Here is a 1,153,433-nt window from a genome sequence, read left to right on the forward strand (position 1 = left end):
GGAAGCTGTCCTGTGCATTGTAGGGTGGTTTGCAGCAACCTTGGCTGTAAATAGTATCACTGATGAGGTGCCAATAGCATTTTTCACCCTGTTGTGGCAACCAAAATTATCTCTAAACATTGCCAAATGTTTCTTGGGGGATAACATTGTGCCAATCAAGAACTAGTGCTCTAAGCATGCAGCTAAGCTAATTCAAAGTCCTGGTGCCTAAGAACCCCTGCAGTTGGGAAGCACCAAGTCTTTTACACGTTCACCTGTTTTTGTATCTTTTAGAAAAACCATGGCACTTGCCTGAGAGAGTGAACTCTCTAACCCAGTGAGTGATAGTAAACGGTTTGTTCTCTGACAAAATTTTGGGTGCCATTGGCTTACAGAACTGCTTCCTTTGGAATGCCCTTCCAGAGACCAATTTCAGAGTCAGATAGAATTTTTGATGTTAAAGAGCAAAGTGCAAAGTGCACTGCTCTGCCTGATATGGTCTAGGTCAAATGAAAGTGGGTAAGGCCTCTGCTGCATCTACGCAAAAGCTATTTGGCTTGTGTACACAGGTTTTGTTTCTGAGAGCAGTCAAGATGCCTTTTCTGTGTGGAAAGAAGGGTTAGCAAAGCCTGGGTGAGCAGAGCCTGGAGAGGAACTTGGCACAGCCTCTGCTGACTTCATCCCTCCTGCCAGTCTGAGCTGATTTGTAAGCTGTGTTTGGTGCCAGGGACAGGGTGGGAAAGGGGAAGTAAATCCAAACAAAAGACTGCCCCTGAAGTGTCTGAAAAGAGGCTTTTAGCACCATTCTTTTAGTGCTCTCAACCAGACTGAAGGTGCAAAAATTTAAAAAGCAGCCACAACCACTTTGGAGAACGGGATAATGTATCCAACACAGTGATATTATCACATCTATTTGTTGGACAAAGGACTTCATTGTATCATAGAATAAAACATGTTTCTCCTTCCAGTTCATGCTTTGTGATGAATCTTCAAAAATCAGCTTACAAAGGAGCAGTCTGGAGACTTGGCAGGGGTTGTTTTTAGACAAGTGCCTTCCAAAACATCTGATTGAAAGGGTGTTCAGACTGCTTTCCTGACCTGCTGTGCAATTTGCAAACAATCTCTTTTTTGGGAGTCATTTGTGTGTGGGAAGGATTAATAAAAGTATTTAAAACTCCTTTCTTACATTTATAGTTAAACCTTTTTCAAACTTATTAATTTCCAGTTTGGGCAACAACTGAACGATTTGATTGTTAAGGTTATGATGACGTGAACATCCAGCATCCTCGATCCCAATTTAGGGCTAGCAGCTGTTCTTTTTCCTGTGCCCCCTCATAAAGAAAATCCATGGACACCTTCCAATGTCCCGGGAAATTCTAGAGATCACACTCCTTTATTTTTCAAATTTCATTAGATCCTCAGATTTCCCCAGGAGTGAAACACTCAATGTGAGCTGAAGATGTATTCATTCTATTTAGTAAAATGTAGCCAAGAAGTTCTTCCCAAAGAAGAAATTCAGGATCAGGAAATCCAGACCAGTTCCTTGTGAGTGTAAACCTATACTCCTTATCTCAAAAGGTCACATGCATATTGTATGATTCCATTTACACAACGTTCTCAAAATGACAAAATTAAAGAGATGGGATGCAGATCAATGGTTGCCAGGGGTTAGGTAATGGAGGAAGAAAGGTGTGACTATAAAGGCATAGCACAGGGAATTCCTTTGATGTGACAGAACAGTTTTATATCTTGATGGCTGTGGTTACAGAAGTATACACTCGGAATAAAATGTCACAAAATCACATACGAGGTCACCTTCTCCACTCCTCCCACCACCCAAATGAAAAAAAGGAGTTACTCAAACATTGGTGAAATCTGAGTAAAGTTTGTTGTTTGGCTAATTATATGGTGCCAGTGTCATTTTCCTGGTTTTCATAACTTCTTGTTAAGATATAAGATGTTAGGAGAAACTGGATGACAGGTACATAGGACTACCTTGAATTATTTCACAACCTCATGTGAGTCTATAATAATAATAATAATAATAATAATAATAATAATATTTTTTTAACCAGAGCACTGTTCAGCTCTGGCTTATGGTGGGGCAGGGGATTGAACCTGGGACTTTAGAGTCTATAATTATTAAAGATAATGCTACTCAAATAAATAAAGAGTGGGTGGGAGTAGATAGCATAATGGTTATGCAAAAAGACTCTCATGCCTGAGGCCTCAAAGTCCCAGCTTCAATCACCTGCACCACCAGAAGCCAGAGCTGAGCAGTGCTCTGGTAAAAAAAAAAAAAGTAAAAGACTCTGGGGTGGGTGGGTGGGTGGGGAGAATACAGGTCCATGAAAAATGATGAATGAAATAGTGGGGGTTGTATTGTTAAATGGGAATCTGGGGAATGTTATGCATGTAAAAAAAAAAAAAAGAAGTAGAAACGCAAAGCAGAAATTGACTGAGTTTGGAGTATGGCACCAAAGTAAGAAAGCAGAAGTACACTAGAGTTTGCAGTGAATACCTCCCTAATACTTCCTCTCCACTTTTCCAAGCTTTGGGTCCAGGATTGCTCAACAATTTGTTTGGCTTTGTATGTTAACTCTCTTTTCAGTCACCAGGTTCCAGGTGTCATCAGGATGCCGGCCAGACTTCCCTGGATTGAAGACCCCACCAATATGTCCTGGAGCTCAGCTTCCCCAGAGACCCACCCTACTAGGGAAAGAGAGAGGCAGACTGGGAGTATGGACCGACCAGTCAACGCCCATGTTCAGCGGGGAAGCAATGACAGAAGCCAGACCTTCTACCTTCTGCAACCCACAATGACCCTGGGTCCATGCTCCCAGAGGGATAGAGAATGGGAAAGCTATCGGGGGAGGGGGTGGGATATGGAGATTGGGCGGTGGGAATTGTGTGGAGTTGTACCCCTCCTACCCTATGGTTTTGTTAATTAATCCTTTCTTAAATAAAAAAAAATAATAATAACTACAACAACAAGAAAACAACAAGGGCAACAAAAAGGAAAGAATAGCCTCCAGGAGCAGTGGATTCGTGGTGCAGGCACAGAGTCTCATAGATAACCCTGGAGGCAAACCAAAAAAAAAGAAAGAAAGACTTTTGCATAGCTTTTTTTGTTATATATTATTTGTTTTTATTTTAAAGTTTTTAAATATTTATTTTCCCTTTTGTTGCCCTTGTTGTTTAACATTGTTGTAGTTATTGATGTTGTTGTTGTTGGATAGGACAGAGAGAAATGGAGAGAGGAGGGGAAAAAAAAAAAGTAAATAAGTAAACAAAGAACTCAGCAACAAAATAACAACTCCATTAAAAAGGGGAGGAAAACTGAACAGACTGCCAAAGAAGATATTCAGATGGGCTGGGGAGACAGCATAATGGTTATGCAAAAATGTTCATGCCTGAGGCTCCAAGGTCCCTGGTTTAGTCCCTAGCACCAGCGTAAGCAAGACCTAAGCAGAGCTCTGATGTTCTTCTCTATAGCTCACATTAAAATAAAATAAATAAAATATTAAAAAAGAAGATATTCAGATGGCCAACAGGCATATGAGAAAATGCTCAAAATCACTGTTTATCAGAGAAATGCAAAGTAAGACATCAGTGAGATACCACCCCACCCCCCGTGAGAATGGTCAACATCAAAAAGGTTGGAATTAATAAGTGCTGGTCAGGATGTGGAGAAAAAAGAACCCTCTTACACTGTTGGTAGGAATGCAAATGTGTGCAACCCCTGTGGGATAGTTTGGATTCCTGAAGTCATAAAAAATGATGTTCCACTAGGGAAAGAGAGAGACAGGCTGGGAGTATGGATTGACCTGTCAACGCCCATGTTCAGCGGGGAAGCAATTACAGAAGCCAGACCTTCCACCTTCTGCATCCCACAATGACTCTGGGTTCATACTCCCAGAGGTTTAAAGAATAGGAAAGCTATCAGGGGAGAGGGGATGGGATACAGAGTTCTGGTGGTGGGAATTGTGTGAAGTTGTACCCCTCTTATCCTATGATTTAGTCAATGTTTCCTTTTTATAAATAAAAATAAAAAAATGATGTTCATATTAGATGATTCAGCAATTCCTTTCCTAGGCTTATATCCAAATAATAACATGTACCTGAAAAGATCTATGTGCACCTATACTAGTGGCAGGGCTATTTGTAGTATTTGGAAAGAACTCAAATGTCCAACAACAGATGATTGGTTAAAGAAGTCATGCACAATGGCATATTACACAGCTGTAAGAAATGGCATATTCTGGGAATTGGGTGGTAGGGCAGTGAGTTAAGCGCATGTGACGCAGAGCGCGCAAGGACTGGCGTGAAGATACTGGTTTGAACCCCCGGCTTCCCAACTGCAGGGAAGTTGCTTTACAGGTGGTGAAGCAGTTCTGCAGGTTTCTGTCTTTCTCTCCCCCTCTCCATCTTGCCTTCCTCTCTCCATTTCTCTCTGTCCTAGCCAACAATGATGACATCAATAACAATAATAACTACAACAACAATAAAAAGCAACAAGGGCAACAGAAGGGAAAATAAATTTAAAAAATTATTAGAAAAAAAGAAATGGCATATTCTCCTTTACTACAACATAATGAAATTAGACGGAATCATGTTGAATGAAATAAGCTAGAAGAAGAAGGATGTATACTAGATGATTTCACTCACAGATGGGACCTAAGAAACAAAGCAAAAAGAGCAAACAAATGTGAAAAAACCCAAACCCAACCCAATGCAACCCAACCCAATGCAACCCAACCCAGCCCAGCCCACCCCAGCCCAGCCCAGCCCAGCCCAGCCCAGCCCAGCCCAGCCCAGCCCAGCCCAGCCCAACCCAACCCAACCCAACCCAACCCAACCCAACCCAACCCAACCCAACCCAACCCAACCCAACCCAAACAATACAGGTGAATTCTCAGTAGGCTGTAGTATATTGCAATAGACTTGAGGACCTGTAAGAGGGAAGGGAAGAGCACTAAGGGGAGGCTGAGGATTAGAGTCCCTGTGGTGGAAGAGGATGGTGGCTTGGTGAATTGTGAAAAGGACTGACATCTAGTTTAGAGAAAAGTCGAAATGTGTCCTTGTGACAACAACCTGTCATGTAAATCAGCATTTCCTCAAGAAAGTGATACTTAGCTGGAAAAGAAAAAACGCTTCTGCTTGAAAAACATCCCTTGGTTCCAATAGCCCATCATGTTTATTTATACTTTTGGTTGACAAGATTGTGGAGTGAAGAAAAATCCTACTGTCCTGTTGTTCATTTGAGATGTCCCTGCTCTGGGAAACTGCTGAGCTGGTCACTGCAGAGGCTGGAAGTCAGCAAAATAAATAACTAAACAGTTTTGTTGTGAAGAAGGCCAGCACCCTCTTTGTCATGTTGTAAGTTGATGGAGGAAGAAACCAGAGGTAAGATACAGGACAACGTGGCCTTAATTTCTATAGAAACACTCTCCTAGGATAAAAAGAGATCTTTATATGCCTCAATTCTTGTGCTACTCCCACAGATAACATCTTATTCTATGGAATACAATTCTACTTTTTGATACTAAGAATAAATAAAAATTAAAGGCTAAAGTGGAAAAAGGAACTTGTATGATTTTATGACATCTAGCATGAAAAAAGTAAAGTGACCCATAATAGCTGATTACAAAATAATTGAGTTACTAAAGGAAAAAAAAGATCTTTTGTATAATATTAATGGGAGTTTAAAAGAATAATTACAAGAGATTACATTTCTGAGTATTTAGAATATGTTAGGTGTTGTGCTGATAAGCACATTAAGCTTTATCTCACTTAATCTTTTTTTAAAGTATTTTATTTGTTTATTTATTTATTATTTTTGAGAGAGATCCAGAGAGAGAAAGACACAGAGAGAAACATAAGAGCACTGCTCAGCTCTGGCTGATGGTGGTGCAGGGGATTGAATCTGGGATTTCAGAGCTTCAGGCATGAGAATCTCTTTGCATAACCACTATGCTATCTACCCCCACCCCCTTTAATCGCCATAAGAGCTTCATGAAAAAAAAAATTGTTCTCCGGGGTGGATGGGTGGGGAGAATACAGGTCCATGAAGGATGATAAATGACATAGTGGGGGTTGTATTGTTAAATGGGAAACTGGGGAATGTTATGCATGTACAAACTATTGTATTTACTGTTGAATATAAAACATTAATTCCCCAATAATGAAAGAAATTAAAAAAAATAAAAAAATAAAAAATAAATAAAAATAAAAAAAATTTAAAAAAGTTCAGCGGGACAAGCGAGGAGGTGTTCTAAATGTGGGACCAAGGAGCCACCAGGTTCTGGATGCCAGCACGATGCCGACCAGACTTCCCTGGACAGACCCCACCAATGTGTACTGGGGCTCCACTTCCCCAGAGACCCACTCTACTAGGGAAAGAGAGAGGCAGACTGGAAGTATGGATTGACCAGTCAACGCCCATGTTCAGCGGGGAAGCAATTACAGAAGCCAGACCTTCCACCTTCTGCAACCCACAATGACCCTGGGTCCATGCTCCCAGAGGGATAGAGAATGAGAAAGCTATCAGGGGAGGGCATGGGATATGGAGATCCGGTGGTGGGAATTGTGTGGAACTGTACCCCTGTTATCCTATAGTTTTGTTAATGTCTCCTTTCTTAAATAATAATAATAATAATAATAATAATAAATATATAAAAATATTTCTTACAAGCCTGAAAAAAAATTGTTCTCTTAAAATGCAGTTTTACATATTTGACAAAAATGTAAATAAGGCAATTGCTATGAGCATGACTCTAGGATAGTAGTTAACACTGGTTGGTAGGGAAAGCAATACTGCTTGGGAGGGATGATAGTGGATACCTAGGTGAGTGAATGTTTCTATATCATCACGTTTAAAGTTGTATTGGGGGCTGGAAGGTGGCATGCCTGCTTAAGCGCCCACATTGCCATGTGCAAGGACCCAAGTTTGACCCTCACTCTCCATCTACTGGGGGGGAGGGGGATGAAGCAAGTACTGCAGGTGTCTGTTTCTTCTCTTCTTCTCCCCTCTGAACTTCTCTCTGTCTTATCAAATACAAAAACAAATAAATAAAAATAAAAAGTTGCCTGTCTTGGGGCTGAGTGGTGGTGCACCTGGTTAAGTTCATGTGTTACCACTCACAAGGACCTGGGTTCAAGCCCCTGGTCCCTTCCTGCAGAGGGAAAGCTTCACAAGCGGTAAAGCCATATTGCGGGTGTTTCTGTCTTTCTCTCCCACTTTCTATCACCCCCTCTCAAATTTTCTCTGTCCTATCAAGGTTTACAAAAGAGTTGCATGTGTTCTTTGCATGTCTTCTGTTATCTGTGCTATCATTTGTATGTGATAAATCAAGTGAGGAACTATGTAAACACTAAGTAAAACAGAAACTAAGACAGTTAGTGGGGTGGCTGGAATTGTTTTTATTGGCAGAGCTAGACCTACCAGAAATAGTTCACTGTTAGGAGGGGACACCTACCCCACAGATCTGTGGAGTACTGTGATTGAGACTCTCACATAGAAACTCCCAGAGTAAACATTTGGAGACATATCTTCCATATGAGCAGTGCTGTGGGGAAAATGAAGTGATTTTCTCTGCAAGTTTTGATAACCAACTAGTGAATCATTCCTCTTCAGTCTCTTGGTTCCTCATGTGTCTATCTCAGATAGTCAAACCACATTTTCTTTTTTTTTTTTGTAAATATTTATTTACTTATTGCCTTTTGTTGCCCTTGTTGTTTTATTGTTGATGTTGTTATTGATGTCGTTGTTGTTGGATAGGACAGAGAGAAATGGAGAGAGGAGGGGAAGACAGAGAGGGGGAGAGAAAGATAGACACCTGCAGATCTGCTTCACTGCTTGTGAAGCGATTCCCCTGCAGGTGGGGACCCCGGGGCTGGAACCGGAATCCTTATTCTGGTCCTTGCGCTTTGCGTCACCTGCGCTTAACCCACTGCGCTACCGACTCCTCAAACCCCATTTTTTATGAAAGTGTCCAGCTGTAGTTTCTCTAGGTTGTGGATAGAAAAGGTAGGAAACCTAAAGGCTAAGAACTGGAAAGAGACTTTGAGAACACTGAACCAACCATTGCGTAGTACCTAAAAGAAGATTCAGATGTGGAGAAGCTAGAACTTGTCTGGACTGCACAGTTCCTGGTCTGGGTTCCAGGCCTCCATACTTGGCACCCTTCGCTGTATCAGCAGGAACCCTTCGCTGTTCAGGGTACCTGCTGATATTCAGGCCACTCAGAGATATACATAAAACAGGTACATATAAACACATGCACACTGGGCAGGAGAAAATAACTAGGAAAACAAGATTACTTGTTTTATTTGGTTACCACAAACTCTTGTTCACAGAATATCTTTTTAACTGTTTTGATAAAACGATTTAATATTACATAATATTTAATATTATTCATTTACATATGCAAATGTGAGCTCAAAGGAGAGGACCCTTCCTCAAAGCTATCAACAGAACAAGAGATATTTAATCTTAACTTCTTCCTTTTTTTTTTTTCCAGCTATAGAGGTGATATGTGATTACTTACTATCTATAAACATTCAAGCAATACAGATAAACATAGAATAAAAGTCAAAGCATCTGTTCACTTCTGTCACTGATGCCACTTAGTTTTCCATTGGTAACCATTGCAAACCATTTGTATTGGATAATTTGGATTTTTTTTCTGTGCATTTTGACATAGATATAAAACAGATGCATACAGTTTTAAAAAGATAAATGGATCTAGTTATTTATATTCTATGATAAGCATTTTTTTCCTCTTAACAACACAAAATCAATTTTGCCATTGTTTTTGTGAACTTTAGATCTGGGTTTTCATGTTCCATAAAATTTCCTGTGGATAGGGGTTTGGGAGATGGCTCACCTATACTGCGCATGCCTCCTGTATCTGAGATCTTGGATTTTATTTCCCACATCACATGGGAGCACCATGACCAGTAGAAAGTATGATGCCTAGTGGTTCTTTTTTTTTTAAATATGTATTTATTCATTCCCTTTTGTTTTCCTTGTAGTTATTATTATTATTGTTGTTGTTGGATAGGACAGAGAGAAATGGAGAGAGGAGCAGAAGGCAGAGAAAAACACCTATAGAAGCCTATATAGCAGAAGGCAGAGAAAAGCACCTATATAGCAGAAGGCCCAGAAAAACACCCCTGTGAAGCGACTCCCCTGTAAGTGGGGAGCCAGGGGCTCGAACCAGGATCCTTACGCCTGTCCTTGTGCTTTATGCCACCTGCGCTTAACCCGCTGTGCTACCCCCGAATCCCAGATGCCCGGTGGTTCTGAGTGTCAGAGGAGTGAATCTCTCTTTTTCTGTCTCTAAAATTGTAGATTAAAAATTAAACCAGGGAGGCAGTTCAGTGATCTCACACATTTATAAAACCTGGGCTTGTGACCTAGTGCTACATTAAAAGAGGGGGGGGGAGTTGGGAGGTAGCTGGGAGGTAGCGCAGCCGTTAAGCGCAGGTGGCACAAAGCTCAAGCTTGGGCGTTAGGATCCCGGTTCGACACCCCCCCCCCCCCCCCCCCCCCCCCCCCGCCCAACTGCAGGGGAATCGTTTCAAAGGCGGTGAAACAAGTCTGCAGGCGTCTATCTTTCTCAATCCCTCTCTGTCGTCCCCTCCCTGTCCTATTCAACAATGACAACATGAATAATAACTACAACAACAAAACAATAAGGGAAATAAAAGGAAATAAATAAATATTTTAAAAAAAGTTTAAGAAAAAAGAGGTGGTGCGGAGGAAAATCTCGTGGATATTTTGATAAGTATTTCATCAGGTTTATAAACTAACTACAGGAGAATTGACATTTAATGTGCTCTTTTTTCATGTTGGGTATATATATAGAGAGTGAACTGTAGCACTCTGTACCGTCATGAACACCCCACCCTCCCAGGTAAGGCCAGAAGGCTTGAACCTGGGTCCTGGAGCACTGTAATGTATGTGCTCAACCAGGTGAGCCACTGCCTTGCCCCCCTAACAACTTTTAGTCTTTCATTCACATGAGGAACTTTTTGTGATACTTAATGTTTTTTGTTAGATATATACATCTATTTATTATTATTATCACTGGGACATTCCAGGATTTTGTCAGATAGAAAGAGGGAGATGCTCAGGCAGAAGTTGAAAAACAAGATCAGAAGAGAAAACACAAGTAGAATTTGAACTGGATTTGGTGTATTGCACCAAAGTAAAAGACTTTGAGGTTGGGGTGGGGGGGGGTGGTGGAGAGTAGAGGTCCAAAAAGGTTGACAGAGGACCTAGTGGGGGTTGTATTGTTATGTGGAGAACTGAGAAGTGGTATGCATGCACAAACTATTGTATTCACTGTCGAATATAAAACATTAATCCCCCAGTAAAGAAATTAAAAAAAAAAAGAGGGAGATGGGAGATGGAGAGAGGGAAAGACACCAAGCCACTAATACACCAGTATGAGGGAGATTGGACTTTATCCTGTGTCACAAAGCTGGCACCCTCCCAGGTGAGTTATCTTGCCAGCCCCAGTTATTATTTTGAAATATATAGTTTGATGAGAGAGAGAAGGAAACAGGGAGGAGAGGAGGCAGAGGGAGAGGGATGGATAAGGAGGGGGGAGAGAGAAAAGTAATACCCTGGTACTTGCAGCATTGTGGACTGAACTGGGAACCTCAGGAATGTATGTCCTGTTTCCTAGCTACTTTAATTGATTAATTCTAGGTATTTCATTGTTTAAAGTCTTCTGGGTGGCCTTTAAAGTACTACTGCAATTTCTATGAGATTACTATTATTTTTTGATATGCAAAGGTACTGATCTTGCAGTTGACAGCTGAATCTTATTTTGATTCTTTTTTTGTTTTATTTTCTTTAGCTTAAACATAATAATTTCATTGGACAGTAATGACAATTTTGTTTTCTCTACTTTGTATGAATTTTATTTACTTTTCTTATCTAATTGTGCTATTAGAACCTCCAGAATAATACAATGTAGTATTTTTCTTTAGTAAGAATTTTTAAAAAATATATTTATTTATTTATTTATTCCCTTTTGTTGTCCTTGTTTCCTTGTTGTAGTTATTGTTGTTATTGATGTCGTTGTTGGATAGGACAGAGAAGAATGGAGACAGGAGGGGAAGACAGAGAGGGGGGAAAGAAAGAGAGAAACCTGCACACCTGCTTCACCGCCTGTCAAACAACTCCCTTGCAGGTGGGGAGCCGGGGGCTCGAACTGGATTCTTAAGTTGGTCCTTTCACTTCGCGCCATGTGCGTTTAGCCCGCTGCGCTACCGCCTACTCCTTTTAGTAAGAATTTTAAAGCTTTTCTTCCTTTTTTTTTTGCATAGGGCAGAGAGAAATGGAGAGAGGAGAGGAAGACAGAGGGGATAGAAAGATAGACACCTGCAGATCTGTTTCACCACTTGTGAAGTGACTCCCCTGCAGGTGGGGAGCGGGGCTCGAACCAGTATCCTTACACAGGTCCTTGTACTTCGCGTCACGTGCGCTTAACCCACTGCGCTATCGCCTGACTCCCAATAAACTGCTTTTCTATTTCACCCTAACGTCTGGTGTTTTCTATAACTTTTTTTTTTATAAAGTTAAAGAAATTTTATTTACCAATATGGCAGTAGTAAATGCAATAATTTGAACCCTAGTTTTATTACCAGAATAAACCCTACATGGCAGTTTTAATAAATAATTTGTTAATAAATAGGAGACTGGCTTCCAAATAGTAATAGTAATAACAGAAAACAAGAACTTAAGCATTTAAAATAAATATAGGAGGGAGAGCGAGCAGAGTGGATGCATGAAAAGCATCATGCCTTCCTGGCCTCAGTAGGAGCTTATATATACACATTATTTTCAATCTTTAATTAAAAAATTTTAATGTGTAGTTAGTGTAGATTTAAGATTTTGCTTTAGAAGAAAAGGAATGAAATTTTATTTAATCTCCAAAAATGCAAGTTTAAGAAGAAAGAACAAACGATAGCACATTTAGAAGAGATGCCAAATGGGAATAGTAACCATTCATCACATATCATAAGCTGTGAAATTAAAAGTGGTTAAATTAAAATAATCTATTAAAATATAACGAAAACGATTAGATTAGGTTAGAGAATAAATTCCACTTATTTATCGATGTATAAAAGAGCACAGAGAACAAAATGGTACAGTAAACAAAATGGCACAGAATGATTGAAAATAAAAAGGACGTGGGCAGGCAAGATAGCTCATCTGAATAGTGCACCTGCTTTGCTGATCTGAGAGCAAATCAGACTTGAGCCTGCCTGGCCTCCTACTGCTTTGATGTTGTGGTATCTTTTCCCTTTATCTCTTTGTCTTTGTGTTTCTCTTTATTTCTGAAAAAGTCATCTTGGTGCAGTAAAACCTCGGCAATGACAAAAAGGAAGGAAGAAAGAAAATAAAGATGTGTGTAAAGTTATACCAGACAACATATAACCCATATTTTAAATAGTGATTGCTACACAAAAATTATGTCTTATGGGAGTCGGGTGGTAGTGCAGCGGATTAAGCGCATGTGGTGCAAAGCAAGGACCGGGTAGGATCCCTGTTCCAGTTCTGGCTCCCCACCTGCAGGGGAGTCGCTTCACAGGCGGTGAAGCAGGTCTGCAGGCATCTCTCTCTCTCTCTCTTCCTCTCTATATCCCCCTTCTCTCTCAATTTCTCTCTGTCTCTATGCAATAACAAATAAATTTTTTTAAAAAAATTATGTCTTATGTAGACCAGTTTATTTTGCCAGAATAAACAATTCCAAATTTTGTGGTGCAGACTATTCACCAAATAACCTCAAACACCTAGACTAAACCAGACATTATTTGGGACACTGAAAATAAATGTGGCTTAGTCTCTGACTATGTGGCACTTACATCTTGTGTGTAACCTAGACAGTTTCAAATAATTATACAAACGACTATGTAATTAAAAGTGTAAGAGCTATGGGCTCCTAGTTTATATTCAACACTGGTACTGGTCTGACACGGGACATGCAAAAACCATCTCTAAGGAGCTGTCACAGCAGAGGAAATTTTCTCCTGTTGTTTGCTGTGCTTTTGATGGGTTTTATGCCTCCATGGCTCAGTCTGTGAAATGGTGTTATGCAGGATCCAATCTAAGAAGCCTTTGACGACTGTGTTAACCTGACAACATTCTTACTAGAATCCCTGGGAATCAGATCTTCTTGTTGTGCACAAATCAACCAAATGAATTAAACATGTAATTGAAAGGCTCATCGTGTGCTACTCGAATGCTTTGCTGTACCAGAAATAAAATGAAAATGAAGTAATTTTCTCTTTCAAATAAATATTATGTGCTGAAGGCTTCACTGGCACCATTAGCACTCTCCTATTGCACAGAGCTAGCTGATTATATTATTTATAACAAGTGCTCATACTACGAGGCTACTTCACTTGAAGGCAGACAAGCGCTGTAGGATCATTTTCCTCTTCACTCACCCAGTATTTCTTGCTTGCTGTCTTTCGAAAACCTACACACTGGTGTGTTTTTATTTAATTAAATTACTATTATTATTATTTTTAATTTAACTTTTTTGACTTCAGTGCAGTCAGTACTTTTCAGAGAGTGTTTCTTTGCTTATTATTTTGAGCAGGTAGAGTGGGCACCATCATGAGATTGGCATTGTGGGGATTTTTTAAAAAAAATAATCTGGTGGGTTACAGTTTGCAAGTTACCTTCTTTATGTACAGGTAGGCACTTAAGGTGTGTTGTCAGTAAGTAAATAAAGTGCTTGCAAGATGAGTCACTGACATTGCCATAGGTTATACTGACCCTTTACTATTTACTGGGACTCCAGTTAAGAAAGCTTTCATTGTCTTCCTCCCCAATCTGAAAAAGGTATGGTGATAATTGTTACTCCCTGAACATTTAGAACATGCCATGGGCTTCACACACATTTCCTTCTTTGACAAGAAAACTGGGGGACTCATTGATGACAAATAATTTACTCACTGTCATTCTGTAAAAAATAAAGTCAGGATTTGAATACAGATCTTTCTGGTATTCAAACACGAGCTTTTCTGCCAGTGGTGTTTTTAAAAGAAAATTTTAGTTTATTTTGTTTTATTTCCTCTTCTTTTAAATTGAGAGTTTGGGTCTATGTCTCCCTCAAATCTGGGTGGGTTTGTAGATATTTCAACAATAAAGTATGATCGACATTGTGCTGTAGGATTTTAAATTAAAACTGAACTGCAGAAAACTTTTTAGCTTCCATTTCATTTGTTGAAATATTTGCCCTGGGAACCATGGTCCATCAAGTTACAAATCTACTGTTTGAGAGACAGGCTGGGAGTATGGCTCGACCTATCAACGCCCATGTTCAGTGGGGAAGCAATTACAGAAGCCAGACCTTCCACCTTCTGCATCCCACAATGACCTTGGGTCCATACTCCCAGAGACTTAAAGAATAGGAAAGCTATCGGGGGAGGGGATGGGATATGGAGTCCTTTTGGTGGGAATTGTGTGTTGTACCCTTCCTATCCTATGGTTTTGTCAGTGTTTCCTTTTTATAAATAAATTGAAAAAAAAAAAAGAAGCCTACTCTTCAAATATCTACATGCTGTGTGGAAACCCCAAGACACATGGTGTGGTCATGTGTGTAAGCTTAAAGCTTTACAGGATGGTTCCAGCTAAGCCCTAATTTAAGATATCCGAATCCTGGTGCTAGACATTCATTTGAAGCTCTACAATAGGGCAGGGGTAGAAAGTATAATGGTTATGCAAAGAGACTATCATTCCTGAAGCTCCAAAGTCCCAAATTCAAACTGCCCCCACCCACCCCGCACCACATAAACCAGAGTTGAGCAGTACTCTGGTAAAAAGTACAAAACAAAATGCTACATTATACCAACTCCCTTTCATTCAATTACTCCCAGATGTTTGGATTCTCCTCTCTGAAGCTCAGCAGACACTGTGTGATATAGCAAGACATTCTCATTTAGTCCTGCCCAAATTTCTATCTACAGAATTTCAAGCACAATAAAATTATATTGCTTCATGAACTAAATTTGAGGTGTTCTGTTGTGCAGTAGTATTTTGGAGAATTGGAAGGGATCTTGGTTGTTGACTAATGTAACTAGAATCTTCTGTTTTTCTCTCTCTTACTGGAGGGTTAATGGTTTACAGTCTAGTCTTTAACAAATAGGCACAACTTCTTATCTCTCCTTGATTCGTGTCTGTCTAGGAGACATAACAGGATCTTGATGCCCCTTCATCCTGTCCCTTTCTCCCCTTCTCCAGAGTGTGTGAGAGAGCTAAATCTGGAATTAAAAAGAGTTTTTGTTTGGCTACCAGAATTTTGAGTATTAGCGATAATTAAATTTTGCATGAAAACGGAATTTTTAGCTTCTTTGGGAAAAATCAGAGCATCTAGAAACTGGATCTACATCCTTTTAAGAAATTAGTCCTTTTTTTTTTTTTTTTCTGGGCGTCAACTCCCTCCTTCCTGTGGCCTTTTACTCCCCACTGCTAAAATCCTCAGGACTCCTGGTTGCATTACTGACTCTTCTTCCTGTCTGCTTACTGTGGGCATTTGTATTTGTTTTTTATTTTATTTTATTTTATTTTATTTTATTTATTTATTTATTTTTTTTAATTTTTTTTTTATTTAAGAAAGGATTAATTAACAAAACCATAGGGTAGGAGGGGTACAACTCCACACAATTCCCACCGCCCAATCTCCATATCCCACCCCCTCCCCCGATAGCTTTCCCATTCTCTATCCCTTTGGGAGCATGGACCCAGGGTCATTGAGGGTTGCAGAAGGTAGAAGGTCTGGCTTCTGTCATTGCTTCCTCGCTGAACATGGGCGTTGACTGGTCAGTCCACACTCCCAGTCTGCCTCTCTCTTTCCCTAGTAGGATGGGTCTCTGGGGAAGCTGAGCTCCAGGACACATTGGTGGTATCTTCAATCCATGGAAGTCTGGCTGGCATCCTGATGACACCTGGAACCTGGTGACTGAAAAGAGAGTTAACATACAAAGCCAAACAAATTGTTGAGCAATCATGGACCCAAAGCTTGGAAAAGTGGAGAGGAAGTATTAGGGAGGTACTCACTGCAAACTCTAGTATACTTCTGCTTTCTTACTTTGGTGCCATACTCCAAACTCAGTCAATTTCTGCTTTGCGTTTCTATTTCTTCTTCCTTTTTTTTTTTTTTTTTTTTTTTACATGCATAACATTCCCCAGATTCCCATTTAGCAGTACAACCCCCACTATTTCATTCATCATTTTTCATGGACCTGTATTCTCCCCACCCACCCACCCACCCCAGAGTCTTTTACTTTGGTGTAATACTCCAATTCCATTTTAGGTTCGACTTGTGTTTTCTTTTCTAATCTTGTTTTTCAACTTCGGCCTGAGAGTGAGATCATCCCATATTCATCCTTCTGTTTCAGACTTATTTCACTCAACATGATTTTTTCAAGGTCCATCCAAGATCGGCTGAAAACGGTGAAGTCACCATTTTTTACAGCTGAGTAGTATTCCACTGTGTATATATACCACAACTTGCTCAGCCACTCATCTGTTGTTGGACACCTGGGTTGCTTCCAGGTTTTGGCTATTACAAATTGTGCTGCCAAGAACATATGTGTACACAGATCTTTTTGGATGGATGTGTTGGGTTCCTTAGGATATATCCCCAGGAGGGGAATTGCAGGGTCATAGGGTAGGTCCATTTCTAGCCTTCTGAGAGTTCTCCAGACTGTTCTCCACAGAGGTTGGACCAATTGACACTCCCACCAGCAGTGCAGGAGGGTTCCTTTGACCCCACATCCTCTCCAGCATTTGCTGCTGTTACCTTTTCTGATGTGTGACATTCTCACAGGAGTGAAGTGATATCTCATTGTTGTCTTGATTTGCATTTCTCTGACAATCAGAGACTTGGAGCATTTTTTCATGTGTTTCTCGACCTTTTGGATCTCTTCTGTGCTGAATATTCTGTCCAATTCCTCCCCCCATTTTTGGATGGGGTTATTTGTTGTCTTGTTGTTGAGTCTGGTAAGCTCTTTATATATGTTGGTTATTAAACTCTTATCTGATGTATGGCATGTAAAGATCTTCTCCCATTCTGTGAGGGGTCTCTTGATTTGGGTAGTGGTTTCTTTTGCTGTGAAGAAGCTTTTTAATTTGATGTAGTCCCATAGGTTTATACTTGCCTTAGTCTTCCTTGTAATTGGATTCCTTTCATTGAAAATGTCTTTAAAATTTATGTGGAAAAAAGTTCTGCCAATATTTTCCTCTAAGTATCTGATAGTTTCTGGTCTAACATCCAAGTCCTTGATCCACTTGGAATTTACTTTTGTATTTGGTGAAATACAGTGATTCAGCTTCATTCTTCTGCATGTTTCAACCCATTGTTTCCAACACCATTTATTGAAGAGACTCTGCTTTCCCCATGTAATAGTCTGGGCCCCTTTGTCAAAGATTAGATGTCCATAGGTGTGGGGCCTCATTTCTGGGCTCTCAATTCTATTCCACTGGTCAGTGTGTCTGTTCATGTTCCAGTACCAAGCAGTTTTGATGACAATGGCCCTATAATATAGTTTGAGATCTGGCAGTGTGATGCCTCCAGTTCTGTTCTTTTTTTTCAAGATTGTTTTGGCAATTCTAGGTCTTTTCTGGTTCCAGATAAACATTTGTAGCATTTGTTCTATTCTCCTAAAAAATGTGCTTGGGATCTTGATGGGGATAGCATTAAATTTGTAGATGGCTCTGGGTAATATATTCATTTTGATGTTGTTAATTCTTCCAACCCATGAGCATGGAATATCTTTCCACTTCTTTGTGTCTTTTTCAATTTCTTTGAGTAGTGACTCATAATTTTCAGTATACAAGTCTTTCACTTCTTTGGTTAGGTTTATTCCTAGATATTTTATTGTTATTGTTGCTATAGAAAAAGGAACTGATTTCTGGATTTCAATTTCTTCTAACTTAGTGTTTGCATAGAGGAATGCCACTGACTTTTGAATGTTAATTTTATAGCCTGACACATTACTGTATTGCCTGATGATTTCCAAAAGCTTCTTGCTGGATTCCATAGGTTTTTCCATGTATACTATCATGTCATCTGCAAATAAGGAGAGTTTGACTTCTTCTCTTCCAGTCTGTATTCCTTTAATTCCTTGCTCCTGCCTGATTGCTATGGCAAGAACTTCCAACACTATGTTGAATAGTAATGGTGATAGTGGGCAGCCCTGTCTAGTACCTGATCTGAGTGGAAATGCTTCCAATTTTTCACCATTGAGTATGATGTTGGCTGTAGGTTTGCTATATATAGACTCCACTATCTTCAGGAATTTTCCATCTATTCCTATTTTTTGTAGTGTTTTGATCATAAAGGGATGTTGTATTTTGTCAAAGGCTTTCTCTGCATCTATTGATATGACCATGTGGTTTTTGGTCTTGCTTTTGTTGATGTGGTGGATCACATTGATTGATTTACGTATATTAAACCAACCTTGCATGCCTGGGATAAACCCCACTTGGTCATGATGAACAATCTTTTTGATATACTGCTGTATCCGGTTGGCTAGAATTTTGTTCAATATTTTCGCATCTATGTTCATTAGAGATATTGGTCTGTAGTTTTCTTTTTTGGTTGTGTCCCTGTCTGCTTTTGGTATCAGGGTGATGTTGGCTTCATAGAAGCTGGCAGGGAGTATTCCAGTGTCTTCAATCTTCTGGAAGACTTTTAAAAGTAGAGGTATTAGTTCTTCTTTGAAAGTTTTGTAGAATTCATTTGTAAAACCATCTGGTCCAGGACTTTTATTTTTGGGAAGATTTTTGATAACTGTTTCAATTTCATTAGCTGTGATGGGCCTGTTCATGTTATCCACTTCCTCTTTACTTAGTTTTGGAAGTTGGTAGGTATCTAGGAAATCATTCATTTCTTCCAGGTTCTCTAGCTTGGTGGCATATAGTTGTTCATAGAAGCCTCGCATGATATGTTGAATTTCTGCAGTGTCTGTTGTGATTTCTCCTCTTTCATTTACTATCCGATTTATTTGGGTCTTCTCCTTTTTTTGTTTTGTGAGTCTGGCTAAAGGTTTGTCGATTTTGTTTACTCTTTCGAAGAACCAACATTTACTTTCATTGATCTTTTGTATGGTTTTCCTATTCTCAATGTTATTTATTTCTGCCTTAACTTTAGTAATTTCTGTCCTTCTGGTTGCTTTAGGATTCCTTTGTTGTTCTTCTTCTAGGTCTTTAAGATGTGCAATCAGGCTGTTTATTTGTGCCTTTTCTTGTTTCCTAATGTGTGCTTGTATAGCTATGAACTTCCCTCTTAGGACTGCTTTAGCTGTGTCCCAAATATTTTGATAGCTTGTGTCTTCATTTTCATTGAACTCTCGAAACATTTTGATTTCTTCCTTGATTTCCTCTTTGACCCAGAAGTTGTTAAGAAGTGTACTGTTGAGCTTCCACATTTTGGCACTGTTTCTAATCTTTTGTTGATTGTTAAGTGTTAGTTTAATTCCACTGTGGTCTGAGAAGATGCTTGGGATGATTTCAGTGCTCTTGAATAGGCTGATGCTGTCTTTGTGGCCTAACATATGGTCTATCCTTGAGAATGATCCATGTGGATTTGAGTAAAATGTGTATTCCAGTTTCTTGGGATGAATGACTCTGAAAATGTCCAATAGTTCTAGTTTATCTATCTCTTCATTTAGCTCCCTTATGTCTTTATTGATTTTCTGCCTGGATGATCTGTCAAGTTGAGATAGTGGGGTGTTGAAGTCCCCTACTATGATTGTGTTACTGTTAATATATTGCTGTAGCTCTTTCAGTAGAAGTTTGATGTATTTAGATGGCTTCTCATTGGGTGCATAGATATTAATAATTGTTAAGTCCTCTTGATTGACTGATCCTCTGAGCAGTAAGTAGTGTCCATTCCTATCTTTTTTAATCTTATCTATTTTAAAGTCTATCATGTCAGATATGAGAATAGCTGTTCCTGCCCTTTTTTGTGGGCCATTGGCTTGAATGATAGTTTTCCATCCTTTCACTTTAAGTCTGTGTTTGTCTTGTTGCGTTAGGTGAGTTTCCTGTAGACAACATATTGTTGGGTTGTGTTTTCTGATCCATCTTCCTACTCTGTGTCTTTTAATAGGTGAATTCAGTCCATTGACATTTATTGATATCAAAGATTGAAGATATTTTAACGCCATTCTTGTAGAGTTTTAGAGTGTTTTGATATATGTTCTATTTGTGGTGGTCTGGTTGTTTATAGGAGACCTTTCAGAACTTCTTTCAAGGCAGGCTTGGTGATGGTTGCTTCCTTCAACTGTTGCTTGTCTGAGAAGGTTTTGATGCTTCCATCTAGTCTGAATGACAATCTAGCAGGATATAGTATTCTTGGCTGAAAGCCTTTCTCATTGAGCACTCGATAGATATCTTGCAATTCTCTTCTGGCCTGTAGTGTTTGTATGGAGAAGTCTGCTGCTAATCTTATGGGTTTTCCTTTGTAGGTGACTCTTTGTTTTTCTCTTGCAGCCTTGAGGATCTTTTCTTTATCCTTATTCCTTTCCAATCTAAGTATGACATGTCTTGGTGTCTTTAGGTCTGGGTTAATTCTGTTTGGGACCCTCTGGGCTTCTTGAATCTTTATGTCTTTGGTGTTGTCTAGACTAGAGAAATTTTCAGCTATTATGGCCTGGAGAATGCTTTCTTCCTCCCCTTCTCTTTCTTCCTCTGGTAAGCCAATAATGCGTATATTGTTTCTTTTGAAGTCATCCCATAGGACTCTGTTGTTGTTTTCAGCATCTCTTAATCTCTTTTTGAGATCTCTTACTTCTTTTTTAGTTGTCTCTAATTCATCCTCAATCTTGCTAATTCTGTCTTCAGCCTCATTGATTCTATTTTCTCTGCCCTCTACTGCTTTCTGGAGTTCATCTATTTTGTTGCCCTGCTCTGATACTGTTTTAGCTTGTTCAGCTAGTTGCCTTCTTAGCTCAGTGATTTCAGCTTTCAGCTCTCTAATAACCATGAGATAATTAGAATTTTCTTCCATATTCTCATTTGTTGTTCCTGCATTTCTGATTACAATTTTTTCAAATTCTTTACTCACTCCTGTTATTATTTCCTTAGCTAATGTTTGGATGTTGAACTCGTTGTTTTGTGCTTCACCCTCTGGAGGACTTTTAGCTGGACTCTTGTCCTGGTTCGAGTCTCCAATATTTTTTCTTGTTGTTTTAACCATTTTATATAAGTTAACAGTTTTTTCAATCCCTGAGTTGGAGTTCAGTGGTGTAAAAGCCTTTTTTTTTTTTTTCCCCTGTAGGTTATGGGAGCCTGAGGGCTTTTAAACTATCAATAGGCTTCTTGGCTTAATCACTGACTCCTGACCAAGAGATAAAGCAGGGTGTGGCAGAGATACTCCAGTGGTTATGCAAAGAGACTTTCACAGCCCCTCAGCTATGCCACCGAGAGGCATAGGTCTTCTCCTGAGTTTCCCGGTCAGATCTCTGTACCCTGGTGTCCCTCCCTGTTGTTGCTCCAGACTCTGAGGGCAGTAGCAATGGAGACTCAGAGTTGCACTTGGTGAGTCTCTGGGGAGCCTCCTCCTCCCTTCAGCTGTCCTCTTGTTGTGGAGCAGACTGGAGGTGGTGTCTCCACTGACAAACTGTCGAACTAAGCAGCCACTTAATCTCTCCTTAGGCCCCTCTCTCCTCTCTGTCACCAGCCACGCGTGTTTGTACTCACGGGTGATTTACTGGGTTCCTGTGGTCATTCTAGTCCTGTCCTGTTTTGGTCCGGGTGGTCTCCTCTGGTATTCCTAGTTGATCCGGGAGAGGAGAGGAGAGGAGAGGAGAGGAGAGGAGAGAAAGCGATCTGCTGCTCGTAGCTCCGCCTCCGGAAGTCGAATCGGCATTTGTATTTGTAAACTTGACATATAAAGGACCTTATAACCTATTTTTGAATATTGAAATGAGGTTATGAATTCTTGCTTCTTCCAGTTTTATCTTCTAAGATTCAAGTTCAGGTTGTATTATTGCGGCCTATCATTCATGTGTAGTAATTACAGCAATGATTGGAATACATTTTCGTACTATAGAATAGCACAACTTGAAAATGAGCATTCAGCTCCAAATCTTATATATAAAGCATCTGTATGTCATGATAACGGATTATGGGAGTAAACACTATTAACAGCTTAATTCAGGACAAAAATTTCTATCTTACACTCAAGTTTTGAAAAAGGATGCTGTGTTTCTGTTGTGGATTTAATGCTTACTCTGCTTAGGATTTATATATGGCTTTGTTCTGGGAAAGACCCTTATTTACTTGAGTCATTTCTGGAAAATAATTGGGGTTATAGCATGAATCCATCTTTTAAATTCAGACTAGAGAAATATAACCTATATCTCTTCACATTAGGACATATGAGAGTGCCTTAATTTTTTTTTTTTTCAAATTTAGAGTAACAGTTATGGGAATTGATTATCAAAGGAACTGTAGAAACTCTTCCACATTCATAAAGATGCTTAATAGAAAAACAAGATTCTTACACAGAAGAAAATAATTTGATCTTTGTAGTGAGGCAGAGGTAGGAATAGAGAAGACTGTTGAAAACTTGATGACCTTTTGGACTATCTATGAAAGCTTTCATATTGGGTTGTTGGAAAAATCATAATGCATTTTTTGCATAGAAAAACAGTGTCATGGGGCCCAGTGGTTGTGAGCCTGGTTGAGTGTGTATGTTACAGTGAACAAGGACCTGGGTTCAAGTCTCCAGTCCCTACCTGTAGAGGGAAAGCTTTGCAAGTGGTGAAGCAGTGCTACAGTTGTCTCTCCTCTGTCTCTCTGTCTCCTCCACCTTCTCAATTTCTGGCTGTCTCTATCCAGTGAATAAAGTGTTATAACTTTTCTCTTTTTTGATTTTTATTTTATTTTTAAAAATTTTATTAGTAATTTAATATTGATTTACAAAATTACATGTCAACAGGGGTATAATTCCACTGTATTCCCACCACCAGGGTTCTGAATCTTTAGTCTCCCCACTGAAAGTACCATACCCATCAACTGCTCTTGGAGGCCATATTTTTCTCTGTTGTTGCCCTTGTTGTTTTATCGTTGTGGTTAGTATTGTTGTTATGGCTGTCGTCATTGTTCGATAGAACAGAGAGAAATTGAGAAAGGAAGACAGAGAGGGAGAGAGAAAGACAGACACCTGCAGACCTGCTTCATCGCTTGTGAAGTGATCCCCCTGCAGGTGGGGAGCCCGGGGATCTTTATGCGGGTCCTTGCGCTTGCGCCATGTGCGCTTAACCCGCTGCACTACCGCCCCTTGTGTCCCTCTCCTTTTCCTCCTCTCTCCTGGTGCTGATGGAGCTGGAGTTCAGAGCCCTCTTACCCTCTTTCTCCTATCACTTCTCCCCCACTAGGAGTATGGATCAACATTGTTTTTGGAGTGCAGAAGGTAGGAGTTCTGGTTTCTGTAATTGCACTTCTCTTCCCTTCCCTTCCCTTCCCTTCCCTTCCCTTCCCTTCCCTTCCCTTCCCTTCCCTTCCCTTCCCTTCCCTTCCCTTCCCTTCCCTTCCCTTCCCTTCCCTTCCCTTCCCTTCCCTTCCCTTCCCTTCCCTTCTCCTCTCTTCTCCTCTCTTCTCCTCTCTTCTCCTCTCTTCTCCTCTCTTCTCCTCTCTTCTCCTCTCTTCTCCTCTCTTCTCCTCTCTTCTCCTCTCTTCTCCTCTCTTCTCCTCTCCTCTCCTCTCCTCTCCTCTCCTCTCCTCCCCTCTCCTCCCCTCTCCCCTCCTCTCCCCTCCTCTCTTCTTCTCTTTCTTTTTCGCCTCTAGGTTATTGCTGCAGCTCAGTGGCTGCACGACAAATCCACTGCTCCTGTGGCCATTTTATTTATTTATTTATTTATTTATTTATTTATTTATTTATTTATTTGGTAGAACAGAGAGAAATTGAGAGGGGAAGGGAAGATAGAAAGGGAGAGAGACACCTGAAGACCTGCTTCACCCTTTGTGAATCGACGCCCCTGCAGATAGAGAGCTGGGGGCTGGAACGGGGATCCTTGCACAGATTTTTATGCTTCATACAGATTTTATGCTTCATATGTGCCTTCCCCCACCCCATCCCCTATTTCTATTTTTCCCTAGTGGACTAGAGCTCTGGAGAGGTGAGGTTCCAGATATCATGACTTTTCCAACAACCTAATAATTGTTGTGTGCCCTGATCAGTGGTCATGCCCCCATAGTAGAAGGTCTTGACAAACTGACTTGGAATTGAGTGTGCTTTCAATAGTTAATCCTTGTTATAGCTGCTAGACGCTTATTGTTAGAATGGAGTTGCTATTGTAGTTGTTATAATCTTGACATCAATCCGTGGCTTCAGATTATCTTTGGCCATATTCACTATGATGACAATCAGAAAGTGAACTGTCCATTTCATAAACAAAGTACCACATTCCAGTGGCATCTGTATTTTTGTTTTTTATGAATAGCTTTCAACTATTAGGGAAACTGTTGAATTTAGTATGTGGATATTTGCTGAGAAAAGCCATAGCAAGAAGACATGACTGGTGCTTATATGAATGCTTTTGGTCACCATTACTAAAAGTCAGCAATGAGTGATCAGCTTCAGTAGGTGATTTTCTGAAAATGGTCATAAAAATTGTGAATGGAACATACAATGAGTTTTTTTTCCCTTCATGAAACAGGTATGTTGTTTTCTAGTATTCCCAATCAAAGAGTACTACATTTCCCACACTTTATAAATCACATCCCCAATTTAGTGGCTATGTGAACTTTTTTTGTTTCTAAGTATTAGTCTAGTACTATACATCTGATGACTAAGGTCTGTCGTCCTGTGATAAATTCTTTGATGTACTTGCCATGGCTTTTTCAGGAATGAAGAACTTCATTTTTCAGTTTGTGAGTGTTTCTAGCAAAAAACTTTTGCCAGCTCTCTATTAGGTTTGTTTTGGCAAAAGAAAACCTTATCCAAAGTCATTGTCCTTTCAGGGGACAAAGATCACAACTAGTAATTAACCATTTTGTATAACCAGGGTTATACAAACAATTTTTTGACACTGGTGGAGTATGAGGGTTACCAAGACAATCCTCCAATTGATAATTCATTAGAAGCACTCATTGAATTTACTGAAACTGTTATGCTCATAGGTGCAGTTTATTACAGTGAAAAGATATAGATTAAAATCATATAAGAACAGTAACTTGTAGGACAAGGCCCAGGAAAATTCCACATATGTAATTTATAGTTGTCCTTTTCTGGTTGAATGATGAACAGCACTGATTTTCCCAGCAATGATTTTTGATAAAACACATAAGAGGGTAATCAACAGGTCAGATCACCAAGCTCACCAAGTGTGCAGAGTCTATTCTGACTCTTACATAAATATGATTGACTGTTCATATGACTGACTTTAGCCTCTATTTCCTTTTACCTGTTTAGTATATCACAACCCAAATCATCTAATATAGTAACAATATCAGGTTGTGACCCTATTTCTTTTTTATATCTATTTAATTACTTATTATTTTAATGAGAGAGAGAGAAAGAAGGAAACAAGAAGAGAGAGAGAGGGAGATAACAGAGAGAAAGTGTTATCAGAACATTGGTTAGTTTATGGTGGGGTTAGGGATTGAATCTAGGACCTAGAGCCTCAGGCATGGAAGTCTTCTTCTTTTTTTTTTTTTTTAAACATGGACCTTAGCCCATGTTGGCTTTTTTTTTTTTTTTTATTTAAGAATGGATTAGTGAACAAAAGCATAAGGTAGGAGGGGTACAACTCCACACAATTCCCACCACCCAATCCCCATAACCCACCCACTCCCATGGTAGCTTTCCCATTCTCTATCCCTCTGGGAGCATGGACCCAGGGTCGTTGAGGGTTGCAGAAGGTAGAAGGTCTGGCTTCTGTAATTGCTTCCCCGCTGAACATGGGCGTTGACTGGTCGGTCCATACCCCCAGTCTGCCTCTCTCTTTCCCTAGTAAGGTGTGTCTCTGGGGAAGCTGAGCTCCAGGACACGTTGGTGGGGTCTTCAATCCAGGGAAACCTAGCCAGCATCCTGGTGGCATCTGGAACCTGGTGATTGAAAAGAGAGTTAACATATGAAGCCAAACAATTTGTTGAGCAATCATGGATCCCAAGCTTGGAATAGTGGAGAGGAAGTGTTAGGGAGGTACTCACTGCAAACTCTAGTGTAGTCCTGCTTTCAGGTATATATTTTGCAGTAGTCTATGGATACGTGTGCACATAAGCTCTCTCTCACAGAAACTGGTGTATATCTAGGTTATGGGACTTTGTTGGAAAGTGAACTACCTGAGATGAAATTAGAGTGTACTATTAAAGGAAAGGTCTCACCCGAGTAATGAAGTTGAAGGGTTGTCATTCCACACGTGAAGTCTCTGGATACAGTCTGAGGTGAAGCATGTTAAGATGGCAATCGTTGCTTTGGTTAGGTTGTGATCGGCGGATGCAACATTATTTGGTTTGGATTGGGAGATGCATACGGGAAAGTGGGCCCTATCCAAGGGTTCCAGGACTGGGGGAAGTAGGGGCTCTATAGTGAAGATGTGAGGTTCCTGCTGTCTTAGGGTTCAAAAAGACAATCAAAAAGACAATCAATAGCTAATATTATCATCACATTATTTGTTAATTGGGTTAACTTTGAAAAGTCCCTTTGTTATGGTTTGCTGGACAGTACCTAGTATCTTGTATATAGCTGTGCTATTGGAAGCTTCTAATCTACTTGGTCTAGGCTTTTGAGAGAGTCCGCATATCAAATACATAGCCTATATATTAAAAAGATTCAGTTTGTCTTTTGAGAAACTTTGAGACATACAATTGATTTCCCCCTCTCATATTAATTAGCTACTGATTTATATGTCTACATTTTGCTAGGAGTGTACATAAACACCATTCCCGCCACCAAAGGACTGTGACCCATCCCTCCCACCCACTCCCACCCCCCACTGGCCCAGGAAGCTACATGTCTACCCCTCACCACTGGGTTTTTACTTTGGTGCCCTACTTACAATTTGATCAGGTCCTGCTTTTAGTTTCCCTTTCCGATCTTCTAAGTCAGCTTCTGTTGATGAGTGGGATCATCCCATACTCATCTTTATCTTTCTGACTTAGTTCACTTAACATAATTCCTTCTAGCTCTGTCCAAGATGGGTCAGAGAAGGTGGGTTCATTGTTCTTGATAGCTGCATAGTATTCCATTGTGTATATATACCACAGCTTTCTCAGCCACTCATCTGGTGTTGGGCACCTGGGTTGCTTCCAGGTTTTAGCTTCCAGGTTTTAAAAAAAATATTTATTTATTTTCCCTTTTGTTGTCCTTGTTGTTGTAGTTACTGTTGTTGTTGTTGATGATGTCGTTGGATAGGACAGAGAGAAATGGAGAGAGGAGAGGAAGACAGAGTGGGGGAGATAGAGATATATACCTGCTGACCTGCTTCACTGCCTGTGAAGCGACTCCCCTGCAGGTGGGGAGCCAGGGGCTGGAACCTGGATCTTGACTTCAGTCCTTACACTTTGTGCCACGTGCTGGTCCGTGCACTTTGCATCATGTGTGCTTAACCTGCTGCACTACTGCCCAACTCCTGAAACTCTTTTTTAAAAATATATTTATTTATTATTATTTTTTGAAAGTTTTTAAAAATTTATTTTATTAGTGATTTAATAATGATTGACAAGATTGTAGGATAAGAGAGGTACAATTTCATACAATGCCCAGCAACAGAATCTGTATCCTGTCCTCTCCATTGAAAGCTTCCCTATTCTTGAGAGCTTGTTTGAAGGTTCTAGCAGGGGAGTTCAGCTACTTGTATAACCGCATAACCTCAGCCAAAGACCAGTATGCCTCTATTTGGGAAGGCCATCCTCTTTGACCAAGCACACAGCTTTGGGAGGGGCGCACATGGAGTGGTGAGGGAGGAAGAGGACACCCGCCTAGCCAGCTAGATCAGCCGAATCAACCCTGGTGATCAATGGGGTGCCATATTGCCCTCACATTTGCTTCCCTATTCCTTATCCCTCTGGGAGTATGAATCAAAGATCTTTATGGGGTGCAGAAGGCGGGAGGTCTGGCTTTTGTAATTGCTTCTCTGCATGGATGCTGACATGGACATTGACATGGATGTTAACAGGTTGGTCCATACCCCTAACCTGTTTCTATATTTTCTTAGTGGGGTAGGGCTCTGGAGAGGTGGGGTTCCAGGACACATTGGTAAGGTCATCGGCCCAGGGGAGCATCATGGTAGTGTCTTCAACTTGGTGGTTGAAAATCATTAAGATACAGAGCAGAAAAAACCTAAAGGTAATAGCTGTATTCCAATGGGCTCGTAGGAATTAAATTCTTTTTGCATAACCATTATGTTGTCTCTCCAGCCCAACAGTGACTTTATTCACATCTCATCTGAGGGTTTGTAGATGATCATCCAGATGTTGAGGACAGTCACCAGACTTCTCTTTGGATATAATTAAATTCTTTGCTACACAGGCCATAAAGACCCATTACATCAACTTGGAATAACTCTAAAGGGTTTTACTAGATTCAGAACTCAATGTAGGGTGAACTAAATCCATCACTGAGACTGAAGTATAGCACAACTTTAGGGTTTTTGCTGCAACATATCTTGGCTTTAAGTCATAATGGAACCACTGATGAGAGAGAAAAGGAACTATTTCCTAGAGGAGTTTCAAGATATAGTCAATAGGAAACAACAGGATCTGGGCTGGTACCCCCCGGACTGAATCTGAGTGTACTTTATCAAGGAAAGCAGGGAAACTGAGAGAGTCTGTGATTTGGGAATGCTTTCCTGAGATACTATCCAGGTAAGAACTGTGAGAGATAGACTGAATATCATAATAGGGTGACTGCTAGAAGTACATAGAGGAATGCAAGATTTTCATAGAATAGGTGTTTGGAACTAAAAGGCTCAGAGAAGATCACATGTCAAGTAAATATACTATATAACACAGAAAAACAGAGGACTGTCCTGTGGGAGGATTCATAAAATATTCCATTCTCCAAAGCAACAAGGGAAGCCGTGATAAGAGAGGCATGAGCATCACTAAGAAATTCTGTAGGCAGTCAAGGAGATGGTAGGAAATGACATTGCAGAACTGAATTTACTGGTAGTAATGAAGAGGAGTGAACCCTGAAACAAAAGAGGTCAGTTTGTAGGGATGCATTGGATCGACCTTCTCGTGGTGCATCCCGTGAGTACCCATTTATAGGGGAAACTGACGATCCTTCCTAGCCGACTGAATCCACATGGATCCCAGTCACTTTCAAAGCCAGCAACAAGCAGACATCAGGCTCAACCTGACGCTGTTGACTGGCTACAGAAGAAGGGCAAACGTTAGAAGAAGAAGATTAAGAGACTGATAGACGCAATTATCTCAATGACTGGCAGGCATGAGACAGTGGTGCAGATATTTAATAGACATGATATCCTTCAGGGGAAAATAGATGTTGGCCAACAAATACTCAAGTGTGTAAATAAAAGAAATTAAGGGATTAGGAGGTTGAGTGTTTAGTTTCCTAACCTGAGGAAGTTTTCTGACTCAGAATCTATTGCCTGAAGGAGAGGTCAAATACCCAAGGGGAAGGACCCAGAGATACTATGACATATATATATTGATAAGTTCTCCACTTCTTATCCAGTGTGACCCAAATCCATTTACTCAAGGGAAGTTGCATTTAGGGAAAGAGAACCCATGACTATTTCCAGGACTACTGGATGTGTGTTGCAAGTTGACATGGTAACCTAACAATTCTGAGTGTCATCATGCCCCCAGTCTTGCAGTGAGAACATATAGAGGTCAAATAACAAATTTTAACCTGACCTAGGTCCATTTCTCAGTGGGCCCTCTGGCACCCAGCCAATAGTTTAATTCTCCAGTCTGTGAATGTATAATTGGAGAAGATATGCTTGATGTTTGCCACAACCTCAGATTGGCCCTTTGGCCTGTTAATTCAGTGGTAATAGGAATATTTCTGAAATCTCTGAATTTTTTCCATGGACCAAGATAGTAAATTAAAAAAAAAAAAACAACGTTTTTTTTTCAACCTCTTCAGTTGAATCCTTGATTAGGGTTGTTCATAACAGTTTGGCATAATTACAGTTATTGTTATGGTAAGCAGTTCAGCACAAGTCCCCACCAGTTTCTTGGGTGCCATCTTTGGGTTTGCTCTGTGTTCCTCATTGTGCATTTTCTCTGTTGTTGCAATATAGGTTCCTTCTGGAATGGCTTGATACTCACGCATGTACAATCCCAGAGTGTAAAGGAGATTATGCTCCATAGGACAACTTTTGACCTATAGGATTATTTTTTTCTCTATTCTTTCTGGATGGATGACATGGGCTGGATGATGTGGGCTTCATTTAGTTTCACATAACAATGACCAACTCAACAATAAACCCTTGTGTTAGCTCTTTCCTTTTTTTTTCCTTGTTTCCTTTTCTGCCTCCTGAGATCAGAGCTCCAAATGATGAACTTGTATTTAAGTCTTTGCTGCAGGTTGTTCTTGTTTTTGGTGTGTGTGTGTGTGTGTGTGTGTGTGTGTGTAGCAGTCAATATTCTTAACATAATAGTGTATATAGGTGTGTGTGTAGCAGTCAATGTTCTTAACATGATAGTGTATATAGGTGTGTGCGTGCATGTGTGTGTGTGTGCAGCAGTCAGTGTTCTTAACATGATAGTGTATAGGTGGTCCTAGCCAGACGGCAGAGGAATTAGGTTGTTAGCACACAGATCTCCATTGTATGCTGCTATGTCACTTGTACATAAAAAAGGCAAAGCTTGCCAAGTTCCATTTTAAGCAAGAAATTACATTTGAGGAATAGTAATAGTGAACTTTTTTTTTTCTGATTGGTTCTTATCTGCCAAGAACTATTCTAAGTGATTTCTCTACATTATTTAATTTACTCCTTAACTTATATCTATGGGGGAGACACTATTCCTATTCCTATTTACACATATGAAAATCAAGGCTGAGAGAACTCTATTAACTTTCTTCTGGTGTTTTTGGCTGATTAATAGTGAATCAGGAGACATCCAGTTCCATTGTCTGGTCAGAGAAGAGATCTTAAATAGAAACCCCAAGATACTGATCAATATTAGACCCCAGGGGAGTGATTAATGGTGTTTGATTACTAACATTTAATGTGTAAGCATTAGGATGGGATTGCATAGAGTCGATTTTTCTTAGCAGTCCTGGGAGAATAACCAAGTTCCTCTAGCAGGAGCTGAAGGTCTTGTTCACCAGATAGATGAGGGCCAGAAGAATGGGGTCACTTGGTTTCTTATCTGGCTTTGTCTGATTGCAGAGAAAGGGTAGACACTGTGATGTTTATTTATGATTATATATAATTTTTATGATTATTTATGTTTATTAATAGATGGCTCTGTCTGGTAATTTATGACTGCTCCTTGGACTTTTAATCACAGAGATGGCCTTAGAAATAATTTCAGTCTGTCATTAGTGGACAAATAGATGGTGTTTGGCATGCCAGTCGTTAAGTAGGAGTGGTTGGTAACACCTGGGAAACAAAACAAATAGCATCAGGTAATTTACAAAAGTGCTTCATTTTTCAAAACCTTTGCCTGTTCCTCTTTCTTCATGTTATATTGAAGTATAATGCTTATCTCAATTAGAATAAATGAGTCATGACTCCAAAAGTAAACAGATCCATTATTTTTCAAGAACTATTCTAATCCTACACCTCAAGGTCAGGCTCCAAGGAGATAAGGGGTGTACTGGGAGGGAGTCTTTGTTTGTTTGTTTGTTTGTATGCTTTAAACTGCTGCTGAACAAACATTTCCATAGCTTTCATAGCAACACACAAATGGCTTTCTGAGGAATATACACAGAACCCAGATCCTGGGGCTAGCCCTGGTACACCTGTGTAGGTTGCAGTATTTTAGGGTCTTTTTTAGTAGTCATATTCATCAAATCTATTCTCCAGAACTAGCCTCAGCCAAAAAAGAGAAGGTGGGATTTCCTTTCAGTTGTTATTTCCAAAACCTATTGCAGTTCATGTATCCCAAAGTTTGTAATAGGTATGTAAATATTTATGTCACGTGACATAGAACTATTTGCATGAATAGCATCTGATAGTTTCTTAGAACTGGCCTCAAATGAAAATAAAATAAGAACCACAGCAATAAGAAGCACAGTTGAAGAATTATGTGTCCTTGTAGGCTTTTATGAGCATATGCTAGGAGTGATGTAGGATTCAAAGGTGAATCAGGTGCAGAAAATGCCTTTCTGAAGCCCTTAGCCTACTGGAAGGTGTGTGTTAACACATATACCCCTAGAAACTAAAACATTATAGGTGAAGTGGTTTAGGAGTTTTTAAAATTAATTAATTATTTATTTATTTTCCCTTTTGTTGCCCTTGTTGTTTTTCATTGTTGTTGTAGTTATTGTTGTTGTTGATGTTGTCATTGTTAGGACAGAGAGAAATGGAGAGAGGAGAGGAAGACAGAGAGGAGGAGAGAAAGACACCTGCAGAATTGCTTCACCGATTGTGAAGGAACCCCCTACAGGTGGGGAGCCAAGGGCTCCAACCAGGATCCTTACACAGGTCCTTGAGCTTCGTGCCACGTGCACTTAACCTGCTGCGCTACTGCCCGGCTCCTGGTGTAGGAGTTTTAAGAATGAAAATATTGGGAGTCGGGCTGTAGCACAGTGGGTTAAGCGCAGGTGGCGCAAAGCACAAGGACTGGCATAAGGATCCCGGTTCGAGCCCCGGCTCCCCACCTGCAGGGGAATCGCTTCACAGGCGGTGAAGCAGGTCTGCAGGTGTCTATCTTTCTCTCCTCCTCTCTGTCTTCCCCTCTTCTCTCCATTTCTCTCTGTCCTATCCAACAATGACAACAATAATAACTACAGCAATAAAACAACAAGGGCAACAAAGGGAATAAATAAATAAAATAAATATTAAGATAAATAAATAAAAAAAAAAGAATGAAAATATTGTCTTTTCTTTTCTTTTTTAAATTTTTTAATTTACTTATTCCCTTTCGTTGTCCTGTTGTTTTATTGTTGTAGTCATTATTATTATTGATGTCATTGTTATTGGTTAGGACAGAGAGAAATAGAGGAAGGGAAGACAGAGGGGGAGAGAAAGACAGACACCTGCAGACATGTTTCACCACCTGTGAAGTGACTCCCCTGCAGGTGGGGAGCCGGGGCTCGAACCGGGATCCTTACACACATCCTTGCACTTTGTGTCATGTGTGCTTAACCTGCTGCACTACCACCCAACTCCCAAATGAAAATATTTCAGTGGAAAGGATTTAGGAATGCCTTGTGGAATCTTTGGATTTAGACTTTAAGGGAGGGTTGAATTTGTAGACTTTGAGACTGGTCTTTCAAGATCATTTCCAAGCTTGTAAATAGGAAGAGGTATGCAAACTTTATTGAGTAGGCAGCAGTGTGGGGGCTATGAAGACTGTAGTCTAGGAAACGGGGGGGGGGAGGAGAATATGGTGGAGATAGTGATCTCTTGGAGGAATTGTGGAGGATCCTCTATGATCATTTAGTCCTTAGTTGAGGTTGTGAGTTATCTGAGATCACATGGTTAATAATTGGCAATAGGTGGATTTCAGTCCCCATGTCTGGCTTTTCAGTCTAATAAGTTTTTCTCATTTTAATTTACAAGGAATTACTATTTTTTTCTTTATTGTTGGGCTTCTATGACAAGATACCTCAAGGAACCCCAGTTTAGGAGGTGAAAGACTGTATCATTTGATAGCTTAATCTTGGAAATTTAGCAGCTTTGTGGTTAGCTATGAATAGGTTTCCTTTTGTTTTCTTCCTCCCCTCCCCTCCCTCACCCTTTATAGGGTACCAGTAGGGCTAGACTGAGCTAGTAAAGTCTTGGTAATAGGCACATAGCTGGGGGTATGAGTGAGTAAGAGACGGGTTGTGTACGTGCAGATACGCCTGGTGTCTCTGTATCAAGGCCAAATATGAATCACCTTTGGACTTTGTTCGTTCAGCTTGACATACGTAAAAAGGATAAAGGAGAGTTTTACTTTGCTCTAAAGTGTGTTTACATCTGGGCTTAGCTGGGGCTCAGGAAACAGTGAGTATTTCATTAACTAGGAAAGCCCTTTTTGAAGTTGACTGTATGTAGGCTTAGTGGAGAGATAGAAGAAAAGAATTCATAGTTCTCAGACTTTCGAAGACACCTTAAAGATCACCTGTCAGAAAGCTTTCCCTGGAAGCACCTGGCTTTCTCAAACAGGCTAATATGCACCTCTCAGAGTTAGTCTATTGGTCAACAAGTAGTAACTGAGAGCTGGGTATTTGCCAGTTAGAGATGTTAAAAGATAAAGTGAGGGAAAACTAGACAGGTGCCTAGCATAGTACTCGAAACGACTGTTTCTACAATGTGGAGCTGTAGCTGAAGCCCCAAAATCCAAGTATATGAATTTCTATTGGGGATGGTGGTCAGTTTTCTTGGACTTCAAGTCTACAGATAGCCTTCTTATTCAAAAAGCCTGTTTTCAGCAGACAATTTTTTTTAATTTATAAAAAGGAAACATTGACAAAAACCATAGGATAAGTGGGGTACAACTCCATACAGTTCCCACCACCAGAACTCTGTATCCTATCCCCTCCCCTGATAGCTTTCCTATTCTTTAACCCTCTGGGAGTATGGACCCAGGGTCATTGTGGGATGCAGAAGGTGGAAGGTCTGGCTTCTGTAATTGCTTCCCCACTGAACATGGGTGTTGACAGGTCGATCCACACTCCCAGCCTGCCTCTCTCTTTCCCTAGTGGGTGAGGTTCTGGGGAATCAGAGCTCCAGAACACATAGGTGGGGTTGTCTGTCCAGGGAGTCTGTTTGGCATCATGGTAGCATCTGGAACCTGGTGGCTGAAAAGAGAGTTAACATATAGAGCCAAGCAAGTTGTTGACTAATCATGAACCTAAAGGCTGGAATAGTGCAGATGAAGAGTTGAGGGGGGGGGTGTCTCTGTAGACAGCTAGTAGGCATATTCCAAAGGACCTGTGGCTATACTAGTTTTTTTTTTTCCCCTGAGCCTGAAATCTGATATGCAGGTGGATCCAAGTTATTCTGGTGGAAATGGTGTCATGGCTGGAAAAAGGACCAGAAAGTTGGACCAGGGAAGAGAGTATTCAGCAGAATTTTTTTAAAAACTAACTTTTGAGCATTCATTAAACAATTTAATACAATCTCTTCTCAGAAGGAACAGTCTACAGTGGATTAAATGATGGCTACTTCATCAGTGTGCTTAGAGAAAACTCTGCATGGTAGTCAGAAAACCACTAGTTTAATGCTATATAAGAATATTTTAAAGGTATTTGTTTTATTTGAGAGGACAGAGATAAATTGAGAAGGGGAGGGGGAGATAGAGAAGAGGAGAGAAAGATACACACCTGTAGCACTGCTTCACTATTAATGAAGCTTTCCCCTTGTAGATGGGGACCTGGGGCTTGAACCCCAGTAATGCATGCACTCAACCTGGTGAGCCACTGCCATGTATTAGATTTTTTTTCCTTTCTTTTTCCCGCCTCTTTATTGTGGGATTAATGGTTTACAGTTGACAGTAAAATACTATAGTTTGTACATGCATAACATTTCCACATAACAATACAACCCCCACTACGTCCTCCTCTGCCATCATGTTCCAGGACCCAAACCCTCCCTCCCACTCCAGAGTCTTTTATATTTTCCCCTTTATTGGGGGATTAATGTTTTACATTTGACAGTGAATACAATAGTTTGTACATGCATGACATTTCTCAGTTTTCCACATAACAATACAACGCCCACTAGATCCTCTGTCATCCTTTTCCAGGACCTGTATTCTACCCCCCCCCCCCCACCAACCCCAGAGTCTTTTATTTTGGTACAATACACCAACTCCAGTTCAGGTTCTACTTGTGTTTTCTCTTCTGATCTTGTTTTTCAACTTCTGCCTGTGAGTGAGATCATCCCATATTCATCATACAACCCATAAACTGCCTGAGTATTACCAGCTGCTCAGGAGTAGAAACAGGCTTTAGCCCCAGGAATCTCTCCTTAGGCTCTTCTCTGTCCACGAGCCACATGTGTTTATACTCACTGGTGATTTGGTGGTTTCCGAAAGTCGTTCTAGTCCTGTCTTGTTGTGGTCCCAGGTGATCGCAATGTAATAGATTCTTAATTCCATGTTTGATTTTTAATATTTATTTATTTCCTTTTGTTGCCCTTATTGTCTTTTTAAAATTGTTGTTATAGTTATTATTGTTGTTGTTACTGAAATGGAGAGAGGAGGGGAAGACAGAGAGGGAGATGAAAGATACCTGCAAACCTGCTTCACTGCCTGTGAAGCGACTCCCCTGCAGGTGGGGAGCTGGGGTCCTTGCGCTCATTTAACCTGCTGCTCTACTGCCTGACTCCCAATCTCATTTTTGTTACTAACTTTATGAAGGTAAAAAAGGCACTTAGTCAGTAATGAAGTCACCTTCTTCACTTCATAGTGGATGGAGCTTGAAGGAATCATGTTAAATGAGATAAGCCAAAAAGAGATGGATGAATATGGGATGTTCTCATTAATGGGCAGGAATTAAGTAACAAGAACAGAAAGGAGAAACACAAAGTAGAACTTGGACTGAGTTTGGCATGTTTCACCAAAGCAAAGGACTCTGGGGAGGGTGGGTGGGGGTTTCAGGTCCTGGTGCATTATGGTGGAGGGGGACCTAGTTGGGGGTGAGGGTGTTTTGCAGACCCCTGTCATTGTGAGAGAAAAATTTTTATTCATGTATCAACAACTGTGCTTAACTGTAAACCATAAATCATCTCAATAAAAAGAAAAAAATGTCAATTATTATTTTTGTGTAGACTGGGTCCTGACCAAATTCCACCTGCAAATTTAAAGGACAGATTTAATGACTTGAGGTGATGTCAGCCATTCTCATTTCAGGACCCACCATTCCCTAGAGGTTCAGTTGGCAACTTCACACATTTGTGCTACTGTTGCTCTCAAGGTGACAAAATAGAAAGGGCTTTGATTTTAGCCTTGGGAGATCTTCGTTTTTTTTTTTTTTTTTCCCCTCTGGATGAAATTTGACCTTATCTTTATTTTACAAACTTATGACCCAGGAAAACATCTCAAGTAACACCAGAGTTATGATCAGTTTTTAATCTTCTTTATTAAATTATTCCTATATTTGATAATTTTTCTGATGTGATTATTGAAAATGCGGTTCTTTCTTTCCTCCTTTCTTCCTTTCTTCCTTTCTCTCTCCCACAAAACAGGGTGACTTGAAACAATTGAAATCTATTTACCAGTATTCTTGAGGTTAAAGTCTGAAATCAACTTGTTGGCAGAGTCACAGACCTTCTGAGGTCTGGGAGTCTTTCCTTGTTATTTATAACTTCTGATGGTTGCAGGCAAGCTTTGACATTCCTTGGTTTGTAGCTGCATCACTCAAATCTCTGCCTTCATCATCACTTGGCTTCTTACTTGTGTGTCTCTGTGTGTTCACAAGAGTTCTCAGAAGGATACCAATCACTTTATTTAGGATCCACCTAATTTAATGTAATACCATCTTCACTAATTATATAAGCAGAGCCTCTATTTCCAGTTTGGAGAGACACTGTTCAACACAGCATAATATTCACAGATTTTGAAAGAAAAAGATTAGCATATAGTGGGTGATTGATTCACATTATTATTTTTTCCTTCTGTATTTTATTTTTCTAAGTTCTATATTACCTGGATTGACTTGGGGTATAAGACTCCATTGTGTTGGGGAGTTAGTGGTAGGAGTTTCTGAGTGTGTGGACTGGAACCAGGTAGGAGGCAAGGTCCTCCAGACTGGGTGATGAGACAGATTCATAATTGTCAACCAACCACCACTCCTTCACCCTGGTTCCATTACACCCATCCATATGGAGTTTAAAAAGGCAGTTTTGTGGCTTGCTCTAATGTATACTGGTGATAGAATTTTAAAGAAGCCAAGCAGTTTTTCTGACCCATCCATTTTCCCACTTGTGAGTTAGAAATAGCAGTTAATACCTACCTGTTCTACCTGCACAGGGCTGTGATAAGGATCAATTGAGAGGAAACCTAAGTCCTTTTCCTTTAGCTGATGACCACTTCTGTGCATCTGAAGTCAAGGTGACTATTCAGATTTGTCATTTCCTTGTTTTGATCCTTCTAATTGTTCCATCATGTTTAAACTAAAACCTCTCAACTTGTTAATGCAGCTTCAAAGCAGAATCTGGCACCAACATTCTCTTATAGCCTCTGCATTCTCTACAGGTTCTACTACTCATTCAGGTTCAGTTTTTTGATTGTCCTAGAGTACATGGAAAAGTTCATTTTCTGAGCCACTTAATCTAACACTTGATTTTTACACTATCTTTCATATTAGATTCTTTCTTGTAGGACTCATCAGGAGAAATCTGTAGAAGTGCAGTCGGTAAAAGTGGGGAGATTGTGTTACAGGGAGAAGGTCCTGCCTGTGCGACTCATACTTTGATGTTCTGTGATTGCTTTCTGCTTCCTTTCCCCTACAAGCTTGGCTTTCTAGAGCACTATTTACAAGTCATTATATGGAGTTTAGGTTCAAACTGGCAAAAGTATTTTCTCTGTTTCCTTTTCAGATGGCTTTAAAATTATAGTAAAGGTCTCTAACTCACTAGTGATGGTAAACCCTTATGGGCAGATTCACCCTGGTATAGTCATGAAAGTCTTTCTACACAAACGTGTCTATGAAGTTCCAGAACTGAAGACATTCCAGACTAATGGGGGTGGGGGTGAACCACTGTATATCAGTATAAAAAAATTGCAGCATGCTGGTACCTGCTTGCAAGTGTAAACTCACCCAGCCATTGGGACAACTGAGTGTCATCATAGATTTATTATCTGTCTAGTCAAAGATAAAAAATATGTTTTGCCTCAAGTACAACTTTTAATAGATTGGTGATGGCTATATCAAAGAAACTGAACTGAAAAGGAAGCCACACCCAAGCCCAGATGGCAAGAATGCTGAAACCAACTGGCTATGTTTGCCATATTCGTGGTTGAAAGTAGTTAAAATAGATGCTACAGATTAGCTACTCCTGGCAAGGAGATTACAAAGGCCAGGAAAGAAGTCATCATAGCAATGTTTCAAATTTTATCAAGTAGAAAACTGTACATATTTAGAACACCAAGTGTTTCAAACTTTAAAATATTGTCTTTCTCTCTAGTGAGTACTATTGATTATCTGCAGTGTGCCAGACTATGATCAACCCTTGTATTATTTCATTCACTCTTTATAGTAATACTACAAGTATTAGCTCTACTTTGAAGCTGACAAAGTATAGGTCCATAAAGATTAAATAACTTGTCCTAAGTTGAATAGACAAAAAGTGGTGGTGCCAAATTTTGAAAGGGTGTCTGAAGGGAAGTCCAAAGGGAAGGATCCTGCTATAAATTCTGCTGTCTTCTTGGGATTAGAATACATGAAGGGAGAATCTGGAAGCGGGAATCCTTGGCAGTCTGCTGCCAAGCCTTCCAGCAAAACCTTCACACTGACCATCATTCTTTTTGGCTCCTGGCAGCTCTAGCTAATTGTCTTCCATTAGGCTGTTGAGATTTTTTAATTACAGTTATATTCAGCTGAGTTAAAATTTTAGCTAATTATAATTGAAATTGAGGGCTAAGAGCAAGTTTCCAAAGGTCATCCAATCAGTTTTTATTTTTTGGGGGGGTGTCTGCTTTTAAAATTTTATATGATTACATATATATGATTTCTTAAATCAAATAGTATATGAAATGATTTACATTGAAAACCTGTAATCCCCTATCCCCACCCAGTCCTGTTTCCCAGAGGCAAGCACTTTTAATCTTTCCATTTTTATTTATCTTGGTGATTATATCCAATCTCTATGTAAAAGGTATACATTACAGCTACATTTCTTGATTTATTATTTTTAAATATTATCTACTGACTTGTACCATCATATATGAAAATTTAACTCACCTATCCCACAACTACTTCTCCTTTCACTTTCCTCCTTTGTCCCTACTTGGTTACATGTTAATTTTCAGTTCTTTGGTTAAACACCTGCAACTTCAAATTGCAGACATATTAAATTAAGACATAGTAAAGTCTCATTTATTTATTTAAAAACAAATTTTTATTTTTATTTTTTAGCCAGAGCACTGTTCAGCTCTGGCTTATGGTGGTGCAGGGGATTGAACCTGAGACTTTGGAGCCTCAGGCATGAGAGTCTGTTTGCATAACCATTATGCTATCTACCTTCCACCTAAAGTCTCATTTATTATTCCATCAGCTATTCACAGCTATTTCCATTCCAAGTTCTGCTTAGTGTTTTCTCTTCTGATCTTGTTTTTCAACTTCTGTCTCAGAGTGAGATGATCTCATACTCATCCTTCTGTTTCTTTCTTTTTTCTAATTTATTTTTATTTTATTTTTTAAATTTCTTTATTGGGAGATTAATGTTTTATATTTGACAGTAAATACAATAGTTTGTACATAACATTTCTCAGTTTTCCACATAACAATACAACCCCCACTAGGTCCTCTGTCATCCTTTTTGGACCTATACTCTTCCCTATACCCACCCCAGAGTCTTTTACTTTGGTGCAATAAACCAATTCCAGTTCAGGTTCTACTTGTGTTTTCTCTTCTGATCTTGTTTTTCAACTTCTGCCTGTGAGTGAGATTATTGCATATTCATTCTTCTGTTTCTGACTTGTTTCACTTAACATGAATTTTTCAAGCTCCATCCAAGATGGGCTGAAAACAGTGAAATCACTATTTTTATTAGCTGAGTAGTATTCCATTGTATATATACACCACAACTTGCTCAGCCACTCATGTGTTGTTGGACACTTGGGTTGCTTCCAAGTCTTGGCTATTACAAGTTTTGATGCTATGAACAAAGGTATACACAAATCTTTTTGAATGGGTATGTTTGGTTCCTTAGGATATATCCCCAGGAGAGGAATTGCAGGATCATAGGGTAGGTCCATTTCTAGCCTTCTGAGAGTTCTCCAGACTGCTCTCCACAGAGGCTGGATCAATTTACATTCCCAGTAGCAGTGCAGGAGGGTTCTTTTGACCCCACAACCTCTCCAGCATTTGTTGCTGCTATCTTTTCTGATGTATGACATTCTTACAGGAGTGAAGTGGTATCTCATTGTCTTTATTTGCATTTCCCTGACAGTCAAAGACTTGGAGCATTTTTTCATGTGTTTTTCAGCCTTTTGGATCTCTTCTGTGGTGAATATTCTGTCAATGTCCTCTCCCCATTTTTGGATGGGTTCCTTTGATTTTTTAAAATTATTGTAGTTATTATTGTTATCATCATTGTTGAATAGGACAGAGAGAAATGGAGAGAGGAGGGGGAAGACAGAGAGGGTGAGAGAAAGAGAGACACCAGCAAACCTGCTTCATAACTTGTGAAGCAACTCCCTTGCAGGTGGGGAGCCAGAGGCTGGAACCAGGCTGGATCGCTACGTTGGTCCTTGGGTTTTGTGCCACCTGCGCTTAACCGCTGCATTACCACCGGACTCCCTGTTCATTTAATTTCCTGTTGTTGAGTTTGGCATGCTCTTTATATATTTTGGTTATTAAACTCTTGTCTGATGTATGGCATGTGAAGATCTTCTCCCATTCTTGGAGGGGTCTTTTTATTTGTGTGGTGGTTTCTTTTGCTGTGAAGAAGCTTTTTAATTTGATGTAGTCCAGTTGGTTTATTCTTGCCTTAGTTTTCTTTGTAGTTTGATTCGTTTCATTGAAGATATCTTTAAAATTTAGATGGAAAAGAGTTCTGCCAATATTTTCCTTTAAGTAATGATAGCTTCTGGTCTAACATCCAAGTCCTTGATCCACTTGGAATTTACTTTTGTGTTTGGTGAAATATAGTGGTTCAGTTTCATCCTTCTGCATGTTTCAACCCAATTTTTCCAACACCATTTGTTGAAAAGACTCTTCTTTCCCTATTTAATAGGGAACCTTTGTCAAAGGTTAGATGTCCAAAGGTGTGGGGGCTTACTTCTGGGCTCTCAATTCTGTTCCACTGGCCAGTGTGTCTATTCATGTTCCAGTACCAAGCAGTTTTGATTACAGTAGCCCTATAATACAATTTAAAATCTGGGACTGTGTTGCCTCCAGTTCTGTTCTTTCTTCTCAAGATTGTTTTTGGCTATTCTAGGTCTTTTCTGGTTCCAGATAAACATTTGTAGCATTTGTTCTATTCTCCAAAAAATGTGGTTGGGATCTTGATGGGGATAGCATTAAATTTGTATATGGCTCTGGGTAGGATATTCAATTTAATGATGTTAATTCTTCCAACACATGAACTTGGAATATCTTCCCACTTCTTTGTGTCTTTTTCAATTTCCTTGAGTAGTGACTCATAGTTTTCAGTATTCAAGTCTTTCACTTCTTTGGTTAGGTTTATTCCTAGATATCTTATTGTTTTTGTTGCTATGATAAAAGGAATTGTTTTCTGGATTTCATCTTCTAAATTAGTGTTTGCATAGAGGAATGCCACTGACTTTTGCATGTTAATTTTATAGACTGACACTTTACTATATTGCTTGATGATTTCCAAAAGCTTCTTGCTGGATTCTTTAGGTTTTTCTATGTATACTATCATGTCATCTGCAAATAGGGAGAGTTTGATTTCTTCTCTTCCAGTCTGTATCCTTGCTACCTGATAGCTATGGCAAGAACTTCCAACACTATGTTGAATAGTAATGGTGATAGTGGGCAGCCCTGTCTAGTACATGATCTGAGGGGAAATGATTCCAGTTTTTCACCATTCAAGTTATTGTCTGGGGAGATGATATCATGGCTGGAAAATGGACCATAAACCTGGATCAGGGAAGAGAATAGCTCCCAAATATGGGAAAGGTGTATAAATATTGTTGACTATACTCCCCATTGACTTGATCTGACCTGGGGCCCATATTCAGCGTAGGAGCCTATGTGATCTTTGCATCCCTGTAGATCTGAGCTCACATTCTGTGGTCATGAGTAGGAACGTTCCAAGCTACCCCAGTATCAGGACCCATTTTCCTCAGGTGGAAGATAGAGTATATTGTTCAGCCTCCCTTCAGAGGTTGGAACATTCTCTACCATAGTTGATCCATATTGAGGGCAAGGCCCTAATGGGGCCCACAAAGGGGTCTTTTTGTTGTTCCTGATAGAGATGACTGGTAACAATGGAGAGAGGGATTTATTCAATTTATTCATGTCTATTTGGGAATCTCAGGACTCCCTGACTAGGGTCCAAGCTGATGGGGTGGGCTGATTGTGACTAAAGAGTCATCATTAAAGTATGCCAGTTTCTTGCCCTTATTCAGCTTTTGTAGTCCTTATTTTGATAAGGTTAGCTTTAGAGTGACTGAGGGAAGTGTAATACGAAGTAGGTGAGGAGGGTATCTAAGTCTATGTAGACACTATTTCATTAGGATCTTTATGGTGTTTTTTTTTTTAGGTCTTTCTACTGCTTGCTGCATATATTGACTCACTGCAGAGTATTGTGCACTTTTGCTTTTTGGTATATATTTTGCTCTAATTTATGGATATATGTGAACATATGTCCTATCTCATGGGACCTTCTCTATATCTCATGGGACTTTGTCAGGAAGTGGACCACCTGAAATGGAATTAGAGAATCCTATGAAAGGAAAGGTCTCACCTGAGTAATGAGGCTGAAGGGTTGACATTCCACACCTGACATCTCTGGACACAGTCTGAAATGAGGTTCACTCATTTCATTCATTAGGTTGGGATCAGCAGATGCAGTGTCAATTAGTATGAACTGAGAGAAACATGCAGGAAAGTAGCCCCACCCTAGAGGTTCCAGGATCAGAGGAAATATAGGCTCTAAGGAGTGAGCTGGAGCTTCCTGCTGTGTTAAGAGTTTAAGAAGGCAACAGATAGTTATTACTATAATCAAAATATTTGGAAATTGGATTAACTATAATCAAAATATTTGGAAATTGGATTAACTTTGAAAATCCCTTTGTTAGGATTTGCTGTATCATATAGAGCATCACCATAATTTATGTCCTTTGACATTATTTGTATATAGCTGTATCTTAAAGAATAATGCTACTGGTTGCTTCTGTTCTCTCTGGTCTAAGCTTTTAGGAGAGTCAACATTTCCAAGATTCAGCCTATGGTCTGTGCATTAAAAAGTTTGAGACATTCAATCAATTTTCCTCCTCATTAATTAAATAGTGATTTATATGACTACAAGTTAATAGGAATGTACATAAACACCATTCCCACCACCAAAAGACTGTGTCTCATCCCACCCCCACCACTGAAGCCAAACATCCACCCTCACCCTCCACCCAGAGATTTTTTACTTTGATGCCCTACTCCAAACTCAGTTAAATCCTGCTTTGAGTTTCTCTTTCTGTTCTTTCTCAACTTCTGTTTATGAGTGAGATCATCCCATACTCATCTTTTTCTTTCTGACTTAGCTCACTTAACATAATTCCTTCTAGGTCCATCCAAGATGGGTTAGAGAAGGTGGGTTTATTGTTCTTAATAGCTGCATAGTATTCCACTGTGTGTATATGTACCACAGCTTTCTCAGCCACTCATCTGTTGTTGGGCACTTGAGTTGCTTCCAGGTTTTAGCTATTATGAATGGTGCTACTATGAACATAGGTGTAAACATATCTTTTTGGTTGGGTGTTATGGAGTCCTTGGGGTATATCCCCAGGAGAGGAATTGCTGGGTCATATGGAAGGTCCATGACTAGTCTTGTGAGAGTTCTCCAGACTGCTTTCCATAGAGGTTGGACCAATTTACATTCCCACCAGCAGTGCAGAATAGTTTCTCTGTCCCCACAGCTTCTCCAGCATTTGTTGCTGCTGTCCTTTTTGATGTATGCCATTCTCACAGGGGTGAAGTGGTATCTCAGTGTTGTCTTTATTTGCATTTCTCTGACAATCAGCAACCTGGAGCAATTGTTCATGTGTTTGTTAGCCTTTTGGATCTCTTCTGTAGTGAATGTTCTGTTCATATCCTCTGCCCATTTTTGGATGGGGTCATTTGCTTTTTTGTTGCTAAGTTTGCTGAGCTCTTTGTATATTTTGGTAATTAGTCTCTCGTCTAATGTGTGGCATGTGAAGATCTTCTCCCATTCTGTGAGGAGAAGATCCTTGTTTGTGTGCTAGTTTATTTGACTGTGCAGAAGATTTTCAATTTGATGTATTCCCATTGGTTTGTTTCTGCTTTAGTCTTCTTTGCAATTGGGTTTGTATCATCAAAGTTGTCCTTGAGGTTTAGGAGGGAAAGTGTTCCACCAATGTTTTCCTCTAAGTATTTGATAGTTTTTGGTCTAACATCCAGGTCCCTGATCCATTAGGATTTGATTTTTGTTTCTGGTGAGATAAGGTGGTTCTGTTTCATGCTTCTGCATGTTTTGACCCAGTTTTCCCAGCACCATTTATTGAAGAGAGTCTCCTTCCTCCATTTAATACTTTGGACCCCCTTATCAAAGATTAGATGTCCATGGGTGTGGAGATTTAGTTCTTGGCTTTCAATTCTGTTCCACTGGTCTGTGTGCCTAATTTTGTTCCAGTACCATGCTGTTTTGATGATGATGATGACCTTATAATATAGTTTGAGATCTGGGAGTGTGATGTGTCCATTTATGTTTCTTTTCCTCAATATTATTTTGGCAATTCTAGATGTTTTCTGGTTCTAGATAAATGATTGCGGTTTATTTTCTATTCTCTTAAAGAATCTTGGTGGAACTTTGATAGGTATCACATTAAATTTGTATATGTCTCTGTGGAGAATATCAATTTTGATAATAGTAATCTTTTTTTTTTGTCTCCAGGGTTATTGCTAGGAATCAGTGCCTGTACTACAAATCCAGTGCACTGGAGGCTATTTTTTCCTTTTTGTTTCCCTTGTTGCTCATCATTGTTGTTGTTATTGCTGTCATTGTTGTTGGGTAGGACAGAGAGAAGTCAAGAGATGAGGGGAAGATAGAGAGGGGGAGGGAAAAATAGACACCTGAAGAGTTGCTTCACCACTTGTGAAATGAGTCCCCTGCAGGTGGGGAGCCTGGGGCTCATAAATGGAACCTTATGCCAGTCCGTGTGCTTTGCACCACGTGTGCTCAATCCACTGCGCCACCACCCACTCCCCTCTTAATCTCTTTTTGACATCTCTTTCTTCTTTATTAGTTTTCTCTAATTAGTCCTCAATCTTGCCAGTTTTGTTTTCGGCCTCATTTATTCTCTCTCCCCTCTTGTTTTCAGTAGCTCAGCTATTTTGTTACTCTGTTCTGATACTGTATTAGCTTGTTCAGCTAGTTGTGCTCCTAGCTCAGGTATTTTAGCTTTCAACTCTTTACCCTGAGATAGTGCTTTCTTTCAGAGTCTCATTTGTTGTTTCCTCATTTATTATGAATTTACTTTCAAACTCTTTCCTTACTCTTATGACTAATTCCTCAATTAGTGTTGGATGTTGACCTCATTCTTATGTGCTTCTACCTTTGGAAGGCTTTTAGCTGGACTTTTGTCCTGATTCATTTCTGCAATGTTTGTTCTTGGTTTAACCACTGTATATAGTGTGTTATAAGGTTGCTTCTCTCAGTTCCTTTCAGTCTACTGCTCACTCTTACCTGGATTGACTTGTATCTAAGTAAGATACCTGAGTTTACAGTTGTGGAAATTAAAGTTGTTTTAATGTTATCTCAATCTCTGAGTTGGAGCACAGTGGCTGTTAAAGCCTATTTTATTCTTTTTCTTCCTTGTAAGTTATGGGATTCTGAAGGATTTTTAAGTATAAGTAGTATCTCATTTAGCATTTCTTCAAGATCCATCCAAGATGAGATGAAGAAGGTGAATTCACCATTTTTGGTATTTGAGTAATATTTCATTGTGTATATAAACCACAGCTTTTTCAGCCACTCATCTGTTGTTAGACACCTGGATTGCTTATGGATTTTGGTTATTGAAAATTGTGGTGCTATAAACATATGCATAAACAGATCTTTTTTTGGATGGGTGTTTTTGACTCCTTAGGATATATTCGCAGTAGAGGAATTGCAGGTCTATTTCTAGCCTTCTGAGAGTTCCCCAGACTTCCCTCCACAGGGGTTGGACCAATTTGCATTTCCACCAGCAGTGCAGGAAAATTCCTTTGTCCCTAAAACCTCCCCAGCTCTTGTTGTTGCTATTGTTTCTGATGTAGGACATTCTCACAATGGTGTGATGGTGTCTCACTGTTGTGTTTATTTGCATTTCTATAACAATCAATGACTTGGAGTATTTTTTCCTACATCTATTAGCCTTTTGAATCTCTTCTTTAGCGAATACTCTGTTCATATCTTTTCCTCATTGGATGGGGTAATTTGTTTTATTGTTGAGTTTGGTGAGCTCCTTATATAATTTGATTATTAGCCGTTTGTCTTATATATGGCATATAAAGATTTCTTATTCTTTAAGGAGCCATTTTTTTTGTTTGGGTGGTGGTTTCTTTTGCTGTGTAAAAGCTTTTCAATTTGATGTAGTCCCATTGGTTTATTTTTATTTTAATTTTCCTTGCTATTGGACTTAAGTCATTGAATTGCCTCTAAAACTTAGATGGGAAAGAGCTCTATCATTGCTGCTAAGCAATAAATGGATCATTGAAGGGATCAAAAAAGAAATTAAGAATTATCTTGATACCAATGTAAATCAAGAAACCAGTTACCAGACCCTATGGGATGCAGCAAAAGCAGTGCTGAGAGGGAAGTTCATAGCAATACAGGCCCACATTAATAAACAGCAGTAATCACTAGTAAACCATCTAACAACCCACCTCAATCAACTAGTAGTGGAGCAACAAAAAGAACCAACAGTTAGCAGGAGAACCAATAGTCAGCAGGAGACAGGAAATAGTCAAAACCACAGCAGAAATCAACGAAATAGAAAACAAGAAGACCATTAGGAAGATTAATGAAACCAAGAGTTGGTTATTTGAAAGGATAAATAAAATAGATAAGCCACTAGCTACACTCACTGAGAGAAAAAGAGAGGATGCTATGGTAAAATCACTCAAAAATGAAAGAGGAAATATTGCAATAGATGAGGTAGAGATTCAAAAGATTATGCAAGAATGCTATGTACACCTGTATGGAACCAAATTTGACAACTTAGAAGAATTGGGCACATTCCTAGAGTCATACCCACTACCAACCTTGACACAAGAGGAAGTTGGTAAACTTAACAGGCTAATCACTAGTAAAAAAATTGAAATAGTAATCAGTAGCCTACTTAAGAACAAAAGCCCAGGTCCTGATGGCTATACTAATGAATTTTACAAAACATTCAAAGAAGAACTAGCACTCATCCTCCTCAAACTCTTCCTGAAAATAGAAGAAGAGGGAAAATTCCCAAATACATTCTATCAGCTAACAACAGGCTGATCCTCAAAGCAGGAAAGGACTCCACCAAAAAGAAAACTATAGACCTATATCCCTGATGAATATTGATGCAAAGATCCTCAACAAAATCTTGGTTAGTCGAATACAACAATATATTAAGAGAATAATCCACCAAGATCAAGTGAGATTCATCCCTGGGAAACAGGGATGGTTTAATATCCATAAGTCAATAAACATAATCTACTATTTCCTCTCCACTATTCCAACCTTTAGGTCCATGATTGCTCTACAATTTGTTTGGCTTTGTATGTTAACTCTCTTTTCAGTCCCCAGGTTCTAGATGCCATCAGGATGCCGGCCAGGCTTCCCTGGACTAAGACCCCACCAATGTGTCCTGGAGCTCAGCTTCCCCAGAGCCCCACCCTACTAAGGAAAGAGAGAGGCAGACTGGGAGTATGGACCGACCAGTCAACGTCCCCAACTATTGGGGAGGGGATGGGATATGGAAATTGGGTGGTGGGAATTGTGTGGAGTTGTACCCCTCCTATCCTATGGTTTTGTTAATGTCTCCTTTCTTAAATAAAAAAAATTGAAAAAAAAAAAGAAAAAGCATAGTGCTTAAAAAAAAAACGTAATCTACTATGTCAACAAAAGGAAAGACAAAAATCACATGATTCTATCAATCTATGCATAAAAATCATTCAACACAGTACAACACCCATTTATGATAAAGGCCCTCAAGAAACTGGAAGTGGAAGGAAAATTCCTTAACATAATAAAGGCTATATATGATAAACCCACGACTTACGTCATAGTCAATGGGGAAAAATTGAAAGCTTTTCCTGTAAAATCAGGAACTAGACAAGGGTGCCCACTGTCACCATTTTTATTCAACATAGTCCTAGAAATCCTTGCAATAGCAATCAGACAAGAAAGAGATATCAAAGGAATACAAATTGGAAAGGATGAAGTTAAACTCTCATTATTCACAGGTGATATGTTGATATACCTAGAAGACCCCAGAAACTCTGTCAAGAAACTACTGGAAATCATCAATAAATTCAGTAAAGTAGCAGGCTACAAAATCAATACCTATAAATCCATGCATTTCTTTATGCAAAAGATAGGTCAGAATAAATGAAATTGAAGGAAGAAATACCATTCACAATTGAACCCAAGAAGATCAAATATCTAGGAATAAATCTAACGAAGGATGTAAAGGATCTTTTTAAGGAAGACTATAAGATACTATTAAAAGAAATAGAGGATGACACAAAGAAATGGAAGAACATCCCCTGTTCACGGATTGGGGGAATAACTATCATTAAAATGGCAATTTTGCCAAAAGCAATCTATAGATTCAGTGCAATCCCTATTAAAATCCCAATGATATATTTTAAGGAATTTAACAGATTATTCAAAAATTTGTGTGGAACTCTAAAAAACCACAAATAGCAAAAACACTCCTAAGGAAAAAGAAGAAAAATGAAGGAATCACAATACCTGACTTTAGGTTATACTACAAAGCAGTAGTAATAAAAACAGTGTGGTACTGGACCAAAAATGTTCATAGGGACCAGTGGAATAGGATATAGAGCCCAGAACTCAATCCATACATATACAGATACCTTATATATAACAAAGGGGCCAAATCTTCCCATTGGTGGGAAAAGAAAGTCTCTTTAACAAATGGTGTCGGCAGAATTGAACAGCCACATGTAGAAAAATGAAACTAGACCATCAATTAACACCATACACCCAGATTAACTCAAAATGGATCAAAGATCTGGATATCATATCTGAAAGTATAAGATTCATAGGAGAATATATCAGTGAAACATTTTATGACACTAACACTAAAGACATATTTGGAGACTTCACCATATGGACAAAGGAAACAAAAGCAAGATTGAACAAGTGGGACTATATCAAATTAAAAAGCTTCCATACATCAAAAGAAAACTGCATAAAGATAAACAGGAAACCCAACAAATGGGAGGACATATTCACACATCATACTTCAGACAGACACTTGATATCAAACATCTATATAGAACTCATTTGGCTCAACAAAAAGAAAAAGAACAACCCAATAAAAAAGTGGGCAGAGGACATGCATAGATAGTTCTCCAAAGAAGAGATATGAATGGCCCACAAACATGCAGAAATGCTCTAATTCACTCATCACCAGAGAATTAAAACCATACTGAGATAACACCTCACACCTGAAAGAATGGCCTTCATCAACAAAACAGGAGAAGATAAATGTTGGAAAGGATGTGGAGAGAAAGGAACTCTAATGCACTGCTGGTGGGAATGCAAAATGGTACAACCATTATGGAGGACAGTATGGAGAATCCTTAAGCAAAGACAGATGGAAATACCTTACGACCCAGCAATCCCACTCATAGGCATTTATCCAAAAGAGATAATAACACTAATTCGAAGGGACATATGCACCCCCATGTTCAAAGCCACATTATCTACGATAGCAAAAATTTAGAAGCAAACAAAATGTCCCTCCACAGATGATTGGTTAAAAAAATTATGGGACATATACTTAATGGAATATTACGCAGCAATAAAAAAGATGATTTTACATCCTTTGGAATAAAATGAAACAAGAACATTATGCTTAGTGAAATAAGTAAGGAGGTAAAGGAAAACTATAGGTTGGTCTCATATGTGGAATTTAGAGAACTGAACACACATATATAAAATAAACAACCAGACACAACACATATATAAAATGGGAAAACTATAGTGTTTTTTGTGAGGGGAGGGCACAGACTTTCAGTGGTGAGGAAGATGTGAAACTCTAGTCTTATCACTATTTAGTCCTATCAATAGCAATACAACATGTGGGAGGGGTGAATATATTTAATATCTCAAGTTCCCCAACTGCCTAGACTATATCCCTAAGCACAAATACTAGCTCTTGCTAATATTTATCTAAGATTTGCAAAATGATCCTACTCTGATAAGGGGGTTAATTGTTTATGGATTTCTAACAGTGTACCAGAAAATAAAGCTCTGCGAACATCTAAATCAATTACAGCTTTTAGGCCAGAGAGGTCAAGGCCTTTTGACCTTGTAAGTATTTAAACTACAAGGAGGACTGGATACCACTAGAAATATTCAGATCACAGTGAAGTTAAGTATAATAACACAGATACTTAGCACTCCAACTAACCTAGCTATAATAATTAATTATTAATATTTTAACTTTCTCTAAGACTATAAGAAACCCATTGCATCTTCTTTAAGACCTGCATTTCTCCTAGTCCTGGTACCTCTAGGATATGCTCATACTTCTTGAAATTCCTTTTCTATGATTCTTTACCACCATACCAACCCTGTCAACTTTAACCAAATCGCTACTGGTGCTGCCACCCTGCATTATGCTGCTATTGAAATCCTACTGCGGACTGTAACCTGAGATACCAGCCTGAGAAGTCAACCTCAAAACTCTTCAAATCTGGTACTCCACTCTGACCTCATTCTCTCAGACAACATTCTCATCCCACCTCAGGTTAGTTACCAAACTCAAGCAAAACTATTATAGTTGTATGCCCCCAGTAACATGCCTAAAATGGGTTTCCTAGTTTTCTTCTACCCTAAAATCCCTGATCTCATCTGCTCTGATCCTACTTTCTGGTTCCTGTTCATGAACCATCTTGTTTCAACTTAGGTCATGTCACCTTCCAGATACAGGCTGCACATGCTACCATGACTCCACCCCAGTTTCTCTGGGCAGATGATCTCACCAATGTGTCCTGGACCCTTGTATCTCCAGTGCTCTGGTCCACTAGGGAAAGATAGAAACAGGCTGGGGGTATGGATCGACCTGTCAACGCCCATGCTCAGCGGAGAAGCAGCTACAGAAGCCAGAACTACCTTCTGCTGATAGGATGAAGATAAGGGGACTCTGCACTCCAGCTCCATCAGCACCTGGAGAGACAGAAGGAAAGAGAGAGGGACATAGATAGCTTTGATGTCATGAGTGGTTTAGCGGGAAAGAGAGGATTGAATCAGGAAAAGAAGGGGTAACTTTGTATAAATGTGGACAGATAGTTGTAGAGAAGATGGTCGGCCCATGTCTACAACTTTAGGGGAATTGTGGTGGATTGCAGTGGGGAGAGTGAAAATTTAGAACTCTGGTAATGGGAATGGTGTGGATTCAAACCCCTGTCGACATATAATTCTGTATTGTAAAAATACAAAAAAAAAAAAAAATAAAAAAAATAAATTTTATGTAAAAAAACTAAAAAAAAAGAGTTCTGTCAATATTCTTCTCTAAGTATTTTATAGTTATGTTCTAACATCCAAGTTCTTGATCCATTTGGATTTTACTTTGGTTTCTGCTGAGATATAGTGGTTCAGTTTCATTCTCCTTCATGTTTCAACCCAATTTTCCCAACACCATTTGTTGAAGAGACTCTCCTTTCTCCTGTTATTAGTTTGGGTCCCCTTGTCAAAATTTGGATGACCATAGGCGTGGAGAGAATAATGTTCTTATGTCTCTAGGAACAGCATGGAAGTGTACAGGTTATAAGAAGATAAATTACAGTTGGGGTCTCAAATGCATTTGATTTCAGTGACTACAACCACCAGACACCAACTGAACCCTTATTCTGTTAACTAGTTTAGTGTTTGTTAGTCAAATGTGTTTGCATTTATTGGCCAGGCTACTTGCCTCTTATAAGGGCACCCTTCTCTTGAGGGTACTTTTTTCCTGAAAGGGTAAACAAAGCCCTTCAGAGTATCTTTTTCTTATTTTTGTAGGGCCCTTCCCCATCCCCCCATTCATGGTAGCTTCCAAGTCTCTTAACTCCTAACACTCATTTCACCATAATACAGTTCTGTAAGAATCTATGCAGGAGCGATGTGGTATAGAAGGTGGATTTCATGAACTGTGGGCTGATGTCTGTCAAAGTGTCAGCATTATTATTATCCTTTGATAATCTTTAGAAGAAACACAGTATACAATTGGCCAAGAGATAGAAGTGATGTTATAGTCCTCCCCTTCTCTCTCAAACAAACAAACAAACAAATCTTTGAAGAAAAGCACAGGGTGAGCTTAGGCAGTTGTGGCCTATTGCAACAGAACCAGGAACTCTAAAGGGGGGAGGAAGAAAAGGTTTGGGAGGGCATTGGGGACCAAGTGCAAGACGGTGAAGGAAGACTTAAGTTGGTGGTGGGACAATTGTCACAGGAAAATCAACAACCGCTCATATGATAACAACTCTCTTTTAAATATTTATTTCCCTTAGTAAAGTGATTTAGGGGGGAAATATTCAGTCAAAGATATTTGCCTCACAAATGGATATAAGATTGCCAGCTTTTGACTTGGGGTGATTTACCTTTATTAGTGTTGGTTTAAATATTATTGAATTGCGGTCATCATCATGCTTCGGGAGACAAACAAAGAAAACTCAAAGTCAGTCCCTTGAGTAGGTGGGTTTAGAATAAGTGAGATTTTCAGGGAAACAAAATTTAAGCTTACATTTTAAACCAAAAGAAAGATTCAAACTGACACTGGTCTTCTGTCCTACACACAGTTATATCACTGATTGATGCGGAGCTGTATAGTTGCATGGCATTTGTTTTCACATGTCTACCTTTTCCACTCTCAAATGAAGTGCTCTTCAAAAGGGAAACAGTGTGTGAAAAGAACACACACACACACACACACACACACACACACACACACACACACACACACACACACACACACACACATCCACACATCCACACATGCAGGTACATTTCTGTAGGGGTGGGAGGAATGTGTGTGGGTGGGGAGAATGAAAGTGTGAAATCAAAGGATGATTAAGAGAAGTTGACAAAGAAAACGACTTCTTCCACCCATTTAACACCCACATTAATCCACTTGGATGATCAAATGCAAAAGACAAAGAGAATTACAACCTTTTCCAGGCCAAGAAATAATAATTATTCAGAGGAAAATCTTGGCAAAATCAGGAAGAAACCAAGCAAAAGGAGAGAGATGAGAGAGAGAGAGAGAGATATATATATAGAGAGAGATAGAGATAGAGATAGAGATAGAGAGAGGCAGTCAGTTAAGTTAAGCCATGGTATTTGGGCAGATTTTGTACATCTTTTTAGTGTAAAAGGAAATGAAAAAGGAAACAAAAATTACTCTATTTGAACTTTTAATGGAAAACTGTTGGTTGTCATGATCCCTGGCTTCCCCTTCACAGTGGTTCAATGCCATTTTCCTGGTAGAAGCAGAGCAGAGGTCAGTGGAGGAAAGGGTGAATTCTCAAGGCTATGTATGTGAGAGCTTGTGTTCTTTTATACAAGCTGCTCCTATTTTAGTGCTGGGTTTTATTTTTAAGGCTTTGCTGTTTTCTGATAGAAAGAGGTAGTGGAAGTGAGAAGAGGTAACCTGTGAACAAGGCTAGAAGCAGCAAGAAATAGGAAGAAGGGGGGAAAAAAAGGGTGTGTGTGGGTAAGTCCAATTTCCTTTGGAAGCATATTGTATTGTTAGACTTGCCTGGCTCTATTCCAAGGGCTCAATTGAAAGTGAATTTCTCTTATTGAATTCCATCCAGAGATATTATAACCCCAAAAGGCTACTATTACTCAGAGGGCTCAGGATGGAACTATTTGTGCGTGACTCTTGAAATGCAAGGACTCACAATTGTCATTTGACAACACAGAATCCATCAGTCCAGTTCCTTTCTATGTAGAGAATTATTGACATAATCTGGCCCCTGATGCCCTTCTGAGGAACCAGCCTGTTTTTCAGGCTTCTTCTTCTCCCCTCCCCCTTGGGCTCAGCAGGTGCTGCAGCAAAAAAAGCTGGTGAATTTCATGAAAGCCAACAAGAGCAACAGCTAAATAGGTTCAGGTTGATTTAAACATCAAATGTCTACTCTGTACAGACAGTATAAGGGATCATAGTTTACTGTGCAGAACTTCAGGGTGTTTGGTAATAAGCTTATTATTTCTACACTTTTAAACCCAAAGAGACACTGAAAACATTGTAAAGTTATACACAATTAGTAGAAACCAAACAACAAACAGACAAACAAACAAAAAAAATCAAACAAAAACAACAAAAACCCAGACTAAATGAAGACACTAAAACAAGGGCAGAGGTTTTGAGAAGATTATGAATGGGGAATAAAAACTGACTTTCTGATTGTATAATATTTTTTTCTCTTTTTCTCTGGCACAGCAAAGATATGATAGATAATGGTGGCTTTTCCAAATCTTTCTCACTCTGTCCCCCTTTCATCCTTTTTATCCATTCCCTTCTTCCTCTTTAACAGCCTCCTTCCATTCATTACAGCCTATATCCCTTCTTTTTCTCTCTTCCTTTCAGCACTAAGTAGTGGGAGTTGCTTCCCGAAGCTTAACTCTGATAATAAACCTCTTGTGTGGTGACTCCATTTATTCTTAGATACACACAACCTGTTTTGAATGGGGCTATGGAGAGAAATTCAAATAGAATTAACCACTCTTTTCAGAAGTTGTTGAATACAAGCTTTGGTTCTCAAAATCAAGATTCAATGACTGGTTTCTTTTGAACAAAGTGCAAAGGGATTCAGAATAATAAGTGTAACAAGATGGAGAAAATTTTATTCACCAGTCTACTTGAGGAAAGCACTGTATGACTTTGGGAGAATTACTCTTATAAAACACTTAGGCTGGGGATTAAGCTTCCAAAGTATGCTCCTGTAACAAAAGATGGCCATGAAACTGGAGGAGGGTGGGTCCTGGTCTTTGAGGAGTCCTTTGTTTCCCTGAATTCAGTGACTAGTTTGGTAGGCCTGTCTGGAGGAAGGGAAAGAGGTGGAGGGAAGGAGTAGATGCCTGAGAGAAGAAGTTTATGTGTCAGGATGCTGAGGAGAGAATCTGAGCAAAGAAGAAAGGAGAAGCTGAAGAGAAACCACTTAAGACCTTAATATCTCATGCGGGGGAGGGGGCTATCTTTGCTTGTTGAATAGTTTATCATGACAAAGCATATTAAAAGGTAGAATAGAGTGTAATGAATCTTCATGAGTCTATGAACCCCTCAAGACCGATTTCTTTTTGTATATTATCTTCGAGACACTTTTTGTTTTGAGGCACATCTAAGGGAAACTTGTAAGGAAAGGAATGTTCTATGGGAATGTTCCCATTGCTTGCCATGGTATTTTCTGTGTCTTCAACAGTTGTGCATAAAGTATGCATTGGTCACTAAAGTTGATAAGAGGAGATTTGTTTTTGAGGAAATAAAAGGATGTGCTGCTCTGTGTCAGGGTTTAAGCAGAGTGAAAACATTCACAACGCACATGGGTCCATGGTTAGCGAGAGATCACATCTAAACTGTCCAAAAATTACAGAGTTTAGATAAAGAGGAAATTATGGCTCAAAAACAAAACCTTAAATTATCTGTATACACATTCTTTTGAAACTTTGTTGTGAACCACAATTCTAAGTATACTTATATATGTTCTATTAAAAAAAATGATTTGATAATGTGAAACAGGCACTTGACTGGAATTAGATTCTTTGAAACTCAGTTATGATGTATTGGACAAACTACCTCTCTGTGTCAATTATCTGTTCATAGTTACCTTGTCTAATTCTTACTATTATTGTGATAATACAATTTTAGAAATTCTGGTGAATTGAAAAAACGTGGTGTACTTCCTTAAGATGAGTTACATCATCATCATTATTGTTATTATTAGTGTTACTATTATTGAACAAGGACATGGCTAGATTCTTTTAGCTGTACTCGAGTCCAAAAGGATTTTTCACATTTCACGTTCTTGTAGTTCTTACAAAGAATTGTTACTTTAGGATCTGTGATCTTAATAAAAAAAATTGTAGCTATACTTTTGATTTCATCTTTAGACTATGCTTTACGGATCTGACCTTTGCTTAGAAGCCATTTCTTAATTTTAGCATTGTTTGCCAACTAGAGAGGCTCGGGATATTGAAAGCATTTAAGTTTTAGCATCCTTTGCTTTCACATATTAATTTTTTTTCTTACCTTCTTTCTTTTTACTATAAGCAGCAAAAAGTAACAAAGTGGAATATTTAAAAAAATTATTTACTTATTTTAATGAAGGGATAAGTAGGTAGATAGAGAGCAGAACATTGCTCAACTTTGGCTTATGGTGGTACTGGGGATGGAACCTGGAACTTTAGAGCCTCAGAAAGGAAAAGTTTTTTTTTTTTTTCTTCATAATCATTATGCTGTCTTCCCAGCTCATAAAGTGGAATCTTAAGCATTATGACTGAAAATCTGCTTGATGAGACCACCTATTTCATTAGTTATTTATTGATTTCTATTTATTTGCTAGGGTAGAGAAATTGAGAGGGGAATTAGAGATAAAGAGGGGGAGGGAAGAGAGAGAGAGACAGAGACATCTGCAACACTGCTTTACAGTTAATAAAGCTCCCTCCTCCCGCCCCGCAGGTGGGAACCAGGGGTTTGAACTAGGGTGCTTGTGCATTGTAATATGTGTTCTAGGGTAACCAAGGAAGGAAGAGTTGTGATGGAGATGACAATAGGAGAAAGATAGTAGAAGGAAAGAGAAGAATAGATTTTAGAAGATCCTGGTTACTAGGCCAGTGAGTTTGAACTGTGAGCAACATGGAACCAATCATTGCATTTCAACTGTGACTGAATCTTGATTATATTAGGAGAACCCCATGCACCCTGATTTCTTTTCTTTTTTTATTTACTTATAGATTTTTTTAAATTTTATTTTTATTATCACTATTGTTTTTATTTTTTTATTATTTTTATTATTGTTGGGCCTCACCTCAGTGCCTGCATGATGAATCCACCACTACTGGCAGCCGTTTTTCTTTTTTATTATTTATTTTCTTCTTTGTTACTGGAGAGGACAGAATGAAATTGAGAGGGAAGGGAGAGATAGAGAGGAAGAGAGACAGAGAGACATTTGTAGATCTACTTCACTGATTGTGAAACTTCTCCCTGCAGGTGGGGAGCAGAGAGTGGGAAGTTCTAATCCATGTCCTTGAATGTGGTAACATATGTACTCAATGCAGGTGCACTGCTGGCTACCTGACTTCCCACCCTACTGTCTTTTTAAATTTTTAAAAAATTTTCCCTGTATTTTCTTTTTCTTTTCATTTCTCTTTCTTTTGTTTATAAAAAGGAAACATTGACAAAGCCATAGGATAAGAAGGGTACAACTCCACACCATTGCCACCACCAGAACTCCGTATCCCATCCTCTTCCGTGATAGCTTTTCTATTCTTTAACCCTCTGGGAGCATGGACCCAGGGTCATTGTGGGATGCAGAAGGTGGAAGGTCTGGCTTCTGTAATTGCTTCCCTGCTGAACATGGGTGTTGACTGGTTGATCTATACTCCCAGCCTGCCTTTCTCTTTCCCTAGTGGGGCGGGGTTCTGGGGAATCAGAGCCCCAGGTCATTTTGGTGGGGTTGTCTGACCAGGAAAGTCTTTTTCGGCATCATGGTAGCATCTGGAACCTGGTGGCTGAAAAGAGAGTTAACATATAGAGCCAAGCAAGTTGTTGACTAATCATGAACCTAAAGGCTGGAGTAGTGCAGATGAAGAGTTGAGGGTAGAATTGTAGAATAGCTAGTAGGCATATTTTAGTTATATTCCAAAGGGCCTGTGGCTATACTAGTTTTTTTTTTTCCCTGATCCTGAAATCTGATATGCAGGTGGATCCTAGTTATTGTCTGGGGAGATGATGTCATGGCTGGAAAAAGGACCAGAAAGCTGAATCAGGGAAGAGAGTAGCTCCCTAATATGGGAAAGATGCATAAATATTGTTGACTATAAACCCCATTGATCTGATCTGATCTTGGGCCCATATTCAGCTTAGGAGCCTATGTGACCTCTCTATCCCTGTAAATCTGAGCTCACATTGTGTGGTCATAAGTAGGCACATTCCAAGATGTCCCAATATCAGGACCCATCTTCCTCAAGTGTAGCATAGAGCATATTGTTCAACCTCCCTTCAGAGGATGGAACATTCTCTACTGTTGTTGATCCAAGTTGAGGGCAAGGTCCTATGGGGGTCCACAAAGGGGCCTATTGTGTTGTTCCTGATAGAGATGACTGGTAACAAGGCGAGAGGAATTTATTCGAGGTCTAGGCCCATCATGTCTGTTTGGGAATCTCGGACTCCCCGACTAGGGCCCCAGCTGATGGCCATCCCACTTTTTAAAAAATTTTTATTTATAAAAAGGAAACACTGACAAAAAAACATAGGATAAGAGGGGTACAACTCTACACAATTCCCACCACTTATCCCCATCTCCATATTCCATCCCCTTCCCTGATAGCTTTCCTATTCTTTAACCCTTTGGATGTATGGACCCAGTGTCATTAAGGGATGAAGAAGGTGGATGGTCTGGCTTCTGTAATTGCTTCCCTGCTGAACATGGGCGTTGGCTGGTTGATCCATACTCCCAGCCTGCCTCTCTCTTTTCCTAGTGGGGCAGGGCTCTAAGGAAGCTTGGCTCCAGGACATATTGGTGGGGTTGTCTTTCCAGGGAAGTCTGGTTGGCATTATGTTAGCATCTGGAACCTGGTGGCTGAAAGAAGAGTTAACATATAGAGCCAAACATATTGTTTACTAATCATGAATCTAAAGGCTGGAATAGTTCATATGAAGAGTTGGGGGGGTCTCTGTTTTATAGATAGTTAGTAGTCCTGTTTTAGTTATATTCCAAAGAGCCCATGACTATACTAGTTTTTTTTTTTTTTTTTTCTTGAGCCTGACATCTGATATGCAGGTGGATCTAGTTATTGTCTGGGGAAATAATGTCATGGCTGGAAAAAGGATCAGAAAGCTGCATCAGGGAAGAGAGTAGTTCCCAAATATGGAAAGGTGTATAAATATTGTTGACTGTAAACTCCATTGATTTGATCTGTTCTGAGGCCCATATTCAGCTTAGGAGCCTATGTGACCTCTGCATCCCTGTAGCTCTGAGCTCACATTCTGTGGTCATGAGTAGGAACATTCCAAGCTGCCCCAATTTAAGGCCGTATCTTCCTCAGATAGAACACAGAGCACCCCACTTTCTTAAACAGAGGAGATGCTGAGTCAGGTAAATAGCTTTTCCGGGTAGCATTTCAGAGGGCCCAGGAATAAAAGGCTATAGAGTACAGAAAGAACAAATTCTGAGCCCTGGTGAGTCAGTACAGGATCCTGCATGATGTAGTGAGTCCAAGTGAGGACAAAATTCTCTTAGGCTTGGTGTTTTGAGGACTGATCTGATCTCACTTAGTGTTTTGTCTAATTAATGGAGCCCGCAAATGTTTGGCAGGAGAAGTTAATCAGCAGTTATTCACTAGAGAATTTCTTCATGATTCTGGAATTGAAAGAGTGCCCCTGCTGTGATTAAATCATGATTGTTTACTGAACCTGGTTGGAGGGGTGAGAGGCAGTTTTCCTGGTGAGAAGGTTTGACAGAAGTGTCTTGGAGTTGGCTTGGCTGCTGTTAAACTACTGTATTCCTGAGTTTAGCAGTGTCTAATGAAGGCTGGTTTCAGCAAGGAGAGGAGAAAAACTTAGGTCACAAAGTAGCATATACTAGGAATTGCTGATGATTTTAATTCCTGTTTTGCCTTTATGTGGACATGCTGCACAGGCCAGCTCTCTTCACTTACTGGGATTTAACATTCTTGTCTTCAAAATCAGACATTTTGATCAGAGAGAAATTCCCAAGAGATGTTCCTTAGAACACAAAGTCTGATGGATGATTTATTTATTTATTTATTATTAATGTTTTACATTTGAGATGGATGATTTTTATGAACAGGAAATTCCTTGTTCAATGGTCAAATGATTTGGGAAACTCTGGGCGTGTTAAATACCTTGCAGAAATTTGTGATGAACACCAATGAGTGATGCTGTTATAATTGAATAATGGAACACAAAATCATTTAATGTAGCACATGCCCCAGCATTTCTGATTCCAGAGCTCTGTTCATTAAATATCTAGAATAATAAGTAGAAGGTGTTCTGACTGGCATCTGGGTCCCAACTGTTCCTCTATTCTCTTTTCTCCTCCTCCCTACTTTCTCTCTCCCCCCACTGCCTCCGCTAGGCTGGGTTGAGAGGTTCTGATTCCGTTTCATTAGTAGGCTTCCCTCATTCCGTTCCCTGGAGATCTTCTTGTGAGATCCTGGTATACTTCATAATTAGTTTATCTGTATTTTACTCTGTAAACAGTCTCCTGGATTATAAACCAAGATTCATGTCTATTTGTGTAAACATCTCCTTGACCATATTCCTGACCCGTGGTGACAGAAGATTCTGCAAAGTAGTTCTAGCCTTTTAAATTCTCATCTGTCTTTTGTATCTTTGCATTGTAGTGGAATACCATGATGGCCAGTGTAACGTTACCCTTTATTGTATAAAATGAAGCACTTGTAATTTGGCTAGGCTTGACTATGAAGATCATTTGTAAAGTTAGTTGCTTGACTTTTGAGGATCAAATTCTGATTTTTAAATGATGTCCTCATTTTGTGAAACCACTGTTAATTCAAAAGACCTCTCTAAATTCACAAAGAGAGCTCATGTATTTGGGGAAAGTTGGTACAACATTAGGCTTTAGAGGGTCTTGTTCTTTTCTTTTAGCTACATGTCATCTTGATTATAGGCACAAGAATTAATTTTTTCAATCCAAAGCAATACTGCAGGTTTGTGGTTGTAATATGATTTTTTTGAAGACTGGTTTTAAATTACCAGTATGAGGTCACACTCTGTGTTACAAATTCTATCCATTACGTTAAAGACCATTAGTCTTGTGAGAAATTAGATGAAGTTATAGAGGTTCAAGTGGAATCAAAGATTTGCCTCATCTTTGCTCCCTTTCGTGATGAATTTCAGAATATGAATTCTCAAGGAGTAGAGATACACTAAAGAATTATTCAAGATTTAGGTAGTAGTATCTGATTAGCAATTTTGACTCAAGTGAATTCGGAGTCACTTACAATTCCTGATAAAATATGGCAGAGTTATATATCTGCTTCTTTTTTTTTGACAAAAGAAAGTAAAGCATCCTTGATTATAGACAAAAATTTATGTACACATGCACTATCACCAGCCTATATTAGACCAAATTTATTATTAATGTGGCTATACATACAGAGAAGTAAAACTGTTCTTCACCTTGACTGTTATCTTTGGAGTCCCCAACCCTTACCCACTGATGAAAATCTTTCAGAATAATACAGTTAAAATACTGAGAGACATGCATTTTCCATTGATAAAAAAGGCTAATGACTTTTCTTCAGTTTATAGTGGGATGATTTGTTGGCCTCTGTAGTCTTTTCTGAGAGAGTGCCTGCGTGTAGCCTGCTGGTACATTTGCATGCTAATCATTTCTATAATTGATCTTCTCTGCTTTCTTCATTCCTTGTAGGAGGCAGCTATGAAATTAACTTCAGATGGTAGAGTGGGGCTACAGCAGTCAAGGGTGGATTATGTGAGCATTGTGGCACTGTCTGACTCTTCACTGAGCTCTGCTCTTTGATACCACACTGGAGAATTCTGATTGGCATGCAGGTAAAATGACCTTCATTGAAACACAGGGCTCATAAGGGTTTATTTTTGTCAGAATGGAACAAGAAAAGCTTTTTTTTTTTTTTTTTTTTTTTTGATGTTAGTAAAGTTAGTGTTTGCTAGGCTGGTGTTAGGTTATGTACTTTGACTATATGCAAGGAAAGACTTTTATTATCTTTATTTATTTGATAGACAGCCAGAAATTAAGAGGAAGGGAGATATAGAAAGGGAAAGAGATAGATAAACCTGCAGCCCTGTTTCACCACTTGTGAAGCTTTCCCCCTGCAGGTAAGGACCAGGGGCTTAAACCTGGGTCCTTGTGCTCTATAACGTGTGCTCAACCAGGTGCACCTAGATGAACAACTGTTGTTCATGAACTATAGTGTGAAACAACTCTAAAGATTCACAGACATTTCTTATTCTCACTCTCCAGTCCTTCAAAGTGACAATGAAGATTCAAAGAAATCTAATAACTTGTTTCACAGCATTAGTACCCCATGTGATAACTATTATTCACAGGTGGCTACTTATTTTTTTATGTTTTTGTTTTTATGTTATGTTAGTGGTCAAATGCAGGGTCTTAAGCATGTAAGGCACACACTCAACCACTGAATCACTTATGACAATTTAAATTTAAATTAGTTAGAACTAAAATTTCATGCAACCAGTGAGGTAGCTTAGTGTGTGAGGCCCTGGCTTCAAACCCCATCATGGCATATGTTGGAATGGAGTGGTGCTCTGGTTTCTCTCTCATAAAAATCAGTCAATAACTCAATCAATCAATCAGCCAACCAACCAGCCAACCAACCAACCAACCAACCAACCAACCAACCAACCAACCAACCAACCAGCCAACCAAATGTAAGTAGGTCTTTAGTTCCATAGTCACACTAATTATATTGCAAGAAGTCAATGTCCAGATATGTTGAATGACTACCATATGTGACAGATTAGATATAGAACATTCCTAGTACTGTGGAATGGTATACCAGACAGCACTATTCTACAGACTTGTGGTTTAAATTCTTTCCAATATATTTGAGTATGAGTCCTGTTCTGTCTTATCCTACCTTGTAATCTATTATTAAAATAGTTTATATAGCAGAGAAGTCATATTTTGAAGCTTATTTGTAAATAAACATCCAAGCCTTCAATTCTTGCCCTCTCCTGAAAGTGAGGGCAACATGAATAAACTTTCCAACCTTTCTAGAATTGGGCCTTAGCGCGCCTGTAAACATATTTGGCATCACACAGAGTTATTTGTGTGTAGTTTAGCAATGTGGTTTGCTTTGACTTCAGTTTCTTTAAAACTAATATTGATCTAACAGTGCATTCTTTAGAAAACTCATACAGTTCCTTGAGGAAAAATTGGCCAAGGTGGTTTTGTGTCACAGATGTGTGATGACTTTAAATTAACACTGTAAATCTCAGTATTATGGGGAAAGAGCTAGCAACTTTATTGAATGTCTCCCATCTGGCTGTGCTTCTGGCAGTTTCCTTGCTAGCAATGGGAGTAGTAGGTGTAAGAGCAGAAATTGCGGTAACAGAAAGTATTTAGTAGTCAGTCTGCCACCTATGCTCAAAGATTACATTTGAATTGGTGCTTTCTTATCAGAATTAACAAGGAGATACTATGCTGTGAGCAGGATTATTGTAGGCTTTGAAGCCTAGATCAGCATGGAGCAGGGCTTGTGAGTGTGATGGCTATCACAGGATGAACAATTTTTTTTTTCACCGAAATAGTCATATGCATTTTAAATTATTATTTTATATAGTTTCTCCTATTTTTTAAAAAAATAATTATAAAATGGAAATATTGACAAGATTATAGGATAAGAGGGGGACATTTCCACACATTGCCCACCACAAGAGCTCCATATCCAATCCCCTCCCTTTATAGCTTCTCTGTTCTTTATCCCTTTGGGAGTATGGATTCAGGATCATTATGGGGTTCAGAAGGTGGAAGGTCTGGCTTCTGTAATTGCTTCTCTACTGAACATGGGCATTGGAAGGTCGATCCATACTCTTAGCCTGCCTCTCTCTTTTCCTAGTGGGACAGGGATCTGGGGAGGCAGGGACACATTGGTGGGGTTGTCTGCCCAGGGAAGTCCAGTTGGCATCATGGTAGCATCTGGAACCTGGTGGCTGAAAAACAGTCAAGATATAAAGTAGAACAAATTGTTGACTAATCATGAACCTAAGGGCAAGAATATTGCAGATGAAAATTTGGGAGTCTCCATTTTGATAAAAGCTTGTAGGTCTATTTTAGGTATATTCCAGAGGGCCCATGGCTATACTAGTTTTTGCCTTCACCTGACAACCAATATGCAGTTGGACCCAAGCTATTGTCTGGGGAGATGGCGTCATAGTTGGAAAAAAGGACTAGAAAGCTGGATCAGGAAGAACATGGGGAAACATATATAAATATTGTTAACTGTTGATCTGGGGCCCATAGTCAGCACAGGAGCCTAGGTGACCTCTGCATCCCTGTAGGTCTGAGCTTGCATTCTATGGTAACAAGATGAGCAAATTTTGAGTTCATGGTTGTAGTAGACTCCTCAGCAGAAGTGTAGTATAGGGAGCACATCCTTGTGGCCATTGGGGTTTACTACTCTCAGCTGGGTGTGGTCAGCCCTTTGGGTGTTGATAATGTAAAGTCATCACCCCAAAGGGGTCAAACAGGCTTTTCTCAATATATCCAGAATAAACCTTCTTCTGACAGTTGTCACCTTGATTCAGGGAACTAAGGGTCAGATGAGGTCCTGTGTACCACAGAAGTTGTTATCATAACTTACAGAATGCAAAACTTTTTTTCTTTTCTTTTTTTTTTTTAATTAGTGGTTTAATAATGATCAACAAGATTGTGGGATAAGAGGGCTACACTTCCACACAATTCCCACCACCAGAATTCCACATCCCATCCCCTCCATTGAAAGCTTCCCTAGAATGAACATTTTAAAAAGAAATCTATTATTTTAAAAATTATCTTTATGTATTTATTGGATAAAGACAGCCAGAAATTGAGAGGGAAGAGGGAGGTAAAGAGGGAGAGAAACAGAGACATACCTGCAGCATTGGTTCACCACTCAAAGCTTTCCCCCTACAGATGTGGACTGGGGGCTTGAACCTGGGTCCTTGTACATTATAACATGTGTACTCAATCAGGTGCACTACTACCAGCCCCTAGAATGCAAATTTTTTAAAGTTACAACCCCCTGAGAGAGTTCAGTTTATCTAATGTTTTGTCCCATTTTGTGGGACAAAACACTCTGAGTGCTAGATTTTAAAATCTCCCAGTCAGTCTTAAGTTCTTAGATAGTTTTAAATCTATTGAGTGGTGGTATTATGAGTTGAATTATTGGCTTGTCAGCAAAGTCATGACACATTATTACATAGAAAAACACAGAAAAATACATCATGACTTTTCTGACAGCCCAATATTTCCCCTCCTCAAATCTATAAATTGAAGTTTTAAGCCCCCACTGCCACAGCCAATGACTTTATTTGGAATAGGGTCTCTATAGAGGTAATCAAGTATAAATATGGTCATTAGGCCAGGCCCTAATCCAATATGATTGATGCCCTTATAAAAAAGGGGGGATTGAAGACAGACATTCATGGAGAATGTCCTGTAAAGATGAAAGCCCTGACAGGAATGATGCTTTTATAGTAGTGAAATGCCACAGAGTGCCAGCAGATCCCCAAGATCTGGGGGAAATGTATGGAGCAGTCTCCTTCACAGCTTTCAGAAGGAGCCAATCCTGCCAACACATTGACCTTAGACACTTAATTTCTAGGGCTTCGAGGCAATAAATATCTGTTGTTAACATCATCCAGATTATAGTACTTTGTTATAGGAGTCCTAGTGAATGAGTACAAGGGTGATTTAAACTCAAAAAAATCTTGGGTTATTTTTTTCTTCCTTTTGAATGATTTTATTGTAATACAATTCACATACTAACAATTGACCTATTTAAAATGTACAACTCAGTGGTTTTTATATATTCGCATCTCTACAGTCAATTAAAGAACATTGTTATCACCCCTAAAGGAAACCCCATTTCTATTAGCAGTCACACCTCCCTCCTTGGTCCAACCCACCCCAGTTCGGGGCCAGCACTAATTGTTTTTCTATCTGTATAGATTTATTTGCCTGCTGTGAATATTTCATCGTAGTTGAATCATTGGACTTGAATGCTTTTGCGACTGACTTTTTCTTTCCATTTAGCATTATTGTTTCAAGGGTCATCCATCTTACAGCATATCTCAGTACTTTAATCCTTTTATTATTGTTATTGTTGAATAATATTACACTTTGTAGAAATGCTACATTTCGTTTAGCTTTCTTCTGTTGTACATTTGGGCTGTTTCAACTTTGGGTCTATTAAAGATGTTGCTGTTAATATTCATGTATAAACTTTTGTTGCATGTATGCTTTCCTGTCTTTTGAGTATATATCTAGGAGTGGAATTGCTGGGTTGTGTTTAAAATTTAAGGGGTTACTACTTAAAGCAACTGTATCCTTTTACATCACAACACAAGAAATGGATGGGGACTTTAATTTCTCTGCATTTTCATTGACACTCATCTATCTTTTAAAAAATTATACCATTCTAGTGTATGAGAACTAACAGTTTGTGTCACATTGTGGTTTTGATTTGCATTTCTCTGATGACTAATCATATTAAATATGTTATCCTTTTATGTAACTATTGGCCATGTATATTTTTTTGAGAAATGTTGGTTAAGATTCTTTACTCATTTCTCCCTCTTTTTATTGATTTATCATTGATTCAAAATATGAATGAACCTCAGTGGGATAGCTTTACAGTCTTCTATTTGTATAAGACTCACTGTATCTACCACCAATATTCCAGTGCCATCCCACCCAAGGATTAATATACTTATTCCTCCTCTGCCCACCCTTTTTCCTTCTAGTAACCACCATAGTCTTCACCAAGTCTTGGGTAAGTTTTTATTTTATTTTATTTTATTTCTTTTTGATAGTTTTCTTGTTTTGAGTGAATCATCTAGTGATCTGGGAATGTGTTTTTGATATCCCTATTTCATTTACCATATTCACCTCCGATTCTATCCATTTTGTTCTGAAAGTCACAATTATGTCTTTTTAAAAGTAATTAATTAATTATTTTACCAGAGCACTGTTCAGCTCTGGCTTATGGTGGTGTGGGGGATTGAACCTGGGATTTTGGAGCCTCAGGCATGAAGATCTGTTTGCATAACTATTATGCTATCTACCCTCCACCTAATATTTCATTTATTTTATTGATTTTATAAGACAGAGAGAAATTGAGAGGGAAGGAGGAGATAGGGAGAGAAAGAGAGACACTTCTAGCACTGCTTCATCACTTGTAAAGCTTCTACCGTGATGGTGGAAACTGGGGCCTTGAACCTGTGTTCTTGAGCATGGTAATATGTGACTCAACTAGATGTGCCACCACCCAGCCCTACATTAAAGCCCTACGTCTTTTAATAGTAGCATAGTACTCTATTGAATACATCTCCCCTAATCTGTCAGTGGGCATTTAGATTCCATATTTTGGCTATTGGTTCACTCATTTTCAGTTGGACTATCTGGTTATTTGTCGGTTTCTTTTTGAATTGTGTGAGAAGACTTTATAGATAGGAAATTCATTTCAGTAAGACTAGATTTTAGTTTTTTCACTAGCAAGGTAAAATATAATATCTGTAAATTGTTGGGTTTGAAGACTGGTTAAAATGGCTCTTAGATACTCAATTGTTTCCTCCTAATAAGTGTTTGAACATAGCTTAAAGATCAGGGAATTTGAAGTTGTGAAGGAGGAAGGAAATGAAAAGAAATAAAAATAATATGGAAACTTTTTCTCCAGTAAGGAATTTTGCCATTATGAGAATTTCAGGACTTTCTCCTCTTTATGTGACAACATCCAAGACTCTCAGTAGCTACTCCATTGACACAAAGGGAAAAGACCTTTAACAAAAATCTTTTCCTCTCTTATTTCTAAAATAATTCTCTATGTGATTTGTTGGTTGTTACATTTAATTGCTGAGCTCTGGGCACGTAGGTGGGTGGGAAGTTGAATAAGTCATTCACCTGCTGCTGAACAGATTTAGTCTTTGTTACCTGGACCAAAGCAGAGAACCCCTCCTCCCCAACTATGCAAATCTGAAGCAGATAAATGTGAGCTATCAGGAGCCAATTTGCTGGAAATCTTCCCCTTAGTAATTGGCTTCATATTTCAGCTCTTAGAAAAAGTCAACTCTCATTACCACCTCTGCCTTCTCCCCTCAAGGCCAACACAGAGAGGCAGGGTCTGTGGGTGACAAGGAAGGGGAGAGAATGAAATTCTGGGTGAATCATTATTTTTCCTCTCTGCTATCGTTACTTCTAGGTGCCCCCTCTCAGTCATGCTCCTCAGAAAAGCACCTCATCAGCTGGGAGGGCCTCCTTGCCAACAGTAACCATGTCCTTCCCACCCCAGGCTCACTTTACTGAGATAGGAAGTGACAGGCAGGGAGACCTCCTGCTCTTGGGTTCTTGGGAGGGGAATACAAAGCATTATATCAAACACTGCCACCAGACCAGCTCTTTTGGGTTGCATTAGGCAGTCAAGCATTTTGCTGCCTGCTGAATGTCATCTCATTTAACATTTTGTTAAACAACTTCTAAAGGTCTTAACAATATGACAGATGGGCCATTGGCTGGGTACTTAGTAGCTAAGTACCCGTTTGGCTGGTCTGGATTATGCTTATTGTTCATTAAGTGTTATTTAAAGAATGTCTCCAGCCCCCTGCCCACTCCTCAGTGCACACTTTCTGCAGGACCCCAGGGTGTCACATTAGAGATCTGTTTCCATAGAAAAGCACAGTGGAAAGGAAAGGGTGGAGAGGGGTCCAGAAAGAAGACAGGCTTAAAGAACTGGAGGGAGGCAGAAAAAAGGGTGTGCATGTAGGGAGGTGAGGGGTAGTTGGGAGGGGGTTATGGTTCAAAAGCAAAAACATAACAGCCAAATGAGACAGAGCAAAGTGGATTACTTCTGCAGATGGCAGGCCCTGTCCTTCTTGGCTTCAGTTCCAGAAAGAGTCACCTTCTACTTCGTTCTCATTTGCTGATGTAGGAGAAATGGTGTGTGTGTCCAGTGGAAGTTGCTCATTACACTGATGTCAACCAGCATTGTACTCTCCTCCATGTATCTTCTCCGTGAACTCTAAGAGATTTGAGGATAAAATTCTTCTTTCCTTTATTTCCCCCAAGAAGTGGCTAGCAATGCTTGTTATGAATCTCTGGGTATTCAGAGATTCAGCTGCTTGTACTGGAGAAAAAAGGAAGGAATCTCATATTTTCCACATCTGATACTAACATTTTGGTTTTGGGAAGCCAAGCAAATCATATCATCATCAGTGATTTTTCTTCCTTTTTTTCTTTTTGTTTATATTTATTTATTTTCCCTTTTGTTGTCCTTGTTGTTTATCATTGTTGTTGTTATTGCTGTCATTGTTGTTGGATAGGACAGAGAGAAATGGAGAGAGGAGGGGAAGACAAAGAGGGGGAGAGAGAGAGACACTTGCAGACCTGCTTCACTGCCTGTGAAGTGACTCCCCTGCACTTGGGGAGCCAGGGGCTAGAACCAGGATCCTTACAGTGGTCCTTGCACTTTGCACTACCTGTGTTGCTTAACCCGCTGCGCTACGCCCGACTCCCCATCAGTGATTTTCTTTTAGATTTACTGGGAACCAGTGGCTTGTTACTGGATAAGAGAAATGTATATTTTTGTCAAGAAGCAATTATTTCAATGTATTTCATATGTTATAATCCTTTTTCAATAGTTTATTTTTGTTGATGCTATGATGAGACCCAAATGAATGCTTTAAGAATGAACTATGGTGATAATATAAGATCGTGCAAAAATCCCATCTCCATTTTCCTCTAGATTATTCTGACTAGGAACTTGGGACTCCAGCCTAAAAATCACATTTTAAAAACTAGTTGTTAACTGATGGGTAGTGTGCCAATAGTGTGCTTCTGTGTCCTTTATACAATGGAATTTCCTCTGTGTCTGAGGTTGACTTTGATATGCTGGTGGAGAATTTCTTTCCTCCCTTTCATAAATATAGAGCCCACTTATGATACTATCTCTGTACTGAATATAAAGAAATATCACAAGTACACTTTTTTTTTAACCAAGGCATTGCTTAGCTCTGGTTTATGATGGTATGGGGGATCGAACAAGGAACCTTGGAGCCTCAGGCATAAGAGTCTGTTTGTATGACCATTATGCTATCTCTCCCATTACTTTGCTTTTTTTTTTTTTTTTCCTCCAGGGTTATTGCTGGGGCTCAGTGCCTGCACTACAATTCTGCTGCTCTTGGAGGACATTTTTTTTCCCCATTTTGTTGTCCTTGTTGTTGTTATTGTTATTGCTGTTGTTGTTACTGGATAGGATAGAGAGAAAGAGAGGAGGGGAAGACAGAGAGGGGGAAAGAAAGATAGACATCTGCAGACCTACTTTACCGCTTGTGATGTGACCCTTTCTGCAGGTGGGGAGTCAGGGGCTCAAACCGGGATCCTTATGTGGGTCCTTGCACCTCGTGCCATGTGCACTTAACCTGCTGCACTGCCACCTGCTCACCCCCACTACTTTACTTTTTAAAAAGTTCATCATTCAGGGATAGATGGTGGTGCATCCAGTTGAGTGCACTCATTTCCATGTCCAAGGACCTGGGCTCAAGCCCCAGTCAGTGACCACTTCCAAGGGGGAAGCTTCACAAGCAGTGAAAACAGTGTTGGAGCTATCTCTCTTTCTCCCTCTCCTGCCCCCCCTTCTGCATTCCCTTTCCTTCTCAATTTTTCTTTTTTCATTTCTTTCTTTCTTTTTCTCCTTCTACTTCTTCTCCTCCTCCTCCTTCTCCTCCTCCTCCTCCTTCTCCTCCTCCTCCTCCTCCTTTTTCTTTTAACCAGAGCACTGCTTAGCTCTGGCTTATGGTGGTGCAAGGGATTGAAACTAGGAGTTTGGAGCCTCAGGCATGAGAGTCTCTTTACATAACCTTTATGCTGTCTCCCCCACCTCTCCCTCTCAATTTTTCTGTCTTATCAAATAGAAGAAATAAATAATAAAGCACATAATTCATCTCAAGCATATACACAAAGCACTGAGTGATAGAGTAAATTGTCAGATAGTTCGTATACACTGTGAGCTCAGAGGAGATGGGGTAGAGGGGTGTTGTGAGGACCCAGGGTGTCAGAGAAATGACATCCTTGAGCCTGGCCATGTGTGGTGAAGGGCAGGCTCCTGATTTACATTTTCACACTGGAAAATTCAGACAATTGGAGACATTTTTCTGCTCCAGTTTATGAGAGCTTGTGTAGTTGCTGATTTTTTTTTAATTTAAATATTTGTCTTTTCCTTCTTCTTTCTCTTTGCTTCACTGGGAGTTGTGCTTGCTCTTGTTTTGATACTCTCCTTGACTTGTCCCTATGGGACACCTTCCCAGGGGATATCTGGCTATTTCTCTGTGAGAAGATTATACCTTTTACATTTGCAGAAGCAGAAAGGATGAGGTTTCCTGCAGTGCCCATGGTGGAGACTGGGGAGGCTGCCCTGGGAGCTCGTGCTACATATGTTACATATGAATCTTCTGGGCCAGAGTAAATTGGGCCCTTAAAAGATTGCCAACTTTCTGGGTAATTAACCCAGTTTTATCTTGAGAGATATAACTGGAGTCAACTGAGAGAGGCATTCCCATAAATTTTTAGTGAAAAGGGGAAGCTCAGTTTAGACTCTAACCATTCTGGGAAGGGAAAGGGGATTTTTTTTTTTTCTCTATGGAAACATTACTAGGTGACACTCAGCCAGTGGCAGGTGGATATAGACCTTCCCAACCTACCTGATGTCGTAATTATTTCCCCTGATATCAAACACATTTAAAATTAACTAAGAACTAACCATGAAGACATGGGCCTCCAGTACAGAGAGACAGTATCAATAGATAAGTATGCAAAGGAATGACTTTAAAAAAATTAATGTAAAATGAATTGATATTTTACATACTTCTGGAGTTTATAATTAATACTGTTTTATCTTCTCCAGTAGTGTCTTTAAGGCTTAGATGACACTGCAGTTGCCCTGAAACAGAGCAGTGTATACTTAACCTATAAGTTGCTTTAGGGTTAAAGGCATAGTGTGCCATACATTTTACAAAAATAATTTAAGACTTGTTGCTTTAGAGTTAGATTATTGCACATAAATATTTGAAATTTGGGGACCAGGAGGTGGCACAACTGGTTGAGTGCACAAGTCACCATGTGTAAAGACCCAGGTTCAAGTTCCTTCCCTTTCCCTCCTGCAGTGGGGAAGTGTCACGAGTAGTCAGACAGTGGTGTAGGTGTCTTCTTTTCTCTTTTCTTCTCTCAATTTGTCTCTGTCCTATCAAATAAAAAAAGAAAGGAAAAGAAATGACAGCTGGGAGCTATAGTGAATTCAGCATGCAGGCACTGAGCCCTAGTAACTCTGGTGGGAAATAAAATTGTAGTTTTGGGAATCTTCTAAAAAATCAGAAACTATAGCAATCGTGAAGTCTAGGTTCTTGTATATAGACAATTTGTTTTTGGCAGTTGTTTTACGTTTAATGTTGACATTCTCCTGTTGAATATGAAGCTGAACAGTCCCTGTTGTCTATCTCACCCAACCCACCTTACCTATTTACTTGTCTGACTCCTGTTGGTATTTGAATTACAATCTCCACCCTTAACAAAAATGAGTGGACAAACAAGATGATGGCAATGGCAACAATCAAATCATCTGTGATATGTCAGAAGATAAAAGGTCAGTACAAAAAGAACTTACTGAATTCATTCAGTAATTGCCTCTACACTATAACATAGATGAAATGCATTACTACCTGCATTGGAAGCTAAATAACTATCTGTGGTTGTTGGACACTTTTTTGTTAGTCTTTGGTGGGGACAACAGAATGTTCCTATAATTCCAGGGATGAGATGCTGGGATTATGACTTTTATTTTATTTTATTAATTTTACATAGAATCAGAGAGGCAGAGAGAGTGAAAGAGATCACAGCATGAAAGTTCCTCAAGGCAGTGGGGTCGGAACCTGAGCCTGGGTCCTGCATATGATAAAGTAACACACTCTCCAAGTGAGCTATTTTGCTGGCTTGGAGCTGTGCCTTTTAAAGAGACTATTTAACTCCTTAAACTGAGTTCAACTTGCATAAGTAAAATGAGAATAGGCGTGCAGAAATATTTGCTCTGTCTTTTCTTCATCACTCCCTAAATCTGAAAACTTTTAGCCTACTATTGACTTTCTGAATCCAAATCCTACAATCTTTTTTATTTCTGTAGGCTAAAGAAAGTGGGTAGGACAAAAACCTCATTTTAGCACTCATGTTGCTGAATGACGTGACTCTTACAAATTTTCAAGTTTGATTTTACTCAAAATGTCTCATTACTTCCACCCCAACTTTTTTTCTGCTTAAATTTTGGATTTGCATTAACAAAATATTATAGTTGGAGTCTGATTATTGCCCTTTCAAGTTTTTTTCTTTTTCATTCTTCTCTATGATCAGGCTTTCAAAAAAGCTATTTTACTCTAAGAAATTAGGTTTCTGGTTATCAAGAGCCCTAAATAGACATGAATTACACGAACGTCCTTTGAAAACCCCATGCAGCACTTGTTTCATTAAATTCTATGAAGCGACCTTAATTTAGTGGAACACTGGATAGGCTGTTCTTTTAACCTATTATCACTTTGGCCAAGCCCATAAACCATATTCATGGATGATTCCATCAAGAAGGACAACAGTGGGATTAATATTATTTCAGGATACAGTAAATGCCACAATGATGAAGCTGTTTAAGATCTGGTGCTCACGGTGTCACACTGAATGCATTGACATTTACTCTGCTATCACTTCATTTTCAATATTCCTTCCAAATCAGCCGATGCTAATGCTTCAGCATGTGTGCAGAATACAATGTGGGTGGGGGTGGGGAGACTGGGAAGAGACTGTACAAGTCCTCTGCTTTCCTTTTTCCTTTTGATAAGAAGGGAAACTATATTTGGATATTGATATCAAAAGCGGCAAAACTATACTTGAAGACCCCAACATTTTGGTCATTAGAATTGTACAGGCTTCCAGAAATTGGGCTTCCTCCCAGAGTTGGATTAATATAGGCCACAGGGCTACTCTTGGCTATGACTGAGCAGTGAAATGGGTCTGATAGCAACCAAAAAAGCAGTGTTTGCAATAGGTGGCATGATGGCATAAACGAAACTGAGCACACAAGGAAATTCAGATGTGTGGATTAGAAGGCTTTGTTTGTGGTACTTCCCAAATCTTCTTGCTCCTTGAACTCGATGACCCTAATATCAGCATAAGTCTAGAGATACTGAATATCTGAAAAATCATGGATTATCTTTTGGGAATCTCTTTTAAGGAAGAAGCAAAGATATTATCCTTAATAATATTTATGTTTAATTTCTTAATGTGTCTCAGCTTTCAATGCTGAAGATGGATTGAGAGAAATTTGAAACTTCTCTAGTTCATGTGTCTCAAAATTTAATATACAGTGTTGGCAGAATAGCACACTTGTACAGTATACTGCTTTGCCATGTCTGACACAGGTATAAGCCCAGCTCTTACCATATTGAAGGAAGCTTCTGTGCTGTGGTTTCTTCGCCCCCTTCCCCCTCCACCCCATCTCTTTGTCTCACTTTTTCTGTCTGGAAGTCAGTCTAGAGTAGTGATGTCCTGGAGCCAGAAAAAAAAATATTTTGAATATGTCTAAGAGTTTAGTCACCTGGGAATTTAGCTAATTCTATTGACTAGAGCCTGGAACAGTATAGTCCAGCAATTCTGATGTCAAGACTGAGAAATCTACATAACATTTAACTCCCATTGATTTAGATGTTGCTGCTGTTCTGTGAAGCATACTTTGGAGGCTAGATTCTAGTCTAGCCATTGCCTGTATCCTCTTAACTGAGTGTCTAGTATATTTGTAAACCTCTTTTTGTAGGTTCTTCTTCTATTCTTTTCAGGCAATAGCTCTGTGTTTGAACATCTTTCAATATTAGTTCTATTTCCAATCCCCATCAAAATTCCACTCCTTAGAAGTTTTTTAAACTGCTAGCCTGGACTCTAGTCTTTGTTATTTACAAGACAAATAACAAGGCAAGGGATCATCATGCCCATTGCTTTCAGCCTCTATCTACCTTTTTTTTGCCTCCTTACTTCCTTCCTCCCATCAGGGTTATCTCTGGGACTTGATGCCTGTAAGATGATCCACAGCCCCCAGTGGGCTGCCCTCCTCCCTCTCTCTCCTCCCTTTCTTCCATCCTCCCTCCCTCTGTCTCTCTCCCTTTTATTTTATAAGACAGGGATAAATTGAGAAGCCAGGGGGAGATAGATAGATAGAGATGAAAAGAAATATCTGCAGCACTGCTTCATTGCTTGTGAAGCTTCCCCCTGCAGGGAAGAATTGAGGGTTGAACCTGGGTCCTTGCATATGGTGATGTTTGTGCTCAACTGGGTGTGCTGCTGTTCAGCTCTAGACTGTACATCTCTAACCTGATGAAAATTTTCTAGGTAGCAAGGGTAACTTTTGCCTCCTCAGGGATGACCATTCCTCTAAACCTCACTGTTGTTAAAATTTTCGGAGGCTCTTGCCGGGCGGGTAGCTTCATGGGCGGTTAACAGAGACGAGGAGACAACGGCTGGGCAGGGAAGCTGTATTTCTTTATTCAGGAACAACGATTCATAAACTAAGACAAACTAATCACCAAACAGAACTCTGCTGTCTCTTTGTGGTGGCGCAAGCACTCTCTCTTACTCTCGAACTCAGGAACTCAGGAACTCTCCAACTCTGGAACTCTCGAACTCTGGCGGGGTTCCTAGGGGCGGGGCCAAGCGGGCCCGCGAAATTGACTGGACTGATCTAATTCTCTCGGTGAGGGAGAACTAGAACCCAATGTAAAGCATACAACAATTCCCCCTTTTCTTTTTAACTAAATGACTATAGTATCAAGGGTGTGGGGTGAACAGAAACATATATAACAAAAACCAGCATGTTGCCAAGGGAAGGCCTGAGGGGGCCATATCTGAAAAAAAAACATTTTTTGCCTCTGGGGGGCTACTTGCCTCCACGGGCAATTGCATGGGGGCGGGGAACAGCCTAGAGTCCCAAAGGCAGCTGGCTGCAATTTACTTACTATGAAACAAAACTTGTTATTAGCATATCTATTGCACTATCCAACAAGGAATTTGAGACTTTTACATATCAACAACGTCTTTTAACCTTTTGTTACACCCATTCAAGATGGAGACACACCCTAGGTGTGGGCCGGAGAGGAAACCTCAGGCATGAGAATAATTAGCACAGCCATTGTGCGATCTACCATTTCTAATAGAGAAGGTAACGGAGAGTTTTACATATCAACAAGTCTATTTAACCTTTTGTTTAGACTAACTTAGTTAAAATATATTGATTGTTAACTAATTTTTACCTTAGACTTTAAATGTCAGTTAATTTTATCTTTATGAGAATTACATTGAAAACCTTTTTCTTTTTTTTTTTTCTAGGGTAGGAGGGGTACAACTCCACACAATTCCCACCACCCAATCTCCATATCCTACCCCCTCCCCTGATAGCTTTCCTATTCTCTATCCCTCTGGGAGCATGGACTCAGGGTCATTGAGGGTTGCAGAAGGTGGAAGGTCTGGCTTCTGTAATTGCTTCCCCGCTGAACATGGGCGTTGACTGGTCGGTCCATACTCCCAGTCTGCCTCTCTCTTTCCCTAGTAGGGTGGGGCTCTGGGGAAGCTGAGCTCCAGGACACATTGGTGGGGTCTTCAATCCAGGGAAGTCTGGCCGGCATCCTGATGGCATCTGGAACCTGGTGACTGAAAAGAGAGTTAACATACAAAGCCAAACAAACTGTTGAGCAATCCTGGACCCAAAGCTTGGAAAAGTGGAGAGGAAGTATTAGGGAGGTACTCACTGCAAACTCTAGTGTACTTCTGCTTTCTTACTTTGGTGCCATACTCCAAACTCAGTCAATTTCTGCTTTGCGTTTCTACTTCTTTTTTTTTTTTTTTACATGCATAACATTCCCCAGATTCCCATTTAACAATACAATCCCCACTATTTAATTCATCATTTTTCATGGACCTGTATTCTCCCCACCCACCCCCCACCCCAGAGTCTTTTACTTTGGTGTAATACTCCAATTCCATTTCAGGTTTGACTTGTGTTTTCTTTTCTAATCTTGTTTTTCAACTTCGGCCTGAGAGTGAGATCATCCCGTGTTCATCCTTCTGTTTCTGACTTATTTCACTCAACATGATTTTTTCAAGGTCCATCCAAGATCGGCTGAAAACTGTGAAGTCACCATTTTTTACAGCTGAGTAGTATTCCATTGTGTATATATACCACAACTTGCTCAGCCACTCACCTGTTGTTGGACACCTGGGATGCTTCCAGGTTTTGGCTATTACAAATTGTGCTGCCAAGAACATATGTGTACACAGATCTTTTTGGATGGATGTGTTGGGTTCCTTAGGATATATCCCCAGAAGGGGAATTGCAGGGTCATAGGGTAGGTCCATTTCTAGCCTTCTGAGAGTTCTCCAGACTGTTCTCCACAGAGGTTGGACCAATTGACATTCCCACCAGCAGTGCAGGAGGGTTCCTTTGACCCCACACCCTCTCCAGCATTTGCTGCTGTTACCTTTTCTGATGTATGACATTCTCACAGGAGTGAAGTGATATCTCATTGTTGTCTTGATTTGCATTTCTCTGACAATCAGAGACTTGGAGCATTTTTTCATGTGTTTCTCAGCCTTTTGGATCTCTTCTGTGGTGAATATTCTGTCCAAGTCCTCCCCCCATTTTTGGATGGGGTTATTTGTTGTCTTGTTGTTGAGTCTGGCAAGCTCTTTATATATGTTGGTTATTAAACTCTTATCTGATGTATGGCATGTAAAGATCTTCTCCCATTCTGTGAGGGGTCTCTTGATTTGGGTAGTGGTTTCTTTTGCTGTGAAGAAGCTTTTTAATTTGATGTAGTCCCATAGGTTTATACTTGCCTTAGTCTTCCTTGTAATTGTATTCGTTTCATTGAAAATGTCTTTAAAATTTATGCGGAAAAAAGTTCTGCCAATATTTTCCTCTAAGTATCTGATAGTTTCTGGTCTAACATCCAAGTCCTTGATCCACTTGGAATTTACTTTTGTATTTGGTGAAATACAGTGATTCAGTTTCATTCTTCTGCATGTTTCAACCCATTGTTTCCAACACCATTTGTTGAAGAGACTCTGCTTTCCCCATGTAATAGTCTGAGCCCCTTTGTCAAAGATTAGATGTCCATACGTGTGGGGCCTCATTTCTGGGCTCTCAATTCTATTCCACTGGTCAGTGTGTCTGTTCATGTTCCAGTACCAAGCAGTTTTGATGACAATGGCTCTATAATACAGTTTGAGATCTGGCAGTGTGATGCCTCCGGTTCTGTTCTTTTTTCTCAAGATTGTTTTGGCAATTCTAGGTCTTTTCTGGTTCCAGATAAACATTTGTAGCATTTTTTCTATTCTCCTAAAAAATGTGCTTGGGATCTTGATGGGGATAGCATTAAATTTGTAGATGGCTCTGGGTAATATATTCATTTTGATGATGTTAATTCTTCCAACCCATGAACATGGAATATCTTTCCACTTCTTTGTGTCTTTTTCAATTTATTTGAGTAGTGACTCATAATTTTCAGTATACAAGTCTTTCACTTCTTTGGTTAGGTTTACTCCTAGATATTTTATAGTTTTTGTTGCTATAGAAAAAGGAACTGATTTCTGGATTTCAATTTCTTCTAACTTAGTGTTTGCATAGAGGAATGCCACTGACTTTTGAATGTTAATTTTATAGCCTGACACATTACTATATTGCCTGATGATTTCCAAAAGCTTCTTGCTGGATTCCTTAGGTTTTTCCATGTATACTATCATGTCATCTGCAAATAAGGAGAGTTTGACTTCTTCTCTTCCAATCTGTATGCCTTTAATTCCTTGCTCCTGCCTGATTGCTACGGCAAGAACTTCCAACACTATGTTGAATAGTAATGGTGATAGTGGGCAGCCCTGTCTAGTACCTGATCTGAGGGGAAATGCTTCCGGTTTTTCACCATTGAGTATGATGTTGGCTATAGGTTTGCTATATATAGACTCCACTATCTTCAGGAATTTTCCATCTATTCCTATTTTTTGTAGTGTTTTGATCATAAAGGGATGTTGTATTTTGTCAAAGGCTTTCTCTGCATCTATTGATATGACCATGTGGTTTTTGGTCTTGCTTTTGTTGATGTGGTGGATCACATTGATTGATTTACGTATATTAAACCAACCTTGCATGCCTGGGATAAACCCCACTTGGTCATGATGAACAATTTTTTTGATATACTGCTGTATCCGGTTGGCTAGAATTTTGTTCAATATTTTCGCATCTATGTTCATCAGAGATATTGGTCTGTAGTTTTCTTTTTTGGTTGTGTCCCTGTCTGCTTTTGGTATCAGGGTGATGTTGGCTTCATAGAAGCTGGCAGGGAGTATTCCAGTGTCTTCAATCTTCTGGAAGACTTTTAAAAGTAGAGGTATTAGTTCTTCTTTGAAAGTTTTGTAGAATTCATTTGTAAAACCATCTGGTCAAAGACTTTTATTTTTGGGAAGATTTTTGATAACTGTTTCAATTTCATTAGCTGTGATGGGCCTGTTCATGTTATCCACTTCCTCTTTATTTAGTTTTGGAAGTTGGTAGGTATCTAGGAAATCATTCATTTCTTCCAGGTTCTCTAGCTTGGTGGCATATAGTTGTTCATAGAAGCCTCGCATGATATGTTGAATTTCTGCAGTGTCTGTTGTGATTTCTCCTCTTTCATTTACTATCCGATTTATTTGGGTCTTCTCCCTTTTTTGTTTTGTGAGTCTGGCTTAAGGTTTGTTGATTTTATTTACTCTTTCGAAGAACCAACATTTACTTTCATTGATCTTTTGTATGGTTTTCCTATTCTCAATGTTATTTATTTCTGCCCTAACGTTAGTGATTTCTGTCCTTCTGGTTGCTTTAGGATTCCTTTGTTGTTCTTCTTCTAGGTCTTTAAGATGTGCAATCAGGCTGTTTATTTGTGCCTTTTCTTGTTTCCTAATGTGTGCTTGTATAGCTATGAACTTCCCTCTTAGGACTGCTTTAGCTGTGTCCCAAATATTTTGATAGCTTGTGTCTTCATTTTCATTGAACTCTCGAAACATTTTGATTTCTTCCTTGATTTCCTCTTTGACCCAGAAGTTGTTAAGAAGTGTACTGTTGAGCTTCCACATTTTGGGACTGTTACTAATCTTTTGTTGATTGTTAAGTGTTAGTTTAATTCCACTGTGGTCTGAGAAGATGCTTGGGATGATTTCAGTGCTCTTGAATAGGCTGATGCTGTCTTTGTGGCCTAACATATGGTCTATCCTTGAGAATGATCCATGTGGATTTGAGTAAAATGTGTATTCCAGTTTTTTGGGATGAATGACTCTGAAAATGTCCAATAGTTCTAGTTTATCTATCTCTTCATTTAGCTCCCTTATGTCTTTACTGATTTTCTTCCTGGATGATCTGTCAAGTTGAGATAGTGGGGTGTTGAAGTCCCCTACTATGATTGTGTTACTGTTAATATATTGCTGTAGCTCTTTCAGTAGAAGTTTGATGTATTTAGATGGCTTCTCATTGGGTGCATAGATATTAATAATTGTTAAGTCCTCTTGATTGACTGATCCTCTGAGCATTAAGTAGTGTCCATTCTTATCTTTTTTAATCTTATCTATTTTAAAGTCTATCATGTCAGATATGAGAATAGCTGTTCCTGCCTTTTTTTGTGGGCCATTGGCTTGAATAATAGTTTTCCATCCTTTCACTTTAAGTCTGTGTTTGTCTTGTTGCGTTAGGTGAGTTTCCTGTAGACAACATATTGTTGGGTTGTGTTTTCTGATCCATCTTCCTACTCTGTGTCTTTTAATAGGTGAATTCAAGCCACTGACATTTATTGATATCAAAGATTGAAGATATTTTAACGCCATTCTTGTAGAGTTTTAGAGTGTTTTGATATATGTCCTATTTGTGGTGGTCTGGTTGTTCATAGGAGACCTTTCAGAACTTCTTTCAAGGCAGGCTTGGTGATGGTTGCTTCCTTCAACTGTTGCTTGTCTGAGAAGGTTTTGATGCTTCCATCTAGTCTGAATGACAATCTAGCAGGATATAGTATTCTTGGCCGAAAGCCTTTCTCATTGAGCACTCAATAGATATCTTGCCATTCTCTTCTGGCCTGTAGTGTTTGTATGGAGAAGTCTGCTGCTAATCTTATGGGTTTTCCTTTGTAGGTGACTCTTTGTTTTTCTCTTGCAGCCTTGAGGATCCTTTCTTTATCCTTATTCCTTTCCAATCTAAGTATGACATGTCTTGGTGTCTTTAGGTCTGGGTTAATTCTGTTTGGGACCCTCTGGGCTTCTTGAATCTTTATGTCTTTGGTGTTGTCTAGACTAGAGAAATTTTCAGCTATTATGGCCTGGAGAATGCTTTCTTCCTCCCCTTCTCTTTCTTCCTCTGGTAAGCCAATAATGCGTATATTGTTTCTTTTGAAGTCATCCCATAGGACTCTGTTGTTGTTTTCAGCATCTCTTAATCTCTTTTTGAGATCTCTTACTTCTTTTTTAGTTGTCTCTAATTCATCCTCAATCTTGCTAATTCTGTCTTCAGCCTCATAGATTCTATTCTCTCTGCCCTCTACTGCTTTCTGGAGTTCATCTATTTTGTTGCCCTGCTCTGATACTGTTTTAGCTTGTTCAGCTAGTTGCCTTCTTAGCTCAGCGATTTCAGCTTTCAGCTCTCTAATAACCATGAGATAATTAGAATTTTCTTCCATATTCTCATTTGTTGTTCCTGCATTTCTGATTACAATTTTTTCAAATTCTTTACTCACTCCTGTTATTATTTCCTTGGCTAATGTTTGGATGTTGAACTCGTTGTTTTGTGCTTCACCCTCTGGAGGACTTTTAGCTGGACTCTTGTCCTGGTTCGAGTCTCCAATATTTTTTCTTGTTGTTTTAACCATTTTATATAAGTTAACAGTTTTTTCAATCCTTGAGTTGGAGTTCAGTGGTGTAAAAGCCTTTTTTTTTTCTGCTGTAGGCTATGGGAGCCTGAGGGCTTTTAAACTATCAATAGGCTTCTTAGCTTAATCACTGACTCCTGACCAAGAGATAAAGCAGGGTGTGGCAGAGATAATCCAGTGGTTATGCAAAGAGACTTTCACAGCCCCTCAGCTATGCCACCGAGGTATAGGTCTTCTCCTGAGTTTCCCGGTTAGATCTCTGTACCCTGGTGTCCCTCCCTGTTGCTGCTCCAGATTCTGAGGGTAGTAGCAATGGAGACTCAGAGTTGCACTTGGTGAGTCTCTGGGGAGTCCTTTCCTCCCTTCAGCTGTCCCCTTGTTGTGGAGCAGACTAGAGGTGGTGTCTCCACTGACAAACCGTTGAACTGTTAGCAGTCACTTAATCTCTCCTTAGGCCCCTCTCTCCTCTCTGTCACCAGCCACACGTGTTTGTACTCACGGGTGATTTACTGGGTTTCTGTGGTCATTCTAGTCCTGTCTTGTTTCGGTCCGGGTGGTCTCCTTTGGTATTCCTAGTTGATCCGGGAGAGGAGAGGAGAGGATAGAAAGCGATCTGCTGCTCGTAGCTCTGCCTCCGGAAGTCGAATCATAAATAAATCTTTAAAAAAAAGGGGGGAAGGTGGCCAGCAGTAGAGCAGCGGGTTAAGCGCACAAGGCGCAAAAACGCAAGGACTGGCTTGAGCCTTAGGATTCCGGTTCGAACTTCCAGCTCCCCACCTGCAGCGGGGTCGCTTCACAGGTGGTGAAGCAGGTCTGCAGGTGTCTGTTTCTCTCCTCGAAAACCTTTTTCATTTAACTTTGACTAGTAAGAATTTAGCCTTAAAGCTACTGTTTACCAAACTTTAAACATACACATAAACATGGTCATTAATACACGAGGAGAGAAACCTTTGTTACGAAGACATGTCATTTTAAACACGAATTTAGATATGTACTGTCCTAGTTGTTGGTGGGGGTTCACCATCCGGAGGTGGCTTCCCGCTCAGCTTCACTTTTAGGAATTGCAGGTTTCACGAATCTCTGCGTATTCCAGCTTGTCTGTCTTCAGACCGGACCGGCGGCTAGAGATCTCGTGTGCCCAGTTTCGGCAGGGAGCCTGGGGGTCCGGGAGGCCCGGGATGGTTCCAGAATTTATAGCAAGAGGGCAGGCGTGCCAGCTTTGTAGAAGGCGTGGGCCTAAGTGTCCAGGGGTGGCGGCCATAATAGGCCGCCACGGCCCTGCCCCATGGCCCTGCCATGTTTGCTGCCCTGCTCGCAGTGGCCGAGCAGCGTGGAGGGATCACACGTCCAGTGCCCTGCGCCACGCGGTGGAGAGCTGGCTCCTGTGGGCTGGCCTCGGGCTCTTGCGTGTTGGCATTGGGCTCCAGCATGTTGGCATCGGGCTCCTGGGGCTCTTGTGTGCTGGCGTCGGCCTCCTGCGGGCTGTGGGGCTGCGGGCGTGGTGCGCTGTCCTATGCTTTACATTGGTTTGTTCTAGCCCTCCCCCCGCCAAGAGAATTGGATCAGGCCTGCTAATTTCGCGGGCCCACTTGGCCCCGCCCCAAAGGAACCCTGGGAGAAGGTTCCTGAGTTCGAGAGTGCCAGAGTTGGAGAGTTCCTGAGTTCCAGTGTAAGAGAGAGAGAGTGCTTGCGCCGCCGCAAAGAGACAGCAGAGTTCTGTTTGGTGATTAGTTTGTCTTAGTTTATGAATCGTTGTTCCTGAATAAAGAAATACAGCTTCCCTGCCCAGCCGTTGTCTCCGCGTCTCTGTTACCCGCCGTGAAGCTAACCCCGCCGGCTAGAGCCTTCCGAAAATTTTAACAACAGTGCGCGGGGTTGTCTGGGCACAGCCGGCTGGCTGGCTGTTTAACCAGGTGGAAACAGCAGCTCCGCGCCTCGCCTCCCGCCCGCTGGCTCTTCCCGCTGGCTGTTCTGAGTTCGCCCAAGCGAGTGGAAACCACAGAGTGGTCCAGAGATAAATGTTCCAGAAACAGCAAAACAGTCTCGTGAAGAAAGAGCAGAGGCCTTTGGAGATCTCTTCACAAGCAGAAGAGAAGGCCATCGTGCATAGGTAGCCAAATTGTCTTTACTTATCTGAGAGATGCGCAGGTCGGGTCCACGTGGGCGTCATTTGTTGTTAAAATTCGTTGGCTCTGGCCGGGCTGGCTTGCTTCACGTCGGGTAACAGAGACGCGGAGACAGCGGCTGGGCAGGGAAGCTGTATTTCTTTATTCAGGAACAACGATTCATAAACTAAGACAAACTAATCACCAAACAGAACCTCACTGCCCTCTACTGAACCCTGAAGACATGCTGAGCCTCCCTCGGTGTTGTGCTCCCACACTTCCTGCTCTATCAGGATGAGATCTTTCCATCTACTGAATTCTCACATTGTCATTTAATATCATGAAAATGTATATCTTCCACTATTTGATTTCATCTGATATCATGAAAATGTATATCTTCCACTGAATTCTAAATCCATGGAATTAGAGAAGATTAGTATTAAAGAAGATGCCTTGAGATGACTGTAGATAATCTTTATTTTAATTTAGGATTCTGAGACTAGATAGAAAAAAGGTCTAATCATCGGTAGAGGAGTGCAATCTTCCAAGGAAATTGAAGGAGAGAAAAGATGTTACTTGGGTATATCTAAGGCAGAGGTCACCATACAATTTCAGTAAAGGACTGGGCAGTCAATGTTAAGAGTAAGTACACTAACTATTTTTAGGGTTTGTGGACCATACAGTATTAGTTGTAGGATGAAAGCAAACCTGAAAATACATGTAAACGAATGGCAAGGCTATGTTCCATCAAGACTTTATGGATACTAAAGTTTTGATTTCCTTTTTCACGAGATACTCTTCTTGGCTGGTACTTTCCCCCCATTTAAAAATGTAAAAACCACTCTTTTCTTGAGCGCCATACAGGAACAGGTGGTGGGTTGGATTTGGCTTGGGCTGTGGTTTTCACTCCCTGAACATTTGGCTTGTGAGTGCCCAAGTTGAATACCTCACTGGCAAGGGCTCTCTGGATGGGTGGTTTAGAACAGATAGTTATTCCCAAAAGGTACTATCAGCTGTATTCACAAGAGAGTGACTGCTTCAGAAAAATCTGCTTGGAATGGGATGCTGTTTTTTTATTATTTTTTTTAAATGTCATTTATTTATTTATTTTCCCTTTTGTTACCCTTTATTATTGTTGTGGTAGTTATTATTGTTGTCATTGTTGTTAGATAGGTCAGAGAGAAATGGAGAGATGAGGAGAAGACAGAGAGGGAGAGAGAAAGATAGACACCGTGCGCTTAACCTGCTGCGTGACTCGAAACACAAGGGCTGGCTTAAGGATCCCAACTCCCTGGGATGCTGTTATTTATAGACATGGCTAGTTCTCCACACAGTTTCATTATGTGAATTTTTCAAGATGAGGTGATGTTTTTCCCTTAAATAATTATTTTCCCTTTACTCTACTGTGCCTCCTCTAAATTTTCCTTTAGATATTTATTTTTTAATTTCTGTGGTGTGGGAGGCTGAACCCAGGTCCTCAGACTCTCAGGCATGAGAATCTGTTTGCATAACCATTATGCTATTTTTCCTGGCCCATCCTCTTATTTATTTATTTATTTATTTTATTTTGTTTATAAAAAGGAAACATCGACAAAACCATGGGATAAGAGAGGTACAATTCCACAAAATTCCTACCACCAGAACTCCATATCCCATCCTCTTCCCTGATAGCTTTCCTATTCTTTAACCCTCTGGGAGTATGGACCTAAGGTCATTGTGGGATGCAGAAGGTGGAAGGTCTGGTTTCTGTAATTGCTTCCCTGCTGAACATGGGCATTGACAGGTTGATCCATAATCCCAGCCTACCTCTTTCATTCCCTAGTGGGTCGGGGTTCTGGGGAATCAGAGCTCCAGGACACATTGGTGGGGTTGTCTGTCCAGGAAAGTCTGGTTTGCATCCTGCTAGCATCTAAGTAGACACTATTTCATTAGGAATTTTATACTGACTCACTGCAGACTATTGTGTACCACCACACAATTTTGCTTTCAGGTATATATTTTGCCCTAATTTATGGATACATGTGAACATATGCTCTATCTCACGGGACCTGGTCTATATCTAGGTTTTGGGACTTTGTTAGGAAGTGAACTGCCTGGAATGGAATTAGAGAATACTATGAAAGGAAAGGTCTCACCCGAGTAATGAGGGTGAAGGTTGACATTCCACATCTGATGTCTCTGGACACAGTCTGTGAAGTGAAGCATGCTGAGGTGGTACTCCTTGCCTTGATTAGGTTGGGATCAGCAGATGTAATTATCATTTGGTATGAATTGAGAGAAGCACGCAGGAAAGTATGAGCCACCCTAGAGGTCCCAGGACTAGGGGATATATAGGCTCTATATATAGAGAGGAATCGGGAGGATTCTGCTGTCTTAGGGTTAAGAAAACAATAGATAGTTATTGCTACAGTCACATTATTTGGCCATTGGGTTAACTTTGAAACATCTCTTTGTTAGGATTTGCTGTATCATACACAACATCACCATAGTTTATGTCCTTTTTCATTATTATTATTATTTTTTTAAAGTTTTATTTATTTATTCCCTTTGGTGCCCCTATTGTTTTATTGTTGTTTTTGTTGATGTCATCATTGTTAGGACAGAGAGAAATGGGGAAAGGAGGGGAAGACAGAGAGGGGGAGAGAAAGATAGACACCTGCAGACCTGCTTCACCACTTGTGAAGCGACTCCCCTGCAGGTAGGGAGCCGGGGGCTCGAACTGGGATCCTTACATCAGTCCTTACACTTTGCACCACCTGCACTTAACCCACTGCATTACTGCCAGACTCCTGACATTAATTGTATATAGCTGTGCCACTGGTTGCTTCTGTTCTCCCTGGTCTAGGCTTTTAAGAGTCAACATATGAAAGACTCAGCTTTTGTATTAAAAAGACTCTGTGCTTTAAGAAGTTTGAGACATACAATCAATTTTCCCCTCTCATATTAATTAAATAGGGATTTATATGACTACAAATTAATAGGAGTGTACATAAACACCATTCCCACCACCAAAAGACTGTGCCCCATCCCTTACCCCCTAACCTCCCACCTCCCTACCCCAACTGCCAAGGAAGCCTAACATCTACCCTCAGCCTCACCCCAGGGATTTTACTTTGGTGCCCTACTCCAAATTCAGTCAATTCCTGCTTTGAGTTTCCTTTTCTGTTCTTCTTTCTCAGCTTCTGTTTATGAGTGGGATCATCCCATACTTGTCTTTATCTTTCTGAATTAACTCACTTAACATAATTCCTTCTAGCTTCATCCAAGATGAGTCAGAGAAGGTAGGTTCATGGTTCTTAACAGCTGCATAGTATTCCATTGTGTATATATACCACAGCTTTCTCAGCCACTCATCTGTTGCTGGGCATCTGGGTTGCTTCCAGGTTTTAGCTATTGCGAATTGTGCTGCTATGAACATGGGTGTACAAATATCTTTTTAGTTCGGTGTTTTGGAGTTCTTGGGGTATATCCCCAGGAGAGGAATTACTGGGTCATATAGAAGGTCCATGTCTAGCCTTGTGAGAGTTCTCCAGACTGTTCTCCATAGAGGTTGGACCAATTTACATTCCCACCAGCAGTGCAGAAGGGTTCCTTTGTCCCCACAGCCTCTCCAGCATTTGTTGCTGCTGTCCTTTTTGATGTATGCCATTCTCACAGGGGTGGGGTGGTATCTCAATGTTGTCTTTATTTGTATTTCTCTGACAATCAGCGACCTGGAGCAGTTGTTCATTTGTTTGTTAGCCTTTTGGATCTCTTCTGTAGTGAACATTCTGTTTATATCCTCTGCCCATTTTTGGATGGGTTCTTTTGTTTTTTTGTTGTTAAGTTTGCTGAGCTCTTTGTATATTTTGGTGATTAGTCTCGTGTTTGATGTATGGCATGTGAAGATTTTCTCCCATTCTGTGAGGGGTCTCCTTGTTTGTGTGATAGTTTCTTTGGCTGTGCGGAAGATTTTCAATTTGATGTATCCCCATTGGTTTGTTTCTGCTTTAGTCTTCCTTGCAATTGGATTTGTTTCATCAAAGATGTCCTTGAGGTTTAGGTGGGGAAGTGTTCCACCAATGTTTTCCTCTAAGTATTTGATAGTTTCTGGCCTAACATCCATATCCTTGGTCTACTTGGAGTTGATTTGTGTTTCTGGTGAGATAAAGTGGTTCATTCATTATTCCGCATGTTTCAACCCAGTTTTCCCAGCACCATTTATTAAAGAGAGTCTTCTTCCTCCATTTAATACTTTGGGCCCCCTTATCAAAGATTAGATGTCCGTAGGTCTGGGGTTTTAGTTCTGGGCTTTCAATTCTGTTCCACTGGTCTGTGTGCCTACTTTTGTTCCAGTACCAGGCTGCTTGATGATGAGGGCCTTATACTATAGTTTGAGATCTGGGTGTGTGATGCCTCTATTTCTGTTTCTTTTTCTCAAGATTGTTTTGGCGATTCTAGATGTTTTCTGGTTCCATATAAATAATTGTAGTTTTTGTTCTATTCTCTTAATGAAGATTGGTGGAACTTTGATGGGTATTGTGTTAAATTTGTACATGGCTCTGGGGAGAATATTCATTTTGATGATATTAATTCTTCCAGTCTGTGAACATGGGATGTCTTTTCATTTTTTTGGTATCATTTTCTATTTCCTTGAATAGTGACTCATAGTTTTCAGTGTACAAGTCTTTCACTTCTTTGGTCAGGTTTATTCTTAGGTATTTTACTGATTTAGCTGCAATAGCATCCTCTTATTCTTAACCTATCTTCCATGACCTTTCTGATTTCACCTTCCCAATATATTATTTTCCTACCTTTTAGAATCATGTATGCATTTTTTCCTTTGAAAACTTCCCAGTATTATGGAGTATGGTCTTTACATTGGGTTGTTGGAAAAAGTCATCATTAAGAAATTGATTAAGAAAATGTCTTAAAAGTTGCTATTGAGTTTAGCAACAAGTAGATAACTACATTTTATGATATGTGCTTAGAGAAGAGAAAGAATGTGATACTTTAATTTATAGGAGACAGGAAATAATGTTTTGTATGAGTGTGAAGGGAAACAGCAGGGTTGAGAAACTTCTAACAACCTCAGCACCACTTGAGAAGGAGCCCTGGTCTTGTGGTTCTCTCCCTCTCCCTCTCCCTCTCCCTCTCCCTCTCCCTCTCCCTCTCCCTCTCCCTCTCCCTCTCCCTCTCCCTCTCCCTCTCCCTCTCCCTCTCCCTCTCCTTCTCCCTCCCCCTCCCCCTCTCCCTCTCCCTCTCCCTCTCCCTTTCCTTCCCCTTTCTCTTCCCTCTCCCCTTCTTTCCTCCCCTTCCCTCCCATTCTCTCCTTCTCTCCCTTCTCTTTGCCTCCAGAGTTATCGTTGTTGCTGTGTGCTAGCCCAGAAAATCCAGTGCTCCTGGCAACCATTTCTCCCCTCCATTTTATTGACTAGGACAGGGAGAATTTGATAGAGGAGGGGAGATAGAGAGAGAGAAAGATAGACAACCTGAAGAACAGCTTTATCACTTGTGAAGCTTTCTCCCTGCAGGTGGGGAGCGGGGCCTCGAACCTGGATCCTTGAGTAGATCCTTGTGCTTAGTACTATGTGTACTTAACCAGGTGCACCACTGCTGGGCATCTGGCTCTTTCTCTATCAGAAGCAAGGATTCTTGGTAAATCAGACAGAAGGTCCCAATGGGAGTTGAACGACATGTGGTCACTGAGGGAACTGACAGCCTTAAAATAAATGCTTCTTTGAGGTGTCCTTTGGGGAATCCAGCCTAAGTGAATTGCTGCTGAATTTTCAGGGCACCTGCTCAGGGCAGATCCTTCAAAGCCCAGAAGCATACACTTCAAAGTTCTTACTGATTTATTATCCATTACCAGGTGCTTGGTGGAACATACTTAAAATTTTGGCTCCTTGGCCTATCTAGTACCACAGACCAAAAGCTAGTTTCTGGAGGGAATGCTACAATTCATTTCTGCCATAGTCAAATCAAGCCAGTTGCCTGAATACAAGGAAGAAAAAAGGTGAGTACAGTCTGTTTTCAGCTCTGCTAATTTGTGATCATATCTGGTTCTGCTTTTTTCAGCTTGATCTATACTGTGAGCTTGAAGCTTTCAGATGGGATATTCAGTGTCAATCTGCTTAGAAACAGGTGGAGGGGGGCTCTGAACACCTATCCCTAACAAGCCAGCCTCTCCTCCCATGAGTGGATTTGATGAGATGTAGTTTCAGCTGAGTTCCTTCCCTTAACGAGGACAACCCCTCTCCACCACTAACTCTTTGCACTTTGGGAGGTGGTGGAACAGACCAGAGCAGTCAGTAGATATGTAGCTGCGTGTTCTCAGCTTATCCCAGTGCCAGTACAGATGTGATCCTACCTCCTCTCACCCACCCTCTGAAAACTGGCACTCAGATGTGGAGAGCCAGGGTCCAACAGGAGCTGCAGGTGTGGGAAGAATGAGATAGGTTAGGCATTTTCTGACTTGACTCATTTTCTGTTTTCCTTTTTAATTAATTATTTTTCTTTTGAGGCGTCAGGCCCCCATACATGTGCTATTTTTACCACTCTGGGCTACTTTTCCATTCAGATATGGAAACAGAGAGGTAGACACAGAGAAAGAGAGGTGCAGAAACATAGCCACAGAAGGGAGAGATACCACAGCATCAGAAGTCGCTCTGGTGCCAGAGCATGTGGTACCAGAACCGGAAGCTGGACTGTGAGCATGGCAAGGCAGATTCCCTACCCAGTGAGCTATCTCCCAGGCCCTATATTTTCCTTTTTAAGACCACCAGCTTTTGGAAGTTTTTCCAGCCTTAGGGATTTGGCTGGTGCGATGGTCTGCCTCCTTTGGTGGGCTGAGATGTTGAGGGTTGAGCATCTGGCTACATCTGATGAAAGGCAGGAAACTCGGAATTACTTTCTGATCCTTTCTGCTTCAGTTTAGGATTCTTTTAAACATGACGGTGTCAGGGCCGGCTGACATAGGGCCTGGCAGACCTAGAAACGACTTGATTTTTCTGAGTTGAGGGCACAGTGCTCTCTGGATGGGGGCTGGGCAACAGAGCACATGATGAAGGCTCTTTGGGGGGTGGGGTGGTGCTGGGGCAAGGATTTGGGCTTTGGGTGAAAGTAATGAATTCATTTCTGATTGGCTCTAAGGACTTTTCTCCAGGGAACACCTATAGTCTTTGCTTTCTTTCTAACAAGATCCCTGACCGGGGAGCCACAGGCCTTGCCCTTGGCTGGCAGTGCAGCCAGATATAAACCAGCTGAGGGGAGCGCCTGGTGTCAAACATTATGTTTACTAAACAAAACCGACAAGTTCTCATTGTTGCGTGAGGAAGCCCTGCAGCTCTCAATCCCCCAGAGCTGAAGAGGATCCATTTTATTGAGCTTTGTAATGACAGTCCCGGCTGGAACAGCTGGGTAGTTTGTATTAGCTCTAAGAGACTCAGGAGGGCAGTTTTTCTTTAGAAAAATTATGTTTTTCATTTGGACCAACAACTGCCTGACTGTTTTAGCATACCTTCCTGTGTTCTTTAAAAAGCTTGGCAAACCCATGGCCTGGATTGTTCCCCCAACAGAGTGAGCAGATAAGACAAGGGAGTAGCAGAGTTAATAAATAAAAACAGGGAATGCCTGGTTAAAGTTGAGTTTTATTATGTATATATGTGCGTGTGTGCATGCATGCATGTGTGTGTGCAGGGGGGGGAACTGGGACTTCATTCAGCATCAACTTTTTCAAATAGAGAAACAGAGAGACAGGGAAAGAGAAGGAGAGACAACATAGTGCTGAGACTTGCCCCAGTGTGTTGAAACTTAGCCTCAAACCTGTCAAACATGACAAAGCAGGCACCCTCTCAGATGAGCTGTCTTGTTGACTCCAAGTCAAAATTTTGATAAATTACAGATACTCTACTAGTATAAATATGTCCTGTGTAATATTTGGGACATAGTTATGCTAAAAAGTATTTGTGACTTATTTGAAATTCAAATATAACTGGTCCTTATATTTTTTTTGTGTAGTATATTATCTGACACCTTTCCAAGTATCTCTGCTTGAATACCTCTCTCTGGTGACAGGAACTCACTACCTTTCAAAACAGTCATTCTGTCATTAGATGGTCAAGATTGCCAGAAATCTCTTCTGTACATTAAGCTGATATTTCTATACATTCGCTTCTTGTGTGAACTTCTAGGGTTCCTTGGAATACACTTAAGTCAGCTACCACAGGATAGTCTTCCAAATGTTCTTTTACTAGCTCTGTGTCTCCTTTAATTTTCTCTTCTCTAGCTGGAACATATTCTGCTCCTTCCATTTTTTCCGCAAGGGATATGTTTTCAGGACTGTAGCCCTGATTATAAATGTGTTTACCAATGGATAAATGGATAAGGAAAATGTTACACATACACCTAAATAACACTATTTGGTCATAAAGTAGAAGAAAATTGGGGGCTGGGGAGATAGCTCAATCTACAAAAATCACAACATTTACATGCTTAGGGTCAATCCCCAGAACTACCGTAAGGCAGAGCTAGGAATTGTGAGTGGTGCTCTGGTCTTTCTCACAAAAATAAATAAAAGGGAGTTATGAGGTAGTATTCCTGGCAGAGCACACATGTTGCCATGTATAAGGACTATAGTTCAAGTCCCCTCACCCCCTTTTTATAGGGGAAGCTTCATGAGCTGTGTGTTTCTTTCTCTATCTCTCCCTCTCTGTTTCTCTCTCTTAAAAAAAAGAGTGGTTATAGGAAGTGGTAGATTCATCCAGCAGGCACGAAGCCCTAGTGACTCTGGTGACAATAAATAAATCTTATTTGTTATTTTTAAAATTACTGCCACCGGGGTTATTGATTGGGCTTGACAAATGCACCACCTCCAATGTAAATTTTTCTCTTTCTTTTGTTTAATAGGACAGCCCTCTGTCCTATCAATTGAGAGGGGAGAGGGAGAAAAACAAAGAGACACCTGCAACACTGCTTCACCACTTGTGAAGCTTTCACCCCACTGGTCGGTTGGGGGCTTGAACCCAGGTCCTTGTGCATGCCACTGTCTGACTTTCTAAATAAATCTTAAGAAGAGAGAGAGGAGAAAACCTTGACATCTTTTTAAATAGCAGGGATGGATCTTGAGGGGATTATGCTAAGTGAAATAAGTCAAACAAAGAATGACAAGTACTCTTACTTATATGTGGAATAAAAATTGAACTCATGGAAACAGTAGGATGGAGGTTGGGGCATGTGGAGTTGTTAGACAATATAAATTTGAAATATAAATTTCAAATTTTAGGATTTATATATTAGAAATACTATCTTATATACTTGAAAATTGCTAAAAAGTAATTTTAAAACATTCCTGCTACATCCCCTTCACAGATATTACATAATGTGATAGATATGTTAGTGAACCTTACAGTGGCGATCATTTTGCAATATGTGTGTGCATAGCAAACCATTTATTTATTTATTTATTTTCCATCAGGGTTATTACTAGGACGAGGTGCTTTCACAGTGAATCCACCCCTCCTGGTGGCCTTTTTTTTTTTTTTCTTTTTCTTTTCCTTTTGTGTATTTGATAGGACAGAGGTAAATTGAGAAGGGAGGGGGAGATAGAAAAGGAGGGAGAGAGAGAAAGGAAGAAATCTGCAGATCCGCTTCATTATTCTTGTGAAACTTCCCCCATGGAGGGGGTGTAGAGGCCGAGCTATGTGTGTCACTGCTTAACAAACCCCTCCCCCCAGATGATCTATTTGTGTACTCTAATCTTAAACAATGTTATATGTAATTTACATCTTAATAAATCTGGGGAGATAAAAAAAAAAACCACTCACTCCCCCACCCTCAGAAGGATATCAGAATATTATATCCCCCAGAAAGATACACATGCTGACATTTGGAGGCTCCTAGTGAAAAGGTCAGATGATGTCTGATTATCCTACTGACCTCCAGCTGTCAACAAGACTTGCCTTCCAACACCACACTACCAATAGGCTTTCTATTGTGAAACATTAAATATGAATGGACAGTCAAGGATCATGAGACAGTTGGTTTGTGAGGTTCTTCCAATATGAAAGAAGTTATAGTAGATTGATTTCATTAATGGCCCCTATTGATAACCTCTCAATCTTCATGTTTTTTGCCCTGTGTCACCACCTTGCTGGATAAAAGTGAAAAGCAGATGGGGGGGAATCAAAAGTTCCCAAATCGAGACCATCCTAAGACCAGTCAAATCCCATAGTTGCACCAGTTGAACAAAGGTTCATGAATGAGTCTAGGCAATACCTGTCAAGCCTGACCCTGCCGACTTCCTTGAGGAAAGCAAATGTTATGCCATTGAATCTGTAATAAGTAAGTCACTGTGGATGAACACACAACCCTGTCTCCTTTTGTACCATTCAATCCTGTCTACTGCTTAAAGTGTAAGAGCACTGCCTGGGCCCTGAGATTCTGTTCACTGCAGAAGTAATGCCCTGAGTTCTGTCCCAAGGAGAACTTGAAGCAATGGATAGAAGTGAGGAAAATCAGCCTGTTTGGTATAAACAGGTCTTGCTCAACACAGGTCCTACCTTACTAACAGATTTCATTTGGCCTATGACTCAGTTCTGTTTTTGAGTTAGTGAGAAGACATAGAATGTATAGGAACTGTAATTGACTAGGTGGATCCTGAACTTGGCCCAGGAAAGTCCTTAGATTTGTCACAAGCAGAAGGAATTGTGAAATAGGTTTTAAAAAATCATTACCCATAGGTTTTAAAAAATCATTACCCATCACTACAGTCTTTTTCTTTCCATGGGTCCTTCTTTCCTTGTAGCCAAGATACATATAAACCTATCAGTTTCATGTAGAAATATGGTTAAACTCAGGAAACATTTAATTATCACTTGTTTCAATATTCCTTACAACCCAAGTGTTATTTTTAACTGGAGTAAATGTTTTTTTTTCCTATTTGTAAGGGATTTTTCTCTAGAAGGTAGAAGTCCTTCTGAGGGTAATGGTTTGTATTTTCCAGTGAACTTTAAATGCTCTGTGGCTAGATGCCCATGGTTGTGCCCATGCTGGCACTTTTCTTTTGCCAAAAACACTGCAGAGGTGGCCATTAGCTCACTGGGCACTCAGAGAGAAAGTAAATAAGCAAATGCATATTGTGCTTTATAGTCTGAACTCTTTGCCGGCTGTTACTCAAATAACACTCACAGCCATGCACTATAACATGAGTAACAATAGTCATTTTAGGATCAAATGGGGTTTAGAGGAACAACTTCATTCTTTCCTGATTCTATTCCAACTTTTTGAGGAATATCTTTCTCTTTTGATGCCAGAAAGGGATAGTTTCCTGGTATGAGAGATCTCATAAATTAGTTGTCATTGCCCTGGGCCTTATAGTTAAAGCAAAGGGAAAGCTGAGTTAATTGAACAATTTAAGCAAAACAACCAACGTTCCTCAATGAATCATAGTGATGTCTAAATGAAAGTTGTTTAAAATGCTTAGCACAGTGCCTAGAACATCTAACAGTTTAGTAAGTATTCACCATTGCCATTACATTTATTAGATGCTTCTGTGTGCCAGGCATTCCTACTAAGTATATGTTGCACAAAAAGCCAACAGACATTTAAAAGACTTGGGTGAAGCCCACTGCGGGTGAGTCACTGAGTGGAGTCAATCAGTCTTGATTCCACATTCTTTCCTCTCTAATACAAAGCATGAGGATATTGAGACCCTCTGAATATCTGAATGGTAATCAGATCACAGGGTCTACATACTTCCTTAGTGAAGAGGTGGTATATGCAGAATGACCACTAACTAGCTGAATAATACAAGGTAAGAAAAGATACCCTCTCAGTCTAGATTCCTTAGGGGCAAGTGAAGTCTGGATAATTTGTATGTCTACTCTGGGTTTTATCATCTGTGATTTCCAAAGTCTTTGTTACTATTAATCTGAATGCTAATTGGAGCTGTTTTCTGGTGTTATTAGAGCCCTGATTTTTTTTTTTTAACTTGCAGGGATAAACTAACTGGAAGGGTAGGGTGCATTTTCCTGTAATGATAAACAGATTTCAAATATCCATACCCCCCAAAATACAGGGATTATATGCCTTGTACATAGAGGTCCATATCAGGTGTTTGGACTCACTAGTCTTTTAGACCCAAGCTGATGACATTGCCATCTTTAATATTATTAGCCACTCTGCTTAAGGGGGAAAAAAAAGCTCTGGAAATTAAATGTTCTGGTACAGAAAATGATATGTTCCACAGTTTCTCCTAACTCACTAACCAGAACTAGTTCTATATACCCATCTAACCACAGAGGACTAAAAGGTATAATCCTACCATATGCCCTAAGGATATCTGGGAACGAGTATTAATAACTACCTAAATTATGAATGCCACACTGTCCCCTTACGATCCTATAGGACTGAAGAAGATAGCCAGGTCAGGCATGACTGCTTATTTTGCCTTGTGGGTAAAGATATATATTGGATAAATGAATGTTTCCTTTTCAGTGAGTTAATGGAGACTGAGTAGGGGGTAGGTATAAGGGTAAGGAGAGGTCATGTAAAGCCAGGTTTTCTCTAGGGTCAACTTGATCACATTCCTTTCTTTACTGTTTCTTGTAACCCACTAATTAAGATAGTTAAAAATGTTACCATGAGCTAAAGTCAACATCAATTAAAAATCCCATATATATTTCCCATGAAAACACATGGTCTTCAAACATGTGTGATTTTCATCAGACCTTCTCATCTGTTTGTCATTTAAAGTTCAGGGCATTTTCCATATTTCTATCAAATGCTGCCTGCTGTAGATGAAAGCCTGGCAAATAACTGCAAAAGAAACTTTCTGAAGTTATAAATAATCAAATGCCCACAGGAGGTTAACCTCATATACAATAATACACATAGTAATGATCAGAGCTCAGTGGGAAAATGGAGCTAAACGACTGCCTGCTTTGTAAGGAGAAGGTTGCAGGTTTGCTTATCATAACATGCGTGTCATTTCTCTGACTCTCTTATCCTCTGGTAGATATGGGACAAAAATGAGACCAGGAAGAGAGTTGGGATAGTAACCAAAACACAGGTAGAGATAGGTAGAGCCAATGGCATGCTAGCAGATATTTAACAATACATTCTCTGCAAACAATGGACAATCCCTGATTTGTAGTGTTTACCAAATTCCTGTGGTGTAAATACCTCCACTATGACTGAATTTCAAAGTACCAGTGATGTGATTCAATAGGGAATTGGTTTCTTACCTCCTGTTCCTCACCTACCTCTAGTCTTAGAACAGGATATTTGGAGTTTAGGTGGCAGGAAGTAAGCAGAGACAGACAAAATCAGAAGCATGACAGGAGGATCGATGATTTAGTGCTGAGGAGTACTGCTGATTCTATATTATATTAATTTCTTAGGTGGTTGGTAATGCATCACTTCATGCTGGGTGGCTTACAACAACGGAAACGCTTTTCTCATAGTTTTTGAGTCCAGAAATCTGGAATTAAAATTTTAATAGAATTAGTTCTCTTTAGAATCTTTAAGGGAGAGACTAACCTTTCATCTTTTCTAATTTCTGGTGATTGTCAGCAATCTTCAATAGGATTTTTTTTTTTTTTTTTTTTTGTCTTATAGACCTATCTCTCCTATCTTTATCTTTTGTTGTTGATCAGCAGGTGGTTCTGGGCTCTGCTTTGTATGTGAGTTATGGAAGGGGTGGGGCTGGAGAAATATTCTGGAACCTGATGTCCTGGTGGGGTGGGGGTGAGGGAGGCATATGTTGAACATACTTCTGCTCTTCTCAGATGGTTTCCTGACAGTGGGAGCTCTGATGTGAGGTCAAAATCATGTTTTCCTCCTGCAAGGCAGTCTGACCCCATTCACCAGGATCTTTGTGGCTGCTGGGACACCTCAAGCTTTCTGGCTTTTCTGCTACCATATAGATACAGTGTTCAGTTCCCTGGTTCCTCTGATGCCCCCCTGGGGTCTACTCAAGAGCCTGTGGTTTCTACAGTTCTAAATATCAGTTCCAAGCACCTTTTCTTAAACCACTCAATCCCTCAAGGACTCTGCTGGGCTCTTTAAATTTGTCACATAGATTTGAAACAATTGTTAAGATGGTGCCTGTTGGCAATGAGGTGCCTTATCTCTGCTTTAGTCTTTCTCTTCCTGTCTTCCTGTTTCTGCTGTCCTGTGTCATCACCAACTTTCATTTCTTTTCTTCTTCGTTTTCTTTTTTTTCTTTTCTTTCCTCCAAGGTTATTGCTGGGCTCCATGCCAGCACCACAAATCCACTGCTCCTGGTGGCCATTGTTTCCATTTCATTGGATAGGACAGAGAGAAATTGAGAGGGGAGGGGAAAATGGGGAGGGGGAGAGAAAAACAGACACCTACAGACCTGCTTCACCGCTTGTGAAACATTACTCCTTCAGGTAGGGAGCAGGGCCTTGAACCTGCTTCCTTGGCTTCATACTATGTGTACTTAAGCTAGAGCACTACTGCCTGCCCCCACCTTCATTTCTTTCTTTTTTTCCACCTTCATTTCTTTACCATAAATTCCAGCTGTACACTGGTGAAGTTTGTTGAAATACTTATTTTAATATTTGTTTTCTGGGGAGAGCCAACTTCATGAGACTAGGTTACCATATCTCAGTCCTGGAATGATCTATCTTTATATTCCCTTGGCTTCTTCTCCTTACAAAATCACAAGTCTTTGCATTTATTGCACCATCTGAAATCCAGGATGATTTCATATTAAGACCCATAGCTAGTTAATTATATGTGCAAATACTCTGTTTTTGGGGGGTGGAGACACAGAACTTTGGTGGTAGTAGTAGTGTTATGGAATTATACCCCTATTATCTTATAATTTGTAAATCACTAATAAAATGTATATTAAGAGATAATAAAACTAAAAATAAACACAAAAATAAATAAAAAATAAAATCTTTACTAGTAGACAACCTCTGAAGATAGTGGCAGGATCTTTCCTACTAAGTCATGACAATGGGATACGTGAATCAGAGTCCACTAAATTCAAGAACAAAGACGGCAAAACTCAAGCAAAGGAGGGGCAGGAGTCAAACCCAGTTTGTTAATTCAGAATTGGAAATATATTGGCTGGCAAAAGAGCTCGTTTGAATAGTGTGGCGCTTTGCCATGTGCGCAATGTAAGTTTGACTTCAGTCCCTTCCACCTTTGAAAGAAGCTTTAGTGTTGTTCTCTCTTTTTCTCCTTCTCTCTCTCTCTGTCTCAAAAATAATAATGAAAGTGATATGATTTGTTGGAAATATTATTTGAAACCAGAAATATAGCAAAAATAGCACAGGAACATAGGTAATTTAAGTTTAGTAATCATACCAAAAATTAGGAAGACAACAGATGAGACCTAGATCATTAATCGAGGATCAGGAACACAAAAGACTAGGGGTAGTCAGCTAAATAAAGCCCCCTGACTGGGGATTATTGGGAAAGAAAACTCAGGATTTCTTGGAAATCTTTTGTTCTGTTAGCTGTAGCTTACAAAATAAACTTCCACCTAAATTGGGAGTGACAGTGTTTTGTAGGCAGCTGTTACAGAAAGGTGAGAAATTGTATACATGTGTCAACATCTGTACACACTTTACACTGTTAACATCAACCCCTGATATAATTATTAAAAAAGACCTCGTTTTCAAATAAGGTCACTATAACTATGTTATGTGCCCTATAATTTAACTCAATCCTCATGCTATATCTCTGAGTTGCTTTTATGCCTTGTCTAGTCTCATTCTCCCCAAATCTACATATGTTTATCAACCTGGAAGTTATTCAAACTCTACTTTTATTTTTTTTTATAGAGACTTTATTACTTAGGCACAATTCATTCAGTCATTGACTACCAGAGATTGATTCGATATCTAGTTCCTCTCACTTTCAGTCTCGGGGGAGGAACTGAAAGTTCCAGTTCTGTAATCTATCACATGGTTGACTCATGTCATTAACATACAAAAGACAGTTACTATTCTCATCCTTCAAGAATTCCAAAGCTTTTAAGCTCCTTGTACCAGAAGTGATGATGATGACTCATATATTGGGTTGTTGGGAAAGTTATGGTGTATTTTTCCGTTTTTCTATGCAAAAATGTGTCATGGTTTTCCTGACAACCCAATGTACTCCTTATTGTAAACCATAGTATTAGTTACATTCTGAGATTCCGGGTGAGCATGAATTTAGAGAGGAACACAATCCAACTTATTATCCTTTTTATATGTAAATGCTTTATACATACATACATATATATATATATATATATATTAGAAAGTTTTAGAGAAAGGGCCAGACAAGACTTAGAGCTGGCCACCTGGCATAAGAACTTGACCCTGACTTCCTAGAATATCCTTCTGGCTGTGATCTGTTTCCTGATTTATGATTGCGGGTCAGCAGGGGAAGTGGTCTGTGATGGCTGGGTAACTTTTCCACTTAGTCATGCTCCTCACCTCCAGACCCAGGTGGGTGAGAAGTGGTGTGACCCTGGTACAGTGTTCTTTAAAGCTGTGTTTAGGCAGTTGCCTCCTTATATCATTTCCTTTGAAGATAATTTTGGCAAAAAGTAATGCAAATCTTGAGAGACTCCTGACCTTGAATTGGTGTCATACACCCTACCTAGAAGAATAAGCCATTAACAGATAATGACTGAATGATAAAACAGTTGAGCTCCACTTTAAAATGGTCCTTCTCTGAAAGAAAACAGATCAGCCCTTAAGTTCAAAAATATCTCTTCCCTGTGAGAGACATATTCTGGCCTGTTAGGTCGGTGGAAGACAGTAACTGAAGATCAAGTGTCAACGGCCCAGGGGAGATTGAGTAGGGCCTTCCTTGGCCTTGTAATAGGAGTAGTCACCAGCAGGCCTAGTTAGTCTCCTCCTCACAGCCCTAATGAGAAATCCAGCTTGGTTATGCTGTGGAGGGTAAAGAGAGGTCACTCATACTCTTTCACTGGCAACTTTAAACCACATCTTTTGTGTCTCTTCAGTTTCCTCCATGAAGCTTCACTCTCAACTTGGAATGCAGAGGAAGGGAGTAGATGGATCAGGTTTCTAGAAAAGAATCAGACTTCTGTCTTTCTGTACTTCAGCTTTGCTCACACCTGAGGAAGCCCCATGGTTTGAAGGTTCTAATAAGTTTTGTACATCTCAGGGCCAAATTCCTTATTTCCACTGTGTTTGAGATTAATTGAATTTATGTTCTATGACATAAGAGTCCCTAATACACACCTTTCTCTCAGACACTTTGTGCCAGGTTCCAGCTGTTCCTGCTCCTCCCTAGTTGTTCTTTCTTTTGAGCAGCAGGTATTTAGTCATTTGGCTGGCCTAGGCCCTGTGATCACATGAAACAATGACCACATAAAACGCACCTCCATTTAGAGATAAGCGCTGATGCATGCCCTGCAGCTGAGATTAAAATCTGTGCCATAAATCTCTCCACAATGCTGTATATTCCACACATAATGATGAGAAGTGAACTAGTAAATAAATAGCTGCGGGAAGAAAATTCCTCACAAAATGCCCTATGATTAAGAGGTTTGGTCTCATACTGCTAGAAACTATAGGAGGGAGTAGGATTTGTTACTGATGTTGCTTTCTCCCTTCACAGTGCAATGGCATTGCATTGAAAATTTAATTTTTATTCATAATTCATTTAAAAACATTTTTATCAATTTATTATTATTATTTTTATTGCTGCCAGAGTTGTTGTTGGGGTTCAGTGCTGGCACATACAATCTACTGCTTCCAACAACATTTTCCTTTCCTCTCCTCTCCTCTCCTCTCCTCTCCTCTCCTCTCCTCTCCTCTCCTCTCCTCTCCTCTCCTCTCCTCTCCTCTCCTCCCCTCCCCTCCCCTCCCCTCCCCTCCCCTCCCCTCCCCTTCTCTCCTCCCTTTTCTGCTCCTCACATTTCATTCTTTTTTTTTTTTTTTTTTTTTGCCTCCAGGGTTATCTCTGGAGCTCGGTACCTGCACTATGAATCCACTGCTCCTGGAGGCCATTTTCCCCATTTTGTTGTCCTTGTTGTTATTGATGTTGTTATTGCTGCTGTCGTTGGATAGGATAGAGAGAAATAGGAGAAGACAGAGAGGAGGAGGAGAGAAAGATAGACACCTCCAGAACTGCTTCACCAATTGTGAATTGACCCCCCTGCAGGTGGGGAGCCAGGGCGCAAACCAGTTCTTGAGCTTTGCTCCATGTGCGCTTAGCCTGCTGCGCTACTGCCCAGCCCCTTCATTTTTTTTTTTTTTTTAAATTTTAGATAGAGACAAAGAAAACTGAGAGGGAGGGTAGAGAGAAAAAGAGACACCTTGCAGCATTAGTCCACTGCTCATAAAGTTTCCCCTGCTGCAGGTGGGGGCCTGAATCTGGTCCTTGAGCATGAAATTGTATGTGTGAACCCTTGATGCCTAAGCCAAAAAACTATTTTTGCATAACCATTATGCTACTTCCTCAACCCTCAAAGCAATTTTTTTATTTAGTCTTTTTTTAAAAAAATTCTTTATTGGGGGATTAATGCTTTACAATCTACAGTAAAATATAATAGCTTGTATATGCGTAACATTTCTCAGTTTTCCACATAACTATACAACCCCCACTAGGACTTCCTCTGCCATCATGTTCCAGGACGTGAACCCTACTCCCTATCCCAGAGTCTTTTACTTTGGTGCAATACACCAGCTCCAGTCCAAGTCCTGCTTTGTGTTATCCCTTCTGTTCTTGTTTTTCAACTTCTGTCTGTGAGTGAGATCATCCCATATTTGCCCTTCAGTTTCTGACTTATCTCACTGAACATGATTCCTTCAAGCTCATCCAAGATGGGGTGAAGAAAGTGAATTCACCATTTTTAATAGTGAGTAGGGTCCCGTTATATACCACAACTTACTCAGCCACTCATCTGCTCAAAGCACATTTTTAAGAATCTTCTATGAGTTATGTTCTGGGGATATACACAGGTTTAATTGGGGAATCACTGACTGATAATGGAGCATAGTTATAAAATTTTTTTTTTTTTTTTTTTGCGAGTTGAGTTTTTGTGTTGAATGTTAATACTGCCTGAAGACATTTGGCATGCTTTTCATGTAGAGTGGAATGTCACAAGCTCCCAAGCTTCAAAATAAATAATAGTGGAATGAACTAGACAGCTCCATGATCATTATGACTGCAATGATAGTAGCCTTTCTGGAAAAGTGCTTAGGGGGTTTAAGGATTCACTCTTGCTCCTTGGTATGTTGGTAAATTGGGACAATCTGCTGGTCTGAATCTGGGAACTTCCACTTATTTTCTCTCTTTTTAAAATTTATTATTATTATTTTTTAATTTTTTATTTATAAAAAGAAAACATTGACTAAACCATAGGATAAGAGGGGTACAACTCCACACAATTCCCACCACCAAACTCCGCATCCCATCCCCTTCCTTGATAGCTTTCCTATTCTTTAACCCTCTGGAAGTATGGACTCAAGGTCACTGTGGGATGCAGAAGGTTGAAGGTCTGGCTTCTGTAATTGCTTCTCCACTGACAGGTTGATCTATACTCCCAGCCTGCCTTTCTCTTTCCCTAGTGGGGAAGGGCTCTGGGGAAGCTGAGCTCCAGGACACATTGGTGGGGTTGTCTGTCCAGGGAAATCTGGTCAGCATCATGCTAGCATCTGGAACCTGGTGGCTAAAAAGATAATTAACATACAAAGCCAAACAAATTGTTGACCAATCATGGACCTAAAGGCTGGAGTAGTGCAGATGAAGAGTTGGGGGGTCCTCTACTTTCTAGATAGCTAGTAGGCATATTTTAATTATATTACAAAGGGCTTGTGGCTATACTAGTTTTTTTTTTTTTTTCCCCTGAGCCTGAAATCTGATATGCAGGTGGATCCAAGTTATTGTCCGGGGAGATGATGTCATGGCTGGGAAAAGGACCAGAAAGCTGGATCAGGGAAGAGAGGAGTAGTAGCTCCCTAAAATGGGAAAGGTGTATACATATTTTTGATTGTAAACCCCTTGGATTTGATTTGGTCTGGGGCCCATATTCAGCTTAGGAGCCTCTGCATCCCTGTAGATCTGAGCTCACATTCTGTGGTCATGAATAGGAACATTCCAAGCTGCCCCAATATCAGGACCCATCTTCCTCAGGTGTAGCATAGAGTATGTTGTCGTTTCTCCCTTCAGAAGATAGAACATTTTCTACCTTTGTTGATCCAAGTTGAGGACAAGGTCCTATGGGGGCTCACCAAGGGGTCTATTGTGTTGTTCCTGATAGAGATGACTGGTAACAATGGAGAGAGGGATTTATTCGAGGTCTAGGCCCATCCTGTCTGTTGGGAATCTCAGGACTCCCCGAATAGGGCCCCAGCTGATGGGGTGGCCTGATAGTGACTAAAGAGTCATCATTAAAGTCTGCCAGTCTCTTGCTCTTATTCAACTTTTGCAGTCCTTGCTTTGCTAAGGTTAGCTTTGGAGTGAGTGAGAGAACTGTAATGGGAAGTAGGTGAGGAGGGTTTCTATGTCTAAGTAGACACTATTTCATTATGGACTTTATACTGACTAAGACTTTTCTGTACTTTTACTTTCAGGTATATATTTTGCCCTAGTTTATGGATACGTGTGAACATATGCTCTATCTCACAGGACCTGGTTATATATAGGTTTTGGGGTTTTGTTAGGAAATGAACCTCCTGGAATGGAATTAGAGAATACTATGAAAGGCAGAGGTAATAAACACTGTGTGCAGATGTGCCTGTTATATGTGTTACCTAAAACTCATAGGCCAGTAAGTTGGTAAGCTGTGTTGGCCAGTAAAGACTGTAGTGCAAGCTTCAGAAAAAGTGAGGGGGAAGTGTCAGGTTTTATATTAAATAGAGCTAAGGTGACTTAAGAGCCTCTACATAGTTAGAAATTTACCAGAGGAAAATCATGCATATTTATGAGGGGGAGGATGGTGAATATGCATAATTAAGGAATGTACAATAATCAGATTTAATTATACAGTTGTACATTGCATGTATAGAAAATGGCAGAGAAACATAATTGGGGACAAGCTTTTTAGTATGGTGATGTGGAAATATGTGACTGTCAGTGAAGAAGAGCTCCATATAGCAGTGTCCACTGGCCAGCCAGGATAGAGGTCCTTACCAGTGCAAAGTTATTTGTAAGCTTCTATCTTGACCTGATCAAAATCAAAAGGATATAACAATCTTGTTGTCAAATTGTTCAAACTACAGACCACACACAAATGTATTTTTGCTTTCTTTTTTTTAAAAATTGTTATTTTGAAGAGAAAAGAACAGAACACACACACAGAGGGAGAGGAGGAGGAGGGGGAGGATGCAGAGGAGAGAAAGAGTGAGAGAGAGAGAGAGAGAGAGAGAGGAATGAGTACACCACTCAACTTTAATATGGTGCCAGAGATTGAACCTTAGATCTCTGGGCCTTCATCTCTGTAATATTTTTGCTGTCTTAACACCAGAAGGTTCATATCAGTTTTGGGGAGAAGAGGCACAAAATTTTGACTGTTTGATTACATGTTTGCACAACGTGTGTGTGTGTGTGTGTGTGTGTGTGTGTGTGTGTGTGTGTGTGTGTGAAGGTAGTTGGCTGGGAAGCACACAGTTAATACAAGAAAACTAAATGTACTGAGAGTACATCTTGGGAAATAAACTGTGATTCTTAGTTACCAGTGAGCTGGCAGTTTACAAGTCACCTCATTTGTAGGATTTAGGTCATTGAGATGTTTTATTTGTAAAGAGGATTCCCCTTCTGTGCCAGCTAGGCTAGGCGGTTGCAACCTCAGAGCAGGAGGAAGCTATGCTGTAGTATGAGGGAAAGCTAGACTTTTTGCACTGAGCAAGTGTGAGAAGGAGATGAATGAGGAGAGAAGGTATGGAGACCCTTGTTTCACTCTCTGGGTCTCCATCCCTAATGGCCAGATAAGCATGAGGGAGAAGAAAACATTGGGCTAGTATGCTGGTGATCTCCTTTACTGAGTGCTCTCAGTGTATGGAAGGGATAAATAAGTAGGTAGGAGGAAAGGAGAGAGAGCTTCCTGTCTCTAGAAGACTCCATCAGGTATTTCCCGGAAAGCTATGATGAGGAAGATGCTAGGCAACAGATAGGTAGGTAGGCAGATAGATAGATAGATAGATAGATAGATAGATAGATAGATAGATAGACAGACAGACAGACAGATAGATACTGTGGTTCCCATTACCATGATCTGACTGTGGCTGTAACCCAGTGGGACCCACCTACCTGATGAGCTTTCTGGGAAAGGTTGAGAGGGTCCATAGTCATGCTGGAGGCTTGTGGTCAGAGTGAAGAGGCTTCATTGTGCTAGGATTTGGAGATGGGGGCAAAGACCTTGACCACACAGTCCAGTGGTGAATTTGAGCATGTTTATTTGAGTGACAGTACCCTTGACCCTACATCAAAAAGAAGCTCCATTGGTCACCATCACCTCTACTGTTACTACTCTGAGTAGCAGATGTGTTCAGGGTGCAGAGAATTTCCTGAGAATTGTCTTCCCTCCTGGAAAGAGGATAAAATGATCCCTTCATATATCAAGATGACATTTTAGGGAAAAGAAGGGGAGATGAAATCTGAGAGACTAAGATTCCTCTAAATACACTGACTCATCCACAAAGAGACAAGTATGCAAGCCACAGTGGAATTTCAATTTTGAAAAGACAGTGACTAAGGACAGTTTTTCTAAGGGGTGGAACTGAAATTTTATTGTTTCACAAGTCTAAATTTTTTCCCAGCTACCCAATTAGGCAGGAGCCCTGGAGGAAGAATGAAATCTTTGGTGGAATAAAGAAACCTAATTCTTTCTGTGCAGCTGATGGTGGTGTAACAGAGCTGCTCTGATACATATGGAGGAAAGAAAGCTGTGGACTTTGAAATACTTTCATCTTTGATAAATAGCCTTAAAATAGTCATGCAGCTTCTTTGAAGCTTTTCAGTTGTCTTCTGAATCTTTTGTAAAAATATCCTGTCAGTGAAAATCCTTGTGGTGTCATCTAGCTGATGTTCACCAAGGAGAGAACAAGGGACCCCAGGTGCTTACAACACAGGATTGCAGAGTCCAGTGAGCTGAGACTTTGACCTTTGGTACCACTGGGGACATGGGTGCAAATACTGAGTACAGTAAAGTACTGAGGAGTTTAGTCTTCAGGGAATATTTCCCAGTGGAAGAGTGCAAAGTCTCTGAGAAGCAAGACTTTTATACACAGTGCTATTTCCCCCCCTTTGGGAACACTTCCTAGATGAGGGAGATAGTTATTCACAAGACCAAGAAGATTTTGGTGCAGATTGTTTTGGACACAGGGCAATGACCCAGGTGACCTTCCAGGGGTCTTGTACCTAATCTGCAGTTTTGTAAGTAATGAGTTGACAGAAAATTACATTCTGTATTTAGTTGGCCATCTGCTGTTTCTCCAGTGTTGGCTGATAAAGGCATGGCTATGTGAGGAGAAGGTGAGCTGTAATTAATTATCTATGGCATTGATGAATTTCTTGTAAAGATATTCCCCTGCTAATCCAGCAATATAGCTATATCCATCCCATCCTCCCAGTGTTAACAGTCTATTTATGGACTCAGCTCCATAATTAAATGTTTCATTTGCAAGAAGATGGTTCCTAGGAAAATCCAAGCTCTCTTTATGTGCCTGAAATCGGCTGTTGCAGACATTACATAAGAGATTAGTCCATGTTGGCCTGATGCTCTTAGCTTTCTGGGTAATCTAATGTATTATGTTTCTGGTGTATGTAAATTACTAAATGTAATGTTCTTCAATATGCTTGCTGAGTGAAGCCAAATGTATTGTGGGCATAATTTTAATTATTTATATGCTATAAAATGGAAGAATTCAAAATTATAGAAATAGGATTCTAAAAAACCCCTCTTTTTTAATTTCTCGATTGGGGAATTAATGTTATACACTCAATAGTAAATAAAATATTTTGTACATGCATAACATTTCCCAGTTTTCCATATAGCAATACAACCCCCATTAGGTCCTCTGTCATCCTTTTTAGACCTGTATTCCCCCTCCCCATCCCAGTCTTTTTACTTTGATGCAATATGCCAATTTCAGTTCAGGTTCTACTTGTGTTTTCTCCTCTGATCTTGTTTTTCAATTTCTGCCTGAGAGTGAGATCATCCCATATTTATCCTTCTGTTTCTGACTTATTTCGCTTAACATGAATTTTTCAAGGTCCATTCAAGATCAGCTGAAAACGGTGAAGTCACCATTTTTAATAGCTGAGTAGTATTCAATTGTGTATATATAACACAACTTGCTCAGCCACTTATCTGTTGTTGGACACCTGGGTTGCTTCCAGATATTGGCTATTACAAATTGTGCTACTAAGAAGATATGTGTACACAGATCTTTTTGGATGGGTGTGTTGGGTTCCTTGGTATATATCTCCGGGAGAGGAATTGCAGGATCATAGGGTAGGCCCATTTCTAGCCTTCTGAGAGTTCTCCAGACTGTTCTCCACATAGGCTGGACCAATGTACATTCCTACCAGCAGTGCAGGAGGGTTCCTTTGACCCCCAAACCTCTCCAGCATTTGCTGCCGTTACCTTTTCTGATGTATGACATTCTCACAGGAGTGAAGTAGTATCTCATTGTTGTCTTTATTTGTGTTTCTCTGACAATCAAAGACTTGGAGCATTTTTTCATGTGTTTCTCAGCCTTTTGGATCTCTTCTGTGGCGAATATTCTGTCTATGTCCTCTCCCCATTTTTGGGTGGGGTTATTTGTTGTCTTGTTGTTGAGTTTGGCAAGCTCTTTATATATTTTAGTTATTGGCCTCTTGTCAGATGTATGGCATGTAAAGATCTTCTCCCATTCTGTGAAGGGTCTCTTTCTTTGGGCAGTGGTATCTTTTGCTGTGCAGAAGCTTTTTAATTTGATGTAGTCCCATAGGTTTATGCTTGCCTTAGTCTTCTTTGTAATTGGATTTGTTTCATTGAAGATGTCTTTAAAATTTATGCAGAGGAGGTCGGGCGGTGGCACAGTGGGTTAAGTGCATGTGGGGCAAAGTGTAGGGACCGGCGTAAGGATTCCGGTTCGAGCCCCTGGCTCCCCACCTGCAGGGGAGTCGCTTCACAGGCGGTGGAGCAGGTCTTCAGGTGTCTGTCTTTCTCTCCCCCTCTCTGTCTTCCCCTCCTCTCTCCATTTCTCTCTGTCTTATCCAACAATGAACAAAATCAACAATGGCAATAATAATAACCACAACGAGGCTACAACAAGGGCAACAAAAAGGGGGAACATTTATGCGAAAAAGAGTTCTGCCAATATTTTCCTCTAAGTATTTGATAGTTTCTGGTCTAACATCCAAGTCCTTGATCCACTTGGAATTTATTTTTGTATTTTGTGAAATATTCAGTTTCATTCTTCTGCATGTTTCAATCCATTTTTTCCAGCACCATTTGTTGAAGAGATGCTGCTTTCCCCATTTAATAATCTGGGCACCTTTGTCAAAGTTTATATGTCCATAGATGTGGGGGCTTACTTCTGGGCTCTCAATTCTATTCCACTGGCCAGTGTGTCTATTCATGTTCCAGTACAAAGCACTTTTGATGACAATGGCCTTATAATACAATTTGAGATCTGGGAATGTGATACCTCCAGTTCTGTTCTTTCTTCTCAAGATTGTTTTGGCAATTCTAGGTCTTTTCTGGTTCCAAATAAACATTTGTAGCATTTGTTCTATTCTTCTAAAAATGTGGTTGGGATCTTGATGGGGGATAGCATTAAACTTGTAGATGGCTCTGGGTAGTATATTCATTTTGATGATGTTAATTCTTCCAACCCATGAACTTGGAATATATTTCCACTTCTTTGTGTCTTTTTCAATTTCCTTGAGTAGTGACTCAATTTTCAGTATACAAGTCTTTCACTTCTTAGTTAGATTTATTCCTAGATATCTTATTGCTATAGTAAAAGGAACTTATTTCTGGATTTCATCTTCTAACTTAGTGTTTGCATAGAGGAATGCCACTGACTTTTGAATGTTAATATTGTAGCCTGAAAATCTTACTGTATTGCCTGATGATTTTCAAAAGCTTCTTGCTGGATTTCTTTGGTTTTTCTATGTATACTATCATGTCATCTGCAAATAGGCAAAGTTTGACTTCTTTTCTTCCAATCTGTATCCCTTTAATTCCTTGCTCCTGCCTGATTGATATGGCAAGAACTTACAACACTATGTTGAATAATAATGGTGATAGTGGGCAGCCCTGTCTAGTACCTGATCTGAGGGGAAATGCTTCTAGTTTTTTACCATTGAGTATGATGTTGGCTGTAGGTTTGCTATATATAGACTCCACTATCTTCAGGAATTTTCCATATATTTCCATTTTTGGTAGTGTTTTGATCATAAAAGGATGTTTATTTTTGTCAAAGGCTTTCTCTGCATCTATTAATATGACCATGTGGTTTTTGGCCTTGCTTTTATTGATGTGGTGGATCACGTTGATTGATTTATGTATATTAAACCAAATTTGCATCCCTGAGATAAACCCCACTTGATGAACATGTTGAACAATCTTTTTAATATACTGCTGTATCCAATTGGCTACAGTTTTGTTCAGTATTGTAGCATTTTTGTTCATCAGAGATATTGGTCTGTAGTTTTCTTTTTTAGCTGTGTTCCTGTCTGCTTTTGGTATCAGAGTGATGTTGGCTTCATAGAAGCTGGAAGGGAGTATGCCAGTGTTTTCAATCTTCTGGAAGACTTTTAAAAGTAGAGGTATTAGTTCTTCTTTGAAGATTTTGTAGAATTCATTTGTAAAACCATCTGGTTCATGACTTTTATTCTTGGGAAGGTTTTTGATAACTGTTTCAATTTCATTAGCTGTGGTGGGCCTGTTCATGTCATCTAGTTTCTCTTTACTTAATTTTGGAAGTTCATATATATCTAGGGAATAGTCCATTTCTTCCAGGTTCTCTGGCACTTGGCGCCATGTGCGCTATCACCCCCCCCCCCTTTTTTCCCTTTTTACCACCAGGATTGTCAGTGGGCCTAGGTGCCTGCATGATGAATCTACTGCCAACACCCATTTTTCCATTTATTTATTTATTTATTTATTTCCGTGCTTTCTTTTATTTGCTAGGGCAGAGAGAAATTGAGAGAGGAGAGAGAGAGAAATTGAGAGAGGAGAGAGAGAGAGAGAGAAAGAGAGAGAGAGAGAGAGAGAGAGAGAGAGAAGTAAACATAAGATAACAGTTTTTGAGGCCACCCCCTTCTGTAGGTGGGGGCCAAAGGCTTGAACCTGGTGCTTGAGAATGATAACCTGTGAGCTTAACCAGGTACACACTCACTCCCCGCTCCCCACCCTCCCAGTCTTGTTGGGTTGTGATCATCTCAATGAATTCTATTCTTTACATTATCTGTAGGTTGGTGATGTTTAGGAACCACAGGAGGATCTGCACCTGGTGAGAGTGAAGAGCAGGAGAGCAGTCACAGGGCCAATATGGTGCTTGGAGCCAGATTCAAGAACAGTAGTGAATACAGTGAGGTGGGCTCTAGAGTTTTCCTATTACATGAAAGGAAATATTTGCACTCATTTGATACGAGGGGAAAGTGGACCTCAAAAGTTTGAAGGGTAAAAGACATGTAGTTATTCCACTACAGTCTCAGATGTAAGAGACTTATGGGTACATTCTAGTATCATTGTCTCCTTGTACATGCTGAGCTGTTCCTCCTCAGTGAGGGAGAGATGTCTTTCCTCTGGCTAAGTCCGAGCTATACAGAAATAGGGTGTAGGGATATGTTCTACTTTCTTAGTATCTATTTTTTTTCCTGATAATTGTCAATGAATTTATTGAAAATTTGTTGTATCAGTCTTCACATTTATAAGACAGTTCAATCCTTGTGGCACTTATATAGCTGTAGAAATTATTAATATCCCAGAATTACATTTTCTAGTTACTATATACAGTCCTTCCAAGTCACTTCACTTCTCTGAACCTTAGTTTCTTCATCTATAAAACAGAAATAATACAAATAGATATAACATAGTGTTATTGTCAGGATTAAACAAGTTAGTATCTTTACGAGACTGCCTGAAAAGGCTATCATAATAGTAGTAATATTTATTCACAACAGTTAACATTAAAGAGTGTTTGAAATGTGACAAATATTGATTGAACTACTTCTATATATATTATTGTGGTATTAAACTGGTAAGAACAGATGCTAAACTTGATTCTAGCTAAAAGGCTGAGAAGCAATACATGTTACGGGTAATGCATATAATTACCTCTTAAAGTAAATACCACCATATATAGATAAGTAATGCATAACTCAGAGAGGTTAAGGTATCCACTTATGTCACACAATCAGTAAGTAGTAGAGCCAGGTTATAACCCAGGTTAGTGACCTTCAGAACACTCTTATTTCGGGGGCTGGGCAGTAGCAAGGCGGGTTAAGCGCACATGGTACAAAGCGCAAGGACCGGCTTAAGGATCCTGGTTCGAGCCTCCAGTTCTCCACCTGCAGGGGAGTCGCTTCAGAGGCAGGTCTGCAAGTGTCTGTCTTTCTTTTCCCCTCTGTCTTCCCATCCTCTTCAATTTCTCTCTGTCCGATCCAACAGTGACGACATCAACAACAACAGCAATAATAACCACAACAACAATAAAACAATAAGGGCAACAAAAGGGAAAATAAATAAAAAATTTTTAAAAATTAAAAAAAAAAACTTTTATTTACTGCATTGCATGTACCACTCAATAGAAAATAATAATAATGGCTCTTCTTCTTATTATTATTGAAGAAATGTCTTAGAGAAATGAGTAAGTTGTTCAAGGTATCACAGCCTTTGGAGCAGAAAGCCATTGGCTTCCTATGGCCCCAGCTAATGGTATAACTGGGTCTAGGGAACTGGAATGGGTTAAATGATCTCAGACAGTCTAGGTCGACTGTACCAAGGACCATGTCCTCTGAATATTGGTTGTGGATGGATGAGGGCAGGGTTCATGACCTCTGATATGCTCTGGAGCAGCCAGTTTCTCTGCAGTGAGTCTGACTTATGATGTTGGAGACCAGACTTGTTGGAGCCCAGAACCCATCCACACCCAGCTTTGATTTACATGGGAATGTTTCCTCACTGTTGGCATTGAGAAAGGGAAATAACAAATTTGGGGTGTTTGCTTATTTCCATCAGTAATTTTGGGAGGGAGAGGGTAAAGGCTGATTAATTCTGCAACAGCTCATTAAAAAATAATATCCCTTTGAAGCCCATAGCAGCAAGTGGAGAACTGTTTTGCAACGTTGGTGGGACATTGGGTAGTCTCCAACTCATCCCTTTGATGCCACTGCATAATGTGTGGACTCTAGAGTTGTACCTTTCGGCAGAGTCGAGGGAAATTTGGAACTGGGCTCATGGGATTGTGACATAAAGAGAACTCTGGGAATACATGGCTACTAAGGAATCCCACAGAAAGAACCCCCAGGCTGAAGCTGGACTTAGCCCATATCCTGTCCCTCAGGGCCCCTATAGGACCCCCCACTGGGCAACTGCTACCTTCCATAGTGAATCAAACCACCCCAGTGAGGTAGGGGACCGCAGCTGGCTGAGAACCCTTGTGGCTACCAGTACCTCCACCTCAGGAAGACATGACAAGCCAAGGAAAACACTGGGTAAACTTAGCCTGTGCAACTCTCAGTAACTCATTTAGAATTTACTAGTTCTTTTAAAACAGAGCACAGAAGCCTTGGAGGGCAAGTTTTGCTACTCCCTAGAGGGTAACCTAGTTCCATGTCCTATTCATCTGTGCTTTTTGGCACCTAGAAGGTGCTCAGTAAATGCCTGTTCAATTTCAATCATCTTTTGTGGTTTTCTCTCTCTCTCTCTCTCTCTCTCTCTTTTTTTTTTTTAGCTTGGAAACACCCCAACCATAATCTATTGGATTGCCTAGATTTTGGCTGAGACCAAGTGTTGAAATAGTGGGTTGCTTAAGACTGATTATTCCCAATTAAACAAATAGTCAAGTGAACATTTATTGGTCAGGTATTGAGTTGGATGCTGTGGTAGGAGAACGACATGCAACTGAGTAGGGAGAATGCAGAGTGGGAACTGTCACAGCAAGAATATAGACAATTCAACTGCAGAGAGAACACAGAAGAACAAAAGAAATTAGATTAAGACATCAGGCGAGTGCCCGTTGTGAGGAGCACTGCTGGAAGAGTCTTGAAGGATGAGTGAGATTTTGGAAGATGTTGCATCAAGAAAGAAGTTTTTAGTTAGCATGAATGACAAAAGCAAAGACTCTAGGGCATGTAGCTATACTGGTAAATATGCAGGGTGGATGGACTTCTGGTATGGAATGTTAAAATATAAGCTAAAAAAAGGTTTAAAAACAATTTTTATTGTACAAATATACAGTGAACTCAGAGATCTTTTTTATTCATTAATTAGGGAGTCAGCGGAGTGGCAAATTATTTCAAAGAGTGATTTGAGGGAACAAAGCATATGCAATCAATAAGAAGGAATGTTGATAGAAGATTGAATGAACAGTTAGAGATGAAGTTGGTTAATGTTCTATAGAGCAAATAAGCCTTAACACATGGAGATATTTTTCCTACCAGAGAGAATTAATTTGCAATTCTACTGGACAACAAAAAAATCACTTAATAACTTTCCAATTTTATAAACCCAAACTTAATAGAATATACCAGAATCAATGGTAAATAGCAAGTTGAATAAACATTGTATTTCTTTTAGAATATCAGATGACTACTAGGCAGCCCTCTGCCCACCCCCATGCTCTAGGATAATTTTGAAAAGGCATATGGTAACCTTCTTCCCTAATTTCCAAAGTTCAGGTAATTTGGGTGAAAGAAAAATGGTCTGTATAGACTTCTAGGAGTTGTTGATAGATGTGAATTAATATAAAATGTTATCAGCATATTGGAAGGTGGCAGGAAAGACTGAGTGAAGAGAGAGGATGGAGAAGTGAATTCCAGTTGGAAGGCTATGGTAATTGTTTAGGCAGAGAATATAGTGTAACAATGGGTTTAGAAAAGAGAGGGTTGCTACCTCACTAGGGAAATATAGAAACAGGCTGGGCATATGTACTGACCTGCTAACGTCTGTGTCTAGAGAAGAAGCAATTGCCTTCCATCTTCTGCATCCCATAAAAATGTTTGGTTCAGGGGGTTGGGCGGTAGCGGGTTAAGCACACATGGCACAAAGCGCAAGGACCGGCATAAGGATCCGGGTTCGAGCCCCCCCCCCCCCAGGCATCACCTAGCAAAGAAGGAAGTTGGAGGTAGGTGCTGTAGCTTTGGGGGTATCTTGGAATGATCTAGGTTGCTTACAAAAGTCCTAAGCCTATTTCCCATCCCAGAATTTATGATTCAATAGACCTTAGTGTGCCCTGTCTCAGGGAGCTCCAAAATCTTCCCAGGTCACTCTAACATACAAAGAGTGCTTGAGGTGGAAGAGACTAGGGCACCACAGGTTAGAAGGTACTAGGCAGCCTGGAATGTGACAGAGAAGAAACAAGAGTATTTCAACACTACTGTTGGGATGTAAGGAAAGTTGAGAAGAGAGACTGGGCTGGATGGAACTAGTGACATCTTGATCTTGCTCCAATGTAGAAATGCAGATCATTTGACACATGCTCCACTCTGGGAGATTTGGGATTTGGAGTCCTATTGAGGACTTGAACTAAGGACAGAATTTGGTAAAAAATATATTATTTTTAGTTTTGCCAGGATTTCAATACCCTTATGTGTACAATGAAAAATTGAACTATGTGGCATCTAGGTTCCTTCTAGTTCAAGAGTGACAACATTCTGCATTGATTTGATATTACTAATGTTTATTGATATTGGGTTGATTTGTAACTAAGACATCCATGGCAAGAGACTTAGCGAATACCAGCTTAATTAGAATGAGTCTGTCATTTTTTTTTTAATCAAAAGAATACTATGTATTTATAGTAAGACATACAAGATAAAATTGTATAGATTATAAATGTATATAGCAATATGACGCATAAATCGTGTTATCTTTACATTTGTGAGCATATATGCATGCATATTTAATATTGTACATAAATGGGGAGTATATTGTGCAAATGGTTCTGTAACTTGATTTAATATGTGTTTAATATTTAATATATTTTTCACATTTTGACATACTTCTAAATCTGTATTATTTATAACAACCTCATTATAGTTGTCAGTTACATGGTATTCCATGACATAACACCATAATTTAACTAATCTATATAGACATTTAGCTTGTGTCAGTAGTTTATCTTATTATAATGTGTTCCAATAAACTTTCTTGTATATATATTTGTGCAATGATGCAAATATTATTTATTATATTGGGTTGTCAGAAATTCATGATGTGTTTTTTTGCATAGAAAACCAGAATAATATGTCATGACTTTTCTGATAATCCAATAGAACAGATCCTTTAGAAACAGAATTGCTAGGTATGAGGTTAAGTGAATTGAAAATTTTAAGAGCATTACCTCCAAAATTGTACTAGTTTATATGCACAATTACAGAAAGTATGAGTTCATTTTTCCTCATTGTCTTATAAATATACTTCCAAAGTCTTAAATTGCATTGTTAGAGGTGAAAAATGATAACTCTTTGTTTTAATCTACATTATTTAGTGTGAGAGAAATTCATTATTTTTTATTTATTTACCTATGTGACCTTCCTTTTTAAACAGTTTATGCCTTTTATTCTTATTGTTCTTTTTTTTTTGTTCTTTTCTTATAATTTTCAGTGTGCTTGTTATTATACACTAAAGTCCCATATATATTTGGGTTTATTTCTGAATTCCTTATTCTGCTCCAATCATCTGTCTAGTAAAGCATGAATGTTTTCATAAATAGATTTATATTTTAATATTTGGTAAAATTAAGCTATCCTCAATTACCTGTTTAGTCAGAATTTTCTCACATTTTTTTTCAAATGAATTTTGATATTTTATCAAATTAAGCATCCTGTTGTATCTTTTTGTAACTGTAATTGAGTAAATATATAAATCAGAGCTGACTTTGATATAATAAACTTGTTGAGGAATAGGATTTGCTTACTAAATTTTTTTTGTTGCTACAAAGTAAGGTCTTCATGCTTTCTTCATAGAGGTCATGTATGTTTCTTAAGTTTACTCCTTGATATTTTATATTTGTTTTTGCTGTTGGGCAGATAACTTCTTTCTTCCAACCTAGTTTACATCTGGTTTGCATATAAAAGTCTATTGATTTTCCTATATTCTGGAAGAACCATGACAAGAAGCTTATAGAAGAAGAGAAATAATTTGGAGATTTCAGTGAAATTAAGGGAGGAAGCATTTCAAGGAGAAAGCTGCTGACAGTAACACATGATGTCAAGGTCAAATGGGAGAGACTAGAGCCTATACTAAGAATGACTGAGGTGATTCAGTAGAAATGAGAATGATTAGGAATAATCCCATGAGGGACGTGACAATTATTCTTGTCTTTTGTGTGCTATACATTGCTGCAGTTAGAGTCCACCACATATAACTCAGAAACTTGTAAGCATATGTGGTGCAGTGTGTGTGTATAAATTTACACATATGCAAATGCAGTTGGACAAGGAGCATAAGTACTAGTCTCAGAATCTGTAGCCTTATTTGACAGATGATCATCAATAGTTTAGTTTCCAAGGGGCAGGCTTTGAATCCTAAGTTGCAAGTGAATCAAATGAGAGCAAATTGATCTCTGCTACTATAGAACCAGTATATGTGGACATGGATTTGCTTCTCATGGAAAGTGAGAGCAGCCGATGAATAATAAGACATTTATTTAAAAACTGGTTTCAAGTGAAAAATTTGTTCAAATGGTACCAGAGTTCCCTAAATGGTCATAAATCCACGACTTGGCTGGAGTCTAGCCTTCCTTTTCCTGCCTAGGCTTAGCAGCCTTGCTGCCAGCCATAAGGGTTCCTTTGGCACAGGGAAGGGGAGGAAGAAGAGCTATGTGATTGACTTATGGTATTGTCTTCTCTTTATTGTTTTCTGCTTACCCAACCTTGTATTTTAGCAAAAGAGAGATTTTCCTTGATTGTGATGTTAGAAAACTGGGTAAAGATATATGAATATTTTACTTATGGAAATATATTTTCTATTAACTGGATCTCAATGGCCAGTCAATGAATTTCCGAGAAAACTGACTTCTTCAGTTGTAGGACCTGAGGTGTCCAGCTGAAAATAAAGGAGTATTACTTTGGATGCTGATGGTCACTCCTTAATATTTAACTTCAATTTTTTAATGATTGAGCTGTTTCTTTATTTTTGTTTATTTATTATTGAATAGAGACAGAGAGAAATTGAGAAGGGAGGAAGAGATAGAGGGGAAGAGAGACAGAGAGACAGCTGCAGCTCTACTTCACCACTTGAGAAGTTTTCTCCATGCAGGTGAAGACCAAGGACTTGAACTGTGATGTGTGCATTTAACCAGGTGTGCCACTGCCTTGCCCCATTAACATTTAACTTTTTAGTTAACTTTTATACTGTAGAATAAGGATGAAATTTACCTGTGATTTGGAGGAAGGACTTTTTGAGAGAATAAAATTGATAATCAAATTCAAGAGGGAGATTTCTCAGCTAGCTAGCTAGAAATACAGGATGCCTAATTATATTTGAATTTCAGATAAGCAGGGAATAAACATTTATATTTTTATTTCCTAACTCTGGCAATACTATACAGCCAATAGTTCTAAGATGGTGATGCTTATAGAATGTATGATAGTAAACACATGAGCAAAGCTTAGCTGGACTTTCACAGGTTTATCCTGTGGGTTGAAGTCTCTTTGGAATAAGTCATCCTAGGCGAGACATCTACTGGATTCCAGTTTGTGTATTTATTCTCTGTGTAGTGAGCTTCTTGTATTCTTCATCCAGGAGGGCTCCAAATTTTAGTAGCATTAACATGTTTACATGCTTGGTGTTATACTTTAGAGGCTGTTTCCCTTTGCAGTAATCTCCCATAGATGTCTCTACTTGGCTTCTCTCTCAACATTCCCTTCATGCCATACTACCCCATCATGTACACATCCATCTGAAAAATGATTCCCAGACTCCATTTCACCAATGTCCTGTGGTGGTGAGGTGCCAGTCAAACCTACTGGCTGCAGAACTCAAACATGTGTATGTTGCTTGGGATTTTCAGCCCTGTAGTCACATCTGTGACTCTTATTTCTTGAGTTCTCCAGAGCCCACCATTTAAACCCCTCTATAGCTCTTTATGTAGAATTTGTTAGCTGATTAGTTCCCGTGAATCCTATTAGAACTGGCCAAATGTATTGAATAGGAATGTTGCTTTAAGCCTAAGGGTCTTGTTCTAGGGATATTCAGGGCCACCAAAAAGACACTAAATTCTGTTCTCCTGCATGTACACCCTTATCTTACTGTTGTTTCTAGTTTGGGTACTAGAAAGATAGATATTTCTGCCTTTGAACTCCTGACTGAGTTGGTTTGTTTAAAAGATGCTTCTCTAAACTTCAAAAGCAGTTTAAGTAGAGAGGCATCCAGTAAGTGTTGACAATAAAATTGAATCAAGGAGTTCACTCTTTGATCCACTGAGGTCTAGCTTGATAATCCATGACATTTCTCTCTGAAATTTGCCTTTTGGGTCTACAGGTCTTCCAACAGGATAATTTCCTCAGTTGCTTCTTTAAAGAACACTACAGAGATTACAGAATTGAGAATGAAGGGCTGAAACCAAGAAAAATAACTTTTTAAAAAATTTAAATAGATAGAAACAGAGTGAAAAAGACCACAGACTGTGAACTTCCTTCAGTATGGTCAAGGCTGGCCAAAAGCCTGGGCCATTCACATCACAAAGCAGCACACAGTCAAAATGAGTTCTTTCACTTGCCCTATAAACTTTTTTTTTAATTTTTTTAATATTTATTTTATTTATTCCCTTTGTTGCCCTTGTTGTTTTTATTGTTGTTGTCGTTGTTGGATAGGACAGAGAGAAATGGAGAGAGGAGGGGAAGACAGAGAGGGGGAGAGAAAGACAGACACCTGCAGACCTGCTTCACCGCCTGTGAAGCGACTCCCCTGCAGGTGGGGAGCCGGGGCTCGAACCGGGATCCTTATGCCGGTCCTTGTGCTTTGCGCCACCTGCGCTTAACCCGCTGCGCTACAGCCCGACTCCCGCCCTATAAACTTTTAAAAACATTTTTTTTATTATCTTTATTGGATAGAGACAGCCAGAAATCAAGAAGGAAGGGGGTGATAGAGAAAGAGATAGAGACACCTGCAGCACTGCTTCACCATTCTCAAGCTTTCCCCCCTGCAGGTGGGGACTGGGGGCTCGAACCTGGGTCCTTGAACATTGTAACACATGTGCTCAACCTGGTGTGCCACCACCCGGCTCCCTGCTCTATAAACTTTAATAAAATAGCTGAAAGCCATGATCACAATCATTAATGATACTACACTTTCAATGTGTTTCGGGAGATTTATATCTTTTCTTTAATTTTTACATCATTGCTAGCAGGCATTATGCTTACACAGCTACAAAAACTGAAATCCTGACAGTCTGTTTCTTTTGCCCATGAGTAAGGTCCAGTAAGAATTGGACCCAGTATTCAAATAAATGTCCATCTGGCCTGAGTCTTAGGTTTGCCCAATGAACCAGGTTATGCTCCCTTTCTTGCTGGTTGTTGGGGACTTTTGTTTTGTGAATTTGGTGCAAGGGTCCATTGAGGGAAATGTAAGGAATAATAATAATAACAGTTTCAAAACTACCCATAAACAAAATATATTTTCCTTTTTTAATATTTGTTTATTCCCTTTTGTTGCCTTTGTTGTTTTATTGTTGTAGTTATTATTGTTGTTGTTGATGTCATCATTGTTTGATAGGACAGAGAGAAGTGAAGAGAGATGGGGAAGAGAAAGACACTTGAAGACCTGCTTCATCGCTTGTGAAATTACTCCCTGCGTGTTGGGAGCCGAGGGCTGGAACTGGGATCCTTACCGGTTCTTGCGCTTCATGCCACGAGGGCTTAACATGCTGTGCTACCACCCAACTCCTGATATATTTACCTTTTATCTCATATCCCTTCTACTTTTTGCTGGTCATATAACAGCTTTTCCCCCTCCTTAAAGAAAAAAATCAAACCAGACGTCAGTGTCCCCAGTTCTAAATTCCTTCAACAATTTTCACATTCTCTAGAGAAATAGCTCAACATGTTAAGAGACCCTAAGGCCCCAGGTTTAACCCCGGACACCACTATAAACCAGAGCAGTGCTCTGATCTCTCTCATAAAAATGTATTTTTTAAAAGGTGTTTCTGCAGGTGGTGCAGTTGTTAAAGAATTGGCAGGAGGTTCTGAGTTCAGTCCCCGACATCATACCAAATACAGCCTGGTGGTGCAGCTAAAGAATGCTCTATTTGGAAAATCACCTGACCACTATGAGCAAAAGGAATAAGGCAACTTAGCTTGGTCCTGGGTCCTTAGAATCTGATTTGGGTCTACAGGCAGGCTTTTGTGACACCAGACCCTGCCTTGACCCTGATTAATTACTCTGTAGTTACTCACACAACTAAATTCCTGATGTCAGTGGATCTGATGATGCATATCCAGGCTGCCAAGGAACACAGAGCAGTGCTAATCCTGGTGAGCTTGCCCCAGGGCTGGGCAGGATGTCCAATCAAATGATTATCATATGATGAAGCCGCAATGCTCCCTGCCTATCCTGGCTTTCCTGCTGCCTTCTGGGGCATTTGGAACTGAAGGTAGCTCATACAAATCACATGTCAGGCTGCCAGCCTAGCAGCTTTACCTTGCTGAAGGTTTCCCTCACTCTCCGTTGATAGTGATCGAGCCCTCCCAGTTGGAGCTTGTTACCTGGGAGGTGTCCAGATCAAATTATGAAAACTGGCTTGGGTGTTGCTGTTGCGGTCAATTAGCAGTGGTCCCATTAAAATGAGGGTTGGCAAAGCTGGGAGTCACTGAGCACCATTTCCAAGGCACTGTGGGTGCACTGTTTTCCCAGAATCTCTTCTTTTAGTCAGCCTTTTTTTTTTTTTTTTCCAAGTTGAAACTCTTGGGAATATGAAGAGTTTGAACCTGTGGGTTTCTGATTTCGAATATAGTGAATCATGGGTGTTGAGATGGGATGGAATGCTCTATTCAGAAGCTTGGTTGAACTTCCTTTGCCTCTTCAGGAAAGGATGTACTTTGTTGAGAACCAGTGAACTCAGCCAGTTGCCAGAAAGTGACCAGAGACCAGGTACCTGTAAGAGTTCCTTTAGACATCCCCAATACACTAAGAGAGGAAACCTCTTTCTACACAAGAGTTGTCTCTAGAACTTTGCAGGCAGTTATTGGAGCTTTCAGGCTGGAACATCTCAAGGTAGCCTATGCTCATCATTTTGGGAGTAGGTTTCATTCTGAAGTATTTTATTGTTTGAATCTCCAGAAATTACCTGGTGTACTAGCTAGGTAGGATGGGTTCTTCTAAATAGGTAGGACCCAGACTGGGTAGGGGCACCCCTGGTTGAGCGCACATGTTATAATGTGCAAAGACCCAGGTTTGAACCCCTGGTCCTCACCTGCAGGGGGAAAGCTTTGCATGTGGTGAAGTAGACCTGCAGGTGTCTCTCTGTCTCTCTCTCCCACTCTATTGGCTAGCCCTTCTTTCCCTCTCAATTTCTAGCTGTATCTATCCATAAATAAAGGTAGTTTAAACAAATTAAGGTTTTAAAAAATAGGTAGGATTCGTTTCTTCTAAAATGAGTCCTTCCACACAAATAATCCCCCCTCCCCCTTTAAGGCGGTTTCTAGCCCAGCAGTATCAGCATTATCAAGTGTTAGAGATACAAATTATCAGCCCCCAAACCAGAGCAGAAGAATCAGAAACTGGAGTTGGGGCCCAGCAGTCTATTTCAGTAGGGACTTCCCTATTTTTACATTGTGAGTACAGTTCCAATGGTCCACTGCAGGGAAATGTAAGCCTGTCTGATACCCACACTCAAACAGTGCTCCATTCAGCAGATCAACTGACTGACTGACGAAAGCAAGAGGAATAAAGCAACCAGGTCCTGATTTAAATCTGTGAGTTACTTCCTTAGACCTGTACCACTTACTTAGTCTGTGAACTACAGCAATGGCAACTTCTGGGAGATGGCTAGAAATGCAAAGCCTCAGACTCACCTCTCAGGGCCAGAAATTGCGTTTTAGCAAGGCTTACATTACACTCTATTTTAGTATATACTTTTTTATGTGTGTGCAAAAATGGGGAATGGACTCAGAACCTCACATATATGCTATGCCACTGAAGGTGGCCTCCTTAAACTAATTTCTTGTTCATTGCTTTTTAAAATTTTATTTATGGAAAGATAGAAAGAGAAGAGAAATCATTCCATTCACTGTGCTTCTATGTGGTGCTAGGGTTTAAATCCAAGGCCTCACACACCGTGAGGTATAGGCTGTGCTATGTGAGCTGTCTCTTGACTCCGTGTTTGCACTGTAAAACTTGGGAAGTGCTGCTTTAGAGTATGGTTCTCAACCTTAACACTATATCATGCTCATCTAATGCTCACCCCAGAGCAACTAAATAAGAATTTCTTGGGGTGCGGCCCAGGTGTTTATTAAATATTTCCCTAGTGATCCTACTATGTAGTCAAAGTTCAGAGCAAGTGCTCTGGACTCTAGAATCGTAGGGAGTTTTCTGTTAAAAAGCAACCCAACAGTGGTCCAGGAGGTGGTGCAGTAGATAAAGCATTGGGCTCTCATGCTTGAGGTCCTGAGTTCAATTCCTGGCAGCACATGTACCAGAGTGATGTCTGGGTCTTTCTCTTTCTCCTCCTGTCTTTCTCACATATAAAGAAATAAAATCTTAAAAAAAAAAAAAAAGCAACCCAACAACCAGCCAGCTACACAAAATGGTAATACAGATGAAAGCTTCTCAGCAACACGGAAGAACTTTGTATCTCATGCAAGTGTTGGGTAGATGAGGACTTCTTTATCAAATCAGCCTGAGGGGGAGGCATGGCAGGGCCTGGGTATTCATAAGTAGCAATTTATCTAGGGGTCTATTACAAATACTACATTTTCTGCTGTCTGTTTCTATAGTGTAGTGGTTATCACATTCACCCCACAAATAATACATTTCCTGGGTAACCTTTGTCAGGAAAGAATTAGGAAATATGCTTGAGAGAATCTATTGTCCAACTGTATCTGTCATTACTATGTTAGTTAATGTGCTAATTATGGTGATGAGTCAGATATTTGATAACCATTGATAATTTAATATGATAATCACAATTATATTGGATAAAATAGACACATACTTTCTTCCTCTTTTCTTTCCTTTCTTCCTCCCTTCCTTCCTTCCTTCCTTCCTTTTTCTTCCTTCCTTCCTTCTTCCTTCCTCTCTTTCTTTCTTTCTTTCTTTCTTTCTCTCTTTCTTTCTTTCTTTCTTTCTCCACCAGGGTTATTATTTGGGCTTGGTGTCGGAACTATGAATCCTCAGCTCCTGGCAACCTTTTTTATTTCCTCCTAATTTTTACTAGATATGACAGAGAGAAATTGAGAGAGAATGAGGAGTTAGGGAGAGAAAGATAGACACCTGCAGTCATGCCTCACTGTTTGTGAAGCAGACCCTCTGCAGGTGTGGAGCTGGGGGCTCGAACCTGGGGCCTTAATATGTGCGCTTAACCAGGTATGTCACCTCCTACCCCTAGATACATACTTTCTATATTTTTTTATATGTAGGATTTGTGCTATTTATATTTTTTATATTTAGGATTTGTGCTATTTAGAGAGTCTCTAGTCATTATCTTTTTTAAATATTATTTTATGATAGGCATAAATATTTTTCTTTTCTTTGGTGATAAGGACATCAAGGCCCAGAAAAATCATAACTTCTTTAAGGACACAGTTAGAAAGAAATAGTTAAGGTTTGAAGAGTGTTTTTTTTTTTTTTTTTAATGCCCATCTTAACTGTTGTCAAGATCTCACCTTCCTGTTCATAATAGCAAATGCCACCTCCAGGTCAGGGAGTATACAGCTCCTGCTGTCTGAGGTTCTGACAGCTCTGCTTAGAGCCAGGGGCTTTCTGGGAGCTTCCTTTGGAGGCTTCTTCTAGCGTTTGCCCTTCTTCCATAGCCAGTCAACAGCATCAGGTTGAGCCTGATGTAAAGTTTCGAGACCTCCTTTGAATCTGGAGGCTCTAAAAGAGGAACTGTTTAGCTAATAACAAAGCTCAACTGTTGTTTGGTTGGCTAGTGTGTATTAACACCCCCCCACACACACACACAAGTATTCATTCTGGAACGGGATGAACATATTGTAATTATGCTAATTATGCTGGCTGGGCAGCCTGAGGCTAAGAGGGAGGGGTGCCCCTCTCCCTAATTGTTTCCCTCTCCTGGAGCAGTTTGTTGTTTGCCTAAATCCCCAGACAAGCAGAGGGAAGGATGTAGAGTAGGCAAGGTTACTGTAGCAGCCTGTGTGTGTGTGTGTGTGTGTGTGTGTGTATATTGGGGAGGAGTGGCAGTTGTGCTATGGAGGGGGGACTTACAATCCTGTGGCTGTTTGATCTACCTGGTTTGCTGGGAGGGAGGATTTAGGGACAGGTGCAAAAAATGGACCGGTTGAATAAAGAAATTTTCTGCTGGACCTATGGGGACTTTATTTGGGTCAATGAAAGAGGCAAACTGATCTCTGGTTTCCTTTACCTTCTCCTTAGTAGTGCTAACTTTTTTCTCCCTCCATCTTCCTCTCCTTTCTTCTCTCTTTCCCTTTGTCTTTCTCCTTTTTATTTGTTGTTATTGTGTGTGCTTCCTGAACCTCTAGGCACAAAATATTTTTTTGTTCATCTGGAATTTGTTGGCAGGCAATTTTAGGATACAGATATAATTATAGATCTAGATGTCAACATAAACATAAATATAGACATAAATATGCTCATGCATAGATTTAATAAATATTTGCCTACTAAAGACAATTTATTAGAAAACACAATTCTTACAGAAACTAAGACCATAAATGAAGGAGATATTTTCAGTCAGTGGATTTTCACTTTATATGCTATGAACTGTGGTATATAGTATGGAATTCAACAAGAAAACTAATAATTGGCATTAAAACTCATCTCTTCATGGAAGCAATCCAGGTGTCCAACAACAGATGAGTAGCTGAGAAAGTTGTGGTATATTTTCACAATGAAATACAACTCAGTTATTAAAAATGGTGAATTCACTTTCTTCACCCCATCTTGGATGCAGCTTGAAGGAACCATGTTCAGTGAGATAAGTCAGAAACAGAAGGATGAATATGGGATGATCTCATTCACAGGCAGAAGAAGAAAAACAAGAACAGAAGGGAAAACACAAAACAGAACATGGACTGGAGTTGGTGTATTGCACCAAAGTAAAAAACTCTGGGCTGGAGGGTGAGGGTTCAGGTACTGGAACGTGATAGCAGAGGAGGACCTAGTGGGGGTTGAATTGTTATGTAGAAAACTGGGAAATGTTATGCTTGTACAAACTATTGAATTTTACCATCAACTATAAACCATTAAGAAATTAAAGAAATTAAAAAAAAAACTCATCTCTTCCAAAAAAGAACTAAACTTGTTCTTGAAATAGTGAGATGGGTTATTTCTTTGATGGTGAATATACAAATTTTGGGGAATTAAAGAAAAAGGCTGAAATAAGGGAGTAGCGCAGCGGGTTAAGCGCAGGTTAAGCGCAGGTGGCGCAAAGCCCAAGGACCAGCGTAAGGATCCAGGTTCGAGCTCCTGGCTCCCCAACTGCAGGGGAGTTGCTTCACAAGCGGTACAGCAAGTCTGCAGGTGTCTATCTTTCTCTCCTCCTTTCTGTCTTCCCCTCCTCTCTCCATTTCTCTCTGTCCTATCCAACAACAACGACATCAATGATAACTACAACATTAAAACAATAAGGGCAGCAAAAGGGAATAAATAAATAAATAAATAAATATTTTTAAAAAAGAAGGCTGAAATAAGTAAAAGTGTTTAAGAAAATGAGAAAATTTGTTGTCTTGGGGGCAAGACCAAAGCAGGACAAAGGACAAAACAACCATGGGTTCAAGAGGATGACAGAGTTTTAAGCACAGACTAGATAATACACATTGGGTTTATTATTAAGTTGTTGGTATGCATTTTTTTTAAGTAGCATCCATTTTTATAAGGTTTCAATGAAGTGTATTTCACAAGCACTTCACTGGTGAGTGTGTCTCTGTATTGTGTATGTATCTAACCAAGGAAAGAAACTGAATCCCAAATCTTAGTTGATGCAGATTGAAAGGAACACTTGTCCAGGGGGTCACCTTGAGATGGCTAGCCTCTGGAGACCCATCTAGACTTTTACAGGATGTGGAATGCGTCCCATTGTAAGCAGATTCTACAAAGCAGCATGACACTGGGTTACACTGAGCTACAATATACTGGGTTACATTAAAGCAACAGCTGAGAAGGCAAACCCTGCATCTAGCCTGTCATTAGCTAGAACTATGGAATGTCTTTATTATCTGCTTACATCTAGTTTTGAATTTCCCATAGTCTTATACAAGTCAGGAATGTCTTGGAAGGCATTCTCTTCTCTCCTTTTCCATCATGAGGTCTTTATATATGCACAGGACTCCAGGGAAGTCTAGCTCTGTGTAACTGGTTGATGGGTTTTATTTAGGAGGTTGGTTCTTTGGGATTCTTTTCAGTGTTGGCCTCAGTTAGACTGGCTTATGGCACTATGAACCAAATATAGAAGGAAGATTACTATTGGGTTGTTGGGGAAGCCAGGACACGTTTTTGTATAGAAAAATATGTCATGACTTTTCTGACAACCAAGTAGTGTTCACTTTGTGTAGTTGGGCAGTTCAAGATCAGCCAGTCTTTAACACTGAAGTAGATTTTAGAAGGGCTAGGAGATGTAAATAATAGAAAACACAATTCCTGCCTACAGTGTGCTGTATTTGGGAAGTATATCTAGTTCTTATCTTTTAGTTTCTTGCTGCAGTTTTCTTTCCCTGAATGTCCCTCTTATTTTCTTGTTTCTTCTCTCTCTCTCTGTCTCCTATCTTTTTTTTTTTTCCTTCTGTTTATGTTTCAATAAGATTTTTTTCTCACTCAGGAGTCAGGTGGTAGCACAGCAGGTTAAGCACATGTGGTGCAAAGTGCGAGGACCAATGGAAGGATCCCGGTTTGAGTCCCTGGCTCTCCACCTGCAGGGGAGTCGCTTCACAGGCAGTGAAGCAGGTCTGCAGGTGTCTATCTTTCTCTCCCCCTCTCTGTCTTCCCCTCCTCTCTCCATTTCTCTCTGTCCTATCCAACAACGATGACGACATCAATAACAACGATCATAACTACAACAACAATAAAAAACAAGGGCAACAAAGTGAAAATTTTTTTAAAAAATTTTTTTCACTCATTTTTTACAGATATTTGTCATCCCCTCTTCACTTCTATAGACTTATAATTTTGAAAATGACCTGCTTATAGATTTTCAAGGCAGGGAAACAAACAGGCAAGCAGCAGAAACACCTCTCCAAATATTTCTCCTAAATAGTCATCAATTGGTTAAACAGGACTTCTTTTTCTTAATATAACAGGTGCAGGTGTTATAACTCGAATGGCCCATTATCTCAAAGCTCTTCCTAACTGGGCATTCGGACATACTAAGAAATCTGAGCTTTATCCATAACCAATCACAGCAGGCTAAAGACAGGGCAGAATTTCATTCCTAAATCAGAATTACCTTGGACTCTTGGGACTTTAAGGCTGATTGCTAATATCTAGTGACTTTATTAGAGTATCTCTTATGGGTGTGGACTTTAAAAAAAAAACCTGCTACTTAAAATGTAAAATTGAAAAGCTCATTCCTCTGAAAAAGAAGTTTGGCAGGCTATTAGTCTGATTTTGGAACAGGCTGCTTACATATTATTTATACTTGTTTGAATGTGGGTTTGTGCATATTCAGGCAACATTAAATAGCTGTTCAACTAGTTATTCTTGTCTAGATCAATTTTATTTGTTAAATTAAGTGAATTATTATTATTGTTATTATTATTATTATCACTAGAGCACTACTCGCACTGTCTTTTGGTGGTACTGGAGGGTTGAAACTGGGACCTTTGGTGTCCCAGGCATGAAAGTTTATTTATTTTTTGCATGGCTATTATGCTATCTCTCTATCCCAAGAGTAGATCAATTTTATTGGAAAAAGAAAACCTAGGGTGAGTTGTTTTCCCTAGAAAAAGAGAAGCCTGTCACTGTTAATGTAATGTCTGTGAAGCTGATATGGAAAGGAATATCTAGAGAATTTTCTCCACTGGGGGTAGGTAGCCCAGGGGGGTAACCTGGTTTAGAAAATCACTATCCCACAATATGTGGTTATTGATCTGTTCAAATGATTATTTTAATTTGTTACTCTAGATATAATTGTTGTTCATGGGGTCACATTTGTTTGCCATGTCCAATTGCCTGTGGCTTTCTCAACGATGAGGATAGGAAGGAAAGTAAATAAACAGAAAGAAAAACATCATATAGCCAAGGAAACCTCATTACACTTTATCATCAGTATTTTAAGAAAAACTGAATGTATATGCCAGACAAAACATGAATGAAACTCTTTGGTACACTGAGTCATTTCTGACACATGTTAATCAACAACAATCTTCGATGCATAATGTGAAACTCAAATGACCAAATAAAAAAAATTAAAAAAAAAAAAAACTAAACTGGTTCAAAGATGTGAAAATTGGAATAGGTTTGATTATGCTATGGTAAGAAGTCTCAGTGAATTATCATATAAGGATTTTCTTTTTATTTATTTAAGACAGAGAGGGAAAGGAAGAGAGAGAGAAAAGACCGTGGCACTGAAGTTTCCTTTGACATGGTAAGGGCTGGGTTTGAACCTGAGTTGCATACATGTCAAAGCAGCACACTGTGCAAGTGAGCTATCTCACTGGTCTCCCTCCCTTTCTTTCTTCCTTCCTTCCTTCCTTCCTTCCTTCCTTCCTTCCTTCCTTCCTTCCTTCCTTCCTTCCTTCCTTTCTTTCCTTCTTACTGATTTAATAATGATCAACAGGACTGTAGGATAAGAGGGGCATAATTCCACACCATTCCCTCCACCAGAGTTCTGTTTCCCATCCAGTCCACTGGAAGCTTTCCTGTTCTTTATCCCTCTGGGAGCATGGGCCCAGGATCATTATAGGGTGAAGAAGATGGAGGGTCTGACTTCTGTAATTGCTTCTCTGCTGGACATGGGTGTTGGCAGGTCAATCCATACTCCCAGCCATTTCTATTTTTCCCTAGTGGGGCTGAACTCTGGACTTAATGTAGTCTGCTCAGGGAAGTCAGGTTGGTGTCATGGTAGCATCTGCAATTTGGTGACTGAAAAAGCATTAAGATTTAAAGCAGAACAGATTTATTAATAATCAGGAGACTAAAAGTAAAATATAGCAGATGTGATTTGGGGTCTCCATTTTGGAAAAAGCTAGGAAGTCTATTTTAGGTATACTCCAAGGGGCCCATGACTTTACTAATTTTACCTGAGCCCAATAGCTAACACGTAGGTGGGCTAAAAGTATTGTCTGGGGTTAGCCTTAGAGCTACTGATAGGAACTAGGTGAGGAAGGTATCTAGTCTAAGTAGAAACTGTTTGATTAAATACTTTATGGTGTCTTTCTTTATTGTCTCCTAATTTATGGATACATGTGCAAGTGTGCTCTGTCTCATGGGCCCTGGTCTATATATATAGGTTCTGTGACTTTCTTAGGAAGTGCACCACCTAAGTGGAATTAAGTCCTATGAGCTCGGAAAGGTCTCACCAGAGTAATGGAGCTGAAGGATTGACATCCTATGCCTGACATCTCCAGACACAATCCGAAGGGAAACATGTTGAGGTGGTACTGGTTGCGTAGGATGAGGTCAGCAGATGCAGTATCAAATGGTATGGATCAAGAGACACATGAAGGAAAAGGAGTCATGCCCCAGAGGTTCCAGGAATGGAAGAGATATGGGTTTATAGAGAATGGGGAAGGTCCCTGTGTCATAAAGTTTAAGAAGGGAATGGATAGTTATTTTATAACTAATTCCCAAGTTGCTTGGGAATTTGGTTTACTTTGAGAATCCTATGTTTAGGATTAGCTGTATCATACAAAACTTCACCATGATTTATGTTATTGAATGTTATTTCCAAATAGCTGTATGTTATATACTGACAGTTGCTTCTGGTCTCCCTGCTCTAAGATTATAGGTGATTTAATATTTCAAAAAAAGTTATTATTAGAAATGTATTAACAATTTATGCCCACTGTTAAAATTCAATCAGGTTACCATTTTGAAACCTTAAGTGTTTAGATTAAAGGAATATATTCAGAACTGGGGTCTCTGTATCAAAAAATTCCAGATATTCAATATATATCCCCCTGTCATATTGAGTAAATGGTAATTTATAAGACTGTAAGTTAATAGAAGTGTGTATTAATACCATTCCCACCACCAAAGGTCTGTGCCCCTACCCCTAACCCCCTATAAGTGAAACTGAAAATCTACCCTCACCCTCCAACCAGAGTATTTTGCTTTGGTTCAATATTCCATCCTTGCTCAGGGGCCATGCTAATCTTCTCTGCATCGTTCCAATTTTAGCATATGTGCTGCCGAAGCGAGCTCTGGTGCAATATTCCAAACTCAGTCAATTTCTGCTTTGCATTTTCCTTTCTTTTCTTTCTCAACTTCTGTTTATGAGTAGGATTATCCCATACTCGTCTTTGTCTTTTTATATATTTCACTTAACATAATTCCTTCTAGCTCCATTCAAGATGGATTGGAGAAGGTGAATTCATTATTCTTAATGGCTGAGTTATATTCCACCGTGTATATATTACCACCACTTTCTCAGCCATTCATCTGTTGTTGGGTACCTGGGTTGTTTCCAGGCTTGGGCTATTATGAATTGTGCTGCTATGAACATAGGTGTACGTGTATCTTTTTTGTATAGGTGTGTTTGACTCCTTAGGATATATCCCTAGGAGAGGAGTTGCTGGGTCATAGAGAACGTCTATTTCTAGCCTTGTGAGAGTTTTCTGCTGTCCACTGGGGTTGTGTCAATTTACATTCCCACCAACAGTTCAGGAAGATCCTTTCTCCCCACAACCTCTTCAGCATTTGTTGTTGCTGTCGTTTCTGATATATGACATTCTCAGAGGAGTGAAGTGGTATCTCATTGTCTTTATTTGCATTTCTCTGACAATGAGTGACTAAGAGCATTTCTTCTTATATTTGTTGGCCTTTTGTATCTCTTCTGTAGTGAATATTCTGTTCATACCCTCTCCCCACTTTTGAAATGGGCCATTTACTTTTTTTGTTGCTAAGTTTAGAGAACTCTATATAGTTTGGTTATTAGTCTTGTCTGACGTATGCCATGTAAAGATATTCTCCCATTGTGTGAGGAGTTTCTTTGTTTTGGTGATGGTTTCTTTTGCTGTGCAGAAGCTTTCTAATTTGATATAGTCCCATTGATTTGTTTTTGTTTTAGTCTTACCTGAAGTTTGGTTTGTATCACCAAAGATGCCTTTGATATTTAGATAGGAAAGTGTTCCACTAATATTTTCCTCTAAGTATTTGATAGTTTCTGGTCTAATATCTAGGTCATTGATCTATTTTGAGTTGACTTTTATAGTGAGATAAAGTGGTTCAGTTTCATTTTTCTGCATATTTCAACCCAGTTTTCCCAGCGTCATTTATTGAAGAGACCCTCCTTCCTTCATTTAATCGTTTGTGCCCTTTATCAAAAATTAGATGTCCATAGGTGTGGGAATTTTTTAAAAACTATATTTATTGGATAGAGACAACCAGAATTTGAGAGGGTAGGGAGAGATAGAAAGGGAGAGAGACAGAAAGACACTTGCCACCTTGCTTCACTACTTGTGAAGCTTTCCCCCTGCAGGTGGGGACAGGGGCTCGAACCTGGGTCCTTGTGCACTGTAACGTGTGCTCAACCAAGTGTGCCACCATCTGGCCCCCAGGATGTTTTTTTATGCACATTCAACCGGTGGATTTTTGAGCTCACTCAAGAAGTTTCTTTCCAAGGGATCTACAGTTGATTGCATCTACTGCTTTGCTATCTGGAACACAGGTATTATATTCTACTTTGCTTATAAAAGCTTGAAGAAGAGTTTACATACTGGCTTTTGGTGTGTAGTCCATGGAGTTTATGTGCAATTTCCCTACTCCAGGACACCTTTTACACACACACACACACACACACACACACACACACACACACACACACACACACCTGTCTTCTCATGTTCTGTTGTGGCACTCTTAGGTGTGCCACACTCAAACCTGGGCAGAGTGCCTAGGAAGGCACTCACCCTACCTGTTAAGCTATCTTGTTGCTTACGTACGTCACTCAACTTGTTATTTGTTAATAATAGTCTCTGTGTCTCTTCTAACTTAACTGAGTTGAGAAATTCAGGAGAATGAATGCCTAAAGAGTGTTGAATGTCTGTCATAAATTGTAAGTGAGGTCAGTATTTTGTTAGAGGAGTCTTACTCTGAAAACACCCAATGATTGTGGCAGGAATGTTTCAGAGAATATTGCAGGTTATAGTTAAAACTTTCTTGGGTGGTCAGGATAGCTTATTCATTAGAGTGAACATTTTTCTGTGTGTGAATTCCAGCTCTGGGCTATCATATGGGAACACCTGCATAAGAAAACTTAACAGCAGTGGAGCAGTGTTGTGGTATCTTGCCTATTATATTTGTCTCTGTCATACTCTCTTTCATCCCTTACTTATCACCATCTATATAAAAAAATTAGACAGTTTGGAGTAGAGGAATTGTATAGGCATGCAGCCTTGGCAGTAAGTATGGTAGAAAAAAAAAGGAAGGCAGTAAATAAAAAATATTTGAGACCAAAATAAATATATGAAAATATTTGAGACCAAATAAACAGGACTATGGGAAACCCCTCAGAGGTTGTAGGTAGAGGGTTCCCCTAATAGGGGACCATGCCAGAGAGGGAGGCAGATAATTTAGATGGGTCTAGTGCTTGCCACTTCAAGTCTTGAGTCTTGTAAGATCCTTTCTGAGGCTATGAATACTATTTATACACTAGTCATTCCTGCATGTAGTCTCTCAAAATTCTGAACATCTCCGTAGGTAGGGACTACAACTTACTGGATGTTGTAACTGCAACAATGTGTAAAATAGTGGTTTACCTGGAGAATAACGACTGGTTGCCAACTGACTAAACTGGACAATCAGAGAAGTAAAACGTTGCTTTTATGTTATGAACTAGTTGTTCCCAAATTTTGTTACACTTGCAGATGACTTAGATGGAGTCCTGGTAAAACTGCAGATTCTGATAAGTAGGCCTGGAGTGGTCAGAGAGTCCTCTATACTACCAAGATTTCACACTTTAGATAAAGGTATAATCTGAGGATTCCAGCTAATTTATGAACAGCATAGAAGGTTTACCCTGGAAATCTCTTTTGTGGAAGAAGATAATAATCTCAATGTAGTTGTTCTATTGCCCAAATCCATTGGTCATACTCTTGCCTGGCTCTTAGGAGACAAAGAGGCTTTAGTTGGCTGAGTATATGAATTTGTGAATCCATAAATCCTCGTTCATTTGGTTTCGTTCTCTTCTCTTAAGGAAACGTACAGAAAGTTAATAGCACATGAAAAATATCATATCCATTTGGTGGGGGTGGATGGGATGGGACACTGTCTTTTGCTGGTGGGAATGGTGTTTATATACACTCCTGTTGATTTGTAGTCATAAAAATTTCAAGAAAAAAAATAAAAAGAAAAATGTCATATCCAAACTATAGTTTGAAGGCATCAGAAAGCTTTTGAATGATTTTTCTTTCTTTTTTAAAATTTTATCTTTTAAAAATTTTATTTATAAAAAGGAAACACTGGCAAAACCATAGGATAAGAGGGGTACAACTCCATACAATTCCCACCACTAGAACTCTGTAGCCCATCCCCTCCCTTGATAGTTTTCCTAGTCTTTAACCCTCTGTGTGTATGGACCCAAGGTCACTGTGGGTTGCAGAAGGTGGAAGGTCTGGCTTCTGTAACTCCTAATTCCAATCCAACAAGAGGCCTGAACATGCAGTGATTCCTCAGACATTCAGATATGTGGTAGCAGGCATAAGAGACAATCAAACTATGCTGACACTGGTCACTTCAGACCACTCTCTTGAGATGACAGTTTGAGCTTTGAAAGAGGTACGCAAACTGGAGTAATGAAATGTTCCATTTTATTAAGTTCATGGATAGTGGGAGGGATTGTTTCAGAGTAGAGAAAATTTGGGTTGTCTTTACTTTGATTTCTGTGACACTGATAAGCAGTGATTTTTACTTTGGGCAGAAGTAATCCACTGCAATACAACCATTTTCATAATACCATGGGAATGAGTTATTGCTCTGAGTAAAGCATGTCTCCTAATGGCTGTCTGAGTTTCCATCTCCATCTTTCATGAGTCCAACATTTTTATAGTGCTGACATAAGAGAGAGCATTTATTTTGCTTCCATTTTCCATCTGTCAACAGTTAGGGTAGAGTGCCACTACCTCAGGCTTACTTTTGATCTGATTTCTGCATGGGACTATTCTCAGCTGTACGTGGGACTGTTGGGTAGGCTGTGGCAGCAAGGTAACCCTGGAGGCCAGTTGCACCATGTTTTCAGAGCATTAATGGTTAGACAGATTTAAAGCAAATTATTTTTTGCATGAATTAGAGAACAGTGCCATTTCTTCTACTTTATAGTTCATCAGAACCTTGGCCACCCAGCATTGGCATTGCGTTTGGGTCTCCCAGAACTTTGTTCCCAGTTCCATTTCCAGGGAGTGTGCCTCTCACTGGACCTGGCATGTGCCTGGCTCTGAAACAGTAGCCCAAAAGAGCTGGTTAAATGCATGAATGAGAAGGAAACACTTTGTGTGTGTGTGTGTGTGTGTTTGTGTGTGTGTGTGCACGCACCTGCGCACGTGCAGTGCCGCAATTCTGCCTTTACTAGTAGCAGCCTTGTGAATTTTGGTATAATATTCTTGCTTTTTCTACTTCTTCTCTACATATTCATCAAGATCTGTTGGAATTTCAAGACAAAAATTACAGAGATACAATATTAAAATTGTAGATGACAATGTAAATGAATGGAAAAGTTTGCTTTCTCCTTTCTTCCTGATGTGTAAAGAGGTTACACTGATTTTTCTTTTTTACAGTCTCTGTGAACAGTTATTCAGGAGGAAAGTAGAGGCTCTTGAACATATGTTCTGTTCTATGTAGAATGACGTGCAGAGGCCATAGGTTAGCTCTAGGTCAGAGGTGAGTAACTCGAGTGTTGAGTGTAGATGCAAATTTTGTCATGGAAGTTTCTAAGACAACAGAGATTTATACAGCTTGGTCCAAGGAGGAGTTTTAGTTTGTTCAATTTCTCCCAGTTTTTTTTTTTTTTTTTTTTTTTTTTTTTTTTTTTACTGCTTATTATTGTGCTTTATCTTTTTCTTAGGAAGGCCAGCTGAGATAGAGCCAAGAGAATTTTGAGCTTTGTTTATTACTATGGGTTCAGAGATCAGGACTTTGAGTCCTGTACAACATTGCTGGGAGTTTCATCTACTCTGAAACGAAACTGAGGAGAGGAATATGTTGGCTTGCTTTTTTCAAACGAGTAGTAATGGTAATGGATATAACTTAAATAGCACTTTCATCTACCATTATATGCTTTCCTTATACTATTTCTATTCCTGACAGCAGTCTTGCAAAAGAAGAGATGTCCTCCTTTCAGTTTTTTCAAGTGAAGGAACTAAGACTCAGAGAGTTTAATTTATTCAGGATTTATCACTAGTAGTTGATAAGGCTAAATAAAACACCTACCCCCATTCTGTGATGCTCAAACTTAAAATGTTTCTTCTTTTTTTTTTACTTTTTATTTTTATTTTTAAAAATTTTTTATTTAAGAAAGGATTAATTAACAAAACCATAAGGTAGGAGGGGAACAACTCCACACAATTCCCACCACCCAATCTCCATAACCCACCCACTCCCATGATAGCTTTCCCATTCTCTATCCCTCTGGGAACATGGACGCACGGTCATTGAGGGTTGCAGAAGGTAGAAGGTCTGGCTTCTGTAATTGCTTCCCCGCTGAACATGGGCGTTGACTGGTCGGTCCATACTCCCAGTCTGCCTCTCTCTTTCCCTAGTAAGGTGTGTCTCTGGGGAAGCGGAGCTCCAGGACACATTGGTGGGGTCTTCAATCCAGGGAAGCCTGGCCAGCATTCTGGTGGCATCTGGAACCTGGTGATTGAAAAGAGAGTTAACATACGAAGCCAAACAAATTGTTGAGCAATCATGGGCCCAAAGCTTGGAATAGTGGAAAGGAAGTGTTAGGGAGGTACTCACTGCAAACTCTAGTGTACTTCTGCTTTCAGGTATATATTTTGCAGTAGTTTATGGATACATGTGAACATAAGCTCTCTCTCACAGAAACTGTATATCTAGGTTATGGGACTTTGTTAGAAAGTGAACCACCTGAGATGAAATTAGAGTGTACTATAAAAGGAAAGGTCTCACCCAAGTAATGCAGCTGAAGGGTTGTCATTCCACAAGTGAAGTCTCTGGACACAGTCTGAGGTGAAGCATGTTGCGGTGGCAATCATTGCGTTGGTTAGGTTGTGATCGGCGGATGCAATATTATTTGGTATGGATTGGGAGATGCATACGGGAAAGTGGGCCCTATCCAAGGGTTCCAGGACTGGGGGAAGTAGGGGCTCTGTAGTGGAGATGTGAGGTTCCTGCTGTCTTAGGGTTCAAAAAGACAATCAATAGTTAATGTTATCATCACATTGTTTGGTAATTGGGTTAACTTTGAAAAGTCCTTTTGTTATGGTTTGCTGTACAGTATCCAGTATCTTGTATATAGCTGTGCTATTGGATGCTTCTAATCTACTTGGTCTAGGCTTTGAGAGAGTCCGCATATCAAATACACAGCCTATATATTAAAAAGATTCAGTTTGTGTTTTGAAAAACTTTGAGACATACAATTGATTTTCCCACTCTCATATTAATTAACTACTGGTTTATATGTCTACATTTTGCTAGGAGTGTACATAAACACCATTCCCACCACCAAAGGACTGTGACCCATCCCTCCCACCCACTCCCACCCCCCACTGGCCCAGGAAGCTGCATGTCCCTCACCACAGGGTTTTTACTTTGGTGCCCTACTTACAATTTGGTCAGGTCCTGCTTTTAGTTTCCCTTTCAGATCTTCTTAGTTAACTTCTGTCGATGAGTCAGATCATCCCATACTCATCTTTATCTTTCTGACTTAGTTCACTTAACCTAATTCCTTCTAGCACTGTCCAAGATGGGTCATAGAAGGTGGGTTCATTGTTCTTGATAGCTGCATAGTATTCCATTGTGTATATATACCACAGCTTTCTCAGCCACTCATCTGTTGTTGGGCACCTGGGTTGCTTCCAGGTTTTAGCTATTATGAATTGTGCTGCTATGAACATAGGAGTACACACCTCTTTTTGGTTGGGTGTTATGGAGTCCTTGGGGTATAACCCCAGGAGAGGAATTACTGGATCATATGGAAGGTCCATGTCTAGCCTTCTGAGAGTTTTCCAGACTGCTCTCCACAGAGGCTGTACCAATTTCCATTCCCACCAGCAATGTAAAAGGGTTCCTCTGTCCTCACGTCCTCTCCAGCATTTGTTGCTGCTGTCCTTTTTGATGTATGCCATTCTTACAGGAGTGAGGTGGTATCTTAGTCTTGTCTTAATTTGCATTTCTCTGACAATCAGTGACCTAGAGCAATTTTTCATATGTTGTTAGCCTTTTGGATCTCCTCTGAGGTGAATGTTTTGTTCATATCCTCTGCCCATTTTTGGATGGGGTCATTTGCTTTTTTGGTGCTAAGTTTGCTGAGCTCTTTATATATTTTGGTGATTAGTTTCTTGTCTGATGTAAGGCATGTGAAGATCTTCTCCCATTCTGTGAGGGGTCTCTCTGTTTGTTTAATAGTTTCTTTGGATGTGCAGAAGCTTTTCAATTTGATGTAGTCCCATTGGTTTGTTTCTGCTTTAGTCTTCCTTGCAATTGGGTTTGATTCATCAAAGATGTCCTTGAGGTGTAGGTGGGAAAGTGTTTTACCAATGTTTTCCTCTAAGTATTTGATTGTTTCTGGTCTGACATCTAGATCTTTGATCCATTTGGAGTTGATTTTTGTTTCTGGTGAGATAAAGTGGTTCAATTTCATTCTTCTGCATGTTACAACCCAGTTTTCCCAGCACCATTTATTGAAGAGAGCCTCCTTTTTCCATTTAATCCTTTGGGCCCCCTTATCAAAGATTAGATGCCCATAGGTGTTGGGATTTATTTCTGGGCTTTCAGTTCTGTTCCACTGGTCTGTGTTCCTATTTTTGTTCCAGTACCATGCTGTTTTGATGATGATGGCTTTATAATATACTTTAAGGTCTGGGAGTGTGATGCCTCCATTTCTGTTTCTTTTCCTCAAGATGGTTTTGGCAATTCTAGGTGTTTTCAGGTTCCAGATAAATGATTGTAGTGTTTGTTCTATTCTCTTAAAGAAGCTTGGTGGAATTTGATGGGTATTGCATTAAATTTGTATATGGCTCTGGTGAGAATATTCATTTTGATGATATTTATTCTTCTAATCCATGAGCATGGGATATCTTTCCATTTCTTGGTATCAGTTTCTATTTCCTTGAGTAGCGACTCATAGTTTTCAGCATACAAGTCTTTCACTTCTTTGGTCAACTTTATTCCTAGGTATTTGTTTGATTTTGCTGTAAAAGTAAATGGGAGTGATTTCTGGATGTCTTCTTCAGATTTAGTGTTTGCATAAAGAAATGCCACTGATTTTTGTACATTGATTTTGTAGCCTGATACCTTGCTATAAAATGTTTCTTCTATATTGTATGATAGATCATGTTAATTGGTGAGAAATTAGCATCTAGTCTTTTGCTTATAAGGAAAAAAAGATTTTCTGAAAGAAATAGCAACTCAAGAACATGTTAAGAATATACATTTTGGGGGCCAGTGGCGGGGAAAAAAAGAATATACATTTTAACATTTGTTAGTACTTGTCAATATTTATTAGGTACTCACTTTGCACAGAGTTCTGTCCTTGGTTGTGTCAGAGGATAAGGACAGAGTGGAGATTGGTTAAACTTTCTCCAATCTGTGAACCAAGAAATTACTTCTTTCTATTAATATCTTGACTCTTAAATGTCTAATCTACCCCATTAGTATGTTCTAATCTATACAGTCAGTTATCTAAAATTTGAGATTAGAGAATGCTTTCTTTATAGATAGTGGTGAGATTCTTGACACTGCTCATAGCAGGTATGTCTGATTGATCTGTTGATTGACACAATGTCTTTTTCAACCCACTTATTCTGTAAAAGGTAGAGTGCTTTGAGGGTTAACTAGGGTAGGAAGCTTCAAATGCCCACACTGAAAACTTTGTAGAAAGTATCAGATGAGTGAATTATGTAAAACAGTGCATCCAGGAGAAAATTCTAGAGTGAAAAAGAGGAATAGGGGCAGAAATGCAAATTGCACCTACAGTAGATTGAAGCCTATTTGCAGAACTCAGCCGTGTCTTCGATGGAGCCCGAGTACCTTTTGGAGTTTCTTGCTTCTCTGGATCTCATTCAGTTTTAGTTTAGGATGGTAATAACTTTAACTCCACCACTGGATAGTCATTGATCAATGAAATGAGCTGGCAGTTTTCAGACAGATTCATGAAATGAAATACTTCAAATTGGCCAGCCTGAAAACATTTTTCATGGCCTACCCATCCCTTCTGAGCTATTCAGAGAGCAAAGTAAAAGAAATTAGAACTTTGAAATTGCTGCTTGTCCAGTGGCAACCTCTCTGGGACACTAAATGAGTTGCAATTTATCTAGTTTGCCCACATAGAGAATTGGCATAGTAACCACATGTCTATATTTAATGAATATAGACATGTCAGAGGCTACACTGTATCTCCTGATCTCATTTGATTTTCACAACAAGTGGACAAGGTATCAGTATTTGTCCTTATTTTATAGATGAGGAAACCTAGGGTCAGAGGGAGGAATATGTTACTCAGTTACCCAATAAGTAAATGGTGGAAGAATTGTGAACCACAGACCTATTTGGCTCCAGGCCACATTCTCCTCCTCCTTTTTTTTTTTTTTAATTTTTTTTTTAAATTTTATTTATTCCCTTTTGTTGCCCTTGTTGTTTTATTGTTGTAGTTATTATTGTTGTTGTCGTTGTTGGATAGGACAGAGAGAAATGGAGAGAGGAGGGGAAGACAGAGAGGAGGAGAGAAAGATAGACACCTGCAAACCTGCTTCACCGCCTGTGAAGCGAATCCCCTGCAGGTGGGGAGCCGGGGTTCGAACCGGGATCCTTATGCCGTTCCTTGTGCTTTGCGCCACCTGCGCTTAACCCGCTGCACTACAGCCCGACTCCCTCCTCCTCCTTTTTTTAAATGATTGACAAGACTAGGATAAGAGGGCTGGGAGAAAGGCAGTAGTGCAGAAGGTTAAGCGCAGGTGGTGCGAAGCGCAAGGGCCTGCATAAGGATACCAGTTCGATCCCCTAGCTCCCCACCTGCAGGGGAATCGCTTCACAAGTGGTGAAGCAGGTCTGCAGGTGCCTTTCTTTCTCTCCCCCTCTCTGTCTTCCCCTCCTCTCTCCATTTCTCTCTGTCCTATCCAACAACGACGACAACAATTATAACTACAACAACAAAACAACAAGGGCAACACCAGGGAATGAATAAATAAATAATTTTTTTTAAAAAAAAAGGGATAATAGGGCTACAATTCCACACAGTTCCAACCACCAGAGTTCTGTATCACATTCCCTCCATTGGAAGCTTTCCTGTTCTTTATCCCTCTGGGAGCAAGGACTCAGGATCATTTTGGGGTGCAGAAGGTGGTAGTCCTGGCTTCTGTAATTGCTTCCCCACTGAACATGGACATTGGCAAGTCAATGCATACTCCCAGCCTGTTTCTATTTTTCCCTAGTGGGGCAGGGCTCTAAGGAGGTGGGGTTCCAGGGTACATCAGTGAATGTTGTCTGCCCAGGGAAGTCAGGTTGGTATCATAGTAGCATCTGCAACTTGATGGCTGAAAAAGCATTAAGATATAAAGAAGAACAAATTGTTTAATAATAAGGAACATAAAGGTAAGAATATAGCAGGTGAGATTTGGAGTATCCATTATGGAATAAGCTGGTACGTTTATTTTAGGTATATTCCAAGGGTCCCATGACTTTACTAATTTTGCCTGAGCCTGATGGCTAACATGCAGGTGGGTTAAAGGTATTGTCTGGGGAGATAGTTTCTTAGCTGGAAAAAAGACTATAAAGCTGGATCAGGGAAGAGAGTAGCTCCCAAATATGGGAAAAGTTTATAAATACAGTGGAGAGAGGAATCTGTTAGAGGACTAGGCCCATCAAATCTACAAGCCACATTCTTAAATATACAAAGTACAGTTTCTTTACTGTATCATTCTTTTTTTGTTTGTTTGTTTTAATTGCCTCCAGGGTTATTACTCAGACTTGGTGTCTGCACAACAAATCTACCACTCCTGGTGTCCTCTTTCTTTCTTTCCTTCCTTCCTTCCTTCCTTCCTTCCTTCCTTCCTTCCTTCCTTCCTTCCTTCCCTCCCTCCCTCCTTCCTTCCTTCCCTTCTTACCTGTCTCCCTCTTTTCCTCCCTTTTTCTTCGAGCTTTCTTCCTTTCATTTGATAGTATAGGGAGAAATTGAGAGCGGAGGGGGAAATAGAGAAAGAGTGAGACAGAGAGACACCTGCAGTACTTGCTTCACTGCTTATGAAGTTTCCGTCTGTAGGTGGGGAGTGGAGGCTTGGACCTGGGTCCTTGCTTATGTGTATACTTAACCAGGTGTGCCAACACCCAGCTTTCTAATTTATTCTTTAAAGAGAAAACATTCCTTTAAAAAGTCAAATTAGAAGACAATGGATTAGGCTCAGTCTTATTTATGGAATAATGTATCCTTGTGATTCAGAAACTTCTTCTTTGAGCTATGAAATATACAAATGATTTCCTGCTATTTCTCAGTTCCATAGTCATTTCAATTAAATTTGTACTTGGGAGTCTTTTATTATAGGAGAACTCCATCCCCCTTTGATTTTTGCTGTACCAGTGTCATTGGCATGATTAAAATTCTGGCTAGGGTTGTTCTGCCAATGCTACCCCCTCAGATGGGTAGGAAAAAAGGCAATAAAACTAGATGGGTCTGAAAGAGAAGAAATAAGGAGGATAAGAGAGGAGTATATGCTTGATTTGATATGCTTCAGGTACTTGAAGAACATGGTGTAAAGTGGAACTAGGAGATGGAAGAACCTAACTGATGTAAAATTACTAAGCAGTGGGCCGGGTGGTGGCATAACTGGTTGAGTACATATGTCATTATGCACAAGGATCCAGGTTTGAGCCTCTGGTCCCCACCTTCAGGGGGAAAGCTTTGTAAGTGGTGAAACAATGTTGCAGGTGCCTTTCTGTCTCTCTCTCTCTTTCTCTGTCTCCCCCTTCCCTCTTGATTTCTGGCTGTCTCTATCCAATAAATAAAGATAATAAAAGGGGATCAGCAATAGCGTACAGGGCTAAACACACGTAGTACAAAGCTCAAGGACTCCTGGCAAGATCCCAGTTTGAGGCCCTAGTTTCCCCACCTGCAGGTGGGAGGGAGGTCTGCAGGTGTCTATCTTTCTCTTCCCCTCCCTATCTTCCCCTCCTCTCTCAATTTCTTTCTGTCCTATTTAAAAAAGATAATAAAAATGTTTTAAAAATTAAAATTGCTAAGCACTTAAATGTGTAAGGATCAATGGGGTATCCAGAGGACACAGTATAGAGTAAATCAAGATAAGATTATTAGGAATGCATAAAGCTAAGTGACAGTGTCTAGAGCTAGGGGAGGAGGAAATGAACTACTACATAGCTATAAGGTTAAAAACAGTGTAGATGCAAATGTGACTTAAACCCTCTCAGAAGAGTATGGTCCATAGAAATAGGTATGTGCAGTGAAACACCTATCACTTACAATAATATTTGCAGTGGTTTTAGTCACAGTAGTCCATGTATTTCAATAGTGGAATAATAAATTATAGCATAGTCACACAGTTGAACAATACATAGCAATTAAAAATAAACTACTATACATACAACTTAGCTTAACCTCACAGATATAGTGATAACTGAAAATTTTTTTTAAAAAAGATTTCATACAGATATTAAAACTGACTGATTGCCCCCTTCCTTTAAAAGACATGTAGGGGTTTGCTTTTCCCGTTTAGAGTGTCCATAGCAGTGTCTATAGATAATCTATAGCCTGCCAACTGCTTGGAGGTATTGGTAGAACACAGAATTGTTTTTTTTTTTTTTTTTCTCATTTAATCTGAAGTCCCTCTTGCTCTACAATTCACTGGAGTGAAAACAAGTGTTGATGTATGGAAATTTTAGACAGGTTAGACTTGACCTTGGTTCTTTGGACTAGGTCATTATTACCAGAATTTGCTCACTGAGGGCTAGTTAGTTTTCTTGATTACATATTGAGATAATGTACCTGGTCTTTGTTTTTTGGTTTGACCTTCACATTTTGCCCTGATCAATCATTCTTTGTTGAAACTCCAAATGGAATATGGAAATAACAGTAAAGGTTTGTTTTTGTTATTGTTGAGATTTTTGTGAACATGTTTAATTTATATGTCCCAAAGAGTAATGAGTGCTAATTTTGGAATCTTTTTGATGTGGTTTGATTGTGAGTCAAGTCTTTTAGTAATTAGCACTAAATTCTCTCTCCCTCTTTTTCTCTCTCAACATGAAACATTTGTGTTGCAAACCCTTTCTTCTACTAAGGCAAAGATACCAAATGCAATTTGGTATCTCTTGGCAAAGATAATTAATGCCAGATATCCTGTAGCAAAAACTGAACCAGTGGAGTTGTATTAATTAATTACATAGGATGTATAGACCAGTGAGAGAGAAGAAGGAGATGAGCAGAAGCATCCTTCAGCAGGTGAGAATCAGGATCTGTAAGGCAGAAGAAAGATTTCCAATATCATAAGAGAGAAGCTGATTGCCAAAACTAGAGGGTGTGCAGAATGGGGTTAGTAAAAAGAAACTACAAATGAAGATTTGTCATTGGCAGAGACAAAAATCTATGGCAGAGCTGGAGAAAAGAGTCCTGGCAGAGTAGGGATGAACGACGTTCCACCTGCCACAAAACCTTGACATTATAAATAAAATTTCCCTCATAACTAAAAACATCAGAATATTTCCTACTGTTGGCATATTTTGTGTTAGGGTGGGAGTAGGCAAAACATCTGGGAGACTGAATTGCTTTTGCTTCAATCATTCCATTTTGTGTCAGTGGAATTAACTCAGTGGAAACAGTTGTTTATGATTTGGGGCACACTTTTTATCATGTAAATTTAAAGGTATATCAAGCAAAACAGGTATTATTATCTCCAAGGTGACCATTTCTCATATTTCATTATAATTTTCTAAGTGAGTTTGGGGGGGGCTTTAGTATAAGTTTTTCTTGTGCTATAGGAGTTTTTATACCTGTCTCTCAATCTCATTTACTTTTTAAAATCAAATTAGGCACTGAACATGGAGCTATTTGGGGACTCTTTTTCAGCAAATACAGCTTGACACAATTATGGGAGCAGGCAACAAGACTTGTGGGGGTTAGCATTTATTTTTTCAGAAAATGTCTTGATGTACTTATTAACAGTGAGAATGGATTGCTGATAATATTTCATATCTGTTAGGGAGATCTTCCCTTTAACTGAGAGTAGGAAACTGGGTGAGTTAAATAAATAAATTCATAAGTCAGAAACGGAAGGATGAATATGAGATGATTTCACTCACAAGCAAAAGTTGGAAAACAAGATCAGAAAACACTAAGCAGAACCTGGACTGGAGTTGGTGTATTGCACCAAAGTAAAAGACTCTGTGGGGGGCGAGGGGGTGGGTTAGGGTTCAGGTACTATAACATAATGGCAGAGGAGGACCTAGTGGGGGGTGTATTGTTATGTGGAAAACTGAGGAATGTTATGCATGTACAAACTATTTTCTGTGTTTACTGTCGACTATAAAACATTAATCCCCTAATAAAGAAATAAAAAATATATATAATTTCAAAATTATAGGCATCAGACATCAAGTCAGATTAGGAAATTTGTTCTGGGGGCCAGATGGTGGTGCACCTGGTTGAGTGCACACATCATAGATTGTAGGGATCCAGGTTTAAGCCCTTGGTCCCCACCTGTAGTGGGGGAAGCTTCATAAGCAGTAAAGCAGTGTTGCAGATGTCTCCTCTTTCCCCCTCTTTGTCTCCCCATTCCCTCTCAATTTCTGTTTGACTCTATCCAAAATAACAAAAATATATAAAATGAAATTTATTCTGGGTACAAAGCTTGAACCCTCAAAATCACTTGGTAACACTTAATTCTTTTTTTTTTTCTTTTATTTCCTCCCCCACCTCTCACTCCTACTTCCCAAGACCTCATAGAAAACCTTACCAGGTTCCTAGACACTTTTTTTTCTTTTAATTTTAGAGAGAGAGAATGACAGAGAATTCCCATCATTCACGGAACTTCTGGTGTTATACATGGTGCTTCCATGTGGTACTTGGGGATGGACCCTGGATATACACATGTAGTAAGTTGTGCTTCCTGTGTTTCCTTCCTCTGTCGTTGGGTTTTCTGTGTCTCAAGGATAATTTCTGCATTTATTGGTTCATTAACTTACCTTGGTTGCTGCTTCTATTATCTCTGTATCACAGAGAGCTGCAAGATGGTTGCCATTTTCTTTCTTCAGTTGCATCCAGCTCCTACACACAAAACGACATCAGTATGCTGGTGATATTTTGAATCAGTGGGCTAGCACAACTTTGCAGTTCCCTGGGTACAGATCCCTCTCTGCCTGTCAAAGCCCTTTTCATGGGCAAAGTTAAGAACTTGTGGCTGTGGTGACTGCTGGGGTTTGAAAGAGGAATGTGCAGCTGTTCACTTTATTTTTACTCCCTCCTGTTCTTTCCTTTGTAAGGCTTGTCCACCATCTATTGCTCTCTGAAATGATTATTAATGGAACACTCTTCACTTTTTCTGAACTCTTGGTTTTCCCTCTTAGTTCCTTATTATTTTAATTCTGCTAGGTTCTTTGTCATAACCTGTGCCTACTGTCTCTTGATTTATAGGACCATCTTTCTCCTACTCATGTCCTTCTTCTCTGTTCCTGTCATAGTCATTCTCTTTCTCTGTCTTCTAAACTTGCATAGGCTGGAGAAAATGAAAATATACTTTTCGAATTTTATTGACCCAATCATTCTGCTTTAAATGAAACTGTAGCAGTAATCACACTAATTTTTGAAACTTAGGTAATTCAGAGTCAATAAAATACTAGTTCTTCTCTTGCCTTCCTGGCTATTTGCTTTGATATAGTTTTATGTCAGAGAATATTATGAATTTAAACATGTTGTAAGCCACATTAGATTTTTTTCCCAATGAGTAAAAGGTAAATTACCACTATTTTTGAAGAAATTAACATATCTTTTGAACATACTGGACACAGAACATTGTACTGATCTCCTACATCTTTTGATTAGTATATTTAAAAAAAACCTAGCACCCTATAGTTAATCTATAGAAATGAGAAAAAAAAGCAAGTATTATTGCCTAAATATCTGGCTATAAAATTATCTATACTTTAGCTTGATTTTTACTTGCTTCATGAGGGTTTTTTCTGGCATCACTGTCAGAAAATTTATCTTTAAATTACCCATCCTTCCCTCCATCCTTTCATCCATCCCTTCATCCAATCTGTCCACCCACATAGCTGCCTTTCTTTGATCCATTTCTCCCTCTGTTCTGTCTTTTCACTTACTCCCCTACCCCTTCAATGCTTACTTTTTGTAAGGCACCATACAAATGCTGGTCATATCACGAGCAATATAGTCATTCCATTAAGTGGCTAACAGTTTGGTAGAAGAGAACTACTATTACCACTGTAACTATGTCTACTACCAAACAAGAACAACAATAATAATAATTAACGTTTACTGAGATCTAACTATATTCCAGACTTTTACACATTATCTCATTTAATTCTCAAAGAAACCTTTGACATGTCATTTTACAGATGGGAAAAATTATTTCTGAGCTATAAATATCAAAGATAAGGGTTAGTTTGATTTTAGAAAGTGCTTTGCTAGAGCCCATAAATCTTAAACCTCTATGTTCAGCCTCATAAAGCCCTCATGTATTTATGTATCTAGTTCTAAACTCTCACTCTTTTCCACTTCTAAGATGAGAGACTGTGGGGGCCTTGGATGTCTAAACATAGACAGTTCTCTTGGGAGTAGGGTACATGCCCTCCAATGGGCATTAAGTGGGAATTCCGATACTCAGGAGTCACACTGGATGAGCTCAGAGTAGAAATGTACCTGATTTCTTGAGTCCAGATTTGGGAATGGTGGTTTTCCTCTGTTGATCTGCCATTGTTTTGCCCTTTATTATATTTTCATAATGTTTAATAATAAACACAATGCTCTTTTTACCTTGGAGATTTTTCTTGGCTTATTATCTGAAATTGGCAGTAATAGGAGTTATAAAGCATCAGTAACTCTGAAAACAAAGGGAAGTTCAGTAGGTTGTCCAAAGCTACAGGACTAGGCAGTGTCAGAGTGACAGTTTTACCCACTATCAAGATATTTGTCTCTTGTATTTACTTTGATCCAGCTGCTTGGTGCTTGCTGCATATGAGCTTGCAGTACAAGAGCAAATGCTTGGAGCCAGGCCAACCTGGGCATGAGAGAGCCCTCTAGCACTTACTAATGCCATCATCTGGGGCATGTTAAACTTCCATAGATAGTCTCAGTGTCTTTATCTTCAGAAGGATAGTAATCCTTAACAGAAAGACTGCTGGAGTATTAACTAAGATAATGGAATAGAGCCCCACCCAGTCTGTTGTCCTGCATATAAAAGATCTGTGCTCTAAATTTTGGTCTCTGCCCTCTATTGGATTTTAGCTCATGAAGGGCACATTTATGTTAAAGTGGAAATTCAGGAACTATCTAATGAATGAATAGGGCTTTGTGGACAATTGTGAGAACTTTTGTCTGCTCTTTACATTTTCTCTTTAATTTTCGGAGCCCTGTTGTTTTTGACGGGTTATGTTGTTTTCGCCGGGCTGGCTTCATGGGCGGGTAACAGACGACCCAGGACTCATGGCTGGGTTGTACACAGTATCTCTTTATTCATGCAGTATGCAGCACAATCTAAGCCAAGCTAAGCTAAACTCAAGGTACTGTAAAACTCACAATGCTGTCTTTATATATACTTGCCAAGTAGGGTGGAAACAGGATGTGACGTAGAGAGGGTGGAGAGAAAAGTGACTGGTGAAATCAGAGTGTGACAAGGAGGGGGCAGAGCAGACGAGAATCCTATCACTGAACCACCAATGCCCTGGGGGGAGGGTGGTGCTTGTTAACAGTGGTTATGTAAATAGAATGCAGTGGTTATGTAAATAGAATAGTGTTAAGCAGGGGGGATTTAAACCAAATGAAACAGAAGGGGTCTCATACATACCAACAATTCCCCCTTTCTTTTTAACTAATGGCCATAGTATCAGGATTGTGGGGTGAACAGAAACCTATATCGTACAGGCGTTTTCAAAAGAACTGGCATAAGACATGGAAAACAAAATAGGTGAGCAGCAATAACCAGTGTGATGCCAAGGGGAACGTTTCTTGCCTCAAAGGGCAAGGTCTAGCAGGCGAAAGAGCATTTCTTGCCTCTGGTAGCGCTTCATGCCTCTGGGGGCATCTCTTGCCTCAAAGGGCGTTTCCTGCCTCTGTGGGCATCTCTTGCCTCTTGGAGCGCTTCATACCTCTGTGGGCATAACCTAATAAGGAGGGGGAGTTTTCCACCTCTGGGGACAGAGCCTGCAGGTGAGGTGACATGGTCTATAAAGTCTCAAGGCAATTGGCTGAAGTTAGTCTTTGAGAAACACAGCAGCGTGTACCAGTAAGTCTGATGGAGGTGTCAGTCCAAAGTAGCTGACCACAGAAGAAAATGCCAGAGGATGAAACACTGCACGTCTGTCTCGATGGGAAATGTCGGCCACCAGAATTCTGCTTTTCTGTAGAGAGTGATCTTTGGAGTCTGTGAATCTGTTTCTTTAGGTCGTGCCAGGTCTCATCATTGGTTTCCGGGGGTATGTTGTAGTGATTCCATCTTGTGGGCGATGTCAGAGAACAGGATCCAAATGGATTTCCAGGAATTGCATTTGAGTAGATGCTTTTTCATGTGAAGACTTGACAGCTGAAAGTCACTTACTTGTCAAACAAAACTTGTAGCAGATTAGAAGTTTACTATAATTGATAACTCCATTATAATTGGAAGTCCTTTCTAGTATGATTTTAAGGTTTGTTTAAACAGTTTAAACTCAATAAAATGTGGAAAGGTAAACAGAAGAACCACGGTTAAAAGCCTTAGGCATGAGAATAATTAACATAATCATTCCACTATCTGCCCCACCCATAACTCATACCGTTTCAGGATTAAACGTTTCAGATTTATGCCAAGACGTGAAAAAAGAAATCAAAGGAGGAAAAAACAATTTTTGGATTGTTTCTGGATGTCTCTAGAAATCATGGCTGCGTCCAGCATTTTTTTTTTAAGTCAAAGTCATACAAAAATTCAGTCATTCAAATCATTCTCTTATGAAACGCAACTTGAACCAGATTATCAAGATCTCACCACGTAGTATTAAGAGTCCCCGGAGGGCATCCTAGTCCAAAAAGCTCCTTGAAATTCCATTTAGGATGCTTCTGACTGTTCCTGCTGGATTGCTTCAGGCATCTACTTTTAAAAGCGTCTTCCCATCGAAGAAAGAATCCATTCAGGAGAGTAGAACTAACCACCACGTGTCTCCATTCTTGGGGACTGCCAGTGTACTGGAGAACGTTCCTCAAATTAGAGTAGTCCTTCTCCATGGGAAACATGCGAGAAGAAGTCCAGAAAGTCCCAGTGGAAATCCCCATGCATATCCCAAGGTCTACGATCACGGTCATAAAGAACCAAATTGTGGCCCAGAGCAAAATGTAGTCCTTTTCCTCAGGAAACATTGGAGAGGGAATCCAGAAAGTCCAAGGAGAAATCTCAGTGCATCTCCCAAGCTCTATGATCCCGGTCATAAGAAACCAAAGTTCCCGGTCAGGGAAACAAAGTGTGGCCCAGAGCAAAATGTTCCAGAGACAGAGTAACTGTCTCATGATGAAACAGTAGAGGATTTGGCAAACCTCTTCATAAGTAGAAGAGAAGACCATAGTGCATAGGTAGGCAAAGTCTTCACTTATCTGGGAGTTGCGCAGGTCCAGCCCCACGTTGGGCGCCATATGTTGTTTTCGACAGGTTATGTTGTTTTCACCAGGCTGGCTTCATAGGCGGGTAACAGACGACCCAGGACTCATGGCTGGGTTGTACGCAGTATCTCTTTATTCATGCAGGACACAGCGCAATCTAAGCCGAGCTAAGCTAAACTCAAGGTACTGTAAAACTCACAATGCTGTCTTTATATATACTTGCCAAATAGGGTGGAAACAGGATGTGACGTAGAGAGGGTGGAGAGAAAAGTGACTGGTGAAATCAGAGTGTGACAAGGAGGGGGCGGAGCAGACGAGAATCCTATCACTGAACCACCAATGCCCTGGGGGGAGGGTGGTGCTTGTTAACAGTGGTTATGTAAATAGAATGCAGTGGTTATGTAAATAGAATAGTGTTAAGCAGGGGGGATTTAAACCAAATGAAACAGAAGGGGTCTCATGCATACCAACAGAGCCCTATAGGCATATTGTAGAATATTGACCCAGAGGCTTCAACAAAAGAAATTTCTTGGTTATGGTTTTTTAGGGGACACTTAATAATTACTTAAAGATAATTAATCTCTACTCTCTCCCAGGTGAACCATATGACTCACTTTTTTTTTTTTTTTGAGCCACTAAAAGAGTATTTCTTTTTCTCTGGTACCAAAGCATGTATCAGCTTGTCAGATAAAGTACAGAATACGTAGTTAAATTTGAATTTTAAACAAACAACACAAGAACATACTTATGCTAAAAAATATTCTTTTTTTTATCAGAAGAGTTTAACTGGATGGTGTCCTTTTATTTTATTTGCTAAATCTAACAATCCTAGTTCCATAATCTATCTGTGAGGTATGTGAGGAAAAGAGGCCAACATTTTCATAGTTTGTATTGCCCTCTGAGATGTACAGAGTGCTCTCTTGGCTGACTTTCCACTTATAAAAAAAAAAGTAGGAAAGAGAAAGAAAAAAATGAGTTGAATTGTTAACTGGTGCTGGCTGAGGCTCCTGAGATTTGATTTTTCCTACCATAGACATCACTTTGCATAATCCATCAATTAAAATGGGTTTATATGCTGTGATGGAAAAGATTCTTCTTTGAGCATTCCAGGTTATTGAGGTTCTAGGTGGTCACTTTGTTGTTGTTGTTGTTATAATACAGGGACAGAACTATTCCAAAATAACACTACTCACAATTTTCTCCACTAATCCTAGTTTCCTCTGTATGTGTCACTGACAATCTTTAGCTCTCTTTTCAGATCCTTTCTTTTTATGATCTGCAAAAGACTGAAAAAAATGAAAAAAATTCCTGCACTTAATCGAAAGTCTATCTAATGAGTCCTGCAGCGGGCTTTTAAAGAATGCAGACCAGATCCACTTAACTATAATGGTCCTACAAAGTAGCAAAGGCTCAAGTAGTCCTTATTAGGTATCAAGCTGTGAATAAGAATTCATTTACCATTCTGATGGTGGAGGAAATCAGTAATTGATGTGAGCTTCTGGTTATTATTATTATTATTATTATTATTATTATTACTACTACTCCTCCTCCTCCTCCTCTCACTTTCTATCTGGAAGTAGCAGCCACAAGCCTGTCCAGCTTCCTAGGGGTAAGCCAGGTGTGCAGGCAGGGTGAATGCTGCCCTTCCATTAAATCTTCAAATGGTGGCTCTAATAAATCTTGCTTTGAAATAAGTAATGATTGCATTTAACGACCAGTTTGTCTGAGTGTTAACAACTTGTGAGCTAACAAACTGGCCATTAACAAGTGCTAGCTTCTACTTTCTGGTTTAAACAATCCATTCTCATCTCCCCTGTTTGTACTGGGGCCTTATGCAAATTCCTGATTGACTTTTCATTTTTCTTGTATAGGTGGCCATTGTTAATCTGTTAGTTACTGCTTTGCTAACTACTGTTCATCTTTTCTGGGATTCTTTATTTTTTAAACATATTGTATTTATTTTTAGTAGTTCAGCTGTTACTTATTTTGTTATGTTAGCCATTCACTTAAGATATTTATACAGTTTATTAACCAGTAAATTAAAATTCTAAATAACATTCAGTACATCATTGTTCTTAAAAATTATTATGGGATGGGGGAGAAAGCATAATGGTTATTCAAAGGGACTCCAAAGTCCAAAGTTCAATCCCTCACTCCACCATAAGCCAGAGCTGAGCAATGATCTGGTAAGAGGAAATATATACGTGTGTGTGTGTGTATGTATATATGTATGTATACCTACATATGCATATGTAGGTATACATATATGTTCTTAAAAATTATTATGGAATGGGGGAGATAGCATAATGGTTATGCAAAGGGACTGTTATTACCAAGGCTCCAAAGTCCAAAGTTCAATCCTTCACTCCACCATAAGCCAGAGCTGAGCAGTGATCTGCTAAGAGGAAATATATATATTGCACTGGTTTAACCTTGGTTTGCAATGCCATAACACTTCGGAATTACAGTGTTACAGCTACATATATCTATAAGACTTACCATATTCACCACTACTGGTCTCTCCCATGACCCTTGCCCATTCCCTTTTGTAACTGTGATGGTTTTCTGAACTGAAATGTAAGGGTGAGTTTTGTTGTTTTTGCTTTTGCAGCTTTACTTGCTTTAGTTACTTATATTCCACTTATGAGTAAACCCTTCTGGTAGTTGTCTTTTACTTCCTCTTATTTAATTTAGCATAATGACCTTGAGTTCTATCCATTTTAATGGATAGTTTCTTATGTAGACTTTGAATGAATGAAGTTTTTCTTTTTTAAATCTCCTTCTCCCTTCCAAGAATGAATTATATCCTTGCAAATTTTTTCATAGAATGAACCAGGTGAAAAGTTCTAGAGGGAAAAACAGTCTGTTCTGGCTGGGGGTATGGACTGACCTGCCAATGCCCATGTCCTGCAGAAAAGCAGTTATAGGAGCCTGAACTCCTACTTTATGCACCCCCAAAACAATGTTGATCCAGACTCCCAGTGAGGTAGAAGTGATAGGAGGAAGGGGATAAGAGGGCTCTGAACTCCAGCTCCATCAGGATCTGGAGAGAAAGGAGGAAAAAAGGAGGAACATTTGGATGTAGTAATAGGGGTGTGTGTGGCTTGGAGGGGAAGAGAGGACTGGACCTGGAAGAAAAATAGGGGAATTATGTATAAATGTAGATAGATAGCTGTAGAGATGATGGTTAATGTCTGCATGTTTGCAACCTTAAGATAAGTGCTATGGCTTGCAGTGGAGGAATTGGGGATTCTAAACTCTGGTGGTGGGGATGGTATAGACTTATACCCCTGTTGATATGTAATTTTGTAAATCAATTTTAAATCACTAATAAAATAAAAAACGTCTGTTTATGAAATCTTTTACTCTGAAGAGAGAATGCAAAGAGCTTGAAAATATCACAGGGTAGCTTTATTATTATTTTTTGGATAACTTTTTTTTTTAAGATTTTTAAAAATATTTATTTATTTTCCCTTTTGTTGCTCTTGTTGTTTAACATTGTTGTGGTTATTGATGTTGTTGTTGTTGGATAGGACAGAGAGAAATGGAGAGAGGAGAGGAAGACAGAGAAGGGGAGAGAATGACAGACACCTGCAAACCTGCTTCACCACTTGTGAAGTGACTTCCCTGCAGGTGGGGAGCCAGGGGCTTGAACAAGGATCCTTAAGCTGATCCTTGTGCTTTGCGCCACCTGTGCTTAACCCACTGCACCACTGCCCAACTCCCACAGGGTAGCATTGTTATCTCGAAGGGAACATTACACAAAATGACTACCTCTGCCAAAAATGAACAGTTTTTTTTTTTCCTATTAAGAGACTCTCTCTGATATAACACGGGCTTATTAAAGGGCTGGGCCCTTCTGAGAAATATGATTTCACTCCCTCTTTTGCATTTGTTAGAGTATTAGCTAGTTTTAAAAGATTCATTTTTCTCTGTTAGTGTATCCTTGGCAAAATGGGTTTGGGAGAGGGCTGAGTGAGGTCTTTGGTCCTACTAGAACCATTTCACTGCATTGATTTCCTGCAGACCGAAGGGAAGTTATAAAAGAAGTGTGGGGAATTTTGAGGCTGAGGTTGAGCATGGTGTGGACCACCTATGGAAAAACAGGTGCCTGAAAGTACAGCCACCTTGTCAGTGTCCCCCACCTTGGGGTCGAGCAGGGGAGGGCCTTGGCTTTACAGGTTTAGTCCCCTGTCAGTCTCTCCTGCCCATATGGGCCCCACATCCTCTCTGTGTTAGCACAACAGTTCACTTCCTTGTTCTCAAACCAGTTGGTCCACTTATCCAAAGGTTACTGGAAAGATCCTCACCATATCCTTTTTCCTGCTCTCCTGACCATATATGGTGTAAACAAATAACTGTCTCTGAATATCCCCAGCGGCCCCCTCCTCCCTTAACATTCCTGACCATGTAAGGCTAGGCCATAACTGCCCTGTTCTTCCCCCTACCCCAACCTATAAAAACCCTTGCTTGCCATAAGATAAATGCATTATTCATAGGCAAACAATGTCTTGGGCTGTTCCTTGGCTTCCTCTTTTGCCACAATCAGCAGGAAAAAGACCCCCAGTGCATACTCACCCCTGCTGCCCTTGATTTGACCTCTTCGCCCCCCTCCTCTGGTGCAAAACAGAGTGGGTCACCTGGCTTGGTTGTATTGAGAAGCGGGGTCCTCGTCAGGACCCTGACAAAGAAGTCTGGGTTATACCCAGTGGGAACCATCATTTTTATCTTGTGTGTACAGAGAGGGTATTGGATTATACACTATTCTTTCTGCAGTGTTTCTAAAAACTGTTTGGGGACAAATGTGCATTAAAAATACAGGGGGTCTAGGCAGTGGCACACCGGGTTAAGCCCACATAGTATGAAAAATACAGTACATTGCATTTTGATGATTTGTAAGTTTGTGTTTGGGTGTCCTGAAGATGTTAAATTGTTAAACAAGTATATCAATGTTTTCTTTTACTTCTTATCTGATCACGGTATCTGTTAGTGTGCAACCAGTATCCATTCATGAATCATGTTTTGAGCAGAACTGTTCTTGTGAACGTAAATCTTTACCTTTTACAGTGGGGAGGCTTGGAGGGAAACTGACTCAGTCTCCACATGTAGTGCTCATTTTTTTGGGACACCTTTAATGGAGTAAGGGGATGGGCTTCTAAGTAAGAGACAATGGTGTCTAATCTTTATACATTTTTAGCACATTCTGTATATTTGACTGGCATGAAGGAAACAGGTTAGTTGTTAAAGTAGTTTTCCTGGGTGTCCTTAAGACTACAGTATGGAGAGCACTTCTCTAGACTGATTTGAGTAGATATCTTGGTAAGTTAGTAAGAGGGGGCTGGATCCTCTTACATATGGAAATGATTCATAAAATGGGGCCTTTATAAGATCCCGTGTACTTTATAAATGTACAAATTTTAAAACTCAATAATGTAGTTTGTAGGGGTAATGGGAGCAATCTGTAGAACATAATTTAATGGCACACTGAAATGTTTCTTTTCCATAGGAGCTGTGAAGTTTAATTGTATCTATAAACTACAAGATACTGTTTACCTTCTTGTTTATGGCTCTTTCAGTTTTCCACAGAATCGGAAATAGAAATGCACTGTTTACAGTCGTGAGTGGAAGGGGCTAGGGAGATAATTCAGTGTGTGAGAGCACAGGACTTGCATGCAGCCTCCATATACCAAGCTAATCTGTGCTCTGGTCTTTCCTATAAAAATAAGTAAACCAAGGGGGCTGGGCAGTGGTACACTGGGTTAAGCGCATGTAGTACAAAGCCTTAGGACCTGTTTAAGGATCCAGGTTCAAGCCCCTGGCTGCCCACCTGCAGGTAGGACACTTCACGAGTGGTGAAGCAGGTCTGCAGGTCTATCTCCCTATCTTCTCTTCTCCTCTCAGTTTCTCTCTGTCTCTATCCAATAATAAGTAAGTAAAATAAAAATAATAAAAAAGGAAATCATATTGTGAATGGGCATTAACACCTTAATACAATTCTTATTTTTTTTTATTCTTCTATGTATAGCCTGGGCCTTATACATGTGTGATCTCACAGTGCCCAGGCAGCTTTTTTTTTTATTCATATAGAGAGACAGAGAACAAAAGGATCAAAGAGAGGGAGATATAGCACAACACCAGAACTGCTTCTGATACTATGGCACCTTCCATCTGCTATGGTGGCTCAGATCTGGTTATATCAGGTCTCCCTGATATGTCTCTGAATCTAGCACGATACTTTAGAAGGTCTTTTATATATTGTTCAAAGGATACTGCAAATCAAACCATTAAAATATAAAGTAAACCTATTTTATAACAACTTGGCATTGCTTGATGTTTAGCAACAGTCATGAATATTAACTTTAATTTCTTTCAGAGGATTTTCTGAATTTGAACTAAAAAGTCTCTTTGTTCTAATTCTAATATTGTTAAGTCTTAGAGTTCTTTTGATTACCTGCATCTTTTTTTTCTTCTCAACACAGTAGATGCCTCAAGAGTTCAATTTATCTTTCCATCTTTTCAGCAGGCATTTATGGAACACTGACTATTACGAGGCAAGGTTTTGTACACTGAGAGTCCAAAAGGACTTAAGAAACATACTCTGTCTCTTCTAGTACTTGCTGTGGAATGGAAGATCCAGAAAAGGAACAGTCAGGTACCATGAGATTCACAGGAGGAGACAGTCACTTCTAGGGCAGTGACCTGCAGTAACAAGAGAGGCTTAGGATGGCAAGGGATGCTATTCCAGATGGTGATCAGCAAACTTTTTCTATAAAGAACCAGATAGTAAAGATTGCAGGTTAGGAATACCAGATGGTCTCAGTTGTAGCTATTCAGCTCTGTGGTTGTGACATGACTGTGCTCCAATAAATTTTTTATTTACCAAAACAGGTGTTGGATCAGATTTAGCCTATAGATTATAGTTTGTTAAGCCATGTTGTTGACCTTGAAGGGAGGGTGGGAATTGGGCAGACTGAATATGGGAGTGGAACTGTGTGTCCATGTGTAGGGGAATAGACACAGGTTAAGAATGATTATGAAGAGCAAATTGCCACATGATGATAATGAAAAGGAGAGAACCGAGAAATGCATGTGGGTAAGTTCTAAATAAATTTAGATGCTATAATCAATAATATGAACTTCAGTTTGAGGGTAGTGGGGGGAGAATCATTGTATTTATCAGGTCAGGTTTGGCTATGCTGCAGTAAAAACAAAACAGAAAATAGAGAGACTATTTATAGTCTTTTTCTGTGATGGCTTACTGCTAACACACAAATTTTTATGATTTAAAGTTGCTGAGGCTACTCTCCAGGATGATCTTTCAAACAGTGACTCTGTGACCCAGAAGCTTTCATCTTATGATTCTGTTATTTCAACACTTGATTTCTTGGGCCACTATAGGACTGGAAATAAAGCTATTGATAGCTTTTCAGTTCCTTGGCCCAGAAATGGTCCCCTCTTACACATTGCCCAGTTATCAACTCCTGTTGCATGGTTATATGCAACTGAATGAAGTCTAAGGGAGAAATCCAAAGCAGATAAGCACTGAGAATTACTGCTACATTTTGTGTAGGGAGAATAGAACCAACAGCAGTCAGGGAGAAGGGTGGTAGAGAAGTAACATGGTCACAGTTTGCCTTTGGAAAATTATTCTAGAGGCAGGTATAGGATGACCTGAAGTAGGGAGAGATAGGGAGACCAGTTAGAAATTACTGTGTAAATATCTTCAAGAGACAAAAAATGACTGAACTGAGGTGGTAACAAAGAAAATGGAATAAAATTAAAAGTACAAGGGAATTCAGGTCTGATTGGGCATGAAGGCAAAAGATTGTAAAAAAAAAAAAGGTTAAAAAATGAAAAGAAGCTTTGAGAAGTATTGTGAGACAAGGATACTGTCCTTTCGCAAAAACAAATAAGAAAGTTCTCAAAGGGAGAATGTTTTACAGTGTCAGAGCTGTAGAAGAGTGAAAAAGCATGTTTTAGTAGTCAGTAGTAGTACAATGTGAGTTTCCCTTGGTTCCCTATAGTGTTTCTACCCACTCTCAAGGTTCTTTTGGCTCCAACTACTTACACCTGCAACTCATCTTGTGAAGACTGCCTTTAGGCTACTGGACTGAGTTTCTTTCCTCATAAAGGAAGAAGTACCTTCCCCTAATTCCCACCCCCAAATCTTGTGCCCAGCTTAAAATAAAAACCCAGCTCGCCTGCTTTAGTGTGGGACAACTCAGTGGTATAATGTGCAGTCTAGACATACCCTGTGGGAGTATTGCTTGGTTTCTTTCCCATTCTCTTGCCTATTTCTCTCAGATGTATTGCCTTTATAGATCACTTGTCTATGAGTCATCATCACAGGTTGCTTCCAGGGAACTGTAGCTATGATGGCACAGCCTTGGGAGATGTATCCTGTTGATGAAGCAACTAGCTATTTATCTTGAGAGGGCAGAGTTCTGAGAAGATTCCAGGATATAAAGGGTTGAGAAATGACTGTATGACAAGAACCTGGCTGGAGACATCCATTGAAAATATTCAGTGGAGAGTTTGGTGGTAGAAAGTTCAAGAGAGTGGTGGGGTAACACGGTCAAATATGGTTGCTTGTTCAGTTTTTAAACTAGAAGAAATCTGAACATATGTTTAATCACAAAGGATGAAGAAATAAGAGAGAGAAAGAGATTGAAAATTTTAGAGTGAATGAGCTGGAAGTTAGAGATAGAAGTAACCAGAAGTAGCAGATGACGTCTCCAGAATGTAGGCAGAAGATGGACTTTGCTAAAGTGGCAGAAAAGTGTGCCCTTTGGCAGAGATATGTAGGCAGGAGTCAATTTGAGGCAGAGAGTTAAAAAATTAGTAGTAGTGAGCATGATAGAATTGATAGTGAAAAGGACATGGAAATGGAATGTCAAAAGATTCCAAGAAGTGAATGAAGTCACTAAGTTGGCAAGGGGCAGTACTGAGACCAGGAGAAGGTCTCCTCTTCACTTTTATATCTTAAGCAGTCTTGACCTACAGAGAGAAAGCCACATGACAGGGAGGACTGTCAGCAGTGGAGGGGATACTGATGAACACTATCCTTTCCAGCGACAGTGGCAGACTAAGAGCAAGGGAGTCTTAATGTCTTTGAACAGGTTCTCCTGAGCACTATACTGTATGTATCCATTTTAATGATACGAGTTGCTGAATGGAAAGACATTTTTCAGCCCAGACAAAATGAATTTTTGAGAAGGTACCCTGGGGAGGAGGAACTGGGTCCTAGTTTCCAGGGGTAGTTTTCAAGTTGATTTGAAACTTTATGATTGTTTTCATGCCCTTAGTATGGGCATAAATACCACTTAAAGAAGTTCATCAACAAAAGGAAGCCTAGCAAGTTTCCTGATTCTAGAAGGGGTGGAGGTCAAGGCAGCAAAGAAGTGGAAGGCGTGTTGCAATTTGTTTTTTAAAGTTCTGGAATTTAACTTATGTTATTAACTATCGGGCATTAAGGAAACCTTTATGTTTGCAAGATGATTTATGGCCTTTTCTATGTTTATTTTACCTTTTACTGTTAGACATCTAAGGAAGAAAGACACAAGGATCAAAAACTGCCTTTATCCAAAGTGATAGGCCAAAGTGCCACCAGACTCCCAAGCTCAAGGTGATCTCTCCATCAGATGGCAGAAGGGCATGCATTCATTGACCTGGACTAAGAATTTGCCTCATTTCTCATCTGAGAATCAACTCCCCACCTTTATTCTCTCTCCAGTCAATTGCTCCTACCCTATATATCCAAGCCCATTGCCGTTCACTGACTCTTGCTCATATTTTTATGCCATTCACAATGTCAGGTCCTCTGACATTTGCAAGAAACACACAGTAGGATAAACTACAATACTTGTCCTCAAAGAGTTAAGGATTCAGAGGGAAAGTCCTTGAGCTATATTGGGTATTTTGTGAGGATTTCTTAGTAAAAATCAGAGGAAAGTCAGACTTTGAATACTGAGCATTATTTGAATGCAAAAGGTGAGAAAAAGCTAGGGAGTTTTGTCAGGTTCAGGGGCATTTATGTTCATGTACACCATATATTTGCTACCTGTGATGTATATTTAAGTAGATTCAGTGCATCAAAGGGTCATTGATCTGTTTTTATTCCCAAGGCAAATGAGCTTGTGTGGACAGCACGGAGGCTCATTAAGTGCTTGGTGAATTGGAAGGCAGTTTCTGAGAGATTGGAATGCTGAGCCTAGCAACACTGAAAGATCACCTTATTAATATTTAGTGAGAGACTCAGAGTTGCATGGACTAAACTAAGAAGGTGCTATAGGACATACAGGAGAATGGAAGATTTTTGTCTCCAGTCTTGAAAATGTCATAATCAATGATGGGAGATAGACGAGACAGCAGCCAAAGTTTAACAGTTCAAGTCTCTTAAAGGAGCAATATATTGATAAATAAGTTGTGCACCAAAATTACCAGAGGGTTTTGGAGTAGAAGAGTGGGGGGGGGGAGGAGAAATATGTTATGTAGACTGAATGTAACTTTTTCTTTCTTTCTAAAACCAACCCATGACTTTTTGATGGGAAATGTTAAAGCCAAGGCAACAACAATAAATTTATACGAGGGGGAACACATGGCTGGTTTCAGGAGACTACATGAGCCTGAACATCTTTGTTCCTTTTTATCAAATTTTACTTTAATTCATGTCATGCTGGAGTAGATAAGCATGGAAAAGTAACTCCTACAATTATCTCCACAAACCTGTATTGAATCATTCATTTTCTTCCTTTTTCCACAATTCTTACAACAGAGCCAGAATTACTAATATGGCACTGTAACTGCCCCTTTGAGCTTTACTTCTTTCCTCAGCGTGCGTTCATTCATTTATAGAGGCACCAGTGAACAGTGGAGTGGCAAGGGCAGACCAGGGATGGAGACACGGTGAAGGGAGGTGGACGACTCAGGGCAAAGTATTGAACAGAAGGATTGAACTCATATTTTCAAAAATTAACAAGTGTTCATTCATGGACATAGCAGAAGGACATTTTATTAATTGGATCTTTGATCTCTCCTTGAAGGGATCCTCCATTCTTGGCCTCAGATACAGTTCATTCTTAACTGTACCCGGGGGCATGGGATTAAAGTTCTCTGGTTAGAAAGGGAAATTTCACAGATAACCCAGAGGTAACCCAGCTGGGAAGCAAAGAGTTGACGGTGCCATACCTAATTGACAGTGGAGGGGTAACCTCAGGTTACGTGCTTTTCGACTTAAGTTCCATATTAGCTGTTTGCTTGGAAGGAGCAGATGTTTTGGCTCTGGTGGTCACTGCTCACCTCTGTCTGGGAGGTGCATCAATCACTTTAATTATAATGGAACGTGGGGCCAGGAACTGAAGGAGAAAAATCAACCGAATCCCAGGAACAATCTTTCTTGATGAATTCTCCCCTAAATCGAAACAATTCACTGGGTATCCCAGCTGGGGTTCATATGCTTTTGATTACTGTGGGCTATTTAGCTCTACAAAATGACAGGCTGCTTAATGGACTTTTAATGGTTATAGGTTTCTCTCTCTCTTTTTTTAATGAGCTTCACCAGTTTGTTACTAATGCCCTGTAGAAATTTGGCGAGGGGCCAGACTTGATGTTACACATTTCTGTTTTCCAGGCGTCATACAGACAACCATCATAGCCAGTGGGGAAGTATGTTGCCAATTGTAGGGTAATGCCGTTAGGGCAAAGAGATAGGAAAGCTAATTGAGTGTCCTGTCGTCTTGGTAATTATGTCATCTTAGAGATGGTTTTCCTTTGTAGTTGAGGTACCCAGAAGGCTTCAAGGGCCATGGTACTGTAGCTGCAAGAGAGTTTGTGATGTTGAAGGTAGGTTGGTCTGTCTTCCTTTGATTTCTACATAGTTGGTAAAAGCTGTACCTCAGAGACTCAGTTCCATGTTTTCCACCGAAGTGTCTATGAACATGTCATGACCAGGTCCTGGTTCAGTTCAGTCACGTTTGTATCCACAATCCTCAGTACCAGATTTGACCCACAGTGGGTATTCAATTTTTATCTGTTGAGTGAGAGACTACAAGTAGGAAAAGCAAGGGAGAAGAAATTTTACTGAAGAGTGATCCTTTCTGTGTTTTCAACAAAAAGATCTAGGGTAAGAATGAGAATTAGGCAGGGTGGGGTAGGGTGTGGGTAGGGAGGAGAAAATCCTCAATCAGTAATAACAAAAACAGTACCATTTTCTTGTCTTTCACAGAACATTGTGCTAAACACTTGTTACACATCACCTCCTCTTAGTCCTCCCATCAATACTGAATTGTAGGTAGGCAGTGAATTGTATGCTGAAAAATAATTGATAACCAGCTTTGGTGGGATGGGATGGGAATGAATCCCAGCTTCAGAGCATTTGATGATTTCTGTGGTAAATACTCCCACCACTATTGGCCTAGGTTTAACTAATAAAATGATGTCAGTCAGCTGGTGAAATTCTAAAAGACAATTAGTTTTTTCTTTACAAGACTGTATGAGCATATTGCCAGAGATAGGTATCATCTCCTATTTTATAAATGCAGAGAAGGTGACTGAAGGAGAAAACACAAGTGAGATTCAGGGAGGAAGTAAAGGACAACATGCATGTCTGGAACAACTCCAGACTATATATATATATATAGTCTTTATTTATTGGGTAGAGATAGCCAGGGATCCAGAGGGAAGGCGGTGATAGAGAGGGAGAGACAGAGAGACACCTGCAGCACTGCTTCACCACTCATAAAGCTTTCCTCCTGTAGGTGGGGACTGGGGGCTCAAACCTGGGTCCTTGTGCTCAACCAGGTGCACCACCACCTGCCCCCCTATGTTCTTAATCATTATACTGCACCACATTCCTATGCTCACTTGCCACACTATTACAGTTGCCACAAAACTGGAAAGTAGGCAAAATGCCCTGTGCTTTCTAAAGTTCCTCTGGTTTCCAACATTTGCTTTTGTAGGCTACATGTGATATTCACTGTAGATCATCCTTGGCGGCTTCCTGCTCCCTGGGCCACCCTTCCTCACTCTCCAGTCATCTCACTTTATGAAGATTTTGCTTCTTAACTTATAGCGATATGGGTTCTATTTCTACTGTGAGATATTTATTGTGGTGCTCCCTCCTCATTTTATAGATGACTAAACTGGAGACTGAAGAGATTAAATGATTTATCCAAGTCCACACAGTTCATTAGTAATAGGACTAGAAATAATATTGAGATCTGATCCTAATACAAGGCATTTCCTTTGAAATAATGCCTTTCATTTCTTAAGAATAATAAACGGCACTTGGGTTTTGAAAAGTAGATTCGGCTGGATTTTCCTGCCCCATTGCTGATGTCCTTATTTGCTGCTAGCTCCCACTTTGAAAGATTCAACTTGACTTCCCTTGATTGGGAGCAGTGAGCTGAGAATTCAAGGACAGGCACCAGGAGCAAGTTGTGAAGTGAATGCAGCTAACATGAAAGACATTCTTTGGAAGCTTTAGTGGATAGGAGACAGGAGGCAGGAGAAAAGGTGGGGGACTCCTTGCTGAAATACCCTCATGTTTCAGAGTCCCAAGATACTCCTAAATCACACCCAGGTCATATGGTGCCTATACTTGTCTCTTGGCCCAGGGTGAAAACAGTTCACGTTGTAAAATTAACTTTCCACATTTGGCTGGCCCACGCGGGCCAGCTTTCTTTCAAAGTGAGTTTGCGAATGAATGAATGAATGTGTTGACTGGGTTACTGTTCTTAGGGGAGCCTTCTTTGCATTGGACTTGGAGAAGGATTAAAGCCGGTTTTGAAAAGTGTTGGTGCTCTCCCAAACATAGCATGCTGATAGAATTCTGGTCGTACTTTTATTTGCTATGGAACAAAATGCTCTAGTTTCATGGAAGAAATAGCCCAGCAGATGGTGTTTGGTAGATGGCATAAATGTAGCCTTGTAAATAAGCATTCAAAATAGACCAGCTTCCCCCCAAATTTACCATCTGCCCCTTACCCCATGAGGTCCACAGGTGGTTAAAAAGAGCGGGGGGGGGGGGGGGGGAGGGAGAGGGAGAAATGGATGCTTTTAGTTGTTAGTGTTGCTATTTTAATATCACCAAATTATGGAAGTTTCCCAAATGATTGTATTCTTAAATTAGGTTATAAAAATTTGGAGAGCAGTGTTTTAACAGATTTGTAGTGTTTAATCTGAGTTTAGGATAACTGTTAAAATGGTATAGCTGTGTTTATCATCTCTTATCCAAGTAGCTTCTCACATGATCTTTTGCAACTTTTATAGCTGAGAGTCTTATATACTTTCCTGGCTCTGGACAAGACTCTCAGACTCACTGTGGCTTCCAGTCTCCAAAAAGCAGGATAGTCTAATGTTCATAGAATCAGAATTATACATATCTATGTTTGAACTCTTTTCCCCCTGAAATCTCTTATTTCCTCATTGTAAAATGAGGAAACCAGTGAGTTAAAAAAAATTACTGGTGATTTAATAGTGGTTTATAACACTATAAGCTTACAGGAGTACAGTTTCTTTATTATTATTATTATTATTATTATTAAAGATATTATTTATTTATTAATGATAAAGATAGGAGGAGAGAGAAAGAACCAGACATTGACTCTGGCACATGTGCTACCAGGGATCGAGCTCAGGACCTCATGCTTAAGAGTCCAAAGTTTTATCACTGCTCCACTTCCTGGACCACTTTATTATTATTATTTTTTACTTTATTCTTTTATGAGTGATTTAATGGTCATAAGATCATAAAATTAAAAGGGGATAGCTCCATACTGTACTCACCACTAGGGTTCTGTGCCATCTCCACCCCATAACCACCATAGTTCTCATAAAATCTTAGATTTTTTTCCCCAATTTATTTACTTATGAGAGAGGTGAGGAGAACCAAGGATCCACTCAGAACCTCATGCTCAAGAGTCCAGACCTTATTCACTGTGCCATTTCCTAGGCCACAAAATGATTTTTAAGACCACCAGAGAAGGTTGTTGCAATTAAATGAGAAAAATGCAACTAGTATTTTCAAAACCATGTTAAAAATGTCTGTTGTTTTCTCATCATTGTCATCGGCACTATTACCATTAACTCTCACTGTACACAGCTACCTAAAACTAGAAAGTGGGAAGGGAGAGGCAGGCGGTGGTGATTCCAGTTGAGCAAACTCGTCACCATGCACAGGGACACAGATTCAAGCCCCTGGCCCAGTTTCTACACGTAGAGGTGAATCTTCATGAATGGTGCTATGGGGGCCTCTGTTTGTCTCTCCCTCTTTGTTTCTTCCTTTATCTCTGTTCTCTCTCTCTCCATATATATATATGAATACAACTGGAAAGTGATAGGAAATTTGGGGAATTGATCATTTCTTTCAGGGGTAGTATAATTATAGGTGATGGATCTCATTAGACTGACTGCTCCTACTCTCTCCCACTTCTGAAGATTCCCATAGCCAGAACATGACTCAAAGAATAGAATGCTTTGTGAAAGTTTTGGTAAGTTATACTGACTATTGAAGCAGGATGATGTGATTCAAGATTTCTTCACATTGTAAATGGTGGATGATTCAGTGGGATGGACTGAGAGTTGGATTAGGAACCGGAGATCAGAATCTTTTAAAGACATGACTCTCTTTAACAGTGGGGTCATGGGAATTCTTTAACTTTGATTCTTTCCTGTTTGTGGAGTAATTAAAAATGTGTTTAACCTATAGAATGAATTTTCTTAGGTCTGGGGTAAGGATTTATAGGGGACTAGTTTTAGTAGATTCTATTTTTTAGAAATTTTATCGCCATTTCAGAGATGTAGGAATAAAGGATTTAGTAACTAAACTGTAGTTAGAAGCCTGGGGTCAGGGGGAAAACCTCTAAAGCATAGATTTCTAGAGATTCTCATTAGGGTGTAGTCTATTTTTAGTACTCATACTGAGAAAATGGGTATGAATTCTTGAGAGGAGGGAAAGCAGATGCTCTAAATGAAAGTAAGGACTAAAAGGGCTAAAATAAATTGACCCATAAATACTTAATCTCTCTAGTATTTTCCTGGTTTAGAAACTTCCAAGTAACAGAATCATGGAGTTGTAGCAAAAAGTATCACAGAGGTTTTTGGAATTCCATCTCCTTATTCCAGTATCACAATGTCAGATTATGACCTGTTCCCAAACACCACCTAAGGTCAGAATTATCCCACTTTAATTTTTTTTTTTTTTTTACCTCCAGGGTTATTGCTGGGGCTCGATGCTAACATTACAAATCCACTGCTCCTGGTGGCCCTTTCCTTCCTTCCTTCCTTCCTTCCTTCCTTCCTTCCTTCCTTCCTTCCTTCCTTCCTCCCCTCCCTCTCTCCCTCCCTCCCTCCCCCCCTCTCTTTCTCTCTTTCTTTCTTTCTTTCTTTCTTTCTTTCTTTCTTTCTTTCTTTCTTTCTTTCTTTCAAAGGGCAGGGGAAGATATAGAGGAAGAGGGGAAGATAGACACCTGTAGCCCTGCTTCACTTGTGAAGCAACCCCCCTGTAGGTGGGGAGCCAGGAGCTTGAACTGGGATCCTTGAGTGTATCCTGTGCTTAGTACTTTGTGTGCTTAACCTGGTGTGCCACAGCTTGGCCCTCTCTAAAGTACCCTTTTTTTATGGTAACAGTAAGTATTTCTGTACTTACTACATGCTGTCTAGGATATTATCTTTAATACACATCAAATGCTTAGTATATACAAAGTTCATGATGAACAAGATAGGCCCTGGCCTTTAAAGATCTTAAAATCTTCAAGAGGGCAGAGGGTAGATAGCATAATGGTTATACAAACCATTATCATGACTATCATGTCTGTGGCTCCAAAGTCTCAGGTTCAATCCCCCGCACCACCATAAGCCAGAGCTGAACAGTGCTCTGGTAAAAAAAAAAAAAAAAAAAAAAAAAAAAAGTTAAAAAAACTCTTCAAGAATAGCACCAGGGTTGGAAACAAAGTAATCTGCAGCTTATAAATTGTTCTGCTAGTTAAGTATAGTTGAAAGTCTAGGTGCTAAGGATGGGCTTTAGCACTGGCTTTTTCCTTCTTTACTGGGACAACTTGAATAAGTTACTTTGTATTTTTAAACTTTTATGCTATTAACTTTTAACACTGATGACACTGTTTTTTCTACTTCTGTATTTTGAGGCACAAATAAAACCATAGAGCTGCCTCTAGGGCTGGAAAAATAACTCATCTGGATAGTGTGCTTGCTTTGCCATGTGTGTGACCCAGGTTTGAGTCTTGGCCCCCATGGCATTGAAGGAAACTTCTGTGCTGTGGTCTCTTCCCTCTTTCTCTCTGTCTGTATATAAAATGGAACTGCCTATAGACTGTGAAATATATAGTATGGATTAAAGAGAGCAATAGAGACTGCACGAGTCCTATGGGATGGAGCTGTCCCCATTGAGTGAAAGTTAATTTATCATTCTACTTGTTATCATCATAGTTATCAACTTTATTATTATCATCCAGGGATTTTTACTAGATGTATTTTTATATTTCACACTTTCTTACTCTTTAGCATCCCACAAACTCAACAACTGCTTTTGATATATTCAAGCAATTACGAGAAATCAGTGTTTTCCTCATCTGGTTAGAACGAGTTAGAATGTGAAATTGTCCATACCACTTTTTGGCATTTGGACATGGAAACCTGTGTAATTTTTTTTTTGTCTCTTTAAACACATTGTGTTTAGCCACAGGAGCCACTCAAATTGTAACCCAAAGATGAGATTTACTTTTTTCTCTATTAAGGTGACATAATATTGACTGTTGCAGATGCTGACACTCATATGACTCAGGGACAATTTCCCTTAATGCAAAGAATCTTATGATGAGCTGATACAAGTTGTAAATAGTTAGATAAAATTCGAGATCCGATAGAAAGTGGAAATCGTAAAAGTATAGAATCACCCAGTGGTTATGATGCTTTTTGTTAATTTGGTTACTAACTCCGAAATAAACATTCCACATAGACTTAACTCTCCTTTAGAGGTGTCTTTGCATCTGAAACAAATTAAAGATCAGATAGTTACCCCTATTTTCTTATAAAAGAGACAAGACTCTATTTGACTAACAGTTTGCTCAGCTACCTTTGTAGCTAGATGTTAGTTTGTAGGGTATGAAGTAGTTATTGCTTGCAACTTTCAGGAAGTTTCTTTGAAAAGGGAATTAGCTGACATTAACTCCCCCCCTTTTTGGTGAAACTTGGGGTGGGGTTTGGGGTGGGCTTGCATAAGTGGAATTTTATGAATCTAGGCCACTTTTTTCAGATAGAGAAATGGAAAAACTCTCTCTGTCTGTCTGTCTGTCTGTCTGTCTCTCTGTTCGTACTACATCACCAAAGCTTCCTGTGTTGCTGTAGCACCTCCCATGTAGGGGTTCAAACCTTGGCCATCTACAAGGCAATGGAGGCACCCTACCTGGTAAGCTATTGCTCTGGCTGCTTTTATTCTTCTCACTTTTCCTGCTCTTTGCTGTGGATCTATGTGACTACTGGAGCCTCTCTAACAACCGCCTTAAATACTAGTGAGGGCAATCTTGAAGATGGCAACCACATACTAAAGGTAAATGGATATAAAGAGAGGGAACCTGATACTGGGGTCCTGCCATGCAGTCCCAGGCCTGCCTTTTTCTGGATTTCATTCTTATGAGGAAGAAACACAATTATTTAATCAGTTATTTCCAGACCCTGCTACTGGCAGTCAAACACAATTCCTGACTGATACAGATGTCTTCCCTCCAATGAGTAGTGCCCTTGTTTCTCTGCAGCTAGCTCCTGGAAACACTGTTAGTCCATGCTAATTCACAAGCCTCTACAAGAGCAAAGTTGGACTGAGCCTTCGCTAATGAGTGGAGGAATTGCTTGTGAATACAATGCTGGGATTATAAGGTGCTGGCAGCTGTGCCAGAATAATAAGGTCAGATGGAAAAATCATACCAGAAAATATCTCCACTGAGTATCCTGCCCCACTCCAGTGCCCTCTAAATACTACAACCGAGATCTACAGTTCAGTGTGGTATGGCTGTTGCTTCTCCTTTCCACAGCCATCATTTTGGCTGTGGGGAAAATGATGAGGGTTTTGGGTACCACTCCAATTTTTTTTCATTAATCAGCAGAAGCCCATAGTTCTTCTGTTCTTCTAACTTGTAACTGAAATTCTTGTTTGTTTGAGTCTCTATTTCCTAGGAGATTTCATTTGTAATTCAGACAGTCACTGCAATTTTATTGGCTATAATCACCCACCTTCGACTGAGTGATCTGCTGCCCTGTAAGAGACTCAGGGGCAATGTGGACTCTTCTTCAGTTCCATAAGTCTCCTTTGCTTGGGAGCATCCTCTTGATCATTTGCTTTGGACTTTTAAAAACACAGTTGTAAAGCTAAGCTCTAGGTAAAGATTTCAGAAAGATGTCCTTAATACTTACAACAGACCTTGCACTTGGTGCCATGTGCGCTTAACCCACTGTGCTACTGCCCGGTCCCCTGATGTCCTTAATTCTTAAATTGCTGTCTCATCATAGTTGTACTTAATTTTTCAGTGATATCTTGACACATCCCTGGAACTGAGACAAAAACCAAAACCAAAAACAGAGTAAAGCTAAGGCGGAGGACATGCAAAAACTGAATAGCCTCAGTTGTCCTTTTCGTCTGGGTGGGTTTGGAGGTCATGCGTCAGATTTGAGTGTATTTATCACTTGCAGATGCTGGTGCCATCTAATCTCATTCAGAAATTAGGATGACAATAGTGCCCGCCTCTAAGTGACTGTTAAGTAGTTTTATAAACATTATGGTGAATGTGCTGTCTGATCATGTTTAGGGTCATATCTAGATACCTCACATCTCCCAATTATTACTTACAAGGAGGAATGATTAGGTGGGCGAGGTTGCCAGTACGGCAAGGATTAAGTAAATATCTGCTATGTAATGACTTGAAAACAATATTATGAGACTGTTATGATAGAAGGAATTTTATTCTCTTGGAGTGACTCATAGTTAAATACACAAAGGGTATGGGCCAAGAGGAGAAAGTCTGTGGAGAGAAAAATATGCTTTTAGTTTTGAAACTTTTCCTTAACATATATGAATTTAACCCAAACTGTAGACTCATGATATATATTTAGACTTTAAGCAAACTGAAAAGTGGAAGTTGAAATTGGAAAAGAATATTATTTTCAGGATATTTAGTTCTACAAAGTGAATAAATATACTTAAGGAGGCTGAGCAATGGTGCACTTGGTTAAGCACACACATTACAAGGACCTGGGTTCAAGTCCCTTGCTCCCTTTGTGGAGGGGGAAGCTTGAAAGAGGTGAAGCAGGTCTGTAGACATCTAACTTTCTTTTTCCTTTTCTATCTCCCCTTTCCTTTTAATTTCTCTCTGTCATATAAAGTATAATAGAAAGAAATAAAGAAAAAAAAAGGAAAAATAGTCACCAGGAGCAACAGATTCTTAGTGCTGGTACCAAGCCCTAGTGGCAATAAAATAAAAAACCCAAACTGAACAACAAGAATAAATATACTTAAAAAAATATATCAACTCCCTTGGCACAAATAAGTAACACTATATAGCCATATATTTATTATTAACATTTCTATAAGATTAAAATAGTTTTATGATATATCACTGTCCCTACAGAAATGTAATGTGTCTTATTTAAAATTTAATAACAGCCACATTACAAAATATTAAAAAAAGAAGCAGATGAAACTAACTTTGTATATTTTAGCTAATCCAGTGTATTCCAAGCACTGACATCTCAACATATGCCCAGTATAAAAATTAACTCGATATTTTCCATTTTTTCAGCATATTTCATTGGCGCTAGCAATATTTTAAGTGGTTAGTAGTCATAAGTGCTTAGTGGCCACTGCATTGGAAAGCACAAGTCCAGAGGATAGAAATTATATCTGATATACATAGTTTCTTCCCCATCTAAAACATATCAGTGCTATAAGAGCCTATTTTTGATTATGAACTTTTCATCATCACACATTTATATTTCTGCTTTGATTGCAGGTTTCTCACAAGATATTTTGAGAGTAGAGATAAGAGAAAATTCTCTCAAACCATTGCAAAATCAGACATTTTGAACAGTAAGGTAACTGTCTCAAGATTAGTCCATCAGTTCCATGTTTTCTGCAAGTTACTTTCCCCTTGACAACAGGAAGGTTCAAGGTGTCCATTTTTTTCTACCTGTAGGGGGAGCTCTTGTCCCTTCACTCTATAATTCCGAGCCTGGTTCTCAGCCGCCCACAGCTCCAGAGTTCTTTCACCTGGGCCTGTGGAGAGTTAGTTTTTGGCTCCAAACCAGCAGTGCTTTCGCAATCTCCACACGTTATGGCTGCTGAAATGCTAGGACACCAGCCGGGTGGCGGCTTGAGTCTTGTGATTCCCAGGCAGTCCAGCGAAATGATAAACAAAAGTCTTTTGTGCGATATTAATAAGCTTTAAGCACTCCCCAGCCGAGCCCCTTGTCATCCAAGTAAGTCATGTGTATCAAAAGCCCTTATATGTGAAAGTTTGTTTTCATATCTGGCCAGCGTTGAATGGGAGCCCCTTTTGCCATGTTGTAAAACAAACATTTGTTTATTTTGTGAACAGTGCTGGCAGTATGATACAGGAACCAAGGGGTTGAATGGGGGATCCCTTTCCAAGGAGGCGCCTTTGAAAACCTTTCTGCTAGACCATTCCAACTGTCAACTGATCTTGAGTTCTGTTTACATTAAGACAATAACAGTGTTTCCTAAATAAATAAGTCGGAGGCACCCATGAGCCTTAATGAAACCTCATAAATGGTTGGGGGTGGGGTGGGGGAAAGAAGTTTTTGTGCTGTGCAGGAAACAATGGCTAGTTCATTTTACCATATATCCAAGAGAGGTCTGTGCTTTTAAGACAGAAGGGGGTCTTTGTGTTAATTGCACTGGTAAAACTCTCCTGGTGATGCTTCTCTTGGAATACTGGGACAAAAGATGTGACATTTCGCTCTATATGAATGCAACATTGCAAAACAGGCATTTAAAAAAATAGTTACCACTGCCCCTCCCCTCCCCAGTAGATCAAGCTAACCTTTCCTGGTGCAGAGAAAATAAATAAAAACTGTAAGACTAAACCATCTGCTGCTGGAGGTGTCTGGCTTTTTTCTTGGTTTGAAACTTTCAGGAATCTATGTGGGGCTCTGATCTGTCCAAGTTGTCTTTAGGAACAAGGGATATGGAGGCAGGCAGGTTACAGGAGAGAAGGATGCACTAGTAGGAGACTGAGAAGCATGAATTTTGGCCCTTTACAGAAAATTGCAGCTCTTAGCAAAAGGCACATTCTAGATGAAGAATGGAGGCCGAAGACAGGAATCATCAGGGCTTACTGAATGTAAATTAAAAAAATATATTATAAATGCTATTAGCACATCATGTAAAGTCTCTAAAAATAGATTCCCCATACAAGTATGTTCAATTTGAAGAATTCATTGGCTGGCTTAAAGGAACATTTTAATACGGGTTTTATCATAGTATTCATATGACTTTGCAATTTGCCTTTTTGGGTTAACATTCTTCCGTGTGCATTTTCTCCAAGTTGCTACCTAAAACTTTTAAGGATTGCTTTCAGTGGATGTCCAAGCTTACCATAGTTTACATGTCTGTTTCCTTATTCTTGGGAACTTAGAATGCTCATAAAGATTTTACTATTGCAAATAATTTCCCAATGAATATCTTCATACTATCAATTCCTTGTTTTTTTTTTTTTCCTTTGGGGGGTGTTAATTTACATAGCCTCCTTGATTATGAGTAATTAAAGGTTTTCTTCCCCAGAGCACTGCTCAGCTCTTGTTTATTGTGGTGCAATAATATTGTGAACCTGGGACCTGGGAACCTCAGGCATGAGAGCCTGCTTGCATAACTATTATGCTGTCTCCTCCACCTAAAATTTCTTTTTTAAACACATATTTCTTAGATGAAGTTTCATACCAGTTTATTTTTCAGGTTGGGAGGCAGATAACCACTGTTTTTCTAGTTTTTGAATGATTTTATAGTTCTTTGTTCTGGTCATTTATCAAGTCTTGCTACATAGTCTTGGTTTTGAATTTAGAGGGATACCCTAAATAGGAATTCACATAATAATACCTCCTTTCCCATCTCTTTCTCTCCTTTCTTCTCTCCTAAATTATCTTTATATAATGCAAACTTGTTTTATATTACACTCTACAACAAGCATAATTATTGATAGAAGTAGAAATCCCTTATTGCTGCACAACCTTACACAGCTTAATAACACAATAATTAATTTGAACATTGACAAAACTTTTAGCTATTCTCTCCAGTGACATGGAGCTGTTGGGTTAAAACACGGCATATGCTCACCTGTGATCTTGAAAGGTCTTGGGAGAAACACCCTCCCCCCCCCCCTTTAATTCATTGGCACTGTAGAAACAAGACTGACTGTCACAGATGCTCCAAATGTGGATATTTGAATGGTCTAATGAGGCTGGGTGATCATCCTCACAGACTGATTCAAAGGGCAGAATGAATCAGGGAGTTATTCCTGCAACTCTAGCTGAATAAAGTAGTGAACTCTCATGTCAGATAACTGAATTTTTAGGGAGGAGAAAGTAATTTGGTTTGCTTAGATATAATTATCATTGGATCCCCAGCCCCCCAAACCTTAAATACCTCATATCTTCTCACTTACGTCTTTTTGTTTTTCCTATCAAAGACAGAGGGTGAAAGCTGAAGAGGTGACATAAATTAAAACAACAACAACAACAAAAAAGACACTCTCTAAAAGATCTTTGGAAAATGACTGAACACATTGAACTATGACAGATATTATATTGATAGTTCTCCTCTGATTTTGTTCTTCTTATTTATTTAAAATCATAGGCTTACAAGGGAAACATGAAAAGAATAGTACAATCTTTTCTTTACCATCAGAGAAAGCCTTTCATACTGAGAAACAAAAGACACAGCCTTACTAATTGGGATAAATTGTAATTTGTACCCTTTCTTGACCTGTTGTATTGAAGGATCTAACTGACCCTGAAAAAAAACAACTTTTCTACCAGTCTGAACTGCCTCTCCCTTGTCAATTTTGGAGATTCTGGTAACCTGGTGAGGCACAGACATTTCAGAAACTCCTGATTTCCTGATGAGCTATTGCTGCTAGTGCGTGCGTGCGTGTGTGCGTGCGTGTTTGTGTGTGTGTGTTTAAATTACAAACAGTTGATTAACCTTCTGTGACTGTGATCATACAATAAGGAGCGATGGGCAAAGCTATCAAATCATTTTAAATTGGCCTCTCAGTACTTTTCTGTTTGTTGACGAGACAGAGTTTAACAGAGGATTGACGTATTTCTTAGCATATGTGACCTCAGGCAGCTCCATATTTTTTCACTGCCTGTGTTTTATTCATTCATTTAATTAAAGTGTGCTGAGTGCCCAGAAAATGCCTGGGACTGAGCTGGACACGATGATCACTACTTAGAGTAGATCTGCTACTTCATGTACCCTGTGTTCTGATGTGGTCATAAGGCAGTTTTGAGCCAGAAAACCAGTTGGTCTGCACATGAGATCCGTAACACCCAGCCTCGAGCAGCATGCATTCTGCTCAGTGGGATGCATTGGATTGACCTTCTCATGGTGCATCCCGTGAGTACCCATTCATTGGGGAAACTGACGATCCTTCCTAGCTGACTGAATCCATATGGATCCCAGTCACTTTCAAAGCCAGCAACAAGCAGCTCCTGACAGCTTTCAATCTGACGCTGTTGACTGGCTACGGAAAGGCAAACGCTAGAAGAAGAAGAAGTGAGATAAGGAAAGTGGCAATAAGGAGCTCCTGAGCAGTATGATCCTCTTGGAAGGGACAAAACATGAATTAGGACCACTTAGAGACAGAAGACATCTGGCTGGGGTGGCATCCTAGGTGAGTGAGACTGTGTCTTGGAGGCCAGGAAGAGTTGAAAAAATGTGCAAGTCTTCCACAGAGAGAGAAGATGAATGGGAGAAATGGTGAGACTCTGTTAGTGAGACCTGGTTAGACTATGGGATGTTAAAGACAAGAGAGGTTGACTTTGGACAGAGATTGAAGAGCCATGAATACCTTGTGGAGTTTGGAATTTATCCCAAAGTCAAGGAAAGGCCAACTTGAGACTTATTCACCAACTTCCATGGACCTTTTTGACCCGATCTCCAGTAGTTCCCTCTTGGACATTGTTTTCTCTCTTCTCACTCTTCAGATGAAGATCTCTCTTGATTACCATCTGACTCTCATATATTTCTCTTTCAACTCTGTAGTCAGAAAAAAATCGGTTTGACTTTTGAGTTAAAACCTTCAGTTAAGGAAGGGCCTCAGGTTTTTCAGGGTGTCATGTGGAATGGGATGTTTGTTTGTGGTCTCAGACTAGTTGACTAGAAAAACTTTCATAGAGAGGGCCTTGTAGAATGCCTGCATGGGTAAGGTAGGGGTGTGGTGTGTGTGTGTGTGTGTGTGTGTCTGTGTGTGTGTGTGTCTGTGTGTGTGTGTGTGTGTGTGTGTGTGTGCTAGAAGCAGATTTCTAAGAATATCTAGTAAATTGACTAAGGGAGGTTATGCTGTCTTCCTTGGAGCCCAGGGTACTGAAACATAATGACAACTTTTTTCTAACCAACTTGTAAAGAGTCTCCTAGGAGAACATGTACATATGAAAATTTAGTCTCTCTCTCTCCCTCTCTCTGTTGGTATCTTCTAATTCTGCTTTAAAAAACCCCTTCTGTTTCATTTGGTTTAAATCCCCCTGGCTTCTGCTTAACCATATGCCTATATAGGGATTGAATTGATCCCATTCAAAGCTTTGGTCTATTTACATAAATCACTTTTACATTTACATAAAGCACCACACTCCCTCCAGGGCATTGGTGGTTTAGTGGTAGAATTCTCACCTGCTCCACCCCCTCTCCTTGTCACACCCTGATCCTCTCCTTGTCACACCCTGATTTTCACCAGTCACTTTTCTCTCCACCCTCTCTGCATCACATCCTGTTCACACCCTACTTGGGAAGTATATATAAAGACAACATTGTTCGTTTTAGTTAGTTGTTAGTTTAGTCTAGCTTGGTATAGATTGCGCTGCGTCCTGCATGAATAAAGAGATACTGTGTACAGCTCAACCATGATTCCCTGGTCATCTGTCTCCCGTCAGTGAAGCTCAGCCCAACATCTCTCTCTCTCTCTCCTTTTTTTCCTCTCTCTCTCTCTCTCTCTAAGAACTGTTAAGCTAGAGCTTCCCCAACAAGGGCAATTAGGGCAACAAAATGGGAAAAATGGCCTCCAGGAGCGGTGGATTTGTAGTGCAGACACTGAGCCCCAGTGATAACCCTGAAGGAAAAAAAAAAAAGCTTCCCCCTAAATTTTTGGGAAACTCTGCACTATACCACCTGACTTTTCCTAAAGATCTACATTTGTACCTGTGCTTGCTGACTATAAGAAATCTGAATAAAATTTTCACATTTATGACAAAAGGCAAGAAACCAAAAATAACATTTGTTGGTATGCTTCTAGTTCTGCTTCTGAGATTCCCTTCTGTTACATTGCTTGATGTTGTGGTCTATTTACATGGTTATTCTGTTACATTGGTTTGGTCTCACTCCCCCTGCCTCTGGGAGATTTTAGTTTAGTCTTTGCTCGTTCCTTGCTTCTTCCTTTTCCCCCGACCCCTATCCAACATACTTCCTTGGTTCCGGACGTGGCAGCGGGAGGAGAGAGATGGAGGAGCCCATTGTGTGGTGATTAGGTTGTTGGACTGCCTGCCTGCTCATGAATAAAGATTAAACTGCGTTCTCAGCTCAGCCATGAGTTTCTGGTCATCTCTGTCTCCTGCCTGTGAAGCCATCCTGGAGAAAAAAACAAGCATTCAACTTTCTTTCTTTCTTTCTTTTTTTTTTTTTATCTCTTCAGGGTTATCTCTATCTCTGGGGCTTGGTGCCCAGCACTACGAATCCACTCCTCCTGTGGCCATTTTATTTATTTATTTTTGGATAAGACAGAGAGAAATTGAGAGAGGAGAGGAAGATAGAGAGGGGGAGAGAAAGATAAACACCGCTTGTGAAGCAACCCCGCTTATGAAGGGAGATGGGGGCTTGAACCGGAATCCTTGCATGGGCCCTTGTGCTTCATACTATTTGCACTTAACCTAATATGCTACTGCCTGGCCCTGCATTCAACTTTTGTTTTCCAACATCCTCTCAAGAGGCAGCTTGTGCTTGTGGGGAGAGTTGCACTGCTAAGATCTTTGCCTGGTACTGCTTTTTAAAATTTATTTATAAAAAGAAAACACTGACAAAACCATAGGATGAGAGGGGTACAGCTCCACACAATTCCCACCACCAGAACTCATTATCCCATCCCGTCCCCTGATAGCATTCCTATTCTTTAACCCTCTGGGAGTATGGACCCAAGGTCATTGTGGGGTGCAGAAAGTTGAAGGTCTGGCTTCTGTAATTGCTTCCCTGCTGAACATGAGCATTGACAGATGGATCCATACTCCCAGCCTGCCTCTCTCTTTCTCTAGTGAGGTAGGATTCTGGGGAATCAGAACTCCAGGACACATTGGTAGTGTTGTCTGTCCAGGGAGTCTGGTTGGCATCATGCTAGCATCTAGAACCCGGTGGCTCAAAGGAGAGTTAACATATAAAGCCAAACAAATTTTTGACTAATCATGGACCTAAAGGCTGGAATAGTGCAGATGAAGAGTTGTGTGTGTGTGGGGCCTCCGTTTTGTAGATTGCTAGTAGGCATATTTTAGTTATGTTCCAAAGGGCCTGTGGCTATACTAGTTTTTTTTTTTTTTTTTTTTGCCTGAGCCTAAAATCTAATATGCAGGTGGATCCAAGTTATTGTCTGGGGAGATGATGTCATGGCTGGAAAAAGGACCAGAAAATTGGATCAGGGAAGAGAGTAGCTCCCAGATATGTGAAAGGTGTATAAATATTTTTGACTGTAAACCCCGTCTATTTGATGTGATCTGGGGGCTTTATACAGATGTCTGTCTATCATTAGATTGTTGCTTTCTCATATGTTAATGATATTTTAGTTGTGATGTGTTTTTTTTGGTATGAATTGCTATGTTATTTGGGGAGAATACTGACTTTTCTCCACATAAATGAATAGTAATTGCTTCTTCGCTTTATGGCAAGTTTGCTTAGGAAATATTTCACAGGGACTCTACATTCAGGGAATGGGGAAAACCTGTATTCTCATGCTCCCTGTCTTCTTGATTGTATTTACCTGGTGCTTTAGGGAAAGTTCTTTATCTCCTTTCAGCATATGCACCTGTTTAAGATTTTTCTTCTTGAATATTAGGTTGAGTATGGAGAATTCTTCCCCTTGCATTATTTTTCTCTTCACCCAGTGTATTTTTGACTCAGTCAGCATCTGCCTTCTTCTCTTCAGGGGTTGTATGCTATACTGTAGAGTAAGCTGTGTAGAGGTTAGAATGAGTAGTCTGGGTAAAATGATTTTGTCCTAATTTTGTCCTGCTATTGTGAAAGAACATTATGAACGTATCCCCTGGATTTACAAAGTCCACTGACGCCAGGGAGACAAATTATGGCCATAAATGCACTTGTTCAGGCAGCAAATTATATTATATACTTTTTGTCTGCAGACCAAAGATAGGTAGTGATTCTGCCTGTAGGGCTATAGGCATGAGCAGAATGTCCAAAGTTGTGCCACTTGGGATGTGTTGGCAGAACTGTGTCAAGGCCACAGTCAACTGCAGAGGGCAGTGCGAGACCGTAGCATGCTCCTTTGTAGTCTGGCCCTTGCTGTTCCTAATGTAGGCCACCTGTGGTATTTCAAGATAAATGATATTAGATGGGGAAACTAGTCTATTGGATCTACTGTAAATATCTGCTAGGTAGCTTCACTCCAAAGACAATCTTTCTAGGATTTCCTCTTCTTCCCACCTTTAAGCTGTCAAGTATTAAGACAGGCTAAGTGGCAAACTTACACTTTCACGGTGTGAATGCCTGATGCGAATCCCTGTGATGACAACTGAGATGATACTTAGTGCCTCACAACACACTGAAATCTTACTGCTGGATGCTAATGCAGCTCTGAGGTTGGAGAGACACTTCTTTAATGTTAAGAACAACCACACTGGCACTTTCCAAATATTTTCCGGAATAGTAGATCACTACTGTGCTGTTTGTAGAAGATTAGCTATGGGAACTTTTTGCTCAAGAGCTGATTCTGGGTTCTCAGAGTTTTCTGAAGGTAGGCTTCCAGAGGAGGAGAGGTTAGTAGTTGTGGTTAATCTGGCATAGAGGTTAATGTATTTAGAGTCACATAGATGTGGGTTCAAGCCTGGCTCTCTAATTAACTAGTTATGACCTCTTCCCCACTCCCTCTAAAGTTGAGATAAGCATAACAGAATTTCTAGAGTTTTTGCATGAAGTGAGATAATATATGTTTCAAGCTTATTATAGTGCCCCATAGCAGAGTATATCATTGCTGACATTCAATTCACATATATAATATTTCTTGAGAACCAACTAGGGAATTTGGCAGCAGGTAACAAGAATGTAGTTTTTACCCTTACTCAGGTCTAGTGAAAAAGACCTACATTATTATGTTAACACAGGACATGGGGAAGTATAGCAAAATGATAAGGACATAGACTGATATACCTGGGTTTGAATTCAGCTCTTATTTGTAGCTATGTGACATTTGGTCAGTCTCCTATTCTTTGTTAAAGTATTAACTAACTCATAGGATTCAGTGAATTAATAGTTACAAAATATTAGTCAGTTGGGAAAATGGCTCAGCAGGTAGAGTGTGTGCTTTGTAAAACTGAGTTCCTAGACTTGATCCTTGGTTCTGCACAAATAGCCAAAAAATTGTCTTTCTCAGGAAATAAATACATGTAAGTATTAGAATGATTTCTGGCATGCATTATCAGTATCACATAATTTGGTTATATTGTGTCTATGGTAAGATTTAAAAGGGAGAACAAAATTGAAAGAGCATAGAAAGAAGTGAAGTTCTATGAAGGTGGGGAGTGAAGCACAAAATGACATGGGGGGAATAATATGTATATATATATATATATATATGTATGTGTGTGTGTGTGTATGTACAGAATGTTCTCCAAGACACACAATTAAGGATAAAAAGCAACAGCAATGGGGTACTACCGAAAGCAACCTATAATTTTAATGCAATCCTTATCAAAATTCCAATGGCATTTTTCAAGCAAGTTGAACAACTTGTCCAAAATTTTGTGTGGATCTTTAAAAAGCCATGAAATGCCAAGGCGCTTCTGTGAAAAAAGGAAAAAATACAATGCTATCACATCCCCAATTTCAGTGTATACTACAAAGCAATAGTAATCTAAACAGCATGCTACTGGAATAAAAATGGACATTTGAATCAATGGAGCAGAATCAAAAGCCAAGAAGTGAGACCCCATCTATACAACCACTTAATATATGACAAAAGGGCCAAAACCATCCAATAGGGTAAAGAAGGTCTCTTCAACAAATGGTGCTGGGAAAATTTGAGAACCACTTGTAGAAAAGTGAAACTAGACCACCACTTAACACTATACACCAGGGTCATATCAAAATGGATTAAAGATCTAGATATTAGATCAGAAACTCTGACATTTATAGAAGAAAATGGCAGTGAAACTTTGTAGCACCTTCACATTAAAAATGTTTTTGGAGATTCAGTCCCCTGGGCATGGGAAATGAAAACAAGAGTAAATAATTGGGACTACATGGAAGTAAAAAGATTTGACTCATCAAAAGCAAATTACACCAGGATAACTAGGTAACCCAGTAAGTAGAAAAAGATCTTTGCACATCACATACTCAACAACTGATATCAAACATCTATCCAGAACTGGTTCATATCTACAAAAGAAGCAAAAATAACCCAATAAAAAAGTGGGCCAAAGAACTAACAGTTTTCTAAAGAGATACATATGGCCTACAGACACATGAAGAAATGCTCCAATTCACTTACCATTAGAGAAATGTAAATTAAAACTACGCTAAGATAACATTTCACACATGAGAGAATGACTTACATCAACAAGTCAAGAAATAACAAGTGTTGGAGAGGTTGTGGAGAAAGGAACTCTGCTACATTGCTGGTGGGAATGCAAACTGTTACAGCCCCTTTGGAAGACAGTATTGCTTATCCTTAAATAATCATGGAATTACCTTATGGTCCAGCAATATCACTCTTAAGCATTTATCCAGTGGACACTCAAACACTAATTAGAAGAGACATGCATTCCCATGTTCATAGCTTCATTATTCACAGTACCCAAAGAGTGGAAGCATCCTAAATACCCATCAAAAGATGACTGGTTTAAGAAGTTATTGGCTATATACTCCATGAAATAATACTCTGTCATCACAAAAGATGATAATGTGTCCTTTGGGACAAAACGGTTGGAAGTGGAGGTGACTATGCTTAGCAAAAATAAGTAGAGTGATGAAAGACAACTACCAGATTGTTTCACTCATATGTGGAATCTAGATATCTGATTCATATGGATTTGCCAAAAAAAAAAAAAAATCCAAACAAAATAGAAGCAGGCAAGGTGTTTTTAAGACTCATGAGAACTATGGTGGTTATCTTTGGGAGGTGGGAGGGTAAGGATATGGAAATTTAGTGTTGGGTGTGGTGTAGACCTATACATTGCAAACTTATAATAAATTATCAATAACAAATAATACATAAAAACATTGGGATGAATAAGTATGCACAGCATGGCCTCATTTATACAAAAATTTAAATCTTTCTAATATCTAGCTTTTTATTCATAGACTGTTTTAGGCAGGGTGCACTAAGACTGCTAATAGTACTGTCTTAGGGGAGAGTGTTAGAAGCTATACTGGGAAAGAGACTTACTTTTGGATTATTTGAAAGTAGAAAAAAGAACAAGTAAGAAGCTACATATCTTTATGATCCCTGGGCAAATAGATAAATGGTAAAAACTAGGGCTTGTCTTAGGTTTCAAGATAATGGAAGCCATACTTTTAGGGCCTTAGGGGAGAATTGATGGTAGAGAAAATTCCTTCTACATAGGAATCTCATATCTAATCATAAGTTCATAGACTATTTCTAAGGCACAGCTTTTTCCTCTTATACTCACATGCTCTCTGGCCTCACATATTCTTGTATTGTGTTGTGCCATACCTCCCACTTTGACCCAATTTTACTGTCTTTCTTTTTGTTTGGAATAAAACAGTACACAGTAAGAAGAGACTTGAATTTCATACAGTTGGGTTGTGGGAAAAGTCACAACATAGTTTTTTCTATGTTTTTCAAAGGTCATTTATTCATACTGATACAAAAAACAAAGATCAATTAGTGATATATTGCCTGCTTTTTTATAACCTTTTGACATCTTTCAGCGAGATTCATAATTTCTCATTGATAGAAGGACCTGTATTTATTGGCAAAAATCTAAACAAGGTGCTGATTTACAGCTTCATCTGAATTGAATATTCTACCAGGCAAGGAGGTTTGAAGAGAGCAAAATAAGTAGATGTCTGATGATCTCAGGTCAGGGGAGTAGAGTGGGTGTGGCAACACATCCCTCCAGTATAGTGGGCGTGGCAATACATCCCTCCAGGCTTCAATAATTTCTGAAAGGTGATCACATTTGTATGTGGTTTCGTGTTGTCATGATGAAAAACAACTTCTTTACAATCAATGAGCTCTGGACATTCTGGATGATGGGTTTGTTCTAAGTGTCCAATTGCTGAGTAAAGATTTGAATTGATTGTCTGCTTCCTTGGTAGGAGCTTAAAAAAAAATGACACTTTTAAAATCTCATCACACTGAGAGCATGACTTTCCTCTGATGAATGTTTGCTTTTGATATTTGAGGTCGATCATCACACTGAGACCAATACTATTTGCACATAACATTGTGTAAAGAATCCAGTTCCCATCACCAGTTATCAGTTACTTCAGAAAAGGATGATTTTCTGCCTTCTCATTGAACATATCACAGATGTTTACACATGCTATCAAATGAACTTTGAGTTTATGAGGAACCCAAATATTGAGCTTGCTTATGTATCTCATCTTCTTCAGGTGGTTGTGAATGCTTGAATGATGACTGTTCAATGTTTCTGCAATATCTTGTGTCATGTAACATGGATTTGACTTTATCAGTGCCTTTATTTTGTTGTTATCAACTTTGGGAGGCCACCCTGACAGAGAAGTGTCATTGAGATAAAATCACCAGCATGGAAGTTCATGAACCATCATTGGCACTGATGTTCTTATAGAGCATTGTTACCATAAACTTTACACAACTTTTCAGAAGCTTGGTGCATCTTTTTCCCTTAAAATATGGTGAAGACACACAGTTTCGTCTCCCATCTTCAACTTGTAAAATCTCCAAAACTCAATCAAATTGCTTAATTTTTTTGAATGAAGTTAGAACTGTCACCTGTCAAATGACATAACAATAACATAAATGTGAACTAGTATCATCTGTTGTAAAAATGCATCATGACTTTTCTGACATCTCAGTATCTTGAATATATGCCTAAGAGTGATATTGCTGGCTCATTGATGTTTCCACTTTTACTTGCTTAAGGGTTCTGCATACTGTTTTTCATAATGGCTGTACCAGTTTACAGTCCCACCAGCAATGTAACAGAATTACTCTTTTTATTTTATTTATTTTTATTTCCTTAGCAGGGGATTAGTGATTTACAGTTGACAGTAAAATACAATAGTTTGTCCATGTATAACATTGACACATAACAATACAACCCCCACTTTGTCTCCTCTGCCATGATGTTCCAGGAACTGAACTCTTCCCTTTCCACACCCTCCACACACCCCATAATCTTTTACTTTTGGTCCCATCTGCTCTTCTTTTCCAGCTCACATGTACACCTATTACAACATCCAAATGTTCCTTCCTTTTCTCTCTCAGGGTCCTCATAGAGTAGGAATTCAGAGCCCTCTGGGTATCTTCCCCCTATCACTTCTCCCCCACTAGGAGTATGGACCAAAATTCCTTTTAGAGTGCAGAAGGTGGGAGTTCTGGCTTCTGTAATTGCTTCTCTACTGTATATGGGCCTTGACAGATCATTCCTGTTTCTGTCTTTCCCTAATGGGATAGGGTCCTGGAGAGGTGAGGATATGGGACATATAAGTGAGGTCATCTTCCCAGGGAAGTCAGGATGGAACCATAGTAGCATCTGCAACTTGGTGACTGAATGGCAGTAAGATACGAAGTGGGACAAAACAACTAATTAATAGGAACTAAAAAGTAGAAACAGAGTAGATGAAAATAGGGACCTCAGGGTGGAAAGAAATGTGGAAGTTTGCTTTAGGCATGTTTCTAAAGTTTGATAAGTAACATGGAATTGGACAAAAATATTGTCCTAGAAGATGGTGTTAGAATTGAGAAAAGGCTAGAAAACTTGATTAGGGCAGAGAGTAGTTCCCAATCTTGAAGAAAAACTGTGAATAAAATTAACAGCTTACCATTTCTACCTGATCTAGGACCCATATTTATTTATACTTAGCACAGGAGTCTGTGTAATCTCTGAGTCCCTGTCAGTTTGAGTTCACAGTCAAGGTAGTTTGTATTTTTGAGTTCAATTGTAAATGGGATTGATTCCTTCATTTCCCTTTCTTCTAACTCATCACTTGTGTATATAAATGCCACAAATTTATGTGCATTGATTTTTTTATGTTCTTACTTTACTGAAATTATTGATGATTTCCTATAGTTTTGGGGTATAATTTTTGGAGTTCTCTGAGTAAAGTATCATATCATCTGCAAAAAAAAGTCAGCTTAACTTCTTCCATTCCAGTATGAATTCTTTTGATATATCTTTTTTGCCTAATTGCTCTGGCAAGGCCTTCTAGGATTGTGTTGAATAGTACTGGTAATGGTGGCCTTTTTTTGTCTTTTGTAGTTCCAGATTTTTTTATGGGCATCTGAATAATTCTCATGCACATGCTCAATGTTAATATGGCCAGACTAGATAGCCCCAGGTAAATTCATCACTTCAGAGGTTGCTTACAAATACCCTCACCCCAACACCAGCGACTACTACATATTTACTGAACACATGCCAATACTATTTTCCAGTTCCTGTTCCTGGGTCTCCCTCAGCCTTCACACTCAAGTAGTCTAGTGGGTTGGGGGAGCACATCCTACCTTTGTAGCTAGTGAGAGCTCTGCTTGGCTGGTTGGAGTGGTTTGAGGTGGGAAAAACTGGGGCAGGCACCTGGAAGTCTGTGTCTAGAAGTGCTAAACTTCTTCAACTTGGTCTAAAGATTTCAAAAACAAAATAAAATGGAGCATGACCTGAAGCCTGATTTTCAGGGTGAGGCTATCTGGTTTGTAGAATGGTGTAAGTGAAAGGATAGTGTGAAACATTCTTCTTTCTCTTCTGCTTGGAGAAAAGTAGAGGGAAACCCCCTCCTGCCCCTTTAGCACCATCACAAACTCTCTCAGTTTCATTGTTTCTTGTCAGTAAGAAGGGGGAGGGCAAGAGATCCTTGTTGAGCTGCGAATGATCTTCTATATGACATAACCTGTTGAAAAAAAGTCACAGCTATTTTTTTGCCTCCAGTGTCACTGGGATTTGGGACAGAAACTGCTTACTTAATATTTGGAAGCTAAAAAATATCTGTATGATCCAAAAATTTTCCCCTTTAGGCTTTTGGTAGTCCCCTGCCAATTGGACCATTACCAAGATCCTGAGGGACCTTCTGAATCTGTGTTCATTTAACCCACTAGACATATCTCACCCTCATTTGCACAATTTGGTTTCATGTTTTGGTCCCTGCTGAGTATGCTGCCCAGTGGCTGGAACACTGTGCTTTCCAGCTGTTTTGAAGCATTAAGCAAGCCTTTATGGACTGATGCCTAACTGATCTTGACTGTAATTCTCACATTAAGACCTATCTGTCTTACATACCAGTTCTCCTGACCATGAGACTAACCTCTAGACTTTTTTTCCCCAGTTTTTTATTTAGAGAAAAGTAGAAAGAGGGAGGACAAGGCAGACAGAGAGGAGAGGTGTCATAGCACTGCTACACCATCCTTGGAGCTCCCATTTGGTGCTGGAACTCAAAACAAGGGTCTCATACATGGTAAGACATGGGCTCTACAGAAACCAGAGTACCCTCTTAGTTCTGGCATAAGCTGGTGCCAGAGATTGAACCTTAGATCTTTGAGACCTTGGGCATGAAAATCTTGTGTTCTAATCCTGAGCTATCTGCTTACCCCAGCCAGATATGATGTTTTAAGCTGTGTTCTAAAGGGTCCAAGAGTTCCTGTAAAAATGCCCACAGTAGAGCTGAAAGAGAAACCCGTTTTGGTAGTTTGTAATCCAGTGACATTCATATATTGCTACTTATTTTATAAAATGCTTCTTCCTTTTAAGTGTCTCTTTGAAGGATTTTTGCTTGGGGAAAAAAACTGGGGAACACTTCCTGAGATTAAATGAGCACCAGAGTAAGTCCAGCTGGTTACCTTCTGTTAATCAAAAGGACAGGGGAGACTCAGGGGGGAGTTTTGGCTGCTTCTCACCTTGCCTGCAACTTGATCTTGGAGTAGTCTGTTCATGTCTCCAAGGGAATGCAGGGATGAAGGAAACAGAATTTCAGATAAGTAAGAGGTCTAAAGCTGAGGCATGACCCTTTAATGTGGCCTTCTTGTCTTTGACATTAAAAACTATCAAACTGGTACAAACGAAGAGGTGCACACACAATACACACTTCACAGTGAAAACCACTGTTCAAAATTGATCCCAAAGTGAGTATTTATAGGTCAAGGAAATACCTGTACTTTTAGCTCACTTCTCCATTCCCCATTTGTCTACCTCCAGATTAACCCACTTCACAGTTTACCTTAGCAGACTTGTCTAAATATCACAGCATAGTCTCATCTGCTTTGTAACTTTATATTAGTGAAAACAAAAATGACTTCTTTAGCTAAACGTGATCATCTCACTTTATTTTTTTAAAATTTCTTTATTGGGGGGACTAATTAATATTTTACAGTAGAAAGTAAAACACAGTAGTTTGTGCATACATAACATTTCCCAGTTTTCCACATAACAATACAACTCCCACTGGGTTCTCTGCCATCATGTTCCAGGACCTGAATCCCCCTTCCCACCCCAGAGTCTTTTACTTTGGTGTAATACACCAACTCCAGTCCAAGTTCTGATTTGTGTGATCATCTTACTTTCTACCTGCTCCCTTCAGGGAATACAGTCTATAAAACATAGGAAAGTTTGCAGCGATATTTCTACATGGTAAGACTAAATAATGAGAAAAAGTTGTTGAATAACAACGATTCTTAACAAACATCTCCCGTACAGAGGCTATTACAATGGGTGGATACTAAAGTAAAGCAGAAGGCTATAATTAGTATTTACAAATGCATGTTCTTGGGAATGACTTTCTATTATACCTTCATAGATGCTTACAATTTTTGAGAAGCAGGTACATAGCAGACAGAAGTGTCTGCTGCTTCTTCATCTTTTTTCTTCCTTTAAAATATCCCCAGTAAGGATGCAGAAGGACATACATTATTGCATGGTCTCTCAAAAAGACAGGGGCAACTGGGAATGTGAGCAACCCCTTGACTTAGGTCTAGCCTTCTGCACCCTTGGCCCCCACCTTTTTCTGATGGTGAATGTTGAGAGATGGTGATGGATGGTTAGTCACAAATAGTTTTCACTTTACCAAAGTACACCCTGCTTTTTCTGAACCTCTTTGAAATGCTTTTAGAGCAACATGGAGAATGGAATTCAACAACAATTCTCCACAGCTGCAATCAGAATACAATGACCCCAGGAGCAGCTGGGGGCAGTTGTTTTCATGTTTTGCATTTTCTCTTTTTTCTTAAAAGCCTTTAGGAAGCTTTTGGAAGATCCGGTGACATTCAGATTTTGAAAGACCGAGTCTTATGTAGACATTAAGATTCTAGGCCCTCCGCCAAAATTTGGTAAATATTTGTATCTACTTCTTACCAGAAAATGTTCTTTCAAAAGCACCCTAATTGTGTCCTCCCATCAGCCCCACAAACAGGAAAATTTCTTCTGTGGCACCTGTTTTCATTGATGGAGACTCTCACAGATGATGTCAGAATCTCTGATTCTGGTGTCAGCAGAAGCTTTAAACAGCTCTGTGACCTTTCCTTGACATCTTCTTTCTTTTGACCTTAATTTTTGCATTTGTAAAATAAGGCGATTGAGCAGAAGACCTTAGACACTCCTTTTTGAAAAAAAAAAAAAAAGGCAATGAAGAATGATGGAAGTCTTCCTCCCTGGATCCTAGTGCTCTTGTCTATACAACAAAACAACATGGATCCTTTCACTTCACCTCTTCTGAGTTCAGTTCCTAGCTCCAAACTTTGTGGAATCTTATCATCACTATTGCTATTTTTGGTAAACTTATTTTTTCTTTTGTTAAAATAAAGCCTTTGATGTCAAAAAAAAAAAAAAAGAAGAAGAAGAAGAAAAGAAAAAAAAAAAAACCCTTCCTGAAGGAAGTTAATGCTTTCCATGCAAAGGTTTGGTTGTGGCTGAAGGTATAAATACTTGCTGAAGCAAGAACTTTGTTACATGGAGACAGAATAGTAGAAAGAAGTAAAGCACCAAAGTGAAAACCCTGGGGTGAGGGTGAGGGTGGATGTTCGGCTTCCCTGGGCAGGGGGGGGGAGGGATGGGATGGGATGGGATGGGATGGGATGGGACATAGTCTTTTGGTGGTGGGAATGGTGTTTATAATGAAAAAAAAATGGAAAAAAAGAATAGTAGAAAGAAGGTCAACCCTTATGAGGCACAATTTAAGAGACAAAAGATTCTGATATAAAATAACAAAAAAACAGTATCCCCTTTGTGAAAAATATTTCCTATAATAAACAATTCCTTTTTGCATCTTTTGTGATTTTTCTAACTCTATTATAGAAGTATATATAAAAGTATGTTCATAAAAGGAGAAATATTTGTGGTGCTATGAATAGGATGTGTGGTTGACAAGGGACTCAATTATGAGTGTTGTCTACAGTTGTCCACAACTTGAAGGGCATCTATTCCATTTTTTTCAAACTTCAGTGAAACTATGAATTTCCTGGTAGGCCTTATGAGATGTTTTCAGCAGGGCTATGTGGAACCTGAAAATCTGCATGTCTAATAAGTTCCATGACCCTGTCTTTTGAACACAGTTAACTAAGCTGCAGTGAGTAAGAATATGATTCCAAACTAACCAATCCATGAGCTGACCTCTGATTAAAAAGGAATGATGAGCCTATTCAGAATTTAAATAGGAGATATGGTAATGATTTCAGGAATAGAAGTGGAAATTTTTGAAAGAAAAAGAGGTGTATACTAATGACGGAGCATGGGAGAGACTCTCTGAAAATGGTCTTCTCAGGTCGGAGCTGTCAGTTTGGATCTTGTACACTGAATGACCTTCTGGTCCTTATGTCCACCAGCCATACTGGACTCTTATTTCCTATTCATCCCTTGAGACCTAACTGCTGAAAATTTTTTTTCAGTGTCTTGGAGGGGTCAACCGGATAAGTTAAATTCGTTTTGAACCCATTCTTTTTCAGGTTAAAAAAGAAATGCCTGGTATCTGTGTGGGGATGGCACTTGAGTACTGGCTTTCTTTTTTAAGTTCTGTTGAAGTCTCAGGTACCTGAAGACAGTGGTTTGTAGGAGGAGACAACAGGCCAAGTGTTAGTTTGTCCAGGGATGCTATAAATTTTGTCACAACTGTCAATCTATTTGTAGGTATTTGGACTGTTTAATGTGTTATTTTCTAGAATGTATTCTACCTCCTGTGTTCTTATGGTTGTTGAAAAAGCACTTAAACTTGTATGATATGACTCTAATCCATGACAGCAGTTGATTAACCTTTCACTAGACAGCTGACCCAAACTTTACCAATTTCAAATTTGGAATTGGGGCTGATAGCCAATTTAGATTTTCCTGTTACCAAAATTGCCTTACATAAAATTCAGAAACCACTGACAGACATTTTTGCTATATGATTTGGCAAATAGGAAGCATGTCTTGATAATATGCCATAGGGTAATGAAGCAGATGTGGTAAAAAAAAAAAAAGACATACACAGAGAAAGAAAATAGTTTCCAACATGACTTGTTCAAATTTGCTTCTTAGGCTAAATTGCATTGATTTTTTTTTTTTGCCTCCAGGGTTATTGCTGCAGCAGTGCCTGAACTATGAATCCATTGCTCCTAGAGTTCACTTTCCCCATTTTTATTGCCCTTATTGTTGTTATTTTTTTTTTTATTATTGCTGGATAGGGCAGGGAGAAATTGAGAAAGGAGAGGAAGACAGAGACAGGGAGAGAAACATAGACACTTGCAGACCTGCTTCACCGCCTGTGAAGCGACTTCCCTGCAGGTGGGGAGCCGGGGCCTCGAACCGGGACCCTTGAGCTGGTCCTTGCACTTTGCACCATTTACACTTAACCCACTGTGCTACTGCCAAGCCCTGATTTTTGTATTTCTTGATATATAATAGTATCATTTTGAAATAAAATCATTACATGTCAACAGGGGTATAATTCCACACTGTTCCCACCACCAGAGTTATGAAGCCCCAATCGCTCTATCGTAAACCACTGCAGTTCTCCCAAGGTTGCAGACATGGGCATCATCTCTACAGCTGTCTAGATTTGTACACAAGTGCCCCATTTTCTTCCAGGTCCAGTCCTCTTTTCCCCTTCAATACTCATGACCCTAAAACTACTTCCAAATGTTTCTCCCTTTTTCTTCTTCTCTCTGTGAGTCCTGATGGAGCAGGAATTCAGAGTCCTCTTGTGCGGAATTTCCAAAATTTTAGTTTTAGAATATGCTCATAGTTTGTGCTTATAATATGACTGTGATGTGTTTGTAAGAAGGCCCCAGCTCAGAGCAGAAAAAAAAAACCCCTGAAAATATAATAGGATTGAGAATGTGCAGAAAGGTGGTTGTGTAGAAGTAGAAGGTCAAGTAAATGAAAACGAAGAATTGAGACAGAGAAGGTCAGGCTGAACTTTATAAGCAGAGGGCCAAGAAAGTAAGATGTTTGATACAGCAAAAGCAAATGTGCCAACCTGTAACTATAGTAACATAGTTTACTGCCATATTTTATCTTTAATTGCTTGTCATGGCAGCTTTGGTAACCCTGACTAGCTTATGCCTTCTTAAAAGACACCTCCACACTCTTATGCTGAGGCTAAGCTTTCCCAGACACAGGTATTCAGGAAAGATAACAGTAACCATCATAGTAACTAAGGCAGCCAGACCCTGAGCAATGGATCCAAGTCCCACTCCCTTAACCTTGCAGCCTCTGCTTCTGTATGAATGCTTTCTGCTCTCGGCCTTCATACCCTATATAAGCTTGTACTGTCCCTTTGTTTGGGGCTGGGAGTTATCAGAGTGATCTGAACTCTCAGTTCATGTGAATAAGCTCCTTTTCTTCCACCCATTTCAGATTTAAACTTTCAGTTCATATGAATAAACTCCTTTTCCTCAACCTACTTTGGTTCCAGTCTCTTTAATTTTCAGCAGAGTTCTCTAACATTATCTTCTTCCATCTATCACTTCTCTCCCACTGGGAGTATGGATCGGGATTGTTTTTGGGGTGCAGAAGATAGGAGTTCTGACTTCTGTAATTGCTTCTCTGCTGGACTTGGGTGTTGGCAGTCGATTCATACCCTCTGCCTTCTTTCTCTAGTGGGGTAAGGCTCTGGAGAGGTGAGGTTGCAGGACACATTGTTGAGGTCGTCTTCCCAGAGAAGTCAGGATGGAATCATGATAGTGTCTGCAGCTTGGTGTCTGATGCTGCTGATATTTCAACTGTAATTGATGAATTCTATTTGGGTCTCTTGTTTTTATTTGTTGTTTTGGAGAGAGAACCGAATCTAGCCCTGTTTCTCCATGGTCACACCTCCCGGAAGTCTCTCCATAGCAGTATACTTTTACCAAATTTTTTTATGATTTAAGTAATTACAAGTGGGAATCTGCCCCTTGAAACTGAGAAAGTCCTAGTTGAAACTTGCTCCTGGGTATGCCAAGAAAGTGTTAACCCAAGTTTGGTCAACTGCAATGATGGTAGAGAACTGTTTCTGGTCTGTTTAGCACTGCTACTTTTTTTTTAAATTATTTATAAAAAGGAAACACCAAAAGATTTTTAAAAGTAGAGGTAACCTTCCATGAAGGTTTTGTAGAATATATTTATAAAACCATCTGAATCAGGACTTTTATTCTTGGGAAGGTTTTTGATAACTGTTTCAATTTCTTTTTTTTTTTTTTTCTTCTCTATGAGCTTTATTTTTTTATTATTTTTTTTTTAAATTTTTTATTAAGAAAGGATTAATGAACAAAAACATAAGGTAGGAGGGGTACAACTCCACACAATTCCCACGACCCAATCCCCATAACCCACTCCCTCCCATGATAGCTTTCCCATTCTCTAGCCCTCTGGGAGCATGGACCCAGGGTCGTTGAGGGTTGCAGAAGGTAGAAGGTCTGGCTTCTATAATTGCTTCCCCGCTGAACATGGGCGTTGACTGGTCGGTCCATACTCCCAGTCTGCCTCTCTCTTTCCCTAGTAAGGTGTGTCTCTGGGGAAGCTGAGCTCCAGGACACATTGGTGGGGTCTTCAATCCAGGGAAGCCTGGCTAGCATCCCGATGGCATCTGGAACCTGGTGATTGAAAAGAGAGTTAACATACAAAGCCAAACAAATTGTTGAGCAATCATGGATCCCAAGCTTGGAATAGTGGAGAGGAAGTGTTAGGGAGGTACTCACTGCGAACTCTAGTGTACTTCTGCTTTCAGGTATATATTTTGCAGTAGTTTATGGATACGTGTGCACATAAGTTCTCTCTCACAGAAGCTGGTGTATATCTAGGTTATGGGACTTTGTTGGAAAGTGAACTACCTGAGATGAAATTAGAGTGTACTATAAAAGGAAAGGTCTCACCCGAGTAATGAAGCTGAAGGGTTGTCATTCCACACGTGAAGTCTCTGGATACAGTCTGAGGTGAAGCATGTTGAGGTGGCAATCGTTGCGTTGGTTAGGTTGTGATCGGCGGATGCAATATTATTTGGTTTGGATTGGGAGATGCATACGGGAAAGTGGGCCCTATCCAAGGGTTTCAGGCCTGGGGGAAGTAGGGGCTATAAAGTGGAGATGTGAGGTTCCTGCTGTCTTAGGGTTCAAAAAGACAATCGATAGTTAATGTTATCATCACATTATTTGTTAATTGGGTTAACTTTGAAAAGTCCCTTTGTTATGGTTTGCTGTACAGTATCCAGTATCTTGTATATAGCTGTGCTATTGGATGCTTCTGATCTACTTGGTCTAGGCTTTTGAGAGAGTCCGCATATCAAATACATAGCCTATATATTAAAAAGATTCAGTTTGTCTTTTGAGAAACTTTGAGACATACAATTGACTTCCCCCTCTCATATTAATTAACTACTGATTTATATGTCTACATTTTGCTAGGAGTGTACATAAACACCATTCCCACCACCAAAGGACTGTGACCCATCCCTCCCGCCCACTCCCACCCCCCACTGGCCCAGGAAGCTACATGTCTACCCCTCACCACTGGGTTTTTACTTTGGTGCCCTACTTACAATTTGATCAGGTCCTGCTTTTAGTTTCCCTTTCAGATCTTCTTAGTCAGCTTCTGTTGATGAGTGGGATCACCCCATACTCATCTTTATCTTTCTGACTTAGCTCACTTAACATAATTCCTTCTAGCTCTGTCCGAGATGGGTCAGAGAAGGTGGGTTCATTGTTCTTGATAGCTGCATAGTATTCCATTGTGTATATATGCCACAGCTTTCTCAGCCACTCATCTGTTGTTGGGCACCTGGATTGCTTCCAGGTTTTAGCTATTATGAATTGTGCTGCTATGAACATAGGAGTACACACCTCTTTTTGGTTGGGTGTTATGGAGTCCTTGGGGTATAACCCCCGGAGAGGAATTACTGGATCATATGGAAGGTCCATGTCTAGCCTTCTGAGAGTTTTCCAGACTGCTCTCCACAGAGGCTGGACCAATTTACATTCCCACCAGCAATGTAAAAGGGTTCCTCTGTCCCCACATCCTCTCCAGGATTTGTTGCTGCTGTCCTTTTTGATGTATGCCATTCTTACAGGAGTGAGGTGGTATCTTAGTCTTGTCTTAATTTGCATTTCTCTGACAATCAGTGACCTAGAGCAGTTTTTCATATGTTTGCTAGCCTTTTGGATCTCCTATGAGGTGAATGTTTTGTTCATATCCTTTGCCCATTTTTGAATGGGGTCATTTGCTTTTTTGGTGCTAAGTTTGCTTAGCTCTTTATATATTTTGGTGATTAGTTTCTTGTCTGATGTCTGGCATGTGAAGATCTTCTCCCATTCTGTGAGGGGTCTCTTTTTTTGTGTGATAGTTTCTTTGGATGTGCAGAAGCTTTTCAATTTGATGTAGTCCCATTGGTTTGTTTCTGCTTTAGTCTTCCTTGCAATTGGGTTTGATTCATCAAAGATGTCCTTGAGGTATAGGTGGGAAAGTGTTTTACCAATGTTTTCCTCTAAGTATTTGATTGTTTCTGGTCTGACATCTAGGTCTGTGATCCATTTGGAGTTGATTTTTGTTCCTGGTGAGATAAAGTGGTTCAATTTCATTCTTCTGCATGTTTCAACCCAATTTTCCCAGCACCATTTATTGAAGAGAGCCTCCTTTTTCCATTTAATCCTTTGGGCCCCCTTATCAAAGATTAGATGCCCATAGGTGTTGGGATTTACTTCTGGGCTTTCAATTCTGTTCCACTGGTCTGTGTGCCTATTTTTGTTCCAGTACCATGCTGTTTTGATGATGATGGCTTTATAATATAGTTTAAGGTCTGGGAGTGTGATGCCTCCATTTCTGTTTCTTTTTCTTAAGATGGTTTTAGCAATTCTAGGTGTTTTCAGGTTCCAGATAAATGATTGTAGTGTTTGTTCTATTCTCTTAAAGAAGCTTGGTGGAACTTTGATGGGTATTGCATTAAATTTGTATATGGCTCTGGTGAGAATATTCATTTTGATGACATTTATTCTTCTAATCCATGAGCATGAGATATCTTTTCATTTCGTGGTATCAGTTTCTATTTCCTTGAGTAGCGACTCATAGTTTTCAGCATACAAGTCTTTCACTTCTTTGGTCAACTTTATTCCTAGGTATTTGATTGATTTTGCTGCAACAGCGAATGGGAGTGATTTCTGGATGTCTTCTTCTTCAGATTTAGTGTTTGCATAAAGAAATGCCACTGATTTTTGTACATTGATTTTGTACCCTGATACCTTGCTATATTGCCTAATAACTTCCAGTAATTTTCTACTGGATTCCTTAGGTATTTCTATGTATACTATCATATCATCTGCAAATAGTGAGAGCTTGACTTCTTCCCTTCCAATCTGTATCCCTTTGATTTCTTTCTCTTGCCTGATTGCTATGGCAAGAACTTCCAATACTATGTTGAAGAGTAACGGTGACAGTGGACAGCCCTGTCTAGTCCCCGATCTGAGGGGGAATGCTTTCAGCTTCTGTTCATTGAGTATGATGTTGGCTGTAGGTTTGCTATATATAGACTCCACTATCTAGAGGAATTTTCCATCTATTCCCATTTTTTGTTGAGTTTTGAGCATGAATGGGTGTTGGATTTTGTCAAAGGCTTTCTCTGCATCTATTGAGATAATCATGTGGTTTTTGGCTTTGCTTTTATTGATGTGGTGAATGACATTGATTGACTTACGGATGTTGAACCAGCCTTGCATTCCTGGGATGAATCCCACTTGGTCATGATGAACAATCTTTTTGATGTGTTGCTGTATCCGGTTGGCCAAGATCTTGTTTAATATTTTGGCATCTATGTTCATCAGAGATATTGGTCTGTAGTTTTCATTTTTTGTTCTGTCCCTATCAGCTTTTGGTATCGGGGTGATGTTGGCTTCATAAGAGGTGGAAGGGAGTATTCCTGTTTCTTCAATCTTATGGAATATCTTAAGAAGTATGGGTATTAACTGTTTCCTGAAAGTTTTGTAGAATTCGTTTGTGAAGCCATCTAGTCCAGGACTTTTGTTGTTGGGGAGATTCTTAATAATGGTTTCAATTTCTTTGTCTGTGATTGGTGCATTTAGATTTTGTAGTTCTTCTTGGTTCAGTTTTGGAAGTGCATAGGTTTCTAGGAATTGTTCCATTTCTTCCAGATTCTCTAGCTTGGTGGAATATAGTTCTTTATAGAAGTTTCGCAGGATTCTCTGGATTTCTTTGGTGTCAGTTGTGATATCTCCTGCATCATTTACAATTCTATTAATTTGAGTCTTCTCTCTTTTTTGTTTGGTGAGTCTGGCTAGGGCTTTGTTAATTTTGTTTAATCTTTCAAAGAACCAACATTTGGCTTCATTGATCTTTTGTATGGTTCTTTTATTTTCGATGTTGTTTATTTCTGCTCTAACTTTAGTGATTTCTGTCCTTCTGGTTGCTTTAGGGTTCCTTTGTTCCTCTTCCTCTAAGTCCTTGAGGTGTGCAGTAAGGTCGTTCATTTGAGCTTCGTCTTGGTGTTTAATATGTGATTGTATGGCTATAAGTTTCCATCTCAGTACTGCTTTAGCTGTGTCCCAAATATTTTGATAGGTTGTGTCTTCATTTTCGTTAGTTTCCAGGAACATTTGAATTTCCTGTTTGAGTGAGTCTCTGACCCAGTGGTTGTTAAGGAGCATGTTGTTTAGTTTCCAAATTCTGTGTCTTTTAATAATTTTCCGTTTGTTGTTAAATGTTAGTTTTAATCCACTGTGGTCTCAGAAGTTACTTGGGATGATTTCAATGCTCTTGAATTTATTGATGCTGTCTTTGTGGCCTAACTTGTGGTCTATCCTTGAGTATGTGTTATGTGGATTTGAAAAGAAGGTGTATTCCAGTTTTTTGGGGTGGAGGAGTCTGAAAATGTCCAAGAGGTCTAGTCTGTCGATCTCTTCATTCAATTCTCTTCTATCTTTGTTGGTTCTCTGCTTTGTTGATCTGTCTAAGTGTGAGAGTGGGGTATTGAAGTCTCCCACTATTATTGTATTACTATTGATGTATTTTTGAAATTCTTTCAGTAGATGCTTAATGTATTTAGATGGTCCCTCGTTGGGTGCATAGATGTTAATAATTGTTAAGTCTTCTTGGCTAATTGATCCTCTAATCATTATGTAATATCCTTGACTATCTTTTATTACTTTATTTAATTTAAAATCTATCGTGTCTGAGATGTGAATGGCTGTTCCTGCCCTTTTTTTGTGAACCGTTAGCCTGTATGATAGTTTTCCATCCTTTCACTTTAAGTCTGTGTTTATCTTGTTGTGACAGATGGGATTCTTGCAAGCAGCATATGGTTGGGTTATGTTTTCTGATCCATCCCACCCTGTGCCTTTTGATGGGTGAGTTTAAGCCATTGACATTTATTGATATTATGGATTTAATGTATTGCAGTGCCATTGTTCTAAGAAAAAAATGTGTTTACTCTGATATATTGCAAGTATTATAGTGATGTTCTTGTTTATAAGAGGTCTTTTAGAACCTCTTTCAGGGCTGGGTTGGTGATGGTTGCCTCTTTTAACTGTTGTTTATCTAAGAAGGTTTTGATCCCTCCATCTAGTTTGAATGAAAGTCTAGCAGGATATATTATCCTTGGTTTGAATGAAAGTCTAGCAGGATATATATATATATATATATATATATATATATATATGTATATATATATATATTATATATATCCAGGATATATTATCCTTTTTCATTCAGGGCTCGATAGATATCTTGCCACTCCCTTCTGGCTTTTAAAGTTTGAGTGGAGAAGTCTGCAGATAATCTTATGGGTTTTCCCTTGTATATGACTTTTTGTCTCTCTTGCAGCCTTTAGGATCCTTTCTTTATCCTTACTTCTTCTCATTGTGACTATGATGTGTCTTGGTGTCTTCAGGTCTGGGTTGAATCTGTTTGGTACTCTCTGGGCCTCTTGAACCTTGATATCCTTTCTGTTATTCAGGTCTGGGAAGTTTTCTTGTATTATTTCCTCTAGAATGTTTGCTTCCCCTTCCTCTTTTTCTTCCTCTGGCAGGCCAATTATACTAATGTTATTTCTTTTGAGATCATCCCATATGTCTCTGTTGTTATTTTCAGTGTCTCTCAATCTCTTTTAAAGCTTTTTGACCTCTTTCTTAGTTTTCTCTAACTCATCCTCTGTCTGACTAATTCTGTTTTCTGCTTCTGTTAGTCTGCTTTCCCTTGCCTCAGCTACTTTCTTCATTACAGCTATTTCAGCTTTCAGTTCTCTAATTGCCTCAAGATAATCAGTATTTTCCTTGGAGGTCTCAACTGTTGTTTCCCTAATACTGCCATTCCTTTCCTCCAATGTTGTTTTCATTTCTGTGATTAATAAATTTATTATTGCTTGCATACTTTTCTTATCTATGGTTACTTCTGGCTGATTTGTAGTTTCTTTTGGGCTCTTGTCTTCATTCATTGGAGTAGCAGTTTTATTTGTTTTTAATCTACCCATGTTTTTATTTATGTGTTTCTCTTTTTTTTATGCTCTGTTGTTCCTCAGTTGTTGTGTCTTGAGTACAAGTAACACTGTACTAAATACCTTTATGACAATTGTACTCACCAACCTCCGGAATTACAGTAGCAACTGGAGTAAGTATTGAAGTAGTTTAATCATTACCAGTTAGCCAAACAATTTATCCAGTCCGTGAAAAATAGTAACCAAAACCAGAAAGAGAAAAGAAAGAGAGGATAGCAAGAATAGACAGTTATGCAAATCTACTATCCACTGTATATTCTAGGGGTTAGAAGAGGGGAAAGGGAAGTAGAGCAGAGATACACACATAGAGAGTCCACTCTGAGTCAGATTTCTTCCCCAAAATAATTCACAAATTCAGAAAGGCAAAGAAGAAGTGTATGACAAGATTAAAAAAAAGAGAGAGAGAGAGACAAGAGAGAGAAAATTTAGAAGATAAGAAAAAGAGTTGTAATTAAAGAGCAGTTCAAGGAACTTCCCAAATGTGTATCAGTGAATTCAAAAAAAACACCCTGTTTGGTGGTATGGGGTATCCTGCTAGGAACTGGTCCCCAGGGACTGCTTATGGGGGCGGGCGGGAAGGATGTATGCTTGAAAATTAAAAGGAAGAAAAAAGAATTTTTCCCCCCTACTCTAATTCTTAACCCTAATTAAGTTATAGTCATCTCCTTGTCACCGCTATGACACCTTATTAGCTGGCCTGCTAAAGGCAGAAAATCCTATTGTCTCCAGGGAATGTGTTTGGAGCTCAGAGGCTAGTAGCTTCTCTGTCTGCCATCTTCCGGGAAACCCCCCCCCCAGACTTTTTTAAAGGATTTCTCAAAAATGAAAACTAGCTCCAAGTCCTTTGATCCAATGAGAGCTATACTCAAGACGTCTTTGGATCTGCCCTCAGGGTCGCGGTGGTCCCTGGAGACTCCCAAGAGAAAGCCCCCGAGCTAAAGTGCTTTCTCCGGGTCCTCTGCCGGCCGCCCAGCTGCGCTCTGCAACCAGCGGAGGAGCCGCCTTCCCGGGCGGAGGACAATGCCCGGCGCACTCGCCTTGCCTGGCGCCGCCTGGGAGGTCTGGAGCAGCCCGCCCGCTAGTCCATGCCACCTTTACTCTAATTCTTAACCCAAATTAAATTATAATCACCTCTTTGGTGTCACCCCTTATTGACTGGCCTGCTAAAGGCAGAAAATCCTACCGTTGCCAGATGTGATCAGAGCACTCGCTGTTAGCAGCTTCTCAGTCCGCCATCTTCCCCCTCCTCCAACTGTTTCAATTTCTTTGGCTGTGATTGGTCTGTTCATATTATCTAATTCCTCTTTATTTAATTTTGGAAGTCGTAGGTATCTAGGAACTCACCCTTTTCCTCCAGCTTCTCTAGTTTGGTGGCATATAGTTGTTCATAGAAGCCTTATATGTTGAATTTCTGTGGTGTCTGTTGTGATATCTCTTCTTTCATTTACAATATGATTTATCTGGGTCTTTTTTGTTTGTTTGTTTTGTGAGTCTGGCTAAAGGTTTGTTGATTTTGTTCATGCTTTTGAAAAAAACAATATTTACTTTCATTGATCTTTTGTATCGTTTTCTTATTTTCAATGTTATTTATTTCTACTCTAACATTAGTTATTTCTGTCCATCTGGTTCCTTAGGGTCCCTTTGTTCTTCTTCTTCTAAGTCTTTCAGGTATACAATCAGGTAGTTTATTTGAGCTTTTTCTTATTTCCTAATGTGTGCTTGTATGACTATGAACTTCCCTCTCAGTACTGCCTTAGCAGTGTCCCAAATATTTTGACAGCTTGTGTCTTTATTTTCATTGAACTCTCGAAACATTTTGATTTCTCCCTTTATTTCCTCTTTGATCCAGTAGTTGTTAAGTAGTGTACTGTTGAGCTTCCACATTTTGGGACTATTACTAATCTTTTGTTGATTGTCATGTGTTAGTTTAATTCCACTGTGGTCTGAGATGATGCTTAGGATGATTTCAATGCTCTTGAATTTGCTGATGCTGTCTTTGTGGCCTAACATATGGTCTGTCGTTGAGAATGACCTATATGGGCCTGAGTAGAATGTGTATTCCAGTTTCTTGGGGTGAATGACTCTGAATATGTTCAATAGTTCTAGTTTATCCATCTTCTCATTTAGCTCCCTCATTTCTTTATTGATATTTTGCCTGGATGGTCTGTCAAGTTGAGAAAGTGGGGTGTTGAAGTCCCTTACTATTACTGTGTTGCTGTTAATATACTGCTGTAACTCTTTCAGTAGATATTTGATGTATTTAGATCGCTTCTCATTGGGTAAATAGATGTTATCTTTCTTAATTTTATTGATTTTAAAGTCTGTCATGTCAGATATAAGAATAGCTGTTCCTGCACTTTTTTATGGGCCATTGGCTTATATGATAGTTTTCTTTTTTTATTTTATTTTTTAATATATATTTAATTTATTTATTCCCTTTTGTTGCCCTTGTTGTTTTATTGTTGTAGTTATTATTGTTGTTGTCGTTGTTGGATAGGACAGAGAGAAATGGAGAGAGGAGGGGAAGACAGAGAGGAGAGAAAGATAGACACCTGCAGACCTGCTTCACCGCCTGTGAAGTGACTCCCCTGCAGGTGGGGAGCCGGGGTTCGAACCGGGATTCTTATGCCAGTCCTTGTGCTTTGCGCCACCTGCGCTTAACCCGCTGCGCTACAGCCTGACTCCCGTATGATAGTTTTCTATCCTTTCATTTTGAGTCTGTGTTTGTCTTGTTGAGTGAGATGTGTTTCCTGTAGACAGCATATTTTTGGGTTGTCTCTAATTTTTCTTTTTCTTTCTTTTTTTTTTTTAAATTTCTTTATTGGGAAATTAATGTTTTACATTCAACAGTAAATACAATACTTTGTACATGCATAACATTTCACAGTTTTCCACATAACAATACAACCCCCACTAGGTCCTCTGTCATCCTTTTTGGACCTGTATTCTCCCTCTCACGGACCCCAGAGTCTTTTACTTTGGTGCAATATGCCAAATTCAGTTCAGGTTCTACTTGTGTTTTTTCTTCTGATCTTGTTTTTCAAGTTCTGCCTGAGAGTGAGAATCATCCATATTCATCCTTCTCTTTCTAACTTATTTCATGTAATATGAATTTTTCAAGGTCCATCCAAGATCAGCTGAAAACAGTGAAGTCACCATTTTTAATAGTTGAGTAGTATTCCATTGTATACATATACCACAACTTGCTCATCCACTCATCTGTTGTTGGACACCTGAGTTGCTTCCAGGTTTCAGCTGTTATAAATTGTGCTGCCAAGAACATATGTGTACACAGATCTTTTTGGATGTATGTGTTGGGTTCCTTAGGATATATTCCCAGGAGAGGAATTGTAGGGTCATAGGGTAGGTCCATTTCTAGCCTTCTGAGAGTTCTCCAGACTGTTCTCCACAGAAGTTGGACCAATTGACATTCTTACCTGCAGTGCAGGAGGGTTCCTTTGACTCCACTGGTTGTGTTTTCTGATCCATCTTCCTATTTGTGCCTTTTAATAGGTGAATTCAGGCCATTGACATTTATTGATATCAAAGACTGAAGATATTTTAATGCCATTATTGTATATTTTTAGAGTGTTCTGTTAGATGGCATATTTATGGTGGTCTGTCTATAGGAGACCTTTCAGAACTTCTTTCAGGGAAGGCTTTATGATAGTTGATTCCTTCAACTGTTGCTTGTCTGAGAAGGTCTTGATCCCTCCATCTAGTATGAATGACAGTCTAGCAGGATACAGTAGACTTGGTTAAAAGCCTTTCTCATTGATCACTCAATAGATATCTTGACATTCTCTTCTGGCCTGTAGTTTGTGTGGAGAAGTCTGCTGTAATCTTATGGGTTTTCCTCTGTAGAAGACTCTTTTTTTTTCTCTTGCAGCCTTCAGAATCCTTTGTGTATTCTTATTCCCTTTTATTCTAAGTCTGGGTTAATTCTGCTTGGGACCCTCTGGGCTTCTTGAATATTTATGTCTTTTATGTTGTCTAGACTAGAGAAGTTCTCATCTCTTATGTCCTGTAGAATGATTTCTTCCCCTCCCTCTCTTCCTCTGTTAAGCCAATAATGTGTATAATATTTCTTTTGACGTCACCCAATATGTCTCTGTTGTTTTTAGTAAATATTAATCTCTCTTTTTAAGTTTATTTATAAAAAGGAAACATTGACAAAACCATAGGATATAACTCCACACAATTCCCACCACCAGAACTCCATATCCCTTCCACTCCCGTGATAGCTTTCCTGTTATTCAACCGTCTGGGAGTATGGACCCAAGGTCATTGCGGGATGCAGAAGGTGGAAGGTCTAGCTTCTGTAATTGCTTCCCCACTGAACATGGGTGTTGGCAGGTTGATCCATACTCCCAGCCTGCCTGTCTCTTTCCCTAGTAGGGTGGGGCTCTGGGAATTGGAGCTCCAGAATACATTGGTTGGGTTGTCTGTTCAGGGAAGTCTGGTTGGCCTCATGCTAGCATCTGGAACCTGGTGGCTGAAAAGAGTGTTAACATACAAAGTCAAACAAATTGTTGATCAATCATGCACTTAAAGGCTGGAATAGTGCAGATGAAGAGTTGGGGGTACTCCATTTTGTTGATAGCCAGTGGGCATATTGTAATTATATTCCAAACGGCCTGTGGCTATACTATTTTTTCCCCCTGAGCCTGAAAACTAATATGTAGGTGTATCCTAGTATTGTCTGGGGAGATGATGTCATGGCTGGAAAAGGAACAGAAAGCTGGATCAGGGAAGAGAGTAACTTCCTAATATGGGGAAGGAGTATAAATATTGTTGACTGTGAACCCCATCTGTTTAGTCTGGGGCCCATATTCAGCTCAGGAGCCTATGTGACCTCTGCATCCCTGTAGATTTGAGCAAACATTCTATGGTCAGGGTAGGAACATTCCAAGCTGCCCCACTATTGACCCATCTTCCTTAAGTGTAGCAGAGAGTATTTTGTCCATCCTCCCTTCTAAGGATGGAACATTCTCTTTGTTGTTGATCCAAGTTGAGGACAAGGTCCTATGCAGGGCCCATAAAGGGGTCTATTTTGTTGTTCCTGATAGAGGTGACCAGTAACAAGGCAAGAGCTATTTATTTGAGGTCTAGGCCCATCATGTCTGTTTGGGAATCTCAGGACTCACTGACTAGTGCCCCCAGCTGATGGGGTGGCCTGATAGTGAATAAATAGTGATCATTAAAGTATGCCAGTCTCTTGTCCTTATTCAACTTCTGCAGTCCTTGCTTTTCTAAGGTTAGCTTTGGAGTGAGTGAGCTGTAATAGGAAGTAGATGAGGAGGGTATCTCAGTCTAATAAGATACTATTTCATTAGGAACCTTATACTGACTTACTGCAGACTATTGTGCACTTTTACTTTCAGGTATATATTTTGCCCTAACTTATGGATACATGTGAACATATGTTCTATTTCATGGGACCTGGTCTATATCTAGGTTTTGGGACTTTGTTAGGAAGTGAACCACCTGGAATGGAATTAGACAAAACTATGAAAGGAAAAGTCTCACCCGAGTAATGAGGCTGAAGGGTTGACATTCCATGCATGATGTCTCTGGACACAGTCTGAATTGAAGCATGCTGAGGTAGCACTCATTGCGTTCATTAGGTTGAGGTCAGTGGATGCAGTATCATTTAGTATGAATTGAGAAAAGCATGCAGGAAATTGAGCCCCACCCTAGAGGTTCCAAGACTGGGGAAAGTATAGGCTCTATAGAGGAAGCGGAAGGTTCCTGCTCTCTTAGGGTTTAAGAAGACAATAGATAGTTATTGTTATAATCACATTATTTGGCAGTTGGGTTAACTTTGAAAAATCACTTTGTTAGGATTTGTTGTATCATATACAACTTCACCATAATGAGGGTCCTCTCTCACTACTTTTCAAATGACTGTTGGCTCTTGCCTGGATTGACTTGTGTCTATGTAAGGTACATAAAGAGTTCACAGTTGTGGAAATTAACAGTTGTTTTTAATTGTTTAAGTTGTTTTTTAATTGTTTCTTTTTTTTATTTAAGAAAGAATAAATTAACAAAACCATAGGGTAGGAGGGGTACAACTCCACACAATTCCCACCACCCATTCTCCATATCCCACCCCCTCCCCTGATAGCTTTCCCATTCTCTATCCCTCTGGGAGCATGGACCCAGGGTCATTGTGGGTTGCAGAAGGTAGAAGGTCTGGCTTCTGTAATTGCTTCCCCGCTGAACATGGGCGTTGACTGGTTGGTCCATACTCCCAGTCTGCTTCTCTCTTTCCCTAGTAGGGTGTGTCTCTGGGGAAGCTGAGCTACAGGACACACTGGTGGGATCTTCAGTCCAGGGAAGCCTGGCCGGCATCCTGATGACATCTGGAACCTGATGACTGTAAAGAGAGTTAACATACAAAGCCAAACAAATTGTTGAGCAATCATGGACCCAAAGCTTGGAATAGTGGAGAGGAAGTGTTAGGGGGGTACTCACTGCAAACTCTAGTGCACTTCTGATTTCAGGTATATATTTTGCAGTAGTTTATGGATACGTGTGAACATAAGCTCTCTCTCACAGAAACTGGTGTATATCTAGGTTATGGGACTTTGTTAGAAAGTGAACCACCTGAGATGGAATTAGAGTATACTATGAAAGGAAAGGTCTTACCCGAGTAATGAAGCTGAAGGGTTGTCATTCCCTTCACGTTGTCACGTGAAGTCTCTGGACTCAGTCTGAAGTGAAGCATGTTGAGGTGGCAATCGTTGCATTGGTTAGTTTGTGATCGACAGGTGCAATATTATTTGATATGGTTTGGGAGAGGCATACGGGAAAGTGGGCCCTATCCAAGGGTTCCAGGACTGGGAGAAGTAGAGGCTCTGTAGTGGAGATGTGGGGTTCCTGCTGTCTTAGGGTTCAAAAAGACAATCAATAGTTAATGTTATCATCACATTAATTGGTAATTGAGTTAACTTTGAAAAGTCCCTTTGTTATGGTTTGCTGTACAGTATCCAGTATCTTGTATATAGCTGTGCTATTGGTTGCTTCTGATCTACTTGGTCTAGGCTTTTGAGAGTCTGCATATCAATTACACAGCCTATATATCAAAAAGATTCAGTTTGTGTTTTGAAAAACTTTGAGACATACAATTAATTTTCCCCCTCTCATATTAATTAACTAGTGATTTATATGACTACATTTTACTAGGAGTGTACATAAACACCACTCCCACCACCAAAAGACTGTGACCCATCCCTCCCACCCACTCCCACCCCGCACTGGCCCAGGAAGCTGCATGTCTACCCCTCACCACAGGGCTTTTACTTTGGTGCCCTACTTACAATTTGGTCAGGTCCTGCTTTTAGTTTCCCTTTCAGATCTTCTTACTCAACTTCTGTTGATGAGTGGGATCATCCCATACTCATCTTTTTCTTTCTGACTTAGCTCACTTAACATAATTCCTTCTAGCTCTGTCCAAGATAGGTCAGAGAAGGTGGATTCATTGTTCTTGACAGCTGCATAGTATTTCATTGTGTATATATACCAAAGCCACTCATCCTTTTTTGGGCACCTGGGTTGCTTCCAGGTTTTAGCTATTATGAATTGTGCTGCTATGAACATAGGAGTATACACCTCTTTTTGGTTGGGTGTTATGGATTCCTTGGGGTATAACCCCAGGAGAGGAATTACTGGATCATATGGAAGGTCCATGTCTAGCCTTCTGAGAGTTTTCCAGACTGCTCTCCACAGAGGCTGGACCAATTTACATTCCCACCAGCAATGTAAAAGGGTTCCTCTGTCCCCACATCCTCTCCAGCATTTGTTGCTGTTGTCCTTTTTGACGTATGCCATTCTTACAGGAGTCAGGTGGTATCTTAGTGTTGTCTTAATTTGCATTTCTCTGATAATCAGTGACCTAGAGCAGTTTTTCATATGTTTGCTAGCCTTTTGGATCTCCTATGAGGTGAATGTTTTGTTCATATCCTTTGCCCATTTTTGGATGGGTCATTTGCTTTTTTGGTGCTAAGTTTGCTGAGCTCTTTATATATTTTGGTGATTAGTTTCTTGTCTGATGTCTGGCATGTGAAGATCTTCTCCCATTCTGTGAGGGGTCTCTTTTTTTGTGTGATAGTATCTTTGGATGTGTAGAAGCTTTTCAATTTGATGTAGTCCCATTGGTTTGTTTCTGCTTTAGTCTTCCTTGCAATTGGGTTTATTTCATCAAAGATGTCCTGGAAGTGTAGGTAGGAAAGTGTTTTTCCAGTTTTCCTCTAAGTATTTGATTGTTTCTGGTCTGACATCCAGGTCTTTGATCCATTTGGAGTTGATTTTTGTTTCTGGTGAGATAAGGTGGTTCAATTTCATTCTTCTGCATGTTACAACCCAGTTTTCCCAGCACCATTTATTGAAGAGATCTTCCTTTTTCCATTTAATTCTTTGGGCCCCCTTATCAAAGAATAGATGTCCATCGGTTTGGGGATTTATTTCTGGGCTTTCAATTCTGTTCCACTGGTCTGTGTGCCTATTTTTTTCCTGTGCCATGATGTTTTGATGATGATGTCTTTATAATATAGTTTAAGGTCTGGGAGTGTGATGCCTCCATTTCTGTTTCTTTTCCTCAAGATGGTTTTGGCAATTCTAGGTGTTTTCAGGTTCCAGATAAATGATTGTAGTGTTTGTTCTATTCTCTTAAAGAAACTTGGTGGAATTTGATGGGTATTGCATTAAATTTATATATGGCTCTGGGGAGAATATTCATTTTGATGATATTTATTCTTCCAATCCATGAGCATGGGATATCTTTCCATTTCTTGGTATCAGTTTCTATTTCCTTGAGTAGCAACTCATAGTTTTCAGCATACAAGTCTTTCACTTCTTTGGTTAACTTTATTCCTATGTATTTGATTGATTTTGCTGAAACAGTAAATGGGAGTGATTTATGGATGTCTTCTTCTTCAGATTTAGTGTTTGCATAAAGAAATGCCTCTGATTTTTGTACATTGATTTTATAGCCTGATACCTTGCTATATTGCCTAAAACTTCCAGTAGTTTTCTACTGGATTCTTTAGGTCTTTCTATGTATACTATCATATCATCTGCAAATAGTGAGAGCTTGACTTCTTCCCTTCCAATCTGTATTCCTTTGATTTCTTTCTCTTGCCTGATTGCTATGGCAAGAACTTCCAATACTATGTTGAAGAGTAACGGTGACAGTGGACAGCCCTGTCTAGTCCCTTATCTGAGGGGGAATGCTTTCAGCTTCTGTCCATTGACTATGATGTTGGCTGTAGTTTTGCTATATATAGACTCCACTATCTTGAGGAATTTTCCATCTATTCCCATTTTTTGTCGAGTTTTGAGCATGAATGTGTGTTGGATTTTGTCAAAGGCTTTCTCTGTATCTATTGAGATAATCATATTGCTTTTATTGATGTGGTGAATGACATTGATTGACTTATGAATGTTGAATCAGCCTTGCATTCTTGGGATGAATCCCACTTGGTCGTGATGAACAATCTTTTTGATATGTTGCTGTATCTTGTTGGCCAAGATCTTGTTTAATATTTTGGCATCTATGTTCATCAGAGACATTGGTCTGTAGTTTTTCTTTTTTGTTCTGTCCCTATCAGCTTTTGGTATCAGGATGATGTTGGCTTCATAGAAGGTGGAAGGGAGTATTCCTGTTTCTTCAATCTTATGGAAAAGCTTAAGAAGTATGGGTACTAACTGTTTCCTGAACGTTTTATAGAATTCATTAGTTAAGCCATCTGGTCCAGGACTTTTGTTGTTGGGGAGATTCTTAATAACGGTTTCAATTTCTTTGTCTGTGATTGGTGCATTTAGATTTTGTAGTTCTTCTTGGTTCAGCTTTGGAAGGGCACATGCTTCTAGGAATTGTTCCATTTCTTCCAGATAATCTAGCTTGGTGGTGTATAGTTGTTTATAGAAGTTTCACAGGATTCTCTGGATTTCTGTGGTGTCAGTTGTGATATCTCTTCCATCGTTTACAATTCTATTAATTTGAGTCTTCTCTCTTTTTTGTTTGGTGAGTCTGGCTAGGGATTTGTCAATTTTGTTTAATCTTTCAAAGAACCAACATTTGTCTTCACTGATCTTTTGTATGGTTCTTTTATTTTTGATGTTGTTTATTTCTGCTCTAACTTTAGTGGTTTCTGTCCTTCTGGTTGCATTAGAGTTCCTTTGTTCCTCTTCCTCTATGTCCTTGAGGTGTGCAGTAAGGTCATTCATTTGAGCTTCGTCTTGGTGTTTAATATGTGATTGTATGGCTATAAGTTTTCGTCTCAGTACTGCTTTAGCTGTGTCCCAAATATTTTGATAGGTTGTGTCTTCATTTTCATTTGTTTCCAGGAACATTTGAATTTCTTGCTTGAGTGTCTCTCTGACCCAGTGGTTCTTAAGCAGTATGTTGTTTAGTTTCCAAATTCTGTGTCTTTTAATAATTTTCCGTTTGTTGTTAAATGTTAGTTTTACTCCACTGTAGTCTGAGAAGATACTTCGGGTGATTTCAATGCTCTTGAATTTATTGATGCTGTCTTTGTTGCCTAATATGTGGTCTCTCCTTGAGTATGTGTTATGTGGATTTGAAAAGAAGGTGTATTCCAGTTTTTTGGGGTGAAAGGACTCTGAAAATGTCCAACAGGTCTAGTCTGTCAATTTCTTCATTCAATTCTCTTCTATCTTTGTTGGTTCTCTGCTTTGTTGATCTGTCTAAGTGTGAGAGTGGGTTATTGAAGTCTCCCACTATTATTGTATTACTATTGATGTATTTTTGAAATTCTTTCAGTAGGTGCTTGACATATTTAGATTGTCCCTCGTTGGGTGCATAGATGTTAATAATTGTTAAGTCTTCTTGGCTGATTGATCCTCTAATCATTATGTAATGTCGTTGCCTATCTTTTATTACTTTATATAATTTAAAATCTATTGTGTCTGAGATGAGAATGGCTGTTCCTGCCCTTTTTTGTGGTCCGTTAGCTTGTATGATAGTTTTCCATCCTTTCACTTTAAGTCTGTGTTTATCTTGTTGTGACAGGTGGGATTCTTGCAAGCAGCATATGGTTGGATTATGTTTTCTGATCCATCCCCCCACTCTGTGCCTTTTGATGGGTGAGTTTAAGCCATTGAAATTTATTGATATTATGGATTTAATGTATTGTAGTGCCATTCTTCAAAAAATTTTTTTTGTTTGCTCTGATATATGGCTAGTATTATAATGATGTTCTTTTTTATAAGAGGTCTTTTAGAACCTCTTTCATGGCCAGGTTGGTGATGGTTGCCTCCTTTAACTGTTGTTTGTCTAAGAAGGTTTTAATCCCTCCATCTAGTTTGAATGAAAGTCTAGCAGGATATATTATCCTTGGTTGAAACCCTTTTTCATTCAGGGCTCGATAGATATCTTGCCATTCTCTTCTGGCTTTTAGAGTTTGAGTGGAGAAGTCTGCAGATAATCTTATGGGTTTTCCCTTGTATGTGACTTTTTGTTTCTCTCTTGCAGCCTTTAGGACCCTTTCTTTATCCTTACTTCTTCTCATTGTGACTATGATGTGTCTTGGTGTCTTCAGGTCTGGGTTGATTCTGTTTGGTACTCTTTGGGCCTCTTGAATCTTGATGTCCTTTCTGTTATTCAGGTCTGGGAAGTTTTCTTGTATTATTTCCTCTAGAATGTTTGCTTCCCCTTCCTCTCTTTCTTCCTCTGGCAGGCCAATTATACGAATGTTCCTTCATTTGAGATCATCCCATATGTCTCTGTTGTTGTTTTCAGTGTCTCTCAATCTCTTTTTAAGCTCTTTCACCTCTTTCTTCATTTTCTCTAACTTATCCTCTGTCTGACTAATTCTGTTTTCTGCTTCTGTTAGTCTGCTTTCCCTTGCCTCAGCTTCTTTCTTCATTACAGCTATTTCAGCTTTCAGTTCTCTAATTGCCTCAAGATAATCAGTATTTTCCTTGGGGGTCTCAACTGTTGTTTCCCTAATACTGCCATTCCTTTCCTCCAATGTTGTTTTCATTTCTGTGATTAATAAGTTTATTATTGCTTGTATATTTTTCTTATCTATGGTTACTTCTGGCTGATTTGTAGTTTCTTCTGGGCTCTTGTCTTCATTCATTGGAGTAGCAGTTTTATTTGTTTTTGATCTACCCATTTTTTATTTATGTGTTTCTTTTTTTATGCTCTGTTGTTCCTCAGTTGTTGTGTCTTGAGTACAAGCAACACTGTACTAAATACCTTTGTGACAAATGCACTCACCAACCTCAGGAATTACAGTAACAACTGAAGCAAGTATTGAAGTAGTTTAATCACTACCAGTTAGCCAAACAATTTCTCCAGTCCTTGAAAAAATAGTAACCAAATCCCAGTGAAGAAGAATGAGAAAAGAAAGAAGGGATAGCAAGAATAGACAGTTATGCAAATCTACTATCCACTGTATATTCTAGGGGTAACAAGAGGGGAAAGGGAAGTAGAGCAGAGATACACACATAGAGAGTCCACTCTGAGTCAGATTTCTTCCCCAAAATAATTCACAAATTCAGAAAGGCAAAGAAGAAGGAAGGAAGAAGTGTATGACAAGATAAAAGAAAAAAAAGAAAAAAGAGACAAGAGGGAGAAAAGAGAAAAGATAAGAAAAAGAGCTGTAATTAAAGAGCAGTGAAAGGAAAGTTTTTTTATTATTACTTTATTTTTAATTTAATTTAATTTAATTTAATTTTTTTAATTAGCTAAGAGGAGGAGGGAGGTGAGAGTCTGTAGAGGATGTAGGAGTAACAAGACAAGTTCCTCCCACAATAGATAAGATGCCCACTACCCTAGCAATGAAAAATATCTTAAGAGTTAATCCTGATTAACCTAAAGGGGGGGAAGATATATGCCTTTATATAATATTAATAATAAAATAGAGCAGGGTAAAAAAAAAAAAACCCTGTCCCAGATTACCTCAAACCTCGTGATCAGAGGCAGCTGATTGTTAAGAAAGAGAAAAAACCAAAAACCTCAGGACTAGACAAGGATAGCTGAAATAGACAGTTATGCAAATCTACTGTCCACTGTATATTCTAGGGGTAGCTAAAGGAGGAAGGGAAGTTGAGCAGAGATACTCGCAGTGAGAGTCTACTCTGAGTCAGAATTCTTCCCCCAAATAATTTCCAAATGTGTATCAGTGAATTCAAAAAAGCACACTGTTTGGTGGTGTGGGGGATGGGGCCTGTGGCTTTGGAAGCTGTATGATTAAGGAAGAAAGGATGACAAGAATGAGAAAAAAAAAAGAAAGAGAGAGAAAAGAGAAATAGATAAGAAAAAGAACAGTCATAAAAGAGTGGTGAAAGGAAAGAGTTTATTTATTTATTTTTAATTATTTAATTAGCTATGCAGGGTGAGGTGGGTGGTTGGCTACTTAGAAAGAAAAAAGGCCAGAGGTTTCAGAAGGGTATAGACTTAGAATGAATGATACTCCCTGGTGGGACAGGAATCTTGGTAAAGAAAGACGCTCAGCAGGGGAACCTGCTAGGTGCTGGTCCCCAGGGACTGATTATGGGGGGTGGGGAAGGGGGAGGAGGTGTGCTTAGTAATTTTAAAAGAAAAAATTTTTGCCCTTTTTTTTTTACTCTATTTTTTAACGCAAATTAAGTTATAGTCACCTCCTTGGTGTCACCGCTAAGACCCCTTATTGACTGGCCTACTAAAGGCAGAAAATCCTACCATTTCCAGAAGATGTGGTCAGAGCTCAAGCCACTAGCAGCTTCTCAGTCCACCATCTTCCGGGAACCCCTAATTGTTTCAATATTATTTCAGTCTCTGAGTTGCAGCACAGTGGCTTAAAAACCTCTTTTGTTCTTTTTCTTCCCTGTAGGCTATGGTAGCATGAGGGTTTTAACTATAAGTAGGCTTCTTAGCTTAATCACTCACTACTGACCAAGAAATAAAGCAGGGTGGGGGAGAGACAATACAGTGGTTTTACAAATAGACTCCCACAAACCCTGTATCCAAAGCTCCAGGCTCAATTTAGTTTCTCTGCCAAGCCAAGCAAGCACTGCTGGGCCCTGTGAGTTTCTAAAGAATTTCCATTAATAGTCTTTGGTTTCTGAAGCAATTATTCACCACGTTTTTCATCAGGAAAACAATGTGGAAAGGCTCCCACTATACAGCCCCACCTCTAGGCCACCAGCGTGTATATCTTCCCTTGAGTTTCCTGGTCAACACTTCTTCTTCTTCTTCTTCTTCTAGCGTTTGCCCTTCTTCCGTAGCCAGTCAACAGCATCAGGTTGAGCCTGATGTAAAGTTTCGAGACCTCCTTTGAATCTGGAGAGGTGGCAGTCATTGACTATGTGGGTCATAGTCTGTCTGTAGCTGCAGGGGCAGTTCGGGTCGTCTCTGGCTCCCCAGCGATGGAACATAGCGGTGCACTGGTCAACACTCTGCCTCCTATTCTCAGCACAGGGTTTCCCCACTGCTGCTCTAGTCTCTAAGTGCAGTAGCAGTGGAGACTTACAGTAGCATTTGGTGAGTTTTAGAGGAGTCTTCTCCTCTTTTCAGCAGTCTTTTTGTTGGTAAAACAGGCTGGAGGTGGTGCCTCAACTTGTCAACTGCCAGACTGTTATCCGCTGCTTGGGAGTAGATATGGGCTTTAGCCCTAGGAATCTCTCCTTAGGCTCTTCCTTGTCCACAAGCCACATGTGTTTGCACTCACTGGTGATTTGGTTGTTCTAGTCCTGTCTTGTTGCGGTCCCAGGTGATCTCTTTTGGTTTTCAAGTTGACCCCAGCACTGTTACCTTAAAGGAAGTTCACTAGGGACTCCCATCCATCCATCCATCCATCCATCCATCCATCCATCCATCCATCCATCCATCCATCCATCATCCAGCCAGTCATCTAGCCAGCCAGCCAGCCAGCCATCCTTTGCCAATCTAACAAAGATTTTCTTACTCTCTCCTAAGATTGGTCTCTATGCTAGAGACTACTAGTTTACAATCTTTCCTTAGTCTGTTGATGGCATGTGCATACTTAACATATGCTATTACTAATACTAAAATACTTTTTTTTTTGCCTCCAGGTTTACTTATTGCTGGGGCTTGGTGCCAACTCTATGAATCCACTGCTCCTGCTGGCCACTTTCCCCCATTTTACTGGAAGGACAGAGAGGGAAATTGAGAATGGAGGGGATGATAGAGAGGGAGAGAGAAAGATAGACACCTGCAGATCTGCTTCACCACTCATGAAGCCACCCCCCTGCAGTTTGAGAGCTGGGGGCTTGAACTGAGGATTCTTGTGCCGGTCCTTGTGCTTTGTACTATATGTGCTTAACCAGGTGTATGACTGACTGACTCCCCTAATACTAAAAAATCTTAAACTTGAGTAAAAAGAACAAGCCTATTTCTTCATAGCTTCGCTTTTCACATCATTTATTTCTGTTTTCTATAGCTATGAAATATTTGAATAATGTTTATTGGGGCATGTATTATATCCGATGACATCTTCATCTCTTATTGTAGCACTGCTTCACGAGTCATGAAACACCCTTCTCCTCCCTAGGCCCTGAAGGCAGGGACCAGGGGCTTGAACCTGAGTCTTTGCTTATGGAAACTTGTGCATTCAACCAGGTGCACTACTGTTCAGTCCCTGTTTAGATGTTTTTATTTAGGATATGAAAGGATGGCTCAGACTAACTGTGTCTAGAGAGAAACTTGTATTCCTGGTATTATGTATGAAATTCATGGCTCTTTGTCTTAATTTTATTTATTTATTTATTTATTTATTTATTTGTCACTGAAGGGTTAGGTAATCACTGACAGGGTGATGGAGGTCAGTTTGCTTTTTCAGCTGTCTTGACTTTTGTTAGGATTGCAGGTCATTTCCAACTATTCTGGGATTTCTATGCCTACTCCCTTTATTTCCCTTCTGCTATCAAATAATGAGAACAATTTTAATTTCTGAATTTGAACTTTGTCTCTAATCCATAACTTCTCTGTCACATAGAAACCAAACACTTTCCAGGTGTCCTTGTCAAGAGATGTGGACTAGCAAAATTAAAGTAGAAGAGGAGGGTCATGCCTTGTATTTATTAGTTGTAAATTATCTTGAAAATGTGAGACAACTGAAACTCTTATAGACACCACATTTATCTGTATGTCTGTCTGTTTGTCTATCTACCTACATACCTATTTATCTTTTAAAATATTTTTTCTCTTTTTAAAAGTTATTTTTATTATCTTTATTTATTGGATAGAGACAGCCAGAATTTGAGAGGGAAAGGGAAGATAGAAGAGACAGAGAGACAGGGCCTTCAACCCAGGTCATTATACATTGTAACTTGTGTGCTTAACCAGGAGCACATAACTGTCTGTCTGTTTCTCTATCTCTCTACTATCTATCTATCTATCTGTCTGTCTGTCTGTCTGTCTGTCTGTCTATCTATCAATAATATATCTATCTATTTGTCTATCTATCTATCTATCTATCTATCTATCTATAGAACACTGCTAGGCTCTGATTTATAGTGGTGCTGAGAATTGAATTTGGGACCTTTGTTGCCTCAGGCATGGAAATCTTTTTTTATAACCATCATGCTATCTCTCTAACCCAAACAACAGGGCTGTCTCACCCTAAGGATACATAGACAAGATGCTTGAAAGGTTAAATATATAAATCTTTGGAAGAGTGAAAAGGAAATTGTCTTGTATGTTGGGAGATGATCTAGTTAGAACAGTGGTTTTCAACCTTGAATCACTTGGGGAATTTTTTAATAAGCATTGATAATGGATCTCACCCCAGAGCAAAGGACTGAGAATCTTTGAAGGTAGAGCTCAGGCACTGTGCTACTGAAGCTTCCCCTTGGTGTTTCTGAGGCAGATAGGTGAGAACTCTTGGGTCTTAGAGCTAGCTATCTAAAATGAGCAGTTAGAAAGAATTGATGGTTATGATGACTTTCTCTAGATATTTATATCTTTTTTTTTTTTTTTGGACAACAAAATACCAGGAGTGCCTGGTGCACACTATTACTGAGGTTGATAGCTTCCATTGAGTCTACACGTTGATAGACTATTGTACTAAGTGACAGACCTGGAAAGTACAGTCTGGATCAGTCACAATATTAGAATGTTCTGGTCTTCAAGAAGTATTGTTGCCTTGGCTTCCTTAGAAAAGGTGTGCAGGAAAAAATATTAAGGGTAATAGGAGAGCCTATTACTAAGCTGAGAATCCACTTACTGATGCCAAAGCTTTATAGTTGTAGGAGAGTATAGTTGTATAGGTGGGAAACTCCTGGAGGCTGTCACTCTTCCGTAGTCAGAATTATCCCAGGGATCTGGTGGGCAACTGTGCTTGAATTTTCACTTGAGAAATTTAATTATAAGTATGCAAAAGGATATTTCATGTTTCAGTGGTGCCTTCACTAGGTTTATAGAGACCCTCCATATTGCTAGTTGATAGTCATACACCATTTCCCATACTTCTTATTCCTATATTTATTGAGATATAGTTGATATATGACACTGTGTTTGCTTAAGGTATAGAATGAAATGATTTGATACATGTGTATATTGTAAAAAGCTTATGACAAAAGGTTAATTGACACATTTACCTCATTTAATTACTACTGTTTTTATAGAGAGAAGGTTATTTTTACTTTTATATCAGTTTTCCAGTATATACCAATACACTATTATTGATAGTAACTGCATGATGTAACTTTATTCATTCTTATATTTATTAGTGATTTATGAGATTATAAGATAACAGATATTTATAAGATTACAAGATAACAAGATAATTTTAAGATAACTTCACATGACACTCATCACTAAAGTTCAAGATGTACTTTTATTTATTTATTTGCTACTAGGGTTATCGATGGGACTTGGTGCCTACATGATGAATCCACAGCTCCCTGAGACTATTTTTCTTTTGTCCTTTTCTTTTTACTTGATAAGACAGAGAGAAATTGAGAAGGATGGGGGAAATAGAGAGAAGGCTAGGAAGAGAGATACCTGTAGCTCTGCTTTACCACTCTTCCTCCCTGCAGGTGGGGTCTGGTGGCTTAAACCCAGCTCCTTGTGCATGGTAATTGGGTGCACCACTGCCTAGCTCTGTAATATACTTTTAGATATCTGATTTTTTTCTTATTTTAATTGGGGGTTTGTACTCATTTCCCCCATAATTTAGACCCTGGCAACTACCATTCTGCCCTTTGTAACAGGAATATATGGTATTGTTAGATTCCACATATAAGTGAAATTATACTGTATTTTCCTTTCTCTGTTTGACTTAATTTACTTAGCTTGATAATCTCAAGATCCAACCAATTACCATAAAAGAACTTTTCTTGGCTGAATAATATATTTTTTTCTCTCTCTCTTTATCTATTCATCCACTGATTGACACTTTCTCTTTATCTGTTCATCCACTGGTGGACACTCAGGCAGTGTCCATGTTGTAGTATTGTAGATAATGCTGCAGTGAATATAACAGTATAGATGTCCCTTGTGAATACACCAAAATTAGACATTGCTTGATCATATAGCAGTTCTTTCTATTCTGTTGAGTTCTTTGGATCAATTATTGTATTATTAACTTCTAAATTTTTTGGCTCTTTTTGATACTTTCTATCTCTTGGTAAACTTCTCATTTTGTTATTTTTACTTCCAAGATTTTATTAAATTGGTTATCAGTATTCCTGTGTCCTCTTAGAGCCAATTGAATATGCTAAGAATACTTATTTTGAATTCTTTGTTTGGTAGTTCATGTTATTTCTTTGGGGTTAGTAACAGGAAGTTTCTTATGATATATTCCTTTGGTGTTATCATGTTTCTCTTATGAAGGCTTCTGTCACTTTCTGTAGTGGTCTGTACATTTGAAGAAATATTCACTTTATCCAGACTTATAGATAGATTTTGGTAAAAATAAATAAATAAATAAACCTTGAGGTATGGAAAGGGGCACTCTAGAGAGAACTGTGTCCTTAGATCTCATAGTGAAAGACTCTAAGTGCAGGCATGTGTAATGACTGGATCCACAGCATTGATAACTGTGTAGTGCTTGCCAAGCATTATGTAGGGGTCTGCAGTGACTTCAAGGAATACTGGTATTCTCAGCAGTGCCTTCAGGGATAGCAGCTAGGAACCAGTGGTGCTGTCTGTCAGCTGAAGGTATCTCTGTAGTGACAATGGCTGGTGTGGATATAGTGGTGAAGTCAGGGCTGATAGAAAGGACCTGGATCAACTCTGGGCATACTTGAAGTTGTGGGGGCTCTATTAATATGATCTTCTCTGATTATAGGTTTATTCTATGAATGCGCCTGTGGAATTAAAGATCAGGCTACAGCAGTGCAGGTGCAAAGATGAAGGGGATAGCTGCAGGTGAGCCCAATGGTACAGACTAGTGACAGGGACAGACCTGGATTCAGTTCCACAGGCAGCTTTGGAGGTATTTATTGTTGGAATGCATTTCTGTGGCTGTAGTGATTCCTTCCCTACAGCAAGTTCATGGTAGTAGAGGCTTGTAGAGGCAATTAGGCCAGTGGTGTGCATGTGCACAGCTGGACGGGCTAGCTTCAAGCATGCACACAGTGGTAGGGGCAGCTCCAGATATCTAACTGTTGTCTAGTACTGTGTGTAACTCTAAAGGATTGTATTGGCTGCTGGTATGTATCCAGGACCTGCTGGGGGGAGGGGTGGGCAAGAGCAGTGAAGGTAGCCTGCATCTACTCAGGTAGCCTGCATCTGTGAATGGGAATTCTTATGGGGTGGAAACTGGTGAAATCTGCAGGAGTTCATGGTAACAGAACTGGTCACAGATTTCTTCAGTGGCAAAAATTGCTGGGGTTTTCTGCAGAGCCTATTCCTGGGACATGCAGTTGTTTCCAGTGCATGACTGGATCTTGGTATTTCTGCTTTTCTTCCTTGTTCAGAACCATCTCTTTATATCTCAGCTGTGTTGGTTTCTGGGTGAGTGAAACTAAACTGGCCCTTTGTGTAGTATCTCAAGGGGCCAGAAAGCCAACTGCTCACTCTTTCCTGGTGAAAAGAACTCCTTATCTGGCACTTGTCATTGAATAGCTTGGCCTGTGGAATGGGATTCCTTCCCTTTCCTATAAGCTTATGAGCTTTCTCAGATCTGTGTTTTTTTTTTTTTTTTTTTTTGTGGGTCTTTATCTGCCTAATTGTTGATATTTTTGATGGAATAGAGGTTGGTTTCTCTTAATTTGCCATCTTGGTGATGGCACCTCCAGTTTCATTCTCTTGGTCTTAAACATTTTGTTATTATCTTTATTTATGTATTAGGTAGAGACAGCCAGAAACTCATATATAAGGGGGAGGTAGAGAGGGAGAGAAAAAGAGAGACACCTACAGCACCACTTCACATGCAAAGCTTTCTCCTTGCAGTTGGGGACTGAGGGCTTGAACCAGGGTCCATGCACACTGTAATATGTGGGCTCAACCAGGTGCACCATCACCTGGCTCTGATAGAACTTAATCTTCATAACCCCCAGAGAGAAAATCAGAGAAGGTAGGAAGTGTCTTTGGTACTATTAGTGATTTAAACATGTGTCCAGAAGCCCAATGTTGCTGTTTGACAGTTTAGCATCACTATATGTGGCAAAACAACCAGGGTCAGGGCAGATACCATGGACTCTTTGCTTCCATAGAGTAGAGATTCTGGGGGTTATGTACACTCAATTTGGGAGTAAGAAGGAGAATTCTAAAAGCTAAAGAAGATACATAGCATTTCACGGTTGACCATCCAGAGCATTCTTCTTTATTTATATTTATTTTACTGTCGCTGGGTCTCAGTGTCCACACTAGGAATCCACTGTTGTCTGAAAGCCACTTTCCCCCATTTTGTTTATTGGATAGAACAGAGAGAAATTAAGAAAAGAGGGGAAGATAGAGAGGGGGAGAGAAAGATTCTTGTGAAGTGACCCCATGGAGCTGGGGAGCTGGGGGCTTGAACCAGGATCCTTATGTGGCTGGTCCTTGCACTTCATATTTTGTGTGCTTAAGTCAGTAAACTACTGCCCAGGGCCCCAGAGCATTCTTCATGGTCTTTAATGTGAATCATCTTTTAGCTGTTTCTTACCTGACTCCCCTGGGACTTTAGAAAAGGACTATGTTTCATGGGTGTTGGATAGCTCCTGGATTTCAGGACATCACCTGTGGCCAAGTGTTTAATGGATGACTCTTCAGATAAAAAGGGAAGGGCGCTTTGGTGTTTTAAGACTAACATTTATTTTGTAGCTGAGATGACTAGCTACACTCTCAGTTCCTGTCAGTCTCCCTCATTGCTCAGGGAACTCACTGAATCCCATCTTCTCTCAGAGATGTGTCCATGGCATCTGGCCTGACCCTGGCTGTTTTGCTTGACAAGGCTTTTGGTTTGCCTGTTTACTGTGTCTGTGACCTGTGGGTGAGTGACTAGCTACCCAAAACATGCAATACTGAAGGAAGATATAACAAAGGAATGCAGAACACAAAGATCAGTTCCTTACTATTAAGGAAGAATGGGATGTGGGAAGAGAGAAGAGCCAAGACAAGAAACAAACAATAAGATAGGATGCTGTGGAGATACTGTGGGAAACACACAGGAATTAGCAAGCTGTTCTTCACTGAATTTTGGGAGCTTACAGAATATAAAACACTTTCTAGTGTATAGTTTATTTCAGAGATTTTGTTATTGCTAAAGTGGTCAACTTTATTTGTTGGAAAAAAATAACCAATGTGTGCTGGGAAGATGTTTTGCCAAAGTGAGTAAAAGCCCCTGAAAGTGACTGATTTGTGCATTTCAAAGTGAACTTGAATATCACACTAGTACTGGACTTAGTTTCCTGGTTTTTCTTTTTTATAACAAATTTTAGGGTTCAGTAAGCATTGCTTATTCTGTCTACCTCAGATCTCCCCAAACCATGCTCTACTGATACTGCCTTTGGTTGGTTTGTAAATACTGACAGAACTTGAAGTACAAATGTTTAATCAGCTATTGACTAATTTAGCCAATAGCATCTGCTGTGCTTTCTTACCCACTACTGCTGCCTTAAAAATTCAGCACCAGGACATTTTGAAGATTCCCCCCATTTTGCTTCTAAATTCTCTGGAATTCTCTTTGTTGTTTCCATTTGCCAAAATGCACAGGAATTGCCCCGCCTCTTCTGCTTTGGAAAATGTTACAACATAAGTGTCTGTTCTTCTGAACACTCTTATTTTGAGCAGAGCACAGAATAATTATTAGCTGGTAGAAGCTCAGCTCTTTTCTTTTTTTTCTTCTAGTTTAAAATGTGGGGCTCCCCGCCTACATAAATGAAGTCAGGAAAGACACAGAAATGCTAAGATGTTTCTATTTTCTTCTTTCCTGGGTGGGTTTTTCCTAAAGATGTCAGCACTCAATTGGTGGCTACCACCCCCTGGCATTTAATTATTCTTGACATTTAATCCATCATGATATGAAAAGAAAATGCAGTCTGTCTACTCCTCCCCCTTCTCCCAAGAGAAACAATACAATAATTAAGATGGTAAATAAAGTTCTAAGAATAATGAGAAACCACATAAAGACCAGAGTTATGTTACTCTTAGAACATTAACAGGAAACTAGTTCTCCTCCACTTTACTCCCCCTGCCCCACCTTTGGGTTCAGATAATCATGAGTCATCCTGTGCAAGTGAAGAATAGTTTAAATAAACCAATATTGTTGGAGGGGGGGCTCATTTATCACCTCCTGGCTCTCATTCACAGGCAAGTCATGTGGAACTACAAAATGTTCTTTTTGTGCACTGGAGCTGGAAATCTCATTGAGTTAGAGAGGACTGACTTCTGCATTGTTTAAATCTGAAATCCAAATTCAGCATTGTTCTCAGTAAGGGGGCAGATGAGAGCAGTGATGGTTGTGGTTGGAGAGCTCACTTGAGAGGTTTTGGGCTTCAGCTTCTGTCAATTGAAGGCATAGATCTAGATTTGGCTTAAAATAGTAGCTTATCTGTCACAGTGGTGCACACACAGGTGAGAGAGAGCTAGAGAGCAAGGGCGGGGGAGGGAGAGGTAACAATAGCATTTAAGCATGCAAGCGCTGGTTGAAATAATTTTTCCACAAGGATGGCTTTAAAGGATAGACAGTGTTTTTTTTGGGAGGGGGGATAACTATAGAAATTAAATTCATACTATTAGGATTGATGATTGAAGATAAAACACAAGCAGTACTCCCCACCCTGCAAGTTCAAGTGATAAATTGCACATAGGCACTGAAAGAAACAACAGCTGCAGTTAATGAAAAGCCAAATTTATCTAAATTTCTACAGTTGATCAATCAAAATCATCAGTATGGCTCTCACTCCATAATCACTTTTTGCTTTTTGGTGTGGGGGATACGGAGGACAAAGAGGGAAGATGTGATTTAATTTTTAAAAGTATACTTTGTGAAATGGAAATGACTCTAGAATTAACATGTGAGTGTGGTTTTAGAGAATCTTATTACTTATTGAATTCAATATTATCAACACTGTGGTGTCATTGTTTTATCTTTAAAATAATGTGGTTGGCTCCTATAGCAAATGAAGTTTATAGGTCTATAGACAGAAAACACAAGAGGAAGGTTGTGATGATAATTATCCAAATCTGAAATGCTTTCCAAAATGTTATGTCCATTGAGGTGTTTCATTATTGCAACACCTGTGAAACAGAACTAGAATTGTGTGTGACTCTTTTAAGGAGAAGACTGAGGTTTGAAGGTGCCATGTGACTTGTCCAAGATCAGCTAATAAGCTAAGCTCCCTTAATAGCTGGGGACAAGAGAAGGTTCTAAAGCTTTCATCAGTGCTTTACAAAAAAAAAAAATTCTCTGTGTCTGCCATTCTGATATAGTGAAAATATGAAAATCCTGTTGCAAAAGCAACTCAGAGAAGCTGCCATCAAAGGCTGCTTGGGGCCAGTTTCCCTCCAGCACAGAGCTCTGCACAGAGCCTGCATGTGGTATGGAATTCCATTAGAACTTAACTCACCATATGTTTGTTTGCTGGTTTTCAATGGAACCTGAGGGAGGGCATAATGGATCTCCGTTACTAAACTGTGTGGAAGACTTCCAGAGATTTAATAGTTTACCTCGAGGTGATGAATAGAGGGGCTTATGTGCTCCTTGTATAATCAGAGAGGCTTGGTGTTCTCAATACACTACACTCTCCTCCGACACCCTTCTGGAAAAGTCTGTACATCTGGTGCTCCTGGAGTCATTTCAAAAAAACATGCTGTTGGTGGTGATGGTGGTGGTGGTGGTGGCGGTGTGTGTATGTGTGTGTGTGTGTGTGTGTGTGTGTGTGTGAGAGAGAGAGAGAGAGAGAGAGAGGGATTGAACCTTTGCATGTTGTTTTCCTCCTCTTGTCTTCCCTGAGAGATCTGTGGGATGAGTTTTCACTGACAGCTGGAAATCTCATGAAGGGTGAAGACTGTAAGAGTCGAGCAGAGAAAGAAGGCATTCATTCTGGTGTCTCAGGTTTCCTTCCTTTTTGGCTGCAATGGTCCTATGATTTCATGAAGACCACTGTTGTGAAGAGCAGTTTGGGTCCTGGCTGGTGGCTGGGGGGAACCTCACTGTGCCCAGTGCCCACAGCCTAAGGTGAATAGCTGCTGGTACCACTGAACCACAAGGCTGCCAGATGGCCATGAAATTTTATTCCTTCCAGTAATTTTCTCACTGATGTGCTTTTAATTCATATGGTGTGGAAGAAGGCTGGAGGGTATTCATTGCAGGGGATGACAGAAATAGAACCACAGCAGAACTTCACTGGCATAGCTGCCAGAGATGAGGAGCACTTGCAATAGAGGCATCAAGAAGACTCAGTTCGGGAGCTTAGGCAGGGCAGAACCAAGCAGTTCTTCCTTCCTTCCTTCCTTCCTTCCTTCCTTCCTTCCTTCCTTCCTTCCTTTCTTTCTTTCTTTCTTTCATTTTTATTTATAAAATAGAAACACTGATAAGACCATAGGATAAGAGGGGTATAATTCCCACCACCAGAACTCAGTTTCATCCCCTCCACTGCAGTTTCTTTAATAAATTTAAAGTCTAGATAGAAGTGAGAGTGGAGGGTGGGCGGGGGAGGGGGGACTGCAAAATGGAGGTTAGCAAGTTCTTTTTCCTCACCTCTGATTATTATCCACTCTTCTCTTAACCTCCTCTCTCAGTTAAAATGTCTCATCCTTGCCCCATTTGTGTTTCTTTTGTGACTGTAATAACAGCACACGTTAAGTCATACCGTGGAAATTGTAGCCCTTGCCTTCAGTGCATATTTCTTAGTGTATTGATTGCAAAATATATCATAGCTAAACTGTCTCTCAAACTTTGTGAACACTATGGTGGTTATCTGGGGGGATGGGGTGAGGAGGCACAGAACTTTGGTGGTAGGTGAAGTGTGGAACTATACTCTGCAATTTTATATTCTTGTAAGCCATTACTAAACAACTAATACAAATTATATTTTAAAAAAGAGCATTCAAGTAATACTTGAAGAATATGAGACATTGGCTGCCTGAAGTCTCTCTACAATAATCTTTTTGTGAATATGCCTAAGGACCTATGCAATAATATTGTATTATTCTTCCAATTCAATCAATTTATGAGACTTGCATTATTGCTTTTATTTACCATGCTGCCAATGGTATTTTGTCATTGTGGATATAGCAGGAAATAACTTGATCTTTGTATTCAAGATGCTTTGTAGGAATTACATCAAAATGAAAAAAGTCATGAGTATCGTCATCATCATCATTTGATACTGGCAGAGAAATTGAGAGGGAGGGGAAGACAGAGAGGGAGAGAGGGAGAAAGGGAGAGGTAGAGAGAAAGGGAGGGAGGGAGGGAGAGAGAGAGAGAGAGAGAGAGAAGGAAAGGAGACAGACATACAGCACTACTTCATTGCTTTTGAAACATCTCCCCTACAGGTGGGGACTGGCGGCTTGAACCTAGATGCCTGTATGTTGTAATTGCAGTCCTCTACCATGTGTGCCACCACGCAGCCCCAGAAAGTCACGTATATTAAATAATGCTGGGTGTATGGCAACATTGATTTTTCCCAACCCCTTTGACTAGGTAGCCCTTTCCAGGATGTGGAACGGGTAATTGAAGTTACTGTCATTCACTTTTTCAATGTAAATTTAAGGAGTAAGGTATAAGTTGTCATAGGATTGTAAATCAAACTTTGTCTGGAACTAGCTGAGAATGGGGCTGTGTCTGAATAAAGTAGTGGTGGACATGTCATTTTAAATTAGTGCTTTTCTGTCCTTTGAATAAATGTCTAGGAGGGGTAATTGATTATCATGAGACATTTCCATTTCCATTTGTTTAAGGGCTGTCCATACAGGTTTTCAAAAGGGTTGCTCCAGTTTGTATTCCCACAAACAGTGTAGCAGAGTCTCCCCTTGCTGCCACTTGACTCAAAATGGATTAAAGATTTAGGTATTAGATCTGAAACTATACAACACCAGTGAAACACTTCAGGGTCAAGTTTGGTATATGGTGTTAAGTTGTGATCTAGTGGCATTTTTCTTCTGTTACTCTTTCAAAAGTTTTTGCATGGTAGGACTGGTGATGGTAAATTCTTTTTGTTTCTCTGAGTTTGAGAATACCTGTATTTCTTTATTATAGTCAAAGGACTCTAGAGATTGTGATGAGAAATACTGATAGCCACACCTCTATATGCCTTATTTACCCTAGAAGCCTGAAATATTTATTTTTTTGATCTTAAATTTTGATAGTTTGATGATGTGTCTAGGTGTAGGTCATTTTGGGTTCAGAAATTGGCTGTATGGGGTCAGAAGGTGGCACACCTGGTTAAGCTCTCATGTCACAGAAATTGGCTGTACTCTCACCTTCCTGTATATCTGTGTTCTGAACATTGCCCAAGTGTGGAACATTTTCTGCTATCATTTCTTTGAATATGGTTCCTTCTTCTTCCTTTCTTTCTTTGTCTGACCTACACATCTCACATTTATCTTTATAATGAGGTGTCTATTTCACTGAGAGTTGCTTCAATTTTCCCAAGCCTTCCTTCATCATCTTTGAATTCACAGTGTGTGTTCACTATATCATCTAGTTCTAAAATGCTTTCTTCTTTCTCATTGGCCCTACTTCCTAGACTTGTCATTTGACTCTGAGATGCATTTAAAGTGTTCTTCCCACCCTGTAATTCTGTTTGAAATATTTCTTGTATGTTATAGAATCACTCAAGCCATAAATATATTTCTTTATCTTGATTTGAGATTCTTGAATTTCCCTCATAATGATTTTCTTAAATTCTTTCTGTGATAGGTCTTCCAGTTGTTATTTCTGAAGTTTTTCTGTAGCTATTCTTTCTGTGGAGTCAGCTTTAGTAGTCTTTGGGAAAGTCATATATATTTTTTTTGTTTTCTCATCTATTGTGACTGCTGTTGTTGAGTCCTTTTTAGCTGTGGCTGAAGTACTATATTTCCTTTCTGTTTGTATATTGTCAGGGAGGAGGAGGAGGGGTGGTATTACTGGTGGTATAACTTGAATGCACTGATACCAGAGAGGTATGGATCCTGAAGCCAGACTTCTGTGGGCTAGCTGTGTAGAAGCTGTTTTTTCTTATTGTTTGTTGCTATTGTTTTCCTTGCATACTTGAAGGAATACTGTTCAATTCCGTAGTCATTGCTTAAGTAAAATGTCCCATGAATCACTTTTGGTGTAGAATCAATCTATATGACTTCATTAGTTCTCAGTTAAATTCAAGTTCACTCTCTGCTACACTAGTGAGCCTTTTTTTTTGTTGTCCAGCACCCCAATTCCCCTGAAGTCAGAGGTTAAGAGCCCAGAGAATCTTAGCTATGCCATGAAAATATGCTGCAAATGTAGCTACCATATCATGTTCAGGGCAGGCAGTCATGCTTTCTTCTGACTTGGATTCTCACCTGTTCTCCTTTTCCTTCCACTGGCCACATGTACATGCTTCCACCTGTGGTTATATACTTTCTTCAGAAGTTTCAGTTGCAGTTTTATGAGCATGGTGTGCTCAGTCATTTAAATTTTTAGTTGTACTGGAGAGTCACTGAGCTGTTACTTCATGGCCATGTCTCTGGAAGTCTCAAATTACTGGAGATATATAATATTAAAGGATTTATTTACTTATTTATGAGGGAGATGGTGATATAATGCTAGGGATTGAAATCAGCACTTCAATTCTTGAGTGTCCAGTACCTTATCTACCTTCTGGACTTCAGAACCATGTTTTCATTTTTCTCAGTTAAATGGACACTTCTAAGTAGAAATTGTTGCATAGTATAATAAGCATATGCCAATATGTTTTCCATATATATCATATATATGGCTATATATATATGGTCCCATATATATATGATCATATCATTTGGCATATCCAAAAGATTGTGCGATAATTTCTATTGCTCTCTATTCTGACCAACATTAAGTGTTGCCAGTCTTTTGAATTACAGCCATTCCAAGGAAAGAATGGTGGTATCTCATTGTTTTTAAACTTAACTTTTCTAATGACTACTGACCCTGAGAAAATTTTTTTCAGCCAGCCATATATATTATTTAGTGTAATTTTATTTAGTCTTTTACTCATTAAAAATTAAGATGAAAAAAATTAAGCTGAAAAAAATAAGCTGTTTGTCTTCTTTTATTATTGTTATATATTTTATTTTATATATTTTTAAATTTTTTTATTTATAAAAAGGAAACACTAATAAAAACCATAGGATAAGAGGGGTACAACTCCTCACAGTTCCCACCACCAGAACTCCTTATCCCATACCCTCCATATCAGGGAGGCCCTGATAGCTTTCCTATTCTTTATCCCTCTGGGAGTATGGACCAAGGGACATTATGGGGTGCAGAAGGTGGAAGGTCTGGCTTCTGTAATTGCTTCCCTGCTGAACATGGGTGTTGACAGGTCAATTCATGCACCCAGCCTGTCTTTCTCTTTCCCTAGTGGGGCAGGGCTCTGGGGAAGCAAGGATTCATTAGTGGGGTTGTCTGCCAGGATACATTGGTGGGGTTGTCTGTGGGAAGTCCAGTTGGCATCATGGTAGCATCTGGAACCTGGTGGCTGAAAAAAAGTTAACTTATAAAGCCAAATTGTTGATTAATCATGAACCTAAAGGCTAGAATAGTTCATATGAAAATTTGGGGGTCTCCGTTTTGTAGATAGTTAGTAGGCCTATTTTAGTTATAATCCAAAGGGCCCATGACTATACTAGTTTCTTTTCTTTTCTTTTCTTTTTTTTTTCTTTTCCTGAGCCTGACATCTGATATGGAGATGGATCCAAGTTATTGTCTGGAGAGATGATGTCATAGCTGGTAAAAGGACTAGAAAGCTGGATCAGGGAAGAGAGTAGCTCCCTAATATGGGAAAGATGTATAAATATTGTTGACTGTAAACCCCACCGATTTGATCTGATCTGGGGCTCATATTCAGCTTAGGAGCCTATGTGACCTCTGCATCCTTGTAGATCTGAGCTCACATTCTGTGGTTATGTGTAAAAACATTCCAAGCTGCCCTAGTTTCAGGACCCATTTCCTCAGGTGGAAGATAAGAGTATGTTGTCTAGTCTCCCTTCAGAGGATGGAACATTCTCTACCATTGTTGATCCAAGTTGAGGGCAAGGCCCTATGAGGTCCCATAAAGGGGTCTATTGTATTGTTCCTGATAGAGATGACCGGTAACAAGGTGAGAGGGATTTATTCGAGGTCTAGGCCCATCATGCCTATTTGAGAATCTTAGGACTACCTGAATAGGGCCCCAGCTGATGAGGTGGCCTGATAGTGACTAAAGAGTCATCGTTAAAGTATGCCAGTCTCTTGCCCTTATTCAGCTTTTGCAGTATTTACTTTGATAAGGTTGCTTTGGAGTGAGTGAGGAGAGTGTAATAGGAAGTAGATGAGAATGATATCTAAGTCTAAGTAGAAACTATTTCATTAGGGACTTTATGATGTCCTTTTAGGTCTTTCTACTTGCTTGCTGCATATACTGACTCACTGTGGACTATTGTGCACTTTTTGCTTTCAGGTATATATTTTGCCCTAATTTATGGGTACATGTGAACATATGCCCTATCTCATGGGACCTGTTCTATATCCAAGTTTGAGACTTTGTTAGGAAGTGGACCACCCAAAATGGAATTGGAGAATCCTATGAAAGGAAAGGTCTTACCGAAGTAATGAGGCTGAAGGGTTGATATTCCAGGTCTGATGTCTCTAGACAGTCTGAAGTGAAGCATGCTGAGGTGGTACTCATTGTGCTGATTAGGCTGGGATCAGCAGATGCAGTATCAGTTGGTATGTTGAGAGAAGCATGCAGGGAAGTGAGCCCTAGCTGTTTGTCTTATTAAGTTGTGCTTTCATTTGTGTTCTGGATACAAGTCCTACACTAGATACATACTTAAATTTTAAAAAATATTTTATTTGATTTAATAATGATCAAGAAGACCATAGGATAAGAGGGGGTACAATTCCATACAATTTCCACCACCAGAGTTCTGTATCTCATCACCTCTATTGGAAGCTTTCCTGTTCTTTATTCCTCTGGGAACATGAACTCAGGATCATTATGGGGTGCAGAAGGCGGGAGGTCTTGTTTCTGTAAATGCTTAGCTGCTGCACACGGGCATTGACAGGTCGATCCATACTCCAAGCTATTTCTATCTTTTCCTAGTGGGGTATGGCTCTGGGGAGATGGGGTTCCAGGGTACATGGGTGAATGTTGTCTGTCCAGGAAAGTCAGGCTGGCATCATGGAATCATCTGCAACTTGGTGGCTGAAAAGCGTTACGATATAAAGCAGAATGATTTATTTAAAAGTCAAGAACCTAAAGGCAAAAATACAGCAGATGAGATTTGGGGTCTCTAGTTTGAAAAAAGCTAATGGATCTATTTTAGGCATATTCCAGGGGACCCACAACTTTACTCATTCTTTTTTTTTTAATTTACTAATTTTTGCCTGACAGCTAACATGCAGGTGGGCCAAAGTTATTGTCTGGGGAGATGCAGATACATATTTCACAAATGCTATTTTTTTCCTGACTTGACTTTAATTTTCTTAATAATCTGTTTTAAAGATCAAAAGTTTCTAGTTTGATGAAGTTTAATCTACTTTTTTTCTTTTATGCTTTTAATTTTGTGTCCTATTTATAATTTTTTCCCTAACCCAAGGTAAAAGTTTTTACTTTGTTCTACTGATCAAAATCATAAATATTCTTTCTTATGTATTCTGGGAAGTTTTATAATTTTAGTTTTTGTACTTGGAATTGCAATACCTTTTGAGTTAATCTTTGTCTTAAGGGACAAATGTTAAGTTTATTATATTTCCATGTCAAAGTCTATGTTTTCCAGAACAACTGTTGAAAAACTTGTCATTTTTGAGTAGATCTATTTTGGGACTTTCATTTTGTTCCATTAGTAAATATGTATATTCTTATATAAACTCTATATTGACTGTTGTAGCTTTATAGTGAGTGTGGAATCAAGTAGACAACACTTTATAACTTTACTATTCATTTCACATTACAGGTCATTTGCTTTTCTTTATGGCATTTAGAAGCAACTTTTGACTGTTGAGTTTTTGAGTTGGATTGCAATAAGTCCTTGGACATATGTGGAGGGGAATTGATATACTAAGAGTATTATACTTCACAATCTTAAATATGGTATACTTGTTTATTTATACCTTTAATTTCTTTAGACTGTGTTTTGCTTTATACTGTTTAGCATCTGGATACATACTTTTGTATAAATATCTAAGAATTTAACTTTTTTTTTTTTTATGGGAGCTGGGTGGTAGTGTACCGTGTTAAGCTCACATAGTATAAAGCACAAAGGCCCTTGCAAGGATCCTGGTTCGAGCTCTTGGCTCCCCACCTGCAGGAGGTCACTTCACAAGCTGTGAAGCAGGTCTGTAGGTGTCCATCTTTCTCTTCCCCTCTCCATCTTCCCATCCTTTCTTAATTTCTCTCTGTCCTAGCCTATAAAAAAAAATGGCTTCTAGGAGCAGTGGACTGGATGCAAAAAAAAAGAATTTCAATTTTTTGATAGTTTTTATTTATTTATTAGGAAGAGTGATAGGGGAAAAAGAAGCAGAATATTACCCTGGCACACGTGATGCTGGGGACTGAACTTGCTACTTCATGTTTGTAAGTTCAGTGATTTACCCACTGCATCACCTCCAAAGCCACTAACCTCACTTACAAAGACACAGTCCTTGAGGCTGGTGGTGGTGCACCTGGTTGAGTGCATATGCTACAAAGACACTGCTTGTAAAACTTCCCCAGGGTTCTAGCCCCCAGTCCCCACCTGCAGGGGGAAAGCTTTGTGAGTGGTGAAGCACTGTTACAGGTGTCTCTCTGTTTCTCTCCCCCTTTATCACCCCATTCTCTCTCCATATCTGGCTGTTACTATCCAATAAATAAGATAATAAAAATTTTAAAAACAGTAAAAAATCACTTTAAATTTAAAAATAGGTTAAATACTTCATCCTACTATTTCTTATCATTTGGTTCTACTATTACACACACACACACACACACACACACACACACACACACAGTGAGACAGAGTAAGAAATAGTTTACCTCCTACTCTCAATATACTAGATGTTGTGCAATTGCTAACTAAGATATTAGCACAAAGTGATTTGAGTCCTCAAATGATTTCATACATTTTTAAAATAGTTCCCCAAACCTGTAGCAAAAATGAAGGAAGTGCTTCACAGATTTGTCATAATCTGGGATTCAACTTTAAGAATCATGTAACTGAAATCCATTTAAGGAGAACAATATCTCAGTGATGAAGTACAGGACTTACTTACCTGAAACACCTATAGGTGATTCAGTTCCTAGTACTACCACTGTCTCTTTCTTGCTCATGAAAATAAATAAATAAATAAATAAATAAGTTTTTCAACAAACTACACAGAGAAGATAAGTATGGGGAACATAAGCATTTTTCATTCAAACAAATGCCATATAGCTAATAATTGCTGGCCAATTTACTGTTGGGCTAGCAAAGTCTTAGTATATGTGATTGTATTATAATATATAAAGTACTTACAAAATCTCTGCATGAGAATTATTCTTTACATCAAAAATTTTAAACACAATTTACTTACCATATCTGCTCAATTGTTCCTTTTAAGGGAATAGTCATCAACATATTCAACATGAGAAGTTTTATATATTTATTATGGTTATAGAATTTAAACCTGCTTAGGTTTAATAAACCCGGGTTTATGATGCAGTATGGCAACAGTCAACTGGGAAACCAGCAACTGAAACCTTTAGACTACCAACTGTTCAGTTTGTCATAGTCACCACCGTTTCACATTCTGTCTAACAATATGATGTAGTGTCTATTACAGATATCATCATGCTTCTGGTATTGTTTTTCCTTTTAGTAAAGAACCATACCTATGTACAGGGAATGATAAGTGTTGGAGAGGATGTGGAGAAAGAGAAAATCTGCTATATTGTAGTGGGATTGCAAAATTGTGCATCCATAGTAGAGAATTCTTAACCAAATAAAAATGGAAATGCATTATGACCCAGCAATTCCACTCTTGGACCCTTATCCAAAAGACATGAAAACACTAATTCAAAGGGACATATAAACCCCCATGCTTATAGCTGTATTATTCACAACACCCCAAATAAATTAAAGACAACTGCTGGCTGGTTTCACTCATATGTGGAATATAGATCACTGAAATGTAAGAACTTGCAAAAAAAAGTTAATCTGTCTCTAAGATTTTGGGAATACAGTGGTGGTTATTATGGGGGCGGGGGCACAGATCTTTGGTGACAGGGGTGGTTAGGAATCCTGATATCTTATAATCTTGTAAATCAATAAAAAAGAACCATTTCTCTGGGTTTATATTTTTATCAAAAGTGAGAAGATATAACAAAAGGATATCAAGTGTCTTATTTCATCTTCTCACTTTAGTCATGTACATTCACTGACTTGTCCCCATTAACATTGGAAGTTGCAGCTTACATCCTATAAAATAGTGATGGGGCAGGAGTGGGCGCAGCGGGTTAAGAGCACGTGGTGCGAAGCGCAAGGACCGGCAGAGGGATGGTGGTAGCCCCGGGTCCCCACCTGCAAGGGAGTCCCTTCGCAGGTGTCCAGGTGTCTATCTTCCTCTCCCTCTGTCTTCCCCTTCTCTCTCCATTTCTTTCTGTCCTATCCAATAACAACAACAACAACAACAATAACTACAACAATAAAACAAGGGCAACAAAAAAGGAATAAATTTAAAAAAATCTTAAAAGAAAAAATTTAAAAAAGTTTAAAAATAGTGATGGGACAGTTCTAAGCTCCTACACAGTCAAGAGGAAAGAGGTACAGGCCAACAATAAACCATTAACCAAAGCTTCATATAAGAGCAATCAAGGAGGGGTGGCTGGGTGTTGCCATACCTCATCAAGCTCACATATCACCATATGCAAGGACCCAGGTTCAAGTCCTTGATCCCCACCTGCAGGAGGGGAAGTTTCACAAGCAATGAAACAGTACTGCAGTGTCTTTCTCTCCCTTTCCATCTCCCTATTCCCTGTCAATTTCACTATCTCTATTCAAATTAAATAAATATTTTTTAATTTAAAAAAGATCAATCAGGAAGATAACACTCTATATACAGAGAAAGAAAAGGAATCTGGATATTGATAAATATCTTCTAAAAAAACAAGACTCTTAATAACACCCTTCTATGTGTTTTCTAGAGCTGCCATAATAAAATATAGAATATATCATACCTAAATAAAATTTGTTTCAGAGTTCTGAATTAGAAGTCCAAAATCAAGCAGTACGGAGGGGTTTCTGGATTGCATATGGCCACTTTCTTGATGTTTCTTCACACAGCTGTCCATCTTTGTATGCAAGCAGGTCTGTGTCTCTCTTTTTATTTTTTATTAGTAATTTAATAATGATGGGCAAGATTGTGGGGGAAGAGGGGTTACAATTCCACACAATTCCCACCACCAAAGTTTCAGATCCCTTCCCTTCCATTGGATTTGTCTATATATCTGCCTACCCTACTAAGGATACAAGCTATTCTGAAAGGCCTCACGTTCACTTAACTACCTCTTTAATAACTTAACTATCTACAAAGGCAGTCATAGTTAGAGGTATTTGGCGTTAATACTGATTTGTAGTGAACACAGTTTAGTCTGCTGCACTCCCATGTTCAGTCTATGAGCTAGCATAATCTCTACCTCTTCAAATATTTCCTACCCCTCTTTCTCCCTCACTCCTCCCCTCCCTCTCTCCTCCTCTCCCTCTCTCCTCCCCTCCCTCCCTTCTTCCCTCTCTCCCTCCTTTCCTCCAAATCTTCTTCCTCCAATTTTTTTTTCTGCCTGCCTTTCTCTCGCTCTCTTCTAATTATATGTAGGTGAAAATAGGTTTCATATGACCCTTGACTTTTGAATAGACTGTTCTGGCTTCCTTTTATTTTAATTTTTTTCCTTTGGGTATTAATTTGGGTAATTTCTATAGACCTGAGTTTAAATTTACTAAATCTGGAAGTTGGGTGGTAATTCAGAAGGTTAAGCACACGTGGCGTGAAGTGCAAGGACCAGCATAAGGATTCCGGTTCAAGCCCCCCCCCCCCCAACTCCCCACCTGTAAGGGAGTCACTTCACAGGCAGTGAAGCAGGTCTGCAGGTGTCTTTCTCTTTGCCTCTCTGTCTTCCCCTCCTCTCTCCATTTCTCTCTGTCCTATCCAACAACAATGACAGCAATAACAACAACAATAATTACAACAACAATAAAAAACAACAAGGGCAACAAAAGGGAAAATAAATAAGTATATATAAAAATTCTAAAAAAATTTTTACTAAATCTTCCTGTGGAATTATTTCATTAACTCAGCTTTGTCAGACCTACCACAGTAGTAGTTAAGTATATTCTTCATCTCTATCAGTATGTTTTATATTTCTAATATTTTCATTCATTTTAATGCTTTCAGACTTCTTAATTGAAATTATCATCTGATTTGTTATACAATCTGCCTTTGCAACTAACACCTTTAAAATATTATTTACAGAAGTCAGAACAACAACTCACCTGGTAAGGTACCTGTTTTGCCACACAGCCCAGATTGGAGTCTTGGCACTTGATGGGAGTTACTGTGACACAAGAAGTAACGCTGATGCTCTGGTGTCTCTCCCTCTTTTTGTCACTCCATCTGAGAGAAAATGCAGCCCTGAGTGGCTAATGCACACATGCACAAAGAGTACTGTTGTAATAGTGGCACTAAAGTAGTTGAGTAAGAAATGTTCTGAACCTTAAAGTAAACCTGGAAACAGTGAAACTTAGGTTCAAGTTAGTTAACTACATAAAAAAAAATCGAGTACTTTAAAAAAGGATCCAAGTCTATTGGATATAAAATTAAGAGAACCAGAATTCAACTATAGGCATGCAAATAAAAATAGAATAATGTCACCAAAGTAAAAGACTCTGGGGTGGGTGGGGAGAATACAGGTCCAAGAAGGATGACAGAGGACGTAGTGGGGGTTGTATTGTTATATGGAAAACTGGGAAATGTTATGCATGTACAAACTATTGTATTTACTGTTGAAATTTAAAACATTAATTCCCCAATAAATAATTTTTAAAAAAGAATTTAAAAAAGACCTTTAAAAATAAATGCATAGGATGTACAAAAATAGAATAATATAACATGTAACTAAAGGGAAAAATTAATGAATAGAAACAGATCCATAAAAATTACAAATAATGAAACTAGAAAAGACAATTTAAAACACTATAAAATATGTGCTATATATAATTAAGGATAAAATAGGAGAAGAAAAGAGAAGAAATATAAAAACAACCAAGTGAACTTCCAGATATATTATAAATAAATAATTACAAATATATAAGGATTGCAAAGTAATAGGTGTAATAGCTAATTAAACGCTGGAAAGGCAAATAATTTGAAGACATAGCAATAGAAACTATCCTAAATAAGCTGTAGAGAAGAGACAACAAAGAATAAGCAAGCTGAAGATAAATTTAGAGATTTGGGAATATCAACCTTTCTAAAATGCATTTAGTTGGGATCACAGAGAAGTAAAAAAAAAAAAAAAGTAAGGATGTGGCCTGGGAGGTAGCACAGTGGCTAAAGTGCTAGACTGACAAAAATGAAGATCCTCAGAGTTTGGTCCTAAGCATTACATTGCTCCAGTGATGTTCTAGTGCTCTCTCTCTCTCTCTCTGTGTGTGTGTCTCTCTCTCTCTCTCTCTCTCTGTCTCTCAGAACATTGTAGCTTCAGTGAACTAAGCCACACAACATACACACTTGAGTAAAACATAAAACTTCAGGGCATGGGCAGTAGCACACCTGATTAAGCACACATGTTACCATGTTCAAGGACCTGGTTGGGAGTCCCCATTCCCCACCTACTCCAAGTATGTTTTTTTTAATAGACAACATATTTTTATCTTGTTTTTTAATCCTCTCTGATAACCTTCGCCTTTTAATTGATGGAGATAGGTCACTCATATTTTAGATGATTACTGACATAGTTTGTTTTACATCTACCAAATTTATAATTGTTTTCTATTTATTAAATTTTTCTTAGTTTCTATCTACCATTTTTCTATCTTTTCTGATTTTTAAAATATTTTATTTATTTATTAATGAGAGGGAAAGGAGGAGAGAGAAAGAAACAGACATCACATGGTACATGTGCTGGTGGGGGTCAAACTCAGGACCTCATGCTTGAGAGTCCAATGCTTTACCCACTGTGCCACCATCTGGACCACATTTTACCGAATTTTTAGTGGAATATTAAGATCTCCTTTTATTTACACTCTTTGTATAGCAACAATATGTCCTATTATTGCTTATTTTATAGTTTGCCATGTATATACATGACTAATCAATGTCCACTTCAAATAGCACTATGCTACTTCATGTGCAATGTAGGTATTTAATTGAATATTTCCGATTCCTGGGAGGTGGTATTTATTAACAGTCACTCAGTAAAGAAATATATGAGACCCATTATATTCTTCCATATTCCTTGCTAATTTCCAAGGGCCTGTTGGTGAGTAACAGATTACTATCAGGGAACTTATTCTTTAATGGTGAGACTGACATGAATGAAACAGTCACACGAATATGTTTTCTAAAGGTGATCAGTTTTATGAAGACCTACTAGAAGGGTTAGGCAAACTATGTCGAGAGTACAAGCAATTTAAGAAGGGGCTCAAGCAGTGGTGCAGTCAATTGAGCACACATATTACCATGCACAGGGACCTGGGTCCAAGCCCTTGCTCTCTACCTGCAGAGGGGATGCTACCCGAGTGGTGAAGCAGGTCTGCAGGTGTCTATCTTTCTCTCTCCCTCTCTTTTTTTCCTTTCCCCTCTCAATGTATTTCTGTCCTATCAAATAAAATGGAGAGACAAATAAAAGGGGAAAATTGGCTACCAGGAGTGGTAGATTTGTAATGCTGGCATCAGGCTCCCGTGATACCCCTGGTGGCAAAAGAAAAGAAAAAGTCACTTTAGAATCTTCCCCTCTGGGGGAACTGCTCATGTAACTGGTCTCATGTCGCTAAGGCAATGACTTTTTTGAGGATGATAAACAACAGCACAAAGAAGATTTCTTCCTCAAGAATTCTAAGAATCATTACTTCTGGACTGAACTAGTTCTTGAGCAGTTGGAAAAGTATTATTATTTTTTGTCATCTTTATCCTCACTGGTGCCTCATCCCTGTTCTCATTTAGGTAAAAGCAAAGTATCCAGCTTCCCTTCTTTTTTTCTTTAGTCTTTCTTTTCCACTTCCCCTTCACATCTTTAATAATATATAGTAGAAATAAGTTGATAAGAAATGACTTCTAATGAGAACTGAAGTCATTATCCTAGGTGATTACTTCTCTCTTTGCCCAAAGTCTACTTCAAACTAATTTTCATAGACATTTCCATATTGGCAGTGTGATAGAATAATCAGTTTAATACAACCACATGTATAATATTGTATGCTTATTTTACATTAGAATCACAAAAATATCCTAAGAGGTTACTGTTTCTTATTACTATAGAAAAATGGCACTTTATTTTCCCACATCTCATTTTAATATGACTTTGAGCTTCCATTTTGCTTGATGTATAAACCAAGAGTTTTGTTCCTTAAAATAGATTGTGCTCCTCCATTGTCAATTTCAGAACTGTCTTTCTTATTTCTCTTTTCTTTAAGCATTGATGGTGTGTTTAATGGAGACAGCTGAAACCCAGGGGCTGGCAGGGAAAGGTGTTTTATTTATTTATTTATTTATTTATTTTTTTAATCCTAGCATCTTTGAAGCCATTCATCTCTTTGGACCCATGTATATCTTTCATTCACAATGGCATAGATCAAATTCCAGATGGCTCCTTCTTGGATTCTGGTGGGTTCCAGTGTTGTTCTCTATGCTCACGATAGTCATGGAAGAGGTCTCATTTTGGTTTTCATTATCATGCTGGATATTCATTTACCACTCAGAGAGTGGGTGGGATGACAGAGGCAATGAGAGCTCAAGGGAACCCAAAAAGGTCAACTAACAACATAATGTTGTGACCAGTGTAATTTTCTTAACTCCAAGGGTCAGTAGAATTGTTTGAAACAAAGGTCTGATTTTATGATTCCAGTCGATGTGTACTCAAATAGTTTTTTTTTTAGTTAAAGATCGATAAAATGAGTATAATAATACTTTAGTTAATAACTATACATTTAAATGTAACACTAGTTATAGTATATTAGTAAACTTCCTGGCCCATGGTAGACTTGAGTTTATCTTCTGCTCTGCAACAGATATCTGTATAATATTGGATTTAAATTTTTTCCTTGTAAAGCAAAGCTATGTTAGAAGAAAGAACTTCAAAAATACATCAATAGTAATACAATAATAGTGGGAGACTTTAATACCCCACTCTCACACTTAGATCAACAAAGCAGAGAATCAACAAAGAAACAAGATAATTAAATGAAGAGATGGTCAGACTAGACCTCCTGGACTTTTTCAGAGTCCTTCACCTCCCCAAAATGGAATACACATTCTTTTCAAATCCACATAACACATACTCAAGGATAGACCACATGTTAGGCCACAAAGACAGCATCAATAAATTCAAGAGCATTGAAATGATGCCAAGTAACTTCTCAGACCACAGTGGAGTAAAACTAACTTTTAACAACAAACAGAAAATTATTAAAAGTCACAGAATTTGGAAACTAAACAACATACTGCTTAAGAACCACTGGGTCAGAGAGACACTCAAGCAAGAAATTCAAATGTTCCTGGAAACAAATGAAAATGAAGACACAACCTATCAAAATATTTGGGACACAGCTAGAGCAGTATTGAGAGGGAAACTTATAGCCATATAATCACATATTAAACAACAAGAAAAAGCTCAAATGAATGACCTTACTGCACACCTCAAGGACTTAGAGGAAGAGGAACAAAGGAATTCTAAAGCAACCAGAAGGACAGAAATCACTAAAATTAGAGCAGACATAAACAACATTGAAAATAAGACAACCATACAAAAGATCAGTGAAGCCAAATGTTGGTTCTTTGAAAGATTAAACAAACCCCTAGCCAGACTCACCAAACAAAAAAGAGAGAAGACTCAGATTAGTAGAATTGTGAATGATAGAGGAGATAACACAACTGACACCACAGAAATCCAGAAAATCATGCAAAACTTCTATGAAGAACGATAAGCCACCAAGCTAGAGAATCTGGAAGAAATGGAACAATTCCTAGAAGCATATGTCCTTCCAAAATTGAACCAAAAAAAAAATACAAAACCTAAATGCACCAATCACAGACAAAGAAATCGAAACTGTTATTAAGAATCTCCCCAACAACAAAAGTCCTGGACTAGATGGCTTCACAAACGAATTCTGCAAAACCATCAGGAAACAGTATGTACCCATACTTCTAAATCTTTTCCATAAGATTGAAGAAACAGGAATACTCCCTTCCACCTTCTATGAAGCCAATATCACCCTGATACCAAAAGCAGATAGGGACAGAGCAAAAAATGAAAACTACAGACCAATATCTCTGATGAACATAGATGACACAATATTAAACAAGATCTTGGCTAGCCGGATACAGCAGTATATCAAAAAGATTGTTCATCACGACCAAGTGGGATTGATCCCAGGCATGCAAGGCTGGTTCAACATCCATAAGTCAATCAATGTCACTCACCACATCAAAAAAGCAAAGCCAAAATCCACATGATTATCTCAATAGATGCAGAGAGAGCCATTGACAAGCCTTTGACATGCTCAAAACTCTACAAAAATGGGAATAGACGGGAAATTCCTCAAGGTAGTGGAATCCATATATAGCAAACCTACAGCCAACATCATAGTCAATGGACAGAAGCGGAAAGCATTTCCCCTCAGATCGGGGACTAGACAGGGCTGTCCACTATCACCATTACTCTTCAACATAGTTTTGGAAGTTCTTGCCATAGCAATCAGGCAAGAAAAAGAAATCAAAGGAATGCAGATTGGAAGGGAAGAAGTCAAGCTCTCACTATTTGCAGATGATATGCTAGTATACATAGAAAAATCTAAAGAATCCAGCAGAAAACTACTGGAAGTTGTTAGGCAATATAGCAAGGTGTCAGGCTACAAAATCAATGTACAAAAATCAGTGGCATTTCTTTATGCAAACACTAAATCTGAAGAAGAAGACATCCAGAAATCACTCCCCTTTACTGTTTCAGCAAAATCAATAAAATACCTAGGAATAAAGCTGACCAAAGAAGTGAAAGACTTGTATACTGAAAACTATGAGTCACTATTCAAGGAAATAGAAACTGATACCAAGAAATGGAAAGACATCCCATGCTCATGGATTGGAAAAATAAATATCATCAAAATGAATATTCTCCCCAGAGTCATATACAAATTTAATGCGATACCCATCAAAGTTCCACCAAGCTTCTTTAAGAGAATGGAACAAAAACTACAATCATCTATCTGGAACCAGAAAACACCTAGAATTGCCAAAACCATCTCGAGGAAAAGAAACAGAAATGGAGGCATCACACTCCCAGATCTCAAACTATATTATAAAGCCATTCATCATCAAAACACCCTGGTACTGGAACAAAAATAGGCACACAGACCAGTGGAACAGAATTGAAAGCTCAGAAATAAATCCCCACACCTATGGACATCTAATCTTTGATAAGGGGCCCCAAAGTATTAAATGGAAGAAGGAGGCTCTCTTCAATAAATGGTGCTGGGAAAACTGGTTTGAAACATGCAGAAGAATGAAACTGAACCACTTTATCTCACCAGAAACAAAAATCAACTCCAAGTGGATCAAAGACCTGGGTGTAAGACCAGAAACAGTCAAATACTTAGAGGAAAATATTGGTAAAACACTTTCCCACCTACACCTCAAGGACATCTTTGATGAAACAAACCCAATTGCAAGGAAGAGTAAAGCAAAAATAAACCAATGGGATTACATCAAATTGAAAAGCTTCTGAACAGCCAAAGAAACTATCACACAAACAAAGAGACCCCTCACAGAATGGGAGAAGATATTCACATGCCATACATCAGACAAGAGACTAATCACCAAAATATACAAAGAGCTCAGCAAACTTAGCACCAAAAAAGCAAATGACCCCATCCAAAAATGGGCAGAGGATATAAACAAGACATTCACCTCACAGGAGTTCTAAAAGGCTAACAAACATATGAAAAACTGCTCCAGGTCGCTGATTGTCAGAGAAATGCAAATAAAGTCAACATTGAGATACCCCCTCACTCCTGTGAGAATGGAATACATCAAAAAGGACAGCATCAATAAATGCTGGAGAGGCTGTGGGGACAGAGGAACCCTTTTGCATTGCTGGTGGGAATGTAAATTGGTCCAGCCTCTGTGGAGAGCAGTCTGGAGAACTCTCACAAGGCTAGAAATGGACTTTCCGTATGATCCAGTAATTCCTCTCCTGGGGATATACCCCAAGGACTCCATATCGCCCAACCAAAAAGATGTGTGCTATGTTCATAGCAGCACAATTCATAATAGCTAAAACCTGGAAGCAACTCAGGTGCTCAACAATAGATGAGTGGCTGAGAAAGCTGTGGTACATATACACACAGTGGAATACTATGCAGCTATTAAGAACAATGAACCCACCTTCTCTGACCCATCTTGGACAGAGCTAGAAGGAATTATGTTAAGTGAGCCAAGTCAGAAAGATAAAGATGAGTATGGGGTGATACCACTCATCAACAGAAGTTGAGAAAGAAAATCAGAAAGGGAAACTAAAAGCAGGATCTGACTAATTGAAAGTAGGGCACCAAACTAAAAACCCTGTGGTGAGAGGGAAGGTAGACATGCAGCTTCCTGGGCTGGGGGTGGGGGTGGGGGTGAGTGGGTGGAATGGGACACAGTCTTTTGGTGGTGGGAATGGTGTTTATGTATGCTCTTATTAAAGTGTAATCATGTAAATCACTAGTTAATTAATATGAGAGGGGGACAAATTGATTGTATGTCTCGAAGTTTTTAAATCACAGACTGAGTCTTTTTAATATATAGGCTGTGTCTTTGATATGTGGACTCTATCAAAAGCCTAGACCAAGTAGATCAGAAGCACCAGTGGCACAGCTATATACAAGATACTGGGTATTATACAGCAAACCCTAACAAAGGGACTTGTCAAAGTTAACCCAATTACCAAATAATGTGAATGATAACAATAACTATCCATTGTCTTTTTGAACCCTAAGACAGCAAGAACCTCACATTTCCACTATAGAGACTAAACTTGCCCCAGTCCTGGAACCTTAGGGTAGGGCCCACTTTCCCGCATGCCTCTCCCAATTCATATCAAATAATATTGCATCTGCCGATCGCAACCTAATCAATGCAACGATTGCCACCTCAACATGCTTCAGCTCAGCTGTGTCCAGAGACTTCAGGTGTGGAATGACAACCCTTCAGCTTCATTACTCAGGTGAGACCTTTTCTTTCATAGTATTCTCTAATTCCATCCCAGGTGGTTCACTTCCTAACAAAGTCCCAAAACCTAGGTATAAACCAGGTTCCGTGAGAGCATATGTTCACACATATCCATAAACTAGTGCAAAATATATACTTGAAAGCAAAAGTACACTAGAGTTTGCAGTGAGTACCTCCCTAACACTTTCTCTCCACTATTCCAACCTTTGGGTCCATGATTGCTCAACAATTTGTTTGGCTTTGTATGTTAACTCTCTTTTCAGCCACCAGGTTCCTGATGCCATCAGGATGCCGGCCAGGCTTCCCTGGACTGAAGACCCCACCAATGTGTCCTGGAGCTCTGCTTCCCCGGAGACCCACCCTACTAGGGAAAGAGAGAGGCAGACTGGGAGTATGGGCTGACCAGTCAACATCCATGTTCATCATGGAAGCAATTACAGAAGCCAGACCTTCTACCTTCTGCAACCAACAAGGACCCTGGGTCCATGTTCCCAGAGGGATAATGAATGGGAGACTATTGGGGAGGGGATGAGATATGGAGCTTGGGTGGTGATAATTGTGTGGAGTTGTACCCCTCCTATCCTACGGTTTTGTTTATGTCTACTTTATTAAAAAGAAGAAGAAGAAGAAGAAGAAGAAGAAGAAGAAGAAGAAGAAGAAGACGACGACGACGACGACGACGACGACGAAGAAGAAGAAGAAGAAGAAGAAGAAGAAGAAGAAGAAGAAGAAGAAGAAGAAGAATGGTGGAACTGATTAAAAAGAAAGAAAAAGAAAAAGGGGGGGGTTGAGTGGTGGCATACTTGATTAAACCCGTATATCATCATGCACAAGGACCCAGGTTTGAGCCCCTGCTCCCCACTTGCAAGGGGAATGTTTAAGGATCGGTCCACCTCTACCTTCCCATCATTCTAAATATCTAACTGACTTGTCAGAATAAATAAATAGGACTCATCTTCCTCAGGTGGGCATAGAGTTTGTTGTCCAGCCTCCCTTCAGAGGATGGAACATTATCTGTCGTTGTTGATCCATGTTGAGGGCAAGGTCCTATGGGGGCCCACAAAGGGATCTAATGTGTTGTTCCTGATAGAAATGACTGGTAACAGTGGGGAGAGGGATTTATTTAAAATCTAGGCTCATCATGTCTGTTTTGGAATCTCAGCACTCCCCGAATAGGGCCCCAGATGATAGGGTGGCCTGATAGTGACTAAAGTCATCATTAAAGTATGCCAGTCTCTTGCCCTTATTCAGCTTTTGCAGTCCTTGCTTTGCTAAGGTTAGCTTTGGAGTGAGTCAGGGAACTGTAATAGGAAGTAGATGAGGAGGGTATCTCAGTCTAAGTAAACACATTATGAACTCTATACTGACTCACTGCAGACTATTGTGCACATTTTCTTTCAGGTATATATTTTGCCTTAATTTATGGATACATGTGAACATATGCCCTATATCATGGGACCTGGTCTATATCTAGGTTTTGGGACTTTGTTAGGAAGTGAACCACCTGGAATGGAATTAGAGAATCCTATGAAAGGAAAAAGTTTCACCCGAGTAATGAGGCTGAAAGGTTGACATTCCACGCATGATGTCTCTGGACACAGTCTGAAGTGAAGCATGCTGAGGTGGTACTCATTGCTCTGATTAGGTTGGAATCAGCAGATGCAGTGTCAATTGGTATGAATTGAGAGCAGCATGCAAGAAATTGAGCCCCACCCTAGAGATTCGAGGACTGGGGGAAGTATAGGCTCTATAGAGGAAGCGGGAGGTTCCTGCTCTCTTAGGGTTTAAGAAGGCAATAGTTATTGCTATAATCATCTTATTTGGCCATTGGGTTAACTTTGATAAATTCCGTTATTAGGATTTGCATTTAGAATATGTGTTGCTTTTCCAGTGGTTAGATGTCCTAACTTGATGTAAACAGTTACCATTTCTAAGACTTAAACACATTTTAATTTTTCTTCTAACTGTAAAACCAATTGGATACTATGTAATCACCTGGAAATACAAAAGGAATGAAAGAAAAAAAACTAGCCATAACTTCATAATCAAGGCACAGCCCTTACTCATATTTAGAATATTAACTTGTGATTGTCTCTGAATATCTTCTATAGACTTTGGATCATGTAATATAAGTTGCATTGTTTTCTGCCTTTTTGTTTATCATGAAGTGTCTTTCATGCTTTTAAGAACACTTAAATATGACACATTTAATGATCAGCAATATGCCATTGTATGGCTGTGCCCTGATCACAGATTAATTTAAACTTGACCTTGTGGTTGGACATATATGCCCACAAATGTTCTAGATAGTACTGTGATGAACATCTCCACACATAAATCTTCATTCCCACTTCTTATTACTTCCTTGGGGTAGATAATGGGAAGTTGAGCTACATGGACAAGAGACATGACCTTTTCCAAATCTCGTGATACCCACTGTCAAATTCAGAGAAATTTTAAATGTGAGGAAAAGGTCAATGGAAAAGGCTCCCCTCAAACCTCTTTTATGAGGCCAATTTACTGAACTTGCTGACCCAAATGAGATTTTTAATATCTTTAACACATCTGAAAGTTGATAATTACAAGAAAGAAAGAAAGAAAGAAAGAAAGAAAGAAAGAAAGAGGATACTATAGCTCTTCTAGATGCTCTGTGGTGTGACTTTTTGTTCATTCTAAAAGTACTTACTGGGTACTCCCTGTGCTGGATACAGAGGGTAGCTGAGGATAAACAGATGACAGAAAAAAATAATTCCTTAGCTCATGATGTGTTTGATTGTTAATGCTGACTGAGTGGGAACTTTGGCTTCCAGGCATCAGTTACATGTCAAGTGAGGTTTCAGAGCTGTTAGGATGAATTATTGTGTCTCTTTACACAGTTTATTTCTTTGCATATTTTCTTTGACCCCTCCCTTAATTTTGAAGTTATTACTCTTTTTCCTTCTACATAATTTTCCCTGCAGGAAGATCATTTGCTGGGACAGTATTTAGCTGATTAAGAGGAAATATTTGATTTAGTAAGAGGTATTTTTGAAGAAAAAAAAAAGCATAATTGGTCCTGTTTTCCAGCAAGAAAAGCTGCTCAATCTCAATCATGTTTCAATCTGCTTTTACCAAGGGCTCAGTGGTTCTAGAAGGAAGAACATTACACAACTGGGTGCAGTGTTAATTAGATCTCCTGTATTCATCTTGTTCCCTTCAGTAAGTCAGGAAGCATCCAGTAAATAGAGCTTTTTCCTCTTGTGCATCCTCCTGCTCCTTCTCATTTCCCTTCTCTTCCTGTCTACAGGCTCATCTATTACTTGAATGGTGGGGTTACACTTATCCCCATTAATATGGCAATAATAACTGTTGCAACAGGGACCTCTGTAACGTGGTAACTGTTGCGCAATGGACTGTATTTCTTTCTGATAATATCAGCCATAATCTACATCTATTAAGGTTTATATCTTCATATTGTTATTGTTCGAGTTTAAGAATACCAGAGAGAAAACAAAGGTTGGCCTGAAGCACCACTGCAGAAGTGATTGAACCTACTTAGCACGGAATCTTAGGGCCATGGACAAGCAAGTGCTGTTCAGAGGAAATCAGACTCCTTCTTTGAGGTTAGCTATGCAGGCCAGTCTGTAAAACCCACTGTCTGTGGAAGAGTGAGGCAGGATTTTTCTTTTCTTTTCTTTTTTTTTCTTTTCTTTTCTTTCTTTCTTTTTTTTTTTTTTTTTGATTTTAAAGTTTACTTATCTAAGGAGGAAGAAAGCATGTGTCTTTAATTTATATTTCTGTGTATTTGTTTGCCATCATCTCAGTTTTATTGAATATTTACAATGCTTTTGCTCTTAAAACAGAAACTTGTTTGAATAAGGGCTAATTTTTCAACATGTACACAAATATTTGAATAACTGGTGGAAATAATAAAATTACCAGCATAAAGTGATTTCATTGCTCTTAAAAGCAAAAGAGCACCATTGGGAATTTCAGAGAAATGGCTCTATTTTCATGGCACTCCCATGGCAGTCATTTGATCTTACTCTGGGGTGAACTGGGGTACAAGCTTATTTTTAATAAGTAAGTACCTATATAATTTCTCTAGGAAAACAAATTGAGGAATGGGCATCGCTGGGGAAAACAACCCAAGATCTCTAAAAGCTATGATCACATCCTCAGTGCCTTGCCTAACTTTATAGCTCTTGTCTTCAAACAAAACTTAGTAGGAACTGCCCTTAAAAACTATGTTGTTCTTTCCAAGGAGTTTAATGAGTGCTCATTATTTCAACTATCTGCACTTTCCTGTTTCTCAGATTCCAAGTGCATAATCCAATTATGGTTTGTGGGTCTGGTTAGAAAACAGTTTGACTGGGAAATTCAGATTTTGAACCATGTTAGTCCTGGAGAGACAAAAACTATCATGGATCCAGAATGGGGTGAAGTTCTGAATGGCCAGGTAGAGTCTGTTCAATGCACTCTTTTCAAATTATTTTATTTTTATTTGGGTAAAGACAAAGAGATATTGAGAGAGAAAGGGGGGTGGGGAGGGAGAGGTAGAGAGAGACACCAAGAGCACTGCTTTACCATTTGTAAAACCTGCCTCGCTGGTGAAGACCGGGGGGCTTGAACCCAGGTTTGCATACTATAACATGAGTGCTGAACTGGGTACACCATTGTCCAGCCCCTCCAATGCATTCTTACTAGCCCATATTATTTTTTGGTTCTATAACAATGATGTAATCATTTGTTGTTTGAGCTCTCAGGCCTCGGCTCTCATTTGTGTGACTGTTGACTCATAAAATTCAGCTTCATTACTCGGGTGAGACCTTTCCTTTCATAGTATACTCTAATTTCATCTCAGGTGGTTCACTTTCTAACAAAGTCCCAAAACCTAGATATACACCAGTTTCTGTGAGAGAGAGCATATGTTCACACGTATCCATAAACTACTGCAAAATATATACCTGAAAGCAGAAGTACACTAGAGTTTGCAGTGAGTACCTCCCTAACACTTCCTCTCCACTATTCCAAGCTTTGGGTCCATGATTGCTCAACAATTTGTTTGGCTTTGTATGTTAACTCTGTTTACAGTCATCAGGTTCCATATGTCATCAGGATGCTGGCCAGGCTTCCCTGAACTGAAGATCCCACCAATGTGTCCTGGAGCTCAGCTTCCCCAGAGACCCACCCTACTAGGGAAAGAGAGAGGCAGACTGGAAGTATGGACCGACCAGTCAACGCCCATGTTCAGCGGGGAAGCAATTACAGAAGCCAGACCTTCTACCTTCTGCAACCCACAATGACCCTGGGTCCATGCTCCCAGAGGGATAGAGAATGTCAAAGCTATCAGGGGAGGGGGTGGGATATGGAGATTGGGTGGTGGGAATTGTGTGGAGTTGTACCCCTCCTACCCTATGGTTTTGTTAATTAATCCTTTCTTAAATAAAAAAAAAGAATAATAGAAGAGACTAAGTCAAGTGATGCATGTAAAGTGTTTGGCATACAGTAACCTCTGAATACATGTTAACTGATGTTGTGACACTGAAAACACAAAAATGATTGCCTTGTGTTTTCATAAGGCAATAGCACTTAGTAGATGGAACCAATACATTTGCAATCCAGGTGTGGCTTTTTCTCTAACCTTCCACACATGCAAACCACTCCTTCCACACACTGCTGCATTTCCTTCCTCTGGTGCACAGAAATTTTCACCATGGTGCCTCTAGAGAAGTTAAGTTTATATTCTCTTTTAAGATGTTTCCCTTTTATCTGCCCAGTGATAATCGTTTCCTGTGCTCTATCTATGATATCATATTTAAAATATGTTAGTGCCTGATCTTTCTGGCATCCAGCCAGTGTAGCTGGTCCAGAATTTCTGAAAGCAAAACAGGGATATTACAAAATCCTTGAAAGTTGGACACGAGTTGGATCATATAAAGTAAACATATTTGGGCATCATAAAACACATACCAGCCTTCTGAAGGGCTCTAAAGTGAAATAATCTTACTTCACTCCTAGAGTGGAGCTTAATTTCCCAGGCATTTTCTGTTATCTATTCTTTTGGACAAAACTAAAGTCTATCATTGCAATCCTATGTTCTTTTTTCACCTGCAGTCTTTGAATCTTATCCACCATTGGACTTCCTGGGTTCTTGCCTGTGCCTAGAGTTAAATATAATTTTATTTTTTTAGAGAGATTGTCTTTAGAATTATTAGATTCTTGATATAGTCTTTGATCTAAGAAAGTTTAAAAATCTTTGTTTACTTGAATCTTCCCTTTACTCTTTCCATTCTAGCATATTGACTGTGGTCTGCAGTTCTAATCTTATTTTAACCCATAGATATCTTTTCCTGATATTTAATATTTTCTCCTTTAAAATGTCCCAGCATTTTACACCACCATTTGTCTTGTTATTCATTTTTATAGCTGGGAATGGGATGGGGTGTGGTTGACCTGCTTGGTAAAAGAGATTTATTTATTTATTGCCATCAGGTTTATTGCTGGGGCTCAGTACCATCACTATGAATCACTTCTCCTGATGGCTATTTCTTTCTTTCTTCTTATTCTTTTTTCTTTTCTATTTTATTTGATACGACAGAGGGAACTTGAAAGGGGAGAAGTAGAGAGAGATGGAGAGAGAAAGACAGCTGGGGTAATAGCAGAAGATAAATGAAAAGACAGGTGAATATGGAGGCTGGAGCTTAAGCTTGGAGAGAGCTGAGTTTTACAGAAAAGTATATGGGGAGAAGCTTTTCAAAAGGGGAACTTGGAGGCCCGGGAAAATGGGCAGAGGCAGTGTGTGTATGTGTCTGGTGTTTGTGTCATGGATTTGTGAAGAGTGACAAGTGGAGATATTTTCATTTTTTTAAAAGAAATATTTATTTATTATTGGATAAAGACAGTGAAAAATTCAGAAATGAGGGGTAGATAGGGAGGGAAAGAGGGAGTTGGGTGGTGGCACACCTGGTTGGTTAAGCTCACATAGTACTAGGCGCAAAGACCTGCACAAGGACCCGTGTAAGAATCTAGGTTCTAGCCCCCAGCTTCCCACCTGCATGTGGGAAAGGGGGGCTTCAAAAATGGCAAAGCAGGTCTGCAGGTATCTGTCTTTTTCACTCACTCTCTATCTCCCCTCCCTCTCAATTTTTCTCTGTCCTGTCCAATAAAATGGAAAAAAATGGCAGCTAGGAGCTGTGATAACTGATAACTGTCGAGGCAAAAAAAAAAAAAGAGGGAAAGAGTCAGACAGACATCTGCAGCTCAGCTTCAACACTCCTGAAGCTTTCACCTTTCAGGTGGGGGCCAGGAGCTTGAACCTTGGTTTTTGCACACTGTAATGTATGCACTTAACCAGGTGCACCGGTACGTGGCCCTGGAATTATTTTCTTAATATGGTGAACTACTTCCTTTATGATTTGTTTTAAGTTTGGCACAGAAATTTGAAGTGTCAATCTCAATATTTGTGGGAGAGACAAATACTAAATACAGTGCCTAAAATTATATTTGTTTGGGTAGACAATAAAGAGATATCTAGACTCTACCAGGGTAGTGTCTAGCTGGTGAGGCTTGTTGATTCTCAAACAGTGGGGTGCACAGGGATTCCTGAAGATCTTATTACAATAGAGGTTCTGATGTAGGAGACTTGGAGTGGATGGAGGGTTTGTATTTCTAACCAGACCCTGATGATGCTGGTGTACCTGGTTTAGGACCACACTTTGAGAAACATTTGATTAGAAAACTATTCCATGCCTTTAAAAAAAAATGATCAAAGTGCTTTTAAGTTTATTTTGAGCAATAAATCACTGTGATATAAAATGGGGTAACTGAGCATGTTCTTTCAACTCTAAATTATAAACATTAAGCCTTTTATATGTAAAATGGAAACATTTTAAAATGCTATTGATTCTCATCAGTGCAATAATTCAATAAAGAAAAGAATAATATTTTTTCAGTCTGTTCTCCCTTTGGTTTCCTGCTGTAATATGGATTCTCACTGTGGCTTTCTACTGACAAGCTGTTAATTTCATATATTTTTTAATTTTTCATTTGCTATTACTATTATGTTATAAGATTTTAAGATTACAGTGTACAGTTTCATACCATACCCACCACCACATCTGTATCTCAACCCTCCCATCTCCCAGAGATAACCACCATACAACTCACACATCTTAGAAACACCTTGCTTGTTTCTGTTTCTTTTCCCCATGTTCATGTATATCCGTTCCCTAGATTCCACATATGGGTGAAACTATCTGACCATTGTCTTTCATCTCTTTATTTATTTTGATAAGCTTTATCACCTTTAGTTCCATACATTTTATGCCAAAGGACACTACCATCTTTTCTGATTTCAGAGTAGTGTTCCATGGAATATATATTCCATAACTTTTTTTAGCCAGTCATCTGTTGATAGGAATTTAGACGGTTTCCACTCTTTGGCTATTGTGAATAATGAAGCTATGGACATAGGAGTGTATATCCCCTTCAAATTAGTATTTGAGTGTCCATTGGACGGTATTGCTAGATAGCCTAAGAGTGGTACTGCTAAATCAAAAGGTAATTTTATTTTTATCTGTTCAAGGACTCCCCACACAGTCTTTCAAAGGGGCTGTACCAGTTTGCATTCCCACCAGCAATGTAGCAGGGTTCCCTTTGATCCCCAACCTCTCCAACACCTGTCATTTCCTATTTTGCTGGTGTAGGCTATCCTCATAGGTGTGAGATGCTATTTCAGTGTAGTTTTAATTTGTATTTCCCTAATGATAAGTGAAGTGGAACATTTTTTCATGCGTCTGTGGGCCATGTGTATCTCTTCTTTAGAACTGTTTAGTTCTTTGGCCCACTTAAAACTTTTTATTAGTGATTTAATAATAATTAACGAGATTGTAAGATAACTGGGGTCATACAGTTTCCACCACCAGAGTTTCATTTCCCATTCCCTTCATTGGAAGCTTCCTGGTCTTTATTCCTTTGGGAATATGTACCAAACTTCTTTATGGGATGCAGAAGGTGGAAGGTCTGGCTTTTGTAATTACTTTTCTGCTGGACATGGGCATCGACAGGTTGATTCATGCCCCTAGTATGTTTCTTTCTCTAGTGGAGTAGAGCTCTGGAGAGGTAAGACTTCAGGACAGATTATTGTCTGCCCAGGGAATCTGGGATGGCATGATAGTAGTATATGCAACTTAGTGACTGAAAGATATAAAACAGGAGAAATTGTTTAATAATCAGGAAAACAAAAGTAGGAATAGAGCAGATGAAACTAGGGGTCAGTGTGGGAAGAGGCTAGGAAGTCTATTTTAGGAATGTTTCAAGTGGCCTGTGGCTTTAGTAATTTTTTTCTGAGTCTGATAGCTAACATGCATGTAGACTAAAAATACTGTCTGGGGGGATGGTGTCAGAGTTGAGAATAGGGCTAGAAATCTGGATTAGGGCAGAGAGTAGCTCCCAAATATGAAGAGAGTATGTAAATACCACTGTTTACCCTGTCAATCTTAGCTAGGGCCCATATATATTCCTATTTAACACAGGAACCTGTGTGACTGCTGAGTCCCTGTCAGGGATTCCCACATAGATATGATGGACCTAGTGCTCTAACAGGTCCATCTCTCTACCATCACTAATAATTTTCATCAGGAACATCATCATAAGCCTTCTTGTGGACTTCTTCAGGACCTTCCTCTTACTTTAGAGCAGCAATGGCAGGAACTGTCCAATTCTCTGAAGGAGGTTGGGTTAGCTTACTCTGCCACTCCAGGAAGACTGTCCTGAAATGAATGCAGCCTAGAATGTTCCTAGCTGTGACCATGGACTGTGAGTTTCTGGAGGGTCTATATCATAAATGGGTGTTGGGTCTTGTTTGTTTTTTTCTTTAAACTATTTTTTGAATTTACTTTTTTTTGGATCCAGGGTTATCATGGGGGATCAGTGCCTGCACTATGAATCCACTGCTTATGTGGCCTTTTTTTTTCTCCTCTTTTTTTTTCATCCTCTTATAATCATCTATTATTTAGTTTTATTCCTTTTTTCCTAAAGCATCTTTCCCCCTCCTTATTCTTTTTTTTATTTGTTCTCTTATAATCATCTATTATTTCCCTTGAATTTTGAGGGTGTTTTTTTCTCCTTGCCTGAAGCAACTTTTTTTTTTCAAATTTTTATTTATAAAAAGGAAACACTGACAAAAACCATAGGATAAGAGGAGTACAACTCCACACAATTCCCACCACCAGAACTCCATAACCCTCCCCTGATAGCTTTCCTATTCTTTTTTTTAAAAATTTTTTATTTAAGAAAGGATTAATGAACAAAAACATAAGGTAGGAGGGGTACAACTCCACACAATTCCTACCACCCAATCTCCATATCCCACCCCCTCCCCTGATAGCTTTCCCATTCTCTATCTCTCTGGGAGCATGGACCCAGGGTCATTGAGGGTTGCAGAAGGTAGAAGGTCTGGCTTCTATAATTGCTTCCCCGCTGAACATGGGCGTTGACTGGTCGGTCCAACTCCCAGTCTGCCTCTCTCTTTCCCTAGTAAGGTGTGTCTCTGGGGAAGCTGAGCTCCAGGACACATTGGTGGGGTCTTCAATCCAGGGAAGCCTGGCCAGCATCCTGGTGGCATCTGGAACCTGGTGATTGAGAGTCAACATATGAAGCCAAACAATTTGTTGAGCAATCATGGATCCCAAGCTTGGAATAGTGGAGAGGAAGTGTTAGGGAGGTACTCACTGCAAACTCTAGTGTACTTCTGCTTTCAGGTATATATTTTGCAGTAGTTTATGGATACGTGTTCACATAAGCTCTCTCTCACAGAAACTGGTGTGTATCTAGGTTATGGGACTTTGTTAGAAAGTGAACTACCTGAGATAAAATTAGAGTATACTATAAAAGGAAAGGTCTCACCCGAGTAATGAAGCTGAAGGGTTGTCATTCCACACGTGAAGTCTCTGGATACAGTCTGAGGTGAAGCATGTTGAGGTGGCAATCGTTGCGTTGGTTAGGTTGTGATCAGCGGATGCAATATTATTTGGTTTGGATTGGGAGATGCATACGGGAAAGTGGGCCCTATCCAAGGGTTCCAGGCCTGGGGGAAGTAGGGGATCTATAGTGGAGATGTGAGGTTCCTGCTATCTTAGGGTTCAAAAAGACAATCGATGGTTAATATTATCATCACATTATTTGTTAATTGGGTTAACTTTGAAACGTCCCTTTGGTATGGTTTGCTGTACAGTATCCAGTATCTTGTATATAGCTGTGCTATTGGATGCTTCTGATCTACTTGGTCTAGGCTTTTGAGAGAGTCCGCATATCAAATACACAGCCTATATATTAAAAAGATTCAGTTTATCTTTTGAGAAACTTTGAGACATACAATTGATTTCCCCCCTCTCATATTAATTAACTACTGATTTATATGTCTACATTTTGCTAGGAGTGTACATAAACACCATTCCCACCACCAAAGGACTGTGACCCATCCCTCCCGCCCCACTCCCACCCCCCACTGGCCCAGGAAGCTGCAGGTCTACCTCTCACCACTGGGTTTTTACTTTGGTGCCCTACTTACAATTTGATCAGGTCCTGCTTTTAGTTTCCCTTTCAGATCTTCTTAGTCAGCTTCTGTTGATGAGTGGGATCATCCCATACTCATCTTTATCTTTATGACTTAGTTCACTTAACATAATTCCTTCTGGCTCAGTCCAAGATGGGTCAGAGAAGGTGGGTTCATTGTTTTTGATAGCTGCATAGTATTCCATTGTGTATATATGCCACAGCTTTCTCAGCCACTCATCTGTTGTTGGGCACCTGGGTTGCTTCCAGGTTTTAGCTATTATGAATTGTGCTGCTATGAACATAGGAGTACACACCTCTTTTTGGTTGGGTGTTATGGAGTCCTTGGGGTATAACCCCAGGAGAGGAATTACTGGATCATATGGAAGGTCCATGTCTAGCCTTCTGAGAGTTTTCCAGACTGCTCTCCACAGAGGCTGGACCAATTTACATTCCCACCAGCAATGTAAAAGGGTTCCTCTGTCCCCACATCCTCTCCAGCATTTGTTGCTGCTGTCCTTTTTGATGTATGCCATTCTTACAGGAGTGAGGTGGTATCTTAGTGTTGTCTTAATTTGCATTTCTCTGATAATCAGTGACCTAGAGCAGTTTTTCATATATTTGTTAGCCTTTTGGATCTCCTTTGAGGTGAATGTTTTGTTCATTTCCTCTGCCCATTTTTGGATGGGGTCATTTGCTTTTTTGGTGCTAAGTTTGCTGAGCTCTTTATATATTTTGGTGATTAGTTTCTTGTCTGATGTCTGGCATGTGAAGATCTTCTCCCATTCTGTGAGGGGTCTCTCTGTTTGTTTAATAGTTTCTTTGGATGTGCAGAAGCTTTTCAATTTGATGTAGTCCCATTGGTTTGTTTCTGCTTTAGTCTTCCTTGCAATTGGGTTTGATTCATCAAAGATGTCCTTGAGGTGTAGGTGGGAAAGTGTTTTACCAATGTTTTCCTCTAAGTATTTGATTGTTTCTGGTCTGATATCTAGGTCTTTGATCCATTTGGAGTTGATTTTTGTTTCTGGTGAGATAAAGTGGTTCAATTTCATTCTTCTGCATGTTTCAACCCAGTTTTTCCAGCACCATTTATTGAAGAGAGCCTCCTTTTTCCGTTTAATCCTTTGGGCCCCCTTATCAAAAATTAGATGCCCATAGGTGTTGGGATTTACTTCTGGACTTTCAATTCTGTTCCACTGGTCTGTGTGCCTATTTTTCTTCCAGTACCATGCTGTTTTGATGATGATGGCTTTATAATATAGTTTAAGGTCTGGGAGTGTGATGCCTCCATTTCTGTTTATTTTCCTTAAGATGGTTTTGGCAATTCTAGGTGTTTTCAGGTTCCAGATAAATGATTGTAGTGTTTGTTCTATTCTCTTAAAGAAGCTTGGTGGAACTTTGATGGGTATTGCATTAAATTTGTATATGGCTCTGGGGAGAATATTCATTTTGATGATATTTATTCTTCCAATCCATGAGCATGGGATATCTTTCCATTTCTTGGTATCAATTTCTATATCCTTGAGTAGCGACTCATAGTTTTCAGTATACAAGTCTTTCACTTCTTTGGTCCACTTTATTCCTAGGTATTTGATTGATTTTGCTGCAACAGTGAATGGGAGTGATTTCTGGATGTCTTCTTCTTCAGATTTAGTGTTTGCATAAAGAAATGCCACTGATTTTTGTACATTGATTTTGTACCCTGATACCTTGCTATATTGCCTAATAACTTCCAGTAACTTTCTACTGGATTCTTTAGGTCTTTCTATGTATACTATCATATCATCTGCAAATAGTGAGAGCTTGACTTCTTCCCTTCCAATCTGTATTCCTTTGATTTCTTTCTCTTGCCTGATAGCTATGGCAAGAACTTCCAATACTATGTTGAAGAGTAACGGTGACAGTGGACAGCCCTGTCTAGTCCCCGATCTGAGGGGGAATGCTTTCAGCTTTTGTCCATTGAGTATGATGTTGGCTGTAGGTTTGCTATATATAGACTCCACTATCTTGTGGAATTTCCCATCTATTCCCATTTTTTGTAGAGTTTTGAGCATGAATGGGTGTTGGATTTTGTTAAAGGCTTTCTCTGCATCTATTGAGATAATCATGTGGTTTTTGGCTTTGCTTTTATTGATGTGGTGAATGACATTGATTGACGTACGGATGTTGAACTAAGCTTTCCTATTCTTTATCCCTCTTGGAGTATGGACCCAGGGTCATTATGGGGTGCAGAAAATGGAAGGTCTGGCTTCTGTAATTGCTTCCCTGCTGAACATGGGCATTGACAGGTCGATCCATACTCCCAGTCTCTCTCTTTCCCTAGTGGAGCAGGGCTCTGGGGAAGTGGGGCTCCAGGACACATTGGTGGGATCACCTGCCCAGGGAAGTTCAGTTGTCATCATCTGAGCATCTGGAACCTGGTGGCTGAAAAAAGAGTTAACATATAAAGCCAAACAAATTGTTGACTAATCATGGACCTAAAGGCTGGAATAGTTCATATGAAGAGGAGTTGGGGGGTCCCCGTTTTATATATAGTTAGTAGGCCTATTTTAGTTATATTCTAAAGGGCCCATGATTATACTAGTTTTTTTTTTTCTTCTTCTTTTCCTCCTCCGGGGTTATTGCTGGGCTCGGTGCCTGCACCATGAATCCACTGCTCCTGGAGGCCATTTTTCCCCCCTTTTGTTGCCCTTGTTGTAGCTTCGTTGTGGTTATTATTATTGCCCTTGTTGACGCAATTCGTTGTTGGATAGGACAGAGAGAAATGGAGAGAGGAGGGGAAGACAGAGAAGGGGAGAGAAAGACAGACACCTGCAGACCTGCTTCACCGCCTGTGAAGCAACTCCCCTGCAGGTGGGGAGCCGGGGGCTCGAATCGGGATCCTTACGCCGGTCCCTGTGCTTTGCGCCACCTGCACTTAACCACTGCACCATCGCCTGACCCCCATTTTTTTTTTCCTGAGCATGACATCTGATATGGAGGTGGATCCAAGTAATAGTGTGGGGAGATGATATGATCAGAAAAAGGACAAGAAAGCTGGATCAGGGAGTAGAGTGGCTCCCAAATATGGGAAAGGTATATAAATATTGTTGACTGTAAACCCCACTGATTTGATCTGATCTGGGGCCATGTTCAGCTTAAAAGCCTATGTGACCTCTGCATCCCTGTAGATCTGAGCTCACATTCTGTGGTCATGAGTAGGAACGTTCCAAGCTGCCCCAATTTCAGGACCCATCTTCCTCAGGTGGAAGATAAGAGTATGCTGTCCTGCTTCACTTTGGAGCATGGAACATTCTCTACCATTGTTGATCCACGTTGAGGGCAAAGTCCTATGAGGTCCCATAAAGGGGTCTATTGTGTTGCTCCTGATAGAGATGACTGGATTGTTTGGACAGACAGAAAGAATTTGAGAAATTGAGAGGGTAGGGGAAGATAGGGAAAGAGAAAAACACCTGCTTACCTGCTTCACCACTTGGGAAGCGACCTCCCTGCATGTGGGCAACCAGGGGCTTGAACAGGGATCCTTGTGCGGGTCCTTTTGCTTTGTACTATGTGAGTTTAACCCGGTGTGTTACCACCCATCCCAGGTGTTGGGTCTCATCAAATGCCTTTTTGGTATCAGTTGATATGACCATGTGATTTTTATGTTTCTTTTTGTTAATGTAATGAATCAGTGGATTTTCTTGCAGATGTTGAATCATCCCAGTTACCAGGGATGACTCCCACTTGGTTTTGGTGAATTATTCTCTTCACACGTTGTTTGATTAGATTTGCCAAGGTACTGTTCAAGATCTTAACATCAATGTTCATCAGGGATATAAATCTATAATTTTCTTTTCTGGTAGAGTCCTTTTCCTGCTTTTGGGATCAAAGTGATGTTAGCCTCATAGATTTTGGGGGTGTTTACCCCTCTTCAGTTTTCTGAAAGACTTTGAGGAGACTTGGTGTTGAAAATATTATAGAATTCATTAGTAAAGCCAGGTTTCCCCCCCACCCCTTGGGAAGATTTTTGAAGACCAGTTCAATTTCTGTACTAGTGATTGGCTTGTTTAATCTATCTACTTCCTCTTGGCTTAGGTTTAGCAGGTGGCATGATGCTTGTTTCCTAGGTATCCATATTTCCTAGGTTGTCCAATTTATTTCCGTAGAGATATTCATAGTATTCATATATTATTCCTGGTATCTCCCTATCCTTAGTTATAATTTCATCTCTCTTGTTTCTGATTTAAATTTTTTTTAAAAAATTATCTTTGTTTATTGGGTAGAGACAGCCAGAAATTTTGAGGGAAGGGAAGAGAGAGAGGAAGGCGGACAGAGAGATACTTGCAGCAATACTTCACCACTTGCAAAGCTTTCCCACTGTGGTGGAGACTGGATCCTCAAATCTGGGTCCGTGTGTATTGTAATAGGTGCACTCAGCCAGGTTTGCCACCACCTGGCCCCACAACTTGTTCCTGATTTTTTTTTTATCATAGCTTTCTCTCTTTTTTTTGTGTGTGTGTCTAGCCAGTGGTTTATCTATTTTATTTATCCTTTCAGAGAACCAGCTCTTGATTTCATTAATCTTTTGGATCGTCTTTCTGGATTCTATTTCTGCTCTGATTTTGACTATTTCCTTCCTCCTTCTGATGTTTGTGTCTCTTTGTTGCTCCTTTTCTAATCTATGTTTCATATTTTTCATATGGTGACCTCTATCTGGTATAAGAGAAGGGGGAATGAATGGAGTCTATCTTGAAAAGTGGTTGGAGGGCCAGTGCTGAAGGAGAAAGTTTTACTTCCTTCCTGTTGCTGAGCTAGAATACATGACCCACCCAGTGGAAAAACTGTAGGGTTCTTCTTGTCTGAAACCTCTTCATTTAAGCTACCACTATGGTATCTCCAGCCTTCCCCCTGGGTTTAGGTCTGAGGTTGGAGCACACGGAGAATTCTGTGGGGAAAGATGTCAGAAACCACCGCATCTCCTTAAACACTTTTCATGATTAAGTCTCAGTTTGTATGCCCTGATAGATGCTGGCAAGGTAAATAAAATGCTTTTAAACATTAGCATAAGATTCACATTTTTTCTTTCATACTGGGTTGTCCCTGTTCTTGATAAAGGGTTCCAGGAATTGAGACAATGATTAAAAGCATTGTTTAATCATGAGAAGGGAAACAGTCCAATCAGTAACTAATAAAGATAAACAACAGAAAGGATGATGAATACTGACTTCTTACCACCCTTAGTCTTTAGCTGTCAGCAATTAGTGTATGTTGGTTGCCATAGTTGTCCAAAATTAATGTTTTCCTTTGTAGAAAAAAAAAAAGGAAAAAATGATAGGAAGGAAAATTAAAATTAGAGACTATGCTTGGATGTAGAAATTTCAGATCAAATTTAAGATATTAAAGTAGTGTGAATCTGAGGTAGGTAATGAATAGTTTGCTATGTGGGAAATATTTAAATTTTTGAATATCAAATTTATTTGAGTATATTATATACTTACTTTTAAATCATATATCTCTACTCAAGGAAACTTCTATTTGGGAAATAGGCTCAATACTAAAGAATGAATTGTTACTTGTCTTGCTTCATGCCATCTAGAATGTTGAGACTTTATAAGTAGAAAGGTATAAATTTATAAGTGATATGTATGAGTTTCTGTTTGTATTAGGAATTTAGATTCATGATCTTTGGAAAGGAACAAATCCCCTGTGAAGAATAGTTTGGTGAACTGCCAGAAGGCTAGAACTGCCAGGTCACTCTATGACCTGGCAGTTCTTCTCTTGGAGATATATCCTAAAGAACCAAACACAACCATACAAAAAGATCTGTGTATACCTATATTCATAGCAGCACAATTTGTAGTAGGTAAAACCTGGAAGCATCCTAGGTGTCCAGCAACAGAATAGTGGCTAAGAAATCTGTGGTATATATACATAATGGAATACTACTCAGCTATTAAGAATAATGAATTCACCTTCTTCATCTCATCTTGGATGGAGCTTGAAGGAATTATGCTAAGTTAGATAAACTAGAAAGCGAAGGGTGAACATGGAATGATCTCACTTATGGTCAGAAGTTGAGAAATAAGAACAGAAGGGGAAACACAAAGTAGAACTTGGACTGGGTGTTGTTAAAGTTCAGGGGCTCCAGCAGGCCAGGCTAGCATCGAGGCGGTAGACAGAGACAGAATCGGGGACACATGGCTGGGCTGAGAAGCTGCAGTTTAATCTTTATTCACAAACAGGCAAATCACCACACCATGTGCTTCTCCATCATTCTCCCTCTGCCATTGCTGCTGGGACTCTGGACATCCTTAGCATACGGGGCAGGGAGAAAGAGGGGCGCAAAACTAGCAAGGGCCAAACCATTTCTCTCAGAGGTAGGGGGAAGGGGGCCAAATCAACACAAAGAATACCAACATATCCCCCCTTTTCTTTTTAACTAAATGACCACAGTATCAGGGGTGTGGTGTGAACAGAAACCTATATCGTACAGGCATTTTCAAAAAAGAAACTGGCACAAACATGGAGAAACATGTAAGCGAGTAACAAGAACCAGTGTGCTGCCAAGGGAAGGCCTGAGGGGGCCATTTTTTGCCTCTGGGCAAAACTTTATCAGCTTAAAAAAACATTTCCTGCCTCTGGGGGGTGTACTTGCCTTGATGGGCATTTTTTAGCATGGGGGGAGGGTGAGGCCTAGAGTCCCAAGGCATGGCTGCAGTCAGTGTTTGAGAAACCCAGCAGCATAAAGGGAAGCCACTTTTGTTTTTGTGCAAACTGTCCGAGGTGTACCAGTGAGTCCGATAGAAGTCCAAAGCAGATGTCCACCGAAGAATTGCCAAGGGGTGAATTGTTGTACATCTGTCTCGATGGGGAATGTCAGCCATCGGAATTCTGCTTTTCTGTAGAGAACTTGACAGCTGCAATTCACTCACTTATGAAACAAAACTTGTAGCAGGTTAGAAGTTTACCACAATTGATAACTCTATCACAATTGGAAGTCTCTTTCAGCATGATTCCAAGGCTACTTAAAGTTCAAACAATAAAATGTGGAAAGGCAAACATGACCCATAGAAAGGAAAAGGCCTCAAGCATGAGAATTATTAGCATAACCGTAGCACAATCTAACATTTCTAATTGAGAAGGAATTTGAAACTTTTACATATCAACAACGTCTTTTTAACCTTTTGTTACACCCATTCAAGATGGAGACACACCCTAGGTGTGTGCAGGTTTTTTTTTTGGACCAACTTAGTTAAAATATATTGATATTTAAACTAATTTTTACCTCAAAATCAGCATGAAGAATACCAATAACTGGGTTTGGCGTACTGTACCAAAGTAAAAAATTCTGGATGGGGTGCTTTTAGGTCTTGGTGCATAATGGTGAAGGAGAACCAAGGCTTGGGGTGAGAGTATTTTGCAGAAAATTGAGAAATTTTACACATATATCAACAACTGTATTAACCATTCACCCTCAATTAAAAAAAAAGGAAAGGGACAAAAAATTAAAGTCAGTGCTGATAGAAAGTTAAAAATTTATTCCTTTTCTCTGGCAGCCAGCTGATATTATCAGTTGGTCACAAAATGTTAGAGTGAATAGCAGACAGACCATCTTTGTTTTAACTGTGCTACATTCAGAAACTCTTTGAATAATAATTATGATCTGTTGAGGGAAAATATCAATTTAAAGGTCAAGTGCTTTCATAAAAATGGTGATTTTTCAATATTTCCTACTTTGAGCCAAATCCTACACCAGGATTCATTGCATCATTCTCTTATATACAGCATATATATGCTAAAAAATGGACTGCTTAATTATATGATTATCTGTCTTCAGGGAGGATAGGTGAACATGAATGGGAACTGACAAGAGATGTACATTGCTTTACCTGTGACTCTTAATCTATATCTACATTTATTACAGGTTACAAGTTGACTTTTAAAACAAATATCTAAAATATAAATTACTTTTACAATGCAAAGTGGGCATTTTGGTGTAAAATGGCTCCTTTAACTGAAACATTACATGAGTGGGACTCGAGGCTAACAGCATTCTTTTTTCTTTCTGCTGAATTTTAGTCATCAGTCAATCTAGAAGGAAACTGGTAAAGGCCCATTCTCCTAATTGATTGGGGAGGGGAGAAGGGAAAAGGCCATGCAGTTAACCATGAATCACCAATTACAATAAAAGAATGGAAGGCCACTTTTATACTGAATCAAAAATCTGGGAATCTAATTGCCACAAGTCCCCCAAATAGGAGAAGCTAAATTTATGTATGAAATCAAATTTTACTAGTCTTTTTGTATATTATTTGTAATCCTCTAGAGGCTTGTTTCCCTCCACTAGAATCTTGAACATGTGTGGTTCTATTAGTCGTGGGCTGACTTTCTCATTGCTTTTCATTTCAGTGAGACAGAGAGAGAGAGAAAGAGAAAGAGAGAGAGAGAGAGAGGAGGGGGAGGGGGAGAGGATAGATAGATAGATGGGTAGATAGGTAGACAGACAGATAGATACTGATAGACAGGGACAGTGGTAGGGTGGGTGGAGGTGGGGGAGATGCCACAAGATTCACCTGGTACCGTGGTGCTTTCATGTGGTTCTAGGGTTTGAACCTGGCCCTACACATGGCAAGACATTCTACTAGGTGAGCTATTTTGTAACACTTTGAAGTTCTTTTCAGAAAGTGTGTTCAGTATTCACGGGAACAATTATGATGGAAATGATGGTATAAGGGAATCTGGCTTCAGTTGTGCCTTTCTTCTAAAGGCACAACCAAATGCAAAGAGTTCCAATGGCAAATTTACAGTGACCTCAAAAATCTCTGAATTAATTAAGCTTTTGTTCTATAATTTGTGACAAGAAAGTAGGGAGTTAAATGTTAAATGACTTAGTTAAGGTTGCATTATGCCTCTTAATTAACAGGTGGGATTATAGTCCTGAAGATAAGTTTGTAACTTCTACCTCCAAGTGAATATTATGACATTGAACATTTGTTCAAAGTTAGTTCCTAATTAGTAAAGCCAACTCATAGTTGCTTCCTCCTCCTCTCCTTCCTCTCCCTCTTTCTCCTCCTCCACCCCCTTCTCCTTTGCCTCCAGGGATATCACTGAGACTAGGTGCTGGCACTATGAATCCACTGCTCCTGGTGGCCATTTTTTCTTTTCCTTCCTTCATTTTTACTTTTTCTACTTTTTATTAGATAGGACAGAGAAATTTGGAGAGGATGGGGAGATAAAGAGGGAGAGAAAGACAGCTGTGAACCTTCTTTACCACTTGTGAATTGGATCCCCAGCAGGTGGGGAGCAGGGGCTTGAATCAGGGTCAGTGCACTTGGTAATATGTGAACTTAACCAGGTGTGCCACCACCCAGCCTTAACTTACAGCTTCTTTAGGACCATGCTTTCACTATGAAATAGCAATAGTAGGGACTGCCCCACTTTCTGAAGGGAGGCTAGGTCATTATATTCTGCCGCTGGAGGAAAATTGATCCTTAAGTGAGTGCAGCCTAGAATGTTTCCACTTGTGACAATGCACTGTGAACTCAGTCTAACAGGGACTCAGATGTTGCACAGGTTCCTGTGCTAAATATGAATAGATAGAGGCCCAAGGTTAGATCATTATGGTAAGCAGCTAATTGCATTTATATATCTTCAAGTTTGTGAGCAATTCTCTGCCCTAATCCTGCTACTTAGTTCTACTCTCAACTCTGACACCATCTTTCCAGACTAAATTTCTAGTCCAACCCCATGTTAGATATCAAGCTCAAGCAAAGATTATTAAGACTTATGCTCATAGGAAAAATAGATTTCCTAGCTTCTTTCCACCCTATGGTCTCTACTTTTATCTGCTCTGTTCCTACTTTATGGTTCCTCATTATTAAACATTGTGTCCTGCTTTCCATCTTACTGCAATTCAGCCACTAAGTTCCAGATGCTACTATGATTCCATCCTGACTTGGCTGGGCAGATGACCTCACCAGTGCTTCCTGGAAGCTCACCTCTCCAGAGCGCTACCCCACTAGGAAAAGATAGAAACAGGCTGGGGGGATGGATCAACCTGCCAGTGCCCATGTCTAGCAGAGAAGTGGTTACAGAAGCCAGAATTCCCACCTTCTGTATCCCAAAAAGAATTTTGGTCCATACTCCCAGTGAGGTAAACAATAGGGAAATTTCAATGGAGGAGATTGGATATAGAACTCTGGTGGTGGAAATTGTATGGAATTATATCCCTATTACCTTACAATCTTGTAAATAAATATTAAATCACTAATAAAACATAAAAAATAGTAAAAATAAAATAAAGCCAACTCATATATTATCCTTCTTAATGGAATAATATATATATATATACACACACATCAGCTTAAGTAATCAGTTTTCTTCTCTACACAAAGTTATTTCCAAAATCATCATTTTTGAAGAGAGAAAATTTGCCAAGAAGAAGGAAAATCTCTACATATTTGAAGATATTTTTGTGATTCAAAGATGAGCACCAGAGATTATAGAATAATTCACTCTGTGAAGATTTCCAAGAAAATCTTGCTTTGACATTCTTATACCCATAATTACATCCTGCCAGGTGAGGCATCCTCCTTTGCAAACAATAGATACACATTTGCTCTTCTCGAACTCCTCTGCTTGGCTACACAGGACTTCCCCCCCACCTCTTGGCTCTGAGAGGCTGTAACACATGGTAAATCTTTAACTTCAAGTGTCCTTCTGTGGTGACCAACTAAAATATTAGCAAAATAAATGTTTTATGGGAAAATGTTGGCAGGAACCCCAACAGAAACAGGTGGTATTGGGTTATTTCAATATAATGTAATGATACAGCCAGGTTTCCATCTGGACAGCATGTGGTCGGGTTTGCTCAGAGAGTATCAAAGAGTGTGAGTATGCACTGGGGAAACCAGCGGTGCACAAATGTGCAGCTAGATGGCTACTTTACAAAATAATAGTCTAGATTTCAGGTCCTCTGGGTTAAATATTTTCACTGTCAAAATCTGAATTTCTTCATAAAATATTAAAGGCGAAGCAAACCTCTGACATGCAATACTGAGCCATGTAATTATAAGGCAGTTCCTGGAAACCAAAAAGAGTATGCATTAAAGTGAGGTGTTTATTATAAAAGAGTTCATTACCCTTGGTAGTAAAGACATATTTAAGAGAGAGCTGAGGAACAGAAAAGCTTTTTTTTTTTTTTTTTTACTTTTTTTCTTAAGGCTTACTATACTATGAAAACATGGTTTAGCCTTGTTGGTAAGAATACAATTCAAATATAAAGAGTGAATGGAATTAGTTGACTTCTAAGGCCCTGATCATGATCCAAAGCTAAAGGGATGTGTTCATAATGTACCACCAGGGAAGAGTCTTTCTCCGCCTTCCATAAAATTCCTGCTTCAGGCACTTCAAAACACATGGAATTAGGAACACTTGGAACATTTGGTCTTGCACTTAGCTTTCCTCTCTATATTCATGCTAAGCTTGATAATAAACTCTTGGCTCAGTAACTCCCTCTGTGTATCCCAGAGAGAGGCATCAAATTATGGCTATGTGCAGAGGTAGATCCTCTTCAGAGGCAGAGAGACCTTACTCCCTGGCTCTCAATGCTAGCTAGAGGAAGAAGGAAAGAATATGCACACTGGGAGAAAACAGTTTGGAAGTGGCTTGCAGTCTCTTTGATGTTGACTAGAAGACATGGGCACCATCTGCTAAAGTGAAGGAGCCACTTGAGCCCTAGAATACTTAGCTAGGGAAACCTAGCTTCTAGAGAATTCTTTTCAGCCATCAACTGATAGTGCAGCAGACATGGAAAAATTAAAAGCAAAGATTTTGCTTTCACATCTAAGTGCTGGTGGACAAAAGTGATGGATCACTGAAAGTTTAGAAGGAAGAGTTAGTGTGATCTAGCACTTATGTCTCTAATGGGAGGTAGAAGTTGAGAATGCACCCAAAGGCTCTTGCCTGTGGATCAGATTGGGCTGCTCCACCTTATCAGCTCCATTTTTATTGATTACCAGGCAGAAATAGAAGAGATGGTATAATGAAAAAACTTGGATGCCCTGGAAGTTGATTATCTTTCTATAACTTTTGTGACAGTAGAATGGATCTAAGAACTAAATTTTTCTCTAGAGGATAAGGCAAATTGGAATGTGGGCCCTGGGTTATGTGGGAAAATTATTTTCTCTATCTGGAACAGATCTGACATGAAAAAGGATCATTTCTATACATCTTTATGTATATAAATATACACATTGATATATTTTATGTATAAATAAAGAAATGTCTCAGCTCTTTGTAAAAGGTATTTGTATGTATCATAAGAACTTTGGTCCCCATAGGATTTTATGGTGACAGAGATAGTCTTTCTTGTTGAGGATTTATGAATGGGGAAGAGAAACACGCAGATTGAGATAGCAATTTGACTTGCTCATAGGCAGAGATTGTCTTAGTCTTCATTTTACCCACTTGCCACTTGGTATATACTGGGTATGCCTAAAACAAATGCTGAACTGAGCTAGAAGACAATTCATCTAGGTTGGCAGTTGTTTGGTGCCTTCAGAATGTTTTTGACTTCTTTGATTAAATCACAGTTCCTCATGTGTAGATGAAAAGGTAGACAATTGGATCTAGCTACCTTTTATCTCTCAAATTCTAGGGCCTTAAGTTAGAGAATATAGAAAAGATGAGAGGGAGAGAGAGTGGGGATTGAGAGAGAGAGAGAGAGACCAACCATGGACTATAGGTAACAGATCCTATAATTAATGAGTTCTTCTCTTTTAATATAATATTATTCTGTGGAGTTGACAACTTTATATTTATTTTACAGTTAAGCAAACCCATTCTTTTGCCCAAGGTCACAAAGGTGGTGATGGGATTGAGATTCTACAACCTAGTTATATCTAATTCCAAATACTGAGCTCTTTCTGCTATATATCAAGCTACCTTCCACCTCTGTGCTAAGAAAATATTAGAGTGAAGGTAGTGATTTAAGAGAGGTGGGGAAACTTGTGACTAAGACCTGATTTATGCATACTTTTTTTGACAGTTACTGTATTTTCAGTCTTCAGAAATCATGATATTGGGATAGTTTACTAAATTAACTATACAGCCATTGAAAACTCCATGTATATCTTTTCTGCAATTATCTGCTCCACTTCCTTTTCCTCTTAGATTTTCAATTATTCAGGTATCCAAGTATTAAGGACACTAGTTCTTTCTTGTTTCATAGTAAGTAAATTGCAGCTGTCAAGTTCTCTACAGAAAAGCGGAATTCCAACAGCTGACCTTCCTCATACAACGTTCCACCCCCTGGCATTCTTCATTGGACATCTGCTTTGGACTGGCATTTCTATCGGACTCAACTGGTACACCTCTTGGACACTTTGCAGCTTCCCTTTATGCTGCTGGGTTTCTCAAAGACTGACTTCAGCCAGCTGCCTTGGGACTCTAGGCTGTTCTCTGCCCCCATGCTAAAAAATGCCCGTCAAAGCAAGTAATGCCCCCCCAGAGGCAAAAGAAGCCCCCAGAGGCAGGAAATGTTGTTTTTTAGCTGATAAAGTTTTGCCCACAGAGGCAAAAACGCCCCCCTCAGGCCTTCCCTTGGCAGCACACTGTTTCTTGTTGCTCGTTTACATGTTCCTCCATGTTTGTACCAGTTTCTTTTTTAAAAATGCCTGTACGATATAAGAAGTTCACCCCACACCCCTGATACTATGGTCATTTAGTTAAAAAGAAAAGGAAGAATTGTTGTATGCTTCACATTCGTTTGGTCTCCCCCCCACCCTCGCCTCTGAGAGATTTGGTTTGGTCCTTGCTAGTTTCGCGCCTCTTTCTCCCCGCCCCCTATGCTAAGTAGTTCCAGAGTTCTTGGCACTGCAGTGAGAGGAGAAGGATGCAGGACAGATCTGTGTGGTGATTAGTTTGGGTTAGTTTATGAATCGTTCATGAATAAAGAAATATAGCTTCACTGCCCAGCCATGTGTCTCTGGTCATCTCTGTCTACCACTGTGAAGCTAGCCTGGCCTGCTGGAGCCCCAAACATTAACAACATAACTGTACTTTATTTTAGATATATGAGGAAGAGAGAAAAATCTTGAGGATTGGAGAAAATCTGAACCAGTTTATCAGCCCTTAATGTTTTCATGAACATTTTATTTTGTTGCAATATCTAGTAGAGTGAGACTACATTGGTAATGGATGAAAAGAAGAGCTTTTGGGATGAGTGACTTCATAAGCTTCATAATGTAGACCCAATTAAACTAACGATGTGAGAAAGGTGTGTCTTTGGGGTATTTATTACAAATTCAGAGTAGCATAAATTAAATAAATCCTCCTCTTTGGAAGGGACATCCACATTTTCTGTCACCTATCATCTGTCATCTACTAGTTTACTGATAATTTTGTGTTGGAAAAAGCTCATCTCTTTGGATTTTTCACACAGATATGGGTCACAGTTTTTTCCTTTGTGGGTAATGAAAGTAAAAGGCATGTCTACCAATCTTGTATGGGACATACAGGAAGCTAAAAAAAAAAAAAAGAGTGGTAATTTGCTTGGTATACTGGAAATGTATAAAAAAAGGAAGAAAATGAAAATGCAACTTGAAATATCATTGTTAATGTTACCAGTTTATTGTGGGCTAGTGTGGGAGTGCCTCTTCTCTGGCACGGACTCTCTGGGTTGGAGAGAATGCAACCAGAGGCAGCCGGGGCTGCTACTTACTCCGTGACATGAGAGAGATGACCCAGGAACTGAGCTGGCGGTGGTGAGGTGATTCAAAATCTTTATTCTTCCGAGTGCCCAAGCTCTTTAAAGTCAGAAAACAGAAGTGGCAAGTCAGAAACGGAAGTGGCTTGACAATACCATACATGGTTAGAAAAGGGGCGGAGAAAGGTAAAAAAAAGGCTGGGAATGGTAGGAATTTCCTTAGCAACTGTTGCAAGGGGTTTAGCTGGTAGGATTAATAATACCCTGCAGGCAGGGAGGGTCTTGAGGGTAGAACAAGAATATATCAAATGAGCAGAATGGGTGGGGAAATAGGGAGGAGACCTTAAGTCATTTGTTAGACAAGCAGAACATTGATATTTAGATAATAAGAGATAAGGCCATTGTATCAAGGAATGCAGGGTGAGGCAGGGGAGCTGGATTAATATTTTAAGGAATGCCAAGCCCCTGGAGGCAGAAAAATGCAAGGTCTCTGGAGACAGGGAGTAAGCTAACAGGGAGGCAGAAAACTGAGGTATGTTCCTCTCTCAATCTCAATCTCAGAAAGAGAGTCTGACAGGGAGATTCATTTCCTCAGTTCCCCATTTTTCAGTGGGAAAAACCTCACCATGCTCAACCTGGTTCTCACAGTATTCCCAGCAGTTTATCATGGACAATAGGATGTGGACAGTGCTGCATCTTAGGTATCCAGTTGACTCCAGCATAAGATTTCCCATAGCAATACTTACCTTAGTGTTATTATAGTCCAAGTATTATCCACCTATTATATCTAATCCTCATATGACTCTGCATGAGAGCCATCAATATCCTAGTTTTTGAACAAGGGAAATTGGAAGTCAGAAGGGTTAAGTCATGGAATGGGAGTGGGTGGTGGCTCACCTGGTTGAATGGCACATTATAGTAATGTGCAAGGATCTGGGTTTGAACCCTGCTCCCCACCTACAGGAGGAATGCTTCACAAACAGTAAAGCAGGTCTTTAGGTATCTATCTTTCTTTCTCCATCTCTGTCTCTTCCTCATCTCTCAATTTCTTTCTTTCTCTCTCTCTCTCTCTATCAAATAAAATAGAAAACAAAGCAAACAAAAAAATAATAAAAGGAAAAATTGACTGTTGGGAGCAGTGGATTTGTAGTGCAGGTACCAATTCCCAGTTATAATCCTGGTGGCAATAAAAAAAAAAAGAAGAAAAAGAAGGGGCCGAGTGGTCGCGCACCTGGTTGAGTGCACAAGTTATAATGTGCAAGGACCCAGGTTCAAGTCCTGGTCCCCACCTGCAGGGGAAAAGCTTTGTGAGTGGTGAAGCAGTGCTGCAGGTGTCTCTCTGCTTCTCTTCATCTCTATCCCCCCTTTCCTCTCAATATTTGGCTTTCTCTATCCAATAAATAAATAAAGGTAATAAAAATTTAAAAAACAAGAAGAAGAAGGGTTAAGTCACATAAGCCATACAACTGGTAAGAGCTAGAGTAGGGAATTGAACTTACATCTATAACTCTTTTCTCTGGTAAATGCTTTTAATTGAATATTGACTTGGGGAAAATATTGAGGCCCTACAGAAAAGAATTTGATGAGTTTCTTCTCATGATAGGAAGTCGTATGTAGCATGACATTAATTTTATCTGCCTTGCTCAATGGCAGCTATTCACAGACCATTCCACATGTATCCTTGGTCCACTGCAAAGTGCCAAGAACAGTGAGGCTCACTCCTTTTCCTTACTGGGTCACATTGTATGCCACCTTTCTCCCTATGCATATTTTAGAGTAGAGAATGGCATCATAAAAGCAATCAGTATATTCTCATATTTTTTCTTGATGTAAAAAGATGAAGTAATGGCATATGGTGAGATTGCCAGTACTGTTAATAATAAACCTCACATAATTAAGCACTGATTTATTCCTTTATATAAGTGAAACAAATTGCTTTAACTGCCTTTGCTTGAGACCATCCAGTCAGGTGGATTATGTATAGGAAGTTGAAACTAAAAATTATGGGCACTCATATTTCACTGTAGTGGAGGTTTATTGAAGGTACAATTAGAACCCTAACTAAATGTGTCCTGTGTTCCCTTTGATGGAGAGATCAGATATTAATCTGGGATATGACTAATTCTCAACACAGCTGCTCTCCTTGCTCTAATATCCCTGCTTTAGGTTCAGAACCTGGAAACATGTTTTAAAAATTGATCAGAGCTTATAATAGCAATAATCACCTTGAAATTGGTTGTTACTCCAGTTAATGAACTGTATAGTAGAGCATAAGCCTCCCTCTGTGTCCCTCAGGCCTTTAACTAACAAGCTAGTTGTTAACCACTGGGTTTATTAAAAAAGAAAAATCTCTTTAGGGTATTGAATTGGGAACAATGTTGGGGGGCTGAGCGTTTTCACACTGTGGAGCCTTTGATAGCACTGGCATCACCGTGGCCACACCCCTTTCCTGCCAGAGTCAAGAGGAGGGTAGAGAGGAAGGGGGGCATTGGAAGTGGCATCTCCTCCTCCAGGTTCCGGCTTTTGACTGCCCAAAGTGTGGCTCAGAAGCTTGTTATAAATGCAGAATCTCAAACACCATACCAGGTCTGTGGGACCCGGGCCTGTGTTTTAATAAAAGTGCCCATTAAAGCTGGGTGACTCGACTTGTTTCAAGCCCACTTTGCAAAGCTGTGAGTTCATCTGAGAGTTTTCTCTGCAGCAATCATATTGTGTCAGCAGATCTATAGTTCTGTCCTCAACTAGCTCTCTGTGGAATAGGGCAATATACAATCTAGTGGGGCAATAGGCCCTTAATAAATATCTAATTAAAAAGTGATTTCTGCTATTTGTATCCCTCGTCAAAGTAGAATTTCTTGGAGGAAAAAGGTCAGCTGGATAAGTCATTGTCAAGCTTCTCAATTGGGCAAGGCAGTTCCAGAGGTTTGGATGTTTCCAGAAAGGGATTTCCACACTGGTCTGTCCTAATTCGTAGCCACACCCTTGGATCAGATCATTTGTCTCTCATCTAAATGCTGCTGACAGAATTTCCATCTCAATGCCTGAAGGGAAACATTCCTTTTCTTAGAGATCCTGTGGATTTCTCAAGACCCTTTTCTTGAGAAAAGTCAAGAATCAATCCTTTCCAAATAAGCAGGGCCTACTTCTACTCTATGCTCTGCTTCTGGACTAATGAGCTGGTGTTTTATTTCTTTGCTCTGTTTCCTTTGCTAACTGTCCACAGGAAAAGATTTCTTCAAAGCTTAATGGAACCTGAACTACAGAATTACTTTGTTTTATTGATGTGCCTCTGTTCTTGAACTGTGGAACTACTGGGCTAGAGAAGCCAATTTGGGGGGATCTTGTTGGGCTCTGGGGACAATGTCACCATCCTAATAGTTTGGAAAGCTGTGGCGTAGTTGAAAGAAAGAGATTCTAGGGTCTGCAGATAAGTCAGGAGAGTAAAATGGGACAAGCTATGAGTTCCTCTGAGTTCAGCAGAGCACTAGAGATGAGGGGAATACTAAGAAGCAGGTGGGGCCAATCTACTTCCTCTTTGAGCCCCCCAGAGTCACTAAGGCTATGAATCAGGCTCCATGGGAAGATGATGCTGTAGGGGTTGGGGGTGGGGAGTGGAATGGGAAGTATGCATAGCAGTCCTAACTGGACCTCATTTCCCACTGTTCTTGATGGAAAACTGCCCTCCAATTTCACTTCCTCTGTGGTTTTGTAGGTGTTGGGTTCACTCAGTGGACATGCTGCCCTCCTTCCAGATTTACTGGAATTTAATTTTCACTCTAGGGAAGGTAGCCCCTGAATGACCCTTTATTTCTCTCCTCAAAAGGAGAGACACATTTTATGATTTGTTACTTGTGAACTGCCTAATAATGTGATTCTATGTTACATTTTTACCCATAATGATTATTTAAAAATTTTTAGGTTATAAAATAAAACAAAAGTGAACTTTTAGGCAGCAAGACCAAATTAGTGGTTACCAGGAGGGAAGGGGGATGGTTAAATTGGGTAAAAGGGTTCAATTGTATGGTGAAGAATAGAGTTGAACTTTTAATGATGAGCTTAATATGAATCTATAGGAATATATTATTACAATAAAGTCAACATGTAGTTGATTTATAGTGATGCACACCTGAAACTTATATAATATTATAGCAGTGTTACTTTTGATAAGAAATTTAGGTTACAAGTGAAAAGGCTTGTTTCATAATTTTGCAGTCTAATTGTTTAGAAATTTAAGCAAAACAGCCTGCATTTCAAATTACAAAATTCATTTTCATTACGTAGAGATATTTCCTTTCCTTTCTTTCTTCCTTTCCTCCTTTCTTTCTTTCAAACTTGGAGATTTTAAGACAACCATAGTTTTGGAGTTGAAAGGACCTTTCATACGACCTAGTCCTGTTCTGTTGCTTAACAGAAGCAGAGCTCTCTATTTAGAGGGGTTGTGACTTACTCAGGGTTTAAACATTAGTTGGTCACAGAATTTGAATTCTGTTACTCTATTCTTAAACAGAACTTTGAAAATTGCAAAGCTAATATGTCTTTTAAGGAAATTAGATGAGTGGTGGTGTACCCAGTAGAGTGCACACATATCACCACATTATACAGGGACCCAGGTTCAAGTATCTGGATTTTACCTGCAGTGGGGGGTGGGGGAGAGTTTCATAAGTGGTAAAATAGTATTACAGGTCTCTCTCTCTCTTTTCCCCTCTACATCCACCTTCTTCTCCATTTCACTTGGTCTCTATAAAAAAGAAGAAGAGAAGGAGAAGGAGGCAGAGGAGGAGGAGGTAGAGAAGAAGAGCTAGAAAGAGGAGGAAGATAAAGAGAAGATGATGATGATGACTACCAGAAACTGGATTTGTCATGCAGGCAATAACTCTGATGGCAATAATTAAAAAAAAAGGGGGGGGGAGAAAAGGAGGAGAAGAAAGAGAAGGAGAAGGGGAAAGAGAAAAGGAAGGGGAGGGGAGGGGAAGGGGAAAGAAAAAAGGAGGGGGAGGGGAAGGGGAAGGAGAAGGAGAAAGAGAAGAAAAAGAAGAGGAAGAAATTAGCAATGCATATAGATCAGATTGCTTTTCCTGTTCAGAATTTAAAAATAGAAATGAAATTAATTATGTAACCACCATCCACTGTTTATAGTGTATGTAAATCTGCCATATTTAAGAGTACTTTTCAAAATTATTTTGAAAAGTATTTTCTACAAGTGCATTTATATATCACAGAAGTAATTTGTAAATAGAATCTTAAACTCAAACCATTCTATATTTCACTTATCTTTCTTATTTCCATTGTACTCAGTATTTGAAATTGCCTAGAAGGTAATGCAGAACTTCGTTCTCTGTTATAGTAAATTGTTCATAGTAGATATATAAGAAATATTTGTTATAAAATAATTTATGGTTTTACTTTCCTATTTAAGTATGTGATACATTTGGAGTTTATTTTGCTATAAGAAGTAAGAGAGGTCTCCAACTATACTTCTTTTCTTCCCCTTTAAGTATCTGACTTTTTTCTTTAGCTGTTTTATTGATCAGTAAGTTCATTCTTTCTCTGTGAATTTGAAATGCCATTTTTATCCCTTAGTAATGCATACCTGAAGTTATTTCTGGAATATTCTTTTTCATATATGTCCTTATTTTCTCCCAGGTGTTTTACTTGAAATACTATTTTTGGTTATGTTATCAAATCCCTCTGACTCTCTCCCCCTTATGATTATTTTTATTGTTACAGTACTCCCATTATTTTACTTCAAAGCCCAGTAATCATAGACCAAGCAAGTCTGAGATTAAAAAAAAGAAGAAGGTGGGGCTGGGAGGTGGCACATTTGGTTGAGGGCAGATGCTACCAATAAAGGGGGGCATTTGAAAGCAATAAATATTATAATTAGCAGGATTGGATACTGGAACTGAGAAATAAGCAAATGAGTTGCATTTATTAATAATGGACCAGAATGTGACTGGGGAAATGACTGAACTGGTAGAACATCCTCCATTCATATCTGAGTTTCCTGATTTGATCCCCTGTGTGCATCATAGTGCTTCTCTCTACCTCATGTGAGATTTGCTTTCTGCATATACATATCGTATATGTATATATACATATACATACATGTATAATATCTAATACCATACTTTACTGAATGGCTATATATATATATGCATACTTAACTGAGTGGTGTCATTACTTACAAGATCTCGTTATTTTATGTGTCATTAGATATAATATTGCCTAATTATATCACACCGTGAGTTGTTAGATGCATCCAATTTCAAAAATGTTAAAATGTGGAAAAAGTTTATCAAAAATCATTAGTAGAATGAAAAACTGTCATAGGAAATTTGCGTATGTAAATTGTTTCTTATTACTTCTTTTTAAAATTTTTATTTATAAAATGGAAACACTGACAAAAACCATAGAATAAGAGGGATCCAATGCCCACCATCAGAACTCTGTAACCCACCCCCTCCCCTGATAGCTTTCCTGTTCTTTAACCCTCTGGGAGTATGGACCCAGGGTAGGATGCAGAAGATGGGAGGTCTGGCTTCTATAATTGCTTCCTCGCTGAACATGGGTGTTTTCAGGTTGATCCATATTCCTAGCCTCTCTTTCTCTTGCCCTAGTGGGGCAGGGCTCTGAGGAAGTGGGGCTCCAGGACACAATGGTGGGGTCGTCTGCCCAGTGAAGTCTGGTTGGCATCATGGTAGCATCTAGAAACTGGTGACTGAAAAAAGAGTTAACATATAAAGCCAAACAAATTGCTGAGTAATCATGAACCTAAAGACTAGAATATTGCAGATGAAGATTTGGGGTCTCCATTTAGGAAATAGCTATTAAATCTATTTCAGGTATATTCTGAAGTTCCATGACTTTGTTAGTTTTTGTCTGAGCCTGACATCTGATATGCAGTTGGACCCAAGTTATTATCTGGGGAGAAGATGTCATGGCTGGAAAGAGGGCTAGAAAGCTGTATCAAGGGAGAGAGTAGCTCCCAAATATGGGAAAAATGTATAAATATTATTGACTATAAACCCCATCGATCTGATATGCAGTTGGATCCAAGTTATTATCTGGAGAGAAGATGTCATGGCTGGAAAGAGGGCTAGAAAGCTGGATCAAGGGAGAGAGTAGCTCCCAAATATGGGAAAAATGTATAAATATTGTTGACTATAAACCCCATTGATTTGATGTGATCTGGGGTCCATATTCAGCATAAGAGCCTATGTAACCTCTGCATCCCTGTAGGTCTGAACTCACATTCTGTGGTCATGAGTAGGAACATTCCAAGTTGCACCTATTTCAGGACCCATCTTCCTCAGATGGTAGATAGAGTGTTATCCAACACCCCTTTGGAGCATGGAACATTCTCTACCATCGTTGATACACATTGAGGGCAAGGTCCTATGGGGGCCCACAAAAGGGTCCATTATGCTGTTCTTGATGGAGATGACCATTGACAATGGAGATAGGAATCTATTCGAGGTCTAGGCTCACCATATTTGTGTGGGAAACCCAAAACTCCCTGACTAGGAACCCAGATGTGTGGTCTGATAGTGACTAAAGAGTCATCATTAAAGTATGCCAATCTCTTGCCCTTATTCAGCTTTTGTAGTCCTTACTTTGATAAGATTAGCTTTGGAATGACTGAGGGAAGTGGAATAGGAAGTAGGTGAGGATGGTATCTAGGTTGAAATAGAAACTATTTCATTAGGTACTTTATGGTGTCTTTTTAGGTGTTTCTTCTTGCTTGCTTCATTTATTGGCTCACTGCAAACTATTGTGCACTTTTGCTTTCAGGTATATATTTTGCCCTAATTTATGGGTACACATGTACTTAAGCCCTATCACATGGGATCTGGTCTATATCTAGGTTTTGAGGCTTTGTTAAAAAGTGAACCACCTGAAATGGAATAAAGGAGTCCTATGAGAAAGGACAGGTCTCACCTGAGTAATGATGCTGAAGGGTTGACGACATTCCAAACCTGACGTCTCTGGACACAGTCTGAAGTGAAGCATGCCGAGGTGGTACTCATTGCATTGAATAGGTTGGGATCAACAGATGCAGTATCAGTTGGTATAAATTGAGAGAAGCATGCAGGAATTGAGCCCACCCTCAGAGGTTCCAGGACTGGGGGAAATATGGGCTTTAAAGAGGAAGCAGGAGGTTCCTGCTATCTTAGGGTTTAAGAAGGCAATAGATAGTTATTGCTGTAATCAAATTATTTGGCAATTGGGTTAGCTTTGAAAATCCCATTGTTAGGATTTTCAATGTCATACCAGATATCATCATAATTTTTGTTCTTTGATGTTATTTATATATATTTATATATTATTTGTATCTTATAAAGTAACGCCACCGGTAACTTCTGTTCTCCTGGTCTAAGCTTTTAGGAGAATCAACATTTCAAAGACTCAGCCTATGGTCTGTGTATTAAAAAGTTTGAGATATTCAATCAATGCTTCCCCTCTCATATTAATTAAATATTGATTTATACAACTTCAAGTTAATAGGAGTGTACATAAACACCATTCCTACCACCAAAAGACTGTGTCCCATCCTGTCCTCCCCCAACCTCCCCAGTGAAGCCAAACATCCACCCTCATCCTCCACTCAGAGATTTTTTACTTGGTGCCTTACTCCAAACTCAGTCAGATCCTGCTTTGAGTTTCCCTTTCTGTTCTTCTTTCTCAAGTTCTGTTTATTAGTAGGATTATCCCATACTCTTATTTGACTTTCTGACTTATCTCACTTAACATAATTCCTTTTAACTCCAAGATGGGTTAGAGAAGGTGAGTTCATTGTTCTTAATAGCAATGTAGTAGTCCATTGTGTATATATACCATAGCTTTCTCAGCCAATCATCTGTTGTTGAGTATCTGGGTTGCTTCCAGGTTTTTACGAATTGTGCTGCTATGAACACAGGTGTACACATGTCTTTTTGGTTGGGTGTTATGATATCCTTGGGTATCTAGGAGAGGAATGACTGGGTCATATCGAAGGTCCATGTCTAGCCTTGGAGAGTTCTTCAGACTGCTTTCCATAGAGGTTGGACCAATTTATATCCCCACCAGCAGTGTATAAGAGTTTCTCTGTCCCTTTTGGCACCTATATTCATTAGAAATATCGGTCTGTAGTTTTCCTTTTTTGTTGTGTCCCTATCTGCTTGTGGTATTAGGGTGATGTTGACTTCATAGATGGTGGAAGGGAGTGTTCCTGTTTCTTTGATCTTTTGGAAGAGCTTTAGACGTATGTGTTAACTGTTTCCTGAAGGCTTTGTAGAATTCGTTTGTGAAGTCATCTGGTCCAGGACTTTTGTTGTTGGGAAGATTCTTAATAACTATTTCAATTTCTTTGTCTGTGATTGGTGTATTTAGGTTCTGTAGTTTTTCCTGGTTCATTTTTGGAAATGTGTATGTTTCTAGGAAGTCTTCCATTTCTTCCAGATTTTTCTAGCTTGGTGGCATATAGTTGTTCATAGAAGTTTCACATGATTTATTAAATTTATGTGGTGCCTGTTGTGATATCTCTTCTATCATATACAATTCTGTTTAGTTGAGTCTTTTCCCTTTTTTTTAATTTGTAAATTTTGTTTAATTTTTCAAAGAACCAATGTTTGGCTTCATTGATCTTTTTTATGGTTCTCTTATTTTCAATGTTGTTTGTTTCTGATCTAATTTTGGTGATTTCCATCCTTCTGGATGCTTTAGGGTTCCTTTGTTCCTCTTATTCTAAGTCTTCAAGGCATGCAGTAAGGTCATTTATGTGAGTTTTTTCTAGTTCTCTAATGTGTACTTGTATGGCTATGAGTTTCCCTCTAAGTACTGCTTTATCTGTGCCCCATATATTTTGATAGTTCTTGTCTTCATTTTCATTTGTTTCTAGAAACATTTGGATTTCTTGCATAAGAGCTTCTTTGACCCAGCAGTTACTAAGCAGTATGTTGTTGAGTTTCCAAATTTTGTGACTTATAATAATTTTCTGTTTGTTGTTGAATGTTAGCTTAACTTCACTGTGGTCTGAGAAGATGCTTGGGATAATTTCAATGCCCTTGAATTTGCTGTTACTGTCTTTGTGGCCTAACATATGGTCTGCACTTGAGGATGTGCCATGTGGATTTGAAAAGAATGCGTATTCCAGTTTCTTTGGTGAAGAACTCTGAAAATGTCCAGGAAGTCTAGTCTATCCATTTCTTTATTTAATTCTCTTGTTTCTTTGTTGATTTTATGCTTAGTTGATCTAAGTGTGAGAGTGGGGTGTTGAAGTCTCCTACTACTACTGTATTATTATTGATGTATTTTTTAGCTCTTTCAGTAAGTGTTTAATGTGTTTATATGGGCCCTCATTATGAAATGGATTTTCTTATCCTTTATTACTTTATTTAATTTAAAGTCTATTGTGTCATAGATGAGAATTGTCATTCCCGCCCTTTTCTGTGGTCCATTAGCCTGTATGATAGTTTTCCATCCTTTGACTTTAAGTCTTTGTCTTTTTGGGTCAAGTAGGATTCTTGTAAGCAGCATATAGCTGGGTTGTGTTTTCTGATCCATCCTCCTACTCTGTGTCTTTCAGTGGGTGAATTTAAGCCATTTACGTTTGTTGATATTGTGGAGTTAAGGTATTGGAGTGCCATTATTCAACTGTTTTTTATTTGTTCTGACATATGGCAAATATTTTGGTGATGTTCTTGTTTGTTGGAGGTACTGTAGAGCCTCTTTCAGGTCAGGCTTCATGATAGTTGCCTTCTTTAACTGCTGCTTATCTGAGAATTTTTTTTTATCCCTGCATCTAGTCTGAATGAAAGTGTGGCTGGACATAGTATCCTTGGTTGAAATCTTTTTTCATTGGGGGCTTGATAAATATCTTGCCATTCTTTTCTTGCTTTTAGAGTTTGAGTGGAGAAGTCTGATGATAGTCTTATGGTTTTTCCCCTGTATGTGACTTTTTGGGTTTCTCTTGCATCCTTTAGGATCCTTTCTTTATTCTTGCTTCTTTTTATTGTAACTGTGATGTATCTTGGTTGATTCTGTTTGGGACTCTCTAGGTGTCTTGGATCTTAATGTCCTTTCTGTTGTTTAGGACTGGGAACTTTTCTTCTATCATTTACTGTAGCAAGTTTACTCCCCCTTCCTCTCTTTCTTCCTCTGGTAGGCCAATTATGCAGTTGTTACTTCTTTTGAGATTATCCCATATGTCTCTGTTGTTGTTTTCAGTGTCTCTTAATCTCTTTTTTAACTCTTTTACTTTCTTTTTAGTTTTCTCTAACTCATTCTCTGTCTGTCTAATTCTGTTTTCTGCTTCTGTTAGTCTGCTTTCCCTTCCCTCAGCTTCCTTCTTCAGTTCAGTTACAGTATGAGCTTGTTCTGCTACTTGTCCTTTTAGTTCAGCTATTTCAGCTTTCAGTTCCCTAATTACCTTGAGGTAGCTGGTATTTTCCTTGAAGGTCTCATCTGTTGTTTCCCTATTTCTGATAGCCCTTTTCTCAATAGTTGCCTTCATTTCTGTTATTAATAGTTACATTATTGTTTGGATAGTTCTCCTATTTATAATTGCTTCTGACTTATTTAAACTTATTCTGAGTTTCTTCTGGTGTCCTGTCCTCATTCATTGTGCTAGCAGTTTTATTTGCTCTCGATTCAACCATTTGTGTGTATGTGTGTGTGTTTCCTTTTATTTATTTATTTAGAAAATAGAAACACTGACAAGACCGTAGGATAAGAGGGATACAATTCCCACCACCAGAGATCCATAACCCCTCCATCCCCCTGATATCTTTCCTATTCTTTAACCCTCTGGAAGTATGGACCCAGTGTCTTTATGGGATGCAGAAGATGAAAGGTCCGGCTTCTGTAATTGCTTCCTTGCTGAACATGGGCATTGGCAAGTTGATCCATACTCCCAGCCTGTCTATTTCTTTCCCTAGTGAGCAGAGCTCTGAGGAAAGTGGGGCTCTGGGACACATTGGTGGGGTCGTTATCTGCCCAGGGAAGTCCAGTTGACATCATGGTAGCATCTGGAACCTGGTGGCTGAATAAGAGTTAACATATAAAGCCATACATTTTTGATTGATCATGAACCTAAAGGCTGGAATATTGAATATAAATATTTGGGGGTATCTGTTTTGGAAATAGCTAGTAGTTCTATTTTAGGTATAAATGCAAAGGGCCCATGACTTTATTAGTTTTTGCCTGAGCCTTACACCATTTTTTAAATTGGTTTGTATTTTTCTGTCCTGTTGTTCTTCAGTTGTGTTGTATGAGTACAGGCCACACTAGAGCATTTTCTCAGGAAGCACAGTATCAGCCTAAGAAAAGATTAATGTAGTTCAACCAAAACCAAATAGTCAAGCATCACCTCCACTCTCAAATCAAAAAGCAAGCATACAAAGGGAAAGAAAAAAGAAAGAAAAGGAAAAAAAAAAGAAAGGCAAGAATAGACAAGTAAAAAAATAATCTGTCAACTATAAATTCTGGAGATAGTGGGAAGAGAGAATGAGGAGAGAGACATAGGGAGAGAGAGAGAGAGAGAGGAGGAAGAGGAGGAGGAGGAGGGAAAGATTCCACTCTCAGTCAGACTTCTTCTATAAGATAATTCATAAACGAGTGCCAGAGAATAAAAAAGAAAAAAAATAGCAATGAGAGGAAAGAGAATTTTCAGATCAGTTTTAAGGAAAGAAAAATAGAAGTAGAAAAAAGAGAGAGAGAGAGAGAGAAGGGCAAGTTCCTCCCAGAAAGTGTAGCACACCCAACCACCTATCAATAGCTACTTTTCCTTAACTTGGGGGTTGGGGGGAGACAAGCACAAGAAATAATAATAATAGAATAAAATTAAATAAAAATCTCTAATAGTCAGTCTGTAGATTGAACCAGTGCAGACTGACTCTACACAGCCTCATATCCTTCCTAAACCAAGCCCAAGCTAAAAATAAGCAATTATAAGAGGTAACTATCAGGCAACTCAAGCATTAGAGGAAAAACACAGGTATTTTACCCCAGGCAAGACCGAGGCCCTGATTGATCAGGTATTCTGTCACTCAGACAGAACTCCAGCTCCCTTCAATGCCCTTTGAATAACACACATTTGAAAGACACCCTGCTAATCCAGGAATCTTGATAAAGAAATTCTCTTCACAGGAGTCCCACCAGGAGTAGCTGGTGTTGGCTTGGGAACAAGCAAAACAGAACTTCCAGCCAACCTCCTTGATTCCTTTATCCCTTTTCATCCTCTGTTTGCCAGCCCAAATATGAATTGTAGGACTCTTCTTTAGTTCTTGTCTGCCTACCCAGTGCACCCCTATCCCACTACTGACCCAGAATTCCCACCCTCACCTGAACTTCCCGGTTTTGAAGCAGCCTCCTTGGAGAGCTCAGGCCATGTGTTGTTTCAGAGTTGCCATCTTGGCTCAGGCCCCAGTTCTTATTACTTCTTTGTGGTTTAGAAAGGACTACTGTTGGGGGTCAGGCAGTTGTGAACCAGGTTAAGTGCACATAGTACAAAGTACAAGGACCCATATGAGGATCTGGTTTGAGCCCCCAGCTCTTCACCTTCAGGGGTATTGCTTCACAAGGGATGAATCATGTCTGCAGGTGTCTATCTTTCTCTCCCCCTCTCTATCTTCCCCTCCCCTCTCAATTTCTCTTTGTCCTATCCCATAAAATGGAAAAAATGGCCATCAGGAGCAGTGGATTCGTAGTGCAGGCACTGAGCCTCAGTGATAACTCTGGAGGCAAAAATAAAATAAAATAAAGTAAAATAAAATAAAAGGCCTATAGTGTTTTAATTTTCATTTTGTCGATACTAAGAGTAGTATGTACGCAGTAGTTACTATAAACCAGAGACTGATGTAAGTCCAAGGTCATAAAGGAAGTAGTAAAGTCAAGGTGTGAGCATGAGAAATTTTGACTTCAGATTTTGTGTTCTTAATCAAACCTAATCTACATGTGATGAGAAACTTGAGACCCAGAGAGAGACCTTAATAAACTTTCCATTATCCCTCAGTGGTCACCTTAGATTTTATTTTTGTTATTTCTGCCTTGACTGAAATGAAATATCCCTCGCCAGGTATGAGTTCACCACTGTGATTTGAGTTTCTGTTCTGAGACACTCAACTTGACTAACTCCAGTCAGAATCGCTAACAGTGCTAGTCATCTGGGCAGACCCTCCTACAGAATTAATGCAGAACTGAGCTCTTCTGGCTCTTAAGAAAACTGTTATTATGGGTGAGGGATGTGGTTTCTTTCCCTGAAACTAATCACGGTGATTATCTATATATCTATGTCTGACTTTTCTGTGTGGAATAGACGATTTGTGTTTATCTAGAACAAATGACTTATTTTATTTAATAAATGACTTCTTAACATATTAAATTCATCTAATCTCTTCATGCCATTTTCCCCCACAGGGGTATTGTGTGGATGATTTGTGAGTTTTCATGATACTGTCTTGGGGGTTGATGGTAAAGAACATTCCAGATGGAAGGAGGCAGCATAATTGCCTTTGTATCTTTACCTGGATGTGTTGTTCCAATAATAATACCTGGTTGAATGGGGGATCAGGCATATTTTCTTCTTATTCATACCACCATTGCATATTCTTTTGTCCTAAAACAAGCAGGAATGAACAACCTTCTTTAAAGACTTAAAAGAAAGCTGTCATTACAGGTCTATTAGTACTAGGATACTCTACACTCAGCACTGGAAATCTGAAATAGAAGTAAAGAGAAAGGACTCTATATACCCAGTTATGACCTTATGTACACCTCCCCAGCCCCATGCATTAAACCCTCTTACAAGTAACTTCTGCTCCCCCATTTAGTCTAATAATCCAACTTGCCTAGAATTTGTAAATGTTGTCTGTTGCACTCTTTGTAACAGTTTCTGATTGGTCATTCATGGGAAAGGAAATCTGCTGACTCTTACAAATGAGAATTTACTGCAGTTTCCAGTGTTAAACCTTAACTAATGATCCCTAAGAACAACTGCTCCCCAGCCCCATTAACAAATTAAACAAGTCCAGATAGAGAGTTATCCATGCTTCAAACTATTGCTAAAATAACTGTTGCCGGTCTCTAGCTCTGTAAAAGAATTTATTAACAAAAGCAGAGGATGCCTGGATGCTTCTTGCTTGCTCTGCCTGGGAGCTGTGTCACTGGTGCAGCGGGTGATACTATGCCAGAGGTTTGATGTGCTTCCAAAAGGTGCCCTCTGGAAACTGAACTAGACCTCCATAGGCTTCTCAAGGGTTTCCCAGATACTCTTTTTCTCAGCAGGGTTGTGTAAAAGGAAACTGTGTTGGCCTGTTTTAGCACAAGGGAGTGTTTGCTCTCAGCTGTGATTAAGGAAGTTGTATTTCTTGAGATGGTGAATTTTCCCATTGTTTCTCTCTTGGTGAGGACCCCCTGCCCTGAGATATTTTGAATTAAATAGCTGGGTCCTGAAATGTTAATTACTGTAATTTCTTGGAGAACTGGATATCAAGATTCCTTTCCTTTGCTATTACTAAATATACATTGCCTCCATGTGTATTAAGTAATGGTGATACTAACTCGGTCAGTTGCAAATAGGACTTTAAGGCCTGGAGAACTCTCTGGAACTTTTTTTTTTCCCTTCTAATTGCAACTTCTGTGACTTGGCCTGTGTTGTATATTTGTAGTAGAAACTATCTGTATACATTTGCATTGCAATGACAGTTTAGGGAGGCAATGTTAATTAAATAAGGGGTTAAACTTTAAATAGATGATATGGGGTAAGTCTTTGCTTTTTTTATTTTCTGTCACTAGAATTCAGGACAAGTACCTTCACTTTTCCAAGTTTTATCTTTTAGAAAGCAAGATAGGAAAAATAACAATTCAGGCTCACAAATGTTTATTTGAAACTCTTGGGTGCTAGATGTGTTTTAGAATTAAAATTTATAAGTTAAAAAGCAAATTAGTATATATTTCCAGCATTACATTAAAACCCTAACAGTATCTGGGTGGTATCCTGTAACCTATAATATTTCAGATGCAAAACAAATGAGTATCACACAAAACTAATATTAGCAATAGACTTATAACAATTAAAATTTAGGTTCTATTTTATTGTCAATTGAGTTTGTGGCAATTTTATGAAAACATGTTATTTTCAGAGTTTTTTAAGAGATTTTTTTCCAAATATTTATTTATTTATTCCCTTTTGTTGCTCTTGTTGTGTTATTGTTGTAGTTATTATTGTTGTCATCATTGTTGGATAGGACAGAGAGAAATGGAGAGAGGAGGGGAAGACAGAGGAGGTGAGAAAAATAGACACCTACAGACCTACTTCACAGGCTGTAAAGCGACTCCTCTGAAGATGGGGAGCAGGGGGCTCAAAACGGGATCCTTAGGCCTCCTTGTGCTTTGCACCAGTGTGCTTAACCTGCTGCACTACCGCCCGACTCATGGTTTTCAGGGTTTTTAAAACTTTTGAATGTAAGGACATAGTGAATTTGAATATGCTCATAAAGGTATTATTTACTCTAGTATTTTTTTTAAGAGACAGGGAAGATAAAGAGGCTAAGAGTTAGCACTAAAGTTTCCTTCAGTGAAGTGGGTGGGGACTGAGTCACATACATGGCAAAGTAGCACACTGTCCAGTTGAGCTATTTTGCTAGCCCAAGTTATTCTTGTCAAAAAAGATATTTGTAAAGTACTTATTACAGTAGGTTTTTTAAAAAAATTTTATACGTTTATTTATTTTTCCTTTGTTGCCCTTGTTGTTTAACATTGTTGTGGTTATAGATGTTGTTGTTATTGGATAGGATAGAGAGAAATGGAGAGGAGGGGGGAGAGAAAGACAGACACCTGCAGACCTGCTTCACTGCTTGTGAAGCAACTCCCCTATAGTGCAGAGCCGGGGGCTCAAACTAGGATCCTTACCGCTGGTCCTTATGCTTTGCACCACATGAGCTTAACCTGCTGCACCACCACCTGACTCCCAACAGTAGGTTTTGTTAGACTAACTGCTCAATAAATGTTAACTTTGAGAGTCTCACCTTATACATTTTACACAATTTTGAAGCAGCTTATTTCCCTTCACGCTGCTGGTTTTTCATAGACTGATCCTGAGTAATTCATAGACTTTACAGACTGTTGCCTTGAGGACTATACAATGCCAAATAGCCCCTCTGTTTGGTGGGTCATGCCTCCCGCCTCCCCCTCATTATGTACCCTTGCCCCTTTCCCCACCCAAGCAGGGAATGTTCCTTTACACACCAATCCTTCCCTTCACACCACATTGGCTTTTACTACTCCCCTACTGTCCCTTCTTATTTTGTTATATCATTTAGGCTGATGCCCAAAAGGTTTCTGCCCCATGATAGTCTTTTACAGACTTTGTACATCTTATGCAATTACTAGATAGAAAGATAGAAAAGATGTAGAGATATTGTGAAGAGATGGTTGAGCAGGCTGCGCTTAAACCTATGAGATGAGTCTCTCCAGGTAAGTCTCTCTCTCTAAAGAGGGGTTGAGCACAGGAGGACGCATAAATCTCACAAGGTTCGCAGCCATTTAAGCCTTCTCTCCTCCACAGAAAGTCCTACATCTTCCCACCTGAGCATGGCATCCCTCTAAAACATTTAAGCCTGCTCCATTCCATTTTTCTTTACTGTGTCCATTTAGATATAAAGGGATAGGAAGAGATGTTGCTGAGGAGTTATTCTGATGCAGTCTCTGCCCCCAGGTTTTACTACGCCGCGCGCGAAACCCTAGCATTGCCCCCTTCAACCAATCCTGGCCCTACATGTCACCCCTGGTTGTCACCCAATAAAAAGCCCCCTCACCCCCCCCCCTCTGGCCTCTAGCTCTCCCTCTCTGAGGTCTCGCTCCCTGCTCTGCCCCCGTGGTCAGGTAGTGGGGACGGCCATTGCCGGCTGGCTCCACGTGGTCTGAACCAAACACCCCCCATCCTATAATAAAGATTTGTGTACCCCTTTGCTCTGGACGTCCGCTCTCTTCTCCGTGGTGCAGCCCGACACCAGACCACCACAACAACATCTGGCGCCCATCGTGTTCCGTACCCACACCACGCCCAGCCTGAGGTCTCCGAAACCGCCCAGACACAGGTAAGTGGCATCCGCCCACTTCTGTGGCCCTGCGTTTCCCTCCACCATGGGAAATTTCTCGTTTTATGAGGAGGTGTCCCAGTCATTATCTCTTGACCTGGGACAGATTCGCGCTGTCATAAACGGTTTAATTTTCGCTACCCCTTGGATTTTTTTAACTGTGGTCGCCACTTTCAAGATATGTAAAACGTGGTATGCCATAAGGATAAGTGACCTTGAGACTGAGGTACGAGAGTTAAATCACATGTGCTTAGACGTCCTAAGCGATCAGCGGCTAAACCCAAGAATTCCGTTCCCACAGACACGCACACATATTCGGATGCTCCTCCTCTGACCCCGCCCCCTTCCACCCAGGTTTCAGCTCCGCCTGCAGCTTCTGTGTCCCTGACCACGCCCCCGGCCCCGGCCGCCACGGTTTCAGCTCCACCTGAGGTTTCTGCGACCCTGAACCCCCCCCTGCCCCTGCGGCCCTGGTTTCATCTCCGCCCTGGCCCCTGCCGTAGCGGTTTCAGCTCTGCCTGAGGCTTCCTCGTCCCTGACCCCGCCCCCTGCTGATACGTCACCATTAAGGACCTAGTGGCTGAGATAGGAGAGCTAAAGGATATTTTTTCAGCATTTAAGGATTTTAAATCATGTGCAGTCCACCCTGGGAGCTCCGTCCCGTAGATATGCGTTTAGTCTCCCCTGCAGCCACTACAGCAGTTTCTATGGCACTTTCCACTTCTGTAGCTCCCTCTCCCATGCCATCGGACCAAATCCACACATTCCCAGTAAACTTGGCCCCTTCTAAACAAAATCCTCAGCCGTGGCAGCCATATTCCTCTACAGAACTTGGAACACTCAACCAAGCAGTCAGGGAGGACGGAATGCATTCTACATGGACCAAGTCCGTCTTGAGGAGTTTTTACCAGCATTTAAATACACCACAAGACTGGAAAGATCTGGCTCATGCTGCACTCCCAGACCCACTCTTTCTTCAGTGGCAGGCATGCTTCTGCGATGAGTGCTCTAGGCAATCGCAGGAAAATAGTAACAAACAAGTAGAATGGAATTCTGATGCTTTGTTTGGAGCAGGAGCTTATGAATCTGGAGCTCAGCAGGCAGAAGCCAGGTTTCCAACCGGTTATTTTGAACAGGTACGCATCTGTGCAACACAAGCATGGGAAAGGGTGACCACACCCGATGTTGATCTGTCAGCTCCCATTAACTCTTTTCACCAAGGCTCTGATGAATCATTGGGGAGCTTCATCTCAAGGGTGAAGAGAAGCTTAGAGAGAAAGGTTTATAATCCTGATGTCCGCAAACTACTCCTGCACTCTATTGTCTGGGAAGGCATGACACCACAATTCCGTCAGGTATGCCTTAATCTTAAATACCTACACCCAGATAATTGGATTCTAGTGACACAGGAACTTACATCAGGCAATTATGGGGCACCCGCTACGACGCAGGTCTATGCAGTTGCCCCACGTAAGCAAAATGGGGCCTGCTTTCAGTGCGGTCACCAAGGACATTGGCGTAACCAATGTCCTGATAAGTTGCGACCATGCCTCCAGTCAGGGAAACCACGCCTCCAGCCAGAGCAACCCCGCTTTCAGTCAGGGAGCCAGAGACCACGTACTGTTTGTCCAAAATGTCATAAGGGGTTTCATTGGAAGAGAGATTGTTGGTCCCAATTTCATAAAGATGGTTCGCCCCTGAATGGTACAAATTCGGGGCCTGAGATTTTGTGGACCACTCCTGTTTTAAAACGGGGCCACCCTTCTATGACAGTAAAGATTGGCAATATTCCTTTTAAATTTTTGATTGACACGGGGGCAGAAAAGACGATTTTAAGGCAAGAAGAGATTCCCCAAGATTGGGAACTTATCCCTGGACCCAGTTTACATGGAATAGGAGGGATGACCAGAGCATTTTGCACACGAGACTCGCTCATGTGGGAAGACCCAGAAGGTTCTACCGGACACTTCCACCCTTTGGTAGCTAATATTAGCACCAACTTACTGGGCAGGGATCTTCTGGAATGTCTTGATGTTAGGATATCCACAGATGCCTCTGCAGAGCGTAAAACTCATTCCCGCGATACCAGGCCTATTCAGCACCCCCAATACTAAATGCCACTGTTCGTAGCCAAACACCCCGCTTAAGCTGGCTTTCTAATGAGCCTGTCTGGGTGTAACAATGGCCTTTACCTAGGGATAAGCTAAAAATTTTAAAAGAGCTCGTCCGAGAGCAGTTGTCCTTGGGACACATTCGTCATTCTCGAAGCCCATGGAATACTCCTGTCTTTGTGATTAAAAAGCGCTCGGGAAAATGGAGCCCATTTCCTTAGAGTGAACTTTGTCCTCAAGCATTCTGTTTAGTCATTTTGTCCCCTAGTCTTGTAAAAATATGAATAGGTCAGATCAATGGGTTTACAGTTAACAATATTTATGTATTTTCCCTATATTTGGGAGCTACTCTCTGCCCTGATACAACTTTCCTAAAATAGACACCCTAGCTTATTCCAACATTGTGACACCAAATCTTATCTGCTATACATTTACCTTTAGATTCATGATTATTAATTAAACAATTTATTCTGCATTACGCCTGAATGCTTTTTAGCCACCATGTTGCAGGTGCTACCATGATGCCAACTTGACCTCCTTAGGCAGATGACCTCACCAATGTGACCTGGAACCCTGCCTCCCCTACCCCTACTAGAGAAAGATAGAAACAGGATGGGGGTATGGATCAATCTGTCAACACCCATGTCCAGCAGAGAAGCAATTACAGAATCCAGACCTTCCACCTTCTGCCACATAAAGATCTTTGATCTACACCTCCCAAGTGGGAAGCTTCCAATGGAGGGGGTGGGATATGGAACTCTGGTGGTGGGAATTGTATCCCCTTTTAAAAATTTATTTATAAAATGGAAATATTGACAAGACCATATGATAAGAGAGATATAATTCCACACAATTCCCACCACCAGAGCTTGTATCCCATCTCCTCCCTTGAAAGCTTTCCTATTCTTTACCCCTCCAAGAGCATGGACCACAGAATACAAGCTCAGACCTACAGGGATACAGAGGTTGCACAACATAACCTAGGAATACTGTACTAATTTCAGGTCCCATCTTCCTTGAGTAGTAAAGTATGTTGGCCCAACTTCCCTTCGGAGAATGGGTCTGTCCCTACCATTGTTGACCCTCATAGGGGCTAAGGTCCTATAGGGGCCCACAAAGGGATCCACTATGTAAAAGTCTTCTCATCAGGATATACCTAACGATGACACCTTTCTCTATTTCTCTTATTTCTGTTTTTTAAAAAACTTTTTATTAATGATTTAATAATGATTGACAATTCCTGTCATACTTTAATGATAGCTCCTGTGGTTACTACTAGGCCACCCCATCACCTGGGGCCTCAGTCAGGGACTCCAGAGATTTCCACACAGACATGATGGGCCTAGACTTCTAACACATCCCTATCTCGACTGGTCATCTCCATCAAGAATCAACTTTGGGTATTTCAAAAAAGAAGAGGTTTCATGGAGGAAATTGGAGGTTTATATAATAAATAGAATTGGGCACACAAAGGTAAACCAAGTTTTTTTTTTTTTTAATTAGACATTAAGAGATTGTCAGGAGTTGCTCTCGGCTGGGATAGCCTGAGGGTGCTTCTTCCCTAGCACGTGCTCTCTGGTTTGGAGAGAACTTGACCAGAGCTAAGCTAGGCTGCTGCGCAGGAGAGGATCAGGAACTCGTGCTGGGCTAGTGTCACAGGAGAGAGAGAGACTCTGGGACTCACGGAGCGGGAACATAATCCAATGTTTTTAATCAGAAAAGAAGATTCTTTTATACTTGCCAAGAAGGAAGTGGTAGGGTGGAAAACAGGATGTGACTAGGAGAGGGGGCGGAGCAAAAAGAGAGTGTGAACCAGTGGGGATTAAACCAATGCCCTGCAGGCAGGGCGGGTCTCAGGTAAAACAGTGATTATGTAAAAAGATCACAGCATCAAGCAATGCAGGGGAACAGAAGCAGAATTAGCCAAAGTAGAAATGATGACCAACAGCTCTCCATCATGGCAACTGCCTATAGCCCTAAAAACCATTAGTTAAAGTCGGCATGGACTGTCTGCTATCTTCCAATGCCTGTTTGCCCATTGCAGCTGAAAATGGTTTTCCTTCTCAATTGTCTTCCAAATCTTATGCCAGTTTCTTCCATTGGAGAAATTTAGTAAAGGAATCTGAATTACAGTTCCTAAGACTTCTCCTCTCAAAGTACAGGGCAGAGCTTAGCAAATCAGGGCAGCACAGAATAATAACAAGTAGTATAGGATAAAAAGCACTTTTTATATGCCTTAAGCTAGCAATAGAGGTTTTAACAGATTCATACTACATTGATTTAGTTAATTGCTAATATAGCCTGTCTTTATAATGACATTTAAAAAATATATGCACCATATAGTCACTAAGAATTCTGAAGAACAAAGTTTACAACCCAAAAAGGGGAGGGAGTTTGGGGTTTAAGTGTTGAACACACCATCTGAAATCTGTTTTAATTTGATCAGTACGTCTTTTAAGATGGTCTTGCTAATTAGTCTAGAAACTAGAATTGTGATAGTTAGCTCCTGAGATGATTCATAGTTCCTGGCATTCATAGTGATAATGTTCAGTGAGGATTGTTCACTCAGTGAAGTAAGAGTACTGCTGTGTTCTTCCTGTTCAGTAAGAGAGTTTAAACCCAGATGACAGCTGGAAGGCTGGAAAAAGTCTGGAAAGACAGCTATCTAGATGTCAGGGACTGTGGCTGTTTTTTCTTATTCTTTTCTTTTTTTTTTAACATGAAGGGTTTGATTGCATCATTCTCTCTTGATTTTTTGTAGTTTATCCAGTTAAGCTTTTAACTCTACTTTTGAAAAAAAAATTTATTGTGAGTTCAGCAGAGCTCTGGCTATTGTTTCTCCAGGCTGGAAGCAGATGTGCTTTTGGAGTATGCTGGTTTGGAGGAGACACCAACAGTCTGAAGGAACTGAATGTGAAGTGAGCAGGGAATGTTGGCTATCTCTCTCAATGATGCTTTGTGATCTAAGAGGTGTTTTCCATTTTCGGCAATGTGCTGCAGAATGATATGGAACAGTCTGTTGCAATTTTCTCCCGAAATCTCCCACATTTCTGCCAATAGTGAATTAGATTATCATTAGTTTCACAGATGTGCTTTGATCCCTATAAAGCTTGTCTCCTAGCAGGGAGACATCTGAATTACTGATACAGGTTTTCTAAACTGGAAGGCTAAGGCACAGAACAGTGTAGAGAATTCAGGCAAGCTGCATAGAGCCCTGAGTTCAAGTTGTCCCTCTTTTCCTAATTAACTGTGCCATATTGGGTGAGGAACTAAAGTTCCAGTTGTCTCAGTTCTCTGATTTGTTAAATGAGAGGACTCGATTGATTCTGAAGTCTCCTTCAAGTCCTCTAGTTGTAAATAAGGTAACTCTTTGAGTTTAGGGAATGATGTTATCTTGAGGTTGGCTCTGATCTTGCACAATGCTTTGCCTCAATAAATGCTGATTCTAGTTGGAGACTTGCTCACCGGTATGCTTCCTGTTAGTGGTATCAGAGCTTTCTGGGTTTGATTATGTGTCTTTTCTGGGCACCTCTGTCCTCCAAAGACCCACTTGTGTAAAGAAGAAAAAGTCGATAAAAGAATCACGCATTTTAGAGCTTATCTGCTCTTGATGATTATTTAAAGACTTCTAGTCTAACCCCCTTGATTTACAGATCAGGAACCCAAAGCCCAGAGCAGTAAATCCCTTGCCCAAGGTTATCTTATCAGAGATAAACCCAACTCTGAGCCACAGCCTCAGGATTCAGGCCTGTCAGCAGTTTGGTCTTTGGTCAGTTGGTGATGATCAAATGATGATTTTAATTTCCTCATAAGCCTACATGAGATTTTGTTAGCAATATCACAGTATATTTAATTAGAGTGCAGATATAGCTATAGGCTTAGGAAAGGATGTAGCAGTGGATTTAGAAACTCTGGGGGGGCCACATTATGGTTTCACCATATGCAAAACCAAGTAACTCTTTTAATGAACTATAAAACAAGGACTTTAATTTCTTTATCTTTATTAAATGGACATGGTGATGACACCTTCCTGGTCCACTTCTCAGGAATTTCAGCTGAGCTCATGTAAGTGATATGACAATACAAATAAACAGGCTTATATAAAGATAATAACGATACTAACAGACACCTGTTCATGTACGTCAGAGAAATTTGTTCATTCATTCCTGAAAAATCACATTTTACAAATTTAAAAAATGGGGAAAATAAACTGAAAACAACTAAGATTGCTCAGGTAATGAAGAGAAGTGCTGGGAGTCAACTTGTGCTGGTTTGTTGAGAGTTTCCAGCGGTTTCACATGACCAACAGCTATCTTTTTGAGTCCTCTGTCCACTACTGTGGATGATGCTGGAAAAAAAATCTCCACAGCATTTGAGTCCCCAGCTCCCCACCTGCAGGGGAGTTGCTTCACAAGTGGTGAAACAAGTCTGTAGGTGTCTATCTTTCTCTCCCCCTCTCTATTTCCCCCTCCTCTTTCCATTTCTCTCTGTCCTATCCAACAATGAAAAAAAAAGTCTCCACGACTGATTCCAATTTAAGCAATCCTTCCCATGGTGTATGGAGACCATGACAGATCTGTCTCTTCTTTGCTAGAAGCAGGCAAGCTGAATGACTATTTTGAAATTGGTGGTTGTTGAAGTCAACCTCCAAACCAGTCTCTCTCTCTCTCTCTCTCTCTCCCTCTCTCCCTCTCTCCCTCTTCCTTCCCCTCTCCCTCTCTCCCCCTCCTCTCTCTCCTTCTTCCTCTCCCTCTCCCTCTCCCCTCTCCTCTCTCTCCCTCTTCCCCTTTCTCCCCCTCTTTCCCCCTCTCCCTCTCTATGTAAGTGCTTATTTTACCCTCTGCTAAATGCTCCTTACCTTAGTAGAATTTTTTAAAAAATATTTTATTTTATTTATTTATTCCCTTTTGTTGCCCTTGTTGTTTTATTGTTGTAGTTATTATTGTTGTTGTCGTTGTTGTTGGATAGAACAGAGAGAAACGGAGAGAGGAGGGGAAGACAGGGGGAGAGAAAGATAGACACCTGCAGACCTGCTTCACCGCCTGTGAAGCGACTCCCCTGCAGGTGGGGAGCCGGGGTTCGAACTGGGATCCTTATGCCGGTCCTTGTGCTTTGCGCCACCTGCACTTAACCCGCTGCGCTACAGCCCGACTCCCCCTTAGTAGAATTTTTATACACAGTCATACACTTATTTAAGAAAGAAATGCCAAATTATGATCTTCTTTGTTTTTCCTGGTCAATAGAAAACATGTAGAGTCATTTTGAAGGCAATGGGTGGACCTCTGTCTAGCACTTGTGCTGAAGGCTTTTCTTAACGGCCTTATTTCAAAGGTTTTGATTTTTAGTTTCCCAGTTGTTTCTCCTGATCCATGTGTTTAGACTCTAAAGTACAACAAGAAGTCTTTGAAGTACATGTCTTGGTGATGTGAGAGGGAGAAAGAAGGTAATTCACAACTGCCATTGCTACTAAAGCCCTGAGTTGAGCCAGGGGAGGGACAAGACGTTTTATAGGAGGAACATCTGCTTCTGTCCTGTTTACATATATCTTAGAATGCCATATAGGTTTTATTCATGTGTGGCTATATACTTTAATTTTTTAAAAATAGAACATATTTATATATAATTTTCTAATTAAGAATAATACATATTGAAAAATAGAGATTAATGATAAAAAACATCTTTGCTTCAATGTAGACACCATCAACATTTTGAAGTAGGATTCTGTGTCTCTTGTCTTAAAGCAGAGCATGCACATAATGTCAGAAGTAACATAGCTATATAAAACTTAGGATAAAAATGACAGGTTCTTGTTCTATCATTAAGAACCAAGATGATTGTGTTTATTGATGTATTTATCTATTTATTTATCTAATTATTTGTTTATCTATTAGCTGGTAGATTTCACTGCAGAATAATCAGGTGGATCTGGACCTGGATATTATGTTGAATCAGTGTCATTGCATGTATATATTAGTCTTCTATGTTGATAACATTTTCATTTATTTATTTAAAAAGGGAGACATTAACAGAACCTTAGGATAGGAGGGGTACAACTCCACACAATTCCCACAACCAGATCTCTATATCTCATCCTCTCCCCTGATAGCTTTCCCATTCTTTATCCCTCTGGAAGTATGGACCCAAAGTCACTGTGTGTTGCAGGAAGTGGAAGGTCTGGCTTCTGTAATTGCTTCCCCGCTGAATGTAAGCATTGACTGGTGGGTCCATACTCCCAGTCTGCCTCTCTCTTTCCCTAGTAGGGTGGGTCTCTGGGGAAGTGGAGCTCCAGGACACATTGGTGGGGTTGTCAGTCCAAGGAAGTCTGGTTGGCATCATGCTAGCATCTGGAACCTGGTGGCTGAAAAGAGAGTCAACATACAAAGCCAAACAAATTGTTGACCAATCATGGACCTAAAGGCTGGAATAGTGTAGATGAAGTATTAGGGGATACTCACTGCAGACTATTGTGTACTTTTGCTTTCAAGTACATATTTTGCCCTAGTTTATGGATACGTGTGAACATATGCTCTATCTCATAGGACCTGGTCTATATCTAGGTTTTGGGACTTTGTTAGGAAGTGAACCTCCTGGAATGGAATTTGAGAATGCTATGAAAGGAAAGGTCTCACCTGAGTTATGAAGCTGAAGGGTTGTCATTCCACACCTGAAGTCTCTGGACAGTCTGAAGTGAAGCATGCTGAGGTGGCACTCATTGCATTGATTAGGTTGTGATCAGCGGATGCAATATTATTTGATATGAATTGAGACAAGCATGCAGAAAAGTGTGCTCCACCCTAAGGTTCCAGGACTGGGGGAAATATAGGCTCTATAGTGGAAATGTGAGGTTCCTGCTGTCTTAGGGTTCAAGAAGACAATGGATAGTTATTGTTATCATCACATTATTTGGTAATTGGGTTAACTTTGAAAAGTGGCTGTGCAGAAGCTTTTCAATTTGATGTAGTTCCATTGGTTTGTTTCTGTATTAGTCTTCCTTGCAGTTGGGTTTGTTTCATCAAAGATGTCCTTGAGGTTTAGGTGGGACAGTGTTTTACCAATGTTTTCCTCTAAGTATTTGATTGTTTCTGGTCTAACATCCAAGTCTTTGATCCACTTGGAGTTGATTTTTGTTTCTGGTGAGATAAAGTGGTTCAGTTTCATTCTTCTGCATGTTTCAACCCAGTTTTCCCAGCGCCATTTATTGAAGAGAGCCTTCTTCTTCCATTTAATACTTTGGGGCCACTTATCAAAGATTAGATGTCCATAGGTGTTGGGATTTATTTCTGAGCTTTCAATTCTGTTCCACTGGTCTGTGTGCCTATTTTTGTTCTAGTACCAGGCTGTTTTGATGATGATGATGATGGCTTTATAATATAGTTTGAGATCTGGGAGTGTGATGCCTCCATTTCTGTTTCTTTTCCTCGAGATGGTTTTGGCAATTCTAGGTGTTTTCTGGTTCCAGATAGATGATTGTAGTTTTTGTTCCATTCTCTTAAAGAAGCTTGGTGGAACTTTGATGGCTATCGCATTGAATTTGTATATGGCTCTGGGGAGAATATTCATTTTGATGATATTTATTCTTCCAATCCATGAGCATGGGATGTCTTTCCATTTCTTGGTATCAGTTTCTATTTCCTTGAATAGTGACTCATAGTTTTCAGTATACAAGTTTTTCACTTCTTTGGTCAGTTTTATTCCCAGGTATTTTATTGATTTTGCTGCAACAGTGAATGGGAGTGATTTCTGGATGTCTTCTTCTTCAGATTTAGTGTTTGCATAAAGAAATGCCACTAATTTTTGTACATTGACTTTGTAGCCTGACACTTGCTATATTGCCTAAAACTTCCAGTAGTTTTCTGCTGGATTCTTTAGGTTTTTCTATGTATACTATCATATCATCTGCAAATAGTGAGAGCTTGACTTCTTCCCTTCCAATCTGTATTCCTTTGATTTCTTTCTCTTGCCTGATTGCTATGGCAAGAACTTCCAATACTATGTTGAAGAGTAATGGTGATAGTGGACAGCCCTGTCTAGTCCCCTATCTGAGGGGGAGTGCTTTCAACTTCTGTCCATTGACTATGATGTTGGCTGTAGGTTTGCTATATATAGATTCCAATATCTGAGGATTTTCCCATCTATTCCCATTTTTTGTATTGTTTTGAGCATGAATGGGTGTTGGATTTTTTCAAAGGATATTGCAATAATCATGTGGTTTTGGCCTTTCTTTTATTTATGTGGTGAATGACATTGATTGACTTATGTATGTTGAAACAGCCTTGCATTCCTGGCATGAATCCCACTTGGTCGTGATGAACAATTTCTTTGATATGCTGCTGTATCTGGTTGGCCAAGATCTTGTTAAATATTTTGGCATCTATGTTCATCAGAGATATTGGTCTGTAGTTTTCATTTTTTTCTGTGTCCCTATGTGCTTTTGTTATCAGAGTAATGTTGGCTTCATAGAAGATGGAAGGGAGTGTTACTGTTTCTTCAATCTTGTGGAAAAGCTTTAGAACTATTGGTATTAACTGTTTCCTACAGATTTTGTAGAATTAGTTTGTGAAGCCATCTTGTCCAGGACTTTTGTTGTTGGGCAGATTCTTAATAATGGTTTCAATTTCTTTGTCTGTGATTGGTGTATTTAGGTTTTTTAGTTCTTCTTGGTTCAGTTTTGGAAGGGCATATGTTTCTAGGATTTCTTCCATTTCTTCCAGATTTTCTAGTTTGGTCCCTATGTCAGTCTCCCTTGCTCCGCAAGGGCCCCACATTCTCTAAGCACAAAGGTTCACTTTCTTGTTCTCAAACCGTTAGTTTACTTACTCAGCTACTAGAAGCCCTGTCACCTCTTCCCTGTCTCCCCTTCTTCTGACCATATATGGTTAAATTCCCCTGCACACGCAAAGGCCCCCTCCCTCTCTCTCCCCATGTGCCTGCTGATAATCTCACTTCCTCATCCCCCAAACTATCTAGATCTCCTGCCCAGTGGTTACTGGAAAAACCCTCACCCTTTCTTAACCTCCTGGTGCCTTAACCATATTAGGTACAAATAGACTGCTTCCCCCACCACCCTTCAAAAACTCTGCTTTGCTGCTCAATAAATGGTCTATTCGCCATGATAGTCTGCTGAGGTGATCTTTGGTCTAATTTCTTGCTGCAGGTTGCAATGGTATCCCAGTGTACTCACCCCTGCTGCCTCGGGGCATATTCTTGCTGGTGCCCATCTCCCGTGGCCAACAGAATGGTCACACCAGAATCTATACCCGAGATAGGCCCTTCACAAAAGCCTGACAACAAGTGTTACTGTTTTCTTTAGTGACCTTAATGCTTTGAGATATAAAATCTCGATAACTAAATTTAGTTAAGTTAGTGGCAATGGTCTAGTTTTACTTTTTCGTTAGCTACGTATTATGAATTCACCTCCTGAAATGTTCAAGTAAGATTCATATTCTGAGACCCCTTATTATTTGATATACTTTCATTCATACATATAAGGTGTGCCATCTAAGATATGTTTCTGAGTTATTACATAGTTTCCTCAATGTAAACATACTTTATGTTTATCTCCATGGACACTTAGTACTCTGATGTCTCAACTAATTCCTCCATGTTCGTAACAAAAGAAAAATAAATAAAAAGCCTGGAATCTCTTTACTTACTGCTATTTTTAACCTTGCTTTTCTTTCTGGTGAGTTTATTATCTTGCTACAACTGTATTTTGATTTGAGAAGATATGGAAATAAATATGTATGTTCATTGTTATGTTTTGACAATCGTTCTGTTTTTTTAAAGTAAATATCAGCTATCATTTCTGCTGAAATTGATAGACCTGTGAAGATAAAACTAATAAAAAACATAACCTGTGAGTTTGCTAATTGTTTTATCTTTGAGTGAATTTCAGTTCATTTTACTGTCTCATGGTTGGATTCACAGTTACATGTTGATGATAGATGCTGTAACACTGCTAACTGGTTCATGCAAATAATGAAATTACTATAGAGATGAAAGTTAATTCCAAGAGCAAAGGTTTTTTAACGAAATGAAAACATAATTATTTCATATTAAAATCATTTGGGTGGGGAACTTTTAAATCATAAATGTCCAGTGTTGGATAAGTTAAATTGATGTCTGTAAAGATGACCTATAAAAACAACAAAACACTATTTACATTATTCCAATGAGTTGATAAGTTTTTTTTTTTTTTTTTAATCCCCAGAGCACTGCTCAGTTCTGGCTTATGGTGGTATGGGGAAATTGAACCTGGGATCTCAGAGCCTCAGGCATGAGAGAGCCTGTTTGCATAACCATTATGCTATCTCCTCCATCCTTAAGTTTTTATACCTCTGATCTATTTAAAGAGTAAGTTGTAGCTTGTATGATGTGATTTTAGGCACTGTTCTCAAATTTTACTTGATAAAAATATTGCCAGAGAGTACAGATATACTATGTTTCAGATTTAGAACTGGGATTGTGCTTTATTTATTTTAAAAATTTTATTACTTACTTACAGAATTACAAGATAATAGAGGTACAACTCCCCACTGTTCCCCCTGCCAGAGTTGTGTATCCCCAGTCCCTCCATTGGAAGCTACAGCAGTTCTCTTAAGGTTGCAAAAGTGGGTTAACTATTATTTCTATAATTATCTGTCTATGTTTGTATCTTTTTAAAAAATATTTTTATTTATTTATTATTGGATAGAAGAGATAGAGAGAAATTGAGAGGAGTGGGGGAGATAGAGAGGGAGAGGAAGAGAGACATCTGCAGCCCTACTTCACCACTTGTGAAGCTTTCCCCCTACAGGTGAGGACCAGGGGCTTGAACCTGGGACCTTGTGCACTGTAATGTTTGCGCTTAACCAGGTGCACCACTGCCTGGCCCCAATCTGTCTGTATTTGTATGTAGTCAATTTTTTTCAATAGTGCTATCTTTTCTTCCTTTCCACATATACCATTACTATATCCAAAATGCCTCTATTTCCTCTTCTCTCTCCAGGTTCTGTTGGAGTTGGAGTTCAGAGCCTTCTGGTTATCTTCCGCCATCATTTCTCCCTCCTGGGAGTATAGACCAGAATTTTTTGGGGGGTGCAGAAGATGGGCGATCTGGCTTTTGTAATTGCTTCTCTGTTGGACATGGCCATTGGCAGGTCGATCCATACCCCTAACTTGTTTCTATCTTTCCCTAGTGGAGTAGGGCTCTGGAGAGGTGAGGCTCTAGGAGATATTGGTGAGGTCATTTTCCCAGGGAATTCAGAATGGAATCATAGTAGCATCTGCAACTATGTGGCTGAAAGGTGGCAAGATATAAAGCAGGATAAAATGATTAATGAACAGGAACCTGAAAGTAGGGACAGAAAAGATATAAACAATGATCTTAGGGTGGAAAGAAGCTAGGAAGTTCATTTTAGGCATGTTCCTAGGGGCCCACAGCTATCATAGTTTTTGCTTGAGTTTGATAATTTTTTTATTAGTTTGAAGGGCTGAGAAATTTAATAATACAACTTAATACATCCAGAATAATGAAAGATATTAGTGAAAAGTAACATTAAAAATCTCACTGAACAATAATTACCTTATGGCTACTTTCCTGCTGTTGAAAAATAATTCAAGGTAGTATGTCCTATAGAAAGTCTGCCCTCAACATGACAGGCTTCTGCAATGGCTAAGATCCTTTGAATTGAGAATGCCTGCAACACCTTGGAGCCAGGGAACTGATCAGTTTCCCCTCTACCTCAATCTATTAATACTCACTGCAAAATATTTATTCCCCCAGCATGACATGATGCTATTTGTCCTTCAGTTGTCACCAAACTCAGCCTCAGGGACAGAAAATGTGATTGAGCATTTTAATATATTTTTTACTTTTTTTATTTATAAAAAGGGAAACATTGACTAAACCATAGGGTGAGAGGGGTACAACTCCACACAATTCCCACCACCAGAACTCTGTATCTCATCCGCTCCCCTGATAGCTTTCCTATTCTTTAACCCTATGGGAGTATGGACCCAAGGTCATTGTGGGATGCAGAAGGTTGAAGGTCTGGCTTCTGTAACTGCTTCCCTGCTGAACATGGGCGTTGACAGGCTGATCCATACTCCCAGCCTGTCTTTCTCTTTCCCTAGTGGGGAAAGGCTCTGGGGAAGCAGAGCTCCAGGACATATTGGTGGGGTTTTCAGTCCAGGGAAGTCTGGTCGGCATCATGCTAGCATCTGGAACCTGGTGGCTGAAAAGAGAGTTAACATACAAAGCCAAACAAATTGTTGAACAATCATGGACCTAAAGGTTGGAATAGTGCAGATGAAGAGTTGTGGGGAACTCCATTTTGTAGAAAGCTAGTAGGCATATTTTAGTTATATTCCAAAAGGCCTGTGGCTATACTAGTTTTTTTTTTCTTTTTATTTTTCCCCATGAGCCTGAAATCTGATATGCACGTGGATCCAAGTTATTGTCTGGAGAGATGATGTCATGGCTGGAAAAAGGTCCAGAAAACTGGATCAGGGAAGAGAGTAGCTCCCAAATATGGGAATGGTGAATAAATATTGTTGACTGTAAACCCATCGATTTGATGTGATCTGGGGCCCATATTCAGCTTAGGAGCCTATGTGACCTCTGCATCCCTATAGATCTGAGCTCACATTCTGTGGAAAAATATATACCTGTAAGCAAAAATACACAATAGTCAGTATAAAGTTCATAATGAGATAGTATCTACTTAGAGATACCCTTTTCACATACTTCCTATTAAGTTCTCTCACTCACTCCAAAGCTAACTTTATCAAAGCAAGGACTGCAAAACCTGAATAAGGGCAAGAGACTGGCATACTTTAATGATGACTATTTAGTCACTATCAGGCCATCCTCTATCAGCTGGGCCCCTAACTGAGTCCTGAGATTCCCAACCAGACATGATGGGCCTAGACCTCAAATAAATCCCTCTCTCCATTGTTACCAGTCATTTCTATCAGGAACAACACAACAGGCACCTTTGTGGGCCCCCATAGGACCTTGCCCTCAACTTGGATCAACAATGGTAGAGAATCTTCCATCCTCTGAAGGGAGGATGGACAACATACTCTATGCTACACCTGAGGAAGATGGGTCGATATTGGGGCAGCTTGGAATGTTCCTACTCATGACCATAGAATGTGAGTTTGATAGTTAACATGGAGCTGGACAAAATTATTGCCTGAGAAGATATGTCAGAGTAGAAAATAGGACTAGAAAGTTGGATTAGGACAGAGAATAGCTCCCAAATTTGAAAGGAATCTGTGAATAAAATTAACTGTTTACCCCATTTACCTGACCCAGAGCCCATATATATTTATGTTTAGCACAGGAGCCTGTGTAACCTCTAGTCCCTGTTGGTCTGAGCTCACAGTTCATGGTCACAGCTGGGAACATTCTAGGCCTCACTTACTTCAGGACCAGTCTTTATAGAGTAGCAGGGTAGTATGACCCACCTTCCCTTTGGAGAGTGGGACAGCTCCTACCATTTGTGCTTAACTTTATAACCAAGCTCCCAAGCAGTTTTAATGAAGGTGGTTCATAGGGCCTTCTTGAAGAAACCTGGATTTAGGATTTTCTAGGAAAATCATCTCTGTCTCTTCAGATACTGCTATGTCTTTATTTTCAGAATTCGTATTGTAAGAATTTGCTTCTATCAGAATACAGAATTCTCTACGAGTAAGTAGGATCTTACTCTATTTATTCTTATCTGACATGTTGAAAGGGAAATTTGATCCTGTGATAACATTATGTAGCTTCCTTCTGGTTTCCCTTAATAAATACCTATCTTTTTTTGTTGGCTCTCAGTACATGGTGAATATCTTAAGTGCAGGCACTTCACCTTACTTATCATTATAAGCTAGCACCCAGCATGTGACCTGACACATAGTATGTGTTTGGCAATTATTTATTCAAGTTTGCCACTGATTGTATAGTAAGTGAATGAGTTTATTAGTTCCCTCCTAGCAGTTGGATTTGCTGAAAGGAGACTTAGTTTGTAAATGGCTTTGCTGTGTGCTTTGGGGAGGGAGGCAGGAGGGCTGCTCATGAGAGTAGAGGGGAAGGCTGCAGGAGAGAACAGGGCAGTCCTATCTACTGCATGACTTTGCCTCCAGTCTTACCATATAAAACTTTTAGGATTGTCTTCTTACTTGAAGAAGGGGATGAAGCACTTTAGGAGTCAACTAAAACATAACCAGTTTGAGTTCTACCTGTTGTTTTCCGCTAACTTGCTTGGAATATTTCTAGGTGATATTTCCCTGTAGTACTTTATAAGTCATTGCCCACTGTCCAGAAGGAAAAGAAAGTCAACAGCATCTTCATTTCATAAGGTGACTGATACTCAGTGGGGTTTTGACTATCCACTTGGACTGGTGTATGATGGTGATTATTGGGGACTAGAGCCCAAAATTGCTTCTTAACTAACCAGTATTTTGCTAAGAACATCTGCACATTCAAGGAACTTTGACTATTTAAGCCATTTTACAAAAAATTCAATGAGAGGGGTTGGGCCGTAGCACAGCAGGTTAAGTGCACATGGTACGAAGTGCAAGGACTGGAGTAAGGATTCGGGTTTGAGCCCCCGGCTCCTCACCTGCAGGGGTTTGCTTCACAAGCAGTAAAGCAGATCTGCAGGTGTCTATCTTTCTCTCCCCCTCTCTGTCTTTCCCTCTTCTCTCCACTTCTCTCTGACCTATCCAACAGCGACATCAATAACAGCAATAATAATAATAACCACAGCAACAATTAAAAAAAATTCAATGAAAGTAGATGCTAGTTCACATAATTTTAACCCGTGATCATCCTTTTTTTTTTAATTGGGGGGCAATAATAAGTTACAGCACATTTGTTTATACTTGTATAGTTTCTCAGTTTTGTGTGATCATCTTTTTCTTCAGCTTTCTTTACTTCAGAGAAGTTCTTTCCAAATAATAGGATCTCTGGAGCCATGCAGAAAAGTAGTACATATGAAGATTTCACCATTTTATCTTTACAGATATTTGCATATGAGCTACTAGATAATGTGTTTATTCTTTACACGTTTACTTTATTAATCTCTATATCTTCAGTTCCAGGAATGCATGAGTACTTGCTGAATGACTAGTGAACAAATGTCTGTCTACTTTTTGTGCATCAGTTGGAATCTGGGAAGGTGAGTAAATCAAAACTTATAATGAAATACTACTTACTAAAGACTTCATATTATAGATTCACCCTTTGTTTCTCATCCTTCTTGATTTCTTATTGTGACAGAGAAGTGTCTGCTCCCCAATACTCCTTGTGCTCCACTGTATTCTTTAGCTTCCCTTCCTTTAAAGTGAGACAATATAAGTAGTTATATCTAGTGGGAAATGAACAGAAGAGTTGATGTTACTTGTCTAAGACAGTTATGATTTAGTGTGAATTCTCTATGTTTTTTTTTTTCTCTCTTGATCTGGAGGAAAGAGGTGAAGCAGGCAAAAATGTGCTGAGATGCCAGAATAACTCCCATGGAAACAGACTGACTGGAGAAGAATTAAGAATATTTGCCTAACTTGCTGCAAATAGGTCAGGAGTAGAGAACTTTCTTTTTTTTTTTTTTTCTCCTAAGAGCCATTTGACGATTTATAATATTTCTTGGTCATACAAAATTATCAACGTCAAATTTAGCATCTTTTGAATTTATTTATTTGTTTTCCATAGAGACAAATTGAGAAGGAAAGGGGACATGGAAAAGGGAGAGAGAGAGAAGAGAGTGACTGAGCCACATTTGGTACTGCCAGGTGTGCCATCACCCAGCCCCAAGAAGTTACTGAATTTTGAGTCCTGTCCTCCCTTACCTTCATAGGGCCAGACCAAAGGATTTCACAGACTAAGTGGTCTGTAGTTCAGGCATTCCCTGTCCCCAAACAATGTCATGAGTGAGAGACACATTGTTGTGTTAGCCATGGGGGTTCCAGGATTTATCTGTCATTCTAGCAGAGCCTAGTCTATCCTCACAATAAATGTTTTCCTCCTTGCTTGTTAAGAACATATCTAAGGCTACTAAAGTGGCTCATTTGGACTATGCTTTGCCTTACGTTGTGTGTGACTCAGGTTTAAGCCTGGCTCCCAGTGTTTTGAAGGTGACTGGGGAGGCAGCATAATGGTTATAGAGAAAGCCTTTCATGCTTGAGGCACTAAAGATCCCAAGTTCACTCCTCAACACTAACATAAACCAGAGCTATGCTGTGCTCTGGTAAAACAAACAAATAAGCAGACACAACAAACAACTTTGGTAATGTGGTTTCTTTCCTCTCTGTCTCACTGTATCTGAAAAAGTCAGCCAAGAATAATGATGCCCCAGAGATAATCAAACAAAACAAAACAAAGAAACAAAAGAAAAAAATCTAAATAAGAATGCGACTAACACCTGTATTTTTCAAACCTCATAGGGAAAAAATGTCTCTGGGACTATTTTACTTAATAATTGTTTGGTCTGGTGCACACACTAAAGTTACTAAAATTCTCCTGAGTTGTCAGAAAAGTCACATTACAGTAGGCCAGCAATCAAATAGGAAAGGGACTGACCTTCTGGTGGAAATTGAAGGAGGCAGTTTTGAGACCCATCTTACAAAGAACAAAACACTAAAAGTAGTCTAGCCAGGTGTGAACTCACCTAAAACCATCTAGGAAAGACCCAAGAACAAAATGTGAGGTGGCAAAGCTCATGGTCAGCTATATTCTGCCAAGGATAACCATGTTGTCTCAGGTTATTCAACTCAGGAAAGAGCCACCTAACATGTTGAAAGAATATGAAGCACACTTGTCAATTACCACAAGTGGAGCAGGCACAGAGAGGAGAGATAGATGGCTGAAGGTGATCCCTGCTTCATTATAATGTCATTGTAATTGCATTGCGGTTCTCTCTGTCGCCTCCCTCATGGGTTTTCTGTATGCATTATGAGTGAGCACATAAACCCTAACCTGTCAATCGATGTAATCTCAAACTTCTCCCAAACTTTTATTTTAAAACAAACTCAGTCTTATACTTTGAGATTCATCTCTTTTCTGAGGAGTGAGCCCTCTCATTCTGAGAGTAACTTGCTTACTAACCTTACTGCAATAAACTCTGCTTTATATTTCTGCCTATCAATCTTCATTTTTTTTTAATTTTATGATTTTTTAAAAATTTATTTTCCCTTTTGTTGCCCTTGTTTTTTTTTATTGTTGTTGTGGTTATTATTGTTGTTGTTAGCTAGGACAGAGAGAAATGGCAAGAGGAAGAAAAGACAGAGAGGGGGAGAGAAAGATAGACACCTACAGACCTGCTTCACTGCCTGTGAAGTGACTCCCCTGCAGGTGGGGATCTGGGGGCTCGAACCGGGATCCTTATGTGGGTCCTTGCACTTCGCGCCATGTGCATTTAACCCGCTGCGCTAATGCCTAACTCCCTAATCTTCAGTTCTTTGCTGACTGTCACAAGGACTGAAGTAGCTGTAGTTTCCTGGGCCATTTTGTCTAATAACAATGACTTTTCTGACAACTTGATATATGAATGCAACTTTTATGTTACATTAATACCCAGTTTACATTTTAATCAAATGGAAATGCTAAATTAATACAATGTGTGAGTAATAACATTTTTTGAAATAAAACTGTGTGAATTATGCATTGTAATTGAAAAAATACAATGTCAAGTTCAATTTAAGAAAATGTTCTATTTTGACTTCAGTGATTCTTAATGCATAGGATTGTTATATTGTAGAATATTACTTCTCAAACTTTAGGTTCTTGATTAAGATAGTGGGACCTTTTTCTCAGCCCAAACTCTGCCTCAGAGTAAGTCCTTAAACTCCCATCTAAATCTGATATCTTAGCTTTCTTATTCATTTGAAGGAATATTTTTTTGCTAGTTGAGCCTCTTTTAAGCATCTGCATAATCCAGTTGTTACTGGAGTTAAGGGAGATGAGGTATTTTTAGGCATTTGCTCCTTAGCTTATTGTTAGTGAGCATATCTGACTGATTTCCAGAAAGTCAGAATACACTCAGTGAATCTGAGTACCCAGAATTTGTCCTGAGTGCCAACTAATACAAAAGAATGAGGTGTACCCAGTCTATCACTTGCCTGGGAAAAATTAATCTTCAAATTCTTATCATGAATTATTTTGGACCCTTGAGAAGATATCTAGAGAACTAAGAATTTATGAATGTCTAGTTGGTATAGTGACTTTTGGGCTTTTGGCATTAGAATATACAATGTCGTATTCAAATTTTGAGTTAGTCATATAATCTTAAGCAAAATTGCTTTATCCTGCTTGAGTTTCCTATTTGTTGTAATGTGGACCTAATAAAACTTATTATGTGAGGAGATAAAATGGAAAAAACTTATTATGTAATATTGTGATGATTAAATGAGATATACATATTCAGCTTATGGCATATGGTGCCATTCAGTAAATGGAAGCTATAATTACTACTCCTCTAGTTAATTAGTTTGGTTAATTTTCTTCTGAGTTAATTTTCTCCCTATCAATCTACTCTTCTTTATTTTGCTATTATATTCTTAATATTCTAAGGTAGTTTCTAAATCTTTCAACTGATCCTGCTTATGTTTCATCAGTATAATCTTCTGGTCCTCTGTTTGAGATTTTTAAAAAAAATTTTTAAAATTATCTTTATTTATTGGATAGAGACAACCAGAAATCAAGAGGAAAGGGGGGAGAGAGACAGAGAAATACCTGCAGCCCTGCTTCACCACTTACAAAGCTTTCCCCCCTGCAGGTGGGGACTGGGGGCTCAAACTGGGGTCCTTGAGCACTGTTATATGTGATCTCAACCAGGTGCACCACCACCCAGCCCCAGCTGTTTTAGTTTTTGGTAGACTGGTTGAACTGGAAATTACAAAGAAGTAGATTGAAAAAAATATAGATAGCCTTTCTATAAAAAAATAATTTTTAAAATTTGAAGGTATTTAGTATGTATTTAAAGTGCTAATTTTCTTCCTCCTAAAGTATAGAAATTCATGTTATTTTTCAATCTATTTCTGTGGGTTATTTAACTATCACTGTGTTAATATACACTATGCATTGTCCTTTGTTGTTGTTGTTGTTGTTTTGTCCCAAGGAATGTTGAAGCACTAGTTTATATATATATAAAACTCTAAAAGTAGAATATGTAGTAGCGTTGGGTCTGGGCGGTGGTACACCTAATTCAGTGTACATGTTACAGTGCACAAGGACCTGGGTTCTAGCCCCTGGTCCTCACCTGCAGGAAGAAAACATCACAATTGGTGAAGCAGTGCTATAAGTGTCTTCTCTTTCTTGCACTCCCTCTTTCCTTCTGCCCATTCCCTCTTAATTTCTCTGTCTCTATTCAATAAAACATAAAATATTTAAAAAAGAATATGTAGCCTCTCCTTTGTAGGTAAGTCCTATTGTCCATCAATTCCATGGTGTCACTCTCATAGAAATTGTAACTTAGAGTTTTTCACATAGATGAATTTGGAAATATGAATATCATAAAAGTTAAATGTATACTACAATCATTACTTACTAGATCCTTAGACCTTTGTCCTATAAGAAAGTGATCACTCTATCCAACAGTATCAACTTATTACTTAAATTTTTATTTTACTTCAGGAGTTTCAGTTGAACAAACAGATTCATGAGAGCTTTTATCTTTTTATCTTCTAAAAGATGCCACAGCTTTCGAAAATTAATCATTAACAGTTAATCATTAACAGTTTATTGTGACGTCTTTTTTTTTTTTAATTTTCACTTTATCTACTTTGGGGGATGTGAATGGTTTAGAAGACAATTGTTACCACCTGGGTAGAATTTCTCATCTCAAGATAGGTATCTGAAAAACACTCTCATTACAGCCTAGATTTTTTTTTTCCTGCCTCCAGGGTTATTGCTGGGGCTTGGTGCCTGCACCACTAATCCACTGCTCCTGGAGGCCATTTTTCCCCCTTTTGTTGCCCTTGTTGTTTTGTCATTGTTGTGGTTATTATTATTGTTGCCGTCGTTGTTGTTGGATAGGACAGAGATAAGTGGAGAGAGGAGGGGAAGACAGAGGGGAAGAGAAAGTGTGAAGCGACTCCCCTGTAGGTGGGGGGGGGGGCTCGAACAGGGATCCTTATGCTGGTCCTTGTGCTTCTCGCCACGTGTGCTTAACCTATTGTGCTACCACCCGACTCCCAGGATATTTATTTAGTTGAGTGTGGTCCAAGAGCAGACCTGTGCAAGCTGCCTTCACTGAGCAGAAGCCAGAGGGAAAGGCAACAGGATTTTTTTTTTAAATTTATTTTATTTATTTATTCCCTTTTGTTGCCCTTGTTGTTTTATTGTTGTAGTTATTATTGTTGTTGTCGTTGTTGGATAGGACAGAGAGAAATGGAGAGAGAGAGGGGAAGACAGAGAGGAGGAGAGAAAGATAGACACCTGCAGACCTGCTTCACCGCCTGTGAAGCGACTCCCCTGCAGGTGGGGAGCCGGGGTTCAAACCAGGATCCTTATGCCGGTCCTTGTGCTTTGCGCCACCTGCACTTAGCTCGCTGCACTACAGCCCGACTCCCCAAGGCAACAGGATTGAAAAGTGTTTGTCCTGTAAGAGCAAAAGCAAAGCATCCTTGTAATGCACCTCTGAATTCTATGAGGGAAAGCAGCTCAGGGGAGAAACATATGTATTTAAATTCCATAAGGTTAAAAGATCTGAAGTGAATGTCCTGGGAGAATGGTGTGAAATGGCTGGTGAGTCAGAACCAGAGCTATTTTTTTTTATTAAATATTAATGCCACACATTTCTGCAGGGTTCCTAGAACAGATGTAGGCTTGACATTGTGACGATTTAATTGACTCTGAATATTTCCTGTCATTTTTATCAATGTCTGGCTTTCCAATGTCTATTAAATCTGAAAATATAAACTACAGAAAGGATAATTAATACTCAGTTTCCATCCATGGTTACCTGCTGATATTGCCCCCTAGAGAAGTTATAGCTTTCTCCTGAGTATTTTTCTTGGAGGCAGAGAGACTGAGCTGACCCAGTCTCTCAGCAAATTGTTCCACTGGGCCTCTAGTTGGAGAAGAGCCCACTCTGTAAGTGCAGCTCTTTCTTTCCTGTTGGTTAAAAAAATAAATAAATAAAGGCAAAGCAAATTCTAAACAAGTTTTTCTTTAGTGACAAAAACTCTGAGGGATTCTGACTTTTCTCTTTTTTAATCCTCAGATACCTCCCAAACCATTATCCTCAACATCCTCCGTAAAAAACAACAAAAGACTCTTCAAACAGCCAAGTCTTTGCTGAAGGAACTTTTCAAGTAGAATCTAAGGAAGTGGATAGAAATTATTTTGAGCAAATTCACAGTGACAGAACATATGGCTACAGTAATTCAGCATCAGGAAATATTTGCTAAATAGAAAGCTCTGAAAAGAACAATTCTAAAATGATCCTTGGGTCAGGTGCAGCTTATAATGGACCCATTCATAGGGAAAAAAAAAAGTTCAAGATCCTTTCCTTTCAAAAATCACATTATTTACATGGAAAAATGTGGTCACACATTTGCCCTGCAAAACTATGTTACTCTACATTTATTAAATGATTCTGTCCCCCATGCTGAAGTCTCTATTACACCCTCAAGGGAGGGCAGCTCATGGTAAGAGAGAGAGAAAGGAGAAGATGTGTTGTTTTCAGCCCTGAACATTAAATCATCATAGTAATGATTTTAGAGGAAATGAGGCAAAATTGGGCTAAATAAAAACCTGCTAGTATGGCTTGGGATTTACCTCTAGGGGTTTTGCAAAGGACTAAATACTAAATATTGCCCATGCCTGTGGGGCTGAGTTTTACCCTCTGCCCAAGAGATTTACTCTGTTACAATGAGGCAAGCTGGGTCCACCTGCCTGCTTCTAAAACTCCATTGTCCTTGCATCCTCAAGCATTTTGGCTCTTGTCAGGGACTGAGGGGAATAAAGTCCCAATCTGTCGAAGTTTGAAACATCGTTGGAGGGGAATTTTTAGGGTGCAAAGGGAAATAACACTAGCTTGGCAGAGAAACAAACCATGCTGCTGGTTAATGTGATGGGAGATGGAGAAGCTTCTTGGTTGAGGTGTATTGAAGCAGGTTACAGGATGTACTTCAAGGAAGCTGGATCAGGCATCTCTACATGGGATAAATTAAGGAGCACAAAAGTTGATATTCTACTATTATCTCTGAATGCCATGCTAGTAAGGCCTGTCTTTGAAGTAAGGCACCTGACCTCTGAAGGGCGTTTAGTGAAACAGATGTACTCCTTGGCTGTGACAATAATGACTTGATAATCACAGGATAGATTAGTTGGCAATTAGTTGTCAGTTTGGCATACCAACAATAAACTCCTACTCTAACAGGATGAGATCAGGGAGGATGGAAAAATCCCCAAATATATGCTTCTCTATAGAGTCAAGGATGAAGTCGAGATCAAGATCACCTGGACTCTATGAAGAAAGCTACCAAAAAATGATGCGAGTTGTCCAATCTGGATCTCAGTCTTTCTCCCAGGGGGTTTCTCTGGATGGGTTTGTTGTTTCCAATCCAAGTGAGTACCATCACATGCAGTCCTTTCTAAAGGTATTTCCAATATCCAGTAATTAATAATAAAAGTGGGAGGTCCAAAGCCAGATTTCAAAGTTGTCCTTTGGTGTTTATGGCACAGAATGACTCAGCCCCTCTGCAGTTCCCTGCTCTATACTCAGGCCCTGCCTTTGCTCCTGAATTTCTAGAACCAAACATGGAGGCACAGACACCAGACTGTGTGAAAAGTTTGGGGGTGTTTATAGTCATGGAACCAAAGTACAGAAGGAGGCAGGTGGGTGAAATCTGCCTAGACTGCCTCCATGTGCATAAATCAGGAGCTTTTGGAGCATTACTTCATTTAGGGGGGTAACAAAATGTTTCTGAAACAGACCCATTTCCCCCTAGCTTTTTAAATATGCCTTTTCATGGATTTGCCTTCAAATCTGCATGAATCATTTTTCTTTTATTAAATATTAATGTGCCATTCTAAGTGGAAAAAAGGGAAAAATTAGGTCTGGTACACATCTTCCCTGCCACTATTTACTGTTGCTGTGAGATCGTAGCAAATGCCAGCTCCCAACACATTATTAAATCAGCCCTGCACCGAGCCCAGATGTTACACTGACTGCACGGTAGATTCAGGTTAACACCAAACTGAGATAAGTGCCTGCTTCTCTCAGCTGGGCCTTGGTCTTCCACACCCTCATGGCTCCCTCCCCACCCTGCATGTTTTCCCTGCCCTTTGGCGAATTCGCCACCAGCTGGACAGAGTCTACACTTCGCAGAGCAATAATCGTGTGTAGGGGATTTATTTTTTAAGCCTGGTAGTTTTTCCCCAATGACTCTTTCTACTTGATTAGTTCAGAATCAATATGTCTGGTAGGCAGAACGTGATGGGGAGAGTGATTTATCAGTGTCAAGGGTAATTCTGGGCTGTGTTCATGTGGCTCTCCTCTTCACAGTGACTTCCATTCCTTGCACCAACACACACACACACACACACACACACACACACACACACACACACCCTCTATTCTTTACTTTATCTAAATTTCACTCAGTGAACAAAATATGAATTTAATTTCCTTTCTGAATTCAGTCCTGTGGCCCCTGAATTGTGACCTCCAGTGACAAATACTGTCTCAATGATAATTGGTATATGGTATAAGCTCTGGCTCTCTATTAGACTATAAGACCACCCAAGAGAAGGGATTACATTTTAAAAACATGGAGTGGTGGAAAGCATAGAGCTTGCCATCAAACCCCCAGAATCCTAACTGTTGGTGTTAAGCAAACTATTTAACCTCTAGCAGTTTGTTTTTTCCTTTTAGTCGTCCTAATCACCACCACCACCACCATCACCTTCATTATCATGACTTCTGCCATTTGTATTAGTGACACTCAGAGTTTAAAATTCATATGTTTTATCTGGGGTCTGGAGTGGGTCTAGAATTCTATAGTTTTTAAAATCTTATTGAATGGGGGAAGATAGCATCATGGTTATGCAAAGAGACTCTCATGCCTGAGGCTCCAAAGTCCCAGGTTCAATTTCTTGCACCACTCTAAGCCAGAGCTGAGTAGTACTCTGGTAAACAAACAGACAAATAAAAAACCTTTATTGAAAATTTTACTTTTATTGTTAGTGATATAATAGTGGTTACACAATTAGAAGTTTTCTGGAGTAAGGTTTTATACTTAATTATGTGTATGTATAAGTCACTGCACCCACCACCAAAATTTGTGCCCCCACCTCCTGCTGTTATCACCATGGTTCTCACAAAGGCTAAGAGACAGTTTGGTTACTATTTCTGTTTTTGCAAGTGTGTTTGTTTTAATTATCTATATCTCACTTATTTGCTAGTTGTCATTCCCTTTTTATTTCACTTAAAATTTTGTCATCTTCACAGGTTCACAGGTAAAGGCTACAGTGCTCATCTGCTTGCCCTACTTAAAAAAAACTGAGGTTCCTGTGCTTTTTTCATAAAATTATACTTGTGAAAGTATCTTGTAAGTGAAAAAAACCTTAATGTTGCTAAGCCTTAGCTAATCATTGTATCTTTTGATTTTCATTGCAGAAGTACTCAAAAATCCTTTTAGAGCCACCATGGGAAGGTATTGTGAATTTTGCCATTCAGGGTCCCTACAATTACACCCAGCCTTGATGAAAGGAGGTCATCTTCTTCCTGGAGATTATTGCAGGAGCTTCCCAGTTGGTCTTCATTACCTTCTTTCTGTCCTCTGCCCACCCTTCCTTAGATCTGTATCTTTGTGATCATTTTAAGTGAAAATCAGGTCATCAAACTCTCCTTTTCAAGCCCTTAGATGGTCTACAAGGATTTAGTCACTATGCCCCCCACGGTCATTTGCTAACAACCTTCCCCTCGCTTCCTCTTGCCTTTCACTTTCTCCCTCTGCAAGAACATGACTTATTTCTTAATTTTATCTAGCCAACTTGTCAATCTCCTCAACTAAAGTAGCAATCTCATCATGTTATATGCACTTATTCAGCTTTCTCATTTATTTTTTATGGCATTTATTACTATTTACTATTCTATTGAGTTTTTCTTTTTTCTTTCTTTCTTTTTTTTTTTTTAATTTAAGAAAGGAGACATTAACAAAACCGTAGGATAGGAGAGGTGCAACTCCACACAATTCGCACCACCAAATTTTCCTATCCTATCCCCTCCCCTGATAGCTTTTCCATTCTCTATCCCTCTGGGAGTATGGATCCAGGGTCCTTGTGGGTTGCAGAAGGTGGAAGGTCTGGCTTCTGTAATTTCTTCCCCGCTGAATATGGGCATTCACTGGTCGATCCACAATCCCAGTGTGCTTCTCTCTTTCCCTAGTAGGGTGGGTCTCTGGGGAAGCGGAGCTCCAGGACAAATTGGTGGGGTTTTCAGTCCAAGGAAGTCTGGTCAGCATTATGCTGGCATCTGGAACCCGGTGGCTGAAAAGAGAGGTAACATACAAAGCCAGCAAATTGTTGAACAATCATGGACCTAAAGGCTGGAATAGTGCAGATGAAGTATTGGGGGTTACTCACTGCAGACTATTGTGTACTTACGCTTTCAGGTGTATATTTTTCCCTTGTTTATGGACACATGTGAACATATGCTCTATCTCAGGGGACCTGGTCTATATCTAGGATTGGGGACTTTATTGGGGAGTGGACCACGTGGAATGGAATTAGAGAATACTATCAAAGCAAAGGTCTCACCTGAGTGATGAAGCTGAAGGGTTGTCATTCCACACCTGAAGTCTCTGGACACAGTCTGAAGTGAAGCATGCTGAGGTGGCACTCTTTGCATTGATTAGGTTGTGATCGGCGGATGCAATATTATTTGATATGAATTGAACAAGCATGCAGGAGAGTGCACCCCACCCTAAGGTTCCAGGACTGGGGGAAAAATAGGCTCTATAGTGGAAATGTGAGGTTCATGCTGTCTTAGGGTTCAAGAAGACAATGGATAGTTATTGTTATCATCACATTATTTGGTAATTGGGTTAACTTTGGAAAGTCCCTTTGTTAGGGTTTGCTGTATAATACCCAGCATCTTGCCACCGGTTGCTTCTGTTCTACCTGGTCTAGACTTTTGAGAGAGTCAACATATCAAAGACTCAGCCTATGTATTAAAATGATTCAGTCTGTGTTTTAAAAAGTTCTAGACATATGATCAATTTTTCCCCTCTCATATTAATTAAATAGTGGTTTATATGACTACACTTTAATAGGAGTATACATAAACACCATTCCCACCACCAAAAGACTGTGTCCCAACCCCCCCCCCCCGCTGCCCCAGGAAGCCAAATATCATCAAAATGAATATTCTCCCCAGAGCCATATACAAATTTAATGCGATACCCATCAAAGTTCCACCAAGCTTCTTTAAGAGGATAGAACAAAAACTACAATCATTTATCTGGAACCAGAAAACACCTAGAATTGCCTAAACCATCTTGAGGAAAAGAAACAGAAATGGAGGCATCACAGTCCCAGATCTCAAACTATATTATAAGGCCATCATCATCAAAACAGCCTGGTACTGGAACAAAAACAGTCACTCAGACTAGTGGAACAGAATTGAAAGCCCAGAACTAAACCTCCACATCTATGGACATCTAATCTTTGATAAGGGGGCTTAAAGTATCAAATGGAAGAAGGAGGCTCTCTTCAATAAATGGTGCTGGGAAAAATGGGTTGAAACATGCAGAAGAATGAAACTGAACCACTTTATCTCCAGAAACAAAAATCTACTCCAAATGGATCAAGGACATGGATATTAGACCAGAAACTATCAAATACTTAGAGGAAAACATTGGTGGAACACTTTCCCACCTAAACCTCAAGGGCATCTTTGATGAAATAAACACAATTGCAAGGTAGACTAAAGCAGAAACAATCCAATGGGACTACATCAAATTGAAAAGCTTCTGCACAGCCAAAGAAACTATCACACAAACAAAGAGATCCCTCACAGAATGGGAGCAGATCTTGACATGCCAAACATCAGACAAGAGACTAATCACCAAAATATACAAAGAGCTCAGCAAACTTAGCACCAAAAAAGCAAATGACCCCATCCAAAAATGGGCAGAGGATATGAACAATACATTCACTTCAGAGGGGATCCAAAAGGCTAACAAACATATGAAAAAACTGCTCCAGGTCGCTGATTGTCAGAGAAATACAAATAAAGACAACATTGAAATACCACTTCAGTCCTGTGAGAATGGCATACATCAAAAAGAACAGCAGCAACAAATGCTGGAGAGGCTGTGGGGACAGAGGAACCCTTTTTCATTCCTGGTGGGAATGTAAATTGGTCCAGCCTGTCTGGAGCGCAGTCTGGAGAACTCTCACAAGGCTAGACATAGATCTTCCTTATGAACGTGTAATTCCTCTCCTGGGGATATACCCCAAGGATTCCATAAGGCCCAATCAAAAAGATATGTGTACACCTATGTTCATAGCAGCACAATTCATAATATCTAAAACCTGGAAGGAACCCAGGTGCCCAACAACAGATGACTGGCTGAGAAAGCTGTGGTATATATATATATATATATATATATATATATATATATATATATATATATATATATATATATATATATATAATGGAATATTATGCAGCTATTAAGAACAATGAACCCACCTTCTCTGAACCATCTTGAATGGAGCTAGAAGGAATTATGTTAAGTGAGCTAAGTTAGAAAGACAAAGATGAGTATGGGATGATCCCACTCATCAACAGAAGTTGAGAAAGAAGAACAGAAAGGGAAACTAAAGCAGGATCTGATTAAATGGAGAGTAGGGAACCAAAGTAAAAACCCTGTGGTGAGGTGGAGGGTGGACATTCTGTTGAGTTTTTGTGTGTTTATCTGACTCACTTGGAATAAGCTCCCTGAGGGATTAGCGTGGTCTGGCTGGTGTTGTTTATATTTCTTGCAGTTTGTGTCACATAGTAGACCTTTAGGTATTTTCTGAATGAAAGAATACATGAATTATTCTTACTCAATTGAATTGCAGTGGAAGGTAAGGTAACCATTAATCAGATTTTTAAATGTTGAGTACCTGAATGTCTGCTAGTAGGATAAATATTCATTTTTGCCCCGCATCAAGCATACTTGTAAAACTTTAATCTTCTAGTCCTAAAAATGTGGCCCTTTGAACAAGACATAGAGAACACCAAGAAGTGTTGATGTGGAAGCTGAGATGAACTGGAGATACCTTTGGCATTTATTGCTTCTTAGCCAAAAGGATGTGACTACCTCCTTATCCTAAACCCAACCAACCCAACCAGACAAAACCTAAACTACAAGAACAGCAATAATCAAGTGTTAAAAAAAAAAAAAGGAAAATCTTGAGAATCTGTGTTTCTTGGTGTTGAAAGCATTGTCTAAATAGGTGCACACGGGGAGGCCTTCTCAAGTTGGATAATGGAATTTCTCTTTTACTTCAACTCATCTAAAATAGCACATTAATAAACTGAACCAAATGTGGTGCTACAGCTGGTTTTATTGGCCATTAACATTTACAGAGCCATGTGAAGTCATGTTTTTCAATTCTGAGATTAAAAGATTTAGCTAGCCTAATTATCAGCCTCTGAATAGGAACTGCATCAGAGCCCAACCAGCAGAACTGAGCTTTCTTTGCCTTCTGATCACTTTCCCTTCACAGTGCAGGTGAATTGAAACCAAATGCATTTATTGACCCTTGGTTGGATTGGGCTATATAACTGGGTGGGTGCTGGCAGTTGCCCTGGCATTTACTTTGTGTCTCTCTTGCCTGTGCATTGCCTAAAATTTCAGGTTGCATTCTGGGTTTAACTTCCTTGTACGTACAAGCAAATGGCATCTGCCCAATTTTCTACTCAGGCTTTGGTTGCTGGTTTTTTTTTTTTTTTTTGTCTCATCCTCAGTGAGGTCTTGTCATTAATTATTGCTATTAAATGAAATTAAGGTGCTCCCTGACAGACTTTTGGTGTGGATGGATTAACTCACTAGAAGGAGTGCTTGTCACACCATATGTATGTTTTTTTTAAAATTTATTTAAGAACTATGGTAGGTTTGATGCAAAAGCAGAAGGTAACTATGAGAGAGGAGTTTAGGGGTCAAAGAAAGACAGGTAGTCAGAATTATATCAAGAAACCACTTCAGTGTGTACATTACTGAGATAAGTATTTTTTGTAGGTCAAGACAGAAATGAATATAGGGTCAGCCCTGTACTTGGTTCTTGCTTCATGGTGTGTACCACTTGACCCTATCAAGGAGAAAGTGACTCTATGGCTGGACATTTGCACTTAAGATTAATGGGATTTCCTACTTATGTGCATCACTTAGTACCTTTGAAACTAAGACCCCCTAAAGGACAGGAATTTCTGATATGACCTTAACAGAGAGGAGGTGAGCAGAGGCTGAGAAATTGTAGAATGATGCCAGTAACTACCAGTACTCCAACCACAACCAGTGTGCTACAACTGAATTTGGAAAATGAAAACACAATGATCAAGTTCTTATATCCTTTATGCTGATGCTATTGCCCTTTTAAAATGGTGAAAAGTAATTTAAAACCTATCCTTAAGTTTGTTCCAGGAGGAAATTCTAGGAAGACTCATCATCTACGAAGTTGGAAGTTCTGAAAGCTACTAAATCCAGATCCTGGTTTTCCAAACACCTTCATGATGGAAATGCTCCCTGAAAACAGAGGGAAGGGGAGGTTGATTAGTATAGCTCCTGACTTCATTCTGTCGGAACAATAAAGGAGCAAAAGGTATTATGACATTAATGGGATTTCTCTGTCACTGGGCAATGGATTCAACTTTATCGTGACTTTCCTAAAGAATACTTCTGTATGAAAAGGGGTGATTTAGACTGTCCTTTGATTATTTAGTCTTGCTATTTGAATATGACCAATCTGAGTTAAGGTTTTCTTAGTTGGAGCTCTATGATTAAGGCTGTTAAGGGGCTTTAAGAGTTGAGATCTGAGTGATACCTTCTTCGGCAAGTGTGAGAGTTGCTGAGTCATCCATTTCTTCAGGACCTGAGCTTCCTAAAGTGCAAAATGAAGATAACTGACCTACCCACTAATATTATATCCTATATTTTAACATTAACTGTAGGTGATCCATGCTGTTCTGCATGTAGGATGCCCATGACAATCTCTATGTACAGTAAGGAACTTGGCAACATTGTTAAAGGTAGATGGAAGGAAAAAGATTCTTAAAAGAGAAAGGAGTAACAAGTAAGGATGTCTGGCATAGTTGTAGAGTGTAGTTTCAATTACTATTTTTCTGACATTTTTTTCCCCCACTAGAATACATGATCTCGGCATCTTCTGGTTTCAGACCTTTGTTTTGTTTTGCTCCCCAGCAACCATTAATTTTCTGATCTTGGCTTGATTTCTAATCATTCTTCCCAAAGGTAATATGTGATTTGTTCTAGAATCTCTCTATACAGTTTGCATGTAGCTCTCAGTCTCTATTCAGTATGATATGTGGAGTAAAAGTGATAGGTTTTTTTCCATCTCTATGTTTTCCTTGTTTGCCCGTATGTCCTCAAGGGGGTGGGTATGTGATGGCATTGAAATCCCCACCATATCATAACTTTTCATGAACAATTAAATTTGAATCAGAATGAAAGTCTAGTGACTTGAGGCTTGTATGTTTGTTTGTTTATATATTCTTTACAAGGATACTGCTCAGCTCTGGTTTGTGGTGGTACCAGGGACTGAACGTAGGACCTTGGAGCTTCAGGCATGAAGGTATTTTGCTTAACCATTATGTTATCATCCCAGCTCTTAAATATTTTCAACATTGTTTTTATATGACTTCAGCATTCATGGTTTTATACCAGAAATTTCTCAAATGCATTTACTCCAAGATAATGGCTCTAAAGTTAGGAGTTGATTTGTAATCCAGTGAAACAATTTAAGTAATGTGACAACTCTGGACAATATTAAATTCTCAAATGCCTGCAATGCATTCAAAATATAAGAACCCAAAGAGACTACATGATTTATTCAAAAAGGTAGTTTTCTTATGGTCTAGTTTCTTTGTGGTATTCCAAAATGCACTCATTACTAATCATTTAATATAGGCACTAGAATTTTATCACAAGTAAAGACTGTATTGCAGTGATCATTTCTGGCCAATTTTGTTCTACAAAGTTAAGTCAAAAGAGGGATTTTTACCATCAGTCAGCAGGCATGTATTGACCTTGCACTGGGTTCTATAGCCTCTTTGATGGCAAGGTACATACATTCTCAGCTCAGAGTAGAGCCTTCTGTGCAGTCGGGAGATAAGACATTCGGATACCAAGCACATAGAGTTGAGTATACCAATCATATGCAAATGGTGTTGAACTGGCATTGTTCTGTAGGAACCTGATTTTATGGAGTGGCTATAAAAGGTTTTCTGGATAAGATGGAACTATAATTTGTTACTGAAACATTTTAGATAATCTTCTCTTCCTCTCACCCCAAGTTCCCCCTCTTTCTGTCTGTATTCTTGGTTGTTTGATTACAAATCAGACTTCAAAGAGGAAATACATAATGTCCCAAGGCAGGAACTGGTGTTAGAAGCTGTCACTCTGATGGAAGACCTTACTTACCTGAAATTTTAAAAGATAACACTTAGAAATCATAAAAGTAATAGTCTTTACTATTTCAGGCTGTCTCTTCAGATCCATTTCTTATGCTTTACTTACCAAAGATGAACAATTTTCTGAGAAAAATATGAAAGTTAAATGGAGCCACTGGGAGTTACTTTTTGATTTTTTCTGGCAGAGGAGATGGGAGACAAGTTCCCAGCTTGGATTCTGCACAGATGTGTTTCCAATAAAGCACAATTAGACTTCACGTCTACATTCTTCCTTTCCCATTAGGCATGAGGTGCTGCAGATGAAGTGTGAGCTCACAAGTAGGCTAATAAAGTCATCATTTTCTTCTCCTCATCTCCTATGGAAAAGGCCTCCGTTTTGTTTTCTTCATAAATGTGCAGATTTAATTTGAAGTTGGGAAAGAAGAGGAAGGAAAAAACAACTTTCCAAAACATGAGACAATAGTTCCCTTTAATAGGAACCACATTTCCCCTCTAAATTATGGTACCTGAGGGTCCCAGTACACAGGTTGGAAGTGATGATGGTAGGCTTTGGGAGGGTTTGCGGAACTACAGTTGATATTTTGGGCCATCTGGGCCCACATATCTTGGATTTCTTGGGATTCATGGAAAATATCTGGCCATAGTGAAATGTGAGAAGCCTTTTAGAAAAGTGACCATGGAAATAAATAGCTATGAATATTTATGTATCTAGACCAGAGGTCAGAACCTTTCTGAGTTCTGAGGCTCAAAAGTGGGACTAAATAAGGTCCACGGGGACTATCAGTTCCAAAGGTGGGACTGAATTTTAAGTTATGGGGAAAAGAATGAAGTATTTAAGATGAAAAGAATGAAAATTCTGGAAGAAAAGAGGATCTAGGGAAAATAAAGTATCCATATGACACAAAGCTATTAGTTGTAACCAGTAATAAGTTAAACTTTTATCCTTGGTAGGACTCTCATAATTTCTAATATGATTTTAAAATGTACTTGAATTTCCTGTCTTTTTATTGTGATGAGATAAAGTCAGTAATAAAAGTGACTCGGGGAGTTAGGGTAGGTATAATGATAACTGGCACAAAGACTAACCAGTACCACCTCCACAATTTGATGTTCCCTACCACATTCTTTCTGCAGAAACTTTTTTTTTTCCTATTTTGAGATCACATTTGTTAGTTACTGTTGATCAGTCTTACACTGGAGAAGGAAATGGCTGTTAACTTTTCAGGAACTGATCATCACTCCGAATCTGATTTGGAACTATTCAGAACATATAGAATAACTAATCAAAATTATTTCCTCCAAAGGAAGGCAGAAAGGTTTAGAGTGATATTATTTAAGTAGTATATAAAAACTACTCAGGAAAATGTTTTTCAATTTAGATTTTAGTCTGTATAATGAAAGTGTAGATTGAGATATAGGATTTTTGTTGTTGTTGTTATACTGTGTTTATTTTGTTCTTTCACTTTTGTAACTCCAGTATGACTTCCTACAACCAGCCATTCATCTGACCATCCATCCACAAACGTTTGTAGATTGTCTTCTTTATGCCAGGAACAAGGCCAGACACTCTGGATAGAGAAATGAATGAGAAATGATTCCTGCCCTTGGGGAGCTCACAGTCCAGTGGGAGAGAGAGTTGTAAACATTAATTACAACCGTGTGATGAATACTCTAATAAAGTCCAGAGCAGGGTACTTAACTTTGCACAGAGCTGTAGGGCAGCAATCATCTATTTTACTTTAGTGTTCTAGAGGTCTTTGATTATTTCAAGAGTAAACTATAAGCCTCAAATCTCGGAGGGTAGAGAATTAGGTGTAGTTTTAAAATAACTCCTGTAGGATACAGAGACTACTGATTCAATGACTATGAAGTAAATAATGGTGAGATTTATTCCCAGGGTTCAAGGATTTCTGAGTTTATGTTCTCTCAACTCTTTCTTCCTTTGCACAAATATACTCTAACATGGCAATATTCCATATCTGCTCCACCCCATCTCGAACCTGCTTTTTGACTTGATTCATTGGAAGGTCTGTTCTTATCCAGAGTTTCACTAAAAACTACAGGGATTGATTGAATCTCATACTCTTCATTCCACTTACAGCTAACCAAACAACAGTTGTCATGAGTTTAGGTCATGTTGAGTAAGAACTCTGTAATTTCTCTACCTCTTTTGTTAATCCAAAGGCTATGGACTCTCTGAAGCCAGGGTGTAGTCAGAAGGATTCTGATAATGGGAACACATTAAGTCCCAGCAAAATGCTTTTAGGGAAAAAAAAAAAAGAGTCAAATATTCCAGTACCTGTTTGGCTTCTGTTTTGATCTTTTTTGTTTGGTTTTGTTTTGATTTTTGGTTACCAGGAAGAATAGGAAAAGAGAAATATATGGTTGGGAAAAACTTCTGTTGTTGCTGAGTTTGAATATTGTCAGTATTAGGGATTATGTGCCATTGTGGAATAAGTGCTCTCACTGATGCCACTGAGAAGCAGTTTTAATGGATTGTGTCTGTCAGTGGGAAAAGGACAGATGGAATGGGGGAGGATACATGCTGGAAGAAATTGGATGAAGAAATGCTAAAAAACTATAGAGAACTGTCAGAGATCTGAATTTCTTTATATTGGCTTCTTAACATTGAACACTGAGTGGAAACATATTTGTTTGAATCAAAGGTGATTCTAGAGTCCTGGCTTAGGCCCATTTTTGTGGTTTATGTAGAAAGATTTCCTTTATCAATTATAGACAATGCAGGGTCTTTTCTGTCTATTCTATATTTAAAATGTTGTAAAATATCTCTTCTGAACTAGTTTATCAACAATATGTGCTTTCTGTAGCCTGTGTATTGTTAAGTATTTAAATCATTGTGTCAATGATGGGTGGAAAAGGTATTTCCTTTTAGTCTGATTACTTTTCATTAAATTAATCATTTCTATTCCTTTTTATAGAGATATCTATTATTGTCCTCTGATTAGTTTTATATTAATTTATTTTTAAACATTTATTCTTTTTTTTCATTCACAACATCCACAACTTTAATGGCTATTTTTGATACTGCTAAAATAGCAAAGGGTAGTTTTCCACCTTTTCCCAAAGGGCTTCAAGTGAGCAGCCTTTGCCATCCAGCAGGCTACTGACAGACCAGTAAGGAGGGGAGGGCTGGGTCTCTAGCTCACCATTCTTCTCCTCCTCCTCCTCCTCCTCCTCCTCCTCCTCCTCCTCCTCCTCCTTCCCCTTCCCCCCCCTCCCCCTCCCCCTTCCCCTTCCTCCTCCTCCTCCTTCTTCTCCTTATTCTTTTTTAATGAGAACACTGTTCAGTTTTAGCCTATGTTGGTGATGAAGATTGAAACTAGGACCTTGGAGTGTCAGGTGTAAAAGCCTTTTCTTGCAGAATCACTGTGCTATCTCCCCAGTTCTGCTTAATTTTATAATGGGATCCTTTGTCATTTTTCTTAATTTACAAAAGCTCTACTCATCTCATCTCTAGCAATTTATAAATGAAAAGTACCCAATCCCAAGGCACACCTTTTTAGGTTTATAATTTCCTCAATATTGAAAAATGCAAAAGCTTTTTCACTATAGTCATAGGCACTCAGAAGCACAATTCCTCTAACTAGGTTTCCTCCACTGATTCCCCAGGACTTAGATTCCAGACCCAAAAAAGTATGCAGGGATGAGAGATGAGAGGGACATGTCTCTATGCTAAGAAACTTGGTTTGGTGGAAAGAACATTAGAATGAGAATCAGAGACCCAGACCTTAGTTTGATTTGCTGTAAGTTTCTTGTATGACCATAGGCAACTGACTACCTATTTGGATTTAGGATCCTTATGAAGACCTCATGAGTGTTTTTTGAAGTTCAGTTCTGTGGAACTCTAGAGGGTCCCAGGGAAGAGTTTCAGTAGTTCTTCAAAATTTCACTTGAATTTCCCATGCAGAATATATTTTAACTATAAAACACTACAATAAAAGTAACATACATTCAGATGTGTTTTGTTTCACATTTGAATGTATCTAAGAATATCAGCATGTTAAAATGTGCTGTTAGTTTAAATTATTTGGAACAGACATTAGAATAAAATCCTGCCATCTGGATACACACACACACACACACACACACACACACACACACACACACACACACACACACATTTGGTGAGAGACTTTCTTTTTTTTTATTTTATTTAAGAAAGGATTAATTAACAAAACCATAGGGTAGGAGAGGTACAACTCCACACAATTCCCACCACCCAATCTCCATATCCCACCCCCTCCCCTGATTGCTTTCCCATTCTCCATCCCTCTGGGAGTATGGACCCAGGGTCATTGTGGGTTGCAGAAGGTAGAATGGCTTCTGTAATTGCTTCCCCGCTGAACATGGGCATTGACTGGTTGGTCCATACTCCCAGTCTGCCCCTCTCTCTCCTTAGTAGGGTGGATCTCTGGGGAAGTGGAGCTCTAGGACGCATTGGTGGGGTCTTCAATCCAGGGAAGCCTGGCCAGCATCCTGATGGCATCTGGAACCTGGTGACTGAAAAGAGAGTTAACATACAAAGCCAAATAAATTGTTGAGAAATCACGGACCCAAAGCTTGGAATAGTGGAGAGGAAGTGTTAGGGGTGGGTACTCACTGCAAACTCTAGTGTACTTCTGCTTTCAGATATATATTTTGCAGTAGTTTATAGATATGTGTGAACATATGCTCTCTCTCACAGAAACTGGTGTATATTTAGGTTTTGGGACTTTGTTAGAAAGTGAACCACCTGAGATGAAATTAGAGTATACTATGAAAGGAAAGGTCTCACCCAAGTAATGAAGCTGAAGGGTTGTCATTCCACATGTGAAGTCTCTGGACACAGTCTGAGGTGAAGCATGTTGAGGTGGCAATTGTTGCGTTGGTTAGGTTGTGATCGGCGGATGCAATATTATTTGATATGGATTGGGCGAGGCATATGGGAAAGTGGGCCCTATCCAAGGGTTCCAGGCCTGGGGGAAGTAGGGGCTCTATAGTGGAGATGGGAGGTTCCTGCTGTCTTAGGGTTCAAAAAGACAATTGATAGTTAATGTTATCATCACATTATTTGGTAATTGGGTTAACTTTGAAAAGTCCTTTTGTTAGGGTTTGCTGTACAGTACCCAGTATCTTGTATATAGCTGTGCTATTGGATGCTTCTGATCTACTTGGTCTAGGCTTTTGAGAGAGTCCGCATATCAAATACACAGCCTATATATTTAAAAGATTCAGTTTGTGTTTTAAAAAACTTTGAGACGTACAATTGATTTTCCCCCTCGGTGAGAGACTTTCTGTACTGGTTTGTCTTTCTTAAATTCTGACATGAGTACTTTATGTCTCTATTGATATAAAATAGAACATGCACATTTGTGACCACCGTACATTTGTAGCTGCACAACTAAAAGTCATATCAAGCTTATGTGCATTCCTTTGCATCTGGCATAATAAGTCTTCCTTGTAATACAACTGATTCTCTTACATCTTGAAAATATCACATTAAAGTTAGAAAAAAAATGGTTCCTTTCTGGCTTTCTGATTTTAAAAATGCAAGAATTTATTAGGTGTTCCTATTCATCCAACTCTGAAAGAGATATTTCCTAGCATTCCTTTTAAACTTTGTCGTGATTTTAGTTGAAGAGAAACCTAAGTGCTAAGGCAACTCACTTTAATGCAAAACAATATAAAAACTGCTAACATTTGCAACTAGTTAGCCAGACGAATAAGTATTTTCTAAATTCTTTGCAATTAAACCAAAATATAATAATCAATTATATCCAAATGTTTCACTCACAAAATTAGTCTAGGAGTTCTCAGTGATCTGCTTCAACACACACACACACACACACACACACACACACACACACACACACACACCTCATCTATATATCCATCTATTTTTCTATAGCACTTTAGAATCAATTATTGGTGAATTTGGGGTTTTACTTGTCTTAACTACTAAAACTTCACTTAAGAATTTGTTTTTAATTATGTTGCCTTTTGCCTAGGAAACAAGAAAAACCACAAGATTAGAAGACCTCTGTGATTTCTTGCAACTCAAATGTTCTATGCTCTTCCTAGGTGGTGTGGGCAGGGTGGGGTAAGTTGAGAAAGTAAAGGGTAGCCAATCCCCAGTTACTATGTTTGGCTTGAGAGCTTCTTTTCACCTTTAAAGCAGAGATAAATGACTGCTCAATTATACACTCACCTCTTCTGGGAAATTACATCTGGTTGAAATTTTAAATGTACAAATAAATGGTTACAGGAAAAACACATGGTGCCTAGGAAATTATCAAAGAGTACTCATAGACTTTTTTTTTTTTTTTTTTTTGTCTTCAGGGTTATCGCTGCAGCTTGGTGCCTGCACTACAAATCCACTGCTCCTGGAGACAATTTTTTCCATTTCTGTTGCCATTGTTGTTGTTATTGTTGTTGTTGGATAGGACAGAGAGAAATCGAGAGAGGAGAGGAAGACAGAGAGGTGGAGAGAAAGACAGACAGCTGTAGACCTGCATCACTGCTTGTGAAGTGACCCCCCTGCAGGTAGGGAGTTGGGGTGTGCTCAAACGTGGATATTTAAGATCTTGAATTTTGCACCATGTGCACTTAACCTACTGAGCTACTGCTGGCCCCCTATTACATAGATTTTAAAACATATTTTATAGAGCACAGTACACTTCAAAACTTGTTAAACTTCCATTAAAATGTACTTTATTTTCCTGTACACTTCCTCTCTGGAACAGATGCCTTCTGCAGGCAGTATCTGATAGGATTGTGGGAAGAGTGGTACATGGTGTTGGAGGTGGATGGGAACTCTAGGGGAAAGTGTTTTGGTTTTATTACAGCGGCCATTTTCATAAGTCTCCCTCACAGCTTAATATACTGTGAGGGTCTCTAGATGTGGGGCTCTGTGGCTCTGATGACAGTATCTGAGGTAGACAACTCTAAGAGGGCCTTCAGAACACCCAGAGAGAACTGCAGTTGCACAGTCATCTGCACTGGCTTTATTCTCTATAATCCCTCCCCTTAAGATGGAAAATAAAAGTTGGGTTTAGAGTGCTAAAGGGTGGTAGCTCCCAGAGATCTCCCTGAGACTAAATTGACTGTTTCAGTGAGATGACTGATTTCATGACCTAGTTTTTTTTTTTTTTTTTTTTTTTGGCTGGAGGACTAGCTGACTTAAGGTGATATTCTTTTGATTCTAACCTTGGTTACTGTATTACTTAGTATGAGCACTCATCTACAAATAGTAGAGACCCCAAGCAACAGTAGTAGTTGAAATATTTGTCTTTCATATAATATCCCAGAAGCAGGATGTCCAGAGTTGCTTTTGAACTTTATTTCACAGGTGGCCCAAAGACCTACTTCCTTTGTTTTTCTCTACCTTTAAGATGTTTCCCTTATATGAATACTCCCCAATGTTCATAATTCAGGTAAGCATACAGAAGGAAAAGAGGAGATATAAAGGGATGTTCAGTATTTAATAATGCAACCTTAAAAGTTCACAAATACATCACTTACAATCACATTCTCTTGCCCAGAATTTGGTTATATGACCATAAATACCTACAAGGGAACCTAGAAATGCAGTTTTTATTCTATGCCATGTACCTAGATAAAATGGCGGTTCCCATTATTTTGAACAATGACAAAAAGAATGAATACTGGGATGTAACCAGCCAATTCTTTTTTTTTTTTTTAGCCAGCCAATTCTTAAATATTTATTTGATATGCTTACTGAAGTATACATTACATAGCTATTAGGTGAAGTTCTGAAAATCTGGTCTGTATCACAGTGGTAAAGGGCCTAGACCTGGAGTTTTTCATCTACAGGGGCAAACCTGGAATCTCCTGACTGAATGGTTTGTACTTTGATACTGCCTTTATCACTATTTGTCGCAGAGATGGACAATTATAATGTTTACTGACCTCTGAAACTCCTTGAAGATATCAAGTTAAGAAAGACTGATCTAGATTACCAATTGATCTAAAACTCGACTGATAATGTAGAGACAGACCAAAGAGTTTTAAACTGTGTCCTTAGTACTCTAGGATATTACAGCATTCTTGGGACAGGAAGAAGCCATGGAAAAATAAGTGTTTTTTTAAAAGTTATTTTTATTTATTATTGAACAGAGACAGAAATTGAGAAGGGAGGGGGAGATAGAAAGAGATAGAGACAGACACCTACAACCTTGCCTCACTACTCACAAAGCTTTCCCTCTGTAGGTGGGGACCAGGGGCTTGAAACTGTATCCTTGCTCACTGTAATATGTGCACTTAACCAGGTGCACCACCACCTGGCTCCAGTGTTTGTTTTTTTAAATCTAAACTCATGTCCCACTACGCATTCAAATTTTTGTTGATATAAGATTTTGTTAGAGAGAGAGAAAGAGAGAGAGTGAGAGTGAGTTTCATACTTCTGCTTATTCATCAGGATTTAAATATCCATAATCGAGAAAGTAGAAATTAAATATATATTAAATATTAATACTAGGATGGATTATTTGCTTATTTGGTGGATAATAACCTTGACAGTATTTTTTCAAGGAAACAATTTAATTTGAAAGTGATAGAAAAATGCCAGAGTTGAAAAAAACTAAACAAGCAATGGGATTATATAGTTCTGAAGAAGCAATTATGCAATACTTATAAAATTCATAAAGCAAATCTAACACAATGGGTAGGAAAAGGGGTTATATCTAGGATGGGAGGGAAGATAGAATTCTGGGACAGCAGTGGAAGGATTGGTGCATTTGGTGGTAAAATAAATTAATTGCTTTCTGTTTGCTTTGATTTTGTTAGTGAAATTCCAGGTGAGATCAGTGAGGTAGTAACAAGGAAGAGAAAGAACTAGTGGTACACTGGGGTGATGAAAAAGTAAATTTACTAACAAACATGGAAGAGCTGTAAGACAGTGTTGTGGGTTCATAAGGAAGTTTTCAGCCTTCAATCTTAAGTAACTCTTGCCTGTGTAAATTTCAACTATGCTGGATCTCAGGTAGATATATGCAGAATGTGATGTTAACCATGAATCAGGTATTCTTGATTTACATGTCTGAACCCATTCCTTATCCTTCCTTCCCTGGCTTAGTACTCTGGGAGTATGTCATCTATGAATGACTCAGTAGATTTCTTGGACTTTTGTTGGATTTAGGCAATGAAAGGAAAAGGCAGGATATAAAATGTTGGGGGCAACAAAGTGCTTAAAGTTACTGACCCATTTCCTTCCCAGTGGTTCCTGGTAGACCATGGCTACATCCTCTCTGATATACCCCACACTCCTAGTGGACAGTTCGCTTATAATTGTGGCTCTTTGTAGATTCCTGAAACCATTCTCTCATCTCCATCAAGACTAGGGCTGGTAATTGATTCCTGCTGCTGTTAACTATGGGATGCTTCCCACCTCTCATTGTTTTCCCTTCATCTGGCTATAATTTTACAGAGTCCCTTTATCAAAATTCCTTTGCTCTCTGTTTTTTTCATTATTATTATTTTTAATTTCTTGCTAAGTACTTGACTGAGCCTAACCTGGTTTGGGGTATAGTTAGGCAAGACTGTCAGGAGAAACAGCATGATGTGTGTAGATGAAGAGAAGATGGAAAGAATATCCTAACTTGAAACAAGAGGAGATTAGCAGAATGGATAAACTGAAAAGGAGGTGCAGTCTGTTGGGAAATCCCAATGGGGTCAAGATATTCTTGGGTTGGGATACTAAAATGAGAGAACTAAAAATTAGGAAGAGTTTTATTTATGGCTCAGCAATACATATTAAAAAAATATTTATAAAATGAAAATATTGACAAGACTATAGGATAAGAGGGGTACAATTCCACACAATTCCCACCACCAGAATTTCATATCCAATCCCCTCCCTTGATAGCGTTCCTATTCTTTATCCCTCTGGGCATATGGACCCAGGATCATTATGGGATGGAAAAGGTGGGAAGTCTGGCTTCTGTAATTGCTTCCCTGCTGAACATGAGCATTGACTGGTTGATCCATACTCCCAGCCTGCCTCTCTCTTTTCCTAGTGGGGTGGGGCTCTGGGGAAGCTGAGCTCCAGGACACATTGGTGGGGTCATCTGTCCAGGGACGTCTGGTCGGCATCATGCTAGCATCTGGAACCTGGTGGCTGAAAAGAGAGTTAACATACAAAGCCAAACAAATTGTTGAACAATCATGGACCTAAATAGTCTGGCCGGAATAGTGCAGATGAAGTGTTGAGGGGGGGTACTCACTGCAGACTATTGTGTACTTTTCTTTTCAGGTATATATTTTGCTATAGTTTATGGATATGTGTGAACATGTGCTCTATCTCACGGGACCTGGTCTGTATCTAGGTTTTGGGACTTTGTTAGGAAGTGAACCACCTGGAATGGAATTAGAGAATACTATGAAAGGAAAGGTCTCACCTGAGTAATGAAGTTAAAGAGTTGTCATTCCACACCTGAAGTCTCTGGACACAGTCTGAAGTGAAGCATGCTGAGGTGGTAGTCGTTACTTTGATTAGGTTGGGGTCGGCGGATGCAATATTATTTGGTATGAATTGAGAGAAGCATTCAGGAAAGTGCACCTCACCCTAAGGGAACAAATTTTTAACTCTGATAATACAGTGCTTAAAATTGAAAACTTACAGCATTTCTGACCTGATGGAAGTGATTCTTTTGTTTGCTACAAAATCTGTAGCCACAGGGGGTTGGGCGATGGCGCAGTGGGTTAAGCACATGTGGCGCAAAGTGTAAGGATCCCGGTTCCAGCCCCCGGCTGGCTCCTCACCTGCAGGGGAGTTGCTTCACAGGTGGTGAGGCAGGTCTGCAGGTGTCTGTCTTTCTCTCCCCCTCTCTGTCTTCCCCTCCTTTCTCCATTTCTCTCTGTCCTATCCTACAATGAACAACATCAACAATGGCAATAATAATAACCGCAACGAGGCTACAACAACAAGGGCAACAAAAGGGGGGAAAATGACCTCCAGGAGCAGTGGATTCATGGTGCAGGCACCGAGCCCAGCAATAACCCTGGAGGAAAAAAAAAATCTGTAGCCATAGGCTGCTGGGGTGGTGTGGGAGTAGGTATGGGGGGGTAACACTGGAGTAGGGGCTAGGGAAGTGTGTGGGGACCCAGTGTGGTGACAGAGGTGGCTGCTGAGAAACTAGTTTTTCTTTGTGGAAATGAAGTAGAATTTTGTCAAAACATGTAGAGGAGAAAAACCTATGGTGGCTGATGCTGTTGTTTATTTAACTGATACCATCTGATGGCCATGCTAATTGCAAAAAGAGAAACCTGCATTAATATCAGGAATAATAAAAGCCATGTTGAATGGCTCAGTTTGATGAAAATTAACCAGCGAAGTCAGTTTTTAGAGAGACCCCTTCATATGTGTTATCAAAAGTATGCACGTATTTTACCTATAATATTTGCTTTACTAACAGTTCTACTGGGATTCCTTAATTCCCAATTGCATGGGAAATTGCACTGGAACTGATGATGGCTGTAAACTTTTGAGATTGTTAAATAAAGTTAATTATAATAAACTGTTAACTTTTTTCAGTATGTTACACCTATAGTTCAGTTAGTATTTTTTTATACATAGCATGTTGACTATGTGTAACTGAATTCTAATGTTCAGTGTAAAATCGATTATCTTCTGTTTGATTGCATAGGAATCAGAGTTTAATTTTGTTTGCTGCATCAACCAATTAAAGACATTTTCACAAACTGAGAAATAAACAAATATGCCCTCCCTCCCCTCCTAATAAAAAAGAAAACTTGTGATGCAGGCCGGTAGAATAGAATTGAGAGCCCAGAAATAAGCTTCCTTCCACAAATACAGAACTATGGACAACTAATTTTTGACAAGGGATACCAAAACATTAAATGGAGAAAGGAGAGTCTCAACAGGTAGTATTGGAAAACTTGGGTTTAAAATACAAATGAATGAAGTTGAACCACTATATATCACTGTGCACAGAAGTCAACTCCAAGTGAATCAAGGCATGGATATTAGATCTGAAATTATCAAATATGTAAAAGAAAACATTGGCAGAACACTCCATAATCTGTGTTTCAGAAATGTCTCCAAAGACCAAAACCCAACAGCAAAGAAAACACAATATGTTCATAGCAGCATAATTTATAATAGCCCAAACCTAGAAGCAACCAGGTGTCTAACAACAGATGAATGGCTGAGTAAGTTGTAGTATATATACATAGTGGAATACTAATTGGCTATTACAAATGGTGATTTCATCTTCTTCGCCCCATCTTGGATGGAGCTTGAAGGAATCATGTTAAGTGAGATAAGTCAGAAACAGAAGGATGAATATGAGATGATCTCATTCATAGGCAGAAGTTGAAAAACAAGATCAGAAGGGAAAACTCTAAGCAGAACTTGGACTAGAGTTGATGTATTGCACCAAAGTAAAAGACTTTGGGGTGTGTGTTGGGTGGGATGGGGGTGGGGGTAAGGGTGAGGGTTCAGTCCTGGAACATGATGGCAGAGGAGAAGCTAGTGTGGGTTGTATTGTTATGTGGAAATGTTATATATACACATATTATTATATTGTACTGTCTACTGTAAACCATTAATCCCCCAATAAAGAAATTTAAAAAAAGAAAGAAAATACTACCATGATGTCAACTTGATTTTTGTGGGCAGGCGACCTCACTAATGTGTCCTGGAAACCCCACCTCCCCAGAGTCCTCCAACACTAGAGAAAGATAGGAACAGGCTGGGAGTATGAATGGACCCATCAGTGCCCATGTCCAGTGGCGAAGCAATTACATAAGTCAAACTTCCCACCTTCTGTACCCCATAGAGGTCTTTGGTCCATACGCCTGGAGTGATAAAGAATAGGGAACCCTCCAGTGGAGGGGATGGGATATGACACGCTGGTGGTGGGAATTGTGTGAATTGTACCCTCTTATCCCACAATCTTGTTGATCACTATTGAATCACTATAATAGTAAATAACTAATAAAAATAATAAATAATAATAATAAAATAGGTTGAAATATAAGAAAATACAAAGCATATCTTGGACTGGGTTTGATGTATTGCAGCAAAGTAAAAGACTCTGGGATTAGGGGGAAAGTTTAGGTCCTGGAACATGATAGCAGAGGGGGACTTAGAGGGGGTTGAATTTCTATGAACTGAGAAATGCTATACATGTATAAACTATTGTATTTTATTGTTGACTGTAAACCTTTAATCTCCTCAATAAAGAAAAAAAAGGTGAATTCACCTTCTTCACTTCATCTTGCATGGAACTTGAAGGAATCATGTTAAGTGAAATGAGCCAGAAAGAGAAGGATGAATGTAGGTGATCTTACTCATAGACTGAAACTGGTAAATAAGAACAGAAAGGAAAAACACAAAGTAAAACTTGTACTGCATTTGGTGTATTGAACCAAACAAAGTAAAGACTTATGGTTGGGGGTGGGGGATGACTTTCAGGTCCTGGTGCTTGGGCTTTGCAGAAAACTGAGAAAATTTTACACATATATCAACAACTGTACTTACTATAAATGATTAATTCACTTAATAAAAATATAAAAAAGAAAACTTGTGATGGGTACAGTTATTGATAATATTTATAATAATATTCAAGCCAGCCACAAACTTTGGCTATATTTCGGAATTTCCCTAGGGTGGGGCTGAGAGAGTTAAAAAATATTGATGACAGCTTTTCCTCCAAGATTATGACTACATTTTGTCTGGTTCTGGGAATTGGAAATTGAAAAAAAAAAAACTGTGTCAAATAATTCAGACCTTTGACCAGTGTTGAAAATCACTGGTGTAGGATATGAGCATAGGAGCATTTAACTGAGGTAGACAGAATTGATCCTTAGTGGTGAGAGGCCATTAAACCGAGAGACAGATTTGGAAGAAGTGAATATGTAGAGATCACTAAGAATGGTAGCAGAATTCATGGTGAGAAGAATTGAATTAGTCAGGAACTAAAATTGGGAGATTGAGTATAGAAGAGCTTGAGTGTTTAAATTACTCTGGATTGAAATCTCTGGTCTTATCTCTTAGGAGGGGACCAATGTTTAGGAGTGGATCTGCCTTTAGTCAGACTTGTCCTTGATGTCCACCACTTCCTTAAATCTGTTCTGGCTTTAATTCTTATTACTTGTTTTTAGGATTACTTTTCCTCCACTGCTATTGGTTGGGGAGCCACATATAGCTCCAAATCTCTGGTGTTTTACTAAGATCTGGTCTCCTTTCCTTTCCTTTCCTTTCCTTTCCTTTTTGTTTATTTATTTATTTTATTAGTGAGCTAATATTGATTTACAAAACTATAAGATAAGGGGTACAATTCTTTACTGTCTGTACCACCAGAGTTCTGTGTCCCCATTCCCTCTATTGGGAGCTATAGAAATTCTCTCAAAGTTACAGATATAGGTTAACTATTATTTATATAACTATCTTTCTGTATTTGTATATATTTGCCAATGTTTTTCTATGGTCCTATCTTCTCCTTTCCAAGTCATACCTACACCTATTACTACTTCCAAAAGCCCTTTCCTTTTCCCTTCTTCTCTCTTTGGGTCCTGAAGAATTCGGATTTCAGAGCCTTCTGGTCATTTTTTCCTATTCATCTTCCACCACTGCAGTATGGACCAAAATTATTTATGAGGTGCAAATGGTGGGAGTTCTTGCTTCTATAATTGCTTCTCTGATGGATCAGGTTGATACATATACCTAGCCTATTTCTATCTTTCTCTAGTGGCTTAAGCCGCTGGAGAGGTGAGGTTCCGGGATACATTGGTGAGGTTGTCTGCCCAGGGAAGTAAGGATGGAATCATATCATCTGCAACTTGGTAGCTGAGAGGCAGTAAGATATAAAGCAGAACAAATTGTTAAATGAACAGGAACCAAAAAGTCGGAATAGGGACCAAGATCTGATTTTCATGAATGTTGGGCCCATTCCTTGATCTTTACCAACCTTTAACCTTCTTCTTCTATTTATAGAAGAATCCTCCTCCTCTGTTCTACTCCATTAGGACCCTCTTAGGATGTTGCTGAAGTCCATATGTTTACATATAGCACATACTACCCTGTAGCAAGCTTGTATAGCAATAGAGAGCCTCATATATTGTAATACAAAGTGCAGTTCAGGTAGGTACACACAGCCATTCAAATCCTTTCCATATCCAATTCAGTATGTGTCACACTGGCTTGATTATAGAGAGAACAGGCTGTTTTAGCTGAAAGTTTCATCTTTTTAATTTTTTTTGCACATGCATGCCATTGTGGGGCTATTTAAATCAAATTATTCTCTACAACTGAGCACAAAACCAGCACATTTCTGGTTTTGCTCTTTCCAAAGATAATTTCTGCTGTTTAATGAGATCTGAGAATGAAGTCAGGCATGAGCAGGAGAAAGGTCACAGTGTGTGCTCAAAGGTATATTAACTACCATTGGAGCTGACATCAGTATCCTTCCAAGAGGACAAAATTAAGCAGCAAATAGTAAATATGTTCAATGGCACTTTATTGCAAGTAGGACCATTTACAATGAAATAAGAATATGAGAGTGGTTTCAAAGAGAAAATGGGAGCGCTTACAAATAGAACACATCTTATAGGTTAGAGTGGGAATGTGATTCCAGTCAAGGTTAATGGGGAAACAGTTAATGAAGGGTACAGATTCCAAAGCTGCATGATGCCATATTGTATCTCACAGATGTAATTAATACTAGAGACTCAAGCTAAATGGATACATTATACCTAGCAGACAACTTGAAATTCTGCACACAATATAGAGAAACTTCTCTGGATGTTTTATGACTCACCCTAGTTCTGACAGTGTGACATTTCAGGCCACATTTTTTTGTCTCCTTTCCTTATGGAGTCAGTAGGGTGTGTGTGTGTGTGTGTGTGTGTGTGTGTGTGTGTGTGTGTGTGTGTGTGTATGTGTGTGTGTGTGATTGTGGTGGTGGTAGAGGGTGAGGTGGTGAGCCCTGCAAATAAGGAGGCAGAAGAGGATATTTCAGCCTAGAATCAGTTGCTAAGAGCAAGTATGTGCCCTTGGGCAAGTTATTTTCTGCTTCTCTTTAGGTTTGATTCATTTGTAAAATGAAGGGGTTGGATTAGATAATCACCAAAAAGTCTTTCTCTAGATTGAATTGTGAACTCTGCCACATCACTGTTAGCACTTCCTTTGTAAATATGCAGATATTGCCTGTATCTGGAGAAAAGATTTTATGTCTAAAGTCAGAGGAGGATGAGAATCTGTTTGTGACATGTATGTGTCCTTCGTCAATTCCTATTCTGTCCTTGAAATGAAGATTTATGTAAAGAAAACTTCTATTTCTAGCACTTATGCTCATTTTTCTTTCAGTTTTTCTTCTACTTTTTCCTTGAAGAATAAGCCAGCAGAAGTGAGGTTACATACAGAGATAAAAATGCTTGGGATTAAGGTAAACTTGGGTGAAAAAGCTTTCTTATCCAGTTGACTGTAGGATTAAGGTCCCTGCTTTCTTTTGTCTCATTCTCTTGCTCTGAACACCCTAGGCAGAGAAGGAATGGGGATCAAATCACGCCTTTGCATTTAGCTGTCTCCTTTGACTGTCTGGAATCTTCCCCCACTTGCCCATTTGAGTAGAGGGGCTTAAAGTAGGGCATTTGCAGGCACTGAGTTTTCATCCCAGTGATCATCTTATTGACAGGCATTGCTTCAGCTGAACACTTTTCTCTGTGTTGGGGCCTGTTTATAGGTGGCATCCTGAGGGCAGATTCCTTTCTTATCCTAGCTTCAGAACTCACTTTGCTGCTTTTCAAAATTCCCAGGTGCACATTGTTTATTTCACCTTTCTCACCCTTCTTGAACCCCAGTTACCCATCCTTACTCTTTCCTTACCTCTCAGAAAATCAAACAAAGCAACCCCTTCCAGTGTGACTGATACAGGTGTTAGTTATCTATGTATAGATAATTAAAAAAAAAAAAAAACTTTCTGTATGTTCCAAGTGAAGTAGCAAAACAAACAAACAAAAAAACTGTCTGCTAAATCCGAGATGGGGGAGAAGTAGCACACATTAAATCTCTGGGTTCTGCTTTCCTCCACACACAATAGAAAGGTAAATCTTGGAGCCTTGACGGCCCCCAGGCCAAGTTACTACAGGACATTGACAGCTGCAGAATTGCACCTATTGATTACAGTGTAGGAGGGAATGTTTTATCAACCTTTAATTGAACAGATTCCTAAATAGAATAGGATCAGCTTTTGTTGTGCTCCTGCGTCTAAATAGCTCTGAGTGAGCATGAGCACTGGCTAACACTTCTTTAATGGATCCTCATTTGGAAATTAATTCCTTCCTTCCTTCCTTCCTTCCTTCCTCTTCCTTCCTTCCTTCCTTCCTTCCTTCCTTCCTTCCTTCCTTCCTTCCTTCCTTCCATCCTCCCTTCCTTCCTTCCATCCTCCCTTCCTTCCTTCCATCCTCCCTTCCTTACTTCCTTTCTTCTTTCTTTCCTTCCTTCCTCCCTTCCTCCCTCCCTTCCTCCCTCCCTCCTTTTCTTCCTTCCTTTCTCTCTCTCTCTCTCTCTTTCTCTTCTTTCTTTCTCCCCTTTCCATGGGTTCTAGAAACATTGGTCCTCAGATGAAAGTGTTCACCAGAATCTCTTGGAGGAATGGCTAGACACACAAAAGGTAGTACCCTGCTTATTCTGATTCAGCATCTGGGCAGGAAGCTGGTTAACTATATTTTTAAGTAAACACTTTTTTATAGGGTTTGAATAAAACACAAGTGAATATTCCGAAACTTCTAAGAGGATTCCATTTGTGTGCTAAGAGCCAAAGTTACCAAGTGGACAAAAAGTGCTGTAATTATGTGATAATCATATTACATTGTTTTCCACAGGAGGGGATATGGTTGCCTGGATGTGAAAAGGAATATATTAGCACTGTCTTTGTGACTTTTCAAGTGTTAGAGCATTTCTCTCTCTCTTTTTATAGCTGTGTTGCTTATTTCATTTCAAGGAACAATTGGGTTTTGTTGGAGGAGCCCATCATTTAGATATAGTCTCTCCTCAGTCTCCAATAGGAGGGGTACTCCCCAGCCATTGCCACTAATGTGTTAGTGAATTGCAGTTCACTGAAAGAATAAGTTGGGTTTCATTACATGATGCTATATAATATGGGGTGACCTACTCCCATTGTTATGTTGGGTGGTTGCTCAGACAGTTCTGATTTTGATTTCCTGGTAATTGCTTCCTCATGGATTCAGCTTTCTCCCTTTCTACGCCCCCCCCCCCCCCCCATTTTGTCCTAAACAGATGCCTCCACTGATCCTTGTTGCCAATCTCAGCCTCCTTCAAAGCCTGATTTGTTCCTTAATGAATTCGCCGCACACTACACTGTGGCCAAAGAAAATCAAGAGGCCATTTCATCAAAATATCTATGATGGAAAAACTTGTTCTCATTTTGAACTTGTGTTTCACTTCTGTCACACCTGACCTGGAGAGGCTACATGGGGGTGATGGGAGAACACATGAACCCTGGCTACTGTTCAAATGTCCTGATTTTGGTGACTATTTTGTTTACATTCCTGCTCTGCTTCGCCTTTGAAGCTGCTCCTTATTGGTGGATTGGTGGGATCCTGAGGCTTCTATCCATTTTAGAGCTGCATTCCCCAGAGTTTGACCCAGCAATGGAGACCTGCACTTTGTCTTTTAAGTAGATAAAAAGAGAGGTCAGTCAGAAGTAATTCCCCTACTCCTCGTATAAACAATTTAACTGCTGCAGCAACATACTTGCTTGGAATTACTCCCTCAGATTCAATTCCCTTTTCCTGCTCCACTTGTAAAAATGGTTAGTGTCCTCTATAAACTGCAGCTCACCAAGGTGCAGGGCTTGCTGTGCGGTTGTAGAATAAATGTTAATCTAATACAGGTTACTAGGTCAAATGCAATCACAGGCTTGTGGGAAAAGCTTAATACTGTTCTGCTTCTTCTAACACAGTAAACCTGGATATTATATGATAGGTTAAACACCAGTGAACCATGGCAAGAATTTTCTTGAAAGTAGGATTTAGTACAAAGGAAACTACATTGAAATGGTGACCTAGGATTGACTTTGTTCTCCAAGAGAGCATTCAAGATGCTGAAGCAGCCTGTGAAAATGGACTCCTTAAAAAGGTGATGTTCTAGAATTCCTTGCTCAGGGCTTGACTGCCAGTAGGAGCAGCTGTGACATATCTAAAGGTCTCATATATTGTTGACTATGCTTTCAATTCCCTCACATCCCCCCCCAAATTCGTAAGCATGTGTGCGCGCACACACAGACAGATTATCCTTATGAAAAGTTAATGTGCTTTGGAAAGCCTATTAGAATCGGAATCCCAACTTGAACATAAAGTAAACACAGCATCAGGGATGCTAAGCATATGTGGGCCAACTACATTTGAATAGATTCTATGCAGATCTTCTTGGTGGACTCCTCACTATTTTATATGGATGTTAGTGCTGTTAAGTGTTCCCAGCCTGTATGCATGATCAAATGCCAAAACTGAGATGTACATATGCCAGCAGATGTATAATAAATGCTTAAGTAAATGAACATCAGGTTCAGGGAAACTGTAAAATCTGCTTTGTGGGACCATTTAGGGTCTGTCATGCATAGAGGTAGCGACCTGTAAGAACACAGACTTTTCAAAGTCTCTTGAAGTACCCTGTGAAAATGGACTCCTTAAAAGGTGATGTTCTAGAATTCCTTGCTCAGGGGTTGACCGCAGGAGGAGCAGCTGTGACATATCTAAAGGTCTCATATATTGTTGTCCCTCTAGGAGACTGATCTCAAACTTCTTGATTAGCTTAACAATGGCAAAGCACCATACTCCTAGCTTTCTGCTGATACTGTAGTTAGCATGCTATCGTGGCAAGGAAAGGATTCTTGAGAAACAGACTTAAGTCGAATTTCTTCCCCTAAAAGCAGTTGCGAACACTTGTATCCTCCTTTGCCCTTTAAGAGAAGTTCTTATCACATTCCAAGGATTTATTTGGCTTGTGAAAATATATAGTTGTGCATTTACAGAAGTGACATAGATCCTAGTGATTAAGGCAAATCACTTAGCACATTAGTTGAGTAGGAGTGTGTAGGCATTTCACAAAAGGCCTCCTTCTGCTTCCATGTGCACTTAAATGACTAAATCAGGTAATGTATTTCTGGATGGTTGTGAAATGCTAACTAAAGTCGCCCTGGGAACATGAGTGTCCCTCAGGAAAACTTCATAAAAGAACAGCCACTGTATGGAGATATACCCCTGTTATTTTACAATCTTGTTAATCATTATTAAATCACTAAAAAAAAGGAAAAGAACAGCCACTGGCTGGTCACTGTGGGAGAAATACATTATAAAATTCTTTATTTTGCTTTTTTATTACCTTTATCTATTTATTGGATAGACACAGCCATAAGAGGGAAGGGAGAGATAGAGAGGAAGAGAGACAGAGAAAGACCTGCAGCACTGCTTCACCACTCATGAAGTTTCCCCCTGCAAGTAGGGACCAGGGGCTTGAACCCGGGTCCTTGCACATTGTAACATGTGAGCTCAACCAGGTGTACCACCACCTGGTCCTGCATTTTTAAATTCTATGAAAGAAATTCATATTTGGGAGAAAGCAAACCCAGTTTTGTTCCTAAAATGTGTTTTTTGGTAGGAATGGAAGAGATCTTCAGTGGTTAATTTTATGTGCCACTGCATGGGCATCCTTTCTGGCCAGTCCATCCTAATAGTACACTTGTAGCCTCTAGCTTCACTGCTGCAAGCAGGCGGCTGACCACTCAAACTCTAGTAAAGCTGGCTGGAGGGTTGCAGCAGAAACCAACTCTTATTCAGCTTCTCTCTGGCCAGTATTAGAGCTATTTCCTTCTACAGTAACAGGGGCCCTGAGGGCTTCCATTGATTCAGAAATGTCAAACACATAACACATAGATGACTTAAAATGCCCTAGACCCATTTCTCTCTTTACTGAGGACTGTATGGTCAGGTTTCTTTGCCTCTTTAGGACTCCATTTTTTTTCTCCCAAGTTTTCCTTTGAAAAGATGTTAAGGGGAAAACCTTCTTTTCTCCATAGCTTCTGTGTATTCACTGAGCACAGAATGCTGGTGAACTGCCTGTTTTCTTTATGTGTATGATCCATGAATATTATATCAGGCCCATGTATATTATTCTAGCTAGTGGAGATTAATATGGCATGTGTTCAGGTCGTGGTTTACTCCAGGATGAAAATGCCCAAGAGTGGCATATCAGCTTTTTAGCTATTGCAAAGCTCAGTGTAGAGACTTGTCCTTTAGTGAAATGTTTATTCTCTGAATGACCAAGGCATTAGGAATGTAATGCAAGTTTGTGAGCTAGACTACCTAAGCAGTCTCTGTCTCAGTTTTGTTTTTCCAAGTTAAAAAATGATGATATTGTGTCTTCTGTACCTCTTTGTGACAGTTAAGAAAGTGATTCCCTGATAGTCTTAACTATTTACAACAATAGGTTATCGCTCATTTCATTTCTTCTAACATTCTACTTCCTTCTGTTATCTGTCTCAAGACACACAAATCTGTCTCTAGGGGGCCAGGCAGTGGTGCACAGGGTTAAGTGCACATAGTACAAAATGCACAAGGGTCCTGATTTAAGCCCTTGGCTCCCCACCTGCAGGGGAATCACTTCACAAGTGGTGAAGCAGGTCTGTCGGTGTCTGTCTTTTTCTCTCCTTCTCTATCTCCCTCTTCTCTCTCAATTTCTCTCTGTCCTATCAAAAAAAAAAAAATCTGTCTTGTATTGTTGTTTTCTCCAGGCTGGCTTCACGGGCGGGTAACATACGACCAGAAACTCATGGATGAGCTGAGAACGCAGTTTAATCTTTATTCATGAGCGGGCAAACAGTCCAACAACCTAATCACAACACAATGTGCTCCTCCATCTCTCTCCTCCAGCGGCAGCATCAGGAACCAAGGAAGTATGTAGGATAGGGGGCGGGGAGAAGGGAGAAGCGCAAAAAGCCAAAGACTAAACCACAATCTCCCTGAGGCGGGGAGTGAGACCAAACCAATGTAACAGAATGATCATGTAAATAGACCACAACGTCAAGCAGTGTAACAGAAGGGATCCCAGAAGCAGAACTAGAAGCGTACCAACATCTTATTTGGTGGGTTGCTCTTGCTGTTTGGATTCAGTTTTGTTATTGCCTCCCCAACTTTTCCTAGTGTCATATATGCCCTCAACCCTGGTAAAATTCTTCAAGGGAATAGTTGACTTAGATGGCTAATGCAGGCCTCACCCAAGATAACTTTTTTTTTTTTTTTTATTTAAGAAAGGAGACATTAACAAAATCATAGGATGGGGGTGGGTACAACTCCACACAACTCCTGTCACCCAATCTCCATATCCCCTCCCCTCCCCAACAGCCTTCCCACTCTCTATCCCTCTGGGAACATGGACCCAGGGTCATTGTGGGTTGCAGAAGGTGGTAGGTCTGGCTTCTGTAATTGCTTCCCCGCTGAACATGGGCGTTGACTGGTTGGTCCATACTCCCAGTCTGCCTCTCACCCAAGAGAACTTTGGGAAATCAGGTGTGTGAAATACTAATGCAGGGAAATAGGTTCTAATTCCCTTCATTTTCCCCAGGAATTGGCAATGACCATTTGAGATCATTTAGGCCAATAACAAAATCATTGATTTTATGCAAAGAATGATAATGTTCTTTCTGTCAGGTTAGAGGGATTGTCAACCTTATAGTTTGGGTTTGGGAGTCCATAGCTAGGTGCTGGGTGGTGGTACACCCAGCTGAATGCAAATGTTACCATATGCAAGGACCCATACTCAAGCCACTAGTCCCCACCTGCAGGAGGGAAGTTTCAGGAGCAATGGAGTAGTGGAGCAGTGCTGTAAGGTGTCTCCTTGCTCCCCCTCTACTTCCCCTCCCTTCTCAATATTTCTCTGAACTATCAAATAAAATATTTTTTTAAAAAGTAAGTCCATATCTTGTTATCTTACACTGAAAGAAATCAAAGCTAATTTGGCCAAATCCAGGTATGGGATGTGAGAATCTAGACCATCTAAGTGTAGTCATGCACTTGCTATCACAATTGTCTTATAGTAAGAACAGAATCTAGAACTCAATTCCCTCTAAAAGTCTACAAGAAATATATATTAATGTACTTTTAAACCAGAAAAAAGGTAAATATTTGGTGAAGGCACTGGCTTCTGAACCTTTTTTTTCATCATGTATGTGTATATGTGTGTATGTGTATGGAGGAGGCTAGAGAGAGGGAGAGAGAGCTACCATAGCACTGGAACTCCCCCTAGTGCTGTGGCACTTCTGTGTGGCATCAGAGTTTGAACTGGGTCACATACATGACAAGGTGCCTGCCATACAGGGTGAGCTATCTTTTGAACTCCAAAGGGTAAATTTTTAGATGAAGAGATACATTTTGAAAATGTCAGAAGTAATCGCATAGGCAAAAGTATTAATGGCCCATGAAAGTCAGGTGCAAACCCGCTTTTATGAACTTTATAGACAATCTTAGTAATGCACATATTGGTATTGAATATAAGTTTCTATCTTCTCCTAAGTGTGGAAGAAACTTACCCCACACATGATGAGAAACACTTCGTGAGGTGGCTTCCAAGGAAGGGGAACTAGTAGTAGTCAACAAAATGAGATGTGTTCTTCTCTAGAACAGAGTTTGTGAGATAAGGAAACTAATCCTCTAAATGAGGAGGACTTTCTTAGTTACTTCTAGTTATACTTCATTTCCTCTGTATCTAGTGAACTGATGTGGGATTGATATGCCACCAGGCCAGAAAAGTTTTGGGAGTGAATCAAGTATGTGAACTTTTATTATTTATTTATTTATTTATTTACTTACTTACTTGTTTTTGTCTCCAGGTTTGTTGCCCTTATTCTTATCATTGTTATTGTTGTCATTGTTGGATAGGACAGAGAGAAATCGAAAGAGGAGGGGAAGACAGAGAGGGGCAGAGAAAGATAGACACCTGCAGACCTACTTCACCACCTGTAAAGTGCTCCCCACCCCCACAGATGAAGACCCGGATCAAATGGGATCCTTGTGCTGGTCCTTGTGCTTCAAGCCAAGTGCACTTAAACTACTGCGCTACCGCCCCCCCCACCATGAACTTACTGTTAACTGAGGGATACATTAAAATTCTAGAACTCCTAGACTGCACAGCTTCTAGGATAGAGGGAATACAAATGTATTTATCTTCCAATAACTTTGAGAAGAGAATGCCATTCTCTCATAGGAAATACTTCCCTAGAGATAAGGATCAAAAGAGAGTTCTAAATCAAAGAATAAGAATATTCTCTTCAGACCACTGGATTATTGCAAATGAAGTTCAAACATCAAATTCAAAATTGCAAGAGACAATTCTGCTACCCCATCCAAATTACAGGACATTTATAAAAGGCTAGCTACTGTGTGCAAAGGCACAATTCAGCTAAGCAAAATGTACTCTAATATCAACACAACATTATAAAACTGATCACTTTCTTTGTATAAAAATTTAAAAGGGCTCCATGGACTCTTTAAGCCAAAAAAGAGACTTTTGAAAGCAGTTCAGGAAATTGCCATCATTGAAGCGATTTCCACATGTGTCTCTCAAAATTACAATCTTCCTTTAGGTGCTGATTTTTCCTAGACTGCAATAAGAAATGAAAGAACAGTTTATTTTCCTTTTAAAAAGATGGCACAACTAAATAAAAAGGAAGTCCCTGAGAAGCCTGAATGTGGGAATGATATGCAGACCATTAGCTTTCATTCCTTGGCTTTCTGGCTGATCCATATTCACAATTTGCTATGAGTATTCCGTTCCATCTAGGTCAGGAAGAATTACATGTGTGTAACTGAAGTGGAGTGTGGATTTTAAGCAGAGCATGTGATCCTAAGAATGCAGAAAGATGGTATAAATTTGCATCCCCTTAAGAGGAACCCTCTCTGAAAACAGTGAAATCACTTTAATCTGATAAAATTAGAAGAGAAGGGGGTTGGAAATGCCACCCAAAAACTTCTCACAACCTTTTCTTTTCATCTAAGCAAAAAGCTACAAAATTACCTGTCCAGTTGTCAAATGTCTTTAGCACAGATTTCTTAAACTGTAGTGCACACTTGAATACAAGGTTAATATTATCCTCTGGAGATAAGTGAAAACAGTTCCCATTCCTGGGGAATGAGCCATGATCTTCTTTCTGAAATCTTTCACAAGTGAGAGTTGAAGCTACCTGTGGGGCAGAGTGGCCATTGTGCTAGTAAGACCCATACCATTAGTGATGCCACAGTGCACATACTCTTCAGGGCATCTCAGCCTCTTTAATGCCCTGCCATAGAGCAGAATCTTGTTTTTTTTTTTTTTTTCTAGAAGAGTCACCATGGAAACCAATATGCTGTTCATTTTGTGGTATTTCTTAAGCTCCTGCTAAAGAATTTATATAAGTTTTAGGCTTTGTCTTTTTTCTTCTTTTCTCACTTTGCGCTGTGTAACCACAGTGGGGTCAAATTTCATGGAACAAAGTTCCTGTTGATTCCAACTCATGCCTTTGTCTTCAGCTTAGTGTCCATGGGTCCAGTCAGTTAAGTGACACATATGGATAGGCAGTCTGCCCTTAGTAATCATCTGGCAAATTATCTGAAGAAAAGGACCCAAGTTGGGGGTGAGAATGTTTTGCAGATACCTGTCATAGGGAGATGAGGCATTATACTCATGTGTCAACAACTGCACTATAATCCATTAAACCCCTACCTCCAGTCCCAATAAAGTTTTTTTAATTGAATTTTCAGGGGTTGTACACTGTCACACTTTTTTAAAAAATTTTTTATTTAAGAAAGGATTACTGAACAAAAACATAAGGTAGGAGGGGTACAACTCCACACAATTCCCACCACCCAATCTCCATAACCCACCCCCTCCCATGATAGCTTTCCCATTCTCTAGCCCTCTGGGAGCATGGGCCCAGGGTCGTTGAGGGTTGCAGAAGGTAGAAGGTCTGGCTTCTGTAATTGCTTCCCCACTGAACATGGGCGTTGACTGGTCGGTCCATACTCCCAGTCTGCCTCTCTCTTTCCCTAGTAAGGTGTGTCTCTGGGGAAGCTGAGCTCCAGGACACATTGGTGGGGTCTTCAATCCAGGGAAGCCTGGCCAGCATCCTGGTGGCATCTGGAACATGGTGATTGAAAAGAGAGTTAACATATGAAGCCAAACAATTTGTTGAGCAATCATGGATCCCAAGCTTGGAATAGTGGAGAGGAAGTGTTAAGGAGGTACTCACTGCAAACTCTAGTGTACTTCTGCTTTCAGGTATATATTTTCCAGTAGTTTATGGATACGTGTGCACATAAGCTCTCTCTCACAGAAACTGGTGTATATCTAGGTTATGGGACTTTGTTAGAAAGTGAACTACCTGAGATGAAATTAGAGTGTACTATAAAAGGAAAGGTCTCACCCAAGTAATGAAGCTGAAGGCTTGTCATTCCACACGTGAAGTCTCTGGACATAGTCTGAGGTGAAGCATGTTGAGGTGGCAATCGTTGCGTTGGTTAGGTTGTGATCGGCGGATGCAATATTATTTGGTTTGGATTGGGAGATGCATATGGGAAAGTGGGCCCTATCCAAGGGTTCCAGGCCTGGGGGAAGTAGGGGCTCTATAGTGGAGATGTGAAGTTCCTGCTGTCTTAGGGTTCAAAAAGACAATCGATAGTTAATGTTATCATCACATTATTTGTTAATTGGGTTAACTTTGAAAAGTCCTTTTGTTATGGTTTGCTGTACAGTACCCAGTATCTTGTATATAGCTGTGCTATTGGATGCTTCTAATCTACTTGGTCTAGGCTTTTGAGAGAGTCCGCGTATCAAATACACAGCCTATATATTAAAAGGATTCAGTTTGTGTTTTGAGAAACTTTGAGACATACAATTGATTTTCCCCCTCTCATATTAATTAACTAGTGATTTATATGACTACATTTTGCTAGGAGTGTACATAAACACACCAAAAGACTGTGACTCATCTCTCCCGCCCACTCCCACCCCCCACTGGCCCAGGAAGCTACATGTCTACCCCTCACCACTGGGTTTTTACTTTGGTGCCCTACCGACAATTTGATCAGGTCCTGCTTTTAGTTTCCCTTTCAGATGTTCTTACTCAACTTCTGTTGATGAATGGGATCATCCCATACTCATCTTTATCTTTCTGACTTAGTTCACTTAACATAATTCCTTCTATCTCAGTCCAAGATGGGTCAGAGAAGGTGGGTTCATTGTTTTTGATAGCTGCATAGTATTCCATTGTGTATATATACCACAGCTTTCTCAGCCACTCATCTGTTGTTGGGCATCTGGGTTGCTTCCAGGTTTTAGCTATTATGAATTGTGCTGCTATGAACATAGGAGTACACACCTCTTTTTGGTTGGGTGTTATGGAGTCCTTGGGGTATAACCCCAGGAGAGGAATTACTGGATCATACGGAAGGTCCATGTCTAGCCTTCTGAGAGTTTTCCAGACTGCTCTCCACAGAGGCTGTACCAATTTACATTCCCACCAGCAATGTAAAAGGGTTCCTCTGTCCCCACATCCTCTCCAGCATTTGTTGCTGCTGTCCTTTTTGATGTATGCCATTCTTACAGGAGTGAGGTGGTATCTTAGTGTTGTCTTGATTTGCATTTCTCTGACAATCAGTGACCTAGAGTAGCTTTTCATATGTTTGTTAGTCTTTTGGATCTTCTCTGAGGTGAATGTTTTGTTCATATCCTCTGCCCATTTTTGGATGGGGTCATTTGCTTTTTTGGTGCTAAGTTTGCTGAGCTCTTTATATATTTTGGTGATTAGTTTCTTGTCTGATGTCTGGCATGTGAAGATCTTCTCCCATTCTGTGAGGGGTCTCTCTGTTTGTTTAATAGTTTCTTTGGATGTGCAGAAGCTTTTCAATTTGATGTAGTCCCATTGGTTTGTTTCTGCTTTAGTCTTCCTTGCAGTTGGGTTTGATTCATCAAAGATGTCCTTGAGGTTTAGGTGGGAAAGTGTTTTACCAATGTTTTCCTCTAAGTATTTGATTGTTTCTGGTCTGACATCTAGGTCTTTGATCCATTTGGAGTTGATTTTTGTTTCTGGTGAGATAAAGTGGTTCAATTTCATTCTTCTGCATGTTTCAACCCAATTTTCCCAGCACCATTTATTGAAGAGAGCCTCCTTTTTCCATTTAATCCCTTGGGCCCCCTTATCAAAGATTAGATGCCCATAGGTGTTGGGATTTACTTCTGGGCTTTCAATTCTGTTCCACTGGTCTGTGTGCCTATTTTTGTTCCAGTACCATGCTGATTTGATGATGATGGCTTTATAATATAGTTTAATGTCTGGGAGTGTGATGCCTCCATTTCTGTTTCTTTTCCTTAAGATGGTTTTGGCAATTCTAGGTGTTTTCAGGTTCCAGATAAATGATTGTAGTGTTTGTTCTATTCTCTTAAAGAAGCTTGGTGGAACTTTGATGGGTATTGCATTAAATTTTTTATATGGCTCTGGGGAGAATATTCATTTTGATGATCTTTATCCTTCCAATCCATGAGCATGGGATATCTTTCCATTTCTTAGTATCAGTTTCTATTTCCTTGAGTAGCGACTCATAGTTTTCAGCATACAAGTCTTTGACTTCTTTGGTCATCTTTATTCCTAGGTATTTGATTGATTTTGCTGAAACAGTAAATGGGAGTGATTTCTGGATGTCTTCTTCTTCAGATTTAGTGTTTGCATAAAGAAATGCCACTGATTTTTGTACATTGATTTTGTAGCCTGATACCTTGCTCTATTGCCTAATAACTTCCAGTAATTTTCTACTGGATTCTTTAGGTATTTCTATGTATACTATCATATCATCTGCAAATAGTGAGAGCTTGACTTCTTCCCTTCCAATCTGTATTCCTTTGATTTCTTTCTCTTGCCTGATTGCTATGGCAAGAACTTCCAATACTATGTTGAAGAGTGACGGTGACATTGGACAGCCCTGTCTAGTCCCTGATCTGAGGGGGAATGCTTTCAGCTTCTGTCCATTGAATATGATGTTGGCTGTAGGTTTGCTATATATAGACTCCACTATCTTGAGTAATTTCCCATCTATTCCCATTTTTTGTAGAGTTTTGAGCATGAATGGGTGTTGGATTTTGTCAAAGGCTTTCTCTGCATCTATTGAGATAATCATGTGGTTTCTGGCTTTTCTTTTATTGATGTGGTGAATGACATTGATTGACTTACGGATGTTGAACCAGCCTTGCATTCCTGGGATGAATCCCACTTGGTCATGATGAACAATCTTTTTGATGTGTTGCTGTATCCGGTTGGCCAAGATCTTGTTAAATATTTTGGCATCTATGTTCATCAGAGATATTGGTCTGTAGTTTTCCTTTTTTGTTCTGTCCCTATCAGCTTTTGGTATCAGGTTGATCTTGGCTTCATAGAGGGTGGGAGTATTCCTTTTTCTTCAGTCTTATGGAAAAGCTTAAGAAGCATGGGTACTAACTGTTTCCTGAAAGTTTTGTAGAATTCGTTTGTGAAGCCATCTGGCCCAGGACTTTTGTTGTTGGGGAGATTCTTAATAACGGTTTCAATTTCTTTGTCTGTGATTGGTGCATTTAGATTTTGTAGTTCTTCTTGGTTCAGTTTTGGAAGTGCATAGGTTTCTAGGAATTGTTCCATTTCTTCCAGATTCTCTAGCTTGGTTGCATATAGTTCTTTATAGAAGTTTCTCAGGATTCTCTGGATTTCTGTGGTGTCAGTTGTGATATCTCTTCCATCGTTTACAATTCTATTAATTTGAGTCTTCTCTCTTTTTTGTTTGTTGAGTCTGGCTAGGTATTTGTCAGTTTTGTTTAATCTTTCAAAGAACCAACATTTGGCTTCATTGATCTTTTGTATGGTTCTTTTATTTTTGATGTCGTTTATTTCTGCTCTAACTTTAGTGATTTCTGTCCTTCTGGTTGTTTTAGGGTTCCTTTGTTCCTCTTCCTCTAAGTCCTTGAGGTGTGCAGTAAGGTCGTTCATTTGAGCTTCTTCTTGGTTTTTAATATGTGATTGTATGGCTATAAATTTCCCTCTCAGTACTGCTTTAGCTGTGTCCCAAATATTTTGATAGGTTGTGTCTTCATTTTCATTAGTTTCCAGGAACATTTGAATTTCCTGTTTGAGTGAGTCTGACCCAGTGGTTCTTAAGGAGCATGTTGTTTAGTTTCCAAATTCTGTGTCTTTTAATAATTTTCCATTTGTTGTTAAATGTTAGTTTTACTCCACTGTGGTCTGAGAAGATACTTGGGATGATTTCAATGCTCTTGTATTTATTGATGCTGTCTTTGTGGCCTAACATGTGGTCTATCCTTTAGTATGTGTTATGTGGATTTGAAAAGAAGGTGTATTCCAGTTTTTTGGGGTGGAGGAGTCTGAAAATGTCCAAGAGGTCTAGTGTGTCCATCTCTTCATTCAATTCTCTTGTATCTTTATTGGTTCTCTGCTTTGTTGATCTGTCTAAGTGTGAGAGTGGGGTATTGAAGTTTCCCACTATTATTGTATTACTATTGATGTATTTTTGAAATTCTTTCAGTAGATGCTTAATGTATTTAGATGGTCCCTCGTTGGGTGCATAGGTGATAATAATTGTTAAGTCTTCTTGGCTGATTGATTCTCTAATCATTATGTAATGTCCTTGCCTATCTTTTATTACTTTATTTAATTTAAAATCTATTGTGTCTGAGATGAGAATGGCTGTTCCTGTCCTTTTTTGTGGTCCATTAGCCTGTATGATAGTTTTCCATCCTTTCACTTTAAGTCTGTGTTTATCTTGTTGTGACAGATGGGATTCTTGCAAGCAGCATATGGTTGGGTTATGTTTTCTGATCCATCCCCCCACCCTGTGCCTTTTGATGGGTGAGTTTAAGCCATTGACATTTATTGATATTAATGATTTAATGTATTGTAGTGCCATTGTTCTAAGAAAAAAAATTGTTTACTCTGATATATTGCAAGTATTATAGTGGTGTTCTTGTTTATAAGAGGTCTTTTAGTACCTCTTTCAGGGCCGGCTTGGTGATGATTGCCTCCTTTAACTGTTGTTTATCTAAGAAGGTTTTGATCCCTCCATCTAGTTTGAATGAAAGTCTAGCAGGATATATTATCCTTGGTTGAAACCCTTTTTCATTCAGGGCTCGATAGATATCTTGCCACTCCCTTCTGGCTTTTAGAGTTTGAGTGGAGAAGTCTGCAGATAATCTTATGGGTTTTCCCTTGTATGTGACTTTTTGTTTCTCTCTTGCAGCCTTTAGGATCCTTTCTTTATGCTTACTTCTTCTCATTGTGACTATGATGTGTCTTGGTGTCTTCAGGTCTGGGTTGATTCTGTTTGGTACTCTCTGGGCCTCTTGAACCTTGATATCCTTTCTGTTATTCAGGTCTGGGAAGTTTTCTTGTATTATTTCCTCTAGAATGTTTTCTTCCCCTTCCTCTCTTTCTTCCTCTGGCAGGCCAATTATACGAATGTTCCTTCTTTTGAGATCATCCCATATGTCGCTGTTGTTGTTTTCAGTGTCTCTCAATCTCTTTTTAAGCTCTTTCACCTCTTTCTTAGTTTTCTCTAACTCATCCTCTGTCTGACTAATTCTGTTTTCTGCTTCTGTTAGTCTGCTTTCCCTTGCCTCAGCTTCTTTCTTCATTACAGGTATTTCAGCTTTCAGTTCTCTAATTGCCTCAAGATAATCAGTATTTTCCTTGGGGGTCTCAACCTATGTTTCCATAATACTGCCATTCCTTTCCTCCAATGTTGTTTTCATTTCTGTGATTAATAAGTTTATTATTGCTTGCATACTTTTCTTATCTATGGTTACTTCTGGCTGATTTGTAGTTTCTTCTGGGCTCTTGTCTTCATTCATTGGAGTAGCAATTTTATTTGTTTTTGATCTACCCATTTTTTTATTTATGTGTTTCTTTCTTCTTTTTTTTATGCTCTGTTGTTCCTCAGTTGTTGTGTTTTGAGTACAAGTAACACTGTACTAAATACCTTTATGACAATTGCACTCACCAACCTCTGGAATTACAGTTGCAACTGAAGTAAGTATTGAAGTAGTTTAATCGTTACCAGTTAGCCAAACAATTTCTCCAGTCCGTGAAAAAATAGTAACCACATCCCAGTGAAGAAAGAGAAAAGAAAGAGAGGATAGCAAGAATAGTCAGTGATGCAAATCTACTATCCACTGTATAGTCTAGGGGTAAAAAGAGGGGAAAGGGAACTAGAGCAGAGATACACACATAGAGAGTCCACTCTGAGTCAGATTTCTTCCCCAAAGTAATTCACAAATTCAGAAAGGCAAAGAAGAAGGAAGAAGTGTATGACAAGATTAAAAAAAAGAGAGAGAGAGACAAGGGAGAGAAAAGGGAGAAGATAAGAAAAAGTGTTGTAATTAAAGAGCAGTGCAAGGAACTTCCCAAATGTGTATCAGTGAATTCAAAAAAGCACCCTGTTTGGTGGTGGGGGTATCCTGCTAGGAGCTGGTCCCCAGGGACTGCTTGTGGTGGTGGTGGGGGGGAGGAGGTATGCTTGAAAATTAAAAGAAAGAAAAAAGAATTTTTTTCCCCTACTCTAATTCTTAACCCAAATTAAGTTATAGTCATCTCCTTGTCACCGCTATGACACCTTATTGGCTGGCCTGCTAAAGGCAGAAAATCCTATTGTTTCCAGTGGATGTGTTTGGAGCTCAGCGGTTAGCAGCTTCTCAGTCCGCCATCTTCCGGGAAACCCCCCCCTCCAGACTTTTTTTAAAGGTTTTCTCGAAAATGAAAACTAGCTCCAAGTCCTTTGATCCAATGAGAACTATACTTAAGAAGTCTTTGGATCCGCCCCCAGGGTCGTGATGGTCCCTGGAGACTCCCAAGTGAAAGCCCCCGAGCTATAGTTCTCCTTCCGGGTCCTCTGCCAGCCGCCCAGCAGCGCTCTGCAACCAGCCGAGGAGCCGCCTTCCTGGGAGGAGGACAATGCCAGGTGCACCCGCCTTGCCTGGCGCCGCCTGGGAAGTCTGGAGCAGCCCGCCCGCTAGTCCGTGCCACCTTTACTCTAATTCTTAACCCAAATTAAATTATAGTCACCTCTCTGGTGACTATAATTATTGACTGGCCTGCTAAGGGCAGAAAATCCTACCGTTTCCAGATGTGATCAGAGCACACGCTGCTAGCAGCTTCTCAGTCCACCATCTTCCCCCCAGTGTCACACTTTGTTAATAGCACATGTTACCATGGTTCAATTCCCTGGCCTCCACCTGCAGGGGTAATGTTTTATGAATAGTGAAGCAGTGCTGCAGGCACTGTTTCCCTCTCTATTTCCCCCTTTCCTATTCATTTCTCTATGTCTCTATTAAACTAATTAAATGTGGATTTACTCTTGAAGTTGATCCTAAGCATTCAAGTTATTACAGTATCACAAATACTTTTTTTATTTTGAATGCTCACACAATGGATCTCTCTAACAGGTGTTATAGGTAATAGAAGGATAAAGGATATATAGTTCTTTCCCACAAGGATTTTTCAATCAAGTATAGGAGACAGTCTGGTGTAGAAGAGCCTTGGATACTTACTGTACTGTCATTCATATGATGTGACTCTTTAGGAGGAGTGGGAGTGGGGACTAGGATTTGGGTTTGAAGGATAAAAAGTGTTTTTCTGTGAGATGAGGGCATATGGGATGAAAGAAACAGAAATTAAAACACATAGGAAAGATCGTGCTCTCTCTTTCCTCCCCACCTCTCCTCAGGAAATAGTGTAGAACAGTATAATCCTTGTATACTTAGATGCTGCTGGAGATACAAAGACAAATCAGGCTCCAGGGCCTCCCAATCTGAAAGATCTGGTGTGGAAGACAGGCATGAGCATAAATATCTTTAATGTGAAACAGACTGGAAGAGATGCTAAGTGAGAGTCATATGACGTACTCTGAATATACCACAGAGGGAGAGACTTAGGAAGGAAGAGCTTAATAGAACTTAGTATGATTAGATCCAGGGAGTCAAAGCATCAGGAAAGTTTAAGATGATTTCCACCATTTCAAAGACGGTACCTTTGAATGATGGAATCATAGACACAACATATTTTGCTCCTGGTTCAGATAACATTTATATGTGTGTTTTTTTTTTTACTATCTTAAGACAATAATTTATTTATTGTGGTTTTATTTATGCTTTGGTGTGTTGATTTGGTCAAAGTCCTCAGAAATGCATTTAAATAAAGGCTAACTGAGAAGCAGAACAGTTTATTTGTGAGGATGTAAATGTGCTAGTGAAGGTTGACATGGTGGGTTTAAAAATCCAGAGGAGGACCAACTAAGGTCCTAATGTCTGGGAAGGGCTCATTCAATATGTTTTGCCTTCTCGTTTTTATTGGAGGCATGTCTAAAAGTAGATGACATTATGGTGTAATGTGCAAGGAAATGACTTGGATGTTAGATTAGATTAAACCATAGCCTCAGAGGATGGGAGAGTAGAAAACCTATATAAGAATCATGTCTTGAGAAGAAAGACAAGGCTCAAGTTGAGGTTGTCCTATCACTTAAATAGTAGTTACTACAGATAGATTGTCATTTACTAGGTTGTCAGCAGGATTCCAAGTGCATTACAGCTGCTAACTCATTTAAAGTTCATTATGGATTAGGGAGACAGTTTAACACATTTGAGCATAGGATTTGCATGCTTGAATGCCCAGGTTTGATCCCTGGCAGTATCATATTCCAGAGCTGAGTGTACTCTGGACTCGCTTTTTCTGTCATATGAATAGATAACCCTTTAAAAGAAAAAACAAAAATAAAAAACAAAGTTCATCATAGCCATATGAAGTAGACTTAATCATTACATTTATTTTACATATGGGTGAAATGAGTCATTAATAGCTTAAATATGTTGTCAGGACACAGAGTTTGGAAGTAGGTGGTACACAGAGATTTAGTACTTATACCCTATTATCAAACTACATTGCATTAAGAGAAGGCAAGAGAGGTATTTGACTATACAGTGTTCTTATATGAAATAATATTTTATTGACCGTTGAGAAAATATCTATCCTTGCTAAATTTGAGAGGTCAAAAAGACTAGATCAAATGGTCATAATTTAAAAAATGTTAAAGAATCCTAGTTTACTGTGGTTTTCACCACAATTTCTCATTTTTTAGATGAGGACACAATGACTTAAGAATCAACTACATGCATCACGTTGTTTATAGGTTAAACAACACCCACAGCATTGTGTTTCTTAGAGAAGTAAATACTGCTTCTTCACATAATTACAAGGTGGGTAAGGATCATGAAGTAGATAGAGGTCAGAATTCAGTGCAGGATTCTGTCTCTGGAAGGGAATCTTTCAAAGCACAATGGTGAAGAGCTGCTTGACTTTCTAGGAGAGGAAAATGGAGAAACTTTAGAGCTGTTTTCAAGTGATGATTTCCATTTTTTCATTCTTTTCTTGACTCTTATTTTCTTTCTTTCTCTCTGTCTTTCTTTTTATTTTTTTTCCACCAGGGCTGTCTTTGGGGCTTGGTACTAGCACTATTTAGAGACCACAGTTCCAGTGCCCCCCACTTTTTTCTGTTTGTTTCTATTGTTATTTTATAGGACAGAGAGACATTCAGAAGGAAGAGCGAGATAGAGAAGAATGAAAGATACCTGAAGCACTGCTTTATCACTCCTGAAGCTTCCCCCTTGCAGGTGGGGACCAGTAGCTTAAACTCTGGCCCTTGAACATTGTAATGTGTATAGTCTGCCTAGTGTGCCATGACCTGGCCCAGAGCCTTTCCTTTTTTTTTTTCTTTTACCTCCAGGGTTGTCACTGGGGCTTGGTGTCTCCACTACAAATCCACTGCTACTGGAGGCCATTTTGTATTAGATAGGACAGAGAGAGGAGGAGGGGAGTAGAGAGGGAGAGAGAAAGATAGACATCTGCAGACCTGCTTTACTGCTTGTGAGTCGAGCCCCCTGCAGGTGGGGAGCTGTGTCCTGGTGCTTTGTACTGTGTGTGCTTAACCGGGTGCTCTACCACCCGATCCCTAGAACCTTCCCCTTTGAATAAAATCCAATACTTTTATTTTATTTGATGATTAGTTGAAGCCCTTACAAAATCTGTCTGAAAGTGTGTGGAGGTTCCCAAGACTGTAAAGTTACAGGGTATACATAGTTCCATACCATATCCACCATCATGTTCTGTGTCTCCACCCTCCCACCTCCCAAAGACAACTACCATAGTTCTCCCATAGGAGATCATTTTACCTTAAAAAAGGAAAGTCTATTCTCTTTCAACCCTGCCCACTAGCTTTAACTGTCAGTAAACTTGGTGATAAACTTTTGTATTCAGCTGCAGAAATTGTCTTTAGCATAGACTGACTTTTAATTTTGTCTTCTCACTCATTTTAATGACTTTTCAGTTTTATGGAATTTGTGTATTTTATTTAAACCTTTTAAAAACTTTTGTAAGTTGGAGGTGTGAAATGTAAGTAAATATCATAAAATAACATCAACAAATGTTTTTCTTCTCATAAACACAGCCTATACCCAGTTCTACACACCTGGTTTTAAACATTTTTGTTTGATCAAATATCTAATCCAAATGATTTTTATATAAATGGTTACCTTATGTTTTAAAAGAATGGATATGAATGCGCTATCCTTACAAGACATTTAATTGTAAAGGGGCAGCAGGTCAAGGCAGTTATGTGGACTGACCAGGTGGGGACATAACTCGCTAATGAACCATGAACCAAAGCAACCATTAATCATAAAACAAAACCAAATAAGCAGGCAAAAACAGCAGCTAACATTTATAGAGTACTTATGCATTTATAGAATATTTTACAAGGTACCCTCATAAACTTTGGCCTTTTTATTTCTTATATCAGCCCTGCAAAGTGGAAAGCGCTGCTTTTTATTTCCTTCTTTCTTTCCTCCCTCCCTCCCTTCCTGTGTTGTTTCTTTTTTTTTTAAATTTATTTTATTTATTTATTCCCTTTTGTAGACCTTGTTGTTGTTTTTTTATTGTTGTAGTTATTATTGTTGTTGTCGTTGTTGGATAGGACAAAGAGAAATGGAGAGAGGGAGGGGAAGACAGAGAGGAGGAGAAAGACAGACACCTGCAGACCTGCTTCACCGCCTGTGAAGCGACTCCCCTGCAGGTGGGGAGCCGGGGTTCGAACCGGGATCCTTATGCCGGTCCTTGTGCTTTGCGCCACCTGCGCTTAGCCCACTGCACTACAGCCCGACTCCCCCTGTGTTGTTTCTTTTCTTCCTTACTTTCTTATTCCCTTCCTTGCCTGTTCTTCGCTGCTCCAGGGTGACTATTTTTCAGATAGAAACAGATAGAGGAAAAGAGCCAGAGAGACAGAAAAGGGGGGGAGGAGGAGAGTGCTATTGAGAGAAGAGAGAGAGTGGCATCATATCACAGAAACTTCCTTCATGTTGTGGAGTCAGGCCCAAAACTTGGTTGCATGATAAAGTATGGACTCTCCCATGTCAACTGTCTTGCCTGTTTTTTTTTTCTTTTTAAAATTTAGTTTTATTTATTTTTACATGAGCTAGGGTTTCAAATGTAAAGGATGAGAGAGAGAGAGAGAGAGAGAGAGAGAGAGGGGCAAGTACAACTTCAGGACATGTGGCATCAGGGAGCCCAAGGCATTAAAGTCCTGTGCTCTACCAGATGAACTATTTCCCCAGCTGGATAGAATTATTTTTAGGCTGTTTTCACATGAAAAACACTGAGGCTTAGAGAAGGAGTCACATTCCAGGCTTCACCGGAAGCGTACTAGCCAGGATTTAAAATCAGATGTTCGTTTAAAATCCAAGGTTCTAGGGAGATGATCTTGCACTCTTGAGACTCTGGGTTAGATTGTTAGCAGCATATGAAAGAACAACAAAAAGAGAGCATGGGGACTCCATGGGTGGCAGGCCAGCACTTTTGTTCCTGTTTTCTCTCTCACTTTCGATCCTAAATAGATAAAATAAAAACATTGCTTATTTCCCTAGGATATACACTCAGGAGAAGAATTTCCAGGTCATAAGGTAGGTTCATTTCTAGCCTTCTGAGAGTTCTCCCCACTGCTCTCCACTAGGCTTGGACCAGTTTCCATTCCCACCAGCAGTGCAGGGGGCTTCATTTGCTCCCACAGCCTCTCCAGTATTTGTTTTTACTGTCCTTTCTGATGTATGAAATTCTTGCAGGTGTGAAATTATATCCCATTATAGTCCTTATTTGTATTTTTCTGATAACCAGTGACTTTGAGCATTTTTCATGTCTGTTGGTCCTTTGGATGTCCTTTTTTGGTGAATATTCTGTCATTAACCTCTTCCCACTTTTGTTGTTGTTATTGTTGTTGAGTTTGGTGAGCTCTTTATATATTTGAGTTACTAAAATTATGTCTAATATATGGCATACCTAGTCACAAAAATCTATGTACACCTATATTCATAGCAGCACAATTTGTAGTAGACAAAACTTGGAAACAACTAGATGCCCAACAACAGATGAGTGGCTAAGAAAATTATGGTATATACATACAATGTAATATAACTCAGCTACTAAGAATGATAAAGTCACTTTCATCTCATTTAAGATGAGCTTGAAGGAATCATGTTAAGCAAGATAAGCTGGAAAGAGAAGGATAAATATGGGATGATTTCACTCATAGGCAGAACTTAGAAATAAGAACAAAAAGGGAAAACACAAAGCAACACTTGGACTGGTTTGGTATATTGCACCAGAGCAAAGGACTCTGGGGAAGAAAAGCAGAGGGAGGGATAGGGGTGGGGGCTGTGGGTTGAGGTCCTGGTGCACGACAATAGAAAAAGGCCTACTTTGGGTTTGAGAGTGTCTTACAGACACCTGTCATAGTCAGATGGAAAACTGTACCCATGTTCCAACAACTGTACTATAAATCACGAATTCCCCAATAAAATGTTTTTTAAGTAGATTTCCTTTAAAAAATTGTGTAAGTTCCCAACACACCCATCCAAAAAGATTTCTGTATACCCATGCTCATAGCATCACAATTTGTAATAGCCAAAACCTGAAAACAACCCAGGTGTCCAACAACAGATGAGTGGCTGAGCAAGTTGTGGTATATATATACACACACACACACACAATGGAATACTACTCAGCTATTAGAAACAGTGATTTTGGGAGTTAGATGGTAGCACAGTGGGTTAAGCACACATGGAGCAAAGTACAAGGACCAGCATAAAGATCCTGGTTCCAGCCCCTGGCTTCCCACCTGCAGGGGAGTCGTTTCACAGGTGGTGAAGCAGGTCTGCAGGTGTCTATCTTTCTCTCCCTCTGTCTGTCTTCCCCTCCTCTCTCCATTTCTCTCTGTCCTTTCTAACAATGATGACATCAATAACAACAAAAATAATAATAACTACAACAACAATTAAAAAGTGGGCAACAAAAGGGAAAATAAATAAAGTTAAAAACAGAACACAACATTTAAAAAAAGTTATTTTACCATTTTCAGCCCATCTTGGATGGAGCTTGAAGAAATCATGTTAAGTGAAATAAGTCGGAAACAGAAGGATGAATATGGGATGATCTCATTCACAGGCAGAAGTTGAAAAAGAAAATCAGAAGAGAAAAACAGTAGGCAGAACTTGGACTGCTTTGGTGTAGTGCACCAAAGGAAATGACTCTGGGGTAGGTGGGCAGAGTACAGGTCCTGGAAAAGGATGGCAGGGGACCTAGTGGGGGTTGTATTGTTATGTGGAAAGCTGGGAAATGTTATGCATGCACAAACTATTGTATTTACTGTCGAATGTAAAACATTAATCCCCCCCAAAAGGGAAAAAAATTGTGTGAGTTGTGGTTCAGTGGTCAAACACATGTCACACATGAATGAAGCCTTAGTTTCTATCCCAAGCACTACATTAAAAACAAACAAACAAACAAGGGGTTGGGTGATGGCACACCTCGTTGAGTGCATGTACTACAGTGCGCAAGGATGCAGGTTCAAGCCCCCGGTCCCCACCTGCAGGGGGAAATCTTTGTGAGTGGTGAAGCAGTGGGCTGCAGATGTCTCTCTGTTTCTCTCTCTATATATATCACCCCCTTCCCTCTTGATTTCTGGCTGTCTTTATCCAATTAATAAATATTAAAAAAATAGAAAACAAACAAACACAAAAAAACAAATCCTTTCTACTCTCTATGATGTTTTTTAAACCTTAACCTCATGATAGTGACATGCAAAGTTTTTCTTTAATCTCTAGCCCTGAATTAAAAAAAGATAGTTTGATATATAATGATAAGAAATAGCAAAGAATTTCTAAGAGGAACTGAACTTGGACTCTAGACATGGCAAGGCATATACCCTATAAGGTGAGCTATTTCTCTGACCCTTTGGTATTTTGTTGTTGTTGTTTTTTGTCATCGAGTTTTACCACTCTCTACTGCATTCCTCTGATAGAGACACAGAGAGAAAGAGGGTAAGGTACTACCATACAGAAGCTTCTTCCCCCAATGTGGTGGGGGTCAGATTCAAGCCTGGGACATGTGTATGAGAAATCAGGTACACTATCTAAGTAAGCTATCTTGCTCCTCCCTCTCCTTTGCTAATTTTTAATGTCTGAACTAGGATTTTTGCTATTAGGTGGAAAAAACAGTTAATCATTTTGAATGAGACTAGATGTGGGATCAAGAATCATCCAACAGTGGGGAGAATACAGATCCAAGAAGGATGACAGAGGACCTAGTGGGAGTTGTATTGTTATGTGGAAAACTGGGAAATGTTATGCATGTACAAACTATTGTATTTACTGTTGAATGTAAAACATTAATTCCCCAATAAAGAAATTTTAAAAAAAGAATCATTCAGCAAAAGAAGATGTGGCTTTATAGATATCTAGGACAGATTTTAGGCTGAGCTTTCTGGAATACCTTATGAAGAGAGGTGAGTAACATAAGCCTGTCCTACCCCAAAATGGCTTTTTTTTTCCTAAGATGTTCAAGGAAGGTATATATATGTTGTTCTGTGACAGCAAGATCAGTGATCAATTAATGTCCCGTGGATCTTGCCAGAAGCTTCACATCAATTTAAAGAAGAAAGACTTCTGAGTTGGGGAGACAGCCGAATGGTTATGCGAGACTCATGCCTAAGACTCTGAAGTCTCGGATTTAAGCCCCAGCACCACCTTAATCCAGTGTTGAGTAGTGCTATAATCTCTTTCTCTCTGTGTCTATATCTTTGTCTCTGTATCTCTCAGTAAAATAAATAGAAAAGTAAATATATGGTTTAAAAAAAAAAACAGAAGACTTCCTGGACTTAGGGTCATCCCGAGAAACTTTTTTTTTTTAAACCAGGAAAGCCTATCTTATGGCAGGTAAAACATCTAAAGGCAAGGTTTTGTAATATGAAATCATCCCTTTCCTATCATGTGGGGCCCTTATTTTCTCCTTGATGCCCCAGATTCCTGTTTCACTCCTTAGCACAGGATATAAATTAGTGGTTATCCCATTTACTTTAAGATTTACAGCCATGTCAATTCTCTATACTTGTGTAATTGAATTTTCTCTTTCCTTGTGAATCTGTCTGGTGTTATTTTCTTTGCTCATCTTGAAAAGAACACAGGGGACTAGGGGAGTTTTCCATTGTTTCTGATCTTAGCTAACAACTAACACTCTATCCAGTGTGAGTTTCACTTTCTGTGTAAGTTTTCTATTTAGTAGTGATGTGTGGTGACTTCCATCTGTTAAGTCAATTCTTTCCCATATGTTCTTTAGTTATCACTGCAAAATACTGGGTTATAAGAGCCCCTAAAGTATTGCTATGGAGAAGTTACTGACCCAATTGCATCTGACTACGTGTGTCTTTCCCATCTTGGTGTCTGGATCCTATAGAGAGATCAGTAGAGCTCCTAGAGATCTATGAATGCTTCTATTTGACTATGCCACTCTTTACCAATAGGAAGGCCACATTTTCCTGGAGACTCCATCTGAAGATTGCTCAATCCATTTTCTTCCAGAGAAAATGTTTCCTTTTCGTAACCTTGTCTAACAGATGGAAACTAACCTGCCTGTGCTTTTTCCTTTAATAGCTCCTAAATTTTCAGTTTGAACTTGTAAGCTCTCCTTTGAAAAACCAGTCTTATTTTCCAGATAGGCAAGCAGGAGATTTGAGGGGGTAGTGTAAATTTGAATGACTTGTCTTTATAGAAAACCTAACATTTTATTTGCTCCAGGCACACTCCTCACGTAACTGCATTCTTTTCTTTGCAGCTTATGAGAGAACAAAAAAGTCCTATGGGGAACAACGAAACCACCTGAATCATTAAAAAAAATATTTCCAGAAATAGTTTGTGGAGCCACTGAAAGATGTTGATGTTATCTTTTTAATATTCTGAGAAATAATCCTATTAAACAAAAAACAAAGTAACTGTTATGCCCACAAGGCAGAATTACCCAAAGTCCACTGGCAGGGGTCGAGTTACTTCACAAAACCCTAGCTGTGCACAGCTTCTATCGCTCCATCAAGGGCTTGGTGAATGAGCAATAATTTGTGGATTCTGCTCATCTCTCTTTGCAAACTTTGTTCTGTGGAATTAGATACAACTTTGACAAATTAGAGAAGGCTCCCATGTGCTCTGTTGTCCTCAGAGCAGCACAGTCCACTGATTGTGTGCTGGCCTTCTGAAGTCTGCTGTGTCAGGCCATCAGCAGCGGCCTGGCCACCAAAGCACGCTTTTTAATAAGTAGGTCTGTCAGCACCAGGTTCTTCGGATCTTCCGACCTCTCCTTAATCCTTGGGACCCACTGACTTTCTTCTCTGTTGTGATTATGGCAGAAGGCCCTATGTGAGGAAAGAAAACTCATCTTTGTTTACAGCACATGTAGGCAACAAAATTAACCTTTGAGATTAACTGTAAATGAGTGAGGATCGTGTTTTATCTTCCCTAGGACAAGGAGCAGAGATTTAACACATCCACAAAGGGGTGAGCGTGTGCACATGTATGCGTATGTGTTGCCTCCCTCCCCACCTCCACTTCCAGCATTACTCTGTATATCTTTCTGCTCTTGTTCTTTCTTTTTTTTCCCCCAAGTTTGAGTCTATTTGTAGGTTGGAGAGAGTTTATGAGCTATATTCCAGTTTTCCTTAATCTTCTGCTCTTAGAGAAGGGTTAGGGATATAAAACATCTTATAAGTGGTAGCCAATTAATTGAAGGATGAAAACTTGCCTTTGGATCAAGACAACGGACCAATTCCTGGTAGAGTTCTGCTCAGTAGAAATAAACAGTGCTTTGGTATACGGCAGGAACCTTGAATGATATCATAAGGTTCCTTGTTTAGGATCAAGTGTCGTCTCATTGGTTTATATGACAATTTATTTTTTGTTTAATAATATCAAGTGGGAGAACTATGGTTCTCCATGAGAGAAGGACTACTATGCTGGTAAATACCTTGCTTCTATTTTTGTTTTACTTTGTTTTTGTTTTTTATTATTTCATTTTGTGAGAATAAACTTCTTAAGAAAACAAAACAAAACAAAAAGGCTATGTTCATTTCTAAGTAGCTATGTTCACACTGCTTGACTTGACTATACTTGCCTAATTTTTTTTAAGCCAACTTGACACTATTAACAACCAAAGCATTAGTGATAAGATAAATTATGTACCAGGGTGAGAATGAAATCCAGCATCTTCATCTAGATGTTATTCTTCATTTTAGGAAATGGCTGCAAGTTAAGAAAAGATGAAGAACTAAGACCAGATTATTTCTGATTTCCTGAGAACCCAGAATTGTATGTCATATTTACACTATGAGAGCATAGGGGCCACCTGTTCTGCCTTTTGCTTTCTGTTTTTCTCATGGGAATCTCATCTACATTTTTTTACTTAATAATGTCAAACCATCACTATTATCACAAAAACCAAATCCAGATACCTTATCTCTTTTACTTTAAATTTCTGACGTGTTTGGGACTTAGTGGAGCAGAGATACATCCTGGTCAGTGTAACTTTTTGAAGTCAATGGTTCTTCTTCTTTTTTTTTAAATAATTTATTTAAATTTTTTATATTTATTTATATTCCCTTTTGTTGCCCTTTTGGTTTTGTTGTTGTAGTTATAATTATTGTTGTTGTTGATGTCATCATTGTTGGATAGGACAGAGAGAAATGGAGAAAGGAGGGGAAGACAGAGAGGAGGAGAGAAAGATAGACACCTGCAGACCTGCTTCACTGCCTGTGAAGCGACTCCCCTGCAGGTGGGGAGCCAGAGCTCAAACCAGGATCCTTACGCTGGTCCTTGCGCTTTGCACCACCTGCGCTTAACCTACTGCGCTACAGTCCAACTCCTGAAATCAGTGGTTCTATCAGAAGTATATTCTGGTTCCAGATTCTTCATGTTTGGTTCGATTCTGTGCAGTTTGATCACTATGATAATTTTGTTGCATTTCATCAAACAGGATTATTTTTTGTGAGTTTCAGTTCTTTCTCTACCTTTTTTTTTTTTTAAATAAACGGAACAAACAAAGCAACATGCCAACACAAAGATAGTTTATCTTTTACTCAACGGTAGCAACGGCCATAAAATTAAAGAGAAGAGAAAAGGGACTTTGTTGTATGTGCAAGGTTAGAGTTATGCAAAATGAAGAAATAACCAGGTCAGTGCACAGGAGCCCAAGATAAAGTGCTGGAGCTTCAGAGGAATGAAAAGAGTATGTGTGTTGGGATTCTCCAGCTTCCTTATATCATCATCTTGGGTCAAGTATTTGACATTGATTTGGGCTGGGGAAAATGCTTGGAGGAAGCAGGTTTTTCAAGTTTACTTGATATTCTGGGAGATAATAAAGATCTTCATTTACAAATAGTGTACTTTCTGTAAAGTGCCTTTGTATAGGCACTGCACACTCTAGCAAAAATGGTAGGCTCTTTGCTTTGTCTAGTTGAGAAGAGTGGTGGCTATTTTTAGGAAGCCTGCTTTGTAGGCAGACATTTGACATTCTGGATGTGACATTGTTCAAGTCACTTAATTCTTAGTGTTCTCTCCCCCCCCCCCCCTTTTTATTTTTAAACTATAGCACTGCTCAGCAGTGGTTTATGTTGGTGTGAGGGATTGAACCCAGGACTTTGGAGCCTCAGGCATGAGCGTCTCTTTGCATAACCATTATACTATCTACCCCTGCAGTAGTCTCATTTTTTAGAATGAGGTTGATAATGCCAGATCTTAACATTCTTGAAGGGCTGATCTGAGAACCATGAAGGAACCAGGAATGAAATGACTCCATTTTACTACCTAGATGACTTATTATGCCAATCCTATGAAATGTTGCTGTCACCTCCCCAAAGCAGCATTTCTGGGCCACATAGAGACTGTGTGAGCACCCTGACCACCTTGATGAGAACATTGATTGTAACTCTGGCTCATTTGACTGCGTCATCATTCTCTATAGGTAGGAACAATGATCTTCATCTCGTTTCTAATGAAATTTAAAGTCCATTCCAGTGGCTGACTAATGGTAGCAATAGTAAAAGCAGTCAAATGATGGACAAATTGAAGTCTGGCATGGCAAAAAGTTGCTCAAAAGGATTTAGATTTACTAACACTACATACCATTTCCCCATGCCAACACATGTTAATGTAGATGTAAAAAAATTAATTTCTCACACTTAAAAACTGTCACTGAAGTCTAGGGAAACTAAAAATAACTTATTTCATTGGGAAATAATTGGGGCACTATTTTCTACCCTACTTTGTCATATATGATATAAGACAGTATAGAAGTAATGATTCAGTAGTGAAGCAAAGGCAAAAGCTTTGTTGAAAATCCTGGACTACATAATCACACGGTTTTGTTCCACTATTTCTATATGCCCTAAGAAAACAAAGTTTTCTATTTTCCTTTTTCTTTAAGTTTTTAAAAAATTATTTTATTTATTATTTTTGTTTTTGGATAGACACTGAAAAATTGAAAGGGGAGGGGGAGATAGAGATGGAGAGTGAGAAAAATACAGCATTGTTTCACTACTGCAGGTGGGGACTTGGGGCTTGAATCTGAGTCGTTACTCCTTGCAACATGTGCACTCAACCAGGTGCTCCACTGTCCAGCCCATATAAGTTTTTTTTTTTTTTTTTTTTTTTTACTGACTGTGCAAGTTGAAGTAGTTCTTGTTGGTGTGTTAGCTAAGCAGACAAAAGAACAATAGAAGATCTATTATAAATTTTCCAGAAGTGAAGGCAGATCTGTAACATGAAATTTATTACTCTTAACACACATGACCACTTTGATAGCACTCACATGAGGAAAAGACAGCATGGCTTTTCTCTCTCATCTGTTTCTATTTTCCTTCTCTCCACATCCGGCATCTTATAATAAAATTCCCAACAGATACGGATTGTTCCACCGTCACTAGCAATACTTTGATTAATTATCTGTGCCAGACTTTCAGTATATAATTAAGCTAAGCAAAACTGCATTAAAGTAATCTGAATAATTTGACTGCAAATCACAAAAACAAGAAAACTGAGTGAAAGCAGAATCTCTGACCTCACTCACTTTCACATATTATAGGAGACAAACATGTAATCAGAGTTATAAATCATATATCTGCCACAATATGATGCTGCTGAATGGAAGTTGTTCTGACCTTTGTTTTGGAGTAGTTTCAAAAGTAGACATGAAAATAAGCACTTTTTTTTTCAAAGAGAAGCAAAAATTTGCCTACCAGGATGTATAATAAACAAAAATATTATTTCCTTGTGTCAATCAGTATATTTCTCAAAAGTAAAAGACTCTGGGGTTGTGGGGAGAGTTAAGGTCCTTATTATGGCAGAGGAGGACCTGGAGGGGGTTAGATTGTTATTTGGAAAACTGAGAAATGTTACACATGCGCAAACTACTGTAGTTTACTATTAACCCCCAATAGTAATCCCCCGATACAGGAAAAAAAATCAAGTAAGTGCATTTCCTTCAATATGTTTTAGATGGGACAGATTTTTATTGTTTCAAAACAATCTCATGTCATCCTATTTTTACTGTATCTAAACAAAATACAGAAAATACAGTGTATTCCATGTTTACAAACATGGAATGAATTATTTTTTCCCCATTTTTTGTCATGGAGTAAGTTCTTAATAAACATTATTTGCTTGCTATTATACCAGCAATATTTATTCCCTGGAGATAAAATTGTAAAATGAAAAAATATATATATGAAAAGTAAACAAAGCCGCCAGGTTAATGATTAAGTGGTAGGGAGCTAGATTTGCATGCCTGAGACCCCAGGTTCTAGCCTGGTCAGACTCCCCTGCTCTGCAAACATTCTCTCTGCTCTTTTTCTCTTCCCCATGAAGGAAATAAATATATTTTTTGAGAAATAATCCATTCATAATTCTGCTATCTTGAAACTTTTATAGTGGCCACAGTGAACACTTGTCACACTGAAGTCTGTTGTGGATGTGAGAATATGCAGTCTGAGCATCATATTATATAGTACATATTCTGATACCTGCTTCCTTCATTTTACATTTCACATTTATTTCATTTCCTAAATGTTCTACAAGAGAAGACTTAATTATTTGACAAAATTCCATCAGTAAGGATAAATCATCTTATTTTAAAAGGTATTTTTGTTTCCAGTTTTTTATTATTTTATTTTATTTTTATAGGACAGAGAGAAATCTAGAGAGGAGGGGAAGACAGACAAGGGGAGAGAAAGATAGACACCTGCAGACCTGCTTCATCATCTGTGGAGTGACACCCCCCCACCACCACTGCAGGTGGGGAGCTGGAGGCTTGAGCCCAGTTCCTTACATTTCGCTCCTTACAGTGCGCTTAACCCACTGTGTTACTGCCTGGCCCCGCGTTTTTAATATATATATTAATTTCTTTATTGGGGGATTAATGTTTTACAGTCAACAGTGAATACAGTAGTTTGTACATGCATAACATTTCTCAGTTTCCCACAAGAATACAACCCCCACTAGGTCTTTTGTCATCCTTTTCTAGGACCTATCCTCCAGTTTTTATTATTTAAGAAAGAAGACAAACCACCTAGTGGTGAATCTGGTAGAGTGCATCTGTTACAAATGTGCAAGGACTAGGGTTCAAGCTCTCAGACCCTGCTTGCCAGGGGGAAGCTTCATGATCTGTGAAGCAGTGCTGCGTGTGTGTCTCCTCTCTCCCACCCCATCTCCTTTAGCTTCTCAGTTTCTCGTTGCCTTTATCCTCTGAATAAAATATTAAAAACAAACAAACAAAAAACCAAAACGATCAAGTGAGCAACACTTGCATGACCCTGATTTTGCTTTAGCTGCTGAGAAGTTTCTTCTGTAAATGTATGTATGAGTAGCTTTATGCTTCCTGTTACGTCATTCCCAAGGGTCATTCAGCCTCAGCAATAGTGAGTGAATCATACATAACTACCCCTGCAAGTGGCTGTTCTTAAAAGAATATCTCTGTAGAATTCTGGGCAGGGTAGAAGGGAGTTATGGAATGGTAGAGTATGGAAATATAAACAACACCTTTCCTATGCATGAATGGAAACAGCAGAGGGGGAAAAGAGAAAAGAAACTGAAAAAAATAGAAAATATGAATATTAATTTTTTTTTCACAGAGCCTTATGATTACACCATCCCCAGGTTGATTTTTTTTCATTTGTTTAAAGTTTCAGTTTGAGAGAAAGAGAAAGATGGGGGATAGAGGGAGAGATACTACAGCACTGTTTCTTCAGTGGTAGAGCATCCCTTAATACTGTGGTGCCAGAGCTTAAACCCAAAGGTTGTGCACATGATAAACTGTATATTTCCCTGTCCATTCTTTAAAGTATTTATCTTATTAGAACCTATTTGTGAAACATTTAGAGTATCAGTCTATTAGAAAGGAGTTAAAATACAGAGACATGATCAACCAGTTCAAAAATGATTAATAACCAAATCCCAGAGGGCTGTGGATCCAGACTCAACCAACAAATAGGTGTCTTCATTGTCAAAATATCTTTTTCAAAATAATACCCACTACCTTTTCTGAAAATTAATAACACTCTCAACTGTAGCCCAATTCATCCTCAAGATGTTGGCACCTAGCAATTATGCCTACACCCTTGCTATGGCTGATTCGATGATTAGAATGGCTGACTCAAAAGTTGGTTGGATACATGACTACAACATGCATCTAAGTTGATCTCTTGAATTAGGTTGATGTTCCCATTGTATTTTTTTTTTTTTTTTGGCTTCACGTTTATCGCTGGGGCTCAGTGCCTGCACTACGAATCCACTGCTCCTGCTGGCCATTTTTTTTTTCCATTTTGTTGTTATTGTTGAAGGATAGGATATAGAAAAATTGAGAGAGAAGGGGAAGACAGAGAGGGGAGAGAGAGATAGAAATCTGCAGACCCGCTTCACCACTTGTGAAGTAACCCCTTAAAGACAGGGAACTGAGCACTCAAACCTGGATCCTTGCACCTGTCCCTGAGCATACCATGTGTGATTAACCCGGTGTACCACCGCCTGGCCACCTTGTTGTTGATTTATATATCCGAAGTCTTCTAGAAGTTTAGGCTAGAAGAGTGATTTGAATCAGGACTTAAATGATATAACTAGGGTCAAATTTTGAGTTTCATTTCTCTGAGTTGATTTAACAGTCTCTTTGTCTCCCCTGATGGTGGTAAAATCGTCTGTGTCAGTCCCCAATTTTCCTTGGGGAAGAAGACTGAGTTTGTGTCCCAGCTATGCAAATAGATCTTCTCTGAAATCACCTTGGGTATATCCTTTAAATATTGTATCTTGTGCCTTTATAATAGACCCTCTATTTGAAGTCTATTTGAATTTTCTGTGTAACTAGAGATTAAAGTTTATCACTGGTGCACTACATTGCTGGGGAACTGGAATACTGTAGTGGAGAGAAATACACCCTTTAGAGGAAATTAAAATAAAAAACTCTACTATTTCTCATGTGATTGGGATTCACTTTGTAAAGCTGGTTGCTAACATGTGAGTTCTAAGCTGAGGAGACCCCATAATTTCTATGCAAAAGAGTTTCTTGCCTGAGGCTTTAAGGTGAGGTCCCAGGTTGAATCCCTAGCACCACCATATGCAAGAGCTGAACTGTGCTCTGGTCTCTTTCCCTCTGTTTCTCTCCCTTTCCTTAAAACTGTGTGTGTGTGCGCGCGCGCGCGTGTGACTTTTACCAAATGAATCAGGCAGCGGAGTGTTGGTCTGCTTCTAAGACCCCTTCTGTTTCATTGGTTTAATTCCCCCTGCTTAACACTGTATTCTATTTACATAACCACTGTTAACTACACACCGCCCTGCCTCCAGGGCATTAGTTTAACCCTCACTGCTTTGCACACTTTTTCCTTCTCTCCACCCCCTATCCTATGTACATCCTCTTTGGACCTGACTCTTCCACCTCAGGATATATAAGGACAGGATTGTGATTAGAGATAGCTTAGATTGTGCTGCATTCCACATGAATAAAGACTGAACTGCGTACCACTCAGCCATGAGTCCCTGGCCGTCTCTCTCTACTGCCCGTGAAGCTAGCCCAACCCGGCAGCAGAGAAAAAAAAAATCAGAACAAAGAGGCCGGGTTGGGGTACACCTGGTTGAGCACACATGTTATAATGCACAAGGAATGGAGTTTGAGCCCCTGGTCCCCACCTACAGGAAGAAAACTTTGTGAGTGGTGAAACAGCATTTCAAGTATCTCTCTGTCTTTACTTCTCTCTCTCTGTCTCTGTCTTTTTTTCCCTCTGTCTCTATCTTTCTCTCTCATCTCCAAGGTTATCGCTGGGGTTCAGGGCTGACACTACAAATCCACTGCTCCTTTTAGCCATTTTTCCATTTTTATTGGATAGGATAGAGAAAAATTGAGAGGCTAGTTTAGAGAGAGAGGGAAAGGGAAAGAGAGACACATCTGTTTCATGACTAGTGAAGCTGGGGCCTCAAATTGGGATCCTTGCACAGATCCTTACACTCTTACTATGTGCACTTAACCCACTGTGCCACCCTGGCTCTTATCTTTATCCCTCTCTATCACCCCATTCCCTCTCAAATTATGGCTTTCTCTAACCAATAAATAAATAAAGATAATATATATATATATATATATATACATACATATATATATATATATATAGAGAGAGAGAGAGAACAGAAAGGCAGAGGCAAAGCTGAAGAGTGAATGCTGATAGATTTCTAAGCATTGTTTAGTCCTCTTCTAAGTAATAATTCTTGAATTACCCTCTGTTTCTCGAGAGACCCCCATATCTTTATAATAAATAGTTTTTTATTTATTTGCCTATTTTACCAGAATTATCACTGGAGCTTCACATCTGCACAATTCCACCATTCTTGGCATACATTTTTCTTTTTTGACAGAAAGTACGAGACAGAGAAAAGAGAGATGCCACAGCACCACTCCACCACCCACGAAATTTTCACCATGCAGGCATTCCCATGTGGTGGCCAGGGCCTTGAATCCCAGTCCTATGCCTCATAATATTGTACTGGGTTAGCCATCTTTTGTCCCACCTTTTTTCTCATATTTCTTTGAGTTGTTACTTGCAGCCATATATCGATAGTGATTTCTAGACCATTCCTAATCTGTCTGCCTGCCTTCTTTGTCTTAGACATGGGTTTTGTATTTGTTAGTTTTTTCTCCTTTTTTTTTTTCATAGGTGCTTTTATACATTTTGAATTAAACGTGGTAAGCAGGAACAGGGAACAATAAGAATTGAACGTGAACCCAAAAGAAGCTGGCAATGGTTATCAGGCCCATTTGATATGGGTATAGGGAAAGATATTTGACTCCATTTATTTAGCAGATGTTTATCAGTTCCTTCAACAGGAATGTTGCAAAAATCTTCAAAGAAGCCTTTCATTCCCTCCCCCTGCACCTTGGATGTGATGTTCAGTGAAATATGTTGACTTTTTTTTCCTTTACAAAACCCAAAAAAATGTCCTGGTTGACATGCAATGTTATGACAAGTCCTAGTAGATTGTGTCAATCATATTGCTTTATGTTCCATTAAGTGACATATTGTAATGTGATTGATCCAACATGGGATGACACATCATAATGCAAAATATCATCTGGAAAATGTAGAAAAACAACAGAGGACTCCAAGTCCCTTTTACTTACTAATTCTTAGAATAGGATGGAGGAAGCACCCTCCTTCCTCAGAATGCTTCCTTTGAGAGGGGTTTAGCTGTAGTGCCTGTGTTTTCACTGTGCTGCTCTTTTCCTTAGTAATTAACAGGTGATAGGGAAAGCATTTGTATTCTTTGGGGACTGATAAACTCTGAGTCTGAAGTGAATAATTCTAAGCCTTTCCACAGTTCTTTAGAACAGTATCTTTTCTGCATGTTAAAATTGCCCTGGTAGCTTATATATCGAAATAATCCTACCCATTCAACCAAGTTAACTCTCTCTGCTTTAAAATCTGATATTTCTTTTACTTGGTCTATAAAAACTGTGGAAAAATGTCTTTTTCAGATTTCACTGTGAGGTCAAAATATATAACGATCTTTCTATCTCATTTATTCTCTCTGTTTATGTGTGTGTGTGTATGTTTTTCTTTTTTTTTTTTTATTTAAGAAAGGATTAATTAACAAAACCATAGGGTAGGAGGGGTACAACTCCACACAATTCCCACCACCCAATCTCCATATCCCACCCCCTCCCCCGATATCATTCCCATTCTCTATCCCTCTGGGAGCATGGACCCAGGGTCATTGAGGGTTGCAGAAGGTAGAAGGTCTGGCTTCTGTAATTGCTTCCCCGCTGAACATGGGCATTGACTGGTCGGTCCATACTCCCAGTCTGCCTCTCTCTTTCCCTAGTAGGGTGTGTCTCTGGGGAAGCTGAGCTCCAGGACACATTGGTGGGGTCTTCAATCCAGGGAAGCCTGGCTAGCATCCTGATGGCATCTGGAACCTGGTGATTGAAAATAGAGTTAACATACAAAGCCAAACAAATTGTTGAGCAATCATGGACCCAAAGCTTGGAATAGTGGAGAGGAAGAGTTAGGGAGGTACTCACTGCAAACTCTAGTGTACTTCTGCTTTCAGGTATATATTTTGCAGTAGTTTATGGATACGTGTGAACATAAGCTCTCTCTCACAGAAACTGGTGTATATCTAGGTTTTGGGACTTTGTTAGAAAGTGAACCACCTGAGATGAAATTAGAGTGTACTATAAAAGGAAAGGTCTCACCCGAGTAATGAAGCTGAAGGGTTGTCATTCCACACGTGAAGTCTCTGGACACAGTCTGAGGTGAAACATGTTGAGGTGGCAATCGTTGCGTTGGTTAGGTTGTGGTCGGCGGATGCGATATTGTTTGATATGGATTGGGAGAGGCATACGGGAAAGTGGGCCCTATCAAGGGTTCCAGGACTGGGGGAAGTAGGAGCTCTATAGTGGAGATGTGAGGTTCCTCCTGTCTTAGGGTTCAAAAAGACAATCGATAGTTAATGTTATCATCCCATTATTTGGTAATTGGGTTAACTTTGAAAAGTCCTTTTGTTATGGTTTGCTGTACAGTACCCAGTATCTTGTATATAGCTGTGCTATTGGATGCTTCTAATCTACTTGGTCTAGGCTTTTGAGAGAGTCCGCATATCAAATACACAGCCTATATATTAAAAAGATTCAGTTTGTGCTTTGAAAAACTTTGAGACATACAATTGATTTTCCCCCTCTCATATTAATTAACTAGTGATTTATATGGCTACATTTTACTAGGAGTGTACATAAACACCATTCCCACCACCAAAAGACTGTGACCCATCCCTCCCACCCACTCCCACCCCCCACTGGCCCAGGAAGCTGCATGTCTACCCCTCACCACAGGGCTTTTACTTTGGTGCCCTACTTACAATTTGGTCAGGTCCTGCTTTTAGTTTCCCTTTCAGATCTTCTTACTCAACTTCTGTTGATGAGTGGGATCATCCCATACTCATCTTTATCTTTCTGACTTAGCTCACTTAACACAATTCCTTCTAGCTCTGTCCGAGATGGGTCAGAGAAGGTGGGTTCATTGTTCTTCATAGCTGCATAGTATTCCATTGTGTATGTATACCACAGCTTCCTCAGCCACTCATCTGTTGTTGGGCACCTGGGTTGCTTCCAGGTTTTAGCTATTATGAATTATGCTGCTATGAACATAGGAGTACACACCTCTTTTTGGTTGGGTGTTATGGAGTCCTTGGGGTATATCCCCAGGAGAGGAATTACTGGATCATATGGAAGGTCCACGTCTAGCCTTCTGAGAGTTTTCCAGACTGCTCTCCACAGAGGCTGGACCAATTTACGTTCCCACCAGCAATGTAAAAGGGTTCCTCTGTCCCCACATCCTCTCCAGCATTTGTTGCTGCTGTCCTTTTTGATGTATGCCATTCTTACAGGAGTGAGGTGGTATCTTAGTGTTGTCTTAATTTGCATTTCTCTGACAATCGGTGACCTAGAGCAGTTTTTCATATGTTTGTTAGCCTTTTGGATCTCCTCTGTAGTGAATGTTTTGTTCATATCCTCTGCCCATTTTTGGATGGGGTCATTTGCTTTTTTGGTGCTAAGTTTGCTGAGCTCTTTATATATTTTGGTGATTAGTTTCTTGTCTGATGTCTGGCATTTGAAGATCTTCTCCCATTCTGTGAGGGGTCTCTCTGTTTGTTTAATAGTTTCTTTGTATGTGCAAAAGCTTTCCAATTTGATGTGGTCCCATTGGTTTGTTTCTGCTTTAGTCTTCCTTGCAATTGGGTTTGATTCATCAAAGATGTCCTTGAGGTGAGGTGGGAAAGAAGAAGTGTATGACAAGATAAAAAAAAAAAAAAGGCAAGAGAGAGAAAAGGGAAAAGATAAGAAAAAGAGCTGTAATTAAAGAGCAGTGAAAGGAAATTCCCAAATGTGTATCAGTGAATTCAAAAAAGCACACTGTTTGTTGGTGTAGGGGCTGGGGGCTGTGACTTTGTAAGCTGTAGGATTAAGGAAGAAAGGATGACAATAATGAGAAAAATAAAAAAAAAGAAAGAGAGAGAGAGAAAAAAGAAAAAGATAAGAAAAAGAACAGTCATGAAAAGGCAGTGAAAGGAAAGGGTTTTTTATGTATTTATTTTTAATTATTTAATTAGCTATGCGGGGTGAGGTGGGGGGGGATTGGCTACTTAGAAAGAAAAAAGGCCAGAGGTTTCAGAAGGGTATAGACTTAGAATTAATGATACTCCCTGGTGGGGCAGGAATTTGGTAAAGAAAAGGTCCCCAGGGACTGGTTATGGGGAGGGAAGGAGGTATGCTTAGAAATTAAAAGGAAGAAAAAAAAATTTTTTCCCCTTTTTTCCTACTCTAATTCTTAACCCAAATTAAGTTATAGTCACCTACTTGGTGTCACTGCTAGGACCCCTTATTGGCTGGCCTACTAAAGGCAGAAAATCCTACCGTTTCTAGGAGATGTGGTCAGAGCTCAGCCACTAGCAGCTTCTCAGTCCGCCATCTTCTGGGAACCTCTGTGTATGTTTTTCTATGCTAAAAAAATGTGTGATGACTTTTCTGACAACTATATAATATATTTCAATATATCACAACATCCAAAATCTGAATATGCATTTTAACGGTTAATTAAGATATATATATAACTGAGAAAACTGAGTTTATTGACTTCAATGCTGACATTAAAATACAATTTTTTAAAAAGTCAACTGACTCCACATCTTCCCTGCACATGCTTTGGGATATTTGTGCTTTGTTTCCTATTTAAACAGAATGTAAGGATGTATTCTGATTAGTGGAGAATTTTGAATAAGTGGGCCTCATTGTCATTTCCTGCAATATGAATTTCATCCCTATAGCATCTTTTTATGTCCATACCCACCTATACACATAAGAGTTAGGCGAAGGGAGTCAGGCGGTAGCGCAGCGGGTTAAGTGCACTTGGTGCAAAGTGCAAGGGCAGACATAAGGATCCTGGTTCCACACTGGCTCCCCACCTTCACAAGGTCGCTTCGCAAGTGGTGAAGCAGGTCTGCAGGTGTCTATCTTTCTCTTCTCCTCTCTGTCTTCCCCTCCTCTCTCCATTTCTCTCTGTCCTATCCAACAACAACAACAGCTATGACAACAATAACAACTACAACAACAAGGGCAACAAAATGGGAAAAAATAGCCTCCAGGAGCAGTGGATTTGTAGTGCAGGCACTGAGCCCCAGCAATAACCCTGGAGGCAAAAAAAAGAGGCGAGGAGAAAGACTTGATTGCTTAGAGTGAACAGAGAAGTTTTTTATAATAAAGTGATAATGTGATAAGATAATAAGATAAGATAATGTCATAAGAGGATAAGCCATCCTTGAGAGAAGATGTGGCCTCATGTTCTGCCTCAGGATGACTAAAGGCTCACTTCAACAGAGCATGTATTTTAGAAGTAATGTGTGTGTGTGTGTGGGGGGGCATAGGCAGTGGCACACCTGGTTACATAGACACATTACAGTGCACAAGGACCCAGCTTCAAGCCGCTGGTCCCCGCCTTCAGAGGAAAGCTTCACGAGTTGTGAAGTAGGGCTGTGGGTGTCTCTGTTTCTTTCCCTCTTTATCTTCCCTCCCCATCTCAATTTTTCTCTGTCTCTATCCAATAATAAATAAATAAATAATATTAAAAAAATAGAAGTAGTGTGGGGCCAAATCTCTGAGTCATTCTAGCAAATAAGCCCTGGGCCTTCTTTCTAGCAGCAAGGTGACATGATTATACACCTTCCATTAAGTTTTTCTCTCTTTGTTCAATATCTTGTGGCTGCATAGACTAACTTAATAAATCAAAATCATCTCTTTCAATTTTCATTGTGGCTACATTGGTGTTCTTTTGAATGGAGTTCAATTATTGGGATGGCATATATTACTTTGAATCACTTTACAGTTCAATCAATACACACATCTTCATAATAAATATTGATGTTACCTCCTTGCCTACATCAGTGTCCTGCATGTTCAGTTTGGTTGTTAAGATTCAGGAAACACTAGGGAATTCATATTATTTATATAGAATGCTTCATGAATTTGTGTGTCTTCCTCACTCTGGGGCCATGCAAATCTTCTCTGTTTTGTTCCAGTTTTAGTATTTGTGTCATTGAAATAAGCACAAGGAGTTCATTTAAAAAATTTTATTCTTCCATTGTCAATTACATCTGGAAGGGAAAATAAATTATTTTTATGCCACACACAGTACCATGTAGAAATTCACAGAAAACTTTGAGACTATCATTTGTTGTACATTGTTAGTTCTATAGAATGCACAGACTGTATAGTCTGTGAAAATATAGTCTAATGTTCTTTGGTCATTGGAAATGACCATTTGAGAAGAAATAGTTTCCCCATTAGGTTAGAAGTGGAAATTTCCTTCTCTTTTTTTCTTTCTCCCTCCCTTCCTTCCTTCCTCCCTCCCTCCTTACCTCTCTCTCTCTCTCTCTCTCTCTCTCTTTCTTTCTTGCCTCCATGGTTATCACTGGGACTTGGTGCCTGCACTACAAATCCACTGCTCTTGGAGGCCATTTTTGTTGTCCTTGTTGTTGGATAGGACAGAGAGAAATCGATAGAGGAGGGGAAGACAGAGAAGGAGAGAAAAAGATAGACATTTGCATACTAACTTCACCGCTTGTGAAGTCCCCCCCCCCCCACAGGTGGGGAGCTAGGGGCTCGAACTAGGATCCTTATGCTGGTCCTTGCACTTAACCTGTGCTTAACGCGCCCCAATACCACCAGCGCCCCAGAAATTTATTTTTTAAAATCACTTTATTGTAGGGTTGATAGTTTATAGTGCAGCTGTTGGCATATGGGTCTAATTTCTTGTCGGCAAAACACTCTCACACCCTGCTTAAGTCCTTTGCCACAATTATGTAGTTGTACCCCCAACACCCTCTTCACCCACTTCCTTCCCTTCCATCCCCAGAGTCCTTTGCTTGGTGTAGTGCAGCACACCCAGTTTACGTTACACTCTGTTTTCTCTTACTGCCCTTATTTCTTAAGTTTAACCTACAGCTGAATTCATCTGATATTTGTCCTTCTTTTTTTGACTTATCTTACTTAACATGATTCCTTCATGTTCCATACAAGGTGAGCAGATAGCTTCACAAATGACTTTATCATTATAATAGCTGAGTATTATTTCACTTTGGTATGTAGAAATGGCAAATTCTTAGCTAAATCCTCAAACAAATAGGAAAGAACTCTATCTTGGAAAGCACAAAGGATATCTATAAATTGTCTCTTGAAAATGTAGTGTTGTCTGAATATCTGTTAACCCACAGACCATGCTGATTATTATTTACTAAATAAATAAGGTGCTTATATAATCCTACATGATGCCATGCTCATACAGCTAGCTACACAGTCCAATAATTTACTTAAAATGTAAGTACATGACCCTCAACAGATGAGTAGATATGAAAGTTGTGATTTATATATTCATCTATTAAAAAAGAAGGCAGGATCTTCTATTTTGCTACCAATGGGTAAAACTAGAGGGGATCATGATAAGTGAAATAAACCAAAAGGAAAAGAAAAGAGTGAATACTGGATAAGGCCACTAATAAGTTGATATTAAGAAACAAAGCAAGTGAAAATAAAAGGTGAAAAAATAATAAACTGGCATATTTCAGCCCATATCCAAGGGCTCAAAAGGGGGAGAGCAGGAGGAGGTTGAAAAAACTATGGTTTTGTCAGTGTTTCCTTTTTATAAATAAAAATGTAACAAAAAAAAAAAAAGGAAAGACTTTTGCGACCCAGTTTCCTATAATGGAGGGATATGACATTTTGGTGGTGAGTAAGGTGTGTTCACATTGTTCTTGGGAAGATGTGAAACTATACTCCTGTGATGAAAATAGTTTTGTAAACAACATTTCTTTTTTAATTTTTAAAAAATTTTTTATTTATAAAAAGGAAATATTGACAAAACCATAGGATAAGAGGGGTACAACTTTGCACAGTTCCCACCACCAGAACTCTGTATCCCCCCCTCCCCCCATAGCTTTCCTATTCTTTAACCCTCTGGGAGTATGGACCCAAGGTCACTGTGGGATGCAGAAGGTTGAAGGTCTGGCTTCTGTAATTACTTCCCCACTGAACAGGTCTATCCATACTCCCAGCCTCTCTCTCTTTACCTAGGGGAGAAGGGCTCTGGGGAAGCAGAGCTCCAGGACATATTGGTGGGGTTGTCTGTCCAGGGAAGTCTGGTTAGCATCATGCTAGTATCTGGAAGCTGGTGTTTTACAAGAGAGTTAACATACAAAGCCAAACAATGGACCTAAGGGCTGGAATAGTGCAGATTTCATTTTTTAAATCTTCATTTATTTATTGGATTGAGAAAACCAGAAATTGAGAGGAATGGGGGAGACAGAGGGAAAGAGAAAGACACTTGCAGCACTGCTTCACCACTTGCAAAGACCCCACCCCCCACAAGTAGGGACTGGGGGCTCAAACCAGGGTCCTTGTGTACTGTAACTGTTGCTGAGGACTTATTCTGATGCAGTCTCCGCCCCCAGGTTTTTCTATGCCCCGCTAAATCCTAGAGTGCCCCCTTTCAACCAATCCTGGCTCCGCCCCCAGGTTTTTCTATGCCCCGCTAAATCCTAGAGTGCCCCCTTTCAACCAATCCTGGCCCTACACGTCACCCCTGGTTGTTGCCCAATAAAAAGCCCCCTCACCCCTCCCCTCTCTTTCTCTGGGCTCTCGGCTCTCCCTCTCTGAGGTCTCGCTCCCTGCTCTCCCCCTGTGGTTGGCCATTGCTGGCTGGCTCCACGTGGTCTGAACCAAACCTCCCCCCCCCCCCCATCCTATAATAAAGATCTGTGTACCCCTTTGCTCTGGACGTCCGCTCTCTTCTCCGCGGTGCAGCCCGACACCAGACCACCTCAACAACAGTAACATGTTTGCTCAACCAGGTATATGACCAACTGGCCCCCAAACCATTTCTTCAATGAATTCATGGACAAATACATAGTCACTTCTTGAAGAGCAAGTGGTCACATGTATATATACATGTATGAGTTTCTAAAATAGTTTGATTTCCTGTAAGAACTCAACAAGTCATTTTTTTCTTGTGTCTACAGTAGAAATGCAAGGTTCCCCCTACATTCTCACAAACCAGTGGGTAACTAGAGTCTAGCAGGTATTTTCTTTCTTTCAAAGAAGTCACACAAAGCCATATATATTCTGTCTAGAAGCAGATATCTGAATGTTTTATTTTATTAGCTTTTCAGAAGAAGCCAGAACACTGACAACATCTGAATAGGAACTTTCAGCTAGAAAATGTTGCAAGAAAGATTTTATTTGTTTCACAAGTATAGAATATCATTCCTAAATTCTGGGAAATAGGTGTACTTTGGGATGGCCTGTTGTGTATACTTGGAGGGCATAAAAATATGTTTGCAAATTATCTTCTCCAGTTAGTTTGTGTCAAACAGTGTTCCAATATTTATGTAATTTGATTTTTTTCTTTTTTGCCTTCAGGGTTATTGCTGGGGGTCTGTGCCTGCACTATGCATCTACTGCTCCAGGAGACCATTTTTTCCCTTTTTTTTTTTTTTTTTTATTGGATGGGACAGAGAGAAATTGGGAAAGGAGGGGAAGATAGAGAAGGAGAAAGACAGATACCTGCTGACCTGCTTCACTACTTGTGAAGCGACCCTCCTGCAGGTGGGGAACCAGGGGCTTAAACCCAGATCGTTGCATGGGTCCTTGCATAATCTGATAAATTTTTCAGTGCTGATTTATTACTTGTATGAGATTATCTTTGGTGAGAGTTATAAAAGGAAAAGATAAGCCCTTCAAACATCTAGCAGTATCAGAACAGTGTTCACTGTTATCTCAGAATCTTTAAATTGTCTAAGCTTAGTGCCTGATATTATGTTTCTCTGTATTATTTACTTCAGTCCTTTCCTAGATCCAGATTTATGAACAATTTGTATTGTGATTTTCTTATTTACTTTAATTTTTCTTGGCCCCATGAACATAAAGCAATATTACTAAGAGTCAATTTTGAGCAACTAAATGAGAGTCCCAAGTATAAATTTAAGGCATCCTGTGCTGTTTTACTTCTGTGTGTATATTTCTGGTAATTTGATAATGGTGCACTGAATGAAGAAAGTAAAGAATGATAAAAATACGAGGGAGTATGCAGTGCACATTCAAACCTTATCAGCTCCAGGATCAGTTATCTGTTTGAAGAAAATTACATTGCATCTGTCAATAGACTTAATAACTCAGTGCCTGCTATTTGATAATGGATAATCAGACAAATTCAGGAAGCTAGACCATATGCCATTCCAGCTTTCTATTCTCTTATTCACCTTAATTTTCTAGATGAGTGAAATTATCTAGTCCTGGATGTAGGACGGCATACATGGAAATAGAGCCTGCAGGAATCCAGCCGCCTCTGATGTTAGCCTTGCACAGGTTGGGGCTGCTGGGTTATGTCTGTGACCCTGCCATCTAATTGAAATGGGCAGAGTTTGGAAAATTATAAACCTGGACAATGCAAGTGATTAATGGATGAAAAGTAATAAAGGGCAGATGTGAAATAGCTCAGAGAATTGACTAGTGGGAAATAGTGAAGCTGCAGAGGGCAGAGATGCAGGATCTAAGAAATAATTCTGCATTTCTGTGGGTAAACCTGGAAGTAGAGAGATTAAATGTAAATGCTAGAGATTATTTAAGGTTTCTTTTTTCCTCAAGCAGGACATCGCTCAAGGCCCTTCATTCCTTTTGATCCAGGACACTATTACTACTTATAGGACCATTTCTTATTCTCAAATAATATGGCAATTGTATCATGTAGTAGTGATTTTGCTGTAAGTGTTGCATGACTTAATTTAAATGACTTAACTAAACAGGTGTTTCTTGTTCTCAGTTATCAAGAAAAACAAATGTTGGTAGTTTCTAGTGTGGACTTGACTACTTGGTGATGACATCAGGGATTCAACGTCTTCCCATCTTTCTGCTATGCTTTCTGTATCAGAGATATTCTCTTCACTCTTATTTCTAGTGACTACCAGGTGGTCACTGCATCTCTCTCCTATAGAAGACAAGAGGAATGGATGAAGCCATCAACACCTATCCCTTTATAACAGAAGAAAGTCTGCCCCAGAATCTCCAAGTAGACTTTTACTTTCATTGAATTAATAAAACTACATTACATCACCATCTTGAACTTCTTTTAAAAATATTTATCTACTTTTGTATAGAGACAGATTGAAACTAAGAGGGAAGGGAGAGAAAGAGAGAGAGAAAGAGAGAGAGAGAGAGAGGATGAAAGAATGAATATGAAAGAGAGCGGGATCTTGTTCTGCATCTAAAATATCTCCCAGCTATTAAAAAATGGAAATTGAAGCAGATTTTATCACCTTGCTCTGCAGTTTTGGGTTGGAGACTCAAAGACATTTTTCGTTTGTTGAATCATATAGTGCCAATACTGTTACAAAAATTTATCCTCTCAGTCACATTACCTTGCTGCAACTTGATGTTTCATGAGATCAGACAATGACAAAAAAGATTTGTCCAGTACTTTGTTTTGAAATAATGAGTTCCATGAGTGGCCAGTTGGAGTGTACAAAATACATCAGTCAAAATATTTTGAGGAAACTGAGTTTCTTTTGTTAGATTCATAAGGACTTTATATCACTATGTTTGTTCCTGCATCAATTAAGCAAGAGGAGGCTTATTTTCAATTTAGAATCTGTTACTCCTTCTTGAACTTAATCATGCAATATCTATGCATAATTAGTTGAAATTGTAATGGCCTTTTATTTTGCTTTCATCTTATCATTCTTGAAACTATTGATGGTGTTTTCACTAATCCCCTGACTTGGCTCTAGGTTGAGCCAAGAAAAACAGTCAAGATTTCTACCTCACTTTATGCTGCATTCTAGTGAGGTAGAGACAAAAACAAAATATGTAATTATTAGTGATTTAAATGAGCTGAACTCAAAAGATGGTAATCAGAACATGACTTTATAGGATTTTTCTACCATTTTCCTGTGTAACCCGATTCTTGCAAATTTCATTATTCTTTCTCTAAAAAGCTCGTGTTGTTTGCTTAATTTTTCTAATCATTTTTTTCAATAGTTACATGAAGAATCTCCAAAATATTTTAAGGAGACTGGTCTGATATAAAACAAGGTAGGATCACAAAACGAAACAAACAACAACAATAAAAACCCAGGAAACTATAAAGAATGATTGTAAGCTTGCTGATTGGGGGAAGAATATGGGACTAGATAAGGTCAAACTATAGGCAGAGGCTAACCAGGTTATTGGGCCAGGAGTGTAGGTTTTATTTGAGGCGGCATTGGAGGGTTTGAGCAAGGGGCTGACAGGACCTGATATGTAATCTAAAAGAGTATCCATACTTTTGCACGAGGAATGATTATAGAAACCAAGTGAGAAAACAGAGGAACCAATTGGGAGATATTTTTGCCCTGTTCCAGGACAGGAAAGACAAGAAGAAGGGTAAAGATGGTTTAGGGATATGCTAATTCTTCCCAGTGTTGTCTCTTATGGCCTACATAATCTACTACAGTGGTAGTCATGTGGTCATACATAAATGCATTCTCATTGACATTTTTTTCTTTTGTCATCTTTAGGGCTTCATCACTCTGGGTAAATTTTTTCAAACCGAGGTAGAGAATCAGAGAGAGACAGAGAGACAGAGAGAGAGAGAGAGAGAGAGAGACCATAGCGGCAAAGCTGCCCTCAGTATAGTAGAGGCCCTGGCTGGAAAGTGTGTTGTACATTTCACAAAGTAGTGACATTATCTACTTGAGCTATTTTGCTGGCCCTTCACTCACTGAGCTTTTTAAAAATTATTTTATTGTTATTCTTAGTGATTTGATAGTGTTTTACAATATTATAAATTTGAAGGGCTGTAGTTTCACACATGTATTTATATAAGTCATTATACCCACCACTAAAGTTCTATTCCCCCCCCCCCCATTACCTTTGTGAGTTAAAGAAGTCCAGTTTATAAGGCATAGAGAGTAGTGCATTTTTCTCATTTCCTCTACCTTATCTAATATCTGAAAGCATGCATTCATGTCTCCAAATATAAGCACATTTAAAAAATGCATAAAATCAGGCTAGGATAAACTTTCCCTGACTCACAATTTTTCTAATTGTCACACCTTGGCATAGATTCAGCCATCAATACTTACAGAATAAAAGGTTTCTTAAATATTTTGTGACTTTGGTTTACTAATTTTTTTTTTAACTTTTCCCCAAGCTCCCTCCTTCCCTGTTTCAAACAAGAGCGAGGAAAAGAAGTTGAATTGGTTTAGTTTACTTTGGAAGCTGGGGTCATGGTACCACTTACCCAGATTTTAAGTTTGTACACATGCCTATGAATAATTATCCTGAAAAAGAAAAAAAATAGGAAATTTATCATCTCAGGTGGTTCACTTTCTAACAAAGTCCCCAAACCTAGATATACACCAGTTTCTGTGAGAGAGAGCATATGTTCACACGTATCCGTAAACTACTGCAAAATATATACCTGAAAGCAGAAGTACACTAGAGTTTGCAGTGAGTACCCCCCTAACACTTCCTCTCCACTATTTCAACATTTGGGTCCATGATTGCTCAACAATTTGTTTGGCTTCGTATGTTAACTCTCTTTTCAGTCACCAGGTTCCAGATGTCATGAGGATGCCGGCCAGGCTTCCCTAGACTGAAGACCCCACCAATGTGTCCTGGAGCTCCGCTTCCCCAGAGACCCACCCTGCTAGGGAAAGAGAGAGGCAGACTGGGAGTATGGACCGACCAGTCAACACCCATGTTCAGCGGGGAAGCAATTACAGAAACCAGACCTTCTACCTTCTGCAACCCACAATGACCCTCGGTCCATGCTTCCAGAGGGATAGAGAATGGAAAAGCTATCAGGGGAGGGGGTGGGAAATGGAGATTGGGTGGTGGAAATTGTGTGGAGTTGTACCCCTCCTACCCTATGGTTTTGTTAATTAATCCTTTCTTAAATTAAAAAAAATAGGAAATTCAGTGATGATTTTAGGAACAAAAGAAATGCTTTCTGATAAAAACATAAACCCTCTACAAGCTGCCGTTAAGCTGCAGTACAGTGTATATTTTCAAAGCAGGATTTGTGAAGCAAAAACCACAATTAAAGTAAGGACAATGTGAGCATTGTGTAGTGCTATTAAACTGTGATATGTAACTTCAGACCCCATATCCCTATACTTTGCAAGCTTGGGCTCTGGAGGTAAGTATGTCCCAGGAAGGGAGGATTCTGCATATCCAGGTACAGTTATATCTCTTGTTTTTAAGCAAACAAATATACTAACAAATAGTCAAACTGAGGTCAGAGCTCAAGGCAATGCATAAACTTAACCCTAAAAAAAACAGATTGTTGGACTTTGAAGCAGAAGGATAATGCTTAGACTTCCCTGCTCCTTTACTCTGGCCCTTGTTGAAAAGTCTCGCTATGCTTTCCCCTTGCCTTATCCTGCTTTCATTAGGTCTCACCCCCAACCCCATACCACACTCTCACTTAGACCCAGCTTTGCGGGAGCTCCAGAGCTTTTCCTTATCTCTCATTCTCACCCATGGCCCTTTCCTATCATGTTTTCCTCTTTGCTCTCCTTTTCTCCACTCCTTGTCTCTCCTTCATTCTTCTGTGGCCTAGTGCCAGGTTGTATTAGTTGGTGATGATCAGACATTTGTTTCTTGTGTCCTTCAAGTGCTGTTTGGGGTAGGGATAGGGTGGGGTGATGAATATGGAAATTACTCTTAAGTGTTCTATTATTTTTTAAATTTTTATTTATAAAAAGGAAACACTGACAAAAACCATAGGATAAAAGGGGTACAACTCCATACAGTTCCCACCACCAGAACTCCATATACCATTCCCTCCCCTGATAGCTTTCCTATTCTTTAACCCTGAGTATAGACCCAAGATCACTGTGGGTTGCAGAAGGTGGAGGTCTGGCTTCTGTAATTGCTTCCCCGCTGAACATGGGCGTTGGCAGGTCAATCCATACTCCCAGCCTGCCTCTCTCTTTCCCTAATGGGGCAGGGCTCTGGGGAAGTGGGGCTCCAGGACACATTGATGGGTTTGTTTGCCCAGGGAAGTCCGGTTGGCATCATGCTAGCATCTGGAACCTGGTGGTTGACAAGAAAGTTAACATACAAAGCCAAACAAATTGTTGACCAATCATGAACCTAAAGTCTGGTATAGTTCAGATGATGAGTTAGGGGGTCTCCGTTTTGTAGTCAAGCTTTTTAAATACATTATTTTGTTTGTTTTCAGGAACATCCTGGGGACAAATTTAATGTGACCTATGGGAAAGGAATGAGACACAGTTGGGCTCTGAATGTGAATGGCAAGCCTGTCACGGGGTGCTTGTCTGTAAGGGAATGCTCACAAAATTACACACACACACACACACACACACACACACACACACACACACACACACACACACACTTTTTTTTTTGTTTTGCTTGCAGGGTTATTGCTGGGGCTCGGTGCCTGCACCACAAATCCACTGCTCCTGGAGGCCATTTTTCCCCATTTTGTTGCCTTTATTGTTACCTTAGTTGTTGTCATTACTATTATTGTTGTCATAGCTGCTATTGTTGTTGGATAGGACAGAGAGAAATGGAGAGATGAGGGGAAGACAGAGAGGGGGAGAGAAAGATAGATACCCGCAAATCTGCTTCACCACCTGTGTAGCCGGGGCTCCAGCCTGGATCCTTAAACTAATCCTTGCGCTAGTCCTTGCGCTTCATGCCATGTGCATTTAACCTGCTGCGCTACCACCAGACTCCCCACATTTTCTTATAATGAGAAAAGATTAGGTCTGAGGCTGGACGGTGGCACACTGGATTAAGCACAAATAGTGCGAAGTATAAGGACCCGCGTAAGGATACCGGTTCGAGCCTCCAGTTCCCCACCTCTAGGGAGGTCGCTTCACAAATGGTGAAGCAGCTTTGCAGGTGTCTATGCTTCCATCTCTCCCCCCTCTCAATTTCTCTCTGTCCCTATCCTATGGGGGAAAAAAAAAAAGGAAAAAATGGCCTCCAGAAGCAGTGGATTCATAGTGTAGGTGAGCCCTAGCCATACATAACCTTGGAGGAAAGAGAGAGAGAGAGAGAGAGAGAGAGAGAGAGAGAGAGAGAGATTAGGTCTAAGGTTCTTAAATTCTATTTACTTATCTGAGTTTTCAAAAGTGAGGATGCTCCTTATGATCAAGGGTGACCTGAAAAGTAAGACTGTGTAAATGAGACAAGTCTCTGACTTGCCTGTGGATGTCTGAGCAAAATACTGGGCCCTGGAAGGTACTGTCCAGACTAAAAGAGCCTCAAGGAGTATTACCCAAGTATTCCTCTCTTCCTGGGAGAGACAGGTGAAGCCTTATTTGCTGTCAACTGGAGGGAGTAACTGTCAACCAGTTGAGGTTGCCTTTGGTCAGAAAATAACTCATAAATAACTTTGGATCACTGATCCTTGGGCACCAAGCTGCCCATCCCACAACCTCTCATGGGAAGTGGTGTCTGCCTTGGGCGGTAACAGGCTGGCTAACAATCAGAGGGCTGCTTGTGAGGCCAAACTAAAATAGTTCTAGAAAATTCTTTCAAAATGAGGTGAAGAAAAACTTATGCACTTTAGAAGATCTTTTTATTTTTCCTTAAGGCTTTTGCCTCCCCATCAGTGAGTGCTCCAGTTACTTCAGCATGCTCCCAGGCCTTGAAACTATTCCCCCATGGTTTTCTCTGCTTCTTGCAAAGCAGTGGGCTGGACTGGCTACAGGCACCATTCCTGACTGCACTGTATCAGGACCAAGGCCTGTCATTTCTCCAAAAATGGCAAATAAAATTACAAGGCAAATGAAACTTCATGGACCATTTCTTCTTTCCTAGACGCAAAGGGCGGCACAAAAGAGGGGGTGGGAAATAGAGAAAGTCTCTCCTCAGCACCCGCAAAGGAAAGTGCTGACCCAGCTCGGGACACACTGGGACTCAGATGCACTCAGAGCAGATGGCCGGCTGCACGTGCACATTAATCACACAGCTTCCCTGCATCAGGTGGAACATGCTTTCTCATGATCAAGTGCTCCGCATTTAATATGTAACAACCCAACTTCCCTTTTGCACTCTCTCCCTCTTTTTTCTTTTTCTTTTAAAACCAGTTGCTATTTTTCATGTATGTTCCAGATGCTACCTTTCCTCTTATTTGCACTTACCAAGTTGAAGTGCAACAGATGTTTCTAAAAGATTTAAAACGAAATTCCTCATTAGGGACCATGACAAGTAAATTGTACATCTCACTTTAGAGCCTTCTTTAGCTCAGCCTCTTGGAAAAATAATTTTTTCCAGAGTAAGGAGGGGCAAGAGTAAGTCTGTAACAAAATAGCAGTGAAAAGACGATAATGACAATCATGATTATTTATTTACTGAACTAGGCTTTTCAGCTGCTCTAAGTACTATTCCATTTGTGATTTTTATTTGCTACTAGCTGTTATTCTATGGAGGCAGTTACTATTACTCCATTTTATTTTATTTTATTTTTCTAATATTTGGTCCTTATGAGGTAGAGAGTTTCACATGAAAAAGAGAAAGGAAACTCAGACCAGCACTATGGCATATGTGTCAGGGATTGAACTGGGAGACTTGAGCATACAAGTTCTGTGCTCCATCAATTGAACCATTGTCTCAGTCACATACTTCCATTTTACTTATGCAGAAATGGATGCACAAATATGATAAAAGAATTGACTTCAAGTGATGCTAATCCATGTTGGGAGAGCTAGATGTTCTAGAAACTCAAGTACCAGACTCAAGTCACCTTTATATTGTGTTGTGCAGGAGCTGGATTATGGGCCAGGCAGAAGTTTACAGCTCTTCTCCCAAAAGCTTTTCTTTTCCTTTTGTTCTTTTCAGATTAGCTTTTAAAAAGTTTTTTAATTTTAAATTTATTTATTTATTTCCTTTTGTTGTCCTCGCTGTTTTATTGTTGTAGTTATTATTGTTGTCCAATAGGACAGAGAGAAATGGAGAGAGGAGGGGAAGACAGGGAGGGGAAGAGAAAGACAGACACCTGCAGACCTGCTTTACCACCTGTGAAGCAACTCCCCTGTAGGTGGGGAGCCGGGGGCTTGAACCAGGATCCTTACACTGGTCCTAGCACTTTGCACCACTGTGTGCTTAACCTGCTGCGCTACCGCCCGACTCCCCCAGATCAGCTTTAAGGAAAGAAAAAGAGAAGTAGAGAAAGGTGGTGGTGGTGGGGGCAAGTCCTTCCCAGAATATGTAGCACACCCAATCACCTATCAATGGAAGAAGCAGCAATGGCTACTTTTGCTCAAGTTGGAGAGGGGGAAAAAGAGACAAGTAATAATGATAATAGACTGAGTGGTTTATAAATGGAAGAATTCATTTTGTTATTTATATCATATAAACTATTTGTATTAGTGATTTAATAATGGTTTACAAGATTATAAGATAACAGGGGTACTCTTCCATACTACACCTACCACCAAAGTTCTATGCATCCTAAGCAGAAGAAGTTTAGTTCTTAGTCTGGACACTTGCAGTTCCAGATTAAGGTGTTGCCATTTCTGAGTTCCTGTGAGAGTCAGCTTCTGATGGTCTGACCACAGGGCAGAAATAGTACCAGCAAGCAGACATCAAGGCCTTCTTATAATGCCTGTCTTATAAGAAGACATTCACTGATTCCAACATGAAGATTCTATTCCTAAGAACTCATCACTCTCTCTGAAAACTCTATCTTCAAATAACAAGATATTAATATTAGGATTTTAACATTTAAATTTTGGGAACATTCAGCTTATCCTACAGCCAAAGTTTTAAAATCATTGACTTAGGGCACTCACTCTTCTAAATAATAGATCCTTCCCCAACTTCTAGGCATATTTATCCTTATTATAATTTCTTACATGTAACATTGATTTTATTTCATACAAGTGATTTTTGAATCTTGATATTTAGATAAAAATTTTGCAGTTTCTCTAGAAAATCAGTTGATTCTAGAAACCTTATAATCATTTCAGATTTACAAATCAATTTTGAAATTAGAATTGAGAATCTGTGCAACTTAAAATCCAGTGATAAAAATTGTGAAAAAGAACTTTAAGCAGAGCAAGAACCAAAAAAAAAAAAAAAAAAGGATTTAAGTATCCTTGCTCTTTTGTTCTCAAAGCAATGGCATCAATGTTGAGCATTGTGTGCCTATAGAATGTCCAGGGCATTAACTGGATAAATACCATTGGACGTGTCTATTTCCTTCTCTCTCAGTCTAAATTCCAGCACCACTTATTTCTAAGTTTTCTCATTCACCCTTACTATCAACATGAGTTATCCTCATGAGCACAATTTGAAATTCAGTCACGTTTTAGCAATACCATTTCACATTATTCTCACTTTCTCCACCTGTCTGAACTGTTAGATGAGCTTGGGGGAAACACACACACACACACACACATACACAAATGATATCAAGAAAATTTTCTCTATGTGGACATCTGATGCCAAGTCTAATCAGTTGGGTAACCATATTGAGATTAGTGATTTCATTCCTCCTTGCTGAAGTAATGTCTATACTATGGTATGCCTGTTGGTCCTAATTGAGGAAAAAAATAGCTTGGGTTAATAGTTTAAGTAATATTTCACATTTAGGCCACTTGCCCATATATGAGTTAGCTGCCTATCTCTTCAAGAAGAAAAAAAGGAACACACACAGACACACACACACAGACACACACACAGACACACACACACACAGACACACACACAGACACACACACACACACACACACACACACACACACGCACACACACTTTTTGTTCTATAGGCAATGTTGTTGGGAAAGAAGTCCCAGTGAAACAGAGCTTGAATATTAGCCTCTCTGGTTATTTAACGTCTTTATTGGACAAGCAGGGAAACTGAAGGTTAGAAGAGTTAACTGATATGGCTACATGTCTTGTGAGAGCCAACTGAAAGATGGACTGTATGATTCTTTCTCATTGTATTAAGGAAAACAAAAGGAAATGTGCTGAGTGCTGGCCATGGGACTGGATGTACTTTGTTTAAATTTTAAAACATGAGCAGGTATGCAAGGAAGACCTTCTACTTAGCCTGCTAGTCAGAAGCTTCTGCTCTGGGAAGCATTCGTACAGTAAAAACGTGAGGATGTGTTGAATAAACCAGTGGCATTGGAGGGCTCAGTCTCTGGTAGATTTAACAACAGACTGAAATTAGCCCTGAAAGACCCCACAATGTATTAGTGACCTCTCTTAGGAATTGCCTTAAGAGCACTTGACTTTCTTATGAGCCACTCTACTTTTTCTGTTGCCTTGAAATCAAGGCAAAGAGAAAACAGACAGGAAGCCTCAATTTGGGCCAAATGACCTGTGTAATAGTAGTAGTTACAATTGATTCCAGAGGACACACACTCTTTGCTTCTATCATTTCTATATTTATGAGGCAGATAGAAAGAAGAATAAATATTTGGGGCAAAGAGTGAGAAGAAAAAAACAAAAAACAAAACAAAAAAAAAACCCACCAATTGCTCCTTAGATGGACTTCCAGAATACCAGCATAAACATAGGAGCTGTTAGCCCAGGGCAGATTAAAGCACTTTTAACATAACATCCAACAGAACTAGTACCAGATACCATGATTCTAAGAGCATCATTAAAAGGATGTACCATTGGGGATATTTAGCACTAATCATAGGTGACTGCCATGTTATATCTCATGGAACCAGACTCACAAACTTTCCTTGGTATAATGATGGAAGGGACTGAGTCCTAAAATAATAACAGGAAACTATTATTTCGGGACAGTTGCTTTGTGTTGTCAGAAAGGCTGAGTATGAGAGAGAGTGGATGAATGGGTAGTAGCTTCATTTTGCCTTGATTTAAATAATGTGTTTCATGCTGTAGTATTGACTTTTAATTTGGATTATATGTGAAAAAATAGGAGACTCCAAATATAATCAGGTAAATGATGGGTCAACTAGACAGATACTGCAGACAAGATGGTGTCCTATATACAGAGGCAAGAAACAGATACATCTCAGGACACATATACTATGTGTTCTGCTGCTTCAGCTGCCCCAAGTGTGGTGGTGGCATGAGGTAAAACTACTGGGGCATGAAAGTAGTGCCTTGGGTTGGAAGTACACAACTGACCCTCATTCCAAAGAGGCCTAAGGCTGCCACAGAAGGAGCAGGAAGTGCAGGGCAGGCATGAACACTTAAGTCAACTTCCTGAAAATCAGTACAGCTCCATTCTCACATTTATTCTACAAGAGAACTGGCTCCAGAATACTCAGTTAAAATTCATTTTGGAAAATCTAATTATGAGGATGGAATTTTGTGTCATTTACTATTTATCTGATGCCTCCTTCTCCAGCTCCTTTCAGGCTACTTTTCTACTGAAGTGGTAGTGACTGCCTTATGTTACCCATGTTAAATTTTGGTTTCTTTTTAAAAAAAAATGACCCCATGTGTTTTTTTTTAAATTATACTAAAGCATTTACAAATTATACTAAAGCATTTACAAATATGATTTGTGTTTTTAGTAGTATAAAGAGCCAGATAGACTTTTTGCAATATTACATATATATCTTTCTCCTTGAACATAAAAACTAGTTATTTGTTAACAGCATTAGTGGATAAGCTTCTGGATATATTATTTTTTATGTTCTTCTCACCAGCCCTGGAAGATATTATTTGTTATTAGTTACAAGTCAGAAAACTGGGACTCTTATTAAGCTTCCCCCCCACCGTTTGGAAAAATTCTGTGTCTTAGACTACCCAGTAAATAGTTATATTTTTCAAGTGGAAATTAGGAATTCCCCCCAATTCATGACTGTGACAACCAGTTTTGATCTCCTTATTCATCAAGCCACCTCTTTTGGGGGTGCAGAAGGTGGAAGGCCTGGTTTCTGTAATTGCTTCTCCCAGGGACATGGGCATTGACAGGTCAATCCATACCCCCAGCCCATTTCTATCTTTCCCTAGTGGGGTAGGGCTCTTGGGAGGTGGGGTTCTAGGCCACATTGGTGAGGTCATCTGCCCAGGGAAGTCAGGTTGGTGTCATGCAACTTGGTGGCTGAAAAACAATATGATATAAAGCAGAAAAAATTATTTAATAATCAGGAACTCAAAGGTAAGAATATAGCAGCTGATCATTTTTAATAGCAGTGTAGCATTCAATTGTGTGTATATGCTATAACTTTCTTGTCCATTCATTTACTCATTTGTTGCTGGACTTCTGGGTTGCTCTCAAATTTGGGCTGTAACAAATTGTGCTGATATGAACATAAGTTGTATACGTCTTTTCAGATAGTTTGAATATATCCTAAATAGAGGAATGGCTGCGTTGTAGGGTAGATCCATTTCTAGCATTTTGATGAGTCTACAGACTGTTTTTCACAGAGGTCGGATCAATCACATCCCTACCATTAGTGTAGAAGTTTCCGTTTCCTCCCCACATCCAAGCCAACAATTGGGGTTTCTGTATTTTCTAATGTATGATATTCTCATAGGTGTAAAGTGGTATCTCATTGTTTTTCTTTGCATTTCCCTGATCATCTGTGATTTTAATAGCTGTATTTTTTCATATGTTCATTGGTCCTTTGGATCTTTTATTTGAGAATATTTTGCCCATGTGCTTTCCCCTAACCCCCCCCCCCATTTTCAGTGGGTTTGTTGTTATTTTTTATTGTTGATTTTGGTGAATTCATTATGTATTTAGATCATTAACCCTTTGTTTGATGTATGGCACAAAAAAATTTTTTCTCTTTTTTTTGCTTCCAGGGTCATCACTGGGGCTCTGTGCCTGCAGTATAAATCCACTGCTCCTGGAAGCCATTTTTTCCATTTTGTTGCCCATGTTGTTATTGTTGGATAGGACCAAGAGAAATTGAGAGAGAAGGGGGAGACAGTGAGAAGGTGAGAAAGATAGACACCTGCAGACCTACTTAACCGCTACTTAACCACTTATGAAATGACCCGCCTGCAGGTGGGGATCCAAGAGCTTGAATATGGCAGTCCTTGTGCTTTGCACCACGTGCACTTAACCCACTGTTACCACATGCCCCCCTCCCCCAAGATTTTATTTTACTCTGTGGTTAATCTCTCTGTTTTGGTGCTGATGTCCTTTGCTGTGCAGAAGTTTTCAGTTTGATTTAGTTCTATTGATTTATTTTTGTTTTCCTTGCAGTTGTGGTGTGAGTTGTCAGATATTTTTATAGCTTATACTGAAGAGAATTCTATGTGTTTATCTAAATGTTTGATTATTTCTGGACTAATATGACCCATGTAGAGTTTACTTTTATGTCTGCTGAAATGTGGTGGCTCAGTTTCATTCTTCTGCATGTTTCATCCCAATTTTACCAACATCATTTGTTGAATAGACTCTCCCTTTCCACTTTATATTTTGGAATTCTTTGTCAAAACTTAGATATCCTTTGGTATAAGAGCTAATTCCTGAACTATCAATTCTATCTCATGAGTCCATGTATATTTTTGTACCAAAACCAATCAGTTTTGATTATAGTGGCTCTATAATATGTTTTGAGCTCAGGAAGTCTGGTGCTTCCATTCTTGCTATTTTCTCTCAGGATTGCTTTGGCAACCCTAGGAATTTTTTGACTCCAAATGCATTTTATTCTACTAAATTTTAACAAATTTTATTATACTCTCTTAAAGAAAATTGGTGAGACTTTGATAGGGATTGCATTAAATCTGTTTATGGCTCTGGGTGGAATAGTCATTTTGATGATGTTTATTCTTTCAATCCATGAGCATGGGATATCTTTCCATTTCTTTATATTTTTCCTATTTCTTGTAATAGTGACTTGCAGTCAGCATACAGGTCTGTAACTTTCCTTGTGGAGTTTACTCCTAGATATTTGATAGTTTTTGTCACTATGATGAATGGGATCACTTTCTGGATTTCTTCTTGTTGTAGTTGTCCTTCCTTGCCTTCTCTTTCTCCTCCTTTCCCTTCTCTTCTTCCTTCCCTCCTCCTCTTCCTCTTCTTCTTTTTAATTGTCACCAGGCTTGTCACTGGGGCTCAGTGTCAATATGAATCCACTTCTCTTGGTGGCCATCCCCCCCTCCTTTTTTTAAAATACTATTTTATTTGATAGGACAGGAAGAAATTGAGAGAGAAAGGGAGACAGAGACTCTTTTCTCTAAAAACATAATTGATAATTTTCCATGAGCCACAAATACCCAAATATGCATTTGAATAAAAAAGGTTCCTTACCCTAATCTAGGTGGTCAAGTTCTACAACAAATAGAAAGTGATAATTGAGACTGGATTCAAATTACAAAGATTACAGATTACAAAACTGTTTTCTGTGTGAGGATGTTCTCTAATGCATATGTATGCCTTTATTCCTTTATCCTTCCTACTATCTCTCATAAAGATGGATGAAGTCTTTTATTTATTTTATTTTATTTTATTTTTATCTAGCTATATTATAGGAAATTGAACATTACTGAGGAAAAGGTGACTCTTTGTCTTGGCTGAATATTGTCTGGGCCCCTAGTGCTAATCAAACTCTTGGCGTGTCCTTTACTTCCTAAATAAAGACCTTAGTATAGTAATTAAACAGGATAATAGATAATGAGTTTCCCAATATGAACAGAAGACCAAATAAACACACAACTTGCTGTTGCTGCTTTCTGCTGGTCTCCTCTTATTGGTAGGGTGTCTCCATGTGCCAATTTTCTTAGGAAAACTGAGTATCCAGATTTTCACCTGTAATTTCAGCATTAACTGTAAATGGCATCTTTTTCACTTGGGGATATGTAATTTGGCATATCATTTGAGTTAAAGTAAAGATGTTTGTGGATTTCAGCCTAGGACATAGTTGACTATAGAGATGAATATTTGAAATTAGGACTTGATGATTTTGATTTGTCAGAGGTCAAACCATTGCAAGGTGGCCAGTCATTAAGTGCCCAGTCTTTAAAACCCAAGGCAAGGAGTCTCTTGCTACAAATGATATCCTTTTATCCTAGAAATCTGATACTGAGGTTCTAGGTGTCAAATTAAGTGTTTTCTTTCTTTCCCCATAACTCTATTAGCTAGAGTTCTTAATCTCTATATCATTGTCATTTTTTGTAGGATAATTCTTTGGTGTGTGTGTGTGTGTGTGTGTGTGTGTGTGTATACAACATGTGCTGGGGATATTTAGTAGATGCCCAGGGCTTTACACACTAGAGTACATACACTTCCCATGCCCAAGCTGTGATAGAAACAGATGTTTCCAGAAATCATGAACTATACCTTGGCACCAAAAATCCACTATCTTTTGAAAATCACTGTTTTTGGTGAAGGAGATTAAGATTTCTATTTTTAAAAAGTTTTGTTTTGCCCACTTATAGTGGTCATAATTAGACTTGAAAAAAGTTGGTATATGTTAGGTTATAACCCTTAGCCTTAATGACAACAGTGCTCATCACCACTAATATTCTAATGTGGGGAAGGGATGCTCTGTCTGGGAAGTCCAAACCACTATTTTCATGAGTCTGATCAGGTTGACCCCAAGTTTTCTCCCTCCCTTGAAGGGGAAGAGACGTTAGGCAGGTCTCCCTTGACCTCATGAACTTATGATGGATGGGCTGTTCTGGAAGGGGAACCTTTCTGTACTTGCTACCCCATCCCTTTTGAACAAAGGCCATGAATTACTCTTTATGGCCAACTTGAAACCCACAGCAAATATCCTGGCTTGGCTCAAACTGCTCCCTTCCCCCATGCCCTGAAGTGCCTGTAATTTACCCTTAGAGAAAAGAGCCTACCTAGGCATTATGAGCTAATGACCAAACCTTATATGGTAACTTTCCAACTGTGATCAAATACTTAGTAGGTCAAGATGTAACTATGCAATGTGTATGGGTTAAAGATGACCTCAACTTTCTTTCTGAGCCTGGGTATATCTTACTTATATCCCTTAATAAACAAGTTGTCCTAAGAGGCTTCTTTCAGAGCTGGTTGGTCATGTGTTTCCTTCCTCCCTCTCCACCCTCATCACCCTCATCACCACCCGCCCCCAGCACCCCCAGAGGCTGCCCGGTCTCCTGGGACAGCCCTGCATTCTAAAAGTTTGATGTATTTACTAAAAGCATTTGTGCTGTAGACCAAAGCTGCTAAGGTAGTCCTTGGGAGGAAGGAGAAGACCTGCTATGACTACATGTCATAGGAACATGTACTAGGTTACACTTTCAGTATTCAGAAAGTAAATATAGATGTTCGTGGATGGGGCTGTTTGTCACTTCTGATGTTTTCATATGGCAGTAATATATTCCAAATGCCTGAAGGATCTCAGCTGAGTCTTTTGAAGGCAAGGTAGAGTCAACTGATGAGTGACTTCAAATAATGTAATAACAATATTTAAGACATAACCTTATATATAAATATAAGAAAGTGATAAATACTAATAGAATAGATCACACACTATCCAGAGACTTCTGAACAAGCATGTATATTTCTTGCTTTCAAGAGACACTAATATTCAATATTGAGTCTCTTGTAGAAAGTATTGTCTTTCAGTCTGGGATACTCCAGGAAATATCTGGGATATTTATCAACCAATAGGTGGTAAACTCTGAGATGCTGTGCTAGGTACTGAACTGGAACTCTCTGAGTATACTGTGTCCTCATTCTCCCCATACCATCAGTGAACTCAATTTTAAAATATTCATGTTGAAACCAACTACCTAACTTGCTCTTTTGGAGGCAATCTTGTTACTGTCTGTAGAAATGTGGGGACATAATGAATCCTGTGTGAACTCTTAAATTGTGTTCCTGAGATAAAAGCAGAGGAGATGGTACTACTATGTAGCCTTTTCTGCTTAAGAACATAGACTAGACAAACATTGAGCTTCAGTAGTGTTCTATTCTTGCTGGACTCTTTCAATTGTAGATTAGAGTTAAGGATTATATCCAAGGAGAAGCAAGTTCTCTGGAAGATATGACTACTGCCAGGTAAAGGTTCTGGTCACTAAGTGCAGTGTGGCTGGTGGGGCTTTCCATACCCACAAGCAGTTCTCCAACCCTAGCTGAGCGTCCTACAGTTCATCTCAATTTTTTTTTCTTAATTTTATTTATTTATTTTTAAATTTATTTTCCCTTTTGTTGCCCTTGTTGTTATTATTGTTGTTGTTGTTGATGTTGTCATTGTTGGATAGGACAGAGAAAAATGGAAAGAAGAGGAGAAGACAGAGAGGGGGAGGAAAAGAGAGATACCTGCAGACCTGCTTCACTGCCTGTGAAGCAACTCCACTGCAGGTGGGGAGCCAGAGCTCGAAAAGAATCCTATGCTAGTCCTTGTGCTTCATGCCACATGTGTTGCTTAACCTGCTGCACTACTGCCTGACCCCCTGTTTATTTTTTTTTTTAATTTTTATTTACAAAAAGGAAACACTGATAAAAACCATAGGATAAGAGGGGTATAACTCCACACAATTCCCACCACCAGAACTCTGTATCCCATTCCCTCCCCTCTTAGCTTTCCTATTCTTTATCCCTCTGGGAGTATGGACCCACGATCATTATGGGATGCAGAAGGTGGTGGGTCTGGCTTCTGTAATTGCTTCCCCGCTGAACATGGGCATTGACTGGTAGATCCATACTCCCAGCCTGTCTCTCTCTTTCCCTAGTGGAGCAGGGCTGTGGTGAAGTGGGGCTCTAGGATACATTGGCGGGGTCATCTGCCCAGGGAAGTCCAGTTGACATCATGTTAGCATCTGGAACCTAGTGGCTGAAAGAAGAGTTAGCATATAAAGCCAAACAAATTGTTGACTAATCATGAACCTAAAGGCTGGAGTAGTTCATATAAAGAGTTAGGGGGTCTCCCATATTTTAGATAGTTAGTAGTCCTATTTTAGTTATATTTCAAAGAGCCTATGACTATACTAGTTTTTTTCTTCTTTTTTTTCCTGAGCCTGACATCTGATATGCAAGTGGATCCAAGTTATTGTCTGGGTAGATGGTGTCATGGCTTGAAAAAGGACCAGAAAGCTGGATCAGAGAAGAGAGTAGCTCTCAAATATAGGAGAGGTATATAAATATTGTTGACAATAAACCCCATCAATTTGATCTTATCTGGGCCCCATATTCAGCTTAGGAGCCTATGTGACCTCTGCATCCCTGCAGATCTGAGCTCACATTCTATGGTCATGAGTAGGAATGTTCCAATTCTATCACTACCCACTTGGAGACAGTCAGATTGTGCAAGTTTTTGACTTGGTTCTACAAGACTTCACCCACTTCAGATGCCATTTGCAAGCCCAATTTTTCATATTCCAATTATCCCTTCCTTGGGTTTGAGGAATCTGCTTGCTGAACTCAGAGGAACATTTTATTTACTACATAATCAGGTGGAAGAGATTCATAGGCAGATGTACAGGAAAATGGCGTGGAGCTTCCATGCTCTCTCGGGGTACCACATTTTCTGATTTTCATTTGTTCCCCATCTGGAAGATCTCCAAATCTCACCTCTCTGGGTTTTATAGCATCTCTATTACCTGGACATGATTGATTAAATCATTGTCCGTTGGCTATTAAACTTAATTTCTAGTCCTTCTCCCTGCCTCCTACACACACACACACACACCCCGCACTGGTGATCAAATAGGTGGAAATGAAGGTCCTGTCATCCAAAGTACATGATTGCTTCCTCTAGCAGCTAGTCTCCACCTTCAGGTGCAGTATAAAAATCTTATTACTAACACATCAGAGTCAATTTTATAGCTCTTTTCACTTGAGAAATGTCTAGACTTTTAGGAGTTCTGTGTCAGGAACTTAGAGGAGGATCAGACATTTTTTAATTACAAATCACAACATTACAATAGGGAATTATGAATTATTAACATGGACACTAACCAGTAACAATAAAAAAATAGTATTTTTTTCCAGAGTGGATTTAGTTTAGCATAAAACAAGGACAATGTTGTGTTAGTAGAAACTTAGCACTTCGTGGAGTTTTCAAACTTTAAAAAACTTTAAGAAGTGCATGGTAGTATTATGGAATTTGAGAGGGAAATCCATTAGCAACTTGCTCAGCTGAGCTAGGCTTGCCAAATCTAAAGTATCTCTAGAGTAGAAAATGCTAACAGCTTCCTCTTGTTGTTAACTGTAGCATCTTAAAATACTAAACTAATACTAAAATAAAGACTGCACATAAGAAAGAAAACAAGATTTTGCAGGAGTGACAAATGGAGTCATGGGAGCAGGTAAGGAGGATTTGCCTCATCATCCTACACAGTATAAACTGCTAGGTTGCTAGGGAAAGGATGTTGGAATGTGAAGCAAGTAGCACGAGGCCCTCAAGGCAAACTCTACCAACTGAAAAAATGAGCTAATTCTATGATATCAACCAGTAGATGTCTCTCTGCTATATCCCTTCTGATCATTACCTTGGCCATCAGACAGTTCTGCTACATTACTTGACTGTACTGCCAAGAAAAAAATCGACAATATTAAAATGACTCTATTGCTTTTATGAACTGAGACTAGGAGACTTGAGTCCATTTTCATTACTGAGATGTGTTGTGTGCCTAAGAAAATGCTTTTGGAAGCAGATAATTAGGCTTTGCAGAGTGTGATTGTTTAAAGAAGATATACAATCAGCTCTCAGACTTTAGACATAGTGCTGTGAAATGTCTCGTTGCATGAAGATTATGCTTACTTTCCAAGGGCCCCCTGGGTTTATTTTATTTTAGTTGAGAGTTTGGAAAGGGGCAGTTCCTTTTTTCCATAACATACACTACAGTAGAGGCAATGGCAGCATTTTGAATTCAAGTATCTTGAGAGGCAACTGGAGATTAGCTCTGAGTATTCCCAGGCACATCACCCTTGGCCTGGGAAAAAATTCACACCTTTGGCATGACTAAGAAATCAGGGTGTTGCTTTTGAAATTTTAGCTTTCTTGTTCTTAAAATGCCAGTACCAACATACTTAGTTTGTGTGTAGTGATAGAAAGCATATTTAAAATCTGAAAACATTTAAGAGTTAAATAATACAAGATCCAGTATCTGGAATAGATTACTGAAAATGCTATTGTAAAGGGAACACATTTACTATACCTTTTAAGACCCTGAAGAGAGCTCTAAAGAGAACAGATTCCTTTTATATGAAATATATAGATAGCTGGGTGACGATAAAAGGGAAATATGTAAGTTTCTAGACTTTCCCAGGTGGTCAGAAGTAAATATGGGATGATTATTGACTCAGGCAGTGCTACACCTGAGTGAGATCATTAGCCATGTCCATTGAGACCCTGTCAGTACTCCCAGAAGGCTCTAACTCTGGGAGAGTCTTATGAGGAAGTGACTTTCAAATAAGGTGAAAACGTATAAAAACAAGAAGGCTATTTCCAACAGACAGTTTCCAGGAGCTGATTCTAGATCTCGGTCAGCCAGCAAGCAACTGGAACCTAAACGTGTGTGGATTGGCAGCATTACCAACTGCTTATTAGAAGCATCCAATAGCACAGCTATATACAAGATACTGGGTACTGTACAGCAAACCATAACAACGGGACTTTTCAAAGTTAACCCAATTAACAAATAAAGTGATGATAATATTAACTATCGATTGTCTTTTTGAACCCTAAGACAGCAGGAACCTCACATCTTTACTATAGAACCCCTACTTCCCCCAGTCCTGGAACCCTTGGATAGGGCCCACTTTCCTGTATGCATCTCCCAATCCGAACCAAATAATATTGCATCCGCCGATCACAACCTAACCAACGCAACGATTGCCACCTCAATATGCTTCACCTCAGACTGTATCCAGAGACTTCACGTGTGGAATGACAACCCTTCAACTTCATTACTCGGGTGAGACCTTTCCTTTTATAGTACACTCTAATTTCATCTCAGGTAGTTCACTTTCTAACAAAGTCCCATAATCTAGATATACACCAGTTTCTGTGAGAGAGAGCTTATGTTCACACGTATCCATAAACTATTGCAAAATATATACCTGAAAGCAGAAGTACACTAGAGTTTGCAGTGAGTACCTCCCTAACACTTCCTCTCCACTATTCCAAGCTTGGGATCCATGATTGCTCAACAAATTGTTTGGCCTCATATGCTAACTCTCTTTTCAATCACCAGGTTCCAGATGCCACCTGGATGCTGGCTAGGCTTCCCTGGATTGAAGACCCCACCAATGTGTCCTGGAGCTCAGCTTCCCCAGAGACACACCTTACTAGGTAAAGAGAGAGGCAGACTGGGAGTATGGACCGACCAGTCAACGCCCATGTTCAGCGGGGAAGCAATTACAGAAGCCAGACCTTCTACCTTCAGCAACCCTCAACGACCCTGGGTCCATGCTCCCAGAGGGATAGAGAATGGGAAAGCTACCATGGGAGGGGGGGTATTATGGGGATTGGGTGGTGGGAATTGTGTGGAGTTGTACCCCTTCTACCTTATGTTTTTGTTCACTAATCCTTTCTTAAATAAAAAAAATTAAAAAAAAAAGAAGTACACACTCAGGCTTCAATCATACCTACTGACTTAGAGTGTACATTTTAATAAGATTCTTAGAGACTTTCTTTGCACCTTAAAGTTTGCAATCTGTTAGTTTTTACCAGGCATATTTAAATACTTTCATTTTGTTACCATCAGCTAGTCAAGGTCTTCCTCTCGTAACAGTGTAGAGTGTCAGAAGAGCATGAAAGGTGTAGTTGTGAAAAACACTCTTAAAGTTTTACATTTTTGTAAAACACTGATAAATCACTAAAAAAAATAGGAGAAGATGAATTTTGTTGATGGAGTACTTTTGGAGTTGGCTGTGTATTCTAGAGGAGAGAAAACATAAATGGTGTATCTACTATTCATAAACATGTCACAGTTTTCTTGAGGAGTCTTATGCCTTCCCTCTAAAGCAACTGACTACTGAGGTCTTGAGGATGTCTGTGTTGCATGCAGACACATAGATGTAGAAGGGAAGATGTAGGGGTACAGTGAGAGCTGAGACTTTAGCTACTGGAGAGAATGTTCACTGGATAAAGTGTGTGTCTTGCAGGCCAGGTACGAATTTTGTTACCACAAGGAATTCCACAGGACCATGGAGAGCTCCAGCATTATCTTATCATTATCTTTCTCTCAATGAAAAATTCCTGGATACACACACACACACACACACACACACACACACACACACTACAAAAAGAGTAAGCGTGTTGTTCAGTATGGCAACCACTGTCCACATATGGTTACTGAGTACTTTAAATTTGTTAGTGGAAATTGAGATGTGTTGTAACTATAAATTTCATGAGAGATTTGGAGTATTAATACAAAAAATAAATGAAAACTATATTAATAACTTGTATCATACTTATCACATGTCAAAAGATAATATTTTACATAAAATAAGGTGTATTATTAATTCTTTTTAATTTTTTGTATGAGAATATTTAAGTTCCATTTATGGCATATACTAAGTTTCTGTTTGTAAGTATGAAGAGACATTAAGGACTTCTGGAGGCAGGGCTACAGAGCAGCAGTAGCTGTGTTTCTCTCCTTTCCTCACCCAGGTCAACTAGGAATACCAAAGGAGATCATCTGGGACTGCAACAAGGCAGGGATAGAATGACTTCATGAACCCACCAAATCACTGGAGTGAGTAATTAAGCTAAGAAGTCTACCTATAGTTTAAAAGCCCTCAGGCTCCCATAGCCTAAAGGGAAGAAAAAAAAAGTCTTTTACAGCCTCTGTGCTCCAACTTAGGGATTGAAATAATATTGAAACAACTGTCAATTTCCACAACTGTGAACCCTTTAAGTACCTTAATTAGACACAAATCAGTTCAAGCAAGAGTGATCAGTAGTTTAAAAAGTACTGAGAGAGGGACCTCATAACACACTATATAAAATGGTTAAACCAACAAGAAGAAATATTGGAGAAATGAACCAGGACAAGTGTCCAGCTAAAAGCCCCCCAAAGGTTGAAGCACAAAATAATGAGGTCAACATACAAACACTAGTTATGGAAATAACAGGAGTGAATAAAGAGTTTGAAAGAATTGTCATCAGAAATGCAGAAAAAACAAATGAGACTCTGGAAGAAAACACTAATTATCTCAAGGTTATTAGAAAGCTGAAAGCTGAAATAGCTGAGCTAAGAACACAACTAGCTAAACAAACTAAAATAGTATCAGAACAGGGTAACAAAATAGATGAATTCCAGAAAAAAGAAAAGGGGAGAAAGAATGGAATAAATGAGGCTGAAGACAGAATTAGCAAGATCAAGGATGATTAGAGACAACTAAAAAAAAGTAAGAGATCTCAAAAAGAGGTTAAGAGACACAGAAAACAACAACAAAGACCTATGGTATGACTTCAAAAGAAATAAACACATTATTGGTCTTACCAGAGGAAGAAAGAGAGGGAGGAGAAGAAAGCATTCTCTGGACATAAGAGCTGAGAACTACTCTAGACAACATACAAGATATAAAAGTTCAAGAAGGTAGCAAACAGAATTAGCCCAGACTTAAAGACACCAAAACACATCATACTTAGAATGAAAAGGAATAAGGATAAAGAAAGGATCCTGAAGGCTGCAAGAGAAAAAACTAAGAGTGATTTACAGAGGAAAACCCATAAGATTAGCCTCAGACATCTCCATAAAAACACTAAAAGCCAGAAGAGAATGGCAAGATATCTATCGAGTGATCAATGAGAAAGGCTTTCAACCAAGACTACTGTATCCTGCTAGACTGTCATTCACACTAGATGGAGGTATAAAAACCTTCTCAGACAAGCAGGAGTTGAAAAAATCAGCTATCACCAAGCCTGCCCTGAAAGACGTTCTGAAAGGTCTCCTATAAACAGATTACTGTAAATATGCCATATATCAGAACACTCTAAAAATATACAAGAATAGCGTTAAAATATCTTCAATCTTTGATATCAATAAATGTCAGTGGTCTGAATTCACCTATTAAGAGACACAGAGTAGGAAGATGGATTAGGAAACGCAATCTAACAATATGCTGTCTATAGGAAACCTACCAAATACAACAAGACAAACACAGACTCAAGTGAAAGGATGGAAAACTATGATACAAGCCAATGGCCCACAAAAAAGTACAGGGACAGCTATTCTCATATCTGACATTATAGACTTTAAAGTAAATAAAATTTAAAAAGATAGGGATGGACATTACTTAATGCTCAGCTGATGTCAATCAAGAGGATTTAACAGTTATTAACATCTATGCATCCAATGAGAAGCCATCTAAATACATCAAACATCTACTGAAAGAGTTACAGCAGTATATTAACAGCAACAAAGTAATAATATAGGGGACTTCAACATGCCACTCTCTCAACCAGACAGATCATCCAGGCAGAAAATCAATAAAGAAATGAGGGAGCTAAATGAGGAGATAGATGAACTAGAACTATTGGACATTTTCAGAGTCATTCATCCCAAGAAACTGGAATACACATTTTACTCAAGTCCACATGGGTCATTCTCAAGGATAGACCATATGTTAGGCCAAAGACAGCATCAGCAAATTCAAGAGCATTGAAATCACCCCACACATCTTCTCAGACCACAGTGGAATTAAACTAACACATAACAATCAACAAAAAATTAGTAATAGTCCCAAAATGTGGAAGCTCAACAGTACACTACTTAACAACTACTGGGTAAAAGGATAAAGGAAGAAATCAAAATGTTTCAAGTGTTCAATGAAAATGAAGACACAAGCTATCAAAATATTTGGGACACAGCTAAGGCAGTACTGAGGGGGATGTTCATAGCCATACAAGCACACATTAGGAAACAAGAAATAAACAACCTGATTTCACATCTTAAAGACCTAGAAGAAGAAGAACAAAGGAACCCTAAAGCAACCAGATAGACAGAAATAACTAAGGTTAGGGCAGATATAGATAACATTTAAAATAAGGAAACCATACAAAAAATCAATGAAAGTAAATGTTATTTCTTTGAAAGAGTGAAACAGAATCACAAAATCTTTAGCCAGATCACAAAACAAGAAGACCCAAATATATCATATTATAAATGAAAGAGGTGATAAAAGAACAGATACCTAAGAAATTCAACATATCATGTGAGGTTTCTATGATCAACTATATGCCACCAAGCTAAAGAACCTGGAAGAAATGGATGATTTCCTAGATATCTATGAATTTCCAAAATTAAGTAAATAGGAACTAGATAATATGAACAGGCCCAAAATAGCTAATGAAATTGAGACAGTTATCCAAAACCTTCCCAAGAATAAAAGTCCTGGACCAGATGTTTCTACAAATGAATTCTACAAAAACTTCAAAGAAGAACTAATACCTCTACTTTTAAAAGTCTTCCAGAAGATTGAAGACACTGGAATACTCCATTGCAGTGTCTATGAAGCCAGCGTCACTCTGATACCAAAAGCAGACAGGGACACAACCAAAAAAGAAAACTACAGGCCAATATCTCTGATGAACATAGATGGTAAAATATTAAACAAAATTCTAGCCAACCAGATACAGCAGTATAGTAAAAAGATTGTTCATCATGACCAAGTGCAGTTTATCCCAGGTATGCAAGTTTGGTTTAATATACATAAATCAATCAATGTCACCCACCACATCAATAAAAGCAAGGCCAAAAACCATATGGTCATATCAATAGATGCAGAGAAAGCCTTTGACAAAATACAACATCCTTTCGTGATCAAAACACAACAAAAAATGAGAATAGATGGAAAATTCCTGAAGATAGTGGAATCTATATATAGCAAACCTACAGCCAACATCATACTCAATGGTGAAAAACTGGAAGCATTTCCACTCAGATCAGGTACTAGACAGGGCTGCCCACTATCATCATTACTATTGAACATAGTGTTGGAAATTCTTGCCGTACCAATTAGGCAGGTACAAGGAATTAAAGGCATACAGATTGGAAGAGAAGAAGTCAAACTCTCTCTATTTGCAGATGACATGATAGTATACATAGAAAAACCTAAGGAATCTAGCAAGTAGCTTTTGGAAATCATCAGGCAATATAGTAAGGTGTCAGGCTACAAAATTAACATTCAAAAGTCAGTGGCATTCCTCTATGCAAACACTAATTTAGAAGAAGTTGAAATCCAGAAATCATTTCCCTTTCTATAGCAACAAAAACAATAAAATATGTAGGAATAAACCTAACCAAAGAAGTGAAAGACTTGCATACTGAAAATTTTTCAGTCACTACTCAAGGAAATTGAAAAAGACACAAAGAAGTGGAAAGATATTCCATGTTCATGGGTTGGAAAAATTAACATCATCAAAATGGATATACTACCCAGAGCCATATACAAATTTAATGCTATCTCCATCAAGATACAAACCATAATTTTTAGGAGAATAGAACAAATGTTACAAATGTTTATCTGGAACCAGAAAAGACCTAGAATTGCCAATACAATCTTGAGAAGAAAGAACAGAACTGGAGGCATCACATTCCCAGATCTCAAATTGGATTATAGGGCCATTGTCATCAAAACTGCTTGGTACTGGAACATGAATAGACACACTGACCAGTGGAATAGAATTGAGAGCCTAGAAATAAGCCCCCACACCTATGGACATCTAATCTTTGACAAAGGTTCCCAGACTATTAAATGGGGAAAGCAGGAGTCTTTTCAACAAATGGTGTTAGAAAAAATGGTTTGAAACGTGCTAAACAATGTAACTGAACCACTATATTTCACCAAACACAAAAGTAAATTCCAAGTGGATCAAGGACTTGGATGTTAGACCATAAACTATCAGATACTTAGAGGAAAATATTGGCAGAACTCTTTTCTGCATAAATTTTAAAGACATCTTCATTGAAACGAATCCAGTTACAAAGAAGACTAAGGCAAGCAGAAACATATGGGACTACATCAAATTAAAAAGCTTCTGCACAGCAAAAGAAACCACTACCCAAACCAGGAGACCCCTCATGGAATGGGAGAATATCTTTACATGCCATATATCAGACAAGAGGCTAATAACCAAAATATATAAAAAGCTTGCCAAACTCAACCATAAGAAAAAAAGAAATAACCCCATCCAAAAATAGGGAGAGGACATGGACAGAATATTCACCACACAAGAGATCCAAAAGGCCGAGAAACACATGAAAAAATGCTCCATGTCTTTGATTGTCAGAGAAATGCAAAAAAAAACAACAGTGAGATACCACGTCACTCCTGTGAGAATGTCATACGTCAGAAAAGGTAGCAGCAACAAATGCTGGAGAGGTTGTGGGGTCAAAGGAACCCTCCTGCATTCCTAGTGGGTATGTAAATTGGCCCGCTTCTGTGGAGAACAGTGCAGAGAACTCTCACAAGGTTAGAAATGGACCTACCCTATGATCCTGAAATTCCTCTCCTAGGGATATATCCTAAAGAACTCAACACACCCATCCAAAAAAGATCTGTGTACACATATGTTCTTAGCAGCACAGTTTGTAATAGCCAAAACCTGGAAGCAACCCAAGTGTCTAACAACAGATGAGTGGTTGAGCAAGTGTGGTATATATACACAATGGAATACTACTCAGTTATTAAAAATGGTGACTTCACCGTTTTCAGCTGATTATGGATGGACTTTGAAAAAAATCATGTTAAATGGACTAAGTCAGAAACAGAAGGATGAATATGGGATTATCTCACTGTCAGGCAGAAGTTGAAAAACAAGATCAGAAGAAAAAACACAAGTAGAACCTGAACTGGAATTGGCATACTGCACCAAAGTAAAAGACTCTAGGTTGGGAGGGGGTGGCGAGAATACAGGTCTAAAAAGGATGACAGAGGACCTAGTGGGGGTAGTATTGTTATATGGAAAACTGGGAAATGTCATGCATGTACAAACTATTGTATTTACTGATGAATGTAAAATATTCATTCCCCAATAAAGAAATTAAGAAAAATAAAACTATAAAAAATAGAGAGATATTAAAATATCAGGAAAGGTGTCAGAGAGATAACTCAGCTAGAAAGGCACCTGCTTTGACAAGTACAATGTGTGCTTTAAAAAAACCAAAACTTTATTTGTTTTATAGGACAGAGAGAAACTTAGAGGGAAGGGGAATAGAGAGGGAGAGAGTCAGAGAGACATCTGCACACCTGCTTCATTGCTCATTAAGCTTTCCCCCAGGCAAGTGGGTACCGTGGGCATGGATCTGGGTTCTTGTGCTTTGTAATGTGTGTACTTAACCAGGTGCACCACTGCCGGGCCCCATATGCATAACCCAGGTTTGAACCCAGGTCCCACTTCACTGGAGGAAATCTTAGTGCTGTGGTATGTTTTCCTCTTTCCCTCTGTCTCTCTTTCTGTCTGAAAATGTCAGCCCTAAGTAGTGAAGATCCAGTGATAACAACAACAAATATATATATGTCAAGAAAAAGATCCAAAAGGATCTATATAGTCCAGTAAATCACTGATTCTCAAGGGGAAGAATTTGCAAGCATGAAGTCCCAAACTTGATCCTTGACATCACATTTTTCAGAGTAATGTTCTCTCTGTCTTTCTTTCCATATTATTTAAAATATAAATTCTGCAAGAAATCAGTTGCTCATTTAGTGCTAAAAGCAACCAAAAATTCAATAGCATTTCTAAATGGCTTGTATAGATTTCACACAAATGTGCTTGAATGCAAGGACAGGTGTAAGGATTCTGGTTCAAGCCCCTGGATCCTCACCTGCAGGAAGGTAGCTTCATAAGTGGTGAAGCAGATCTGCAGATGTCTCTCTTTCTCTCCCCATCACTGTCTTCTCCTCCTCTCTTGATTTCTCTCTTTCCTATCCAACAACAACAACAGCAATAACAACAGCAATAACAACAGCAATAAAAACAATAACAACAGAAACAAAATGTTAAAAATGACCTCCAGGAGCAGTGGATTCATAGTGTAGGCACCGAGCCCCAGTGATAACCCTGGAGGCAAACAAACAAACAAATAACCAACCAAATAAACAAACCATGCCATGGTTAAGACAATCTTAGTGTGCAGTATGCTATGGCCACTCAGGCTAACTCTGAAGTCTTCACTGGTTCTGTAATTATAACTAGGTGATTATGGTGACACAGTAGGCAAAAGAAAGGTGACTATATTGGAGAGCCCCTAAGGTGCCAGGCATTAATTAGTTGGAACTTATTCATAGGCGCCAAATCTAAAATAACTCATGTTCTTCTACCCTTTCCTCTGCTTGTCCAAGAGATATAGCTTTTAGAGGAGTCCTTTTGCTGTTTCTTTCACTGTCCTATCTCTGAAATATTTTTATAAGTGCCTTGATCTATGAAGGCAGAAAATGGAGAAAATTGTAAATGAGAGGGTTATACCTTTCTGAGTGTCCTTAACCTTCTTTTAGAATCATTGCCTAGCATCTGGTCTAGTTTGCCAATGGAGACCCTTTTGCAAGACCATTTGGGTGACAGGTATGGAATTGTTATCATGTAGCCAGAGATCTTGCTGTCCTCCTGTCTTCTAAATCTCTAAATACCTTGAAATTATTTTCCCAACTTCTGTTAAATACATGAATTCTGTTTTCAATGCTCAGCCTTCTTCTAGAAGATTCAAAATATTCAACTGATCTGTCAGATCAAAGAAAACCATGACACCTTGTCTAAAGCCTGCTGCTCTTGAGACTGTTATCTGGAAAGCAGGTCTCTGTGGGTCAGTTCTCACGGTAGCAAAAGACATGTCACTTCAGGGTATCATCTGAGTTTGGCAATAATTAGAGTCAGTAAGGCCCATACCAGGTGGGTTAAAAGAAGATGATATAAACTTGTGTGACCTTGCTGCTGTTTGAGATGCTGAGATTTATTTTCTGGATTCCTCAAGCATTTCTCTGGAGATTTTGTCCTCTAAGTCTTGCTGACAGATTTATCCTGGGCTCCTATCATCAATGGCTGTTTTTTCACTAAGCAGGTGGAAGGCAAAAGCCAGGAAAACTAACTGCCAGCTGAGAGGTCATTAATGAACTGGCACCATGAAGTGGACATAAATTAAAAGTATTCTGCAAGACCTTAGCTATCATTTCTGCATTGTCCTAGATTTTTTTTTTTACATGATGGTATTTACCTTTGGCATTAGCACTGTAGTTTGCAGCAGGAATTGGAGATTTAGGTATTTAGGTATTTTCTGCATAGGTTAATACTTTATTTCAAAAAGGGAAGTGAAGATGGAGGGTTTAGTTTCATCCACTGGAATAGGCCAAGCAAAATTTCATGATGTTAAGCTTCCAGATAGTATTTCTAGAAATGCTTTTCTTTCTTTCTTTTTTTTTAACCAGATTACTGATCAGCTCTGGTTTATGGTGCTGTGGGGGGATTGAGCCTGGGACCCCGAAGCCTCAGGCATGAGAGATAGCATAACCAGTATGCTATCTGGGGAGAAATGCTTTTAAATAAGTAGCCATGACAGCTCTGAGCCTTACCACTCCACCCATTCTCACTATCAATGGGGTTAAGATTCCTGTTTGATTTTTGTTCAGTAATAGTGGCATTGGCTTTGTGGGTAGAGGAGTGAAGAGGCAAAGAAAATAAGGAAAAATGGTAGAAAACCCACAGAACTTTAGTCCTAGACATACTGAAAGATAGTGGATCCAGGGGGCTGGGTGTTAGTACACTAAGTTAGGCACACATGGTATTAAGAGCAAGGACCCTCACAAGGATCCCATTTCATGTCCCTAGCTCCCTAACTGCAGGGGCGACACTTCACAAGGTCTATAGGTGTCTATCTTTCTCTCCTCCTCTCTATCTTTCCCTCCTATCTTAATTTCTCTCTTTTCTAGCCAATTAAAAAAAAAAAGGCCTCCAGGACCAGTGGATTCATAGTGCTGGCACTGAGATCCACTGATAACCCTGGAGGTAAAAATTATAAAAACAACAACAACAACAACAAAGCAGGTTCAGTGTGCTTATCAGTCTTTCTTTTGCTATGAAATTCTTTATTTAGAAAAAATTGTATCATTTTTTATCTGATTCTATAAGGTGTTTTACACACATTACTTCATTTTAGGCTTAATAAGAATCCTGGAGGTAGTGTTATTATCTTCATATTTTGAGTTTAAACAATGTGCTGTGGTCATTTAGGAAGAAAGGTAGAGCTGGAATGGAAATGCCAGAAATTGGTGACAGAGCTTAGTCAAAGTGGAATTGTACTTTAGAAATATGCTCTTCCATTCTGTGTCTCATTGGGAGGGATAAAACAATGATCTGAGGCATCAGGGAATTACTCTGGTCTGGTTGGGTGTGATTATGATCTGAGGTGTTTAATTCTGACTCCCTAGCTCAATATCATTAAAGACACTGAATCACTTATTACCTAGTTGACTTTCCACATGTGCTTGCATGATAAAGTGAGTATTAGTGTTTGAAAGGTGCTGGCCTTTGGCTAAGGACATGCAAACACTAATTTGAAGGGACATATGCAGCTCTATCTTCATAGCTACGTAATTCACAATCGCCAAAGAGTAGAAAGAGCCTAAATGCTCATAGGCAGATAATTAGCTAAAGAAGCTAGGGGGATATATACTCCATGGAATACTATTGTGCAATCAAAAATATGATACTGTATCATTTGTAACAAAATGGATGAAACTAGAGGTGATTATGCTTCACAAAATGGGTAAAGAAATCAAGGACACCTACTGGATGGTTTCACTCAGATGTGGAATCTAGAGAACAGATACACATGAACTTGCAAAAAAAAAAAGAGAGAGAGAGAGAGAGAGAGAGAGAGAGAGAGAGCAATAAATAAAGTTAAAGACAAGGGACCAAGCACAAGGATCTGGCTAAGTGCACATGCTATAATGCACAAGGATCCAGGTTCAAGCCCCTGCTCCCCCAACTGCAGGGGGAAATCTTCACAAGTGATAAAGCAGTGCTGCTGGTCTGTCTGTCTGTCTCTCTCTCTCATCTCCCTTCTCCCCTCTTGATTTCTCTCTGTCTCTACCCAGATAAGTAAATAAAATATTTTTAAAAAAAAAAAGAAAAGAAAAGAAGAGACAAAGCAAACTGTTTCTAAGACTTTTGTGAGAACTATGGTGGCTATCTTTAGGCAGTGGGAGGGTGAGGACACAGAACTTTGGTGTTAGGTACTGTGTGCAGTTATACCCTAGAGAGCAATTGTATTGTAATATTACAATCTTGTAACCCACTGTTAATCACAAATAAAAATAAAGAGAAAAAATAAAGGTTCCGGGATTTGCTGAAGATCCCATTAACACCCGGTTATCTCAAATCACTATGAACCAAAAATCTCAAATAATAATAGCAAGAAACCTGACTGCATTTAAAATACCATTTCTTTAAGAAGTGACTTGAGTAGACTAAGCCTTGAGAATAACTGGAATGTTCTGTAGTAGTACAAAATTTTGATATAATTAGTAAATGTTACCAAGACTTCCAATTTCTTGCCTATACCTGATGCAACAGGAGTTTTTAAGAGGGAGAGGGAGAGGGAGAGGGAGAGGGAGAGGGAGAGGGAGAGGGAGAGGGAGAGGGAGAGGGAGGCTATAATACTAACTGGGGCTTCACCATTATGAGATGACTTTTTCAAATGGAAAGAAAGAAACTTGGAGAAAAATATGACAGCAGTCTCAAACCTAGGTGGTATGCATGAACTATCTTGCTCACCTACTCAATATTAAAAAAATGAATTCAGTTTTATGTCTCTCTTTTCTCATATTCTATTTCTCCTTCTAAAAGAAAGAGTCTGGCAATTTTTTAACACTAATTCTATTAGGGTACTTAAACATGGGTCCTGAGGTTAGAAAGGATAAGCCAGTTCTTTTGAGATTTAGTATTAGTTATTTAATCAGCTGCACATGATACTTGCCCAAAGAATTCAAGCATGGGCAAATCACTGCTAGCCTGGGCAGTGAGGTTTAAGTGCCCTTTACAATTATGGAGAATGGAGGTTATGAAACTTATCTGGGGAGTTGACTGCTTCTCACCTTTGTAGTCCTGTGCTTTATTCTTGAATGTAAGTAGTGTTTGTTTTTTTCTTCTAGAACTAATTAGATGATACAGAGTAACGACTCATTGGTTATATATAATTTTGTAAAGAAGTTTTTTTTCAAAGCTTTCAAAATTTCATTCTTATAACCAGCACTGATTTCATGCGCTGGTGACCAGTGCAGTTGTGTGGTCATTGGGCATCAATGCCTATCAGAGGGGCTTCTCACTTGATAAAATGTTCTGTTTGCACTATATTGAACTTCTTAAATTTTTTAGCATGGGACTTAGCATTTTCATTTTGCATCAGACCCTGCAAATCATGTAGCCTACCCAGTGAACAGCCCATTTTGGAAATGTGTGTTTGTCATGAGAGTGAAGGCATGGGGGGTTGACAGGGAATTATGACCCACTTTGGTCTGCATCTTTGTGATAAGTCTTGTTCTGACATTAAAATGTATATTTATTTCAGGGTTTAAAAATCCATGCTGTATGAGAAGAAAGATTTTACACTGAATTTTGTATCTCACCTTTATGACTTAAAAAGATTAGTTACATGATGGGCCTAGACCTCAAATAAATCCCTCTCTCCATTGTTACCAGTCATGTTTATCAGGAACATCAAAAAAGACCCCTTTCTATAGGACTATAGGGTAGAGAATGTTCCATCCTTCGAAGGGAGGATAAACAGCATACTCTATGCTCCACCTGAGGAAGATGGGTCCTGATATTGGGGCAGCTTGGAATGTTCCTACTCATGACCACAGAATGTGAGCTCAGATCTACAGGGATGCAGAGGTCACTAGGTTCCTAAGCTGAATATGGGCCCCAGATCACATCAAATCGATGGGGTTTACAGTCAACAATATTTATACACCTTTCCCATACTAGGGAGCTACTCTCTTCCCTGATCCAGCTTTCTGGTCCTTTTTCAAGCCATGGCATCATCTCCCCAGACAATAACTAGGATACACCTGCATATCAGATTTCAGGCTCAGGGAAAAAAACTAGTATAGCCACAGGTCCTTTGGAATATAACTAAAATATGCCTACTAGCTATCTATAGAACAGAGACCCCACCAACTCTTCATCTGCACTACTCCAGCCTTCAGGTTCATGATTAGCCAACAATTTTTTTGGCTTTATATGTTAACTCTCCTTTCAGCCACCAGGTTCCAGATGCTATCATGATGCCAACCAGACTTCTCTGGACAGACAACCCCACCAATGTGTCCTGGAGCTCTGTTTCCCCAGAGCCCCACCCCACTAGGGAAAGAGAGAGGCAGGCTGGGAGTATGGATTGACCTGTCAATGCCCATGTGTTCAGTGGGGAAGCAATTACAGAAGCCGGACCTTCCACCTTCTACATCCCACAATGATGTTGGGTCCATACTCCCAGAGGGTTAAAGAGTAGGAAAGCTATCAAGGGAGGGTATGGTAGAGGGAGTTCTGGTGGTGGGAATTGTGTGGAGTTGTACTTCTCTTATCCTATGGTTTTGTCAATGTTTCCTTTTTATAAATAAATAATATTAATAATAAAAATAAAAGATTAGTCACTTCTCAGTGCCTAGTGCTATTTTTGGCTTATAGATCCTGAGATTCTAACATCTGACCTTTTCTAGCCAGTGCTTGCTGGGCTGATAGTCAGGTTACTATGGGTCAGGACTCAGAAGCTTCATCTGATTTTTCCCCTTGGGCACAAAAATGAGAGTTTATAATGAAGTAAAGAGTTTCATAACTGTTTATCATCCTTTTAGTTGGTAATATTTAAAATAAATCATCATATTACCTCTAGAAATTTCAGGTCATTAGATTGAAAAGATCCAGTGTTATTTTTCAAGGTAAATGTTAAAAAATGCCAACTTCATCACAAATTAGTTTATTCATATAATCTTTAGTAAATTTATAATAGAATATATTGAGTATTTGAAAGAAGACATTAAAAAGTAAATGTTTCAAAATGTAATTGTTAGCAAAATTATCATAACATCAGGTTAAAGCTAGTATAATGATGAAAAATAACAATAAAATAAGAAAAAAATAAGTCGTTAAGTTAAAAAAGGATAATGGGATTCTTAATCTGATTTGCCAAGGAATGTCAAAAACCAGAAGTCTACTTTATTCTGTAATTTAAAGTGAGGTAGGGGACAATTAGAGCTTGTCATCTGGTTCTGTAGCTATTGTTGTCTGCAAACACACACACACACACACACACACACATGGAAGATGTGTTTGGCTGGGTAGTTCTGACCTGCCATCTTCCTCCAGCCTTTTCAGAGCAGTAGGTCAGAACACTGATCCTCACGCACTTTAACAGACTGTGCAGTGTGTTCATGGGTCCCTATCGTTTCTTCAGCATGGACATTCAACACTCACATATCTGTAGGCACCAAGCAGGATACAAATGGGTGAAGTGTTCAAAATGGAATTGGGTGAAGAACTATATCCAAACTCAAGTGGGCAGCCATACTCAGAAGCTAATGAAAGTTGACTAAAGGGGTTATTGTCATCTATTTTTTTTTTTCAAAAGGAAATAGTTATCATCACTGATTTGAAATGCTGCTGGTCAAACATAAATGTTAATGTTTCAACTATCTAAAAAGAAAGCAGGCAGTTTTGACTGGGTGTTCCACAGATTGGCCATTTTTAGCTGGTATCATGTGCCCTTGGGTGGGCTGGGGTATGAATAAAAGTAGGAGAAGGGAATGACAGCCAAAGGATGTTAATTTTATATTCAAGTTACCTTCATAAGTTGGAGTAAACAGACTCCTTTGACATTAAGCTACCTTTTTCCCCATTCTGATTTAGTTGATACTGGTCTCACTTGACTCCTTCTTCATGCACTTTATTTGTTTAGCTACAAGACAATTTTAAACCACCTGCTATTTATTTCATGTTGAAGAGTAGAAAATAAATGAGTAAATACAGACACTTTTGACTAAGACGTTAAGATGACAATATGGGCAATCATGGATATTTGGCTTAAATAACATGATAGATATGCTTTAAGAACTTGGCACATGCTACGGAGAAAATGATCTACCTGACCATACACCATTTCTTACTTTCAACCCTAAAGTTTTGTGAAATCAAATGATACACTTCTTAAAATTTATGGAATAGTTTACTTGCTGATAAACTGGTTAGATTAAGCTAAGTTTTTAAAATTAAATGAACAAAAAAGAAATTTTCACTTACCTGTATATGAAATTATAATGATCCTCATGTAAAATGATAGCTATTCCTATTAAATTTTATGAGGTAAAATATTAGGATTATTTGTTTCCCAATATCAAAGTTCATAGGTTACCCACCTTTATTTGAATTAACTTATTTTGATAGAAATGTGTGGTATGTATATGTTGTGTGGGATATGCATTTTTATGTTTATGGTGTGGTGTATGTGATGTGGTTTATATATATTACATAGGATTGCAGTCTTGATCATGACAGTGTGTATGCATGTATGGTGTATAATGTTTATACATATTATGTGAGGTACATGTGCATGTGTGATCATGAGTGGTAGATTAATAGGTAGTGCATATGTGTGCCTCTCCTCAAAGAGCTACTTTTAATATTTACATGTTCAATGTTATGGCATGGAAGACACTCACCTTAAGAGACGCTAAGTTCTTGCAATTATAGGGAAATTCTCTTCTTTATTGCTTCCTTTTTTTAGGTGTCATGCTTTAGTTCTTCTCTTTCACTATTTAGTTACGTATTTCCAGACTATCTTCAAAGTCAGGTGTAAACCTACTAGTGATTTGCTTCTTTTTGTCCATTTTTGATGCTTTTGAACTTCAATTCTGGACCACTGCTGTCCTTTTAATCTTTCTCTTTCTCTGATGCTTCCTGTGTAAGCTTGTTTCTCAAGTCCTTAAGTTCTCAGTCTATTCTTCCCTCTCTCAACCTGTCAGGTGGTTTCTCAAATTATTGTTTCTTTTCCCCTGTCTAATTTCAGATTTGTTTTTCTTCTTCATCTAGACTAAATGCACTTACTTTTTTCCTTTGCCCCACTATCTCCCCAAAGAGGTGAACTACTAATTTCTATCTTATCTCTTTCCTTTTTCTCCTTGTCACTCTCCTTTTAGTTTTTCTAGCCTTCTTTCTGTCTCAACTGTACTGAAAAAAATTGAAGGAAGCTTATGAAAATGCTTATATATGGTGGATTTAAGTGAGTTTACTATACAAACCAGAGGCACAGGTCTTATTCTCAACTCCTTGAGGCCTCCTCTAACTCATCCTAGTGATTTTCTTCTCTGATAGCATGTCAGTGAAAATTTCCTATAACTAAAAGGTCAAAAGACAAAAGGATAACCTAGCTGACAGTTTGTTGGTACCAGAGCTAAACACTGAGTCAGAACAACTGACCTTTGAGAATGTACATATACCAACCATTTTGTTGCTGACACATATCTCTTCCTGACTACTGCTTTACAAAGGGGAAATGCCAGTCATGGAAACTGGGTAGAATATCACCCATTATACACATTTTGGTCTCATCAAAAGCTAACCACGGGTGGTGTATCACCTTTGATTGATGGCACTCACACAGGTTTGCACCTACATTTCCATTTATAGTTTTATGAAAGTGCTGTATGAAGCTTTCTGAGATCCTTTCTCCTGTATCTCTTCAGGCTTTAGGTTGGGAATTATTTATTCATCTTTTTTTTTAACACTTGGAAACATTGAAATTTCTGGCTGGCAAAATAGTTCATTTGAAAAGTGTGTTGCTTTGCATAATTCAAGTTCAAGCCAGACCCACGCTGCATTGCTGGAAACTTCAATGCTGTGTGGGCTCTTTCACTTTGCTTCTCTACCTCTGGGGGAGAGAGAGAGAGAGAGAGAGAGAGAGAGAGAAGGAAGGAAAGGAAGAACATCAAAGGGGCCAGGTGGTGGTGCACCTGGTTAAATGCTCACATTTCAATGCACAAAGACCCAGGTTCAAACCCTTGGTCCTCACCTGCAGGGAGAAAGCTTCACAAGTGGTGAAGCAGGGCTGCAGGTGTCTCTCTGTCGATTTCCCTCTCTGTTTCCTCCTCCCTTCTCAATTTCTCTCTATTTCTATCCAATAATTAAAAAAAAAAGAAAGAAAGAACATTGAAATCTATTATTGATCTTGATATTCTTAAATGTTTCTCCTTCCTATTTCTGGAAATTTACGCCTTTTTTCTGGCATCTGCCCTATTCTGTGAACACTCAGGCAGAGAATTCATTAAATTTCCCATGTCATTTCTTACGTACTTAAAAATGTCTTATTTTTTCAACCTCTTATGCAATTTATCTTGGTTCATTTTCCAACTTTTCTTGTTTTACCATTTTTACCTTATTTTTATTTTCCTCTGCTATAGTCTTGATCTCTTCTACCTGATATTTTATACCTTCCTAAATGCCCTTTAAATGCTCTCTTATGTACTTTCTATCCCTTCATCTCCTCCCTCTCCTAGCTGTTGGTACATATCACCATACCTTTCCTATTGACTTGTAATCACTTAATTTCCTTTTCCATTTTTTTTCATCTCTCTTCCATCCTAGGTCATTATCCCACTGTTACTCTTGCCATAATTTCCACCTACCTCGGGCTATTCTGACTTAAGATGATTTGCTACTGTGTTTACCACAAGTTCAGTTATGACACAGAAATCCAGTATACCCATCTCTTGCTTCATTCTGATTGCAATAAACAGCCAAGTTAATTCAAGTTTCTATCCATCGTTTAAGAAATCACTCACCAGCCATATGGAATAACTTATGGCTGCAAATAAAAATTCCCCAATGTTTTGCTCCTCACAAGTTTTCACTTCCCCAGCACAGCTTGGGAAGTCCAAGATGTTAAAATCCCTGGGGAGAGCATATTTTCATGAAAATCCATTTTCTACTTCTGCAGTGTTTCCTCTAGTCACAGAGACTTGACTTTTCAATAACATTATAGAGTGTCACAGCTCTTCTCTTTGACCCGTGTCCACTTCTGTCTGTGCTTCTTTCTTAAGAAAAGCAATTTTCAGTTGTCAACTTTGCTTTCCTCAATTCATGAACTAGAGGAATTATCTTATATAAACATAGTCTTTGCCATCTTTCTCACTCTCTTATGAGTAATAACTCACTTTAAAATAAAAACCCTCAATTCATTTAATCCTGTATCTGGGGGGGTTGTATGCATATGTATAAAGCTACTTTCTACGATGTTTACAATAGAAATGTTTGGAATAGCTCCAAACCCAGCCATTCATGTCTAAGCTATTGTGGATACCACATGGGGTCACATAATTACTTGATCCCTTTCCAGAGATGTTATAGAAATGCTGCAGAATAAGATAATCGGCACTAAATAGACTTTGGTTGGGTGTATGATATACAGATAATGTTTGTAATGATTTGTTGATTCATTCATGTACTTATTCATTCATATACTTCTCTGCTCATTCCTTCTCCCCCCCACCTCCCCCAGAGTGCTTCTTAGGTCTGGCTTATGGCAGTGCTAGGGATTGAACTTGGAATCTTTGATGCCTCAGGCATGAAAGTTTTTTTGCATAACCATTATATTATTTCCCTGTTTGTTTTTTATAGTTATTTACATTGACTTAAAAATGATATGATAACATACTAAGGGTATAATTCTGTACAGTTCCCAATACCAAAATGCTATATCTCCATCTCCTTTATTGGAAACTGCAGCAGTTCTCTCCAGATCACAGAAAAATAATTCTAAGAGAAATTTTGTAACATAGTCAAAGACACATAGTCAATAGAAATAGAGACAAACCCTTGTCTGGTGGCTGTAAAGTATTTTCCATACCTACTGTGTATGTGCCCTCCTTTCATGTGAAGTCAATAGTCCAAAGAAGTAGATGTTATCATTTTCACTTCACAGATCTTCAAAAAGAGAAACAGTGGTACCAGGACCTAGCCCCATGGTGGGTAGCATCAGTATTGAACTCATACTGGCTGCCTAGATTTATTTTTTAATTAATTAATTAATTTATTGGATAGAGACAGAGATAAATGAAGGAAAAAGGGTGAGAAAGAGAGGGGGAGAGAAAAAGAGATACCTGTAGCATTACTTTTCCTCTTGTGAAGCTTTCTTCCCGCAGAAAGAGAAAGACCAATACCTAATGATCTCACTTATAGGTGGAACTTAAGAAGAAAGAACAATAAGAGAAAACATAAGGTGAAACTCAGACTGGGTGTTGTGTATTGTCCCAAAGCAAAGGACTCTGGGGAAGGAGGATAAGGGATGAGATGAAGGTATATTGGGGTCCTGACGTGTCTCCTAGATACCGATCAAGGGGAGAAGTTGTGTGGTGGTGCTTTGTGTTAAAGACTATACTGTAGTTCATTAATCCCCCATCAAAAACAAACAAATAAGGCCACGAGTAGTGGTGGATTCATTGTGGGGTCTCCAGGCTGCAGCAATAACCCTGGTGGAAATATTTTTTCTATACTGATGTTCTAGTTCTGTTTCAAAATTTATTGATATCAGAGTGATGAAGGAAGCAAAACCCAAATCATAAAAAAACTGAGGTAAACAAGCAGAGTGGGAAAAGCTGTCAAGTGACAGTGGGGAAACTGGGTTAATGTTCCTTTCCTACTCTGGGCAACTATATCATTCTGGGCAGGCCTTTTAACCTTCCAGTGCCTTCTGTAAACAGAATTACAGCAAAAATTAAACTTCTACCTATGGAATTTTACTTTGAGGATCAGATGAATACATGAAATGAATAAAATACATGAAAGCATTTTGCAAACTGGAAGATACTGCTCAAATATCAGGGTTTGTTATTCTTTCCTAATCCTCCCTTTCCACTGCCCTCTCCTCTCCGAGAACAGAAAGACGTTGGCACAGGATGATTTTCACAGTTTGGAAGGAGGAGTAAGTTGTTGCCTTTGCACCCTTCACTGCTAACATCTGTCACCCCCAGCTCTGACAGCTGCTTCAAAGTTTTCACTATGAAAGTAACAAGCTGCACTGGGTCAGCCCCCATCCCTGTCATGCCCCAAGCCTTATTAAAAAATTAACAGCCCTTTGCATATGCTTGGAAAGAGGCCACAGAAGAAATCTCTCAACAAACATTTTATCTTATTTCTCATCTGGTTTGGGTTTCTCTCCACTCCACCCTGATATTTGCAAATCATGACACATGACCAGAACACCAACATAAAAAGCAGCAATTACAACCCCTTCCCCACTGAATACTTCACTCCTTTTCATACTGGTTGTTGCAATGAATTATTTTATTTCTCAATACTCCACCAAAGAACATTTCCCATTCAATAATGTTACTAATATATTTTTAAACCTTGACTTAAAATGCAGTTGTTACCACAGGGCTCTAATTACTATTTTGTTGAAATAATATCAGATTTCCTGTGATGCTTTACATAGCTGTCATCTCTGTGATATGATACGTCCATGATTTATTGACCTACTAAAAGTGCTGTCATTGACTTGCCATAATAAACTTTTCTCAAAATATTAAAGTGTAGAACATTGAGTAATAGCCTGAACCAGTACAGAGTCTCAGTATGGTTGTGCAGTTGGTTTGGCAGGCAGACCTTCATATTTTACTCACGGAAAATGAAATTTCGGACTTGGCCTCTTCTAAGCTCTTATTGTCCCTCCCTCTTCCCAAGGCTAGTTGTCACTATACAGATTGGCAGTACGAAGGGGACAGTATGTAAGAAACTCCAAACATGAAAGGCTGACGCAGACCAAAGCTTAGTGCTGTATCTGAAAGGATTTGTTTGGTCTCAGTAGTGAGGAGTCCAATAGGGTGAGCCAGCCTCACCTAACAAACTTGCCTTTGTCATGAGGCACTGTCTTCGACCGGTGGAGTGGGAGGAACTTTTAAACAGGCCCTGTCTATGTACGTGGAAAACTTGCAGTCAAGTCTCTGCCTTCCTTTTAGGGACCTATGCCTCACACTTATGCTTATGGGTTGAATCTCTTGAGTCTGGTACTGAAGGAGAGGATCCTGGTGACCTGGTGGTCACTATTATCTATTCAAGTGTTCATAATCCTGGTTCTCACCACTCAGATTAAGCTAAATCTTCCGATAAGCATGTGGTAATATGAAAAAGCTAGGAGTACCACCCCATATAATATCTATGTATTCAGATTAGAGATTAAAAATATACAAGTCCTAGCTTTGTGGAATCTCCAGAGGTGCTCTAAGGTGGGGATGAGTGTGGGTAAAGGAACAGGAAGTAGAGAGAGATAAGAGGAAGCTAATGAGAAATGAGAAAGTCACACACACACACACACACACACACACACACACACGCACACACACACATTCACAACAATACATACAACTCAGTTTGTCACCAAGTTGTCTTTAAGAGTCTATTCAATTTTATTTTAAAAATATTTATTTGTTTTCTTTTTGTTGCCCTTGTTTTATTGTTGTAGTAGTTATTGTTGTTGTTGTTATTGATGTTATTGTTGTTGTATAGGATAGAGAGAAGAGTGGAAGACAGAGATGGGGAAAGAAGAGACACCTGCAGACCTGCTTCACCGCCTATGAGGCGGCTCCCCTGCAGGTGGGGAGCCCGGGACTCAAACCAGGATCCTCAGGCTGGTCCCTGTGCTTTGCGTCACGTGCATGCACTTAACCCACTGCGTGAGCTACCTCCAGACTCCCAAGAGTCTAATTTAAATATAACCTTTTGGACTCTGTTGGTGGGAATACAAACTGGTGTAAATCCTATAGAAATAAAAATGAAAATTTCATGATTTAGAATACCATTCCTAAGCATATATTAAGATGACATGAATATAGTAATTTGAAGGGACATATGTTCATTACTACATTATTCACAATAGCTAATGGAAACATTTTATTGGAATACTAATCTGCAACTAAAAAGGTGAAATTGAATCCTTACAGACAAAGTGGATGGAATTAGAGATGACTATGCTCAGTGAAATAAGTAAAGAAGTGAAGTCCAACTACTGGATGCAAACACTCATATTGAATAGATAAAGCATTTGAGGTGAAAATGAACAACAACAACAAAATACCAAGCTGTCTCTCATAGTTTGTGAGAACTAAGCTGGTTGGAAACTTGGTGGTGGGGCGGGGGCAGCTAGGGAAGGACACAGAACTGCTACAGAACTTTAGTGGTAAATTCAATGTGAAACTATATTCTTGTAATCTTATAATCTGTAAACTTGAACCGGGATCCTTACACCGCCAGTTGTTGCACTTTGTGCCATATGAGCTTAACCCTCTGCACTACCAGCCCAACCACCTGCAGGGGAGTCACTTCATAGGCTGTGAAGCAGGTCTGCAGGTGTATTTCTCTTCCCCTTTCTGTCTTGCTCTCCTCTCTCCACTTCTCTCTGTCCTATCCAACAACAATGACATTAATAACAACAACAATAAAACAAGGGCAACAAAAAGAATAAATAAATAAATAAATATTAAAAAAAAAGAAAAAAAATCTGTAAACTACTAGCTTTTTCCAAAATGGAGACCCCAAATCTTCATCTGCAATAGTCTTATCGTTAGGTTCATGATTAGGCAACAATTTATTCTGCCTTATATGTTAACTCTTTAAAAAAAATTTTTTATATGTTAACTCTTTTATTACAGCCACCAGGTTCCAGACAGTATCAGTATGTCAACCTGAGTTCCCTGGGCAGATGAGCCCTATTTCCCCATCTCCCTATCCCCCTAGGGAAAGAGAGAGACAGGCTGGGAGTATGGATCAAACTGCCAACACCCATGTTCAGCGGGGAAGAAATTACAGAAGCCAGATCTCCCACCTTCTTCACCTCATAATGATCTTGGGTACATACTCCCACAGGGATAAAGAATAGAAAAGCTATCAGGGGAGAGGATGGGATATGGAGTTCTGGTGGTGGGAATTATATCCTATGGTCTTGTCAATACTTTTGTTTTATAAATAAATAAATTAATTAAAAATAATATAAGAAAAGGTGAAGATTTTAACCATCAAAATTTAAAATTCATTGCATTTTCACCAGAAAATAACAGATAAGATGCACCAATATTCACAAGGTGAAATATAAATGTAATATTGAAATAAAATATTGAATATAAAAATATGTAAACCATTATTAAATAGCCAATAAAAATAAATCTAGTATTTTGGAGCTTGCAGAGACAGATCACTAGCTTGGGTATGTGTCTTGCTATGCATAGAACACTGGCATTTGAACACTGGCACCAAATGAGAAGTGCTATGGCACCTTGAGAAAGTTCTGACGCTAAAGTATGTCTTTCTAGCTGAATGAAAAAGCTGACTAGGATAGTTAAATTGCATGTGCGCAAGTTCTAGCTTTATGTAAATACATAAAGTAATTTTTCTGATCATATTTTATATAGACTACTTAATATATATTTTAAACTATTTATTTATTTATTCCCTTTTGTTGCCTGTGTTGTTTTATTGCTGTAGTTATTATTGTTGTTGTTATTGATGTAGTTGTTGTTAGGACAGAGAGAAATGGAGAGAGGAGGGGAAGACAGAGAGGGGAAGAGAAAGACACCAGCAGACCTGCTTCACCTCCAGTGAAGCAACTCCCCTGCAGGAGGGGAGTGAGGATCCTTAAGCAGGTCCTTGTGCTTATGCCACATGCACTTAACCCACTGTGCTAGTGCCCGACTCCCTACTTAATATTTTTATATATAGACATTCCACTAGGTGACAGCGAAAATATAGAAATTTTTCAATTTTCTAGCTGAATGCCAACAAATTTTTAGAGGAACTGGATATTAGTAATACATGTCATTGTAGTTTCATGTTTCTTTCATTTGTCAACTACAATTATAAATATATACAAACACATGGAAAACATGAAGAATTTTGAGTGTTTGCCAGATGGTTATGAATGGTTCATCTGAAGATCCAAAGGCCTGAACAAAGGTCCAACAACAAAGTGAATATGCTTCAGAGAAATTCTGTTCAAACAAAACGTGCTCACTGATAAATAAAAGGTCAAGGTTTGGAATAACAGCAATAACAACAAAAATGTTGAAAAACTAGCACCTATATTAATTTCAGAAATTTGTTATGATTTCACATTTCTAGAATAAATTTGAAAGTATTAAGAAATCAGCTTTGCACATTTAACTAGCTCTTTTCAGCAAGCCCAGTTCAGTGCCAATGATGTGATGGCCAGTCTACAGGGTAGCATTCTTCCTTACTCTTTCTTGAGCTACTGCATTCCTCTTACTGTTGACAGGATGAGGAAAGGCTGGCTTACAGCATATGTTAATGTTGGCAATAGTCACACAGAGTGACACAACAAGGGGATGCCTTTACCAGTATTTGAAATCAATGCCTTGTTGACAGAACTTTCTTAGAACTGGAATGCAAGAGCTCCTATCAGTCTCAAGTTTCTCTCCCCTGGAGAAGCTGGTGAGAAACCAGGACTAGATCTGTGACATGTAAGTTACCTACCATAGAACACAGGGCTTGGTTTGGATCATTCAGGAAGCCAATTAATTGGATTTCAGATAAGCCAAATATAAAATGCAAGTCCCAATGCCCTTTTGGTTCTCAGAACTAAATTTAAATATATAAAAGATTTATTACTTTTTTTCTTGAAAAAAGGGTTATTCAGGGAGGAAGCTATGTAGACAAAAAAAATGTCAGTTTTTTTTTTTTTCTAACAACTTCACATGTTAAAAGGATTTGCAGGTCCAAGTAGATGAACTGAGAAAAATGAGTAGTTTAGAGGAAGTCAATCAAATTATTTGTTTGTTGTTATGGAAATCAAACAATTGAATTTAATGATACTAGTATTTTTATTTTCAATTATTTCTTAGAAACTTGTAGAGACAATGCGTATGCTTATATAGGCTTAGCTGTATTACATGACCTGAATATTCTGTAGGAATAAGCAACTAAATCAGAGAAAGTCTTGATACTTTTAGAAGGCAATGCATGGAATCTACACAAAGACCACAGAAAAATAAACTGTACATATAAAGAAAAGAAATCAATGAAAGAAATGAAGGTTAAAACTGAAAATTCAATAAACTGCACACAGACTTGATGAAGGACAAATGTTTGTCTTCCAGAGACATGGTGAGTCTTTGCAATAGTTTGATGTAAAATCCAATAATAAAATAGAAAAAGGTTGTTAGGAGGAAATGTTTATTAAAAAAATAGGTGAGGCAAATAATTGAATAAATAAGTGGTGGAGAAGGTGAAAATCTTCCTTTGGAAAATAATTTCAAATAAGTAAATATCTTCTCTCTAGCGTGCAGAGGTTAATTTTTTTCCCCTCTAAGCCCTTCCCCCCTAAGTAGAGTTAGACATTGTGACTTTCTTCCAAGGAACAGACTTGGTAAATGTAAGGTAGTAATTTATAGTGGAAAAAACTAGTAGAAAATACACCTTAATATATGGTCATAATGGCCATCTTCAATAATAATTCATTATGCTACCCTAATACTGTCTTCAATGATGCAGTGAGAAGGAAATTTCAGGTCAGTGTTCTCTCCAAGAATCCATAATCCCTGTTTAGTCATGAGAAAACATCAGACAAGCCAAGGAATGTTCTACAAAATACCTGGCCACTTCTACTTGAAACTAGCAAAATTATGGAAAAACAGAGAGACTATCTTAGACCAGAAGAGACAATGGAGGCATGACTAAATGCTAAATTCTGTATATTTGGCTCCTCAAACAGACAAAGGATATCAGTGAAACAAAACAAAACAACACAAAAATAAAGAATATGACAACTCAAAGGAAGTGTGAAGTTGTAGTTTTTAATATACATATATATCTGTTTCTTGGGGCTGATGTACCATGGTAATTTAAGAAGTAAGCATGAGGGAGAACTGGGTGAAACGTATGAAAATAGGAATTTATCTTTGTGTCTTTTCTGTGTATCTAAAATTATTTCAGATTATTACTGCTTTGCCTCTTATCTCCCATTTCTTCTCTAACTTCAATTCCAAGAATCTGGGATTTTTACCTATATCTAATTTCCCTGTTTTAAGACAAGGGGAACTTTTTGTTCTTTGCCAAGTAAAAGCAAGGAATTGGAAACTTTTTCCTCTTCTGAAAGCTCTTTGGCTTTTCAGTTTCTGACCTTTTCTTCGGTGCCATGAGGTACTCATATATTTATAAAGCATTTGAGTTATATTTATTCACAGTGTCATGAGAAAGCACTTTTTAAAGAAAAATTTAAAAGAAAATGATAATACCCCCCAAGGATTAGATTCAGAGGAATATAAATAGCTAAATTATGAAGAAATGTTATATTTGAAGTCAACCATTAGCTGTATTTTAAAATGCCACTAATCCTTGAAATTCTGTCAAAAAAAAATCCTATATCCAGAGCACAGTATTTCAGAATATCCAAGCAAAGGACAAAGGATGAAAGATATACTTTCTTCTTATTTAAGGGTCTTCTTTCATTTTATTGCAAGGCCCTAGGATAACCTCTCGGCTTAAGCTAGTGTTCACCAATCACTTGCTAATAACTGGAGCTGAAAGAGGGCTCTGCCCTAATGCCATTATGTTGAAGAGCCATGATTGATTGTGTTATAGTATGTTTTTGAAACCTAATTACTGTCTGAGTGAGTATCTGAACTCATTAATCTTTAGTCCTGTAAATAAGTAAAATTGACTAAATAACTGGATTTCTCTAATGATGGCCTAGGTTATCTTTGGACCTACTGCCTTACCCTACCCTCTTTGGGGCAGCGAATTATTTTGCTTAATGGTAATTGCTCCCCAGTTTTGAAATCAATTTGTAAAAGTCGGCTTATAAAACAATTTTCTGTGTTGCCCTATGATTGTTTGGTCCCTACTCTATCTTTGTGATATAATGAGCACATCCTGTGATGTGTTCATGAAGCATTGTGTCTGCTGATGACTCTCCTTTGTGAAGAGGGTCACATCACTTAACGATGTGTGTGTGTGTATGTGTGTGTGTGTGTGTCTCTGTGTGTGTTGGAGGCGGGTTTGAAGAGTGTCTTTATTTTCACCTTATTTAACTCTACCTTGCTTATTTTTCCTCACCAGATATAAAATAATTTCACATAGTTTCATGTGTTCCATATATTCTGAATAATAATCTGAAGAAGTGATTTCCTTTCCTGCTCCTTAATATCCAACTTCAACATAAATAGGGTGTGGGGATTCACTTACCTCCTTTCTTCTCTGATTTTAAAATTGTTTTCCTTCTTGTTAAGATTTTATTGTTCATCAGAATGGTTCCCTGGATAGTAACTTTATGAGGAAGAGGATTAGGCAATGTTCATAGGCACCATGGGACTTCTTTTTTCAGCCAAGATAGAGTAATATGTTATCAGATGTGCTGTTCCCTTGGAACAATTAAAAGTCTAAACTATATATAAAATAATAATTTCAAAGATATTGGGTATCAAGCTTCAAAAGACAGAGATGTTTAATTGTTGAGGATAAGTGCATCAAACTCTTTTGCCACAGATGACAATTTTGAGAAAGTTTACAGGCTGTGGCAGAAAGAGAGCAGAGTTCCTGGGTAAAGAGTTGACATTTAAAATCTTGGAAGGCCAAGACACAGGACAAATACCAGAGAAGTAATATTGCATCGAAAGAGAACTTTAAATATCTGTAGAGAGTTCTTGAATATTGATCTGAGTACTAATCAGCACATGTACATTGAAGGCATTGCCCAAAATGAAGAAGGAATTACCTAGATGAATTGGAGGGAACTGGATATCACATACAAGGCAAGGAATTCATTGGACATTGAGTAGAAATTTTGGAAGGATTCAGTTAAAGTAATGAGGAATAAATAGCCCTAGGCCCAAGGTTCCCAGTAAAATTGAAGAACAAGCTTGGCCTGGACCAAATATTTCAACTAAATTAATATCCTGTTCAGAGTTCAAAAGTATTAGCTAGAATTAAACATATATATATATATACATATATATATAATAAACTAACAAAATAAAATTCACAACACTTGTCATCCAGTTAAAAATCACAAGTCATTAAAGCTAAAGAAATTGTTCAGTTGGTAGAGAGAAGCTGGTAGAGAGCCCCATTTGCACTCCTGAGGCCCTGGGTTCTACCCCTTTACTATACATGCCAGTGCAGAGCTCTCATCTTTCTCTTACTCTATCTCATAAAATAAATAAATATTTAAAAAAATTGCTGGCAATGCAAAGAAAAAGTCATCTGAGTTGAGAATCAATTGCTTAAAATGAAGCAAAAAGCACAATAATGTTAGAAATAGCAGACGAGGGCATGAAAAAGACACACATTTTTTTCTTATGTTAAGAAACTAGTAGAAAGATTGAATGAGTTATGCAGTCATATGGAAAATGCAAAAAAAAAATCAAAATCAAACCTTTAAGGTACAAGCTGTAAATCCTGACAGAGAAAAAAAAATCACATTTCATAGGCTTAATGTAAGATTTGACAGTGCAGATGCAAAATTAGCAAACATGAAAATGTAACAATAGAAACTTTTCCAAAGGTAACATACAGAGAAGTAAAATGTGAGAAAAAAAATGAAGAAAATATCAGTGAACTGTGGAACATTTTCAGTTCATCTAATATATATGTTGTTAGAGTATGCCAGAAGAAGGTGGATGGAGTATTTGTATACCTGAAGAAAGAATGATTTATAATTTTCCAAATTTAATGATAACAGTAAAGCCATAGATTTAAGAAGCCCTACAAATACAAACACACACACACACACACACACACACACACACACACACACACACACACACACACACGGCACCAAACACATTTCAATGAAATTGTTTAAAACTGGTAATGGAGAAAATCTTAAAAGCAGTCATAGAAACGTGATACATTACACATAGAAGGACAAGTTGATGGTGTGTTTCTCATTAGAAATAATGCAAGTGGCTCTAAAATTCTAAAATGGCAAAACTCTGAACTAAATACTTGAAAATATATTTCAAAATAAAGGCAGTTTTTTTCCCAGATGTAAAAACTAGGAAAAACTATAAGAAGAGCTGTATTACAAGAAATGTTAAAGAAAAAATTTTAGGTAGAAAAATATGATGTCATGTGGAGACACAGATCTAGATAGCATAGTGCTAAACCATCAGGAACAGCCCCTATGGGCAATTATGTGTATTTTCCCTCTTATTTAAATAGATTTAAAAATAACAGATTGCTTGAAATGAATTGTAAAATACAGTGTGGGGTTTATAATGTATGTAGTAATAGAAAGTGTGACAAAAGCACAAAGGCAAAAATAAGAAAATTGAAGCCCTATATATTGTAAATTTTTTAAAATATTTATTTATTTCCTTTTGTTGCACTTGTTGTTTTGGTGTTGTAGGTATTGTTGTTGTTATTGACGTTGTTGATAGGACAGAGAGAAATGGAGAGGGGAGGGGAAGACAGAGAGAAAGACACCTGCAGACCTGCTTCACCGCTTGTGAAACGACTCCCCTGCAGGTGGGAGCTCGGGACTCCAACCGGGACACTTTGCGCCACCTGCGCTTAACCCGCTGCGCTACCATCCGACTCCCTATATATCGTAATTAACATTTACTGGTTAGTAAGTGTTGTAGATACTGCTTTTTAAGTTAAAATATTATATTGAAGCAACATTAACATTTAGAATTATATATGATTCAGGTGCACAGCATTATAAATCTACATCTGAATATGTTTTGCCTATGACTAAAAATCCAATTATATGTTGTTTATTGAGTATCTATTATGAATTAGACATTATTTGAATGATTACAGCTAAATCAGAGAATAGATCCCAATCTCATGGATTGTACATTTCACTGAACTGATAGTTAAGTCTTTACAGAAATAAAAATAATTAAAGATTATTTTTTGTAAGTGTCATAGAGGGAATAAACAGCAGAATATTAAAATAAAGGAAAAAAAGGTGTACTTAGAGTGATAAAGAAAGTCATCTATGGGAAGAGGATATTTGAGCTGAAATCTAAATGATAAAGGCCAAACCAATTGAGTGTCAGAGTTATCCAGCTTGAGATAACTTCTCAAGGAGAACAAAAAACCAGTCATTTCTAATTGTCTATGGAGGAAAGATATTGAAGGGCAGTAGAGAAGTATGAGACAGTACCAGAGCAGAGCTTGTGCCAGACTGTGCTTGAAATTATAGTCAGGAATTTGGACTTCATTAAATACACAGTGAAAAGCAATGAAAAAAATTATCAAAGATGTAGGATGGGGTGATTAAAAATATTATTTCTGTTGCAGTGTGGAGAATGAAAGATACAGAGCAAGAATGGAAAGAAGGAAGGTAGTCGTGAAGCTCTTTCAGTAGTTTGAGGCTACAGATGATGGTGGTATGAATAGACAGGAACAGTAAGTAGATGAAATACGTATTCTGGAAGTAGAACTCACAGAACTTGATGATAGACTGCAAGTGGGGGTCAGGGACAGGAAGAATCCAGTAAACAACAGAGCTAGGATTTACCCCAGATCTGTTGGAATCCAACTCTTTCATTATTTTCAGTGTTGCCCTTGGTAGGCTGAGGCATGTATAGCCAGTTATGAAAATATTTAAACAAAATAAAACCATAGTCAAACATCACAGAAAACCATAGCTGACAGTAGATTATATATGTCAGGAACTAAATGATAACAATTAACATCATATAAGTTTAAAGGTCTTATGAAAGAATGGAGCAAGAAATATTGATTCAAATGATTATTCTTGAACAGGAAAGGAGATAATATTGTTTGACTCAAAAGTGTGAGTGAGACTTGGAGATGGGGATTCACAGAAAATTTCGGTTTTCAAGGGACCATAAGTAAAGTAAGATGGCATACTAGTAAATTAGGTATGGCTTTAAAAAGGTAGTTGGAAGTAGAGTTGGACAGCTTATTGTAATTAAATGGTAGAGTGAAACCTTTAAATGGCAACTGTTATGAAGAACAATTCATCACCATTGTGGAGATATTGATTAAGATTGGAGAATTTATGTCATACCTTACATGCATCATAGCAATCATTTTAAGCAAAACTTGGGAGTAGCTGTGTTTTATTGCTGAGCACAGTGAAACCAGAATTTGAAACTTTTATCACTGAGGTTGTTCTTTATCTTATTTAAATGAAATATGCTATTATTTTCTGTTTATTGTGGTTATCTGTGATCTGTGATGGTTGAAACTGAGCATTATCATAATGTACATGTGTTGTCAATGACGGTAGCTCTACCCATTGAAAGTTTTCTGAATTTTATAGCAGACTCCAAAGATATCAAGGATTAATACAGTCAGCTTATTTGTTAAGATAAGTTTTATAGAAAGCAGCTTTGATTTGGTAAATCTTACAGGGTTGGGAGAGAATTTATTGTGAAATGACTCACTGAGATCCTTTGGTTTAATTCTGTCACAGAGAAGTCCTCAGGAATGAAGACCTGAAATTCACAGTGTATGAACTCAAGGGAAAATTATTCTGAAATGAGTTTCCTTTGCTGAAATCATCGCTTCTTTCCATGTGTTTCTAGCTGTGCAGTTAGAAGAAATGAATCATTTCTGAAAAAATTTGAATCAAATCCTATTTCTATTTTTCCTAATCAAAATCCAAGTTGTGTTCATGAGGGATAGTTGGCATCAATGAAATTTCTCTCCATCTTTGCTTGCATTCTATTTCTGGTAGTTTGAGCTTGTGTTGACTCTAAATTCATGTTTAAAAATCTATAAATCACAATACAAACACATTATTCATCATGCTATGTCTACACACACATACACACACACACACACACACACACACACACACACACACACACACACACTTCCTAGACAACATACCCAATCTAATGTAGTGACTTTTACTATGAAGAAATACCAGATAATTTATTTGGATACAGTTAAATTTTTAAAATTAATTGTATATTTTAACTTTATAAATGGCTTGATGCTAGCAAATAGTCACAATATGACATTTTAACTTTGAAAATGAAGAATATTAGCTCTAGTTAGTCAACTATGAAAGCAAAAGAATGAAAGAATATATCCTCACAGACTGTTAATTTTGTGTATAAACCTTCCCCACAGAGCATGTATGTTTTTAAATTTCTTTCTTGCCACAGATGATAACACAAATTTCTGGTACTTGATTCCTGTCAATTTTCAGAAGTTTAGAGTTCATCTAACCCATTCTATAATACACACTGGTTATCTTTGGGAGAAGACTGGTCCATTGCTAGTTATTAATAGACCTTCCAAATCTGTGTTCAGAAATGAGGAAGAGGCCACTTTGAACAATGGTGGGAACCCAGTCTTCTACACCATTCTTCCATTTGCATGGTATTTATTTGTTCCTGGTAATGCCCATACCGTGATATATATCACTCTGTATGGACCATCTCCTCTGTATCCCATCTCCTCCCTTGAAAGCTTTCCTATTCTTTATCCCTCTGGGAGTATGGGCCCAGGATCATTGTGGAATGCAGAAAGGTGAAAGGTCTGGCTTCTGTAATTGCTTCTTCACTGAACATGGGCATTGGCAAGTCCATCCATACTCCCAGCCTATCTCTCTCTTTTTCTCTAGTGGGGTAGGGAGCTGGGGAGACCGGGCTCTAGGACACATGATGGGGCCATCTGCCCAGGGAATTCAGGTTGATATCATGGTAGCATCTGGAACCCAGTGGCTTAAAAAAGAGTTAACATATAAAGTCAAACAATTTGTTGACTAATCATGAACCTAAAGGCAAGAATATTGCAGATGAATATTTGGGGTCTCCGTTTACAGTCAACAATGTTTATACCCCTTTCCCTTATTAGGGAGCTACTCTCTTCCCTGATCCAGCTTTCTGTTCCTTTTCCAGCCATGACATCATCTCCCCAGATAATAACTTGGATCCACCTGTATATCAGATTTCAGGCTAAGGGAAAAAATCTAGTATAGCCACAGGCCCTTTGGAATATAACTAAAATATGCCTACTAGCTATCTATAAAATGGAGGACCCCCCCAACTCTTCATATGCACTATTCCAGCCTTTAGGTTCATGATTGATTAACAATTTATTTGACTTTGTATGTTAACTCTCTTTTCAGCCACCAGGTTCCAGATGCTAGCAGGATGCCGACCAGACTTCCCTAGATAGACAACCTCACCAATGTGTCCTGGAGCTCTGATTCCCCAGATCCCTTCCCCACTAGGGAAAGAGAGGGGCAGGCTGGGAGTATGGATCGACCTGTCAACACCCACGTTCAGCAGGGAAGCAATTACAGAAGTCAGACCTTCAACCTTCTGCAACCCACAATGACCTTGGGTCCATACTCCCAGAGGGTTAAAGAATAGGAAAGCTATGAGGGGATAGGATGGGATACGGAGTTCTGGTGGTGGGAACTGTGTGGAGTTGTACCCTTCTTATCCTATGGTTCAATGTTTCCTTTGTATAAATAATAAAAATTAAAAACATTAAAAAAATAAAGAGCTTAAGTAACAACAACAACAAAAAAGCTAGTAGGTCTATTTTAGGTAGATTCCAAGTGGGCCATGACTTTGCTAGTTTTTGCCTGAGTCTGACAGCTGCAGGTGGACTCCAAGTATTGTCTGCAAAGGTGGTGTCATAGTTGGAAAAAGGACTAGAAAGCTGCATCAGCAAAAAGAATAACTCCCAAATATGGGAAAAGTATATAAATATTGTTAATTGTAAAACCCATTGATTTGATTTGGGGCCCATATTCAGCACAGGAGCCTATGTGACCTCTTTATCCCTGCAGGTCTGATCTGGCATTCTGTGGTCAAGGCTAGAAACATTCCAGGCTGCACTAATTTCAAGACCCATCTTCCTCGAGTGGTAGAGTATGCTGCCCACCCTCCCTTCGGAGAATGGAACATTCCCTACCCTTTTTGGTCCACATTGAGGGTAAGGTCCTATAGGAGCTCACAAAGGGGTCCATTATGTTTTTCCTGATAGAGATTACCAGTGAAAATTGGGAGAGAGATCTGTTAGAGGTCTAGGCCCATCATGTCTGTGTGGAAATCCCAGGACTCCCTGACTAGGGCCCCAGGTGATGGGGTGCCTCGTAGTGACCAAAGAGTCATTAAAGTATGCCAGTCTCTTGCCCTTATCCAGCTTTTTTTTTTTTTCTCCTTTGCAAATTCACTGACCTAACTTCACTACATAGGGCCTACTGTTCCTGTTCTTATTTCTTCTGCTCATCCTTGAAGGCCTAGTAAAAACCATGCTGATTGACATGAAGGATTTCTATTTTGTGTTCTCTCCCTTGACCTTTTGTTGCTTTGAATTGTTTATTATCTTCTTGTGTCCATCTATGCAATCACCCAACTAGATTTAGATAGATGAATGTCAAAGATGTTAAAATAGGTAAGCATTTCTTCTAAATTCCTCAGTCTTTCAACATCTGACCCCATGCCCTTTAGAATGTGTTGTGCTAATTTTATTAGTTTTACCATTCCCATTAACTTCTAAAGTCAATGATTTATTCATTTGTTGAGTTCTTTTTATCTATCTTCTATAGCTAGTCATTGAATGCCTTCTAGCTGCTCCGTACCACTAGTGACTTAATACACTCAAGAAAAATACATTTTAGTGAAGAACACAGGACATAAATGAGCACACAAAAATTATTTTATGTATTTATTTTCAGGTGCTTAGAAAATATATATTTATTTTAGGGTAGAGGAAGAGAGCGAAAGTGAAGACCAGAGTATCAATCTGGCATATGCTGGACCAACACTTCACACATGCAAGTCTTGTGCTCTAGCTGCTAAGTCCAAAGTGTAAACTCATTTTGTAGAGCAACAAGTTCACTATCTAGCTGAAAAGGACAAATGAGGAGGGAGGTTAAAGAGAAGTAATGATATGGGGAGGATGATACTGTAGTTAAGGCAGTCAACCTTTTTGAAGAGATGGCATCTGAGCAGAGATCTGAGTGGTGAATTCTGGATAGTCACAGAAAGACCTAGGAGAAGAGGGTTCTATGCAGAATAAATGCAAGTGCCAAAGATAATGGTCAGAATGAGCCACTGTGTTACAAGAGGAAAATGTTTGTATGGCTGAAAGGGAGTAAATAAGAGGAAGTGGTACAGAGTGGTGAGAGGAGTTGAGGTAGGCTGGACCCCAAATATGGAAGATGTTTGTAAATCAAGTAATCATTTTCAGAGACATCTGGAAGGACCTAGATGTTTGATGGAAAATGACTTTACGTGATATATGTTTCAAGTAAAATACACAAGATTTGAGGGAGATTTTTTTTTATTCTTTGCCTTTCTGGTGCTTTAAAAAATTTTTTTTAGTTGTGCTATACTTTATGTAAAGTGTAGACATCTTAACCCAGGTGTATGAATTTTTACATATGCATATACATATGTAAAATATATACCCATGTAACTACATACTTCTCTGTTACTATCTTCAACTATTAAACTACTTCTATCACCACAGCTTAGTTTCTTCCAGTGGTGATCAAAGTAAAATCATATACTATGTATTCTTTTGTGTCTGGGTAGTATTGCTATATAATAAGAGGAGATGTTACAGTTCATCCTACTGTTGGGAAAACTTTCAGTTGTTTCCAATTTGGGATTATTGTAAATATAACTGCTATGAACATCCTTGTACATGCCTTTTAGTGGATAATATGCTCATTTAAGTTAGTTATATACCCACGGGTGGAATTGCTGGTTCTGAGGATTTGTATACCCAAATATCATTAAGCAGTTTTCTGAAGTTTGGACCAATGTATATTCCTATTAACAATGTATGAGAATTCTAGTTTCTTTTTTTTTCCTTTCCTTTTCTTTTTTTAACAGATAAGTATTATCAGCTTATTGTATCACTACACTACTCGGGTAAGAGTCTCTGTGATGGAGGGTGATGGAGGGTTTGTTAAGAGGGTGTTTCTCAAAGGTGTATATGTGTACATTATTGGTTATAGAGTTTGATTTTAGAGCTTTGGTTCTTAGGCTTCCCGACTTTTAATCCTCATTTTCAACACTATTACATTGTGTTTCCCCCTTGCAATAGCCCCAAGAACGGTATAAAAAGCCCAGCATGCTGATACGATGTCATCAGATCATTGTCTTTCAGGAATGTGCTATTTTATTTTTTTATAGGATGACCCCATTCCAAATAGAAGGGAAAATCGAAAACACGGCTTAGAAATTGAAAGAGAAAATTTGGGTCAGACTCCAGCTTAATGCAGTTTCCATGCTGGAAGCCAAAAGGCTAGCTAGTTGATGTACAAGTGGAGGGGCTGGAGGAGAGGGGGCTGTTGGTTTCATTATGTGCTCATTATACAGCTGCATCAGGGTGTCTTGGATTTTGCACTAATTATGAAATTAAGGGTGTTATGCTTCACTTCCTGTTTTGGAAAACAGAATCTTTGGCTTAAAAAAAGGTCAATTGCATATTGTTTTTAAAAATTGGGTTGATAATTCATCATATCATAATTAAACTAATTAGAATACTATTATTTTCCAGCAGCTTTAATGAGGTATTCCACTTGGCAGAGGACCTGTGAGACCAAAAAATATTGCATTTGTTAAAAGATGGGCAAACGTTGATGACAAACGAGTCTATTCAACTGCATTTTGGTTAATAAGATTTATGCATTAATCTAGTTATATTCTGTTCCCTGGAGTTTGGCAAACTTCTGAAGCTTTCCAATTTTCTTGTATCTCTCCTATTCCCCACCCCCATCTCCTCCTTAGAGAATTCCTGGCGTCTGAGTTAAAATAGGTGGAAACATTCTCTGTTTCCAGCAGAGGCTCCCCAGCTTGGTTGGAATGCTCGTCTGGTTGTAATAGAGCCTGCTTTTTGGCCAGCAGCTCTTAAAATAGCTCCTTGGCTTATAAAGCAGAAAATAGAAGTTTGGGCAGCGCAGTGTCAGTTTACAGGATGTTTCTGGCTGCTTACTTTGGGGGGCACTGTTGCTCCAGCTTGAGAACTCCAGCTGGTCTCTGGTGAGTGATGGCTCTCAGTTGCGCAATTTTGTATCTGCACTCCTTGTCAAGTAATCATTACAAATGTTTTGTGGAGGAAAGAGTTGGCTCCAAGCAAAGGTCTGCCTCTCTGAATAAGTGAGGGCCTGAGGGGTGGGCATTGGTCTGTCCGTGGTAAAATTTTCCCCTTTGACAGTGTAATTAAGTGCTAATTAACTAAATGAGTGTAAATGTTGAAGGCTGAGATAAATATCTACATTCCTTAATCTATTTTTCTTCTCTAAAATTTGATAAAGGAAATTTGGATTTAATGGAGGATATATGTCTTTTCTTTCTTCTTTTTTTTTTAAGATTGCAAATCTGTTTAGAAGAAACTCAGACCCACTGGTTTGGATTTCTACAGGAAAAAGTTAGCAGCACATAAATACAGAAGATGTACAATAAAACACGAATGTGATATTACAATAATTATGTTAAGAAGGCTTAGTGGAGCTACCTTTTCGAAACATCTGGTTTGTTTCTGTTCTTTCCACATCCTGCAGATGTTGCTGAGGCCATGAAATACACTGACAGGAGAATACATTAGCTCATGAAGTCATTCCAATGAATAAAGCAAAGAGTAGCCTCTTAACTTTCTAAAAAAAATCTAGTTAGAAAAGAATTCCGCTTTCAGAGCAGGCAGAGATTAGGCCAATAATTGAGAGGGGCCCAGGGCCTTCTAAAAGTGTCAATAGTGATCTGTTCTTGCCAAAGGGGAAAAGAGAGCTTTGTGAGGGGTAGCCAGAGTAATAAATGGAAATCTTTGTAATTCAAGTACTTTCTCATTACCTTCCATGGTTAGTGATTAAAAATAGGGCTAAATAAAGGGCGAGGGAGGCTCACTCCCTCCCTGTGATCAGCTGTGGTGCTGATCTTAAATGTAGTATTTTGGCCTCTCTTTTCTGGCCCCTGAAGCTGCAAGACCCAGAGGCAGGTAGGAAGCACAGAGACTGAAGCAAATGTTTTGGGATGCCTAATTGAGGCAAGGTTGGTCTGGTTTGGTTGGTGGCATGGGGTTGATGACAGCTGCAGGATGCTTTGACACTCCTGTATCAACATTCCCCCAGCAGGGGCAGGCACAGGTATGTTGAGCCTTCAGGAAAGCTGAAACAGCATGCCTGAAGGGGAGGTCCTGGGGAATTTGAGTTTATTAAACAGGAATTGGTCGCCTATGAGATTAACACCCTGAAATAAATGCAAACTTAAGAAATATTTTAACCTCCAGCCCACTTGGCAGGAACATTAAGAACCTGGAATGGTCAGAAGGACAAAGCCTTAAAGGGCCAATGTCATGTTTAGGTTTCTGCCAGTGATGATCTCTAAATTTCCCCGCATCATGTGCATTACTCCATTAAGCTACAGCATCATGTGCTCAGAAGACCCCTATTAAAATGTGTAACAGATGTTTTGCTGGCCACCAGCCTGGCAGACAAAAAAGGGACACATTTAATAGAAACCCATCTATGAAAAGTTAGTATTTCTCTGGACCAACTCTGAATTGTTGAATTCCAATTGCTAATTTACAATCCTATTTTCCTCTTTCCTTTGGGGCAGAAGGATAAGCCTCTGGGGTATCTCATGAGAGATTATTTCTTGCACATTGCCATGGGGCTCCTGAGTTTTTTCCAGGTCACTGCTTGTGTCAATGTCTTCCATTTCAGCAACAGTTTCATATGTGGCTCCACCAGACACCCAACTTATGGCTGTCCTGGGTCAGAGGAAATCTCTTACTAAAACTAGAGTTTATTCTTTACAAAGAATGACTTCCAGACCCACCAAGTGTTATCCCGACCAAATTTACACAATTCCCATTTCTTTATCCTTAGTAACTAGCACTTTCTTTTTTTTGATTCTTCAATCATATTTCTTTAAGGTCTATTGACAAAACAAAAACAATATGAGCAGTTCTCAGTTATTTGTGACAATTTTTTTCCTTGTGGTTGCTGTGGGGGATTCACCACTGCAGGCTGATTTTTTTTTAGGTAGAAAAATACAGAAGCAGAAAGAGAGGGAGAGCTATAGCACCACCAAAACATTCTTCACTGTTCGGGCCACTTGCAAACTGGAACTGTGCACATTTCAAAGTAGGTACCTATCCCTGTGATATATTTTATTTATTTATAAAAAGGAAACATTGACAAAAACCATAGAATAAGATGGGTACAACTCCACACAATTCCCACCACCAGAACTCCATATCACATCCCCTCCTTTGATAGCTTTCTTATTCTTTAACGTTCTGGGAGTATGGATCCAAGGTCATTGAGAGATGCAGAAGGTGGAAGGTCTGGCTTCTGTAATTGCTTCCTCACTGAACATGGGTGTTGACAGGTCAATTCATACTCCCAGCCTGTCTCAATCTTTCCCTAGTAGCGTGGGGCTCTGGGGAAGTGGAGCTCCAAGGACACCTTGGTAGAGTTGTCTGTCCAGGGAAGTCTGGTCAGCATCCTGCTAGCATCTGGAACCTGGTGTTTTACAAGAGAGTTAACATACAAAGCCAAACAAATTGTTGATCAATCATGAAGGCTGGAACGGTGCATATGAAGAGTTGGAGGGGTCCTCAATTTTATAGATAGCTAGTAGGCATGTCGGGAAATTGTGCGGATATGGTTGAGCTTGGCAGGGCTCACAAAGCACCCTGCATTCCTGATACTATGGCCTATCTACATAATCATTATTTTGCCTGAAAGATCCCCACTCATTCCTTTCCTTTGATCTATCTTCTTTCTACCCTCAAGACCCTCCCTATCTCCAGGATATTATTAATCCCACAAGTTAAAACCCTTTCAACAGTTGCTAAGGAAGTTTCTACGTTCCCAGCCCCCAGTTTGCCTTTCTCCACACCTTTCCTAGCCATTTGCCTTTCCAACTTGCCACTTCTGGGTCTACCCTTTAAAACCCTTGGCTCTCTGATCAATAAAGATACTGCATTGTCTCACCACCATGTGTCTGTTCCTGAGTCATCTCCCTCGCGTTATTGAGTGAGTAGCAGCCCAGGCTGGCTTTGGTCGAGTTCTCTCTAACCCAGAGAGCATGTGCCTGGGAAGAGGCACCCCCACACTAGCCCAGCATAGGCATATTTTAGTTATATTCCAAAGGGCCTGTGGCTATACTAGTTTTTTTTCCCTGAGCCTAAAATCTGATATACAGGTGGATCCAAGTTATTGTCTTGGGAGATGATGTTATGGCTGGAAAAGGAACAGAAAGCTGGATCAGGGAAGAGAGTAGCTCCCTAATAAGGGAAAGGGGTATAAATATTGTTGACTGTAAACCCCATCGATTTGATTTTGTCTGGGGCCCATATTCAGCTTAGGAGCCTATGTGATCTCTGATCCCTGTAGATCTGAGCTCACATTCTGTGATTATGAGTAGGAACATTCCAAGCTGCTCCAATATCAGGATCCATCTTCCTCAGGTGTAGCATGGAGTATGTTGTCCATCCTCCCTTCAAAGGATGGAACATTCTCTACCGTTGTTGATCCAAGTTGAGGGCAAGGTCCTATGGGGGGGGCGCCTACAAAGGGATCTATTTTGTTGTTCCTGATAGAGATGACCAGTAACAAGGCGAGAGGGATTTATTTGAGGTCTAGGTCCATCACTTATGTTCAGGAATCTCAGGACTCTCTGAATAGGGCCCAGCTGATGGGGTGGCCTGATGGTGACTAAAAAAGTCATAATTAAAGTATACCAGTCACTTGCCCTTATTCAGCTTTTGCAGTCCTTGCTTTGATAAGGTTAACTTTGAAGTGAGTGAAATAACTGTAATAGGAAGAAGATGAGGAGGGTATCTAAGTCTAATTAGATACTATTTCATTAGGAACTTTATACTGACTCACTGCAGACTATTGTGTACTTTTGCTTTCAGGTATATATTTTGCACTAGTTTATGGATACATGTGAACATATGCTCTGTCTCACGGGACCTGGTCTATATCTAGGTTTTGGGACTTTGTTAGGAAATGAACTGCCTGGAATGGAATTAGAGAATACTATGAAAGGAAAGGTCACCCGAGTAATGAGGGTGAAGGGTTGTCATTCCGTGCCTGATACCTCTGTACACAGTCTGAAGTGAAGCATGCTGAGGCAGTACTCATTGCGTTGATTAGGTTGGGATCTGTGGATGCAATATTATTTAGTATGAATCCTTTTGGATTTCTTCTATAGTGAATGTTCTGTTCATATCCTCTGCCCATTTTTGGATGGGGTCTTTTTTTTTGCTAAGTTTACTGAGCTCTTTGTATATTTTGGTTATTAGTCTCTTGTCTGATGCATGACATGTGAAGATCTTCTCCCATTCTGTGAGGGGTCTCTTTGTTTATGTGATAGTTTCTTTGGCTGTGCAGAAGATTTTCAATTTGATGTAGTCTTGTTGGTTTGTTTCTGCTTTAGTCTTCCTTGCAATTGGGTTGGTTTCATCAAACATGTCCTTCAGGTTTAGGTGGGAAATTGTTCCACTAATGTTTTCATCTAAGTATTTAATAGTTTTTGGTCTAACATCCATGGCCTTGATCCATTTGGAGTTGATTTTTGTTTCTGGTGGGATAAAGTGGTTCAGTTTCATTCTTCTGCATGTTTAAACCCAGTTTTCCCAGCACCATTTATTAAAGAGAGCTTCCTTTCTCCATTTAATAATTTGGTCCCCCTTATCAAAGATTTGATGTCCATAGGTGTGGGGGTGATCTGTTTTTTACAGACCTATTTTGGTGGAACTTTTGAGTTTAATGTAAATGTGGTACTTAAGTGGCTAAACATCATTGGCATTATTATAATTATTTTAGTATTTACATCATTATTTAGAGTAACTGACTCATTTTTCTTGTTTGTTATTTCTCTGGATTCTCAAGGCAATACTAATATATACATGACAGAAATTATAAATTGAGGTTATAGGTGAAGAAATCAATTCTTACAGAAAATTATTCATTGAAAGGCATGTAAGAAGTGAAATGGGTATTCAACCCATTTTAGATTCCAAGTCTAAGCCTCTTTTAATACTTTAACATGACAGTAACTTAAAAAGGTATTTTTGTAGAGGATTAGAATGGGAGAAAAATAGAGGTTTAAATAGAACTGAGAAGAGGGATCTGGAGTGTATTTTCATTTAAATGTGTGATGTATGATTTCTATAACTATAGAGTACAGTTAGAAAGTGTCAAAGCCATACAGGCTTGATAAATATGAAACTTAATAAATCCATTAAAATGACTTGATTATAGAAATCTCAGAGTCTTTGGCAATAATTTGAATCTCCAGGACAGAAATCAGAAAACCCCTGATAACATATTGAAAAGTGTTTGACACAGGATTATTTTATTAATTTATAGATAAATCTACTCTTATTAATGTAAAGGTATAGTTTTCTAATTTATCAGCTTTCACAGGTAGATTCTTTCTTGTCTTATTTTTTTCCTCTTCTTTCTCTGGGTCCTGATGGAATTGGGATTCAGAGCCCTGTGGTCATCTTTTCATAACATGTACCCTTCTGGAAATATGGACCAAAGTTCTTTATGGGGTACAGAAGGTAGAAGGTCTGGCTTCTATAATTGCTTCTCGGCTGGACATGGACATTGGCAGGACAATCCACACACTCAGCCTGTTTCTGTCTTTTCCTAGTGGGGTAGGGCTTTGGTGAGGTGAAGTTCTGGGACATATTGGTTAGGTCATCTGCCTAGGGATTACAGGATGAAATTGTAGTAGCATCCACAACTTGGTGGCTGAAATGAAGTAAGAAACAAAGCAGGAAAAAATGTTTAATGAACAGGAAGCACAAAGTAGAAATAGAGCAGATGGGACTCTAGAGTGAGCAGAAACTAGAAGTCCATTTTAGGTATGTTCCTAGGGGCCCAAGACTGGTAATTTTTGCTGGAGGTGGACTAAAAATATTGTCTGTGAAGATGGTGTCAGATTTGCGAATAGGATTAGAAAACTTGATCAGGGCAGAGAGAAGGTCTCAAACTTGAAGAATGTATGTAAATACAATTAACTACCACATCAATCTGACTGGGATCCATACTTAGTCATATTTTAGCGCAGGAGACTGTATAGCCTTCGAGTCCCTGCCTGTCTATGTTTGCAGTCCACACTCACAGCTGGGAACATTCTAGGCTGCACTTATTTCTGGACCGATTTTCCTGAAGTGGCAGAGTAGTCCCAGCCTTCCTTTGGAGAGTGGGGCAGTCCTTACTATTGGTAGTGAAGGAACGGTTCTGAAGAAACACATAAGAGGGCTTATAATAATGTTCCTGATGGGGAGTCGGGCCCTAGCGCAGCAGGTTAAGGACTGGAGTAAGGATCCAGGTTCAAGCCCCCGGCTCCCCACCTATAGGGAAGTCATTTCACAGGCAATGAAGCAGGTCTGCAGGTATCTGTCTTTCTCTCCCCCTCTCTGTCTTCCCCTCCTTTCTCCATGTCCTATCCAACAACAATAAAAAAAAATAAAAGAAAAAAAAAAGAAGGGCAACAAAAGGAAATAAATAAATATTGAAAAAAATTAAAAAAATATATTCCTGATGGATGTGACTAGTGATGGTGAAAGAGGGATCTATTAGAGGTCTAAGCCTATTGAATCAATGGGGGAATCCCTGTCATGGGCCCCAGATGATGGGATTGCCTGGCAGTGACCAAGAAGACCAGACACAGGGCCATTTTTGACTGAAGCAGTTCATGAGCACAAACCTGAGTGGAAGCTTGTCATAAGCACACTATTTACTGCCTTAGAAGGTAGGTGAGTAGATCAAAGAAAGAAAAGCTGAGAATTGTTCAGATGTCAGAAGATGTGGCAGTCATTTTTCTTCTATTACTAATTGCTGAATCAAAGAATTTGATCATACAATTTAATAGATTTTCTGTTAAGGCCCTGTAAGAGATAAAACTGATCTCTCAGGATTTTAGATGTTTTTGCTGGAAGTGAAACTGGCAAGGTTGAGGGAACTGGCATGGTAAGGAAAAAAAAAACTTTCAGAGAAGGAGATCAGGAAGTAATTTCTAGTTTTGAATATGACTAACTTAGGTTAGCTGTATGACAGCATTTGGATCACACTTTCCTCAGCTAGAAAATGAGTAGGATGGATTAAATGGTTCCCTTAGACAAAGAATCAGTGATTTTACAGGTGAAAGTAAAGAATGTCTTATATGCATGGCTCAGGCTTGAGTCTGGCACCCAGTGAAGTTTTGGTGTCATGATTTTTTTCTCTCTGACAGCCCCCTTCCCTCTCCTCTCCTCTCCTCTCCTCTCCTCTCCTCTCCTCTCCTCTCCTCTCCTCTCCTCTCCTCTCCTCTCCTCTCCTCTCCTCTCCTCTCCTCTCCTCTCCTCTCCTCTCTTCTCCTCTCCTCTCCCCTCCCCTCCCCTCCCCTCCCCTCCCCTCCCCTCCTCTCCTCTCCTCTTCTCTCCACTCCCCTCCTCTCCTCTCTCCTCCCCTCCCCCTTCCCTTCTCTCCCTTCTTCTCTCCTCTCCTCTCCTTTCATTTCCTTTGCCATAATTGGGGCCTCACTACTCCAGGATGGGTTTTTGAGATGGAAAGACAGAGATAAGGAGACAGAAAGATATCACAACACCAAGGTTTGCCTTGGTATTGTGGAGATGAGGCTCAAAGCTGAGTTTAGTGCATGACAAAGCAAGTACATTATGCAGGTGAGCTATACTGTCAGTCCTATCTTTGTGTTTCTGTCTGAAAAAGTTGGCTTTAAGCTTTGAAATACCAGTGAGGATCAAAAAAAGGAGGGTAAAATATTTAAGGTGGAGACAGATCAAGGAGTTAATTTCTCTTGTGGAATGCTATTAAATATTAGCTTAGCACTGTGGGGGTGTGGGGGGTAGAATCAGAAGCAATTTGCTTTATAGATTCCAGCAGAAAAGACATATGCCATATTATATTTAACATCAACATCGAATTCCAAAGTTAAATGGCCTATCTGAGAGATAGAGAATCACTAGGTAACTATTACTAGCCTTGAGAAGAAAACAGAAATTACCTAACTAATGGGATAACCAACTTTGAGGAGATAAAGTCAAAATTTCATTCTTAAAAAGATAAAGATTTATGTAAGATGGAATATGAAATCGTTAAAGAAATAGTGATGTTTAACATCAGAAATTGTCAGAAGATGCAAGGAAATGGAAAATGATGATGACAAAACAAGAATGAAGGAAATTTTTAGAAGTGAAATGGGGGCTGGAGGTTGGTAGAAACACAAAAATACATAAATGAGTGTGACTACCTGTGAAAAGATCTTGATGCCTAAGACACAATGGAAGTTTTAATATGGTGTTTAATACAATCTAACTCTATATTGTTTCTTTTTAAGAAGTTTTGGGCAAGGATATAAGAGATGCCAGGTATATGTTAATATAAGTCATATCCTTGGCATGAATGTGCTTCTGACCTGCTAACCCTTGGATCTTAAAGTATAAATACTGATATGAATTTGAATTTTGTCTATCATTGATTGATTTAATGGGTGCTTGAAAATCATCTCTCCTCTGAAATGCTTATATTCACTGAGAAGCAGAGAGAAAAGGATGGGAAAATTCCCATGTGAATACCAATATTTTCTGGTGAATAAAGCTGAAACTCACACACCTTGGAATATGAAGTTCTGAGTCTCTTGGAATTGCAACCACTTAACTTCTACAATTTACAGATTGCCATTATTCCCTTGCCTGTAGTATATAGAAATCAAGGCAACATAGTGCCGCCTAATCATAAGTGTTTGTGGCCACTGATTTTTGTCAAGAAAAGCTCGTAAGGTGAAATTTATAGCAGCTTTTTAAGTGTGTGGTCTGAGACGTCATCTGCCTATCTTTCAGGGCTAGACAGAGGTGGGGATCAGTGCCCAGCCTGTGATTTCAAGTCAGAGTAGACTTACAGTTGTTCCTTAGGGTTGTTCTTTTTTAATCCTCTCTGATTTCTTCTTCTTTAATGTTATTGAACTCTGCATTATCTAAATGAAACAAGAATTATGTTGACACATGTTAGAAGGTTACTGTAATTTACTGCTTTGTTTTGAGTGCCTCTAAAATTCTTTAGCAGATCTGTAGCTGCAGTGACTATATAGGCAGTACAAAAGAAAACCACTCTAAGGAAAAGGTCCTAAAAAAGAGGCATAAAAACCAATGAAAAATCAATGTGTTTTCTGCTATAACCGCTCACTGCAAACAAAAAGGTCTTTCCATGAGTCTGGCGCCTGGCACCATGTGGACCATAGTGAGAGAGAAAAAAAAAGAAGGCACAATAATGTTCATTCAAGTCTAACTCTGAAAGGTTCACAAGGTTATAAGAATATTTAAATACAGAAAAAATTCTTTAAAAGTCCCTTGGCATGGGCTGATGAGATAGCTCACTTACGAGGTTGCTGATTTATCATACACATGGCCCAAGTTCAAGTCTATCCCCACCCCATTGCACTGTGTGATGCTTTGGTGATATGTATCTTTCTCTGTCTCCTTCTACCTCTGTGTCCTATTTTCTATATTTGAAAAGATCTAATCAGAGCACAAATCCTTGGCAATGAGGTAAAATTAAAAAATAAAAATGAAAGAAATTGCCCTTTTGTAAAGAACACAGTTAATTAGAGTTACGTAGAAGCAATATCATCTCAGGTTATTTCTAAGAAATTCCAATAAGTTAAAATTAAAAAATTCAGCTAGTTACCTAGCCATTTCCAAATTTCTGTAGCCTTAGCAGCATACACAAAATCTATTCAGCTTATTATACTTTAGTTTTAGAAGAAATGATGGTTTCATACTACCGTAGATGTCTGTGTCCTTGTGAGTAAATGCATGGGGACAACCTATCCAGATTCTTCTCACCTAAACAGTCTAAAGGCTCCAATCTCTCTTGTTCTAGAATTGCTAATCTGTTGTTGGGAAAAGGCTGATTTTCCTTTCCTTCCTCTTGTATGTTTTTTAACTTGAGAAATATATAGAAAGAGAGATGCAAAATGGGCATTGCCAATTTATATTTCCTTTTCCTGATCAACATTGACTTTTATTTTTCTTTTTTTAAAAATATTTATTTATTTATTCCCTTTTGTTGCCCTGGTTTTATTGCTGTAGTTATTGTTGTTGTTGGATAAGACAGAGAGAAATGGAGAGAGGAGGGGAAGACAGAAAAAGGGAGAGAAGGATAGACACCTGCAGACCTGCTTCACCGCCTGTGAAGCGATTCCCCTGCAGGTGGGGAGCCAGGGGCTCAAACCTAGATCCTTCTGCTGGTCCTTGTGCTTTGCACCAAGTGCGCTTAACCCACTGCGCTATTGCCCGACTCCCCAACATTGACTTCTCACACACTGCAAATAATTCCCTTTTAGCCCATCCACAGTAGTACTTTCTTGCCTCTGTGACTTTAGCTTTTTAAGGCCAGGGTTCATATTTTATTTCCTTATTTTCCAACTTCCACTTTAATACTATGCCCATAAGAGGTGTTTAATAGAAATGGGCTAAAGGAATGAGATTTTATCAAGAAATCATATAGACATTGCTAAGCTATACCATTTATCTCAGGATATCTATATTTTCTCTTTAATTCACTTTAGTTTTCTCCCTTTACCTTCTCTACCCTCTAAGGTTCTTCTTCACACACCATGGACAAGGGAATCACAATGTTCCAGTACCTTTCCTCCTCTTTGACTTATCTTAGACCGGATGTTTGTGTCTCCTCATATACACATTCATATCACAGTGTGATACTATATGATAGTATAAAATAGTATATAGTATAGTTTGGGGTGCTGGAGGGAGTAGTTAGTGAAGGTGTATTTAATGATCTTATAAAAGAAATCCTGGGAGAGTAAAGCCAAGATGTCTAAATAGAGAGGGACTATGTTTCCCTCCTGCCACAATATATAGCCATACCACAATAATACAAGAAAAAAGTAATAGAAATGAATCTTCCAAGGGACAGATGGTGGACACATCCAATAGATAACATGCACTATCATGTACAGGGGCCTGGGTTCAAGTCCCCTGTACCTACCTATATGAGTGGAGCTTCATGAGTGTTAAAACTGTACCGCAGTCACCTGTCTTTCTCTCTCACTATCTCCCCTTCCCTCTCAATTTATCTATTAACAAAAGAAAGAATAAAAAGAAAAAGGTTGCTAGAACCAGTAGGTTTGTAATGTAGGCAATAGGCCCCAGTAATAATCCTGATGGCAGTAAAAAAAAAAGGGGGGGGCAGAGAGGGGGGATAGAAAAAAATTTCCACAGCAAATGACAAAGGGTAGGTATTTAGAAGGAACAGATATATGAACAACATTAAAGGGAACAATATTATTGTGTGGACAATTAGGAGAAGAAATGAAAAGGGGATAGAATTATTATTTGAAAAAAATAACTGAGAATTTCCCCAAACTAAAGGAAAAAAGAAATAATCATACATAGGATGTTGTAAGATTTCTAAACAAAATAAACCTAAACCAAACTACATCAAGACACATAATAATTAAACATCAAAGGTGCATAAAAAGAGAACTTTCAAAGCAACAATAGAAAAACAAAGAGTTACCTAAATAAGAACCCTCTATTAGCTGATTTATCAATAAAAACTATTGACTATAGTGGATTATATGATAATGATATACTCACAGCATTGAATAATAGCACCTATATCTGAGTACTCTATCCAACTATGTTATCAATCAAAGTTGAAAGGAATGATAAAGAGCTTAGCTTTCCAGACAACCAGCAGCTAAAGAAGTCCTTACCATTAAAACTATCCTGCAAGAAATACTTAGAGGCTAATATAAAAGAAAGATACTGAATGGTCTCACTATTTGGGATACATAACAAAACAAGGAAAACAAGGAATGCCAAGTGAAAAGAAACCTTTTAAAGGGGACTGAGTAAGAAGAATTAGTTTCAAAACTTCAAAACTTAAATTGATTATTTGGAAAATAACAATGTAAAAAAGAGAATTCCTTCATTCTGTTATGTGAGAACTATGACCATTAATGAATCAGGAAGTGAGCTCAGACCCTTTCTAGCTTTCAGCTCTTTCAGCTTTTTATTACAAGTTACCCAGAGAAGGTACAGAATTAACACTAAAGAGGGCTTCTTTAGGAGAGGTCTGTGAGCAGGAAGATAGTAGTCTGGTTAAAATAATAATTTTTCCTTGTTGCATAATGAATCATGTTGATGATTGTACTTTGGACATGAGCCTCAGGAACAATTTCCCCTTGTAAAATCATAGCCTTTTTATCTGAATCCAGAATTCTCCATACCATCTATTACAGAGATGACTGCCCACTTCCCTCATACTTGTCTCAGGTGGAAATTCTCTCCCCTCTCCAGCTTCTTTGGGGGCTATCCATCTTCCAGGGCTTATGTCTGTCCTATTCAGAAGCCCTTTAGGACATTCCCTTCTTCCTCTCACAACCCTTGAATCTATCATATGTGTTTAATGCTTTTATATTATGTTTTGTATGCAAAACCATGCATAAATATGCAATACACAGTGTGGATATATAAATATACAACCATATATTGTGTGCATACATTTACTATTTATATGATACATGTTTCTGTGTTGTATGTTGTACATACATGGAAATATATACATACTTATAGTTTACAGAAATATAACACAAATACACGTCTGTGTAAATATTTCCATTTATGTGTGTAGGTATGAGGAAGTACATAATGTTTAGTAATTTTCCTGGCTTTGAAAGTGAATTTTATTCATCGCAAGAGAGTTAAAATACAAATTATATAAACAAGAAAGAAGTCACCTGTAATTTCATTTGCAGAGGTTGCCAATATTGACATGATAATAACAGAGTAATTATTATTTTGTAAGCATATATGTAGATTTTTGTATACATACATACATAAATACATAATTATTCAATGAAATTTCATTTTACAGTGTACACTTACTATGTATAGTATCTCTGCTTTTGAATTTATACTTATATATAAAATATATTGTAGCTGAGTAATTGCTTTCATATGGGGAAATACCAGATTTTTCTAATTAGATCATTCCTTGAGTGCAGGGATAGTTTCTCTTTTTTCATTCCTTCCTTCTTTGCTTACCTCTGTTCCTATACACATTAACAACCAGGGTCATTTAGGAGCACAGAGTGAGGGTTTGATAAATATTTTCTGAGTAGAATTGAATAGAGTGATATGTGATGCACCCATAGGAGGAAACCTGAGCTCCTGATCTTCCTCTTGTTCTTGCCACACAGAGAATGTCACAGCTTGAAACAAGCCGTGAATGGTTCTTTGGCGGGCGCACAGCAATACACCTGCTGAGTTATGAGTCCAATGAATCATTTGCCTGGTTATCTTGCTACTCATGCTGAACTGAATGCCACTTTTCAGACCAAACAGGTTCAAATGAAACCCTTATTCTTGCTTTGGCCCTGAGTTAGTATTGTGTCTATGGTAATCTCCCTGTTTTTTTTTTTTAATGTAATGATGACCTTACAAAAACAGTATTTAATAACTACTTCTATACTCTTTTCTAAATTTTTTAATTAATTTTTATTGCCATCAAAATTATGAATGGGGATTGGTGCATGCATAATAAATTCATCATTTCCAGTGACTCACTCTTCCTTTCTTCACTCCTTCCTCTCTCTTTCTTCCCCCTACCCACCATCATATTTTTGATAGAGATAAAAAGTAATTGAGCGCGAAGGGGGTAGAGATGGAGAGATATAGAGAGACACCTGCAGTACTACTTCACCGCTCAAGAAATTCTACCCCATCTCTGATAGAGATCAGGGATTTGATTCCTGGTTTTTGCTCATGGTAATATGTGCACCATAAGGTGCATTCTACCAGGCACACCATCACTTGGTCCACACTCTTGTCTTTTCTAATAGGAGCTTTATTATATTTGACCACTAATTTTATTTATCCATAAAACCAAGCAAGAATATCATCCATGGAATTAATTAATAACAAGACACAACTCTATCAAATATTTCCCCTTTTTAGGGGGGGCAATTAAACCATTCCCCCCAAACTTTTTTCTTGTCTGTTACATTATAGTCTTTGGCAGATCTCAGTGACATGTTGGTTTAACTGACCTAATGGTTTTAATGTTTTTTTCCTTAATTTTGAAAAAAAAGTTAATTCTTCTTGGCTTTATTATTCAAATGCCTCTCTCCTGTTCCATTCTTCATTATACCCCCTTACCTCCACCACCAGCCAATTCTTTAGATGAGGTACTGCAAAGGCTACTGAAAACAGTGAAAAACACAATCATAGCAACAAGAAATTAAGACCTATGCAAGGGGCATATATTTGATGTAAGGGTTTTGTATAGGTTAGTCAGAATATAACCAAAATCCTTACTCAGATCACCAGTTAGGCTGTCACTTGCCCAAAGTTGAGCCTTTCTTGTGCATCTGTAATGCTTTCAAATAATAATAATCCCTTTCATTTGAGAGAGTGCTTTTACCTCTATTGTTTTATCTGATCTTTTCTCTGCCCTGGAAGACGTTTCCCATTAATAGGTGATTAAACTCATCTTTCTCAGGATCACACAAACAGTGAATCTTGCCTCTCTCGTTCTGTTTCTCTTTCTCAACTATTCTAAATAACTTATTAAAATAACTTATTAAAATTTTAATCATCTTATTTCTGTTTCTACAGAACACTCTTTGGACATAATCTGCATTTGTAGAACGTCTACTGTTCTTGAAGACCTGGGTTCAAGCCCCTGGCCTCCACCTGCAAAGGGGAAGCTTCATAAGTGGTGGAACAGTACTGCAGTTATCTCTTACTTTTTCTGTTTCTCCCTTCCTCTAAATTTTTTTCCTGATCTCTCTCACTCTCTACTAAAAGGAAAAATTGGCAACTGGAAGAAGTGGAGTCATAATGTGGGTGCTGAGCCTCAGTTTAATTCTGGAAAGGGAGAGGGAGAGACAGTCAGTAATCGCTAATATTAAGTGCTGTAATGGTTAGAATTTAATATGAAGAAGCCAGACCTTCCATCTTCTGCACCCCACAATGATCCTCGGTCCATACTCCCAGAGAGGTAAAGAATAGGAAAGCTATCAAGGTAGGGGATTGGATATGGAGTTCTGGTGGTACACAGTGTGCAGAAATGTACCCCTCTTATCCTATAGTCTTGTCAACATTTCCATTTTATAAATATAAATTTTACAAAATAATTTAATATGAAAAGCTTAGTTCTCACTTCAGTTGCTATGTTTCACAGTATGTTTGTCTTCTTCTTCTAGCGTTTGCCCTTCTTCCGTAGCCAGTCAACAGCGGCAGATTGAGCCTGATGTAAAGTTTCGAGACCTCCTTTGAATCTGGAGAGGTAGCAGTCGTTGACTATGTGGGTCATAATCTGTCTGTAGCCGCAGGGGCAGTTCGGGTCGTCTCTGGCTCCCCAGCGATGGAACATAGCAGCACACCGGCCATGGCCTGTTCGATAGCGATTGAGGAGGGCCCAATCATAACGTGCTAGGTCAAAGCCGGGTTGACACTTGCAGGGGTCTGTGATGAGGTGTTTGTTCTTTACCTCTGTTCCAAGAGTCTGGAACAGAGAAGTTCAGTGTAGGCGTAGGAGACCAGATTGGGTGACGAGACGTCAAGCGTTGGACAGGGTGGGCGAAGGTAACGCGTTTGGCGAAGGACAGCCCCTCAACATTAAGTTGGAGGACTCGAAGAGCAGGACCAACAGCTTGAAAGCTGTCAGGAGCTGCTTGTTGCTGGCTTTGAAAGTGACTGGGATCCATGTAGATTCAGTCGGCTAGGAAGGATCGTCAGTTTCCCCAATGAATGGGTACTCACGGGATGCACCACGGGAAGGTCGATCCAATGCATCCCATGTTTGTGATCACTCAAAGCTGAAAAGAAAGCTAAGCCTCACCTAGTCCGTATCCTGTCCTTTTAGTTCCTACTTTCAAACTACCAAAAACTGGGACATTCTACAAGTGACTAGCCTTTAGTCTATTGGAACAAATTCCTTGTATCCAAACTTTTTATTGCTTTTATTTGGTTCAGCTCTCTCTTTAGTTATAATTCAGTATTACAAATAACTGAAATTCTTTTCTCTGCAATTTGAGTAATTTTCACCCTGTTCTATTCTAAACAAAGCCAGTGAACATCTTTTCTTGCCTCCTATACAGTATTAGATTCTGTCTCCTCCTCAGCTTCTTCTTAAATTTGAACTTTTTGCATCAGATCAGAATAACTTATGATAAAGGAAGTTAAATACCCTGGAACTTTTTTTTTTTTCTGATAAAAGCAAAGATTTTCTAACAAAAGACCCAAAAGTCTGGGTGGTAGTTCATAGCCAGAGGAAAAGTAAACTATAGTCTCTTTGGGGCCATGTTTCTTGAGTCTCAATTTCAGACAACCCCAACATTTTGAATGCATTTTCAGGAGCAGGGACTTGAGATGAGCTTTACCACATACAGACTTCCTTTAGTTAACCTAAACTGCAAGCTGCAAACTATAAATAACTGATACAGCTCATTATAGTAACTTTCTGTGTTTATTTACTTTTTTCGATCTGTTAGCCTCCACTAAACTCTTGTTTAAATACTGTTGCCTCATCTCAGATGTGCTGCAAGGATTTCAGGAAATGGCTGAGTACTCATGTTTGGGACAAAGTGTCAAAAAGGAAGAGGCCCCTTTCCCTTCCAAGGTGAATGCTGTTGAGCCAGGAAGCCAAGGAAGAATTGGTTTTCAAATGTAACACAACTGAGCAAGACAGTCATTCATTTGAGTCAAGGCTCGAACCTGGATCCTTGCGCAGGTCCATTTGCTTTGTACTATGTGCACTTGCTTAACCAGGTGCACCACCACCCGGCCCCCTGTCATTCTTCTTTTGAATAGTTGCAATAGAAATGGTGTGGCCCACAAAGTCTAAAATATTAGCTAGCTGACCTTTTATAGAAATGTGTACAAAACCTTGATCTGGAATGCATCCTTCCTAACTTCTGCTGCAAATGTTGTGATGCATATAAACATAACACTGGTCAAATAGTACTAGGGCGTTGTTGATGTTTCTATTTTAGGTCTTAAAGATTGATGGAAGAAATGTTGTGTTGGGTAATGTTTGTCTGCCTCCAAGCTCATTGTGCTTGTTGCCCTCTCTCCCCAAAACTTCATAGACACAAATAAAGGAAGTATCTGATCCATAATGTCATTTAAGTGTACAAAGCTCACCCTGGAGTTTCATTACTGGAGAAAAACTAGCTGTAAAGTTTACCTGAGTAGTTTGTATAAAATTTTCAAATGACAAAACAAACAAACAACAACAACAACAATAACAACAAAACACTAAAAAACAGCTCAAGAAGAAAGACAATCAGACTTTTCCACCACCTAAGTTAAATTCAAAACCTGAGGTCTATACAGAATAATGGTCATTTTTTTCTTTTTTATTTAAGAAAGGATTAATTAACAAAACCATAGAGTAGGAGGGGTACAACTCCACACAATTCCCACTACCCAATCTCCATATCCCACCCCCTCCCCTGATAGCTTTCCCATTCTCTATCCCTCTGGGAGCATGGACCCAGGGTCATTGTGGGTTGCAGAAGGTAGAAAGTCTGGCTTCTGTAATTGCTTCCCTGCTGAACATGGGCGTTGACTGCTCGGTCCATACTCCCAGTCTGCCTCTCCCTTTCCCTAGTAGGGTGGGTCTCTCGGGAAGCGGAGCTCCAGGACACATTGGTGGGGTCTTCAGTCCAGGGAAACCTGGCCGGCATCCTGATGACATCTGGAACCTGGTGACTGAAAAGAGAGTTAACATACGAAGCCAAACAAATTGTTGAGCAATCATGGACCCAAAGCTTGGAATAGTGGAGAGGAAGTGTTAGGGGGATACTCATTGCAAACTCTAGTGTACTTCTGCTTTCAGGTATATATTTTGCAGTAGTTTACAGATACGTGTGAACATATGCTCTCTTTCACAGAAACTGGTGTATATTTAGGTTTTGGGACTTTGTTAGAAAGTGAACCACCTGAGATGGAATTAGAGTATACTATGAAAGGAAAGGTCTCACCCAAGTAATGAAGCTGAAGGGTTGTCATTCCACACGTGAAGTCTCTGGACACAGTCTGAAGTGAAGGGGTAGACATGCAGCTTCCTGGGCTAGTGGGGGGTGGGAGTGGGTGGGAGGGATGGGTCACAGACTTTTGGTGGTGGGAATGGTGTTTATGTACACTCCTAGCAAAATGTAGTCATATAAATCACTAGTTAATTAATATGAGAAGGGGAAAATTAATTGTATGTCTCGAAGTTTTTCAAAACACAAACTGAATCTTTTTAATATATAGGCTGTGTAATTGATATGCAGACTCTCTCAAAAGCCTAGACCAAGTAGATCAGAAGCAACCAATAACACAGCTATTTACAAGATATTGGGTACTGTACAGCAAACCCTAACAAAAGGACTTTTCAAAGTTAACCCAATTACCAATTAATGTAATGATAACATTAACTATCGATTGTCTTTTTGAACCCTAAGACAGCAGGAACCTCACATCTCCACTATAGAGCCTCTACTTCTCCCAGTCCTGGAACCCTTGGATAGGGCCCACTTTCCCGTATGCCTCTCCCAATCCATATCAAATAATATTGCATCTGCCAATCACAACCTAACCAACGCAACGATTGCCACCTCAACATAATGGTCATTTTTATGAGTAAAACTTCTTTTCTGAACAAAGTTGGGTGAAACTACTTCAGTTTGCCTGTGGACATTGTTGATGTAGAATTGGCTGTAGGAAAGTCTACCTACTTCTCCTTATCTTCGCATGACCTTCAGTATAGTAACAAAGTATAAGGTCACCCGGCCCATGATACCAGACCTTCCCTCTACTGGTACCTAAGTTACTTTGATGTTAAATAAATATCTTACTATCTCTAACCTATAGCCAACATTTTCATGGTATTGACTTCCCTAAAGGATGCCTGAGCAGGCAGAACTAGGGATATAGTCTGTAGATATTGTACTCATATCTCTGGGTCACTAAGAGCTAGTAATAGCATTTCATCCACTTGTTCTTCGTTAAATATTTATCTAGTAAATAATTTTCAGTGTTCAAGATATATTGTAGTTTATGAACGAAATGAGGCTAAATAATAATTTGATCTATGCAATTTTTCATTTCTTCTAAGGATAAGGTGGGATTGACATTCAAGTTTTATGCACCATTTATAAAAGGCCTATGTTAGTGCTTGCTTTTGATTAACAAAAAAAAATCTGAAAGAGGATTTTCTTTTTTTCAAGATTTTTTTTGGAGGTTAATGATTTACAGTACAGTTGTTGGCACTTGGGTACAATTTCTCATCTGACCAAGAAAGGCATTGTACACTGGGACTTGAAAGTCACCCTTCCTCCTGGCCCTCTTTTTGTCCTTGTTCACCAGAGTCCTTTGCTTTGGTGCAATACACCACATCCAGTTCAAGTTTTACTTAACCTTTCTCTCTTGTTCTTAAGTTCTACCTGTGAGTGAGATCATCCCATCTTCATCCTTTTTGGCTATCTCTTCTCACTTAACATAATTCAAAGCTCTTCTCCTCCACCCAAAATGAAGTGAAAAATGTGACTTTCCTTTTTCTTCCTTCCTTCCTTCCTTCCTTCCTTCCTTCCTTCCTTCCTTCCTTCCTTCCTTCCTTCTTTCATTTCTTTCTTTCTTTCTTTCTTTCTTTCTTTCTTTCTTTCTTTCTTTCTTTCTTTCTTTCTTTCTTTCTTACTTTTAATGATCACAGGCAAACTAGAATTTAGTGTTGATTTTATAGGAGCTGTTCTAGAGGTTGTGCGTACCCAGAGTCAATCTCTAGGCAAGTCAGTCTTGCCTAAAAACTACTTTACATAGTTATATACTTATCAGAGCATTCTTAGTTTTTCTATGTATTAATGTTATTTTAGGTTTTATACATTATTTGCTATGATTTTATAAGCTATTTGGGTGTCTGGGAATGCCTCCAATTTTTTTCCATATAAATGAATGTTAATATTTCCAAAATTTTAAACCATTTTGGCTTATGAAAGGTTTCATAGTAACACTCATCTTTCTAATAATGGGAAACTAGTATTCCCTCTCTCGTCCTCCTCTTATTTTCCCTTCTCCGTCTTTGTTCCTGCCCCTTTTTGTGGCTAATTACCTTGTATAATAATTTTCCATCCTTTCACTTAGAATTTGTTCTAAGTTGTTCTGTTGAATGAGGTGGGATTCCTGCAGAAAAAAAAAAAAAGTGCTTTCTGTCCAACCCTTGTGGAAAGCAGTTTAGAGAACTCTCAAAGGGTAGAAATAGATTTACCCTATGACCCTGCAATTCCTTTCTTGGGGATATATCCTAATGTATCAAACACACCCATCCAAAAAAAAAAAAAACTCTGTGTGTACTGATGTTCATAGCAGAAATTTGTAATAGCCCAAACCTGGAAGCAACATAGGTGTCCAACAATCAGATGAGTGGCTGAGAAAGTTGTGGTATATATACATAGGGAATACTACTCAGTTATGAAAATGATGAATTCATCTTCTTCACCTCATCTTGGATAAAGCTTGAAGGAATAATGTTAAATGAGATAAACCAGAAAGAGAAGAAAGAATAGGTTCCTGAGATGGCACAATGGATAAAGAGAAGGCTGAATATGGGATGATCTCACTCATGGACAGAAGTTGAGAAATAATAACAAGGAAAAGTTGGACTGGAGTTGGTGTATTGCACCTAAATAAATGACTCTGTTTGGGAGAGCAGGAGAGACTTTCAGGTTCTGGTGCATTATGGTGGAGGAGGGTCTAGGCTGGGGGAGTGAGAATGTTTTGAGAAATTTTACATGATTAACATCTGTATTTACCGTAAACCATTAATCCTAATAAAATATAGAAAAATAGCTAATGTGAAAAATTCAATTTGAGTAGAATAAACTTTAAATGGTTGTTTGAATATCAGTTGCAACCTCAGTTTGGAGAAGCAAAGCAATATGAAACACTTTCTCCATCTGATCACAGACTTTCTCTTTCTACTTATTGGCTCCATTTTATTTGTGAAATTTTCTTCTATTTCTTGCACTGATTTATGTGGTTTGTAGAGTAGAGAATCTGCTCGGGTTGTAGTTAGAGATCATCAAGAATTGGACACTGAAAAAATACTCTATAAATTCATGTAGCAAATCAGTTATTCAATTAGTCTTTTCATCTCAGGGCCACTTATAAAAAAATAAACCTAGATAGCTATCATCTTAGAACAATATCTGTAATTAGCATGGAGCAATAGACATTGCCACACTCTTTCCAAGTCTTCTCCTCTGGTGATGCAACATTCAGGTCAGTAAAATAAAAATATGAAGGTTCTGTTTTTTTTTTTTTTTTTTTTGCCTTTTCTAAGCTTTCTAGGAAATTCTTTCCTTTCATGGCACTGCTTGGCTTGTTAGAACTAAATCAGGAAAAACTTACGCTATTGTAGGTGATCTGCAATGTGCACTGTTGCTCATAAACAGCATGAACTATCTAGAAAAAAAGATAATTTCTAGATGGTGAAGAGCATATCTCCAGTTTGGGGAAGTTTAAATAAACTCATTTTTATTATTCCTTCTGATTTAAATAATAGATGAATTATATTATGTGAGTACTTTATTCCCACTGGTTTTATTTTATTTTGGAATCTTCAGCTGCTCTGTTTCCATACCTTTATGAAATTCGTGAAACATATAGAGTAGTCCTAGGGCTGGGGAGACAGCATAATGATTATTCCAAAGACTTTCATGCCTAAGGCTCCAAGCTTCCAGCACCACTCCAAGCCAGAGTTAAACACTGCTCTGGTCTTTCTCTCCTTGTATCTCTCTAGTTAAAATAAAACACACACAATGTTTTAAAAAAAAAAATAGAACAAAGTAGTCCTTACATAGTATTTCTATATTCATGGATAAATAAGTCCTACTCCCTGCCTCCACCATCCAAAAGCAGCACCCCAGAAGTCAAATCTTAGAACATCTGTAGAATGGACTGCTTTGTTTGGTTCTAGGGTACATATGATCAGCCTTGGGTGTGATATTTTAATTCTCATTTCACAGGACACTTAAAAATTGTAATTATTTATAGATATTATCTGGCATGCAGGTGAAATGGAAAGGGGAGTTGGTTTGGAATACAGAAAACTTAGGGTCTAGTCCTATGTACCTTTCAGTAACTCCTTAATGACCCTGGGTCCTGCGCTTCTCATATACCTAAAATAACAGTAGATAATACAGTTTGGGAGGTATACCTATACCCCCACACTATAAAATTTGAAAACGAATTATTTTGTGAAAATATTTGGTAAGTATGGAATCTCTTTTTATGTGCTACCCAGATACGAGGCCTTAGAATGAATACCCAGTTTTGCATTAGATCTTATTAAAACTCAATTTATCACATTTTAGTTTGCCTTTATATAGTGAAAAGCACATAAGACATGAAGCTTTCCTGGGAAATCCAATGACTCAATGTATTAATATTATTTTGATGGGATGGATTGGTGAGATCCAGACATGAGTTTCAAAGTCATGGAAACATTGCATTTTTTTGTTGAATTCCTGTGTAGGAAGGATAAACATTTCTTTCTCTTCAAGTGATGTTTATATTATTCACTAGAAACATGATTGATAACACATAAGCGAGAGGTGATAGTATATTTATGTGAGACCCACACAAAGTAATCCCACATGGACAAATATCCTATAACACAACCATTAAGGATGATTTGGCCAAAGTGTTCCTTTTCCTCTGAGGAAAAATATATCTTTTAATAACTGAATAATTCATCTATTTTGATTTTTCAGACTAGATTATAACCCGAAGTTACTGTAGTACTACAGGAAATCAGGTTTGATTTTGTAATATAGTCAAATGAGTACTTTAGAGTGCCATGTCTGAGATCAATAAGGAAACAGTAACTACATTTACTGTCATATGATGATATTGATGTAAAAACATAATGGTCAAAATTATAAAATCAATTTCATAATTTAATCAGAAATGTTTATTGATACTGTTAAAGTTGAATTCAATAGCTCCTGGTATGTAGTTAATTTCCTACCTGTCAGAAAAATGTATTGAAATGTTCTTTCCTGAAAATGATTGGAGTTAATTCAGTAGAGAAAACAACAGAGTTCTTTGCTAACAGATAGAGATTTCTTCTGTCTCCAGTCCTTGGCAGTGAATATCAGGAGCTTTATGCTTGGTTCTTTTAAATACAACAAAGGAAGAATTATCTATCAACCACCCAATTGATTCAGATGCTGATCTTCTAAAATAAAACCAACTGCCTTCTTGGGGTAAAGAGACACTTGTAACTTTTCTGTGAGACTGTGGAAATGAAAAGACAACACATATGTAGAGATTTGATTCAAATCTCTACATATGTGTTGTCTTTTCATTTCCATATAGCTAAAAATAAACAATTACTAAAAATTCCAGAGGTTTTAATTTATGACTATTCTACTTTATTGTTAGTGACTAGGTTTGAGCTTTATTCACACTTCTAATTAAATATGAATTACCTTAATTGAAGCAAAATTTACTTCAAGAAATCTATGTAACTATAACATATATTTGAAATAAAGCTTTCATGGTTGATGAGTATCTGTACAACTCATCCAATTCAAATGAGATGACCAAATTCTAAAAGTTTAGCAATTTGTTCAGCTGTATGAAGCACAATTTTTGTTCAAAATCTACTAGGTTATCATTATTCATTTTTGCATAGAAAAACAAAAAAATACATCATAATTTAAAAACAAAACAATAATAATGTTCCCCCCACCCCATGTAGTAAATGGAATCAAATTCTGTTCTATTAGCATTCAAGAGTTTTCACTCTTCCATTGGATGATTTTCTGGACAATTATCTGACTCATCTTCTTGATATTTTATGAAAATCTCCATGTTGGGTCAAACTGGCCTTTGAAATTTTCATATGGCTTCCTATCAGTCATTGTCAGCCACCATACTGGCTGTGTAGCATATCGATTCATGCCACATTCTTGCATGTACTTGCGTCATCTTTTGGATGTATTTGCCTTGATTTACCAATTATACTATAAGGTCTCTGAGTATTAGGACTGGGTCCTGTATCCTCCACAAAATCTATACATAAGCAATTGTACAGATAGTAGTTGCTCAAAGAATGTTTGGTCAACTAAATGTTCTGCAAAATTGTAGGATTAGAGTTCCCAAAGACAGCATTTTGGATCAAAGCCAAATTCATGCTTTAAATAAACTTCAATTCATTGAAAAGAATCAGAATGGGGGGAAAAAGCATTCTCAATTAAGTCATAAAATTTCTGTAAACGATAGAACTAAAGGTGTCATTTTATTTATCTTTTAAAATTTTTATTATCTTTATTTATTGCATAGAGATAGCCAGAGATTGAGAGGAGGAGGGAAGATAGAGAGGGAGAGAAACAGAGACACCTGCAGACCTGCTTCACCACTCACAAAGCTTGCCCCCTGCAGATGAGGACCGGGGCTCAAACCTGGGTCCTTTCCACTGTAGCATGTGCGCTCAACCAGATACACCATGACCCAGCCCATAAAGGTCTCATTTTATAGAAGAGAATTGAGGCCCCTAAAGTTCACAAGGTATTTAGCATCAGAGATACCATCATACCATGTTCCTTTAAACCATCTATACTTCTTTTTACATTATATCACTAGTATTTTTCCCACTGTCGTCAATGAGGCTTAACCACCCTGGGCCCATGAGGTCTTGTAGGTTTAAAGAAAAAGAAAGACAAATGGAGAATGGGAAAGATACCATAACACCAAATCTTTTCCCTAGTTTATGTGAGGGTTTGAGGGTAGTGAGGGAAGTGTCAAATTTGTACCCGAGTCCTACACATGATGTAGCAGGAACCCTCAAAGGAGAGCTCTTCCCAACCTAACACTGTGATAATCTCTGAGAAACTAATTCTAATTATTCACCTATAATAGGGGGTGGGGATATAGGGTTTAAAAATGAACAGAGTAATTTGAGTATACATTGAAGTGCCAGAAGTTTAAAAAATTGATGATAGATAACACCAAGAAGTTTTATTTAGATTGCTGGTTGTTGTTTTTTTATTTATATTTAGGCTAAATAAATAAATAAATACAATGATATACTTAATGTAACTGTGCCTTTGTATAGAACTTATATGTTTCAACAGAACTAACTGCATATCCTGTTTTCTCATTAGCTTTCTTTTATGTCTCTAAGAATAAGAACATTTTCTTTGAAGTCACAGATATCAAGGTTCAACTCCCACTTCCTTTCTTTATTAGCAATGAGACCACAAGCAAATTATTTAGCTTTTCTAAAACTCTTTTTTTTTTGCTAGGTATACACATGAGAAGAATAATGTACACCTCATGTAACTAAAACTATTAAATCAGATTAATCCAATAGAATGTTTAACAGAAAGAACTCCAAGTACATGGCAGATGCTCAGTAGCTGGTAGCAATTATTGCAGCTGAGGAAACCAAGTCTTAAAGAAATTAAATGACCTGTCAATGTCCACACAGCAAGTAAATAGAAATATTCCAATTCAGTTCTCTTCAAGTTTTTTTTTTAACTTTTAAATTACCTTTATTTATTGGATAAAGACAGAAATTGAGAGGGAAGGGGGTGATAGAGAGAGACAGAGAGAAACCTGCAGCACTGCTTCACCACTCATGAAACTTTCCATCTGTAGGTGGGGACTGGGGGCTTGAACCGAGATCCTTGAGCATTGTAACATGTATGCTTTGCCAGTTGTGCCTTCACCGGGCCCCTCTTCAAGTTTTAATGTCTGTGAGAATATTATGGAGACCCATGATATAGTGGGTTGTAGGCGAGGGCAGGGTAATGAGAATGGAAAAAGAATGAATGCCTTGAGTTGTGAGAAATATTGGAAAGAAAAAGGTAGTTGGCAAGCTGTAACTTAGAGAATGATCTCAAGGTTGTAGGCCTAGACTAATGAAAAAAAGGAGAAAAACTGGTCTGGCAAAATAGGTTACTTGGATAGGGTGCTGCTTTGCCATGTGCATGACCCAAATTCAAGTCTAGCTCTCACTGCATTAAAGAAAGCTTAGATGCTATGTTCTTCTCTCTCTCTCTGTCTGTGTCTCTCTCTCTCTCTGTATTTCCTCTGCCCCAACCTCTTCCAAGGTTCTGCCAATTCTGAGTTTCTAAAAGCTGTAATCTCCTGGACTTGCTGCTACAAAAAAAAAAAATTAGAGATTGCTATGCTATTGAAACCAGATGCAGAGGGGGACCAGGTGTCTGTGTGCCTAGATTAGCTCTCACCTGTCACCATGCACAGGGACCTGGGTTCAAGAGCATGATATCTACCTGCAGGAAAGAAAGCTACATAAGCAGTGAAGCAATACTGCAGGTGTCTCTCTTTCTTTACCCCTCTCTTCTCACCTATTTCTCTCTGTTCTGTCAAAAAAAAAAAAATGACTGCAAGGAGTGATGGATTCTTCTTGTAGTACTCAACCCTAGCTATAACACAGCTATCATAGATAAATAAGAAAAAACAACAGATTCTGTGTTTCCTTTCACCTCCAGTTTTCCAAGCCAACAATTCCCCCAACTGACCAAACATTATTAGAATGTAATTGATAAGGGAGCTTTGGAAATGTAGTTTATAGGCTACCGGGACTAGCAATACAGAAGAGTATTAAAAGCATGGGCTGTGAGATTGAGAAAAGGGAAATAAATATGCCAGCATAAGAGGAAGCATTGCAAGAACTAATGAGCTCCAAGAGGAAGAGATGGTTTTTGAAAAAAACAAACAACAACAACAAAAAACTAGTTTTAGCTATGAAGAGCTATGTCACAGAGAAAGGGAAATGCTTCTGCTGTTACAAATTAAAAACTAGAATACATTATTTGTTGGAATAGGCCTGCAAATGTTAATTAAATTCTGTTACCTATGATCATGTTTCAACATTAAGAGAAAAGCTAAATGAAGTAAACTATAATAAATATAGCAACTGCTCAATATGTATGTATCAACTGCCCCATATTTCTGTTATCAGTTACTATATAACATTGTTACATTTTCATTCACCTCCAGTGAGGAAACTAGGTAGCTGAGCTATCATTTTGTTCCATTTCCTTATTATTTTTCCAAATAACTTTATTGAATTATACTTATTTAGAGTAAAGTTGTTTCTTTTATAACATACATAAGATATGCCTGGAGAATTCTTTGGCATGAAATATTTTCATCCTACCAGATTTTTCCATAAATGTAATGATAAAATCATTGATATTTTCCCTTGTAGTGCATAAGAAAATATGGAAAAACTATAATGACTTTCTGGGCATTTCTTTTGCTCTGTCTTCAGTTATTTTCACAGTAATTGTTTCTTTGTACTCTTTCTTCATTTAGCTAAAAAAAAAAAAAAAAGAAAGCATTTATATTATGAGACTCTCAGAGGAATTCCATAAGCAGACCAAGGGTTCTCTTTGACAATTTTCCATACCACAGTTCTCTCATTTCCTGAAAAAACCTGAATCCTCTCAGTCAAGTTCAGAACATATGCTGAAGGATCTTACCTTAAAAAAGTAATTTACCCATTATAATTTTAATAGATTTGAATAGAATATAGTTATTTATTATTTCATCATTATTTTTATTCAGCTAAATATTTATTAATTTTATTGCACTTCCTGTTGGTTATGAGGTAAATACAGTAATAGAATATGCACTATTTAAAAATTTTAAACTTTATTTATTTTATTTGAATGACAGAGAGAAACTGAAAGGGAAAGGAAATAGAGATAAAGAAAGAGACGGACAGAAATACCTGCAGCACTGCTTCACAGCTTGTGAAACTTTCCTTCTGGATTTGGGGACTAGGGGCTTGAACCTGGGTCCTTGTGCATGTGTAACACGCACACTTACCCAGGTGTGCCACTGCCCACAGCATATGAACTAAATTTTGTCTGTGTGTCAGTTATTTAGTTCTTTGCCTGCTTGAAAACATATATTGAGTTCCTTAGTTTGCTCTGAAGTTCTTTCTAACTATACCAAATATAATGAGAGAGGCAGGCTGGAAGTATTGATCGACCTGTCAATGCCCATGTTCAGGTGGGAAGCAATTATAGAAGCCAGACCTTCTACCTTCTGCATCCCACAATGACCTTGGGTCCATACTCCCAGAGGGCTAAAGAATAGGAAGGCTATCAGGGGAGGGGATGGGATACAGAGTTCTGTTGGTGGGAATTGTGTGGAGTTGTACCCCTCTTATCCTATGGTTTTGTCAGGGTTTCCTTTTTATAAATAAATAAAAAAAGAAGAAAAAGTGACTTTCCAAGCACACACAGGATGCATGTTATAATGTTGAGCTAAGAAGATGTTCTCACTCTCATTTATCCAGGAGGGTAATGGTGTGCAGGCCCACTAAAATGACTTTACTCACTCCTTGTAAACTCTCCATCTACAAAGATGTATTCCCCTGATGTCCACCAAAGCCCTTGGTTCTTTGGTATATATCCTTGTTTCAAGTGTTTGAGACCCTTCATGCTCAGTTATACAAATTTGCTGCCTATAGCTAGATGAACTGCTTTCACACTGGCTGGAGCAGATCATAAGAGCTCAGTCACACCTGTGTTTCCTTTCTTCTTCTTGGGAATATTCCATAGCCTATTAAATCTAAGCAGGATATGGAACTGGTTCTGGGTCAGTGAGTTTCAAATAGATTCCTCGCCTCTGCAGTCTCCATGGGACTCTCTATCTCTTTACTTGAGCAGATACAGAAGATTTAACGGGGTTCAAAGCAGACCTACTTTAAATGTAGTCTGGATTCCTGCTTATTGCATGGAGCATTCCCAAGTGTCCTGTACCAGAATTTAGAAATAATTAACTGATATTGGTTTAAATAGTATACTTTTTTTCTTTCCTTTTTTTTTTCCTCTAGGGTTATTGCTGTGTGGTGCTTGCACTGCTCCTGGTGGCCATTTTTTCCCCACTTTATTGGAGAGGACAGAGAGAAATTGAGGGAGGAGGGAAGAGAAGATAGATAGATAGATAGATAGATAGATAGATAGATAGATAGATAGGCAGAGAGAGAGAGAGAGAGAGATGGAAAGACACCTGTGGATCTGCTTCACTAGTCTTGAAACAGACTCCCTAGCAGGTGAGGAGCGGGGGCTTGAAACCTGATCCTTAAGCGGATCCTTGTGCTTTGAACTATGTGTGCTTAACTGGGTGCACCACCTCCTGGGCCTTCAACATATTATCATCATCAACATCAGTATCACTGTTAACAGTCCATCTTTACACTTGATGAATAAGCACAGTTCATCTTGAAGAACATCAGTTTAACAAATGAGAAAATTTGGTCTTAAACAGTTGAAATAGTTTGTTCAGACTTACAGCAACTGAATGGCAAACCTAGGTCTACATTACCAGTCTTAACTTAACTTGCACTCTGGTTGCCACCATTAAACTGAAATCTGCTAAATATAGTCTTTAGTTTGATATCCACAATAACTCTGATAGCAGGACACCTAAAGATACTTTAGATCAGTTAGCACAAACTACAAACTCTCCTCTGGCAGGCTGAGGAGCAATATGAGATGAGATCCACCATCTGATAGATATCAAGAGTAAAAGAAGGAATCTGCATAAGATCTTGGGTTGCTTATGTAGCCTGGATCTTCCACTTTTAACACAATAAAGAAGTTTTTTTTTTTAATACTTCATCTTTACTATTTTGACCTGTACCTACACCCCATCTCTCATGAAACCACAAGACCCAAAAAGAAAATTATAGGAACATAGTTGAAGAAATCCAAGGACAGTTTGTGAATTTGATGCACTGGTTAGAGTCAAGGAGAGCATGGTATATAATGGTCCTCAAACAAAAATGAGTTTTTTAGACTACTATTCATTTGTCTTTTATTTATCACTTCTGGTCTACCAGAGTTTTAGTTTCTTTCTCTGGATTTTTACTTTCCATTTCTGCATCCAGAAGAGCCACTTGACATTAGCCATATTATCTGGGATCTCTTAGGGGTTCTGTATATTTCAGTGTTATTTCCAAACCTTTACCTTGTTTAATCTCTGTCTTCTTAAAATAGTTTTATTAGTGATGTAATAATGATCGACAATATTGTGGCATAAAAGGGGTACAATTCCATACAATTTCCACCACCAAAGTTCCATATCCTCTCCTCTCCATTGGATGTTTCCCTGTTCTTTATCCTTCTGGGAGTATGGACCAAAGATCTTTACGGGGTGCAGAAGGTGGAAGGTCTGGCTTCTCTGCTGAACATGGGCATTGGCAGGTCGATTCGTACCTCCAACCTGTTTCCATCTTTCCCTATTGGGGTAGAGCTCTGGTAAGATGGGCTTCCAAGATATATTGAGGTCCACTGCCCAGGGAAGTTAGGTTGACATCATGATAGCATCTGCAACTTGTTGGCTGAAAATCATTAAGATAAAAAGCAGAACAATTTATTTAATAATCAGAAACCTAAAGGTAAAAGTCTAGCAGATGAAATTTGGGGTCTTCATGTTGGAAGGAACTAGGAGGTCTACTTTAGATATATTCCAGGGGGGCCTATGACTTTACTAATTTTTGTCTGAGCCCAGCAGCTAACATGCAGGTGGGCTAGGAGTATTGTCTGGGAAGATGATGTCAGAGTTGAGTATAGGACTAGAAAGCTGAATAATGGCAGAGAGAAGCTCCCAAGTAAGGGGAAAGTATATAAATACCATTAACTATAAACCCCATGGATATGATTTTATGCCTATGTTAATTCATTTTTAGCACAGGAACCTTTGTAACCTCTGCATCCCTATCAGTCAGAGCTCAACTTCCATGGTCAGAACAAGGAACATTCTAGGCTGCACTTATTGCAGGACCAGTCTTCTTTGAGTGGCAGAGTATGTTGATCCAGCCTCCTTGTGAACAGTGGGGTAATTTCTACCATTGTTGTTCTACATTGAGGGTAATGTCCTGTGTAGGCCCACAAGAGGGTTTATGATGTTCCCGATGGAGATGACCAATGATGGTAGGGAGAGGGATCTGTTAGAGGTCTAGGCCCATCATATCTATATAGGAATTGAAGGATTCCCTGAGTAAGGGCCTGGATAATGGGGAGTTCTGGCAGTGACCAAAAGGGCCATCATTAAAGAGTGCTAGTCTCTTGTCCTTATGCAGCTTTTGTAGTCCTTACTGTCTCTGACATGGTTGGACTTAGAATGATTGAGGGAAGTGAAACAGGGAGTAAGGAGAGTATCTAGGTCTAAGTAGAAACTATTTGATTATATACTTTATGGTATCTATTTTAGGTCTTTCTTCTTGCTTGCTAAACTTATTGAGTCACTGTAACCTTTTGTGCACTTTTACTTTAAGGTACACATTTCTCCCCAACTTATGGATACATGTGCACATGTGCCCTATCTAATGGGCCCTGGTCTATATATAGGTTCTGTAACTTTTAGAAGGTGGGTCAATTGAAATGGAACTAAGGAGTCCTATGAGCTTGGAAAGGTTTCACCTGAGTATTGAGGCTGGAGGGTTGACATCCCATGCCTGGTATCTCTGGGCACAGTCCAAAGCACTGCTCAGCTCTGGTTTATGGTGGTATGGGGGATTGAACTTGGGACTTTGAAACCTCAGGTATGAGAGTCTCTTTGCATAACCATTATGCTATCTAACCCCCACCTTTTAATCTCTGACTTTTATGGAATTGGGTCAGTGCTATGGAATAGATCAATTCTACTGCTCTCCATATAAACCTCAGCTCTTAGAAAAGCACAGAATTTTTTTTTGGTCATGGAATAAAGATTAAGATAATAAGGCACTACTAAATATAAGATTCTCTTGCCTCGGAAGCCAGGTGTTAGCACAGCAGGTTAAGCACACACGGAGCGAAGCACAAGGACCGGCATAAAGATCCCTGTTCTAGCCCTGGCTTCCTACCTACAGGCAGGTCACTTTACAAGTGATGAAGCAGGTCTGCAAGTGTCTGTCTTTCTCTTCCATTCTGTCTTCCCCTCCTTTCTTGATTTCTCTGTTCTATCCAACAACAATGATAGGAATAACAACAACGATAAACAACAAGGGCAACAAAAGGGAAAAAAATGGCCTCCAGGAGCAGTGGATTCATAGTGCAGGCACCGAGCCCCAGCAATAAACCTGGAGGCAAATATAAAAAAGAAAAAAAGATTCTCTTGCCTCAAAACAGGTCAAGATTTAAGTTCCTCCTTGTCTGCCAGAACCTACATCATTTGTCACAGACATAAAGCAAATCACTGTGTTCTTTAGATTCCACTGGCAATATAGAATGGCAGCTCAGCCAGAGGCTAGTGCCTTTATCCTCACACTCCAAGTTGAGCTCACTTTTTACTGATAGTGATATTTGGAACTTGATGTGACACCAGATGTTCCAGCAGCCTTTCCTTAATGTGAAGCTTCTATGATCAGAAAGCTGAGTGGATATATTTGCATATGAAGTTGTTTTCTATGGCAGTGCTGGGAATATTAAGTGGTGATATTCCATAGAACTCTGGAGGCTTGAGTCCTTAGCAATGATTTAGGAAGACCTGTTGCAAATGACTACAGTTAAATTAGCAAGCTGTGCAGCTGATGGCCTTCATATGATCCTTAGGAGTATCTCTCAAGCCAGTCAGAACTTATAGCATTGAATTATTCTCAGTGCTCCCAGAATAGATTTAAAGAATCTAAAGACCTTACCCTAAAGAAGCAAGTAAGACGTACACACAGGAACATCACAAGGCGACAATACAAAATGGGGTAGTGAAGTCATAGTCGTGTTTTAATTTCTCTTTCTTTTTTATATTTATTTTCCCTTTTATTGCCCTTGTTTTTTATTGTTATTGTAGTTATTATTGTTGTTGTTGTTTATGTTGTTGTTAGATAGGATAGAGAGAAATGGAGAGAGGAGGGGAAGACAGAGAGGTGGAGAGAAAGACAGACACCTGCAAACCTGCTTCTCTGCCTGTGAAGCGACTCCCCTGCAGGTGGGGAGCCGGGGTCTCAAACTGGGATCTTTGAGCTGGTCCTTGCACTTTGTGCCACCTGCGCTTAACCCACTGTGCTACCACCCAACTCCCTAATTTCCCTTTCATATATTTGGAAATATTTAAAGAAGAGTGATATCATCGACTACTATTTGCTGTTTATTTGCAATTTCCAGGTGTTATTAGTAAATTTCAAAGTTGACTATGAGCCACATATGATTGTCAGTATAGTAATCTATTAAGATGCAAAGTAGAAAAATTAACTATACCTATTTTATTAGTATATGGGGGAGGTATAATATGCCACTCATAATTCCCTGTGTCTCTTTCATCTAGAGTTTTAGATATTCTCCATATCTCTAGAGCTTGAAGATACCATGTTACACAGTTTGTTTTCTTACCTTTATTTACCAGCACATATGTTAGCATTTACATTCTTGTTAGAGTTCTTTGTTTTTGTGGGTGAATTCAAAGTTGAAGGGTTTATTGTGACTAAATGTTTATGGTCAAACTTATTGGATTGACAAGGAGAAGACAAACTGAAAACATTAGTTCTAATGAAACTTTTGGCTATATATATAATTCTGCCATAATATGGGGATTTGTTTCTTTCAGATGCTAGATATGAATGCTCTAGGAAAACACAAGGAATACATGGCTCATAAGCCAAATGCAGACATGGAAATGAAATACAATGTAAAAATAGTGCTCAGGTTTTGAAATAATGAGGAATTCTTTTGAGGGATTTTAGACAATGTGGAGAAATAGTTACTAAAGCCACAGGAATGCCAGACCTTAAACTCGGGCTCTAGAATCTGAGTTTAAAGAGATGATGATAGATTACCCAATTCTTTCCTAAGACCCTTCTCAGAATCCCATGGTGACTAAAGGCCTGGGCAACATGTTTTTCACAAGGTTGCAGTAGTAACTGAGAATGAGCAAAGAGAAGGAATAAAGTTGAAACTAGAACTAAAGACAATGAACTATGAAGATGGGCTCAGTTCCTTAATCTTATAAAGATATTTTCCAGGTGGATCAAGTGAACTGTGTAACATTGCCAAACAAGTAGATAAATCTCCTCATCTATCATGATGTCATCAGTGAACCAAAGATCCACAGTCCATGGTTCATCATAAATATATTTCATGGATGCTTTATTGTTTTCCTTGAAGGAGAGTAAAGTCAGTTTTTGTTTTTTAATTTGGGGATTATTTATTATGGACTTAAGCAGAAGTGCAAGTGTGTTTGAATTCAGCCTTCAGCTGTGAATGCTTAAGTATAAAACTACAAGGTTCTTTATTAAATTTAAAGTCACAGGCTACATGTTGAATAACCTGCATCCTAACCTATTGTTTAAATTCATCAAATTGTCACTCTGGAATTATTTCTAACAATTGGGATGACTTTGTTTGTTTTCTCTTTCTATTAATCCATGACAAACTGTGAAATCTGCCATTTTTACCATAACCAGGCCATGAAATTTGTCATCTCTCTCTGTAATTTACATGAAGCCTTGGTTATAGATACATTTCAGGCAGAATGATTGCTTTCCATCTGATGCAGAACAAAGGAGGGATACACACAGAATAGGGCACAAACAAACTCAGAATAGACATTAGAAAAAGTTTCCTCCCTTTATGTTTCTGGAGTTGTGAAGTCTGTTAAAATGTATGCTGACTATCTTCCAAGGAAATTTGTTGATGGGATTAACTAAGTCACTATTGTCAAATTTAAGAAACAATAAGATGGCATTTCAGGGAAAGAGGGTTACTTAAAGGAGATGTCTTAACAAACTAGAATGAGCTAGAGGGATGTAGTGGGAAATCATATAAGTAATGTGATCATTAGGCATTTAGAAGAGGAGTTTCAGAGGCAAGCCACCAGAACAGTACATGGCTTTAAAGCTTGTTTACAAGCCACTGTTGATGAGATGGTAAATTTTCTCTTCTTCCTTTCCTTCTTCTTCAAAATTGAACATAAATCATTTTCTTCCATGTCAGATGTATGAAATGTCATCTGAACAATTTGTGCTGAAAATTAAACTAGGCATCTTGCAAGGCAGTTCTCATCTCTGTTTGCAATGATCATCTTCTGGATTGGGAAAAGGAAGGAAATAAAAGTTTCTGCTGATTTGCAAAATGTAGAATCTTACCTGAATTGTTTATTTAACGAGGTTATTAAAGCAAGGGCAGTCACCAACTTGACCACTGAAAAGGATGATCATTTAGCCAAATCAATGTGATTGTTTTTGCCATTGGAAATATAATGTTGGTATTGTGAATTTCCTTTAGAAAAGGTAAGAAAAATGTGATTTTGTTTGGGGTTGGATATAAGACAAGATATGAATTGAGTTGGGAAGAAGAAATTTAAGTAATATTTGTTCCCCAGTGTTCCCATCTCTTCTTGAGCAGAAGGCGGTTTAAGTAAGGGAGCAGGTGGATATCATATAATTGCATGAGACCCAGGAGACAGAGAGGAAATGATGGTTTGGGGGCTGTCATAGTGTGTTTAGATATTTTTCTTTAGTAAATGAATAATTCTGTTTTCTGGAATTCAGAATGATTTATTGAAACTACTTTTAAGATCACCTTCTTTTTGGTTTTGATATAAGGTATGAGGTGGTTATAGAGAATGGAATTGAGCTAGTTGCTTTATTGAACTAGCAGTTGTCTTTGCCTAAGATCATTAAGGAAAAAGGCTAATTTAGTTAGCTATTTCTTCCTTCACTTTCACTTTGACATTACTAGGAAGTATATGGTTCTTATGCTTTTAGTTCTCTTATTACAATCTACTTCTTCTGACTTTGGCTTTTTCCCCATCCATGAAAGAGCTACCATCTCAACATAAATGAGTAATGTTTTAATGCTTATTTTTGGAAAGAGACACACAGAGAGGTAATTATGCAAATACTTTCTAAGTTCCAGAAATGATCACTATTAAAATGCTACCTTCCTATTATATTTACTTTTTAAAATATATATTATAAGAGAGAGGGAGAGACACTAGAGCATTGCTCAGCTTTGGCTTATGTTAGTGTTACGGATAGAACCCAGGGCCTTGAAGCCTCAGACATGAAAGTCTTTTACATAACCATTATGCTGTCTCCTCAACACCTTATTATTTCCCTATATCCATATTTTTCTTTTTTCATTTTTATTTCCACCAGAGTTAATACTGGAACTCGGTGTCTGCATGGTGAGCCTACTGCTCCTGGCAGCAATTTTTCTTCTCTCTTCCTTCCTCCCCTTCTCCCCTCCTTTCCTTCTCTCCTTATCTCTTTCCAGCTTCCCCTCCTTCCTTCTCTCCTTTCCTCTTTCCCTTCTTCCTTCCTTCCTTCTATCCCTCCCTCCCTCCTTCCCTCCTTCTTCCATTCCTTCCTCCCTTCCTTTCTTTTCTTCTTCCTTTCTCCCTTCCTCTCTTTTCTTCTTTCCTTCCTCCCTTCCTCCTTCCTTCCTTCCTTCCTTCCTTCCTTCCTTCCTTCCTTCCTTCCTTCCTTCCTTCCTTCCTTCCTTTCTTCTTCCTTTCATAGAAATTGAGAATGAAGCGGGGAGATAGAGAAGAGAAAAAGAAAGACACTTGCTGACCTCCTTTACTGCTTGTGAAATTTTCCCCCTGAAGATGGAGAGCAGGGGTTCAAACCTGATTCTTCACCTATGGTAATGTGTGCACTTAACTGAGTGTACCATTACTTGGCCCCACTTCTATGCCCATATTTTTCTATAGTTAAGTCAAGTTGTATGTGAAAACTCAATCTGCTAATTTAACATCTTACAATGAGTGTTTTCCTGGAACATTAAAATTTCCTCCCAAGTATAATTGTTGATATATTTATTTTATTCCATTAAGTATCTGCATTTCCTTTATAATTCCTTGTGAATAAGCCTTTATTTTTCATTAAGTTTGTTTTTATGACTGAAGTAGTGGTCCAGAGGGTGGTGCAGTGGGTAAAACATAGTACTCTCCAGCATGTGGCCCCAAGTTTTATCCTCAGCATCATATGTGTCAGAGGGAGGCTCTACTTTTCTCCCTCTCTCTCTTCCTCTCTCTGTCATCAATAAATACATAAAGATTTTTTAAAATAAAATAAAATATTAAAAAATAATTTAGTAATAGTTCTTATGCACATATCTTTGTATACATTTCTGATTATTTCCTAGGATAGCAACCTAAATAGGGTATGACTTTATAAAAGCACATAGTCATTTTAAAAGGCATATATATATATATATATATATATATATATATATATTGCCTCCAGGCTTATTGCTGGGGCTCAGTGCCAGTAGCATGAATCCACTGCTCCTGGAGGTTATATTTCCCTTTTTTTGCCCTTGTTGTTTTATCATTATTGTGGTTATTATTGTATTATTGTTGTTGTTATTGATGTCATTGTTGTTGGATAGGACAGAGAGAAATGGAGAGAGGAGGGGAGATAGAGAGGGAAGAGAAAGATAGACACCTGCAGACCTGCTTCACCACTTGTGAAGTGACCCCCCCCCACAGGTGGGGAGCCGGGGGCTTGAACCAGGATCCTTATGCCATCCTTGCGCTTTGTGCCACCTGCACTTAACCCTCTGCACTACCACCCGACCCCCTTAAAAGGTATATTTTATCAAATTGCATACCAAAAGAGTTGTGACAGTTTTCACTACTAACAGCTTATCAACTTCATCATCACCAGCCCAATCTGGTCCCCTACGCCTACACTGAACTTCTCTGTTCCAGTCTCTTGGAAACAGAGTTGGCAGTCAGCTGAGGTAAAGAACAAACACCTCATCACAGACCCCTGCAAGCGTCAACCTGGCTTTGACCTAGCACGTTATGATTGGGCTCTCCTCAATCGTAATCGAACAGGCCATGGCCGGTGCGCCACTATGTTCCATCGCTGGGGAGCCAGAGACGACCCGAACTGCCCCTGCGGCTACAGACAGACTATGACCCACATAGTTAACGACTGCCACCTCTCCAGATTCAAAGGAGGTCTCGAAACTTTACATCAGGCTCAACCTGACGGTGTTGACTGGCTACGGAAGAAGGGCAAACGCTAGAAGAAGAAATCATCACCAGCAACGAGTACTATAATACTTAGTACTATAAAGCACTTAGTACTATGTGCACTTAACCGGGTGCGCCACTACCCTGCCCCTCTATCACTTCAATTTGTATGGTATTAATGCACCATGAGAAGGTGCTTCCCAGTCATCCTACTTCAGGAACATCAAATTGAGGGCAGCAAGCACAACATTTCATTTTATTTTATTTTATTTTATTTTATTTTATTTTTGTCTTATTTATGTCGAAATCATGCCTCAGCAGTCTATTCCCCACTAGGCTGAATGTGGCAGGATATGAAGGCATTCTTAGGAGAGACAGAACTGACTTGTCAGATGACTTTCTCAAGGACTTCCTATGAGTTTCTGACGTTCTCCTATACAATAAATATATTTACAACCTTTCTCCCATTCTCTGATGATTTTCATGGCCTGTTCAGCTCTCTTATTTACTATCATACAGGCAGCCTCCAACCTCATCCATAAGTTTAAGTTCTACTACTCAATACATCAAAATGTGGCCATAATAAAAAGCCGAGATATTGGGAGTTGGGTGGTAGCACAGTGGGTTAAGCGCACTTAACCTTGCAAAGCGCAAGGTCAGGCGTAAGGATCCCGGTTCAAGGCCCTGGCTCCCCACCTGCGGGGGAGTTGCTTCACAAGCGGTGAAGCAGGTCTGCAGTTGTCTATCTTTCTCTCCCTCTCTCTGATTTCCCTTCCTCTCTCCATTTCTCTCTGTCCTATCCAACAATAATGACATCAATAACAACAATAACTACAACAATAAAACAAGGGCAACAAAGGGGAATAAAAAATATTTAAATTAAAAAAACAGAATTATTGCAGATGTAACTAGTTAACAATGAGGTAGGATGTGCCCTAATCCACAATGACTAGTGTCCTTAGATAAAATACACTATATAAAGAGTCAGATATTATAAGAGCAAAGATGAAGACATATGGAGAACACCATGTACACTTTAAGAAACATTCCAGATCACTAATAACTAGGGGAAAATTTCTAATTGACTGTGCCTCAGATACCCTCAAAACCAATCAACCCTGCTGACTTCTAAATTTTGATCTCCTAGAATTCAAATATGTGAGGTATTATTTCCTGTTGCATAATAACCCAGTCTTTGGTATTTTGTTGCAAAAACTATAGGAAAATAATACACCTAGTAAAATTGTCCCATTTTTTAAATCTTATACTATAGTTTTTCTCTTGGACATCTAAATTAATCTCTTCTTTATATGAGCTTTTTGTATATTGGCTAGAAAACCCCTGTCATATTCTTGCAAATGTATTTCTAGTATACATGTATTTAAATTTGGTTTTTATTACTTTAATTGAAAAATAATGTAAACTTTTGTGTAAATAATTGAAGTAACCATGAGTACTTTATTTCTCCACCTTTTGCTCTTTCCGTTTCCCCCTCCATCTCCATCAGGAACAGCACCATGGACACTCTTGTGGGCCTCTACAGGACTCTGCCCTCAATGTGGAGCAGCATGCTCTTTGGAATTTTATTGGAAATACTTTAAGAACTCAATTAGTCAATAATTAATATGATCATAACATTTTGTTTTGCCATCTGATAATGTTTTGTCTCCAGTTCTTGAATAACTGGCTTGCATTTTTCTTCACATAGGTCTCTTGGATGCCTTATAATCTTAAAGTCATTTTTTGGATTTTACCTTCACAAATCTCATGTTTCTCACAAATGTTCTAACTAGTAAAAAGAAAAAAAAACTATGAGTGTCCACATAGTAATAATACTATATTCAAAAACTTATATTAAAGTTTCTTATTAATTCCACTTTGGGAACTTTAATGTTTGATTGAAATAGCCTCAATGATGGTAAACATACAGGAACTTTGGCTATGAGAGCTCAAACAATATAAAGTTTACCCTCCCCTCTCTTCAATTTTGTTAGTAGAAAGTCCATCAGGGAGTCTCAGCATCATTCTTGGAACATTATAAAAGGAAGTCCTCTCTCTCCCTGGAGATCCTTAAACCAAAGGTCAGTAAGTTCAACATAGACAAATCATATTAACATTTATAGATAATTATAGTGGTGAAATATTAATAGCATTTACCATTTTACTGAGGTTCAGGCACTATTCTAGATTCTTTAATGTGAGCTGTCTCGTTTTATTCTTACAGGAATCGTTTGAAATAAATGTTCATTTGAAATTTTCAAATGTTCATTTGAAAACAGGAATCATTTGAAATAAAATTGTTCAGGATCACTGGCAGATGTGGAATACTAATCTTCGCACTTTTGCCATTCTTGTGGTCAGTCCATGCTTAACAGACCACTATTACCGACTGTCTTATAAGGGATCTACATGCCTGTTTACTCTCTATTTTAGTTTATAAGTAATAATTGAAAGAGTTGTGAAACAAAATAGCTCCTCTAGTTTGTGCTGCAGCTATAGCATGGACACAAAACATGTTTATATCTGCTCCCACTGCATCAGAGGAAGCTGTGATTCTGTGGTATCTTTCCCCCACTATGTCTCTCTGTTACCCTTTATCATGGAAAAGCATCAGACTGGAGTGGTGAAAGCCTGCATATGACAGATAATAATAATAACTATTATGACTGTTATTCTTATAGAGTTGACTCAGGAGTTTCCCGGGATCAAATTTCTCATATATATGTATACATTTAATAAATATAAATCCTAACAGCTATTTTAAAGATTACACTATTTATATCTGGATTCTTCCCCTAAAAAGATGGATTTTAAGTATATTTTGAGCCTCTATGTGTATTCTAAGGACGACTTTAAGGAAAAACAGTGGTTGGGGATATAAATTCATGCAACCATTTTGGAAAATGATACAGGACTTCCTCAAGAAGCTAAAAATATAGTTACTATGTGATCCAGAAGTCTCACTTTATGGATATCTATCTGAAAAAAAAACATTAGTACAGAAAGTTATAATCACCTTAATATTTATTACAGCATTATATAAAATAATTTCAACATAGAAACAGTTGGTACCAATAGACAGGTAAAGAAAATGCAGTGTGTATTGCACAATAGAATACTGTTTAGGTGCTGAGGAGATAGCATAATGATACAAAAGATTCTTATATCTAAGGATCTAAGGTCCAACGTTCAATTCCCAGCACCACCATAAGTAAGAGCTGAGCAATGCTCTGACTTTAAAAAAAAAAAGACTATTGTTCAGTTATCAAAATGAAATTTTCTCATTTTCAGCAAAATGGGAGGAATTCAAAGAAATTATGCAAAACAGAGTAAGCCAGAAGGAAAATATTTACTATCAGATAATTTCAACAATATGTACAATGTAAATATATAAAATTGATGAAATGAAATAAAATAAAAATAAACCAGTTGGGGGCCAGGTTCTGGCATGCCTGGTTGAGTACACATGCTATAGTGTGCAAGGAAGGACCCTGGTTCAAGCATGGGGTCCCCACCTAGAGGGAAAAAGCTTTGCTGTTAGTAAAGCAGTGTAGCAGGTGTCTCTTTCCCACTCTATTACCCCCTCCCCTCTCAATTTCTGGCTGTCTCTATCCAATAAATAAAGATTAAAAAATAAATTAAAAACAATGTAAGCCAATGGACACTGACAAAAGAGTTAAGGTTACTTAAGGGTAAAAGGGAGGCAGTATTAAGGAAAGTAGTGGAATTTATATGTAAAGAATTGAAAATTGAAAAAAAAGGCCTTGGTATTATTTCACCAAAAGGAGTTTACATCTAGAGTTACAGAACTCTCATGATGGAACATACTTTTACCTTCCTATTTCAGTCATGTAGGTAGGAATTCTTATTCTTAAACACACCAGGTTTCTTCCTGACTCAAAGTTTTTATACAGATTGTCACTAATACCTAAAAAAGTATTCTCATGAGCTTCACACTTGCTTGTTCTCTTACTAACTTTTACTCTTAATCAAAGGAATGTCACCTTTTCAACAAGTTCATACTTAATTATACTCTCTATAATAAAACCTCTACATCTTCCCACATTCACACTGTTTCCTTACACTGCTTTACTTTTCTTCTTGGCATTTATTATCAGATTCCATTATCTGTATATATGTTCATTTGTTTAATTTCTGTCTCTACTATTAGAATGTCAGTTCTGATGGAGGAAAATTAACCTGTCTTATTTTCTACTTAAAGAGTACTAAAATAATTCCAGACATGAACTAGGTAATTCCTGATGCTAAGAGGTTCCTGGCATGTATTTTTGAATGAATTAATTAATTAGTGAATGAATGGAGTATATTGAGTTTATAGTCACTTAGATTCTTAATTCCTTTTTCTTTTATCTTTTTAAAAAGTTATTATCTTTATTTATTTATTGGATAGAGACATCCAGAAATTGAGAAGAAGGGGGTGATAGAAAAAGAGAGATACAGAGAGAAACCTGCAACCCTACTTTACCACTTGAGAAGCTTTCCCCTTGCACGTGGAGCCTGGGGGCTTGAACCCATGTCCTTGCATATTGTAACATGCGCACTTAACCAGGTGCACCACCACTCACCCTCTTTTTTCTTTTATCTTTATTGTGTTTTTTAAAGAGTCCAATAGATTTATTCTGGTCACATTATTTATTTAGCATCATGAAATTTGAATTCTTTCATTCTAGCTCACTACTCTTATAATTGATTATTGCTTTAGATTTTACTTTCTCTCACCTATGCTTGTACATACTTTTCTTTTTAGGATGAACAGTGTTCTTTTTGAAAGGTGCAATAAAATCTGGGACTTTCTACTTAACTTCAATATGCAACAAAATACGACCCTTTAATCCTTGTTTTAAAATAGCAAGTAAAAGAGTAGCTTTCCTTCTAAACACTTTCTCTTAATTTAGCATATTTCTGGGACCACTCCACTTGGGAAAGTAGGCCTAGTAAATGTGAAACAATGTAAAAATTATATAGGCAATGTTTATGATAAGGTGATATGACACAGCAACTTCAATGATTTCAGAGAACGGAATGATCAGAGCGAGTGTGCAGAAATAGAAAAGATGCTTCCTTTCCATGTGTCAAGGGTGCTTCCCAAGTTTTGTTAATGTTAGCATATATTAAAGAGAAAAATTTATTTAAAAAATAATGTTGCATTTTTCAGAAAATTAGTAGGATTTAGTGCTAGTAGTTCTGCTTGGTGACATGGCTTAGTGGTGCATGAATTTTATTATCCAGAAAGATACCAAATTTTATGCAAGGCCAAGGACAGAATGGTTGAGAATGTTCTAAGTTTTCAGGTCAACAGGCAGCTTTGACATGTTCTTGGAGGATAAGGTCAATAAAGTCACAGTAGAAGTATAAGCTAATTATCTTGAGAGCTTAACGATTTGCTTCTGTCTTAACCAAGAAACCAAACACCAATTTTGTCAAAGTAACATGTAAAAGGCAGAAGGGTCAATTGTGTATATTTGTGCTTGTGCGTGTGAATGCAGAAGCTTAGGAAAGTATGCACGATGTGCTCATATATGTTTGTGTACCTTAAGGGAAGGTGCTTGCTCTTAAATATCAGTATATTCATTATATATATTTTAGTGAAGTCCTCCAGTCTTCATAAAGCTTGTAAAATTCATCTCAATGTGTTTAGACAGTGTGAAGAAATGGTTTTGCCATGGAAACATGGAAAGGAATGGCCCTTTAGATGTAGTGATGCTCACTGATTCCTAGTACAGGGAAGAACTAGAAGAGTGTGATAGGGGAGGAGTCTAATAGGCACCCCTGAGGAATTTTTTTCCCCACAGGATCACCTAGTCTATTGATAATACTGGGTGATTGGTGGTAAACATTATGAAGCATGAAAAGTATACCACATGGCCAAGTTTTGCTTTTTCAACAAGTGTGCTGTTGGGCTGGCCTAACTCTCATTTCCTGTTTCCATTATGGTTGTTAGTCCCAATTCCTCTCACATCTGCACCCAGACATATCTTATTCTTCAGACTGTCTACCCATGTGGACTCTGGAGTGACCTCATTCTTGAGAAGACGCCTGCAAGCTGTGCTCAAGATGGACGACGCCTGACAAATTGGTGCGTGTGCCCTGAGTGCACAGCTGGAGGGCCACTCTTGGCTCATTGTTTGCGGTGGGACTGTACTAAAGATTTTCAACATATGTTTGTCTGGATATTTTCAAAGTTCATGCACAGCTTTGTTTTAAATATTTAACCTTATGTGAGTATGTCTGAGACTTCCTGGAGTTATTTCTATGATTTATAAAGAAAAAAATATTTGATCATACAAATCTGAATAGAATTCTGTAAAGATCAAATGGTAATCCACTCTTTCAATCTGTATTCTTTTGTTTGGAAACTTTCTGTGGAGAGAACTTGGTTCTCAGTGCATTTTCTACTAGTTAATTATCCTTTCAATATGAATTTACTGAGTGTTGTTCAGTACTATGTACAAAGCTAGATACAGAAAAGTAAAATCTTAGAGCAGGAGTATTCAGGGTGCTCTGACCATAGACAGCAGCAGAAAAGTAAAATCTTAGGAACTTTCTCTTAGGTGTGCAGTCCGGTGGAGGGACACTGTTGACTGTCATGGAGTGGCAGTATATCATACTAAGAGTAAGTCATTTAGGAGGCTGCTATCTACAAATCTCACCGTCAACCTTTAAATATATCATGACATTTAACCCTCATAACAGCCCTCTAACCACTAACATTGAGTCTGCAGTTAAAGTAGGTCCTGTTAGATGAAAAGGAGGACCTGTCAGGGTGAACATTTATTGAGCTTTTTCTATTTTTTCAGTGGAGATGGTCCTAGAACCTTCATTCAGGTCACTTGGAGTAACCCACAAGAGTACCCCACTGTGGACTACAGTTAAATTCCTCAGTCTATTCCCAATGTGCTCTTTCTACACAGCCTTCATAAGATTAGCACAACTTAATATGAAACAAGATGAAAGCTTTGGTTTTTGTAATTGTTTTTAATCATGACTTCTGTTGCCAGACCTATTTTAGTTATGTGGACAATTGCTTTTCTTCAGTTTATAAATTAAATCTATATTGGAAGTCACTCTACTTATTGTTCCTTTGCATTTTCTTTGTAAGACTTTTGTAGTACCATGAGTTAGAGTAAGGATTTTAGAGTCAAACAGTGCATATTGGAATTCTAGTTTCTTCACTGGTGATGGACATTCTTTGTGCTGTAGTTCTTTTTTGCTATACTTACCTGATAGGATTGTTACAAGGATTTCTTATTTTTAATTTTTTTATTATCCTTATTTATAGGATAGAGACAGGCAGAAATTGATATGGAAGGAGTGATAAAGAGGGAGAGACAGAGAGATATCTGCAACCCTGCTTTGCCACTTGTAAAGCTTTACTTCTGAAGATGGGGGCTGGGGTTTGAACCTGGGTTCTTGCACATTGTAATATGTGTGCTTAACCACCCAGCTCCCAAAGATTTCTAATAGATATAAAATCTTCAAAAACTATTCATAAATATGCAGGTTAACGTAATTGTTAATATTATTGTTAGTATTAATGGAAGAAATAACTGGGAATATCTATTCTCTTCCTAGTGACTATTGAAATAAATAATAGATGTTCTATAAATATTTGTTAAATAAATTATTGGTTAAAAGATAAAAATATTTTGCTCACAACATGATTTGGACCTGTAATGCCAAAGGCAAAGGCACAGAAGTCTCATAATTGCTGAGGAATCTATTCATGCATTATAAAATCACATTATGGGCAGGGGTAGATAGGATAATGGTTATGCAAAGAGACTCTCATGCTTGAGACTCCACAGTCCTAGATTCAGTCCCCTGCACCACCATGAGCCAGAGCTGAGGTGTACTATGGTACAACAAAACAGAATAAATAAACAGTTTTTCTCAAATGATATTGATTGTAATCAATATAACCCACCAGGGATACTACACTAACTTTAGAGGCCACATCTTTGTGTTAAGAAACCTAGTTCAGGTCCCCTGAGATAGAGCACAGGTTCACACCAGACCTTCCACCTTCTGCAACCCACAATGACCCTGGATTCATACTCCCAGAGAGACAGAGAATGGGAAGGCTATCAGGGGAGGGGATGGGATATGGATATTGGGTTGTGGGAATTGTGCGGAACTGTACCCCTCTTACCCTATGGTTTTGTTAATGTCTCCTTTCTTAAAACAAAAAAAAAAAAAGGAAAGAAACCCTTAGAGTTGCACATGCACAAAATAGCTTTGACACTGACAGTTTGACAAGTTGATCACAACTGGAGAGGATTAGGAATTAATGTCAAGGGTTGGTTGTATTAGTTATAATATGGTGAGAGTTATAGTCACCCTGTGAATAGTTCTCACTCACTATGAACAGACATATACATTAATTCAGTGAATATATATATTTTTTAATTTTATTTGATAGGGCAGAGAGAAACTTAGAAAAGAAAGGGAGGTAGAGTGGAAGAAAGTAAGACAGGTACAGCACTGTTTCATGGCTAGTGAAGATCGCCCCCCACTTCCTCAGTAGGTAGGGACTGACACAGCTCCTCTTTTCAGCAAATAGTTAACGTGGACTATGATCCAGAAACAAACAAAGCAGAACAAACTATATAGATGCCTTAAGAGAGCATATATTATAAGAGAGAAATACATAGTTCAGAAATGATGAGTTGGTGTGATAAAATAATTACTTGAGTTGTATGATGCAAGCAACTAGTTGGAGAGTCAATTAAATTTCTTTCAGTGTTTCTGTGTGCATCAAAAAGGAAGGTGTAAAGTACATAGAATATAAACCTAGAATAAACTATGCCAGAAATCTATTTTTCTTTTTTTTTAATTGGGAGGAATAATGGTTTACAGTAAATACAGTTGTTAGTACGTATATAAAATTTTTCAGTTTTCTGAAAAACTCTCACAGTCAGCCTAGGCCCTCCTCAATCTTCATGCACCAGGACCTGAAAGTGCTTCCCCCCACCCTGTTCCAGAGACCTTTACTTTGGTGCAATATAACAGTCCAAGTTCTATACCAGTCCAAGTTCTACTTTATGTTTCTCACTTTATTTTATTTTATTATATTTTATTTATTTCTTTTTCTTTTTTTATTTTAAAAATATTTATTGATTTATTCCTTTTTGTTGCCCTTGTTGTTATTATAATTGTTGTTGTTGTTGATCTTGTTGTTGTTAGATAGGACAGAGAGAAATGGAGAGAGGAGGGGAAGACAGAGGGGGAGAAAAGATAGACACTTGCAGACCTGCTTCACAGCCTGTGAAGCCTGTGAAGTGACTCCCCTGCAGGTGGGGATCTGGGGGCTGGAACTGGGATCCTTAAGCCGGTTCTTGTGCTTTGTGCCAACTATGCTTAACCCACTGCGTTACCACCAGACACCCTTGTTTTCCCTTTCTATTCTTATTTCTCAACTTCTGTCTATGAATGGAATCCTCCAATAGTCATCCTTCTCTTTCTGGCTTATCTCTTTTAATAGGATTTCTTCATTTATTTTTCATAGATTAATTGCTTTATTTTTCTTCTAAAGATGAAGGTCATTATCTCTTAATATACTATTGTATATACATAATTGAGGTTTTACATAGAAGAAGTTCCTGGATAAAGTTTAAAATTGCCACACAATGCTATAGATTGTTAGTAATATCTGTAACTGTGCTCAAATTTCTCAACGTACAGGGACTTCTGGGATGGAACTACAGTGCTCTAGTCATGAAATATTGGCTTTCCTCCAGAAAACAAATATTGTAACAAAATAACTCAACAAATGTCATCAAAGAAGAGCTAGGATTTCTGGTAAAGAGAAGAGCATCACTACCTTAAAGTAATGATTGCATAAGGGTGGGATAGCAAGAGCAGGAGAGGAAGGAAAGACTCAAGCAGAAAGGCAGCACTACTTAGCCTGCAGGCACCACATTTGCATTTCCTTCAAATATAAATGGCAGTTAAAGAGTTCACTGGGATCCATTTAGTCACCAAGAGACTTAAGGAGTTTGCTGGGGTTGGAGGCTGCACAGCATGTTAAGAGCTCACATGGCTCAAAGCACAAGGACCAGCATAAGGATCCCGGTTTGAGCCCTAGGCTCCCCACCTGCAGGGGGTCGATTCAGGGTGGTGAAGCAGGTCTGCAGGTCTCTCTCTCTATTTCTCTCTCTCTCTGTCTCCCCTCCTCTCTCGATTTCTCTCTGTCCTATGCAACAATAGCAATGACAACAATAATAATAAAGACAGCAGCAAGGGCAACAAAATAGGAAAAATGTCCTCCAGGAGCAATGGAATCGTAGAGCAGGCACTGAGCCCAAGCAACAACCCTGGAGGCAAAAAGAGAATAGGAGTTTGCTCCTTTTCCTTCATGCTTCTTTTGATCCATACCATTACATACTGCATGTGCTGATCTCAACCAAATCAATGCAACCAGTGCCACCTTGACATGTTTCACTTCAGATTATGTCCAGAGGTGCCAGGCCTTGGATGCAAACCCTCCAGCTCCAATACTTGGTCACCAAGTTGCAGATGCTACAATGACGCCAACCTGATTTCCCTGGGCAAGTGACCTCACCAGTGTGTCCTGGAACCCCTCCTCCCCAGAACCCTGCACCACTAGGGAAAGATAAAAGTAGGCTGGGGGTATTGATCGACCTGTCAACAACCATGTTCAGTGGAGAAGCAATTACAGAAGCTAGATCTTCTACCTTCTGCTCTCCATTAATATCTTTGTTCCAAACTGCCAGAAGGCTAAAAAATAGAAAACCTTTCAATAGAGGGGAGGGGATATGGAACTCTGATGGTGGGAATTGTACCCCTTTTATGCCACAATCTTACCAATTATTACTAAATCACTAATAAAAATAAATAATAAAATAAAATAAAAAGAAAAAGAGTTTGGGACAACTTTTTGGAGCTGTGGAAGTGACATTCTCTTAAGTGGACTCTAGGAAGCCATCCAGGGGTACTTGGAAACTGAACTCTCTATTCTTATGGCAGCCTGGAAGCCTAACAAACTCTAATGTGTCCCAATTGCCATAAAGACCCTGGTGAATTGGGTCAGAACACCTGGAAGTCAGGAAAGTGACTTTCACCTCACAGCAGGAATTAGTCTGGAAATAAAAGGAGGTCTGGCATCCTCCTATCCCACCCCACTCCAGGAATCTGATTAAGGGATGTCAGGTACCATAATACTATGTCACTTGTGCAAAACTTCTCCTCTCCCTGTTACAACTCACATACAAAATGGAACTCAGCACCAACAACAGAAACCAAAACAAATGGGTTAAACTAAGAAAATGTCGCCTCTGCTCTACCAGAGTGAAAGCCAGAAACTTAATGATGCAGATTCAAAAGAGCTACCATCAGAGAAAGAATTTAGGGAATAAATTATCAGGAAATTTGAGGAAATACAAAGCTTTCAATTTAATATGGAGAACTAGATTAAGAAAGAAAGCCAGGACTTCAAAGAATAACTTTATAAGAAAATGGGAAATTTGAACACTGGATACATTCCAGTCTTAAGTAGCAGGTCAAGGACACAGACTTACCCATGTAGGAGAGAGAGCACTGGAAAAAGACGGCAAATGGGATACACTCTTTGACTTCCAAGGAGAAGGCGAAAAAAAAAAAAAAATTGAGGAAGAATGACGCAACTTTTCAAGCGACTGAAGACTCCATTAGAAAAGTAAATATCCCCCACACCTACGGACATCTAATCTTTGATAAGGGGGCCCAAAGGATTAAATGGAAGAAGGAGGCTCTCTTCAATAAATGGTGCTGGGAAAACTGGGTTGAAACATGCAGAAGAATGAAATTGAACCACTTTATCTCACCAGAAACAAAAATCAACTCCAAATGGATCAAAGACCTAGATGTCAGACCAGAAACAATCAAATACTTAGAGGAAAACATTGGTAAAACACTTTCCCACCTAAACCTCAAGGACATCTTTGATGAATCAAACCCAATTGCAAGGAAGACTAAAGCAGAAACAAACCAATGGGACTACATCAAATTGAAAATCTTCTGCACAGCCAAAGAAACTATCACACAAACAGAGACCCCTGACAGAATGGGAGAAGATCTTCACATGCCATACATCAGACAAGAAACTAATCACCAAAATATATAAAGAGCTCAGCAAACTTAGCACCAAAAAAGCAAATGACCCCATCCAAAAATGGACAGAGGATATGAACAAAATATTCACTACAGAGGAGATCCAAAAGGCTAACAAACATATGAAAAACTGCTCTAGGTCACTGATTGTCAGAGAAATGCAAATTAAGACAACACTAAGATACCACCTCACTCCTGTAAGAATGGCATACATCAAAAAGGACAGCAGCAACAAATGCTGGAGAGGTTGTGGGGACAGAGGAACCCTTTTACATTGCTGGTGGGAATGTAAATTGGTACAGCCTCTGTGGAGAGCAGTCTGGAAAACTCTCAGAAGGCTAGACATGGACCTTCCATATGATCCAGTAATTCCTCTCCTGAAGTTATACCCCAAGGACTCCATAACACCCAACCAAAAAGAGGTGTGTACTCCTATGCTCATAGCAGCACAATTCATAATAGCTAAAACCTGGAAGCAACCCCGGTGCCCAACAACAGATGAGGGGCTGAGAAAGCTGTGGTATATATACACAATGGAATACTATGCAGCTATCAAGAACAATGAACCCACCTTCTCTGACCCATCTTGGACAGAGCTAGAAGGAATTATGTTAAGTGAGCTAAGTCAGAAAGATAAAGATGAGTATGGGATGATCCCACTCATCAACAGAATTTGAGTAAGAAGATCTGAAAGGGAAACTAAAAGCAGGACCTGACCAAATTGTAAGTAGGGCACCAAAGTAAAAACTCTGTGGTGAGGGGTGGACATGCAGCTTCCTGGGACAGTGGGGGGTGGGAGTGGGTGGGAGGGATGGGTCACAGTCTTTTGGTGGTGGGAATGGTGTTTATGTGCACTCTTAGTAAAATGTAGTCATATAAATCACTAGTTAATTAATACAAGAGGGGGGAAATTGATTATATGTCTCGAAGTTTTTCAAGACACAAACTGAATCTTTTCAATATATAGGCTGTGTAATTGATATGCAGACTCTTTCAAAAGCCTAGACCAAGTAGATCAGAAGCAACCAATAGCACAGATATATACAAGATACTAGGTACTGTACAGCAAACCCTAACAAAGGGGCTTTTCAAAGTTAACCCAATTACCAAATATTGTGATGATAACATTAACTATCGATTGTCTTTTTGAACTCTAAGACAACAGGAATCTCACATCTCCACTATAAAGCCTCTACTTCCCCCAGTTCTGGAACCATTGGATAGGGCCCACTTTCCCGTATGCCCCTCCCAATCCATATCAAATAATATTGCATCTGCTGATCACAACCTAACCAACACAATGATTGCCACCTCAACATGCTTCACTTCAGACTGTGTCCAGAGACTACACGTGTGGAATGACAACCCTTCAGCTTCATTACTTGTGTGAGACCTTTCCTTTCATAGTATACTCTAATTCCATCTCAGGTGGTTCACTTTCTAACAAAGTCCCAAAACCTAGATATACACCAGTTTCTGTGAGAGAGAGCATATGTTCACACGTATCCGTAAACTACTGCAAAATATATACCTGAAAGCAGAAGTACACTAGAGTTTGCAGTGAGTATCCCCCTAACACTTCCTCTCCACTATTCCAAGCTTTGGGTCCATGATTGCTCAACAACTTGTTTGGCTTCGTATGTTAACTCTCTTTTCAGTCACCAGGTTCCAGATGTCATCAGGATGCCGGCCAGGTTTCCCTGGACTGAAGACCCCACCAATATGTCCTGGAGCTCCGCTTCCCCAGAGACCCACCCTACTAGGGAAAGAGAGAGGCAGACTGGGAGTATGGACCGACCAGTCAACGCCCATGTTCAGCAGGGAAGCAATTACAGAAGCCAGACCTTCTACCTTCTGCAACCCACAATGACCCTGGGTCCATGCTCCCAGAGGGATATAGAATGGGAAAGCTATCAGGGGAGGGTGTGGGATATGGAGAATGGGTGGTGGGAATTGTGTGGAATTGTACCCCTCCTACCCTATGGTTTTGTTAATTAATACTTTCTTAAGTAAAAAAAAAAAATATATATATATATATATATTATCACAGAAGATAAAAAAAGGAGTTCAATAAAATGCACTACAAAGAAAAAAGAAAAGTAAATATCAAAATCATGGGGTGGGGGTGTCTCTGAAGAAGATAGAAGGAAGAGAACAGGATCCTTATTCAAAGAAATAATAATGGAGAAATTTTCCAAATCTGGGATATAATCTGGGATATAGTCAGGATGTAAAAGTATGTAAAACTCCCAAATTTCTAAATCCAAATCATTGGACAAATTTTCACAAGCTGCCAGGGAAAAGAAGAAAAGTGACATATAAATGAGCCATAATCAGACTCATGTGGGACTTTTGTGCAGGAACCATGAAGGTGAAGAGAATGGAATGGTAATTTCAAGATTTTAAAAGACAATGCATGCCAGTCACACATACTTTACCATGCAAGATTATCATTCAAATATGAAGGAGTAATCAAAACAGCACCAGACATTCAAAAACTAAAGGAGTTTGTCACTACCAGACCTGCCTTGCAAGAGTTACTGAAAGGAGTGTCACAGAGAAAGAAACAAGGAATATTTAACTCTGAATAAGGCAATGCACAGGAGAATAGACCCAAGAATACAAGCCATAGAACATTAAACATGAAGAGGGGAAGAAATGAATCAATACTGTTCAAGAACTGTGAGACAAGAACAGTTTTTTCTTTCTATCCATTTCACCTTCTTCTCCTCCTCTTTCTCCTCCTCCTTCTCCTCCTCCTCTTTTCTATTAGTGATTTAGTAATGATCAACAAGATTGTGGGATAAGAGGGGTACAATTCCCACCACCAGAGTTCCATATCCCATACTCTCCACTGGAAGCTTCCCTACTCTTTATCCCTCTGGGAGTATGGACCAAAGATCTTTATGGGGTACAGAAGGTGGGAAGTCTGGCTTCTGTAATTGCTTCTTCAAAGGACATGGACATTGACAGGATGATCCATACCTCTAGCCTGTTTATATCTTTCCCAGTAAGATAGGGCTCTGGGGAAGTGGAATTCCAGGGTACGTAGGGGAATGTCGGCTGCCCAGGGAAGTCAAGATGGCATCATGGTAGCATCTGAAACTTGGTGGCTGAAAATAATTAAGATATAAAGTCAAACAATTTATTTAATAATGAAGATCCTAAAGGTAAGAATATAACAGGTGAGACTTGGGGTCTTTATGTTGAAAGAAGCTAGGAAGAAGCTAAAAGTTTTTAAAAATTTTATTGTTTAAAATTGAATGTTTAAGCTAGATTCAGTCATATCTTATCCATTAGTGTCTTTTTCAAAGCTGTGTCTCAAATTTACTCCCTAGACCCAGAAAATTTGTAGCTTTTGCATATCAAAACTGTCTGAATAAATAATGAACATTTTATTTTTCCCTGAAGTTCATTAATAATCTTTTTTTTTCCATGTAGGTATTTCATCACACTATACTTTCTTTCTTTTTTTAAGATTCAATTAAAGATTCTATTTTAGGCATATCCCAAGGGGCCCGTGACTTTTCTAATTTTGCCTGAGCCTGACAGCTAACATGGAGGTGGGCTAAGAGTTTTGTCTGGGAAGATGGTGTCAGGGTTGGGAATAGAATTAAAAAGCTGGCTTAGGACAGCCAGCACAGTAGCTCCCAATATGGGAAAAGTATATAAATATCATTAACTGTAAACCCCATTGATCTGACCTAGGGCTCATGTCTATTCATATTTAGCACAGGAGCCTGTGTAACCTCTGCATCCCTGTTGGTCAGAACTTGTGCTCTGTGGTCATAGCTAGGAACATTCTAGTCTCTCTTATATCTGTTTATATAAAATATATTTATTTGTAAATTATCAGTATAGTACTTGTATGTATAGCATTCACATGCGTGCAGTCCTCTATCTATTTGTAAATAATGCCATTTTCTCTCTAGTACTTTTCATTTTTCCTACATTTTTCATTTGTTTTTCTCATCCTTCTTATCATCGGTAATATTCTAAGTATTTTTGTGTATGTGTTCAAGGACTCTTGCTCTATGGCTTATATCTATTACCAAATATCCTACATTTCTCTAAAAGGTAACTACTGGATGGTTTTGCTCATATGTGCAACATAAAGAACTGAAACTTATGAATTAAAAAATAAATACCACCATCAAGACTGTCACTAAGACTTTTTGAAAACTGTGATGGTTATCCTGAGGGTAGATAGGGGTATCCTCCAGGGGAGGACACAGAACTTTGGTTATGGTTATGGTGTGGAACTATACCCTTGTAATCTTATGATATTGTAAACTATTATTAATTCACTAAAATTGTTTCTTATTTAAAATTAAGGAGGTCTCAAAACTTTACATCAGGCTCAACCTGACGCTGTTGACTGGCTACGGAAGAAGGGCAAACGCTAGAAGAAGAAGAAGAAGAATTTAAAATTGAATGATTAAGCCAGATTCAGTCATATCTTATCCATTATTGTCTTTTTCAAAGCTGTGCCTCAAATTTGCTCCCCAGGCCCAGAAAATTTTTAGTTTTTGAGCCTCAAAATTGTTTTAATAAACAATTAACATCTCATTTGTCCCTGAAGTTAATTAATAATATTTTTTTCCATGGAGGTATTTTACCACATCATACTTTTTAAAAAAATATATATATATTGACTAATTAATTTATTGAGAAAGACACAAAGAGAGGGAGATAGAGAGATAGATCAGAGCCTACTCAGTTCTGGCTTATGTTAGTTCCGGGGATTGAAACTGGAGCTTTGGGGCCTTGAGCATGCTAACACTATGCTTTAACTGCGTCAGCCCCTCCAGGAAAGTATTTCTATAAGGATTTCTATCTAGAGAGAGGCATTTCTCTAATAAAATCATAGAAAAGAGAAAGTGGTATGCCTATGCAATGCAATGCAATGGAGTGGAATGGAATGCAATGGAATGTATTACAAAATAGAGATGAGTTACTGAACGATGAAAAGAGTTATGGGAAACTTAAATGTATGCTACTATGTGAAAGAAGCCACTCTGACAAAGTGACATACTCTATGGTACTTTCAGTTATATGACATTCTGGAAAAAAAATCTAAACTATGCACGGTTGTTTTTCATATCTTTACTAGTTTTACTAAGCATTGATCATGTCCAGTTCCATTTGTTTTATCCCAGATAGATGAGCATCTTTCTAAAAGAGTAGTCCAATATATATCCTATAACTTTTTTTTTTTTTTTGCATTCAAGGTTATCCCTGGGGCTTGATGCCAGCACTATGAATCCATTTTTTCATTTTTTTGGATAGGACAGAGAAAAATTGAAAGGGAAAGAAAAAGAGAGACATCTGTAGACCTGCTTCACTGCATGTAAGGCGACATCCCTGCAAGTGGGGAGCCAGGGGCTCGAACCAGGATCCTTACACTTTGTACTATGTGCTCTTAATCAGGTGTGCTGCCACCTGGCCCCCTAGCCTTTAACTTCTTTAGCTAGTTTTCTGTTGATGGACATTAAAGGCAACTAGCATATGGTTTCATTCATTCATAATATAGATCATTTAAGCATCTGAACTTGCAAAAAAAAAAAAAACCTAAACTATCAGACTTTGTTGTGAAAATTATGGTGGCTACCAATGAGATGCAGGGGGCACAGAATTTTGGTAGTGAGTCTATTGCGAAACTATTAATATACCTCTGAAATCTTACAATTTTGACTGTGGCGGTGGTGCACCGGGTTAAGTGCACATAGTACAAAACTCAAGGAATGGATCCCGGTTTGAGCCCCTGGCTCCCCAACTGCAGGTGAGGGGAGTGTGTGGGGGGTCATTTCACAAGCAATGAGGCAGGTATGCAGGTGTCTTTCTCTTTCCCTTTCTATCTTCTCCTCCCCTGTCAGTTTCTCTGTTCTATCCAAAAAATTGAAAAAATGGCCACAGGAGCAGTGGATTCCTAGTGCAAGCACCCAGCCCCAGTGATAACCCTGGAAGCAAAAAAAAAAAAAAGTATAATTTTGTAAGCCATTATTAAATCACCAGTAAAAATAATATTAAAAATGTATGCAGACAGAAAAACAGTCAGTGGTTGTCAGAGGTTAAAGTGCTGTTAGGAATGAACAGTCAAAAAGAAATTTTCCCATTTTTTTAAATTTTTAAATTTTTATTTATAAAAAAGAAACACTGATAAAACCATAAGATACAATTCTATACAATTCCCACCACCTGAACTCCGTATCCTATCACCTCTCCTGATAGCGTTCCTATTCTTTTTATTTTAATATTTTATTTACTTTCCCTTTTGCTGTCCTTGTTTTATTGTTGTAGTTATTATTACTGTTGTTCTTGATGCCATCATTGTTGGATAGCGACTCCTCTCCAGGTGGGGAGCAGGGGCTCCAGCCGGGATCCTTGAGCCAGTCCTTGTGCTTAGCGCCATGTGCTTAACCCTCTGCGCTACAGCCGAGTTCCCAGCTTTCGTATTCTTTAACCTTCTGGAAGTATGGACCCTAGGTCTTACAGGGTGTAGAAGGTGGATGGTCTGGCTTCTGTAATTGCTTTCCACTGAACATGGGAGTTGACAGGTCAATTCATACTCCTGGCCTGTCTCTCTTTTTCCCTAGTGGGGTAGGGCTCTGGGGAAGCAGGGCTCCAGGACACATTGGTGGGGTTTTCTGTCCAAGGAAGTCACGTTGGCATCATGTTAGCATCTGGAACCTGTTGGCTGAAAAAAGAGTTAACATATAAAGCCAAACAAATCATGAACCTAAAGGCTGGAATTTTCGGGCATTAAGCGAGCCCCCCCCCACCATCCTCCATTGCTGACACTGTGGCCTATTTACATAATCATTGTTTTGCCTGAAAGATTCCCCACCCATTCCTTTGATCAGGGTAACATTAATCCCACCAGTTAAAACCATCACAACAGTTGCTAAGGAAGTTCTCAACGTGCCTTTTTCCTTTCTCCACCCCCTTTTTCTAGCCATTTCCGTTTCCGACTTGCCACTTCCAGTTTTATCTTATAAAAGTCACTTCTGTTTCTGGTTTCTCTCTTTTTCCATGTCCTGACATGGAGGAGGGCAGGTGTGCAGACAGGGAGGCGGAGCTGGCCATTGCGGTTTGGCGCCATGTTGTTTAATCCACTGTGCTCATACCCGACTGTGGGGCTCCCACATGAATAAAGAATTGTATTACCATGCCACCACAAGTTCCTAGTCTCTCTCCTGTGATGAAAGCCTGGCAGGAATAGTGCAGATGAAGATTTGGGGTCTCTGTTTTGAAGATAGCTAGGAGGCCTATTTTAGTTATATTCCAAAGGGCCTAGGACTCTACTAGTTTTTTCCTGAGCCTGACATCTGATATGCAGGTGGACCCAAGTTATTGTATGGGGAGATGATGTCATGGCTGGAAAAATGGCTAGAAAGCTCTATCAGGGAATAGAGTAGCTGTAAAATATGGGAAAAATGTATAAACATTGTTGACTGTAATGCCCATCAATTTGATATGGGGCCCATATTCAGCTTAGGAGCATATGTGACCTCTGTATCCCTGTATGTCTAAGCTCACATTCTGTGTTTATGAGTAGGAACGTTCCAAGCTGCCCCAATTTCAGGACCCATCTTCCTCAGGTGGTAGATAGGGTATGTTATCCAGCCTCCCTTTGGAAGATGGAACATTCTCTACCATTGTTGATCCACATTGAGACAGGGCCCAATGGGAGCCCACAAAGGGGTCCATTGTGTTGTTCCTGATGGAGATGACCAGTGACAATGGAGAGGGATAAAAGTCTAGGCCCATCATTTCTGTATAATGTCTGACTCCCTGACTAGGGCCCCAAATGATGGGGTGGTCTGATAGTGACTAAAGAATTTTTAATGAGGCAAACTGCTCCGTATGGTCCCCTAAGGTGGATGCATAGAAAATTCCAATACCAAGGGTCAACCCTAATGTAAACTGAGCTCTTTGAGTGATAACAATGTGCCAGCATAGATTCATCACTAACGAATATACACTACTCCAGTAGGAAGCACTGATATATGAGGAGAGGTGTGCATATCTGGAGGTAAAGGGCATATGGCAAATCTCAACCTTCTGCTTAGTTTCTCTGTAAATTTAAAACTGACCTAAAAAAGTAAGGTCTGTTGAAAAAATGAAAAGGGGTGTGGACAACATATGTTGTGTTGTTTCCATAGTTCCCTGAGCCAGAATTTGAAAGCAAAACAAAACAAGCATTTGCATCCATGAACATTTTGATCGTTTAGCCTTAAGTATGTCTTAGGAAATTAGGATTTGTGAAAATGCGTAGAGCAAACTTCAGCGTAGAACAGTCTTAGTTGTCAGGAATACTCAAACTCATTAGTCGAATTCCTCCTCAGAAACATTAGCAGCCACAGTCCAGTATTTCACAGTTCTCAGCAAAATATCTCACTGATGTTGGGGGTGTTGTATTCAAGCTGAGAGCTTGAGGTCTTTAACTGAAAGGCAAACATATTGGTTTTATATTTTGTGTTTTCTGGAGGGTGTAGCCTTTTTTTTATTTTAGAAGTGACAATAGTGAGAAAATGGAAGGGGGTACCCAGTCACCTGTGTCTACATTAAATGCCTACCAGCTGTTTATACCGTAACACATTATTCCATTCTATAAGTCTTTAACATATGAAAAGGAAGTTCTTGCAGAGAGATTAACAAGCAGAACTGGGTAAAATGCTACACTTGCTTTTGATGATGTGTGAGTTATCTTTTTGCAAGCTATTGATATTATTTTCCCACTGTTTCCTTAGAGATTAGCCCTAGGGAATTTAAATAATTAGGCACAAAATCTCTGGCATCACATTAAATTAACCACATCTAGGCTTTCAGCTTGTGCGAGGGCTGAGATCAACTGTGGGAAAGGCAGTAGAGGGTGCAGGGCCAATCTGCCCTCTTACCAGCTGGGTGGACTTGTCCTGTGAGTCTGGAATAAGCAATCGGACCACAGTTATGGGACTTCTGGGCTTCCGCAAACCTTCTGCAGTCTGAAGTTCTTTGCAGATAACTGAACCTATAGAGGAGAAAACTGAAAATGAGATGTTGGTTGTTCTCCACCTCTGAGAGAAGTTTAGTGGTTATATAACTCTCATGAAATGATGAAATTTAGGTAAGTCAGAGAAAATCCTGTAGGTCAGGTTTATGTTGAACAACTCTGTTTTGGGGTGTATTAGAGTTATCAAAATAAGAAGAACCAATAGTATATTGTAGAGAGATAGAAAGAGAGAGAGAGAGATTGAAATAGATCAAAGAAAAAGAGAGAGAGATATCACTAGCTTAGAATCCCATGGAGAAGCTGGCATCTCAGTTCAAGTTCAGAAATATTTCTGCCTGCAGATTTTTTTTTTCTTTCTTAAGGACTAAGTCCTTCAACTGACTGAATGAGAATGATTTACTGTAGTCAAAGTCCAGTGATTTAAATGTGAAGTACAAACAAATGAAATCCATAAAGAAATTTCTAGATTAATGTTTGGTCAAATGTCTGGGCACCATGGTCTATCCACACTGATACTTAAACTTGTTTCTACTTCCAGTAGGAATATGTATTACATGTGTGCATCATGTCAAATTCTGCAGTATTCTGAGAAGATGAGTAAAAGAAAGAGTTCATTGTACATTTAAAACAGAACTTTTAAGAAAGTATATAGAAACTTAGGCTTATTGGCTATACATATTTATAAATCCTATATTCATGAGATAATAGCTCCTTCACAGATGTGGGTTATGCAATCAGGCTGGGAAAATAATTCACTAAATCTTGTTAGAGTCTTTACTTGCAAATTATAGAGTATAATATGGTTAAAAATAAAAATGTGTTACCAAATGGTGGTATTTTGTAAAGCAGTAGACACATATAAGGCAATTTTATCATTAACTTCAAGATTAAACTATTTATCTATCATCTATCTGTCTATGGCTTTTCAACCTGAGGACTTAGGTAAATCTTAGATAAGTATACTATGGTGCTATCTATACACCAGCCCCCCCCCCCCAATAGTTCTCCAGACCTTTGTAATGGAATCCATCTTCAATTTCAAAGACTGTATGATTTGGGGTGATTTTCTTTTGCTTAATAACAATAATTTATTGTGGTATTGGATCTCATAGATCAATTAACTTAGTTGAAGTATTAATCAACTATAAGAATAATAAAGTTATCACCCTAATACAGAGACAAAAACAATCAAAAACCAGGTAGTGATATACCTGGTAGAGTGCACAGGTTACCCTGTGAAAAGAGCCAGACTCAAGCCCACAGCTCCCACCTGCATTGGGGAAACATTATGAGTGGTGAAGCACAGCTACAACTGCTTCTCTCTCTCTCTCTTTCCATATCTATCTATCTATCTATCTACCTATCTATCTATCTATCTATCTATATCTCTATCTCTATCTCTCTCTGTTTTTCTTTATCTCCTCTTCCCCTATTGATCTCTCTCTGTTCTACAAAAAATAATACATAATAATATGTAATATCACTCTTGCCTGCTGGCATGAACCGTAAAGGTGGAGTGTGAGTGTTTGTGTCATAAATTGCTCTGCATGATGATATAGCCATCGCTATTTGAAAAAAATAACTTATATTTTTGTTAGGTCAAGATGCCTGTAATTCTCCAAGTGATCCTTGAACCTTATTTAATGCAGCATAGTACAAAGGGAGCTAGGTTGAACTTTGGTGTCTGTAAGTTGGAAAGTAATAACTTTCCCCATCTCTACTGTAAGTGACTTGTGTCATGTGATGAATGCAGACCCTTCCCTCACAAGGGTTTCCTGATATTATACACTTGTAGCAAATAAGGTTAGAACCTTTAAAATATAGCATTTAGTAATGTGCTGGAAATAGCTTCTTCTCGATTCCTTTAAAGGTCACTGCATTTGCTTTCAAGTCGTCCTTTTAGCTCTAGCCTCTACTGAGTGGAACAGAGAACATGCTTGCATTTGCGCCTTCAATTTCCCAAGCTTGAGTAAATGGCAGGATCTTTCAATAAAGTGAGGAGTGTCTGTGTGATGTGTGGTTCTTGTGAGTTTAGATATATAAATGTGCTGTCAAGGTAATCTTAATATTACTTACATATATACATACTGCTCTCTCAGTTGGAGGTAAGGCGAGGTTTGTATGATCAGTCCAGAAGTAAAGTGTATTGCAATGATATTGGAACAATGACTACAGGAAAAGAAACTTTATAGAAAACACTCAGTTAAGTCTGTTTTGAGTGCTCCATTAAACATGCCTCGCCAGACAAACTATATTAAAACAAACAAACAAAAAAACTCTCTATCCGCGTTAAATTAACTTCAATTCACAAGTTTTGTCCCTGTTTCACTAGAAAAAAAAAAATGAGTTCATCGGACCATTGACACAAAGCAGGAAAGAGTAGCATTGAACAAAGCACTGACATCAAAAATAGTATTGGAATTGTATATTGAAATAAGAGACTAACTGTAAACCATTAATCCTCCCAATTAAAAAAAAACTCATTGTAGTTAGTAAAATTTAAAAAAAAAGAAATAAGAGACTAGTTTATACTTAATGATACAATATAAAACCAGATTGGCAAATAGAGAATGGCTTCTTTTCCAAAGCATATGTCACTGTTCCTAGAATTATCGCTGTCATTTATTTAGTAGCACTGCCAGTACCTTTTTCACAGTAGCATCATTGTTAACATTCCTTCATCATGCTTCTAATCAAGAGAAGTTCTGGTCTTTTTATATTTACACTAGAGGGGACTTTGGAGGATGACCCCTTAGCAAGAGAACACAGGATTTACATGCATGCAACCCAAGTTCTGTCCCCAATAGTCAGAACTGAGTTGGTACTCTGGTAAAAAAAAAAAACAAACAAAAACCAGGTGGTGGTATACCTGGTAGAGTACATGGGTTACCCTGTGAAAAGAGCCAGACTCAAGCCCACATCTCCCACCTGCAGTGGGGAAGCATTATAAGTGGTGAAGCAGAGCTACAGCGCTCTCTCTCTCTCTTTTTTTTCTCTCTCTCTCTTCTCTCTCTCTCTCTCCCTTCTCTATCTCCTCAAATAAATAAATAAATAAATAATAAATAAACCAAAATAAATAAATAAATAAATAAATGTAAAAAGAAGGAAGGATAGATAATGGGCAGTGAGATAAGATTTAAAAAATTATCTGTTGAGACTAGACTTCCCTGGACAGACAACCCCATCAATGTGTCCTGGAGCTCCACTTCCCCAGAGCCCTTCCCCACTAGGGAAAGAGAAAGACAGGCTGGGAGTGTGGATTGACCTTTCAATGCCCATGTTCAGCAGGGAAGCAATTACAGAAGCCAGACCTTCCACCTTCTGCATCCCACAATGATCTTGAGTCCATACTCCCAGAGGGTTAAAGAGTAGGAAAGCTATCAGGGGAGGGGTTGGTATACGAAGTTCTGATGGTGGGAATTGTGTGAAGCTGTACCCCTCTTATCCTATGGTTTTGTCAATGTTTCCTTTTTATAAATAAAAAATAAAAAATAAAGAAATAAAAAAATGATCTGTACCAGCGCTAAGCCTCAGTGATAACCCTGTTGGTAGTGGGGAAAGTGAAATAAAAATGTGGATACTACAAGGCAGGCAGGAAAAAACACCACCTTAGGACAAAATTATATTTTTAGCCTGTATTGTGTACATAGCTTTTCAGGAGTGTAGGGTGATCAATGAAATCTCCAGAAATGTGTTTACACCCTTACAAATGAGAATATAGTGTCTCTGCTTACAGACTCCACATCTATGCAGTTTACTTTCCTTCAACTTGAAAATGTTAGTTTGTGTGAGGTTCAGAAAAACACATTTCCATGTGAACTTGCTCTGCATAGGCTATCTGTTGTAAATGAAATGACAACTTGCTGCAACTTGAGGTTTTTCAGAAATTTTACATACAAGGCAGGAAAAGATATGCAAATACATTTTCTTGACTGGTAGTTGAAACTGCCATGCACATTTGAATCTGATGTTATTGTTAGCTTCAGCTACCAACTTAAAGGAGAGAAGAAAGTGCTGAACTTTACGAAGGTCATATATTCAATTACATCCAAGTAGTGGTAAAATCTCCTGGTTTCCTACCACTTTACAAGAAAGGCAGAAGAGAATGAGATGGAACTTATAGATTTAAAAATGACATATTGAATACATACAAATGAATTGAAATGTGTAGACTGCATTTGTGTCCTAATTCAAATATGCATGTTTTTAACTCAAGACATTGATGTAAATGTGAAATATGATTATATAGTTTATATTTATTTATAAAATTCTGCTAACTTTTAAAATATGATAATTGAATTGTGGCTTAAAAACTCATAATCTTTAAGAGACATGTGACTTGCAAACTCAAATGTGACAGATAAAATGTAATCATGTATAGATGAAGACCAAGAAGGAGAGAGACGGGGAAAGAAATGATAGCATTGAAGCTTCCTTCAATTCAGTCGGAGTCAAGCTTGGCCTTGGGACACTCATATGACACAGCAACACGCAATCCAAGTGAGTTGTTTTTCTGATCCTGCAATATATTATTTACTTCAAAGTTAAACAAGAGGGGTAAGTGACAATCATCAGTCAATTATTGTTTAATTTGGGTAACAGACATAATTTCTGGAACCATCCGTTCCACCCCGGTTCCATGGCTACCAGTTCTTAGCAACATCGCCCCGCCAGATATTCGTCGGGATGCGGCGTCATCTAAGTTCATTTCCCACGTCTACGCTCCACCGGACCTGCCAATATACGCGGATATTTTCGCCCACCCTGTCCAACACTTGACGTCTCGTCACCCAATCTGGTCCCCTACGCCTACACTGAACTTCTCTGTTCCAGTCTCTTGGAAACAGAGTTGGCAGTCAGCTGAGGTAAAGAACAAACACCTCATCACAGACCCCTGCAAGCATCCACCCGGCTTTGACCTAGCACGTTATGATTGGGCCCTCCTCAATCGCTATCGAACAGGCCATGGCTGGTGCACCGCTATGTTCCATCTCTGGGGAGCCAGAGACAACCCAAACTGCCCCTGCGGCTCCAGACAGACTATGACCCACATAGTCAACGACTGCCACCTCTCCAGATTCAAAGGAGGTCTCGAAACTTTACATCAGGCTCAACCTGATGCTGTTGACTGGCTACGGAAGAAGGGCAAATGCTAGAAGAACCACCTGTGAAGTGACTCCCATGCAGGTGGGGAGCCGGGGCCTTGAACCATGATTCTAACTGATCCTTGCGCTTTGTGCCACATGAACTTAACCTGCTGTGCTACCGCCTGACTCCCTAGTGTTATTCTTCCTATCAAGGAGTCCTTTTAGCCTATTTGTTGAGATATATTTCTAAGTGAGAAGACTCCCTAAACACTTACCAGCACCAGTATTTAGACTTAGACTTAATTCTCTTGACTTCCATGTGATTTTCAAGCAATAAGTATGTATATATGTGGGTTTATTTCTGGACTCTCTATTCTGTTCCATTAGTCTGAGAAATGTTAATGAGGAATCAGAGGCAGTGAGGGACCTGAATATAGACAAAATCTGGAAACTTTGTCTTTACTACCAGTTATTTAGGATATTTTCAAAACAGGTTAAATTTGAGTTGAAACCACTTTTTACACATTTTTTTTAATTTGAAGAAGAAGGAATTAACTGAAAATTAAAATTGCTTATAAAGTAAGCCACACAAACCAGAAGCAAAGAAAAAGCCCCAATTCCTCTCTTTTATACTTGTCATTCACTATTCTAAACATAACCCTAAAATCCACCCTAGAAACAGAAATTAACAACTTCTGCACTAGTCTATCGTACTTTCAGCCTTAAGTTTATACAAATTTATGATCCTTGAAATATTTTTAGAATATGTATAATCATAGTTGTTTATGTTTTTTGTAATATAGTTAGTTATGGAATATTCTCTGCAACTTTATGTAACAATATTATATACAACATGCCAATATAAGTATAATACAGCTATTTGTCCTCTTATTTTGTTGTTCCTCTTATTTTATATCTCTCAGGCTGAATGGTGGAAGTGAATAAAACCTATGATGAAAAATAAGATGTTTGATATAAATGGATACTTCTAAAATGCTTTTTTATATAATGTTATGGATGGTGGAAGTCTTTGGAGGAGGTAACTAAGAAAGCATTAAGCAATCCTAGCAAAAGCAATCTATAGATTCAATTCTTTCACTATCAACATCCTAGGGATATTTTTTCAAAGAAATTTTCTGTGGAACCACAAATAAAAAGGCAGGTATTTCACCCCCCAGTTTCAGTTTATATTATAAAGCAATAGAAAATTAAAATAGTGTGGTATTGTGACAAAAGCTGGGACTTGTACCAATAGATCAGAGAACCTCAAAATAAAACCATACATATTTGATTTGGACACCTATATTACAAAGGGACCAAAACCTTTCAATAAGGAAAATTAAAACTGATAAAACTAGTAGATAGTCACATATTAAAAAGTAAACCCCATATATAAAAATTAACTAAAAATAGGTCAAAGACCTGATTATTAGACCTGAAATAATAAAATATATAGAATACAGCACTGGTAAAACACTTCAACACTTCAACATGAAAAATGTATTTGTAGACTCAACTCTATGGGCAAGAGAAACTAAAACAAAAGTAAACTTACTTTAGTTTTAGTTTTAGTTTTGATGTAAGACTACATCAAACTAAAAGGCTTTTTTTTTCTACACATTGAATGAAAACTACACAAAGATAAGCAGGGAACCTGCTAATTGTAAAATTATTCGCGCATCACACATCTGTTAAGGGATTGATATCAAGCATACACAAATAAAAATATACATCTTTGCATATATACAGCTCAACAACAACAAAAATAAACCCAATAAAAAGTGGGCGAAAGTTGATGTATTGCACCAAAGGAAAAGATACCAGGGTGGGGGGAGGGTTCAGGTCCTGGAACATAATGAGAAAGGAGGACCTAGTGGCGGTTGAATTATTATGTGGAAAACTGAGAAATGTTATGCATGCACAAACTATTGTGTTTTGCTGTCAACTGTAAACCATTAATCCCCCAATAAAGAAATAGAAAAAGTGGGCAAAGTATCTTAATAGACAGTTTCTAAAAAGCTAGACCTATGGACCGCAAACATATGAAAAATGTCTCATCACCAGAGAAATGCAAATTAAAGGCACACTAAAATATTATCTCACACCTATGAGAATGATACCCATCAACAAAACAACAAATGATAATGTCAAGGATGTGGGAAAAATGAATTTTATTACATAGCGGGTGGAAATACAAGCTGGAACATTTTCTTTGGAAAACAGTATGGAGAATCCTTAAACAAGTAAAAATGGATATGCCTTATAATCCAGCAATTCTACTCTTAGGTATGTGTACAAAGGTCATGAAAATTCAAAGGGACATATGCACACTCATGTTAATAGTTGCATTCTTAATAATAACCAATGAGTGGAAGCAGCCTAAATGCCTATTGACAGATGACTGGATAAAGAATTTAAAAAGATAATATCATGTCTGTCAGGAAAAAATGGCTAGAACTAGAGGTGATTATCCTTATGAAGTAAGGAAGGGGGTATAAGGCAACTGCTGGATGGTTTTGCTCATGTGGAATGAGAATAATTGAAACACATGAACTTGACAAAGAAAGAATGAAAGAAAGAAAGGGAGAAAGGAAAGAAGAGAGAAAGAAAGATAGAAAGAGAGGGAGAGAGGGAGAGAGAGAGAGAGAGAGAATACCAGTAATAAACAAACTGTCTCTAACACTGTGAGAGCTAGGGCTATCATTAAGAGGGTAGGTTCACAGTGGTGGGTACAGTATGGAACTATATCCTATAATTTTGTAATCTTGCAAATCTCAATTAATCATGAATTTAAAAAGACAAGTTCTTGATGGCTTCTCTCATATGTGGAATATAGATAATTGAAGCATATGAATATGCAAAAAGGGAAGGAATAAAAGGAAGAGGAGAAGAAATAGTAGTAGTCACCAAAGTGTCTCTAAGACTATGACAACTACAGTGGTTAAGGCTAGACATAGAACTTGGGTGATGAGGCATGGAGATATATCTCTGTAATCTTATTGTAGACCATTACTAAATCACTAATAAAAATAAAAATTTAGAAAGTGAGTACTGGACATTGAGATAACTAACTTGGGAGAGTACCTGCTTTTCCATGACTGCAACTCAGATTCAATCCATGGAACACTACATGAGAGTACTATAGCACTCACTCAGTTCTCTCTCTCTCTCTCTCTCTCTGAAAAGGTCACCTAGGAACAGTGAAGCTACAATAACAATGACAAAAAGAGAGAAATAAAGAAAGAAAGGAAATTGTTTATTTTTTTTTTTCTGAATGAGGTTGTTTATCCGATAGATCATGTATCATTGGTTTGCACAGCCATCAACAGTCTTTTTGTCTAGAAATTTTAAATAAGTAATACAAATAGAAATATTAGTCAAAACCATGGAATTTTAAAATTGAAAGGTAAAATAACACCTAACGTAGCCATGATCTATTTATTTGGTGAATGTATTGAGTGCCTAGTACTTAGTAGGCACCCAAAACATTTTGTTAGAGACAAAAAGTTTTCGAGGATGTTCTTAGCCTTTATCTTAAACTTTATCACAAGGCACAAAGAGCTCTTTACTTCACAAAACACATCAGGGAAATGACATCTGTGATTTAAATGTAGACCACCTAACCCTGCTTTTGGGCTCTTTCCATTGTATCTCATAGTCTGTGGAAGTTTCTCACAGTGTATAAAGCAAGGCCAGTCCTGAATAATCTTTTTTTAAAAAAAATATTTATTTATTCCCTTTTGTTGCCCTTGTTGTTTTTATTGTAGTTATTGATGTCATTTTTGGATAGGACAGCAAGAAATGAAAAGAGGAGGGGAAGAGAGAGAGGAGGAGAGAAAGATAAACACCTGCAGACCTGCTTCACTGCTTGTGAAGCAACTCCCCTGCAGGTGGGGAGCCTGGGGCTCAAATAGGGATCCATAATGATGGTCATTGCGCTTTGCGCCACCTGTGCTTAACCTGCTGCGCTACCACCTGACTCCTCCTGAATAATCTTATTTGCAAAAACTTTAGCCCTTAGAGCTACCCATGCAGAGAATACAATTCTAGTTAGAATAGCATCTATTGGGAGCTGGTAATTTGTGCTGAAAAAAAATCTTAGTGTAAAAATCTAATTTCAACCCATTTTCTCAGAGGGTAAATTTTATTCCATTTCCTTTTCTCAGAGCTCTGTCATTAGCATATTAAACTAATGAGCAAATCAATTATTTAAAACTGGCAATATGTTTTATTATGTCTAATTAAGTGTTTAATCGGGGCATTCTGGTCTTTAATTCTCTGAAGGCAGAGAGAAGAAATGGCTGGGTGGGACTTTACTCACAACTTCCTTTGCACAGAAGACTAGGGAGGAATCTGGAGCCCTAAATCTGAAGGACCAAGTCACAGAAGAGATAGAAAATGACAATAAATGATGAGGAACAGGTAACTATATATTTATCTTTCTTAATTTTTATTTATTTAGTTATTAACTAAAGAGATACAGAGAGAAATATCAGAGTATAATTGAAGTTTGATTTTATGGTCATAGTTGGAATTGAACCTGGGAACTGAAAGCCTATATATATTAACAGATTTTTTACTATGAAAATTTACTACCCTTACATGGAGATACAGTTCTTAGAATTTAAATTATACAACACTGAATTTTAGTGTGTAGAAAACACTCTCTGATTTTCTATAGTCTTGTAAATTATTTGACCATATCATTTATGTGTTGGTTTACCAATTGTGGCAATATCTATAAGCTATTTTTAAAAGCATCTAAAAATGAATTAGTGAATAATTGTACTACATTCTTGGGAAATTTATTGATCAAGGGCGCATATTAAGCATACATTTACTTGTTTGCATCTACCAAACTCAAATTTCTTGCTATGCTACTATGTTACACAGGGACCAAACCAGCCTAAAACTTACAATGAATATTACCAAAGAGTTTCTTGAAAATGTTCAGGAATCACACAAAGGAAGAGAGTACAAGTGGAAATAAGGTTAACTCATGTATTAATTCATTTATTCAGTGAAATTTTTTATTCCATTCCTCCTATGTGTCTGAAACCACTAAAAATTCCTTAAGAGAGATAATGAATAATGAGATAGTCATGATTCCTACTCTCTCAAAATCTTACAGTATACCAGGAATATAGACAAGCTAGAAATTACAATGTTTTGTGGTAGATAAATGTGACACACTGAAAGTTATAGAACACTCAATGAAGGGGAAATAAGGGAAACTCAAGGGAAGTAATAGTATGTCAGTTGTCAGCAAAAGATCAATAGAAATGAACCTCCCTTTATAACAGAAGAAATGAAGTACACTTTTCCCTTCAATTGTATAGAACTTTTTTTTTTTTTTTTTTTTTTGCCACCAAGGTCCTTTAGAAGCCCACAGGAGTTTCCACAATTCTGTTCTTGATGGAGATGACCATCAATGGTGGAGCAAGGGATCTGTTAGAGTGGTCCCACTTTTTAATGCATTTATTTATTTACTTTTCTTTTCCCTTTTTGTTGCTCTTTTTTTTATTGTTGTAGTTATTGTTGTCGTTGTTGGTGTCGTCACTGTTGGATAGGACAGAGAGAAATGGGGAGAGGAGGGGAAGACAGAGAGGGGGCGAGAAAGATAGACACCTGCAGACCTGCTTCACCGCCTGTGAAGCGACTCCCCTGCAGGTGGGGAGCCGGGGGCTTAAACCAGGATACTTAAGCCAGTCCTTGTGCTTTGCATCACATGCACTTAACCTGTCATGCTACTGCATGACCCCCAATAAATATATTTATTTAATAAATATATTTATTAATGACGATGAAGAGAGTTGGCATTACTCTGGTACAAGTGATGCTGAAGATCAAGCTGCTTATAACACAAGTCCTGCAGTTTGGTCACTGCACCATCTCCTGAACCACCCAAAACTTTTAATTAAAGTTACATTGTCAACACCAATGTATCTTTTAGAAGTACGGGTTTGTGCTCTTCTAAATTATCATGCTACACTCAACACCAAAATACCAGTAACCCTCTACCACAGTCTGTTGGACTCCTTCCACCCATTGTTGCTCCTCCCAGATGACCTCAGTTCTGCAACTTGAATAAAAATTTTTTTCTTGTTCCTTTGTTTTTTTATTTTTATATCCTTCATATGTGTTAAATTCTGGAATTTAACTTTTTCCTTCCAACTTATTTTGCTTAGAACATCCCCTACAGTTCCATTCATGTTGTCACTGATGGCAGGATTTCTTCTTTTTATACTAGCTGAATACTATGCTATTGTTCATACATAGCAATCTCTTATTCTTCTAAATTTACACATTTATGTTAATATTCTTTATTAGTGATTTAACAATGATTTAGAGTTACAAGATCACCGTGAGAGGGTATGGTACAAAACTTTGGTGGTGGGTCCAGTGTGGAACTATATCCTATAATTTCATAATCTCGTAAACAACTATTATTCACAAACTTTAAAAATGCCTTAGTGATTATGAAGTTGCAAGAAAAAAAGCAGGGCTTCTACACATCATGAGAAAACTCCACAAGGATAGACAGGCAACTCAGCAATTGAGAGAAAATATTTGCACATCACACATCTGATAAAGGATTGAAATCATGCATCTATAAAGAAGTCAGATGGCTCAGGACTTTGGGCCAGGTGATGGCACACCTGGTTGGGCACACATGTTACAATGTGCAAGGATCCGGGTTCAAGCCCCCTGTCCCCACTTGTAGGGGGAAAGCTTTGCGAGTGGTGAAAAATGCTGCAAGTGTCTCTCTGTCTCTCTCCCTCTCTATCATTCCCTTCCCTCTCAATTTCTGGCTGTCTCTATCCAATAAATAAATATAATAAAAAAGGAATCAGATGGTTCAGCAATAACAAAACAACCCAATTAAAAATTGGGCAAAAGGTTTGAATGGTTTAATATTGTGTTCTTTGGAACAAAATAGATGGAACTGGAAGTGAGTGTGCTTAGTGAAGTAAGGAGAAAAAAATGAAAGACAACCACTGGGTTGTTTCATTTATATGTGGAACATAGAGTGGAGACTCATGAATTAGCATACAAAAAAGACTGAAGAAACTTTCTTTAAGACTGTGAGAACTGTGGTGGCTATTCTTAGGCAGGGTGGGTTAGGGTGGGAGAAAGTATTGAACTTTGCTGGTGGATGAGGTTTGGAATTAGACTCCTGCAATTTTATACCTTTGTAAATCATTATTAAATTACTAATAACATTTTATGGAAAAAATTACAGGTGGATATTTCCACACTGCACCAACCATCAAAATTCTGTGCCTCACAACACCCAGTAATAAGCACTATAATTCTTACTCAACCAAAATGACCAAAAATGGTCAGTATTTATTTATTTACTTTTAATTTTATTTATCTATGTACCCCCTCTTATCCTATGGTTTTTGTCAGTGTTTCCTTTTTATAAATGGCCAGTAATTTTTTAAAAATGGTACTTATTTTTTCAAGTGCCAGTGAGCAAGCAAGAAATTAACCTCCCAAGCTAAATGAAAACAGAGATTAACTCAGAGAAAAGCTCAGCGAGTACTGAAGCTAGCTTTTACCCTAACTGCATTTGTCAAGCAAGGTGAACTCCAACGTCTATTTCAACAGACATCTAGAATATAGGGAACAGAAAATATGAAGATCTCTGTCCCCAAAATATGGGGAGTCAAGTGGGGCACCTGTGAGGATTAAGCTAGAGTACTACATTCTGTATTCAGAAAGTGTAGGTGAACTAGAAATACATATACTGCAACTCTCTTTTCTTTCTCAAGAAAACTGATAATAATGCTATTATTTTTAATATCAACTCTTAAAGGTGAGAGGAACAAGACTTCCATGGGAATTAAAAACCTTTAACCTGGTCTCTATTTCAAAATACTGAATGCTCCAGGACCAAAAGGTGGCACACCCGGTAGAACGCACATGCTAGAATCCTGAATGTTCATAATCTAGGCATCCATAGGTATATAAATAAGCAAATAAATAGTAAGTATGAGGTTTCAGTGTAAACAGATTTCTTTCAGTAGTCAACCCAAATCCTTCTTGGCTGGATTTGCTGCTGACATTAGAAAGTAGTCAAAGAAACAAGGCCTTATGAATAAGCGGAAGTAAAAGATAGAATAGACTCTTAACAGCTTCACTCGTAGAATTATTTAAAACAATTAGGACCACTGGGTCAAAGTCAATGGGGCAGGTTAAAATATGTTTTATGTGTAAAAACTGCAGAAAGTAACTTCTTGTATCTGCAAAAAATTTCAAATAAAATTTCTGGAAACTGGACATGTTGGTATCTTCTAATTCTGCTTTTAAAAACCCCTTCTGTTTCATTTGGTTTAAATCCCCCTTGCTTAACACTGCATTCGATTTACATAACCACTGTATTCTATTTACATAACCACTACCGTCTATTTACATAAATCACTTTTACATTTACATAAAGCACCACCTTCCCTCCAGGGCATTGGTGGTTTAGTGGTAGAATTCTCACCTGCGTCACATCCTGTTCACACCCTACTTGGGAAGTATATATAAAGACAACATTGTTCGTTTTAGTTAGTTGTTAGTTTAACTTAGCTTGGTATAGATTGCGCTGCGTCCTGCATGAATAAAGAGATACTGCCTACAACCCAGCCATGAGTCCCCAGTCGTCTGTCTCCCGTCAGTGAAGCTCAGCCCGACATGGACATATGATAATTGAAATGGAACTTCAATTGAAGAGTTTAGCAGTGGGTAGACTCAGACTAATTAATGAAATAGGAGATATATTCCAGTAACTGTATCTCTGGAAACTGGAAGACAGAACAGAGACTATGACAATGCCATGGAAAATGTAAAAGAGGGATTAATAGAGTGACCCAGCATAATCTAGAACAGGGAGTGTGGAACCTTTTTCTCTGCCAAGGGCTATACGAGTACTTACAATATTATTTGAGGGCCATACAAAATTATTAACTTAAAATTAGCACTTAATAGTTGCATGCTATTCCATTGTGTATATATACCACTTTCTTAGTCACTCATCTGTTGTTGGCCACCTAGGTTGCATCTTAGATGGAGCTTGAAGGGATTATGTTGAGATAAGCCAGAATGATGAATGTGAATGTGGGATGATCTCAAACATGGGCTGAATTTAAGAAACAGGAATAGAAAAGGGAAACGTAAAGTAAAACTTGGACTGGTTGTATGTCTGTGCTGCACAAAAGCAAAGGACTTTGGGGGAGGAGGAAAGAGATCAGAGTGTGGGAAGGGAGGCTGTCAAGTCCTAGTACATGATGATGGAACTAATTTGGGGGTCAGAGTGTTTTATAGACATTTATCTTGGTGAGATCAGAGATTGTACCTATGTGCCAACAACTATACTTTAAACCAGTATCTTCCAATACAAAAATAAAGGAAAAGGAAAATGTCTAGCACTTAATTTTATGAAACAAAACTCAGATTGCCTTGACAGATCCAGACCAAATGGCTGTACATGTTCCCTTCTAATCTGGAAGGAGACAGGCAAGACTGTGAACAGTTTTCAGTCACTCAAAACTCAGCAAACATCAAAATTTTATTCCTGAGTACAAAGACTCTGTTTCCTAGTTTCACTTAAATTTAGTCAATGAAAACCATTAGGTATGCCTACTCTGTATTGGTTCATAAAACACTTTCCAAATATGTTTCTCCATGTCCTTTTCTTCTCCTGACTGGAATAAATGGAAATAACATTGGAAAGCCATCTATTGAAGAATATGTTTCCTCCAGTTGGTCTTTGAAAGACCACACAGAGGAAATTAAACTTGTATACACCTGCAGATGACTGTTATAGGAGTAAATAAATGATTCTACTAAGTTGGGCCTTTATCAGTATGAGTCCACTTTATTGCAGTTTAATTTACTGGATAAGAGCTAATGAGACAACATGATGATAACAGTTCAACTCTTTGGATTTGAGTTAAAATGATGTTTTAAGGATCAAAGAAAATATTTTTTTTGGAATGGAAGAGATAACTAATCTATAGGAATCTAAACAAATTGCAAGTGGGAAAAATTCACACTGAGAATAATATTACACATAAACTGTAGAATACTAAAGACAAAAATATAACCTGACAGGAAAGGTAAGCAAGTAAAGAGCAAGAGAGGTGCAGTGGTAAAGTACTGCACTCACACCATGGATTAAACACTGGGTTTAATCCTTATCACCACATGAAGCACCAAAGATAAAGCAGGTCAGAATTCCAAGGATGATGGAGAATGCTATTCTCTTTCTCTTTTTCTATATCTATCATAAAAAGTGTAAAATAAATGAAAACTTCTTTGGTAGGAAGGTGGCTTAGTAGTAGAACTCATGTGAGAGCCTGAGTTTGATCTCTAACACTGTATTAAAAAATAATTGTTTACTTTCAAAGAAATTTTTAAGCTAGAATTGGCTTATCAACAATAACATGAAATCATAGGACTATACATGAACACCATGAAAATAAAATTGGAGAGACAATGTCATCTGATATTTTCAAGCCTACAAATATGAGATCAATGTAAACATTTTTTGATGAACAGATACCAAGAATTTATCGCTAAAGACACCTCACTGAAGAAGTACTAGTAGATGTTTTAGACAGAGGAAAAGTGATCCCAAATGAAAAGTCTGAGAATAAGGAACACTAACAAAAATATAAATGGGCAAGCTTAAGTATTGATTGTGTAAAATTATAATAACTGTAATATCTTGAGTGATTAAAAATAATAAAGCCACAGTGAAGTAAAGAAAAAAAATGAGTCAATAGCTGAAATTTGGGGTTAAACTAAGTGTCTTATATTTTTGAAAAGGAGAGTAAAACTATTGAAAACTTTAAACTTTGATGAGATAAAAATAGCCACATTAAAATTTCTAGCATCAGAATAGAATATATTTATTTATATTAGGAAGGGAGATAAGGTACTGGTGAAAAATTACACTATCCACACTCATCCTTTTGTTGCTTCATTTGCATAGATTTAGATTGCATTTATATGCTGATAACTTTCAATTATTATTATTAAAACTGTTGCACCACCTGCACTTAACCTGCTGCCCTACCACCCGACTCCCCCTCTCAGGACTTCTTTTTTTATTTATTTAAGAAAGGAGACATTAACAAAACCATAGGATAAAAGGGGTACAGTTCCACACAATTCCCACCATACGATCTCCATATCCCATCCCCTCCCCTGATAGCTTTCCCATTCTCTATCCCTCTGGGAGCCTGGACTCAGGGTCATTGTGGGGTTGCAGAAGGTGGAAGGTCTAGCTTCTATAATTGCTTCCCCGCTGAACATGGGCATTGACTGGCTGATCCATACTCCCAGTCTGCCTCTCTCTTTCTCTAGTAGGGTGGGGCTCTGGGGAAGTGGAGCTCCAGTACACATTGGTGGGGTCATCTGTCCAGGGAAGTTTGGTTGGCATCGTGCTGGCATCTGGAACCTGGTGGCTGAAAAGAGAGTTAACATACAAAGCCAAACAAATTGTTGAACAATCATGGTCCTCAAGACTGGAATCGTGGAGATGAAGTGTTGGGGGGTATTCCCTGCAGGCTCTTGTGTACTTCTGCTTTCAGGTATATATTTTTCCCTAGTTTATGGGCGCATGTGAACATATGCTCTATCTCAGGGGACCTGGGCTATATCTAGGTTTGGGGACTTTATTGAGAAGTGGAACACCTGGAATGGAATTAGAGAATACTATGAAAGGAAAGGTCTCACCCAAGTGATGAAGCTGAAGGGTTGTCATTCCACACCTGAAGTCTCTGAACACAGTCTGAAGTGAAGCATGCTGGGGTGGCACTCGTGTTGATTGGGTTGCGATCCGCGGATGCAATATTATTTGTTTTGAATTGAGAGAAGCATGCAGTAAAGTGGGCCCCACCCTAAGGTTCCAGGACTGGGGGAAATATAGGCTCTATAGTGGAAATGTGAGGTTCCTGCTGTCTTAGTGTTCAAGAAGACAATGGATAGTTATTGTTATCATCACATTATTTGGTGATTAGTCCCTTTGTTAGAGTTTGGGGTATAATACCCAGTATCTTGTATATAGCTGTGCTACCAGTTGCTTCTATTCTTCCTGGTCTAGGCTTTTGAGAGAGTCAACATATTAAAGACAGCTTATGTATTAAAAAGACTCAGTCTGTGTTTTAAGAAATTCAAGACATATGATCAATTTTCCCCTCTCAATTAAATAATGGTTTATATGTCTACACTTTAATAGAAGTGTACATAAACACCATTCCCACCACCAAAAGACTGTGTCCTATCCCAACCACCCTTCCCGCCCCCCCCCCCCCCACTACCACCACCACCACACCAGGAAGCCCAATGGCTACCCTCCCCTTCACCACAGGGTTTTTACTTTGGTGCCCTGCTCTCCATTAAATCAGATCCTGCTTTTTAGTTTCCCTTTCTGTTCGTCTTTCTCAACTTCTGTTGGTGAGTAAGATCATCCCATACTCCTCTTTATCTTTCTGGCTTAGCTCACTTAATATAATTCCTTCTAGCTCTGTCCAAGATGGGTCAGAGAAGGTGGGTTCATTGTTCTTAATAGCTGCATAGTATTCCATTGTGTATATGTACTACAGCTTTCTCAGCTACTCATCTGGTGTTGGGCACCTGGGTTCCTTCCAGGTTTTAGCTATTATGAGTTGTACTGCTATGAATATAGATGTACACATATCTTTTTGGTAGGGCATTATTGAATCCTTGGGGTATATCCCCAGAAGAGGAATTACTGGGTCATATGGAAGGTCCATTTCTAGCCTTGTGAGAGTTCTCCAATCTGCTTTCCACAGAGATTGGACCAATCTACATTCCCACCAGCAGTGCAGAAGGGTTCCTCTGTCCCCACAGCCTCTCCAGCATTTGTTGCTGCTGTCCTTTTTGATGTATGCCATTCTCACAGGAGAGAGGTGGTATCTCAATGTTGTCTTAATTTGCATTTCTCTGACAATCAGCAACCTAGAGCAGTTTTTCATGTTTTCATGCCTTTTAAATCTCCTCTGAAGTGAACGTCTTGTTCATACCCTCTGCCCATTATTGGATGGGATCATTTGATATTTTGTTGCTAAGTTTGATGAGGTCTTTGTATATTTTGGTGATTAGTCTCTTGTCTGATGTATGGCATGTGAAGATCTTCTCCCATTCTGTGGGGGGTCTCTTTGTTTGTGTGATAGTTTCTTTGGCTGTGCAGAAGCTTTTCAATTTGATGTAGTCCCATTGGTTTGTTTCTGCTTTAGTCTTCCTTGCAATTGGGTTTGATTTGTCAAAGATGTCCTTGAGGTTTAGGTGGGAAAGTGTTCCACCAATGTTTTCTTCTAAGTATTTGATAGTTTCCGGTCTGACATCCATGTCCTTGATCCATTTGGAGTTGATTTTTGTTTCTGGTGAGATAAAGTAGTTCAATTTCATTCTTCTACATTTTACAACCCAGTTTTCCCAGCACCATTTATTGAAGAGAGCCTCCTTCCTCCATTTAATACTTTGGGCCCCCTTATCAAAGATTAGATGTCCATAGGTGTGGCGGTTTAGATCTGGGCCTTCAATTCTATTCCACTGGTCTGTGTGCCTATTTTTGTTCCAGTACTAGGCTGTTGTGATGATGATGGCCTTATAATATAGTTTGAGATCTGGGAGTGTGAAACATTTCTGTTTCTTTTCCTTAAGATGGTTTTGGAAATTCTAGGTGTTTTCTGGTCTCAGATAAATGATTGTAGTTTTTGTTCTATTTTCTTAAAGAAGCTTGGTGGAACTTTGATGGGTATCACATTAAATTTGTATATGGCTCTGGGGAGAATATTCATTTTGATGATATTTATTCTTCCAAACAATGAGCATGGGATGTATTTCCACTTTTTGGTATCAGTTTCTATTTCCTTGAATAGTGACTCATAATTTTCAGTACACAAGTATTTCACTTCTTTGGTCAGCTTTACTCCTAGGTATTTTATTGATTTTGCTGCAACAGTGAATGGGAGTGATATCTGGATGTCGATGCCATCTTCTTCAGTTTTAGTGCTTGCATAGAGAAATGTCACTGATTTTTGTATATTGATTTTGTGGCCTGACACCTTGCAATATTGTCTAATAACTTCCAGTAGTTTTCTGCTGGATTCTTTAGGTTTTTCTATGTATACTAGCATATCATCTGCAAATAGTGAGAGCTTGACTTCTTCCCTTCCAATCTGTATTCCTTTGATTTCTTTCTCTTGCCTGATTGCTATGGCAAGAACTTCCAATACTATGTTGAAGAGTAATGGTGATAGTGGACAGTCCTGTCTAGTCCCTGATCTGAGGTGAAACGCTTTCAGCTTCTGTCCATTGAGTATGATGTTGGCTGTAGGTTTGCTATATATGGATTCTACTATTTTGAAGAATTTCCCATCTATTCCCATTTTTTTGTAGAGTTTTGAGCATGAATGGGTGTTGGATTTTGTCAAAGGCTTTCTCTGCATCTATTGAGATAATCATGTGGTTTTTGACTTTGCTTTTATTGATGTGATGAATGACATTGATTGACTTACATATGTTGAACCAGCCTTGCATTCCTGGGATGAATCCCACTTGGTCGTGATGAACAATCTTTTTGATATGCTACTGTATCTGGTTGGCCAAGATCTTGTTTAATATTTTGGCATCTATGTTCATCAGAGATATTGGTCTCTAGGGTGATGTTGGCTTCCTAGAAGGTGGAAGGGAGTATTCCTGTTTCTTTGATCTTATGGAAAAGCTTTAGAACTATGGGTATTAACTGTTTCCTGAAAGTTTTGTAGAATTCATTTGTGAAGCCATCTGGTCCAGGACTTTTGTTGTTGGAGAGATTCTTAATAACAGTTTTGATTTCTTTGTCTGTGATTGATGCATTTAGGTTTTGTAGTTCTTCCTGGTTCAGTTTTAGAAGGGCATATGCTTCTAGGAATTCTTCCATTTCTTCCAGATTTTCTAGCTTGGTAGTGTATAGTTCTTCATAGAAGTTTCACATGATTTTCTAGATTTCTGTGGTGTCAGTTGCAATATCTCCTCTATCATTTACAATTATATTAATTTGAGTCTTCTCCCTTTTTTGTTTAGTGAGTCTGGATAGGGGTTTGTCAATCTCGTTTAATTTTTCAAAGAACCAACATTTAGCTTCATTGATCTTTTGTATGGTTATCTTATTTTCGATGTTGTTTATTTCTGCTCTAATTTTAGTGATTTCTGTCCTTCTGGTTGCTTTAGAGTTCCTTTGTTCCTCTTCCTCTAAGTCCTTGAGGTGTGCAGTAAGGTCGTTCATTTGAGCTTTTTCTTGTTGTTTAATATGTGATTGTATGGCTATGAGTTTCCCTCTCAATACTGCTTTAGCTGTGTCCCAAATATTTTGGTAGCTTGTGTCTTCATTTTTATTTGTTTCCAGGAACATTTGAATTTCTTGCTTGAGTGTCTCTCTGACCCAGTGGTTCTTAAGCAGTATGTTGTTTAGTTTCCAAATTCTGTGACTTTTAATAATTTTCTGTTTGTTGCTCAATGTTAGCTTTACTCCACTGTGGTCTGAGAAGATACTTGGGATGATTTTAGTGCTCTTGAATTTGTTGATGCTGTCTTTGTGGCCTTACATGTGGTCTATCCTTGAGTATGTGTTATGTGGATTTGAAAAGAATGTGTATTCCAATTTTTGGGGGGTGAAGAACTCTGAAAATGTCCAAGAGGTCTAGTCTGTCCATCTCTTCATTTAATTCTCTTGTTTCTTTGTTGATTCTGTGCTTTGTTTATCTAAGTGTGACAGTGGGGTGTTAAAGTCTCCCACTATTATTGTATTACTATTGATGTATTTTTGAAGTTCTTTGAGTAGGACTTCTACCACTACTGTCATCATAATCCTTCCTTAATCACTGCCACTTTCCTCTGTATATACTGCTCTATACACAGTTTAAAGAATATTGCATACCGTAACAAAATGAAAGTTCTATTTTTCCAACCCTTATTTAACTTGTTGAACATCTGACTTCTGACCATGTCTCCATCACTTTTCTCTCCAATGACAGGAAGCATAAGTCAAGATTCTTTTTAAAAAAAAATATTTGCTTATTTATATTTATGGGAGGGAAATCAGAGCACTACTCAACTCTAGAATAAGATGGTGCCAAGAATTAAATGTGCATCTTCTGTAATATCAAACATACATGTTGGTGCCTTAAAAGGTTGAGCTATCATGGCCATGGACAGTAATTATTATGTTAAGTCATTTTAAGTCTGAATATTGAAGATATTCTGGTGTGCATGTGTGTGTGTGTGTGTGTGTGTGTGTTGTGTTTTAAGTATTATAATCAGTATAAACACACTTATGTAAATTAATGCAGACTAATAGTCTACAAATATAGACATATACATGATTTTAAAATAATCAAGAAAAAAGAAGCAATGCAATAAACACCTGACCTCTCTAGTAAAGGCAAAAAAAAAAAAAAAAAAGAAGAAGTATTCAAGTGAGTTGTCTGTGATCTTTGGAACTTAGAAATGAATTGAATTGACAAATTGCCTTCTTAGCTAACCTATTTGTAAGTAGAAGACATTGTCTATATAGATAATGTTTTAGTTGAAAATGATGGTGTGGCTATAGAAAACAGTATTTTATAAATTAGGCATAGTCAAGTTAGAATTTACACATTGTACTATGAACTAATTTACCCTGTACTATTTGGATGGCCAATTCTAATTATTAAAAATTTTACTATGTTGGGGGCCGGGTGGTGCCACACCTGTTGAGTGATATGTTACAGTGCGAAAGAACCTGGGTTCGAGCCCCTGACCCCCACCTGCAGGGGGAAAGCTTTGCGAGTGGTGAAGCAGGGCTGCAGGTGTCTCTCTATCTCCTCCTTCCCTCTCAATTTCTGGCTGTTTCTATCCAATAAATAAAAATAATAAAAAATAAATAAAAATAAAAAAATGAAAATCTTTTTTTGAAGTACATGAGTGAAAGAAATACTTTTCTTAGAAATAATGTGTCTTAATGGCAGTGTCCTCTGCCTAGGAAGTTCACATGAATGGAATGCTTGGTTACTTTGAACTGATTTCATCCTGTTGAACTGCCTTTATCGTTAATAATGTTAATGGTTGGAAGATCCATTTTCAGAAGATCTCTTTGCAACTCATACTGTTTTCTTAAGGAGGAAAACAAAGTTCCCCTTCCAGTGGAAAGACACCTTACATTCTTTTGCTTTAACTTTCAAGTCTCTCAGAAACTGAGGCATTTTGGAAAGCACAAGACTTACGCACATATGAAAGCAGGCATACTGGCTTGAGATGTAATTGAAGACACATTTTTCCATGGATTGAAGTGTTTTGTTTAGAAATACATTTCCTATTATGTTTTTTTCGCACATTTAATATTTTCTTCAGAAATGACTTTCATGGGTTCCTTTATTAAAAGAAAAAAAATACTTAATAGTGTGAGAAGAGGTCTGTTGTGGTTTGCATGCGGCCACACTGGTTGTGGCACTTCAAATATCATGTATTAGACTAATCATATCCTATTTTTACTGGAAATCATTGTTTTTCTCAGAAGAGCTCAATGGGATTGCTTCTTCCATCTTCCCTGAATCTAGATCAGCTAGGAGTATAAATCTTAGACTCTTGGTTTACATATCCTTGGACACAAAATGGCCACTTGTTTGGATATTTTTAGGGTCCCATCTACAAGCACAGAGATTTTATGATAGGAGGTGAACACCTCTTCTCTTTTCTGGGCCAGCAACTTACATATTGTAGAATAATAATGTCTCTTGAAGAGAAGAGGCAATCAGAAAGTAACTTCTCATTCATTGTTCAGCCCTATTCTAGTGAACAGTGCTTTGCATTGCTGATGAAAATTCAAGCGTGAAGCCAATTTTTATGCTCTAGATGGCAAAAAACGCAGCTAATTCCGAAAGGGTTTCTCCTTCTTCCCCTGGCAGCTGGTATGTTTACATAGTGGGGATGAAAGGCCTGACATCTGTGTTTACATTTCTATGTAGCAGGGTCCCCCAAACCCACAGTTAAGAATCATTTATATCCAAGCACCTCTGGCCCAGAATTACAACAGCGAAGTCTTTCAACTTTTCTTCTGCAAGGGCCTTTGATCTCCCTGTGCAAAATGCTCTCTGATGAGTTGTGATTGGAAAAGGAGGGCTGGGAAGGTTTTATACTTTGACAGTTTCCTCTTTCTCTCCACCCTCAACCATATAGGAACATGACCCAGACCTCTAAGTACTCAAACCTCTTTATAAATTCCATCAAGTCATTGGAATAAAGTTAAACACACTGGAAAAACTGTGTGTCTCAAAAGAATTTGCATTTTTAATAAACACTCCCAATGACTTGAATTTCTGATCCTAGGTAGATTAGACTTGCCTGGTTGTTTACTAAATTCCAAAATTTTATGCAACCTATTTGAATATGAATCTGCAGTTGAGAACCCAGAAAACATTATATTTCACAGCTTGAAGTGAATCTTAATTAAACAATATTTAATTAAACAATAATTTAATGTTAATGTTTAATGTTAATTAAACAATATTTTCTAAATGTATTTCTTGGGATCAAGTAATGACCTCATACATGAACTATTGAGTTACATGAACTATTGAGTTATTGTCCTGACCCAACCTTTATTTTATATTTTCAGAGATGGAGAGGGTGAGCAACACAGTGCTCCATTATCCATGGAGCGTCATTCATTTTTGTCTTTGATATGTTCATGTGGTGCGGAGAGAGAACTCCAGATTTGATACATGAAAGGATTGAATTCTGGCCACTGAGCCATATCCTAGGCCCCTCTATATTATTAATAAAGGACTCCTAGACTAGTTTAATGCTGAAATAAAATCATCTCCTTTGAATGCTTGGATGTATTGATTACTTTTTCTGACCACATTACGCTACTTTCTATTCAGAAAAGAATTGACTTATACATTGAGGTGAAATAGCTTAGCAGGTGAAGAAATATTGATGGAATCAAGACTTTTAAAATTTGTTCTTGGATGTAGTCTAAAATTTCATTTCTTGATTTGTGATATATCTTATCATTTGAAATGATGTCCTTCTTTTCCTTTTTGTCACTGCTGGTGTTTCAGTTCTTCACTTCAGGCTGATATTTCCAGATAAAAGGAGACAAGTACATGGAAATACATCATAGAACTTCAACTTCCTCCAGTGTGATGGAAGTTGAGCTTGAACCTGGGTTGTGTGTGTGCCAAATCAGGTGCACTATCTAGGTAAGCTATTCTGCCAGCCTCATGCCCTGGTTTTTAATAAAATGTTTAATTGAGGTAATTATAAATATGCATGTATTTTTTCAAAAATACTACTAGAGATCCTTTGTAACTTTTATCTAGTTTATCTCAGTAGTAACTAATAAACTCACAACCAAGACACCAACTGGTTTTAATACAATTCATAGATCTTACTCAGATTCCACAGCTTTACTTGTCCTTTTTCTGTGTACATATTTAATTTTATATAATTATATCATATGAGCAATTTTGATGATAGACCACAATAGTAAAGGTATTGAGTAGATCATCACAACAGGGATTCTTGGGTTTCCTTTTTATAATTAGTTTCTCAACGAGACTGAAAGTTCTTTGAGGCCAGAAGCCACACTAGTTCTCATTTATCTATATAGCCTTTAATATCTACTATAGCTTAAGATATACAAGCAAATGAACCTATCACACAGACAATATGTTATTTCTTCATTTTCTTTTATCTCTTTTTGTCCTTTTGTGACACAATAGAGTGCACTATGATAAATAATATATATAAAATAATGCATAGAGAACATGGAACCTGCCCATCAACAGGTTTATAATTCAACTGAAAAACGATAGCCAAAATTACTGTATGTGAAATTAAAGAAAAATGAGTTGTTAAACTTTTGGTGTCATACACATGGACAGAAATACAAATGGAGAAAATGAATGTGGGATGTTGTAATTAGAGATTTAATGAGATAAATTGACTTTAAAATTTTCCCTAAAAAGAGGAAATAAATTCCATAAAAACTGGTACAAAAGGGGTAACATCAGCTGTGTTTCTCTCCTCTCCTCTCCCTGGTAAACTAAGAATATCTAAGGATACCACCTGGGACCACAAGAAGACAGAGATAGAACTACTTTGGGTACCCACCAAATCACCAGAGCATCCAGAGACCACAACTCTTCCCAGACCTCCTGCTCTACCCAGTTAAGAAACTTCTCTAAAAAACAAGGAATATCAATGATCACTTGAGACTGTAACAAGATGAGACTGGGACTACTTTGGGAACCCACCAAATCACCAGTAAAAAGCCCTCAGGCTACCATAGCCAACAGGGAAGAAAAAGAACAAAAGATGCTTTAACAGACACTGTGTTTCAACTCAAGACTTGAAATAACATTGAAAAAACTGTTATTTTCCACAACTATGAACTCTTTAAGTACCTTACTTAGACACAAATCAATCCAGGCAATAGTGATCAGTGGAATGAAAAATATGGAGAGAAGGACCTCTTAACACACTGTAATGATGGTTAAAACAAGAAGAAACATTGGAGAAATGAACCAGGACAAAAGCCCAAATGAAATTTCCCCAGAGGTAGAAGCACATAAAAATGAGGACAAAATCAAAACAGTAACTGAGGCATAAGTCACAGGAGTGAGGAAAGAGTTAGAAAGAATTGCCATTAGAAATGCGGAAACAACAAATGAGACTCTGAAAGAAAGCACTATCTCGAGGTAATTAGAGAGCTGAATGATGAAATAGCTGAGCTAAGAACACAGCTAGCTGGACAAGCTAAAACAATATCAGAACAGGGTAACAAAATAGATGAACTCCAGAAAACAATACAAGGGAGAGAGAATAGAATAAATGAGGGTGAAGACAGAGTTAGCAAGATCGAGGACAAATTAGAGACAACTAAAAAAGAAGTAAGAGATCTCAAAAAGAGATTAAGAGATACTGAAAACAACAAAAGAGAACTATGGGATGACTTCTAAAGAAATAATATATGCATTATTGGCTTACCAAAGGAATAAATAGGGGGAGGGGAAGAAAGTATTCTTCAGGACAAAATAGCTGAGAACTTATCTAGTCTATACAACATAAAAGACATAAAGGTTCAAGAAGCCCAGAGGGTCCCAAACAGAATTCACCCAAACTTAAAGGCGCCAAAACACACCATATTTAGAATGAAAAGGAATAAGGATAAAGAAAGGATCCTGGGGGTCGGGCAGTGGCTCAGTGGGTTAAGCACATATGGTGCAAAGCGTAAGGATTCCAGTCTGAGCTTCTGGCTCCCCACCTGCAGGGGAATCGCTTCACAGGCAGTGAAGCAGGTCTGCAGGTGTCTATCTTTCTCTCCCCCTCTCTGTCTTCCCCTCCTCTCTCCATTCCTCTCTGTCCTATCCAACAACGAACAACATCAACGATGGCAATAATAATAACCACAAGGAGGCTACAACAACAAGGGCAACAAAAGGGGAAAAAATGCCCTCCAGGAGTGGTGGATTCATGGTGCAGGCACCAAGCCCAGCAATAACCCTGGAGGAAAAAAAAAAAAAAAAGGATCCTGAAGGCTGCAAGAGAAAAACAAAGAGTCATTTACAGAGGAAAACCCATAAGATAAGCGGAAAACTTCTCCACACAAATACTACAGGCCAGAAGAGAATGGCAAGATATCTATTGAGTGCTCAATGAGAAAGGCTTTCAACCAAGACTACTGTATCCTGCTAGACTGTCATTCACACTAGATGGAGGCATAAAAGCCTTCTCAGATAAGCAACAGTTGAATCAACTATCACCAAGCCTGCCCTGAAAGAAGTTCTGAAAGTTCTCCTATAAATAATCAGGCCACCATAAATATGCCATATATCAGAACGCTCTAAAAATCTACAAGAATAGAATTAAAATATCTTCACTCTTTGATATCAATCAATGTCAATGGTCTGAATTCACCTATTAAGAGACACAGAGTAGGAAGATGGATCAGAAAATACAACCCAACAATATGCTGTCTACAGGAAACCTACGTAACTCGACAAGACAAACACAGACTCAAAGTGCAAGGATGGAAAACTATCATAAAAATCAATGGCCCACAAAAAAAGGGCAGGAGCAACTATTCTAATACCTGGTACAATAGACTTTAAAATAAATAAAATTTAAAAAGATAGGAATGGATACTATTTAATGCTCCTCTGAGAGGATCAGTCAATCAAGAGGACTTAACAATAATTAGTATCTACACACCCAATGAGAAGCCATCTAAATACATCAAACATCTACTGAGAGAGATACAGCAATATATTAATAGCAATGCAGTCATAGTAGGGGACTTCAACACCCCACTCTCTCAACTTGACAGATCTTCCAGAAAGAAAATCAATAAAGAAATGAGGGAGCTAAGTGAGGAGATAGATAAACTAGAACTATTGGACAGTTTCAGAGTCATTTATCCCAAGAAACTGGAATATACATTTTACTCAAGTTCACATGGGTGATTCTCAAGGATAGACCATATGTTAGGCTACAAAGACAGCATCAGCAATGTCAAGAGCAGTGAAGTCATCCCAAGCATCTTCTCAGACCACAGTGGAATTAAACTAACACTTAACAATCAACAAAAGATTAGTAATAGTCCCAAAATATGGAAGCTCAACAGTACACTACTTAACAACTACTGGGTCAAAGAGGAATAAAGGAAGAAATAAAAATGTTTCCAGAGTTCAGTGAAAATGAAGACACAGCTATCAAAATAGCTAAGGCAGTACTAAGAGAGAAGTTCATAGCTGTACAAGCACACATTAGGAAACAAGAAAAAGCACAAATAAACAGCCTGATTGCACATATTAAAGACCTAGAAGAAGAAGAGCAAAGGAACCCTAAAGTAACCAGAAAGGCAGAAATCACTAGAGTTAGGGCAGAAATCCATAACACTGAAAAAATGAAAACCATAGAAAAGATCAATGAAAGTAAATTTTGGTTCTTCGAAAGAGTGAACAAAATTGACAAACCTTTAGTCAGACCCACAAAACAAAAAAGGGAGGAGACCTAAATAAATCATATTGTAAATGAAAGAGGAGATATCACAATAGACACTGTAGAAATTCAGCATATCATGCAAGACTTCTGTGATCAACTATGCCACCAAGCTAGAGAACCAGGAAGAAATGGATGATTTCTTAGATACCTACGAACTTCCATAATTAAGTAAAGAGGAATGAGATAACATGAACAGGCCCATTACAGCTAATGAAATTGAAACAGTTATCAAAAATCTTTCAAAGAATAAAAGTGCTGGACCAGATGGTTTTACAAATGAATTCTACAAAACCTTCAAAGAAGAACTAATACCTCTACTTTTAAAAGTCTTCCAGAAGATTGATGACACCGGAATACTACCTTTCAGCTTCTATGAAGCCAACATCACTTTGATACCAAAAGCAGACAGGAACACAACCAAAAAAGAAAACTACAGACCAATATCTCTGATGAACATAGACGCTAAAATATTGAACTATTCACTAGAACATATTGGCTAAAATATTGGCTAGAAAATTCTAGCCAACCAGATATGGCAGTATATTCAAAGGATTGTTCTTCATGACCAAGTGAGTTTATCCCAGGCATGCAAGTTTGGTTTAATATACATAATCAATCAATGTCATCCACCACATCAATAAAAGCAAGACCAAAAATCACATGGTCATATCAATAGATGCAGAGAAAGTCTTTGACAAAATATATCCCTTTATGATCAAAACACTACAAAAAATGGGAATAGATGGAAAATTCTTGAAGATAGTGGAGTCTATAGATAGCAAACCTACAGCCAACATCATACTTAATGGTGAAAACTGGAATCATTTCCCCTCAGATCAGGTACTAGACAGGGCTGCTCACGGTCACCATTACTATTCAACATAGTGTTGGAAGTTCTTGACATAGCAATCAGGCAGGAGCAAGGAATTAAAGGCATAAAGATTGGAAGAGAAGTCAAACTCTCCCTGTTTGCAGATGACATGATAGATAGTATATATAGAAAAACATAAGGAATCAAGAAAGAATCTTTTGGAAATCATCAGACAATACAGTATAAGGTGTCAGACTACAAAATTAACATTCAAAAGTCAATGACATTCCTCTTTCAAACACTAAGTTAGAAGAAGATGAAATCCAGAAATCAATTCCTTTTACTATAACAACAAAAACAACAAAATATCAAGGAATAAACCTAACCAAAGTAGTGAAAGACTTGTATACAGAAAATTATGAGTCATTACTCAAGGAAATTGTAAAAGACACAAAGAAGAGGAAAGATATTCCATGTTCATGTGTTGGAAGAATTAACATAATCAAAATGAATATACTACCCAGAGCCATATACAAATTTAATGCTACCCCATCAAGATCCCAACCACAGTTTTTAGGATAATAGAACAAATGGTACAAATGTTTATCTGGAACCAGAAAAGACCTAGAATTGCCAAAACAATCTTGAGAAGAAAGAACAGAACTGGAGGCATCACACCCCCAGATCTCAAATTGTATTGTAGAGCCATTGTCATCAAAATTGCTTGGTACTGGAACATGGATAGACACACTGATGAGTGGAATAGAATTGACAACCCAGTAGTAAGCCCCCACATCTATGGACATATAAACTTTGACAGAAGTGCCCAGACTATTAAATGGGGAAAGCAGAGTCTCTTCAACAAATTGTGTTGGAAACAATGTGTTGAAACATGCAGAAGAATGAAACTAAACAACTGTATTTCACTAAATACAAAAGTAAATTCCCAGTGGATCAAGAACTTGGATGTTAGATCAGAAACTATCAGATACTTAGAGGAAAATATTAACAGAAAACTTTTCCGCATAAATTTTAAAGATATCTTTAATGAAACGAATCCAATTACAAAGAAGACTAAAGCAAGTATAAACCTATGGGACTACATCAAATTAAAAAGCCTCTGCACAGCAAAAGAAACCACTATGCAAAGCAAGAGACCCCCTCATAAAATGGGAGATCTTTACATGCCATACATTGGACAAATGGCAGACCACGTTGTATCTTGTAAGTTGCGATTATAGCTATGAGAACCCACAGTGTAGCGAAAATTAAACCGTCTCTGAGAGTGTGAATCTGTCCCAGGACAGAAGGAGATAATGACTGGGACACCTCCTCATAAAACGAAAAATTTCCCATGGTGGAGGGAAACGCGGGGCCACAGAGGTGGGCGGATGCCACTTACCTGTGTCTGGGCGGCTTTCAGGAACCTCAGGCCGGGCCGTCCAGCGGGGCGTGGGTGCGGAACACAATGGGTGCCAGATGTTGCCTTTATCCCTGAAGAACAAGAAATACTACAAGAGGACCAGATGCAGGATACATCCCAGGACCCATAATACGACATGGCAGTACCTACAAAATCTGGCTCACAGAGACCTCTCTCCTACCCTTTCCCTGAATGTCTTATGTTATAACTGGCCAGTTATTTTTGTGAGTGAGTGTGTTGAATGACAAAAATTTTTTTTTTGCATGACCCATCTGTTCAGAGTACTCTAAAAGGCTTTATATAAAAATGCTGGATGCAGCCAAAGTTTCTCGAGACGTCCAGAAACATTCCAAAATTTTTGTTTTTCTCCCTCTTTTGATTTTTATATATAGTTTTGGTATATATGTAAATGTTTAGTCTTAAACTGTGTGACTAATGATGGATATAAATTTGTTTTTAAAAATAATATGTTTTTATAACAAAAGTTCTTTTTCCTCCAGTGTATTATAACTAAATGTTTATGGGTATGTCTCAAGTTTGGTAACACTAACTTAACGGTCAAAAGTGTAACCCTACAGCTACACTATTACCAGACAAGGTAAATATTAATTTATTAAGGTAACTAACTATTTAGGTAAAAGTCTAAATGTTTAACGTGACTATACATTCCCAAAACTAAAATATATAAATTTTATATACAGGACTGTTGTTGTTGTGGCCAGGTGTTGGGCTGCACCGCGGAGAAGAGAGAGGAAGTCTGGAGCAAGGGGGTGCACAAATCTTTATTATAGGATGGGGGGGGGTGGCTCAGGCCACGTGGAGTCAGCCGACAATGGCCGTCCCCACTACCTGACCACGAGCCAGAGAAGGGAGAGAGCAGGCAGGGGGGTGTGAGGGGGCTTTTTATTGGGCGACAACCAGGGGTGACGTGTGGTAAGTCTCTCTCTCTAAAGTCTCTCTCTCTAAAGAGGGGTTGAGCACAGGAGGACGCATAAATCTCACAAGGTTGGCAGCCATTTAATCCTTCCCTCCTCCACAGAAAGTCCTACATCTTACCACCTGAGCACAGCATTCCTTAAAAACATTTAAGCCTGCTCCATTCCATTTTTCTTTACTGTTTCCATTTGGATATAAAGGGATAGGAGGATATATTGCTGAGGAATTATTCTGATGCAGTCTCCGCCCCCAGGTTTTACCATGCCCCGCGAAATCCTAGCAGTGTCCCCTTCAACCAATCCTGGCCCCACACGTCACCCCTGGTTGTCGCCCAATAAAAGCCCCTCACCCCCCCCCCCACCCGCTCGCTCTCTCTGGGCTCTCGGCTCCCCCTCTCGCAGATCTCTGGCCCTTCTCTCGCCCCATGGTCAGGTAGTGGGGACAGCCATTGTCGGCTGACTCCACGTGGCCTGAGCCACCCCCCCATCCTATAATAAAGATTTGTGCACCCCCTTGCTCCAGACTTCCTCTCTCTTCTCCGCAGTGCAGCCCGACACCTGGCCACAACAACAACAACCAAAATATATAAATAGCTTGCCAAACCCAACCACAAGGAAACAAATAACCCCATCGAAAAATGGGGAGAGGATATAGACACAATATTGACCACAGAAAAGATCTAAAAGGCTAAGAAATACATGAAAAAATGCTCCAAGTCTTTGATTGTCAGAGAAATGCAAATAGAGACAACAATGAGATAACACTTCACTCCTGTGAGAATGTCATACATCAGAAAAGGTAGCAGTAGCAAATGCTGGAGAGGTTGTGAGGTCAAAGGAACCCTCCTGCACTGCTAGTGGGAATGTCCATTGGTCTAACCTCTGTGGAGAGAAGTCTGGGAAACTCTCAGAAGGGTAGAAATGGACCTACCCTACAACCCTGCAATTCCTCTCCTATGGATATATCCTAAGGAACTCAACACAACCCTCCAAAAAGATCTGTGAACACATATGTTCTTGGCAGCACAATTTGTAATAGCCAAAACCTGGAAACAACCCAGGTGTCCAACAACAGATGAGTGGCTGAGCAAGTTGTGGTATATATACACAATGGATTAGTACCCAGCTATTAAAAAAAAAAAAGGTGACTTCAGCGTTTGAAACCGATCTTGGATGGACCTTGAAAAATTCATGTTAAATGAAGTAAGTCAGAAACAGAAGTATGTATATGGGATTATCTCACTCTCAGGCAAAAGTTGAAAAACAAGATAAGAAGAGAAAACACAAGTAGAACCTCGACTGGAATTCGCATATTGCAGCAAAGTAAAAGACTCTCAGGTGGGTGGGGGAAGAATATAGGTCCAAAAAGGATGACAGAGGACCTAGTGGGGGTTGTGTTTTATATGGAAAACTGGGAAATGTTATGCATGTATAAACTATTGTATTTACTGTCGAATGTAAAACATTAATTCCCCAAGGAAGAAATTAAAAAAAAAAAGAAGCAATAAACATAGAAATCCTCCAGGAAAAAAAAAAAATTGCAAGAAGCCAAAAGAACTTTCCTGTTGGGTGTGATGGTAGAAAAGTCCTGGATGTCGAAAGTCTAAAAATGGAGTCAATACAGCAACTTTGGGTTGATCAGTGGTACATAGAGTCTATGAACACAATAACAGTAGGGATCACAAAAGATATACATATATGATCTTCAGCACAATAACACCATCAAGACTTCTAAAAGTGATTACTTGGAGGAAAGATTCTTTGTGGGGACTCAGAGGTTCAAGATAGACATAAAGGCAATATAGTATCCTCACTCAATAGTGAGGCCTGAGAAGTGATGGGTCCCATATCCCATGGTATTGCATTGAACAATGAATAATTAATGTCAGTGCAAATTACACTTTGGATGTTGACTGTACTAATTTGTGGCCAGCTGCAGAAGACATTTACATGTACCAACAGTAACAAGGTTAATATGCATAAGATTTTGTTAATAATTCTGTACCTTATACTTCTGTTTTGTTTCATTTATATTTTTAATTGTGAAAAAAGGCATTTATTAACTAATGTCTAAAGAACTCTGTTTGTAGTCTTAAATGTCTGCAATGGGAAAATGTTCATAGCCTAAGGGTACCACAGTAAAAAGCAAAATGTTTGTAACTTCTAAATAATATGGAATTTCAAGCACAAATTCACTTAGAGTATTAATGACTTTAATAAATACAGACATCTAACTTAAGATCAACAAATCATTAGACTTGCATTATAAGTGTAAGCAATGCCTAATTAATATACTTGTTGATTATTTACTTGATAAAGATGTTGCTTTTTAAGTATAATGGTGCCTCAACGATCAACAGAATAGTGAGAAGGCAATCAGTCAGTGACTTGAGGTCATTTAACCAAAGCATTATTTTATTCCATCAGAAAACCTTCACTTATTATGATTACCATTGGTTTTAGTAGATTGATTTGATGTAGTGTTGTTAATTTGAATCAATTCAAGCTTTCTGGGAGTATAATCTAAAAGTATTTTATAAGATAAATTACAAAGCAGAATATTAGAAATAGGATTTGTCTTTTCAATTATTCCTGAATAAATCTTTTTGAGTACAAGTTGCACCCTCACACGGACCCTTTTTTTAAAGTAGCTCTTGCCATGGCAAAACAGGTAGCTGCCTTGTGATCACTGTGGAGAGGATTCACTCTGTTAAGTCTGCTTTATAGATGAAGAGTTCTTATAAACTAGCTGAGGTCTTATAGTTAAAAAATGATAGGACTGAAATTAGAAGCTAGGTTTTAACAACTCAACAGTCCTCATTATTTTCACTGTGCCATGTCTGGAAAAAAAAATCAGGATATGTGAGTCACTAACCTAAACCCCCTCCACTAAGATTTTTCCATATTATGAGAATAACTCCTTCCCTTGAGACATAAGAATTAAGTAATCAAGCAAATTCCATGAGGAACACAAAATATTTAATTGCTATTCATCACTTCTCTTACTCAGAACAAGATTAATTAACTCTGATCTTTTCATTTGCATGGGCCTAATGTGAATGGCTTAATAATTGCTTCTCAAGAAAGAGATTCTACAGAGAAAATACTGTGTGGATAAATCTGAACTTTCTTCACTCCTTCCTACTGTCTGAACTTGTTTTAGACAGAAGAAGTCTATGATTAAAAAAGTAAAAAGCCAAACATTTCAAATCTGGTGGTGAAAACCCTTTTCATCATGTTCACAGATACCATCAAAGTCCAAGAAATACTGCAGTGTATTAAGATGTATATTTTCGAGCTTGATGTAAATGACAGGGTCTTAAGCTTCAGTGTAATTCTGGGCCAAAAGTAGAGACAGTTCCCAAATTCCTTAAAGTTATACACAAGAAAAAGCATTGCACAAAGGCTGTTGATTTGTCAAAAAATTAATTGTACCTGACAACTACCATTGATGGCTGATTCAAGTTGACAGCTTAGAGTTCACATCACCTTGGACAGCAGCTAGGGGGAATAGTACAATAAAGAAGGCGACCATAAATTTTGATAAGCGATGATTTACCAATTAGATGTGAGAAAAAAATGAAGAAATGTTAAAATGACACAATATGGTGAGTTATTATGAACTGGCCTAGTGAAATAATAGTCCAATATAAGCCAGAAATTTATGACTTACCAGCTGTAGAATGTCCATCTATCTAACTAATGTACAGTGTACATACAACCTCACTTTACCTGTTTCTTTTAACATATACTTGCAGGTCTCCTAGGGAAATATCCCCTTAACCTTAACTAGTGGGTGGCTTCATTCTTTTTGTTGTATTTCAGTTCTCAGTGGAGCATTTATTATCTTGTCCAGCCTGACTGGCAGAATGGTGACTTCCCCTGTGTCTTCTAACTCTTCTCTACTGCAGGTTGCCTTTAAAAGTTTTGTCTTTGCTCATGTTTCCCAATAATGTTAATATTTGAATGTTGGTTTTTGGCAAACTATCCAGAGCATCATGAATGCCTTCCAAGGCCCCTTTGGAAAGTTTTTCATATCAGTTTTATACTTAAAAACTATGACATCTGAAGCATCAGGAATTCCATGTCCATTTCACTGCATTGGCTGTTGTTCTATTCTTTCGATCTCATCCAGTTGTTTCACATTTTGGTTGTGTCCTTTTCAGTACTACAAATGTGAAGCTGTGACTCTTTCCAGGAAATTTAAATCACCCAGTTGGCATGACAACACCCTTAAGAAGACTTTATTGCCTCCGGAAGTTTGATCAATTATCTCATATCAGAGATGTGGTAATTAATGCCACACTCTTGTTTGATAAATTTAGTCGTGGCCTTGAGTCTAGTACAAGTCATTGACTTCTTTTGACAGCCTCTTCAGGATTTAGAAAAGAGTGAAGGGCCACATAGTATCTTTGACTGGCATATTATATTTTAAGTGCATCAGAATTTGGTGCCCAGAAGTCTAAAGTCCTACAAAATACCACAGTTTTTTTTTTTTTTCTTTCTAACATTGTGAAAGCTGTTCTACTTGCCCTGATGTTTTCTGCCTCTTTGATTAAGCTTATTTTCATAAGTGGTCAAACTATTTTAATAAGACACTAAAAACCAGATAGCATATGGATAACAAATTTAACCAATTGATTCCTATTTAAGCACATCTTTAACCACTCTCTTTCCAAAGATATAATGTCACTTTGTTCATTGCAGTTATTTAATTGAACCTTCACCTTTCTTAATCTAAAGCCACTCTTTTTGATCCCAAACTTTTCACATTTTGTATTGATTTCTTTATAAATGAAGAAAGTGATAAAACTATAATAAAGAAAAGATGAATTGCTATCAGAATAAAATGTACTAAGCATTTCGTATACTGTGGTGAAACATATCACAGACCATATACACTTGGAAGTCAGTGCTTACTGAGGAAGAGAAACAGTGAATGGATAAACAAAAAATAAAGACAGGGAGCCCCAGAGTGTGCACCTAGCATCCTGACCATGTTACCATGTGCAAGCCCCCAACCCCTACCCATAGGGGGGAAGCTTCACAAGTGGCTAAGCAGTGTGACAGGCATCTCTCTCTTCCCCATCTCCCCTTTCCCTTTCAGTTTATCTTTGTCTCTGTCTAAGAAGTAATAAATACAATCAATAAATGAAAACACATAAATTTATAAAAAATATAAATAAAATTTCACTTAATAAAAACCATTGTTCTGTAACTCAGTGTTATTAACTTTTAGAGCCTTATGTAGATGTAATTTTGTAAGCAAAAGTTGATAAATGTATATAGGTAAAATTTACAAAGTTATACCTGCTTAGTAGTTAATATTTAAGATAGTTAATGTTTAATAAGTGAAGATTATTATTCAAGTTAATAAATATTATGATGCAATGGCAATTTTATATACAAGATAATTTAGAAGACAGTGGGTCTTCTGGTTATTTACTATGATGCCAACCAAATTTTCCTGGACAGATGACCCCACCCATTTTCCTGGAGCTCTGCTCCCTCAGAGCCCTGCCCCACTAGAGAAATAGAGTATGGATCAACCTGTCAACGCCCATGTTCAGCAGGGAAGCAATTACAGAAGCCAGACCTTCCACCTTCTGCACCCCATAATGACCCTGGGTCCATACTCCCATGGGGTTAAAGAATAGGAAAGCAATGAGGGCAGGGGATGGGCTATGAAGCTCTGGTGGTGGTAATTGTACCCTTCTTATCCTATGGTCTTGTCAGTGCTTCCATTTTATAAATAAAATTTAAAAAAGAATAAAAGTCATTTATTTTCCTCATGGATGTACAGTTTAGGCAGAACTCTGTGGCATCAACTGGGGCATCTTAACTAGAGCTTGTAGGTCTTCTCTCATGATGCCTCACTCACTTGATTACTAGCTTGGTACTAGTAGTAATCTGGGAGCTCAACCAAGGTTGTTAGCTAGAAACCACATTTCTCTACATATGGGTCTTTAATAGGAATAGTTGAATGTCCTCACTGAGTGAAGGATAGATTCAGATAAAGAGTATTTAATGTGAAATAACACAGGAGCTGGTTTAAAACTCTGGATCTAGAAACTAGCAGTGTCACTTTCATCATAGTCTATTGACATTGCCTAGCTTCAAGATGAAGAACCATAGACTTCTCAAAGAACTTGCAAACATTTTAATCCGGCATATTGTGTTACTAATACAAACTTTAAAGTTTGTCTGTTTTTTTCTTTTATAAAATAGCAACTAATTGGCACAGCATATTTACATTTTTTAGTTTTAATTTTTAGTTCTTTTATTGTCACAAAGGTTACTGCTGGGGCTTGGTGCCTACATGATAAATCCATAGTTCCCACCAGCCATTTATATTTTTATTTTAATTAATTTTTTTGCCTCCAGGGTTATTACTAGGGCTTGGTGCCTGCATGAATCCACTGCTTCTGGAGGCTATTTTTTCCCCTTTTGTTGCCTTTGTTCTTTTTTATCATTGTTGTGGTTATTATTATTGCTTTTATAGATGTCATTGTTGTCAGATAGGACAGAGAGAAATGGAGAAAGGAGAGGAAGAGAGAGAGGGGGAGAGAAAGATAGACACTTGCAGATCTGCTTCACAACTTGTGAAGCGACCCCCCTGCAGGTGGGGAGCCAGGGGCTCGAACAGGGATCCTTATATTGGTGTTTACACTTCACCCATGTGCGGTTAACCTGCTGTGCTACCACCTGACCCCCTATTTTTTTCTTTTTATGATTGAGAAAGAGAGAAATTGAGAGAGAGGGGAAAGAGTGGGAGAGAGAAGGAGAGACACCTGTAGCCCTGTTTCACAACTTATGAAGCTTCCCCCATGTAGGTGGGAACCAGGGACTTGAACCCAAGTCCTTGTGCGTGGTAAAATGAGTTTCAACCAGGTGCACCACCTCCTGGCCCCACAGATTTACATTTCTTCACTTCACTTTGTTTAAGATAGGTAAAGTGTGGGCCAGGTGGTATTACACTCAACTGAGCACATGCATTACTATGCATAGGGACTGAGGTTCAAGCCCCTGGCTGACACTTGCAGAGAAGAAGCCTCAGAAGCTATGAAGCAGGGCTGCAAGTGTCTCCCTTTCTCTCTCCCTCTCTATCCCACACTAATAATTTCTCTGTACTATCAAAATTTTAAAAAATTATTTAAAGAAAGTGTAAATGTTGTTACTCTCATTCCATAAGGAATTGAGACAGAGATATTTTTTTCTACATAACCATTATACTATGTCCCCAGTCAGAGACAGAGGGATTTTTGACTATTAAGGTGAAGATTAGAGTGAACCTGGGGTGATTTTTTTCTCCCAGTCTCCACATGCTTCCCACAACTTTGTTCAGCTTGCCAATAGACTTCTACCAATTATACACACTGACTCCAGGCTCAAGAACATTGTTTCAATAGTTATACCAGTGCATCACTAGTACCCAAGTTTTATGATATCCAGCTGTAAAATGTATCATTTTGTCTGTGAGGCCTCACTTACTGAGATCATTGTTCAGTGTTTGTGTACCATCTGTTGACCGGGTCTTCTTAAGTCATTTTTTGGGGGTTGGCTTTCCTTTTCACTGAAAATGGATGGAGCTGTCAAAAAAGCAGTTCTTTCTTTTTTTTCCTGGTACTACAGACCCATCAGGACTTAATTAATGAAAAATTGATGGTCTTTAGATATCTATAGATTTTATATGATAACTAAATCATAAAATAGAGATAATTAAACTTTATAGTTTTGAATTTTCAAAAAGTGTTTTAATTTATGCTTAGAATCTAGGACATTTGAAAATCTACTTCATGTTTGTTTCTAACTTCTTTCCTTTGAATTTTAACTTCCTTTGTATTTAGAGAAAAGTTACAACCATATGTTTCTGATTCATTTGTAACTAACATTTAGACTTAGCTCATGAAAGTATTGTTTTGTAAGGGCATGTACTTAAAGTTGTGTGTAATCCATTTTAAGCCATTTCTCTCTTTAAACAAGGAAATACTTCTTTACCAAACTTTACCTGAACAAAAAAAAGTTTAGTTTCAAATTCTGGAGCCATTGAAAACAGCGTAATATTCCAAACTCTGTCAATCTCTTATGTTTCTCTCAGAGTCAGTTCAGATGAAGATTTGTGAGCATGTAATTGGATCACAGACAAACCCTGACCAGTTTGCCGTTGAAGTTTGCCCAGTTTCTAAATAACATTCCCGTACCTGGTTATGTGCCTATACAGCCACTGCAAAGTTTTAGAAACTAAAAGAAAAATAGAGGTCAGGTGATAGTTTACCTAATGGAGCACACACATTGCTGAGGGTGAAGCCCTGGTTTCAAACCCTGGTACCATATGGGAGTACATTGGGACTGTTCACCAAAGAAATACAAAGGCAGAACTTTATGGATGGTGGAATGGTGCTGTAGTGTCTCTTCTTTAGTTCTCCCTTGTTGGTCATTTCACCAGGTCCCCTGCATTGCTTGACACTGCGGTCTATTTATATAATCATTGTTTTGCCTGAGACTTGCCCTGCCTGCAGGGTATTGGTTTAATCCCCACTTGGTTAGAACCTTTGCAACAGCTGCTATGGAAGCTTGCTACCGTCATGCTCTTTTTCTCCACCCCCTCTCCTAGCCATTTCCTTTTCCCACTTGCCACTTCCATTTCAAAAGATATAAAGGTGTTGCCTCTGATCAATAAAGGCATTGCACTGTGTTCCCGCTCAGCCACGAGTTCCAGAGTCTAGCCCAGCACCCCGTCTCTTATTCTTCCCTCTTTGCTTCTCATTTTAAAAAATGTATTATCTTTATTTATTTATTGGATAGAGACAGCTAGAAATTGAGTGGGAAGAAGTGACAGAGAGGGAGAGAGACAGACACCCACAGTCCTGCTTCACCACTCACAGTTTTCCCCCTGCAGATGGCGGGGGGGGGGGGTTCGAACCTGGGTCCTTTCATATTATAACATGTGCACTCAACAAGGTGTGGCACCACCTGGCTCCCCTTTTTCTAATTTTTTGTTGTTTATTTATTAACTGAATAGAGACAGAAATTGAGAGGGAAGTGGGAGATAGGGAGAGAGGAAAAGAGTCATCTGTACTACTTTTTCTCCACTTGTGAATCTTCCCTTCTGCAAGTAGGGACTAAAGGCGTGAACCTGGGTTCTTGCACAAGGTAATATGTGTACTCAACAGGGAGCATCACAGCTGCCTCCATTCCCTCTTTCTTGCTTCTCCCAACCCTATCTCAAAAAAGTGAAAACTGTTGGGTCAAGAGAGCTTCTCAGCTATGCTATCATGCATATGAAAGGTCCCAAGTTCAGTCACTATCAGGACACCCCATCACCTGGGGCCCTAGTCAGGGAGCCTCGAGGTTCCTACATAGACACAATAGGCCTAGACCTCTAACAGATCCCTCTTGCCACTGTCACTGGTTGTCTCCATCAGGAAAAACATTATGTTTTTCCATTATGTTTTTCCTGATGGAGACAACCAGTGACAGTGGCAATGGGCCACTTTGTGGGCCCCCATAGGACCTTGCCCTCAATGTGGATCAATAATGGTATGGAATGCTTCATTCTCTGAAGGGAGGTTGGCTATCATACTCTACATACCACCAAAGTAAGATGGGTCCTGAAATTAATGCAGCCTGGAACGTCCCTAGCCGTGATCACAGAATGCGAGCTCAGACCAGGGATGCAGAGGTTACATAGGCTCTTGTACTGAATATGGGCCCCAGATCAAACCAGTGGGGTTTACAGCTAGCAATATTTATATACTTCTTCTGTATTTGGGAGCTACTTTCTTCCCTGATCCAACTTTCTAGTCCTTTTTCCAACTATGACATCATCTCCGCAGACAATAGCCTGGGTCCACCTGCATATTAGATGTCAGGTGAAGGCAAAAACTAGTAAAGCCATGGGCCTTCTGGAATATACCTAAAATAGACCTACTAGCTTTTTCCAAAACGGAGACCACAAATCTTCATCTGTAATATTCTTGCCTTTAGGTTCATGATTAGTCAACAATTTGTTCTGCTTTATATCTTAACTCTTTTTCAGCCACCAGGTTCCAGATGATACAATGATGCCAACTTGACTTCCTTGGGTAGAGGATCTCACCATGTATCTTAGAGGCCCCCCTCCGCAGATATCTGCCCTACTAGGTAAAGAGAGAGAGAGAGAGAGAGAGAGACAGACTAGGAGTATGGATTAATGCCCATAATCAGTGGGGAATCAAGTAAAGAATCCAGACCTTCCACCTTCTGCACCCCATAATGATCCTGGGTCCATTCTCCCAGAGGGATAAAGAATAGGGAAGCAGTCAAGGGAAGGGATTGGATATGGAGCTCTGGGGGTGGGCACTGTGTGGAAATGTACCCCTCTTATCCTATGGTTTTGTCAATGTTTCCGTTTTATAAATCAAAAAATTAAAAGAAAAAATTTTATGGTAGAAAGGAGGGAGGGAAGGAAAGAAGGAAGGAAGGAAAGAAAGGAAGGAAGGAAAGCTGAGTGGTAACACACTGGGTTAAACCCATATAGTGAGAAACACAAGGACTGGCTCAGGGATCCGTGTTTAGGCCCTTGGCTCTCCACCTGTAGGGGGTTGGTTCACAAGTTGTGAAACAGGTCTGCAGGAATCTTTCTCTTCCCCTTTCTGTCTTCTCCTCCTCTATCAAATTTCCCTCTGTCTTATCCAACAACAACAGCAGCAACAACAACAATGGAAAAAAAGATGGCCTCCAGGAGCAGTGGATTCATAGTTAAAGGCACCAAGCTTTAGTGATCATACACTAGGCAAAAAAAAAAAAAAAGAAAAGAAAGAAAGCAAACATCGTTTCTCATGAAAAAATGAACACCTTTACAAATTCTAATGGTTTATATGGTTCAAAGTAGGTCAAAATATAAAGGAAACAAGAAAATGGAAATTTTGAGAAAATGGGGTCAGTGAAATAGGTCGCTTGGTTAATATTCTCTTGGCTTTGTTTATAACCCAGGTTTGAGCCTGGCTCCCACTGCACTGAAGGAACCTTGGAACCTTTGGTGCTATTTCCCCTCTCCTTCCCTTTCTTTATGTCCCTAAACAAATATAAAATAAAATAAATAAAATAGATGTTTCACTGGAAGACATCCAGCAATAAGATAGTGAAGTGTGAGGGATCAATTTTAGAATAAAATTTATAAACGTGGCTAATAGTTAGTCACCTGGATAGGCACCTATTTCACAAGTACAGATTCCTGGGTCTCAAAGTGGGTTAGCATCTGCTTTATTTAAAAGCTCCTCAAGTGATTCTGATAGTCGTTCACCTTTGCAAGTCACGTACCTATTGGAAATAATTTCTAAAGTCTCCCCCAATACATGCAAATGCACAATTATTAAGTGAAAGTGGAGTCTCAGTCTGGACCTCACTGTCACTTTACTCTGTGCTCACTCCCTGTAAGTTGCCTCTGTTCTTCAAAGATTACAAACTGATCCCAGGTAAATCAGCAGCTGTAGTTGTATATTCTTCTACACAATACAGATAATTTCTCCCACCAGGTCTCAAGCCAGGGACCAAGGGGAAAACAAAACAAAGTAAGTGGTTATTAAGATCTTTAATGGTAGAGAAGTGTATACCTGGCACTCCTTTAATCTTTTACTTCCAGCTCACAACCACACTACGTGCTTAATGATGAAAGTCCAGTGCCATCACTAGGGCATTGACAGATGCCTAAATCCTTTAAATCCAGGATTATATTATGTACATTTTATTGCCCTTTGAAATCTTGTCAATGCCCTCAGTGTGATTGCACAATTGCCCAAATGAAGTTGCATAAACAGGTTGGTAATTGCTCCAAGTCCAGTGCATGATGTAGAGACACAAAGTGGTAAATTCCTTACACTGGATTGCCTGTCCGGTCAGAGCAATGTCTTCACAACATCTGCTTTAAGGAACACTCAGCACCACCAGAACTGATTGTTTGTCTCAAGATAATGTGTGGGCCTGGGTCCAACTCAGTTTAAGCAATTAAGTTCACTAGGTAAAAGCTCTTCTTATGATTTTAGTAGATTAACATTTTTCAACAGTTATTAATGAGCCAAGTACTATGCAATTTTTATAAATGAAGGGATTCAGGCTATCATTATGTGCAAATCCTCCCCAAATTACCTTCTCAAGTCAGAAGACATGATCTAAAAAAAAAAAAAAAGAAAGAAAGAGAAAGGAAATAATAATGTTTTGGAAAATGATGACATTCTGCAAATAAGATCTGGCAGCAAAAGTTGTTGGTAAAAGTAACATTCCAGTTAACATTCCACAATATATTGCTACATGAATCATAAATTAATTCTTCCTCAATCATTCTTATACTTCTGAACTGTGACATCGTTAAGAGTGTGAACACTCTACAGGTACCTAGACTCTTAATCAGCTAAAATGAATATAAATAGTTAAAGAGGGAAGTAAATTAGTTTCCTTGAAATTTTCCGGAGCATTGCATTTATAGCAACTAGAATGTCTAAGGCTGCCAAAGGGCATGGAGGTTGGGGGGATGGATGTGTGAAGTGGAATTATTATGACTTTCATGTCCATAGGGGCTTTGGTGTTCCCTGGATGATAAGAAACACTAAACACTGAAAGTCTATATTGGCAGGGAGACATTGTTGCTGGGTCTGTTTTTCAATCAGCTTTTTTCATTACTTTTTCCATCTCCAAGGAGTGATGCATGTACTGAATTTGCCTCTGGAGTACTTTCCAGCACATCCCTCTTCTTCTCTTCTAACCTTCCAAACAAATATCAGAGAGGTTTGAAAGCATCTAAGTTTCCTGTTTGTCAAAAATACTGACTATTGTTGTTATTGGGTAGAATACCTTGATGGAATATTTTGGTTATGACAAGTGTAGCCCTGAGTCAGGATCTTTATGGAGCAAGCAAAATAAGAAAGATTCTAATCTGCTTTGATATAAAAATACGAGAAAGCTGTGTGTGTGTGTGTGTGTGTGTGTGAATGATCTAAGAAAATAAAAGACCCTAAAATATTGGAAGTAGTGAAATCAAGGGAAAGATTTGCACACTAACATTTGGATCTTGGAACTGGCAATGCTTATAAGAAAGAGCCTTTCGTCTACGGCCATACCAGCCCAAACACGCCCAATCTTGTCTGATCTCGGAAGCAAGAGCCTTTCATAATAGTAAGGTTACATATTACATTTTAATTTATTTTAAATGTGACATAAAGACATCATGCATATGCAATACTACCATTATTAGGCCAGTTTTATTCATTCTTTTTGTTTTAGAGACAGAGGAGAATTAGAAACACCACCACAACATGATCCCACCATCCTGTAACTTTCCTAAGTGCCATTTTCAGAAGGTACTACTGGAATTCAACCCAGGTTGTTCACATGACAAGGAATGCACTCTGGAATGAGTTATCTTATAGTCTTACTATTATCAATGCATCTTGTGTTTTTTAGTGTGCTGTTCAATACAGGAACATAAACCCTAGGAAGTAGTGGTGAATTTAAATAGAGTCATCTACTTACACCTCATTGTTGGAGTTTAAGTGGTGTTAGGAAGACACCAGGTTTCTTAAAATATGCAGGATAGAGTTGATCATTGAACAAAGTTAAGGCATTATAAAGTTAAAAATGACTCAAGAGTCTCAGAATAACTCAAATAATAGCATTCAATTAATGCTTGACTATGTTTATGATGTGATTATTGATGCCGGTACAAGCTCAAAGTAAGAACTGGAGAAAAACATCATCAGGTCATTGTGTACATTTGGGAGAATGCCGCAAGCCACCCACATTTTCTTCATCTATAAAGACTTCACAGGAGTATTGGTAATAAATAGACTAAAATAAGTCCGGGACTTTAGTTTGCTTTCAATAAATGATGTCCTACCCACCCCACCTCCCCGCCAAGGAGATAAGGTTCATATATTAAAAAGATAGAGGACACAGGCATTATAATATCTGTAATATTATGCTAAGCACCATATGCTTTTGAAGCAAGAGTTATAATGAATTGTCTTCTGGTTCTTCCTTTTGTAGAGTAGGATATTAAGTGCACATTTTGTCACTTAGGCAAACCATCAGAAAACTAACTCATTCTCAGTACATTCTAGAAAGAAAGAAAAAAAAAACTGCTGAAAATAACAAAGTAATTCAACCCTGCTGGTGACTACCTCTAAAAAAATGTAGTAAAGGAAAATGAAAGAAAATAACAGGTTTACTCCTCCTACTGATTGCATTTAGTGATGGTTTTATGTAGATAAATGAAATTTTGCTATTCTTAAAGTCTAGTATTCATTTCCAGAAAAGATAAAACAGGATCTCTTATGGATTCATAACTCCACAGGAAGAATCATATGAAATTAATGATTTCCTTCTAATAGCTTAGTTTAAACAACATTAAAAAATCCTTGAGATTCTAAAAATAATAATATTAATAGTAATAATAATATGATAATAATTGTATTCTTTCCTTTGCTATGTCCTAATATTCAGATTGTGGGCAGTGTTTTGCTAAGGCAAGGATGAATGAATGGTATGAATTCATGTAAGAAATTTCCAAGTTGGACTGGGGAAACAGCATAATGATTATACAAAAAAAGACTTTCTTGCCCGAGGCTCCGAAGTTCCAGGTCCTCAGCACCAGCATAAACCATAGTTGAGCAGTGCTTTAGTGTCTCTTTTTCTGTCTCTGAGTATCTGTCTCTTAGAATCTCTTCTTAATAAAAATAAAATAAAAAGGAAGAAAATATTTTTAAAATGCTGCCTAAAATTTTAAAGGAAAATAACAGCATAATAGGAACCATGTTGAAACCAGCCCATCAAGTACTCTTGAAAGAAAAAAGAGCATGTGGCTTTCTACATAGAAGTGAGTCTTTCAAGCTAGTTCAAAACTTTCAATTTCCGTCAGTGGTCGATGTGTATCCACAGAGTGACAAATGACCCAAACAGTCCTTTTAAAATGTTGTCACCACCAGTGAGTGAGTAACAGATGGAATGTGGTGAAAGATCTGATTTGTACCTTTCAGACCAGAGGTACTTGCCAAAATGGATGGGTTCTTCTGACCACCTTTTCTAAGTGTAGCCGCAGATATTCAGTTGAAATCTGTGGGTGAGTAACACATAAGCAGGTGCCATAAATTTGTCAGACCAGAAAACTACAGATAATTTAGTAAATGGTAAATCCAGTGGCCCCAAAGAACAAAAGAATCCTTTTCATGTCAGAATGGTTAGGCTCATTCAACAAATATTTATTGAGCTACTATTCTTTACCAGATGAAATAAGGATTCTTATTTAAAAAGTGACTGAGAGGCTAGGAAGCAGATTGTTCACCCAATAGAGTGCACAAGGCCCATGTATAGTACCCAGGTTCAAGCGCTGTTCCACTACATGCAAAAGGGAAATTTCACTAGGGGTAGAGCCTCTCTCTCTCTCAATCTCTCTCTCTCTCTCTCTCTCTCTCTCCTTTTTGTCTTTCTCCATATATCTAGAAATAAAGAGGGGAGGGGGACTCCACTGGGAGCAGTGTAATTGGGTAATTGCACAGGTGCAAAGTTGTAGCAAAAAAAAAAAAAAATGAAATGAGGGGAAAAAAAACCCAAGTCGTCTGGGATGGTGTGGATCTAACTGCTCTGTAAGCTGATATGGAGGAGGGGTTAAAGTCCTACAGACAATCCCCACAACTTGAAAGCTGAGGCTCCCATTCTTCCTACAGAATCTTGGGGTACAGCATGTTTAGAATGAATTTTCTATTTTAGCTTGTTTAGTCCAAGATCTTTCGTGTTTTAGGGGAAATGGATTTTTTTTTTTTGCCATAGCATTTCATATACAAGCAGGTAATTTCAGGGGAAGTGAAATAGCATCACTTCTGAACTGAAATCAGAATTTCACCCTCCTGAGTTTATATCTTTAGGTGACAACTGTTAAGTCATGAAGCAAAAGGAGATGTTGAGGGGGTCAGGGGTGGCACTCATAATAGCAGGCAAGGACCCTCTCAAGGATCCAGTTTCGAGCCCCTGGCTCCCCACCCGCAGGTCGCCTCACAACATTGAAACAGGTCTGCTGGTGTCTATCTTTCTCTCTCCCTCTCTATCTGCCTTCCCTGTTCAATTTCTCTCTGTTCTATCAAAAAAAAAAAATTGAAAAATAAAAAACCACCAGAAGCAGTGAATTTGTAGTGCTGGCACTGAGCCCCAAAACTGGAGGCAAAAAAAAAAAATTGAAAGTTACTTAACTCACTGTGCTATTGGCTTACCTGTCCTAGGAAGATGAAAATATCTCCTATTAATTCAAACCTTTGGAGAAGAGACCACTGCTTCATATCATAATGATGTTTTGTCACCTCCATAGTTAACCAGTTTTTATCATATTTAGCCTTAGTCTCTTGAGTAGCATTTCCTTTCTACTTCAAAATATTTTACTCTTGGATAGTTGAATAGTTGTTGGTCACATGTATACCTCATATGATGAAAGTTATTTATCACCTTCATGTTTTTCAGATCCAATATCTTCTCTCCAAATTCCTTCTCGGCAATACTAATGCTGGTTAATGAGAGGGTGAATGGGACATCATGAATCAGATGATACTGAGCCATTACTGTATGTTGGACATTGAAATGGGTGTCCAGGTCATCTTAATAATTCCTTTCAAGTAATTCCAGTCATTTTCTCTGTCTAAAAAGTGGGAAAACAGATGGTGGAGATAGCATAATGGTCTTGCAAAATGATTTTCCTGCCTGAGGCTACAGAGTTCCAGGTGTTAATCCCCTGCACCATCATAAACCAGATCTAAACAGTGCTCTGGTAATAAATAAATAAGTAAATAAATAAATAAATAAATAAATAGATAAATATGTGGTCCGAGAGGTGGTGCAGTGATGGGGCTTTGGACTCTGAAGCATGACGTCCTGATTTCGATCCCCAGCAGCTTCATGTGCCAGAGTGATGTCTGGTTCTTTTTCTCGCCTCCTATCTTTCTCATAAATAAATAATATCTTTACAAAAATGAATTAAATAAATAAATAAATGTAAGACCATACCTAAGAAGTGCTAGAGCACTCATATAAATATACAACAGTACCAGAGTTTTCCAGCTAATAATTGAGATAAAAGTGCCTAACTATATGTTAATAAATTCATATATTAAGTTTATTGATTATCATGACATTAAAAAAAAAGTTGTTCATGTGCTGTTTAATGCCTGTTTGCCACTCAAGTTTTTGAAAAACTAAGGGATATTTATTTCCAGATGTTTATAATTTATCCAAATAGAAACTCCTTTTTAATCCTTTGTTTAATCTTCAACTACAGAACCACAAATGTAATGGCTGGTGATAGATCTAGTGCTTTTGCAATTTTCTTTTTTTTTTTTTAATTTTTTATTTAAGAAAGGATTAGTGAACAAAAGCATAAGGTAGGAGGGGTACAACTCCACACAATTCCCACCACCCAATCCCCATAACCCACCCCCTCCCATGGTAGCTTTCCCATTCTCTGTCCCTCTGGGAGCATGGACCCAGGGTCATTGAGGGCTGCAGAAGGTAGAAGGTCTGGCTTCTTTTTTTTTTTTTTTTTTTTTTTTTTTAGGTCTGGCTTCTGTAATTGCTTCCCCGCTGAACATGGGCATTGACTGGTCGGTCCATACTCCCAGTCTGCCTCTCTCTTTACCTAGTAGGGTGTGTCTCTGGGGAAGCTGAGCTCCAGGAAACATTGGTGTGGTCTTCAATCCAGGGACGCCTAGCCAGCATCCTGGTGGCATCTGGAACCCGAGTAATGAAGCTGAAGGGTTGTCATTCCACACGTGAAGTCTCTGGATACAGTCTGAGGTGAAGCATGTTGAGATGGCAATCGTTGCTTTGGTTAGGTTGTGATCGGCGGATGCAATATTATTTGGTTTGGATTGGGAGATGCATACGGGAAAGTGGGCCCTATCCAAGGGTTCCAGGACTGGGGGAAGTAGGGGCTCTATAGTGAAGATGTGAGGTTCCTGCTGTCTTAGGGTTCAAAAAGACAATCAATAGTTAATATTATCATCACATTATTTGTTAATTGGGTTAACTTTGAAACGTCCCTTTGTTATGGTTTGCTGTACAGTACCCAGTATCTTGTATATAGCTATGCTATTGGTTTCTTCTGATCTACTTGTTCTAGGCTTTTGAGAGAGTCTGCATATCAAATACATAGCCTATATATTAAAAAGATTCAGTTTGTCTTTTGAGAAACTATGAGACATACAATTGATTTCCGCCTCTCATATTAATAAACTACTGATTTATATGTCTACATTTTGCTAGGAGTGTACATAAACACCATTCCCACCACCAAAGGACTGTGACCCATCCCTCCCGCCCACTCCCACCCCCCACTGGCCCAGGAAGCTACATGTCTACCCCTCACCACTGGGTTTTTACTTTGGTGCCCTACTTACATTTTGATGAGGTCCTGCTTTTAGTTTCCCTTTCAGATCTTCTTCCTCAACTTCTGTTGATGAGTGGGATCATCCCATACTCATCTTTATCTTTCTGACTTAGTTCACTTAACATAATTCCTTCTAGCTCTGTCCAAGATGGGTCAGAGAAGGTGAGTTCATTGTTCTTGATAGCTGCATAGTATTCCATTGTGTATATATACCACAGCTTTCTCAGCCACTCATCTGGTGTTGGGCACCTGGGTTGCTTCCAGGTTTTAGCTATTATGAATTGTGCTGCTATGAACATAGGAGTACACACCTCTTTTTGGTTGGGTGTTATGGAGTCCTTGGGGTATAAACCCAGGAGAGGAATTATTGGGTCATATGGAAGGTCCATGTCTAGCCTTCTGAGAGTTTTCCAGACTGCTCTCCACAGAGGCTGTACCAATTTACATTCCCACCAGCAATGTAAAAGGGTTCCTCTGTCCCCACATCCTCTCCAGCATTTGTTGCTGCTGTCCTTTTTGATGTATGCCATTCTTACAGGAGTGAGGTGGTATCTTAGTGTTGTCTTAATTTGCATTTCTCTGACAATCAGTGACCTAGAGCAGTTTTTCATATGTTTGTTTGCCTTTTGGATCTCCTCTGTGGTGAATGTTTTGTTCATTTCCTCTGCCCATTTTTGGATGGGGTCATTTGCTTTTTTGGTGCTAAGTTTGCTGAGCTCTTTATATATTTTGGTGATTAGTTTCTTGTCTGATGTCTGGCATGTGAAGATCTTCTCCCATTCTGTGAGGGGTCTCTCTGTTTGTTTAATAGTTTCTTTGGATGTGCAGAAGCTTTTCAATTTGATGTAGTCCCATTGGTTTGTTTCTGCTTTGGTCTTCCTTGCAATTGGGTTTGATTCATCAAAGATGTCCTTGAGGTGTATGTGGGAAAGTGTTTTACCAATGTTTTCCTCTAAGTATTTGATTGTTTCTGGTCTGACATCTAGGTCTTTGATCCATTTGGAGTTGATTTTTGTTTCTGGTGAGATAAAGTGGTTCAATTTCATTCTTCTGCATGTTTCAACCCAATTTTCCCAGCACCATTTATTGAAGAGAGCCTCCTTTTTCCATTTAATCCTTTGGGCCCCCTTATCAAAGATTAGATGCCCATAGGTGTTGGGATTTACTTCTGGGCTTTCAATTCTGTTCCACTGGTCTGTGTGCCTATTTTTGTTCCAGTACCATGCTGTTTTGATGATGATGGCTTTATAATATAGTTTAAGGTCTGGGAGTGTGATGCCTCCATTTCTGTTTCTTTTCCTTAAGATGGTTTTGGCAATTCTAGGTGTTTGCAGGTTCCAGATAAATGATTGTAGTGTTTGTTCTATTCTCTTAAAGAAGCCTGGTGGAACTTTGATGGGTATTGCATTAAATTTGTATATGGCTCTGGGGAGAATATTCATTTTGATGATATTTATTCTTCCAATCGATGAGCATGGGATATATTTCCATTTCTTGGTATCAGTTTCTATCTCCTTGAGTAGCGACTCATAGTTTTCAGTATACAAGTCTTTCACTTCTTTGGTCAACTTTATTCCTAGGTATTTGATTTATTTTGCTGAAATAGTAAATGGGAGTGATTTCTGGATGTTTTCTTCTTCAGATTTAGTGTTTGCATAAAGAAATGCCACTGATTTTTGTACATTGATTTTGTAGCCTGATACCTTGCTATATTGCCTAACAACTTCCAGTAATTTTCTACTGGATTCTTTACGTCTTTCTATGTATACTATCATATCATCTGCAAATAGTGAGAGCTTGACTTCTTCCCTTCCAATCTGTATCCCTTTGATTTCTTTCTCTTGCCTGATTGCTATGGCAAGAACTTCCAATACTATGTTGAAGAGTAACGGTGACAGTGGACAGCCCTGTCTAGTCCCCGATCTGAGGGGGAATGCTTTCAGCTTCTGTCCATTGAGTATGATGTTGGCTGTAGGTTTGCTATATATAGACTCCACTATCTTGAGGAATTTCCCATCTATTCCCATTTTTTGTAGAGTTTTGAGCATGAATGGGTGTTGGATTTTGTCAAAGGCTTTCTCTGCATCTATTAAGATAATCATGTGGTTTTTGACTTTGCTTTTATTGATGTGATGAATGACATTGATTGATTTACGGATGTTGAACCAGCCTTGCATTCCTGGGATGAATCCCACTTGGTCATGATGAACAATCTTTTTGATGTGTTGCTGTATCCGGTAGGCCAAGATCTTGTTTAATATTTTGGCATCTATGTTCATCAGAGATATTGGTCTGTAGTTTTCCTTTTTTGTTCTGTCCCTATCAGCTTTTGGTATCAGGGTGATGTAGGCTTCATAAAAGGTGGAAGGGAGTATTCCTGTTTCTTCAATCTTATGGAATAGCTTAAGAAGTATGGGTATTAACTGTTTCCTGAAAGTTTTGTAGAATTCGTTTGTGAAGCCATCTGGTCCAGGACTTTTGTTGTTGGGGAGATTCTTAATAACGGTTTCATTTCTTTGTCTGTGATTGGTGCATTCAGATTTTGTAGTTCTTCTTGGTTCAGTTTTGGAAGTGCATAGGTTTCTAGGAATTGTTCCATTTCTTCCAGATTCTCTAGCTTGGTGGCTTATAGTTCTTTATAGAAGTTTCGCAGGATTCTCTGGATTTCGGTGGTGTCAGTTGTGATATCTCCTGCATCATTTACAATTCTCTTAATTTGAGTCTTCTCTCTTTTTTGTTTGGTGAGTCTGGCTAGGGGTTTGTCAATTTTGTTTAATCTTTCAAAGAACCAACATTTGGCTTCATTGATCTTTTGTATGGTTCTTTTATTTTCGATGTTGTTTATTTCTGCTCTAACTTTAGTGATTACTGTCCTTCTGGTTGCTTTAGGGTTCCTTTGTTCCTCTTCCTCTAAGTCCTTGAGGTGTGTAGTAAGGTCATTCATTTGGGCTTCTTCTTGGTGTTTAATATGTGATTGTATGGCTATAAGTTTCCCTCTCAGTACTGCTTTCGTTGTGTCCCAAATATTTTGATAGGTTGTGTCTTCATTTTCATTAGTTTCCAGGAACGTTTGAATTTCCTGTTTGAGTGAGTCTCTGACCCAGTGGTTCTTAAGGAGCATGTTGTTTAGTTTCCAAATTCTATGTCTTTTAATAATTTTCCGTTTGTTGTTAAAAGTTAGTTTTACTCCACTGTGCTCTGAGAAGATACTTGGGACGATTTCAATGCTCTTGAATTTATTGATGCTGTCTTTGTGGCCTAACATGTGGTCTATCCTTGAGTATGTGTTATGTGGATTTGAAAAGAAGGTGTATTCCAGTTTTTTGGGGTGGAGGAGTCTGAAAATGTCCAAGAGGTCTAGTCTGTCAATCTCTTCATTCAGTTCTCTTGTATCTTTATTGGTTCTCTGCTTTGTTGATCTGTCTAAGTGTGAGAGTGGGGTATTGAAGTCTCCCACAATTATTGTATTACTATTGATGTATTTTTGAAATTATTTCAGTAGATGCTTAATGTATTTATATGGTCTCTCGTTGGGTGCATAGATGTTAATAATTGTTAAGTCTTCTTGGCTGATTGATCCTCTAATCATTATGTAATGTCCTTGCCTATCTTTTATTACTTTATTTAATTTAAAATCTATCGTGTCTGAGATGAGAATGGCTGTTCCTGCCCTTTTTTGTGGACCGTTAGCCTGTATGATAGTTTTCCATCCTTTCACTTTAAGTCTGTTTATCTTGTTGTGACAGATGGGATTCTTGCAAGCAGTATATGGTTGGGTTATGTTTTCTGATCCATCCCCCCACCCTGTGCCTTTTGATGGGTGAGTTTAAGCCATTGACATTTATTGATATTATGGATTTAATGTATTGTAGTGCCATTGTTCTAAAAAACAATTTGTTTACTCTGATATATTGCAAGTATTATAGTGATGTTCTTGTTTATAAGAGGTCTTTTAGTACCTCTTTCAGGGCCGGCTTGGTGATAGTTGCCTCCTTTAACTGTTGTTTGTCTAAGAAGGTTTTGATCCCTCCATCTAGCTTTAATGAAAGTCTAGCAGGATATATTATCCTTGGTTGAAACACTTTTTCATTCAGGGCTCGATAGATATCTTGCCATTCTCTTCTGGCTTTTAGAGTTTGAGTTGAGAAATCTGCAGATAGTCTTATGGGTTTTCCCTTGTATGTGACTTTTTGTTTCTCTCTTGCAGCCTTTAGGATCCTTTCTTTATCCTTACTTCTTCTCATTGTGACTATGATGTGTCTTGGTGTCTTCAGGTCTGGGTTGATTCTGTTTGGTACTCTCTGGGCCTCTTGAACCTTGATATCCTTTCTGTTATTCAGGTCTGGGAAGTTTTCTTGTATTATTTCCTCTAGAATGTTTTCTTCCCCTTCCTCTCTTTCTTCCTCTGGCAGGCCAATTATACTAATGTTATTTCTTTTGAGATCATCCCATATGTCTCTGTTGTTGTTTTCAGTGTCTCTCAATCTCTTTTTAAGCTCTTTCACCTCTTTCTTAGTTTTCTCTAACTCATCCTCTGTCTGACTAATTCTGTTTTCTGCTTCTGTTAGTCTGCTTTCCCTTGCCTCAGCTTCTTTCTTCATTACAGCTATTTCAGCTTTCAGTTCTCTAATTTTCTCAAGATAATCAGTATTTTCCTTGGGGGTCTCAACTGTTGTTTCCCTAATACTGCCATTCCTTTCCTCCTATGTTGTTTTCATTTCTGTGATTAATAAGTTTATTATTGCTTGCATACTTTTCTTATCTATGGTTACTTCTGACTGATTTGTGGTTTCTTCTGGGCTCTTGTCTTCATTCATTGGGGTAGCAGTTTTATTTGTTTTTAATCTACCCATTTTTTTTATTTATGTGTTTCTCTCTTTTTTTTTATGCTCTGTTGTACCTCATTTATTGTATTTTGAGCACAAGTAACACTGTACTAAATACCTTTATGACAATTGCACTCACCAACCTCCAGAATAACAGTAGCAACTGAAGTAAGTATTGAAGGAGTTTAATCGTTACCAGTTAGCCAAACAATTTCTCCAGTCCGTAAAAAAATAGTAACCAAATCCCAGTGAAGAAAGAGAAAAGAAAGAGAGGATAGCAAGAATAGACAGTTATGCAAATCTACTATCCAGTGTATATTCTAGGGGTAACAAGAGTGTAAAGGGAACTAGAGCAGAGATACACACATAGAGAGTCCACTCTGGGTCAGATTTCTTCCCCAAAGTAATTCACAAATTCAGAAAGGCAAAGAAGAAAGAAGTGTATGACAAGATTAAAACAAAAAAAGAGATAGAGAGAGATGAGAGAGAGAAAAGGGAGAAGATAAGAAGAAGAGTTGTAATTAAAGAGCAGTGCGAGGAACTTCCCAAATGTGTATCAGTGAATTTAAAAAACAAAAAACAAAAAACACCCTGTTTGGTGGTATGGGGTATCCTGCTAGTAGCTGGTCCCAGGCACTGCTTATGGGGGGTGGGGGCGGCGGGAAGGATGTATGCTTGAAAATTAAAAGGAAGAAAAAAGAATTTTTTTCCCCCCTACTCTAATTCTTAACCCAAATTAAGTTATAGACACCTCCTTGTTGTCACTGCTATGGCCCCTTATTGGCTGGCCTGCTAAGGGCAGAAAATCCTATTGTTTACAAGAGATGTGTCCGGAGCTCAAAGGCTAGCCGCTTCTCAGTCCGCCATCTTCCGGGAAACCCCACCCCCTCCAGACTTTTTTAAAGGATTTCTCAAAAATGAAAACTATCTCCAAGTCCTTTGATCCAATGGGAGCTATACTCAAGAAGTCTTTTGATCCGCCCTCAGGGTCGCGGTGGATCCTGGAGACTCCCAAGAGGAAGCCCCCGAGCTAAAGTGCTCTCTCCGGGTCCTCTGCCCACCGCGCTCTGCAACCGGCGGAGGAGCTGCCTTCCTGGGCTGGCGGAGGACAATGCCCGGCGCACTCGCCTTGCCCAGCGCCGCCTGGGAATTCTGGAGCCCCGCTAGTCCGTGTCACCTTTACTCTAATTCTTAACCCAAATTAAATTGTAATCACTTCTTTGGTGTCGCTCCTTATTGACTGGCCTGCTAAAGGCAGAAAATCCTACCCTTGCCGACGATGCAATCAGAGCACTCGCTGTTAGCGACTTCTCAGTCCGCCATCTTCCTCGAATTCGCTTTTGCAATTTTCTTTGGATATGTAAATCTCTATACTTAAATGTTTAAACCAGAAGCTCCTAATCTTTACTGAGCATTGGAATCCCTTAGAGATGCTTTTAAAGATGATGCCTAGGCCACACCCAAGACCAATTAAATTAGAAGCTCAACTAATAGTATCCAGGTGATTGCAGTAATCGTCCAATGTTGCTCCAAATAAATCTTCTCAGGGCTTTCCCTTTATATCCATTTTACTTGTGGCCAATTCTAGCTTTCTTTTTTTTTTAAATTTTTTATTTAAGAAAGGATTAATGAACAAAAACATAAGATAGGAGGGGTACAACTCCACACAATTCCCACCACCCAATCTCCATAACCCACCCCCTCCCATGATAGCTTTCCCATTCTCTAGCCCTCTGGGAGCATGGACCCAGGGTCGTTGAGGATTGCAGAAGGTAGAAGGTCTGGCTTCTGTAATTGCTACCCCGCTGAACATGGGCATTGACTGGTCGGTCCATACTCCCAGTCTGCCTCTCTCTTTCCCTAGTAAGGTGTGTCTCTGGGGAAGTTGAGCTCCAGGACACATTGGTGGGGTCTTCAATCCAGGGAAGCCTGGGCAGCATCCTGGTGGCATCTGGAACCTAGTGACTGAAAAGAGAGTTAACATACGAAGCCAAACAATTTGTTGAGCAATCATGGATCCCAAGCTTGGAATAGTGGAGAGGAGGTGTTAGGGAGGTACTCACTGCAAACTCTAGTGTACTTCTGCTTTCAGGTATATATTTTGCAGTAGTTTATGGGTACGTGTGCACATAAGCTCTCTCTCACAGAAACTGGTGTATATCTAGGTTATGGGACTTTGTTAGAAAGTGAACTACCTGAGATGAAATTAGAGTGTACTATAAAAGGAAAGGTCTCACCTGAGTAATGAAGATGAAGGGTTGTCATTCCACACGTGAAGTCTCTGGACACAGTCTGAGGTGAAGCATGTTGAGGTGGCAATTGTTGCGTTGGGTAGGTTGTAATCGGCGGATGCAATATTATTTGGTTTGGATTGGGAGATGCATACGGGAAAGTGGGCCCTATCCAAGGGTTCCAGGACTGGGGGAAGTAGGGGCTCTATAGTGGAAATGTGAGGTTCCTGCTGTCTTAGGGTTCAAAATGACAATCGATAGTTAATGTTATCATCACATTATTTGTTAATTGGGTTAACTTTGAAAAGTCCTTTTGTTATGGTTTGCTGTACAGTATCCAGTATCTTGTATATAGCTGTGCTATTGGATGCTTCTAATCTGCTTGGTCTAGGCTTTTGAGAGAGTCCGCATATCAAATACATAGCCTATATATTAAAAAGATTCAGTTTGTGTTTTGAGAAACTTTGAGACATACAATTGATTTTCCCCCTCTCATATTAATAAACTACTGATTTATATGTCTACATTTTGCTAGGAGTGTACATAAACACCATTCCCACCACCAAAGGACTGTGACCCATCCTTCCCGCCCATTCCCACCGCCCACTGGCCCAGGAAGCTGCATGTCTACCCCTCACCACTGGGTTTTTACTTTGGTGCCCTACTTACAATTTGTTCAGGTCCTGCTTTTAGTTTCCCTTTCAGATCTTCTTCCTCAACTTCAGTTGATGAGTGGGATCATCCCATACTCATCTTTATCTTTCTGACTTACCTCACTTAACATAATTCCTTCTAGCTCTGTCCAAGATGGATCAGAGAAGGTGGGTTCATTGTTCTTGATAGCTGCATAGTATTCCATTGTGTATATATACCACAGCTTTCTCAGCCACTCATCTGGTGTTGGGCACCTGGGTTGCTTCCAGGTTTTTGCTATTATGAATTGTGCTGCTATGAACATAGGAGTACACACCTCTTTTTGGTTGAGTGTTATGGAGCCCTTGGGGTATAACCCCAGGAGAGGAATTACTGGATCATATAGAAGGTCCATGTCTAGCCTTCTGAGAGTTTTCCAGACTGCTCTCCACAGAGGCTGTACCAGTTTACATTCCCACCAGCAATGTAAAAGGGTTCCTCTGTCCCCACATCCTCTCCAGCATTTGTTGCTACTGTCCTTTTTGATGTATGCCATTCTTACAGGAGTGAGGTGGTATCTTAGTGTTGTCTTAATTTGCATTTCTCTGACAATCAGTGACCTAGAGCAGTTTTTCATATGTTTGTTTGCCTTTTGGATCTCCTCTGAGGTGAATGTTTTGTTCATATCCTCTGCCCATTTTTGGATGGGGTCATTTGCTTTTTTGGTGCTAAGTTTGCTGAGCTCTTTATATATTTTGGTGTTTAGTTTCTTGTCTGATGTCTGGCATGTGAAGATCTTCTCCCATTCTGTGAGGGGTCTCTCTGTTTGTTTAATAGTTTCTTTGGATGTGCAGAAGCTTTTCAATTTGATGTAGTCCCATTGGTTTGTTTCTGCTTTAGTCTTCCTGCAATTGGGTTTGATTCATCAAAGATGTACTTGAGGTGTATGTGGGAAAGTGTTTTACCAATGTTTTCCTCTAAGTATTTGATTGTTTCTGGTCTGACATCTAGGTCTTTGATCCATTTGGAGTTGATTTTTGTTTCTGGTGAGATAAAGTGGTTCAATTTCATTCTTCTGCATTTTACAACTCAGTTTTCCCAGCACCATTTATTGAAGAGGGCCTCCTTTTTCCATTTAATCCTTTGGGCCCCCTTATCAAAGATTAGATGCCCATAGGTGTTGGGATTTACTTCTGGGCTTTCAATTCTGTTCCACTGGTCTGTGTGCCTACTTTTGTTCCAGTACCATGCTGTTTTGATGATGATGGCTTTATAATATAGTTTAAGGTCTGGGAGTGTGATGCCTCCATTTCTGTTTATTTTCCTTAAGATGGTTTTGGCAATTCTAGGTGTTTTCAGGTTCCAGATAAATGATTGTAGTGTTTTTTTCTATTCTCTTAAAGAAGCTTGGTGGAACTTTGATGGGTATTGCATTAAATTTGTATATGGCTCTGGGGAGAATATTCATTTTGATGATATTTATTCTTCCAATCGATGAGCATGGGATATCTTTCCATTTCTTGGTATCAGTTTCTATTTCCTTGAGTAGCGACTCATAGTTTTCAGCATACAAGTCTTTCACTTCTTTGGTCCACTTTATTCCTAGGTATTTGATTGATTTTGCTGAAACAGTAAATGGGAGTGATGTCTTCTTCTTCAGATTTAGTGTTTGCATAAAGAAAAGCCACTGATTTTTGTACATTGATTTTGTAGCCTGATACCTTGCTCTATTGCCTAATAACTTCCAGTAATTTTCTACTGGAGTCTTTAGGTCTTTCTATGTATACTATCATATCCAACTCTAGCTTTCACTATCTTCACAAGAACTACAAGTGGGCCAATTCAACACCGACTTCCAAATATAACCTTATTATCTGCTTTTAATAAACTAATATAGTGGTTTAAAAAGTTAATTTTTTTTCTAGGCTTCCTTGAGGTGGTGGAGCTATGTGATTCATTTATAGACAATTATTAGAAAGATATTATCTATTGATGAATTCTGAGAAAATGATATATCTACAATTAGCTTGCCACCTCAGGTGTTTGGGTTTTCCACCTTCTGTCTGAATGATTCTATATATCCAACATGCCTCTATAGACAGATTATTTGACTTGATTCAAAGGTAGATTTTAATGAGGATTCAAGTGAAAATTTCATATCTTCTTACTCATGCTGTAGTCTTTTTTTTTTTTTTTTTTTCCTTCTTAGAGATTGGAGTTTCTATGAGGAAATGTGTCCTACAGAGAGGGTCAAGCCTAGGGAGTTTGATAACCCTGATTTTCTTTGAAATTTTATAGGTATTAGTTATGGTGAAACAATCATTTCTGTAATACTCATAGAACAAGTGTCCATGTTAGACATATGATAGTTACATGAAGAAATAAAAAGGATTATTGGTAAGGGAGAATTTTAAGGGAGTAGATACTGAATCTAAGCTTGTACATCTGTAGTAATGTGTAAGCATGTGTATGTGTAATATAGTTGCTCTTTCTGTCTAATTTCTTACTAACATATACTATACATGCAATATAAAGCACACATTGTAAAGTAGAACTGAATTAATTTTCACAAACTAGCACATCTTTTTACCTAACACCTTGGTTACGATTATCAGCATTCCAAGAGCTGCCTTGGAAGAGCTGTTCTACCAATACATCCTATGACTAACCTCCCTTGATGAAAGATAACCATTAGGCTGTCATTTCTTAAAAAAAAAAAAAAAAAAAAAAAAGGAGGAGGAGGAGAAAGAAGACAGAGGAGGAGGAGAAGGAGAAGAAGAAACAAAAGAAGAAGAAAGGGATGAAGGAAGGATGGGAAGAAAAAAGGAAGTAATGAAGGAAGGAAGGTATAATTCATCAAGACAGCACATTTGGGAGGGTGACTTTCTTGCCATGGGAAACACAGATTTAAACCTAGCCCTCACTGTGCTTGGGGAAACTTTGGTGCTGTGATGTCTTTCTCTCTCTCTCCCCTCTGTCTCTCTGTTTCTTTCTTTTTCCTATCTGAAAAAGTTAGTCTGTAGCAGTAATATCCTGGTAACTACAAAAATAATTAATAAAAATGGAAAGTCATCTCTTTTGCTTTCATTGACTCACTACGGAAACAAGGAAGTCAGATCTGTTCCAAGGCATATTTAATTATGGGAAAGTGGGAAAAAGGAAAGAAAAAAAAAATCCCAGCCTACAGAGCATAGATTTCAGTTGGCATAGCCTTCCTTATAATTGTGATGCTGGCAGACACTCAATAAACATATCAGCATTGTTAAAATGATTTATCAGCCAAACAGCTGAATGTAAAATATTATCAATACAGGTGTCATCATTGATCTTTCTTGGGTCTCACTGCTGAAGAATGGGACTGCTAGATGATTTCAACAAACAATCCTTGACAGGAAACCAAAGGCAACAAGGCACAGGGACAGACAGCTGACAAATGCAGTATGGAGCCATTAAAGCATGTGATGAATTTGCCAGGAAAGTATATATTTGTGCAAGAGGTGAGCTCATATCTCCCATAAATTTGTCAGCTGTGACACAGTGTTCTCTGGCTTGGCATGAATGATGCCTTGCTATTTGCTGCCTTTGTCTGGCAAAAGCTCTATCAGTCACTCCAGGGTTATTTACAAAGAAACGTGTCTATCAGTTACAAGGACATGACTTTGCTGCTAAAAGATAACAAAAGAGGAAATCAGGCAGTGGCCTCTCAGCGAGGGATGCGTCTTTTCCAGACGAGCTCTGGACTGGAATGAATCAGATGGATGGCAATTGGCCGGGCTGGCCCTGTGCCTGGCATGACCAGCCTTAGTACATTTATCCACACTGATTAGATTAGAAATTATTAATAGGGGGCTATGGAGTAGAGCAAAAGGTCATTTAGAGTTTAATTCTGTTCTCAGATAACTTCATTTCAGCTGATGGGATTGTTATTGTAGGGGTTTTATATGTTTATAGGAAACAATATACTCAATAATGAAGTCGTGCCTCCTTCTGCAAGGTCAGGAAAGCTATTGTGTAGCTAGATTGAAGTTTTCACAATTGTGTTAATTAAGTAACAGTGATTGGGCTTGGTCTCCTCTTGAAATGCATTTAAGGGCCTAAAAGCTGCTGAGAATGTAGTCTTTCAATATAAATATATAGGAAAGCAAGTGAGACCAGAAAACTAGCCGACGATTGAGTAAACAGAAGAGCTGACACAAAGCTTTTACTTAAGAAAGAGAGGAGCTTGCTTGGCAGATGTAACATCTTGCTGCATAAATACAAATGTATTGTCAGTTTCGGATTAAATGTAACAGGTCCTTTTTTTCTTCACTCAATTCCTAATGAATCTGAAAGATGAAGTTATAGAATTTGATGTTGATGGCACATTATGTCTCGTCAGTTATTTTACTCCCTCACTGATGATCAGTGTGAGGTAATAACCACATCCTTCTCTGATAAAGGGCCATTTGCTTGGTCTTGCCAGGGCCATTAGTGACAGAGAGCTCAACTATGGCCTCCACTGTGAGTCTCCTCCTTCAGGGGTTTTCTAGTGAACAATGAAATTTGCTTAGGATGGTAACAATTTTGTTTGTCTCAAGTTATAAGATGCCTTATAAACGGGGGGTGGTGGTGATGGAAAGGCTTGCTTGGTTTTCAGTTTTCAGTGATGTCTGAGTTTATGGAAAGTAGATCACTATCATATGTCACTTAAAAACACAGAAGATCTTTGAGTTTTTATAAGCAAATCACTTTCACTTGGCCCCTAAGTGGTGATATCCCATTATAGGTGAAACTGGTTACTGGTGTCTGAGTATTATCTAACTCTTCCTAAAACTACCCCTCACTTCTATCTACACAAGAGAACCACCAGCCTGAGACAGAGTTTGGTCTTCCCAACAGGAGGACCATCGAATGGAAAATATATCTTGGATTGGGAGATAGCTCACCCAGTAGAATGAGCACGTGACAACATGCAAGGACCTGGCTTCCAGTCCCCAGCACCACACTGAAGCATAATCCCCTACACCAAGGAGGAATTCCATGAACAGTGAGGCAATGATGTGGTATCTCTCCTCTCTCTGTCTCTCTCTTCCTCTGTCTCTTTCTATCTGAAATTTGAAGAATAAAATAAAGGTCTGCCTGGATTGTGTAATCTCACAAATGTGAAGCCATAGCAACAGTTGAAAAGAAAATGATATTTTTACTAACAGAAGCTTTAAAAACACTTCTAAGGTGATTTTATTGTTGTTGTTAGAAATGATTGTTTACCCTAGGGAGTATTTGGCAATGTCTGCAGATTTGTTGTTGTTGTTAGAATAATTGGAAGAAGGCAGGGGACTGCTATCTAGAGGGGTAAAGGTTAGGAATGCCAGCAAACAATGCACAGGATGCCCCCACAAAAAAGAATTCTCTGTCTCCAAAAGTCAAACATCAAGCTTGTGGATCTCTGTTCTAAAGGAGCTTTAGAATCAAAGAGCAATGTGTTGTTGGGAGAGATGACTGCCTGGGGAAGGAGCCATTACAAAGAATTTCTGTTTAGTAAGAAATCTATAACCACCCCCACCTGTAGGGGAGGGAAGCTTCATGAGTAGTTAAGCAGTGCTGAAGGTGTCTCTCTTCTTCTCTATCTCCCCTCCCTTCTCAATTTCTCTCTGTCTCAATCCAAAATAAATAAATAAATAAATATTTTTTAAAAAGGAATCTATAACCACAGTTTCAGAAATAAGAAATCACATGAGGGTCTGAAAAAATAAAAGATTCCTCATACAGTCACTCATTTGAGAAATTTGAAAAGCATTCTTTGCTACTGTTATAAGCTGTAACATGTAAGCTAAAGCCATGTAGGTTTTCAGAATTACTCTGGTGAGTGTGTATTAGAACAGGACAAAAATGCTAAAACAAACAAACAAACAAATAAAAAAAAAAAACTGTGGGAGGTAGATAGCATAATGGTTATGCAAACAGACTCATGTCTGAACTCCAAAGTCCCAGGATCAATCCCCTGCAGCACCACAAACCAGAGCTGAGCAGTGCTCTTGTAAAACAAACAAACAAAACCACTAAAAACCAAAAACAAACAAAAAAACCCAAAAGCCTATGTTCATAGTTGCGTTGGATTTGTAGTGTTGGCACTGAGCCCCAGCAAAAACCATGGTGACAATACAAAATAATAAATTAAATAAGTGTTGAATTCTTAAACATGGGGTCCTGAGTTCAATATCTGGCATCTAAAAGCTTGAGTGATCCTCTGTCTATGTCACTTAAAAACACAGAAGATCTTTGAGGTTTTTTTTAAAGCATTTTTAAAAGTTTTTTTTAACCTTTCACTTGGCCCCTAAATTGGGCTATCCCATTATAGGTGAAACTGGCTACTGGTGACTGAGTATTATCTAACTCTTCCTGAAACTACCCCTCATTTCTACCTACACAAGAGAACCACCAACCTGAGACACAATTTCTTGCTCATATCAATAAAATAAAGAATTAACTAAATCTTAAAAAAAACAACTAAATAACTAATTAAAGAGGTTATGAAATGTATACTCCATGGTATATACTACTCTACAAAAAAATACAATATTGTATCCTTTGGAACAAAATGAATAAAACTGGTGGTAAAGGTGTGAAAGACAACAGGTTTTACTCATATGTGGATACACAACATGCAAAAAGAAGAAGGAGGAGGAGGAGGAAGAAGAGGAGGAAGAGGAGGAGGAAGAGGAGAAGGAGAAGGAGGAGGAGGAGGAGGAGGAGGAGAAGAAGAAGAAGGAGAAGGAGAAGGAGGAGAAGGAGAAGGAGAAGGAGAAGGAGAAGGAGAAGGAGAAGGAGAAGGAGAAGGAGAAGGAGAAGGAGAAGGAGAAGGAGAAGGAGAAGGAGGAGAGGAGTACCTCTAAGACATTATGAGAACTATGGTGGGGTGGTTATCATTGAGAGAGTGGGGGGCACAGCACTTTGGTGGTGGGTGCAGTGTAGAATTGTACCCTGTAATCTTACAATATTGTAACCCATTATCAATAACAAATTTACAAAATGGCTGGAAAATATGCATAAAGGTTGGGGAGACAGAATAATGGTTATGCAAAAGACTTTCATGCCTGATGCTCTCATTTCCCAAGTTCAATCCCTAGCACCACCTTAAGCCCTTATTGAGCAGTGCTCTGGTCTCTCTGTATCTTTCAATCCGTATCTCTCATTAAAATAAAATATTTAAAAATATATGCTCAAGGTATGTAATATTTACAAGAAAAGCTGAACTGAGATTGTAAATATCTAAATCCACCCTACTATTGGTCAAATATTTTTACCCATTCGGGCCTCAATTTCTGTTTTTTGACCAGACACTGAGATGGAAAAGTTTGATATCATTCCTTGGATATTCCTTCTCCCTCTGATACAGTCATAGCCAAAATGAGGATTTCTCATGAGTTACAACACTCCTGGACATTTTTTCTTGTACAGTCATTCTGCTAACTTACGTTTGGATCCTTAGTAGTTTCTAAGATGGTGTTCTTCACTCAAACTAGTGAAGAACATCTTTTCTGTGTTAACTATTACTGTGTTTACAGCATTCTTCACAAATTCTTAAGTGTCTGTAAAGTTAAAATTAGCCACTTAACATTACCTTTAGAATGCCCTATTTTGGAAAAATAACTACTGCACTTTTGGTCAGAAGTACTTTTTTCCTGCTTAGTATTGCTTTATCTCAACCTCCTCTCATAGCTCAAATTGCATAGTCTTCTGTACAGTTTACTGTGTTTTCCAGTGATATTATCTAAGTTTATATGTGTTTATTTCTTGCAAAACACATATGGTACTTGCCAAATTTGTCCTTCTACTTACATCTAGACCTGTTCTTCCCTTCATTGACATCTCTTACCCTCTTTCAACAATTCAAGAGAAAAGTAACATAAGCTATTACCCTGAGGTAAGATCTAGTTGGACTCATAGAGAAGTTTTATGGGAAAAATCAATAATTTTTTTAGCCTATACCATCTCCTGCACTTATAACTGTAATTATATATTATGTATGTGATATCTATATGTTACAAGATTTTTCAGTTAGATAGTAAGCTTCATTATAGTAATTATAACAGTCAAAACTTTTGTGTCCTCAGAGCATTGACAGAGTAGAAAGATAATATGGATGAGTTTGTTTTGCATATGCATTTCTTTCCTTTTGAAAATCTCTCTACTGATTTTTTAAATTATTTATATATTTGATAGAGACATCCAGATATTGAGAAGGAAGGGGGAGATGGAGGAGAAGAGAGACTGAGAGAACCTGCAGACCTGGTTCGCTATTCGTTTTCTTTTCCTCCTTGTAGGTAGGGACTAGAGGCTTGAACCTTGGTTCTTGAACACTAACATGTGTGCTCAACCAGGTGAGCCACCACCTATATATGCATTTCTATATCAAAACTATGGGCTCAGTGAAATGAAAATAGCATCCAGTTTTGAGACACTTTTGTTCTCTTCATGAAACACCTTTGTATTTATTTTTTTTCTTGTGTGCATGAGCCTATATATGAAATATTTATTTAAATAACCATTGACGGTTCAAGAATAAAATTTTCTTAAGTGACTAAGTTCACTCCTGTTGTGCATTCTAAATATACTGAATTTTATGACTTCCTAATGTAAATGTAATTTTAAGATTTTTGGCATGGGCTGGAGAAGATTATCTACATTGTTTAGAAAGGTTTTTTTTTTATGTGATTGTGTGACATAATTAGTATATAGATATAGTGCATGGCTTTATGGCCATGCATGCATCAACGTGTTTTTATAAATTTTATTTATTTGTTTTTATTGCCATCAAGGTTATCACTGGGGATCAGTACATCTGCTACTCCTAGCAGCCATTGTATCTCCTCCTGCCCCCCCTTTCTTTTTATTTAATTGAACAGGACAGAAATAAACTGAGAGAGGAGGGAGGCAGAGAGGAAAAGAGAAAGATACCTGTAGACATGCTTCCCTGCTCATGAAGTCCCCTCAGCAGGGGCTGGAACCCAGATCAGATCCTACACATGGTAATATGTGATTAACCCAGTGTGCCACTGCCTGGCCCCCTATTTTTTTTCCTTTGACATAAACATACTTGGGATGAATATTTGCAAACAGTATTTCCTGGTACATTTGTCTGTCATGCTTTACTAGTAAAACTGTATTTGCTTTTTTTTTTTTTTTGTAGATCCCCAAATTTTTATCCTTTGTGTGCAAAAAGCTTGACATCTCTGTTTATATGGTATCATATTTGCTTCAAAATTTCTAAGTTTTGACCATAGTTTTTAAGTGAATTGCTATAGTTAGGTGTATTTACTTATTGCTACTGGAATGAATTCATGTTAACCTGCTTATTCATTGTTATTTTTACTGTCTAACAAGATGCTTATCTGGAAAGGGGATATATAAATAAAACTTAATGCAGTGGTTCTCAACAAGTGGTCCTATGCCACACAATATCAGCATCATCTGAGAACTTGTGAAAAGGCAAATTCCCAGGTTTCAATTATAAAATCAGGAACTTTGGGAGCTGCAATAGTAACACAAGTTTCAATAGACCTCCAAGGAATTCTGAGTCAAGAATAAAATTGAAAACTACTGCTTAGTTACCACCAGCATAAGCTGTAAGGCAGACTGCCTAGATTCAACTATCTAATCTTTAAGTCATATAGTCTTCCTGTGTTTGTGCCTTCATGAAGTAAAAGATAGTACCAGATACATATTAATATTATTGTGTAAGATTAAATTGAATCTGGCACCTCATAAACATGCCATATAGTTTTAGCTATTAGTGTTTAATTTTTATACTTTCTGTTCTTAGATAACATCCTTCTCTTGGTCATCTTTCCAGCCCTGGCTGACCTAGTTGACTTCTTTGCCTTCTCTGTACTGTTCCTGCCACTCTCTCTACCTCTTAGATGTAATTGCATTTGGGAGAAGGAAATTATATAAATGAATGTGTAATAGATTTCACCTAACAAACTTGTTTTTCTTGAAAAACTAAACCTAATAATAAACAAACACAGAGACAGAATGTAACACTTTAAATTTTCTTCTTAGGGTTGATCTTTATGTTAAATATAATTTCTGATTATCATCATCATCTAATTTTCTTAGTACCCACCTGACTTTTTTTTCAAGCCTGGAGAATGTGAACCAATACTTATTTTCAGGGCTTGTATCATTGATATATGGATGGATAGGAGTCCATTTTTGCCCTGTCTTCAGTGATGAATCATTCTTGTTTGTTCTAGATGCTTCTGGAGTTGTTATCCTGTGTCATTTCTAACTGGTGCCAGTCTCTGACAAATGATAGCAGCAAGGCGTGGTGTGCTACTTGAGCTTCCTATTTTCCCTGAGTGTTTGAGTGCAATAATTTTAGAGACAGCCACATGGCTAATGAGACTTGCCCTCAGGAGCTCAGCACAGAGGGAACCCCTTCTAGCCTATCAGGTGCCTCCCTTGAAAAAGGTGGAAGTATAAGAGAGCAAGATGAATGGACATTTGTGTATTATATTCTTTGAGAATTGAATATAGGATTTATGGTCTTCTCTGACTTGACACACTTCACACTTGTCATGTTGGCACATTGCATTATAGTCTACTGCCCATGGGGCTTTTGATGATGTTTCAGAAACAGGTAATAAATGTCTCTATGCTGTATCCATACATTTGCAGAGAAAGATCTAATATTAAAAACAAAGATACTGTAGAAACTGTACTACCGGATAATAACAAAAACCTACCTCTGCTCTCTCCTGTCTTATAAGTCCTAATTCTTTGCCCATGGAAGATTCACCTGAAGTAGCAATGTAACTCATAGTATACTTCATTATCAGTGTGATTTCTGTATGCATTTTTTAACCAGTCAGCACTGCTCAGCTCTGGCTTATGATGGGGGTAGAGGGGTTGAACCCTGGACTTGGAAACTTCAGGCATGAAAGTCTTTTACATAACCATTATACTATCCCCTCCTTCTTGCTACCACCCATGTTAATTTTTATTTGGAAATTAACAATTGGTAACAGCTGTAGTACTATATAAATGATGCCGGTCTAAGTATAATACATTCTTTTTTCTAACCCTGACTTGCCTCTGGACCTGTTGTGTGTGCACCTGCTGACGGTCTTAGGGAATTGTTTCATCTGTCACCTCAATACAAAAATTCCTGTTTACCCTACCACTCAGAAAGAATACATGAGAATTCACTTTGGAGAGGATATATGTAAGAGAGAACTGTTACATGAGTATTCATCAAGTAAATAGAATATGAATAGATTTGTCCTTAGTTTTTCTTTTCTTTTTTTATTTATAAAAAGGAAACAGTGACAAAACCATAGGGTAAGAGGGGTACAACTCCACACAGTTCCCACCACCAGAACTCCATATCCCACTCCCTCTCTTGATACCTTTCCTATCCTTTAACCCTCTGGGAGTATGGACCCAGGGTCATTATGGGATGCAGAAGGTGGAAGGTCTGGGTTCTGTAATTGCTTCCCCGTTGAACATGGGCGTTGAAAGGTTGATCCATACTCCTAGCCTGCCTCTCTCTTTCCCTAGTGGGGTGGGGTTCTGGGGAATCAGAGCTCCAGGACACATTAGTGGGGTTGTCTGTCCAGGGAAATCCGTTGGCATCATGCTAGCATCTGGAACCTGGTGGCTGAAAAGAGAGTTAACATACAAAGCCAAGAAAATCGTTGACCAGTCATGAACATAAAGGCTGGAATAGTGCAGATGAAGAGTTGAGGGGGGGGGGGTCTCCATTTTGTAGATAGCTAGTAGACATATTTTAGTTATATTCCCAAGGGCCTGTGGCTATACTAGTTTTTCTTTTCTTTTTCCTGAGCCTGAAATCTGATATGCAGGTGGATCCAAGTTATTGTCTGGGAGATGATGATGATGAGGATGATGATGATGATGATGATGATGATGATGATGATGTCATAGTTAGAAAAAGGACCCAAAAGCTAGATCAGGGAAGAGAGTAACTCCCAAATATGGAAAAAGTGTATTAATATTGTTGCCTGTAAATCCCATCAATTTGATGTGATCTGAGGCCCATAATCAGCTTAAGAGCCTATCTGACCTCTGCATCCCTGTAGATCTGAGCTCACATTCTGTGGTCATGAGTAGGAAAGTTCCAAAGTTCCCCGATATCAGGACCCATCAAAAAAGAAAATTTGGGGGCTGAAATTGTATGCATATGTCAATGATTGCACTATAAGGCATTAACCTCCTCAATAAAAACTAAAAACTGAAAAATAACATATATTTTTAAATGATTTAGTGTTTGATGATTTTACAGACACATTATTTACAATCAGGAGACTGTAATAATACTTCTTAGCCCCAAAGTTACTTAATAGTATGTATGTCAGTCAGTGTTTGATGCTATTCCTCTACCATCTGATGTCTTATGTATTATTCAGTTTTATAAGTTCAAGATGTTATGCTGTTTAAAAAAAAATGCCGTATTATTTTACAAGTAGTGAACCTATTAGAAAGACTACTGCAAAATATATACCTGAAAGCAGAAGTACACTAGAGTTTGCAGTGAGTACCTCCCTAACACTTCCTCTCCACTATTCCAAGCTTGGGATCCATGATTGCTCAACAAATTGTTTGGCCTCATATGTTAACTCTCTTTTCAATCACCAGGTTCCAGATGCCACCTGGATGCTGGCTAGGCTTCCCTGGATTGAAGACCCCACCAATATGTCCTGGAGCTCAGCTTCCCCAGAGACACACCTTACTAGGGAAAGAGAGAGGCAGACTGGGAGTATGGACCGACCAGTCAACGCCCATGTTCAGCGGGGAAGCAATTACAGAAGCCAGACCTTCTACCTTCTGCAACCCTCAACGACCCTGGGTCCATGCTCCCAGAGGGCTAGAGAATGGGAAAGCTACCATGGGAGGGGGGGGATTATGGAGATTGGGTGGTGGGAATTGTGTGGAGTTGTATCCCTTCTACCTTATGTTTTTGTTCACTAATCCTTTCTTAAATAAAAAATCAAAAAAAAAAGAAAGACTCTAAGCTCTTTTATTCTCATCTATCTTGTTTTTGTTGCTTTCCATTTCTCTAGGAAAGTGACAGTTTTAGAGGATGCTGATCAGAACATTCACCTGAAAAACCTGTCTCTTCATCAGGCAACCACAGAAGAAGAAGCTCTGAATCTGCTTTTCTTAGGAGACACTAACAGAATGAGTGCAGAGGTAATAAACTTTTCTCTGCATCTTTCCAAAATTATGGGGTGCCATTGAATTATAGGGGCAGCAATGAGCTTACCAAGTAATCTTATTCAAATCTCATGGTACAAATAAGGAAACCTAGATCCAGAGAAATTAGTAAAGTTTCCCAAGATCATTCAGCTGGCTAATGACTGAATCTTAGGTTCTTATTTTTTCAACTTTTTTAATATAATTTTTTTCATATTTATTTATTTGTTTATTCCCTTTTGTTGCCCTTGTTTTATTGATGTTGTTGTTGGATAAGACAGAGAGAAATGGAGAGAGGATGGGAAGACAGAGAGGGGGAGAGAAAGATAGACACCTGCAGACCTGCTTCACTGCTTGTAAAGTGACTCCCCTACAGTTGGGGAGCTGGGGGCTCGAACCAGAATCCTTAAGCCGGTCCTTGTGCTTTGAGCCATGTGCGCTTAACCTGCTGCACTACCACCTGACTCCCAACTTTTTTAAAAATATTATACAAGTTGGGTTGCAGCTTATCAATGACAACTCATTAAATTCCTTAATCATAGGCATTTTGTATAATTGTAAAATAGGAAAACATCTGGATCATCCTTCCTTTCCTTAAGTCATACATATAACCAGATGTTTACATACCCATATATTTACTAACTAGTATCTATAAAGTATTTAGAATAATGAATAGAGTACTGAAAATGCTGTATACATTTTCAGCTATTATTGCCAGGTCTGGGATCACCACTATTATGTGAAATATAAATATGTCCCAAATATTGCACCAAGACATACTTTTCTTTGAGGACCATATATATCATACAAGATTGGCCTGACTTTGTCAGGGACCCTAACCTCAACCAATTTCTGGATGAGGATCATGGAAGGACACTTTGCTTTCACCCAGTGACATTGTAGTGAAAGGAACTGAATGGGGATGATGGTGTTGAATTTATTGCTCAGTGCAAAATCATTAGCACTTTCGTTTTAAAGTCATTCTCCCAGCTCTATGTTTTAACTTGTTTCTGATAGCATATAGTGATTAAAGATAATTAATTTGGATAAGTAGTCTAAGAATATATCTATTAGTGAGCTCTCTCTTTCTTTTCCCTAATTTTTGACTTCTGGAATATACCACCCAAGTCACAAGATAATAAAAATGCAAGTCAATCTTCTATGTTGAAAAAGTGGTGTTGCTATCTGTTCTTGTATTTGGTCCTTAGTCTTGTTCTGGCTCTTATATTTGGGTCTTGGACTATTAGTTTCATTTAAAATTTTACAGTTTTTGATTTCATGATATCTTAATTTGATTTTCTTTTTTAATTTTTTATTTATAAAAAGGAAACAGTGACTAAATGATAGGATAAGAGGGGTATAACTCCACACAATTCCCACCACCAGAACTCTGTATCCCATCCCCTCCCCTGATAGCTTTTCTATTCTTGATCCCTCTGGGAGCATGGATCCAAGGTTCTTGTGGGATGCAGAAGGTTGAAGATCTGGCTTCTGTAATAGCTTCCCCGCTGAACATGGGCATTGACAGGTTAATCCATACTCCCAGCCTGTCTTTCGCTTTCCCTATTGGGGAAGGGCTCTAGTTTTATAGAAAGCAAGCAAAACTTTTTAAAATAGTGAGTTTTTGGAGGAACTGTGAATGATGGACAGAGAAGGTCTGGAATTCCTTTCCTCCATTCTATAGTCAAGGTACCCTAAGATTACGATTTCTACCTTCAAATGACACCCCTGTTCATAGAGCCACTGCAGGCCTGAGAGTGAAGAATCAGAAGCAATTACACTTGATGTAAATGCAGTTTTTCTTAAAGGAAAATACACTGTCTTGGCTCCTTGAAGGATACTGAATCAAGAAAATGTCTTTAAAAAAAAAAATCTAAGGGAATTATACAGGAAGCCGAGGTGGTGAAGACATAACTGAATTTTTAGTCCATCATTATCTAAGTTGTGATCAAGTGTGCACTCCAGCAAAAGAAACCACCACCCAAACAAAGAGACCTCCCACAGAATAGGAGAAGACCTTTACATGCCTTACATCAGACTAGAGGCTAATAAACAAAATACATAAAGAGCTCACCAAACTCAGCAACAAGAAAACAAATGACTCCATGTGAAAATGGGGAGAGGACATGGACAGAATATTCATCACAGAAGAGATCCAAAAGGCAGAGAAACATATGAAAAAATGCTGCAGGTCATTGTCAGAAAAATGCAAATGAAGACAATGAGATACCACTTCATTCCTGTGAGAATGTCATACATCAGGAAAGGTAGCAGCAACAAATGCTGGAGATGTGGGGACAAAATTCCCTGCACTGCTGGTGGGAATGTCAATTGGTCTAACCCCTGTGGAGAGCAGTCTAGAGAACTCTCAGAAGGCTAGAAGAGGACCTACTCGATGACCTTGAAATTCCTCTCATGGGGATATATCCTAAGGAACCAAACATACCAATCCAAAGAGATCTGTGTATACCTATGTGTTCATGCAGCACAATTTGTAATAGCCCAAAGCCAGAAGCAACCCAGGTGTCCAACAACAGATGAGTGACTGAGTAAGTTGTGATCTATATACACAATAGAATACTACTCAGCTATTAACAGTGGTGAATTCATCTTCTTCACACCATCCTGGATGGAACTTGAAGAAATTATGTTAAGTGAGATAAGTCAGAAACAGAATGGCGAATATGGGATGATCTCACTCATAGAAGTTGAAACATCGTAAATTATTAACTCCTCCCCTTGAAAAAAAGAAGTGTACCTATTATATTTTTAACAGTATAAACTTATTTGGGTAACATTAGGATCAAGTTAATCATCCATAGATTTTGTACCAAGACTGACTGTTCAGGGTTTAATTCCTTTCCCTTTTTTACTTGCTTCTAAAAATAATTACTTGAAATTTTGGTAATGTAGGGGTAGATAGGATAATGATTATGCAAAAAGACTCTCATGCCTGGGGCTCCGAAAGTCCCAGGTTCACTCCCATAAAACAGAGTTGAGTAGTGTTCCGGCAAAAAAAAAAAAAAAGTGACTTCATAATAGTTTTTGTTATTCCAGAGTCTTTAAAGGATTTATAAGTCTGAAAAAAAAAAATCTGGGCTGGGGAGATAGCAAGGAATTCATGTCTGAGGCTTCTTGGTCCCAGGTTCAATCCCAGAACTACCATAAACCAGAGCTGAGCAATGCTTTGGTCTCTATGTATATTCATATATATATATATATATAACTAAAATGTTTTTTAAAAATTCCTCCTCCATACAGAAATGGTGTTCTGGTTTAGAAAAACAAAACAAACAAAATGCTTTCTCCATTTACTAGGATCTCTTAGATCACTGATTTATTTGTACAGTAAATGAATCTCATAGTTGGTGAAGGCTGCCCATTCACTATAAAACTGGGACCACCACATGATTAGACTTAGGATATTCATAGAATGGATGATCAGATCCAAACTTAAGGTGTCCTAAACTTGCCTTTTTGTATATCTTGTTTCTTCTATCTTCAAACTGTAAATTAAGTGTATATTCTTAGTTACTGACAATGTAGTTTGGTGACTGGCTAATGAAGCTCTTTGATATTTAGAGGAGATGTACTAAATAAATATTGAAAGACTTTTATTTGATGAAAATAACTAGCTTTAAAATTTTCCTTTCACTTCATTATATTGCTACTTTTTTACATTAGACACTGTAAGGCCCTATCTTGACCTATTCTTTTTTCCCCATTATTCTGCACAGTGAAGTTACAATAATATTTATAGGATGCTAGTCTGACTATATCTATCCTCTCCTTAAATCCTCTGCCATAATATGCAAGGGTCCTCACAAAACTGGGACAGGAAAACAATATATATCAGTATATAAATTTCTTACATTATATATGCCCAGAACATGTTTCCTGAATAATGCCCAAAGAATTTGCATCTGTGGTTTCCATAACTAAAATGGAGGGGGGCAATATTCTTTTTAATTGTAAATTTGTTGTACTTTCAACTGTGTTATGTGACTATATGAGTCATTTTAAAAGTAAACCTTATCCATGATCTTGAATACTTCTATTAACAAATTACTTTTTTCCATTTTTAATTTGTGATTAATAGTAGGTTACAAGATTGTAAGATTACAGTCTATAGTTTCACAAAACACCCACCACCAAATTTGTGTTCCCACCCTCACACCTCCCAAAGATAAACACTATAGTTCTCAAAAGTCTTAGAAACAGTTTTCTTGCTTCTGTTTTTTGTTTGTTTGTTTGTTTTGTTTTTCCAAGTTCATGTGTATCAGTTATCTAAATCCCATAAATGCATGAAACTATCTGGTAGTTGTCTTAATTTCTTTACTTATTTCACTAAATAAACATAGTTACCTCCAGTTCTGTCCGTTTTTGTCCCAAAGGACACAATATCATCTTTTTATATTGCAGAGTAGCATTGCTTGGAATATATACCCCATAAATTCTTTAGCCAGTTATCTGATGATTGGCATTTAGGCTGCTTCCACTCTTTGGCTATTATGAATTATGCAGCTATAAACATAGGGATGTGTATGTCACTTTAGGAACAAATTTAAAAAAAAAATTTTTTTTATAAGATGAAAACACTGATAAGACCATAGGATAAGAGGGATACTATTCATTGAGGGCTCGATAGATATCTTGCCATTCTCTTCTGGCTTTTAGAGTTTGAGTGGAGAAGTCTGCTGATAGTCTTATGGGTTTTCCCCTGTATGTGACTTTTGTGAGCTTAGGTCTACAGGGAGGCAGAGATCACATAAGCTCCTAAGCTGAATATGGGCCCCAGATCAGATCAAATCAATGGGGTTTACAGTTAACAATATTAATACACCTTTCCCATATTTGGGAGGTACTCTCTTCCCTGATCCAGCTTTCTGGTCCTTTTTCCAGCCATGAGATCATGTCCCCAGACAATAACTTGGATCCACCTGCATATCAGATGTCAGGTTCAGGAAAAAAAAATATACTAGTATAGTCATGGGTCCTTTGTAATATAACTAAAATAGGACTACTAACTATTTACACAACAGAGACCCACCCCCACACAGCTTTTCATTTGCGTTATTTCATCCTTTAGGTTCATGATTAGTCAACAATTTGTTTGGCTCTATATGTTAACTCTTTTTTCAGCCACCAAGTTCCAGATGCTAACATGATGGCAACTAGACTTCCCTGGACAGATAACTCCACCAATGTGTCCTGGAGTTCCACTTCCACAGAACCCCACTCCACTAGGGAAAGAGAGAGACAGGCTGGGAGTATGGATTGACCTGCCAAAGTCCATGTTCAGCAGGGAACCAATTACAGAAGCCAGACCTTGAATCTTCTGTACCCCATAATGACCCTTGGTCCATACTCCAAGAGGGTTAAAGAATAGGAAAGCTATCAGGGGAGGGGATGAGATATGGAGTTCTGGTGGTGGGAATTGTGTAGAATTGTACCCCCTTTTAAAAAAATTTCTATTTATAAAAAGGAAACACTGACAAAAAGGGAGAAAGGACCCTGGGCTTAAAAAGAGTTAAGACAGAAAGCATAGCAAATTTTTGACTAATCATGAACCTAAAGGAAAGAATATTGCGGATGAAGATTTAGTTTCTCCATTTTGGGAAAAGGTAGTAGGTCTACTTTAGGTATATTCCATGCCCAACTGCTTTTTGCCTGCACCTGACATGTAATATGCAGGTGGCCTAAGTTATTGTCTGGGGGGATGGTGCCATGGTTGGAAAAAGGGCCAGAAAGCTGTATCAGTGTATCTCCCAAATATGGGAAAAGTATATAAATATTGTTAATTGTAAACCCCATCAATTTGATCTGGGGCTAATCGATTCATACCAATTGATACTGCATCTGCTGATCCCAACCCAATCAATGCAACCAGTACCACCTCCTCGGCATGTTTCACTTCAGACTGCATCTAGAGATGTCAGGTGTGGAATGTGAACCCAGCTACATTACTGGTGAGACCTTTCCTAGCTCATAGGACACCTTAAATTCATTTTGGGTGGTACACTTCTTAACAAACCTCAAAACCTAGATATAGACCAGGGTCCATGAGGTGGGGCATAAATACATCTATCCAGAAGTTGGAGGAAAACATACACCTTAAAGCAAAAGTGCACAGTAGTTTTCAGTGAGTCAATAAATGTGGCATGCAAGCAGAAAGACCTAAAAAGACACTATAAACTACCTAATGAAATAGTTTCTACTTAGATCTAGATACCTTTCTCACCTACCTTCTATTTTACGTGCCTCAATCACTCTGAAGCTAACCTTGTCAGATAAAGTAAGGACTACAAAAGCTGAATAAGGGCAAGAGACTGGCATACTTTAATGATGACTAGCTAGTCACTACCAGGATACTCCGTCACCTGGGGCCCTAGTCAGAAAGTCCTGGGATTCCCACACAGCCATGATGAGCTAGACCTCTAACAGATCCCAATCGCCACTGTCACTCACTGGTCATCTCCATCAGGAACAACATAATGGACCCCTCTGTGGGTCCCTATCAGACCTGGCCCTCAATGTGGATCAACAATAGTAGGAAGTGTTCCATTCTCTGAAGGGAGGTTGGATAGCATACTCTCCCTATCACTCAAGAATGATGGGTCCTGAAATTGGCGCAGCCTGGAATGTTCCTAGCCGTGACCACAGAATGTAAGCTCAGACCTACAGAGATGCAGAGGTTACATAGGAACAAATTCTTAATGCAGAGAACTCTCCTGGTTGGTCTCTTTGTCTACTCTGCATCATCTCTACCTACTTCTTCTTCCTTCACCAATATTCCCACATACACCATATGGTCCAAACACCTCCGAAGTATGTTCAACTGTGGGCTTATGCCATAACTTTCTGCTGCAGCCTCACTGAGTCAGGCTTGAGTTCCCACACTTGTGACATTTGAAGCTCAGTTCTTATCATCCCTTCTCCCTAGCAAGACTCACACAACTCTTCACCTAGCTAATTTCTATTCATCCTCTAAGAGGGTCTGATTCCCTCTTTGTGGACCATGTGCAACTTTTTCTTCAAACTTTGTTTGCAGTATCTATTGCAGTACATTTGTAGTAGGTGTCCAGTTCAAGTTGTAAACTCAGAGACTGAAGAAGTACAAAGGTTGGGTTTTTAATTTTTTACTGTAAATTTAATTTCTACCACATCTCTTATCTTAGATCGGCTTCCTAGGAGGATAAGAGCATTTGTGTACAAGTTATTTTTATTTAATTTATTTTTCCCTTTTGTTGCCCTTGTTTTTTTATTGTTGTTATAGTTATTATTGTTGTTGATGTCGTTGTTGGATAGGACAGAGAGAAATGGAGAGAGAAGGGTAAGGCAGAGAGGGCGAGAGAGAGATACCTGCAGACCTGTTTTACCACCTGTGAAGCGACTCCCCTGCAGGTGACGAGTGGGAGATTCAAACCCAGATCCTTACAGCTGGTCCTTCCGCTTTGAGCCACATGCGCTTAACCCCCTGTGCTACCGCCCGATCCCCTGTGTGCAAGTTATTTATTAAAAAAAAAAAAAAAACATAAAACTTCCAGATGAAACCAAGGAGAGTACTCAGGTTGGGAATGGGGTGGGGTAGGGGAAGACATCCAGCAGATGTACCGTTTAAGGCAAAGGCAAAGCAGTAGAGAAGGGGATTTCAACCTGATCCTGCAGGGAAACATACTCAACAGGAAACTCAGTCCTTGTTAAGTGTTTACTTTTTGTTTTTCTTACTAAAATATCTGCTCCAAGATGACAGGAATATTTTTGTTGTACTTCTTGGATATATTCCAAGCAAATAGAATAATAGGATATTGTGTGCAAATAGCTGTCATTTGCTGAATGAGTTAATAAACTGCATGCTTTTTTGTGTTGTTTTGAAAAGACTTGCAAAGCATATTTGCTTATTTCTTAAGGAAATTATGTTCCGTGCACTACTGGGGGCCCTGGAAATGTACTAGTGAATACACACAGTTAATATCCTTTTCCTTGTGGAACTTTTAATGGTAGATATGGAAGCTGCCTTTCCCTGGTAGTGCTGTGAGGACATATTAGCTCTATTTATATAGACACCTAAGCCACTGTTGAGCTGGATGTCAAAGCTTACATGAGATGGATCACCTTCTAAGGCTTGATTTTCTTTTACAATGTCATCTATCCTCATCTTAATAAGTTACATGCAGATGGTACTGAATTAATTTCTCCTCTCAGATGGCTGTCCTAAATGGCAGATTTTAACAGCTGCCTAGGAAGCAAGGTATAGTCTTCTCTGTGTTTGAAACTTTTCCTATCCCAAGGACTAACACCAACATGCAATCCTTGCTTCTTGTCTTACCCTCTTCCATTTCTTTCAGATGAGGATGTCTTCATCTCATTAAGGGGACAGTAGTTGTATTAGTTGAATGAGGAGAACTGATTGAGACCTTGTATCAACTCTCTCAAGTGTGAAGTTCTTCAGATCCTGAATATTGCTATTCAAAAAGTCTCTGTTCTGCTTCAGCAATTCTAGTTTCTAGTTTGGATGGAAACATGTCAAAAACTAAAAGTAATTTAATGAATAAAAGAGAGGATCAGCCAACATACCTCTAAATATTATTCAGTACTCCACTGGAATTTGTTTTTTGGGGATTTCAATATTATATTTTAAGCACTTGGGAGGCACAGACTGAAACCACATTTATCTTTGTAACATCAGCACTCAGTGAAGTACTTGATCCCCACTAAATAAGTAGTTGAATAGGACCAGTGGTACTTGAAGATTTGACATATTTATGCCTTTTCCTTTTAGCAAGTAAAATCAGTATATGATAACAGTTAAGAGCATGAATTTTAAACACAGACCATATGGGTTAAAATTAAGATTCTTTTCCTTCTCAGCTGTTTGACTTTCATCATGTGACTAAGTTCTTGCCTCCACTTTTCTTACTTGTACAATAGGAATATGGATGATTACAGTAATTTTCTGATACAGTTCTTATACAGTTTAATAAATTAGTATGTCAAGTAGTTAAACTAGTTCTTGGTACAAGCTATACAATTATTACCTATGACTATTCCCTCCTTTTTAAATTCCCCTGTTTTTGTCAGCCTGGTTATTTCTGTTTCCCTGTTTCCTTCAATGTTTTGGAGAGACTGACTGTGTTCTCTCCCATAACATATTCCTTTCTTCCAGACTAGGTTAAACATTACTCCATTATTCTCCCTTCCTCCTCCTAGCTGTGTGCTCTTCAGCCTTTTAAAAGAGACATGCTATTTGGTGCACGATGGTGGAAACAGACTCAAGTTGGGTCTGAGTGTTTTGCAGACACCTATCAGAGAGAGATGGGAAGCTGTTTGTGCTACTATGTCAACAACTGTACTGTAAACTGTTAACCCCCAATAAACTGATAAAAGAAAAGAGGAAAAAAGAAAGACATCCCATTGTGTTATAAAGGAGATAGTTTTACATCCTCATAGATTTACCTATACTCTGTCATTCATCTTTATAATCCTAATGCTGCCATAATCACAGAGTCTGGTACATAACACATACCAAGAAAATTCCACCAGAGGAGCTGATAAAAATTCATTTGTTTTAATTATGGCTGTCAAAGTATTTATTTATTTATTATTTATTATTTGTGAGGGAGCTTCAGAGAGAAAGACTGACAACACTGCTTTACTACATGCAATGCTGGAGGTCAAACTCTGGACTTCATGCTTACATGTCTAATAGTTATCCACTGTGTTGCCTCCTGGGCTGCTAATTAAGACTTTTAAAAAGTTTAATTATCTTTATTTATTGAATAGGAACAGCCAGAAATTGAGAGTAAGAGGGTGATAGAGAGTAAGAGAGACAGAGAGCCACTTGCAGCCCTGCTTCACCACTTGTGAAGCTTTCCCCCTGTAGGTAAGGATCAGGGGCTTGAACCTAGGTCCTTGCACACTGCAATGTGTGTGCTCAAACAGGTGCATCACCACCCAGCCCCAACTAATTAAGACTTTTAAGGCCTACTTAAAGGCACAGTTTTTCAAATTTCCAATGTCTCCATTTCTCTACCTATGATCAGTCTTTCTCACCATAAATGAGGTTCTTGATTCTGCCTATAAGCTCAGAAAATATGATTTAGCTGGACAGAGTGCTTTCAAAGAAGATGTGTGTGTTGGTCCCCTTTTTGAACTGTGTTATAGAACGATTCATCTTCATGAGCTACACAACCTGAAATCAGGACTCCTGCCCCCCTCATTTTTCATTTCTTCTTCAGTTGCCCATTTTCCCTCTCCTCTTCCTATTCCATCCATCTCACTTCCTGCCATTTCTGTGCAGACACACAGACTTGCACACACACCTTTGATCTGGCTGACACTGACGGTACTAAAGAAAGTTCAATATGTCCACTGGCGTCAAAATCAAGTAATAATAATCCTTCAAAATGACAATCGCAGGTAGCCCAGGGGTATTCAGGGGCACTTCTGCTTTGTGCTTTCTGTAGTCTTTAGTGTTTTTTTTTTTCCTTGGTGCTTCAAAGCAGAAGTGGCTGTAGCTTGCTCTACTTGAGCTGTGCTAGTGAGCTGGTACTCAACAAACAGATAGTTATGGCACTCCTGTGGGGAGGAATAGGCAGAGTCGGGGTAGGGAGGGGTTGTTTTGTAACCCATCTCACAGGCTCCAGCCGAGCATGATCTCCCATTTACAACTAGTTATTCAGCTCATTTCATGTTTGTGATTGTGTTGACAAGGGAAAAGGTGCCATTTCTGGCAGCATTACTTAGTTTCCTGAGCTGCCTCAGGCACTTAGATTATACAGCAGGCATGTATTGACTCGGTTGCCACCTGATACCTCTTCTGCTTATCTAAGCCCAGAGTACCCATCAGAAATCCATGTGCAGCATCCCACAGCATCTGAACTAGACAGCTGTTCACTAGTTCTTAGTTCCTCTTCCACCAAAAAATGCGAGATAGAGATATGCAGCTGCCTGCCTTACTGAATCACAGGACTAGCCATGTCTAGCTCCTCTCATGTGGACACAGAAAATGTCTTTTTTGTTTGTTTGTTTTTGCTTGCTTTCCCTAATTTTCTATCTTTCTTTTTAGGAAATATGAAAACCTAGCTTCATAATGAGATGCCACCCTGCACTGATTCTGCCTGTACTGAGTTGGCATTTTGTAGCTCTGATTCAAAATTTAGTGTTCTGTTTTGTTTATGGCAGGCAAAATATAGCATCCTGGTTTTGTGTTAGTGGCTGGGTAAAGGGATTGGAGAGTAGCTTAAATGTTTCTTGGTAGTCCACCAGCAGTGTTAAATCAACATTTGATGATTTATAAATGAAGGAGAAATACAGATTTGATTTTTTTGTTTTCTGAATACACACTGGCATGGACAACACTGGCAAAGAAAGTTTTGATTTATTTTTATCTAGGGTACTGAAACACAGATTGCAGATCTAAAGATGGGGCATTTCTAGATGTGCTGGCAGGTAGCCTGGTATAATTGTGTTGAATGATTTTTTTTCTTACTCGATTAAACATAGAAGAGATGCTAATTTCTATGTGTTTTTATCATATTTTCAAAGATAGCCATTTGCCAGTCTTATTTTTTTAAATTTTTATTTCTTTTAAATTTCTTTATTTGGGGATTAATGGTTTACCGTCAACAGTTTGTACATGCATAACATTTCCACAAAACAATACAACCCCCACTAGATCCTCCTCTGCCATCATGGTTCAAAACCTGAACTCATTCCCCACCCCCAGAATCTTTTACTTTGGTGAAATACACCAACTCCAGTCCAGATTCTGCTTAGTGTTTTCCTTTCTGATCTTGTTTTCCACTTCTGTCTATGAGTGAGATCATCCCATATTCATCTTTTTTTTTCTGACTTACCTCACTTTACATGACATCTTCTAGCTCCATCCAAGATGGTGTAAAGAAGGTGAATTTGCCATGAACTTGAGACTTTGGAGCCTCAGGAATAAGAGTTTCTTTGCATAAACATTATGCCATCTACCCCTGTTCACATTTCTCAGTTTTCTACATATCAGCTCAACCCCCTTTTAGGTACTCCTCTGCCATCATGTTCCAGGACCTGAACCCTCTTCCCAGAGTCCTTTACTTTGGTGCAATACACCAGACCCAATCTAAGTTCTGCTTTGTGTTTATTGTTCGACTTTTTTTTTTTTGTAATTGGATTCATTTCATTGAAGATGCCATTAAAATTTAGATGGAAAAGAGTTATGCCAATATTTTCCTCTAAGTATTTGGTAGTTATTGGTCTAATATCCAGGGGGTGTTGGAATCACCTACTATCACTGTGTTGCTGTTACTATATTGCTGTAACCCTTTCAGTAGATGTTTGATATATTTGATGGTCTCTCATTGGATGCATAGATGTTAATAATTGTTAAGACCTCTTGTTTCACTGATCCTCTAAGCACTAAGTAATGACCAACCCTATATGTTTAAATTTTATTTATTTTAAGGTCTATTGTGTCAGATTTGAGCATAGCTGTTCCTGACCTTTTTTTGTGGTCCATTGGCTTCTATGATAGTTTTCTAGCCTTTCACTCTGAGTCTGTGTTTGTCTTGTTGAGTTAGATGGTATTCCTGCAGACAGCATATGGTTGGGTTGTGTTTTCTGATCCATCTTCTTACTCTGTGCCTTTTAATAGGTGAATTCAGGCCATTGACATTCATTATTACTATAGAATTAAGATATTTTAAACCATTATTCTAAAATTTTAGTGTTCTGACATATGGCATATTTATGATGATGTGATTATTTATGAGACCTTTCAGAACTTCTTTCAGGGCAGGGTTGTTGATAATTGATTCCTTCAACTGTTGCTTGTCTGAGAATATTTTTTATGCCTCCATCTAATCTAGCAAGATACAGTCATCTCAGTTAAAACCCTTTCTCATAAGACCTTGATATATATCTTGCCATTCTCTTCTGGCCTATAGTGTTTGTGAGAAGAAATTTGCTGCTAATCTTAGGGGTTTTCCTCTGTAAGTGACTCTTTGTTTTTGTCTTGCAGCCTTCAGAATCCTTTCTCTATCCTTGTTCCTTTTCATTCTAAGTATGATGTGTCTGGGTGTCTTTAAGTCTGGGTTAATTCTGTTTGGGACGCTCTGGGCTTCTTGAACCTTTATATCTTTTATGTTGTTTAGACTAGGGAAGTTCTTAGCTATTATGTCCTGTTGAATGCTTTCTTCCTCTTCCTCTGTTTTTTCCTCTGGCAAGCCAATAATGCACATCTTACTTCTTTTGAAGTCATCCCACATGTCTCTGTTGTTGTTTTCAGTATCTCTTAACCTCTTTTTGGAATCTCTCACTTCTTTTTTAGTTTTCTCTAATTCACCCTTAATCTTGCTATTTCTGTTTTTTGTCTCACTTATTCTATTCTCTCTACCTTCTATTGTTTTCTGTAGCTCAGCTATTTTGTTACCCTGTTCTGATACTGTGTTAGCTTGTTCAGTTAGCTGTGCTCTTAGCTTAGCTATTTCAGCTTTTGGCTCTCTAATAACCTCGAGATAGTGTTTTCTTTTCTAGTCTAATTTGCTGTTTCCCCAATTCTGATGCTTTTACTTTCAAACTCTTTCCTCACTCCTGTGACTTATGCCTCAATTAGTGTTTGGATCTTGTCCTCATTCTTATGTGCTTCTACCTTTGGGGTGGTTATATCTGTGCTTTTTTCCTAGTTAATTTCTCCAGTGTTTCTTGTAGGTTTAACCATTATTTATGGTGTGTTTTGAGGCCCCTCACTCAGTACTATTCAATCTACTAGTCACACTTGACTAGAATGACTTGTGTCTAAGTAAGATACTTAAAGAGTTCACAGTTGTTTCAATGTTGTCTCAATCCTTGAGGTGAATCACAGTGGCTATTAAACCCTCTTGTTCTTTATCTTTCTTGTAGGCTATGGGAGCTTGCAGGTTTTTAACTATACATACATTTTTTAAATATTTATTTTATTTATTTATTCCCTTTGTTGCCCTTGTTGTTTTATTGTTGTAGTTATTATTGTTGTTGTCATTGTTGGATAGGACAGAGAGAAATGGAGAGACAAGGGGAAGACAGAGAGGGGAAGAGAAAGATAGACACCCGCAGACCTGCTTCACCGCCTGTGAAGCGACTCCCCTGCAGGTGGGGAGCCGGGGCTCGAACCTGGATCCTTATGCCGGTCCCTGTGCTTTGCGCCACCTGCGCTTAACCTGCTGTGCTACAGCCAGACTCCCTATACATAGATTTTTTTTTTTAGCTTAATTACTCACTCCTATCCTATAGATAAAACAAGTTGGGGGACAGATAGAACAGTGATTATGCAAAGAGATTCCCTTGCCCTGAGGGTCCAAAGCCCCAGATTCAACTGGCTTCTCTGACAGCAGCAAGAGTCAAGCTGGTCAGCACTCCTTGGCTTTGTGAGTTTATAAAAAAATCTTGTTTGTATTCTGTGGGTTCTGTGGCAATTATTCAACAAGTCTCCGAATTCATGGGGAGATCAATGTGGAAAGGCTGCCACTATACAGTCCCGCTTTCAGACCACTGGGAGTGTAGTGTATGTCTTCTGAGTTTCCCAGTAAAGTCTCTGTACCCAGTGCCAGCACAGAGCCTCCCCACTGCTGCTTCAGCCTCGAAGGGACAGTAGCAATGGAGACTCACAGTTGTGTTTGGTGAGCCTTAGGGGATCCTTTCCTCCCCTCAGCAGTTTATTTGTTGATAAAAATCAGACCAGAGGTGGTGCCTCAACTGGAAAATTGTGGGACTCCCAAGTAGGTAAGGTTTTCAGCCCCAGGAATCTCTCCTTAGGCTCCTCTCTGTCCACCAGGCACACATGTTTGCACTCACCTGTGACTTGGTGGGTTTCCAAAGTATTCTGAGTCTTGTCTTCCTGTGTTCTCAGGTAATCTTCTTTGTTATTCTTAGTTGATGAGGAACTGATCAAGACAGAACTACTGCTACTCTGTAGCCCCATTGGCCAGTCTTCTGTTGTAGTAATCAAAGGGGAAACATCAAAAATGGGAATTTAGAGTTTACAAAACCCAGTCATCTGTATAAACTTTTAAAATTATTTTTTCTGATTTCTTCATGACAACATACATAGTAGATTTGTGGTGAATGTTTATACTAAAATTTATAGAAAATTTTAATAAAGTAATGTAAACTATATTAGCCATTTTCTTCATTTTTTAGAACTAATTTACAATGATGTAAATAAAAATTGAATGGATTTTATTCATTTAATTATAACAATTTAAAATTGCCCAAAATAATTAGAAAAAGTCTACCTTAGTAGTATGTACATACATCATTTGGACAATGATCTGTCAAATTAATTAATCTGAAAATTGATAATTGATATTTGTATGTGAAGTTTCCCTTTGTAGTATGCTAATCCCTGGATGATCAAAAACTCTTGAAACATTGGAATAACTGAAGCTAGCAATTATGCATCTGCCATAAGCCTGTTACGGAATTTCATAAAAGTAATTATCAGGGGGGGAAAAAGCTGTAATGTGCAGTTACAGGAGTGGTGGTGATGTGAGACAGTGAATACAAACAACTCTTTAAAGTTACATTCACACAGATACATAGTATGATGGTGTAACAGTACCTAAGTTAGGGATATTTTGAAGACATGTATTATTAGGGGAGATGAGAAATTGTACCCATGTGACCACAGCTATACTATAAGCAATTAACCACCACCCCAATAGTGTGGTAAGAGAGGAAAAAGTCATGGTAGCTTACTAAAGCTATCTTAGGAAGGCTTTTTCCAGAAATCTGCATCCCAAAAAAGAATTTTGGTCCCTACTGTCAGAGGGGGAAGATGACCTGAGGGCTCTGAACCCCAGTTCCACCAGGATTGAAGCATCTGTCACCAGGAATCTTGTTTTTATATCATCACTGAGAGGGAAGAAAATCTGGTAAACAACATAAGTCAGGCACTGTTGTGCTTATCTGAGAGAGAAGAGGGAAAAAAGAATGCTCAGAAGTAATAATAGATGTAGGTATAGTTTAGAAAGGAAGTGAAGGTAAAACTATAGGAAAAATGGACAATATATATAGAGAGAGATAGAGATATATTAAACATACATTGGTGATGTTGGGAGAATTCCTGCAGTTTGCAGTAGAGGGGGTGGGGGACACAGAACTTTGGTGGTGGAAATAGTGTGGAATTGCACCCCTATTATCTTATAAATTTATAAATCAATATTAAACCACTAGTAAAAATAAAGTAAAAAAATAGGGAAGGTTTTCTAGTATGGGAACTAGGTAATCATGCTCTTAATTTTTAGAGGTCAGATGCCAGCAATAAAGGAAAGTTTAGTTAATAGACTTTGTGGTACAAGTGGGTAGTTTCCATAGGTACAAGAGTCAACCTTGGCCCAAGTCAGGGCACTTTTTATTTGCTAACTAGTTTATCACTACTGCATAATTTGGTGATGTAAAAAATTAACCCTACTATTCCAAGTTCTATTAGAAAGAAGAAAATTTATACTTTTAACCATCCATGAAGTTCTATTTGTCTTTGTTGCTCTCACATGGTTCAAGAATTGATCCCAGGGCTTCCAGCATTCAGGGCAGGAACTATGTATGCCACTAAGCCACTTGAGAAGGAATTTCTATACTTATTTTATACATAACATACAGTCAATAGAAATAATTTTAAAAGTACCAAATTGTTTCAAATTCTAACCTCTTCAAATAATAACACTGAGGGAGGAAATATCTGTATATATACCTTCCTCTCTACGGTAGTGTATCATCTTGATAGACCCATCTGAGCTGAAAACAGCTTAAGTTGACAAATGAATTTAATACACACAACCTACTAAACATCATATCTTAGCCAATTCTACATTAAACATGCTCAAAACATTTGTGTTTGCCTACAGTTAGCAAAAAACATCTAACACAAAATCGATTTTACAATAAAGAGTTGAGTATTTCATATAAATTATTGAATATTATACTTAAAGTACAAAAGTCTGTAGAGGTTTGGTCGTTGACCTTTGTGATCATGTGGTTAAATGGGTACTGCTACGTGTTTCCATGGCCCAGAATTATGAGATTAGAAGTGCCTGGGAAAAGGTTAAGATCAAAGTACTGTTTTTCTACCAAATGCATACAGACTTTGTACTATAATAAAGCTGAAAACCTTAAGTTAAACAATAAGATAGCAGAAATTCTGTGTGTATGAAATATATGATACTGATAAATTTTCCTGTTCTTTTCTATGTCCATATTAGCTTAATCCTGCTTTCCTACCCCTAACCACACAGTAAACCTTGCAAACAACCAGCTAGGTGGTCTTCATCACTGTATGCCTGTGTGTGTGTATGTGTGTGTGTGTGTGTGTGTGTGTGTGTGTATGTATACATGTCAATATATAAATGCTTTTGTTTTACAGAAAATTTTATTGTATAATACTCATGTCTTATTTTCTCATTCAGTAATTGTAAATTGTGGACTCACTTTAAGTCATCTGATATTGCTTGAATTTATCATTTAGCTATTTAATATTTCAATAAATGATAGTATTTCAATATATTCAACCATTTCATTATTTAAAATGTTAACTTTAAGGCCACAACAAATATCGCTGCAATAAATTTCATTGCACATGTGCAATAAATACTCTCATGTTAGCACTTCTACTTCTGTATAATAAATTAGCAAGGTAAAATAGCAGAGTCTGAAAATATGTGTATTTCTGATTTGTGCAGGTATTGCCTAGTCATGTGAAGCATCATGCACCTTTACCACAATTTCCTCTATTTTCTAAGACAGAAAGCTAAACTTACATTTCTTTCTTTCTTTCTTTCTTTCTTTCTTTCTTTCTTTCTTTCTTTCTTTCTCTCTTTCTCTCTTTCCCTCTTTCTTTTTTTGCTACAATTGAGCTCACACTGGACCATCATTATCACTTCAAGCTCATGGCTTGCAGTGTCTTTTCCTTTGAAAAATTGTGATGTTTATTTACTTATCTGATAGAGACAGAAATAGGGAAGGGAGAGAGAGAAACAGAGAGACATCCACAGCATTGCATCACTGCTAATGAAGTTTCCCCTTTGCAGGTAGGGACCAGGGTCTTGAAACTGGATCCTTTCACACTGTAACATGTGCACTCAACTGGGTGCCCCACAACCAGACCCCAGACCCCCCCCCCGTCTCTTCTCTTCTCCTACCTTCTTCTCTCCCCTCCCTTCCCCCCATCTCCTCACCACTGTTCACAGCCTTACCCCTCCTCACCCCTCCTTACCCCGCCTCTCCTCTCTCTCACCCCTGCCCCCTCTTTCTCACTGCCACCAAGTTTATTGCTAGATCTTGAGTGCTTGCAAATGAATCCACGCTCCTGGTAGCCATGTATTCTTTCTTTTTCTTTTCTTTTCTTTTCTTTTCTTTTCTTTTCTTTTCTTTTCTTTTCTTCCCTCCCCTCCCCTCCCCTCCCCTCCCCTCCCCTTCCCTTCCCTTCCCTTCCCTTCCCTTCCCTTCCCTTCCCTTCCCTTCCCTTCCCTTCCCTTCCCTTCCCTTCCCTTCCCTCCTTTCTTTTGCTTCTAGGGTTATTGCTTGGGCTCTATGCCTGCACTATGAATCCAGTGCTCCTGGAGTCCATTTTTTCCATTTTGTTACCATTTTTTCCCCCTGTTTTTGTTGTTGGATAGGACAGAGAGAAATCAAGAGAGATGGGGAAGATAGAGAGTGGGAGAGAAAGAGAGACACCTGCAGACCTGCTTCACTGCTTGTGAAATGACACCCACCCCCTCAACGCAGTTGGAGAGCAGTGGGGTTTAAACTGGGATCCTTAAGCTGGTCCTTGCACTTTTGTTGTTATTGTTGTTGATGGGGACATCATGCACCAGGACCCCAAAACCCATCCATTCCATCCCTTTCCTTCCTTCCCCAGAGTCTTTTGCTTTGGTGTATACACCAAAACCAGCCCCAAGTTTGACTCTGTGTTTTCCCATTCTGACCTTATTTCTTAAACTCCACCTATTTCATTTGTCCGTGACTCCATGACTTATTCCTCTTTAGCACTTAATTATATTGTTTGTGTGTATAGTAGTTAGCAACCCATTTATCTATTGAAGAATATTCTGGTTGTTCCTTGGTCTTATCAATTATGTATTAGTTGCTATAGAATACTTGTTTAGACATAATTTTTGATTCATTCGAGATTATAATAAAGGGTATTATTGCTGAATTGTACTCTGAATAACTATAGCTTTCTTTTTTTAAGATAACTCCAAGATGATTTTTTTCCCAAAGTGGCTGCACTTTTTTCATTTCATCAGCAATGAGTGAGTTTCTATAACTCCACATACTTAAAAGAACCTGGCGTTATCAGCATATTGGGTTTTGGCCATTCTAGTAGATGTGTAATAGTTTCTCATTTTAATTTTCAATTCCTTAATGACACATGACATTGAACATATTTACATATATTTACTTCCCATCTATATATCTTCTTTGGTTAAATGTCTCAGACTGTCATTGTCTATTTTTTAACTGAGTTGTTCATTTTTTCTGCTTAACCTTAAGAATTATTTATAAATTTTTATGTAACAGTTGCTTCTTAAATGTGCCTTTTACAAGTATTTTCTCCCAGTCTATGGCTTGTCTTCTCATCCTTTTGACATTGTTCTTTCACAGAGCAGGTGTTTTTAATTTTAATTAAATCCAACATACTAGCTACTTCTTTCAGAGAAAGTTCTTTCTTTGGTGCTTTATCTTAAACAGTATTACTATGTACAAGATGTTGGATTTTCTGATATTTTTCTAGAACTTTATTTTTAGATACATTATCCATTTCAAGCTACTGTTATAAAATAAATAATGTCTGTATTTAGTTCTGCTATTCCTCCTCTTCTTTCTTTCTTGGATATGGATACTCACCTGTTCTAGGATTACATGTTCAAAAACTCATTTTGTGTGATATCAAACATCTAGATCAAATTTGTACAGATCTATAAAAGAAGCAAAAATAACACAATAAGAAAATAGTCCAAAGAACTAAACAAACAATTTTCTTTTTTTTCTTTTTATTTTTTTTTAAATAGGACAGAGAGAAATGGAGAGAGGAAGGGAAGACAGAGGAGGGGAGAGAAAGATAGACACCTGCAGACCTGCTTCACTGCCTGTGAAGCTACTCCCCTGCAGGTGGGAAGCCAGGGGGTCGATCAGGGATCCTTATGCCCTTCCTTGTGCTTCGTGCCACATGCACTTAACACGCTGTGCTATTGCCTGACTCCCAACAGACAATTTTCTAAATAAGAGATATATATTCCCTGTAGACACATGAATAAATGTCCCATTTCACTTATCATTAGAGAAATACAAATTAAAACTATATTAAGATGCCATCTCACAACTGAGAGAATGACTTACATCAACAAACTAGGAAATGACAGATGTTGGGGAGGTTTTGGAGAAAAAGGAACTCTGCTACATTGCTGGTGGGAATGCAAACTGGTGAAACCCCTTTATAAGACTGTATGGCGAGTCCTTAAACAAACAAAAAATGGAATTATCTTATGATTAGGCAATATCACTCTTGGACATTTATCCAGCAGACATGCAAATACTAATTAGAAGAGACATATGCACTCCTTTGCTTATAGTTGCCTTGTTCACAATAGACAAAGATTGGAAGGAACCTAAATGTCCATCAGCAGATGATTGGCTAAAGATATTTTGAGACATATATTTCACAGAATGCTATTCTGCAATCAAAAAAATATTATGTTGTGTGTTTTTTTGGGACAAAATGGATGGATCTAAAGATGATTATATCTATAAAAATAAAAAGATGAAAAACAACTATCACGTTTCACTCATATGTAGGAATCTAGAGAACTGATACTCATTACCTTGAAAAAAAAAAAAAGAAGAAGAAGTAGCAAGTAAACCGTCTTTAAGAGTTGTGAGATTGGGGGCAGGGTGGTAGTGCAGTGGGTTAAGCACACATGGCCATATGACACAAAGCACAAGGACCTGTGTAAGGTCCAGCTCCTCACCTGTGGGGGTGGGGGGCGGCCTGCTTCACAAACAGTGAAGCAGGTTTTCAGGTGTCTATCTTTATCTCCCTCTCTCTGTCTTCTCCTCCTCTTTCAATTTCTCTCTGTCCTATCCAACAACAATGACAGCAATAACAACAATAAAGGCAACAAAAATGGGGGGGGAAGAGTTGTGAAAACTATGGTGGTTATCTTTGGGAGGTTGGAGTGTAGGGATTTGGAAATTTGGTGGTGGGTGTGGTATGTAATCTTATAATCGTGTAACAAACTATTAATAACATACATAAATATTTTTTAAAAACTTATGGCTAGTTAGAGCATAGTATTTGCATGAATGAAGTCTCAGGTTCATCCCCAACACTGTATAGGCAAGGGGATTCTCTCTCTCTCTCTGTTTCACACACACAGACACACACACACACACACACACACAATAAATAAAATTAAACTGCATACTTTAAAGAAAGAAGCACTATTATTACTTCATTGCATTGCCGTTTCCCCCTTGTCTGCAATTAGTTCACCAATTGAGCTTTTTATTATTATTATTTTTTTTTACCAATTGACCTTTTCATTCTTGATCTATTTGATTCTTCTGCTATTATGCACCTTCACAAATCTAATTTTATAGCAAATATTTAAATCAGAGAATGTAAGCATTCTAACTTTGGTTTTGTCCCTCAATATTGAATGACTGAGTCCCTTGCCTCAATGTAAATTTTAAAATGTTCTGTATCTATATGATTTTCTGGGTTTTTATTAAGATTGAATATTACCTGGAATCTATAGAGGAAGTTGAAAAATAACTAATGCCTTGATGATATTGAGTCTTCCTATGCATTAACATGGGATAGCTCTCCATTTACTTACTTTAGTTTTTTATATATATCTTACTTCAAAACAGTGTTTTTTTTTTCTTTAGCTAGATAGCATCTGACATTTTGTCTCTACTAGGGCTTCATCCTTGTGAGATTCCACTGCCATGCAGAACTCTGCTTATTTGCTTTAATCTAGACAGAGGGTGAGAGATAGACACAGAAAGAGAATTAGAGGGAGCCAGGCAGTGGTGCAGCTGGTTGAGCGCACGTGGCACAAAGCACAAGAACCAGCTTAAGGATCCTGGTTCGAGCCCCCAGCTTCTCACCTGCAGGGGAGTCGCTTCACAGGTGGTGAAGCAGGTCTGCAGGTGTCTATCTTTCTTTCCCCCCTGTCTTCCTCTCCTCACTCCATTTCTCTCTGTCTTATCCGACAACAAGGGCATCAATAACAACAGCAATAATAACTATAACAATAAAACAACAAGGATAACTAAAGGGAAAATAAATAATTAAATATTTATAAAAAGAAAGAAAGAGAAATAGAGAAAAGGAAGGGGAGACACCATGGCACCCATGAAGCTTTATATTTTAGTAGTGCTTCTATGTGGTAGCTGGGAGCTTGAGCCAATGTCTTCACACATAGAAAGTTATACATTCTACCTAATAAGCTATCACCTGACCCAAAGTTTGGCTTTTATACCTCTAAAATATTTATAAACTGTTGACCCCAAAAGTTTTATGATGCACTTTGATTAGGAATATTTTGACAATGCTTAAAAGTCAAATAAATGTATTTAAGAGTTTAATATTTTCCAATTGATTTTTTTTCTAATTAATTTTCTTTATTGGGGGATTAGTGGTTCATAGTCTACGGTAAAATGCAGTAGTTTGTACATGTACAAAATTTCTCAGTTTTCCACATAACAATTCAGCCCCCACTAGGTCCTCCTCTGCCTTCATGTTCCAGGGCCTGACCTCTCACCCCCTCCCCAGAGTCTTTTACTTTTGTGCAATAAACCAAATCCAGTCCAAGTTTTGCTTTGTGTTTTCCCTTCTGTTCTTATTTTTCAACTTATTTCTATGAGTGAGATCATCCTATATTCATCCTTCTCTTTCTGGCTGATAAAACTTCACAAGACTCCTTCAACCTCCAACCAAGATGAGGTGAAGAAGGTGAATTCACCATTCTTAACAGCTGAGTAGTATTCCATTGTGTATATAGGCCACAGCTTTCTCAGCCAGTCATCTGTTGTTGGGCACCTGGGTTGCTTCCAGACCAGTCAGGTTTTTAACAGTTGCCTTTACAACTTCACAGACGTATCCAGACTATCAAGAGCATTAAATAAATAAATAAAACCAGGAAAATCATCTTAGATAACTTTAACCAAATTAAATTACTCTCAGGAAGGAAAACTAGAAGAGGGGTAGTCTTGGTACATAATGATGGATCTAATTTAGGAATGAAAGTGTTTTGCAGGGACCTATTTGGTGAGATGATAAGATGTACCCATGTGTCAACAACTGTACTGTAAACCCCTCAATTTAAAAAAAAAGTGAGGAATAAAATTTTGGCCAGTCATAGCTACTGAAAAGAGCTGTTTTGTTTTTTAGATTTTTAAATATTTGTGTATTTGATAGGATACAGAGAAATTGAAAGGGGAGGAGGAAATAAAGAAGGAAAGAGAAGGAGACCTGCAACATTGCTTCACCACTTATGAAGCTGCCTCCCTGTAGGTAGAGACCTGGAATTTGAACTTGGGTCATTGCCATTATAACATGTGTGCTCTACTGGATACGCCACCACCTGTCCCCCTTAGCATGCACTCTAACTTTGAACTTTGGTTTGGTAAACAGGTATTTTAAATTAGCCACTTAAAAAATGTCGGTAACTATAAGGTACATGTCAAAAGAACTACATCGAAATGACCCATGTGTTCCAATCACTATGAAAATACCGGAGTCGGGTGGTAGCGTAGCGGGTTAAGTGCACATGCAAAATGCAAGGACTGGGTAAGGATTCTGGTTTGAGCCCCTGGCTCCCCACCTGCATCAGAATCGCTTTACAGGTGGTGAAGCAGGTAGGTCTCCAGGTGTGTGTCTTTCTCTCCCCCTCTCTGTCTTTCCCTCCTCTCTCCATTTCTCTCTGTCCTATCCAACAATGGTGACATCAATAAAAACAACACTGAAAAACAAGGGCGACAAAAGGGAAAATAATTTTTTTTTAAAAATTTAAAAAAGAAATAAAACTTAAAAAAATGCATATTGGCAGCTAAAACTACTGTCTGAGCTGAGGGCAAAATTAAGTATAGCTCATGTGTTCCAGTTGGTAAACCGCAGAATATATAAATATGATTCTTGGATTCTCTAGCTAGGAAGACTGTATTTCAATTTGTTTCATGAGCCAGGAGCTACAGTAATTTTGACCCTTGATTATTTTTTTTTCTGATGTTGTCTAACTCGCAAATAATTGTGGCACTATTTATATACTCCAAGCTCATGCATTTCATATTTCCCATTTGTTTCTAGAGTGAATATTTCATGTGGATTTTCAGTATCATTTTTAGTGATTCAGAACTGTATTCCATAAGCCAACGCTTTCTCTGCTTGGTTTCAGCTTCAGCATAGTATTTTTGTAGAACTTGTTCAACTAGTTTTGGCTTTTCATGAAGCCAAAAAATAATGCAACAACCCACAAGCAAAAACAATAATAAAATGGTGGGTAGATGTTGTGATTTAACAGTGTGCTTTGTTCTCACTGAGATCTAGGACAATTTTGGAAAACAAATTAAAAAGTAATGAATTTCTAAGTGATTAAGGACTGTATTTGTATATGAAACTATTCTTTTTACCATAATATCTTCAGTACTGAGGCATTTAGGTCTTAATTTAGGTCCAAAATCTCATAGTATTATTTATAAGAATATATGACTGTAAATCTCCTTCTATGACTATAACATTTTTTAACATATGAAGAATGATTTTAGTCCAATATATTAACTATATATAATTGTGCCTGACTGGGTTCTAATCTGGTAGTTTTATAGTTTCAAAGCTTTACTAATTTTAATATAGTTACTTTCCTTATTATTGCTTTTTTTTGTATGTGTGTGGGTGGTGCCAAGTTTTGGAATACTTGCCCCCTCCATTTCCTTTTTTGTAGTGATTGCTTACTGTTTTAGAAAACACATCTGGAAATCTTAGGAAAGTCTCTGTTGACGGGCATACTAATTCACGACTATTTCCTATGAATTCTGCAGTGAGACTGTGGTTTTTGGAGAGGCTGTTTTAATATTGACTTGCAACAATTCTTAGAATATTCCAATTCTGCAAGAATTCAACAATAATGATCAAGGTTCCATCCCCGTGATACTTTGACACCTGTCAAAGACTGCACAAGTCCGTGAAACTAATATATATATATATTTTTTTTCCAAAGTGGCATTTCACTCTTCAAATGGTGGTTTTACAGAATTCAAATACTCAAAAAAAAAAATAGTTATTTCATCTCATGACACTAGCTTGATCCTAGAATCACTGCACTTTATGCTTTTAAATGTTTTTTAAAACTAAATGGTAGAAAAGTATAGAGGAAAGGAATTTAGCTTTAATTCAGTGCCAACTTTGGTTTCCATTTCTGTATCAGATTTGTTTTTTTCCATGTTCAATCTGTTTAACCTAAGCTTTACCTTCAGTCAAATGGAACACTTCAGTGTACATGGTTATTGTGAAGATCAAATAATAGTTACTGTATAATGAAAATAGTGCATGCATTAATCTTTGCACATGAATCACTGTGTGATACCACTCAGTTCTAGTGGTGTCTTGCATCTTTTCTTCCCAATGAGATTCTCACCTCTTTTCCATTTTGACTCATCTTTGTAGAAGCTAGGGAAAGGGCTCACCTCTGACCCCATATGAATTCCCATATTATCTCTTAAGAGAGTGATAAAATAAAAATGAGACCTTCTTTTCCGCTAAACTCAGAATTTTACTTTATCTGGCTTAGTGAAAGGTTGCAATCAGGCTGTTTTCTCATAAGTGTAAGTTAAATACATTTGAACTACTTCTTGGGAAGATGACAAAGACTCAATATCAGATTTTCTGTATTTTCTATGACCTTTGTCTATGAATTATGGCAGGTGCTCTGCTTCCACTTAGGCCGGCTTCTTAGGTGTTGATACTTTTTTTTTATTTTTATTTTTTTGCTTAGAAAACTGTTCACATGCTCTTTTCCTTCAGGTTTTAATGCTCCTGTGCAATGCAAATAGAAATGAAGAGATGGGCAGGGGTAAATAGCATAATGGTTATGCAAAGAGACTCTGATGCCTGAGGCTCCCAAGTCCCAGGTTCAATCCCCTGCACCACCATAAACCAGAACTGAGCAGTGCTCTGGTAAAATAATAAAATAAAATAAAATAAAATAAATGAAGAGACACAGTATAAGTGTTTTTCACTCAAACTAGGTAGTTTCCTATTACATAATTCTCTACCTCCCTACTTATAGTTCTTTTTTTTAATCTTTATTTATTGGATAGAGACAGCCAGAAATCAAGGGGGAAGGGTATGATAGAGAGGGAGAGAGACAGAAAAACACCTGCAGCCCTGCTTCACCACTCATGAAGATTTCCCCCTGCAGGTGGGGACCCAGGGCTTGAACCTGGGTCCTTGCACATTGTAAAATGGCCGCTCAACCAGATGCACCACCACCTGGCCCCCCCTACTTGTAGTTCTAATACTGGGTATTCTCTGGTGCCACTGTCTTCATCAGTAGATTTTTTCTGTGTTGTTTGAATGCATGACTTGATGATCTGTTTTCCTCCATTACAATTTGATAGGGATTGACATTGTGTGTTTAGTGTTTATAGATCCATTTAACCAAGAGTTTATGAAATACGTTCTTTATCCCAGGAAGTGTATAAAAATGTTTTACTAAGTCAGAAAGATAAAGATTAGTATGGGATGATCCCACTCATCAAAAGAAGTTGAGAAAGAAGAAGAGAAAGGGAAACTAAAACCAGGATTTGACTAAATCTGGAGTAGGGCATCAAAGTAAAAACCCTGGGGAGAGGGTGAGGGTGGATATTTGGCTTCCCAGGGCAGCAGGGGTGGGGGTGGGGGGTGGGATGGGGCACAGTCTTTCAGTGGTAGGAATGGTGTTTATGTACACTCCTATTAATTTGTAGTCATATAAATCACCATTTAATTAACATGAGAGAGGGAAAATTGATTGTATGTCTCAAACTTTTTAAAGCACAGACTTCTTTTTAATACATAGGCTGAGTCTTTGATATGTTGACTCTCTCAAAAGCCTAGACCAGCATGAACAGAAGCAACCAGTGGCATAGCTATATACAAATAATGTCAAAGGAAATAAATTATGGTGATGTTGGGTATTATACAGCAAATCCTAGCAAAGGGATTTTTTAAAGTTAACCCAATTACCAAATAATTAATGTAATTATAACAATAACCATTGTCTTCTTGAACCCTAAGACAGCAGGAACCTCACATATAGAGGTTCCCATATTTTTCCCAGTCCTGGAACCTTAGGGTGGGGCATACTTTCCTGCATACTTCTCTCAATACATAGCAAATAATATTGCATCCACCGATCCCAATCTTATCAATGCAATGAGTACCACTTCAGCGTGCTTCACTTCAGACTGTGTCCAGAGACATCAGGCATGGAATGTCAACTCTTCACCTTCATTACTCGGGTGAGACCTTTCCTTTCATTGTATTCTTTAATTTCATTCCAGGCGGTTCACATCCAAACAAAGTCCCAAAACCTAGATATAGACCAGGTCCCGTGAGATAGAGCATATGTTCACATGTATCCATAAATTAGGGCAAAATATATACACAATAGTCTGCAGTGAGTTAGTATAAAATTCCTAATGAAATAGTATCTAATTAGACTTAGATACCCTCTTCACCTACTTCCTATTACAGTACTCTCACTCACTCCAAAGCTAACCTTAGCAAAGCAAGGACTACAAAAGCTGGATATGGGTAAGAGACTGGCATACTTTAATGATGACTCGTTAGTCACTATCAGGTTACCCCATCAGCTGGGACCCTAGAGAGTCCTGAGACTCCCAAACAGACATGATGGGCCTAGACCTCAAATAAATCCCTCTCCATTGTTACCAGTCATCTCTATCAGGAACAACAAAAAAGACCCCTTTGTGGGCCCCCATAGGATCTTGCCCTCAACTTGGATCAACAACAGTAGAGAATGTTCCATCCTCTGAAGGGAGGATGGAAAACATACTCTGTGCTACACCTGAGGAAGATGGGTTGATATTGGGGCAGCTTGCAATGTTCTCATGGGAACTCATGACCACAGAATGTGATCTCAGATCTACAGGGATGCAGAGGTCATATAGGCTCCTAAACTGAGTATGGGCCCCAGAGCACATCAAGTCAACAATATTTATACCCCTTCCCCATATTAGTGAGCTACTTTCTTCCCTGATCCAGCTTTCTGTCCCTTTTCCAGCCATGACGTCACCTCCACAGACAATAACTTGGATCCACCTGCATATCAGATTTCAGGCTCAGAGGAAAAAAAAAAAAAAAAAAACAACCAACTAGTATAGCTACAGGCCCTTTGAAATATAACTAAAATATGCCTACGAGCTATCTACAAAACGGAGGACCCCCCCCCCCCAACACTTCATCTGCACTATTCCAGCCTTTAGGTCCATGATTGTTCAACAATTTGTTTACCTTTGTATGTTAACTCTCTTTTCAGCCACCAGGTTTCAGATGCTAGCATGATGCTGACCAGACATCCCTGAACAGAGGACCCCACCAATGTGTCCTGGAGCTCCTCTTCCCCAGAGCCCCACCCTACTAGGGAAAGAGAAAGGAAGGCTGGGAGTATGGATCAACCAGTTAATGCCCATGTTCAGTGGGTAAGCAAATCCCACAATGACCTTGGGTCCATACTCCCAGCGGGATAAAGAATAGGAAAGCTATCAGGGGAGGGGATGGGATACAGAGATCTGGTGTTGGGAACTGTGTGGAGTTGTACTCCTCTTATCCTATGGTTTTGTTGATGTTTCTTTTTTTAAATAAATTTTAAAAAAGTTAAAAAAAAAGTTTTTCCTGTGACTGTGGAAGTGGTTGTGTGGGAAGAGCATTGGACTTACATGGATGAGGTCCCTCATTCTATCTTAGCACAGCACACGTTTTAGAGATAGTCAGGATTCTCTCTCTTATAAAAATAAATAAAATTTTTATTATTTTTATTTTATTTATTTACTCATGAGAAAGATAGGAAGAGAGAAAGAACGAGACATCACTCTGGTACATGTGCTGCCAGGGATTGAACTCGGGACCTCATGCTTGAGAGTCCAGTGCTTTATCCACTGCGCCACCTCCTGGACTACTAAATAAAATTTTTAAATTAGTAGGATAGATAGTTTATCAGGTACACTGCCTGGATTGAAGCCCTGATCTGGCATGAGAGAAAGCTTTGGTGTTGTGGTCTCTCTCCTTCTCCACTTCTATATCTCTATGGAAAAGTGGCTCAGAGCAATAAAATACTGTATTATGGGGCCTAGACTCTAAATAAGTAAATAAATAAATAATTAAAATATAAAAATAGTTAAAAGAATGTCCCCTGTTTAAGTTTGTTTCACATATCTCATACCCCTCCTCTTTTTTCCACTAAGTTCCCACTAAAATGTTATCTGGTTTGGAGGGTTCTGTATTTTTGTTTGTTTGTTTTTTGTCCACGTTATTCTTGACTATAGAGTAGAATAAGAATGGGTGTAATATTTTCAAGTTGAACAAAAACAAGCACAGTTAATGTTAGAAATAACAAGGTATCTACACCTAATAGTGCTCTTAGCAGTTGATCCACTGGAAAGCAAATAGGCAGAGTTGTAATTATCCAACTGCTTTGGTTTATGCAGAAATTCACAGCCTACCATGGAAGCCCAACAGTCAGGTGATTTCTGTTCTTAGCCAGATAAACTAAGACTTCTCACTCTCTGGTACTTAAGTTCTCCATCAAAGTTAACTTCATATTCAACCCCCATGGCAGAATGAAAGGAAAGTGCCCTTAAGTGCCCCTGAAGGTTTTTAGTTTAGAAAGAATACCTAATGTGAGATCTGCCCTCTGGCCAGATTCTGGAGTGAACAATGCAATATTATTTCTGTAAGCACAAATTGGTACAGAAGATCTCTAGCACTTAATAATTTTGCATAACTGAATGTTTATACCCACTGATTTACCTGATTTATGTTTTGATCTCTCATTTTCAGTGTATTGAATCAGCATTTTGCCATATATGCTTTTTTTCTTTTCTTTTTTTTTACTAATCTTATACTGTTTCTGGTTATCACTGTAATCTCAGGAGTTTCAAGTACAAGTACAAGAAAAATTTGAACAGTTGAGGTTTCCATGATAATAAGTATTGACTCCCTTCAGCATGCTAATAAATACTCTGAACAACCATGTAAGAGCTCCCAAACATTTATTTCTTTATTGCTTTTTACTATCTTTATTTATTTAATGGATAGAAACAGCCAGAATCAAGAGGGAAGGGGGTAGTAGATGGAGTGAAAGACAGAGAGACACACGCAACACTACTTCACTACTTGCAAAAGCTTTCCCCCAGGGGTTCAAACCCAGGTCCTTGCACACTGTAATGTGCACTCAACCAGGTACACCACCACCCAACCGCTCCCAAACTTTTTTTTTTTTTTTTTGCCTCTAGGGTTATTGCTGGGGCTTGGTGACTGCACTGCAAACCCACTGCTCCTGGAGGCTTTTTTTTTTTTTCATTTTATTTATTTATTTATTTTAATTTCTTTATTGGGGAGTTAATGTTTAACATTCGACAGTAAATACAATAGTTTGTATATGCATAACATTTTCCAGTTTTCATATAACAATACAACCCCCACTAGCTCCTCTGTCATTTTTTTTTAATTTTCCCTTTTGTTACCCTTTTTTTTTTATAGTTGTTGTAGTTATTACTGTTGTTATTATTGATGTTGTCATTGTTAGGTAGGACAGAGAGAAATGGAGAGAGATGGGGAAGACAAAGGAATAGAAAAAGAGAGACACCTGCAGACCTGCTTCACTGCCTGTGAAGCGATTTCCCTGCAGTTGGAGAGCCAGGGGCTCCAACCAGGATCCTTTCATTGGGGGAGTCGGGGGCTGTAGCTAAATCCTTACTCCAGTTCTTGCACTTCGTGCCATGTGTGCTTAGCCAGCTGTGACTCCCCCAAACATTTCTTACAATCAAGGGCAATGTGTGCTATGCACCAAAGATCTAAGCTGATAAATAGAAATGAACTAGTAAGCTGTCCTGAAGGTCCAAGCGGTGAACATAATCAGACTTTAGCTCTCATTCTGTCTGGAAAAGTCTTGAACTCCATGATACCTGCTTTTGTTTCTTGGAGTGTGGAAAATTTCCTATCATCCTAAGTAGCCCATTGCAGAATGGTGGCAGCAATTAACCTCTTAGGTAACCCTCAATGACAACTTGACAGCAGACCAGCTAGACTCCAGACTGTCACCCAAAATGTCAAGAAGTGCTTCTAAAACCCAATAGTTAGCCCCCCGGCTCACTACCTGCAGGGGAGTCGTTTCACAGGCTGTGAAGCAGGTCTGCAGGTGTCTGTCTTTCTCCCCTCTCTGTCTTCCCCTCCTCTCTCCATTTCTCTGTCCTGTCTAACAATAATGACATAAATAACAACAATAATAATAATAACTATAACAACAATAAAAAACAAGAGCAACAACAACAACAAAACCCAATCGTTAATTTTTTTTTACTTGTAATGACTTTATTGTATTACCTTTGTGTTACAAAATTCCAAAGACAAAACAAAACAATAACAACTAAAACAGCCCAAGTCTAAGACTAGAATTGTCCACTATCGAAATACCTACTCAAGTCAATATTTCTGTTTGAATTTGTTATATTGTGGCCCTAGTCTATATAGTTACTTAATTTATAAATATTTGCAGTGATACAGATAATACAGCATTTCTTAAAACATAGGAGTTGGATTCTGTTTCCTATGTTAACATAATTTTATTTTTCAAAAATTATAGGAAATCCAAAGATTCATATAAAAAAATGTGGGAGTCCTTTGGAAGAATCTGAAAGTATGTAAGGAAAGTAGGTTGGAACTTACCTGCTTAGCATTCCTTCATTGTTCTGCCCACTTAAAGATATCCAATTAGCTCCCTGGAATTCAGTTTGACAAACACTAAAAGCTACGGCAAGAGAGTTTCTAATATACCTTCATTTCAAGCTCCATTAAGGCATGGCTCTGCCTTAGTCATCTCTGAATCCCCAGGGTCTAAATGGTTCTGGTCAAGAGTAACACACACACACACACACACACACACACACACACACACACACACACACGGGGGGGTTGGAGGATCTTTCAGACATCATATGTACCTATCTTAGATCATAGCTCCAAGTGTCCAGTAGAGTTGGATTTTCAACATTAACCTTCCCTTCTGGTCATCTACTCTGTATGCCCCTCCTTATCTGCACATATAAAAAGAAAAAAATCAAAACAAAACAAAAAAATTTTTTTTAAAAAGTCGCCTTAGGTTCGTTTAAAACACCAAATATGAATGTCTCCCCAGTGAGAAGACAGCTTGTTTATACAGGAATAATTGTTTCAGTACAGTGTCTTCCTTTATAGCAGAACTAAAAGAAAATGCTGAGTCCTCAGATTCCTTGCTATCGCATTAAGAAAAGATGTAAAACCTATTCCAGTCCCTCTTTTTTTTGGCGTCATGTAATAATAAAGCCTTTCTTAACTAAGCTTAGGTCTAAAAAACAACAACAACAACAACAAAAAAAAAAACTAAATCTGACTTGTGCTCCCCTGTAGCTCTCAAAGTGAGTTCAGGTTATTCTGAAAGTGCATGTCCCTTTGTTTCCTTAGATTGGTGCCACTTGGAGGTGAGTGGAGATTCATGTGTCACTTTGAAATTGTTGTGAAAAATGTAAAAACCTATCTCTTCAGTGTCCCTTCTTCTCCCCTCCCCAAAGAAGTTGGTCTTGTGTTAGTTGTGGGTCCTGCTATCCAAGAAAAGACAAGAGGCTTCCTGGGAGGCTGTGGTAAACCACCAAGTGGCATATTCACCAAGGAGCATGCCAGCTGCTGAACTTCATTACCATTTATCATGTCTGTCTCTTCTTCAGATTTTCTTCATTTAACCACCTAATACTATTTTTATTGGCTTGTCAGACTGTGGGGGAGAGTGGAGGGGAATTTGCTTCACGTGTTGTGGAACGTTATTATGGTAAAATATTAGGACAAGTCTATACCTCCCTCCTTTGAAAAATAAGTTACAAAGCCAATTAAAGTTAAGTGATTACTGAAATGCGTCTAATTAGTTATTAACTTACACACGTCAAACCATGATGGCAGCTTTCACAGCAAAAATTCTGTTTGGTGTTGATAGAGAAGATAATTGATATCACAGAGGCCACTGCTTCTCAGGCAATTGCTTAAGAAAGCACCTTCACAGCTCAGAGCCTTCTCTCCCTTCGGGTTGGGGTACATTTTCGTCAATCTGACAAGATCTGTCACCTATTATCAGACAATTGATCACTGACTCCTTGCAAGTCTTAATCCATCGTTTGATCACACATCAAGAAAAATTGCTTTTTATGTCTTACAGCTTGGCCATGAGAAAGGGGAAGAAAGCAGAGACCTAGGATTCTCGCTCCAGCTCATTACTCTTTTGCAAATGATAGATGGGTTCACTAGGCAATTTAACTTTAAAATGATCTTTCCCCCCTTCTCAAATAAGCAAATACAAGGAGCTTTGCAGCACAAGCTGAGTGGAAAGGGAGTCTGCCTGCTGTTCCTTTTGTCTCTGTAATAGGTGCCCATGCGTGGCTAGAAGCACATATGGTTGGTAAATATGTATTTGCTTAGTATTACTGCTTCTACTTCTAAATAATAGGACTTAAAGTGGACACACACAGAGAGACCAACTTTCACTCTCCAGGACATAGTTATAATCATTTTACACACTTCTTAGAGAACACTTAATGTTATATATAAAGTAATGTAAGAGGACTTCTAGCATATCAAAAAATTGTATTAGTGGTACCAGAAAATCAGTTTAAAAAAATATCCCTTCTCTCTACCTTGAATCCAGTTACATTATTGTCCAAATGCTGACTTTCTGTATATAGCTATATGTATGCCCCATATTTCTATATATGAATTAAAACCTAATAATTTATTGGTACTTATTAAAACCTTTAAATCCCTATAGTTATCAATAGAATAGTAATTCAAACCACAAAGTGTCTCAGAGATCTATTTAAGTTGCCAATCTCACACATAGTTACTAAGAAAATCTTTAAATAGTATTTCCAAAATTCATAGATTTCATATGTCGCATTTGCATTCGTTGAGGCCAAGGAGAACTCCTATCTCCGTAGAGCTTTTTCCCATCTCTCTTCTATTAAATAAAGTCTTCCTGTGAATATTTCATGATTGTAGTCACTGTAACTGAAGACAAGGAACTGAGTTGTAGTATGTTTAAGTAAAATGAAAGGATTGCAGAGATGTAATTATTACTTGTCCTGTGCCATGGAAACTTGATAACAGTATTTCCAAATATTAGCCACAAAATTGTACAGTCCAGCAGCATGAAGGTGACCTGAGAACTTTTCTCAGTAAACTGAAAACATAGCAAGGCCATGGCAACCCCAGAACAGTTCATGTCAGGTACAAAACTGGTGCAAAAAAGTCAAAACAAAACCCACCTTTTTTTTCTGGTATAATGCAAAATAAGCTCACTCACCATTGAGCTTAGCTAAGAGTATAGTACCAATGAGAAATTCCTGGCTTTGATTACTGTACTGTATTAAGATATCAGCATTGATCTTGTCCTGCATAATATCGTACTGCCTTTCAGCCACCAAGTTACAGATGCTACTATGATTCCATCCTGACCTCCCTGGGCAGATGACATCACCAACATATCTTGGAACTTCACCTCTCTGGAGTCCTACCCCACTAGGGAAAGATAGAAACAGGCTGGGGATATTGATCAACTGGCCACTGTGAATGTCTAGTCTCTTTCTGTACCTCAAAAAAGAATTTAGGCCCATTTACTCTCAGAGGGAGTAAATGATAGGGGAAAATGACTACAGGGCTCTGGGCCCCGGTTCCACCAGGACCCAAAATGTTTGTCACCAGGAATCTTTGTTTTTATATCATCACTGTAAAGGAAGTGAACCTGGAAAATACCAGAAAAAGTCAGGCACTGTTTTGCTTATCTGAGAAAGAGAAAAGGAAAAGGAAGTAGTAATAGGTGTAGGTGTGGTTTAGAAAGGAAGTGAAGGCAGGGCCATAAGAAAAAATGAGCAAGAAAATAAAGAGATAGAGGTAGAGATAGAAATAGAGATAGACCTGGGGAGAACTACTGCACGTTTCTTCTGAAAGGGGATGGGAACACAGAACTCTGGTGGTGGGAATGATGTGGAATTACTCTTATTTTATATTTCATAATTTTGTAAACCACTATTAAATTACTAATAAAAACTAAGATAAAAATGGTATTAGTCTTGGAGAAAGGTGGAGGGAATGTATAAGGGAACACTGTTCTCTTCATGTAATTTCTAGGTGTGTCTAAATTATTTTCAAAATTAAATCAAAAAACATTTCTAAAAAGAGATGGAATCTCTAATCCTTTAAGACTGTTGAATGTGCTGCCCATCTGAGGTGCTGATTCCTCAGGGCTGATTCTGGCAATCACATGCACCCTTTTCTGTCCTTATTCTTATTACATTTCTTTCCCATCCAGACCCTTTTGCTTCATGCCCAGATTCTGGTTCTGTCTCTGGTCCTTTGGATGCAATTGTGCTATCTGATTGCCTTTCAGGTTTGGCTCTTAACCCTGTATGGCTCAAACTTACCTTCTGAATTTACCTCTTCTGTTCTATATCTTTCTTGTTAGTCTTCTTTGAATTGTTTCTCGTGTGTGTGTGTGTGTGTGTGTGTGTGTGTGTGTGTTAGAGAAAATTATGTAGAATTGGGTATAGTTTTACATTTAGTCTGTAGTAACCTGCATCTACCTACTTTTATCAAATCTATCAAACTGAACTTTTCTACTTTGCTTATATTTTGTGGAAATACTATTAGAGCTTTCCAAATTTTAGTCTGCTCTACATCTGCTCTCACTTCTGGATGTCAAGAGTGTGGTCCTTGTCATCATAAATAACCGTGACTAGACTTACTCAGATACTTCAAACCTAATTTGCTATTAGGGAGTCATTTGGGACCTGCAATGCCTTCTCAAATCAGTATTTTCATACAAGAGACAGTGAGTGGAATATAATGGTTATGACATAGGCTCTGAGACAGCACTGTTTGAATCCAGCTCTGTATGGATTCCGAATCTACACTGTATGACTAAAACAGTTGGATAATTGCTCTGCTTTGGTTTTTCCATTTCTAAAGTAGGGATACAATTGTAGCACACCTCACAGGGATCTCACAGAGCTAATCCTTTGAGAAGCAGCAGGACCTGCCCATTGTTTCTTCTCAGTGATTGTACCTTCTATTCTTTTATGCCTAATTACGTCCTTTCTCTCTTCTTTTTCTCTAACCCCTTCTACTGCCTTCTAAAAAATTGATTATGGTGTCTTATATTTAGAAATCAGAGTTATTTTTCCCTATTAAACACTTTATACTTGAACTAATGGCATTCAAATCTTAGTCAACTGGTATTGAATCTACCCCACCATTTCTAATCTGTGACATAGAATAATAAACACGTGTTGGTTGAGTTCTCTCTCACTAGAAATCCAGAAATGCAGATTAAAAGTTACCCTTTGGTAGCATTTATTCAGTTATGATCTACATTCCACAAAGCTTTTAGAACAAACAATGAGTTATAGCTGAAGCCAATGTGGACAAGCAATAAGCTCAAATTAGAAGAGATAAAATTAAATTTTCATGTATCATAAATGAAACATCCATTAGGGACTTTTCAGATGACCTTCAGGTTCAACCAATTCTGTCTAAAAACTTCCACTTTGAAAATGTGGATGTTGGGCCAAGTGACAGGCATTGCAGGTTCTGTGGTAGAAAAGGCCCAGCCAGTCACAGTAAACAAATGTAACTAGTTTTGGAGAACTGCTATTGACAGTAAAATTCTAATTTTACTCCAGCTCCCAGAACAGATGTACCTCCGAGTCCATAGACTGCAATACTTAACTGCAGCTACTCAGCTGTGACCTTCAGCCCCAGGCTCACTGCAATAAAATTTTCATGCAACCATATGGAAGAATATTTTAATAGAGATTTACTGTCAGTAACTGTCCCAAAGGAGCAAATAAGGAAGCTGTAACATATTGCGTACAGTAAATCAAGGGGACTTCAATGGAAAAGCGAAACCTCCCGGAGGCAAGCATCTTTAAAATTACAGGCAACACTTTGTACAAATATGTGTACAAAGGACTAGATATGCACTCAGTTAAGTAGCTCAGAATGGTTTCGATTTGCAGATATATTTATTTAGAATTTATTTATTGGATTTTATAAGTGGCAAGCACTTACCTGTCAGGGCTGAGTGCGTGTATGTATCTCCCTTCCCTGGGGCAAAACGGAAGTGAGAGGGGGGTGAAGTTAGCTGAGAATCTTACCCAACCAAGGAATGTGGCAGGCAGCATAAATTGCACCGTCTCTCTTGCCAGGTTTACTTCAATTTAGGGTGAGATAAACAGTATATAAATAGTACTAGGTGGGTTAGTCAAATGATTAAATATTCTGCTTAAACAATAACTGTGGGACATGGTTAAAATTCCAAATGGGACAGAATTCTTTCAGAACACCTAGATGAATCCTTGGTTATGTTTGACCCAGTGTTTTTGTATGCAAAAATCTCTGTTTTCTGTGAAGTTATATTATAGAATGGCAGTTTTTGTCTAAGTGTATACTGGACTGGATGGAATCAGTAAATCAGGTCTCATGCCCATCTCTTGACCCTGTATGTATGCAGACACACATCTATGCTCTGGGGCCACAGTGACTAGAAAAGAAGGGAGGTGTGTCACCTACACAGCCATACACTGCAGTTCACTTAGATACCTCCACCACACTGCCTTTTTGCTTGACTTTAGTAGTGAGTGTAAAAACTATTTCAGCTTCAGATATTTGTTTCCTGAGGGCAGACAAGCAGTCATCTCTCCCCTTCCATTCAACTAATGGAAACTCTAATATGTGAGGAGCAGTAATTCAGAGATAAATAGACCGAACACGGCCCATGACAGTTCGTATTTTATGGTGGGGAGAAGGCTAAAACCTAAAAGACTCATGTGTAGGAGGCATAGCAGGAATGCTTCATCCATGGTACATAATGAAGGAAGATGTCTTAGCATCTAACTGGATATCAAAATATCCAAGTGACCGTGAATAGGGGAATCGGGTGATAAATCTTTATGTTTTACAAAATGCCCATGGGTCGTCTCATTTGACAAAGAATGATAAAAATAGAAGAATTGTCATACCTGATAAATGCCTTGGTTTGAAATGGTCCCAGTTGCTGGTAAAGCACAGGTAAATGCACACCCATACAAAATAAAAACAGGTTAGGTTTCTCTCTAAGGATGGCTTATCTTAATTAGTCAGAATGTGACTGGAAATTATAGTACAATTGAAAAAAAAGGGGGGGTCCTGAGACATTGGTTCTTGCTGTTAGATTAATGTATAAATCTTGTTCCATAGCTAATGACTGGTTAGTTATCGCCAAGTTTCTCAGTATTTCAATGAATCTGCATCTTTGCTATGTGGAGATTGTATTCCCCAAGTGCTTTAGAGCCATTCTATTTTACATTGAAATTGAAGCTAGAAATGCTACTAAAAATGTTAGCTTGGGGACACAAATGTATGTAGAGTATGTAACATCTGTTCCTTTGAGAAAAAAGACTGGTTGGAGTTAATCTCCAAAGTTCTGGCATTATTTGACTATGACTACTTTAGAATCCTTCTTTTGACTTTATAAGGAATAGACTGGGCATGTAAAGACAATTTTTGTATGTGTTTAATTTTGTGAATTTAGCAAGAAGGATGAGTCATGACTTACTTTATTGGTCCCATCTCTAAAACAAGTGATGTCAGAATGCTTACTCATTAAGGGCATTTTCCTCCCATCTCTTCGAAAGTTGAGTGACCTGGACTAGTACTGACAAGATCACAAGACTGGGTGTGTTCAGCATGATATGGCCATAGATATGTTAACTAGTTTTGTACCTGAAGTCTTTGATAATCCTGGGGAGTACAGCATGTTCCACTGCAGTTCAACCCACCCTATGCTCTGACATGTTGATTTCCTCTTTGTCCTCCACAGATTCTACATTAACTTCTGATACACTTGATTCATGTAACTCCAAAATAAAATTCTGGTTTTTTTTTTCCATTAACACATCTCAAAAGATTAGCAATCTTAAAATACTCAGTTTAGAGTTTCAGGTGCCCAAACAATCCTTATTTTTCATCACAATGGCCTCATGCATGCACATTTTCACAACTCCAGGATGACCTTCTTCAGATGGATAAAAAGACAAACAGAAAGGGACAGACAGAATAGTACTAGAACCTTGTTTGGGATTGTAGCCATGTCATGTGGCACCAGGGTTCCAATCTGGACTGCAGTCATGGCAATGCAGGTGAACTATCTCTCCAGCCAGCCCCACCTCTAGCCCCTACCCCAACAATCTTACTGAATCATTTGTAGGATCTAAAGACAGTTTGTTCTTTTTTTTTTACTGAGTAGATCATACATTTTTTTAAGTTTTTTATTTTATTTTATTATATTTTGCCTCCAGGGTTATTGCTGGAGCTTGGTGCCTGCATCACAAATCCACTGCTCCTGTAGGCTGCTTTTTCCCCTTTGTTGCCCTTGTTGTTTATCGTTGTTGCTATTATTATTGTTGTCATCGTTGTTGGATAGGACAGAGAGAAGTCGAGGGAGGAAGGGAAGACAGAGAGCAGGAGAGAAAGACCTGCTTCACTGCTTGTGAAGCAACCCCCCTGCAGGTGGAGAACCAGGGGCTCGAACTGAAATACTTACACTGGTCTTTGCACTTCACGCCATGTATGTTTAACTTGCTGTGCTACTGCCCAGCCCCTGTAGCTTATACATTCTAAAGACATTAATAGTTGTTTAATCACTACATATTGATAATTATTTGATGATCTTTTGACTTCTTTCTCTTTCTTTTCACTACTTTGTTACATAATTAGACTTCCCGGGGGGGGGGGGAGAAAAATGACAGAATATGTTTAGAAGATCTTCTTACTCTTTTTCCTCCCACTAGGGGCATGCTGGAAAGAAGTCATTATTTGATGTTGTTTTCTACCTGAAGATGTTATTTTATGAGCTCCAAGTAAAGTAATTTTTTATTATCTTCTATTTATTTGATAGAGACAGCCAGAAATTGAGTGGGGAGGGGTTGACAGAGAGGGAGAGAGATAGAGAGACAACTGTAACACTGCTTCACCACTCACAAAGCTTCCCTCTTACAGGTGGGAACTGGGGGCTTGAAGCTCCTGCAATGTAACACGTGCACTCAACTAGGTGCGCCACCACCCAGCCCCTATAAAGTGAATAAAATTTAACAATACACCAAATCAGTCAAGGAAACCTCCGAAGTGTAAAAATAATACACACCTGAAACAAGTAAAATAATGTTGTTTAGAAAGTATTAGCGATAGCGGGTAAGCTTCTCACAGCTGGAAGTTATCAAATAGAGACAAACTAAAAAATCTGGGAGAGGAAATTTCTGTAATGGATAAGAGATTGGGTTCAATGATTCTGAAGTTTATTCCAAATATATTTTATTACTATCTAATTTATTTGATTAAACGTTCTGTGAGTGGTACTAAAAGGTAAACATCTCATTTTCCAAATACTTTAAAATTGCAGCCAGAGCTAATGATTCATTTGAAAGAAATATGAAAATAACTAGTCATTAGTTGATTGACTAACTAAAGTCAAACAAATGGTTTTTCAAAGTAGGGTGGGCAGGTAAACACAGCCACAAAGCACTTTGAATCAATCTTATTCTTAGAACATGATCTGCAGTTTAATTAATCTGTACATGTAAATTAGATGGCTTCTATGCACATTTTAATAAACAAATATTTATGTGGCCATTGGTCTTGTCAGTTTTCCTGTCTGTGATTTGTTAACCTTGGGTACATAAAAAGAAACAATGAAATGTATTGCCCTCTCGGGAAGCCCAGAAAGCTACACCACTGCTGTGGTCTCCTGCCAAGGTCAGGAAACTAGGTTGTGTCTTTGCACAGTCATACTTCCAGACAGAACTGTATGGGTGACACCCTTGTAGACAGGAGTCATTTTCCAAAATTTTTCGATACCATATGCTTGGATTAAGAAAATCAAATATCCAAATACTGTAGTTTCTTTTTTCATTTTAACGTGATCACTTGTTTTAATGTGTTTGATACAGATTCCAAGGAATCATAATGTTTTGTCTTTTCATTGTTTGGATTTCAGTGTGATAAGTAGATAAAGAAAAATTTGAAGTGGAGACAGAAAAATACCCAGATGAAAAAATGAACTGATGTGTATACACCTTCATATAATATAGATGCAAGACTTGTTAAAAATCATATATTGGTAACAACAGAGGGAGGAATAGTTTACTTACAGAACCCTTAAAAGTTAATGTAGTGCTGTTCTTTCAAATGAGTAGACAGGGATGTTTTCTGCTTCATGAATGTTTTTCTAAGCAAATATACTTGAAGTTTATAGCAAATAATATTTTGAAAGTTTACTCACTTATGTTTTATGTTGCATTTGGAATTATTTTACTATAATTAGGAAGTAATTTCCCCATCTCCAAAACGGGATGTAAAAAGAAGCATCTGCCTAGCCTGAAAAAAAAAAATTAAGTTTTGAATTAGCCATATCTGAACCAAAATTTAGTTATGTGTTTTTAAAAGTCTGGAGTATGTATAATTTATAGTTATAAACATAAAGCTATGTCAGGGTTAAACTGAACATCTCTTTTAAAAAAGTTTGAGTCTCCCAGACTAATACACATTTGCCTAGTTAATCTAGAGTTTCCTGATATATAGGATAAATTTTTATTTATGAACTTTGATGTTTCTACCCTAAGATGCAGTTGAGTGTGGAGAGCTAAATGACAGGCATAGGTTGTAGGCTCTGAAACCACATGTAGATTTCTGTTTGGGTATTTAAGTCATAGTGACATTGCAAACCAGGCTCCTCACAGGTGTATGGCAATAGTTACTCCAACTGTAATTATGAAAAAACTTTTGCCTCTCTTGAAGTTAAATATCAGATAAATCCAGTGTAATGGTACCGTTGCTAATATTCTTGTCTTTGATGTAATTATAATTGTTCAATACAATTATATAAACTAAAATCACTCATGCACAACTTCCATGTGTGGAGGAAGCAAACAGTAAAAAGCATGAAATAGTTGATCTATAGTTTGGTTTTGGTGTTTCTCCTTGCCCTCAAGGACTTAACTGACTAAATCTTGTGTGACAGAAGATCACTCTAGAAGCTGGAAGGAAAAAATGAGATAAACTGGCTGGGTCACAATGAGGTATGAAACTTTCTGATAGATTTCAGGCTGAAACTGATCTTCAACCAGACCTCCCCCACACTCCCCACCTCCACTATTTCACAACTTGTATTCCCAGAACATGAGTATCAAGATTTCATTTGCCTTGGAGCCCTTCCAGAAATTAACAGTGTTAAAAGAACTATTCTATTAAGTCAGTATGGTGTCCAATAAAAGCAATGAATGATTGGAAAATGTACCGTTTTAATGCTGTTCTGTAAAATCATCGTGGATGTTCTTAATTATGCAATTCTATCCTTCCTGTGTAATTGCCTCATTCGAATTTTTTATGGTATAGAATAATCTGAATTAGGGGTCAGAATCTTTTCACATTGTTATATTTGGCTAATGTTTTGAAAATGATGATTAGGCAAACTGTTTAAGAGTGTAGAATGATTTGAAACCCTCCAGAAAACCAAAGAGTGTTAAGATCCATAGGACTGACATGAACAGAAAAATAAACGTACACTTTGAAGACATCTATAATCTGTTCCCAAATAAGAGTATACCACTTATATTGGTTTTGAGTAGTTAATACAAATCACATGATTCAACATTTAAGAAGAGGAGTACAGCTGTGTATCATGAAGATTTGCCTTCCTGGAGTCAACATACTAGATGTTATCATATGTTCATAGAGCTCATCAAGATATTTATGTATATTCAAGCAGTATGTATAAACTTTCTTTTTTTTCTTTCTCTACTTGTGTGCATGATAACATTCTCTACTAGGAGCACACAGTTCAGTTACTAGGAATACAGTGTTAAGCAAAACCTAACTTTGTTGGGAGGCTTGTCTTTTTTGATGGAAGAAAACAGGCAAATAGTCAAGAACAAGACACATTTAGATCATGAGTGTTTGATATTGACAGAGAATAGTTGACTAGTTGAGTCTATATGGTCATAAGGGCTTACCAAGAAGATAATAATGAAAAGGAAATCATTTACTTTTTAATTTTTGCATTCATCTTCTTAAACACATAGCAAATCCCTCAAACAATTTACTGTTGTTCAGTCTCCAGGAACACATAAGGAAGGGGAGACATGGGAACTGATGTACAGTTCACAAACATACTGACTCTGCATTGTAATTTGGTGACCCAAGATTTCCAGTGCACATTCAGCATTGATGATGCTATACTTATCTTGCATGTCAAAATCTGTAGACGGTAGAGGACCTAGGAATTTCATTCCCGGATATGATATTTCATGATAATGTCTACCAAGAGACTGAGATTCTAATGCTGACAGCTGCCTCTCATCTGCACTTGCTGTTCTGATCATGTTATTTAGTCATTCTATAAAACCATGATTGGATAGGCAGGATTATACTGTTCTTTTATCATGGTCAGTATGCCAAGAAAATTGGAATGACAAGGAGAGGACAGATTGCTAAAATAAGAATTTTAAAGGGCATTTGGCATGACAGTAAGACTGGTAAAAATTTATTGACTAAACATTTAAATTGGGTATCTGCATAAAATTTAAAAAATTATGAGAATTTAGATACTTTCAAGAACCTTAAAATTTGCTGTTAGCTATTGTAATACTAACTCTGACTTGTAACTGGATATTTTTTTTTCTATTTTCTTACAGATGTGTGGTATAATGTAAAAATAACGTAAGATGGCTACTCTCAACAGGTGTACAAAGATGTCTATTCCCATTTTTCTGTAATAAGTGAGATCCCTAGTTTGTTTTGGTGTGTTGGATACTTCTAAAAGTGACAAAATGCATACCAATGGAGGTTTAGATTTATGACAACTGCTGTTGTTCTCTTGAATGTAATATATTATTTGATGGTATAAAAATTTATTTAGGTCTCTATTGAGATTCTGTCCTTATGATGAGTATTAATTATCATCAAATTGTAAAATGGTGTAAAGGGACATGGATAGATTTTGAGATAATTCTTCCTTGTCCCCACCACAAGATATGTGCAGAAGCTTATCTTCTTTTTTATAGACCCTCACAGCGTCTTATTTATCTATGTTTCTTATAATAGAGAAACGAGGCAAAGATACTGCCTTTCCCTCACTCAGGTAATTATAACAAAACATCACAGACTGGGTAGTTTATGGGGCATAAACATGTATTTCTCAAGAGTTCTGAAATCTGTAAATTCGAGATCATGCTGCTGGTAAAGTCCATGTTTAGTGATAATCTGCTTTCTAGTTCATAGATGACTCATTCTTACTGTATTTTCACAAAGTGAAAGGGACTAGCATTCTCACTGGATTTTATAAATGACTGATCTCCTTCAAGAGACTCTATCCTCATGCCTTCATCACCTCTGAAAGGTGTTTTTTTGTTTGTTTTAAATATCCAACCACTTCCAAAACAATCTTTGGAGGACACGAATACTTAGAACATAGCACCATCATAGTAATTCACCTGTACCATACAGTTGTTTAAATCTCAGTCACATGAGATTCATCATCATTTATTTGTTTCCTCTGGAATAACGCTCAAGTTCCAAGAGCTGTTGCTATTCGAGTTTTCTCAGTTGGTTCTACCTCAGATGCGGATCCTTTCAGGTAATAAGCAGGTATGCTTTTATTTCAAATCACTTTCATATCTATTATTAGATCCCACCCTCAGCAATCTAAAGGGAAAGAGGCAATTTAAAGAATCGTATATGTAGAACAGTGGAAAGATCAGTACACTAGCTGTTCCTTCCAAAGTTCCCCAGAATTTGACTAAAATCACCTGGGCTGGGGAGATAGCATAATGATTATGCAGAAAGCCTTTCATGCCTGAGGCACAAAAGGTCCCAGGTTCAATCCCCACCTCCATAAGCTCCAGCTGAGCAATGTTATGATAAATAACATAACATAACATAACATAACATAACATAACATAACATAACATAACATAACATAACATAACATAACATCACCCTTTAGATGAGTATGGACATCAAAACCCTGATCCTTGCCTGCAAGGAGTAAGTTTCATGAGCGGCGAAGCAGTACAGCACACTTCTCTCTCTCCCTTTCTGTCTCCCTCTTTCTGCTCTATATCTATCGAAAAATAAAATTAAAAAAAAAAAATCACTCTTCAGTCTCTGATATTACCATAGAATTCCTTCCATAGCATCAGATGGTCTTCCGGAAACCAGACTGAGAAAGCCAGCTTCTAGAGAACTTGAAATTTCCCTAAGTTTTGATGCAATGTCTTACAGATTCCATCTCATGACACAAGTCTTTTTTTTTTTTTTTCTGTAAAAGAAACAGTAAGCATGGAAAACATTTTAATAACTTCCTTCTTTTCATGACTATGACTTAACAGGAGAAGGAATCTTCTTTCCTCTGACCTTGTATATCTGCCAGTGCTTGGAGTGGTGAATGGGAAATCACCAAGAATGGAACTGGAGCTGACTTTGTATTTGTGTTCTCTGTGGACTGACTTTTGCTGTCAGCATCCGTGAATACATTGTTTCCCCCAAGGCAAGAACTACAGGTTCTTCTCACTGCCCCCACTCAATCAAACTGGCCCATGATCAATTCTAAGATTAAACATTTGTTTGGCAGGCAAACACAGCTGTAATAAGCCTGCTATTGGTTTCTTGCACAGTATGTCACCTGCTTACTCCTTTTCTAGGGAAAAAGAGGGAGAAGAGCTTGCTGAGGACAAAGTTCAGGCAACAATTGAGGAACTCTGTCTCTGTGCTGCCTTCTGGCAAACTCTTGGGTTCATCTCCTTCCCTCCACCCTCCAAAGCACTAAAAGCTTGCTTATGGTTTGGGTAACAGTTCAGACTTAGATAGTGCTCTGTGTTTTCCAAAGGGCAGAAACATCTATCGGTTTCTTCTCAAAGATTACATTATTTTTTTGGCTAGGGGAAGGAGGTTGTTTATAAAAGACTGGTCAAATCATCCCTGTTATGACAGATATTGAGGTAAGGGGAGGAACAGACATTTATTCAGGATGATACATGTGAGATAAGAAATTAGTCATCTCACTGTTTGAGTGCCTGGAGGTAGAGAAAGGGAAGACCAAATGTGGTTGAAGTTGCACAGAACACACAAAATCAAAGAAAATTCTGGAAAGTTTTCTTACAGCTTTACCAGTATTTTTTTTTTTCTCACTTTCCTGAGGTCATTTCCTCTTATCTTATAATCCATTCTTTTCTAAGAAAAATTTCATAAAAGAAAGTCTTTTTTAATAGCTCTACCGAAGCTAGTATGATGAAAACAATAACAGTCCTTGTTGGAAAGTGATTCTTTCTCTGCTTCTAGGACAACCAGGGGAATAAGATAACATAATGTGCAGCAGCCCAGAGCTTATGATTGCAAAGGCCAAGTGAAATTTGAAGGTCCCGAGGCTCAAAAATATCACACTAGATTTTAAACCCAGAAGGCTTGCTTCAGTGGGATTCTCCAATTGTAGAATCTCTGTCTAGTTATAGAGGACCACTTTTTGTCATCTACCAAATTCTTTAGTTTATAGCACTCATCCACTTTCTTTCTATTTCTCGCAGTGTCTTATTTTTGGAAGGCAAAAAAGAAAATGAGAAAAGTTGTGTAGAATACTAAGAATAAAAATCTGGATTTGTTTTGTATTTGTAGTATCTGATGACTTGAAGGAAGAAATGTCTCTGTTTTGAAGCCATCATTTCTAGATAGATTGCAGAGTCTCAATTGTTCTCACTTCTGTGCACATGGAGAACAGGATGAATTTATAGAATCATGGCAGTCCTCTGCAATTTCCAGGCCCAACTTCCTGTTACTATGAGCTGTTTGTGTTTTGAGAAATTTAATCATGCATTGATAATGAAATATCTGTTTCTTAGAGACAGCTAGATCTGCTGCAGGTGTGCAAGTCTTCCAGAATTCATATTGCACCAGTAGAACATTCTATAGCACAATTCATGACTCTTTTTGAGCACTAAGTCTATACGTTGACTAAAGTTCCCAGCTAGTCCCTATTCACAAGGGATGACTCATCATTTCCCAAATACATTCTGGATTTTCTTGCCAAAATATCACTGCCCACCATTCACTTTCCTTTGCTATTCATATTCTTATGCTGTATTAAGTTGAAATGTTATCTTTAAGATGGAAAACAACCTGCAATCCTACCAAGTAGACATAGAACCCTGTTTTTCAGTGTCACCAAGTCTGTTCTGGATTTTTAAATGGTAGCTAATGATGTGTACGGTTGTCTATTCCTGCCAAGCAGGAGGGTCCATGAAAAAAAAGAAAAGTTCCACAGTAGTTCCATTCATCCTTGTTCCTCTCTTCCTACCACAGAACCTTGCTTATTGTGTACTTTATGCATGTTTGCTAAATTTAAATGGATATGATAATGGTTTTTGTTAATAACTGTGTAAATGTATTAGAAAGATTAATACTGAAAATGTTTAAAGGAAGTGGGAAAAATTAAAAACAAGACTCTTGGAAGACTTAAGAGACATAGAGTTGGCTCTCTTAACAGAAAGAGGAAAAATAGGGAACACAAACATTGAAGAAATAATAGCAAAGGAGTCCTTTTGAAGGGGAATCTTGGGATACACTGTTTCAGAAGGACCTGAGTCCTCCTCTATAAAAACAGAATGTTCCACAGAACCTACTGGAGATAATAAGTATGCAGGAAAACAGCTGGTGATGCGAGGTTACCAATCATATAAATAATCCACAAGGCCACCATTAGTGCAATTCTTATTTTGAACAGCATGGAAGGGGGGCCGAGGTAGCACAGCGGATTAAGTGCACATGGTGTGAAGCACAAAAACAGGCGTATGATCCTGTTTTGAACCCCCGCCCCCCAGCCCCTACCTGCAGGTGGTGAAGCAGGTCTGCAGGTGTCTGTCTTTCTCTGCCCTCTTTGTCTTCCCCTCCTCTCTTAATTTCTCTCTGTCCTAGCTAACAACAATATCAGCAATAACAACAACAAGGGCAACAAAAATGGGAAAAATGGCCTCCAAGAGGAATGCATCCATAGTGCAGGCACCGAGCCCCAACGATAACCCTGGACGCAAAAACAAGGCATGGATTAAAGCATAACACAGCACATCTCCAGGATTTACAAGTATGCTAAGTAAATGATTTTGCATACTGAAATAAGCCAGATATTTTCAAAAGTGGGCTAAGCACTTTACATAAGTATGTATATAGAGCCACAAAGGGCCCTGGGGTAGAAACATGAAGAAGACAAGACACCATTTCTTCCCCTCTTCTTAGAATTTTGCTGGGTACATTTGCCAGACAGTATTTTCAAACTTCCTATTTTAAATTTGTGGGAAGGGAACCATATTTCAGATATTCCCATGAGTGCCAGGAAAGAAAATATGCTACCAACCATCATTCTATAAAATTAATCACCTGGGAAATTTAATGAATCATGCTTGAATGAAGGTACTGCATACATATAATATATAATAGTTTTGATATATATGTATGTAATATATATATATATATATCAGTTCCATTCTAATTTTCTTGGAAATTAGGTTTATATTTTTATATCTTTCTGAACATAGTTTGGAATGGAAGTAAGTGGTGCTCTCATAACAATTAAGTGCCTTCAAAAGTCTCCCACTGATGGTATTGGGATGACCGACAACTTCTTTTTCCTGATCTTGAAGAGGGGGCATAAACTATTACCGTCTGCCTCCCATACTGATTTATTCTTCTAACAGAAACCCAGCTAGAACCTGACTTGTAATACTTTTTTTAAAAAAATGTTGACAGTCTTCATGAATAAGTAGCATCTGCTTAATGGAGAAAGCAAATATATGGACATTAAAAATGTTCACAATTTTTTCACATGAGTATAGGTTATCCAGGTTCAGAAGCGTGTGGGTTAGATCAGTAGCAACTAAATATTATGGGGAAGAGAAATACTGCTTTTAGAATTTATTATGAATGAGGTAGAAAGAGAGAGACAGAGAAGGAGAGAGAGACAAAGAGAGACAGAAAGGGAGAGAGAGAGAGAAAGAGAGAGAGACTGAGACTATATTGTGCTCAGCTCTGGCATATGATTGAACCTGGGGCTTTTGTGACCTCAGGCATACAAGTCTGGAACTCCAATACTGGGCAATTTCCCCAGTCTGCAATTAATCGATTTGAGCCCAGTTGCTTTAAGTGAGTCTAGGATAGGAGATCAAAGAGTTAATCAACATATGATTTAAAAAATAAGGGGTGGGGGGAAAAGATACATTGGAATGTCTGTGGATACAATGTAAAACATGCAAAAGCTACAAGAAAATAAAATCTGATATTTCAGAGAAAATTTACTTGATTTTAGAACTATGACTTTTGCATTTAGAGCACTTTTAAGAAGAGTTTATCGGAAATATACATGAGAGGTGTCTACCTGGCCACAGAATTCTTACTGCTAAGATTTATTCACTGACTCACGGATTTTTTGAGAAAATTATCTTTCCCAGGATCACAGGAAGCCTTCCAAAGCTTCTAAAGATTCATCATCAGTCAGTCTATTATACTTAGCCAATATGCATATAGAAAAGGGCAAATTTTAGGAAGCGTTTTCTACTTCCATATCAGAATAATTCTATTTTTACATGTATGATTAAATCAAATCCAAATTTCTGTTATAGCTGCAGATACTTCGAACCCTTTCCAGGTTTCCAGAAGCCTGTGGAGGAAGAATGGAATTTAGTATTTTTTAATTATCTTAATTTTTTTCATAGAGAGAGCCAGAAATTGAGAGGAAGGGAGAGGCAGGACCTAGAACCATTTCAATTGGTGTTGATTAAGATTGTTATCTAGAGGGAAAATAGAGAAGTAGTAAACATATGATTGCTGCTTCAAGGAGTTTGAAAACAATTGAGGAATAAAGAAGAATATTTGAAAAACCAAGTAAAAGTACCTTCCTAAAAGTAGATGTTTGTAACTGTAAGCTGGAAAACTCACCTCATGTTGAAACATGCATCTTAGTACTTACTATGTAGAAATAATCTGGGAATAAATGTTGTCTTTTTTTTTTTCCCTCCAAGGTGATCGATAAGGCTCGGCGTCCAGCACTACTAATCCACTGTTCCTATGGCCATATTTTTTTTTCTGCTTTGTTGGAGAGGACAGAGAAATTGAAAGAGGAGGCAAAGACAGAGAGGGGGAAAGACAGACACCTGACACCTGCTTCAGTACTTGCAAAGTGAGCTCCCTACAGGTGGGGAGCCTGTGGCTCCAGCCTGGGTCTAGGAACCATGGTCTGTGTGCTTCATACTGTGCTAGATTAAACCGATTCACCATCGCCCAGTCCCCGAATATATGTTGTCTTTACTAAACTGGCAGGTGACAATGAACAGGAAGTCTTTATTTATCTTTGTATCCACTATACCTTCAAGAATAAACTGAAATTTATCTGCTGAGTAATCTATATATATGCTGGTGGCATATAGAACAAAATAGAGAGAACTTGGATGTAGAAAAGCCTCAGACCACAAAAAATTCTCCCAGAAAAATAATTGCTGAATCCACAGAAGTTGATATTTCTTTTCAGTTTTCTAGTCTATAATAGGTATTACATAACAGAGAACAAATTCTAATACAAGCAAACTGAAGGACGGAAGCAACTAACTGCAAGGTTATATGCCTTACATCCTCACTGTCCCATTGAAATAATACTCTTGCAAACCTGAATTCTCTACACACAGAAACATTTTAAGGGGCTGGGTGGTGGCGCACCTAGTTGAGCGCATACATTACAGTGTGCAAGGACCAGGGTTCAAGCCTGAAGGGGGGGGGAGCTGTCTTTATGATCTTTTAAAATTTATCTTATTTTATTTATTGGATAGAGACAGCCAGAAGTCAAGAGGGAAGGGAGAAAACAGAAAGACGCCTGCCAACACTGCTTCACTACTCGTAAAGCTTTCCCCCTGCAGATAGGAACCAGGGGCTCCAACCTGGGTCCTTGCATATTGTAACATGTGCACTCAACCAGGTGCGCCACCACCCAGCCCCCTCCATCCCTCTCTATCTCCCCCTTCCTCTCTATATCCGATTGTCCTCATCAAATAAATAAAAATAAAAAAGAAGAAAAAGGAAAAGGAGAAGGAGAAGTCATCATACCATCCACTGAAGTTCTTCCTCCCTTTCGACCACCATAGCTCTTATAAAGTCTAAGAGACAGTTTGGTTCACATTTTACTTTGCGAGTTTATTTACTTTAGTCATCCATAGTCTACACATGAACAAAACAATCTAGTAACTCTCCTTCAGCTCATTATTTCAGTTAGCATAGTCCCATCCATTTTTGTCCCAGATGATACAATCCCACATTTTTTTATTGAAGAGTAGTATTCCATTGACTCTATATCTCAAAACTTTTTTATTCAGTCATTTGATCTTGGACATTTACATTGCTTCAATATTTTGGTTATTGCAAATAGTGCTTTTATGCCCTTTGGATACATGTTGTGATCACTTATTTTAAATGTCTTTTAACAATATTTTTATTTATTATTTGATAGAGACAGAGGGAAATTGAGGTGGGAGGGGGCTAGGGAGACAGAGAGATACCTGCAGCCCAGCTTCACCACTCCTGAAGCTTTCTCCCTGCAAGTGGGAACCGGGGGCTTGAACCTGAGTCCTTACTCACTGTCATGTAAGCATTTAACCAGGGGCACTTTCACCTGCCCCCACCCATTTTTGCCACCAGTATTATCTCTGGGACTCAGTGCTGGCACTATGAATCCATGACTTTAGGCAGCCATTTTTCCCGTTTTTTAATTGGATAGGACAAAGAGAAATTGAGAGGGGAGGAGGAAATAAATGAGAGAAAAAGAGAGACAACTGCAGACTCACTTCATGGATCATGAAGCACCCCCCCTTCAAGTGGGGATTGGTTGCTCAAACCCAGATCTTTGTACATGGTAATATGCGCACTTATCTGGGTGAACAATCGTCCTGCCCTTTTATTTATTTTTCCCCAGAGTGTGTTCATCATATGAAATAAGGGTTTATCCCTATTAATAAATCTTTTTTTTATTAAGGAGGTTAATGCTTACAGTGCAGTCATTCACATATATATATATAATACACACACACACACACACACACACACACACAATATCATTATATAATAGGCACCCAGAGTATTTTTCCTATCCATCCTCTCCCTCCCTTCCCAGAGTCCTATGCCTTGGCGCAATACAACATTTCCAGTCCATGTTTCCCTCTCTGCCCCCACTTTATTAAGTCCTGCTAATAAGTGAGATCATTTGGTATTTGTCCTTCTCTTTGTGGCTTATCTCACTCAACATGATGTCCCTGAGTTTCATCCAAAAGGATGCAAAGGAGACAACTTCATTTTTAACAGCTAAGTAGTATTCCATTGTGGGTATTTATACCACTTTAAAAAAAAAAATTTATTTATAAAAGGGAAACACTGACAAAAACCATAGGCTACGAGGGGTACAACTCCACACAATTCCCACCATCAGAACTCCATATCCCATCCCCTCCCCTGATAGCATTCCTATTCTTTATCCCTCTGGGAGTATGGACCCTATACCACAATTTTTTAAACCACTCATTTGATGTTCAACATCTGGGTTGCTTCCAGGTTCTTTCAATTACAAACTGTGCTTCTATGAACATAGGTATACACAGATATCTTATGATATGTATTTCTGTCTCCTCTGAGTAAATCCTGAGGAGAGAAATTGCTGGGTCATAGGGTAGGTCCATTCCTAGTGTCTCAATAAGTCTCTAAATGGCTTTCTACTGTGTTTGAACCACTTTGCACTCTCACCAGCAGGTAAACAGTGTCCCTTTTCTTTCACATCCTCTCCAAGATTTGTTATTTCTGTCCTTTTTGATATATGGCATTCTCACAGGTATAAAGTGGTATCTCAGTGTTGTCTTTATTTGCATTTCTCTGATGATTAGTGATTTTGAGCACCTTCTCATACATCTGTTGACTCTCTGATTCTCGTCCTTGGTGAAATGTCTATTCATGTCCTGGCCCCATTTTCTAATTGGACTACTTGGGGTTTTTTGTTTTTGTTTGTTTGTTTTTTCTGTGCTTAGTTTACTGAGCTCTTTATGTATTTTGGTTAATAGTCCTTTATCTAATGTGTGGTGTAAATATCTTCTCCCATGCTGTTGGGTGCCTCTCTGTTTGGGTAATGGTATCCTTTGCTGTGCAGAAGATTTTCACTTTGATGTAACCCCATTGGTTTATTTTCACTTTTATTTTCTTTACTATTGGATTTGAATTATTGAAAGATTTTTGAAGCATAGGTCATGAAGTGTCCTGCCAGTGTTTGTTTTTTCCTATGTATTTGATAGTTTCTGGCCTAATATCCATATCCTTGATCCATCTGGATTTGACCTTTCTGCATGGTGATAAGTGATGGCTCAGTTTTATCCACTTGCATGTTTCAATCCAGTTTTCGCAGCACAATTTGTTGAATAATGATTTGGGCTCCCTTGTTAAAAAATTAGCTGACTATAGATATGGGGTGTTATTTCTGGATCTTCAATTTTATTCCATTGGTCTTGTGTCTATTTTGGTTCCAGTACCAGGACATTTTGATTACAGTAGCTCTGTAGTAAGTCCAGCTTGAGGTCAGGTAGTGTAATGCCTCACCTGGCCCCTTTAAGTCTTATTATTGCACTGCAATATACTCTGTACTCATATAAAATTAAAAAAACTCTACAACAAAAGAAATGTGTATTTATTAGAAAAAGATATGGTATACAATTCTTAGTCTTTGAAAGAAATAAATATCCAAAGCAAAACTATTTTTTTCTAGTTTTATAAACACAAGCTAATAATTTTAATCATACCTTTGATTTAAAGTGCTTAATGTAGTATGATACAGTAAACTTATTTATGCAGTTCCAGAAAATGGTTTATAATAAACTGTAATTTTTGAAACTATAGAAGATTTTACTGATTTGAAAACAAAACTGTGAGTATGGACCAAAGATCTCTAAGGGGCACAAAGGTTGAAGGTCTGGCTTCTTTTTTTTTTTTTAAATTTATTTCTTTATTGGGGAATTAATGTTTTACATTCAACAGTAAATACAATAGTTTGTACATGCATAACATTCCCCAGTTTCCCATTTAACAATACAACCCCCACTATGTCATTTATCGTCCTTCATGGACCTGTATTCTCCCCACGGGCAAATGCTAGAAGAAGAAGAATTCTCCCCACGAAGGTCTGGCTTCTATAATTGTTTCTCTGCTGAAAATGAGCATTAGAAATCTTTGGTCCAGGGCGGGGGAGACAGCATAATGGTTATACAAACAGACTCTCATGCCTGAGGCTCCTAAATCCCAGGTTCAATCCCCCGTACCACCATAAGCCAGAGCTAAGCAGTGCTCTGGTGTTTCTCTGTGTGTGTGTATGTCTCTCTCTCTCTCTGCATCTCTCTAAAAAATAAAATTAATTTAAAAAAAAAAAGAAATCTTTGGTCCATACTCTCAGAAGGATAAAGAATAGTATACTCTAATTTCATCTCAGGTGGTTCACTTTCTAACAAAGTCCCAAAACCTAGATATACACCAGTTTCTGTGAGAGAGAGCATATCTTCACACGTATCTATAAACTACTGCAAAATATATACCTGAAAGCAGAAGCACACTAGAGTTTGCAGTGAGTACCTCCCTAACACTTCCTCTCCACTATTCCAACCTTTGGGTCCATGATTGCTCAACAATTTGTTTGGCTTCATATGTTAACTCTCTTTTCAGTCACCAGGTTTCAGATGCCATCAGAATACTGGCCAGGCTTCCCTGGATTGAAGACCCCACCAATATGTCCTGGAGCTCAGCTTCCCCAGAGACCCACCCTACTAGGGAAAGAGAGAGGCAGACTGGGAGTATGGACTGACCAGTCAACGCCCATGTTCAGCGGGGAAGCAATTACAGATGCCAGACCTTCTACCTTCTGCAACCCACAATGACCCTGGGTTCATGCTCCCAGAGGGATGGAGAATGGGAAAGCTATCAGGGGAGGGGGTGCGATATGGATATTGGGTGGTGGGAATTGTGTGGAGTTGTACCCCTCCTACCCTATGGTTTTGTTAATTAATCCTTTCTTAAAAAAAAAAATAGGGAACCTTCCAATGGAGGGGATGGGATATGGCATGCTGGTGGTGTGAATTGTATAAATTGTACCTCTTTTATCCCACAATCTTGTAGATCATTATTCATCAATAAAAAAAGAAGTTGGAAAAAAAAAGCAGAACTTGGAATGGATTTGGTGTATTGCACCATAGTAAAGGACTCCAGGGTGTGGGGCAGGGGGGAGTCCAGGTCCTGGAACATGATGTCAGAGTAACTAGAGTGGATTGAACTGTTATGTGGAAAACTGAGAAATGTTATACATGTACAAACTACTGTATTTTTTGTTACTGCATTTTATTGTTGACTGTAAACCATCAGTCCTCCCAATAAAAAGATTATGTGAGAAAAAAAAAATGCAGACTCAGAATTCACCCCAAGCTGATGAATCAGAACTATACTTTATTCATTTAAAAAAAAACAAAATCAAAACTGTTAAAGAATTATAAAATTTTGTATTAATAAGAGAGTCTCAATGTCTGTTTCTTCCTTATTTATTTCTAATTGACTATACTTCCTGTTGGGTGAGTCTTCGGAGGTTTTAACTACTGTTAAAAGTGTTTCCTGATATGCTTGATGTGTAAGCCTATGACAAAAATCTTCTTCAGATTTTTATAAACATCTTTTAGATTCCTTCTGTAGACACAGTTCAATCAAAATGAAGTCAGTGAAGAGCAAGCTTCCTAATCCTGAAACTCTTAGAGCTGAGTTAGTGAGATATGACAGAACTATAGAATCATGGTAGAAAGCTATGGCAAGAAAGTAAATGTTGAGGGGGGAAAAAAAAAAGGCTTTTACACCACTGAACTCCAACTCAGGGATTGAAAAAACTGTTAACTTATATAAAATGGTTAAAACAACAAGAAAAAATATTGGAGACTCGAACCAGGACAAGAGTCCAGCTAAAAGTCCTCCAGAGGGTGAAACACAAAACAACGAGTTCAACATCCAAACATTAGCTAAGGAAATAATAACAGGAGTGAGTAAAGAATTTGAAAAAATTGTAATCAGAAATGCAGGAACAACAAATGAGAATATGGAAGAAAATTCTAATTATCTCATGGTTATTAGAGAGCTGAAAGCTGAAATCGCTGAGCTAAGAAGGCAACTAACTGAACAAGCTAAAACAGTATCAGAGCAGGGCAACAAAATAGATGAACTCCAGAAAGCAGTAGAGGGCAGAGAGAATAGAATCAATGAGGCTGAAGACAGAATTAGCAAGATTGAGGATGAATTAGAGACAACTAAAAAAGAAGTAAGAGATCTCAAAAAGAGATTAAGAGATGCTGAAAACAACAACAGAGTCCTATGGGATGACTTCAAAAGAAACAATATACGCATTATTGGCTTACCAGAGGAAGAAAGAGAAGGGGAGGAAGAAAGCATTCTCCAGGCCATAATAGCTGAAAATTTCTCTAGTCTAGACAACACCAAAGACATAAAGATTCAAGAAGCCCAGAGGGTCCCAAACAGAATTAACCCAGACCTAAAGACACCAAGACATGTCATACTTAGATTGGAAAGGAATAAGGATAAAGAAAGGATCCTCAAGGCTGCAAGAGAAAAACAAAGAGTCACCTACAAAGGAAAACCCATAAGATTAGCAGCAGACTTCTCCATACAAACACTACAGGCCAGAAGAGAATGGCAAGATATCTATCAAGTGCTCAATGAGAAAGGCTTTCAGCCAAGAATACTATATCCTGCTAGATTGTCATTCAGACTAGATGGAAGCATCAAAACCTTCTCAGACAAGCAACAGTTGAAGGAAGCAACCATCACCAAGCCTGCCTTGAAAGAAGTTCTGAAAGGTCTCCTATAAACAACCAGACAACCACAAATAGAACATATATCAAAACACTCTAAAACTCTAAAAGAATGGCGTTAAAATATCTTCAATCTTTGATATCAATAAATGTCAATGGCCTGAATTCACCTATTAAAAGACACAGAGTAGGAAGATGGATCAGAAAACACAACCCAACAATATGTTGTCTACAGGAAACTCACCTAACGCAACAAGACAAACACAGACTTAAAGTGAAAGGATGGAAAACTATCATTCAAGCCAATGGCCCACAAAAAAGGGCAGGAACAGCTATTCTCATATCTGACATGATAGACTTTAAAATAGATAAGATTAAAAAAGATAGGAATGGACACTACTTACTGCTCAGAGGATCAGTCAATCAAGAGGACTTAACAATTATTAATATCTATGCACCCAATGAGAAGCCATCTAAATACATCAAACTTCTACTGAAAGAGCTACAGCAATATATTAACAGTAACACAATCATAGTAGGGGACTTCAACACCCCACTATCTCAACCTGACAGATCATCCAGGCAGAAAATCAATAAAGACATAAGGGAGCTAAATGAAGAGATAGATAAACTAGAACTATTGGACATTTTCAGAGTCATTCATCCCAAGAAACTGGAATACACATTTTACTCAAATCCACATGGATCATTCTCAAGGATAGACCATATGTTAGGCCACAAAGACAGCATCAGCCTATTCAAGAGCACTGAAATCATCCCAAGCATCTTCTCAGACCACAGTGGAATTAAACTAACACTTAACAATCAACAAAAGATTAGAAACAGTGCCAAAATGTGGAAGCTCAACAGTACACTTCTTAACAACTTCTGGGTCAAAGAGGAAATCAAGGAAGAAATCAAAATGTTTTGAGAGTTCAATGAAAATGAAGACACAAGCTATCAAAATATTTGGGACACAGCTAAAGCAGTCCTAAGAGGGAAGTTCATAGCTATACAAGCACACATTAGGAAACAAGAAAAGGCACAAATAAACAGCCTGATTGCACATCTTAAAGACCTAGAAGAAGAACAACAAAGGAATCCTAAAGCAACCAGAAGGACAGAAATTACTAAAGTTAGGGCAGAAATAAATAACATTGAGAATAGGAAAACCATACAAAAGATCAATGAAAGTAAATGTTGGTTCTTCGAAAGAGTAAACAAAATCGACAAACCTTTAGCCAGACTCACAAAACAAAAAAAGGAGAAGACCCAAATAAATCGGATAGTAAATGAAAGAGGAGAAATCACAACAGACACTGCAGAAATTCAACATATCATGCGAGGCTTCTATGAACAACTATATGCCACCAAGCTAGAGAACCTGCAAGAAATGAATGATTTCCTAGATACCTACCAACTTCCAAAACTAAGTAAAGAGGAAGTGGATAACATGAACAGACCCATCACAGCTAATGAAATTGAAACAGTTATCAAAAATCTTCCCAAAAATAAAAGTCCTGGACCAGATGGTTTTACAAATGAATTCTACAAAACCTTCAAAGAAGAACTAATACCTCTACTTTTAAAAGTCTTCCAGAAGATTGAAGACACTGGAATACTCCCTGCCAGCTTCTATGAAGCCAACATCACCCTGATACCAAAAGCAGACAGGGACACAACCAAAAAAGAAAACTACAGACCAATATCTCTAATGAACATAGATGCGAAAATATTGAACAAAATTCTAGCCAACCGGATACAGCAGTAAATCAAAAAGATTGTTCATCATGACCAAGTGGGGTTTATCCCAGGCATGCAAGGTTGGTTTAATATACGTAAATCAATCAATGTGACCCACCACATCAACAAAAGCAAGACCAAAAACCACATGGTCATATCAATAGATGCAGAGAAAGCCTTTGACAAAATACAACATCCCTTTATGATCAAAACACTACAAAAAATAGGAATAGATGGAAAATTCCTGAAGATAGTGGAGTCTATATATAGCAAACCTACAGCCAACATCATACTCAATGGTGAAAAACTGGAAGCATTTCCCCTCAGATCAGGTACTAGACAGGGCTGCCCACTATCACCATTACTATTCAACATAGTGTTGGAAGTTCTTGCCATAGCAATCAGGCAGGAGCAAGGAATTAAAGGAATACAGATTGGAAGAGAAGAAGTCAAATTCTCCTTATTTGCAGATGACATGATAGTATACATGGAAAAACCTAAGGAATCTAGCAAGAAGCTTTTGGAAATCATCAGGCAATACAGTAATGTGTCAGGCTATAAAATTAACATTCAAAAGTCAGTGGCATTCCTCTATGCAAACACTAAGTTAGAAGAAATTGAAATCCAGAAATAAGTTCCTTTTTCTATAGCAACAAAAACAATAAAATATCTAGGAATAAACCTAACCAAAGAAGTGAAAGACTTGTATACTGAAAATTATGAGTCACTACTCAAAGAAATTGAAAAAGACACAAAGAAGTGGAAAGATATTCCATGCTCATGGGTTGGAAGAATTAACATCATCAAAATGAATATATTACCCAGAGCCATCTACAAATTTAATGCTATCCCCATCAAGATCCCAAGCACATTTTTTAGGAGAATAGAACAAATGCTACAAATGTTTATCTGGAACCAGAAAAGACCTAGAATTGCCAAAACAATCTTGAGAAAAAAGAACAGAACCGGAGGCATCACACTGCCAGATCTCAAACTATATTATAGGGCCATTGTCATCAAAACTGCTTGGTACTGGAACATGAACAGACACACTGACCAGTGAAATAGAATTGAGAGCCCAGAAATGAGGCCCCACACCTATGGACATCTAATCTTTGACAAAGGGGCCCAGACTATTACATGGGGAAAGCAGAGTCTCTTCAACAAATGGTGTTGGAAACAATGGGTTGAAACATGCAGAAGAATGAAGCTGAATCACTGTATTTCACCAAATACAAAAGTAAATTCCAAGTGGATCAAGGACTTGGATGTTAGACCAGAAACTATCAGATACTTAGAGGAAAATATTGGAAGAACTTTTTTCCGCATAAATTTTAAAGACATTTTCAATGAAATGAATCCAATTACAAGGAAGACTAAGGCAAGTATAAACCTATGGGACTACATCAAATTAAAAAGCTTCTTCACAGCAAAAGAAACCACTACCCAAATCAAGAGACCCCTCACAGAATGGGAGAAGATCTTTACATGCCATACATCAGATAAGAGTTTAATAACCAACATATATAAAGAGCTTGCCAGACTCAACAACAAGACAACAAATAACCCCATCCAAAAATGGGGGGAGGACATGGACAGAATATTCACCACAGAAGAGATCCAAAAGGCTGAGAAACACATGAAAAAATGCTCCAAGTCTCTGATTGTCAGAGAAATGCAAATCAAGACAACAATGAGATATCACTTCACTCCTGTGAGAATGTCACACATCAGAAAAGGTAACAGCAGCAAATGCTGGAGAGGGTGTGGGGTCAAAGGAACCCTCCTGCACTGCTGGTGGGAATGTCAATTGGTGCAACCTCTGTGGAGAACAGTCTGGATAACTCTCAGAAGGCTAGAAATGGACCTACCCTATGACCCTGCAATTCCCCTCCTGGGGATATATCCTAAGGAACCCAACACATCCATCCAAAAAGATCTGTGTACACATATGTTCTTGGCAGCACAATTTGTAATAGCCAAAACCTGGAAGCAACCCAGGTGTCCAACAACAGATGAGTGGCTGAGCAAGTTGTGGTCTATATACACAATGGAATACTACTCAGCTGTAAAAAATGGTGACTTCACCTTTTTCAGCCGATCTTGGATGGACCTTGAAAAAATCATGTTGAGTGAAATAAGTCAGAAACAGAAGGATGAATATGGGATGATCTCACTCTCAGGCCAAAGTTGAAAAACAAGATTAGAAAAGAAAACACAAGTCTAACCTAAAATGGAATTGGAGTATTACACCAAAGTAAAAGACTCTGGGGTGGGTGGGTGGGTGGGGAGAATACAGGTCCATGAAAAATGATGAATGAAATAGTGGGGGTTGTATTGCTAAATGGGAATCTGGGGAATGTTATGCATGTAAAAAAAAAAAAGAAGTAGAAACGCAAAGCAGAAATTGACTGAGTTTGGAGTATGGCACCAAAGTAAGAAAGCAGAAGTATACTAGAGTTAGCAGTGAGTATCTCCCTAATGAAACTTCCTCTCCACTTTTCCAAGCTTTGGGTCCATAAAAAAAAAAAAAAAAAAAAAAAAAGAAAGTAAATGTTTCGGGAGTTGGGTGGTAGCACAGCAGGTTAAGCGCATGTGGTGTGAAGCACAAGGACCAGCATAAGGATCCCAGTTCGAGCCCCCATCTCCCCACCTGCAGAGGCGTTGCTTCACAGGTGGTGAAGCAAGTCTGCAGGTGTCTATCTTTCTCTCCCCCTCTGTTTTCCCCTCCTCTCTCCATTTCTCTCTGTCCTATCTAACAATGATGACAACAATAATAACTACAACAACAATAAAAACAACAATGGCAACAAAAGGGAAAATAAATAAAATAAAAATTTAAAAAAAGAAAGTAAATGTTTCTTGCTTTTCTTCCAAATGAATTATGCTAATAAGAAATCTACAAGATTGAAGGGAAAAAGAGCTAACTTTACATCAATTGGTCATAGCAGGTGTAAAATGTGACATACAAGAGCCAACTTTGAAGTCAGTGAAGGAAAGGCCAAGTGAGTATAAACCAGACCTAGTGAGTACATGGAGGAGAGCTTGAACTGAATTGGATTAAGGTGGAGAAATGATAAGCTACATTGCCTGGAGCATATGATATCTACAAGTTTCGGGATTATTTACAATAAAAGTTAAGGCAAGGTTATGATCATCTTATCTGTCAGACTAAGGAGTTAGCATTTAAAACAGATTCTGAGATTTTTACCTATAGAACATTTGAATATTTAAACTTTTGTTGTTGTTTCTATCAAATGTATTTTAATTTAATATTTATTTATTGTTACCAGGAATATTGCTGTAACCCAGAGCCTGCACTATGATAACTCCACCAACTCCCAGAAACTTTTTTTTTTCTCATAGAGACAGAATTGGTAACAGTGAGTTGCAGCACTGTTGCACTCAAATGCATTTTCACATGTTTATTATTTGATTTGACTGACTTTTTAAACAATACTATTAAATATTCACTTGGTCAAATCTGTTGACAGAGAAGGAAAAGTATCTGCTTTTGTGACAAAAAAAAGTTATTTTCATATTTCAGATGATTATTCACTGATGACTGGTTTTGTAAAAGAAAATTCTGATTATAAAATGTGCTTTGGAAGGGTAAGGGAGATAGCATAGTGGTTATGTAAAAAAGACTTTCCTGTCTGAGGCTCTAAACTCCCAGATTCAGTCCCTGGCACCACAAACCAGAGATGAGCAGTGCTCTAGGGGAGAAAAGAGAGGAAGAGAGAAGAGAGGAGAGGGGAGGGAGGGGAGGAAAAGGAAAAACAAAATAAATAAAAGGAAAGGAAACAGGAAAGTAAAGAAAAGAGAGAGAGAGAGAGAACGAGAGAGAGAGAGAGAGAGAGAGAGAGAGAGAGAGGAGAGAAAGAGAAAGAAGGCTTTGGAAGAATAACTGTGTTATGTTCTAACAGGCTGAAAGGACTGCTTAGTACAATATTCTTTGTAAGTGAGACTTGTAAGTACAATGAACCAAATCCTTATCTCTATCTACACTTCAGTCATCTCCATAAATGTTTACACTGAATAAAAAGCTATTCTATTTTACTGTTGGTATCTAAAGTGAACCGAATTGTTGGGAGCTTGGCATGTTGAAAAGTAGCTGATGGACATCAAAGACTATGTAATGTTAGGTAATTAAGAGACTCTAGTTATCTCATTTTTAAATTAATTGTAATAGTTTTTAGTCCTTGTTCTATACATAGGAGATTAAAACATTCTCAGTTGCCTGGAAAGCACTTGAAAAAAGTGCTTAAGGCCTATAGATCTGGTTGAAGAGAAAGAATGAGACTCACTCCTCACTGCCCCCTTTTAGGGGGTCAATTTCTAAGTGTTTGGCATAGAGTTACCTTCAGGCAAGGTTGTAACTCGATCTTTACCCTCAGAAACCACATCATGTCATCTTTACTTTCCTAAGATTGCCACCTGTCATTTCCTTACCTCCTGCTTTGTTTAAATCTAGGGAAACCATAAGTCCATTTATTTGCTTTAACCTCAAGAGTAAGATTTTTTAAAATTTCTTTATTGGGGGATTAATGGTTTACAGTCAATAGTAAAATACTATAGTGTGTACATGCATAACATTTTCCAGTTTTCCGCATAACAATACAACCCCCACTAGGTCCTCCTCTGCCATCATGTTCTAGCTCTCCCCCACCCCCAACACCCAACCTCAGAGTCTTTTACTTTGGTATAATGCACCAGCTCCAGTCCAAGTTCTGCTTAGTGTTTTCTCTTCTAAGAGTAAGGTTTCTTAACCTTTGCTATTCTTGTAAAAATCCTTATTTCCTAGGTTCTTAAACTATATTTGGATTAGCCAAAAATATTATCAACTTCTTAGATTTCACTGGATTTCTTTTCCATAACTTTTGCAACCTCTGCCAGTCTTTGGAAGGGTATTTATTTATTTATTTATTTATTTATTTTTACCAGAGCACTTTGGAGCCTCGGGCATGAAAATCTTTTTTTTGTATGACCATGTATGCTATTTACCCAACCCTGTATTTGCCCTTAACCTACTGGTTTATAGTACTAGTAAGGGTGAATTATGATCCACTGATGGCTCTCTGAACATAAAATCTTCACATTTAGAACTTTCTGTCTATTACTTCCATATCAGCATATATACTTACTGCAGAAAGAATTTTGAGATGTTTCCTAAAAATTTTCAGCACATGAGATGTTAGAGTTCATCCAAATTCCCAGGAGTCCAGGATATAGGCGTAATATATATATCCCCAAATTCTGGCTGTTTCCTATGTGTATTCTGCAGTCTCCTTTTCAGGATTCTGGATGTGAGAGCAATCTAGCTGTGACATCTGTTACCCCATTGATTGCCAGGGTTGATTTGGCTGATCTGGCTGGCTAGGCAGGTGTTCCCTTCCTCCCTCAGCACTCCATGTGGGTCCTTCCCAAAGCTGTGTGCTAGGCAGAAGAGGGCAGCCTTCCCTGAATGGAGCTGGACCAGTCTTTGGTCAAGGGTGTACAAGTAGCTACGCTCCCCTGCTATAATCTCCAAACAAGCTCTCAAGGTCCTTTTCAGGACTCCACAGATAGATGAAATTAAATGTGCATGAGTGCTCTTTTCCTCCTCAGTTTAGTTTGTAAAACAGATTTGGGGACATAGTATGAATACTTTCCTATCTGTTTACATAGGAAAAACAGGTTTGAATTCTATTGTGAACCTATCAAGTACTCACTGAAAAAAACCTAGGGAGGAATTGATAGTATAAAGGTTATGAAAAAAAAAAAGTTATTCACAAGTAGAACCTGAACTGGAATTGGCGTATTACACCAAAGTAAAAGACTCTGAGGTGGGGGAGAATACAGGTCCAAGAAGGATGACAGAAGACCTAGTTGGGGTTATATTGTTATATGGAAAACTGAGAAATATTATGCATGTACAAACTATTGTATCTAATGTTGAATATAAAACATTAATTCACCAATAAAGAAATTTTAAAAAAACAGAAAAAGAAAAGACAGCAATAAAAAAAAAAAAAACAATAGAGTCCTTACACAAGGTCGGTGGGCTCAACCTGGAAAAAAAAAAAATTATTGCCTGAGACATCCACAGTTACCAGAACCACTCTAAACTAGAACTGAGCAGTTGTCTAGTAACAAACAAAAATCTAGATTCACCCTATTGTACTTAACATCTCATTTAAAAACAATAATAATGATAAAACTTAGCAAGGTGAGTGCTATAGTAAGTGCTTTGCATATATCACACACTTTAGTCCTTTCAATAACTATAAATGTGATTTTTTCCCCTATGTTATGAATAAGGACACAAACACTGTGTGTTTAAGAAAACCATTTTAAGTCACAAAGCTTCTACTGGGGCAGCAGAATCATGGAGCACTGATACGAAAATAAGTAGACATGGGTATCTAGATGGTGGGTGTGAGGTGATAGTGTGTATTTTGAAGAAATGTAAAATTGTACCCCCCCAAAACATAAAATATTGTAAGATTATTTTACATCAAAAATTGAAAAAAGATAATTGTGTCCTTTTATGATATCTAAAGTCTCCTTAAGATAATTTGCTTTTACTTTTATAACAATTCTTATTTCAGATTATTTTCTCTAAATAAAACTTTTATATTCTTTGCTTCCTACAAACATGGAAAACTCTTAGTGTCAGAGATGAGTAAATGTTGGAAGGTTAAAAGGCATTCACACAGGTTTTTATCATCATCATCATTATGTAGGATAATGCTTTATAGTAGATTCACTGAAATGCGTACAATTTCATTATGAACTAGGCCCCCAAAGTATTCTTCCTCCCCTCCCTCCTCTTCCCTCCCCAGAGTCTTTTCCGTTGGTGCAGTACACCATGTCCAGTCCATGTTTCACTTTGTGGTCTACTTTATTAAGTCCCTTCTTCATTTGTTTGCCTAACCAGATATGCCACTGTTTGGACCTACCTTCTTAGGGCCTACCTTTTGGGTCTACCTTCTTAGGGCCTTTCTACTAGATTGCCAAGCTTATCTGGTGTAAGTCTGATTGGTTAGTGAGCTTATGATGCCTTCTTTAGGCCCTTCTACTAGGATCCCAGGTTTATTAGGTCTAAGTCTAATCACACTTTTACTTTGAGTTATATAATTGCCCCCCTCGCTTATGGATACGTGTATACCTGTATCCAGTACCCTAAGCACTAGCCTGTATCTATTATCTGTACCTCTGTTGGATAATGTGCCATCTCAAATGAAACTAGGTAGTCCCATGTATTAGGAAAGATCTCACCTGATTAAAGGAGTTAGGAGGTTGATATCTCAGGCTTGGTGTGTCTGGTGACTGTCCACAGTAACAAGTCAATAGCAGCATCACGTGGCATGAAAGCACTGGTAGCATTGATTTAGTTGAGGTCAGAAGAGCATGTACTATCTTAATCTCCCTATTTTCTATAGACAATTAGTTGCACGCTACAAATGCCATGAAGTTGGCTGACTATACCTAGTTTCTCCCTAACTTGAAATCCTTATGCACTTATCACTTGTGCACTTGGATACTCTTTATCTGTGGTATATCACTGGTTTGGGGCATTACTCTGCCTTTGCTGATAACATAGGTCTCTGTTCATTCTTCTTTATGCATTCTTGCTCTCTTTCACTCTTTATGTATTAATGTTTTTTCTTACTCTCTTATCTCTTTCTACCTCTCACAAATAAATTGGCATTTAATATCCTCCTAGTTTTAGAAGCTGAGCTACTTAGTTTACATGTTTTGAAACTCATTAACATTTTATACATTTCCTTATGATTTGATAATACATTTCATTAAAGATCCTTTTGGTAAAGTTCCTGTACAAAAACATCCCCTGTGTGGGGCTGGGGATATAGCATAATGATTATGCAAAAAGCCTTTTATGCCCGAGGCACCAAAAGCCCCAGATCAATCCCTAGCACCACCATAAGCCAGAGCTGAGCAATGCTCTGGTTAAAAAAAAAAAAAAAAAAAACTGCCCACTGTGGTACCAAAATGTGTCTGCCTGATCTTTTCTGAATCATTGAGTACCAAAATGCAACTCATTCTTAACCTCCTACCAGGAAATCTAAGCCTCTGTACCATGCACAGATCATTTGACATGACGTGATATTTCAGTTTAACTTTCAGTAAGTGGGTATTTGAAGACAAGTAATAAAAGGGATTACTGAGAGAACTGATGCAGCTCCAAGACACTGTCTAGAGAAGCCCTGGAGGAAAGCTGGACCTCTGCCAGCTACCTAAAAGGATAATTAACTTAAGGACTAGTGGAGGACCTGCATCATTTTTTCTCTCTTATGCTTAAAGACAAGGATACTGGAGGAATACGTCTATAAGCTGTGACAGGCCTGTTTCTCCTTGCATAGAACCTTCATGGAAGATCAAGAAACTGCAATATAGTGATTCTTGATTCTGTTAGTGTACCTACAATAGAATCTCAGCGACCAACAGTGGGAGCTTGCACTAGGTTTTCAATTCCAACCAAAATACTTAGAGTTAACTATAAGCTCTATATAAGAGGGAGAGAGAGAGATATATATCATCAATGGATTCAAGCTGGTTAGTTCTTTTAGATTTACTTGAAGCTACAGCCCATGCTGTATATGTCCAGTATATATTTGAAGTAGAAGTTTTAGAACCCAAATTTAGTCCCATTTACCATTTATTGAGTTTCTATTATGTACCCATGGAATATAAGCTCTCCAAAATAAAATTATTAGACTGGGGTTATAATACCTAATGCCAAGAGTTGTTCTAAGGTTGAAGTGAATTATCTCACATATTTTTAGTTGACTTGACCTCATAAAAGGCTGTAGCTACTTTCATTTTTTAAATTTATTTATGTATTTATGAGAGGGATAGGAGCCTTGAAGGCTAACTATCCCAACAACTAGTAAATTAACAGAATGCTTCCTTTGTAGAAGAGATTAACAGTGTGGCCCAAAGCCTAAGGCATTAACTAGAGTAGCAGTCTGCTTTCCCACTTAATGATTCTATCTACCTGCCAACCTTTCCCATTCCTCTTGCTCTAGAAGTTCTTTCTAACCAGTCTCTGTGGTCAAACTTCAGTTCTTAATCAAAAGGCCATTTCTAATCTGCACTGGAAATAAGTACTTTCATGGTCAAAAATTTCAGTGGTGTTTTATGTGACTATTTTATGTGATTGCTTTATGACATACATCCCTTTTTACCTTATGGCATAGTAAGTTGTATATACTTTATCTCATCTCCTAAATTCTGAGGTCTCTGAGAAGTCATCTCTCACAAGGACTACCTCAATATCCTTCTAAATCACATCTCCATTTTTCCTTTCTGGCATCAGTTAGCCAGCCATGCAGATAAAAAAGAATGATATCACACTCTCTCCCTCTCACATGCAAAATAAAATCCTTATTACCTTCTATAGCCTATGAAAATGAAAGAGCTGTAACCCTAAACCAGCCAACACTACTTTAAATCACATTCCATCCAAGTCCCTGCCTACAAGAAATTAGGAGGTGCCTTATTGTGACAGGCCATCTGCAACACAACTTTTGGGTACGCTAATCACCAAAAGGTCTCATGAAGCCTGTGCCAGAATATACAACTTCCTTGGCAGGTAGAGCCCAGGCATATCCTGTCCCCACTTGGACCCTATCACCAAGTACTTCTCTGTAAGCCGTGACTTGTGTTCCTTTCTCCTTAGTCTAACAATGTTATCACATTATATATTATATATTCAAGTATGGAATTAAGTCATGTGGTGAATTGTGCAGGGGTGATGACATAACGATGTTCATCACAACATTATTTGTAATAGTGAAAAACTATGAATAGAGGCTAGCTGATGGCTTACCTGGTATAGCATACCTTTTACTATGCTTGAGGACTTGGGTTCAAGGTCCCAGTATCACCTGCAAGAGTCAGCTTCACTAGCAGTGGAGTGGGGCTTTAGGTGTCTCTCATTCTATGTCTGTTTCTCTCACCCCTTATCTCTCTGTTTCTCACCCTTTTAAAAAAGAAATTGGCCACTGGGAACTGTGGACCTATATAGGCATCAAACTCCAGCAATCACCCTGGTAGAAAAAAAAAAAAAAACAGGGACCAGGTGGTGGTGCACCTGGTTAAATGCACATATTACAGTGCACAAGGACCTGGGTTCAAGCCTCTGATACCCACCTGCAGAGTCTGTAGGTGTCTCTCTGTCTCTTTCTCTATTTCCTCCCTCCCCTCTCAAATTCTCTGTTTCTATCCAGTAATAAATAAGTACAGCAAGAAACCCTCAAATGACCTAAATCACTACCAGTTAAAAAAAAAAGTTGAATTATGTTAATTACAACTATAGAGAACTAAGCATATATTAACTAATAAGACAGTGGTTTCCTGTCCCTGAGGATTGGGAGGAAGCGGCTGTTAAAGTTTCTGAGATCTGGCAGCCTGGATGGTGGTAAAGTGGTATAATTTTGGAGTAACTGGACTTTCTAGCATGAGGTATTTAGTTGAATCCCTGGCACCACATACACCAGAGTACTACTCCAGTTTCTCTCTCTTCCTCTGTTTCCTCTCTCTCTCTCTCCTTATTTCTATCTCATTAAATTAAAAAAAAGTCTTAAAATATTTCTAAAATTTCTTTCTTTCTTTTTAAAATATTTTATTTATTTATGAGAAAGATAGGAAGAGAGAGAGAAAGTACCAGACATTACTCTGGTACGTGTGCTGCCAGGGATTGAACTCAGAAACTCATGTTTGAGAATCAATCCAATGTTTAATCCACTGAGCCATCTCCCGGACCACTTTCTAAAATTTCTTGTTACACTCTTGTTAATCATTATTAACTCACTAATAAAAATTAGTAAGAAAAACATATTAAGCAATATAGGTTCAAATACCAACACTCTTAATTACTTTATGAACAATTTCTAGTATAAACAACAGCAGATGGATAGCACAACATCCATTTACAAATCTGAATCTTGTGTTTAATTTTCATGACTGTAACCTATCAATAGCCTTTATAATAAAATAACGGTGTGTGTGTGTGTGTAAAAGTGTTTTTTTTTCTGGTAAAATTTCCTAAGAACCTCTAAATGTATTGAACAACCCTATTTACTCTGTTTTCTATTCATCTGAACGCTCCTGTGACATGTTTTTTTTTTTTTTTTTGCAAATGAGGAGCAATATTAAAAACATCCATAGCTCTAGAATGCAGGTCTTGAGCTGGGACAATGTTGGATTCAAATGCTATATATGGTTCACATACTAGCTTTTGCCAATTCAGGCTGCCACAGAAAACATTAAAGACTTTCATTGTGCATGAAACAAATACTGATCATAATTATTTTGCAGAGATTTTGTAAGGCGTTAGTAAAATTACGTTCATAGTTTTCTCTTGGAAAAAAAAAGTTCTGACTTTTGATTTGGCATGAAGAGTGTGATGAAAATATTCTAAAGTTGATTTTCATTATTTTTTTCACAATTACATACACACATACAATATACTTTGAAATTTATATGTTATTTTATTATCCCTCACCCTACCCAACTATTTTTTAAATCAGAGCAATGAACATTTCTGGCTTATGGTGATGCAGGGGGTTAAATAAAATATGTTCTGATTGTAGGGGTAGATAGCATAATGGTTATGAAAATAGACTTTCATGCCTGAGGCTCCAAAGTCCCAGGTTCAATCCACCACCACCACCCCCCCACTACCATAAGCTAGAGCTGAGTAGTGCTTTGGTTTAAAAAAAAAAAAAAAAAAAAACCATGGACAGAGCTTTCCCCCTGAGGTGAGGACTGGGGCTTGAACTCAGCTCCTTAAAATAATAATAAGCTCTGACTAAGTTACTTGTGAATTTCCATTTTTCAAAACTAATACATGTGACAACATATGGTTATGCAAGAGACTTTCATGTCTGAAGCTCTGAAATCTCAGGTTCAATTTTTAGTACCACCATAAACCAGAACAAAGCTGTGCTCTGGTCTCTATATATAACTCTCATTAAAATAAATAAAATATTTTTAAAACAAACCATGTAGCTCTGTGTATATATGTGATTATACGAATGCATGCACAGGCATACGCACGGAGAAACAAACATTTATGCATACAGGTATATACTTACAGGGCAGAAGGAGGGAAATACTCACTTTTTTTTTCCCATTAGGATTATCAGTGGGGCTTCATACCTGCACAACTCCACCACTCTCAGGAATCATTGTTTTCTCCTCCTTTTTTCTAAAGTATGAAAAACAGAGATAAGGACAAAGCGAGAAATGCTCTGTCACACCACAGCATTACTCCATTACTCTTGATACTTCCTCATTAAACCCAGGTCCCTTTGCAGGGTAATGTGTGTGCTGTACTGAATGAGTCACCTGCCATCCCCCTGAAAATGCTATTTGGGTAGTAAACTGGGCATCTGACTTGGTGGAGAGGTGAAAGATCATTTATTTTATTTTATTTGCATTGAAGCATGATTTTTCACTGTATTTGAATACCTGATAAACTGAAAACAAAAAGAGGTTCATTTTTCTCTCATCCCAAGATTACTAAGTAAACAGCCTCTTCCCTTGATGTCAAGCCTTGGTGCCGTCACTACTGGCGTCTCTGGGAAGTTCTTGGCTTAGCTTACGGCTGATATGTGATGGCTGCTGCGTCACTAGACATCAAAGTCAAAGGCTTTCTTTGATTCCCCTGGGCCCCAACACATTTTTACTTTCGTCTTATCATCTGATTCATATCATATGGGCACTCCTATTTATAAAGGAAGTCGGGAAAATATTTTTCTTTTCAGTCTCAACAGTGAAGGAAAAGAGAGGGTTAGAATAAATTCTGGGTCAGCCAAATAGCAGTACCTGATTTTTTTTTTAAAGAAGTTTTAATTTCTTTTGTAGGAAAAAAAAAACAATAATAACAAGAAACAATGAACTCCTATCATCTAAAGGTAGACAATGTATTCATGTTGGTGTTTACACCCTCAAATTCCTTTTTTCTTCTTCCCTATATACAGGGCTATGTGTGGTCTGTGTGTGTGTGTATGTGTGTGTAAGATCATTGCCACCCACTCCTTATTTCTGAATCTGCTTGTTTTAACTAGAGAATTAATGGAAATCTAATGTCAGTGGATACAGATAACGTCATCATTTTATTTGTTGCATTGCTATTTCATCATTTTTATTTAACCAATTCCCTATTCATGGAGGTTCATTTTATTTCATAGATTCGCTGCTTTAAATAAACAGCCACAACCATCTCTATTTTGGTGCTATAGTACTAATGTCTCTTTTCCTTGGATAGTGTGACTTAAATTTAGGGGAAAAAAATCTACCAATAATATAAGAAGTTTTTCAAGTGATTTAAAGACAAGTCTTCTTTTTGCTTTTCTGCATGAATATTTTCTTCTTCTTTAAAACATTTAAAGAATAATATCTCAAAAAAAAATAATCTTAGTCATCCCTCTTTAAACTGAAACCATGAATTCAAGAGAGATATTAAGCAAAGAAGCTCTTCTTCCTGACATTCATTTCTTGGATTTAAACATTAAAATCCATTTATTTATTTGCTTTTAAAAAAAACCCTCCATATTACTTATACTGAAAAGATTACATTAAAGTCTGATACAAATTGGCAAAAGCCAAAGGATTCAAAGTGAACACTATTTCTCTATCCCAAAACTGAAGCATTTTAAAACTAGAATGGTTTTAACATAAGAACAGTGTTCCAATCGATCAAATTATATCTTTAAAGGATATAGCAGTGACTCCATAGGACAGTCAAAAACATATCTAGCATTAAATGCTTTCATTGCAAGAACTCAAAACATTTTTATGAACACACTAAAGCAGGATAATGGGAGAGACCTCATCAAATTAATGGCTGAGGAAAATAACGTTCTGACAAATCTGACCTAGAGAACAATCCTGCAGCTGCAAAAAGGCATAAAACAATATTGCAAATAACCTGCCCAGACGCGTCTGCATTTTTCTGCCCACAGATACTCTGGAGTGGGCAGACTCAGGAGGCAACCCACTGCTTTTAAGGAGTCTTATGGATATGCTTATAACTGCTGTTAAGAGCAGTGCATTCTGAGCAGGGGAGATAGCATAACAATTACACAAAGAGACTTTCATACCTGAGACTTCAAAGTCTGAGATTCAATCCCCCACCACCATAAGCGAGAGCTGAGCAGTGCTCTGGAATAAATAAATAAATGTTTTTTGAGGGTGGGTGGTGGCTCACCTGGTCGAGTGCACACGTTACCATGCGCAAGGACCTGGCTCGAACCCCCAGCCCACACCTGCAGAGGGAAAGCTTTGTTAGTGACGAAGCAGGGCTTCAGGTGTCTCTCTGTCTCTCTCCCCCTCTCTCTTCCCCTACCCTCTTGATTTCTGACTTTTTCTATTCAATTAATAAAGATAATTTAAATAATAATAAATGTGTTTTTAAAGGATCAACACATTGTACTTTTTCTCTGAGTTATTTGTTCATATTTAAATGTTCTGTTACTAAGTGCTATCATTTACTGAATAATTCTTTGCCAGTTCCTTTCTAAGCCAATGTCATTTGTAAAGGAACCACTGAGATTTATCATAGTGTCCTCTTAAATAGCTTCACCATCTCCCATTGTTTATAATTTTTGTTTGTTTTTACTAGTGATTTAATAGTGACTTACAAGATTATAAGAAAATATGAGTAAAATTCCACACAATTTCCACCACCCTAATTCTCCCAAGATCATACTTTTGGGTTGACTATTTTTTTTCTTTTTTTCAAGTACATGTCTTTAAATACAAATACAAAGGTATTCCACTTATGAGTGAAATCATGCTATAGTTGTCCTTGTTTTTCTTTTTTTTTAATATTTATTTTATTTATTTATTCCCTTTTGTTGCCCTTGTTGTTTTATTGTTGTAGTTATTATTGTTGTCATTGTCGGAAAGGACGGAGAGAAATGGAGAGAGGAGGGGAAGACAGAGAGGAGGAGAGAAAGCTAGACACCTGCAGACCTGCTTCACCGCTTGTGAAGCGACTCCCCTGCAGGTGGGGAGCCGGGGTTCGAACCGGGATCCTTATGCCGGTCCTTGTGCTTTGCACCACCTGCGCTTAACCCGCTACGCTACAGCCCGACTCCCCCTTGTTTTTCTTCTTCCCTTTCAGATAAGTGAAACAGAGCCTGACTTCCTCAGGTGTTCTCCAGAATCTCTTATCTCTCCGTGGTGGTGCAAAAACAAAGGTCTCTTCTCACAAAAGTTCCTAGTAGAGTTCCCTACTAGAGTTCCTAGCAGAGTTCCTAGTAGAGTTCCTAGTAGAGTTCCCTACTAGAGTTCTCTACTAGGAACTCATTTTTCCTTAGCATTTCCCCTTTTTGGAATATTGAGCAAAATTCTTTTTGAAGTGCAGAAGAAAGGTGTGGCTTCTGTAGTTTTTCTCCACTGGACATGGGCATTGGTAGGTTGACCCATACTCCCAGCCTGTTTTATTCTTTTCCTGATGGGGTAGGGCTCTGGAAAGATAAGGTTCTGGGACACATTGGTGAGGTCATCTGCCCAGGGAGATCAGGATAGAATCATAGTAGTATTTGTAACTTGGTGGCTGAGGCTACAGAACTTCTCTGGGTATATCAGCCATACTTTGATGAGATTTGCTAAACTCAATAGTGTCAATCATTTTTGTTTTGGGGAAGCATCTCTTTTTCTGCTGTTACTCCATGGACATTCCTCCTAGAAGTACACTGTTGCATCTTAGCTGCTATCAGTTCTCCATTTATATTCATAATTGAAGAAAAGGTTCTCTTTGAGATTCTGCCAAAATCAAGCTTTAAGTATAGTAGGAGAAATGATTCCTCAAAATCAGAAATAATAGAAGCTCTACTTAATTAAGGAAGAGTTGATTCATGGGATTTATTTCGGATGATGATACACCTAAACACATATTCACACACATTCCCTTTGTGTCTGTTGATGCAGGAGTGAAGTTGCTTCATTCTCTGGATGCTTTTTTGAACTTCCACAACATCTTCCATGTGTGAGCCACATCTAGAAAGAAATTTTACAATTTCCATATTGGGCTTGCTCTGAGAAAACTTAATAATATTTGCAATGTACAAAAAAGGATTCCATTTTTTCTAATTAAAATATTTATTTATGTTGGTCATCCTCTGGGTTCACAGTTCCAGGTTGAATTTTTTTTTTCAGATAGATAAAGACGAAAGAGAGAGACAGAGAGAGAGAGAGAGAGATTGAAACCACACCACTGAAGTTTCCTTCAATGTGATGAGACCCATTGGCAGATTTAAAACCAAACTATAGATGCAATTATTTCTTGCTAAGTACTTTGTTCCACAGGGAAGACCCACTCATATCCATTTTGCAGTGACTTGTATATAGTAACTAGAGAACTGCAGTTAACTGCCATATCTAGTCTGGGAAAACATTTAAATGAAACTGGTTAAAAGAGATTATATTGTAGGTGTGTGAAGCTATAAAATTGAAAGTCTGGATATCACTAGATAATTGTTAGAGACATCCAGGACTTAGTCACTTGTCACTAATTCACTATGTGACAACAGGCAACAGTTATATTCAAAACTGTCTAAGAGCCATTGTTCAGGATAGCTTTGTCACTGTCAAGTTAAATCACATACAAGCCACAGACCACCTGTAAGTACACACTGTTTGCTCTAGCTGGACATTAGTTCTGACCATGAAATCATTAACATTTGTGGCCTTATTCACTTTCAAAGGAGGCAGGTTGGTAACTGAAATTCTCTATGAATTGCATAAAGCTCTAGTTAATTTCTATTAAATTTTCTAATTAATTTCTTCCATCTGACTCAGTTGTTTGTTCTTTCTATGGATGGGTGCCATCTCTGAATTGTCATTGAGACACAGACTTTCATGGGCAATAACAAAAATATGACAGAAAGATAGACATGTCTGCTAAGGCACACATTAAATATAAAATATACAGTATATGTTACAGATTTTATATATGTTGGATTCAAAACCAGATTTACATATACATATTCACGTATCCTGGCTGATTCTCCAAAGATCCATACTCTCCATGTTCTGTTCTGTTTTAACCTGAGGATGATGCTTATTTTCATGCCTTGCTTAGTTTGCACAGATTGGAACATGTTTTCCACATGCAGCTTCTTGTTTGCCAACAAGCCCAGCTGTTGGGGGGCACCTAAGATCACCCAATTATAGCAAATAATGTTGAGTACCTTTTCATGTCTTCTATCCTTCCCTAGAGAATCTTTCCCAACAATTACAATTCTAAGGACCACCTTCATTTACAGGAAACATTTACTTTTACTGCTTTTTTTTTTCTTTTCTTCTCCAAATCATCTGAGAATTCATTATCATAAATCAGGTAGAGGGGCCCTTTTCCATTGCTTCTGACAGAGCCAGCAGAAGTCAGTTTATATGAACAGACTTTTATTTTGAACTCCCTTTTAAAGGAAACAGGACACGACAGATCTGAACACTTGCTTAGAGAGTGAAAAAGAAAAAAGAAAAAAAGACAAGAAACCCCCTCCAAACTATTTACAATGTTAGCTCAGGCTCCTGTATGCCAAATCTCAACCCATAATAAATTTTATTGCAATGTTATAAACTACTAAAAATAGGAACTTGGACTAGAAGTGCTGACACAATCTTCCAGACCCTCAGCTCCTCACATCAGCACACATCTAGGGCAAAATCCCAAATGCCAAAGTAGCAAAAGAATGTGCCCAATCAGACTGTTTGATTTACTTTAAAAGTGGTTTTAATAAAAAGAATTTAGGAGAATCTTATGAAAGAGAAATAATAACTTATATAAACAATGCATAAATTTGGGGTGTTGCCTCCAGATTTAGAGCTCAAAGAGTTATTCAAAGTTAAATGCATCTACTCATAAAGATGAGTATGATATGATACATACATCAACAGAAGTTGAGAAAGAAGAACAGAAAGGGAAACTAAAAGCAGGATTTGACTAAATCTGGAGTAGGGCACCAAAGTAAAAACCCTGAGGTGAGGGTGAGGGTGGATATTCGGCTTTCCGGGGCAGTGGGGAGAGAAGGGGGGTAGGGAGGTGAGATGGGACACAGTCTTTTGGTGGTGGGAATGTTGTTTATGTACACTCCTATTAATCTGTAGTCATATAAATCACTATTATGATTATATATATGTAGATATAGATATATATATATATATATATATATATATGAGAGGGGGAAATTTTATTGTATGTCTCAAACTTTTTAAAGCACAGACTGAGTCTTTTTAATACATAGGCTGAGTCTTTTATATGTTGACTCTCTCAAAAGCCTAGACCAGCAAGAACAGAAGCAACCAGTGGCACAGCTATATACAAATAATGTCAAAGGACATAAATTATGGTGATGTTGGGTATTATACAGCAAAACCTAGCAAAGGGATTTTTCAAAGTTAACCCAATTACCAAATAATGTGATGATAACAATAACTATCTATTGTCTTCTTGAAACCTAAGATAGCAGGAACCTCACATTTCCACTATAGAGCCTATATTTCCCCCAGTCCTGGAACCTTAGGGTGGGGCATACTTTCCTGCATGCTTCTCTCAATTCATATCAAATAATATTGTGTCTACTAATCCCAACCTAATCAAAGCAATGTGACCACCTCAGCATGCTTCACTTCAGACTGCGTCCAGAGACTTCAGTTGTGGAATGACAACCCTTCAGCTTCATTACTCAAGTGAAATCTTTCCTTTCATAGCATTCTCTAATTCCATTCCTGGAGGTTCACTTCCAAACAGAGTCACAAAACCTAGATATAGACCAGGTCCCATGAGATAGAGCATATGTTCATATGTATCCATAAACTAGGGCAAAATACATACCTGAAAGCAAAAGTACACAATAGTCTGCAGTGAGTCAGTATAAAGTTCCTAATGAAAAAGTATCTAATTAGACTTAGATACCCACCCTCTTCACCTACTTCCTATTACAGTTCTCTCACTCACTCCAAAGCTAACCTTAGCAAAGCAAGGACTGCAAAAGCTGAATAAGGGTAAGAGACTGGCATACTTTAATGAGACTCTTTAGTCACTATCAGGCTACCCCATTAGTTGGGGACCTACTTGGGGAGTCCTGAGATTCCCAAACAGACATGATGGGCCTAGACCTCAAATAAATCCCACTCCCCATTGTTACAGGTCATCTCTATCAGGAACAACAAAAAAGACCCCTTTGTGTGCCCCTATAGGACCTTGCCCTCAACTTGGATCAATAACAGTAGAGAATGTGCCATCCTCCGAAGGGAGGATGGACAACATACTGTATGCTACACCTGAAGAAGATGGGTTGGAGCAGTTTGGAATGTTTCTACACATAACCACAGAATGTGATCTCAGATCTACAGGGATGCAGAGGTCATATAGGCTCCTAAGCTGAATATGGACCCCAGACCTAATCAGATCGATGGGGTTTACAGTCAATAATATTTATACCCCTTCCCCATATTAGTGAGCTACTCTCTTCCCTGATCCAGCTTTCTGTCCCTTTTCCAGCCATGACATCATCTCCCCAGACAATAACTTGGATCCACTTGCATATCAGATTCAGGTTCAGAGAAAAAAAAACCTAGTATAGCTATAAGCACTTTGAAATATAACTAAAATATGCCTACTAGCTATCTACAAAATAGAGGACCCCCAACACTTCTATCTGCACTATTCCAGTCTTTAAGTCCATGACTATCCAATGATTTGTTTGGCTTTGTATGTTAACTCTCTTTTCAGCCACCAAGTTCCAGATGTTAGCATGATGCCAACCAGACTTCCCTGGACAGATGACCCCAGCAATGTGTCCTGGAGCTCTGCTTCCCCAGAGCCCCACCTTACTAGGGAAAGAGTGAGGTAGGCTGGGAGTATGGATCGACCTCTCAACGCCCATCTTCAGCAGGGAAGCAATTACAGAAGCCAGACCTTCCACCTTCTGCCTCCCAAAATGACCTTGGGTCCATACTCCCAGAGGGATAAAGAATAGGAAAACTATCAGGGGAGGGGATGGGATATGGAGATCTGGTGGTGGGAACTGTGTAGAGTTGTACCCCACTTATCCTATGGTTTTGTTAATGTTTCCTTTTTAAAATAAAAAAATTTAAAAAGGTAAATATATACAAGTACATATTTACAGTTTTGGGAGAACTGCTGTAGCTTTCAGTGGAGAGAAATATAGTTCTGGGATACAGAACTATAGTAGTAGGAACGGTGCAAATTATATCCCTATTTTATTAAATTTTATAAATAAATATTAAGTCACTAATAATATGGGGGAGTCCTGACTGGAAAAAAATACACTTCAAGTTGGCATTTTTTATTAATCCATTGTTAAGATGAGTTAGTAGAGAAGCACAATCAGGCTACAGTGAGATGAGAGATTTATCATTGAAAATGAGCTAAGCAACAGCACAGAGGCTTCTAAAAGCAGGGACATAGGTCCCCCCATGCTGGAGGCTGGGCCTGATCCCCACAGCTTCTGGGGAGGACCTCACACTAAATGTTTCTGAGGACACAGCTGGAGCAGTGGCTGTACCCTGGTTGTGAGGTCCCAGAAGCCAAGGACTCAGAGGGGGTGCACATAGGTCTGGCTGGCCCTTGCTCCTCTCCCAACCCTGCCTGTGGCAGCAGGAAACTGGGGGCAACATAAAGGCCCAGACAAGTAGAGAGATAGTCTTCACAGTGAGGAGTGGGTGAACAAAGTAGATTATACTCACTATCAGGAATATTAAACAGCTACCAAAAAAAAAAGTTAAATGCAACTTGCAAATAAAGCTGGCTCTTGGGGGGGGGTGATTGGGGTGATGGAAAGGGTGGTGATTATTCATGTAAATGACAGCTTTATGTACTGTAATTATAGTCATTAATGAAGACACAATTACTCTATCATATATTACTAGGATCAAAGAAGGTCTCTTAAGAATCACTTGTCAGCATATATAGTCAATACAAAAATTAGACCAAATATGAACTGGAAATTTTTCTTAAATAATGCCCTAGAGGTTAAAGAAATGAGTTAAAGTTGTACAGTGAGAAAATCAGAAAGACACACTAGAGGTCACTGTTGCTACTTGAGTTAACTATGTATCTGTGTGTGTGTGTGTGTGTGTGTGTGTGTGTGTGTGTGTGTGTGTGTGTGTTAATGTACATAACCATAGGTACCTATATAGATATTTGTATGTATATCTGAAAAACTCTTAAAAATCAGTTACTTTCATAAAATTAGTAAGTCATTTGAGTATTACTCCAACCCATTATACATAACTGCAAATGGAACTGAAATTTATATTTTCATTTTGAAGATATCTTTTATGCTAATACCTGATGAAAACTTTTGCATGTACTTGGTAGATTTTGAAAAAAATACTTCACACCTATTTTTATGTGTATCCCAAAGTAAATAGAATCAAATAACTCTAGTGTTTATGCCTCTCCTGACTGGGGGAACTGACTACCTTTTAGCCCTATGTAAAAACATATGTGGGATTGTTAAGTATAGACATTCTACTAAGATCCATTTTCGAAACTACAGAGTCTCTTAAGTATGGCAAGTCAATAAAAAAATTGTGGAGCAGACCATGGGCAGTGTTAGTAGAAAGTTACAATTTTGCATACATAAAAGAAAATCAAGCCATATCAAAAAGACTTCAGGAAGGCCATTTTATAGTTACTAGTCTCTTACTTGTAGCTCCTGAAGGAGACAGAATCTGTTTCCCCTTCAAGATTTCTACAGCTCAGTAGTACCTATTTTTGATAGAGAGAAAAGAGCTGGTTCCTCTGAGAGGCCAAAGGCAGACTCCTTTACAAATGAAAAAAAAAAAAAAAAAACACTAAAAGTTAAATGGTTCTTCTCTACAAAAATATGATGTCACTGCTAATGAAAGAATAATGCTCCTTCTTAGTTCACCGGTCTTGGATACATGTAAACACTAGTAATAGACACAGCAACCTGCTCAAGGGTAGGACTGTATACAGCTCCTGACTTCATGACATTTTTAGAAAAATAGCCACCCCAAGCCCCTTGCATTACTCTTCACACAGGAAAAAAGAATTTCTTTTCTAAGTAAAAGAAAAATCAAAACAAAGCCAGATAGAGTAGAGGAAACTGTAATGCCTCTTTTCTTTGCTGAACCTCCACATTGCTCTCTGTTGTATTATTTGCTCTGCTGCTCACAGTCCTGGGAGTAATTAAGTTCAAAGACCTGGGTAATAACTCCTTAGTTACTGGGTGCTTTCTACACATTTCTTGCGCCTGGGTAACAGAAATTCTGAATCTATTTTGAGGATTTTAATGAAGTTATTTTTGGTTATTGCTGGGACTTTATTGCTGTAGACTCTTTGAGAGAGAGAGAGATGGAAGAGAGAAGCTGAGATAAGAGGGAGAGGGAGAGAGGGAGAGGGAGAGGGAGAGAGAGGCTGAGATAAGAGGGAAAGACACCACATCACTAAAGTTCCCACATTGCAACAAGCTCTGACTATGCTGCTTATGGTAAACATGTATTCTCTCCAGATGAGCTTTCCTGCCAGTTCTGAACCTTACAACTTTAATAACAGTATTTTCCAAAAGTCTTATATTAAACTAACGGACAAGAAGAGACTATCTAGAAGCTCACGGCCTCGGTGTGAGTCAGAAATGTCTTACCCACATGATAGTGCAACACAGAAGAGAGGCCAGGAGTCTGAAATGCAGAGCTTTCTATGATGCCCAGGCAGGGTGAACTTGGGCACGTTCTTGATTTTTTTTAAAAAATAATTTCTTTATTGGGGGATTAATGGTTTAAAGTTAACAGTAAAATATAATAGTTTGGACACGTGTAACATTTCCCAGTTTTCCACGTAACAATTCACCCCCACTAGATCCTCCACTGACAAAATGTTTCAGGACCTCAACCTTTCCCCTACTCATCCCAGAGTCTCTTACTTTGGTGCAATACACCATTTAAAAAAAATCTTTATTTTACTTATTATCAAACAGAGACAGAGAGAAATTGAGAGGGGGGAAGGGAAGACAGAGAGGGAGAGAAAGAGAGAGACACCTGCAGCCCTGCTACACCACTCAAGCTTTCCCCCTGCAGGTGGGGACCAGGGTCTTGAACCTGGGTCCTTGTGCACTGTAATGTGTGTGCTTAACCAGGTATGCCACTGCCTGTCCCTCCTTTAGCTCTGTTTATGGTGGTACTGAGGATTAAATCTAGGACCTTCATGTCTCAGGCACGAAAGTATTCTTACTCTAGCACCATCAAACAATGCAAGTGAAATCAAATAAAAAGCACTAAGATAGGTAATTTAAAAAAAAAAGAAAAGAAAAAGAAAGTTTTCTTACATAGCCATTATGCTATCTCCTCAGCCCTAGTTTTCGTTTGTTTGGTGGGTTTTGGTTTTTAAGATTTGTTCTGTTTATTTCACAAAGAAGAGAGCACTCCATTTCGCTACTCTGGAACTTAGAGTACAGGGGATCAAACCTAGGACTTTAAGCATGTACCTTCTGCATTCTAGGCTTCTTGATCTTTCTAAGCCTAGTTTTTTACTTGTAAGAAGGAGATGATGACTGCTTCTCCAGGCAGAAGTATACTTATTATTGGTCACAAAGTGGTAGGCACAATGCAAATATTTAGTAAGTGGTCTTTGTCTTTGTCATTGTCATAGTGAGAGCCCATTGAATGCCTTGGCGCTTATCAAGGAAGGACAGAAGCTATATTTACATCTACAAGTAGGCTTGAATCAACAGCAAAAACATATAAAATAACAGTTGAGTCCAACAGCTTGTTGTGGGGGAAGAAAAAAAAAACAGGTTTTTAATTAGCAGTTGTGTTTTTGTATTTTTCAAACAGTGTTTTGGTAATCAAACTCAAACTTGGACTGCAGGGGAAACAGAACACTTTACTATTATAACACAGAACTATTACTATAATTCTTTTGGTTAGGGAAAGTATGTATATTTTGCTAACCAAAAGAAAACAGACATTAAATGTGTTTGTGTTTTGCACAGTGTAACTATTTTTTGAAAATATGCCCTATGATCCACTGGCTGGATGAAGCTGAGGGAGAGGGGTTCATTGAAGTCAACCACATTTAAGATCAGTTCCACAGTTCTCACAAGGTTGAAAACCACTACCCTCACTGGTTCTGGTTGCAATTATAACATGCAATACGTTTTGTTTTAAATGGAAGGTTTTATAATGAAATTTGGAAGCTAGCGTCATTTCCCTTCCTTTGCTTACTACAAAAAGGATTTGAGGGCAGACAATAAAGGAAATGGCAGGGAACTATTATGTGACCTTGGGCAAATCTCTCTGGAGGTTTTTTTTTCTTGTACACACACACACACACACACACATACACACACACACACACACACACACACACACCCTTAGTCTTTAAATTCTTTTGCAAATCTATGTCAAGCAAAATGGAGAAGGGAGATTTGGCAATTCCATGGTTATTTTGAAGAATGGATATTTGACCAAACTGAATAAGGAACTATTACCAGTTTTTCTAATTAACCAGATAATTGCTAAGTCTTCAGTGTAGTCTTATGTAAGAAGTGCTGCCTAGGGTTGGGGAATTACAAGTTTCTTCCTTAATTGGATACACAGTGAGAAAATATCAAGAGAAATGATCCAGGAGTAGAACATATCAACATTGTGTCTCCTCTTACTGTAAGGAAAAGTGCTAGGATTGCATATAGGCCAGGTTAAAGCTTCTTTTTTCCCCCCCTTGTTTCCTTCTCAACCATACCTTGAAACATCATTTCAATTTCAATGTTATATTATTATTATTTAAACCCTGGTCCAGCAAAACAGGGTTTAGGTACAAATACAGCAAGATATCTACCACTTACAAAAAATAATTCTAATCCTTCCACCAGGGCAGCAAATATACAAATATATAAAAATACTTGACCATCACTCATAGTCAGAGAATCTGCTTTGCCTGCCTGTAAATGTTTAACTTGGGAATACCTGTTGGATACCAATTGGGGGAGCCCCTTTGGTAGTGTTAACATAACATGAAAATAGAAATGCCACAGAGAGGACACAAAAATGCCTTACCTGATTGGCAGCTGGGCTGGGCTTTCATACCTCAAAACTTGCTTTTTCTTTCTTTTTTATTGCTGCCACATTACATTAAGCATCCTTAACGCCACGGTTTCAGCTTAAAGATAAATAGCTCTCCTCTCTGCTTTAGGGAGGAAGGCACCACATGGAGGGAAGATGGTGAGGAAGAGCTTTTCGAGAGTTCCTTAATGTGGACTGCAGAAAAGCAAGAAACACCAAGCTCAGAGAACAGAAAGAACTCCAGAATTGACACCAACATTCTCTTTTTTGCCTCATTCATTAATTTAGCCTCTGTCTGCACCTGGAGCCTGTAATGCAAAAAACCTGTTGTGATAAAGGAAGATGCCCATGCTTTGCTAGAGGCCTAGGTACCTTAACTGACTTTGCCCCTCCCTGCTTCATGACTTCAAAACAAGTCACTTCTCTCCAGACTTTAGTACTTTCAGCACAACTAAGGAAAATGCAAGCAAATATCTTCTATTGCTGAGGAGACAGCATAATGACTATGCAAAAAGTCTTTCATGCCTGAGGCTCCAAAGGTCCCAGGTTCAATGTCTAGTATTACCACAAGACAGAGTTGAGCAGCACCCTGGAAAAACAAACAAATAAATTAAAAAATCAAGTATGGAGTTTGGAATTTTGTGGGCAATATGAGGAGTTGAGTTCCTAGACTTCAATCACAATGCTGCAGGTAGAAATCATAACCTTTCAACTATGGCCCCAAGGCAAAATATTCTCTGGTCCATCTCAAAGTTTAGATCACTGATAGTGTCATCAGACTCATCACCTTTTTTTTTTTTTTAATTTTGTTTTCACAGAAATACAGAGGCAGAGCACTATACAGAGAGAGAGAGAGAGAGAGAGAGGAGGGGAGAGGGAGAGGGAGAAGGAGAGGGAGAGGGGGAAGGAGAGGGAGAGGGAGAGGGAGAGGGAGAGGGAGAGGGAGAGGGAGAGGGAGAGGGAGAGGGAGAGGGAGAGGGAAAGGGAGAGAGACCAGAGCACTGAAGCTTCTTTCAGTGTGTTGGGGTCCAGGCTCAAACTTGGATCAGACACATGGCAAAGCTCCAAGGGAACTATTTTGGGGTTGGGCAGTTGCTAAATTGAGTGTACACTTTACCAAGTGAGCTATTCCATTGATTCCCCATATGTCTGCTTTTTAAAAATTATTTTTAATTAATTACTTATTTATTTAAATGAGGATACAGAAAGAGAAAAACCAGAAAACTGCTCAGCTCTGGCCAATGGTGCTGCAGGGGACTGAACCTGGAAGCTCAGAGCTTGAGGCATGACAGTCAGTAGACTACTCATTGTGCTGTCTTTCCAGCCTCCACCACCCCCATGTGTCTGTTTTTAATGCGACTCAGTTATAGTACCCCAAGTCTTACCCTGGACCCACTGAATCAGCATCTTTGAACACAAGGCATAGGAGTCTGCATTGTAGCAGGATCATGGGTTGCTTTCTTAAATTTTGCATGTTGTTGTATAAGAAATATTACTCGTTCTTCACTAGTTCTTAGTCTTAATAAGGGTTAAGCTGCTAGCTTAGTATAATTTATGGGTTGAGCACTACCAGATTCTACTCTTATTAAAGGACTTCAGGAAAGGGAGATTTATTTCCTGATTTGTTCCACAAACCTGCTTCTGAGAGAGTGGCATGAAGAGGACTAAGGGTATAAAGAAATTTTTAATCCACTGAGTGAGACACAGGGATGGCATCCATATCTAGGCCACATCTGCTGTAGTGTGGATTCAGTCTCTTCTGCTAATCACACATTTAATTAGAAGCACAATTGATGGAACCAGTGAAACAATATCATAAGGTAGCTTATTGTTCTTCTTTAAGCCATTCTATGCATGTGGAATTATTACTGTGAAAGGATTATTTTTAAGTAGTAAATTAGCTCCTATACTTGGCATTATGCTTGTGATTTTTTTAGAAAGAACTTTCTACTCCATAAATTTGTTTAAAATTCCCACAAAAGAAGCAAAAGGGCACAAAGGGAGATAGATCATACTTTAGTTACCCAAATTGTTCACTGTTGGTATGCTTCTAAGACCCCTTCTGTTGCATTGCTTGACGTTGTAGCTTATTTACATAATCATTGTTATGTCGTTTTCGACGAGTTAGGTTGTTTCCGCCAGGCTGGCTTCACGGGCAGGTAACAGACGACCAGGGACTCATAGTTGAGCTGTAGGCAGTATCTCTTTATTCATGCAGGACGCAGCACAATCTAAGCCAAGCTGAGCTAAACTAAAGGTAAAGTACTCTAAAACTCACAATGCTGTCTTTATATATACTTGCCAAGTAGGGTGGAAACAGGGTGTGACATAGAGAGGGTGGAGAGAAAAGTGACTGGTGACAATCAGAGTGTGACAAGGAGAGGATCAGGGTGTGACAAGGAGGGGGGGTGGAGCAAAAACATATCATGAAACAGTGGGGATTGAACCAATGCCCTGGAGGGAGGTACTTGTTAACAGCGGTTATATAAATAGAATGAAGTGGTTATGTAAATAGAATAGTGTTAAGCAGGGGGGATTTAAACCAAATGAAACAGAAGGGGTCTCATGCATACCAACAATTGTATTCATGGGTTTAATCAGCCCTGGTTCGCTTTTTCCTTCTCCCCACCCCCTATCCTACGTATTTCCTCTTCCTGACACTTCCGCCTCAAGATATATATATATAGGACAGGATTGTGATTAGAGATAGCTAAGTGCATCCCTGCTCATCAATAAAGATTGAACTGCGGTTCCCAGCTCAGCCATGAGTCCCTGGTCCTCTGTCTCCCGCCCGTGAAGCTAGCCTGGCAAATGGTGCCCTGAACAGGGACTGGCAGTTCACTTTATAATATAAATGCAAAAATAAAAGAAAAAGAAAAAGAATGTAAAATAAATATACTTAATGTTAAGGAAAAAAGCAAATTGCACAAAAAAATCTTTGTATAAGTGCTAAATAACATGGAGTCAGAGTGTATTCATAGGATTACACATGACTTAATATTTACTGCACAAGGAATTCATCCACCCTTCCAACTGGCTTGAGAAGCATTTGAAACCAATAAAGCATATTTGTGAAAAAGCAGGGAGAGAGACCAGGCCCCACATAGTAGACCGAAGATGCCCTGGCCCAGAGAGCTTAACTGATGTCAAATGTAAACCACTTTTCAAAAGCATGTTATCAGGTCCACACCAGACTATCCATTTTGATAATCTCATTCCATTTTTCATTTTATTGTTGAAAAGAGAAAGAGATTAATGAGAGTCCAAATCCCCCTAGAAAGGAAACCTTCCTTATAAGGCATGTCTGAAGAGAGATTTGGAAAAATTACTTACTGTGCTTTGTTTTTCCAAGTAGAGTAACATTTAGATCATTTATATTTGAAAAATTCTTAACCCAGGTCAGCATGGCCTACTAGATTTAATCTGGAGGAGAGAAAAGGAAAAAAGAAAGAGATGTAAAAGAAAAAAAGATGGTGATGTACTTAAATAAATTGTAAATCTCTCAAATCTTGATTAACTTGTGTTGGGGGAGCTTCTGGGGCAAACCTTTTTGATCTAATTTTGATTCAACATGAAAAAAAAAAGTTGATCCCAAATGGCATTTGCAAATGGCCTACCACATGGACAAATTATTATCTAAAAAAAAAGAATTTTATGTCTTATTTATTTATGTTTTGTTACAAAGACAAAGTGAAATTGAGATGGAAAGGCAGATAAAGAGGGGGAAAGAAGTGACACCTGCAGCACTGCTTCCCCACTCTTGAAGCTTCTCTCCTTAGCAGGTGTGGGACCTGGGGCCTTAAATTGGGGTCCTTGAATACTGTAACATATGCACTCTGCCAGATGTGCCACTGCCTTACTCTTTCTTTCTTTCTTTCTTTCTTTCTTTCTTTCTTTCTTTCTTTCTTTCTTTCTTTCTCTCTTTCTTTCTTCCTTCCTTCCTTTCTTTCTCTTTTTCTTTTTATTTTTCTTTCTTTATGATGATTATTATTATTTTTTACCAGAGCATTGCTCAGCTCTGGTTTATGGTGGTGTGGGGGGTTGAGCCTGAGACTTGGGACACTCAGGCATGAGAGTCTTTTTGCATAACCATTATGCTATCTACCCCCACCCCTGACCCTTTCTAAAGAGAATTTTAAGTGTTAAGTTCCTAAGGAAGAGAGACAGAGGGCCCTAAGCAAGTTTACTAACCAAAAGTTATTTTTCGACTTTACCAGCTCCAGACCTCTGAATGATACTCTGAGGTTGTCACTGCCACTGATAATCTAAACTTTCAGCAAAATAGGCACCCATTCAGCTGATAACAAGGTTGCAGCACTGATCCCACCCGTCATCCTCCCTCTTCCTCCCACTCTAGGTCATGACAATACCAAACTCCTGTCAGTTGAATTGGGTATAGATATATCATCAATGTCACAGGGGTTTGAAGAAAACTTTTACTGTCCTTGTAGGAGGGAAAAGATCTGAGTTAGCTTCTCTGTTTACCATAATGGTTTCATGGGTGAAGGACTGCTCCCTGCCGAAAGGATTAAGATCTCCTCTCCGTTGTTATTAGCAATATTCTTTGTAGGCATTTCAGTGTTTGCATTGAGAACATCAGGTATCTATAACGCCATCTCCACAGAATGGGGAAAGATGATGCATTTTTTTTTCTGGACAGTTAAAGGACTCCTAAAGCCAGCAGCAAAGAAAACATACTCTGTAATCTCATCGTTTTTTGACCCCTCCCACATCGAATTGTGTCAAACCACACCACAAGAAGTAATCTCAGCCAAGCACACCACATTCAGCAAGAAGGGGAAACCCCTTCTGGACCAAAGAGGGAAGTCCATGGGGCTGAAATCTGGCCCAAGGGGAAGGTAGAGCATGGCATTGCTCTGCTAGGAAGTCACTGCCTGCACTCTGAGTAGCATGAGGGCTTTGCCCTTTATCTTCTTCTAGCGTTTGCCAGGGCTTTGCCCTGTGGTTTGGTGAGTTGAGGTGTTGTGCACCTCAGGCTCTCCCACTAAGATGCCTCCCAGCAAATACAAAACCACACTGTGACACAGACACCCTGGAAGAAGGAAATTAATTAAGACCCTGCGCAGACATTCCCTTCTGAGCTCAGGCCACCCTCCAGCTAGGGCCACACATCACTCTGAAAGAGAGCAGACACAGCTGTGGGAGCTGTCTAGACCTGCTGTGATTAAGAAGGACTCTGCTGCCTTAATGTTGAGTGTGTTTTCCTACGTCAGTATTGTCTCCTAATTTTAAAATGACTGCATTGTCAAAGTGTTTTTTAGTTTGTTTGTTTGTTTGTTTTTCATGGGGAAGGGGCTTGCCTGTGAAATGATACCAGTCCTTGCCTTTTCTGGTTTCCATTATATTTCATTGTGTGGCTATGCCGAGTCAACCGTCAAACTTTTTCAAACAAGTGAGTATGTTTTCCATCTAATACCATGCAATAACTATAATGCATAAACATGTGTTTGGCACTTTGGAAAAACATTTTCAAAATTAAAATGCCTCTGAAAAGACATGCAGTACGAAATATGCATATGGGACTGAGCCATGTGGATTATGTATTCAGTTGAAAACATTATTGTGCATGTCCCATGGCCACTTTTCAGTGCAGCTTACCTCTGCCATGACAATAGCTTCTCTATTTTTTTTTCAAGACACTAAAAGCAATCAGAAGCCAGTATTGATTGATCATTTACCAATTTTCTAGTTTTAAAACAAAGCCACATACTATATGTGAACTCTCCCAATCTCCTTATGTTTGTATTTTACATACATTTGAAATAACTACTTTCTCCCTTTTTAAAAAATGATTTTAAAAAAAGTTTACTCTTAAATTGAAAAATGTTACATCCCACAGTAATCTGGTAGAGTTGAATGGTGGTTTTTTATTGAAATAAGTTCTTTTTGAGATATCTTATTTCTCTGTAAGTTCTAATTGAAAATTTTGAGAGGTGCAAATGACTTTCATGCCTGAGGCTCTGGGGTCCCAGGTTCAATCTCCAGCCCCACCATAAGCCAGAGTTGAGTCTCTCTGTTTCTCTCTCTTTAAAATAAAATGTACCCATTCCATTTGACAGATCCTCTGGAAAAGTTAGTAATTTCAGGACTGAGTGGTGGCACACCTAGCTAAGTTCATATGTTACAATGCTCAAGGACCTGGGTTCAAGATCATGAAGGTCCCCACCAGCAGGGGGGAAGCTTCTCAAGAGGTGAATCAGTGTTAGAAGTGTCTCTCTCCCTCTCTATCTCCCTCTTCCTCTCAATTTCTGGCTGTCTCTATCGAATAAATAAAGATAATAAAAAAAGTTTAAGGGAGTCAGGCACGTGTCACATGCACAGCTGGTTAAGCACATGTGTCAGAAAGCACAGGGACTGGAGTAAGGATCCCACTAAAAGCCCCAGGCTCCCCACCTGCAGGGGAGTCGCTTCACAAGCAGTGAAGCAGGTCTGCAGGTGTCTCTCTTTCTCTCTCCTCTCTGCCTTCCCCTCCATTCTCCATTTATCTTTTTCCTATCCAACAATGATGACATCAATAACAACTACAATAATAACTACAACAACAATAAAAAAACAAGGGCAACAAAAGGGAAAATAAATAAATAAAAAATTATATAAGTGAAAGACTTATATACTGAAAACTATGCGTCGCTACTCAAGGAAGTAGAAACTAATACCAAGAAATGGAAAGATATCCCATGCTCATGGATTGGAAGAATAAATATCATCAAAATGAATATTCTCCCCAGAGCCATATACAAATTTAATGCAATACCCATCAAAGTTCCACCAAGCTTCTTTAAGAGAATAGAACAAACACTACAATCATTTATATGGAACCTGCAAACACCTAGAATTGCCAAAACCATCTTAAGGAAAAGAAACAGAAATGGAGGCATCACACTCCCAGACCTTAAACTATATTATAAAGCCATCATCATCAAAACAGCATGGTACTGGAACAAAAATAGGCACACAGACCAGTGGAACAGAACTGAAAGCCCAGAAATAAATTCCCACACCTATGGACATCTAATCTTTGATACGAGGGCTGAAAGCATTAAATGTAAGAAGGAGGCTTTCTTCAATAAATGGTGCTGGGAAAACTGGGTTGAAACATGCAGAAGAATGAAATTGAACCACTTTATCTCACCAGAAACAAAAATCAACTCCAAATGGATCAAAGACTTGGATGTTAGACCAGAAACAATCAAATACTTAGAGGAAAACATTGGTAAAACACTTTCCCACCTACACCTCCAGGACATCTTTGATGAAATAAACCCAATTGCAAGGAAGACTAAAGCAGAAACAAACCAATGGGACTACATCAAATTGAAAAGCTTCTGCACATCCAAAGAAACTATTAAACAAACAAAGAGACCCCTCACAGAATGGGAGAAGATCTTCACATGCCATATATCAGACAAGAAACTAATCACCAAAATATATAAAGAGCTCAGCAAACTTAGCACCAAAAAAGCAAATGACCCCATCCAAAAATGGGCAGAGGATATGAACAAAACATTCACCGCAGAGGAGATCCAAAAGGCTAACAAACATATGAAAAACTGCTCTAGGTCACTGATTGTCAGAAAAATGCAAATTAAGACAACACTAAGATACCGTCTCACTCCTATAAGAATGGCATACATCAAAAAGGATAGCAGCAACAAATGCTGGAGAGGTTGTGGGGACAGAGGAACCCTTTTACATTGCTGGTGGGAATGTAAATTGGTCCAGCCTCTGTGGAGAGCAGTCTGGAAAACTCTCAGAAGGCTAGACATGGACCTTCCATATGATCCAGTAATTCCTCTCCTGGGGTTATACCCCAAGGACTCCATAACACCCAACCAAAAAGAGGTGTGTACTCCTATGTTCATATCAGCACAATTCATAATAGCTAAAACCTGGAGGCAACCCAGGTGCCCAACAACAGATGAGTGGCTGAGAAAGCTGTGGTATATATACACAATGGAATACTATGCAGCTATCAAGAACAATGAACCCACCTTCTCTGACCCATCTTGGACAGAGCTAGAAGGAATTATGTTAAGTGAGCTAAGTCAGAAAGATAAAGATGAGTATGGGATGATCCTACTCATCAACAGAAGTTGAGTAAGAAGATCTGAAAGGGAAACTAAAAGCAGGACCTGACCAAATTGTAAGTAGAGCACCAAAGTAAAAACTCTGTCGTGAGGGGTGGACATGCAGCTTCCTGGGCCAGTGGGGGGTGGGAGTGGGTGGGAGGGATGGGTCACAGTCTTTTGGTGGTGGGAATGGTGTTTATGTACACTCCTAGTAAAATGTAGCCATGTAAATCACTAGTTAATTAATACGAGAGGGGGAAAATTAATTGTATGTCTCGAAGTTTTCAAAACACAAACTGAATCTTTTTAATATATAGGCTGTGTAATTGATATGCAGACTCTCTCAAAAGCCTAGACCAAGTAGATGAGAAGCAACCAATAGCACAGCTATATACAAGATACTGGATACTGTACAGCAAACCCTAACAAAAGGACTTTTCAAAGTTAACCCAATTACCAAATAATGTGATGGTAACATTAAGTATCAATTGTCTTTTTGAACCCTAAGACAGGAGGAACCTCACATCTCCACTATAGAGCCTCTACTTCCCCCAATCCTCTTGGATAGGGCCCACTTTCCCATATGCCTCTCCCAATCCATATCAAATAATATTGCATCTGCCGATCACAACCTAACCAACACAACGATTGCCACCTCAACATGCTTCACTTCAGACTGTGTCCAGAGAGTTCACGTGTGGAATGACAACCCTTCAGCTTCATTACTCAGGTGAGACCTTTCCTTTCATAGTATACTCTAAATCCATCTCAGGTGGTTCACTTTCTAACAAAGTCCCAAAACCTAGATATACACCAGTTTCTGTGAGAGAGAGCATATGTTCACACGTATCCGTAAACTACTGCAAAATATATACTTGAAAGCAGAAATACACTAGAGTTTGCAGTGAGTACCTCCCTAACACTTCCTCTCCACTATTCCAAGCTTTGGGTCCATGATTGCTCAACAATTTGTTTGGCTTTGTATGTTAACTCTCTTTTCAGTCACCAGGTTCCAGATGTCATCAGGATGCCGGCCAGGCTTCCCTGGACTGAAGACCCCACCAATATGTCCTGGAGCTCCGCTTCCCCAGATACCCATCCTACTAGGGAAAGAGAGAGGCAGACTGGGAGTATGAACCGACCAGTCAACGCCCATGTTCAGTGGGGAAGCAATTACAGAAGCCAGACCTTCTACCTTCTGCAACCCACAATGACCCTGGGTCCATGCTCCCAGAGGGATATAGAATGGGAAAGCTATCAGGGGAGGATGTGGGTTATGGAGATTGGGTGGTGGGAATTGTGTGGAATTGTACCCCTCCTACCCTATGGTTTTGTTAATTCGTCCTTTCTTAAATAAAAAAAAAAAATTAAAAGTTTGAAAAAGAAAGGAGGAAAATTTAGTAATTCCCTCTGGAGACCTCAGGGCGACAACCCAAATATTATAATTAACAGATCTTTCAGAATTGGTACTTGCTAAAGCAACCAATCGGAAAGGATATATTTAGTTTTTTGGTCTATAGAAAAGTACTCTCGGGAGTCGGGCGGTAGCACAGCGGGTTAGGCGCAGCTGGTGCAAAGCACAAGGACCCGCATAAGGATCCCGGTTCGAACCCCAGCTCCCCACCTGCAGGGGAGTCGCTTCACAGGTGGTGAAGCAGGTCTGCAGGTGTCTATCTTTCTCTCCTCCTCTCTGTCTTCCCCTCCTCTCTCCATTTCTCTCTGTCCTATCCAACAATGATGACAACAACAATAATAACTACAACAATAAAACAACAAGGGCAACAAAAGGGAATAAATAAATAAAATAAATATTAAAAAAAAAAAAGAAAAGTACTCTCTACTATCTCCACACTTACAAGAATTTCATACACAGAGAGACACATACAAACCTATCAGAACAAGTCAAGGATCATTTTCACAGAGATGACTGGATATTTTGACTGCAAATGCCATGTCCATAGAAACTAAGATGATCTCGAGACTAGGAGAACCAACTCAAGAGCAAACATTTGTTTCAGATATGTTCTGAAATGCCAGTATTTGCCATAGGAGAATTCGCTTCTGGGTATGTTGTTAATTTCTGCCTTTGTTGTCTCTGCTGTTACTTTAGAGATATAAACTTTTGCAAAGTATACATTCTTTGAAAATAAGAATATGTATACTTAGCTGTGTCCCAGGTACTCTGAAGCAGTTTTACATATTTTGTTTAATCTTCACAACAGCAGCCTTTAGGTTGACACTGATATCACCTTAACTCTGGTCTACAGGATAGACCAGATAGGATCTGGGCAGTGGTGCGACCAGTTGAGCACACACTTTATAATGCTCAAGTACTTGGGGTTCAAATCCCCAGGTCCCACTTGCAGAAGGAAAGCTTCACTAGAGATGAAGCAGTGCTGTGGGTGTCTCTCTTGCTCTCCCTTTATCTACCCTTCCCTCCCAATTTCTCTCTGTTCTATCAAATAAATTTTAAAAAGTTTTTAAATAAGGAAAATGAAGAAACAGAAATAGAGAGGTTAAATGACTTGTCAAGAATACATAGCTAACAAATGTGTAGACATAACTCGATTGCAAGAACTCTGCTTCCTTAAATCATCATGGTCACTTTTCCTGTCTGAGTTATTTGTATTCTCAGATGAACCAGATTATATTGTATACAAGACCCCAATTTAGCCATTTCAGTTATTATCACTAATTATCATTATAATCATGTTACCAACTCAAAATTAAAATCTTTAATCATATGGTATCTGGCAAATTCAGGAAAAGACTGAAAGCATGAAGTCATACTTGCGCAGAATGATTACTTTACACAGCCAGCTAAAATGCATGAATTATCAAAACTAGAACTGGGACTTATATCTGAGCTAACACCTGTCTCCATCTCTGATGAAATATTTTAATTAATTGCTCCAGAAGGAGATTGTAAAACTGAATGCAATTAACCACAAAGAGAGACAGCACATTTTATGGCAAAAAAGAAAGCAAGAAAGAATGGAAGAAAGAAAGAAAGAAAGAAAGAAAGAAAGAAAGAAAGAAAGAAAGAAAGAAAAAGAAGTTGGAAAGTCAACCAGATAGATGCATATTCAAATGTAGTAATTTCAGAAGCAACTCAAACCCATTTTGTGTCAATAAACTAATTTAGCCCATTACACATGGTTGGGACTATTCCTTTGTTCAATAGTGCTTGCAAAATAATTTTGTTTCAATTAAGACATTTAGGGTCAGCCATTCTCTGTGTGTGGTTTCACATTAGTTAAGGACCACAACAAACAGGTGATCTTAACCATAAAGTCTACAAACCTTGCCAGCAAAATGGTTGATGGGAAGCTTGGGTAGTGTCCAGTCTAAGTCCCATGCTGGCTAAAGGTGTGTGATATGAAACCAGTTGTTTCACTTTTTGGTTCAGTTGATGACAGTGCTGATGCCTTCCCTCAGGGAATAGAGTGAGACTCAGAAAGGATTAAAAATGAATGGGTTGCTTTATTCGAGTTTGACTAATGAAATGCCCATATTAAAATTACTTTTTTAGAAATTAATCTTACATGGTTGCAAAAGAAATGCTAGCTTTTGAACTAAATTCTAGGTGTAGACACATTACTTGTTACTATGACTCCTTTACTTAAAACTACATATAGGGATTTGGACTATCCAAAAGCTAGACAGTGAAAAGTCTCATGATTGAGTCATTTAACATAAAAAAATACTAAGAGTAACTAGGGAGATAGCTCAGCAAATAAAGTACAAGGCTTGGGCCCATAAAGTTCTTTGTTCAATCCCCAGTATCACATATTCCAGAGCAGTAATTTGATCTCTACTTTTAGAACATTCATTTAATAAATAATAAATAAATATAATCTCAAGTACCTTCAAGAGGAAAAAACTGTTACCTGGAGGGAAAATACAAGCAAAAGGAAAATACAGCAAAGAAAACATCCTTGAGGTGAATGAGGTAAAATTATAGCTAAGTGTTGGGCCCATAATACAGTTTACCAGTCCAAAGATGACTGGTTTTATTGAACTTTGCCAAGTTGTTTTAATTCAAGTGTGCTTATTTTGAAAGGTTTCTATGCCAATGCTCTTTAGAATATCCATTTTTGTTATGTTTCTCACTGTACTATAGGCTGACAGATATCCAGGTTTGTTTGCTCTTAGGATTTATTTCATCACACTTTCTTTTTCTTTTCTTCCCCTTTTGTTGCCCTTGTTTTTTAAAAATTGTTGTTGTAGTTACTATTACTGTTGTTGTTATTGATGTCATCATTGTTGGATAGGAAAAAGAGAAATGGAGAGAGGAGGGGAAGACAGAGAGAGGGCGAAAAAGAGAGGTACCTGCAGACCTGCTTCACCCTCCCCTGCAGGTGGGGAAGCTGGGGGCTTGAACCTGGATCCTTATGCTGGTCCTTGCACTTCTTTGCGCTTCAAGCCACATGGCGCTTAACCCACTGCACTGACTCCCTCATCATACTTTCTTTGCTTCGCTTAGTTAAAATAGGAAAAATCGAAATCCCTATATTCAAAACTTTAATAGCCTCCTAGCCATCAGAGTGCTATAAATTAATAATTTAAAATAAAGCTTTTTTAGCATTCTTCTTCCTCCAGTCACATCTTTCAAATTCAAGCCAACTTGGGATAAAAATCACAGAAATATAAGAGACACTGATAACTGAGCATGATACCAAACAAACTCTCACAAAACAAAAGCTACATAACAGACAAAAGAAAGGACAGTTTTGAAAGTCATCTTCCCATCCCACCAACCTACCCCCACCCCCCACTGGCCCAGGTAGCTGCATGTCTACCCCTCACCACAGGGTTTTTACTTTGGTGCCCTACTTTCAATTTAGTCAGATCCTGCTTTTAGTTTCCCTTTCAGATCTTCTTTCTCAACTTCTGTTGATGAGTGGGATCATCCCATACTCATCTTTATCTTTCTGACTTAGCCACTTAACATAATTCCTTCTAGCTCTGTCCAAGATGGGTCAGAGAAGGTGGGTTCATTGTTCTTGAAAGCTGCATAGTATTCCATTGTGTATATATACCACAGCTTTCTCAGCCACTCATCTGTTGTTGGGCACCTGGGTTGCCTCCAGGTTTTAGCTATTATGAATTGTGCTGCTATGAACATAGGAGTACACACCTCTTTTTGGTTGGGTATTATGGAGTCCTTGGGGTATAACCCCAGGAGAGGAATTACTGGATCATATGGAAGGTCCATGTCTAGCCTTCTGAGAGTTTTCCAGACTGCTCTCCACAGAGGCTGGACCAATTTACATTCCCACCAGCAAGGGTTCCTCTGTCCCCACAGCCTCTCCAGCATTTGTTGCTGCTGTCCTTTTTGATGTATGCCATTCTTACAGGAGTGAGGTGGTATCTCAGTGTTGTCTTAATTTGCATTTCTGTGACAATCAGTGACCTAGAGCAGTTTTTCATATGTTTGTTAGCCTTTTGGATCTCCTCTGCGGTGAATGTTCTGTTCATATCCTCTGCCCATTTTTGGATGGGGTCATTTGCTTTTTTTGGTGCTAAGTTTGCTGAGCTCTTTATATATTTTAGTGATTAGTTTCTTGTCTGATATATGGCATGTGAAGATCTTCTATTCTGTGAGGGGTCTCTTTGCTTAATAGTTTCTTTGGATGTGCAGAAGCTTTTCAATTTGATGTAGTCCCATTGGTTTGTTTCTGCTTTAGTCTTCCTTGCAATTGGGTTTATTTCATCAAAGATGTCCTTGAGGTGTAGGTAGGAAAGTTTTTTACCAACGTTTTCCTCTAAGTATTTGATTGTTTCTGGTCTAACATCCAGGTCTTTGATCCATTTGGAGTTGATTTTTGTTTCTGGTGAGATTAAGTGGTTCGATTTCAAGACTTCACGTGTGGAATGACAACCCTTCAGCTTCATTACTTGGGTGAGACCTTTCCTTTCATAATATTCTCTAATTCCATCCCAGGTGGTTCACTTTCTAACAAAGTCCCAAAACCTAGATATAGACCAGGTTCTGTGAGAGAGAGCATATGTTCACACATATCCATAAACTAGTGCAAAATATATCCCTGAAAGCAGAAGTACACTAGAGTTTGCAGTGAGTACCCCCCTAACACTTCCTCTCCACTATTCCAACCTTTGGGTCCATGATTGGTCAACAATTTGTTTGGCTTTGTATGTTAACTCTCTTTTCAGCCACCAGGTTCCAGATGCCATCAGGATGCCAGCCAGGCTTCCCTGGACTGAAGACCCCACTAATGTGCCCTGGAGCTCTGCTTCCCCAGAGACCCACCCTACTAGGGAAAGAGAGAGGCAGACTGGGAGTATGGACCGACCAGTCAACGCCCATGTTCAGCAGAGAAGCAATTACAGAAGCCAGACCTTCCACCTTTGGCAACCCACAACGACCCTGGGTCCATGCTCCCAGAGGAATAGAGAATGGGAAAGCTATCAGGGGAGGGGATGGGATATGGAGATTGGTTGATGGGAATTGTGTGGGATTGTACCCCTCCTACCCTATGGTTTTGTTAATTTATCCTTTCTTAAATAAAAAATAAATTAAAAAAAAAAGAAAAGAAAGTCATCTTCCAAAAGCATATTGAGTTCCCAAATCTCTAAATTAATGACACTAGGTTTCTTTTTGGTGTTCTAAGATATGCCACTGATCTGCCATCTATGGTAGTCTCACTCCAGGATGCCATGCTCCTACTAATGAAATCTGGACGTGTACTTGTAAATGGACCTGGTGAATGGTACATGTCAGCCTTTGCGTGATGGGCAATCATCAATCATCCATTGTCAGTTATTTCTGTCCCAGTGAGTAGGCCTTTATTTAAACATAAAATAAAAATGTTGCCAGACCACAGGAATAAGCCTTGAGCTATTTACAGGTGCTGCTGTTCACAGCTTCCGATTAAACCCCTGACATTTCCATATTGGTCATGAGGTAAAGTATAAGTTTTTGACATGCCCATTCTATTAATAAAAATCATCTATCTCATATTATCAATGCATGCCTCTTCTCCTATGCTTGTAGCAGAAAACCTTTAAAATTAGTTTTATGTTAGCAATAGAGAAACAGGAAAACTCCAGTTAATGAAATTATTGAGATGATTTCTCTCATATGTGAAATCTAGATGGCTAAAACAAATTAGCACAAAAAGTATGATAAAACTATTTCTTGGACTTTGCGAGAACTGTGGTGGTTATGGTCTTAAGCACATAGCTTTGATGGAGAGTGTGGTGGCTGAAATACACCATGAGTGGATGTGAAATTATGCTCCTGCAATCTTATATTTTATTAAACACTGTTAATTTACTAATGACAGATGGGGGTGGGGAAGTTGTGCATATAGAATTCTTTCTCATAAGCAGAAATACTGGCACACTTCAGATGTGGAAAGTCTTCTCTGATGCCTAAATCAATATTAGTTTCTATCAGGATTCTAGCTATTTACTTGTTTAGTTAGTTAATTTCAAATGCATTTTTAATTGTGATTATTTATTTATTTGGATAGAGACAGAGATTGAGAGGGAAGGGAAAGAGAGAGATCCTGTTCCCAACTCCGACACCATCTTCCCAGACAATGCTTTCAGCCCACCTGCATCTTAGATGTTCTGTTTAGGAAAAGTAAGTCATTGGCCCCTTGGAATATGCCTAAAATGGACTTCCTAGCTTCTTTCAACATGAAGACCTCAAATCTCACCTGCTATATTTGAACCTTTAGGATCCTGATTACTAAGCAATTTGTTCTGCTTGATAGCTTAATATTTTTCAGCCAACAAGCTGCAGATACTACAGTGATGCCAACCTGACTTCCCTGGGCAGATGATCTCACTAATATACCATTGAACCCTTCCTTCCCAGAGCTCTGCCCAACTAAGGAAAGATAGAAACAGGCTGTGGGTATGGATCAACCTGTCAATGCCCATGTCCAGCAACTACAAAAGCCAGACCTCCCACCTTCTGCATCTAATAAAGATCATTGGTCCATACTCCCAGAGGGACAAAGAATAGGGAAGCTTCCAGTGGAGGGGATGGAATAAGGAACTCTGGAGTTGGAAATTGTATGGAATTGTACCTCTTTAATCCCATGATCTTGTTGATCATTATTAAATCACTAATAATAATAATAATAATAAAAGAATTTTGGTCCACATTTCCTGGTGGGGAAATGTTAAGGGAAGATGACCAGAAAGCTCTGAACCTCAATTCCAATAGAACCTACAACATTTATTACCAGGAATCTTTGTTTTTATACCATCACTGAAAGGAAAGTGAATGTGGTAAACACCAGAATTTAGGCACTGTTTACCTTATCTGAGAGGGAAGAGGAAAAGGAAAGGACACTGTGAAATAGTAATAAGTATGCATGTGACTTGGAAAAAGTGAATAAAAATGGGCACAAATAGGTAGGTAGATAGGTAGGTAGGTAGGTAGGTAGGTAGGTAGATAGATAGACTGATGGATAGATTGATTTAGATATATAGTCAAAACATATCTGGGTTATCATTTGTTCACCAGTGAAGGCCAGCCTGCACTAATCACCTGCACTATCTCTGACCTTCTACACACTCTTAACCCTTTATTATATTTTCAGTCTTTCTGTCCTATATTGAGACCTACTTACAAATGCATCACAGTCATTTTATAAGCACATATTATAAGCATATCCAGGAGTTAAAATCTGGAAATCTCCTATCAGTGGTTGAGCATACATGTTAAAATGTACAAGGGCCCAGGTTTAAGACCCCCTATCCCCACCTGCAGGCAGAAAGCTTTGTGAGTGGTGAAGAAGGGCTACAGGTGTCTCTCTATTTCTCTCCCTCTCCCTTCTTGATTTCTAGCTATCTATATCCAATAAATAAATAAAGATAACATTTAAAAAAATAGAATCTGGGACCTTTGGTACCTAGAAAAAAAAAAATATATATATATATATATATATGTGACCTCGGGAGAACTAGAACTACTGCAGTTTACACTGGAGGGGGCATGAGGACACATAACTTTGGTGGTGGGAATGGTGTGGAATTATATCCTTTTTATAATTTTGTAAGTCACTATTAGATCACTATTCTTTATAATTTTAGAGATTTTTGGTCACACAACTGCATTCCATTTTTTTCATTGGAAAAATAAATTAAACATAAATGTGGTTCATGTAAAAGAATTTGTGACATTTATTACAGATTATTTATTTGGCTTCAAATGTTAGTCCATGACGTCACTCTCACATGGCTCCACCTTTCTCCTAATCGGCTCTAACATGTAACAGAAATAATTCATCATGTATTCCCAACAATATATTCGTAATCAGAGTTGACATGATGTTTTTATTTTCAGTGGTTCCTCAACCCATTCAAACCCCTTTCACACTCCCTGCCCCCTCCACACACACTTTCTTGGCCTTATTTTAATAGACCACATCCAGTCCAAATTTCATCATATGTTTTGCCTTTCTCTCCTTGTTGCTTCTTAAGTTCCACCTATAAGTGAAATCATCTAGTATTCAGCTTCTTCCTTCTGGCTAATCCTACTTAACATGGTACCTTCAATTCCCATCCAAGACAAGGGAAAGGAGATAATTTCATCATTTTAAGTAACTGGCTGGTATTTCATTGGGTATATGTACAAAAAAATTGTAATTCTGTACAGCTGGGCATCTGGGTTCCTTTCATGTTTAAATGCTTACACATATAGTACTACAGTGAGCATAAGCATACATAAATATATTTGAATAGGTTTTTTTGTTTCTTTGGATAAATCTCTAGGATAGAGATCGCTGGGCCATATGTTAAGTTCATTTCAGATGCCCTGAGGTATGTCCAGGCTGTGTTCCAAATGGAATGAACCAATTTACATTCCCATGAACAATGAATGTACAAGTGTTCCTTTTCATCTCCCCACTCTCACCCCCTCTATCCTTGCCTCCTCACCACTTGTTTCTGTCTGTTCTGACATATACTATTCTCACAGGTATGATGCATTGGATCGACCTTCTCGCGGTGCATCCCGTGAGTACCCATTTATTGGGGAAACTGACGATCCTTCCTAGCCAACTGAATCCACATGGATCCCAGTCACTTTCAAAGCCAGCAACAAGCAGACATCAGGCTCAACCTGACGCTGTTGATTGGCTACGGAAGAAGGGCAAACGCTAGAAGAAGAACAGATATGAGTGATATTTCATTGTTGTCTTAATTTTCATTTCTCTGAGCACCAGTGACTTTGAGGACTTTGACTTTGATCTGAGATTGCCATCTCCTGCTTATCTGGTTGAACTAAACAGTTATTCCATGTTCTTGAAAATTCCTGCCTCCCACTAGTTTTAGGGACATTTATAGGGGATAGCACTTTGACAAAGACATGCTTTCTTTCAAACAACTGATGACTCTAACAGGTGACTGTGTCTCTCTTTCTTTTTCATACCAACAAGTTTACATTATTTTCTTACGTTGAGAGGGGAAAAAATATCCTTTCTCTGTGAGAGAGATTCTACCAATTTCCATCGTATAAAAAGGAGAGAAGGAAGATATGTTACTGCCATCTAAGTAATAAAGAACTACTAAAAGAGCTATTTTTAATAAAGGTATGCTTGTTCTCTGAAATTTTTATAACAAAAGCTAAATTACCAAAATACTGAAGGACTAAGATTTTAACTGGTGTGAGCTTTAGAACATTGTTTTTTTGTTTTTTGTTTTTTTAATATACTTGAAATAAAAAGACAGTTCAGTATCACATGGGAGCCTTGGATCCTAGAAATGAAATAGTTGTGCTGTAGCATTTGCTTTACACTTTTCACTTGGATGATGTCTATGCAAAGATTCTGAGATAAGAGTGAGAGGGAAGGGCTGGCTTTGTCTCAATATTACTGTTTCTAACTAGCACCATATGGGTCACTAATCTCTACTTGATCCCAGGTCTTCCATGTGCCTCTGGTTGCAGTAATAAAGATGATAGTGATGATAGAAATGATAATGGTGATAATAATCATAATAGCTATGGCTGCTACCATTACAGAAAGCAGCTTTGTGGAGTAGTTGAGAGCACAAGCCAGCCTGACATGACTTTAATCCTGGCTCTTCCACTTACTGGTTGTGTGACCCTGGTCAAGTTACTTAATCATTTTGTGCTTTTGGTTGTCTTCTCAGTAAAATGGGGAAAGTACCAATAACTGCTTATTTGGTGCAGCAAGTGTTCAGCAGTATATGGCATGTACTACAGAAAATGCCACAGGAATGTCAAATATAATAAGTATTCCTAGAACATATAAATGAGTTAGCTTTACTCCTATTTTTCCAGGTGAGTAAACTGAGGTTGTATGAGATTAAACATATCTCCCAGGACTTTCAGTCATTAATCACCCAATTTTAACCAGGCGTGATGTGACTTCAATATCTATGCCCTTTCTGTTTCCAGGAATTATTTCACAACAATTGACTATTGGTCAACAAAGAGAAATTGAAAGGGTAAAGAGAATATGACAGAATTAGAAACTTTAGCTAATGCAAGAATTCCAGGGTGTCTGGGCAACAACAATAATCTAAGGCAGGTGGAAGATAAGCATTTCCACAGCCAGTTAGTGGGCACACATATTCCCAAGTGCATGAATTTATTCATTTATTCAGCAGACATGCGTGTTTCCTGACTTCCTGAACAAAAGATAGTGAAAGTTTAGCTTCTTGGTAAATAGGAGGGTATGTTTTAATAAGGATATTATGAAAGCTTTGGGGCGGGGTTATCAGAAAGAAGATGCCAACATCTTCCTGGTGATTAGTTCAGTTTGGTGAGTGTTGGCACCTTCTCCTCTCCCTGGCCTGTGCATCTTAAGGCAGAGCAAGCTGACCAAGGATAAAGGTACAGAAAGGGAAGTAGGGCGGTAGCACAGGTGGTACAAAGCGTAAGGACCGGCATAAAGATCCAGGTTCGAGCTCCCGGTTCCCCACCTGCAGGGGAGTCACTTCTCAAGCAGTGAAGCAGGTCTGCAGGTGTCTATCATTTTCTCCCCCTCTCTGTCTTCCCCTCCTCTCTCCATTTCTGTCTGTCCTATCCAACGCTGATGACATCATCAACAGCAATAAAAAAAACAAGGGCAGGGGAGTTGGGCGGTAGCACATTGGGTTAAGCGCACGTGGTGCAAAGCGCAAGGACCGGTCAGGATCCAGGTTCAAGTCTGTCTCCCCACCTGCCTGGGAGTCACAGGCGGTGAAGCAGGTCTGCAGGTGTCTCTCTGTCTCTCTTCCTCTCTATCTCCCCCTTTTCTCTCAATTTCTCTCTGTATCCAATAACAAATAAATAAATAAAGTTAAAAGGCCATTAAAAAAACAAGGGCAACAAAAGAGAATAAATAAATATTTTTTAAAAAGGCACAGAAGGGCTGGATGTGTCAGAACTGGGTCCCATCAGTACCTTTCTATCTCTTGTGGTTGTCTTTCTTCAGCCTAACTGGTATTGTTTTTGGCACTTTTAATGTTGTGATATATGTTTCAAACGTTTCCAGAACTGAAGCACATAGTCTTTCATTTCCTTTCTGCCTACTAAGATTATTTCAGCTCCACATAGGCAAAGTAGAGTATTATGCGTGAAATTAATCATATCAGGGCAAAGTAGCTACTGAAAAATTGCCAAATACCATAAACATTGGTCAAAATGGAGTCAACCATTTTCACTGAGAATAATTGAGGCTATGGATTCACTTGGGTAACTAAGCAACTTTTCATTATGAATTATAAAGCTCTCCAAGCATAAAATGATATCTGAGAGGAGTGCATTACCTAAAAGGTTTCGATAAGCAATGAAAGGGCCTTTAAAATATGCAGCAGGGATCAATCATCCAGCTGTATAGAATTACTTATACTTTGTGGCGTCACCTACGTTCTTTGATAAACAATGTTCCATAACCTCTGAGCATGCCCATTATTTTCATCAGCACCCAGGCGTCAGAAGTGACAAAGTGTCAGATGATGTTTTATTTACTAATATAAAACACCTTCTCATGGAAGTCAACATTCTGTGACAGTGGAAGTTTATGAAGCTAATTTCCCAGCACCAAAAGTGATTCATGTTGTCCAAGAAAGATATAAAGCCTGCTGTTCATGATGGATTTTAATTGCAATATTACTCATCATTGTTATGAATTTCCTTCATTTGGGAGATGACATGCTCTGCTTCTATAGATGAAGGACACCTGAGCTTCCCTAAGAAAGAAAAGTTGGTAGTTGAAATGCACCTTGTGATCCCCAAAAGTTGTAAACGCCTTCAAATTATCCTGCTGTAACATACTAAAGCATGCATTCTAATGTCTTTTACAGTCATCATTTTGCAGAAGGTATTTTTATCAGCTACCTGAGTAATCAGACCAAGCATTCTAACTCAGATGCAGGACAGTTCTACCTCCTCTATCCTGCAGTGAAAAAATAGATGAAATTGGGGGCCAGATGGTGGTGCACCTGGTTGAGTGCACACATTACAGTGTGCAAGGACCCAGGTTCAAGTCCCTGGTCTCCATCTGCAGGGGGAAAGCTTCATAAGTGGTGAAACAGTGCTGCAGGTGTCTCTCTCTCTCTCCCTATCTCCTTTCCTCTAGATTTCTGGCTGTCCCTATCCATTAAATAAAGATAATAATAAAAAAATAGATGAAATCAAGAGTGTCAACTGGGAAAATAAGTGGATTGTGTAAAATAATTTTCTACTTGGAATTAATTGTAGTGTCCTACCCAGGATGCTACAAGATAGGGCACTGAGCAACAGAGAAAAAGATCTCTGACAGTTAGATTCTCTTCCTTTTGTGGTCTTTCAACTTTGATGTAGGTGGATAGTAAGGAAAAGGAACTAGTAAATGATCAGGGAATAGTAGACTTAAAGAGGGGAGGATGGGGCTGAGGAAATAGCGTCATGGTTATGCAAAAAGGCTTTCATGCTGAGGTACCATAGGTCCCAGGTTCAAACCCCAGCACCACCATAAGGCATAGCTGAGCAGTGCTCTGGTAAAAATTAATTAATTAATTAATTAATTAATTTTTTTAAAAGAGGGTAGGGCTGGGAGTCGGGCAGTAGCGCAGCGGGTTAAGCGCAGGAGGCGCAAATTGCAAGGACTGGCATAAAAATCCCGGTTGGAGCCCCCGGCTCCCCACCTGCAGGGGAGTCGCTTCACAGGCGGTGAAGCAGATCTGCAGGTGTCTGTCTTTCTCTCCCCCTCTCTGTCTTCCCCTCCTCTCTCCATTTCTCTCTGTCCTATCCAACAACAACAACATCAATAACAACAACTACAACAATAACAAAAACAACAAGGGCAACAAAAGGGAATAAATAAATATTTAAAAAAAGAGGGTAGGGTACATGAAAGCTGGACATTTATTTTAGAGGGAAAGGGAATGACTGATAGTTTAAGGATCATATATGCTTCACAAAGAGAAAATTATTTACCAAACTTTATGTTATTGGAAACATTTTGTTTTATTTTATTTTTTATTTTATTGATTTAATTATGAATGACAAGTCCATTGGATCAGAGGGGTACAATTCCACACAATTCCCACCACCAGAGTTCCTCATACCATCCTCCTCCACTGGAGGCTTTTCTATTCTTTATCCCTCTTGCAATATGGACCAAAGATCATTATGGAATGCAGAAGGTAGAAGATCTGGCTTCTGCAATTGCTTCTCTGCTGGGCATGGGCATTGGAAGGTCAATCCATACTCTCAGCCTGAGAAACACTTTGTTTTATTAGGGTATAAGCCAACATCTGACCTATGATGGGGTGTGAAGGTAGACAATATCTTTCTTTACTAGGATGAAGAGGGTGGCTGCACAAACTGCTTTGGAATTTAACATGAAAGTATCAATTTAGCGAGTCGGGTGGCAGTGCAGTGGGTTAAGCACAGGTGGTGCAAAGCACAAGGACCCGCGTAAGGATCCCGGGTAGAGCCCCGGGCACCCCACCTGCAGGGGAGTCGCTTCACAGGTGGTGAAGCAGGTCTGCAGGTGTCTATCTCCACGCCCCGTCTTCCCTTCCTCTCTCTATTTCTCTCTGTCCTACCCAACAACAACGACAACAACAATAATAATTACAACAACAATAAAATACAAGGGCAACAAAAGGGAATGAATAAATAAATAAATATTAAAAAATAATAAAAAAATAAAAAGAAAGTATCAATTTACATCATAGATCTTGACCAGACTGCTTTGTGGAGGTGGGACAAGTCAGTTGATGCTCCATAGATACACAAATTGACTACTTCAAAATCAGTTCTCCTGGACGAAATGAAATATTTGAAAATATGTATCTGTAAAGCTCATTTAAAATTAGCTCTAATGGCCCACGAGTTCTGCATTCAGAATAGCACCTTGCTGTTCATACAGCTCTCCCTTTCCTGTGTCTTTACCCACATGAGATCTGGGACTCAAAGCACCCAAGTGGAACCCGGTAAAACAACAACCAAATTGCTTTACTCCGTTGCTCTCATTAATCTCTTCATAGGCTTACCAGTACAGTTCTTCATATAGAATAAAGGTATACTCCTGGAACTAAATGGGTCAGATCTAGTCATGCTTTGAAAACGAAATTGGTGTTATTTGAATTGTGACTTTTTCCTCTCAACTCACCTGCCATGAATATATATATATAACATTTTGTTTTTTTAAAGTCTTTTCAGATTGTTTTGATGCTTTTCTTTACATGTTTTCAACTTACCTAACGGCAAACCTCACTTCATTCTGCACTAGTCTAATTAATTTGACAGGACTGGAAACTTGTTCTTCCTGTTCACACTTATTCTTCTTCTCCTCAGAATGCCCTGTAGGGAGGATGAAGCACAGCAAACCAGTATATTTACCAAATGCTTCAATGCTAAATGTCCTTGTAGGCTGACTTGGCACACTAGCAGCACTGAAATCTGACTTTAAGGTTGCCTAGGCAAAGTGACATTTTCCTAGAACATCATCTATTTTAAAAAGTCTTGAAGAAGAAAACTATACCCATTCTCTCCTGCAGTGGACTCCAGGGACTCTCATTTTCCCATACAATGTCTTAAATCTTTGCTAGAGAATTGATAAAGGTGCTATTATTTTGCAAGATAAGCCCTCAGTCTGCAACTGTGAATGTGAAGATAATTTAAGCTGTTTTAAGCACTGTACACATAACTTGACACAGGTAAGATATTTTCATGAAGGAGTAGGTTAAAATGTAGAATTGGTAAATACTACATGTAACAAGAGGATTTTTTTTTTTTTTTTGCTTGTGTAACTTTGAAATTTTCTTCAGAGAGCAAACTTTTTGAGAGGGGGATAAAGATTCTTACTAGGTTGGTACAGGTGGGCAATTAAAAAATAGAAGTGAATTTATCTGCATATATTATTTAAATACCTAAAGCATTTCTCTGCTTCAATGATAAATTATGATCAGTAAAATCTGTTGGTTGCCTTCAAGCTAACTAATGGATCGCTAATCAGCACCAGTCGAATCATCTTAGTAAGGTGGAATAAATATCTCCAAGGAAGCAGCAGCTTATTTTGGTTTTTATCCACTAAACCACATATCTGTACTTTTTTGTAACATGTTTATATATTAATATATACATGCATGTGTGCACATGTCAGAAACATCTTCTTTCATTCCTTTTCTTTGTTTAGCCAGCACAGCTCTACTCTCCTTGATATGTTGTATAAGAAAGATTATTCCTGTGACTAATTAATCCTTAAAGAGATTGGCCAATACATCTCATTGTTAGCAATTTTTAATTGTTAATTTTATTCAGGCACCATTTGAACACAAGTCAATTTGCAATTTCATTAGAGAACAGAAAAGGTCTGGGGTCTATTCCTGTTTTTTTTTTTCCTAAAGAAAAGATAAAAAGCAGGCAAATTTTCAGAGGGGATGTTAACCCTCTAATTAATTTCATGTATCCAAAAAGAATTAATGTGTCCTGCTATTTGAAGAAAATCTTCTTGCCAAGAAGTGCATTTTGTCATACCTTCCTCTTCAGAGAAGCCTCTTTACAAGCTTTGTGACCAAATACCCTGGCAACTAATGATAAGCTTTGAAGCAACATTCACAGACCATTTGCTTTGATGACATTTGGAGGCTTTTCTACTCTCATTCCAATTCTAAGTAGAGTACACATGCTGTACAGCCTTTGAAAACTAATCGATATAGTAAGATTTGTCAGGATTCAACTGACTAGTATCACATCTTTTAACTCTTCTAAACTGACTCGTACACATTCTTAAATTAAACCTTATGAAAGAAGTTGGCTAGGTTATCCGTCCCACATTCACAGGCACACTAGTGTGACATGCCTTTTTCTTCCCATATTTTAACATCAAAAGCTCATAATCTGTGTAAGTTAACCTTCCATAAAACTAAAATTATATGGTCATCATACATAATCTGATGATTGATTACAGCTGCCAAAAAGTCACAGTTTGTGAATGTTTACTACAGTGGCACCATGAAAATTATTACATACTTTAAAAAAGTCCATCTAGAGAAAATATACAGCATGTATTCATATGATCTGTAGCATATATGTTTGCTTTGTGATGTTTAGTTCTCTTAAAATCAATGTTAAAACTCTTAGGTCTGATTTTTCATCTCAATGTCTTTGTGTAATGTGCCTCAACCATACCTCATCTAATTTAATAAGATGCAAGCTAAGGAAGTACTTAAGTTACTTATCAAGGGTTTCAGATGACACATTATTATTGTATTCAAAAGTCAATATTTGCTAATCATGTTAGTACAGGAACTTTCCCAGGCTTACAATTCTTAAATTGCAGAGATACTTAAGATTAATTAAACCTATCTTCCCTGGTACTCTCTCTCCACCACTATAGAATGAGTAAATCAATGACATCCTAAGCAAGTCCAGACAGTCAGAGACTCAAGCCTGAAATTCAGATATTAAAATCCTATGTTTGCATCAATGCCCCAGTGTTGAGCTTCACCACTTCTCCACGGTCTAAAGAATATTTGCATCAGAGCAAAGTTCACTGATTCACTTGACATAATTAGAGAAGTATGACCATTCTTGGACAGAAAACATGGACTCTAATGTCTTTTCAAATCAGGAAGGAGGAAAAATATATGGTCTGATGATTTTTTTCCCCTTTCACATGAAAACATGTGGGTAAAATTGTGGTAACAAAAGTTGAAAGGCTGCCTGCCCTTCTCAAGCCAGAACTTGTGACTGGGCCTACATCCCTGACTGGGTTACGCTCTGAGGGTGCAGTTCCTGTGAATGCTGGACGTTATCTGTACCCTGATACAGAGATATCTCATTGTTCAAAGGCCAAGTCTTCCTTTACTTTTAGACGGTAAACTCATTCACAAAAATCTGTATCTAACTTCCTATTAAATACAGAATCCAGAATTTCACCAAATTTAAGGCATAAATATAAAAGTTTGAAGTAGTCTGATTAGTATATGTTGACTAAATAAAACCCCTGGAAAACATAGCACTTCAGTGATGACTTAGAGTAGAGGCAAGTCCAGTTTCCTTGGGGAGAAAGACTAGTGTGTTAACTTGATCTGCTACCAGGATATATTTACAAGTAGTAAGTGAAAACAGTAATGCTGTGCAACCTGAATATCTGGAACATGAATCAATAAAAGGCCAGCTAATTAGGTTATAAATGCATTGGTTTTATTTGGAATGTGTCCTCAAATAGAGTCAACGAGTGAGCATTCTGAAATGGAGCTCTTAAAACCGAGAGAAGTGACAATCAGATTATTCATTGCCGTTCTCCAATCAATCTAGAAAACTTAGGTAGAATACTCTGATGCATATTCTATATAATCAGAATGACACATCCTATTAATATTCCAATTACTGTTCAACTATTAGCAATGCCTGAAGTCTGGTGTCTTAAGAGCCTCATGGCAGTAATCCGGGAACCTCATGTCATCTTTTGTATTCATTCAATTTAAAATAAGACAGTTTTCCCTTTAAAGCATTTTTATTAAATATTATTTTATGCACGAGCAACCTAATTGATTTAGGTGGACTCTCAGAATGAGTTGCTAGCGCCTTTTGTTCTTTTGTTGCCTGAAAGAGGTCAGCAGCCGTGATCTTATTTATAAATTTAAATGCCAAATTTTAGCACAGTGAGTTATTATTAAAATAATAGTTATTCATGTTCATAAAAAGTCTCTATTCATACTTAAGAACTGGGTATCCAATAATTTAATAAACTAGTCCAGAGTAAGAGTGGGTCAGAATAGTTAACCTTGTCTTAGAACACATAAAAATCATAAAATTGTAGAAATGAAAGTGCCTTTGGGAAAAGCACTGAAATTTTTCCACTCTTGTGAATATCTTCTCAGTCTAAAAGTTGTTCCTTTTTACTACCAGAGCTTAGCAAAGCAGCACTCTAGGAAAAAAATTAAATATATATATGTATGTATATATATATATGTATATATATATTATATGTACTAATGGATAGCATGCATATTAAATACATAAAGCACAGCTCTATAATCTAAGTGCCAAACTACTAGTTAAAAAAACTCAAACATGAGTAGGGGAGAAAGCATAATGCTTATGCAAATGTACTCTGATGCCTGCAGCTCTGAGGCCCCAGGTTCAGTCTCCCACACTATCATGAGCCAGAGCTGAGCAATGCCCTGCTAAACAAACAGACAAACAAACAAAACCCTAAAACATGTCATCTTATTAACATATGTGTACTTAGCTTTTTTGGGGGAAGTGGCTTTATTTTAAATTTAATTCAGTTACATAGGGTTTTGTGGTTACATACTCTAGGCATACATCAGCCTTATATTAGGTAGTTGCTACTGGCCATGAACATGGCACCTAATGTTGGTGTCTTGGTACAACTTGGGTAAAGTGGAAATAGAAAGAGGTAGGTAGATTTCATTAAAAGATGTGTTAGGGGTAACAATAAAAATTTATAGGTCAAACTTAAGATAAATAAAATGGAAGAATCAAGGATGATACTAGATTGATGGCTTAGAAAACTGAGCAGTTGACTAGTTTCACAGATGGAAAATATTGGGGAGGCAGGCAGGATTGAGTTTTGTGCATTGTGATATAATTCAGAGATTGTCTTGGACATAGTAAGTTAGAGGTGTGAAAGTGGAGAGACCAAGGGAGCAGAGAAATGCTTGAATACAAACTTGTTAGAAGATTAGGACCAGTGGGCCCTGATCCAGTTTCAGTGGAAGCCAGAACATGGGTGATCAGTAAGCTTTATTTTTGCCCTTTCACTGAGGGGGAACATACCCAAGAAAGCCAGGTCCTTGTTTCCTTTACCTAAGAGAGAAGAGGGGAAAATGCAGAATACCCAGAAGTCTTAAAGGTATAGGCGTGGCTTGGAAAGGAAGTAATGGGGAGCCTGGAGGTGGAGCACCCAGTTAAATGCACGAGGACCTGGAGTGATGAAGCTGGGCTGCCAATATTTCTCTCTCTCTCCCTCTCAATTTCTATCAGTCCTAGCAAAACATAAAATAAAATAAAATAAAATAAAATAAAATAAAATAAAATAAAATAAAATAGGAAAATGGCTGCCAGGAGTCAGGAGTGGTGTGTTTATTTTGCAGGCACCAAACCCTAGCGATAACCCTGGTGGCAAAGGAAAAAGAAATGGAAGGGAAGTGAAGTGAAAGGAATGAAAGGGGAGCGGAAGGTGTGAAAGGGGAGGGAAGGGAAGGAAAGAGGAGGGTGAGGCAGGGAGGTGGAACAAGAAGGAGGAGAGCAGGGCCTTAGTAGTACATAAAAGAGCCCAGCTTATCCACCATTCTGCCTTTCTAGACCATGAATCTCTCCTCCCATGTACAGTTTTCATTTTTTCTGAACGAACGTTTAAAGTCAGAAATCATGCTCGTCTCCCAGATTCTTTGTTGAATTTAGTATAATGAACCAGACACCAGTGAGGAGAGATTCCTCAGCTTCTTTCCCCAGCAACAACCTCTTAAGTAGAGTCTTGACTAAAAATGTGAATTTGTGCATTATCAATATATAGATGGTATATAAGGGTATGAAAATAGATTATTTCACCTAAATTATGAGTGTATGGAGAAAAAGAGGAACTGCATATGAACCCTGTAGAATCAATATTTAAAAGCTAGACACTGTGGTTCAGGCTGGTGTCACAACCGGGTAAGTGCACACATTACCATGTGCAAGGACCTGGGTTGAAGCCAAGGGTCCCCATCTGCAGGAGGTCTGCTTCATGATCTGTGAAACAGGTCTGCAAGTATGTTTCTCTCCCTCTCTCTCTGTCTCATCCTTCTCTCTCAATTTATGTCTGTTCTATCTGATAAAAATTAGAAGGAGGGGAAAAAAAAGGCCACCGGAAGTAGTGCCGACACCCAATCTCAGCAACCCTGGTGGCAATAACAAAACAAACAAAAAAAATTTTTTTTAAAAAAAGAAGCTAAGGAATAAGTAAACTTTATGGTGTAGGAGTCAGAGATACTTCTCCAGAAAACTTGAACAAATTGATCCAAAATGACATGTAAATAACATTCCTCTCCTCATAGCTGTGGCCCAAATACTAAATTGTGATGTTTGTGAAGGGATTGCTTCATTGTTCTTATACTTCTTTGTTTTTAATTTTTTTAATATTTTATTTATTCCTTTTTGTTGCCCTTGTTGTTTTATTGTTGTAGTTATTATTGTTGTTGTTATTGATGTTGTCAGTGTTGGATCAGACAGAGAAAAATGGAGAGAGGAGGGGAAGACAGAGAGGGGGAGAGAAAGATAGACACCTACAGACCTGCTTCACTGCTTGTGGGGGAAGTGGGGAGGCTCGAACTGGGATCATTATACTGGTCCTTGTGCTTTGTGCCACCTGCGCTTAACCCTGTTCTTATACTTCTAATTAAAATTTTAAAATTAAAAAAAAATTGAGTTTGGGGGAGTCAGGCAGTAGTGCAGCGGGTTAAGCACAGGTGGTGCAAAGCGCAAGGACTCTCAAAAGGATCCAGGTTTGAGCCCTGGCTCCCCACCTGCAGGGGAGTCGCTTCACAAGCAGTGAAGCAGGTCTGCAGGTGTCTATCTTTCTCTCCTCCTGTTTGTCTTCCCCATCTCTCTCCATTTCTCTGTGTCCTACCCAACAACGATGACGTCAATAAAAAACAAGGGCAATAAAAGGAAATAAATAAATATTTTGAATAAATAAATAAATAAATAGAGTTTAAAATGAGCATATTAAAAAGGATTTGAAAACAGAGACTTAAGGGCATGCTAACCACACTCCTGAAATGAACAGCACTACAGTAATTGTTCAGACTTCCCTCTGAGAGTTGTATGGCTCACTTCCTTGTTTCCTCACAGTATCTATGAAAATTTCATGCATTCCGTAAAGACAAGGTTCAACAGAGAATGGAACTCTTAGTGAGGTACAATTAAACAAGCATTTAAATAATCTAAGGTACAAGTGCATAGACAAGCAAACAGTCACAGACTGCCGCTTCCCTGCTTACTGCTCAGAGCACGAGTCAGAATAATTTCAGCACTGTTGAAACGACAAGACATGTTGTATTAAATTCTGCTTGTCTTATTGAAAGTCAGACTATTAGAAAAAATGTGAAGTTTACAGCAGAAAGTAAATTTACTCAGTGACTCAAGAGTAACTCAAATGCAGAAAAAAAAAAAAACCACAAGAAACTAGGCGTGTCTGTGATGACCTCTGTAAGGGAAACATGGATGACAGGCTTTGTAGACTTAGCTACCCTGAGGGCCTGTGCATTTACAAAAAAGGAAGCATACAATTCCAAAGGGAAACAAGCATGAGCAAAATTTAATGGCTATTACTCACTCTCACTCGTATATATTAGTTAATAGAGGAGAAATTCTTGAAAGTGAATTAATATGAATGCAAACAGTACAAATATGAACCTGATTAGGAATACAGAGGGATGGGATTGTTTGGAGGTTCAAGCCCCCAGTCCCCACCTGTAGGAGAAAGCTTCACAAGTGGTGAAATAATACTGCAACTCTCTCTCTCTCTCTCTCTTTCTGTTTTCTTTTTTCTTCTTGACTCTCTCTATCCAATACTGTTTTAAAAATTGAAAGAAAAAAAAAAAGAATACAGAGGGGAAAACCACCCACAATATGAAAGCATCTCTTTTAATAGTTTAGCTATGCTTTTGCTGACACGGCATGAGTTAATTAAAGTTACTTAAAGCTACCTGCAGTAGAAAAAATATTGTACTTCTGTATTATATTGAGCTTATATGTGTATTCAAGGTCTAAGTAGACCTTATTACACATTAATAACTGTGTATTTTACTTTTTCAGAGTTCACTTTTTAATTATTTATTGTAAGATAGGGAGAGAGGCACAGGGAGAGAAAGGAGAGAAAAAACAGAGCAGTGCAGCAGGGGATCATGTTCAGGACCTTGTACTTGCAAACCCAGAATCCTGTGACTGAGCTACCTCTTGGATTGTAAGTAGACTCTATATTAATGTCAAGGGAGGGTTTTTTTGTTTTTTTGTTTGTTTATTTTCTTTTCTTTGTTTATTCCTGGGATTGGAATATTACATGAGATGATGTCATGTATGCAGATTGTTCTAGCTGCTGTTCTACATTTCAGTTTAGAAACAGCCCTCAAATAAACTTGAGATCTCTCAGGTAGTGGAGTAATATGCACTTGATTAGAGTGACTGGCAGTTAGTAAAAGGGGGGGGAATATTCACACTTTATATACCCAGAATAAGAGCTGGGGAGATTGAACAATTATACAAAAGAATTTCATTTGCGAGGCTCTGTGGTTCCATAGTCCATTCCCAGCACTAACACAAGCAGCAGTACTCTGGTCTCTCTCTCTCTCTCTCTCTCTCTCTCTCTCTCTCTGCGTGTGTGTGTGTGTGTGTGTATCACTCTCATTAAAATAAATAAAATATCTAAAAAACAAAAATAAAGATGTGTGGTTATTATTATTGTTGTTGTTGTTGTTGTTGCCGAATAGGATACAGAGAGGAGGGGAAGACAGAGAGGGGGAGAGAAAGACAGACACCTGCAGACCTCCTTCACCACTTATGAAGTGTCGCCCCCTGCAGGTGGGGAGCAGGGGGCTCGAACCGGGATCCTTAACACTGGTCCTTGCACTTTGCGCCATGTGCGCTTAGACCACTGCGCTACCACCGGACTCCCAATAAATAAAATTTTAATATATATATATATATTTTTAAAGAAGGCAATAGATAATTATTATTATAACTGACTTCATTAATGTGTCCTGGAATTTCACCTCCCCAGAGCCCTGTCCCACTAGGGAAAGTTAGAAACAGCTGGGGGTATGGATCCATGTGTCAACAACCATGCTCAGCAGAGAAACAATTACAGAAGCCAGACTTTCCACCTTCTGTACCCAATAAAGAATTTTGGTCCATACTCCCAGAGGGATAAAGAGCAGGGAAACTTGCAATGGAGGAGGTGGACTACAGAACTATGGTGGTAGGAATTGTATGGAATTATACCCCTCTTATCCCACAATCTTGTTAATCACTATTAAATCATTAATTAAAAAAATAAATAAATAAAAATAAAAAATAAAGATGAACAGTAATTAAAAAAATGTTCATGTAATATAAAAGTTTAGGTAAGAGATCTCCTTTAGAGTGCTTTTATACTACGAGCAGTCATTCAAGAGACAGACGTCAATTCTTTTAAAAAGAGCACTGGAAAACACACAAAATTATCCGAAAACAATAACTGGGTGAAATCTGATTGCCTTGAGGATTCACCATTCTGTAACTGCATCTAAGGTCACATTATCAGTGGTAGTCAGCTTTCTTTGACTTCAGAAGGCTTTTCTTAGAACAGTATTATTCTCAGAAAAACCTTTAATGAAAGGAAAGCATGATCTACTTTCTTAAAATATTAAACTTCTTTGTAGTCAAATATAACATTAAAATAGTTGGAAAATACTGTGAAATGCTAAAATACTGTTTAAAGCTTACATTTTATTTATCAAGGTTGCCATCTTAATATGAAAGACTGTTGTGTTAATACATAGGAGCTCCTGCAGATAAAAAGGAAAATATTAATAATTTCAAGAGAAGTGGATAAAAGTGGTAAAACATATATTCAACTACCAATAGTCAGAGCAGAGCAAAATAAAATCATGAAATAATGTGCCTTGCCTATAACAAAATAAACTGCTGGTAATTTGAATGGAACAAGGTGTAGAGAGAATGAACTAGCTTAGATGAGAACTGTAGTTTGAAGTTGAAACATCTATGGAGTGTAATTTGGTAAGAGAAACAAAATTTTAGATGAGTACACAGACTGCAGCAGTTTGACCTAGGAATATATTCCAATGAAAAATTATGTAAACACAAAGTGACTGTGTGTAGATATGCGGCATTTATTTATTTATAGTGTGAGGGTTATTGCTGAGTCTCTGTGCCTATATATACCGGCTCCAGTGGACTTTTACTTTCTGGATAAAAAGTGAAATGAAAGGAAGGGGGGTGCTGGAAGAGGGTGGGGAGAGGAAGAGACAATGTGTAGCACTGCTAGTCTGCTTGTGATGCTTTCCTCAGCGTTGGTGCTCCTGTGTGGTAGCTAGGGCCTCAAACCTGGGTCATTGTGCATAGTAAAATATGCAGTATACCTGATGCACTATCTCCTACAGAACGGTACAGAATTTGGGGAAACTCCAGTACTGGCATGTCTCTCCCTCACTCTGTCTTTCACCTCCATGGGAAGTAAAAAGAAAGAAGAAGATCACCTGGCAGCAGTAAAATTATGCATTTTTTGGATAGTATATTACAAATGGTAGCATTTAAAAGGGAACATGATAAAGCGTTCAATTTGTGAATTTATTAAAATTATTATTATGCATTTTATTTCAAATGCAAAGATGGCTGAACACTAGAAAACTGAGTAATATTGATTACTATGATACTATGTTGTTAATTAGAAATAACAGATTTAAAAAAAAAGAAATAACAGGTTTTGGGGTGGGGAGATATCACAGAGTTTAGTGCACCATATTTTCATTCTTGAGAACATGGGGGTCCTAGATTCAATCCATGGCACAACCATAAGTCAGAGCCTATATATTTAAAACAGAAATGATAAGACTGGTGAAACAGCTTTCTTGGGTGGTATTCTGCTTTACTAGGTATGCTACCCAGGTTGAAATACAGTCCATATCACAGGGAAGAAGCTTCATTGCTTTTGTTTTTTACCCTTCTCTTTGGCCTCTCTGACTCTATCTGAAAAAGTCAAGTCAGAGCAATGATGTTTGTAGATGACCATAAAAGGAAGAAGAGCAAGGAAAGAGAGGTAGAGAGTAATAGAGAATGAGGGAAGGAAGGAAGGTTGAAATGAAGAAGGAGGAGGATGAGGAGGAAGAAAATGAGAAGAAGAAGGAGAATGAGATGAAAGGAATTACAGCCATTAAGTTAGTATATTCTACCATTTTTCTACTTACTCTTTTAATGATGACTTTACTGAAACAGAGATACTTAATCTTGAAAGGTGAAAGATGGAGGTAAGGCGGGCCTATGGAACAGCATCAGCTGTGTTTCTCTCCTCTCCTCTCCCAGGTCAACTAGGAATACTAAAGGAGACCATCTGAGAGTACAACAAGACAGAACTAGAATGACTTCAGGAACCCAACAAATCACCGGTGAGTGCAAACATGTGTGGCTTGTGGACAGAGAGGAGCCTAGGGAGAGATTAAGTGGCTGGTAACAGTCTGGCAGTTTACCAGTTGAGACACCACCTCCAGTCTGTTCCACCAACAAGAAGACAGCTGAAGGGAGGAGAGGATTCTCCTAAGACTCACCAAATGCAACAGTGAGTCTCCATTGATACTGTCTTCAAATCTGGAGCAGTGGTGGGGAGGTCTTGTGCTGACACCAGGGGACAGAGAACTAACCAGGAAATTCAGGAGAAGATCTGTAGCTCTGTTGCCTAGCAGAGGGGCTGTGAGAGTTTCTTTGCATAAACAGTGGATTATCTCTGCCCCACTCTGCTTTATATCTTGATCAGGAGTCAGTGATTAAGCTAAGAAGCCAACTTATAGTTTAAAAGGCCTCAGGCTCCCATAGCCTACAGGGAAGAAAAAGAACAAAAGAGGCTTTAAAAAAAAATTTCTTTATTAGGGAATGAATGTTTTACATTCAACAGTAAATACAATAATATGTACTTGCATAATGTTTCTCAGTTTTCCATATAACAATACAACCTCCAACAGGTCTTCTGTCATCCTTTTTGGACCTGTATTCTCCCCCCCACCCACCCCAGAGTCTTTTACTTTGGTGCAATACGCCAATTCCAGTTCAGGTTCTACTTGTGTTTTCTCTTCTTTTTTTAATTTTTATTTATAAAAAGGAAATATTGACAAAACCATAGGATAAGAGGGGTACAACTTCGCATAATTTCCCCCACCAGAACTCTGTATCCCAGCCCCTACCCTGATAGCTTTCCCATTCTTTAACCCTCTGGGAGTATGGATCCAAGGTCATTGTGGGATGCACAAGGTGGAAGGTCTGGCTTCTGTAATTGCTTCCCCACTGAAGATGGGCATTGACAGCTCAATTCGTACCATCAGCCTGTCTCTCTCTTTCCCTAGTGGGGAAGGATTCTAGGGAATCGGAGCTTCAGGACACAATGATGGGGTTGTCTGTCCAGGGAACTCTGGTTGGCATCAGGCTAGCATCTGGAAACTGGTGGTTGACAAGAGAGTTAACATACAAAGCCATACAAATTGTTGACCAATCATGGACCTAAGGGCTGTAAAAGTGCAGATGATGAGATGGGGGGGTTTCTCCATTTTGTAGATATCCTGTAGGCATATTTTAGTTAAATTCCAAAGGGCCTGTGGCTAAACTAGTATTCCCCCCCCCTTTTTTTTTTCTTTTTGCCCCTGAGCCTGAAATCTGTTATGCCGGTGGATCCAAGTTATTGTCTGGGGAGATGATATTATGGCTGGAAAAACTACCAGAAATTGGATCAGGGAATAGAGTAGCCCCCTAGTATGGGAAAGGGGTGTAAGTATAAGTGGAGAGATATTCCATGTTCATGGGTTGGCAGAATTAACATCATGAAAATGAATATATTACCCAGAGCCATATATAAATTTAATGCTATCCCCATCAAGATCCCAACCACATTTTTTAGGAGAATAGAACAAATGCTACAAATGTTTATCTGGGACCAGAAAAGACCTCGAATTGCCAAAACAATCTTGAGAAGAAAGAACAGAACTGGAGGCATCACACTCCCAGATCTCAAATTGTATAATAGGGCCATTGTCATCAAAACAGCTTGGTACTAGAACATGAACAGACACACTGACCAGTAGAATAGAACTGAGAGCCCTGAAGTAAGCCCCCCACACCTATGGACATCTGATCTTTGACAGAGGTTCCCAGACTATTAAATGGGGAAAGCAGTGTCTCTTCGACAAATCGTGTTGGAAACAATGGGTTGAAACATGAAGAAGAATGAAACGGAACCACTATATTTCACTAAAATATAAAAATTTGCTTACAAAAGCAAATGCCTGGTGGAACAAGGATTTGGATGTTAGACCAGAAACTATCAGATACTTAGAGGTAAATATTGACAGAAATATTTTCCACATGAATTTAAAAGACATCTTCAATGAAACAAATCCAATTACAAAGAAGACTAAGGCAAGCATAAACCTATGGGGCTACATCAAATTAAAAAACTTCTGCACAGCAAAAGAAACTACTGCCCAAACCAAGAGACCCCTCACAGAATGGGTGAAAATCTTTACATGCCATACATCAGACAAGAGTTTAATAACCAGCATATATAAAGAGCTTGCCAAACTCAACCACAAGAAAACAAATAACACCATCCAAAAATGGGGAGAGGACATGGACAGAATATTCACCACAGAAGAGATCCAAAAGGCTGAGAACACATGAAAAAATGCTCCAAGTCCTTGATTGTCAAAGAAATGGAAATAAAGACAGCAATGAGATACCACTTCACTCCTGTGAGAATGTCATGCATCAGAAAAGGTAACAGCAACAAATGCTGGAGGGGTCAGAAAAACCCTCTTGCTCTGCTGATGGGAATGTCCATTGGTCTAACCTCTATGGAGAGAAGTCTGGGGAACTCTCAGAAGGCTAGAAATGGACCTACCCTATGACCCTGCAAGTCCTCTCCTGAGGATATATCCTAAGGAACCTAACACACCCATCCAAAAGGATCTGTGTACACATGTGTTCTTAGCAGCACAATTTGTAATAGCCAAAACCTGGAAGTAACCCAGGTGTCCAACAACAGATGAGTGGCTTAGCAAGTTGTGGTATATATATATATATATATATATATATATATATATATATATATATATATATATATATATATTACTCAGCTATAAAAAATGGTGGCTTTACCGTTTTCAGCCTATCTTGGATGGACCTTGAAAAATTCATGTTAAGTGAAATAAGTTAGAAACAGAAGGATTAATATGGGATGATCTCACTCTCAGGCAAAAGTTGAAAAATAAGATCAGAAGAGAAAAGACAAGTAGAACCTGAACGGGAATTGGTGTATTGTACCAAAGTAAAAGACTCTGGTGTGGATGCAGGGGCGGTGTGTGTGGGGGGGTGTACAGGTCCTGGAAAAGGATGACAGAGGCCCTAGTGGGGGTTGTATTTTTATGTGGAAAACTGCAAAATGTTATACATGTACAAACTATTGTATTTACTGTCGAATGTAAACCATTAATTCCCCAATAAAGAAATAAAAAAAAAGAAACATGAAAGATATATTAATTTTTTGCACTTTGGATATTTTTTTTAAGAAATTCATTCTTTCTGATAAGACTAGAGAGTACCTTGGTGTACTACATTTTAAAGGATTCAGGATGCCAAAGTATTGAAATGCTAAATGTTTTAGTGATATTATATCTGATAGTTTTATTTTTTCTTTTGACATTTGTTGAGCTCGCTCTAAAATTCAATTCTTAGAGAAGGACAGTATTAGATGTTACATTTATCTTCCGAGATCAGACGAGATCGGGTGTGTTCAGGGTGGTATGGCCGTAGACAGATGTTACATTTATCATAGGAGCAAACAGCCTCAGAGGAAGTAAGTGACAGAACATGGGAACCAGGCAGATGGGCTACCCAGTTAAACACACATAGTACTAAGCACAAAGACCCGGGTTTGACCCCTGCTCCCCATCTACAATGGAGATGCTTCACAAGCAGTGGAGTAAGTCTGCAGATGTCTTTCTGCCTGTTTCCCTATCTCCCTGTCCTCTCTGTACTGTTGAATAAAATAGAAGGAAAACAAAAAGAAAAGAAAAAAAAGGCTTCCAGGACCCGTGGATTCATAGTGCTGGCACTGAGCCCCAGTGATAACCCTGGAGGCAAAATAAATAAAGAATGACAGAAAATAGAGTTTGATAAAGTTGTTTGACTCTGAGATGTCATTGTACATTGGTGGTACATTGTCACATACCAAGCAAGACTTGCGCTTTATTAAAGGACATCATTTCCTAGCTATATATATATTTTTTTAATATTTTATTTTTATTTATTTATTCCCTTTTGTTGCCCTTGTTGTTTTATTGTTGTAGTTATTATTGTTGTTGTCATCATTGTTGGATAGGACAGAGAGAAATGGAGAGAGGAGGGGAAGACAGAGAGGAGGAGAGAAAGATAGACACCTGCAGACCTGCTTCACCGCCTGTGAAGCAACTCCCCTGCAGGTGGGGAGCCGGGGTTCGAACCGGGATCCTTATGCCGGTGCTTGTGCTTTGCGCCACCTGCGCTTAACCCGCTGTGCTACAGCCCGACTCCCCTATTTATTTTTTTTTAATTGCTTCTTTTTTTTATTTACTGTATCAGTACTTTTTGAATATTTACATCGTTCCAGTTGTTATTTCAGATGTTGCAGTATAGCAATGAACAGACAGGAGAGATCTCTAAACTTCTGTAAGTTAGAGGCTCAGAGAGTGAATCTATAAATATCACAGCTATAGTTAATTGTGGGTATGTATCCAAGGAGAACAAGATTATTGGGGAACAAATAATGGCACATCTAGTCTCATATGGTATTAAGGAGTGAATTGGGTTCTGTGTCCCTGAGGACATTTGAACTGATCCTTGACAGATGAGTTGGACTCAACCAAGCAAAGATGCCAAGTAAGAATGTCTCAATCAGCAGGAATGGTATGGGCAAGAGGCAAGAAACTTATATACTTATCTAGAAAACCCCTGAAGCTCACAGTATTGTCTCCTTGAAGAGGAAGTAAATGTAGAAACCACAGATTTCCCATGGGGATCTAACAAAAATTCTACTGGCTTTCCCTTAGTCTATTCCATTCTAATAATTAACTTCATGAGGTCAGTCTCTTACCATAGGGGCCAATAAAACATCCTTTTGTTATCACACTATAATTTGTCATTATGAGATTATTTTAATTAAATACTTGATTAAACCTTAACTGGTAAGTATCCAATTAAAGTATTTAACTCAAGTCAGAGAAACCAGGGTTCACTAATGTTCTTCAAACACACACACTCATTCTCACTGATATATGCCTACATCCACATTTACATTCCATGGGTCAAAGTATATAGAACTTCACTTGAGGCACAGAAACACAACTCATTTATTCATAGTGAAACTAACCAAAAGCATGGACAAGGAAAAAACTATTACAGGCTACTAGGAGAAGGAAGAAACTGACAGCCAAAGTTAGAAGCACCAGGATTTCATCAGATTTCTCATCACAAACCCTAGAGGTAAGGAGTAAGTGGAATGAAATATTCAAAGTATTAAAAGATAAGAATCATCAGCCACAAATACTCTGCCAAGTTGTCCCTCGTGTACAAGAGAGAAGTAATATCTTCTCAAACATACAAAAGATAAATGAATTCACCACTACCAATCCTGACTTGCAAAAATTACTGAAAGGAGTCCTATATGAAAAGGAAAAAAAAAAAAAAGAGAGAGAGAGAGATACAGCACCAAAGGAATTCCAACTCTCAGTGAAGTAGCCTTTAGTCACTGTATTCTTTATATACAGTTTTTTCTCATATTTTTATCACAATATCCTTATGAGGTTGTCCCATTATTATCTGTATCTTAGAGATGAGAAAGCTAAGGCACTACTTGTTAATGCCGTCAAGTTCTGAAGATTTCTAAATGATGGAACCAGAATTCAAATGAAAAGAATGCTGAATTAAGAGGCTCCTTTGTAAAATACTGAATAATCCTACTTCATTTCCTATCATTTCACATCTGAACTGTTAATATTCTCATTGCAAAATTCTTTTCTGTTGTCATGTTAATGCAAATGATAAACAGGCCACTGAAATGTATACCTTCAACCAAAACATGGAGGCGTAAGAGAAATATTAACAGTTCATTTTCTACTTTTGCTAGAAAAAGATAATGCAGGTGTATTATAATTATAAATGGAAGTTAAATTTGAAAACTTATATCTGCTTTTTATACATTCCGGTTGCCAGTTAATAGAAAGAAAAGATCCAGTAACATATAAGTGAAACTAAAATGAATAAATTTTCAATATTCAGTTATGCAATAATTTTGGTGCAATTATTTTCTGTTGTTACTAATTAGGGTTAGGAGTATATTGTTGATAATAATCAAACCATAATAATAATATGTTATTATTATGGTTTGATTATTATTAGGGAGATATCATAATGGTTATACAAAAGAGCTTTCGTGACTACAGCTGTGAGTTCCCACATTCAAACCACAGCACCACCATAAACCAGTGGTGAGTAGTGCTCTAGTTTCTCTCTGAATCTTTCTGTAGTCCTCTCATTAAAATAAAAAAGAAAAAAATTGTGATGTAACTTCTACAAATTATATTGTGTTTTTTTTCTGATACATCTAGAGCTTTTCCCCTTCCACATTCGGCAATGTACACATCTTTTGCCTATGACCCTTCTTCATCTTATTTAGGGTATTTTCTGCTTCTCTGACTACCATTATTAGCATCAGATCAGTCCTTGAACGCTCTTTTCCCTTGACCATAAAAACTGTGTGGTATATCTTGTCCACTTGGTTTTTAATATGCATAACAAAATAGGAAAAATATTCTCTAAAAAGGCAAGAAAGCAGGTAATGAAAGATGATGAGGATAAAGAAAAAAATCACAAGACAAAGGTGATTACTAATCACAAGAAGATCCAAAGTCATATTAAAATACTTCTTATCTGTATTATTCAAGCAAGTCTTATGACACTGAATATAAGTTAACACTAAGATTCTGAACATTGTACTATTATATACATTAACTAGAAAATATTCACTAGTCTGTGATCATTTAATATATATATAGTTGCCTACAGAAGTATAACTGCATTATATGGAAGCCCCTGAAAAGTTCTAGTGCTGTGGTATCTCTTCCTCTGTCTCTCTGTATGAATGGGAAAGTGACCCAGAGCAGTGAAATGGCATGTGCTCAATGGCCTGATTTAGAAAAGAAAAAGAACAAGAGAAAAAGGAAGAAACAGAACAAAAAAAAAAAAAGAAAGGAAGAAAGAAAAAGGAAGAAAGAACCAAGGGAAGAAAGAAAGCAATTTGTCCAACTTTTCCAGGAGTACTGATCAGTTTAGGATTTAATCCAAAATCTTTAGCAGGATGGGTCATATAATGTAACACTAGTTCTTGTGTAGATTCCCTTCTGCATTTTGATAAGCCTTCTGATAATGTAATTACCTGCCTTTTCTGTTGATAGAAGAATTAGATTGTTGGAATTCTAACATGATGTATCTGTCGGCAGCATCAATTCATCATCACTGAATGCCAAGGCTTTCTCTGATTTGAAAATCAGGATTAACTGATTGATGTTTTTACACCTCTTCCCCCTCCCATTTTTAAATTCCTTCTGTATTCTTGCCTAATGTTTTTCATGCCTGTTTTATTTTCTAAGAGAAGCATGGTGCTCAGAAGATAGGAATTGAAAGGGCTGAACTAGTGAAAAGACTGCATACCACAGAAAGATGAAATATTGTACCAATGTGACAACCGAATATAAATTATTACTTCTTTAATAAAATAATAATTAGGAAAAAATACCAAAGGATCATCACTGGAGGATACACCCTGGAATACACTGTGGATTTCCTACTATAATGACATATAACTCAGTTGGTTTGTTTTTCTTCTATTTAGAGAAAGTGAAGGAGATAGAGCACTGTACCCACAAACTCAACAACAACAACAACATAAACAAATAACCCCTTCCAAAAAATGGGGAGAGGACATGGGCAGAATATTAACCACAGAGGAAATCCAAAAGGCCAAGAAACACATGAAAAAATGCTCCGAGTCTCTGATTGTCAGAGAAATGCAAATAAAGACAACAATGAGATATCACTTCACTCCTGTGAGATTGTCATGCATCAGAAAAGGTAGCAGCAACAAATGCTGGAGAGCTTATGGGGTCAAAGGAACCCTCCTGCACTGCTGGTGGGAATGTCAATTGGTCCAACCTCTGTGGAGAGAAGTCTGGGGAACTCTCAGAAGGCTAAAATGGACCTACCTTATGATCCTGCAATTCCACTCCTGGGGATATATGCCATCCATTTGTGTATACCTATTTTCATAGCAGCACAATTTGTAATAGCCAAAACCTGGAAGCAACCCAGGTGTCCAACAACAGATGAGTGGTTGAGCAAGTTGTGGTATATATATACAAGGGAATATTACTCAGCTATAAAAATGGTGGCTTCACGGGTTTCAGCCAATCTTGGTTGTACCTTGAAAAATTCATGTTATGTAAAATAAGTCACAAACAGCAGGATGAATATGGGATGATCTCACTCTCAGGCAGAAGTTGAAAAACAAGATCAGAAGAGAAAAGACAAGTAGAACCTGAACTGGAATTGGCATATTACACCAAAATAAAAGACTCTGGGGTGGGTGGGTGGGGGAGTGTACAGGTCTTGGAAAAGGATGACAGAGGCCCTAGTGGGAGTTTTATTTTTATGTGGAAAACTTAGAAATGTTATACATGTACAAACTATTCTATTTACTGTCGAATGTAAAACATTAATCCCCCAATAAAGAAATTTTTAAAAATTAAAAATAAATGCTTTTATTATTTTTGCTATTTTTTATTTAAATTATATTCCATTTTATCAGTGGGGTTAATGGTTTACAACACAGTTGTGTACATATGGTCCTAATTTCCTAGCTCTGTGTGATGGGTTTCTGCAAAATGCACTCATCCCCAACCTAGGACCTCAACCCCTCCTCTTCTGATCCTTCCTCGGAGTTCCTTGCTTTGGTGAAATACACAAACACCCAGTTTCAGATTCACTCCATGTTCTCCCTTCCTGGCCTTGTCTCCCAAATTCCACCTACATGTGAGGTCATTCAGTATTCATCCTTTTCTTCCTGACTCACCCAATCAACAATTTTTCCTCAGTTTCCATCCAAGATGAGGAAGATCTTGGGGTTTTAGAATTTGAGGTTTAATACCTAGGTGCTTCAATGTTGGCCTCAGTTCTCCAACATTGGTCGTATCACTCTGTCCATTTTGCCCTCCCCTTTTCTACGTATTTGCTTTCTTTTGCTGTTGTTTTTATTACTGGTATTATTCTATTGATATTACTAATCACCTTATTTTGAGTTGGAGTTCCTTTGCTTCTTTTCATGCAGGACTCCTTTCAATGATTCTTGCAAGGCAGGATTATTATTAATGAGTTCTTTTAGTTTTGGTGCCTCAGGCATGAAAGGCTTCTTGCATAACCATTATGCTCTCTCACCACTCCTGAGTTCTTTTAGTTTTGGGATGTTTGTGGAAATTTTACTTTCTCCTTCACGTTTAAAGGATAATTTCACAGGATAGAGTATTCATGGATATTCATGGATATTCACCTTTTAAACATACTTCATTTGATTTATTTTAAGAAAACTAAATATGTAGAGACCAGAGTACTGCTCAACACTGGTTTATGGTATGTATGTGGAGGTTGGTGGGGTCAGGGGGGGGGGAAGGTTTGAACCTGAGACTTTAGAACTTCAGGCATGAAAGTCTTTTTGCATAACCATTATACTATCTCTCCTGGCCTTATCTTTTTGTTATTGTTTGTTTTTTGTTTGTTGTTTTATGATTGGCACCAGTGTTGTCACTGGGTTACAGTGCCTACACTATGAATCCATTGCTTCCAACAACCACTTTTTTCTTTTTTTTTTTCTTTCTATTTTGTTTGATAGAACAGAGTTAAATTAAGAAGGGAATGGGAGATAGGGAGAGAAAAAGATAGACACCTGAAGACCTGCTTCACTGCTCATAAAGTGTTCCCTTTGTAGGTGGGGAGCATAGGCTTGACCATAGGTTCCTGAGCATGATAGATATGCATTTAATCAGGTTTTGCTCTGTCCAAGTTTTATCTTTTAATATTGTGACTATGTCATTCCATCCTGTTCTTGCTGCTAGGGTTTGTGTTGAGAAATCTGATGAAAGACTGATGAGTGTACCTCTGTATGTCAGATTCTTCTTTCCATAGCAGCCTGCAATATTATTTATTGTCCTTGCTTTTGTATAGTTTTGCTATATGATATGTCTTTCTGTGGACTGTTTTGGGTCCCAGAACTTGGGTTTTCACTCAGATTTCTGTTATGTTCTTGTTTGTTTTCTGGTTTTTTGTTTTGTTTTGTTTTGTTTTTTTGCCAGAGTAGTGTTCAGTTCTGGCTTATGGTGGCAGATGGGATTGAACCTGGGAATTCGGAGTCTCATACATGAAAGTCTTTTTGCATAGCAGTTATGCTATCTCCCCAATTCCTTGAATATTTATTTTCTGAATCCTGCTTTGGTGTGGAAATGTTTCCGCTATAAATTTTTTTTAATATATTCTCTGCTCCTCTCACCTTTTATTTTCAGGTATCTCAATAATTTTCACATTTGTTTTTTCTAATGGAGTCTGCTATTTCACAGAGAACTGTTTCATTTTTCATGACTCTTTACTCTCCAACAATTTTGCACTCAGTAAGGTGTTTTTTCCTCTAGTGCTGATATTCCTATATTCAAGCTTATTCATTTTACTTATTAGACCTCTTATGTAATCTTCAACTCCATCCAAATTGTCTTACTGTTACTCTGTTGAGTTTTCTTTGTGTCTTGTTGCTTTTTGGTAAAATGATCTCTGTGATCCTATATTTGTGTCTGTATTTATGGTTAGAGTCTTGGATTGACTACATAATGGACTTTCTGAATTCAGTCTCAGACATTTTTCCACATCTTTGTGAGTCTGAAAATTTGAGTGTTTTGTAATGTTTTGAATAAGCAGGTTTCTGTCCTCAGGTTGTTCAGCCAGCAGATTGTGCTGTGGCTATGTCATTTGTATGTCATAGTGGCGGGAAGGGGAGTCTTCAGTATAATCTTGGGTAGGTTTGGGCAGAGTAGGTTCTTGCTGCTGTACTCATGACTGTACTCTGGCCTCTGGTGGTTCTCTCCCAGTCTGGGCAGGCTGCACAGTTTTATTTTCCAAACGCGTTTTTTCCCATCTTCTTGGACTGAACCTGGCTCTCCTATGTGTCTGTACCAAAATGACACTGGCTCCTAAGTGTTGGCTGCTGATTCCCAGTGAAAACTGTTTCTGTCTTGAAAATTTGTCCCACATCCCTTATTAAGTATGCATATACCCACCTGTGGTTCTGAATTCCTTCAAGTATGTGAGATTCTGGGAGTTTTTTTTGCTTGTTTTCTGTTTTGCTTTATCTAATTGTCCTCAGGTATGATCTTTCCAGTTGCTATTCCATGGCCACACCTACCCAAATATCTAAATGCACCAATTGTATAGACACAAAATACAACATTCATACTGATTTTTAAACTAATTATTGTAGTCATAGGTGGATACTTCTTTTACATGTGTTCATACCTAAATTAAAAAACAAAACAATATCTTATTCAATGTTGTATATCTAGATTGATCTTTATTAAAGTCAAGAATAATTTAACATTCTTCAAACAGTATTGATTAACCAATGTAATACTAGAACTAGCAAGCTTTTATAAAAATCTTAGTCCTATATTCAAAGAAAGTTAGTAACTTATAGACCACATATACAGTAGAATAGGTCAGGGATAGATAGAATAATGGTTATGCAAAGAGACTTTCATGACTGAGGTTCCAAAGTTCCAAATTTAATCCCCTCTACTACCACAAGATAGAATTGAGCAGTGCTCTAGGAAAAAAAGAAAAGAAATAACATATATAGTGGACTACCAAAAGACATCCACAGATAAGGAACTAATTCCATATTAAGACAAAAATGAAAAACAAGGAAGAATTGAAAACATTATATAAAGTATACTCTGTTTGTGTGAAGAGAAAAGGGGTTAGTATATCCAGATTGTTTTTGAAAGGAGAATTAAACAGATAATAAAGGAAAAGAAAACTAGGAACCTGGAGACCTGGGTTGAGAGAAATTATTTTTATTTTAACCCTTTTCATATCATGTAGATTTAAGATATGTATATATTTTGCTCTTTTGTTAACAATGACATTTAATAAATCACATGGGTACATTTATTTATTTATTTTGTGATAAGTGCTATACACCATTCTTACTACCAATTTAAGTTCTTCTTCACCATCATACACAGGGTCCCCAGTACTGACTCACTCTCCTCAGACCCTGCCCCGCCCTGAATCCTAGTCTTTGGTGCAACAGACCATACCTAGTCCAAGTTTCACTCTGCACTTTTTGTTTCCTTCCTTATTTTACTTTTCACCTATAAAATTCCTCTTTCTTCTTCTGACTTATCTCGTGATTATTCCTTCATATTCCATTCTAGATGAAGCAAAGAAAAGGATTGTATATACTACCTTTTTCCAATTAAAAGAAAGTAAAAACATAAAGAAACAAAGTTCACAGACTACAAAATAGGAAACTAAATATCTAATAATAAAAAATTGGTGAAATAAACCATGACAAATGGATTTTACTAGATTTCATGCTGCCACTAAAACTGTACATGAATGATCATAATTATTTTTAAATGCCTGAATAAATAAATAGACAAAGGGAAAAAAATATCAGAAGAAAAATCTAAGTCCCTGTGTTGGAATAGATGACAACTGGGTGGAGGTGAGATGTACTGACAACTGTCTTGGGGCAATGTGGAGATATATGCTCATGGCAACAGCAATCTTGTAAATCACGTTCCCTTCATATAGTGAAATTAAAATTTTAAAGTAGTAAGTGATATCCCTTCAGTTACTGTGATTTTTCAGAAATAAATGTGTATTGCTTTAAAATGAAAAAAAAAAAAAAGGCTTTATGAAGTAAGACTATGTGTTTTCCAGAAGAAATATTGAAAGTAGCAAACAAATTCCTCCTCAAAGGTGGCTCATGTAGACCTTGCCATGTGGGTATAATTTCCTTAATGTTCACCCTAAGCCTAAATGTTGTTTTTTAGTTTTATTTGCAAAACAAACAATGAATCAAAAGTAAAACACTGATAAAATTAACTTAATATGATTTATTCTAAAAGCAGAGACTTGCCTGAGGGAAAATTCTTTTAAAAATTCTAACAACTAAAAAAAAAATAGTAAATTTGTACTTAACCAGGTGAACATTCACAAAATTTTTTCCTGCCCCTACTAAAACATCATGAAAAAATTAAAATATTATGCCGTCAGACTTTCAAATCAGTATTTACATGTTCTCTGAAAATTAAGAGGTGAAGCCAGGCTTTGGTGCATTCCACTAAGCACACACTCTGCAATGTGTAAGGACGTATGTTCAAGCCCTGACTCTCACCTGCAATGTCTTTATCCAAAATAAATAAATTTTAAAAAATTAAGAGGACATAAAAATTCACAAAACACTCAACTGTTGATGTGATAATCAGGCTGCAAGGTGGGATAATGAATGGACAAAGGCTTGGACTCCAAAGAGTGAGGTCCCTCCAAATTTGATTCCCAGCATTGTATGTGTCTGAGTGATGGATGCTCTATTTCTGTCAATAAGTAAGTACAAAAATCTGTTAGTGCATGGGCTAGGTAATGCTACAACTGGTAAAGAGCATGTATTACTGTGAACAGGTTCAAGGGGGAAAGCTCCATGAGCAGTGGAGCAGGTTGAAAGTATCTCTCTTTCTTTATATCTTCTTTTTTTTAATTTTTTTTAATTTAAGAAAGGATTAATTAACAAAACCATAGGGTAGGAGGGGTACAACTCCACACAATTCCCACCACCCAATCTCCATATCCCACCCCCTCCCCTGATAGCTTTCCCATTCTCTATCCCTCTGGGAGCATGGACCCAGGGTCATTGAGGGTTGCAGAAGGTAGAAGGTCTGGCTTCTGTAATTGCTTCCCCGCTTCTTTTTCTTGTAGCGTTTGCCCTTCTTCCGTAGCCAGTCAACAGCGTCAGGTTGAGCCTGATGTAAAGTTTCGAGACCTCCTTTGAATCTGGAGAACATGGGCTTTGACTGGTCGGTCCATGATCCCAGTCTGCCTCTCTCTTTCCCTAGAAGGGTGTGTCTCTGGGGAAGCTGAGCTCCAGGACATATTGGTGGGGTCTTCAATCCAGGGAAGCCTGGCTAGCATCCAGATGGCATCTGGAACCTGGTGATTGAAAAGAGAGTTAACATAGGAAGCCAAACAAATTGTTGAGCAATCATGGATCCCAAGCTTGGAATAGTGGAGAGGAAGTGTTAGGGAGGTACTCACTGCAAACTCTAGTGTACTTCTGCTTTCAGGTATATATTTTGCAGTAGTTTATGGATACGTGTGAACATAAGCTCTCTCTCACAGAAACTGGTGTATATCTAGGTTATGGGACTTTGTTAGAAAGTGAACCACCTGAGATGAAATTAGAGAGTACTATAAAAGGAAAGGTCTCACCCGAGTAATGAAGCTGAAGGGTTGTCATTCCACATGTGAAGTCTCTGGACACAGTCTGAGGTGAAGCATGTTGAGGTGGCAATCGTTGCGTTGGTTAGGTTATGGTCGGTGGATGCAATATTATTTGATATGGATTGGGAGAGGCATACAGGGGCCAGGTGGTGGCACACCTGGTTAAGCACATACATTACAGTGTGCAAGGACCCAATTTCAAGCCCCTGGTCCCTGCCTGCAGGGGGAAAACTCCACAAGTGGTGAAAGAGGGCTGCAGGTGTCTCTCTGTCTCTTTCTTTCCCTATCTCCCCCTCTCTCAATTTTTCTGTCTCTATCCAATATATTTTTTAAATTGTACAGTTAGGTGGGAGAGATAGCATAATAGTTATATGCAAAAAGGCTCTCATGACTAAGGCTCTGATGACCTGGTTCAATCTCCTTCAATCCATAATCCAGAAATGAGAAGTGCTCTGGTAAAAAAAAAGAAACGATTAATAATTATTATTATAATAAATAAGTTTAAAAAATAATAATTGAAAGTTTTAGTATGACTTTTAGCAAGAATATTTGACCTGTTATAATTAATATTGTCAACTATGTCTTAATTTTTAAAAAAGGTGTTATTGTTCTCTAATAAATATTTAGATATCTTCATATTTAATACCAGATTATTGGCCTATAGTAGATACATTTGCTTTTAGTTTCACTGTTTACTAGTGATTCATTTAGTTCTCTGTGTATATATTCATTGTCCCATATATCAAATATATCCTAAATATTATATGTATGTGTCTACATATATTCTATATACTAAGTACCCTATGCTTCTCAATGTCTTTGCCCACTTAAACTATTTTTTCACAAGAGTGGTACTCATTGGGGCTGAGGAGACAGTGCAGTGGTTCTGGAGAGAACTCTCATGCCTGAAGCTCTCAGGCCCCAGGTTCAATCCCCAGCACCACCATCAGCCACAGTTGAGCAGGGCTCTGGTGTCTCTCTGTGTCTTTTTCTCTGTATTTCTCTGTCTCTCTCTCTCATTAAAATAAAATAAATAAAATATTTTAAAAACTGATATCATCTATAAAAAGCACAGTGATCTAATTTTTCTCTCATTATAAACAACAAAATATTTCCTTATTTGCCTTTATTATGTTAATTTGATAGGACAGAAAGAAGTTGAGAGAGAGAGAGACACCAGCAGATGTGAAACCTCCCTCCTGCAAGTGTGGAGCAGGGGGCTGGACCCAGGTCCCTGTGCATAGTAATGTGTGCCCTCAACCAGGTGTGCCACCTTCCAGTCCCCAAATAATTCCTTTCTGCACTGAGTTATTATATTCTCTTTAAAAGCAAGTTTCGTGCCATTGAAATACTTGACTTAGATAGTGTGTTATTTTGCCATGTGTGCAACCCAGGGTCCAGCCCAATCCCCACCACAATGAGGACAGTTTTGGTGTGGTAGTTTCTTTCTGTTTCTCTGTTTCCAACTAAAAAAGACATATATGTGGTCTGGGCCGTGGCACAGTGGATAAAGCATTGGATTCTCAACCATGAGGTCCTGAGTTCAATCCCCAGCAACATATATACCAGTTTGATGTCTGGTTCTTTCTTTCATTCCTATCTTTCTCATGAATAAATCAATAAATTCTTTTTAAAAATAAAAATAAAAAAGACATATATAATGAAGCAGGTTTCCAAAATCTTGAGAGGAAAATTCAAACAGCCACCAGTGTCTCCTTTTTTGTGTTGATCCTGAGTATTTAGTAACTCCTTCAGTGTCTTCAGTAATCGTTTTCCTCCCATACATACTTCCCGGCAACACACTTGTACTTCCAGACAGAATATCACAAAATACTATTAAACACCTGTTTCATTCATTTGCTTACTGTATTCTCCTCAATGCCTCGACTTCTATTCTCGGCCTCAATTGCTCTGATTCAAGTTCTGATTAGGTGGCATGTCCTATGGTTCTTGTCAGTGTTTCCTTCTTATAAATAAAAAATAAAAAATAAAACCCATTGGCAAAAAAAATAAAAATAAAAGTAAAATAATGAGAATTTAAAAAAAAAAAAACCTGTTAAATGACACTAAAATCATCTCAAGACTTGAATGTCATGTTAAAGAATCCACTCAGGGGTCCGGGTGGTGGCGCACCTGATTAAGTGCACATATTACAGTGCACAACGTCCCCGGTTCAAGACCCTGGTCCCACTTGCAGGGGCAAAGCTTCGTAAGTGGTGAAGCAGGGCTGCAGTTGTCTGTCTCTTTCCTTCTCTATCTTCCTCTCCTCTCTCAATTTGTGTCTCTCTCTATTCAATAATAAATAAATAAAGATAAATATATTTTTAAAAATCCATCCAGAACCATCCACAAACATCTATCCACAGAGTGGTTCTCAACAGTTAAGGCCTCTGATTCCTCACCATGTGTACCTCCTCATTAGGGACCCGAATGTCCTCAAAACTGACTTTCTCTTTATTGATAAAGAAGGAGAAAAAGATAAAAACTGCAAAGATATGAATACCATGAGTGGGATTTACTCTGAGTCATGTTGGAGGCTGGCAGCTAGAGGCAACACACTTAGGAACTGAGACAATGTCCCAGTTTTTCCTAGAAGGTTTATTTAAACACACCTTCTTCATAATGATCTTCTTGTTAGAACACTTCTAAGCAACTTCTCTATTACACTTAGCTCTAAATGTCGTTTTTAAATTGTTCCATTTTACATAATCCTCCCCAGTCCAATATAAGTTCCTGAGGGCAATAATTAAGTCATCATATTTATTAATTTCCATCTCAATTTCAGTTACTTAGGTTTAGCTAACTTTTGAGTGAAGCCCAGCCAGTCTATCTTGGCGTTACTCTCGATCGCACCCTGTCATTTCACAAACATCTCATAAAAACTGCAGCAAAAGTGGGCGCGAGGAATAACATCATTGCAAGACTGGCCAGCTCCTTATGGGGCACAAGCACTTCCACACTACGATCATCATCTCTGGCATTATGCTATTCCACTGCAGAATACTGTGCCCCAGTATGGTTCCGTAGCTCCCATGTCCACTTGGTCGATTCCAAATTATATTCCTCCATTCCACCCCGGTTCCATGGCTGCCAGTTCTTAGCAACATCGCCCCACCAGATATTCGTCGGGATGTGGCATCATCTAAATTCATTTCCCACGTCTACGCTCGACGGGACCTGCCAATATACACGGATATCTTCGCCCACCCTGTCCAACGCTTGACGTCTCGTCATCCAATCTGGTCCCCTATGCCTACACTGAACTTCTCTGTTCCAGTCTCTTGGAAACAGAGTTGGTAGTCAGCTGAGGTAAAGAACAAACACCTCATCACAGACCCCTGCAAGAGTCAACCCGGCTTTGACCTAGCACATTATGATTTCAATCGCTATCGAACAGGCCATGGCTGGTGCGCCGCTATGTTCCATCGCTGGGGAGCCAGAGACGACCCGAACTGCCCCTGCGGCTACAGACAGACTATGACCCACATAGTCAACGACTGCCACCTCTCCAGATTCAAAGGAGGTCTCGAAACTTTGCATCAGGCTCAACCTGATGCTGTTGGCTGGCTACGGAAGAAGGGCAAACTCTAGAAGAAGTGTTTGGGTTTAGTTTTGTTCTGAACACTACATGATTATTAAAAGTGCCTGAGTGAGTCTTTAAAAAATATTGGTGTTGGGGCCAGGCAATGGCGCACCTGGTTAAGTGCACACATTACAGTGAACAAGGTCCCAGGTTCAAGCCCCTGTTTCCTGCCAGTAGGAGGAAAGCTTCACAAGTGGTGAAGTAGGGCTACAAAAGCAGTGTCTCTCTGTCTTCCTCTCTATTTCCCACACTCCTCTCAATTTCTCTATCCAATAATAAATAAATAAATAAATATTTTTAAAGAATATTGATGTTTATTGATTGATGCTCTCAGATGAACACTGCCATTTATTTAAATGCTTTCCAGATAATTCCAAAGCGAAGTCAGTAGAGCATTTTTTGTCATAGTCACTAGATTAGCCTGCAGTCTCCTGCATATGTGATTTCACCACTCCAAGACCAAGTTTTTCATTCAAAAAACAGAAATATCACACAGTATCACTGCTTCTCTTGGTGCCACAGCACTCCCACATTGTACCAACTCAGACCAGGGCTATAGAAACGGCAAGTTAGGTGACCCAGCTGGACAAATTACTCTCTCAGTGGAATTTTTCCATAATCCAACAAATCCACCAAAGTGTTTACAATGTTCTCCTCGTTTAAAAAAATTAGCACTGATTACCCATAGTTTCACTACTAAGGGCTGGCAAAATAGTTCACCTGGATAGTTATGCCTATTTTTCCAGGTTTGAACCCAAACCCCGACCATTGCATTGAAAGAAGCTTCTATGTTCTCTTCCTTTCTTTTGATAACTCTCTCTTCCCCGCCCCCCTCCTGTACAAAAGCAGTGAAACCGCAGCTAAAGAATTCTCTCTAAGAGACACCTGCAGCACTGCTTCACTCCTTGTGAAGCTTTCCACCCTGCAGGTGGGGACTGGATGCTCGAACCTGGGTCCTTGTGCATTGTAGCAGGTGCATCACCACCCGGCCCGAAAGGAGGCCTTTTTATCACCTGCTTTGCTGGAGCCTCTGAGAAGCAAGCTGGTGCCCTGTATGGAGAAGGAAAATCCTAACCTGCCTAAAGACCAGAGGATCTGACTGGGATCCCTCATCAGGAGAGAGCTTGGAGATACTGCACTTCCCACAGGCTGGACCCCACTCAGCTTTGATCCCTAGACTGCATCCCCCTGGGTACTGATCCCCAGACTGGATCCCGCTGGGCTGTGATCCCCAGACTGGATCCCACTGGGCTCTGATCCCTAGAATGGATCCCACTGGGCTTTGATCCCCTGAGCCTTCCGGCTCCTCTCTGCTGGGCAGCAAGCCCTACCTGGCACTGCTGCCTATCCATGCCAACGCCAATGCTTTCACACTGAGCCCAACAATTAGTAGAAATGGCATTGACCCAGGTTCGAGCCCCTGGCTCCCCGCCTGCAGAAAGAGTCGCTTCATAGGCGGTGAAGCAGGTCTGCAGGTGTCTGTCTTTCTCTCCCCCTCTCTGTCTTCCCCTCCTCTCTCCATTTCTCCGTGTCCTATCCAAAAAAAAAAAAAAAGAATTCTCTCTAAAAGTATGTAGTTATTGTTTTTAATTTGATGGGATAGAGAGAAATTGAGAGGCAAGGGGAGATAGAGAGGAAGAGAGACACACGCAGCACTGCTTCACCACTTATGAAGTTTTCTCTGCTCTTGCTGGAGGACTGGGGGTTTGAACCTGGGTCCTTTCATAATGTGTGCACTCCACTAGGTACACCACTACCTGACCCCAGTGAACCTAGTTAGATTCATACAGAGGCAAAGTAGAAATTCCCTAGTTCTTCTCAAGCTCATTGAACAGTGAAGATAATATCAAACAAATTAGTAAGAGTAAAACCAAATTTATTTCCATACTTTTTGAAAAAAAAAATCAAATGGGTGTGGATTATAAAGTCAATGGAAAAATAGAGAAATATACGTCCTAAGCTAAGGGATATGATAGATGTCTGGATTGAAGGGGGAAAAAAAAAGGAAGGGGCAAGAGAGACAGGTTATTCAAAAGGTTTATCATGCCTGTGGCTCCATACCCCCCACTTCAATCCCCTATACCACCATAAGCCAACGCAGAGCAATGTTCTGATCTTTCTCTCTCCCTTACATTAAAATAAAATCATTTAAAAAAAAAAAAGAGGAAGATTCACATGATGAGGTGAGATTCAAATAACTAAGTCCAGATACTTTGTAATTAAATGTTTGTCCTCCATATAGATGGGCTTCTCCAGTAGAAAGGCTATTTTGGGGGGGCTAGGAGGTGGAGCATCTGGTTAAGCACACACATTACAGTGCTCAAGGAACCAGGATCAAACTCCGGGTCCTCACCTGCGGGGGGAAAACTTCACTAGTGGTGAAGCAGAGCTGCAGGTGTCTCTCTCTGTCTCTTTCCCTTTTTATTTCCCTCCCCTCTCAATTTCTTTCTGGTTATCTAATAAAAATATATTTTTTAAATAAAGGTTATTTTTGAACCAAAAAAGTCCTAATTACAGGCAATACTACCAAATTTTTACTCTAATGGGTAGTTAAGGGAGAGATAAAAGTCTCTCATGTCCACAGCTTAAATTAATAAACACCCAGTGACACATTTTGAGCAGGACTATTCTAAACAGCTTTGAGAAGCCTATTCTTCATTCACATGTGTGCTTTATTATCAGAAATAAAAATATTCATGTTTATTTTTTGAAAATGTATACTTGTGTGGTCCGGGAGGTGGTGCAATGATAAAGCTTTGGACTCTTAAGCATGAGGTCCTGAATTCAATTCCTGGCAGCACATGTGCCAGAGTGATGTCTGGTTCTTTATCTCTCCTCCTATCTTTCTCATAAAGAAATAAAATCTTTAAAAAAAAAAAAAAAGAAAATGTATACTTGTCATGTCATATAATAGAAAAATTAAATCATGGGACCAGGTTTTTAGCGCACATGTTACAATGTGCAAGGACCCAGGTCCGAGCCCCCAGTCCCCACCTGCAGGGGGAAATCTTTGTGAGTGGTGAAGCAGGGCTGCAGGTGTCTCTCTGTCTCTCCCTATCACCCCCATCCCCTCTTGACTTCTAGCTGTCTCTATTCAATATATCAAATAGAGATAGTAAAAATTTTAGAAAAGAAAAGCTAAATCACTAAATATAGTCAATAAAAATTGCCCAAGAATCATAGTTGAGTGAAATGGCTACATAAACAGGTCATAAAATTAATTGTAAAGGAAAAAATTTAGAGTTTGAAAATTATTTTCAATCTAGTAAGTTAGGATCTGTCAGAAGAGGAAGAATCTATTGTGTTTGAATTCCTTAGATCTCTTCATTTCTTTGACATTGTTCATTAAGTTTTTCAATTCTCTACCAGTTCAGTTTCCAAAGGTTTATCATTTCCATTTCCCTTTGCCCCTCAGCCACAGTCCACAATTCTGGAAATAAATAAGAACCCTTCTGATACAAAAGCGTTTTTCTAAAAGAGGGTTTTTGTGGTTTGAGATGTCACAAGAAAAAGGGACTCTTTACTGCCTCCTTATAAATATCAGCTGTTTCAATCACCCCTTTAGTGGCATTAGCATTGGTTCTCTAACTGCTTTATTCCCATCCTCTAATTTAAAAAAATAAGTAATGAGCTATTCTACCACTTAAGAATAAGATGCTTCTTGGGGCCAGATGGTGGTGCACCTGGTTGAGCAAAGACCCAGGTTTAAGACCTGATCTTCACTGGTAGGGGGGAAGCTTCACCAGCAGTGATGCAAATCTTCAGGTATCTCTCTTTCCTTCTATAATTCCCTTCCTTTGTCAATTTCTCTTTATAAACATTTTTTTTAAATGTTTTTATGGTAGTAGAGACAATTCTGAAAATGTTGGACAGTCCATGTCAAAGGGTAGAGTTTAGGACAATTAATTTCAACTGTGCTTCACAAGTTTAATATTGTTTTTCTTTAAACTTTTTGGGAATCAACACAAACCTAATCAGCATCTTACAACATAGAATTTGCACCTATAAGGACTTAACAAAAGTCAGGATAAAGGTAAGTTTTATTTGACATCTTGAATATACCTATAATCCTACATATCTCAATATAAATTGATCAAACTAACAAAGAATACACTTTTTAGCAAATATAATCTTGATGTTTATCTATCAAATTTCATCAGTGAGTGCATGCACTATGACACCATCTTCCCAGACACTAACCTAGGCCCACCTGCAGATTAGATGTCAGGTACTGACAAAAACTAGTAAAGTCATAGGCCCCTTAGAATATACCTAAAATAGACCTACTAGCTTTTTTCAAAATGGAGACCCCCCAAATCTTCATCTGCAATATTCTTGCTTTTAGGTTCATGACTAGTCAGCGATTTGTTCTGCCTTATATCTTAACTCTTTTTCAGCCACCAAGTTCCAGACACTATGCCAACCTGACTTCCCTTGGCAGAGGACCCCACATATGGAGCCCTGCCTTCTCAGATCCCTGCCCTGCTAGGGGAAGAGAGAGACAGTCTGGGAGTGTGGATCTGCCAATGCCCATGTTCAGCGAAGAAGCAGTTACAGAAGCCATACCTTCCACCTTCTATACCCCACAATGATCCTGGGTCCATGCTTCCAGAGAGATAAAGAATAGGAAAGCTTGCAAGGGAGGGGATAAGATATGGAGCTCTGGGGGTGGGCATTGTGTGGAAATGTACCCCTCTTATCCTACAGTCTTATCAATACTTCCATTTTATAAATCTTTTTTTAAAAAATAGCCTGTTTTCTTGAGTAATAATACAGTGGTTTAAAAAAATATTTTTAACATTTTCAAGACTAAAGCAGGGGTGAGGAGTGGGAAGAAAATGCAGCTCTGAAGCTTCTTTCAATGTGATAAAGAACAGGTTTGAATTGGGGTTGTACATATGACAATGCAGTATACTAGCCAAGAAAGTTATTCTACCAGCTCAATGCATTACTTCTAAAAATAAATGAAAGGGAGGAAAAAATAGAAACATTATCATTGGTGTTTCTGGTGAAATAATGTAGAACTATAGATGCTTACTAGTAGGCTAAAACAGAATGGACACAGACAAATTTCTCCTACCACACCATAAAAAATAAACCCAATCTTTGCCCCTCTACTCCTTCCATGCTAGATTTTAACAACATATATTTTATATCCTGACTTTCTTCCAGTATTTGTGTCAAACTGTTTTAACTTCCTCGTTTTAGTCCAGATTCTTTTAGTTACAAGTAATAGAGTACTTAACTTCTTTATAGCGAAATTCTATATTGCCTCTGAAATCATAGTCTAGCAATTCCATTTTCTTTACTGACTTTGACAAAATAAAGCAGAATCCACTAACATCTATTTAATTGTCCAAACATTGCTGCATAAAATGGCAACACAGTCAGGATAAAAGTATAGTTCTGAAAGCAGGTGCAGAAAGCAAGTGTTTTCATTACCATTCAGTTGATGAATGGGATCAGAATCAGAAAACTATATATACTGATGTATTACACCAAAGTAGAAGACTCTGGGATGGGTTGGGGGAGGGTTCTGGTCCTGGAATCTGACAGCAGAGGAGGACCTAGTGGGGGTTTTATTGTTATGTGGAAAACTGGGGAATGTTATGCATGTGCAAACTATTGTTATTTACTGTTGACTGTAAAACATTAATCCCCCAATAAAGAAATAATAAAAAGGAAAATATATATACACATGCAGATTTTATATTTGCCTACTACAGAAAGTTTTTCCCCCTTAAAATAGTTAAAATATAACTGGTTACAATTAAACATAACTATCATATTATTAAGACTAATTGGTTACAATTAAACATAACTATCATATTATTAAAACTAATTTATGGTGTATTTTGATTTAGACATTTGGCTGGTTAAGAAAACTAAAAGGATACAATTGTGACTTAAACAGTAAGATTTCAGAAATACAACTGAATTTCTTCAATAGGCAAAAAACTGACAAATACTCAAATAAAACTATATTTCAAAACTGTATTTTCTAAATCTGTTTTAATCATATTTGTAAATTAAATCAAGCTAGTAGAGATAACCTCCACTGTGTTGAATATAATATCTCAAATATTCTGGCATAAAGTGTGAGGGTAATGTTATAAAGTCAGTATTTCCTCATTTTCCTCTTGGAAATCATCCAAAGCAGCACAGAGGAAATAATACAAACCACCCCTGCCCCACATTGTTGCTGGCAAAACAAATGTTAAAACAATAAACCAAAAACCAGTGCAAGGCATTTTTAAGTATACAGGGGGGATGTATACAGAAGGAACAGGGGGAAACATTGTAACTTCATATTCAGAGGTAGCGCTGCTTCACTGCTTTGAAGCCCCCTTCTGCAGGTGGTATCCAGGGGTATGAACCCTGAACTATAATGTGTACTCAACCAGGTATGTCACCACCTGGCCCTCTCTCTCCTTCTCAACCTCCCTCCCTCTCAGTGTGTCTGTCTCTATGCAATAATAAATAAATATAAATAAAAGAATAGAGGTAAAATAGATTAGAGCCAAGTATTCAATAGTTAAGATATACAGGATCCTAGAATAAAATAAAAACAGTTTAATAATAGAATTCTCAAGTGAATGTCATGTAATAAAATTTTTTTAGTCACAGCAAAAGAACAACTCTATCAAAAATATATATTTAAACTAATAAATAAGATACTTTAAAAAAATTAACAAGATTTCAAACAAAAGGAAAAGAAACAGGATTTGGGTGTCCAGGCAAAAAATTTAAAAGTAGTTACTTTCAATAATAACTAACAAAATCATGGGATAAGAGGGGTACAATTCTACACGATTCCCTCCACCAGAGTTCTGTATCCCGTCCCCTCCATTGGAAGCTAACCTATTCTTTGTCCCTCTGGGAGTATGGACCAAAGATGTTTATGGGGTACAGAAGGTGGAAGGTCTGGCTTCTGTAATTGCTCTGCTGGACATGGGTATTGACAGGCTGATCCATACCCCCACCCTGTTTCTATCTTTCCCTAGTAGGGTAGAGCTCTTTGGAAGTACAATTCTAGGACACACTGGTGAGGTCATTTGCCAAGGGACATCACGTTGTTGTCATGGTAGCATCTGCAACTTGGTGGCTGAAAAGTATTAAGATATAAAGCAAAACAAATGTTAATAATCAGGAATCTATAGGTAAGAGTATATAGTAGGTGAAATTTGGGGTCTTCATGTTTGAAGAAACTCAGAAGTCTATTTTACATGACTTTACTGATTTTTGCCTGGTCTGGACAGCTAACGTGCAGGTTGGCTAAAAGTATTGTCTGGGAGGATTGTGTCAGAGTTGGGACTAGAACTGGAAAGCTGTATCAGGGCAGAGAGTAGCTCCCGAATATGGGAAAAGTATATAAAAACCTTTAACTGTAAGCCCCATAGATCTGACCCAGAGCATATGTCTATTTGTATTTAGCAAAGGAGCTTGTGAAACCTCTACATCCCTGTCAGTCTGAGCTCACATTCCATGGCCATAGCTAGGAACATTCTGTAGTCCTTATTTTCTTTGACAAGATCAGACTTAGAGTGATTGAGGGGAGTGAAATAGGAAGAAGGTGAGGAGGGTATCTAGGTCTAAGTAGAAAATATTTGATTAAATGCTTTATGGTGTCCTTTTAAAGTCATTTTACTTGCTTGCTGCACTTATTGACTCACTGTAGACTATTGTACACATTTACTTTAAGATATATATTTTCCCCTAATTTATGGATACATGAGCACATGCACCCTATCTCATGGGCCCTGGTCTATATCAAGGTTCTATAATTTTGTTAGGAGGTGTGCCACCCGAAATAGAACTTAGGAGCAGGGCAGGGGTAAGATAGCATAATAGTTATGCAAAGAGACTTTCATGCCTGAAGCTCTAAAGTCCCAGGTTCATTACCCTGCACCACCATAAGCCAGAGCTGATTAGTGCTCTGATAAAAAAAGAGGAAAAAAAGGAGGAGGAGGAGGAGGAGGGGGAGGAGGAGAAGAACAACAACAACTTAGGAGCCCTGTGAGCTAGGAAAGGTCTCACCCCAGTACTGGAGTTGGAGGATTGACATCCCCTGGCCTGGCATCTCTGGAGACAGTCTGAAGTGAAACATGTTGAGGTTGCATAGATCTGGGTGAGATCAGAAAAAATGAGCAGTAGGTATTTTTAAGTAGTTGTGTGACATATCAGAACTGAAAACTTAGAAACTGAAGCTGAAACTGAAAGCTTAAATTACAGAGGAGTTCTGTAACAATCTCAAGAAAATGAAACGATAGATTACTTAACCAAATTTATTTAAAAATGACAAATATGCAAATGCTCAGAAAATGCTAATGCTATAGTAAACTGGTGTTTTGTTCCTATGGGTATAAATGACTCTAGTAGAATTAAAAAAAGTGTAGGGAAAATATTACTGTTGAATATTGATTCTATTAACATAAAAGATTAATAGTAAAAATTGATGTAGAAGGAGTCACAAGGTTGTATGTTATATGCCCTAGCAGTGTAAAAACAATATAAACAGGTGGGAAATGGAAAGGATAGGGAACAATAAGGTGGAAAGAAGGACCCGGGTGGTGGCACACTGAGTTCAGGGCACATGTTATAATATGCAAGGACACAGGTTCAGGTCCCCAAACTCCACCTGCAGGGGGACAATTTCAAGAACTAGAATGCAGTGTTGCAAGTATCTTTCTGTTTCTCTTTCTCTTCCCTCTCGATTTCTCTCTGTCTCTATTCAATAAATGAGATTTTTTTTCTTCAGCTACGACTTTTATTTATTTATTTTATTTTATTTTATTTAAGAAAGGATTAATTAACAAAACCATAAGGTAGGAGGGGTATAACTCCACACAATTCCCACCACCCAATCTCCATAACCCACCCCCTCCCCTCTGGGAGCATGGACCCAGGGTCATTGAGGGTTGCAGAAGGTAGAAGGTCTGGCTTCTGTAATTGCTTCCCTGCTGAATATGGGCCTTCACAGGTCGGTCCATACTCCCAGTCTGCCTCTCTCTTTCCCTAGTAGGGTGTGTCTCTGGGGAAGCTGAGCTCCAGGACACATTGGTGGGATTTTCAATCCAGGGAAGCCTGGCCAGCATCCTTGTGGCATCTGGAACCTGGTGATTGAAAAGAGAGTTAACATACGAAGCCAAACAAATTGTTGAGCAATCATGGGCCCAAAGCTTGGAATAATGGAGAGGAAGTGTTAGGGAGGTACTCACTGCAAACTCTAGTATACTTCTGCTTTCAGGTATATATTTTGCAGTAGTTTATGGACACGTGTGAACATAAGCTCTCTCTCACAGAAACTGGTGTATATCTAGGTTTTGGGACTTTGTTAGAAAGTGAACCACCTGAGATGAAATTAGAGTGTACTATAAAAGGAAAGGTCTCACCCGAGTAATGAAGCTGAAGGGTTGTCATTCCACACGTGAAGTCTCTGGACAGTCTGAAGTGAAGCATGTTGAGGTGGCAATCTTTGTGTTGGTTAGGTTGTGATCGGTGGATGCAATATTATTTGGTATGGATTGGGAGAGGCATACGGGAAAGTGGGCCCTATCCAAGGGTTCCAGGATCGGAGGAAGTAGGGGCTCTATAGTGGAGATGCGAGGTTCCTGCTGTCTTAGGGTTCAAAAAGACATTCGATAGTTAATGTTATCATCACATTATTTGGTAATTGAGTTAACTTTGAAAAGTCCTTTTGTTATGGTTTGCTGTCCGGTATCCAGTATCTTCTATATACCTGTGCTATTGGATGCTTCTAATCTACTTGGTCTAGGCTTTTGAGAGAGTCCGCATATCAAATACACAGCCTATATATTAAAAAGATTCAGTTTGTGTTTTGAAAAACTTTGAGACATACAATTGATTTTCCCCCTCTCATATTGATTAACTACTGATTTGTATGTCTGCATTTTGCTAGGAGTGTACATAAACACCATTCCCACCACCAAAAGACTGTGACCCATCCCTCCCACCTATTCCCACCCCCCACAGTCCCAGGAAGCTGCATGTCTACCCCTCACCACAGGGATTTTACTTTGGTGCCCTACTTACAATTTGATCAGGTCCTGCTTTTAGTTTCCCTTTCAGATCTTCTTACTCAACTTCTGTTGATGAGTGGGATCATCCCATACTCATCTTTATCTTTCTGACTTAGCTCACTTAACATAATTCCTTCTAGCTCTGTCCAAGATGGGTCAGAGAAGGTGGGTTCATTGTTCTTGATAGCTGCATAGTATTCCATTGAGTATATATACCACAGCTTTCTCAGCCACTCATCTGTTGTTGGGCACCTGGGTAGTTTCCAGATTTTAGCTATTATGAATTGTGCTGCTATGAACATAGGAGTACACACCTCTTTTTGGTTGGGTGTTATGGAGTCCTTGGAGTATAACCCCAGGAGAGGAATTATTGAATCATATGGAAGGTCCATGTCTACCCTTCTGAGAGTTTTCCAGACTGCTCTCCACAAAGGCTGTACCAATTTATATTCCCCCCAGCAATGTAAAAGGGTTCCTCTGTCCCCACATCCTCTCCAGCATTTGTTGCTGCTGTCCTTTTTGATGTATGCCATTCTTACAGGAATGAGGTGGTATCTTAGTGTTGTCTTAATTTGCATTTCTCTGACAATCAGTGACCTAGAGCAGTTTTTCATATGTTTGTTAGCCCTTTGGATCTCCTCTGCAGTGAATGTTTTGTTCATATCCTCTGCCCATTTTTGGATGGGGTCATTTGCTTTTTTGGTGCTAAGTTTGCTGAGCTCTTTATATATTTTGGTGATTAGTTTCTTGTCTGATGTATGGCATGTGAAAATCTTCTCCCATTCTATGAGGGGTCTCTCTGTTTGTTTAATAGTTTCTTTGGATGTGCAGAAGCTTTCCAATTTGATGTAGTCCCATTGGTTTGTTTCTGCTTAGGCTTCCTTGCAATTGGGTTTATTTCATCAAAGATGTCCTTGAGGTGTAGATGGGAAAGTGTTCCACCAATGTTTTCCCCTAAGTATTTGATTGTTTCTGGTTTGACATCTAGGTCTTTGATCCATTTGGAGTTGATTTTTGTTTCTGGTGAGATAAAGTGGTTCAATTTCATTCTTCTGCATGTTACAACCCAGTTTTCCCAGCACCATTTATTGAAGAGAGCCTCCTTTTTCCATTTAATCCTTTGGGCCCCCTTATCAAAGATTAGATGCCCATAGGTGTTGGGATTTATTTCTGGGCTTTCAATCTTGTTCCACTGGTCTGTGTGCCTATTTTTGTTCCAGTACCATGCTGTTTTGATGATGATGGCTTTATAATATAGTTTAAGGTCTGGGAGTGTGATGCCTCCATTTCTGTTTCTTTTCCTTAAGATGGTTTTGGCAATTCTAGGTGTTTTCATGTTCCAGATAAATGATTGTAGTGTTTGTTCTATTCTCTTAAAGAAGCTTGGTGGAACTTTGATGGGTATTGCATTAAATTTGTATATGGCTCTGGGAAGAATATTCATTTTGATGATATTTATTCTTCCAATCCATGAGCATGGGATATCTTTCCATTTCTTGGTATCAGTTTCTATTTCCTTGAGTAGCAACTCATAGTTTTCAGCATACTAGTCTTTCACTTCTTTGGTCAACTTTATTCCTAGGTATTTGATTGATTTTTCTGAAACAGTAAATGGGAGTGATATCTGGATGTCTTCTTCTTCAGATTTAGTGTTTGCATAAAGAAATTCCACTGATTTTTGTACATTGATTTTGTAGCCTGATACCTTGTTATATTGCCTAATAACTTCCAGTAGTTTTCTGCTGGATTCTTTAGGTCTTTCTATGTATACTATCATATCATCTGCAAATAGTGAGAGCTTGACTTCTTCCCTTCCAATCTGTATTCCTTTGATTTCTTTCTCTTGCCTGATTGCTATGGCAAGAACTTCCAATACTATGTTGAAGAGTAACGGTGACAGTGGACAGCCCTGTCTAGTCCCCGATCTGAGGGGGAATGCTTTCAGCTTCTGTCCATTGAGTATGATGTTGGCTGTAGGTTTGCTATATATAGACTCCACTATCTTGAGGAATTTCCTGTCTATGTCCATTTTTTGTAGAGTTTTGAGCATGAATGGGTGTTGGATTTTGTCAAAGGCTTTCTCTGCATCTATTGAGATAATCATGTGATTTTTGGCTTTCCTTTTATTGATGTGGTGAATGACACTGATTGACTTACGGATGTTGAACCAGCCTTGCATTCCTGGGATGAATCCCACTTGGTCTTGGTGAACAATCTTTTTGATATGTTGCTGTATCCGGTTGGCCAAGATCTTGTTTAATATTTTGGCATCAATGTTCATCAGAGATATTGGTCTGTAGTTTTCCTTTTTTGTTCTGTTCCTATTAGCTTTTGGTATCAGGGTGATGTTGATTTCATAGAAGGTGGAAGGGAGTATTCCTGTTTCTTCCATCTTATGGAATAGCTTAAGAAGTATGGGTATTAACTGTTTCCTGAAAGTTTTGTAGAATTCGTTTGTGAAGCCATCTGGTCCAGGACTTTTGTTGTTGGGGAGATTCTTAATAACGGTTTCAATTTCTTTGTCTGTGATTGGTGCATTTAGATTTTGTAGTTCTTCTTGGTTCAGTTTTGGAAGTGCATAGGTTTCTAGGAATTGTTCCATTTCTTCCAGATTCTCTAGCTTGGTGGCACATAGTTCTTTATAGAAGTTTTGCAGGATTCTCTGGATTTCTTTGGTGTCAGTTGTGATATCTCCTCCATCGTTTACAATTCTATTAATTTGAGTCTTCTCTCTTTTTTGTTTGGTGATTCTGGCTAGGGGTTTGTCAATTTTGTTTAATCTTTCAAAGAACCAACATTTGGCTTCATTGATCTTTTGTATGGTTCTTTTATTTTCAATGTTTTTTATTTCTGCTCAAACTTTAGTTATTTCTATCCTTCTGGTTGCTTTAGGGTTCCTTTGTTCCTCTTCCTCTAAGTCCTTGAGGTGTGCAGTAAGGTCGTTCATTTGAGCTTCTTCTTGGTGTTTAATATGTGATTGTATGGCTATAAGTTTCCCTCTCAGTACTGTTTTAGCTGTGTCCCAAATGTTTTGATAGGTTGTGTCTTCATTTTCATTAGTTTCCAGGAACATTTGAATTTCCTTCTTGAGTGAGTCTCTGACCCAGTGGTTCTTAAGGAGCATGTTGTTTAGTTTCCAAATTCTATGTCTTTTAATAATTTTCTGTTTGTTGTTAAATGTTAGTTTTACTCCACTGTGGTCTGAGAAGATACTTGGAATGATTTCAATGCTCTTGAATTTATTTATGCTGTCTTTGTGGCCTAATTGTGGTCTATCCTTGAGCATGTGTTATGTGGATTTGAAAAGAAGGTGTATTCCAGTTTTTTGGGGTGGAGGAGTCCGAAAATGTCCAAGAGGTCTAGTCTGTCGATCTCTTCATTCAATTCTCTTGTATCTTTATTGGTTCTCTGCTTTGTTGATCTGTCTAAGTGTGAGAGTGGGGTATTGATGTCTCCCACTATTATTGTATTACTATTGATGTATTTTTGAAATTCTTTCAGTAGGTGCTTAATGTATTTAGATGGTCCCTCGTTGGGTGCATAGATGTTAATAATTGTTAAGTCTTCTTGGCTGATTGATCCTCTAATCATTATGTAATGTTTTTGCCTATCTTTTATTACTTTATTTAATTTAAAATCTATCGTGTCTGAGATGAGAATGACTGTTCCTGCCCTTTTTTGTGGTCCGTTAGCCTGTATAATAGTTTTCCATCCTTTCACTTTAAGTCTGTGTTTATCGTGTTGTGACAGATGGGATTCTTGCAAGCAGCATATGGTTGGGTTATGTTTTCTGATCCATCCCTCAACCTTGTGCTTTTTGTTGAGCGAGTTTAAGCCATTGACATCTATTGATATTATGGATTTAATGTATTGTGGTGCCATTGTTCAAAAAAAAAGTTTGTTTGCTCTGATATATGGCAAGTATTATAGTATGTTTTTGTTTATAAGAGGTCTTTCAGAACTTCTTTCAGGGCCGGCTTGGTGACGGTTGCCTCCTTTAACTGTTCTTTATCTAAGAAGGTTTTGATCCCTCCATCTAGTTTGAATGAAAGTCTAGCAGGATATATTATCCTTGGTTGAAACCCTTTTTGATTCAGGGCTCGATAGATATCTTGCCATTCTCTTCTGGCTTTTAGAGTTTGAGTGGAGAAGTCTGCAGATAATCTTATGGGTTTTCTCTTGTATGTGACTTTTTGTTTCTCTCTTGCAGCCTTTAGGATCCTTTCTTTATCCTTAATTCTTCTCATTGTGACTATGATGTGTCTTGGTGTCTTCAGGTCTGGGTTGATTCTGTTTGGTACTCTCTGGGCCTCTTAAATCTTGATGTCCTTTCTGTTATTTAGGTCTGGGAAGTTTTCTTCTATTATTTCCTCTAGAATATTTGTTTCCCCTTCCTCTCTTTCTTCCTCTGGCAGGCCAATTATACAAATGTTACTTCTTTTGAGATCATCCTATACGTCTCTGTTGTTGTTTTCAGTGTCTCTCAATCTCTTTTTAAGCTCTTTCACCTCTTTCTTAGTTTTCTCTAACTCATTCTCTGTCTAATTCTGTTTTCTGCTTCTGTTAGTCTGCTTTCCCTTGCCTCAGCTTCTTTCTTCATTACAGATATTTCAGCTTTCAGTTCTCTAATTGCCTCAAGATAATGAGTATTTTCCTTGGGGGTCTCAACTGTTGTTTCCCTAATACTGCCATTCCTTTCCTCCAATGTTGTTTTCATTTCTGTGATTAATAAGTTTATTATTGCTTGCATACTTTTCTTATTTATGGTTACTTCTGGATGATTTGTAGTTTCTTCTGGGCTCTTGTCTTCATTGATTGGAGTAGTTTTATTTGTTTTTGATCTACCCATTTTTTTGATTTATGTGTTCCTTTTTTTTTATGCTCTGTTGTTCCTCTGTTGTGTCTTGAGTACAAATAACCCTGTACTAAATACCTTTATGACAATTGTATTCACCAACCTCAGGAATTACAGTAGCAACTGAAGCAAATATTGAAGTAGTTTAATCGTTACCAGTTAGCTAAACATTTTCTCCAATCCGTGAAAAAATACTAACCTAATCCCAGTGAAGAAAGAGAAAAGAAAGAAAGGATAGCAAGAATAGACAGTTATGCAAATCTACTATCCACTGTATATTCTAGGGGTAACAAGAGGGCAAAGGGAACTAGAGCAGAGATACACACATAGAGAGTCCACTCTGAGTCAGATTTCTTTCCCAAAATAATTCACAAATTCATACAGGGAAAGAAGAAGGAAGAAGTGTATGAGAAGATAAAAAAAAAAAAGGCAAGAGAGATAAAAGGGGAAAAGATAAGAAAAAGAGCTGTAATTAAAGAGCAGTGAAAGGAAATTCCCAAATGTGTATCAGTGAATTCAAAAAAGCACACTGTTTGTTGGTGTGGGGGCTGGGGACTGTGACTTTGGTGCTGTAGGATTAAGGAAGAAGGGATGACAAGAATGAGAAAAAGAAAAAAAAAGAGAGAGAGAAAAAGAAAAAGATAAGAAAAAGAACAGTCATAAAAGGGCAGTGAAAGGAAAGGTTTTTGTTAATGTATTTATTTTTAATTATTTAATTAGCTATGTGGAGTGAGGTGGGGGGTTGGCTACTTAGAAAGAAAAAAGGCCAGAGGTTTCAGAAGGGTATAGACTTAGAATTAATGATACTCCGTGGTGGGACAGGAATTTGGTAAAGAAAAGGACTGGTTGGGGGGGGGGGCAGGTAGGAGGTATGCTTGAAAATTAAAAGGAAGAAAAAAAAAATTTTTTTTTCTTTTTTTTTTTCCCCCTTTTTTCCCTACTCTAATTCTTAACCCAAATTAAGTTATAGTCACCTCCTTGGTGTGACCGCTAGGACCCCTTATTGGCTGGCCTGCTAAAGGCAGAAAATCCTACCGTTTCCAGGAGATGTGGTCAGAGCTCAGCCACCAGCATCTTCTCAGTCTGCCATCTTCAGGGAAAACCCCCCCCCCCACCACCCTGAAGCTTTTTTAAAGGATTTCTCAAGGATGAAAACTAGCTCCAAGTCCTTTTGATCCAATGAGAACTGTACTCAAGGATGTCCTCGGATCCACCCTCAGGGTTGCGGTGGTCCCTGGAGACTCCCAAGAGGAAGCCCCCGAGCTACAGTGCTCCCTCCTGGTCCTCTGCTGGCCATCCAGCAGCACTCTGCAACCGGTGGAGCAATAAATGAGATTTTAAAAAAGAAAGTAGTAAGTAAAGTTAAGGTCTTCAATTCTCATAAGTTTAATAGTTGCAGAACAAAGCACATTACAAGTCATTAGAAATTATTATATAGAGAAATTAAGGACATGGAAAACCATCAACAAAATTAGTAGAGAAGGAATGAGAAGGAATGGAGAAAAAGTGAAACTAAATGTATCATTGTATATAACAACAATATGCAAAAAGTAAAAGGAATTAGAGGGGGATTAAATCATTGAATACAATGGTTAAATACCTCTTTCTCTACTAGGACAAAATTGTAAAATTTTAAGAATTTAATTCTATAAGAAATAGATCATCAGGACTGACAAAATAGCTCACTTGGATTGTGTGCTGCTTTATGGCACTATGGTCTCTTTCACTTTCTCTCTGCCTTCCCTGTCTCTAAAACAAGAAGAGAGAGGAGAGGAAGGAAGGAAGGAAGGAAGGAAGGAAGGAAGACAGGAAGGAAGGAAGGAAGGAAGACAGGAAGGAAGGAAGGAAGGAAGGAAGGAAGACAGGAAGGAAGACAGGAAGGAAGGAAGGAAGGAAGACAGGAAGGAAGGAAGGAAAGAAGGAAAGAAGACAGGAAGGAAGGAAGGAAGGAAGGAGGAAAGGAAAAAGGAAGGAAGAAAGAAAAGAGAGGGAGAAAGGAAGGAAGGAAGGACAGACCAGATGTTGGTTGATAAAGGCAGTATCATTGATTCACACAGAAAAACATCATTTTCATTGTAGGAAAAAAAAAATCCCAAGCAAAATATCAAGGAGAATTCAACCACACACACACACACACACACACACACACACACACACACACACACACACACACACACACACCAAGAATATGACTGAGTTGGATGTGATGCAGAGGTGCTCCTGAAAGGCAACAGTGTCAACATTGCCAGTAATAGATCTTTGTACTATAATTCCAATTTCACTTCTAATATTGTTATTTTTTGTCAGACAGACTTTTATTTCTGTTAATTTCTTTTAATTATCCATTTTTGCAAAACATCCTTCGGGTTTTCCACTTGGATATAGAAGACAATGATAAGCTTTGCTGTTTGCATATAAACTGATTCACAATGGTGCAGTGACAGTTGACTAAGAAATATTAAAAGAAATGATAAGATTAGTCACGTGTTATGGCAAACATTAGTTATGGAGTATGTAGATTGAGTGAGACATTAAATTTGTATTTTATGAAATCCTTTGGTTATACTTTTAAACACAGAAAATACAAACTAGTTTGTTAGAGGACTGGTATGTAACTCAACCTCACAATGGTCAGCAACATACAACATGAGAACTGCATACTCTCAATTTTTTCCTCTTGGTTTGTATTTAATTGTCATGTATTGAACTTTTCCATGCTACAACACCGTTACTTATATTTAAGGGATTGGGAGAATGTTTAACAATATGCTTAAATGTGCTAACCCATGTTATCATTTGCAGAGTTTATCAGTCCTTTGTATTCATCATTCCACACTTTCTCATTTCCGTATATGATCATTTGCTATATATCTGCAAGGATCCCTTTAGTATTTCTCAGTGTCAGTAATGAATTGTTTTGCATGCCTGAAAATGACATCACATATTTGCTTTTGAAAGACACTTAGAGGGTATAGAATTCTAAGTGGACTGTTTTGTCTTTTATATTTTTTAAAGGTGTTTTTCCATTCTTCTTGTTTTAGATGTGAATTCTGATGTTAACTTCACTTTTTTTTTTTTTTTTTTTGCTTTATTCTTATATTTCTCTGTTCCTGCTTTTGACCTTACCACTGGCTATTACTATATAGTTTGGTATCACTCTTCAATTTTGTGTGTGCTTGGGGTTCAGATATGTGGACTACTTTTCATCACATTTGGGAATGTTTCAGTCATTATTCAGTATGCTTTAAGTGTTTCTCCTCATTTAGGAACACTTAACTATACTAGATTACTCATGTTTGCTGGTGCTTCTTGCACTTTTTTTTTGTTTTTTGCCTCCATGGTTATCGCTGGGACTCAGCTCAGCGCCAGCACTACAAATCCACTACTCCTGGAGTCCATTTTTCCCCATTTTGTTGTTGTTATTGCGATTGTTGGTTTGGACAGAGAGAAATAAAAGAGATGAGGGGAAGACAGAGGGGGAAAGATACCTGTAGACCTGCTTCACTTCTTGTGAAACCACCCACCCCCCACAGGTGGGGAGGCGGAGGCTAGAACCTGGATCCTTACTGCAGGTCCTTGTGCTTTGCACCATGTGCTTAACTCAGTGTGCTACTATCCAGCACCCACCATTTTTTTTTTTAAGAAAAAAAAATTGAGACTTATGGGGATAAATCCTATTTATATGTCTCCCCATTTCCTTTTGTACCATTTCTATTGCTATGTCAAGTATGCTTATCATCATTCTTCTGTGATGTCTATCTTGCCACAACACCACCTACAGAATTTTACATATCAGACGTTGTGGTTCACATCTCTAAAAGCTAATTTTAGTTTCTGTAATATCCAGTTATAACTTTCTTCTTTTATTGCCAGCAAGGTTATTGCTGGGGCTAAATATCTGCATGATTAATCCACCACTAGTAGTAGCTTTTTTTTTTTTTTTCATTATTTGATAGGCGAGAAATTGAGAGGAAGGTGTAAGAGAGATAGATAAACAGAGAGAGACCTACAGCACTGCTTCATCACTAGTAAACTTCTCCCCTGCAGGTGGGAACCATGGGCTTAAACCCAGGTCCTTTTGCATGGTCATGTGTGTGTTTAACCAGCTAAACCACTGCCTGGCCTCCTTTCCTTTATTTAGACAGGACATATAGTATTTGAGAGAGGAGTAGGAAATAAGAAGGGAGAGAGACATCTGCAGTTCTGTTTGACTGTTCTTGAGGCTTTCTCCCTGCAGGTGGAGACTCGGGGTTCAAACCTGTGTCTTTGCATATGATAGATAATAGGTACACACAGATTGTACCACCGCCCAGCCCATGCCTAGTCATAACTTTTAATATCCTTGCCTGCTAATTCCAACATCAGTTAGATCTCGGCTGATTTCAGTCGACTGATTATTCTTACAATCTGTGTTTCCTTGCTATTTTACATACCCAGTTATCTTAATTGGATGGCAATCATTACTTTATCTCATAGGCTTTGCTATTATAAAATCATTACTTTTTTTTGAAAGTTTAAGAGATTCCTGGGAGGCGTGGCTTATGGAATAGCTACAATCAGACCTTCGTTCTCCCTGATACAACGATCATATACAACAGGAGACCAAATTGGACACATAATGTACAGCTGAAAGTTGAAGAGATAAATCAGCAGATAAAGCAACAGTTTTGCACAGCTCAAGTTCCCAGTTTGATCCCTGGCACATATCTGACTGGTGCTCTAGTTTCTATCTCATGTGAAACTGATAAATTAAAATGATAAAATTTTAAATTAAACTTAAGACATTTTTTTTAGCTTTGCTCTGGGATTTAACTTGGTAGTAATTTGACACTTTTGGATCTTGCTTATTTATTTATTTAAGAAAGGAGACAAAACCATAGAATGAGAGGGGTACAATTCCGCATTATTCCCATAACCCGATCTCCACATCCTACCCCCTCCCCTGATAGCCTTTCCATTCTCTATCTCTCTGGGAGTATGGATCCAGGGTCCTTGTGGGTTGCAGAGGGTGGAAGGTCTGGCTTCTGTAATTGCTTCCCCACTGAACATGGGCGTTGACTGGTCGATCCATACTCCCAGTCTGTCTCTCTTTCCCTAGTAGGTTGGGGCTCTGAGGAAGTGGCGCTCCAGTACACATTGATGGGGTCATCTGTCCAGGAAAGTCTGGTCAGCATCCAGAACCTGGTGGCTGAAAAGAGAGTTAACATACAAAGCCAAACAAATTGTTGAACAATCATAGACCTAAAAACTGTAATAGTGCAGATGAAGTGTTGGGGGTATTTCCCTGGATCTTGCTTTTATGCTGTTGGGTGGGGCCAGCTGTAGTCTGGGACTAGCTGGTTCCCTGCTACAAAGTATAGCTCAGTGACCTGTGACTGTTGAGAACAGACATCATTCCTAGACTCACATGTCCACCAATATCATTCCTAATCATTTCAAATGACTCCTTCTCCAGCCTCAGTATATGTATATATGAATATATATATATTCATAAATGTAAGCAATGCTATTTCTCATACCAAATTTTTTTCATTAAATATATTTTTCATAGTTAAGTATGTATGTTTAAAATGTACTGGAATATCCTATGTAACATACATATCAATATATAAAACCTACGTAAACATAAATTTTCTAGTGTTCTCAACTTTTTCTTTTTAAATTATCTTTATTTATGTATTGCACAGAGACAGCCAGAAATTGAGAGGGAAGGGGGAGATAGAGAGGGAGAGAGACAAAGAGACCTGCAGCCCTGCTTCACCACTCATGCATGAAGCTTTCCCCCTGCAGCCAGAACCCGAGGCTTGAACCCAGGTCCTTGCCCATTGTAATGTGAGTGCTCAAGCCACCACCTGGCCCCGTGTTCTCAACTTTTAAGAGTCTGAAAAGCACTACAGTATACAATTGACTATAAACCTCAACTTTAGAACCTGGATCACTTACACTAGCAGTGATAGCATCTTTTTGATTAAGTGTTCCCCAATGAATTTAAAATTAGAACATACCAAATTTACTGTAACTGTGAAATAGACATTTTAAATATCCCTACATCTCTATTCTTTCAATAATAAAAAGTGTATCAATACCCACTCAACTTGTTCATGTAAAATGAAGTAGAGGGATCATCTGTAACAAAAAATGAGATTGGAAATAAATGCTAAACTATAGAATCTAGCAAGTTTTTTTTTTCTTCCAAACATGCCTGAATGCTACATATCTTTCCTATATATGTAGTTAACTTCCACAGATCACTGGATTTATGAGTGGTTCCCATGAATGAAGATTAAGGCCACAATATGTGGAATCAGACTGTTTGGGTTCAAACTCCAGCTCCAACTTTTCTTAAGTGTGAGATATTGAACAAGTCACTTAAACTTTAGTCATCACATTTGTAAAATGGTGATAAAAGTGTTATGTTTGAGCAGGGGTAGGTAGCATAATGGTTATGGCAAAGAGACTTTCATGCCTGAGGCTCCAAAGTCCGAGGTTCAACCCTAGCACCACCATAAGTCAGAGCTGAGCAGTGCTCTGGTAAGGAAAAAAAAAAAGAGAGAGAGAGAGAGGTAGAGATACCTGCAGTACTTAATGCAAGTGCCTCTCTTAAATATGAAAAAATAAATAAAACAAAAAACAAAGAAACAATGTGTTATGTTCACAGCCATTTAGAGAAGTAAATGAGGTAATGTAAATTTACTAAAACCATCCATCATTGGTTAAGTATTTAGCAACTGTTATGTAAGTTTAACAATTAAGTTTTTTTCTTACTTTATTTGCTATCAGCCAAATAACTTTAAAAGTACATACATTTAACATCTAGCCCAGACGTTTATAAAGTCTAAGGAGAGGTACAAAGACACACTTGCTTTGTTCTTCAGAATCCTGTAAGTGATTCTGGCAAGATCACTTAAATCTTTGAAGACAACTGAAAACCATGGTCAGAGTTTAGAAAAATTATCATTTACACAGATCAGTGTTAGGTTCAAGTTAAATAGTTCAAAGAAACATATTCTAATCCTAAAGTGTAGGAAATCTTTGAGAAATAGCTTCATGCAGAGGAAGAGAAAATCTCTACCACTAGATTTTGCCTAAAGTCAACCAAAATTTAAAGAGCACTCTTGAAATTTTATAGTATTATAAGCCAATGGCAAAATAAAATTGATAAAATAATAAATTCACTGCACATTTAATAGTTAGCTACTGAATGCAAATGCTGGGTAGACAGAAATGAGTAAGGTGTCTTCATTCCCAGGAACCTTAATATCTGTGTACTGATAGTGTAATAAGTGACTGGGAGCTATTTGGAATCAGGATTACCTGTGTAAAGGTGGAAAGAGTAATGTCAGGTTCTATAGTACTCTTTCTGCAGCAATGACATTCATACTGTCAAGTTTTTTTATAGCCCATAGGAGAGGTATAAATAACAGCTACTCAAGAGGAAGTAAGTGTTAAGCAAGTAAAAGTTTAAACAGTAAGAACACTGTGAAATTATTTAAGGAAAAAGAGTCTCAGTTTAACATTTTCCTATATAGAAAAACTTACCTGTTTTATTTAGGTTAATATTCTTAGCTACAAACTAGTAAAGACATATTAAGCACACTGTTCAAAATGGTACCTATATAGCAACATCTTTAAGAGCATTTAATTTTTCCATTTACTAGAAAGACAAATTTAAAAAATATTTTATTTATTTTAATGAGATAAATGCAGAGGTTAAGATATACAGACACCAGAGCACCTTTCAGTTCTGATTTAAGGTTGTGCTGGGGATTGAAACTGACACCTCAGGGCCTCTGGCATGAAAGACTTACATAACCATTATGCATAAGCCACCCACTAAGAAGGCATTCTAAGATACCTGAGAGAGATTTTCTAAGGCACGTGAAAAGTTGAATATACCATGGTAGATAATTCGCAACTATAATTTTCCTCAGGTATACAAAAACTAATTTAAATGACTAGAGCATCTTTATTGCTTTATATCTGCTGCTTTGACTTAGATTTCTACTTGTGGTTTAGCAAATTCCAAGCAGAGGAAATTGGGGGTGGGGTAGGATGGAGGAAATAATAGAGAACAAATTAGTAAACTCAGTAAATTAACCAAGGAATGATTACAGTTACTGGAAAACTCAAAAGCAAGATTCTCATTTATATATCTGGGAATGGTGACTTCTTTAATAAAAGGAAAATATGGGCATTACCATCACACAGCTTTTAATGAACTTTCACTTTTTTTTAGTTTTATATGAGAAAGTAACTAATGCTCTTGTAAGCTACTTGACATACTAATTAATACCCTGAAGCAAATGGTATATTTGTCAGGGTACTTGAAGAAATAATTGTAATCCCAGCGCAATTTTAATTTGCCTACTTTTAGAGTAACAGTATTGATTTTTTCTCACCTATCTCATAAAGAATCTGGACCAGAAGCGCTGGCAGAGACGAGCGCTAACTTGGGCGCTAAATTTCAGCCACAGTAAACTATGTCTCAAAGGAACCTGCTTTGTACAGGGATCAGAGTGCTAGGAGTCCTTGCTCAGCTGCTCAGTTGCCTATTTTCATCATATAGACAGGCTATTGCAAAGATGGTCAATGTACCTAAAACCTGAAGATCTTTTTGCAAGAAGTGTGGAAAGCATCAGCCTCACAAAGTGACCAAGTATAAGAAGGGCAACAATTCCCTGTATGCCCAGGGAAAGAGACGATATGACTGCAAGCAGAATGACTTTGGTGGGCAAACAAAGCCAATTTTCCGGAAGAAGGCCAAAAACACAAAGAAGATTGTTCTTAGGCTTGAAGGTGTTGAACCCAAATACAGGTCCAAGAGGATGCTGGCCATTAAGAGATGCAAGCATTTTGAACTAGGAAGAGCTAAGAAGAGAAAGGGCCAAGTAATCCAGTTCTGAGCTTTGGAACACCAATTTTGAGATGAAAATGTTTTAACAGGGAAATTATCTGTGAAAATAAAGATTTGTATGCATAAAAAAAAAATCTGGACCAGATACCTGAAGCTTGTGATAGTTTTAAATGTTAATGCTACACTACCTATACAGTCAATTTACTTTCTTATTTCTAAACTAGGGCTCTTAAAGCAGCAATTCCCCTAAAACTTGGTGGAATGTTTCCAAAATGCACATTCCAGAAAGAGCAAATTTTTAACATTTCAGGCTAGTTATTGAAAACAGTCATTTTCTTACCAACTGAAGCACTTTATTTCCCAATAACTGTGCTCCAACATGGAATAATCAAAACTTAGAAATGCAGAAAAGCTTTGACTATTACTGAAAATAAATTTAAAGCATCCTATTAACAGTACATTGAGGCATTAAAGCAAAAAGATATTACAATAAAAATTAAGTGGGTTACCTATTTTTGAAGATCTTGTACAATCATAAATTTTAAAATATAGCTTCTTCTATAGTTTTAGTACACAATTGCTAAATTCCCCAAACTTATGTGCAACTACTCCATGTATGTATCTCCAAGGAAATCCTTCATTTATGATTGCAAACATTGATTAATTATATTAAGTAGAAGTCCATGCTTTAAAATTCAGCATTAAATTTCTCACAGAGAAATCAAGAAAATAGTTCCTATCACAGATAGTTTATCAATTGTCTTTGTTAAGTCTTCAAACTAGTATTTCATTAAAGAAATCACATTAATTGGGAGTTGTCTTTATAGATGATGCCTGTGCTTTGGCCATTCTTCGAACCAAAGCTTCTTGTCTTTTTCTTTGAATTTCTTCAGGAGAATACTTCCTATTTTTATCTTCTTCTTCTAAAAATTAAACAAAAGATATATTTTACAAGCTACAAAGTTACTCTGGATGAATTTTAAGTTTTACTTTCTAGTTACTCTGGTTTACCAAATTACTTTGGTTATTATACCACTTAACTTAAACTTAAGATTTCAAGTAGAAATACAATAGGTTAAAAGAATATAAGTATAGAGAAATTTGTCTCTCTTAAATGCATGTGTTCTTTTCACACTGTGATATTAATCTAACTACCCAGCAAGTAATTTTTATGGACAATGGCATAAAATGCATATCATCTACAATGAGTATATTTCAAAAGAAAAGACTTAAGGTATTATATAAAATTTAATAGGGAGGCAATCAAAATGTAACCAATGAGAATATCTGAACTAAATCTTCAATTTGAACATCTTTTAACATAACAATGAATGAATGAAACATCTGATACATATTTAAACATTTTATGTACATAAACTACTGTTGAAAATATGGTTTAAGGGTTAATCAATTTAGTTAGATATAAACCTTAGAAAATTAAATTTGATCATTTTAAAATTCTGAATGGGTTATTAATGTCGATAGACACATTAACTGATATAACTTTTATGGAAGATTTGGTGCTGTCTTATCAAAATTTCAGTAATTAACAGATATAAACCACAGGAACATGTAGGAATTTATGCCATTGGTTTATTTGTAATTTAAAAACTCAACCAAAATTAAAATTTCTATCAGTAGAGATAAGTTAAACAAATTGTGGTACAGCCACATCAGTATGTAGTTATTAAAATCCGCGAAGCAAATCTATATGTACTAACAACAACAAAAAAAGCTACAAACTAAGTAACCCCAATTAGTCAAGTAATGGGTATATAATTCTATCTTTCTAATAAGTGTATACATACATATATTTTTATTTTCATAGGAAATGCTATGTGATACACCCTAAACAGTGGTTTGATTTCCCTAAGGAATAAGTTGTAGAAAAGAACAAAAAGAAGACAAATTTTTTCTTTTAAATTATTATACAATTTTCTTTCTTTAAAAACAGCTAGTATCTATTACATTTCAAAAAGAGATCACCTGAAAAGGAAAGTTGTAGCAGCAGAGCCAACAAAAGGGTAATTTAGAATCTGAAGAAAAAAACAGTAATTTAAGTATTTTTAAGTTAAGTACTTTTCTTTATGACTACAGGTTTCAGAAACAGCTTCCTCGCTCTGTTTCACTCAGATAAATAAGGAGCACCAGAAATGTCCCAGATGCCAGCCAGTGCCAGTACTTGAACCTGGACTGTACACATGGTAAGGCAGGCAGGCAAACTCCAGTAAGTAATCTAATGTTAAAAATAAATTTTAAAATAAAAAACTCATATAGGAAATAAAGACAAACGTAAGAGTAAAAGGCTGGAGCAAAGTGTCCTAAGCTGTGCAGTCCATATATATTCCTATTTTAAAAAATGGTGGGAGTCTGGCGGTAGCACAGTGGGTTAAGTGCAAGTGGCAGGAAGCATAAGAACTGGCATAAGAATCCGGATTCGAGCCCCAGGCTCCCCACCTGTAGGGGAGTCGCTTCAGAGGCAGTGAAGCAGGTCTGCAGGTGTCTGTCTTTCTTTCCCCTGTCCTCCTCTCTTGATTTCTCTGTCCCATCCAACGACAGCAACAATAATAATAACCACAACAATGATAAAACAAGATGGGCAACAAAAGGGGAAAAAATGGCTTCCAAGAGCAGTGGATTTGTGGTGCAAGCGCTGAGTCCAGCAATAACCCCGGAGGCAAAAAAAAAAATTCATATTCGAGGCTCCAAAGTCCCATATTTAATACTACGTACAAGTCAGAGCTAAGCAGTGTTCTGGTATTTCTTTCTCTGTCATTAAACTGAAAGTGAAAAAGACTTTTTACATTGTACTGCACAATGTCTGTTAAATACTTATTAAAGTATTTTCCACCAGAGCACTGCTCAGCTTTGGCTCATGTTGGTGTGAGGGAATGAACCTGGGACTCTGAAGACTCAGTTATGAAAGTCTTTTTGCATAACCATAATGCTATCTTCCCAGCCCTGCTTATTCAAATATTTATTCAATTTTCTAAGTAGCAAATGCTAAGGTCGATCTATTCATTGATAAGACAAACAATCACTATTGTAAGTTTATAACAATAACCTTAAGTAAGTGATAATGGAGGGTTGGGGAGATAGCATATGGTTATGTAAATGAATCAAAGGCCCCAGGTTCAAGACCCGGCACCACCCTAAACCAAAGCTGAGTAGTACTGATGAAAGGAAGCAAGGAATGAGGGAATGAAGGAAGGGAAATTCTAAGGGAAAAAACAACCTAGCTTCTGAACTTATTGGAAATTGGTGGAACCAAAGCTTTGTAGGGAAGATAGGAAAGGAAAAAAAAAAAGAGGTTAAGTAGAGATAATACAGAACCTAGATAGCACAATGGTTATGCAAAGAGACTCTCTAGCCAGAGGCTCCAAAGTCCCAGGTCAATATCCCCCCCCCCCCCACCACCATAAACCAGAGCTGAGCAGTGCTCTGGTAAAAATAAGAACAAGGAGTTGGGAGGTAGCACAGTGGGTTAAGTGCTTTACCCACAGCGCGTGGTGAGAAGCGCAAGGATGGCATAAGAGCCCCAGGCTCCCCACCTGCAGGGAGGTCGCTTCATAAGCGGTGAAGCAGGTCTGCAGGTGTCTATCTTTCTCTTGCCCTCTCTGTCTTCCCCTCCTCTCCATTTCTCTCTGTCCTAACAAAGACAATATCAATAACAACAATAGTAACTACAACAACAATAAAAAACAGTACAACAAAAGGGAAAATAAATAAATACAACAAAGAACAATAATAATGATAATAAGAAGAAGAAACTTATAAACCACAAAAGAAAAGTCTGAATTTTATTTGAAATACAGTGGACAGCCACTTAAAAGTTATTTTGAGCATAGGGATGTCGTATTTCCTAATTGTTTAAGAAAGATTCTGTTTGTAGACTAGAATTGATAGGGGATAGGTGAAGAACTGCATCTTCATTACCTACTCAAGAAATGCTGGATGGCATAAGATTGGTAGTTTTGAGAGTGAGTAAAATGATCAATTTTGAGATTTTTTAGGACAGAAAAAAATAAAACAATGATAGAAAACAGAATTAGGAAATAGCAGAATTGGAAAAAAAATATCAAAGATGATTTTATTAAATAAATTACAATTACAACCAAGCTAACCAACATGTTTGATACTATGAAAAGTTGTTTAACTAAAATGCTCTAAATTTTCAAATATTGTTCACTGTTACGTTCTACTAAACATAGGGAATATTACTCAGCTTTTTGAAATGATGATATATTTAGTAAACACAGTAATACATGTGACTAAAAAATCATTACTTGAGTAATAATAATTATCATTATTGTCATTGGGCTTTCACTGGTTTAAGATGACTTTTTCAGATAAAAGGATAGAGACAGAGGGAGAGAAGGAAAGATACCACAGGAATTAAGGTGGGGGCCAGGTTATAGTCTGTCATCAGATAATTTGAGTGCCGACAGTATTCTTCTCACTGATATGTGTTGAAAATAATTTGATGTAATCTTTTAGGCTGGTCCTTGCACTTTGTGCCACCTGCGCTTAACCCGCTGTGCCACCGCCCGACTCCCTTGATGTAATCTTTTAAAAACATAAACTACATTCTTTGCAAGCTATGATTTAAATCACTTTAAGAATTCTAAGTAAACATCACAGAATAGGTCTTTACCCTGCAAGTCACATGTGAAAGTGCAATAGAACACTTAGATTAGCGACTTTTCAAAAGAAAACTATTTCATACATACCTATTGAAGGTTGTTTCAGTGATTCGGAATGTTTTAACAAAGATTTCTGTTGAATAGCCTCCGCACATGTGTTGACAGTTTTATTTTTCTCCAAACCAAGTGTAATTTTAGTATCAGAAGTACTTTCTATTATAGGGCTTTGATTAACTTGTGAAAGAGTCTGAGCATTTTTTATCTTTGTAAATGTATACTTTGAGATTTTGACTGTTGTGTTGTTATTCTGAGCTCCACTTGTTGCTGTCCCATAGGGGAGATGCTGGGTATTCAAATTATTCTTGTAAATTGCAATTTCTGTACTGAAATTATCTAAACTCCCACTCATACTTGAACTTCCCTTAAGAACTGATTTGGAATTGTCCATTTGTATTAGATCATCAGTGTTATTCCAAGAAACGGTTAAATTACTTGTCTGACAATTTCTATTACTGGAGTTCATAGTCATATTAGTCACAGCACTTATACTTGAAGAGTTTTCACAAATTTCTTTTTTCTCTATTTCCAATTTACCTCTTTGTGAAATCTTTGTCAAGGATGTTTGCTCAAAAATGCTGCCCAGATTCAAATGATTGGATTGCAATAACTGACTTCCTTGTTCAGATGTAGTATGCACATTTTTGGTTCCATGTATGTAACTATTATTGTTTTCAAGCATATTTTTTGATGTCTTACTGTCCTCAATGTCTTGTTGTTGAGTTAGTTTTTCAACATCATCACATGCTTGGTATAATAAATCATCATCTACATCATCGACTTCCCACTTATTTTCTAATTGATGACATGTTTTAAACATTTCATTATCAAATGACGGGTCATTCCAGTCATCAAAGAAAGAGTCTAACTTTGATGCATGAGTCTGATTTGGGTGACAAACACTAGTTTTATTATCCAAAGTTGAAAAGTCAAAAGAATCTTTATTAGCAGGTGTTTTAAGTGACCGATTTAAAACACACTTGCTTTTTTGTTCATTAGAATATCCTATACACAAAGTGGACTTCTTTTCAGAAGGATCTGCATTAGAAGTAAATTCAGTATGGTTATCTTCGTTTACGTTTGTCAGACTAGATGCAATTGTAGAATCTTGAAATTTGTCTTCAGGAATCATTTTATTCAAAGATTTGTCAAATTTCAATTCATTTACAGTAGATAGCAATTTGTTTGCCTTATTATTTGGATTTGATAAAAATCTACACTTGCCAGCATCTATTAATTCACTGGTATGTGCTGCTGAAGGAAGGTCAGGTAAAATCTTCGAACCTATTAATCTAGCTTCTAGACTTGTCTTAGTTCTTGAGCTACTTTTTTCACTTTTCCTGTTGAAGGTATAAGCTCTGTTTTGATCAGCAATCTGGAATGTTTTAGGAACAGGAGAAAGTTCAGGTATTTTGGTACTTTGTATAACAAAAGTTTCATTACCTAGTAAGTTTTCCCAATCATCCTCAAAATCACTGGCACAATTTATATCAGTATGTTTATTCAAAGCTTTTGCCTCCTCAGTATCAGAAGTCACACATGATTTTGTCACTACAGGAGTACTTTGTTGATGAGAAAGTGACTCTGGGGTCTTGTGAGGGAGCTTTTGAGTGGCCAGACTTTTTCTAGTAGTAGATTTCTCTTCTTTTAAAGAGTTTTTCATTACAATAGTAGTATTATTGGTGTTCAAAAATGCATGTGACAGGTCTTGGCTTAACTGTCCACTGCATTTCTGAGTAGACCCATCAAAAATGGCGTTTAAGGCTGCTTCAGCGTTTTGATCAAACAGTTTCTGGCTGATATTCTGATCATCTGCCACAGGTATTCTGGTGTTCTCTTTACTTGGTTTACTTTGTATTACAGCATTGTCTATTTCAGGAACCATATCATATGATAATTGTATCTGTACGTTATTGTTGTAATTATTTAATGGCTCTGTTTCTGAGGTCATTTGGATAAAATCATGATTAATATTTTCATGGTCTTGAATCACACCTAGTTCTTCCATATTTTTGTCAAATTGTTTGGCCAATTTCATAAGTTCTTCTTCTTGATTTTGTGTTTTTAACCTATTTAAAAAATATTGGAAACTGTAACTGAGAAAAGTTCTAAAGATCATCATAGGAAAATTTTTACCTAATGTACCGTAATATATTAAAGTTAAATTTTTAATATTATATTTTAGTCTAAAATCTTAAGAGTTTAAAACTAGAGAAAATAATTTATAATAATTTGGATATACTCACTAGATCAAGACAGATTAAAAAAAAAGTACTTCACTGAATTTCAGGAATGCTGATAAATGAGAACTTACTTTGTGCAGCTGAGTTTTGTTCTTGATTTTCCTTTTGCTACATTAGGAGTACAGGGAATAGCAGTTGCACCAATCCACACACCCAGCATGGAGTTTGTTGTTGGTTTTTCATCCTTTAGTAGAAGGTAAAAACAGAGGTATGAAAGTATAGGAAAAAAGAAAGCATAAAAATATAAAAGAAACTTTATATATACAAAATTATTTTTTGAAAGTAATAAATTATTAAGTTCATGGTTATTAAACAAATTTTGAAGCTAAAGGTTAAAAAAAACAAGTAGCATGAATTATGTTTCAGACTCTCATAAAAAAAAAAAAAAAAAAGAATTTTTTTAAAAGATTGAGGCAGGGGCTGGGAAGGAAGCAAAACGGTTTTGCAAAAAGAACTTTGGTGCCTGAGGGGATCAGATGCTCTATGTTCACTCCCCAGTACCACCATAAGCCAGAGATGAGCAATGCTCTGGTTAAAAAGGAAAGAGAAAGAAATAGATAGGCATAATAATGGAATTTCTTTTTTAATCAAATGATTCTTGAATTTGCCTTTCCCAGAGGCTGGGCGGTAACACAGTGGGTTAAGCACGTAATGTGAAGCCCAAGGACTGGCTCAAGGATCCTGGTTCAAGCCCCTGGCTCCCTACCAGCAGGGGGAAGCTTCGCAAGTAGTGAAGCAGGTCTGCAGTTGCCTATCTTTCTCTCCCCCATGTCTACCCCTCCTCTCTCAATTTCTGTCTCTTCTACCCAACATCAGCAGCAACAATGGAAAAAAATTGTTTTTTTTCCTTTCCCCACTGTAATCTACCTACTATTGGATAATCCATGGTGATAGGAATTGGGAGCCAGGAAGTGGCATACCAGGTAGAGCACATATGTTTACTATGCACAAGGACCCAGGCTCAAACCTTGATCCTCCCTCATCAGTAGGGGGGAAATTTCATAGGCAGTGAAGTAGTATTAAAGATATCTCTACCTGTCTACCTGCCTATCCCTCACCTCTCAATTTTTCTATATATCTATAATAAAGAAATGAATAAAAGAAGAAAAGAGTTGTAAGCTGCCATGGCAATATGAACTAAGGCCATTTAAATAGGCCATTTAAATTGAGGCTATTTAAATATGAATTGAGGCCACTTAGGGAAAATAGTGCCCCCCCCCATGGTGGTGCTCCTGGTTGAGTACATATGACACATATGACAATAAGCAAGGACCCTGATTGGAGCCCATGGTCCTTACCCTCAGGGAAAAAGCTTTGTGAGTGGTGAAGCAGTAGTGATTTATTTATTTTCCACCAGGGTACTGCTCAGCTCTGGCTTATTGTGGTACAAGGGGACCAGATTGGGTGACGAGACGTCAAGCATTGGACAGGGTGGGCGAAGATATCCGCGTATATTGGCAGGTCCGGTCGAGCGTAGACGTGGGAAATGAACTTAGATGATGCCGCATCCCGATGAATATCTGGCAGGGCGATGTTGCTAAGAACTGGCAGCCATGGAACGGATGGTTTCAGAAATTATCCTCATGGAGGAATATAATTTGGAAGCGACCAAGTGGACATGGGGGCTACGGAACCATACTGGGGCACAGTATTCTGCAGTGGAATAATATAATGCCAGAGATGATGATCATAGTGTGGAAGCGCTCGCGCCCAAGAGGAGCTGGCCAGTCTTGCAATGATGTTATTCCTCGCGCCCACCTTTGCTGCAGTTTTTATGAGATGTTTGTGAAATGACAGAGTGCGATCGAGAGTAACGCCAAGACAGACTGGCTGGGCTTCATGCCGGATTCTCGTATCGTCAAGCTGCACCAATCTGGTCCCCTACGCCTACACTGAACTTCTCTGTTCCAGTCTCTTGGAAACAGAGCTGGCAGTCAGCTGAGGTAAAGAACAAACACCTCATCACAGACCCCTGCAATCGTCAACCCGGCTTTGACCTAGCACGTTATGATTGGGCCCTCCTCAATCGCTATCGAACAGGCCATGGCCAGTGCGCCAGTATGTTCCATCGCTGGGGAGCCAGAGACGACCCGAACTGCCCCTGCGGCTACAGACAGACTATGACCCACATAGTCAACGACTGCCACCTCTCCAGATTCAAAGGAGGTCTCGAAACTTTACATCAGGCTCAACCTGATGCTGTTGACTGGCTACGGAAGAAGGGCAAATGCTAGAAGAAGAAGTGGTACAAGGGATTGAACTTGGGACACCTAAGCCTCAAACATGCCAATCTCTTTACATAACCACTATGCTATCTTATCCACTCTAGAGTAGTGATTTATATCATTTTTCAAGTTTTAAAACGATAGAACCAGGTGAGAAAAATAAATATATTATCTCTCTGTCTCCCTCTTAATTTATGGCTATCTCTATCCAATAAATAAATAAAGATAATATTTTTAAAAGACAATAGCAAGATGTTAGGAATAAGTCACCAATAACCAATAAACTTAATAGCTTAAACATTTTCTACTATACTGTTATACTGCTAAAATGAGTATTACTACAAAAATAACCTTCTACTAGGTTATGTTACTTGACAGCAAGGACTGCACTTATGATAGTTCTTATGATCTAACAATATGTTGGGTTCAAGAAAGTTCAGGTAAAGAAATTCCTACAACTTGTCACTTTAAATTTTTTAACCAAAGAATAGTCCTATCAAGTAAAAATAAAAGAAAAAGAAAAGGAGAAGAGACGGTGGAAGAGGAAGATGATCTTGGTGCTCTGTATGTAAAGTATTTAAACACTTTATTTAATCCCAAAGATTATACTTTATAAATTGTATAAAAAGTATGAAAAATATATAGCATTAAAATTGTATAACGGGTGGGGGTACAGCATAATGGTTATGCAAAGAGACTTTCATGCCTGAGGCTCTCAAGTCCCAGGTTCAATCCCCTACACCACCATAAACCAGAACTGAGCAGTGGTCTGGTAAAAAAAAAAAAAAAATTGTATAAGAAATTTCCCTCAGCAAAATGGAAAGGCATTATTTTTTCAAAAACAGCATCTTTGAAAATAGTAATGGACTGATACTGTAGTGGTTATTCACAATGTATTTCATGCCTGAAGCAGAAAGAGCTCCAGGTTCAATCCAGAGCACCATTATAAACTGTAGTTTAGAAGTGGTCTGGAAAAATAAATAAATAAATAAATAGTAACTTCATTATTTGGGGATAACTCATCTACAAATAAACAACACAAGTGTCATCCTGAAAGCATAATATGCTTTTTAAAAAGACCTAGATACTACCAAAGACTTATATGCTGAAGAAAATACTGTTAAAAATGGCAACATGTAAAAGCAACTAATTTCACTATACTTTTCAATCTTTACACAAGTTATCACTTGCATACTGCTACCATTTTTTTTTTTAATGTGAGCTATGATTTTTCAGTCTACTAAGGCTCCAATAATTTTCTCAGCTATCTTTTTATCACTATTTAGGTTAGCCAGTCCAAACACATTTTATTATGTTTCTTTCATGTGAAACCCATCATTAATGAAGACTATTGTTAACGTATGAAGTAAGTATACCATAAATACTATTTAACTAATGAAGCATATGTAAAATGAATTTCTATGATCTGCCAAACATGGAATGTAGAGCCAGTAGCAACAAAGTTGTTTTGACTATACTAGTTGTAGTTTCATATATTTTATAGCCACAGAGAAAAACTTTACTTCCTGTCTTCATGATGGAGATTCCTTATAGCCATTTTGGGCCAGAGCCATCTATTATTTATGGTAAACATATAGTCACATATGACCCAAGGGCATACTTAAGAAAAATACCAACCTTCCTACAGAATAGACACAAAGCATAAACTGGATGATTTCTGGATTTAAATGTTGTTTAAAAAAAAGAAAAAAAGGCAGGGAGGAGCCAAGATGGCAATTCAGAGACAATACATGGCCTGAGCTCTGAAAGGAGGCTGCTTCAAAACTGGGAAGTTCAAGTGAGGCCACCAGGTTCCATGATGTCAACCGGACTTCCCTGGGCAGATGACCCCACCAAAGAGTCCTGGAACTTCACTTCCCCAGAGCTCTGTCCCACTAGGGAAAGAGAGACAAGATGGGAGTATGGATCAACCTGTCAACACCCATGTTCAGAGGGGAAGCAATTACAGAAGCCAGACCTCCCACTTTCTGTACCCCATAATGACCCTGTGTCCATACTCCCAGAGGGTTAAAGAACAGAAAAATTATCTGGAAGTCAGGTGGTAGCCCAGTAGGTTAAGCACATGTGTGTGGTGCAAAGTGCAAGGACCAACATAAGAATCCCCTTTCAAATCCCAGGCTCCCCACCTGCAGGGGAGTCACATTACAAGAGGTCTGCAGATGTCTGTCTTTCTCTCTCCCTCTGTCTTCCCCTCCTCTCTTCATTTCTCTCTGTCCTATCCAACAACGACGACAACAATAAAAATAAATAAATAAATAGAATAGGAAAACTATCAGGGGAGGGGATGGGATATAGAGCTGTAGTGGTGGGAATTATACCCCTCTTATCCTATGGTCTTGTCAGTGTTTCCATTTTATAAATAAATAAATATATATTAAAAACAAATAAAATAAAACAGGTAGAGGAGACAGCATTATGGTTATGTAAAGAGATTCTTATGCCAGAAGTCCAAGTTTCAATTCAGAGCTGAGTAGTGTTTAGAAAACAAAAACAACAAAACAAAACAAACAGAAAAGAGGTGGGATGGGAGATAGCATAATGGTTATGCACACAGAATCTCATACCTGAGGCTCTGAAGTCCCAGGTTCAATCCTCTGCACCACCATAAACCAGAGCTGAGCAGTGCTCTTGTGTTAAAAAAAAAAATTTTAAAAAGTAAAAATAAAAATATATTTTAAAAAAGGTGGAGGGCGGAGGGTAGATAGCATAATGGTTATGCAAACAGACTCTCATGCCTGAGGTGCCAAAGTCCCAGGTTCAATCCCCCCCCACACACACACACACACCACCATAAGCCAGAGCTGAACAGTGCTCTGGTTAAAAAATAAAAATTAAAAAAAGAAAAGTATATCCCCCCCCCCGCCCCAAAATGATTCAAAACAGTGATTTAATCCCCTTACTTCTATGTTCAACTTTGGTTTACGGTGATGCAGGCCTCAGGCACTAAAACCTCAGGTATTAAAATTCTTGATTATACAATCTCCAGGCCCCAGAACAGAATGGCTTAACATTTAACAATCCAAATACAAAGAAAACATTCAGAAGATGGTTCTACTATATCAAGTAACTAACTATCATCATTAACTTTAACCTAACCTTACTGTGCTCAAAAGTTTATAAAGCCTTTCTATTTTTTTAACCTTCATAATAATCCAATGAAGAGAACAAGACAAGTAATGAATGATTCTAGTTTATGGCTAAATGAACCGAAATCCTGACAGTTTAAAATTTTATATTCAGTATAGGTGGTAGATTGAAAAGTAACTCTAAATCCAGTGTTCTTTCCTTTTTATGTGTTTGAGTTGGTTATAAAAGTCAATAAAAGGGGGCCATGGCCGGTGGTGGTCACATACACTAAAAAGAAAAAACTTAAAAGGTTTTATCACCTGGTTCTATCATTTTAAAAACTCGAAAAATGATGCAAATCATTACTCTGGAGTAGATGAGATAGCATAGTGGTTATGCAAAGAGATTCTCATGCCTGAGGGTTCAATTCCCTGCATCATAATAAGCCATTCTCATGCCTGAGGTTTCAATTCCCTGCATCATCATAATGAGCAGTGATCTGGTGAAAATAAAAATCACTACTCTGAAAAACTGAGATAATTTATACAAGGATTTAGTGGCATATTTCTCACCATAATACTTACCTGAGGAGCAATACGATTAACAATATGTGCAATCTCATCACTGTCTGTGATGCAAATCTTTTTTTTTCTTCCTTTGCCTAAGAAAAACAAAAACATAATTATAAATGTAAACAAGTAAAACTTTCATTTTAAAAACTAGAAACCACTTAGAAAACAATGTAATCAGCACATTTTAGATCACTATGCATGGCATTACATCCATTATTACAGTAATACATAGCATTCTCAAAAAGAAAGCAGTTCTTAATACTGTAACCATACTAATATTCTTGGTCACTAAATCATAATCATTTATCAGATATCTATTCACATAAAAAACAATAAGAGCAAATTACCTAACTGTTTTGTCATTGGTGAGTTCTGATCCCAAAAGATGTCATTCTGTCCATCTGGATCATTAGGAGAACTGAAGGCAGATGACAATACATCTATTTTCAGCATTCGCTCTGGAGTTTCATATTTTTCTGCATAAAATAGGATTAAAAATTGTTGCTGAATCTTTCTTTAAAATAGAGGCTGAGAGAGAAGGAAAGAAACCACAGCATTGAAATCCCCTTCAAACTCAGTGGACCCTGGGTCCAATCTGGGTCACACGCATGACGAAGCAGCCCACTATCCAAGCGAGTTGTATTTCACAGACCCTAGTTATTTCCTTCCCTCATTTCCCCCTTTTTACCTTCCAATCCTTCCATGGCAGAGAAAGTGAGAAATTTCCTTCAATGTGGTAGCAAAGGAAGACACTAATCAAGTGAGCTATTTTCCCACCCTGTGCTTTATTCTTTACTAGAAATTCCGACTGTACTCTGGTGAAATTCGTTGAAATATCTTGCTTTAGTGCTTTTCTTTTTTGTTTTTATTTTCCTTTATGTTTATTTTTACCAGAGCACTGCTCAGATCTGGTTTATGGTGGTGTGGGAGACTGAACCTGAGATCTCAGGCAGCAAAGTTTCTTTGCATAACCATTATGCTATCTCCACCACTCAATACTTGTTTTCTAGGAGAGAGTCAACTCCTGAGGAAGTTACCAGTCCCTAGCAGTTGAGTCTTAAAGCAAGGCTTTACTTCATAATACCCCAATGTCCAAAACAAACAATAAACATCTCAGACTAAGTCACTGTTAATAGTTTAATAAGTTTTCCCAGAGATAATTATACTTTAACCACAAATGAAGTGTTTATTTCAAATAAAAATCCTTCCAATATGCCAAAAACTTGACATTGTAAGTATCATATCTTTTAAGATAATCTAATACACCTAGAATTTAAGAAGCTTTGAGGCCCACCTGTGATTTATAGATTCATTTCAAAATTAAAAGTATTCCAACAAAAACTTGAGTAAAATGTCTGCATGCGGTGCCCTTTAATCAGCTCGATCCAATTTAGACTAATTACAAAACTTTTGCGATCTATTTCTTGGGGAAAATAGTCATAGTAAATGTTTACAAAAAGCTGACAAGTCTTGTACTATTTTGTGGGAGTAACATTTTAAAAGAACGTGCTCCAGAAAAGAATTTTTCATGTTTTAGTTTCTATCAAGAATTTATTAGAAAACTTCAAGAGCTGGCGAGATAACTCATTTGGATACTTGGACAGCTTTGCCACCCTTCAATTGCATGGAAAGCTTAGGTGCTGTTCTCTCTCTCTCTCTCTCTCTCTCTCTCTGCCTGCCTGTTTCTATCTAAAATAAACAGACAAACAAACAAATAAATAAATAATACTCCTAAAATCCACCACTATTGAGGCAAGCTCTATTCCCCATTTTCAGGAACATAATAGACAGGGCCTTTTCGGGTTATTTCTCATGGAGTGCGGCATCACAAGTTGTGTGGACACAGCTGTAGCTTTTTCAGGTGGTGCTTTCTCTAAAGCGAATCAAAACAGAAAGTGTAAAGAGCCTGCAATTTCCCCCTTAACATAAACTGAGGGCAGCAGGTCGAGGAGCCATTTTTCCTTGTCGGGTCACAGCTGACCAGTGAAGCAGTCTAGAAATGTGCCGCCCTCCCCTCACAGGTAAAAAAACAAAACAAACCAAAAAAAAAAAAAAAAAAAAACGACTTTCCACCATGGGAGGAGCAAAAAGTGGATAGTCAAAGTTCACAGGCCAGAGCTGGAACCTGGGTGCAAAAAAAGTGGGGGTGTGGTGTAAGGGTTACTTTTGAATGTATGATGCTACAAGCTCTGAGGGGAAAACAAAACAAAAACACTGCCGACTTCACCCCCACCACACTGCAGCACGGATGCCCCGAGAGGCCGCGCTGACAGCTCACCCTCGGGGTAACTTTTACTGCACGAAGCGACTGGCGGAGGCTGCTCTCCACATGGCCCGGGCGGCACTGGCCCCTCGCCCGCCCCGGGCCCGGCGAGTGCGGAGCTGCGGGCCGACCTCAGCCTCCTCTTCCCAGGCTCAGCCACCGAGCTGTATTCCTCAGCCGCCGCTGCTTTGCGGGGCGTGTTCTTCAGGCCAGAGAAATCCCCATGCTTCCTTCTCCGATTCATTATCTAGATCCCTCTCCGCTGGCCGTTTTCTCCTTTCACATTTTGCAAAGGGAGCAGTTGGGAAGCGACATTTCTAGCAGATCGCAGCGCCAAAGGGCGCCGCCATATTGGCCTACCCGGCGCTCCTACAAAGTTCCCGCTGATTGGCTGCGTCCGGGAGAAAGGCGGAGCGATCTGGCTGCGGAGGGCGTGCTATTTGCAGACTGCATTGTGTATGTTTTGCTCTAGTTCAGATTGAAAGGGACTGATTATAAGGGCTACAAAGTTCACTGCCACATTAGTTCTAAGTCAGAACAAGGATAAATGGGCTGAAGACGGCTGCGTCCACCAACACTTGGTAAATAAAATGTATTTACACTTAGAATTACTCATTACTCAATATTTGCAAAGTTTTAGAAATCACTCTTCTGGTGTTGAGGTAATACCATAATGGTTATGAAAATAGCAATTCATGCCAGAGGCATCAAAGGTCCCAGGTTCAATCGCTGGCATCACCATAAGTCAGAGCTGAGCGGTGCTCTGGTAAAACAAAATAAACAAACAACAACAAACTTATACAAATCTTTACAATGATTAAGATAATGTGCATAGGTCTCTGAAGTTGTTTGTTCACCTTTGCTTATACTATGTAGATTTATATAACTTACTTTTGACTTCGGGTTGTCTACATCATCTTATGAAATTAAGCAAATTGACTTTTATTAACTAGTATAAGCTCAACTATTTTTAACAATATTTTAGCATCGTCAATTTAAAAATGTTTCATTTGTATATTTTAATGAGAGAGAGAGACAGAGAGATGCAAGCATTGCTCCAGTCTGGGACTGAACTCAAAAAACAGTTAATATATATAATAGTAATTAGTATTGTTATTAATTATAATCAAAGAAAGAGATCAGGGTGTCATTCATATTTGGCTCCAGGAATTGAACTGGGAGGGGGGTGGTGGTGAACTACTACTGCACTTTGCCCTGGTCCACCACCTTTTTTTTTTCCATTCTTCCCCCCTCCCCCCCCCCCATTTCAGTATCACTTTATTGAGGAAATATTGATCAATAGAACTGTCACTAGGGCACATTTTCACAAGATAGATGTCAGTATATCTCACTAACCACCTAACTAGATTCTAACCTGTTCTTAGTGCTTCTTTCTTCTCCATTCAGAGTCCTCAAATCTGCTGCAATAGATACTGTCCATTGAGGTTTACACTTGCTTTGCATTTTGTTTTCTTTCTTAGATCCCATCTATGAGTGAAGTCATCCAGTATTGGTACTTTAGGTTTATCTCATTCAGCATGACTTGGTCTAGTTCTATCCATGTTTTAGCAAAAGATTTCATCCTTCTTATAGCTGCATAGTATACCATTGTGTATATGTGTCACAATTTCTTTAACATTTATCTGTTATTGGATATGTAGAATGATTCCAAATTTTGACTACAGCAAATAGTACTGCCATTAAGGCAAGTGTGCATAGATCTCTTTGAGATGTATTTTTGTGTTGTTTGGATGGATACCTAGGAGAGGAACTGCTAATTTATATGTTAAGTTCATTTTTTTTTCACCAAATCCAGGCATAGAATTTATTTATTTATTTATTTATTTATTTTTTAAATTTATTTCTTTATTTGAGAATTAATGTTTTACATTCAACAGTAAATACAGTAGTTTGTTCATGCATAATATTCCCCAGTTTCCCATTTAACAATACAACCCCCACTATGTCATCTATCATCCTTCATGGACCTGTATTCTCTCCACCCACCCACCCCAGAGTCTTTTACTTTGGTGCGATACAGGTATAGAATTTTTAATATGATAATAATGACTTTACTTTTCTTTCCAAAGCATTTTATTGTGAGAGTAATAGTTTATAGCACAGTTGTTGACACATACAAATCTCCAAATCTATTACCTCCACACACACACCCCCTCCCCCCTGTCATTTGGGTCCAAATTATCATCCAGGTAAACCAAGACACAGGAAATCTCCCCTTTACATGTTTCTGTGAATGGTCTTCACTTATTTATCTATTTTTACTACTTCACTACTTATTGATGATAGAGATAGGAAGGAGAGAAAGAGAACCAGACATCATTCTAGCACATGCACTGACATAAATTGAACTCAGGAATTCATGTTTTAAAATCCAACACTTTACCCACTGTGCCATGTCCAGAATCACTGGTCTTTAATTTAAAACATACACACAAGCCAACAAATACTGTATTGTCAACAACCCCCTAAAAATTCCCAAACTTCAAAATAAAAAATAAGAAATTATTTTTGAAGTCTAATGAACATTTTTTTTTAACAATTAAGAAATTAATATCCTGCCTTCAGTTCTTGATGAAACCTTCTACAGACATAAAACATTTTTGCCTGTTGTTGCTAAAATGACTCAGAAGATACTCTTCATCTATGAAATAGGTGGCATTTTAGTGCCAGTGCAATCCAGACAGAGAAGACAATGACTTACAGTACTGTGTGCATAGATTCCATGCTTCCTTGCAGAAGCAAAAGGAAATGTGTGGCTAATAATTGCAGACACTCCATCTGCACTTTATGTTCCCAGATGTTTTGTCTAATTGAAGTTTTTTTTTTTCTTTGCCTCCAGGGTTATTACTGGGGCTCAGTTTCTGCACTATGAGTCTATTGCTCCTGGAGGCCATTTTTTCATGTGTTGTTATTGTCGGAAAGGACAGAGAGAAACTGAGAGAGGAGGGGAAGATTGAGAAGGAGAGAGAATGATAGACACCTGCAGACCTGCTTCACTGCTTGTAAAGTGGATCCCCGTCCCCTGCAGGTGCGAGGGTGGTGGGACTGGAACTTGGATCCTTTGTGCAGGTCCTTGCTCTTCATACTATGTGCTCTGAACCTGGTGTACCACCACCTGCCCATTTTTTAATTTTTTTGAAGGTGCTGATAATTTTTTGAAAATTTCCAAAGTTGTGTATAAGCTAGGATTTTTTCTTGGGTGATGTCAGTATGGTTATACTGTTCAAAACTAAACTTGGATGCAAAAAGGTCATGCCAAATTACATTCTGAATATAAAACGCTAAACTATCAATTCAAAACATTTGCAGTGCAGCAATTGTAGAGTAAATAAAGTCATTTGTCAGAGGCACTGCCACAGGTCTTTTCCTCTTCAATATATAATCAAATCAGTGCTATCATTTTTCAGGGGATAAGACTCTGTTGTGGTTTCTGTAGCCCTGACAGTCTTCTTTTGTTTAAGGATTTGAGATAGGTAATTAAAAAATATGTATTTACTTTAATGAGAAAGAGAGACAGAGAGGTGGGTGAGAATCAGAGCACTGCTCAGTTGTGGCTAAGCTGGGATTGAACCTGTAACGTCTGAGCCTCAGATATGAAAGTCTATGCTTTTTTCTTTTGCAAAAGTAGTGTGCTCTCAAGCTAATTCAGTCTGAAACTCTTGAGTTCTTACTTATTGAATACCCATTTTATGCAAAGTTCTAGAGAGACACTATTAGGATAAGGAATTGTAAATTTTCTCATAAGCTTTATAGTCCTCATATTTCTGTAATGAGAACATGATGCATTTCCTCGGTGCTGCTTATTTTGACCATGAAACTGTTTTGAGGTCAAATCAGCAATTTGTTCTACCCAAAAGATGCAAGTCTAATTTAGAAAAATAGTATTAAGGAAAGACTAGTTCTGGGTCATTTTCTTCTCTTCCCTCACTCTACTTACTCTATTAATCAGGCTATTTATCCCAAACTGCATGGTCCACTTAACAAAACAACAACAAATTCTATCAAGCAAAATAACAGTCTGAGGGGGAAGCAGAGTTCAGAGTCGTGGGAATGCAGAAGTGCTCATGTTTCATCATGCTTCTTTTTGAAGGAGCACTCACTACCTGGGATTCCAGGAGGAGGTCTGTACAGATATTTATTGTTATGCCAAAGTAAGAAGGATGAACAATCCTTTCTCCCTAAAGAGAAGTATAAAACCACACACACACACGCACGCATACACACAGGGCTCTAGAAATCTAGCAGTGGAAAACTACAAATTGAGAAGCATCTATTATTAAAAACAACTTTGCTGAACATCAGGTAAGTAAGAGTGGAAGAAGCCTGCATCATTCTTGCCTGGGGCTGTTCCTTTCCAGTTCTTCAGATAAGCTGGTATTTGTGCCAGGCTAGTCATAATACCAGCAACTTTGCTGCTGAAAAAGTCTCAATTTGGAATGGAGGACACAATCCGATCAAAACAGCAAAATAACAAAAAGCAAATCTCAACCCCAGCAGTACTGCCAATAATAGCAGTCTTGAAAAGAAAAGAATGAAGGCCACAATACTGCAATGAAAGTATAAGTTTGTAATACTGATGTACATATTAGGTGGCAGACCTGTGAACTAACCAGATACTTAACAACTATGTTCCCAAAAATCAATCAATAAATAAATGAAAGGGGGAAAAGATTTTTCTAGATCTCTGACTGACTGAAAGTTTATAGACAGAGAAAGTTTATAGAGCACAGCAGGTTATAAAAGCAGAGGCAGGGAGTCGGGCTGTAGTGCAGCGGGTTAAGCGTAGGTGGTGCAAAGCACAAGGACCGGCATAAGGATCCCGGTTCGAACCCTGGCTCCCCACCTGCAGGGGAGTCGCTTTCCAGGCGGTGAAGCAGGTCTGCAGGTGTCTATCTTTCTCTCCTCCTCTCTGTCTTCCCCTCCTCTCTCCATTTCTCTCTGTCCTATCCAACAACGACAACAACAATAATAACTACAACAATAACAAGGGCAACAAAAGGGAATAAATAAATAAAATAAATATTTTAAAAATATATAAAAAAATTAAAAAAAATAAAATAAAAGAAGAGGCAAAGACTCTTACTGAAATTCAGAAGTACTTCCAGCCCTTAGAGAGATCTATGAGTAGGATCTGAAGTCTCACCAATGCAAGGGGTTTGAGTACAACACCTGGTCATTGGTGTTTATATTAAAGACATATACTAGCCTCTGATGTAGTCTGATCAAGACAACAAGACACAAATTAGTAAAGCTAAAACAGAACACAGAACATTAATACCAACTTTAAGAAATAAAGACTATAATATTTTCAATATTATAAGTCAATAATTAGAAAACTTGAAGTAGACAATTTCTTAAATTTAAGTTGAAATTGGATTAAGAAGAAACAGCACATCCAAATAAACCAGAGCAAAGAATTAATAATTAAAAATTCATTAGAAAAGCTAAGAACCAAATGTCTTTACTAACAAATTCTGTCAAATATATAAATAAGAAGCAGTATCAACCCTTCACATATTCTGTCATAAGGTGGAGTAAACAAGTAAATACATCTCAATACTATGTGGCTAGTAGTAATGTGATACCAATGCCAAATAGAGCTATTTAAAAAATCCAAACTTTGGGAGTCGGGTGGTAGTGCAGCAGGTTAAGCGCAGGTGGCACAAAGCACAAGGACTGGTTTAAGGATCCAGGTTTGAGCTCCCGGCTCCGCAGGGGAGTAGCTTCACAGGCGGTGAAGCAGATCTGCAGGTGTCTATCTTTCTCTCCCCCTGTCTTTCCCTCCTCTCTCCATTTCTCTCTGTCCTATCCAACAACAATGACATCAATAACAACAATAATAACTACAGTGATAAAACAACAAGGGCAACAAAAGGGAATAAATAAATAAATATAAAAAAAAATTTTAAATAAAAAAAATACAAGCCTAAACAAACTGAGCTGATGAATTCCAACATATAGATAATCTGGTGGCATTTATCACAGAAATGCAAGATGATTTGATCTAAACAAGGATAAAAAATTACACAATCATTTCAAGAGAGAAAAATCATTTGAAACATCCAGCACTTAAGAATGATAAGAACTTGGGAGTTGGGCGGTAGCGCAGTGGATTAAACACACGTGGCTCAAAACATAAAGACCAGCATAAGCATCTTGGTTCAAGCCCCCGGCTCCCCACCTGCAGGGGAGTCACTTCACAGATGGTGAAGCAGGTCTGCAGGTGTCTATCTTTCTCTCCCCCTCTCTGTCTTTCCCTCCTCTCTCCATTTCTCTCTGTCCTATCTAACAGCAAGGATATCAATAACAACAACAATAATAACTATAACAGTATAAAACAACAAGGCAACAAAAGGGAAAAGTAAATATTAAAAAAAAATAAAAGTAATGATAAAAACTCTTAACAAGCATGGAATAGCAGGTAACTTTCTTAGTGTAATAAAGGACACCTATAAAAGTCTATCGTTAGGGGTCAAGTTGGTGGTACAACCAGTAAAGCACACAAGTTACCATGCTCAAGGGCCCAGGTAAAAGCCCCAGTCCCCACTTGCATGGAAGAAGAATTCCCAAGCACTGGAGCAGGCTTCAGGTATTTCTCTCTCTCTCTCTCTCTCTCTCTCTTCCCTCCACCATATTTCTCTGTATCTATCATAATTTTTAAAAGGTATATAGCTTGTGGTCCGGGAAGTAACACAGTGGCTAAGGCACTAGACTCTCAAGCATGAGGTCCTAAGTTCAATCCCCGGCAGCACATGTACCAGAGTGAAGTCTGGTTCTTTCTCTCTCTCTTCCTATCTTTCTCATTAATAAATAAAGAAAATATTTTTTAAAAAGTATATAATGTACTAAATTAAAAAATAACCTTCTCCTAAGCTTAGGAATAAAGCAAAAATGTTCACTCTTCCCTATTCTTTCAACATTACGTTGGAGACTAGACAGTGAGTATAAGACAAAGAAAGCATATAAATTAAAAGGGAAGAAGTAAAACTGCTTTTTTCTTTTTGGTGGAACTGATCCTTATACAGGAATAATCTCATTACTTTGAGCTACTTTTTCACTCAGATACATATAGACACAGAAGGATAATGAAAAGGGATACCTATCACAGCAGCATAATTTCCTCAGATGCCATAACAACATTTATATAATGCCAAGGCACAGATGCGGGCCACATGTATGACAAGGCATGCTTTTTACCTGGTGAGTTATATCTGCAATTCAAAAACTGCCTCTTTTAAAGACAATAGTATCCTGTTAGAGATCTAGACCTATCATATTTATATGGGAATCCCAGGATACCCTGACTGGGGTCCCAATTGATGGGGTGGCCTGACAGTGACCAAAAAGCCCATCATTATGGTGTTTTAGTCTCTTGCCCTTATCCAGTTTTTGTAGTCCTAACTTTGTCTGACAAGGTTAGGGTTAGAGTGATTGAAGGAAGTGAAATAGGAAGTAGGTGAGAAGGGTATCTAAGTCTATGTAGAAAATATTTGATTAAGTACTTTATGGCTTCTTTTTTAGGTCTTTCCACTTGCTGTTTATTGAATCACTGTAGACCATTGCACACTTTTGCTTTAAGGTATATATTTCCCCCTAATTTACAGATACATATGTGCACATGTGATCTTTCTCATGGGCCCTGGTCTATATCTAGGTTCTGTAACTTTGTTAGGAAGTGCACCACCTGAAATGGAATTAAGGAGTCCTATGAGACAGGAAGAGTCTTAACTTATTGGAGCTGGAGGGTTGACATCCCAGGCCTGATGTCTCTGGACATGGTTTGAAGTGAAAAATGTCGAGGTCTCATTGGTTGCATTGATTTGGTTGAGATCAGCAAATGCAGTATCAAATGGTATGGGTCAAAAGAAGCATGAGGGAAAATGAGCAAAGCTCCAGATGTTCCAAGACTGGGAGAAATACAAGTTTTATATAGAATGAGGAAGGTTCCTTGCTGTCTTAGAGTTTAAGAAAGCAACAGATAATTATTATTATAACCAAGTTATTTGGAAACTTAGTTTATTTTGAAAATCCCATGGTTAGGATTTACTGTACCATATAAGACCTGTATGGTACAGTAAATATCTTTTTAAAAAATCTTTATTTATTTATTTATTGGGTAGACACGACCAGAAATTGAGAAGGAAGGGGGTGATAGATAGGGAGAGAGACAGACATGCAGCACTGCTTCACCACTCGTGAAACTTTCCCCCTACAGGTGGGGACTGGGGACTTGAACCTGGGTCCTTGCACACTGTCCAAATATTTACTGTACACTTGTACACTCAACCAGGTGCGCCACCACCCGGCCCCAGTACAGTAAATATCTTATATACTGATAAAACCGGTTGTTTCTGGTCTCCCTGGTCTAAGATCATAGGCAATTTAATATTTCAAAAAAGTTGTTATTAGGAATGCATTAATAATTTAATCCCAGTGTGAAAATTCAATCAGCTTACTTATTTGAAATCTTAAGACTTCCCTGGGCAGAAGACCTCACCAATGTGTCCTGGAACCCCACCTCTCCAGAGCCCTACCCCACTAGGGAAAGATAGAATCAGGCTGGGGCTATGGATTGGTAATGCCCATATTCAGCAGAGAAGCAATTACAGAAAACAAATCTCCTATTGTGCACACCATAAAATTTTTTTAGGACGACATCAGTGACTCTGAGGAAGATGATCAGAGCCCTGTGAGTTTCAGAATGGAAGAAACCACAGAGCCACCTGCAGATGGCAAACATCTGCAGGAACATGAAGTGGGCCAAATGCCGGCCACTGAAGAGCTTCCACTAGAAGCCGATGACTCCCTCAGCCTAGCATGTGGAGACCATCAGGGGAGATGGGACCCCCTGGGTTCCTGTAAATGCCTCCTACCAGACTGACTATCACCATGAAAATGGAATGGCACCACCGCCCATGACTGAGGACCTGTCACAGGAACAGGAAGATTCCAGCTCAGCTTCCAGCCACCAGGAGTCCTTCCTTTTGGAGCAGCTACTAGAGGACACCCCAGGTCTCTGCGCTGGAGGTGACTCTACCTGGACCCTGGGAAGCTCTGTTGGCAGAGGCCACCAGAAGAGCATCTTGGTGGCTATGGGCCAGAGGAGTAACACTGTCACCACCCTCCATGATGTGGAAAGCATCTGGCAGAGCTCCATGTCCACCCGTTTGCACGGGGCCCTCTTATGGCTGCCTCTGCTGGACCTCACCGCCTCTGAGCTCAGGTTGAATATCTGATGGGCTATGGGGACAGGGCCACGCACAAGGTGTTACTCTACAACTATGCCCTGGGCAACCCCATCATCCCCGTGAACCTGGCAGTGGAGGATATCAGGGACTGTGTCTATCTGGTCTACCAGAAGGAGGAGGCCACCCACACTCAGTTCTTCTGCCTCATGGCCGTGCTGTGCACCCACAACCATACAGAGCTTAACGAGGAGGAGAGGGAGGAGTGAGACCCTCCATCCTGGTCCCTGTTCTGCTAAAGGCATGACAGCCTCCTAATTTCAAGCTGGGAGAGTGATACCTACAGAAAGGCGCAGTGATGGACCATCTCAGACCTCTCTGAGCGGGGTCCAGGCAGCACCCTGTCTACACCCTGCTCAGCTGCTAAGGTGCTCAGGGCTCCTCTCAGCACCTTGCTGGGGGCTCCCCTGGCAGGTCTACAATCAGTGAGGCCACCTGGGTGTCTGCTGGAATGCCTACAGCCAGCCTTCCCCTTCCTAGAACTGACCCTTTCTTTTTCCTGTTAGTTTATGATATACAATTGAGAACAATTATATTCTAATACTTTGCAGGATTTTGAATGATTCCTCAGTCCTGCCATCTATGTGTAAATTTCCTGGTGGAAGACATGAAGCCCTCTGACTAAGACAGTTCTTTTAAAGTTTTTGTCCAGTGGGGTCACAATGGAAAATGTCAACATTCCATATCCAGCTCATTTCATTTGAGTCATTTTCCTTGATCCCTTACACCCTGGTCTATTCACAGAAATTTCTCGCTTATTATTCTTTTCATGCTATATATGTAGTTATATAGTCTTTTACTGTATTTTCTTGCTTATTGCTATAATAAATATCACTTCCTGAAAAAATTTTTATTTATAAAAAGGAAACATTGACAAAACCATTGGATAAGAGGGGTACAGCTTTGCACAATTCCCACCACCAGACCTATGTATACCAACCCCTCCCCTGATAGCTTTCCTACTCTTTAACCCTCTCAGAATATGGACCCAAGATCATTGTGGGATACAGAAGGTTGAAGGTCTGGCTTCTGTAATTGCTTTCCCACTGAACATGGGCATTGCAGGTTGATCCATACTCCCATCCTGTCTCTCTCTTTCCCTAGTGGAGAAGGGCTCTGGGGAAGCAGAGCTCCAAGGCACATTACACCATAAAAATTTATGCTTTGTACTCCCGGAGATAGAGACTAGGGACCCTTCCAATGCAAGAGAGGGTATATGGAACTCTGGTGGTAGGAATTATATGAAATTGTACCCCTCTTATGTCACAATTTTGTCAATTATTATTAAATCACTAATAAAATAAAATAATAAAAAGACAACAGTATAATGAAAATAGAAACTTCTAAGGACCATACAGAAATACTGAGATAAATTGGTTCAAGTTGGGGCCAGATGGTCATGCACCTGGTTAAGTACTCAAATTGCAGTGCACAAGGACCTGGGTTCAAACCCCTGGTCCCTACTTGCAGGGGAGGAGACTTCACCGGTGGTGAAGTAGTGTTGCTGGTGTCTCTCTGTCTTTCTCCCTCTCTCCCTTTTCCTCTCAATTTCAGACTGTCTCTATCAAATAAATAAAGATAATTTTTAAAAATTAAAGTGAGAGAAAGAGAGAAGCAACAAGAACACTATGAAAATGCTGCTTCTCCCACAGTTTCAGCTAATGCTCCTCAGCTCTCTCTCTTAAAAAAAAAAATTAGTTCAAGTTCATAGGACACAGGTAAATATACAACATAAATTTATTTCTCTATATTCTAGCAGTGAACAGCTGGAAAATAGATTTTTGATAACATTAAGGAGAACAATATTTTAAGTAAATATTGATAGTAACAGAAGTACAAGTGTTATTAACAGATAACAATAAAATATAATTGATTAAGACTGAAATTAATAAGAAAACATTATTTATGTTTAACTGGAGCACTGCTCAAACCTGGCTAATGGTAGTGCTGTGATTAAACCTGGAACTCTGGGGCTTCAGGGCATGAATGTCTTTTTGCATAACTACTATGCTATCACCCCAATCCTGGAGGGATACTTTATAATTTAGACTGAAAAACACAAAACCAGTTAAAATGGCAATCCTCCTTTGATTCTACTGAATCTCTGTTAAATGCCAGGGGAATTTTCCTGTGTACAAATTGACAGGATGACCCTAAATTAGAAACACAATGACCCTAGATTAGTCAATTCACTTTTGAAGAAAATAACAAATTTGGAGGACTTCTGGGATATCAAATTATGAAATTTACTCATTACTTATTGTATTCCAGACACTGAAATATTTGGGTAATGATAATGTTTAAATTAGTAAATTGGAGTTGAGAGTCGAGAAATAAATGATGATCACTTGACTTCTAGCAAAGGTACCAAAAACAGTTCAAGAGAGGAGAGGAGAATTTTTCCAACAATCAGTGCTGGAACAATTAGATATTTTCATTTTATGGACTGAGATCCTTGTTTCACACATTGTGTAACTCAAAATAGTTTATACATCTAAATGTAGGACCTAAAACTATAAAATATTTGGAAGATAACACTTGAGAAAAATTTTGCAACTTTGAGTAGACAACAAGCTATTATTATTATTAATTTTTTTTCATTGCACCAGAGTTATCTCTGGGGCTCTAGGGTTATCACTGGACCTCAGTGCCAGCACTACAAATCCAGTGCTCCTGGCAGCCATCTTTTGCATTTTTTTTCCCTATTTTATTAGATAGGACATAGAGAAATTGAGAGAAGAGGGGGAGATAGAGAGGTAGAGACAAAGGAGAAAGATAGACACCTGCAGTTCTGCATCACTGCTTGTGAAGCTTACCCTCCCCAGCCAATCCCCGCAGGTGGGAGCAGGGTTCAAAGCCAGGTCCTTGCACATGGTAATATTGTGGGCAGTAATCACTGCCGAGCCTTTGCTTAAATATGATGACAAGGAAACAATAAATTTAAGGGTGTCTGCTCTTTGTATTAACTTAACATCCTGTAGTATAATTTAAGGCACAGCTAGTGACTTAAACCAATTGCTTATAGTTCCAGAGCATAGCTCAGCTGGGTTTCCTGCCTAGGGTCTTAGGAAGTTGTAATCAAAGCATCTGGACTCATAATGGTCTGATATTTACTGTGCGAAGTGGCATTTTCCCTAATTGGCAGAGGTTTTGGCAATATTCTAGCATCTCTAGGATTCAGGTTAACTTGCTTCTTTAAACCAGTAACAAAGAGGCTCCCTTCCAAAGACATCAATAACAAAAGTGAAAAAGAGAAGGCATCAATTTGGAGAAGACAGCTGTAGTCACACATATCAAGATTTGCAAACTATGGCTTGTGACTTGTTTTGATAAGACAGAGAACCAAAAAAAAAAGTATTTTTTTAAGGATAGCAACAACAAAAATGAATAAATAAATAAATAAACAAATCAACAAAATAATGAGAAAGAGAGAACCAGAGCACCAATCCAACATATCCAGGTTCAGAGATTGAATTTGGGAATTTACATGATTTCTACCATTGGGTTACCTTCAAGCTGCTTTACACCTGGTTAAGCACACATGCTACAGTGCATAAGAATCCAGGTTCAAGCCCTTGATCCCTACCTGCAGGGTGGAGGCATCACAAGAGAAAAGGCAGTCCTATAAATATCTGTCTCCTCTCTATCTCTTTCTTCCATCTCAAATTCTTTTTTTTTTAATTTTTTTAAATTTTTTTTATTTAAGAAAGGATTAATTAACAAAACCATAGGGTAAGACAGATACAATTCCACACAATTCCCACCACCCAATCTCCATATCCCACCCACCCCCCCATAGCTTTCCCATTCTCTATCCCTCTGGGAGCATGGACCCAGGGTCATTGTGGGTTGCAGAAGGTAGAAGGTCTGGCTTCTGTAATTGCTTCCCCGCTGAACATAGGCGTTGATTGGTTGGTCCATACTCCCAGTCTGCCTCTCTCTTTCCCTAGTAGGGTGGGTCTCTAGTAGGGTGGGGGAAGCAGAGATCCAGGACACATTGGTGGGGTCTTCAGTCTAGGGAAGCCTGGTCGGCATCCTGATGACATCTGGAATCTGGTGACTGAAAAGAGAGTTAACATGCGAAGCTAAACAAATTGTTGAGCAATCATGGGCCTAAAGCTTGGAATAGTGGAGAGGAAGTGTTAGGGGGGTACTCACTGCAAACTCTAGTGTACTTCTACTTTTAGGTATATATTTTGCAGTAGTTTACAGATACGTGTGAACATATGCTCTCTCTCACAGAACCTGGTCTGTATGTAGGTTTTGGGACTTTGTTAGAAAGTGAACCAACTGAGATGGAATTAGAGTATACTATGAAAGGAAAGGTCTCACCCGAGTAATGAAGCTGAAGGGTTGTCATTAAACACGTGAAGTCTCTGGACACAGTCTGAAGTGAAGCATATTGAGGTGGCAATCGTTGTGTTGGTTAGGTTGTGATCAGCAGATGCAATATTATTTGATATGGATTGGGAGAGGCATACGGGAAAGTGGGCCCTATCCAAGGGTTCCAGGACTGGGGGAAGTAGAGGCTCTATAGTGGAGATGTGAGGTTCCTGATGCTTTAGGGTTCAAAAAGACAATCAATAGTTAATGTTATCATCACATTATTTGGTAATAGGGTTAATTTTGAAAAGTCCTTTTGTTAGGGTTTGCTGTACAGTACCCAGTATCTTGTATATAGCTGTGCTATTGGTTGCTTCTGATCTACTTGGTGTAGGCTTTGGAGAGTGTCTGCATATCAATTACACAGCCTATATATTGAAAAGATTCAGTTTGTGTTTTGAAAAACTTTGAGACATACAATTAATTTTCCCCCTCTCGTATTAATTAACTAGTGATTTATATGACTACATTTTACTAGGAGTGTACATAAACACCATTCCCACCACCAAAATACTGTGAGCCATCCCTCCCACCCACTCCCACCCCCCACTGTCCCAGGAAGCTGCATGTCCACCCCTCACCACAGGGTTTTTACATTGATGCCCTACTTACAATTTGGTCAGGTCCTGCTTTTAGTTTCCCTTTCAGATCTTCTTACTCAACTTCTGTTGATGAGTGGGATCATCCCATACTCATCTTTATCTTTCTGACTTAGCTCACTTAACATAATTCCTTCTAGCTCTGTCCAAGATGGGTCAGAGAAGGTGGGTTCATTGTTCTTGATAGCTGCATAGTATTCCATTGTGTATATATACCACAGCTTTCTCAGCCACTCATCTGTTGTTGGGCACCTGGGTTGCCTCCAGGTTTTAGCTATTATGAATTGTGCTGCTATGAACATAGGAGTACACACCTCTTTTTGGTTGGGTGTTATGGAGTCCTTGGGGTATAACCCCAGGAGAGGAAATACTGGATCATATGGAAGGTCCATGTCTAGCCTTCTGAGAGTTTTCCAGACTGCTCTCCACAGAGGCTGGACCAATTTACATTCCCACCAGCAATGTAAAAGGGTTCCTCTGTCCCCACAACCTCTCCAGCATTTGTTGCTGCTGTCCTTTTTGATGTATGCTATTCTTACAGGAGTGAGGTGGTATCTTAGTGTTGTCTTAATTTGCATTTCTCTGACAATCAGTGACCTAGAGCAGTTTTTCATATGTTTGTTAGCCTTTTGGATCTCCTCTGAGGTGAATGGTTTGTTCATATCCTCTGCCCATTTTTGGATGGGGTCATTTGATTTTTTTGGTGTTAAGTTTGCTGAGCTCTTTATATATTTTGGTGATTAGTTTCTTGTCGGATGTATGGCATATGAAGATCTTCTCCCATTCTGTGAGGGGTCTCTTTGTGTGTTTAATAGTTTCTTTGGATGTGCAGAAGCTTTTCAGTTTGATGTAGTCCCATTGGTTTGTTTTTGCTTAGGCTTCCTTGCAATTGGGTTTATTTCATCAAAGATGTCCTTGAGGTGTAGGTGGGAAAATGTTTTACCAATGTTTTCCTCTAAGTATTTGATGCTTTCTGGTTTGACATCTAGGTCTTTGATCCATTTGGAGTTGATTTTTGTTTCTGGTGAGATAAAGTGGTTCAGTTTCATTCTTCTGCATGTTACAACCCAGTTTTCCTAGCGCCATTTATTGAAGAGAGTCTTCTTTTTCCATTTAATCCTTTGGGCCCCCTTATCAAAGATTAGATGTCCATAGGTGTAGGGATTTGTTTCTGGGCTTTGAATTCTGTTCCACTGGTCTGTGTGCCTATTTTTGTTCCAGTACCATGCTGTTTTGATGATGATGGCTTTATAATATAGTTTAAGGTCTGGGAGTGTGATGCCTCCATTTCTGTTTCTTTTCCTTAAGATGTTTTTGGCAATTCTAGGTGAATTCATGTTCCAGATAAATGATTGTAGTGTTTGTTCTATTCTCTTAAAGAAGCATGGTGGAACTTTGATGGGTATTGCATTAAATTTGTATATGGCTCTGGGAAGAATATTCATTTTGATGATATTTATTCTTCCAATCCATGAGCATGGGATATCTTTCCATTTCTTGGTATCAGTTTCTATTTCCTTGAGTAGTGACTCATAGTTTTCAGTATATAAGTCTTTCACTTCTTTGGTCAACTTTATTCCTAGGTATTTTATTGACTTTGCTGAAACAGCAAATGGGAGTGATTTCTGGATGTCTTCTTCAGATTTAGTGTTTGCATAAAGAAATGGCACTGATTTTTGTACATTGATTTTGTAGCCTGATACCTTGCTCTATTGCCTAATAACTTCCAGTAGTTTTCTGCTGGATTCTTTAGGTTTTTCTACATATACTATCATATCATCTGCAAATAGTGAGAGCTTGACTTCTTCCCTTCCAATCTGTATTCCTTTGATTTCTTTCTCTTGCCTGATTGCTATGGCAAGAACTTCCAATACCATGTTGAAGAGTAATAGTGACAGTGGACAGCCCTGTCTAGTCCCCGATCTGAGGGGGAATGCTTTCAGCTTCTGTCCATTGAGTATGATGTTGGCTGTAGGTTTGCTATATATAGACTCCACTATCTTGAGGAATTTCCTGTCTATGTCCATTTTTTGTAGAGTTTTGAGCATGAATGGGTGTTGGATTTTGTCAAAGGCTTTCTCTTTATCTATTGAGATAATCATGTGATTTTTGGCTTTGCTTTTTATTGATGTGGTGAATGACACTGATTGACTTACTGATGTTGAACCAGCCTTGCATTCCTGGGATGAATCCCACTTGGTCGTGATGAACAATCTTTTTGATATGTTGCTGTATCCGGTTGGCCAAGATCGTGTTTAATATTTTGGCATCTATGTTCATCAGAGATATTGGCCCGTAGTTTTCCTTTTTTGTTCTGTCCCTACCAGCTTTTGGTATCAGGGTGATGTTGGCTTCATAGAAGGTGGAAGGTAGTATTCCTGTTTCTTCAATCTTATGGAAAAGCTTAAGAAGTACAGGTACTAACTGTTTCCTGAAAGTTTTGTAGAATTCATTTGTGAAGCCATCTGGTCCAGGACTTTTGTTGTTGGGGAGATTCTTTTTTTTTTTTCTTTTTTTTTTTTTCTTTTTTATTTAAGAAAGGATTAATTAACAAAACCATAGGGTAGGAGGGGTACAACCCCACACAATTCCCACCGCCCAATCTCCCTATCCCACCCCCTCCCCCGATAGCTTTCCCATTCTCTATCCCTCTGGGAGCATGGACCCAGGGTCATTGTGGGTTGCAGAAGGTAGAAGGTCTGCTTCTGTAATTGCTTCCCCGCTGAACATGGGCATTGACTGGTCGGTCCATACTCCCAGTCTGCCTCTCTCTTTCCCTAGTAGGGTGGGTCTCTGGGGAAGCTGAGCTCCAGGACACATTGGTGGGGTCTTCAATCCAGGGAAGTCTGGCCGGCATCCTGATGAGTTGGGGAGATTCTTAATAAAGGTTTCAATTTCTTTGTCTGTGATTGGTGCATTTAGATTTTGTAGTTCTTCTTGGTTCAGTTTTGGAAGGGCATATGCTTCTAGGAATTGTTCCATTTCTTCCAGATTCTCTAGCTTGGTGGCGTATAGTTGTTTATAGAAGTTTCGCAGGATTCTCTGGATTTCTGTGGTGTCAGTTGTGATATCTCCTCCATCATTTACAAGTCTATTAATTTGAGTCTTCTCTCTTTTTTGTTTGGTGAGTCTGGCTAGGGGTTTGTCAATTTTGTTTAATCTGTAAAAGAACCAACATTTGGCTTCATTGATCTTTTGTATGGTTCTTTTAGTTTTGATGTTGTTTATTTCTGCTCTAACTTTAGTGATTTCTGTCCTTCTGGATGATTTAGGGTTCCTTTATTCCTCTTCCTCTAAGTCCTTGAGGTGTGCAGTGAGGTTGTTCATTTGAGCTTCTTCTTGGTGTTTAATATGTGATTGTATGGCTATAAGTTTCCCTCTCAGTACTGCTTTAGCTGTGTCCCAAATATTTTGATAGGTTGTGTCTTCATTTGCATTTGTTTCTAGGAACATTTGAATTTCCTGCTTGAGTGAATCTCTGACCCAGTGGTTCTTAAGGAGTATGTTGTTTAGTTTCCAAATTCTGTGACTTTAATAATTCTCTGTTTGTTGTTAAGTGTTAGTTTTACTCCACTGTTGTCTTAGAAGATACTTGGGATGATTTTGATGCTCTTGAATTTATTGATGCTGTGTTTGTGGCCTAACATCTGGTCTATCCTTGATTGTGTGTGTTATGTGGATTTGAAAAGAAGGTGTATTCCAGTTTTTTGGGGTGGAGGACTCTGAAAATGTCCAACAGGTGTAGTCTGTGCATCTCTTCATTCAATTCTCTTGTATCTTTGTTGGTTCTCTGCTTTGTGGATCTGTCTAAGTGTGAGAGTGGGGTATTGAAGTCTCCCACTATTATTGTATTACTATTGATGTATTTTTGAAATTCTTTCAGTAAGTGCTTGATATTTAGATGGTCCCTCATTGGTTGCATAGATGTTAATGATTGTTAAGTCTTCTTGGCTGATTGATCCTCTAATCATTATGTAATGTCCTTGCCTATCTTTTATTACTTTATTTAATTTAAAATCTATCGTGTCTGAGATGAGAATGGCTGTTCCTGCCCTTTTTTTTGGTCCGTTAGCCTGTATGATAGTTTTCCATCCTTTCATTTTAAGTCTGTGTTTATTTTGTTGTGACAGATGGGAGTCTTGCAAGCAGCAAATGGTTGGATTATGTTTTCTGGTCCATCCCCCAATTCTGTGCGTTTTGATGGGTGAGTTTAAGCCATTGATATTTATTGAAATTATGAATTTAATGTATTGTAGTGCCATTCTTCAAAAAAAAATTTTTTTTTGTTTGCTCTGATATATTGCCAGTATTATAGTGATGTTCTTGTTTATAAGAGGTCTTTTAGAACCTCTTTCAGGGCTGGTTTGGTGATGGTTGCCTCCTTTAACTGTTGTTTGTCTAAGAAGGTTTTGATTCCTCCATCCAGTTTGAATGAAAGTCTAGCAGGATATATTATCCTTGGTTGAAACCCTTTTTGATTCAGGGCTCGATAGATATCTTGCCATTCTCTTCTGGCTTTTAGAGTTTGAGTGGAGAAGTCTGCAGATAATCTATGGGTTTTCCCTTGTATGTGACTTTTTGTTTCTCTCTTGTAGCCTTTAGGATCCTTTCTTTATCCTTACTTCTTCTCATTGTGACTATGATGTGTCTTGGTGTCTTCAGGTCTGGGTTGATTCTGTTTGGTACTCTCTGGGCCTCTTGAATCTTGATGGCCTTTGTGTTATTCAGGCCTGGGAAGCTTTCTTCTATTATTTCCTCTAGAATGTTTGCTTCCCCTTCCTCTCTTTCTTCCTCTGGCAGGTCAATTATATGAATGTTACTTCTTTTGAGATCATCCTATACGTCTCTGTTGTTGTTTTCAGTGTCTCTCAATCTCTTTTTAAGCTCTTTCACCTCTTTCTTTGTTTTCTCTAACTCATCCTGTCTGACTAATTCTGTTTTATGCTTCTGTTAGTCTGCTTTCCCATGCCTCAGCTTCTTTCTTCATTACAGCTATTTCAGCTTTCAGTTCTCTAATTGCCTCAAGATAATGAGTATTTTCCTTGGGGGTCTCAACTGTTGTTTCCCTAATACTGCCATTCCTTTATTCCAATGTTGTTTTCATTTCTGTGATTAATAAGTTTATTATTGCTTGCATACTTTTCTTATCTATGATTACTTCTGAAAAGAAAGAGGGGATAGCAAGAATAGACAGTTATGGAAATCTACTATCCACTGTATATTCTAGGGGTACAAGAGGGGAAATGGAAGAATAGCAGAGATACACAGATAGAGAGTTCACTCTGAGTCAGATTTCTTCCCCAAAATAATTCACAAATTTAGAAAGGCAAAGAAGAAGGAAGGAAGAAGTGTATGACAAGATAAAAAAAAAAAAAGAAAAAAAGAAAAAGAAAAAAGAGACAAGTGAGAGAAAAGGGAAAAGATAAGAAAAAGAGCTGTAATTAAAGAGCATTCAAAGGAAAGGTTTTTTTTATTACTTTATTTTTAATTTAATTTTTTTAATTAGCTAGGAGGAAGAGGGAGGTGGAGTCTGTAGAGGAGGTAGGAGTAAGGAGACAAGTTCCTCGCACAATAGATAATATGTCCACTACCCTAGCAATGAAAGATACCCTAAGAGTCAATTCTGATCAACCTAAAGGGGGGGAAGATATATGCCTTTATATAATATTAATAATAAAATAGAGCAGGGTAAAAAAAAAAAAAGAAAACCCTGTCCAGGTTACCTCAAACCTCGTGATCAGAGGCAGCTGATAGTTAAGAATGAGAAAAAAAAAAAAAAAACCTCAGGACTAGACAAGGATAGCTGTAATAGACAGTTATGCAAATCTACTATCCACTGTATATTCTAGGGGTAGCTAAAGGAGGAAGGGAAGTTGAGCAGAGATACTCGCAGTGAGAGTCCACACTGAGTCAGAATTCTTCCCCAAAATAATTCCCAAGTGTGTATCAGTGAATTCAAAAAAGCACACTGTTTGGTGTTGTGGGTGCTGGGGCCTGTGGCTTTGTAAACTGTAGGATTAAGGAAGAAAGGATGACAAGAATGAGAAAAATTAAAAAAAAGAAAGAGAGAGAGAAAAATGAAAAAGATAAGAAAAAGAACAGTCATAAAAGAGTAGTGAAAGGAAAGGGTTATTTATTTATTTATTTTTAATTATTTAATTAGCTATGTGGGGTGAGGTGGGGGGGTTGGTTACTTAGAAAGAAAAAAGGCCAGAAGTTTCAGAAGGGTATAGACTTAGAATGAATGATACTCCCTGGTGGGATAGGAATTTGGTAAAGACAGAAGCTCAGCAGGGGAGCCTGCTAGGAGCTGGTCCCCAGGGACTGGTTGGGGGGGAGAAAGGGGAGGGGGTGTGCTTAATAATTAAAAGGAAAAAAATTTATTTTCCCTTTTTTTCTACTCTATTTCTTAACCCAAATTAAGTTATAGTCACCCCCTTGGTGTCACTGCTAGGACCCTTATTGACTGGCCTACTAAAGGCAGAAAATCCTACCGTTTCCAGAAGATGTGGTCAGAGCTCAAGCCACTAGCTGCTTCTCAGTCCGCCATCTTCCGGGAACCTCTCCATCTCAATTTCTACCTCTAAAATAAATAAACAAGGGAGTCTTGCACAGTGGGTTAAGCGCACGTGGTGCAAAGCGCAAGGACAGGCCTAAGCAGCCCGGTTCCAGGCCCTGGCTTGCCACCTGCAGGGCATTCACTTCACAAGGGTTGAAGCAGGTCTGCATGTATCTGTCTTTCTCCCCCCCTCTGTCTTCCCCTTCTCTCTCCATTTCTCCCTGTCCTATCCAACAACAGCGACATCAATAACCACAACAATGTTCAACAATAAGGGCAACAAAAGGGAAAATAAATATAAAAAATTTAATAAAATAAATAAAAAAATTTAAAAAAGAATATGACCCCCACAGACATGAAATATTTGCTATTTTTTTATGTGTAAAAATATTTGTAACCCTCTGCTAGAACAGGATAAAACACTTATATTCAAAATATAATATGGAAATATAATATATATCGAATACAGAAAACACTTTTAATCGCTTCTCGGCCTTTTGGGTAAGATCAAGTGTAGAAAACACTTTTACAAAAAAAAAAAAAAAAGAAAACACTTTTACAGCTCATTAAGAAAGACAAATATCTCACTAAAAGTGGGTGTTGGGTGTTTTAGGTAAGGTATTTCCCCTCCTCTGCCATTTTCATCCCTTAATCCCTGAATCTGTGGGATTCAAAGTGTGGAAGGGAAGGGCATGAAAGATAGCATAATGGTTATGCAAATAAATTTCATGCCTGAGGCTCTGAGGTCCCAGGCCCAATCTTCTGAACTACCATCATCCAGAGCTGAGAAGTGCACTGGGAAAAAAAAAAGTGGAAGGAAAGCAATTTCCTGCTTGGGGGATGGGGGGAGTGGGGGAGATACCTAGAAAGAAGAGAAAGAATTTAGTGACATTTAGAATAAAAACTAGTCCCTGGATGAATGTTCGCACAAAACAAAAAGAAAATGTAAGAGTTTTTAAGTCCATGAAAAGATGCTCATAATAAATAGTCATTGGGGAAATGTGAGTTAAAAGGAGACATTTCTACCACACTATGGAAGCTTTAAACAAAAAGGCTAGTAACTTCCAGTATAGCTGAGGATATGATATAACTGGAACTTTTCTATATTGCTTGCGTGAATGGAAAATGAGACCTTAGAAAACAATTTAGCAGTTTTTCAAAAATTGAAATACAGCATATCAAAGTTAGTAAGAGATTCGATATTTGTTATTCCCACTACACACACGAAAAAAGAAATCATCATATAACTTGGTAGCTTGATGTGAGCTCATGCTGCAATGGTAATCCTTTAGCTATATATAAATTTGCCAGATCAACATACCGTACATCTTAAACTGCATAACATGTCAATTACATTTCAATAAAAAGCAAAAACTCACACATTTCTTCCTAGGTATGTAGCTGAAGACAATGAAAACATTAAGTGCACATGAAGAACCATACACATGTGTTCACTGCAGCCAGAGTAGCCAAAACAGAAACAATCCAAATACCATCAGCCTGTGAGCAGATGAACAAAGTGTTGTGTAGTCATAAAATGGAACATGGTTCATCAATAAAAGGGAACAAATTACAGATACATGTTGCAGCATAATGAATCTCAAAATATTATGCTAAGTGAAAGAAGCCAGACACAGAAAGACTACATATTGCTTGATTCCATTTATGTAAAGTTTCCAGAAGAGGCAAATTTATAGAGACAGAAAACAGATGAGTGGTTGCCTGGGGCTGGGAACAGAAGCAGGCTTTGACTGCAAACAGACACAAAGGAGGTTTTGAGGTGGTAGAAATGTTTTTGAGCTAGGTTGCACAATTCTATAAATTGCCCAAATTCCAATTACTTGTAATGATGAGTGCATATCAGGGTATGTAATTTGTACCTCCATAAGAAGGCAGTAAGAATTAAGTTCACTAAAAATAGAAGAAAATAAATGCGACTGCAGTGTTCATCTGTAATAATTAATTAATTAATTAATGCCTCCTAGGTTATCGCCTGCATTATGAATCCACTGTTCCTGTGGCTATTTTTTTCAATTTTTTGCACAGTACAGAGAGAAATAGGGGAAGGGGAAGATAGAGAGGGAGAGAAATATACCTGCCTACCAGCTTTATCACTTGTGAAGTGACCACCCCCCCCACTACTACCCCCTCAGGTGGGGAGCCAGGAGCTCAGACCAGGATTCTTGCTCCAGTCCTTATACTTGGTGCTATGTGCACTTAACCTGGTGTGCCACCACTCACCACCCTGTGAGTAATATTTATATAGACATAACTGAATATAGATTTAATCTACAAAATGAATATAATTGTGTTGGAATCCAGGAGCAGGAAAAGGAGAAGGTTTAGGAGAATAAGATAGTAAAGTGCTCAACTGATACAGTAAGATAATTTGATTATGTCTAAAATTGGTGTATCTACATATGGCAAGGTATACATATTATTTAAATATGTTAAGTTAGGTAAATGTAAAAATAAAAGCAGGAAAAAAGTAACTTTCTATGAAATCATCAAGTACATTAAGAAAAACTTAATAGGAGAAACAATTATTTAAAAATTATAAGACTTTCAAACTTTGATTTTTTCAAACTTGTTTTTATATCTTAATGCACAAGTATTCTTATTTTTTTTCTTCTTTTGTTTTGTATTTCATCTTTTACTAGGAGAATTTTTTTTCTTTATTTTCTTTCTTTCTTTTTCTAAAATTCTGTTTCCCATTAACTCTACTGAGTTGCTTTTTAACTTTTTGTTTTGTTTTGTTTTTTAGAAACAAGGGGATACAGAGAAAGAGACATAGACCACAACACTGAAATCCTTTCAGTGCTGTAGACACTGGGCTCAAAACCTGGGTCACCTACATGTAAAAGTAGAGCACTATCCAAGTGAAATATGTATTAAGTTTTTGAAACTATACTCCTGTGAGTATATAGCAAAATGGTTATACAAACAGGCTCTCATACTTAAGATTCTGAGGTCCCAGGTTTAATACCCTATGCCACCATAAACTAGAGCTGAACAATGCTCTGGTTAAAAAGGGTGAAAAAAATGTTCCCATATTTTAAATTTATTTTATTGTATTTACTTTTTCTTACATTTGATTAGACAGAGAGAAACACGGGGGCGGGGGGGCAGAGAGGAAGAGAGAAAACACTTGCTGCACTATTTCACTGTTGGTGAAGTTTTCTCCCTGCAGCTAGGAACCAGGCCTGGTCCTTGGGAATGGTGACTTGTATGCTCAACCAAGTACAGCATTACCCAGCCCCTGTATTTTAGATTTCATGGTTACTTTAATGATCCTTTTCTATAGTTCTTACTAACTGCTGCCAATCTCTAAGATTATTTATTTATTTATTTACTTACTTACTTACTTATTTTGACTAGAGTACTGCTCAGCTTTGGCTTATGATGGTGCAGGAGACTAAACCTGGGCTTTGGAGCCTTGGGCATGAGTGTCTCTTTGCATAACTATTATGCCATCTATCCCTGCCCCATCTCTAAGTTTATTGAGCTTAATTCAGGTTTTCTTTTCCCTACAGATTCTGTTTCCTCCTTGTGCTTCCCCTCCCTACCTCTGGTTGTTTGATGTTAACTATTCCTTTGCTAAAGTATCCTCAGCTGTCTGGGAACTTTGGTAGCTTACTTATATTTAGTTGTGTCAGACTATGAATATTTCTGGAGAGTAAACTAACTGGTCATCTCTGATGACTGGGGAGAATTTGCCTCGTTTCAGAGAGAAGAGGAGAGGATCTATTTATTTTCCCTGCTCTTTATTCAGAGAGAGAGAGAGAGAGAGAGAGAGAATCACTGATCTGCCATCTGTGAGTTATACTTGTCTCTGTCCTTCATGTACTTTTGAGAATGGAATCAAGGGCATCATGCTTGGAAAGAATAGACTCCATTTCTAGTGCTCAGGACCCTCCACTGGAAAATTTAGAGGGTTTCTCTATTTCTGTCAAAATTTCTCCATTCCAGTTCCCGATCTGCTTTTGTATTTTTCCCGTTGATGAATAGGGAAAGGTAGAATGTAACATCTTTTGTCTCCAGTTAGTGTGTTACCTATTGTTTCTTTTTTATATTAAATTAAATATTTGATTTGGGATTTATTACAATGTGTAATAGGAGAATGTCTGTAGTGCATTATGCAATCTTATTTTCAAAGGATTTTCTTAAATGTTTTCATTAGTTATTTCCTACTCAATATAAGCATACATTTAATTAGATACTTTCAGTTGTAGCATAAGAGTGATCTAGGGCCTACTAACATGCTTATAAACTGACATAACACTTGAAATTCTTAATTCTGGGGTCAGTTAACGGCACACCTGGCTTAGTGCACATGTGGCCATACTCAAGAACCTGAGTTCAAGTCCCCTGTCCCCATTTATAGGGGGATAGCTTCACAAATGGTGAAGCAGTGCTTCTCTCTCTAATCCTCTGTATCTCTCCCCTCCTCTGTTAATTTATCTCTTTATCTCTCTGTCTCTACCTAATAAATGATACATAAATAAGACATATTTATATTAAGGCTTCCCCTTAAAAACCATTGAATTATGTGTGGTTAATAAGTAAATTAAAACCCTTTCTATCCTCCAGCTATCTTATATTTAATGTTCTAATTCAAAGATTAGACTAATTCAGGAATGTGTTTCTTAATTCATGCTTATTGTTTTCTTTTTCTAAAAAATATTTTATTTATTCATGAGAAAGATAGGAGGAGAGACATCACTCTGGTACATGTGCTGCTGGGGATTGAACTTGGGACTTCATGCTTTATCCACTGTGTCACCTCCTGGACCACCTTATTGTTTTCTTTAAATGTATATGTATATGTATATTAAATTCCTTTTGGTCAATTTAATAGCAGTTTTTTTTTTAGGAAAGTTTCAGAAGTTTTTGATTAAGTTATAAATCTAGAGTAAATAAATTAGATACTACTATTTCTTTTTAAAAATGTTTTTAAATACTTATTTATTCCCTTTTGTTGCCCTTGTTTTATTGTTATAGTTATTATTGTTGTTATTGATGTCGTTGTTGGATAGGACACAGAGAAATGGAGAGAGGAGGGGAAGACAGAGAGGGGGAGAGAAAGATAGACACCTGCAGACCTGCTTCACCACTTGTGAAGCAATTCCCCTGCAGGTGGGGAGCCAGGGGCTCGAACCTGGATGCTTAGGCCGGTCCTTGCGCTTTGCGCCACCTGCACTTAACCCGCTGTGCTACCGCCCAACTCCTGATACTACTATTTCTGATGCTAATTCTTCTTCTTCTAGCGTTTGCCCTTCTTCCGTAGCCAGTCAACAGCGTTAGGTTGAAAGCTGTCAGGAGCTGCTTGTTGCTGGCTTTGAAAGTGACTGGGGGGAGTCCGGCTGTAGCGCAGCGGGTTAAGCGCAGGTGGCGCAAAGCACAAGGACCGGCATAAGGATCCCGGTTCGAACCCCGGCTCCCCACCTGCAGGGGAGTCGCTTCACAGGCGGTGAAGCAGGTCTGCAGGTGTCTATCTTTCTCTTCTCCTCTCTGTCTTCCCCTCCTCTCTCCATTTCTCTCTGTCCTATCCAACAACGACAACAACAATAATAACTACAACAATAAAACAACAAGGGCAACAAAAGGGAATAAATAAATAAAATAAATATTTTAAAAAATATATAAAAAAAATTAAAAAAAAAAAAAGAAAGTGACTGGGATCCATGTGGATTCAGTCGGCTAGGAAGGATCGTCAGTTTCCCCAGTGAATGGGTACTCACGGGATGCACCATGAGAAGGTCGAGCATCTAATGATAACAAGGAAGTCCTTAAATATTTTATATACCTTTGTCATGGTGCCTAAGACCAGATCTTAAATGAAAACTTGTATACTGATACAAACAGGAAATTCAAACACACCATGCTTATTTTATTTCTGCTCACTTGAGCTTCTATCTGCAACCCTAAAACTTCCATCTGCAATTCATTAGCAAATAGCAAATGTGTTGCTGTGGATTCCAAAGCATAGGACTACACTCCCACTTTTGAAGGGTGAGGTGGCTCTTATCTCACTTCAATTAAGATATTGGGTCTTATTTTATAAGATTTCATGTAACTTAAGTCCTAGATATGTTTCTGACCTCTTTCCTGTCTCATACTTCTCTTGTTTCTGTCTCAATTCACCACAACTCATCAGGCAAGTTGGCCTCAGCATCTTTGCACTAACAGTTCTCTTTCTGGAATGCTTTTACTCCAGATATCTACATGACTTTGTCTTTTATTTTCTCCATGGCTTAATTCAAAACACTTTCCCCATGAGTACTTCCCTGGTCACTCTATCTAAAAATTTACCCTCTCCCTTAACATTTCTCATATTGTTTACTTCTTTGTTTTACTTTTCCCTTTCAAAGTATCAGTAACACTCTCTATTCTGCTTTTTCAAATCTTGTTAGTAATTTTTTATCCTCACTACAGTGTAAACACAAAGAAGATAGGGTTGTACTCTCTTTGTTTCCCTAGTCATCACAACAGTGCCTGACACGTGGTAGCTGACCTCCCTATGTCTTAAATTAATGAATACGTGACTCAGAATAAATGATTTGCTTTTAGAAATAAATTATTTATGGTTCATAAATGGGTTATTTTGTACTATTTGACTTGTAAAATGTGTATTTTTTTTCTGACTACATTAAAACAAGAGAAGGTTATTGTTGGAGATGATGTGGAGAGAGACAAATACTATCACCCTGCTGGTGGGAATGCAAACTGGTATAACCACTATGGAGAATAATATTAAGAATCCTAAAACAAATGGAAATGGAAATGTCAAATGATCCAGCAGTCCCACTAGTAGGCATATACCCAAAATATATAACACTTATTCACAGGGATATATGCACTCTCATGTTCATAGTGGCTTTATTCACAATAGCAAAATCCTGTGTCCTTCGACAGATGACTGGTTAAAAAAGTTATGGGACAAAAAAAAAAAAACATATACTCAATGAAGTACTACTCAGCAATAAAAAGATGATACTGTGTCATTTGAGATAAAGTAGATGGAACTGGAGAAGATTATGCTTAGTGAAGCAAATAAGGAGTTGAAGGACAACTACAGAATGCTTTCACTCATATGTGGAATAAAGAGAATTGAGTATACAGATGTGAAAAAACAAAATGTCAATCTATATCTAAGACTGGGAGAGCTATAGTGGCTATCTATGGGGGTGGAGATGAGGACACAGACCTTTGGTGATGGAAGTGGTATTTAAGCTTTATCAGAGGAGAAAAACAACTATATATGGCTTTGCCTTCAATAACAAATATATTTAGTTGGCTATTAATCTTCTGTTTGTATATGCTGATGGGAGTTATATCTGAATCTTTACAAATTTGCTAACATCATTCTAGTTAATTCTATTGTTTCTCCATTATCTTTAGAACATCAACTACCATATAGTATAGGGTGTAGATCAAAGAATACCACTTTAAATTCACAAGGAAAAAAATTCCTTTAATGAGAATGTTTGGTCTTTCTGGATCAAAAGGTATTTCTGTTTTTATGTGTTTAAGATTCTCCATCATGGCTGCACCAGTTTGCATCCTCAATGGCAGTGCAATAGAGTTTCTCTTTCTCCACATCCTCAGCCAATACTTAACAAATTCCTGTTTTGCTAATGATAGTCATTCTCACAGGTGTGCGAATGTCACTTTTTTTTTTTTAACTTTATTTATTTATTTAACCAGAACACTGATCAGCTCTGGCTGATGTGGTGTGGGAGGAGGGTGTGGGGGTGGTGTGGGAGGAGGGTGTGGGGGTTGAACCTGAGACTTTGGAGCTTCAGGCATGAGAGTCTCTTTTGCATAACCATTATGCTATTGCTCCCATCCTGTGAGGTGGAAGCTTAATGACGGTATTGTGTTCTTCAGGACAAAATGGATGGAAGTGGAGGTGATCATGGTTAGTGAAGTGAACAAAAAAGTGAAGGACAACTTGACAACTGATCTCTAAGATCTTGGGAGAGCTATGGTGGTTGTTGTTGGGGGGGGGGGCAGAAATTTGGTGGTGGGTATGGTGTGGAACTATACCCCTACTATTTTATAATCCTGTAAAGCACCGATTAAAAAAAACAAATGAAACAAAGTCCATGTAAGAACCAGTTGTGAGATGTTAAAAAATTGAAAATATTTTGATATAAAAATCAATAAATGAGGGGCCAGGTGGTGGTGCACCTTGCTGAGTGCACGTTATAATGCACAAGGACCCAGGTTGAGCCTCTGGTCCCCATCTGCAGGGGGAAAGCTTTGCAAGTGGTAAAGCAGTGCTCCAGTGCCGGGATAGCCTGAAGGTGCTTCTTCCGGAGCTAGTGCTCTCTGGGTTGGAGACAACTCAACTGGAGCCGATCTAGGCTGCTGCGTGGGAGAGGGATCAGGAACTCGTGCCGCACTAACTTCGCAGGAGATACACTCTGGAACTCTCGGAGCTGGAAAGCAATTTCCAAGTGTCTTTAATCAGAAGAGCAGCTGTTTTTATACTCTCCAAGTAGGGTGGAAACAGGATGTGATATAGAGAGGGTGGAGCGAAAAGTGACTGGTAGAAGATCAGGGTGTGACAAGGAGAGGGGGTGGAGCAGGTAAGAATTCTACCACTAAACCACCAATGCCCTGGAGGGAGTGTGGTGCTTTATGTAAATGTAAAAGTGATTTATGTAAATAGACCAAAGCTTTGAATGGGATTAAATCTATCCCTATATAGGCATATGGTTAAGCAGAAGCCAGGGGGAGCTGGCATACTATCCAACACTCCAGGTCTCTCCCTATTTCTCCCACCCTCTCAATTTCTGACTGTTTCTATCCAATGAATAAAGAATAAAAATTAAAAAAAACACAAATGAATGAATAAATAAAGTGTTTTATTATTTTAGAGGGAGAGACGCCACAACAATGAAGCGTCCTTCTGTGCTGTAGCACTTCTGTGTGTTGTAATGAGGTCTCTGGCATGGTTCACATGCAAGGCAAAGCAGGAGGCCTTCCAGGTGAGTTGTCTCACTGGTCCTAAAGAGAGAATCTCCAACAAAATAAAACACTAATGAACTTTTCAATGGAGTGAAAGGATGTCTGTTTTTGGTAAGGTGCTAAGTACTCAAGAACTGCTTGATGATAAATAGCTCTCCATTATATACTGTTATCCTAGCAGGGCTATTTTCATTATATCTGTTGCTCTTTTCTTTTTTCTTTCTTTCTTTTATTTATTTGTTTTTTACAAAGGAAAGCTATTGAATTTCTGTGAAATTTCTTTTGAAATTTTGTGTATAATAACATTTTATTTTGAAATAATTTTGTACTTACAGAAAAGTGATAACAGTTCTCAGATCAGTCACCCACATTTTCAGTGTTAACACTTTACCATATGTGCCTTATAATTATGCCTTCCTGAATCTCTTCTTATCTACAAGTATTTTTTTCTGAACAATTTGAGAAGTTTTAGGCATAAAATGCTTCAGTTCTCAGTATTTCTTTGTGTATTTTTAAAAGTAAGGATGTGTTCTTAGATAACTCATTATAATGGCCCAAATCAGGAACTTCTTTACTTTCTAACCACATTTTTAAATCTGTGTGTATTTGGAACTTACACTATCCTGATTATTATTATGGCTATTCTTTAATCTGCTTTCAAAGGGAATACTATGTCACTGATACTTTTTATTCTTACTTTAAAAATTTTGCTTTAAATGTTGTCAAAAAGAAGCCTATTTTATCCTGACAGTGGTTATATCATATTGTTTCTTCCTTGTGAACTTAAAGAATGAGATCAAAAGCTATTCTGAGACCTCCCAGAACTAACACATCTGTCTCAGTTTTTAATGTTACTACTTTTGGTCTGGTAAAATTGGAGAAGACCCTTGGGATTCAAAGATTTGTGATGCATGTTTTTGAATGTTCACACAACCATTTCTTCCCACAAGTTATGATGTACTTTGGTTACTGTGATATCATGGCACTTATCCCCCCTCAAGCACTCTATCATTTCAGCTTTATAATAGAGTGAATACATAATGGGTTCTTTTAATATTCTGCTCTTTTGGTTTGCTCCTCCCCTTCCACAGGGTACTGAAAAATTTTCCACAAGTTCTATGTGAGCAGGTCCTGGTGTATTTGCCTACCATTATCCTTAAATACCTTTACTAGTAACTTCTCCTACTGCTTTTCTTTGCCGCCTTTTCTTTCTTCTGTTAGGGCCACAGGGTAGTGACACGTTTCTAGTATCCATCACCAGATTCCTGTATTTCCTTGAGCCCCATTTACACTTGTGTAGTCAATTCCTTTTTAATAAATCCTAGAGATACTATACTTATTTTAAGTGTGCCAATTCTTTTCTTGATATGATTTTGACTTACCAAAGTCTTACTGCTTAAAAACATTTTCTATTGCCCCTATAGGACCTTGCCCTCAACATGGATCAACCACGGTAGAGAATGTTCCATCCTCCAAAGGGAGGCTGGACAACATACTTTATCGTCCACCTGAGGAAGATGGGTTCTGAAATTTGGGCAGCTTGGAACATTCTTACTCATGACAACAGAAAGTGAGCTCAGATCTACAGGGATGCAGAGATCATATAGGCCCCTAAGCTGAATATGGGCCCCAGATCAGATCAAATTGATGGGATTTACTGTCAACAATATTTATACACCTTACCCATATTTGGGAGCTATTCTCTTCCCTGATCCAGCTTTCTGGTCCTTTTTGCAGCCATGGCACCATCTCCCCAGACAATAACTTGGGTTCTCCCGCATATCAAATGTCAGGCTCAAAATAAAAAAAGGGGGGGGGTTGGGCGGTGGTGCAGTGGGTTGAGCACATGTGGCACAGAGCGCAGGGACCTGTGTGGGGATCCCGGTTAGAGCCCCCAGCTCCCCACCTGCATGGGGGTCGCTTCACAGGTGGTGAGGCAGGTCTGTAGGTGTCTATCTTTCTCTCCCCCTCTCTGTCTTCCCCTCCTCTCTCCATTTCTCTCTGTCCGGTCCAACTGCGAAGGACATTAACAATGGCAATAATGATGACCACAGCGAGGCTACAGCAACAGGGGCAACAAAGGGGGGGAAGGGATGGCCTCCAGGAGCGGTGGATTCATGATACACGCACTGAGCCCAGCAATAACCCTGGAGGAAAAAAAACAAAACAAAAACACACTAGTATAGTCATGGGCCCCTTTGGAATATACCTAAAATAGGCCTACTAACTACAAAACAGAGACACCGTGCCCCCAACTTTTCATCTGCACTATTCCAGCCTTTAGGTTTATGATTAGCCAACAATCTGTTTGGCTTTATATATTAACTCTTCTTTCAGCCACCAGATTTCAGATGCTACCATGATGCTAACCGGACTTCCCTGGGCAGAAGACCCCACCAATGTGTCCTGGAGCCCCACTTCTCCAGTACCCAGCCCCACTAGGTAAAGAGAGAATGATGGGCTGGGAGTCTGGATCGACCCGTCAATGCCCATGTTCAGCAGGGAAGCAATTACAGAAGTCAGACTTTCCACCACCTGCATCCCACAATGACCTTGGGTCCATACTCCCAGAGGGATAAAGAATAGGAAAGCTATCAAGGGAGGGGATGGGATACGGAGTTCTGATGATGGGACTTATATGGAGTTGTACCCCTCTTATTCTATGGTTCTTTTAAGTGTTTATTTTTTACATATAAAAAAAATCCATTAAGTTTTATATTTCTTTCTTTTGTGTTTTTAAAGATTTTATTTATTTATTAATGAGAAAGATAGGAGATCGAGAAAGAACCAGACATCACTCTGGTACATGTGCCGCCGAGTATTGAACTCAGGACCTCATGCTTGAGAGTCTAGTGCTTTAGCCACTGCACCACATCCCGGACCACTTAAGTTTTCTATTTCTTCCAGTCAAAAGGATCCTAATTGTGTTTGTATGTCTCTCTGTGTGTGCACATGCGCAAACGCATGAACACAGATCACATGGAACAAGTCATATTTGTGAGACTGTTATTTGTATTATTCTATATACTCAACCATCATGTGCCACATGATGTTTCATGTGTCACATAGGTCTTTTATATGATTTTAGTGTTTAAAGCTCTTACTTTTAATAACTGCCATGATTTATATAGTAGTTCGTTATAATGTAATTAAATTACATATCTCCCTTTTTGGAAATACTTAGATCTCGCCTATCCTTTGAATATCCACTATTATAAACAATATTATGCAGAATACCATATATTTTAGGCTTTATTGACATAATTACTGAAGAATAACTAAATTGAATTTTATATTTAAAACTGCTATTTTATTTATTTTTATTTTATCTTCCTCTTTTTATTTGATAGGGCAGAGAGAAATTGAGCGGACAAGGAAGACAGAGAGGGAGAGAAACAGAAAGACACCTGAAGATCTGAAGACCACCCTGATGATAACAAAAAATTAGGCGTGTATCAGCCGAGTGAGACAGAAACCATTTTTCTGAATATTAGGAAGAATTGAATGTAATTGTTTTTTTTTAAATATTTGCTAATTTAGCTTACAAAAAAATCTTTGGGCCAGGAGATTATCATCTGGTAAAGTAAATTCTTTACCATGTGATAGGATTTCAGTTTAAGCCCATGGAACTACAGGGGGACATCGCGCACAGGGGAAACTCCATGAGTATTAGAACAGTGCTGTTTTGTCTCCTATCTATCTATCTATCTATCTATCTATCTATCTATCTATCTATCTATCTAATATCTCTATCATTTATCTACCTGGTACTGAAAGGAAAGGCAAAGAATCTTCCAGATATACTGGAACTGCACAGACATAAATAGCCTGGGGGGGGAGGAGGTATATATATACTTTTATTCTTGCAAGTGAAGTTTCTTTTTAATTGAACACTTCTATTTCCTCTTCAAAATCTCTCTCTCTCTCTTTTTTAAACCAGTGCATGGCTCAGTTTGAGTTTATGATGGTAGAAGGGAACCTGGGACTTTGGAGTCTCAGGCATGTTTTTTTCTTTTTTTTTATAACTAGTATGCTGAAGTTTCTTCTTTATAAGGTTCAGAAATTATTTTCTCGATTTCCATGCCTTGCTTAAAATCATGTAACTGGGGAAAATTAAATAAGAATCTAGATTCTGAAGTTTTCATCTGCTAGAAAAAAAAAAAGCTTTACCTACTAATACTATTCATGATATGTTGCCATTTAGAGACTGCTTCCTTCATTGTACACTACTCTAGTCAGATGCCAGGATTTCTATCAAGTAACTTAGCCTTCAGAGATGTATAATCTCCTATAATACAGTACAATCTCCTATAGTACAAAAAGTTTCTTTTGGGAAGGTGTGAGTGACTTTGGTGAGAAGTGATATAAAGGATATTTGTTTAGGATTTTGGTTTATTGCATTGAGAGTTACAGAATTATTAAATATACAGATGTAATTCATCAATATCTGAGACAGTTATCTTTCATTTGGCAATGCAAGTGTGAAGAAATATTAGATTAGATCATAACCTATGAAAAACTTAGAGAGGAAAATATTGGCAGCACTTTGTTCCATCTAAATTTTAATAGGCATCTTCAGTGATACATATGCATTTGAAAAGAATACTAAAAAATAAATAAACCAGTGGGACTACATCAAATTAAAAAGCTTTTGCACAGCAAAAGTAAATAAATAAAAAAAACCTACCACCCAACAAAGAGACTCTTAACAGAATGGTAGAAGATCTTTAAATGCTATAGATCAGAAAAAAGGCTAATAACCAAAATATATAAAGAGCTCACCAAACTCAGTAAACACTAATCAACCAACCAGCCAAACCAACCAACCAACCAACCAAACAAACAAACAAACACCAAAATGACTCCATCCAGAAATGGGCAGAGAATATGAATAGAATATTCACCACAGAAGAGATCCAAAAGGCCAACAAACATATGAAAAAATGCTGCAAGTCATTGATTTTCAGAGAAGTGCAAGTAAAAACAATAATGAGATACCACTTCACCCATGTGAGAATGTCATACATCAGAAAGGGTAGCAGCAACAAATACTGGAGAGGTTGTGGGAACAAAGGAACCCTCCTGCACTGCTGATGGGAATATAAATTTGTCCAACCTCTGTGGAGAGCAGTCTGGAGAAGTCTCAGAGGGTAGAAATGAACCTACCCTATGACTCTGAAATTCCTCTTCTGGAGAACCAAACACATCCATCAAAAGAGATTTGTGTATACCTATTTTCATAGCAACATAATTTGTAATAGCCAAAACCTGGAAGCAACCTAGGTGTCCAACAACAGATGAATTACTGAAAAAGTATATATATATATCTCAGTTATTAAGAATGATGAATTCACCTTAACCTCATCTTGGATGGAGCTTGAAGGAACCAGGTTAAATGAGATAAACCAGAAAGAGAAGAATGGATATGGGATGATCTTGCTCATAGATAGAAGTTGAGAAATAATAGAAAAGGAAAACACAAAGCAGAACTTGGACTGGGTTTAGTGTATTGCACCAAAGTAAAGGACTCTGGGGGGATAGGTGGGACTGTCAGATTCTGGTGGACCTAAGGAGGGGAGGAGAGTGTTTTGCAGAAGGCTGAGAAATTTTACACATGTACCAACAACTGTATTTACTGTTCACTATAAACCATTAATCTCCTCAATTAAAAAATTATAAATAAGAGATAAAATGCCTTGTTATCAGTGTTTTTATACTCTTCTCATCCTTAAAGTTTTTTGCAACCATTTTGAGAATACCACAACATTTTTCTATTTATTTTTTCTAGTGTACTGTTCAGTTCTAGTCTAAGGTTGTGTGGGAGATTGAACCTGGGACTTTGTGGAGTCTCACGTATGAAAGTATCTTTCCATAATCATTATGCTATCTTCTAAGTCCTTCTACCTTTTCTTTTTGTCGTTTATCTTTTCTTTTAAATTTTTATTTATAAAAAGGAAACACTGACAAAAAATATAAGAGGGAATGTATTACTTTTCATATTCTTGTTTTTCACTTCAGTGTCTACCTTTTTTCTGGCATCTTCACTACCCTTTAAATCACCCTTGTTAAAAACCAACATTTTCTCTCTTTTTTGTCCTCATATAATTTTTTATTTGTGATTAATAGTTGCTTAAAAGACTGTAAGATTATTAAATATAGTTCTACACATAGCACCCACCAACAAAGTTCTGTACCCCCACTTAAAACTAATTTTTTTCTCTGTTAAGGTCTCTCATTTATCTTTTTTTTTCCTATGAAACCTTTAGAAGGCTGTAGAAAATTATTTCTGCAGAGATGCAATACACATACTATTAAGTTAAAATGAAGGTATAAGGCTGGGAAGTAGCATAAAGTTTATGTAAAAAAAAAAAAAGTTCCCAAGGCACCAGAGGTCCCTAGTTCAATACCCAGCAGCATTGTAAGCCAGAGCTGAGCAATAATTTAGTAAAAATAAATAAATAAAAGACTAAATACTTTAAAAATATAAAAATAGCTTGAAAAGGCAAAGAGAAATGAAATGCTGAGCTAGTGTTTCACCTGATTGAGTGGGCCCATTCTGTCCAGTTATTTAGTAAGTACTGTACTGAAGTTTCTGTAAGATGAGTAAGTATCATGTCACCTCCTATGATCTTGCAATCCAGACTTGTGTTTGGTTTACTGTCTCCCCCAGGCTCCCAAATTGTTGCGACCACTTGCATTCTCAGCCTGTGCTAGACAGGGAGTCACTTTGACCTGGTTGGCTTGAACACTTGGGAATCAGCTAAGAACCTCAAACCCCTTTTTGCAAGCATCCCTAGTTGTGCCTTAAATGTCAGCCTGTTTGTGCATCTTTTTGTTCTAATCACTTCTCTCTACCTTGCATGCCTTTATTTGCCACCTTTTAGTCAGTTACTGCAGTTCTTTCTGACACTATTCACCCCACTCATATAAGCTTCTACACATTACAGTGTATATGTTCTCTGTGACTCTCCAGGTCTCCAGAAAGGCTTGTTCCTTTTGGCATGTTAGCTTTAGCACTCAGTTGTCACTAGCTGAAGCCCTGGTCGATATATCCTCTCTCATTTATAACACCGCCTCCTAACTTAGTCATCCCTTCCTTCTTAGAACTTATGTCCAATTTTGTTCTTTCATATATACTTTGGAGACCCTTTTAGTCACTAGGAAAATATACTTTTGTCCAACTAAAAATCATTGTCTTTTTTTTAAAGCTGTGAGACTAAAATTTTGACATATTAAAAGTGATCATCTACAGTATTGTTTACAGTATATACACATGTTCAGGAGCATTAAAAGGACTCACCCCACTCCTTTGAGTTGAGGAGTGGCCAAATGGGCATTTTTTGGTTAGTGAAACATGAAAGAACCAACCATGTGTTAATTCCTTTCAAGAGGTTTAAGAATCAGTGACTAGCTCATTATATTTCCTCTGCCTCTGTGGTTGCTGAGAAACCAAGTACATGTGCAATAGACTGTTGTTTTAAGCAGCTTATATTTTCTGGTTGTTGATTCTCTTAGCACAATTTAGCACATAGTGATGAAGATATTAAGAAACAGAGATTATCCTCCTGTCTGTAAAATATTTTATCTGTAAGATTTTTTTAAAATTTTAGTCAAGGTAATCTGTGCAGGTAAGGTGTGTATATGTGTGTGTTCCAAATTTTTAAATGTATGGCACATTGGATTTCAAGGTAAAAGGGCATATAAAATGACAGCTCTGAGGGCTGGATGGTGGCTAGCTCAGTAATGTAAATAGGTTCTCATGTAGGAGGTCCTAAGTTCAAGCATCCTACTCCTACCTGCAAGACAGAAGCTTTACAAGTAGTGGAGCAATGCTGCAGATGGTGATCTTTCTTTTCCCATGTCCCTCATCCCCATTTGTCTATTAGTAAGGGGAGGCAGTTTGCCTTTTGTTTGTTTGCTTGTTTGTTTTTTTGTTTGTTTTTTCATTAACTGCCCCATATGGATAGGTCAGGCATAATTGATGATTTGCTCACTTTTTTTTTCTTTTTTTGCTGTTTCAAAGAATGAGATTTCCTTTAACCAAATATCACATTTCTCATCTTCACCTACTTCAACATGTATTGTTTTGCATCTTAATATGGGATGGTCAGAGTGTTACAGTAGTTGATTTGAAAATCAAAGTTCCATCAACAAGTTTCAGGAACACACCCGATGATACCAATTAATTCCGTCTTCCTACGAAATAAAGAACTTCTTTGTGTCCACCATCTAAAAACTCTCCCTAGTCTGTGAATAAGATCAATGAAAGTCTTACTCAATATACAATAATATTATGAATAATAATAGTCATAGATTATAACCTCATTAGTCTCTTTTTCTTGTTTTCATTTCTCTAGCACACAAGGATATTCTTATATCCCCATCTCCCAAGGCTGTTAAGATTCCTGAGCTTTTTAAATCTTATTCTTGAGGAGTTGTCCACTTTATGAATGGTGAATGCTGGAGTTGATTTCCACAATTTCATGAAAACCCAGTGTGTACTTTTTTCCAACTTCAAGTTCAGTGATTTCACATGAGGTTCAGTGACACTGACTATGGTGTTTGATTTTCAGAGGAAATAAGGCATATTGAATTAATGTATTTGAAATGCCATCCCTAGTAGATGATCAGATACATAATCCTTACCTAGGACTTGTGTTTTCTTTGTTTATTCAACTCCAGGCATCTTCTGCTCACTTCCAAGGTTAAATTCAGCAAAGCATTATCCAAGGTATGAATAGTCACACAAATCCTTAATGAGAATTACTGCATTAGAAATCATCATTGGCACAGTCTCTGACAAAGAGGTTTTCCTAAGTCTGTTAGCCATGCAGATACTGTCAGACCTCTGAAATATTACAAATGATTATATTTTATCTCTGGTTGTTTGGAGGGGCCCAGATTATTAAGACGTTTCTGAGTGTCAGAGACTTTCTTATTTATTTATTTAACTTTTTTATTTATGAAAAGGAAACATCGACTAAACCATAGGATAAGAGTGGTACAACTCCACACAATTCCCACCACCAGAACTCCATATCCCATCCCCTGCCCTGATAGTTTTCCTATTTTTTAACCCTCTGGGAATATGGACCCAAAGTTATAGTGGGATGCAGAATGTTGAAGGTCTGGCTTCTGTACCAGTCAGATTTCTCTGGACAGACAACCCCACCAATGTGTCCTGGAGCTCCGCTTCCCTAGAGCCCTGCCCCACTAGGGAAAGAGAGAGACAGGCTGGGAGTATAGATTGGATTGTCAACACCCATGTTCAGTGGGGAAGCAATTACAGAAGCCAGACTTTTTTATTTATTTATTTTGCTTCCAGGCTTATAGCTCAGTGCTGGCATTATGGAATCCACTACACTTGCTGCCATTTCCCCCCCCACCCCCATTTTATTGGATAGCACAGAGAGAAATTGAGAGAAGAGGGGGGAGATAGAGAGAGATAAAGATAGACACCTGCAGACATGTTTAACAGCTTATGAAGCATCCCAACTATAGATGGGGAGCCAGGGGATTGAACCTGGGTCCTTGCACTTAGTACTAGGTGTACTTAACTGGGTGTGGCACAGTGCAAGGCCCCCCCTTAGAGACTTTCTATTTAATTTTTAAAATGTTTTTATATTATAGAATTGCATGTTGACAGGGGTTTGAATCCACACCATTCCCACCACCCGAGTTCTAAATCTTCACTTTGCCCACTGCAGTCCATCACAGTTCCCCTAAAGTTGTAGACATGGCTAACCATCTTCTCTACAACTATCTGTCCACATTTATACATAGTTGCCCCATCTTTTCCTGATTCAATCCTCTCTTTCCCTCTAAACTACTCATGACGTCATGACTTCCTCCATATTTCCTTTTCCTTCTCTCTCTCTGGGTGCTGATGGAGCTGGAGCTGGAATGCTCTTATCTTCATCCTATCACTTCTCCCCCGCTGGGAGTATGGATCAAAGTTGTTTGTGGGGAGCAGAAGGTAGGAGTTCTGGCTTCTGTAGCTGCTTCTCTGCTGAGCATGGGCATTGACAGGTCGATCCATACCCCCAGCCTGTTTCTATATTTCCCTAGTGAACCAGAGCACTGGAGATGCGAAGCTCAAGGACACATTGTTGAGGTCATCAGGCCAGAGAAGTTGGAGTAGAGTCATGGTAGCATCTGCAGCCTGGTGTCTGGAAGGTGGCATGACCTAAGTTGAGACAAGATGGTTAATGAACAGGAACCAGAAAGTAGGATCAGAGCAGAAGAGATTAGGAATTAAGGTAGAAGAAAACTAGGAGAACCATTTTAGGCATGTTCCTGTGGGCATATAACTATAGTAGTTTTGCTTGAGTTTGGTAGGTAGCCTGAGGCTGTATGAGAATATTGCCTGAGAGAATGGTGTCAGAGTGGATAAAAGGGCTAGAAATTTGGATTAGAGAAGGGAGTAGTAGCTCCCATTCTTATAAAAATAATTTGTGGCTAAAATTAAAATTATTTACCTCCATCCACCTGCTCCAGGGCTCATATATAAATGCATATTTATATTTAGTGCCAGAGCCTATGAAAGAGACCTTCTATATTAACAGTTCTGTAAAACATTGTTGTCGCTTCATATTTCCTCTTGCCCTGAGTACTGTTCAGTTATCCCCCCCCTCACCTCCCTTCACTTTACCTGGGTAGGTTTTACATCTACTGATCAAAGTATTCAAACTTAAAAACAATATGATGCTCATCCTTGAACTATTTGTTAGAAATGTATATTGATTTGACTTCCCACTAACTGCATAAAAGTGTCCTTCCTGCCAAATGGAGGAAATATTTTTTAATATTGTGTTTCAGAAATAATGTTGGTTGTTTCAGAGGGATATTTAAACTGTATAATTGCATATGTGTACAATACCCAATATTTCACTCTGTGAATGCTTGATGCATTATAATTGGAGTTCTAATTACTCCAGTAATTCTTAACCTTGACTTATTCTATGGAAATATTTCAACACTTTTGGAAAAATTATCCTGGACTGCTTGTATGATTTGTATTACTAGCCACTAGTGACACCTGAAATTGTAGGATTTAAGTGATTGCTGCTTGGGAGGTGTTCATCCAAGTGCAAATGAGTTTGGCTCTCAACAGATTTTAGTGGGCGTTTGACAGCTTGGATGACTGGCACATTGTCATCTCCATAACACACCTAAAATGCAGAGTGCCAAAAATCACAAACAGGTTTGGTGTAGTTAAAGATCCGAGACCTTGTCCAACTTAGTTAATCTTTTAAATCATAGCAGCAGAAATATGACAACTTTAATTAAAATTATAGCCCATGATGTAAAATAGGATCATATTATCTACAGATTCATATTTTTTATTTTAATATTTCCTATTTGTGTTAGAATATGTCTTTGAAATAGTGCTTTGTGGTGTGAGATTGACAACTCATGGGACTGGAAACCTCCTGGGGCAAGAAAGGTTAATTTTGGTCTTTCAGTTTATTATTTCCATGACCATTTTGATATTTTGTTCTAGGGCTATATAGATAAGGAGATTTTTTATGGTGAGGAACAAAATCCATTTTATTATATTGTACATTGGTGGTGGACATGAGCAAGACACAGCAAAGGAACCTTGAGTCTGTGGTTCATAACATGTACGACATTATTTTTTCTAGAGATGATGTGGTTTACTAAAGAGGGACCATGTGTGTGTGTGTGTGTGTATGTGTGTGTGTGTGTGTGTGTGTGTGTGTGTGTATTGCTGTCAACAAGTAAATGAAACAGAGACCAAGAGCTTAAAAATGTATAAGACCCTATTCTCTTAAAAAAATTGTTTTCAGAGATTTCTATCATGTTGCAAAATATTTGCTAGATATTTTTATTCCTGGCATAGTAGGTCATCAGCATATAATGAATATGCATTTATAAATTCTTCTTACTGTTTTGCCTAGAGTGGAAGTATAGGAATCCTGATTAGCCGAAGAACTGAACAAGGATAAGACACATGTAAAGTAAAAAAGAAAAATCTGGGGAGTCTGGCGGTAGCTCAGCGGGTTAAGCTCAGGCGGTGCAGAGTGTAAGGACCAGCAAAAGAATCCTGGTTCAAGCCACCGGCTTCCCACCTGTAGGCGAGTCTCCCCACAGGCGGTGAAGCAGGTCTGCAGGTGTCTTTCTCTCCTCCTCTGTTTTCCCCTCCTCTCTCCATTTCTCTCTGTCCTATCTAACAATGACAAAAATAGCTACAACAACAATGAAAAATAATCAGGGCAACAAAAGGGGAAATAAATAAATAAATTTAAAAAATTAAAAAGAAAAAGAAAAATCTGTAGAGGGAGAAGAATTTGGGATGCCCACCATCCTGAGAATCAGTGCTCAGAGTTTCAGCTTGATGGAAGCAGGAAGGCAGCATAGAGGAAGAGGGAGGAAAAGAGGATGCTATATTTCTAAGTCACTTGCTGATGCTTCTGACATTAATACCTTGAGGAAGGTATTTAATTTATAACCATGAATACAGTGCTATGAGAGACTACAATAAGCTTTTAATTCTCTAATTCATTTTTTTTCAAGACAAGGAGATTGAGATCCAGAGACTTATCTAAGATATTTCAGTGAGTTAGTTTAGTGATTTAGTTCAGTTAACTGAAACTAGTGGAAATGTTTTTGAGTTTTCACATCTGTGATCTCACTACGATGATACAGAAATGATGTCTCTTTGATAGTCTGAACTCTTCGAATTCTGAAACATCTATGACTGATTTTTCTGAACAAACATGCTAAAATTGGTCAATGACTTGTATTCTCTCTCTCTTTTTTTATTTAAGAAAGTATTAATTAACAAAACCATAGAGTAGGAGGGGTACAATTCCACACAACTCCCACCACCCATTCTCCATATCCTACCCCCTCCCGATAGCTTTCCCATTCTCTATCCCTCTGGGAGCATGGACCCAGGGTCATTGTGGGTTGCAGAAGGTCTGGCTTCTGTAATTGCTTCCCCGCTGAACATGGGCGTTTACCGGTCGGTCCATACTCCCAGTCTGCCTCTCTCTTTCCCTAGTAGGGTGGGTCTCTGGGGAAGCGGAGCTCCAGGACATATTGGTGGGGTCTTCAGTCCAGGGAAGCCTGGCCGGCATCCTGACTTGTATTCTCTTATAGAAATATTCACAAATTTTATAGTTCCAAAACACATTTATGATCTGCATAGTATAGGATACATTTTAAACTTAATTTTTAATTTCATTTTCTCGTATCTAAGATGATAATATGAACGTTGCAAGGACGTTACAAGATCTAGAGAGAAGGTATATAACTAACTATAGACACTCAAGAAATAGTGGCTAGTGATGAAAACAAAACACAGGTAATATTTATTGATATAGACAACTATTTAATAATTTCCAGGAAAGATCTCATTGATCACAGTTGAGTTTTATGAACACTCACATAAAAATAGGTCCCCCCACACCTACAGACATCTAATATGTATTTTAAATATTTATTTATTTATTTATTTATTTATTCCCTTTTGTTGCCCTGCCTGTTTTATTGTTGTAGTTATTATTGTTGTTGTTAGTGATGTCGTTACTGTTGAACAGAACAGAGAGAAATGGAGAGAGGAGAGGAGACAGAGAGGGGGAGAGAAAGATAGACACCTGCAGACCTGCTTCACCGCCTGTGAAACGACTCCCCTGCAGGTGGGGAGCCAGGGGCTTGAACCTGGATCCTTAAGCTGGTTCTTGCACTTCCTGTGCTTGATCTGCTGCACTACTGCTTGACTCCTTAGAGAAATCTAATATTTGACAAAGGTGCCAGACTAGTAAATGGGGAAAAGAGAGCTTCAACAAATGGTATTGGAAAAATTGGGTTAAAATTCAGAAGAATGAAACATGAATATATATATAGTGCTAGAGCCTATAAAACCTCAAAATCCTTATTGGTCTGAGCTCTCAGCTCAAGATCACAAGTGGAAACATCGTAGGCTGCACTCATTTCAGGACCAGTCTTCCTCAAGTGGTAGGTCAGGATACCCCAATCTCCCTTTAGAGACTGGAGCTGTCCCTAGCATTGCTGCTTTATGATGAAGACTCTTTTATGATAAAGGCAAGGTCCTGGGAGTTTGCCCATTTTTTTTTTCCTATGGTCCTGCCTTATCTTCCTTTCTAAGTCACTTTACTGCTCCTCAATGTCTTTTCTTTTGTCCCCTCTTCTTTCTCTGGTTTCTGATGGAATTGGGTTTCAGAGCCCTTTGGTCATCTTCCCCTAACATTTCTGCTGTTCTTTGGAAACCTAGAACAAATCCTTTCTTGAGTGTAGAAGGTTGAAGTTCCAGAGTTGCTGTAGTGCAGCGGGTTAAGTGCACATGGCGCAAAGCACAAGGACCTGCGTAAGGATCCTGGTTTGAGCCCCTAGTTCCCCACCTACAGGGGAATTGCTTCACAAATGGTGAAGCAGGTCTGCAAGTGTCTGTCTTTCTCTCTCCCTCTCTGTCTTCCTCTCCTCTCTACATTTCTCTCTGTTCTATCCAACATCAACAACGACATCAACAACAACAATAATAACTACAACAATAAAACAAGGACAACAAAAGGGAATAGATAAATATTTTAAAAAAGAAGGTGGAAGTTACAGCTTTTGTAATTGCTTTTCTGCTAGACATTAGTGTTTAACCCCAGATTTTTTTCTATATTTCTCTAGTGGCGTACGTAGGACTCTGGAGAGGTAAGGTTCTGGGACAATGGTGAGGTTGTCTGCCCAGGGAGTTCAGAATGGAATCATAGTAGCATCTGCAACTGGGCCTCTGAAAGACAGTTAATATATAAAGCACGGCAATGTTTAATAATCAGGAACCAGAAAGTAGTAATAAAGTAGATGAGAATAGGGATTTTAGAGTGGATAGGAGGTAGGGTGTCTATTTTAGATATGTTTATAGGGGTCTACAACTTAAGTAATTTTTCGTGAACTTGACAGTTAACATAGAGGTGAACCGAAAATATTGCTTGGAATGAAGTCAGGGTTGAGAATAGAACTAGAAAGCTGCGTTAGGGCATACAGTAGCTACCAAACTTGAAGAGAATATTTAAATACAATTAACTGTTTACCATGTCAATCTTTTTTTCTTTAATTTGTAAAAAGGAAATATTGACAAAACCATAGGATAAGAGGGGTACAACTCCACACAGTTCCCAACACCAGAACTCTGTATCCCATACCCTCCCCTGATAGCTTTCCTATTCTTAACCCCTCTGGGAGTATGAACCCACCAATCAATCTGACCCAGGGTCCATGTGTATTTATATTTAGCCAGTACCTTCAAGTCCCTGTCACTCTGAGCTGCAGTCTGTGATCACAACTGTGAACATTTTAGGTTGCACTCATTTCTGAACCAGTCTTCCTTGAGTGAGAGAGTAGGCTGACTCAATCTCTTTTTGGAAAGTGGTGCAGTCCCTACCATTTATACTTTATAGTGAGGGCATGGGCCTCGAGAGGCCCTCAAAAGTGTTGACAGCTAAACTGGATTTAATAAACAAATTATTCTACATTGAGACATGATCCTCTAGAGGTCCACAAAGGGTTTATGATGTTGTTCCTTATGGAGATGATCAGTGATCCTGGAGAGAGGAATCTTTTAGAGGTCTAGGCCCATCATATCTATGTGGGAATCCCAGGATTATGAAGTGGCCTGGTAGTGACCAAAAGGGCCATTATTGAAGTGTGCCAGTCTCTTGTCCCTACCCAGCCTTTCTAGTCCTTACTTTATCTGACAAAGTTAGACTAAGAGTAATTGAGGGGAATGAAATAGGAAGTAGGTGAGGAGGGTATCTAGGTCTAAGTAGAAACTATTTGATTAAGTACTTAATGGTGTCTTTTTTAGGTCTTTCTACTTGCTTGCTGTACTTATTGAGTCACTGCAGACTACTGCACCCTTTATGTACTTTAAGGTATATATTTTCCCATAACTCAAGGATACATGTGCACTATCTCATGGGCTCTGGTCTATATCTAGGTTTTGTAACTTTGCTAGGAGGTATGCTTCTGAAAATGGAACTAAGAGGTCCTATGAGCTAGTGGTAGAAATTGCCTCACCCTCTGAAGGGAGGCTGGATTAACATACTCTGTTATTTGAGGTGGAATGGTCCTGAAATGAGTATAACATAGAATGTTCCTAGTTATGAACATGGAATATGAGTTCAGACTGATTGGGATGCAGAGGGTTACACAGATTCTTGTGCTAAATATGAATAGACATAGGCCTTAACTCAGATCGATGGGGTTTAGAGTTAATGGTACTCATATACTTTCCCCATATTTGGGAGCTACTTTCTGTCCTGATCCAGCTTACGAATCATATTCCCAACTCTGTCTATATCTTCCCAGACAACACTTTCAGCCCACCTGCATGTTAGCTGTTGGGTTCAGGCAAAATTAGTGAAGTCATGGGCCCCTTGGAATATGCCTAAAATAGACTTCCTAGCTTCTTCCAGTATGAAGACTCCAAATCTCACCTGCTATATTCTTACCTTTAGTTTCTTTATTACTGAGTAATTTGTTTTGTTTTATATTTTAATGTTTTTCAGCCACCAAGTTGCAGATACTACTATGATGCCAAACTGACTTCCCTGGGCAGACAACCTTACCAATATGTCCTAGAACCCCACCTTTCCAGAGCCATACACAACTAGGGAAAGAAACAATCTGGGGGTGTATGGATCCATCTGCCAACACCCATGCACAACAGAAAAGCAATTAGAGAAGCCAGACCTTCCATCTTTTGCACCCCATAAAGAATTTTGGTCCATATTCCCAGAGGGATAAAGAATAGGGAAGCTTCTAGTGGAGAGGATGGGATACAGAACTCTGCTGGTGGGAATTGTATCTTTCTTGATCAACCTTGTTGATAATTATTAAATTACTAATAAAAACTATTACTAGTGATTTACAAAATGATAAGATAATAGTTGTATAATTCCATGAGTTTTGAGCCTCTACCTCCCTCCTACAGAAAGTGCAATAGTTATCCCAGCGTCACAGATAATGGGCTTACTATATATCTCTCTCTCTCTCTATCTAACTTTTTTCTCCATATCTATTCTTCTGTATTACTCTCTCTCTCTCCCTCTCTTTTGTGTGTGTGTACCCATTTTTATTTTATTTACTTCTTCAGGCCTACTTTGAACTGGATTTTCTTCAAAGAAGAGACTGGTGGCCAAGAGGTAGATATATATATAAAAAAAAAATGCTTAGAATCACTGACTATCAGAGAAATGCAATCAGTGCAACACTGAGATATCATCTCAGTCCTTTGAGAATAATTTACATCAAAAAGGACAGAAGCAAGTGCTGCCTAGGATAAGGAACAAAAGAACCACTTGTGCACCATTGATGAGGCAGTATCTGTGGAAAAAGTCTAGAAAGAGCTCAAAACATAAAATTAAAACCTTATAAAGGGCAATTCCTCTCCTAGGCAAAGAGCACAAAAACATTTATTTGAAAAGAACTACACATGGCAGAAAAAATGTTCCTTATCCCTGACCTAGAGAAAGTACATCCTAGTTAATTTTTTCCTAAGTAAGTAAAAATAAATAAATAAATAAACACATAAATAAATAGGTCTACTTAAGCTATTTGATAAGCTATTGTCACTTATAAAGAGTTATCACATTCTTAGGTAGTGCTGCAAATATTTACTAGAATAATTGAGCATTGCAATCACTTCCCAAAGCAAGTAGAAGAAAAGTATAGGTAAAATAAAATTATTCTTTTTTGAAGAGTAAAAACTTTAGTAATTGTCTGAGTCTTCTTTAGCAAAAATTAGGCACTTGGTTTTCATTACGGAAGGCATTCAGAGATATTTATCCTAATGAAAATCTAAAACTGGGCCTTTAAAATGGATTAGTTATAGTGATGATTCTTCAGAGAACACACCAGTTTCACAGTCCTATGGGACATGTTGATCATTCATTTTATAGGTCAAGCGCAAGTGCATTTATTAATGTATGGTCTGATCTAACCCACACTGTAGGATTAGTTTCACAGGGCTTGATCAATGATGCCCAAATTAATGGATTTATCACTGATGCCTATTGAGACACCCTCATCATTTTTATTGCATTTCTTTCAACTCATAATTAGGTATGTAATTGCTGCAGGCTCCAAGTAGATTTTTGAAAATAAACCTTATCAAAAGAAAATGCAGAGATTTTTATTTACTTTATTTAAAAAATATTTTATTTTTAATTTATTTATTGGGTAGAGATAGAGAAATCAAGATGGATATGAGAGATAGAAAGGGAAAAGGAAAGACACTTGCAACACTTCTTCGTCATTCATGAAGCTTTCCCCTTGCAGATGGGGGCCAGGGGTTTGAACCCAGGTCCTTTTACATTATAACATGTAATCTCTAATGGATGTGCCACCACCTGGGCCCCAGAGATTTTTATTATCTTGAAAACTTTAATTCATCAGTTACTCTGTTCTGATGTATTGTTTCCCTTACATCTCTCATTTTTTCTCTACACTATCTGTATAAACCTTTCATTTTAGGCAAACCAAGTTCACATGTTGCAGTGCACAAGGACCTGAGTTCAAGCCCCTAGTTCCCCCCTGCAGGAGGGAAACTTTATATAAGTGGTAATGCAATGCTGTTGATGTCTTGCTTTTCCCTCCCCCTTTCTCTCTCCCCTTCCCTCTTAGTTTTCCTTGGTCGCTATCCAAAAATAAATACATAAAATAAAATATTACAATTAAAATAAACTCAACTAAATAAAATTTAAAACATATCTATTTAAAAGATATATGTAAACATATTTAAATACAAATAGATTTAGAAACTCTTTAGGTGTATCCTTTTTTAAATAAGAGCACTTTGTTTTTCAAAACTACAGGAAAATAGATCACCTTCTTAGCAAATTAAAGTACTTTTTATCCAGGATAACAAGAACAATAATAATATCAACAACAACAACAACAAATCATTAGCACCCTGAGATAATTCACTTCCAGTCAGGTATGCCAATAGACATTTAGTAGCTGGAATTTTGCTTAATTAATTCCTTTTTGCGGGATTGAAAATTGCCTCTGAGAAGGCCAAACAGTTGCTCACCTCAGTAAAGCCTGCATGTTATAGCGTGCAAGGACCTGAGTTCAAGCCCCAGTTCACAGGGAAAAGACACATTAAAAAATTTACTTTACCTGTATTATTCCTTTTGTTTGGCTACAAAACTTTTGTTCCTACTACTCTGTAAAAGTAACTTAGAATAAGCCACAAGATTCCAATTACTGAATTTAATTTGCTTCCATACACACGGACCTCATCTGTAGTGATACAACACTGCTGCCGGTGCCTCTCTTCTCTGTCTCTCTCCCTTACTCTCTCACTCTCTCTCCATTTCTGGTAAGATAGAGGCCAGGTTGTCCAAAGAAGTTACAAAAGCCCCATGCATCTTCTTCCATCAGGGCTAACCTATGTGCAGTTGTAAGGACTAAAGCCTTATGTATGCCATCAGTAGAAGTATATTCACCGATTCCTGGGGATTTTATAGATAGATCCCTATCCTTCTTGACAGAGTATATATCCTTCAAATCATTCCACAGGCCAAAGAACAAATAACCAGTTACACTCTTGAATAGTCCAGTTCTATTTTCTCCCATAAATGCATCAACAAACACAACCACTTCACATGAAACCTATCACATTTATGAGAGCTACAACCTTGTTTTAGAGCTGCTATAAAGTAATGTAATAAGTGCACTGTTTAAACCTTTTACTATTTTATATGATTCCTGAGATTAGAACTGTGCCCCTTTTCTCTAAAATTAGACAGTTTCTTTTGTGTTATTTTATATATTTTGTTTTAAGTTACTGATGTTTCAGGTGTTTATTTTTTATTCCGGGGTGATTAAAAAAAGTTGGGCTCAAATAGAAATAAGATGCATGCTACTATATAACTTGGGAAATGCAAACCTGTAGCATTAGTTGGAACTTTCAGCAGGATACTGTGCTTCACTTCCAACTGTATGCTAACTACTTACACACAGTGAAAGTGTCACACTGCTTTCCTTTCAGCACTTTGCTGGCCAAGTGTCTCTGGCAATAATCTCTCAACACATAAGCACCATTCCTTTTCATCGCATTATTTAATCAATAAAGTAGTGCCCTCACATAGGCCAGGCCTAGAGCCATCCTGTCACAAGTGTTAAATAAATGAAATGAACACCAGTTCTGCTTCTACAACTTCTCCATCAATAAACAGGAATGGAGATGCCATTAAAACAAACTGTGTTCACTCAAAGGTTTAAAAATGCACACACATACACTTTTGTGGAACTAGAAAAGAAATTATTTCTGTGCTGGTGAGATTAAGCCAAATTGTATCCACAGCTGGATGTGTGTGTGGGAGGTATTTAGATTCACATTGGGAAAATTTCCTCTTCAGAACTCTCTCAGACCAGTTTGTTCACTAGAGGAAATGTTTTCTCATTCACTTCCTGTCTTCAAGAAAATAGTCTAACTGGATAGAGTATTTTTCTCCCTAAAAGAAGGCAATATTCCTTCTGCTGTTGAACCTTAAAAGCAATGATAGAGGGAGTCTGGTGGTAGCACAGCGGGTTAAGCTCACATGGCGCAAAGCAAGGACCAGCGGAAGGATCCCAGTTCGAGCTCCCCTCTCCCCACCTATAGAGGAGTCGCTTCACAGGCGGTGAAGCAAGTCTGTAGGTGTCTATCTTTCTCTCCCCCTCTGTCTTTCCCTCCTCTCTCCATTTCTCTTTGTCCTATCTAACAATGATGACATCATCAACAACAACAACTACAACAACAATGAAAAACAACAAGGACAACAAAAATGGAAAATAAATAAAGGTTGACTTTCAAAATCTTTTTTTTTAAAAAAAAAGCAATGATAGATATTCATTAGGATACCTTGTGTTCCCACTTTCCTTTTGCCAGGGAGCCTAACCTATGTAAACACTGGGCTTATAAGTATAAAGTTTAGGTCCTAATTAATCTTTTCTGGGCTATTTCACATTCCAGGCTATAATCTCATTGTGATTATAAAATCACAATGTAAAACAAAAAGGGCAAGTCTTAGCAATAGGTTACTCTAAAATTCTAAATTTCTTGAAGTCTCTGAGGTAAAGGGGGTTATCACTTCTTTGTATCACCATAGTCTTACAAATACTGACACATACTATGTATGCAATACATATTAAATAGATTCTTTGGGGGAGTCGAGTGGTAGCACATATGGTGCAAAGTGCAAGGAGCAGCATAAGGATCCGTGTTCGAGCCTGGCTCCCCATCTGGAGGGGAGTCGCTTCACAAGAGGTGAAGCAGGTCTGCAGGTGTTTGTCTTTCTCTCCCCCTCTCTGTCTTCCCTTCCTCTCTCCATTTCTCTCTGTCCTAGCCAACAACAATGGCATCAATAACCACAACAATGTTAAACAACAAGGGCAACAAAAGGGAAAATAAATAAATATATAAAAGTTGATTCTTTGTATAGCTTCAAGAATTGGTTTCTCTGGAAGCTAGATTTTATGAGGCACTTATCATGTGCCAGGTATACTTTTAAAAATTTATTTAAGTGACTTATTTGATCATCTCATTTTACAGAAAAAGAAACTCAAACTCAAGGTTGGTAAGGTACTTCACCTGAGCAGTGTTCCTACTTTGTCATATGAGTGACCCAGGTTCTGGTCTGATCCCCATGTCCTTGTAGGAAGCTTTGATATTGTGATTTCTCTGTGTGTGTCTTTCTCTCTTAATGAAAATGTTCAATTCAGAGCAGTGCCCTGGTAACAGCAAAAGAAAGAATGAAATAAAGAGGGAAAAAATAAGAAAGGATAGAAGGAAGAAAGGAAAGAAGGAAGGACAGTGGGAAGATAGAAGGTAGGAAGATGAGAGAAAGGAGGATGAAAGGAAGAAGGTGGAAGGGAGAAAATAAAGGAGGCAGAAATGAAGGAAGGAGGGAGGGAGAGAGAAAGGAAAGAAAGAAGGAAGGAAGGAAGGAAAGAAGGAAGGTAGGAACTTAGGAACTCAGGCTCAGAAAAGATAGGTTAGTTATCCAGAGTAACAGCATTGGGGTGTCAACTGAGCCAATCTGTCTCTTAGAGTTTATACTTTTAGCACCTTAACTGTTCTGCTATTCTTATCATATGATACAACATGGCTTTCTGGCTTCCTCTTCTATGACTGCATGGCTATTATGACAAACATTAACTTCAGAAAAGCAGTAGAATGATGGTAATTTCCACTGTAAGCTACTGTTGTTAGTATGTTCATCAAATTAACTCTAATGGCTATCTGCAAATTCTGCATAAAAACTGTTTGCTAAAGAGCTATTTAGAATGCAAAGCAAATGCTAGAATAGAGTCTGACCTCACTTGGGCCACAAGTCACTGAAGTTCTCAGAAGAATGAAAATTCTTCTGTGTAGATAATGATTTGAACTAATAAATCTCCCTACCTGAGAGTGGCGTGGCAAAGAAATGGTAACTAGATAGGGAAGTGTGAATGTTAAAGATCTGCAGGTGTCTTTCTTTCTCGCCCCCCTTTGTCTTCCCCTCCTCTCCATTTCTCTCTGTCCTATCTAACAACAACATCATCATCAACAACAACAACAATAACTACAACAACAATGAAAAACAACAAGGGCAACAAAAGGGAAAATAAATATAAAAAGTAAATTAAAAAAATCTTGTAATATTTTATTTTTACCATTCTGGTACTTGTATAAGTGTATATGTATGTGTTTTAGATTTACCCAGTAACTGAGATGCTGGGCCCACTTTTGCTATACTTACATTCCATTTTTATGTTTTTGATTAAATGTTCAAATATTTTATGTACTGTTACAGTTGATGTCTTATTAATTAAGAATTTTTAGGGTCCTTTGCATATTCTGGCACAAGACTTTTGAATGATGCATTAGTTATTGATCCCAAACTAAATTGTTTATTTCACACCTCTTAAATTCAGAAGTAGAATTGAAATTTACTATAAGAAACCACTCTTGGGTCATCAAAATAGTTTACTCGGATATTGTGCTACTGTGTCATGTATGTGTTGTAGCTTTGATCCCAGTGCCAACCACAATGAATGAAGATTTGATGCTGTGGTTTCTTTCATTTACTTTGCCTCTCTATTTCTATCATTAACAACAGCAACAACAACAAAGCCACAGATCTTAACCTTTTTAATGTAACAATTCTGCTGAAAGTAGGAGTTAACTAACAGTAACTTTCTGAAGCAGAAAGTTTTCATTAATTATTATAAAGAAAAATTACTATTGTTCTCTAGCCACAGTGCAGTCAAAATTGGTTTCTTCTGGAGTAAGATCTTTTTTAAATTTGTGATTTGACTTTTTTTTTTTTAATATGACTCAAAGTCACCAGTTTCCCTTGGCAGGCACTTTACAGTTTACTTGCTGTGCTGTTTAAAAGAATGAGACTAGGTTTATTCTTTCATAAGTGTTGCCCATTACCTCCAAATTCACATCTAATGAACTCCCTGGATATTCATCTGAACTACCATTTTTGGAAACTCTCCATTTCAACTTTTCCACTCTACTCATACTCCTGTCTTTAATCCTAGCAAAGCACTTTTCTTACAAAAGGTCCCTACATCATCACCATTCCCCAGGAGAAAATTATTCTCCAGTCTTCCCTCCATGTCTTTTTGTAAGCATTGAGCCCTTAACACTTTACCCAGAGAGTTGTTAGCCTCTTGTCTCTTCTTCCATATTAATGGGCTTTTGCAATTAATTTTGAATATAATCTCGAAAGGAACTTAAGTGAACACATGGCTTTCTTTTTGCTGTTGCATTACAACTCTGTAGTGGGGAAAAAAATGGAGAAATGTGGAGTTAGAATTACTAAATGCTTATAATATGATGAAAAACAAACACATTGGCTTTTAACTTATCTTTCATGTACTAGAATATATTAGTTTAAAAAAATTGGAAAATATTTCGTTGGGGATTTCCAGAAAAAGAGATATATGTCTGAGACATTTGCTCAAATCTTTTTGGAATCATTTATTACTAAAATATCTTTTTGCTTTTACATAGATGTCATCTAAGTGATTGCAAAAAATAAAACTATCCATGTGCACTGTGATAGAAAATGAGCTCTTTTAACTTTAGTGGACTTTTAAAAATGCAAATTTTTGATAGACTAATTCAAATGTTAATAAAAAGATAAGAGAATTGATCTGAATGTCCTTATACTTAAAGACTATAAGCCAAGTCCTGCACATTAGTTCAGAAAGAATGAACTTTTAACCAATTATAAACACTTTTCTAATTACTTGGGTGGAAATAATTCTCAGGATTGTATCTAAATGTGCAGCTTTTGAAATAAAAAGCTTTTATAAAAGTTTTCCTATATCTTTTTTTTTTTCCTAGAGCACTACTTTATAGTGGTGTGTGGGATTGAACCTGTGACTTCGGAGCCTTAGACATGAAAGTCTTTTGCATAACTACTATGCTACCTCCCCCACACATCTTTCATTTTTAAAAACATGAACACATGGAAGTGTTTCTTGTGTTTTCGGTGTTCTTGTATCTATTTGTGGGCAATACATGAATTGGCTAGTAACAAGCCAGTAGATCATCTCTTTCTTCTTCATATTCTGTGGGGCAGGTTGAGGTTTCTTAGAGCACATGGAAATACATTCACAGCAAGCAACCAATTAAAGGAAAACTGCAAAGGCAGAAAAAAAAAATCCTAGTCATCTATATAAATCCATTGACATTCAAATCGTTAGGAATATCTTAGGGCCAGTGAGTCCTGGTGACCTAATTTTGGTCACATAAACATCCTGTGGTGCTGACTAAATCTATCTAGATTGTCTCTCGATTTCTGCAGAGTGGGGAAAGGGAAAGGAAAAACACCTGCGAAAGAAATAATTATTATGACCTGCATGTTGAGGGGGCTTTAGAAAAAGTGAGAGCACCTGAGCAACAGAGGTCCAATAGAAAAGAGGCCATATGAAGGGACCAATGGAAATTAACTCCAGGTGGGGCCAGGTGGTGGCATATCTGCTTAAGTGTACACATTACAGTGCACAAAGACCCAGGTCTCCATGTGCAGGGGAAAAGCTTCACAAGTGGTGAGGCAGGGCTGCAGGTGTCTCTCTCTTTCTCTCCCTCTCTCTTTCCCTCTCAATTTCTCTCTGCCTCTATTCACAGAAAGACTATGACCCACATAGTCAACGACTGCCACCTCTCCAGATTCAAAGGAGGTCTCGAAACTTTATAACAGGCTCAACCTGATGCTGTTGACTGGCTACGGAAGAAGGGCAAACGCTAGAAGAAGAAGAATAAGTAAATAAAACATTTAAAAAAAAAGTTCATTCCAGGGGAGACTAGGACTAGGAATAAACAGGTAAAAGAGACCTGGCAGGAGGTCACATTTTCAGTGACTCTCCTATACCTGTGTTAGAGCTGTTTGTTTTTCACTGAATAAAATCTGTAGCTGTACACAAGCTATCTTACTTTCCTTGAATACATTTATTTGCCTTATAAACAGAGTCTACCCTGTTTTTTTCCAAGGTGATTTCTGGGAAGTACTGTACAGTGAAAACTGGTCCTTAGGCCTCTTCCTGGAGCTAGGACTAGGCTCCCTCCACCCACTCCACTGCTCCCCTCACAAAGTTGATCTTCTTAATTATGTTTTCCTAAAGACCAATATATCCTTCAAGATTTATTTACTTTTATGAGTGAAAGACCAAAGCATTGCTGTGTCATATGCAGTGGCAGGGATCAAACCCAGAGCCTTAGGCATGTGGTGTAGAGTCGGGGGAGGGGGGGGAGAGGGGTGGAGGGAAAAAAGTCAACCTTTACCTCCCTTAGTCTTCAAGGATAGACAGATAAATATGAAGCAGATTGGTACTGGGATCTAGGGTTCCTGCTATGAACCCTGGATAGAAAGAATTGTTTTATCATACCATCAACAGTAAGAGAAGAATCCAGAATAGCAGACACCTGGGTTTTTCTCTCAAGATGGAGGTTCACTGAGTAGTGTGAACATGCTGCACCCTCTGTCTGTTTACTGAATATATGTGCATATAGCTAAGTAAAGTATAAACATCTTAGGGGAGTACATAAGCATCTTAAAGGAGTGCATAAACATCTTAAGGGGGTATATAATCTCTCCTTTAGTATGTAAACCACTCTATTTGATTTGTTATCTCCAATTCTAATGGTTACATCAAATTCTATGTTTACTCTGCAACACCTGACTTTACCTCAATAATACAGACATAGTTCTGGAGTGTCAGACTAAGGCTTCTGTTGCCTACAAGGTTCATTGTCCCACTATCTGTGTTTACCTTTATGTTGGCCAAACAACCCTGGAGACTGGAGACAGGGCACTAGAGAAAGCAAAGACATTCTGACACTATTGGCTATAATACAAAGTTCTTAACTATTAGATAAGTGGGTCACATATGCATAATTAACAGGAGTTATTTATGGGGTTAGGTGCCTGGACTATGAATCCACTGTTCATGGTGGCCATTTTTTTTTCTTCCATTTTATTGGATAGGTCAGAGAGAAATTGAGAGGAGAAGGAAATAGAGAGAAAGATAGACACCTACAGGCCTCATCACTGTTTGGGAAGCTTCCAGGCTTGTGAAGTGTCCCCACCTGGGGAGATGAGGGCTTGACCCTGGATCCTTTCATGAGTCTGTGTGCTTAGTACTATGTGTGCTTAACCAGGTGTGCCAACGCCCACCCCTCAGCATTATAAAGCTTATATTCTCAACAGAATAAGACAGAAAATTATTAATGAAAAATACCCCTTTGTGGGCAGAACTGCCAATAGTAAGCTGGACTCCATTTTTGTGCAAAGCCACATGACAGCATGGCTTCAGGATGTAACTTTGGCTCAAGACCTATGTTTTGCTGGCTCAAGGCCCATGTTGCACTTGGTACTTTTTGATCTCGATACCTTTTGTGCCTAGTACTAATGATTTAATGCTGACAATGCACTTCTCAAGTTAACAACTCAGCTGACTACTGTGCATGTCTAAGGTGATTGTGTCAGCTGACATAATAAAAGGTTCTGCAGGAAACAATAAACAGTGCACTTGCACATCCTTACTCCACCAGTGTCGATCTCCACATGCTTTCTTCCATCTAGGATCTCAATTCCCTGAACCCTCCTTCAGCCAGTGAAGGCTGGCATTTGACACCCTTGTACACATGTGAGAAACCCAGAATTTCTGAGTAACACCATGTGATTTCAGATGTCTAAATCACGCTCCTAAGGCTTACTTTATCCATTATATCTCAGATAGAAAGAGACACAGAGAATAGGAGAGACACCCTAGTGTATTCCACTGCTCCTGAAGCATTTCCTGTTCATGATGTTTCTGTGTAGTGCTGGGGGTTTGGACACGTGTCTTCACATATGAGGAAGTCTGTGGTCTATTGTGTGCTATTCAAAAATCATAAATAACTTCCACTTAGGAAACTATGCTAAATGTCTCAGAAAAAAGTCTATCCCAAATTGGGGTGTAGAAATTTCTGTATTATTTTCTCTGGTTGTGGGCAAATGTCAGCTTGATTTATATAGAATTATATTTGTTAATTTTCATGTATGCTGATAATTTTCAGATGGTTGTTTTATTAGCCTACCTAATTTTCTTCATTCTCATAATAGAAACACCGGGCTATGTTAATTTCAGGGCAAACAAAAAGTATCTAGTAGATTCTTTAAGAATGCTTTCTTTCAAGTTTGCTAATATTATAAAATGTTGAACATATTAAATAATAGGAAATGTTTTCACTTTATGTTACATTCACCAAATCTTTCCTCCAAAACATTTTTCCTGATCAGACACTGAATATTCAGTATGTATTTTCCTTTAAAAAAATCATTAGTGACTTAATAATGATTTGCAAAATTATAAGATAACAGGGGTATAATTCCATACCAGAATTCTATATCCCCATTTTCTCCATTGGGAGCTATAGTACTTCTCTCAAGTTTGCAGATATGAGTTAAATATTATTTCTATAACTATATGCCTATATTTGTATATATTTGCCTTTGTTGTTGTTGTTGTTGTTCTGCTTCCTCTTTCTTTCTAAGTCACAACTATACCTATTACTGCTTCTGAATGATCTTCCTTTCCTCCTCTTCTCTCTCTGGGTCCTGATGGAGTTGAGTTGCAGAGCCCTCGGGCCATCCTATTTGTTTTTCTCTGTGTGTGTGTCATATGCAAATATGTTATCTCTTATGAAACACATTTTTTAAAAAGAACTCAGATTCTCGCTTTTTAAAATAATTATTATTTTGGCCCTGGAGGTAACAATAAGAGAAGAGCAAGAGTCCACCGGGAGTGGACAAAACATGGGACACTCAGGTAAGAGGTCCGGAGTTTGATCTCCAGCATCATATTCACTAGAGTGATATTATGCCACCAGAGTGATTTTATTCTCTCTTTTCTCTACCATCAGTCAATAAAACTACTCAAATAATAGTTGCTCCATATTTTTACATTGTTTTTATTCTAAATAGAGGAGTCCTTGAGAAATGTAATCATAGGCAATCACGAACACTAGCAAAGATAAAAGTAACTTCATGAGAATTTTAGGGCATAAATGTTATAAATAATAGTTTTTAGATAAAAAATTGAAGATTAGTATAATACTTATGGACCTCTTTTTGTAGTACTTGCTAGTTCAGTTCTGGTCATCATACAAATACCAAAATAGTTGGTAGAGGTCCAATGTAGTTGAGTAAAAAATAATTAAAGGGCAGTAAGATGTAGTGTTTTGTTTACCAAACAATGGATCACACTATATGGTAGCAGTTATGATAACAATTTAAGGAGTTGCAGCCAGAATTTTAGAGACTTTAGTTGTGTAATATAGAACAAGCTAAGTAAAATCAGCACAAATTTCATGTGTATTGCTTCATGAAATTTAGTCTTAGCAATGCACATGTTTATTATATTGCATTGTCTATTATTTTTTCATTGTGAGTTTTGGACATTGTATGATGTACAACATTGGCTCATATCAAGACAGACATATAAATATGTTTTAAATAACTAGCTTGTTATATAGATTGTGGAATTGGGCCTGCAACATAATAAGCAATCTAGACAATGTCCTTCTTCCCTGCTTCTGTTCATAGTCCCTTTCCTCTTCGTTCCCATGTGGATTTAAACTTAAGAAATCATAGAGTAAAGCACACTGACTTTAGCAAACAAAGTGTCTTCAAACAATGAATGTAACTGTTTTATATATTACATATTCATCCAAGCTTGAAACACCCAGAGCACACTGAGTGATCTGGGTCCTGAAGCAAGAAAAATCAATTTTATTTAAACTACAACAAATGGTGTCTCTTGTGCTCTTCACAAGAAATCACTCTGGCCTATTCTTAAAATAACAGGTATTTGGTTAGAACTATTGATTGTTTTCAGTTTGGTTATCTCAGCAGAATGACGCATCATCCATTAAGAATGGAAGTGTGGGGAGCCAGGCTGTAGCGCAGCGGGTTAAGCACACATGGTGCAAAGCACAAGGACTAAGTAAGGATCCCGGTTCAAGCCCCCGGCTCCCCACCTGCAGGGGAGTCGCTTCACAGGCGGTGAAGCAGGTCTGCTGGTGTCTGTCTTTCTCTCTCCCTCTCTGTCTTCCCCTCCTCTCTCCATTTCTCTGTCCTGTCCAACAATGACGACATCAATAATAACTACAACAATAAAGCAACAAAGACAACAAAAGGGAATAAATATATAAATATATAAAAAAAAAATGGAAGTGTGAGGATAGAGAACTGCTTTGGCAAGCAGCAACCAGGCTGATTAAGCGCTCAGATGACACTAGACCCTGTGCAAACCGTGACTTCTGATTCTTTTGCCACTGAGAGCCCATGCTACATTAGAAACAGCTATTTATTTGTTTGTTTGTTTTTTCTAAGCTCAATGTTTTTATCTGCTATCATTCACCTTAACTTCTTATTTACTGTCTATAATGTTCCAGTGAAGGGAAGAAACAAAATATGCTATTTGGTTGCACTGACACAGTATTGAGGAAGGAAGACACTGACAAGGAATCCTCTCTGCTTCTTTCTCCATCCTTTTCTCCCTCTTCCTTCCCTGCCACCCCTTTTCTTCCCCTCCTCTTTTCTCTTAAAGGAAACATTCCGTGTGTGTGTGTGTGTGTGTGTGTGTGTGTGTGTGTGTGTGTGTACTCAGTGAAACTGCTGAGCTGGTCAAGGCAATAAATTGAACTGATCCTTTTTACCTCTAGAAAATATGAGAGCATCTTTCTGCCACTGAGCTGGCACCCATGGTGGGATCAAGTGCTACTGTTAACAGGAAAGCAGGAAAGTACATTATCACTTCAAGGCTGTCATTTCTACAGGGCTTCACTGTGAACTATAGCATTCTGGGAAAGCAAGCAGGAGGGAATGAACATGGGGGATAGATGAGGAAGGAAGAAGGGAAAAGGTAAGCACTTTTTTTTTTTTTTTTTAAGAATCTCACCAGAATTGTAGTGGTACTGAGTTGGGGCGTTCAACTTAGATAAAGAATGTTAACACTGCTTTCATTTAAATGATTATTAAGGTACCCACCTCTGTCCACTGTCATGCAGACATGTATTTGGAAAAAAGACTGGCACAGCCACACTTGATCAAATCAATTCATATGAATCTTAAAGCCGTCAAAACAATATTCGCTATTTATAGAACTAAAGATGTATATTTTGAACGCAAAGATGGGCTGGGAGGTAGCACGATCACTAAACATAAAGACATTTACGCCTGAGGTATTAGGTTCAATCCCAGGTGCCACCATAAGGCAGAGCTGACAAGTGCTCTGGTAAAAAAAAGAACTACTTGGAGGTTGAGAGTGTTTTGCAGATACCTATCATAGGGAGATAAGAGAAATTATACCCATGTGTTAATAACTGTACTGTACTATAAACTATTAACTCTTCAATAAATGACAAAAAAAGAAAGAGGATGAAAGAAAGGAAGGAAGAGAGAAAGAAGGAAGAAAGTTAGGCAGGCAGGCAGATAGGCAGGCAGTCTAGCAGAGTCTGGGGATGAACTTAGGGCCCAAAGATGCCTATTTTATACCAGTGAAATACCAAAGAGGTCAAGTCTTTTCTTGCTCCTTGTAAAAGAAACTCACTTTCTTTTTCTCTCCTTGGTGTAAAACTTTAAATTTATTTAAAATAAATCCCTTATCTACTATACTAAATCGTAGCAATATATCTTTATGAGAATACTTTTAAGTTAGTTCATAATACAATTGCCAAATACTGTATCTAAGTAGTGTTATCATCATCTTATAATGGGAGAACTTTCCTTTGCTACAGGCAAAGGAGGAAAGTTCAGAATCTTAGGCTCTTATACCCTGGTCACTTAACACTGACTTCTTAACTGAGAGTATTTATGACCATTTTTATCTGTTTTGCTTTTTCCAGTCTGTTTTCTTGATGGATTTATTGTGTAGTTTATTAGATTATTCAAAGAAAGCTACTTACTGCTTATGTGTAGTAGGTTTCTTATTTTCACCATTTTTACTCTCTATTTTGCTTATGTTGAGATGTCTAATTTTATTGCAGACCAATCTACCCTTAAGCAACAGGGTAAACATTACTATTATTTTTTAAAAGCTACCATAAGAAGTATAATTCTAAGCAAAATCTTCTAGACAAAAAGAAATAGCAAGGAATGCATGTTTGTTCCCTATAGCACTATCTTTTTTCTTCCCAAGGAAAAAAAAAATCTAGTGTTTCCCCAAGTTATTTTTAAAGGGCTTAAGCAGTCATTCAGATAATCAGACTTCATTGCTGTGAAATTTCATCAAAGTGTACTCAATCCTTGAACTCATATCTGGGTCCGTTTTGCCAATCAGATAAAACTTCCTAGGCTTTTTCCTAGAGGCATGAGGGTTAACTTGATCTTATTGCACTGTAAAAGATTTTGTGCTACAAACCATTTTTCATAAAAGCTATTTGTTGTGTTAGGAGAACTCCAGACAGGCTCCTTGTTAGACTGGATATGGGGGTGGTGGTGCAGCTTGCTCTGCTTTGTCACTTTGTATGAAATTCTTAGAAACTCTTACAAATTATCCACAGAAGGAATGATGTGGGAAAAAAAAATTCAACAGGCAGTTATCATCTTGGCAAGTAAAAATTGTTCTCATGAACAGACTCACAAGTATTTACAAAAAGAAAAAAAAAGGGGGGGGGAGTTGGAGGGAAATAATCCTAAAAAAATTACTCATGTGGAAACAATAAATTCATTTGTCTTAAGACTGTCACTTGCTTCTTTCTTTGGGGGGATATAGAAGGTTAAAGGCAACTGACTCCTTTCTTTTATCCTTTGTAAAGGTCAGCCACCCAGTCCATGCCCACTTAGGTCCAAGCAAGCACAAACAGCCTTTGCTTCAAAAAAGCACTAGGTGGTGCCCATTTTCTTTGCCAGTGAAAAAGCTGAATTTTCCCCAAGGGAGTTACTCCAGGGAAGTTCATCAGCCCTAGGCCTCAGACTGGGGTTGGGGGTGGGGGGGGGTTTCCCTGCTCTCACAGATGACCAGGAGTGTGGTGCCACATTATAATATTCCCTAAAATATCCTGGGTTTGTTCATTTCAGTGTGGAGTCTTCATTTGGAGACACAGTGTTTTAAAATGTGATGGTAGAACATGGGTGGGAAAAAGCTTTGAATAACCCATTTGAATGTGGAAGCTAAGAAGAATAAAGGCTGTAACCCTGACATCTGTGTCTCAAAAAAAAAAAAGTCATAGTATAATACCTTTGCCAAGGTTCTTCCCCTGCCAGATCATCCCAACATTGTAGTCTATATGCTAGTCTAATTTCCTCTAGTTTTTTAAATCCATAATCGAATTATAAAAATAATAAAAGAAAGGTTAATATTAAATTTCAGTTTTCCTCTTCATGAAAAGAATCCTTTGTTAAGAGAAGAATGATTAAACTGAAAATTTTGAATGCCCATGTCTACCCCTATACCTACTTTTTGAAGAAGTGACTTTGTACATTGAGTTTATTCCTTAAAAAAGAAAAAAATTTTTAGGCACGCTTAACAGATTGTTGCTTTGTGTACAAAGAGAGCAAGTAACTGGCTGAGGAGATGTTTTCTTTGGAATAATTTTATCCAGGCAATATACCTACTGGATTTGTTTTAGAATTAGAGCCATTTAAAAAGTTTTTATTCTAATAAAGATCTGGCAGCAGTAATTGGTCTTAATCATGCTATTGCTACAAAATGCAAAGAAAGAAATACTGATTTTTTTTTTTTAATGAGAAGTATTTACAATGCTTTTCTATGCGAAATTTGGCTGAGTGTGGTTAATTTGAATATCTATTTATTTGGTTTTGAAGAATATAGTTCTTTGAATGTCAAACAGTAGACTTGTAGTCAAATCTTATTTCTCTTTCATAGTTGGTGTGCTATATTCCATATTAGGGTGAAAAAAAAAAGACTATTAATAGTTTTGAAAAGCTGAACCAAAAGAAAAAGCTTTGTTACAAAACTACACAAATTATTTCTGTGCTCTAGCTGCCCTGTCATATGTCATGACATGTGGCAGGTTGACTGCTCATTAATTCTATTTATATCAGTATGATAATCCACCCCACTGAGTATACATGTGTTAAAATATTCATAAATTATGTTTATTGTGAACAAATATACATTAAATGCCAGAAGATCATTAACTTAAAGACAAAACTAGTCAACAATCAAAAAAGCATATCCTTTTTACTGTCAGTTCAGTCCATTATTTTTTATCAAATTCACATTAATGACCTTATCTTCCAATTCTTCCTAGGGAGTATTTCTCTTTTGTTTTTCAACTGTGCATAGGAGTAGGTTTCCTGAAAGGAAAAGATCTGGAAAATAAAAAAGTAGCATGCTATCTCACACATATAATATCTAAAGAATATCTAAACTATCTAAGGGAAAAATGTACTTCTGCCTTCCAAAATTATTTAAGAATATATATTATGTAAAACCTGATATTATCTTAAGTGCATTTGATGATGATTTATGTAGTTGTAGACCAATTTAACAAAATGAAACAATTTGTAGATAAAAACGGATAATAAAGAATTTAAACTTTTCTGGCTTTTGAAAACAAAGACACAAAGTATGGCTAAGAAAATCTAGACCAGTGAGCATTGGGAACAATAATTGAAATATATTGTACCACACTATGTTTTAGAGCTTATTACTTCCAAATGAAACAATCCTGAACCACTCTGTTTTGAGTGATTTCAGGAAGTTGAAAAGAAGTGAGGTGATTATTCTTTTTACAAGCTGCCTGTGCAGTTACAGGCCACAGTTGAAAAGTTTGAACTCCTTGTCAAAATCCAAAGTGGTTTTAGTTAAAATATATTGCCCAACTTACCTAATTCATCATATTCTGAATTAATGCCATGAAAACATCTAAGATTATTAATTATTAGGACTACACTTCAGGTATAACTAAAACAACAGTTTTTAAAAACATGAACTATGTGCTGGCCAAATAGTCTATTTGTAATACTCTCTAGGAAACTGGTAGAAATTTTCAAAAATTTATTATACTTAAAAGGTACTTTTTTTTTTCTGGATAGAAATGACAAATCGTGTAAAACAAAGTAGGGAATTCTGTTTTTATTTTATATTACTGTATGATTCCTTTAAAAAGTAGGGGTGAACACAACAGAGAAAATAAATAACTTTTCTTTTACTTGCTTCAGCAGCACATATGCCATCAACTCAGGGCTCAAACCTAGGGCCTCTTGTATTCAAGGCATATACTCTACCATTGAATGAACTCTCTGGTCTCCCCTTTTTTTAAAAAAAAATTAATTTAAACTTTATTGAAGTAGAGGTGACAAAATTTTAAGATATTTTAAGTCTACATTTTGATAATGTAACATACTAAACATTGCATAAGAAGTACCCACCTTGTTAATCAAAATATCGATTACCTCATATATTTCTTTGCTTTGAAGAAAGCATTTAAGTTCTTTTATCTTAGAAACTCTCAATTAAATAATAGAGGATTACTAACTATAGTTATCATAGTTTGTTTACTTAATGTCACAAGACCTTGTAGTTTAAATTTGTACACTTTGGCTAGACATTCTCTGTTTTCCCCAGTCCCTAACCTTGACAACTATTTTTCTAATCTTTGTTTCTGTGATTTTGACTTTTTATTTTCTGTCCTTTTTTAGAGTCCGTGGAAGATAAGGTTTCCCATATAGTGATATTTTCCACATTCCCTTGGAAGAAAAATTTATGTGTAGTTTAAAATACATGTATGAGAATTTGTCCTGCACTAGTAATTTAAAATGTATTAAAATAACATATGTCTATATATTCTTTATAATGCTATTTGTAATAACAAACATTGGAATATCTTTTAATATCGAACAATGGATGCATTGTTGGAAAAATGTGAATGTTCATTTGAAGTATTATGCAGTCAATAAAAGTTATGTATACATATCAGCAGAGGAAATGAGTAATAAAATCTTAGTGAAAGAATGTCAAACTACAGAATAGAATATGTAATGTTTATGATAATTTTAAAGCATATAAGCAATGAAGGAATGGAAGAGGTTGCAAAGAAGTGGTAGTTATTTTGCAAAAGAGTAGAAATGATTTTCCCCTTTTCTATCTATAGTTTTACTAAGATAACTTGAAATGCACTTCAAAATGAAATAAATTATCTAAAAGAAATAAGTAGTCAGTTTGCTTTTTTCTTTAAATGTCAAAATGATTATCATACATTTTTGAGGAGAAAAATTAGACAACTCCAACTTCCAGAAATGCTAATTTTGAAACTGATATTCCAATATGTGGTTTCTAGCAGTCAAAATACATTTTCTTTTTGCTGAATCACAAGGCACATCTATTACATAAGAATTCCTTCTTTATTTTTTAAAAATAAGTCTCTGATTTTCACACTTAATTTTGAACAAGAACATTTTTATATATCAGTTAAAAAAAACCCTGAGCAGTCATTTAACACACACACACACACACACACTCACACACACACACTCACACACACACACACACTCACACACACACACACACTCACACACACACACACACTCACACACACACACACTCACACACACACACACACACTCACACACACACACACACACTCACACACACACACTCACACACACACACTCACACACACACACTCACACACACACACACACTCACACACACACACACACACACTCACACACACACACACACTCACACACACACACTCACACACACACACACACTCACACACACTCACACACACACACACACTCACACACACACACTCACACACACACACACACTCACACACACACACACACACACACTCACACACACACACACACACACTCACACACACACACTCACACACACACACACACACACTCACACACACACACACACACACTCACACACACACACTCACACACACACACACACACACTCACACACACACACTCACACACACACACACACACTCACACACACACACACTCACACACACACACACACTCACACACACACACTCACACACACACTCACACACACACACACACACACACTCACACACACACACACACTCACACACACACACACACACACTCACACACACACTCACACACACACACTCACACACACACACACACACACACACACTCACACACACACACACACACACACACTCACACACACACACACACACACACACTCACACTCATAAAACTCTCATTGAGATTGCTGTAGTTTGGGATATATTTTCATGTGAATTTTGGCCTCTATACAGCACTGCTGCACAATCATTTTCATCTGAGATTTGAACATATTGGAAGAACTAGAGTCTTCCTTTCTTTTATCCTGTCATATCCCCCCCTGGAAGTGACGGGCATATGGCAGGCACCCTCCCTGGATTCTCAAACAACAGGAGGGACCTGATTTCAGTGCCTACATCCTGTCATCAGTGACTCCGGGGATATTTTGTTCTTGCAAGGCTAAAGATGTGATTCGAATTTGCCATACGGACAGGTCTTAATGTGTTGCCATTTTTGCCACTGGAGCCCTCAATCAGTTAATTAAACATGATATAAATCACTGCATGTATTTGTAAAGTAAGATTAATATGGCAAAGTCATAGTAAATGAGGAATCCTCCCCATCCTTGGAGTGTGAATCTCTGATAGGAAGATTATACATTGGAAACTAGATACTTTTGAGCAGGCTTTGTTGGTCTAATCCCTTAGACAGCTTTGTGCAACTTAAAACCTAGAGCTGTCATTTTTAGCCAAAATTTCAGCTATAACTTCCTCAGCTATCACCCCATTATTGAAATCAGCATTCATAATACTTAACAAAGATCAAACCTTTCAGCAGACCACAGGGCAGCCTCTTACCACCTGGGACACTAGAAACATGTTTAATAAATATTTCATTTTGTTTTAACATGACTACTCTCCCCAATTTTCCATTTTTTTCCCTTCCTGGGGAACTAAGGGTTACCCCCAAGGTGCACATTCCATCACTGTGGTCAGTTAGGTTTATAGCCTTAATAAAAGGATTTTCCCTTTTCACATGCTAGGGAGCCTTGTTAAACCAGAGCAATTATAGAAACACAAGATAGGTGCTCTGCAAAGATCAAAGCTCACCTAAAGACAGCTCTGTAGGAATTTAGAGCTCTCTTTGAAAAGTGCTCAGTTTACAAAGTATAGAGGTATTAAATTCCAGGAATTAAAAAAAAGAACCCTAGTTTCAAATAATGTTAAGTCTGACAGTGGTTAATATGGGCTCTCCTTCAGCCACTCTTTGTGTATTATTCCTAATATCTATTCACAGCATATCTATAATAGCTCCAATGGAACCATTATGGCTCAGAAGACATACACATATGATGGATCCTTAATACCAAATACATTACAAACTCAGTAGGTACATTTTAACCTCAATATCCTAGCTCAGGGGGAAGGGTGAGAAAATGGCCTGTAAATTTCTTTAGGAGGAAAAAAAAATGAAATGTTTGTGTCTTACTCTATGACTTCCTTAATGGGGTCTGTAGAGGCTGCAGTGGGTGAAAATAACGCTGGACCTTTGGATCTACCACACATCTCATCCAGCTGTGATTGGATCCTGTCACCTAATCTTGGGTATTGTAATGTCTCCTCTACATCTTTTAGACTGTATCATTCTTTCAGAAAACACACACACACACACACACACACACACACACACACACACACACACACACACACACACATTATGCTTTATGCTTGTTGGTACCCTTTCAGAATCACATTGATAAACACCAAATGGTTTAAATTCAAATATGTGGCAATAGGAGCTTTCAGGTGACAAAAGATTCAAGAGTTCGCTCTTGATAGGGGTATTAGCAAGCCTAATAGTTTCTTGTGTGTGAAGCATCTAGCAGTTTGAATGGGCTCAGTCTGGAATTTTGATTTCTGTACTTCTGTTTAAGAAGATGAAACATCTAAAAGGCAGCTATTACCCAGCAAATTTTGATAGGGATTTGGAGAAGACAGTTTAGGGATTTTGGTGCCCAGTACTCTTATCTTTGAGCAGTGCAGAGATAAATGCAAAATCTTCCTTTTACATCCTGTTATTTTAAAGAAAACATTAATGTTGATAAAAAAAAATGAGAGCTGCTATTTATTTACTGCTTGTTATAAGCCAATATATATCCAAAGCTCTAAATAGAATTACCCTATGTATATAACACATACACACACACACACACACACACACACACACACGTTTATTTTTATGAGAGAGAGACAGAGACATAGAGGAGACAGGGAGCCACCAGAGCACTGCTTAGTTCTAGCATATGATGGTTCAAGGGATTGAACATAGGGTCTGTGGGGTCTCAGCATGCAAGATCTTTGTGTTAATACTATCTCCCCTGACCTGGAGTTTTCCTTTATCATCTTCACAATAACCAAGTGGTAGCTTCTGTTAATATATATTGCAGATTTAAAGACTGTGGCACAGAAGGGAAATGCAATTTGCCATAGATCACACAGCTAGTAACAGATGAGACTGTGATAAGAATCTATATTACTTGACTTTAAAAATCAAGCTTTTACAGACTGTGACTCTCTGATTTGAAGTTGATTCTGTGCTGTGGCCTAAAGTTTCTGTTTTATAGTTTCTTTTGTTTAGCTTACTTTTAAAAGTTGGAATTAAAATTAATGGCGTGTTCTCCCAATTAACTTTCGGCTTTTAATTTTGATTTTAAATTAGTTATGAGTACACTGACACTGTAACTTTAAGTTTTTCATTTTAGTAATTTATTGTTGATAATACCATAAAAGTAATTTTACCAAGAGGAGTTTATCAAGAATTAACAAAGAATTTCAAGATAATTTAAAATTTTTTCCCCTGGACTCATCATGTCATAACTCATCTTAGGATATGTCAGCATTGAAAGTAAACACATTCAATTATGTGAATTATGTGCCTCTCCTTTAAAAAAACAAATAAACAAACAAAAAATACTTTCTTTTGAACAGTTCAGGATTCTGATATTTAATTTAATGGTAGAAAATTGTGTTCCAAATTTGGAAGAATTAAGTTGCAATGTTAGTTGTATAGACCTAAGTCAGAATCTTTGATTCACCCTGATATTTGGTTCTATAAACTTGGATGACTCATTAATTTCTTTTAGGGTCTGCATATTACCACTGTAATATGGTAATGCCAGTCCTAAATTATTATTATAAAAACTAAGATGAGTAATACATATGCAAAAATTCCTATCAACTTCTTTCTATGGTGGTTCATTAAATATTGCTTTACCTTTTCCTCCCCATTGATTGTATTTGTAACAGTTCTGGTTAAAAAAAAGTTCTTGAATTTCCCTTGGAAAGGCTTTGGAAGTTCTGCTTTCACAATCTGGTTGCTTTACTGGAAAATAATTTTTACCTTAATGAAGCCTGAGCCTTTGTATTGTCAGGAAAGCTTTTAACTAAACACATTGGTTATACCTGAAACTCTGAACTTGGGAAAACTATTTTTTTGTCAGGGTTTTGATAGGTAGTAGGATATCAAAAGGAGCTCTGACATAAGACCACAAGTTACAATTTCAGTTTTTATGTTATGAACATTGTGAAATGTAGAATTTCCTTGCAATCGTTTATACAGATATTTCAAGCCATGGCTAGGCAACAACATGTGTCATCTTTCCCCTTAAGACCTTGTCACCCATTGCTCCTAGACAAGCCATTTCCTCTTGAGACTGGAAATCTAGCCTGCATGTTTGAATAGCTTCTAGCTTCTTGCTGGTATGCAATAATATTAATAATTATTCAATCAATCAATCTGCCACCTTTCATAAACTCTAAGTTTCTTTCACAGTACCAAAACACATTTGACATTTTCTGGACATTCTAGACTTTCTGAGGAGTCATTTTTATCTTTGATCTGAGTATGTATCTATCAAAAGACACATACCAATATCCTTTTAAAAGAAACTATGTCAAAAAATGTTTATTTTTTGCCTCATGGCATCTCTCTGTCTTTGCTTTCTTCACTTTTTTATAATCTTTCTTTGTCTACATGCCATAGCATGTAGTACTAGTGTTACTGTAAGAGCCAACATGTTCAGCATAATTGTAAAATCAAACCTCTTTAAAGTGCACTTTTAGTGAATTATGAAAACTTGCCTACCACTATCTCCTGGAGAATCTGCTAATAGCTTCTTACCCAAAGATACACCTATTTTTTCAAAGTCTGTATGCAGTAACACCTGGTAGGTAGTCAGAATGTTTGATTTTCTTCTGGGGATGCCCAGTTTATCAAATAATAATACATGGTTTTCTATCCTGAATCCACTTCAGGATAACCAGAGCAATTTTTAGTATGAGTCATATAAAATTTAGGATATATGTATATTAAAATATTATTTGTAGTATTTCAAATTCTAATTTAATTGTGCTTCTTGTACACTTTATCTGGTAAAAGTACCTTCTCTACTTTTTTTAACGAGTAAAATAACAAATCTGGTGCTACTTTTGTCCATTTTTAATGGATTTCAGTAACATCATTTGGTGAAGGGGGTGAGGTGAGGTGGAGCCTCTGCCTTTGCATAAATGCTGAGAGGACTTTGAACCAAAAACTGAGGATTAAGTCAGAAGAAATGGTTCTGGTTGTTTGGAAGCTCTGAACATATTAAAGGTCTATCAAGTCGCTCACTGCAATTCATTTTTCTGATTTGCTTCACTCATTTCTTTTAAAAGCAAGCATGAAAATGACTCACTTAGAATAGCAGACTTCCCTGGGATATGTTATTAATTATTCAATTAATACTTATTAAATGCTTACTATGTGTCAATAACTGTATGGCAGATATAATAATATTTCTACATTTGTGTTATAGTTAAAGTCAGATGCAAGGGTATCTTGTATATCTGGACTTCATTGGTGACTGTTTTTAGAAAGAAAAAGGAGATATAATGGTTATAGATGACCAAGTTATGCTTCTTGCTTTCAAATAAAACACCAGTGATATCCATCTTCTGTCCTTGTGATCATTAATGATACACCTTCCATTGGAGTCCTTTGGTTAAATATATTTATGAGCCACACAAACTGTTAATACCTATATTTTTACATCTATGACAACATTTGTGAAAATAACTTTTTTTTCAAAGCGTTACATTGAATTGAATTATGTTTCATTTTATATCATTAGAAGCCAGAAGGTCAAAATATTATTCCATTCTATTGCTACATCTGTCAGACATCAAAATGACTCCTACCAATTGTACTTCTTAATTTTTAAGTCATTTTTGAGGTTGTGGGGACCTTGTATGTGTTCGAGTCAAATAGGCTGTCCAGCTTTTACTATGCCTTGTATATTTTTATTACAATAAAAAGCCTTTTAAATCACTGCTACTTAGAATTCCATTGAAAATACATGTGGTACTTTTATATACAGTGAGTTTAGTGCCAGGATGTGAAAGCAAATTGATTGTAGGCAGTTCTGTGCTTGAGCACCCTGGAGTAAAAGAATTTCACTGGTAACCCTGGGGACCTCCTGCTCTCAGACATCTTCTGGCAGGTGAGAAAAGAAGACATTGCTTCATTCTGATCCAACTTTCTATAAACATATTTTAATTTAGACAAATAATTTTGTAAGAAATAAAAGTACCTCAAGAGAAATTTGTTTAATGTTTTTAATTTAGTCAAACGGGCTGCAAGAAAGTCTGTCATCTTTGCAATAAGCACTCAGACATGATCTAAAAGCAACTTAAGTATAGACCACTGAAAGGTATGTCAGAAGAAAAGAAAAGAAAAGAAAAGAAAAGAAAAGAAAAGAAGAAAGCTATGTCTGGTGTGGACAGCCTTGGCTAGATCAGCAGGTAAAACTCTTGTGGACTTCTTTTTACCTCTGACATCCTTGTCAGTGAGAAGTACTTGGGGCTTTTAACTGGAGTCTTCAATGACACATACCTCAATCAGGTTGAGGAGCAGCTGGCGTGTTTTAGGCATGACCTTAGACTGCCATGCAAGCATTAAAGGAGTTAATTAATATTTTGGGAAGGGGTTCTTTATTTAAACTATGATGCCTGATGAGTTAATCTTTCTTCTTCATTCCTGGATAGTCAAAGTGAAATTTTCTGGAAAACAAATACTTCCTGGCTTTTCAGTGAAAGCAAAAAGCAGGTGTGTTAGATGCGATTTTTGCACAGGTAGGCCTGCTGCAGGTACTTATTAAATTTCCTCTACAAGGTTAGTTGGGGAAGATATTGAGTAAGGGGACAAAGGTAAAAGTGAAGGGATAGAATGTGTTTGTTGACATGGGTCTTTAATATCCAGGGAAGCCCAAAGGACAAATCTCTGTTGGCTAGTGGGTTTGGAGGTAACATAGTTCTAAACAAAAGTCAGGTCTCTCATATGCAAATGCCTTTCTATCAGCTACATAGCCTTGAATGACTTCTAGAAGGAAACTCATAATACAATGACCACAGCGACTCATTGGGTCCAAGGTTTTTTACAGCTAGTTTTTCTGAATAGAGTACTTCATCTAAGACTTTAGCTCTGGGTTCTCTTATTTCCCCAAGTTCAGTCCCACCAGATTGTCATTCTCATTAGGTTAAAATGACTATACCTGTTAAGAGAGACAGTGTCTATAATTAGTTTAAGGATGCAGACCCTAGAACTTAGTGCAACTTAAGGAAAATTTTATGTATAACCTTTCTCTGCCTCAGGTTCTTCATTTGTTAAGATAAGAAGGATTAAGTTCATTTATATAAAGTTCTTGGTTAGAATCATTGTGTTCATCTTCCCAGTTTGTAAGACTTGTATGCTGAGGTCTAGTGTTATTTTTTGAAGCCAGGTGGAGCTATAAAACGAAAGTACATAAACGTGACTAGGCAATGAAAGCATATTTTTCTATGCATTTTATAAGATGATTTCTCTTCATCTATAAGGAGAGGCACAAGATCATTTAAGTTCACGTGTCATGTGTGGATGTTGTTGAAAGTTAAATTCCGGGAGTTGGGCTGTAGCGCAGCGGGTTAAGCGCAGGTGGCGCAAAGCACAAGGACTGGCATAAGGATCCCGGTTCGAATCCCAGCTCCCCACCTGCAGGGGAGTCGCTTCACAGGCGGTGAAGCAGGTCTGCAGGTGTCTATCTTTCTCTCCTCCTCTCTGTCTTCCCCTCCTCTCTTCATTTCTCTCTGTCCTATCCAACAACGACAACAACAATAATAACTACAACAATAAAACAACAAGGGCAACAAAAGGGAATAAATAAATAAAATAAATATTAAAAAAAAAGAAAGTTAAATTCCCAGAGGTAACATAAGCTCCTAAGCTAATTATGGGCCCCAGATCACATCAAATTGGTAGGGTTTACAGTCAGCAATATTTATACCCCTTTCCCATATTAGGGAGCTACTCTCTTCCCTGATCCAGCTTTCTGGTCCTTGTCCCAGACATGACATCATCTCCCCAGACAATAACTTGGATCCACTGGCATATCAGCTTTCAGGCTCAGGGGAAAAAAGGAAAAGGAAAAAAAAAATCAAAAAACTAGTATAGCTTTGGAATTTAACTAAAATATGTCTACTAGCTATCTATAAAATGGAGGACCCCCAACTCTTCATCTGCACTATTTCAGCCCTTAGGTCCATGATTGGTCAATAATTTGTTTGGCTTTGTATGTTAACTCTCTTATCAACCACCAGGTTCCAGATGCTAGCATGATGCCAACCAGACTTCCCTTGACAGACAACTCCACCAATGTGTCCTGGAGCTCTGCTTCCCCAGAGCCCTTCCCCACTATGGAAAGAGAGAGGCAGGCTGGGAGTATGGATCGACCTGTCAACGCCCATGTTCAGTGGGGAAACAATTACAGAAGCCAGACCTTCCACCTTCTGCATCCCACAATGACCTTGGGTCCAAACCCCCAGAGGGTTAAAGAATAGGAAAGCTATCAGGGGAGGGATGGGATACAGAGTTCTGGTGGTGGGAATTGTATGAAGCTGAACCCCTCTTATCCTATGGTTTTGACAGTGTTTCCTTTTTATAAATAAAAATAAATAAAAAAAAGAAAGTTAAATTCCCAAGGATCAACTGGTTCAATGTTTTCTTTTATAGATTACAGTAGCCTGGAGAGTCGGTCCTATAGCCAGATATTAGCAGCATCAAGACTAACTTCAACACATGTTGGAAACTAGCACAGTGTCCCTTCCATGGCAGTGTGTTAACTTTGAATCTTTGTAACAAAACACATTCAATCTAATCATTAGAAAGACCATTTTACAAGTTTCCACCTGAAAAACAACCCTCTTGTAAATTTCCTGTCATTCTCCAGACATTCCTAGCACCAATCTCTTCCAAAATGTATTGTCATTTATCACACTACTGATCTGATACGACAGATTTTACTAGACTTTCTAAAAAGAGGATTGTTAAAATACTTTAGGTAAGGGCTACGTTTGACACCCCCCCCCAGCCCCTCGTTTGACATTTTTAACATTCATCACTTTCTACAACTGTTTTGCTCTTTGACCTGGCAGGAATCATCTCTTAACCTCCAATGTATCTTGTGAATTTATTATTATTATTATTATTATTATTATTACTATTATTAATACTATTTTTGGCTACCAGTGTGATAACTGGAATTCAGTGCCTCCACAAGACCACCATTTCTGGTGTCCATTTTTCTTTCTTCTTACTAAAGCGTAAGAGACAGATAGAGGTGGTGTTGGGAGTTCCTGCAGCATTGAAGGTTTATGAAGCTTTCTCTCTGTAGGTGGAGACTTGAGACTTGAACCTGAATCTTTGTGCATGGTGGTATGTACATTTTTGCCAACGAGCCACCACTCGCACCCCTTGTGGACTTTTTTTTTTTTTTGTTTGTTTGCTATAGTTTTGTTCTTATTGTCACTCTTACCTGGAATGACCTTTTGGTTCCTACCCTTTTAAAAGGTCTTACTCATTTTTATCTCTTTGATGGAGATCCTGTGAAGTATTCCAGTTCATACCAACTTAGTCAAAGCAGGTAAGGGTTAATAGCATACTTATTTGTGGTAAACTGAAGCCACTAAATATCTACATCATCTCTCTGCCCTTTTATGCATATTGTTTAACCTAGACCTCTGTTCTTTTAGGCCAGAAGTGAAGATGCTCCAACACGCAATCTGACCATATGCACTGTGGACTAATGCAACTTCTTGTTGTCTGGTCTTCCTGAGAATGCATTATATAGATTGCAGTTTATTTAGAATGCAGCTGCTAGGGTTGTGACTCACAGAGATTAATCATTACGCCTGGGTTAGCTTCATTACTTTGACTACCCATTACATCTTGCCAAGATTATAAAATGTTGCTTTTTAACTTACAAGGCTCATACTAGCATCCATTTACCTCTAAGACGCACATTTGTGCTGTTTTCTCTGGTATTAACAGGTCACTGGAAATTGCCAGCATTTCCCATAAGCTTTGACTTAAAAAAAATTAAGCCATTCTGTAGCTTTCTGACATCAGATGTGAACCATGTCTTGAAAAGAAGATATATAGTGTTTTTAGGAGACAATACAAAAATACAAGGTGAGTGTTAAGATTAGGATAGAAATATTAGTAAAAGATACAAGCTTTGATTTTCCTTAAAAATTATGTCATTACGCACTCACATATACAATTTAGATTTACTATTAAAAATGTGGTCTACCACTGCTTTTATTCTGTAGTTCTAGAGGTACTATTAAAATATTGCCACAATGGTACAAACCACATGTATTTTCTATATCATTATTCCATTCCCTTCATCATATGATTTGGCTCTGTCTGGAAAGAAGGTAGGGACTTTAAAAAGAAACATTGCTTCTGCTCTCAGAAGACAGTGAGCATGAATGAAAAAAATAAGGAAGGAGACATACTTTTTTCTACAAAAAGTGTTGTATAATTCCAAATAATAGAAGTAAATGAGAACCACAAATAGACATGGACTCAATCCAGTTAGTGAAACTTCCTTGTATGTGAGGTATTTTCCAGGACAAAAAGAAAATCAGGTTAGTATAATAAAAATTCTGAAGGCTGGTTGTATAAGTATCCTTGAAATAGTTCTCCAATTGTATTTTCTGACAATTATAAGAAAGTTGGAATGAAATCATAAACTATATATGACATATTTGAACATGAAAGAGAAATGAAAATTAAATATGGTATTAATGGTTACATAGAAGAGCAAATGTTGGGAGTCAGGTGGCAGTAGCGCAGCGGGTTAAGCACAGGCGGCGCAAAGAGCAAGGACCTGCATAAAGATCCCGGTTTGAGCCCCCCGGCTCCCCACCTGCAGGGGAGTCGCTTCACAGGTGGTGAAGGAAGCAGGTCTGCAGGTGTCTATCTTTCTCTGCTCATGTCTTCCCCTCTTCTCTCCATTTCTCTCTGTCCTATCCAACAACAATGACATCAATAACAACAACAATAATTACTACAACAATAAAACAAGGGCAACAAAAGGGAATAAATAAATATTAAAAAAAGAAGAGCAAATGTAACTTAGATGACACAAGTGAGTAGATGTAAAATAGAGGATAATATACTACAAAGATGCTAATTATTTCATTTTATTTTGTTAGTGATTTACAAAATTACAAATTAACAGGCATACCATTCCACACCATTCCTACAACCACTACAGTGGTTCTCCCAAGGTCATAGATATCGGATGACTATTGTTTCTATAATTGTCTGCCTGTCTGTCTATCTATCTATCTATCTATCTATCTATCTAACATCTACAAATGTTTTTTTCTATGGTCTTGCCTTCTGTACAATTTTATTTTTATTTATCTTTCTCTTTTGTTGCCTTTTTTAATTGTTGTTGTGATAATTATTGTTGTTGTTATTGCTGTCGTTGTTGTTGGAAAAGACAGAGAGAAATTGAAAGAGGAGGGGAAGGCAGAGAGGAGAAAGAGAAAGACAGCTGTGGACCTGCTTCACTGCTTGTGAAGAGACTCCCCTGCAGGTGGGGGTGGGGCTCAAACCAGGATCCTTAACCAGCTGCGCTATAGCCTGACCCCCTTCTCCACAATTTTAAGTCGCAACTACACCTATTTCTACTACCAAATGTCTTTCCTTTTTTCCTCTTCCCTCTCTGGGTCCTGATGGAATTGGGTTTCAGAACACTCTAGTCATCTTTTGCTAACATTTCTTTCCTTTTGAGCCAACTTTTTGTATGGACCAAAATTCTCTCTTTTTAGTTTTTTATTTGCTTTGAATAGTTTGTTACACAATTGTAAGATTATAGTGTATAGTTCCACACCACACCTACCACCAAAGTTCTGTATCCCACCCTCCCAAAGATAACCACCATAGTTCTCATATATCTCACATTTAGCTTGCTTCTGTTTTGTTTGAATTTTTTTTTTTTGCCAAGTTCATGTAAATCATATCTGTAGAATCCACCTATGAGTGAAACCATCTGTTACTTTTTTTTCAATCGCTTTACTTATTTTGCTAAGCATAATCACCTCTAGTTCCATCTATTTTGTCCCAAAGGACACAATATCATCTTTTTTGGATTGCAGAGTAGTATTCCATGGAATACATATGCCATAATTTCTTTAGCCAGTCATCTGTTGAAGGACCTTTAGGCTGCTTCCAATCTTTGGCTATTGTGAATAATGCAGCTAGAACACAGGGGTATATGTTCCTTTGTGTGTCTTTTAGACAACCAATATGTAGGGATGGTATTGCTGGATCATAAAGTAATTCCATTTTCATTTAATTACTCTCCATACATTCTTTCAAAGGGGCTGCACCAGTGTGCATTCCTACCAGCAGTGTAGTAGAGTTCCCTGTTCTCTACAACCTCACCAACACCTATCATTTCGTGATTTGCTGATGTAAGCCATTCTTACATGTGAAATGGTATTTCAGTGTAGTTCTAATCTGTATTTATTAAATGACAAGTGAAGTGGAGCATCTCTTTATGTGTCTGTGGGCTCTTTCTCTCTCTCTCCCCCCTCTCTCTCTCAAACTGTCTTTTTAGTCCTCTGACCCAATTTTTATTGGGTTACTTTTATTTCTTTTGTATATCTGTTCAAAATTCTGTAAAAAATGTTTTATACTAGTTACTGATCAAATGTGTGATGCGCAGAAAATCTTTATTTTCATATATCATCATTTAATTACTCTTATTTTCATTTCCCATGCCCATGGAGTTGAGTCTCTGAATACATGTTTGGTGAGAAGATCCTGAAAAGTTTCACTGACATGAAAAAAAAAACCATATTTTTTTAAAAAGAAAGCCAAATCAGAACATAAATTAGCCCACTCCCCATAGAGAGCAGTCTGAAGAACTTTCAGAAGACTAGATAAAAGTGGAAATATCCTATGACCCTGTAATTCTTCTCCTGGGGATACATCCTAAGGAACCAAACATACCCATTTAAAAATATCTGTGTATACCTATGTTCATAGCAGCATAATTTGTAATAGCCAAAAGCTGAAAGCAGCTCAGGTGTACAAACAAGATGAGTGGCTGAGTAAGTTGTAGTATATATAAACAATGCAATACTGCTTTTAAAATGGTGAATTTACCTTCACTTTATCTTGTATGTAGCTTGAAGGAATGATGTTAAGTGAAATGAGTCAGAAAGAGAAGGATGAATATGGAATGATCTCACAGACAGAAGTTGAAAAATAAGAACAGAAGGGAAAACACCAAGCAGAATTTAGACTGGATTTGGTATATTGCACCAAAGTAAAGGACTCTCTGGTGGGGTGTTGGAGGGAGTGTTCAGATTCTAAGACATGCTGCTGGAGGAAGACCTAGGTGAAGAGGGGTTTGGGTGTTATGTGGAAAACTAAGAAATGTTACACATGTACAAACTACTATTTTTTTGTTTTGTTTTGTTTTTACCAGAACACTGTTCAATTCTGTCTTATGGTGGTGCGGGGGATTGAACCTGGGATGTTAGAGCCTCAGGCATGAGAGTCTGTTTGCATAACTATTATGCTATCTACCCTCTGCCCACAAACTGCTATATTTTAATGTTGACTATAAACCATTAATCTCCCCAACAAAGAAAACAGAATGGGAGGAAATAATTATAAATTGTGTAGTTGATAAGGATTTAGCATACGCAACACATAAAGTAATCTAGAGTTGAACATAAATAAAGATAATATAGCTTAAAAATGAACAAATGGCCAGAGAAATAGATTAATTGGTAAAGTGCAGCATTTGCATGCCTGAGGTCTTCATTTATGTAACAATGTGGTACTCTGACCTCTTCCCTTTCTTTCTCATGAAAATATTTCTATTACATGAAATGACTGAAATAAAATTTAAAAACTAGGGAGTTGGGTGGTGTGAAGCGCAAGGACTGGCATAAGGATCCCGGTTCGAGCCCCGGCTCCCCACCTGCAGGGAAGTCCCTTCAAAGGTGGTGAAGCAGGTCTTCAGGTGTGTGTCTTTCTATCCCTCTCTCTGTCTTCCCCTCCTTTATTTCTCTCTGTCCTATCCAACAATAATGACATCAGTAACAACAATAATAACTACAACAATAAAACAACAAGGGCAACAAAAGGGAATAAGTAAATAAATATAAAATATTTTTTAAAATTAAAAAAATAAAAATCATGATTTGAATATGCATTTTTCCAAGGAACTTATGCAAATATCCTCTATTGCATATGAAATGCTGAAAATGATTAGTCATTGTGTAAATGAAATCAAACTATATTGAGTTATTACTTCATAAACACTAAGGTAACTATAACAGATCTTGATAAGTATGTGGAGAAATTAGAAGCTTCATACATTGCTGGTTAGAAGTGCAAACTGATGTGATCTTTTTTGGAGAACACTTTTGTTGGTCTTTGGAAAGTTCAGCATTGATTTATCATACCATCCATTATTTCTAATTCTAAAATGTCCCCAAATAATTAAAAACATAAACCCATACAAAATTTGGTGCATGTAATGTTCATGGCAAATTTATTTATTTTATTCCAAAGTGGAAACAATCTAAATGTTTACCAACAGGTAAATGGATAAATAAAATGTGGTAGTTCTATACAGAGTATAATTCAGTCATAAAATGGAATGAAGTATTAATTCTATAATATGGATGGATCTCAAAACTTTTTTTCTTAAAAAACAAGTATGAAGCAAAAGGCTGTATGCTTCCATTCATATGAAAAATACTGAATACAGAATGTAGATTAGCAGTTTTGAGGAGGCTGGAGCTAGGATTGGGAGTTGGGATGGGGATGGGAAGTTACTGATAAATGATTTGGAGTTAATTTATGAAATAATAGAAAACATTCTGAAGCTAGTTGACATTGAGAGTTGTAGAACTCTGGGAATATAGCAAAAACCATTAACTGTACTTCTTTTTTTTATTGTATAGGGACAGAAAGAAATGTAGAGGGGAGGGGGAAATAGGGAAAGAGACAGTGAGACACCTGCAGCCCTGCTTCACCACTCGAAGTCTTCCCCTGCAGGTGGGGGCCAGGGACTTGAATCTAGATCTCTGCACATTGTGATGTGTGTGCTTAACCAGGTGTGCCACCACCTGGCCCCTAACTGCACACTTTTAAATGATAAACTGTACATTCAGTGAAATGTATTCAGAAAAGATTCAAACCACAAAAACGAGTCTCTAAGCAATTGAAAATATGGGTAAGGATGAGTCTATGATAAATGAGAGTTTAGACAAGAGAAGACTAATATGTACCAAGGGGCTTGAAAACGAGAAAGACTGATAAGATAGTCTTGACCAAAGCAAGTTGCAGGATGGGGAGAAATGGAAAATCATTTTAGAAATAAAGTTGTAGTTAAATTATTTGAGGATTTTAAAAATCAAATACAAAAAAATTTATGTTACTTATGGAGAAGCAGAGTATCATCAAAGACTTAAAAACCCTGAAAATATAAGAAGAAATTAAAATCAGAAAAATGTTAAAAAGTAGATTTAAGGAAGATGGCGGACTGAGAAGCTGCTAGCAGCGTGTGCTCTGATCACATCTTCTGGAAATGGTTCCAGATGCCACCAGGATGCTGGCCAGGCTTCCCTGGATTGAAGACCCCACCAATGTGTCCTGGAGCTCAGCTTCCCCAGAGACACACCTTACTAGGGAAAGAGAGAGGCAGACTGGGAGTATGGACCAACCAGTCTACACCCATGTTCAGCGGGGAAGCAATTACAGAAGCCAGACCTTCTACCTTCTGCAACCCTCAACGACCCTGGGTCCATGCTCCCAGAGGGCTAGAGAATGGGAAAGCTATCATGGGAGGGGTTGGGTTATGGAGATTGGGTGGTGGGAATTGTGTGGAGTTGTACCCCTCCTACCTTATGTTTTTGTTCATTAATCCTTTCTTAAATAAAAAATTTAAAAAAAAAGTAGATTTAAAATGCAAAAGCAACTAAACTATTTTATCTGGGACAAGTACAACTGAAATAAGTTCCAATATGTATATGTGTGTATATACATGTATATTTATTTAAATATATAGGTAGAGTTAAATATATAGTTATATGAAATAATTAATTTGACAAATTAGTTTGAGATCTGAAGATATATAATATATACATATAACTTGTGACTCCATATACTGTACTAAATTTCAGCACATTTCAATATTTAGTTTTTTCGTTCAAATTGTATTCCTTTTTTATATTTATTTATTTTCCCTTTCTGTTGCCCTTGGGTTTTTTTTTTTTTCATTGTTCTTGTAGTTGTTGTTGATGTCATTGTTGTTAGATAGGACGGAGAGAAATGGAGAGAGGAGGGAAGACAGAAAGGGGGAGAGAAAGATAGACACCTGTAGACCTGATTCAGTGCCTTTGAAGTGACTCCCCTGCAGGTGGGCAGTCGGGGGCTGGAACCGGGATCCTTACGCTGGCCCTTGCGCTTTGAACCACCTGTGTTTAACCCACTGTGTTACCACCCCATTCCCAGATTGTATTTTTTTTTATTAGCGAACCATTTATCATTTTTAAAAATACAGATGTCTAAGCTCATTTTGTTTTTTTAAAAATTTTAAAAAAATTATTGGATAGAGATAGAAATGAAGGGGAGAGATAGAGAGGGAGAGAAAGAGAGATACCCATGACACTATTTCTCCATTAATGAAGTTTTCCCTCTGCAGGTGGGGACCAGAAGAGAGGTACCTTTGTGCTCTCATGTGTGTGCTTAGCCAGGAGTGCCACCACCCAGCCCCAGAGTTCACTTTTATTTTATTTTACTTTAATATCTCTATTTTATTTTATTTTAATGAGAGAGACAGAGACAGAGAAAGAGAAAGACAGGAGCACTGCTCAGCTTTGGCTTATGTTGGTTGTGTTAGTGCTCGGGATTGAACCTGGGATTTCAGAGCCTCATGCATGAAAGTCTTCTTTATAACTAACCTCTATGGTATCTTCTTAGCTCTCGAAATTCATTTTAAATGGAAATAATAAAATACAGATTTGGGTCAGTAAGTAACTTATTTGAATAATGTGATGCTTTGCAGTGTTCATAGCCTAGGTTTGAGTGCAGCCCCATTGCACTGAAGGAAGCCTTAATGCTGTGAATTCTCTTTCTCATTTGTTTTTCTGTTATTTAATCCATGTCAATTAAGTTTTTAATTTTTTATTTATTTGTTGATGCTGGGGTTCCATATATTTTTTTTTAACCAGAACATTGCACAGTCCTGGCTTATGGTGGTGTTAGGGGATGACCATGGGCCCTTTGATGACTCAAGCATGAACGGTTTTTGCATGAACATTATGCTAACTCCTTACCTGCAATATGTGGTCTTTCACTTTCTTTCTGCCTCTCTGTCTCTAGCTAAAAACAAAATAGTGATTCTCCATTTTGTTAATTTTACCATATTGAATGTCTACTGTGATAAATATTACCTACAGGCACTTGTTAATATCTTTATAGAATCAAAAGGACTGTTATTAATATGTAACTCTATAATTTAGCTACATTACCCACTGAATATCGCAAAAGAAAGATTTTTATCTCATTTATTAGCTGCTCTTTTAAGAGTCACCACAAATTTATTTGATGTTCAGTAGGTCTGCTGATTGAAATCTCTGATAAAGTGCTTCCAAATCCATCTTGCTTTTATAAGGTGACTAAAACCTATGAGCAGATCCAAGCTTGAACCTTTGAATTTGTTACCAAGAATTCATGACCCACACCTATTCCTCCCACATTTTTATTGGAATATAGTAGGCAAAAATCTCTGCTTAAAGTCTGGTGTCATGCATATACAGCTATAGGGAGTGTGCTCATTTTGGCATACTTATCCAGTCAAGTGATTTTTAATAGCCATCCACAGTCAAATTCAACAAAGCATGTAGGACTACCCACAAAGAGGGTGTGTTCCTCAGTGTTCAAATGTCCAGTAAGTCACTTGGACACTAGTTGGACTAGCTGGTATGAGTAAAGCATGAATAAAGGATGTCGATGCCCTTATTCATCCATTTTATGCTTTTTAAATGTGTTTTGATATAACCTAGATAATGGGAAGACATGATAAAATGTTTACAACAGATATACATTTTCCAAAGTGACTTATGTTATTTCAGAGTGGGATTTCCCTACTTAAAAAGCTTAACTTGTAACATATGAAAAATTTCAGTGACTTTCCAGCCAATCTTATTGCATTAAAAGAATACTTACTAAACTTTTGTCAGATGTAAAGTACTAATTAGGCATGTTGCAAAAAAGGCACAGTCCTGGCCCCAGCAGTCCAGAAAAAATGGCTTTAAAAATATAAGAACTCTGTAAGTAGTGAAAAGATCAGAGTAAAGATATAATGATTTTGGTGGTGGGAATAAATATTCTTCTGCAGTTTGTTTTGTTGAAATATTGTGGAGGCTGGGTGGTGGCACACCTAGTTGAGTTCATACATTACTGTGCACAAGATCCAGGTTCAATCCTCCAATCCAAACCTACAGGGGAGAAATTTCACAGTTGTGAAACAGTGCTGCAGGTATCTCTCTTTTTCTCCTTCTCTGTTTCCTCTTTCCTCTCAGTTTCTGTTTGCCTATATCCAAAGTCAGTAATAAAATAAAAAAATTAAAAATAAATTGGTACTTAAATGGAATATTAAAAATGTGTATGTGTGTGTATAAGAGCGAGAGAGAGGAACTGGAACCATATGTGTGTGTAATTTTACCGGTTTGGGTCACTTTCTCATTCAAAGAGATATAGAGAGATAGAGATACCATGGTTCTAGAGGTTCTTCCTTTACCACAGCACTTGGGACTGGAACTTGGGTTGCATACATGACAATACAGGCATTCTGCAAGACAAGCTATTTCTTCAGCCCTTGTTTTTCTGTACTTTAAATATTTTTAGTGCTTTAACATTTTCCTACAATGAGTTATTATTACTTTCATAACTAAAATAAAGCAACAACAGGAACAATAACAAATGAAGAAATAAATCTGTTATTGAGAGAGAAGTAAATAGATTAGACAAACCCTCTGAGAAAAGAATAGTTGCAGACACTGATCTGGGTCAGCTTTTATCAGACAGAGGAAGAGAGGGGAAGATACTCCCCTAACTATAGTGGGGTTCAGAATAAAACCTGGGTTTCTGGCATGGCAAAGCAGACACCTTCCCAGGTGTCTCACTGGTTCTATATGTGATGATGCTAATTTAAAATAACTAATTTTTTTAAGGTTTATTACTCCATATTGTTTTCTAGATTTGAAGTGATCAATAGTCACAGAACACTGGAGTCTATCTTATAACAGGGATTATAGAACATTTTAATAATTGTACTACTGTTCACTGGTAGCCTATATGGTAAATGACGACTCTGAGGTCACACAAATAGTTTATTTCAGAGTTGAACATTTGAATTCAATTAGCCTGGTTCTGTGTTAATATGCAATAAAAAGTTTTGGTGAACACAGGCCCATGGATAAACACATGCACAAAAACATACTTAAAATACAAACTTGTACTCACTGGCAGTTACAGAACAGAAGGACTTCAATAAGATGGACATGGAAGCTGACTTTTCACTAACAGATGGTGGTAAAGTAAAGGGACAACCTAGTCTTATACCACCTGTTTTAGGCAGAGAGATGAGTATGAAGGAAGAAAAAAAAAAAAAAACTCTAACAAGGTATACAGAAGTACCCAAGGTTGAATGCCAATGCTTATTCCCCACAAACACAGCCCTAACTATTTTTCCAGAATAGAGGTGCTTGATATCAACTTCTAGGGACTATGAAAAATGCACTAAAATTTGGTGTTTTTGTGTCTGTATACTCTCTAGTGAAAATCTAAACCTTTAATTATACTCTCATAAGGATGCACGATTCCCAAAATGTTGATAAACTACTAATCTAAACTAATCTAATAATTATATCATTAGTCTGGAATTTGAGCCTGGTAATTATTTTTCCAACTTGAGTTACATAAATTATTACCAACTCTATAGAAGTCAACATGGCAATTTGTATCATAATCATATAAGTCTATCTTATTTGACTCAATTACCTCCTATTTCATTTGTCCTACTAGATATCAGAGCATTTATGTATACAATATATGTATACAAAAAAATTCTCCTTTTTGAAGAAAAAACTCGAGTATAGCTGGGGAGATGGCTTATTGTCAGAGTGCAAGACTTTTTTTTTAATTTATTTTTTATTTAAGAAAGGATAAATTAACAAAACTATAGGGTAGGAGGGGTACAACTCCACACAATTCCCACCACCCAATCTCCATATCCTATCCCCTTCCCTGATAGCTTTCCCATTCTCTATTCCTCTGGGAGCATGGACCCAGGGTCATTGTGGGTTGCAGAAGGTAGAAGGTCTGGCTTCTGTAATTGCTTCTCCGCTGATCATGGACATTGACTGGTCGGTCCATACTCCCAGTCTAGAGTGCAAGACTTTTAAGCAAGAAGCCTTGATCCTCAACTTTACATAACAGAGTAAGACTTAAGTTTCTTTCTCTCATAAAATAAATAAATTGGCCTTTAAAAAAAGCTGTCAAGAGGGTAGAGGTAGATAGCATAATGGTTCTTTATGCACAGAGACTCTAATGCCTGAGGCTCTGAAGCCCCAGGCTAAATCCACAGCACTACCATAAACCAGAGTTGAGGAGTGTTCTGGTAAAAACAAACAAACAAACAAACAAGTAAACAAACCCACTGGGTTTGGATAGGTTAAAACTCCATGAGACTCAAGGAATTTATTAGGGTTTAAATCAAGCTATGGAATCTGATGTCCAGCAGAGAAACAATTGTAGAAGCCAGAAATCTTAACTTCTCCACCCCAAAAACAATTTTGGTCCATCCATACTCCCACAGGGGAAGATGACTAGAGGACTTTGGAACCCTATTTCATCAGGACTTAGAGAGAAGAGGAAAAAAAGGAAAGACATCCAGAAGTCATAATAGGTGTAGGTGTGACTTAAAATGGAAAAGAAGGTAGGACCACAGAAAAAAAGGGGAACAATATATGTAGATAGATAGTTATAGAAACAATAGTCAACCCATATCTGTGACCTTGAGAGAATCACTGCAATTTCCAATGGAGGGAACGGCAAAACAGAACACTGGTGGTGGGAATGTTGTGGAATTGTACCCCCACTATTTTTTAGTTTTGTAAAGCACTAACAACAACAACAAAAGATATGGAGTCCACTTGGCTGGATTCCAGAGCCTGGCTTCTTGTTCTTAATGCTGACATCCAAATCCATGCAATGAGGCATCAGGGAGAATGAGTTTTGTTATGGAATTAACTCCAGGGTGGACATTGGTTGGATAAGAAAGGTCCCAGTCCTGTTTCTTTAATTAATTATGAAAACCTCAGGTAGTTCTTCAATATTTTTTTGTACGTCTTATTTGCCTAATGTGCAGAAGTGAGTTGGTGTGATGGACAGTAAATTATCAAGGTCCCCTTCAGTCCTATCTTAGTCTGATCCTCAGAAGTCCAAAACCTCTTTGATAATTACTAAAGGTTACATATGGCACTCGTCGAAGGCTGTGAAAATTTCATTTAATTCTGTTTTTTTTTTTTCTTGAGAATTAAGGTAAAACATTTTTTTCATTTTCTTAATGTATTTATTAATAGTAGCATAACCAGTAAAAACAATTTTATTCATGTAGACAGTTCTATTATATTTTAGTAAAAAAGGGACATTATAACAAAATGATAGAGAAAAAGAAGCTCATTTGTTATCGGAAAGAAGCAGAAATGTAGCAATTATTACATTGCCCTTTCCCTAATTTGACTTAAATGAGTGACTAAGTCATCAGAAGTTATAAAATATACAGCATGTGCATAGGAGACAAAAATATTGCTTGATAGTATCTACATTTATGACATTAATCTCTCAATGATATAAAATAAACCATTTGAAAGCAATTTCATTGAAATACTTTAAGAAATGTTGAAATGAAAATATTAATCTTTTGGAAGTGTCATGCTAGATTCTTTTTTTTTTTTTTAATGCCAGGAAGATGTTTTTGGAAGTGCTAAGAATAAAGTAGCAGTCAAAAAATTGCAAAATATTTACTGTTGAATGTAAAACATTAATTCCCCAATAAGGAAATAAAAAAAATGTGAACAAAAAAAATTGCAAAATACCCAAAATATCACTCAGCTACAAACCCTTCTTATATTCCTACCTTCCTTTGTCTCCTATCTTCATTTTTCGAACAATTTTTTTGAGGGGAAACCTATACTAAACAAGTCATTGTGAGAGGCACAAACATTCAGAGTTGAAACAAAGACCCTATGGTGTAAAGTGTGGATACAGGAGCTTTTTTTCATAGAAACAGATCAAGTTTACAAAAACTGAATAAGGGCAAGAGACTGGCATACTTTAATGATGACTCTTTAGTCACTATCAGGCCACCTCATCAGCTGGGGCCCTAATTGGGGAGTCCTGAGATTCCCAAACAGACATGATGGGCCTAGACCTCAAATAAATCCCTCTCTCTATTGTTACTGGTCATCTCTACCAGGAACAACATAACAGACCCCTTTGTGGGCCCCCGATAGGACCTTAACCTCAACTTGGATCAAAACTGCAGAGAATGTTCCCTCTGAAGGGAGGCTGGACAACATACTCTATGCTACACCTGAGGAAGATGGGTCCTGATATTGGGGCAGCTTGCAACATTCCTACTCATAACCACAGAATGTGAGCTCACATCTATAGGGATGCAGAGGTCACTAGGATCCTAAACTGAATATGGGCCCCAGATCACATCAAATAAATGGGGTTTACAGTCGATAATATTTATAAACCTTTCCCATATTTGGGAGCTACTCACTTCCCAGATCCAGCTTTTTGGTCCTTTTTCCAGCTATGACATCATCTCCCAATACAATAACTTGGATCCACCTGCATATCAGATTTCAGGCTCAGGGGACAAAAAAAAAAAAGAAAAAAGTAAAAAAAAAAAAAAAAACCAAACTAGTATAGTCATAAGCCCTTTGGAATATAACTAAAATATACCCGCTAGCTATCTACAAAACAGAGAGCCCCCCTGCCCCCCCAACTCAGCCTTTAGGTTCAGGATTAGTCAACAATTTGTTTGGCTTTGTATGTTAATTCTCTTTTCAGCCACCAGGTTCCAGATGCTACCATGATGCCAACCAGACTTCCCTGGACAGACAATCCCACCAATGTGTCCTGGAGCTCTGATTTCCCAGAACCCTGCCCCACTAAGAGAGAGGCAGGTTGGGAGTATGGATTAACCTATCAACATCCATGTTCAGTGGGAAGCAGTTGCAGAAGTCAGACCTTCCACTTTCTGCATACCACAATGACCTTGGGTCCATACTCCCAGAGGGTTAAAGAATAGAAAATTTATCAAGGGAGGGATGGGATACAAAGTTTTGGTGGTAGGAATTGTGTGTACTTGTATGACTCTTATCCTATGGTTTTTTTCAGTGTTTCCTTTTCATAAATACAATTTTTTAAAAAATAGAAAAAAAAACAGATCAAGTTCTATTTTTGTGATACAGAGGGTCCACTTGTGATGAAAACAGAAGGATCATATTTCGTCTTCTTGTGGCTACTTTAGGCTGGCACCTAATCGATAGGTCATTTTTTTCCTGCCTTTGTACATTCATACACACAATTTTTTCTACTCATTATAACTTCTCCTTAATAAAAAGTAAATAAAGAAATAACAAAGGCTAATTTTAGTCTTTTAAGAACATTAAATTTATAATAAACTTTTAATTAAAATCAAATAAGAAAATTATATTTGAGGCTGGTGCTTGAATGCATTTTTCTATTTGATACACAGGTGTTTTTCATACCTATATATATAATTTCTTTGTAATTGAAATATAAGGCAGTTCTACTTCAGTTGTAATTAAAACTCTTCAACGGGGAGTCGGCTGTAGCACAGCAGGTTAAGCGCAGGTGGCGCAAAGCACAAGGACCTGCATAAGGATCCAGGTTCGAACCCCGGCTCCCCACCTGCAGGGGAGTCGCTTCACAGGCGACTGTCACTACATTACAGGCTTTGTCTTGTTTGTGTATTTTTACCTGTTTCTTGTATATCTCCTCCACACTGTCTGATCTCCATGAAGGACTTTATTTCTATTTGCACAGGGTCTAGAACAGTGCTGGTATATATTTGCTGAATAAATGAATGGGCACGCTCATTTGAAACAAAATATCCATATTTCTGTAAGATGTATTAATATATTGAAGCTATGAGTTTGACTTGACACAACTTGGATTCAAATCTCAGCTTTATCACATACAAATTGTAAGACCTTGGGATGGGGGTAAAATTACTTAATTATCCTGTGTCTCTATTTCTAAAGATTGTATATAATAATATATAGTGTGTGCAATCTAACTTAGGATTTATTGTGGCTATTAAACAAGTAACACATTAATAATATTTCTAATACTAAATGCTAAAACAAGTCCAGGAATTATCATATTACAGCACTTCAGAAATGTCACCACCCACTAGGATTCAAATGTCAGTCAAAGATTGGAGACAGATTGTAGTATTACTCTTTTCTTGGTCCAGTATATGAACCTGAGAACTGATAGTTTTTGCTAGAGCTGGTGATACTATAGCGAGCCCTTTTACTTGGTTGACTAGAGAACCTCCTAAAGGCATATAACCTTTGTCTGGATTGACTGATAGAAATTACTGAAGAATGTGCATGTATGTGTAGTGAGGACCTGGCTATCACTGACAGACTTTCATTAGCAGAATACAGATAAAAACTTTTTGAGAAAACTAAGCTAATGGCCTGCACAACTGCCATACTTCACAGTTTCAGTGGTTTGCTAGGCAGAAATGAGATGGCATTGACATTTTTAAGACTCTACACTGGAATTTGATTCAGTATCAAGGCTTGTAACAGATTGCAAGTGATTCACCAGTTCATTTTTGCAGATAGATGAGCAATCCCTTGTTTCCTTGGAAACTCAGTCCTGAGCATATGTATCTCAGAATGTGCACCCTCATGTTTACAACAGGGCAGAGATAGGATGACTTTCCCCCAAGAAATTCAATATGTGTCTATAAGCAGAAAAGCTAAGAATAAGAGTGAATTTCTACATTACAATCACACACAATAGCATGGTTGGATTTTATAACACACAATAACTCCAAATAGGCAAGACAAAAATGATCACAATCTGGCCACTGTTGGGTTAATAACTTCATTAATTTGTATAACTTGTTTTGCCAACCGGAAAAAAATGAAAGTTCTTCTTGAAATCTCCATTTGTATACACTTAGAATGTATGATGTTTACAATATTTAAAGTTGAGGGGGTCATCATGTGCTTAAAATAAATGCTAAGTCATTATTTTCAGGGTACAGAAAAATTCTTGCTTGGAATATTTATGAAATTCTGAGGTAATGTTTGCCTTCTCTAAAAAAAGTATAATTTCTCCACTTTAAAATTTATGATTAAGAGTGGGTTGCAAAAAAAAAAAAAAAGAGTGGGTTACAAGAATGTAAAATTATAGGGTTTATCCACACCACACCCACCATTAAAATTCAGTGTTACCACCATTCTACCCCTCAAAGATAACCACTATAGTTATCACAAAGTCTTGGAAACAGTTTGCTTTTTTTTCTTTCACAAAATACAACAGGCATCCATCGTGTTAGATGCTCCTTTTCATCTGGCCAATAATTAAAGATGGAAAGATAGCACTTAAAGCGTATAGCAGAACAAGTTTCTCCTTTTTTTCATGGAAGGTCATGTAGATGCTTCCTAACAATGTAAAGACTGTGAATCTGATCAAGAGACCTGCAGCTAGTGAGATTAAATCCTTGCTGATTATTAAGGGACTTTAAGGATTTCCAGTGCTTCCTAGATGCCACTGTCATCATCAACTAGAAGCCTTAAGATGGGAGGAAAAAATGGTTTTTTGACTAGAAGATAAACTAAGACACAATTATTTTAAGGAAACTATTGCCAGAAAAGAGACATCTTGCTGGATTAGGAATCAGCTATTTTCTTCTTAAATGGTCAGTTAGTATTTAACTTTTGCTCAACATATGGTCTCTGTCACAAATACTTGGCTCTGCCATTATAGGGTGAAAGTAGTCAGAAACAATATGTAAATGAGTAAGTATAAGTGAGAATGTTTTTTATTTGTGAAACCATTTAGTGATTTAAATTATCATTTTCCAAATTATACTACAGATTCAATATCCTGGAGTTTTCTTCTTGATTTACATCAGAGATAATACAAGAAAAGAGGATCCAATGTTAGCTGGTTTCTCGTAGTCAATAAAAATAAGCAGTCAGCTGAGGTAAAGAACAAACACCTCATCACAGACCCCTGCAAGCATCAACCCGGCTTTGACCTAGCACGGACCTGTCTACAGGGAAGATTCTTCATGAGCGGTGATGAAGTAAGTGTCTTTCTCCCTCTCCACCTCCTTCTTCCCTCTAAATTTCTCTAACTCTTGTCAGAAATAAAAGAACCTAAGGTAGAGAGAAAGACAGAAAAAGAGAAAGGAATAAAGAAAGGAAGAAAGGAAGAAAGGAAGAAAGAAATGAAGGAAGGAAGGAAGGAAGGAAGGAAGGAAGGAAGCAAGGAAGGAAGGAGCAAGTCAAAAATATGGCCATGGATTCATCATGTAGGCATTATGCCCCAGCGATAACTGGTGGAATTAAAAAAAAAAAAAGAAATAAAAAAAAAGAAAAATAGAAAAAGTATCAAAATAACACGTAAGTATGTAGAATATTAATAATATAGTATAATAAATATAATATAAATAATTATAAATATCAAGTAATTTAGTTAAGCCAGACAGAAAAGCTTTAATATATTATTGCTTAAATATGAATTCTTTCACAAGATTTTACCTTTCTCTCTTTGTCTCTGGATTTCTTACACATCTTTGGGATGTAGATTCAGTCCTTTTGTAACTTAAAATTCATAACAGTTTATGACAAATTTTGTTAGAAATGGAGTTAATATATATTGAGCACATATTACTAGTGCTTTGCCTTTTTTTTTTTTTAATCACACCAGGTCTTCACTTGGTCTTTATATCTGTGGGATTATACCACTTCTAAGGACTTGATTTTTTTGGATTAAGGGTCCAAGACAGAAATGGAGAGAGAAGGAGAGATAGCACAGCTACACACTGTTCTACCTTTCTTGATTTTCCCCATTTGAATGGTGCTCCCATGTGGTGCTTGGGGTCTAGAATCCAGCACAGAAGAGTGTGTCTCCTTTCTTTCTTTCTTTCTTTCTTTCTTTCTTTCTTTCTTTCTTTCTTTCTTTCTTTCTTTCTTTCTTTCTTTCTTTCTTTCTTTCTTTCTTTCTTCCTTCCTTCCTTCCTTCCTTCCTTCCTTCCTTCCTTCCTTCCTTCCTTCCCTTCTTCCCTTCTTTCCCTTTGTTGTCCTTGTTGTTTTATTGATGTTGTTGTTCTTGGATAGGACTGAGAGAAATGGAGAGAAGAGGGTAAGACAGAGAGGGGGAGAGAAAGATGGACACCTTCATACCTGCTTCACCGCCTGTGAAGCGACTCCTCTGTAGGCGGGGAGCCGGGGCTGGGACCGGGATCCTTGCCTATCCTGTGATCCTTGCGCTTTGCTCCACATGCACTTAACTCGCTGTGTTACTGCCGGAGTCTCCTTGAGTGTGTCCTCTTCTAAGAGAGCTATCTTCCAGTCCATACTCTGTTTTCCTCTTTGTAATGGTACTCTGGGAGCATAAATATTATTATCACCATATTAAACATTAGAAAACTAAGTATTAGGGCATAAAATTGGTCAATGTTTTCTCTCCATTTTTTAGTATTTCATTGTTGTTATTTGCATTTCTTTGACAATCAATGACTTGAGGCCTTTTTTCATGTTGGTTAGCCTTTAGGATCTCTTCTTTGTTGAATGTTCTGTTCCTATCCTCTCCTCGTTTTTGGATGGCGTCATTTTGTTGCTGTTGCTGAGTTTGGTGAGCTCGTTATATTTTGGTTATTAGCCCCTTCAATGATCTATGTTTAATGAATATTACGGTTAGTATTCAAACCTACCTCAGTTTAATACAAAATAAGAATTTTAGTGTATTACTCATAAATTAGTTCTTAAACATGCAAATTTAGAATTTCCAGTGAATATATCTTGGTATGCATTGTATAAAATATTATATTTGTGATATATTGCATATATACTGGATACTATATCATTATAACATATATGTGCATGTTAATTTATACAAAGATACACCTATAATATTGCTATGTATGTCTTATATGCATGTGCACATGCATACATATGTATATATATTTATTTCATGTGCACATAAACACAGTCCCCCAGCTTAGAGCAAATACAGCTAGAATTTACATTGTGACTTATATGTTTTCTGCATTTTTACAAAGGAATCTGCTACGAAAGCCATGAAGTAGGATGCAATTTGTAAGCCTTTCATTAAATAATGATTCTCAGCTGGATTTCTGAAAAGGGAATATTAATGCAACTATATGTAACTAGCATTGCAAGAAATTAACGTTGCTGATTTAGTCTTGAATCAATCATGTTAAGCTATGTACTAGACTTGGCTGGTACATTTCTGTCTCAGACAACTAAGCACAAATTGTGGACTGCATACAGTCATATTCAGAGGGTAATTTTTATGAAATACCATTAGTATTTCAAGTTTCTTAGGTTTGGTGGAGAATGATTAAATCCACAGGCAAAAAACCAAAAGGTTTCAACTTAAGGTCTAGTGGCTAATTACTAATATCTAGCATGTATATTCTTAAACTTCATGTTAGGTAATAAGGCAAATTTCTGATACCATGCCAAAGCTAAATGTCTGAACATAGGAACTGGAATGGACTAGAACTGGGTGTGACTGCTGTGTGTAAAAATCTCTAAAGCTCTAATCTAATTGCTAAAGTTTGAAAATGCTTTGTATATTTTGATGTTTTCTAGGAAAATGCCAGCTTTACAGCATTTTCTTCACATTTGAATTATTGAAGTTTTGTTGTCCATACTGATTTATTAGGCACAAGAAGGTTTTGTTTTGTTTTTTTAATGGAGAGAGGAGAAGGAAAAGATAGATATCTGTAGACATGCTTCACTGCATGTCTCCTCTGCAGGTGGGGGCCAAGGGCTTGATATGCTTAACCAGCTGCTCTACCTCTGGATTCCCCAGAAGTTGTTTTTAATAACAAAGACTAAGTCATCTTCCATTGGCAGTCAGAGTTTCAACAGAATGATCATGAGAAGATTGGAAGTAGAAAAATTCTAAATGGGACTAGATGAGGTATGGTTTCTAGGGAAGAAAATAGTCTAAGACTTGTTTAGTATGGGAAACAGTTTTGTGCACATTCCAATATCTGAAATGTTTACTTTAGAACACTGTATGTAACTCACAGCAGGATTATATTGGATTGCTAATTATCTTAAATTTCTGTTATCCTCTCCTACATTTAATTTGAGTTATCAATTATTTTTAAAATTTTTATTTTTATAAAAAAGAAACACTGACAAAAACCTTAGGATAAGAGGAGTACAACTCCACATAATTCCCACTACCAGAACTCCATATCCCATCCCTTCCCCTGATAGCTTTCCTATTCTTTATTCCTCTGGGAGTATGGGCCAAGGTCATTGTGGGATGCAGAAGGAGGAAGGTCTGGCTTCTGTAATTGCTTCCCCACTGAACATGGGTGTTGGCAGGTCGATCCATACTTCTAGCCTGTCTCTCTCTTGATTTCTTCCTCATGGCATCATTTAACTAGTTTCTTATAAAAATATTTATCTATCAATTCTATAGAAACAGAGAAATCAACTGTTGTTTTTGATGGGCTATGTTGTTTTCGCCGGGCTGGCTTCACGGGCAGGTAACAGATGACCAGGGACTCATGGTTGATCTGTAGGCAGTATCTCTTTATTCATGCAGGACGCAGCACAATCTAAAACAAGCTAAGTTAAACTCAAAGTACAGTACAGTAAAACTCACAATGCTGTCTTTATATATACTTGCCAAATAAGGTGGAAACAGGATGTGACATAGAGAGGGTGGAGAGAAAAGTGACTGGTGAAAATCAGAGTGTGACAAAGAGGGGGCAGATTAGGCGAGAATCCTATCACTGAACCACAAATGCCCTGGAGGGAGGGTGGAACTTGTTAACAGTGGTTATGTAAATAGAATGAAGTGGTTATGTAAATAGAATAGTGTTAAGCAGGGGGGATTTAAACCAAATGAAACAGAAGGGGTCTCATGCATACCAACAATCAACAAGGGAGAGGAAGAGATAGAGGAATAAAGAGAGACAGTAAAATATAGTGGTTTGTACATGTGTAATATTTCTCAGTTTTCCACATAACAATTCAATCTCCTCTAAGTCCTCTTCTGCCATCATGTTCCAGGACCTGAATCCTTCCCGCAACCCCGGAGTCCTTTACTTGGCTGCAAAATACACCAAACCTAACTGATTTCTTTACTTCCTGCATACAACAGTAAGCTGTGGGGGATAGATAGGAATATCTTTTAAATGTGCAGTTAATAAGATTTTATCTGGTGTTACTCTTCCTTCTGCATTATAATCATTAGCACATAATACCTGGCTGATAAATCAGTGACTTCTCAAATGGCATTGAACAGATCCACCCAGTATACATTTTTCCATCAACCATTCACCTGATTATTTTGGCAGCAACAGATGAAGATTATCTTAATCTTTTATTTTATTTTATTATCTTCACGAGCACTGATTTGTCTTTGAATAAAACCTAGTCCATATAGAAAGGAGAAAGTAAGATGTGTCAAAAATGCCAAGAAAGTGTCAAGGACCTAACTAAAAACAGTACAATACAGACCAACTGACCAAAATTATTTACATGGGCATGCTTCTAAGATGTTGTTAACATCATTAAGTATGTGTCTTGACTGTAATTGCTACTGTTAAGCAACAGGAAAACTACTTTGGCGGAGCAGCTAAAAGTCTCAAATAAAATAAAGAACAAAACTTATCCTTCACTCTCCATGGTTCATCAGCTGCTAGTGTTACTCAGTTTGGCTGTCACTGAAGCCTCCTGTGAAAATTCTGTGGAAGCAATGAAGTGACTTTTATATCTCTTTTCATTAATCTTATCCTTTCAAGGTAAAATTTTTTTAAGACAGAAAATTGTAGAGGTCAGTTTCATTGATTTTTGGTAAAATATTTGTCTCATGGTAACATCAGTATAGGTGCTTTAAATAGTTCCAAAGTAAACAACACTAAAAAGAAAGAAAAGATAAACAAGCTTAGTATTCTTAAAAAAAATTATATCTCTTGCTTCCCTTTTAAATGGTGGTTCTTCATTCTTGTCATAAAAAGTAGAAAATTATTTGAATAACTATTTTTTTCACTTATCCCAAGGATGGCTCAGAACTAATAACACTCTGGATACATTGGAGGGACTAATTCACTATTTAAAAACTGAACCTTAAAGACATTATTAGATCTTACTTCTCTTATAAGAACCTGATAAACACTGCTAGAGTGTAAACATCATTATTAGTCTGAATTTTTTTTGAAAAAAGTATCACTTTCATCTTTGTATTCTCAGCACTTTGACCATGATAACTAATCAAACATATGATATTTATTAAATAAGTGTTTGGTTAAGTCTGGATGCATGACTTCAGTTGTTATGGTCCACAAAACTTGCTCTTTTATAAGAAACATGGAAATAATGATTGTATTCCCATTGCTTTACTTTCCTGACATTTCTATTCCATTTGTTATTTTATCTTCCTTATAAAATTATTGTCCAAGAGACTATACCTTAATTTTATTATTACTTTTTAGACAGAGAGAAGACAGAGTGGCAGAGAGAGAGAGACAGGAGAGAGAGAAGAGACAGAGAGAGAAACGAGAGAGAAGAGAGAGAGGGGAGAAAGAGAGACAGAGACAGAGAGAGAGAGAGAGAACGAGAACAACACCAAAGCTTCCTTCAGTGTGATGGCAGCTACTCTCAAATCTGGCTTTGTACAGAGTAGAACAGCACTATCCAAGTGAGCTATTTTGCCAGTCTGAAACTATATTTTTATTAATTTTTCTATTCCCCTTCAAGTGGAATAGATCCTCCCAGTGTTTATATCAGTTCCTGGGACATAATGGTATCTAAATGTTTAAGAAACAAATGAATATTCATGAAAATAAATGAATAACTCTTCTTGCCCATTTCATTAATTTTACATTTGTGTATTTTGCTGAAATATTCCCAAGTTCTACTGTTTTAATCACTAATTACTAAAGAAGACTGCTTTCATCTATTTCCGATGTAATTGTAGGAAAATCTAGCCATGAATCATTTTTCTGATTATCTAATTGGTGTGTAGATATCCTGCTCATTGACACTTCTCTTTCTGGGTTACTACCTGCAAAGTGATCAGTCATTGCCACTTGCTCTCTAGGCAGCACTTTGCTCTTCTGTGCTGGTGATGCCTCTCCTTAGACCTAGGTCTTTTATCACGTGTGTAGGATCTGCACCCTTAGCCTTGTCAGAGTTTTGGTCCCTTTGTTTCTGTGTGAGAAGAGTCAGTGGAAAAGAGAGACAAGGGCACTAATTCAATTATTTACTTATTTGTCCTGTTTTTATGTGGTGCTGGGAATAGAACTTAGGACCTTATGCATGCAAGGTATGACATGTCCCTCCCTACTTCTCTCCTTCCCTGTCAATGTGTTCAGTTCCTCTGCAATGACTGTACTTAGTAAATACTGGAAATAGCATCTCCATCTAGAAAAAATAATTTCATTTTATATTGCTAGAACTGACTAAAACAATTCAAGGATGTATTATTGAGTAGCATATTGATATACTTGCTAATTTTGAAGTTACTAGCACTTTCTGAATTTCTGTGCATACATGTTGCATAATTTTCCTGTAGTTAAACAAGGAAAACCCCTATACACTCCCTATATACTCTATAATCACTCCCTATACACAACACCATCTGAGCAAGGGCTCAGATTCAAGCTCTCTGGTCCCCACCTGCAGAATGGAAGTTTCATGAACAGTGAAGCAATGCTGCAGGTATCTCTGTTTCCTTCCCTTTTTCTCTCTCCCATTCCTTCTCGATTTCTTTTGTTCATATGAAATTAAAAAAAGATAAATAAATACTTTAAAAAGAAAGGTAGACAAATCATAGAGGTACCCCTTATATAAAAACTAATACCAGGCAAGGATTAAAAAATCCTGGGCTTGAAATCCAACTCTGTACCTTTACTGCCTTACATGAACTTGAAAAAAATCTCTCCCCCACTCTACACCTGTTTCTTCAAGATAAATAAACCTATGTTAGTGGATGCTTGAAGTCTGGAGAAGAAAACTTAATTAAAATATGAACAGTGGAGTCAAACACATAAGTAGTCCGAGTAGCAGTTGCTATGATAGATTTCATTTGGAAGTAGTGCCTGTTGAGTGAATACTCAAACTGAACTCAAGACATAACAAACTGTTTCTGTATTACAAGGCAATTAGCCTTTCTCAGAATCAGATGCTGCTCTTCACTGTAAAAGAAAGTTTTCTCAATTCACATTTATTTCCTCCAGATAATAATGTGATACATAGATATGATGGATGTGGAGGTCCTTGAAGGAAAGGGAGGACTTGAACTGCAAACATACTTGCACATCCCTGATATGTAGTCATTCACCTTTTGGAACATTAGTGCCATGAACACATACACAGGCATTCTTTGGGCTATAAAGGAAGCAAGGCTGAGTAGTGATGTGGTAAAATTCCTTCATGAAGAAAAATATCTCTGCAGTAAAGTCACCTGCCATCCAAGGCTAGAAGTTTGTCAGTTTCATTGAAACATAGTTGTCAACACTCTCTTGTGTGTACTTGTGAACAGTTTAGTCATGGAGTTCAGAGATTTGACTGAAGTTCCAAATTGAATGCTGAAATGATAATTAGCCCTTTTAAGGGAGTAATAAACCACCACATTTAGGTATTTCTAGAACTAAAATCCATCAGATGTATCTAGACAAATCCATGTTTGTTCATTACAATATTATTATGAGACATGAACTGAGCTTCTGGACCAAGGGGAGGCATATTCACCAAATCCTGCAAATTGTTTCAAATGATAAAAAGTCCTATGCAGCCACCCAGGAGAAGGCACAAAGGATACAGCATTGAGTTCTTAAACGGGAGGCCCTGAGTTTGACATCTGGCATTGTATGTGCCAGAATGATACTTGTACTATCTCCTCTTTCTTTCATAAATGAATCAACAAATAAGCCAATATTTATTGTCTACAGGGTTATCACTGGGGCTTTTGCACAACGAATCAGTCAGGGTCCCTTTTTAAAAAGTGCCTTGTATTCTCAAAATATTATTGTATATTTTTACTGGAAGTTTTTGATATTATTGTAGTAGCTTAAACCAACTTTGATTCAGATGCCCAAGCTCATGAGTAACCATAAACATTATTATTTTTAAATTATGAGCCTTTGCAAACTTATTTATATTTATCTAAAATTAATCCCTTTACAAAATAAGATAGTTGATATTGGTGTCATTTATTGGTCTCTGCAGGATACCTATGGCTTCTGTCAGAAGGAAAAAATATGTTAACTATGTTAAAAGTCAGCTGTTTAAATGATTCTGGAATCAGTTGAGTTATCTGGAAATTTCCTGGGCTAGCTTATGTCATTTCTGTATTGTAAAACCATTTTTTTTATGATTCTTTGATTCTCTGTTTAGGGAAGTCTGTGCGAAGTGAGTTGATACACATTAGTACTTTATATTTATAAAAGTTCTCAAGATCCTTTCCTAGTTCTTAACCACATGTTGACATGTCTTGATGTCTTGATAATTTTTATTTGAAATATGTGTTTGCATTACTTTTTCTCTATGTTTATGTATGTTTCTGGTTGAATGTATAAATGAAAAATAATAGGATATCGTTTTTACCCTTCCTTTTTAGTAGAATTTGGAAAAGTCCTTTTCTGTCCTCAGTATACTTTGTTAACCACTAATTCTTAGAATGAGCTGTATAGTTATTTGTTTATTGCCTTAAATATTAGTCTTTAGAGTCACATCAAAGTTGAGTGTTTATGAACCAATTTTTCATGTTTATTTTGAAGGTGTATAACTTTAACAGTACTGGGCACCTAGAGGGCGATGGCAAAGCTATTGAGGTATGAAGAGCAAAAAATAGAGATGCTGATCTACAAAGAATTGTTACATCTCTAGAAGAAAAAGAAAAATAGCCCAATAAAAAAAGTGGGTTAAAGAACTGAAGTTTTTTTTTTTTTTTTTTTTTTTAACCAGAGCACTACTCAGCTCTGGTTTATGATAGTGCAGGGGACTGAGCCTAGGACTTTGGGGCCTCAGGCATGAGAGTTTGTTTGCATAACCATCATGTCTCTGATATCTGATTACGGTAAAAAATGGTGACTAATCAATAGCACTGCAAAAACGGTATCATCTGTTTTCCATCTACACCATGCCTCGGCCTCGCGTGAGCTTAATGTGCAGCTTGGCGATACGAGAATCCTGCATGAAGCCCAGCCAGTCTATCTTGGCTTTACTCTCGATCGCACTCTGTCATTTCACAAACATCTCATAAAAACTGCAGCAAAGGTGGGCGCGAGGAATAACATCATTGCAAGACTGGCCAGCTCCTCATGGGGCGCGAGCGCTTCCACACTATGATCATCATCTCTGGCATTATGCTATTCCACTGCAGAATACTGTGCCCCAGTATGGTTCCGTAGCTCCCATGTCCACTTGGTCGATTCCAAATTATATTCCTCCATGAGGATAATTTCTGGAACCATCCGTTCCACCCCGGTTCCATGGCTGCCAGTTCTCAGCAACATCGCCCCGCCAGATATTTGTCGGGATGCGGCATCATCTAAGTTCATTTCCCACGTCTACGCTCCACCGGACCTGCCAATATACGCGGATATCTTCGCCCACCCTGTTCAACGCTTGACGTCTCGTCACCCAATCTGGTCCCCTACGCCTACACTGAACTTCTCTGTTCCAGTCTCTTGGAAACAGAGCTGGCAGTCAGCTGAGGTAAAGAACAAACACCTCATCACAGACCCCTGCAAGCATCCACCCGGCTTTGACCTAGCACGTTATGACTGGGCCCTCCTCAATCGTATCGAACAGGCCATGGCCGGTGCACCGCTATATTCCATCGCTGGGGAGCCAGAGACGACCCAAACTGCCCCTGCGGCTACAGACAGACTATGACCCACATAGTCAACGACTGCCACCTCTCCAGATTCAAAGGAGGTCTTGAAACTTTACATCAGGCTCAACCTGATGCTGTTGACTGGCTACGGAAGAAGGGCAAACGCTAGAAGAAGAAACCATTATGTTATTTACCCCTGCCCCTAAGCAATTCTCTAAAGAAGAGTTACAGACTTATGAAGACTGATCCACTTACTTATAATTAGAGAAATGTAAAAGAGAAATGTAAATTAAAACTATACTGAGATTCCATCTCACCCCTGTGAGAATATCCTACATCAGCAAAACAAGCCAGGTGTTGGTGACATTGTGGAGAAAAAGGAATTCTGCTGCATTGCTGGCGGGGACTCAAAGTGATGTAGCCTTTTTGGAAGACTGTATGAAGATTACTTAAACAAATGTAAATGGTATTATCTTATGATACAGTCATATCACTTTTAGGTATTTATCAAAAGGATATTCAAACATTAATTTAAAGAGACATATGTACTCCTATGTGCATAGCTGCATTATTCACAATAACCAAAGACTGAAAGCGTTCATTGCCAGATTACTAGCTAAAGAAATTATGGAGTATTTACTTTATAGAATACTTTTCTGTAACAACAAAAAAGATGATATTGTGTTCTTTGGAAAAAAATTGATGAAGCTTGAGGCTCAGCAAAATAAGTAAATAGATGAAAGACAACTACTGGACAGTTTCACTCACATGTGGAATCTAGAAAACTGATACACATGAACTTGCAAAACAAACAAAAACAGCACAACAATAACAATAACAACAAAAAATAATCAAACAAAATGTTTCTAAGACTTTTTAAGAACTATGGTGGTTATCACCGGGAGGTCGGAGAATGGAGACAAAACTGTGGTAGTGGGTATGGTGTGGAACTATATCCTGCAATATTGCAATCTTGTAATCCATTATTAATCACAAATGAAGAATAAAAAAGAAAAAGAAGAGAAACATTGCGTTGAAGAAATAAAGAAATGAAGGAATGTTTTTTGGGTCTCAGAAACTGTGGAGACAAAGGTATGTTGGAGGAAAGTGAGGGCTAGTCTTCCGAGTTTCTGAGGGGCTGAGGCAGAGTGCTGGGCAAATCATAATTCTACTTTCCAACAGAAGTATCTAGATATCCTTAGACTATTGACTGTGAAACATAGTAGAGCCAGTTGGAATACTTTTTTTTTTTTTTAATTTTTTATTTAAGAAAGGATTAGTGAACAAAAGCATAAGGTAGGGGGGTACAACTCCACACAATTCCCAACACCCAATCCCCATAACCCACCCCCTCCCATGGTAGCTTTCCCATTCTCTATCCCTCTGGGAGCATGGACCCAGGGTCGTTGAGGGTTGCAGAAGGTAGAAGGTCTGGCTTCTGTAATTGCTTCCCCGCTGAACATGGGCGTTGACTGCTCGGTCCATACCCCCAGTCTGCCTCTCTCTTTCCCTAGTAGGGTGTGTCTCTGGGGAAGCTGAGCTCCAGGACACATTGGTGGGGTCTTCAATCCAGGGAAGCCTAGCCAGCATCCTGGTGGCATCTGGAACCTGGTGATTGAAAAGAGAGTTAACATATGAAGCCAAACAATTTGTTGAGCAATCATGGATCCCAAGCTTGGAATAGTTAGGGAGGTACTCACTGCAAACTCTAGTGTAATCCTGCTTTCAGGTATATATTTTGCAGTAGTTTATGGGTACGTTTCCACATAAGCTCTCTCTCACAGAAACTGGTGTATATCTAGGTTATGGGACTTTGTTAGAAAGTGAACTACCTGAGATGAAATTAGAGTGTACTATTAAAGGAAAGGCCTCACCCGAGTAATGAAGCTGAAGGGTTGTCATTCCACACGTGAAGTCTCTGGACACAGTCTGAGGTGAAGCATGTTGAGGTGGCAATCGTTGCTTTGGGCCAGTGGGGGGTGGGAGTGGGCGGGAGGGATGGGTCACAGTCCTTTGGTGGTGGGAATGGTGTTTATGTACACTCCTAGCAAAATGTAGACATATAAATCAGTAGTTAATTAATATGAGAGGGAGAAATCAATTGTATGTCTCAAAGTTTCTCAAAAGACAAACTGAATCTTTTTAATATATAGGCTATGTATTTGATATGCGGACTCTCTCAAAAGCCTAGACCAAGTAGATTAGAAGCTTCCAATAGCACGGCTATATACAAGATACTGGGTACTCTACAGCAAACCATAACAAAGGGACTTTTCAAAGTTAACCCAATTAACAAATAATATGATGATAATATTAACTATTGATTGTCTTTTTGAACCCTAAGACAGCAGGAACCTCACATCTTCACTATAGAGCCCCTACTCCCCCCAGTCCTGGAACCCTTGGATAGGGCCCACTTTCCTGTATGCATCTCCCAATCCAAACCAAATAATATTGCATCTGCCGATCACAACCTAACCAAAGCAACGATTGCCACCTCAACATGCTTCACCTCAGACTGTATCCAGAGACTTCACGTGTGGAATTCTTTAAATGCAAAAGAAACCTTGCAGTAGACAATAGCTCAAGAGACAGATTGAGATCTACTATAAGGCACTACCCTACCACATCAAATAGAGAAGTGGATAGGGACTTAAAGAAGGTGTGCTCATGGTAGATAACAGTTAAAAACTACAAGAATTGAGTTAATCTTTGGAGGAGTTTAAGGACATCTGTATAAAATAAACGACAGTTGTCCAGTACTCTTGAGTTTTCTGGCTAATTTATTAACAACAATAATAATTTTCCAGAAAGATATGCCACTTGAAGGATCTTAATATCATTACCTGGTTATTCTATTAGGGAATTTTTTTTCAAAATACATACTTATTCTAGGAAAAAAATCCTACTGCTTTCTTGTTTTTCTCAATGTGTATGAATAGTAAATTAACCATATGTGATCTGTTTCTGTCTTCAATAGGCATAAAATTTTGTGAAACAAGCTTCTGTTCATGATGGATATATGTAGTTTTGGAAGTTATGTTCCATTATCTAGTCCAAATTGTTAAATTTATTATCATAGGATACACTTTAATACACTACATTAATGTCAAGAAAATAGTACTAAAAACTTGAAAACTTTAAGTCCTTTGATGTTCTTAATTCTGATTATAAAGCCAGTCCTATAATGCAGTGTTTGGGGTTTGTTGCATAAATTCTAGCTTAAACCAAGATGGTGACATTCTTCTGAATAGGCCCATTGATGGAGTATACATACGCCCTGTCTTTAATGGTTGAGACTTGGATGTGTGGTAGTGGGTGGCAATAAAAGTTATTTGAGATGTCACATTACATGAAATAATAATGACTTTTTAAAAAGGTGTGAATTGAAAAGAAGAGACTGCAACTCTGAAGTTTCAAGACAAACTCTGCAATATAAATAATCAAAATATCATTTGGCTTCAGTTTAAGTCCTAATTCTAAACAGCTTACACATTTTCAAGTCAGAGTTACAGGAAAAACATTGATAGCTAAATAAACAGAGTGAGTACATGATTAATGTTTTAAAACAGTAAACACTTCACATTTGTAGCATTCTTTTAACAGATTGGTCTGGGAGACCTTGTTTTGATTCCTGCTTTGCAATCTGTGTTTTGTTTATTTACTCTCTTTATGGTGAATTCCTCTCTTTTTATTTACCTTTCATCTTGACTTACTCTTGGGGGCAAAGTGAAAATGCTTAAAATAAGTGAAAAATATAAAATGATTAGAAAATGTAAGACTGAGCAATAATCAACTCTGCGAACATAACTTTTTTTTTTTTCAACAAGATGAATTGTGAGCAATAAAAAGATGCCATTAGTAGCTATTTTCTTTAGAAAATAAAAAGACTCATAAAATCACATTTTATATACCCAACAAAAAATACAAACTGGAAAAAAATAAGGCAACTAAGAGGTGGGGCTTTTTTGCTTACTTTAGGAATAATGGGAAAATATAAAAAGAAGGAGAAGGGTCTCTGAGGTGGATTTTCTCACAGACAGTAACCACCTAGGTCATGATGCACATATATTGTGTGGTAGTGCATGCTGAACAAAATTCAATGACTGATCCAGTAGTAAAACATTTTTGAAAAGATGTCATTCCTATGGTTTTAAACACACAAAATTAATATAAAATTATTCAAGGAGATGATACTTAAATAATACTTAAGTTATTCAAGGAGATGATACTTAAATAATATTCAAGGAGATGATACTTAATAATAATAGTGGAGTTCAGAGTTGCTCCAACTGGTAATGCTAATAAGATCTTTGGATGGAGTAAAAAGACCCATTGTATAATGCCTTGGCGATCATGAATGGGTGGATAAACTTAACTGTTGAGTATGTGGGTATATAATTCCATCCATCCATCCATCCATCCATCCATCCATCCATCCATCCATCCATCCATCCATCCACTCATCATTCATTCATTAGGCTGTAAAGGGCCCTGCACAAGCACAATTCTACCACCACCCAGATTTGTTTTTAGAAATGAAAGAGAGGGAGAGGGAGAGGGGGAGGGGGAGGGGGAGGGAGGGGGGAGAGAGAGAGGGGGAGGGGGAGAGAGAAGGAGAGGGAGAGGGAGAGAGAGAGGGGGAGGGGGAGAGGGAGAGGAGAGAGAGAAAGAGAGAGAGAGAGAGAGAGAGAGAGAGAAGACTCTCATTTACTTTTTCCTTGTTGGGGTTTCCCCTCTCCACATCTACTTTATCAGATAGAAAAGAGTAGCAAAGGGATTATACAATAGCAGTGAAGTTTATGCCAATATGATGTGTGTAGGGCTTGAAGCTTGGTCACAGGCACGGCAAAGCAAGAGAACTATATAAACGATCTATTTTTCCTTTTCCATTGCTTACTCTTAGCTGCTATTTCAGGATCCCATTACTTCTTGGACCTCACTGCCTCAGCCTTAACTCAATTTACAAATTCTTAGGGAGTTTTTCATATGAAGTTTGGAAATAACTCCTAACCTGGAACACTACAGTATATCCCCACTACTTTTATTCTTCACTATGTATTATTTTTCCTTTCAATATACTTAAATTCTGCACTAGTATATTAAATGCATACACCTTATATGTAATCATAAATTAAATTTTTTTTTTTGTAACAAGCCCTTAACAGAAGGGTTATTTGTAAACAGAAAGATGCTGACTTTCATTAAAATCAATATGTCAGAACTAGATTTTATTTTAAATTTTTTGAGGATTAATGGTTTATAGTTGACAGTATATACAATAGTTTGTGCATGCATAACATACAACACCCACTAGGTCCTCTGGCATTGTGTTCCAGGGCCCGAACCTTTTCCCCCACCCACCCAGATTCATTTGCTTTGGTGCAATACACCAACTCCAGTCTAGGCTCTGCTTAGTATTTTCTCTTCTCATCTTGTCTTTCAACTTCTGCCTATAAGTGAAATCATCCCATATTCATCCTTCTCTTTTTGATTTATCTCACTTAACATGATTTCTTCAAGTTCCATCCAAGATGGACTGAAAATGCTGAAGTCACCATTTTTAATAGCTGAGTTGTATTTGAATATATATAGCAGTGAAGTTTCTGCCAATGTGATGTGTAGAGCTTGAAGCTTGGTCACAGGCATGGCAAAGCAGGAGAACTATCCAAATGATCTATTTTTTGCTCAGAATGGCACTTTATATGTAGATACATATCTCTGCCTTATTTAACTATCAAAGCAAAAATGCCATCCAAGTAGACAGATAATAAAATTAAAGCTAGAAGTGTACAAATAATTTAAGGTCACCTAAGTTAAAGGTTGTTGAACCTATATAAGTGGTTCAAATATAGTTTGGACATGTTGATTCTAATGAAATTTAGCATCTTTCTATTTACAATAAGTAACCCTTCTGCTACAAAAAAGAGAAGATAATTTATAATTGCATGAAAAGTTTATGCATTTAATATACTAGTTCAAAATTTAAGTACATTTAAAGGAAAATAATGCACATTTTTACATTATTTTATTTTATTTTTCTTTACTGGGGGAATTAACTGGGGAATTTACTGGGGGTTTATAGTCAACAGTAAATTACAGTAGTTTGTATATATATATAACATTTCTCAGGTTTCCACATAAAAATTTAACCTACTCTTAGTCCTCCTTTGCCATCATGTTCCAGGAATTGAACACTCCCCCCAATGCCCCAACCCCAGTCTTTTTTCTTTTCTTTTCTTTTCTTTTTTTTTTTTTTACTATTTTTTAAAAAAATTCGTTATTGGGGAATTAATATTGTACATTCGACAGTAAATACAGTAGTTTGTACATGCATAACATTTCCCAGTTTTCCATATGACAATACAACCCTCACTAGGTCCTCTGTCATCCTTCTTGGACCTGTATTCTCCCCTCCACCCACCTCAGTCTTTTACTTTGGTGCACTGCACCAATTCCAGTGTAAGTTCTGCTTTGTGTTTTCCCTTCTGCTTTTATTTTTCAACTTTTGTCTACAAGTGAGATCATCCCATATTCATCCTTCCCTCTCTGACTTATCTTGCTTAAAATGACTCCTTCAAGCTCCATCCAAGATGGGCTGAAAAAGGTGAAATCACCATTTTTTAATAGCTAACTAGTGTTCCATTGTGTATATAGACCACAACATACTCAGCCACTCATCTGTTGTTGGACATCTGGTTGCTCCCAGGTTTTGGCTATTACAAATTATGCTGCTATGAATTACAGGTATCATTTTTTTTTTTTTTAACCAGAGCACTGTTCAGCTCTGGCTTATGGTGGTGTGGAGGCTTTGAAGCCTCAGTATGAGAGTCTGTTTGCATAACCATTATGCTATCTACTGTCCACCCCAAATTGTGCTGCTATGAACATAGGTATTCACAAATCTTTTTGGGTGAGTGTGTTTGTTTCCTTAGGGTCTATCACTAGGAGAGGAATTGTAGGGCTATAGGGAAGGTCCACTTCTAGCCTTCTGAGAATTCTCCAGACTGCTCTCCTCAGAGGTTGGACCAATTTACATGCCCAGTAGCAGTGCAGGAGGGTTCCTTTGTCCCCACAGCCTCTCCAGTATTTGTTGCTGCTACCTTTTCTGAGGTATGACATTATCACAGGTGAAGTGACATCTCATTGTTGTCTTTATTTGCATTTCTTTGACAGTCAGTGACTTGGAGCATTTTTTCATGTGTTTGTTGGCATTTTGGATCTCTTCTGTGGTGAATAATTCATCCATATCCTCTAAAAAATAACCCCTACTTTTGGATGGGGTCATTTGTTTTCTTTTAGCTGAGTTTGGTGAGGTGTTTATATATTTTGGTATTAGTCTCTTGTTTGATGTATGGCATGTAAAGATCTTCTCCCAGTCTGTAAGGGGTTTCTTTGCTTGGGTGGTAGTTTTTTTTTTTGCTTTGCAGAAGTTTTTTAATTTGATATAGCCTCATTGGTTGATATTTGTTTTAGTCTTCTTTGTAATTGGAGTCATTTAATTGAAACTGTCTTTAAAATTTAGATGGAAACAAGTTCTGTAAATATTTTCCTATAAGTATTTGATAGTTTCTAGTCTAGTCTAACTTCCAAGTCCTTGATCTACCTGGAATTTACTTTTGTGTTTGGTGAAATATAATGGTTCAGCTTTATTCTTTTGCATGTTTCAACCTGATTTTTCTAACACTATTTGTTGAAGAGACTTTCCTTTCACATTTAATAGTCTGGACACCTTTGTCAAAGATTAGATGTCTATAACTGTTGGGGCTTATTTCTGGGTTCTCACTTGTATTCCACTGGTAAGGGTGTCTATTCATGTTCCAATACCAAACAATTTAGATTTATATAATGGCCCTATAATACAATTTGAGATCTGGGAGTGTGATGCCTCCAGTTCTGTTCTTCCTTCTCAAGATTGTTTAGGCAATTCTAGGTCTTTTCTGGTTCCAGATAAACATGTGTAGCTTTGGTTCTACTCTACTGAAAAACTTGGATGTGGCTTTGATGTGGATTGTATCAAATTTGTATATGGCTCAGGGTTGTATAGTCATTTTGATGACGTTAATTCTTACAACAAATAAACATGGAAAATCTTTACACTTCTTTGTGTCATTTTCTATTTTCTTGAGTACTGACCCACAATTTTAAGTATACAAGTTGTTCATTTATTTTGTTAGGTTTGATACTAGATATTTTATTGTTTTTTTGTTATAGTAAAAGGGATTGATTTATGGATTTCTTTCTCTGCTACCTTAGCATTTGCATAGAGGAATGCCACTGACTTTTGTATGATTGTTTTATAGCTTGACACCTTATTATGTTACCCAATAATTTCCAAGAGCTTTCTGCTTGATTCTTTAGGTTTTTCTACGTATACTATCATGTCATCTGCAAACAGCAAGAATTTGACTCCTTCTCTTCCAATCTGTATCCCTTAAATTATCCTGCCTGATTGCTGTGGCAAGAACTTCCAACACCATGTTCAATACTCATGGTGATAGTGGGTAGCTCTATCTAGTACCTGATCTGAGGGGGAATACTTCCAGTTTTTTACCATTGAGTATGATGTTGGCTGTAGATTTGCTATATATGGACTGCACTATCTTGAGGAATTTTCCATCTAGTCTCATTTTTCTGTAGTGTTTTGATCAAGAAAGGGTATTGGAATTTTTCCCTCCAAGGTTATTACTGCTCAGGCTCAGTGCCTGCACTACAAATCTGCTGCTCCTGGAGGGCATTTTTTCCCCATTTTTGTTGTCCTTGTTGCCCTAGTTGTTGTTATTATTGTTATTGTTGCCGTTGCTGTTGCTGTTGTTGGATAGGACTTAGCGAAATCGAGAGAGCTGGGGAAAACAGAGAGGGAAGAAGAAAGATACCTGAAGAGCTGTTTCACCACTTGTGAAGTGATTCCCCCTGGATATGGGGAGCCGGGGGCTCAAACTGGGATCCTTAGGCCTGTCCCTGAACATTTTTTTCTGTTTTATTTATTTTTATTATTTATTTATAAAAAGTAAACACTGACAAAAACTATAGAATAAGAGGGGTACAACTCCACACATTTCCCACCACCAGAACTCCATATCCCATTCCCTCCCCTGATAGCTTTCCTATTCTTTAACCCTCCGGGAGTATGGACCCAAGATCTTTGTGGGATGCAGAAGGTGAAAGGTCTGGCTTCTGTAACTGCTTCTCCGCTGAACATAGGAGTTCACAGGTCAATCCATACTCCCAGCCTGCCTCTCTCTTTCCCTGTAGGGTGGGGTTCTGGGGAATCGGAGCTCCAGGACACATTGGTGGGGCTGTCTGTCCAGGGAAGTCTGGTTGGCATCATGCTAGCATCTGGAACCTGGTAGCTGAAAAGAGAGTTAACATACAAAGCCAAACAAGTTGTTGACTAATCATGAACCTAAACACTGGAATAGTACAGATGAAGACTGGGGGGGTCTCCATTCTGTAGATAGTAGACATATTTTAGTTATATTCCAAAGGGCTTGTGGCTATACTATTTTTTTCTTTGAGCCTGAAATCTGATGTGCAGGTGGATCCTAGTTATTGTGTGGGGAGACGATGTCATGGCTGGAAAAGGACAAAAAACTGGATCTGGGAAGAAAGTAGCTCCCAAATATGGGAAAGGTGTATAAATATTGTTGACTATAAACCCTGCCAATTTGATCTGATCTGGAGCCCATATTCAGCTTAGGAGCCTATGTGAACTCTGCATCCCTGTAGTTCTGACATCATATTCTGTGGTCATTAGTAGGAACATTCCAAGCTACCCCAATATCAGGACCTACTTTTCTCAGGTATAGCATAGAGTATGTTGTCCAGCCTCCCTTCAGAGGGATGGAACATTTTCTACCACTGTTGATCCAAGTTGAGGGCAAGGTCCTATGGGGGGTCACAAAGGATTCTATTTTGTTGTTCCTGATAGAGACAACCATTAACAATGGAGAGGGGGTATTTATTTGAGGTCTAAGCCAATCATGTCTGTTTGGGAATCTCAGGACTCCCTGAATATGGCCCCAGCTGATGGAGTGGCCTGACAGTGACTAAATAGTTATCATTAAAGTTGCCAGTCTCTTGCCCTTATTCAGCTTTTACAGTTAGTCCTTGCTTTGATAAGGATAGCTTGGGAGTGAGTGAGGGATGTATAATAGGAAATAGATGTGTAGAGTATCTAAGGCTAAATGGACACAATTTCATTATGAACTTCATACTGACTCACTGTAGACTATTGTGTACTTTTGCTTTCAGATATATATTTTTCCCTAATTTATGGATACATTTGAACATATGCCCTACCTCATGGGTCCTGATCCATCCCTGCACTTTGCACCATGTGCTGTTAACAGCTGTGCTCCTGCCTGGCCTCTGGGGTGTTGGATTTTGTCATAGGTTTTCTTTGTGTCTGTTGAAATAATTGTGATTTTTGGTTTTGCTTTTATTGATGTAGTGAATCAAATTGACTGATTTATATATATTAAACCAACCTTGCATCTCTAGGATAAACCTTACTTGGTTATGATAGTGCTGTATCCAGTTGGCTAGAATATTGTTCAGTATTTTAGCATTTATGTTTATCATAGGAATTATTCTGTAGTTTTCTTTTTCTGTGTGTGTCCTTGTCTGCTTTTGGTTTCAAGGTGCTGTTGGCTTCATAGAAGCTGGAAGGGAGTATTTGTGTGTCTTCAATATTTTGGAAGAGCTTTAAAGGTAGAGGTACTAACTCTTTCTTGAAGATTTTTTAGAATGTATTTGTAAAGCCATCTGGTCCAAGACTTTTATTGTTGGGAAGGTTTTTGATAACTGTTTCAATATCTTTGGCTACGATTGGCTTGCTCATATTTTCTTGTTCCTCGTTGTTTAATTTTGGAAGTTTGTATGTATCTAGGAACTCATAAACTAGTAGGATATGTTGTTGCGTACCAGGTAGAATGCACACACTACCATGCAGGGACCTGGATATAAGCTTTAGATCCCCAGCTGCAGGGAAGAAGCTTCACAATTACTTAATCCATGTTGCAGGTGTTCCTCTTCTTGTATCCTTTTTCTTCCCCTTCTCTATCATTTGTTTAAAACAAAAAATAAATGGTTAAATAAATAAACAATAGAAGAAACACCCTTGAAAAGAATAAAACGAGTAAATCTCTAATAGTAAATTAACGCATGACTCTATGCATGCACTGTTTTCAATGGTAACTGCTGTTTGAATGGGGATTTAATTTTTCAAACTAGTTTGACAGCACATGTCATACTCCAAGTATTCAGTCAGATATCTAAAATATACACTGCAGTGTGTTTGAAAATGACTTCACCCCAGTAATTCATTAGATCTAGTGAAGAGTCACCAAGGAATTACTCATAGTGCTGGGACTGCACACCTTGCATCTGCAATACACATAATGCTAAATCTTTAGGAACCGTTGTGCTTTTATGCAGAGATTTGTTTCAGGTCAGCACTGTAACTACAACTAAATCAGGAATACAATTGTTTTTGCAAAGCAATGACTAAGACTGGAAGGTAGCAAACTGTCAGCAAAACCAAAGCACCATTCCCCTTTGCCACTAGAGACCTGTGCTTTAAAAATTTTAAAACGATAGCATCTACTGTGTTGCCATCTTTGCTTTAATGATGCTTATTTCTGTGAGTTAAGATCAGGAGAATTCTCACAGGATCTCCTATCTAGTTTATTTTAAAACTGGATACAAGGTGGAAATGTATTTGCTAGGAAGGAATAAAAATGTTTCTCTCTTTGCCCCATTCTCACCAAAAACTTATTCTTTTTTAAAACTGTATTTACTTATTTATTATTGGATAGAGGCAGAGAGAAATTGAGGGGGAGGGGAGAAAGAGATGGAGAGAGACAGAGAGACACCTGCAACCCTGCCCACCACTTGTGAAGCTATCCCCCTGCAGGTGTTGACCAGGGGCTTGAACACAGGTCCTTGTACACTGTAGTATGTGCACTTAACCAGGTGAGCCACCACCTGGCCCCCACAAAATTTATTCTTACACATTTATTCTTTAATTGGGGAACTCTTAGTTGCTTTTTTGCAATAGTGACTTTACAAAGGTTTAATTGCAACTGAGAAGATATCATTCACAGGGGGCTGGTACTTTGTTGTATTTATTCCAGCAGGATATATTAAGACCAATCAGTAGTTATGTAATATACTATGATATATCATTTGTGCAGCAAATGGATTTTCCATCTTGTCATTGATAGTGATATATATATATATATATATATATATATATATATATATATATATATATATATATTGTCACGGAGCATTGCACCATTATCTAACCAGGCCACTGCAGTACTAAGTGGTAGAAATAAAATATTTCTGTTTATTCAGATCTCATTTAACAAATTATTTCACTTTAGGCCATCCCTTTGGGGTGAAGGTGCTCAATCTGTTTTGAGGACACATAAAATCCTAATTTAATCTCCAGTATATTTACTTTTCCCTTTCAAGTCTTCTGCCCTGGCAGACAAGGTCTGTAGTGAATTTCCAGAAATTAAACTGCAGCTCACCACTCCTTGATGACTTCCCAGGTGAGCTCCTGGGCTGCACTCTCATACTTCTAAAGCAAGCAAACTTTAAGCTAATTACTTGCTAGTGTATTCTCCCTTGCTGAAATTTGGCAGGTTGCTTCTGTAAATTATGAAAAATAAATGTGAAATATGCAGATGTCTTTTGTTTGAAGCAGATGTTTGGTCTGTCTTGCCAGAATCCAATCAGCTGTTCCCCCGGGGATCTTCTTCCTACCATACTATCCCAGAGCAGATTTGAAACATGAAGAGGTGATCAGAACAGCACTTCACAGACTTTTGAGAAAGCTTCTGAATTTAGAGGTCTTTCTTAAGGGAATTAAAAATGAAAACATTCATATCTACAGGAATTGGATTATCTCTGGGTAAATGACTGGACACCAAATACTTTTCTCTGATGTACTGAACAGAACTTGGAAAAGGTAGTTCAGTGCTGGCATGGAATTCTCTGGGGGCCACTTTTCATTTTATCATATTGAAGATTAATGACAAAATTTTGGGCTAATACAGTCACAAAGCTCCTACCAGTGCTACTCACACATGGTCCAGTGTCTCCTCACGAAGAAATAATTTATCAGCAACAGAGCCTATAATTTAGAATTAGCCACTTTGTGACTGACTGGTCAAGTGTACACATCCATACAGAATATCTGAATGAAAAGATCTTCCTTATCTGTTTATACACATGAGATTCCATTTTTTATTGATTTAATTATGAATGACAAGTCCATTGGGTAAGAGGGGTACAATTCCCACCCTAGAGTCCTGTGGCCCATTCCTTCCATTGGAAGCTTCCCTATTCTTTATTTCTCTAAAGTATGGACCCAGGATCATTATGGGGTACAGAAGATGGAAGCACTGACTTCTTTATTGCTTCTTCTGTGGACATGGGCATTGGCAGGTTGATACTTACTCCCAGCCTGTTTCTATCTTTCCCTATGGGTAGAGCTCTGGGGAGGTGGGTTTCCAGGACATGTTGGTGAGGTCATCTGCACAGGGAAGTCATGTTGGTGTCATGGTAGCGTCTGCAGTTTAATGGCTGAAAAGCAGTGACATATAAAGCGGAACAAATTGCTTAATAATCAGGAACCTAAAGATAAGAACATAGCAGATGAGATTTAGGTTCTCTTTGGGAAATCTATTTTAGATATATTCCAAGAGGCCCATGACTTTATTAATTCTTGCTTGAGCCTGACAGTTAACATGCAGGTGGGCTAAAGGTATTGTCTAGGGAGATGGTATCAGAGTTGAGAATAAGACTAGAAAGCTGGATCAGGGAAGAGAGTAGCTCTCAAATATAGAAAAAATATATAAATATTGATGTATGGCTAGATGACAAATGAACAATGTTTGGAGGCAATTTATTATGTTTTGAAGATAAAATGCCTCCACTTACTAAATAAATGATTCTTCCCTACTAGGCTTTAATTTTATTGAGATATATATATTTAATTTAATTATATTGAGTTAAGGAATACTTCGTAAAATATTTGCATACGCATGATTTCCTAAAAAGAAACTAAATAACTCTGTATGCATCATTAATAAAGGTTTTGCATTATCACAGCCATCAATCAGTTTTTGCTCTCATGCAGACTACTAGGCTAAAAAGAAGAAAGAAAGAAACCAGTTATAGAAGTTTCTAGGCTCAAGGAAAGAAACCCAGTTGAGCTGGTCAGTGTTGAGACTGAACGTGTTGTGTGACCTAATAGGTAGAAATACACACTAGTTCCAAGCTCTGCTGACCACTTCCATGTGACTTTGGAGAAATTATAACTACTCCTATCTTTAGTCTCTCCATCTACAATAATAACTATAGTAGAGAATTTGTTTAGTGAGACACAAAGTGTTTGATACAGCAAAAGCTAAGTAATGGAGGACTAATACTATATTTTTTCTACTTTCTTTGCACCACCTCTCAATGAGGGTTTATGTTGCATATGCATGTATGCATGCATTAAAGGTTGTTTTTTCGCCACTGCATACTGTATCACGGATGAACATACTTTTTTTCCAGTTAGCAGAAGTGATGAGGAAACCCTTGGCAGAAAGTTCTGCTTCACTGTAGTTATCTACACGAAATTACATGTTAGTCACCATGTTCCCATACCTCTTTATTGAAAAATGGCTTTTTAAACTTTATTTTATTTATAAAAAGGAAACACTGAAAAAAAAAAACCATAGGATAAGAGGGGTATAACTCCACACATTTCCCACCACCAGAACTTTATATCCCATCCCCTTTCTTGATAGCTTTCCTATTCTTTAACTCTCTGGGAGTATGGACCCAAGGTCATTGTGGGATGCAGAAGGTGGAAGGTTTGGCTTCTGTAATTGCTTCCCTGCTGAACATTGGCATTGACAGGTCAATCCATACTCCCAGCCGGCCTCTCTCTTTTCCTAGTGGGGAAAAGCTCTGGGAAATCGGAGCTCCAGGACACATTGATGGGGTTGTCTGTCCAGGGAAGTCTGGTTGGCATCAACCAGACTTCTCTGTGGCTGAAAAGAGAGTTAACATATAAAGCCAAGCAAGTTGTTGACTGATCATGAACCTAAAGGCTGGAGTAGTGCAGATGAAGAGTTGGTTTGTGGGGAGATGTCTCTGTTCTGTAGATAGGTAGTAGTCATATTTTAGTTATATTCCAAAGGGCCTGTGGCTATCCTAGGTTTTTCTTTTTCTTCCCCCCCCCCCCCCCACCCCGAGCCTGAAATCTCATATGCAGGTGGATCCAAGTTATTGTCTGGGGAGATGATGTCATGGCTGGAAAAAGGACCAGAAAGCTGGATCAGGGAAAAGGGTAGCTTCCAAATATGGGAAAGGAGTATAAACATTGTTGACTGTATACAGTTAGTTTACTGAACAAGCTAGGCAGAGACACAGTGAACAAGAACATTACTTTAGCATATGCAGTGCGAGGAGAGAGCTCAGCAGAACCCTCAAACATACAGGCACACAAGACCTGCCCTTTACCGCTGAACAACAACCCCCCCAACTACTCTTTAAATTGCTTTTTGAGACCTACTACCAGCTTTGTTTGTCTTTGTTTAAATCTATTTCAAAATTACAATTTCTTCTTTAAATGCAACGTGTTGTAGTCTCCTAAAAAGTCTAATTTATGTAAGGATGATGAAAGGTTTTATACTTAGCTAATATAGTCATTGGGCACCATCTAGTTCTAGGACTTAAAATAATGAGAGTTAATAGATAAGGGTCATTCTCAGAAAAAATTTACCTTCTAGAAGGGGAAGATACGTTACTGCATCTGTACCTGTGCTGTTACTATTTATATTTTTTCAGAATTATGTACAGTGGTTTATGTTTTAGCAATAACATTACAGAGTTGATGGATGTTTTATTTCTTCTGTGCTCACGGGAATTATGTGCTTCCCAAGAACATTTTACATGTGTAAATGTTTATGCATACACTTTAGTTAAAACTATAATAGTTATTTAAGGGATATATAAGGTAGCAAGGTATGAAATGTGACATCAAAACCAAACAAGGGAAGTGGAAATGTACATTTCTAGAATTATTTCAATTTTAAATGGCTATCAGCTTAAAATACATGGTCATAACATCAGATATATGCATATATCTCTGTATATGAGGATTTGTGGTCACCATACAGCAAAAACTGACACTAGAAACACAGAAAATCGTCTAGACACAAAACAAGTCTTTAAACTACAAACAAAGAAATCAAAATAAGAACATAACAGACTAGGGGCTGGTCAGTGTCACACCCAGTTGAGCGCATCCATTACCTGTGCATGGGCCCAGGTTTGAACCACAGATTTCCACCTATAAGAAACTTCGTAAGTGGTGAAACAGTGTTCCTAGTCTCTCTCTCTCTCTCCTCTCTCTCTCTCTCTCTCTCTCTCTCTCTCTCTCTCCCTCTCTTCTCTCTCTCTCCTCCCTTTTCTTTCTCTCTGCTCTAATTAAGTAAAAAGAAAGGGGAAAAAACAGGAAAAATTACTGCCAAGAGCCATGGATTCCTAGTGCAGGCACTTAACTCCAGCAATAAGCATGATGGTTATTAAAAAAAAGAAGAAGAAAGGGTATGAGTAGGTGTGAGTAGAGAATATTGGAGAAGCAATTACAGACCTTCCGCCTTCTGCAAACCTTGAAGATTTTTGGTCCATACTCCCTGAGGAATAAAGAATAGGGAAGCTTCCAATGGAATGGATAGGAGATAGGATACCAAGTTCTGGTAGTGGGAATTACATGAAATTGTACCCCTCTTATCCCAAAATCCTGTCAATCATTACTAAATTACTAATAAACCAAATTTTAAAAAGAGAGAAAGAAAGTAAGTAATAGACAAGAACTGTGAAAATAACAAAATATCATAATGATGTTGTGAAAAAGTACTACTGGTTAAAAAATTAAAAATTTTGATCATGGAATACTGTTTTCTTCTTAACACTCAACAAAATTTATCAGTAATCTGATTATAGATATAAGTTGATAAAGCATTTATTCTTCAGTGTACTTTGTTATTTCTACTGAGAAGAAATCTGTTTCTGCATAAATCTATCAAGTCAAAGGTACTAAAATCCAGAGAAATAGTTCAATTGGTAGAGCTGCAGAACTGCATCTCCTTAATATGTGATTAAATTAATTAAAAAATTAACAGACAAAGTTAGCAATAATTCATACTGGTAAAATAGTGTTTTAACACAATTCACATGAAATAGGTGGGTACTTACATTCATCATACTGTTATTTGGGGATTATGTAAGATAATTTTTTAAGAATTCTATAAATCTGGGAAAAATGCACAATTATTTGGCTACCTCACCAGTTTTAAAGCACACAGGTAGACTTTAATATTCTTTGACATAATAGAAACAGAGTCTCATAACAAACTAAGTAATCTAATAAAGCCAATTTGAATATAAAATCCAGAGCTTAAGTGACTTTATTATATCTTTTGATTCCAAACTGGACCATTTTGCACTATATATCTTTAACTCTTAAATAATTTATGAATAACTAAAAAGCTAAAAATCAATAAGAGCATATTAATGAACTTTAGATTTGATACCTAAAGTGTTTGAGAAATAAAAGATAGCAAACATAGGATAGGGATAGGTCTTAAAAGAGATAAAGCTGGGCTTATCTATAATACTATATATCATATGTACTCTAAACTTCCTAATATTGCTCCTTGTTTCATCTCTGATTTAATTTGATAATCTAAAATTGTATTTTCCAACTTTGAAGGTATTTCCTCTCTATTCCAACATTCATTCTCCCCCAAGGGCTAGTTTTCATGTCCTAAGGAGGTTTATTTTGGCCAAGGGACAGCCATACTTGTAACTAAGATGGGGGTATAGTGGAGGAATACTGCTCATAGTTTTCCTCATTCACTAGCCCATAAAATAGGAGATTGTTAATCTATGACTGATAGCTTGAGACAGCCAAAGTTCAATTATTTAATGCAAACTAGGAGATTGTTAATCTATGACTGATAGCTTGAGAAAGCCAAAGTTTAATTACTGAATGCAAACTTCAATTCTTATTGCAATTTTTCAAAAAAGAAAGAAAAAAGAAAAGAAGGGAAAGAGAAGAGAAATAAAGAAAAGAAAAAGAAAGAAAAAAAGGAAGTGTTGAAAAAAATCTCAGGCATATAGTATCAATAATAATAAAAATAATTCTTTGTAGATCTACACTCAGTATAGATGGAATATGTTTTAAAGATATCACTGGAGCATTTATCTAGCTTTAACTACCTCATCAAAGAATATTATTTTTTAAAAAGAAGCCTCATAAAGATGTATGAATATATAGACCTATGATTATTCAAAAAAATTGTACAAATCAAAATAAATTTGCTGGAGCAATTTAAAATAATTAACCTTTGACAAACCTCCCTCTCTGGTAATGGAATAGTAACTATATGAATAAAAGATAAGTCATGACATTCAGTGAATTACAATATTCATCTCATAAATTACTTGATATAAAAGCCCTATAGTCTACATTTTTATAACACTAAAATATCCCAAACACTGGAGAACCCATTCATTTCCAGTGTGTGGTTTGAAGATAGGTTGAGTAATTTCTTTTGCCTTCTTCAGATATCCTTTAATTAAGTCTTTACTACTATTTCCCTCCCAAAATGCACCTTGTGTCAGGCTGTCAACCATTTCTCCAGTACAGACACCTGGAAGAATTGAAGCTTGTGCTCACTGCTTGAGTAGCTCAGAAAAATTAACAAGGGCAAACTTGATTTGCTTGCTGTGTGGGATCTGGCTGATTGCCACATTTAAGGATCTGGTAGCCCAGTCACTTGTGGTGAATATAGATCTTCTATGCTAGATGCTGCTCTTCTCCATGCTTCTTTCTTTAATTCCCCAGGTAAAAGCAACAGTTATCTTCCATGGCAGGATAAACTGAAGCCTTACTCCCTACATATGATTAGAGGTCACACTGTGAATTACCATTGTTTAATAGTGATAATTATGAGGTATTCATTGGCAATATATGAGTCTCAGGATGGGAGAATGACTGAAAAATACCAAGATTATTTTGGTCTCGTGTTGCAATTTTAAAACCAAGAATTAAAATATATTTTTCCCCCTTCAGGATTATTGCTGGACCTTGATGCTTGCACTATGAATCCACTGCTCCTGTGTGTAATTTTCCCATTGATTGATTGATGAATATGACAGAATGGAATTGAGAGAGGAGAGAAAGAGAGAAAGACACCTGCAGACCTGTTTCATGGCTTCTGAAACATCCCCTGCCCCCGCGCAAGTGGGGATCTGGAGGCTTGAATTGGGTTCCTTGTGTGGGTCCTTGTGCTTCGTACTATGTGAACTTAACCCAGTGTGCCAGTGCCTGACCACCCATACTTTACCCCCCTCCCACCCCCAGGAATTAAGTCAGTAACAAGAGAATGATCCTAAAAAGGGGTGTTTCTCTGGTTGCCAAAATTACCCCTGAAATAAAGAATCTTCTAATCTGGTAGGGATAACCAATAAGCTTTTGTCAAAACCATTTCCTAGAGAATAGTGAACAAGATAGGTCATGAAAGCAACATCCCTTCCCAATTCAATATGTGTAACTCCCCAGAGTCTTTCTAAATCCTTTTACATCACAGCAGACAGCATCCACTAATATATGGAATATTGCTTTATCTTTGATATTTTAAGCAGGGACTAGATTCATTTATTAGTTAGTCATTTTTAAAACCTTATTTATTTATTTGATAGGACAGTGAGACCTTTAGAGCGAAGGGGGATAGAGAGGGAGAGAGACAGAGAGACACCTATAGCACTGATTCATTGCTTGTGAAGCTTTCCCCCTGCAGGTAGGGACTGGGGTCTTGAACCTAAGTCCTTGTGCACTGTAATGTGTACATTTAAAGAGGTGCACCATTGACTGGCCCCTAGTCATTCATTCTTAATAAAAGTAGATATCATTCATTAAGTACTTAGTATGTATCAAATATTTGGTTGAGTTTCATCTAAGTCTATCACCTATCTATCTATCTATCTATCTATCTATCTATCTAATCTATCTATCATCATCTATGTATCATTCTCAGTGATTTGTCTAATTTAATATTGTACTTCTATTATATTGTGTTTCTGTAGATCAACCATGCATGTTGACTACCTAAACTCAGTATCTTTTTATATCGGTAGTTATTCCTAACTCTCACATTAGAAATCTAGAGTTGCAGTTGTAGAAAATGGTAAACAATAGAGTACAACTTCAACTCATCTGGCACTTTTTTTAAAAAAACAGGTGGGTGGGACTTATGCTAATCCCACCACATCTTTAAGTAGATGTTGACATTATACAACTTCTCCTGATGAAGCGGGTCCTTGCTGTGTTGCCCTTTTAGATAAGATCTTGATTTGAACTAAAAAATGTCTTATGAGCCTCTGTTCAACATGTTTGGAGAAATTTCAGCTCTGTGAAAATAAAAGACACTTAAAAAAAAAGAAAAGAGGTTATCAATTCACAGTCAAAACTATACTTTCTTAGTTGGACAGATTTTAACAGAGTCTATTAATGGGGAGTATTAAATTCAGAGTGATTTTCTAGGGAATACATTTTGAATTCTCCTCCTCTTTCTCCTTCTTTTTTTTTTTTTTCTTTTCTCTTGTTCTTTTCTTTAGATAGAGACAGAGAGCGGGGGGGGGGGGGGGGGGGGGGGCGGAACCACAGCACTGAAGCTTCCTTCAGTTTAGTAGAGACCAACCTCAAACCAGGATCATTTTTATGGCAAAACAGCATACTATTCAAGTGAGCTGTTTTGCTAGATGTCTTATTTTCTTCATTTAAGTTCTTCAGAGGTCACTATTTCTGAGCCACAACATTAGGACTCCTTGAATCATGAGAATATAAGACAAAAGTTTTGTGATTCCCTTATGACATATCAGTTATAAATAACTTTCATGAACCATTCCTTGGAAAGAATGCTGCAAATGTCTCTAAAAGGATCTTTTTTTTTTTTTTCTTTTTTTAGAAAGCTGATGTTCAGAGGATTTAGGAACTTTATCTAGCTTTGAAAACCAAAGGTAATAGCTTACTCTAAAGTGGGTTATTTTGTCTAACTCAAAACTCATTAACTATTTATTGTTCCACATTTACTATATGCCAGTAACTTAATAAATTACAGTTGTTTTTGTTATTGCAAATTTTTATTTGTTTGCAAAGAAAAATGTATCTTTTCAGTAAAAAAGAGAGATCTGTGCTATTTTTTAACTAGAAAGAGTTATACGTAGAGAGAGAACAGAATACTGTTCACCTATAATTTATGATCGTGCCAGGGATTAAACCTGGTAATTCCAGGATTTTGCATAACTGTTAGACTGTCTCTCTAGTCCTAAAAAATATTTTAAACCACAAACGAATATTCCTTTATTTTTTTCCCCTCCACCCCTTCCTTTTTTGACCAGAGCAGTGCTCAGTTCTGACTTATAGTGATGTCAGGGTTTGAACTTGGGACTCGAGGTGCAGCAGGTATGAAAAATCTGTTGTGAAAAACACTTATTTTCCTAGCCACTCTAGCATATTCTTTTCCCCTCTCCCTCATCTATAATATATTTGCCTTTTCCACTAAGTTCTTTTTTTTCAATATTTATGTGTGTGTGTGTGAGAGAGGGAGAGCGAGAGAGAGAGAGAGAGAGAGAGAGAGAGAGAGAGAGAAGGAGAGGGAGAGGGAGAGGGAGAGGGAGAGGGAGAGGGAGAAGGAGAGAGAGAATGAGGAAAGAGAAAGAATAAAACACCTCACCTCTGATATTAGATGGTGTTTGGGATTAAATTTACAGCCTCTGGAGACTCTGGGGTCTCAGATATGGAAGTTTCGTGCTCTATCACTTTGATATATCTTTGTGTAAACCACTGTCACCCTAGATTCCTATGCAAAAATTTTTTTCTTATTAGTAATATATTGAGTATTATACTAGGCCTAGGCCTAAGGTAGAAGGGATATTTTGGTATGTAGTGATTTAAATCATGAAAATATTCTCCAAACAAAGTTCAATAACAAAGATTTCATTTCTCTATTTGATGTTGGCTGTAAACATACCAAACTGTGAGGTGGCCAGTGAATTTTTATGGCTTAAATCTTGATCTCAGATGTAGTCACTTACCATTAAAATGCTAACGATACAATGGAAAATCTGTCTCTACTTTCTCTTTAGGTTTTAACTTTCCTGAAATCTAAACATGGGAACAATCTTGAACAGTGTCTCAACTTCTCTGAACATTTACCACACATGTTAAATGAGAAGGTAGGTCTATGTGACTTTGGTAATCATTAGGCCGTGAGTACCCATTCATTGGGGAACCTGACGATCCTTCCTAGCCGACTGAATCCACATGGATCCCAGTCACTTTCAAAGCCATTAATTGGCTACGGAAGAAGGGCAAACACTAGAAGAAGAAGGCCTTCAACAGTCTAAAATTCTACTACAAATTTTCATTTGAATACTAGATACCTGTGAAGGCAAGGTTGCCTTAAATTTATTTCATGCATAAGTTAAGAAATTATTGAACCATAAATGTATTCCTCTTGTAGTTTCTCTAAAGTGTTGAAAGATGTAAAAGTAAGCATTATCAAATGTTTAGTTTTACATTTGCACTCACTGTTGTTTCAATTGAGGCATTTTTATTTATTTTAATATTTTATTTATTTATGAGAAAGAGAGGAGGAGAGAAAGCAAGAAACAGACATCACTCTGGTACATGCACTGCTGGGGATCGAACTCAGGACCTCATGCTTGAGAGTCCAATGCTTTATCCACTGTGCCACCTCCCGGACTATGCCACCTCCTGGACCATGAGGCATTTTTAAAAAATAAAAATCTATCATTACTGTTCTTGGAATTCTTCTGGTTTTGTAATGTATTTATTTAGCAAAAACATTATACTCTTTTTTTTTTAACTTTTTAAGACTTTTTAAAAAAATTTACTTAAGAAAGGAGACATTAACAAAATCATAGGATGGGGGGGGGGGTACAACTCCACACAATTCCTGCCACGCAATCTCCATATCCCATCTCCTCCCCAATAGCTTTCCCATTCTCTTTTCCTCTGGGAGCATGGACCCAGGGTCATTGTGGGTTGCAGAGGGTGGAAGGTCTGGCTTCTGTAATTGCTTCCCCGCTGAACATGGGCGTTGACTGGTTGATCCATACTCCCAGACTGCCTCTCTCTTTCCCTAGTAGGGTGAGTCTCTGGGGAAGCAGGGCTCCAGGACACATTGGTGGGGTCTTCAGTCCAGGGAAGCCTGGCCGGCATCCTGATGGCATCTGGAACCTGGTGGCTGAAAAAAGAGTTAATATACAAAGCCAAACAAACACTATACTCTTATGTACATTTTGTTTTAGAGAGACTTATCCTTTGTTAGGTTTAGTATACCAGTGTGACAGAGGTTCAGTATTTTATTGTCAGACTATCATTGTTGTAGTGTCTCTAATTGTATAAGGGAATCATGACGGCAGTAATGTCAACACCAGTACCTTTTACTCACATTCCTTACAAGTAGAGGGTTGGCATTTTGACTAACTTTAGTGAAAGTATTCTGGGTAATAGTTTGAAGTGAAACAACCTTTATTGATTGTGTATTTCACTTGTCAAAGGGTGAATTGCTTTTATATTTTGACCATATATGGCTGTATAAACAGTTGAATTTTTGTATAGTTATGACAAGTGAATCAACATAGAGATTTAGGGTTGTGGAGTTCTTATGTATTTTTTTTTTTTCTGAGAGCTTGGCAATGAGTGATGGCTTAGGAAATTTCCTTCTTTCAGTCCAAAGCCAACTAAACTGAAGTTTTCATCAAATTGAGTTTATATAGGACAAAGTCAATGTATTCATTTACAGTGATGAATACAAATGTCAAATGATCCAGAATTTGAACCTGGATAGAAATAAAATGATTATCATCATGATCCTGGGTGATTCTAGAATTTCAACAAGTGGCATTGGTTAACAAATGAGTTATTTGATGCCACAAGGCTGAGACTGTCAATTTGCCTGTTTCTAAAAAATTAATTGAAATACTCATAACCTGTTGACCAAGCCTCTTTCCCTTTAAGAGACAAGTAGATGCTGGTAAGAGGCTCATATATTTCTGTGAAGATTCTTCTTCTTCTAGCATTTGCCCTTCTTCCGTAGCCAGTCAACAGCGTCATGTTGAGCCTGACGTCTTCTTGTTACTGGCTTTGAAAGTGACTGGGATCTGTGAAGATTAAGGACAATACATACTCAACACAGTGCCTGGCACCTTCTGAATGTACTTATATAGTTATAGTTTAACTTTCAGGATAAGTCTTTTGAGTTTGACCAAGAGTCTTTTTTACTTCTGAATTATATTTTCTTTACTTTTAAAATTTGAAAAATTAGTAAATAAAGAAAAAGACCAACATAAATATAATCAACACTAAGAAAATTACTTAATATTTTGCTATATAATTGTCCCTCAAATTTGAAATATAGTTCTTTTACATAAAAGAATAGGAATTACTTAATGCCCACAAAATTAACTCTACATTCACCTGTTTTATGGAATCTGACCTAGCCCATTTAACACACACACACACACACACACACACACACACACACACACACACACACACACACTTTTTTTCCTTTGTCCGACTATTTCTATTTCTGGTGTAAAAAAAAAAAGATACACTATTGAGAAATAAAATCTCCAAACTGAGTATTCAAATTACCAAGTAGGTAAACAGTAGCCAAGAAATAATCTGTGGGAAAAAAAATGCTGGTATTGTTATTTGCAATGCAATTCCTGGTAGCCTGATTTTCATCTGTGTAAATCTAGAATTAAGGTGGAAAAAGAGTTGGGGGAGGGTAGAGAGAGGTGGAAAATGGAAAAGAGGACAAGGGAGGTGTTTAGCTTTCATTTGCAAGTGTGATACCCGCTGTTTTGTTTATGGATTTGATGCTATTCATACAGTCTTTGCAATATTAATTTTTAATTTATGATGCTCATTAGGAGACACTTAAAACAGAACAATTATCATTTATCTTGATATATTATTTACTAGGAATGACTGTCATGGTTAGGGGCCCATGATGAGTGAGAGGGGAATCCAGAAGAGCTTCTGAAAAGTGCTGGGGTAAAAGGAGAGAAGCTTAGGAAGCAGTTGACAAAACCCAAGGCCCAAAGTTCTGATGTCAAAGCAAAAGCCACACAATCCCTAATCAAGACTCAGGAGGCTCCCTATAAGACAAGGCTGGAACAGTACTTAATGAACCTGCAGGATCATATTAATGAGACTCTCTGTTAGGCCACTAGCTCATCAATTATTCATCTAGCTGCATTTCTGATACTTTGCCATCTTCCGCTTCTTTTTGTGTTGGTGTGATTACTTTTTTTTTTTTTTTAACCCTCCACTTTCTTACCTGGAGTATAAAGTCTTTTATGCAATTGTTTCCTTTTCTTCTGATCAAACAACATATTTTCTGAGTATTTAGCCTGGAAATCACACATAATAATGTGAGTTTACTAAGAGAAAATCTAACTTCTGAGTTTCAGGGAGTTAAGACTTTTCTGACTTTGTGTTTCTATAAGACGCTGGACCCATCTTTAAGAGTATGCTGATCACCCAGTGCTATAATGATCTATTTTTTGTGTGTGACTTTACCCATTAGGCAGAATTCCTAGATAACAGAGCATACATTTTATTTTTATTTTCAATTCCTAGCTAATGCCTGACACAAAACAGCCTCTCACTGAATGAGTAAATGAGTTAATGAGTGAATGCATATAGGTACTCAGTTACCTCTCAAATGGGTCCTGTCTTTTGTCAAGCAGATTGTGAGGTAGTGGCATGAGTATTGTCTCCATGTTTCAGAGGAAAATAAACAAAACAGAACTTTTCATTTACAAGCTAGGTCATGCAGGTAAAATGTGGCTATAGGCGTTGACTCAAAGTGTTTAAGTCAGTATGGTAGTCAATTCTACTTAAGGTTATTTTAATTTTTTTTTTTTTTGGAAATTACTTATGAAATTGGTTTTGACTTTAGGAACAAATTGTGTTTTATTACCACAGTTATGCTTAGATGCCACAGTCTAGATAACTACATAATTGAGAGAAGGATTTCAAAATGAAATTTCACAATAAATAACAATGAGTTCAGAGTCAGTGAGCTTTGAGGTATACAGAGGCCAAGAACAGGGAATTAATTACACCAAGAGTCTATTGCTTGGTTCATTCATTTGAGGTAAACAGTAAAGCCAAGGCAACCAGTTTTCATTCCTCAGCAAGTGGATTGTCGGCAGTCATGATGCTAATCAAAATATAAGATTGGTTAAATGCCCATCAACAAATGACGATTAAAGATGTTATGGAATATATATTCTATTGAGTACTACTCTGCAATAAAAAAAGATGATATCATGCCCTTTTGGACAAAATGAATGGAACTGGAGTTGATTATGTTTAGCAAAATAAGAGATGAAAGACAGCTGCTGGATGGTTTTACTTGCATGTGGAATCTACTGATTTTGATACACATGAACCTGCAAAAACAATAGTAATAACAATAACAACAACAAACAGAAGCAAGAAAAACTGTTTCTAAGACTTGTGAGAATATGGTTGTTATCTTTGTCAGGTGGAAGGGTGGGAACACAATTTTAGTGGTGGGTATGGTATAGAACTAAACACTACAATCATACAGTCTTATAACCCACAATTAATCATAAATAAAAAGTGGAAATAAAGGAGATTGTAAGTGCTTCCCTTTTGTCCTGGATATATGGTATAATGGACAGTGGAGATCCTACCTGAAATATAGGGTAACAAACAAGACAAGACTGAAATGGATATGAGGAATTTTTTTCTTTCTTTCTTTCTTTCTTTCTTTCTTTCTTTCTTTCTTTCTTTCTTTCTGTTTCTTTTCTTTTTCTTCTTTTTTATTTTATTTTATTTTATTTGCATTCTTTGTAGCACTATCCCCAAACAATTATCATTAATCAGATATTAGGGGGAAAAAGCACACAGATCCAGATTTCTAAAAATATAAAAAAAAAATGTGGGGAGCCAGGTGGTAGCACAGAGGGTTAAGCGCACATGGTGAAAAGCTCAAGGACTGGCTAAGGATTCCAGTTCGAGCCCCCGGCTCCCCATCTGAAGAGGAGTCACTTCACAGGTCTACAGGTGTCTGTCTTTCTCTTCCCCTCTCTGTCTTCCCTTCCTCTCTCCATTTCTCTCTGTCCTATCCAACAATGACATCAATAACAACAACAATAATAACTACAACAATAAAAAACAAGGGCAACAAAAGAGAATAAATAAATAAATATTTTAAAAATGCAAATACATTGGTATTAGTCTTCAGCTTTGACAAATACTCTGAAAATTTAAAGATAAACAGTGACTTTGACTAAATGGATTCCTATTTGTTACAACTAGTCAAAATTCTACAGAGATAAGTTAATAAAAGTGTCATCTGGAAGTTTTATCCATAGGGTCTATCTCGTAATTGACTTAGTGTGCCAAATTTAAAATAGGCTATAGACCCAAATGTCCAGTGCAAGATGAGTGGGTAAGAAAGGATGGCACCAAACAGTTAATTTTACTTTTCCAGTTAAAACTCAAGAATGTTACAACTTTGATTCACATTTCTCCATCTCCTTTTATGTTTACCATGTCTTTTGGGTATTTTGCTTTTTTTTTTTTATTGTCACAAGGATGGCCACTGGAGCTTCATGACTACACAATGCCACTGCTTCTGGAGAATATATGTTTCCTTTTTGTTTCTTGTTGATAGATAGGAGATGCAAAAAGAGATAGGGGCAGACAGAGAGATAGGAGAGAAACTTGCAGCACTGCACACCACTCCTGAAGCCTCCTCTGGGCTAGTGGGGGCCAGGGGCTTGAACCTGGGTCCTTGCACAGTATAACATTAATTCCACCTTAAAAAATTCATAGTGGAGTGAGTCTGGCTAAGTAGACAGGTGGAGGACATAGAAAAGGGTATAGTATTCAACATATATAGACAACAATTTTTCAAAGCAAGAAGATCATGTCTGTGGAATTTCATTTCCTGTCCCTCACCCTTCACTCTTGAATTAGATGTTGTAAGGGAGATAGTTATGCCGAAAAAAAATTAACAAAAGCAAAGGAAATTATTCATGAAGATTCATCTCATGAATATCTTGCTTTTCCCCCCAAAACAAAAATAAAGGTGATGTAGTTCAGTGATTAAAAAGAAAGTTGTGGTATATATGAGAATATGAATCAACTATCAGAAATAACGAAATCATTTTGTATGCCTCATCTTGGGTGGAGCTAGACGAAATGCTAAATCAGAAGGAGAAAAATCAATAAATAATAAAAATCAATAAAGAATAAGCTCTCTTATAGGTAGAACTTAAGCAAAATGGTCAGGAAGGGACAAAACAGAGTGAAACTTGAAATGGGCGTGGTGTAATTGCACCAATGCCAAAGACTCTGGGGAAGAAGAGGAAAGGAGAGGGGTGGGGTGGCTGGAGGGTCCTAGTGCATGTGGAGGAAATGGGCCCAAGCTGGGATGAGAGGGTTTTACACCAAGGAAATGAGAAACTGAACCCATGTATCAACAACTTTACTGTAAATCATTAGTTAGTAGTAAAAATGATTTAAAGAATATAGGCTATAGATATACTTCTCTTTCCTCCTTGGGTCAATTCAGCGGGTTGGTGCTGCTGGAGTGGTCCTTAGAGTAGTTGCTCTAGACCAAACGAAGCTATGTTCACTTAGCCTTATTTTATGTTTTTGAAGACATATATTTTCCCTCATTTAAAGCCTCTGAAATCTGATTTTCCTCCATCAGTGTTTCCTGTCTCTTTCGTCCAGGTGGCACTGAAGAGACAGTTGCAATGACACGTGACTAAGTGTGATCACAGCTGTTCATATTATCCTAAATCCAGTTGAGTGATGTACATTGTACTGTTAGCTGTGGGTTGAATTTTCCTGAAAGTGTCTTCAATAAAATGTACTGTGATCCATCACTGAAAAAAAAAAAGTTATTGTATGAACAACAAGATGTGGAAACAGAGTAGTGGGTGTAAATGTGATATTGATGAAGCAAAATATATTATAATTTTTTGGGAGGGATGATTAAATCCTCTTTTAGACTAAGACAAGAAGGTACCTTTCAGTGATGAAGCCTGTCAGAAGCCAAATTTAGCATCTGTGTTTTTTTTTTTTCCCTTTTCTAAAGATAGTAGAAACATCTATGCTTTTCTTATTGGTATATAAAATAATTATAGGTCTTCTGTTTGCTAGGTATTTAGCTTCTAATCTTTTTCTGCTTATGTCATGATATGAAAATTACTGAGAAACAGGAGGTTAAGCTTCTGGGTTTTTTGTTTATTTGCTTTTTTATTATCGTCCATCAACCATTCTAGTAACTAAATCATTTCACTGTAACTTGAAAACTCAAAAGTCATTAGAATGCAATTGTTGATTGGAAATATTTTACTCTTTGTTTTGTATTAACTTGAATCTAATTTTCATTTCAGCTTTTCATGTTAAAAAGTGGAGTGTAACTGTGAGTCTCTGAAGGAGTTTATATTAAACAGTGAACACTGGGTGCATCCTGTCATTGCCTTTGAGAGGGGTGGGAAATGCTCAGAGGTTTAGAGGTGATACGTTCTTTTTCTATGACCTGTGATATTTATTTATATTATATACTCTGCACTGATTTAATACCATTAAGTAGGAAAAACCTTTCTCATATTGTAGGTATAATAATAAACTGACCTCCAGTTATCATTGGCTTTTTTATCACAACAAAATGGATCATTCTGAAAACACAAGGATATTAGTTTATGATATTAGAAAATCAGTTACTTTTACTCTGAATGAACACTGAGATGTTTTATTTCAACTTTTTCTTGTTACAAATGAATAAAGGAAAGCTCCAAGTCTTTGATTGTCAGAGAAATGAAAATAAAGACAACAATGAAATGCCACTTCCCTCCTGTGAGAATGTCATACAACAGAAAAGGTAGCAGCAGCAAATGCTGGAGAGGTTGTGGGGTCAATGTAACCCTCCTACACTGCTGGTGGGAATGTAAATTGGCCCAACTATCTTGGAGAGAAGTCTGGAGAACTCTCAGAAGGCTAGAAATGGACCTATCGTATGATCCTGCAATTCCTCTCTGGGGATATATCCTAAGGAATCAAACAGACTCATCCAAAAAGATTTGTGTATACCTATGTTCATAGCAACACAATTTTTAATAGCCAAAACCTGGAAGCAACCCAGGTGTCCAACAACAGATAAGTGGCTGAGCAAGTTGTGATATATATGTAGACAATGGAATACTACTCAGCTATTAAAAATGGTGATTTCACCATTTTCAGCCCATCTTGGATGGAGCTTGAAGATATCATGTTATGTGAAATAAGTCAGAAACAGAAGGATGAATATGGGATGATCTCACTTTCAGGCAGAAGTTGAAAAACAAGATAAGAAGAGAAAACATAAGTAGAACCTGAACCGGAGTTGGTTTATTGCACCAACTTAAAAGACTCTGGGGTGGGTGGGTGGGGGGAAGAGTACAGGTCCAGAAAGGATGACAGAGGACCTAGTGAAGGTTGCATTGTTATGTGAAAACTGAGAAATGCTATGCATGTACAAACTATTGTATTTACTGTCAAATATAAAACATTAATCTCCCAATAAAGAAATTAAAAATAAATAAATAAATAAAATAAATAAGTAAAGAGGGCTCTGAACCCCAGCTCCATCAGCACCCAGAGAGAGTGAAGAGGAAAAGGAGAGGGACACATGCAGGTAGTAATGGTGTCATGAGTAGCTTGGAGGGGAAGAAAGGATTGGATCAGGAAGAAAAAGGGGGCAATTATGTATAAATGTATATAGATAGCTGTAGAGATGATTGTTGGCCCATGTTTACAACATTGGGGGAACTATGGTAGCTTGCAGTGGTGAGACTGAAGATTCAGAACCCTGATGGTGGAAATGGAATGGATTTACACCCCTCCTGACATGTAATTTTGTAAATCAATATTAAATTACTAATAAAATTAAAAGATATCATTCAGGTGACTTATGCCAAATAGGGAGGAGGTAGCAAAGGTGTTTCCTTTCCTTATTTTATTCATTCCAATAGAATCAACAATGTAGCTTATGGTAGGATTTTTGCCCAAGAAATGCATTGTAGATGCAATGAAGAACATTACCAATTCTTAGGACATAATATTTAAGACTTTATTAAAGAAAAGTTTGGGGGGAAAAGGAGAGAGGATTTATCAATATATATGGATTTTATTATTTTCTGTTTGCTTGTTTTACTCCAGGGGAGACCCCAAAGTCAAAATTGTGAGTGATTTTTTAAAACTTCTTTATTAGGGGATTAATGTTTTATAGTCCACAATAAATACAATAGTTTGTACATGCATAATCTTTCTCAGTTTTCCCCACAAGATTATAACACCCACTAGATCCTCTGCCATTATGATCCAGGACCTGAACCCACCCCAGAATCTTTTATTTTGGTGCAATATACCAACTTCAGTCCAAGTTCTATTTAGTGTTTTCTCTTCTGAACTTGTTTATCAATGTCTTTCTGTGAGTGAGATCATCACATATTCATCTTTCTGTTTCTGACATTTCAATTAACATGATTTCTTCAAGTTCCATCCAAGATGGACTAAAAACGGTGGAATCACAATTATTTTTAAGATTTTATTTATTTGTTCATGAGAAATGATAAGAGAGAAAGAACCATACATCACTCTGGAACATATGCTTCTGGGGATTGAATTTAGGACCTCATGCTTGAGAGTCCGATGCCTTATCCACTGCGCCACCTTCCCGGACCATGAAATCACAACTTTTAATAGCTGAGTTACCCATTGTGTATATATACCACAATTGCTCAGCCACTCATCTGTTGTTGGACACCTGGATTGCTTACAGGTTTTGTCTATTACAAATTGTGCTCCTATGTGTGGTGTTGCAGTATACCAGCGACCATGGATGGAAGTCCAGACATAGTGCTGATGTCAGCATTGGTGACAGAATATGTATGCAGCAATCTGCGCAGGTACATGGTGGACGGTGGGTGGATCCAGTCTGTGCTGATGTACAAAGCATTGTGGGTGGGCTAGATAGACTTAAAAGTACAGCCAGCCATAAGTCACTCTCTTTGGCTGCTGCTTCTTCTCCAGGTCAGAAGCATCTCTGCGGAGGTGCACCATGGCTGTTTCTCCGGGGAACTGAACACATGTGACTCTGCTAGCCGGTAAACATTTAAGACTCTTCCTACAGCCATAAGCAATCTGTACCTCAGCTAATAATTGTTTATCTTATAGGAATAAACTTTTGATAACTATACTCAGACTTTATGGACCTAGCATACTCTTAACCCTTGATGATAAGTGCCTATTTTGCCTTTTACCTGTTTCACCCTAATAAACCTTGTATTGTTTAAACGAGTTCCCAGATTCCCCCTGTGAATCCTTTTACATGCCTCAGCAGCCCCAATAAACCTTTTTAAAGTTAAATTACAACACTATGAACATGGGTATACACAAATCTTTTTGGATTGGTGTGTTTGGTTCCTTAGGATATATCCCCAGAGGAGGGTAGATATATAGGGTAGGTCCATTTCTAGCCTTCTAAGTGGTCTCTAGACTGCTCTCTACAGAGTTTGGACTCATTTACATTCCCACAAGCAGTGCAGGAGGGTTCCTTTTTTCCCACAACCTCTCCAGTATTTGTTGCTTCTATCTTTTCTGGTTTATGACATTTTCACAGGAGTGAAATGTTCTGTCATTCTTGTCTTTATTTGCATTTCTCTGACAATAAATTGCAGTATTTTTTCATGTTTCTCAGCTGTTTGGATCTCTTCTGTGGTGAATATTCTGTTCATGTCCTCTACTCATTTTTGGATGTGTGTGTGTGTGTGTGTGTGTGTGTGTGTGTGTGTATGTGTTGTTGAATTTGGTTAGCTCTTTATATATTTTGGTTATTCGCCTCTTGTCTGATGTATGACATGTAAATATCTTATCCCATTCTGTAAGAGGTCTCTTTGTTTGGATAGTGGTTTCTTTTGCTGTGCAGTAGCTTTTTAATTTGATGTAGTCCCATAGGTTTACTTGCTTTAGTCTTCTTTTTAATTGGATTCATTTCATTGATGATGTCTTTTAAATTTATGCAGAAAAGAGTTTTGCCAATATTTTCCTCTAAGTATCTTATACTTTCTGGTCTAACATCAAAGTCCATGATACACTTGGAATTTACTTTTGTATTTGGTGAAATATAGTGGTTCAGTTTCATTCTTCTGAATGTTTCAACCCATTTTTTCCAACACCAACAAATGTTGAAGAGACTATGCTTTTCCCATTTAATAGTCTGGGCACCTTTGTCAAAGATTAGATGTCCATAGGTGTGGGGGCTTACTTCTGGGATCTCAATTCTATTCCACTAGTTAGTGTGTCTATTCATGTTCCAGTACTAAGCAGTTTTGATTACAGTGGCTCTGTAATGCAATTTGAGATCTGGGAATGTGATGCACTTAAATAACTAGATGCACTTAAATAACTGCAGTTAGGGCAGAAATAAATAACATTGAAAATAAGAAAACCATACAAAAAAATCAAAGAAGCTAAATGCTGGTTCTTCAAGAGTAAACAATATCGACAGCCCTTTAGCCAGATTCACAGAGTGAAAAAGTGAGAAGACCCAAATAAATTGTATTGCAAATAAAAGAAGAGATATCACAACAGACACCAAGAAATTCAACGTATAATGCAAGGCTTCTGTGAATAACTATATGCCACCAAGCTAGAGGACCTGGAAGAAATGAATGAGTTCCTAGATACCTATAAACATCCAAATTTAAATACAGAAAAGCTAGAAATGTGAACAGGCCAATCATAACCAAAGAAATTGAAGCAATTATCAAAAACCTTTCCACACATAAAAGTCCTGGAGGAGATCATTTCACAAATGAATTCTACAAAACCTTCAAGGAAGAGTTAATCCCTCTACTTTAAAAATTCTTCCAAAAGATTAAAGACATTGGAATACTGCCTTCCAGCTTCTATGAAGCCAACATCACTCTGATACCAAAAGCAGACAGGGATACAATAAAAAAAGAAAACTACAGACCGATACCTCTGATGAACATAGATGCTAAAATATTGAACAAAAGTCTAGCCAACCAGATACAGCGGTATATTAAAAATATTGTTCATCATGACTAAGTGGGGTTTATCTCAGGAATCCAAGGATAGTTTATTATACATAAATCAATAATGTGATCCACCACATCAATAAATTCAAGACCAAAAACCGCATGGTTATATCAATAGATTCAGAGAAAGGAATCTCTCCTTGGGCCCCTCACTGTCCACAAGCCACATGTGTTTTCACTCACTGGTAACTTGGTGTGTTCCCAAAGCCTTCCTGGTCTCATTTTGTTGCAGTCTCAGATGATCATCTTTGATATTCCTGTTATTTCCCTGATATTCCAGGGAAAGGAGCAGAGAGGTGCAGCTTCTGGTACTCTTGCAAGTGATTTTTTAAAATAGTGTCTTTTGTATATATATTTGTGAATATGTGTGTTAAATCGATATGCATATACACACTGACATACACATCTATGAATTCACTCATGATAGATATTCCTACTCCTACAAGGAATATAAAAGTCTAAGATGTGGTTTGGGATGGTGGTGCACCTAGTTGAGTTTATACATTACTATGAGCACGAACCCAGTTTTAATCCCCACATTATGGAGGTATGTTTCATGAAAGGTGAAGCAGGTCAACAGTTGTTTCTCTCTCCCTCTCTGTCTAGTTCCCCCTCCCCTTTTAATTTCTCTCTGCCCTATCAAATAAAGGAAGTTTTTTTTTTTTTTCAAGTAAAATGACTCTTAGGAGACGTGGATTTGTCATGGAGGCACCAAACCCCAGCAATAACCCTGATTCATTATATATAAAAAGCAATATAAACTAATAACATAATGGAAATAAATGTGTTTATTTACAGGTTTCATTTTGACAAACAATAGAGGAAGGCCATTGGAAAAAGTAATAAATTCTGTGAAATGTATTATATATATGTATATATATTAACTTTCACTCAAAACAAATCTTACTGAACTTAACTTTACCTATGACTATTTTATAACATGAACTGTTAGGTATTTTTCTGAAATTTATTAATATTTGATGAGAAATTAAAACATATGAGAAATACTATTTAGCTGAACATGAAAGTAGAGACGAGTTTTAGAGTCTAACACCCTAAAAGATGATTACATGCCTCACATGAGGATGGCTAAGTTCATTGTTATAGTTTCTTTTAGATTTAATGCTGTTTCCTCTTTTTAAGTATTATATTATATTTATTTATTTATTTTAACAAGAGACCAAGAAAGACAGAAAGACACAAAATGGAAGACCAGAGCACTGCTCAGCTTTGGTTTATGGTGGTGCTGGGGATTGAATCTGGGACCTGGCAGCCTCAGGCATGAAAATCTTTTGTATAACCATTGTGCTGTGTCCGCAGCCTGTTCTTTACATTTGGGTCCATGCTCCCAGAGGGATCTAGAATGGGAAAGCTATCAGGGGAGGGGATGGGATATGGAGATTGGGTGGTGGGAACTGTGTGGAGTTGTTGTACCTCTTCCACCCTATGGTTTTGTTAATTTATCCTTTCTTAAATAAAAAAATAAATAAATAAAAAGTAGCTATTTGGCTTCACTGGAGGAGGGGGAGGGGAGAGACACAGATCTTTGGTATTGGGAATGGTGTTAATATACACTCCTATTAACCTTCAGTTTCACAAATAACTATTTAATATGAGAGGGGAAAATGTATTGAATGTCCCAAACTTTTTGATGCATAGACCATAGGCTGAGTATATGTTCCTTCAATTTAAGCACTTAAAACTTCAAATTGGTAATCATATTGAATTTTAACAGTGGGGTCAAATTGTTAATACATTTCTAATAATGATTTGAAATATTAAATCTCCTAAAAGTTTAGACCAGGGAGAACAGAAGCCACCAGTGGCATTACTTTATAAGATACAGCTATATATAAATAGCATAAAAGGACATAAATTATGGTGAGATCTTGTATGATACAGTAAATCCTAACAATGGGATTTTAAAAGTTAACTAAATTGCCAAATAATTTAGTTATAGCAATAACTATCTATTTCCTTCTTAAACCCTAAGACAGAAGAAACCTTCCCCTTTCTCTATAAAGCACATATATCTCCTAGTCCTGGAATCTCTAGGGTGGGGCTCACTTCCCTGCATGCTTCTCTCAAGTTATACCAACTGATACTGCATCCTGCTGATCCCAGCCTAATCACTGCAACCAGTACCACCTCAGCATGCTTCACTCCGGACTGTGTCCAGAGACTTCAGATGTGGAATGTCAACCCTTCAGCTTCATTACTCTGGTGAGACCTTTCGTAGCTCACAGGACTCCTTAATTCCATTCTGGGTGGTGCACTTAATAAAACCTCAAAACTTAGATCTAGACCAGGGCCCATGAGATAAGGCATATAAATATGTATCCATAAAAATTTTTTTAAGAAAGGATTTTCTGTGTGTGTGACACCAAGAAGTGAACCCAGGGCTACATGCCTGTATCACATGGCTGAAATACCTTACTAGCCCAATTTTTTAATTCTGTACTTTTAGGGGGGATGACAAAGAAAGATGAGAGAGAAGAGAAAGGGGAGGAGAGAATCACTGAATTCCTGCTCCATATTTCATGAGATTCCTTGATATTTCTATGTGATGTTAGTTAGGGTCTGAAACCAATGTCTCATGACTGATAAGGCTGAGTCATTTGGTGGATCCTAGCTTTACCATTCACTACTTGTTATTCTTCCATTGCATAATCTGTTTGGATGCTTTAACATGACTGAAGGTGAGAGATAGTCATAAATCATAAGGATAAATGTTAATAAAAATATGAGTTTTATTTCTATGATGATCCTTTTTACAACCGAATTGCTGGAAATACATTGGAGAAGTAAACAAATTTGTCACTTCTTATTTCCGATTGGTTGTAGGGCATCATATTTTTAAAATGTCATTTGTAATAATTTCCCTTCAACATAGTAAAGCATCCAAGATGAATGCCCAATTGGCTTTCTTCTTCTATCCCTCATGTCTTAGTCATTTAAAGAACAATGCTTTTGAGTAACAGAGTTACTCTTCATACCAGTGTTTTTTTCTTACAAAATTCAGTTTCCTGGGAAGCTTCTAGAGAGAAAATTCAATCATGAGATACACTGTAGGAGAGGGCGCCATGCTACTTTTAATATTATCCCCTTTTAATCTGGAAAAGGTCATTGAACTTCTTTTTATTTATTTATTTATTTTTATTTTTGCCTAGGGAGAACTTTCCTCTTATTTTTTAACATATCTTTCTTTTGTCTGGTTTCTCAGTAATTGACTTTGTCCCCCCCCCTTTTTTTTTCCATTTGTTTCCCTGTCTTCTAGTTGTAGCATCTTCTCCCTGGAGTCCCAGGTTAGAAGTTTTCCCTTTTGTGAAACCATGACAGGTGCCTAATTGAATGATGAATGTCCCTTTATTACTCTGTAATTGAACTGCCAGCTTTTTGATTGGTTTGTAGAGATGCTCCCCCCCCTCATCGGGCACTGCAGGGGGCTTGGTAGTTGGCAGTCTAGCCCTATACTCCATCTGTCTAATCCCGTATAGCCCCCACTTGGTTTTTTGGGGGTTGGTAATAGTGGTAGGGAGTGAGGGGGAAGGTAGTCATAATAAATTATGCTAATTCAATGTGGCTCTGACAATGAGAAGATCTTATTGTTCCATGCATCTTGGGGGTAAATGCTTCAAGACATTTTGTCGTCATGGGTGCCTACCCTGACAGGCCCAGGATGAAGATTAATGGGCCTCACCTGAGTGACAGAACAGGGGATTGTGGGGAAGAGAGGGTCATTCATCATATTTTGACAGGTGTCATTCAACTCGACAGCAACTCCACCATCACCCAGCTAGCAGTTCCATTTTTTTCTGCCAGTTAAGCAAGGAGTTTAATAACATCCCCAGAATTAAAACTCATTCTTTGTAGCAGGTCTGACAGCTGAAAATAAGAAAATCAATTCTTCACATGTTATAGAACTGTTAACTGACTGGGGCCTCTGACTCTAATTTAGTCTTTGGGCTGCATTTCAAGCAAAGAGCTTTTTGTCAGCCATCATCTATTAAATTTTATCCATAGTGCTAACTTCAGTGGTGTTGTTTACTGTGGCACATTAAAGATTCAGACTTCCATACCCAGTGTCCTTTTCTTCACTGTGTGCTGAAACACATCTCAGCAGTATCTGAGTCTCTTTTGCATCATCCTCATTAGCAATGTTTACTGCCTTTCTCTTCATTAATATTGATCCCCTCCCCAACTACCAGCAACAACGAGACAGACACTAATTTGAAACATTTGGTATCATTAAACTGTTTGGGTTTAAAAGATCTAAGAAGGCAGAGAAGATCGTTCTCTATAAGAAGGGCAGTTAAACTTGTGCTTTTGGGTTGACCTGATGAATGACAGCATTCTAAGCTGGCAGGCATCAAAGCATAACTCTGCATTCCTTTTGTCCCTTTTCTCATCTGGAGAAGTCTATTTTCCCATCTTCATCAATCTGAGCTCATCAAACCTCTTGCATGTTGACCAGTAGAATCTGGCAAAAGTGATACTACAGAAATTTGGAAAATGTAGCTAAAAAGAGCTTCCTGTATCTTCTGCTTTCATCTTATGAGCAAAGTAAACATTGTGTGAGATGTCATTACAATATGTTATGAAAACATTCAGGCTAGATATATGGATAAACAGAAATTAGAGGGAGGTACACTTTAGCACCAGAACTATGAATGAAACATTCCTGGATCTTCTAACCTGTCCCAGCTGCCAACTGGAAGAAACCACAGAGAAGTCATCTTGGAATTTTCAAGTCCAGCTGATGCTACATCAGATAGAAGACCTACTCAACTGGGCATTGCCAAGATTTCTGGCTTATAGACTGTGAGCAAATTAAATGATTGTGGCTTAAAGCCAATTGATGATATTTTTTTAAAAAAAAACATAGAAGTGTATAACTGAAACAGTGAGAGTGAGATAATTAGTACCCTGTACAGATTCATAGCTGTTTTCTGTAATGCAGATGCAGACATGTTTTAGTCTTCGGGGCAATATTATCCCCCTCAAATATTGTGTGGTTTGAACACGAATTTCTTTTCCAGTTTTCATTCTTCCAATGACACTTGTTTTATTGAATCCTAGTACCAGACTATACAATCTAAATGATATTTTGAAGGTATAACTTTGGATTAAGTGTCAGAAGATCTGAAATCAAGTCGTTTAGACGGTCACTTAGAAGGTAACATTTCATATCACTACACATCATTTTTACTTATATAGTTGAATTGAACTATAACTCTCTTGCCTAGCAGCCATCCTATTAGGATCAACATGATGGGATCCTCATCCCTTTATAAGTATTAAATGATGTGTATTAAAATAGGTAAATTTTAGGTTAACTATCACTATCATCATCCTACTGCTGTACTTGGCCAGTCCAACCATTTAAATATTTTTATGTAACTGTAACTTTAAGCATCATACTTTTGAAAAATTCTTAGAGTTTAATCTAGACAAACCTTCATAAGTACAAACTTTCCACCACATTTTTATATAGTCTGAATAATATAAAACTAAAATGCATCCTTGAGTTTTATAAATGATAATATTATCTGTGGAAGCAGTAGTTGTTCCAAATAAGCTATCATTTCTTGGGAGCAGATGATGAAGAAGAGGAAAATTGAGGAAAGAGTATATGGGAAGGGACCCAGGTATTTTTCAAAGAAGAATTTTTAGGAAAGTGGGATACATGAGATCTGGAAATTTTGAATAAAACTATAAAGTTGAGGATAAAAAGTTCAAATACTGAAAATGGAGGTGTTCTATTGGTCTTATTTTTTCTAGATGTAAGAAGGTAAATAATTCCCCATACCTCACACATTAAAGAGTCAATCCAGATAACTGTCTGGCATCACCACCCCTACTTTGTAATATGACATGTAATTTCCATTCAGGGAAGTTTCAGTTGTAAGGATAGCATTCCAGTGGGTGGGTCTTATGTCAGGGAGGTGGATTCCATCCGACTCACAGCTGCACCAAACACTGACTTTGGCAGCAATTCTTGGGCTATAATTTTATAAACAGTCTTATTTCCAGACATCCAATGTGAATTTAGGCTCCAGCACAGATTCCATCTCACATCTTTATTTTGTGTCATCACATTCTAATCCAATGACAAACAGTTGGTTTGAGATTTGACTATATTACTATATTAGTACAATTTATGTCCTGTGTGGAAGCCGATGATGTGTAAAGACTATATTGTGGACTAGCCTAGATTCTAATCCAGCACCTAAGCGGATAGTGTTTCTTTGGTTGGTCACTATGGCACTTTATTATAAAATCAAATGGTTAGTTTGTGGTGCTGCCCTGCCAGTAGACATTGGCAACAATATTAATTACATTTCCCCCAATGTTGCCAAAACTTTGTATACTTAACCTTTGAACAATCATCATTCTAATTGTATCATCTAATTATATCATTTCTCTTGATTGTTTTATTGGATGTTTTATTTAAAAAATGTATACTCTTTTTAAGGAGCAAGGTATATAAAGTGGAGTGGATCCAGCTGAGGAAGGGAGACAATAAGTGACTCAGAAGATTTTCATTCATGACATAATCAAGATGGTATCAGATTGAATCTCCATTGCTTAGAAGTAGATTCAGTGATGGATTACAAGCTAATTAGCCATACTCATTCCAAGTCTCCTGCAATATATATATATTTCCCAAATTTTCAGTGTGGCCTTCTCATCCCAAAAGAAGTAGCTCTGTAATAGATGAGCTCAAGAAGAATAGAAAGTAAATTAGTTTTGTGCTCTCTTTGGCAGCATATATATTAAAATTGGAATGCTACAGAGATTAGCATGACCCCTGCGCAAGGATGACACACAAATTTGTGAAGCGTTCCATATTTGAAGAAAAAAAGAAAGTAAATTAATTTCCATTTTTCACAAGTTTGAGCTAGAGTCTGTTCACTTTTAGGTAGGACAGATCATACAGAAAATAGTGGCAAATTACTTATTTAATGACCATATCACATAAAAGATAACTGATCTTGCATGTTCTTATGCTCTGCAGTGGTCTGGAAAGACATAGATAAAGGCTTTAGACCTAGATAAGGGCATCAGGGGAGGATTTAATGCCTTGGGGACCAAAGCCTCAATTTTTTTCCTCCTTGCTTGGTGTATTGATGTAAAATAAAAAATGCTCTTCTTTGGGAAGCAGTTGCCTTTCTTTCTTTTGTTGTGCCTCCATGTAATGGGCCTTGTATCCTTGCTGAGAAACAATATTATGTTGAATGATGTGAAGTGAGTATTTGGCAAACTCAACTCTACATGGGTTGCAACTTACTGTTGCTATTAATCTAACAACTGTTTTTCAGGTCATATACCTTTTTGGGGTTTGAGTATATGGGGATTATCTAAAAACTATGTTGGGTTATTTTAAGACAACTAAAGGGAAAATATATGATGAAACCTTTAGTGGTAAGGCACAACATCAATTTTGCCATATATCTATATCTATATTTATATCTATATCTATATTTGTCACTTCATTACTTTGGACTGACATTTTCAGATATATAGAGACAGAGTGAAACATGCCATTACACTGAAGCATCCACCAGGGCAGACGGACAGGCTAGAATCTGGGTTGTACACATGGCAAAGCAGGAATCCTCCCAGGTGAGCTATTTTACCTATTCAGCACATCATTAGGCACATGATAAGCCTGAAAGAATGTTAGTCAAAGATAATACATGCGTTACGTGCAACTATGTATTTTAAATAGTTCCATTTGCTTAGATTTTTTTCCGTGAAACTAACTGCATTACTGTATTATGTGTCAGTTTCTTAAATTATTCCATGTATTTACTATTGAAGTTCAGGTGATAAATATAAAACTGAGTATATATTAGAGCAGAGTCTTCATTTTGTTCCAATTGATTTTATTTATTTATTTTTATTTTTGTGTTTGAAGGTAAAATATACCATCTTCTAGTCTTTGAAGTTCTGAGAAACTACTTGTTCAAGTCAGTCCAGTTCTGAGAGGTCCTCAGTAACATTTCTTCAATTGGTAAATATAAAATAATTGTATCTATTCTTCCTTCTATATTATTGATATGCTTAAACTTAGTAATGTGAGGGAGTCATGTTCCCACTAAGAGAGTATAATAACCGTTGTCTTAGCTCTTGGAAAATACAGACATTCCTTCAGGAAGAATGAAAGTTGGATAAAATAAATTACTTACATATAATGACATTTACAGGTCCTATTAACTTTTCCACAGTGTGGTCCATTTAGAGTTCAGATTAAAGAAAACATACTGTACTAGACAGAACCCAAGATTGGGAATCTGGAATACCAAATTTTTGTTTGTTTTCCTTCCAGGGTTATGACTGGGACTTGGTGCTGGCACTATGAATCCCCGATCCAGGCGGACATTTTTTCTCATTTTATTTGATAGGACAGAGAGAAGTTGAGAGAGGAGGGGGAAATAGAGAGGGAGAAAGATAGATACCTGCAGACCTGTTGTACCACTTGCAAAGTTTTCCCCTGCAGGTGGGGAGTCCGGGACTCGAACCCGGTCCTAGTGCGGGTCCTTGTGTTTAGTATTATGAGTACTTAACAGTGTGTGCCACTGCCTGTCTTCCCATCCTCTCCCCCCTTTTTTGTGTATAACACCAGGTTTAATATTAGGGGTTGGTGCCGGCATGTCTCCACTGTTCCTGGTGGAACTTTTTAACAGAGGGTGAGAGACAGAGATAGAAAGATAGGGAGACACCTGAAGAACAGTTCTACCACATGTGTAGCTTCCTTGCCTGCAGATGGGGGTTGGGAGCTTGCAGACCAGACGGAATCCCAGTCTTCACACATGGTAACATTTGTGTTTCACTAGGAGAGTCACCACCTGGCCTCTCTGGAATACTGATTCTAATCCTACTATCTGTGTGACCTTGTACAAGTCACTTAATCTTCTTAGGCTCACATTTTAATTTACTGTGAAACACGGCTAAACTACTCCCTATGTGTTAAGAATATTGATGAAGTGTTTATTAATGCAAGGATACTGTGATTAGCAATACTTATTTCCATGAAAAATAGATTTTCTTAGTTGCTTTAGCATCCAAATATGTGTATATCAAAGGACAGAGGTGATGTCAGTAACTATATATACCTATAACTCTATATACCTCACATCTGTTATAAAATCAATGGTGATACACTTACTTATAGAATCTAACCATGAATATCTAAGAGAAAAATGTAAACAACTCATCAAAGACTAGTTCCCCCATACCAAATTCTTCAGCATCCCACATTTATTAAAACTCAGTAAACTTTTCTTTCAATACTGACTATAAAATAATTTCCCTTCAGTGTGAATTTTCTGAGTGTTAGAAATCACACATCTCACTTTGGGAAACAAAAAAAAAATCTTTTGCTATACAATAAAATTTTCACCTTTTAAAGTTATAATGTAATTAATGTTTTCATTTTACTTTGTAATTCTGAGAAGTAATTGTCTTACTACTCAGGGAAGCATTTCTTCAGTGAATTATCTCAACGTCTCCCTCCCTCCTGGGAAACATTAGTCTCCATCTCTGAGATTTCTCCTCTTGCCAAGAGAATAAATCAAGAAGTCAGTTCAATTTGGAATATAGGCCTTAGCCTTAGTTGCTGTAAGAAACAGACTGGGTTATTTATAACCACTGGTGTTCAGGCTTTCAGCACCACAGACGGTTGTGTGTTTGAGAGAATTCACCTTTAAGATATTGAGAATACAAGCTGTTGATCCTCTGTGGATTGTAAATTTCTAGAGTTGGGCTTCTTGACTCTTGTCAGTGAGGTAAGTTTTATGATCACCATTACATTAGTTCCTCTGAAATGTTGGGAAGCTGGGAGTCCCCTTCCTATTAGAAAGCCTTGCCTTGACTTTCATACCAATAAAGTTGTTCTTAGTCTAGAGTTCATCCTAATAAGCATCTTGAGAATGGCCCACCTGATCTAAGAAATATTTCCCTCTCTGTCTGTGTTAAGCCTTAGAATCTCAGCCACATACATGCTTTGAATCTAAGACAAGGCTTACAGCCTAACAGCTTTTTTATCACCTTCCATCAAGCAGAAAAGCCTCCAGGTGGATTAGGCTGAGTGTGTAAGAAGCTTACAAGGTAGCAGATGTCAAGCCTCAGTAAAGGTCATTCTATTAGGGCTATTCTCTTTCTGTGCAGAGATTTCCTCCTGGACTAGTGTAGACTTGGGAAGAAGAACTTGGTATTCTGCCACAGACCTTTGGAATGCTTAAGGGGAAGGGTTATGTATGACAAATGTGCACACTGTTTAAGAACCTAAGCTTCAAAGGAACAGTGTATAAAAGGACAATGTAATACAATTGGGAAAATGTTATTTGAGAAATCTTTCCAAGTAAGACACACCGAGAATTACTGGAATGTGATGGTGGTGTGGCTACTGAAGAAAGTGTCTTCCTCTTATAGAGAAACACACATTTCTTCATCAGGAAAAGTAAACTAGAAATTCACATATGATTCTGTCCAACGATGAAAGCTTTAGGAAACATCTCTTCCATATAACCAGGCTTAAAGCACAAATATCTTACCTAGTTGAATGCGGCACAGTAAGTTTGTGACTAAATGTAAAGTAAGTGCACTAAAGTGGAGAAAAATCAACTTTCATAAACTCTACCTAAGAGCCAAGTTCCAGATTACGGTGGCAATCAACACAATAGTAGAGTTGTCTTATGGGTATTAAAATCTCTGTGTAGAGTGTTGGCTTACTGCTCTGGCTCAGTTGAATTGAGAGAATTTGGCCGAGACCCAGCTATTGATACGTCAATCACTGGTTGCCTGTTGGAGTAATGTGATAAATTCTGCCACTTATCAGTCAAATAACTCTCCTGCCACAAATACAAGTGCCAGGATCACACCATTGGATGGGAGCAAACCATTCCTCGAGTTGTATTAGACAGTCTACTAAGTAGTATATTACTCCTTTCTTTTCCAAGAAGTCTGGGCTTCCAACAGACAACTTAAATTAATGTCAAATGCAAATGGGCTCTCCATAAGAGCATTTGAGTAATTCATTACCTAGATTTTAACATTTGTGGCCAAATTTCCAGTTTTCTTAACAGATGACTCCTTTCTGGAAAGTATCAACAACAAAAACAAAAGGAGACATTATAGACTTCTGAGTCAAACTATTTCCTCCCACATACCTGAGTCATGGGTGAAGAGTTTTACCAGTTTCCTTCCTCAGATTTTTTTAAATTATTGTTTCCTGAGACTTATTTCTAAAAACAGTTCATAGACATATGGGTGGTAAGAGGGAATGCGATTTGTATTTTGAAAATATAACATATAATCTAATCCCAAGGATTTGCGGTCACTGTGTTTGAATAAAATTCTGGTGTTTCTGAGAAACTAGTGGTGATAAGAGAATGTCTTTACAAGGCGAAACAAAACCTGCCACAATCTGGTGAGTCCTTGGAGTGTCTTGTTTAAAAGGGTTCTTGTCACTGGGAGTGCACGCTGGAGCCAAGTCAGTTCCCTGGGGAAGACTGCTGTCTGCTAGTTGCAGAGCTGACTGTCAGGTTGGTCCTGTGTGTTTGTAATTAACTATGATGTCTGGATGTTGATAGAGTGAATCTGGCCAATGGTTCCCTTCCAAAGAGGGGTTTCCTGGCTAGTTCTCCTGTGTCAGAAATGCCAAATTGGGAGTTGCCTGGAGACTCCAGTGATGCAAATTCATTTGGCTGAACTCCGGTTGTGAAGCCAAGTGCCGAGAAAGCAGATCAGAGACCAAATCTGAATTGTAATCAGTAGGCTTCTCCAACCATTTGTCTTACTGCTTTCCAATATTATGTTTAAATGCTTAAGAGCATATTTAGTAAACATGTCACTAGCAATTGCCAGTCCTGAAACTCTGCTTACTCTTTTCCTTAATCACCTTCCCTTCCCCTTTGAGTTATTGTGGTTTTGCTGTGTGTGTGTGTGTGTGTGTGTGTGTGTGTGTGTGTGCGTGCGTGCATGTGTGCATGCGTGTGTGTGTGTGTGTATGCATTCATATTTCAGGACAGACAAATTGGAAGATTTGATTTTACTGCTTCAGTAGCTTGTTTATAAACATGTAATCTGTATGAACGTAGTGAATAAACGAAATTGCTCATTTTTCAAGCCAAGTTTGGCTTACTCTACCTTTCAGAGAAAGCTAAGACTGGTATATGCGTTAATTACTATAGCATATTTGGAGTTTACAGACTCATGAAAGGTTTAACCTTTTTTTTTTTTTTTTTTTTTTACATTCCCCAGATTCCCATTTAACAATACAACCCCCACTATTTCATTCATCATCTTTCATGGTTTAACCTTTTTTTTTGTTGTTGTTGTTGTTTGTTTGTCTGTTTGAATTGAGTTTTAAGAACAATACTGCTCTGTGTTTCAGGCTACTAGGAATACAGGCATACCCTGACAATTAGAAAGCATAAGATTTCCAAAGATTTTCTCAATAACTTCTCAAAAGTCAATATGAAATGAAATTGGGATCTTTGGTCTTCCCAATCTCAGACTCTTTCTTTCTCTACTTTCTTTCTTTCTCTTCCCTGCAAAGACCTTTGTCACCTAGCCAGTGTTTTTCAGATTATCTCTGAAGAATTCTGTTTTTCCCCACACAGATGGAAATCTAATCTTTGATAAGGGGGCCCAAAATATTAAATGGAAGAAGGAGCCTCTCTTCAATAAATGGTGCTGGGAAAACTGGGTTGAAACATGCATAAAGAATGAAACTGAACCACTTCATCTCACCAGAAACAAAAGTCAACTCCAAATGCATCAAGGACATGGATGTTAGACCAGTACATATCAAATACTTAGAGGAAAACTTTGAAGGAACACTTTGCCACCTAAACCTCAAGCACATCTTTGATGATACAAACCCAATTGCAAGGAAGACTAAAGCAGAAACAAATCAATGGGACTACATCAAATTGAAAAGCTTCTGCACAGCAAAAGAAACTATCACACAAAGAAAGGGACTCCTCACAGAATGGGAGATGATCTTCACATGCCATACATCAGACAAGAGACTAATCACCAAAATCTACAAAGAGCTCAGCAAATTTAGCAGCAAAAAAACAAATGACCCCATCCAAAAATGGGCAGAGGATAAGAACAGAATATTCACTATAGAAGAGATCCTTGAGTATGTGTTATGTGGATTTGAAAAGAAGGTGTATTCCAGTTTTTTGGGGTGGAGGAGTCTGAAAATGTCCAAGAGGTCTAGTCTGTCAATCTCTTCATTCAATTCTCTTGTATCTTTATTGGTTCTCTGCTTTGTTGATCTGTCTAAGTGTGAGAGTGGGGTATTGAAGTCTCCCACTATTATTGTATTACTATAGATGTATTTTTGAAATTCTTTCAGTAGATGCTTAATGTATTTAGATGGTCCCTCGTTGGGTGCATAGATGTTAATAATTGTTAAGTCTTCATGGCTGATTGATCCTCTAATCATTATGTAATGTCCTTGCCTATCTTTTATTACTTTATTTAATTTAAAATCTATCGTGTCTGAGATGAGAATGGCTGTTCCTGGCCTTTTTGTGGACCGTTAGCCTGTATGATAGTTTTCCATCCTTTCACTTTAAGTCTGTGTTTATCTTGTTGTGACAGATGGGATTCTTGCAAGCAGCATATGGTTTGGTTATGTTTTCTGATCCATCCCCCCACCCTGCGCCTTTTGATGGGTGAGTTTAAGCCATTGACATTTATTGATATTATGGATTTAATGTATTGTAGTGCCATTGTTCTAAAAAACAATTTGTTTACTCTGATATATTGCAAGTATTATAGTGATGTTCTTGTTTATAAGAGGTCTTTTAGTACCTCTTTCAGGGCTGGCTTGGTGATGGTTGCCTCCTTTAACTGTTGTTTGTCTAAGAAGGTTTTGATCCCTCCATCTAGCTTGAATGAAAGTCAGCAGGATATATTATCCTTGGTTGAAACCCTTTTTCATTCAGGGCTCGATGTCTCAAAGTTTCTCAAAAGACAAACTGAATCTTTTTAATATATAGGCTATGTATTTGATATGCAGACTCTCTCAAAAGCCTAGACCAAGTGATTAGAAGCATCCAGTAGCACAGCTATATACAAGATACTGGGTACTGTACAGCAAACCATAACAAAGGGACTTTTCAAAGTTAACCCAATTAACAAATAATGTGATGATAATATTAACTATCGATTGTCTTTTTGAACCCTAAGACAGCAGGAACCTCACATCTTCACTATAGAGCCCCTACTTCCCCCAGTCCTGGCACCCTTGGATAGGGCCCACTTTCCCGTATGCATCTCCCAATCCAAACCAAATAATATTGCATCCGCCGATCACAACCTAACCAAAGCAACGATTGCCACCTCAACATGCTTCACCTCAGACTGTATCCAGAGACTTCACGTGTGGAATGACAACCCTTCAGCTTCATTACTCGGGTGAGACCTTTCCTTTTATAGTACACTCTAATTTCATCTCAGGTAGTTCACTTTCTAACAAAGTCCCATAACCTAGATATATACCAGTTTCTGTGAGAGAGAGCTTATGTCCACACGTATCCATAAACTACTGCAAAATATATACCTGAAAGCAGAAGTACACTAGAGTTCGCAGTGAGTACCTCCCTAACACTTCCTCTCCACTATTCCAAGCTTGGGATCCATGATTGCTCAACAAATTGTTTGGCTTCATATGTTAACTGTCTTTTCAATCACCAGGTTCCAGATGCCACCAGGATGCTGGCTAGGCTTCCCTGGATTGAAGACATGGACACCCCACCAATGTGTCCTGGAGCTCAGCTTCCCCAGAGACACACCTTACTAGGGAAAGAGAGAGGCAGACTGGGGGTATGGACCGACCAGTCAACGCCCATGTTCAGCGGGGAAGCAATTACAGAAGCCAGACCTTCTACCTTCTGCAACCCTCAATGACCCTGGATCCATGCTCCCAGAGGGCTAGAGAATGGGAAAGCTACCATGGGAGGGGGTGGGTTATGGGGATTGGGTGGTGGGAATTGTGTGGAGTTGTACCCCTCCTACCTTATGTTTTTGTTCACTAATCCTTTCTTAAATAAAAAATTTAAAAAAAAAAAAGAAGAGATCCAAAAGGCTAACAGACACATGAAAAATTGCTCCAGGTACTTGTCAGAGAACTGGAAATAAAGACACCATTGAGATACCACCTCACTCCTATGAGAATGGCATACATCAAAAAGGACAGCAGTAACAAATTCTAGAGAGGCTGTGGGGACAAAGGAACCTTTATGCACTGCTGGTGGGAATGTAAATTAGTCCAATCTCTGTGGAAAGCAGACTGGAGAACTCTCACAAGGCTAGACATGGATCTTCCATATAACCCAGTAATTCCTCTCCTAGGGATATACTCCAAGGACTCCGTAACACCCAACCAAAAAGATGTAAGTATGCCTATGTTCATAGAAGCACAGTTCTTAATAGCTAAAACCTGGAAGCAACCCAGGTGCCCAACAACAGATGAGTGGCTGAGAAAGCTTTGGTATATATACACAATGGAATACTACACAGCTATGAAGAACAATGAACCCACCTACTCTGAACCATCTTGGATGGAGCTAGAAGGAATTATGTTAAGTGAGCTAACTCAGAAAGATAAAGACAAGTATGGGATGATCCCACTCATCAACAGAAGTTGAGAAAGAAGAACAGAGAGGGAAACTCCAAGCAGGATTTGACTGAATTTGGAGTAGGGCACCAAAGTAAAAATCCTGGGTTGAGGATGAGGGTGGATGTTAGGCTTCATGGGGTGGGGGTGGGGGGGTGGGGGGATGGTATGGGTCACAGTCTTTTGGTATTAGGAATAGTGTTTATGTATACTTCTATTAATTTTTAGTCATATAAATCACTAATTAATATGAGAGGGGAAAAATTGATTGAATATCTCAAACTTTTAAATTCACAGACCATAGGCTGAATCTTCGAAATGTTGAATCTCTTAAAAGCCTAGACCAGGGAGAACAGAAGCAACCGGTGGCACAGCTATATACAAATAATGTCAAAGGACATAAATTATGATGATGTTGTGTATGATATAGCAAGTCCTAACAAAGGGATTTTTCAGAGTTAACCCAAATGCCAAACAATGTGATTATTGCAATAACTATCTATTGCCTTCTTAAACCCTAAGACAGCAGAAACCTCCCACTTCCTCAATAGAGCCTATATTTCCCCAGTCCTTGAACCTTTAGAGTGAGGCTCACTTTCCTGCATGTTTCTCTCAGTTCATACCAAATGATATCACATCTGCTGATCCCAACCTAATCAACACAATGAGTAGCACCTCAGTATGCTTCACTTCAGACTGAGTCCAGAGAAGTCAGGCATGGAATGCTAACCCTTCAGCTTCATTACTTGGGTGAGACCTTTCCTTTCATAAGATTCTTTCATTACATTCCAGGTGGATTACTTCCTAACAAAGTCTCAAAACCTAGATATCTACCAAGGATGTTTTTGACAGAAAAGCAAAATGAGTTCCTGTGTTTTACAACCAATATCTTTGTCTTGTTATCTTCTTGGACCTGGAATTAAGAATATCAAATCTTTATGAAGAAATATATGTCTCCTATTTAAGCTTGCATTGATGGGTAAACTTTAATCAATAAATTGAAAATGTACATTGATGACTGGTATATGAGAATTTCTAAGCATGATCTTATTACTATGCAAAGTATTTTTTTAAATATTTATTCTTTCCCTTTGTTGCCCTTTTTATTTTATTATTGTAGTTACTATTGTTGTTGATGTCATTGTTGTTAGATAGGATAGAAAGAAATGGAGGAGGGGAAGACAGAGAGGGGGAGAGAAAGATAGATACCTGCAGACCTGCTTCACCACTTGTGAAGCGACCCCCCTGCAGGTGGAGAGCCGGGGGCTCAAACCCAAATCCTTACACCTTGCGCTTTGCGCGCCATCTGCGCTTAACCTGCTGTGCCGCCTGATTGCCGCTATGCAAAGTGTTTTTTTTTTTTTTGGGGGGGGGGGGGTATCGCTGCAGCTGGGTGCCTACACTATGAATCCTCTGCTCCTGAAAGCCATTTTCTCCACTTACTGCCCTTGTTGTTATTGTTACCATTGCTGCTGTTGTTGTCGGATAGGACAGAGAGAAAGGGAAGACAGAGGGGGAAGAGAAAAACACCTGCAGATAAGCTTCATTGCTTGTGAAGCGACCCCTCCCCCCCCCCCCCGCAGGTGGGGAGTTGGGGGATCGAACTGGAATCCTTTTGCCAGTCCTTGTGCTTGGTGCCATATGTGCTTAACCTGCTGCTACCACCTGGCCCCCACAAAATATTTTTTTTACTTTTTTAAATTAGTGATTTAATATTGATTTACAAAATTATAAAATAGTAGGGGTATAGTTCCATAATGTTCCCACCACCAGAGTTCTGTGTCTTTATCCTCTCCTTTGGAATCTGAAGTAGTTCTCTCAAGGTTGCAGATATGGGTTGCATTTATATTTACAACTATCTATCTATATCTATAACTATATTTTCTTTATTTACTTTTTTTTTTTTACATTCATGCCTTTGTTTCCTTTCTAACACACACCTACACCTATTACTACTTCTGTGTGCCCTTTCTTTTTTTTCTCCCTCAGATAAGAGAACCAGGACCTGGCTTCCTCTGGTGTTTTCCTGGTTTACTTCCATTTCCATTAAGGTTATAAAAACAAGATTCCTTGTGACAAATTCTTCAGTTCCTGCTGGAATTGAGATTTAGAGCCTTTTTTTTCCTTATTATTTCCTCCTCTGGGAGTATGAACCAAAGTTCTTTTTGGAGTGAGAAGGTGGGAGCTCTGGCTTCTGTAATTGCTTCTTTGTTGGACATGGGCATTGACAGGTCAATCCATACTCCTAGCCTGTTTCCATCTTTCCATAGTAGGTATGACTTTGGAGAGGTTACAGGGCACATTAGTGAGGTCATTTGTCCAGGGAAGTCAGAATGGAATCTTGGTTGCAACTGCAACTTGGTGGCTGAAAGACAGTAAGATATAAAGCAGGACAAAATGTTTAATAAAGAAAAACAAAAAATTAAGAATGGAGCATATGAGAATTTACCTTAGGATAGAAAGAATGTAGAAAGTCTATTTTAGGTGTGTTACTAGGAGTCTATAACTTTAGTAAACTTTGTGTGAGCTTGATAATTAACATGGAGGTGTACTAGAAATGTCTGGAAGATGGTGTCAGAGTTGAGAATAGAACTAGAAAGATGGATTAGGACACAGAGTAGCTCCCAAACTTGAAGAAAATACATAAATACAATAAACTAAATACAATTAACCACATCAATCTGACCTGGGGCCCATATCTATTCATATTTAGCACAGGAGCCTGTATAACCTCTGAGTCCCTGTTAAACTGAGTTCACAGTCCCTAGTCATAGCTGAGAACAGTCTAGGTTGCACTGATTTCTGGGCCAATCTCCTTTGAGTTGCAGAGTAGGCTGTCCCAGCCTCTCTTTGGAGAGAGGGGCAATCCTTACCAGTGCTAGTTTATAGGGAGGGTAAAATCCTGGAGAGGCCCACAGAGTTCTTATGATGACATTCCTGATGGAAGTGACCAGTAATGGTGGAGAGAGGGGGTAGAAGTCTATGCCTATCATATGTACAAAGAAATCCTAGAATTCCCTGAATTGGGCCCCAGGTGATGAGGTAGCCTGGTAGTGTGGCCAAAGAGACCACCATTAAGTGAGCCAGTCTCTTGCCTTTTTCCAGCTTTTATAGTCCCTTCTTTATCTGATAAGTTTAGACTTTCTCCCAGTCATTAAAGCATTGAGTGTCATTTGTTGTATCCAAGCTGGCATTATGGTTTATGGGATATGGCCTCAAATTAGGGAGGAAATGGACCTAGGGTTTTAACTGGAGTCTAAGTTAACCTAAAGCTTTACTGCATTGACTTGTTTGATGATTCTAATAAAGATTGTCTTAAGGACAATGTTTTTTCTTTACTTAGTATATAGTTTTTGCCAGTATATTACTTGGCTAACTATATATATATATAGTGTTTCTTCTAATGATTATCAAGGAGTGATGTTAATGCTGATGCTCTTTCAGTAAAGATTAGAAGTCACAAGAGTATATCTTACTTTCTTTTGTATAGTTAATTGAGTAGATATAGTGATTATGAGAAGTGAAGTGTTTGGTGGGGGGTAAGAGAAGAGGCTGTCTAGGCCTAAGTACTAAATTTTGATTAGAGAATGGATGGTGCCTTCTTTAGGCTATTCAACTACATCTCCAAGCTTATTATGTCTAAGTATAATCCTGGAGGGCATTTCAGCACTTTTATTTAGAGGCATATAATTGTCCCTTATAAATTCTCGTATACATGTACAGTACCCTAGACCTTAACCTGTATCTAATATCTATAACTTTATTAGAAGACATGTAATATGAAATGGAATTAGATGGTCCCACGTGTTAGAGAAGATCTTACCAGAGCTGGGGGGGTTTTCACATTTTAGGCTTGTAGTCTCTGGAGACAATCTGCAGCAAAAAGGCAATAGCAGCATAACATGGCATGATGGCACTGGTAGCATTGATTTAGTTAGGTGAAATATAGGCAGCATGTCAGGGTAAGGGATCAGAATAAGAGACATACAAGAGGGCCTTGTGGTAGCACAGTGGGTTAAGCACACATTCAAGAAAGGCAAGGACACGTTTAAGGATCCTGGTTCGAGCTCCTGGCTTTCCACTTGCAGGAAGGTCACTTCATAAACCATGAAGCAGGTCTGCAGGGGTCTATCTCTCTCTCCCCCTCTCTGTATTCACCCTCTCAATTCCTCTCTGTCCTATCAAATAACAGCAATAACAATAACAACAAGGGCAACAAAATGGGGAAAAAATGGCTTCCAGGAGTAGTGGATTCCTATTGCAGGCAGAGTCCCATTGATAACCATGGAGGGAAAAAAAGAGAGAGCGACATCATGCATTCAAGTGAAGCTCCAGAGGTTCTAAGACAAAGAGAAATATGAATTTTCAAGAGAAAAGGAAAAGTTCCTTATAGTCTTAGAAATAGTTTAAAATAGCAGTACTTAATAATTTGATAACCAACTTAGTTTAGGTTTGTTTTTCTTTGAAAACTCAATGATTGGAATTTACTGTAGTATACTTGACCTTACCATGCTTTATGCTATTTAAGGATATCTACTGATAACAATATCTTTGATAGTAACAAGATCAAATGTCTTGGATCTATCTGGCCTAAAGTTCTAGGTAACTTAGGAATTTTAGAAAAAAAAATGGTTTTAGAACTGCTTAAACAATCTAAGCTCAGTGTCAGACTTCTACCAGCTTATGAATTTGAAATATTAAATATGTAGACTAAAAATATATACTTGTAACTAAAATCTAGGCAGTTAATTGAACTTGAAATGGTAAATCTATTTCCCATAACATACTGAATTAAAAGTGATTTAAGATGATAAGTTAATAGGAAAACAGTTTCACAGTGCTTCCACTACCAGAGGTCTGTGTCCCCACCCACAAGCCCTTACAATGACCAGTATACGCATCCCAGTCTTAGATATGGGTTGGCTTTTTTTTTTTCACATTCTTGTGTTTAATTCTCTATTTTCCACATATGAGTAAAACTATTCTCTAATTATCCTTTAATTCTCTAATTTAATTCTCTAATTATTCCTTCCTTATTTCACTAAGCATAATCTTCTCCAATTCTATCCATTTTACTCCAGAGGACACAATATCATCATTTTATTGCTGACTAGTACTCCACTGAGTATATGTTCCATATCCTTTTAATCCAAACTTCTGTGGAAGGACAGAGTGTTTTTGCTATTTATATTTTTTTATCATTCCACACAAATTTTTGGATAAGTTCTTCAATTTGCTTGATATATGTCATTGGAATTTTAATAGGGATTACAATGAATCTATAGATTGCTTTTGGCAGGACTGACATTTTAATGATATTTATTCTTCTGATCCATGAATAGAGGATCCACTTTTACTTCTTTGTGTCATCCTAGGTATTTCATCTTTTGGAGTTGAACTGCAAATGGGATTGCTTCCTTCAGTAGCCTTTCCTCTGGTTCATCTTTTTGTATAAATAAATAACACAGATTTATGAGTATTGATTTTGAAACCTGATACTTTACTGAATTTATTGATGATTTCCAGTAGTTTATTTAGCAAAGTTTTGGGGATCTTCTGGGTATACCAGCATATCATTTAAAAATAGTGATAATTTAACTTCATCCTTTCTGATCTAAATTCCTTTAAGTCCAAAACCTGTTGAGTTTATCTACTTCATCTGGTGTCAAGATTGGCAGTATACCAACTCTAAAAACGTGTCCATTTTTTCTAAATTGTCAAATTCATTTGCATATGGATGTCCATAATAGTGTTGCATGAGCCTTTGTATCTCTGTGTCATCAGTTGTAATATCTCTTCTCCTGTTTCTGAATATTTTACCATAGCATTCTCTCTTTTTCTGTTAGTAACTGTAGCTAGTGGTTTAGGTATTTTATTTATCTTTTCCAAGAACCAGCTCTTGGTTTCTTTAATTTTCCTGATGGTCTTTTTGTTTTCCATTTCATTGGTTTCTGCTCTGACTTTAACTATTTCTGTCCTTGCTGACTGTTGGGTCTCTTTGTGGCTCCATTTCTAGATGGTTCAGTTAGATTGTTAGATATTTTACTAGTGATTTCTCTTCTTTATTAATGTGGGTCTGTTATTCTTTTTTTTTAATATTTTATTTTATTTATTCCCTTTTGTTGCCCTTGTTGTTTTATTGTTGTAGTTATTATTGTTGTTGTCGTCATTGTTGGATAGGACAGAGAGAAATGGAGAGAGGAGGGGAAGACAGAGAGGAGGAGAGAAAGATAGACACCGCCTGTGAAGCGACTCCCCTGCAGGTGGGGAGCCGGGGTTCGAACCGGGATCCTTATGCCGGTCCTTGTGCTTTGCGCCACCTGTGCTTAACCCGCTGCGCTACAGCCCGACTCCCTGTGGGTCTGTTATTCTATGAAATTCCCTCTCAAGACTGTTTTTTTGCTGCATCCCACAGAATTTGATAGCTGGTTTCTTCATCTTTGTTGACACTGAGGTAATTCTTAATTTTTCTTTCTTTTTTTTTCATTTATTTTTTTAGCATTTTATTTACTTTTTTTGGTCATTTACTTGCACAAGCAAGAAGGAGAGAGAGAGTGAGCCAGAGCATCACTGTGGCATAGGTGATGCCAGGGATCAAAGTCAGGACGTGATGCTTTTAAGTCCAATGTTTTAGCCACTGGGCCACTTCTCAGGCCACCAGAATGGGTTTTGAAAGGTGAAAGCAATTTTTGCTGAAAGATTACGTGACAAAAGTGAGGAAAAGAGGACGTGAGGAGGATCTCGTGATTTTGACTTGAGTTCCTGGAAGAAGAGACAAAGGAGATGGCAAGGGTTGAGTTTGGAGCCAGTTACATCTAGTAGTTGTTCACTAAATCTCTGATGAAAAGGAAGGAAAATGCTATGTTAGGGCAGCAACAGGGGTGGAAGAAGTGTCAGGTGGGAAAGGGGAACCTCTTGGCTTGGCAAGATCTACACCCTTCCTTGCCTGGTTTTCCTTCCCCCACTATTCTTTTCCCAGTGCCTATACACCTTTGTGCTGTGCTCCAGGACTTTTCTCTCACTTCCTCTATATAAAAATATAGAGAGGAAGGTGTCTCGGAGGTGTCTTAGTGGCTAGAGCTTTAGACTCAGAAGCATGAGTTTCCCAAATTCAATCACCAGCATGGCATGTGCCAGAGTGATGCTCTGATTCTCTCATGTTAATAGCTAAGTAAAATTAAATATGTATATTTGATTTATTACATGTGAAGAGTTTCACATGAGACAGACAAGCCAGAGCATCACTCTGATGCATGCAGTGCCCGGATGGAACCCAAAAATCAGACATATGAGTCCCATACCCTACTAGCTAAGTTACTTCCCAGCAGTTGATTAGCTTTTTTGTTGGTTTGTTTGCTTTAAGGGCTACTTATTTATGAGATAATGACCCAGAACATCACTCTGGCATGCAATGCCAGGGATCGAAAATAGAACCTCATGCTTCAGAGTCCAGTTCTTGATCCACTGCTAAACTACCCGGGTCACATTGTTCATTTCCTCTTTACAGCTAAGTGAGGGATTCAGGCCAGAGTTACGCATCCAGCGCCCCTGGGGTGCCAGGTACTATCTTCAGCCCTCTGGGGCTGGAGACTAACCAGCATTTTTATTTACTTTGGATAGAGACAGAGAGAAATTGAGATGGGAGGAGAGACAGGGGTGGGGGGTGGGAAGAGAGAGAAACTTCTGCAGCCCTCCTTCACCACTTATGAAATTTCCCCCTATAGGTGGGAACCAGGCCATTGAACCTGGGTCCTTGTGCATAGTCATGTGTGCACTTAACCAGAGGCACCACCACCTGCCCCTCTTTTTTGATTCCTCCAATGAACCTTGTGTTATTCATAAGTGTGTTGTTTAGTCTACAGACTTTGGAGGAGTTTTTTTTTCTTTTTGTGGTTGATTTTTAGCATTATACCATCATTGTCTGAGAAGATACATTTTATTATCTTAATATTAATATATTTGTTTAGACTGTATTTGTGACTCAATATACCCAGCATATTCTATCCTTGTTGAATGTTCCATGTATACTTGAGATAAATGTGTATTCATTTTTTTATGATGGTAAGTTCTGTATATATTAAGATAGGTCCATCTCGTCTATGGTTTCATTGAAGACCAGCATCTCACTATTAATTGTTCTGTCTGGATGATCTGTCTCTAGCTATGTGTGGTGTGTTAAGATCTCTTATTATTATTGTGTTGCTGTCAGTATCCCTTAACTCCCTATGAACCCCCACACCCATGGACATCTAATTTTTATAAGGGGGGCCCAAACTATTAAATGCAGCAAGATGATTTAACAGTTAAAATCTGAGACTGTCCCTAGAACAGAGGGCTGTACATGTTTTACATAAAGCTTAAATAATTCCAAGACCTGTTGTGTGTAGAAACAATAAGCACATCTGAGGATTGTTCGGTTCAATCTAATACTATAAACACTGCTAATAAGCTTAGATGAAGTTTGCAAACAATACATCCTAGGTGGTTCACTTTCTAACAAAGACCCAAAACCTAGATATACACCAGTTTCTGTGAGAGAGAGCATATGTTCACATATATCCATAAAATACTGCAAAATATATACCTGAAAGCAGAAGTACACTAGATTTTGCAGTGAGTACCCCCCTAACACTTCCTCTCCACTATTCCAAGCTTTGGGTCCATGATTGTTCAACAATTTGTTTGGCTTTGTACGTTAACTCTCTTTTCAGTCACCAGGTTCCAGATGCCATCAGGATGCCGGCCAGGCTTCCCTGGACTGAAGACCCCACCAATGTGTCCTGGAGCTCCGTGTCCCCAGAGACCCACCCTAATAGGGAAAGAGAGAGGCAGACTGGGAGTATGGACCGACCAGTCGACACCCATGTTCAGCGGGGAAGCAATTACAGAAGCCAGACCTTCCACCTTCTTCAACCCACAATCCTGGGTCCATGCTCCCAGAGGGACAGAGAATGGGAAAGCTATCAGGAGAGGGGATGGGATATGGAGATTGGGTGGTGGGAATTGTGTGGAGTTGTACCCCTCCTACCCTATGGATTTGTTAATTTATCCTTTCTTAAATAAAAAATAAATAAATAAATAAATATTTTTTAAAAAGAAGAACAGAGTGAAGCATTTGAGAAATATAGTTTTCAACTTTGAGAACCCAATTTTCTTTTCTTTTTTTTTTTTTTTTTTGTCTGTGTGTGTGTGTGTTACTTAGTCATGCTGTTACTCATCCCTTCCACCTTGTGCTAGTTGCAGAGTTAAGTACTTGATGTTCAGTGGTGAGTAGAACTGATACTGACTGCATGGATCTTACAGTTTGGCAGGAAAGGCACTTCATCAGGCAACAATTAAGCTTTAAAGCACAGACCTTTTTTTTTTTTTTCCAGGCATATCAAGTATACTTGTCTGCCTTTCTGATGCCTGCCATCACATGTATCCAACCTCCATCAAATACTTGGCATCTGTTCTCCTCAGCATGGTGCCTAGATTACTTTATAACTAGTCTGAATTCAACTATTTGAAATCATGCATAACTAGTGATACGGATTGTGACTGAGCCAGGGAGAGTGTCGTCAGATTCTGTGAGCTGAGAAGTAGTAACACATCAAGTGAAGATTTCTTTTTTTCTTTTTTTCTCCAGGGTTATCACTAGGGCTTGGTGTCAGCACTGCGAATCCACTGCTCCTGGAAGCTATTTCTTCCTATTTTGTTGCCCTTGTTGTTGCTGGATAGGATAGAGAAATGGAGAGAGGAGGGGAGACTGAGAGGGGGAGAGAAAATAGACACCTGTAGATCTGCTATGCCACTTGTGAAGTGATGCCCCTGCATGTTGGGAGCTGGAGGCTCAAACCAGGATCCTTGCAATGGTCCTTGCTTTGCGCCATATGCACTTAACCCGCTGCAGTACTTCCCAACTTCCCCCCCCCCCCAGGTGAAGATTTCTATAGATATACAGGTAAGTCTAATTGTGCCAGTCTGTGGTGCACATTTTAAATTTCTGCTATAAAACATCTGAGAACTAGAGAACACAAATCAGGTATATAACATGTAACGTTAAAGAACACCTCATAATTTCCCACAGTAAATCACTCAATGTTTTCCTAGAAATACTGGAGCTGAAACAAGAGTTGAGTGAAAACAGAAAAATCTCTAGAGGTTTAGTTGGCATAAAGGTATTTCTTGAAATATTGAATCCCAGAGGCTAGAAAACTGTATTAGAGAAATCCATGAAAGATATTTTTTTCCAAGTGATGGAAAAATGGTTTCCATAAAGTTGTCTATTATGTGGTAGAAGTAACCATCTTGTCATATCAGAGGATATTTAGCTCTTAATTACCTGGAAGGCCTATCATTCCAGACCTGCTTTATTTTGTCTTGTGTCTATTTCATGACACATTAGAATTGTCATACAAAGGATTGCTTAGGAAGGTAGAGGGCATGTAACTTAAAATCAGCTACAAATTAGCAACAAAGTTGCTATTATGGTTCTTTAAATTTTTTTTCTATGAGACAGTGATTTCTTTTCTCTAATACAGCCATCTTATATGCATGAAAACTTTTTATTTTTTTATTTCACTGTCTTTCTGAATATAGAGTAGTAAGTAGCCAAGAGCCGGTGATCAGAATGTAGTTTCTCTTTTCTCCCATTAGCTTTGCTTATATCTTCTATGTTTAGAGAGATAGTTTATGTTTAGACACTGGAACCTGGAAGGTAAAGAGTAGAAAATGTACTTGTGGGGACCTACCACCCAATTCTTTGGTCTCACTGTCTCTTTCTGATATTTATTAGAGGGAAGACAGAGAGAGCAGGTGCCCTGATTTAGCAAGAGGAATCACACTTCCTGTTTCTTAGGGGAGTATATAGACTGCCTGTGCCTTCCAGCTAACCTCAGGACTCTAGGTGATATATGGAGTGAGACTACTTGTATTTTAAATAGCTACAGGATGTGAGGAATTCCTCATGAAGGTCCTTTGTCTTCTTGGAAGGTGAAAATAAAACGGTTCTTGTTATTGTCATTTTTATTGAGGACTTAATGGTTTATAGTGGAGCTGTTGATGCATATAATTTTTCATCTCCCCATGCATCATTCAACAGGACTTCAAGGTTCTCTCTACCCTCTTCATCCCCTTCATTTCCTGAAGTCTTTTGCTTTGGTGCAATACACCACACCTAGGCCAAGTTTCACTTTGTGATTTTCCTCTCTGTCCTTAGAAAATAAGATGGTTCTAAGCATGATTTGGAAGCATCTAGCGAAAAATTGAGTGGAAGCTTAAGATGAACTCTAGTCAAATGAGACAAGCCCTGATGCTTTGATTCAAATGCCATGCAGCTTCTCTGAAAGCCACTACAACTTTGCTTATCCCTGTGAGAAGAAACAGCAGTTTACAGCTTCACCAATTACACAAAGGAAGGGAAATACATATATATTTAATATATATTATATACATAATATATATAATTATATGTAATATAAGTATCAAGTGGAGGTTCATGTCCCTCCTTTTATATCACAGTCAGATGTACTATTCAAACAGGGTCTTCCATGAGGATTAAGTGATTTAGCCAGCTTAGCACAGTTCTAGGTATCTATGGAACATGTACTGACTTGTCAGAGTTGATAGGTAAATTGCAAACACATTGCTGCATCATTTGATTCACAAGAAACCTCCAAATCTTGAAAATAAGCATAATTTACTTGTTTGATTTTTTTTAGCAAAAACTGCATATTTATTTCTTTTTAAGTGATCGTAGCTCAAAATGTCATGGCTTCCTCTTCACATTGTAAATCTAGATCTAGAAATTCATCACTGCAATTCATACTGTTGAGGAATAGAAATATTACAGTTTTGGGTGTCAGGCGGTAGCGCAGTGGGTTAAGCGCAGGTGGTGCAAAGTGCAAGGACTGGCGTAAGAATACCGGTTCGAGCCCCCGGCTCCCCACTTGCACGGGGGTTGCTTCACAGGTGATGAAGGTCTGCAGGTGTCTGTCTTTCTCTCCCCCTCTCTGTCTTCCCTTCCTCTCTCCATTTCTCTCTGTCCTATCCAATAACAATGGCACCAATAACAACAGTAACAATAACAACAAGAGCAACAAGGGCAACAAAAATGGGGGAAAAACAGCCTCCAGGAGCAGTGGATTCGCCATGCTGGCACGGAGTCCCAGCAATAACCTTGGAGGCAAAAAAAAAAAAAAATTACAGTTTTCAAAACTCTTGCTGTCTAACTTCTTTCCATTGGTCAACAAATTATAAAATCGAGTGAACCCACTCTACCCTTAAATCTTTCCAAGCTTCTTTCCAGTGATTGACACAACTTGGGATACAAGGGAAGGATAAAGGATCAAGAAGCCTAAATGAAGTTTAAATAGATTCTCTTTATTATAATTGAGTAATCTTTAAAGATCCACAGTGTTCTGTAGTCTAGAATCTAGACTCTACATCTTTGACTCTGAAGTGAATTTGTTACTCCCCATCCCCACCTGGGGGCAATTGGCAGTCCCCAATTATAGCTGTGATTAAAATAGGGAGTATTAATTTAGCACATGGGTAAACACCAAGGATGATGCTGAACACCCTGCAGTATTCCTTCACATTCTTTGACTTCCTTCTTTTCTTAACTCTGCTCTACCTTCATTCTTCTGTCTGAAAGATCTCTTTGTATTAATACTTCAAGTCTCTCCTTTCTCCTTGTTATCTTAACTGTATTGATGGTTTACAAACCCCTTTAGACTATTGTAATCATCTTAGAAAACTGTAACACCTTGTGGTGTGTGTTGATCAGGGACAGATGAGTGAATATATATTTGCTCGAACTAGACTATACACAAATCTCATGTATATTATTTGAGTAAAGTTTGATGTTTTTTATATATGATGTTACATAGTTCCCCTAAATTGATCCGTAATGGTAAAACATAAAAAAAGAGGATATCAGAAGTTGAGTTTTAGTTTCTGACGCTACTGTTAAAATGCTGTGTGACATCACTAAATTAGGTCTTTGGCACATATATAAAAGTTCTAGTGAAGTGAGTATCAAGGTCATTTTCACTTCCAGTTTTCTAGGATTGTAAAATCAATTCCTTAAACCAGTTTCTAATTTTGCAAGTTTTTAACTTAAAATAACACTTGTAAGTTGACTGTAAGTTGGTGAATGAATTAGTATGCATCTACTTTTTATTTATATGAAATATATGTATATATATATAGTGTATATTTTAACTTTCCTCATATAAAACTTGGTAAAGCCAGCTTTTACTCCTAGGTCCAGTGTTTTAGCAGGCTTCAAAGGGAGTTAAAAGTAGTCAGTAATAAAACCTGCATTCAGCCTTAATAATTGTGTCATGGATAATGACAGTATAATAGGGGAGCCTTTTTGAAACAGTTGAAGAATATGTGGTTTTCCTCCACAAAGCATGTGTTAAATTAATTCATAAGCCTTGAAGCTGGACATACCTGATGATTATTTTACGTTATCTTGTAGTTTAAAAAATAGTTCCCAAATACTAGATTTATAGCACTGCAAAACCCCACACTGTTGCAATGCTGTCTTCAATTCAGCCACTTCATATTGAAATTTCACACACAATAATTGGCTGACCTTCACAGCTATGGCAGAAACTAATTAAAGCTGTAAGGCTGTGCTAGCAATGCTTTTGTGTGAAATGTGAAGTTTGGTGATAATGAAATATGGGGTGCAGATGTTATTGTCTTAGATAGACTGTGCCCTTGGTTCACACTAATGAAGAATAGCAATTATTAAACAAAAAGTATTTTTTATCCATTAATTATTTTGTGTTGTGATACTAGAAATAAAAACACAGTGGCATCACCCCCACTTGCTACTCCCCAAAGTAATTTTATAAAACTTTGCTAGCTGACTTTGGTATCATTAGACATCTAGTTTTCACTTTCTTCTCCTACTGAACTTAGACCTTTGGGAGCCTCAAGCAAGGACCTAACTGGGTTCAGAAAGTAAAGGGTAAAGGGCAAACTAAAAAATGGTCACCCATAAAGATTTTTAGACAGCTGGAGGATTAAATAAATGAAGCTTTTTGGAAATAACTTCACACACCAAACAGAGATGTCAAGAGAAATATGATGCTCTCTACACTGTTGGTATATGATAGACAAAGGTCACTGCTGCTGTTGAGGTACAAGTAGAGAAATAAAACAGGCCTCAGTTCTGTTTCTTGGTTGTTAGGAGACTGAGTTTCTATTAATAGGTCAGTGTGGCTTTCAGGACTTCCACTGGGTCAAATATAACAAATCACAGATTTGCAACAATTGAAGAAAAACACAAGAACAAAGAAAAGGCACATTGTTATAGTTCAGTCTTAACTTTTGACTGGCTAATGATTAAGTTGTTTTTCTTTATCCTTTTCCTCATTGACTTTGGGCCAGTCAATTCTCCATATAAAAGTAGAGATGGAAAAAAAAGTAGAGATGGGAGAGACATGAGTTAAATTCAAAGAGGCCAGTGTCTCTATTTGGGGGTATTGCTAGAAATTATTTGCTAAAATATAGTGTGACAGCTCCTTGTGTACTTTTTTCTGTTATTAATGTCCAGTATTGTCAATGTTGCATTGCAATGTCATCTTAAACATGTGGGAGTGTAGAACATAAAAGCACAACAAAGAGATAAAAAGTGGCAGAAGAAATAAAGTTGGAAGAGGTGGACATATTGGATCTTATCATGTCAGACTGGAAAATGAAACAAAAGTTAATGTTTGAGAAGTAGAGGAATAATGGCCATAGAAATATTTGTGTATGGGGAAGATGTGCTGTGAGGATTAGAGGAGATATATATTCAATACCCACTTTTAAAATAAATAATCATGAGTTCCAAAAGGTTATAATCCTTTGCAGTTTTAAGTATAATGGACAATCAAGGAATGTTCTAAAACTCTTAATTTGTCATATGCCAAATAAAGTAGTAAAGTTGAAAACCCAAAAATACAGAACATGTAAATACTAAAATACTAAATACATGTAAAATACTAAATACATGTAAAATACTAAATACATGTAAATACTAAAATACTAAAATACAAAATACTAAAGGCTCATTGTGCCTTGTCAAAATTATAGTGTCTACCTTGATATTACAAAATAACTCTAACCAAGACCTTTGGACCAAAATGTGAGACAGGTGTTTTGGAATGACATTGGCTTCCCATGTAGAAGGAAACATTTGACTGTCTCAGTCTCAGGAACTGGTTTACCTCTCCTCACCATTCACTCCGAATGCACCTAAAATTCATTTATTTGAAGCAGACTCCATTTTATTGCTAAATTATATAGAAAAAAGATTCCACATACAGCCCTCTTCTTACATTGTAATCATTTTCCTCAGCCAATGTACCATTACACAAAATATGATCAATCATGGAGTGGATGTGGTTAAATAGAGCAGTAAAGAGATGCACAGTGATAAGAGGCAAAGTCTACCTTTCTCCAAGGAGAGGAATTATCCCTAAGGAAATCAAGTCATGCTCTCTTTAAGCTTCTTGGAACATGGACTAGCAATGGAGAATTTTGAAGGTAGAGGCTATCTATGAGAATAGCTGCTAGGGACAGGAATTTGGGCCAAAAAAGGGGAATGGATGATGACTTGTTCAGTGAGAAATAAATGAGTTACAGTGCTCCTCACCAGTTGACTTGTCTGATACTTCTCTTCTAGTAGTGCCCCTTTGGCATAGAAAAAATAATGTCAAACTTGTTTCAAGCCAGAGCCCTGGGGACAGCTAAAATTCTGTTGATTTAATAAACTGATTTCTGACCAGAGACTGAGAAATGTACTTCAAATAAAATTCATGCACACATGTAGGACTCGCACACATTGTGCTAATACTTTAACACTGCCCTCTAACTAACCAATATACATCTCAGCCAGACTGTCATATGCAAAATGTCTGGTGATCCATTCTAAAAATAATGCTGACTCCATGCACGTCCACATAAAAATAACAAATCCACAGTACCCATCATGCAGCTGAACAACTAATTTCTCATTATATATCACGTGACTCTTCTCAGACAATCAATCTTTCATAGATAGAACATCTTATGCCAAGCTGATTAGATTTTCATAGTCATGTTTATTGAAAAGTAGTTTAAAGCTCATCTTTTAATTATTCAGATAAATCATAGTATATTATTTATTAAAACAAGTGCATTTAGATACATAACAGACCAAATATAGTTCCCAAAGTATAGCAACCAGTAGTCAAAACTTGATAAATTGAATTTTCTTGACTCAAAGCAGTCACTTGTAACATTCATCCTCAAATTACTTATTCACTGTATAAATGCCTATGAGTGGCATTGCAGGATCATAAGGTAATTCCGTTTTTATTTGTTGAAGGGCTCTCTATACAGTCTTCCAAAAGAACTTCACCAGTTTGCATTCCCACCAGCAGTGTAGCAGTTTCTTTTCCTCTAAAACTTCTACGTCACCCTGGTTTGTTGAGGTAAGCCATTCTCTCAGGTGTTAGGTGGTATCCAGTGTACTTTTTAAAAATATTTATTTATTTATTTTATTTATTTATTACCTTTTGTTGCCCTTTTTTATTGTTGTAGTTATTATTGTTGTTGTCGTCATTGTTGGATAGGACAGAGAGAAACGGAGACAGGAGGGGAAGACAGAGAGGGGGAGAGAAAGACAGACACCTGCAGACCTGCTTCACCGCCTGTGAAGCGACTCCCCTGCAGGTGGGGAGCCAGGGTTTGAACCGGGATCCTTATGCCGGTCCTTGTGCTTTGCGCCACCTGCGCTTAACCCGCTGAACTACAGCCCGACTCCCTCCAGTGTACTTTTAATTTGCATTTCTCTAATTATAGGTGAAATAGAGCATTTATTATTCACGTGTTTGTGGCCCTTATGTACCTATCTCTTCTTTCAAGAACTATTTAGTTCTTTGGCTCACTTTTTTATTGGGCTATGTTTGTTTCTTTCATAGATCTGTACCATCTTCAAATTATTTATATGAAGAAAGTTTATTTCTGGGGATGGGCAGTGGTGAACCTGGTTAAGTGCACAGTTCACTATGTGCAAAAGATTTGTGTTTAAGTTCCCTGTTCCCACCTGCAGGTGGAAGTTGAATGAATGGAGAGGCAGTGCTGCAGATCTCTCTATCTCTTCTTTCTCTTTTGATTTCTTTCTATCCAATGAAATAGGAAAATAAATACTTTTTTAGAAAAGAAAAAATACGACTATGCTTTGATATTGTATAATAAAGAGGACTAGCATATTTTGAGATGCAGGGTGATGCCATTCATGAACTTCAAGAAATTTTCCTCATGTTCAGAGACATGTGAGTCAGTAACAGTGAAGCTCTTGCTTTGTATGTGTAAAGGCTCAGTCTCTTGCACTGCGTGTGGTAGGATTGTGCTCTGGTATCCCTCAGACACTCTCTCTTTCTCATTAAATAAATCTCTTTTTAAAAAGAAAAAATTTAGGGGCTGTGCAGTGATGCAGTGGGTTAAGCACACATGGTCCAAAGCACAAGGACAGGTGTAAGGATCCTGGTTTGCACCCCTGACTCCCCACCTGCAAGGGTGTTGCTTCACAGACGGTGAAATAGGTCTGCAAGTGTTTATCTGTCTCTACTCCTCTCTGTCTTCCCCTCCTCTCTCCGTTTCTCTCTGTCCTATCCAACAACCACGACAGCGATAACAACAACAACGATAAACAACAAGGGCAACAAAGGGGAAAAATGGCCTCCAGGAGCAGTGGATTTGTAGTGCAGGCACTGAGTCCAAGCAATAACCCTAGAGGAAAAAAAAAGCACAATTTTATATCTAATTATATATATTACATATATCATATATATATATATATATATATATTAAAGAGAGCATTTAGAATCAATTGAAATACACATTTCAATAGGACATTTTACTTTTTGCCTCCAGGGTTATTGATAGAGCTTGGTGCCTTCATTATAAATCCACTGCTCTTCGAGGCCATTTTCCCCATTTTGTTGCCCTTGTTGTAGTTGTTAGTTACTGTTGTTATAGCTGTTGTTGTTGGATAGGACAGAGAGAAGTGGAGGGAGGAGGGGAAGACAGAGAGGGGGAGAGAAAGATAGACATCTGCAGACCTGCTTTACTACTTGCAAAGTGACCTCTCTGCAGGGTGGGGAGCTGGGGGCTCGAACCCAGATCCTTAACGCTGGCCATTGCGCTTTGTGTCATGTGTGTTTAGCCTGCTGTGCTACTGCCCAACCCCTGGCTTGTCTTTATACATTTTAATGTTTTGTGATTCTATCAACACTTAAAATTGTATTTATTAAACCAGCCCTAAAGTAGTGTTACAAAGTCAATAAAATTGCTATTTTTCTTTTCAGGAATGTTTTTATGAAAAAAGAAATATGTGGGAAGTTATTTTTATGAAATTATTTGGAAGAGCTTGCTTCAGAGTCCTTGAATTAATACCACAAGATACAAAGATACACTTTTAATTATAACTTGTATACTCTATCGTTTCTCTTTCTTTCTTCCTTCTTTCCTTTCTTTTTCTGAGGATGTCATTCCACAGATCTTCAACTTGTACATGTAATCTATATATCTTCATTTTTGTTACGAAACATGCAAGGAGCTTTACTAAATGAAAGTTTCTTTTTTGCTGTGAATTAGAAAATTGAAGTTTTGCCTTCCAAATATCCTAGTTTGTTGATTAACTAAAGAAATATTTTATTTATATCCACTATCCCTATTCCAACAAGGGTGCTCATATTTTGTCTACAAGGGCTATTTCAACTGTGAAGTCAGTGAGGACTTTCATTGGGTTGATTGTATTAAATTGAAGATTTGATTTGACTGAGTAATTCCACTGAGAAACAGGCACAGTGCAATCCATGCTTAGAATGTTCTCTTTAAACAGGACTTCAGAAGCTTGCACACGTTGCCAAATTTAATTTAATTCTGAATATTTTAGGAATGATGCCAAAATTTAGGGTTGGCATAGTCGCAGCTAGAAACCCTACGGAAAGAAAAAAAACGGAGGAAGAGGTGGATTCTTGCAGTTTTCAAAACAGTGAAGACAATCTTTCTATGAGTTCTGTGTGGCTCACTAAACACATCCTTGAATGCTAGTGCCCAAGCATTTACCCACATGGAGAAGACTATTTAGTGATATTTGTACAGAGAATGGCTTGTGACTTTGCATGGGCTCTGCTCTCATGGTCCCAGACCTGCTGATTACCACCATTAACTTAACTAGTTCAAACACATAATAGCTGAAATTCACAGACTCTTTTTCTTCAAGCACATTGACAGTCTGCAAGTCTAGTAACAGTATCTTCAGAAAGCTCTATTGTGGAGCTGAATCTTGATAATTGACACCAATAACATAACAGCATTAAATCACTGATATTTTTATAGTAGATAAGCTAGTCTGCTTGTAAATATGTTCAAGATAGCATATAGGTGGCAGAAGAATTATGCTACAACTTTAACAGCTAATAAATCTTTATTTAAGCAGGGGACCTCTAAAATTTAATTAGGCATATGAAAGCAGAGATCATTCTGAGGGTAATAAAAATATGCCAATTCTCACAAGAAAAGACATCTGCTTTGTGGAAAAACTTCAAGTCAAAATTTACTCTTCTGTTACATTGTCAATAGAAAGGCTTTCTCGTAGAAAAGAAAATAACTAACTTTAAAAAAAAAAAAAAGAATGGCAGAGACAGACAGTAGGCATTCCTGGCAAATCCTAAAGAGGAGGGGAAAAAAAGTCACGTTTGTGAACTTCCTGTGCATTATTCATCTAATTCAGGTAGGTATCTATCTTTTCTTTTTCTGAACTCTCCTCCCCTCCCCACCCAAGAGTCTCTTACTTTGGTGCAACACACCAACTCCAGTCCAAGTTCTTCTTAGAGATTTCCCTTTAGATCTTGTTTCTCAACTTCTGCCTATGAGTGAGATCATCCCATATTCATCCTTTTGTTTCTGACTTATCTCACTTAACATGATATCTTTGAGCTCCACCCAAGATGGGGTAAAGAAGGTGAATTCACCATGAACCTGAGACTTTGGAGCCTCAGGAGTAAGAGTCTCTTTGCAAAACCATTATGGCATCTACTCCTGAGGAGATTACTTTTTTTGGTGGATTATATACCTGCTGTATGCAAAGCCCTGAGCTTGAGACCCTGGGCTTGAACCCTTGCACCTCATAGGAGCATAGTGCATGGCACTGTTGGAATTATATGGGTGGTGAGGAAGTTCTTTTCTTTTTCTTTTTCCCTTTTGTTTTCCTTTTGGTTTATCATTGTGGTTGTTATTATTGTTGTTATTGTTATCGTTGTTGTTAGATAGAACAAAAAGAAATGGAGAGAGGAGGGGAAGGTAGAGAGGGGGAAAGAAAGCTAGACACATGCAGACCTGCTTCACTGCTTGTGAAGTGACCTGCCTCTAGGTGGGGAGCCAGGAGCTTGAACCAGGATCCTTACGCCTGTCCTTGTGCTTTGTGCCATGTGCACTTAACCCACTGCCACCTCTTGGCCTCCTCTGGTATCCTTATATTTCTCTATTTCTATCTCCAAACCTCAAGGAATAAAAAATGAAACATTAGGCCAAGGAGGTCAGTTGGCGATATTGTGTCTGACCAAGGTTCTGGGGAGAAAAAAACTGAGATAGTTGAGGCAATCTAACTTAGGACTCTCTGAATTGAAAGGTCTCTTCTTATTTTTCTTCTTAAGAGACAGGCATCTGTCAGCACAGCACTGGGTAAAATTACTGGGTAAAAGAACTGGGTAAAAGAAAAACAAGAAAGTTGGGCAGAAAGACATCCAGTTGAGCATACATGTTACCATGAATAAGGATCCAATTTCAAGTCCTTGGTCTCCATCTGAAGGGGGAAAACTTCACCAGTGGTGAAGCAATACTGCAGGTGTCTCTCGGCCCTCTATCTTCCTCTTCCCTCTCAATTTCTCTCTGCCTCTATTCAATAACTAAGATAAAATAATTTGAAAAGATTTTCTATGTGGGCTGAGTGGTGGCACTCTTGGTTAATCACACATAATGCTGTAAGTGCAAGGACTACACAAGGATCCAGGTTTGAGCTCCTACTCCCCACCTGCAGAGGGAGGCTTCACAAGCTTTGAAGCAGGTCTGTAGGTCTCTGTCTTTTTTATCCCTCTCTATATCCCTTCTCCTTTCAATTTATCTTTGTCCTATGCAATAAAATGGAGAAATGGCTGCCAGGACTATTGGATTCATAGTGCTGGTACCAAGGCCCAGCGATAACCCTGCGAGGAAGGGAGGAGAGGACAACAAGCCTTAAACATCACTTGTATTCTTGCAGCAAATTTTCTCCTCTAAGTGGAGAATTTATAGGCACTGAGGAAGAGGATATTTCAATTAGTCTCTTCCTCCTAGAAGGTGATATAGTTCAGGAGATGATATATATACTTGAAGTATGCAATAACATTTCAATTTTAGAAAGTATATCAAGAGATACATATATATCACAGAACTAGGATAAATAGCTATATCTTTTTATTTTTAATTAACTTTATTTATTGTATAGACATAGCTAGTAATTGAGAGGGAAGGGAGTGATAGAGAGGGAGAGAGACAGAGAGACACTTGCAACACTACTTCACTACTTCACTTATGAAGCTTTCCCCCTGCATGTGGGGACCAGGGGCTTGAACTGGGTCCTTGCTCACTGTAACATGTGCCCTCAAACAGGTGTGCCACTACCTGGCCCCTATATGCTTTTCTTAACTCTCAGTCCTTGAGCCAACAAAGCTATTCTTATTGTTAGCTTTCTCCCCCCCTCCCAGGAGTCCTTCTTTTGAACAGAATAATAACTTTTAGCAAAATTAATCATAGGAATGCAACCTTCATGTTGGCTAAGAGACACACAAATAAAGCTGAATAGGCATCATGAAAATAAAACTACCGGGAGTCGGGCTGTAGCGCAGCGGGTTAAGCACAGGTGGCGCAAAGCACAAGGACTGGCATAAGGATCCCGGTTCGAACCCTGGCTCCCCACCTGCAGGGGAGTCGCTTCACAGGCGGTGAAGCAGGTCTTCAGGTGTCTATCTTTCTCTCCTCCTCTCTGTCTTCCCCTCCTCTCTCCATTTCTCTCTGTCCTATCCAACAACAACAACAATAATAACTACAACAATAAAACAACAAGGGCAACAAAAGGGAATAAATAAATAAAATAAATATTTTAAAAAAATTTTAAAAAAAGAAAAGAAAACCAGTTTGTGATAGAATTTTTTTTCTGCAATAATTCCGTATATCCAAAAGATTATTTGTTGCTTGTATGGTATGTTCCCTAAATGACATTTTTTGGTCACTGGGCTTCAGTGCTGACACTATGAATCCACTGCTCCTGGTGGGCATTTTTTCCTTTTTTAAATTTTTCCCTCCATTTTATTGACTAGAATAGAAAGAAATTGAGAAGGGAAGGAGAGATAGAGGGGGGAGAGAAAGAGACACCTGCAATTCTGATTCACTGCTTATGAAGCTTCCATTTTCAGGTGGGGAGTGGGGGCTCAAACCCTGGTCTTTGCATGGGTTGTTGCACTTAATACTATGTGTGCTTAACCCAGTGTGCCACTGCCCAGGCTCCTAAATCACTTGTTTTAAGCTAAAAAGGAGACATTGGTGACTCACTTCAAACATCAACAGACATCATAAATAATGAATTCAGAATCAAGCTCATATTACCCAATTAAATAGTCCATTCATCTGATCAAATGCCATTCAGATATTTTTGTTCACTTTTCCTTATGCTACTTTAAAGTCATTCTGGTGTTGTTTTATTAAAGTAAGTAAAGTACTTGCTTTTTTTGTAAAAGACTTTAGATCTAGTCATAAATTCATATATTACAATAAATTGAAATGAAATAAACACTTATGAAAAGAGAAAAAAATAGATATCCTTTTCATGATTATGGATATAGGTAATTCTATACTAGGTATATTCATTCAGAGTTCCATGATCCTGGGACTATTTCTTTTTTTTTTTTTTTCCTCCAGGGTTATTGCTGGGCTCGGTGCCTGCACCATGAATCCACCACTCCTGGAGGCCATTTTCCCCCCCTTTTGTTGCCCTTGTTGCTGCAGCCTCGTCGTGGTTATTATCATTGCCATTGTTGATGTCAATCGTTGCTGGACAGGACAGAGAGAAATGGAGAGAGGAGGGGAAGACAGAGAGAGGGAAGAAAGACACCTGCAGACCTGCTTCACCACCTGTGAAGCGACTCCCCTGCAGGTGGGGAGCGGGGGGCTTGAACCTGGATCCTTATGCCGGTCCTTGTGCCCTGCGCCACATGCACTTAACCCACTGCACCACTGCCCGAGCCCCAATCCTGGGACTATTTCTGAAAGACAGTCTTCATTAGTATGGACACTAGGCGCCTAGCTTGTCTATCATCTGACTGGGTAGACTTCCTTCAACTTTTTAAAAAATATTTATTTATTCCCTTTTTGTTGCCCTTGTTTTATTGTTGTAGTTATTATTGTTATTGATGTCATTATTGGATAGGACAGAGGGAAATGGAGAGAGGAGGGGAATGTAGAGAGGGGGAGAGACTCTGAAGAAGAGACTCTGGCATATAGCTATCATTTGTCTGCCATTTAAGTAAAGGGTTGTGGGCATCATTTAATACTTTCTTAACAACTGAGGGTCATCACTGTGAAATTTTTCTTGTGCTATGTAGTATACAAATAGCTTTATATTATTAAGTTCCTCTTCATTTTTCATCTCTTTACCTCTCATCTCTAACGTGAAAATTAAAAGAGGAGAAAAGGAAGAAAAAGAAAAAAATCATTTATAGGGAGAACCCAAGAAATTAAAGTACTTGGAAATAAAATGAATGTTTCATTATTATTTCTTGGACTAGAAGATCATTTTAGTTTCCAAATTTGGTAACAGATTGCTGGTGAACTGTTTCCTAGATAACTTAGGAGGTAGTGTTTGAACTTCTGATGCAATAAATTCACTCACTTACCTAAGTCTGTCAGATTTCATAAATTCCTGAATCACATAATTAATCAGATGTAGCTTCTAAGACTTGTTGAATAATAACAAAGAGCATAGTCTGAATTAGAGCATATGTTCTGAAGTTAGACAGAGGTAGTCAGTCTGTCATTTACTAGTAGTGTGAGCCTGAACAAGTTATATAGCTTCTCTAGGCATCATTTTCCTCACTCTTAGAAACTCTGATGAAAATAAAATAGGTTATTTATACACGTAAAGCTCTTCAAATAGAACTTGGCATTTAAGAATTGCTTTGGCTTATAAAGTAATACAGATAGAAGCCAAATACTGATGGGAAAGAAAGTCACAGATAATCCTAAAAGTGTATAAGTAAAGACCAACTACATTAACTACAGTGACTGTAGGTTTGAAGCTCCCCAACCCTGCCATTCTGTGTGTGATGTCTATTAAATGGGCCCCTTATAAAGTAAGTTGGTTATTTCTAGTGAACTCCGTGGCTTGTGGTAACACGATCCATCGCTGAGATGCTGCAACAGGCTGACATTTTCCACATGTAAATCCTGCACTTTGTAATGTAAGAGCAATTACTTTTATGAACAAAATCTTTCCAATCCACCATTTCAAATCCTTGTCTTGCCATGTCATAGTCAAAACATCTGTCCATTAAAGCCAATGTAAAAGTATATTAAACCAAGTGTGTTTGGTTTGGGACATCTGCTTCTTTCTACTGGAATGAGAACTATTCTAAATTCCATGGGTTCAGTCTGTAGGGCTTTCATGAAAACTTTTTAGTCATATTCATGGGGATTATCAAATAGCCCACAGTTTTGATTACCATTTCAGGTTCAAATAGAATTCAGAGTTCAACAAGGGCTTCAATCAAAATAATAGCAATAGCAGCAACTATAATTTAAAGAACGAAATTATTTGCATGACACTTTTATGTAAAGAATTTAACGTATTGATGTTAAAGTTGTTACATAAACATAACAATGACATATTACAATGAGCACTCCATTTTTTCTTTGTTCTTCATTTCACATTCTTTCTAAAAGTAGTCATAGTTTTCATACCAAAATTGAAGACAGCAAGGAATAAACAGTATGAGTTCAGAAGACTATGATAGGTTTAAATCTTAGATTGTGTCTGACTCAACTCCAGTAACTTTATCTTTTTCTCTCTATTTACTTTTTAAAGCTGAAACAATGTGAAAGTTTGGGAAATTTTAAAAATTATTTGCTAATAAATGTCTGCCTAAGGCTTCATAGTAACATTGTCTCAGTTGTTGATTTAAGAAAAAGATATATAAGAAATGTAGCAAAGAAAATATTCTTTTATTATTTTCAGCCAACCTTTGGGTCTTAAACAAAGTGCAGTTTTCTAAAATAAAACCACATCAGGCCATTTGGCTGTAGCATTGATCACTTTCCATATTTCATCTGCTTTCCATTTCATCAGCAGAAATTTATCATAGAAAGGATAGAGAGGTTGGGACAAAAAAAATCTCTGTTTAAATCATTGTATTACACATTGGGCACATGAATTGGGCACAACTAAAACATTTCTTTAGTTTCCATATTTCACAGAGTTAAAATGTATTGCCTATCTAAGGTTCAATACTAATGAAGGTTGCAACATGGGGGTAGAAAGATCCTTACTAGGTAGGGCACTTGCCTAACCGTACACTTAGTTCAGGTTTAAACCTCAGCTTCATAAGGGAATTCTATGACATCAGGGAAAGCTCTGAAGCTATAATGTGCCACCCACCCCCCTCCTGCCAAACAAAATAGCAGCCTGAGTGGTAAGACTCTGGCTCAATGAAAAGAAAAGAAGAGAAAAGAAAAGAAAAGAGAATCAAATAAAATACTATATATTCATCAAGTGTCTACTATGTTCTATTCTTTCATCAAGGCTTAGTTAATGGTTTAAAATGGCCCTCAGTAGTCAAGGCTCCCTTTTATCAATGCCAATTGCTAAGTATCCTTTCTGTTCCTCTCATCAATAGATGAAATTTGTTTCTCTGACCCATGAATCTCAGCCGAGTTCATGATTCACTCTGACCAATAGAATGTAGCAGAAACAAATCTCACTCATAGACAAAAGTTGAAAAACAAAATTAGAAGGGAAAACTCTAAGCAGAACTTGGACTGGAGTTGGTATATTGCACCAAAGTAAAAGACTCTGGGGTGGCAGTGGAGGACAGTGTTCAGGTCCTGGAACATGATGGCAGAGGAGGACCTAGTGGAGGTTGAATTGTTATGTGGAAAATGGGGAAATGTTACACATGTACAAACTATTGTATTTTACTATTGACTATAAATCATTAATCCCCCAATAAAGAAATTAAAAGAAAAAGAAGAAAGAAGTGGCATTCTTGGATTCTTGTACTAACTCATGATTTCATTCTGGAATCTCACCACCCCACCTTGGGTAAGAAATTAAGTTTTTTTTCTGAATAAAGACACCACATAGGGAGTGGAGGAATCTATGGGATGAAAAGCAAATGGAGGGAGAAGCCATAGGGATGAGCGTTTTGGCACTAGCTCTGTTCAACACAAATAGAGTTGATCAGAACCCCGAAAGTTGACAAAATAAATCCCAACGCACATGAGTGTGAGCAATAGCCTGGTGATTATATTATGCCATTAAGGTTTGGCAGGACTGATATACTAGATGAGTTTCATTAGATGCCAGTCATCAGAACAATGCTCTGAAGTAGGTATCATGTAAATTCCACATGTAAGAAAACTGGATCAAAATAGAAAGATAATGAGTGTGAATGCTATGCACCAAACATGTGAATTCACCAGCCAACTGAAACTGACAATAAAGTCACGAAATTCCATCTTCCCAAAGAATTACCTGGAATAGAATTTTTTTGAAAAAGATTGTTTTTCTTCATTCAATGTTTCAGGCACCCCTAAATATTTTCAGTATGTCTCTATCATTTTCCAATAGTCTAGGAGCCTATGGCTAAGAGTTGAAGATTATGTAGTCAGATTGATATTTAAGTTCTGGGAAGATCAAACCTATCCATATTCTAACAAAAATGTTGTTCATTCTATTAATAGAGACAAGATTTAAGTTCTATATTAAACATTGTACTTTAATCTTTTGATGAAGTTGAGCTAGCTCATAGGGTTTTAAAATTAAAAGGTAGCATAAATGTCACGTAATTCATGCCATAAATGTCTTGGTTAAAGAGTTGAAATCTGGGGAGCCAGGCAGTGATGTACCGGGTTAAGCACAAATAGTATGGAAGTGTAAGGATACCAATTTAGGCCCCTGTCTCCCCACCTGCAGGGGATCGCTTCACTAGTGGTGAAGTACGTCTAAAGGTATCTCTTTTTTCTTCTCTATCTTCCCCTCCCCTCTCAGTTTCTTTCTGTCCTATCCAATAATAATAATAATAATGTTGATGATGATGATGATGATGATGATGATGATGGCCACCAGGAGTAGTGGATTCATAGTACAGGCACCAAACCCCAGCTATAACCCTGGAGAGAAAAAAAAAAAGTTGGGAGTCAGATGGTAGTTTTTAGGTGTTGCTTGCTCAGTTTCTGTAATGGGAAATCATATTGGTGGACTATCCCATTCCCAGAAGTGCCAGATAACTAAGTACAAGAAGCACCCTTGTGGGAAAAAAACAAACAAACAAAAAAACACTGGAATGAGTTGGAGACACTTTCCTACTTGCTTGCTGATAAATGTGTCACTTATCTTTCCTGTGCCTCAGATTGCTTATGTGCCTCCCTCAAAGAGTTATTGTAAGGATTAAATGAAGTAATATATATGAAAATGCCTAGTATGTAGTGCCTTCTCAGTAAATATTTGTGAAAGAAAAAGTAGCATTGCCTTCCAATGTCAAAGATAAATGATGGTTGAATTATACCATGGATAGTGTTTTTGCAGTAACAAACATGTAGAAATATAGATAAAGGAATGGGAGTGATTGCCTTGGGATTCCTTAAAACAAATGTATGATTTTTAAAAATTTATTTATCCTACTTTTCTTGTGTTTCACCTATTTTAAAGAATATAACCATTCAAAGGCAAAATCTTTCTCTTTGATAAAACCCAGATGCACAGAGCAGTATGCATTTCCTATAGAGATTTATTAATGGACCAGAGGGTTTTGGAATTCTTCTCTTGTATTCATTATTATTACTATTATTATTGTTGTCATCCCCAGATTTCACTGCTCCAGATTGGCCTGCTCAGATGGAAAGAGATAGAGAGTGGAGCTGGCCACCCCTGAAAGAGTGCATGTCACAGTGCTCAAGATCCAGAGTTCAAGCCTCTAGTCCCCACTTGTAGTGGGGAAGCTTCATTAGCAGTGAAGTAGTGCTGCGGGTCTCTCTCCCTTCCTCTCTTCTCACCCTTCCCTCTCAGTTTTTCTCTGTTTCTACCTAATAAATAATTAAGAAAGGAAGAAGAAAGGGAGAAAAAAAGAGACAGAGTGAGGGAAAGATATCACAGCAACAAAAACTTCTTCTAGTATTGTTGGGGTTTTGGCTGGAAACTGTTTGCATGCACATGACAAAGCAGAACCACTATCTTGCTGACCTTTCACATGTAATTCCACCATACCTGTGCTGCAGCTTCTCTTGGGAAGCAGGAATGAAAACTGGGCCTTTGCTATGCATACTTGTGAGTAGATAGCGATTTTGTAAGGGTCAGGAAGCACAACAGCCTCTTCCAAGCACAACCCTATGTTCTAAGCATAACAATAATTGTATTTTGTTGTCTCAAATAATTTTTAATATGACACATTAGAAACCAGGAAAGTGGGGCCATTTAAGCTATTAAAATGGCCTGGAACTTGACAGAATGAACTTATCAATCATGCAACTCTAGATTTGAACCCTGTCACTACATCTGAGTGCTGTAACTCAAAGGGGGAAGCTCCACTATGATGCCTATCTTTCTCTCTCCCCCCACTCCTTTGTCTATGTGAAAACTTTTTTTTTTTTTTTTAAGAATTCAAAAAGTCAGCTCAGGGGCTGTGGAAACACGGCATGCTTTCCTTCCACAACCAAAATTTTAGACTCTTTCTCAGGAATAGAGGTGGAGCCATGATGTTTTATAATAACTTTCCAGGAAATTCTGATGCACACTCTTCACACCTTCCCAGCCATGAAAACCACTAATCTACTTACTGTATTAGTTACACCAGCCTACAAATTTCATCTCACTTGCTAGCTGATAGATCCTCAATGTCACAATGAACTATAGCTAATCACCAGCTGCCCCCTTTAGGCAGGGCTGACACCCTTACCACCTCTTTCATGGATTATGGTTTGTGGGCATTTGTATTATGTCTCCCAAATCATTTTTAGACTCCTCCTGGTCTTGCACAATCATCAGACTGCCCTAGTGCTACTTACATGGGGATAGAAGAAACTATCTTTCTTTTATTTTGTTTTCCTAACTTTAAGTGCTTTTGAGATACATGAGGATCTTGCCAAAATGTAGATTCAAATTCAGTAGCCTTCCAGTGAGTCTTGGAATTCGAATTACTTTTAATCCTTCTGGTGCTTCAGGCTCCACGTAGCCAGACTCTTAAAATTCCCTGTAAAATGTTGTCAAACTTGCAGAAAATGAGAAAAGAAGGGAAGAATCATAGAACTGATTCTGGGATTGGAATCATAGGATTTAAAGTAACCCTCTTCCACAGCACCAAATTCAAATTTAGAATTTCCAATAGTGCAATAATTTAAAACTCAATGTTTACCATTTCTGCTTATTAATTAATGTAAGAGACTGAATACATTTTACTTTAACAGTTTTTTTTTTTACTTTGATGATATACATTTTTAAAAAAGAATACAATGGGTAAGCCTCCTTTTGTATTCTTGCTTCAGATTTCCAGATTGTTAGGTGCATATCTGTCAGTGGACATCTGAATTTATGGCTACCTTTTACCCCTTATCTAGAACTTTGACAGCATAAGCTTCAATTGACAAAAGGGTCAGGGGAAGTTACTATGTTTTACTTGGACAGTTCATTTTTTTAATTTGAATGTGTTATTTCCAGGTATTATTTGAAACTTTTTCACTTGCCAAAGGTGTCTCTTTTATATGCAGCTTTTATTTTAACCTTTGATATGTATATTGAACTGCACCATACTGAACTAAGTAGGGTATGGAACAGTTTATTCTGCCTAACAATGTTTCAAATGTAACTGGTGTTGGACAACAAGGAAATCAACACAGTTCAGAAGATAATGTTGTCTTGTAATGCTATCTTTCCTTTGGCTTAGTTTTATTTTTTATTGTTTCTTACTTTTTTTGTTGTTTTTTACCTATTTTCTCATTCATTTATAGGGGCATATATTTATATATATTTTTACAAGTTTGGGACTGGACTTTAAATTTTCAACAAACCCTTGTTACTTAAAACAAATTAAAATATGTATGGCTACAAAATTTTCCAAGCTTTAATATCTTTACTTCTAAAATGGAGATAGTGTTTAGCTAGGGTTATTAAGATAATAGTATTTAGAATGCTATCTGTAGAATAATTGCTCAAATCAGTTTTTTATTATTACTGTACTCAGCTTTCTTTTGCAGTTTTAGTAAAATATAATTCATAGACAAAGATATGTTGGTTGATCTGAACTAAATGTGAGAAGACATGGAAAAATGGTGGTTCATATAGGACAGATGTTGGTTGGAGAATCAAAAGAAAGGATTAGAGAAGGGAAATCACTCAGTTTGGTGAACAGGAATCAAAATTAAACAACGGAATGCCATATGGCCGAATTTGGTAAAAAGGCTGACCTGCTTCCTTAAGGGAGGGAAGATTACTCTAATTCTACTAAGTAATGATCTCCTACTATAGAGATAGGCCTATCTATTTTCTTCCCCCATCCCTATGAATATATTTCTCTGGACATAACTGTTCTAAGACCTCAAGAGCAGTAATTAATACAGGGACAGTCAATAAAATACAGACTCAGAATGTAAGATTTTGCAAAGGCAGTAATTTTATGCTTATATTCTGCATCCACACTTTAGTTTCTCTGCTGACTGAATGGAAAGTAAAATCTCACGTCATCTCCTTCATTTCTAGTCAACTTTATTTCTTCTTTCATTTGCTCAATTCATCAAGTGAAGACAAATAGGACTGATTCTAGACCGCAACATGGAGTCAAAACAACTGAGGGTTTTAGCAAAGTCCTAATTTGTTTACCCCCTTCTGACAGATAAATGTTTATGTTTATTTCTAAGGTTGTGATAGGATGTAGAGTTCAAGAGTTCTGGCACTTTAATACACTGGGCAAGGTTAGAAACCCATTCATCCCTTATTAATTTGTTGGTGAATGTATTTGGGTTTTCATTTCACACCAATAAATGCAGAAAGGGATGCAGTTTTGACATTGTTTCTTTACCCTTGAACTCCATGTAAACAGAAATTGTCTATCTGGGCAGCCTAGTGGCTGTATATAAAGTCCCTGTTTACTTAATCTGAATGTCCCTTTCTTTTCTGCTTGGTCTGCAAAAACAAATGAAATGAAAAAGTGTGTCAGAATTAGAGTTGTGTGAGTTTAAAAAAGACATTTGGTTCACTGAGTAACTAAAAGCACCCTCTGTTTACATGTGTCTGCAGTTTCTGTCACTGCAGCTGTGTTACAGCTTATAACAACTAATCTCTTATTTGTATTTTACTTTATTTTATTTTGTATTAAAGGCAATTTTAAACCATGCCTTCCAAATGTGTCTGAAGTTTCATAACTGTCTTAATAGTGTTTATACATTATAGTGACAGCAGTGAATTCCCGCCAATCTGGACTGTGTTAAGAGTTACTTTAAGAGTAGTTTGTAGGACAATTAAAATGTGTTAATCTGTATTCAAAAACTTGATCCAGTTAAAAATTGGTTTCCTGTTCCCTTATATTTGCCAAAATTTTCTACATCATTTAGTTGGGATTTCCTAAAGGTGGGACAAATAGGTTGTGGGGAAGACAGCTTTGGAGTTTTGTTAGATTTTAGTCTTCTGGGTCAATGTCCTCTTAACATAACCCATATTCTGCTTCAGGAGAAAATGATGCACTGAAGGATTGGAAATGGGGCTTGAGCAAGCATACTTTTCATGCTCAACAAAGCTTAACATTATTTCACTATGCAATTTGAGTTATGTGTGCTCTTTTAATAAACACACACACACACACACACACACACACACACACACTTTGTTCTGCTTAAAATGTGTACAAAAGGCTGGGGGAAAATCTTTAACACCTCTTGGGGATTGGAAGTTAATGTCACACTCCAGCTTCAAATCAGGAATGGGTGATAGCAATTTGACAGGAACTATGTGGATCCTGTCCCAGGTCTTGGGAGGAGACTTGACTGCAGTTTAAGGGTGTGATTCTGAATGCCCTGGAGCTTCCCGCCCAGCAGGGGGTAGCCAAGCTCTGGTAACTGGGAAGGAAATTATCTAAGATCCACTCCCTCAGCGCTAGCAAGGCAACTAGCTGTCTGATTCTAGAAGTTTATGTTTCTGTTACCTTGCCAGTGCTTAGATTATTTTTTCCAAAAGAGCCACTCACCTGAGGCCTGAGTCACCCACCTGAGCTAAGACCTGTTTAAGGAATATCTTTTTTTTTTTTTTTTCCCCAAAAGGAATCTCAATCTAGAGGTAAAAAGGGTACATTTACTTGCCCAGTCTTTTGAAGGAAAACTGGTGGACTGGGAGGCAAGTTTTACTTTTCCTTTCCTCCCAGTGAGCAGAACTGCAGAGCTCCCCTGGGGTAAGGATGCAGACCAGTCTCCCTGGCTTTGCTTGTATGTGAGTCCATGTGTAATTGTAACTATGTGTATGTGGGGTGGTGAGAGTTTACAGGCAGAGTCCCTGTTATCTCCCCTGAGAAATGCTAGGAAGCAGTCAGTGAGCCCCCAGGACATCTGGGTGAAAACAGAAGTCTCAGTGGAGAAGAATCCCTGTTGAAGTATTGGGCTGCAGGGGAGAAAGAAATGCCAAACTCAACTCGTGTTAGGGAGGAAGAGGGGGATGGGCAGGTGAGAAGGTCACCAAAGAGAAAATATTTTGAAGGAAGCCTATGTTCCTAACTGTCTACTGTTGAAGGAGCTTGAGCTTGCACCGGGCTGGCGCCAACTGAGAGCTTTTGGCCTCCAGGTCTCCCTCAGCAAGCTTCACCTTGTTGCTTCCCACTAAGGCCATTTTCGGTTGACTCTGCTTTTCTTTGTTCTGTTTTCTCCCAGTGCAATGAACCCTTACATTAGGGGTTTCTGTTGTAGTTCTAACCTCTAATACACAACCATTACATCTTATCTCGTCTCCTAAATTACTCTAAAATCCAATTACACCCCCCCCCCCCTTCAAGAGCACACAACTTGCCACATTACTGAAACATTTGGGCTGCTCTTTTGTTTTTCTAAATTAATAATAACTACCATTTTCCGTCTGCTCTTAACATGGGAGTCTTTTATATCACCATACAGCTTTTCGAAATGCATATTATGATTCTTTTTGCACCTGTACTGGGCTTCAAAAAACCTAAGGCTGATTTTAGAAATATTCATAAAAGATCTGTCTGTTGGTTTTTAGTAACTGAACACTTGAAACTTCACAGTTCTTAAAAGAGAAAACTACTTAAAATGTATCAGCTGAAATTTCACTGCTGCATTGTTCTGTTAGGGTGAAATAGAAGTCCACACCACATTTTTTATAAAGACTTTCCAAGGTTAAAATAAGTTTTATTTGTTAATGTTTTTATGGATTGAAACGTACTTGTCATACAAGTCTCAAAAGTACAAGTTTATTTTTAAATTGGACAGCCATTGTGAATGTGTTGAATCTACAGGGGGAAAGTGACTATCTTAAAGACAGACTCAATTTCTTTAAATTACAGGAATATTTCCATAAAAATGAGCATGACAAGAACATTTTAGGAGAAAGTTTAACACCGGTGAGAATGTCCTCAACTACTTTTTCTGACAGAGGCAACTGGTTGTTATAGAAAATCGTTCTTAGGAAAATATGGTTAGCTTCATATTTGATATTAGAAAAAGAAATACAACTTGTTTTAATGTTTTGTAATCACAGACATCTGATTTAATGTGGTTGTTTTCTTATTTAAAATCCATATTAGTCTCAAAGAGAAAGTATATTAATATAAGTAAGGCATCTGAAAATGTAGCAACTAGATATGCTTGATGTGCCATTATTAAAAATACATGTATACATTTCACACTGCTGTAACTTTACAAGGCAGAACAATACTCACTGGAACTTTTTCAGTGTGAAGTTTGTATACTCATGAATACTTTTTCATGTTTATATTTTTGCTTTGTGGAATAAATTGTCAAATGTTGGGAAGATCGAAAACATAGTAAAGAGCATGTTACATTTCAATTGAATATTTACATAACTATATTTTGTTAGATGCTTTGTATGTTTATGATGTACTGAAGTTAAATTCTTATCCCTTTAAATAGTAAGTACATGTATGAGAAATTGTGCCCATGTGTCAACAGCTGTGTTGTAGACCCACCATAAAATGATTTAAAAAATTAAGTATATGCAAAATAAGTTATTTTTATTTAATATGTGAACTCTAGCTAGGTGCTTTCAGAGGCCAAAATAAAGGCACAGGGGAAAAAATGGCAATGTGCAACTGAAATGGCACCACTTAGAATTTATGGATTAAATGAGATGGAACCTAATGCTAATCACTAAATAATATAATAAAATACAAAGTATAAGATCAAGACTGCTATCATGAATGAAACTTGGGGAAACCAGAGGTCAGAAACAAAATTACAAACTATGCATGAAACAAAAAAGTCATAATTTTTCATTCTATAGTAACTATATACTACATATACACTGATTATACACATATAATGGTCATACAAATACATTTTGTGTATTTATTGTATGTTCTTTTTAGTCCTCTTGAGCAAGTAGACTTTAATGTCTATTTAATCATTAGAAAAACATGCTGTCATTTGACATTTTAACAGTCAGTGTAGCTCCTGTTTTTCTTCCTCTCTGCATCTTTCTAATGGAAAAATAAAATATAGGCATAATTATTTTACCTTTGTATTTCTGAAATTTTCCATGTAATTTCAATATGAGCATATAACCGTCTCTACATTTTGTTAGAATCTGGCAAAACTCATATTTCCTTAAAATTTAGCTGCTTTCAGAAGTAACTTTATCTCAGAAGAGAAAACACAAGTAGAACCTGAACTGGAGTTAGTGTCTTGCATGCACCAAAGTAAAAGACTCTGGGGTGGGGGTGGGGGGGGAGAGTTCAGGTCCTATAAAAGGATGGCAGAGGACTTAGTGGCAGTTGTATTGTTATGTGGAAAAATGAGAAATGCTATGCATGTACAAACTATTGTATTTACTGTCGACTATAAAACACTAATCCCCCAATAAAAAAAAGAAATAACATTATCTCCTTTTCTTAGAAATATATATGCATAAACATTTGATTAATGTGTCCTTTAAGGGACTCTGATAATTTCATTTATTCTTAAATTGTAATGAGTTTCTTACCACCTGGACAAAGTAGATCCAAATTCACATTATTAAAAAATATGTGTATCTCTTATAGTATTGATTCTTTTTAAATGTCAAGAATGCATTTTCTATCCTGTCTGAATACTGCACAACAAACTAAAAATACATTTAAATTAATAGTTGCATTATTTTTCATAATTTATGGAACTTCACTTTTAAAAAATATACAATTTAAGATGTTAGGGACTTGTTGGCAGGTTAATGAATGAACTACATGGACTCGTAACATCTTTAAAACAATGTTATTAATTGCCACTAAACAATTCAAAAGTGACCATGTGATACATGACATTTAAAAAATGGTATCTAGGAGATAAATCATAGTCTTCTAATTTATAAGCCATCTCTAGCAGATCTTTGAGACTTTGTGTCAATTTGGAGACAGAGCAGAACTTGGACCACAGGAGCACCATTTGGGATGAGGCTGCAGTAAATTACTCTGCAGATCTCTAGAGGCTCAGAGGAGTTAGCACAGCTTCCAGGAAAATGGAACGTCTGGCCAGTAACTCAGGCAGGAAGATTGCCTAGTTGAATGTGTCATAAACAAACGACTTTTTAAAAAGAATCATTTTTTATTAGTGATTTTCAGTTGCAACTCCTTAGTTACCTTGCGCTATTCTAACAAGAGTACTGCAAAGCTCTGGCTTATGGTGCTGCAGGGGACTTTGAAACCTCAGGCATGCAAGTCTCTTTGCATAACCACTATGATATGTCCTTGCTCTCAATAACAAACAAGATGTGACTGTTCCACAGGGGTTTTCCCTCTCTTTTCTAGCCTTGTCCTCTTAGAACCTTGGGAAATCAGTGGTCTTAAAGTAAAAATTTGTGGCTGTTGAGGAAGTTTACCTGGGAGGAGGTGAGACCCAAGTACAAGCCCAGCACCCACTACACTGGGGGAATCTTCAGTGCTGTGGTCAATTTCTCTCTCTCTCTCTCTCACTCTCTCAACAAATTACTACTGAGTATTGAAGACCCAGTTATGAGATAAACAGAACAAAAAGTGAGAAGTCTGTAATTTAACATCATAACTGCATTTAAAGTGGAGAAACAAAGGTAGTAATAGAAAATACATAGCACATTAAAGTGTAGCAAATGTCTCTTATTCTTTATTTACAAAGAGGAGTGTAATATCAAGGGCACTTCCTATAAAATTGTGTAACTTCTTCCCATATTACTAGGGAAGTGTTCCACTAGATCGATTTTTTTCTTAATGTTTATTCCATTAATGTCCTGCTCTAAAAACAGAATAAAATTTTATAATCACAGAGCATAAGGATCCAACTTTATAAGATATCAAATGTTTCTTAGAAAACAATATCTTGATCAGTTGGTGTGAATTGACATACTGGCTAAAAATAGAAAAGGTTCCTATTGTCAAGTCTTTAATTTAGCAGCAAAATTCAAAACATTCAGCAAACTTACAATTACCCCTTTTCATATATTTATGCATTTATTAAAACACTTCAAAGATTCTCATAATATTATGTACTGATTTAAAAATAGCAGTTTTAAGTGCTAAATAGTGGTAAAATTTGCTGTGAATCAACTTTTCATCTACATGAGAAGAAAGCTATGTGGAAAATGACTACTTTCATGGGAAAGGAAATGTCATGAGCCTCTAAATTAGGGATAGAAAAAAACATACTTGAAGTGATGTTTACTGGAAATTATTAGGATTAAGTATCTTATTTTTTATTTTGAAATAAAGTTCAAGGTAACATTTAAATGAATAATTATTTACCTTTTTGTTTAATGCTAGCACGCATGACAGGAATCATCTATTAGTACAAATGCTTTTTCTTCTCAGAATGGCTCATTAGTTTCTTTGTAGGCTGCACTGGTTTTAAGATTCAAAATTCAAAATCTCCTCTGATTTTGCTGTTCTATTTTTGGCAGCTGGCCAGCAGCAGATATGCATAATATTTCACTGTTAGACCTTGCAAACATTGTATCCTGCTGTGCTAAAGAAAACATTGTGTTTCTTACCACATGAAAATAATCCATCACTTTTCAATCAGCACACACACCAAAAACTCTACCTGTTTTTTCCATCAGACTCAGGAAAAATTAATGGCCCCAATGTGAAAGGTGGACCCTCCATACATGATCCATTAAAGTACAAACTAATCAAAATATATCTAGCATCTGATTTGCTAAGCAAGATGGAACAAAAGAAATGTGATGAAAAAAATAGATCCTTCTAAAACCCACATACCTTGTCCTACTAGTATTAGATTTATTTATTTTAAATGTGAGAGGACATAAATAAAAGTGGATCTGCTGAATTTAACCAATTTAAGTAGATGTTCTATGTTTATCTGGAAGTCATATGTAAAAATATCAAATGTGCTTTTTTTATAAATATTTTTGAAAAATAAAGAAAGGCACACTGTAGATTACTCTCTTTCTTCAAACCGCTCACTAGATAACATACTTTATTAAGGTAAATTTTTACCCAGGAACCAAAAATACTGAGATTTTGTCATCATGTTTATGTTTTAGAAAATAATTTCATATCTTTGGCAATGCTGATGTTTTGGTATTTTTGAGTAAAGTATGAGGAATTTTCTTTCTAAGACTTAACAACTTTTGTTGCAGCTCTAATCAGAGGAAAATAAGCCATCTCAAAATATTAACGCTCCCTTTTACAATCATTTCATACTTTCTTGAAATTGATTGGGCTTCTTTGTTACTGGTCCATTTTGGAAGACTTTTATTCAGTCAGATTCTCACTCTCTTATGGAATAACCTATATTTTGTACTTTAATGCATAAATAAAAGTGTGTAAGAAAAATGTTGCCATGGAATATAATGTAAATACTAAGGAGGTATGGAAACTAATAAATGAGTTTACACAAAAGGTATGGTGTTTTTAAAAAAATGTTTGTTTATTTTATGTAATGTAGAGAGAGAATTTCACATGAGAGAGAGGGCATGGGAAGGTAGGGGTCCCAGGGGAAACAGAGAGGTATTTATTATTGAGCCTGGAACCTCAGAAGTGCAAATCTGGTGTTCTACCTGGGTTAGCTGTTGCACAGACCCAAATATGGATTTTTGTGTGGTAGTTCAGTTTCTTATATTCATTCACTTACCTATTTGTCTCCATCTTGAAATACTCTTAGTCTTTCCTTTTTTATATTTTATTTATTTATTCTGGTTAGAGACAAAGAGAATTGAAAGGGGAGGGAGAGACACCTGTAGCACTGCTTCACCACTCCTGAAGCTTCTCCTTTGTAGGTGAGGGCCAACCATGGGCTTGAGGGCCAACCTCGGTCCTTGAGCACAGTAATGTGTAATGCGTACATTTAACCACGTATGTTGGTCTTTTCTAAAGTATTAACATAGATATAGCTTCTTCCTTCCTTCCTTCCTTCCTTCCTTCCTTTCTTTCTTTCTTTCTTTCTTTCTTTCTTTCTTTCTTTCTTTCTTTCTTTCTTTCATACATCCAGGCTTATCGCTGGAGCTCAGTGCCTGCACTAGGAATCCACTGTTTCTGGTAGCCAATATTTTTCTTTCTTTTTTTTTTTTTTTGTTTTGCTTTGTTAATGGATAAAACAAAGAGACATTGAGACAGGAGGGCACGATAAAGATAGATAGATAGAGATAGAGAGAGAGAGAGAGAAAGAAAGACATCTGTAGACATGCTTCACCACCCATGAAGCTTCTTTCCTGCAGGTGGGGAACCAGGGGCCCTAACCCAGATTCTTGTGCAGGTCATTGAGTTTAGTACTATGTGCAGCTTAACTGGCTGTTTGTATTTCATTCTCCTTTTAGTTGATCCCCATGAATCAAAGAATAGAGTGCTACAGCATCTGGGGCCCTAGTTAGGGAATCCTTGGGTTCCCACACAGATATGATGGGCCTAGACCTCTAATAGATCCCTCTCTTCACCATCACTGCACTGGTCACCTCCATGAGGATCATCATTATAAGCCCCCTTGTAGGACACTCTAGGAATTTGTCATCCCTATCAAGCTATCATAGGGATGGCCTCACGTGCTGAAGTGAAGCTGGGTCACCCTGCCACTCATTGAAAACAGGTCCTGAAATGAGTGTAACCTAGAATTCTTACAGCTGTGATCATGGACTGTGAGCTCAGACTGATAGGGACTCAGGTTACACAGGCTCCTTTGCTAAGTATGAATATATATGGGCCCTCGGTCAGGTTGTTGGGGTGAACAGTTAATTTTATTCATAAGTTTTCTTCAAGTTTGGGAGCTACTCTGCCCTAATCCTACTTTCTAGCTCTATGCTCATCTCTGATGCCATTTTCCCAGACAGTATTTTTGTCCACCTCCACACTATCTATCAAACTAAACAAAAACTCTGAAAAGTCATGGGCCCCTGAGAACATACCTAAAATAGACTTCCAGCTTCTTTCCACCCTAAGATCACTATTCTCATCTGCTTTATTCCTATTTTTTGGTTCCTATTCACTAATCATTTTTTACTGCATTACATCTTACCACCTTTCAGCCACCAAGTTGCCAATACTATCATGATTCCATCCTGACTTCCCTGGGCAGATGACCTCACCAATGCTTCCTGGAAACTCACCTCCCCAGAGCCCTACTCTACTAGGGAAAGAAGAAACAAGGTGGGACTATAGGGCAACCTGCCAACATCCATGGAAGTAAATACAGAAGCCAGAACTTCCTCCTTCTGCACCCCAAAAAAGAATTTTGGTTCATACTCCTAGGAGGGGAAAAATGATAGGGGTGCAATTCCATCAGAATTCAGAGGAGAGGAAAAAGGGAAGGACATCCAGAAGGAATAATAGGGTAGGTGTGACTTAGAAAGGAGGAGAAAGCAGAACCATAGAAAAGAAATGGGCATACATATATAAACATTGACAGATAGTTTTTAAAATTTATTTATTGGGGGATTAATGGTTTATAGTTGACAGCAAAACACAATAGTTTGTACATGCATAACATTTCCCAGTTTTCCACATAACAATTCAACCCCGAATAGGTCCTCCTCTGCCATCATGTTCCAGGACCTGAAGCCCCCTCCCACATCTTTTCCTTTGGTGCAATACATCAACTCTAGTCCAAGGACAGATAGTTATATACATAATAATAAATCCATATCATTAACCTTAGGACAACTAATAAGATAGAAAACACTCCAATCTAGTCATATGGAGAACTTGCTTACTTACTGAATACCATTTAATTGGTTTTGATTTCAAGTATTTTTTTTTTTTTCAGTCTCTCTGCTTTTCGTTTCTTTATAAATATCTTTTTTTTTTTTTTCTGGTTAACAATGTATGTAAATCTCACCATTCCAAAATCACTTTCTTATGTTCAAATATAAACTGGTCTTTTCCTCCTCTGATGATCTATATCACTCTTTAGGATCTTATTTAGTATTTAAAAACTTTATAGAAGAGAAGAACAAAACAAATGTAGAAGTGAATAAAATAGCAAAGAATGAGTTACATTAAGTAAGAAAAGGAGAAAGCTTTTATTTTTTTCTTTTGTAGAAAGTATCAGAATTAATAGAAGTTTTTCTTCCTTTTCTTTCACTCTATCCTGTGATAAAAATGCTTCTGTACCAATTGCAGAAAACAATGTGTGGAAAGTGATAGGTTTTCACAGATCATGTCATCATTTTAGGTAGCAAGTATTTTACTTTTTTAAAGTTTTTTTAATGTTTATTCATTTTCCCTTTTGTTGCCCTTGTTTTTTATTGTTGCTGTAGTTATTACTATTGTTGTTATTGATGTTGTTGTTGTTATCTAGGACCGAGAGAAATGGAGAGAGGAGGGGAAGACAGAAAAGGGGGAGAGAAAGACAGACAACTGCAGCCCTGCTTCACCACCTGTGAAGCGACTCCCCTGCAGGTGGGGAGCCTGGGGCTCAAACCGGGATCTTTAAGCCGGTCCTTGCGCTTTGAGCCACATGCGCTTAACCCGCTGTGCTACCACCCAAATTCCAGTAGCAAGTATTTTAAACTATGTGGATCAAATTTTACTTATGGCTAATACTCAGTTCTATGTCAGTAAAAAAGTGTTATGTAACCAAATGATCATAGAAATGTTCAATAGTATTGTGTTTACAAAAAACAAACAACAACAAAAACCTGTCTGTTGTATTTACTATTCCCATTAAAGATGCTACCCATATATAATCTAAGTAAGAAATGAGAAGGACTCTGTATCCGTACTTGTTAAAATTAATTTAATTGGCTCTATAATGGAAAACAAATCTGAGAAACTGGGTCAGACCAAGGAAGAGATATAGTAGGCAAAGGAATCTAAGTGATATGTTCTCAGAAATCACCTTTTGTAGACATCATTTAATCATTTGTGTCACTTGTCTCCAAACTCAGTTTTCAAACTTCTACTTTGAAACAAAAGTAAGATGCACGTATTATGTATCCTGGAGCTTATTATAAAAGCTTGTTAGGAAAAATGAGCTTCACTCTCATTAATCAAAATATGTATTTCAACAGGATCTTCAGATTACTCATATGTACTTTATGGTTTATATATAATCTTCATTAGTATCATATAGGGGTTGGTAAAAATGTTCTTTTTTTGCCGACTTCCATATTTGCTTAGTCAGCATAATGGGATAAATTGTAACTGATTTTGTGATGCTGATTGAAATATTAGAAAAATGTATGCTGGAACTCTAAAACTAAGATCGCCGTCAGAATTTTCTATTCTTGTCTATCATGATTTCCTAGCTTCATTTCATTAATTGTAATGGTTTTGTTAATTTCTTCCCATTTCTCTATTCTTTTCAACTCTCAAATTGTTATTGGCGAAAATTCTTCTCAGTGTACTTGACCTCATCTACTTTAATTTTTGAGCTTTCCTATTTACATATGAGAAGAAAACCATATATAAATGTATATTAACTGGAGATTAACGTAGCAATTAAATACTATTTCATTGTAGAATACAGTCTAACAAATAGTACCGTTGACACAGATACTATGCTGAAATTCAGTTAAATGATTTAAATTTATCAATTAACTATTGTTTCACTGAATTATTGATGACATTCAATAGATTATATATATTCAAGCCTGTCATTAAAAACTGATATATATATATATATGTGTGTGTGTGTGTGTGTGTGTGTGTGTGTGTGTGTGTGTGTGTGTGTGTGTGTCCTGAAGCCATTAACAAAGTTTAATTAGCATATGTATCACCCTGGGAAGTTTCCGTATACCTTGTTTCCAATTCCCCTGTACCACTGCTCTGGGGCAACATGATAACTCAGCTGAATAACATTCCTGCTTTGTCATACATACAACCCAGATTAAATCCCAGCTTTCATTCCACTGGAGGAAGTTCTTATTCAGTAGTGTCTCTTTTTTATCCAAAAGAAGTTGACAAGGAACAGTGAAGATCCAGTGGTGACAAATAAAAACAAACAAGAAACAAGCAAAAAGCCTGCTCTTTTTTTTTTCCTATCACTATAAAATATTTCTGATAGACTACTTGCACTGAGCATAATTATTTTAAGAGTTATCTTTGTCATTGCCTCTAAGAATAGTTTGTTTTTCTTTCTTGCTGAGTACTATCTCACTGTGGGATAGATGCATAACTATTTGTTTACACATTTCACTTTTTTTTTGTCCTTGCTGTTTTATTATTGTCGTTATTGATATTGTCTGTCATTGTTGGATAGGACAGAGAGAAATGGAGAGAGGAGGGGAAGACAAAGAGGGGGAGAGAAAGACAGACACCTGCAGACATGCTTCACTGCTTGTGAAGCGGCTCCCCCACAGGTGGGGACCTGGGGCTGGAACCTGGATCCTTTTGCCGGTCCTTACCGCTTTGCCTCACATGTGCTTAACCCACTGCGCTACTGCCCAACTCCCACACATTTCATTTTTAAGAGGCATCTTAATTTTCAATTCTTGTTTATTGCAGATAGATTTCTAGTGGTCCAGGAAGCGGTGCAGTGGATAAAGCATTGGACTCTCAAGTGTGAGGTCCTTAGTTCAATTCCTGGCAGCAGTAGAGGATTATCTGATTCTTTCTATTCCTCTCCTCCTATCTTCTTCATGAATAAATAGATAAAATATTTAAAAAATAGATTTCTATAAATTTTGTTTACAAATATTTGTATGAGTGCATATTTTTCCTCTCCCCTAAGAGTAGAGAAAAATGGTGCTAATACATTGAAGTATAATGCTGAATGAATGAATGCTTAACTTAATCTTCTTTTTTTTTAAGATTTTATTTATTTATGAGAAAGATCTGAGGGGAGAGAAAGAACCAGACATCACTCTGGCACATGTGCTGCCAGGGATAGAACTCGGGACCTCTTGATTGAGAGTCCAAGCTTTATCACTATACCACCTCCCGAACCACAACTTCTTAATATTCTTAAAGGGGCTGTCAAATAACTTACCTGGAGAATACACAGTTGTCACGTGTAAAACCTAGGTCTTAGTCAGGCACCTGTCATATTGGAGGAGGCTTCAGTAATGTGGTCTCTTTCTTCCTCCGTCTTTCCTTGAGCTTTTTCTTTTTTTATCTGAAAAAGTCAGCAAGGAGTAGTGAATCCCTAGTGATGACAAAACAAATAACAAGCAAACCAGCCTGAATAACTGCTTTTCAAAAGGTGTGCTGTTTCATACTGGTAAAATGTAATGTACAGTATGAGAATTTCAATTTCTTCTTGTTCTCAACAGCACTTTATATGGCCAATGGTAGCCATATTTATTTGCTTACAGTTATATTTCAGGGATGCCAGGTGGTGGTGCACCTGGTTAAGTGTATACATTACAGTATACAAGGACCAGAATCAAGCCCCTGGTCACTACCTGCAAGGGGAAATCTTCACGAGTGGTGAAGCAGGGCTGCAGGTGTCTCTTTCTCTATCTTCCCTTCCCCTCTCAATTTCTCACTGTATTTATCAAATAGTAAATAAACATATCAAAATGAGAAATATAAAAAAAGAATTATATTTCAGTGGAACTTTAGGGGTAATTGATTTAAAATAATTACCTGTTAAAGAAATGAGAAGATAAGAAAATACATTTAATTTAATCATTTTCTTTCTTTAAAGTCCAGAATATTTCAGGTTAAAGATTTATTCTAAAACCTTTTTCTATGCTTCAGTTGCATTCCGTGAGTACCCATTAATTGGGGAAACTGATGATCCTTCCTAGCCGACTGAATCCACATGGATCCCAATCACTTTCAAAGCCAGCAACAAGCAGCTCCTGACAGCTTTCAACCTGACATTGTTGACTGGCTACGGAAGAAGGGCAAACGCTAGAAGAAGAAGTTGTCAAAAGAATTCAGAATGCCTTCACCTCTTCCCTTTGACTGTTGTAGATATGTGTGTGCTCTTAAAGGCACTAACAAATAGAATTAAGATTACTCTGGAGCAGTCTGGGATAGATAGTTTAATGGTTATGCAAAGAGACTTTTGTACCTGAGGCTCCAAAGTCCCAGGTTCATTCTCCTACACAGCCTTAAGGCAGAGCTGAGAAGTGCTCGGCTTTGTATGTTAACTCTCTTGTCAACCACCAGGTTCCAGATGCTAGCATGATGCCAGCCAAACTTCCCTGGACAGACAACCCCACCAATGTGTCCTGGAGATCTGCTTCCCCAGAGTCCTTCCCCACTAGGGAAAGAGAAAGACAGGCTGGGAGTATGGATCTACCTGTCAATGCGCATGTTCAGCGGGGAAGCAATTACAGAAGCCAGACCTTCCACCCTCTGCATCCCACAATGACCTTGGGTCTGTACTCTCAGAGGGGCATATCGCACCAAAGTAAAAGACTCTGGGGTGGGTGGGTGGGGAGAATACAGGTCCTTGAAAGATGATAAATAACATAGTGGGGGTTGTATTGCTAAATGGGAAACTGGGGAATGTTATACATGTACAAACTCTTGTATTTACTGTTGAATGTAAAACATTAATTCCCAATAAAGAAATTAAAAAAAAAAAGAATAGGAAAGCTATCAGGGGAAGGGATGGGATACAGAGTTCTGGTGGTGGGAATTGTGCAAAGTTGTACCCTTCTTATCCTATGGTTTTGTCAATGTTTCTTTTTTATAAATAAAAAATTTAAAAAAACACCCTGGAAGTAAGTTATGGTATGAGTGTGATGTGATCAGTCATATGTACATCACTGAACTATAATGACGTAGTATTTAGGAAAACATCTTCAGTGAAGTACACTTATTTTCATGAAATCTTCAGCATTTGAAGGAATAGGAATCAATTTCTACATTTAGCCTTTACCAAACTCAGTCATATCTAGTCTCCCCTTCTTGGGTATTCAGTACATTGTACTTATGTGCAATTATGATAGATTATTAAAAAAATATTAGGGGGCTGGGTGGTGGCACATTCTGGTTGAACACATATATTACAGTGAACAAGGACTGGGCTTAAGCCCTCAGTCCCCACTTAAGGGGGAAATTTCACAAGTGGTGAAGCAGGGCTGCAGTTACCTCTCTGTGTTTCTACATCTTTGTTTCCCCCTTCCTCTCAATTCTGGCTGTCTATAAAAAAATAAAGATAATAAAAAATTTACAAAATATAGTAAGTTGCCTGTTTTTATAATGTCTCTGGTAATTCCAGTTCAAGAACTTCACCCTTTCCATTTACAAAAAATAAATAGTGACAACTTCCCTAGATTTCATCAATACGTTTTCTTCCTAAATGAAGTGAAGTAGAATATTTTGGGGTAGGTATATGACATTGAGGGATAATTTTCAAGAGTCACAAAGGGAGATGGTTTACTAACATCAGCATTAAGGAAAGAAGCTATACTGCTGTAAGACTTAACCAGATTAAAATAGTAGTTACGAAAATGATTAAAAATCCCAATCACATGCAACTTTATAATAGAAGTAATTGTGTAATTTACTTGAAATTTAGTAGTACATGTCACTTTATTCAACCACTCAGGAGCCAAGATTAAACTTTTAAGATACATGACTTTCTCTGTGCATATTTTTCATAAATAAATCCAAAAGTTACTATATATGATGTAGGAATTGTTTATAACATAAAGGAGAAATGGGAAAACTTCTGGTCAACCTCCATTATTTAGAAAATTATTCCTGAATTATTTGTGCTGTAGTGAACATCATGACCTCTAAGAATCTAAATTACATTTAATCTGAGTGACTAATATTGACCAAAATGATGGTCTTGATGAGAATGATGATGCAGTTGATGATGAGGATGAACTCAATGACGGTAATGATGGTTAAAAATACCGCTGATGCTAACAGCAGCTTGTAACACTGTAGCACTCTTAAGTACTTTGCATACATTGTCTCATTTAATCTTTGCAAGGCCCTGTCAGTGTCGGTCTTATTGTTATCTCAGTGTCGGTCTTATTGTTATCTCCCTTTTACAAGGATGTTCAGTGAAATAAATTACATAAAAATGTACACTGCTTGGTAAGCTCTCTCTATTCTAGCTTTGTCGATTACTACAAAATTTTTTTAAAAAAAATGGGACTTAGTCCTAGTGGTTATTATTAACAGAAAAATTGGGAGACTAGAGAGTGCACAATTTGGTTGAAGGAAGAGCTTGATAGTCCTCAACCTGGATAATAATCAGTTAATGGATGTAGATATCAGAAATAGGGGAGAAAACTCTTCAAGCAGCAGATCATTATGCAGCAGCTCAGCATGTTTATTAATCATTGTGCACAATTAAAATGCCATTTCATCCCTCTAATTAAAACAAGTAGTTCCCTGAGGCTAGCACCTGAACTAATGAAGCCTGGTTGCCTAAGGATCTTACTCAGGAAAGGGAATTAAACAATGGAGGAAGCAGTATGTTTACCAAGTTACCCAGACAACCTCTGCCTGTATATGACATCATGAGAGAGTGGACCAGTAGAGACTGTGTTTTTTAAAGAGCCAGTGATACTTCTTTCTTTTCCTGACCAAAAAAACAAACAAACAAAAAACCCCAAAAACACACAATGATGGTAAATGTTGAAATTTCCCTAGTTTATTTTTTCATTATTCATTTATTTTATTTTTAGTGTTGGGTCTCCTCTAATGTCATTCTGTATGTTTAATAATTCTGATGATCTCTTTTATATTAAGTTTTATTTATCTATTACTAGATAGAGTCAGAGAGAAACTGAAAGGGAAGGGGATAGTGAGGGAGAGAGACAGAGAAATACCTGCAGCCCTGCTTCCCCACTCGTGAAGCTTCCCCCCCTGCAGGAGCAGGGGTTTGAACTTGGGTCCTTGTACACTGTAATGTGTGTGCTTAACCAGGTGTACCATTGTCTGACCCTTCTGATCATCTTCTTTGTTGGTATGCAAAATGATGTTTAGAAGAAGGAGTTCCAGGTATTTTAAGTTGGCATCTGGGTATTTGTGGAGACTGTATCTGGACTTCTGAAATAGATTAGTTCTATAAATGAAAAAGTGTATGAATAGGCTGTGGAAGCTACCTTAAAATAGTAGAAAAAATAAATGAGTTAGATAAAGAAAAGTCAAAGATTTTATTCTAGCACAGCCACCTCAATTCAAGGACCTTGAGCAAGGTACTTAGTTTATGTGCTGAAAAATAGCAGGATTGGGGGGCCAGCTGGTGGTGTGCCTGGTTGAATGTACACATTCCAGTGCACAAGGACCCAGATTCAAGCCCCTGGTCCTTACCTGCAGGGCGAAAGTTTCACAAGTGGTGAAGCAAGGCTGCAGGTCCCTCTCTCTCTCTCTCTCTCTCTCTCTCTCTCTCTCTCTCTTTCTCTCTCTCTCTCTCTGTCTTTTCTCTCTCTCTCTGTCTGTCTTTTCTCTCCTTCACTCTCTGTTTTCCCCTCCCCTCTCATTTTTTTCTTACTCTTTCCAATAAGAAATAAATTAATTAAATATTTTCTTAAAATGGCATGACTAAACTAGATAATCCTCACTTTTTTCTAGTTCTAAAATTCAGTGACTTTGGAAGGATTTGTAATTAGTAAAGCAACTTAAAAGGTTTTCATCATAACACAATGCTTTGACATATTTACCTACTGTTAAGTCTTGCTATCTTCTAATTTTAGGCTATTTTGTCACCATATCTTTGCATTTGACATTATATCTGGCATATAGCAGCTATTCAATGAAGTAACATTATAAAATGTGATTCAGGTTAAATCTACAGATCTCAGTAACTCAGTTTAGTGTTTTGCTTCTAAATATTTGAAATTACAAAGAGAAGAATCTCCCTACAAAGGGTTCTGTATCACTCATCTGGTAAATAGTAAATCTGAGGATAAGAGTGGCTTTTCTTATAGCCTGTCTGTCAGCTCAGTTTCCTACATTTCTGTGTTTAAGATGTGTGGTCACCAGTATAACAAAATCTAAAGCCCAGAAATTAACCTCCACAACAATGGCCAACTCATTTTTACAAAGGGGGCAGGGTTAAAACATTAAATGGAGAAAGAAGGGTCTTTTCAACAAGTGGTGTTAAGAAAATTGGATTGAAACATGCAAATAAATGAACTGAGCCACTACATATCACTATGCAAAAAAATCTACTTCAAGTGGATCAAAGACATGGACATTAGACTAGAAACTATCAAATATATAGAAGAAAAACACACAAAAAATAAAGTATTAGTCCTACCTGAAAGGATATTACTACCCTAACAGAAAGATGCCCTACAGTGTGGAAAAAGATCTTTATATACCATACTTCAGATAAAGATTAGTAACCAAATAGAAAACTCAACATCACAAAATGTTGTTGTGGTGGTCTGGTGTCGGGCTGCACCGCGGAGAAGAGAGCAGACTGGGGGGGGGGGGGTTTGGTTCAGACCACGTGGAGCCAGCCGGCAATGACCGACGGGGGGGGGGGGGGGGGGGGGGGGGAGGAGCAGGGAGCGAGACCTCAGAGAGGGAGAGCTGAGAGCCCAGAGAGGGGGGGGGGTGAGGGGGCTTTTTATTGGGCGACAACCAGGAGTGACGTGTAGGGCCAGGATTGGTTGAAGGGGGCAATGCTAGGGTTTCGCGTGGTGTAGTAAAACCTGGGGGCGGAGACTGTATCAGAATAACTCCTCAGCAACAACAAAAACAAACTATCTCATTAAAAAATAGAGTGAGAACAAGGAAAGAAACTTCACCAAAGAAGACACCCAAAGGATCAACAAACATATGAGAAAGTGCTCAAATTTACTATGTATTAGGGAAATCCAAAGAAAGACAATGAAATTCATTCTTACATTTGTTACATTCTTACGGGGTGTAACATTCTTACATGTTACATTCGTTACATTCTTACGGGTGTAACATTCTTACATGTTACACCCGTAAGAATGCTTTACATTAGAAAGGACAAAGGTCAGGAGGTGGCACACTTGGTTGAGTGCACATGTTACAATTTGCAAGGACCTCGGTTCAAGCCTCCAGTCCCCACCTGCAGAGGCAAAGCTTTGCAAGTGGTGAAGCAATGTTGCAGGTGTCTCTCTGTCTCTCTTCCTCTCTTTCTTGTTTTTACCTGCAGGGTTATCTATAGGGCTCAATGCTTATACTACAAATCCACTGCTCTTGGAGGCCAAGTTTTTCCTTTTTTTTTTTTTAATCAGATAATACAGAAAGAAATTGAGAGAGGAGAGGAAGAGAGAGAGGGGGAGAGGAAGATAGACACCTGCAGACCTCCTTCACTGCTTGCTTGCAAGTGATACACCTGTAGGTGGGGAGCCAGAGGCTGGAAACAGGAAGTGCAAGGCTGCTCAGGTCCTTGCACTTCTTACTATGTGCTTTTAACCTGATGAGCTACAGCTGGGCCCTGTTTTTGTCTCCCTCCCTATCAACCACCACCCTTGAGACTTCTGGCTGTTTCTATCAAATAAATAAGGATGATAATAGAACAAAGAAAGGGCAATAATTGTTGGTATGCTTCTGGATTCTGCTTGTGAAGCCTTCTGTTTTTTATCATCACATTGGGTTTGCTTGTGTTGCTTGCTATGTGTTCTGTTTGCATGTCCACTGTTGGCTGGGTACCCCCCTGGGATATTGGTTTGTCTCTCCACCCCCCCCACCCCGCCACCCCGCCTCTGGGACATTTGGTCTAGTCATTGCTGGTTCCTGCTTCTTCCTTCTCCCTGCCCCCTATTGTACGTATTTCCTTTGTTCCTGACTCTTCCGGCCCGAGGAGAGAGATGGAGGACAGAACTGGGTTGTGATTAGATTAGATTAGTTTGTTGAACCACATCCCCGCTCATGAATAAAAATTGAACTGTGTTCTCAGCTCAGCCATGAGTCTCTGGTCGTCTCTGTCTCCCGCACGTGAAGCCAGCCCGGCAAAAATGACACAATAATAACAAGTGTTGGAAAGGATGTGTGGGGGAAAAAAGAAACACTTCTGCATTGCTGGTAGGAATGTACATTGGTTCAACCCTTGTGGAAAACAGTCTCAGATTTCTTAGAACTCTATAAATAGACCTACCCAATGACCCAGCAATTCCTCTCCTGGAGATTTACCCAAAGGAAACAAAAACACCTATCTGAAGAGACCTATGCATACCATATTTAAAAAGGAAGGAAAGAAGGAAGGGAAAAGAAAAAAAAGAAAAGAAAGAAAAGAAAATACTGGGGGCTTTTGTTTGGGAATTATAAAAGTGTAAGGTTTATTAGGTGCATAAAATCCATGGTGGAAAATAGGAGAGAAGATGGTAGATATCATAATGGTTATGCAGAGACTTTCATGCCTGAGGCTTCAAAGTCCCAGGTTCCATCCAATCCCCTGCACCATAAACCAGAGCTGAGCAGAGCTCTGGGGAAAAAAGAGAGAGAGAGAGAAGAAAGAAAGAGAGAGAGAAAGAGAGAGAGAGAAAGAAGAAAGAAAGAGAGAGAGAGAGAGAAAGAAAGAGAGAGAGAAAGAAAGAAAGAAAGAAAGAAAGAAAAAAAGATGGCAGAAACCATGAGTCCTTAAATTTAGTTTACCAGCTTTCAGCTACAGCATCATACAAGTCCTGGAAGAAGATCAGATAAGAGCAACAACAGTCAAAGAAGGCACAGACAAAAGAGAGACCTTCCACCAGCAGCTCATGTAAGTAATCTCTTATATCACAATCCCTCCAGAGTTATGCCCAATGCTATAACTCAAAACATCAGTTTTATGCTAATTGCATGCATGGCCCATAATTCTTAATTGTTTACAACAGTTAAACAGTGTTCTAAACACATGTTCATAGCAGCACAATTTGTAATAGCCAAAATATGGAAGCTACCAGATGTCCAACAACAGATAAGTGGCTTAAAAAATGTAGTCTAGATGCCATTCTAACTTTCCTGGGAAGATAACCTTACCAATATGTCCTGGAACCTCACCTTCCACAGCTTTATACCTCTAGAGAAAGACAGAAACAGGCTGGAGGTATGGATTGACTTGCCAATGTCTTTATTCAGTGGAGAAGCAGTTACAGAAGCCAGACCTTCTACCTTCTGCACCACATGGAGAAATTTGGTCTATACCCACAGAGGGATAAAGAGTAGGGAAGCTTCCAATAGAGAAGATGGGACACAAAATTCTGGTGGCAGGAATTGTGTGGTATTGTACCCTTCTTATCATACAATCTGGTAATCATCAATAAGTCACTAATAAAAATTGTCTAACAAAAGTAAATTCCAAATGGATCAAGGACTTGGATGTTAAAGCAGAAACTATCAAACACATAGAGGCAAATATTGGCAGAATTCTTTTCCATCTAAATTGTATAGGTATCGTCAATGATACAATTCCAATTGCAAGGAAGAGTAAAACAATGGGACTACACCAAATCAAAAAGCTTCTGCACAAAAAAAAAAGATACCCTCAACCAAACAAAGAAACCCCTTACAGATTGGGAGAAGATGCCACATATCAGACAAAAGGCTAATAGTCAAATATATATAAAGAGCTCACCAAACTCAGCAGCAACTACAACAGCAACAAAATGACCCTATACAAAATTGAGAAAAGGATACGAATGGATATTCACCATAGATGAGATCCAAAATGCCAATGAACATACGAAAAAAATGCTCCAAGTCATTGATTGTCAGAGAAATGCAAATAAAGACAACAATGAGATACCACTTCACTCCTGTAAGAATGTTATACATCAGAAAAGGTAGCAACAGCAAATGCTGGAGAGGTTTTGGGGGCAAAGGAACCCTTCTTCACTGCTGGTGAGAATGTAAATTGGTCCAACCCTTGCGGAGAGCAGTCTGGAGAACTTGCACACTCTCTGGAGAACCAAACACATCCACCCCAAAATTTCTGTGTATACCTATGTTCATAGCAGCACAATTTGTAATAACCAAAACCTGGAATCAATTTAGGTGTCCAACAACAGTAAATTGTGATCATATATATATATATATATATATATATATATATATATATATATATTTCTCAGCTATTACAAATGGAACTTGAGGGGAGCCGACATTAGTGCAGTGGGCTAAGCACACATGGTGCCAAGCACAAGGACCTGCACAAGGATCCTAGTTGGAGCTCCTGGCTCCCTACATGAAAGGGGGTCGCTTCACACATGGTAAAGCAGGTCGGCAGGTGTCTATCTTTCTCTCCCCCTCTCTGTCTTCCCTTCATTTCTCCATTTCTCTCTGTCCTATACAACAATAGCAATAGCAACAATAAAAACAACAGGAGCAACACAATGGAAAAAATGGCTTTCAGGAGCAGTATATTCATAGTGGAGGCACCAAGCCTCAGAGATAACCCCAGAAGCAAAAAAAAAAAAAAAAAAAAAAAAAAGAATGTAACATGAAGGACTCATGTTAAGTGAGATAAGCATATGGGATGATCTCACTCATAGACAGAAGTCAAAAAATAAGAGCAGAAGAGGAAACACAGAGCAGAACTTGGACTGGATTTAGTGTGTTGCAGGACTCTGGGCTGGGAGGGTGTGTTCAGATCCTGCAACATGATGATGGAGGAGAACCTAGGAGAGGGGTTAGTAGTGTTATGTTGAAAACTGAGAAATTTTACATATGTACCAAGTACTTTATTTTACTATTGACTACAAACTATTAATCCCTCTCAATTAAAGAAAAAAATATGGTCTATTTACACAATGGAATATTACTCAGCTACTAAAAATGATCAAGTCATTTCCTTTGTGTCATCTTGGATGGAACTTGAAGACATCATTTTAAGTGAAATAAGACAAAAAGATAAAGACAACTACTGAATGATCTCACTTATAAATGGGATTTAATAAATAATGACAGGGAAGTAGAGCACAAAGTAAAATGTAGACTGGGAATGGCATAGTGCACCAAAGCAAAGGATTCTTTGGAAGGAGGGAGAGAGAAGGGTAGAAGAGAACTTTAGAGTCCTGGTACATAATAGAAATTTTACCCATGTGTCAATGACTGCACTATAAATCATCAGCACCCTCCTTCCAATAAAAAAAAAAGGTAAAATAAAACCAATAGATATAGTCACATGGTATCTCCACTAGCAATGAGTAAGTAATCATATAGTTCATTCATCCTTTAGCACTTTCTTGGTTCAAAGAAACAATTGGTTTGGGACATTTTTTAATGTCCCAGCAAATATCTGGAGCCACAGTGTGAAGACTTGAATCATAGTCATTTTTAACATAGTTTTAATGGATCACAGAGTTCTATAAATTTCTCATTTAAAATATATATAACACAGTTTAACACACAATTCCAGAACAAGAGATTTACAAGTTGTCTAAAATTCACTAAGTGCAACTCAAATTGTGTTGAAAAACCTTGATTTTTCACAGGCTCACATAGGAATTTACAATAGTCCTTTACAAGATGTAGGCTAAGCCATCTCTTTTACTTTCCTCCAACAACTAAATGAAGCTGACCATCTAATGGTTTCAGAATTAATATCTATGTAATAATTGAAAAAGGTGAACTATTTTTAGAGTGTGGTCTACAGGTTCCAAAATAAGATATCTTGATTTTAGTTATTATCTTCTCCCTTCTTTATGTAGGACCAGGCTATTAACTTCAATTTTGGACAAAGTGTAAAGGTAACACTGAGGAGGTAGTAACTTTATTTGTAGAAGACAGGTTGCCATAAAAAATAGTAGGAGCTTAATTTTTTCACACACTCTATGTTAGCTTTATGTCCATAAGGATGTTACTAACAGAAAATTGCAACCACATGCCTTAAGATCTAAGAATCTAAGAGTTTAATATTTCTGATTTGGGATAATTGTTCCTATGTTAAACCTGATTTTTTTTATTTGAACTGGGAGCTCAATTTCTCTTATGTGTCAAAATAGGGAATAAACTTTTTGTTCAGAAACTAGCAAAAATCAGCCAATAATTCATATTAAGTGGCATGATAATTGGGTTTCCTGAGCATTTTTTGGTATTAAAACAAGTTAATCAACCATAAAACACAACTCATCAGAATCCAAGGTCTTATTCAATTAACTTCTGGCCTCAAACACTTAAGTGTTTTTTTTCTTTTTTTATTTCAAATAATTATGTCATATTTTGTCGAGAGAAATAATTATCTGGGGTGGGAAATTCCATAGGTGGTATAAAAGCCAATTCTTTTAAATTATATCATCTTATCCATAATTATTATTTTTAGTAAAAATGAAAACAGAGTTTTCTTCTTGCCTTGGAGGAAGATAAAAATCTTGAACTTACAAGTTCAAGCAGAAGGACTATTTTTTTTTAATTTTTTTGCTTTAAGTGACCATTATATTCTTATATCATATTTACTCTAAAACACTGGATAAACTAGAAACGTGGAAGGCAAAATAGCTATTAATATAATACCACCAACACATAGTTTTATGCTCAGATGCTTTACTTTAAATTGATTTACATTTTCTTAATATATTTTGTTCATATTAAGGTCATAGACTCATATTCAAACTCAGTAAGTGTATTATGACTAGTCCCCCAGTCATAATAGTAGTTTTGGCTTTTCTGGATATGAGCCTTTAGAAATGAAGCAAGACCCTGTACGTTGGTAATCTATGTGATAGAATTGGAAGAAACAAGCAGAAATGTTTTTTTTTTTAATTACAGAAATTTGTCTTAAAATACCATATACTACATATGTTTTATTTTTATATACTTATTGGTTTCATATATATATATACATATATATATGTATATGTGTATATATATATATATATATATAGAGAGAGAGAGAGAGAGAGAGAGAGAAACAGAGAAAATCAAGAGGTGAAGGAGAGGGAGAGGGGGAGGGAGAGGGAGAAGGAGAGAGGGAGACCTATCTGTAGTACTGCTTCACTGCTCTTAAAACTTTTCTGCAGCAGATGGGTCCTGGGTGGTTGAACCTTGGTCTTTGCTTATTATAACATATGCACTTTACCAATGTGCTACTGCCCATCCCCCCAATAACTTATTTAATCAGTATGGGTTATATTTCTTAGTTGTATTTGAAAGAAAAACATAATTATTTTATGAGATTAATAATAGTACACACACAAACATATAATATCAGCTCACCTCTCCATTCTCTGAGTGATCACTGCACTTAGATAGTATCACTGCAACTTTAAGTGTAGCAGAAAACATGCAACTAGCTTTCTGATGTGGAAAGTTGTAAGCAATCAAGAAAGGCAGTGGTCCAAATGTTGACAGAACACCTAAAGGTAAAGACATAAATAGTTGACTCTCAGTTGTGAGAGTAGAACAATGCTAAAAAGACAGACACTTCAGTTATCATAGGCAAAGGGAAATCCAGGAGTATGAATATTGTCAGTGAAATATGAAAACATATGGATTAAACAATCAGAAAAGGAATGAGTCAAATATTTTTTCACATATTTGCTCAAAACTATATACTGGCAATATGCATTATTTCTAGTTCTAGAGTTCCTTACTTTCTAATTTGAAATATAGATGACATATACACATAAAGTATAAAACTGTGCAGTAACTGGTAGTGCATTCAACAAAGTACTTTGAGAATAAATAAAATAGAGGAATTGATATTGATCTACTAAGTATTTGAAATAAGGAACTTTTGATTTTGGTGGCAAAAGATGAGTACACATCAGCCTCGCTCAGTTGTAGGATAAAGTGGCATTCTATTTTGAGGCGAATAGCTTAAAGTCATGAGGGTCTGCTGTATAGGAGTCTGAGGTAAAATTCATTGTGATCAAGAAAGTTAATAATGAAGAGATGTGGGTTCAAATTAGGAATTCTTCATATACTGAGTCTACTAATTCAGTATAGGCAAATGGAATGACAATAATGAAAAAAGAGTTTTGTGACCTGTGAAGTAGCCTAGTGGTCAGACTTTACTTCTTGTCTGCATAAGGCCTTGGGTTTGATATGCAACTCTTCATAAAGACTGAAGACACAGGAATACTCCCTTCCAGCATCTATGAAGCCAATATCAAAAGCAGACAAGGACACACACACACACACACACACACACACACACACACACACACAAACACACACAAAATTACAGACTTATATCTCTGATGAACAGAGATGCTAACATATTGAACAAAATTCTAGCCAACTGGATACCGCAGTATATTAAAAAGATTGTTCATCATGACCAAGTGAGGTTTATCCTAGGGATGCATGTTGCCTTAATATGCAAAAATCAATCATTGTGACCCACCACATAAAAGCAAGACCAAAAAACAGATGATTATATCAATAGATGCAGAGAAAGCCTTTGACAAAATACAACACCCATTCATGCTCAAAACACTACAAAAAATGGGAATAGATGGGAAATTCCTCAAGTGGAGTCCATATATAGCAAACCTATAGCCAACGTCACACTCAATGGTGAAAAACTGGAAGCATTTCCCCACAGATCAGGTACTAGACAGCGCTGTCCGCTATCACCATTACTATTCAACATAGTGTTGGAAGTTCTTACCATAGCAATCAGGCAGGAACAAGGAATTAAAGGGATGCAGATTGGAAGGAAAGGAGTCAAAGTCTTGCTATTTGCTGATGACATGATAGCATACATAGAAATACCTAAAGAATCCAGCAAGAAGCTTTTGGAAATTATCAGACAGTATAGTAAGGTGTCAGGCTACAAAATTAACATACAAAAGTTGGTGGCATTCCTTTATGCAAACACTAAGGCAGCAGCAACAGAAATCCAGAAATCAATTCCTTTTACTATACCAATAAAAACAATAAGATATCTAGGAATACACCCAACAAAAGAAGTTAAAGACTATATGCTGAAAATCATGAGTCACTATTCAAGGAAATAGAAAAGACACAAAGAAGTGGAAAGGTATTCCATGTTCATGGGTTGGAAGAAATAACATCATCAAAATGAATATACTGCCCAGAGCCATATACAGATTTAATGCAACCCTCATCAAGATCCCACCCAGTATTTTTTAGGAGAATAGAACAAATGCTACAAATGCTTATCTGGAACCAGGAAAGACCTAGAATTGTCAAAAATGAGAAGAAAGAATAGAACTGGAGGCATCACACTCTCAAATTTCAAATTGTATTATAGGGCCATTAAAATGAAAACTGTTTGGTGTTGAAACATAAATAGGTACACTGACCAGTGGAATAGAATTGAGAGCCTAGAAGTAAGCCCCCACACCTATAGGCATCTATTATTTGATGATGGTGCCTGAACTATTAAATGGGGAAAGGAGTCATTTCAACAAATGGTATTGGAAAGATTGGGTTGAATCATAATGCAGAATGAAACTGAACTACTATATTTCACCAAACAAAAAAGTAAATTCCAAGTGGATAAAGGACTTGGATATTAGATCAGAAACTATCATATATTTAGAGGAAAACATTGGCAAAACTCTTTCCTGTCTAAATTGTAAAAGCAACTTCAATGATATTAATCCACTTACAAAGAAAACTAAATTAAAAATAAATCAGTTGGACTACAACAAATTAAACAAGATTCTGCACAGCAAAAGAAACCACCACCCAAACAAAGAGAATACCCACAGAGTGGGAGAAGATATTTACATGGCATACATCAAACAACAGGTTAATAACCAATATACATAAAGAACTTATCAAGCTCAGCAAAACAACAAAAAATGACCCCAGCCAAAAATGGGGAGAAGATATAAATAGAACATTCAACATAGAAGATCCAAAAGGCCAATAAACATATGAAAAAATACTCCAAGTCATTGACTGTCAGAGAAATGCAAATAAAGACAACAATGACATAACATTTCACTCCTGTGATAATGGCATACATCAGAAAATGTAGCAGCAACAAATGCTGGAGAAGTTGTGGGGGCAAAGGAACCCTGCTGTACTGCTGGTGGGAGTGTAAATTAGTCCATCCTCTGTGGAGAACAGTCTGGAGAACTCTCAGAAGGCTAGAAGTGGACCTACCCTATTACCCTGCAATTCCTCTTCTGGGGAAATATCTTAAGGAACCAAATGTATCCATCCAAAAAGATTTGTGTATATCTATATTCATAGCAGCATAATTTGTAATAACTAATGACCTAGACAACCCAGGTGCCCAATAACAGATGAGTGGCTGAGTAGGTTGATTTTATATATATATATGAGAATACTACCCAGCTATTAAAATTGGTGAACTCACATTCTTCACTCAATCTTAGACGAAGCTTGAAGGAATCATGTTAAGTGAGATAAGTCAGAAACAGAAGGATGGATATGGGTTGATCTTACTTATAGGCAGAAGTTGAAAAATAAGAACAGAAGGGAAAACAGAAAGCAGAATTTGGACTGGAGTTGTTGTATTGCAACAAAGCAAAAGACTCTGGGGTGGGGGGAAGGTTCAGATCCTGGAATATGATTACAGAGGAGTACCTAGTGGGAGTTGAATTGTTATATAAAAAACTGAGAAATGTTAGACATACACAAACGACTGTATTTTACTATTGATTGTAAATCATTAATCCCCTAATAAAAATTTAAAAAAGGAAAAAAAATAATAGAGTTTAAAAAACCTTCACTGATATGTTGAATAATATGACTGTTATATTTATGAAAAATAATTTAATATCCTGAAAATGGGTTAAACTGAAAACCAACAAGTTACAGACTTAGGAAACACTTACTTGACAAATATTGTCATAATGTTGAAAGGGTGTTAAATATTAAAGCTTTTATAATAAGTATATTTACAGCATTTATGATTTACAGGTTATTCTTTTACCCAGAACCTAGTGGAGTAGGTGTTATAAATTTACTCACAATTTTATAGATGCAGAAATTGAGTGTGAGACTTTGAGAAAGTGAAAGATCTACCAATTTTCCAATTATTAAGAAGAATGGTGGATTTAACTCAGGTGTTTGATTCCCAATATATATGGCTTATTTCTATTATACAGATGCTTGGGAGTGCATTTTCATCTGGGCATGGAAATTATGTTGTTGCTGAAACAGCTGTAATAATTTACCTATCTAAATAAACATACTTAGGTAGTTTCCTCCTACCTTGCCTCTGAACTTAGCCATAAACTTTCTTTGATTGATAGCAAGCATGGCTGCATGGAGAATTGAAAATTATGGGGCACTTTTGCTGCTCTGGAACACTGACTTGCCATATAAAGTTTTGACTTCCTTTCTCTATAATATGAAAAATGTGCCCAAATTACCCCAGCTGATTTCAAACACAAAACGTGTGGTAGAGCATCTCAAGTCATTCAGCCCCAGCTTATTCAATCCATACCAAAAGAATTATTACCAAAGTAATTCATAGAAGTTTTTTCTAAACTATTAAGTTTAGAGTTATTCAACATAGTCTGATCAATAATCTAGTACAAGATGCTTCTCCAAAAACTTACAGATATTTAGCAAAGCAACAAGTCAAAGTATTTTGCTTTCCTTTTTCTTTTAAGATTTTCTCATATAAATATTATTTCTTAATTTGCTAAGTTACTGGTAATTAAATTTTAGACCACTATAAAATAGCAATAATCATATTTTGATTATTCTATTTTAATAATGTTATTCTTTATAATATATATGTATTTATTGAACAAAAATTTTATAAGATACATAGACAGTGACTGAATGTCAGACAGTAGAAATTACAAATATAAACTTTTGCTTTCTTTTTAATATTTATTCCCTTTTGTTGCCCTTGTTGTTTTATTGTTGTAGCTATTATTGTTGTTTTTATTGATGTTGTCATTGTTGGATAGGGCAGAGAGAAATGGAGAGAGGAGGGGAAGACAGAGAGAGGGAGAAAGACAGACGCCTGTAGACTTGCTTCACCACTTGTGAAGCGACTCCCCTGCAGGTGGAGAGCTGGAGGCTCGAACTGGGATCCTTATTCTGGTCCTTGCACTTTGCACCACCTACACTTAACCTGCTGAAAGTTTTAATTTCAAGCTGAGATTAAGTTACTAGTGGAAGAAAGAACTGAGCAGAGGGAATAGAAAAGGAGAAAATTGTAGAAATGAATGTTCTTCAAGAGAGGAAGTAGAAACTTTATATTAGGGTATATATAATCTCCAAAAGCAGAAATCAGAGTATAATAGAAAAGGTCAAAGCATAAACTAAGATTTGGTAAGGTATGTCCCTAACACAGTTTAAGATCAATAACTACATTGGCAGTTTCAAGTTTCTTCTGTGAGTTTACACAGTATCATAGAGACAACATAATTCATGAAGCATATGAGAATACTACAATGCCTACTAAAGCAGTAGTGTCTTCTAACCAAAGGAAAGGGGAGCCAACTCTCAGTGAATTAACAGGTCCAGTTACACTATAGGTTCATGTAAGAGAAAATCAGCTAGCTCATTACTAAACACAAGGACATGTATTCTTCTGAGTGAGAATGATTACAACTTAAAAGAAAGCCACAAACCACTAATCAGGGTGTTCTCAGGTTTGACCTATTCAATTTACCAAATTATCCAATTAGATAGAATACCAGTAAATTCTGTATAGCAGTTATATTGGCACTGATGATACCATAATCATTTGTCTTAATCAAGCCTTTGAAAACAAAAATGTTAGGCTGGATATACTCATATCATGGATGGGGGAAATAAGAGCTACTGGGTCACCACTACTGGGTCACTCAACATATGCTCTGGTACTATCTTCAAAGGACTCTGTGATTTTACTTCATTATCACCACACATCCACAGAATATGCTACCATTTCCTAAACTTGCAGTCTTTTTTTTTTAATTTTCTTTTTTATTTAAGAAAGGAGATATTAACAAAACCGTAGGATAGGAGGGGTACAACTCCACACAATTCCCGCCACCTGATCTCCATACCCTTCCCTGATAGCTTTCCTATTCTCTATCCCTCTGGGAGTATGGACCCAGGGTTGTTGTGGGTTGCAGAAAGTGGAAAGTCTGGCTTCTGTAATTGCTTCCCCGCTGAACATGGGCATTGACTGGTTGATGCATACTCCCAGTCTCCCTCTCTCTTTCCTTAGTAAGGTGGGGCTCTGGGGAAGCGGAGCTCCAGGATACATTGGTGGGGTCGTCAGTCCAGAAAAGTCTGGTCAGCATCATGACAGCAAACCTTAACAAAGGGACTTTTCAAAGTTAACCCAATTACCAAATAATGTGATGATAACAATAACTATCCATTGTCTTTTTGAACCCTAAGACAGCAGGAACCTCACATTTCCACTATAGAGCCTATATTTCCCCCAGTCCTGAAACCTTAGGGTGGGGCCCAGTTTCCCTCATGCTTCTCCCAATTCTTATCAAATAATATTGCATCCGCTAATCGCAACCTAATCAATGCAACGAGTGCCAGCTCAACACGCTTCACCTCAGACTGTGTCCAGAGACTTCAGGTGTGGAATGACAACCCTTCAGCTTCATTACTCGGGTGAGACCTTTCCTTTCATGGTATTCTCTAATTCCATCCCAGGTGGTTCACTTCCTAACAAAGTTCCAAAACCTAGATATAGACCAGGTTCCCTGAGATAGACCCTATGTTTACACGTATCCATAAAATAGGGCAAAATTTATACCTGAAAGCAGAAGTACACCAGAGTCTGCACTGAGTACCCCCCAACACTTCATCTCCACTACTCCAACCTTTGGGTCCATGATTGTTCAACAGTTTGTTTGGCTTTGTATGTTAACTCTCTTTTCAGCCTAGCAGTCTTTCTTTTTTTTTTTTTTTTTAAATTTTTTATTTAAGAAAGGATTAGTGAACAAAAGCATAAGGTAGGAGGGGTACAACTCCACACAATTCCCACCACCCAATCCCCATAACCCACCCCCTCCCATGATAGCCTTCCCATTCTCTAGCCCTCTGGGAGCATGGACCCAGGGTCGTTGAGGGTTGCAGAAGGTAGAAGGTCTGGCTTCTGTAATTGCTTCCCCGCTGAACATGGGCGTTGACTGGTCGGTCCATACTCCCAGTCTGCCTCTCTCTTTCCCTAGTAAGGTGTGTCTCTGGGGAAGCTGAGCTCCAGGATATATTGGTGGGGTCTTCAATCCAGGGAAGCCTAGCCAGCATCCTGGTGGCATCTGGAACCTGGTGATTGAAAAGAGAGTTAACATATGAAGCCAAACAATTTGTTGAGCAATCATGGATCCCAAGCTTGGGATAGTGGAGAGGAAGTGTTAGGGAGGTACTCACTGCAAACTCTAGTGTAATCCTGCTTTCAGGTATATATTTTGCAGTAGTTTATGGATACGTGTGGACATAAGCTCTCTCTCACAGAAACTGGTGTATATCTAGGTTATGGGACTTTGTTAGAAAGTGAACTACCTGAGATGAAATTAGAGTGTACTATTAAAGGAAAGGTCTCACCCGAGTAATGAAGCTGAAGGGTTGTCATTCCACACGTGAAGTCTCTGGATACAGTCTGAGGTGAAGCATGTTGAGATGGCAATCGTTGCTTTGGTTAGGTTGTGATCGGCGGATGCAATATTATTTGGTTTGGATTGGGAGATGCATACGGGAAAGTGGGCCCTATCCAAGGGTGCCAGGACTGGGGGAAGTAGGGGCTCTATAGTGAAGATGTGAGGTTCCTGCTGTCTTAGGGTTCAAAAAGACAATCAATAGTTAATATTATTATCACATTATTTCTTAATTGGGTTAACTTTGAAAAGTCCCTTTGTTATGGTTTGCTGTACAGTACCCAGTATCTTGTATATAGCTGTGCTATTGGAAGCTTCTAATCTACTTGGTCTAGGCTTTTGAGAGAGTCCGCATATCAAATACGTAGCCTATATATTAAAAAGATTCAGTTTGTCTTTTGAGAAACTTTGAGACATACAATTGATTTCCCCCTCTCATATTAATTAACTACTGATTTATATGTCTACATTTTGCTAGGAGTGTACATAAACACCATTCCCACCACCAAAGGGCTGTGACCCATCCCTCCCGCCCACTCCCACCCCCCACTGGCCCAGGAAGCTACATGTCTACCCCTCACCACTGGGTTTTTACTTTGGTGCCCTACTTACAATTTGATCAGGTCCTGCTTTTAGTTTCCCTTTCAGATCTTCTAAGTCAGCTTCTGTTGATGAGTGGGATCATCCCATACTCATCTTTATCTTTCTGACTTAGTTCACTTAACATAATTCCTTCTAGCTCTGTCCAAGATGGGTCAGAGAAGGTGGGTTCATTGTTCTTGATAGCTGCATAGTATTCCATTGTGTATATATACTACAGCTTTCTCAGCCACTCATCTGTTGTTGGGCACCTGGGTTGCTTCCAGGTTTTAGCTATTATGAATTGTGCTGCTATGAACATAGGAGTACACAACTCTTTTTGGTTGGGTGTTATGGAGTCCTTGGGGTATAACCCCAGGAGAGAAATTATTGGGTCATATGGAAGGTCCATGTCTAGCCTTCTGAGAGTTTTCCAGACTGCTCTCCACAGAGGCTGTACCAATTTACATTCCCACCAGCAATGTAAAAGGGTTCCTCTGTCCCCACATCCTCTCCAGCATTTGTTGCTGCTGTCCTTTCTGATGTATGCCATTCTTACAGGAGTGAGGTGGTATCTTAGTGTTGTCTTAATTTGCATTTCTCTGACAATCAGTGACCTAGAGCAGTTTTTCATATGTTTGTTAGCCTTTTGGATCTCCTCTGTGGTGAATGTTTTGTTCATTTCCTCTGCCCATTTTTGGATGGGGTCATTTGCTTTTTTGCGGCTAAGTTTGCTGAGCTCTTTATATATTTTGGTGATTAGTTTCTTGTCTGATTTCTGGCATGTGAAGATCTTCTCCCATTCTGTGAGGGGTCTCTCTGTTTGTTTAATAGTTTCTTTGGCTGTGCAGAAGCTTTTCAATTTGATGTAGTCCCATTGGTTTGTTTCTGCTTTGGTCTTCCTTGCAATTGGGTTTGATTCATCAAAGATGTCCCTGAGGTGTAGGTGGGAAAGTGTTTTACCAATGTTTTCCTCTAAGTATTTGATTGTTTCTGGTCTGACATCTAGGTCTTTGATCCATTTGTAGTTGATTTTTGTTTCTGGTGAGATAAAGTGGTTCAATTTCATTCTTCTGCATGTTTCAACCCAGTTTTCCCAGCACCATTTATTGAAGAGAGCCTCCTTTTTCCATTTAACACTTTGGGCCCCCTTATCAAAGATTAGATGCCCATAGGTGTTGGGATTTATTTCTGGGCTTTCAATTCTGTTCCACTGGTCTGTGTGCCTATTTTTGTTCCAGTACCATGCTGTTTTGATGATGATGGCTTTATAATATAGTTTAAGGTCTGGGAGTGTGATGCCTCCATTTCTGTTTCTTTTCCTTAAGATGGTTTTGGCAATTCTAGGTGTTTTCAGGTTCCAGATAAATGATTGTAATGTTTGTTCTATTCTCTTAAAGAAGCCTGGTGGAACTTTGATGGGTATTGCATTAAATTTGTATATGGCTCTGGGGAGAATATTCATTTTGATGATATTTATTCTTCCAATCCATGAGCATGGGATATCTTTCCATTTCTTGGTATCAGTTTCTATCTCCTTGAGTAGCGACTCATAGTTTTCAGCATACAAGTCTTTCACTTCTTTGGTCAACTTTATTCCTAGGTATTTGATTGATTTTGCTGAAACAGTAAATGGGAGTGATTTCTGGATGTCTTCTTCTTCAGATTTAGTGTTTGCATAAAGAAATGCCACTGATTTTCGTACATTGATTTTGTAGCCTGATACCTTGCTATATTGCCTAACAACTTCCAGTAATTTTCTACTGGATTCTTTAGGTCTTTCTATGTATACTATCATATCATCTGCAAATAGTGAGAGCTTGACTTCTTCCCTTCCAATCTGTATCCCTTTGATTTCTTTCTCTTGCCTGATTGCTATGGCAAGAACTTCCAATACTATGTTGAAGAGTAACGGTGACAGTGGACAGCCCTGTCTAGTCCCCGATCTGAGGGGGAATGCTTTCAGCTTCTGTCCATTGAGTATGATGTTGGCTGTAGGTTTGCTATATATAGACTCCACTATCTTGAGGAATTTCCCATCTATTCCCATTTTTTGTAGAGTTTTGAGCATGAATGGGTGTTGGATTTTGTCAAAGGCTTTCTCTGCATCTATTGAGATAATCATGTGGTTTTTGGCTTTGCTTTTATTGATGTGATGAATGACATTGACTGATTTACGGATGTTGAACCAGCCTTGCATTCCTGGGATGAATCCCACTTGGTCGTGATGAACAATCTTATTGATGTGTTGCTGTATCCGGTTGGCCAAGATCTTGTTTAATATTTTGGCATCTATGTTCATCAGAGATATTGGTCTGTAGTTTTCCTTTTTCGTTCTGTCCCTATCAGCTTTTGGTATCAGGGTGATGTTGGCTTCATAAAAGGTGGAAGGGAAGGGAAGGGAAGGGAAGGGAAGGGAAGGGAAGGGAAGGGAAGGAAAGGAAAGGAAAGGAAAGGAAACAGTATTCCTGTTTCTTCAATCTTATGGAATAGCTTAAGAAGTATGGGTATTAACTGTTTCCTGAAAGTTTTGTAGAATTCATTTGTGAAGCCATCTGGTCCAGGACTTTTGTTGTTGGGGAGATTCTTAATAACGGTTTCAATTTCTTTGTCTGTGATTGGTGCATTTAGATTTTGTAGTTCTTCTTGGTTCAGTTTTGGAAGTGCATAGGTTTCTAGGACTTGTTCCATTTCTTCCAGATTCTCTAGCTTGGTGGCATATAGTTCTTTATAGAAGTTTCGCAGGATTCTCTGGATTTCTTTGGTGTCAGTTGTGATATCTCCTGTATCGTTTACAATTCTATTAATTTGAGTCTTCTCTCTTTTTTGTTTGGTGAGTCTGGCTAGGGGTTTGTCAATTTTGTTTAATCTTTCAAAGAACCAACATTTGGCTTCATTGATCTTTTGTATGGTTCTTTTATTTTCGATGTTGTTTATTTCTGCTCTAACTTTAGTGATTTCTGTCCTTCTGGTTGCTTTAGGGTTCCTTTGTTCCTCTTCCTCTAAGTCCTTGAGGTGTGTAGTAAGGTCGTTCATTTTGGCTTCTTCTTGGTGTTTAATATGTGATTGTATGGCTATAAGTTTCCCTCTCAGTACTGCTTTCGCTGTGTCCCAAATATTTTGATAGGTTGTGTCTTCATTTTCATTAGTTTCCAGGAACATTTGAATTTCCTGTTTGAGTGAGTCTCTGACCCAGTGGTTCTTAAGGAGCATGTTGATTAGTTTCCAAATTCTATGTCTTTTAATAATTTTCCGTTTGTTGTTAAAAGTTAGTTTTACTCCACTGTGGTCTGAGAAGATACTTGGGATGATTTCAATGCTCTTGAATTTATTGATGCTGTCTTTGTGGCCTAACATGTGGTCTATCCTTGAATATGAATTATGTGGATTTGAAAAGAAGGTGTATTCCAGTTTTTTGGGGTGGAGGAGTCTGAAAATGTCCAAGAGGTCTAGTCTGTCAATCTCTTCATTCAGTTCTCTTGTATCTTTATTGGTTCTCTGCTTTGTTGATCTGTCTAAGTGTGAGAGTGGGGTATTGAAGTCTCCCACTATTACTGTATTACTATTGATGTATTTTTGAAATTCTTTCAGTAGATGCTTAATGTATTTAGATGGTCCCTCGTTGGGTGCATAGATGATAATAATTGTTAAGTCTTCTTGGCTGATTGATCCTCTAATCATTATGTAATGTCCTTGCCTATCTTTCATTACTTTATTTAATTTAAAATCTATCGTGTCTGAGATGAGAATGGCTGTTCCTGGCCTTTTTTGTGGACCGTTAGACTGTATGATAGTTTTCCATCCTTTCACTTTAAGTCTGTGTTTATCTTGTTGTGACAGATGGGATTCTTGCAAGCAGCATATGGTTGGGTTATGTTTTCTGATCCATCCCCCCACCCTGTGCCTTTTGATGGGTGAGTTTAAGCCATTGACATTTATTGATATTATGGATTTAATGTATTGTAGTGCCATTGTTCTAAAAAACAATTTGTTTACTCTGATATATTGCAAGTATTATAGTGATTTTCTTGTTTATAAGAGGTCTTTTAGTACCTCTTTCAGGGCCGTCTTGGTGATAGTTGCCTCCTTTAAATGTTGTTTGTCTAAGAAGGTTTTGATCCCTCCATCTAGCTTGAATGAAAGTCTAGCAGGATATATTATCCTTGGTTGAAACCCTTTTTCATTCAGGGCTCGGTAGATATCTTGCCACTGCCTTCTGGCTTTTAGAGTTTGAGTTGAGAAATCTGCAGATAGTCTTATGGGTTTTCCCCTGTATGTGACTTTTTGTTTCTCTCTTGCAGCCTTTAGGATCCTTTCTTTATCCTTACTTCTTCTCATTGTGACTATGATGTGTCTTGGTGTCTTCAGGTCTGGGTTGATTCTGTTTGGTACTCTCTGGGCCTCTTGAACCTTGATATCCTTTCTGTTATTCAGGTCTGGGAAGTTTTCTTGTATTATTTCCTCTAGAATGTTTTCTTCCCTTCCTCTCTTTCTTCCTCTGGCAGGCCAATTATACGAATGTTCCTTCTTTTGAGATCATCCCATATGTCTCTGTTGTTGTTTTCAGTGTCTCTCAATCTCTTTTTAAGCTCTTTCACCTCTTTCTTCATTTTCTCTAACTCATCCTCTGTCTGACTAATTCTGTTTTCTGCTTCTGTTAGTCTGCTTTCCCTTGCCTCAGCTTCTTTCTTCCTTACAGCTATTTCAGCTTTCAGTTCTCTAATTGTCTCAAGATAATCAGTATTTTCCTTGGGGGTCTCAACTGTTGTTTCCCTAATACTGCCATTCCTTTCCTCCAATGTTGTTTTCATTTCTGTGATTAATAAGTTTATTATTGCTTGCATACTTTTCTTATCTATCATTATTTCTGACTGATTTGTGGTTTCCTCTGGGCTCTTGTCTTCATTCATTGGGGTAGCAGTTTTATTTGTTTTTAATCTACCCATTTTTTTTATGTGTTTCTCTTTTTTTTTTATGCTCTGTTGTTCCTCAGTTGTTGTGTTTTGAGCACAAGCAACACTGTACTAAATACCTTTATGACAATTGCACTCACCAACCTCCGGAATAACAGTAGCAACTGAAGTAAGTATTGAAGGAGTTTAATCGTTACCAGTTAGCCAAACAATTTCTCCAGTCCGTGAAAAAATAGTAACCAAATCCCAGTGAAGAAAGAGAAAAGAAAGGCAGGATAGCAAGAATAGACAGTTATGCAAATCTACTATCCAGTGTATATTCTAGGGGTAACAAGAGTGTAAAGGGAACTAGAGCAGAGATACACACATAGAGAGTCCACTCTGGGTCAGATTTCTTCCCCAAAGTAATTCACAAATTCAGAAAGGCAAAGAAGAAAGAAGTGTATGACAAGATTAAAAAAGAAAAAAAAAAGAGATAGAGAGAGATAAGAGAGAGAAAAGGGAGAAGATAAGAAGAGTTGTAATTAAAGAGCAGTGCGAGTAACTTCCCAAATGTGTATCAGTGAATTAAAAAAAAAAAAAAAAAAAACCCTGTTTGGTGGTATGGGGTATCCTGCTAGTAGCTGGTCCCAGGCACTGCTTATGGGGGGGGGGGGCGGCGGGAAGGATGTATGCTTGAAAATTATAAGGTAGAAAAAAGAATTTTTTTCCCCTACTCTAATTCTTAACCCAAATTAAGTTATAGACACCTCCTTGTTGTCACCGCTATGGCCCTTATTGGCTGGCCTGCTAAAGGCAGAAAATCCTATTGTTTACAAGAGATGTGTCCGGAGCTCCAAGGCTAGCCGCTTCTCAGTCCGCCATCTTCCAGGAAACCCCCCCTCCAGACTTTTTTAAAGGATTTCTCAAAAATGAAAACTAGCTCCAAGTCCTTTGATCCAATGAGAGCTATACTCAAGAAGTCTTTGGATCTGCCCTCAGGATCGCGGTGGACTCTGGAGACTCCCAAGAGGAAGCCCCCTGAGCTAAAGTGCTCTCTCCGGGTCCTCTGCCCACCGCGCTCTGCAACCGGCGGAGGAGCCGCCTTCCTGGGCTGGCGGAGGACAATGCCCGGCGCACTCGCCTTGCCCGGCGCTGCCTGGGAATTCTGGTGCCCCGCTAGTCCGTGTCACCTTTACTCTAATTCTTAACCCAAATTAAACTGTAATCACTTTTTTGGTGTCCCCCCTTATTGACTGGCCTGCTAAAGGCAGAAAATCCTACCGTTGCCGACGATGCGAACAGAGCACTCGCTGTTAGCGACTTCTCAGGCCGCCATCTTCCTAACTCCCTAGCAGTCTTTCTTAAGGTACACTATTGTTCCCTTGATGATTCCTAGAGCCCCTTTCTTAGTCTACAATTCACTGACTCAACTGAAATATACATTGGTAGTCTAGATTTTTATCCTTCTTGTTTGCTATATACTTTGTTTTCTATATATCTCTAAACTGCAAAGAATAACAAAAACAAGGAACTTCCTCATTCCAGGGTTTCCTGGAATGACAGAGGGCTTTATAATTTTTTGGCAGATATAGTTGCTTGAGGGCAGAGAGTGCCCATTCCAGAACTCCATATAATGATGCATGTCATATAGTCCATATTTGCAAGTTCTTGATAAATAAATTAGTAAATAAATGAAAAAAGCACACATTTTAGATCAGTCACAACACTGCTAGAATACAAAGTAGTCATTTCCAGTTTAAAAAGTCTTACCATAGGGATACTGCAAGTGTTTATTTCTTCCCCCTCTTTCTCTTTTTTCTTTTTCCTATTTCTTCCTTTCTCTCTCTCTCTTTCTTTCTTCCTTTCTTTTTATGCCAGGGGAAAAACTGGTTCTGGTACATTATTTAAACCTTGCCTAATTTCTATTATATATTTGAAAAAGAGAGGGGGGAGGGTGGAGAGACCACTTCACTGCTCATGGTATTATACTTGCCCTTTTCCCTTAATATAATCCATTCTATTCCCAGGTGATGTCAGTGATTCAAATATGGGCTTCCCACATGAAAAAATGTGCTCTACTGCTAAACCCCCTATTAGGCACTGGGTCTTATAAATTTTATTCAATTTCCTTAGAGCACATAATGATGTCTGGAATAGCACTTAAGTACAAGAAGTGATTTTTTTCAAGAATTAATGTACATACTTAATCTTTTTTTAGTGGGGGGGATCAGTGGTTTATCATCAGCAGTAAATACAGTTGTTGGTACATGTGTAAAATTCGCAGTTTTCTACAAAACACTCTCACTCCTTGCTTAAGAACTCCTATACCATCTTCCCCTTCCACTCTTTCTTCCTCTGGAAAAACAAAAATGCATATATATTTTTATTTTTAATGTCATCCTATATATCTCTGTTGCTGTTTTCAGTAACTCTCAATCATTTTTACTTCTACTGCTTCTTTCTTAATTTTCTCTAATTCATCCTCTATCTTGTTAATTTTTTTTCTGCTTAATTTGTTCTGCTTTTACTGCTCTCAGCTCCATTCCTTAGTTTAGCTATTTTGCTAACATGATCAGTTACTGTATTAATTTTTTCAGATATTTCAGATTTTAGCTCTCTAATTACCTCAAGATACTTTGTGTTAGGGGCTGAGGAGACAGTATGATGGTTATACAAAAAGACTTTCATGCCTGAAGCTAGATGTCACAGGTTCAGTTGCCAGGGCAACAATATAAGCCAGAGTTGAGCAGTGTTCTGATATATGTATATACTTCTGTGTCTCATTAAAATATAATTTTTTTAAAAAAAGATAGTTTGTGTTTTCTTTCACAGTCACATCTGTTGTTACTTCATTTCTGATAATATTTCAGGCAAAGGCTTCCTTCACTCCTGAGATTACCACCTTGATTGATGTTTGGATGTTTTCATCATTATTTGCTTACTATTTGTTGGGATATTTTTTCTGAGTCTTTGTCCTGGTTATTGCTTCAGAGGTTTCTTCTTTTTTTTGCTCTGGCCATAATATGTGGTTGGTGGCTTTTGAAATGATGTATCCTGGGTGTATACCTATGCATGTTTGCACAGATATCCCCTTCAATGTATTTATCTCTGTGCAGAATATGTGGAGCCTGTTTCCTCTGTAGATACAACTGAGTCCCAGGAAAGAGTCCTCAAGACCGCCTTAGAAATAAAGCTTTGCTTTACGTGAGATGAAGATGGGGTTCACCAGAGTTCTTCTACACTAACATAGGTCAGTATAAGTAAGCAACTCCTAAGTAACAGAACAATACACCCCAGTTAACAAGTTTTTCTGAAAGTAATGTACCAGTTAGGTGATTTTGCCATGGACGCCTCAGTCATGTTTTAGATTTTGTGAGTATAAGCAGTAGTTGTGGTGTAGCTTCAATAGTTGAGGTTCCATAGTAACTTGCTGTGACTGACCTTTCTGGAAACAGGCCCTAAGATACTGGGAGGTGGCTGCTGGAGTCTCCAATAGAGTCAGAAAAGGTATGCTATGGTTCCCTGTAGGGATAGTGTCCTTTTGAGGTTGATGTTTCTGTTCTGAGAAATGCAACAAGGCAACCTTGAGGTTGTCAGTTTCATGTACTGTGAAACCTGCTACCTTGTGAGGTTTTTCAGGATTGAGTCATACTGTTGCTCTGGAGGGTGGCACTCTTAACCTCTGATAGCTGAAAGGGCAGTTGAACTCACCAAAGTGTCCTGGAACCCCACCTCCATAGAGCTCTATTGCACTAGGGAAAGACAGGAACAGGCTAGGGTTATGGATTGGCCTGTGTCCAGCAGAGCAGCAGAAACTAGATCTTCCACCTTCTGCATCCCATTAAGATATTTGCCCCATACTCCCAGAGGAGTAAAGAACAGCAAAACCCCGGGAGTCGGGCTGTAGTGCAGCAGACTAAGCGCAGGTGGCACAAAGCACAAGGACCAGCATAAGGATCCCGGTTCGAACCCCGGCTCCCCACCTGCAGGGGAGTTGCTTCACAGGCAGTGAAGCAGGTCTGCAGGTGTCTATCTTTCTCTCCTCCTCTCTGTCTTCCGCTCCCTCTCTCCATTTCTCTCTGTCCTATCCAACAACGACAACAACAACAATAACAACAACAATGAAACAACAAGGGCAACAAAAGGGAATAAATAAATTTAAAAAAAAGAATAGCAAAACCCCAATGCATATGGGGGATATGGAACTCTGGTGGTGGGAACTGAATTGTATGGAATTGTACCCCCTTGTCTTACAATCTTGCCAATCATTATTAAATCACTAATAAAAATGCTAGTTAAAAAAAAAAGGTAGGGTATTGGTCACTGCTACAAAGGCTGGTGAGTCTACAGTATTTTTATAGTAGAGAGACACAAACTACACATGTACAAGAACAAATAAACAACAAAACATACACCTAAAATTAGAAATAAAATAAAAACAAATCAAAACTCAGCTACCACAGCAGAAGGAGCACAAACTGAGAAGAAATAAATAGACTAGCAGTACAAGTACACACTCTCCAAGAGAGATAAAGAGACAAACCAATTGGGGATGGTTGGTTAGATGAAGTGTCTCAAATTTTCCAAAGTACTTTTTCTGGTGAGTGGGTGGAGCTTCCCATGAAATGCTTTATGTTAATTTTTATTGAGGGGGTTAGTGCTTTACAATGAAATTACCACATGAATATAATTTCATTATGCACCAGGTCCCCAAAGTTCTCTTCCATCACTCTTATGCTCCTCCTTCCTTCAAATTCCTTCCTTCCTTCCTTCCTTCCTTCCTTCCTTCCTTCCTTCCTTCCTTCCTCCCTTCCTTCCTTCCTTCCTTCTTTCCTTTCTTGCTTTCTTTATTTATAAAAAGGAAACATTGTCAAAACCATAGGATAAGAGAGGTGCATCTCCATACAATTCTCACCATCAGAACTCCACATTTCATCCCCTCTCCTGATAGCTTTCCTATTCTTTATCTCTGGGAGTATGGACCCAGAGTCATTATGTGATGCAGAAAGTGGAAGATCTGGCTTCTATAATTGTTTCTCTGCTGAACATGGGTGTTGACAGGTCAATCCATATTCCGGCCTCTCTCTCTCTTTCCCTAGTGAGGTGGGATTCTGGGTAACCGGAGCTCTAGGACATATTGGTAGGGTTGTCTGTCCAGGGAAGTCTGGTTGGCATCATGCTAGCATCTGGAACCTGGTGTCTGAAAAGAGAGTTAACATATAAAGGCAAAAAAGTTGTTGACTAATTATGAACCTAAAAGCTGAATAGTGCAGATGAAGAGTTGGGGGGGTCTCCATTTTGTAGATAGCAAATAGGCATATTTTAGTTCTATTTCAAAGGGCCTGTGACTATACTAGTTTTGTTTGTTTGTTTGTTTTTTAACTTGAGCCTGAAATCTGATATGCAAGTTATTGTCTGGGGAGATGGTGTCACGGCTGGAAATTGTTGACTGTAAACCCCATTGATTTGATCTGATCTGGGGTCCAGATTCAGCTTAAGAGCCTATGTGACCTCTGCATCCTTGTAGATCTGATCTCACATTCTGTGGTCATGAGTAGAAACGTTCCAAGCTGCCCCTATTTCAGGACCCAACTTCCTCGAGTGGAGCAGAGAGGATGTTGTCCATGCTCCCATCAGAGAATGGAACATTCTCTACCGTTTTTGATCCAAGTTGAGGGCAAGTTCCTATGGGGGCCCACAAAGGGTTTTATTTTGTTGTTCCTGATAGAGATGACTGGCAATATTGGGGAGAGGGATTTATTCGAGCTCTAGGCCCATCATGTTTGTTTGGGAACCTCCTGACTCCCCAACTAGGGCCTTAGCCAATCTTCTCCCAAATTTCTTACTTTGATGCTGCACACTGTGCCTCATTGAGAGTTCACTTTGTTTTCTCCCTCCCAGTTCATATTTATTAGGGCCCACTTATGAGATTTCTACTTCATTTTTTTTTTTTTTTTGGATTTTCTCACTTAACGTGATATCTTCTAGTTTCATCCTAGATTATGCCAAGGAGAAAACATCATCATTATTAACATCTGAGTAGTACTCCACTAGGCATATTTTTATTGTTTTATTGGGGGAATTAATGGTTTATAGCCAATAGTAAATACAGTTGTTGGTACATGTATAAAATTTCTGTTTTCTGAAGAACAATCTAACCCCTAGGTCCTCAACTAATGTGAACCAGGACCTGTAAGCCCTCCCTCCCCCAGAGCCCCCTAATTGGGTGCAATATACCAAGCCCAGCTCAAGTTCCGCTTTATGTTTCCTCTGGTCCTATTTCTCAACTTCTGTATATGAGTGAGATCGTCCCATACTCATCCTTCCCTTTCTGGCTTATTTCACTTAACATGATTCCTTCAAATTCTATCCAAGATGAATATCACAGTTTTTTAAGTCACTCATCTGTTATTGGACATCTGGGTTGCTTCCAAGTTTTGGTGATTACAAATTGTGCTGCTATGATATAGGTATACACAGATCTCTTCTGATAGGTGTTTTAGTTTCCTCTGGATAAATATCCAGGAGAGAAATTGCTCGGTCACCCGGTAGGTCTATTTCTAGTGTTATGAGAAATCAGTAGAATGTTTTCCATTTTCATTGTTTATCAGGTGAGTTATCACCTAACTCTGAGAATTAATGCTTTAAATAAGTACATATACATATTGGAAGATTTTTATCTTCCTTCCTGATTAAAATCATGAAAAAGAACTGAGTTCCAGATATAAAAGGGAGGAAATAAAAGAGTGATTATAAACTGCAGTACATGGGACAACTCATCATTCTCTGGAAAGGAGAATAGGAAACTAATGTTCAGAAGGCTGTTAACTTTTACACTACATAAAGAATGGGATACTTGAATCAGTCTTGTCAATAGATTAAGGAGCAGAGATATTACAACTGGGCCAGTAAATTACCCAATTAATTAAAATAGCATTTTTTTTCTTTTCAATTTTTTATGGATAGGATTGAGAGAACTTGAGGGGGGCATAGAGAGGGAAAAGAAAGAGATAGCTGCAGAGCTGCTCTACTGATTTTCAACCCCTCCTCCCCTGAAGGTGGGGACTGGGGCCTTGAATCTGGGTCCCTGCACTTGGTGGTATGTGTGCTTAACTGGGGGTACCACCATCTGTTTCTCCTAAAATAGCAATTATTATTTGTCATACAAATATAGTATTATTATAGGAACAAAGAGGTTGAATATATATTTTTAACTGTAGGTATGTTGAGGAAAGATCCTATACTTTTCAAATTTTATTGTAATCGTGAATGCCGAAGTTCACAAAAAGTTACCTGTATTGGTTGCATTTTTCCTAAAGCAAGCTCTGAGACAAACATTCAATAATGAGTGTTTCTTCAGAAGGTGGTCCCAAGAAATCTTATAGGGGAATGGGGAAGTATGGCTGGGAAGGGATGGAAACCAGCCTTTGAAAGATGGTAACAAATTAGGTACCTGGCATCAAATGGAAGTCAGACCCTCTAGGAAACTAACAGAAAGTTATAGGGATACTTCAGTTAACTGTAATAAAAATGTCACAAATCTAAGACTTTTTTCAACCAACTCTGTGCCATTATCTGAAGGGTTATAACAGGTTTTTGCCTTTGCCTTTGTCCTGCAGGTATATCAAGCATATTTCCTGGACAGAAAAGATTTTTGGGCACACCACTACACAGTCCAAGACAGCTTCTGATTACATTGCAAAAAAAAAAAAATCAAACTAATTCAGCATCAACATAACTGAATTCTGTTCTTGCCTTTGCAACTGCTCCCCCTTTCTTCTCTTCTAAGGAGGGCTCTAGAGTAACAAAATATAGTTAAGGAAAGCATTGTTCCCTTTGTTCTTGCTCTTCTAAGACCTGAAGCAGAGTTGGATTACTTCCACAGAGTGGGGTGGTTGGGTTTCATTTCACCATACCAGCAAGCAGTTTCCATGAAGCAATAACCTCTCAGATGCCCCCTCCTTCCTCCTTCCTCAGGCTAGATAGATCAAAATCATTTGGTTCTGTCAGTGTCTAAAATATTGTTACTAATAGATACCCTTAAATTGCATAAAGTACAGTAAGGTAAAGTATGTTAGAGTAAATTCTAACTTTAAATTTCTTTAAATTCAAAGAAAAACATGTTCCTAACTAGCTTGGTTATAATAATAATTAACTTTATAATAATAATTAATTGCCACTTTAAACTCTTGATAAAACAAGGAGACTTTCCCATTCTCTTTAAAATCTGTGTTTCTCCATGTTGTGTTAACTCTGGGACTTTGTATCCCTTGAAGTTTTTTTCCTATCCCTTACCTTATTATTCTGCCTTTGTTATTGCTTTTCAGCTTCAGACTGTCTGCAGAAACACCAAGCTTAAGACGTCAGCCTTCTAATTCTTTTAGCCTACCTCTGCAATGCAGTTGCTACTATGATTCCATCCAGATCTCCCTGGGCAGATGACCTCACCAACGTGTCTTGGAACCTGACCTCTCTAGATTGCTACCCTACTAGGGAAAGAGAGAGAGACAGGCAGGGGATACAGATTAACCTGCCAAAGTCCTTGTCCAGCAGTATAATAATTACAGAAGCCAGAACACCTTCCTTATGTTCCCCCAAAGATTTTTGGCCCATATTTTCAGAGGAGCACAGGATAAGGGAAGATGACCAGAGAACCCCAATTTCACTTGAACCTGAAACATTTGTCACAAGGAATCCTTATTTTTATAACATCACTGTAAGGGAAGTAAGTTTGGAAAATATTAGAGGATGTCAGACACTATTTCACTTTCCTGAGAGGAAAGAGAAAAAGGAAGAACACTCAGAGGTAGTAATAGGTGTAGGTGTGAATTAAAAAGGAAATTCAGCAGAGGAGCAATTACAGATGCCAGACCTTCCACTTTCTGCATGAGGAATTCTGGTTCATACTCCCAAAGGGGTAAAGAATAGGAAATGGAGATTGGGTGGTGGGAATTGTGTGGAATTGTACCGCTCCTACCCTATGGTTTTGTTAATTAATCTTTTATTAAATAAAAAAAAATTAATTAATTAAAAAAAAGAATAGGGAACCCTCCATTGGAGAGGATGGGAACTCTGGTAGTGGGAACTATATGGAATTATACTCCTCTTATGTTACACTTTTGTTAATAATTAAGTCACTAAAAAATAAGTAAAAGAAAGGACATAGTAGTGAACAAAAATAGGCAAACAAAAAATAGAATGATGGAAGTTTCTGCTAGAGGGGATGGGAGCACAGAACTCTGGTGATGGGATAGTATAAGTTATACCTCTGTTATCTTATCATTGTGTAAGTCACAAAAAAAAGAAAAAAGAAAAAAAACAAGAAAGTTGACCTATGAAAACATAAACAGGAACATTCATCTAAGCAATTTAAGATGACAAAATGTAAACATTCGTATAAGTCTGATATATATGTCAAATTAAAACAAATCCCAAACCACTGGACATTGGTATGCCCAATAAAGGACTCATAGCACTATGCACAAGGTCCCAAGTTCAAGTCCCTGCTCCTCATCTATAGTGTGAGAAACAGTGCTGCAAGTGTCTCGCCATTTTGTTCTCTCTCTCTCTCTTTCTCTCTCTCCCTCTCTCTCTCCCCCTCCCCCTCCCCTTCCTCCTTCCCCTCCCCCTCCCCCTCCCCCTCCCTCTCCCTCTCCCTCTCTCTCTTTCCTTTACGGTTATCCCTGGGGCTCAGTGCTGGGACTAGAATCTACTGGTACTGGTGTCCATTTTTTCATTTTTTTATTCTATAGAACAGAGAAATTGAGAGGGGAGGGGAGACAGAGAGGGAGAGAGACACCAGCAGAGTATTTTAGTATTTTTGTCAGATCATACGTAATATCTTCATATCTGCAGAGGACAGTAACCAATAATATATTAATAACATCTGTACATTTAAATTAAAGAATAAGTCCCAAGGAAAATTGAAAACATATGTCAAGAAACTGGAAATTAGGGGCTCAGGTGGTAGTGCAGCAGGTTAAGTGCACAAGGCATGAAGCCGAAGGACTGCTTAAGGATCCTGATTGAGTCATCGGTTTCCAACCTGCAGGGCAGTCGCTTCATGAGTGGTGAAGCAGGTCTACAGGTATCTATCTTTCTCTTCCCCCTCCTCTCTCCATTTCTCTCTGTCCTATCCAGTAACGACGACATCAGTAACAACAATAATAACAACAATAAAACAACAAGGGCAACAAAAAGGAATGAATAAATATTTTTTAATTAATTTATTTATTTAAGAAAAGAGACATTAACAAAATCATAGGATGGGGGGGTACAACTCCACACAATTCCTGCCACCCAATCTCCATATCCCATCCCCTCCCCTGATAGCTTTCCCATTCTCTATCCCTCTGTGAGCATGGACCCAGGGTCATTGTGGGTTGCAGAAGGTGGGAGGTCTGGCTTCTGTAATTGCTTCCCCGCTGAACATGGGTGTTGACTGATTGATCCATACTCCCAGTCTGCCTCTCTCTTTCCCTGGTAGGGTGGGTCCCTGGGGAAGCAGAGTTCCAGGACAAATTGGTAGGGTCTTCAGTCCAGGGAAGCCTGGCCGGCATCCTGATGGCATCTGGAACCTGGTGGCTGAAAAGAGAGTTAATATACAAAGCCAAACAAATTGTTGAAGAATCATGGACCCAAAGGTTGGAATAGTGGAGGTGAATTGTTGGGGGGTACTCACTGCAAACTCTAGTGTACTACTGCTTTCAGGTATATATTTGCCCTAGTTTATGGATACGTGTGAACATATGCTCTATCTCCTGGAACCTGGTCTATATCTAGGTTTTGGGACTTCGTTAGGAAGTGAACCACCTGGGAAGGAATTAGAGAATACTATGAAAGGAAAGGTCTCACCCGAATGATGATGCTGAAGGGTTGTCGTTCCACACCTGAAGTCTCTGGACACCATCTGAAGTGAAGCATGCTGGGGTGGCAGTCGTTGCATTGATTAGGTTGCAATCAGTGGATGCAATATTATTTGATAAGAATTGGGAGAAGCATACGGGAAAGTGGGCCCTACCCTAGTGTTCCAGGACTGTTTAGGTTCTATAATGGAAATGTGAGGTTCCTGCTGTCTTAGGATTCAAAAAGGCAATGGATAGTTAATGTTATCATCATATTATTTGGTAATTGGGTTATCTTTAAAAAGTCTCTTTTTTAGACATAAAATCAATTTTCCCCCTCTCATATTAATTAAATAGTGATTTATATTACTACAATTTAATAGGTGTGTACATAAACACCATTCCCATCATCAAAAGATCCCCCCCCCCCCCGCCAGCCCAGGAAGCCTCATGTCCACCCTCCCACTCACCATAGGGTTTTTACTTTGATGCCCTACTTTCAATTTAGTCAGATCCTGCCTTTAGTTTCCCTTTCTGATCTTTCTCATCTTCTGTTGATGAGTGGGATCAACCCATACTCATCTTTATCTTTCTGACTTAGCTCACTTAACATAATTTCTTCTAGCTCTGACCAAGATGGGTCAGAGAAGTGAAGTTCATTGTTCTTAGTAGCTGCATAGTATTCCATTGTGTATATATACCACAGCTTTCTCAGCCACTCATCTGTTGTTGGGCACCTGGGTTGCTTCCAGGTTTTAGCTATTATGAATTGTGCTGCTATGAACATAGGAGTACACACATCTTTTTGGTGAATAAATAAATATTTAAAAAAATCATTATTGTTTATTGGATAGAGACAGAGAAAAATTGAGAAGGAAGTGGGGAAACGAAAGGGGAAAGAGACAAGAGAGACATCTGCAGCCTTGCTTCATTGTTTATGAAGCTTTCCACCTGCAGTTAGGGACTGGGGGCCTGTAAAGGGGGGGGTCTATGGTCATTGTAACATGTGCACTTCACTGTGGTACACCACCACTTGGCTCTTTAACTTGTTTTTTTATCAGTTGCTACTACTGTTGGAAAAATTTATTTAAGTATTTTCTTAGAAGTAGGCTCAGGGTACTTGATTATAGACAGAATAAATCACAATTAAATTTCTCAGATGAACTGTACCACTTATGCAATATTTTCACAAATCCTCTCTTTTTTTATCCCAGCATTTCTAGAATTTTTAGGTCTCAGGACCCTTCAATATTCCTTGAACACTTTTTGAATTATTTTTGCTAAGCCTAGACCTTGTACATGTGCTGTTTCACTGCTCCTCAGCCAACTTTTTCATTGAGTTAGAAAGACATAGAAACAGATACACAGAGAGAAAGGAAGCCCCCCCCCCCAGAACTTCTCTTGTGCTATGGTTTTCTCATGTGGTACCAGGATTCAAGGCATGCACTTCTTCTACCTTATGAGTTATCTCTCTGATCCAAACAACTAATTTTTTTCTGAGGAATGGCTGTATTTGCCACATTTAAAATTATGAAACTAAAAAACAACTAAACTATACCATCTTATTTTAAATGACAATAAAATGTTTGTGATCACATAAGTATTTTATGAAAAAACAAGTTTATTTCCAAACAAAATAATTAATGAATAATGACATTCCTTATTGTTTTAATAATGACTGACAAGACTGTAAGAATAATTACATAGTTTTACAGTTTTTTTGAGTTGTTGCAATTTTTAGCTTAATGAAAGACAGCTAATTTTTTATATTGACTTCTGCAGGATATGTTACTTTCAATTAAAAAAAAAGGAAGCCTTATACATATATGAAATGAGAAGATAAAAAGTAATGCAGATTACCTTTTGTTGTTTTTTAGGATTCCAGGACCAGTGTCTTTACACTAAATTTTGAGAATCCTACCACAGGTCAATGATTATATATATATATATATATATATATATATATATATATATATATATATATACTGACATAAATAAATCTCCTCCTTCATTACTAAACCATATTTTTACTTCCCACTGCATGAAAGAACAATCCTTTGATAACATTAAAAGATCTGAGTGTTTGAGATATGTAGTAAAGTACTGAGAAATCTAGCATCTATAGTCAAATAAAGCCACCCTTACATGAGATCAGAACACAGGTGTTTAATGCATTCAGTTATTACTGTAAAAAGCTCTTGGGATTACCAGGATATCAAGACTATATTGTACAAATTCATTTGCACAATTACCAGTAGGAACACAAGTAAATCGTTTCCATGCAGAATGCTTGAGTTTAGATAGCACTCCTATGAAAACAACACAGCTTTGTAGGTCACCTGAGAATAAACTCTGTATCATAAACTACAAAAATCCAAAACTGAGTTATTTATAAAGGGAGTTTAAATGCAAACAGCATGATTCTTTTGCATTGATGAGCTCAGAAAAACAGGATGGTTCCAAGTCAGGCTGTTGCATGCTATTTCAAACTGAATTGGCCAATGTGCTTGGCAAATTTTCTTATTATGCTGATTAGGAGTTCGAAAGACTTGATCAAATAGTTTTTTTTGGCACTAGCTGCCCTGTTGCCAAAGTATTCAACATGCAATTCTGATTAAGTAACTACCTTGCTTGCTCAGATTTCTTCAAAGACTTCTCTTTGTGATGTGGTCCAAAAATCACACTGGGTATTTTTTTAAATGTATTTTAATATAGAATTTCAGCATACATTCAACTACTAAACTGGATTTGTTTATAAGGTGAGTTTTATAAGTACACATTTGTTTATAAGGTGAGTTTTATAAGTACACATTTATAATTTTCTCCCATGTAACCTTTTTGGTGTTTGATATATATATATATATATATATATATACTTTTCTGAGTTAAATATGTTATTTATTTTTTAATTCTCACCAAAGTCATTTTGTTGGATGACTGCCTGCTTAGAGAACCCACCACTATAAGAGGCCACCTCCCTTTTCCTTTCTTTCATTCTTTCTTTCTCCTTTCTATTTTTTTTTCTTTTGATAGAGACAGGGAAATTGAGGGGGAAGGGTAGAGAGAAAGAAATAAAAGGAAGAAATAGGTAGTAGTGTTATACAGCTTTTGAAATCCCCCCTTCAGGTGGAGATGAGGGGATTGAACCTGGGCCCTTATACATGGGAACAAGTGTGCTCAACTGACTGTGTCGTAGTCTTCCCCTAAATATTTCTTTATGATTATCTCCCAAACTTCCTAACTTAATATCACACAATCCATGCACCAATTCCATACAATACCCCAAATGTGTCCCATTTTCTCATTATCTATTCCTTGAGCACCAGTGCTTCCTTGGTAATGCCTCTGTCAACAGTCTCCTGTGCATTGGTCAACACCTATTCCTTTTTTAAAAGCTAGGATAGTATAACCTCCTCTATGCAAGTTCCCCTCACTTACCCAAGGAGTATGTCATATTATTTTTGTACTTTGTAGCTTGATTACAGTTTTGTAAGATTTATCTCATTTAAAAATAAATATCAATCTAGATTCAATCTCTACTGAAATACTAATTTCTTTAGGGGAATACACTTCAAATTTTTTATATTTATTTATATTTATTTCTCCCTTTTTATTGTTGTTGTAGTTATTATTGTTCTTAATGTCATCATTGTTAAATAGGACAGAGAAATGAAGAGAAGGGGAGAAGGCAGAGGGAGAGAGAAAGACAGATACCTGCAGACCTGCTTTGCCACTTGTGAAGAGACTCACCTTGCAGGTGGGGAGCCAGGGGCTCAAACAGGGATCCTTATGCTCTTATGCTCTTTCGGTTCTTCCTCTCTGAACCACATGCACTTAACCTACAACTACCGTCCTACAGTAGAGGGTTGAGAAAATAGGATAAATGAGGCTGAAGATAGAATTAGCAAGATCGAGGGTGAATTAGAGACAACTAAAAAAAGAAGTAAAAGATCTCAAAAAGAGATTAAGAGATACTACACTGAAAGCAAGAAAACCATACAAAAGATCAACAAAAGTAATGTTGGTTCTTCAAAAGAGTGAACAAAATTGACAAACATTTAGCCAGACTCAAAAAACAAAAAAGGGAGAAGACTCAAATAAATCAGATCATATATGAAAGAGAAGATATCACAACAGACACCGCAGAAATTCACCATATCATAGGAGACTTCTATGAACAACTATATGCCACCAAGCTAGAGAACCTGGAAGAAATTAAAGGTTTTCTAGATACCTACACACTTCCAAAATTAAGTAAAGAGGAACTAGATAACATGAACAGGCCCATCGCAGCTAATGAAATTTAAACAGTTATCAAAAACCCTCCCAAAAATAATAGTCCTGGACCAGATGGTTTTACAAATGAATTATATAAAACCTTCAAAGTAGAACTAGTACCTCTACTTTTTTTTTAATAATTTATTTCTTTATTGGGGAATTAATGCTTTACATTCAACAGTAAATACAATAGTTTGAACATGCATAACATTCCCCAGATTCCCATTTAACAATACAACCCCCACTATTTCATTCATCATTTTTCATGGACCTGTATTCTCCCCACCCACCCACCCACCCACCCCAGAGTCTTTTACTTTGGTGTAATACTTCAATTCCATTTCAGGTTCGAATTGTGTTTTCTTTTCTGGTCTTGTTTTTCAACTTCGGCCTGAGAGTGAGATCATCCCATATTCATCCTTCTGTTTCTGACTTATTTCACTCAACATGATTTTTTCAAGGTCCATCCAAGATTGGCTGAAAACGGTGAAATCACCATTTTTTACAGCTGAGTAGTATTCCATTGTGTATATATACCACAACTTGCTCAGCCACTCATTTGTTGTTGGACACCTGGGTTGCTTCCAGGTTTTGGCTATTACAAATTGTGCCGCCAAGAACATATGTGTACACAGATCTTTTTGGATGGATGTGTTGGGTTCCTTAGGATATATCCCCAGGAGGGGAATTGCAGGTTCATAGGGTAGGTCCATTTCTAGCCTTCTGAGAGTTCTCCAGACTGTTCTCCACAGAGGTTGAACCAATTTACATTCCCACCAGCAGTGCAGGAGGGTTCCTTTGACCCCAGACCCTCTCCAGCATTTGCTGCTGTTACCTTTTCTGATGTGTGACATTCTCACAGGAGTGAAGTGATATCTCATTGTCGTCTTTATTTGCATTTCTCTGACAATCAGAGACTTGGAGCATTTTTTCATGTGTTTCTCGGCCTTTTGGATCTCTTCTGTGGTGAATATTCTGTCCATGTCCTCCCCTCATTTTTGGATGGGGTTATTTGTTGTCTTGTTGTTGAGTCTGGCAAGCTCTTTATATATGTTGGTTATTAAACTCTTATCTGATGTATGGCATGTAAAGATCTTCTACCATTCTGTGAGGGATCTCTTGGTTTGGGTAGTGGTTTCTTTTGCTGTGAGGAAGCTTTTTAATTTGATGTAGTCCCATAGGTTTATACTTGCCTTAGTCTTCTTTGTGATTGAATTCATTTCATTGAAAATGTCTTTAAAATTTATGCAGAAAAAAGTTCTGCCAATATTTTCCTCTAAGTATTTGATAGTTTGTGGTCTAACATCCAAGTCCTTGATCCACTTGGAATTTACTTTTGTATTTGGTGAAATACAGTGATTCAGTTTCATTCTTCTGCATGTTTCAACCCATTGTTTCCAACACCATTTGTTGAAGAGACTCTGCTTTTCCCATGTAATAGTCTGGGCCCCTTTGTCAAAGATTAGATGTCCATACGTGTGGGGCCTCATTTCTGGGCTCTCAATTCTATTCCACTGGTCAGTGTGTCTGTTCATGTTCCAGTACCAAGCAGTTTTGATGACAATGGCCCTATAATACAGTTTGAGATCTAGGAGTATGATGCCTCCGGTTTTGTTCTTTTTTCTCAAGATTGTTTTGGCAATTCTAGGTCTTTTCTGGTTCCAGATAAACATTTGTAGCATTTTTTCTATTCTCCTAAAAAAATGTGCTTGGGATCTTGATGAGGATAGCATTAAATTTGTAGATGGCTCTGGGTAATATATTCATTTTGATGATGTTAATTCTTCCAACCCATGAGCATGGAATATCTTTCCACTTCTTTGTGTCTTTTTCAATTTCTTTGAGTAGTGACTCATAATTTTCAGTATACAAGTCTTTCACTTCTTTGGTTAGGTTTACTCCTAGATATTTTATTGTTTTTGTTGCTATAGAAAAAGGAACTGATATCTGGATTTCAATTTCTTCTAACTTAGAGTTTGCATAGAGGAATGCCACTGACTTTTGAATGTTAATTTTATAGCCTGACACCTTACTGTATTGCCTGATGATTTCCAAAAGCTTCTTGCTGGATTCCTTAGGTTTTTCCATGTATACTATCATGTCATCTGCAAATAAGGAGAGTTAGACTTCTTCTCTTCCAATCTGTATCCCTTTAATTCCTTGCTCCTGCCTGATTGCTATGGCAAGAACTTCCAACACTATGTTGAATAGTAATGGTGATAGTGGGCAGCCCTGTCTAGTACCTGATCTGAGGGCAAATGCTTCCAGTTTTTCACCATTGAGTATGATGTTGGCTGTAGGTTTGCTATATATAGACTCCACTATCTTCAGGAATTTTCCATTTATTCCCATTTTTTGTAGTGTTTTGATCATAAAGGGATGTTGTATTTTGTCAAAGGCTTTCTCTGTATCTATTGATATGACCATGTGGTTTTTGGTCTTGCTTTTGTTGATGTGGTGGATCACATTGATTGATTTACATATATTAAACCAACCTTGCATGCCTGGGATAAACCCCACTTGGTCGTGATGAACAATCTTTTTGATATACTGCTGTATCCGGTTGGCTAGAATTTTGTTCAATATTTTCGCATCTATGTTCATCAGAGATATTGGTCTGTAGTTTTCTTTTTTGGTTGTGTCCCTGTCTGCTTTTGGTATCAGGGTGATGTTGGCTTCATAGAAGCTGGCAGGGAGTATTCCAGTGTCTTTAATCTTCTGGAAGACTTTTAAAAGTAGAGGTATTAGTTCTTTTTTGAAAGTTTTATAGAATTCATTTGTAAAACCATCCGGTCCAGGACTTTTATTTCTGGGGAGATTTTTGATAACTGTTTCAATTTCATTAGCTGTGATGGGCGTGTTCATGTTATCCACTTCCTCTTTACTTAGTTTTGGAAGTTGGTAGGTATCTAGGAAATCATTCATTTCTTCCCGGTTCTCTAGCTTGGTGGTATATAGTTGTTCATAGAAGCCTCGCATGATATGTTGAATTTCCGCAGTGTCTGTTGTGATATCTCCTCTTTCATTTATTATCCAATTTATTTGGGTCTTCTCCCTTTTTTGTTCTGTGAGTCTGGCTAAAGGTTTGTCGATTTTGTTTACTCTTTCGAAGAACCAACATTTACTTTCATTGATCTTTTGTATGGTTTTCCTATTCTCAATGTTATTTATATCTGCCCTAACTTTAGTGATTTCTGTCCTTCTGGTTGCTTTAGGATTCCTTTGTTGTTCTTCTTCTAGGTCTTTAAGATGTGCAATCAGGCTGTTTATTTGTGCCTTTTCTTGTTTCCTAATGTGTGCTTGTAAAGCTATGAACTTCCCTCTTAGGACTGCTTTAGCTGTGTCCCAAATATTTTGATAGCTTGTGTCTTCATTTTCATTGAACTCTCGAAACATTTTGATTTCTTCCTTGATTTCCTCTTTGACCCAGAAGTTGTTAAGAAGTGTACTGTTGAGCTTCCACATTTTGGGACTGTTACTAATCTTTTGTTGATTGTTAAGTTTTAGTTTAATTCCACTGTGGTCTGAGAAGATGCTTGGGATAATTTCAGTGCTCTTGAATTGACTGATGCTGTCTTTGTGGCCTAACATATGGTCTATCCTTGAGAATGATCCATGTGTATTCCAGTTTCTTGGGATGAATGACTCTGAAAATGTCCAATAGTTTTAGTTTATCTATCTCTTCATTTAGCTCCTTTATGTCTTTACTGATTTTCTTCCTGGATGATCTGTCAAGTTGAGATAGTGGGGTGTTGAAGTCCCCTACTATGATTGTGTTACTGTTAATATATTGCTGTAGCTCCTTCAGTAGAAGTTTGATGTATTTAGATGGCTTCTCATTGGGTGCATAGATATTAATAATTGTTAAGTCCTCTTGATTGACTGATCCTCTGAGCATTAAGTAGTGTCCATTCCTATCTTTTTTAATCTTATCTATTTTAAAGTCTATCATGTCAGATATGAGAATAGCTGTTCCTGCCCTTTTTTGTGGGCCATTGGCTTGAATGATAGTTTTCATTCCTTTCACTTTAAGTCTGTGTTTGTCTTGTTGCGTTAGGTGAGTTTCCTGTAGACAACATATTGTTGGGTTGTGTTTTCTGATCCATCTTCCTACTCTGTGTCTTTTAATAGGTGAATTCAGGCCATTGACATTTATTGATATCAAAGATTGAAGATATTTTAACGCCATTCTTTTAGAGTTTTAGAGTGTTTTGATATATGTCCTATTTGTGGTGGTCTGGTTGTTTATAGGAGACCTTTCAGAACTTCTTTCAGGGCAGGCTTGGTGATGGTTGCTTCCTTCAACTGTTGCTTGTCTGAGAAGGTTTTGATGCTTCCATCTAGTCTGAATGACAGTCTAGCAGGATATAGTATTCTTGGCCGAAAGCCTTTCTCATTGAGCACTCGATAGATATCTTGCCATTCTCTTCTGGCCTGTAGTGTTTGTATGGAGAAGTCTGCTGCTAATCTTATGGGTTTTCCTTTGTAGGTGACTCTTTGTTTTTCTCTTGCAGCCTTGAGGATCCTTTCTTTATCCTTATTCCTTTCCAATCTAAGTATGACATCTCTTGGTGTTTTTAGGTCTGGGTTAATTCTGTTTGGGACCCTCTGGGCTTCTTGAATCTTTATGTCTTTGGTGTTGTCTAGACTAGAGAAATTTTCAGCTATTATGGCCTGGAGAATGCTTTCTTCCTCCCCTTCTCTTTCTTCCTCTGGTAAGCCAATAATGTGTATATTGTTTCTTTTGAAGTCATCCCATAGGACTCTGTTGTTGTTTTCAGCATCTCTTAATCTCTTTTTGAGATCTCTTACTTCTTTTTTAGTTGTCTCTAATTCATCCTCAATCTTGCTAATTCTGTCTTCAGCCTCATAGATTCTATTCTCTCTGCCCTCTACTGCTTTCTGGAGTTCATCTATTTTGTTGCCCTGCTCTGATACTGTTTTAGCTTGCTTGTTCAGCTAGTTGCCTTCTTAGCTCAGTGATTTCAGCTTTCAGCTCTCTAATAACCATGAGATAATTAGAATTTTCTTCCATTTTCTCATTTGTTGTTCCTGCATTTCTGATTACATTTTTTTCAAATTCTTTACTCACTCCTGTTATTATTTCCTTAGCTAATGTTTGGATGTTGAACTCGTTGTTTTGTGCTTCACCCTCTGGAGGACTTTTAGCTGGACTCTTGTCCGGGTTCGAGTCTCCAATATTTTTTCTTGTTGTTTTAACCATTTTATATATGTTAACAGTTTTTTCAATCCCTGAGTTGGAGCTCAGTGGTGTAAAAGCCTCTTTTTTTTTCTTCCCTGTAGGCTATGGTAGCCTGAGGGCTTTTAAACTATCAATAGGCTTTTTAGCTTAAGCACTGACTCCTGACCAAGAGATAAAGCAGGGTGTGGCAGAGATAATCCAGTGGTTATGCAAAGAGACTTTCACAGCCCCTCAGCTATGCCACCGAGGTATAGGTCTTCTCCTGAGTTTCCCGGTTAGATCTCTGTCCCCTGGTGTCCCTCCCTTTTGCTGCTCCAGATTCTGAGGGTAGTAGTATAATGGAGACTCAGAGTTGCACTTAGTGAGTCTCTGGGGAGTCCTTTCCTCCCTTCAGCTGTCCCCTTGTTGTGGAGCAGACTGGAGGTGGTGTCTCCACTGATAAACTGTTGAACTGTTAGCAGCCACTTAATCTCTCCGTAGGCCCCTCTCTCTTCTCTGTCACCAGCCACACATGTTTGTACTCACGGGTGATTTACTGGGTTCCTGTAGTCATTCTAGTCCTGTCCTGTTTCGGTCCAGGTGGTCTCCTTTGGTATTCCTAGTTGATCCAGGAGAGGAGAGGAGAGGAGAGGAGAGGAGAGGAGAGGAGAGGAGAGGAGAGGAGAGAAAGCGATCTGCTGCTCGGAGCTCCGCCTCCGGAAGTAGAATCCAGAACTAGTACCTCTACTATTAAAAGTATTCCACAATATTGAAGACACTGGAATACCCCCTTCCAACTTCTATGAAGCCAATATCACTTTGATACCAAAAGCAGTTAGAGACACAATCAAAAAAGATATCTACAGACCAGTACCTCTGATGAACATAGATGCTAAAATATTGAACAAAATTCTAGTGATCCAGATACAGCAGTATATTAAAAAGATTCTTCATCGTTACCAGGTGGGCTTTATCCCAGGACTCAAGGTTGGTTTAACATATGTAAATCAATCAACGTGAGCTACGACATCAAAAAAAACAAAATAAAAAATCACATGGTCATATCAATAGATGCAAAGAAAGCCTTTGACAAAATACAACATCCCTTTATGATCAAAACACTGCAAAAAATGGGAATGGATGGAAGATTCCTGTAGATAGTGGAGTCTATATATAGAAAACCTATAGCCAACAACTTACTCAATGGTGAAAAACTTGAATCATTTCCCCTCAGATCAGGTACTAGAAAGGGCTGCCCACTATCACCATTATTATTCAACATAGTGTTGGATGTTCTTGCCATAGCAATGAGGCAGGAACATGGAATTAAAGGGATACAGATTGGAAGAGAAGAAGTCAAACTCTCCCTATTTGCAGATGACATGATAGTATACATAGAAAAAACTAAGGAATGCAGAAAAAGCTTTTGGAAATCGTCAGGAAATACAGTAAGGTGTCAGGCTACAAAATTAACATTCAAAAGTCAGTGGCATTCCTCTATGCAAACACTAGGTTAGAAGAAGATGAAATCCAGAAATCAATTCCTTTTAATATAGCAACAAAAACAATAAAATATCTAGGAATAAACCTAACCAAAGAATTGAAAGACTTGTATACTGAGAATTATGAGTTACTACTCAAGGAAATTGAAAAAGACAAAATGAAGTGGAAAGATATTCCATGTTCATGAGTTGGAAGAGTTAAGAATCATGAAAATGAATATACATTGAGAGTATGGGCGGTAGTGCAGCGGGTTAAGCACACATGGCACAAAGCTCAAGGACTGGCATAAGAGTACCAGTTCAAGCTCCTGGTTCCCCAGCTACAGGGGAGTCGCTTCATAAGCAGTGAAGCAGGTCTGCAGATGTCTATCTTTCTCTCCCCCTCTCAGTCTTCCCCTCCTATCTCTATTTCTCTCTGTCGTATCCAACAATGACAATAATAACTACAACAATAATACAAGAAGGGCAAGAATAGGGAAAAAATTAAGAAAGAAAAAAAATATATACTACCCAGAGCCATATACAAATTTAATGCTAAACCCATTAAGATCCCAACCACATATTTAGGACAATAGAAAAAAATGCTACATATGTTTGTCTGGAACCAGAAAATACCTAGAATTGTCAAAACAATCTTAAGAAAAAAGAACAGAACTGGAGGCATCACACTCCCAGATCTCAAATTGTATTACAGGGCCATTGTCATAAAAACTGCTTGGTATTGGAACATGAATAGACACACTGACCAGTGGAATAGAATTGAGAACCCAGAAGTAAGCCCCCACACCTATGGACATCTGATCTTTGACAAATGTGCCCAGGCTATTAAATGGGGAATGCAGAGTCTCTTCATCAAATGGTGTTGGAAGCAATGAGTTGAAACATTCAGAAGAATGAAACTGAACCACTATATTTCACCAAATACAAAAGTAAATTCCAAGTGGATCCTTGACTTGGATATTAGACCAGAATCTGTCAGATACTTAGGGGAAAATATTGGCAGAATTATTTTCCGCAAAATTTTATAGACATTTTCAATGAAATGAATCCAATTACATAGAAGACTAAGGCAAGCATAAAACTCTGGGACTACATCAAATTAAAAAGCTTCTTCACAGCAAAAGAAACCACTACCCAAACCAAGAGACCCCTCACAGAATGGGAGAAGATCTTTACATGCCATACATCAGACAAGAGGCTAATAACCAAATAAATAAAGAGCTTGCCAAACTCAACAACAAAAAAACAAGTGACCCTATCCAAAAATGGGGCGAGGACATGGACAGAATATTCACCACAGAAGAGAACCAAAAGACCAAGAAACACATGAAAAAATGCTCCACGTCTCTGATTGTCAGAGAAATGCAAATAAAGAAAACAATGAGATACCACTTCACTCCTGTGAGAATGTCATACTTCAGAAAAGGTAACAGCAGAAAATGCTGGAGGGGTTGTGGGGTCAAAGGAACCCTCATGCACTGCTGGTGGGAATGTCAATTGTTCCAACTCTTGTGCAGAACAGTCTGGAGAACTCTCAGAAGGCTAGAAATGGACCTACCCTATGATCCTGTAATTCTTCTCCTGGGGATATATCCTAAGGAACCCAACAAACCCATCCAAAAAGATTTGTGTACACATATGTTCTTAGCAGCACAATTTGTAATGGCCAAAACCTGGAAGCAACCCAGGTGTCCAACAACAGATGAGTGGCTGAGCAAGTTATATATACACAATGGAATACTACTCAGCTATATAAAATGGTGACTTCGCCGTTTTCAGCCGATCTTGGATGGCGCTTGAAAAATTCATGTTACGTGAAATAAGTCAGAAACAGAAGAATGAATATGAGATGATCTCACTCTCAGTCAGAAGTTGAAAAACAAGATCAGAAGAGAAAACACAAGTAGAACCTGAAATGGAATGTTTGTATTGCACCAAAGTAAAAGACTCTGGGATGGGTGGAAGGGGAGAATACAGGTCCAAAAAGGATGACAGAGGACCTAGTGGGGGTTGTATTATTATATGGAAAACTGGGAAATTTTATGCATGTATAAGCTATTTGTATTTACTGTCGAATGTAAAACATTAATTCCCCAATAAAGAAGTTAAATAATAACAATAATAATAATAAGGTAATATATAAAGTTGAAAAAAAAGGGACTACAGTATACCTTTGAGGCAGAAAGTCTCATTAGTATGCAGGGAAATAAACAATAAATTCCAAATTCAAACTCAAACCAGTAATAAATCAAAACAGTAAGTTGAAAATTGAAGGGTTCAACAGCAGCAGTGGTTATGAGTGTGTGTATCTTCTATGAGACAACTAAGGTAGACAATGGAGTGAAAATTCCAATGCTGATACCAGGAGCAAAGATGTTATTTTAAAATGGTTGTGAGATGTACCAGAAGTTAAGTATACTTTAACATATTTATAAGTTTATAATGAAAAATGTAGCTGCCCCCTTTTCTTGATGACAAATAAACTCCCAGTTAGTACTTTTGAGAGTGAGTTGATTAGTACCTTCTGAAGTTTTCTGATAGAGCTGACTCAGTATTTAACTATAACTCTAGCTATATTAATAACTTGTGATCCTGAACTAGTAAAAATATAAATATATATTTTATAAATATTTTTTATAAATATAGAAATCTATTTATAAAAGCAAAGCAGTGGGGGCCAGATGGTGGTGCACCCACTCCAGTGTTCACATTACCAAGGACAAGAAATCGGATTCAAGCCCTCCCCCCGCCCACCTGCAGCGGCAAAGTTTCACAAATGGTGAAGCAGGACTTCAGGTGTCTCTGTTTTTTCTACCCCTCCCTATTTTTCTTCCCTTCTCCTTAATTTCTCTCAGTCCAAACTAATAAACTGAATTAAAGGAAAAATGGCTGCCTGCAGCCATAGATTCATTTTGCAAGCACCGAGATCCAGCAATAACCTTGATGGCAATAAAAATAGATTGAATCCTATCAACAAACAGCAACAACAAAAGTGACAAAACATTATTCAAGATTGTGAACAAACAGGTTTCATTCATTCCTAGATTAACTCATACTAATAGATGGATCACACTTGCTAGTCATATGAAACCTTAAAACTGTCATAATTCCCATTTCTGTGCAGGCTGACATGATTTTATCAGAAAGGTATGCTGTTATATTTATATTTTCTCCAAAGATAAAACTACCAATAGCCACAAGAAAATCCTTTTTGGTTGTTCCAAATGATCAGGATAAAAGCAAGCCCTGTAGATGGGACTGGGCCAGAGCACACCTGGTTGAGTGCATGTGCATTGCCAAGGACATGTTCAAGTACCTAGGCCCCACCTGCAGAGGGGGTAGTTTCACAAGTGGTAAAACAGTGCTGCAGGTGCTTCTCTTTCTTCCTCCTTCTCTGTCCCCTTCTCAATTTCTCTATGTCATATCAAATCAAATAAATATATGTATATGGTTTATAAAAATATTATCAATGATCATATGTTAAATTTTGGAACATCTATAGACTTTTATTTTTTTTAATAGATAATCAATCCATTTGTTAAAAAAATCAGTGTCTTTAATGAAACGTAGATATTGTGACACTATTCAATAAGTACTTTGTTATTTAAGGCCAACCAGACTTCTAAAATAGGAAAATATTTGTAAACTCTTCTATTCCCTAAAACCACACACCATAATCAAATAAAGCTCATCTTTCTGGAAAAATAAGCAAACCAATCTAATAAAGTAGAAGACAATGTGTTTACATAGTTAGACATTTTTGCCGTCTAGATTATACTACTGTAAACTCTCTCCAAATTTGGGATTAAAATGTTTGGCATGTAATCAGGAATAGCAACAGTTAACATTCATTAGAGGTTTTCTGTTTGCTAAACACACTGGTCGTGTTATAATCTTCAAATGTATATAATGCTTAGGGTGACTTTATTTAAAAAATTTTATTAGTTTTATTTACTGGATAGAGAAAGCCATAAATCTAGAGGGTAGGGGGTGACAGAATTGGAGAGAGACAGAGAAACTCTTACAGCCCTGCCTCACCACTCACAAAGCTTTCCCCTACAGGTGGGGACCAGGGGCTTGAACCTGGGTCCTTGCATATTGTAACATGTGTGCTCAGTCAGGTGTGCCACTGCCCAGACCCCTTGAGGATGACTTTATTGCAAAGAAAGAAGTATATCCAAAGATTCTATGTAATGAGAAAACAGAACATTTGAGAAATTAATCTGATTTACTTTCAACTTGGAAATGTGAATTTCCCATGAAAGCTTTTTCTTTGACCATTATTTCCAAATAAGAATCAAATTAGTTGGGGAGAGAGGTAGCATAATGGTAACACAAACGACCTTCATGTGGGCCAGATGGTGGTGAACCTGGGTAAGTGCACATGTTACAATGCTCAAGGACCCAGGTTCAAGCTCACAGTTCTTACCTGCAGAAAGAAAACTCCACAAGTGGTGAAGCAGTGCTTTAGATGTTTCTGTTTCTCTCCCTCTATATCCTCCTTTCTCTCAATTTCTGGCTGTCTTTGTCAAATAAGGATTAAAAAAAAAAAATAACGAAGACCTTCATGATCCCTGAGCACCCGAAGTCACAGATTTAGTCTCTGACACCACCATAAACCAGATGTGAGTAGTGCTCTGGTAAAAAAAAAAAAAAAAAAAATGATGATAATAATAAATATAATTCAAAAATTAAAAATTCAGGCTAGTATTTATGTTAAGTTTCCATTGTGATTTTTATTCTTATCACAACTGGTTTACTAATCATTATAATGCCTGTTGTCTATCTTGAACAGATGATTTAAAGTTCCACTGAGATAGGATAATTTACAACTTTTTACTTCTTGTTTGGCTGCCATGAAGACAAGTCTGATCTCATCTCACTCACTTCCTTGTCTCTCACTGCCACTTCTTTGATCCTGAGGCCCTTTTCACACTTCCTACATTCTCAGCAACCACAATAACAACAGTAACACAACAAATTGGCTCAGAATACATTATTCAGTTCCAACCAATTTTCAAGTAACAAAACATAAACAAATATGCAGTGAACTGAGTATCTTCTGTGTGGTGATTAAACTTAGCTGTCAAGAATTCCCTACATGTTAACCACAGTGCTAGAAAATAAAGCACGGAAGTGGAACATAAATATCAAAAAATTACTTAATGAATACTGTGAAGAAGCTGAGATATCAGCTGAATCGGGAGAAAACATGAGCTGATTGCAAATGATTAGACTACTACTCAGTTGAGCAAATTATTATATAATCCATAACACACTGGGGAGAGCCTGAAGCACCCAGCTCCTCTGTTTACACCTTGAAGGTGCTGCTGAGGTTTCAGAGCTGCATATTGACCTGATGAATAATTTCTTCTGTTATTTAAGCAATTCACATGTAATGTGCATATGCTTGTAAAGACTATACTCACCAAATTTATTGAGAGTACCATTACATGGCTCGTCAAAGCAAAGTTTGATATTGCTACTTAAGCAACATTAAAATTTTTTTCTAATACCATGCTTCTGCTTCCCTAGTTTATGTTTTAATTTTAGAGGTAAGACCTCAGAGATGTAAATCACACACAAAAAATTATCACTAACTCAATAAGAAAGTTCTGAGCAGGGGGTCAGGCAGTAGTGCAGTGGGTTAAGCACACATGGCACCAAGTGCAAGGAATGGCGTAAGGATCCCGGTTTGAGGCCCTGGCTCTCCACCTGCAGGGGGATCACTTCACAGGTGGTGAAGTAGGTCTGCAGGTGTCTATCTTTATCTCCCCTTCTCTGTCTTCCCCTTCTCTCTTGATTTCTCTCTCTGTCTTATCCATCAACGACAAATTCAATAACAACAGTAAAACAATAAGGCCAACAAAAGGGAAAAAAAGTTCTGAGCAAAGAAAAACAATGTGAGAAGGGGAAAATTTCTTATTGTTTTTTATTTTATTTTATTGGGGAGGTTAATAGTTGACCGTACATTCTTTAACACATAGGCATGGCCTCTTACCTCCCCTTGCTAGGTGTCCCTAGGAGATACAGCAGGATCCCAGTATCTCTTCATCCTGTCCTTTTCCCTCCTTCCCCAGGGTCTTTTCTTTAGTAATATGCCACACCCAGTTATGTAATGAGAAAAAATTAAATTTTAAATTAAATTTAAATTTTCACCTTCAGTTTTTTTCTTACTTTTCTTTCTTCTTAAGTTACACCTAAAAATAAGATCATTCAGTATAGGCTTTTCTTTTTCTCGTTTGTCTAACTCAGCATGTTTAACTCAAATCTCCACAAAGTCAGTCACCATGTCTATGACACAAGAATGAAAGATGTATGCTACTCATATCTTTTGGAATTGGACCCTCTATCTAGAGGTTTAAATAGGACTTGGAAAGAGCTGAATCAGACAATCTGGAGACATCAGGTGGAGCCCTTTTATTTCTTTTGCTTTTGTTTGCCAGAGAAAAGGAAGTTAGAGCAGATTCTTCAGTGTCAGTTGTGTGCTTAAGGGGAACTTATGATTGACCAGTGCTAACTGTGATTATTTGGTCACGATGTATAATTATATGTCAGGCACCGTGTTTGATACTTTTTAGGGGACATATTGTGGAATCTATATATGACACTATTAAATGGATATTGTCATTAATTCTACTTTTTCAAAATGAAAACTAATACAGCAAATTGGTAGAGCTGAGTTTCTCACATAAGCAATTTGCGTTTTATTCATTTAATAAGGGGTAAGAGAGGGAGTGAGAAGATAAAAGCACTGCTTAGTCATGCAAAGTGCCAGGGACTGAACACACATGAATAACATGCAGGCTTCCTATGGAACCACCTCTCTAGCCACTCACATAAGCAAGTTAATGCTACAGCTGATTCACATAATCAATAAACTTTCTTACCTACTTGATTAGTGTGGCATCTTCTGGAAGGGAGAATGATTTCATTCCTGATGCAGTAGAAGGCATGATCTTTCAAGCTTCTCCAAATTTTCTACTTTATCTTCTTAGTCACAGTGAGGTTGTCTCCTATATAAGACATATGCCCACCACATTAATAAAATGCCCCATCATTTTATTAATGTTTATAAAGATTTCATAGCACTGGATGCCTGAGTAGGAAATTAGTACTCAGCTGTCATTCATTGGTCAAGGGACTAAATAGATGGAAATAAGATGACAAAAAGTTCAGAGATTACCAGAAGAGAAATTATGGAATAGTATTGATATATAAGGGAAGAGTAGCTGCCTATGAACCAGAAGACAAGATGTTGGATCAGGAAACAGGGATATGGTCTTAAGTAAGTAGAAGAGATATTCTGTTAATATGTTGTCATAGCAATTATGTTGCAATATGTTGTCACTGAAGTTCTGAAGGTCATAAACCTGGTTGACAAGTCAAGTGACTCTTACTATTGTAATGAAATATGATAAATATTCCATTATTAAAATCCAGTAAGTACTGCTATCTTCTTAAATTTTTTATTGCAGGATTTATGGTTTACAATTGACAGTAAAATACAATAGTTTGTAAATGCATAACATTTTTTCAGTTTTCCACATAACAATTCAACCTCTACTAGGTCCTTCTCTGCCATCATGTTCCAGGACCTGAACCCTCCCCTGAAACCCCCCACCCCAGAGTCTTTTACTGTGGTGAAGTACAGCAGTTATCTTCTTTTTTGTCTAGTGAGTATTACTATCTTCTCATGGGGACAGGAGATACATTAATACAGTCTTTCAAGTCAAACTGAATCATTTATATAGAGAAAAATATAAAGTACATATATTATATATTCATAGGAAATACTGCAATATAGTGTATTCAGAATTACTGAGTATGTCAATGCAATTTCTGTTATATTCATACAGAAAAAGGATTCACTAAAGCATTATGTTTTAAGGGGCATCTAGGAACATTATATCACAGAACATATGTGATCTCCTCTACACAAAACTTTCTTGAGCTCCCTTGTGGGATCAAGTTCCACTGGCTCATAGCAGAAACTAGCTGATAACAGACACATCCCGGTTTGTTGTTTTCCCTTTTCTGACTCCCCTTTTCTGGTGTTCTCAAGGATCATTTCCAAAATAAACTACTTTTATTCACATTCATGTCCTGGGATTTTTCTGCTTTTGCAGACACCAATCCACAACAATGCCAGAACCACACACTTATAACAAATTAAGATATTAACAGCCCACCCCCAGAAATACAGCCTTAAGATATCAGGATACAAGTGAACATAGGAGCCATGCATGTGAAAGAGATTAATTATGGTGACAATATTAAATAGGAAGGGGGGGGGGAAGACTCTTACATAAGGATAAAGAAGAATCCTCTTCAGAAAAGTGACAGAAATTTCAGAGAGACAGGTAATTTTTTTTTTTTTCTGGGAGTTGGGCGGTAGTGTAGCAGGTTAAGCGCATGTGGCACAAAGAGCAAGGACCAGTGTAAGGATTCCGGTTTGAGCCCCAGGCTCCCCACCTGCAGGGGTTGCTTCACAAGTGGTAAAGCAGGTCTGCAAGTGTCTATCTTTCTCTCCCCCTCTCTGTCTTCCCCTCCTCTTTCCATTTCTCTCCGTCCTATCCAACAACAACTACAACAATAAAACAAGGACAACAAAAGGTAATAAATAAATAAATATTAAAAAATAATTTAATTTAATTTTTTTTCTTTTTCACTTGCTTTTGATGGAGAAAATCCAATGGAAGAGTGAAAATATAGTAAAGCAACAGGATATAAATGGTTACTGGTATGATTCCGAAGAATATGAAATCACACTGCACCCAGATCACAAGTGGTGAGATTAATTTTGCAATGTATTTGGTAGGTTTGGGCATAGCAATTAAGGAAATCTTCCATCTGGTATTTTGTATAATTGGATATAATAGAAAAGGATTTTAAAAATTGAGCATTTCTTACTAGTTTTATCTAAAGATATGATAAAGACTACTGTCTTGATGGAAACTCAGAACAAAGTAAATTCTTCTTATTTTCTACTTAACACACATTTTTAATTAAATATTTTATTTATTGATTATTTTTAATATTTATTATTTATTTTCCCTTTTGTTGCCCTTGTTATTTAACATTGTTGTGGTTATTGATGTCATTGTTTTTGGATAGGACAGAGAGAAATAGAGAGAGGAGGGGGAGACAGAGGGGGAGAGAAAGATAGACACCTGCAGACCTGCTTCACTGCCTGTGAATCAACTTCTCTGCAGGTGGGGGGGGGGGGGCTCCAACCGGGATCCTTACTCTGGTCCTTGCGCTTTTCGCCACGTGCGCGTAACCCGTTGGTTGCGCCTCCACTTGACTCCCTCCCTTAACACTCATTTTTTATTAATTTAAACTGAAGTAACATTGGCTTATATGGCTATACATGCTTTAAGAGTACTACTTCTTCAAAAGATATATTTTCATATATGAGTAAAATGTGACTTATTATGCTTAGCATACTTCTCTCAAGGCCCATCTTAATGGGCACTTTATTTATTTGCATAACTTGGACATTGCAGAAAGTGCTATAGTGGACATATGTATGCACACATCTGTTCTTTCTTTAAAATTTTCTTTTAAAATTTTTATATTTTATTTTATTCATTGAGTAGAAACAGAGAGAAATCAAGATGTGTGTGTGTGTGTGTGTGTGTGTCGGGGGCTTCTAGAAGGCATAGTCATGGAATAACAGTGACCAGATCAAACTCTTGCCCAAAACAACTAATATCTATAACTACTGAACTTAACAAAATTCACCAACTACAGCTGAGACATGCAAAGAAACACCACTGCCTCAGGTGAGTGCTAATGCTTATGTCTAAGAGGAGAAAGAGCTTGGAACTAAAACCAAACACAAAGAATTTAAAGTTCTGGTAGAGCACAGAGCCATATTCTCATTCTCTCTCTCTCTCTCTCTCAGAACTTGTATCTTTCTTTTTAATTTTTTTATTATCTTTATTTATTTATTGGATAGAGATGGCCAGAAATTGAGTGGGAAAGTAGTGATAGAGAAACAGAGAGACACTTGCAGCTCTGCTTCACCACTCAACAAAGCTTTCCCCCTGAATGTTGGGACCAGGGGGCTTGAACCTGGGTCCTTATGCATTGTAACACGTGTGCACAACCAGGTGCACCACCACCTGACCTCAAGCCATTCTGTCTCTCTAAGTGCAGTAGTAGTCAAGGCAAAACACACTGCTGGTTGTGAAAGGAAGTAAATTATGACCTTTTATTCCATGACTTCAGGGTTGTTAGCCTACCGTATTATAGGCAAGGACCAAAAAAGCAGGGAGCATTTAGGACCAAAAGAATCAACCTATTATCTGTGATCTTGGGAGAACTACTGTAGTTTCTTTTTTTTTTTTTTTCTCTCTTTTTTCTTTATTTCCTTTTGTTGCCCTTATTGTCTTATTGTTGTTATTATTATTGATTTATTATTATTATTATTGATGTTGTTGTTGTTGTTGGATAGGACAGAGAGAAATGGAGAGAGGAAGGGAAGACAGAGAGGGGGAGAGAAAGACAGACACCTGCAGACCTGCTTCACCACTTGTGAAGTGACTCCCCTGCAGGTGGGGAGCCGGGGCTTGAACCGGGATCCTTATGCCGGTACTTGCGCTTAGCGCCACATGCGCTTAACCCGCTGCGCTACTGCCCGACTCCCTGCTACTGTAGTTTCTAATGGAAGAATTGAGGGCACAGAGCTCTTGGTGGTGGGAAAAGTGTAGAATTTATACCCCCGCTACCTTGTAATTTTTTTGTTGTTGTTGTTTACCGGAGCACTAATCAGCTCTGGCTTATGGTGGTGTGGAGGACTGAACCTGTGACCTATGACTCCGGAGCCTCAGGCATGACAGTCTGTTTGCATAACCATTATGCTATCTACCCCCGCTACCTTATAATTTTTAAATAAAAATTAAATCACTAATAAAATTTTTTTTTAAAAAGGAAAGGGAGAGATAGGGGAGGGAGGAAGAGAGAGAGATCTTTAGGTTTACTTCACTGCTTATGAAGTTTTCCCCCTGCAGGTGAGGATTAGGGGCTTGAATCCTGGTCCTTGTGCACAGTAATGTAGGTGCCCAATCAACCAGGAGCAGCACTGCCTGACCCCTGTACATATATTTTCAGATTAGTGCTTTTAAGTTATTTGGATGGGTACCTAGGAAGTGGAATTGTTGAATCATATGGCATATCTATTTTAAGGGTTATGTGTATTTTTAAAAATTGCCATACTCTTTTTTAAACATATACCCCTTGTAAATGCTCCATTTTTACATCTCCCCCCAATTGTTGTTTGCTTGTTTTCCTTTTATTTTATTTTCAATTTTATTTTATTTTACCAGAGCACTGCTCAGGTCTGGCTTATAGTGGTGTGGGGAATTAAACCTGGGACTATGGAGCCTCAAGCATGAGAGTTTGTTTGCATAACCATTGTGATATTTACCTCTATCTGTTTTTCTTTTAAATGTAAGCAATTCTCACAGTTATGAGGGGATAGCACATCATTGTTTTGATTTTGTTTCCCTGTATTTGTTCCTTTGCTTTGTTTCTTAAATTCCACATGTGAGTGAGATCATCCTGTACTTGTTTTTCTCCTTCTATTTATTTCCTCTAGCCTGTTCATCTTTTCATACAGCTAAGTAATATTCCATTGTGTGAATATTCCATAAGTTCTTATCAGCTCACAAATCATAGGACAAAAGTTTGGCTCTTTCCACATCTTGATTATTTTACAATTAATGCAGATGTGCATATATATATTTGGATAAGTATTGGTGTATTTTTTGGGTAAATACTTGGGAGAGGGATTGCAAGATGATATTTTATCTATTTACTTTATATTTTTAATTTTTTCTTAGCAATTGAGAGGCAGAGAGGTTGTGAAAGAGAACACAGCACAAAGGTACCTTTATTGTGGTGTGAGATGTACCCAGACCTGGGTTATACACGTGCTAAAGCTGTATACTAACCAAGTGAGCTATTTTAAGTAAGTCCTGGTGGGTCTGTTTTGATATTTAGAATGATTTTCATACTGTTTTATCCAAAGGGCATGGCCTAATTAACATTCCCACCAAACGTTCCATTTTCTTTACATTCTAGCGGCACTTATTTTTACTCTTGTTGATATAGGCTATTCTCATAGATTGTTTCTAATTATTGTCTTGATTTTCATTTCTCCAAGAATAAGTGATAATGAGCATTTTTATGTTTCTGTAAGCCAGGGTGAGGAATGTCTGACCTGTGGGTTGTGTAAGGTCCACAAAATCATTTGGACTGTCCCTGCCAAGGCAACCACAGATTTTTCTTTTTCTCTTTCTTTTCTTTTTTATAAACACATTAAGTGTTAATATTTGACTTGATAATTTTGTGTGACAAACAAATGTTGTTATAAGTATCTAAATGGAACTTGGCAGAAAAAAGTTTCCCCATCCTTGCTGTAGGTTATCTGTATATTTTTGATAAAATATTGGTTTGTTTCTTTTTTTAAATACATATATTTTTTTATTATTGGGTAGAGACAGAGAGAAATTAAGAGGGGAGCTGGAGATAGAAAGGGAGAGAAACAGAGACACATGCAAACCTGCTTTACCACTCCTGAAATTTTCCCCCTGTAGGTAGGGCCCAGGACCTTGAACCTAGGTCCTTGCACAGTATAGCATGAGCACTTAACCAGCTGCATCTGCCCCCCCCCCCCAATACTTTTTCAGTTCTCTCCATTTTTTTGGATTAAATTGTTTAATTTTGTTGATGATGATGAGTTTTGTGAATATATGTATATATGTAATACACACACACACACACACACACACATATATATATGATACAAACTAGTTCTTTGTGTGATATATGCTGTGTGCTTTCTCCCATTCAGTAGGGTGTCTTTTCATTTTATTGATCATCTCTTTTTCTGTGCAGAAGCTTTTTAGTTTGTTACAATCGTATTTATTTTTGTTTTTCTTTTCTCAGTATTGTAACATTATGGACTGGCATTTGTATATTATGTTAATTTAAAAATATTATCAATGGTCTAAATATTTTGATTGGGACTCTTTCATTCAATTCGACATAGTATTTGATCTACATGACTGCAATGGTTAAACCTTATAATCATGAAATAATTATAGACTTCTGGTCACTGTTGCAATTACATTACAACAAACTCACTGTTGTATTTTGCTCTTAATTTCTCATTTTATTTAATTAATCAAATATTTCTGTTAGCCTTATAGTCATTTATTTATGACTTCAGTTTATCTAAGTGTCACAACTGTGGGGTTAATAAGTACTTATTAACCAAGATGCACTGGTATCTGTATGATCCTCTGTATAACCTGTCTCAACACAGAGATACTTGTGAATAACTGACTTCAATTTCTCTCTCTCTCTCTCTCACTTTCTTTTATTCTTTGAGGGTTATCACTGGAGCTCGGTGCTGGCACTAGGAATCTATTCCTGTGGGAGGGCATTTTTTTTCCTGGAGCACATTTTTAAATTAATTAAAATTAATTAATTAATTTAAAATTAATTAATTAATTTTAAAAAGAAAAAATTAACAAAATCATAGGATAGGAGGGGTACAAATCCACACAATTCCCACCACCCAATCTCCATATCCCATCCCTTCACCTGATAGCTTACCCATTCTCTATTCATCTGGGAGTATGGACCCAAGGTCATTGTGGGTTGCAGAAAGTGGAAGGTCTGGTTTCTGTAATTGCTTCCCCACTGAACATGGGCTTTGACTGGTTGATCCATACTACCAGTCTGCCTCTCTCTTTCCCTAGTAGGGTGGGTCTCTGGAGAAGCGGAGCTCCAGGACATGTGGCCATTGTTTTTAATTGGTTAGGACAGGGAGAAATTGAGAGAGGAGGGGAAGAAAGAGATGTAGAGAGAAAGACACCTGCAGACCTGCTTCACCACTTGTGATGTGTCTTCCCTTCAGGTGGGGAGCCAGAGTCTAAAACCTGGATTCTAGCTCTAGTCTTTATGCTTAGAAGTTTGTGCTCTTAACCCCGTGCACCACTGCCTGGCCCAAAGTATTCTCTACATAATAAAATAATGTAAAATAATGGGGCTGAGGAAATAGTTCACTTGAATGTTTTGCCATGTGCACTATCCATAGCTTTGAATGAAGCTTTGGTGCTGTGTTGTTTCTTCTCTCTCTCTCTCTTCTCTCTCTCTTTCTCTCACTCCCCTCCTATACCCACCAGGATTATTGCTGGGGCTTGGTGTCTACATGATAAATCCACATTTGGTAGCTTTTTCCTTTTTATTTCATAGGAAAAATTTGAGAGGGAAAGGGGAAATAGGCACCTGAAGACCTGCTTCACTGCTCATGAAGCATACCCACTGCAGGTGGGGAGCAGAAGGTGGAACCTGTATTCTACATGGAATGAATATACTCAACCAGTGTGACACTGTCCCTGTCCCTCACTCTTTCTGCCTCCTAGGTCTCTATCTTTAAAATAATAATAATAAAAGGGTAACACTAAGTTATCATTACTACTGTGACATTTATAAATATGAAGCTAGTCAGGTATGTAAAAAGAAGAAAGAACATAACCGGAGGCATCGTACTCTCAGAACTGAAATTGTATTATTGGGTCATTGTCATCAAAACTGCTTGGTATTGGAATGTGAATAGACACACTGACCAGAGGATTAGAATTGAGAGCCCTGAAGTAAGCCCCTACCCCTGTGGACATCTAATCTTTGACAAAGGTGTCCAGACTATTAAATAGGGAAAGGAGAGTCTCTTCAACAAATGGTGTTGGAAAAACTGGGTTGAAACATGCAGAAGAATGAAACTGAACCACTATATTTAGCCAATACAAAAGTAAATTCCAAGTGGATCTAAAGACTTGGATATTAGACCAGAAACTATCAGATACTTAGAAGAAAATATTGGCAGAACTCTTTTCCTCAAAAATTTATAGACATTTTCAATGAAACAAATTCAAATACAAAGAAGACTAAGGCAAGCATAAACCTCTGGGACTACATCAAATTAAAAAGCTTCTTCACAGCAAAAGAAACCACTACCCAAACCAAGAGACCCCTCACAGACTGGGAGAAGATCTTTACATGCCATACATCAGGTAAGAGGCTAATAACCAAATAAATAAAGAGCTTGCCAAACTCAACAACCAGAAAACAAGTGATCCCATCCAAAAATGGGGGAAGACATGGACAGAATATTCACTATGGAAGAGAACCATAAGACCTAGAAACACATGAAAAAATTCTTCAAGTCCAAATAATTGGACAGAGAAATCCAAATAAATGAGATACCACTTTGATTGTCAGAGAAATCCAAATAAATGAGATACCACTTCACTTCTGTGAGAATGTCCTACATCAGAAAACATAACAGCAGATTCAACTTCCGGAGGCAGAGCTACGAGCAGCAGATCGCATTCTCTCCTCTCCAGGATCAACTAGGAATACCAAAGGAGACCACCTGGGACCTAAACAAGACAGAACTAGAATGACCACAGGAACCCAGTAAATCACTGAATCTGGAGCAGCAACAGGAAGGGACACCAGGTGACAGAGATCTAACCAGGAAGCTCAGAAGACCTATACCTCTGTGGCATAGCTGAGGGGCTGTGAAAGTCTCTTTGCATAACCACTGGATTATCTCTGCCACACCCTGCTTTATCTTTTGGTCAGGAGTCAGTGATTAAGCTAAGAAGCCTACTGATAGTTTAAAAGCCCTCAGGCTCCCATAGCCTACAGGGAAGGAAAAAAAAAAAAAAGAAAGAAAGAGGCATTAAAACCACTGAGCTCCAACTCAGGCATTGAAATAACTGATAACTTCCACCACTGTGAACTCTTTAATTAACTTACTTAGACACAAGTCAATCCAGGCAATAGTGATCAATAACTTGAAAAGTACTGATAAAGGGAACGCATAACATAATATATAAGATGGTTAAAACAACAAGAAGAAATATTGCAGACTCAAACCAGGACAAGAGTCCAGCTAAAAGTCCTCCAGAGGGTGAAGCACAAAATAATGAGTTCAACATCCAAACATTAGCTAAGGAAATAATAACAGGAGTGAGTAAAGAATTTGAAAAAATTGTAACCAGAAATGCAGGAACAACAAATAAGAATATGGAAGAAAATACTAATTATCTCATGGTTATTAGAGAGCTGAAAGCTGAAATCACTGAGCTAAGAATGCAACTAGCTGAACAAGCAAGCTAAAACAGTATCAGAGCAGGGCAACAAAATAGATCAACTCCAGAAAACAGTAGAGGGCAGAGAGAATAGAATATATGAGGCTAAAGACAGAATTAGCAAGAATGAGGATGAATTAGAGACAACTAAAAAAGAAGTAAAGAAGTAAGAGATCTCAAAAAGAGATTAAGAGATGCTGAAAACAACAACAGAGTCATATGGGATGACTTCAAAAGAAACAATATACACATTATTGGCATACCAGAGGAAGAAAGACAAGGAGAGGAAGAAAGCATTTTCCAGGCCATAGTAGCTGAAAACTTCTCTAGTCTAGACAATATCAAAGACATAAAGATTCAAGAAGCCCAGAGGGTCCCAAACAGAATTAACCCAGACCTAAAGACACCAAGACATGTCATACTTAGAATGTAAAGGAATAAGGATAAAGAAAGGATCCTCAAGGCTGCAAGAGAAAAACAAAGAGTCACCTACAAAGGAAAACCCATAAGATTAGCAGCAGACTTTGCACACAAACACTACAGGCCAGAAGAGAATGGCAAGATATCTATCGAGTGCTCAATGAGAAAGGCTTTCAGCCAAGAATACTATATCCTGCTAGACTGTCATTCAGACTAGATGGAGGCATCAAAACCTTCTCAGACAAGCAACAGTTGAAGGAATCAACCATCACCAAGCCTGCCCTGAAAGAACTTCTGAAAGGTCTGCTATAAACAACCAGACCACCACAAATAGGAAATATATCAGAACACTCTAAAACTCTACAAGAATGGCGTTAAAATATCTTCAATCTTTGATATCAATAAATTTCAATGGCCTGAATTCACCTATTAAAAGACACAGAGTAGGTAGATGGATCAGAAAACACAACCCAACAATATGCTGTCTACAGGAAACCCACCTAACTCAACAAGACAAACACAGACTTAAAGTGAAAGGATGGAAAACTATCATACAAGCCAATGGCCCACAAAAAAGGGCAGGAACAGCTATTCTCATATCTGACATGATAGACTTTAAAATAGATAAGATTTAAAAAGGTAGTAATGGACTCTACTTAATGCTCAGAGGATCAGTCAATCAAGAGGACTTAACAATTATTAATATCTATGCACCCAATGAGAAGCCATCTAAATACATCAAACTTCTACTGAAAGAGCTACAGCAATATAGTAACAGTAACACAATCATAGTAGGGGACTTCAGCACCCCACTCTCTCAACTTGACAGATCATCCAGGCAGAAAATCAATAAAGACATAAGGAAGCTAAATGAAGAGATAGATAAACTAGAACTATTGGACATTTTCAGAGTCATTCATCCCAAGAAACTGGAATACACATGGATCATTCTCAAGGATAGACCATATGTTAGGCCACAAAGACAGCATCAGCCAATTCAAGAGCACTGAAATCATCCCAAGCATCTTCTCAGACCACAGTGGAATTAAACTAAAACTTAACAATCAACAAAAGATTAGTAACAGTGCCAAAATGTGGAAGCTCAATAGTACACTTCTTAACAACTTCTGGGTCAAAGAGGAAATCAAGGAAGAAATCAAAATGTTTCGAGCATTCAATGAAAATGAAGACACAAGCTACAAAATATTTGGGACACAGCTAAAGCAGTCCTAAGATGGAAGTTCATAGCTATACAAGCACACATTAGGAAACAAGAAAAAGCACAAATAAACAGCCTGATTGCACATCTTAAAGACCTAGAAGAAGAACAACAAAGGAACCCTGAAGCAATGAGAAGGACAGAAATCACTAAAGTTAGGGCAGATATAAATAACATTGAGAATAGGAAAACCATACAAAAGATAAACAAAAGTAAATGTTGGTTCTTCGAAAGAGTAAACAAAATCGACAAACCTTTAGCCAGACTCACAAAACCAAAAAGGGAGAAGACCCAAATAAATTGGATAGTAAATGAAAGAGGAGATATCACAACAGACACCGCAGAAATTCAACATATCATGCGAGGCTTCTATGAACAACTATATACCACCAAGCTAGAGAACCTGGAAGAAACGGACGATTCCCTAGATACCTACCAACTTCCAAAACTAAGTAAAGAGGAAGTGGATAACATGAACAGGCCCATCACAGCTAATGAAATTGAAACAGTTTCATTATTGATTGATTTCATTATTGATTTTTTCATCAAAAATCTCCCCAGAAATAAAAGTCCTGGACCAGATGGTTTTACAAATGAATTCTACAAGACCTTCAAAGAAGAACTAATACCTCTATTTTTAAAAGTCTTCTAGAAGATTGAAGACACTGGAATACTCCCTGCCAGCTTCTATGAAGCCAATATCACCCTGATACCAAAAGCAGACAGGGACACAACCAAAAAAGAAAACTACAGACCAATATCGCTGATGAACATAGATGCTAAAATATTGAACAAAATTCTAGCCAACCGGATAAAGCAGTATATCAAAAAGATTGTTCATCATGACCAAGTGGGGTTTATCCCAGGCATGCAAGGTTGGTTTAATATATGTAAATCAATCAATGTGATCCATCACATCAACAAAAGCAAGACCAAAAACCACATGGTCATATCAATAGATGCAGAAAAAGCCTTTGACAAAATACAACATCCCTTTATGATCAAAACACTACAAAAAATGGAAATATATGGAAAGTTACTGAAGATAGTGGAGTCTATATATAGCAAACCTACAGCCAACATCATACTCAATGGTGAAAAACTGGAAGCATTTCCACTCAGATCAGGTACTAGACAGGGCTGCCCACTATCACCATTACTATTCAACATAGTGTTGGAAGTTCTTGCCATAGCAATCAGGCAGGAGCAAGGAATTAAAGGCATACAGATTGGAAGAGAAGAAGTCAAACTCTCCTTTTTGCAGATGACATGATAGTATACATGGAAAAACCTAAGGAATCCAGCAAGAAGCTTTTGGAAATCATCAGGAAATACAGTAAGGTGTCAGGCTACAAAATTAACATTCAAAAGTCAGTGGCATTCCTCTATGCAAACACTAAGTTAGAAGAAATTGAAATCCAGAAATCAATTCCTTTTACTATAGCAACAAAAACAATAAAATATCTAGGAATAAACCTAACCAAAGAAGTGAAAGACTTGTATACTGAAAACTATGAGTCACTACTCAAAGAAATTGAAAAAGACACAAAGAAGTGGAAAGATATTCCATGTTAATGGGTTGGAAGAATTAACATCATCAAAATGAATATATTACCCAGAGCCATCTACAAATTTAATGCTGTCCCCATCAAGATCCCAAGCACATTTTTTAGGAGAATAGAAAAAATGCTACAAATGTTTATCTGGAACCAGAAAAGACCTAGAATTGCCAAAACAATCTTGAGAAAAAAGAACAGAACCGGAGGCATCACACTCCCAGATCTCAAACTGTATTATAGGCCCGTGTCATCAAAACTGCTTGGTACTGGAACATGAACAGACACACTGACCAGTGAAATAGAATTGAGAGCCCAGAAATGAGGCCCCACACCTATGTACATCTAATCTTTGACAAAGGGGCCCAGACTATTACATGGGGAAAGCAGAGTCTCTTCAACAAATGGTGTTGGAAACAATGGGTTGAAACATGCACAAGAATGAAACTGAATCACTGTATTTCACCAAATACAAAAGTAAATTCCAAGTGGATCAAGGACTTGGATGTTAGACCACAAACTATCAAATACTTAGAGGAAAATATTGGCAGAACTTTTTTCTGCATAAATTTTAAAGACATTTTCAATGAAACGAATGCAATTACAAAGAAGACTAAGGCAAGTATAAGCCTATGGGGCTACATCAAATTAAAAAGCTTCCTCACAGCAAAAGAAACCACTACCCAAACCAAGGACCCCTCACAGAATGGTAGAAGATCTTTACATGCCATACGTCAGATAAGAGTTTAATAACCAACATATATAAAGAGCTTGCCAGACTCAACAAGACAACAAATAACTCCATCCAAAAATGGGGGGAGGACTTAGACAGAATATTTACCACAGAAGTGATCCAAAAGGCTGAGAAACACATGAAAAAATGCTCCAAGTCTGATTGTCAGAGAAATGCAAATCAAGACAACAATGAGATATCACTTCTCTCCTGTGAGAATGTCATACATCAGAAAAGGTAACAGCAGCAAATGCTGGAGAGGGTGTGGGGTCAAAGGAACCCTCCTACACTGCTGGTGGGAATGTCAATTGGTCCAACCTCTGTGGAGAACAGTCTGGAGAACTCTCAGAAGGCTAGAAATGGACCTACCCTATGACCCTGCAATCCCTCTCCTGGGGATATATCCTAAGGAACTCAACACATCCATCCAAAAAGATCTGTGTACACATATGTTCTTGGCAGCACAATTTGTAATAGCCAAAACCTGGAAGCAACCCAGGTGTCCAACAACAGATAAGTGGCTGAGCAAGTTTTGGTATATATACACAATGGAATACTACTCAGCTGTAAAAAATGGTGACTTCACCATTTTCAGCCAATCTTGGATGGACCTTGAAAAAATCATGTTGAGTGAAATAAGTCAGAAACAGAAGGATGAATATGGGATGATCTCACTCTCAGGCAGAAGCTGAAAAACAATATCAGAAAAGAAAACACAAGTAGAACCTGAAATGGAATTGGCGTATTGCACCCAATTAAAAGACTCTGGTGTGGGTGGGGAGAATACAGGTCCATGAAGGATGATAAACGACATAGTGGGGGTTGTATTATTAAATGGGAAACTGGGGAATGTTATGCGTGTACAAACTATTGTATTTACTGTTGAATGTAAAAGATTAATTCCCCAATAAAGAAATAAATTTAAAAAAATAGTGCAACAATAAAACTATATTAAATAACAAAAAAAAAAAAAAAGAAAACACAACAGCAGCAAATGCTGGAGAGGTTGTGGGGTCATAGGAACACTCCTGCACTGATGGTGGGAATGTCATTTGGTCCAACCACTGTGGAGAACAGTCTGGAACAGTCAGAAGGCTAGAAATGGACCTACCCTATGATCCTGCAATTCCTCTACTGGGGGTTTATCCTAAGGAACCCAACAAACCCATCCAAAAGATCTGTGTACACATATATTCTTAGCAGCACAATTTGTAATGGCCCAAACCTGGAGGCAACCTAGGTGTCCAACAACAGATGAGTGAATGAGCAAGTTGTGGTATATGTACACAATGGAATACTACTCAGCTATAAAAAATGGTGACTTTACCGTTTTTCAACCAATCTTGGATGGACCTTGAAAAATTCATGTTAAGTGAAATAAGTCAGAAACAGAAGGATGGGTACAGGATGATGTTATTCTCTGGGAGAAGTTGAAAAACAAGATCAGAAGAGAAAACAAGTAGATCCTGAACTGGAATTGGCATGTTGCACTAAAGTAAAAGACTCTGGACGTGGGGGCGAGAATACAGGCCCAAAAAGGATGAGAGAGGACCTAGTGGGGGTCATATTGTCATATGGAAAACTGAGAATTGTTATGCATGTACAAATCATTGTATTTACTGTTGTATTTAAAACATTACTTCCCCAATACATAATTTTTTAAAAAAAGAGTTTAATTCTAAGGAAGAACAAAACATTCAACAGAATGTCATAAATACACTGACAGGCAATGACCAATGAACATAATTCATTAGTTTTCTAAATAACTAAGTGTATGTAATTTCACATATTCAGCCATCTTTCTTTCATTATCTTTTATTTGTACCAAAAAATTGTTTCCTGAAGTTTTTATTAGATACAAGAAGTAACATTTAGATATAAGTGGTCAGTGGGTTATTCTATTCTGTTTATTCTGTCCTATATGTTCTCAAGGTAATATATAAGTTTGTTTACAGGCTGGTGATTTTTTTACCTTTATTTTTAGTGGTAAAACTTCATCTAATCAATCACATATACTTTGTTTGTATGTTTGTAGGTATATAACCAACTATAAAAATGATCCCTGAAAGTATAGTCGTTATCTATAGGTACATATTAACACCTAGGATCAATAGTTAAAATATTTTTAGTGATTTTGGATACATTATAATGTGGTTTTCAGAAAAAGAAGGATGAATATGGGATGGTCTCACTCATAGACAGAAGTTAATAAACAAGAACAGAAGGGAACACATAAAACAGATCTTGCACTGGAGTTGGTGTACTGCACCAAAGTAAAAGACTTTGGGGTTGTGGTGGGGTTGGGGGGTTCAGGTCCTAGAACATGATGGTAGAGGAGGACCTAGAGGGGGTTGAGTGGAAATGTGGAAAACTGAGAAATGCTACACATGTACAAACTGTTGTATTTTACTGTTGACTGTAAACCATTAATTACCCCATAAAGAAAAATTTTAAAATGTGGCTTAGAGTCTATTAATATGCAACAGTTTCCTGTATAACTATTATATATGTGATGACTCTAGAATTTGAATAATCTTCAGTATCTTTTAGCAAATAATAGTGACTCATTAAATAAAAATTAATGATTCCATTTTTTTCATTTATAAAATGGAGATATTGATAAGACCATGTGATAAGAAGGGCACAATTCCACATAATTCCCACCACCAGAACTCCCTATCCCATCCTCTCCTTTGAAAGCTTTCCTATTCTTTTAATTTTTTTATAAAAAGGAAACACTGACAAAAAACACTGGATAAGAGGGGTACAACTCCACATAATCTCTACCACCAGAATTCCGTATCCCATCCCCTTCCCTGATAGCTTTCCTATTATTTATACCTCTGGGAGTATGGACCCAGGGTCATTATGGGGTGCAATGTGGAAGGTCTGGCTTCTGTAATTGCTTTCCAGCTGAACATGGGCATTGTCAGGTGGATCCATATTCCCGGCCTGTCTCTCTCTTTTCCTGGTTCCTTTCACACTGTAAGGTGAGTGCTTAAACATGTGTGCCACCACCTGGCCCCTTAGAATAAACTCTCATACTTCCAAGTACCACATTATCAAGACTCACTTTATATTTACTGAGATACAGAAGACCTGAATTAACCATCTCTGTTTTTTTCTAAAGCTGTAGAGTTGATATTCTTCCTGTTTTCTTATGTTAAGAGTCAGTGTTAGACAGCATAGTGGTTATGCAAATAATTTTCATGCCTGAAGCTCTGAGCTTCCAGGTTCAATCCCTAGTACTACCATAACCCTCTGACGAAAGAAAGAAAGAGAGAAAGGAAGAAAGAAAGAAAATAAACATTTCCCTTTTTGAGGTTGATTTTCTCATTTAGTTTTTAAGATGACTTTTCATAGTGAAATGCCTTATATTTTTCCTTTTAACTAAAACTGTCATTTTTATTTATTTAAAATTATATATTTTTTATAGAAACTTCATAAAATGTGCTGCATAAATCAACAAGAAATACAATCTGTAGCACAATCACAGGTATAACTGGTCTGTGGCATATATATTCAAGTAAAAAAATTTTTTTTTGCCTCCAGGGTCATCACTGGAACTCGGTGCCTGCACTACAATCCACTGCTCCTGGAGGCCAGTAGATTTGCATAACTGTCTGTTTCAGCTATCCTTGTCTAGTCGTGAGGTTTTTGTTTTTTTTTTTTCTTTCTTAACAATCAGCTGCCTCTGCTCACGAGGTTTGAGGTAATCTGGGACAGGTTTTTTTTTTTTTTTACCCTGCTCTATTTTATTATTAATATTATATAAAGGCATATATCTTCCCTCCCTTTTAGGTTGATCAGAATTAACTCTTAGGGTATCTTTCATTGCTAGGGTAGTGGGCATCTTATCTATTGTGGGAGGAACTTGTCTCGTTACTCCTACCTCCTCTACAGACTCTCCCCTTCTTCTTCCTCCTAGCTAATTAAAAAAATTAAATTAAATTAAAAATAAAGTAATCAAAAATACCTTTCCTTTCACTGCTCTTTAATTACAGCTATTTTTCTTATCTTTCCTCTTTTCTTTCTCTTGTGTCTTTTTTCCTTTTTTTTTCTTTATCTTGTCATACACTTCTTCCTTCCTTCTTCTTTGCATTTCTGAATTTGTGAATTATTTTGGAGAAGAAATCTTACTCAGAGTGGACTCTCTATGTGTATATCTCTGCTCTTCTTCCCTTTCCCCTCTTGTTACCCCTAGAATATACAGTGGATAGTAGATTTCCATAACTGTCTATTCTTGTTATCCATTCTTTCTTTTCTCTTTCTTCTTCACTGGGAATTGGTTACTATTCTTTCACAGACTGGAGACATTTCTTGGCTAACTGGTAGTGATTAAACTGCTTCAATACTTGCTTCAGTTGCTATTGTAATTCCTGAGGTTGGTGAGTGCAATTGTCATAAAGGTATTTAGTACAGTGTTGCCTGTGCTCAAGACACAACAACTGAGGAACAACAGAGCATAAAAAAAAGAAACACATAAATCAAAAAAATGGGGAGATCAAAAACAAATAAAACTGCTACTCCAATCAATGAAGACAAGAGCCCAGAAGAAACTACAAATCAGCCAGAAGTAACCATAGATAAGAAAAGTATGCAAGCAACAATAAAGATATTAATCACAGAAATGAAAACAACATTGGAGGAAAGGAATGTCAGTATTAGGGAAACAACAGTTGAGACCCCCAAGGAAAATACTGATTATCTTGAGGCAATTAGAGAACTGAAAGCTGAAATAGCTGTAATGAAGAAAGAAGCTGAGGCATGGGAAAGCAGACTAACAGAAGCAGAAAACAGAATTAGTCAGACAGAGGATGAGTTAGAGAAAACGAAGAAAGAGGTGAAAGAGCTTAAAAAGAGATTGAGAGACACTTAAAACAATAACAGAGACATATGGGATGATCTTAAAAGAAGTAACATTCGTATAATTGGCCTGCCAGAGGAAGAAAGAGAGGAAGGGAAGAAAACATTCTAGAGGAAATAATAGAAGAAAACGTCCCAGGCCTGAATAACAGAAAGGACATCAAGATTCAAGAGGCCCAGAGAGCACCAAACAGAACCAACCCAGACCTGAAGACACCAAGATGCATCATAGTCACAATGAGAAGAAGTAAGGATAAAGAAAGGATCCTAAAGGCTGCAAGAGAGAAACAAAAAGTCACATACAAGGGAAAACCCGTAAGACTATCTGCAGACTTCTCCACTCAAACTCTAAAAGCCAGAAGAGAATGGCAAGATATTTATCGAGCCCTGAATGAAAAAGGGTTTCAACCAAGGATAATATATCCTGCTAGACTTTCATTCAAACTAGATGGAGGGATCAAAACCTTCTTAGACAAACAACAGTTAAAGGAGGCAACCATTACCAAATCATCCCTGAAAGAGGTTCTAAAATACCTCTTATAAACAAGAACATCACTATAATACTTGCCACATATCAGAGCAAACAAAAAAAAATTTTTTTTTTGAAGAATGGCACTACAATACATTAAATTCAGAATATCAATAAATGTCAATGGCTTATACTCACCCATCAAAAGGCACAGAGTGGGGGGATGGATCAGAAAACATAACCCAACCATATGCTGCTTGCAAGAATCCCACTTGTCACAACAAGATAAACACAGACTTAAAGTGAAAGGATGGAAAACTATCATAAAGGCTAACGGACCACAAAAAAGGGCAAGAACAGCCATTCTCATCTCAGACACGATAGATTTTAAATTAAATAAAGTAATAAAAGATAGGCAATGCCGGGATAGCCTGAGGGTACTTCTTCCCGAGCTAGTGCTCTCTGGCTTGGAGAGAACTCAACTGGAGCCGATCTAGGCTGCTGCATCGGAGAGGGATCAGGAACTCGTGCCGCACTAACTTCTGCAGGAGATACACTCTGGAACTCTCGGAGCCGGAAAGCAATTTCCAAGTGTCTTTAATCAGAAGAGCAGCTGTTTTTATACTCTCCAAGTAGGGTGGAAACAGGATGTGATATAGAGAGGGTGGAGAGAAAAGTGACTGGTGAAAATCAGAGTGTGACAAGGAGGGGGCGGAACAGGCAAGAATCCTATCACTGAACCACCAATGCCCTGGAGTGCTTTATGTAAATGTAAAAGTGATTTATGTAAATAGACCAAAGCTTTGGATCAGTAAATCCCTATATAGGCATATGGTTAAGCAGAAGCCAGGGGGAGGTGGCATACTACCCAACAAGTCAAGGAATTTACATAATGATTAGAGGATCAATCAGCCAAGAAGACTTAACAATTATTAACATCTATGCACCCAACGAGGGACCATCTAAATATATCAAGCACCTACTGAAAGAATTTCAAAAATACATCAATAGTAATACAATAATAGTGGGAGACTTCAATACCCCACTCTCACACTTAGATCAACAAAGCAGAGAACCAATAAAGATACAAGAGAATTGAATGAAGAGATTGACAGACTAGACCTCTTGGACATTTTCAGAGTCCTTCACCCCCCAAAAACTGGAATACACCTTCTTTTCAAATCCACATTACACATACTCAAGGATAAACCACATGTTAGGCCACAAAGACAACATCATAAATTCAAGAGCATCGAAATCATCCCAAGTGTCTTCTCAGACCACAGTGGAGTAAAACTAACATTTAACAACAAATAGAAAAAGTCACAGAATTTGAAAACTAAACAACATACTCCTTAAGAACCACTGGGTCAGAGATTCACTCAAGCAGGAAATTCAAATGTTCCTGGAAACAAATGAAAATGAAGACACAACCTATCAAAATGTTTGGGACACAGCCAAAGCAGTACTGACAGGGAAACTTATAACCATACAATCACATATTAAACACCAAGAAAAAGCTCAAATGAACGACCTTACTGCACAAATCAAGGACTTAGAGGAAGAGGAACAAAGGAACCCTAAAGCAAACAGAAGGACAGAAATCACTAAAATTAGAGCAGACATAAACAACATCGAAAATAAGACAACCATACAAAAGATCAATGAAGCCAAATGTTGGTTCTTTGAAAGATTAAACAAAATTGACAAACCCCTAGCCAGACTCACTAAACAAAAAAGAGAGAAGACTCAAATTAAGAGAATTGTAAACGATGGAGGAGATATCACAACTGACTGAATGTAAATTGGTACAGCCTCTGTGGAGAGCAGTCTCGAAAACTCTCAGAAGCCTAGACATGGACCTTCCATATGATCCAGTAATTCCTCTCCTGGGGTTATACCCCAAGGACTCCATAACACCCAACCAAAAAGAGATGTACACTCCTATGTTCATAGCAGCACAATTCATAATAGCTAAAACCTGGAAGGAACCCAGGTACCCAACAACAGATGAGTGGCTGAGAAAGCTGTGGTATATATACACAATGGAATACTATGCAGCTATCAAGAACAATGAACCCACATTATCTGACCCATCTTGGAAAGAGCTAGAAGGAATTATGTTAAGTGAGCTAAGTCAGAAAGATAAAGATGAGTATGGGATGATCCCACTCATCAACAGAAGTTGAGTAAGAAGATCTGAAAGGGAAACTAAAAGCAGGACCTGACCAAACTGTAAGTAGGGCACCAAAGTAAAAACCCTGTGGTGAGGGGTAGATATGCAGCTTCCTGGGCCAGTGGGGGGTGGGAGTGGGTGGGACGGATGGCTCACAGTCTTTTGGTGGTGGGAATGGTGTTTATGTACACTCCCAGTAAAATGTAGTCATACAAATCACTAGTTAATTACTATGAGAGGGGAAAAATTAATTGTATGTCTCAAACTTTTTCAAAACACAAACTGAATCTTTTTAATATATAGGCTGTGTATTTGATATGCAGACTCTCTCAAAAGCCTAGACCAAGTAGATCAGAAGCAACTAATAGCACAGCTATATACAAGATACTGGGTACTGTACAGCAAACCCTAACAAAAGGACTTTTCAAAGTTAACCCAATTACCAAATAATATGATGATAACATTAACTATCGATTGTCTTTTTGAACCCTAAGACAGCAGGAACCTCACATCTCCACTATAGAGCCTCTACTTACCCCAGTCCTGGAACCCTTGGATAGGGCCCACTTTCCCGTATGCCTCTCCCAATCCATACCAAATAATATTGCATCCGCCTATCACAACCTAACCAACGCAATGATTGCCACCTCAACATGCTTCACTTCAGACTGTGTCCAGAGACTTCACGTGTGGAATGACAACCCTTCAGCTTCATTACTCTGGTGAGACCTTTCCTTTCATAGTATACTCTAATTCCATCTCAGGTGGTTCACTTTCTAACAAAGTCCCAAAACCTAGATATACACCAGTTTCTGTGATAGAGAGCATATGTTCACACATATCCATAAACTACTGCAAAATATATACCTAAAAGCAGAAATACACTAGAGTTTGCAGTGAATATCCCCCTAACATTTCCTCTCCACTATTCCAAGCTTTGGGTCCATGATTGGTCAACAATTTGTTTGGCTTTGTATGTTAACTCTGTTTTCAGTCACCAGGCTCCAGATGTCATCAGGATGCCGGCCAGACTTCCCTGAACTGAAGACCCCACCAATGTGTTCTGGAGCTCTGCTTCCCCAGAGACCTAACCTAATAGGGAAAGAGAGAGGCAGACTGGGAGTATGGACTGACCAGTGAATGCCCATGTTCAGCTGGGAAGCAATTACAGAAGCCTGACCTTCCGCCTTCTACAACCCACAATGACCCTGGGTCCATGCTCCCAGAGGGATAGAGAATGGGAAAGCTATCAGGGGAGGAGGTGGGATATGGAGATTGGGTGGTGGGAATGGTGTGGAGTTGTACCCCTCCTATCCTATGGTTTTGTTATTTAATCCTTTCTTAAATAATAAAAAAAAATAAGATAACAAGCAGGCAGATTAAAGTTGCTGTTGTACAAGACCGAAAATAAAATCAAGCAAGAATTAAATCTGATTTTGTAGACTCTACAAGTCACAAAGTTGAATTCTTATGAAATTTTATTCAGTTTGCAGCCATTAAAATATTGATAACCCTTATTTATTAATTGATATTTCCATCTAAAGAAAATTAGTCAAATTTTCTGTTTCTTATTAAAAGTGAGCTTTTTTTGCGATTAAAAGTACTTATGATACCATAGTAATTACTCAGAACATAGTTGTCAATTATTTAGCCACTAATGTTTTTCCTTCCTTCCTTCCTTCCTTCCTTCCTTCCTTCCTTTCTCTCTTTCTTTCCTTCCTTTCCTTTCTTTTCCTTTCTTTTCCTTTCCTTTCTTTTTCTTTCCTTTCCTTTCCTTTCCTTTCCTTTCCTTTCCTTTCCTTTCCTTTCCTTTCCTTTCCTTTCCTTTCCTTTCCTTTCCTTTCCTTTCCTTTCCTTTCCTTTCCTTCTCTCTCTCTCTCTTTCTCTCTCTTTCTTTCTTTCTCTCTTTCATTCCTTCCTTCTCTCTCTCTCTCTCTCTCTTTCTTTCTCTCTCTCTTTTCTGATTAAAGGCTATGCCAAATGTAGGAGGCTGCTGTGGCAAATAGAAGGAGTGTGGTCAGTAAACATTAATATTCTCTTTAACTGAATAATCGCTGATGAAGTTTCTAAAAGTGGGAAAGGGAGTATTCTTTGGACATCCATGGCGGGCAACTTTCATCTGAGAATTAGTAAAAATGAGTCACAATCAAATTAACTTAAATATTTCACATTTTAGAGGGTTTGTTTTTGTTTTTGTTTTTTTTAATTTCTTTATTGGGGAATTAATGCTTTACATTTGACTGTAAATACAATAGTTTGTACATGCATAACATTTCCTAGTTTTCTATTTTTTGTTTTTTTTTTAAGAAATGTGTTTTGGCAACTTAGGATAAATTATTGCATGCTCTTTCAGCATATAACTTTGTCAATGTTTTAGAAAATTTAAGCAGATTATCATGGATAAATTCTTTTTTTTCCTTTGTGGTATAACTAGAAGTTTATTAGGTATAACCAGGAGGGAAAAGAGTAGTGAAAAAAGTAAGAGCAGGTAGGGCAGGAGACACAGCCTGTATGTGTGGGTAACTTCTTACATATATGTTTTAAAAGAATTCATAGTGAGTGATCCTATTATCATCCAAATTACATTTTCATCTTATGTCTGTACTTGAATTATGGGAAGAACTAGACAACACTGTATTGCTTGAATCTTAAAAATGTTAGAAAAAGATGAACTTATAGGAGATATTATTCATTGTTTTTCTCCATGGAAACATTCCTGTCCTGAATGCATATTTAATAAAATTTTCCTCCTCCTATTTTCCAATTCCATAGCCATTATTATTAATTTGTTTTGTGACATGGTATTTCTGAGGAAAAGTTAAAAATCCTAATTTTAACTATCGTTTCTTATCAATAGCATACATTCTGCCACACCAACCTATTCTTACCATTGGAGAGTCTAAAGTGATAGAGTTTCACCTTATCATAACGTGACATACTGTTCCACTTCTTTATCACAGTCAAAGCTTGCTGGGTTCTGGGACGCTATCATTACCATTTTCACTATATGCTTTTTCTATACTGTAACTTAAGCCACCAAATTCACTTGTAGTCATTTCCTGGCAAGGAAGGTACTTAAGCTGTGTGGGTACAAAACTGGTGATGACTTTACAATCATAGAGACCATGATGTTCCAAATAAATGATATGGTCTTTCACATAGAAGAGTGTATTTAAAAGATGTTTGACAAAACGATGTAGCTAAGACCTCTTCGCTTATATCTTCAACATTGGGACACCCTTTGTTAGCTTTTCCAGCAAGACTCCTCTTTAATGGAAAGCTGTGGAATATTTTTAATTCTAACCACATAATATAATTTCATACTCAAATAATCATAATTTATCAAAGTTACAGAGTTCTTGATGTTTTGTTTTTGTGGTTTATTTTCTATGCTTCTTTCTTTTTAAAAAAAGTTTATTAGTTTTATTTGACTTATTCATTTTTGAATGGGGTACCCCACTGAAATTTTAGTTCATGTATTCTGACACTGCCACAGGATAGTCTCTCTGCAATAGTTTTGGATAGTTTTAATTAATGAAGAAGTAGATGAAAGTGTCCATTTCTTTCAACTCCTCCGCTCGCTCTCTCACAATCTACCTTAGTCCATGTGTGGTTATCCAGGACACAGCATTAATGATAGCTGTCAAAATAATAGTCTGTGGGTTAGAGGTCAAGAAAAATATGTAAAAGGCTTCAGGGTGAGCCGATGATAAAGTAACTCATTTAGTCATTTAAATGCTAGACTAATGTGGCCTTGGTGGGATCAGAGGTTAGTGGAAGCAAGATGAATAAATAGGAACATCTCCATGGAGTTTACTCTTGTTAAAAGAAGGGGAAAAAAGATGATAATAACATTACCAAACAAGCTTGCTTGAGGCAATTTTCTTAATTATGGTGCTGACCCAGCAGTGTACACAGAGTGTTCTTGCTATTGGCATGAAAGCTTTTGCTTTCAAATAATATTAACCCTTCTTGGTACTGTATGTCTTAATTAAGATAATTCCTAGAAATGCCGCCAATGTCAGCAGTTTTGTTTCCATTGGTGTTCATGAGCCATTTGTGAACTAACTGAACTAGTGTACTGGCACAGTGTGCAGAGTGCTACTGGAGGAAATTTTTCTATGAATCCAAAGAAAGAACGAGCACCATTCCACTTTATTAGATTACTTACTATCACACTGCACATATTTTTAAAAGAATTGTATATTTTGGCCCCATAAAATTGTCTAGGACAGCATAAACCATATAATAAGACATTGTTTAGTTTTAAATATAGTTGACATTTATAGCCTTGAAGTTCAATTGTTGGGTATAAATAATTAGAACACATTCTCATTTGTATTATATGAAAACACAAGAACAGTTCCTTGTAATTATACAGCAGGATGCAGAATCATTGAAATCTCATTCTAACATCTTAAAAACTGCAGTTGATGTAATTTTAAAATAGATTTTTTAAATTTGTTCATCACTGGAGGGTACCAGGAAGAAACTTTTAAAACTTTCCAAAGAATAAACCACAGTTAATTTATGATAAATTTAACAATAGCTTTTGGCGATCTGAGATGCTGGGGCTCGGTGCCTGCACGATGAATCCACCACTTCTGGAGGCCATCTCCCCCCCCCCCCCCATTATTGTTGTTGCTGCTGTTGTGGTTGTTGGGTAAGACAGAGATAAATTGAGAGAGGAGAGGAAGACAGAGAGAGGGAGAGAAAGAGAGACTCTTGTAGACCTGCTTCACCACCTGTGAAGTGACCCCCCTGCAGTCTGGGAGGAGGGCCTCAAACTGGGATCCTTGTGTAGGTAGGTACAAGTGTCTCACACTGTATGTGCTTAAACCAGGTGTGCCACCAGCTGACCCCCTTATCATTTTATTTTTACTGCCACCAGGATTATCAGTGGGGCTTGGGGCTAACCCATGTATCCACTGCTCCCAGCGACCTTTTTTTTTTCCCCCTTCTCTTTTATGTTCTTCTTCTAGCGTTTGCCCTTCTTCCGTAGCCAGACAACAGCGTCAGGTTGAGCCTGATGTAAAGTTTCGAGACCTCCTTTGAATCTGGAGAGGTGGCAGTCGTTGACTATGTGGGTCATAGTCTGTCTGTAGCCGCAGGGGCAGTTCGGGTCGTCTCTGGCTCCCCAGCGATGGAACATAGTGGCGCACCGGCCATGGCCTGTTCGATAGCGATTGGGGAGGGCCCAATCATAACGTGCTAGGTCAAAGCCGGGTTGACGCTTGCAGGGGCCTGTGATGAGGTGTTTGTTCTTTACCTCAGCTGACTGCCAGCTCTGTTTCCAAGAGACTGGAACAGAGAAGTTCAGTGTAGGCATAGGGGACCAGATTGGGTGACGAGACGTCAAGCGTTGGACAGGGTGGGCGAAGATATCTGTGTATATTGGCAGGTCCGGTCGAGCGTAGATGTGGGAAATGAACTTAGATTTCTTTTATGTGATAGGACAGAAAGGAATTGAAAGGGGAGGGGTGATAGAGTGACAAAGAGAAAGACATTTGCAGTACTTGCTTTACCTCTCATGAAGTCTCTCCCGGATGAGGAACTGGGGATGCAAACGTGGGTCTTTGTGCATGGTAATACGTGCACTTCACTGGGTGTGCCAGCGCCTCACCCCCAAGGTGAAATGTTTATTAATTATTTCTACTTACCCTTTGCTGCTAATGTAGGCTAGATACTATAAAACAATGAAATTTTCAACTTTATAAAGAAGTAATTTTCCTTTGCTAATTGCTTTTCAATAGGCTATATGGATAGGCACAATCTCACACCTTGGAATAACATCCAGAAATCTTAACAGAAATTACCTTGAGCTAAGCCTTTCCTTTTTAAAATGAAGTTTTCCAGACTAATACTCTCTGTTTTATCCTGACCCAGCAAAGAGACTCAACATTTTTTAAAGATTTATTTTATTTATTTCATATGAGATAGTGGGAATGTGTCACATGAGAAGGGGAAAAGACATACTGAGAGAGAGAGAGAACAAGATATCAGAACACTACTCCAGTATTTGTGGTTCTGGGAATCTAACCAAGAGCCTTAGATGTGCAAGTCCTGCACTCTACCAGTTGAACTATTTCCTTGGCTTCAAGACTCACCCAGAGAGTGGATCACACTGTCAATCTCAGTTTCACTGTGTGAATGTGGATAGCAAGTTGATGCCTTTTTATTTGTCTTCACATTGAAGGGCGAAAAATCATGACTGACACCGGATTGGCAAATACATTCTGATTAAGAAAAACTAGAAATGATTATAAAATTAATCAATTATGATTATGATATAAGTGAATTTGTAATTCTAGAGTTATTTTGAGAGTCATCACAAATATTAAAGGATCGGAGATCTACTCAATCAAATTATGGCTCACTAAAATGTTATTGTTTTGTATCAGAACACTGTGTCAGGTAGACAAAATTTTTATCAAACATTAGCTTTCTCATACTTTCAATCAGCCCACTTGACTTGAAGAAAAGAAAAACTTGATTTAATTTTCCTCACTCCCAGTCCAAAATCTTTGTTTTTTTGGCCAATAGTGACTCAAGGATTCTTAAAACAACATAACAAGAAGAGACAGTAGAAATTATATTTTACAGAATTAGTGGAAGGAAATTAATTTAGCAAAGGCAACAGAGCTAGTGATTGGCAAAATCATAACTTGAACTCAGGTCTCATTTACAGTATAGACATCTCCTATTCAGTCTCTTTAACATCAGGCAAATTCCAAACCAAAAAAAAAATTTGCAGTTCTTTGTAATCTGCATTGGATTTACAGTGTTGTACCAACGAAGTATCACAAACTGTGAACCTCAAAGCAGCAAATACAGTTTATTTTATAACCCTTGACCTCAAATTCTAAAGTCAAGGTGTTAGCAAAGGATGTTTTTTTCCAAGCTTAGGGTGGAATACTTCCTTGCCTTGTCTTAACTTTTGATCTTGTGTGGTGGTTCTTGGCAATTCTCATTTTGTAGCTGCACCACTTCACTCTCTGCCAGCTGTATGACCTTCTTCCCTCTGTGTCTGTTTTTACATCATACTCCTAACAAGAAAGCCTATCATATTGGATTATGGGCTGAGTCTATCATCTTAATTTAGGTAATCTCATATGCATTGATCTTATTTCCAATAAATTCACATTTGGATGTAGTAGAGGTGAAATGTTCAGCATCTTTCTGAAGGGGCCTGGGTACACATATGATCTCAATACAGCTATCATAGGTGGACGAGTACAAGGATTTGAGGGGAATAAAGAGATTAGTCAAGAAGTCATTCTAGCTCTCATTCAGTCATTGCCTCTGCTTCCACTTAGCCCATGTTCTGCTAGCTAAAATTTGGAGGAACTTTTCAACTCAGAATATAGGAAGAAATCTATTTCCCTCATTCTCTCTCTCTCCCAGAAGCTGTTCCATTTGAAGAAATCATGCCCCTTTCTCTCTCTCTCTCTCTCTCTCTCTCTCTCTTCCCTGCTGTCTTTGCCTGCTGCTCTCAATTACTGCATCACAAAGTGTAAGATTCACTTGCCTGGCCTGGTTCAGTTACTTGCTGACCATGCAGGCCATCACAGTGGCTAATGGAAACTTTCTCCTCAGCATAAACTGTGCAGTTCTCTAATTTGTTTAGCTCAACTGCATTAGTCATACTGAAAGTTTTATTATCAGAGTCAAACACAGGAAGCTGGATCAGACATGCTGTATTAAAAAAAAATTAAGGCATTTTAAAAAATAAGCTTGGCATATTGATTTTCTAAATGAGAACCTTATTCCTTTTAATTCTCAGCATTATTCTAATTTTTGTTTCCATCTATAGTTCATAGGCTTTAATGAGACTTAGAAATACACAACACACTCATATTTCCTGTTTAGTTTTTGCTTTAAGATCATCTTTGCTAAGATATTATTAAATTAACTGAGCAAAATATGACCAAGATTTCCACAGGAGTTTGCAACTGTGCATTTGTAAGAGCAAACCAAAATTCTTTTTTTTTCTTTTTTATTTAAGAAAGGATTAATTAACAAAACCATAGGATAGGAGGGGTACAACTTCACACAATTCCCACCACCCAATTTCCATATCCTATCCCTTCCCCTGATAGCTTTCCCATTCTCTATCCCTCTGGGAGCATGGACTCAGGGTCATTGTGGGTTGCAGAAGGTAGAAGGTCTGGCTTCTGTAATTGCTTCCCCGCTGAAAAACCAAAATTCTTAACCTGAGTTAAAACAAGGACTTTTTAAAAAATGTATTCCTTGGTGTCAAGTTTAATTAATTAATTAACTAATTAATTAATTGTTTTGACCAGAGCACTGCTAAGCTCTGGCTTATGGTAGTACAGGGGATTGAACCTGGGACTTGGGACCCTCTGATATGAGAGTATCTTTTCATAACCATTTTGCAATCTACCCCTGCACTGAAACTAGGACTTTGTATTCAAGAACAAAATAATTTAATGTTTTCCTAGTGATCTAAGCCAAGAGACTATGGACAACTGTTCTGTTCTGTAATTTTTTGAAGGTCATTTTGTTTGAGTGTTTTTCTTTTACTTTCTTCCAGTCTTTTATTATTATTGTTATTATATTTTTATTTTTATTATTATTATTATTACTGGGGCTCTGTGCTTGTACTATGAGTCCACTGTTCCTGGAAGCTGTTTTTTTCCCCCATTTTTTGCCTTTGGTATTATTACTGTGTTACTGGATAAGACAGAGAAAAATTGAGAGAGGAGGTGAAGACAGAGGGGGGAGAGAAAGACAGACACCTGCAGACCTGCCTCATCTGCTTGTGAGGTGACTCCTTTGCAGGTGGGGAACCCGGGGACTCAAATGGAATCCTTATAAAGGTCCTTGAACTTTGCACCATGTGCGCTTAACCTGTCACACTACCGCCTTCCAGTCTTTCTTAAAATTTTTTTTTAAATGAAGGAGAGATACAGAGAGAAGGATACAGAAAGAGAGGCCAGAGCACTGACTACCTCTGGCTTATAGTGATGCTGAGAATTGGGCCTGGTACCTCAGAGCATCACACATGAAATTTTTTGCAGTAAGTATCATACTGCCTCTCCAGACCACTCCCGGTTTTATTAAAACTGTGTCCATATATTACTATTTTTGTCACTGTTGTTTATAACACTTTAGAAAAAAATAGCCTTTGTCAAAACTCAGCCAATACTAATGAATAAATCCTAATATTATTGTGTCAGACCATATTACGAGTAGACTAATCCCTGTAAGGTAAGTGAGTTTTATCATGGTAGTGCATAATGTTTGATATACATTGTTACTCAGATTTCAAGGATACAGATCATATATAGCCCTTCGAGTATTGTTATCATGTGGTGGACCCACTTGAAATTTGCCCTTGTAAATAAGCCTGCTTGCAGTTTCCATTTTAAGATTCACCACTATTTTTTCATTGCTTAGCATGATGTACTTAGTAAGTCAGTCTCAAGAATTTGTTGTGTAACAATACAAGACAGACAACCATTTCTTAGTCTACCTTTAAAATCAATTTTTTTCATTCTTGATTCTGAACTAATCCACTCCTACAATCAACGTTTTATTAGACCACTATGTTGATTAAATCTTTTCATGTTATGACAGCAAAGTATATGATCTGAAAATTCTTATATAAATCGTCTTGCAGGTAAATGTTTTAGGTTCAGTTGATTTAGTATTTGCTAGAAAGGGGAAAAATGAACTTGAAAGAAAATGGTGGAATGGGTATGTATTTTCTCTCAGAGTTTAGCTAAAGTAATTAAATTAGGAAGCCAATCACTTTATGTTTGCTTCTGGAGTTTACTTGGGATAAGCAATTTATTTAGTAGATTTTTGCATTGCCAAGTTAGTTTTTTTATGACATTTGCAAATGGACCGACAGTATAACATTACTTCCTTCTCCTTACAAAAATAAAAGAATAAAAAAAAAGCAGCACCAAAAATAAATGTCCTAGGCAAAGCTCTCTCATAATTCAAATTACCCAATTCAATATTTGAGGCCAATCTAAATGGCTTTACCCATCCCTACCTCTGCCCTCCCACACTGGAAATAGGCTCCCCTGTAAGATGTCTTCATGATGAATGAGCTAATGTTTATGAAGCACTTAGAGATCCTTGGGAAAGACACTATCTAATTACAAAGTATAGTTCTCATTATTAAATGGAAGCTATTTTCCCCCAGTGTTTTTCGTTATTCAAACCATTTCTATGCCATACCCTCCTGATGGTTTCCATTGCAAGTTGAATCAGCTTCTTAAAAATAAGGGGTTTTGGGGGAGCGGGCATGAGAGCCAATAATTTTAAGTCACAGTGCATTGCACATGCCCAGAAAAGCCTAGATCACTTCCAAATTCAAGGACTAATAAAAATTGGAAGCACTCCAGTAATTTTAAATTGCTTTGCACATTGAAGAGTGATTTAAAATCATTGAAGTGATTCAATTTTTTTATATATGCACTTCAATTTAGAAGTGAGTCAGACAGACAACATTATAGTATAGAAGTTCAAGACATTGAATTAATGTTTTAAAAGTTAGGAGTTAGTTAGGAATTAGACTAAAACATAACTGGAAGAACCAATATAAAACAACACCAGAGTCAATTGCACCATTATATTGAAGGATCATTGTGAATTTCTGAATATATTTTCTCAGGTCTTTCCTCGATTCATTCACTATCATCCTTTTCTCTTCCAAATGGTGGTTATAGCATTTACTGCTGATTTTGAAATTCATTGTATATCTATTTTAATACTTCTCAGATTTTTTTCCAGTATTGCTTATTTTTATATGGTCATTTAATTTTTATGTGAGTGACAACTTTTAAGGCAATAAAATGGAAGTTAAAATGCCATCAGCACATAAGCTAAATTTTTCTAAAGCCACATTTAAAAAACTAAAACTTGAAACTACTTTTTATTATTTTATTTAGCTTAGTATATTCAGATTACCATCATTTTAAGACATAATGAAAATACAGATGCATTGAGTTATTTCACATTCCTTTTTGTTTGCTTTCAAAATTCAGTATGTTGTTTACACTTTAGTATATCTCAGCCGGGAGTAAACTCATTGTAAGTATTTAACAGTCACATGTTACTTGTGACTATCGTTTGAACAGAGCAGCTATAGCACTGAAATTTCTAGAAAGTATGAACTGTACTTTCTATGTTGAAACCTCTGTTCTATCTTCAGTTTACATTTTCATTACTTTCATCACCATCTCACTTTACTTTTGTGGAGGTAATAAATAGTCAACAGGGGACACTTATTAAAATGAACAAACCATGCAAAAACAAACAATTCAATAATTATTCTTCAGACCACATGTAGTTTGGCAACACACATTCTACCTGAACTGCATACAGGATTGAAACATAAAGCAGACATACGGTGTTTCCTGAAGGCCTCCGGCCAAATTTCAGCATCTATGCATTTATGCATAAAATTCAAATATGGCCAAAGTGAAGACTTCTCTATTAAACATGATAGAAAGAAGAAAAAGAAAATACCAGACTATTTTTTGGTAGTCAAATTGAGCAAGGGTTTAATCAAAACTCAAAACAAACAAACAACAAAAAAAAGAACCTCTGATCAGTGATTGGTTCCTATCTTAGATCTCTGCTGGAAAAGACATTCTATGCTCAGGGGACAGATCTTCAGAACTTCACAGGCCAGCTGATGGAGGATATGAGTAAATGTAAAAAAGATGGCACCACACAGTGGATGCATTGTCGGGAAAGCAAATGATTTTACATGACTCAGAGCAAAAAAAGGATGTCTAAGGCTAAATGACAGCTTGATGGATAGAGAAGGATGGTCAAAGAGAAACCTCATTTAAAATTCTTCCTTTGAACATTCCTTCACTAAAGACTTGCATAGACTACACTATATTCTTTTTACCTTTTAATTATTTACTTACCTATTCTAAAAGCAGTGTATATTCCTTAGTAGCAATGCTGAAAATATGAAAAAAGTAAGAATAGTAAATATGAAATATGACCTTTCTCCCACCAGCTAGAGAAAATGCTAACATTTTGACTTATTTTCTCCTAGTCTTTTGTTGATGAAATTTTAGATAATAGAGCTAGGATCATGGTTTATTTATTTTTGCATTTCAGTGTAAACATTTTCCTATGTAATTTTTTTAGGAAACTGTTGGCTTTGTCACTTCAAAATATACTTTTTTCATTATGAATGATTCTGTGATGAACAGATTAACTACTATATTCTTTTCTACATTTCAAATTATTTGTTTAAAATGGATCACAGGAAGAAATTACCTGATCAAAATACTAATTTGGAGTGGACTAATTTATTGCTGTGTTCTATTCAAAATATGTATCCTTCTCTTATAGTACTTATTTCTACCATGATTAGCATATGACATAACACCAGATCACATTAACACCTTTAATTAAAACCACTGTATTAAATGTTCTTATGTAGTTTTGTTGATAATGTTCTCTAAGTTATTGTTAATAACTTGATGAAATAGCCCATATAACCAAGAAAATAATTTTAGCATTACTCAAGTTACTTATGAACAAATAGTATACATATGACAGCCTTTAGAAGCATTTATTTTCATTAAAATGTATTATCGTTTTAATATTCACATTCTTTTAACATGACTTATTTATCTATTTGTGATAAAGAAAGAGAAATAATTAGAACATCACTCTCTGGTGCATATGATGCTGTGGATTGGACTTGGGATTTCATGCCTGAAAATCCAATGCCCCATCCACTATGCCAGCTTCCAGGTCACCTCTATTTCATATTCTAAAACAGCACTATTTGGTATTCCTCATTCTTGTTACCAGCAAACACATCATTGTTTAAGATTATTATAATCCATTTTATTGAGATGTTACTATGTTTCTAGTCTCTTCAATATACTTTGCATTGTTATTTTTAAATTTTTATTGTTGTTACTGTTATTATTGTTATTGATGTTGTTGTTGTTAGATAGGACAGAGAGAAATGGAGAGAGGAGGGGAAGACAGAGGGGGGAGAGAAAGACACCTGTAGACCTGCTTCACCACCTGTGAAGGGACTCCCCTGCAGGTGGGGATCCGGGGGCTCGAACCTGGATCCTTAAGCTGGTCCTTTTGCTTCGTGCCACTTGCGCTTAACCGGCTGCGCTACCACCCGACTCCCATACTGTTATTTCTATCCTCACAGTCTTCTATTGGGGTTATGAATGTCAGACTTCAAATAAAAAATAAACACATTATAATGCAAATAGCACTAAATAGAAAAATTCAAGATTCAAATGTAATTATAATACTGCAAACCAATATTAAATAAACTTAAAAAATCAAGCTAATCTACGAAATATTCTGAGAAGAGTTTCTGCAATGTTGAACTTCTCTCTTCTTTTTTAAAAATTATATTTTATTTATTTTAATGGGAGAAGATATAGAGAGATAGGCTCCAGAAGACTGATCAGCTCTGGTTTATGATGGTTCTGGGGACTGACCCTGACCTCAGAGTCTCGGGCATGAAAGTGTTCTGAATAACCATTATGTTGTCTTCCCAGCTTCCTCATCTTCTTTGTATACCCAAGATTGCCTATGTAGTCTATATTCATTACACTTATAATACTTCACTGGGCTGCTTGGTTGTTGACTGGATGATTTCTGAGGGCAAATGCGTGTCCTGCTGGAATTATATATTTATTGCATAACACAATGTCAGACCTAGATGCTCAAGAATCATTTATTGAATAAGTAGTCTAAGTAAAAAAACATTGGAAAAGAAATAGAAAGTTATATTTCCATATTATTCCTTTGAAAACACAGAATATTTCCAGACTAAATCATTTTGTTTTTCTAGATATAATTTAAGGGGGTCGGGCAGTAGTTCAGCAGGTTAAGCTCACATGATGCAAAGCACAGGGACTGGCATAAGGATCCCAGTTGGAGCCCCCAGACCCCCACCTGCAGGGGAGTCGCTTCACAGGTGGTGAAGCAGGTCTGCAGGTGTCTTTATCCCCCCCCCCCCGACTTCCCCTCCTCTCTTCATTTCTCTTTGTCCTGTCCAGCAACGAATGACATCAACAACAGCAATAATAACCACAACAAGTCTACAACAAACAACAAGGGCAACAAAAGGGGGGAAAAATGGCCTCCAGGAGCAGTGGATTCGTGGTGCAGGCACCAAACCCCAGCAATAACCCGGAGGCAAATATATATGTATATATCATTTAAAATATATATGTAATATATATATATATATAATTTAAAATAATTTCCCAAAAGAAGACATTCTGAATTATTTGGTATTGTGAAAACTTTCAACTATTAAAATGAATGTTTGGATATTTTGGGTTATATTTGGCCTCCTGTGCTTTATTTTATTTATGTTTATATTTATTTTAACAAGGATGGATGTGTTATTTGTGTGGAAAATAATTTGAAGGCCGAAACACTCAGGTTAAAGCCCAAGGGTGATAAAATGTTTTCCTCCCAAAGTGTTGGTACATTAAAAAGTTGGTGTTAGGTGGAATGAGTTGAGCTTAAATGCTTTATAACAAAATGAGAAACAAATTGGCACTTGGTGGGATCAAAGGATTGGGGAAATATTGGTGCATATTTATTAATGCAACTTTTTTATTTATGGATTTTAAAAAGTTTATATCTCAGTTTATTTATTTAATTTAAGAAAGGAGACATTAACAAAACCACTGGATAAGAGCCGTACAGTTCCACACAATTCCCATCACCAGATCTCCATATCCCATCCCCTCCCCTGATTGCTTTCCCATTCTCTATCCCTCTGGGAGTATGGACCCAGGGTCCTTGTGGGTTGCAGAAGATGGAAGGTCTGGTTTCTGTAATTGCTTCCCTGCTGAACAAGGGTGATGACTGGTCAGTCCATGCTCCCAGTCTGCCTCTCACTTTCCCTAGTTGGGTGGGTCTCTGGGGAAGCAGAGCTCCAGGACACATTGGTGGGGTCCTCTGTCCACACAATTCCCACCACCCAATCTCCATATCCCACCCCCTCCCCTGATAGCTTTCCCATTCTCTATCCCTCTGGGAGCATGGACCCAGGGTCATTGTGGGTTGCAGAAGGTAGAAGGTCTGGCTTCTGTAATTGCTTCCCCACTGAACATGGGCATTGACTGGTTGGTCCATACTCCCAGTCTGCCTCTCTCTTTACCTAGTAGGTGGATCTCTGGGGAAGTGGAGCTCCAGTACACATTGGTGGGGTCATCTGTCCAGGGAAGTCTGGTCGGCATCTTGCTGGCATACAGAACTTGGTGGCTGAAAAAAGAGTTAACATACAAAGCCAAACAAATTGTTAAACAAATATGGACCTAAAGACTGGAATAGTGCAGATGACGTGTTGGGGGGTATTCCCTGCAGGCTCTTGTTTACTTTAGCTTTCATGTATATATGAAAGCTTTTTCCCTTGTTTATGGGCACATGTGAACATAATGCTCTATCTCAGGGGGCCTAGACTATATCTAGGTTTGGGGACTTTACTGGGGAATGGACCACCTGGAATGGAATTAGAGAATACTATGAAAGCAAAGGTCTCACCCGAGTGATGAAGCTGAAGAGTTATCATTCCATACCTGAAGTCTCTGGACACAGTCTGAAGTGAAGCATGCCGGGGTGGCACTCGTGTTGATTGGATTGCGATCCGCGGATGCAATATTACTTGATTTGAACTGAGAGAAGCATGCATGAAAGTGGGCCCCACCCTGAGGTTCCAGGACTGGGGGACATATAGGCTCTATATCTCAGTTTTTACATGTATTTTGAATAGAGACAGGGAAAAATTAGGAGAGAAGGAGGAGACAGAGTTGGAGCGATACCTGCAACAACTTTAGCAGTCATGATTCTTCCTCCCTACTGGTGAGAATCAAGATTTTAAATTTGGTTTTTGTACACTATAATGTGTGTGCTTTACCAGGAGTATCACTACCCAGCCCCCAATGAATTTATTTTACACTATATTCTATTTTTTTAATTGCCACTAAGGTTTTCATTATGGCTCCATGCCTGCCACCAGACTCACTCCCAGTAACAATTTTTATTTTCCCTTCCCACCCTCTTGCTTTCTATTTTTTTACCCCATCTCTCTCTATCATCTACCTATCTGTTTATCTATCTATCTATCTATCTATCTATCTATCTATATCTCTTTCTCTCTTTCCTCTTTGCCTTTCTTTGTTCTTTCTACTGTAGAGACAGAGAGAAATTGAGAGGAAAGTGGAGAAAGAAAAAGTGACAATTTCAGCATTAATTAGCATTCTTGAAGCGTGGTCTGTAGATGGAGACCAAGGGTTTGAACCTAGGTCCTGCACATATTTATGTTCGAGCTCTGTTGGGCATTCTACAACTTGACTCCTTCATTTAATATAATTTGAGACTCTGGGAAAAGTACACATTGTTTTTGATTTTATGTCACTTTTATGGCAATAAATTTTACATTGTTATTAATGTTTGCTACCTTTATATTAAACCATATTCTTATTATACTTAAGTGAAATTAATAGGGGATAAATTCTACTGAATATGAAAACAATTGTTAAAAGCTATGGCCAGGGGAACTTTGTATGGATATATATATGTATATATATATACACATATATATATTTAAGGATATATTTGTACATAAATACAGTGGAAATTAATATATATTTAAATTTTATATGTAAATATATGAATATTCTTTATATATGAATATTCTTATAGTGTATTTTGTTTACATATATCATTATATCTATCATCTGTCTTTAGCATACTTGAAAATATACTAATGAAAATTTTCCAGGTGTGCCACAACCGGCCCCCATAATATAGTTCTTGAGTTCTTCTCCACTGCAATCAGACAAGAGAGATATCAATGGCACAGATTGTATAACAAGAAATCAAATTGTCACTATTTCTTGATGACATGATATTATACTTAGAGAACCCCAACGACTTCACCAAAAAATACTGGAAATAAGAAACTCAGTGGAGTATCAGGATACAAAAGTCAAAGTTCCTAGATTAGAAGAATAAACATTATTGAAATAGCCATTCTACGAAAAGTAATCTACAATTTCAATGCAATCCCTATCAAAATTCCAATGGCATTTTTCAAGAAAATTGATCAACTTTTCCAAAAATTTGTGTGGAACCACAAAAAGCCATAAATTGCCAAAGGACTGCTTAAGAAAAAGGAAAAATATGGAGGTATCACCCTCCACAACTTCAGTTTATATTACAAAGCAATAGCAATCAAAACAGCATGGCACTGGAATAGAAACTGACACTTGGATCATTAAAGCTGAATTGAAAGCCCAAAAATGAATCCACACATATACAACCACCTAATATATGACAAAGGCCCAAAACCATTCAATGGGGTAAAGAAGTTCTCTTGAGCAGATGGTGCTGGGAAACAGAAGCCACGTACAGAAAAGTGAAACTAGACCACCACGTAAACCCATACACCAAGGTCAAATCAAAATTAATTAAAGATCTACATATTAGACTAGGAACTTTAAAATTTATAGAAGAAATATTAGTTAAACATTCTAGGACCTTCTCATCAATAATGTATTTGGAGATTAACCCCCTGGGCATGTAAAATGAAAACAAGAGTAAATAAACGGAATTGCAAGAAACTAAAAATCTTTTATACATCAAAAGGAAACTACACAAAGATAACCATTCAACTGACAAATGGGAGAAGATATTCGCACTTCAGAGAAGTGTAGATATATAGATATCAAAAATCTATACAGTATTGGTACAGATCTAGAAAAACACAAAAATAACCCTATAAAAAAGTGTCCTGCTACTTTCCAGACACCAAATTGCAGATGCTACCATAATTCCACCCGGACTTCTCTGGGCAGATGACCTCAGAAAATTTGTCTTAGAATCTTACCTTTCTGAGGACATTTGGATGTAGTAATAGGGTTATTTGTGACTTAGTGGGGAAGAGAAGACTGAACCTGGAAGAATAAGGAGGCAATTATGTAAAAATATAGACAGATAGTTGTAGAGATGATAGTTAACCAATATCTTCTGTCAGGCATTAAGCCAGTCCCCCTGCTCCATCCTGCATTGCTGATACTATGGCCTATTAACATAATTATTGTTTTGCCTGAAAGATCCCCACCGCTTGATCTATCTTCTTTCTATCTGGAGACCTGCCTTGCCTGCAGGGTAACATTAATCCCACCAGCTAAAACCATTGCAACAGTTGCTAAGGATGCTTCCACCTTCCCAGCATGCCTTTTGCCTTTCTCCACCCCCTTTCCAAGCCATTTCTGTTTCCAACTTGACACTTCCATTTTTATCCTATAAAAGCCACTTCTGTTTCTGGTTTCTCTCTATTCTGTGTCCCGACCTAAAGGAGGGCAGGTGTGCAGGGGGAGGCTGACGGACACCAGCCATTGCGGTTTTTGGCTCCATGTAGCTTAACCTGCTGCACTCAAGCCAGACTCTGGGGTGCCTGTATGAATAAAGATTTCTATTGCTACTGCCACGAACTTGGTTCCTGGATGCTCTCTCCAGTGACGCTAGCCCAGCAGTCTGCAACCTTGGGAGAACCACAGTGGACTGTAATGGAGAGATTGAGGATTCAGAACTCTGGTGGTGGGAATGGCATGGAATTATACCCTTGTTGACATGTAATTTTGTAAATCAATATTTAAACAATAATAAAAAATAAAATAATTCTAGACTAGACCTGGATCTTTTTGGAAGTATCACCAGAAACATTATGTTAAGAGAATAGAGGTGGGATAGAAAAGAACAAACATGTAATGTTCTGCACTCTCCATCTACTTCAGATAGAGTAATTTGTCACCATATACTTGCATAGAGGACCTTGTCATTAAAAAGTACTCTAAGAACATCTGCTTTATAAAATTATTTATATGGACACTGAAGTACAATCACATACTTTACATACATATAATAAATATCTTCATTGTTTACTGCTGTGTACCATATCAGCTGCAGAAGAGCAAATTCACACAAAAGATCAGTATCTCTTATAGTTGGTTGGAAGAATTGTCCCTGTGCAACACAGACAAAATAAGATCTTGGTGTCATTTGTTTTTGTAACAAGCTGTGACATAATAGAAGCTGAAATGAAATATCAATTCAAGTTTTAGAAACTGTAGTCACTGAGTAGCAGTCAAACTCAAATTCTTCAAACTGTGTACATTTGGAAAGTGCTAGTATTGTTTCACCAAATAAATTGGTAGTGTGAGGGTATGTAATAAAATAGATGAGGAGTTATTTAAGACTGCAAAGCACTTACTATCTGGGATAAAAAGAAAGTTCTATTGTAGAACTTATGGGAAAGGATATATTGTAGAATCTCAACATACTAACGTTAATTCTGCTATACAAGGTTATATTCAGGTAGTGAATTCATGGGTTTTGAATCACCCTAGAAATATCTAGTCTAAGAATGTTATATTAATAATTATATTAAACTGTGTCTTTAAGAAATTATTTAGATTAATTGGGTCAGAAGTTTTTGTTACCACATTTCAAAATATAAATCTATCATGAATAGGGTGATTAGTGTCTTGGTAAGTTAGTCAAAAAGCACAACTCTGTATAAATTATACCTTATTTTATTCCAGAAGTTTGACTGTTTCACAAATAACAATTAAATGTATAGTATGAGACTTATCTATGTTGCTGTTGTGTGATTTTACGATTAATGCTTTTACTTACCAATAATGTTATACTATCTTTATCATAGAAAAATTAAAAAAACTACAAAAAGGTTTAGTTTCTCCTTTTGACTCAGATTTTTGAAAAAACTTGAGTTAATGCCGGTAGAAAAAAAAAAAAGCAAGAACCCTCTAGTGACATTTAATTTGATTAAATTTTCTAAATCTTAGCATTTAACTAAATTGCACATATTGGTACAATTTCCCATCACCCTGTGATAAGTGTCTGCAAAACACTCTCTCTACCAAGTAAGTACACCTCTTCAAACACCTCCTTTAGCTTTGTTCCCAAAGTTCTTTGTTTTGGTGCCTTCTATTAATTTAGTTCAAGTATACTTTGTGTTTTCCCTTTCTATGTCTGTCTCTTAAGTTCTTCTTAAGAGTGGGATCATCTTGTATCCATTCCTCACATTAAACTCATTCTACCCAACACTAGTATTTCAAGTGCACCAAAAGTGAGGCTAAGTGGTATCATAGTTTCATTTTTCTATATGTGACTGTCCAGTTCTCCTGAAGTCATTTGTTTAAAAGACCTTCTTTCCCCCACTGAAAGGTTTGGGGCTCTTTGTAATATATTATTTATATGTGTAGGCTTATATCTAAACTCTCAAGTCTTCCACTCATCCAAGTATCCACTTTATTTAAAATTTATTTATAAAATGGAAATATTGGCAAGACCATAAGGATAAGAGGGGTACAATTCCACACAATTCCTACCACCAGAGTTAAGTATCCTATCTCTTCCCTTGAAAGATTTCCTAATTTTTATCCCTATGGGAGCATGGACTCAGGATCATTATGAAGTGCAGAAGGTGGAAGGTCTTTCTTCTTTAATTGCTTCTCTGCTGGACATGGACAATGGCAGGTGGATCTATACTGCCATTCTGTCTCTCTCTTTCCCTAGTAGGGCAGGGCTCAGGAATAGTGAGGTTCCAAGACACACTAGTGAGGTTGTCAACAATGGTAGAGATAGCACCATTCTCTGAAAGGAGGTTGGGACAACATATCCTACCACTTGAGGAAGATGGGCCCTGAAATTAGTGCAACCTAGAATGTTCCTAGCTATGACCACAGACTGTGAGCTCAGACCTACAGGTATGCAGAGGTTACACAGTTTCCTGTGAAGATATGGACCCAGAACAAATGGGGTTTCCAGTTAAGAATATTTATATATTTTCCCCATATTTTGGAGCTACCCTCTTCCTTGATCCAACTGTCTAGTCCTATTTCCAACTTTGATATGAACTGTTTACTTTTATTTCAGTACCATTCAAAATTTGTGCATGGGAAAATTCTATTTAGTTCATTTTTTCTCAGAATGCTTTGAAAAATTATATTTTTATCAGTGTGTTTCCACATAAATTTTTGACAAAAAAATGGAAATAGATGGGAAATTCCTCAAGATAGTGGAGTCCATATATAGTCAACATCATACTCAACAGACAAAAGATGAAAGCATTTCCCCTCAGATTGGAGACTAGGCAGGGTTGTCCATTATCACCATTATTCTTGAACATAGTATTGGAATTTCTTGCCATAGCAATCAGAAAAGAGAAAGAAATCAAAGGAATACAGACTGGAAGGGAAGAAGTCAAGCTCTCACTACTTGCAGATGATATGATATTAGACATAAAAAAGCCTAAAGACATCAGCAGAAAGGAACTTATTAGGCAATATATCAAGGTGTCAGGCTACAAAATCAGTGGCATTTCTTTATGCAAACACTAAATCTGAAGAAGAAGATATCGAGAAATCATTTCCAATCACTGTTGCAGCAAAATAAATAAAAAACATAGGAGTAAAGCTGAACAAAGAAGTGAAAGACTTGTATACTGAAAACTATGAGTCACTATGCAAGGAAATAGAAAACGATACTAAGAAATGGAAAGACATCCCATGCTCATGGATGAATAACTATCATCAAAACGAATATTCTCCCCAGAGCCATATACACATTTAATGCAATACCCATCAAAGTTCCACCAAGTTTCTTTTTTTTAAGAGAATAGAACAAAAATTACAGTCATTTATCTGGAAACAGAAAACACCTAGAATCACCAAAACATCTTGAGGAAAAGAAACAAAAATGGAGGCTTCACACTCACAGATTTTAAACTATATTATAAGGCTATCATCATCAAAACAGTGTGGTACTGGAACAAGAATAGGCACACAGACCAGTGGAAAAGAATTGAAAGTCCAGAATTAATCCCCACACTTATGGGCATCTAATCTTTGATAAGGGGGCCCAAAGTACTAAATGGATGAAGGAGGCTCTCTTCAATAAATGGCACTGGGAAAACTGGGTTGAAACATGCAGCAGGATGAAACTGAAGCACTTTATCTCACCAGAAACAAAAATCAACTCCAAATGGATCAAGGACCTGGATGTTAGACCAGAAACCACCAGATACTTAGAGGAAAACATTGGTGGAACACTTTGCCACCTAAACCTTAAGGACATCTTTGATGATAAAAACCCAATTGCAAGGAAGACTAAAACAAAATAAAATCAATGGGACTACATCAAAATGAAAAGCTTCTGCACAGCCAAAGAAACCAGTACACAGGGAGTCTGGCGGTAGCACAGCAGGTTAAGTGCAGGTGGTGCCAAGCACAAGGACTGGCTTAAGGATCCTGGTTCAAGCACCTGGCTCCACACCTGCAGGGGAGTCGCTTCACTAGCAGTGAACGAGGTCTGCAGGTGTCTATCTTCCCCCCTCTCTGTCTTCCCTTCCTCTCTCCATTTCTCTCTGTCCTATCCAACAATGACAACATCAATAACAGCAACAAATAACTACAACAATAAAAAAACAAGGGCAAAAAAGGGAATAAATAAATAAATAAATATTTAAGAAACCATCACATAAATCAAGAGACCCATCACAGAATGATAGAAGATCTTCACATGCCATACACCAGACAAGAAACTAAAGACCAAAATATGCAAAGAGCTCAGCAAACTTAGAACAAAAAAGCAAATGACCCCATCCAAAAATGGGCAGGGGATATGAACAGAACACTCACTACTTACAAAAGGCTAAGAAACACAGGAACAATTGCTCTTGGTCACTGATTGTCAGAAAAATGCAAACAAAGACAACACTGAGATACCACCTCACCCCTGTGAGAATGGCATATATCAAAAAGGACAGCAGCAACAAATGCTAGAGAGGCTGTGGGGCCAAAGGAACCCTCCTGCACTGCTGTTGTGAATGTAAATTGGTCCAACTTCTGTGGAGAGCAGTCTGGAGAACTCTCACAAGGCTAGACATGGATGTTCCATATGACCCAGTAATTCCTCTACTAGAGTTATACTCCAAGGACTTCATAACGCCAAACCAAAAAGATATGTGTACTGTTATGTTCATAGGAGTACAGCTCATAATAGCTAAAACCTGGAAGCAATCCAAGTACCCAACAACAGATGAGTGGCTGAAAAAGCTGTGGTATATATACACAAAAGAATACTACACAACTATGAAGAACAATGAACCTACTTTTTCTGACCCATCTTGGATGGAGCTAGAAGGAATTATGTTAAGTGAGCTAAGTCAGGAAGACAAAAATGAGTATGGGATGATCCTATTCATAAACAGAAGTTGAGAAAGAACAGAAATGGAAACTCAAAGCAGGATTTGACTGAATTTGGAGTAGGGCACCAAAGTAAAAATCTCTTGGTTCAGGTCAAGGGTGGAAGTTCAGCTTCACTGGGGGGTGGGGGGGGGATGTGATGATACAGTCTTGGTGGAAAGAATAGTGTTTATGTAAATTCCTATTAACTTGCAGTCATATAAATTACTATTTAATTAATATGAAAGGGGGAAAATTGATTGAATGTCTCAAACTTTTCAATGCATAGACTTTAGGCTGAGTCTTTGATATGTTGACTCTCTTAAAAGCTTAGACCAGGGAGAACAGAAACAACCTGTGGCACAGCTATATACAAATAATGTCAAAGGACATAAATTATGGTGATGTTGTGTATGATACAGGAAACCCTAACAAAGGGATTTTTCAAAGTAAATCCAATTGCCAAATAATATGATTATAGTAATAACTATCTATTGTCTTTTTAAACCCTAAGACAGCAGGATCCTCCCACTTCCTCTATAAAGCATATATTTTCCCCAGTCTTGGAATCTCTAGGGTGGGGCTTACTTTCCTGCATGATTCTCTCAATTCATACCAAATGATGTTATATCTGTTGATTTCAAACTAATCAATACAATGAGTATTGCCTCAACATACTTCACTTCAGACTTTGTCCAGAGATGTAAAGCATACAATGTCAACCCTTCAGCTTCATTACTCAGGTGAGACCTTTCCTTTCATAGGATTCTTTAATTCCATTTCAGGTGGTTCTCTTCCTAAGAAAGTCCCAAAACCTACATGGAGACAAGGTCCAATGAGATAGAGCATATGTTCACATGTATCCATAAATCAGGGCAAAATATGTATGCCTATGTTCAGTGGGGAAGCAATTACAGAAGCCAGACTTTCCAGCTCTTGCAACCCATAATGACCCTGCATCCATACTCCCAGAGGGATAAATAATAGGAAAGCTATAAGGGGAGAAGATGGAATACAGTGTGCTGATGGTGGGAATTGTGTGGAGTTGTACCTCTCTTATCCTATGGTTGGTTTTGCCAATGTTTTCCTTTTATAAATTAAAAAGAAAAAATTTTTTTTTGTGCTGTGTGTGTGTGTGTGGGGGGGGGCTTCCAAACAAATTTATGGACAAGTAGTTTATTTCTTTGAGGAATGCGATTTAGTTCTCATGAGTGCAGTGTCTAACACTTTTTTTTTATGTTGACTTAGTTCATCAACATCAGAAGAGGCATAACAATAAAAGAACCACTTGAAACCCCATAAATTACAACTGGGACATCTGAAGAAATCCACATAGTCACAGGTGCATGTAGGTCTATATATTCAAAAGACAGAAAAGAGGTGAGGTAGAAATTCTAAGGACAGGAGAACCACTTGTGCCAGTAGGTCTACAAATTGTTGGCTATGCACTAAAGCAGAGAACAGCTGCAAGAAGGCAGGACATTTATCAGGGAAAAACCCGGCCAATAGCTAAAGGTGTGTGGTATGCTCAGCCTAATGCAGTCGGTTTTCAAAGACCAAAGTACAAAATGAAAAAAGGCAGCAAGACCCTATATGCTGTTATAAGCACTAAATTTATTTGGTGAAATGTGGTGGAATCTCACTCCAACACCATACAGTATAAACAATGCGGCCACAGTGCCACCTGCTGGCTGAATAACAAACACCATGGTTAGAAACAACCAGTCTGCGGCAGATAACACAAATGATCAAACACACAAAGATCTGGATAATATGTCAGAGATAGAATTCAGAAAATTTCTTATAAAGTAATTCTAGAAATTAAACTTAGAACAAAGATACAAATTTAAGAATTCATAGATTTCACCAAAAAGTTATAAAACAAAACAAAAAAAAATGAACAGAGCTATAGAATGTGAGAAGGCTATAGACTGTGCTATGGAATGTGAACAGAGCTATAGAATGTGAGCAGGCTCACATAGCAGTTTTACAAAGTAGAGTAAATCAGGCTGAGGAAAATAGAATATCAAGGCTAAAAACCATCATACTCTATGAGTTTAAATCTATTGGAATGAAAAGGTTTAGGAAAAATGAAGCAATGCTCTGTGAAATAACTCTCCATCAGAAAATGAATGTAAGAGTTATTGAGATCCCTAAGGACAAAACAGGTGAGAGAGGAGAAGAGCACAGAAAAATCATAGCTGAAAATTTTCAGATCTGTAAAACATTCAAAACATAGGCATCTAAGAATTTGAACAAATTCCAAAGTCCCTGAATCTGAAACAGCACACATCAAGACACATCACTGCATTATTATCCAAAAACAAAGATAAGAAAAAATAATTCAGGCTGCTAGGGAAACAAACAAAAACCCCTGATATACAGAGGTAGAACAAAAAGGCTTTTGACAGATTTATTATCAAACATTCTAAAGGTAAAGAGGGATTAACATAACATATTCAAGGTACTGAAAGACAAGAATTGCTAGCCATAAATACTCCATTCTCTGAAATTATAATTAAATTATGAGAGAGAATTAACAATTGTCTCAAACACAGAAACTGAATAAATTGGCCACAAGAGATCCTACCTTGCTATAATTAATGAAAGGAGTTCTCCATGAAAAGAAGAAGCAAAGGTGTTCCAACCATAAGTGAGATGACTAGTGGTAGAATAGCAACAGGAATACAAAAACTAAACAGAAAAAAGAAAAGGAAATGAGGGGGCACAATGGACAGAGTGATATGGATAAGTTCCAATTCATGTAGAAGTGAAAAGACTGAAATATTGTATCATGTTAATCTAAAACCACCTAACCCAATCCAATTAGCAATTTATATTTATCTATTATTATCATCCCTACTGTTATAGATACTATCAATAATTCATTACTAGCTATAAACAAATGCATTTTGTGAGGTAAAAATACAAAGCTAGACAGCCACAATGAAGTTAGTAGTAAACCCATATCAGGGAACTTCTGTCAGGAAGATATTGAGGCCAGTGTAAACACTGCATTCAGGTTGAAAAGAAGAAGTTTGAGTACTTACCAGAAACTGCTCTGTAAATCCAGTTATGCTACTTTCGGTTTCCATGGGTTCATAATTATTTAATTTCCCACATGTACAGCAAGTTTTGTCCAATAGAACTGCTTGGTCCCACCACAGTGCTTTGCTTCAGACATTTAAAACTTCACATATGTATCAGGATCATCAAGTTAAGGGGCTTTTGATGAGATCACAATGAAACAGACATGTTTCAGTATGTAATCCCATATACATTTATTAAGATTGTTGCATATTTCTTGTCACTCTCAATGTCCCCTAAGCTTTGATGATATCTTGTCTTCATGTACATCATATTACAAAAAATTGCCTTTAAAATACAACCATAATTATTGACTTTCATAATAGCCACTTTAATTGGAGTCACTTGGGATTTCCCAAAGGTAGTCAGTCATTCAACTGCTGTATAAAAGAATGACCTATTATCAGCTTTAGAATGTCACACATTATTAACAAGGGGAATTCCTCTTTCCTCTATCATCCCTCCCATATTTTATGTCATTTCAATAGTAACACATTTGCTTCTCTTTGGATTCTAACAACACTGGAGTTTTTCTATTATTATCACTTTATTTATACATACCTCATGCCAGGTTTCTTATTAATTCAGAGTATTTTCTGTGAGTTTGGTTATCATTCACAATACAATCAATTGTTCTTAGAAATGAAAATGGTTATTGAACTCTGAATTCTCATTTAAATTCATTATTTACTATATCCTAATGAACTGACAGATTGTGATCCTATGTGAGATACCACTAAAAAAATCATTTGATAACTGGGAAATGTTATGCATGTATAAACTATTGTATTTACTGTTGAATGTAAAACATTACTTCCCCAATAAAGAAATTAAAAAAAAAATTATTTGGTGGGGATGATTTACAACCAATCATTTTAACATACCTCTAATCAAAACTTTACTAATGAGAATCATAATAAAAATTTAGGCAAAGGTGCAAACAGTAGAGTGTATACATTTCAATGCCCAAAGACCTGGGTTCAAGCCCAAGCCCACACCAACAGAGAAAGTGCTTCACAAGCAGTGAAACAACTACAGATGCCTCTTTATCTATCTCCCTCTGTATCTTCCCCTCTCCTCTCAACTTCTTTATGTTTCTCAAAATAATAATAAAGCAGAAAAGAAAGGGGGAGGGATGAAAAAAAATGTTAAAGCGCATCTGGGAGCTGTGGAATCATCATGAAGGCACTTTTCACCAATGATAAACTCTGGTGACAATAGAAAATATCTTAGTGAATATTTTGCTTTAAATTTAGCTGAACATGCATGTTTAATGATTTTTTTTCCAACACATTTACTGGAGAAATCTAAAGTTTTGTTTTAGAGAATGTTTTAAAAATTATTTTCTGGGTGGGAGTAAAGCATAATGGTTATGCAAAGAGACTCTCATGCCTGAGGCTTTAAAGCCTCAGGTTCAATCCCCTACACTGCCATAAACCAGAGCTGAACAATGCTCTGGTAAAAAAACAAAAGTACTTTTCTTTCTTCTTTTTAAATTTGCTGAAATTAAACTTATCAGTTTTGCTTGAGTGTTTATATTTTGTTTGTTTGTCTTCCCTGGAACTTAACTGCTCCAGGTATCCTTTTTAAAGATAGAAATAGAGACAGAGGACTTAGGGGGTGGTGCTCCAGTTGAGTGCACACATTACAGTGTGCAAGGACCACAGTTCAAGACCCTGGCTCCCACCAGCAGTGAAGCAGTAGTGCTAGTGTCTCTCTTTCTCTGTATCTTTCCTTCTTTCTCAATTTATCCCAGTCCTATCAAATAATTAATAAATAAAATTAGAAAAAAAATGGGAGCAAGATTTAAAAAAAAAAAAGAAAGAAAGACAGACAGAAAGGGAATACTACTAAAGCCCCAAAGCTTCCTCTAATTTGGTGGGGACTAGTCCCAAAGCTATGTCATAACTTGTCAAAGCAGCTACACAATCCACATGAGCTATTTTTTCTGGCGCTAAGCTGACTTATTTTAAAGAATAATTTTAGGAACAGTATTGTAGTAGAAACTTAGTACTCTGAATTAGTAACATCAGTGACAGTACAATTAACTCACATTTCTAGTAACCAAAGTATTCTATCTTGGATTGGCTGTGTTTTATATTATTGGGATCAATAACACCTAAAGATGTCAATGGACTAATAATAAACTTTGCAACAGTTAAAAAAATGAAAGGGATGTCTCTGGAATCAGTAGGTACTAATGTGAGCTACATATATTTATTTCTTTCTTCCAGTGATCTAGATTCTGTTTCTATATCAGATTACATCACTAATTATTCAAAGATCTTTGCCTTATCAGGGTCTTCCTTAGTGTGATAACCTGGTAGGTAAAATTCTACTGCTCAATATTACTAAAAAAAGTCTCTTCGGATTTTAGATAAGATATTAACTTCATAAAATAAGTTAGCAAACTGGTATTTTAGATATTTACTAATATTACATCATGTGTAACTCAGTTATTTAATAATTCAGTGATTTATTTTTGAATACATGTTCAACTTAATCTGCTCATAATAAATTATTTTCACACAATGTGTGTGTACATAAGTATGTAAAGTATATTCACCACCACTTCAAATAAAAAAATTGTTCTTCCGGAGGTAGGGCTACAGAGTAACAACAGCTGGTTTCTCTCCTTTTCTTTCCCTGGTCAACTAGGAATATCAAAGATCACCTGAGACCTCAATAAGATGAGACTAGGACTACTCTGGTAACTCACCAAGTCACTGGTAAGTGAAAACACATGTGGCTTGTGGACAGAGGAATCTAGGGAGAGATTCTGGGGCTAAATCCCTTATCTACTCCTGAGTGGCTGGTAACAGTCTGGCAGTTTGCCAGTTGAGAAGCCACTTCCAGTCTGTTTTATCAGCAAAAAAAATTGCTGACAGGAGGAGAGGACTCTCTTAAGGCTCACCAAAGGCAACTGTGAGTCTCCATTGCTACTGCCCCTGGGAGGCTGGAGCAGAAGTGAGGAGACCTTGTGCTGACAAGGGGGGGGGGGGGAGTGGGCAGAGAATTGGCTGGGAAACTCAGAAGACCTGCACCCCAATGGTCTGGAGGTGGGACTGTATAGTGAGAGCCTTTCCACATTATTCTCCTGCTGAGAACATGGTGGATGATTGCCTCAAAAACCCACAGAGTATAAACTGGACTTGTTTAGAAACTCATCGGGCCAAGTAGTGCTATTGGGCTTAGGTCTGACTGCTGGAAAGAAGCTGAATTGAGCCCAGGGCTTTGGATCCTTGAGGCATGGGAGTCTCTTTGCATAACCACCATGCTAACTCTCCCCCACCCTGCTTGCTTTATCTCTTTGTCAGGAGTGAGTGATTATGCTAAAAAATAAACAAAAACAAAAACAAAACAAAACTACTTATAGGTAAAAAGCCCTCAGGCTACCATAAACTACAGGGAAGAAAAAGTGGTTGTTTAACAGTCACTGTGCTTCAACTCAGGGATTGAGATAACATTAAAACTGTTAATTTCCAAAACTGTCAACTCTTTAAGTACTTTAATTAGACACAAGTCAATCCAGACAAAAGTGATCAGTGCATTGAAAGCAGTGAGAGGGACCTCACTATATACAATGGTTAAATCAAGTAGGAACATTGGAGAAATGAACAAGATAAAAACCCAGCTAACCTCCCCCTTCCCCAATGGTAGAAGTACATAAAATTGAGGACAACATCCAAACACTAATTGAGACATTAGTCACAGGAGTGAGGAAAGAATTTGGAAGATATGCCATCAGAAATGGGGAAACAATGAATGATACTCTGAAACAAAACACTATCTTGAGGTAATTAGAGAGTTGAAAGCTGAAAAAGGAGCACAACTAGCTGAACAAGCTAATATAGTATCTGGACATGGTAACAAAATAGCTGAGCTACAGAAAACAACAGAAGGGAGAGACAATAGAATAAATGAGGCAGAAAATAGAATTAGCAAGATTGAGGATGAATTAGAGAAAACTAAGAAACAAGTAAGAGATTTCAAAAGAGATTAAGATATATTGAAAACAACAACAGAGACATGTGGGAGGACTTCAAAAGAAATAACATACATATTATAGCCTTATTAGAGGAAGAAAGAGAGAGAGGAAGAAAGCATTCTACAGTACATAATAGATGAGAACTTCCCTAGTCCAGAGAACATAAAAGACATAAAGGTTCAAGAAACCCAGAGGGTCCAAACAGAATTAACCCAGACTTAAAGATACCAAGATAAACTAGAACTATTGTACATTTTCAGAGCCATTCACCCCAAGAAACTAATATTCATTCTATTCAAGTCCACATGGGTTTTTCTCAAGGATAGCACATATACTAGGCCATAGTGACAGTGTCAGCAAATTCAGGAGCATTGAAATCATTCCAAGCATCTTCTCAGACCAGAGTGGAATTACATTAAAATGGCAATAAACAAACAAACAAACAAACAAACAAAAAAACTAGTGAAAGTCCCCAAATATGGACACTCAACAGTACATTACTTAACAACTACTGGGTCAAAGAGAAAATTAAGGAAGAAATCAAAGTTTTTTTGAGAATTCAATAAAAATGAAGACACGAACTATCAAAATATTTGGGATACAGCTAAGGCAGTATTGAGAGGGAAGTTCATAGCCATACCAGCACACATTAGGAAACAGGGAAAAGCTCAAATAAACAACATGATAGAATACCTTAAAGACTTGGAAGACGAAGAAGAAAAGAACCCAAATACAACCAGAAGGACATAAATAACTAAGTTAGGACAGAAATAAATGGCATTGAAAATAAGACACCCATAAAAAAGATCAACAAAACTAAATGTTGATTCTTTGCAAGAGTGAACAAAATTGACAAACTTTTAGCCAGATTCACAAAGTGTAACAGGGAGAACACCCAAATAAATTGGATTGTAAATGAAAGAGGAGCTATCATAACAGATACCAGAGAAATTCATCATATCATGTGAGGCTTTTATAAACAATTATATGCCACCAAGCTAGAGAACCTGGAAGAAGTGTTTGAGTTCCTAGATACCTACAAACTTCCAAAGATAAAGAAAGTAGATCTAGGAAATATGAACAGGCCAATCACAGCCAGAGAAATTGAAATAGCTATCAAAAACATTCACAAGAATAAAAGTCCTGGACCTGATTTTTTTATAAATGAATTCTACAAAATGTTTTAGGTAGAGTTAATCTCTCTACTTTTAAAACTCTTCCAAAAGATTGAAGACACAGGAATACTCCCTCCCAGCTTCTATGACTCCAATATCACTCTGATACCAAAAGTAGATAGGGATACAACAAAAAAAGAAAACTATAGACTGATATCTTTGTAAATATAGATGCTAAAATATTGAACAATATTCTAGCCAACAGGATACAGCAGTATATTAAAAAGATTGTTCATCATGACCAAGTGGAGTTTATCCCAGTGATGCAGGGTTGTTTTAATATATGTAAATCAAAGTGATCAACCACATCAATAAATGCAAGACCAATATCACATGGGTTTTTTAAGTAGATGCAGAAGTAGCCTTTGACAAAATCCAGCACCTTTTTATGATCAAAACTCTATAAAAATGGGACTAGATGGAAAATTCCTCAAAATAGTGTAGTCCATAGGTAGTAAACCTATAGCCAACATCATACTCAATGGTGAGAAACCAGAAAGATTTCCCCTTAGATCAGGTACTAAACAGGGCTGTCCACTATCACCATTACTATTAAACATAGTGTTGGAAGTTCTTGCCATAGCAATCAGGCAGGAGCAAGGAATTAAAGGGATACAGACTGGAAGAGAAGACGTTAAACTCTCCCTATTTGCAGATGACATGATAGTATACGTAGAAAAACCTAAAGAATCCAGCAGGAAGCTTTTTGAAATCATCAGGCAATATAGTAAGGTGTCAGGCTACAAAATTAACATACAAAAGTCAGTGGCATTCCTCTATGCAAACACTAAGGCAGCAGAAGAAGAAATGTACTATACCCTTTGTACTATACTAACAAAACCAATTAGATATCTAGGAACAAACCTAACTAAAGAAATGGAAGACTTGTTTACTGAAAATTATGAGTCACAACTCAAGGAAATAGGAAAAGACACAACAAAGTGGAAAGATATTCCATGTTCATGGGATGGAAAAATTAACATCATCAAAATGAATATTCTACCCAGAGTCATATACAAATTTAAGTAAATCCCCATCAAGATCCCAAACACATTATTTAAGAGAATAAAACAAATGCTACAAATGTTTGTCTGGAACCAGAAAAGACCTAGAATTGCCAAAACGATCTTGAGAAGAAAGAACAGAACTGGAGGCATCACATTCCCAGATCTCAAATTGTATTATAGGACCATTGTAATCAAAACTGCTTGGTACTGTGATATGAATAGACACATTGACCATCAGAATGTAATTGAGAGCCCAGAAGTAAGCTCCCACACCTATGGACATCTAATCTTTCACAGAGGTGCCTGGACTATGAAATGGGGAAAAGAGAGTCTCTTCAATATATGGTGTTGGAAAAATTGGTTTGGAACATGCAGAAGAATGAAACTACACCACTATATTTCACCAATCACAAAAGTAAATTTCAAGTGGATCAAGGACTTGGATGTTGGGCCAGAAACTATCAGATACTTAGAGGAAAATACTGGCAGAACTCTTTTTCATCTAAATTTTAAAGACATCTTCAATGAAACCCAATTACAAAGACAACTAAAACAAATATAAACCAACGGGACTACATCAAATTAAAAAGCTTCTGCACATCAATAGAATACACTACCCAAAGAGACCCATCAAAGAATGGGAGAAAATCTTCACATGCTGTACAACAGAGAAGTGGCTAATAACCAAAATAAATAGCTTGCCAAACTCTACCACAAGAAAACAAATAACTCTGTCCAAAAATGGGGAGAAGAAATGCACAGAATATTCACCATAGAAGAAAATATGAAAGGCAGAGAAACATATGAAAAAATGCTGCAAGCTTTGATTGTCAGAGAAATGCAAAGAAAGACAACAATGAGATGCCACTTCACTCCTGTGAGGATATCATACTCCAGAAAAGATAACAGCAACAAATGCTGGAGAGGTTGTGGGGACAAAGGAACCCTTCTGCATGGCTGGTGGGAATGTAAATTGGTCCAGACTCTGTGGAGAGTAGTCTGGATATCTCTCAGAAGGCTAGAAATGGACCTACTCTATGACCCTACAATTACTCTCCTGGGGATATAACCTAAGGAACCAAACATACCTATCAAAAAAGATTAGTGTATTACCATGCTCATAGAAGCACAATTTGTAATGTCCAAAAACTGGAAGCAACCCAGGTGTCCAAAAATAGATGAGTTATCTGATCAAGTTGTGGTCTATATACAAAATGGAATACTACTCAGCTATAAAAAATGGTGACTTCACCATTTTCAGCTTATCTTGGATGGATCTTGAAAAATTCATGTTAAGTGAAATAATTCAGAAACAGAAGGATGGATATGGGATGGTCTCACTTACAGGCAGAAGTTGAAAAAGAAGATCAGAAATGAAAACCCTAAGTAGAACATAGATTGGAGTTGGTGTAGTGCACCAAAGTAAAATACTGGGGTGGGTGGAGTGGAGAGTTCAGTTCCTGGAACAGGATGGCAGAAGACCTAGTGGTTTGTATTGTTATGTAGAAAACTGGGAAATGTTATACATTTGCAAACTATTGTATTTACTGTTGATTTTAATGCTTATTAATTCCCCAATAAAGAAATTTAAAAAAATCAATCTTTTAATTGATCTACTGACCAATTTCTCATTTTTGTGCACAGGAATAAACCCATTTTACACTGGAAAAAAAACTGATTCAAATCCTGGGAATTCCAAGTGGCAGCAGGATTTCCAGACCAGTAGGAGATAAACTATAGTTGAGAGGACAAAGAGGAACACATCTATAAATCTGCAAAAGGGAGCAGAATAGGACAAAGGAGAGGCAAATGATGAGTCTTCCACTACTCAAAACCCATTCCCCAGGCCAGAGGTGGTATACTTGGGGAAATAAAGGCAGCTAAGGACAACAAAAAAAGTTGTGGTACATTTACACAATGGACTACTACTCAGTTACTAAGAGTAATGAATCCATCTTCTTTGAACCATCTTAGATGGAGCTAGAGGCAATTATTTTAAGTGACATAAGTCAGAAAGAGAAAGATGAGTATAGGATGATCCCACCCATAAACAGAAGTTGAGAAAGAACAGAGGAGGAAATGCAAAGCAGAATTTGACTAAGTTTGGAGTATAGCACCAAAGTAAAAAAACTCCTGTAGGGGTGGGGGGTAAGGGTATATTTTCAGCTCCTCTATAGAGGACAGGGGTAGGGACACATACCTTTGGTGGCATAATGGTGTTAATCTATACTCCTATTAACTTATATTCTTATAAATCACTAATCAATATGGGAGGTGAAAAAATAGATTGAATGTCTTGAGCATTTTAATGCATAGGTTTCAGTTCTAATAATCTATTCCTTTAATAAAAGCACTTAAGGCTTCAAATTAGCAAAATTATTGAATTTTACACTAATTTTCAAAGTAAACCAAGTTGCCAAAAAACTTGGTCATAATAATAACTATCTATTGCCTTCTTAAATTCTAAGACAGCAAGGAACCTTCTTCATTTTCTGTAAAACCCATATTTCTCCAAGTCCTGAAACCTCTGGAGCTCTGCTTCTTTTCCTTCATGCTTCTCTTGATCCGTACCATTTGATACCGTACTTAATGATTTCAACCAAATCAATGCAACCTGTGCCACATCAACACGTTTCACTTCGGACTGTATCCAGAGACTCAAAACCTAGGATTTTAACCCTCCAACTCCAATCATCTGGTGAGACGTTTCCTAGCTCATAGGACTCGTTAGTTCCATTTAGGATGATGCACTTCTTAACAAAGTTATAGAACCTAGATATAGACCAGGCCCTATGGGAAAGGACACATATGCACATGTATCCATAAATTAGGGGAAAATATATACCTTAAAGTAAAAGTGTGTAATAGTCTGCAGTGACTCAGTTAGTGTAGCAAGCAAGTAGAAAGATCTAAAAAAGACATCATAAAGTAATGAAGTATTTTCTACTTAGACCTAGATACCCTCTTCATTTACTTCCTATTTCACTTTCCACAATTACTTTAAATCTAACCCTTTCAGATAAAGTAAGGACTACAAAATCTGGATTAGGACAAGAGAACTGCATACTTTTTTGATGGCCCTTTTGGTCACTACCAGGCCACCCTACTATCCAGAGCTCTAGTCAGAAATCCTGGGATTTGATGACTCTAACCCTCTAACAGATCCCTCTCTCCATGGCTCATCTCTATTAGGAACAACGACATAAACCCTCTTGTGGGCCACTACAAGACCTTGAGCTCAATGTGGAAAAACAATTGTAGGTACTGCTCCACTCTCTGAAGGGAGGCTGGGTCAACATACTCTGTCACTTGAAGAAGACTGACCTTGAAATGAATGCAGCCTAGAATGTTCCTAGTTGTGACCATGGAATGTGAGCTTAGACCTACAGGAATGCAGAGGTTAACTGGCTTCCACTGCTAAATATGAATAGACATGGGGCCTAGGTCAGAACAATGAGATTTACAGTTAATGTTATTTATATATTTTTCCCATGTTTGGGAGCTACTTTCTGCCCTGATCCAGCTTTTTAGTCCTATTCCCAACTCTAACACCATCTTCCTAGACAATACTTTAGCCTACATGAATATTAGCTGTCGGGCCCAGGCAAAAATTAGTGAAGTAAAGGACCCCTTGGAATATACCTAAAATAAACTTGGAATTATAGACATAAACACAAAATCAGAGGGGGGACATAGGTTGTCAGTGACATATAAATTCTATATGCCTTAAAAATACAACTTTTTCATGTAAAGTTAAGGAATAGAGAAAAGGAGAGTAGAATAAGGTTAATTCAGTGTGGAAAATATGCATGCTTCAAAGGAAATAAAATCATATAGAAAAATTTTAAGCAAAGATAGGGTTAAAGACACTGTAAAAGATACAAATACAAAAGTATCCACCGAAACAAAACCTTTTTTTTTTGCAAACTTTATAATTATGAAATGAAAAGAAGAGAAAAAAGTAACTCCACATAAAGAAAGGAACTCACATAAATGTAAAGAATAGTATACATACATAGTGTGACACAAAATGTGAAAATTTAAATAAAGCATAACAGTCACATAAAGAAATAGATTAGCTTGGCTAACACTTTAAAAGAGAATTTCAGGCTGGTTAATAAAACAAAAGTACATCTTTATTGACATATGTTTAAATAGAATGATTTTAAGAGGTCACAAACACAAAGGACATAATAGGCAAAGGAAAACAAGAAAGCAGAGGTTGTAATTCTGATACTAGACTCAGTGTAAGTCCAAAATCTTTAAGACATTTCAAAAGCTATAGTGATTCATAATATAAATCTAACAGTTACTAATACCTTTAAATCAACAAATGCAAAGACATTGGTGATATGATATTGACACTCCATCATTATCTTAAAATAGTTTAACAGGACTGAAAAACAGAAGTGGCTCTGAAAATAGTCCAGTGAATAAAGTATTGAACTCTGAAGCATAAATTCCCAAATTAGATCCCTATTGTCTCATGTGCCAGAGTGATGCAATGTCTACTTCTCCTTTCTTCACCCCTTCCTCTCTATTTCTCTCTATCTTAAATATAAAGAGAAAATAGTAAAAATATATAAGGAATAAACAATATAAATAATAATGTGATCTTATAGCTATAGATGTACTCTGACAACAGAGATTATACTTTTTTTTGTTGATTGCATATAGAATATTCACAAGTAATAATGTAAAAGTTCTACTCAGAAAACTTTACAAGTTATAGAATTTTCATTTTAGAGAAGTATTTTCACTGAAATAAAGCTAAAAATAAAAATGAATTAAAGCTCATTGTGCTTGGAAATTAAAAAAAATAACTTTATCAATAGGTGGAAGGGGAAATGTAAATATGTAAAAATGTTCCTGAAAAATCATACTATATACTTGAATTTGTGTTATTAAAAAAATTTATAATCTTAAACATGTACATAAATAAAATAATAAAAATGTGACTTTAATTTTCACTCTAAAAGTCTACAGAACAAAACATAAATTTAAAAGAAGCATATTGTTAATATAACCATGTAATTAATCAAATTAGTTATAGTTCATGCACATAGTTGCAGAAAGAAGGAGGAAGTAAAAAGTGGAAAAGAAATATCTGGGACTTTTCCAGGGAATTATTCAAAGATGGAGAAGAAGATGGTTATTGAGCCGTTACCACAGCACCATGTAAAGACCTAAATATTTGCTTCCATCCTAAAGCAGGCCTATGGCCAATTGTGGATTTAAGTATAGGACACAAGGGTCACTTTTCATTGAGCTTCTTTGGTATTCATCCTTATACTACCATGGAGTGTAATGGAAAGGGGCCAGAACTTCCTTGTCCAGGCCTCCCAAACAGTATATCTGTCATGGATCATGTTATAGAACAGAAATGTTTATTTTTTATCCTATTCATTTCAACTGGCAGGAAGTTATTATTAGAATGAAAAATTAAGCCATTATGCTATGAAACATTTGCTGACTCTATCAAATTCATGAAGTTAATACTGTAAAAATTATCTTTTATTGTAGATAAAAAAAAGCTGTATGTAGACAGCTGGCCTTAAACAGAAAACACACACACACACACACACACACACACACACACACACACGGAAGCCATTTTGAAATAGGCAGTGCCAAAATAGAGGCATCAGAGGTGACTATGGCTTTGGCAACACATTACAAGATGTGACTTCGGTTATAGTAGTTATTCTGAGAGAGATTTTTAAAAATTGATGTTTTATCCTCCCTATAGGAAAGAAGCCAAAACTATGCTTTCACATTTTCTGAAAAATAAACTTCTTCATTCCTTAAGTAACATTGTTATTTATAGGCCTGACATTTTACTGTGATTCAGTTAATATTTCAATTAATATTTCTACTACAAAATACTCTTGTAGCAACTATAACTTTTTAGAAACCAAAGAATTGATAGCTACTTGGATAACTATAAAACACTATTCTACTATCTTTAGGAACTAATCATCTTGTAAAAAATGAGTCATAAAATTGTGAAATCCAATAAGAACAGAAAGTGAGGTTTTTATTCTAAGAATCATATAGAGAAAACTTATTCAGGTCAATAATATAAAGGTCGTCATATTGGTAATGGTATCCACTAGACCATATACTATTACTTCACTGGAGATGGTGCATTGGGCAGGTCTCTAGGGCACAGTTGATTGAATTAATACTTAAAACCTGTTTACTTTTCAAGTCATTTACTTTTTTTTCTTACTGTATGTCATAATACCCAAACACTAAAGGGGTAATATTTTAATCATATACTAAAAGTGAAGTTTATACTCATGCTATAGATTTATTTTACTATCATTTTACTATCTTTATGCATATGTGTGTACTTTATAGTTGCTACCAGTTGTGTTATTATGTGTTTATGTTGAAGGATTTTTTTAGAAGTTTTAAGCTACCTATTTTATTGAAATACAGACTGCCTTGGCTTTCAGAAATGTTTTTAGTTTTTTGGAAAGATAACCTAGGTTCTGTCTTTGCTTTGTCAAGGTGTTGATTGTAATTGGCTTACAAAACAAAGCAAAACAAAGCAAACAAACAAAACAATACATTACTGTACGGGTTTGAGTTAAAAGGCAGACAGATTGGTACAATTACTATGACTAGATCTAATGTAAATTTAAGTGGTCTACCATCTCTTTCTTTATAAGCAGGCAGTAGGATTAGATAAGTAAGCATTTTTTCATAGGAAAAAAACAGACAGGCAGATAGTTATAGAAGTAATAGCCTGTCACTTGTGGTGGTGGGATGCAGAAAAAAAAGGAGGTTTGGAGCAGAAAGGGAACTCGATCCTTTATTTGCGCTGGCACCTCAGAGTTGGGTGAGAGAGCAGCAGTTTGGGCCACGTGGAGGTAGCAAAAATGGCTGCCTCACACAGCAACCTTCCCTGCATCTAATCACCGAAGTGAAAGGCGGGCAAGAGAGAAAGGGGCGGAAGTAGGAGGGCTTTTATGGGAATAGCTCTCCCGAGAATGAGAAGGGGGAGGAGTAACCAAAGCACTCCAACTATCGAGGAAATTTGACAGTCCCCTGAGGGCATAACATGGCAGATGTGACTGCATCTGTACAATTTCCCATCATCTCCTCCTTTCCTTATATCTAATGGCCACAGTATAGGAAACTTAAGAGTGGAGCAGGCTTAAATGTTTTTAAGGAATGCTATGCTCAGGTGGGAAGATGTAGGATGTTTTTGTGGGGGAGGGAAGACTTACATGGCCACCAACCTTATAAGATTTATGTTTCCCCCTGTGCTCAACCCCTCTGTAGAGAGAGAGAGACTTACCTGGAGGGACTCATCTCATAGGTTAAGCTCTGCCAGGCTCCACCATCTCCTCACAATTTTTCTACATCTTTCCCTATCTTTCTATGTAGTCATCGCATTAAGATGGGTCAATGTCTGTAAAAGACTCCATCTGTGACTGAGGAATAGTGGTGTAGGGGTGAGCAGAAACCTTTTGGGCATAAACCTGAATGATATAACAAAAGAGGAAGGGACAAGTAGGGGAGCAGTAAAAGCCAGTGTGATGTCAAGGGAAGGCTTGGTGCGCAAAGGAACGTTCCCTGTTTCTGGGGAGGGGGCAAGGGTTCCTAATGAGAGGGTGTTTCCTGCCTCAAAGGACAGGACCTGTAGGCAGGAGGGCATGGCCCGCCAAGCGGAGGGGCTATTTGGCATTGTACAGTCCTCAAGGCAACAGTCTGCAAAGTCTATGAATTACTCAGGGTCAGTCTTTGAAAAGCCAGCAGCATGAAGGGAAGGAAGCTGCTGTAAAATTGTGTAAAGTGTCCAAAGGGTAAACCAGCAAGTCCAATATAAGTGTCAGTCAAAAGTAGGCGACTAGGGGGAGAAAAGGCAGGGGGTGAAACCACTGCATGAGGAAGGTCAGCTGCTGGAATTCCACTTCTCTGTAGACAGTGAGCTGGAACCGCCAAACTGTGACAGGCAAAGCAGAAGCAGGAAGGGCAGACAGGCAGTAAAAAAGTTCTGTCCTTGGAGTCTGTGAATCAGGTTCTTCAGATTGTGTCAGGTGACATCCAGGGTTTCAGGGGGTGTGCCACTGTAGTCGTGCCATCTAGTGGGTGATGTCAGAGTGTGCAGGGGTCCAGATGGTTTTTCCCGGGATTCCTGTGAAAGAAACACAAACAATCTGCTTCTCGTGGTTAGCAGGGCATCTGATTTGAATTTTTTATAGAAAAAGAAGTTTGATGCCTCAGCCAACTGAGTATTGGGGATGTATCTTCCCTATTTATTATTATTATTTTTACTTAATTGAGCCTAGGTGTTTGGCGGGCCTTCTCAACAGCCATTTGTCTTTGGGGGTAGTAAGAGGTGTCCGTGGCATGGGTGATGTTATAAAGGGAAATATCTTTAAATTGTTGGCTGACAAAGGCAGGCCTATAGTGGCAAGATGAGATACATCAGTTAAGTGTAGAAGAATATGTGAATGTTGTTAATTTGAATTCTGAGTATTGGATATATTCCTCTCTAGATACATGACTTCTTGTTCATTTCTGAGCTTCAATTGTATCACCTGTGTAAAGGGGATCATTAAAGCATCATAGAGTTGTGAGGAACCAGTAAATGAGGTTTATATTGCTCTCTGAATAACACCTTAAGCATTATGGATGTAAAGTGCCTGTTAATTCTCATCCTTCATATAGCTGTCAAATGAATTCAAATGTAAAGATAGAATATGGGTATGAAAGGAAAAACATTAAATCTTAACTGACATTCTCATTGATTGCGTATTATTTTTACACTCTGAACTGTAAGACTGCTAACATGCGTACTGCTTGAAATTTGGATAAGCATTCCATCAAACAATTGAGCTGGCTTATGAAAATTCTTTTAGACTGGGAAAGCATTAAGTAATGTAGGAGTCAGGGCATCACTTAAATTACATGGGGTGGATCCTGCAAAGTAGATCACCTACATATTTTCCCTGATATGGTCTGTCATGTGTACGCTAAGGTTTGAACATGGCCCCTACTACACTGAAGGAAACTTATGATTTTATTTCTATCTCTATCTGAAAAAATTGGCCTATAGTAGTAAAACCTTGGAGATGACAATAAAAAAGGTAAAAAGTGAACAAATTTATAAATTACACTGGGGAACATATCAATGGCAAGTTTCCATCTCGGTTTGAATTTTTTATATTAAATGGATATAGCATTATGCATAAATAGGTCATAATTTTACTTTCAATATGAAATGATATAATAAAAACAATTTTTTTATTTTTTCATTGAATCCTCATTTATAGGAATGAGGACATTTGTTGCAATGAGGAGTCAGAGAGATAACTCACTGGGCATGGTGTGTGTGATGCCCAGAATTGAGCCCAGACACCATGTGAAAGGTTTCATGGCAATGAGGGAGTCTTCAGTGTTGTGGTACCTCTTTCATTGCCTCTTTAATTGAATTAAAAAGTCAGTCTGGAACAATTAAATCACTCAAAGATGAGAACCTGCCTCAGCCTAAATATGTAAAGAATAAAATACTGACACAAGGGGAATCAGGCGGTAGCACAGCAGGTTAAGCACACAAGTACCAGTGGTAAGGATTCAGGTTCAAGACCCTGGCTCCCCGCCTGCAGGGGAGTCGCTTCACAAAGGGGGAAGCAGATCTGCAGGTGTCTATCTTTCTCTCCCCTTCTCTGTCTTCTCCTCCTCTCTCCGTTTCTCTCTGTCCTATCCAACAACAACAACATCAATAACAACAACAATAAAACAACAAGGGCAACAAAAGGGAATAAATAAATAAATATTAAAAAAATAAAATACCGAAAGGATAGAGTAATTATGCTATGCATAACAGATAGTGATAACATACTGTAGCAATTCAGTACTTTTCACAGAGAACACAATTTTATTATGAAGTTATCACTGACTTACAACATTATATTAATTTTGAGTATACAATGTTACAACTCAATATTCGTATTTACAATAAAATGACCACTACAATATTTTAATAAATGGCATGAAAAGAAAAAGCAGTGTAGCTATACTTAACTACCATTCTATGTGTCCCTCCATACATAAAAAAAACAGTGAAAGTAATATATAATCTAGAAAAGACATGGCTTGTATTTTTTAAAAAAACTAATATGTATATGAATAGAGTTAGAAGCTAGACATCTCTATAAATGAAAATTAAATAAATACCCAACAATAGCAATAAAATAATGCAAGAACTTTGATATATATAAGCAGAGATTGGGACAAACAGAATTAAAACACTAAGGAACCTATTTTGCTAAATGGCTCTGTTTTCGAAGACAAAATCAACTCTGAATTCATATTGAGAACCAATTTAATTAATAAAGACAAACTGATAATTCATATACCACAAAGAGCTCATTATCACAACTTTTACTTATCTTATTATATAATGTGTATCTATTCTTATGTATACACATACACATAATGGTGCATGTATGAATATTTGTCTATACAAGTACGCATGTAGGTGTATGTAAACAGAGACACTGGTTTGGTACACATAAGTTCTTAGACTCTGCAGTAAGTAGTTTTCAAGATGGTGGCAAACATATGAAAAGTTCGCATTTACAGTAAAACTTTAACAATGCAGTCCTTTGGAAATGTGTTTCCATGTCGACTTTACTGAGAGATTCCTTCTGGCCAGCAAGACTCAAGTGTATTCTTTGGAAGTTTTGTTCAAGTTTCATAAATCTTGTCATATATCAGTATGACAAAAGTAAATAATCTGTATCCAAAAGAGGCAAAGATCATTTGCTCCCTAGTTGAGGAATAACATTCTCTTCCAGCCAGTACTGTGGTTCTCTTTTTATTAATCAGGGTTTTGGTTACTGAAATCTACTGATATTTGAATGTTTTTTCTGTGAACAGGATTCAGAATATAAACAAGTCTGCAATTAAGATGTTGATTGAGTAACAGTCAAAATACATGCATCTTTTTATGTTTAATAACTGTAATATTGTGAAATAAGATAAACCAAGAAAACTTCTAAGAGAAATGTCAAGTAAATTGACATCTGAAGCGTCAAAAAGATTGAACTAGAAGTTGGAAGGACTCATAAATCATCTAACCTCTGGTACCATTTGCTAAGCATGGTTCTGTTTCACTCAACTCTATTTTGATGTCCTCCCTCACTCACCATTAATCTCATTGTATTTCTTTATCTTGACACTAAATTACTCAAAATTTAACAAAACATTAGCTGGAATCTAGAGACACAAATTCTTTGTGGTTTTGCCAGAAAGCTGCTTTTATCTAGACATTTCCTTTACAAGCATATAAAACTGAAGCAGAGTTATGATCTAGCTTTAAACTGCTTCAGGGCTCTGATTGTCTACTCCAATTTATGTAGGGTCTCTATCCACATAATAGTTTAACATTTCAACTGCATCTTCTCTTGCACTAGAGATGTAGTGTTACCTACAACCAAAGAGGATACTTGCCTTTGCTCCTATGGCAACTTTTCTGCTCTTTATACTCACCCAGGAAATGTGCCTAGGGTCAGTACATGTCTCCCCTCTTGTTATTTTCTGTTTCTTTAATTCCTAGAGGGATCAGGTTGTTTGGTCCTCATGGTCTGTCTTATGCTGTGTAAATGAAACTTACTTGGGTGATGAGGTACTGAAAGTAAAATGACTTTGTTGTTAAGAGTGATTCCTAAGCTTTGTAAAAGCAAAAACAAACAAAATAAAACAATACCTAAGATCTTATACACATGTGTCTATTTTTCAACTATTTATTTCAAAAGATAAGGTTTGAGTACCTCTTGTGCTGTAGCTTTGATAGACAAACACAGAACCTCCTTTCTCCCAGTTTATGTTCCTGTGGAGAAGAACAGGTTATAAACTCATATATAAGCAGTACACTTTCTGGTGTTAGAGAGTACTGTGAATAAAATAAAATAGAATGTAGTCACAGAGCTAAAGGGTGCCAGGAGTAACAGTTTAAGACTACACTGATGATTGATAAGGAATAGTCTGTATATATACCACAGCTTTCTCAGCTATTCATCTATTGTTGGGTACCTGGTTTGCTTCCAGGTTTTAGCTATTATGAATTATGCTGCTATGAACATAAGAGTAACCATATCTTTTTGGTTGGGTGTTATGGAGTCCTGGGTGTATAGCTCTAGGAGAGGAATTACTGAGACATATGGAAGGTCCATGTCTATCCTCGTGAGAGTTCTCCAGACTGCTCTCCATAGAGGTTGGACCAATTTACATTCACAACAGCAATGCAGGAGGGTTCCTTTGTCCCCACTGCCTCTCCAACATTTGTTGTTGCTGTTCTTTTTGATGTATGCCATTCTCACAGGGGTGAGGTGGTATCTCAATGTTGTCTTTATTTGCATTTCTCTGACAATCAGTGACCTGGAGCAATTGTTCATGTGTTTCTTAGCCTTTTTAATCTCTTCTGTAGTGACTATTCTGTTCATATCCCCTGCCCATGTTTGGATGGGGTCATTTGCTTTTTTGTTCTAAGTTTGCTGAGCTTTTTGTATAATTTGGTTGTTAGTTTCTTGCCTGGTATATGACATGTGAATATCTATCATTCTGTGAGGGGTCTCTTGGTTTGTGTGATGGTTTCTTTAGCTGTGCAGGAACTTTTCAATTTGATGTAGTCTTATTGATTTGTTTCTGCTTTAGTCTTCCTTGCAATTGGGTTTACATCATCAAGGATGTCCTTGAGGTTTAGGTGGGAATGTGTTCCACCAATGTTTTCCTCAAAGTATTTGATAGTTTCTGGTGTAATATCCAGGTCTTTGATTTATTTGGAGTTGACTTTTGTTTCTGGTGAGATAGGGTGGTTCAGTTTCATTCTTCAGTATGCTTCAACCCAGTTTTCCCAGCACTATTTATTGAAGAGAGCCTCCTTTCTCCATTTAATACTTTGGGAGAAAGCTGTGGTATATACACTCAATGGAATACTACACAGCTATTAAGAACAATGAACCCACATTCTCTGACCCATTTTGGATGGAGCTAGAAGGAATTATGTTAATTGAGCTAAGTCAGGAAGACAAAGACTAGTATGGAATAATCCCACTCATAAACAGAAGTTGAGAAAGAAGAACAGAAAGGGAAACTCAAAGCAGGATCTGACTGAATTTGGAGTAGGGCACCAAAGTAAAAATCTCTGGATTGAGGGTGAGGGTAGACGTTTGGCTTCACTGGGAGAGGGGCAGGGGAAGGATGGGATGGGTCACAGTCTTTTGGTGGTGGAAATGGTGCTTATGTACACTCCTATTAACTTGTAGTCATATAAATCACTATTTAATTAATATGAGAGGGGTAAAATTGATTGAATGTCTCAAACTTTTTAATACACAAACCATAGGCTGAGTCTTGGAAATGATGACTCTCTTAAAAGCTTAGACAAGAGAGAACAGAAGCAACTGGTGGCATGACTTTAAGAGACATCTGTATATAAATAATGTCAAAGGACATAAATTACGGTGATGTTGTGTATAATACAGCAAATCCTAAAAAAGAGATTTTCAAACTTAACCCAATTGCCAAATAATTTGATTATAGCAATAATTTATCTATTACTTTCTTAAACCTTAAGACAGCAAGAACCAACCACTTCCTCTATAGAGCCTATATTTCCCCCAGTCCTGGAATGTCTAGGATGGAGCTGACTTTCCTGCACACTTCTATCAATTCATACCAAATGATATTGCATCTGCTGATCCCAACCTAATCAATGCAACTAGTGCCACCTCAGCATGCTTCACTTCAGATTGTGTCCACAGACGTCAGTTGTGAAAAGTCAGCACTTTAGCCTCATTACTTGGGTGAGACCTTTCTTTTATAGGATTCTCTAATTCCATTCCAGATGGTTCTCTTCCTAACAAAGTCCCTAAGCCTAGATTTAGACCAGGTCCCATGATATAGGGTATATGTTCACATGTATCCATAAATTAGGGCAAAATATATACCTGAAAGCAAAAGAGCACAATTTTCTGCAATGAGTCAATATATGCAGCAAGTAGAAAGACCTAAAAAGACACCATAAAGTTCCTAATGAAATAATGTCTACTTAGACTTTGATGCCCTCCTCACCTACTTCCTATTATACTTCCCTCACTCACTCCAAAGCTAACCTTATCAAAGCAAGGACTGCAAAAACTGAATAAAGGAAAAGAATGGCATACTTTAATGATGACTGGCCACTATCAGGCCACCCCATCAGCTCGGACCCTAGTTGAGGAGTCTTGAGATTCCCAAACAGACATGATGGGCCTAGACCTCGAATAAATCCCTCTATCCATTTTTACCAGTCATCTCTATCAGGGACAACCCAATAGACTCCTTTGAGGACCACCCCCCCCCCCCCATAGGACTTTTCCCTCAATTGGATCAACAAGGGCAGAGAATGTTCCATCCTCTGAAGGGAGACTGGGCAACACACTCTATGTTACACCTGAGGAAGATGGGTCCTGAAATTGGGGTAGCTGGGAACATTCCTACTCATGACCACAGAATATGAGCTCTTACCTACAGGGATACAGAGGTTACATAGGTTCCTAAGTATAGGCCTCAGATCAGATAAAATTGATGTGTTTATAGTCAACGATATTTGTATAACTTTCCCATATTTGGGAGCTACTCTCTTCCCTGATCCAGCTTTCTGTTCCTTTTTCCAGCCATGACATCATCTCCCAAGACAACAACTTGGATCCACCTGCATATCAGATTCCAGGCACAGGATAGGAAAAAAAAAAAAAAACTAATATTGTCATGGGCCCTTTGGAATATAACTAAAATAGGCCTACTAGCTATCTACAAAATGGATACCCCCCAACTTTCCATCTGAACTATTCCACACTTTAGATTAATGATTAGTCAACAATTTGTTCTGCTTTATATATTAACTCTTCTTTCAGCCACCACATTCCAGATGCTACCATGATGTCAATCAGACCTCCTTGGGCAGACAACCCCACCAATATGTCCTGGATCCCTGCTTCCCCAGAGCCCTGGCCCACTAGGGAAAGAAAGATATAACCTGGGAGTGTGGATTGACCTGTCAGCACCTATATTTATAGGGGAAGCAATTACAGACCTTCCCCAGACCTTCCACCTTCTATATCTCACAATAACCCTGGGTCCATACTCTTAGAGGGTTAAAGAATAGGAAAGCTATCAGGGGAGGATTGTGTGGAGTTGTACACCTCTCATCCTATGTTTTTTGTCAGTGTTTCCTTTTTATAAATAAAAATTAAAAAATAACTAAATAAAAATAAAAAAATAAACATAAGTAAATGAATAAGTACATATAGTCTGAGAAGACAACATCTGAGCTTAATGGTAAGAAAGTGCTAGCTATATGAAATTTGGGGGGCATTTTATTCAGAGGGAATATCAAGAGAAAAGACATGAGTATAGGGAACTGGAGTACTGGAGAAGTTGGTGTAAAAGTCATTGTGATTTTTCTTCACTATGAACATCAGCTCTCTGGAGGCAGAATTCGGAATTCTGTTTGTTAAGGCCTAGGATAAGATAACAGTGGGCAAATATGTTTTCAAGCAATCACCTTGATCCTTTGACCACTAACTCTGATTATTGCAATGGAGATGAGTTAGTTGTTAGGATACTGCATTTCTCCGATTATTTCCTTTTCTTCTTACATGGAAACCAATTTTCAAGAAGCCAAAATCAAAAGTGAACTTTCCTAAGTTACAAATAATGAGTTGCAAGATTGGCTCATTCATTTTACATAGAAAATTACTTAAAATATTTTGAAGTGGGGGTGACTAGCTTACTGGTAAAAAAAAAATCCAATCCTTTCAATTCCACTCCATCCCACCCATTTCTTAAAATTTCTCTCTTCTGGGCCCCAGATCTGATCAATATGGGATATAGTGAACAGTATTTATCTATTGTATACTTGGGAGATACTCTTTTCCCCGATCCAGTTTTTCAGTCCTGTTCCCAACTATGACACCATCTCCCCAGACAATACTTATAGCTCACCTGCATGTTTGCTGTCAGACTCAGGCAAAAATTAGTATTTTTGAGCCCTTTGCAATATACCTAAAGTAGACTTCCTAACTTTTCCCAAAACTGAGAACCCAAATCTTACCTTCTATACTCTTACTTTTAGGTTCCTGATTATTGAACAGTTTGTTCTGCTTTATATCTTAATGTTTTTCAGGCACCAATCTGCTGATGATACCATAACAACAACGTGACTTCCCTGGACAGATGACCTTACTGATATGTCCTGGAACCCTACCTCTCCAGAGCCATGCTCCACAAAGGAAAGATAGAAACAGGCTGGGAGTATGAATTTATATTACCTCCTTCCCTGTGGATTTCTGATTGTCTTTATCCAATAAATAAATAAAGATAATACAAAAAATTATAATTTTTTTGTTGGTGTTGTTAACATTCCTAATGTAGACCCACTATGGGAATACATGTGCTACTCCTGTTGATAAAATATTGACTAAAATTAACAAGAAAATGTGTTTTATTTCTTTTAAAATTTATTTACTTGAAATTAGCATTTCCTTATCTACTTGGACCTTCATAATTTCAGCCTCTTGGCTGCATGAAGAGGGATAAAAACACTGTAGTCTTTAGTGTCATGGATCCTCTAGTGTACATAGTATTGACACACAAAAACTGACTGCATAGTAACATGAAAAGGCACACTTGAAGTCACTGGGCAGTCAATGTAAAGACAGCAGCTCTAGAAAAGGCATATTAGAGGGCAGAGTTACTAAAGTACACATCTAGAGAAAAGTCCCTGAGACATAAAATTCAGTGCTATATCAGATACAGTTTAAGCTTTTGAGAAGATACTGTACTTTTCACTATTTACTTTAAATTCCTAGGCAATCTCTTAATTACAACCCTAGCTTTATTGAGCCACTGAATGAGCTATGGCTCTTGTTATTCAACTGTGATTTTCAACACAGAAGATAGCAATACTTTGTAATTCTGTAGACCTTCAACATGAAGTCTGACTCCAGATTATGACACGGATTTGTGTTGCAAGTTTTATTATCTTTGCTTTCTGACTAAACAATCAAGAACAGGTGAGGAAAGACTCTTCCAGATTCAGCTGATATATATGATGGGCAACTGAAATGGCAATTGTAGACAAGGTTTCTACAGGTCTGATGTAGAATGGAAGCCAGGAATGTATTTAAATCTGTCTGACTCAATACTTGTTTTTACTTGAGGGGTTCACTTGAAGAAGACTTTACTCATCTGGTTTGTACAAACCTTGTTCAAAGTTTTAAAAATCACAATAAAAGTAATTTTGAACCATGAGAATAAGAAAAAATGATATCAACACAAAGCTTTATTGCATTTTAATTTTGTCAATTCACAAAGAAAAGCAGCTGAGGAAAAAGTCTTTTAAAACTTTAACCAAAAATATTGTATCACATTCAAGTCAATAGTTCCTGTAAGCAATGAATGATAAAACCCATTTTTGTGTGAATGAAAATAAACATCACAAAACATTGTAGAAAAATAGGAACCAAATAAAGCATTTGTAGTACACATTGTTCATCTAAGAATTCCACTTATGAGTATGTATCCTAGTTAAAGGGAGATAGTATAGTGGTTATGCAAAAGTCTTTAATGCTTAAGGCTTTAAAGTCATCTGTTTAATTCCCCTATAATTCTATACACTGGACCTGAGCAGTGATGTGTTTTAGAAAAAAAATGTATTCTTATGTGGTAGAAAGTAATGTAGATTCTGTTATAGAAATGTTAATAAAAATTTAATGCCCAATAATATATATGTATATAAATATATATATAATGAAAACTTATGCAGACATTATAGTGATTTATCAAAAGATATTCACATTCATTGGTCAGGTAATTGTTTTGAGTCAGTTTTCAATAGCTGCTAGTTGATACCATATAACATATTACTAGATATCAACTTAGAATTAAAAAAAATCTGAGGATAAAGGATAATGTGTTTTTAAATAAGTTTTGGGGATTTATTATTTACAGTACAATTATTGACACATGGGTAAAATTTTTCTTCTCATTGTGATAGGTATCTGCAAAACATTTCACCCTCAACTTGGTCATTTTCCATCATCACGTATGAGGACTCCAACCAATACTCTTCACCCACTGAGTTTCCCTTCTCTGGAGTCCTTTGTTTTGGCATAATATATGAGACCTAGTCCATGATTTACTTTGTGTTCCCCTTTTCTCTTCTTGTTTCTTTTTTTTAATAATTTATTTCTTTATTGGGGAATTAATGTTTTATATTAAACAGTAAATACAATAGTTTGTACATTCATAACATTCCCCAGATTCCCATTTAACAGTTCAACCCCTACTATGTAATTCATCATCTTTCATGGACCTGTACTCTCTCCACCCACCCACCCACCCCAGAGTCTTTTACTTTGGTACAATACACCAATTCCATTTCAGGTTCTACTTGTGTTTTCTTTTCAAATCTTGTTTCTCAACTTCGGCCTGAGAGTGAGATCTCCCATATTCATCCTTCTGTTTCTGACTTATTTCACTCAACATGATTTTTTCAAGGTCCATCAAGATCAGCTGAAAACGGTGAAGTCACCATTTTTTACAGCTGAGTAGTATTCCATTGTGTATATATACCAAAACTTGCTCAGCCACTCATCTGTTGTTGGACACTTGGGTTGCTTCCAGGTTTTGGCTATTACAAATTGTGCTGCCAAGAACATATGTGTACACAGATCTTTTTGGATGGATGTGTTGGGTTCCTTAGGATATATCCCCAGGAGAGGAATTGCAGGGTCATAGGGTAGGTCCATTTCTAGCCTTCTGAGAGTTCTCCAGTCTGTTCTCCTCAGAGGTTGGATCAATTGGCATTCCCACCAGCAGTGTAGGAGGGTTCCTTTGACCCCACACCCTCTCCAGCATTTGCTGCTGTTACCTTTTCTGATGTATGACATTCTCACAGGAGAGAAGTGATATCTCATTGTTGTCTTGATTTGCATTTCTCTGACAATCAGAGACTTGGAGCATTTTTCATGTGTTTCTCAGCCTTTTGGATCACTTCTATGGTGAATATTCTGTCTAAGTCCTCCCCCCATTTTTGGATGGGGTTATTTGTTCTCTTGTTGTTGAGTCTGGCAAACTCTTTATATATGTTGGTTATTAAACTCTTATCTGATGTATGGCATGTAAAGATCTTCTCCCATTCTGTGAGGGGTCTCTTGGTTTGGGTAGTGGTTTCTTTTCCTGTGAAGAAGCTTATTAATTTGATGTAGTCCCATAGGTTTATACTTGCCTTAGTCTTCTTTGTAATTGGATTCGTTTCATTGAAAATGTCTTTAAAATTTATGCAGAAAAAAGTTCTGCCAATATTTTCCTCTAAGTATTTGATAGTTTGTGGTCTAACATCCAAGTCCTTGATCCACTTGGAATTTACTTTTGTATTTGGTGAAGTACAGTGATTCAGTTTCATTCTTGTGCATGTTTCAACCCATTGTTTCCAACACCATTTGTTGAAGAGACTCTGCTTTCCCCAGGTAATAGTCTGGGCCCCTTTGTCAAAGATTAGATGTCCATACGTGTGGGGCCTCATTTCTGGGTTCTCAATTTTATTCCACTGGTCAGTGTGTCTGTTCATGTTCCAGTACCAAGCAGTTTTGATGACAATGGCCCTATAATACAGTTTGAGATCTGGGAGTGTGATGCCTCCGGTTCTGTTCTTTTTTCTCAAGATTGTTTTGGCAATTCTGGGTCTTTTCTGGTTCCAGATAAACATTTGTAGCAATTTTCTATTCTCCTAAAAAATGTGCTTGGGATCTTGATGGGGATAGCATTAAATTTGTAGATGGATCTGGGTAATATATTCATTTTGATAATGTTAATTCTTCCAAGCCATGAACATGGAATATCTTTCCACTTCTTTGTGTCTTTTTCAATTTCTTTGAGTAGTAACTCATAGTTTTCAGTATACAAGTCTTTCACTTCTTTGGATAGGTTTACTCCTAGATATTTTGTTGTTTTTTGTTGCTATAGTAAAAGGAACTGATTTTTGGATTTCAATTTCTTCTAACTTAGTGTTTGCATAGAGGAATGCCTCTGACTTTTGAATGTTAATTTTGTAGCCTGACACCTTACTGTATTGCCTGATGATTTCCAAAAGCTTCTTGCTGGAGTCCTTAGGTTTTTCCGTGTATATTATCATGTGATCTGCAAATAAGGAGAGTTTGACTTCTTCTCTTCCAATCTGTATGCCTTTAATTCCTTGCTCCTGCCTCATTGCTATGGCAAGAACTTCCAACACTATGTTGAATAGTAATGGTGATAGTGGGCAGCCCTGTCTAGTACCTGATCTGAGGGGAAATGCTTCCAGTTTTTCACCATTGAGTATGATGTTGGCTGTAGGTTTGCTATATATAGACTCCACTATCTTCAGGAATTTTCCATCTATTTCCACTTTTTGTAGTGTTTTGATCGTAAAGGGATGTTGTATTTTGTCAAAGGCTTTCTCTGCATCTATTGATATGACCATGTGGTTTTTGGTCTTGCTTTTGTTGATGTGGTGGATCACAATGATTGATTTACGTATATTAAGCCAACCTTGCATGCCTGGGATAAACCCCACTTGGTCATGATGAACAATCTTTTTGATATACTGCTGTATCCGGTTGGCTAGAATTTTGTTCAATATTTTCGCATCTATGTTCATCAGAGATATTGGTCTGTAGTTATCTTTTTTGGTTGTGTCCCTGTCTGCTTTTGGTATCAGAGTGATGTTGGCTTCATAGAAGCTGGCAGGGAGTATTCCAGTGTCTTCAATCTTCTGGAAGACTTTTAAAAGTAGAGGTATTAGTTCTTTGAAGGTTTTGTAGAATTCATTTGTAAAACCATCTGGTTCAGGACTTTTATTTTTGGGAAGATTTTTGATAACTGTTTCAGTTTCATTAGCTGTGATGGGCCTGTTCATGTTATCCACTTTCTCTTTACTTAGTTTTGGAAGTTGGTAGGTATCTAGGAAATCATCCATTTCTTCCAGGTTCTCTAGCTTGGTGGCATATAGTTGTTCATAGAAGCCTCGCATGATATGCTGAATTTCTGCGGTGTCTGTTGTGATATCTCCTCTTTCATTTACTATCCGATTTATTTGGGTCTTCTCCCTTTTTGGTTTTGTGAGTCTGGCTAAAGGTTTGTCGATTTTGTTTACTCTTTCGAAGAACCAACATTTACTTTCGTTGATCTTTTGTATGGTTTTCCTATTTTCAATGTTATTTATTTCTGCCCTAACTTTATTGATTTCTGTCCTTCTGGTTGCTTTAGGATTCCTTTATTGTTCTTCTTCTAGGTCTTTAAGATGTGCAATCAGGCTGTTTATTTGTGCTTTTTCTTGTTTCCTAATGTGTGCTTGTATAGCTATGAACTTCCCTCTTAGGACTGCTTTAGCTGTGTCCCAAATATTTTGATAGCTTGTGTCTTCATTTTCATTGAACTCTCGAAACATTTTGATTTCTTCCTTGATTTCCTCTTTGACCCAGGAGTTGTTAAGAAGTGTACTGTTGAGCTTCCACATTTTGGCACTGTTACTAATCTTTTGTTTATTGTTAAGTGTTAGTTTAATTCCACTGTGGTCTGAGCAGATGTTTGGGATGATTTCAATGCTCTTGAATTGGCTGATGTTGTCTTTGTGGCCTAACATATGGTCTGTCCTTGAGAATGACCCATGTGGATTTGAGTAAAATGTGTATTCCAGTTTCTTGGGATGAATGACTCCGAAAATGTCCAATAGTTCTAGTTTATCTATCTCTTCATTTAGCTCCCTTATGTCTTTACTGATTTTCTTCCTGGATGATCTGTCGAGTTGAGAGAGTGGGGTGTTGAAGTCCCCTACTATGATTGTGTTACTGTTAATATATTGTTATAGCTCTTTCAGTAGAAGTTTGATGTATTTAGATGGCTTCTTATTGGGTGCATAGATGCTAATAATTGTTAAGTCCTCTTGATTGACTGATCCTCTGAGCATTAAGTAGTGTCCATTCCTATCTTTTTTAATCTTATCTATTTTAAAGTCTATCATGTCAGATATGAGAATAGCTGTTCCTGCCCTTTTTTGTGGGCCATTGGCTTGTATGATAGTTTTCCATCCTTTCACTTTAAGTCTGTGTTTGTCTTGTTGAGTTAGGTGAGTTTCCTGTAGACAACATATTGTTGTGTTGTGTTCTCTGATCCATCTTCCTACTCTGTGTCTTTTAATAGTTGAATTCAGTCCACTGACATTTATTGATATCAATGATTGAAGATATTTTAACGCCATTCTTGTAGAGTTTTAGAGTGTTCTGATATATCCTATTTGTGGTGGTCTGGTTGTTTATAGGACACCTTTCAGAAGTTCTTTCAGGGCAGGCTTGGTGATAGTTGATTCCTTCAACTGTTGCTTGTCTGAGAAGTTTTCGATGCCTCCATCTAGTCTGAATGACAGTCTAGCAGGATACAGTATTCTTGGCTGAAAGCCTTTCTCATTGAGCACTCGATAGATATCTTGCCATTCTCTTCTGGCCTGTAGTGTTTGTGTGCGAAGTCTGCTGCTAATCTTATGGGTTTTCCTTTGTAGGTGACTCTTTGTTTTTCTCTTGCAGCCTTGAGGATCCTTTCTTTATCCTTATTCCTTTATATTCTAAGTATGACATGTCTTGATGTCTTTAGGTCTGGGTTAATTCTGTTTGGAACCCTCTGGGCTTCTTGAATCTTTATGTCTTTGATGTTGTCTAGACTAGAGAAATTTTCAGCTATTATGGCCTGGAGAATGCTTTCTTCCTCTCCTTCTCTTTCTTCCTCTGGTAAGCCAATAATGCGTATATTGTTTCATTTGAAGTCATCCCATAGGACTCTGTTGTTGTTTTCAGCATCTCTTAATCTCTTTTTGAGATCTCTTACTTCTTTTTCAGTTGTCTCTAATTCATCCTCAATCTTGCTAATTCTGTCTTCAACCTCATAGATTCTATTCTCTCTGCCCTCTACTGCTTTCTGGAGTTCATCTATTTTGTTGCCCTGCTCTGATACTGTTTTAGCTTGTTCAGGTAGTTGCATTCTTAGCTCAGTGGTTTCAGCTTTCAGCTCTCTAATATCCATGAGATAATTAGAATTTTCTTCCATATTCTCATTGTTGTTCTTGCATTTCTGATTACAATTTTTTCAAATTCTTTAGTCATTCCTGTTATTATTTCCTTAGCTAATGTTTGGATGTTGAACTCGTTGTTTTTTGCTTCACCCTCTGGAGGACTTTTAGCTGGACTCTTGTCCTGGTTCGAGTCTGCAATATTTCTTCTTGTTGTTTTAACCATTTTATATATTATGTTATGAGTTCCCTTTATCAGTACTTTTCAAATTATTGATCACTATTGCCTGGATTGTCTTGTGTCTAAGTAATTTAATTTAAGGGTTTACAGTGATGGAATTTAACAGTTTTTTCAATCCCTGAGTTGGAGCTCAGTGGTGTAAAAGCCTCTTTTTTTTTCTTCCCTGTAGGCTATGGGAGCCTGAGGGCTTTTAAACTATCAATAGACTTCTTAGCTTAATCACTGACTCCTGACCAAGAGATAAAGCAGGGTGTGGCAGAGATAATCCAGTGGTTATGCAAAGAGACTTTCACAGCCCCTCAGCTATGCCACTGAGTTATAGGTCTTCTCCTGAGTTTCCTGGTTAGATCTCTGTCCCCTGGTGTCCCTCCCTGTTGCTGCTCCAGATTCTGAGTGTAGTAGCAATGGAGACTCAGAGTTGCACTTGGTGAGTCTCTAGGGAGTCCTCTCCTCCCTTAAGCTGTCCCCTTGTTGGTGGAGCAGACTGGAGGTGGTGTCTCAACTGATAAACTGTTGAACTGTTAGCAGTCACTTAATCTCTCCTTAGGTCCCTCTCTCCTCTCTGTCACCAGCCACCTGTGTTTGTACTCACCGGTGATTTAGTGGGTTCCTGTGGTCATTCTATTCCTGTCTTGTTTCGGTCCCAGGTGGTCTCCTTTGGTATTCCTAGTTGATCCGGGAGAGGAGAGGAGAGGAGAGGAGAGGAGAGTAGAGGAGAGGAGAGAAAGCAATCTGTTGCTTGTAGCTCCACCTCCGGAAGTTGAATCCTCCTATTCTTGTTTCTTAAGTTTCACCTGTGCATGAGATCATCCTGTATTCACTCTACTCCTCTGGTTTGTCATACTTAACATGATTCTTTCAAGCTGCATCCCAAATGAGGCAAATATGTTTATTTTCTCACTTGGTATGAAATCCCACCCAGTGCCACAGGTCACAGTGTTCCTTGCCCTCATCTCTTTTTCTTCAACCTGGTCCTGGTAGGACTATGACATCATATCAGAAGGTCATTTGAGTTCCCTTCATAGCCTCTGTGGTTGCAGAAATGCAGATTTAGTTCATAGTTTTCACTACCTATATTTATCTTCTTCAGGTCATTCACACTCTGAAAAAAAACCTGTATTATTCATTCAACCCAATCTCCTGCTCCTGTTATACTTATACCTACTATTATCATTATGGACAAATGCAAAATAATAATCACAATTATGGTTTTAAGAAGGTGCAATATCTTCAACCAACAAATAAAAAATGGATTATCTTCACTGACCTTCTTCTCTAACAAAGTATTGCATTCATATTAGAGAAATTTTGTTTTCTTACACAAAACATGAGCCACAATCTTTTAAAGATTATTTACTTATTGGATTGAAACAGAAAAAAAATGAGAAGGAAGGAGAAGACAGAGTGAGTGAGTAACCTGCAGCACTGATTTACCACTTTTCAAGCCCACCAACCCTCACAGGTAGGCATCAGAGCTTGAATTCAGGTCCGTCTGCATTGTAACATGTGCATTCAACCAGATAATATATGTGTCACAACCTGGCCCCATGAGTCAAAATATTGTTTACTATAATTTATTGAAAATTATTTTTAAATTATGTTGGTTGGGCAGGGTACCATAAAAAATAATTAGCCTGACATAATTATCTCATTGATTTCTACAAGTAAATATTTTTCTACCTAAGTTATTGTTACATGTAACAATGAACTTATTTTTTCCTTGTCACCAGAAATCTCTTTTGTTATGATTCTACTGTTTCACAAATGTTTGAAAATTATCTGATGAAAACCTGTGATATTTGTTCAAAATCAGCTTTATGCTTGAGATTTTGAAGAAGTGCTGGATTTAAATGCAGGTTATTCAACTTATCCAAGACATTGGGTCAAGGAATTTTCATGGCTTTAGTAATGTACTTTTTCAGTACTTAGTGCAAGACATGAAAAGTTAATATTTTATAATCTCTCTTTTTAAGAGTCTCTAGTACATCTCAGGAAATGTTCACTGTATAAATACCCCCCCGTCCCTGAATCTTCTGCTTGATGAAGAATTTTGCTCTGTAAAAAACACAGGACATGCATTTCATCTATTTTCACCTCACAATAAGAGGTACTTCTATTTAAGTTGACCTACTACATTTTTTTCCCAGGATTCATAGATCCCTAGACCAGCTGTGATATGTAGTCTCAAAACACATAACATCTGGAGAGATGATAGGAACAGTCTATCTTCTCTTCTTTATATTTGAAAGCTGAGACAATGTTTATGGAATAAAGAATTTGTTTAAATGAATGTCTGAACATTATGAATACATTGTCATACTTTATCCTGCTTCACAATTGATATAGCGAATTAAGATTCTTATTCTTGTATTTACTTCATCTGTTTAACTCTAACATAATTTTTAATTGCATGTTTGTGTGAATAGGTAAACAAATATGTATAAGGTCACAAACCATAGCTTTGATAAATTTTAATTTATAATTAAGCTGAAATAAAATTTGAAGTTTTATTTTAGTTTAAAATTGTATTTAGTTTTATTTTTAGTAATAAAAGTACAGTAGGAGGTAAGCTTGAACATAGGTCATATGCATGGTAATGTATCCACACTACCTATGTGAACTATCTTTCTGGATCTTAATTTTAAATTTTACTAAAAGTGAATCTCCTATATGACTAGATCACTACCCAATATCATACACCAAGGTCAGATCCAAATGGATTAAAGATCTAGATATTAAACCAGAAACTATATAATTTGTAGAATAAAATGTTGGTAAAACTTTGCAGGACATTCACATCAAAGATTTATTTGAAAACTTAAACCCCTGGACATGGGAAATGAAAATACGAGTAAATAAATGAAATTACACAAAACAAACAATCTCCTACACAACAAAAGCAAACTACACAAGGATAACCAGGAAACCCAGTAAATGGGAGAACATATTTGCATATTACAAATCAGAGAAATGACTTATATAGGATATCTACACAGAATTGCCACAGATCTACAAAAGAAGTAAAAATAACCCAACAAAAAAGTGGGCCAAAAAACCTAAACAGACAGTTTTCTAAAGAAGAGATAAACATAGTCACAGATACATGAAGAAATGCTACTCTTCATCACTTATCATTAGAAAAATGCAAATTAAAACTACTCTGATATACCACACCTAAGAGAATGGCTTATATCAGAAAAACAGGAAATGACAGGTGTTTGGAGAGTTATGGAAAAAAGAGAACTCTATTCCACTGCTGGTGGGAATGAAAACTGGCACAAACCCTTTGGAAGACTTTATGGGTAGTACTTAAACAAATAAAAATGGAAGTACCTTAGTGTTGATATGCATGAGACCCCTTCTGTTTCATTTGGTTTAAATCCCCCCTGCTTAACACTATTCTATTTACATAACCACTTCATTCTATTTACATAACCACTGTTAACAAGTTCCACCCTCCCTCCAGGGCATTTGTGGTTCAGTGATAAGATTCTCGCCTAATCTGCCCCCTCTTTGTCACACTCTGATTTTCACCAGTCACTTTTCTCTCCACCCTCTCTATGTCACATCCTGTTTCCACCCTACTTGGCAAGTATATATAAAGACAGCACTGTGAGTTGTACTGTACTGTACCTTGAGTTTAGCTTAGCTCGTCTTAGATTGGGCTGTGTCCTGCATGAATAAAGAGATACTGCCTACAGCTCAACCATGAGTCCCTGGTCGTCTGTTACCCGCCTGTGAAGCCAGCCCGGCGAAAACAACATAACCCGTCGAAAACAACACCTTATGATCTAGCAATACCACTTTTGGATATTTACTCAGTGGATACTCAAGCACTAATTCAAAGGGACATATACAACCCTATGCTCATAGCTGCAATATTCATAATAGACAAAAAGTGGAAGCAGCCTAGATGCCCATCATCATATGACTGGAAGAAGAAGGTATGGGATATATATTCCATGGAATACTACTCTGCAATCAAAAAAAGATGATATTGTGTTTTTTGGAACAAAATGGATAGAAGTAGAGATTATGCTTAGCAAAATAAGTGGAGAAAAGAAAGACAACTACCTAATGGTTTTACTGATAGGTGGAATTTAGATATGTGATTTACATGAGCTTGCCACAAACAATCCAAGCAAAACAGATACAAGCAAACTGCTTGTAATACCTATAAGAACTATGATGATAATATTTGAAAGGTGGAGGATTGGGGCTACAGAACTTTGGTGGTATGGAATGATCTATACATTGTAATCTTACAATCTTGTAATAAACTATTAATAACAAAAAATTTTAAAAAGTGAATCTAAGGGAAAACCCAATCTTTGTCTAAGGAATATTTCAGGCAGTACTACTCAGAGATGAATTATGTAAAACTTTCAAAGAATTACTAGCATCCAGCTTCTCAGATTCTTCCAAAATATTAAGGGGAAAGGCACTCCCAAGTATATTCTATGAGATCAGATAAATGTGATCCCCAAAGTGGAAAAGTTCAGTAATAATAAACAAGCCTGGGGTGAAGCCAAGATGGTTGCATAAAGACAACCCCTAGGCTGATTCTCCTTAAGAAATCTATTCATATTGTAGCATCTCTGAATGGAAAAAAATATTTTCAGGCCAGTAGGAGATAAACTACAGAGGGGGGTGGTCAAAGAGAAAGCATGATAGGAAATTAACTCATCTATGAATTAAAAAAGGGGAGCTGAAGTAGAGAAAGTCAATCCGAGTGATGAATTTTCTACTGCATACCATCTCTGTGACTTCCTCAATCCCAAAATTTGCTTATTTGGGAAGCAAGAGGAGCCAGTGAGACAAAGGTTCCCTACAGGAAAAACTCAAAACTAGCCTGGGTAGATTCCAGGACTGAATTTTCCAGAGAGTGCATCTTCTGTCACTCATCCTAATCCTGCCTAACAGATCCAGAGTAGTAACTCTCACAGGTCAGCCAGCCTACCAGCTACTATGACTGTTAGACTAGGGCAGATTACAGTATGGATGCCTGGGATATTGCTTGACTGGAACTGAACTGCAGACAGCCCTAAAGCTGCTTGACAGCCTTATTTGTCTGCTTACTAAAACAGTCAGGAAGCCACTCCTTCAGTCTAGACCTGCCACACATCACTGCAGCAAAGACCTGAAAGTACTTTGGGAACTTGGGGAAGTTTCATTAGACCAATATCCTCCCCAGTTGTAAACTTATAAAATTAATTCCTTCTTTGGCTCACTGTGTAGAATCCTTTTATCTGCTGCCCTTGGTAGCTGTTCTTTTTTGAATTTGAACACAAGACCTTACCTCTCATTTTCCAAAGGCAGTGGTGTCACCAATTGAATAAAAACTCACCAACTTCTGAGATACTGCAAGGTGACTAGAGACCTCCTCACACCATACCTGAACAGCAACACCCAGAACACACATTTCAAAAGACACCAAATAGAATGGTCAAACCAACAAACCAAGTAAACAAACAGCAACAACAAAAATATTGCAGAAATGAACCAGGATAGAAGCCAGAAAAAAAAAATCTCAACAAACTAGAAACAATTAAGAATGGGAAAAACATTCACATTAATTGAAGAAATAGTCACAGGAATGAGGAAAGCTTTTGAGGGAAATATCAGAAATGGAAAACAAAAAAATGAAACTCTGAAAGAAAGCACAAACTATCTTGAGGTAACTAGAAAGCAAAAAATGAAATAGTTAAGAGCCCAACTACTTGAACAAACTAATACTGTAACTGAACATGATAACAACATAGATAAACTAAGGAATAAAGCTGGTGGAAATATGGTAGAAGAACTTAGGCAGAAAAACACAATTAGCAAGATTAAGTATGAATTAGAGAAAACTAAGAAAGGAGTAAGAGAACTAAAAGAGATTAAGAGACACTTGAAAGAACAGATGATCTCAAAAGAACAGATGATCTCAAAAGAACAGATGATCTCAAAAGAAGTAATGGATGCATTATTGGCTTGACAGAGAAAAAAGGGGGGAAGAAATCATACTAGAAGAAAATTTCCTTCTTTCTTTCCTTCCTTCCTCTCTTCTTCCCTTCTTTCCCTCATTTCTTTGTTTTACAGTAAATTAACACCATCTTGGGTTAGGAATATTTTTAGTATTCTATTTTAATGAGATAGGTATAGAGAAAGAACAGAACATGGTTTAGCTCCAGTTTATATTGGTGTGGAGAATTGAACCTGAAACTTCAGAACTTCAGGTATGATAGTCTTTTGCACAACTATTAGGCTGTCTCCCCTGCACTGTTTCTTAAATTCCAACTATCAGTGAGCACATATGGTGTATCTTCCTTTCTATTTCTGGTTTATTTTACTTGATATGATTTCTTTAAATCTTATTCAAGATGTGGCAAAAGATGATTTCATAACTTATTACATCTGACTAGCATTTTACTATGTATATGTGCCACAATTTTCTTTACCACTCATCAGTCATTGGGCTTGTTTCCAAGTCAAATGATGAACTTTTGCATTGTCATTAAACTTCTATAATTTTATAGAATGATCATCAAATTAGAATTCCATTTATTCTACTTTCAAATTATTTTTACTACACATTCAATTAATTTACCTTATATGTCTCAATAAGCATGTGGTATTTCAACTTTAGTTGGTTACCTTAAAATATTATAATTTTTATCCTGTGCTAAATGTGAATATATATGAGCCCTGGGTCATATCAATGAGTAAACAATTAGTTTTTCATGGAATTTATTTGTTTGTGAGCTACTCTCTGCCCTAATCCAGTTTTCTAACCCTACTCTCAACTCTGACTACATCTTCCCAGATATCACTTTTAGCCCAACTCCAAGTTAACAGTCAAGCCCAAGCAAAAATTACTAAAGTCATGTACCCCTAAAAACATACTTAAAATAAACTTCCTAACTTCTCTCCACCCTAAGGTCACTAAGATTATTAAAGCCTCATAAAAATGTATGGCAGAATATATCTTCTTTTCTATTTTCCAGAAAAGTCTAGATATGATAAGAAATATTTTTTCCACACTTGTTAGGGATCTTTAAAAGCATCTTGACACTGCTTTTTTAGTTGTAAATTTTTAATCAGCACTTTAATTTATTTAATACTGAAAGAACTAGTAAGATTTTCTATTTATTTTGTTGTTGTCACTGGGACGTCAGTACTTCACAAAGGCAGATGGAGAGAGGGAAAGATACTACAGCTCTAAAGTTTCCCCAGAGTGGTGGGGGCCAGGTTCAGACCTACATTGTCTACATGGCAAAGAGAGTATCATCCTAGATGTGCTATCTAGCCAACTATAATGGTTTATTTTGAGCCTTTCACTCAAATTTAACTCTATAGTCCAAACTCTTTTTTGGAAAAAAAATTTACTTATTTCGTGAGAGAGAATGAGCCTCAAGCTCAATCATATGCGGTGCTAGGAATGGAATCCAGTATCTCATGCAAGTAAAACACACATCCCGCCCCCCCCCTTGAGTCTCTTCAATGTTAAAGCTCTTAAGCAGTACATTTTGTTTTCCAATTTTGAGCCTAAAACTTTCAGACCAAGCCTAGATCTTCTGATCTGACTGCTAGCTTTCTCTGAAGTTTTAGCAACTTGCCCAATAGTTGTAGCTACATAACAAAATTCTAGGTAAATCCTTTAGTTATCATTATGAACTAAATCCATCTTTCCCCCAAAATCATCCCTAGACTCTTCCTCTTTGTACAACTCTTTCCCCAACTTCTGACACAAATGCTTTGAGTGAATAAAATTTTATAGGTCTACATAAAAATTTCCTTGTTTGAGTTTTTAATAGTATCAGGTTTTACTGTTGAAGTGCTTTCAAAAGAGAATTTAGTTAAACCTTTTTAAAAAGAAGATTCAGTTAGCAAGAAGCAAATTCAGACTCTATTTCCTTGGCTCCAAAACTGTAGAACCAGTTAGCAATTCAGACAATGACTATATTTTGCAATAGACCTGTAGCAAGGTTTGTATAAGATACCAGATGCTAGCCAAATGCAACCTCTCTTCATGTATCCCAGGCTAGAGTTTCCCATTTAATTATAGCAGAAGGTTTGCAGGCATAGATAAATAAAAATAAATAAATAAATAAAGTCAGACTTGTTAAAAACAAGTTGACTCTTGAAATAAATGATGTAGTCTATTTCTATTTTTTTTTTTTCCCCTCCAGGGTTATTGTTGGGCTTGGTGCCTGCACCATGAATCCACCGCTCCTGGAGGCCATCCCCCCCCCCCTTTTTTGTTGTAGCCTCGTTGTGGTTATTATTGTTGCCATTATTGATGTTGTTCGTTGTTGGATAGGACAGAGAGAAATGGAGAGGGGGGGAAGACAGAGAGGGGGAGAGAAAGACAGACACCTGCAGACCTGCTTCACCGCCTGTGAAGCGATGCCCCTGCAGATAGGGAGCAGGGCGCTAGAACTGGGATCCTTAAGCCGGTTTCTGCACCTTGCACCACATGCGCTTAACCCACTGCGCCACCGCCCGATCCTCTGTAGTCTATTTCTAATACCATTTGACTGATTAGCTAAACTTGGCTCATACATAGCACAATAGTAATAAGATATAAAAAAAGGTCTTTTACTCTGAACACTTTCTTTTTATAATGACCAGTTTATCTCTGCCACATAAGCATTCCATGCTACAACTTGGAAATAGACTATATTTCATGCTCTGAAATACTGAGATGCTAAGCCAAATAGGTGAGAGAAAAAGTGGTAGACTTTGTTCTTGAAAACTTCACATGTTAACAGTAAATCTATGAATGTTAATAATACATAATTATAGGTTTTGGAAAACAACAATAATCATGCACTATCATTTGCCTAGATTCATGACATTACAAGGTAGGTAGACAGACAGACAGACAGACAGACTGACAGACACACACACACACACACACACGAACTTGTGGAATAGGTGGAATATTAATCTTTTTTCAGCCTTCTATTCTGTCCCATGATGGATTGTTCTTGAAAAAAATAAATATTTACGGAGTCGGGTGGTAACACAGTGGATTAAAGCATGTGGTGCAAAGCACAAGGACCAGCATAAGGATTCCAGTCCTAGCCGCAGGCTCCCCACCTGCAGGGGAGTTCTTTCACAAGCAGTGAAGCAGCTCTGCAGGTGTCATTCCTTCTCTCCTTCTCTCTGTCTTCCCCTCCTCCATTTCTCTCTGTCCTATCCAACAACAACAACAATAATAACTACAACAATAAAACAGCAAGGGCAACAAAAGGGAATTAATAAATAAATATTTAAAAGTAAATACTCTATATTCATGATGAAAACCAAAATAGCTGCAATTTAAGCAAAGTGTAACACCTCCCATGGATGGTCTAATTTGAGCCTGATTTGCACCTAAGTTATACAGTAGATTTTATTTATAAATTAAATGGAAATCTTTGGTCTTTATTCTGACTACTAGAAAGTAGCTATGATAAATACGTAACTTTCAAATTATGGTGATGAAAGTGATTGTCACTTGAAGAGGAACCAGAAAAATTATTACTCTTTAGAGTTGTGGGGATTATGTACATTTACAGGTTTTACCTATTTACAAATACAATTTAAATAATATTCTCCAGTTACAAGACAGACAGTAATCAGTTGTTGTCTGTTTATCAGTGAAGCTATTTGTTCATATCATTATGTATCAATTGACTTATATTGTACTGGGAACATTTAATTGTTGCTTTAAATAAATTGAAGGGCTGACAAAGTGGCTCAGGAGTAGAGTGCCCAACTCGCATGTGTACAGTTCTAAGTTTGATCCTGAGAACGTGACAGCAATGAGGAGAATTGTGTGAGCTCTCCAAAAACAAATAGCAGGACTAGAGGACTCTTTTAGATGTAAAGTACATATATGAGACCCTGGGCTCACTCTCTGGAATTCCCTCCAATTTTAATTGCATTATAATCCAATATTGAAAGCAAAAGTAATTATATTAACAGCTTTGAGACTATTTATGAACAGGCCCTTGTTTACATCTTCAGTTTTATGTTTTATTCCTCTGAGTTCCAACTACATCAAACTATTTTAAATTTCTCTCAGTTCTTCAGATATTTTCTTTGGCCTCTAACCCTCTGCATATGCCTAAGTATAATAGCTATTATTCAATATTTAGGTCTCAACTTGTATTTGTCTTTCAAAAGCTTTTCTAGAATTTTCTACCCCTGCACTTCTGCCAAGACAGTATCAATGTCCCCCAATATGTATATTCATGTTATATTAAGTATTAAATGTCTTAAAAATTTCTTTTCTTTCTCTTAACGGCTCAGTAAACAATGAACTTGAACAAAGAAAATAACCCCAACCCAGTAGAATGTGTTGCATAAAGCAGATACCCAAGAAGTATTTGTTGAATGACTGGTTGAGTAAATAAATGAACCCCAATGTTCACGCCATCAAGTTGAAATCAATAAATGATTTGAATACATCAAGTAATCAGAAGGACTGCTTTCCATTATGACAAATAAAAATAAGAAATAAGCAGTTGTCTTTCTCCCTCCCCACCTCTCTTTATAGAGTTCGAGTTCAAGAATACACATACACAGACACATACATACACACACACACACACACACACACACACACACACACACACACACACACACACATCATTTGAAGCCTTTGGTCACGGAGGACTAGGGCAAGTATATTAGCAAGCATTATTTCACAAATAGTTAATGTAACTGCTCGCTGCTTAAATACTGATTGGTCAGTTTTTATTCTTTGAGTAACTAAGTATATTTAAGATTTATGGGTTATTTATGCCTAGAATTAAAATGATGACCTTAGCCAATGATAAAAATTGACTTATAATGCAGATGTATACAGCACAGCATTCAAGAAACATTCATGGTCAAATCATCCTATTGATGTATGGTGAAAATTCTTCCTAGGTTCAGAAACAGGCTGAGAACCTATCTGTTTTATTTTGCATTAGGAAAAAGAAAAAGATAGGAAAGAGAGAATTTATGACTGTGGTATTAATTGCTTGGTCTTAAAGACTGACTTGACACCAATGAGAAAAGAAATAAAGACAGGCCCTTCTAATTAAAGAAACACCACGTTTATTAGTATTGCTCATTGGAAGAAGGACTAAGAAGGACTTGAGAGGGTATCTGGCTCCTCATTCTCCCAGAGTAGCTGATGGTCCTAAATGTGGCACTGAAAATAAAATAGTAGACTTTCAGTCAATGATGAGTGTGGTTTCCTTTCCTCTCCCCAGCTATTAAGGCTGAATTCCTTGGAAGACACACTGTAATTTGCTGATAATCACCATTTGCTAATAAACTCTCACAACCCCCCCCAAAAGTCTATTATATTAACAGAAGTGATAAGAAAATAAATGTTTTTGACAAGGAAGTGCTACTAATCCCCGCAGAAGATGGCAGCATGTTGGTAATTATTCAGCAAATCAAACTTATTTAAACACAAGTCTCTAATTCTTAATAAATGTTATAGCATTTCTTATTGTGGCTAATAAAACTTGGTTTACATTCCACCCCATACTTCTTGTGATTCGCGTTCTTGGACTCACTTAAAGTACATTAAGAAGCAGCAAGCAAGATGAGGACGATTTGCAGCAAAACTTAAATAATTCATTTATGCACCACTGCTTTCAGACTGTGTTTTTACAAATGCTGTAATGAGACAAGCTGTAAAAACGCTTCTCATGGGTAAAAAGGGAGAGAAATCATTGAATGAAAAACCCCTTTGCAAGTCTTATTTCCTTGAGGTTCAGGATAAAAACAAGAAAAGCTTGTCTTACAGAAACCTTTGTGCTCTTCATTTATTCTTCATACATCCAATATCCATTGGGTTCCATTCATACTTTTTTTCTTAATTAGAATGACAGTAGTACCACTTTTTTTTTAAGTTTTTTATTTTTTTTTATTCCCTTTTGTTGCCCTTGTTGTTTTATTGTTGTAGTTATTATTGATGTCGTTGTTGGATAGGACAGAGAGAAATGGAGAGAGGAGGGGAAGACAGAGAGGGGGAGAGAAAGACAGACACCTGCAGACCTGCTTCACCGCCTGTGAAGGGACCTGCCTGCAGGTGGGGAGCCGGGGGCTCGAACCGGGATCCTGACGCGGGTCCTTGAGCTTAGCACCACCTGAGCTTAAGTAGTACCACTTTATTTTTTTTAATTTTTTATTTAAGAAAGGACTAGTGAACAAAAACATAAGGTAGAAGGGGTACAACTCCACACAGTTCCCACCACCCAATCCCCATAATCCCCCCCCTCCCATGGTAGCTTTCCCATTCTCTAGCCCTCTGGGAGCATGGACCCAGGGTCAGGGTCGTTGAGGGTTGCAGAAGGTAGAAGGTCTGGCTTCTGTAATTGCTTCCCCGCTGAACATGGGCGTTGACTGGTTGGTCCATACTCCCAGTCTGCCTCTAGTAGTACCACTTTTTTAATTGAGGAGGTTAACACTTTACGGTGCAGTCATTGACACACACGTATCATTTCAATATGCATCAGGACCCCAAAATTCTTTTCTACCCCTCCCTTCCCATCCTTCCTCAGAATCCTATGCTTTGTACTTAATATGTGCACTTAAGCCAGTGTGTCACCACTTGACTTCCAAAATCCTATGCTTTGATGCAATACACCATGCAGAATCCATGTTTCACTTTGTGTTGTCTTTCCTTGTCCCAATTTACTAATCCTGCTTATAAATGAGGTAATTCAGGAATTTTTCTCTTTTTGGCTTATATCACTTGACATGATATCTTCAAGTTCCATTCAAGATAATACAAAGGAGATGACTGTCACTTTTAACAGCTGAGTGGTATATATGTTGGATCAATTACACTTTCACTAATATTACAAAAGTTTCCCCTCCCCCCACATCCTTTCGAAAATATAGAAACTTCATCCCTGAGTTAAATTATAAAACTGATAAAATACTAATCAATTCCTAAAAGGATTTGTGTATGGGAGGGAAAGATTTCCCAGAATTATTTGAAAGTCAATCTGAATAAATAATTGCCTCTAAAACATCCACTAAATATTGTAAATTAAGAAATGACATACACTTGAACTGCTAGGTAATAAAACATATTATGAAGCAATGTAATTTAAGAGTGTAGCACTAATCATGGAATAAATAGGCAATGGATTTAACAGTTTAAAAAGAACTAAGTGAAGGAGTCTAGAACCAACTGAGGATTATTTACATATTCACTTTATCATAGACAAACAATGCAAATTACTGATAAAATAATATACCTAGATAAATATTTAAAAATATATATTCAAGGATATACCAAATAAAATTCTATGTAAAAGAATAGTATAAGATCTATAAAAGAGTCAGAAAAATATAACTGAACACCTAAAATTTTGGAGGAACATAATTCTAAGCACACAAAAGAAAATACAGGGGCTGGGCAGTGGTATACTTGGTTGAGCAAACATATTAGTGCTGAAGGTTCTGGGTTCAAGCTTCTGGCCCCTACCTGAAGGGAGAAGCTTCACAAGTGGTAAAACAATGCTGCACGTATCTGTGTTTCTCTCTATCTATCTCCCTCTTCTCTCTCAAATTCTATGTCTGTATCAAAATACATAAATAAATATCTCTGACAAGGTTATGGCTTCAGTAGTTTAGGAATCAATAGACCAGTGTTCATCCCACACCATACATGAACAGTAATAGCCAGGGAATAAATTACAAAAGAAACCAAAAATAATGTCAAATAAATATATTTTAAAAGTAAAGGAAACTACAAAGAAATCATATTATATTTAAATTTTTTAACTTATTTTAAGGAGAGAGAAATATGAAGAGAAGAAGAAGAACAAAAAGAGAGAGGGAGAAAGAGAGATCCTGGAGCACCAATCAGTTCTTGCTTATGGTGGTGCTGGAAAGAGAACCTGGGACCTCTGGTGCCTTAGGAATGAAAATCTTTGTATGATTTCCCTAGACCAGCTTATTACACTTTTCTTATGATTACTTAAAAATGGCCATCTCTGTGTTGATAAAACATTGTTAACAGAATTACAAAATAAAAAAGGATGTGGAATCAATATACTTACTAAATGTATTTCTTCTATATAAATTAACTCTTTTATCAGCCACCAGGTTCCAGATGCTAACATGATACAAACCAGACTTTCCTGAGCAGAGGACCCCCCCCCCCAATGTGTCCTGGAGCCCCTCTTCCCCACAACCTCGCCCCACTAGGGAAAGAGACAGAGACAGGGTGGGACTATGGATCCACCTGCCAACACCCGTGTTCAGCGGGGAAGCAATTACAGAAGCTAGACCTCCCACTTTCTGCACCCCATAATGACCCTGGGTCCATACTCCCAGAGGGATAAAGAAGGAAAACTGTCAAGGGAGGATACTACGGGATACAGAGTTCTGATGGTGAGAACTATGTGGAGTTGTACCCCTCATACCCTATGGTTTTTGTCAGTGTTTTCTTTTTATAGAAACAAAAAAGTATTGTTTGAAAATAAAGTCATCATCAGACAACATAGAAATTATAATGTAAAAAATAACAGTTGCCTATTCTTTTACTTGATTTTATTTGTCACAATGAAAACAGGTTTGCTAATTCTTAATATATTTTTGTATTAGGGAAAAATTCACCCTCTTAAATTCTGAAAGGTTAGTTTAGTATTTTCACAAGGGAATATTCACAAATGAGATTTTCAAAATAATTTTAAAAGATCCAATGCTTGAATCAGAAATTTATCACCTAGGAATTTATGTAAGGAAACAGTGAGCTAAATTTATATATATTTTATGTAGTCATTGGTAATAGTTATTGGATAAGTCTTTATTTTATCAAAATATTTATATTTGCTTCTTCTAATATTTGAATAAACCATCATAATAATTATGAAGTAAAGGTAGTAACAGATTAGCATATAGAATATGCTACAACTTTTTATTAAAATGCTGTATGAATAATGTTCATGTCAGATTGAGGCAAATTTAATAAATAAATAAAGTTATACCAATGTTCTCTTCTGCAGAATAAATTTGTTGTAGTTAATATTAATACCAATAAATTGTTTATAAGGGGAAAATACTTCTAGAAATTAAAGAAAAAGAGTGTTACTACATCTAGATCATATCCAAGCAACTAAGCAGTTTAAACAGTTTCAAAGTGCTTGAAGTTTCAGATCTGGAAAGGGAGCTCTTCTGTCATGTGCAAGACTAATTTTAAGCTTGACCACTATAGCACTGGGGGAAGCTTTAGAGCTATGTTATCTCTCTGTCTCTTTTTCTCTCTGTATGTCTATCTAAAATGGTTAGTCTGGAACTGCAAAGCCCTGGAGATTAATACAAAACAAAAATAAACACACACACACACACACACACACGCACACACACACACACACCACAACTAGAGTGTGGTTTTAACATATAACCATTACAAAAATAGATAAAGAGATAAAAACATATATATATATATATATGTATTTTATAATAAAACTAAAATGCTTATCTTAATACAGGTAGAAAAGTTTCCACTTCTTTTAAACTCGAAAGAATGACATTAATCCCAAGTATCCTTTGACATTAGTAAACATTGATCTCTGTATTGGATCTAAAGCAAAGCTTAGATTTAAGCTTAGATTTAAAGCAAACATTTTTTTATTTCTTTATTGGAGGATTAATGTTTTACATTTGACAAAAGCGAAATAATTTTTAAAGAATGTGATATCATAAAAACATATTTTCTGTAAATATTATATTTAATTTATGTCTAAATAAAGATGTCAGTTTTACATATCTACAGATATCTTTAATTAAGAAAAATATGTTTACACAACTTATGAACAACAGAAAAAATTCACTGCTCTTCACTGATTTTTCCTTTAGAGAGAAGAAAACAGAGACAACACCCAAACAAAGAGACTCCTCACAGATGGAAGATCTTTATATACCATACATCAGACAGAGGTTAACAAGTAAAATATATAAAAATCTCACCACACTTAGCAACAACAATAACAACAAAAAAACAAATTGGGGAGAAGATATAAACAGAATATTCACTACAGGAGAGATACAAAAGGCCAATAGATATATGAAGAATTACTCCAAGTCACTGATTGTCAGAGAAACACAAAGACAACAATGAGATACCAGTTCACTCTGTAAGAATTTCATACATTAGAAATGACAGCAACAACAAATTCTGGAGAGGTTGTGAGGACAAAGCAATCCTCTTGCACTGCTGGTGGGGATGTCCAACCTCTTTGGAGAACAGTCTAGAAAACCCTCACAAGACTAGAAATGGACCTTCCTTAGAACTAGTGATTCCTCTCTCAGGGATATATACTAAGGAGTCAAACACACCCACCCAAAAAGATATGGGATTATCATATCATAAACAGACATTGAGAAAGAGGAACAGAAAGGGAAATGTAAAGCAGAATTTGAGTTTGGAGTATTGCACCAAAGTAAAAAAACTCTGGGTGGGGAAGGGTAGATTTTCACCTCCATTCTATGGGGTTTGGAGATGGGACACAGAACTTTGGTGGCATGATGGTGTTAATATATACTCCTCTTAACTGTAATATAGTATAATAACATAACATAAACTCCTATAGTCTTATGAATCACTATTTGATCAATATGAGAGGGGAAATAGATGGTCTTGAGCTTTTTAATGCATAGGCTTCAGTTCTGAGTATATGTCCCTTCAATCTAAACACTGAAGATTTCAAATTAGTAAATTGGTTGATTTTAACACTGAGGTTAAATTGATAATGCATTTCTAATAATATTTTTTTAAGTAGAAAGACCTAACAAGCACACCATAATCAAATAGTTTCTACTTAGACCTAGATTCTCTCCTCACCTACTTACTATTTCACTTCCCTCAATTACTGTAAGTCTAACCCTATCAGATAAAGTAAGGACTACAAACGTTGGCCCATAGACAAGAGACAGGCATACTTTAATCATGTCCCTTTTGGTAACAACCATGCCAGTCCATCATCTAGGGCCCTAGTTAGGAAAAATCACCACTTGTGAAGTTTCTATCTGCAGGTGGGGATGGGGTGTTTGAACTCCAGTCCTCATGCTTGATAAGAAATGAGCTCGACCAGGTGTACCATTGTCTGGCCCCAGAAATTGTGTTTTTCTTTTTTTAAAAAAATACGTTTATTGGATAGAGACAACCATATATTGAGGGGAGGGAGAGGGAGAGGGAGAGAGAGAGGGAGAGAGGGAGAGGGAGAGGGAGAGGGAGAGGGAGAGGGAGAGGGAGAGGGAGAGGGAGAGGGAGAGGGAGAGGGAGAGGGAGAGGGAGAGGGAGAAGAGAAGAGAAGAGAAGAGAAGAGAAGAGAAGAGAAGAGAAGAGAAGAGAAGAGAGCAGTTTAACACTGCTTTACCATTTGCAAAGTCTTCCCCCTGAAGGTGGGGGCTGGGGGCTCGAATCTGGGTCCTTGAACATTGTAACATATGTGTTGAGTCAGGTGTGTGACCACCCAGCCCCAAAACTGTGTTTTAAGGTATGTTTAACTCAAAACAACTTTCTGGGACATAGTGGTAAATTTGTAGGCCATTTAAATTTTTTTTCTTGTATGAATTGTAAATTTTGACCATAAACATCACATAAAAATGTTAAAAATTGAAAACATTCAAAAATTAATAATGCTTATTTTTTTTAAAGTACTAGTTAACATGATTAGTGACCTCAGCATCTTTTAGAAAAAAACAAGCTGATCTTTTATGGAGTCATCCATGTGATAACAGTTTCCTCATTATTGGGTCAAGGAATTGTGAAAAGACTTTCATTTCTATCATCTATGAATGCATAAATGCTAATGTGTGAAGAAAAAAACACTGTATTTCTTATTCTGGAACATGTATTTACATGTCTAAGATAAGTTCAAAACCTCAATACTTCATAACAGGAATTTTAATGTAAAATAAAATTAGGTCTATCTAATAAAGCAATAGTAAAAGCACTTTAAAAAAATACCACTCAATTCTACTATTTGTTTTGCCTTTTAACAATGTTTCCCTCAAGAATTGACACTTTTCTGCAAAATTTTAATTCTAATGAAGGTGAGGTACTCTCTGCTTTATGAAGACATATCAATGTTTTGCTGATATTGCTAAAAAAAACCCAGATGTATAAAAGATGTGTAATGTTCCATTGAGTGGATTTATCATAGATTACTAAACAGTACTCCTGTTGCCTTAAGTCTTATAAAGAAGTTGACAAAAAGTTGTTTAACCTATAATTCTCATATTTATTGATGTCCCCATACTGTTCAAATACTAGTAAACTATCTCTCCCATTAATGAATCTTGCCCTACTTCATCTAGAATATCATCAAAGAAGAGCCCTCACAATGTGATGGATAGCAAGTACCTCAGGAGTTTGATATTTGCATTAGGGCTCTTGCTTCTGTCTTAGTGTGATTCCCAGAATTCCAAACAAAAGACCTATATTCTAGTATCTCTGCTTTTAAACTGTTTTTATTTAGAGTTTCCACAAGGCAGAATATTGATGAGGACTTGACATAGGAAGCTAGGTGCTTATTACGTTGTATTATCCAAGTCGTAACTATGGGCAATAGAAATATGATTTGACCCTGGACCTCTGAGAAGATTACTATTAGGTCTTTTGAGTCTTCCCCAAACCAACAATTGTCAGATATCAGTAGGATATATATCTGAAAAATCAACATATCTCTGATATTATCTACTCAGAGACAATGTTAGATTATATGAAATAAGGGCTACGCCCCCAATACTTCATCCACTTCAGATGCCAGCCTCAAGTCCACTCACCTCTGCCTCTCACTTACTGGCTATAAATCAAAGGTTCCAAGATAATACTTTAGGTTTGATTACTTTGTTAAATTAGCTCACAGCACTCAGGAGCACCCAATTTACTCACTAAAATAATGGTTTGCTACAAAGAAGTAACATGAGAGGCCAGGTGGTGGCACACATGGTTGAACACACAGGTTACAAAGGAGTAACCCAGGAAGAATCAGATGGAAAAGATGCATAAAGCAAGGTCTGGGGAAAGAGTGCAGCAGTTCCATGTCCTCTGTGAGTGTGCCATTCTCCCCCAATCTCCACATGTTGATTTGCTCAGAAGCTCCCCAAAATATTGTCTCTGGAGGCTTTATTACATAGCGTGACCGATTAATTCACTGGACATTGATAATTGAACTTAACCTCTAGCCTCTTGCCCTTTCTCAGGAAATGGACTTTCAGTTACACCCTCTATTCATGTTGGTTTCCCTAGAAACCAACTCTCATCCTCAAGTTTTCCCAAAAGTTACCTTCATTAACATAACAAGAAAAATCTCTGTCTTATGCAATAGGAAACTACAAGAGACTGGAGAGTTGTGAGTCAGGAACTATGGATAAAGACACAATATATATTAAAAATATGGCTTGGTCTTTCACTTATATATTATTTATATATCTCAATACCACAAAAATACCATCAAAATTAAAAGGCAAGGGTGAATTATTTATGTATTAGCTTTCATATCTCATTGGTCAAGGTTTTCCTTTGTGTGTATAAGCCTTCTTCCCATGACTGGACTGTGCTTTGCTGTACTCAAAATGTTGCTTTAGAAAAGACTGACGAAGATAAGCAAATAGGCTTTTCTGGGAAGGGATGTTGCCAATCCCAGGTGAGCCTGCTCACCCAAAGGTATTCACAGCCTCTGCAGCTAAAATAAGAGCTGATAAACATGAATAGATATGGGCCCTAGGTCAGATTGATGGGGTATACAATTAATGTTGTTTATATACTTTCCTCATATTAGGGAGCTAAGCTCTGCCCTAATCCAGCTATCTATTCTTCTTCTCAACTCCAACACTATCTTCCCAGACAATACTTTTAGCTCACCTGAGTGTTAGTTATTGGGCTCAGGCAAAAATTACTGAAGTCATAGGCCTCTTGGAATATACCTGAAACAGACTTCCTAGCTTCTTCTCACACTGAGACCTTTAGTTACATCTCCCCTATTCCTATCTTTAGGATGTTGATTATTAAATAATTTGTTCTGCTTTATATCTTACCACTTTTCAACCACAGTTACAGATGCTTCCATGATGCCACCCTGACCTCTATGGGCAGATGACCTCACCAGTGTGTCCTGGAACCTCACCTCCCCAGAGCTTTATCCCACTAGGGGAAGAGAGACAGGCTAGGAGTATGTATAGACTTGCTGATGTCCATGTTCAGTGGAGAAGCAATTACAGAAGCCAGACTTTCCACTTTCTGTACTTCATAAAAAAGTTTGGTCCATACCTCCAGAGGAATAAAAAATAGGGAAGCTTCCAAGTGGAGGGGAGGGGATACCAAACTCTGGTGGTAGGAAATGTGTAGATTTGTACCTCTCTCATTAAATCACTAATAAAAATAGGTTAAAATGATCAGAGCTGAAAAGAAGTAAAAGGATGATGACCTTTAATGGTGCCTGGTAACAGAGTAAAAATTTTGAACATTCCTTTTTTTTTTTTAAAGCAGTCACATTTAAAAAATATATATATTTATTTATTTTCCCTTTGTTGCCATTTTTATTATTGTTGTAATTGATGTCATCATTGTTGGATAGGAAAGCCAGAAATGGAGAGAGGAGGGGAAGACAGAGAGGGGGAGAGAAAGATAGACACCTGCACACCTGCTTCACTGCCTGTGAAGCAACTCCCCTACAGGTGGGAAGCCGGGGACTCGAACCGGGATCCTTAGTCTGTCCTTGTGCTTAGCGTTACCTGTGCTTAACCCGCTGTGCTACCACTGGACTCCCTGAACATTCCTTTTATTAGCGATGGAATCTGCTTTTTAAAAACATGAATGAAGGGGCTCAGGTGGTAGCAGCGGGTTAAGCGCACGTGGCACAAAACACAAGGAGGGCATAAGGATCCCGGTTCGAGCTCCTGGCTCCCCACCTGCAGGGGAGTCACTTCACAAGTGGTGAAGCAGGTCTGCAGGTGTCTATCTTTCTCTTCCCATCTCTGTCTTTCCCTCCTTTCTCCATTTCTCTCTGTCCTATCCAACAACAACAATAATAACTACAACAACAATAAAATACAACAAGGGCAACAAAAGGGAAAATAATTAATAATAATAATAAAACAATGAGTAAGGTATTTTTTTGTTTTCTTTTGGTTTGTTTTTGTGTAATTTGGTTGATAATAGGAATAGCTGGTAAGAATTGTAAGAGCATTTCACATTGTGGTATTTCATCAAACTTCCAAGATTCATTTGAAATCTGTAACTTGGAAGAAAGGCTCTGATCAAGATAAATGTTAGTTCCAGCTAGAGCCATGGGAGATGAAATTATCTGGGCGAACAGAATGAAAAAAGAAGCTAATATAGAGCTGTCTAAATCACCAAAGTTTGAAATGTGAGCTGAGAAGGAAAAGTTTGCAAAGGAGATGGACAAAATATGAAAGTAGAAAAATAACTCAGAGGAAGATGCTACTTCTATGAAAAAAATTAGTCTATATAAATCAGCTGAAGCTCCAATCATGAAGGAGTCTATTTTGTATTTTTAATTTTAAAATAATTTTTAATTATAATTGATAATTGATGATAATTATAGAGATGATAGATGATAGATAGATGATAGATAGATAGATAAATAGATAGATGATAGATATACATAGTTTCAGACCACTGCTCAAGTCTAGCTGATGATGGTGCTGGGGACTACACAGGGACCTCAGAGCCTTAAGCAAGAACATCATTTGTATAACAATTATGCTGTCTTCTCAGACCTCTATTTTACCTTTGAGGGGATACTTTGCAACTTTGATGAAAATGGTTTCAGGAAGGAGCACAGGATAAAAACTAGTAGGAATTGCAGTGAATTGTGATAAATTAATTAAATATGAATTATGAGATCATTAGCTTTCATTGCATTGAGACAGTACTATGAACCTGGGGTTTGGTGGTCGATGTCAATAAATTAAGATTTTTTTCCCATAAAGCCACTGAAGTAGGGACACAAAAATTCTCAGTTTTTCAGGTAGTAATAAAAAGGATTTGGTAAGTTAATTCTAGGTCATATGGATGAAGGAATCTAGGAATAAAAACAAGTTGAAATTGATTTTGATGTTTCTATCTGCCTGAGAGATTGGGAGAACAGATGAGGCCATTGCATTCATACTTGTAGAATGCATGCAATAGAAGGTCTTTTGAGGGTGGGTGGAGGTAAGGGTTCTATTTTGGACATAAGATGTATAAGATGGTTGAGTAACAGTATTTATTAAAAATACCTGGAAGGTAGTTAAGAATCTTGAACTTATAGAAAATGTAGAGATGACAATAGAGGTTTGTGAATTATCTGCATATAAAAATACAATTTTATGATTGAAATGATATACGAATCTTGAGAGCTAAAACATATGAGATAGAGGAAGAAAATCTGAAGAATACAGACATAAAAGATGATGATAGAAGAGCCAGGGAAAGAGATACAGAAAATAAAGAAGCCGTCCCTTATAAAGATGATGGTCTGCTTTTACACAGGAAAAGGCCTGAAAAGCTTCTGTCTTCTTTCAAACCAGAGTGGAAATATTTGCAAAGAAAGTGAAAAAACTCTGGCTTGAAAGTCCTCCTACAAATCTCATGTAAAAATCTATAAATGAACTGCAAGAGAAGACCAGACTTACAATTTGAAAATAAGGAAAAATTAACTCTCTCTCTCTCTATCACACACACACACACACACACACACACACACACACACACACACACACACTTAAATTGGCTCTAAAATTAAAAATTCATGGGGTTTGATAAATCTCTTTTATTTTTAATTTCAGGGTATCATGTTTTCATTTTTGTTTTCCTATGTTCTCCTGACTAGAACACTGCACTAAAAGTCTTTTATAGCCTACTTTGCCTGTGTCTCTCTGCTGAGCCCTGAGGTCCCCTCTTTGTAAAAACAAATCAGAATATGATTTCTGGCTGTGATCCTCCAGTATGGAGAACTACTATAGTTCAACCAAGCACTGAATTTTCTTGCTTGGGATGACTTAAGCATCAGAAATTTTTTTTTCCTCACAGTTCTGAAGGCAAGAAGTTCGTGATCTAGACCCAAAAAGAGTTGATTTCAAGTGATCTGTCTGGAGTGCAAACATATGTATCATTTCATGTTTTTTTCTCTGTGAATTTTGAGAGATTAAAGGAGAAGAAGAGAAGGTGGGGAGGAGGAAGGGGGTAAAATAGGGTAAGGAGCCTCCTATCATCACAGGTGTCTTTTTTGATTGACCTTCACCAATCCATAATAACTTTTTTTAAATAGGGGGAACCATCGTGATTAGTATTAGGAGGTTAGGGCACAAAACTGGGTGATGGGCATGATATAGAACTATACTTTTCCCTTATAATCTTGTAAATCACTATTTTTTATAATTCTTTTTTTTCTTTTTTATTTAAGAAAGGATTAATTAACAAAACCATAGCGTAGGAGGGGTACAATTCCACACAATTCCCACCACCCAATTTCCATATCCCACCCCCTCCCCTGATAGCTTTCCCATTCTCTATCCCTCTGGGAGCATGGACCCAGGGTCAATGTGGGTTGCAGAAGGTAGAAGGTCTGGCTTCTGTAATTACTTCCCCGCTGAACATGGGCGATGACTGGTCGGCCCATACTCCCAGTCTGCCTCTCACTTTCCCTAGTAGGGTGGGTCTCTGGGGAAGCAGAGCTCCAGAACACATTGGTGGGGTCTTCAGTCCAGGGAAGCCTGGCCGGCATCCTGATGACATCTGGGAACTGGTGACTGAAAACAGAATTAACATACAAAGCCAAACAAATTGTTGACCAATCATGGACCCAAAGCTTGGAATAGTGGAGAGGAAGTGTTAGGGGGGTACTCACTGCAAACTCTAGTGTACTTCTGCTTTCAGGTATATATGTTGCAGTAGTTTACCGATATGTGTGAACATAAGCTCTCTCTCACAGAAACTGGTGTATATCTAGGTTTTGGGACTTTGTTAGAAAGTGAACCACCTGAGATAGAATTAGAGTATACAATGAAAGGAAAATGAAGCTGAAGGGTTGTCATTCCACATGTGAAGTCTCTGGAAACAGTCTGAGGTGAAGCATGTTGAGGTGGCAATCGTTGTGTTGGTTAGGTTGTGATCGGCAGATGCAATATTATTTGATATGGATTGGGAGAGTCATACGGGACAGTGAACCCTATCCAAAGGTTCCAGGACTGGGGGAAGTAGGGACTCTATAGTGGAGATGTGAGGTTCCTGCTGTCTTAGGGTTCAAAAAGACAATCGATAGTTAATGTTATCATCACATTATTTGGTAATTGGGTTAACTTTGAAAAGTCCTTTTGTTAAGGTTTGCTGTATAGTACCCAGTATCTTGTATATAGCTGTGCTATTGGTTGCTTCTGATCTACTTGGTCTAGGCTTTTGAGAGAGTCTGCATATCAAATACACAGCCTATATATTAAAAAGATTCAGTTTGTGTTTTGAAAAACTTTGAGACATACAATTGATTTTCCCCCTCTCATATTAATTAACTACTGATTTATATGTCTACATCTTGCTAGGAGTGTACATAAACACCATTCCCACCACCAAAAGACTGTGACCCATCCCTCCCACCCACTCCCACCCCACACTGGCCCAGGAAGCTGCATGTCTACCCCTCACCACAGGGTTTTTACTTTGGTGCCCTACTTACAATTTGGTCAGGTCCTGCTTTTAGTTTCCCTTTCAGGTCTTCTTAGTCAACTACTGTTGATGAGTGGAATCATCCCATACTCATCTTTATCTTTCTGACTTAGCTCACTTAACATAATTCCCTCTAGCTCTTTCCAAGATGGGTCAGATAATGTGGGTTCATTGTTCTTGATAGCTGCATAGTATTCCATTGTGTATATATACCACAGCTTTCTTAGCCACTCATCTGTTGTTGGGAACCTGTGTTGCTTCCAGGTTTTAGCTATTATGAATTGTGCTGCTATGAACACCTCTTTTTGGTTGGATGTTATGGAGTCCTTAGGGTATAACCCCAGGAGAGGAAATACTGGATCATATGGAAGGTCCATGTCTAGCCTTCTGAGAGTTTTCCAGACTGCTCTCCACAGAGGCTGTACCAATTTACATTCCCACCAGCAATGTAAAAGGGTTCCTCTGTCCCCACAACCTCTCCAGCATTTGTTGCTGCTGTCCTTTTTGATGTATGCCACTCTTACAGGAGTGAGGTGGTATCTTAGTGTTGTCTTAATTTGCATTTCTCTGACAATCCGTGACCTAGAGCAGTTTTTCATATGTTTGTTAGCCTTTTGGATCTCCTCTGTAGTGAATGTTTTGTTCATATCCTCTGCCCATTTTTGGATGGGGTCATTTGCTTTTTTGGTGCTAAGTTTGCTGAGCTCTTTATATATTTTGGTGATTAGTTTCTTGTCTGATGTATGGCATGTGAAGATATTTTCCCATGTTGTTGTGTGCCACGGAGAAGAAAGAGAGGAGGTCCGGAGCGAAGAGGGAACAGAAATCTTTATTTGCGCTGGCACCTCAGAGTTGGGTGCTAGAGAAGCAGGTTCGGCCATGTGGAGGTAGCGAAAATGGCTGCCTCAAGCAGTAACCTTTCCTGCATCTGAACACCAAAGTGAAGTGCTGGCAAGAGAGAGAGGTGAAGCGCCAGCAAGAGAGTGAGGTGCGGAAGAAGAAGGGCTTTTATAGGAGTAGCTTTCGCGAGTTTGGGAAGGGGGAGGAGTAACCATAGCACTCCAGGTAGGATAATAATTCTGGTGAGAATGGGAGGGGGGAGGAGTAACCAAAGAACTCCAAATATCACAGGGAAATAGACAATGCCCTGAGGGCACAACATGGCAGAACAGGCACTCCGAGTATGTCCCAACTCTCGTGGGAACTAGCAGTAGCCTGAGGGGTCAACACGGCAGATGTGACTGCATCTGCACAATTTCCCAGCATTCCCATTCTGTGAGGGGTCTCTTTGTTTGTTTAATAGTTTCTTTGGATGTGCAAAAGCTTTTCAATTTGATGTAGTCCCATTGGTTTGTTTCTGCTTTAGTCTTCCTTGCAATAGGGTTTGATTCATCAAAGACGTCCTTGAGGTGTAGGTGCGAAACTGTTTTACCAATGTTTTCCTCTAAGTATTTGATTGCTTCTGGTCTGACATCTATGTCTTTGATCCATTTGGAGTTGATTTTTGTTTCTGGTGAGATAAAGTGGTTCAATTTCATTCTTCTGCATGTTACAACCCAGTTTTCCCAGCACCATTTATTGAAGAGAGCCTCCTTTTTCCATTTAATCCTTTGGACCCCCTTATCAAAGATTAGATGCCCATAGGTGTTGGGATTTACTTCTGGGCTTTCAATTCTGTTCCACTGGTCTGTGTGCCTATTTTTGTTCCAGTACCATGCTGTTTTGATGATGATGGCTTTATAATATAGTTTAAGGTCTGGGAGTGTGATGCCTCCATTTCTGTTTCTTTTTCTTAAGATGGTCCTGGCAATTCTAGGTGTTTTCATGTTCCAGATAAATGATTGTAGTGTTTGTTCTATTCTCTTAAAGAAGCTTGGTGCAACTTTGATGGGTATTGCATTAAATTTGCATATGGCTCTGGGGAGAATATTCATTTTGATGATATTTATTCTTCCAATCCATGAGCATGGGGTATCTTTCCATTTCTTGGTATCCGTTTCTATTTCCTTGAGTAGCGACTCATAGTTTTCAGTATATAAGTCTTTCACTTCTTTGGTCAACTTTATTCCTAGGTATTTGATTGATTTTGCTGAAACAGTAAATGGGAGTGATTTCTGGATGTCTTCTTCTTCAGATTTAGTGTTTGCATAAAGAAATGCCACTGATTTTTGTGCATTGATTTTGTAGCCTGATATCTTGCTATATTGTTTAATAACTTCCAGTAGTTTTCTGCTGGATTCTTTAGGTTTTTCTGTGTATACTATCATATCATCGGCAAATAATGAGAGCTTGATTTTTTTCCCTTCCAATCTGTATTCCTTTGATTTCTTTCTCTTGCCTGATTGCTATCGCAAGAACTTCCAATACTATGTTGAAGAGTAATGGTGACAGTGGACAGCCCTGTGTAGTCCCCGATCTGAGGGGGAATGCTTTCACCTTCTGTCCATTGAGTATGATGTTGGCTGTAGGTTTGCTATATATAGATCCACTATCTTGAGGAATTTCCCATCTATTCCCATTTTTTGTAGAGTTTTGAGCATGAATGGGTGTTGGATTTTGTCAAAGGCTTACTCTGCATCTATTGAAATAATCATGTGGTTTTTGATTTTGCTTTTATTGATGTGGTGAATGATATTGATTGATTTACGAATACTGAACCAGCCTTGCATTCCTGGGATGAATTCCACTTGATCATGATGAACAATCTTTTGGATACGTTGCTGTATCCGGTTGGCCAAGATCTTGTTTAATATTTTGGCATCTATGTTCATCAAAGATATTGGTCTGTGGTTTTCCTTTTTTGTTCTGTCCCTATCAGCTTTTGGTATCAGGGTGATGTTGGCTTCATAGAAGGTGGAACGGAGTATTACTGTTTCTTCAATATTATGGAAAAGCTTCAGAAGTATGGGTACTAACTGTTTCCTGAAAGTTTTGTAGAATTCATTTGTGAAGCCATCTGGCCCAGGACTTTTGTTGTTGGGGAGGTTCTTAATAACGGTTTCAATTTCTTTGTCTGTGATTGGTGCATTTGTTGTAGTTCATCTTGGTTCAGTTTTGGAAGGGCATATGCTTCTAGGAATTGTTCCATTTCTTCCAGATTCTCTAGCTTGGTGGCTTATAGTTCTTTATAGAAGTTTTGCAGCATTCTCTGGATTTCTGTGGTGTCAGTTGTGATATCTCCTCCATTGTTTACAATTCTCTTAATTTGAGTATTCTCTCTTTTTTGTTTGGTGAGTCTGGCTAGGGGTTTGTCAATTTTGTTTAATCTTTCAAAGAACCAACATTTGGCTTCATTGATTTTTTGTATGGTACTTTTATTTTCGATGTTGTTTATGTCTGCTCTAATTTTAGTGATTTCTGTCCTTCTGTTTGCTTTAGGGTTCCTTTGTTCCTCTTCCTCTAAGTCCTTGAGATGTGCAGTAAGGTCGTTCATTTGAGCTTCTTCTTGGTGTTTAATATGTGATTGTATGGCTATAAGTTTCCCTCTCAGTACTGCTTTAGCTGTGTCCCATATATTTTGATAGGTTGTGTCTTCATTTTCATTTGTTTCCAGGAACATTTGAATTTCCTGCTTGACTGAATCTCTGACACAGTGGTTCTTTTTTTTCAAATTTTTTTTTATTTAAGAAAGGATTAATTAACAAAACCATAGTGTAGGAGGGGTATAATTCCACACAATTCCCACCACCCAATCTTCATATCCCACCTCCTCCCCTGATAGCTTTCCCATTCTCTATCCCTCTGGGAGCATGGACCCAGGGTCATTGAGGGTTGCAGAAGGTAGAAGTTCTGCTTCTGTAATTGCTTCCCCACTGAACATGGGCATTGACTGGTCGGTCCATACTCCCAGTCTGCCTCTCTCTTTCCCTAGTAGGGTGTGTCTCTGGGGAAGCTGAGCTCCAGGACATATTGGTGGGGTCTTCAATCCAGGGAAGGCTGGCCAGTATCCTGATGGCATCTGGAACCTGGTGATTGAAAAGAGAGTTAACATACGAAGCCAAACAAATTGTTGAGCAATCTTGGACCCAAAGCTTGGAATAGTGGAGAGGAAGTATTAGGGAGGTACTCACTGCAAACTCTAGTGTACTTCTGCTTTCAGGTATATATTTTGCAGTAGTTTATGGATACGTGTGAACATAAGCTCTCTCTCACAGAAACTGGTGTATATCTAGGTTTTGGGATCTTTGTTGGAAAGTGAACCACCTGAGATGAAATTAGAGTGTACTATAAAAGGAAAGGTCTCACCTGAGTAATGAAGCTGAAGGGTTGTCATTCCACACGTGAAGTCTCTGGACACAGTCTGAAGTGAAGCATGTTGAGGTGGCAATCGTTGTGTTGGTTAGGTTGTGATCAGCGAATGCAATATTATTTGGTATGGATTGGGAGAGGCATACGGGAAAGTGGGCCTTATCCAAGGGTTCCAGGACTTGGGAAGTGGGGGCTTTATAGTGCAGATGTGAGGTTCCTGCTGTCTTAGAGTTAAAAAAGACAATCGATAGTTAATCTTATCATCACATTATTTGGTAATTGGGTTAACTTTGAAAAGTCCTTTTGTTATGGTTTGCTGTACAGTATCCAGTATCTTGTATATAGCTGTGATATTGGATGCTGACCCAGTGGTTCTTACGGAGTATGTTGTTTAGTTTCCAAATTCTGTGACTTTTAATAATTTTCTATTTGTTGTTAAATGTTAGTTTTACTCCACTGTGGTCTGAAAAGATACTTGGGATGATTTCAATGTTCTTGAATTTATTGATGATTTCTTTGTGGCCTAACATGTGGTCTATCCTTGAGTATGAGTATGTGTTATGTGGATTTGAAAAGAAGGTGTATTCCAGTTTTTTGGGGTGAAGGACTCTGAAAATGTCCAAGAGGTTTAGTCTGTCAATCTCTTCATTCAATTCTCTTGTATCTTTGTTGGTTCTTTGCTTTGTGGATCTGTCTAAGTGTGAGAGTGGGGTATTGAAGTCTCCCACTATTATTGTATTACTATTGATGTATTTTTGAAATTCTTTCAGTACTTGCTTGACGTATTTAGATGGTCCCTCATTGGGTGCATAAATGTTAATAATTGTTAAGTCTTCTTGGCTGATTGATCCTCTAATCATTATGTAATGTCCTTTTCCATCTTTTATTACTTTATTTAATTTAAAATCTATCGTTTCTGAGATAAGAGTGGCTGTTCCTGCCCTTTTTTGTGGTCCATTAGCCTGTATGATATTTTTCCAGCCTTTCACTTTAAGTCTGTGTATATTTTGTTGTGACAGATGGGATTCTTGCAAGCAGCATATGGTTGGATTATGTTTTCTGATCTATCCCCCAACTATGTGCTTTTTGATGGGTGAGTTTAAGCCATTGACATTTATTGATATTATGGATTTAATGTATTGTAGTGCTATTGTTCAAAAAAAAATTTTTTTTTTTGCTCTGATATATTGCCAGTATTATAGTGATGTTCTTGTTTATAAGAGGTCTTTTAGAACCTCTTTGAGGGCCGGTTTGGTGATGGTTGCCTCCTTTAACTGTTGTTTGTCTAAGAAGGTTTTGATCCCTCCATCTAGTTTGAATGAAAGTCTAGCAGGATATATTATCCTTGGTTGAATCCTGTTTTCATTCAGTGCTCGATAGATATCTTGCCATTCTCTTCTGGCTTTTAGAGTTTGAGTGGAGAAGTCTGCAGATAATCTTATGGGCTTTCCCTTGTATGTGACTTTTTGTTTCTCTATTTCAGCCTTTAGGATCCTTTCTTCATCCTTCTCATTGTCACTATGATGTGTCTTGGTGTCTTCAGATCTGGGTTGGTTCTGTTTGGTACTCTCTCTGCCTCTTGAATCTTGATGTCCTTTCTGTTATTCAGGCCTGGGACGTTTTCTTCTATTATTTCCTCTAGAATGTTTGCTTCCCCTTCCTCTCTTTCTTCCTCTGGCTGGCCAATTATGCGAATGTTACTTCTTTTGAGATCATCCCATATGTCTCTGTTGTTGTTTTCAGTGTCTCTTAATCTCTTTTTAAGCTCTTTCACCTCTTTCTTCATTTTCTCTAACTCATCCTCTGTCTGACTAATTCTGGTTTCTGCTTCTGTTAGTCTGCTTTCCCTTGCCTCAGCTTCTTTCTTCATTATAGCTATTTCAGCTTTCATTTCTCTAATTGCCTCAAGATAATGAGTATTTTCCTTGGGGGTCTCAACTGTTGTTTCCCTAATACTGCCATTCCTTTCCTCCAATGTTGTTTTCATTTCTGTGATTAATAAGTTTATTATTGCTTGCATACTTTTCTTATCTATGGTTACTTCTGGTTGATTTGTAGTTTCTTCTGGGCTCTTGTCTTCATTCATTGGAGTAGCAGTTTTATTTGTTTTTGATCTCCCCATTTTTTTGATTCATGTGTTTCTTTTTTATGCTCTGTTGTTCCTCAGTTGTTGTGTCTTGAGCACAAGCAACACTGTACTAAATAACTTTATGACAATTGCACTCACCAACCTCAGGAATTACAGTAGCAAGTGAAGCAAGTATTGAAGCAGTTTAATCACTACCAGTTAGCCGAACAATTTCTCCAGTCTGTGAAAGAATAGTAACCAATTCCCAGTGAAGAAGAAAGAGAAAAGAAAGAAGGGATAGCAAGAATAGACAGTTATAGAAATCTACTATCCACTGTATATTCTAGGGGTAACAACAGGGGAAATGGAAGAATAGCAGAGATACACACATAGAGAGTCCACTCTGAGTCAGATTTCTTCCCCAAAATAATTCACAAATTCAGAAAGGCAAAGAAGAAGGAAGGAAGAAGTGTATTACAAGATAAAAAAAACGAAAAGAAAAAAAAGAAAAAAGAGACAAGAGAGAGAGAAAAGATAAGAAAAAGAGCTGTAATTAAAGAGCAGTGAAAGAAAGTTTTTTTTATTACTTTATTTTTAATTTAATTTAATTTAATTTTTTTAATTAGCTAGGAGGAGGAGGGTGGGGAGACTCTGTAGAGGAGGTAGGAGTAATGAGACAAGTTCCTCCCACAATAGATAAGATGCCCACAACCCTAGCAATGAAAGATACCCTAAGAGTTAATTCTGATCAACCTAAAGGGTGGGAAGATAACCCTTTATATAATATTAATAATAAAACAGAGCAGAGTAAAAAAAAAAAAAAACACTCCCAGATTACTTCAAACGTTGTGATCAGAAGCAGCTGATTGTTAAGAAAGAGAAAAAAAAAAAAAAAAAAACCTCAGGACTCTCAGAACTAGACAAGGATAGCTGAAATAGACAGTTATGCAAGTCTACTATCCACTGTATATTCTAGGGATAGCTAAAGGAGGAAGGGAAGTTGAGCAGAGATACTCACAGTGAGAGTCCAACTCTGAGTCAGAGTTCTTCCCCCAAATAATTCCTAAATGTGTATCAGTGAATTCAAAAAAATCACACTGTTTGGTGGTGTGAGGGATGGGGCCTATGGCTTTGGAAGCTGTAGGATTAAGGAAGAAAGGATGACAAGAATGAGAAAAAGAAAAAAAAATAAAGAGAAAAAAGAAAAAGATAAGAATAAGAACAGTCATAAAGGAGCGGTGAAAGGAAAGAGTTTTTATTTATTTATTTATTTTTAATTATTTAATTAGCTATGTGGGGTGAGGTGGTGGGGGATGGCTACTTAGAAAGAAAAATGGCCAGAAGTTTCAGAAGGTTATAGACTTATAATGAATGATACTCCCTGGTGGGACAGGAATCTTGATAAAGAAAGAGGCTCAGCAGGGGAGCCTGCTAGGAGCTGGTCCCCAGGGATTGGTTATGGCGGGGGGAGGAGTTGTGCTTTATAATTTAAAAGAAAGAAAATTTTCCCCTTTTTTTCTACTCTTTTTTAACCCAAATTAAGTTCTAGTCACCTCTTTGGTGTCACCGCTAGGACCCCTTATTGACTGGCCTACTAAAGGCAGAAAATCCTACTGTTTCCAGAAGATGTGGTCAGAGCTCAAGCCACTAGCAGCTTCTCAGACTGCCATCTTCCAGGAACCCCCCTCGTAAATCACTATTAAGTCACTAATAAAAAATAAGGAAAGGAAGAAGGAGACAGAGACAGAGAAGAAAAAACACCACAGCACTTAAGATTCCTTTTCCCAGTGTGATCAGGACTAAGCATGACAAAGCAGACACCACCCCAGGTAAGCTATCTTGCTGGCACAAATATATCTTTTCACATGAACAATTATCAAGTCGGGGCCCCACCCTTATAACTTCATTTAGTCTAATTACTTCCCACTCAAAATCTTTTCTCCAAATAGAAACACATTGTTAGTTATGGTTTCAACATATGAATTTTGCAGGTGGATAGGAGCAGTCAGTTTATTACCAGGGCTATCTTGAAATAATTTGAGTCATAATAATGCAGAGTGATCTCAATAATTCAGTCTATGGGTATTGACTATTATTTTTCTTATGGTTCTATGGAATGAATACAGGAACTCTTTCATGCACAAAAACTCCAAAAAATTCTCCAGACTCAACTCCTTGACTCCTCTGAATAAAAAGAGATGATGATAAAGGGGGGCGGGTGCTGGCACATAGTATGAAGTGCAAGCATTCTGGATCCCCACCTGCAGGGGAAGCATCACAAGTGGTGAAGCAGGTATCTATCTTTCTTTCTCCCTAACTCCCCCTCCCCCTCAATTTCTCTCTACACTTTCCAATAAAATGGAAAAAATGACCACCAGGAGCAGTGGATTTGTAGTGTAAGCACTGAGCAATTACCTGGAAGCAAGAAGAGAGAGAGAGATCAGAACTTCTCACCATCCACAAAACAATATATTTATTTTCCATGTTGCACTCAATTCAAGTGCTTCAGGTATGGTAAGATGTTCACTTTACATGGCAAACTATTTTTATAATCCTGTAAGTAGTACCTTTGTAGAAGTTAAGAGGATTTTTATAGAATCTCTTAAAAATTGAAGATTGCCGGTTGAGGTTTTTTTTTTTTTTTTTTTTTTTTGTCTATGAAAAGTTGCCTTTGGGGCTGGGTGGTGGCATGCCTGAAAGAGTGCACACATTACTATGCACAAGGACTGGGGTTCAAACTCCTAGTACCTTGTTACAGGAAGTAAGCTTCATTAAGTGGTAAAGCAGTGTTGCAGGTGCCTTTCTCTCTGCATTTCTATCTCACCCAATCTCTCATTTTTTCTGTAAAAACATAAAGGATCCTTTATGTAGAAACATAAAGGATCTGTTCTCCAGGAAGTAGTGCAGTGGATAAATCATTGAACTCTCAAGCATGAGGTCCGGAGTTCAGTTCCCAGCAGCACATGTACTAGAGTGATGTCTGATTCTTTCTCTCTATTCTCCTATCTTTCTCATAAATAAATAAATAAATAAATAAATAAATAAATAAATAAATAAATGTATTAAAAAGTAGAAAAATAAAGAATTAAAGGGAAAAATATGGCCAACTGGGAATCGTGGGTTTGTTATGTAAATACTAAGCCCCAGCTGTGTCTCTAGTGCCAACAAAAAGAAAATCTGTCTTTAGGGATTAGAAGCTATCTCACCCTGTAGAGCAACACTTTGCCTTGTAGGAATATCTGGGTTTAGGTCTCTAGTTACTCTGTGGGAGCACTGTGCAAAGCTTCGTGAATATGCAGTGGTGCTGTAGTGTCTCTCATTCTCTTCCTGCATTTCTCTATCTCTTGCCCTCTCTAAGAAAGATAGAAAGGAAGGAAGGAAGGAAGGAAGGAAGGAAGGAAGGAAGGAAGGAAAGAAGGAAGGGAAAGAGTTTTCTTAGAGCAGTTAAATACTCTTCATAAATACTTAAAAATAATACTAGTTAATATGAATAAGAACTTATTAACTTATTATTTATCAACATAAATAATTAATTTGTGCCGTAAGATTATAGAGATAAATATCATTTAATAATAACAAACTAAATAATATCATGTAAGTATTGTGAATAATAATTACATGGAAATGATTCAAAAGTAATAAACAATAAAAAAACACTTGAAAATTGAGCATGTCAGAATGTGCAGTATTATTCAGAATTGTGATAGGTTGTTGAGGAAACCCTATGCCTTACTGGCTGTAAACAAAAGGAAGACTGTGTCATGTGTACATATTACCATACAGCGGACACCATCAGCATATGACATATAGCAAAGGAAGCAAATTCTCGAAGAATTGTGGGAACTAGACATTATTTAAGGAATGATCTGGTGGAAACAGGGACCATCTTTTGGTTACCCTTCCCCTGGTTGTCTTGTCTTCTCCTAGGACCTAAACATGATGGAAACTGAGTGCTGGTGAATGTTTAAGGACTCATGTATTGTGCTGCATGAGTGGCTAGTCTTTTCCTTCTTTGCTTATTTTGCTACTACAGTTTAAAAGAACTTAATAATTCTGCTGTATTTATAAACCCCATGCAAAAAGAGTTTTTTTATTATTTTACAATAAAAGATCTCTTGGGAAAAATCATAGAAAACAATGTGATAACACTCTGGAGGCTGGAGGTTTCCCTGATTTTATACTAACAATATACAGGGAAGAAAAGGAAATTTTTCTTCCACACAATTATAGCTGTGTGTGAACTAAGATCACACCAGTATCCTGAGGTCCTGAGAGAAAAACAGGAATATATGCCAACCCACCAGTATCAGGCTGGCCAAGGCAAGAGTGCATGAGAGATGAGGGAGGCCCTTAAAGAGCCTTTGCAATACTCAGATATGGTCACAGGAACTCCTACTACCAAAGGAGCTGACATATAGGTCAGGGCCTCCCTATTTCCCCAGTGTTCTACATGTATGTGACTCCTATTAACATTGCACATGTTTTCTTTATTTATTGGGGGATTAATGTTTTACAGTCAACAGTAAATACAATTGTTTGGGCATGCATAACACTTCTCAGTTTTCTACATAACAGCAGTACTCTCACTAGGTCCTCCTGTGCCATCCTGTTCCAGGACCTAAACTCCCCCCTCCTAACCCATGCCAGAGTCTTTTACTTTGGTGCAACACACCAAAATTCCAAGTTCTGCTTAGTGTTTTCTCTTCTGATCTTGTTTTTCAACTGCTGCCTGCGAGTAAGATCATCCTATATTCATCCTTTTGTTTCAGACTTATTTAACTTAACATGCTTTCTTCAAGCTCCATCCAAGATGGGCTGAAAATGGTGAAATCACTGTTTTTCTTCTTCTTCTAGCGTTTGCCCTTCTTCCGTAGCCAGTCAACAGCGTCAGGTTGAGCCTGATGTAAAGTTTCAAGACCTCCTTTGAATCTGGAGAGGTGGCAGTCGTTGACTATGTGGGTCATAGTCTGTCTGTAGCCGCAGGGGCAGTTTGGGTCGTCTCTGGCTCCCCAGCGATGGAACATAGCGGCGCACCGGCCATGGCCTGTTCAATAGCGATTGAGGAGGGCCCAATCATAACGTGCTAGGTCAAAGCCGGGTTGACGCTTGCAGGGGTCTGTGATGAGGTGTTTGTTCTTTACCTCAGCTGACTGCCAACTCTGTTTCCAAGAGTCTGTAACAGAGGAGTTCAGTGTAGGCGTAGGGGACCAGATGGATGATGAGACGTCAAGCGTTGAACAGGGTGGGCGAAGATATCTGCGTATATTGGCAGGTCCGGTCGAGTGTAGACGTGGGAAATGAACTTAGATGACGCCGCATCCCGACGAATATCTGGCGGGGAGATGTTGCTAAGAACTGGCAGCCATGGAACTATTTTTAATACCTGACTAGTATTCCATATTTTAATATTTATTCCTCAGAGTGGTGGTAGTATAAAGTCATTATGAAAATTTTATGTCTGACTGAAATGTTGGCATACGTCCTATAGAAAAACTCTTAAGGAGGCAGCCTGCATCACTTTAACTATCTATCTTTAGTGCTTAAAATGTGCACCATACAGACATCAGGAAAATTAGAGAAGGTGATCCCTTTGATGTATGGAGCTAATCAATGATGACTAAAACTAATAGTAAAAAAAAAAAAAAACCTTTATTTATTTATTTTATTTAACAGGACAGTGTAATTTAAATGGAGCAGGAATACAGGGAGAGAGAGAGAGAGAGACACCTGCAAGACTACTTCATCAACAGTGAAGCTTCCCCTCTGCAAGTGAAGACTGAGGGCTTGATCACACACACACACACACACACACACACACACAGAGAGAGAGACAGAGACAGAGAGAGACAGAGAAAGAGAGAGAGAGAGAGGTATCAAAGCATCACACTAATATGTGAATTTCAGTGATTAAACTCAGGACCTCATGATTGCCAAATCTAACATTGGCATTATGTCATTATGTCATTTCCCAGGCTGTTAGTAGTTTTGAAGGTTAGAGAAAGAGACAAGGATATGATTCAATAGCTGAAGGACAAAAATGCATCACTAGTAAATTGAATAAAATGGTTTTACACAAGTCACACCTCACACAATGCACATGTAAGTGTTCTGTCATCCTTAGTCATTTCTCCCACCTACCAATGCACTTCTCTCCCCAAATGAACACTTTATGAATTTATTTTTTTTTCTTTCAGTGTTAACTCTTTTTTAAAGAAGTATTTCAGGAGTCAGGCGGTACTGCAGCGGGTTAAATGCAGGCGGCACAAAGAGCGAGGACTGGCATAAGGATTCCGGCTTCAGATCCAGGCTCCCCACCTTCAGGGGAATAGCTTCACAAGTGGTGAAGCAGCTCTGCAGGTGTCTATCTTTCTTTTTCCCTCTCTGTCTTCCCCTCTTCTCTCCATTTCTCTCTGTCCTATCCAATAACAACAACAATACTAACTACAACAATAAGACAATAAGAGCAACAGGGGGAACAAACAAATATTTTTTAAAAGAAGCATTTTATTTATTTATTTATTTTATTGAGATATATACAGAAAGAGACTAGAGCACTGCTCGGTTTTTGCTTATGGCAGTGCTGGGGATTGAACTTGGGACCTCAAATACACAGCCACTAAAGTCTTACATTGCCATTTCTCTTTCTCCTCAGCTCATACAATATTTACACTTTAGACTTAAGTAATCTGGAAGTCTGTTACATTAATGTAACATATATTGGGGAAAGATCAAGGAAAAAGACAATTGGTTACAATATTATGTGCTCCATTCCTTATACCTCAACCCTTACCCCACTTCAGTAGGAGAATATACTTACATGCAGATAAAGCCTAGAATACACCTTCCAAGACAATATTCAGTTTTGTTTCCAGTATGGGAAAATGAGTGAATTCCTCTGTGTCCTTCTTGAGTATGTGAGGGGGAACATGATAGGAAATAAACATACAGATGTCTCTTAGTGTACTCATCTAAAAATGGTCATGACTGGAGCAAAGCCTAAACACTGTATCAGCTGCTTTACCTTAACTTTTTGCCCTTTTCTCAACATGCACATATTTATAACCTGGGTTTCCCAAACAGATTATTCTGTATTTCCGCCATCTGGTTTATGGAGGTTTTCTTTCTTTTTTTTTTTTTTTTTTTTTAACAAGCTACAGACTGCCAAACAGTAAAGCTAGTAAGAATCTTGTTTGATGGAAAGCAACTCTGGCAGAGTGTTGTAAAATGACAGCACATTAGATATTTGGAAGCGGTAGCATAGCTCCAGAGACTTTAAGAATGCTGGAAAACTTTGAGAGTGTTTAATTAGGAGGGGACCAGACTGCATTATACATTTTGGCAGGATATTGAAATGTTCTCTTCCATAAGTAACAGGAGGATTTCAGCAAAGAGTAAAAGGTGAAATGCTGTTTTAATTATCCTTCTTTTTATGAATCTGTCTCCACTAGAGAGAAATAGTGTGACTTCATTTATGCAGAAATCCATCTATTGTGTCTTTGTTGCTTCCATTTTTGTCATTAAATAGAATCAAGACAATGTTAAAACAGACCTCACTTGTTCAATGGATGGTCCCATAAAGTTCATGTCACAGGAACATTTTTTTGTTAAGTGAAACCTATTACCTTGTTCAATTCCATTATAAATGTCATGGATTTAGTCTCCAGGAGAAGCAGCTGGTCTTGAATTGAATGGAACATGGGTCAGAAAGTGGAAAATCACCTTAAAGCAAACATTTAAAGGAATGCAATCATGTCTGTTGGAAAAAAATATCATTCAAGATACAATTTAAAGTATTCTGTATTACAGTATATAAAAAATAAGAGTGGGGAGTTGAAAAATTCTTGTACCATATTCATCTGTCTAATGCAGATTTATACAGTTCAACTATTTTTTAAAAAAGCAATTCTAATGATCAGATTATTTGACTTGGATGTTTTAATCAGTTTTAAATACCTTATAGTTCCTGACTTGATAGTCTAGGAATTTTTGAGTGGAGTGAGGAATAATTTACATTTTATTTTTAAGATTTATTTATTGTATCTGTGTTGCATGTATGTGTGTGTGTGGGGGGAGAAAACAAGATTGACTTTGTGGCATTGACAAATTTATATATACACATACACATACATATACATATATACATATACAGTGACTTTCCTGGTCTTAATTCAGTCTGCCTCATTTAGTAGGTGGTGCTGTTCTTATTTGGTACTGTTAGCTTATCAACTGCTATTTTTGAGATTAGAATTTTTTGGACAACAACTAGATGGATTTATTTATGCACTCATCAATTCAATAATGTATTCATTATTACAGAAATCAGATACAAAGTTGAGTACCCAAAGATGCTTATATTTATAGTTAGGACAAGTGTCTGACTCTAAAACACTGAGCATAGAATGTACACTCTATGGCCCAATCACCAGTCAATAAATACAGGAATTAGCAATATTATCTTTATATTACAAATGTGCAAACATGGAATCAAGAAGATATTTGGTTTTCTAGGGGTTCGACTAATATAAAGTGAGTCTAGTTCTAAATTGAGAGTTCCCAGATGCAAATCTACCATGTAACTTTGCAGCTTCCACTACAGTACCATGCTGACTTTAACAGATTTCTTCTTGTTCTGTTTTGTTCTTCTTGTTCTTATTCTTCTTGTTTTCCTTCTTTCATCATCATCACCATCATCATCATCATCATCATCATCTTCTTCTTCTTCTTCTTCTTCTTCTTCTTCTTCTTCTTCTTCTTCTCCTTCTCCTTCTCCTTCTCCTTCTCCTTCTCCTTCTCCTTCTCCTCTCCTTCTCCTTCTCCTTCTCCTTCTCCTTCCTCCTTCTCCTTCTCCTTCTCCTCCTCCTCCTCCTCCTCCTTCTCCTCCTCCTCCTTCTTTCTTCTTTTTAAATGTGGCAGTAGGACTTTAAGCTTAAATGATATTACTGCTCCGCATCCAACTTTTTTATTCTTTTAATTTAATTTTTATCTTCATTGTTTTTATTTGAAATTATAGTAGATGACACAATTTTAAGATTGCAGTGTGTAGTTTCACACCATAGCCACCACCAAAGTTCTGTATCTTCATCCTCTTACCACCCAAAGATAACTACCACAGTTCTTAAAAGTTTTACAAGACAGTTTGCTTCTTTCTTTGTTTTTCAATCATGTGTATCAGATATCTATATTATACATACAAGTGAAGCCATCTGATAGTTGTCTTTTATCTCTTATTTTGTTTAGCATAATCACCTCCAGTTCCATCCATTTTGTCCCAAAGGACACAATATCATTTTTTGATCACAGGGTTGTATTACATTGAGAACATATATATCCCATAACTTCTTTACCTAGTAATCTGTTGATGGGCATTTAGGCTACTTTAAATCTTTGGTTATTCTGAATAATGCAGTTATAGACATAGGGGTGCTCATGTCCATTAAAATCAATGTTTGAGTGTTTCTGGGATAAATTCTTAAGAGTGGTATTGCTGGACCATAAAGTAATTCCATTCTTTTTTCTCTAAGTACTGCCCATAAAGTCTTCCAAAGGAGCTGTAAAATTTTGCATTCTCACCAGCAGTGTAGCAGTGTTCCTTTTGCTCTACAACCTCTGCTATACCTGTCGTTTTCTGGTTTGTTGATCTAAGCCATTCTCTCAGGTTTGAGACAGTATCTCATGTAATTTTAATGTGCATCTCTCTCTCTCTCTCTCTCTTTCTCTTTGCCTCCAGGGATACTGCTGGGGCTCGATGCCTGCACCACGAATCCACTGCTCCTGGAAGCCATTTTTCCCCCTTTTGTTGCCCTTGTTTTAACGTTGTTGTGGTTATTATTATTATTGTTGTTGTTATTGATGTCATTGTTGAATAGGACAGAGTAAACTGGAGAGAGGAAGGGAAGACAGAGAGGGGGCAAAGAAAGATAGACATCTGCATACCTGTTTCACCACTTGTGAAGCTACCTCCTTGCAGGTAGGGAGACGGGGGCTGGAACCCGGATCCTTACTGCAGGTCCTTGTGCTTTGCGCCATGTGAGCTTAACCTCCTGGGCTACCGCCTGCCCCCCCCTTTAATATGAATTTCTATAATGATAAATGCAGTGGAGCATTTCCTCATGAGTCTGTGTGCCATGTGTATCTTTCTTTGGAAAGCTGTCTGTATAGTTCTTTGACCCAATTTTTGACTGAGTTATTTTTAATTTTTTTTTAGATCTGTACCAATTCTGTACCGATGTTTTATATCAGTCATTTGTCTGATATGTGATGTGCAAACAACTGCTCACATTTACATGCTTGGCTATTCCTATGTAATTTGTTTTTGATATACAGAAGCTTTTTGGTTTCATGTAATCCCCATTATTTACTCTTGCTTTCATTCCCCATGCCGATGGGGTTGAGTCTCTAAATACATCTTTGATATCAGTGTCCTGCAAAGTTTCACCAAAATTTTCTTGTGTACATATTAGAGTTTTAGTCTAATATATAGACCTTTAATCCATTTTGATTTAACAAAATGTATGGTGTTAGGAGGTGGGCTAGTTTCACTTTTCTATATGTGGCTATTCAATTTTCCAAGAACTATCTGTTGAAAAGAACTACTTAACCTTCTTGAATGATTTAGGCTTCTTTGTCATATATTAGGTGTGGGCTCATTTCTGGGCTTTTAGTTCTTCTTTATTTATCCAAGTGTCCATTTTTATTCCAGTACCGTGTGTTTTGATTACTATTACTTTATAATATAAATGGAGTTGGGGAGCATAGTACTTCCTAATTTTTCCTTATTCTTGAGAAGTGCTTTGGCAATTCATAGCTTTTTATGATTCCATAAAATTTTTTGGAGAAGTAGTTCAATTTGCTTGAAAAAATTCCATTGGAATTTTGACAGAGCTTGCATTGAGATTGTAGATTTATAGGGCAAAGGGTAGATGGCATAATGGTTATGCAAAGAGGCTCTAATGCCTGAGGCTCCAAAGTCCTAGTTTCAATCCCCTGCACCACCATAAGCTAGAGTTGAGCAGTGCTCTGGTAAAAAAAAAAAAAAAAAGTAGATTAATTTCTGTAGAATAGTGATTTTAATAATGCTTATTCTTCCAATCAAGGAAAATGGAATATTCTTCCACTTCTATGTGTCCTTCTTTATTTCCTTTTAGCAGTGTCCTATAGTTTTCATCATAAATGACCTTTTCTTTTTTTTTTTCTGGGTTCAATTGTAATTGGGATTAGATCTTTTATTAAACTTTCCTCTGATTTCTTATTTCTTTCTTTTTTTAAACGTTTTTATTTATAAAAAGGAAACATTGACAAAACCATAGGATAAGAGGGGTACAGCTTCACACAGTTCCCACCACCAGCCCTCCACTGAGAGCGTTCCTATTCTTTAACCCTCTGGGAGTATGGACCCAAGATCATTGTGGGATGCAGAAGATTGAAGGTCTGGCTTCTGTGATTGCTTCCCCACAGAACATTGGCATTGTAATGACAAATGCAAGGTCCTGGTTCAAGCCCTTGGACCCCCACCTGCAAGGGGGGTGTCACTTCATGAGTAGAGAAGCAGGTCTACAGGTTTCTTTCTCTCTCCATCTCTATCTTCCCCTCCTCAATTTCTCTCTGTCCTATCATATATATGGTAAAATGGGGGCTGGGTGGTGGCACACATGGTTGAGCACACATGTTATAATAAGTTATAAGGACCCAGGTTCGAGCCTCTTGTCCCCACCTACAGGGGTAAGCTTTGTGAGTGGTGAAGCAGGACTGTAGTTATCTCTCTCTTCTTCTCTATCTTCCCCTTCCCTCTTGATCTGACCATCATTTCCCAATAAATTAAGAAAAATAAATAAATAAACATTAAAAACATGGACACCAGGAGTAGTGGATTTGTAGTCCTAGTCCTGAGCCTTGGAGACGAAAGAAAAAAAGAAAAAAAGAAAGAAAGAAAGAAAGAAAGAAAGAAAGAAAGAAAGAAAGAAAGGAAGGAAGGATATTTTAGCAAAGCCATCTAGGATTTTTTTTTTTTTTTTAGTTTTTCATTAGCACCATTCCCACCTCCAAAGGACTGTGTCCCATCCCATCCACCCACCACCCCCCTACCCCTCTGCTGAGGGAAGCCAAACATCCACCCTCACCCCAGGGATTTTACTTTGGTGCCCTACTCCAAATTTAGTCAAATCCTGCTTTTAGTTTAGGTGATGTGTTTTTATTCTTGGGAGGTTTATGGTGATCAATTCCATTTCTAAACTAGAAATTTACCTGTTTAAGTTATCTACTTGCTCTTGGGTTAAATTCCACAGGTGATATAATTCAATTAATGCATTCGTTTCATCTAGGTTGTCCAACTTATTCCATAAAGATGTTCATGATAGTCTCACTGACTCTTTATATACTTGCAGCTTCATTTGTAAGTTTATCTCTTTCATTCCTTATTGTTTTCATCACAGATTTTCTCTTTTTCTGTTTTGCATATCTAGCTTGTGGTATGTTATTTTATTTATCCTTTTGAAGAACCAGCTCTTGGTTTTATTAATTTTTTGGACAGTCTCTCATTGAATTCTATTTCAGTAATTTATGTTCAGATTTTAACTATTTCATTTCTGTTGCTGACTTTCGGGTCTCTTTGTTTCTCTTTTTTCTAGTTGGTTCAGTTGTGATATTAGGTAGGTTATTTATGATCTTACTGTTTGTTAATATGGGCCTTTATTACTATACACTTCTCTCAGGACAGATTTTGCTGCATCCACAGGTTCTGGCACTTGGTCTCTTCATTTCTATTCTTCTCCAAGTAATTTTTAAAGTCTATTTTGATTTCTTCAGTAATACAGGTGTTATTTAGAGGTGTATTATTCAGTCTTCATAGTTTGGGTATACTTCTTTGTTTCTTTTTTGGTTGATTTGTAACCTCTGTGTCTCATTGCCCTTTAATAATCTGAATATGCCATTCTGCTCTTTCCTTGCCTCTAGGGTTTTTGATGAGAAATATGATTAAAGCCTGGTGGATGGAAGTAGGATGGACACAGGGACACATGCACCCCTATACTCATAGCTGCATTATTCATAATGGCTAATCAGTGGATGTAACCTAACTGGTCACCAACAAATGATTAGATAAAGAAGTTATAATATATATACTCCATAGAATACTACTCTGAAATAAAAAAAGATGATATTGGGACAAAATGGATGAAATTGGATAAGATAATGTTTAGTAAAATAAGTAAAGAGGTGAAAGACGCAAACACCTAATGAAAGGACTACACAAATACATCAATAGTAATACAATAATAGTGAAAGACTTCAATAGCCCACTCTCACACTTAGATTTAAAAAAAGCAGGAAATCAACAAAGAAACAAGAGAATTAAATGACAAGAGAGACCGACTAGACCTCCTGGATATTTTCAGAATTATTCACCCCCAAAAACTGGAATATACATTCTTTTCAAATACACACAGCACATCCTCAAGGATAGGCCACATGTTAGGCCACAAAGACAGTATTAACAAATTCAAGAGCATTGTAATCATCCCAAGTATCTTCTCAGACCACAGTGGAGTAAAACTAACATTCAACTACAAAAAAAACATTACTAAAAGTCACAAAATTTGAAAACTCAACAACATACTGCTTAAGAACTGCTGGGTCAAAGAGACACTTAAGCAAAAAATCCAAATGTTCCTTGAAACAAATGAAGACACAAGATATCAAAATATTTGAGACATAGCTAAAGCAGTACTGAGAGGGAACCTCATACATACAATCACACATTAGTGAATAATAAAAACCTCAAATAAATGACCTTAATGCATGCTTAAGGACTTAGAGGAAGAGGAACAAAGGAACCCTAAAGTAACCAGAAGGACTAAATCTATAAATTAGAGCAGAAATAAGCAACATTAAAAATAAGAGATCGACACCAAGACACATCATAGTCACAATGAGAAGAAGTAAGGATAAAGAAAGGATCCTAAAGGCTGCAAGAGAGAAACAAAAAGTCACATACAAGGGAAAACCCATAAGACTATCTGCAGACTTCTCCACTCAAACTCTAAAAGCCAGAAGAGAATGGCAAGATATCTATAAAGCCCTGAATGAAAAAGGGTTTCAAGCAAGGATAATATATCCTGCTAGACTTTCATTGAAACTAGATGGAGGGATCAAAACCTTCTTAGACAAACAACAGTTAAAGGAGGCAACCATCACCAAACCGGCCCTGAAAGAGAACAAAAGACCTCTTATAAACAAGAACACCACTATAATACTGGCAATATATCAGAGCAAATAAAAATGTGTTGAACAATGGCACTACAATACAATAAATCCATATCATCAATTTTTTTTTTTGAACAATGGCACTACAATACATTAAATCCATAATATCAATAAATGTCAATGGCCTAAACTCACCCATCAAAAGGCACAGAGTTAGGGGATGGATCAGAAAACAATCCAACCATATGATGCTTGCAAGAATCCCATCTGTCATAACAAGATATACACAGACTTAAAGTGAAAGGATGGAAAACTATCATACAGGCTAATGGACCACAAAAAGGGGCATGAACAGCCCTTCTCATCTCAGACACGATAGATTTTAAATTAAATAAAGTAATAAAAGATAGGCAAGGACATTACATAATGATTAGAGGATCAATCAGCCAAGAAGACTTAACAATAATTAACATCTATGCACCCAATGAGGGACCATCTAAATACATCAAGCACGTACTGAAAGAATTTCAAAAATACATCAATAGTAATACAATAATAGTGGGAGACTTCAATACCCCATCTCACACTTAGACAGATCCACAGAGCAGAGAACCAATAAAGATACAATAGATACAATAGATACAATAAAGATACAATAGAATTAAATGAAGAGATTGACAGACTAGACCTCTTGGACATATTCCAAAAACTGGAATACACCTTCTTTTCATATCCACATAACACATACTCAAGGATAGATCACATATTAGGCCACAAAGACAGCATCAATAAATTCAAGAACATTGAAATCATCCCAAGTATCTTCTCTGACCACAGTGGAGTAAAAATAACATTTAACACAGACAGACAATTATTAAAAGACACAGAATTTGGAAACTAAACAACATACTCCTTAAGAACCACTGGGTCAGAGATTCACTCAAGCAGGAAACTCAAATGTTCCTGGAAACAAATGAAAATGAAGACACAAAGTATCAAAATATTTGGGACACAGCTAAAGCAGTACTGAGAGGGAAACTTATAGCCATACAATCACATATTAAACACCAAGAAGAAGCTCAAATGAATGACCTTACGGCACACCTCAGGGACTTAGAGGAAGAGGAATAAAGGAACCCTAAAGCAACCAGAAGGACAGAAATCACTAAAGTTAGAGCAGAAATAAACAACATCGAAAATAAAAGAAAAATACGAAAGATCAATGAAGCCAAATGTTGGTTCTTTGAAAGATTAAACAAAATTGACAAACGCCTAGCCAGACTCACCAAACAAAAAAGAGAGAATACTCAAATTAAGAGAATTGTAAACGATGGAGGAGATATCACAACTGACACCACAGAAATCTAGAGAATCCTGCGAAACTTCTATAAAGAACTATAAGCCACCAAGCTAGAGAATCTGGAAGAAATGGAACAATTCCTAGAAGCATATGCCCTTCCAAAACTGAACCAAGATGAACTACAACATCTAAATGCACCAATCACAGACAAAGAAATTGAAACCATTATTAAGAACCTCCCCAACAACAAAAGTCCTGGGCCAGATGGCTTCACAAACGAATTCTACAAAACTTTCAGGAAACAGTTAGTACCCATAATTCTTAAGTTTTTCCATAAGATTGAAGAAACAGGAATATTCCCTTCCACCTTCTATGAAGCCAACATCAACATGATACAAAAGCTGATAGGGACAGAACAAAAAAGGAAAACTACAGACCAATATCTCTGATGAACATAGATGCCAAAATATTAAACGAGATCTTGGTCAACCAGATACAGCAACATATCCAAAAGATTGTTCATCACGACCAAGTGGGATTCATCCCAGGAATGCAAGGCTGGTTCAACATCCGTAAGTCAAACAATGTCATTCACCACATCAATAAAAGCAAAGCCAAAAACCACATGATTATCTCAATAGATGCAGAGAAAGCCTTTGACAAAATCCAACATCCATTCATGCTCAAAACTCTACAAAAAATGGGAATAGATGGGAAATTCCTCAAGATAGTGGAGTCTATATATAGCAAACCTACAGCCAACATCATACTCAATGGACAGAAGGTTAAAGCATTCCCCCTCAGATCGGGGACTACACAGGGCTGTCCATTGTCATCGTTACTCTTCAACATAGTATTGGAAGTTCTTGCGATAGCAATCAGAAAAGGCAAGAGAAAGAAATCAAAGGAATACAGATTGGAAGGAAGAAGTCAAGCTCTCACTATTTGCCTATGATATGATAGTGTACATAGAAAAACCTAAAGAATCCAGCAGAAAACTACTGGAAGTTATTAGGCGATATAGCAAGGTATCAGGCTACAAAATCAATGTACAAAAATCAGTGGCATTTCTTTATGCAAACACTAAATCTGAAGAAGAAGACATCCAGAAATCACTCCCATTTACTGTTTCAGCAAAATCAATCAAATACCTAGGAATAAAGTTGACCAAAGAAGTGAAAGACTTATATACTGAAAACTATGAGTCGCTACTCAAGGAAATAGAAACGGATACCAAGAAATGGAAAGATATCCCATGCTCATGGATTGGAAGAATAAATATCATCAAAATGAATATTCTCCCCAGAGCCATATACAAATTTAATGCAATACCCATCAAAGTTCCACCAAGCTTAAGAGAATAGAACAAACACTACAATCATTTATCTGGAACATGAAAACACCTGGAATTGCCAAAACCATCTTAAGGAAAAGAAACAGAAATGGAGGCATCACACTCCCAGAACTTAAATTATATTATAAATCCATCATCATCAAAACAGCATAGTAATGGAACAAAAATAGGCACAGAGACCAGTGGAACAGAATTGAAAGCCCAGAAATAAATCCTCACACTTATGGACATCTAATCTTTGATAAGGGGTCCCAAAGGATTAAATGGAAGAAGGAGGTTCTCTTCAATAAATGGTGCTGGGAAAACTGGGTTGTAACATGCAGAAGAGTGAAATTTAACCACTTTATCTCACCAGAAACAAAAATCAACTCCAAATGGATTAAAGACCTAGATGTGAGACCAGAAACAAACAAGTACTTAGAGGAAAACATTGGTAAAACACTTTCCCACCTAAACCTCAAGGACATCTTTGATGAATCAAACCCAATTGCAAGGAAGACTAAAGCAGAAACAAACCAATGGGACTACATCAAATTGAAAAGGTTCTGCACATCCAAAGAAACTATTAAACAAACAAAGAGACCCCTCACAGAATGGGAGAAGATCTTCACATGCCATACATCAGACAAGAAACTAATCACCAAAATATATAAAGAGCTCAGCAAACTTAGCACCAAAAAAGCAAATGACCCCATCCAAAAATGGGCAGAGGATATGAACAAAACATTCACTACAGAGGAGATCCAAAAGGCTAACAAACATATGAAAAACTGCTCTAGGTCACTGATTGTCAGAGAAATGCAAATTAAGACAACACTAAGATACCATCTCACTCCTGTAAGAATGGCATATATCAAAAAGGACAGCAGCAACAAATTCTGGAGAGGATGTGGGGACAGAGGAACCCTTTTACATTGCTGGTGGGAATGTAAATTGGTACAGCCTCTGTGGAGAGCAGTCTGGAAAACTCTCAGAAGGCTAGACATGGACCTTCCATATGATCCAGTAGTTCCTCTCCTGGGGTTATATCCCAAAGACTCCATAACACCCAACCAAAAAGAGGTGTGTACTCCTATGTTCATAGCAGCACAATTCATAATAGCTAGAACTTGGAAGCAACCCAGGTTCCCAACAACAGATGAGTGGCTGAGAAAGCTGTGGTATATATACACAATGGAATACCATGCAGCTATCAAGAACAATGAACCCACCTTCTCTGACCCATCTTGAATGGAGCTAGAAGGTATTATGTTAAGTGAGCTAAGTCAGAAAGATAAAGATGAGTACGGTATGATCCCACTCATCAACAGTAGTTGACTAAGAAGACCTGAAAGGGAAACTAAAAGCAGGACCTGACTAAATTGTAAGTAGGGTACCAAAGTAATAACCCTGAGTTAAGGGGTAGACATGCAGCTTCCTGGGCCAGTGGGGGGTGGGAGTGGGTGGGAGGGTTGTGTCACAGTCTTTTGTTGTTAGGAATGGTGTTTATGTACACTCCTAGTAAAATGTAGTCATATACATCACTAGTTAATGAATAGGAGAGGGGAAAAATTAGTTGTATGTCTTGAAGTTTTTCAAAACACAAACTGAATCTTTTCTCAGTATATGTAGTGTAATTGATATGCAGACTCTCTCAAAAGCGTAGACCAAGTAGATCAGAAGCAACCAATAGCACGGCTATATACAAGATACTGGGTACTGTACAGCAAACCCTAACAAAAGGACTTTTCAAAGTTAACCCAATTACCAAATAATGTGATGATTCCATTAACTGTCGATTGTCTTTTTTTTTTAGACTTTTTCTTTTTGTTTAATTTTTTTAAAAATATTTATTTTATTAATTCCCTTTTGTTGCCCTTGTTTTTTATCATTGTTGTTATTGCTGTCCTTGTTGTTGGATAGGACAGAGAGAAATGGAGAGAGGAGGGGAAGACAGAGAGAAGGAGAGAAAGACAGACACCTGCAGACCTGCTTCACCGCCTGTGAAGCGACTCCCCTGCAGGTGGGGAGCCGGGGTTTGAACCGGGATCCTTATACCGGTGCTTGTGCTTTGTGCCACCTGCGCTTATCCCACTGCGCTACAGCCCGACTCCCCCGATTGTCTTTTTGAACCTTAAGACAGCAGGAACCTCACATCTCCACTATACAGCCTCTACTTCCCCCAGTACTGGAACCACTGGATAGGGCCCACTTTCCCGTATGCCTCTCCCAATCCATATCAAATAATATTGCATCTGCCAATCACAACGTAACCAACACAATGATGCCACCTCAACATGCTTCACTTCAGACTGTGTCTAGAGACTTCACGTGTGGAATGACAACCCTTCAGCTTCATTACTCGGGTGAGACCTTTCCTTTCACAGTATACTCTAATTCCATCTCAGGTGCTTCACTTTCTAACAAAGTCCCATAACCTAGACATACACCAGTTTCTGTGAGAGAGAGCATATGTTCACACGTATCCGTAAACTACTGTAAAATATATACCTGAAAGCAGAAGTACACTAGAGTTTGCAGTGAGTATCCCCCTAACACTTCCTCTCCACTATTCTAAGCTTTGGGTCCATGATTGCTCAACAACTTGTTTGGTTTTGTATGTTAACTCTCTTTTCAGTCACCAGGTTCCAGATGTCATCAGGATGTCGGCCAGGCTTCCCTGAACTGAAGACCCCACCAATGTGTTCGAGCTCCGCTTCCCCAGAGACCCACCCTACTAGAGAAAGAGAGAGGCAGACTGGGAATATGGACTGACCAGTCAATGCCCATGTTCAGCGAGGAAGCAATTACAGAAGCCAGACCGACTACCTTCTGCAACCCACAATGACCCTGCGTCCATGCTCCCAGAGGGATAGAGAATGGGAAAGCTATCAGGGGAGGGGGTGGAATATGGAGAATGGGTGGTGGGAATTGTGTGGAATTGTACCCCTCCTACCCTATGGTTTTGTTAATTAATACTTTCTTAAATAAATAAAAAAAAGCAAGGGCAACAAAAGGGAATAGATAAATAGTTTTTAAAAAGAAAAAAAAAAGAGATTAACAACAACAACAAATTAATGAAGCCAAATGTTGGTTCCTTGAAAAATTAAACAAGAGTCAAACCCCTAGCCAGATTTACACACACACACACAAAGAAGAAAACTCAAATAAACAGAATTGTAAATGATAGAGGAGATATTAGAACTGATACCACAGAAGATAATGTGTAACTTTTATGAAGAACTATATGCCACCAAGCTAAAGAATCTCGAAAAAATGGAAGAATTCCTAGAAACATATACCCTTCCAAAACTGAACAAGAACTGCAAAACCTAAATGTACCAATCAAAGACAAAGAAATCAAAAAAGATATTAAGAATCTCCCCAACAACAATAGTCCTGGATCAGATGGCTTTACAAATGAATTCTACAAAACCTTCAGGAAACAGTTAATACCTATACTTCTGAAGCTATTCACAAAATCAAAGAAAATAGACACTTCCTTCCACCTTCTATGAAGCCAACATCACCCTGATACCAAAAGGAGACAGGGACCCAACAATAAAGAAAAACTACAAACCAATATCTCTGATGAACATAGATGCCAAAATATTGAACAAGATCCTGGCCAACTGGCTAAGGCAGTATATCAAAAAGATTGTACATCACAATCAAGTGGGATTTATCCCAGGAATGCAAGGCTGGTTACATACATAAGTATGTAACATATGTAAATCAATCAGTGTGATTCACATCAATAAAAGAAAAACAAGAAACCTCATGATTATCTCAATAGACGTAGAGAAAGCCTTTGACAAAATCCGCCACCAATTCATGTTCAAAACACTACAAAAATGGGAATAGATGGGAAATTACTCAAGATAGTGTAGTCCATATATAGCAGATCTATAGCCAACATCATACTCAATGGAGAGAAGCTGAAAGCATTCCCCCTCAGATCAGGGATTAGACAGGGCTGTCAGTTATCACCATTACTCTTCAATATAGTATTGGAACTTCTTGCCCTAGCAGTCAGAAAAGAGAAAGACATCATAGGAATATAGATTGGAAGGGAAGAATTCAAGCTCTTACTATTTGCAAACCATATGATAGTGTACATAGAAAAGCCTAAAGAATCCAGCAGAAAGCTACTGGGAGTTATTAGGCAACAAAGCAAGGTGTTAGGCTAAAAAATTAATGTACAAATTCAGTGGTATTTTTTCATGCAAACACTAAACTAGAAGAAGATATACAGAATTCACTCCCATTCACTGTTGAAGCAAAATCAGTAAAATACCTAGGAATAAACCTGACCAAAGAAGTGAAAGACTTGTATAATGAAAACTATGAGTCATTATTCAAGGAAATAGAAAATGATACCAAGAAATGGAAAGACATCTCAAGCTCATGGATTTAAGGAATTAATATAATCAAAATGAATATTCTCCCTAGAGCCGTATACAAATTTAATGTGATCCCCATCAAAGTTCCACCAACTTTCTTTAAGAGAATAGAAAAAAAATACAATCATTTATCTGGAACCAGAAAACACCAAGAATCACCAAAATTATCTTGAGAAAAAAAAAAAAAAAACAGAAATGGAGGGATCACACTCCCAGATCTCAAAGTGTATTATAAGGCCTTGATGATTAAAATAGCCTGGTACTGGAACAAAAAACTGGCACACAGACAAGTGGAACAGAATTAAAAGCCCATAACTAAAATGCCACACCTATGGACATCTAATCTTTGATAAAGGGGGGGCCAAAGTATTAAATGGTGGAAGGAGGCTCTCTTCAATAAATGGTGCTTTGAAAACTGGATTGAAACATACAGAAGAAATGGAAGAAATAGACTCTATGATGCTAAAATTCCTGTCCTGGGGATATATCCTAAGGAACCCAACACACCCATCCAAAAATATCTGTCTACACATATCTTCTTAGCAGCACAATTTGTAATGGCCAAAACCTGGAAGCAACCCAGGTGTCCAACAACAGATGAGTAGCTGAGCAAGTTGTGGTATATATACACAATGGAATACTACTCAGCTATAAACAACGGTGATTTCACCGTTTTCAGCCGATCTTGGATGGACCTTGAAAAATTCATGTTAAGTGAAATAAGTAAGAAACTGAAGGATGAATATGGGATGATCTCACTCTCAGGAAGAAATTAAAAACAAGATCAGAAGAGAAAACACAAGTAGAACCTGAACTGGAATTGGCATGTTGCACCAAAGTAAAAGACTCTGGGGTGGGTGGGTGGGTGGGGAGAATACAGGTCTAAGAAGGATGACAGAGGACCTACTGGGGGTTGTATTGTTATATAGAAAACTGGGTAATGTTATACATGTAAGAACTATTGTATTTACTGTAAAACATCAATTCACCAATAAAGAAATTTAAAAAAAGAAAGAAACATGCAGATGAATGAAACTGACATATTTTATCTCACCAGAAACAAAAGTCAACTCCAAATGGATCAAGGACATGGATGTTAGACCAGAAACTATTAAATACTTAGAGGAAAACACTGGTGGAACACTTTCCCATCTAAACCTCAAGGATATCTTTTATGATAAAAAAAAAAAATTGCAAGGAAGACTAAAACAAAAAAAAATTCAATGGGACTACATCAAAATGAAATGTTTCTGCACAAAGAACCCATCAAACAAACCACAGACCCATCAGAGAATGATAGAAGATCTTCATATTCCATACATCAGACAAAAGACTAAAACCCCAAATATACAAAGAGCTCACAAACATAGCAACAAAAAAGGAAATGACCCTATCCAAAAATAGGCAGAGGATATGAACAGATCATTCACTACAGAAGAAATCCAGAGGTTAACAAACACATGAAAAGTTGCTCCAGATTGTCAGAGAAATGCAAATAAAGACAACATTGAGATACCACCTCACCCCTGTGAGAATGGCATACATCAAAAAGGACAGCAACAACAAATGCTGGAGAGGCTGTGGGACCAAAGGAACCCTCCCGTACTGCTGGTGGGAATGTAAATTCGTCCAACCTTTATGGAGAACTTTTACAAGGCTAGACATGGACCTTCCATATGACACACTAATTTCTCTCCTAGGGATATACCCCAAGGACTCCATAGCAGCCAACCAAAGAGAAATGTCTACACCTATGTTCATAGCAGCACAGTTCGTAATAGCTAAAACCTGGAAGCAATCTATGTGCCCAAGACAGATGAGTGGCTGAAAAATCTGTAGTATATACATACACAATGGAATACTAAGCAGCTACTAAGAACAATGAACCCACTTTCTCTGACTCATTTTGGATGGAGCTAGAAGGAATTATGTTAATTGAGCTAAGTCACAAAGACAAAGATGAGTATGGGATGATCCCACTTATAAACAGAAGTTGAGAAAGAATAACAGAAAGGTAAACTCAAAGCAGGATTTGACTGAATTTGCAGTAGGGCACCAAAGTAAAAAATCTTTGGTTTGAGAGTGAGAGTGGAAGTTCAGCTTTACTGTGGGCTGTGGGTGGCGGCTGGGATGGCACACAATCTTTTGGTGTTGGGATTTGTAGTAATTTATATGACTACAAATTTAATTTAATTAATTAAATTTAATTAATATGAGAGGGGGAAAATTGAATGTCTCAAACTTTTTAATGCCCAGGCCATAGGCTGAGTCTTTGATATGTTGACACTCCTAAAAGCTTAGACCAGGGAGAACTGAAGCAACCAGTGGCACAGCTATACACAAATAATGTCAAAGGACATAAATTATGGTGATATTGTATATGGTACAACAAATCCTAACTTCTTCTTCTTCTAGCGTTTGCCCTTCTTCCATAGCCAGTCAACAGCGTCAGGCTGAAAGCTGTCAGGAGCTGCTTGTTGCTGGCTTTGAAAGTGACTGGGATCCATGTGGATTCAGTCGGCTAGGAAGGATCGTCAGTTTCCCCAATGAATGGGTACTCACGGGATGCACCACGAGAAGGTCGATCCAATGCATCCCAAATCCTAACAAAGGGATTTTTAAAAAATTATTTATTTATTTAATATTTACTTATTCCCTTTTTGTTGCCCTTGTTTTATTGTTGTAGTTATTATTATTGTCATTGTTGGATAGGACACAGAGAAATGGAGAGAGGAGGGGAAGACAGAGAGGAGGAGACAAAGATAGACACCTGCAGACCTGCTTCACCGCTTGTGAATCAATTCCCCTGCAGGTAGGGAGCCAGGGGCTTCAACCAGGATCCTTACACCAGGTCCTTGGGCTTTGCCCCACGTGTGCTTAACCCACTGCACTACTGCCTGACTCCCAACAAAGGGATTTTTCAAAGTTAACCCAGTTGCCAAATAATATGATTGTATCAATAACTATTTATTGCCTTCTTAACTCCTAAGACAGCAGGAACCTCCTGCTTCCTCTACAGAGCCTATATGTCCCCCAGTCCTGGAACCTCTAGGATGGGGCTGACTTTCCTGCATGCTTCTCTCAATTCATACCAAATGATATTACCTCTGTTGATCTCAACCTAATTAATGCAATGAGTACCACCTCAGCATGCTTCACTTCAGACTGTGTCCAGAGTCATCAGGACAACCCCTCAGCCCCATTACTCCGGTGAGACCTTTCCTTTTATAGTATTCTCTAATTCCATTCCAGGAGGTTCACTTCCTAACAAAGTCCCAAAACCTAGATATAGACTAGGTCCCCTGAGGTAGGGCATATGTTCACATGTATACATAAATTAGGGAAATACATACCTGAAAGCAAAATACATAATAGTCTGCAGTGAGTCAGTATAAAGTTCCTCATCAAATAGTGTCTACTTACACTTAGATACCCTCCTCAACTACTTCCTATTACACTTCCCTCACTCATTACAAAGATAACCTTATCAAAGTAAGGACTGCAAAAGCTGAATAAGGAAAAGAGACTGCGATACTTTAGCGATGACTTTTTAGTCACTATCAGGCCACCCCATCAGCTGGGCTCCTAGTCGGGAACTCCTGAGATTCCCAAACAGACATGATGCACATAGACCTCAAATAAATCCCTCTTCCCAGTGTTACCGGTCATCTCTATCAGGAACAACACAATAGACCTCTTTGTGGTCCTCCTTAGGACCTTGCCCTCACCTTGGATCAAAGGTAGTAGAGAATGTTCCATCCTCTGAAGGGAGGCTGGACCACATACTCTATGCTCCAACTGAGTATGATGGGTCCTGAACTTGGGAACATTCCTACTCATGACCACAGAATGTGAGCTCAGATCTACAGGGATGCAGAGGTCATTTAGTCTCCTAAGCTGAATATGGGCCCCAGACCAAATCAGATGATGGAGTTTACAGTAAAAAAATATTTTTATAACTTTCCCATATCTGGGAGCTACTATCTTCCCTGATTCAGTTTTCTGTTCCTTTTTCTAGACATGACATCATCTTCCAAGACAATAACTTGGATCCACCTGCATATCAGATTGCAGGGAAAACCAAACCAAACCAAACAAACTAGTATAGCCACAGGCCCTTTGGAATATAACTAAAATATGCCTACTAGCTAGCTATAAAACAAAGACTCCCCAACTCCTCATCTGTACTATTCCAGCCATTAGGTTCATGACTAGTCAACAACTTGTTTGGCTTCATATGTTAACGCTCTTTTTAGGCACCAGGCTCTGTATGCTACCATGATGCTATCAGACTTCCCTGAACAGACAACCCCACCAATGAGTCCTGGAACCCTGCTTCCCCAGAACCCTGCCCCACTAGGGAAAGAGAGAGGCAGACTAGGAGTATGGATTGACCTGTCAACGCCCATGTTCAGTGGGGAAGCAATTACAGAAGCCAAATCTTCTACCTTCTGCATCCCACAATGACCTTGGGTCCATACTCCCAGATAGATAAAGAATAGGAAATCTGTCAGGGGAGGGGGTGGAATACGGAGTTCTGATGGTGGGAATTGTGTGGAGTTGTACCCCTCTTATCCTATGGTTTTGTCAATGTTTCCTTTTCTAAAATACAAAATAAAAAAAAGTGAAAGATGGTTTCACTCACAAGGAATCTAAAGAACTGAAACACATGAATTTGATGAAAAAAAAACAGAAATAAACAAACTATTTCACTACAAGGGTGGGAGACACAACTTTTGCAGTTGATGTGATAAAGAACTATGCCCTGTAATCTTACTATCTTGTAAGCAACTATTAATTAAGTAAAAAAGAAAAGTTTGACATGATATAAGGTAATAAAATAAAAGTAGAATGGGTACACACACCTTTACAGATTCTTATAGTAGGTTCTCCATATATTCCATGACCCCATGAAGTTGAGGTATGAAATATTTAGATTTTTTTCCTGGGTTATCCTTGGTGTTTGTTGTGGGCACTATATATCCATTGCTCCTTGCACCCTAGAGATGGGGAGAGAAAGTAAGGCAGCTAGAGATCTGCTTCACCACTTGTGAAAAGGCGTCCCTGGAGGTAGCGACCCAGGGGTTCTAACTGCAATCTTTTAACGTGCCCTTGAAATTTGTACTTAACCACTATTTAGATTAAAAAATGTATCAGGAGAATTCATGCCTTTCCCATTGGGGAAATTCTCTTGATTTATGATCACTGTGTTTATATGTACTAAATCATACTGAAGTGTATTAAATATTTTGTTTTTTAATTTTGGTTGAGTGGGGTGTTGGTCATCCAAATTAATGACTGACTGTTTATGGGTGGCATAAATGCTGAGAAACATTTGCCATGGGTGTGTTTTATTTGAATAACAGAAGCAGATTGATGGTCCCTCTGTCCCATGTGAGTATCAGCCAGTCCAGCAACTGCTCAGTGCTCTCACTCTATATCCATAAACTTGAGTTGTTAGGATTGTCCATGACAGTTGTACTCCAGTTTGCCCTTTATTATTTCACAAGAATGAAAGGTCCTTTGTTATCAATCGTTTAATCAATTAAAGCACTTTTCACCAATAAGTAGACTTACATTACCCTCAGGATAATATTAGATGCCAGAATGGAGAAATGAAGGCATATGTGGTATGGATTCTGTAGTCTTGAGAGGCATTTTTAGCACAATATGAAATAGGCAGAATTTCATGTAAAATTTGTTTATGAGGACCTCGATTACCCCTGGTACTTCCTTTTGGTAATTCTATAGTACTTTACAAGTCACTTTACCCATGGGAGCACAGTTTTCCTGTCTGCAAAATAATCACAGTACTATCCACTTGCCAGCATTATCAGGGAAGGAAGGTGTAAAGCACTTCCTGCAGTTATAGCAACAAACTGAGAGAACAAAGAAATGACTTGTAAGCATTAGTTCTTGAGGTATCTGAGGAGAGGAGACTAGCTAGACAAGAAGGGCATAAAAGTACTAGATTATCAAAGAATCACAAGAGGCAATGAATCAAGACTACAAATTCACAAGTACAAGCAACAATCAAATCAGTCTCAGAAAGTAGTAGTAAGAAAGCAGATGTGAGGATCCTGGGAAATTATTCAGAGGTAGATCACAGGACTTATAAGTCTGAAGCACCAAATCGGATGCCTCTGGCTAGAGGTGAGCACTGTTTTGTTTTCTCTCTGTCTCACTCTTACTCTCTTCAATCTCTCTCTCTCTCTCTCCCTCTCTCTCTCACTCTGTCTCTCAAAAAAAAAAAAGATAAATAAAAACATACAAGAAGAAACCAGAATTGTGGCAATTTGAAGCAGATTTTGTGGTGTGCCTAGTGGAGACACATTACATCTTAGATATGAGCTGGAAACATAGGTCCAGAGAAATGGTCGGCTCATCTTTGGTTTCAGAGAACATTATGGAATCTGCAAAAACTTGAGTACTCATACAAATTCAGCTAAGCACTTAGGATCACAATATTTGGCAAAACACATAATTACCATCTGATTTACTTTTAAAATTTCACATCCGGGAGTCGGGCAGTAGCGCAGCTGGTTAAGCGCACATGGCGCAAAGAGCAAGGACCAACTTTAGCATCCGGGTTCAAGCCCCGGGCTCCCCACCTGTGTGTGGGGGTGTCTCTTCACTAGCAGTGAAGCAGGTCTGCAGGTGTCTTTCTCTCCCCCTCTCTGTCTTCCCCACCTCTCTCCATTTCTCTCTGTCCTATCCAACTACAATGACATCAATAACAACAATAACCACAACAATAAAACAACAAGGGCAACAAAAGGGAAAATAAATATTTTTAAAAATTTCATATCCTAAGCCTTACTGATGTGTGAGCTCTGTGAGAATAGGAAATATTTCCCTCCCACTGGTAATTTTTTAAAACCAAATTAAAAATATTTAAAATATAAATTTATTTTGTATTTTAACTGTTTCAGAAATAATACTATGAGAGAAATTAAAACAATATGACATTGACAGGTTCTATTATTACTTGAAATAATTACATATTAAAGTTCAATTAGTAAAGGTGAATATATACCTTTACTAAAAAATACATGCTATTACTTCAGCCTGAGCATCACACTTGATACTGTCGATTGAAATTCCATCCAGAGCTGAATACAATATACATGTGGCCATCAATAACCTGACAGCTCTTTCATAATTTTTCAAACTGTGTTATACAGAAGGCATTGCCCAAAGTTTTTCCAGATAGAAGTTAACAATGTCTGCTTGGATCAATTTAAGAGTAGATTCTATGTCATGATGATTTTACCAAGATTAGTTTTTTCAACAAAATTATTGTACAGAGTCCAGGTTGTGGCACACCCTGTTGAAAGCACATGATACCATGCACAAGGACGTGGGTTCAAGGCCATTATATCCACCTGCAGGGAGAAAAGCTTCACAAATGAAGCAGTTTTACAGTGTTGAAAATGTCTCTCTTTCTCCCTATTTCCCTCTCAAATTTTGTCTCTTTCAAGTAAATAATAAAAATTTAAAAAATATATAAAAACAAAACTAGTGACTGAGGGAGGCTTTAAAATGTCAATATACATGTATATATCCTTCCCCTTTCCCACATTCTAGTACTGTCTTCTCTGATTATTTCCTCCATAGCATTCATTGTCTTGACATTCTCAATGCTTTTCTTATTTAGTTATTATTGTATATATGCTTTTTCCTTTCACTCTTATACCAAATTGTAGGCTTCATGAAGGCTATTGTTGTTGCTGTCAAGATCAAAGCTAAATGCCAGGACAGAGGCTGATACATCATAGTTGTATAATAACTATTGTTAATGGAAAAAGTGACTATACCTTTCATTCACACAAACATAACACAAACCAGACACTATGTAAACTAGTTTTTAAATAACAAATCCAAGTGGAAAGTTACATTTTCTGAGGTCTTCTTTTAACTCAGAGAGAGAGAGAGAGAGAATATAGCACTGATGCTTTCTTCATTGTGGTGGAAACCAAGCTTAAATCTAGACTGTGCCTCAGCAAAGCAACACACTATCCAACTGTGCTATTTTCTTTTTAAAAATCTTTAAAGAATGTCCAGTGGAAAGCAGTTACAGAATCCAGACTTTCCACCTTTTACACTCCAAAAAGAACTTTGACCTATGCTCTCAGAGGGATAAAGTATTAATAGGAAAGCTTCTAATGGAGGGGGATAGGACATGGAGCTCTGGTGGTGGGAGGTATATGGAATTGTACCCTTGTTATCTTGCAATATTATTAATCATTATTAAACACTTATTAAAATGAAACAATAAATACAAACAAAATATTTAAATATCCTCAAGTTATTGCTTTTAAAATTTGGATGCACTGACAGCATATTTAATTCCCCCCCTTTTTGCATAGTGAACTTGAGTCCTTGTATATGCATTATTTACTGCTCCGTACTGCTTTTTAATTCAAAGAGATAGATAGAGATAGAAAGCTAGAGCTAGAGAGAGAGAGAGAGAGAGAGAAGTGAAAGCACTAGAGTTTCTTCTAATATTTCAGTACCTTATATTTATGGTCAGGATTTGAACATAGGTTGTGTACATGACAAGGCTCATATCATACCTAATGAGCTATTTCTGCCTAGAAAACAAATTTAACTTGGATGAATACTTTAAAAACAATGTAGACCTATTTGATTAGGGACAAAGTGGCAGTTTGGTGACTTTTGGAGTGTGACTTACTTTAGGCAATTAAAAATTGTAAAGCTGTGCTGTTTTATATGTACTTCTATCTATATTCTACATTAAAGTTAGGACTGCATATGAATTATTATATCATAGACTGCTGTATTATTGTTAAAGTCATTGCTGGGGTTTTACTGCTCCTGATCCAACTTTTTCAGATGGGAAGAAAGAGGGAAAGACACTGCACTATTGAAATGTCCTCCAAATGCTGTGGGAGATGAACTCAAATCTGTGCCATGTGCTTGGCAAAGAAAGCGCTCTATCCAGGTGAGCTATTTTGCAAGCCCCATATAAATCATTTCTGAAAGTGCTGAAATTGAGAAAAAGCTCTCAGTGTTTCAAAGTTTTTCCTTGAAAGACAGAAATAGCCCAACTAGTAGGTTAAGTCATGGTAGATTGAAGCTTGTCCTAATTTTATCCTCCTCCTCTCGTGGATCTTTCTTTAACTAGAAGGATTGAATTTCTTCCTTAGAAGGCAGCCTGCTTGGTTCCTCCCCTCTTATTCCCCATGCCCCTGCATGAAGTCTTTGTGGTCCAGTGATCTATAGAAAGTTAAGTGCTGAACAAGTGTGCAATCCATATGATCCCTTCAGTCCATTAGTTCCCCTAGAGTTAAATATCCAGTTTCTTTCAATAAATACCACCCACTCCTTGTTTGAGAAGACAGTCATGAGTAAAACTCACTGCTGCATGCTCACACAATCAAAGGGGGCTTGTTAAATACGTTGTTGGAGGGCTTCCCAGCTCTCAGTAGCGGAATGGCCATATTTCCCTGCCAGAAGCAGGTAGTCAACCAGGGTGTTTATTCACTGAAGGTCAGGCTTTTGTATCATGAAACTTCTAGCAGAAGTATAATAATAAATTTCAGATCTATCACTTTTTTTTTTTTTAAATCAGCAGAATACTGCCTCTCTGTGATTTATGGCCTACTTTTGACCACCTCTTATCAGGTTCCCACAAACCCTTTTCTGATGCAGCTCATGTCTGAATGACAATAGACAAACCAGTGCCATTATGCACCAAAGTCTCTCTCTGCATTCTAGAGACCAAGATTACATCTAGGGTATTGATTTATTGCTGCCTTCCCCCCCCCCCCCACAGGGATCAGTTTGTTCAGCCTGAACAAGATCGACTATTATTAAACTGAGTGAACAACTCTATGTGAACTTGATAAAGAAATAATACTTTTCTCCCACCTTACTAACAAACTGGACATGTTAAGCAATTCTTACCTTGACATATTTAGATCATTTATTTGTCTCCCCCTTAGTATGCAAAATAAGATAAAACAGGGTTTTGGAAGAAGGGAACCTTTGTAGTTCTTCAGATGTTGAAACACAATATGCTTCCTTTTATGAACCACACTGAAATGATTACCAATCTCTGCTTTGGTGTGTATTTCTGAAACACCTACTGTATCTGTGGCAATGAGGTTTTATGACAGCTTTAACAATTTCTGCAAAATTTATATGTTCTACCAGTAGATCATTTTGGGGAACGATATAAATTTTACAGCACATCAGAGTTTTATATCTCTGACAAACGCCTGATGTAGGATTCACATTAAGCAGGCGCCATATCTACCCACAGTTTTCTATTCTTCAGGGTATTTATGTTTGCCAGGCAAAAGGGCCCTTCAACACTTTTCTCTTTACAAATGATCATTCCTCCTCCCTCGTTACCTTTCAGTTTAACATCATTCAGTCTGACTATTTGTCTATGAGCGAGTCACCCCTGCTCTCATAAATTTACATAGCAGATAATCTCTGTAGGATCTCTTTTCTCTCTACCTCCCACTTAGAGGAAGGGCAGTGCTTATGGAGTTTCTGGAGCCCCTGCAGAACTGAGTGAGATAAATTAAAGCCAAAGAAGGAAATCCTTATATAGAGATCTCTTTCCTTCTGAATTCCAGAGTGGCTCCTATAATATGATATAGGAACTTAACAGTGGCCTTGGAATGGAATACTTACTTGCAGTTCCAACAACCTTAAGAAATATGGGAAGGTCTCTCAAACTTTTTGATGCATATACTATAGGATCAGTATATGTTCCTTCAATTTAAGCACTTAAAACTTCAAATTGGTAATCAGATTGAATTTTAACAGTGGGCTCAAATTGTTAATACATTTCTGGTAATGACTTGTTCTTTGAAATATTAAATCTCCTAAAAGCTTAGACTAGGGAGAACAGAAGCAACTGGTGGCATTCTTTTATAAGACACAATTATATATAAATAGCATAAAAGGACATACATTATGGTGAGGCCTTGTATGATATAGTAAATGCTAAAAATGGGATTTTCAAAGTTAATTCAATTGCCAAATAATTTAGTTATAGCAATAACTATCTAGTGCCTTCTTAAACCCTAAGACAGCAGAAACTTTCCCCTTTCTCTATAAAGCCCATACATCTCCCAGTTCTGGAACCTCTAGGATGGGCATGGGCTCACTTTCCTGCATGCTTCACTCAATTCACATCAATTGATACTGCATCTACTGATCCCAACCTAAGCAATGCAACCAGTACCACCTCAGCATGCTTCACTTTGGACTTCATCCAGAGTCTTCAAGCATGGAATGTCAACCCTCCAGATTCATTACTCTGGTAAAGACCTTTCCCAGCTCATAGGACTCCTAAATTTCATTTTGGGTGGTACACTTCCTAACAAAACCTCAAAACCGAGATATAGACCAAGGCCCATGAGATAGAGCATATGTATAAATATTCATAAATTAGGGAAAAACATATACCTTAAAGCAAAGGTGCACAATAGTTTGCAGTGAGTCAATATGAAGCAAGTAGAAAGACATAAAAAGACACCTTAAAGTATGTAATGAAACAGTTTCTGCATAGACCCAAATACCCTCCTCACCTATCTCCTATTACACATCCCTCAATCATTCCAAAGCTAACCTTGTCAGACAAAGTAAGGACTACAAAAGCTGAATAAGGGCAAGACTAGCATACTTTAATGATGACTTTCTAGTTACTGCCAGGCCACCCAATCACTGGGGCCTTAGTCAGGAAATCCTGGGATTCCCACACAGACATGCTGTGCCTAGACATCTAACAGATCTCTCTCACCACTGTCACTGGTCATCTCCATCAGGAATAACATAATGGGCTCCATTTGTGGGCTCCTATAGGACCTTGTTCTAAATGTGGATCAATGGTAGGGAATTTCCCATTCTCCAAAGGGAGGTTGAACAACATACTCTACTTACTACCTGAGGAAGATGGGTCTTGAAATTAGTACAGCCTGGAATGTTCCTAGTCTTGACCACAGAATGGAAGCTGAAACCTACAGAGATGCAGAGGTTACATAGGCTCCTGTGCTGAATATGGGCTCCAGATCAAATAGATGGAGCTTACAGTTAACAATATTTATACATTTTTCCCATATTTGGGAGCTACTTTCTTCCCTGATAAAGCTTTCTAGACCTTTGTACAACTATGTCACCATCTCCCCAGATAATAACCTGGGTCCACCTACATATGAGATATCAGGCTCAGAAAAAAAAAATAGTAAAGTCATGGGCCTTTTGGAATATAACTAAAATAGACCTACTAGCTTCTTCCAAAATGGAGAACCAAAATCTTTATCTGCAATATTTTTGCCTTTAGGTTCATAATTAGTCAACAATTTTTTCTGCGTTATATCTTAACTCTTTTTCAGCCACCACGTTCCAGATGCCTATCTGACTTCCCTGGGTATCTGATGCAAACTATGTGTCTTGGAGCCTGCCTCCGTAGATCCCTGCCCCACTAGGGAAAGAGACAGACTGGGAGTATGGACCAGCCTGCCAGTTTTAGAAACTCTGAAGTTAGGGAACAACAGGATTATGTTCAGAATTAAAGTTATAGATTATCCTTATTAAAGTTATAGATTATCCTTTTGTTAAAGTTCTTAGTAGACCCATTTGTGGGGAAAAAAAATTACTGCCTCTTTTTACTGGGTCAGAAATCTCTGTGTTTGGTATTGTTTGCTTGATTATTTGTTTGTTTTTGCATTTATCACCCCTATTTATGGTTTCTGAATTCTTGGAAATTTGAGATTCAATTATTTATTCATAATTGATAATGAAAAGTACATGTGTTAAGAGTCAATAAGAGACATATATATTTTGCTTATTTCACTGGAAAATCATCCTTATCTACCAACCCCCCCCCACCAAAAACACAAAACAAAACAAAACAAACAAAAAATAAACCAGAAAATTTCATGATTCATACCTTATTACTAATAAAGATGCACTTTGTGTCTGTGGAATAAATGATCTCCATGATGCTACAAGCTCAGGGGTATCAAAGGTCATCCTGGTGTTACATAGAAAAAAACCTGCCTGAGTTGAAGCAAAAAAGATGTGAACAGAACCTTGAGATGTAGACAAAGTTCCATGGGATTTACAGAATTACTTAATATAACTCAGTTTAAAGCTACTCTACCCCTTGAATTGTTCATTTATGTCAGTCAACAACTTTCCACCATTTTAACTTAGGTTACTGTAAAGTCCTGGAGAGATATCAACATAAGAGGAGTTAATTCAGATAAACCACATTATACTTTGTGTATTATATTGCCTATGTTTTTAACATGGCAAGCAAGGTTCTTTGTATCTTTATGCCTTTCGGACCCTTACTCTCGTCATTCCTAAATTATGGCATTATGAAAAAGCAAGTTTAAACTATAGGATTCTACTAACAGAGAACAGCCTTTCCCTCTCTTCATTTTTGACTATCCCAAGAGATCAGCCTGGATGAGGATGACATGACTAGAGACAATTGATTATAATCCTCAGTCAGGAGCAATGTTAGTAGTTGAGCAAAGGAGTGGCAATGGCAGATTTGCTTTCTAAAGGGCTAAGACTGGCAGGAAAGACAAGTCTAGAGTGGGGAGAGCTTTGTAGAGAGGATAGTTGTTAAGTCCATTATGGAGGTGGTACTGGACTAATTTACAGATGTGAAGATATCACTGAACTCCAATGTACTTACAAATGATGTGAAAGCATCACTTATTGGCAGGCTCAGAAGGAAAATGACACTGAGAGAGCGCTGTTTTTTTTTTTAATGGAAAGGTTTTTGTCCATCAAGTTACAGTAACAAATTTACTCAGTGCCAATTAGCAAAATATGCCATTTTAATTTTAGAACATTATTTTCCTTCCGGACCAATGTGACAAATCCTATTTACTATATTCTACTTCTGATCACCACTAATATTACTGATATAATAATCTTTATACTTACTGCATGTAAGGCATCTTTCTAAGCACATTGCACATTTATTTATTAAATTTTCCCTAAACTCTATACCATAGGTAATATTACTACTTCCATTTTACACTGAGACAACTGAGATTCTAAGGTATTACTAATTTTTCCATGTTCACTGAACTTTTAAATGCCAGGATTTTAGTCAAATATATGTTTTTTTTAAATAGGATTGAGGGAACAGGAGGAGACAGAGAAGGAAAGAGAAAGATAGACATCTGCAGATCTGCTTCACTGCTTGTGAAGCATCCCCGCTGCAGGTGGTGACCCAGGGACTCTAATCTGTATTGTTGGGCTGGTTCTTGTGCTTAGTATCATGTGTGCTGAACCTGATGCTCAGCCGACCACCCCCTATATGTGCTTTTTTGTACATAAGTGTATGCGTATGCTTTGTGTATGATATAGTATTTTCCAAATGCCTTAACCTGTGATGGTAATACCAAGATCTTATGATGCTTTGGATTCCTTTAAATCAACAATAATACTTGTGCTTATTAAGGATTTATAGGCCTGAGCAGTGACACACCCAGTTGAGTACACACATTACCTTGTGCAAGAAAGGGTTTGAGCCCTCGTTCACCAACTGCAGAGGGGGAAGCTTCAAGAGCGATGAAGCCAGTTTGCAATTTTCTCTCTTTCTCTCTCTTTTTTTTTCATCCCATCCTCCCCTCACCATTTCTCTCTTTCGAATCAAATAAAATTTAAAAAAAAGGGAAAAACAATTTATGAAGTTCTCAAACCTGTGCTAAATATATACATATTCCAACTATCTAGTGAATTTCAGTAGTGTGGAAGATATTTTTACTATTTTGCTTTTTAAGAAATGAGGACTTGAAGTTTGAAGAGATGAAATGACTTGTTCAAGGCCAAAGAGTTGGTGGTACAGCTGAAATTTAAACTCGTATCAGAGTGCACCTCTAGCCTGTACTCCTCGCCGGCAGTTGTTTATTTCCAATAGACCCAGTAATAAGAGCTTTACTGATTGGCTGTAGTAATGCATGAGGCTGCAAGTGTGGAAAGTCACTCTCCTAATGCCGAGCTGGTCCTATTTGCTGGGTGTGCTCTATTTCTCTTCTATTTCCCATTTGATGCAGAGTCTCTATGGAGGACATCCACCAAATGTAGGATTCAAAACTCTCCTGGAACCTCAATTTTACAAATTAGTCAGAGTCAGAGTTTAAAAGTATTCAGGCATGTGGTGAATTTGACTAATACATTTTGGAAATTAAAAAAAAAAAAGGAAAAATGAAAGAAATGCTCAATTTTCAACATGTCAGGCCATAAAAAGTAAAGTAAATTGGCTTTAGGGAGTCATTTGAATAATCGGGTGGTTTAAATAAAGGATGTACAGATTACTGAGTTTGTACTGTACTTAATCTACCATAGAGAAAGCTGCACTCCAGAGCATTTGCCTCAGCACTAGGCTCCATTTCTAAAATTGAACTCATTCATGCTTTCCTCCTCAATTTTCTGTGTCACTACTTTAACATTTGGAGGGGCTTGGATTCTTTTTTTAGATAAGACAATTCCTTGAATTATTTCCCTCCCAATCATTCTCTTTCTCTTGATTGAAACCAATTGTTATCTTTATGTATGACAAGCCCTAGGAGGAGTAACAGCAAAAAATAACTGAAAGTTTGCTTTTCAAATCTCCTGTCAAAGTCTTATAATACCATCGGGTGATCTGACTTAGTCTAGACCCTTGACCTGACCTAGGATGAGCAAGATAAGAGTGTGGAAGAGAGTTAGGAAATAAGGACACCAACTTTCCTGATGAAATCCAGGAAGTGAATATCCGTATCACTTCCAAATGCCTCCCCATTTCCATGGAATAAGAGATTTTAAAGGAAAAAAGAAAAAAAAATGACCTAAGAGATTGCTCACTATAAGGTACACATTTTCTACTCTCTACTTAGAGATTTCTACTTAGAGATTGTTCAAACTTTCTTCTAAAATAACCCAAATTTCAAATAAAAATATAATTCCAATGTTTTCTTCAGTTATTTGCTTTACCAGAGATGGTATTTTGAACCTAGGTTGCTATTGCTTTATTTAGGGATCCTTGTAACTAGTCTTTTTATTGGATTGTTGGAAAAGTCTTGACACAATTTTGCATAGAAAAACAGGTGGTCCAATAGCCATAAAGAAGAAAGTAAGCATGGGTAGAAATTGAAGACTTTATCTTAAGCGCTCATTAGAATAGTGTGTATCTTTAGCAACTTTAAGATTACAATGTATCAACCAGCCTTTTTCAAAGAGAAATGGCTAGTCATGGGGAAATAGTTGATTGACTTAAGAAACTGTTGTGCCATATGTAATAAAATCAATTCCCTTTGTTATCCCTAGCTCTTTATTTAAAGTTAGTTTCTTGCTATGGACTAAATTCTAATGCAGAGGTTAAGTTGATTGGTGTGACATATTAACTATTGGAATGAGTTCACTTCATCACAGTGAATGCATACAGAGAACCGGGGCATATTTGATCAGAGGCACAGCTTATGACTAACATATTATAGCATAAAACTTTTGTATAAAAAACTATGCATATATTGTTATACTATTGCTCCATATTGCCTTATCCTCCCATTATGGAGTACATAAACATGTTAATTATAATAAATTAGTTAAATCAGAGGGTAAAAGAAATTGTGGCTTCCCTGTAACACAACTATTGAACTGTCAGAAAATTTATCACACATTTTTGCATAGAAAAAAATATGTCATGACTTTTTTGACAACTCCAAAAATTAGGTTCTTATCCTCCAGAGGGAAAGAAGCAGTCTTGCATTTTCAGGAGGTGTTCAGCCATCATATTCTCTGAAACCCAAGGCCACTTTGTAGGAGGCATAGGAAGCAGTGAAAACAGAGTAGTAGGTCCTGTGTGAACTGAGTCCACAAAGATAAGAAAGATAAACTCCTCTCTACCTAAATATAAAGGCAGATGGAATGATGGAATAGGGAAACAGGAGGCTAGATACTGCTAATATGTGTCTTCGGACAAACCAGATGGCAGATAATTGAGTTATAATTCATTCAATAAGTGTTTATTGAGCACCTGTTACATGGCAGGCACTGTGCCAGGTGCTAGGGATATAAAATCCAATTAGATAGACTATATCCTCAAGAAGTGTGTACATCTAGAGAAGACATGCAAGTGGGTCAACAATTACCCAACTCTGAGATGAAATGGGTTGATGGCTAAAACACTGAAGACAAAGTAAACACTAGAGAAGCAAAAGCTGTGATCAGTGTTATAACCAATAGCCCAAAGGCTTCATATGAAAAATCATTTTACCTCTTAGAGAATAAACAAAAAATTTGAGACTTTGTTGGTCCAAATTTATATCTTTATCTTTGTTAATTCTATTGTGAAATCTCATGGTCTAAGAGAAAGTTGACACATCTGCCAGTCATAAGGGAAGAAACAATATGTTAACATTTCATTTGACACTAAAATGTAAATAATAAGCTCGCAAAAGTATTGGGATGGGAGTTGGGGAAGGGTGTATATGCAAGGCGCATACAGAAGGATTGACATGTGTTGCTTTGTGGAGATGTGGAATAGTATGCTAAACTTAGAGTTCTATAAATTGGTTAGAGTATAGTGATGAAAGTGGGAATGAAAAAGTAAAAGAGGATACAAAAGAGAAAAATCTCGAGGTATAAGGGAGCTCTAATCATAGAGATTATGTTTTCTTTTCCTTTTAAATTTTTAAATCTTTATTTACTTACTGGATAGAAACAGCCAGAAACCAAGAGGGAAAGGGACGAAAGGGAAAGCTAGATACAGAGAGATACCTGAAGCCTTGCTTCACCACTCACAAAGCTTTCCCCATGCAGGTGGGGACCCTTGAACCAGGGTCCTTGAGCTTTGTGATACATGTTCTCAACCAGGTGTGCTACCACCTGGTCCCGAGAGTATGTTTTCTAAGTCAAAGAAGTTAAAATATAGGGAGCCGGGCAGTGACACAGCGGGTTAATTGCACATGACATGACGCTCAAGGAGCAGCATAAGAATTCCACTTTGAGCCCCCAAGCTCCTCACCTGCAGGGGAGTCATGTCACAGACGATGAAGCAGGTCTGCAGGTATCTGTCTTTCTCTGCCCCTCTCTGTCTTCCCCTCCTCTCTCCATTTCTCTCTGTCCTATCCAACAACAAGGACAGCAATAACAACAATGATAAAAAACAAGGGCAACAAAAGGGAAAAATAAAAAAAAAGAAGTTAGGGTAGACATGCAGCTTCCTGGGCCAGTGGGCGGTGGGAGTGGGCGGGAGGGATGGGTCACAGTCCTTTGGTGGTGGGAATGATGTTTATGTACACTCCTAGCAAAATGTAGACATATAAATCAGTAGTTAATATGAGAGGGGAATATCAATTGTATGTCTCAAAGTTTCTCAAAACACAAACTGAATCTTTTTAATATATAGGCTGTGTATTTGATATGCAGACTCTCTCAAAAGCCTAGACCAAGTAAATCAGAAGCATCCAATAGCACAGCTATATACAAGATACTGGATACTGTACAGCAAACCATAACAAAAGGACTTTTCAAAGTTAACCCAATTAACAAATAATGTGATGATAACATTAACTATCGATTATCTTTTTGAACCCTAAGACAGCAGGAACCTCACATCTCCACTATAGAGCCCCTACTTCCCCCAGTCCTGGCACCCTTGGATAGGGCACACTTTCCCGTATGCATCTCCCAATACAAACCAAATAATATTGCATCTGCTGATCACAACCTAACCAACGCAACGATTGCCACCTCAACATGCTTCACCTCAGACTGTGTCCAGAGACTTCACGTGTGGAATAACAAACCTTCAGCTTCATTACTCGGGTGAGACCTTTCCTTTTATAGTACACTCTGATTTCATCTCAGGTAGTTCACTTTCTAACAAAGTCCCATAACCTGGATATACACCAGTTTCTGTGAGAGAGAGCTTATGTGCACACGTATCCATAAACTACTGCAAAATATATACCTGAAAGCAGTAGTACACTAGAGTTTGCAGTGAGTACCTCCCTAACACTTCCTCTCCACTATTCCAAGCTTGGGATCCATGATTGCTCAACAAATTGTTTGGCTTCGTATGTTAACTCTCTTTTCAATCACCAGGTTCCAGATGCCACCGGGATGCTGGCCAGGCTTCCCTGGATTGAAGACCCCACCAATGTGTCCTGGAGCTCAGCTTTCCCAGAGACACACCCTACTAGGGAAAGAGAGAGGCAGACTGGGAGTATGGACCGACCAGTCAATGCCCATGTTCAGCGGGGAAGCAATTACAGAAGCCAGACCTTCTACCTTCTGCAACCCTCAACGACCCTGGGTCCATGCTCCCAAAGGGCTAGAGAATGGGAAAGCTATCATGGGAGGGGGTGGGTTATGGAGATTGGGTGGTGGGAATTGTGTGGAGTTGTACCCCTCCTACCTTATGGTTTTGTTCATTAATCATTTCTTAAATAAAAAATTAAAAAAAAAAGAAGTTAAAATATAAAGATTTCAAATCGATGGGAAAATCTTAAGGAGTAGAATGACTTAGGCTGAATTGAAAAAGACCACTGTACACTCAGTGAGATGAGAAACAGTGATAAAGGAAGAGTAAGGGGATATAGTAGGGGAGATGTTCGTATTGATTCAGTGTTTGATTAACCACGTACACACCCCAAATAAAACAGAGAAGAGTTCTAAAGAGTGAAAAAAAATCAGAAGGACATTAGCTATTGCAAATGACTCACAAAAAGATTATTCAAATGTGTCCTCTTGCCTTTCATTTACCACTCACAAGATAGAACTACAGAATCCTAGGAACTTACAATGGTGGACATTATTCTAAGAGAAAATGTTGGGGCCTAGCTACCACCTTGTTATCTCCTCATTGTTTCAGTAAGTGCATTCTGGAGGCCAAAAAAGGAAATAGATTGTAAGCAACTGAATGTGTAAGTTATAAAATTTACGCTCTAGATTTAGACTTCTTTCATTTAAGTTTATCTTCATTCCTCTTGCTGTTGGTAAGCTCCCAGACAGTTCTTCTTAATTTTCTATTTTGTATTTTTGTTACATATAAAGTAGCATTTTAATAATGGTGATAATAATAATAGTGGTAGTAGCATCTATTTTGTAAAATAGGTGAGAGTTTTAATGGTGTGTAGTAATAAATTCAAAGCATATAGGATAGTACTTGAGGGGTGGAAAAAGTTAGCCATTATTTTCCAGATAACCACAGGCCCGATTTCTGAGTCTTTTTCTTTCCTTGCCAAGCAGGAAAGTGCCTGTCTGAGTTTGAAGCCAAGACCTTTGGCATGAGAAAACATTTTCCAAGTGTTCTTCAGACTTTCCAGATCTCTTGCAGAAACCTTTGCTCTCTCTGTCACACAAAGCTATCCCTTCTCTCTGGGGCATTCCTATTCAGAAAGACTTCTCAATATCAATGACTCCCAGGTTCTAGAATAAACTTCACAAAGCACCATTTTTCCAAAAGATTTAACTGTCAGACTCAATAATTCCTTTTTAAAAGGAAGTCAAATGGAGGTTTTTTTTTTTTTTTTTTTTTTTTTTTCTCTAGAAGTGTCTTCAGAAATAGGGAATTTTAATTTTGGCTATGCCTTTTCCTGTTGCCATCCTGTGGATAATAAACAGAACCAAAGAGTGCTTCTCATCTTAAGCGCCTATTCTGTTTCATGCCTTTCAGGCATTGTTCTCATTTATCTCCCAGAAATCCTGTATTAATTGAGTCAAAAAAGAGAGGAGTTCTCAACTGTAAATAAGGGTGAGTGGAGGTCTTAAAGACTCATACAGTCATAATGCCCTGGTTCAGGCAAAGCAACATCTGACCTGGAAAAGAAACCTCTCAATATGATTCATGCTACTTTGGGATACTTGAAGTAGCTGAACAAAATTAGGAACTTGCTACAGTAATAGGCAAGCACACATTTGGAAAGTTTTCACATTGGTTATTTCTACAACCATATATTTTAAAATTTTATTTAAATATTAATTAATAAATTAATCACAAGGGTGTGGGGGAATCAGAGAATCATTCTTCCACATATTGAACCTAGAACCTCATACTTGAGAGTCCAATATTTTATCCACTGTGTAACCTTTTAGAGTTACTCTACAGCTATATTATTTATATTTTAGGCAACATCAGAAAAAAGAAGCACACACACAGACTGACAAATACCATTTCACCTAAGGTATCTTCTGTAATAGAAGCATTGATACTTAAATTCAGTAACTTGAACTGAGTTAAGACTTGAGTGAGCAAGACAGATGCCTGTCTTCCTTTTCTTTTCTTTTTTTTTTCTTTTTTTCTTTTCTTTTCTTTTCTTTTCTTCTTTTCTTTTCTTTTATATCTTTTCTCTTTTCTTTTCCTTTCATTTCTCTTCTTTTCTTTTTTCTTATTTGCATTCCAGAGTGAGCAGAGAACATTAGCTCTGTGACAGTGACTGTATCTCTCTTGCATTATAAATCTCTCACCTACCCACTTTAATAGATTCAACTCTCAGTGATTTTCAGGATCTCCATATGCTCTCAAATTTACCAGTCAACTTTTGTCTCTGCTTCCAGGATATAAATTATCCATGAAGCTATAAACAGTACTATTTATACCTATGTTGTACCCCTGTTTCACCATCACCCCAGTAGGACATGTCCTATCAAGTAGACTATTGAAATTCTTTCATTTCCATCAATCTGCTTATCAACACATTCTTTTTATCTCAGAGTCTTCCAGCACCGGAATTAACTTACAATTTATGTCACAGTTCAATCTGAAGAGTACTTTCAAATTCTGCACAGAAGAGTCCACCTCTGTCAATCCTGTCTCACATAGAAAAAAATGTCATAGGCTTCCCTGGATTGAAGACCCCACCAATGTGTCCTGGAGCTCAGCTTCCCCAGAGGCACACCTTACTAGGGAAAGAGAGAGGCAGACTGGGGGTATGGACCGACCAGTCAACGCCCATGTTCAGCGGGGAAGCAATTACAGAAGCCAGACCTTCTACCTTCTGCAACCCTCAACGACCCTGGGTCCATGCTCCCAGAGGGCTAGAGAATGGGAAAGCTATCATGGGAGGGGGTGGGTTATGGGGATTGGGTGGTGGGAATTGTGTGGAGTTGTACCCCTCCTACCTTATGTTTTTGTTCATTAATCCTTTCTTAATAAAAAATTTAAAAAAAGAAAAGAAAAGAAAAAAATGCCATAGGAATGAGTATAACAACAAGCCATAAATAAGAACTTCAATTTCTAAATATGCTATAGCCAGAAATATAGCCTCTATGTATTTAGTATGCAATTTCTTATAATCAGATTTTCCTAGTATACTTAGAAATGACACATGCATTCACACACACACACACACACACACACCCAAAGTGACCATATCAATAAGCAAACAATAAAACAAAATAAAAATCCAGACTTTATCCATCATTTCCAGTTTATAGCCTCTGATATCACCTAACTTCTCTGTAGAGTATAAATTAATTTTAAAACTAAAATATTTCCATAGTATTCTAAATTAAAATTACCACATTGATTTTTCTAGCTTTGAGGAGGTATAATTGACAAGTAGAAATTATATATTTGAGGTAAATAATATGATAATTGATATATTGTGAAATTATTGCCACAGTCAAACTGATTAAAGTGTCCATCCATCAACCTACAGTCATTATCATTAACTGAAAATAATTCCTTTTTCTTTTTTTATTTGTTTTTAAATTTATTTTTTATTTATTATTCGATGGAGACAGAGAGAAATTGAGGGGTGAGGAGAGATAGAGTGGTAGAAAGACAGAGAGACACCTGCAGCCCTTGCTTCACCACTTGAAGCTGGGTCCTTGTGCGCTGCAATGTGTGCACTTAACCAGGTGCGCCACCACCTGGCCCCCAAATAATTATTTTTCTAACTGATTTCAAGAATAGGATGCAATATTATTAAAGATAGCTATAATGCTGTGTATTAGTTCTCCAGAACTTATTCACTTTTTTAAACTACTACTGTGCATCCTTTAACTATCACTTCCCCTGACTCTACCCATTGTTTTATTCTCTACTTCTAAGATTTGAATGTTTTAAGATTCCAGATATGAAAAGATACAGTCTTTTCCTTTATATTTCTGGCTCATTTATTTTAGCACAGTGTATTCCAGTTTAATTAATGTTATTGTAAATAATACTGTTTTAAAATATAATTACTATTCCATTATAAGCGCACGTATGTGTATATATAAAATATATTCTTTATTTGTTCATAAAGACTTAGCTTTACTTGACTATTATGGATAGTGTTGCAGTGACCATGGAAATGTGTATAGATTTTCTACATACTGATTTTATTTATTTTGTTTGTACTTCCAGAAGAAGGTATCACATTGGCTTTTTAGCTATTTAGAAGTAGAGTGTAATATGTCAATTTAAAATGTTTATACTGTGTAATAATATAGTAGTAACTATTATTGCAGTTACTACTTCAACACATACTCGTTTATGACCCAGGTTCTTGAGTAAAGTATCTCCCTTCATTTTTGAGAAATTCAATGGTCTAACTGGAAAGACACAGAATAGCAAATTCTCCATGTTTTATTATGATATTAGATTAATATGAATACATTTTATAAATGAAGCTATGAAAAATGTTGCACTTACGTAAGGGTCCAGTGGAAGAATCACATAATCTGTGCTTAGAAATGTCAGTAGGTGTTTTGTAGATACTTAAGGACATTCCAGGAGAAAGAATTTCAGGAACAGAGATATAGATTCCGGAAAGCAGAAGGTATATAGTTAGGTTATAAAGCTAAGCTATTGTAATAAAGAGACTGAAATATAGAGTGGCTCAAACAAGATAGCAGTGTATTTATTTCTCTGTCCAGATATAGGCGGGAAGTCTGGAGCCAGTAGCCAGCTCTGCTCCATGAGGTCAGCTGGGTTTCAGATTGCTTCTTTCTTTGTTTGCTGTTTGCCAACAAACACCAACACTAGGGCTACCTTACAGTCAGAAGGAAAGGAGGAAGAAATGTAGAACACAAGCAATATCCTCTTTACATGATGAGAAGTGAAATTGTCCACTCTCTTTCACCTATGTTTTCATATCCCAGTTGCTGAACTTAATAGCAAGAAGTTTCAAAGAAGTCTGGGAAATGAAGTTTCTGAGACACTGCACCTGGATAAAACTCAAAGGATTTTATTATGGAATAAAAGGAGGGAATTAAGTATAATTGTTTGTGTGGGAGGGGTGTATTGTGTGTAATCACTATGTTTTATTTCAGTGTTTATGGAACCCTGCATAAGTTTTGCTTGATAAGTGGAGGAGAAATAGGAAATGAAGTCGTTCAGATGTATAGTATTAAGCCAGAAACACGCAGTCAACAGTCCAAGTAGAGGGAGAAGAATGAAAGGTAAAGCTATAGAGCCTTTTCTTTAGACTTAATTATTTATTTTAATGAGAGAAAGACAAGCAGAGAAAAAGAACAGAGTATTGCTCAGCTCTGGCTTTTATGAGTGATGTGGATTGAGCTTGAAACCTCTAGGACTTTAGGCTTCTATGTTTGTTGATCACAGCTGAAGTATCTCCCTGGTTCTAGAGATATAAAAATGAATGTGAAAATAACCTATTAGTGTGATTACTCTGTCAGCATTATATAAAATTCTGAATCATGACCTTATATCATTTAAGAAATGTTCATACAAAGAACCAAACCAGGGCTATATTTTAAATATAGCTAGGGAGATTGACAGCTCCTTCATCCTGTATCATATTTTATAAAGTAACTGGTTATAAAAGAGGTCATATTAACATGATATATGTGAATTTATGTGAAGTAAAAAGGAGTAACATCTCAATCAAAAAGGAGCAAAGGATATGTTGTTAGGTGTAATTTATGGTGTGTACTGCTCGCTAATAGACAATATCTTATAGTAAACAAATTATATATTCTTTCCAATGGTAAATTGGGTCAAAATGGGCTGGTATAGCTATATTCTGCAGCTGTATGAGAGAGACCCTGAAAGTAGTAGAGATGATAAGGAAAACAAGATGTGAAACAAAGAATGTGTATGCTATGAAAAGTAACATTTTCTTTCTTCCTGATATAAACATGGCTCTTTCACTTATTCTGTATTACACCAAGGTTTAAGCTCATTATTCAAACCTAGATAATTCCACACTTTTTGAAGAACCACAGTTGTGGTCCATAAAGGAAAATGACCATTTTGAGAGGTTTCTTATCTTTCTTGTTGACAATAGCATCACCTCTGTTTTTTCACTAGCAATTGGGTGATGCATACCTGTAAGAAACTGCAGCTGAGAAAATCAGATTGATGCTGTGTGATTTCTGTGCAAATACACCTCATAGAATCAGAGCCCTTCTGATGACCATTGATATTTCCCGTATATTGTGATGCCTGGGAGATAAGTGTCGACTTTTATACCACTTTCTCCCTCTGTCTCCATCAATCCCCCCCCCCCATAGTAAGTTAGCATCTAGTGGAATATTAGTTAGCAGGTGACAATTGGGAAGTACTCACAACAGATTTTTAGTTTCATATTAACAAGACCAGCTGCTTCATGGTGACCCCACTTTGGCAAGCTCCATTGGCAGCTGGTTACAAGTGTTGCTTTTGGCAAGTCTCCGCCAGCTGTTCCCACCTGTGGTCATATGCACGATATGTCAATTATGCTTATTAAACCTGTAAATCTCAGGGACAATCCAACATGTTAGGAAGAACCTCATGCATGGTATGTGAGCACCAAATTTAGTGAATCTCTTTTTATTATGTGATTATTTTACACACATTTTTTCTCTCTTTCACACCCATACAACCATGAAGTGCTTCATCAAGAAACTAATTAATTGGGAAGCTTCTCTACTTTAGGGGAACAAATAAATAAACCACAATAACTTGATTCACCGCAGAGATGTGCCCTTGTTGAAATCTATCAGTGCTTCTCTCAATTCATATCAAATAATATTGCATCCACCGATCACAACCTAATCAACGCAACCTGAGCATGCTTCACTTCAGACTGTGTCCAGAGACTTCAGGTGTGGAATGGCAACCCTTCAGCTTCATTACTCGGGTGAGACCTTTCCTTTCATAGTGTTCTCTAATTCCATTCCAGGAAGTTCACTTCCTAACAAAGTCCCAAATCCTAGACATAGACCAGGTCCCATGAGATAGAGTATATGTTCACACGTATCCATAAACTAGGGCAAAATATATACCTAAAGGCAAAATACACAATAGTCTGCAGTGAGTACCCCCAAAACTTCATCTGCAATATTCCAGCCTTTAGGTCCATAATTGTTAAACAATTTGTTTGGCTTTGTATGTTAACTCTCTTTTCAGCCACCAGGTTCCAGATGCCAGCATGATGCCAACCAGACTTCCTAGGACAGATGACCCCACCAATGTGTCCTGGAGCTCTGCTTGCCCAGAGACACACCCTATGGAAAGAGAGAGGCAGACTGGGAGTACGGACCAACCAGTCAATGCCCATGTTCAACGGGGAAGCAATTACAGAAGCCAGACCTTCTACTTTCTGCAACCCACAATGACCCTGGGTCCATGCTCCCAGAGGGATAAAGAATGGGAAAGCTATCAGGGGAGGGGATGGAATATAGAGGTCTGGTGGTGGGAATTGTGTGGAGTTGTACCACTCCTATCCTTCGGTTTTGTTACTGTCTTCTTTTTTAAAGAAAGAAAGAAAGAAAGAAAGAAAGAGAGAAAGAAAGAACGAAGTCCATCAGTTTAAGAACTGATTATGTTTACCCCTCACATATAATTTGCTATTTGAAAGAGTTACATAATGCACAAAGCATACACTCTATTAATTAGTCTTTCAAATCATTGTATCATAAAAATTAGAAATGTAACAGACCTGCTCCATGAGGTCATTTTTTGTCCTTCTCCCTCCTCAATGCCTTCTGCCTAAATAGGATTATATCCTATTGTATTTACTAGTTCTTTGTCCACTTAAGCAAGAAATAGATTAAATATGGTGCTTTCTCAGTGGTCCATCCACTGTTATCACAAAAGGTCCCAAAGTAATTGACACTACCTCCCTTGAACTTGTCTGATGAATCCTTACCCACTGGCCTTTCTGCTATAAATACAGGACCTGTCCCAGCTGACACACTTTTATTATTGGACAGACTTTAATCTCAGCATTATACAGACCTACATTTTTCCTCCGCCAAACACTATTTGCAGTTCTGTCCCAGTTGTAACAACCTAATCAAAACAAAATTTCATAGAGCACCACACAGAGGATTGGTTACTAGGGGGGTATGCAACAGGTAACTGTATGTTTACTGCCTTCTTTTATGAAACCTGATACAATGCAATTGGAAAAATGCACAGTGAGTAGTGGTACTCAGATAATAAATAACTGTAAATGATAAGGCTTAGTAGCAGCCTAAAATATTCTCAAGTACTCATAATACCATCATTTTTGACATTAACATCAATGCCATCAAATCAACACATTTCTACATTTTTGACATTGTCTTTCTTAGCAACATATGCTATCAACTTAATTGCATCCCTGACAATGAATAGTTAGTTCTCTGGTTAGAGTGGGGGAAAAAAAACAAACAAATCTTTAATTGATTTAAATAAACAGGAAAGCTTTTTAGAGCACTCAGCCACAAAAATGGTCAAAGGACAAAGGAATCAATTTAAAATGACAGAAATATAGAAGTATTGAGCTGAAAGAGTATTTGGAAACCACCTACTTAGAAAACATGCATTTGGAACACGCTTTATAATTTAAAATATAATGTTACCAGTTAGGTTAGATAAAAAAAAAGAATGCATGTATATATTGAAACCCTTGACCTATCACCCACTAATGGAATGGATGTATAAGTATCTTGGCTCTTTTGAGCCTCATTTATCTTCATTTGCCAAATTGGAGTTTCCAAGATGTACCTTAAATCTCTACCTTTTTAGATGGTTTTTAATTAGTCAAGTTAAATATTGTAGCTAAAACAACATTTTAAGTAATACAATATAAATAAATGCATAATGCTATTAAAAGTTCTTCCACTATAAATATACAACTTCATTTTATAAATGCAGAAACTGAGGCTCAAAGATACAAAGAAATTAATTCAAGACACCAGATGGTACGCACTAAAACGAATCCAGTAACAGGAGTCTGTCATTACCCACTGGGTGCACTTCCCTTTATAAAGCACAGAAGAGTCACAAAATTCAAATTTTCTCAAAGGTAAGTGCAAGACAAAGGGGCGATATACCCTTCCAAGAAAAATCC

General features: G+C 38.2%; 1 protein-coding gene, 1 long non-coding RNA gene, 3 other non-coding genes and 3 pseudogenes across 7 annotated transcripts; 3 read left to right on the forward strand and 5 right to left on the reverse strand.

Annotated features, from left to right (window-relative positions):
• Positions 1–25,567: 25,567 nt before the first annotated feature.
• On the reverse strand, positions 25,568–609,222 carry LOC132537482 (uncharacterized). The gene is made up of 3 exons (XR_009548932.1): positions 609,120–609,222; positions 605,979–606,062; positions 25,568–26,061 (listed from the first exon to the last, which is right to left on the reverse strand). It is a non-coding gene; the product is annotated as an uncharacterized LOC132537482 (long non-coding RNA).
• On the reverse strand, positions 113,292–113,409 carry LOC132537786 (U2 spliceosomal RNA; annotated as a pseudogene).
• Positions 132,713–132,820, reverse strand: LOC132537861 (U6 spliceosomal RNA). Its single transcript, XR_009549284.1, has one exon. It is a non-coding gene; the product is annotated as a U6 spliceosomal RNA (small nuclear RNA).
• LOC103111932 (elongin-C-like) lies at positions 334,411–334,701 on the forward strand (annotated as a pseudogene).
• On the reverse strand, positions 380,187–380,293 carry LOC132537865 (U6 spliceosomal RNA). Its single transcript, XR_009549288.1, has one exon. It is a non-coding gene; the product is annotated as a U6 spliceosomal RNA (small nuclear RNA).
• Positions 609,223–730,860: 121,638 nt separating the features above from the next.
• Positions 730,861–747,500, reverse strand: ETAA1 (ETAA1 activator of ATR kinase). Of its 3 annotated transcripts, none has more exons than XM_007521281.3 (6): positions 747,157–747,500; positions 745,226–745,354; positions 744,891–744,967; positions 739,066–739,178; positions 736,782–738,820; positions 730,861–732,974 (listed from the first exon to the last, which is right to left on the reverse strand). In XM_007521281.3, exons 1-6 carry the CDS (start codon positions 747,383–747,385, stop codon positions 732,856–732,858), a joined length of 2,706 nt encoding a protein of 901 aa, XP_007521343.1. In that variant the 5' UTR covers positions 747,386–747,500; the 3' UTR covers positions 730,861–732,855. The 3 variants fall into 3 exon arrangements, with proteins under 3 accessions (XP_007521343.1, XP_060043160.1, XP_060043161.1); XM_060187177.1 differs by having other exon boundaries at positions 747,273–747,407; XM_060187178.1 differs by lacking the exon at positions 747,157–747,500 and having other exon boundaries at positions 745,231–745,345.
• LOC107522405 (large ribosomal subunit protein eL42-like) lies at positions 731,678–732,185 on the forward strand (annotated as a pseudogene).
• A 142,564-nt stretch (positions 747,501–890,064) lies between the features above and the next one.
• On the forward strand, positions 890,065–890,168 carry LOC132537847 (U6 spliceosomal RNA). Its single transcript, XR_009549272.1, has one exon. It is a non-coding gene; the product is annotated as a U6 spliceosomal RNA (small nuclear RNA).
• The last annotated feature ends 263,265 nt before the right edge of the window (positions 890,169–1,153,433 follow it).

The sequence above is a fragment of the Erinaceus europaeus genome, chromosome 3 (assembly GCF_950295315.1).
Source record: "Erinaceus europaeus chromosome 3, mEriEur2.1, whole genome shotgun sequence".
NCBI lineage: Eukaryota > Metazoa > Chordata > Mammalia > Eulipotyphla > Erinaceidae > Erinaceus > Erinaceus europaeus.

Coding starts and splice junctions, on each gene's coding strand:
- ETAA1 (XM_007521281.3), bottom strand. CDS start 747,385: ATGAATCGGAGAAGGAAGCATGGGGATTTCTCTGGCCTGAAGAACACG. Junction 739,179..744,890: donor TTAATCGTATTGCTCCTCAG/GTAAGTATTATG, acceptor CTTCTACTAAAG/GATGAAAAACCAACAACAAA. Junction 732,975..736,781: donor ACTGAAACAACCTTCAATAG/GTATGTATGAAA, acceptor TTTAATTTTTAG/AAGAAGAAGATAAAAATAGG.